At 40.6% G+C, this 1,125,852-nt stretch overlaps 9 protein-coding genes across 23 annotated transcripts in view; 5 read left to right on the forward strand and 4 right to left on the reverse strand.

The window, feature by feature from the left end:
* The first annotated feature begins 7,588 nt into the window (after positions 1-7,588).
* On the forward strand, positions 7,589-30,831 carry CREBL2 (cAMP responsive element binding protein like 2). 6 transcript variants are annotated; one of them, XM_056340511.1, is made up of 6 exons: positions 7,589-7,738; positions 11,195-11,343; positions 17,669-17,866; positions 18,999-19,146; positions 29,395-29,608; positions 30,467-30,831. In XM_056340511.1, the coding sequence occupies exons 2-5, from the start codon at positions 11,323-11,325 to the stop codon at positions 29,460-29,462; spliced, it is 435 nt and encodes a 144-aa protein (XP_056196486.1). In that variant the 5' UTR covers positions 7,589-7,738; positions 11,195-11,322; the 3' UTR covers positions 29,463-29,608; positions 30,467-30,831. The 6 variants fall into 6 exon arrangements, with proteins under 6 accessions (XP_056196486.1, XP_056196483.1, XP_056196490.1 ...); XM_056340508.1 differs by lacking the exon at positions 11,195-11,343 and adding an exon at positions 22,531-22,652 and having other exon boundaries at positions 23,214-29,608; XM_056340514.1 differs by lacking the exon at positions 29,395-29,608 and having other exon boundaries at positions 7,590-7,738.
* Positions 30,832-35,384: 4,553 nt separating this feature from the next.
* Positions 35,385-45,829, reverse strand: GPR19 (G protein-coupled receptor 19). Its single transcript, XM_056342078.1, has 2 exons — positions 45,409-45,829; positions 35,385-36,993 (listed from the first exon to the last, which is right to left on the reverse strand). Exon 2 carries the CDS (start codon positions 36,971-36,973, stop codon positions 35,723-35,725), a length of 1,251 nt encoding a protein of 416 aa, XP_056198053.1. The 5' UTR covers positions 36,974-36,993; positions 45,409-45,829; the 3' UTR covers positions 35,385-35,722.
* Positions 45,830-153,419: 107,590 nt separating this feature from the next.
* On the forward strand, positions 153,420-157,284 carry CDKN1B (cyclin dependent kinase inhibitor 1B). The gene is made up of 3 exons (XM_056341361.1): positions 153,420-154,422; positions 155,012-155,142; positions 156,389-157,284. Exons 1-2 carry the CDS (start codon positions 153,948-153,950, stop codon positions 155,131-155,133), a joined length of 597 nt encoding a protein of 198 aa, XP_056197336.1. The 5' UTR covers positions 153,420-153,947; the 3' UTR covers positions 155,134-155,142; positions 156,389-157,284.
* Positions 157,285-216,661: 59,377 nt separating this feature from the next.
* Positions 216,662-727,523, reverse strand: LOC130150829 (potassium voltage-gated channel subfamily KQT member 1-like). Its single transcript, XM_056342106.1, has 17 exons — positions 726,966-727,523; positions 701,099-701,189; positions 680,917-681,043; positions 675,634-675,712; positions 673,355-673,451; positions 668,401-668,541; positions 661,388-661,498; positions 660,281-660,376; positions 659,296-659,424; positions 656,701-656,860; positions 630,208-630,322; positions 628,092-628,106; positions 441,751-441,826; positions 438,056-438,150; positions 437,040-437,080; positions 428,066-428,127; positions 216,662-217,977 (listed from the first exon to the last, which is right to left on the reverse strand). The coding sequence occupies exons 1-17, from the start codon at positions 727,346-727,348 to the stop codon at positions 217,822-217,824; spliced, it is 1,974 nt and encodes a 657-aa protein (XP_056198081.1). The 5' UTR covers positions 727,349-727,523; the 3' UTR covers positions 216,662-217,821.
* Positions 727,524-741,587: 14,064 nt separating this feature from the next.
* MRPS35 (mitochondrial ribosomal protein S35) lies at positions 741,588-763,050 on the forward strand. Its single transcript, XM_056340599.1, has 8 exons — positions 741,588-741,774; positions 743,782-743,825; positions 745,030-745,197; positions 745,590-745,650; positions 748,832-748,971; positions 749,282-749,391; positions 751,140-751,209; positions 762,544-763,050. The coding sequence occupies exons 1-8, from the start codon at positions 741,621-741,623 to the stop codon at positions 762,817-762,819; spliced, it is 1,023 nt and encodes a 340-aa protein (XP_056196574.1). The 5' UTR covers positions 741,588-741,620; the 3' UTR covers positions 762,820-763,050.
* Positions 763,051-766,895: 3,845 nt separating this feature from the next.
* MANSC4 (MANSC domain containing 4) lies at positions 766,896-781,313 on the reverse strand. Its single transcript, XM_056340598.1, has 4 exons — positions 780,958-781,313; positions 777,835-778,879; positions 773,437-773,571; positions 766,896-772,564 (listed from the first exon to the last, which is right to left on the reverse strand). Exons 2-4 carry the CDS (start codon positions 778,061-778,063, stop codon positions 771,876-771,878), a joined length of 1,053 nt encoding a protein of 350 aa, XP_056196573.1. The 5' UTR covers positions 778,064-778,879; positions 780,958-781,313; the 3' UTR covers positions 766,896-771,875.
* Positions 781,314-788,646: 7,333 nt separating this feature from the next.
* Positions 788,647-806,962, forward strand: KLHL42 (kelch like family member 42). Of its 2 annotated transcripts, XM_056341747.1 has the most exons (4): positions 788,647-789,709; positions 796,229-796,422; positions 800,339-800,457; positions 801,992-806,962. In XM_056341747.1, the coding sequence occupies exons 1-4, from the start codon at positions 788,817-788,819 to the stop codon at positions 802,004-802,006; spliced, it is 1,221 nt and encodes a 406-aa protein (XP_056197722.1). In that variant the 5' UTR covers positions 788,647-788,816; the 3' UTR covers positions 802,007-806,962. The 2 variants fall into 2 exon arrangements, with proteins under 2 accessions (XP_056197722.1, XP_056197721.1); XM_056341746.1 differs by lacking the exon at positions 801,992-806,962 and having other exon boundaries at positions 788,648-789,709; positions 800,339-801,974.
* Positions 806,963-867,620: 60,658 nt separating this feature from the next.
* On the reverse strand, positions 867,621-881,067 carry PTHLH (parathyroid hormone like hormone). Of its 4 annotated transcripts, none has more exons than XM_056341999.1 (4): positions 880,830-881,067; positions 878,082-878,204; positions 872,086-872,508; positions 867,621-868,125 (listed from the first exon to the last, which is right to left on the reverse strand). In XM_056341999.1, the coding sequence occupies exons 2-4, from the start codon at positions 878,180-878,182 to the stop codon at positions 868,116-868,118; spliced, it is 534 nt and encodes a 177-aa protein (XP_056197974.1). In that variant the 5' UTR covers positions 878,183-878,204; positions 880,830-881,067; the 3' UTR covers positions 867,621-868,115. The 4 variants fall into 4 exon arrangements, with proteins under 4 accessions (XP_056197974.1, XP_056197972.1, XP_056197973.1 ...); XM_056341997.1 differs by lacking the exon at positions 880,830-881,067 and adding an exon at positions 879,395-880,694; XM_056341998.1 differs by lacking the exon at positions 880,830-881,067 and adding an exon at positions 879,068-879,353.
* A 98,678-nt stretch (positions 881,068-979,745) lies between these two features.
* CCDC91 (coiled-coil domain containing 91) overlaps positions 979,746-1,125,852 on the forward strand; it is a 150,049-nt gene continuing 3,942 nt past the window's right edge. Inside the window, exons 1-12 of one of the 6 annotated variants that reach the window (XM_056341289.1) lie at positions 979,746-979,777; positions 1,006,876-1,006,936; positions 1,007,049-1,007,127; positions 1,017,388-1,017,545; positions 1,020,672-1,020,860; positions 1,022,763-1,022,867; positions 1,053,563-1,053,640; positions 1,067,450-1,067,557; positions 1,081,313-1,081,405; positions 1,081,590-1,081,658; positions 1,083,399-1,083,575; positions 1,094,121-1,094,234. In XM_056341289.1, the coding sequence (XP_056197264.1) occupies positions 1,006,907-1,006,936; positions 1,007,049-1,007,127; positions 1,017,388-1,017,545; positions 1,020,672-1,020,860; positions 1,022,763-1,022,867; positions 1,053,563-1,053,640; positions 1,067,450-1,067,557; positions 1,081,313-1,081,405; positions 1,081,590-1,081,658; positions 1,083,399-1,083,575; positions 1,094,121-1,094,234 (1,200 nt within the window). In that variant the 5' untranslated portion in view covers positions 979,746-979,777; positions 1,006,876-1,006,906. The other 5 variants (XM_056341287.1, XM_056341288.1, XM_056341292.1 and 2 more) reach the window with 5 other exon arrangements.

Raw genomic sequence — 1,125,852 nt, forward strand, 5'->3', positions numbered from 1 at the left:
CACAGAATTCAGCAATAGGGTCTCTTCTCCCTAACGTAGCTAGTCATTTAAAGGATGTTAAGAAAGTTGGAGGTAGACGGAAGGGAATGATTTCACTGAAGCAACTTTACAGTGCTCTGGGGCTGATGCTTCTTTCAGTAACACATCACTAGACAGCTAAGGATTATATATATGCAATCAAAGTGAACATTTAGCAAACAGCTGTTGATCTGTGTACCGATTCATTGCTTCCTTGGTTAATATTTATACCTGACATTGTAGCTGTTAGTTAATAAATATCTCATTTGCGTGAAGAACTGGAGATGGTAAAAAAACAAAAAAAATTAATCTATAACAAACACACACGCAAATCCCCACCTGCATTTCTTTTTGTAAAATACCTGTCAAACTGATGGCAAAGCTATTCTGTAGCATGACATCACCGAGTCCTATAAAATGACCACTGATGGGTCTGTTCACAGCATCTATAATTAGCTACTTACCTCTAAGTTTCAGTGATTTCGAGCAGCAGACTGATGTAAATGCTTTAAACCAGCCTCTGGAGATGCCTTTGAAACGAAGTAGACTAACGCCTAACATGGGCATCAGCATCACATACATATGTCAGCCTTTCTCCTGCAGCTCAACCTGGGCCTTAAGATCATGGAAAATGCATGGGTGGATCTCAAGGGATCCTGGGGAGGATGAAAGTGCCTCTTGCTATAGGTTTACTACCCCTGAATTACCTCACAGCATCATTTAGCTCTTTTCTAGAGATATGCCCCGCTAGACAGAAATGACTAATGGTCCCTTGTGGAGTGCTATAGAGAGGGCGCAATTCAGGAATTAATAAAGCTTTAATGCACGCTGCTCCTGGGATTGACAGCAAAACTGTCAGAGAACATGCAAGAGAGGGGCACGTGCTGCAGAGAGCTTCTGCTGCATGCAGAACCACAATGCAGAGTCTGACCATGAATGGTTTGTAACACAAGACGGCAGAGACACACATGGAGAAAGCTATTTTATACAGTTTTCTGAAACTCTAGTGTCAGTCCCCAATTCTGAGGGGACAATATAGTCCCCAGTCCCAAACTCTTAAAGGAAATCTGAGGTACAAATTAAAAAGAGGCCACTTGCTAAAAATTCAGGTAGCTTGATTTCAGTGTCCATTAGTGTTTCACAGAGCCCATTTCCTCCTTGCCTTGGATCAATCTCATCTGAAGTTTAACAGTATTGTAACATTCAAAAGAAAAAGTTCACAATATGGTTTCTGATTTAAAATACAGTATTTTTAGACAGAGGCGATGCCCCCCCCCCCCTCCATTTTGTACTTTAATGTTTTTTGAAAACTGGACAGTATTTTCTAATTTTGATCTTATAATTACAGTTAATCCTCCAAATCTTCAGTCACCACAAATCAATTATGCTTTCACATCAGAGATAGTCTGGAGCTTACATTTATATATATATTTTTATATGTGAAGAAGAAGGAGAAAATTAGTAGATATTTATGTGCGTTTGTAGTAAATTTTCTGTAATAAATTTTGGCAAAGGTCAGTCAGCTCAGCCAGTTCAAGCAAAGGCTCATTCAGAGAAGTGGAGTAGATTGTTGGCTGAAGGGAAGGGCAGGAGAGGCAATGAATCATGTATCATAGAATCATAACATGGTTTGGGGTGGAAGGGACCTTAAAGATCGTCTAGTTACACCCCCCCTCATATGGGTAGGGACACCTTCCACCAGACCAGGTTGCTCAAAGTCCCAACCTGGCCTTGAACGCTTTCAGGGATGGGGCATCCACAGCTTTTCTGGGTGACTTGTTCCCGTGTCTCACCACCCTCACAGTGAAGACTTTCTTCCCAATATCTGATCTAAATCTACCCTCTTCCAGTTTACAGCCAGTAACCATTGTCCTATCACTACATACCCTGGTAAAAAGCCCCTCTCCAGCTTTCCTGTAGGTCCCCTTTAGGTACTGGAAGGCCACTGTAAGGTCTCCCTGAAGCCTTCTCTTCTCCAGCCTGCACAACCCCAAGTCTCTCAGTCTGTCTTCACAGGAGAGGTGTTCCAGCCCTCTGGTCATCTTTGTGTAGGTGTAGGCAAGGGAAGAGAAAACTAGGTGGGTTTTTTCAGGAGATATTGGTGGAGTGGGAGCTCTGAGACAAGTCAGGAAGATTTTGAGAGCCAGGGAGGAGGGAGATGACGGTAGGTTAAGGGTCTCTGTGCTTTGTTCTATATCTTTCTAAAACAGCATGGTTTTATTTCCCCTGTATGGATGGGCAAGGCAGGCAGTCTGCCAGCTCCCAATAACCTGCTGTTTATTTTGCCTGTTGCCTTGAAATAGCCCTACGAATGAGTTTGTGTTATCTAGGAGCGTGTTCTTGATTTGCATCCAGTTAATAGAACACTTTTTGTGGTGCAGCCTTTGATCCTGAAAGTAACTTTTGTTCACATGAGCAGTCTCATTAAACACAAATCCCATTAAACACAAATACAAGGCTCATCAGCAGGTACAATACTAGGAAATCCAATATGCTTGAACACAGTTGCAAAACAGAAGTTAGCTGGTATGACGCTGACTTAAGATGGACTGAGCAGTGCAGATCAGGGCAAAGCACTGTATTTGACAACCTGACCCTTCACATGAAACACAACATTTCTGAAAGTAGTCAAGATCATCATGGAAGTCCTCTGACCCAGTTTCAATGCAAATCCAGCTTGCCATGCAAGTCCTTCGTTTAGTGCTCCAGCTATGCAGAAACCTTGTTTGTGCCCTTGAACAAGACAACAGTGTTGGACATAGATCAGTAAACATTTTGAGTGTGAGCAGCCCATGCTGTAGAATCTGGGTCTGGAAAAAAAAAAACAACATTTCAAATTATTTTAAGTGTTGTGGAAAGCAACCAGAAATACGTTTACCAGAATGGCCAGCTACAGGCAGCAGTTTTTGGCTGGCTCTAATAGGTATGCATATGCAGGCATATTTGTTTGCGTAGGCCAAAGGGGAGAAGCACGTTGCAAAATATCTTAAGAACAAAACATGACACTGAGCTGAAGTGGATTTTTAAACCTCTTGAGAATGAACAATATGCTTTTTTACTAAACCAGTTGTGCATAGAGATCAATGTACACAATTAAAAGAAAAAGACTAATCCTGCTGTAAGTTCACCTCAAGTATTTCATGAATTTCACATGATCCACCCACTTTTTTCTGTACCTCTGCAATTACCATATCAGCAGCAATAATTCTCTGTTGTTCAAGTGCCAGATACAACATGGCTCTCACATTCCTGAACGTGGCATATTGTGCTGCTCTGTTTGTTTGTTGTTTTGGAACAAGATTAAATTTTACTCACTCGTGCACCGCACTGAACTTTAACCCACTCTTCGTCATCATCTTAATCAGTGATTTGTTTGTCTTGCTTTTTTATTCTCAGGTTTTTATATTTAGTTTAAATTTTGCATGAAATCCATGTTATTCAAATGCCTTTTTTTACCCATTCCTAGTTTTCCTCTCTTATCTTATTTGGAACTATCTATCATACGCATGAAGTATAGGAGCATCTAACTTTTTTTGCTCCCTTCTACCAGCTAGAAATTATGAAATAGCTCCTTTCCAACTGCAGTCTGAGCATTTTCATGTGGTATTTTAATTTACAAATAGTCTATCCCTTCAGCAATATAAAAGCTTCGTGAGCACTGGTTCAAGATTTTGCTTACATGGAAAAGTTAGTTTGGCTAGATAAAGCTGTAACTTTTCTGTGTGTGTGTGTGTGTATGCACAGGACAAGAGCTGATTATTCCATATTAACTTATTTTGAGTCCACTTTACTTGAGAAGTTAATTTGCAATACCTAAACAGGAAGAACTCCCTTGTAGATGTGACTTCAAGCATTTGTAATTACAGAAGGTGCTCATCTTGTCACAAAGTAGAACATTTCATAAATATGAAAGCAAACTCTTTATCAACATTTAGTTATTCAGTGTATACCAAGTAGTCACAGATCAGGCTCCCAATGTGCTTTTTTCAAACACTGATTAGATTTTAAAATCAGCTTTCAAAGGGCTTTTATTTTAAATAGAATTTTCTTTTAATCATACCAACAAGGTAATCAATCTTCTGTACTTGTTAGCATGTGCTGTTCATGTGTTTACCAGGTCTTTCAGAGCTTTAGCATATATAGCTTCTTTCTCTAATGTAAAAAAAAAAAAATAAAAGGTATACTTTTATCATACCTATATAAGCCACAATAAGATACAGAACATTAGGTAAATAAACATTTTTTGTCACTCCCCAGTGGCAAGTAATTTTGCTGATGGATATAAATGACAATATAAATGACAAGTTGAGGGTGTTCTCTGTGTCAGTATCAACAGAGAGTAAAAACTAGAAGACGTAGTTTTTTCTTGTATTTCCAGAAACATTTCTTGGGTATCAGATTAAAGGGTATAGGAAGATGCACTTTCTTTATTGGTTCTACAAAAAACCCCAAGGGATTGGAAGACAGGCTGTTCTTGCACAGTCTGTCCCCCACGGCAAATGAGTTAGGCATCTCTATTAAAGCAGTTGGCATCTTGGTACATTTGCAAAACAAACAAGAAAATATCTTAACTGCATCCTTGTTTTCCCATCCCTGAATGAACTGATCTCAAGGACTCTGAATCTGCAGACGCCACAAATGGACAGTGGAGCAATACTGAGTCTTGATACTGACAGGTTGCAAGATTTATTCTTATTTCAGGCAGGCTTTCACAGCAACCTATTTCCATTTACCCAAATTAAAACATTTACAGTTCTAGAAAGAATAAACACCTCTTTGGGACGTGTTGACATCACTGCAAATAGAAGCACATGGTGCAACATCACTCTGTGAATTATGTCTCTTTTTTAGTCACACTGACATCAGCAATAGTTTTTAAACTATTGCCTGATCACCAAACCCAGTTTATTTATATACCTCAAAGACTCTCTGGATCTCAGAAGCACAACCCTTCTTTTAATAAATACAATTCATTTGAGCAGGGAACGGCCAATAGTTACTGTGTAAGACAATTTTTGACATTGGGTTTAATACAAGGTAGTGTTTCCTTGGTGTGCATCTTTATGGTTTAGCAATAAAACCATCAGGATGTCTCAGAGAATTATTTAGGAATGATCGCTTACTAGGAATAACAGTAACGTGCAGCTAGCAAGGATGAGTTGGTCTAGTACATAGATCATCTGCCTTTACCTCAACCAAGGAAGTTTTACTTACAAATCTTAATTCACTTGGTGATTCTTTGGGGGTCAAAATGGTGACCTGTTAGACAATTTGAATAAAAGAAAATTCCCACTGGGTCAGACCATGGGTCTTAATTCAGTATTCTGTCTCTGGGAGTGGCAGGAGGAGATGCTTTTTAGGGGGAATATGTGAACTTGGCCTTTTTCTGTGCTCTGCTCCTCTCATATATCCCCAGTATCCCAACTGTTACATTAGGCGTCGTGGAGAACACAACCCTTTAGTACCTCTTTATGAAACATAAATCTGCCTAATCCTTTTTTGAACCTGCTGTACTCTCCACCTCACAGTGGCCTGTGGCAGTGAACTCTGGAAGTTCACTATTTGCTGTCTAAAGAAGCACTTTCTTCTGGCTGTTAAAATCAGTTTAAGACATCATAAGCTTATGCACTATATATATGTGCATATATATATAATACTCAATTGCATTCACAACTGTTCTTTCTGACAGACTCCCATTCAACTTGCATGTTCATATTCATCCAGCAGGATGGCATAGCCATTGCAGGAAAAACAGACTGAAATGCATATTTTGAGTTGTTCCTTGCTCAAATATGGAAGCTCCTAAGTTTAGAGAGGGAACTTGTGCTTATCCTGGTCAGAAGCTGAGCGCTCTGCTTCTTAAGTGATACAAAGCAGAATGGGTAGTGTGGGGTAATCTGGTGGAAGGAAAAGATGCAGCTATAACTTTAATTCGCTGGTTAAAAGGATTCTGGCTTTTCTGAATCAGCATCAGGGCTCTGTCTAATCTCAGTCCTCCACTCATGTTGCAACAGAGGGTTGCCTAAGTGAGCTATGTTGGCTCTTTGCCACTCAATATTTCCCTTCACCAGGGAAACCCCCAACTGGCTTTTAAAGCCAGCTTTATGGCCCCAGGATAGTGCCAAAGGTGGTATGAGGCGCCTTACCACCTTCTTCAAGAATTTGAAGGCAAAGATGGGGGAGGAGATCACAGGAGATAACCTAGGCAAGCTCACAGTGAGCTATTCCTTCCACTTTATTACCTGATGCCTCTTGCTTAACATACTGATCATCCCTGCTTTATTATTATTATTATTATTATTTATTATTTAAAGGGCAGAGTTGCAAGAACTGATTCATCATTTTTGGACAGGCGAATAGGAAGCAGTGTGCAAGCTGTCTTGTCTTCCACAACTGAAAAGCATGTAAGTTTATAGAAAAAAAGGCTTCTAAAAGTGCTTTGTCTCTGCTATCCAGAATGCATATCCCTCCAAGAGGAAGGTCTGTGATTCAGGGGGAAAATCCCATGACAAAGCCTTTAGCCCTAACAATTGCATGTAAGAGAGATTAAGTCATGGGAAACTTTTGTGAATAGAGTTGCACGAATAAAAAGAAACATGCAGCAACATGAAACATGCCTAGCTTTGGATTTTACAGCGAACTTGGAGCACAGACCACGTTTACAGGATTGTTCGCTGGGGTACATGCATCTTTTGAGTGAGCAGGGGCCTAATTTTAAGGGACCTGGGGGGAACACACGATGACACACAGCTTGGCTTTACATCAGGAGCATTCAACAGGAACTTTTTCTGGTACATGTCTACATGAAAAGGAGAGGAAACATGGTATTCCCAAGGGATTACAGGCAGTGTTCCTTCAGACCTGGAGTGGCTCAGGATCTCAGGCCCAGCACACCACGCAGTGCCCGAGTGACCAGGAAGGCTCAGTTCTGACTTCAGGAACTCAAAGGGCAAAACAAGGCAAAGAGCAGAAAACTTAAATTTGTTGGGTTTTTAATGCTCAAGCCATTACACGGCTGGAATCTGACTAACTGTAGCCATCACCAGAGGCTGCAGCGGGGCAGGGCTGCAGTCAGGTCCACCGGCCACTGTGGACATGGCGGCAGCACTGGTGGTGGACACGGCAGCAGTAGGAAGGACTGGAAGTTAAAATGAGGGCTCAGAGCGCGAGAGAGTCTGTACGCCCGACGATCGCCCACACAGAGGGCTGGGGACAGGAGGGGACTGGCAGCAGCACCAGGTGGCTTGGGCCGGCCGCCCCCCCAGCTCCTAACGCTGCGGCCGAGGCAGACACCGCCTCTGCGGGAGCGAGGGGTGGGGCGGCGCGGCGCGACGAGGCGGGCCGGCCCCGGGAGCCTTCTGGGAAACGTAGTTCGCGCTCCCGGCGGGGCGGGGACCAATCACGGCGCCGCGTCTCTCCCCACCCCCCACCCCACCCCCCGCGGGCCTCTGGGAGTTGTAGTTTTTCCCGCCCCCATCTCGGTAGCGGCCAAGGGTGGCGGGGCCCGGCAAGACTGCTCTTCCCAGCGCGCACCGCTCTGCCGCCGCTCCCCGGCCCGCCCAGCGCGGGGCGGGGCGGGCGGCTGTAAACAAACAGGGCGGCGGGCCATGGCGGCGGCTGCGGGCCGCGCCGGGGGACTGTGAGTGCTGGTGTCTGTCGGGGCGGGCGGCTCCGGTGTGCTCCCCGTGTGGGGCTGGCGGCACACATGGATGACAGCAAGGTAAGGGGCTGCGGGGCCTGGCAGGGCCTGGGCTCAGTGTGGAGCCGAGGGCAGGCGGTGAGGCGGCGCCTTGGTGCGGGGAGGCCGGGGAGCCCTCCTGCCGGTGGGTTCAGGCTCCAAGCGGTGTGATGTAAACCCCCACAAAGCCCCGTCACGGGTAATAGACAGGGAACTGCGAGTGAGGTGAGTGCTCCCGCTAAAGGCTTTGGAAGTAAACTTCTCTGAAATCTTCTCCGGAAGGCCTGTGGTTTCTGCCGGCAGGAAGGAGGGGTTGTCCCCAATCTATCCCGCTGCCCCAATGCAGCACAGTGCTTGGATGCTGCTTCAAGTTTTTCCTTAAAGCTCCAGACACAGGCCAAAGGCCAGATACAGACCAGTGCTCTGGTGTGGTGTGGTGGGCCATGCTCCTGTAGCACCCTGAATTTCTTAGATAAATAGGCAGCGTGGACGTGTGGTAAGGTGCTAGGGTAGGAGCTTGGGTTGCAGCCTTGTAATGGGTGTTGGTGCTTTGATTCTTCCTGCATTTTCATTTGAGAATGGCACAGTGGCATCCCTGAAGGTACAGGTCTTCCATTTAAGTAGAGCAAAACAGCAGGTACACAAGGAACACCTCTTCTGCCTGCTTGCACCAGGGTGCCCCTAAAGCAGCACCTACAGGACTGAGAAAATAACTGCTGTGTCTGCTCAGTGCAGTGTCTTGCATTGAAACTCCCAACTGTGTTTGGGTATTTTAGCTCATTAGGGTGGCGGTTATGGTAGTACCCTGGATTTTGTGCTAGAGATAGCTTAAGTTCCCAGGAGTGAGCTAGGTGAAACCACACTTGAGGTGCACTGTGAGGCAGCAGTCTTCTGACTCATAATAAATTATGAGCTTAGCTTGAATATTAAAACTGGTCATGTTGTGGTCATGTGCCTGTGGTACCTTATATGTTCTCAAGCTACCTGGTTTTCTTCCCACTCAAATTTTACTAAAACAAAATTGCAATGCCTGTGCTGATCTGCCTTAATTCAAAGAGGGGAAAAATACTTGTAATTTCTTAGGGAATAAACATAAGAATCTTAGAAGTGATTGATACTTTGGCAGTACAAAGAGTCTACAGAATTGATTGTAAGTATATGAAAAGTTTATGATGATTTGCCAATTCGACATGTATACTTTTTGGTTTTATCGAGGTCTTGCCTGAAATCTGCAAAGGAGGGTGGGGGAAATCTGCATCACTGAAGTCAACCAAATGCTCACAACTGTGAGAACTGTATCAAAGTTTATGTAATAAGGGCAGTAGTTTAGAAAATCCAGAAGATGTAATTCTAGAGGCATGTATTGTTCGTCAGTATTAGCTGATCTGTATCTCCTTTAGTGTTAAGAATGCTTTGTTTCTCCTGTATCAGAATTAACTTATTTGTAACAGATAACTTTTGGATTTTTCATTTTTAAAATTTTTGGTCTCTTGTTGTCTTGAGTTCTGATAATCTGTGGGTTTTTTTCTGAAACCTTTTTGGACACATTTAGTAAATTTTTTTTACCCAGTCCGTAAGACAAGTCTTTGCTCTTAGAAAAATTGATGTCAAGTGAATAGAAAAAAAAAAAAAGGCAGATTGGAATATTTACTTTCCTTATCTTCAGTCTCAACTAAAGTTTTTTTAGTATGGCATTTTTATTTAAAACTTACTGCTGCAATACTTGTGAGAACAGTGGCATTGAAATGGGTCTTGCCCTGAACTAACTGGGTGCGGCTGTACCTAAGGAAAACTTTAAAACTCTTTGTAATCTCAGCAGGTTTTTTGTTGGGTAATAATATGGGGTGGTATGGGATCCTCATATGTTCTACTTAAAATAGATGATATTAGTCATTAAGTGCCTGCTGCTGTGGAAGGCTTTGCTGTAGTTGTTTTGAAGGGCTGTGGTTCCTTTCAGAACAAGTTCATGAGGCTGCAGGTTGCCCTAAGGGTTTGGTGGCTCCATTTAAAAGATCCCATTTCTCTTAGGAGGGCTCTTCCCATTGCATGTTGCTCAGCCAGGGTGAGGCAAGCACTATTTATACTTCATTTTATAGCCAGAGTGGTCTTACAGCTTGAGCCAGAATGTCCTAGAGGTCTTCTAAAAGTTCCACCGAGTCACGTTTTCCCCCTTATTGAGGGGGTTGGCCTGCCTGATCAGTCTTATCTGTAAATTGCACAAGTGTGACTGTGAAAGGAGTTTCCCTGCAAAAGCTGAGATAACTGAATTGCATTAGCAGTGAAGTAACCATTCTATAGCTGCATACACCCAATTTCAGTGTTTTCCTTCATCTGTGTGACATAATGTAGAGTTGGGCTTGCAGGCTGTAATGTTTTCCCTAATTCTTAGTGCACTATAATATAGCCTTACCCAATTTAAGAGAGCATTAGAAAAAAGGTTAATTGTAACATATTCCTCAAAACAGGAAGAATTAGTAAGAAATAAAGGGAGAGAGAGCGTATCTGAGCATGAGATCTAGAAAATGTAGAATGTGTCATTCTTAATCTTGGCAGCGGAACATAGTAATTGATTACTTTTCTGAATCGGAATGAAAATTTAGTAAAGTGCACCCAACAACTTTTTAAAGTGCCTTGCCTACCTCAAGGCAGCTGCTCAACTATGTGTTGCATATACAAAGGAATGTAAGAAAGCAGGCTTAAGAAAACCTTTTGTTACCCAGTTCTGATGACAGTGAAACAGTCCACTCTTCAGATTTTTAAAAGAGTAGATGTCAATCTCTTATACTTGTTTTAATTCCAGGTTAGTTTCTCAATTTTGAACAGACTGGTTCTTGGTTCTCAGCTTTCTTTTGCTTGTAAATAGCTGCATCCTCTAAATGGAAGAAGCAAATTCCTTTATACTTTCATCCCCCCAGACACTGTGGCTGTCGAAAGCCAAGCCGAAAGCCAGGTCTCCAGCTCAGATCTTTTGCTTTTCATCAGGCTGGTCCCATGGCCTTGGGCAAGGATGTTAGTCTTGAGGTCTCACTACTTCTAAACTTCCACAAACTTGCAATGCGTGAAGTGAAAGAAAAGCCTTTAAATAGGTGAGGTCTGAGTGTTTCCAGGTGTTAACCGAGTTTGAAAAAGCAAGCCCTCAGGAAAACAGTTTGTATGGAGCATTTATATTTATGGATTGAGCATCTGTCAATGTCTTGCTCTGGTGTTCATACAGCCTTTCCATTTCGGGGGAGCACTTGGTGTTAGGGGAAGGGAAATTCCACAGCAAAAGGCAGCACACAAGGAGTTGTGCTGCTTTCTGCGCTGCCCAGCTTTGAACCATCAAATACCCAGTTGTGTGTGATCCCAAGTCATAATTATGGGGATGCAGGTGTCCCTTGGAGGGAGTGTGGGAGCAAGTCAGATGTGAAATCTTGTGCTTAAAATAGAGAGCTTGGTGGGTCTTTATTAATGAGATGTCCTCTAGCACATCTCTGCCTGTGACCCTTGCTGTTGTAGGTGACCAGGACCACAAAGAGAGGGACAATCTCCCAGCAATCCTGGAATCCACTCTGAGGAATGCTTTCAACACCACAGCAGGGACTGAGAGCTAGTGTGGAGAGCAAAGCACAGGATGTGTTTTCATAATGACCTCAGTTGTTACGGAGGTGGGTTACTATGTTTTCACCCTTCAGGGCTTTTTCACAATACGCAGGTTTGCACAGTGCTGGAGGAGTCTTCCACCCAGGATAGTGTCCAAATGTAAAGTGTTCTCATTACTGCTTGCTTGGAAGTATAAAATAGCTCTGGCTATAATTTGAGATGGGCAATTTCACATCATCAAATGTTTTAACAAGTTGCTGCTCAGCATCGCTCAGATGATATGTCTGCTTCCTCACATTTGCAATAAGGAAGTAAAATGGATAAGCTTAAATCCTATAGAACAGCTAGAACAGTTTTATTTCATTGTTGCAGTGAGCTGGGAGGATGTATGTGGTAGTGTTAGTTGACTATCCCTGTTGCCTGCTTCAAGCTCTAACAGAGATAGGTTTAAAGACGCGCCTGGGTTCTGTTAGTGTAAGCCAGGAGAACACATGTGGCATGTTGGTGGATGTGCTTCCATACATGAGTCTGTGAGTCCTTCCTGGTGGAAGAGGAGGACTCTTGCCGGTTGAGTGGTAAGGTGGCATCTGGGTGATTGCTGCACAGTCTTAAGTAGCAATGCTTGCCCTGAACCTTAACACTTAGGCACTTGTGGATGCCTGTGTAACACTTCATGAAAACCTGATATTTATTCCTAGCTTGTGTGTTTTTTTTAAATAGACATTTCAGCAAAGATAATCTTTAGCACAGATGTGTAAAGAAGACTACATTCTTGGTACATTAATCGCTTCATATGATTAGAGTTTTAGGATTAATTTCTGTTGACATATCTGCTTAAGACTTAGAAAATGTTTGTTCACTAAATAATAGCTTGCATTTTTGGATCATTATTGAAGGCATTTTGTCTTCCAGTGAAAGTTAACTAAATAATCTGTGTGAAGCATATAAAATATCATTCAATGGAGGAATAACTGATATATTTTCTAGCTGGGTTTTATACTGCTGCTGTCAATGGTATGCTGTGGCTTAGCTGATAAGGTAACTTCCTTTTTATTAGGAGACCTGTGACTAACTTGATTTGATTACTGATCTTGAGAAAATGTATGCAAGTGTGAACAAATTCCTTCCTCTACTGTAATAAATGCAGAACTTGGGCTTTATTTTTTGCTAATCACTTTTATAGTTTTATATCAATTCTGTAGATGATAGTCAGCTCCATGCTAAGTTAAATTCTGCATACCTGTACCTTCAGCCACTAATGTAACCAAGAGTCTGCTCAAGATGGTTCCTTGAGCTGGATCTTGGGTACTGGTTGATGGAGCACTTGAGAGCTACTTGTGTCAGTAAATGAACTGAGAGCTGCTGGATTCTGAACTGGTCAATGCGATCAGCGTTGATGATCAGTAGTGGTGAACTGTGCTTCAGATAGTCTTATTTTAATCTTCCAAGCTGATCAAAACCTGCAGATGTCACAGTGAGGCCACCTTTATCACAGTCTTCTGAGTGGCTCAGTTCCTTGTGATGTGAATCCTGGTAGCAGTATTATATATGTGTCTCCTTCCTAAGGAGGTCCTCTCCATCACACAATCTGGTAGTGTTTTTGTAGAGAACTACTGAATCCCTCTAATCTGAGGGCTTTTTATACATCAGGGCAAGTAACTGCAGCTATTTCCAATTCCAGATCAAATAATTTTGTACTTGAACACCGATGTCAGGCAAGAATGATGTTAAAGATCTAAGTACTGTATTAAAAAGGGAAGGAGTTATGTTCTTCTATTTTCTGAAGTCTGAGTGAACTGAAATAGGAGCTTGGTCAGATTTCTGACAAATGCATGTCATAATTAATATTTCTATGACACATTTTATGATTAATATTGTTCTGGGTCTTGATTAAATATGACTTCCTGAAAAAAACCAAATCCCTACTGCTGAATGCTAATAGATCACATCCCTTTATAAGTTCTGGAGGAATACAAAGGGAATTAAAAAGTGTTTGCTTGCTTGTTTCTTTTCTTGGTCTGCTGCCATGTTCAACATCAGCTAGCACTTCTGCTTTGTCTTCTTTCTGTCACATCAGCATAGCAACTGAGTAGGCAAACATGACTAGAAGCCAGGCAGATAATGTGGGATGGTGGCTGTCCTGGTTTCAGCTGGCATAGAGTTGATTTTCTTCTTGGTAGCTGGTGTAGTGCTGTGTTTTGGATTTAATATGAGAATAATGTTGATAAAAGACTGATGTTTTTAGTTATTGCTAAGTACTGTTTATAGTAAGTCAAGGACTTTTCAGGTTTTTAGGCCCGGCCGGCAAGAAAGCTGGGAGGGCACACAGCAAGGACAGCCGACCTGAACTAGTCGAAGGGATGTTCCATACTGTAGAATGTCACACTGAGTATATAAACTGGGGGGAGTTGGCCGATGCCTGCCAATTGCTGCTTGGGGACTGGCATCGATCAGCGAGGAGTGAGCAACTGTATTGTGCATCACTTGAGTTTTGGTTTTTTCCCCGCTTTTGGGTTCTATTCCTTTCTCCCTCTCTCTCCTTTTCATTGCAACTGTCATTGTTATTTTATTTTGTTTCAGTTATTAAATTGTTTTTGTTTCACATCATGAGTTCTACCTTTTTCCAGTTCTCCTCCCTATCCTGCCTGCAGGGGGGGGGGGAGTTAGCAAGTGGCTGCTTGGTACTTAGCTGCCAGCTGGCGTTGAAACATGACAGTGGCAAAGGATTTATCAGGCCTTTTTTTTTCCCCAGCTGGGTTGCTTGAGGTTACAGAAGGAGCTTGTAAATATTGGTGAGGAAAAACTTTTAAGGATGCAGGATTCGATTAAATTGCTTACCAAACTAGCTGTGCAGGGTGATGCCTAACTGTATGGTGCACTCCAGAAGCCACAAAGACAGTATGAGCCTTTTGGGATGGTGTGAAGGCAGATTATTAGAGTCTTAGCACTTAAAGTCTGAGTTAAAAGGGAAGGAAGCTTTTCATTATTTCCATAGTCCTGGTGGTTAGAGCATTAGAAAGCAATGACCCAAGAGGTACAAGCCATTTTCCTCCCATAAGAGAGCTTGCGTGCAGGGCTGCTGCAGTGGTAAAAGATCTTGGGGGAGAGAGAGCAATTAGCATACCAATCTGTAGAAAGCTCTCTAGAGTGACTAATTGATAATGGTGGATCCAGGGTGCATTTGCAATGTGCAGAGCAGTCTACACCAGCGTCTAGTTTCCTTACAGATTACAAAGTGCCTTTAACAGGTTTATGTCCACATCACTAGATTTGTCTGTAAAAATACACTTTTAAACTCAAGAGTTTTTGTAAGCTCAACTTGATTTCTTACTGGCATAGAGATAGACTTTCTCGCCCTTTGTATGTTTTCTGTGTTGATGTGACCCCCTACCTTGAAAAAAAGGCACCAGCTGCATATAAACATACATGAGATGCTTTAAAATAACAGGTCCTTAAAAAGAAATTATTTTGTGAGGGTGTGGTGTTGGATGGATTTAACTGCTGTGAAGCTGTGCTGCTTGTGAGTGCTTTTCATTGCCAGTGCCTGCCCCAGATGCTGGCTGTGGAAAGGTTGGGTGCTCTTTGCCCGTGCTTTAACTTGCTGGTTGTGAGAAACAATGTGGTAGCAACTATTCACCTGCCTGATGTTCTGGTGAAAGAGGATGGCAGTGACATGCTCCTGTGCAGGACTAAGACTCAAGCTGTTATTTTGTCTTGGTGCAGCAGTATGTGGTGTGCTGGGGTTCTTGAGAGCTAGGTCACTCTTCTAGAGGGTCAGAACGGAGTTGCAAAGGTTTTTTAAGAGAGCTGGAGTGTATGTCTCTACAAGACCTCACCTAGCTCTTGAAGTCAAAGGTATACTTCAAACTACCTTGCATTGGCACAGAAAAGTCTCAGGCGGTAGAAGTCTTTGAGAACTGAAGTACTTTGGCTGTAGTGTATAATGTAATATTCAGAAATCTTTCAAGTGCAAGTAGTAATAGCAAATTGTGAGAGCCTACATCCCCTCCTAGGGAGACGATGTTTATTTCTGACTGCTGCTGAGCTAGGAGTTTAAATCACAGCACACATGAGTGTGGTTCCATGGGAGGACAGAGCTATGCTTGTCATGCCTGCAAGGGGACAGGCACTTTCCTTTCTTCGGAGCTTATTTCCCTCTTGGCCATGGCTGGTTGGTTTTATCCTGCCTTGGTGAATATAGGGTCTGAACAAGAAGATCATACGGAGGCCACCTTGGTGGAGCGAGTGGATTACTCAAACTGTATTAAGCAGTTCAAATGTAAGAGAGCTTGATATTTTTTTCTTTGCTGTTCTAACTATATTGTGCTCATTTCATTTCATTATCACTAGATGTCCATTAAGTACTTTCTGCTCCTCAGTTTGCTTATGGTAGGCAGCTACACCTGAATAAACTAGGAGGGGCAATATAGAGAGGGTAAGATTATGTTGGCATGTGATTATTGACTCACTTTCCAAGGGAAAAAAATGGCTCAATTGTATGATCTTTTTTTTTCCTTCATTCTAGCACATCAATTCACTATGTTACTGTTTTTAGCAGCCTGCTAAGTTTGTAGAACAAGTGGCTTTGATTGTCAAAGCTGACTTACTTGGTAGCATCACACAGTAAAAAGTGCCTTTTTTATGATGAACTCTAGTTTGAACAGTGTCTGTTAGAAAGTCGCATCTACATACAGTATAGTGAAACACTAAGCCAGCAGTAAAAATTCTTGTATGTAGGTGTGTGTGTTAGGTGTGTTTCTCCACACCCCCTCCATTCAAACAGTGTGGTCAGAATGCAAATAAAGAGAAATCCTCACTTCAGAGGGGAGACGGGGTGTGTGGCTGATGTAATGCTTACAGGGCGATACACCAGCATGCTGAGTTTCAGGCTATGTTTAAGGCTTTCTTGTGCCATGCTCTCATGTTAAGAGTAAAATATTTGGGTTGGGAAGCACAGAGTAAACATTGAGGAAACTATTCCTTTTTTATTATTATTATTTATTTGTAGTGAGAGAAGCTTTCAGATCTGTTTTTTTAAAAAAAAGACACACAAAGAGGGGAAAATTATTGCAAAACCTGCACTTCATAGGAAAAGAAACTAGGGGGTTACATTTCTGCAAAGGAGATGTAAATTAGGCACAGGGAGAGTTGAACATCAGCATAGGTTGCATGAGGAGATGCAAGGAAACAGTTTTCCAGATTGTGTAATCATGTTTTGAAGGTAAACATGGCCAGAGTGGTTAGGTATAGCTGGAGCAGAAGCAGCAGAGGTAGGACTCGGTGTAACTGAGTTCCCTGTTTAGTAAAAGTCCTCAGAAGATTCCTTTGAAAGAAATTGGGACTGAAGAAGCTCAGATGGCTAGTGAATAATTCCGACAAGTTGCATCTTTACAGTAGGCTGAACCTGCTCATTTTATTACAGCAAACTAAATTTTGGATGCCGTTGATATAAATCAATTATTTTTTTTTTTATTCCAAATCAGTGTTTAACTCCATAATATAATATTTCTAGGGCTGGCAAGAATTAGGGCAGGGGTTGTTGTTAGTATAAAACCAGTTTCACTACAAGTTGACTGTCATCTTGGTCCTCTCAATGTCCCAGATATCCTCCTAGATAGCTGAAGTACTGGGGAGGCCAGAACCAGACACACTACAAGAGAGAAATGGAGGCACTGGAGAGAGTCCAGCAACAGGCCACTAAGATGAAGAAGGGACTAGAGCATCTTTTCTATGAAGAAAGGCTGAGAAGGCTGGGATAGTCTAGTCTGGAGAGGAGAAGGCTCAGGAGATCTCATCAGTGTGTACAAATACCTGTATTTGTAGGGGAGGGTGTAAAGAAGACTGAGACAGGCTCTCTTCAGTGGTATCCATTGCCAGGACCAGAGGCACTGGGTACAGACTGGGATACAGGAGGGTCCATCTGAATATCACGAAATGTTTTTTTTTTTACTGTGAAGCTGACTGAGCACTGGTAGAGGTTGTCCAAGGGCTTGTGGAGTCTCCCTCCTCTGAGATATTGAAAAGCCTTCTGGACACAGTCCTGGGCAGCCAGCTCTAGGTGACCCTACTTGGGCAGTGGAGGGTGGACCAGGTGACTTCCAGAAATCCCTGCCAACCTCGACCATTCTGTGGAGCTCCTCCAAACCAGATTAGTAGCATTTACAATAGGACTGCTTAAGCACTGACTTCACTATGAAATCATATCCCTCTCTTTTGTTTTTGATGCTTTCACTGAAGACTTCATACATCACCCCCCATATTTCTTCTGTGGCTCCAGAATCAGTGAAAGTATATGCAAGATTATCTGCTTGAGATACCTGGTAGGCACAATGACATGGTTATAGCATTAATTTTGCAGAATAGGATCTTTACTGTACCCTTGCTTTCCAGGTGGTTGGAGGCAAGGTAAAGAAACCAGGCAAGCGAGGTCGTAAACCAGCCAAAATAGACTTGAAGGCAAAACTTGAAAGAAGTCGTCAGAGTGCCAGAGAGTGCAGAGCCAGGAAGAAGCTGAGGTACCAGTACCTGGAAGAGCTGGTTTCAAGCAGAGAGCGAGCCATCTGTGCTCTCAGAGAAGAGCTTGAAATGGTAAGAAACTATCCTTTAACTTAACCCTCAGTATTATTTGGGACCTGTCCTCATGGATTCTTGAAATCACTGTGACTGAGAGTGGGACTTGGCTAGCTGTAAGGTATCAAAACATCAGTAACAGATGCATTCAGCTGTTTGCCTACTTTGCGTGTTGAATATGAACTTCATGTTGCAAGTTATCTGCTGGTTTTGAACTGGAAGCAAGCAGAGCAAATGCCATTGCATAGGAGCCTGTTGTCTCTGAAATGGTTGTTTTGGAAAACCTCTGACAGGTAGAAAGAGGTAGAGGGTGGAGATGTATTAAACTATCAAGGGGAACATATATCCACTGTGTCACTGCTTCCCACAGACCTTTGTCTCTGTTGGGGAGGTTGATTCTTGTAGGATGTTCTCTGTGTAGATGGTTGCACAGCTGCCCTGTGTTCCAGCACGTATGAGGTGGGTATCTTGGCCAAATAAACTGCATTAACTGAAGAAGAACGTTTCATCTGCAAATAAAGACTCGACTCCTTGGTGGTACTGAGATGCCGTTGAAATTTCACTGGAGTTGAGGATATTGCGTTGACCTTGCATTAAGTTTGTTTAAATAGTCAGGGCTAATCACCACAAGTGAATAAGGTTAGGATTGGGTGGAAAGTCAGCTAACTGACCACAGGTGTGTTGGTGTGCTTCAGGGTTTGCCAATGAAGAATATAAAATGAGGGAACTAGGAATAAGGCACATGTGCTGTAGCCATGCCTTGCACAATCAGAAAGGACGTCTTAATAGTCAGTCAGCCCGAGAGTCATGTGAAATATTTGTTTTTAAAAGGCCATGAACTGGAACGGTATTCTGGCATGCCAGCAGCGAGAAAATGCACAAAGTGTTCCATGTTGTTTAATAATTACAGTATTCTGTCTAGTACTGCCACTGAGTAGCAGTTTATTGACTGAAACAGGATTTACTGAAGCAGGTATGCAACCATGGACACGTGCTTAGCTCATTAGGGCTCTGCAGTTTTGCAAGAGGCTTCAGCCCAGTAAATTCAAACTTTAAATGAATATACCGGAAGGTAAAGATTACAGCTCTGTTTTGTCTGCTAATGTGATCCTGGCTGTTTGCTAATGCCTAATGTGTTTGCGTGTTTCAGTACAAGCAGTGGTGCATGGCGATGGACCAAGGGAAAATCCCCTCTGAAATAAAAGCCCTGCTAACTGGAGAGGAGCAAGGCAAAGCACAGCAGAACGCGACCAAACTTGCCAAGGCTGGGAAGACAGAAGCAAACAGCAGCAATCCCTGTAAGTATTCAGCTTATGGTTAGTTCCTATTTTATTACATCTTTTGTGGTGTAGGAGGGTGGCTGTGGTGTAGGAAGAAACATAAGGATGTGCTTTTGGGCACAAATAGTTGATTGAAGTAGGGAGCTTAGTGGGTGGTACAAAGGCTCTGTGTAATGTTTACATGGACAACACAGAAATCGCACTAGCTAGGAAGCGGGACGGTTATTTTAAAAGACGACTCAATCCTTGTGTTTCACCAAGGCCTGTGGTGACCTGTCAAGACCTGAGACCTTAATCTTTTACAGCATTTTTTTTTTCCTAATGCAAGGTAAATGGAGCACATAAAACATAATTGAATTTTTAAAACTCCATCAAGAAAACATTATTCTAGCAGCAAGCACTCAAAAGGGAGAAATGCTTGACTTGAGATTTCCTGTAGTCTTCTTCCTGCCTCATTTGTGCTTGTCCAGGGAATGTAATAAGTTTCTTCTAGGAATTGAAACGTGAAAAGATCATGTGATATAAAGTCATATTCCTGATATGTACATGCAAAGGAACAGAGTTAAGGTGTAGCATGGGCAATTCATTACCTTACATCTTCTAATCTTGTAATATTGCATGCTACAGGTTAAATTACACTTTACTGTACATTTTTTAAAACAGCAATTCCTAGCTTTCTGTTTTTAGGAAACAGTGTGAAAACCACATGTGTAACTGTAACAGTCTTCCTCCATGGTGCATCATTCACAGGAGGCCAATGCAGAACCTTCTACACTGCAGCAGCAATAGCTTGGTAGCTAGCAGAAGAATGCTGTTGTGAGAGAAGTGGATGCATCCCCAGATGCAGGGGGAAGGATCCCAGTCCGCTGTCTTCTCTTTGCTCCTCCCCACATGAAACTCTTTGATTGCAGTATTCGTAAGCCTGCATGGAGTGGGGCTTTTGGGGTAACAGGTGTTTGTGTGAGTGGAGCCTTGTTCTTCCTTTCTCTACACCACCCTCCCCAAATACAGCTATGTCAGCTTTTGGTCATTCCAAATAAGAGACGGGGGCTGCTTTTGTGTCAGAGCCCAGAATTACACTGGCTTTGTGGTTGGTAACTGTCATGGGAGTCGGTGAAGTTCTGTAACGTAAAAGCAAAAGGAGGATCTTTTAACAGCTTGGCTAAAGCCAAATGGAGTATCGTAGGTCGAGGAGAAGGGACTGATTCAAAAGCTTTCAGTAAGTAAGTTTAAAGTAATGCAATTTGTAACCTAAATAAAGATCTCTGCATCCTTTTATAATGCAGCATGTCTCTTATGTGATTGGGACTCTTGAGAGAGGTACTAGATACATTCCCTGCTTTTGTCCATACTTCTTTTGCAGGATGTATCTCCTGCCCCCCATGCTCCTGGTAAGATAGTCAAAGCATGTCCCTCCACCTTGCTTCCAGCAGTGGAACAACTGCCATCTCCTCCCACCAATTGTGCTCTGCTATCTTTCTGTATTTACCTACACCTTGGGCCCTAGTATCTTTCTATGTAACTTAATATGAATTCTGCTGTGCTATCCTGGTTTCCCAGCCAAAGATAATGCCAAAAACAGGTAGCAAAGAAAACAAGTTGCATCAGGTTGGTTTTTTTTATGATGAGAGGTGATGACAAAAGTCTTGCAGGCTGATTTACTCATCCCAGATATTGACAGATAATTTGTCGCTTTCCTTAAACCGCTCTTTCTCCTGGATATGCTTTTTGCATTTATGTGATGCAATGTGGAGAGTGGAGCTCTCATGATTTTCAGTGGGGGTTTTGCTTGCTTATTCTGTTTTGTTTGTGATAATGTCTTTCTCTGTATTTTATGAAATGCATGGAACATTTTTTAATATTATGTTTTCTTCTTCGTTTCATAGAATAAATATTATAATGAATGACTTTGCTAGACTGAATGTTGCCTTCTTTTTGAGCTAATTGGGTCTGTTTAGGCTTATGTCAATTCAAGGTTAGTTGAAAGCACTGAAAATAATAGTGCCATATTTCAGTGTACAGCACGGTTGTTTTCAGAATTCCATTCTGAGTGTTCATATATTAATCTTTAAGGCATAGTTTAAAGTTTATTCTATAGACCCTCCACTCATGTACTTGGCTAGCAATTGATAGTAATGTTGCATAGACATGGAAAAATAGGAAAGGTTAAGTAACACTGAAGCAGAGATGGGGAGGATACAAGGGTTGCCCCCCCCTTCCCCCTTCCTTATAATCTCTGAACTGCAGTTTGTCCTAAAAAATAGAACAAAGCCAACCCATAAGTTTTGGGATAGTTGTCACTGTTGAATGCTTGTGTGTCCTTTCTCTGAATTTTCTGGAGGAGGAAAAACCACCCTAGGCCAAATGTCCAGAACTATAGTCTGTGAACCTTGCAGTTGGATTGTGTAACATAATCATGTCAGAAGTGTAATACATTATTTTTTGTTAGAATTAGACTTATGCATCTACTTTCAGATGTAAACTATGTATTGTAATTAAACATGTATTTCAAATGTTATGTTTATACTTTGTGTCTTTCTGAACTGGGGATGTAGAAAATGTGCAGAAGAGTTGTGTGACCAGAACAGTTCCACTCAGCACTAGGTAATGTGGCAAACACAGCTCTCATCTCGCCAGAAATACTTCACTTGCTCTCCTCCTCCACTCTTTCTTTGTTTCACTTTCTGTGATGCCAAACAAGAAGCTTCTCAGGAGTTAAGTTTTCTTTTATGGAGGAAATGGAGAGGTGGAATTTCTCATTGTGATGAGCAACAGTTTTCATCTGTTCCCCGTCATGGTGGCTTCTGCTTCTTGGCTTAGCCAGCTGTTGATGTTACAGGATTGTGTTTGGCAAGCCTGGGCCCAGCTCTGTGGCACAAATAGTGGCAATCATGTTGTAACAGGTTTTTTTGTGCTTCATGCAGATGGGACAGGAGGCATGTTACAGCCTACATCATCTTAAATGGTTTCCTTGTTTGTCCTGTAAGCCAAAATATGCGTGACACCTAGTTAGAGGCTCTAACTGCAAGTTTCCAACCTTCTCCAAATCCTGTAGCTCATTTTGAAATGTAGGTTTCTCGGCAACAAGCATTTGCATCTGTGACTTCCATCACATGGCAGATTATGCTATGTTATAAATGTTGTGGCCTTAGATGGATCTCAGAGTCCTTTATTTTGGAGTTTGAAGTTTTGCAGTTCCTCTTGAAAACTAAGAAATATTTGTGATTAATTTGCTACTTTGATGCTTACAGCCTTCACGTCCACTGAGGTCGCTCCTAGAAGTGATACAGGCAGGTTCTCTGGCCAGGAGTTTCATATAGTACCCTGAATAATGGAGGATAGTTTAGTCTTATCCTCCCTCTGTGTAAGATGGGCACAGCCTTCCACTCATTTCTCCTGCAGTGAGTGTGTGCAGCTGGTTCTTTCTCTCAAACATCGAAGAAAGGAAAAAAGCCTGGAAATGCTTCATTTTCCCACTTGCCATGGAAATCTAATTGTCAGCTAGAACCTTTGCCCAGCTAAAGGTGGGTATCTCTTGGAAACTATCCATAGTCTTCAAAAAATGTTGTCTGTAGTAATTGGTGTTTACGACAACGCTAAAACTGTGTTACAGTAAGGTGTAATAAGACTGAACTCCATGCTGATGGCACAAGCAGTGTACAGTTACACTAATCCTTTTGGAGAGTGTAACCTAAGCATTTACCAGATAGTGGAAACTTCATAACAAAACATGCAATAATTCTTGTGGGTTTATATGCTATATGTATGCTTTGTGCATAGAATCCTGAAAAATGAAGTGGATACATTTGAGTTGTCACTTAACTGAGAAAATGTTGTAATTCTATGTAAAAAAAATAAAATCAGCCTGTTTTCATAATCTGATAGTAAGTGTTTGTCAAAGAAGCTATATTCCACTAGCTGCTTTTCAAAAGACTGTTAACTTACTGTTAACATTATTAACTGTTTTTAATGTATTAAATGAATTTCAGAAAGCTTTTCTCTTTCTTTACAGCTGAAACCCAGCTAGCTTTGCGAAAGTGTCTGTGACTGACTTGTTTTTCCTTTTTTTCCCATTTACCTTTTAGGGTGAAGATTAATCTACATCACTAATTATTCTAGTTCTTGCTGGCATCCCACGAAGAGGTGGAGATTTGGTATCATAGCTCCATTTGCTACTTTCCAAGAAATCATAATCTCTACAATTAGCTATAAAACTACTGTTAATGTAAGGACCAAATGTTTGAGACTAGTCTAAAAATGCAGAGGAATCGGAGGAAAAGCTGAAATAAGAACCCTAGTCTTAGTTATGCTGAAGAGTTACAGCATGAGTGACACAGGATCAGCTGATGTAAAAATCCCTGTTGTAGGTAGGCAAGTCAAAACACCAGCTTCTAAGTGTCCTGCTATTAGTACCACTGAGCATTAATTTCTGTGTAAGTTATGTCAATAACTGAATTTCTTGTATGACTGTTGTGAATTTGTGTGAGAAAACAGAAGCTTCTACTCCACAGTAAAATCTGAGGTATCCCGTAACGAGTAGTGCATCAGTGGACTAAAATTCAACTGATGCTATATTTATGGAATGTGTAGATTTGTGTATGTGGCTAAAGAAGTAGAATTTTTAGTGCCAGTTTTGCCGTTGCCTTAAGTAATTTCTGCAAAAGCTGGTGCTTGATATTATTTATACCATTATTTGTGTTTTCTTTATCTTACTTTAAATTGTAACTAGAAAATGCTGTTGTTCAGCTAATGATTTTCAGCAACACTTCATTAAAAAAGCAACTTAAAAAAACCTAGACAAATGACTCTTGCTTTCTTTTTTCCTCCATAAAAAGCACTTGGGATGTGGAAACTTTGCTTCTTTAAGTAGTGCAAAGTTAGCCCTCCTTTTTTGTGTCTGCCTGTAATTCACAACTGGCTTAATCAATGCTGGTAACTGCTGCTTCAAGCAATTCTTGTGTATGATCTCTGTATGTTAGGGTGGGCAATGGTGACATTCCTAACTATGCTGCAGCTGATAGGTATTCTGATGATGAAATAAATACATGAATAAGTGGATTATAAAATGTGTGTTTTCAGGGACTGTTTTCAATGTGAATAGAAGTAGCTTGCAATGAAAGGTGACTTTTTTCCGTACCATCTTTCTCATGGCAACTTTCAAAATATATTTTGATGAATTTATACAGTGCTGGTGACAGCACTGCTGCATATTCCTGTGGTAGAGCATACCAGCAGTGTCCTCCAACTTCAGCATCTCCTTAATGTGGCATGCTCTGAATGCCTGCTGGTGTAAGAACAATTTGTTCCTACTCACTATGGAACATAGATCCTGCCGTGTTGCTAGGTCAGTGTTTTCTGTTTTGCATTTCTGGGCTTTTTCTTTCCTCTCCCTGTTGAAATGTACTTTTCAGTATGCATTCCTCTTTCCCTACAGAAAGAGAGTCTTCTGTGAATCTCCTTTCTTCCCCAAGTGGCCTGGCAGCTGTTTTCTAAAGCTGTCAAGGGTTCCCTTTCCAGAGGACTACATACAAGCTTGAGTTAGTTATTCTGCTGTTTCTCTGTGCCTCTGCACGCATGCTGTACCTCACCCACTGACTCACACTGAATACACCTTCTGCATTTTAAGCTTTCAGTAACGTTAAATACCCCTTCTGCACTGCAAGCTCTTGATAGTATCACCCTTTGTAGCTCAGGTCCCACTTGTTTCTCAGCCTAGCGGAAGCAGTGCTGCTATCTGCTCGCCCCAGAGTGGTTTTTTGCTTGTTCAAACATTCTTCTGTTCAGCTGTATGATCAGGAGGAAAACTGTTAGCAGACAGCAGCAGCAGGTGGCAACGATGATGTTGTTCAGTTGTAGGTGTTAAGCATGTGTAGAAACAGTTCTGCTACTCACAATGTTTTAAGTCTGGTTTGTTGTGTTGGGTTTTTTTTCACTTGGAAACACTGAGGTTTAGATTATTGTTACTTGTAAAATTTAACTTCTGTAAAATTCCAGGTTGTCCAGCATGTTCACCAGCAACAGTGTTTTCAGACAAAGGGGTAAGTTCAGCTTGGGTTTAGGGACCCGAAACACTCTATCGAGCTAGGGGGGAATTAATTTGTGAGAAAGTTTTGGCCCAAAGGCCTTTATCTCACAAGCATTAGCCAGGTAAGGTTTCGTCAGAGTACATAGGATAACAGTGTTAGCTTTCCATTTAAACCTAGAAACCTGTCAGGGATCTCAGACAGAGAAAGGAGAAGGAGGTATCACCTAGATTTCTGATCAGCTAATTACTCTTGTGACAAGTATTTGTGCAAACCTTCAGAAAACTCTAGCTTGCTTACACTGCAGGGATCTGTGGATGAGAACAGAGAGCGTTACCATTCTCACTTCAGCAAGCTGCATTTCTTGTGACTTCGTTCTTAGGGTTTCTCGCCTTCCAAAATAAAATAGTAATTAGCTTTTTAATTACTAGTATATCAATGGAACCAAAGTGGATTGCTGCGGGTGTTTGAGAAACAGCCAATTAACTACTTCAGCTTTTGGGATTTACATAATCTTGTGTCTTTTTGCAGTAGCTCCTTAATGTTGTCATCTTTTCAATCCAATGCCACTGAAGGAGCGGCATTGTTAATTAAGCTGATACTGTCTGCATGTGCTGGCAGATAAAAAAGGCTGGCTGACAGCTAGGGAATGATGATGAAGGTTGTCTGTTTTAATCCTCTGCCATGGGTTTCTTGCGGAACGAGCACAATTGCAGTTCTGTGGATGTATTAATAAAAATACGTAGGCAGAATGATGAATGGCCCCTTGTGACTGCTTGTATTTACCTTGCATTTTTTTCTGAATCATGCTCTTTGCATGAATAAGACACACAATCAAAACAAATGTGCCTGTTTGATTGTGCCACAGCTTTGCCTTGGTCTGGCAGAAGTACTACCATCCGCTGTAACTTTAAAGATCACCTGTTAATATGGATTAAAATTATTTTCTTTGTTACTATAAAAACTTTTTCCCCATCTTCATTAGTATATAACTGTTTTCAGACATCAGCGAGAATTTTATAAAGTAGCAGTTTCAGGTTAATTAAACAGGTTGGAGAGAAGTGCAGAGATTATCAAGGATGCTTCTAAGTGTAATTTCTTCTATGTATGCTATTTTTCTATCATGCTTGATTTGAAGCTCTACATGGAGATGGTAAGATTACAATGGAGGATGAATACTGATGCACTCCAGTTTTATTTTCTGTTGTGGGGAGCTGACTGCTAGCCTTCCAAGGAACACGAGCTTTTATGGTCACAACTTTACTATAGCAAGGAACAGGGAAAACTCCTAGTAGTGTTTCTTTTGTAGTGATCAGGCTACAAGAAAAAAATAGCGTGGGGCCTGTGCTTGGCAGCAATCATTTGTCCTCTGGGTAGGTGACATTTGGAAGCCTGGACCCCTGCAAACTCTTCTTCTGCCCTCCAAAGAAAAATGTAACTTGAGTTGTTTTTCATTAAACAGTTAACCTAGGGTTTCAAGCTCTCTTCCTACCTGCACACCAGCTTTTCTATTCCAAATTGTTTTATAGAGATTTGTCACTTTAGCTCCCTCCTTTGAAGATTAAAATATTGTTACCTGTGTCAGAAGGTATTTTTTATATTGCTGGGGCCACTGAAGGATTGTTTTCACAAACTCATTTTCCTTTGGCTTCGATTGGACTGGACCTATTTTGAGTCAGTTTTTGTTTCTTATCTGAAAAGCAGAAACTTTTTAAACTGCTCCAACCTGATCACTTGTAACCATACACTGAAATGATACAGAAGCTCATAGCTAGCATCACTAGTATCCTTTTGTTTTGCTCCAGTGTTTGGATGAAGAATTAATATATAGCAGACTTGGGTTTTTACTTCTATTGTAGTTTTAATAATGCTAATATATTCTGTTGTGCTGCTTTCATACATGGAAATCACAGAAGTGTTTGCATGTTAAAATCTCATGGGAAGGGATTTTGTCTGATGAAGTCCCTGTGGTCTGATTTCCATTGTGATTTTTGCCTTACTGTTCCTTTTCCTTCACTCAGTAACTGCAGCTGCCCCATTTGTGACTCCCAGAACCCTGCTGATGGGCAGGGGACAGCTAGGCTGTGGCTGACCTTCAGGGATGCTTGCAAATTGACTGGTGAGCAAGGACATGCGCTGGCTGGCTGGTGCACTGCTCTGGGAGTACAGAGCGATGGAGGTCTCTTTTGCTTTCACTTCAAGTGGATAAGTTAGTCCAGTTAGCCCTGGATTTGTTAGTTGTCCAAACTGCATTAGCTTTGTGACTTCCCTTTCAAACTGAGTTGGAGTTGGCAAAGGGTCTTGTAAGTTGCTGATGCTGACTGACTGCAAACACAATTGCGTAAGTCCTGGTTCCCCAGCAAACCAGGCTGGTGGTAAGTCCCAAAATGAGCTTGTGTGTATCCAAGCGTCTGAAGGATTCTTGGTTCCAGTTTTACATTTTGGATCACTTTTGACCGGAGTCCATCTAAGAGAGAAGAATTCTGTGTAACCAGAATGATTGAAGAGTCTGGAGATCGTTCTGTAAAGCTGAAATCAGCAGCTCACTTACGCTGGAATTTCAAAATTTGCAGCTGTGTTATGCTGATAAATGAAAAACCTTTTTCTTCAAGGAGTTTTATACATGTATGCACATGGGAAGTTTCTCAACAAAGGAAAAATAGATTATTTCCTCAACTAGCTCTTCTGAGATACTCTTAAAATACCTAAACTGAGAAAGTGGTTTCTGAAAGTAGCCTTAATTAAAACTGAGTATGTGAATGGTAAAAGTAGTCAGGTGAACTTGAAACCCTAGTATTCAATTTTGATGACTTTGGCTTGGAAATAGGAGCATTGCCAGTCATTTCTTACACAGCCTGTGCCTCTATAATATTTGGAAAAAATTCTCATATTCTGTCAGTTTTAAAGGTCAGACTTTTACCATCTAAAGATTGTGCATAAATTTAATTAGGATCGTAGCCTCTTGGCATAAACTCTCCTGCTGCAAGTGTATGGCAGAAGGTTTGGCACCATGGAAGCACTTTACAGGTGCCTCCTAAGAGACACCTGTGAATAGGATGTCCAAATGAAGTTATGCTCTTATGTTTCTTTTAAACCGGAGGATTGTTATTTTAAGTTAAAAGCCATGAGAAATAAAGTGTGATTTTAGGGAAATTTAGAAGAAAGCCACCCTGAGAACTAAGGTGAGAATGCTACTGGTCTTGCAATCACAAGCAAGTTGCAGGGAAAAATACTGGATGCAAGGAACAAGTTACAGAGAGTGCTTTGTAAAGGGTGAGGAATGCTCTTATTTCTAGATCAGCGTGGTGGGTGGGTAGTTGGTCTCTGTGAGGAGTTTTTTCTCTGTACAGATCATTGTTTCTCCCTTCGCCAAGCAGGACATTACCTGGGAAGACTAAAGAGAGGCAGCACCTCCCAGGAAGCTTTCTGCATGCTAATGATGAAGTTGCACCGAATTTGCCTCTGCGTATGTGCAGTGTGAGCTGGATCTGTGCGAGGTTGGTGGTATCGTACATCCCATGCACGCTCTGCTCATACTGCAAAAGCCACTGCACTAAGTACATCCTTTACACTTTTGCCACTGCGCTAAATCTGCAGAGAGTTTTGGTAGACTGCCGAAAGGGTCATTTTCAATCAAAGATGTTCCTCTTGTGTCCTTTCTCATGCAGAACATCCATGTTTTGTTCATGTATTCCTCAAATACCTGAAATACAATACTCAAATATATTTCAAAGGTGTTTACTGGTGTGAAAAGATTTTCTCTAATGGGGGAAAGAGATTATTATTTCCCTTGAAGACAAAACTACAAATGCTTTGATACCTTGATAGGAATTTCTCATGACAGTTAACATGATCAACAAGCAGGAACTGGTCTTTGAAGACACAGCTAGGTGACTTGGCCATCAAAAACATTGCCTGGCTGTCAGAAGCTGGCTAGTGTTGGCATATACAGGTGGCAGCCCCTGCACGGGGGTGATGAACAGTGGTGTGGAGCAGTAGTGGAAAGGCAGCGTGTCTGCCATCGCACCCAGGATGGGACCTCTCAGGTGGGGCTTAGAAAGGTGCTGTTGTAGGCTCCAGAGCCACCTTGTACTGCATCATCCTCTCTTGAAGTATTTTGAAACTGCTCTTTATATGTCTATCTGACTGTTTTCTGGCTTGTGCTGAGGTGGTGGCTGCCTTCCGCTGGCGTCCTAAGATTATGCATGGTTGAGCTCTGAAAACTTGATGCTTTGTGCCATAGGCTGGTGCTGGCAGTGCAGCTCCTGGTATGAGGGCCAAGGGCCACATCCCCAACGTCCTCCTTCTTAAGGAAAAAAGTATACAACCTCAAGACTTCATTATGAGAAAGATGTCCTGGATTAATATGAAAGACCAAGTGAATAACGTGTCAAGAGCTGTTTCAAAGTCTGCAGAAAGCCTGATGGCAGATCAGATCCAGGCAGTGCTGTGGGTTGGTAAGAAAATCAGGGCTACTCCTGCTGCAGGTACAGCTAACTGGCAAATAACCTGAAAGCTCGCTAACTCTGGACATCATTTAATCATTTTCCTTTCTGTATTTGGATCAATACAGAGAGGTACTCTGCAGAGTATTCTGCAGAGTATGTACGGCACTGGAGATGGTAAATCTCCAGGGCTGAGGAGGAATGCTCTAGTGCCTCTGAAATAAGATAAATAATTACACCCATCTGTATGTGGCCTCTGCTCTGTAATTCTACATAGTCTCAAAAAGATTAAAGTCCTTGATCAGTCCCTCCTCCCCAAACCATGGAAACAAAAGCATCTCTCACTCTTGTACATGCAGTGAAAAAGCTAGTGTCTGGCCAGGCATGAGACAAGGACAAATTAAATTATTTGATGATGTAATTTATTTTTTTTCTATTCCCTTGCAAATGGAGGAACAAATCAAGAGCTGTTCTAAAATGGTTGAGATGCTGGACACAAAGGAATTACTGCTGTCTGTGCCACACCTGAATTTTATCCGGGGACTGGTTGCATGGGAAAACTAAAAGACAACTTTGTGTGTGTTAGCAGTAGTGCAGAATAAATCTGTATTTTAGTTCAGGCTGCTTACCAGAAGGTGACATTTATATAACAATCTTCCAGTAGGTGTGTTATGTTTTACTAGAAGCCAGTTCAAATAAAGCTTATGTAATTTATAATGGCCTATTCCACAACACTCGCTAGGTTGAAAAGAGCCAACTAATAAAGACATATTAACTTACAGAATCACTTAGGGGGCTAATAACCCTTCCTTTGAGTGTATGGGTCTGGTTTCAATAAACTTCAAATCTGCTTTTTGTTCTTTTAAACAGGAAGGATCTGATATTGAGAAAGGCTGAGCGCTCAGAATTTCAGCTAAAATCGATGGCGTGTGTTCAACACCTTGGAAAACCAACTCCTAAATCAATGTCAATTAATTCTGAAGTCAAACTGGTTCAGTAGAGGAGACTGAAAAAATTAGGGGGGTTCTTAACTGGGCATATGGAAACTCTTAAGTCCAATTATGGGTGGTAGCCAGCTCGCTATCACCTCCGGGAGGCTGGCTGAAAAATAGGTTCAAGCAGTGTGTGTCTTTGCTTCTCACTGACCCCCACCCCTCCACTGGAAATTTTTAAAATATGTTTAACCAAAAATCGAACTTTCTGCTGAAATAAAAAGGGGGTATGTAATTTGACAATTTGTAGTAGTAATTCCCAGGTGAAAGCCACTTAATACCAAAAGTAAATGACAGCGATGGAATTTCCACTTAAGGGGTGTCTGCTTAATGGAAAAAAAATGTTTAATGGTTGCTGCTGTGTTGTGTTCTTACACAGAAAACATTTAAGACTAAGGGGTGGATGGGCTGGAGATCCAGGAGTCCTCTTTCCCAGAACTGCTCTCTCGCGGACAGGGTTGAGGTGTGTTTGTGAATCAGGAGGTTTTGTTTGCTGAGTGCTGACCCTGCCCTAATAACTTCTGCCAGCTTCAGCCCACATCTGCACTCTGGTTTCCTTGCTTATATACATGCTCAGGGACATGCATGCCTACCCATGCAGGAGCAGTGGTTGGCATCCTCGGCACCTAACCAACTTTTCTGGGTTACAGGGGTGTCTTGAGAGCTGTATGAAGCTCCAGGAGCAGTGGTTGGCATCCTCAGCACCTAACCAACCTTTCTGGGTTACAGGGGTGTCTCCAGGGGCAGTCACCGGCTGTTTCCACATTAAAGCGTGTCTCTTCCAGATGCCTTTATTTGAGTAGCGTTGCTTGGTTTAGTTCTAAAATTTCCTCACTCCTCTGTATGAGCCAGCACAGGCAGGATGCAGGAACAACTGCAAACCCACAGATGAAATGCAAAGAGTAAATTTATTCTCGTTAGTCCACTAACTGGGGGATCTCCAAAGCAGCACCCAGACAGAGGCACACAAGCAGGGGTGCAGGCACCACAGAGCTCAGTCCGTGCCAGAGGATCATCAAACCTGCTGTTTCCACGTGTATTTCAGGGATTTGTGCAGGCGTAGTTTACCACTGTGCTTTGCTCTTTCCCACAGCAGGACAGGAATCTCAAGCCCATTTGATAGGGTGCCTCTACCACAGGCTTATGTTACCGCAACGCGGATGTTCTACTTGTCCAACATACAAGGCTAAACAACAGGATGATACGTGTGTTTTTCTACACCTCAGCTGCAGGTCACTTGAGTGTATTTATCATCCTCCTTGCCAACCTTCTGTTATTTTCCCACACCCTCATTAACCTCATTGTTGTGTTGGATATCTCACTGAAACAATCTGTTGGCAATGAGGAGTTATGAGGGAGTGCGGAGAGATTTGTTGATACCGATCAGGCAAATCCTGCAGCATTTTCCATTTCTTCCTTAGATAATCCATGATCTTCCTCCTGAATTTCTGGAACCTCTGGGGCCTTGGCAGACCAGGAGGTACATGGCAGTTGGCTCAATGAAACCCATCCATCACCTGTCCTAAAATGATGGAAGGAGTGGAAATACTTCTCCTTGCTCTGGTGCCAGGTCGAGTCTCCATCCATTTCATTACAGGTTTCCAAAGTCAACCCTAAGCGTGGTGTAGCTGCCATTTTGACTGTCAAGCTGCCAGATACTTTCCGTCTCCAGCACTGCTGTAGCATGGTGTCTTCTTCGGCTGTCACGGTGGCAGCACCAAACTGCCAGTGGCCGAGCATCACCTGAAGGGCTGGAGCTGCCAGGGCAGCTCAGGCAGCCTTTTCTCAGACACCTCTCCGAGAAGCATGGTGTTCACCAAGGCAGAGCCTGCTCAGCAGCCATGGCCAATGGGGTAAAGGATAGAGAGGATGGCAGGACTTGGGGAAAAGGGAAAGGAAGGAGGCAGGAGCGAGCATGTACGCATGCACCTGATGTGCAGGCACATCACTGCTCCTTTCGCTTGTGCTGTGAGGCAGAGGCTGGCTTTTCAGAGCGAGGGATCTGTAGGCTGGCTGGCAATTGCAGTGGTGGGTTTTGTTTGTTGCTCTGCGTAAAGCTTTTAATCATACTGACAGCTGCACCATATGGAAGTAGAAATCAGGCAGGTTTATCAATACGACCACGTAAAGGGACAGCTGCATGGGCGAATTCCTCCAAGTTCAAATTCAGCTTACATTAGTGAGAGCGTGTTTTTACGAGGATGGTTTTGGCTAAAAGATGCTATACAAGCAGAGTCAGGCTTACTCTGATAGGACTGTGACTGGGCTTTTACTGATATGGAAGGGTGGTTTGAGAAAGCCAGCCTCCAGGCTTCACTCCCAGTGACAGGGCTGGTTGGGCTCATGATTTCAGGTCAGAACTGCCAGCTGTTTCAGCCTGGGGACATCGTGTCCCTAGCCGTTGTGCCATGACAGTCCTGGACTTTTCCTGGCCAGCCTGTGTAGATTTACAGCTTCTGGGATGTGGGGAACTGCGGCTGAGTTCACAACAGGGAAAGCTGGATAGAAGTCTGTGGTTTCACACCCGCTGGCATGTTCTTTGCGCTTTGTGTGTGAAACGACATCTGGCAGACCGCGGGTCTGCGACGCGGCACAGGCACCGTAGGGGTGGGCTGCCTCTCGCCCTCCCTTCCCTTTTGGCAATGGAGCAGGCCCTGCACGTGTGCCTGCAGCAGTGCTTTCCTTCGGGATCCTTAGTGGTCTGAGACCTGCTCCTCACCTGCGGGCTGGAAGCCAGCTGTGCTCAGGCAACATCCACTGGAACAACACCTTTGGGGTCCGACTGCACCAGGACTCCCTGCCTACAGCCTCTCCGGATACACCTGGACAGGACAGTGACTGTTACAGCCTGTCCTGTCCATGATGCCGGAATAATGAGGCTGCCTCATGCACTCCCATTCACACAGACTTGAAGGAACAAGTGTGCTGGGTCCCTCTGCAGTCCTGTGTGACCTCGGGATTCATTCTGTTCAGTCCTGTTTCTTTAATGAAACTACTAACCAAAAGAGCAACTGTTGGGTTTCAGCTTTGCAACCCAACGTTAAAAATAATGTTGCAAAGTTGACCTGGCCTGCTTACCCTAGGTCTGATTTTACTGTATCAGAGGTAATTAAGTGGCAAATCAAAACTAAGCATATGGCGATGTTTCAGGGAGGAACAATCTGCTTGGAACATGAACCACACAGAAGATATTGGTGTTGCCTGATTTTCAAGGTTGTCTCTCCTCCCAGTTCATGGGAATTTTTGCTAACGGCTTTAATGAGAAGTGTCAGATCCTTATTTAATGGGGATTTCTAAATTTGTGAAATAGATACGGGAAGTGTTCCTGCAGTCAGTAAGGGTTCTTGCAACCAGACTTGGTGTGGTAGAGGAGAAGGAATGAAGTTTTCTACCATACGTGTGGGAATATTTCTCAACAAAGGAGTTTCCCCACCCACACTGCTAATATGAGAGCCTCTTCAGAGGGTGGCAGCTTGGGGCTCCACCACACGTGTGCTTCTGCTCCCTGCTGACGGAAAAGGGAGATACTCCAGTGTGTTTCATACACCCTGTAGTACTAGCCACTCTTTTTCTATTAACTTTCATTACTGCATCACTTTCAGGCCCCAGGCATGAACAGGAACCCAGATGTGCCACATTGGCCCTGAAAGCAGAAGAAAAAGATAATCCTTCTCTGAGGACGTTGTGGCTGAGGGTGTCTCTTTCAAACACACAACCAGGAGCTTGAGATTTTGAAATACGAGTTTGTGGAGGGGTAGCTGACACCTGTGTGTCTTCCACTGGTGAGCTTAACACCTGGGGTCCAAGTGTCCACAACACCTTGAGGATGACCTGAGTGTGAAATGCCTGCTGATAGTCTGGGTTTGAGGATGCTTGGCCAGGCCCTGGCTGCTACATTCAGGTGCTCCAAGCAGAGCCTGGTCTGGAGCTGATTCTGTGCAAGAAATGACTGAGTAGGGCGACACTCTTCACTATGGAAAAGAAGTAACTGAGAGAACGCATGGTAGAGGTTTACAAACCCAACACTGGCACAGAGAGTGGGTGGGGATCAACTACTCACCACCTACTGACTTTGTTAGAACTAGTTGAGAAGAAAATAGAAACTAGGAAGAAAGTGTTTGAGATCCTCTCAACGGAAAAGAGGTGAAATCCTTGATTCTCAGGCAAAACGCTCCTGAAATCTGCTTGGATGGGGCCTGAGCATGAAGGGTGGGGATGCTTGTCCCAGCTTTGGGCCTTTGTGACTAGGCCCATGCTGGACCTGCTCTGGATTTACAGAATGGCACCAGTTTTTGGCAGCTACCCTGGGAAGAGTCTTAATTCCTAGCAGTGACTGCCAGAGGCTGTAAGGAGGTGGTAGGAGACCTCTCTGTAGCTTTCCTGCTCCCTATGCTCTATCCTCAAGCACTCACTGATAGCTGCAGTCAACGATAGGATACTGGGATGGATGGACCACTGGTATGAGCCCTGTGGGACACTCCTGTCGACACTGTAAGACAAAAAAGAAACCTTGATAGGTGAGGGGTGCAGCAGCCTGGGCTGGAGCTTCCACAGCTCAGACCCATGGGAGCACACTGGTTCAGCAGAGTGAGAGGAGTTCACCAACTGGATGCTAGTGCTGACTTCATTTTGTGAATAAATAGTAATCTGTGTTTTGTGAGTGCATCCTACTGTACCTCTGGGCAATACTATGGGAATTAAAAAATAAATCAATTTTCCAGAAAAAATTTCCAGGAAAAAAAAAAGAAAGAAAAATAATATATATATACTGTCTGTTTCAATAAGTATGGATGGCTTTGGGTGGATTTGTGCATTGATACACCGTGGCAAATGGACAGGGATTAAAAAATGCAGTGCTTTTCCTTTCCCTTTTTTCCCTACATACAGAGAGTGTAAGAGCTTTTCTGTTTTATAAAAAAGTAATGCTTGTGATTCAGGGAGAGTAGCTCCAAAAAGCAGAACGATAACTGAAATGAACTAGACTGGACACATCAAAATCAATGCATTTAATAAAATAAAACATCTTTTTTTCTTCCCTAAAAGTTGTGTTAAAAAGGTTTAAATATACATGGGTTCAACCAGGAGAGAAAGCTCCTTGTTCTGGGGGTACCTAGTAAATATCCAAACTAGCCAACTAGACAAACGTATTTGGAGGATTGGACTGAATAGGCCAGGCAATCTTCTTTTCCTTTGCTTCTCTGTTGAAAGCCTCATAGATGGAGTCTTTGGTGACCGTTTTGGCAGGAGCTGAGATTTCTGCGATCCCAACGTGATTTTTTTTGGCTATCCTCGAACTGGTGGTGATGGTGTACGCGTTGCTTCTGTAGCATTTCATGGAAGACATGCAAAAAGTTTCTTTCATCCCTCGTCTGAAGTTTGCATTATAGATGGAGTAGAGGGTTGGCTTGGAAGCTGAAGAACTGAAAGAGACCCAGGTGATGGCCAGGAAAACTAAGGAGCTCTTTCTGTAGTCTGTTTCTTGCGGATGCCACAGCTGTACCACGTAAAAAGGAAGCCAGGACAGGAGAAACATGGAGTTTAACATCAAGAACATTTTGATGGTTTTCACTTTTGTTCTTGGGACGATATTCATTGTCCTCCTGACGGTCCTGCCATCGGTGCCTATTCTCCAAATGTACTTGATGATCTTCAGGTAGAAGAAGATAATGAGGATAGATGGGATCAAAAACACCACCAAGAGGTGGACAATACCGTAGATGGCTCCGTCCCAAGAACTGGGGAGAAAAAAGTTGCAGTGGTTGTCGCTGTTGTTGGAGTCATAGAAGAAGAAAGCCGGTGATGCAAATGCAGCATCGAGCAGCCAGGAGGCCAGGATCATCTTCTTGGCTTTCTCCCTGGACACTTTGAAGCTCAGGGGGTAGACAATAGTGTAGAATCGATCCACGCATATGGAGAGCAGCACATATATCTGGACTCCAGGGGTGAGGTACTGTATGTACCTTACCAGCTTGCACATCACGTTCCCCAGCGTCCACCTGCCGTAGGTAAACTGAAGCAGCATGAGGGGCACGCTGGCGACACTGAGGAGGAGGTCTGCACAAGCCATGGAGACAACAAAATAGTTGGTGGTGGATTGTGTTCTCCTGCTCCTGTGGATCACTAAGCAAACGAGGGAGTTTCCAAAGATGGAAACCAGCCACAACGCTGCAAAAAGCATGCTGGCGGCTGCAATTTCCCCCAGCCTCAGCTGATAGGGCAAGGCAGTGTGGTTCCTGCCTGAGCTGGATCCTGTGGGTGACTCCATCATCTCGTAGCCAGCAGGAGGGATGGAGGCTTCTTCAGGGTAGCTCTTGTCCTGCGGCAGGAGCAGCAAGGTAGGGAGAACAAAAAGACCGCTGTTGTTATCCATGCTGTGGGCAAGCATGGCCACGTCTTTTGCTCAGGCTGTAGAAAGAGAGAAGAGAAAAGGTTCCCTTTAACAAGTGTGTGTAAAAAACCTACCTGAACCGATGAAAGATAATATGAAGTAGTAGCTGTCCTGCTGAAAATAGCAAATTTCAGAGGAACGGTCAGAAACAGATGGTGAGACTGCAGCAGAGGCCATTAAGTCTCATGCAGGTTTCTATTAGTGGCCTAAGTATTTTAGGACAGGCATTTCTGTCCTCTGGAAGACCGATGTCCCTTTCAACGATCGAGACTGGTGTGCAGTTTCACCAGTGCTGGTGACCTGCAAACTGAGCAAGTGGAATATGCCCCATTGATCCCAGAAATGAGCTGCACTTCCCAGTGTCCATGAAAGTAGCAAACCCCTCACACCAACAGTGTCCCTGCCTCTTTGACTAGATGGAAATCGGTGAAGTATATAGACACAGGAGGTGTTTCTTTTAGGGCTCTGTTAGCTGCCAAAGAGCTCACTACTACGGACGGATAGTAGTTGAGCTTGGGGAGGCTCAGCATTCACTCCTCTAAGCAGCACAGAGCAGCCATCCAACGAGGACTCTCATTGCTGACTGTAACACCACCCCTCCTGCTAACACAATAATCCGTCTCATTTTTAGATGGTGTTTCTCACCTCCATGGATGCCAGTGTGACCTCTGCATTTCTGAGCGAGTACTGAAATACGCTTCTGGGATCAAACTGTTATTGATCTGTTGTGTAGATGTATTACACACACCATGGTACATTATAGCTATGGCCTTCTGTTTTAAGGAGGAGTGAGACAAATATGGATATGTTGCTAGACAGAGTTTCCAATCTTGGATTTAGCCAGATGGTTGGGTTGCTCTTAGCCTGTTACAGGGATAAAATGAAAAAATAATTTAGTAGCTATGCATATACAAACACTTTGCTGGGGCCTGATGTTCAGAAATATGTCCTTTCAAGCATGGTGACGACATGCAAAGCCTCTTATTAGAAACAGAAAGTCTGTTTCTGCGGGTATGTTGTGTGAATGCTTAATTCACACAGTCTTGGTAATGTGCAAGTTAGATCAGGATTCAATTAATGACCAGAAAATTAAAAAAGTTAATTCCAGAAGCCAAATGGACAAGTTCAAAATGCCACTACCATCCTCCTCAGCTTTCCAAGTGATACAAATTCCCAGCTTTGCTTTCTGAGGTTTTTGTCACTGTTTTGCTGATGGTTTTTGCACTGCCTACTCTAGCTCTGCATCTATCACCACTTACTTTCTCCTCGCTTGCCTACTCACAGTGGAGCCTGAAAGAGCAAAGCCACTCGATGAATTTGGGGTCTTGGCCCTTCTACTGTTTTGCATGTCATCTTCAATAACAGAAAGCAAAAAAGTAGTGGGACGTGGAAGAGGAAAAGAGGTATTAATTGCTTGATGTGGTTAGAGAAGATTTTTTTTACTTTACCTTTTTACACCCTGTATTCATTAGCTGCACTTCATATAACATTGTGTGTCTCACGTGAAGAGCCTTGATGTACAATCAGCTGTACAGCACTGCCATAAATTTAGTGTACTTGAAAATGCAGTGTGTTTGGGAGCAGCATGGCACAGCCGCACGGACACGGCTCGCCTGCGTGGCTGCAGCCGGGCTGCCGCAGGACCCTGCGGTGCCTCTTCCACGCCTCACGCCGAGCCCAGCCACTGACTCTGCATCACCAGAAAGTGGGTTGATGCGTGAGTCACCAGCACTGCTCCCAAAGCAGCTGGCCTTATTTAGCAGCTTTCACAGGCAGGTAGAGTCTGGGAAGCTCAAAACATGACTCAGGTTAAGTTGGACTCATAGCTGAAGCAGTTTGAGGCTAGTAAAAACTGGATTTGTTCCAGGGGGGCATATTATTTTGCATGGCACCCTCTGGTGAAAATAACACTCTGGGATATCAACAGTGAGACCCAGAAGTGGTTGTCGTGGTGGCCGAGTTGCCAGCCGCCTGCAAGGCACACTGCCTGCAGATGATACGTTGCCCCTTGTCCCGTCTCCTGCCGGAGGGCTGTGGGTGCTGCCCAGCCTGGCCTTTGCTTTCCCTTCATCCTTAGTTGCTTTCCCTCATAATTTTCTTAATAGCTTTGCCTGGCAGATTATTCCTGGTTTCTCAGATAGCTCCTGCTTGCCTTTCCCCACCCTCCCCTGGGTGCATCTGCTCCCCTGGAGATACCCTGCTGTCATCAGCTGTCTGCAGGGTATTTGGGCTGCTGTCTCTGGCAGAGTGGCAGGACGTATTAACAGTACAGCCCCCTAAATTACATGTTAGAATTATCTGTAATAGAATAATACATGCAGAGCCTATTAACCAGATAGAAAAGAACAGTATGGGCCAATTTTCTTCCTTAATTTCCCTTCTTGCCATGCAAAAGTATGTGCCATTTAAAAATAGCCTGCTGCACAAATTAAGAACAGTAAGCAGATGAAATTTCTTGACCAATCCTGAGAAGTAGTGGAAGTCAGGTACAAGAGTGAAATGACCTTCTTAAGCTGTTAAAATGTGCAAGCTTGGTAATACTGTTCTCATGATATTTCTTCTGGTGAGCCAAATCTGCTGTCCGTGCCTGTTCAGACCCGAGACATTATTTATGCAGGTGGATAAACCCAAAAATAGTTACAGGGCTGTAGCACTCATAGTACTTTTTTACTGTTGCATTTTTGCCTAAAAGTCAGCCCAACCAGCGTTTACCAGAGAACTCAGGTTATCTGCAAACATGCCTTTGAGAAGACAGGGATTCAGCAGTCCCAGCAGAGAACAGTGTGTGACACCCTCAGAGCCATGCATGGGAAGCTGACTGGTGGGTGCCTACCAAGGAAGAAGAATGGCAAAAGACATATACAGCTGTCTTGTGTTGGAACTTTGCTAACAGAGAAGGCAGCACCTGAATGGAAGAAGCATTCCTGTGTGCCACCCTTTTCCAGAGAACATATGCTTCTGTTCAGAGCTAGAGTATCTGGTTACGTGTCTCTGGTGGTGGTGGTTTCCTCACTGTGAGTAAAACACAAGAGGCATCAAACGCAGGTGCGAGTAATACTATATTTTGTGATTCTTTCTTCCCTGGAAAAATCCAAAGTCATGCAGCACACTGCCCGCGAGGTCCAGGTGAAAATAATAAAAGTGCAATAATAGGGACTTTAACTACCCAGAGCATAGAATTGCTCTGGTTGAACAGCAATTACTTGGTTTATTTTTTTTAAAAAACCTAAATGCTGATTAACTAATTCCTGCATTCCTTATCATAGAAAATTTTCCCTTCTAATGGACCAGAAGCTGATTTTCTTTTCTATTAAAGGGCCTCTGTTCAATTCTGTTTTTCCTAAGTGGCACTGAGATCAGGATCATACCTTGATTTATGTGGTGGTGCGCTTCTCCCCCTTCTCCGGGCTGTTCTATTACCTGGGAGCTGCTGACTGGGGCTTGGCACCTTGAGGAATGAGTTGGCTGGTTAAGCACCCCTTGACCCTACCAGTAGCTTACTTGGCTAAGGCAGAGAGTGGCACTGTCCATACTTGAACTCCCATCAACTGGTTGAAGCTTGGAATGAGAATGGAGATGGTCAGACAGGTGACAGAATAGCTGTCAGACTGGAAGAGGAATGCTTCATCAATCTGAGTTTAATCAACATTAGAAGTGGGAGTAAATTGAATCAAAATGGGGGCACTTTTGTCTGAATGTACAATGCTAGCCTAAATTCAAATTAACTACCTTGTGTGTGTATTGTCTCAATGTAATAATCCTTTTATAGAAGAGCAGTCTTTTAACTGCTGTTTCTTGCTATGCAGAGATGACTCTGTGCATATTGAGGCCATTTATTACTTCTGCTTCCAGCAGAAGAATGCGGATGCACATGCTTTTGTAAGCCCCCAGCTTCGCTGCCAGTTCTTTTCTCTGGTCTAGTGCTCATAAAAATGCTCAGCTACCTGCCCTAGTCCTCTTACGAAGGCTTTTCTATTCTCTGGGCAGCTCTTCTGAGCCAAGCCTGAAAATCTCTTGAGGTAAAGTATGTTCTTCCTCACTCTCTGCATTCCAGTGCACGGGGTTAGAAAACATCTGCCCGGTTTTATCAGGAGAGTAACATGTTTTGAATGCAATAAAGCTTTTGAGATCCATATCTCATATGCTGCTGCCTGCTCCCCTGGCTCTGCCCAGCTGGTGGAGATTCCTGTTCTGCAGCACGGTGGGTGAGTAGCTAAAGATGCCATCACTAGAAGTGTGGATAGGCTGTTTCATGGATGACACTTTCAGTGCTGGTACAATCACAGCTCAACTTATGGTAAAAGCTTCTGAACTGAACTGATGATGTAAGCTGATATACATTACTGCATCTTGTATCAGCATCTGAGAGCCTAGCCTGTACTGCAGCATGAGGTCATGGGAGCTCATGATGGGAAATATGGGTGGAATCAAATACAGGAAGGAAATGTTCTTCGTTTCCAGCACATCTGAAGAATAGATGTTATACTCGGGTACTGTGTGAGCATGAATCTAAAGATTTTTCTGCTGTATGCTTGAGGAAAGTAAGGGCAAATAGACAGTCTCTTTGCCATCAACCTTCGTTGACTCTTCATGTTCTTTCCTGAATATTTCAACAAGGTATTAAAGCTAAGAACAAGGATATAATGCTGCCACACCTGCTGGGAGTGGGGTCAATCTATATATCTTGTACTGGGTGCCTGGGGACAAATCCTTTTTCAGCTTTATTCTTTTAACTTAGCTTAGTAAGTAGTAAACCATGCAGCAAGTAACTAGACCAAGAACAGGGTGAATATATTCCTTCTGGGTCTAGGAGCTCACATCTGGAGTAGCTACTCTGCCTGCAGACCCGTAGCACTGGGTTTGAGGTGTGGCCTGGAGCCCATCCATGGGCCATGATTTTGATGAACATTCAGGGTTCAAAACCATGCATAAGTCACAAGTTACTGCCTACTGGCTGAGTCTCCTCAAGAGACAGTGCCATCTTTTGAAGCTTATTGTGGTGTGAAATGTTCTGGGAGCAATGGCTTTTCCCTGCATCTGAAGTCAATGGATTTTTCTCCTGTATTTGCTGTGGGTTAAGGCTGACATGCAGGCGGTCATTGTAGGTCTATTAACCTGAGGTGAGTTGCTAAAACCCAGTAATTTATTCATGCACCTAAGCCCTAGGAGTGTGTTTATTCCCTGCTGGTGGTGGGAAGGAGCCGTTATAGTAACTGCAGATTCCATGTATACCCAACATCATGCTCTGGTTCAGGGACAGACAGTGGTAAAATGTGAGCCAGATTTGTGCTCAACGCTGCACAGGTAGACGCCCTTACCTCCTGAGCATCTGCAGGGTGAGGGGACAGGTGTAAGTCTTCAACCAGCTCTATGCTGAAACACATGTGGAGTTTGCAACCCTCAGATCTGTAGAAAGGATGATCTTTCTGGAGAGATAGGCAAGGTCACTTGCAGTGAGAAGTTAATCCTCCAGCAGCTGTAGGGTAGGGTCATTCGTAAGGCCCAGGGAGGACACAGCCCTCCTTGGCGACAGACCTGGGCTGTGCTGAATGAATTGTTGGGTTTGCCATGATCTTTGGACTATCTGTTTCCCCAATCTGCCCGCTCTTGCCCACAGCCCGGTCTGGCTAGTCATAGGAGACACACATGGCGTGGTGCTCTGGAAACTACCTTATCAGCATCATGTGTGCAACACAGTGTTTACAAACAGGGACACAGTGGTTATGAGTCTCCTGTTACAGGTGTAACTCTTCTTCTGCAAGGGAAAGACCCACAAGAGTTTTTAAGTGTCTCAGAGCTTTATTCTATCCTCCAGCTGCTGTGACTAGTAGGCAAAACTCTAGATCAGCACTGTTCTAAAAATGATGGCAGAACCATATCTGTGCCCTGTGGAGGCATGAAAAGTGGGAGCAAGGAGGAGAGGGACCAACCTAGTTTCCAACTCTGCTGTCAAAATAGGTTCCACCCATTGGAGTTGTCCAAGAATTGTGTGGAGAAGCTTGAAATATACCTTTGCAGGCTGCTCACCTTCTTTAACAGGGATGGAGTCTGTCCTTGGACATGGCTAGGCTGGACCCTTTCCTGATTCAGAGGTAAAAAAAAAATATGCTCTCTCCCACACACTTAAACTTATTTTGGGCAACAACAGGCCCTGCCCACAACACGGCACACTCTTCTGCTTGACGAGGGGAGCACAGTGCTTACCAGGGCTGGTTTGCCATGGTGGGTGTTGACAGATAAGCTGTGGTGAATCTCATACTTGGCTGATTTCTTTGCCCATCCCTTGGAAATTCTCACTCTCTCCCTGCCAAGTGTCCTCTCCCCTACAGGGAAAACATGCCATGTGTATAAAGGGAAAAAAGCAGCTTCAGTGAGGCCTCCAGCAGCTTAGCTCACCCTCTCACTAGCGGGGAGCACAAATTCTCCTCCTAGGAGAACCTTAGGGTGGGGGGTTTTTGTTGCTTCTATATGAAAAGGTCATGCAGAAATGAATTCTTGATAATAAATCTTGTGAAAGCTGCTTTCTCACCACATAAGGATTTAATATGGTAACAGAAATTTTACACTGGTACAAGCATTTGTGCTGGGATGTGAAAGTGCCTGTCATATGGCTCTTGACCCTTCTCAGTAATGTATATCTGGTGCTCACACGACACAGGTCACCTGTGCCAGAGAGATACAGTGACAGCAAGTGGAGTGGGATTATTAGCACTGGTGGCTAATAATCATGCCAGGGATAGAGTTGCTAGAGGTCTTAAGATGCTTCCTTCCAGGAGTACTTATCGGATAGGAATGAGAAGACCTGAATGAGCAGTAGGAGAATGTTTCCATGGGCCTCTGTCACAGGATGTGGCCATTAGTGAGACCATTTTATAGCCTTCCTATACTAACTTTTCTGGAGAGGCTGGGAGGGCTGAAGGCCATGCAAACCCCATAGTTAGGCTGGAAATGCCTGGTGCAGAGATAATTGATTGTTGGAAGCAATGTCCCAGCTGAGCTAGGCTCAGGGAGGACAAAAACAGGTTAGGAGAAGTCACTGAGTCAAGGCGCTTGCCTGCTGATAACCCCTGAGCTGGAGATGTCTTCCTGGGCAGAGGGGCAGTTGCAAGAACTGTGTTGGCTGCCTGTCAGATGGAAAGTCTAGGGAATGATGGAAGCTGCTGGAATGGAGAAATCCCAAACACACAAGCGCTGCATCATGTGTTGGTGTTGGGAGAACTGTGTGTGTGGTGGGGAGGGGGAGCAGGCTCTACCTGAGGATGTCAGTGGGTTATTTTGCATTGTCTGATTGAAATTGCTCTCTAAATTGTTAAACACCTGAGGGAGGATGCCTGGTGGAGCTGCAAAGGAAATGCAGATGGAGATCATATGGTGTGACCCAGATGAGGGAATTGCACTGCACAGCTTTGCAAACAGAGGCTTCACAGGAGAACTGCGGGGGAGTAAGAGTCTGCAAGCTCTTACTTTAAGCTAAGGAGCAGAGCTCCCCAAACGTGTCTAAGGTATAGAAATCCCTCCCCTTATTGACTCATCTGAGACCAGGATGTTTAAAATTAACTCATAAATCAAGCTTCCATATTTAGATGCCCAAATACAGATTGGCTTCTAAGGATGCTTCTAGGTTGGCATCCAATTTTTCTGCAAATGAAGCCGCTTGTTCAAATGATTAACAGTGGCTTTAACAACAAATCTTACAGAGCCACATTTGAAAATCTTTGCCAAAAAGAACTGGCTATGATTCCAGCCTCATACACACAAATGGCCTTTTGAAAGCAGAAGGCAGTTCTACTTCTCCCTTACTCTGTGGAGCCAACATATTGTTTGACATGCTGGAAGCCAGCTGGATAAATGCGAAATATTGCTATGCATTCTTAGAGAGTATGTGCCTGAATTAGCAAAAACAGAATTGCCTTCTTGCCTCTGTTGGCTACAGATAAGCAAAGATTACTATGCCTGTGGTGTTTCCCTAAGTAGCTCCCACACAGAAAAAAAAAAAAAGGAGACAACACTTTCAGGAAGGATGATTTCAAATTAATGACTGAAAAATACAAAAGCAGCTGTTTAGTGCAATAACACGAGGGTGGAAGAAGCTGTTTGAATGTACCTAGGGACAGAAAAAACCAGATGAGCAGATCAGTCTGCTCTGTCTCAGTAAAAGTCATTTTCTACTTTCATTGAACTGATCATGTCAGGGGATTGTTTTAAGACAAGTGATAAAATTTAAAAATAACGACTATAGATTCACAGAATGAATATTTGTGCAGAAAATATAGATAAGCTTTCCGCAGTAATTCTCCACACCTCTCTGCTTTCAGCAGAATCAGTTTAAAATTCAAGCCCCACAAGAGCATTTCCTCCTGAGGAATGAATCCTCCTTGCTAAAACCCAAGGAATTCAAACGCACAGAAGTAAATACAGATAAGAAAAATTACCGGAGAAGATCCTCCTGCTCGTCTCTGCAAAGCGAACTCTCCCTTTAGGCACAGCAGTGTTCGGCACAGCAGCTGTCCATCCACATATCTGCTCCAAAGGATAACCCCGGAGGCGCTGGTCTCGTCCTGTCTCAGTTACGCCAAGTGAAGGCACCTCTGGCAAGGTGCCAGCCGCGCTGGAAACACGGGAGGTGTCCGCGTCCTTAGCGACCTCTGCCCGGCTGCCTGTGGGCGGGGTTGCCAGGGGACGGTGGGCAGCGCTGCCCCGCTTCTGTGGCGGAGGGAAAAACGACGTTCCGCAGGGCTGGCCGCTGCCAACAGTTTCTCTCCGTGTCATGTGGGACGCGGATCACGTGGCTGTCCCTCCCCAGGACCCCGCCGCCCCCGGCCCTCCGCGCCCCCGCCCCCCTCCGCCCCCCGCCCCGCCGGGCCCGTCAGCACCACGGACAGCGGCGCGCGCCCGCGCCCGCAGCCCCGGGCACCGCCCCCCCCCCCGCCCGCCGCGGGCCCCGGGACAGGGGGCGGCCCCGGGGGCAGGGGGCAGCCCCGGGGGCAGGGGGCAGGCCCCGGGGGCAGGGGGCAGCCCCGGGGGCAGGGGGCAGGCCCCGGGGGCAGGGCCGCCCCATGGCCTGCGGCGGGGCTCGGCTGCCGGCGCTGACGTCCTGGTTGCCATGGCGAGGTGCGGCTGCTGAAGAGGATGCTTCTCTTCCACCATGGTCGCCATGGGACCCTGCCGATTGAAAGAAACGGAGCGAATGAATAAAGAGAGGAGGTGGAAAGAATATTTAATCAGCTTCCTCTGGGAATGTGTGTTCTTTTTTTTTTTTTTTAATTCCCATGCAGATACTGGAACTCTTTAAGGAAAAAGAGAAATCCGACTCTCTGGTCCCCCCATTTAGCACTGGGCACTTTTTTATCCCATGTGGAATGGCACTGACACCATTTCCTGACATTCTTTGCCACAGACACTTTTTCCAAGCCAGGCAGCAGAGTAACGACCCTCCCCAAGTCTCAACGAGCCGTCTCTCGCAAACACTTCTCCTACAGAGAGGCACCGGCTCCAGAAGTTGTATTACACTTTAAGTTTAAGGAAGGAATGTATCATCTGAGCCCTGACAAACTTTCTGCCTGTGAGCTAGTCCAGAAAATCGTTCCATGCATGGATTTCTGCTACTTCAGGATTTCTCATGAGGTGCATGGGTAAGCTGAACCAACAAGGCTGATCCCAAGGCTGGGTGTTTTCCCTGGTTTCCCTCATTTTTCAATGGAGAACCCCAAGTATATTTTTATAATTTTTTTACTAAAAAATTTACAAGGCAGTGAAGGAAAAGTACGGTTGCTTATTAAAAAACTACTTTCAAGTAAGAACATTGAAATAAATGGGGTTTTTTTTTACAAGTAATTACTGCAGTATAGTTTGATTTCCTATATTTTATATTTTTAAGCTACATTACATGCAATGGAGAAGGTATCCTGGGAATTAAGTCAGCAATATGGAATAGCTTCTATTCAAAGAATGGCTCGAATAGACTAGGACTGTTTTGCCCAGTTAGAAATGGGTAAGGTGTGGGCAGATTTGATAGAGTCAATGACACGAACAGTGTGAATAGGGACTATCTGTTCATCTTCCAATAGAAGAACTTGCAAGGGGGCATCAGATGAAAGAACCTGGTCCAGAACACGCAGGAAAGGGGGGTTCCTGGAAGTGTGGGTGTAAATCCGTGGGGCTTCTTGCCAAAGGATGTTGTGGATGCAAAATTTCATGTGAATTTGATGGGAGCTTGAATAAATGTTTGGAAAAATGCTAAATAGCTCTAGACTGTCCTAAACTAATAAACCACATCACTTTCCAAAAAATCATCTGAGCTCAGAATACTTGGAGATTGGGAGAATTCTTGAAGAAAGTATTGTTCTGAGGTTCAGTGAGAGGTACCTTTATAACCAAGCCAATAATTTTATAAAGTTTGGGGTGGGAGTGTGACTTTCCAAATATTTCTACAATATACCTTGCCCAGTTAAAGAATGGCAATGGTAATGCCAGCTTGACGTACACCAGCTTCATTTCCAGTTGTTTCACACCCTATAGTTGAAACTTTGCTGATTTTCCCCAGCAAGTTTCTGTTTACTGTTTTCTTCCCCGGTGTCAGAGAAAGATAATCTTATTTTTCACCTTCTTTCAAACTTGGTTTCCCTGGCAGTGAAGGACGGTGAAAGAAAGTTACCTGACACTTGTGTTGATGGAGTTTTTGCACAGGGACATGGAAACCACTGGACTGACTCACACAATCATTCCTCTTGTTTAGGGTTGCAAACTTTGACAGTGGTAAATGCATAATGTTTTGGAAGAAGGCATAAAAAACTGACAGCTGTTTTGGGGGTTCACTTTCTCTTTCTTGCCACATAGACATAAGGATCAAGGCTTGAAACATGTAGTGATACTAGTTTTTCATAAGCTTAGTTAGCATTATCTGCTGTAGTGGCTGCCTGAATTATTGGGCCTTTATAAAATCCAGGTGCGTCATTTTGGTATTGATAAACTGGAAGAGGCGTGAGGATGCACACCACATTCGGCATATCCAGAGAGCCTGAAACATTAGTTGTTCTTATTATTTGGAGACTTGCTTCTCTGACAAGACCTAAGTGATTCCTCAAGCTTGTGCTGAATGACCCAGTTTATCCCAAATCTGATGTCCGTTGTTGCCAGAGCCACAGTTGCTGTTGATTATTTTGAAACTGCTTTTGCAGGGCAAAAGTAATTTTTGCTCAGCGTTGATGTGTTTTGAATTGTGCACTTGTTTGACTGGAAGAAAATCTCAGATTCATTTTTTGACACCTGTCACATTCCTGGTGAATTAAAGAAGCTTTTATTCCTGCCAGTGAATCCAGCAACAAACCCGGACAGAGACGCCAGGTCCCCCAGCTGACACCTGATTGCAGAAAAAAGGGCATTCTGTGCACTCAATGCTAGAAAGTTTGCTGGGAGGGGGGCAGAAAAATAAATTATCCAAAGAGATATGAGGTAATAGGTGCAAATCAAAATACATGACACGTTGTGTCTTCTGTGTATTGGGACCGTTATGCCTGAGATACTCCACGTGATACGTACAGAGTCTGTGTTTGTACAGTCAGGCAGTGGGAAAGCAGCTGTGATTTATGCATGGGGCCAAACTCTGATCCATCCTGAACCTTTTCATTTCGTTTAGTGAGACCAGGCTCTGGAGCTTGGTACACAAGGGTCATTAGCCCTGCAGGACTGAAGGCAGGACTGGGGTTGCACAAGAAAAAGTCAGGTTTAAATTCCTGCCTTGATTGATGCTTCAGTGCATCAGGTGCAGTTTGGGATACATCGCTGAACTTTTCTGGACCAGCTCTGCTCAGGAGCACTGGATTCAACTCGGAGTAACTCCACTGAAGCCATGTTGCAAAGCCTAAGCTGTTACCAGTTAAACGTGTCTCCGCTGGTTGTCCTAGGGGTGAACTTGGCTCAGGGCTTTGAGAACTCAGACCAGTGCATGAATGACTCCATGTTCTCTAAGAACGCTGCATTTCAGCCTGGTTTGGTTTGAGGGATGGATGGGTGACTTGGTATACTTCAGGCAAGATTCATCAGGACTTTTAGGTCTGGTGTGAATTGTGCTCCTAAAGGGTAGTCCATCAAGGGTTGGGTGGTTTTTCGGTTTGTTTGTTGTTTTCACCTGTTTAAACCCCAACAATGGTTCAGAAAGTAGTAAGAAATGTCCCATAGCTGAGCTAAAGCCATAGCTTTGCTTAGCTGTGCTCAGACCCATGTAAGGTTTGAGCACAGGCCCACGAAAAGAAGGTGAAATTCTAGGATAACAAGCTCTAGGGACGTCTTATACCTGCTTGGTGTAGGAAAGAATAAGTTGCCTGGAGGAAATATGACTCACTCTTATTTGTGTTCAGAAAAGTGGAGGAATGTCTAGGTTTCTGTTTAATCAAAGCTGAATATGAACTAGTTTTCTTTGTCTCCTCACCAAGCATTGCATGCAAAGCAGCATTTACTGGCCCTTGAAGTTAATATACTGCATTACACATTCTAATAGGTCACATTTCATGTGACCTACAGACACGGAGTGCAGCAGAGATGAGTCAGATTTCTGTGTCTGTGGCTGCCACATCTCCTACATTCTTAAATTAATGCATATATTTGAAAAGGGGGGTAAGACTGATGCTGAAGAATTCATTCAGAAGCAGCGGTAAGATCTGTACCTGCTTTAAAGAGGAACTCATTTCCCTGTGGATACTGATCCTGTGCCTCTTACTCAGAGACAGTTTCCAATCACACGGTGATGTCAAAGTCAGGTCAGCAGGTTCAGGACCGAAAGGATTTCTGGCAATGCCAGTCAGGGAACGCTAAACAGGGGGGGAAACTGTAAAGGATGCTACGGGAAGCACAGGAAGCATGGATAATCCAGTGCAAAGGAAAAGAGTCAGAACTGATTATTTTAATCTGATACGTGCTCTCGATTGAATATGAGTGAATGGGAAATCTTTTTTGGGATGTTTGGGTACCTACCTTCTACTCAGCAGAGCATAAAAAGAACTTTTACTTTTCTGCTGCAGAGCAATATTTTTTTCTTTGCATTAGTGGGAGAGAGGTGACAGAAATTATCTGTTGTAAATACAGTGAGTCAGAGAACCACAGCTTAGTGTGGGGGCCTTGTGTAGACCAGAATTGGTGATGTGAGCTTGCCTTAAACCAAATCAAAACAATCCACATCAGACCCTGAATCTATAAATTGCTTTGATCTGCCTACCTTCAGATAAGGAGACTGGCTTCCACAGATCTCCTTAGAAAAACTATTTCCATTATAAGTTTAACATGCTTACCAGGCAGGATTGGTTTCCCACAGGGTTAACCTGACCTTATAGCAGCATCACTCTGCCGGACTGCAGAAATGTGAACTGGCTATACAACAACACGGTAAAATGTAATACTCCTGATAGCAGGCTAATTTTACATGGATATGGAAGGTGAAGAGGATGTGGCCTTTAGCTGCTGTGTTACACCCCCTGGCTGTACACCCCCTCAGTGAGACCAGGTTGTGTCCAACCCTGAATGCAGCACAGCAGCATAGGGGGCTGCCCGGTTCAGTGCTGTGAGCGGGTGCACAGGAAGGACAGGTATTTAAACAAGTAATCTTACTACAGAACTGCCTCTCATTGCAGCCGCAAAAGTATCCTGCCACATCCTGCTGAACAGTAGCTCTTAGTCCTCAGCATCTTTGACCCAGCTAGGACTTTTACATAGAACTTTACCCAGTGAGCCAAAAACGAACTAGGGATCCAGGAGGCGACACCTTACAGGCAGGCAATACAGGTAATTAGTCCCTTCAGTGCTGAAGTGTCTCTTGAAAACGGAATGGTAGCTTTGCTTCCAGCGTAGGCTTGCTGTGTTGAAGAGAGCAATGCTTAAATGAATTTCCAAAATCTGGGCCAAATTCTGACGAGCTCTGTCTTGTGCTTGGGGAAGCAGAAGCAAAAGGAAATGCCAGACATTGGCAGAGCTGTCAAATGACCTCTTAACCTGGTTAACACAGAAAGCATGCTCCTCACATGGCCTAGGCAAATAAAGAAAAAGGACATTTTTTTGAATAATCACTAGCCTGAACTTCAGTTTTCTCAGGAAGGAAATATAAACTGGAAAGATACCCCATATAAACCCTCCCATAGGCATTTTTACATGTTCACATTTAATGCATTAGCTGTTTTCAGATGTTTTTCATAAAATCCTTGCCTTGTTATAATCAGTGGCTTCCCTCTGCTTCAGTGAAAGAGGGCCAGGGACTTCCCCACACAGCTTGAACTCACATGAGGTCCCAATGACTGTCTCATCTTACGTACTTCCTTCCTTATCCTGCCTTTTTAAACATGTAGACACTTGCCCGTGCTATGATGGAGTTCATTCAGCAAATCTGGCATAGGGCTTAGGAGTTCTGTATGCTCTGATTATCCCTGTTCACACCCCTCTGGTCAAGCCTGGCTTGACCATCTGTTCCCTCCAAAAGATGCAATCAAATGTTTTTAGTGCGGAAAATACACCCAAGAAGTGCTACAGACATGCTTGCTTTCAGCCTGATGGCAGTGTCATTAAAATCAAGAAAAAGACTCCCACTGACTTCAGTAAGGAAATAATTTCCTACTCTGGAATTGTCTGCTTGATTTAGGCAAAGGAAGCAAGGTCAGGCTTTATCTTAAAGTGACTTATATAAATAACTTATTACAGGGTTAGTAACTGATGACTCAATTCTCACAGAGCCCAAAAGGTCAAAGGGTCATTCACAACAACTGATAAAACACCCTTGACTGATGTTCTCACAGCACCCATGATAAATGCTGCTGATAGGCATATCACCCTTATCCATCAGTCTTTTATGAACTACTTATACATGCTGTATTGTTATAAATCTCAACTAGCAAAGCAAGTAACTTCTGTGTCAGCAAGCTGTGCACAAAGTTTGGAAACTCAAGTCATTTTTGATGTCTGCAGAACACTCCTTTGGTGGATTGAATGTTACTTCAGTTGTGAAATATATTTCTGGGAAAATATTAGATAAGAAGCCTAATGTGTCATTAGAAAGCCAATTTTATTTTATTTTTTGGTTTAGCTTTACCATTGTAAATAGAAAGGGGAACTGATTTCAAACAAAAATATAACAAATGACAGACAAGCCCTGAGAATGGACACTAGGTTTTGCCACATTATTAGCTGTTTCTTCCCCTTACCTCTCTATTTGCTCTTAAAAATGAGTGTGAGGCTATTATGTGTGTCTATTATAAAAATAGCCATCATCTGTCACTCACTAGGGACACCAGATTTTCTTACTTGAACAGATATGGTAATTTCTTTCCCCCCACTGTGCAATAAACTCTGAGGTTATTTGTGAAGCACTCCAGCCCTTAGCTTGAATCCTATCTCGCTGGGAAGAGCCTAAATGGAGTCACCCCTTTGAAGTGCCAACAGCAGCGCTGCTGGACTCAGGCCCTTTGTCTTCCCTGGGAGAAGCAGTAGCTGCATACCAAATCCCAGTGTTAAAGGGAGAATGGGGACCCTGCTGATCCAGGAAGCTGGGGGTGACCACGGGGACACCGGCTCTGACTCTGTACCAAGCTGAGGGGCAGCAAGGCTTTGGGAGGTGCTGAGAACCAGGATGGCCGGTTCTTCTTGCCAGGCACCTGGGATGGATTTGGTGGGGAGGCACTTGTGTCAGGATGCAAATTCCTCTCTGGAGCATCAGTTCAGCACTCAGGTCATTAATGCACCCTGGGACAGGTTCAGGTTTTACTCCTCGAGCCACTTTCTTAAGGCTGCGAGGAGCCGGGAGAGGTCACAGAAGCATGCGGCTCAGGAACGTCTCTAGCAGTGCCCTGGCAGCTCTTAGCTTGCCTTGGGAAAGGATGGGGAAGGATACACATTGGAGGCACTGCCACCTCTCCCCCATCTCCTCAACAGATTTTCATGGTCATGACATTATGCTTAAAATATGAGAGAGAAATGTCCTCCAACGAGACACAGAAAACAGTGGCCACGGGTGGGTATCATTATTTACTGTCTATACTTAGCATGCTTTTGGGACAGTGAGGTTCAAAGGGACCTACCTGTCCCGCACCACAGCCCCCCGGCCAAGGCGGCTCCGCGGCCGTGAGCGTGACTTGGTTTGTAAAGCAGAACAGAGATGCTGCCAGAGATCTGCCAGGGCTGCACTCTGCCTTCTGGGTGATGCTGCCTCGTGACTTGTCACACTTTCACCGTGACAAAACCCCACAAGCGCTTTGCATCACTGCTCTACAAAAAGCTCCCTCCCCGAAGGATCCTTTGCCGGCGGTGCGGTGCAGGGGCCTCGGTAAGAGAACCGATGCTGCCCTCCCGCGGTGCCGGGCGCGCCGTGCCGGGACCGGGCTGCGCGGTCCCACCCGCCCCTCCACGGGGTGTTCTGCTCCGGAGGGAAAAGGGAGAGAGCCACCAGGCAGTGGGATTGCCACACTGGGGTTTTTCACACCTCCTCCCATTCTGACATCTAAATTAGGTGTTTGAATTTGAAGCCCTACCTAGTAAATGGACTAAATTCACTAACCCAGCTTAACCGAGTTGTCACTGCCCTGTGGAGGAATTTGCTTTCTTCCGTCGAGTGGGTGGTGAACGCTAGGCTGGCAGCGCGGAGTCAGGAGCCCAAAGAGCCATGGGTGCCCAGCAACCTTTGGGCAGTGACAGTGATGACCCAACCAGGCTTTCCTGAATCCCATTTTTCATCTGCATTGCCTATCTAGGGCTTCTCAGTGTCTGGATGGAGAAGGTGGTGGCCTTTCAAGAGGCTTTGCTGTCTCATTTTTCTTCCCTATTTCATATAAATACACCCATTCCCTGTACTAAAAATCTCCAGACCATTTCTGATGACCTGCATCTGCTGGCCACCGAGGGCCAGAGATGCCTGCACTGCTATAATGAGACTTCAGCGAGGGAGGATTTTTAGTAAAGGAATGTCGAGACAACAGCAGTTGCAGATTAAACGAATGTGCTATGCTGGGTGACAGCTGGCAAGCTGGGGAGGTGGCGATGCATTAAACGGCTAAATTCTGTACTAAGCTTAAGTCTGGAGTAACCGCCCTGAAATAAATAAGGTAGCTTTGGACTGACTCTGTTGTACTGAAGACCAGAAGCTGGCCTTGCAGTTATGTGGAAAAGTTCAGCAGGTAAAGAGTTTCAGGAGAAGTTCAATCAAGACAGTGTGAAATCCAACAGTTCCGACCAACCCTTTCTCCTCTTTTCTAGTAGCATTTCTGGTGCTGGCTTCTTACACCACATTTCTCTATTTTTAGAGGAATTTATGGATTTGCTTTTATAAAAGATGCCCAGACTCTGCTCTCATTTATACCTCGTACACCTGCCTGTTTCAATGTAGTTCAGCTCTACTTGAGCTTCCATAAGCAAGATAAAGAATATCACAGCTGGGCTTGTTGCAACTGAGCCGCAGGTGAATGAAGAGGCTTGCCTGTTTCAACAGACACCTCGAATGCTGTGAACAGAAAGACACCAGGCTGACTTCTGTCCTCATACACAAATCCTGCTAACATCAACACCTGAGGGTGTGCACATCTGAGGGTAAAATTTGGCATCTCTTGCCTCATCCCCTCCCCCAGCTTCATAGTTGGGAAGGGGAGCCAAGAGTCACAAGGAATCACTCCAGAGGGCAAGGCTGTTCTTGCTGGAGCAGGTTTTCTATTTTATTTTTTTTTTACTGGATTTTAATGTTTATCAGATGTGAAGTTCATAGGAGGAATAATGAAGCCCAAGCAAGGTATTACTTATGATGAGAAATGGCTGGGCATGTAATTATGTTGGTGCTGAGGGACTATACTTGCAGCAGATTAAAATGCATTATATATAGTTAGGGTTATAGTTAAGGCTGGTTAAGTGTTGCTACCTTTGAAATAAAAATGGCATGTCAGCCGCATGGCCACTGTGCATGCTCTGTATGCGCATACTGACTTTAAGGGCAGCGAACAAATCTATAATGCAGCTCGCTGCTGCAGATTTCTGCTGGAGGCGTGAGATGAATTACTTGTCCCACCTCAGCAAGCAGGTCTCATGCTACCTCTTCCTCCGGGGCCTACATAATCTGGTGAAATTCAATGTATGTTTCATGATGACGATGCTATTTCTTTTCTTCCAAACCAGCATAATTCAAAAACTGTCTGCTGATACCAGTGTCCCCAGATCTGGTTTGCAAATGAACCAAAGTTTTGCTGAAATTGATGGTGCTGTGCTGGTTTGTGCTAGCTGGTGCTCTGTAGCAGTGAAGTTACAGGGAATTTTTAAGTTCTCAGGAAAGGAAAATTGAGACAGATGTCTCCCCTGTTGTTGTTAATACAGTCTGACCTTTTTTCCTGTACTTTCTCCTGTGTATCATTTAGCATGTGAGCACTTCAGGGAAGAGGAGAGGAAGGAAGTATCCTTAATGGGCTCTTTCATGAAATAAGGTGGATTAGGTGACTATTTTTTTGCTGTAGAAGACTAGTTTCAACACTGCAGACTTTACTCTTTTAAAGTCTTTATCCCTTCCTTAAACTGTGAATTTGGCTTAGAAAGGTTTAAAAGGTAGGTATCGATTTATACCTTTTTTCCTCTTCCCTAGCATAGTCTAAATGCCTGGGTCAGGCAACCCTGACAGTGCTAAAAGCCCTCTTTCAGTCTTTTAAAACAAAAGCAGCCACAGGATATCAGTAACAGGACAACTGCCAGGTCTTGTGAGACCTGAGTTTAGAAAGTCTGAGCTGGCAAAGCTGCCCTCTCGCTTGTGGGGCACTGGCTTGCCAGCAAAAGCACATCTGGCCACGGCAAATATAGGTGCCCGGCTGTCTCTTGGGATGACAGGGGTTACCTCTGCAAGAGTTGCCTCTGGGTTGTGCTGCTTATACCTGGGTGAGCGTTCTGCTTGTTTAAGGTTAAATCCTACCTTTCCACTTACACTGGGTGGGTGTATTTTTTTCAGGTGCCATGCTTGAAATCTGTAGGTACACGTAGCCTGTTAGGTGTGAGTCTCTGTAGATGGGAATGATGAATAATGTTATTGGAAGGGACTGAAAATTATTTGCCTTTAGCGCTTCTGACATGACAGAGATTGGTCCTAAGACACCAAAGAGCTGGGCTACCAAAATGTTGGGAATCAAGGAGAGAAGGGCTCCTGGATGCTAACGTACAGACATGGTCTTTGTAACACTAGAGACTACTTAAGCAGTCTGTGTGTCAGCCGTTATGTGTAAAGTATAGCAGCACTTACCTGACAGGGGTGCGGAATCAGGCCCACGTACACACTGACTGCCAGTGGCTTGGGGAAGATGCCTTTGGCCTGCAGTGCCTAAGAGGCTCTTGTAGGGTAAGTAATTGGTGGTGGGACAGTGGTGTGAAAGGGACAGGAGTGTAAGAGGTGCCTACAGGGGGCTTCAGGAGGAGGAGAGCAGGTGTGGAGGGTCTGCAGTTACAGAAGAGCGAGGCACTGGGTGTCCATCAGCACGTCAGCCTTTCATGGCTGCTAATTTGGACCCTGTGAGGCTGTACATGTAAGATGCTCGTCAGTTCACAGGTGGGAAGTGCCTCACTGGCAGTGTTTGGCTCTGCTTGGTCTCTTGGCAGCCTGAAGCTGTGTCCCTCCTCTCCCTCGTCTCCTTCGCTCCCTCCCTTCTCCACACAGTCGCAAACGGCTGAGGTTGGCAGGGGTCTCTGCAGGCCGTCTGCTCCAACCCCTTGCTCAAGCAGGGTCACCTTGAACAGGCTGTCAAGGGCCATGTCCAGTCAGGTTTTCCATATCCCCAGGGATGGAGACCCCAGAGCCTCCCCGGGAGCCTGGCCTTGCCACCCGCGCCCACCCCTGTGCACTCCCCACTCGGGTCAGCAGCTCTCAGGGAGCCCCAGCCAATGCGCCCAGGGCCACCGGCCAGGCGTCCCATGGGGGAAATACAGGGAAATCCAGAGGAAATATGTGGCCAACAAATGAGTGCAAGGGAAGAAATGTGACAGAGAAGGGATGTTTGGGGAGTTTCCCCTTACTGAGTCAAAGTAACCTCACTGACCCTGGCTGTGCACCGGGGGAGTTCTGCGACTGGTTAAAACACACTGAGCCCCTAACTTTTTTAGCACTCTAGACGAGTCCCCCAGGTTTTTTAGGAAATTCATCCCATCCTGACTTTGCTGATATAGTGCTGTCTTGGACAGATGGCCTCCTCTCATGGGCCTGAGTTTGCCCATCCGTACAACACAGCTGGTAATGGTCACCCCCCAGTGTCCCAGGGCTGCCGCACTCGTTACTCCATTCAGACCTGACCCAAGCCATCAGACGCAGCAGGAATGTAGTTGTTATGCCCTGGGATGGGGACGTTTTTCCAGTGCCTTTGTCCTTATCCTCTTTGGATTTACCTGCAAAAATGGCACCTTTGCCAGCTTGTAAAGGCAGCTGATAAGTATAATTAAGGAGTGATGCTGCTTTTTATAAACAAGCTGTGAAGCCCATGGTTACTATCTTTCAAGATCCAGACTAAGTAATTGAACGGCGCAGGTATAATCAAATCGCCTTGCACAGCTGCGCTGCTCTGCCCTGGAGGTGGCTGCATGCAGCAGGTGATTGACATGATTCACTTGTGCAAAACCTAGTTTCTGAGGTGGTAAGTTAATGAAGCATCAGTGGCAGCGCCAGATCAAGTTAGAGGCAGATGAGATTTGTTATCTGGCCCTGCCAGTGCTCTCCATGTTACCTCTGGGGAATTACAGCTGTGGCTGCTGGGAGATGAGCTCTGGGATCTGGGCTAAAGGAGCAATGAGGGGGTCTCAGTTCCTGGTCTCCATGCAGGAGACAACTTTTTCATATGGTGAATGAGGTGTTGTGCTGTGACATAACACTCAAGCTCTGTTACCCAGAGAAGGGAACTGAGTACAACTCTGCTTCTGTTTAATGACTCGCAGGGAGTCAAGGTCTGGCAGCCCTGGGAACAGAAGGTCTAAATGTTCCTTCAGTCTTTTGAATTAGGCATCACAGAAATATAAGTCTCTTACAGATGCTATGGTAGGTGGTCTGACTATAGCCTTTAATCCCTCTGTGCCTCAGCTCCCTCTTTTTAAAGATGCGGACAGGGATACTTTGCAGCCATGCTGGCAGTATAAATATCTCGGGGACTGTGATATTTTCTGGTATCTTGTTGCTGTGATGGCAAAACATATAGGCAGAACGTTACTATTTACTATTAAATTTCCAGAGCTGGCTTTTCAAACAAGAGAGTGTGTGTTTTGGAAACAGAGGGAGGGAGGGCTAGAGAGAGGGGCTTGCTCAGCCTGGCTACAGGGCAGGGAACAGGCAAAGAGGCTGCTCCCAACCTGCCTCTCCAGTTATGGAGCCATGTGGATGGATTTTTGGGGGAAGCCTGTCCAGCTTACAGACAGCCCGCTGCTACAGCACTGAACCGAGGTCTGGAGCTAGGGAACAGAGGTATCAGGGAGCCTGTCAAAAAATACCAGGAATCCATTGTCTGCTCAAGTAACCTTCATAAAATAATAAAAAAAAATCCCAATCAGATGTAGTTTGACATTTCTGAGCATGAGGGATGAGCACAGGCCGCAGAAGCTTTGGGGTCCTGCAGCAGAGCTCTTACAGGCAGCAGTGCTTTGGAGCTTTACCCTGCTGTACCCTGCAGAAGGCATGTGATTAATCCACTTAACTTGTGGGCACCAAATGCTTGACTTAAGGAGAGAAAGGATCTAATAGGGGTCTTAACACCTCAAGTGGATTTCCTGGCAAACCTAGGCATGCGATTTTTCTTACAGGGATTAGTTAGGTTACTTGGTAGAAATGGAAATCAGGAGACCCAGGCAGGGTTAAAGGAGGAAACAGGGAAGAGATGGCGTGACTGCAAGTTTTTTCAGGGGCTGTGAGAAGGTAAGAATGTATTTTGAGAGGTGGAAGACGGATACATACTTCTTTAGTGAGGAAAAAGTACTTTTTGAAAAGCCATGATATAAGAGGAATGGAAATAGAAGATATGTAGAAATATAAGGTTCTGAGACCAGGAGAATACAGTTATGAAGAAGATGTATAGTCAAGTGAGGAATAACGTAGCAGTGAGAAAAAAGATCTCTGCATATACAACAGGTAATTCTTACTTTTTGTTTTATTATTTTCCTGGTAGAACATGGAAAAATCACAAAGGTGGCCCAAAATAAAATTGCCAGTTCGTACCATGTTTCAGCTTCCATCTGGGACAACACTTTTGTTCTGCACCTGATAAGAAGCCTGCAAAATCTGCTCTGAAACTGAGGGATCATTTGATCCCTGTCTTGGTCTTAGCATCTCCTGCAGTTCACTGTAGGAGTGTTTGAGCAGTTGCTGACAGTGCCTCAGCCCAGACCCTGGGGCTCACTGACCTAGTGTCCTTCCAGTGAAACGGCACCAATGATCTTTAACAGCAGTTTGGAGATGTGTAAGTGTTCCTGGTGTAGTATACACACACACACACACGTTTGTCTGAGGAAAATATTCCCCTGGAGTCGGTGCCGTCCTGTTCTGCACCTCCAGCTCTTTCTTCCCCAATGGTGGAGCAGGGCAAGAGGTCCTCCTCCGGCTCCTCCATGGCCTGCCAGCTGCCTAGAGGGTGAGATGAGATGAAGGTGTAGGAGACGGGAAGGTTTTGGAAACCACCTCGGTATGCTGGATCCAGCAGAGATCAGTTGTGTGGCAGGCTCAGCAGAGGGAGCCTTCTGTTCAGTCCTGGAGCAGAGGAAGGGCACAGGCTTAAGGCAGCTCAGCAAGAAAAAGTTGCTTTCCTTTTCCTCCCTCCTCTGGGACCCTGAGCTTGCTGCTGGGACTGGAAATGGCTAGTCAACATCACACAGTTCCCCTGTGTGTGTCTGTTTCAAGATTTTATGCTGCCCATGCAGTTTGTGAAGCACTTAGAGCCTGCCCCGGTGATGCTGTGCTCCAAAACAGCTCTCCCACCACATCCCTGGGGCAGCTGTCATTCTTCTGGCTAAAGGAAGCAATGGAGGAGGAGAGCTCCATATCGAGTCGGTCTGTGTTGTCCAAACTTGCTTGTTATTCAGTGAAGTTACAGCACTTTGAAACTGTTCAAACATCCTGCTGCCTGGCATTGGCTTTGCTACCAAAGAGCTGGTGGATGCTGCTGAGGAGGGAGGCGTTTCTATTACACAGCAGCTCCCAAACAGCCTCCCTGTGTTAACCATTAACCTATTGCTGCTGCTCTTACAGGTCATTTTACCGTATCGCCACCTCTCTTGACACACAAGGAGACTATTTGGAGTGTAATGTGCATTTTCTATGTCTTGCTGTTTCACTGTTAATTTTTTGATTGAAAACTCAGGCTTTCAGCTGGATAAGTATTTTTAGAAAACACCTGCTTCCCTCATAAAATATTTTTGGTCAAAACCTAACATTTCTTAACTTTCATCTGAAAGGATTTCATTTTTGTGACAGTTGTCATGTGAAAACATTTGATCCTCAAGTTAACAGATTTTTTTAAATTTCTTTTTAACAATCAGGATTTTATTTTGGAAACTTCCTGTTTTCCAAAGAGTTGTGTGTTTAAGCAGATGGTATACCCAGCCCTGGTTCAACAAAAGCTGTTGATGTGCCAGGCCAAGAGGCAGAGAAGACAGTTAGCAGTGGTGCCTTTATGTCTGCTCATTGTTCAGAAGAGTAAGAGGTAATCAAAGGTGTCTTTAAAACAAAACCAGCAAAGAACCATTTTCTTGGTGATCTATGTAGCAGACAATTTTCCCTGCTTCTTCATCCCAGAACTTCAAGGTCTGAAATGTTTTCAGGTAGGTCTTTTTTGTTCGTTTATGTGTCCATGACTTAACTGAGATGAAGCAGTTATAAAAAAGCAGTGTCAGTAGGGGGCCGGAGGTTATGCCCCAGCCCAAGGCATCAGACATGATGTTCCTGTGAGCTCCCTTTCTGTTTTCCTCACTTCTTCCCTCTTTTTCTCTTTGCAGTGAATGAGGAGTCTGTCCCCTATGTGGTCCCAAATGGAGTTTTGACGCAGTAACCCTGCATCTAAAACTGGTTTGCCTGTTCCAGCAGGTAGGAGTGAAGACAAGCCCTATGAGCAAACATATTGGCCTGTCTATGATTTTAAACACAGTTTGGCATGTAATTTGATTCTCTTTAAAACATGCCAGCTGGTAAAAGACTAGCTCTAACAAGGATTTGAGATGAATCTCAGCAAGTCAATATGTTTTGAACGCATCTTCCTCCATTGTTTATAAAGACCCGTTGTAGAACAAGCAATTGTGGTCTCTTATGGTGCTGCCTGGTCTGCTGGAACACATGGGACACTTCCCAGTCTCTGTCACCATCCCGTCTTGCAGAAACACAGAGTCATAAACCCAAGGAACAGCTTGTGAGCCTCTGTCTATTGTATAGCTACGACCTAATTGAATAGGACAGAGTTTCCACCCTTGAGTAACAGCATCCATGCAAGTGCAGCTGCTTTGATGGATAGATCTCCTTGCAGAGATTGTGCTTTTGATCAGAGCAAGTTACAGGCATGACCATCTTGGGCAATTGCTGTCCTTGGAACAAAGTATGTACTTCAAAACGCTAGTGGGAGGAAAGAGGGACCTTGAAGCCCCTTGCCTGGTTCCCTCTAGCGTAATTAGTTTGATTTTCCCTGCAGGCACACCAGATATTCTCACCTGACCATGGCAGCTCTCTGAACTTGAACTGGCTGAGCCTATGGGCTAAAACCTGCATGGACACTCTTACCTGGGCTGGCAGGCAACTTATCCCTCCAACAGAGATGGCTTCATGGTGTTCCCTCATGAATATGGAGAACTACCGTGGATTTCTGCCACATAACGTGTAAAGTCAGCACACTGAGTCAGGCTGTATGAGAAACAGAAGAAATATAGAGGGGCTTTTTACATAAACGAGTGAACAGCATGTTTCCAAGTGCCTCCCAGGTGCCATGCTCCTTCAGCAGAGGGGCTGGTTGAGGCAGGGCGCATCTCCATCCATGCACTTCATGCACCTGTGCTTCTCCTGCTCTTCTGCCAACGCAGCCTACAGGCAGCTCAGAGATGCCTTTGAGTCCAAAATATGAATCCAAAAATAAAGTTCTGTATGACTGACTGGCATAAATGTGCACCCTTGACTTGACCCCTGATGACTTACACGTCCCATCCCATGCCTGCACTGGTGGGCAGACCCCCCAGGGCCCTGCTGGCATGCTGGCTGGCAGCACAGTGGCTTCTGTTTTAAGAGCTCAGTGCAGATGCATCATAGTTTATTTCTTGTAGCAAAGAACCACAGACCTGTGTAGCATTTAATTAAGGCACACTAGCAAATCCTTCAAGCAAAGCAGGCCACTACAGGCAATGCCTGCTACAGACAGTGCTCAGCGCTTCTGAATGGGCCAGACTTTAACCAGAGCTGGTGCAGAATCCATGTGGCCCTACCACTGCTTTGGTGTGAAGAGCATATCAAGTGATGTGAGTTTGGCCATATATCCCCAGCTGCCTGCAGCAAAAGCAGCCCCAGTGGGCACCCCTGTGAGCTGGCAGGGCTCTTTTTCAGCTCCCTACCTCAGGAGAGAAGGCCCAGTGCTTTTGCTTGAAGGATGCTCATGGTTGCATCCCAGCTGGCTGAGGACTGAGGAGGGAGCAGGAGTATTTCATGGCATCAGCAAGGGAAGAGGGAACAGCTGGGAGGTGGATGACACCTCTGAGGAGTGGTGAGGGGAAGCTGTGAGCCACTGAGGGTGTCTGGCCGAGAGCCTGGTGGCCGTGTTGAGTGTAGCCATTGGTAGGCCATTTATAACATGTTCTGCAACCAGCCACCAATAACAGCACTTACTATTTTTTTACAGCTTCCTAAGGTAGTTGCAAGCTGTGTTTGCTGTCATAACATAAAGAACAGATAGTTATAGGATGAAAAAAAAAAAAAAAAAAAAAAAAAAAGAAAGGTGTTCCAGGGGTTTTGTGCTTTTAAAGTTAACAGGTGTTCCTGGTCACCCTGCACCATCTCTGTGAAAATATCTGCATATACCCGCTGAAAAGAAGCAACTCCAAACCAACGCTTGTGAAGAAAATCCCATCCTTTGCTTTTGTTTTGTAGAAATGAATAGGCAATAAAAGCTTCAACTACGGGTTTTCATAATGATAGAGCGGGAGCTTTCACCACCACCCCAGTTTTGGACTGCATCTGATGCAGGCGCATGGAGACAGGGGACTGTTATTAGAGCTGCGTGAATAATCTACAGCAAGTAACTGAATAGAAGTGTTTGGCCTTTTTTCTGTTTGCAAACTATCTGTGAGCCTGTCTGGATGTTCTTGAATGTGTTTGTTGTTTGAAATAATACTGCCCATAATTTCTGTGAATAATCATTTATTTGTAGCTTGCCTACGAGCATTTAGACAGTCAAAATGTCATTTCTGTTCCATGGTTACATGAGTGCAACCCTGAGATTTCCACCGAGAGTACCCACAGTCATCAGTGGTAAATTCACTTGCTGTAAAAACCTGCTGAGATCTTTTTGGGAAATGTATGTTCATCTGCAATATCCATGGAAAAAAAGAAAAAGGGGGAAATGCAGTTAAATAACAGTCCTTTGTAAAACATTAAAAAGTATTTCCTGTGATTCTTTCTATGGCTAAACGGATGACTTAGGTTTTTACACTTTGCAGTCTGGAACCACTCAATCAGAAGTAAGTTTGCTTAGAAGGTTTCTGCTTCAGCCAGACACAGTCCTCTGGCCCTGTGTCCCCAAAAGGCATGCTGTAGTCCAGATCTGAACCACCTCCGAACTCCAGAAGTTGTGTATGAAATACTCAGGTCTCCAGCGGTCCAAGGACTGTTCAAAAGTGAAGAGCTCACCATTTTGTTTCTGAGTGGGGCTATCCCTGGCATAAAGGACCACCGTGGCTGCCAGGGTGATGGTGTCCTCAGCAGAGCCTGCTGCCTCCTTCCTTCCCCTAGCCACAGCTCTGGGCACCAGCACCACTGGCATGTCACTCAGCTCAGCTCAGCACAAACGACCACAGCTCACCGCTGCTTCTTGCCAAGCTTTCAAGAGAAGCGAGTGTACCCTTTCCAGGAGGAACCTGGTGTACCAGGGACGTTTGCCATGTGCTCATGGGGCCAAGGCAAAGACAAAGCAAGTGTCTCACCCATGTGCCGCACAAGCCACAGGAGCTTGAGGGAATGCACCTGAATCAGCTGGGCAGCCCAGCTGTGACAGGGGTTTGTAACCTCCTTGCCTTCCAAAAAATTGGTACAAACTTGGTGCCTAGAGCACTCCAAGATCTGCCCTGTTGCAACCAGCTGGCTAGCAGCATCCCAGCCAGGTCTTTGACAGCGCCAAGCTCTGCTAGCAGATCCGTGAGGAGTTTCTGTGTCAGCAGTGTCAGACTGCTGCCCATCTGCCCCGGCAGGACTGAAGGAGCTTTACAGAGAAGGGGATAGGCTAGGAACAGCTCTTGTGTTTGTTTTCACCCATAGTCCTTCGGTTATCTGGCATGGTTGGATGGTTTTGTGATAAGGACTCCTTGAAGGATAAATTGTATAGCCGTATTAAAAAAGAAATAGTCAATACTATACACAGACTAAGTGCCTCCACCCCAATTTGACATTTATTTTCAAGGGAAGAAGTAATGTTTTGCAAACCAAACAGTGCATTAATCCATTCTGGGTCTCTGCACAATTTTCTTCAATTTCTTTAATACAGACTTGTTGCTTATCCATTGCTTTCTGAAAGAGATGTACTACAGAAAATGATTTTTTCATGCAAATATTTCCCAGCTCCTGAACCCTCTGTTTCCAAACAGCTCTTCTCTGAACTGTTGTATGTGGGTAGGCGTTTTCAAAACACTAGGTTTCTCTTGGCACACCAAAGAGCAGTGTGAGCTGCCAGCTTTCTGTATCTGTGTCATGAAAATGCTAGGCAGATCGGTGCTCAGAACCAACCGTCCTCTGTCTTGCATGCCAGACAGCCCCAGAGCAATGGATGTTGTAGCATTTTAAAACAACACTTTCTGCTATCTTAGAACTTTCTCAAACACTGCAATGTTATATCCATTTCACTGAAAATTTTCAATGCCATTTCACTTAATATTTTCAATGCCATCTCGTTATCTACAGGCTGCTTAGGAAGCTAACCGACAGCAGGAGATCAGTAAATGACAGTTAAACCTAAAGTAGCATGGACAAAGGTGTGGACTTGGGTTCAGGAGATGAAGTGGGCTGTGCCCTTGTACAGCTCTGCTCTGTTTCCCTTCCCAGCCTCTGTCTTTACCATTTAAACCATAAACATGTTGAGCTTCATACAACAGATGAGGAAAAGAAAATTAAGCTTATTGTAATGGGAGGGAGGAGAAAAAAAACCCCTGTTCTTTTCCTTCAGCCATCCTGCTCCTTCCCTGGTGTTTTGCTGGGTACTTTCATCCTCTTTTCTTCTGGGACTCCTGTACTGCCCCTCTTCCTTCCATTCCTTTGTCTTGTTTTCCCTTTCCCAGGAAGGTTTTAGTGGAGGGGAGTCGTTGGAGGGAGAGAATATCTGCCCATGGGTCTTGTGGCCAGTACAGACTGAAATGAGATTTGTACTGAAGACGAGGCTTTTTTGTGGAAATGAAAACAAAAATAACTTTTTCTCATATTATTGACATTTTTCAGAGGGTATTGTCATTTGTAAAGTGAACTAAAGCCAGAATTTAGGCTTTGGCTATTGAACTGTTTTGACAAAAATTTGCCAACCTCTAATTTATTTTTTCAATTCTCCAATTAAGGAAAAAAGAAAGATTATTTCAAAGACTCTTTCCCACACAGCTCCCCCCTCCCCCTGCTTTTTTCTTTTGGTCAAAGAACCAATTTTCCACTTGCACTAATTCAATACAATCTTTTTGTTTCAGCAGCCACATTGCAGTAATGTTGAAAAAGGAGTCCAAAACCGGCTGATTTAACGCTTCACTCATGGCTGTTTGTACCCTTTTCATAGAATCATAGAATATCTCAAGTTGGAAGGGACCCATAAGGATTATCAAGTCCAACTCCCTGCTCCTCACAAGACTACCTAAAATGAAACCATATGACTAAGAGTGTCATCCAGATGCTCCTTGAACTCTGACAGGCTTGGTGCCATGACCACTTCCCTGGGAAGCCTGTTCCAGTGACCGACCACGCTCTCACTGAAGAACCTTTTCCTAATGTCCGATCTGAACTTCCCCTGGTGCAGCTTCATTCCATTTGTCCATGTGCTGTTACTGGTCACCAGAGAGAGGAGATCAGCACCTCTCCCTCCACTGCCCCTCTGCAGGTCACCCTTCAGCCTTTTCTTCTCCAGGCTGAACAAGCCGGGTGACCTCAGTCCTGCCCCTGAGACCAGGCACCACCTTGGTGGCCCACCCCTGGGCGCTGCCTCTTAACAGTTTGGTGTCCTTCTTGTACTGAGGCACCCAGAACTGCACACAGTACTCGCAGTGGGGCTGCACCAGTGCAGACTGGGACAACCACCTCCCTCAAGCAGCTAGTTATGGTGTGCTTGATGCACCCCGGGACATGGTTGACCCTTTTGGCTGCCAGGGAACACCATTGACTCATATTCAACTTGCTGTCAAACCAAACCCCCACATCTCTTTCTGTGGGGCAGCTCTCCAGCCTCTTGTCCCCCATTTTGTATGTATAATCAGGATTACCCCATCCCAGGTGGAGAATCCAGCACTTGCTCTTGTTGAATTTCATATGTTTGGGGATTGCCCGGCTCTCTAGTCCATCCAGATCTCTCTGGACAACCTCTCCATCCTCAAGGATAGAGCTTCTCCTCCACAGCTTCTACTAGTTTAGTATCATTGGCAAACTTACTTAACGTACTTTCAATTCCTGTGTCCACATCATTTATAAAAGCATTAAAGAGCACTGACCCTAAAATTGAGCCTGGAGAATCCCACTGGTGACTGTCTGCCAGTCTGATGTAACCCCATTTATTATATAAATCATTTTGCTTCACCTTTTTGCATTTGGTGGGAAGCATTTTATATACTCGAGTATCCCAGGCACTCTACAATTCTGCTTCAATGCTATGCTGTACCACTGAGCTGGGGTGCATCGTGTGGTCACCCCCTTGCACAGCCAGTTAAGAGCTGATGGTGGAGGGTCATGTATACAGCTACTGTGTGATCCAGGCGGAGGAAAAATACTTTTAAAATTGTTCCCAGCCAGTTAGTCTGAATGACTGTCTGTGATTTTGGCCTCTGTATGATGCATGTGTGAAAGGTAACAGAGCGTTGGGATTGATTTAAGCCCTGAAAAAAAAAATAGCATGAAAGGGTTGTAGTGACATCTCGGACCACAAGACCAGTGTTTAAGCTGTGGGCAGATTCCCCAGACTTCACCCCTTCCCCTCCTGCAAAGGAAATTAATTAATGTAATTTACTTACAAAACCTAACATTCTGGTTTTTTTAAGTATTAAAAGGGCTCAGACCACTTTTGAAAGCCAAGACTGTAAAGGGATGTGGTGTGTGTGAGATGTCTCTCATGAAGTTGTTGAAAAGGGATGCAGAGGACCCTTGAACACAATGTTTTTGTGAGGAAAGGGGAAGATATATTTAAAAGCAACACTGACTTGCACCTTAGACATGCTGCCAGTGCACAGCCCATCTGTGTTTGCCTTGCTTCATCACATCACAAGCTGTGCTGGGCAGGTTCCATCAGGGTGATTTGAGTCTCTGGGCTCTACCTTAGCCTTAAAATACAGACACAATGCACATGCCTCAAGAAAGATAAAGGACATCAGTTCTGGGGAAGGTGAGATACAGCTTTCTTGGTTGTAAGCCTAAGGTGTTTGGGAAGGGAGATTTGACATGGTGCACTGAGTCTGGGAAGCATGAGGATGCAGTGAGGATATAGCAGGGGCTCCCTAGCGGCATGTTTTTAACAGCTGGTGATATTTAACAGTTGTTTTGTCGAATTGGACTGAACTGTCTCCAGCACACTCCTCTTTACCCGAGTGAGTTAGGAATTGTGCTTGAATGAAGCTGGAGAGAGGTTACAGAGCTTTACCCAGTGCTTAAGGCATTAAGTCACCTCCATTTTCCAGTGAGGACAATTACGCCAGTGTCATTTTACGAAGAAATGAAATGCAAAGGATGAGGTGGCTGGTTGACCTCAGTGCCCTACAGCATTAAGTTACAAGACCTTGTTTTGTGATGATGCCATGATTAGGTCACCAAGGAAGGTTACATTCCACTTCTTGGGCGTGATGGAGATTTGGCCTGAGATGCGTGCAGGGTTCTGGCAGCACCCACAAAAACAAGTTAATGATGGAGCCGGCAAAGTGAATATCTGCTTCCTTTTCATTAATTAGGAGCAGTTGGTTGCAGTGGGGCAACTTGGGCCAGGCTAGGAGAGTTATCTGCAGAATAAGGTTTTTGACTGTAATCCCTGCTAAGAATGACTATGTTTCCTTCACAAGGGGCTATACAAGACCAAGCAGATTTTTCATGCGTTCTGCAAGTGTTCTCCATCCTTGTAACCTTCAGGTTTTGTGGCATGATCTGGAAATATAATAAAAAGAGGCTCCGAGTCGCTCTGTGCTCGCCTGACTCTGAAGCGGCATTTAAAACCTGCCCAGTTCCCGTGTACTGTCACTGACTCTAGCGACATCATAAACTTTCTTGATATAAATCCAAAGATCACAAACTTGTCTTAAGTGGTCACTGATTAGTTAGAGACACAGCCCTGGAGCAGAGTTTGAACAGATGGACAAGATGGTCAAGACCAAGATACTCAATAGTCCTTGTGGCTCTGTCTCCAAACTTTCCCTTCACAGCCTGTCCCAGCAAGGGTGTTTGTCAAGTGGGAAGAATGGGAAAAATCCAGCTTAATTGTTCATGTTGCAATCTTCCCACTGGATGTATTTACACCTGAACAACAAGCTTTGTTATCCTTTTGATCAAGATGAGTATTCGCATTAGTGTCTGACAAGCAAGAGTGAGGGAATTCAGGAGAAAAAAATCTTCATCCAACCCCAAAAGGCAAAGCTTTGTCCAGGTAAGTGGGATCGGTTGCTTAGCATTTGTTATGACTGAACAGCCAAATAAAAGGAGTATGTTTTAACTTGTCCCCTCCCTCCTGAGGGCAGATGTGGGGTTAAATCAGTACAGTTGGACATGATGACAAACCAGAGGGCCAAGAAGGTGGTGATGATATAAGACATGCTCACACAGCAAAGGAATAGGTGTGATTTCCACATGTGCCAGCTTGAGCAATGAGAGCAGGGAAGGGACGGGCACTGAGCTTTGCTGTGTGGTTGGGACGGGAGTCAATGGTTCAAAACTTCAAAGTATTGTGCTCTGTGCAGTTGCCTGAACTAAAAAAGGCTGCATGGCTCACCTTCACTCTTAGGGTTAACTGTAAACTAGCTAGGCTAGGCTATACAAACAAGCTTTTATGTGTCTGCAGTTATATCTCCTATACCATCATCTTTCAACTGCAGAGACAAAAATCAATTGCTGGAATGCTCTTCCTGAAGGCCATCTGGATCTCGTGTGTTGGCGCTTCATGATCCTAGAAACACCGTTGAGCTTGGCAGGACTGGCCTAAAAACAGCAGTGCCTCAGGCCAGGATGAAGGTTCATTGACCAAATAGTGTGGAAGAAATCTTGGCTGTGCTTTAATTTATTGTCTTGCTAGTAAAGCTAGATGCATAAATCATAAAGATTAATAAAGCTGTTATGTCCTCCTTTCTTCTTATTTGCAAACTGTCTGAGCAATTTTCTCAACTCCATTTGTTATTCAGAATTTTTCACTGAGTAATTTCTGGAGATAATTCTTGTGCTTTTATCTTGTCTGGGAAGTTATGCTGTATCTGACATTGGAGCTATTTTCATTAGAGACATATATCTTTTCTTTTGTTGTTTCAGAATCACATTTCCCATGCTACCATTTGCAATTACAGATATGAAACTTGCTTTGTTTGACTGCTCCTCAACATCCACTTAGCACTGGCCATTTCAGCTGCTGTTGAAATGCTAGTAAACTGTATCACCCTTACATTTGGGACTAAAGACTATACACAGAAGCATGAATATACTTGCAGAGAAATTAGAAGAGTGAATGAGCATCTGTGAAGTTCCCTTTTTTTGGATGGATTTGCTATAATTTGTGTATATAGTTTGTATTTTGTCTGAGGACCAAACTGATGTGCAACAGAAAGGTTGTACACGTGGTCTGGTATGTTGATGGCACATGTCGAAGCATGCAGCATTGCCATCACCCCTTGCTATTTGCTTACCAGACACTAATGTGTCAGTCCCTAATCAAAATGGCCTGTACAGGCACAGAGTAGACCTGAGAGACTTCTCCACTAACTAGAAAAGGCAGAAAGAAATAATGCATTATGGCAGCGATTGTTCAAACAGGGCATGTGTAATATAGTCATTTGAGCAATGCTGGCCCGGGTTCAGCAGGAATGGTGAGGGACAAGGCTAGCTGGACATCTGGTCCCCAGCTGGATGGCAGATGCTCCTCAAGGGCATCCCAGGAGACTGAATCCCTGCAGATGGAAAGAAGGGAAAATGGGTACCCATCTTTCCAGGCCAGTGCTCTAACCAACAGGGGTGTAAAGAAAAAGGAAAAAGGCAGGAAGGTGAACTTGGACCACTACTTAATTCTGTACTTTAAAAGAAAGTGCTGTCTGCCACAGCCTTTTAGACGGAGCAGAATCCTGAAAATATACTCTGAGAATGGTTACTAGGTCAAGAGCCCCAGGGAAAAGAGGAGGAGGAATATTTTTTCCTTGATCATAACTGGGCTTAGACACTAAGCTGCTCAGACATCTTTGGGCGTGCAGAAATGGAGGTTACTTGTCTCCAGTATCAGGCTCCAGCTGAGAAAATGTTTCTCCAGGACACAGTTTTTTGGAACTGGGTATCCAAATTCCCTTGAGGTCTCACTGGCTAAAGCCTCTTTGACCCCATCTGATGTCAGTGTAAGGCTTTGGGGCATACTGCTCCAATGTGAGCAGAGCATTTTCTATCATGAAAGGAGAGGCTGGGACAGAAAAGCTGTTTGCAGAAAAACATCTTAGTGGAAGAATTTTACCATTGTTGTGGGGATAGTATATTTTACTGGGGTAATAAAGGAGAAATTTTCTGACAAGCCTGAAGTCTGGAGCATTCACCTTGAATTAAGCAAAGGGTGGCAGTTGGTGTAATAAAAATATCTGAACTCGAAAGCAAGCCAATGCATGCATGCAAAAACATTTGGCAATTGTTTAGTAGAACAACGACAGCCTTAATAGCACAGCATTAGGCAGAGGGCCAAGAGGCAAAAATATTTGTAAATAGGGTTTGCTAATTTTTTCCACTGGCAAAGATAGCAAAGAAGGAGGGGGGAATTAGTGCTCTGAAGAGACAGGCCTGGGAGCACAGGTCCCTCAAGGTTTATGAACAGAATCCCTCTGTAATCCACATCCCAAATGCAAATAAGATGTTTGTCTGTGTGTGCGTGCGTGCATAGCAGAGGGATATAAAGAAGACGTGGTAAGGAGGCATCCCTCCAGTTCAGAAACAGGAGCTGTAGGATAATAAGAAATATAGAAGGAACCTTCTGGCTCCCCCAAAGGATGCCAAGGCCTAACTGCGAAACCAATGCTGGCAGGTGATGCTGAATCTTTCTGCCTATGGATCTGTCCTTTTGAAGGCTTCTGATGGTGTTGATGTTTGGGAGCTGATGGGGTGGCTGCACCTGTACCCCAGCTCTCCTCCCACCCCACCAGGGCTTCCTCCTGCTGTGGCTGTCATCTTAGAGATGTATGCTGAAGCACACTGACATTTGGGAGGTCTGTAACGGGACCAGTCAGCAACTGGGCTTGGATTTACCATCTCCCTCTCACACGTTACTCGGAGCTGTCTCTTCCGCAACTCCTTTTCACTTAAAAAAAAACCAACCCTCCTGAGCAGGTCCTGTCTGTTCTGTGGCTGTGGCTGCTGCTCATGCCCACACGGTGAACCTGAGCGATATGCTGCTGACAGAAAAACACATGGAAGTCATCGGGGATGTCACTTCTTTAGACATCAAGGTATTAACCAGTCTTTGATTACAAAATAACAGAGCTCTTCCAGTATGTTTCTGGGCACAAACAGAAGCGCTTTTTGCAGGAGTGTCAAAGTATGGGCTGAAATTTTGGAAGAGTGGTCACTTGTCTCCTTTCTGACATTTGTTCATCAGATTATGAGACCTACTTTTGGGCCCACCTTTTGATCCTTGCCGCAGTAAGAATAAACTTGACTGAGATGCAACTTTCCTACATAAGAGAGCAGGCCATAAGATATTTTTTTTTATTTATGCAGTAGGTTAATTGAATGATCTCCTCAAATTCAGCATCATACTGCTCAGGTTTCATCTTGACCCTGAAGCATAACAACTCTTCTTTCTAACCTACACACATTTCAGTAGCCAAGTAGGTGATACTTTATCTTGACTGGACTTAAACTGGAGCCTTCTGAGGTTCCCTTTTAAGGCAGAGCTTACCTGTTTCAGTTTGGCTTCAGCTTAGCCAAAACTCAGCTCTGAATAATTTGTACCTAAATAGTGAAAAGAGTCTTGCAACACACACTGTTCATGTGAATAACATAAACTCTCACACAAACCCAAAGGTGATTAATGATAAACCTCCTGTTAGCATTTAGCTGACAAAAAGAAATAAAAAGGCATCTTAAAGGTGACAAGAAGGAGCTAATGGGTGTTCTACACAAATAATGCTGGTATTTCAGCATTACCCTCTAAATAATGGTCTGGTGTTCTTCCTCCCTCTGAAATAATCTGAGCATGTATAAATGGGGGAAAAAAGGACAAAAAAAGAAGTGTTCAAGGGAGAGCTTGCACACCTAGCAGCATTTTCAGAGGGGACTGAGAACAGAGTAAACACAAAATGTGTTAAGCTGAAATTATAACATGATGGGTGATAACTTCCTGCTGGCATATTTAGTTTTTCTACAGAACGTTTTGCACCAGAGAGTTCTTACTTTCATGAGAGATAAGAAAATGAGTGACCGTGTAGAAAACCTTTGGGCGTCCATCCCGTTTAAAACCAAACAATGCGCTGCATCCTTGCTGATGTACAGAAGTGAGGAGTGCGTTCTTAGGACCATCAGTCAGTGTGACGAAGGTCCAAGCACAGATTTTTACATTTCCTTCTAACTTCTTTGCTGCATGCTTGAGGACTTCATATTTTGCCCTTCTGGTTGCAGAAGGCTGAACACGATTCTTTCTCCGGTTCACTGATGCTGCACTGCAGCTTACTACTTAGCTGAGCGTGCAGCACCTTTGCACCTTCCTGACTTTGGAGGGGCTCTAGGAGCCATGCAGGAACCAGGAAAGATAGGTGAAACATCTTTGGCCTCCACCAGACCTCTCCCATCCCTCTTTTGGCACATATTAGCCCTGGGCCAGTGAGGTGGTGATGTAGAATCGGCAGCGAGCCATCCAGTTTGGTCAGGGGCTCTGTAGCTCGTGTTTGCCTGCAGACTTGGGCTGCAGGAGCCTAGAACTTGGTCCTGGGAGTTCAAGAAGTGGTATTTATTTATTAATGTATTTAATAAATATTGAAAGAGCAAAAGGTCATGGGCTGACCCTCATGCAAAAGTTTTGCCTTTTGCAGAGAGTACAGAAAGTTGCTTACAGGGAGATCAAGAAGCAAGCCCCTCAGCTCACTGATTTTGTGGCTTGTGACTGAATCCCACTAAAAACAACTTGTGATTTATTTCAGCTGCATAATAATATTACAAAGTAATAAAAATAAAGGCATATTTAATTATGTCCTTCCATTAAATGGTATGCCCTGGCTCTCTACCAATGGCTCTACAGACCTACTGGCGCCTGTGTCAAGACTCTTTCCTTCAGTGTGGGGAGAGACATTAAATACCATGATAGAGTCCTATGTGCCACCAGGTTATGCTGCACAATTCATTTCCATTAGGCAAGTCATTTTTTCCTTTCCTTGGCCATTGCAGCTTTGTTATGCTAATAAATACACTTGTATAGTGGGACCCAATTTAAACAAAGACTTGATATAGCAACTTTGCTGGACACATCCAGAATGGGACGTCTGGGTCTCATCACAGTCAAAGGTCTCTTCACTCACCCTCTCATCTTCATAACGTATCACTGCTCTCAAGCATAGATCTCTTTCAAGTCTCCAGAATGCATTTTTAGCTGAAAAAAATCAAGCGATCCCTGTTCAGAAGAGGAAAGGAAGAAGAGCTTTCAATTGTATGGGGAACTGGAGAAAAAATGAGGAGGAGAGGAATTACAATGGTGAGATAGAAATAATTTATCAACATCCTCCTTCTTAAAGGATCCAGAAACATGTTACAAACTGGATACAGATCAATCCTCCAAAAACACAGAATGGTGCTATCTCTTGGGCAAAAGCACTGTGGCCGTGCTTGCTCTCCTGGTGTGCAAGGCAGGATGTGTGGTGGATACTACCCCAAACAGTAGCTCAGCAGGGGAGGGCTGAGCAGGCAGGATTACAGTCCACTGACGGTTCAGAGTCTCAAAAGTGTTTCTGTGAAAGCACAAAGGCACATGCTTGTTAGGATCTCCATCTTCTGTCCTTGCTGAGCTATTTGGGATAGGCTGGAAGCTGCTCTCAAGCAGCCAAAGTGAAGTGAGCAGCTTTTCCCCATATGTACTACGACGTGCTGATCTGCTGCGGAAAAAGAACAGTTGCATGTGCTTTCACATCACATCACAGCTGCTGTGTCCACCTTGGGTACCAGAAGAGATGCCCACGTTGTGGGGTCGATCTGCTTAACCAGCCTGCCATGTTCCTATATAGAAGCGGCACAAGCAGACAGGGACATGCCAGAGTGCCTGGATGTCAGGAACAGTATCTGAGTGTGGTGATGCTGGACTTCCCCTGCTTGAACAAATGCCAAATACACAGAGGAGGAAGGTCAGGCAAGGCGGCTGGCTTCAGACACAAAACCAGAGTCTCCAGGGCCCAGAGCTGCTGTCAGGGGCTTGCAGTGCAGACGTTGTGCAGTGTGAGATTAAAGCTAATGACCAGGAACGACACCGCCACGAAGGTCCTCAGTGCTATGTAAAGGGCTCAGTTCATCGCTGTCTCAAGGATGGTTTCCCACAAACCGAGTCACCAGCACCACTTTCTGTAGTGCTTGTGTTTTCCTTGACAGTTTTCCATCCAAGGATCCAGTAATGTTGACCTTGGTTAATTATTCCCAGAGGGAATGTATACGCACAGCATCCTCCCACACAAAGCTGTGCTGCCAGATGAATCCCAACCTGTTCCAGAGGTGGAGGAAAAGGAGCCTGGGGGCAGGGAAGGCAGCTCTGCCCACTTGCTGCTCTCTCTGAACGACCCCCCCCTCCACTGTATCATCTTGGTTTCCCCTGTTGACAGATCAGCCCTCAAATGTCTTACGCTTTTAGGCTAGAGAGCCAAGTGACTTTGACACCTGTCACTCTTCCATTCACAAATCTGTAGCCATCACTGAATGTTTTATTTATTGTTCATCCTTTTCTTAGAAGATATTATTTCTTTAGTCATAGGAACAAAGGATAAACAATGACAGCAAGGTTTCTGCCAAGCATTTTTGATGCATTTCAGAGGCTGCCACTTCTCATGCCACGATCGGATTCCAGTCATCAGTAGTGAAGTTCCTTTTTGACAGCAGAAAAAAAAAACATTCTTGAAAGTGCTACTGGATTCTGGCTCTTCTGCTCTTCAGTGATGGTCCTGAGTGACAAGGTCTGTCCCCTGTCAAGGCCAGGAAGCAAAGCCTCATGGCTGGCAGACGGGGCTGCCCCTCCTAACAAACCCAAAGTGTTCACAGCATCTGTGTGCTTAACCGAGACCTCATGCTCTCTTGCTTGATTTCTCATGACAGCCTGCTACTGCATTCATCTGACATATTAGCACAATGAGCATTTAATAACATGTTACATAATTATTACATATTCTATAAAATACAACGTAATTGGACCGACTACATTATACAGAATTGACATGTTGTTTTAGAGCAGCTTCCTTTGCAGCCATTCCCCAGTCACAGTGGACTTGGTAAAAGGATCAGATGGTAATAATGAACACATGCTGGAGCAAAATGTTTAATAGTTGATATTTTCTTTATAACTCATACATAAGTAAGAAGGGGAAGGGGAAGGGGAAGGGGGAGGGGGAGGGAAAGGAGAAGGAGGAGAAGGAGAAGGAGAAGGAGAAGGAGAAGGAGAAAGAAGGAGGAGAAGGAGGAGGAGAAGGAGAAGGAGAAGGAGGAGAAGAGGGAAGGAGGAGAAGGAGGGGAAGACGGAGAAGGAGAAAGAGGGAGAGAAGGGGAAGGAAAAGGGGAAGGGGAAGGGGAAGGAGAAGAAGGAGAAGGAGAAAGAAGGAGGAGAAGGGGAAGGGAAAGGGGAAGGGGAAGGAGGAGAAGGAGAAGAAGGAGGAGGAGGAAGAGGAGGGGGGGGAGGAGAAGGAGAGCCCAGCATTTTTGCCTTCCTATTTTGCTTGTTACTAAAATTGCAGGTCTAGCCAGTTTTGTGATAAAAATACAAACAAACTCCTGAGAGCTGGGGGGTGTGTGGGTGACTCAAGGAGATTGGCTGGCTAGGTGCAGGACCTAACCTTTAATCTGCTTTGACTGCTCCTCCAGGACCTCTTTCAAAAGCTCTTTTTCTGCACTCTAATGTTCTGCCAATCATAATTTGTATTTCTGAATGCATGAAAGAATTGTTTCCTGTCTCTGGTGGAAAAAGGGATAAAAAAAATAAAATTAAAAGTCGAACTGAAATTTTTTCTTTTAAAGCCTACCATGGGGGAAAAAAAGAGCCATTTCCATCATGGGCACAGTTTGGGTGTCTCTTTAAAAGCAATCGCACACGGGAGGTGTTAACAAGCCATGTGCACGGGGTTGCATTCTCTTTTCCATTCAAGTGTCAGTTTTGCTAGCTTGCAATCAGAGGCAAATCAGTGATCCATGGCTGAACACATCAGAAAGGTATGATGTAATGGGTCCTGCGCTCCATCCATCCCTCACGCGGGCGGCAGAGCTCCGTCCCGTCGAGTTAATCATTGACATGAAAGAGTCGCCTGGGCACTGACGTGGGAGGAAGCTGGGGAGAGCAACACGTAACCCCACCGAGCTGGAACGGTGGAAATTTTCCTCTTGCCCAGCCACCGAAGTCCTGAGGAGGTGCTTGGCACTGCCAGCGAAAAAGGCTCTTTGATGGGAATTGGATGCCAGGTCCCTGTTTGGAGGTGCTGGTTTATGCGTAGCAGCTCCCCACCACCACTCAGCTAATCTCTGTTACATATCTACAGACAAAACAGCTACTTGGCATTGTGTTGCGGATGTCTGCAACTTTTGCCAGGACGTTGAACAGAGGCCAGGAACTTGGGTGGAGACAGGAGCCAGAAGGTCATCTGGGGTTGCTGCTCTTTGTTAGAGCTAAGTAAAGTTGTGAATGTATTAAGCCCCTTTCCACGCACTGATTTTATTTTTTTCCTCAATGCCCTCAATAGTCTTTTTTTTTTTTTTTTTTTCCACTGGGCTGGATTCATGTACAAATATGCAAGGCAGAGCAGTCTGCTCATTTGCACTTAGCATGAGACTCTGAGTTTGAGGGGTTTTTTTGAGAAAAACAAACCAACATACTCCCTGCAAAGGTTTGCTTTGTCAGAACAAGAACCTGGATGCTTTGTCATTTCCTCCCTTTCAGACACCGATCAGACACTCACCTTCACAAAACTATCAGATGATCTCATTATTGCCCCCTAAGGGAAGTTGGTTGTTGTTGGGTTTTTTTTAAAAAAAAAAAAGAAAAAAAAAAAGCTGGAAGTGGGCTGAAGCAAATTGTGGCATCCTGAACTGCAAAGTTGCTGCTGGATCCTACAGCCCTGCTGAGCACGGGCATGCTGCTGGGACCGGTGGGGATGGAAAAATGGCACGAGTAAGATTTGTGTTTTATACAACTGATGTTATTAAATGAGTTCTGTGACTGCATGGATGTATCTGCTTATTCTGACCTGTAAAATGCCAAAGTTTACATATTTATTACTGAGTCGTTAGCGTGGATCTCCTTTGTAAAACAGGCTGCAGATGAAAGGAGGTTAATAACCTCAGCAATACAAAGTATGGTTTCTTCCCATGTCAAATTACAGCAAAATAGTTACTGACATGGAACCAGTAAACAACTTGCTATCAAGAAAATCATGTTACAGTCTTCTTTTTGACACCACGGCAAGTGCATGGCTAGATGAACATGTGAAGTTCAGGGATTCATGGCAAAGCCTCCACTTCTCTGCTGAGACTGATGCTCCTGTGGCTATAGCCAAGCGGCTTCCACTGGTTTTTTATTCAGGTATTCTGTTGCCCATGAACATGTACTGTCTATTGAATTCTACTCATCCCCTGCTCCACAGCCTGGGGTACAACAGCCGTAAGAGATGTGTGGCTGAAGTTGACATCACCAGGCTTTTTGGTGCTGGTGAACAACGTTATTCTTCTCCAGGTCAGAAAATTTAGATGAGAACATCCCCATTCTGTTTTTCTTTCAGCCCACGTTTTTTAGGCAGTCCTTCCCCTGACAGATCCCGCACAGTAAAATAGAAAGATCACAGCATGGCCCTAAAACATCACAGCTATTCCCTGCAGCCACCGCTGCTGACCCTGGCATGATGTGTTTGGGACAGGGTTCTAGCACACACTGCTGGCCACCAGCAAATCCCATGTTACCTCAGGTGTTTCCCAGATAGTGTGCTGTGATGGACACCTTCCTGGTTCTTGGCAGTCCCAGGGGAACTTGTGACACATCCTTTGCAAGGCCCCTCTCTCAGGAAGAGCTTTCTGTCGCTTCCTTGTTCCATGAAAGGCAACATGAGTGTTATCTGTTACCCATCTGCTGCTCCAGTTCATCCCTGAACAGGATTGCTCTGTATTGGGCAAAAAAGTCCTCGTGTCTAAGATGCAAATACACCTGTATCTGTGTATATTTATATAGCAATATATGTGTACATAATACATAATAAATAATAACATATGCATAAACAATTTATTATTTATTTAACAATAAATACATGGGTTTATATCTAATTTTTTCCCTAGAGTCTTGCTGGATAAAAGGTGTCATAACATAAAATATTTTATTCATGGCTGTTTATCCAGACCATGGCACCATTTTCTAGAGACATTATCTAATTCTAACATCTGAGAGAATCTTAGACTTAAGATTTTGCGGTAACCACAAATAACAAAGGGAAAAAGACTGTGGAAAGGTAAAAAGGCTCATCTTGATTTGCAGCAGGCAAACTAAAAATTCCCTGCAGTCTCAGTCCTGCAACCCAGCCTCTTTGTGCTGCTTCACTGTTTAGTATGGCTTCTTTTTTTAAAAAAGGACAAGACAAATTGTCTAGCCACAAGAATTTAAACAATGTTTTTAATCTGAGGGAAGAAATGTGCTGTGCTGCTTGGCTGCCTTTAAAGTCTACTATTGCAATATCTCAGCAAAAGGTGTATTCATAGAAGGGGGAGCTGTAACTTAATGTAGCTGCACTGTAAAGCTTATTTTTCCCCACTGTGCTTGATTTACAGTTCTCAATAACTTCTTTGCCATTTTTTGGCTGAGAAACCTTCAGAGGTGGTGTCTGCCGTGGAGCTGGGGGAGGTACACTGCTCCCCCTGGCATTGCCCCACTGTCCCACAGCCAGACAAGCCAGCTGCTAATTGATTCAGGTTTTTAAATAACCTGTGTTTTAAGAAAAGGGAAATTTCACTGCAGCTTTTTAATCTGAAACCATGGGGAAATGCACTGAACTGCACATATTTTTCTTGAACAGAAGTAAACTTTTACTTCCCAAGGGCTGGTGACATCTTGGTGCTCTTTTTGCATGGCTCAAATGCCCGACGAGCCTCTCCACCCCTCGTCTCCAACTCTATCCTTCCTCTCTTAGCCCAACATACTCTGTTCCACAGGGTCCCGATCTTGCTAGTGAGATTTTGTCTGCATGGATCTGCAGGGCCACAATGGCCACGCACGAGTGGGGTGTATAAAACCCTGTAAAAGAACAAATATTCAGACAGCACCTCTCGTTTCCCATTAGGGGAGGCAGCACCAGATGCTGCTGCTGACAAGAGCATCCCTGTGCTGCTCCAGGACACAACCCAGCCCTGTGTCCCAACAGACTGGTAGGAGCAAAGGGGAATTGCCAGCGTTTCCCATTAATTTCTGGATTTTCCCACTTTCCTTGAAATGCAAAACTGTGCATCTTGTGGTTCTTGGCCATATTAAGAATTTGATATATGGTTTGTAAATTCAGAAAGATTAGTCATTCCTGGGTGCACACATTTTCTTAACACACATTTGGGAGGGTCTGTGCACTATGTCAGTGAAAACAGCTCCACATACAGATATAAATCCATATATTGTAAAGAAGGAAGACAGATGGCCTCTATTACCCCGTGTAACAAAACACAGGATGCAGATGATCTGAAACAATTAGAATGGAAGGTTTCCTAGCACAGAATTTTAAAGAGATTTCATTCATCGTATACCTTAGTGCATGGCTCCAGCTCCAAGGACATATCCGAGACAGGGACTGAAAAATATTCATAATGAAATTTTTCTGCTCACTGTAATGTTATGATTTTAAAGTGTAAAATTGCTTGACTCTTTAAAACCAGAAGCAAACACTATACATCACCCAAATCCTGTGAGTTTCCCTTTTACAGTGGAATCATGAGGGTTTCTCCACTTTCTTCATGCCATGGGATCACCACAATTTTTTGGAAAATGACTCAGACCATTTATATTACTGCTGCCACAGTGGTTTCATTTACAGCAAACACTGGGCTGATCTTTGCACATCTGTGTGTTCTCTCCATTTTGCCTTCTTGCTGCTATGCTGTGAGAATACGCATGGGTTTTTTATTTTTGAAAATGCTTTTTAATTGGTATGTGGATCCTCTCCTAAAGTTTCAGGGACCACTAGAGGTCCCCGGCCAGTGCTGCAAAACACTTGTCTGGGGCACTGCTTTCCCATCCCCAGCTTACCTTGGCGCATCAGCACTGCAGTGGGACAAACTACCGTCTTTGGCCTCTTACCAATGTAACTTTGTGGGAATAAATGTTATGTTTGTACCAACCTGGGTAAAATATTTGTTTAGCAGGTGCATACGTGTTGGTTTTACCCCATCCCCTGAAGCTGCTCAGTGCTTTGGAATGCTCCTTGCCTTTATGGAGGGGATTAGTGGGCAGTGTGAAGGTTATTATGCTAGAAACACAGCTGATCACTTGAACCCGCCACTTCTCAGCACCTCCTCATAAAGGAAAAGGGATGAGTTTGGAAAAGATCATGTGAAAGAGAGACCTAGAGAATCAGACCTTTAACTCCACATTTAGTTCCTGAGCTGGTTTTTTTTCAGAAGTGCTGCTCCTAAGCAACTCCTCCAGTTCAGCAGAAGTCATCGTAATAAAAAAAATCTGTGTGTATGCATGCCATGTATTATAAATCACTTCATCTCCTATCGAAGCATGGCCACTTCTGGGTAAAAACACAGCAGATGTTTAGCATGTCATGTCACAGCAGCTCTCCGTACCAGATTTCAGCAGGACAGGAAGAACACCATGAAACTGCAAGAAGGATTTAGTTAGGCGAGACGTAATTACCAAAGTTGGACTATGTCCAGGACACTGGGGCAAACCCTCCTGCCTTTGCAAATTTGATTTTAACAACTTTAATTTTAAACACCTGATAGTCGTATTTCTTGCCAAGGGAACAGATTGCTGAAAGTAAGAGGCAGCTTTTCCTAAGCAGAAAAATCTCAGAAAATGAAGAAAGTAGAAGGGGGGAAAAAAGTTTCCTCCGATATGGTTTGTGATACATCAGTGGGAAACCATCAAATATCCACTGCAGAAACACATTTTCTGGTCTGTAGGTCAGCTTACCTTATAGACCCCACAGCCTGAGCCACTATTTTGTGTGTGGAAGTGATGAATTGTAGAAAGTGGAACAGCACAGGGGGATCAGTGTAGGGAGGCCAGGTCAGAGCAGTGCGGAAACAAAACAAGAACCTGCCTAAAAAAGAAGAAAATTCAACTTGTTTTGATATTAAAACATATTTATGCCCCGACATTTATTGATAACATTGCAAATATCTACATCCAACAACCAAACGGTTCAACACACCAACTTGCTTATGTGGAATTCAACTGCATCTACAGCATAGCAACACAACAAGCCATGCAGAATGAGTACCTGAAAGAAAACATCTTGTATAACACAGACCCTCTGAATCTTGGGAGAACAGTTGTTGATCTTGGCTGCCCCTGAGATTTGCACGTGAGCAGAGAAGATAATTTCTCAGAGCAGTCTGCAAGCTTTGGAATAACTGATCCTGCTTTAGTGCAGGGAGATGGAGTAGGTGACTTTCTAGGTTCCCTTCCAGCCAAACATTCTGTGATATTAAGACCTACCCCCAAATCCTATGAACAAGGATCCAAAAGATAATGGCAAAATAACAAAGCATCTACCCTAGCGGTTTGATAGCTTCCCCAGTAAACCAATACTACCCTACAGAAGGGTACTTCAGAATAGTTTGCAGAGGAGATGATTTAAGTAGAAGAAAGCTGTACTTGCATCACCATGAATATAACTAAAATCATGTGAAGAATCACTTTTCCTGCTTTTTCACCCAAGTGAAACAATGTCCTCCAGTTTCTGCTGAAAGGAATTTAATGAAATAATCAAGAAATGGAAATCATCTCTCAGGTATATACAAAACATAAAAAACATAAGGCTTGCTCTGTCCCGTTTCCAGCTCAGGCTGTGTTGCACATGGGACACATTTCTCTCGGATGGAAAATAATCTGAACTACTGATTTCTCTAATGCACACACTGGCCACAGCGTGGTACCAGCGGAACTAGACTGTGGCTCTTGAGTAACATATGGCCCAGAGTCACGCATACAGCTTATATTCAAAACCAGGGAAGGAGGAGGGCTCAGGTAGAGGTAGTTGTACCTACTCACCGGGAAGCTGAGGTTACAGCCATGCTGTGGGCTCCTGCTGCAGGCTCCCTTCTGCTGAGCATTGCCTCCCACGGCTGCACAAGCCCTTACACCAGTGCTGCTACCCTATCTGTAATGCTCAAAGTCTGAGCACATCTCCTTGCTTCTCATTATGAGAAAGTGCCCTGTTGGGGTTGGATGGATGGCCACAGACCCTTGCAGCCCATCAAAGTCGCAGGTCAGCAAATAAGCCCTCAGCAGCCTTGTTGCAGAATTAGGCTTGGTATGCTCAGCTCACTGTTTATGCCCAGGGAGCAAAGCAGACCAAAGCTTCGGTGCACTGCTTTTTCAATCAGGTCTGCTGCCTCAAGAATGGGAAGGTTTAGACGCACCTACTACTAAAAAAAAAAATATCATTCTAGTTTGCTACATACTGGCATATTCCCTTGTGCATGCTGTGTTAAACAAGAAAATGTAATTCACAAGTTGAACAAAATAATGAAATATTCCATGTTTCACTGTTTCTTCATGAGCATGGTAATTCAACAGAAATGCTTTATCTACGCTGTTGATGATGAAGCTCAGACACAAATCAGAGGTTTGTTGTTATTTTTGGCTGTCACACACAAAAAACTACAGCAGTAACCATTTTTCTTTATCTTTTAAAACCCGTGTATGTAGAAAGGAGGCAGTGGCTTTACACAGCTAGCTGCTTGTCCCCTTATTCTGTAGAGTAACTAAAAGGACTAGTGCAAAGCACCTCAGCCTTAGTTGTCCTTTGGCGTAAATCACGGCAGTTCCACCATAGATGAGTGGAGCTGTAATACAGTGTACGTCAGGGTAAGGGAGGACTGGGCTCTCTGGTACAAGTATAAGAATTTCTAATTGCAGAGACTGGAATAAACACAGTATTCCCCCCACTTCTTTTGTGCTACTGTATATCCTCTTCTCCATATTTTGTCACTTCAAATACCATTAACAAATGTATAATTGGCAAGCAGAAAGACATCACCTTGTCTAACCAGCAGAAAACTCTTTTCTACCCTAACCCTGAACTCCCAGTCACAATCACAGCTATAAACATGGCCAGGCCAAATGTTCACCCATGGTCTCCACCATTCAGTCTGAATATATTGAAATCCACTCTAAGGCCAGTATATGCACTGACATGCCAAACCTGTATTATTGGTAATTTTAACAATTGTTTTATGAATTCCTATGACATTACAGTGTCCTGATTACAATGCATTTAAGGCAGACACTGCCTTTTAAATGTATGCTTAAGCACTGAGCTGTTTTGCAATTAATACGAAAAAAAAACCCCTAAACCCAAACCCCAAAACTTCCTTGTTTCTTTGGGACACCAGTACATTGGTAGCCATTATTTCTCCTAATAAAAAGAAGCATCCCTTCTCCCCTTGAAAGACAAAGACTCAGCTACTGCATGATAAAATCGTGCATGGCCAACTTTAGAGCTTTTATGCACAGCCCGTGCCACACTGGTCAGAAAGTAATTCTGCAAGTAACCTTGCTACAAACTGAACAGTGTCATTGGTCTGCGTTAAAACCACAAACACATGGAAAAACAGTGGTGTGATTTTTTTTTAACTAGAGAAAATCCCCATACTTTAAGAAAGCAAAATAGATTAGACTTCTAGTCACAAGCAAAGTTTAAAAATAAACCCAAATATAGAGAAAGCCCAGTTGCACCCCTTTATGCTACACCTCAACAGCCTGAAAAGCTTTAATGGACTAGCCTGGCCCACAAGCACACCGAAGGCTCTGCAAGCAGCAGTTCCCTTTGACAACAGCTGGAGCAAGGTTTGTTCCTAACCAAATCAAAAATTCAAAGAGAGAAAATCACAGCTCATGACTCTTGCATGTAGCTGGAAACCAGCTCTAACCGTGCAATTTGCTGAATACCTCTATCTTGGCGTACAGAAACAGACTGAAACCACTGTCTTGTGCCAACTGTTTTGTCTTGTGCCAACTGTTTTGTATGTCTAAACACTTGCAACACTTAATGGAAAAAAAAATGAAGCACACTAAACCCACCTGATGTTGCATGTAATGCAGGGTGTATGACTTGCTTACACTTCTTGTGTATATACCTGACACACACACACACACACACGAACATGTTAATTTTTAGTACCAAAGAGAAACCTTAGTTTGTTTAGGTTTGAGACAAAAAGCAGCAGTCCATCATCTAAAGTCATTCTAAAAACCTGACATTTACAGAGCTCTTTCCAAACGAGTTCACTAAACACCGCATGCATCTTAAGGCCATATGCAGCAGTATAATTTAGAGCGTATATTTTATAGGTTTCTTTTTCTGGTTTACCCGCTGATTATTACGTGCTGTAAAATTTCAATTATCCCAACTAGTCAGGGGAATAAAAAAGGGAAATAAAAAGTAGGTGATGGAAAAGTGTATGTTAATAAATGCCAAAGAAAAGCAGTCCATGCAACACCAAGACTGTTGCACGTGTAACCTTTCAGCATTATTAATGCCCTTTCTCTTCTTATAGAAAGATTAATAGTATGAACAAAAAGCACACAATGGCAATTAAACAGTCTCCCTCATTCCTACTATGTTCTTACAAGCAGCAGGCATTTTAAAACACCGTGGACAAATGCAGAGCAAATTTTGTCTTCCTTTTCACTCATAGACCTAGACGGAAGAGCACAACCCAAAAGAAAGGCTGGATTTGGTCCAGCTGGGAACAGGAATGACTTGAAAGATACAATAATATATCTGCAAATTTCTCCTCATAGCATACAAGTTTAACAACGTAATTCTTGTGTGTGGAGCAGATATAACAAGGCTAAAATGACTGCTGATATAAATGGAAATGTTCCCAAATAATGTCGGCTTTCACCATTTACATCTCAGCATTTGGTACCCAAGCACTGCTACTTATGCCCTGAATAGTTGCAAGCATGAATTCTGTACCTGGATAAAAATCATGGAAAGGGCTGGGAATTTTTTGTACGGAGTCAGACCTGTAAAGCTGAGATGGTGAAACTTGGTAAGCTGTCCCTGCTAAAACCAAAAAAGAGGGTATGTAAAGACATAACAATATGAAAGACTCCAACTGTACAGTGACTTGTTCAAGCACGTTATTACACTTACACAATTGTTTTAACTGTTTACCACTTTCTCCCGTACAGTAATTTTCAATGCACATTAAACTGCTACCTCAGCCCATTTCTGTAGTGTCCCTACTTGCTTACCAGTGGTTTTTAAGGCCCGTAATTTCTCATCAACGTGATTCCAGCTGATCTGGCCTGACCCCATCCCAATGAAAGTATTTTCTCTTTTCAATGCTGTTGTCAGGAATACATCTCTGTGGGATGCCCCTAAGTGTCCACAGCCTGCACACCCAGTTTTTGAAGGTTGAGGAAGCTTGGCAGATGTTTCCAATCTCTCTGGTACAGAGCAATCCTCAACTTGCTTTCAAGAAGCTGATTTCTTTGCAGCAGCTTGCATATTTGTTTTGATTCGCTGCTTTGCCTAGCAGTAATCTGGAGAATGACACATAAACAGAATTGGGGCTACAACACTGATAAGGGCTGCTTTTCAAGAAATCTCTCAGATCTCATTTTCATGTTGAAGAAGTCATTTAGACTTCTCTACAGGCCCTGAATGAACAAACCAAATACCTTTAGCATGTTCCACATAAAGCTATGTAATACCAAGCAAAACCAAGGAAATGGGCTGGCTTTTATCCAGTTGAGATCAAAAGACTTTGGACCCTCTTACACAAGCTGAGCAATGTGACATTTCACTCCAGCTTTTCGATCCACGGCTGCAGTGCTTTGCAGGCAAAAATAGTTTGGGTCTTTTTCCCCCTTAAAAGGAACAGAAAATACTCTGTAAAATAACATCAGAAGAACAAGATATATGGGGCACTTTATTTCTTCTAATTAGATCAAACTGCAGATTCAAGGAGGACTGCATAAAACCTTGCACTATCACTGAGTATGTAACTAACTCTTTGCTGAGAGAGTAAGCACTGTGGCTCACAGGGAGAACATCCATTACATTTTCATACATGCATGAGGCTGAATTTTTGTTTCAGGTGCAATTGTAAATCGACCTTAACTACAGAACTGTGATTACAACACAGGAGTTTCCCTGTGAGTTCCTTCCCTGCCTCCCACCCTTGCGCAAAAAAATACATACTTTTTTCAGGTCCTAGGGCAGAGTTCGGTGAAATGGAAGCTAGATGATTATTTACCTTTAGAGTTAGTGGGATTTACCTCGTGTAAATTGTTTGTATTCATAGCAATGAATTTGCATCCAGTTGAGGATGTGGGCTCCTCGATATTTAAACCTGAGCCTTCTATACAGTCAAATTGGCAACAACTACCAAGTCCTCGCAGCATGAAGTCTTGCATTAATTTCCACGCAGAAGTTTATTGGCGGGATGACTGGAATTCTGCAGGCTTTCACAGCCAAGTTTGTGCAATGAGATTCCTGCAGCCAACTTTCTTAAGGATACATCTGCATGGCACAGCGCAATGGAGTGCTGTGGTAGCTGAGCTAGCCCTAACTTAAACTTCTGGAGCGGGATGTGATCCCAAGGAAAGTGTATTCTCCCAGGCAGGAGCATGCACTGCTAACTCAGTAGAAAAGCAAATCCTGCTGTTACTAGAACCCACTGTAGTCTCTCAGTGGAGCAGCAGAGGGAAGGAATAGCAGTAAGAAAAAAAAGCTTACATTACCAAATGTAATCCTTACTACATATTTCTTCCTTCTAAAAGACCTCTATATAGCTATCCGCCATCTCATATTGGAAGAAGAAATGCATTAGGAATTATGCTTAGTAGATGAAAGTCAGAAAAAAACTTAAACAGTCAGTATTCCCATTTGTGCCAGTGAAGAATTTTAGCAAGAGCCCAGCTGCTCAGATGCCCACACAATGGAGCCTGGTTTCAAAACTGATAAAGGCCCTTAAAAGCCAGGATGATGCAGATTCCCCAGAGCCATATTCAGAAGGTCTAACTTCCATCTCAGATGCTAAACAGAGTCCACAGAAATTGGCTGGTTTGCCTAAGGGACTCTGAAGAGCACTTGCACTGGCATAAGTAAGGCACTGAGGAGGATGCTGTCTGCAGTCCATCAGTTGGAAAGCCTGGCCACAGGGACCTAGGAGGGAAAGATTTCTGTTGTTTAAATATACCTACCTAAATACCTGCTTTCCTGTCCTCCCCATTTTCTCCCCAGCCATCTTGCATGAGCTACCTGCTTCAGAAGTAAGACCAGCTAGCAAAACCACAGAATTTTGACCAATTTTCTCTCCTTGACCTTTAGCATAGGAGGCAAGGATTTCTGAATGTCTCTCAGGAGAGCCAAGGTCTAAGTGCATCAGACCGAGGCAAGCCAAAAAGTTTGGAAGAGAAGAGGAGGGAAGGGGAGGGGAGGGGAGGAGAGGAGAGGAGAGGAGAGGAGAGGAGAGGAGAGGAGAGCTGACGTGGTTCACCAGCTTGAGGGGGGGAGGAAAAATGCTTATAGCCTGTATTGGAGCTGCTTTTTGAATTTCAGAATCTCCCAGAAAACAGAGCAGAACACACTGGGTCTGCAATGGAAAAGAAAGAATGGAGACAGAATACGTCTACGTAAAAGGCTTCGGAGATAGAAGGAAAAATCTGCTTTTGTACTGGTTCACACTCTGCGTGTCTGAGGAGCCAAATGCCACAAGAAAATTTCTGATCCTTCCACTCTGGAGATGCCACCATCCACAAACCCCCACGGTTGGTTTTTAATATATCGGTATTTTTCTAATGGGCCACAGCTGTCTTTGAAAGTCTAAATTAAACGCACATTGTTGGATGTTAACGTAAAGTGTTACAATGTTCTTGTTGGCCAAAGCAGAGTGCAGATAACCAGGTTCAAATGCAACCTCAGATCCTAATCATGAACTAACCTTTCATTAAAGGATGGCAGAAAATAAATGAAGGGGTGGAAGCTTGGGCTCACACTGTACCTGTAGGCATGAGTTTCGCTGGCTCTGTTTTGCCTGAATTCAGCTGTGCCAAGAGGGACAAGGTTCCTGCAGCCACAGGGAAACTTCTCATGCATCCTGCAGCTGGCAGTAAGAAATGTGTGTGTGTGGGGTGTTGTGCCTTTGAGAGAAGAACTGAGACAGGGACTGATCTCCAAGCCTCACCAAAAGAGAAGACTGCAAACTGTTTTTCTGGCCCATCTTGCACACCCAGATTCCTTGAAGAGAAGGGTACTGGGTTAAACTGAAGTGTTTTCTTTTACAAAAACACATGTGGGAAAGTGTTAAACTGCACAGCATGGTATTTTGGTTTCCACATCCCCTGATGAAATGTTTCTTGCCTGGGGAAAACAAAACGGAAGGAAAATATCCCCTGGAAATATCTGCATAATTTACTCCCACACACCTAGTGAGAGATTTACAATTGAACAGCAGTTCCCTCAAACCATCACAACATTGTGCTCTGAATTACACTTCTGTACTCCTACCTGTAAATTATACTGTTAATTAGTTAATGGCTGTAAAGTGCTTTGGAGAAGAAAAGAGCACTCATTAAATAACATTGTTCTGTACTCCAGCGTACAATGTTCCACTCTTCATTAATCTCCAACCTCTTCCTGAACCTCTCGCTAGCAATTAAGTTTCAGAGCCTCAAATAGCAAATTAGTCTATTGTCTGACTTAACTGAGATCAACATCACTGTTCAGAAAGTGTTTCCTGAAACCTTAGCTTCAATTGTCTTCTAGACAATTTCAAGCCGGTGTTTCACATCAGATTCCCAAAAGAAAATCCTTGGTCTACATCTTGAAAACTTCAGTCCTGGATAAACCAAAACCTCTGTATGGACAAGGGAAATCAAATATACAGGATTAGATTTTTCAAACAAGCTCAAATCCCATTGAGAAGAGAAAATGAGGCGCCAGGTACTCAGAAGAGTTTAACATGCAGGATGCCGAGGACTTTCAAAAACCTAAATCCCTTTTATGGGTGCTGAAACCTGCTCCTGGCAGCAGGTCCTGGTGAGAGGCATTTGAAAACCCAGCCCTTTCTGCCACTTGGCCAAGTTTAAGATCAACTTGCCCTTACAATTCCTGGTTGCCTTCACCAAGTATAATATCCAAGCTGAAGTTAGCAGGAGACCTGGCTATGTTCTCTGGTTTCTGGTTCTCCTCCCAAGTCTTCGCTAGCTGAACAGTGTTCTTTGTTGCACTTGGGAAGTGGTGCCCATGGTCAAACCTATAAGCAAGCAAAAAACCCAAGAACTCCCATCTGACGGGCAACCTGTTTTCCTGTTGGGCTCCTGCTTGAGAAATCACCTCACTACTTTTCCTACACTGCCTTTTTAAATGCCCATCCCCCCTAACCATCCCAACTGCCCTCCCAGGAGAAGTGGGTCATTACCTTACTGCTCTGTGACAAGTCCTAAACAGACCCCCAGGGTCAGGAGGGTGGTTGTGGCACAGGACTTTTGAAAAACACAAGCCTCATGCCCATAGATTTAGTGTGTGCCTTCTTCCTCTTGCAGATGCTTCTTTGAAGGGTTGCACTTTCTTAAAGTAGCTCTGCTTTATGGGTCCACCAGAGAATTTCTAAGCAGCTGCTGGGATCAGATCTGATCACCTGAGCCACACCAGGGTCTCACACATGTGTCAAGGATGTCTGTCCTCTTTTCTTCCCCCCCAGAGATCCTCTGGCCCCTGTTTTCATGGACGTTTTGGGTTGCTCAGACAGTGCCACCTGGGCAAACTGGCAACTCTTGCCCTCCCTGCCCAGGGGCCTGTTCCAGTGCTGCAGTGGTCTCCAAGCAACTCCCACCACACGGCTGCGGAAGAAGGCAGAGGCAACTTGTGGCCCTCCAGCTCTTCCCACTGCAGGAGCCCCTCAGCTGGCTTGTCCCAGAGGAAATCAAAGTTCCACTTCTGCTGAGCCCTTTCGATGCTTTTGCTCAATGTGCACTGTAAGTCCCGCTACAGCTGCTCATGGTCTGCAGGGCCAAAGAGGTTCCTCCGAGCATGGGTCATCTTGCCCAGCCTCCACTCCATCTTTTCTCCTCAGCACTGCTCTCCGACAAGCATATACAGCAGTGACTCCCTGCCAAGGAGACCATCAGCCACCCTTTGCATGCTTAGTTTAGTGGGCGCTACATACTCTTTCAGGGGAGTGTGGCACTAAGCCTAGATACTTTTGATCCTGCTACAGGAAACTTATTTTGAAACAAATTTATCCTGGTCTCCAGTCCAGGGTGAGAATTCCCGTCTATAGGAGGATGAAAAGGGTGAAAAAAGAAGGGCAAAAAGCCTTCACCACTTTTGCACATCCTTATTTTAGTGTACACTGAGTGAGGGTTTGCTCTAAGGGGACAGAGATGCACAAAGAAGTGGACAACATCCCTTGAAGTAGTGCAGCGAAAGAAGGCACAGAAATGGTACTTGGGGAAAATGACCATGAGTATCACCTTAAAATGGGAAAGGGCCTGAAAAAGGAAGACTTTCAGGACAACAAAGGCTGATGGCAACCAGTGAAGTACAGAAGACATATTTAATTTTACACTGGAAGTGGTATCTCCTTCCTGACAACTCTTACTGCCATTTGTTTTGCAGTGTCAGCCAAGTTGGAAGCTAAAGATGATCAGAGCAATCATCTGCTTCTTGCCTGACATTTTCATTCCTTTTTCTTGAACCAGTTACCTGACCAATGGTCCCAGTCACAGATAAAACCACTGTCTTCCCTAAAACAGCAAATGCAATGCAAGCACCAGCAGGTGGATTTCCCAATTGCGAGCCTGGCATGGGGACAGAGGAGACAGAGTTTTCACCCTCCTCTGGCAGGTAAGGTGGGGACACGGCAAGATGTAGGAGAAGTATCAGGCATTTTGCAGATTTCATAGGCAAGAAAGTAATAAATAAACCAAATACATTCACCCACTAATTTCTGTACCAGGTCTTTAATTTCTAGAAGAGCTTGAAAACAGATCTTAAAGGTCCTTCAATTCTTTCTCTCTGTGGATCCACAACACTCAGCCCCACTCACAAGCCATGACGTGTAGCAGCGGACAGGCTAAAAAGAAACCTCAGAGAAATATTAGCAAACAGCCAAATTTTGGATTTGTTGCGCTACTGCATTCTGAAGGGCGCAAAGAGTTTGGGGACATAGCTAAGAGAGGTCAACTGGTAGTCTGTCTAGACCATGCAGATGATCAGACCAGCAGAGCTCCTTCAGAACCTCAAGCTTCAGGCTTGGTCTCCAACATCCCAATGGGTGCTTCAGCAGCAGCTGACACAAACCCAGAAGCGACTGGTGCAATCCCCCCCTGTATTATCTTTGCAAGGTTGTATCTAATCCACCTGAACTCTGAGCATCCCCTGGCAATCATGCCCCAAGTGCCTACTCTGAGAATGTCACACGGTAGCTTCGGTATCAAGAGCCTTTTAGCAGCAGGGTGGTGCTGGCACTTCCATGGTTCTGCACCCAGCCTGCCACAGGAAGCTCAGATACGGATGGATGTGGTTACCCCCTCCGAGGTGGAACCTGAATGTCAGTTCTGCAGCTCATAACGCACCAGAGCAGCAGTGGTCCAAAGAGGTGGACCGGCTCCTCCATCTATTTATAAATCTTGTTCCCTGCCCTTAATGGCTCTGAACCGGGGTCCTCCAAATACATGGCCCACAGCCACAGGAAATTAACCCTGAGAGTGCCAGGTCTGGGTTGCCCTTATGGTGCAGGGATCGATTTCCAAATGTTGGGCGTGGTTCTCTGAAGGTTGATTATCTCCCATGGAGCTCCAGGATGGGAAACAGAGTAGCCTTGTTTGGTCTGGGACACCATCTGGGGCTGATTGTTACATCTGATAGGCCTGCAGTGCCTCCTGGGCCCCAGCCAGGTCCCACCAGTGGTGCTGTGCCATGCTGGTTACGCTGGCTCGTCTGGCTTGAGCTTTCAGCACCAGGCTGCCAACGCCAGCAAACCTGGCAGGTGCCCACCAGATGCTCCTTGCTCACTGCAGGGCCTGGGAAAGGTGGAAAAGTACTTTTCCTGGGGAAAAGCAGCCGAGAGCACAACAAAGGTAATCCTCTAGGTGGCATCCAGAATCCCCAAACTCCACACAGAACTTTGCCATTGGAATATTCAGTGGTGCGCGCTGTCACCAGAGCTAGTAACGATCACACCTCTGCAGCTTCTTCATCCGGTGCCAAGCCCTCAACAGCTTAAAATGAGCTTGTTCAAAGGCAATTGGGTCTTAGCAAAAGGTCTAAGGAAACGGTATGCAGAGCCTTGCAAGAACATTCCTCTGTGTTAGAAACTTCCCTCATACGTGCTAGGAACTGTGTGATATCAGTGAATCAGAGTTAGCAAGAAAGAAGGTATTTATCAAACAACTATGGCCCTTCCCAACAGCAAATTTTAACATCACATAGAAACGAAGTAGAAAAGACTCTACCCCACTCTGTTAATAATTTGGCTACTCCAGTGCAGCTTGCGAATTCAGTGCCTTGTGTTTAAGACTGTCTAATTCCAGGTGTTTCCAAGGAAGATAAAAAGCCTGCAGAGAGGATAATCACAGAATAACCTTTCCCTGTGGAAATTTTCCTCCTAATGAGTTTAGCTATGTCATGAATCACAAATGCTTCTAACTCTTAACTTCTGTCATGTGCATATACTGCCTGTTGTCATTCCCATTTTTCACGGATGCATCCAGGGTGAAATCCTGGCCCTACAGATGTCAGTGCGAGTTTGCTGCCGTAGAACCAGGATGCAGCCCCTCGCTTTTTTCAGGACTCTCTCCAGGTCTTGGCTCCAAAGCTGCACCGTCACTATTCCCACAGCTCAGTCTGAGTTGTGTGGCTGAATCAAAACACCCATAAAACGAGACCAAAATGTTTCTGAAATGCAGAAACATTACGGGTAGGATCCCTTTTTTCTTAACCCCTGTGTTCCGTGCCACCTAAGAACAATCTGTGAGCCTGATGCTGTCAAGTTCACACCTGCCCACAGACACATCCTAAGCCGAGATGCAGGACAAGTGCTGAGCGCCGGAGCTCCGCACTGGCAGCAGCCACATTCTGTTTTCTCCCCAGTTCTGCGCTAGCTTGGATGAGCTGGAAAGAAACACAAACTTCCCAGGCAGCTCAGCGCTTGCTGCTTGCATGGAATTTTTGGAGCACCAGAGGAACGTCACCTTGCATCCCTGGATTTCCTACCTATGCACGAGTTAAGAAAAGCAGATGACAGCAAGCAACGTAGCGAATGGTGCAGATATTTTATTTTCATTCTTTCAGTGAAGGTCTGTTTCCTAAATAATTTTGATACCGAAAGTTGCCAGCTATAAATCTTATTTCCAGGCTCATCGCTTGCCTGTGGCAGATGCTCAGGTACCTTCAGCTCATTCCTTGTTAAAACTCGAGCTGAAAAAAAGCACCTCCCCGCCGCCCCGCGGCGCGGAGCAAGCCCCAGCCCCCACCCCCGCCTTTAACACCCCCCCACACACACTTCGCTGCCCGTCTCGGCCGCCCCCCGCGCGGGGCGGCGCGTGCTGGAGCGGCGTTTATTCGTTATAACGTGGAACACCACGGGGCGTGCGGGCGCCGCGGGGCTGCCCACCGCGGGGGAAGCGGGACCGGGGCGGGGAAGCGGGACGTCCCCAGCAGCACGGGCCACCGCGGGGACGGGGCTGGCACTGCCGGGCGAGTCCCGGGTGGCGGCGGGGACGGTGCGCCGCGCCTCCGGACTGCGCCCCGCCCCGCGCTTACACCCACGGCAGCGGCGGCTGCGCGCCCAGCGGCCCCTCGGGGGACCGGCGACCTCGCCCCCGGGGCTGTGCCGTGCCTCCCCGCTCCCTCTCGGCCCCGGGGGCTGGCGGCGGCGGCTCCCGACCGGAGCTCACGTACAGGCGGGGCGCGCCTAGTGCCGCCTCCCCGGCAGCGGCGGCCGGGGCCGTTCGGCACCTCCGGCCTCAGGGCGCGGCCCCGCCTCACGTGCCGCCGGGGCAGGGCGGGGCGGGGCCCGGCGGGCGCCTCGCTGGGCGGCAGCGCACGTGGCGCCGCGACGTGATGGAACCGCCGCCCGGCGCGGCCCGGCGGTGCGGGGGGGCTCGGCCCGGCGGTGCGGGGGGCTCGGCCCGGCGGTGCGGGGGGCTCGGCCCGGCGGTGCGGGGGGCTCGGCCCGGCGGTGCGGGGGGCTCCGGCAGCGCCGCTTCGAGGCCCTCGGCTCTCGAGGTGGTGGCGGGGAGCGCTGCCCGCGCCCCGGAGCCTTTCGTCAGCACGAGACCTGCGCTGGGGCCCCGGGGCCGGCCGGGGGTGGCGGCTGGTGGCGGCTGGTGGCGGCTGGCGCGGGGCAGCGGCCCGGCAGGCCCGGGAGGAGGGCGCCTCTGCCGGCAGGGCCCTGCGCTGAGGGGCGGTGGGCTCAGCCGGGCGGGACGGGAGGGCCAGCGGGGCCACTGCTCTGAGGTGACCGGTTCCCTCGCTCGGTGGGCTTGAGGTGGAGTGTTGGTGGCATTTCCTCAGCTGCAGGTGGAAAGGTGCTGAGGGAATGGCCCTGGATTTCGGTGGCAGCTGGGCTGGGGGCTGTGGAGGGTCTGGGCAGGCCGAGGTGCCACAGGGGCACTGAGCCCCTCAGGTGTGGGTGACTGGGGTGGGCCTGGGTGCCTGTGGGTGCTCGGTGTGGGTGACTGGGGTGGGCTTGGGCACCTGTGGGTGATGGCTCCTGTGGGGTGCTCAGTTCCACATCAGCTGAGGTACCAAGGAGGTGCTGCTGGGGTGAGCAGGTCTGTGGCAGTCATGGCCGCACACGGTCACATATGTTTATATATCATCATAATCAACATTGTATTTTCCTGAGTTTTAGTAATCTAGCATTTCTACAGAAGTAAAGTGTTTTTCATGTTTTACTTCCCCAGTCCCTCTCAGAAGACTTGTGAAGCAGGCTGCACAGTCCCTGTGTGGGAAGGTAGGCCTGCATTATTTACTCCATTTTCCAGGTTATGATATGCAGACAGAAGTGGTCGGGGGTTTGTTAGCGTTGGGGGAACTCCATCTCTGGAGTTTCCATTTCTGAATTTGAAAGGCCTGCTTGTTTTTATTCTTCTGGGTTTCTATGCTCAGATCCAAGAGCAGGAAGAGAGGAGAGAACTGGAGAAAGGCTGCAGTTTTCTTTAGCTTATTTGCAAGCCAGGCAAAAATACCATTAATGATCAGAACGATGAAGATTTTGACTGAGAAGGGGATAAAAATATTAATTCTATGAGGACATGAGTGTTGTTAGATTTGGGCAGCGGGTCCCTTTTTCCCGTATTCCTCCATCCCCAGCGTTGAAGATTTACACAGTACTTCCATATTCCACCCCTGCGCATTACTCCTGCTAAGGCAATGCCAAAACTTTCTGTTATATCTCCCCCTTCAAAACCATTTTTAAACTCTTGAGGGGGGCGGGGCTGGGGTGTGTGTGAACCGGACACCACATTTTGCATTTTCTTGTGGATTGTGACTGTTCCCAGGGTGAGAGAGCTCTTGCAGCAAAACCTAGCAGTGAGGAGGGCAGAGCCAAACCCAGTGATGTTCCTCCGCATCTCCCCACCAAGGGTGGGCTGCAGCGCTGCTGGTAGCACTGGTCACATTGTCACTTTGTCTGCCTTCCGTTGCAGAAGCTGGCATGCTTCATGGCATGCTTCACTACATGGTGTGGGAACAATGTTGAGCCTTTCCTGTCAGAGGAGCCAAGAACTTCTTCCAGCCTCCATATAACCCCTCCTTCAAGCCCCTGGTAGCATCTTTACATGCCCCTACGCGCTGCTTCACATGCCCTTGCTGCACACCCAAACCCACCGGCAGTGAACCTTTATACCCCAGCACGGGGAACAGCTCCGTTGGGACTGTGCAGTGGGAGATGGAGCATTGGAGGCTGGTGGAGGGCTGAAATCCCCCCCTCAGCCCTCCCACCCGTGGGATGGGGAGGCCTTTTTTTTGCTTGGTTTTCCCTTGCAGGTATTCCTGCGCTAGTCCAGCATTTCAATGTTGAGGCTGCAAAATTAGAACTTTCATTTTTAAGGTTTAAAGGCAGCTTCAGATGGTAAGAAAACTGGCCTAGCAAGATGTTGCTACATCTTGCAAAGTGGTTTTGGTTGTCCTTTAACCTTTAAGAGACCCTTGTGTTTTAGGCAATTTTTTCTTGAGATTGTTCCTTTGTCAGATCACAAGCTATGAAACCGTGTGTTTTTCTGGCAACATTTGTTTTTATTGTAGTCTAGGTAAAGTAATTTCCTACGGAAGTAGCAATGCCATTTATGCTGGGGCTCAGTTTGTTTCACAGAAAACTGAACTCTTTGGAAACAGAATTCCGGTTTTTCTTACTGGATTTTGTTTTGGAAGCTCAAATTAATAATACAGTTTCTGGCATAGCTGTGTGTAATCGTGCCTTATCTTAGGTACATGGATATAATTGTGCCAAATGCTGTGAATCATCTTTTTAGCCATTTCCAGTCACGATCTGAGGTTTCATAAGATTATAAAGGCAATTCATGTTCAAGCATCACCTCATCCTCAAGGTTCTGCTTTTGGTTTGCAGCATGCTTTTTACAGTGGATTACTCTTGGAAGGATTGTTCTCTTGAGTTAGGTTTGCCATCTGATCTGAATTTCTGATATCTCTCGTGCTTTGATGTCTCTTGCTCTCAACTTGATACACAGCTACTGCCTTACAATTCATTGACAGCAGGAGAGGACGGTGGGATGATGCAAGGGATTGCAGCAGAAAGAAGGCTGTATGAGTGTGTCTCTCTTCCAGTTGTGTACTGGTTGCATCCTCTGTTCCCTTTGATCCATCAGGATTGGCACTTTGAGATGCAGTGCTGCCTTAGTTCTAGATGGGAAAAGTACGTTAAGAAAGGCAGGAATACCGACAGAGTAGATCTTTACAAAGACTTTTTTTCTCAGTTGTGGTTGTGAAGAGCTTTGCAACTTCCTATTTTGGTGCATACCAGTAAGAATTAAATAATAATAAAAAATACAGTGTTTGTATTTCTGGACATTGTGTGACTCGGACCAAAAACCAAGGAAAAATGAAGGATGATGGTGGGACGAGATTGTTAACTTGAGACAAGTGTGATAAATGCGAAAAGTGACAGCTACGTGATTATTACATCAGTTCTGGTCTCTGTGCAAAGCTAAGGGCTTGTATTTTCTGTAACTTGTAGCCTTCATGAAGTGTCAGTGAACCAAAAGACAAATTGCTGCATGACACCAGTGCTCTCTGACACTGTGTGTGCCTTGAAAAATGTTACTGAGTAAGTTCCTATTTTCAATTAACTGTATAAGTGAAAAGATAAATGGAGGTAGAAGAATCACAGTGCCATTATCTATTCACCTGTTCACTGGAGATTAATTTTCAAATAGGCTTAGGAGTATTGACTATAACATAAAACCCAGACATAAACACGGGAGAAATTAAGGGCTAGATAATCTTTCACACTCCATTTATCCTCTTACGCGGCATTTAAAATTCAGTCACAGAAACTAGACCCTGTAAGATATTGAGGGCATAGGAAGACTCCAGACTTTTTTCTCCCCCTCCACCCCAGAAAACAGGTTTTCCATTAGTTTTTGTATCTGCAGTGTTCCTCGCCTACTGAAACAAAGCTACTTTTACTTTCTGAAGAGTGAGGAAGATACTCTGTGTAATTTAGTTGGCATATAGAAAATATAACTAAGTAAATCCCCGTATTAGGGATGGAGCAGTTACACAGCCTTATGCCTGTTGACATACCCCTGAGCAGACAGAGCAAGACCAAATACTAAAAAAGAAAGCATACGTATAAAACAAAGAGGAAGGTTACAGCTATAAATAACAAAAATATGCAGATATGATGTAGATGATTGTGCAGGGAAAGGTGACACTGTATGGAGGAAAGGAAAATATTTGGTTGTATGAAAAGCTGGTAAATGCAAAAGCATACCTAGGAGCCTGTGTTTTTGGAGGGAGGTGAGGAGAGCCCACGCTGCAGGGAGGAAAAAGAGGATGGTCACTGTGGGTCCTCTCTGAGGGGAAGCGTTGGTGTAAGTAGCTTCAGCCTGGGAGGGAGTGACTGCTTGTGAGATGATCAGGACCTCCAAACTGCAGTTGGTGGTGCCCAGAGCTGTATAGGTGAGGCAGCCCTGTGCTCTAACTGAATTCACTACTGCATGATGGAGGATGAGGAGGGCTGGGAGAGCAGAAGAAACAGAGAAAGGGTGGGTTTCTGGTAGAGAAATGTGATGTCAGCTGGCTGGTTCCTCTGTCAGCTCAGCACCCCCACCCTGCCAGTTTAGCACCAGCAGCTCAGGGAAGCAGTGATGTCCATGCTCACCCCTCCATGTTGGTGGAGAGGAGCAGGAGAAGGGCTGAGATACTCCATCTGCAAGAAGTTAGTGACAATGTGCTACCATGGTAGAGCTGCCCACCCTCAGGGGCAGGTTTTCTGGGCACAGGCAAAGCAGAACCTAGGTGAAAGATGTCAACCCAAATTGACATCTCCTTCTCTCCTCTGATTCTCTGCTAGTTCTGTGCTTGATGCTCCCTGGTGCCCTCCCATATGGTCTTGCAGGTTGGGAGAGCCAGAGAGGAGAGTTCATACACCAGCAGGAAAGGCAGGCAGAGAGCGCTGCCCATCTTGAACCTGCCCTGCTCTCCCCAGCACTCTCTGGGAGGACAGCTGAGAATCAGGCAAATGAAGGCAAAGGTGCGCGAGAATCTGCTGTTCATTTCTGGCTGTGGACACAGGGCTTCCCTGTTACTGTGTTTGAAGGGGATGCCTGGGGCTGCTCTGTGCCACCCCTGAATCAAATCTTGGCACTCGGTCTTTGGGCAGCAAAATTCAGTCGTGCCTGCCTTTTGGTCAGTTTTTTCTCAAGTGACAAGCAGCGAGACTACAAAACAAAGCTCCGTAAATTAATAGCGTGCTTCTGGAGAGGGTTTCTTGAGCTGTATATTGTAATTCCATCTGCCTTCATTCACTCTCATGCAGAGATGTCAATGGTGTAGGCAGGAGACGGAAACACAGCGCTTCTGAGCCTTTGCTTTTCTTCTTTCCCTTTTTGGGCAGCAGGTACTAGAACTGACCTAGATCTAGGCATTACCTGTTAAGTATACAGTGTAATGGAGTGTGCAGCATCTTAGCCATTGTCAGACCAAAGAGCATGTGCATCGGGATTATATACGGTACTCAGGGAGGCCTGGGCAGTGGCATGACCTCTTGCTCCTCAAAGCTGGTGGATACTGAACTGCCAGATAAATGGCCTGACCGCTTAGGCCTTGTTTCCTCAGGAGACCAGGATAAAATGGCAGCAGGGGAGTGATGTCAGATGTACTTTTCATTTTGGTTCCTTTCTTAGAAATTATCTTATTTTTCCCTATATGTTTAATGTTCTAATCCAGGATTTAACTGGTTATTTAATGTGGAAGCTACTGTGTGATGTTCCCAGTGAGTTCTGGAGAGTCTCACGGACCCAGCAGATACAGAGAAAATTAATTTATATAAATCAGTTTTGTAAAGAAAGCTTTTGGGATGTCTGCAAGTCTAATCATTATGGAGATCCAAAGAGTCTCACTAAGCTGCAAAGGTCACTTTGGGGCCAATAGCATCAAGTGGTAGATGGAGGGAAATTTTGCCAGGCAGGTTTTGTCCTGTGTTTGTCCTGCAGCGAGAGGCAGTCCAGAGCTTCTGTCTCTTTCCAATCCGACATCCAAATTTACCCAGAGAAGATGTGGATGCCTCATCCCTGGAAGTGTTCAAGGTCAGGTTGGATGGGGCTTTGAGCAACCTGGTCTAGTGAAAGATGTCCCTGCCCCTGGCAGGGGGGGTTGGACTAGATGATCTTCAAAGGTCCTTTTCAAACCAACCATTCTGTGATTCTGAATTTGGCAGTAGTTGTTTTTCCCCTTTTTTCCACTCTCCTAAAGCTGATAAAAGTCTTAAGGATGTGGGAAGACCAAAGGGTTTCAGTTATTTTCTCTCAGATGAACACCAGTGCAACCAGGGCTCCCTAAGTTTGCCCACTCTCTTGCCTAGCAAGCTGACACACACATGATCTGCAGCGAGGCGAAAGCTGCATGCCTTGCCTGACCAGCTGGATGCCACCAGAGTATGTGACTGAGCCATATTTGCCTTCTGCACTGGCACTTTAGTTTGGGTGCATTTCCTTTATTCAGCTGCCAGTTTTCGCAAAACTTGTGAAAACATAATTTTCTTTGACATTTCTTCCGTTCTACCAAATACCCAATAGATTCCAAAGCTGGGAGGAGAGGTTTGACAGCAGGGTGGATGAGGATAAATCTCATTCACTTTGCAGAGCAGGCAAAAATGACAGCTGATAAGGAATGTGATAAATGCAGCACGTTATGGCTGTTATCTGCTCCCCATGCCTCTTTTTTTCTGATTCATCCTGTATATGTGTATATATGAGCATGAAGCCATGAAAAATAGGATGTAAATTAGAGCGTCTCAGTGTCTCTCATGTTTGTCTGGGAGGCCTGTGAGATCTGAGGAACACAAGGTGGCCAAGGCCTCCCTCCTGGAGACACAAGTGGTCATGGTTATTCTAGATCTTCTACTGCTTACTCTCACAAACTGGGGTATGAACTGGTAATGTGTCACTCGTTCCTGGTCACCTCTAGTCCGCAAGTGTTAGCTTGTTCCTTGAATTGGCTTTAGTGTGGGCCAGATTGCACACGCTGAGGTGTTGTCCTGCTGTGGTTAGGGGGACCATGTGCCAAGGGCTGTTTGCAGTCAGCACTGTGGAGCGAGAGTGCGTGAAGTCTGGTGCCCTCCATGCAACACACTTCTTCAACAGGCTTTGGACCCTTATTCAGCTGTACTGTACGTGCTCTCATGACACGCTCCAGGATGTGCAGCACTTCCCACTTAGAACTGAAAAATAAGTCAATCATATCTTATGAGTACGATACAGGGCTTAATGGGCCAAGTGCTGCACTGCAGGGATGTAGGCAGTGTGTGCTGCTTAGCCACGCAATCAGAGGATGGTCCCTGGCCCTGTTTCGCTTAATGTTGTAGATGTTGCCTGTCTCTCCACCTCTGTTTTGTTAGCGGAAAGGGTGGGCTGCACATATACTCCAAACTTCATTCAAAGCAAAATGAGGCAATTCAGCTGTGATTGTGGATTTGTAAGATTAAAGTGTGCTTGAGTAAACAGTTACCTGTAGAAGCACAAAAAAGCCTATCTAAACATTAATCAGAATTATTTAATCTTTTTTTTTACAACCTCAACAGCTAAATAATTTTTCAGTTAAATAATAAATAAGATACTGCATAGGGCAATTTAGTCCAGCACTAATTTTCTGAATGGGGCTTTAAACCCTTGGTGATAAGGGTCCTCTGGGGAGAAGTTGACTCATCGTGAGGAAGATGTGCTGGGCTGCAAGCTGCCTTTGGAAAGGCATTTACTCAGGCCTACTCCATGGTAGGCCTACGTGAGAGAGCCTCGTGTGGGCTGTGAGTCAGACGTGAGCTGTGCACCCATGTTAGCGTGGTGCGGTGCAGATCTGAGGTGGTGGACTCTGTCTTGCAGCTGAACTTGTACAGGGTGGCCTGTCATGGGAGGTCTTCCACAGCTTCCTGCAGACTACAGAGAACAATTGAAGTTTTTAAGTGTGGCACAGCTTCCTGAGGAGGAAATGAACTTGACATGGAGTGGTGGACCTTGCCAGCTCCAACCTCCCCTCTGACCTAAAACTCTGGGAAATGTTCTCATTATAGTTATTACCCAGTTATTACGCATTTTCCTACTTGCTACACATAGTGCCAAAAAGACAAGGATCAGTGTTTGTTACACTGTAGAAAACATTGATTAAAAATATGGTATCTTCCCCAGCATGGGATCTGGGTTCAAAGTCGTTGGTCAGTGTTTGTAGCTCTGCGTGCACTTCTGTCTGTCATTATGTCTGCAGTTAAGAGCTGGACGTATTTTAACAGTTAGATGTGGTATCTCTCGTCTATTGAGTTTCTGCTAAAAGGGCAGAGGGATTGTGAGATGGAGCGAAATATGCTATATGAACATAGGAAACAGCCTAAGTCCAAGAAAGGCCTTAGCTCAGAGTCTGTACTGAGCCCCATTTTTCACCCATTACGACTTTGAGTCTTTGGGAGTGAAACTGAATTCCCCAAAGCTGGTGTGGATGGGATGGGTCAGCATAAAAGGGACTGGAGGGGGAGAAGTACGTGGTGAAGAGGTGACCTGCTGTTTCTTACAAGCTAGGGACTGCAAGAGACAGAAAAGATCCAGCACAACAGACCAACCTTTCCAGTGTGGTGGTCTGTCTGGTGCCTGCAGCTGGGGACTGCAGGGGCCAGCTTGGATGGTCACTTAGCATCACCTGAGTCCTGATTGTGAGGGAGGGAGCTCACAGTGCAGACCTTCATTTTGTTTTGTGATATTAAACCCCCTTTTTTCCTTGTGAAGGCACTCATTTTTGGTCAGTCAGAAGAGCAAAAGCTTCTGTAACCTCCCTACCATCAAAGCAGTCCCATGTCTGCCAGGTTTTTGAAGGAAGACCTGGTACTCAGAGGTGCGTTGAGGCTCCCACTGGGGCCAGTACTGATGTCATTGGGAGAGCCTCTGCTCAATTTTGACCTTTTTCCAGCAACTTTGTTCATGCCTGGGGCCAGGTGGGCCTGTTTTTGGTCACCAGGCTGCATCTGTGGCTGCACTGGCTAGAGCAGGGGTCCTCAAACTACGGCCCACGGGCCGGATACGGCCCCCCAGGGTCCTCGATCGGGCCCCCACTATTTACAGAACCCCCCCACCCCACGCGGGGGGTTGGGGTGGGAAACCAAGCAGCCGCAGATGACTGCCTGCCACTTCATCCGCGTGCCGGCCCCCTGGTTAAAAAGTTTGAGGACCCCTGGGCTACAGGGAGATCACCAGGGCTTGCAGTCTGCATGCCTTAGCACAGTGCCTGTTGGCCAGCAGGTGAAAGAGTGGAGCTTTCCTCCTTGTGTAATGCTATGCAATTAGGTATACAGTGGGTGTTTTATGCCTTCCTCCAGAGCATCTGGTGCTGGTCACTGAGACAGGACGCCGAGTGGGATGAAGCATCAGTCTGCCCTGGTGTTGCAATGCCGATGTTGTTGTCTCCCTGGTGGGCTATCATCCTGTGATACCCTTCCAGCTGGTAATGTGCCCAGGACAGAGTTTTAGCACCATCCGCCGCTTGAGCTGCTTGCAGCCTCAGTGTAGCGTTACCAAAAATAAAGCCGTTTGAATGAAACAAGTGTTTGGAAACAAGCTGTCTCTCTCCTGCTCTCTTTCTCTCTTCCCCCCAAGGGTGACAGAGTGTGCAAGAGCAGAGGGAGGGAAGCAGCTTTGTGAAGGCTGACCAGGGCATGAGCCCTCCCTCTTTTCCCTCCTTCTCCTTGGGGAAACAAACAATTATGCTTACTCTGCACAGAACATACTCACCAAAAAAATGCCCTAGCGCCTTCATCTGCAAAAACAGCTCTCAGGATCAGTTTCCCATTCCTTAACCCATCACCTGACACGTTGAAAGAAAAGAAGAGAGTCAGGGCCAAACACAACATTAATCAGATTAGGACCTTTCTTGGGACTTCTTTATTTTTATTGCAGTTTCCCAGTTTCAGTTACTTACCTCATTTCTCCTGAACACCAGGGGCGATAGCCCAGACAATGGCCTGCAACATCCTTAACAGGGTAGATTTTCTGGTCTTCAGCCCAAATGTTTACTCCTAGTTCTGGCTAGTCCCCAGCTGAAGCAGTTGGCCAATTGGCTGGACATCTCTTCATACAGCTTATGCTTTCATCAGGGGCTGAAGTGAGCCTGTACTGTCAAGGGAGACAGCAGATATTTTTTTTTTTTATCCTGTTTTCACATTATGCACTCTTGAAACAGCTCAGCTGGGACAAGTTAAGTCTTGGGGGCATGTGCATTGCTGTAGAAGTGTCAAGGAAGATTAAAACCAGGCACAGAGCTATGACTGCTAAACTAACCCTCAGAAAATGCTAGGAGGGGAGCTTTTTGTCTTGGTGCTAGGTAGAGGTTAGAAACTGTGAGCAAAGACACCATCTGCTGCCTTTTCATTCCTACAGTGTGTCTGGAGGTTATAGGCTGGGTATACATGCTCTGTAGTACAAGAGAGAAGCATAAGCCAATTTTTCTCCATAACATTCAGCTAACTCTTCAGGCTAGAAAACGTCGCAGCAGCAGTGGTGGTATCAGTTTATTAGCACAGGTATGTAATGGAAGTACCATACCAACACTTCTTTCAGTGTTGTCCCTGAGCTCCCTGTCCAACTGAGCAGAAGAGATGGATATGAAATGACATCAGCATCGCTTGGTTAAAAGATGATGGGCTGGAGAAGGGAGTAAGGGGAGGTGAGATTAGCCTGCTAGCATTTCAAGTGTATTAAGACAAAGGCGAAGGTTGGAGTGTTTCACGTGGCACATTGTGAGTAACGAGGAGCCAAAGACTGGGATATAGGATATACAAAAGGAAAGTTTAGTCTCAGTTTCAGGAGAGATGTTCTGTGAGCTGTTAGATTGTTGACTAGTTTCCCAGGGGAAAACATGAGGACAGAATTTTTTAAAACCAAATGGGGCAAAGAATGAGAAAATTCACAAACAAAACCAGTCCCAAACTGCCTGCCCCCCCACCAGCCCGAGAACAGCCAAGGTCCTTTCCCTTTTTTTCTGCCCTCTGTTGCTCTTGCTCCCCAGTTAGTTCCTCTGCATTAACCCTTGTTTATATGAACAGCCACAGTGTCTCAAATGCCTATTAACATGGCATGTCCTCTCTCACTTGTTCGGCTTTCCTCCTGCTCTGTCCTGTTATGTTCCCCTTCCTATGCTTGCTCTCTCCTCTGCTCCCACCCCACTACCTGCCCCCAGGGACCCATCTGGGACCCCTGCTGAAAGAAAGGTTCCATCTTTCCTCCAAATGTTTGTGCATTTCTTGCTGAGGAGGACTGCAGTGTGCCATGTTCCCACAGTAGTGGGTCACTAGCCAGGAGACAGTGTTTTATCCCTACAGCTTCATGCACCTGGCTAAGAGTGGGGAAGACTGTTATCCGTACTTTGCTTATATGAGGAAGCTGAGAGGCGGCCAAGAGAAGAGGTTTACTTGAAGTGGCATGCGAAGGCCAGGAATGGGCTGACTCAGTTCTCTGGTATCCCATTGCAAATCCTTTCCACTGGCCTGTGGTTCTCGCACTCCTGTCTGACCTATCTGTCAGGAAAGTCTGTAAATGCAAGAGCACTCCCAGTGTGTTAGGCAGCACAGAGGAAAAAACATGATATGGAGGGAGATTAGATTTAGGTGTGATCCTGCAAACTTCCCTCTGGATTAAGCATTTAAACCATTGTTGCCGTTTCTTTCAGCAAACAAACAAGGCAGATGTAGCATTATTTACCAAGTAAGGAAGTCTCCATAAAACATTCCCTAGATTTGAAGTAATCATGTTTTTCAACGGAATATATAAAAAAAAATAAATTAAAATTGGCACGCAGCATCTTCTCTTAAGTCTAGGCAAGAGGCACACATTTATTTCCAGTAGCAGCACACAGCGTACTGACTGTAACTAGGTGAGAATGCTAAACAGACCCAGTTTCTTTGCTGGCGTCTGAAAACAGGGATAAATTCCTCCACAGACAAAAGACAGATGGTGCAGGCATTGCTAAAATCCTGGCTTCCTAGAGTCAGAAAGCTATGCAAATCCAAAGGTTCAGAGTGTGAAAGATTGTTAATTGATTATTATCTTTTTGGGGTTGTTGTCATACTTTGCCAGTGGCACTGAGGTCTGTCAGAAAGCTTAGCCCTACGGGCAGGCAGAGTATTTCTCTGACGGTCTTAATTTATCCTTCTCTGGATGAATAATGCACTGTTTCTCATGCAGAGGAAGGGAAGCCAGGCTGTTGTTACAGAGGTAGGAGATGCAGAAAAAAAGACTGGAGAAGGGAGTGGGCCAGCTGTTGTCTCCTGATGCATTGACTAATTTGTAGGGAGAGTGCGGAAATGTCTGAATACAAAATTGTGGATTTTATCTTTGTAGTGTTGCATGATACACTGCCTCTGTTCTGTGAGCACTGCGTCTCTGCCACTGTACCTCACAGTGAAGCTGCTCCAGTACTGACCATTCAGGATGGCCACACACACCACTTTCAAGTCCACACTTTGTTATGGGCTTGGAGCTGTCTGTCTGTATTCATCCCATGGCTTCTTCTCCATCGCTGTACAGAGTGCGCTCCAGGTTTTCTTCTTGGCATGTGGTGGCAATCCCTACGAAGAAACAGACACTAAGGGACAGGCAAGGGGACACCCACAGGTTCTTGTGTGGGATCCGGCTTTTGCGCATCAGTGCTGCACTGTCAGAGCACGGATCAAGCAGCACGAAAGGGCCATGGTGGTGAATATGAGCAGGTTGTTAAAATGAAGCTGAGTCAGTGGAAGGCTGACTGGTGGCCAGGCTGGGGAGGAAAGCAGACTGGAAGAAGACCAGTGAAAGTGGAAGCACAGAGGGAGAGTGGGAGTAGAGATAGGAGATCTGGTTGTCTTGCTGGGAAACAGAGATGAGAGGTCTGCCTTAGATAACTGGAAAGAAAAAAAAAAGGCCTGGAACGAGGAACCAGAAATATGGATGATACAAAACAGGACAGCACAGGAAGGGCCTCTTCTGTAATGGTTTGCAAGAAATATCTGCCCAAGGAGCACGGCCCCCTCAAACCTGGCAGGGAACCAGAGTTTCCAGTTCTCCCCTGCTGACAAGTCTCTGTGAAACTCAAGGGCAGCGTGTCCCATCTGGCTGTAGTACAGGGACATCTTTTCAACTACCTGATGCTTAGCTCAGGTCACAGAGGTGTCTTGGATATCAGTCTTGCTGATGAGCCAGTATGGTTTTGCCCAGCCCTACCCTCCTTGCCACTTTAGTCTGTCATTCACCTCTTAACTTTGTCAGCTGTGGTGTTTACATATCTAGTACTTAATGTTGCTTTTAACAATGTGCATTGTCCTTGTGCAATGATGCTGTGCCTTGGCTTATGTAGCTGGTTCTCATGTCATGCTTCTTCACAGCTCAGAGTACATCTCAGATAGTTCAGCACTGCAGGTTCTCTCCTGTTGCACAACCCCATATAGCATCTGCTGTGACCCCGTCCATGTAGCATGCATATGTGAACCCATAAATGTGGATTGCTGGGACCAGTGATCAGCAGTGTGTCCTGTGAAGGGATGTGGTGGACAGTGGCTGCAGCACTGCGCCACAACTGAGGTGTTTGTTGTTACCTGCAGGTGTGTTACTGTCTTTGTGGTGGATATTGTCTGCCTTGACTTCAGGAAGGCTTTTGATACTGTCTTCCATAAGAACCTCTTAGAGAAGCTGGTGAACTGTGGGCTGGATGAGCAGTGAGGTGAGTTCAAAACTGGCTGAATGTCCAGGCCCATGGGTTGGTGATCAGTCACAAGAAATCTAGTTGGAGGCCAGTAAGTAGTGGAGTACCCCAGGGGCCAGCACTGGGCACAACACTGTTCAATATAGTTAATGATCAGGATGATGGGGCACAGTGTACCCTCAACACATTAGTAGATGACACCAAACTGGGAGGAGTGGCTGATACACCAGAGGGTTGTGCTGCCATTCAGAGGGACCTGGACAGGCTGGAGAAATGGGCTGGCAGGAACCGTGTGAAGTACAACAAGGTGAAGTGCAAAGTCCTGCACCTGGGGAGGAACAACCCAGTGTATGCTGGGGGATGCACAGCTGGAAAGCAGCTTTGCAGAAAAGGACCTGGGGGTCCTGCTGAACAACAAGTTGAACATGAGCCAACAACGTGCCTTGGCAGCTAAGAAGGCTAATGGGGCCCTGGGCTGCATTAGGAGGACTGTTGCCAGCAGGTTGAGCGAGGTGATACTTTCCCTTTATTCAGCCTTGGTGAGGCCACACCTGGAGTGCTGTGTCCAGCTCTGGGCTCCCCAGTAGAAGACATGGACATGCTAGAGAGAATCCAGCAAAGGGCCAGTAAAATGATGAAGAGACTGGAGCATCTTTCTGATGAGGAAAGGCTGAGAGAGCTGGGACTGTTTAGCCTGGAGAAGGGTCAGGGGATCTTAACAATGTGTATAACCACCTGAAGGGAAGGTGCAAAGGGAATCCAGGCTCCACCCAGGAACCAGAGGTAATGGGCACAACCTGCAACACAGGAGTGTCTGTGTGAACATAAGGAACATTGTTTTACTGTGAGGGTGACTGAACATTGACATAGGTGGAGTCTCCCTTCTTAGAAATATTCAAAAGCCATGGGCATGCCCTCCTGGGCAACTGGTTGAGCAGGGGAGTTAGACCAAATGACTGCCAGAGATCACTTCCAACCTCAACCAGTCTGTGATTCTGGTGTTCCTGGGACGCTCTCCTCTTTGCACACTCCCCTCCCGCACTGTAGTTTTGTGGCCTCTCTCCATAGCATGACCTGTTAAACCAGCTGGCCTTCTTCCTCCCTTCTTTCCCACAGCTGGACATGGGAGACTGAAATACTGGAGAGCCCTGAGTATTGAGGAAGACCTAAGAAGTCTGTAGTGCAGACAGTTGAGCACCAGCAAGTGCAAGTGGATGTTTCCAGTTGTTTCTTTGGGTGGTCAGCAGTGTTTCTGGAAAGGCATGTTTTACTTCTGTGTTGACTGATAAAACACCATCCAATCCTGTTAAGCAGTGCATCTGGGAAAACATTAACCAAGCCAGCCAGATGGCCAGTTTCAGTGACTGACAAGGGCTTCCCAAAAGTCTTCTAAGAGCACATTTTTTATTACTGTGTGATGTCAAAATTCCTTTGATCCTCCCAGAAATTGTATTGTGATTTCTCCCTTGTTTGTTTTGAAATGAGCCTTTCCCTCATTTCTCATTAGTTCAGGTTTTTGGTGGTACTGATGTGTTATTTTACAATCAAAGTGCTGAAAATCTGTATGGGGCTCCCAAAATGTGTCCAGAGTACAGGATGGGGAAGGAAACAGAAGAAGAAAATGCATTCTTTCACTTCTGCTTCTGATGCTGGAGGCTTCTTTCCAGTCAAAACAAGGCAATGTCAGGTTTACTTATCTTGGGGATCTTAGATGCGTTGTGCTTCAATAGCCCACAGGCAAGAGACCTAACCCTCTTGGTGCTGTGCTGAACGGAGGCTTGGCCTGTCTGACTTTCTTGGAGCCTGGTGACTGTTGCTCCACTTGAGAGCTTTTACAGCATCAAAACATTGGCTTATTTGCCACCTGCTCCCTCCCAACCTATAAAGGAGGATTGTGGGTTACTGCTATGCATCAGTTTCGTGCAATGTGACCACTGCCTCACGTGTCACTGTTGTGTTCTTAGTTCTTTCCCTCAGTGTCCTGAAAGCTCTTCATTAGTCATCTGGGGGGGGGTGGGGTGGGGAACCTCAGCCCTCTCTATTCACATTCTAATGGTGAATTTTCCAGCCTGGATTTTTTTAAGACACAAGCTTTGGATCCACTCTTGAATTTTTTGCAGTCATGAACAACCAGGTCAGGAAACCATGACTTGTAAAAAAGTGGGTCATTTGGGCTTCCAGGTTTGTGGCTCACTTCATTTTGCTGGCAGCCTCTGTAGCACTCTATCTCGGCTCCGCTGGGTGAGCCACAGCTGCTCAGCACTCCTGGAAGCTTGGGTTGCTTACTGTTGGGGGATCAATAAACAGATTTAGATTCCTGATTCCTAACCCTCTAAATTTAAAGAAGGTCTTTCTGCTTTTTGTGCAGCCAACAGGCACTGAACAGTCCCTGCTATTTGTAGCAAAATCGTAAGAATAGGGTAAAAACCTGGAGGTCCCCTTGAGGTTCTTTGGAAAATCCAGAATATCTAAACTGAGTTCTTCTTATTTGTCTCAAAGGGATCCTTACGTGGTCTTTTGCATGAAACCATAGAAGCTTAATCTCCATGGTATTTTGCATTTACTCTTATGATCCCCTAACACGATCTTAAGAGTCGGGGCTTGACATGGCATTGTTAGCCAAAGACCACCAGTTTTCCTCCCAGGCCATCAGTGGCCATTTTGCTGGACAAGTAGATGTGTAAGGGCAGAGACACCCAGCCCTGGGGGAGATCCTAAAGTCTGCCTGGATCCTTGTTTGTCTTTCAAGTAGACTGATTTCACACCTTCACAGGCGGTTGGTCATTAGAAATATTAAGTGTCGCGCATAAAGGGGAGGTTGGGCTGGGCAGCTCAGACCCATGGTAGTCCCTGGCTCAGTAGAGTAGGGGTGTCCAACTCGGGCTCCTTTTGGTAGTCCCAGCCATGGAGCTCAAAGCAGCTGGAGAACCTTACCCATATAAGGTCCTGTTTGCACTTGCTGTGGTATTAGGCTATTCTGGTTATTGCTATTATTAGTGCTGTGGCCATCCCGCAAGGTGATTAGCTCATGTCTGAGTCCTTGCAATTGGCTAGCATGTCCTTTGGAGGTGGTTTGGTTTCCCATAGGGACTTCCAGAAAGGTGCTTGGGAATCAGCAGCACAGTTTGTGGGGCACAGGTCTGGGGTCAAGCAAAGAAAGCAGATTCACAGCCTCCTTTGTTGACTCTCACTTGGGTGTCACAACACAGAGGCTCAACTCTGTAGCTAGAACTAAGGGAGATTTTGTTGTTCTTGTTGCTGTTGTGGTCCTACTTTTTGACCAAAGGTACTCTGTGTCTGTTTCCCTGTTATTCCTTACGTTATACTCTTCAGCCCCTCTTACAACTCTCCTGTCTGGTTGGGATCTCCTCTGACTTGGTCTTGGCTTCACAAATACCATACTCAAAACTGCTGAGGTTTCAAAATAAGCAGCAAAAGGAGGGGTTGATCTCTGAGTGGCAAAATTTGCTATTGGGTTTTGGTTATCTTGGAACAGGTCAGCCATGTTGCTGGTTAGCACCGCCACAGATTTCCAGGTTTCCCCCCACATGGCCAAGTTTCTCCCTTCTCTGCATCCTCCCTCATTTTCTTGTATTTTATACCCTCCCTGTTTCCCCCTCAATCACCAAGGTCTGAGCAGGTGGTGCCACCCCATCATGGCAGCAAAGCTGAGGAGGAGTGGGTCAGGGGAGAGGAGGGTGCTGAGACCTGGTGCTGCTTACTCAGCCAGTCCAAGGAGTAACAATGGGAGCCAAGTCCTGTCTGTTTTAATGCCTGCGCTCCCCTTGCACTAGCCTGGCTGTGTTTGAGGTATGGAAGCCATACAGCTGTGTTCACACTGCGCTGTGCCTACTTGGCATAGTGATAGCTCATGAAATTGCCGCAGGCCACTTCTGGGGTCTCTGTGTCCTTTTATTTTTAGATTGCCCCCTCCCTGGGTGTTTGCAGATCACGTGGCCTTGGTATAACCGTGGCTTTCATTGTTTCAGGTTTTTATGTAGGGAAAGATTTCACAGAGTGGCTCACGTACTCTTTGTGGTAGGAGGGTGGTGGCCCTACAGTGAAGGTGTTTCCTTTCGGCCTCACCACGTTAAGCCCACCATACCCTCTCGTTGCCCATATGATTGAGTGGGGATTTTGTTGCAGGGATGAAGGTGCTCATTGTCTCTTAAAATGGGGCATATTGTAAGGGGGGAAAGAGGGAAAGAAACCCAGAAGTACTTACCTCCTCACCCTGCTAAGCCATAGCACTGCAAAATACTCACCAGGAAAGTCCCCATTAAATGCTGGCAGTCATGCAGGGATTTATGTTGTTGGTGCAGGAAATGAATGGCAGAAGAGCAAGTCTCTGCAGAAGACCTGACTGGTTGGTGTAATGTAAGGACAAAACAAAGAGGAGTCCCAGCCCTCGTTGATTTCTTCTTAGAAGTATGCCCAGGAGGGAAAACCAGCCATCCCCATGATGCAGCTTTTTTTCTGTAAGTGAATTCTTTTCTTATCCTTTGAGGTGACTGCTTAGCAATTGCAGTGTGTTTGAGCACACTCAGTATTTCCAAACCAAGCCTCTTGTGTTAGGCTCTGAAATCCATCCCCAAACATCCATGCAAAAAATGATCTCCTTTCTGCCTACAGCCTGAGACCAGATAGGGCAGGCGTGGAAGGAAGAATTCATTACCCCAATTCCATAAGATGGTGTTTGGTTTTTTTTAATTTTAAGCTGCTTTTTAAATTCAGATTTCTGCATCCCCATATGCATGTTTTTACCCAGTCCCAGCACCCCTGTAATCTGGTGAGCTGTGCCTGTGCTGCCTGGAGCCCCTCCCTGTGCCCTGCATGCACTGAGGGTATCTCGCCATGTTCTGGGGTAGAGCCCTTTCCACTTGTGGTAACTGCTCGAGGACAGGCTCGTTACTTGGCCGTGCAAACCCCCTGCCTTTCCCTGGCCCGGGAGAGGTTGTCTGAGGCTGCTGCAGGTGCGGGAGTGCTTTGGAGGCATGGCCGTCTCCCAGGCAGACAGGGAGCTGTGCCTGGACCCCATCCACACGACGCTGAGCAGGGCAGGCAAGTGTGCAGCAGCACCCAGCTAGCGAGTGGGCCAGCCTGCATGCCCACTGCTGTGTGCCAGCTCAGGATCCTTCCTGTGGTTATCCAGTTCCTCACCACCGATGGCAAAACGCTGCTGGATCCCCTCATCTCCTGCCCTCCTACCCAGGACAAGGCTTGGTGCCAGGTTACTCTACATGTGCATTAGAAACTGGGATATGAATATGCATGTGAACAGAAATTATCTGCATCTTCAGAGGCTTGTATGAACCCTCCTTGTAAACAAAAAAATGAATCAAGATCAAAAGTAATTTACCTCTGAGAAATGAATGGGGGCTTCCGAACACCACGTTGCTTTGTCCGTAAGCCTGCAATGTATTTGCTGCTAGTTTAGGGCTTGTTCCTGAATGAATATGTAATTTCTCTGAGGCCCATGTGGCTTCCCTAGAAAGACAGCTGACTTACACAGCGTACCAGCAATGTAACAACAACTGGCTTTGTGTGGCAAAAAACAATAAAGCAACCCTCTTCCTCCCCCAGCTCCCAATGGGCGAGCATTAGGAATTGGTACAAAAGCCTCTGGGCTTGTTGTTTGGCAAGGCCTTCCCTTGGCCTCTCTAGGTTTTGGGGAAATGGGAAGGAGGAAGAAGGCTCTGCTTATTTCACTGACGGGTCCCTGAGGATGGGTGCCTGCCATGCACTCCGTGGCATTCGGCTCAGGGAGGTCTGGTGCCCTCACAGCCTGACTCCCCATCACAGCTAGCAAGGCCCCAGGGTTGCAAAGCATCCCTATAGATGCGTCAATTAGAGTATGCGGGTAGTCTCCCTGACTTTGAGGAGACTGTGGTGTGTTTAAACACAGGCAAGCTGCTAACATGCTGGATGGCTTTGGGGCCCAAACAGTAAGCTGTGTCCTGCAGGATGCTGTGTGGTGGTGACTCCCACTGGAACCAGGGGTATTTGAGGGAGCTTAGTGCTCTGGAGGATGATGTCTTGTCTCCTGTGGAAAGTCTAGAGGTTGCTTCCCCACTGCTGGGTTCACTCGAGGGACCCTGTTCAGACCCATTTCCACTTCCCTGAAGCCCGTAAGCTCGCACTGCAGAGACCGTCCATCCCGGCTGGAGCCATGCAATGGGGACTCATGGCCAGGGTCTAAGAAGCAATGGGAAGCCCCTACATATTCTGGCTCTAAGCACCAATTGCTATACTATTCATTAGGCATACGTCATGATAAGCTAAAGTCTTTACATGACTCAGAGGTAAAACATTTGTGATCTGAGTCTTTGGGAAAAGAAGGAAGGCAATCTCAAAGTCTGAAAAGAAAGCTAACTTTTTATTAACAGCCATCTTCAGGCTGAATTGTATTTAGTATCATATTAAATGATAACACTGTGTACTATTGTAGCACATAGCTGCTTAGAAATAGCTTTAAAGAAAAAAGGAGAATGAATTACAGAACGCAGGGTACAGACGTTCAGCCAGCAGAAATCATCTTTCCTACATGGAAGTCCACCGAGTTGAACACTTCTACATCTGCTGACCTTCTGACCATCTAAATTGACTAGCACAGAATTAAATAATAACAATACATTAGAATACTTAAGCAGATATTCAACTACACTTTACGTTACAAATCTGTTAGTACAGTTAGAAATCTGTGGTGAAAATGGCCTAGAACAAGACCCCATCACCTGAAATTGGCATGACAACTGTGGTTGCCAATGACTTTTTTTGAGAGTTAGGCACTCAGGTATAATTCAGTGGGGTCTCTGCCCACAGCTCCCTGGCTTTGTAGGCTTTAAGAATTTCATAGGTTATGTAGCAAAGCTATAACAGCATTTGAATCCTAGGGACTACACTTTAATGGCCAGCGGCAAGTACAATAACAGCAATGGTGGGTAACTTCATAGATCTGCAAAGATAAGTGCCTGTTGTTTACTAGAGACACATTATACATGGATGTAATATTTTATTGCTATGGAGATTTTAAAAAAAGAAAGGTATATTGGCATAACTTTTTCCACTGAAGTACAGAGACCGTTTTCCTGGACTTGGAAGAGAGCAGCTTTTGGCCAGTGCTGATTGCTGCTAAAAATCCCACCAAAGGGAAAACAGTTGTGCACAGCCATGTCCAGTCATCCATCATTGTATGGAGTACCGATGGCTCCACCCTGCATGAGGCTATCACAGCTGAAACAAGAATGTACCAAATGCTGCTCTGGAGTTACCCGATGGATGACAGAAGTTAATGGGGATTTTGGCATCACCACCCGCACAGCCACAATTCTGTCCATGGTTTTAAAAAACACTGAGGAGCTTTGAAGTCACAGGAACTGACTTTTTATGTTGCATGGAAGGATTTACTTATACTCAGTGGAAAAAGAGGAGAGTACAGTGGAAAAATGCATGGGCTACCTTCCTCTTCATTCCTGATTTTGAGAAAATCAGATTTCTTCTGGAAATCAGACCATCTCATTCGGTGTATCAGACTGTTTCATAGTGCCTGGTAACTTCTGTGCGCTGAGGGCTGACATGCTTATCATTAAACCATTTAGTTCTGTCTGAGCCCTATTCTGTAGTAGTCTGAGTTTGTCTTTCAGGCTCAGCTACATAAACAGTGAGCTTTGCAGGGAGGGACAGAAGGTCTAAAGTTGCTGTGGTGGTCAATGGGAAGCCCATGGAGGTAGCCACTGTGGGTTATATTCTTTCAGATCTAAAGGAAAGGAACCAAATTTGGCAGCTGTGTTAGCGATGCTGGATGGAGCAATGTGTAAGTGCCAGATCAACACGTTCCTCATACTGGCACAGAAGATAATGGCTTGGGCATTGCTGCTGCTGCAACAAAGGCAAGGCTGAATTTTGTATGTGCTATGGAAAAAACTTTTGATAAGTGGAACAAAAGCAGGGAGGAGGAATCTGTTAGGTCCTGATGATTTGGCATGACAGAGAGGGTTAGAGTGGTTAGCTGCAGTGGAGAGCGGAAGGAGAGAGGTGAGTAAAGACAGGAGGGTTTGGGGGGAGGGAGAACACATTTGGTCTTAGCTATACTGAACTTGATTTGTCAGGGAGAAGTATACAAAGGACAGGCAGAGAAAGGAGCTGGCACTGAGACATGGAGATGGGATAGGGAAACCCGTCCATCTGTGGCCCGCCAGCTCCAGGAGGGCAGTGGGAGAGTGAGGGAGGTGACCCCGAGGGACAGTGCGGGGCCAAGGGCAGGGCTGTGCTCCTCCAGCTGTCCTCCTCCGGCCCCCTTCTTTTTACCCTTGTGGCAGTCCCCAGCCTGGGGGGGGTGGATGTGGGTGGGTGGGTGTGTGCGTGTGCATGTCTGTCTGTCTGTCTGTCTGACTCCTGGTGCCCCCTCCACAGCATTTGGCTTGGTCACCACCATCTCTGCCCACTGACCTCCCCACCACGGATGGAGCTGGAGGCGTTTGCCCAGCAGGCAGTGGTGCTTTTCAGGGGCCTCTACTGCCACATGGGGGGTTCAGACCCTGGGAGTGTCCAGGCGTTCAGTTCCTGGGGGGTGGCAGGAGCTCCGATCCTTATGGGGGTGCTGGGCCTCCCCTTTTGGGTGGGATATGTGTAAAGGGGAACAGTCTAGAGCAGCCTGAATGATTTGGTCAAAATCTCTCTCAATTTGAAATTGAATTAGCAGGAGATCTGTGTTTTGCTTTGTTTCTTAAGTAGAAACAGCTGGGCCGAAGGGATGGTGGGGGGAACAAAAAGAAGCTGCTTAATCAGCCTTACTTTCGGACAACTGCTTGGAGATCTCCCCATGGGGCTGGGTTCCTGCTGCCCATACAAATCTACTAGCATGTCTTCCCCCAGTTTTTATTTTTCAGTTTGAAAATGTAGGTCAGCGATAGAGCGTAAGTCGCAGCATGCTGGAATATGTAGGTCAGGCAAACTGTACCAAGAAAAGGAAAAAAAAAAGCAATTTTACAACTGCTTCCAGCAGGAAAAGGCCACACTGGGAATTGGGCTTTTGAATGGGATATCCTCTCCCGATCCAAGTGCCCCGGCTGGGACGCCCAACAGTTTGCAGCCAAGAATAACAGAGGATCAGAGAAGAAGAAGGAGGGAGAAGGGGAGGGCAGGGGTCTGACCAGCTCATATGACCCTCCGTTAGAGACTTATAAAAGGGGCTGGTACAAGCTCATTTTTCATGAGTTTTAATCCCTCCTGCTTATGATGCTGAGCCAAGGGTTTTTCTGGAGAATCTGAGTCACAAGGCTTGCAGCTGGAAAGAGAGGATTGATAGCAGCAGCTCAGCAGGCACAACCACGTCTGGAGAGCTGGGAGGGGAGCAGCAAAGCCACCGGTTTTCAACAACACCACAGTTGTCTTTGAAGGAACGGGGGAAGGGTGGGAGGAACACACCAAAAATATTAGGAAGGGGAAGACAGTGGTTGTCCTTATGTCACTGTTTCTGCTGCTGCTCTCAGGAGCTCCTGGAGTAGAGGTTTTTCATGAGCAGGGTTGTGCATGTGTGCGTGCATGTAGGGGGAGTCTGCTTTGTGATTTCACGGTAGGCTTAGCCAGAGGCATGTTTGGGAGCAAGGAGATCTCTTAAGAAGTTTGGTGTTTCAGCTCGTGTTTGCCTGTCTTTGGTTTTATTTGGAAATTGAGGGAAATAAGAGTTGGTTTTTTTTAAAAAAAATAAAATGTGTTTTCCGCCTTATTCCCTTAAAAAAAAAGTATTTATTAAGGGTGGAGTAAAAGAGATTTGGGGGAGAAGAGAACTTGCCAGCCACGGAGGACTGAGGCAGACAAGCTTCTTTCCTCATCTCCAGACCGTGCAGTATTTTATATAGAAAGAGTTTTTTGCTAGAGCTTGACTGGAGTCCTGTCCCTTGTGCTGCCAAGTCTGATACCTGAGCAGGAGAAGGGCGTAGCAGGAGGGATGCTTTTGCTCTGGCTCAGCCTCAGTGCATTCCCTCACGGTATGGGCTGGGCTTCCTTTAGGCAGGAGAGCATTAAAACTGTTTGGTATTTTTATTTTCACAAGGCTCTTTCCCACTTCCCATTGGGTTTCCATGTCTGTCAGTCAGTACTTCATTAGCATGACTTGTAGCAGATGCTGACAAGGGACAAGAAGTGTCTGTGTCCTGTTACATCTCTTTTCCTGCTCTTGCTGTCCAACAGTCCAGAGCCTTATTTCCTATTATCCTTTTCCCAGGATAAGTGGCAAGGAAGGCTGTTGGCATACTTAAATCTTGTTAACTCTTAACAGGAGTCGCCTGCATGTCTTCACTATGTAAATGGGAAGAACAGCTCCTTGAGTGTTAATCAGAACATGCCTCTCCTCAATCCTCACTGTGGACTGTTGTGTATAGCTGGTTCCTTTCTAATTAATTTTTAACAGAGGAATCCTATGAGGCATATCTCATGCTGTGCTGGGAAAGGGCAGTTACACACCGGCACAGACCTTTCTAGAGCCCTCTCTCTGGTGACCATTGTTTACAGTAAATGAGTCCCTGACAGCTACAGCACTTGGCTTCTGTGGTCATGGTTGCATTACTGTCACCTGAGCAGAGGAATATAACCAGTTTAGACAGAAAGAGGAAAGCACTGGCTGCAGCTGTTTGGCCATTTTCTGGTTGCTTCATTCTTTTCTGCCACTTCAAGGAATTTTAATTCATATGGAGGAGGGAATATAATTGTCTATGTCATTGTAAACAAGGTAAACTCCAGGCTGCAGCCTGCCTTCATTTCAGCTGCCTTCATATCACCTGGGAATGCCTGTCAGTGCTTCCTGCACCCTGCTATCTCGGCAAAGGATGCCAGGGCTGGCAGGCTGCTGCTGCCTCCTCCAGCACATCCAGGCTGTCTGGGCTCCTGAAGGACCAGGGCTGTGAAACAGCAAGCATCTGTGCTGCAGTGTAAGATACAGTCAGAACGGCTGGACTGCACACGACAGTCGCTCGGCTCTTCCCATGAGCTCCTTGCCATCCCACACCAGCGCAGCTGACTTCCTTGAAGTACTCTCAGGCCTGCAATTCAGCTGTGGTGCTGTTCTTATGCTAGATCTTCCCCCCATCCGTACCTTACTGTCACCTCTGAGCTTCCACTGTAGCATTTCCGGATCTGCCCTGTAGCCCCCCTGTCCCACCTCTCCTGGGCTTTGCATGCTTTCCTCTCTCCTTCCTCTTTTTCCCAGCCATCCCAGTCCTGAAGGACTCTCCCAGTCCCGAATGCCCACGGAGCTCTGTATGACCCTACAGCCCTCTTGCACTCCCCATTTCGAGCGCCCTGCCGCCCCCACTAGCCTCCGTCAGCCCTCACCTGCACGACATTCTCCGTTGCTGTTCCCATCGGGGCTGCCCCCGTGGCTTTTTTGGCACAATTCATGTCCTGTCCTGCTATTCATGCCTCTTGGTTAGGTCGACACAGAGATGCGATAGTTTGCCTCCCCGACAGAGCTCCATGGGGTGAGGAACCAGGTAGTGTTCAGATGAAGAGTGCTTTCCCAAGAGAGGGACAGCCGGTGTGCTCCAGCTAGAGCTGATGGAGCGGTTGCTTTCGCACTTGTTGACTTGTAGTTCCCAGCGCTAGAAAGGATAAAGTAGTATTTTCGCCAGTCTTGGAGCTTTTAAAAGTTCAGTTGTAACCCACTCAGGATCCTGAACAAGCAGCCTGATTCCTTTGCTTCTGGTTCCTCCTGAACCAGGAGCAAAGGCAGCTGTAGCTGTGAGCTTACTGACGGATGTTTTGGACTAGCTGTCCCAAATATCAAGTCTGAAGAGCTCAAGCAGAGCTTTTATGCCTTATTGTCTCCTTACATAACTAAATCCCTTTAAAATGTGGACCCGAATCCCTTTAGAAAGTAGGACACAGGCACCTATATCACCGAGAAATTGTTTGGAAATGGTTACTTGTGGTCTTTGTTAGGAGTCTGTGGCTCAGTGAATCTGTCTTAAGACATGCAGAGCTGGTTTGCCTCTCAAGCCTATTTTGCAAGTCAGGGAGGAAAAGTGACCTGAAGGTGGTGGACTGATAATAGGATAAAGCTGAGGCAAAATGGAGTGAACTGATCCAAGCCTGCATCAATTTGCTTTTAGCACCTGCCTTTGCATTAAAAAGCATAACAAGCAGAAATACAATGAAGAAAAGAAATGCCAGTTCTTGAACTCTGAAGAAGCTAAAGGCAATATGGGGGAAAAAACTCCAAACAGTGTTATCTAAATATCCTAAAAATGCATTAAAATTGAAGCCACAGTCACCAAGTGCATATGCATTTGTATATTCATCTGCAAATACCTCTATCTTCCAATGCCGAGTGTGAAATGGTAGTGTTGCATTGAGGCTGGGCTGTCATGATACTCCAGCCACTTTATTGGCAGATCACCCGGAAAGGCCCGATTTTGAACTCTTAGTTTTACCCAAGTGTCTTATGAATTTTGTGGAACCAATCATGTACTCATAAATTGACCACAAATATATGTCAGTGCTGGCAAACTTGGAGCCTGGTCATTTACCATAAGGAATGCAATTGTTTGGGGAAATCACATTCAAACCAGAATTAATAACAAGGAACAGCTATTCTACACCTGCTTCATACAAAGGTGGAAGAGTCCTACAATGCAAAGCTGTGGAGAATCAAGTTGACTTGATTTTTCTCTGTTTAACTAAATCAGACTTCTCGGGTATCTTCAAGACCAGCAATGAAATACCGTTAAGATCACATGGCAGGGGGTGTCTGATGGTTCCAGCTGTGTGATACAAGCCGTGATGTGTCTTAGCTGGGAATCTTACCTTCTGGTATGGCTCTTTCCAGCATTATCTATAGTACCACTTATGTTTAATGCCATTGTCATCTGCAGTTCATACAAGCTGTTATGGTATGGAAAGCCCCTGTTGTGCTACGCTGCCTAAAAGCACGAGCCGTGTCGCTGGCTGTTGGGGAATGTGTGCCAACGTGTGAATGTCATGTCTGGGATCCTGTGCACAGAACCTAACCTCATATCCTTCAAGGGTAGTAAATACTGATTTATACTACTGTAAAAGTGTGAAGAATTGGTTCACTCATCTAAGGGCTGCAAATGTCAAGAAAACACAGTAATTGCAGTCAGCCTGGAAACACCATGATACAAACTTTCCTGTAGCATTCTAGCATTTATAAAGCAAGTTTCCAGTTTATCAGTGCAAATTACTCTAACCTCTCTGGGTTTAAAAGCAGCTTCGTCTAGCAGAGTTTAGGTCAGAGGTCTACTATTTTACACCAAGTGCTGAGGTAACTGTAAAAGTGGCAACTTTTTTCCAGATGCCAGAGAAATTGAGGTTTGGTCAGAGTCCTGCACAAAGCTTTGGGTTGATTTGACATAAACCAGGTTAATTGAAATGGTCTAAGCAGTGAGTCTTTCCTAGTCCCTGTCCTTTAGGCTGGAATGTGTTTGGAACTGCTCGTGCTGCCAGATAATCAGGCAGACCTGGGGGGCTGGCAGCCTTTGCCAGGGGACTGAAGAGCAGCTGTGGACAAGCTGTAATTTCTTTGACAAGCATGGCTGCAGCTACAAGAAAATGTGTGTAGACAGTCTAAGGGCTGCAGTTACTTAAGTATCCCAATATGTAGATAGTAGCATCCCTGTATGTCTAGTTGGCCCCTTCAGATGGCTAAATAATGTTAGAAAAGTCATCTAAAATTGCTCCTGACATCCATAGGTAAGGTGCAAGTGATGCTTATTTCTGCAGGCACACAGTTAGACTCCTCAGGAGGTGTTTGTGAGAGGGCAGAAGGTGTTAAGTGAGGAGAAACTTCTGTGGTTTGCACATGGTATTTTGCAGCCTTCAGCAGGAGTTCATGGGGAACCAAAACCTCATCCAGAGACTGATGCTACAGCCATGAGCTGCTCTCACCAGGCCGGGGGAGAGTTGAGAGGGAGCTCACCTCTTTCTGGTTTTGCCTCTCGGAACAGAGGAAAACTGAAAATACTTCTGCAAAGCAGCAGCCCACAGCCTTCCTCTCTGCCCAGCTGGGCATACTCTTTCTCTTAAACTTCCGCTGGAACTTTCTGTCAGAGAGACCCTAAATCTCAACTCTTTCCTAACTGATTCATATGTGAATTGTTCCATGGTAGAAATATCCTGATCTTTTTTACAGTTTTTTGGGGGCTGCCCATGCCCTTCCCTTCCTATCTTCCCCAGGAGCCCTGTCACCACAGGTTAGCTCTGTCCTGCTTCCCCGTCCTTGGGGTAAAAGTTAATGAAAAGTGGCTTCATACCACTGTGTGAAGACCTTTGCAGAGCTTTGAGGGGTCCAACGTGAGTCCCAAGCCTGCAGAATCGGCAATGCCACACCATGGGAAAGATGTGTCCTGTTACACCACCTTGCACTCCCCTCCAGACTGTGCAGCAGTCTGTTGCACTGCTAAAGTGAGCAGATAATGTGAGGTGTGTGACAGCAGCTGCCTCCTGGCATCCGTGAATGCTTGGATGTTGGAAACCAGCAGCCACTGGCCAGTGCTGCCATCCTTCTTTGCATTTCTCTGCATTGACTTCAGTTGGATTCTTCTATTTTGGTCAGTTCTGACTGTTTCCCCACCAGGAGCTCCTGGGGAAAATTTCCACCAGCAGCTGGAAAAGAGATTGAGAGTCTGTTAGCACAGGATGCAAAGCAAAGAATTACACCTTCAACAGTGGTAACAGTGATGTAGGAAAACGCACTTATTTTCGGCTTCTCATCCTGCAGTGAGCTCAAGGTTGCCCTTGTAGAGTATGTCTCTGCAAACACTCCTTTTTTTTTGATAACAGCAACACAGGAATTCAAATCCACTTGTCATCAGCTCTCAGACAAGGCATGTCTTTCTTGCCTTATATTTTCCCAACTCTGAAAGGAATGAGCTTGCCGAGAAGATGCAGACCCAGCTGCCTTGCAGTGGAACAGGGCTGCTATGTAGGTGAGAATGGCCTGAAGCAATCTGCATGACTTCAGCTTGCATTTCTATCCAGGGAGGTGGGGTAGTCTCCTTTCATGTTCCTTGGATGAGATCAGTGGGCATACAAAGTGTTCATTAACAGCCACCTGAAACGATTATGACATTTTTCCTTTATAAGGCAAATATTGAAACGTCCTGGGTCTGATATTTCTATATTTCTCATTAGTGTGAAAATTAGCTAAAAATGGGCATCTATGTTTTCTCTGCTGGTAGGTGGAATAACAAACAGGTTGAGATAGTAGCTGACAGGATGATGCCTGAATGCCATGCAACCCAAAATTTCCTTGGAAGTGAGTTCAGGTTGTTATGCGTGAGTTTTTTGAGTACTGTCCTATGGAAAACAGGCTAATCCCATTTCAGGGACAGTGGGACGTTAAGGTGATGAAAGGATGTCCCCAGCAAAAGTGCTAGTGCCCAGGGAAGCTGGGAGCAGAGTGGGGAACTGAGCTGGGAAATGAGCCTTTGGACTAGACCTCAGCCATCCTCTGTTTGCCTAAAGGAGCTTGGAGGAGGATCTGGCCCTTCCATGTTATGTGTAAATTCAATAATTAGCAGCTTGTTTGGGAGCTGAAGGGATTTCTTGGTACCCATGGAGGGAGTGATTACATGATATTTCATATTTTCAAAACAATTACCCATCCTCTGCACTCACAATTTGTAATGTATATTGCGTTGTTTACAGCTCATCATTCGAAAGATAGCAAGTCCCTGGGGGATGGAAGTAGAGGGGGAAGGACAGAGGAGGACAATCTAAATTCTTATTCCCAGTGTCTATAAAGCTAATCCTGAGCTCCTTGGAATAGGGTTCCCATGAAGTGAGGGAGTTTTGCTTCAGCAAGAGTTCAGATCCTTTATTTTGTGTAAATAAATATATGGAGGAAGTTCCAGACTCAGCAGTGTCAGGCATTGTGGAGCTGAGCAGTTTTCTCTGTTAGGAAGATAATATCTAAATGCTCTAATTATAGCTACAGTGCAGCATACTAGGGAAATCCCCACCATTACTCTTTAGTAGCTGCTGCTGCAAAGTTTCATGGTCTGAACCATGACCTGCTTGTTAACTTATTACAAGCCTGTCAGACTACAAACTTTTCTTTTGGTGCAAAAAATCATCCCTTGCGGACCCGGGGAGGGTCCTGTCTTGTACTGAGAAAAGTCTGCATTAGGACCAGTCTGAAGCTAGCCATTTCCAGGAGCGCACCGGTGGCCTTGGGAAGCTAAGGATCACAGAAATACTGATGATCTTACTCATCCACTTGACAAACAGAAAGTCTTGAGATCTTCCTGGGGCAAACAGACTTCTAGGCCATGTGTATGGCAAGCAGTTCAGTGTCTCCATTGAGCTTTTCTTGCCTTCCTCAACTCCTCTTCCATTGGTGGATCCCTTCAGTGGTAATGCCTGAGAGTTTCCAAAGTGGAGTGAGCCACCACTTTGCATGGTGCCCAACTGCGTCTTTCTTTCTCATATGAAAGAGCGAGCAGAAGCTGGGATGTGGGGTGTGAGGTCAGTCAAGCCTGTGTTAACCCTGGGAGAGGCTGTGGCTCCAGCTGGATGCATAATTCTGATGAAACCGTGACCCAGGGGATGCAGCCCAGCACCGCTTCCCCAGCTCCCACATGTGGCCTGCACCATGTCAATGTGCTGCTCTTCGGGATCTGCCACCTCCTGTCTTTGGCACCTGTGCTGGAGGCGGCTGACTCGCTGTTGAAAAAGAGCCTTAGTTTCAGATAGTTTGCAAATAGGGCCTCTTCAGCTGACTTCAGGGAGGTGCTGCTCATGTCTGGAAGATTGATTCTTTCGGTTGCTGCTTCTGTTTGGTGTGTACCGTGATGCTGAGGTTCGAGCACCGTAGCACTGGGATGTGGCATTCAGGTGCATTATGTGTACATGGAGCATGGTACATACAGTAAGTAATCAAAGCAGGTTTTGCTGCTGTCCTGTAATCATATGGGATGGGTTCCTAGTTAACCAGGGTCTTAGCAATAGGTCTGATGCAGTTTATGACATCCATTTAAAAAGCCATGCTAGTCTTGTAAAGAAGCCTTATTACAGAAGAATTAACCATTTGGCTGCTCTGGCTAAGGAAACAAATTTCATTTTTTGTCACATGTATAAACGCTTACTGAGGGCTTGAAACGAAACGAATTGATTCCTTCCCCCAGCTGAAAAGTTTGCATGGAGAGGATTACAAAACTGGGAAAGGAGATGTGTGCCAGACCCCCAAATGATTTAGGAGATTGTTCATTAATACAATTCAGTTTCTTAAATCTTAGATTTCGATCTAAATTCCTCCACCTCTTGTGCTTGCATCTTGTGCTGGATGCAAACAACAGCAAATACAGCTGTTGCCTGTCCAGTTTTCCCCAGAAATACCTTCTTTTCCCACCTGAAACACTTACCCAGGTGAAATCTGAGGACTTTGGACTAAGATTTCCAGATGCCTCTGGGCTTGGTTGGGGAAGTTGTTTGCTGCACATGACTGTCATTTGTGTGGTGCCTCTTCAGTAAGTTCAGTGTGTCAGAGATCTTCTGGTGTGGTGCTCACGGGACATGCACACGCATCTCTCAGCACAAATGTCTGAAAGCTCCCTAAACGATTGCCTTAATCTGAGATGCTTAATGGCCAACTCCTGCCTGAACTCCAACAGATCCAAAAATGAGGCAGAGTGGTATGGATACCTCACAAAATACAGCACACCTGGTTTTCAAACCTGTCAGCAATGGGAGCCTCCTCTGATAGTTCAGTGATTAGCACACGGGACACCAAATTAGTTCCGATTTGTCCTAAATTCAGAGAAACGTTAACTTTCAGGAGGACATCTCTTCTTAGAGCTACACTACCATGCACCGGAGGATGCCAGATTCCTGGAGACAAAAAAAAAGAAGCTGGGTTCTGTAGCCTAATCCTTTGGGTAGTTGCTGGGGAAGGAAAGCCCTTGATCTGGTCTCTGCTCCTGTGTATTACTTCTACTTTACCCCTTATGTACTTTCCAATATATTTTTGGTGGATAAAAATCAGAGATAATCTTGGGGCTGGGACAAAGACCATAAGATTCACCAGTCAGTACCCCAGAGTACTATTTCAGTTCTCAGCTCATTGATGGTTAAGTGAATGTTTTGTGTTGACACCGTTGTTTTGGAGAGAAGAAGATGTGTGTCCAGAAAAGCCTGCAGAGGCTGGTGGTTAGAGCATTTCTGAAGGTGCAAGAGTTTTAACCCTGCCATGAAGACAGCCTGGGCGTCCTGTTTGGGAGGTGCTCCTACCACTCATGTTAGGGTCTGCTGTCCTTCCTGTTAGAAGAGGCAGTTGCAGATGCCACACTGAGTGGAGACCCCGAGCTGGTGCACAGGTATCACATCCTTGCTGAGCAGATGCGGCAGTTCAGCCTCCCAGCCCAGGCTCTGGAGTTTGGCCGGACTTCAGGCTGGCACCTGGGGTTGCTCAGCCACCTGTCAAGGCCTGGGATCGCCGTGTCCTGGCCACAATCAGAAATGCAGATCACTGAGGAGCTCAGCTGCTGGATATCAGGTAGGGAAAAGGGGGAGTTCAGTGGTCTAAGAGCCCAGGGCCTAAATTCTGTCAGCATTGTGGGCTACCCTGTCTTTTCTGGTGTAAAGAGTCTACCATAGTTTTTATCTATAGCATAAGCTATATCAAATATTTCCTGTAGAAATTATTGTATGGCTTTTCAATGTACTTGTCCTTCTAATTCAGGGGTCCTCAAACTTTTTAACCAGGGGGCCAGCGCGCGGATGAAGTGGCAGGCAGTCATCTGCGGCTGCTGGGTTTCCCCCCCAGCCCCCGGCGGGGTGGGGCGGGGGGGTTCTGTAAATACCGGGGGCCAGATTGAGGACCCTGGGGGGCCGTATCCAGCCCGCGGGCCGTAGTTTGAGGATCCCTGTTCTAATTATTGGTTCTACGTGATCATGTTAGTTATATTTATCAAATGCATTGTCGCAGCATATATATACATATGCATGTACAAGGATGCGTACACACACACATATATATATTTGCATGTACATTAGTGCAAACACACATGCATGCATACATACATATATATGTATGTATACATATGCAGGAATAACTGGGAGTTACTGATTTAGGTTGAATCCTTTATTATTCCTCAGTGGCTGATCAGCGCAGACTGAAGGCTGGGGATCTCCTCAGCTGTAGACTCAGCTTTCTCACAACAGAAATTCCCTGCACTCTGGCAAACACAATTTCCCTGGAAAGCGCCCCATGATTTTCACCCCTGCAATCAATAACCTGTGGCCTGCTCCCATAGAGCACGTAACCATATTAAGGTTTTGTACTTCAGTTGCATTTGTATCTCCATTGGATTTAAAGTTTGCATGACCATGTGTAATATCCAAGCAAACACAAAAGCTAATGCTGTAAGCTCCACCTGGCCAGATTCAATATTCAATGCCTGTGTGAATAGTAGCATTATTGTGTCAAGCAGAGTTTACAATGGAAATTCAGAGCAGCTACAGGTGGTTTGAAGTCAAACAAAGAAAAGTCCGTTTACTCAGTGAGCTTACTGAAACGTGGTTGCAATTCAGTATCAGCTGATGATCAGTTCTTTGAGATAAGCAACCATCTGTCACCCACCATGTGCTTTCAGTAAATAGGAGTTCTCTGCAGGCAGCCCCTGTGCTTTGGGATTCTCCCTGGATGTCTGCTCTGCTCTTCTCCTGAGATACGTATGGCTCGTAGGTAGGCTGCAGTCTTGGCCCTGCTCTCAGGCTTTCCAGAGAAGAAGGGAAGCTGTGTGACACATCAGGAGGAAGGGGACGCTGTAACCAAGTGGTGTTGGTAGTGGAAAAGAAATTGACTTGGTTGATGCAGGACTCTCTGCCCTTATTTCACTGGTATATGAGTACCTGAGCTCCTGCACAGAAAAAGCAAAAGTGTGGTTTATTGGCATATATACAACAGACCTAAATATCAGAACTAGAGCTCCCTCTTCAAACCCTGACCTGGTTGTGACACACTGTTCTGACACCACGCAGGTGTGATGGCTTCAGGAGCTCCAACCAAGTCTGCACTGCTGTGCTGCTGCCAAGCCGTGCTAACCTCTCCAGGAACAGTGGTGGAGGACCCCTGGCTAGAGACCTCGGTGCGTGCATGTGTGCATGCCTACGTGCGTGCGTGTGTGTAGTTGACTTGAAGCGAAAGTGGTAGCAGTATGAGCAGCTGCTGCTACCACTGCAGTATCACTGGTTAGGGGCAGGGCTATGCCCTGCAAGGTGCACATCAAGGCAGTGTGCTGCCCAGCTCTTCTGCACCTTTTCCTCCAGCCCTGCCCCTTCTTTGCGGGTCCCAGCTCTCTACAGGTTTTCTCTGTGTCAGCACTGGGGGGCTAAGCCTGGAGGCAGGCCACGGTCCCCTTGCTGTCCCCCTGCCTCACAGTGTTATTCTCTCCCTCTCTCCCCCTAACAGGGTGCCAAAGCAGGGCAGCGCTGAGCTGTGGGACCACAATGCTACAGGCTTGAGGCTGGGGTAGGGGCTGTTGTGGGGATGGTGAAGTACCAGTTTGTCCAAGAGATGATTCAAGAGTCCCGCTTATGCACCAAGGTGCAGCTTCCACCATGAGATTAAGTCTCCCATAGACAGCTGCTGGCCTCACAGAGAGCGGGCTAAGTGTGGAGCAGAGGCTTGACTGAGGGAGAGGGAAAGACTGACTGCCTCATTTGGACACATGCCCAGACCCCACTGACGTTTCCTCCAGAAATCCTAACAGTATTCCTGTCCTTTGGGATCACGGTGCTTTCTGAGTATTCCTGTCCTAAAGAATTTTAATGCTACGGACCACGTTCCACTGCTCAGCTTTACCAGATAACGCGATACTTGTTCCGTGTTGAAAGATGACACTAATTTCACTGGTTAAACAATTCAGGATTGGGCAGAATGCTTCTGCAGTAGCTGATATTATACTCAGGCTTGCTTAACTATATTTCATTTTCAGCTGATGGATTACAGTCAACCTTTATACATGCTTGTTATGGAGCATTTTAGGAACACAAGAGGTAGGTGCAGCCCAGCCTCTGGCCTGTCTGCAGGCAGCCCCAGCACCTGCAGCCCCCAAGACCTGCCTGCAGTGAGCTGCTCTTGGATGGCCATTGTGGAGCTGTGCACAGCTGTGCTGCTGACATGCAGCAGTACTGCCTAGGCCAGGGGTCCTCAAACTATGGCCCGCGGGCTGGATACGGCCCCCCAGGGTCCTCAATCCGGCCTCCGGTATTTACAGAACCCCCCACCACCCCCCCACCCCCGGGGGTTGGGGGGGAAACCAAGCAGCCGCAGATGACTGCCTGCCACTTCATCCGCACGCCGGCCCCTGTTTAAAAATTTTGAGGACCCCTGGGCTAGGGGGTCATAAGCAAAGGGTCTTAAGGCAGTCAGTGTGTAGAACCTGCTTAGTATTGATGGGTTAGGAAATAATGGTTGAATTTCAGCTGTGAGATCATAGCTCTGGTAAAATGTCTTCTGCCTGGGCTGCCTGTGGCTAGTAGCTGCTCTAGGCAGAAACAGGGTGTCTCCTGTTGCCAACAACCTTTGCATGGCACTTGCCTTGTACCTCCTGATTTTTGATCCCACCAGTCCACTGGGGATCCCTTTGGAGTAGCGATCCCAATAATAACAAATGCAAATCCAGAAGAACCTTTCAGCAAGGCTCTAGTTCTCAGACAAGTCATTTCTGTTCAGGAAGACTGGCTTTGCGTTGGTGAGTGCCTCAGCCCAAACACAGTGCTGTACTTTGCTCCTGTTACCATCTGCTTGGTGTAGAACAGAAGTCTAAAACCTGAATGAGATGCAGGGAGATAACAGCCACCATCACTCCTGTGTGAACTGGTTGATACGAAGGTATCTGCACCCGGAATTTCCACTGGTAGAAGCACTGACTGAGGTCCTATCGTTTGTGTGATTGTATGAGAGAAGCCTCTGCTTGTCTGCATTTGAAACTTACTCTAGTGCAGCTGCAGTGGACAGGGAGGTGGTGGCGGGGGGGGGGGGGGGAGCGGCGGAGAAATCTCTTGTGTAGGCAAGAGGAAGGAAGGCATAGTTGCAAGAGCATTAGATCTGAAGAGTCACTGGGCAACCTTGAACATCTGAGTTTCTGTTCCCCACATGGTAATGGGTAAACAGGACTGCCCTGCCTCACAGGAGTGCTGTCAGGATAAATATGGCAGAGATGTGGGGGTGGCACAGCATGCTGGAGAAAGGCCTAAAATCCAGTGGCCACACAAACTCTTGAGTGCATCACAGTGCTTAGCTCTCCTACAGCATCTTTCTTGTGTGAATTCCAAACGACCTACCAGACATCACTTACTTTAACCTTCAAAATATTTCTGGGAGTTAGTTATTAGGCCCCTTGTATAGTGAGGATAACAGTGGAGCAGCGCTTTCCAAAGAAAGTGGGAGTGGATTCAGTTTTCCTGACTCTCGGTGTTGTCCTTTAAACAGAGGAATTGCCTTAAGCTTCAAACTCTTTGGTGTTTGTTGGGGCTTTTTTTGCTTATACCTTTTGAGGAGAGGGGAAACAGCCTGGGTAGAAGGGTTAAGCCCAAAGATTTTCTAAAGGGCAGTACAGCTTTTCGCCTTTAGGACTTTACTGCAGAGCTATCTCAAGCTCAAACCTAGATGCTGTCCTTAATGCTAAGGTTTCCATACATAAGCTCTACCACCATCAGCCCTGTCTGGCTTCAGAGAGGCTGAGTTATTGCTCTCATTTGTATGTCTCCTATGTATATGGAAGATGAAGGCTTAATTACTAAAATCCTTAATAGGGCCTCACTGTCTTCTTTCAGTGTTCTGCTGCATGTGTGGAAAAGCAGGCATATTCCTTCCCCCTCTGCAAAGACCTTACCAAAAAGCCCGTGAGTGGATTAGTGTATTGTGATGTGAAGAACCACAGGCCAAACCCATATCTAATTGAATGCTATAGGAGAAAGAAATTTTAGGGACCCAGAAGCCTTGGAAGGCTGCTAGAGGGAACATGGTCCTGGCGGAGGCCGTGCACTGCCATAGACACACAAAATCAGAGGACTGATGAGGTTGGAAGGCACCTCTGGAGATCATCTGGTCCAACCACCCTGTTCAGAGCAGGGTCAGATAGAGCAGGTTGCTCAGGGCTGTGTCCCGTTGGGTTTTGAACATCTCAAAAGGATAAAGGCTTCTGGCTTTTTTGGGGAAAGTTTAAACTTCCGTGCTAATCAGATTACTTGAGCTACTTTTGCAGTGAAGCCCTATCTTAATTTAAATTCAGCACAAGATGATAGTGGGCAAAATAGTTTTGATATCTGACAGCTGTTAGGAGACTATCGAGTGAATGTTGTTTGGCTTAACCTGGTCTCCAGTGGATAACTGACTGGGTAGGATGACAATCCATGGACTAGCTGGGCAGGAAAAAGAAATTAGAACTTTATCTTAGGCCGAGGCAGGCAGGATGGTGAAGTGAGCAGCACTGCATTCTCCCTGGACACCCCCCTGGGGAAGGAGGAGCAGACCCTTATGATTCTGCTCACTGGCAGCTCTCACCAGGGCTGTAGTTACGCAACATGTCACAAGGAGAAGAAAAACAAATGACTTTTATATCTCCTCACCCATCTGCACTTCCTCCTTGTAGACCAGTACTGCAAACACAATTATCGGGAGCATCGTGTTGGCAGTATTTTTAGTAAACACAAGACTCATGTGAACTTGTTCCTCCTTCTCCTTGTCCTTGTCCCCTATACATATGATAGACTGGAGAGTTTTCTGAGCAAAACCTTTTGAGGTTCCCCTATTTCTGCCTTCCAGGCAAAACTGCTTGACTATAACACTGCAAGCCTAGAGCTGACTGAAGAGACAACTGATTTGAGATCGAAGAAATAATTTCCCCCTTGAGTGCTAAGTGCTTCGCCAGGTTGGGATTCCTGGAGTTCCAGGGATTGCCTTGCTGTTGGGTCATGAATGGCTCAATACACAATAGCTGGCAAAGGAAGATGAGGAAATTCACAGGGCTATACAGGGAAAAAAATATAAAGTGTGTTTATTAATAAGGAATGTTCCCAAAGGTTTCCAAACTATCCAAAAATAGGCGCACACATTCCTAAGGGCAGTGCAAATGTGTGTGGCAAGATCCTCCTGCTACTGTTTGGGGAGAAATGGGGAGGGAGGTGGAAAACAAATTGGAAAAGGTATTTTCATTCAGTTCTCTGGCATGGCTTAAGTAAGCGAACGACTGTTCACTTTTATCCTGCACCATCCCAAGAGCATTGCTGCCAACATTTGTGTTCAAAGACTGGTTTGCACTTTGCCATCATCTGAGGTCTCTCCCTCAACCCCACTGAAGGGAAAAGCTGTCCAGGCTGGTTCCTGCCTGGTGCTTCAGGAATACAGGCTCTGTCCATCCCCCTAACCTCACTTCTCTGTTTCCTAAAATTTCACCAGTTTGAGTTGCCACTTAAACAGCATCTCTGGTTTTAGGATCGCATCTGCACACCCAATCATAAAGTTCGTGATGCAGAGGGTGGCTCCTCGCCTCCATCCCACCTGTACGATGGCGTACGTTGTCCTGGTGGTCATTTTCCTCCTGACCTTTTCCTTCCCATTCCCCCCCAGTTCAGAGTGACACCTAGTGCCTGGGACAACTCCTGCAGGGCTTGGCTCCTTTTCTCCTCTCTCATGCCACAGGCACATACATGCTTTATATAAAGAAGTGCCATATTTTGACCCAAAAATGTGATACCTGGACAGGGCATGGCCTTGGTCTGGGGGAATCTATCAAGAGAGGCCGAAGGAGGACCTTCGTTTGCAGATCATTCTCATCTACTGTTCTACTTCCAGCTCTCTCTCGAGCTGATTGAGAGCTTTCCCTGATTTTAATGTGAGTCAGGCTAGCGCTTAAATAAAAAGATTTCCTCACCCTTTTGGTCATAGTTTTCGATGTGCGTCTTCCTGCATTTCACCAGAGAGGTTTTCTGGCATGAAATCTGTTGGTTTTGTTTTGCAGAGGTAGGAGGTGTTCATCAATAATGAACTTAGTCCAGCCTAAGTTCTTTGTTGCTGTTTGCTGTATTTTTCATGTTTTATGTTCCCTTTTTAGATGGTTTTGAAAAAAGCAAAACAAAACCGAAAAGTAATTACTGAGTGTTTCCCCACATTTCACAAACTTCCTTTTTGAGTCATTGTTTGTGTGCCCTCCCTGGGAACTGGATTCTGATCTCTTCTGCTGTCTGGCTGACATGTCTGAAATATTTTGAAATCTGCAGGATAATTTAAGCAAAATACGTTTCTATCCCAGCCTTGCATTTGGTATCATAATAATTTTTAAAACATGCTATCAGTGAATCTCTTGGGTAAATTCTGAAATTATTGTTCAATTACCTTTATCTGTGAGTTCCAGAAATTAGCATGGAATTTTCAGGAAGGGACTGTTTTGCCTTCTTTTGATACATTCTTCATGCACACTAATTAATTTAAAAATAAAGAAAAAAGCCCTTTTCATATGGATGGGGGGCGGGTCAGGGACGATTGTTTAAAGATATGTGTACTAATTAATTTTAAAATAAATAAAGAAAAAAGCCCTTTTCATAGGGGAGGGCATGGGGCGGGGGGGGAGGAGGCAGCAGGGACAGTTGTTTAGAGACTGCTGTTCTTTATGACTGTGATCTCCAGAATTCTCAAAATTGCTGCAGACTGTGGCCTTATGCCTCCTTTCTTTTTTTAATGGCCATCCTCACGTCAAGTGGTCTTGCAAAGGTGTCTTCAAAGAACAGTTATGAGTTTATAGAATCATAGAATCATTTTGGTTGGAAAAGACCTGTGAGATTGAGTCCAACCATAAACCCAGCACTGCTAAGTCCACCACTAAACCATGTCCCTGGGCACGACATCTACCTTCTTTTAAATACCTGCAGGGATGGTGACTCAGCCTCTTCCTCGGGCAGCCTGTTCCAGTGCTTGATAACCTTTTTGGTGAAGACATTTTCCCTAATATCCAATATAAACCTCCACTGGTTCAACCTGAGGACATTTCCTCTCATCCTATTGCTTGTTACTTGGGAAGAGACTGACACCTACCTCACTACAACCTCCTTTCGGGTAGTTGTAGCAAGTGATGAGGTCTCCCCTCCTTTTCTACAGACTAAACAACCCCAGTTCCCTCAGCCACTCCTCATAGGACTTGTTCATGTTATGAGGCTGTCTCTTTTTGTGCCACAAGTACTCCCCCTTGGCCCAAGAAAGAATTAAAGACAGTGGAAAGATCTCAGTCATCCTTCCCACTCAGGGGCTGTCCAGGTTTCTTGTAAGCAGGGTGAATAGTAATAAACACAGTTGTACTTGAAAATTGTTGGTCCAACCTTGCTGAGTGAGATCGGTGCAATGCTGGGAATGGGCCACAGCTGGAAGACAAGAAGTGTCCACCTGGAGAAGAGATCCCATTGGAAAGATGTCCCTGTGGAAAGCTGGTAGGGACAGGCAACCATCAGTTCTTGCCTGCAGTGGATCCTGTGACCTGATCAGCCCCATTGTCACGGTGCTGTGGGAGGACAGATATACCAGAGGTGAAAAGAGGTGTCTCTTTTCTGACAGCGTCGGGCCATTTGTCCTCACTGCACACTCCTGTCAGTGCCTCATTTCTTTTTGTTTCTTTTCCCGGTCCGCTTCAAGCACTGCAGCAGCAATTATCTTCCATATTTTCCTCACTTGCAGTATATGCCATGTGTTGGACACTGCTCTGCTTCATGCTGTCCTCTGGGCAAGGTTTTCAGTGGCCACCCAGAGCAACCAGTGAGCCTCTGGAGGCTTTACCTCTTCCTAAGGGCTTCTGACCCAACAGTTCAGTCATTTACTGATGCGTGTGGTTACGTTTCTGGGCCATGGAAGCTTTCTTGGTTTCTTAGATTAGTTTTCTGTCATTCAAACACGTTTCACACCCTGTTACATGAGTGCCTTCAAGGGATGTTGTCAGCATCGGGCTAGCAATCAACCACAAGACTGTTGCTCATGACTTCTGGCTCTTCACAAAACTTGATGAGCCTAAATTGTTGCAAGTCACATTCTGCCACGTTTTTTCATACTGATTTCTCATCCAGTATGAAATTTCTCATTGTGAAGCGCATCTGAACTTGCACAAGGAAGGCAATCTAAGAATCTTTACAAACAGTTGAATTTTATCACCTTACTGTTAATCCCCCTCCTCCAGACTGACAATAAATGCATGGTGAAGCATAGGTCCTACTAATACAAATAGAAAAAATTAGGTTAGCTCCTAATTTTTTTGTGTGTAGTATAGGTTGGTAGAGGACATGCAGGCATAAAGTGATTTATATTCTTGTCCCAAATTCCTTGGCTTTAACCTAGAGGCTTTAAGAAACAAGGGTGGTATTTGCTGCTAGTAAAGTCAATGAGAATTTGCTATTTGCAGCTGCATTTTTTTTCATCCTGCAGTTTAGCAATAAACTGATTTTCCAAGCTTACATTTTTTCCCCAAATCACTTTAACGACTTCATGAGTAGGGGTGGAAGGAGTGGTGGTGGGATTTTAATTTAATACAGATTTGTGTTCTGTTTGGCTTTTATCAGATTCACTTTGAAATTGTACAGATGAAATATCTTACAATATCTGGGTTTTCTTTCATTAATCATGTTTTACATTCACATAAAAATAGATCCTGTACCAAGTAGTTCATGTTTATGCGCACTGTAAAATTAACTGGGTAGTCACTCTACACATAAATAAAGCATGTGCCTATGACACAAATTAAAAACAAATCCCAAATACTTCAGGTCCTGTCCTAGTATCTCTTTTTGGCATGCCTAACCATGGAAATCTTGTTAAACATGTTAGATTTACCATATGTCTTATAGTTCCAGTTTCTCTATAGAAGCCTTGCTATCTAAATGGGTTGAGGGAGGCAGATTATGATTCAGGTTTTATTGGCTCCTCAGCCCCTCTGGACCACACTTGGGGAGGCAAAGGCTACTCAGCGCTGTGCCATGCCCTACCTGGATCTTCCTCTTGATCCTTGGAGATGCATTGTGGACCTGCCCTCTTCAGAGGTGACCAGAGGTATCCCCCAGCCCTAACGCTCAAGAGCAAGAGAAGGAAAAACAGCTCCATCTTTCAGAGTCACTGGTGCTGGGGCTGTATGTGTGCTTAGAGAGTACAGCAGTAGCTGAACGGTGCTGAGCAGGGGTTATAGGACCCCATCCAGGAGCTGGGTGGTCTCTTGTGCAGTCAGTTTGATTTTAATGGGTTCGCCATTTGACCCGAGGAGACAACAAAGAGTGCAAATGGCAAGAAAAATTATTAGTGTGTAGTAAGAGTCATTTAAGTAAATTGGTGACCCAAATAGACAGAGTAATGGGATAAAGGTTGGAATATTGGGTTTCTAACCAATGCTGTTTGTTTCTTACAGCATGTGTTGGGGAGGAGGGAAGAGTCCATAAGCTGACAATTGCCTTTACAATTAAAAGTACAGGCTGTGGTCAGAAGTGGTTCATTTTGGCTTGGCTGTGAGGAGCAGGGATATGTGTAAAGGGTCAGGTAAGCGGGTTTCTGAGCCTGAGGTTCTGCCTGTACTTGACAGTTATCCTCACTCTTACCCCCCCAGGACTGGGCATATTGCCTCCTTGCCTCTGGCTCGATACCTAGATGAAAGCCACCCGTTCAAGTTTCAACTCTATTGCGTGCTCTGTGGCCAAAGTGAGAGTGAGCTGTGTAGGAGCACCGGGCTGAGAAGAGCGTACGCAAAAGCTGAAGAGCGGCAAGGAGCAGCTTAGGCTGAGTGGGCAGCGTGGATACATAATTAGTGTCACTGTGGATAAACACCGAGTGATACATATGGGAAAAAGCAGTCTTACCTCACATGGAAAACAACGGACTAAGTGCTCACCGCTGTCACAGAGGAATGCAGTCATGGGCTCTAATACAGAAAACCACCTCCAGGATCAGCAGGGGTCAAAGACCTCATCTCATTTTAGGGTGCGAATCAGAAACCTTCACTCTACCCCTGTACAAATCTGTGTGTGTGTGCCCACATCCATGAGCAGTTCTGCGATTCCCACCCTTGGAAAAGCTGTGCAGAAATGGAAAACATTCAGAGAAAGATAACAAAGGTGATCCAAGGCATGGGACAGCTTGCTTATAAGCAACGATTAATTAAGCCACCTCTTTTAAACTTCCCTAATTTGTCAGCCTTGGAGAGGATTGATTGAGGACACCTAAATAGAAGCCTGTAAACTCATTTATGTCTTAGAGAGGGTGATTGTTCACTGTCTCTTCAAGTACAAAGCAAAGAAGCTGTCAAGGTGACAGTTCAGAATAACCAAGGAGGAGCAGCTCTTCCCATCAGGCGTAGCGAAGCCCTCAGCCTCGTTGCCAGCAGAGGTGGGTGTTAAGAGTTTACATAGGCTTAAGTGGTGATTGAACAAGTTTGCAGAAGGGAAATCCATCCTGGGTTATTAAACAGAAAACCACCAGGAAATTCCTGAGTTTCAAACCATTAGAGTTTGGGAGAATACTCTTGGGGAAACAGCATTACAGGCTTGTCCTGTTCCTACATTCCTCACTAGGCATTTGCTTTTAGCCAGTGTCAGAGACAGGAAATTTGGCTAGATGGACCTTTCAACTGGCTGGTACTCTGAGCCTCACTACAGTCATCATCAGCATGCCAGTGTATAAATGTTTGCTAGGAACTGCAACATTCATCACAGAAAACTCCACCATCCTTTAAAAAACGGAGTGCCCTGTGAAATTGGTGTAGATGGTTTCTGCAGTCTTCACCACCCTGCATCAGGAGGGTAGAGTGCATGCAAGTGTTTAACCTAAGTGGAATTATGGCAGAGTTGGCAGTTGGGTACTGAAGCAAAGGGACAATTATTCCTTTGCACATATCAGTGTTTGTTTAACTGGTTCCTTTTAGGATACAATGGGGCTTGGTGGTATGATCTCAGTACCCAAACTTACATGTTCTAGTGGAAGTCCCTCTGATAAACACCCTGATTTATCTGTGCTCTATTAAAAAGAAAACCAAAAAACAACTCAACAAAACAAACACACAAAAAACCCCTCCCCACAAAGAAAGTAAAAGATGGCACAGAAGGTGATCTCTCAGGTCTAAGTGTATCATCTTCCCTTAGAAAAGTTTTCTGCGATTATAGTCAACACATTTGGTTAATTTGAAAGAGTTCAGACCCAAATGAGTTCAGAATTTCCAGGTGATGGTTTTTCATCTGCCCTGGCAAATCCTGTTGGAAAGCAGGGGAATCTAGTGGCCTTGTAGCAACAGCCTTGTTCCCTCAGTGAATCTTTCCGACCACTCCTTACCTAGCTAGATACCCCTAGCTCCTACAAGTGGAGCTACAAGATCTAATAAGCGAGTTAAGTCTCCCTGATGTGGGGTGTCCAGGAAGGTGGCTGCATCAGTTCCACACTGGCACCAACGATGGCCCACTTTCTCCCCGTTGCCATCATTTCTCTTTTACTCTTTTTTTGCTTTCCAAGGGCAGCATTAAGCACATGCATCGTTCAGACATAATGTTATATGTCTGCTTGCTGTCGGTGGAAAGTTGAGCATATCCACAATTGTTATTCTTGATGCAGAATTGAAGGCTTTTATTCTGGGCTCAGGTATGGATCATAGCCCATTATACAGCCTTGTCACAAATCAGAAACAGAAATTGACTTTCCTTCCTTTACAGGAAATCTAACCTTTGTGAAAGTGCTGAATACTTATAAATGGGGAAAACCTGTGAGCTTGGTCCAACACTCTTAACCCCTGGCAAAACTTTTATTTCATAATGGGACTCAAAGGATAAATTACTCTAATAGGAGGTATGAAGGCAAATTAAAATAGGGATGTTAATTTGGAGTGGGTGTAAATGGGTGTGACTCTTTTGAAATGGATGAAACTGCCCTCCCTTTCACCAAGTCTGGATTTGCCCCCTTCTCCCTCACCACGCCTGTGGAAGAGCAGGTGCCATGCTCAGCTCAGGAGCCTGGGTGTGTGTCCTCAGCTGTCAGTCCTGCCCTTACCTTTTCTCATTACCAAAACAAAAACAAGCCCAGAGGAATTTAAACCTGCTGGTTTTGTTCTGTTAACAAATACCAACTGCAAACCTGTTTTTCTTGCTCTCCTGATGAGGAGGGAAAGACAGTGTATGGGCAGGGAACTGAAGATGAGGAGCTGCATCGAATTGATGTTTGCACTTGTGGGGAAGGGCGATTGGAAGGGTTAATCATGCCTGGTTTTGAAAGTAGCGGAGAAAAGGAGTATGACGGCAAAAAATATATTAAAAATAAAGCCAAAACGTAAAAACTGGCTGCAAAGACAGGCTTGGGCAAAAGCATTTCATGTGAAGAGTCATGCACACATATGGGATAAATTACCAAGAAAGGGCATGGAAACAAAACATCTTAAATGTATATTTAAAAGCAAAATAGCAAGGGGGAGAAGAGACATGGGATGTTGCTAAAGAAAGATGATGAGAGAGATGGCATAGGAGCCAGCAGGAAATGGTAGCAAAACAGCTGCCAGCAAAAGGGCCTATGGGGCCAATGGCGTTCGGCTCCTTTTGTTTGTTGGAGGCCTTTGTAGGACTTTTCCTGCTGAATTTAACGTGGAGGCACAGTGTGGTGTGCAGGGCATACACATCTGAGGACACAGGGGAGGAGAAGAGTGGGGGAAATGAGGTTGGGACAATGGAAAAGAGAAGCAAAACACCTGATCTCTCGTTCCAGGAATCCCTGTGGACTGCAGAGCAGGAGGAAGAAGAGGAAGGGAGTGAGTACTCTGCAAAATATTCCCCTTGGCTGCTACCCAAGAACTCCTATGGGAAACTAAGGTACTTTTGGCATGTGTGGTGCTAAAACAAACCTTATCTACACCACAAAAATTAGAGCTGCGTTGGTTATCTGCTTGCTTTGCCGAGGGTAGCTGTACTCGGGACTGTTCTGGTTCATACCTGTTCTGCTCACCACGTTCGTCCATGTTTCCAGGGAGGTCCTCATCGTGGCTGCAGAAACAGCGCTGAACTTGGTTTGTCCTCGTCTACACTTGCAGCTAATTCACATTCAGCCTTGGTGCAGCCGCTTCTGTTGCTGACACCTGTTGTCAGCAGTCGGTAATTTCTTTTTTTAGGACAAGCCTACACTGCCCTGGAGCTCAGAAAGGGCCTTAAATTAGACTTAATTCTATTCAGATGTAGTTAGCGGTATTTAATTAGCACATCCTGAAGCAAAAGTCAGGCTATTCCTTGGATCACTGAAGTGGATTCTGGATACTTTCCATATTGCTGCAGGAGTCTGACCTTTATTTTTTTTATCTTTAGCCCAAGAAATGTGCTGGGGCTTTTCAAGCACTTTCAGAGTAGGGGCCACATCTTAATAGACAGATTCCTTTGCAGATGGCTTCCTGCTCGTTTGCAATTGCAAAACTGCACTGAGGCAATTACCATGATTGCAGACATGGGAATGTGACATTAGGAAAGCATTTAATGTATTCTCAGCATCTGTTACAGTACTGCTGCAAATGGAAACCATGGGGAGATGCCAGCACCATGGGTAGGACTCAACTTGCTTAACTTTGACTGACTAGAAGTTTGCGTCCAGTCTGGACTAGACATACAGGTACTCTCTGTAGATAGTGAACATACACAGGCATTTCCAGAGGCTGATTCACCTATGGCAAGTTGGTATCCAAGGGAAGAGGGATGACTTGTCCTCTGATGGTTCTCTATTTTCTGGGGAAGACAGTACTTCAAGCTAGCAATCCCATATTAGGCAGCTAAAATTAGGTGATTTGAGTCCTGTCCTCTGTGACCATTATGATTTTCACAGACCCCTGGAAATCACCCCAGAAATAATGACCCAGTGCTAATTGTACCTCCATGGTCTGTTAGCTGACAAACTATGAGATCTTCTGCTTGCCAGAAGAGTTCAGTTTATTCCCAGAAAGTGATGCAGGAGCTGGCAAGAAGATACTCTAAGTAATAAGAAGAAGGAGGGGTGGGGGCAGTGTATCAGCAGTAATACAGACAACCCCCAGCCTTCAGATTAAAAGCCTTAGCTGTGTAAACCTAGAGACAGATGCTCTAGGAGCTATTTGTTTTAACTTTTCTGTTTTTTCATTCAGTTTCTTGCCCATTTTCTCCCTTGTTTCTATGGCGATGCCTACGCTACACGGCTAGAACGTCATCTTCCTCAAAGCCATTTTAAAATGGAGGTTCAGACAAGGCTACTGAACTTCTTATCTTAAGAGTCTGTTAGTTCTTCTCTGGTGAAATACTTTCATTTTGCATGATGTAATGAAATAGGAGAACAAAGAAACAGAGAGAATTAGTAGCATCTATGTACATTTTTTAAATGCCTGATTTTCAGGCCCTAAACATGAAAGAACCCCAAAAGGCAATGAGGAAGCCCCAGGTGGGGTGACCCAGGAGAGCTTGTGGGCTAAGGTGGAGGTGGGATCTGAAATGGGGGTGCTGTATGAGCTCTGTGCTGTGGGAGGGGATCCAGCCATGATTAGAAAGGATTGATTCCTCCTCATTTCTGGAAAGGAAGAGTTTGGGCACCTTCATGGCTGTGGGTCTTGAGAGGAAATAAGCATCTATCTCCCTGCCGTCCAGAGCCAGCTGCTGAAACAGCACAGACTCACCTGACCGAGCTGGGTATCCCAAACGGGCTGGCCACTGCAACGTAGCAAGGTTTCACCTCCCTCGTCTCCTCCTCCGGTGGATTTTGAGGCTTGTGCAGAGCTTGGGTTTGTTGGAGTTTCATGGTTCCCAGGAGAGCCTGCAGCCACCCACTGGCGGTGACTATCACAGGCTGTGAGAGCGGTGGGTCTCAGGCCAGAGCTTTTCATCTCAGTCTTTCCTATTATTACCTGGTTGGATCCTTGCTCGGAGTATTGGCTTCGGCGGACCTCCTCCTTACACATCTACCCACATCATGGAGGGCAGTGGGATCCAGCACCCTCACAGCTAGTGAAAACATCTCATTAGCTTTGGGGGTATCTCCGTCTCCTGTTGCCTGGAAATAGCAGCTTGACCACTGTCTGAATACGATCTGTGAGGCAGGGACCTATCAAGGCCAGCTGGGGACTGGGAATCCCCTCCACGGCTGAGCACCTAGGGCCACATCAGATGCTACAGTAGCCAGAAGAGTCAGTGCCTTCCCCTGCTCCACCATCTATTAACCTGTGGGTCCTGCCAACACAGTTGGTGGGGTTGCACTTTGAATAACACCTGCGAACTACACTATTAAAAACCACTTTCTGTCCTTCCATTATTACGAATTTAACCTGGGGCACTCCAGTGACCTAGCTCAAACCGTGGGTTGCCAAACAGCAGCATCCACTCCACTGAGGGGGAAGGTGAAATCAGGGGGAAAATGGGCAGCTGGAAATGGTAGTGGTGGAGAAAATATAACATTGAAGCAGATTGTAAGAGTTCTGGGGTTTTTTTAAACAGCTTATGCCTAGCTTTTAAGAAGTTAGCCTGAAGCCTGAACTAATGTGATTTGTTTCAAATCAGCTGTTAGGGGAGAATGTCCTGCTTCTTTGAATTTAAAGTATCCTTGAATACTCTTAACTACTCAAAGTACTTTAAGTATTTTTGAGCTTTTAAGTACATGGGTCTGTCTGTCAGTGGGGGTTTGGCCCCTACAAACACTCTGATGGGGCACTGCCACACAAATTACCCCACTGACCTACCCTCTTCTCCAAACCCTCCTTCTCCTTCATTGTCACAAGCATTAGCATGGCTGTGTGCTGAGACAGGCTGGAGAAAAAGTCCTGGGGCTACTTCTGAGTTTAGTATCTTCTTTCCTTCCTTTGGTAAAACCAGGTTTTGGCCTCCTTTTCCCCCTTCCTATATTGTGAAAGTGCAACTGTTTACAGCAGAGCTGCAAAATCATCTGGATTATTCTCCCCTGCAATCTTTTATTTTTTTCTTATTTTTCAGTTTCATTTTAAAGACTTTGCTTAAAGGTGAGGTGGGAATGAGTGGTCAATGGTGGCAAAGGGCAGAAACCCCTTAAATCATCTTTCTGACTGTAGTGACGTTGTGAAGGGATCATGCAGCAAATGGTAATGTTTAACCATGCCCTGTTGCAGCTGGAACCAGGAACTCAGCTGTGGGTTGCTGGGCTTTTGGGGCTGAAGACCGTCCCTTTGCAGCCCCCCTGAAGCTGAGGAGCACTGCGTGCCCAATCTTCAGACTACACCATGCCATCCAGTTCTTCTCCAGGTTTTTGGGGAGCTCTGTCAGGCTGTGGGGCATGTGGCTTGCGACAACTCACTTATGCAATATAGGCTCTATCTGCTTGCTGCTGCCAGATTGTGGAAATCTGCAAATAATTGCAAAGTCTGCCAGTTTAATTGAATTGTGGTGTATTTGCACAGATGGATGAAGTCTTCCAGGCCAATATTTTCCAGAGTGACTTAGCAATCTCTCATCTTTAAGGTGCCCAGTATGAGACACCTTAAAAGCGATGAGTTTCTGCAGATTTTTTTAAGAGAAACACCCCCAAACTGAAGTAATCCAAACCACCAAACACCCAGAAACCCCTTGCCCTAGAGGCCTTGAGATGGAGGATCTTTCATAGTAGCTTGATGTAAGCCAAACTAAATTAATAAAAATAATACAAGACATCTTAACACATCCTTTGTTCAGCAGAAAAATCCAGTGTGAATGTGTACGTGTGCAGGCATCTTTACAGAAATTATAATGAATAAATGAATATTTGTGTGTTAAGGGAAGGAGGAAAAGAAAGACATTTTATTTCATGTGACAGTTGACTGTTGTTGTTGTTGTTTTTTTTTAATAAGGTACAAAATGTTTCTGTAGAAAAGTGTCCCTGTGTGCTCTGGCCCTTTTCCAGGCCTAGAGCTAAGTACTCCCTGGGGAAAAGAAAGCATCCTACTTGACTTTCTGAAGTATAGGCTGTTATCACTTGTAGAAGCTGAAAAGGAAAAGAATCAAATTACTTATTAACTTAATACAAACTCTGTAAAATTGCTCAGAAATAACCAGCCCTTGGGGCCCAAGCTACAGATACCCGATATTTGAATGTGCAAAAGAAAAACAGTTTATGAGCATTATCATCAGCTTTTTCTACCAATAATTTGCAGGGAGGCAATAAAGCTGTAGTAGATACTGCTGTTCTCACTGAAAGATTCCACTAAATCACCCTTGCAAAAATAAACAATTTGTAAGAAGAAATAAATGGCCATTGTAAAATGTTGTTAGGAGCATGCACTGAAGTAGTACCAACCTAAAATCGACTCAATTAAATCAAAACTGTTGTCACAGGCTGAAAAATCATGTAGCTACATGATCTTGCTGTAATTATTATTGAGAATGTGACCTTGGAAGTCTGCATGATTTTAACGAAGTTGAGGTGCCCTAGTGCTGAAGTCACTTTCGAAAATAGGACCTCAGTAGCTCCAAACCAATGCTAGTTGGCTTTGTAAAGTCTTCCCAGATGCTTCTCCAGATCATACGTTCAGAGTTGAAGTCAGCCCTTCACCTGTGTGAACAAAGTGGACCTCGGTTTCCAGTGTGAGCACTGTTTTGCTGTCAGTTAGTTTTTTGTCTTCCAGCTGATGGTCCTGAAGCCATGCTACTGCTAGGGAGTTTTGAATCTTTCCTTTCCAGTAGAATGAGTTCCTGGTACCTGTGGATAAAGAGGAAGTCTCATTAAAAAGAACCCCAACACATTGTTTTGGAAACCTCAGCGTTATTAAAACCCTGAAGCGACCTTGCACCCTCAGAGCAGTGTACTCATTAGAGCCCAGCCTCCACCTTCTCACCAGGCACCCCGAGAAGGCTTATTGCCAACCATCTCTAGAGCATTAGAGACAGGTTTTCAAACGTATTTAGACACCTGAATGCCTTTGAGGACTTGGCCCTGAGTTCTCAGTAGGCTTAATTTGGCCTGGTGGGTGGCTGACTAGCCTCTTTTGATTGCTGAGTGCTGAGAGTTGGGGTTTTGTTTCTAACTCTGGGGCTGAGCAATTCAACCACGGCAGAGTAAGGCAACCCGAAAGAGGGGCTAGCAAGGTTTAGTAGTTTGCTCTAGAGACTTGCAAGGAGCATGTTAGAATGGGTTCCCCACTGGCCTCAGAAGCTTTGGCTGTCCTGAGGTTCTTCAGGCTCTCTTGAAACGATGGGGAGCTGTAGGCTCAAGAAGTGCCAGATGAGGGCTTTGATAAATTTTTGGTGGCTTTGTAAGGGCAAAGGAGTTCTGAGAGGTTGCACATGGCTTATGAGTACTGGAGACCACCAGGAACATAATAACTTATTTTAGAACCTTGTTATAGGGATCCGAAGAGCAGTTACTGAGTCAGACTATAGCTTTTGCTGCTTCTGTGTTTTCCCACCTGGCTGTTGCAGACTTGAGGTGGGGGGAAAACAGCAGAAAGGGAGACTTGCCTGGGCCTCTCATAGTATCAGCTATGTTTTGTATGTTGCTGTTAAAGTAAGCTATTAAGTATAAACTACAATATTTGCAATGCCAACTTTGTCCTTCGCAAAAGTTTTGAGTGGAAGTTGTTTTCAAAAAGCCTTTCAAACTAGAGATAACGAGGTGACAAATCCTTTAAAGTGATGCTTTCAGGTACTTGTCTTTGAATAGATGTCCCAGTTTAGCTGCTGGCAGCCAGAACAAAGGGAGTAACCAGACAGCTTGTTAGAGTCAAAAAACACAGCAGATTAGGCCTCTGCTCTGAGAAATGTTTAACTCCTTATGAGGGAAACCCAGAACACATGCTGGTAAATATGAGGGCTCTCTTTTTCCATCCTTCTCATAAGCAGCTGAGGTCACGGCCCCAGTGCATTTTGCAATAGACTGGCTTTGGTGAAATCATTTTTGCCTTTTGGCTTGCCAGCTTACTCAACTATTTTAGGCATAGCCGGTTTAGATCAGCCATGAACAGGATTAGGAGCACTGGTGTTGATAATGGGGCCCAGCAGGCTTTTGCCCTGGCAAGACTACCACTGGTGGGGATGGGTGGTGGTAGAGCACTTCTGGGGAGGAGCAAGGAGTTGTAGGTTTGGCTACTGGCAACTGGGCTGCAAATTCTTAGAGGGCTGAGAAAAGGAGGGGATGCTTTTGAACCTGATATGCAGGTTGCTTATTAGAGGATCAACTTAGAGACAGTTCTTGGGTTGTTTTGGGGTGTTTTTTTCTCCAGGTAGTATCGCCCAAAAGGCCACGTTTGTGTGTGGGGTCACTAGGATGACAAGATTTATTTTGTCTTGAAGTGCCTGTCACCTACCTTGTAATGATTTTCTTGTTGCCAGATGCTTGCAGAATCTACTCTCAATATTTCTCTGTAATAACATCATGTTACTGTAGGTTAATGCCCTGGCTTTTGCATCCTGGAGCTGTACAGTTCCCTTGCTGGGTTAATTAACAGGAACAAGAAGTGGTAAGCTTGAAATGTAATGGGTACTGTTGTATTTGTAATTACTCTGGCACCTAGAGACCTTGACTGAGATTGAAGTCCCACTGTACCCGGTACTGTTCAAACAGAGTGATTCCAACAGCTTAAAGTCTAAACAGATTAGGAGAAGGGTGAGGGGAGAAATATATAGGTGCCAAGAGTTGCAGCAATGTGCATAACATGACCCAGGGAAGCCAGAACCAGGACTCAGATCCCAAGCCTCCATAGTAGTCAGTTACTTAATGCCATCGTTTTGCTGTGTGAAATGGGTCATCTCCCTTAAAGGGTTTAGAAAGTAGCCAGACCAGTTCTTCTGTTTATATAAGGAAGATGTTTGTAGACCTCTTGATCCTAAGGCAATTAATATAGCATATTGAGTGGGAAAAAAAAGAAAGAAAAAAGAAGAAAAAAAAAGGTAGGCCAGATTCTCATGTAAATGGCACCCAAAATGCCTAAAATTCTTACAGATGCAGATGGTTTTGTGTTGGGTTATTTTTTTTGATGAGCGGCCTCTTTGTGGTCAGTTGTAAGCATCACATTTACATAGTTCTGTATTTCTGAAAAAGCCTATTGCATAAAGTTGGGATCCTACCAAATGAAAACAAAACACAACACTAATGAAAAATAACAAGCTCTTCCAACAATGTTCAGTAACTGAGTTAGAGGTTAGTGCTGCATTCTGGAAAGAAAAAAAAAATCCAGGCACCGTATAATTTCATGCACTAAAAACTTTAAACATTTCAGAAGAACATAACATATGACATAGGGTGTTTTTATTTAATGAATGGCTTTAAGAAATGGGGCCAGTGTCCCTTCTCACAGATGAATGCCTTGTGCCAAGAGCGTTGCTGTACAGTGTGTCATCACTTGGGAACCTAAAGAATTGTACTTGAGAAAACATTGCTACAAAATATCATCCCCTTCCCAGAAAGGTTCACTTCAGGCTTTGTAGGAAAACAGAACAACTCATTTCCACTGAATATAATTCATCTGTTGAGAAACTTTCTTAAAGGCGTAGGTCACAGAGCAAGTGGCTGGAAAACTGTTCAATCTCGTAGTAACAATAATAGTTCATCATCATTATTACTGCTTCGCTCTTGCATCACACTTGCTGTGCTCAGCAGAATTTACAAACACAAAGCAGTTAATCCTCACCGTACCCTGGTGATGGGGTAAAGTGTTGGATGCTTTAGGGGGTCTCTGCAGAGGCGCACTCCTAGAGCTGGAGCTCCCCGAAGCGATTCACCTGAGCCGGGCTTGTCTTCAGCCTGAGGTACAGCGGCTGCCGAGGCAAGGGCCTTTCCGTGTGCCATAAAGGTCAGCCACACCTCGAACCGGAGGGCTTTGTCTCATTTATTTGTACCTGAGAGGGTTCTGTGTGGTTTGTGTTGTGATTGGGGGAAAGGAAAGCAAAGGGAAAGGGAAAGGGAAAGGGAAGGGGAAAGGGAAAAGCATGTTTAGCTGCCATGACAAGCCTCCAGTTAAGATTCTCATGTCAAAAATTTGCTGTTCTGACAAGGGATATGTGATGTATTAGGTGTGAAGTCTTACACAGATGGAGTTACGCTGGCTTGAAAATGCTTTTGTTCATATGGTGTGTTTTGTTTGGGGAAATGAGGCCAGTTTACAGCAAGTAATCGTTTTACTGATTGAAGCCCCATGTACCTCCACAATAGCCTTGTTTTCTGTGATAGCTCAACACAAGTGTGTGTGTGTGTCTGTGTTTATTTTTAGGGACTGCATATGAACATCCTCTTCCTTGTCCCTGGTGTGAAAATGGAAGTTGATTACCCAGAAAGGTGCATCGTTGCTGGCTGTAGGACACTCCCAGCTTCACCTGCTTCAAAAGCAGTTTAAGCTCGCTCTAATATTGCACTGCAGGCAAAATGGAAAAAAGGAGAAAGAAAGAAAGAAAAAAAAAAAAAAGGGTGGTCTGAGCCATACCAGGAAATTCTTCCCTGAGATAAAATCAGGGTCGTTTAGAAGGGCTGCTCCTTTAGCAAGTGAAGGTGGTGGCAAGTGGAGAGCTTCAGAGAGAAAAGAATAGGTAACTTTTGGTGCTAATAATTTAACCTGTATCTTCCGCAGATATGACTGTTTGTATAACCTGCCCTAGGGCACGGTGATATGGTCCAGCCCCCTTGTGCTACTGCAGAGGCGCTCTGACGGATTACCTGCCTTTTAAAACAAATCCCACTAAGGACACCCCTAAGCAGTACCCCCAGCTTACAGTCCCCTCAGCCGGTCTTCGCGCCCAGATCCCATCCAAGGCTTCTGCAGGTGCATGACGGCGCCCGCACCCCTGGGCACAACCGCTCTCCACCTGCAGCCAGGGAAACAGCCGAGCCCCCCAGAAGCAGGGCAGCAGGGATGAGAGCAGGGACCCTGCCGGCCTGGGGGGGATGCTGTCAGGAGGGAGGCCGGGTCCTGGCGCGGGCCTGATCTCTGTCCTTAGGCTCCCTCTAGAGTTTACATCAAATGAGCGAAAGGTCTTCGACTCCGCCGGGCTGTGCCCTCTCTGGCAGCCCACCTGCCCGCTCCCCGTGCTCAGCCCTGCTGCCTGCGGCCGGGGGTTCAGGCAGGGCGGGCAGCGGGAGCGGCTGCATGCCAGGGAGGCTGCAGGGAGGCTGCTGCACCCTGCCCCTGCAGCGTGGCACCGAGCGGGGGAGGCATCTCCGCGGCCCCCCTCGGCACTGCTCTGCGCCTGGGTGCTGCAGGGTGAGAGCCCAGGACCTTGGCAGGCTACAGTGGCTCTGGGCTCCCTGACGGTCTCTGCTGCTGAGCCTCAGTGGGCCCTGATCCTGCCCAGAAGGGAAGGGCTCCTGGCGAGCATGGTATGGGTATCCCCGGTGCGCTCAGCTGGATTCTCGAGGCCTACGCCTCCAGTCTCGTGACGGCCTCACCCCGTGTCTCTCGGAGAATTTAGTGTTTGGCCTGAAAAACTGGCGGTGTGGGGGAACAGCATCGGCTTAGCCACAGCTGAGGTGGGTGAGAAGCAAACATTCTCAAGCCTCTGGCTTTCAAATGGGTCACGCCGTGCCCCTGCCGCTTTCATCCGCCACTCTGGAAGACTCATCCTCAACTCTGGAAGACACTATTATTCCCAGTTTCCGTGCTGTTTGCAAGGGAATATTGAAAATCCCAAACAACGCAGATGCTTTCTGTGCACAGTTCAGATGTGCTGGTTCACTTGACAACCTTGTGAAGTGCCGGGGAAGGCGGGTGGCCGAGGCGGGCCGGGCAGCTTGCCTGAGCGCTTCTGGGGGAAACAAAACCAGGGAGCACGCTGCCAGTGGAGAAGCCCAAACGAGAGAGGAGCAGGGTACTGGGAAGTGAGGGGACAGGGTGTTCAGAGGCTTAGAGGAGCCAGGACATTCCTCACACAGACCTCCCCACAAACACTCCTCCCTCCTTTCTGGTTCACTCCTCCAAGTTTTGGTTGGGGTTTGGGGTTGGGGGTTTTTTTTGTGTTGTTTTCCTTTCTTTCTCTAATCCTCTCTTCCGATCTTTGGCTGCATCTGCAGCTTAAACGGCACCAGAGCGCGCAGAACCTGGCTGTGGGAGGCAGGAGCTTCGGGGTCGCTCTCCGAGCTCGCCCCCCTCCTCACCCCGCCCTGCTGCGCGGCCGCGCAAACCCGCGCACGCCTCCCCTCCGCAGCCCGCTGCTGTGCGCATCTTCTGCAAGACGATGGCGCTCTGATCTTTCCAGATCTTTACTCCGGGGCTGTAGTATTTTTTTTTTGTGTGTGTGTGTGTGTGTGTATTTTTTTTTTCACGCTTCGCTGCTACTACGGGCGGGCGCCTGCCTCTCTCACGATTTGCTGCAGCCATCGGGGGTGCCTGACTGTAAACAAAACACTTTAGATCATGGCAAGGTCGCTGCAGACACAGCCTTTTTCTCCTTTGCAGCCGCAGCGATTTAAGGTGGATTGCGCAGACCGCATCGGGGGGGTGGGGGAGCGAAAGGGCCGCGGGGACCGTGTGGCCGCGCTCGGGGATCGCGCTCGGTCCCCGCGGCCGCGGATGCTCCGGCCGCTTCCCCCAACCCCGGGGAAGGGGGGGCGGGGTCCGCTCTGCTGTTTTTGCGTTTTCTTCTTTTTTTTGTCTCCTTAATTTTATCCCCTTTCCTGATCGTTTGTCCCAGCGCGACCCCAGCGTTTTCGACTGCGCGGGTTGGGGGCTGCGCTGCCCGCGGAATGGCGCGGAGCTACCGCGGCTGCGGGGGTACACCCCCTGCCTCCCCCCAGCCCCTCGGAGAGCGGGGGGCGGATGGAGGAGAAGGAATAGAGGGATAAGCCAAGGCACAGACCACTCCCTCTTCATTTTCTCTTTTGCTTCCAACAGTGGCTTAAATTATTCGCGCTCCCCCCCACCCCCCACCCCCGCCCCTTTGGCTTTAATTATTCGTTTTCAATATACTTGTACAGCATCCAGGGGCTCAGTCCCAGGCACTTGTGCTAGGGGAGGTGTAAACAGAACGGGGAGGGGGGGAGGGAGAAGGTTCTTGTCCTACAGTGACTTGTTTCTTCTTTTTCCAAAGGCTGCAGATAACTCGGTGCTCTTTTGCACTTCAGTCGTGTTCCTGGTTGTTTACCTGTGGGGCACCCCATATTCCCCCCCCCCCCCCCCCCCCCCCCCGGTATGTGTTTCTCCTCCAGCACAATGTCATAATCCTACCGATGAGGGGTTTACTTTTTTTTTTTTTTTTTGTGGACTCGGGAGACAAGCAGTGATTCCCAGGGAGCAGAGGCTGGGAACTCCTCATGGAAGGAGTCACCGGTGGGACATTCCGCAGGTTACCAGTTGGCAGGCCCCCATCAGCAGGGTGAGCCCTGGGCACCCTCAGGGAGTCCCTGGGCATATTTTACAGATCACCTTCTTAGCCTACAATCACTGTCTTGTTAGATCAACAAAACCAAGTGTCCCACACCTGACAGAGAAGGTGAAGACAAGTTTCAGATGGGACTTCCTTGCTGGTGGCTATGGAAGTCAAAGACAGGAAAAGCTGGAGAAACAAAGATGGAATCCTGCAAATAAAGCAGATGAATAGGCCCCACTTTGCCAGCTGAGGCAGTTTTATCATGGACTTGAAACTTCAAAAAAAAGCCTCAACTCTTGCAGACATGAGAATGTCAGCTTTAATTTTCTGTAAGTGAATTGCTAGAACTTGCGGTTGCTGTGAGGAGTTGGAAAACAACTTCTGAGAGCTAAAAAACCCGGCAAACAAATAAAAAATAACATGGGTAATATTTTATTTCAACCTTGTGGTTTTTAAACCAATCTCACTTGTATTCTTTCGGGGGTTTTTTTGCCTGTGCACATCATGTTTTTTGAACTTGGGTCTGGCCATACTGCGATTACTCGGGTGAGTGGTGTGAGTAAAGGCCAGGGGCTACTACCTTGGAGTTGATGAAGGCAAGCAGACTGCTGTAGCCTGGGCTTGAATGCTGTGTAATGGTTTTGTCCCCCTCCAGTGTGTGCCAAGTTTGGCATACCAGTTTGCAAGAGCAACTGCAAGAAAAATTTCAGTCACCCATCCAGAGTTAGACCCCAAACCAGAGTGAGGCTGTCTGTGTACGGCACAGGGTAAAAGCTCTACGTCTTCAAGGCCAGATCAGTTGATTCTTGTCTCAGCCAGTGAAACCCAGTTGTGTTGACCCCTGCCTTGTTGAGATAGGTTGTCACTGGTGTGCCCCCCCCCCCGCCAGAAGAAAAATTTGGAGAGTGTTGCTCTCAGAGGAGAGCTGTCCAGATGGGTTGGCATCAAGAGCCTCCAACCTTCCAAGGATTCCGTTCCTGAGATGTGGGACCCCAGAAAAGTCAAAACTTTCAGCACCTGAGGGCACACACAGTGTCCTGCAGCATGCTGAGGGGCTGCCCTGCCTGGCGAGGGAAGATGGCCATGGAAGGGGCAGGAGGTGAGGAGGACACCGTTGCCCTTATCTCCACCGTACCTGCTGCAGCTGTCCGAGGAAGTTGCTTAGAAAAATCCCTGGCTGTGACTCTCGGCTCATCTAATCTTCCGAGCACACAGACAGGACAAAACCGAATGCTTTTGTTTTCTTTCCCCTGCTTGCCGAGATTGAAATCCCTGCACAGGGTTGGGTTGTTGGTTTTTTTTTTTTTAGAGCCATTTCTTCACATACTCCTTTCTCTGCTGGGAAGGCAGCAAGAGGTGACAACCCCCACCCACCCCCCCGCCCCGGGAGCCACCAGCCCGGCGCTGCAGCCAGCGGGGTTGGGCTGCCGGTGTCCCCTGCTAGCTCCGAGCTTGCCCCTAACCCCGGACTTCGGGGGGGCTGCGTCGCCAGAGCCCAGCCCAGGAAAATCAGGGCGGTGGGAGACCCCTGGCACAGGAACGATTGGAAACGTACCCAGCCGCCACCATTACCCGGGCCTCTCGGCCAAGCAACGGGACGGAGTGGGTTTTCTCGGGGGTGGCGGGCCCGAATCCTGCCGGGCCCGGGCTTGGCGTGGGGGGAGGCGGCGGGCGCGGTGCCCTCCTACCCCCTCGCCCCCCCCCCCCCAAGGCCCGGCCCCCGCCTCCCCTGGCCCGGCCCGGCCCGGCCCGCTCCCGGCCCGCAGGGGCGGCAGCCGAGCCCAGCCCACCTTTAGAGCCGGCGGCGGCGGCGAGGTAGGGCCGGGCCGACGGGGCGGTGCCCGCCGCCGTAACCAATGGCTCGGCCCGGCTGTTTAAATAGACTCGTCCTGTCAATCATTTTCTTCTTCGTCAGCCTCCCTTCAATCGCCATATTGGGCAACCGAGAAAAGGGCTCGTCTCCCCTTGTTTTTTTTCCGTCTCGCTTTTACTACGCGGCGGCGGTGCGAGCGGCGGGGGCATCGCCGGCACCGGCGGGGCAGCGCGGAGCCGGGGCCGCGGAGGGCAGCGCCGCTCCCGCCTGCGCGCTCCCCCCGCGCAGCGCTCCTCCACCCGCCCGGGCTCCGCGGCGGCGGCGGCGGCTCTGGGGCTCATCCCCGGGCCGTCGCTTATGCAAGGGCTGCTCCTCGCCCCTTCGCCGCGGGCCGAGGGCGAGCGGGGCCGGAGAGCGGGGCAGCGCGGCGCAGAGCCGCCGAGAGATAAATAAAAGGCGGAGGGGAGGAGGAGAAGGAGGAGGCGGCGGCGGCGGCCCGGGGGGGGGGGAGAACAGCGAGCAAAACAACCGTCGCCAGAAGAAAGAGGGTGGGGGGAGATGTCAAACGTCCGAATTTCTAATGGGAGCCCTACCCTGGAGCGCATGGAAGCCAGGCAGTCGGAGTACCCGAAGCCGTCAGCTTGCAGGAACCTCTTCGGGCCGGTGAATCATGAAGAGTTAAACAGGGACTTGAAGAAGCACCGCCAGGAGATGGAGGAGGCATGCCAGAGGAAGTGGAATTTCGATTTCCAGAATCACAAGCCACTGGAAGGCAGGTACGAGTGGCAAGCCGTGGAGAAGGGGAGCTCGCCCGACTTCTACTTCAGACCCCCCAGGCTACTGAAAACTGTCTGCAAGTCTGCCGGCCGCCAGAGCTTGGATGTAAACGGGAATTGCCAAACCGTGGTTTTTGTCGGTTCTCAGGGAATCTCAGAGGACACTCACTGTGTAGATCAAAAGACTGATGTTTCTGAAAATCAGACGGACTTTGCAGAGCAGTGCATTGGGCAGAGGAAAAGACCTGCCACCGATGGTAACGTACTCTCGCGAAAGCGGCAGCGCTGCTCCCCGCCGGTGGCCGCGCCGGGGCTCTCGGGCCCCCTCCCCCGTGCCGCTGCCTGGCCTGGCTGCGGTGGGCTGTGCCCCACGGGGCACCGGCGCGGTGTGTTACCTTCCCTTTCCCCCCCGCCTCCTTTCGCGTAAAAAAGCCCAGGTGCTGTTTGCGGTCCCGGGGCAGTCGCGTTATGGCAGCCGGTAGATGATTTGCCAAGGAGAAGCCCCTCGGCGCGGCGCACCCGCTGGTCCCCCCGCCGCCCCGCTGCGGGGACCCGGCCCGCTGCCCGGGCGGGAGGAGGTTAGAGCGCTCACGCCAAGCAGAGGACGGACAGGGACTGTAGCGCAAAACAGCAAACTTGCATCTCTCAGCTAGGGAGAAGCCCACCTCCCCTCCCCCTGCTCGCTCTCACGTAGCTCATAGCTGACATGGGGATCGGGAATATTTCCCTCGGTCCCATCTAACCACCACCCCCCCACCCCCCCCCGTGGATGCCGAGCAAACATCTGGAAGGAAAATACTTCAATATCACCCACCCCCTCCCATGTTCTTAATTTTCCCCTCCTAGATTCCTGTCCTCAAAATAAAAGAGCCAACACAACAGAAGAAGAGGTTTCAGAAGACTCCCCCAGTGCCAGTTCAGTGGAGCAAACACCCAAGAAATCAAGCCCGAGAAGACATCAAACGTAAAGCGTTTAGGTAGGTTCCCTATAGGCGCTGGCATTAGGATGCAAATGAGAGAGAAAGGGTGACCGAGCGGGTATCCCGCTCCTGCGGGGGGCGGGGGGCGGGGGGGCTTCGGGCCCTCTGGGGTCGCTGCGGGGCCTTTTCTGTGAGGAAGGGTCCTTTCCTCAGCCGCTGAGGGCTGGGGGTGTGTTGGAGGCTGGGGGTGGGTCCCATAGGGCTTGGAGAGAACAAAACAAGGGCCGCAGCGCAGCGCTGGGCTCCGCGGCATCGCCCGGGCCGGGGTCGGGGCTGTGGCCGGGGTCCCGGCCGCGGTGGGACCGAGCCTGCCGCAGCCCTTCCCTCCCTCGGGGGGCCGGCCGGGAGGCAGGGAAGGACCTTTCCCAAGGACCGTGCGGGTGGAGGGACGGAGTTTGAAAGCCGGCTGGTGCATGATGTCAGATGGCGAGGGGTTTCGGGGGGCTTCCTTTCCTCTCTGGCGTCCCCCCCGCCCCGATTTGCTTTTTCACCTACCATGTCAGCGTTGCGGTCGCACGTCGCGGCGACCTCCCGCCCCGGGAGAGATAAGCCAAGGAGCTGGGTCTGAGGGGAGCCCGGGCGCTTTCTTTAAAAACTCGAGCTAGGCAGGGTTGCTTTTTTTTTTTTTTTTTTTTTTTTTTTTTTCCCCCTCTTCTTTTCCCGGTTGTTTTGGTGCTGTTTTAGACACGGGCAAAGGGAAGAGAGCGGGTTAATGGGAGCATGGGAGATGCGTTGTGCGCTTTTTTTTTTTTTTTCCCTCCCCCCCCCCCCCCCCCGCCCTTGTTGTTGTTTTGTTTTAAGGCGAGGGCTGGGGCGGAGGGAGTTGGTAAATTGCGCCGGCGGTTTCGGAGCCGAGGTTAGGAGCGAGGTTTACAAACACGATTTGCGATTGTGCAGAAAGAGATTAAGCTGTAAAGCAGAAGTTGCAACAAATTAGTCCCGCTGGCGTGCGCCGTGGCGGAGCGCGGCAGCGTGCGCGGCCGTGCAAATGCCGCTGCTGCCGCCCGCCGGGGGGGGGGGAGGGGCGGGCCGAGCCCCGCGCCCGAGGGGAGGGGTCCCGCCGGCCGCCGTTTCCCCGCCGGGGGGTGCCGAGGGCGGCTGGCGGGGCGGCCCCGGGCGTGCGGGGGAGCGCGGGGGAGCGCGGGGGCCCCGCCCGCCCCGGGGATGCGGTGTCGGTTTGAACCGGTTATGCCGTGGATCGCGTTTCGACGTTTTCTAATCGTCTTCTCCCTCCCCGTTGCAGAGCGGAGGATGTTGCGTGTCCTCGTTCATCGGGTGCGGCGGGGGGCGATGAAGCGAGGAAGATGTAAAGTTGTAGTGGCAACGAGAATACATACCGCCGGCCTCCGTGGGATGGAGGTCCTGTACAAGCACTGAAAAAACAGCAGCAGCAAAACAACAACAACAAAAACAATAACACTAAAATTTTTAGGCACTCTTAAAAGACCTGCCTCTAAAAGCATTGGATGTAGCATTGTGCAATTAGGTGTTTCCTTATTTGCTTCATTGTACTACCTGTGTATATAGTTTACCTTATGTAGCACATAAACCTTGTTGGGAGGGGGGAGGGAGTGAAAGAGGGTGACCGATTGGAACTTGCTTTCACAATCTAGCAAGCAAAGAAATGTATGAAGAGAAGCAGTGTAGGTTTTTTATTACTTAAAGATGTATTGTCCCTTTAAGTGGGTCCACCGTGTTTTTTCTCCCCCCCACCCCCCTTTTTTTTAAATATACCATCGTGCTAACCCTGCTCAGAGCAGATTATTATAGGCCGCTTGTGAAATTTCTTCCTCCTGCGTTAAGGTGGGAGCTGCGATGATTCCGTTATGCAGTAGCAAAAGTCGTGTCTCCCGACCTCAAATCCATACAGCAGGTCTGAATGCCTGTAAAAGTTGTGTAAAATCATCCAGTTGTTAACATTGCCTGATTTCCTTGGGGGGCGTTGTGTGGTTCTTTTATTATTTTTTTTCTTTTAACCTAATCTGGAGGGCTTTTGCTCTGAATCTTGAGTATTGTTTTCTGATCTGACCCACTTCCCAAAGTGTGTGTGAGGGAAAAGGGATACTACATCTTTAAACAGTATTTCTACATTGCCTGTGTACCTGTATGTAAAAATAAAAAAAAGAAGTTTGAAGTGTACCTGTGTACATAACTCTGTAAAGACACTGAGAAATTATACTAACTTATTTATGTTAAAAGATTTTTTTTTTAATCTAGAAGACAATATTTTCCCCCATAAAGCCAAAGTGGCATGTTCTTGTGCATTTGTAAATGCTCTATTTGGTAGACATTTTAGGGGGTTTTTTTTGTTTGGGTTTTTTTTGTTGGGTTTTTTTTTTCCTTTTCCTGATAATTAATATGGCTGTGCTTAAAAGATTGCAGACTGAGCCAATTTAATATTTTTTTTTTTTTTTGTAATGTGTGGGGGAAAAAAAATCCAGATTGATATTGTTTCACATCAAGCAATCAATAAAGAAAACTGCCATATGTAAGAAATATGTTCTTCATTAGTGTGTGTTTCAACCTCCCTCAGCCTGGCACTGGAGGAAATAGGGCTCCTTCAAGAAACAACAGCAAGTTTCCTCCGGGTATCTCTTCCTGTGTCTCCAGCGTAGGTGAAAGTAAGGAATGCAGCTTGCTGGCCCTGCCCTTAGTGCCACACTGGCTTTTCTTCACCCAAAGGCTTGTCAAGCTCTGGAACCCGCTGCCCAGGCAGCGGTTGAGTCACTGTCCCTGGAGGTATTTGAAAGACGTGTAGATGTGGCGCTTAGGGACACAATTTAGTGGTGGACTTGGCAGTGCTGGGTTAACGGTTGGACTCGATCATCTTAAAGGTCTTTTCCAACTTAAACGACTCTATGATTCTGCCCTGTGAAAATTTGGAATAATGTGCCCTCTTAATGCAAAAGAGTGGAATTTCCTCTGTCAGTTTTTTTTGAAATACGGAGCTCGAGGTCCTGTTTGCACTTGGTCGTTTGACTCGTAAGGCTTAAACTCGAACCCAAACGAACACCTCCCTGGGCCGGGGAGCGACTAAACCTCCGGGTCTGCCCCCCCCCCCCTACCTCCTCCCGCCCACGGCAGCGCTCGGGGGCCGTGCCGGTAACAATCCTCCATCCCTCGGCGTCGCATGGCAGCCCGGTGGATCTTCTCCCACGGCAGCGTTTATTGCTAACAAAGATGGCGCCTCGCACACCCCTGTCCCAGCAGATGCTGGTGCAGGCACCGGCGCGGCAGCGGCCCCCCCGCCCCGCCGCCGGGGTCCCGGGAGGGACCGCACCGCCCCCGCGTTACCCCCCCGCGCACCGTGCAGCGGCCGCCGGGCGGGGATGCACGGGGGGGGGGGGGTGGCGGTCACCGTCGGAGAGAGGGAATGGCATCGGGGTGTGTGGGTGTGTGCGGGGGGCCGGGGGGCTGCCTGGCCCCGCAGCCTGTGCATCGCCGTGCCGCCCTGCCCGCCACGCCCGGCCGGCAAGGTGCGGGCATCCCCCCAGCCCCAGCCGCCCTCCGCCCCCCACCCACCCCGGGTGATGCAGAGGAGAGACGTCCTCATCACTGGGGCTTGCGAGAAATAAATAAATACGTAAATTAATAAAACGGGGGCGGGCTGGGGGGGGGGGGGGGGGGCACAACCCTCGTGCGAGTCTCGCCCAGCTCTCACCCGGGTCCTCCCCCCGCCCCGGTGCAACGCGATCCTGTTGTTTATCCCGGCCGCGCTGGGTTAGCCCTGTCTCGGAAACCTCCCCGCAAACGCGGGGCTGCGCTGGCCTCGTGCTGGGGAGGGTCGGGGGGCAGCACCCCCGCCCGCCAGCCCCGCTCCAGTGCCGCTCCCCCGACTCGGGCCGCTGGCAGCCCGCGCTGGTGCCGGGGCCGAGGAGCGGGAACGGGCACGGCCGGGGCTTGCTACGGGCTTCCCCGCCGGCTGCCGAGGCTGCTGCCCGCCCAAGCATCGCGCCCCCCCCACCCCGGTTTGGCTCCAGGCCGCCCCACGGGTTGGGGTGCGGGAGGTGGGTGCAATCCAGGCCGGCAAACGTGGAAAACCCTCGCAAAAATTAAAAACGAAAAAATATTTTTTTTCCCCCCAGCACGAAGAAAGTGATGACGATGGAAAATAAACCAGCGGCGCCTGCCCGGGCCGGCCTATCCCCGCGGCCGCCGGGCTGGGGGCGTGGGAAGGCGGCGGGGGGTGCCCGGGGGGGGGGGGGGGGGGGGGAGGGCGACCGGGGGCGGGTGGGGAGCCGCCTGGGCGAGAGGCGGCTGGGGCAAGGTCAGTGCCGGCGCTGGCACCCCCGGGCCGGGGCCCAGCCCCCTGCGCCCCCATGTGGGGTTGGGCTCTGTCCCGAGCGCCCCGCCCCGCCCGGGCGGCTGCAAACACCGGTCGTTATTTTTAAAAAAAAATATTTTTTCTTCGGTCGCGGCCGCTGGGGTTTCTCACCCCGCTCCGCAGGCGGGGCCGCTCAGCCGCGATCGCGCCACCCCGGGGAGCGGCGCCGGTCGCCCGCCCCGCCCCGCTCCGCGCCCCGCCCCCTCCCCCGGGGGAGCTCCCGGCGGCGCGCGGGGCCGACGGCAGCGCCCGCGGCGGGGCAGCCCCGCCCCCGGCCCGCCCCTCCCGCGGACAGGGCGCGCGCCCGGGCCCGCCCCGCGCCCCCTCCCCGGGGGGCCGAGGGCAGCGCCTTGTTCCCCTCCCCCGGGGCCGGGGCTTGTGGCGGCGGAGCCCAGCGAGCCGCCGCGGGAGGAAGCGGCCCGCACCGCCGCCACCGGGGGAAGATTTAAGGTGGCACGGGGCTGCGGCGCGACCCGCTTTTTAAATTTTATGCGCCCCCGTCCTCCGCCTCCTCCGCCTCCGCCGCCCCCTCGCCGCAGCGTTTCCTCCTGGGGCGGCTGGAGGCAACCTTGCCGCGCCGCTCCCCGCGGGCCGGGCGGGGCGGGGCGGGGACGCGGGGCGAGCTGCCAGAGTGGGCTGGGCCCGCCCCGGGCCCGCCCCGGCCCCGCCCCGCGCTGACGGCCGCGCCCGCCCCGACTGATGCAATAAGGCGCGGCCGCCCCGCGCGCGGGGCAGCCGCGGGAGCGCGCGCAGAGCCTTCCCGCCCCCCCCCCCCCCCTCCGGTCACACGTACACGCACATGTGCGCACGCTTGCGCGCGCCCGCCCCCGCCAGCTACCGCGCGGGAGGCCGCGCTCACGCGCCGGGGCGGAGGCCGTTGCCCCGCCGCACTGCCCCGCGCGCCCCGCCGCGCGCCGGCCCTTCCCTTCCCCAGGCGGGCCTGCAGGCGCGCGCTTCCCGCGCGGGGTGGGGCGGGGCGGCGCGGCGGTGAGGAGCGGGCAGGGTCCCGGGGCGGCGGGGCCCCCCGCGGGCGGGGGCGCAGGGCTTGGGCGCGGCCCCGCCTTCCCCCCGAGGGCGGCTGACACGGCGGCGCGGGGACGGGCTCTTCGGCGCCGGCGTCCCCCCGCGCCACGCCGGGAGCGGGCTGGGGCAGGGCTGCGGCCTGCCCCCGGGGAGGGAGGGTGGGCTGCGGGGCAGGCGCCGGGGGCCGCCGCCTGGCCCTGGCCCTGGCCCTGGCCCTGGCCCTGGCCCTTCGCTGTGCGTCCGGCTGCGCTGTGGGTCCGGGCACAACGGCGGCTGCCAGGCCCGTCCGCAGGCCTTCCCCGCGCAGCCCCCGCTTGGCCCCGCTCTGTAAGCCTCTCGTTGATCTCCTCCTCTACCCCGGGGTCTCGGCTTCCCCAGCGGCGGGCACCGGGCCGGGGGCACGGCCTGCCCCGCCGCTGGCCCGCCGCGGTCCCGGGGAAGCGGGCCGCAGGCCTGCTGGCCAAAGGTTTTGCTTTCCCTTACATAAAGCTGCGCATCCCCACGCCAGAGCAGGGCACGACCCGTTCCTTAGCCGGAATACTTTGGATGTGGATCTGACCTTTTTTCACTAGAGACGTTTGGCTGGAAGAGAAAGTGCTAACAATGTGTCCTTAAAGTCAGAATCGACACCCACCGCTTTTCAGATGTGGAACCAGCCCACTCGCCCTCAAATGGGGAAATTAACTGGCGAATGAAGTTTTCCAACGTCCATACCCATCTGTACATCTGAGTAGCTTCGCCTGAAAAAAAAATTGAAGGAACACTGAATTTCATTTGCAAAAGAAAACATTCCACTTCAGAAACATCAACATGTTTTGTTTCAACATCTTCATATGGTATTTTGGTATTTTCAGCTTTTCATTTTAAGATTTCTTTATTTTTTTTTATTTTTTTTTCTCCTTTTACAAAGTAATCTACTATTCTCTTGTTTGATTTGGGATTTTTTTTTTTAATACTCACTGAAAGAAAATGTTCACAGTATAATGGCTTTACCAAAATATGTGATCTGCAGTAAAATAATTAGCTTATATTGGTTTGCCCTGTCCCCAAGTAAGATCTTTTCTGCTTTGATTTTGCTGGAAAAACCTTTCTGTTATTTTTTTTTAATATGGATTTTTTCCCCCCAGCTCTGATGTTTTGTTTATTTACTGAGCTGAAAAAAGGCATTTTTCACACTGGGTGGGTAGTATCTGCGTTTGTGGTTTGCCATGTTTCACTCAGCCTCAGCCACCTCCTCCGTCCAGGGAGCTTGTGTGCCTTTCGTCTCCTTGCCTGCTTTCTGCCTTGCCCACATCAGTCATTGCAAGACTCAAAATTGGGCAAAAAATAGAAAGGAATGTGGGTTTTTTTCTTTCTCTCTTTTACATTTCTTTTATTTTCATGAAAGAAAAATAAATTCCTAAATCATTTTACTTAGGCAAACACATAAATGTAACTTTACCTATAATATAAATAATATACAAATAATATGACATTATATAATGATAACACAAAAAGTGCAACTAAAACCAAATCACCATCAGGCTATCCACTCTTAATCTGCTTCTACCTGAAGAAACAAACCAAAACTGACAGCAGCCACGAAAATTCTCCCAAAGGAGGTTACTAGTGATGCAAAACCAGCACTAATAAATGACAGGTGAAGGAGCTGTTCTCGCTGCAGAACTTTGCCCCTGCTCCTTCCTTGTTGTCTTCTCTGTGCTCGTTGGGTGCAGTGGCACAGGGGCTGCAGCCCAGATGTGGTGGGATGCCTGGGCATCCCCTGGGACTCCTGGGGAGGCAAAAGCAAGAAGAAAAAGTCTCGCTTTAGCAGTGTGGACAAAAATTACTGCTGAGGTGAAAACAAAGTTGGGAGCTGACCTGCTCCCAGGTGTCCCATGATAGACAGGGACCTTTGCTACTTGTTACAGGGTCAGCTTCTGGCCCCAAGCTGCCATTGCAGCAGGTGCACAGTGTCCCGGCCTCAAAAGGTTTACAGCCTGCAGCTTTAAGGAGAGCTCCTTCTAGTTGGAGAAGCAATATGGAAGCATGATAGATTCAAAGGAATGGATGGGTGGAGAGGACCAGGGCAAAATACAAATGTTGTCCCACAGTTGGCATGTGTCCCAAAGTGGCTTTCCTTTTGCAGGACACCTTCAGACTCTAGGCCTAATTCGCAGTCAAGATGGGATCTAACTGAACTTGCTTTCTTTCGCAAGGAGCCGGCACGTGTTCATGTATGTCTGTCTCCAATTGAGATATACTCGAGTTAAACAGATACAGCTGGATTGACTTTTTTTTTGCCCTCCCCCCCACCCCCCGCCACCCCGAAACCAGGGGTGCAGCTGTGCAGTGAAGCGCAGCTGCCCTGTGCATTGCTGCCGGCGTGGGGACGACAACAGCTCTGCCTCCTGCCCATTCCCTGCTGCTCCTGCGCTCTGTCATCCCTGGGGAGCAGGCTTTGGGGTAAACCCTCAGGACTCCCCCTGTTCCCCAGCTGAGCCTGTCTTCATGTACCCTCGCCGTTCCTAATAAACCTGTGAATCCACAGCTTCTCTGCAAGCTGTAGGGTCCTGTGGGGGCCATATCCCAGCGCTCTGGGCAGGGCGGGGGGGGGAGTTCTCCAGCTCTGGGTTTTGAATAGGGAGTGTTGCAGCTGCAGCTAGCGCATTATGTGGTGGGCTGCCGCAGGCAGTGACACTGGTACTGGTGTCACTGCAGTGGAAGATGTCAGTTCACGGCTCTGCTAAGCCAAGCTGACCTGAGCGAGGGCTTGTGGCAGGCTGTGCTGGCGGGGGGTGCCCTGCTGCCTCTCGGCAGCTTGGCACCTGCCAGCCGGTGCTGGGTGGAAGCGAGGAGCAACACACCTTGTGGTTAAGCGTTCCCTATCCACAGACAGGCTGTGCCAGTTCAGGCTTTTATACCTGGCTGTCCTACTGTGCCTGCAGCTGTTTGGAGGAGCCAGCAGGCAGGAACATTAGTTTCATTCCAATTTTATCCTTGGCCTCACATCTGAGACTTTAAGCAAGGATTCCAGTCGTGGGCAGACGCCCCATTTTGTGTGCTCCAGACGCTACTCCCACAAAGGCCAAGCAGTCTTACATGGAGGCCAAAAACCCAACCATTGCCTGATAAAGCCTTTCTGTCATGACTGGCTCTACCCAGACTGAAACCAGGGACCTACGGGTGCAGAAAGGGCTCCCTGTCGCCCTGCTACCTGGGCAGGCTGGAAGAGCTCTGGAAGCATGTGGCTGTGCTCCAGTAAGCACAGTCGCAGCTGTGGTCCTCACTTTCCTTAAGGAGAGCAGCTGGAGGTCTGGATTTGACCATACTGTAACCTGGAGTCAACGCCATAAGCTTGGTAACATTGTAGACCACAAGCTTTTTTTTTTGCATTTTTTTTTTTTTCCTGGAGTGAAGTAGTAAGTTGTTCCCATCTGAGTTGCCAGCTCCTGCTGTATTTATTTTATTCTAGTTGGGGACCAGGGATCAGAAGAGAAGGCACATGAGCAGGGAGACAAATATAGATATTTATTTATTTTTATTAGTGGATTAGTGGAAGAGAGACCTCTACTGGCTCAGCTTGCAGAGCCGCTGCTGTACCTCAGCTGTGTGGCCGGCCGCAGCCAAGGTCTGCTGCCGGTGGGGTTTCTTGCTTGCCTTCACTTCACCTGCTTCGGAAGTTTCCTCCTGGGTCACAGGCATTTGCCAAGAAAAGCTAAGAAGCAACCTTTCACATTTTCCCTTCTTTTAAAAAAATCCGGTGTGTAGGGAGGCACTCAGTTGCAATTGCTAGATGTGAGTTTGTGGCAGGGCTCAGTGTAAGTAAAGTAGCTTTAGAAGGCGATGAACCTTGGGCACTGAAGGATGGCAGAGAATTAGAGCCTTATTGGTGCTGGGGGACAAGGCAGCAGCATGTTTTCATCCATTGCATTGATTTCAGTTGCCTTTTATTCTCTTTCTGTTCTTCCTCCCAGCTGGTTGTGTAGTACTGCAATGCGGGTGGCTTTAGAAAGCATCTGTCTTGTGTTGGTGCTGTTTAGCATCTTACCTCTGCTGTCAGGCAGTTGGGTAGATGTTGACTCCTACCTGGGCCACACCTGGGGTCAGTAATCAGTGGATGCCTATCTTCCTGGGTTGGGGAAAAATTAATATGTAGATGTTTTGGTTTTTTTTTCTAGCAAAGCTATCTTTATCTAAGCACAAGTAGTGTGAAGGAGGGCTTGGTGTTTGCAAACAGGTGGAACTGGGTAAGCCACCGTTGTTGTTCGTGGAGTGTAAAGCCTTTAAGTCCTGAGCTGCCAGTCTGGCTGAAAGCAACAGAGGCAGTAGTTTCACAGCTGAGTCTGTACTGCTCAAACACTGGTTTCCTTCCTCATCCAGTCCACTTATTCCTGCCCTTGGCATTGCTGGTGAAGTTACTTGAGGAACTGCATCGGGGAATGGATCTTGCAGACATTTCCCACCTTCTCTTCTTTGTTGCTGGTTTGTGTGTTGTTTTTTTTTTTTTTTTTTTTTTTTCCCCAGCTGGATCCATTTCTGGTCTAGTTTATCATGTGGCTGCACTAACAACCTGACCAGCACAGTGGGTGGGAATGAGCAAGCTGACAGCACTACCATGAAATCGCAGCCTGCGAGCTGATAGTGTCTTCTTTGTGCTTTGCAGTAAAACAGAAACTAAAACCTTGTGCAGGACAGCTACTGTCTATCCTACAGTGATGAGGTTTGCTAGAAGGTGCTGGGTGATCTCTGATACTGCAGCCCAGGGCTCTGCCTTTCAGCTTTCACCTCACATCTCTGGCCATCAAAATCTGTTCCACAAATGACCTGAGAGGTGCTTAGCTAGGGAAATAGAGGCTAGTGCCAATGGCCTGAAGTTTCTGTGTTGTCAGCCGAGGGATCTCCATTATGGAGGTATTTTAGAGAGATCTACTGAGTCACAGTTGTTCATTTTTTATAGGAAAGTAACCTCGTGCACTGGATGCAAAGACAGAGAAAGGTGCATCAGTGGCTTCTGGAGCTGCAGATTGCCATCCCTGTGAAATCCTAGCTTGCAACACGAAGCTTCTGTGATCCCCTCTGTCCCATGGCCAGGCCCATGCCTTGCTTGCCATGTACCCCACCAGTAAGAGGCCCCTCAGCTGATGGACCTGTGAGATGGTACAAGCTCTAGCTGTCACATGGTGTGGCAGCCCTTCCCCCTGCATGTCTTGGACAACTTGGTGTAGTAGGTGCTCTCACTGTATCTTTCCCGACAGATCTCTGTAGCAAAAGCACTTGCTTGCTTTCAAAAAACAGTGGAAGAAGTTGCTCCATGGCCACCTTCTATGCCTTTGCCTTTCACCCTCCTTGTCTGTTGCCCTTCAACCAGTCACTGAGTGGTGAGAACACCCACTATTGTAGACATCAATTCTCTCTTCTGCCTGGGGGGGACTAAAGTTTCTTTTCTCTCTGGAGAGTGTTCTGGGTGCTGGATTCTTGGCTTACCTGAGTCCTGCTGTCCTTGTGAGCTGCTCCATTCTCCAAAAAAGAGTGAAAGATTCACTGTGTATGGCCCAGAAGTCTTTTGGGCAGGGGCTGGAACATGGGGCTCCTTGTTCTGAGTGTCCCAGATGCTAAGTACTGAAGCCCTTTATTATTTTTTTTTTCTTTCCTTTCATCCTTCCTCTCTCTTTCCAAATCTTTGAGGTCCCAGTGGAAAGAAAAGCTTGACAGAGCTGATCAGTTCAGGTCCTAGGAGGTGGAAGGCTCTAAGCCCAGCTAACCTCACTATAGCAGGTTAAACCTTTGCTATACTCATTTAAAATCTGACCTAAAAGCATGCCCCTACTTTCAAGAATTTACTGGACATCACTCTTTCCTGGTGCCATTTACTGCCCCATCTAATCTGTGTTTGGACTGCCCCATTTATTTGAAATAGCCCTTGGTGCCACCACATCAAGTCCTACTTGTCACTCTCCTTGAAGTTTGGCTCTGGTCTGAAAACAGCAATGCTGATGGTATTTTACTTAGCTAATCTGTTCAGCACAAATAAGAAATTGGGTCTTGGGGTTCTTTTCTTGGGCAGCAATGGAGCAGTGTGCATGTCCCTCATTCATTCCCTATGGTTAGCGAGGGCGTCACAGAGGGATTTGCTGGCTGACCGTGTTGTGTAGGTGGTTTAATGGGTTTTAAGGAATCACTGCTGCTTCTGACAGAAACCTGCCCTGTGGTTCTGATCTCAGTGGCTTGAAATAGGAGAGTTAGATCAAGCTCATGTCTTTTGTTTTTATGTTCCAGGTTCCTGGTGGCTTAAACATCTCCTGCCTATAAAAAACCTAAATTCCAGTCTGAGGATCATTTTCAAAACCCCTGTTTTTCAGACAGAATCCTAGAATCACAGAGTGGTTTGGATTGGAAGGGACCTTTAAAGGTCCTCTAGGCCAAACCCCCCTGCAATGAGCAGGGACAACTTCAACTACGTCAAGCTGCACAGAGCCCTGTCCAAACTGACCTTGAATGTTCCCAGTGGTGGGTCATCTACCACCTCTCTGGGCAACCCTCATTGTAAAACATTCCAGATCGAGGGGAACTTATAACCTTGTCTTTCCAGGAGACAGAGGGTTTGCCAAGGACCTGTCCAAGACCAAATGGTAGAAATTCCTCCAAGGACAATCACAGACTTAGTTACTTCTTTCTGCTCTCTGTTTAAGGTATGTTTCCTGGTGGTGATTTCTCTAGCAAACATCCAGAAGCACCTTAAAAATAAAAAGCCAAAGTGAGACAAGCCACTGAACATACAGACCTTCCCTGGGCAAAAGGATGAGAGCGAGCAAGCAAACCACATGTGACAGATGTTAGGCATGTTGCTGAATGCAATTCTGGAAGCTGCTCAGATGCTGTGGTCAGGTGGGTGGTATTACAAACCTATCTGAACTAGAAAAGAGAGATGTTTTTCTAGTTAATGAAACCTATCTGGTAGAGAAAGCATGGAGAGGTAATAAACATGCAGCAGAGAGCTGCTGTTTGGGGAAACAGTTTTTGGGGTGAAGCTGCCTTGTGGTGCTTTATAAGTAATTGCTCCATCACTTTGGAGCCTAGGAAGGACAAGATGCTCTGGTGGCAGTGCTACTGAGGCAGGGAGACGGGCGTGTGAAAGCCAGACCTGCTGTACCTCCCAGTACAAACTGGGTCCTACTACCACAACAGCCTGCTTGTAACTGAGCAGCCAGATACTTCTGAGTGTTTTTTTTTCCCCTGATTTCTGGATGTCCTGCATGGCTTTTGCATGAAGCCCTGAATGAGCGTTGTGAATGCTCACTTTGAGTAAGAGTGCTTTGTGCTTGCTCTTTGGTTGGTCTCTTCATTGGCTAAACAGTTCAGTGCACTGAATTCCTCTTTCTGTAGTCTCTTCTGTGCCTTTTTAAAAAGAATAAAACAATTGTTTGGTGGACCAACATTTTGTAACTGTGGAGAAGTTATGGAGGATAAAACATACACAAATCAGTATTTTGTCTGATGAGATGAAAAACTGTGATGTTGCAGAAATCCCTTGGCTGTCAGGCCTTCCCTGGTACAATCTCAGTGCTGAGGATGCTGTGATGCTCTCTGGGAAAGTTCTGTAAACCAAAAAAGGTCTCTGTTCCCCTTGGCCCACTGAGAGCATGATCACAGCACTTTGAACTGAGCCTATGATCCTCTGTGGTCATGAGGCTCTTCATTAGGGCATTTATGTGCAGAACACGGGTCCTAAGTAACCGTACGGGAATGCAGTTGCTATTTTAGGTAGACTGTAAGAAAGGGTAGGAGCGTACAGGGAGAGAGGTGGTGGGACCATTAGAATTTGAAGTCTTTGATCAAAAGCAATTTTTTTGCAGGGAACAGTGAACAAAACCAGGGCAGGGAAGTTACAAAAAAACATATGAAATGTAAATAATTTTTTTTGTTTGCATTGTTTTTGAAGCCTGATAAATGTAAAGTTTTCTCATGTATGACAAATGGTTTTTCAGTCATGTAAGACAGCGCACAGGATGATGGAGTTTTTCCAGGCTGCCAGAGTGTCTTTCTGTCTGGAGACAGGTATTGTCACGTATGACCTTTCAGGAATACTTGATGGTAACCCAGGGTGGCAATCTCAAAAGACCAAAAGAAACTGAGGACTTATGCTGAAACTGGATTATGCTGAAGAATCAGCACATAGTTGTCTGTTTTTTTACACCAGCCACAAAGAATTGCAGCATTTCTTGGGTCAGATGAGGGGCAAAAAAGCAGTTTTCACTTTTTGATTAGTACCCCACCAGAGGCTGGATTTCTGTAATTTTACAGGGATGCTCAGATTTGACAGATGGGCATTGATATTTTCTGTGGGATGTCAGTGAAGGTAGATAACACTCCATCTTTAGTCTACACTGAAGTGGATTAGAAATGACAAATGGGGACATGTAAAGGTGGCTTCTTTAAGAAAATGTACAAACAATCTGCTCTCCCTTCCCCCCCCCCCCCCCCCCTAAATTTGGGTTGCCTATGTTTGCAGTCTGGGCCAGGGCCCCTCCAAAGACTTGCAGGAGCTCTGGCCAAGGCTAGGGAAGCCACTGATACTCCACTTCACTGCAATTTGTTGCCTCTTTGAAGAGCAGCTGTTGCCTTTGAAGTGAACTTTTCTGGGCAAATGAGTATCAACGGATAGGGTGAGATTTTGGCTGCAGATGGGCAGCAGCAAATTCCCTTCACAGAGGGGACCCTGCTGGCAGAAGGCTTGCAAGCCGCAGGTTCAGCTGCTCCACCAGCCACTTCTCACTGAAAATAGGAAACAAGTGGGGATGAAGCAGAGGCGTAACAGAGCTGCTCTGTGTTAACCTCCTCCTGGCCTGGAGTCCTTGGGAAGGGTCGACTTTGCTGCCCTGCCTGGCACCAACTCCTCAATCTTTTTGCCACCCCTCTGAGCTGATCTGGAGCTCAAGTAAAGGCAGAGTTTCAAGTCTAGGCTAATCTGCCTCCAGCGTAGGATGGAGTGGCATGTTGTGTAGGTTTTGTCTGTGTTACAGAGAGCTTACTGGGCAGGGCTGAGTCATTCCAGAGAAGCAGCGAGTCCTGCAAATGCTCAAATGTCTTTGTATTACCCTTCTGCCAGCTTTTGTTCCTGGTCTTTTTTTCCCTCATCCAGTATGTCTTCTGCAATACGTCCTTATTTTCTCTATGCTTTTCATCCAGCCTGCAACTGATGTCTGAATCCAAAACCACTCTTGCTGCAGTTTGTGCTAATATTCAGGGCTATTCCCTGTCACTCCGGAGGATCTGGCATGTGTCCCCCCTGCACCTGAGTGGCTGCCTCTGGCTGGGAGGGAGGTGGCCCCATCACTGCAGGTAAATCTACGAGACTGAGAGCCAGAGCCTGGCTTGTCATGTTGAATGCCTAACTCCCAAAGGCCTGTCCTTCAAACTGTGGGTCAAGTTCCTCAGTACCTACTTTATGTGTGATGGTGCTGAGGTGTCAAGGTCTGCCCACGAGTTCTGAGCATGGCTGTCTCACTGCCATGAGATCCTCCTGTAGGTATCCCTCTGCGTGTCTCCTGGGAGATGCTGGACTAGGCAGGCACTCTATCTGCACCGAGCTGTTGGAGACTCATAGGGTGCTGCCACTGCTGGCCACCTCCTCAAAGACAGCACACAGGGCTGCCTGCCTGCAAGGAGATGTCGTTCTGCAGGCCTGAATGCTGAAACAGGCAGGGTGAAATCATACCTTTCTCATGAGGATTTCTCTTTTACCTGGGTCAGGCAGCTTCATCCTCACCGTATCTGGGCTTTGCAGCTGCCATGTAAGCGTGTAATTCCTCTTACGGATTAATGTGAGAGTCCAGGTACCTGAGTCAGACATTGCAAATACTGCTTGAGGGGGTGGGAAAGAATGAGAATTCAGACACTCAGGAAGGGAAAGTGTCATCCTATTATTTAGTTTGGTAGGGTCATAAATTACTGAAAACATGAGTCTATAATATGAACTTTCAGACAGGTTTGGGTATGGATGTATATAGCTCTATATCATACACCTTGCTGTGTATGACAGCCCTTTGGCAAGTGAAACCTGGGACTGGCCAGGTGGCTTTACTGATTTTTGGGCCTGCTTTGTACAGGGCAATTGCTAAAACAGGCTTGTTTGTGGATGTCAGGCAGCTCACACTACTGTTTTTATGCAGTGTGTCACAAGCACTGGGCTAATAGAGAAATGCAGCGGTCTTTGTGACCCCTTGAATTTGTCCTGACTAAGCATACCATTGCTGAATAAAGTATATACGTATTGTTTTCAGACAGCTGTAATCCCTCTGCAGGCTTTAAGGTAATTTAATCTCTTGACATGACTGTGCAACTCCTGTTATTTTTAGGCACATACATTAAGAGAAGAAAAGGTCCATTTAATCTGAAAACATATTAACGAGTTTTCCTGCTTTCACAAATCTGAACCAGATACTGCAGGGAATAAACTGAAAGTCGTTAACATATGATTGCTATTTGATGTCCAGAATGAAGCAGTTTCATACCCACTCCTTACTGGCAAATACTGCAAAGCCACTTGCTACTCTTGAAGATCATATCAGCAGAGATTAAAAACTCACTGCAAATTGTGCAGAATCATACCCAGATTCTTTGCTGATACCAGCTGTCTGCCATCTGTGGTGTGCAGTGGACTGCTGGGCATGTGAGTGAGCTGGTGGGGATGAGGGAAGGGCCTGAAATTCTTGCATCGATGACGTGTGTGGTGTGTTAGTGCCCTTCCCCACGATGCCTGAGGATGCTGAACTCGGCTGGCTCCTGTCTCTGGTGTTGCAGCCCAGAGGACTTGTTGCTGCCTGCTCTCTTGCTCTCCTCCTCCTCCTCCCAGCCTCCCAAGTCACTCAGGACAAGTGACAGTGGATCCTGTCAGGCTATGGGATGAAATTGGTGGCAGTGAATGTGGCCCAGATGCTGGAGCTTAGGCTCTAAGTCACTTTGGCACAGCAGGGAGCTCCTGTATCGCTCACCATGGTTCCTGTGCAAAGCTCTTTCCTGCCCCACCTCTAAAGGGGAGATGGGGTTACCAAAATCAAAACAGTTTCCTGAAGGAGGTGAGGATTTAGTTTCCTTCTGAATATTCCTAGCAGCGTTATCCAACAGACTTTGGGACATGTGATGAAAACCAAGAATGATGTTGTTCAGGCCTCCAGAGACTCTTCCAGGCTTAACTTGGGTGGGAAGGTGAGGTTATGCATGCCAGGCTGTGCTCATGACTGTCTTCTTTGAGAATGAATGGGGCAAGGCAAAGGCGAGGGACAAAGTGAGAAAAAACCTTAAAGTGCTGCATTTCATGGAGTGGACTGTTGCAGCTAGCAGGAGATTGTTGATTGTTTGTTGAAAAGCCTCGCTAGCTGTGTTTGCTTTGGATACCACAAGTCACTGGGTCATGACAGGGACTGAGTCATGCTCCTCCTTGCAACAGAAAACACGGATTCATCGCTGTGGTGCTGTGCTCCTTGCTCAGGCACACGGCAGGGCAGGCTGTCCCTTGGGAAAGCGGGAAGGTGGCACAAGGTGGGAAGTGTGGAGGCCTTCCCCTTCAAAGAGTTTAGAAAGTGTTTCTGTAGTGTGTTTTGCTCTTCAGGCATCCGTCCTTGGTTCTGGGGAGAGCTTTGCTGGAGCCTTGAAAAAAGTGGCGCACTGGAGTTCTCAGTGTCTGATGTGCTTGTGTTGCTGTGGATACAGGGCTCTATTTTTGTGCCTCTTGCCCAAGTTTTGCTTGCATCTTGCAAATTCAATGCATTTTTAGGATTTGTGCTCCTGAGTAGCTCAAAGCCTTGAAGTCACATCTTCTGCAGTCTCAGCGGGAGTTTAGAGCAGGCCAGTCGAGATGCTGTTCCCTCTGCTGCCTCTTTCTCTGGCAGAACAAAACGAGGTGGTGGCTTCATTTGGTTTACAGAGGAGTGAGTGAGGTTTATAGCCTTCGTGGGTGAGAGATGTTGCAGCTCCCTTTCTTTAGCTCACACGGAGAAGAAGACCAGAATAATGCCAATAGCTGTCGGAGGCACTGGAGGGCTAGCACGCAGATCAGGGTGGACCTACACTGCCAGGATACTAGTGCTGATTTTGGCCCTGGGCGCACAAAGCACAACCAAACACCTTTGTCTCTTGATTTTCCTCGGACCACTCCAGATTTAACCCTTCACTTTCTTTCTGCTGAGAGCGTTGACCTGTGGTGGCTCCAGATGCCAGCACGGGTAAGGACAGCCACTGGGCACACCTAGCAGGGGAGCATACCTCTGCCTTAGGTGGTGGTAAGCCATTAACTCCTTCCTTTACAGGAGGGACAAGAAATTCTTTCCTTGTTGAGGGACAAATAAGTCTTCCCAGCACTTTTGGTCTGCCACACATTAACACAAGACTTAGTGTTACCCAGTAAATGGTGGAATAATAATAATAATGTGGTTACAGACCATCTGAAATGAAGTTGTGGGCTGTACCTGTCCCCGTGGGCTGCAGGCTCCTGCCTCCTGTGAAAGAGCGTGGGGCTAGTAAAGCGGCTGTGTGTGGTAAGAGAATAGGTGTATATAAGGAAATGGGCTTTAAATGAGAATTTAATTACTCGTTTTTGGCCTCATATCTGAGCAAGAATAACATGAAAACCTGAAATTATGTACTTGTTGCATTCCAATACAGGGAAGAATGCCTCCAGTATTTGAAAATAATTCGAAGATAAATAGAATTAATACTTAACATATAAAAGAGACAGCTAATGTTTTGACAGACAAGCCTCCTCCTCAGAGCCAAGAACATGCATTACCTAAAGGAGGAAAATCCTCATTTGTACTGAAGGTTGCCAGGAGTCATAATTAAAGAGCAAAATTAGTCAAGGTGAGGATGGAATGAAGAGTAAAAAGATTGTTACTTCTTAGATAACCACGCAGGCATTGCAGAAGGAGCGCAGAGTTTCAGTGATTTTTTTTTTCCTCTTGATCTGTCCCTGTGTCCGTCAAAACATTCACTGCAGATTCCCTTACACTAGAAATGAAAATAGAAATGTCCCACTGAGCAAGTTGTTCTGCCATAGGTGGAAATAAGCCTACTTGCCCTCTGTTGTGTAGAGTCTCTGATGTCTAAGTAGGGGTGAGACGTTTCTTTTCTATTTCAGCAAACCCATCAGTAGGGGCATCATTAAAGTTTCTTTTCTCTCCGTTGCCATCCGCTTGCATAGAGCGTGAGGGTTCATGCTAATGTGGATACAACTGCCCCTCTGTCACATTTGATGGAAATTTCCTAAGCAGCTGAAAAGCTCCAGGGAGGGCAAAGGGGAAGGACAGATAACCGGAGATGTACGGACCCACCCACGGGCTGTATGGTTGCATAAAGCTTCGTTTCTTCAGGAAACCAGCCTGAAATTTTGCAGAGGCTTGGACCTGTTTGTAGGAGATTTGTTATTCTCTTATTATGAATGCAGCATGCTGGCAGTGATGACCCAGATGTTCCCAAAAGGCAGGGAAGGATAGATAACAGCAGTGCCATGCCCAGGGAAACAGTTAACTGGAAAGGAAAAACTGAGGTATTTTTTCTGTCAGAGAAAATCAGCGTCTTGCTTGGATATATAAAACACACAGCCTTCTCCACCTTACGCGCCTTTCACAGCGGCAAACGTGTAAATCTTTTCTTCCAGAAAGGAATCCAGATGCTCATTTACTTTAATTCTGGTGAAGATAAAATGGCCAAATTTTCTCCGCCTGGAATGTCTGCAGAAATACCACTGAGGGATTTTGGCTTGTTGTTTTAGATAGAAAATTGCAGAAGTCCTCCCATTTTTTCCTCTTTAGAGGCTGGACCAAAAATACATTCAGCAGTCGTAAGCTGTGGCATATTAATAGAAACATTTTCTCTATAAAATGTCTACTACTTCTAGAGGCAGATTTATACTATATAATCCACCATTTCAAAGGCTAAGGTCACCACCAAACATGTCAGCCCACCAGGATATCATAACACATAAATTACACAATCAATAGCACATGTTTTCCTCCTTTCTTTACCAATTAATGGATTTTTAAAGTAGAGAGCTTGGCTTATGTTGTTCCAATCATGTTGGATGGGGAATCCTGTCAAAAGGAGGATTAAACAAAAAATCAGTGTTCAAATAACCAGTAGAAGGCTGGTTTAAGAAGCTGACATCAACTCTTTTTTGAGCAGTGTTCAGCAAGTGCACAGGAGCATCAGCTGTACTTCCAGTTCTGCTTCATGCCTTCTGACAATTTTATTAATTCTTTAGAAAAATGAATGTATGTACTATCAGAAGATATTCCAGATATTTTTTTTTACTTCATCTCAAATTTGTAAAGTGTTTTCATGCCTATGTTTTCATGCCTCATAAAACCATCTCATTATCCTTTACCTTCCCCATTCTTCTTGCAGATTCTGATTAGGGCATTCTTCTAATTTTGAATGGGATTAGGGCCAGAGCATGAGATAGCGAGTGATTTATATCAGTTGATGGGATTGTTCCAGCTCTTACCACGATGTTTTTTTGATAAATTAGCTATTTCTTTGTCAAGGTAATGGGAATTTGAACCTGGCTCAGCTCTTTACACTAATAATTATTCCTATCTATTTACTTACTGAAGTGTAGGTATTTTGGGCTGAATTATGAAACTCAGCAGTCACTTATAAGGGTAGTCCCTTTGAATTAGTAGGCATACTTACTTGAGTGGGGGCTTATCAGTGCAGCTTGGCTTAATTTCTGTTTGCTTGCAGTAAATATTGAGAGCAGCATAAGCAATATTTCATGATGTTGATACCTGATCACATCACATGAAAACACATTTTTAAAAGTGCATAGGAAAGAGGGCCAAGCACAAGCTTACTTTCATTCTGGATTTCTTACCTGTTGCAGGCTTGGCTTTGTCACCTTCATTTTCTGCTTAGGATTTCTTGGATATAGTTAGTATTCTTAAACTAGAAAAAGTGCAAGAGAAACCAAACTCCCCAAAGCGAACCATTTCTGGGTCTGTGTTATGTGAAGGACCTCCCCGAGTCCCAGGCTGGTTCATCAGCCAGTTTCCCAGAATGTATTCCCTAAGGCAGCCAGGGAGGCATCAGGGCAGCTTTCTCCAGGCTAGCCTTTCTCTGGAGTGATCCCTTGAAGGAAACATACACCCCAGTAGGTTTTGCTGTCAGCAGAGGTGAGGCTCAAGCAACCTGTTCTCATTTCAGAGGGACATGTACTCTTAAGGAACAGTCCCATTCCTTCGGTGTTCTTGTAGCAAAGGTTGGCCACTGTTAATGGAAGAGGTGCTGTACAGTGCTTGACAAAAGCAGAGGCTAAGGGTGTGAGTAGGAGGGAGGTTGGCGGGCTTGAAGGCACTGCTTCTCCAGCAATGCCTGGTTGGCACCAACTAGCCTTTTGTGAGCTAGGAGCTTTTGGAGAGCCCAGAGCTTGGGAAGACGGTCCCCTCATAGTTTGACCATTGTTTTCCCCCCACTCCCCAATTCAAATGAGACTTTTCCCTTCTTTCTCTCGTGGTCCAGGCTCATGGATGAAGAACATAGGTGGAGTTTTCAAACTCTAAACAGCCTGCACAGCCTGAGGTTTCTGGGAAGCTTACAACATGGCTGATTTGGACAAAATCACACAGAGGCAGCAGGAGGCCTGGTTTTAACTGCACAAATGCCATATACCTTTTCCAGTGTGTGGAGCCATTACAGGATCCCCTCAACAGCTCTCTTCATACGTATAGTCTGTAACAGGGGAAAAACGTGGTTCTCCCCTAGCCTTGTGCTGAAAAGTGACTGAACCATTTTGCTGAAGCGTTCACCAAAACCACTTAGCCTGGGGCAGACAGCACGCCTGGAAAAAATCCAGCTCAAACAGCTGAAATTTGGCAAAGTAGAACGCAAACTGAAATAAATTCTTCTTGTGGAAAAGTGTTGGGTGAGCTCTGATAGGCAGAGTTCCCCACTCCACTTAGCTGAGACACACAGGCAAACTATGCAGCTTACCATCTGCGCTCATCAGCTTGGGTGTAGGTCCTCTGAACAGCAAATTTTATGTATAAAAATATACATTCTTCTCTATATACATGCTGCATAGCTCCCTGCTACACAGGATTCCTGGCTGTGGATCAGTTGCATCACTCCCCTGATGTCATCCTGGCATATACCACCTCCAGCATTCTTCTCTGCCTGGGTGAACAGTATAGTCCAAGACTGCTTTTTCTTGTCTTTTTTTTTTTTTTTTTTCCTTTCATTCCCCTCGCCTCCGCACCCCCCCTGGCTGGTTGCTGCCACTGCAGAAAATCAAAGGCAGCCTCACACATTTGTCTCTGTTTTTCATTTTGTTTTGCTACAGAAGTTAAAAAGAAAAGCTTTGGAAGGACTTTCTTCAGCACAAGTGAGGAAGCAGCTGTTTACCATGAAAAAAAGCCCATAAGTTTTGTGCTTCCTGAGCTAGGAAATAGCTGCTGTCACCACCACTATGGTTTCTTTGGACATTTATTGTGGCCTGGGAGATGGCTTGCTCTGACACTGTGGCACACTAGGCTGGAGGATGACACCAGGGTGGGGATGGGAGACTAGGCAAAGTCATGTGGCTGTGACTCACTGAAAGTTATTTTTCAAAACCTTTATTGAGACTGCATGTCCAACAGTCTCTGCCAAGCCCTGTAAGAAATCTACCCTGTGTTATAGTTTCCTTGAAAGAGGAGTGGAAGAAGCAAATGTTGTGGGAATGTTGGTCAGCAAAGCCTGTGAAACTGGTGGCTATGCCACAAAGATGGGCTGTTTCTCTGTGCAAAAGTCAAGAGAATAAAACCACGGTGACCCACTATCAATGCTGGCACGCTGTCTGCATCCCTTTTCTAGATAAATGGTACTCAGCAAAAGCACCACAGGTGATCCTTGTGCTGCATGTACACAGGGAGAATGTCCTCCTGGGCAGGACCTCCTGCAGTCAGGGGCAGGTCGTTCTGGGAAATGGGCTTTACAAACATTTCCTCCTCTTTGCACAAGCAGAAACACAACAACACAGGAAGGGTTGCTCTCGTTTCCCAATTATGCCTGCTTGCTTCCCCATCTGGGCATCAGTGCTGATGGGCTCCCACACCTCTCTGCCAGAACTCAGTGGGCTGTGGCACCGTTACATGGGGCAGTGTGGAGCAGGCACCAACACAGAGGACTTCTAAGAAGGTTGATTGTAGCACTAACCGGATCTCTTAGCCCATGATAGTGAGAGACAGGGGTATCAGCAATGGTGGACAGCCAGACCTTTTTGGTGCCCGAGGCATTCACTCGCTGTGATTTTGCAACAGGCGTTGCTTCACTTCATGTGCTCATCCTCATGATAGTCCTTTGAGTTCTTTTTTTATAATGAAGGAGTACCACAAAACATAACCATTTGCCCCAGGCAGCTGGGAGCCAGTCGTGTGCAATACTGGCTTGTCCAGAGAGGAGAATCGTCCCCTTTCCTTACCATGGTCACAGCGTACTCTGGAGCGTGGCATCCCCACAGCTGCCCAGGCTAGTCCTATCAGCCTTGCCTAGGATGCCATGGCCTCTTTCCTTGTCCTGGTCCAACGCCACTGCTGAAGTGTGACTGTAGAAGACCGGGCAGGGAGGCTGGGGCAGGAGATACATACCTGCACTTTTAATGTATGGCCTAACATCATGGGTCTCCAAGTATGTGGGGGGGCTGTGAAACCCACGTCAAGAGCTGTGTGGGCATTTAAGGTGTCTCCATATGTCTTCATATACCATGTGACCTCCATTCAGTGATGCTTTGTGGCAATGGGGAAGGCAGGCACATACCACAGTGGTGTGGGACCTGCTCTGAGGATGAAAGACCTGTTGCCTGTAGGTTATTTTTGAGGCTGTGGAAGAGGTGTGTTGTTGGATGAGAATTTGAGGGCCAGTCTCACCTGCCCTAGGCTGGTGTTTTACCTGTAGCCTATTCTTCCTTCTTTCTCACAAGCAAGAAGCCCTTGCATGCAGTAGAGTATAAGAGAAAGGGGAATATAAGCAGACATCTCAGAGACGTGATTTGGTGTATCCTGATTTATTAAGTCCATCACTGCCACACCTGGAAGCAGAAAGGCAAAGAGAATCAGCTGTTGTTTCCTCTCACTTTTCTTCTGCTCTGCCCATGGGACCTGACTTCCCTCAGAAGATGCTCTGGGTGTGCCAGGCTCAGCAGGGACAGGGGATGCATTTCACTTTGAGGTCTGGTGACCCACCTCTTGGGAAAATCTTGCCTTTTTCCATGGAAAATGAGGGAGCAGTGCTGGACAGTAACTGCCACAGAAGTGTCCCTGAGGGGCTTGGGATCACTGTCCCTGCCACACGAGGGTGGCACATGGCAGGGATCTTCTCCCCTGTGCGGTGCTGCATGTCAGCCAGGCCCATGTAACTGATGGGAGCCTGTAGAGGAATGAAGGCAGTGGGTTCGTTAGCATTGATAACATGCAGCTGTGGCCTTGCCTCAGCAGCAGCGGGTTGATTGACATGGATGATGTGCAGGTGTAGCTCGGTCCTGTTCAGTGGTTAAATAGCCCTGAGGAGTGTAGAAGTGGGATGGGGGTGATACAGCACAGACAGTAGACCCTGACCAATGACAAGGTATTGTTGCAGTCTACTAGTTTGATTGTGCTGCAGCAATTGGTGCCCTGTGTGAGGCTGACTGAGTTGGACTCTGACTACAACAGGAGCCATGCTGGCTTGTGCTGGTTTGAAGTCCACCCCTGGAAGCAGCCCACCTGTGGCAGACACCTTGAACATCTTTCCAGCCATTGCTTGCACAAGGTACCAGGACACACAATGTGAGTGCTGTAGACACCTGTGAGTGGCATGGCTGGCATGATGCTTTGTTTCAGCTTCTGCTTCATTTCCCTCTTAGCAAGGAAATCTTTCTTTTGAAACTGAAGTTTCATAATGAATATATGTTTGCTGAGATAAGGTTTGTGGGAGAGCTTTGTTTCATATACTGTTGAAAATACAGCTAGCTGAGCGTATTTCAGAGTATTTCCTTTCTCTCTTCAGTGGGGGCAAAGGGTTGAAGTGTTCTCTGTGGAAAAGAAACATAATGTACTTATTTTTTTTTCCCTCCAGAAGCTCCAGGTGACAAGTCCTTGAAGGATGCAGAAGTAACTATGTGCCAAGGGAACCCAGGAGACCACGTTTGGGAAACCTAACCCAGAAGCCTTTTCCTCACAAAGGGGAGAATGCAGGAAGAAAAGGCTTTAATGTAGGAAGTAACAAATTAGCAGGACCAGAAGATTGGAGGGAGGGAGGAAGATGGGGTGGGGCGTGGCTGGTGCCTTTACAAGCTGCTCTGAACAAGGTGCTGAACTTCCTGGGAAGTTGTTTGGGGTTAGCCAGTGGTCCCATTGCAGCCGTGCCTCTGGCTTGGAGACAGCCTGGGTGCAGGAGGGATGATGCCCTTTCTCTGTAGGCAGTTCACACTCTTCCTCACCGGTTGGCCAGTTGACATTGCTGGCTGATTGGGAAGAGAAGTGGTTTCCTCCTTAGTTTCCCCTCCCCATGCGCTTGCAGCGATGGTGGAAGTAGGGCACTGGGGTCCTTCCTTTCTTCTCAGGGCTGGGATCCTGGACCTGTGGGCTTGGGCTAAGTCCCTACAGCTCTTGATGCAGAAGTAGCTGGAGACAAATGAGGAAGCGGTGGATTGAGCAAAAACCTTGTGCTATAGAAATATTTTTCCAGAAAATTAGGGAAGGGGGTGGGGTGGGGGAGGCAGGACACCAGCGTCCCTGTTGCAGCAGCAACCTGTTTTCATTGTGATGCAAATATCTTCATGTAATTTGGGTCAGGTTCAGGTTCACCCAGTTCTTGTGGCTAGAACTGAAACCAGGATGTCTTCACTTTTGCTCACAGCTCTCAGTGCTCTCCTCTCTCGCTGGGGCTCCCCTGTCTCTAGAGAGACATCTCGGAGCACATAACTGACCTTAGCTAGGTGTTGCGATGCTCCTCTTTTCTCCAGTGGCCTTTTTTGCTCTGAATGGCTTGCTTTCTCCAGAAAGGACTGGTGGGAAGTGCCCAGGAGCACATGGGTGTGCTGTGATGCTATGAGGTTCTGAAAACTAGTTTTGTTCAGAGTTGCTCACACTAAAGCTAAGCTGACACTGTCTGCAGCGCCTGCAAATGTAGAAACCAGCCCCACGGCACCAGATTGCAGTCGCTGAGACACTGCCCTGTACACCAGTCCAGACAGCTTTGAAAATACCGGCTGTACTTCTGGGAAACACCATGTACAGATTTGAACAGGAAATTTACTGCCTTCTTGCACAAAACTTGACTTCTCCTCACCCCCTGCTTGCAGTGAGCCTGTAAATGTTTAAGTCACCTCACTGTTATCCTGTGTGGGGTCTTTGTTTCTCGCCTCTCCCGCTTATGTTGACCTAGCCCCACTTCTCTCGCTGCACAGCCGGCATTAAACTCTGGGGGCACAGGGCAAAGGCAGGGCTTGGTCACTTCTCGCCCACCCCCCTTGGAGGGGATGACTTTTGCTGCTGTCTAATGTGGATTAGTGGGGCTCCCCTCCAGTTTCAGGCCCTGGGCAGTCACCTTAGTTGCTCTCTCCTAAATCTAATTCTGTTCCGCTTTGTCCAGATTATAATGCTCCCTGGAATTCATTTTAAATGCAGAGCAGGGTCAGGGGAGGCTTCAGGGACAGCTCGGATGCTGTTAGGGCTAGAGCTGTGCTAAAGGTGCTTCAGGCCTGTTTTGTGGAATTGGCTGTTAAAATCATAGCAGTTTCCTGAGCTGGCTGTTAAAACATCACCTTCAGCAAGCTCTGCTCCCTGCAGTTGCTGTTGTCTCTCCTGGTACCCAGGCTCCCAGGCTGGGCTCTGTGCATGATTCCTCTGAACCACCTCATCTCAGACCTAAAAATCTCTGTCCCCATCGGTGGAGGGTCCAGTCCTTGCTAGTTCTCCATCCTGTCCCTGTCTCTTGTGCTTCCTTGCCCTGGCCCTGACCAAGGTGGCAGCTCAACCTGCATGGGTTCAACTCTCATCAAGCTATTCTGGTACACTGAGTGGGGATGGAGGACAGTGGAAGGGGTGCAAGTCTCAGTCTTGCATTTCAAAATCACCCCTTGCTTTGAAGGATCTGATCCCACTTTATGGACTCTCATATTTCTATAAAGCAATTCAGTTTCCTTGCACTTAAATGTAGCTGCTTGTGGTGCAAAGTATGACAGCTGCTTCATACTGCACAGGAGAACGCTTTGGCAAAGGAGACCTCATGATTGTGCTTGGCTGAATCTGCAGAGGGAATTTAGGTAGAGGGAATGTGATTTTTGGAGTTTGGCCAAGATATTGTGAGAACGCCTGTACTCATGACATGTGCTGTGAGGTAATCATTTGCAGAAAAAGAAAGCTTACACAGTAAAGCAGTGAGCACTAGGTAGGCCAGTATTCTGGATGTGCAGCATGGTGAGTAATGTTCTGCCCCCTTCATACGTAGGGAATGGGGTTTTAATTCTTTGTACATGACAATTGCATTTCCCTTCACAGAAAGAGGTAGTGGTCTGCTCTAATTTTGTAGGGTCCATGGGGAAGCTGTTGGTAAGTTCTCCTGAAATAACTCTGGTTTTCTGGGCTTTGGTTTCACATATAATTAGAGAAAAAAAGCAAAACTGGAATCTTAGATCTGTACAGCCTGAATCGGTAGAGACAGAGGAATAAAGGTTTCTTCATTAGGACTGGCTGTCTTCCACCCTGCCCCAGCTGTGACCCTAGGAGGTAAGGGGCTGAGTTAGAGTTTTGAAGCTGCAGTGCTCAAGATCCTGAGGTTCTAGTGGGTACGCTGTGAAATGAGCTGGTCCCGTGGCCAACTTGAGGCTAAAGTTGTGACAACAGCTTCTTTGGCTTCTCTGTTGTTTTGTATCATCCCTAGCTCTTAAGCAGTCCCAAACAAATGTGAGAATTTTGCCTTGTTGACCATTTTTAGCTCTTCACAGTTATTTTAAGGTCCCTTTAGAGATGAAAATAAGCTCAACAAAGAGGAAAAAAATGTTTTCCTGTTGTGTTTTAGCAGTGGCTAGCCTGAGAGGTGGTGAGACTGTAACCTAACTTGTATGGATGTGACTCGTATCAAAGTACAAATTATAAATGAGTACAGCTGATACCAATCCCACACCTGATGTAATTTTGATCAGCTTTAGGATTAGCTTTGCCTGACAACTTTCATTCTTGGAACTGGATGACTTCTCAAAGTGAACAATAGCGTTAAATAATCTCTTACTAAATACAAAAAAAAAAGAAAAACTCCTCCAGGCTTACTGACACCACTAAGAAAGCAATTACCTTTTTGACTGGACCATGGAATGGCTGTGGGAATGAGTGACTTTTTCTTTTGGATGAGGAATTGCTGCATTACTCAGAGGGCATGAGGATGCTACATGAAGTGGCACTGGTTCTTGGAAACAGCACTGCTGGTATTTTTCCCCAACAAATTCAGGAGAATTCAGGGGGATTTCCAAAAAGGAGAATTGTGGTTGTAAAGAACAGTGGCTGTTCCAAACAGATAAATCAATCTCTAAACACAGTGATCCTCAAGAGAAATTGTGCTGTTTTCTCCCAGCTAGTAGTGAGATAACTATTAACCCCAACAAGAAGGATAAGAGGAAGTTCTTGTGATGAAATATTTACAAACAGGAAAACCCTTTGGTTTGTCTTTTTAGTACCTAAAGAAAAGTCTAATTCTGCTGTGAGGGAGGTTGAAGGCATTCCTTAAACGAGGGGATGAGCCTCCAGGTTTGGTCCATTTTCTTGAGCTCTTGAGACCTTCAAGGGTTGGATGAGTAGGGGGCATCAGGAACCCCCCAGCCAGGGAGCTGGGATGTGGGATCCCTGCTGCATGTGGAGATGTTGCTCTGTGCTGTCAGCTCACAACTGGTTGATGTTATCTTTGTTCCTTCTTGGGGGAACCATTCTGATACCTGAAACATCCTGGAGGGGCAATAAAGCAAGTGCAGGTCTTTCATGTTTGCCTAGAAAACGCAGAACAATAGCAGCTCGGACCTTCAACATTTCTTGGAAGCTGCTTTCAATTTCCAGGACTTCTTGTTTGTGGTGATCTGCTACATATCTCTGAGGCACACATCTCCTGTGCTGTATGTAAATCTGCATCAATACATCCTAGATTCCTGTAAGCTCATAACCCACCCCCCCCATTCGATTAATAGAAACCCTGAGTTCCTTTTTTAGCTTCCTCTGCTGACCACAACTCACGTCATGAGTAAAGTCCCGCCTGCCATGTTGCCTGCCAACGTGTGTGCATATGGTCTGCAGAACGTGAATGCAGCAAACCACTTCACAGCATTGTTGTTTTCTTTTGCCTTTTTTTTTTTTTCTCCCTCTCAGTGGAAACTATTAAAGACTGAAAGCCTTTGCTAATAAAATTCACACAGCTGCTGTTGCTGCAGATGAAATCCTAACACCACAATAGGGATTTCCAGGCAGGGCTGCCCCCTTGCAAAGTGCACTGAAGAGGGTAATGTGTTTCCAGAGTGTGGAAAGCCATTGCAAAGACATGTCACTATGTGTTTAGCCCCCAATCTATGCAATCTCGGCAATCAATGCAGGCTTGTAATTTCCTCCCTCACCCCTTTGCTGCCACTGAAGCTGCCCTTCCCCCAAGCACAGCTATGGTTTGGAGGAGTTAGGTTCAGATGCCAGTTCTGCCCTGAAGGTGGGGATAACAGAGTTCACCAAAGGCTCACATTTGGCCTGTCAACAGCTGGGCATTTGTCTTCTAAGCTTCCAGTTGCCTGAAAATGAGATATTGTAATGGGAGTGCTGACACTACGGTGTGGTTCTGCTGCAGGGTAAAGGCGAGGGGGAAGACGACCTCCATTCTTGCTTTTCCCCCCTCTCCTAAATGGAGTTGAAAATGCTGTTTAAAAAACAGCATATACATAAAAATTAGTTCACAGGTTTGAGAGTGGATCCATCCAGAATGAGTGTTTGGGAGGAGTGGCTGGCCATGCTACAGCAATAACATTTTCTGTTGGATCCAGCCGTGCCAGGCTGGATAGTCTTTGTAGGGTGGCAGGTACCTCATCTTGGGCAGGAATGCTTACAGGGCAGAAGAAAGGTCAATTTCCATGGAAGTCTCCATCTCTGGATTTCCTTCCCCTTTTCAGTACAAGCCAGTATTTATCTGTAGGTTTCCAGAGAACAAGTCACTTCTGAACTAGTACCTTTTAGTGCAAATATAGTCTGAGTAGCAGCAGTAGAAACTTTTCTGTCAAGATACTCAAGCTGTCAACACGCAGACATACGTGTAAGATTTCCAGGCCACAGGACTTTCAGTTCTTGTGTGGGATGATTTGTGCTAATTGCAGTAGGAGTTGCTTTAGGTGGCTGCTTGTACTAAAAGAGTTGGGGCAAGAAGATCCCTTGGGAATGAGAGAAGCTGTTGCCCTATTTCAGGGCCACCAGAACTTCAGCAGAGCCTCCCTGAACTTCACCATGGCTGGTGGCCTGCTTGTTGCCCCAAGTGTGAGATGTGGCCTGGCTGAGCCATGAGGCAGGTCTGGATTTATGCTAGGCATTCTCTGCTTCTCGTGGCTCAAAGCTTGCTTTATCCTGGTGCCTGATTTTGTACCTGCTGGTGATGGAACGAGAACGAGCAAAGGCTGTTTATACAAAAAAGTTTGTACCTGATTTTGGCAAGTCAAGATAAATGCGCTGCTTTGATCTAGCCTTTACCTGGGCCTGGTAAGAGGTGTGCAAGTGTGAGGTGGTGTTGTCTTTCCCAATATTTTGCCACCTTTTAGTGTTCTGGGACTAAGAGCCCTCCCACTCGCCCTCTGGAGACAGCACCTGCCAAGGAGGCTGTAAGCACTCTGCTGAGCCATTCACACCCCTTCAGGGTTGTCTCTCGGTTTATGCCCCTCTAGTTTAATGCAGGTGATTTGCATGTCTCATTTTGCTGCAGGTGCCGATTTGCAAGAATAATTATTTGTTTGAAGTGTATTCATAATTTTCTGACGTAGTGCCCCTTTTCAGAAGAGCGCTGCACCCTGATGCAGCAGGGGAGCATGCTGTGGCACCACTTAGGGAGAGGAATGGTCTTTAAATCATGTCCCTCGTCCTGACTCTTTGTGATGTTAAAAAATAAATAACTCTAGGAAAAAAACGTACATACCCCCTCCTTCTCCTCAGTAGTGTTTCCTAATTGTTTCCAAATCTGGTCCCTGAGCATTTTGCTCTGGCTGTTAGAAACCACACGTTCAGCAAGACACTCCTGCAAGGCTTAAGGCTTCTGCTCCTGAGACCCAGAACTGGGATGTGCCAGCTGGGGCCTGGGAACGTGATCCTGCAGCTCTTGTTCGCACAAAGATTTTAGGCTTGCACCTGTACGGGATGCAGTGCAAGCTCCCATCCCATTCAAGCGTGATTTGAACAGGGCCTTATTCAATGCCTGGCTTTTCACGGGGTGTACGGATGAAGGGGTAAAGGGAAAAGAGGACTAAGTGAAAAGAGGTGTTGTCTTCAGCAGGAGTAGGCTTTCTTGCTTGGTCGAAGGCTGCTTGTTCCCCTAACGATTGCCTCCCCACTTGTGAAGTTCATTGCATGAGTTCGAGCCGGTTCTGACAGGTCCTGTCACCATCTTTCATCTTTAGCACAAATCCCTCACGTACAACTTCAGACCAGCTGTTAGTTATTTACTTATTTATTTATAAGCGTGTAGGCCTGGCTTAATAAAACTGGTTATTAAAATTGGATATTATTATTATTATTAAAAATTAAAGCTGGCTCTGAGATTGCCTGTTCAAAGTTTCTGCCTGCAAGCTGTGTTCCCTGCCACTGCTGCTTTTTCACCAGAGGGATGGACCGTATTTTCTTCTCTTGGCAAATGGTGTCTCTGTTCCCCAGCCTGGATGCAGGAGCCTGTCCTCCAGCCCCCCGCTCCAGCTTTCTGGGCCCATCACAGGATACTGGCTCAGCCTGCTAATGCCCAAGCCCCTGACAGCCATGGACATTTTGATTCCCAGGGGCCAGTTTCTGTTTTCCCAAGAACAGAGGGCTGCTCAGGTCAAAACATCCGAGCTGAATGGAGAGATCTGCCACCTCTTTAGGCCTCGGTCTGCCATTGAAGAAGAGGGCAGAGGTTTATTGCATCTTCTTTTCAGTCTTTTAGACAGAAGCTTCAGGCTGCTGACGAAGTGCTATTTGGCTTACTGCAAATCTGGCAGAGCGCGAGCCCTGTATCTCTTATTTACAGCTGCACTCCTAATTAGTTAGCAACAAAAATACATAATAAAATACAGCTTGTACTCAGACGGGTTCTGGCGAAAGCTAAGCTGAGATATTGTAAGGTAAACCTCAAGACTCTGAGCCATGCTGAAGGTAAATCCCACAGAATACAGAAAATTACCTTCACCCTGGGAAAATCAGAAGTTTGAAGGTGTTCTCCATGCAGAAAGCTGTGAAGGTAACACATCAGAGCCAAGACTAGACAAACACGCATAATGTACACATAATGAAGCCTCTGGATATTGAACAGGCTGGAGCTTGAATCTTTCCCACTGTGGCAACTCCTGCCTAAAATACATAGCTGTGATGACAAAGTCAGAGGATGCTTTATTTTCAAAGCATTACTTTAAGAGGAGATGTACATCTTTTCCCTTGTTTAAAAATAAATGCATGTGATATTTGCACCCTTGGTCTTACTGTTCTCTCTGTTTTGCTGGGTGTTTGCTAGGAGGATGTAGGGAATGCAGAAGGACCCAAATGCTCGTGCATGTTAATGTCACGCTTCTGTTTTGCTTGGAGACCCACAGGAGGTTTGTGCTGGTAACACCCCAGACATGTCCTACGGCTAGATACGTGCAATACTCACAGCACAGGGCTGTGAGCGTTCCTACCCATTTCTACTGAATCAGCTTTCTCCTGTCTGGCTTGCTGTGACTTGGCTTTCAGGACATCTCAGACCTTGTTTTTGCCGTCGTGAAGAACCCTCTTGAGATTTATCCTATAGCCTCACTGGGAAGGTGTTCGTGGAGGCTGTCAGAAATCCAGTGTCGAGTCTGTTTCTGCCTCAGGGGACTTTGGCCCATCTCTGCCAGGTGAATGTGGTCACACCTGGGCCTCTGGGTGCTCAAACCTGGTTTTCTCAGCCCCAGAAATCAAAGCACTTGTGTATCAGCCTTAGCTAGTCTTGAGACAGGGAACTGGATGCCAGTTGTCTCATTCCTAGATGAATGCCTGACATACTAGATTGCTGTTGGCACTTGCTTTCTTCTCCTCTCACTTTCTCTTTTCTTTCTCCATCCCTGCAAGCAGTGTGGACATGGTGAAGTCTCCATAACTCAGTGCTGTGAGTCCCATCAGTCAAAAACTCGCTGCTAGGTTTTGCAGTTTGCTGGGGTGTGCTGGCCTGCCTCACGGGTCTGGCCCCCCTCGCTGAGTCCAGCTCACCAGCTTAAAAACAAAGACCTTATTTCTTCTTGAGGTCCTGCAGAATGTTGTTTAGGAGTCTGTAGGATGTGGTGACTTGTTGCGGTCTCTTTTATCCTTAATTTTTTAACAAATTCTTCTTCTTTTTTTATTCAAGCATTTTCCAAAGCAAAACAGCCCCCCCCCCCCCCCCCCCTTTTTTTGAGTGAGTCATGCTGATAGAGGAGCTCAAGGCCAGTGCCTTGTCAGATACTTGCCCTCAACGTAAGCGCTGCATGCAGATGCTCCTTGTTGCTGTGAATGAGACTTATCCCCCCTTGCAGGTGAGCCAGAAGAAAATTGGTCATGAATACTGGGAAAAAAAATGTTTAAAAATCTTTTGCTGGCTGGATTCTTCCTGTAGCTGTGAAATGCAAGGCCTCCCTTTTCATTAAAACTGACTCTGTTTCCCAAGCAGTGCCTCCAGGCACCCCCCATACAGATAATCATGCAGAGAGGTGGGATGGTTTGAGGTCTCCAGATGGGAGAGTCTTTTGCTTGAAAGGTGCTGGGGCCAGGGCAGTCCAGCTGGTTGGCAATCAGAGGTCATTCCCACCTGATGGCAAGCCTTGCAAGTTTGTGTGAAACAGCTTGGTTCTTCCACAGGTTGTTTTCCGTAGATTCAAGTTTCCACACTGTAAAAGCCACAGTCAGTAACAGCAGTGTTTAGCATGGTTTGCGTTCTGGCTGGGCCTGAGAGCCAAGCTTTGCTGTCCTGCCTAAGCCAGGGTTGGGTTGACACGTGGAGGCAGAGTGTCTTAGGGATGGCCTTTCTGGTGCAGAAGGCAGCACTGGTGTCAGACCAGAATCAGACCGTACACTTGTGTCTGCTGCAGTCTGACTCCAGCCTGCTCTGGCAGAGGAATAAGCATCAGCCGTGAGGGACTCCAGTGCAACTGCCCTGTTTTAGCTTTAGAGGGAAAAGGACTCTCTGTGAGGAGTCTGATGAAATTGCCTGTTTCAGGACCAGCAGAAATGCTGCACCCCCTGCCTGCCTTTGGGCTTTAACAGGTGCTGTGATTTGGGCAGAGATTTCACCCCTAATCTGGAGAGGTGCTGTGTCAGTGTGAATGCTGCCAGAAACAAAGCAAAGTTGCATATAATCCTCTTTCCTCCGGCTGAGGCCTCAGGAAGCAGGTGTGCTGTGAGGATGAGCAGGTCTGTGAGGGGGAAACTCCCCCCAAAATTACAGAGGAAAAATACATGGAAAGATGAGAAAGTGAGCAGGAGATTAATTAAATGACGAGCAAGTTAGGAAAACAGAAAAACCTAGAGCAATTAGAGTATTTTTTTCCTCCTGCTTTACAACAGCTATGTCAGTATCTCACCTTTCCTTCACAGCAGAGCAGCCTCCTCTGTGAGAGCTTCAGCGGCAGGCATTGCGTCTCAGACGAGAAGAGTCATCAACAAGGAAGGCTAGAAATATCCTCTGCAGACTATAAGATTTCAAAGGGAATGGAGTAAAGATGGTCCCCAGACAGGGCAATCAGCCATGGCTGGGCTGGGCCACCCAGGGAGGACATCCACCCCCCTGCAGCCAGTCCAGGGCTGCCTCCAGTGGCTGCCTCCAAAAAGATGGATGAAAGAGTTGTAGACCTGATGTACCCATCACACAGAGTGACCGCTCATCCTAACAGGGCTGCTCCTGGCAAGACTTGGTTTTCCCCACCCGTGTGGAGAAGCAGCAGCAGCTGGGCAAAGGCATTTCTGCCTTTTGTCAGCCTCGGGCAGAGGTCGGCACTGAAGGACTCATCCTGGGATCTAGTGGTAATGTGGCATTGTTAGAAAGGGAGGCTTTCACAAAGGAGGTGTTAAGAAAAAAACCCCACCAAAACGGAGAAAACAACTAAACACCCTAGTGAGAAAGGTTCTAGGAAGAAGCAGGGGCTTCCCCTGGGGAAACTTGCTTTGGCTCTTATTGTTTATAAGGTACGGGAGTGTTTCCTCTGCTGTAGCCCGTTGACTGACTGTAGAAAAAGCCTTCTCCTGCAGCACAATGCGTCCATCCTGCTCACAGCCCTCCCCGCCCCTTCCCTGTCCTTCTGCAGGTCCCCCACTCGTGCACAGCAAGTCTTCTGCATGGTTTTAACCACTCTCCTTTCTGCTGTTTACCTGTGAACCTCTCCTGCTGATCGCTGCTGCCACTGCCTCCCCTTTCCCTTTGCAGCAGGACCCTCTCCACAGCCAGGAGCATCTGCAAACCAAAGGCCCTTTCTTCCTCTCTTCTGCCCTGGGATTTGTGGGGTGGAAGCATTCCCTATTGCTCGGTGTGCAAGGCATGGCCCAGGGTGCCTGGGTGAATGAGAGGAGACAGTAAGGGGGAACGTCACCCATCTGGAGGGTTTGCATGGGTCCACAGTGCTGGCATGAGCTCCAGCTGCCAAAGCCTTGCCACAAAGCTGTCTTCCCATTCCCTTCCACATCAGCTAGTGTCCTGAGGCTTTGAAATCTGAGTCCAAACCATTGGTTATTGAGTACTGTTCCTGCTACAGCTGCTACTCCCTCCCCTTCCCCAGTCTTTTATTTCTCCTTCCTGGCATGGGCTTAGGTGGGCATGCATGACTTACAAGTTTTAATTTCCTGTGGGAAACATTTCTTATGGCCTGCAGGTAGGTGTTTTGTTATTTTCCTTCCCCTCCCCTGCCTCCCCCATTAGGCCCTTCCTTAGCTTTAGAGCTTTTCTGTGCCCCTAACTGCCCCCTTTGAGATCCTGAGTCCCTTTGGATCTCATTTACTCGGGGATGTAACTCGACTGGTTTCAATGGTGTTAGTGCTCATTCATATCTTGGGTAAATGAGAGGAAAACCAAGAGCCCGTTGGCTGTGTTTTCCTTGGTAAGTGTAAAAGAGCCTGTCCATGTTGATATTTGCAGCTGGGAAACATTCCGTACCAGTGTGTCCTTGCGCACAGCAGTCCGTCTGGTGTGGGAGACTGTGTGGAGGGAGGGAGGTGACATGGTTGGGACAGTGAAAACTTCTACGTTATTATCTTCTGCTGAAGAACAAAATAAGCTATGGCTCGTGCCACCCGTGTCACAGATGACGCAGGCAGGGATGCACGCATGGCAGCGGTGCTGCTGCCAGCCATCAGCAGGGCAGGATGGTTATGATGAACACGAGGGGTGACAGCACTCTGGGACTGCGGTCTCTCAGCTTTGTGGCAAGCCTGGAGCTTCGGGGAGCAACAGGAGTGGAAGTTTGCTTTAAAAATAGCTCTGCTGTTTTGCAGCCTCTGCTTTCATTTCGTCCCTGTGTGTGCAGTCTTTTAATTGGTTCGGACAGCTGATTTCCCCAACAGGCTGAGTCTTGACCTTTCCAGGGGGGTCAGGGGCAGCGAACTGTAATGTGTCACTGGGCTGCACTTACCAAAGGGGGAATGGATGGACACGTGGGCATGTGTGTGTATGTGTGCGCACTGCGTGTTTGTGCACCTCAGTAATTAAGAGAGGTGTATGTATATACATACATACATAGAGACACATCTATAAATATATATACATAGCTTGAGCTTTGAAATATGTCTCTTCCCCACCCAAATTTTTCCATCTGGGATCCCAAATGATACTCCTTTTTAATTTCACTCCAACCCACAGATTCCCTTGGCCCTTAGGAGGTAGGGTAAGACTTCATAAACTCATCCTTCCCCAGGACTCTCAAGGTCCACAGGGCCTTCAAACATAGCTTGTAAAGAGAATGTGTAATCATGGCCATCTTCAACATGTGTCCTGCTGCCCGCAGGGTCCTTTCCAGCTGTCAGAGCTGAGCATGTGGGTGCTCAGGGGTCTTGATCTGTCCATCAGAGCCCTGACACTGGCCTCCCCACCTGTACAGATTGATTCCCCTGGCTTACCTCGGCATAGCGGTGAGAAACTACAGCAGGTCTGTGCCAGAGCTTGCAGTGCTGGGGAGTGGCAGGAAAGGAAAGCGCAGCCCAGCACACAGCTCTGGCAACCCGCAGGGATAGGAGAGTCCAGTGGTGCAGCTATCAAGCAGGTGAGAAGGGCAACATGAGCTGAGCCAGCACTGATGTTAACTTTTTATGCAGTCCTCATCCTGACATCCCATGTATTTGGTTTGGTTTATTTAAGAACGGTTTGGAAACACCTGACCTAGGTTGAGTAAAAGGCTTTAAATAGCTGAGATTTCTAACCCTTCGCAGAACTCAGTGCTCTGCATTGGGAAGAGATGTGGAGGTTTTACTGAAAACCAAAGCTTTTCTTTTTCTTTCCAGTTCTCCCTTGCTCATTTATTAGCTGCCTCTGGCTTGGGTGCCTGCACAGCCCCACGTTCTGTTACGCAGATGCTCTCCATGCTTAGCAGCCCTATAAAAAGCCTGATTTGCAAATGAGCCAAGCATCTGAGCAGGTTCCGCTGGCTTCACCTTATTATCACAGGGCTCCTGCTCTAACCAACCAGTCAGACCCGACAACATCAAAGGCATTGCGTAGAGTCACACCAGATAAAAGCCTGGCCCACCTCTCTTGGGATACACCCATTCCCTGCCCACATAACGCTGCTTTCCCACCTGGCCGGCTGTGGGGTAGGGTGGGACCATTGCTCAGCATGGAAGCCTCTGCTCCCGTTCCCTCTTTGCTGGAGGCATCCAAAGGCTCAAACACTGCCTTTGCCCGGGGCCATGCCTACAAAGGGAATTTCACTTGCTGCTTTCTCCTTTGCAGGCAGCAGCTGCTGATGCTGCCATGGGTGCGGAGGCGCAGGCGTGCTCGGCTGCTATTGCTCCTGCCGATGCCCTCTCTGCTGGGGGCTGGCTGGGCAATAAATGCCATGTACTGTGGACAGGCGTAGCGGGGTCTTTTTCTGCATCCATACAGTGCACTTTTGCAGTGACTTTTTGGACAGTAACATTTTGCCTACGGGTTTATTGGAATCCAGCATGAAATGTCTGAAGTCCACTTTGTTCAAGCCCATTTTTTAACCTGGGGGTTGGAAAATTCCCACAGCTCTGGTCCCTGGCTGCTTTGCGTCCTCCCCGTTTCCTGGGGTAAGGCGACTTGCTCTGCTGCCCGCTGGGCTGCAGTTGTTTCAGAGAAAACTGAGAGCTTTGCTCTCTGGGTCTCCTTTCCTCAGCACAGGGCTCGTCTGGATGCAGCGTCCTGATTTTATTTAAGTGAATTGGTTTTAAAAGCCTGGACTCTGCTGGGTTTCCTGTGAAATTAAATCTTGAAAAAAAAACCTGGCTGCACCTTTTCCAAAAAGGCCCTGCTGTCAGCAAAATGCAGCTTGGGGTAGCAGGGCAGCATCTCTGTGTGGTGTAACAGGCTGCCTACAGGCTGGAAAGGTATGAGTTTGCACAGCTTAGCTTATATAAATTGAACAGCAAGTGCCAGCAAACTGCAGCCATACGAGAGAGCCCGAAAGGTTTGAAGTGTTGCAGAACAAAGCTACTTTTATGATTTATACACTTGCCAGACAACCATCAAATTCTTTGCTGAAACTGGAGCTTCCCTGGTAGCACCACGAGGGCTGGCTGGCCTGCGAGGAATTCTTGGCATCAGAGCAGCTGTCTCAGAGTGGTACAAAGGGCTTTGCCAGTGTGAGATGGAGCTATCAATAGGATGTCTATCAGGGCAGGCAACAAATGGGCCGCTGGTCTTGGCTTCCTCCGCCTCACCAGCCCCAGTGTGTGTGACATACAGTGGTAACAATCCCCTTGACAACTGTCATAACATTTCTGCACAAGGTGTGGTAGCCCCTGAGCAGCTCCTGCACTTCATAACAAGGTCTTGATCGTAGGCTGCACAGAGACAAGTGGCTGGAGCAAAGGGAGAAACCTATGGGGGGTGACGCCTCTGTGCAGGCAGGCTTCAGGCTGCCCACAGGGCACGGTGTTCTCAGGGAGCAGGCAGGACACTGGTGGCCACTGTTGGTCCTTCCTGGCAGGGCAGAGCCAGCTGGCATGTAAGCGGTTGAGAGCAGGAGGGCATCCCTATGGTCTGCCCCTAGCAGCTGTAATCCAGGGAGATGGTCTGGAAGTCAGGTTTATATAGGCTTCTGCTCATGTTGAGAGTCACACCAGACCCTCAGCTTTGTTGTACTCCTGTTCTCCTGTGTACCCAGTGAGGAGGCTCTTACCTATAACCTTTCTGAGATACCATTTCCTCCTGTGTAAAATGGAGGTGATCACATTCAGTTTCTTTATAGCCAGGTGAAGCATCATTATTAAGGCATCAGGAAAGGTGAGGACTCCTGAAATCTCACCTGTTGAGTGAACTTTGTTCACCCTGCCTTCCTGGCTGTATGGCTTAATGGTAGGAGCTTGTGCATCAGTGCTTCCCTGGAGGTGGGTGAGAGACAGCAGTGAGAGCCTTCAGCCCAAGGTCTCTTTGCTAGTGCTAAGCTTGTATGCACGGAGACGTTATTTATTTAGAGAACAGCTCTTATTGCTGCTGTTTTGCCAGAAAACATCCTCTGGTTTCCGCTGGCCTCTGAGCCTGCAGTATTAGAGATTATTTTCCACATTTGTTTGCACATTGCTCTCATTAATGCTTCCAGCAGAAGTCTGTGGGCACTAAAGTGAGGAGACAGGGCGCAAAATCAATGGCAGGCAGGCAGAAGGATGTGGCATGTGAAAGCCCTGCAGGAATGTGGCTGAATATCACCATAGAAAAAGTTTCAGAGGTTTTGCAATGGTTGTAATGGTACACAACCATTGGGGGGGCTGTCCCATCGGCTGCTGTGGGCTGACTGTTCAGATGAAAGTATTTCACCTAAAGGAAGGAGGCTGAGGTGGCTTGAAAAGTTTTACAGAGTGGGACTCCAGTTTCAGGCTGGCAGTATTCAGGATCTCCTGTACCCAACAAGCTGTCACTGGAGAGCACCAGACAAATGCACAATGATATATAAATAGCTAATTTTCTTCGGGCATGGGCTTCGGTAAGCCTGGCCAGTTCCTTTCTTTAGCTTTTCCTTGCAAAATATGTGTCATCTGGGATTTCTGTATCAGCTGGAATGACCCATTTTGCAGGAGTGTGATGGTGATGATGGTCTGTAGTGGACAGGGAAGAGGGGAAACCCATGCCAGAACAGCAACATGTCAGGTTATTTTGGTAGGGGCTGAAGTGGCAGAGTGGTCCCTTTGAAATAAGAGATTTTGGCTCAGACTCCCAGTGCATCTATTTTATAGGGTGAGGCAAAGAGGGAGGCCAGTTAACACATGGTGGAAGAACTGGTCCTTCCCATTGGGAACTGTTGGTTTTGCCCTGCTCACTCTGTTTATTTGCAGGCAGCTGACTGGTCTTCTTCTTGGCTATCTCATCCCCCAGCTAACGTAGACTGGCCATCTCTTCCATTTAAACAGAATCCAGCAGCATTTTGATGCCAGGGAAAATACCAAAATGTTGCTCTGAAAGCCACAAAGGATTCAATTATTTCCTGGAGACGATATGAAGCCTATTGAATTGCAAGAGATGGTTATCGGCTCTTATTTGTGGAGGAAAAGGGCTGGGAGTGAGTGGAATAGAAATCATTGTGCATCTTTTGCCTATGAAAGTCACCCAGCTCAGTTCATAAAATTAAGTTAATCACAGAGTGCAGGAAGAGAAAAGGGGGACTGAAAATCTTGGCACATTCTTATCCTTATCTCTTCTGTTCTGCAGTGGGCCTGGGCTCCAGGCAGTGATGGCTGTGCAAAAGAGGAGCACGCTCAGCTCTGGAGAGTGGGAGAGGCAGGGATGTATCCTGTAGTCCTGCTCTCCACTGCTCCTGGAAACCAGGAGCCTCTCAGTAGGGCAAAATGTGTTGACTGCAAGGATGAGAGGGAGCTAATTAGCTGTCTGGGTGTATTATTAGGTGGAGGAGAGATGGCTGTTCTGGGAGAACAAGAGAGGAGGGCACCAAGAAGTCATTTTTTATGCCACTTTTTTAGCCTGCTTGCTTGTTTTCCATAAGAGCTGTCATTTTCTGATGATGGTAAACAGGAGATGTGTCTGGGAGACCATCGGGGAGCAGGCTTACATAGCATGGGTTATACTGGTGTACCTGGTAGTAAACAGGAGGCATGTGGAAGCATGTGTGCATAATGCCTGCTGTACCAGACTGTCTTTGTGTGGGATTTCAAAATAGTTCAGAGACTTAATTGTGGTAAAAAAAAAGTAATCTTCGGTGTGTGGTATGGAGGAGCTGGGAGAACATGCAATCTGCTCTTTGAGACAGCCTCCTTAGCAAAGGCTAGGGAAGGAGGCTTGCATTTATTTCACCAGTTAAAGCACCTGCATTTGGCTGTTCAGTGACAAAGCAGCTGCTCTCCTAGAAACTCAGGTTTTATATATGGCATTTGTACAGTCAGCCAAAAATAGCATTTGTTAGGTAGGCCAGTAACAGAGCCTGGTGCAAAGAGATCATAGCTTCTACAAAGAAGCCCAGATAAGAAACAGCTGATTCCAGAAGCATTGCCTGAGATATAGCCCTTAATCCTATTACAGCAGGCAGTGGCCTCTCCAGGTCTCCTTCAGTTTGCTGCTGTTTTGTATTTTAAACAGGCAGGAATTTCAGCTTGCTGCTTGGGAAGACACCTTTCTTTTTTAAGGAAGGAGGGCGAAAACTGACTTGCGTGGTATGTGCATGTAGGGGCTTCTGAATTGTAGCAGCTGTTGTGGTCATGGCAGGGTTAAGGAGAAAAAGGAAGGTTCCTTTGTGTGCCAATAGGTGGGGATTGGAGCTCATTTTTCAAATTAAGAGTAACTAAGGAGAGAAAGCAATACCCTGATAAAGAGTCCAATATGGTGGGAGAGTCCAAGAACAAGAGATGCTGGCTTGGCTCAGCCTCAAGGACTTGTTCTTGCAGGGGAATGCTTGCAGGGATGGAAAACAAAGCATGCCTCTGCTCCCAGCAGGGCTCTGAGGCCCGGAGAACCACCCAGAGCAGCCAGTGTCCTGGCCCAGAGTGGATGAAGCACTGATGCAAAAGGGCTGGCTGCCACGCTTACCCTCTGTCGCTTTTAGCATGGCCTGAGTCCTGCAGTGAAGCCTTCACTTTTACTACTCAGAAACCAGTGGCATCAGGTAAATCCTGGTGATGCCAGCTTGAGGGGGGAGCTTTTTACCCAAACAGACCTGTGTGTCCTAGTCTGGGCCCTGGTGAATATGGTAAGGTGGCATTTTTCTTGCCATACTTGCAGCACAGCATGTGCAAGGAAGCATTATAATGCTTATACAGACTCCCCACTGGGCTTGACTCCCCAGACCGTAAGGTCTGTGGTATCCATGGTCACAGTGAATCAGACCAGGTCCTGCCTCTAGGGTGCCAGGCCGAGACTCTCCTGCCAGTCCAGAGTGGACCGTTAAGACCCCTTCATGTGTTATTTTGACCATCCAGTGGACACGGGTCTTCAGGAGCATCTCCAGGCTCTGGAGGTAGCTGTAGACAGAACTGTAGTCCCACCAAAACCAGGAGACTCTTCTGGCTATGTGGATGCACATGCTTCTCGATCTTGAGAGTTTATAACATAAAATCTTGATTTTATGTAGGCATTTGTGTAGAGCCATTATTTTAAGTTGATCCATCACCGTTTTAGATTAGCTAGACCAAGCTCTAAGCACAAGCTTCCCTCCCCAGTCAGATCCAGTCCCATGGATGTTTTGGTGTGAGCCCCACAAGTGTCTGGAGCTACACTGTGCATCGTTAGTGGCAATTTCAGGCTTGGGATGTAAATTTAAGCATTTCGTTCACCAAATCAAGCATTTCTTGTTTATGGCGGTGTCCATTCTTCATTTACCTTCCTATTTCAAGGCTTAACATAGCAAATGCTGAAAATGTATCAGTTGGTCTTCCTGCTGCCTACCTCCCCACCCTCACTTCCTCCAGCTATTTGCTTTGACTTATTTGCTCAGGATTTGTTTTCCCTCTGACTTTACAAGTTTGCCTTGCGCAGCAAAAAACCTGCTATTTTGTTCTCTCTGGTATTTGGCAGGAAAACAAAAAGAACACAAAGAAGCAAAGGATAATCATTGTTTTTTTCCTGATGATTTAACACACAAGTGTTCTTTTTAGTGCTACTGTTGCTGGTGTGTTAAAGCATCTTCTTTTCTTAGGCATGCCAAGAGCTACTGCAGAGAGAAGAAAACAGGGTGTCTCTTAACTGTTCTTTCCTGCGGCTGGCAGTGGGCTCTAAGCTGAGACCTGCCCATCCGCCTGGTGCTTGCTAGCAAGGCTCCTCCACATGTTATTTTGGTCCAGATGATTGAATTGGACAGAGAAGCTTTTGTGCAGAGATTTGCAAAACCCGTCTCTTTGCTCTTCTACTCCAGTGGAAGTTGAAACAGGTGTGCTGGAGCCACTGTACGCATTGCATTTTTGTCTTTTTTGTGGTTCATGTTCCCATGCATTATTTTATCCCATGACATTCCTTATTTCAGGTTGGAGGTAACCTTCCTCTCCTCAGGACATACAAAACGGTCGGTGAAAGATCCCTAGTGGCTTCTTCCAGATAACTCCCTAAATAACTGGGGGAGGACTGGTCTGACAGCAGGGTTGGCAGTTGGTTCAGGAGTGTATGTGAGCAGTTTGAGCCTCTAATTTGGGATGCATGCTTTCTGGTTTCACCCATGAGACTAACCTCTCTCATGATCATGATGCTTTTGCTTTCTTCTCCCCCCACCAGCTGAGACCAGGTGATGTACAGGGCACGCCGAGTGAGAAGGCAAGCCAGCAAGGCCAGCACGATGACATCCCCTAAGAGAGTCTTCTGAGGGCTAGAAAGAAGAAGCCTGGGGGCACAGGCTATTTTCTCTACTTTCTTTCTATAAGTCTCTCAGTTCTTTCCTGCCCCCCTCCCCCTGTGTGACAGAAGACGAAGAGTCCCTCACCTTCCTCTTACTGCACAGCGGGTAGAAGAGGCTCGCTCACAGAATGAAAGAAGAAGCAGGAAGAGGAAAATAAACAGCTGAGTCATTACTGAAAAAAAAAACCCAAAACAACGACCAAACACAAAACTTCAGGAAAGGGGAGGACTGGATGGGGCTGGCCATGAAACTTCAAGAGAAACCACAACTGCGGCAGTGGACGTTTACAAAGGCAGTCCCTCTCCATCTGCGGGGAGAGGGCTACAATGGCTCCCACAGACGACATGGAGGGCACCGGGCAGCCCTTGCCCAGGGACAGTAGCAGCATTCAGCGCGTTCCAGCTGCTGAGAAATATGTGGAAATTACATGCTGTAAGTCAGCTAAATAAACAAGGCGGAAAAATGGCTGAGTCAGAAAAAGTGGACTATTAAGTTCAAATGCGTTATTAATTGGAAAACTGCTTAACACAGCTGGAGATCCTATGGGTATGGGTAAACAAAAATATGGTGAGGAGAGAACCAATTAAAGCACTAATTAGTCCTTTTAGGAAATCTTCCAGGTCCATTAATGATAACCCTTAATCATAAGCTATGGAAGAGACAACTTATCTGTATTGCTGCTGCTGCCTTGAGCATTAGTCCTGTGTGTGTGTGTGTCTTGTCTTTTGTGTGTCTATACATAAATCACCAACTTCAGAAACTGTACACTTTACAGTGGCAAGTGCAGATAAATGAAAAATTCAAGACCTGGTCTTCCAACTACCCCGTGGGTAGTTCACCAGAGAATTACATAGTGGGATAGAATTTATGCATGTCCATTTTCTGAAAGGAAGGACTACCAGTTCTTCCCTCTCATTCCCACAGCAGCAGAAATAAAGCAGCAGTGCTGGAGCTGGAATTGTTTGCAAGAGCTAAGTATTAAGTATTAATAACCAAGTAATTATCATACCAATAACTATAATGAAAACCACAAGGTAGTGTTTCCAGAAGATTATGCTTTGCAGAGCTGGAAAGAGGTTTCATGCTGTCCATTGCCCTGCCTGTACGGAATATAGTTTCTAGGCTAAGGAATTCAGCAATCACTGACTTGAACATTCACTTGATATCAGCCTTTGCAGCTCTGCCTTCACCAATAAAAGCAAGTGTGGAATGAGTAGGGTGAGGGAAAACACCCATGTGCTTGCAAATAAGAACACCAGCCTCCTCGATTTCTATGTGGAGCTGTTTTTCTGTTCAAGTGCATCTAGAAGAAACCTTCACATGTTTATGTCTTGGACTGTACATGCCTCCTGAAAATAATAGTTTTTCCAAGTATAGTAAATCTGAATGAGTATGTGCAAAGGGTCACTTCTCCTGCTCAGAGACTATAAAACTTCTACAACAAACAGAAACATTATCAAGATGCCAGAAGCCTTCTTCTATGTTGGTGAAAATTATCTCAGACGATCATGTTGGTCTTTTGTCTTTTCCCAAATCTCAGATTCCTAAGTTTCCTCTGAAACAGTTTTATACTCCAGAAACAAATACAGTTTTAGGTTGCCATCCAAGTGACTGGTCAGATTTTCATTAGTTTTTGAACTAAACTGCATGTGGACCTTTGCATACACCCATTTAGTTTGCAAACCCCAGGGCAGGCAAGCAGCACCTTGCTTTAAATAGCTCTACTGGCTGGAGTCCTACTGCGTGGAAGTGAAAGGAATGCTCTGTTCATCCAATGACCGAGGCTCATTCCCCTCTTTCCATGCCTGTACAGTTGGATTTCTAGGTCCTTCTGATGTGCGAGGCCCAGCTAAACTGCACCATGTGTGCTTTAGCAGCTAAGTTTGCCGCGCAAAACATGAAGTCTAGAGGTGTGCTTCAAAGTAGTTTTCTCATGCTGCCTCGTGTCTTGAATTTTGTATAAAGTTCTGTGGAGTCTGCCAGGATGAGAATTTTAGTCTGGATGTCACAGGTTTTTTAAGAGCTTTTCTGAATAGATCTTTGCATTAAAGCGTTTGAAAAAAATTAAAACAAAAGTTGTTGCAAGTTTTGAAGAAGAGCTACAAAGATGCATTTTTCCCACTACAGGCTGGGCAAAAATATCGCGTCTTTAAACTTTTCTCACATTACAGTTTTTACCTCCTCCTTGATGTCTCATCTGTAATGATCCTCACCTGGAATGGCCATTACTGAGTAGTGCAGTCCTGATGGGGTTGCAATAATGGCCGTGCCTGGAAACAGCAGCTCCTCTTTTTGCTTTGCTCTGCATTCACATGCAAGGGTGCTAGACTCCCTAGTCTAAACTTCCAGTTGAAATCAGGTGGGATACGTCGTCTCTCAAGAAGCATCTGTCTGTCACTAGTGACTGAATTCTTAATTTAGAGAAGATGCCAACTTTTAAATAGATGGCTCAAATTAGGTGAGGCAAATCCCACCCACAGGGAAGGTTTCTGATTAGTTGAAGCTCATGCAGGACTATGGAAATGTGTGTTAAATTTTGCATTGTTGAGATTTAAAAAATGTTAGGAAAATCAAATACCTAATAACTGTGTAAATTATAATAGCCTAAAACAACCTTGCAAACCACTGGCTCATTGAAAAAAAATCATCTTACTGTGGTGGAGATTGCTCTATTTGCTTTCCTTTCAAGATGCAGCTGCAATAACAAGGCATATGTGATTTTAATGTGACACCATAATCTGTCAACCCTGAGAACTAGGGAGCAGGCCCATATAAGATAACTAGCTCAACTTCACAATGATAAACATGTCAAGATACAAAAATCAGTTCTTCCCTTACAAATGAGAGAAAGATGTCGTGTAATTGGAGATGTCGTGCTATGCTGGGATGAGCTACATTCCCACAATTAATCATACCAAATACATTATGTAGTAGTTGTTGCTTGAAGACAAAGGAAGAATAAATACTTGTGTAAACATGCCAAATACGAACTCTCCACAGATGTTGATTGCTGTACCATATTTAGCATGAAGCACATTGGTACGTGGAAGATAAACTTTTCATCCAAGCAGAAGGATAGCTTGGAAAAGGACTTTTGAACCTGTGTGGAGGCTGCAGGTAATGTGGCCAGTGTTTTTTCTACGGTTCTTAGGAAACTGGATGTCAGGAGCTCCGCTATTGGCAGCAAAGAAAAATTTGCTGTTTTCTTGAATTTGGACTGTGTTGGGACCCTGGTGAACAAGACATGTTTGGCTGACATGTCTTATTTCCAACAGTGGCTTAGAAACTGAAGGCGAGTTCAAAAGTTCCTAACAACACTTCCAAACAAGAACTTTGCGAATACAATGCAAAAGCGACCATGCATATTTGCTGGAATAAAAAACCAAATTAGCTTCAAGCTGGGTTTGTGATTCCTCCCTGACTTGCATGTTTACTTTTCATTAATATTGATTCCTTCTGACCTTCAAGTGCCTTTTCCTCATTGTACATGCTTCACAGTGAATAGCTTACTGGCAATAATATTAATAGCAACAGAAAACGTTAACAATAGAGACTACTTGCATGGAGAAATGTCACCTTGTAAATAAAGACTTTTATTTTTTTTTGCATCAGAAAACCTCATTTAGGGACCCAAAATGATATACTGTGTGACCTCGTATATAGTGAAGCTGACTGGTATTGCATGAATTTTGATATCATAACAAATGGCTGACAAGCAGTGCAGAGACATGTGATCCATCCTGAAAATGGCTCAGGCATGAGATCGATACATAAGATTAGGAAGCCATAACCTCTAGATGACCCATATGGAAACAAGAACAAGGCTAAATTCAATGAGTAAAATGCTTGCTTAGGTCTAGCCAAAATGAAGAGGTTTAGCACTGATCCAGTTTTTCCCTTTGACTTTTTTACTGCTTCTCTTTGATTGCCTTGTCAGCAGCAAAGTTTCTATTCCCATCACCAGCAGTGATTTGGGAGAGTGGTTGGAGAGTGCTCCAGGAGACACTTCTCCCTTGGCATCTGTCAGGGTTTCTGTAGCTGTGTTGGTCCCATCCAGTCCTTGGACTGGGTTTACTTCAGCTACCTCCTTCTGTCCTCATGGGAGAGACAGCCAGGCAATGGCAAAAGTCTCTTCCACCCCTGTTTCTGAAGTACCTGTTCCGGGAAGGGAGGCATTGCCTTCAGGACCCAATGTTTTCCCCTAGGTGCAATTGGAACCCAGAGATCCAGCCTCCTGTGCTAGGTACACTGCACACCTGGAGTGATATTCAGTATATCCAGGTCTTGATGTTCCTTTGCTGATTGATTTCTGCTCCACGGGCTAGCCTGTTCAGTACGTGAAATTCTCCTAGAAGGAAAAAAAAATGCCTTTGCTCTGTTTTCCATGGGGAGCTCTTGTAGAATGAGAGTGGAGCAGCTTACTCTAAAATAGCTGTGCTAGGAGTCCTTCTGCCCCTCTTCCCAGGATGAAATTTGTTTTTGTTTTAGTACTATGGAAAAAATCCTCTTTCCATAAGAAGCAGCTAAACACAGAAATCTTTTACAGTCCCCTCATAAAGCTGTAATAAAATTTGCATGAGAGAAGAATTTGTGCTTGTTTATTTGGTGCCCTTTATACCCCCTATTGCCTAAAGCTAGCACATCTGACAGCAATGATGGGCTGTGGATATGGGAATAACAGTGCTGTGAAATCTTCCCCAAAACAACAGTGCTTGTGGTCTGATTTGTAAATACAAATGCCACGGTGTGGCATCTATCGCATAGGAACTGACTTCAGGGTTTTAAAAAACTAAGGCTTAAGGTTAGACTTGTATCGAATGGGGCAATCCCTATTAGGTGTGATTTTTTGGAAAGTGTCAGGCCACGAGACAAAGTGTGATGGATGCCCCACTTCCTCGGGCTCCTCGGAAGAATCCTTGCCCTCAGCTGCAAAAGTAGCTACTGTGAGCTCTGAGCGTTTAGAAATCGTATCACTAAAGATGTGGATGGAGGGCTGAGATTTTCCAGAGCCTTTAAGAAGTGTTCTAATAGACACTTAGGTTCCTGTGTTATTAAGATGCTTTTGAAGCTTTTACCCAGGAGAGACTAACTTTAGGCACCCACTTTCGAAAATCTTAGCCAGAGGGAAAACAAACCACTGATAAAAGTTAGACACAGTCTGTGTTTTGGAAATCTTCCCACAGTTATTTACACATCTGTGTATTATCTTGTATTGGTGACTGGTTTTTGAATGTGTATGTGTGGTTTGTTTGGTTTTTTTTTTTACCGTGCACCTACCACAAACCTCAATTCAAATACCACCCAAACAACCAGGCAGTCACTAGCATGTTGGGACCTTATCCAGGGTGCCTGTGTTGTAGGGGATGAGCACATACAATTTAAACAACAGTCTCCTGAAGCACAGATGCACAATGGGCTGTCAGACTTTACCTGGCTCAGTTCTCACCACGTTGCAAGGTTACAGTTGCTCTTTGGATGTTGAAAGTGATGTGGTGAGCGCTCAGCAACAGAGACACTGAAGCCAGCGGAGAAATCTGCTGTTGCAGAAAAACTTGACTTTGACCTTTCCCCATAACTAAGCTTCTTTTTTTTTCTTTTCTTTCTTTTTTTTTTTTTTTTTTTCTTCCTTTACATTCTTTCAAGAATTGTGAGGCCCCAGAGACTTGACGGAAAATTCATACAGCTCAGGTCATTTTACCAGTCTGTGCAGCCGTTCAGTCAGTAATAAACACTCTAGCAGGGCAATGATTATTGCAATAGTAGGGGGCATTCTAGCCAGCAAGCCACATGAAAATGATAGACAGTTGCTGAAATCAAGAGAACTACAAAGCAAAGGAACAAAAGCATAAGTAAGTGAATCATTAGGCTGGGCTCAGAGACGTGACATACCAAGTGCTGTGCTTCCTATAAATTTGGTGAGTTGATGATTTACCATAGCAGGGCTTTTCAGTAAAGAAAATGAAAACTTCAGGAGGGCTCTTCAGTTCCAAGAAATAGCACCAAGAGAAACATACCCTTTGTGTCACAACAGCTGACTTGGTATTAAAAGCATTGATACACTGAATGAGGCTGGAAAGAGGCTTCAGACCCTCTCATTCCTATTAGGGTTTAAAAGCACTAGTGCCAGATCCTGCAGTTCTTACTCAAGCAAAGCTCCCATTGATGTGTTCTTAATCTGGAAAAAGTCAACATGGATATTTATGGAGCTGTAGTGCCTAGGGGCTCTAATAAAAACTGTGCTAGACATTGTACCTATATTTAGTAGCAGCCAGTTCATGTCTCATAGAACTTGTGGTCTGCATAGACAAGACTGATAAAGCAGATATGGAGTAGGAATTGTTAGTCCTGTTTTACAGATGGGAAGTGAGGGTTAGAGATTGCAGGGGGATTTTCAAAGCTGCATAGTGATGCTGGGTATTTATTTCCCATGCATTCTACAGGAACTGGACGTACAGATGCCTTGGTTGTGTTGAAAGGCTGAGCCAAACACAGGCATCCCAGTTTTGGTGGGATGACGAGAAGTCTGTGATGGATGAGTAATTAGTTTAGATCTAGACATTCCAGACTAGTTTGCTATGCCAAGAACATCCATTTTTGGAGAGAGTTTGCCTCAAGCTAGGGCTGCAGAATTCTGACCTATGGACAATGGCTGCCATCAACGTATGGATATAAAAATAAATAGGTAGAAAACAAGGTGAGAGGGAAATGTGAACCCACAGAACCCTGATTAATCTGAAACCTCCTTTGTCTTTGGTGCATGTGGCTGCCCCTTTTTGCCTTTTGTGGAAGCTACCTGAAACCCACCAAAACTTGACTGGATCACAACTGGATACGTAAGCCCAGGATGGATTGCTGTAGAGAACGCTTTTAAGTGAAATTTGGCAGCTGTGCCTGGAGTGCCTAGGTCCATAGAAACCTAACCTGTCACAGGAATTTCCAGGCCAATGGCAACCACCATGTCTTGGAAAGAGACCAACACGGTGTAGAAAAGAGCTTGGAAAATTGGAAAGGGTTCAGAAAAAAAGTTCATCAAATGATCTGAACCCTAGGAAATCTGCCTAATGTTAAGAGTCAGCAGAAGCTCGTGTGTTTTACTCGAGGGAAGACTGCAAGCTGGTTTTATAGGAATGTCTGTATGGACAGTGACTTTTGAGAAGAAGCTATCTGACCCCCTCACTGTAAAATTCTATGACTGAAAAGTGCCCCTGAACAAATCTGGGCACAAAGTCTTATTTATTTCGAGAAGGATTAATTTCACCACTAGAACAGCAGATTTGCCATCACTGAAAGATTTGATGGCAAACCTGAAGCTTTTCTCAAAGCTGTGCCCTTAACTAGGCAGAAGTGTTCGGTTCGATCCAGGAGTTACGGTGCCAGGAGCAAAGGCCCATGCTTTGTAAGAGTGTGGCAAGGTCGTTGCTGCACTTTTTAAACTCACAAGCTGGGAGCTTCAAATAGAAAAAGAATTTTATTAGATACTGCCTTAAAGATTCCTATAGTATTTCTTTAAGGTTGCATATTTCTGGTCCTCATACCAAAGACTTTTTGGATTGAAGCTCTTGCAGTGTACTGCAAATTTATTAGCCAGCCATTTCAGGCTAATGAGATCAGTTAATGTAATGGATACAATGCATACCTAAATATAATCAAATTAAGAATGCAGGCTCTTTCCTAACTTCGGATGAAATCTGGAGAGGCCCCAAACAGGATTGCCTAATATATTCGAGGTCACTGAGGGGCCTGATTTTCAGAAGCACTTAGTGTGTGGTCACCCCTCTTGTGCTATTTGTGTCCTAGCATCCTCTGCACCGCACTCTTGGGAAAGGTGGTCTTGTTTTTGGTCCTGGTCCCTCAAAAAAATGGTCTCATGATTTGCAGGTGCTCTTTCCCAATGGCATTCAGCTCTTAACAAAAGTATTGCAACTTAGGTCTGCCAGTACTGAGCTTCCTCTTACTTGAATTTCCACATTTGAAGCACTAGGTCTTTAAAGACTCGCTCATTTCTAGTTCTAGCTTGAACAGAAGTTTGTTTATATGTTAATATTCTATTTTTAAAAATCAGGTAAAACCAGCAGCAGAATAATAGTAATAAGAAAAGTCTGAGTTAACAAAAAAAAGGGATCAGATGCATGAGTGAAAATAGTGAATTACACTGGCTTGTGAATACAGAGCCACTGAACTTCCATTTTACTCTGCATTTCAATTCTCCATAATTTCCCACTGTCTTTAGTGGAAAAGCCCTCAATACTATGCAAAGCACAAAGACCGTAACATGTCCTTTCAATGCCTTTTTTCACTCCCTCCCAATGGATCATGTGGAAGATTGAAGAAAGGCAGAGGTTTACTGTTGGGCAAGAGGGGAAAAACCCCAGCATCTCCCAAAATACTCATCCAGCACCCCATGAATATCGAGGGACAAGCAGGGATGCTGCGCTCCACCAGCTGCTGGGTTCCCCTCTGCTTGCCTCCTCCCCACCTGTTCCCAGGCCCCTCTGCAAGTGGGAGATGGGATTTCAGCAAGCGGCGTCCTGGGGGGGCGAGCCGGGGAGGGGCAGCGGGAGGCAGAGCACGGCTGGCGGAGCTGACACATCCAGGATGAAATGTCCAGGTGCAGGGAGCTGGAACAAAAAAAAAAAAAAACCAAAACCCAAAAAACTGCTCTCGCACGCATGCACACAAATCAATAAAAAGTGTAATGCATCTTTCTTTAATTAAATCCCACCCTTGCATTCGCTGGGCAGCCTGGCCGGCGGCGACCTCTGCCCTGCTCCGGTTTGTTGACTGGCACAGCTGTTAGTAAATCACCTGCTGGTGCGGCTCTCCAGGGCTTTAAAGGTCATCTGTCAGCGGCTGCTGGGGAGAGATAAAGAAGAAAAACAGAACCAAAAGTTTTTTTTTTTTTTTTAAAAAAAAGACCTTCATGAAAGCAAAGCCATTTGAGCGCACTGTGTCCAACCTTTCCACTGTTTACCTTGCTGACACCTGGGGGTGGGGGGATTTTTATTCATCTGATTCCCCTATTCCTTTGTATGCATTTTTCCAAGTTTCCAACCACTTTAAAAATCCTTCTGTTTTAAGCTTTTCTTTCCTGCAGGGGAACCTGTAGCCCTGCTTCAGCAGCACTGCTGAGTCCCCCAGAGCTGAGCACAACCCTGTGGGGGAGGGGGTGATGCTGCTTGGGGGGGGGACGACAGCAGGGGATCCCCTGCCCCATCACCCACCCCTGGCACCTGGTGTTGTGTCACAACGTGGCCGGGCGTGCAGGATGGTGATGGTGAGAAGGACACAGAACACATTACTCTCTTTTCCCGGAGTTTGGTTGACAGGAGCTGCAGCCAAGAGGGGCCTGGACGATGCCTCTACATCCCCTGGTTTGCTTGGGATCTACTTTTAAGCTCAGGGGATCTACCTGTTGGTGCCTGCCTGAGCTATGCTGCAGCTGCGCTGCAGCCATGCCCATGCCCTGTACCCCACTGATCTGAAGCCTGAGCCCCTGCCTTGACTTCCCAGCTTGACCTCCCTCCTTCTTCACCACCATGGACTTGGCAGGTGGTTGAGACTTTTGTTTGAACCTGCTCTGCTGGTTTTGAGTTCTGTGGGACTGGGTCCTTGTTGATGAGATCATGGCCTCTGCTGGCCTTGTTATCACCCTGGGCATCCCCCCCCCCCTCACACAGAGAAGCCAGCCCTCATACCCCCTCACTCCCTGCTCCAGGTTACTTTAGGAGAAGCCAGGAGAAGCTGTGCAGCCTCAGCTTGCTGTTTCATTTCCAGTGATCCGTGCCTCAAGGGCTGCAGTGCTTCTCCGAAGCAGTTGTGTAGATAAGGACGCCTGCTGAAGGCCAAACACATGACTTCACCCAAACCGCAGAGTCAGTTGGTGGAGGGGGAGTACACGGAGCAGCTTTGTCCCAGGGCACCAAAGAGCATGACTGTCATAGGTGATTCCTTGCCACAAACCACTCCTTCAGCTATTCATGCTTGAAGGGATAAGCTGCTTTTATGCTTATTCAACAGTTCCACTGTCACCTTAATTTTCAGCTTCATGCAAAATGATGTCAGTGAAAATGATGTAATTTTTACAAAATGGGTACATGGGCAAGGCCTAGATAATTTGGGAGCTTTTTTCCATCTGATAATTGCTGACATATTTTCAATTATTTACCATTTTAATTCAGCACCGAACATGCAGTAACCCTCTCAGACTTTGATCCCGAGTCAGGCAGAATGTGCAGGTTCTGGTGTGATTTCAGTTTTTTTTTTGCTTTGGGTTCATTCATACGTTAAAATCAGAGGGAAGCTTAGGGATCTGAGAACCCACACAAAGCAATGCCATTCACAAAACTGATCAGTCATTGGACACCTCCATCATGTTTCCAAACACATATATTTTCCATGGAATTAAAGCTACTATCTGCCATTGTAGTACATGGGTTTTGCAGGCCACTGGAAAAATTTGACTGTAATTCAGAGCTCCAGTAAGGTTAATGAAATCTTCTTTTACCCTACCAACTCTTTATTCAGGCACATTGTAAGAGATCTCAAGCCAAATTAAATCTGTGGTGTAAGTCTATTGACTCCATTAGATTCATACCTGCATTGAATTTAGCCTGTTTTGACCACAGACCCATCAAGTACGTAACCTGTCAGTGGCCTGTGTGTCTGCAGCAATTTTCTTCCTTGTCCCTGCTGCTCTTTGTTGTTTGTATGTAAATATTCCATAGCTATGGAGAGGAATGACTGTAGGCTGTCAGCTGCAGCCCTTTCAACTAGTTCTTCGTTGACACAGGAGTTTATTGCTCTCCTAATGCAATAGCCTTCCTAATCTGGAAGACTGACTTAATTGGAGTGTTGTGTGGGGAATAACATGGTAACAAAGAGGAGAGGAAGCTTCAGGACAGTAAAATGGACGTAAGTGTCTCTGAGGATGGAGACTTTGTCAGTCTCTTCCTGCACTCTGCTAGTCCCTGACCAAAGCAGTAGCCTCCTGGGAGTTGGCCAGTGGGGTTGGTGGAATCCAAGAGTGATGACACTCATGGTGTAGCCAAACTGAAGAATTTGGCGCAGTATTGATGTGTCACAGGAGCTGTCCCTAGCTCTTCTTGGCCTCCTGACCTGCTATCAAAGAAAGGAAAAGTTGTACTTACAGTACCAACCATAAGAAGTAGAAAGGAGAAAAAATCAGTAGTTGGCAGAATAATTTGTTTAGCTTGGAAGAAATGAGCTGTTTACTGTTTTAGAAAGGGGAAAATTCTCAGCAAAGAAAAGAAAAAGAATGAGGACGCTGCATCAAGCAATTGCTCTTCTGCTGCAGGAACAGTGCACGGATGCTTCCCCTGCCTCCACACTTTGATATACAATCCAGCCCTTCTACCACAAAAAATAAGCTACTTGAAGGGCTCTACTGACCAGGTGTGGGATGGATCTATCTCTATCTCTGCATCAGGAAAGTTAAGAGTTTCTATCCATAAGGAGGACTGGGGTTATTTGGATCAAAACACAGAAGCCACTTGCAAAGTCTCCCAAGTCACCAAACTTCAGGAGCAGAGTAGCTTCATGTCATACTGCAAGATGATGACAAAGGGCAAGCTGTAGGCAGAGAGGAACCGACACACTGCCTCTGCCTGCTGTCACATCACCCATGGTGTCAGAGATGGCTGAACGACAAGCTGGGCTAACCTTAAGCAAATTGTTGCTCACTTGACAATGCAGAGGCCAGGAGCTGTGGCCAGAGCTGGCTTCTGTCCCTCCTGCTGCTGCTCAAGGACTCTGAATGTCTTGGCAGCAAGCAAGTGGTACTCATGGACATCTAGTGCTGTGCTTATCCTGCTTTGACCATTTCCATCTCTCAGTCCATGCTGTATTGAGCATTTTCTCATGCAAAGAAAGCAGCCTCTTAGACCTTTTTGGTGAGGGTTGTCTATGACCTGTGAGTTGGCCAGGGGGTGCTTCATTTGAAACACAAGGGACTTTGCTCCTCTGTAGCTTGGTCCTTAGGCAAGGTAGGTCTGAAATGCTACTCAGCTGTCTGGCTATGTTTAGAGTCTCCTAACAACAAACGTGACAACCTAAGGTACAGGGCGGTAAAGAAAAGCTGCATTTTAGCTATGCATAAGCTTGACAGGTATCATTGAAATGTGCATTTTCTTTCCCTTCTAAGGCTGAGGTAAGCCTCAGGCAAATGTTTAGCAGGCATTGTTCTTGAAAATTATGATTTTTTTTTTGGTTAAACAAAAACCAACCTTTGCCGGTCTGATTGGACAGATGAGCTACAGCAGTTACATTAATCACAGAGTTCAAAAATCGCCTTCCCTTCAGCACTCACGATGACGACTCGGTCCCTTCCACACAGCTCCATCCACCCCAGGGGGAGATCAAATAACATCGTGAAGATAAGTTAAAATTCTGTTCACAAACCCACATGTACCAAATCCAAACCCCGAGACAAATGGGTGCTCAGCCAGGAATGTGAGCAGAGACATTGTACTTTTACAGAGTCACTCGGGAGCCACTGTAAACCATAATAAGGGCTAAACACAACATAGTAAGTATTTTGGCAAAACAGCTCGTTGTAGGGCAGACGCTCTTTGCTGTTTTACCCTTTCGTGTCTGACAGACACTGTTTACTGTATGACAGGGAGAGAGCAGGAGAGAGCACATGCACAACCCCAGCATTAATAAAATGAATATAATCGAGAGCTTAAGGTTCTCTGGAGGTTAGAAACGCATGTGGTGTGTCGTGGGAAAAAGGATAATGACCATTAACAGGAGATTAAAAAAGTTAGTGAGACATTTTCCTCTCTTTCAGTGTTTAATATTTCCAGCTACCTTTGACTGTCCCTTGACTAAGAAAAGAAGTTGTTTTAACTAAGAGGTTGCTCTTCAAGCAGGCTGAGAGGAACTCAAACCTCTTCCTACCCCAGAGGTAGAACAGTACCATCTTGTTTAGTTTTGCTGGCTGGGCTCTGATTGAGCTAGAAATGATGCCTGAGAGAGGTCTCCACCCAGGCCCTTCACCATACTTCTCCTGGACCATTACAATGATTTTAGCATGTACTCCTTCAGAATACTAAAAAATGCCATTATGATGATTAAGATTCTTCACCCAATGCCATTTTAGACCCTAAAACATGCCTTTCTTTTTTAGACATGTTGTTCAGACTGTTGGGAAGAGTACTGAGCGAGCCCTGCTGTTCAGGGCTCCATGAGATACAGCACGCCCTGAATACATTTATCAATGCAGATCCTTCATGGCTTAGGTTTGAAACGTCAGTGAGAAGAGAAAAACTACTTGAGGTACTGGGAAAAGAGGCACCAAAGGGATCCTGCTCATTCTCCATAGCTAGTGAGCTGGAAGCTTAGTCATGGCCCTACAGAGGTGAGAGGGACTTCCAGCAGGCTTCTCTGGTGGTGCCAGGACCAGGCAGGTGGATGGAGAACCTCCAGTTTCTGAAATGGACAGCTGTGGCTGAAGAGTCTTTTCCCACTTTTTACTCTCCAGAGATGGAGAGAGTGTTCCAGATGAGGCAGATTTCTGGTCTGTGAGCCATATTGGTTGTTTTGGGGGCACAGTCACCTTTTCTCAGGAGTGAAAGCCCCCAGCTGATGAAGCTGAACTTTTTATCTCCCTCACTGCTGCGGCCTTATCATAAGAAGTACTTTAATCCCACACAACACTTCAGAAATATCATCATTAGAGATCTGGATATACATTTTGAAGATAAGATTGGTTCATGATAATATTACTGACTGTGTAATTATGGAAATGAGAAAATAATTCCCTCAGGCTTTGTTGTAATGACTTCTGAGCATCTTGCATCATCATGGGCAGACAGCAGGCTTCAGGATGCCATGCATTATTGGAAGGAATGTGGAAAATCGTGTTTTGGTTGGTGTCAGTGTCTTTAGTAAGGGAGGACACCATGTATCTTCACAGTGAAATTGGATCAGGTAGAAAAACGTGATCTTTTTGAAAATAAATAGCTAATCTTCACTTGATCTCCTGTACTCCTGTCTTTTGATGCATTGGTAAACCGCATTCCTGACAGCCACCCCTGCTGATACTGTGGCCTTGAGAGACCTTGGCCACCTGGTCTGTGCCTCTGTTCTGACTTAAAAGACAATGTGGGACCATTGCAGACCTGGCTGCACAGTGCAGATAACTTCATTGGGCTACGTTAATTCATGGTGTTATTGTGAGAAGAGCTGCTGTAGGAATGAGCTTGCTGAATGTACTCTGTTCAGCAGCTGGGTGTGATGTGTCTGCTGGAATCCCGTCATGGAGAAGTTAATAGGATAAATATCAGTGCAGTAATGTTAGTAGAAATAGAAATGAAACCACACAAAGGGACTTCCCTGGCAATATTTTCTGTAATTTGGTGTCATGTTAGAGCCACCACTGAGAGTGAACACTTGATTTCACATCCACTTTTACAAAGGGAAATATGGAGGACCCTGAGAACTGCTGACCAGTCAGCCTCACCTTAGTGCCCAGTAAAATCATGGAACAGATTCTCCTGGAAGTTATATTGAAGCATATGGAAGACAAGGAGGAGGTTAGAGACAGCCAACGTGGCTTCACCAAGGGCAAATCATGCCTGACTAATCTAGTGGTCCTCTACAATGGAGGCTCCCCCATAACTTTCCTACCTGTAAATTGGAGAGATATGGATGGAATATTAGGATAAGGAATTGGCTGGATGGTTGCATCCAGAGTTTCAGTTAACAGCTCAATGTTGGAGTGGAAATTGGTGATGAGTGATGTCCCTCAAGAGTCTGTATTGGGACCAATACTATTTAACATCTTCACTAATGACATAGTGGGATTGAGTGCACCCTTAGCAAGTTTGTGGATCACACCAGGGTTAGGGTTAGGGTTAGGGTTAGGGTTAGGGTGGTGCTGTTGATACGCTTGAGGGAAGGGATGCCATCCAGAAGGGCCTTGACAGGCTTGAGGAGTGGTCCCATGTGAACCTCATGAAGTCCACCAATGCCAAGTACAAGGTCCTGCACATGTATTGGGCTAATCCTCAGCACCAGTATGGACTGGGTGATGAATTGACTGAGACCAGCTCTGTGGAGAAGGACTTGGGCATACTGGTGCATGTAAAATTGGATGTGAGCCAGCACTGTGTGCTTGCAGCCCAGAAATTCTAGGCTGCATAAAAAGAAGCACGGCCAGCAGGTCAAGGGAGGTGATTCACCCCCTCTGCTCTGCTCTTCTGAGACCCCATCTGGAGTGCTGCATCTAGCACTGGGGCCCCCAGTACAAGAAAAATATGGACTAAGGGGAGTTCAGAGAAGGGCCACAAAAAATGGTCAGAGGGCTGGAACACCTGTCCTATGGACAAAGTCTGAGAGAGTTGGGGTTGTTCAGCCTGGAGAAGAGAATTCTCCGGAAAGACCTTATTGTGGCCTTTCAGTAGATAAAGGGGTCTTATAAGAAGCATGGGGACAGATTTTTACCAGGGCCCGTAGTAACAGGACAAGGGGTAATAGCTTTAAACGGAAAGAGGATAGATTTAGATTGTAAGGAAGTTGTGGATGCCCCATCATTGGAAGTGTTCAAAGTCAGGTTGGACAGGGCTTTCAGCAACCTGATCTAGTGAAAGATCTCCCTGCCTATGGCAGGGGTGTTGGTTTAGATATCTTTAAAGGTCCTTGCCAACCAAACCATTCTAGGGTTCTATGATAAAAATTTCAGAAAGATAATGCACAGGCAGAATCCACCTTTGCTCTCTTCTTTTTAATGAACCTGAGAGAAGTCAGAGTTTTGGACAAGACCTTTGCTAATAATCTTCCAACAGGATTTCACATAACTGTTTAAATAATGGCACATGTAGGAGTCAAACTTTCCTCTGCAGCTATGCTGCATATTTATTCCCTGGAGGATTCCAGCCTGTCAGGGGAAGCTCAGGCAAGTCAGGTAGTTGGATCAAGGAAGTAAACTGTGGGAGCGTGTAATTTTTATGAAAAATTATTTTTTTTCCAATCACATGCAAGAATTATGGAAAGTTTCCCTTCGAACTCTTCCAGAAGACACTTTTGGTGGTGTTTCATCCAACAAATCCGTACTACACTTAGCAAAGTTAACAAAACCTGATATGGTGCACCTGATGGTCTTCTGATGCTGTTCCTTGATGGACTAGATCATCGCATGACTTCACAGGACTTGTGATTGCAAGGGGACTCCTCAGCACTTTGGAGTTTCCTGAGGCTCATCCCTATGCTTCTTCCCTACTCTTTCCATTTCATTGTTTCTACATACACAATTATCTAGATCTGATGCTATTACTGCTTGCTTAGCGGATGGTAATGCCTGACAAAAACACACTGAGTAGAAGCCAGTTCTTGCCCTGGGAAATCGTAGCTTGCTGCTGAATGTTTGCTGATAGCACCTTGGTAGAGGGGCACTCAAAACACTCATGACATGCAAATGTATTAATATGCAGCCTGTTCACTGTGCAAAACTATCTCATCTCAGAAGAAGGGTCAGGTAGTATTACCACATGGTCACATCAGTGCTACTCCAGGATACTTTTATCCCTGGGCAACCAGAAAGATTTTGCTAGATGGCAAAACTTGTCTTAGCTGTGGGTGTGGAGGTTTACTTAAGTAAGACTGAGCTACATTGCTTTTATATTTTTACCATTAATCTCATCATGTGGTATGAAAATGGGTGTCTCTCACCAGTCTTCTTCCTTCCTCACTGCAATTTGTTCAGACCACACCCTTATCTCTCCGTTGTGGCAATAGCGAAGGTCGCAGTCACGTGTTGACGGTGCTGTCTCTACATGTTGTGCCGCACTGCAGTGTTTGCAGTGGCCAGCTGGGAAGTGGATGTATGGCCAGCACTGCTGGAATGTCAGACCCTTAACGGCTTAGGCTCTGGCCTCACCAAAGTCTTCCTGGGGATACTTTGGCTTGTGTTTTTAAAAAAACAGACATGTGAACACACACACATTATTTTTTTCTAAAGGGACCACTATGTGCCTCTTCATCCTTTCCTCCTACCCACTCATCCCTTCTGACACTCTGTAGCTGAGACCACCTGTATTTTATTTAACTGAATTTTCTGGGGAAGGGTGTTTGGTGTGTTTTCCAGGCACTTCAGCGTAGTAGGTGTTAACTGTACGTGTAGTGCTTTAACACTGCTATTGAGATTCATTAGTAAGTAAAATACTGTTGCATTCCTTGGATCACCAAAAGTGACCACGCATTCTCCTCACACAAACATCTGCAGTGTACAACAAGGAAGTTTCACCTTGTGTTGGCCACAGAAGTCCCTGAGCCCTTCTGGTGAAAGCTGCACGGCTTGTCTTCTGAACCTCTGTGGCAACAGGATCTCCATGGAGATTTTTTACCTCTGGCTGATGAAACGGTACCTACCTTTGGTGTCCAGTTGTCCGTTTAGCTGTGAGTGGCCAGAGTCAGTGAGGACCATCGCAGAAGCTCATGACCCTGACTGAAAGTCAGGAGCAACTCTGCTCTGACAATGATTATTTACCGTTTTCCCATGTTACATGCTGTATTTGGTCATGTTCAGTAACTCTGTAGTAATCAGACAAGATGGAACGGCGGCTTGTCAGCTGATTTAATTAAAACCACATTGCTTTTTTTTTTTTTTTTATTGCCTCTCACACATCATTAATATTCTGTCTAAGACGCGCCTGCAATCTAAAGATTGGAATCAGTCTCATTGTGCTCTTTCCAAGCTTGAATTCCCAGACACACAAACCTGGGAAAGAATTTTAAAGGGACAGGTAATAGTTAGAAGCTAATTTGATTACATTGAAATGGACCAGTCATTGGTCCAAATAAATGCTTATTAAGGGACCAGTCTTTCAGGTTGCTTTTAAATGCAGTGCAGCTTTGCTTCCATGGATATGAGTGGGAATAGAATATATTTAGGATTTCCCAGGAATCAGGTCTTTGCTCTGCAGAGTTCTGCTCATTCAAATGGTTGGTTATGCAAATATATTAAAAAGATTTGAGTAAATAAAACTGCACCCTTTTTAGCTCGGTTTGTTATTTACATATTTAGCAACAATGTTATATCATCCCTTTTCTGGGGTGCCAGGTAAGATCCATTTCACAGTGACAGTGTATCAGCCAGCATATGCACTCAATTTACAACCAGATTACAAGTAAAAAAAACACACCCTAGCATTTAAAATTACATACAGCAGTTTATTTAAACAGCGATTAACTTTCATCAATGGTATGTGTATTTCTGTTTTCTTTAAGAAAGCTGCCATTCTCAATCACAGCTGCAGCCCTCCTGCAGCACCCAGTTACTCAGTGACTTGAACCGAGCTTTACAGATATTTCACAACCAATTACCGTGCGAGTTTCTTAGGTTAAAATTAAGGCAACTGCAGTCAACAACCACTGCTGAATGAAGGTAAAAGCTTGAGAACATTTTGCATAACAGTCATCAGCGTAGCTGATAGCTATTACAGTGTTCTTGTGCAGTAAGCCTACGCAGATACTATCTCTCTTGCCTGTCTGTTCCAACATGCATCTCATCTCATTTGCAACCCTTTGCTTTAATTAGCTGAAGTCTTTGCTTCAGTCTTTCATATGTCAACCAGCCTGTGTACACTTCCATATTTTTAATCAGTAGCCTGTTGTCTTTACTTTGTCATTTGCACTAGCATATAAATCTGCCCTTCTTATGATCCTCACTGCTTGGTAGAAGTCAAAACATGCTGTTTAATTTTCCTGTTCACTGATTTCCATTTGTTTCATGTTCAAATGCTGGCTCTTTTCCCCCTTTTGGGCATGCTGTGAGCATTAAACTTAGTGATTAAATGCCAAAAATCCAGTCCTTTTCCCCTTCCGTGCCCACGGATGGGTCATCCTAACCCCTGCTCGGATGCTTACCTCAACAGCACGCCCTGTGCGTGTGCAGCCAGCCTACATGGGGCTAGCTGCACGGGACCGCCAGAGGCTGGCAGAGGTTAGCTAATGATGGCTAATGAAACAGGTGCAAAACTTCTGTGCTCTCCTAGGGTTGGGGCTGGCTTCTCGCCGCTTGTCATTTTTTAATCTACTACAGCAGAATATTTCATTTCACCCATGACACTGTCAAATCCTGAGGCATCAAGGCTTGAAAATAATCGGACATAGAAGAATGAGAGAGGGACATGTGGCTGTCCTCTGGCTTTCAATTTTTCTGGTTCACTGGGGGGGAATCCGAGGTTGTCTGTAGCTGTCTGATGGGTGGGGTGGCTGGCCCTGACATCTGTGCGTGTGGCTGATCCCCAAACTGAGCCTGGAGGGTGTTCAGGATGTCATCTAGCTTCTGGTCCATCTGTGTGACCTGTTAAGGAATCAGAAAGCAGACGAGCTGTCAAATGGTTGTACATACTGCTGGTGAGAGGCATTCGCTGGCCAAAAGCTCTGGATGGATAAAGCCTGGCAGGGAGCATGGGCATCCAAGAACCACCAGCTCCACTGAGGTTTTTCCAGCCTGTTGCTCTGGAAAGATTGAATGACATTATGAAATCACAGGGAAAGGTGTAAAGCCATGTGAAGTGGCAGCAGGACAGGACACTGATGGCCTGAGGACTGGACTGCTTGAGTCAGCCATTTTGTCTCTCAGCCTCTTCTCAGGTTTGCCAAATTCTTCCAGTGATGATACATCCTGTAAATATCTGCCCTGAAACTCCCTTTTACTCTTCGGTTTATCGTGAATGTTTTTTTCCCACTACCTCTCCCAGTGCTTCACCACCCTTAGTTGCAGGACATCATGCTTTCCATGACTGTCTTGGGAAATGAAATAGCTCCCCTCCCTTCGCACTGTAAATAGATGCCTCCATGATACATGTTACAGTCAGAGATCCCACCAGATATGGTGTTTATTCCCATGCATTGTTAGGAGGATAGCCTACTAAAAACCACATAATAATACCAATGACTTCGTTAAAAAAAAAGAACAACTGCTCTATAGGAAGCTTGACATGTTAATCCCTCCTCTTGTTTCTTTGCTTTCCAGCTGAAATTTCTCAGGCATAGTCCCTCAGCAGAGTCGCCTGTCCTAGTTATTTTTAAGCAGGGAAAGGCAAATCTGGATTTTTAAAGGGAGACTGCTCTCATACATCTTACTGCTTGTTTGAAATTCTGGCCTTTTCTAGGAGTGCTGAGCAGACATTATCCCACTGTGTGGGCAGGGCTTCCCTTCACTGCAAGTGGCATCCAGCTCCCCTTAGCATCAGGCTGTGGGACAGGCTGGGGTTGGCCGACTGCTCCAGCTTGCTCTAACGGCAAAACTATGGCCAGCATCATGTAAGCAACTGGGAACGCTTCTAATGATGCTTGAATACAGTGCAGCTTTGTGTAATAGATGAGCTCAAGAAAAATGAGCATTTTGAAGAACATTGGATGGTTCACTTTACAGTTATCTGCTGTGAAACTCTGAGCCTCTGAAAACCGTGATCTGTCCCAGTGGGTCTAATAAACTTTGATAGCAAACCTTTTAAAGTGATATCAGATCTAAACTGAGCTTTCATTAAAAAGGGAGACAGAGAGAATGAGAGAGAGAAGGATTTCAGCCTTTTTCTGTGCAAAGATAACTGAAAATAGTCATTCACAGCATGGACTGAAAGTTTAGCAAGCTGAGATTGCTTTAAAAACTAAGGCAAAGAAAATCCTTATCCGCTTTCCCCTCCTCTGCCTTTTCTCACTCCAAGTGTCGGCTCCTCTGGGGGCCCCTCAAACCTCAAGGTACCAGGAGCTTATTGAAGTTGTATCATTTTGGCAACCATTATTGTCTCCTGTATACAGCCTACTGGGGGGAAGGAGGAGTGGAGTATCTCTCCCAGCTCACGGTGGGAGAGATGTGCTCACCTCTCATTCCTACTTTCATGGCTACTGTCTTCTAGTAGAAAAGCCCTTCTCCCTGCCTCTGCTACGGAGTGGGTGCGGGTTATCTGGGGCAGTATTTTCAAGAAGCAAGGAGGGAGTATTTAGAGCATGAGTGAGGCAGCATAGCCCTTTACTATGATTTCTGCTTTCAAGTGCATGGCCGGCACTGCCTGAGCAGTGACCTGGTGTGTGGGCGCGGGAGGATGGAGACTGCTCACTGCAGCCCACCCAGGTGTGGGACAGTGCTGCCAAGCCTGGTTTTGGGATGAGTCACAGCTGAACAGCAACTCGGGTAGATACTGATGCTCTTTGATCGAGCAGAAGGGAACTGGCAAAGGCTGTGTCTGGTAGAGATGCAGCCACCTCCCGGCCAGCCTGACCCCACGCTGCCAGGAACATCTCTGCCTTTTCCCATACCTGACGAGCTGCTGGGAGAGAGTGGTCGGTGCTGCTGGGGCAGGTCTCTGCCTCTGGTGTGGTCACAGACAGCAGCACTGACAGTGCTCTCATCTTGGGAACCACAGCTACATACTCTGCTCAGCATTAACTTGGTTGGAAGTCTGGAAGTCACTAGTGGTTTAAGGGTTAAGCAGCATGGAATTAATTTAAAAACCACAGCCTTTATTTTCGCCTCCATTCTTGAAAAGCCTGTTTGGCTGATGCTGGTAATGACTCAACAGAATCTTTCTTAAGCAGAAATGTTGCACGGAGCAGAAACTAAAGCAGAACTAATACATTAGAGTAGGGTAAAAAGAAGTGTAGGCAGGGAATTGGGATCAGGCAGATGAAAGATCTTCTGGGGCTTTCTTTTGTGAGGCTTTGTTGATTTTGATCTGCATGCTTCATCTTAGATAAGCTATGCCTGCATATTCTATATCATTTAAACTTGCTGTATTTCTCTGTATTTTGCCAGCTCGGTGAAAGAATGTGATGGGGAATAATTTTAGGCACTTTTCTTTCCAGGAGAAGAGGGGGGTGGAAAATATAAATATTCATTTGTAGGGAGGGAAAATGAGAAATTCATACATAAGGGAGTAGATTACACTTCTGTCACACCTGCCACACAGGGATCTGCATACATTGCCTGAACATTAACAAACGAAGCTGCTCAGTTGTCCTGTGTCAACTGTGTACATGGGAAGGTTTTAATGATAATTTTTGAAATTAGAAGCAGGATCCTGCAAAATTAAGCAGTCCAGAAGAAGATGTGGCCAGTGGCAGATCTCTCCTAATCCTTAGCTTTGTATTTTATACACAGGCTCAAGCCACCACTTTCTGGATTCAGGTGCTCTAAAAATATGCCTTACTTTCAACATGCAACTAGAATGGTAAAGCTTCGGTCAGAAAGACAAATTCTTAAGTACCTCGTCAAATCGGAGCCTATTAAAAAGGGGTCAGATTTAGAGGCTGGTTAGCTGTGATTAAGGAGTGACAAAAGGAGAGCTGTGGGCACTTCAAGGCTTCACTGAAGTCAGTAGGATGACTCGCAGGGTTAGAAGACTTTTCACATGGGTGAAAGCTTTTCACAAAACAGTCCTGGTTTTAGGTTTCTCCAAAACCACCCAGCAGCTATTACTTTCCTTAAGCCCAAACCGAACAAATCGCCCGTTTTGAGCAACGCACCCAGGCAAGCATGTGGGCAAAGGGTTAAATTGTGCAACGTGTTTTTCAGCTGAGTAAAGTGAGAAGCCATCCAGGGCTGGCTGCAGTTTCCAGAGAGATGTGATATGGCCCTCACAGGCTCAGTGGAGACAGGTGAGTTTGGCAGCTGTCCACGGGCAAATGGCAACAAAACTTCTGTTCTCCCACATCACAAAAGCGCTCCGGAGACAATCTATAAAATTGTTAAAATGCTTTTATATCCTTTCAACTGCCCTGTAGAAAGGAGACTTGCAAAAGCAGTTTAAAATATTACACTGTTGTTATTGGGGCTATGAGGTGAGCTGAAGGAGTGTTGAAATATATATTCATTTTAACATCCCCCCATGAAAGGGGGCTGGACTCCATGGTGACATGCAGGGCTGTTAGACAAAGAAAATGTCTTGCAGCCAGCTCCAGTGAGTCACAGCAAGCATGAAGGGGAACTGGGTCACTCAGCCTCTGGGATGCAGGGTATCCCTGCCCTTCACCTGGACCGCCAGGTTGGCTTTCAGTACCTATGTGCTGTTTGATGTTGCTTTTGAGCCTCTGTTTGTGAAAGCCGGCATCTCTAAATACCTCTTTTTACCTCGGTGGGCTCCTTCCTCAGTGGGGAAGGGGACCCTAGGAGTGGCAGCGGCATGGGAGAGGAGGGCTGGATCGTGCTGGGGATTTGCCGCATGCTGGACAGATTCCTAGCTCCCCTGAGAGCTTTTTCCTGACATGTTTTGCACATGCACACCATAAACAAAACGCATGTGTGGAAAACTCAGTTGGTTAGCCACATGGTCTCCCCCAAATCCTCTTACTTTAAGCCAGAAAAACGCGCCCCCCCCCCCCCCCCCCCATCCCCATTTTTGTCTATCTTTTTAATATGATTTCTGGAGGCTGGGAAAGCAAGTATCAATTATGTGCACAACACACTGACTTGGACTATTTCCAGAGGAGTAGCAGAACGGGAAGATGGTCTGCTGGAGCACTGAAGTAAATCTGTAAACCCACAAACATGCTCATATGTTGCTAAGTAGGTGGAGCTTTGTATCAAAAGCTAAACCCCATAAATCAAATAAAGTTGCTGTCACCTCCTTAAGGCTATGCCTATAGAGGTCCTACATAAACTGATCAAAATGGCTGAGCTGTACAGCCTTTGTGCAGTTGTCTGCAACATGTCTGGGCTGCTGGTACCAGGGATGCAGCACGAAATGGAGGAGGGAGAGAAGACAGCCCAAATTGTGTTACCAATCAAAATGTCATGGAGCAACAGCAAGTTCTGCTTTTGGTTAAGCTGGATTGACTTTGTCTTCCTGTTTGCTTCACTCAAGTGGGAAAAACTATGAAGCTGTGCCCACAGGACAGCCCAAGGTGTCATGGCGGGGTGGGGACTGGAAAAAGCCACTGCATCTTTGAGCCCCTGCTATCAAAGTCACTGTACAATGGGTGTTTTGATTCTGGAAGCCCCACAAGACATCCAGGCTTCCTCTCCTCGACATGTAGCCCTCATCCCACAACAAAGTGCACACCTAAGTACACATGACCAAAAGCCACCAAAGCATAGTGGGCCACCGGAGGCAAGCAAGGGCATTCACAGAGTCTCTGCAAGGTGTTATGTGATATTTTCCAGATATTTCCACTGACACTGCAAAGTCAACCACATCTGGGGCCAGAGCTGCCGTGGCCATACAAATACAACATCGCAGCCCAGGGTTTCCAAACCACCAGAGTCCTCAGCTCAGCCCACTGAACACTCCTTCTTGGTCCAACTCTGGGCTGACACGTTTACCACCACGTAGTCATACCACCCACCCCCCACCACTCCAGTTTCCTCTGTTTCCAGCCCTTGCTACAGGTCCTGGCTCCCAAGGTAGCTAAAATGAAGCAGGATCCACTCACTGCAGATCTGGCTTAGAAACACTTGATTTGAGGGCTTTAACACCAACTGCTTGAAAAAGAGTCATCTGATGGGTAGGATTTATTTTGTGTGGAGAGAAGAGTGCATGTGAACCTTTGTCTGCCATGAGCTATTCTACCTGCACGTACTTATTTCCAAATATTCCCAGCTTGTTATCTGTGATAGGTCACCTAAGGTCTAGTTCATAGTAGAAAATGGTATTTAGTAAAATCAGATGTGCTGAACTAGTTGCAATCCATTTTATGGATGCGTCCATTTCTGGCTCGTGTAACATATTGATTTAGCTTAAGCTTGTTATCCAGAAATTTGTGCCATTTTCTCCTGTTGACCAAGGCTGTCACACGATTTTTCTTCTCATACCAGATGGTGGACTGATTTGATTAGATCCTGTAAAGCCTATGTTTAGCTTTATATTGCACATCTGGTCTTGTAGCTTCTCTCTGCATACACCCAATTATTCAAACTTAGTAATTGCCTAGCATACAGTTTGGTCTGAATTGTTTATTTTAGGAATAGCTTTATTTTTTAGCATGTCCCTGAGTGGATTTATTGCTGTCCAGGGACTGCTGATTCTGGGGAGGGAAATCTTTTCTCTACAGCACCGCATGCAAAGCTGGCTCCTTCTCACCTTGCTTGTCGCCTGGTAGAGAAATTTCACCAAGGTGAAATGCTGAAGCCACTGAATTTTTTTTTTTTTTTTTAGCATGGCCAGACAATGCACATGTTGATGTAGCCTATTGGTAGCTGTCTGTGAGGAAGCAAATAGTCACACCAGCCATAGATACCGCAACTAGTTTGGAAAGATCTCTCTTGTGCAAGGTGCCGCTCTAGTGCAGCCTCTGTGAGCTTGGTCCAACAAAGTGCTTATGGATGTGTTAGCTTGAAGCATGTGAAGAGCCTTGCTGAGTTCACCAAATATTTAAGTGCTTTGCTGGACTGGAGCCAGAATGGTCAACAGTGTGCAAGACTATACCTTTCAGGATAAGCTTTTGGAGTCTCCTAAAGTACTTATACACGCATCTGCACAAAAATATACCTACACCAGCATTTTTTAAGTCTCTGAGGAGTCTCATGAAGTGACTTTGGCATTCACACCAGCAGAGAACTAGCAGCTTCTCTCTCCTCTAAAAACAACAACAACAACAACAAGAAGAGGGCTTTGATGAACAGGCTTCCATTAACTGACTGGTGTTGGGATGAGTTGTAACAGATTTGGAATTGGCCTCAATCCTAAACCGATGCTGTATCCCAAAGCAAGGTTGCCAGGTGGCACGCACACAGGGAAACATCTCACTGTGGTATGTCAATGTCTCATAGCCAACTGCCAGCACTCCTTGCCCCAACACTGAGCCATGCAGCTCCTCGCTTCATTCTGCTGAGGGTGCAAACAGTGCAGAAAGACCAGCTTCCGTCAATGGGAGCTTTTGCCACTAACCTCAAAGGTCCAGTAAGCAGATACATGAGTAGAAGCTACACAAACCTCACCTCCATGACAGCCTGTTCTTCTGGCAGACCCAATTCTCCATGAACATCAAAATATATATAAACCAACAGCCTTGTTTGACTTATTCCGTGTAGCCCTTAGCAGATATCAGTTGTTTATTTTCATTCCATGAAACTTATCTAGATAAGTCCACAATTTTCCAGGCCTCCCTTCCTTTATCCCAAACATCCCCACCCATTCTTAGGTCAGGTGTTATAACCTTTGGTGGCCTAGTATATAGTAATCTTTATTTTAAGTATAGCTTCATTTATTTTGTTTTCCATCTACCTTTCCTGTTTAAATGAAAACACAAACGTCTATCCCTCTGCACTTAGTTCCCGGGGTATTTCCTGTCAGTACCCTTTTGGTGAGCATTATATTTTTATATTTCCCATGCCACAGTTGCACTGAGGAACCTCTGCAGCAAGACCTGTGTCCATGGTTGCTGCTTCTGGTGTAAGATGCCATTTGCTTAATCACTAAGTAACTGTCAAGACTTCAGCCCTGGGTTGCTAAAGCAGGCCTGGTCAGTACGCAGATTATGTTAGCAGTGTCACTGCTTCAGGGAAGGTGTGATTTTATTTTATTTTTAAATGAATCCTGGCTTCCTAAGCAAGTGAGGTTTAGCTGATGGTGTATCTGTGTATACGTTGCCACAGCAGCTTTGGAGTAAGCTGGCCAGCTTCAGACACATTTACCAGAGAGACAGAGTCCATACAGATAAAAAGTTTGGACAAATTTCTGAAAGACCGGTACTTGTGCAGAAGACAGACATCCAAATTAGTGCCTCATTGAAGGAAGGGCAGAAGAGGAAGGTGAACTGTTTTATTAGACCCCGGAGAATCCACACAGGATGCCCTGACCACAGGAAAAGCTTTATTCAGCTCTTGCCCCTTATTAGCCTCGGATAATCAACCACAAAATACAGAGCCACAGGAAACCAGGCAGCATAATTTCTACTGCTCCCAGAAGTACTTGTTGCTAGCTGAAGAAATTCGAGTGGTGACACACTTTGAGTGGACAGCACAGTAACTTTCCACAGCCACCGTGGTGCAGCAGCGCTTGGCTGCTGGCGGTGAGTAACTGCTGCTGGAGTTTGTCTCATTTTAGCTATTTGCACATGCACCTGTGTGTCTATTTGCAGCCGGTGCTTTGAAAGGTTTGGTTTTTCCCCCTGATTTTCCCCTGGTAGGTAAATCAGACTTTGCAGAACTCTCTTACTCCTGATTTACATACATAAATGGTTATTTTTGTTGTTGCAGGACGTTTCAGTCTTCACCCTCCTCCAGATCCTGCTCAGATCCTCCCTGTAATCTTGCCATCTCTCTTTGCGACATCGCTCCTCAGCCACACCCTGGATGACGCACTGCCATTTCTCAGCTCCTTATATTGTGTGGCTACAAGTCCTGCTGCAAAACCAGCATGGAAAGAAACAACACACAAAAATAACAAAGCTAGTCCAGCCTCAAAGGTGGATATGCAGCTACTGTGAGTCACACCCTAATTTCACAATAAAGCAGCCTTGGAACTTACGCTCCAAGATGCTGATTAATTTAATTTAATTTTTAAATCGCTAAACCATACTGGACAGAGAGAAACACGAAAAAGAAAATGCAGCACTGAGTATTTAAGTGGTGCCAAAGGAACACTGAGAAAGAAGTGACCTTAGTCTTTACACTAGATGGATGCGATAAGCTCAGCGTTTCAGATGGGTGTGATGAACTCAGTGTTTGCGCCTCACCTAACCCTTTGAAGAGATGGTATCGAGCCTTCTATGCTCTGATTATTTTGCCTTTACTTTTGCTTTTTTGAGCTCTATTAAATCCTCCTCCATGAAAGCAAAATCTAACCCCACCAGCCTCATGGGTAGATAGGCTTCACCAGGTCCTGTAATGGGGAGGACACTTCGGACTGTGCTGCAGCTGGTTTGTTTCTCCTTGGCTTAGCTGCAAGGATTACTTACCGATACTGAAATCAGTGAGCGAATTCCCTTAATCCAAGCCCATTGACCTGGCACCTGGCTAAGGCAGCATCTAGTTAGCACAGCTGATAGACTGTGTACGACGAGGTAGCTTTGTATACTTTATTACAGGTACTGATACACAGCTGCCCTCCATTGACACTCACACACCCAAAGCTTTACTTCAATTTATCAGTCCATCTTATAGATTGGCATGAAAGGCAAAGAGAAAGGGAGGGAGGGAGTGTTATTATTGGGAGGAGCGCTGGCATTATGGTGATGGTGATCTAGATAGCAAGACATGTAGGTACTAGAAAAGTTCCAGGCAGTTCTTGTAGGACTAGACCAGCACTTCATAAACCCAAGTCTCGTAAACCTGAATCCAGCCTACTCCCCAGCACAGCCTTCTTGCATTGAGGACAAGTCACCTCCTGGATGAGCCTCCTCAAAGTTTGTTAACCACAAGGATCAAATAATCGGCCATTTCTTATCTTTCTGACATGAAATCACAAATTGGATAGGTTTGAGTCTTGATACAAAAAGGGAAGACACAAACCTACAAAAGATAAGAGTAATCTAAAATAGGGACTGAAATGTTTGCTGTAGGAAAGAAGGATGCTGTACTGGAAAAAAGATCAGTCCCTGTTGGAAGCAGACAGGAGGAGAGAAGACGGTGGTGCTCCTTTGTCTTTCCTACCATTGGCTTTTTGAGGGTTGACGTGGACATGGCAGGGCAAGGCTGGAAGTGTGGCATGGTGGTCATGGCAGGGGAAAAAAAAAATAGTTGGGAAGCAAAAAGATGATTGTCTGGAGATCAGAGGGTGTCACTGGGAGACCACCATCTGGGCTTCTGTTTTCAGCTCTGCGAGAGAATCTTCACAGCATTTCAGCCAGACCCTGTATGTAGCAAAACTAAGGGCTGGGCTGTGCACGAATTTGTGCTGATGTCAGGAAATGAAGCCTACGACATGCCTTTCGTTATTCCAGGCGAACCTGTGCCTGGTCACTCATTTTGATGTGCCCTATTTCAGTAAAAGTGATGAAGTAAGCTTGATCTAAGGGAAAGTGAAAACCATACATTTGTACTGTGCACTGTTGAAAAGGGTGAATGAAAACTTCTGCCCTTATTTCTTCTCGACTCTGCATGGGACGAGTCTCTAGGGACACCTTTATGTAACAAGTTCACTGAAACTCCCACACCCTTTGAAGGATGCCGCAAGCCTTGCTTAACACACACCGTGCAATTTGAGGAAGAAGCTACAGAAGCGCGATGTGGTGTCATGTATTTAAATCATGAGGATTACAAAACACCACTGTTTGCTCATTAAAATACAGAAACCCAGAGCAAGTAAAATATTATCAGGCAGTGCTGATCGGGGGTGTAGCAGTTCTTGACTGTTACTGATTGAAACATGCTTTGCTGAACCCTTTGGTTTTAGCCTGTCTGGCTTATCTGTCATTTGAGGGATTTTACTAGCTTGCTTGTGTATAGCAGACCTGATTAGCAGCACTAACACACATATTTTTAATGAATTCTTGAAAGTCCCGGCGAGTGGGTGGACTCTGGACTGTCTTGTCCGGTTTTGCAGGCACAGTGACCTGACATTAAGGGTGTCTGTCTGTCTGTCTGTTCAGTCACACCAAGCCACAGCATTTGGTCCCAGATCAGCAAAAGCCACAGGCATAAATTGTGCAGGAAAAGCAACTGCTCAGCAAGAAATGGTTCGTGACTCGAGCTGAGATTGCTCAGCACCTGGAAAGGTCTGAGCAATACGTGGGGTGTGACAATGTAAATCAGCGCATAAACTGGCTATAGCTACAGTAACTGGATTCAGAACATCACAGGGAGAATGAATTTGGCTGGATTTATCTTCTTCTCCTTCCCAAGCTAGAGAATTAATTGCATAATATGCTCTGTAGCTAAAGAGATGTCCATGGCATTTGAAACACTGTCTGAGAACAGGAGACTGAGTAAAGCAGATTTTCCAAATTCAGAATCTCAATGGTGTACATTTTGCATTTCTTTTGTGCTTGAAAAATAACAACGTATTTTGAAAAATCAGCATGGATACATCCCCAGGGGAGACTCAAATAGAGCATTAATTAAAGTAAAGAAAGGGAGGTGTCTTATTTGAACTCTGCTGAGCTAGATGGATTACCTATGAAAGCTGGCATTGACAGGACAGCTGTATGAAGAAGCCTGTGGCAGAAGTACCGGTGTCTTATACAAACAACAGGAGACAGGGCGGGAGACACAAAGCCATAATTGCCAGATAGATTTCTTCCTCATGAGGCATATGCTAAGTCAGCATAAACCTGCTTCAGTTTTCTGTTGCAAAGCACTGCACTGTTAATTACAGGGAAAAAAAAATAGTCGGTTATACCTACTATCACTCTTACAGCTCTTTAGCCTTATACTGCAGGGAATACTGCCGGGGAGAAGAGTATTTATAGATCTTGTTCAGAGAAACAATCATTTGTCTCTTCCATGTCTCTTTTTCATATATCATTGCAGAGAAAAAACACAGCAATAAAAGGGGACATGTGTTAACATGAACGTTGAGGTGTAGGAATATGAGAATGGCCTGATGAGATTTCACTGTCCCAGCATTTAGTAAAACAATTTAAACTGGTGCTGCAGTTTAATTAAGATATGGGGTTGCTGGCTTTTTTGAGGTTCTAGAGGTAGAACTGGGAAGCCATGGAGGTCTTTATGCAACTTTCTGGCATGGCAGAAAACATCTTTTTCAGGTCAATAAGCTAAAATTCATTAATAAAATAGGTACCTGTTGGGACTACTGAGAACCCCACAGGTTTAATTGTTCAGCTTCACATCTACTTGCTCTTTCATTACTTATACTCACCATCAACTATGACTTTGATCTACTAACTCAATATAATCTCTAATACGTCTAAGCCATATTTAAAAATGCCTGGGTTATTTGTTATTCTGCAGTGTTCCTCATCCCTTCAGAGCAAGCTTGTTTGACTCCATATGGAACTAATTATCAGTGAGAAGGAAAAAAAGATATCTATCTTTTTGCTAATTAATACTTTAGAAAGCTTTCACTTTCCTGTTTTAATGCATATTACAAATCCCAGCTGTGACTGGGTGCTTGTCTTTCTGCACTGGTACTGTGTAAACCATAAATGACCATCACCGTGAATCCGTGACATTGAGGCTCTGGTTTTGGCTGCCTGACCACTGTGCTTGGCTTCCTTCACTGCATGCCCAGCCCTGAAACCAGGATGAAAGAGCGTGCTAAGCCCTGCTGCTGCTGAAAGGCATGGCCCTGCCCGCCCCAGCTGCACCCTCCTGCCCTCCCTGTGCTCCAAGGGTCCAGCCTTGGCGGAGCTCAGGAGAAAGCCTGGGAGAGCTGTGCAGCACAGCAAAGACTACCCACGTAGGAGAGCTGCCTCCAGCCTGGATCCCGGGGCCATGGCTGCCTCCTCCTCTGTGCTTAAATGACTCTTTTACTGTTTGCAGGTTGCACGGGAAGAATTGGGGTCATATGCTGTGCCCCAGATGAGGCACCGTGCACTCCATCAAAAAAAGCTGGGGTTCTTCACCCTGCTTTCCCTTACCTCTGGTAGAGCCAACCGAAATGCCTTACCAGGGGGTAAGGCGCACAACTGCTCTTTTCTAGGAATTTGAGTTAAGGTTTTAATTACTGTTGATAAGGAAGTGGATTTTCTATCATGCAAAAAGGTTCAAAATAAAAAAAATAATCCTCCAGACCCCCAGACCAGGCCAAAGCTGGGTAAAAGCTAATAATTTCTTTGCCATTAAATCTAAACTTTTCCCTTTATTATTTGCTAATAATTTACAGAAGACTGCGAAATACATGCCCCCACAACTTTTCATTTTGAAAACACTGAAATACCTCAATTCATATCTTCACTTGTTTTTACTTATTGTTCCTAAAAAGTTCATCAAAATCAATATGATTTTTAGTAATACAGCAGATCCTGCAAATTTTGCCAGGGAAGACATGCTTCGATGTAAAAGCCAGCTCTAGGTCAAACACTTGTGACTTATCACATGCCAAAAAGGCACGTGGTCCTGCACAGCCAGCTGGCACAGGAGCCCCAGGAGCCAGCCTCACTTGCACTTGTGGAGAAGTTTGGGAGATCTGCAAGCCAGGAGCCAGGAGGTCACTGCTCCCCTGGGCTGCTGGGTGCTCTGGTAGGGGCGATGTGCCGAGCCCTGTAACAGGCACTGCTCTCCTCTCGCAGTGATGGAGGTGCCCACACCTCTCCCCTCCTGCCCAAAGCAGCCGCGGTGCTTTGCACTGGCTGCCTGATGCCCTTTATCGCAGGCAGGGAGTGGAGGTGGCTTGATCCGCAATACTGCACGATGCATTTATTGGCAGCCAGCTATTTGAAAAGTTCTCTTACACCTTACTAGCCCCAGGTAGAGCCCTGTGTACATCATCCAGGTGCAGGGAATCCCCCAGTCTGGGGAGGCTGTTACTCTCTCTGCTTCTCTGATTTCAACCCTGGTGACCCCACTTACCACCCTCAGGCTGCTTGGCCACGTAAGCATCATTGCTATTTTGGGTCTGAAGCCCTTCACCTCTACCCTCAGCCCTTATAAGAGAGGCAGAGGGAAGCAGGAACTGTGTGTGCAAGGGGGTGACAGTGAGGGGTGGCACATCCGTGCTACCAGCCAAAACACCGTGCCTCCTCCCAGACTCCTGCTCATTGCTTCCTTCCCGATGGCCTCCCCTTGGGCAAGCAAGGGAAGGGATTACTCAGCTGAAGGCAGCTGTGTTGCGTTATCCCAGGGCAGAGCAAATGCCTCAGTACAGGATTTCAGATGCAGTTGTGTTTACCTGCAGCAGTTGAGCACCACCAGTGAACACGGCAATCTGAAATATGGTTTTAAAGCTGGCTGTGGTGCTCATAAGTGGGTCTGCACGGGCAGCCAGGGAAGATTAAATCCTCTTGTTAGCCACAGGGCAGCGTGGTGTGGCAATTAGTATGTTAAGCAGAGCTGAGAGAGACTTTTTAAATGAAACCGAAAACTTGGCTGGCCCCCAGAATCTGCAAAGGTTCAAGAACTTTTCAGTAAACCCGGATTGAGCCTTGGCAGATTTATAATTTCAAGGAGGAACCATTAAAAACACCCTGGGTTGTGCACGATTTTGAGCCCAGACCCGGCCACTCTTGGCACTTTGGGAGTTTTGCTTTGGGTTTTTTGCATACAAATCCAAAACACAATGTAGACTCAGCAGGGAGGAACCAATGCAAACCAAAACTGCTGAGTTTTGCACAGCTCTAATTATAATCTCTTCACAGTCCTGGTTTTATTTATTATTGTTTGTACTGTGGTAGCAGCACGGGGCTCTCCAACCGGCTTCGAGGCCGCGCTGTGGTAGGTGTTGTAAAAGCAGAAGAAGGAGACAGGATCCCCAGCCTGAAGAGTTTATAATCTAAATAAACAAAGAAGATAAAGAATGAGGGAAAGACATAAAACACGTAAGCAAAGTGATTAGGGGGTGTTGGCAAGACAACCGCTTTCGTAGTGTCTTTCTCACCCACACATGAAATTGTGTCCACTTACCCCATAAACTCTTTGGGGTCAGGGCTGTGTTTTCCCGTATGCGAAGGCAGACGGGATGCAAGAAATGCGTGGAGAAATGAAGGTGCTGCGGGGCAGCAGAAGGATTGGCAGCCCACAGGGTGGCCCCGCTGGATTTGGGCAGTGAGGGTGGGAGCCAGAAGCAGGCGATGGGGAGAGCGGCAGGGGGGACAAAGGCACTCCCTAGCTTGGGCCAGGTCAGCAAACCCATCGTATGCACCATGACAACCTGGGACAAGTCACTGGGCTGCTCAATGCTGCACTTTCCTCTAGGGTTGAGCAGGGCTAAAAATGTTTCCCTATATGGCATAATTCTTCCTCGATGTAAACTGCTTTGAGATACTCAGGTGAAAGGTGCTAAAGGAATGCAAAGATTTATTTTTCATAAAACCTCCTCACATATTCTTTTCACTGCCAAGTCAAGGCCTGAAGCCAGGAATTTTAGAGATGCATACATCTCTCTCACTATATATATATGAATATAAAAATATATTTATGAAAGAGGCCAAGGTATATTTTTTAGCAATGAAACCTTAAGTTAGGTTTCCTAAATCTATATATAGGAACTTAAATGAATGGCCAGATTTAAAATCAGGACACTTACTTCTTTAAAACTAGGTTCAGCAGTCTAGCTATAAGTTCTTACTTGAAAATGTTTAGCCACAAACTAGCTGGAAATTTCATATCTTAAAAGAAGTTTGTAATGTCTGGATTTTTTTTTTTTCTTCTAGGATTTAGGTGAAGGTTTGGGCCAGTTATTTTATCCCAATTATTCACCATTCTGCAACTATTAATTAAAACAAACAGCTCTCTGAAGCTATTTCTCACAACGGGGAAGATTTATATCTTGAAACTGAAGCATGTTTGCTCACTGCGTCTATTTTCTACACTGCATAAACATCCAAGTTTGTTATTGCAGCAATCACCAGTGCTGGCTCTCAGAGCTCCTTGCCAGGCTTGTGATATTTATTGTTTGTTAAGCCTCAGCTCCTGGAGTGAAGTGATTAGATGAGAACCTCAGCTTGCAGTTAGAAAAAAAGATGTAACTTTGTGCCGGACCACAGGGTCGGTGAGAGAAACGGGAAAACACGAGCAGAATGTATAGTCAAAGGTCCAGACATCAAAAAGGCGGGCAAAAAAGAAAATCCCACATGTATTATCATTTTTAAAGCCTAAGGACTCCTAAGCTAACCTCCTCCTTATAATTTGGGAGCGGGGGGCTGACTCATGGCTTCTGACTGCCAAGGCATGGCCATGGCGGGGGTTACTCATAGCTGTGTAGCTGCCCAGAGGTTTCTCACTGAGGGGCTGCTCACCCCTCTGCTGAGCTGCACGTGTTTGTTATCACTGGGTGCTGGGCTCCTGCCACTTTTTTTTTCTTTTTGTTGAAAGTTTGAAACAACTTTAGTGAGGTATTCGTTTATGAAAATATCCTGCGCAAGGAATTACACGGACTTGGCAAATAGAGACAATAGGTCAATTCCTGGCCCTTCCAAATCTGACAGGATCCCTTTAGCTTTCAAAAAATGAAGAAAAACAGAACTATTAAAAAGTCTGAGCTGCCAAATAGTCAGTAAGTCTATAACAATGTAAAGCAAATGTAAACATTATATGATGAAATGCATTTTTTGAAAAGCTCTCTTTTCTCAGCAGTTAGATGGGCTTTATATACAATGGGAAGATTCATTCCTGAAGGTAGCTCCAGTGTATGAAACAAACCCCTACCTATCACAGTCTAAAATATCTGTTTTACATGAAGCAGCAACCGAGGCATCACCTTTACCTTGGGAAAAGCTCATTCACCTCCTGATTGATGACGGCTGTAGTGCTCCCTGCTCTGCTCCCTGCCTCACCGTGCCCACAAACCCTCTGGGGAGAGGAGAAAAACACGTCTGCAGGGAAGGAACCATTACCAGTGTAACCAAAGGACATTAATAACAGAAAACCAATGCAAAAAGCACAACAAAAACACAAGCAGGAGAAAAAAAGAGAATGTTTGTGTGTGGAAAAAAGTCATAAGACCTATACAAGGTAATGGTTTCAGTCATGTAGAGGTCTGGCATGCATTGATCATGAAGCTATGGATGGGAGCTGGGGACACAAGCAGGGGTCCATGGGCAGCTCTGGCCAGACCCTGTGCCCACCCATGTCCAAAAGCATGGGGGTGAGCACAACTGCCTCTGCTTTCTCACTGTTACAGCCCTGAGGAAAAGTCCTATTGACACCCAGGGTAATGCTGTGGTGTTTGCTACCCAGTTTCCTATCCACGGGGTGGGATCTGGGCTGGACATACTGGTATTGGCTCTGAATGAAGTACCTGCTTACAGGGGCTTGAGTGCTTGGCAGGATGGCGAGATGATAAGAAAGATGTACACAAACCCCCGGTGACAGTAGTCACAGGTGAGTTGCGCTGCTCACATTTTTTTCCACAAAGGAAGCAGAGGAAAGAACAAATCACACTTGACTTTCCCTTTGAATGGATCCCTGCTGCAGAAAGTGCACTTGCCACACGCTTGCAGTAGGCCTGCAAACCATCATAAGATTCAGCAAATTGCTGCTGGAGGTTCCCCCTTCCTTGCCACTGGGGATGCTATCTGCAGCACCGGGCAATAACCTTCATACCCAAAAGACAGAGTGGATCCCTGGAAAGGCAGTAGGGAGGAACATGGTCTTTTCAGCTGGCTGAATGTATGGTCTATAGCCATGTTGCGATTCATATGGCTTACATTTATTCATTTACATGGGTACAATACACACCTGTCTTTATGGTGCAGTTAAACCTGACTTCTAGTTCACGGTGTGGCTTCAGGAACCTGAACAGTTATAGACCAGCAACAGATGCAGACAGTTACAGCTTAGAGGAGGGATAAATCTCCCCTTACATGAGTGAATAAATGCCAGAATACCCTGAAATCCCACTGTTTACCAGAGAACCTTGCATTATGAATGTGGATCTCTACTGGGGCTAGGGTTCGGCATGCAATAGTGAATTGGTATTGTCCTTTCTGTTTCACACATACTTTGTGAGCTGGTGGAAGACAAATGTTGGACACACTAGTGCCTCAGCTGCTCCAGTACACTTCAGGAACGTAATTCTTTCTATTCCTGCTGTTAATTCAGCAACACGCCTTGCCAATAAACCACAGCAATAGCTGCCTCACAGGTCATCATGGCTACACAAGAGGAAGCAGCTTGCCAACACCAGAAAACTTAGCCACCAACCATGGATGCTCTGGGACAGCCAAATTCTCATGGGCTGTGGCAGCCCTTGCTGAACTGATGTCTGCTGTCCTGGGGCTGAAGGGTTAAGGCATGCTTCCCATATTTCTGGAACCACAGCTGATCAACTCAAGGGTAGGCTGTTATAGTCCTATGATTTTGTGTGTGGTGTTCTGGTCCAGGACGAGTCAGCACTGGGGTGTCCACAGCTGGTAAAACCCATGTCAAGTATCTTTGGTCTGCCGTGTCTCAGCCTGTGTGAACTGCTAGGCAAGGCCCATCATTTTCTTCTCAAGGTTAAAAGGTAGGGCTGAAGTGGCCTCCAGCCAAATCGTCACATAGCCAGTGCTCATGTCCAGAGAGATGTATGAAAGTAAACAGCTTGAACAACTGGGTGCTCACTGGAAGGAAGGACACATGGAAATAGGGCTTTCTGTTTTATTACTCTTTTACAGACAAGTCAAGGGAAAAAGGCAAGTATCCCACATTAAGTCGGAAAATACCTGAGTACAATGCTCAAGGCTGTGGGATGTGCCCTCACAGAAAAGCCCATCACCTAATGCAGCCTTGTTGTTGTCAGAACCACGTAATTAAACTTAAGAACCACTCAAAAATTTGGAGGCTTAAACTCAAGAATGCCGTGCCCAAATTCTGCTGTAAGGACAAAGTGACTTGGGCAGATTTGTAGATTAAAATGGAAATTCCCTCACTGTACTGATTGCTTATGTCACTTTATTTTGTCCTTCACTTTTGAAGAGAACTGTTGTGTGAGCAAACAGAGCTTCAGTTTTCTTGTCGAACTTCTGACGCCAGTGATCTCCACTTACACGCGAAGCAGGGCTATGTGTAAGTCATAGGGTCAATTTGTTTACCTTGCCTGTGGCAAGAGTTGGGTTCATCAGGTTAATTTCAGTAGTTGTTAAAAGGTTTTGAAATTTTTTCTGGTGTCATATGGCTTTTGCTTTTTTTTTCAAAGCAGGGGGTAACCATGGACTGTTCAAAACATAATGAAATAAACAACATTTTTCTGCATCAAGCTCATCCTGCAAATTAATTCATTTGCATTTCTAGCCCTTTCAAGTGAAGGGAAGTCATACAGATGTGAGCAGTCATTTAAGGATTTTAAGGGTTATGGTTCACATCATCCAAAATTGATTCCAGGACTACTCATTCACAGAAAGGGGAAAAATGATGGTGGACATGCTGGTGTGTTGGGAAAAATGTGGGATTTTTGATTTTAAAAAATTATTTTACAGCTGCTATTATTTATTTAAGTTCAAAGCCTCTGGGCACATCCACACTGATCTGTTATGAACTCCTCTTTGGCTGATTCTAGCAAAGTTGATTTCAAATTGCTGATTCATCTAATGGGTTTGGACTACTCTTGTTATCCTTTCAGGTAACGGACCATTGAGCCTGCAAACAAGTTTGCTGTCTGCTACCATCAGCTGGTTTACTTCAGATTTCTAAAATTGAGTGTTTCTAGCTCTTGGGGTTTGTGCATATGGAAAAAAGTGAGAACTCAATGGAAATTAGAGCAGCATAATACTCTTTTGGTTGACAACCAGCATGTCTGAAATGCAGTTAATGAGAACTAGTCCTGTATACAGGAACGAGTTAATCCTGAGATAAGTCTCTCAATAATTCGCCATTAATCACAGCTATTGATTCTGCTGCCTGGCCTTTGGTGAAATCACTATGCAAAATACCCACAGTGGCAATAGCAACAAAGTACAGTGTTTTCTGGCAGACACTGCAAGCCCCTTCAATGCAGGAAGCAATAGATTATAAACAAGTTTTATTTTAATCCCTGCAGGACATACTGTGAGAGTCCAAGAACAAGACCTATTTTTCTCAAAGCCCTCCAGAGAAAAAAGTTCTTGAGATCCCAATACAATATCAAAGAGATCAGCCAGTAAAGAAAAACTATCTGTTCCTGGCAAGACATCAAAACATTTCCCACAAGTTTATAGTTGTCCAACTGATCATCAAAGGAAAGAGTTTTGGTTGGGTTCAAGACTTTTTAGTGCCAAGAGGTGTTATTGATTCTAAGACGCCTGGTATTTTCAAGTATGCCAGCCAAAGGACTGCTGAGGGAACATAAATGGTCCTTACTATGTGAAATGTGTTATCTCTGGGCTGTTTTATGCATAAACTGGTCTTTCTGTGACAAAAATGCTTAGTGGCAGGCCCAATGCAGACAGCTATTATGCACACAGAAGCTTCTATTTGCACATCCCACCGTGCACACAAAAAGTGAGCATGAATTTATTTCCTGCGAAAAAAGCTAATGTCTGATTCTTAGAAGTACATGGGTCCATTAATTTCTGCTGTGCTCACCATGAATGCATCACAATGGTTTATTTTCACACTTGTTTAGGTAGGGAAGTATCTTCCTCTGAAGCAGTGAGAGATTCAGTGGTAGAGATAATATGCGGCTTAGCTGTGAAGGGATCCAGAAGCCAGCATTATAACCTGATTATAACATGATTTGTAACACTGTAAAGCAGAGGAGCTCAAGCCATGGGTCATGGTCTTCTTATGCCATATACAAACGCAGAAAAAAAGCCCTACACTATATAACTGAATACTCCACAACATTAACTGAATCACTGAATGAATCTAAATTTGTAGCTATGCTAGTAAGCAGGATAGAAATTTATAATTTACAAAAATGCAGTGCTTTTGCTGATTTAGCGTCTGACGCATTGATGAGGAAAATAGTGGTGAAACCGTGTTTATGCCCTTACTGATGGAGCTAACCGGAGAGGTTCTGGGAAGTGTGAACCTAAGGAAGCCAGCTTTCCCATGGCACTGATGGCTGGATATGTGGGTTCTCTCTCTCTTTTTTTCTGTTTCCATCTCCTGCTTTGTTCACTTTGCTGTCCCCAGGCTAGTGACAAAGGGCTGATTGAGAGGCAGTGGCCAGGGGACAGCTGCAGGGGCGCAGCTCTGCTCTGCTCCCTGCGCCTAGCCACCCAGCAAGCCAGGGACAAATGCAGGCACCCCGTGGGTTTGCTCCCAGCCACTGCGCATGCTGAGCTGGGAGCTGGGGTTCCACACTGAGTGGGGATTCAAAGAAAAGAAGCCACAAGCAGGAAGGCATCTTCTGGCTCTCTAAATTAAACCTTGATTTGGAAGGTCAGCTGGAAATGTTTCAGATCTCCTAGACAGTCATGAGGTCAAGCTGTGGCTGGGAAACCATCAGCCATGGCCAGGGCTGTGCAGGATGGCTCAGGAAGGCTCTCTGCAGAAGAGTGCTCCTGCCTCTGAGAAAGACAGTGTCGCTGGGAGGACAAATCTTCCTTGATGTCAGCTTAAGCTTTAACTCAGATGAAGCTGTAAGGCTGTTTACCTCTTCACTCACAGCCTTGCCATGCAAGCTGAGATGGTTTATGGTCCACATTTGCCCTTCACACAGGCTAGCAGTGTGTCTATTCCCCTGGGATGACCAAAGTGGTCACTTGAATGCTGGTAATTCGCTAGCCAGAAAGGCTGCAGGTCCTTCCCACTACCTCTCCTTCATCACTTCCCTCCAACTCTCCCACAAGTCATCAGGGGAGCACTTCAGTCCCCAGCAGCACAAAACAAGTGCTGTTTTGGCAATACATAGCTGTTAATGGAACACCATACAGAGGCTGAGACTTGCACGTGGCTTTGCAGAGTTGCTGGAGTAACCATAACTCCTGGGCTAACTCTGCAGCAAACCCATTGCCACCACAGGGTGCCTGTTGCCCTCCTGTGTGTTCCCCACAGACCTTAGTCCTGGTCCTCATCCCTTCTGGGACTGAAGTGCTGATGCTAGATGGCTGTTTGGACTTCTGCATTGCTTAGCTGAGTGTGAGCAAGCCCCTGTGCAGCTGCATGGGGCAAGCCCACAGAAAAGCTGCTGCCAGTGCAGCTTGCTTAGCCACCGAGAAGGATCTGTCCCCATGACTGCTTTGTGCATGCTGGGCTTCTGGACCACCACCCAGCACAACCCACCCTAAATATGTCCTGGAAAAAATACTGGTGGTCTCAACATTCAACACCTGTCACTTAAAGGTCATGCTCCTATAGAAACGATGTCCTTAGCAAGGCTGCAGCCCACCACCCTTCAGAAGAGAGGAGATTTCAGAACAGCTCAGCTCCGACAATAGGCAATGCTTACTTGAAGTGCTGCCAAAAATTTGACAAGTTATTATTTTTGCAAAGATCCGCCACCATAGCTGCCCCATCGACCTCTTAAATGCAAATGTTTCTGTCATCTGTCCCAAAGATTGCTGCCATTTTGCTGCAGCGGTAGGAAGCCCAGGCTGTTGAGATAGGAGTCAGAGTTTGGCAGGAGATCTGTGTGAGTAGGGAGTGAAAAGAAATCCCAAGGTGGAAACATGCCAGCAGGAAAATTACACTGTACTGAGAAAACAGCAGTGCAAAATTTATGAAAGCAAGGGGGCAAGCCCTTTTCAAGTGTCCGCCCTTACCAGAGTAAGGTAAAGGCAGACGATTTACTGGGAAGTTAGCTTGCTTGGTGTGAAAGCCAGTTTGTGCTGGTCACTGCTGTTAGACATGGCAGGGAGTTTTGGATATGCATGCATGCAGCAAATTCCAGCTTCCAGAGCAGAGCATGTAGTTTTGCACATCGCTGTGAATGCTGACCCTCAAAACTGATTTTAACTGTATTTCATTCTCAGTCAGTCAATCTGCATTCCTCGTGACCAAATTCCTGGGAAATCAACACCATGGAGAAATTCAGCCAGTAATTTTCACAAAACTGTTTGCTATGCAAATAATGTCTTTGCAAGGTACTTCATCAGATCTGATTTTGCTGCACTATTTTTTTCATGTATGCTAGTCATTTGAAATGGTAAATTACGCAGCTCTAGATATACAATACTAAAATAATAGAAGGGTTGAAAAAATTTTCTGTAAATGATTTGACTGAATTACGTTGCTTACTGATTTGCTTTTAGTGATGGAAAAGGTATTCACAATTTTCTACTTTCCCTTTAAAAACAAAGTGCAGTTAATACTCTAAATTTCCAGCCTTTGATTTCTTTAAAACCTTTTACTGAAAGTGTGGCTATTTTAAACAAACAAAATTAAAAAGTTAGTCTCATGTTTTTATTAAAAAGAAAAAAAATTAAAAATGGATAAATTAAAAGACCCCTCCCCCTTCTGCTGTCCCATTCATAATTGCCGTTTTTTAAAAAATCAGTTCAGCACCAACAGCAAATAAAAGCCTGAATCCCAAGCATCTGTGAATTAAACCAACAACATGGCATGACAAAGTGTGCAATTACAATAGATTTGCGCACTTTTTAAAGAGGCAAAAACTCTTGGCCATTTGCCCTGTCTTAGAAGGCAGCAGAGGTGTCCAGGGACACCTTGAAGAGCCTGCTGGGGGGACTGCCCCACCTCTACCCACCTTGGTGGACGCAGGCTCAAGTTGCTTGCCCTGCCTTTCTGCTTGTGCTTTTAACACTTGTGGCACATATATATATGTATATATATATATATACAGTTTTCTCGTTTGCCTGGTTTAACAATGCAACTGGCTACAGTTTTCACACTTTTGTTCACGATTTGAAATGCCATTTCTATATGCCCAACAAAATTTTGGATGCGGCTTTATCCTTCCCTACCCCAGAGCTGCGTTCTCTCTAACAAGAATCATGTTTAGGATCCAATGCTTACTCCACCAGGCAAATATAATCAAAGTCACTGCAGGCTGTGATACGGGGCGGGGAGGGGGCAGGGGGGGGAACAAAAAACAAAGGGAAAAAACCCTAAACAAGCCACTCCCCACCTCCCAGCCCTTTCCTGGGACAGAACAGAGCACTTTGTACTCCGTTCAGCCTGTTTGGCTGCAGTACTGGTGGTGATTTTGTGTGCAGGTACGGCAACCTGCTGCTGCTGCTAAACAATTCGGGGGAGCCCCCAGGATTTTGGGGATGAAACTTCCCCTGGGAAGAGGGGATGGATGACTCTGCCTGGCTCAGCCCAGGGGGATGGCTTCTCTCTGCCCCTGACCTGCAGCAGTGTTGCATGTAGGTGCATGCTGGGGTGTGTGTGTGTGTATGTGTGTGTGTGTATTACTAGGGAAGTATTAAAAAAAAGAGAAAAAAAAAAGGAAACATTTTCAGTGACTGCACAGAAAATGGTGCAAGAGTTGCTAGAGCAGTGTGCATACGCTCGAGAGGAATCCCTTTCAGTTCCCCTTTTCTTCAGCTTTATTTAAAAAGGGTTTGAAGGCTGGTTTAATTACGAAAACCAGCTCTCTAGACACCAAACAAAACGGCAGCCTAGCCTAAGTTGGCACCAGGACAGATGCATATTTTGCTCACTTCTCCATGCCAATCGGCTGTAGCTTATCCAGTATGTCAATCCAAGCTGGCTGTCTGAAATCCAAGTTTAGTGGCCTGAAAATATCCCAGTCCAGCTTTGTTTCATGTGGTAAACAGCTTGCTCAGTCTATTTCTTCAATGTTCAAAACAAAAATCAAAACCCCCCAAAAGCCAGTTACTACATGTTATGGTAATCGCCTCTCTTTGCGTTTCACCCCACTGCAGGATTTCCCTTGTTTTCTCTGTACATGCTGACCATGAAACACTGGCAAAACACATTACTTTTTTAAAGATATGCCTGATTCTGCTGAGCACTGAGCTCCAGTGAAAGGGTTCAGAGTTAATATCGAAAAAAATGAGTCCTGCAACAAAAATGTTGAGGGGTGTTTAGCTCTTGCAGCCCTGCCAGCTCCTCCGAGCTGCCTGGCCATCTCCTAGATTCAGCTAAAATTGGTAGCAGCCACCTGTGGGAGCAGGCAGGGCTCAGGGATGGTGGCTTTGCAAAGCTCGCTCTGCTCAGGGCTTTCTAGAGCTTGGCGGCTTCTTGGGGTTTGGTGTGTCCGTCCCCCCCCCCCGTCCCCCCCAGGGTTTGCAGGACAATGTGCATAAGGCAAGAATAGCAAGCAGTATCAGGGAGGGTTTATCGTGATTTACCATTGATGCAAATTCCCTCCCCTCCCTTTCCCCCCCTCTGCCATTTTAGTACAAATAAAGGGGCCCAGGCTTCCTAGTCAGCCAGCAGGATCGGGACTGCCAAAAGAAAACAAATCCAGTGCGGGGAGGCTGCCCACAAAGCACAGCTTAGTCAGTATTGCGGGGATGAGAAAAAACCAGCCAGCCTCCCGAATGCCAGTGGTTGAATATGGTTTCCTCGATAATTAAATTCAAGCAAGGACTCATCTCTCCTGGTTTCCTACTGGCTGTTTCCTCCCAAAGGAAACTGAACGGCTCTGAAAACCTGAAATTGGGTCTCTGCTTGCCAGCTTTCTAAGCAGAAGCAATGGCTTTCCACAGGGTACAGCTAAACCCCGTGGAGACGATTAGCCAGTCAGGCATCTAGTTTCCACCTTTCCTGATAGCTTGGCAATTGACCCTAGTGTTTCCCAGTATATTTAAGGGTCAATGGAGAAGAAAAAAAGATAGCCAGAATGTGAAGGGATGAAACAGATACATAGCTTGTGGAAAAGAAGGTTAAAAATGCCAGGGAATCTGGAGAAATCTCTAGCAAATCAAGAAATATCCCCAGCTGCCACCTTTCTTCTCCCACCTTCCTCGGGAGAAGTTATATGGTATTCAAACACGGCAAGAGCACGCTGTCTTTTATTTATCATACTTATGTGCTTTATATGGGCACTTCATATAGTGGAAGTGGTGGGCAAATATTAACTCTGACTCATCTGAACCTTTAGTTTAAAACAAAGAAACCTGGGAGGTGTGGGGAAGCAAACACTGGTAGAAGAGACTTGGCTGTAACCACTGACCCCATCAGCGAGCCTGACTGCAGGAGAAGACACCATCGACCGTGGAGCTGAATTCAGCTGTGCTAATGACACTGCAAAGTCTTATTCACTATACTGCTGTGTGCATTTTCCCAGAGCAATCCCCTGCTTTATATTTGCACTTAGAGATCATAAGAACAGAAACTGAGTAACTGCAAGCTGCCTCTGTCCATCTGGTTCTGCAGTGTCTGGGCTTTTCTCAGGGAAATGGTGTGGGTATCGCATCTACCTCAGGGCAGCGTTTCTGTGAAACTTGGCCAGTTTGGTTTAAAGTGAATCACTAGCAACAGGGGATGGAGAGGTATGGACGCAGCCTCACTTGGGAATACCCCTTCCCATTCCCTGAGAACAGAGCCTTTCTGAGACCCAGGTTATCCATCCTGCTGCCGCACTGCAGAGGGGAGAGCGGGTTGTGGGCAGCAGCAGGGGACGGCAGCCCAGGCGGCTCTGGGAAGCACAGTGCATGCACAGCCCAGGGGACCTGCCAACCCCACCATCCTGCAGAGCCCCGGGGCAGAGCGGGCAGGGTTAATCCTGACCACAGCACACACTTCCCCTTTCCCCTCCCCCAGCAAGGAAAAAAACATATTTCCTGCAAGGGGATGGTGACTTTGCAGGGCTCTGGTGACTTTGCAGGGCTCTGAGCAACTCTCCCAGTGGCTGGGGGATTTTCTAGGTATCTGGGCTGGGAGTCTTGGAAAGCACGTGTTTTTCCACTGAAAAAAACCAGTATCTCATGGGTTTGCATGCAGTTTAAATTGCTCCAGTGAGGAACATGCAGATTCACTGGGCTTCTGTACTAACAGAATAGAATAATGGCATGGAGGGCTGGCTCCCAAAGGGCATCTGCCTGTCTGCAGGCAATTGTCAGGAAATGCACAGCACCACATACAGACACATGGCTGGATTGGGAAAATGCCCGGTCACTGGACGAGTCTGGTGGAGCTTTTATCTCTTGGGACAGATGATTCATGATACGCTGCTTGCTGAAACTCACAGGTGTTTTATTCCTTTGATGCTTTCCAGTAAAAAGAGCAGCATCATCTAATATTTGCGGAGGAAAGAGGAGAAGGAAGAAGAGGAGGAAGAGGAGAGAAGTAGAAAAGCAAAGAAAGGAGAAAAGGAGGACGGGTGTTATTTGGCGGTGAAGTCTTAGCAGGGGGACTTTGTGTTATTTCACTGGAGCTGGAAATTCTCTGCTCCCACCTTCAGGGAGTGAATGGCAAAGACTGAGCAAGCAGAGATCAGCCCTGGGTGAGCAGGGGGGTTGCTGTGTCACTGCCTGGCAGCCCCACTGGCCCCGTACAGTGTAGGCAGCCTGAGTTTGGAGGGTCAGTCCTTGTCAGGAGGAGGGTGGCAATGGGAACATGTCTCCTGGAGGACCGTGGGACCCTCAGAGCTCAGAGATACAGACCCATCTTTGACACAGGAAGTGTTTGATACTAATGGGAAACAAAGGCAAAGGTAACTTGCTGCCCGGGTGCAGAAATACAGCTTTATTTAGCAAGATGCACAGGCATCCAGAGGACAGAGAGGCTTGCCAAACTGAGGCTTTTTCTTTCCCAGCAATACCTGGCATTTTTTTTTTGTCTGGATGCTGTCCATCCACAAAGGCTGGCCCCCTTCTATGCTCTCAAGTTTCCCCCCAGGATTCAAATCTTAACACCTCTAAATGTAACTTGGCTTCCTTCCTAGAAGGAGTGGGTCTATGGGAAAGGGGCTTCACAGTGGCAACACCTTGGTTCAGCATGCAGGACAACAAACCTGAGAACCTTTTCATGCCCAAACACCAGGGTGACAGGCACTTGCCATTATACAGGAGGGGGATTGTAGGAAGGTGGTGGGCAAACTCTGCCATCACCCATTGCAGGGGAGACAACGAAGACTTTGTATTGGGAGTAAACGCACAGTTTACTGTCACTGAAACTGCACTAGTCAGGTTGCAACCCAAAGGTTAATAGATTTTCATTAAGGTCTCTGAAACCATGAGAGGTTTTAGGTTTTGGTTGGTGTGGTTTTTTTTTTTTTTTTTTTTTGCCTGCTTTTCAGGAGCATAACAAAAGAGCCCCTCCTGGTTTTGGAGCACTCAAGCCACAGAGCTTTTAGACTTTTCTCTGCAATTCTGTGGACAGGGAAGGTCCTTCTTATTTTGAAAGAAAGCTGAGATTCTTACACAACCGTTTCCCCCCAGGAGCTTCTGCCCTAGTCCCCACCCCCAGTCCCAACCCCAGTCCACCCGGTACCTCCAGACTTGCAATTAAGTCTGTTGACAATATAATTGTGATGGTTGGCAACCCAGTGTCAATGAAGGAGCTTCCACTCCTGCACCTGAAGGATTTGGGCTCCCTCTCTATTTTACATCTGCGCTGATGTAGGGGGCATAGTGTTCCTTCTTTGTATAATAATGTCTTATTTGCACAGTAATCTCAGCTGTGGGATGGAAATGTCTTCTCTGGCCCAAGTTGTGAGCTGTTAAAAATCTGGCAGATCCCATGCTAGTAGAGGTGGCTGCATTTCAGTGGTGGGAAAAGTGATTTTCATATTGTTCTGGCATGGTTCTTGTAAACTGAACTTCTATAACATTTCTCTTTGAGATCCATGGGAGTTTTTGCCTTCTCTAGGCCTGTGGTGCAGGGGCATCAGTTTGTAAAACACTAGAAGAATGACTGAGAGGAATGCTATAATGAGGTTTGTTTGTCAGAAATTTTTTTTTCTGTCCTTATGTTTGGTTTCCCTTGAGATAATCAGTTGACTTTTGCATCCTTACACTTGAATCTTTTTCAAAACTATGGGCTCAACAGGACACAACTCACTTGTACAGTTATGGCACCGATGTGCATTTTTGATACATTTGCATGTGCAAACGGTTATTTTGTGATGGTTTTCTTGAGTAATTGCCAATGACTTTGCCTTCTAATTAGGTGTGCCACTGGGTGCAATTTAAAATCAGATCCTTTCCAAGACTGAAGCTGCAAACTTCAGCATGCAAACTTCATAAACCAACTTCAGCAGCTCTTTTCCCCTACTCCTGCACCTGTGGGCACTTATTTCTGCTTGCCGCACTTGGGCCCGCGTAGCTGTCTGTGTAGCTACACAGGAAACTGGTAGAGGAAACTGATGCAAGTGAAAGACAATACAGAAAAAAAAGAAAGATTTTTTTTCAGCAGGATCAGTTCCCCGACCTGCTTCATCGCACAGTCCCATGAACAGCTGTGCTGGCACAGTGCAGAAGATGGTGCAAGGGTGGGACGAGGTGGCCAAGGCTTCCTCGGCTGCTGCCTATGAAAATATAGCCTGAGATACTTCTTGGATGTTCCCATGATTTATTTCTGATGGTCTGTTTGTAAGGTCTTTTCCAAGGAAAGATCTCAACATCAGTGATTTAAAAGAATATCAGAGACAAAGCATTAACACACTTAGACATGTCCAAGGGCTGCAGCTCAGGCAGTCCTCAGGATGGTGCCCTGTTCTGGGCCCTCAACAGATTCTGGCAGAAAAAGGGAGATGAAGACCCTGTGGCAGCCTGTTTCATCTGGCTCTTGCTTGAACAAGTGAGACCACCAATGCCATTAAGGACAGGTTGTCCTGTAGTGGTCGCACACAGTAATTTCCCAGTTGCTACGTGAGATCTACTGCACAACCTTGTAAGAACTCATGGGAAAACCATTTAGTTTCATTGAGCCTTTGCGCTCCATCTTGTCTCTCTTATACAATTCCAGTGAGAAGCTGAGTTTTTGCTGGTATAATAATAATAATAAAAAACTAAACCCAGAGGAAATGAAACCACAAACAACTATATTCAAAAAACAAAGGGTCTGGCTGGTGCCCAAGAAAACAAGGAAATTTAAAGATAAAGCAAACTGTCCTTACTTCACCCCGTTGCGCCTGAGGATGGCTGGTGTTTCCAAAGAAGGCAAGCCACGGCATGCCCTGCTCCACCAGGGAGCGGCCAGCAAAGGGCCGAGCTCTCCCAGCAGACAAGCTGGACTTTCTCCCCGACTCCTTAATGGGAAAGTCATGCAGCTACGTCAAAACCCAGACACTGAAATCTAAAAGCCCTCCTAGCCATGTGTGCGGCTGGGATGGATTAGGACTAAATGAAGCCCGGACTCGCTGACAGGACGTGGAATAGGGAAAGACTTGAAGGGGATGAACTTCCTTTGAACTCACTGATGGGTGCCCAGATCCCTGGGACTTCTGCCCGGCCGAGGAGAGGGAGTAGCAACTAGCCAGCCTACATTGGGGATGCTGGTCATGGTCTGGGAAGGGCAGACTGCATGTCTAAAAGCCAATGTCTTAAAATTATGAGGCTCTAGAGTGGCTGAGGCTTCAGCTTCAATATCTTGTCAAGTGAGATGGAGGAAAATGGAAAGCAGCAATGCCAAAATTGTTCAGAGATTTCCCATCCTGCGGCACTGCCATGGCCCACAGCGGTCGATAGCCTGACCCAGCCTCCCAGCCTCAAGTGAGGGCTAACGGCAGGACAAGCTACACAAGCCAACAGTCACCTCTGCTTGTTCTGAGCCTGAAGTGGCTCGCAGTGCTCAGAGGGCAGGCAGAGCAGTGGGGGTAGAACTAGTGAGGAACACAATCCTGAATAAAGCAACCCACTTTGCATGATTATTTGTTAAGCAAATACTTGCCTTGATGAGTGTATTTGCTGGTTTCATTATGACAATGCTTGGCAGCACCGTTTGTGCTTGCAGCCCATGTTAATGGCCCATTTCAACCTTGTAACATCTTGGAGTAGCAAGTTGTCCCTTTTTAATTTTATTCTGTTGTGATACCAGTTTTACTACTACCACAGGCCTCCAGAGAAGCTAACTCTTATAATTTCCATTCATAAGTCATCATTAATTTAACAAAATCTATTTTATTTATTCTTGGATACTTTGAATTTCAAAGGATTTCCTCTATCCTCCTTCTGAGCCTACGTGGCCCTGGTAAATGCCTGCACTTTAATTCACAATGAAATTAAAAGGCATAGGTGGTGGCCTATGTGAAAACGTGCCAGGCTATTGGGAAACAATATACCATACCCTGATGTGTGACTTCTGCATCCCTGAGAATGTTTCTTGCAGGTGCATATCCTAATACAGAGTAAAACACACACACCTGATTTAGATGTTCACTTTGCACACTGAAATCCCATTAAACAAATGGGCTGCATGCTTCTTTTCTTTTCTCTTCTCATTGTCGCATAAATTTAGGCTCTACTAATTCCTCTGTACTCACCTGAACCCCATCAATATATTCTACCATGAAGTGAAAGGCAAGCAACAAAGCCATGGAATAACCAATCCTTTCAAATCTGCTATGTCTTAAAGACAGAAATTGTTTCCGAGCGATCAGAACATTTTGATGACATTTTGATACAGTACACCTTTTTCTAGTCCAGGAATCGGAGGTGGATTCAGGTCTAAAAGTCAACTGCATTTGTAACTACATTTCTTAAAGATGGTTGGGTGCAAAAGCTACCATCTCCTTGCAGCTCCATTGGTAGAGCCAGATGCCCTTAAATCCCAAGCTTTTTGGCAGTTTGCAGGGGAGCTGAGAACCCAGAGGCCAGCTCTGAGGAAGCATTCATTGCTTTGAAAAACCAAGCTCCCCCCTAGGTTACCAGCTAAGAACTACTGGAGAACTTTGACTCCTAAGTGGGGTGGGGACATGGGGAGCTGAACTGGGGCTCCCATGTCCCAGCTGACAGCCTTAATTTCAGACCTGCTGATTATTCTGGGGTCTGGTTGGTTTTTTTTTTTTTTTTTTTTTTTGACGTGCAACATTTCAAAAGGTCTCAGTTTCAAATCAACATGAATCAGGAAAATTTAGGGAAGCTTGAAAAGACTTGGCAGGATGGAAAAGCTCTTTCTCACCCATCTAAAGTCTGTTTTCTCCTGGATGAGAGTATTGGTTTCCAAGCCTATCTGATTTTTCCCAGTGGAAGCGGAGACTCCCTCACAGTGAAGTCATGAGAATAGCTAGCTTTTCTGTTATCTTTTGTTGAGCCTTCAGAAGTTGTACATAGACCTCCCTGTGCTGGATACTGTTGAATGAGAGGGACAAATGCTAATATCCCATCTGGGGACTTCTATGTTCAATTCCTCCAGAGGCACTCTTTAGTGTGCTCTTCGAATCTCTATATTAACTTATTGCCAGTTATTTAAAACTACTCCTTTTCTGGTTTTGGCATGAATGAATCAATGCACCTACCACTACCAGGAGAATCAGTAGCACCATTGAAAACCCTCATTATCTGAGACACTGATGTGCAGACTCCTACCAGTTCTGACCAACTGCTAACTAAGAACACTTTTCCCATTGATTTCTAATCATATGATTCACTGAAAGTGTAGTGCTGCCCAAGCCATTTGGCAATTGGGCCCTAGTACATATTTTTCAGTGGTCAGGTCACACTGCAGGAAGCTATTAGAGAGTGAATTTCAACTCGATGCACACACAGATAACGCTGCTAAGAAGGGCTTCCTCTTGGAAGTCCTGGTGTCTGGTGCCACTGTTTGTGAGACAGTTTACAATGTGAACTTTCTCCAAGGAAGCCTCCTTCCAAGGTCTGTCTGTCTATGGAAGCTGGCAGATGACTCAGTAGGGAGCATGCACAGCTGTGTGCATCACACCTCTACAGACTTCAGCTATGTGCTAGCTAACCAGCCTGCCAGCAATCATCTCAACTGTGTTTCCCCAAAAGAGAAGAACTAACAGGACGGGATCTTTGCATCTGTTTTACACTGATGTTAATACAACTGTCAGAGAGGCACAACTCCAGTGTGTAAACTCTCTGCTTTGAGCCAGGGCTCCAACTTGCTTCATTCATGATTCTGACTCACTGTCATGCAGTGCCTGGCCGCCTCTACAACTGGGTGGTGGCTGGCTGCTTGGGCTAGGATTAGGCAACCACAGGTGGGACCACCGGCTGCAAAGCTGTCCTGCCTGGGTTTACTCTGCTAATGACTCCTAGACATTTAAGAGCCTGCTCAGTTGCTGAAGGGGAAGTGGCCAAGGGGACAATGGGCTCCTTGTAGTTGTTCAACAGTGTCACTTGACTTTACCATTGACTGGCATTTGGCACAGCGTGTTGGGCTAGATGCAAATGGTGTGAGCAGTTGGCTGTGCCTACCCAAAAAGGGGGCAGGAGGAGTTATATACACAGAGTGTAGCATTCTCTTTGCCACAAAATCCACCCTTCAGACAGTGATATGAACTACTACAAGTTCTGTCACAGCCGCTACAGGTCAATGGTGTATGGCTGCTGCTTTTCTTTACTCCTGTACTTTCCTTATTGTGATTTCTGCTCATTTGGATGAAGTACCTAACGTTTCCTGTAGGAGACCCTAGACCCTCAGTAGAGCAAAGCTGCTACTTAAAACTGCTGCCTTGCTACCTTTGCCTACAGCCTAGGATTTAAGCTACTAGAGCCACCTATTGATATAAAGCCACCAAGTGCCACTGTCACTGTCATTGCTTACCACAAGTCCCAGGCCCATTTTGAACACATGAACTGGCTGTGGAGTCCAGTGCTCCCAGGTGACATCTCCAGAACCTGCAGCTCTGATGTCATTAGCATCTTCTGTGATGATAGATGGGAATTGCTTATTGCATTTATGAAAAATAAATCCCATGTGGAGGCTAATTAAAGTCTTAGAGTTTCAGCACAAAGCTCACCTATATAAGTTCACCCTTTGCACTCTCTTCCCTGCAATCCCTCAAGGCATATAAGAGATAGGAGGCCTCCAACCATATCACCTGAATATTACACCTTACCTGCCTGGCTGCTCTGCAGCAGAATCTGGATGTTCAGAGAACTAAGTGAACCTTTCATTTTTATTCTGATGCAGCTTCTTTGTATTTTTAACAAGGGTCCCACTGTCTCATGCAAATGAATGCTGTGTGCTTGCTTCCTGGTATGCTCCATAGGCATGTGCTGTATGGTTTGGTGTTAATAGCAAATAAAGTAATTAAAAAACTAAAAGTGGATGTACCATCCTCTAGCCCATACGAAAGAGGTCACTACTACAGCTACATTTCTTCTCAGGTCAGGCCAAACTACTATCAGGAATGTCAGAAAGCCACGTATCTGTAAACAGACCATAAAGCAAAGCACAAAATCTGTTCTAGTACATGACGGATCTAATTTCTTGTACTGTGCTATCCTACAGTACCAAAATTAAACCTGGTAAACCAAGATAAGACTGCTGCTGGTGGCAAGGGCCATTCAGTACCCACTTGAGAAGGTCCATAGTCAAGGTGTGGAGTACAAATATCTCAGAGTCTGATCCAGCTCCAGGGAACTGAGAAGCAGGCATCCCTCAGACTTCACGTGGAACAGGACCGACTGATAAATGTACCCATTAACCTCAAGCTTCATCTTCAATTAAAAGAAAGTTCAAGTGACTTTTATCCTACAACCACAAAATGAGAGGACTTTTCTAGTGCACATGTGTGCACACACACCAGTGAGAAACACTGTAGATACGATTTTTGTATCTAGTCCAAGGTAAGCAAGGGTTTTAAATTTTTGGAGGGCAATGTATGTTTGCTTACAAATTCCAAAGGGCCCTTAAATGCTGAATATTAAGAACTCATTGTAATGCCGAAGTCCTTGTCAGAATGAGCAATCTGGCATCATTCCTCAGAGTCTGCAGTTTAGTTTACTTGTGATCAATTTGATTTCAGGTAAGTCAACTAAGAACAACTGAATTTCACCAACCCCCCACCTCTTGCTTTTAAATGATTACATGATTTTACAATAATAACTGCAACTGTTATGTTCCCTACAAGTCTATTTCTAAACAGAAGGACATTTTGATTTACTAACACACTTACTTGTGTGAATCTAGAGTTAGCTTCATCTTATGGGGCTGTTGTTCAGTTTTCTTCATTCCCTGAGAGCACATCCTGCAACAAATGCTCAAAACCTAAAAGCCTGATAACAGTAAATTCCCAAATTCATTTACTTCATGTGGTGGAAAGACGAGACAGACTTTCTTGCCTCTGGCCTAGTCCTCTCTTTATGATCTGAAGATGTCGGCATCGTTAAAGCATGTTGGCTTGACATTTGCTTTATCTCTTATTTGGAAAGATACTGTTCTGAATAGTACTTTCTTCTTTTGTGGTACCGAATGTCTGGATATTGAAAGGGAAAAATACCAGTAGAAGAGGCATTTGTCTTTTCTGAAGAACAATAAACAGAACTAAATGTTGACCTACAGCCTCCTCCAGCTGCCTAGTAGACTAGCTGTCCCAAGCTGCAGAATAGCCAGCCTTTCCGTAGCCAACGTCCCAACATTCCAAAGCATTCACATGCTGGTATATCAAACAACCTTGTCCATTTCAATGCTGATTCTTCAGATTACTCAAAAGTACCCAGTGCAAATTAATGAAAATAGTGACGATATTTGTAGCCTTTGATTCAGCTATTCAGTTTCTTGAGCTGGTACTTACAAGTTCTCATACTTATCTGTACTTTAGTTTTTTTAAGAGTGCCACTAAATTAAAGGTGACAACAAATGTCAATCAGGGAGGCAAGAGGAGGAAGAATGACACAGCAGATTAAATAGCACAGAAACAATGCATGGCTTTTGAGTGCTCATATCCTTAATGCTGCATAACATTTTGATGTTCTTTCTTTAATACATAGAGTTAAAAACTAAAGCTTCCTTAAAAACCCAGCCATCCCTTTGCTATCTTGTAGTTCAAACCACAAGAAGTCAGGAAAGAGAAACTTTGAGTTATGCAGCTTAATATGGTTATGTTGCACACCTGATATTAATCAGATTTTAAAAGTTAAACATTAGCTTTTTTATTTTTTCCTTTATTTATTTAAGAACCTGCAACTCTCCTGAAATCAGGTGGCAATCCTTTTTCTTCTGAAGGACTTCATTAGGGCCACCTCTTTAGTCAGAGATGGCTGCACAGGAGCTCCTGGGTTGTGCAAGCGCCCAGTGGTTAAGGCAGCCTCTGAGAAGGGGTCAGTTTTCTCCTTTGCCCAAGGGATGGAAAATCACATCTGTAGTGGCAACTGCTTTCACAGCTGGGAAAGAAACTGTGCTCCCACGGACTCCAGCTAAATGCATCTTTCATTGTTGGAAGTCACGCGGACTAGGCTGAGCAGAAAGGCTGGAAATGACCTTACCCTCCCAGGATAGCCCAGCAAGTGTGACACTTGGAGAGGAGAAATATATGCCTGACGCTCCCCCCTGCTGCTCCCCAGGAGCCGAAGTCAGATCCCCTGTACCTGGAGGAATATAGTCACTGTTAAAGCAGGAGTCGTGCCAGTGCTGTCACCCTCTGGGATCCAAAGGAAAGCCACACTGACCACAGCATTTCATACAGAGCATCATTCAATGGTCTTGCTCGGAGGCTGCTGAATGAATCAAGTTGTTTGTGTGAACTATATAGAAAAATGCCACACCTGTGGCCATGATATGGCTTAACTATGAGGCAGGCACTGAGCAGCACAGTCCTGCCAGGACAGAGGCACTGCTGGGCACACCCTGAAGACAGATGTAAATACATTTGTGTACTTCTGCATACAGAGCTGCGGGTGTTGGGTCTAAGTTTTAAGTGGGAGGTGCTAAAGTCTTATTATGGGTGCCTAAAGCCTTTTATAGCTCTAGATATGCCTACAAAAAGCTTATTTAGATCCAAAAAAATATCTTTGTTAATGACAAGGTCAGGCTGCTAGTGCTGCACCAACCAGGGCTAGTATGGCCAGAGTGCTCAAGGAAGAAGTCCGAGAGAGGGAGGGACTGCTGGTACTGCACCCTGCCTTGCCTGGGACAGGCCTGTCAGGCAGACAGGACACGATATAGAGCATGCCCTGTCCTCTCTTCACCTGACTGAAGGCGGTGACATAAGGGACAGGGGGCAATGGTGACAAGTTCCTGCTTGGTGCAGCAGGCACATCTCTGCGACTGCCCCACCTGCCCAGGTGCCCACGCATGATAGATGAGAGGCTCTGCAAGCGGAACGGAACAATGGTGAAGACCATGGTTTATCTAGCATGGAGGTGTCGCTGAGGTTAAGCTGGCCTGTGCCCTGTAACAAAACTGCTTCCATCAAGAGAAAAACATGGGTCACTGTCACAGGAGTCTCCCTTCTGAAGGGAACAGAAGGCCCGCTATGCAGACCAGACCCACTCCTTAGGGAAGCCTGCTGCCTCCCTGGGGCCTGGGTAAAAGATGCAACAAGAAAGCTTCCTACCTTGGTAAAGCCTTCAGATTATTATCCATTATTGCTTTTTCAGGTAGGCAGCAATGAAATTGCTACAAGAGATCCAAGGGAAATCAAGAGAGACTTCAGGGCCTTGGGACAACTGGTTAAGGGATCAGAAGCACAGGTGATGTTCTCCTCTATCCTTCCAGCTGCAGGGAACGGTGAGGGAAGAAACAGGAAGAGCCAGCAGATCAATACCTGTCTCTGAGCGTCACTGGTAGAATTTTGGTTTTGATCATGGGTTGGTCTACACGACACCCAGCCTCCTGGCAACAGATGGGGTACACCTGTCTCAAATGGGGAAAAGGATCTTTGTGCAGGAGTTACCAGGGCTCATTGAAAGAGCTTTAAACTACATTTGAAATGTGGGAATGGGGCAAAACCAGGCTTGCTAAAGGCATGCCGGTGTCTGAGGGATGGCATGCTTGCAAGGCCCTTTGGTCTGCCATGTCAGTGGAGGTAGAGAATGGAGATCCATGTGGCAGCAAAGATGCAAATGTTATTGATGTGTTAGAAACCACAGAAGCACTTGAGAATGATCATGTAAGAATTAGGGCTTCTCCCCCAAAAAGGCAGCAGAAACAATAGCCCAACTGAAGTGCATCTACACCAATGAACGCAGCATGGGCAACAAGCAGGAGGAGTTGGGAGCTGTTGTGCAGTGGGAAAACCATGATATAGTTGCAATCATGGAAACATGGTGGGATGACTCACACAGCTGGAGTGCTGCAATGGATGGCTATAAACTCTTCAGAAGGGACAGGCAAGGAAGGAAAGGCAGTGGGTTAGCCCTGTATGTTAGAGAGTGTTTTGACTGTCTGTAGAGCTTGATGATGGTAACGATCGGGTTGAGTGTTTATGGGTAAGAATCAGGGGGAAGGCCAACAATGCAGATATAGTGGGACTCTGTTATAGACCACCCAACCAGGATGAAGAGGCAGACAGATGAAATATTCTATAAGCAGCTCAGAGAAGTGTCACAATTGCTAGCCCTTGTTTTCATGGGGAACTTCAACTTACCAGATGTCTGCTGGAAATACAATACAGTGGAGGGGAAACAGTCCAGGATGTTCCTGGAGTGTGTGGAAGGTAACTTCCTGACACAGCTAGCAAGTGAGCCAACTAGGGAGGGTGCCCCATTAGACCTGCTGTTTGTAAACAGAGAAGGACTTGTAGGTGATGCGATGGTTGGAGGCCGTCTTGGGCACAGCAATTATGAAATGTCTGACCTTGGTGCTGGGGAAGGTCATGGAGCAGGTCACCCTGAGTGCCATCACATAGCACATACAGGACAACCAGGTGACGAAGCCCAGTCACTACAGGTTTATGAAAGGCAGGTCCTACTTGATGAACCTGATGTCCTGCTGTGACAAGGTTACTTGCTTAGTGGATGAGGGAGTGGCCATGGATGTTGTTTACCTGAATTTTAGTAAAGCTTTTGACACCGTTTCCCACAGCATTCTTCTGGAGATATCGGGCACTCATGGCTTCGACAGGTGTACTTTACACTGGGTAAAAAGCTGGCTGGATAGCAGGGCCTGAGGAGTTACGGTGAATAGAGACATATTTAAATAGATAAATTTAAATAAATTTAAATTTAATTAGATTTAAATCCAGTTGGTGGCTGGTCACAAGTGGTGTTCCCTAGGGCTCAGTACTGGGGCCAGTTCTGTTTAATATCTTCATCAATGATCTGGATGAGGGGATCAAGTGCACCCTCAGTAAGTTTGCAGATGACACCAAGTTGGGTGGAAGTGTTGATCTGCTTGAGGGCAGGAAGGCTCTGCAGAGGGGTCTGGACAGGCTGGACCGATGGGCTGAGGCCAGTTGTATGAGGTTCAACAAGGCTCAGTGCTGGGTCCTGCACTTGGGTCACAACAACCCCAAGCAATGCTACAGGCTTGGGGAAGAGTGGCTGGGAAGCTGCCTGGTGGGAAAGGACCTGCGGGTGCTGGTTGAGAGCTGGCTAAACACGAGCCAGCAGTGTGCCCAGGTGGCCAAGAAGGCCAACAGCATCCTGGCTTGTGTCAGAAAGAGTGTGGCCAGCAGGACAAGGGATGTGATTGTCCCCATGTACTTGGCACTGGTGAGGCTCCACCTTGAATACTGTGTTCAGTTCTGGGCCCCTCACTACAAGAAAGACATTGAGATGCTGGAGCGTGTCCAGAGAAGAGCAACGAAGCTGGTGGAGGGTCTAGAGAGCAAGTCTTATGAGGAGCGGCTGAGGGAACTGGGGTTGTCTGGTCTGGAGAGGAGGAGGCTGAGGGGAGACCTTACTGCTCTTTACAACTACCTGAAAGGAGCTTGTAGTGAGGTGGGTCTCTTTTCCCAAGTAGCAAGTCCTAGGACGAGAGGAAATAGCCTGAGGTTGCACCAGGGGAGTTTTACACTGGATATTAGGAAAAAATTATTCACAGAAACGGTTGTCAAGCATTGGAACAGGCTGCCTAGGGAAGTGGTTCAGTTACCACCCCTGGAGGTATTTAAAAAACCTGTAGCTGTGGCACTTAGGGACATGGTTTAGTGGTAGATTTGGCAGTGTTAGGTTTATAGTTGAACCTAATGATCTCAAAGGTCTTTTCCAACCTAAATTGTTCTATGAGTACTTATACAAATGCAGAAGCCCCAAACACAGTGTCCACACCATCATCAGCAATGGCGGCAGCAGTCCTCTGAGTCCTAGGATGTCTATTCATTCTCTTACGTCCCCATACCCCAGCTTTCAGCTAGCCCATGTAACCTTCTTTCTGCACAGCCTTCTGCAAACTAGAGCTGGAAATGCACACCCTTAGCTTCCAAAATGCAAGCATCTCATTGCTCTTTCCAACCATGTTATCACATACCTAAAGCACATAGCATCCACAAAACCTCTGCTTCAGTCCTGCCTCTCAGACAATGGTTCATGCTCTTGGAAAGAACGGTACTAACATTGGCAGCAGTAAACCAGATAGATGCTCAGATGCCAGAAAACATTTTATATTTGTGTGTTCCTTTAAAATTTGCAAACCAGCAGAGTTGGAAGTGTTTGCTACCCTTCCCTATCAAAGCCCTAAGAAGTGGTTTATGTACTCATTAGTGAGATGGCAATCACGGATGGGACTCCCAGTGCTAATGATAAAATCACCCCCAGGATCAAATAGTACCAGCTGTCCAACAGTTCCCAGCAACACTCATGCAGGAGTGCAAGGCAGTAAATGAAGAGCACTGTGTTCAACCGAAATTAAAGAGCTGATGTAGACATGCTGATATATCTAGCCACTAATACTGAATAAATTCAGTGTAATGCCTTGTAAAAATCTGTTTGTCACTTCCAGATGCTCGTGCTTGTAGCTAGTTACTGAGCTTGGGGGGCTCAGATGTAAGTAATTAACATCCCAGCCCTGTTAACATTCCACTTTCTTTCATTCTGATGAAGCATCACATTGTAAAGCAGACAACAATGAAAACCATGTCCATTTTCAAATTGTTTAAATATATTAATCATACAAGCCAGGATGGATTTTAATTAATAATTTTTTAACTTGTGTATGGGGGGAGGGATTAGCTGACAGCACTGCACAATGTCACTGCCAAAAGTCCTGGCTCTTTTAATAACTGTGTATGAAATTAGAGGAAAAAAAATCTTTAGCTTAGTGACCAGACCAAAATATATTTTTACAGCTGCCAAGGTTCTCATTGAAGATATAAACCAGAATCTAAAGGGATCCTGTGTATGTGTATGTTGCATTAAGATATCCTACTTACAACAGCACTAACATTAGTTTTGTCAGAGGCTGAATGGTGGAAGGGGAGGGCAAGGGCTTGGCAGCGATTGCAGTCTGGCCAGCGATATGTTAATACATTAAAAAAAAATAATTTAGGGAGACAAGTTTCATGTCACAAGTCGCTGTTTTATTTAGTGTATGTGTAATGGTTATGAAGGGGCTGGATTCCCACTTGTGTTCCTCAGGGGGTGGACAAGGCTGGGGCTGGCCTTGGAGGAGATGCTTCTCCTGTGAGCAAGCACAGAGACACTCCACGGTCTCTCAGCATCTGCCTCCTCCTTCCCACCTTACTCCAGTTAGTGCAGGTCAGATGAAGGGATAGGTTGGCTCTGCTGCAGTGATCCTCTCTCTAGATCTTTTAAAAGACTCCTTAAAAATCTTTTAAGGAGTCTCTTCTATCCCCACCAGTGTCCCAAGAATAATCTTTTGGTTGCTTGAAGAATGAGTGGGCACCCAGGAGCTCAGGCACAGGATAAAATTCAGTCTCCCGACTTGGCCGGTGGGCTGGTACAAGTTCAGTTTCAAGTGCTATGGGGAAACAGTGGAAAACTGAAACTCAGAGAACTCTGCTCTTGCTAACTGAAAGTGAAATATTTCATGTGGTGCCCAAACCTATGATCTGGAAGTGCCTTTGAGCTGGTGAGAGCTGCCAGATTGCTGGAACTGGGACCTGAAGCACCTTGTAAAGACTCAGCAACCCCCCTGCACCTGAGGGTGGGGTTTCATAGTCAGCTTGTGCTGATCTAAAACTGTGACAGAACAGAAGGAGGTTGTCCTGCCTTAGACCATGACACTGCACCCCAAATAATGTCATGTTCTCTGAGGTCCATGTACTTGCAGGGTGGGAGCCTTGGCGAACAGGATGGCAGACCCAGGGACACAGTAAATGTCCCCATGTCTAGCCCAATTGAACCTGAGGGGCTGCTCTCTGAGTAATGTTCCCCCCAATATTTAACTATTTTATTTTTGTGCAGACAAATGTTGACTGACCTATCCCCTGCAGTCCCCATTGCAAAACAGAAGATGACTGTCAGTCTCTTAGATCACACTGATGCTGTTCAAAATTATCGAGGTCACTATTGCAAACATGGCAGAGTTACCTTCTGTCTGCTGAAACCAATGCAGGCATTAACAGTGGAAGTACTTTAAAGTCTTGAAGCTGTTTGTCTTTTAGTAGCTGGACTTGATGTATTTACCTGTTGCTCACAGGTCTGTCATCACTGATATTCAGGCAGTAACATTTTGTCCAAATCCCAACTTAATTGAAAGTTCTGACTTTCTATGGTCCGTCCCAACACCTCCACCTATAGAACAAATTTTCTTTTATTGAAGCATTTTCTTTCTTAGGGGCCATATTGCATTTTCATTCTGCCATACAGGCTCCAAGGATGATCAAAGTCTCAAATGGAATCCCAGATGAAAGTGGTTACAAGGAACTGGAGATAATAAAACAAATATTGTAAGACCCCTAATATGAGCAGCTCTCATAAAAAATGAGCAATTGGGAAATATCTTTGCAAGTCCTCTTTTAAGTTCATTTAGTACATCTATTACATGAACTCTGAAGATCTAATGTCATAATTCTCCAAAAGTACCCTAATGCTGTTTCCACTTAATTTAGAGATTTTCAGCAAGTTTTGCAAACAAACTGCTTCATGACAGATATTAAATACAAACTGAACTAGATGAAGATACCAGAGCAAAACAAAGTACACAATAAAATAATACTTGCAGATTATAAATCACAGTTTATAAATTGCAGATTATAAATCATAATTGTCCTTTGAAATCTCTCACCCAGAATTTAAATCTTTTTCCAATGCTGATGGCCTAATCAGTGCTCAAATTATCACTTGGCACTTGTAGTAAGTTCTTAAGATGAATGCAAAAAGAAATATTAAGTTTGCTCTGTCAATTATGTTAGAAAATGCTATGCAACATTTGAAATACAGCCTTTCAGATGATGGAAATCAAATGTAGCTCTGTTCCTTTAGTTTATTTCTCCTACTTTTAACCAAAAAGTTCAAAGAAATATGAAACAGCTCTGGGAGGGCAACTAGTATTGTAACATATTTTCCTGGAGAAAGGAATAATTTGGAATTTTTTCTGCAGACTCAATCTGAAGCACGTTTGAAAAATGTTCAGGAGCCATATGTCTGAAATCTTCAAGGAATATTAAGGATAACAGGCTAAATGTCTGCCTCTGAGATGCTCTAGAGGATGCAGATTGGCTAAATGATGTCCAGCCTTTGAAAACCTGGATATACTCCAACCTGGTGCTCAGAGAAAAGGGCCTTAATGAGTCTTTGGTATCTGCGTCTATTGTTCAATAGAACATCTTGAGCTGTGTAAAAGATGGATGTAATTTGTGAGGATCTAAACCTAAGGCAGCAGCTCTTGCCCTTATATATTGTGCTTCAAAGGCTTCCTGTGAAGCCTTGAAGATCAAGGAAAAAGGAAAGATCAAGGAGAAGGGAATGAACCATCTCAATTTGACCTGCCCTTTAGCCAAACTGTCTAGGGAGGTGGCACATTAGGCCTTTTAAGCCATTTTGCTATCAAACCCAGCAAGGGAGCATGAAATCCATGGACCCATGAGTCTGGGTGGTATTGCTTCTGCCTCTGTCAACCTCATGAACTGTCCTATCACAGAGACCAGAGGATTTGGGAGGTCACATGCTGCTGCTACTGGGGAGTTGCAGTCTTTCTCTCCTACAAGGGAAAGGTGCTTGAAGGCTTACCTCTTTTTTACCATCTTGGCTGTAAGGGAATACCCAATAACTAAATGAAGATACAGTGCAGGACTTGGAACTAAGAAATAACTTGGAGGGACTCAGTCTAGGACAAGTTTCTGGAAGCCCTCAGCTCTATAAATTTGCAAACTTTGAAAGTAAACAGCCAAAAAAGGAATGTTGACAAATGGCCTCCTTAATGTCATGCAGTCTGTAAAGGGTTGTTTTAATCCCAGCAGCAGAGCCTCACCACTGCTGGTGGCCCCAGGTGTGTTTCTGCTGCCAGGGGAAAAATATGCCAGGGGAGAGGATGTAAAGCATAGGAAATTTTTAGTGAAATCTTCTGAAAGATAATTAGCTGGAACACATTACAGAGATTCAGCAAATACCTAAAATTTCCATCAGGTTGGATTTGATGATGAGAAGGTCACCTTGAGAAGTGACAGACTTAAACTTACAAAGTCCTAAGAAATTTTTAAAAGTATTGGTAAGCCTCAGTGAAGACAAGCAAGGAAACAAAAAGGCAGCTTTGCTCATCTCTCATGTCATGCCTCCAAGAGCACACTGTTCCTGACTACCTTACATGTCTTTAGTGTGCCGCTCTTTGTTTCTATTTTGCTTCACAATTGCCACCAAAGTGAAAAGTACTTCAGATAAACCAGAAAAAAACTGATTAGCAAGCTCTACCCTGTGTGCAACATCCAGCCTCCCGATTTTAGACCAAGCCAAGAAACTTAATGGAAATTTTTACTGTGTATGAAAATGGTTATTGTCACAACTTCAAAGCTACTCAACCAGCTTTCTGCATACTTAATCTGCTTTTTACATTTTGCTAGTATACTCAAAATCTATTCCCAGTATGTCCAACCATTACAATAAACATGCAATGTTTGTGTTGGCATTTAAGGGACAATTAGGCGTTTACTTGTTTGCTTTTTGAAGCACAAGTAAGCTATGCCAGTTTCCCCAATACTTGAAAATGAACAGAATGGACACTTCCGATTCAGTAAAATTTGATTAAGAGAGTTATGAACAACTAAACAGCTGTGTTCATAGATGACAGAACAGAAATTACATTCAGCGTTCATTGGTGTGATTTGCTGGTGTACAGCCATAACAAATCATTGTTAGTCAGCTTTGATGGAAGATGCAAGTCTGTTACTCTGATGGAGTCTGTGGTAATAATAAAAGTTGTGGAAGGATCCCCGGCATCCTTTCTGAACAGCACTGGCCCTCTAGTCTAAAATCTTTAAGACACCTCTAGTCTACAATCTTTAATGCAACCATAGGAAGTAATGGAAATGAAGGTACATGGCCAAAAATTCTATCCTGGCCTGGAAAAACATTTTGAGAAAGCTCACTATCTATGGGCAGCACTTGCTGGAATCCTGTCATAAAACAAATGAAGTCTGGGCTTATGGTAGCCCCAGATGCGCCAGGCCTCCCGAAAGGAAAATGAGAGAAAGCAGGTTCTGTTTCCTTTAGGCAGGAAACATCAACAGCGAATTACCCAGTATAGAGCTGTGCTGCTTCTGGTACCCAAAGCAGTTCACATAAGGCCAGCGTGGGTCTCTTTGCCCTCTTCTGCAACTGATGGTCCCTTTGGGTCTCCCTTAAATGAACAAGAAAATCAGCCTGTACATTCTCAATCCTGATTTCCCTTCCACAAGGTGAAAGTTTAAGAGCCATTCAGGTCACATAGGCTGTATTTATTTGGCTATTTTATTTCATTGAAGGAGAGCTAGCATGGCAGGGGGGGTGCTGGGGTGGGTGCTGTGCAAGCAGAGGAGTAAGGCACAGGTGCCTACCACAGGGTGATGGGGCAGTGCACAGCCCTGCAGCTCTGAGGATTGATGCTCTTTTGTTCCATCAAGGAAAGCCAGCTAGGTCTTGTTAGCATTTTGCCTTAGGAAGAAAGGGTTAATTGCCCCAGTTTTTGCCAGCTGAGGAGGCATTGAGCCAAGAGAAAATTGGGAGGGGAAGCAGGACAACCAGCTCTTTGGAGTGGGAGGGGAAAGAAGCTGCCAGGCCTTGCTGTTTATGTTTGTATTTCTGTTTTAAGTTCTGTTTTGAAATAAACCACATTATTACACCTCTGCAAACTACTGAGCTTTATAAGCCAGCCCCATGATACAGCCTACGATCTCACAGAAACAAAATCTATGGGCGCATGTAGGAATACAAAGGGAGAAGAAGATAGGCTGTGGTCTCAGCAGCTACTTGTGCTGGCAGGAGCAAGTATCTGCATAAAAGCAAAATTAGGAAAACATCCATTTGATATACTTTCCAAAGTGCAGCTTGAGTCAGTCAAGGCTCTTTTAATGCTCAGCTCCTTTGTTTCAGTCCTACTACTGCTTGTTTTTCAAATTGGCTATTTGCTGCAGGAATTTTGTTTTAATTTAACAGGCAGCTGGAGCTTATTAAACACGATTTTCTGCAGTAGTATTTTATATCAGTACTTGATAATGGCACACCTGTAAACACCCTTTATAACGAGCACCTTTAGGCGCCCGTGGAATCCACCGGCTGCAGTTGGTGTGGTGGGGATGCTGGGTAACAACAGTGCAGCAGCTTAAGCCCAAACTTTCTTCAATGCATTTTTTCCCTGCTTCCTAATTTCTCCTGACATAATGTTGAAAGTTATTACTTAGCTGCATAAAGAAAACCATCTGTCAATTATTTACCTGCTTACATGTGGGACCAGGTACCCAGAAGCTGTTATTGCAAGCCAAGGCAAATGCCCAGCTTCCAAGAAAGCAGAAATCCAATTGCAGTCATCTGATTTAACTGTTTATCTAGGGTAAGTCAATAAAAATCTGTTCTCTGTCAGAGAACAACTGAGATTCCTCCAAATACCATTTTTGACATCCAAGTCACGGCTGAGTAGCCCTTAAACTTCTTTTGAGAGCTCTCGGAAAATGAGATTTTTAGCAGCTGTAAGCAAGTATTTAAGTGCAGATCTTGCTGAATAGATGTATGGCGATTGTTCATGCTCATCTATGGAGTGTATCCTTCTTATGTTGTGTAACAAAAATGCTAACATCTGAGCTCCAGTCAGCATCCAGAGGGCTCCTGTCATAAGTTAAAAAATTTACTGCTTCTCCATTTTCCTGGCATGAAGACTGTGTCTGGTCCTGTTGGAGTCACTAGGAGTTTAACAATAATTTCAGTGGAAGTAGACTGTGAATAGAGGGCTTTGGCTATGTGTGCCTTGACTAAAATGCCCATTTTTTTCCATTCCATCCTGCAAATAACAGGAAATTGTACCAAAGGTTTTGTGCAACTGCTCAGAAAGACCATCTGCGAAAAAAGTCACTCCTGAAGAACCTTGTGCTTTCCTCTCTCATGACCTGTAAGCAGATTTTTGTTGATGTTACTTCACACTAGGTATTTTCTGCTGTGATTGGTAGACTCATTTGAGGTCTGTGGATTTCTTATTGGGCTCCTTGAAGCTTAAAAAGAGAAAACCAGGACTTGTTTTACGCTTGTGTCCTTGAATTTGCTGTAGCATAGATTTAGGTGGATACTGCCCCCCTGGTTCACAGAACTGGAAAAAAAACCCTGAAAGCCAGTGTTTTAGACTACTCTTGCTTAAAATTAAAAAGTACCTTTTGATAAACAGAGATTCTGCCATTTAATAATCTGGCTCATGTTGTTAGTATTTTCATTTTTGTTGTGATTTATTTTTTTCTCTGGTAATTTTTAAGGAGAAGCTAGCAGTCCTGAAACAGTTTTCTATATGGGTCTTTGCTGACACCCTGGATCCAAGCTGGGTAAATCTGGTCCATTTGGTGGGGGTGCCTTGTCTGAGACTTACTAAAAGAAAGAAAGCCTAATTCTCCAGGAATTTATGCTATATATTAGCAGCAATATTGCCAGATGTGGGGAGGGTTAAAACACTTGCTAATAGATAATTCCAGGCATATGTTACTCACTACCCTGCAGAAGGACTGAACGCTTCAGGAATATATTTTTCCTCCAACCCTCCAACCTGGATGGATTAATTGAACTGTTTCCTTGGATTACTTACTTGCAAATCATAGCTGTTATAACTTGAACTTCCAGAAGTAACGTGCTAAAGATTTTTTAGGAGATAAACTCAGATTATATTTGCTGTAAACAGTCAGCATTCATGTAGCAGTGTGTCAGCTACTGGACTAACTGTGTGCTGGCCTTAACTTTGCAGATGGTCTTTTGTTTGTGGATGCTCCATCTTTTCAAGAATAAAAAGAAGAGGAAAACAAAACACAGTGTTGGTTACAGTGAGATCAGTCAGGTCAGTGCTGACCATTTTCGGAAATCCCAGACAATGAAAGCTAAAATGCTTATTGTGCTGGCTGGATTGGAAAAATGTGGAACCTATAGAAGCCAGAAGCAAAATGGCCAGCTTAAGGCAGCATTATCAGCAGCTGCTTTTCAGTCTTAAATAGAAAGTGCTTTTTAAGGAGGTCTGTTGGGAATACTCCTACAACTAAGTGAACCCGTAACAGTGTGCTGATGATGACTAAGTAAATGGAGATGGAGGAGGAGAGCCGAATGGTTCCCAAAGGAATTGCCATATTTCTTTCCAGGATTTCTTGGACAGAAGTATATGTCTGTAGCTGTTTGTGATGCCTTCATAGTAAGTATGGTCCTTGTGAGACCTAGTATGCACGCACCGCTCCGATGCTTTTGAGTGTGCAATGGGTCCAACACACTTGGCACACTTCAGGCGCAGTGGCTACACCTGTACTCATAACACAGGGCTAAGCCCTGGCACCTGATCATCCATATTGTTGAACTGCTACCATGCTGCTTGCTCTGTTTGGGCTAGCTGCTGCCCTCCCAGAGAAATTGTGAGTATGGAAATACTTCACTGTGTTGGAAGGTAAAATAGGATGGGTGGGAACTGTGCTGAGTACATTGGCATAAAATGCAGGAGAATGGGCCCTGTGCTGTTTTGTTTCATATTAAAAATATGACCACTGTGTACAGGCTGAGCTAGGATGCCTTTTGCTGCTTTACAGGGGGCCTGTCTGAGAGGATGTCCTAGACAGTTGTACAAAATCAGATTTTCCTGGGACAAAAACAGAAAATTGGAAGAATTTGCATAAAGGATATTTCAGGATTTATAGCTTCCTTTCAGCATTTTTTTTATGACAGTTTTGCCAGCATCCTGTGCTGCTCTTGCATACAAGTTACTGCACAGTCAATGCATCGATGAAGAAATCACTGCTTTGCTATAACTTAAGCATAAACTCTACTTACAGCTCACAGTCCAAGGATGCTCAGACCTAACCGTAGATGTTAGCGAGATCTAGATCCTCCTCTTTTTGGCTCTCAAACCATCCCTCCCATTCAAGATGGGCTTTCTGTAAACCCATTTTGTTATCAGTTTATAATTTCTTTTTCAGAACACTTAATTTTTACCTGCAGTGGGAACAGCTTGACAGCACAGAGGACTACTGTCAGGGGCACACATGTTGCAAATGCCATTGGAGGTGAGTCAGCCCTTTCAAAGGCATTTTAAAAATATCATCTCCACAGCTTGTGTGGCCATTTGTTAAAAACAAATGGCATTTGGGGAGTCTGGAAACCAGGAGCAGCTATTAGGTGAATCTAAAATATGTGTCATCTGTTTAGTGTTGTATCCCTTTATGCACTGTCTCTTCTCAGGCCAGTCCCTCGAGATCTGTGAGATCTGAGGGAAACAGGAGACCCATCTGCAACCTGCTGATTAGCCAGTCATCAACAGATTATCTTGTACAAAGGGATGAGGGTAATGGGCTGAGGCCAGCTAAGTGCATATATGGTAGTGAAAGGACCAGTGCCACAAAAATAGGAAAGACCAGATGATGTGACTTCTGGGGAGGCCACCTTTAAACAGACAGAAAAAGAAGGGTGGGATTGTCGGGTGAGTCACTCCAGAATACTTGGCATCGATATCAAATCAATGGGTTCAGCCCGGTCTTGCGGTTTCCTTTCTTTCTGGGCACAGATCTCCAGAAGCCAGAGGAGCTGGTGGGTGTATGGTATTTGCAACCACTTTATTTTCTCTGGGCTAAAAATACTCTGCAAACTTTGGTTTTATTTTCCATTCCTAACAGCTGAGCCCTGGTCTGGAGGGAATGAATGTGTTATCCCACTGTGAAAACATCTAAACAGGTGGAAAGGACAAGGGAGGGTAGAAAGAGAGGGTGGAGAGTCTGGTTTTAGACAGAAATCCTGTTTCCTTTCTAAAAACAGAGTGAAGGTCCTGTAGTTTATTTTAAAACTAAAACTTGCATTCCCATCCTCATCTATTTACTTATGTGAAGGAGCCTTGTGTTGGAGATACCAGGAAGGAAATAGTTATGGAGACACTGTCAGAGGAACTGTGGGCTCTGTGCTGGTGTTTCAGTCAGACCCAAGCATTCTTCCAATAAACTTAATTTTTCACCTGTAACTTCTGTTATTGCAGCTGGAGTCTCCCATTCAGCTTTACCAAAGTGCTTTCTTTTCTCTTCTTCTGAGAAAGCTCCTTATGAAAACTCTCCTAGTTCTGAGACAGCTCTGTTGAAGCATCTCAGTGCTGACTGGTGGTGCTGTTTCTGAAGCCATCCTTGTGCCTCAGCACAGAAAAGGCTATCAAGTAGGCTGAATTGTGCCAAATGTTATCTTTTCCATTTTTCAGTATGGAAATATTTTCCATTGAGAAGCATGATCCTGCCTGGTAAAACTCTCTTCATCCAAATCCTGTCTGGATCGCAAGTAAGTCTGCAAAGGCAAGGGCTAATGCACTAATCCATTCTGGTACTGTATGTCTTTATAGAAGCTTTTTAGAAAAGGAAAATAAGAATAAGGGTCCAGGGACTTGTACTATACAGAATGTAATCAATAAAGTTATTCAAAGTTTTACACAAAAGCACTCACACAGACCATTAAGGCAGAAACTTTAATCCACTGAGGTTTAGAAACGAGGAATTTCTTAAGTAGCACCTGAGATTTTTTTTTTTTCTCCAAGTCTGTAGGGCTTTGTGGATTGTAAATCCTGCCAAAACACTTTTCAAATAAATATTGGGAAGGAAAAATAAAAAGAGGAGCAAAGGGAAGCCAAGCTGAAATCTGATAAACAGCCCCAAGATTTCAGCCCTTTCAGGGGTCACTGATTATTGCCCCAAATTCTCCCCTAGGTGATGGAAGTTAGTAAATAATCATAAACAGTGGGGAGGAAAAACAGTGCTAGTGAGAAGAACAAAGCCACGATGGTTTCACCTTACCTACACCTGAGCTTTTGGGTGGGCTTTGAATTCCCTTAGACATGCCTTTTGCCGTTTGTATTTTTTTGCCTTATCATCTAAACAAGGGCTGGCTACACATCCCACCTGCCCTCACTGAATGACAGGTTGGGGCTGTGTGAGCCTTGGATTTGCCTTGCCTGTCCAACAGCAGTTCTCTTTCTTGCAGCAAAGGCAGCCAGGCTAGAGGAAGGCCAATGGGTCAAGCATGAGAGGACAGGCGCTCTTCCTCTGGCAGGAGAGCACAGCTTGGAGAGGCCTCTTCCAGGTGCTGGGTCTTTCTCTCCAAGATCAGACTGGTAACACAGATGAGTGACATGCTGGTCCACCAGCTCAACCTCAAGGCTGTGCTTGTGCAGCCGGCAAATATAGCCGCAGGTTAGGCATGAGCCCCACAAGCCTCTGCAGCTGCTTCCCAGCACTTGGCACAAGGATGGCCTGTAAAAGCATCCTAGAGGTGGATACCAGGCTGAGGTAGTTCCATGGCTCTCTGGTGCGCAGTGGTCTGACACAATACTCTTGGTCAAGGAGTCTGACCACAGATCCTATGTGACAGTTCATCTGATACAAAATATGAGTTGCCCTGGCGAACTGTGATTCCCCCCACATTTCTGAAGAATGCATGAGATTCGCAGAGAAGCAGAGGGATTGTGGGGCCCTTGCAACAGATAGCATTGGGACCATATGTTGCTGCTGTGGCAGCTTCTACCACTGTTACCATTTGTGTGTCTTCTTGAGTCCAAAGCAGAGAGAGGAATGAGAGGTGAACTAGCATGTGTGAACTATAGGATAAATGAATGAAAAGACACATCTACTCTCTATACTATACTCATATAATTCAGACTGTTGCACCTATCACCTATGTATTTATTGCATGTATATTATCTGCAGTATTGCTGGTATCAGACTGCTTGCTCATTTAAGTTGTCTGTATAATGCCTGCACAGTAGGTCTGGTGGAGCTGCAATGTGTGGTCCTCCCCCGCCACCAGAAGATCTGTGACCTCTATAGTGGAAACTTAGGTATTCTGCTGTTGTAGGCCAGTGGTTTTCAAACTGCTTGGTGAGGCAGGGTTCATGATCTACAGCTGTGTTCGATAGCCATATTAACCAAGGACTTTCAGATTCATTAGTTTTATGTGAGGCTAAGTTCAGTTCAGGACTGCCAAAGGCCCATTGGCTGGGAACGGCTGATCGAGGCTTGCTTGGGGTGCCATATCTGCTTGAGGGTAAGGGATAATGTGGGCGAGAGTTCCTCAGAGGTTGCTTCTGCTTCATGTAAGCCACTGGAACAAAAGCAAGTTGGCAAATGAGTGTTCCTGCCTTGAGCAGGTAAATGAAGATTGTCATGATTCATTCAGGCTCCACAACAGATCGGTTTTACTAATGGCCATTTAAAGGGATAAAGAATAAGATCAAAAAAACCATACAGGCAGAACAACTGTTTAGTTGCACAACAGAAATATTTTTACTTCATCCTGATTATAAGTACTCACACTTAAATACTGAAAATACTGTAGATCCAGGGGCAGATGCTCTAGAGAGCACCCATGAATTGGATGTCAAGGGAATGCAGCATGGTCGAAGCCTGGTGTAACTAGTCATTCAGGGACAAACTGGGAGCAAGTGGCTGAGGGAGCAGAATGGAGAAAGACAACTGGAGAAAGAAAACATGAGGAGGGCAAAAATAATTTTGCTGCCTGACTGCTGGTTTCAAGGTTAAAGAGGAATGATGAAATCAAAGCGCCCATTAATTCTAACTATTCAATCTAACTTAGTTTGCTAATGCTGCAAACCCACTGGTTCACTTTTATCTAAAATTGAAAAAGCGTAATTCAAAGCCTGTTCAAAGAGAATAATGAGATAGCCTGGAAGACCATTACCTAAAAACCAGTTACAATTATATGTTATCTGTGTGGACTCAAGTTTTTATTAGCTTGCATTTGCCCTCCAGGGCATCAGACAAAGGCCATCTATTTGTTAGGCTTTGGAGGAGAGCTAAAATCAAGGCGTTTTGGACAGGGTTGGGGGCAGGACTCTCATATCTCCCTCTGGGATTTCCTAGAGAGATGTAAGCATGCGTGACTTATGCAGTGACTTTACCTTGTGCATGTACTGCACCAGTGATTTGCAAATGTATGGCTAGACTTCTCTGGGGTTTGTAGATGCCCCTGTATGGGCTGTAACAGTAGCTCTGACTTGGCTATAAGACTTAAAATCTTGTCCCAGACCAACGGTCAAAACCACTTTTTTCAGCTGAGCAAGATTTCTGGACAGAAAAACTGGAATCAGACATGAGGGGAAGACGGAGGGGTGTGTGTGGGGCTACTGTACCTCCTGTTGGTTAAATACTACTTGCTTTCATGTGCTGGTGGCTGTGTGATGATCTTGTCTGAGTTGCACATATAGTTACTGTCAGAGTACTTTATGGTTTGTGTAGAGGCAGGATAAGTACGTTAAATCCAAGTAAGTTCGTAATATGTTGGACAGTTAAAATGTGCTAATTCTTACTTTGCCCATCAGAAACCCAGTCTCTCTCTCTGCAGCTGTGATTTGGTAACAGGGTACTGTTTTGCAGTCTCAGATTACCAAGTCTTTGAGTACAAATTTAATCCCTTACATAACTCAGTTGAAATTAATGGATTGATTGATACTGATGATTTGATGTTATTCTATTAAACTGTTTTGCAAAGACAGAAAAATGTGTCACGGTATGTTTATTTGTATGCTGTGGAGCATAAATGAAAGAGTCGATTGAACTTTTTATGAAAAAAAAGGAAAACAGTATCTCGGCTGTCAGTACTCCTTTGTATCTTTATTGTCTTTGACTCTTTATGGCCTTTACTGGTTTCAGTGGACTTTGGATCAGACAGTTACTAATTCATCTTCAAATCTTTATGCAAATGATGACAAGTTTACCGTGTAAGTGAATTCCTTAATCTTCCGGGAAAATTTTAAGTTTACATTGTAAATCAGACCTAACGGTAAGTTCTGAGGCTACTTCTGTCACCCCTATAAATTGATTGATTATCAACCATCTCATGTGTTTCCTTGCCAAACTGCTAATATGAGGAAAAGTAGGTTGTGTGTGATGCTGTGTAGAATGTTAGGTAGCCATTGGCAAACAGTGGCTTTTAATAGACACTTTTATAAGAGAAAAACATGTAAAATATTGTCTAGCAGAGGATGATGGCTAAAAACTAAAGACAAGGATACTCAGAGATGAAAAAGCTGTTACTTCAACGTCTAGTGATAACATACCACACGTGAAATGAAGTTCAAGGTTCCTCTTATTTAAGCTGTTCAGGGCAAGTCGTGCTGCAGAGGTGGAGCACAGAAGGAAATACATATCTCTTTGCGTGCTCTCTAAGACTTGAAAAAAAGCTTTTAAGAAAAAAGGTGGAGAAGTAACTTCTCTAGTCTGGATTCATATCCAGATAAAGCTTAAGGTCCACGCTGAATAAATACAAATCCTCGGGCAGAGCTTTGTAGGTGACATGGAAGGAAATCTTACATGCTCTGGCTGATGTGATCAAATGAATACTTCTACTCAATTGCTTCTTCTCTGAAAGTATCAAGCCACAGTCTCTGGATTGAATGTAGAATTTTGCTCAGTATTATTACAGATTATTATAATTCCTGTGCCAGTCACTGGAAACCTGTCTGAACAGACATAGATCCCTGTGGAGCAACAGAAAGAACCTGGATCCCAAAATATCCCTCAAAAGGCTTCATGATGGTAAGTGCTGGGTCATTCTGAAGCACTCGCAAGCCACAACTGTTACTTTTCTCTGCTAAAAATCATTAAAAATCTCTGAGGAGGAGCACAAATAACAGGAATGAAAGCCTAATCTTTGTCAGAGATCCAGACACTGACTGTATTGTAGTTTCAGCACGGGCATGTGTCTGACATAAAATCAAGGAGGCAAATAAAATAGGAGCGCTCAATGCGGTCGTGCAAAACTGGGTTTTAACCCTTTTTCAGCCTAACCAGTCACAGCCTGGAGTGAATAGTGACCGTGTATTTTGTAAAGGAGGAGTTGTTTTTGGTTTTGTTTTGAAAAGAGCATTCAGATCAGCTGAGTTTGAGCCAATACTAAAAACAAAGCTGCCAAATTTATCATTGACCAGAAGATTTGTATGGGGCCAAAGGAGGTTGGTACAGAGAGATTAGAAGCAGATTATCAGCATGCTTTTAGCTTTATCTGTTTCTAGATGCAAATAATTAGCCTCAGACACAACCTCAGCATTGAATAAGTTTTAAAATATAAATTATTGGTGTGAAAAGACTGATAAAAATTACAGGAACTGTTATTTCTGCCAGAAGAAATTAAATCCCAGAGGAATTAATTTCAATCAACGTGGTTCCCATAGCACTGCTACATTTTTGCCAGGAAAAGCCAATTTCAAGAAACTCATTTAATTCCTTATTTCAAATCCTCGGTGTAACCTGCCTGAAGAAAAAGGGGAAGAAAGAGACAATTCTGCCATCAGAAGCTGGCTCGTTTACCTTCTGGATCTTTGTTACAAAACGGAGAAAATTGCTGGTAATGGCTTTATTGAGGAGATAAAGTGGATTGGTTCATCCTGGTTTCTGAATTGCACATGACCCAAAACCCCTGACCAAAGCAGAGCTGACCGGCTCCCAGCACGAGTGCTGTGAAACGTGCGCTGTGTAGCTGGGGCTTATCTTGCCCACAGAGAGATTGTCACCCAGGAAAATAAGCGCAATGTAATTGAGAAACGGCATTCATTTGTGTGAGTGTCATGTGTGGTCCTAAATGTGGGTCGTTGATAACTCTGGAAATGAAGGGAACACCCATGGTTTGTCAGCAATATCCAGGTTTCTTTATGATCTTCTTGACAGCCTGGAGAGATAATGTTACCTCTTTCAGCTTAAACATCCTTGTGGAAAGCATTGCAGGATTGTTCACAACCATGGGGAAAAAGTGGTTTGATTTTAAACCGTTATGTTTACATGTTTTTTCAAAGCAATGAAGATTCAAGTAGTTTCCTTATGCCCTGTTTCCCTGTGTTGCTTTGAAGGCTTCAGTTACAGAAATAAAGGACCTTTCTGGAGAGTAGGGAGAAGTCCTTTCTCACATTCAAGAACTTATAAGCATTTATTGGAAAAATTAAAGTTTTTTAAAAAATATTGTCCATTATCTCAGCATAGGCAAAGTGATAAAGGCAAATGAGAAACCAAACAAAACTTCGTGCACTGGGCTAGACACTACAGATGACTTTTATAAGACAAAACTCCATGCTGCTGGTACCCTTACACTGCAGAATAAGAAAGCAGGCCTTTTCACCTACACGATGGGCTCTTTTGCCAAACTAGAAAACTGCTGACTGTGTCCAGCCTCCTGGGAAAACATCTTGTCCATATTGTGCCTGTAGCACTGTCCAGTTTTCTTCTACCTCCCCATTCGGGATGTCTCACCTGGTGAAATCTACACTGCCGGCTGAACACAAATCCTTAGGAGGCCAGACCAGAAGCTAAGACCAAGTTCTCCAGTACCTCTGTGCCAGGAGATCACCTCTGATCTTCCCTTTTGTCAGAGAGCACTGAAATCACCGTAAGTGACAAACCTTGCAGCAGGGGTAGGACTGGCAGATGGGGATGGGAACGCCTCTGCTGCAGGCCGTCCACAACTGCGGCTTGTGATTTCCCACATGACAGTGTAGCTCCCTGTCCCCCTTTGGCAGCAAGGTCACATTTGGTGACACAACTTATCTACTGCTTCTTTCCTAGGTGGTTTTAAATGCAGAAGTTATGGGTTCAGTTGTTACCAGGACAACGCTGTGCTGAAAAAGGGCATTCTTCTCAACAAAATGCAAGTTAACCCACCAACTTTCTCCAAGTCATTTAATACATAAGAAGCTGCGTTTTTTTGCAAGGGCGTCTCGATTTATCTACTCAGTGCCATCATGACTCTGCTTCAGGGAAGGTGATGGTTACATGCTTGGTGAGATGAGGTCAGAGCGAAGGCATCAGCCCCACCAGCGGCTCCTGAAAGAGGGTGGCTGCTGGCTGGGCAGAGCAGCAGCGTCTGCAAGTGCTTGGTGCCTGCTCGGCTGGTGAGAGCTAACCCTGCTGCCGCACAGCATCCTAAAGAGAGAGGGCAATTGGTGCGAGCTACACAGATGCTCAGTGTGGCTTCCCCAAGGACTGAAAATAAAACTGCATTTCTTATTTATGGTGAAAATGTTTACAAATCTATGCCCGAGTGGTGGTGGTGGGGAAAATTGACACAAATGGGGCCTGGCATATGCCAAATATATGAGCTGTTCTAAAAGTACGATGTGTCATGGACTCATTATTCATCAATGCTTCATCACACTGAGTTTATGGTGGCATTAAAACTGGAGAAAAAAAGACGTCATTTACATGAAACGCTGGAGACACTCCCTCCACCCTTTGATTCCTTCAGTAAGCTGGAAGGAGGTTTGTGTGCGCATGAGAAAGTGTGCTATACAATGCCAGCCTTTATTCTCTTCTTGAATTACTCATACTGTGCAGTATGTAGAAAAAAAAAAAAAGTTTTGGGCTTATTTTGCTCTTAAGAAATAACAGTGAAACACTGAAGCAAAGCTACAATGTAAGCGAATGCACTGGTCACTTTTGAATTTATTTTTCTAGTGTGAGGTTTTTTTTTTTTTTTAATGCTAGTATCTCTGTGCTTCATGCTGAAGTTGTTACTTTCCTCTGCACACAGGACAAGCCAAATTCCTTCCCCAGCCCCCTAAGTCCTGACCTCGACAAAGGAATGACTGTTGTCCCACTGCACAAAGTTCTGCAGGCTGTTAAGCAACTGAGGTGGAAAGCACCGGCCGGCCGAAGGGAGCTGGTGCTGGGGAAGGAGCTGGAGCTTTGGGCCCCATCAGTGTCAGGGACCGGGGCAAGGTGTAGGGCTTTGCATGAAAAATCAGCTCTCGTTGTAATGCAATTGTCTAATGGAGGACTTGTGAGTTTGATAGCTGACCTCCTTCCCCAGGTTTTTTGTTTTTTAAACCTTCTCGATTTTGAGTCATGACAGAAACCGACGCATTTTAAAATCCCAGGCACTGCACAGAGCAAGGAGGAGTATGGGAGGCAGAGTTCAGTGGCCTTCGAACAGGGCTGTCACATTCCTGCCTCACAGCCGGGGGACCATGTTCAAAGAGGGGCACGAGACCCGCTGGAAGGACGTGGAGGCAGAGCTGGGGGTGCGCGCCTGCGCTTTACATCTCGTGCTGACGTCCACCCTAAAGAATTCGGATGGGTGTGTTTTGACTGAGTCGCCTGGCCATCAGCTAAGTTTTTAAGATCATTTGACCACTCATTTTGGAGGCTGTTTAGTTATTGAGGGTTCATCTCCTAATATAGGCAAAATACCAACCTTTTTTCTTTTCTTTTTCTTTTTTTATTTTTTTTTTCCTCTTTTTTTTTTTTTTGTGAAGAGGGGAGACTCAGCTTTTACTATCTATGGCATTACCCATCTAAGATTTCTTCAAGCCCATGCTCCAGTCTAACATAACACAATAGACTGGACTGGCTCCAGAGGAGTTTGTTTAGTCCCATATATAATTATTACCTTGTAAACAGGATGCACCTTTAAGTTATAATTTAAATATGATAAATGGGCCAAACCCAAGAGTTTTATTATCCCAGGACACAGTTATTACCAACTTAACAGGAAACACCTGCAAGTTATTGTTATAATTAGAGATGGCTGAAAATGGGGAAATCATTTTGTGGAAAAAAAAATAGAAATATTGAAGTTATTTTCATTCTGAAAGGTTCAAATGCATCCATTTGGGCAGAATCTTATGCATCCCTTTTATTGAAATAATGCTTTAATATTCTTATTTGCAAAGAACCATTACACTTTTCCGCTGAGAACTAGCTTTTAGATAGAGTACTAAAAGGAATTTTAAAGCCATGTACATGTATAGTCTCATTGAAACAGTGACCAGAGGTTTTGTTTAATGATAAATGTAACAATGTGGGCAATGTTTGGTCAACAATTTTTTGTTCCCTAAAATAAGACTCTTTTCAATTGAAATAAGAAAATGTCAAGCTTTTCTGGTTATTGTTTTACTAAGAGTGTCTTAAGTTCTTCTTTCTGCCCAAAGCTTTTCAGCCCATGTGCTCTGGTGGTGGCAGCTAGCTGCCAGGGTCATTTCTGCCTCCTGCCCTTCAGCACTGCCTCTCTGGTTGGGTGTCACAGTTCCCTTTGCTATGCTGGCTGTGCCGCATTTGTGAGCATGCTCCAATGCACTGTGCCCAAAGCAATCTGCGTTAGCAAAGGTGTGCTGCTTACACGTTGTAGGCATGGGTCCCCAGCCTTCATCACCGCAGCCTGACTATCACCCTGAGCACTCGCAGTGCAGCTGCCTTCAACCCTTAGTCCTCGTTCCAAACCTCATTTGCACTCCCTGGTTTGGAAGCTGCTCAATCAGTTTTATCCCTCGTCTTGAACACCGATCAGAGGGGGAAGTCTGATGGGAGGCAAGAGTTAAGAGAGAAATCATAACTTTTTTGCAAGGGGCAGGGACAAAAGACCCATGAAATGACGTGGGAGTCGGATCTCAGTAAGCAAAGCGGTCTCAGCAGTGGGAGGCATGAACCTCACTGTAGAAGGTTTTGGAGATAGCCCCAGCACACTGGAGAAAGGTCAAGAAGTGTAAAGCTTTAGTGTAGTCGCTGACTGAGGGAGCTTTTCCAGTAACTCAGGGCTGATGTGTTTTTTCAAGAAAGTGCTTCATTTCAGAAAGTTCTAGAAAATCAGCTGAAGGTTTTTACTTTATGGCTTTGAAACTGTTACTCTTTTACTTGATGTACTACTACTGATGTCATGAGAGCTGAAATAGACTATTTTATTTCAAAATTATGAAGTACATGGAGATCTATTATTCTCTTTTCAAGATTAAAATATCTACTATGTATGCCATGTCATAGGAGGGCACGATATGTGTTGTCTCAACATTCATTTTAAATGTTGCTGCTAAGTTAATGTGCCAGTCAGAAGTCTGTCAGATGTATAACCACAAATATGCATACATTTTAAATGACACCATTAGTCTAAACCTTACAGGGATGAAACGAAATATATAATTGAAACAGTTTTCCAATTTTTGAAATAAGGTTGCATTAGATTAAGGGAGCATTATTAAATTAACATTGAAAATGCCTAACTTTTAATGAACGACAATCAATCAGAATAGGTTATCGTAGAGGCAAACAGTTTACTTCTGACTTTTTAGTGATACAGGTTTTAGTGCTGCAAGATTTTGATTTTAATGATACTTTTTTCAGTAGGAAAATAACAGTAGGGACACAGTTGTTGACAGTTTAAAAAAATAATGGAATATGTCTGTAAGGGGTTCTTTTGAAGGTCTGTGAGTCTCAGCAGACTTCCATAGGCCTGGGCCAGTAAATATGGGACTGGAGCTGCCAAGTCAGCAGAAGGCTTTACAAATGTTAACAGTCTATTTAGTCTTCCTAGACTAGATTAGGAAAAGTGTATTTTATAAATGCACTTTTAATGCAAAATGTTTTATACTAATTCAAAGCAGGATGCTGTTTGCACAAAAACACTTCTCCTTTTTGCGACACTAACAGAAAGACAAATGCCAAAAAGCCAAGCTGACTGGAAACTGTGGTAAAGAAAAATGAAATTATCTACATCCTTTACTTGCCATATTTAACTTGTCATTTCCCTTTAAATTCAGATTCACGTTCTAAATGTGCAAAGGTGAAATGTCTTATTACACGCTCTTGTTATATTATAATTATTGGCTTTTTAGTTTTGCTACAACTAAATGGTGAATAAGAGAAGTGACTTGAACACATGCTGCTTCTCTTTTCTCTGGTACCATCAGACTTTCCCATTGTGCATGCATAAGTAGGAGAGGACATGACTGAGTAATCAAAATGAGTCACTTTCTATCTTTAGTGAAATAACCCTCTGTTCAGCATTCCCCTTTGCCAAGTAGCAGGCAGCAATTGCAAGTAGGTAATTGCACTGCTAACACATGCCAAGGCTCAGATAAGAACCAATCTGGGTACATGCAGCGTATTAACAAATTCTCCAAGCACTGACTCTGTAGAATAAGATTCAGCATTTTCATCCAAGATAATATGCTCTAATTAACCAGTGCACGGTACTTTACACTAAATACAGGGCTTCAATAGAACTTTGGGAATGGGATAATGGAGGCTTATTAGGTTAATAAAGAATCATGTGTTCCAAGGCTGACTTAAAAACACGATTAGACTTCCCTTAAAATAGGCCAAAGTATTTCAGATTTAATCAGTCCCCTGGAGGTTATTGAAATTATGAAATAGGTTTGGCAATCGATAAGTGACATCATTTATGCTGTTCAGAAAATGAAAATGCTCTAAAGAAACACCAGGAGCTTTGGTGGCTAAAAGCCACCTTAAAACAGCCTCAGAGACTGGATGGGTTTTGTACAGCATTTGAACAGAAAACATTTTATTACAAAAGTGAGAACCAGTCTCTGACGCTGTGTAAGATTTCTGTAACAGAAAGGAAGGAATATATATTGCCATCTGGCTTCATTAAGATTTACTTGTTTCTGTCTCCTGGGAAGACCTCCTCTCTAGGTCTTCCACTTGGATTTAGAAGCCATCTAAAATGACTTTGCTGAGAAATCTTGCTCAAACTTAAGACATGTAATTTATGTACTAGGATGAGGTTCACTGGTTCACACTAGTTAAGCCTAGACATTCAGTCATGGCATGCTTTGCTCAAAGAAGGGGACTTCAGCTACTTGGATGAGTTAATGGCATCTTGCAAAACTATTTCATGCCATGGCACTCCTTTCTCATCAGACCTTGGAAATATTACATAGTTGTTTCACATAGTTCCATGAGCCAGTTTTGGATCATCTCAACTCTGTCTACAACTCAAATCAGTCTACAACTCTGAGTATCATTAAGTGGTCCATTATCTGTGAACCACTGCCACAGTGGTCTCCCTACTGGCCTATCTTAAGCCCACATGGCATCTACCTGACATCACTGGAGTGCCTTTAGGTGGCCGCAGATGTTGGGACACAGATGTCCAGGCACAGAGAGCTGATTTCAGAGCTCTGTGCTAGATCTGTAGGTCTTCCTGCACAGACACAAATTCTTTGAGGACTCAGTCCCGTAGAATGTTGGAAATTTGCTTTCAGCAACTTGAAACAGTTGCTGGGCTGGTTTGACATTTGACATCATTGTCTGAATCCCTCCTTGAGTCTTTTTCTTTTTTGTGCCTGCATGACACAGTAGCATACATAACAGTAATTGCCTTTCTGTTTAGTTTTTTTGAGGGAGCAATTCTTCTTACACATACACACTGAAATGTATTTGTTATGCCAGCATCTGTGCCATTATTCCTGCTTTTTATCAATTTAAATTTTTCTTAGCTGATTACATTGCAGCTGATGAGCCAAACACCCCACGGCTTGATCATTAGGCAAGAATCTCACCTGAAATCAAAGGGAGTTACAGCCTAGAGGGTGGTACTGTTGGTCATGAATATTGAAAATACATCATCAAAATGCATCACACCATCATGTACGTGTGATCAGAAAAGCCAAATGTGTTTTAGCCTTTTTAGTGGAAATTATATTTAAAAAGAAAAATACCGGAAGGGTGGGAACACATCTGAGGAAAGAGTCTGCAAGTAAAATTTTGCTCATGTGATTAATTTGGAATATTTACAGGGGATTATTTCTAGGATTGGAACTGGCAGAATTTAATCTTTCCTTTGCAGCCTTTCTCAGATTAATTTGAATTTTCTCACATTTAAAAAAATCAAATAATTACCCAGCTTTTTTCAGTTTTTCTCCACTTATCACCCACTTTCCTCCATCTTGGCCGAAATTAAGGTCTAGTTGACCTATAATTAATACTTGAAAGGCTGCAGCTTTCAATGCCTGTGAACAAAATATCTTTAAAACAGTCCAGCCTGACAAGGCACAAACTGTTCTCCTCCTAAACCCCAGTTATTCAGTGAGCATCACAGCATTTCATTGCTAGCTTCTCTAAAAAGCACTAGAGAGAGTATGTACATAGGACAAATCCAGACTTGCAGAAGGAGTTCCACATGCTTTACACTGAACCCTAATTTCACTGCACATCATAAAATACAACTATTTATATAGCCAGAGCAGTTCCAAAACTCTCAGCTAAGAGATATGCAGAAAATACGTGCGGAAGTGTCAGACAGCACCCGAATGCCAGGTGATTATTATCTGTGGATCTCTTTTTATCCCATTTTGCGACATAGGTCTGAACAAAGCTGTCCTTAGTCAGGACAGGCCGTTGGGAAAAGTATTTCCTGAATTATGTGCAATTTCTGGAATTATGTTAATAATTTGCAAGCCAGTAAGAGTTACGTTTAATCACACAGTGTGATCCTGCTCTATGTTGGCTGTACAGAATAATTAAGATAACAAAACCCATCGTTGTCTTTTATTTACCTCAAATCACATTAGAATACAATAAGATAAGTAGAATACAATGAGATAAGCAAGCAAATCTTGCTTTCATGTTCTGGAAGTCTGTTTCCTGCTTCAAAGGGTATGTGCACTAGGAAACAGTAACTTAGGTATGTGCACTAGGAAACAGTTTAGAAGGTCATCTGTCTGCCACTTTGTTCGTATAACAAACAGTTGTATAATATTTGCCTGGTGTGTGTGTGACTCTACCTGGCTTTTGCTGTTTTCCAAGGCATGCAAAAACATGGAGAAATACTATTGAGAGAAGGCACTGACCTTGCTTCCCTTTTTCGGCCAAAAAAAAAAAAAAAAAAGGTTTCTGCAACCAAGTCATATATATTAATAATGAAGGCAGAGAATTTTTTTTTTTATTTTTAATTCTCGTTAATATGCTTACTTGTGTCAAGAACAAATGCTTCTTTACATATCTCTCTTGGCTGCCTCCTTAGGTGTCTGTGTTTTGCAGGGGACAGTCATGAGGGATGAAGACCTTCACTTTAAGGCCAGTGGAGCGAGGCCAGTCCTGCTTAGCCAGTTCTGGAAGGGGCAGGTGCCTACATCTCAGGCCTGACCTCCATTAGCTGATGCTAGCCATGAGCTGCTGCTACTCAAATTCTACTGGTAGTTATTTTCAAGGCACCCAAAAGGCCCTGGAAGTCTGTTCTGGCTGTGAGTGGTCAATGTGCCACTCATTTGTCATAAAAACACTAAGGAAGAATTTATCTTCTTCAGTGAATTTTAATTCAGTGAATTTTAATTTCAGTTCGAACCCTCTCATTGTTGGGTGCATGTAACTTAGCACACATTTCTCCGGTGGGACGCTGGTCCCTTTCGCTTCGAGAAGACCAGGCACACCATCAAGGTAAGAGAAGCCAGGTGAGCTGATGAAAATGCAGTTGTTGGTACCCCAGTGATACTGTACTTTTTCACATGCTGTGTCACCAGCACATGGCAGGGCACTGTGTGGGATGACTTGCTTGGGTAACATAGCTCTTGCTCCTTCGACTGCTGTTCTTACAGCCAACAAGCTCTGCAGGACAAGTGATCTTCCCCACTGTGGCAGAAGCGGGACTGCTGAAGGGAGCAGAGCTGTAATAAGCAGGAATGGCCCTAGCCAGGAAAGAAGGCAGGCCCTCAGATGGACAGCAGTGGATGGGGAGAGGAGGGAGGGTGAAGCAGTTTGGGGCATCAGATCTGACGGCAAGGCTAATGACACAAGTCGTGTCTGCAGGGAGTCAGTGTGGGCACACTGGCTGCACCTGCCCGGGGCTGCTGCAGGAAAGGCTGGTGTCACACCCCAGGGCTGATGCCGGTTCCTTGCCATGCCTGCCCCAGGATGCTCACAGCTTCTGCCCTGCCCACCCCAGGGTGCTCACAGCTTCTGCCCTGTGCCCTGGGTCCCTCCAGCTCAAACTCAGTGGGTTCTCCTGATGTCAAGGACCAGGGGTTGGGAGAGGTCCCTGCCTGGAAGACAGTCATAGCACGCTCCCACCACCCCTCCAAAGGACAGTGACAGACCTGGATGTGAACTGTGGCAGTTACAGCTCAGAGTCCAATCTTAGTAGTTGTAAGGACAAATACACTTAAACTTAATCAAGACTTTTGGAGAGGCAAGATTTTACCCTTTTCCTGTCTGTAATTCTTCATCCTGACTCTTTTCAGCTGTGGCCAAGTCAAACATCCCTAAGATCCGAGATGGCTGCATTCAGCAAAGCCACATGCAGTAACTTCTTAAAGATACAACAAGCCTTTTGCCCTCTGTCTGTTGTGTGGCTACATTTGGGGCCCCCTTTGTTTTTGAAAAGGTTCAGTTCTGCACATCTGGAGTTGTGCAGTGCCCCACCAGGAAAAGAATATGTTTATGGCCAGTGTAAGAATAAATATTTACCAGAATTCATCTGTAACAACAGAACAGGAAAACTATTTAAAAACAACAACAACAACAATAAAGAAACCAGCCAAGAAATAATGGAGTGGTTAAACCCATTGGCCGGACTGATCTATTTTTACACTAGGAATAACAAACAGATTTGCAATGAGTTGCACTTTTTTTTTTTTTTTAATACGGTAGCACTGAGGACCTCTGTTCAAGAATCAGTCTGCCACAGCATTGCTTGGTTTTATATTGAAAACTAAAGCATCATTTTAATAGCATATGTCAGTGTTCACAAAATAACAAAGTCCTGAGTCTTTACTTCCATTGAAGTGAATTGAAAGGCTCCCACTGACTTATGTGGGAGCTGGATCAGGACCCAGAGCAACTGCTTATGCCCAAATACAACGTATTGCTGCTGCAGATAGGGGCAAGCTTTAGGTTTGTATGACTATGATTATATTTTAAATCTTGTATCAGAACAGATATATATTGTTTGGTTTCAAACTGCTTTTATCTTTAAGTGTTACGATAAACTCTTACTAGGCTAAGCTAACACTCTGTAGGTTAAGGGAGAAGTGATTGCCACTAGTGCCTCTGCCGAGGAGCAGACTCGGCATTAATGGGTGCCTGTGTTTGGGTTGTACCAGGCTTAGGAAGAACAAAGGAGCAATGGCTCCCTGGTTAGAGCAATTCTTCTGGAACTTTTCTGTTGAGAACAAGGTGTCAAGGAAGCAAATGCCTCCCAGGAGGGAGGAGAAGGAATCAGGTGTTCATCTCAGCATGTAAATCTCAGAAGAACCTGCAGAGAAGGAAATCTTAGGGAGAGGATGGAAGACAAAAGAGGCATACGCCTTTAGGGAAGTATCGTGTTAAGGCTGCAAGAATCTCATTGCAAAACTCAAAGGTAGGCAATGTAAGCCATGTAAAACTGGGGTGACCTGAAATCTTGAGAAGACACTAGTGTAATACACAAGGAACACTAGCCACTAAAGAGGAAAGAGCAGCAGAGTGTGACTGTGTGTCTTAATTTACCCAGATCCATACATCCTTTATGCTGCTTTTAAGAAAAGAATAATACATCACATGCCTTTTACAAGTTTTAAAGATGATCCTTTTAAAGATGGAGAATATGCCACAAGAAAAGGAGGAGGAGGTGGAATGCAGTACAGAAGATCAAATGGCCACCTAGCATGTCTTCTGTTTCCAGCCGCAGACAGCAGCAGATGTTTATGGGAGAGTATAAAACTGAGGATGTGCAACATTATTCATTTCCTTGTTTGGCCTCCCATTTTGGGTAATCAGCTCTTCAGGGACTTCCTGAGCTGGATGTTCACTATGGACAGTCATGTCCTACTGATACAGCTTTCCGGTGTGAATTTGTCCAGTGTCTCTTTGAACCTATTTGAGTATCACTCTCTTCACTGTCCCATGGCAATAAGGTCTGCAAACTTACTATATGATGCCCAATAAAACATAGACCTTTTCCCCCCTTCAACCTGCTAATGTAATTTTCTGTGCCCTGTCATGTGTTGTAAAGCTTAGTGACTAACGGTTAATTGCCGTCTCTTTCTTCCCATTTGTGAATTTAGAGACTTCTCCCGTATCTCCCCTCAGTCATTTTTTTTTTCTGGATTGAGGGCTTCTAGTCTATGCTGCTTGTGTGGTGGAACTGCATAGACCTTTGCTGGGCCTTCTATAGTTCTCCAGGACCTTTGCCGGGCCTTCTATAGTTCTCCAGTCTCCTGAAATGGGTGGCAATCAGACCTGCGTACTGTAGTCACACTTTTGGAAAGGGTTTTTTAGCTGTTGATGAATCTGGGGATGCTGGCAGTGATCTGATGGCTCGGATGGGAGAACCTGGAGGCTTAATTTACAGTTGCCCGAGTTGTATATCTAGAAATTTGAAGGAAGCACCTGGCAGTTTCTCAGGTTAGAAATTTTTTTTGGGGAAAAATTTGCTTGGAGACCCTAGACCTCCTTGATCAAAGTCCGAAACAATATGAAAGGCAGCCCTGCACAAACAAGCCTAAACCACAAGGTTTGTTTCCCTGGAGAACCCTTGTAGGGCAGAGTGAGGATGAAATCTGTGTCATTCTCAAATCCATATGTTTGATCCTGGAATATACACTATGTTTCAGGTGGCATTAAAGGCCTCTGCTCCTGTTCTCCTTTCCTCTGTTTCTGTGCCTAAGGGGAGCTGCTAAAGAAAGAGTTAAAGCATATTCTAAATTGCTTGTGACTTTTGTTTGTGCTGACATTTTCCATTTCACCTGGAGTTGTGAACTCTATGTAATTTTGCTCAAAACACCAGTAAGTCGAGAAATAGATCATCTTGATATACCTTATTTATTGTAAATTCTTTCCTTTCTTTGTAAACCTTAATTACGTTCCCAAGGATGAACAGGTACAATTAAGGTCCTTTGCCCCCAAAGGTACTTCTGGTTTCTTCAAGAAAGCAAGTGTCCATGTGAGCTGGAAAAAATCACCTAAGGAAAATCATAGCACATATATTTGAAAATCCCAAATTCAGTCTTTGGGTGATTGTGGAAATATCTGTAAGACACACATTCTTAAAAAAATAAGGAGGTAGTAAGTTTCAAACTAGGTGTTTAAAAATAATCCACTGGCTGCTAAACACTCACAACTTCCTTACTGTTTGGAACATAGCTATTAATTTACGTAAAGGCAGCAGACAATTCAAGTAATGGGAAGACTGCTCCTTTGCCACCCTTTACAGCTGATCCAGAACCACAGCCCTGTTTTCGTTCAGCTCTCTAAATTCAATCTAAACCATTGACCGGATGCAGCATGGAAAAAAATATCTTGAAATAAACAGGCTTCTATATTTATACACATTCTGCTGTGCTTATGATAAAACTGATCAAGAAGATGCATGTTTCTGGGAATCAAATCATTCTTCACAGAAAATAAAGATTAAAACAAAAGAAAAAGGCAATCCAGTGTTACTGTGGAATCAGTGGTTGAAGGACGGAGGAGGGATGTAATCTGAATCTTGCTGAAAAGTTTGATAAGCTGTGGAAGAGTTCTGCAGGAGTAAAGCCCAGAAACCTGGCACTATCTGTCTGACAGTGGCAGAAGAGCACAGGATACACATCGAATAAGCAAAAACTGACATAGTCTGCTGAGGCTGGTATCTTTTTCTTGTCACACTGATGTATTAATCTGTCCCACCGTCCTTCTCCTCCTACTCCTAATGCTAGGCACGTCTCAATAAGTTTACCTGTACTCAGGGGCTATGATGGCATATAATACTTTCTCTGTTGTGACCAGTTTTAATTACATGTTTTAATTGAGCATATGGCTGCTCTGATGAAGGACACAGCCATATTGCGAGTTGGTGAGTAGCAGACCTGGTATTTGTGGCATTTATTTAAATGTAAGTCAGCTACCTGAGTCATGTCCACAGGGGGAGACTAGTTCTCAGGTGCTTTTTTGCAACCGTTTGTTTTAATTTTCTATAAAAATAAAGAGAGAAGAGCACTGGAAACAAAGCTTCTTTCATTGTTGCCTGGAATTTTCTCAGCATTATACAAATTTTTACTCACAGTTTATCATTTCAGACCAATAGAAAACACTGAGCAGAAGGCTTATTACCTACTAAATCTTATCTGAAACAGAAAGTCCTGGCAATATGCAAATCATCCAAGGCAAATTCTACTGCTATGTTATTTATAATATCCAGATTAAGTCAGTAGACATACTGATGAGGTATAATAAAGGCACTATAATTTTAAGGCTATTGCTGGTATCTTGACAATGTGGCAAACGAGATCCCATCTCATTTCATGCGGCAGTGTAACCTTATTGACTTCAGCAACAGTTGCACGAGTAGTACTGGAGGGCAGAAACTGAGCCAATGTTAATGAAAAAGAATAATATCTCCCAAATTTAAGCTTATGCAATTGTGTGACAATGCAGATTGCCTAGAAATGGAGAGTGCCAAAGAAACATAAAACAGTAGGACTCCAAGTCCATGCAAATGATTTATAAGGGGGCTATTTTCCTTAATGAAATGATGTACCATTAACTGAATGGCTTCGTGCTGTTCCATTAAGTCCTAACTGTGGCCTGTTGTGTCTTGGCGATAGCCAGAAGTGACTCTGCTGAAGTCAAGAGAATAACCTCTGTATATAAGTGCTCCCTCAGAGTGAAGCAAAGACAGTGTACTTCTTTCTGAACAGGAGCAATGGTACTGTGACATGGTAGCTATTACATATCGCTATAATGGTTCTTTTAGAGCTGCTAGAATTTTTTGGCATGCCAAATGGGGGATATATGTTATATGATTTAATTTTCCAGCTTCTGATGTACTGCTTCTTACCTAGAAAGCAAACTAGTGTGTTTTCAGTATTGAGAACAGAAATTAGCTTTGCCATCTGGGATTGCAGAAAGTGGAGGAAAAACGTTACTGTGTGCCTGAACATGGGAAATGTAAGGCAATATACACAGACAGAAGCAAGTAAGGCAATATTCTATATACAGCAGCGTTTAGCACTGAGGATTTATTAAAAGAGAGAAGACAGAAGATGCCAGTTCAAACCCAAACTCCCTTAGAGGTCAGCTGCTTCAGGACCAAGCTCTTGACGCCTCTCAAGAAAGAAAGAATATCCCCAAACGAAGAAAATACAGTGAAAACCAGTCGTGGACATATGTTAAATAACAGCATTGCCTTGAGATAAAAGGGTATTGGGGAGAAACTGGAAAGGTCATCTCTCCTAGGGCTTTACTTCCATGGGGTCCCAAACTATTAAGTTTGTTTTAGCTAAAACTTATGTCACTCTCAGGTTATTTTTCTTAAAGGAAAAGCACAAGTTAGAAGAGTATAAGGTATAAGAGGGAAGGTATAAACAAATTGAACGGCACAGCCTCGTAAATAACAACAAGTAGCGATCCTAAAGGAATGGCTACGGATTTCAAGGAGACACGGACTCATGCAGGATGTGAGTAACTCCCATAGACTTCCCATTATCTTTAAGTGGGCTCCCACTGACGTTATTGGTATCCTGTGGCAAGAGAATAGGACCAATATTTTTAGATTTGTGTATGCTAACTCTTTTCTGGAGTTGTTACAACACTAGTATATTTTTAGTGGTTCATTATATTAAGTCGAAGAACCTTTGCGTTGTGTTGTGTCATACGCAGTGTGCAAACTTCCTGGAGCTCATCTGTTCCTTTGATCCCACCAGCCACAATAACAGCAGAACTGACTCATCAGCCACAACTATTTCTTCCTTAATAGGAGCTCCCCAGGTAGGCAGAAACCCGCCAAACAAGGGATGGTAACAACCATATTGACTTGGAGTCTGGCACTGATGTGATGTCCACTGCTGATGGGAAGAATCTGAGCAAGATCAGAAATACTGCAGATATTTTGTGTGTTCGCCCTCTGATATTCTGTAGTGATACTATGTCACTGTAACCTAAACATATATTGCATACTTTGAAATTATAGTAATGTCACACTACAGTAATGATTAATTTCTTGACTGCTATAGCCGTCTGTGCTTATTGTGTAGATGACAGGGTTTATTAGATAGACTACAAGGCCTGATGTACATTTAGAACTCATAATTGAATTTACCTTGACTAATAAGTTGATATAGAGAGGTCATTTCTAGGGTTTTTTTTCTGGTGTATGTTTCTAGGAAAGACTGAAGGTCAGTTTTCCTTTGTAAAGTTTCTTTGACTTTCCTGTTATGATTGTTACTCAAAATAACAAAAATATGATGTTCTGCTAAATCTATATTTTTCTTTCTGCTTTCCTTTTCATCAGTGAACACTTAATTTGTGTTGTCAGTAACACATGCTAGCTGTTAGAAAATCCAAATAAAATTATACACTACCCCATGACAGACATACTGTTTCCCCACTCCTCACTGCTATACACATGATCCTTTGTGACAGCTGTTTCAAATACATGGTACTGACTTTCTCCATAATGCCAGTATCTTATGTGAATTTGCTTGAAAAATAACACGGTATTACTTTTAATTCTGAAAATATGGGAGTAACTATATTCTTATGTACAATATTTTTAGAATAGTTATGTAGTTTAACTTTATGCATTTCACCAGAATTTGCAAAATACTTATATTTGAGTTACAGAATCATACAATGTATGTTAACATATTTTTGTCACAATTTTCTGTACTGGTGCTTCAGACCAACTCCCTTAACATGGTGTATCTCAAAGACTTTCAGTATTCTATGAAGCAATATGACTATTGTCTGAGAGTCTATTTTTTTCCTTGTCTCTCCGTTTTATTCTTTTCCTTGTCTCTCCACCTCTCACAGGTAGAAGCCTATGCAGCAATAATTTATTTTTTTTTTTATGTGTGTGTACATTGCACTTCAAATTTCTATTAGTGAAAGAAGAGCTGGAGAAGAGCACTTCTTTATACTTGGAGCAGAAACTAATGACATCTGAAATAATGCAACACACTGAACTACAGTGCACAGACAGGAGGGCAGTAAGTTACCCTGGTTCAAAGTATGTTTAAGATAACATTTTGGTTGGCTTGCAGCAGCCACGCTGTGGAAGCTCACAAGCTAAGAAAGGCTGGGCCTTATTAATACTGGGATGGGAGATCTCCAGACAGCATTAAGATTTATTTCAGAAAGTTGCATTAGTGACTGTATAGCTGGCACTTTGAGTTGGTGCTGCCTCAGTGTTTAGCATGTTCATAGGGACAGAATATTGTGAGAGAGAAGTAGCTGTATTTTCAACTACTTCGCAGAGTCTTTACTTCAGTGTAAAAAAAATCAGATCCAAGAGAAAAGAGCAAGTGGTTTAGCACTAAAAGTGCACTGTTGCTGGTCATAAGTGTAAAGGAGGTTTAACTGGCATTGTTGGCCATGCCTCTGCTTGGGTGCTTTTTGCCCATGATTGCATTTTCACATGGGGCTTGAGTCAATGTAAAACTACACTGCTGCTGTGACAGGAGTTGACCTGCTCTCCTTCGCCACTCCCAGGCACATGCTCCTTACCCTGGCCCGCTCTGGCTGAAAGGGAACTCTACAAAACGCAGAGCTAATGTAGAAATGACCAGAGGGATCAATGAGGGGATGCAGCTACGTGATTTAATGATGCCAGCTCAAGGGATGTGGTGGGGACCTATGGCTTGGAACAAGGCAGGGCTGTTCTGCTGGCCACCCTCAAACAGTCTTGGGCAACTGCTAAAGCAGTACCCTGCAATCCCTTGGTAGTTTATTTTTGAGAAGACATTCTGCTCGTTTTGCCCCAGGCCTTTCTGTGCAGGGTTATTTCCATGAGCTGTCACATCCCCCCAGAGGATGACTGCTGAGAGAATGACAGGGCTGCGTTTATCTTCTGCACAAAGGGTGCTGGCCTTCCACAAAATAAAAGACCTAAAGTTTTCAACTTCCTTTGTTTCCACAGAATCCAAATCTGCTGAGAGTAAAGAGCTCTCTGAAAATCTCCTGAAGCCTCTCTTAAGGGCACCACAGAGAGTACTGAGGCCCCGTTCACAACATGAGTATTTGGGTTGCCACCTAATTTTTTCAAAACATGTTAGGCTTCCCAAATGCTCATGATGCATGGGAATTGTCTGTTGAGAGATGTTTTCCTCCTTTGGTTAATATCCAGGGGAAAATCTGAAGTGTCCTAACCTAATACTTGTCATCACAGTATGTGTGTATCTGTGCAAACATGTATGTACATGCATGTATATGTAAACATAAACATGTACATGCACAAACTTCTGGCAAGAAAGGAGGGATGAATTAATTACAGAATCAATTCTATCACTACATGAAATTTAAAACTTAGTGTCTTTTTCAGAAAATTTTATTAAAATTTTGCTCTGCTGTGATAGATGGCAAATTCAATGAAAGGGAGGAAGAAAACCCAGAGCTGTGCACCAGCCAGTGATGGAATGGAAATATGTCCCTGTTCCTCCCAAATGTAATCTCCAGACCAGCCCTCCCTCACACTGCTCTTTCAGGCAGCAGTGATACGTTGGAAAGCATTTCACAGCTTCAACTGTTTTTTCTATGCACAGGAGAGATTCCTCGTCTCAGCTGTGTAAATGTTTTAACTGAGATTCATGCTTGGCTATTCAGGTCATTGCCTTGTCTTCCGGCCCACACAGGCCAAAATGCATCTATATAAGCAAAAAGTATCCAAAATCAACACAGTATTTTTCACTTGAACACACCCATGGCACGTGGCTCACTCAAAGTACAGGGTACAATGCCAAGCGGTAGATTTGTACATTTGCCTGATATGAACTTAGCATGATTTATAAAAAAAGATGCAATAGCTCTGTTGTGTGCTTTTGCAAATCTGACTTGGCAGAAACCCTCTCCAAAGTAGGAACCCAAGGAAACCAAACTCCCTTCTGTCTTAAGAAAAGACTAATCTAATGTAGGAAGTGTTTTCAAAATATGAAATACATATTCAGAATTACAATGTATTTCTTTCTGAATTCAAGTAACCCTCTAGCTCCTTCACTGGAAAAATAAAACAATTTTCCTTCTGATGTTTTGACTTTATTGTGTAAGGTTTTTAGGGACATCTTGAAACTCAACAGCAGTTAAATGATTTAAACACCTTTAGTTATAGAAAGACCTAGGTAGCTGTAGCTCAGAGACAGGTTTAATCAATGCACAAATTTGCAGGACTTTGTTCCCACATATTCTCATTCTGCCTGCAACTCTTGGCAATGTCAAATGAAGATAACAAAACCCAAGGCACATCCTCCCGTCATTCCTTTTGAGCCTCCTTTTGTGAAACTTCCCTAGAGTTTTCTTTCTAAAATTCAGTGTAATCGTAAAATCAGAAACTTGAGTATTGTTTTTAGGAAATTTAATGAAGAGGTCATGAACGTTTTTGTGATCTAAACTTGAGGATCTCTGAACTCAGTACCTAGGTATTTTGCTGTTTGAAATGTCCCCTGAGGGGTGACAGAGGCCATGTTCTCAGCACCCAGGAACCGGTTTTGGTATTTCAGTAGCTAGTTCATTGCCACAAATGCTTATCCTTGTTGCTTGGGACTGCAAGGCTCAGTGATTGTGGGACACCCAGAGAGGGGCTCCCACACAAATGTTGGTGAGGCCACTGTCTGCAGCTGGTGTGGCTCATGGGTTTCCCACAGTGCTGGGCTCACAGACACTTGCTGCTGGCATACGCAAGGCAAGCAGAAGGCTTTGCTACTGTCAGAGAGTCCTTGAGAAATAAAACCAGATAGCTGTGCCTTTGGTATAGGTGCATTTACCATTTTAAGTCTAAAAGAATATGTACGTAATAAAAATAACACAGTTCTGCAGCTGATCTTGAAAAGCAGGAGGAGGAGAGCTTGCATTGTTCCCTCAGCCTGGGAAAAAAACAAAAAAAGTGAAGGGTCTAGAGCTGAGAGGTTGCTGCAGCTGTCTTAAACCATCTCCATTTGTATGGTCATTGTCACCGTTGTCACAAACTCCCCCTTCTCTTTGCCAGCTGCAGTCTATGCAGGGAGCTGCTGCCTGCAGGCCTTACCACAGAAGGACCATCAACGTGTCTTGCCTACAGCAAGGGAATGCTCTAACCACAAAGCTATTTGGTAAGCTTCACGTTTTCTTTTTCCAGCTTTGTAAATCTATATCCCATGTTTAATCTTTGTACTTCTTTCCAATATTCTGGGACAACAAAGCCACCATTTTTGGTAAGTCAGTTTTGGCAGAGAAAAAAAATAAGTGAGTATTTCTGTGTTTTGTTCACAGCAAAGTTGCTCTGGCCTCTAGATATCCCAAACTGCAAATGCATTTCTGTGCATCATTGTGAGTAAATTAACTTACCGCAGGAGGTAGAATAACATTTATTTGTGCTGAAAAATGCTTAATCAATCTCCTGCTCAGGGACATGTTGCTCACTGTGTACCTTAGCAGCTGTACTTGTTACAAGTAGATATGCCTGCTTCAGGCTTCACAGGCCATTTAAAAGGTGGCTCCCAGAAGACAAAAATTAAAACAATACAGAAGTTGAAGATATTTTTTCCCATGAGTTGCTTTTCTCCCAACAAAATGAATGAAGTTTTTATGCTGAAATTTTAGTCTTATTGCCTCAACCCCTTTAAAAATTGCCTCAATGTCTTCAGTTCACTATGTATTTGTAACAAGATATATTAATATGGCCTTAACGCTGGGATGGTTTCAAAGTCGTATAGCAGTGCAGATTACCAGACTGATTGAAAAATACATTATGTTTCAACTCAAGGTTGAGATACAGAAGGGGAAGATTGTGTTAGTGAAACACAGATCATTGTAGGGCCAAATATTGTACTGTACTCAAATTCCTCAATTTCCACTTAGTTCCACTTGATTGCTTTTTTTAACCTCACATAGGTATCAGTTGCCAGTGCTTCTCCAGAAAGATGTGGTACCAGGACAACACGGAGCAGCTACAGGACAGGTTAGAGCTATACAGTGAAGTCCCTTTCACTATTTTGGCTAGCTTAAGGGAAAGCAATAAAGCCACCCAATGATGCATAAAGCAGAGCCCAGCTTGAATGAACAGGATCATTTTCACAGGCCAATTTGCCTCTGTGAGGACCTGAATAGGCATGCTGCCTGTGTGTCCACGACCAGTTACAGAAAGTTTAGAAGTGAAAACAAGCAAGTGATGGAAGCAGCTGTTGATGTGCTCACGTGACACTAGGAGTAGTTGGGGGCTTGCCTGGAAACAGGCCACGTTCTTTCTGAGTGTCAGACCCGGAGTGAAAGAAACACCTTCAGGTATTGCAGCTGGGTTCCAGGACACTGTCTCACCTGGCCAGTCAGTATTTCTCTGAAGTGGTTTGCTTGCCACCCTGTGCCTGGTACACTTCGTCGCCTTTTGGCCTTAGCTGGCTTCACCCCATTTTCCCTCATGAGGTGCCTTTCCTAGGGCGTTAATCTATTCCTGTTTCCCCTGGACACCTCATCTTGCACTGACAAGGTATTTAAATTTCTACCTGAATGTTTTTGGAGTAGAGAAGTGTTGCAGCACTCTCAAAACCATCAAGCTGCAACAAGGTCTTTTACCATCTCATACCTGCATACTCTTCATACCAGTCCCTCTGCTGCCTCCGCCTCATCCTCCTAGCCAGGGCACGTGTTCTCCCTCCTCTTGCTTCTTCCTCTCTCCCTTTCTTCCTCGGCTGCTCTCTCTTCGTTGGCTCTCAACCACTTAACAGAACCAGCCACAGCTGCACCTTATCTACATCACCCAACCTGCCACCTCTGAAACCAGCCCACAGTTGTATATTATCAATGCTAATTAACCCAGCTTCATTCCTCTACAGAGAAGAAATGTATTTTCTTCTAAGTTTTCAGCCATGTCCTATTAGTTTCTGAACAGTATGTGTAATGCTGCCTTGTAACAAGTGGCACAACAAGTCTTTTATTTTTCTATAATATATCTATTAGTTTTGCTTATGGTGGCAACCAGTGCTCCATAAACACTGCTGGCTGCTGCAGAAACACTCACTTGTCCTAAACTTTTTACAGAGCCAAGATTAGTGAAGCGTAAAGGGAAACATGAGCAAGCACCCTTATTATTGATAGAAAATAAAAAATGAAGAGTTATTTACAGTTTTTCCTAAGTACAGATGGGATTCCTGTGTTACACCTCCCATTCCCTTAACACCAGATCCACACTCTAATCACCAGAACTATCCTTCTATTAGTAAATTTTTAAATGTGGTGTCTTCTTCTTCAGCACAGGTCACTACCAGATGCTTCCAGTCGGAATGATGTAAATAAATACATTTTCTTGTTAGATGTGTCAGAAAAGGATGCAGATTATATCTGATCTCTAATAAGTATATTTTAGTAACTTTGATTTTATAACCCTTTTAGAAGCATACAGTGAAGTGGTAAACTCAGGAGACATGGCTTGGTGGCAGCAGTAATGCAAGATATTCCAAGCCTGCACACTGCTTGTTCCTAACCCCTGAACTGTGCCAGCAAAACCCTTACTGAAGCCCAGCTGTGAAGGAGGTCAGGGAATTTGGTAAATCCTCCCCAAACCATAAAAAAAAAATAAAATAAGGCAATTTATTCTCCTAGAGGTAGGAATGAGAGGTGCTATACTGGAAAACCTGAATCTGTGTTGCTGCTGAACAACTACTGAACTCTAATCTAAAACCTCTGATGCATAAAAAAAATAATAGGAAATTTCATTTAATATCTGTGTTATATGTCCTGAAAAACACTATACCTGAAAAGGGTAAGTGAATATGCATCTTGAAAATGAGTCATATTTAATGAAACACACAGGCTGAATCCCCCCCAGCTCATTCCTCATGTTTTGTTGGGCTTTACCTTAAATTGAGCTGTGAATATTTCCATGCAACAAAACATCTGTGAAGACCCATGCTTTACTTATGATCCCAGGGGGAAAATGTAGGATTACTATGCTAATTTGGAGGAGAGGATGCCAGATGGATAGAACAGACTGCAGAATAATTTGAAGTTAGGAGAGCTGTCATCTTGTGTAGAATATACAATATAAACAATTCAAAACAAAGAGAAGAAAATGCCAAGCTGAGAGTAGCCTAAAGGTACTTTATCAGTCATATAGTGCATGTGAGTAAAATATTGTTAATTAATGAGGGTCAAAATATGCCTAAGGAGGAAGAAAGAATGTAAGTCTGGTATAGAAACTTCCACAGCCCACTCAACAAGCAATCACATTGCAAGCCTGTAGCAAATCCTAGAACTGCTGATAAAAAAGCCCGTGAGAGTTGCCAAAGATCTTAGTCCAGGAGAAAAATCTGAGAAAGAAAACACAACAGCACATCATCTGTTACATAAAAGAGTATCCCAGGTCCATCTATACATATGTCCTGTATCTGACAACATCAGGAAAAGACAGTGAAAGAGTTTTCTTTCCCTATTTTATTTTCCCAGCAAACTGCGGCCAAAGGTTTTGACCACATTGCTAGAGCACTTGATGCACCTTCCTTTTGTTAATTTTCTACCTTATTATTTTGAACCTGTTAACGCATATCTAAACTATCTTGCAATGGCGAGTTCAACGTTAGCCACAAACATGTTATTTCCTTTAATTAAGTTGACACCTGCTGTTTTCATTTGCTCTTCTTTATTTCTTGTACAATTGGAAGGAGGGAGTGGCCATTGCTCCTTCTTCTTCTGTATGTTATGTTTGATCTGATGGACCCTCTCCAGTACCTCTTGTCCAAGTTGAAGAGTCCTAGTCTACTCAATTTAAAGTTGAACAGAAACTTCCCATGTTTTTGACCATTTCTGCTCCCCAGATATACTTTCTTTCCAGATCTATCATAGTCTTCCTAGAACTGCATGCAAGATCCACAGTGTGGGGTCACCAGGGATTTATACTGAACTATAATGCAATATATCTTTTCTATACTTTTAATTTTAATTTCTCTCCCAGTAATTCCCAAATGTCTTTTTCACTGCTGGCCTCAGGTGTTTTTTTTTAGAGAACAGTAGAAAAGGACTCCAAGTTCCCCTTCATAAGTGCTACCTGCTTCTGCAGAGACATAGTACAGAAATTCTTAGGGTTCTTTCTCCTCTCACTATGTGTTATATTGCATTTACTGACTCTGAACTCAGCCTGCTGTTTTATTACCCTGTCAGCTGAAGCTCTTCACAGTCATTATAGTTCTGTGTACCTTGAATAATCTTGTAGCAACAGAAGACTGCCACCCATAAAATGCTAAATAATTCTAAATTACTGGCTTTTGGTGCCACTGCTCAGAAGAAAGAACAAGTCTCATTATCACTTTGATCTTAAATGTCTATCATATTAAGGGTATATTCAATCAATCCTTTATAATAATGCAGAGAAAGACAAGATAAACAGAAACCCAGACATACTGACAGAAGAACATGTCTGTACTGTGAAAGGGATTTGCCTATTGCAGCTCAAGTCTGTATGAAATGAAATAAAAAATGTAAAAGAGCCAATAATGCTAGTCAATTGTATCAGCAAGTAGTAGTGAACTCCAGGAATCGCTTTCTCTGCCTGCCACGGATGAGCCTGATGTCTCTACAGCCCCTGGGGCATTGCTTTGGGCCATGCATACAGAACTGCTGTCCCAAACTGAAGTTATAAACTACCGATATAACAATTGTCTTTAATTTGTAAGCCCAGTTGCTGGACTCTTCACGTGTATTATCCATTGCGCCAGAAGATAAACCTCTAACTATGTACCTGTGGCAGTCCTTCAGTGTTTCCACTCAGAAAATGTGTAAAAGAAGCTGTGTATGGTGTTTACCTCTGATTCTTTTATGTAGTTAAAATACGTGAGATTTATTCTCAGTTGTTGAACCAGCCCCCCTTTCTTAGCTTCCTGATGACTACTTGCAACATCTGTCAATGCTTATTTAGGAGTGCACCAAGACACAAAGAACACCAGGACAATTACTCTGAGCTATGTACTCCATTGTCAGGATGCTCTTGTCTTGGCTTTGAAAAATTATGTTCAATGGGAATAAGATAAAACCATGTGACTTTTTTATGGTTTAGAAAGTATATGTTGGCAAAGGCTTGTCTCTAACAAACACTGTTTCTTCTTTAAATAACATCAGGGGAAAACCCCGTCATAACTCTTTTTAACTATTGTAAGACAATAAGCTACTCTACCCAAATAACATATGGCATCTTTCTCGTTTCAACCTGCAGTATATCTCTTTGACGGATTTCAGAAAGTCCTCATAGTCACAGGAGGACAACACTGACAGATACAGAACTCGGGAAAGTAAAATGAAAATTTTCCAATTGTTTCAAAGGGAACAGATCTTGTCAAAAGAAGGAAAAGGATAAGACAACAGAATTTCAGCTAATGGGGATAGGTGGTCCTGCTGCCACAGAAAGCCTAATGTATCTGCTGACAACTGCAGAAAGATGTATTCCCTTCAGGTTTTTTTTTTTTTTTAATTGGGTTTTTTTGAATAATTGTATGTTTAGGGACAATTCTGTTTTAATGCCTGCTTAGTGTTGAAAAAAAAAAGGAAGGGAAACGTGCTTCACTTCCAAACTGAAAGAAAATTGAATGCAAAACTTAATGGTTTTTTTTTGAAAGCAGCTCATTAAATAATGTGAAAAATAGCAATTAAAAGCACAAACACAAGCAAACAATTACTGTTGAGCATCACAAGAGCCCCAGTCCTGCACCATTTATGTGGCAACTTCTGGGACCACCTACTGAAGCAACTAACTGGCAGGTTAGATGCCTCAAGCACATCTTTATATGGAAATATTTGCACGACCTGGGTGTGAATGCACATGTTTTCACAGAAGATGACATTTTTTTCACCTATCTAAGGCTTGATTAAAAACCCACTGAAGCTGATGGAAAGGGTCCACACGCCTGTAGAAGTTAAATCAAGTCCATAAGGAAAATTCACCACCCTCAGGTGTTCAGTGTAAGACCAATTTTCTGTTCTTTGGGTTGTCCTGTCTGGACAAATGGGTCCAAATCATCAGACAAACCTCTGATGGTACTCAGGCAGGGCTATCTAGAGCCTGTAATCCAGAAAAATATTTCCACACTGGGTCTAAATAACTGATGCTGTGTTTGTGAAGCAATGTAGGGAGGTCATCTGCCTACAAATACTCTGGTGGGGGTAGTTGTGGTGTGGGGAGAAAGAAGGGGAGGTTAAACCACCCATCACCACTGAATTGCTGCAGGGCCCTTACTCTGAGAGGTGAGAGGGAAGAGGGTATCCATCCTGGCTGCATCCAACTTCGATCCAAGTTTGCATTTGCAAAGGTGACTTGGGTATCAAGCAATTTGCAATACACATTTGCCTTTACATTGTTCTTTAAAGATCAGGATTTTTCCTTTTGCAGGCGCTGATGTACAGCTCCAGAGAACCTTCCCTTCTTACAGACAAAACCCACATGAGACAAAACCACTGCAACTCACAACATCATGCTGAAAACTTATGCTGAACAGAAGCAAAACTGCTAATAATTATGGTTGCTCAGTAGGTATAAAATAATTCCTCCTCCTCCCCCTCCCTCCAACACCCTGAAGAATTAAAAGGAAGCACAAACACCACAGTGTAGTTTACATGAAAATATTACTAGTTGAATTAAATCTTTTGGATATTAAATTGCTTCATTTGCCCATTTTGTTAATTGACTGTAAGGGAGACTTGCTCAGTACTTGGCCAGGGCAGATTTCTGCTCAGACTTGTAATCTGGGTTGCTGTGAAAACCCTGTGTATACTTATGTGCATAAATAAAGGTATAATCATGTTGTGAAATCAGTGAGTAAAAGTTTCAGGCCTTTGTGACTGACTACCACCATGGGCAATCTGAGGCACCAGAAGTGTCCCCAGTATTACCTTAAATGCTACAAATCTGAGGTTATCCTAGCCACGGCCACATTACATCTACAAGATTTAGAACATTTATGAAAAGGCTAGTACTACTGCTGGAGTCTTCTTGTGACACTTGGCATGACTGCGCAGTACTGCTAGAAGCAGTAAAATCATCTGTGAGAGACCACATCAAGCTGATTCTGAGTAGGATAACTGCTCTGGAGAATGTTTGGGTCTATGACAACAAGTGTGGGACATGGGGATCACTGGCCCCATTCATGCAGGTCTGAACTTCCCTTTCCAGTGTCCCCAGGGATCCAAGCTCTAGGGCACTGCAAAGCATTTTGATGGGATGCTGTATATGGCAGACTGGTTCTAGAAACTACTGTGCACCCAAAACTAAAAAGGAAATATTGCTTGTACGTATGGACAAGAATTCAGAGAAAAGGTTTATTTTCTAGTAACCAGAATACTCTGAAATAAGCTATTGATGTGTTCATAATAACTATGTAATAATCCTTCGAATAGCCTTAAAGGTCTCATAATATATTTTGCAGTTACAATGTGAGATATGTGTCTATTTTGTGAAATAACTGACAATTTAAATAGTTTTACAAAATAGTCTTAAGTGTGGAAATGACTGTATGGTTCTATAGAAATTCATGTGTAGAAAAATAATGCCAAATTTTGAGAAATTAATGAAACAGTAATTTTACTAAATGACTGGCTAGAACAATCATTTTGCAAAATAACTGGCATTTTTAGTCATTTTGCAATGTGAATAGAGCACACTTAGGTGTTTGCAAGTGAATTTAATGCCCATGAAAACGAGGGAGTAACAAGCAATTGCTACTGCCTGGATTCACTCTCCAGTACTCTGAACTTCTCAGACTCAGCTCTAGCAACCCATCTGTCTTTTGAGCGAGCTGTCCCTGCCAGGTCAACTGTAGACTTGCTGCTAAGATGATTTTATTTTGGATGTTTACTAAACAGAAGTCCGTAACTCCGTTTCACTGCTGCTCTAAGTAAATGTAAGAAGATATGTCTCAGGGCTGAGAGAGTAATATGGCTTCTTGGCCATTTCTGCTAATCTGACCCAAATGTATCTGCGGTTTAAAAAATTAGCAGAACATCCGAATGCCAAAAATTCTACAACTAAATATGCAAGCAATTACCAGCCTTGTGTGAATGTGTGGGTGTGCGAGCCTGTGGGTGTACATGTGCACACCCACAGCAAATCCACACCCACATGGGCTGCCATTAATCACTCTGGGATATTTATTCCTGGCTCATGAGGATGCATTCAAAGAACAAATATTTGTTTTTGGAGTGCATTAAATGACATTTAAAAAAAAAACAATAATGGTGTTTCTTGAGGGAGGAGACCCCTGACAACCACACAATGGGTTTTCTCTTCTGTGGTGTTAAATAGGCTGATTGGTAGAAACTACCGAATATGACTGCCAAGCTGTAAACTGTGTGGGACGGAGGCCATCTCTTCTTACACATGCACATGACATGCAGAATCCAGTTTATGACCAATGGCAGAGCCTTCGTTAAGGGCTTTTCCAAGAGCAGGGTCTTTAGTCTCCAGGCCTTTCCACTTGCCTTGTCCTCAGTCACGACACTAGCTTAGATCTCCTACGCCAGCTTGCTTAGTTCATCAATTGATGACATTATGAAAAAAATACAGAACATGTGGTGATCACTTGAAAACATTTATACTAAAAGTTCTGAGTCTTTCTAGCAGGCTAGTGAAAATGAATATACACATCTGAAAATGAATATACATGTTGGCATCCAGTGTGCATTTCTTCTGTAGCAGCCCAAAGAAACTAGAAGTTACTTCACGAAGGAAAAAAGCATAAGTCTCAGCTATGCTCAGAGATACCCTACATCTTCCTTTGGGTGTAGGGTATTAACTTCTGCATTCCACTAACTCCTCATCACTGCCCCGCTGCAGCATACCTCTTTCTTAATCTGCAGCTAGCTGGAAAGTGCTCATCAGAGCTGCATAGGGGAATAGGCCAAGATTTATGGTAATGGGAGCAATGAAAAGTAGCCAGAGGCAGTAATCTCTTTGGCTTTGAACAGTTGTAGCTGGAAGGAGATGTTTGCCTGCCATCTTGGTTGCTTTTTGTTTTGTTATTACATAAGCCCGAATAGCAAGAGAATTCAACTAATACCTATATAGGAAGAAAGAATAATTGAAGGGCATTGGGGAGGTGCTTAAGCAAGGCTGGAAGAGAAGATGTTGTCAGATTTGTGAACCTTGTGTGATTTGTGGTCCATGATGCTATGGCTACATTTCTCAGATGAAATGACTGGTGATTGTCTCTTTACATGATGGCCCAGCTACCCAAAAGCAGAACTCTCGTTATGTTACTGCTGTCACATAGTGTCACCTCCCAGTTTTGTGTGGGAAATGTTCCAGGGACCAACTGAAAGAGTGACTGAACCTTCACTGACTGACAACATCTTCGTATTGTGGAGTTCTTCATCTGACTGCACTATCAAAGAGAAAAGAATCAGGCTTCAAGTAGGAACCCATAGAAGTTTCATTTCAACAAAATATATCCTTGTCTCCTAAAATATCACCCCTCTCCTCTTTTTAGTCCTTTTCTCCTTAGACTGCACTTATGTTGCACTGAAAAAAAGTCCTTTTTTTGCAAGGCCAAGTTACCAAGTTCTCAGATCCTACCAGCAGTGTACAATCAATATCCTCTACATAAATTAAAATGATTAGATCAAATCCTTAAGAGAGGTGGTGAAACTTTTGTTATCCAAACACAGGTATGACTTAGTGAGTTTTCTGAAGCAAACCTGTACTTAAATTGTATGAGACACTCTGAACTAGAAATTAGTGCTATAAAGTGCCTTCCAAATATTTACTTTTAGGGAGAGGACAGTCCAGGGCTAGAGGAGGTTGCTTTCATGAAAATGCAGTGGATAACACACATCAAGCATGAGTTAAACCAAACTTGATGAACCATGAAATCCACTGCCATTCTTTTCAGTCTGAATCATATTTTTTTTATGTATCATATCCATATGTATGTAATGTACACACACACACCCATCCCTATATGTTTGAGCATAACAGTAGATAGCATATATGTGTATACATGAACTTCTGTGTACACGTGTCATAGCTGCCAAATAAAGAGAACTTTTGTCTGTTGATGTTAGCATGTTGACTTGGAAATAATGATACAACTAAAGCAGTAAATAAGCAATTTTTTCGGAGCAAATTTACTCAACATCTAGAAAAATGAATATACAACATTGAACAAACTGAAAACAGTCTCAACCTTTGTTGTTTCCCGTCCGCCATGACAATATTTGGAAACCACCTGTGAAACATACACAAGGACTGGCATAATTTCTTGGGTTTGCTGCTTGCTTTTTCCAAAAAAGGGACCTTCAGACCTGTGCACCTGGAGGACACCATATGCAGTAAAATAAAAAAAAGGAAACTACTCAGAAATACTTTTTTGCCTCCAACCCTAACAACACTTCTTTGGGGATGTAAAAATTCAGTAATACTGAACAGCTGCTAGGGAAACCCGAATACAATACCCAGAATCCTTTTTCTGGCTTGTTATTTTATAATTTATCAAAATGTTTAAACGCTCCTTCACTTGGCTATTAAAAAAATATTATTAAATGGAAGAAAGACTCTTCAGAAGGCTTTGAGCTTTAATGCATTTCACAGAACACCCAGTCAGAGTGGAATGGAGGTGCAAAAATCCTGCCAAGGCCTCAGTGAATGGATAAAGTGTTAGAGGTGATACGTGTTTTCAGAAGACTTTAGACAGTATAATTTCAAAATCAGGACAGGACACTCCCCCTTTTTCAACGTGAAAGCCAAATGTTAAAGCATATGGGCACACTGCACTGGATAGACTGCATTCTTAAAGTCTTACCCAGGTAAGATGTTCAAGCGATGAAATGGATGGGAAAGGGTAGATGCTCAGCTTGGGCTCCCTGAGGTCATAGAATCCTAGAATCCTAGAATGTTTTGGGTTGGAAGAGACCTTAAAGATCATCCAGTTCCAACCCCCTTGTCATGGGCAGGGACACCTTCCACTAGACCAGGTTGCTCAAAGCCCCATCCAGCCTGGCCTTGAACACTTCCAGTGATGGGGCATTCACAGTTCCTCTGGGCAACCTGTTCCAGCATCTCACCACCTGCACAATAAAAAATTTCTTCCTAATATCTAATTTGAGTCTACCTTCTTTCAGCTTAAAGCCATATATTAATACATTAAAGCTGAAAGTTGCTGTTTAGTACACATACTTCTCTTTAAATGCTAAATACTAGCCTATGTCTATCACAGTAAATAAGTATTATATTGACTTGTACACATTTCAGAGTTCCTATACATCTTGCTTAAAAGCAAGGACACAAATCCAAAACGAGGAGTCCATTCTCCGATACTGACAATATTAGCTAAAAGCTGATGGAGCTACACCCTTGGGAAATCAGAAACTCTAGAAAGGAATGTGCTCAAACCCATATTCTGTGTACTTGAAAATTTGGAAGACTGGTGAGGAAGGAGCAAAGCCAAAATCTAGATGTGAGTTTGGCAAGTGGTACAAATCCCAGCTCAAACCACTTGGGAGCTTTAGAGACTCAAGTTCTGCTTCCAAATCTGCTGCTGGGCCTTGAGAGCATCTTGAATCTGAGGTTGGCAAATAAATCACAACACCAGGAGAATAATTTTTTAACTTCCCTTATATGCAGTGAGGTTGTTTTTATATTCAGTCATTCTTGATACCTGCCTTGCAGACAGGATTTATAGCGGTCTGTTTCTTGGAAACTCCTTTGGCAGTCCATTGCACTTGCTGTTTTCTTTCTAGCCAGCAGGGAATGCTGGTGTATGGAAGTAACTCTCCCTCTCCCTATCATATGCAGAAAAGTCTCTTCCGTAGTTAGCAAGGCATAGAAAACATTCCCTGCACAATAAGGAATTTATTTGTTTCTGGAACACTGGTGTTCGGACAAAATGCCAAACTAGTTTTCAAGTGCGGAATACTCTTACCTTAGTCTACCCTGCTTCGCTAGGGTTTCTAGCAGTCTTAAAGTAGGATGTCCTATTTTACAGTACTTGCTGCTAGTGCTTCAGCCAAGAAGGATCTTCATGCTGCAGCCATAGAAAACCTAGCTCGCCTCCAGGCTGGAAGGCACACTGGTCTTTAAGTTGCCAGCCTCTAAACATGTAAGCGGTCCAAAGATTTCTCAGAGCTTGACATGGTATGACAAAGCAAAAGTATATTTGTGTTCCATGATTATTTTCCCTTCTCAGACCGAGTGAGGATAACATGCAGATGTACTTTAAGACCTTCAGTATTCTCAAGAGAGAAAGCCCTTTTGGCAAGCTTCCTTACTTTTTCAATAAACATAAGGTTTTTCTAGGCTTTAATTTATAGCACTGAAAGTTAGTATCTTTTCCATTCCGTAGTTGATGATACTGAAAGCTGGAAGTTAACAGTACCATAAAAAAAAGCCCTAAAGCCTTATTTCCAAAACCTGTACACATTCTTTATGCTTTTTGAATTAGAGGATATTTGGGAGCAGATTCTCCAAAGTGGCTGATCTCCAAGATAAATTTCCATGGGGACATTCTCCACTTTGCACTCCAAAACCTCAATCCCCAAGAAAAAAGTTTCCCCACTCTTACTGTGCCCCTCAAGAGTAACAAATGGAAATGTCTCCCAAAGGAGAGGGGAAAGAAGGATGATACTATGCTTGGGTTGGGGTTGCAAACCTGCTGGGAGGGACAGGAGGCAGCGCAGTTGTGGCAGAGAAATACACAAGTTTTATCTGACTTGACTTCCCAAATCATAAAAGTGCTGAACTTGAGGAGCATCCTCATTCTTTGACAACCATTCACAAGCCTCTGGCAAGCAATAGCATAGGGATTGCTGCCAATATCTACAACAGCAAGGGCTATAGTTTGGCAGCTTGGCAAGGCGTGCAGCATGGCAGAGTTTCTGTCACCCTGTGATTTTGTGCCTCTGTCTCAGCTACGCGTACTCCAAATGCCCAAGGAGAAGTGAACCAAATGAATAGTGGTCAGACTCAGATCTGGTGCAAGATGCAGTCTCATGAGACAGGCGACGTGGCTGCTACACAGGGCTGTATAACAGGGGAGGTGGCAGGATGTATGCCGTTAGGAAGGAGGTGCTGCAGCTGGGAGAAGAGAGCGCTTTGTCTCCTGGGACTCCTGAGTCTGGGGTCCCATCAAGTGTCAGGCACTCCAGCTGTAACGCCACAGGGTCATTGTCCCTATCTAATACAAACATGTGTATACACACCTATACAAATGATATACTAGATCCAGACAGTGACTAAATTTTGTAGAGGTCAGCCATCATCCTGGTACAGAAGACACCGATTGGGATGGTGAGCCATAGTACACAGCTGCACATGGATAGAACTACACCTATCCATGGGGGGGACTAAGAAAAATGTCAAGAAAGTGAGACAAAAATGTAAAAATGTGTGATAGTTTTGACTTACATCTGACAGGTTAAGCTCAGATAGATGAGTTCCTATCCTTCTATTTGAGTCTATCACTGCCTGTGGTAGGAGTGTCTGATCCACACATCAGCTGCTGTGATTTAAGCAGCTGAAGACATCTGAGTATAACCCACCTACATTTGTGAACCACCAGGCTATGTATAAAGCCTACCCAGATTTGAGCATCTGGTGCTGTGCACTGACTCTTACATTGCTGGGTGGGGAAGCAATTGCTGTAAGGGAGCCATTTCAGCTGACCCTCAGCAAGTTTGTGGATAGCAGCAAACTGGGAGGAATGGCTGATACACCAGGGGGTTGTTCTGCCATCCAGGGGGACCTGGACAGGCTGGAGAAATGGGCTGGCAGGAACCTTGTGCAGTTCAACACAGGGAAGTGCAAAGTCCTTGACCTAGGGGAGAACAACTCCATGCACCCGTAGATGCTGGGGGCTGCACAGCTGGAACGCAGCTTAGTGGGAAAGGACCTGGGGGTCCTGGCGGACAACAAGATGATGATGAGCCAACAGTGTGCCTTAGCAGCTAAAAGGGCCAATGGCGTCCTGGGCTGCATTAGGAGGACTGTTGCCAGCAGGTTGAGCGAGATGATACTTTCCCTTTTTTTCCACCCTGGTGAGGCCACACCAGGAGTGCTGTGTCCAGCTTTGGGCTCCCCAGTACAAGAGTGCAAGAAAGACGTGAACATGCTAGAAACAGTCCAGCAAAGGCCACTAAAATGGTGAAGGGACTAAAGCATCTCTCCGATGATAAAAGCCTGAGAGACCTGGGACTGTTTTGCCTGGAGAAGGGAAGGCTCGAGGGGATCTTATTGATGTATGTGGACACCTGAAGGAGGGGCGAAAGAGGATGGAGCCAGGCTCTTTTCAGAGGGGCCCAGTGACAGGACCAGAGGCAAAGGGCACAACCTGAAACACAGGACAGTCCATCTGAACATCAGGAAACACTTTTACTGTGAGTGTGACCAAGTGCTGGCCCAGAGAGGTGGTGGAGTCTCCTTGGAAATATTCAAAAGCCACCTGGACATAGTTCTGGGCGACTGGCTCAAGGTGGCCCTGCTTGAGCAGGGAGATGGACCAGATAACGTCCAGAGGTCCTTGCCAACCTCAGCCATTCTGTGATTCTGTCACCCTGTATTCTAGTGTTGTATCACATATTTTCAAACTGCATTCTGAGTATTGTTTTACTGAAGCATTGGCCCTTACAACTCAGTAAGATCCAAATATACCACAGCTGAATGAAATGTCATGAAAAACCCTCTCCGGTGCTGCTCACAAGATGACAACACATAGGAACATTTTATGAATAGAATGACAGGTGGCAATTGCTGCTCCGGTGGAGGACCTCTGTCTCTCTTCTTAGACAAGGGAAACAGTCCCATGCTGGACCTCCTACCTTCTCCACTGCTGATGACCAGATATCAGGCCAAGGATAGAGGCCAGCTGCTGCAGAAAAAAATATGAAGGCCAAATGCAAGGTCCTGCACCTGTGTTGGGGCAATTCCCAACATCAGTGCAGACTGTGTGATGAACTGATTGAAGGCAGCCCTGTGGAGAAGGACTTGGGCATACTGGTGCACGTAAAATTGGGTATGAGCCAGCAATGTGTGCTTGCAGCCCAGAAATTCTGGGATGTGTAAAATGAAGTGTGGCCAGCAGGTCGAGGGAGGTGGTTCGCCCCCTCTACTCTGTTTTTGTGGGACCATCTGGAGTACTGATTCCAGCACTGGAACCCCCAGCATAAGAAGGACATAGACCTATTTGAGCAAGACCAGAGGAGGGCCACAAAGAGGGCTGAAGCACCTCTCCTAAGTGGGAGGTTGGGGTTGTTCAGCCTGGAGAAGAGAATTCTCTGGAGATACCATGTTGTGGCCTTTCAAAGCATAAAGGGGGCTTATAAAAATAATGGAGAAAGAGTTTTTACTGGGGTCTGTAGTGACAGGACAAGGGGTAATGGTTTTAAACAGAAAAAGGGTAGGTGTAGGTTGGACATAAGGAAGATTTATTTTTTTTTTTTTAGATGAAGGTGGTGAGACACTTGAACAGGTTGCCCAGAGAAGCTGTGGATGCCCCATCATTGGAAGTGTTCAGGGTCAGGTTGGATGAAGTTTTGAGCAACCTGGTCTAGTGGAAGATGTCCCTGCCCATGGCAGGGGAGTTGGACTAGATGACCTTTAAAGGTCTCTTCTGACCCAAGCCATTCAGTGATTCTATTTATGATATCAAAAGTTTTACTTCATGACCAAATACCCATAACAACGATAACTCAACCAGTTTCACTATTAACTAAGCACCTTGCTGTTGGTTTCAGTGACGGTTCTGCTTTTTTTCTGAAACTCCTCACATTATCTGGGAAAGAAGCCAAACAGCATTGAAAGATCAGTTTATGACAAGACAGAGCTATTTATCAGCTTCATAACAGGGCACCAGGACACACGCTGTCCTGGTGTTTCATTCCTTGCACTGCTTCCCCTCTGAGCCTCCATCCTGACAGTCCTCCCTGAGACTTCTGGAGCACCTTCCCTGCCACAGCCACAGGGGACCGACCTTCCTACAGGCAGGCTACTTTCCTCTTTTTTTCAGACTGACCAACAGCAATGGGAGATCTAAAGTGATAGATATGAAGGTTTCGCAGGAGCTAAGGCTGGACTCACTCCTGCCACAGAGAAGCTCCTGAACCAAAAGCAGAAAATGTTTGTTTGTTTGTTTCTTTGTTTCTTTGCTTTAAATTTCTGTCTCTGACTGGGCTACATTTGCAGAGAGAAGCAACGACCCAGAAAGAATATGATGATTGCTACTGCATATTGCTGTTTTTAAACACTAAGCTCCTACCATGATAGAGGCAAGCTAGGCAGAGATAGGCTGAAGAGCAGTTCCTGTGGAACCACAGTCTTAATTTTTATAATAGGATACTGTGGAAAGAAGTGTTATTTTTAGAGACCTAGTTTATCTGGGAAATTTCAGCTTGCAGCTGAAATATTACTTTCATGATCCATACACATGGATTTTTATGAATGGATCTTAAGGGATATCTTTTGCTTCCAAGCCAGTGTTTGGTGACATTTAAAATTATAATAGCAGCATTATGAAGAATAACCTGGTCCAAGAACCCTTCGGAGCCATGAGCACACATAGCAGATGTGCAGGATCTGCACATAGCAATAGCTCTTCCATTCACCAGGGTGTGCAGGCTCTGCACAAAATCTCATAGACAAAGCTGCACAGGGGCATAACCACCGCATTAGCTGGGCTGCTTGGGCTGCGCCTCTGCTGTTTCATGTCCTCACTGAGCAGACAAGAGTCTTTTTCGCTGCCTGTGGAGAGAGTGCCTCTCAAAGATTGCAAGCCTCCCCGGTACAGCTAAAACTTTTCAGCAGCTTTGCACCCTGACACTCCCATGCCCTCAGAAAAATGTACTTTATCCAACAGTTGAGCATTGCCGACCACCAGTGTCTGTCTCTCAGTGGGAAACACCTGAAAAATTCAGTATCTTTTATGCCAGGTAATCAGCCTACAGTACGATCTGCACACATCCATCAGGACCATGGCTGAGTGCCCTGTGTATAGCTTCCAACAGCGAGACTCTCCCTATATCTTTTTTCTCTTTCCTTCTTTTTTCTTTGTTTACTTTCCAGGAATTGTCTGAAGTGTTTCCAGTCTGACTTTACCCAGCTTCAGTTGTGATCTAACTTTCTTTCTTTCTTTTTTAAATTTTTCCATGGGCAGCCTCACTTGAACCTCCCGGCAGCTTAATGGCTAAGTCTGCTGACTTGCAGCATCCCTGGGGAGTTGATTCAGTCAGCCTCTGTCTGTGGGTGTCTTCAAAGAGCTCCAGCTTGGAGCTGCAGCAAACTGGCAGCTTGCTCTGCTTTTAAATACAGAACCGAACAAACTGAATGTCAGCACAGGAGGGCTGGTGGGGTGGTGAACGAAGGACTGGATTTGTGAGGGAAGTCATGCAAGAGAGGAGAGAAGGAGCATGAAAAATCTCCTGGCAAAATTTATAGATATACTACAGGGAGCTACACAAGGTGGGGAGTGCAATCTGCACGGTATTGAGAATTTATGAATTTTGTAATGAATAGGGGAACTTTAAAATTTTCTTTTGGCTTTACCTGACATGTATCATTTTTCTTTGAGATGTTTATCCCTTTAAAGCACTCCTTCCATTGTTTTTAATGAAATATGCCTTGTTTTTTTTAAGGATAATCTTGAAATAAAAGCAGGTTTCATTTCAGGATCGATGAAACACATTTCAGCTTTCCATAGGCAACATATTTCCATTTTTAAAAAGGCTGAATTGCTTTTTCTTGATATTTTCAAAACCCTTCCCTCATTACTTTTGCTGGGAGAGATGCCTAAATTTAAGTAGATTCATGAACAGTTTTGATTTCCCCAAAACTGTTTGTAGTTGGATTTACTGTCTGTCAAACACAGGAGCCATGTGGTGCCAATAGACCTTGTGCAGAAGAGCAGTCTCATGGCTAAGCCATCGCCCTGGGACTCAGGAGGCCTGGGTACAGATTCTGCCTCTGCCAACTGACTTCATGTTGGCCTCTACCCAAGGTCAAATTCTTAAAGGTATTTTGGCAGGGTATTTTTTTTTAAAAGTTGCCAAAATAGGCTAGGCATCTAATGCACATACTGACATAATTTTCTGGTAACTACAGCTAGTGAAAACCCTGCGATGATGTAGGATGATAGAGCTTCCCTTGCACTTCTGGGCTGTGTTGTGTTACGCTATATTCAGGGTGCAAAACTGTGCAAACACGTCATCCAGGGGAGCTGCTGGGCTCTGGATCTGGCACCCAGATCAATGAGGCAATTCTAACTGGTCCCTGATCAGCTCATTACAATTAGTTGCTACACAACAAACTGGCAACCTAGTGCGCTAATTAGGGTGATAGCATAGAAAAAACATTGAGCTGTGGAAGGTATTACATAATTAAGAAATGTTTTGGGGAAATGAATTAAGAGCTAAGGAAAGGCCAAACTTCCAGAGCAAAGTTTCTGTGAGCCTCCCTGCTTGGGAGAGCACTGGCAATCTTAATTCCAGCCAAATTCTCCTCATTCTCCCTGAGATACTGTACTCCTGGGGCACCCTATGGCACAAATAATTAACCCTTTGGAACAATTTCTTACATCCAGATAGTTCTGGGATGGTCTTTTTATACCTTAAATATGTTGCTCTGAGGGAAGGCACTCACTGCCACTGTACAGATGGGGAAGGTGAGGAAGATGTCAGCAGAGACATTTGTCCAGAATCACACTCGGCAGCAGGACAGGGAAGACGCTGTCACACGATATCAAAATTAATTTTTTCTCTTTTCTGACCATGAATTTTGGGTCTTGGTGATATTCCACACCTTTGTAACAGGCTGTGAGCTCCTCGGAGCAGGAACTGGCCTGTTGGTATGTTCCCATTGCAATCAGAGATATGACCACAGGTACAGACACATCCAAACTATCCCCAAACTGCCCCACTCATCACTGCAAGTGGAGCAGCACCGGCACGAAGTTCAGGGAGCACTAACTGCAAAGGTTCGCTGGAGGAAGAGGCACTGGGTCTTGGGCAAGGTCACAGATTTAGCTTAAAGTTAGCTCAGATGCTGCAGTCACGCCTCCAGATTACACCTTAGACCTAACCGTATGCACTTTACTGACTCCTTGTGTTGTTTAAAGCATTGTACACATATGTATTACTATACACATACAATACCTTATATACAGATTACATGAATTCATTGCCTAAAGTGATAGCCTGACTTTTGCATTGGTATTGAGCCTCCTGTGCAATTCCTGGGAATCACGAGTTAAAAGTTGTGAAGAGATGATTAATATGGCTGAGCTCTGAACAGCTGGACTTTTCAGACCTCACAAAATGCATACTCCTTTTATGCAAAACTCCCTTCTTGAATCAGTTACACTCACTTATGAACTACCTTCATTGTTAAGACCTTTTAATTTTATTGTTCAATGATAGTAGCAAAGGTGTTAAAAGTTTGCATCTTTGTAAATGAAATCACATCTTTCTTAAACCAAGAATTCAAATGTGAGTTTTCCGCATCTCGAGGAGATGCTGCACCAGCTTGTCCCTCCCCTGGCACAAGGCTCATGCCAGGACAGGACGTAACCTGGAGATGCGCAGGTCATCTCTGCCAGGGCAGATCTTGCTCTCTTGAGCAAAAATCCTTCCCTGGACTTGGTGAAATCTTCCCCATTAAAGTTTCTGCCAGTGATAAATTCCCAAAAAAGATTATGTTTGTGGTAACTCAGTGTTTTGTTGAGCAGAGCATCTTTTGCTGAAAAATTATTTACCTGCTGCTGCCTCATCACTGTCCAGCCCTATAGTCCCCTGGCTCTGTGGAGGCTGGGACAGGAATGCAAGGAATTCACTCCACTGCTATGGCTGCAACCACAGCCTGCAGGTTACTGTATGGGTGCGCATAGCTGCATCCTTCTCTAGCAAAGAAAGGTGAGATATTTCAGCAGAGAGGCTTATAGAGGTGGAACTCCCTCCATGGCACCTGTGCCCTCACCAGCTTTTTCTCTTCACTGTGCTTTACAAGCAGCAAGGCAATGACACTGCTCATACAAAACACTAAGCTCCCATGCTGCCATAAAACCCCTCAAGATACGAGTTTTAAAGTGCAGTTTTCTATAAACCATTTAAGAAAGGATCCTTGGAGGATGTATCCCGTGTACGCACAGTAGTGCTAGGGTGCTTGAGAAGAGGGTGAGTTCATAATGTAAATGCCTTTGTGAACAGTCCTTGTGAAATTGTCATCCATAAGAAACCTTCCTGCGTCAGACGGTTGTGCAGACAATTGTTATCTTTGCTGACACTGCATCTGTTTGAGCAGTTCTGTAAATAAGAAGATTAATTCAGTTTTCAGGCTGTGATCTTCCCACAAGCAGGCAGTTCTCACTGAAAATGCTCACAAGCTCTCATAAAACAGACATAACAAATGAAGCATCTCTACTCTTACAGAGGAGCAGACCACACTGTCTTACAAAGTGCAATTTCTTAAGTCCAAAAAGAATTGAGAGAAAAGGGTGAGTAGAAACAAAGTACACTGAATGCTAAGAAGTCATCTGCATGTGAACAATAGAAATAAGCAAGTACTGCTCGTTTTGGAAATGGGAGGTGCAAGCCCGAGGGTTGTTTGCGCATTAACTTTTCATAGTGGCTTTACAAGTGTGTGCCTGCCTGTTTATTCATGGATGCAGCAAGAACAGTGTGCTTTCCACAGCAGAGTCTGTGCAGCAAGTAAGAAATATAACTCACAGATAAGTAGTATTGCGTGGAGTCAAAACACCCATCAAAAAACTGTGGGAACTTTGGTGTCTTTATAAAACATGTTTTGATGAGGAAAGACATGTATAACCACAAAGCCATCTTACTGGTAACAGTGTTTAACATTTCTCCTAATTTCATTAACACTTTAATTCTTACAGGAAGAAAGGCTGGCAAAGTTCATTTGGTTTTAATTAGAGGGGTGAAGTAATAGGTGACTAGAGTTTGCAAATCAGCCAAGTTGTTTTGAGAAACTAGTTTACAAGCTTTTTTCTCGTTATGAGTTGTTCTCTTAAAAAAAAAAGAAAAAAAAAATCCATTTAAAATATGTTTCCTAGCTTAAATGAGGCTTGTGGTGAGTATTAGGGATGAAAGTGGAAATTCAGGTGTACTAGAAATAACAATTTTTAAATTGTTTTTCCCTGTCTCAAGTTTACATTCAGACTTTGTGAACTCTTTCCACTGCATGTCTTCAGTGCCTATTACCACCATATGCTCTCTCAAATACAGACCTGTTAAACTGACAGGGAGACAGGCAGTCACCCACTACATGATTTTCTTTAGCATGCTTTTTCACACTGCATGAGCCAAGAGCTGGGTTTCAGGAAGAAAAAAAAAGTGTTTGTTTTGCTGTTTGGGATCTATTTGCCTGAGGGGGAAAAAAAAAAAAAAAAAAGCCAGAAGAAATTCGGATTCATTGCAATGGTCACAAAGGCGGCCATAAAGTGATTTTTACTAGAGTTCAACCCTTGGTCAATGAGATTCATGTTTGCATATATATCACTGAGCCGTCAGGGTCCTGCAGCAGGTGTTCTGTGGGGAAACACTCGGCACTACAATGGCACCTGTGCCCATAAAGTCATCACCTACCACCCGAGACGGGCGCAGAAGCGCCGCGGGTCGCACAGCCTCTCTTGCTCCGACACCGCTGCACGGTCAGGGGCTGGGCTTCTTCGAGGGGTGAGCTGGCTGGGAAGGATTAATGGCAGAATTACTCTCTCCCCTTCTCAGGGCAACAACTGCCAGCGATCCGCTTCTCTTCTGACCCCCGCCAGCCCTGCTCAGAGACAATAGACAGATTTGGCTGCAGCTGGCTGGCGAGCCGACATAAAACTGAACACCTGTGGACCAAATATGCACAGCTGCAGCGTGCCAGGGCTGAACTACCTATTGTGCAAGCGACGCACGTGCCGCCTGCGAGTGCCTGTGAAATGACGCAAGTTCAAAGACGGAGCCATTGGGAGCCAGGGAAAGAGAAGTTTGCCAGAACCCAGTTATTTGCTTTTACTCAAATGCCCCCAAAAGTCCTTCTGCAGCACAGGGTGTTTCTTGGAGCTGTGCAATGTATGGATGAAACCACTTATATGCCTGAAATGTTAAAGGTCTGCTAAGGACACACTTGGCCATGGTTTGCAGTGCTGTTGCATTCAGTTTTTGTGTTACTGCTGTGATTCACAGAGAGTGATTCACAAGACCAAATAATTAATGTAACTGCCTATTCCATTACTGAATAGATACAGAAAATACCTAGAGAACCAGGGAGCTGCATCTTTGTGAATTAATTCCTGTACTGTACTCCGAATATGTAAAATAACATGTCTATTATTAGCCACAGTAAGTGAATGCAGAAACTTAGAGCAGATATTTCATGGAGCTGCTTTAGTTCATGAACCATATAAGTCTCTTTAGAGCAGTCTTCCTCTCTAAGGTTACACAAGCTTTAGCAAAATAAGAAGTGGCTTTTTCCAAATCTGAAATACTAAACGGTAATAATCTGTTATCATGGATAGGGGATGGCTACTGTACTGAAATCTGTTTGAAGCTTTTCTGAAAAAAGACCACAATACAGAGAACCCGCTTGGATGGAGACTTCAGCTGAGGCAGAACATTGAAGGATGAGCTGTTGAACTAAGAAATGAGGATAGCGGCAGCTGCATGCTGAACACTTAATTCCAGCACGTTTGTGTTCCTAACAATGACCTGTTCACTAAATGTGTCGTCTAACCCGACTAGACAGCACTTCGGCCTCAGAGCTGCTTTTAATTGTAGATGAAGACCCCTTCAGAAACTCCTTCACCTGTGTAACCACGTGTACCCATGTATTTGCACATATGCCTGACTGCTTCCTAGAGACATGATCAGTGTTCCCAGTTCTTCTGAAAAGTCTTAGGAAAGACGGTCAAAACAGGTTGTCACCTCCAAAACAGTTTATTCTGCCAGGCTTTGTTCTTAGGGATGCTTGGAGATATTCAGGGAATAGGCTGGAGGCCTGTCAGCATTCCCATGGACCCTGTGATGTCTTGCTGGGTATGTGAAAAGTTAGGGGTTCTCGGGCCCCAGGAAAAAGCCAAAGAGGAGGCATAGGATGAATGAATTGTCTTGGTGACTACGTACATCCCAGGAATGTCAGCTGGACCGTGTGGGACTGTTTGTTTTTATACTGTTACTTCAGACTCTTACATAAGTTGCATGGACTCGTTGACTGCTCCAGGGCAGAAGCATGAGCACATTTTGTTTTCCTGGTGGGAAATTGGCTGTGGGACTTCCAAATTTTTAAGTTAGTCTGACAATGAAAATAATTGTTGTGGGTTTGTTCCAATTATTTATTTAATTATTAGTGTTCTCAGGAGAAAACGTCCATGAAGCTTTTTAATGGTGTAAGTTTTACATATTGAAAACAAAAGAAATTAAGAAGTTGAACTTAACATGACAATGTGCTTTGGAGTGCCTGTGTTTATTATGTTGTCCATATGGCAGTGTGGCTCAGCATGCTTCAGTAAGAATTTGTGGCTTCTGGGAAGCTGGCACTTTGAAAACCAAACACCTTTGTTTCCCAAACCAGTCAACAACATAAGGAATATCACTATTCTGCCAATGTACCCCTACACTGATATGAAGAAAACTTCTAAAATGGAGATCCTGTGCCAGTTTATGGGAGCTATTAAAAGGGTGTTGAGTTTTTTATGCTTACTGGGAAATGGACAGAGGCCACCAAACCCATTTCACAAAGGCTACTACAAATCCTCCAGTCAGCAAAAAACTTTCAGTCATCCACGGCTGGATCTGAACTGGCAACCCCTATGTAAAAGCTGCTGTATCCCTTCATCACTCAACAATATCAACCTCTCTCCAGTTTTTATGGTCAGCAGGTGTGTGTGTAGGAGAGACTATGGGCTCTCATTTCATTTGTTTCTCCTGATTTATGACATAATATCAGTTAGGCAGGCTTCATAAATTTGGAGGCCAGGAGGGACAACTAGATCATCTACTCTGACCTCCTGTGTAGCACAGCCCATTAAGTTTCACCTGGACACCAGTATATTAAGCTCAAAGGCGAAAGTGAGGCTACAGCACTTCAAGTACACAGGGGTTTAAACTATGTGCCACAGATGGAAAACAGGAGAGATGAAAAGTCATCACTGCTCAAGACCTCTGCAGTCTCAGAGAAGAAGAGAGTTGAGAGAAGTCCAGCTGATACCAGCAGACAAACCCATCCCTGTCATGGAGAAAGAGGGCTGAGCCCTCAAATCAAAAACAGCAAAGCAAGAAAATCAAGATTGAGAGCAAAACTGCAGCCAGAAACTTCTGCCAATCTAATCTGGGGTCCTATTTTCAGTCCAGATACGGTGACCGGCAGAACCCTGGATATGACCAGGAGGAACAGCAGCAGGAATATAGGAAATAAAAGTCTGCCATCACAAGATCGCTCTTGTCTTTCCTTCTCCTTCAAGCACCTGAGGAAGGCCAAAGGAGGGGAAAATAGGTGGAAGGCTGCCTTGTATGGCTAATGTTAGAATTGTTTTTTATAAAGGTTTTTAAAGGCACCCAGAGACGTTGGGCATGTGATGCTGAGACATGATGAGTGTAATGTCATTTCAAGATGAAAAGCTAGTGTGGGGAAAACCAGTCCTTAGAACAAGCCATGACACTAGGGCAGCTCTCCTGAGCCCTGGCTTTCCTGACTAGGAAAATAATGACTAACAGGGATCATACATGGAATTAATTTACTGTCAGAGTGGTGGCAAAAATGATAGTTTTGTTTTGCAGGTTTTATCCCATCAGGGAAAAAACGTCACTGGAGAAAAGCTAGTCCAAGCTCCATAGTTTTAACAAACTAAGAATGGGACAAGAGGAAGCATTGCAAGCGAATACAAAGATTAAAGCAATATTTGGTGTACTTTAGCATCTTGTTTCTTTCAACTGTGTAAAAGTTTTAGGAAGAAAACTTAAAAACAGTGTCTTCCCCAGAATGATTAGGTGAAATACCTGGTTTTTAACAGGTCAAAATTCTCAGCCGCCACCTTCCTGCCAATTTTATTCTTCCATTTTCCTATTAAAAGGCCGGGTGCCCCAGCAGCACCGACTGTTGCTGCCAAACAGCATGCTGCGACTTCACCTGTGCAACTAATTTTACTGATTGTAATGGGATTTATCAAGCAAGTAAAATTGCATACGTATTTAGGTATTTTTTACAAGATTCAGATTGGGGGGGAGGGGGCGGGTAAAGAAAGAGAGATTCTGTCTTACCTTACATTTGCTTTGTGCTTTCTTAAGTTTATCCCCATCATATTACTCTATGTGAATGAAGGGGGACTTCAAGAAGTAAACCCACAGTATATGGGGTGTATTGGGTAAGGATATACAGAGGAGTGTAAAGTATAATGTTGGGTGGCTGGTTCATATAGGTATCTGAACAGAATCACGTGCTAGGGAGGCATGTCCCACATATCAGCTTGTCCACTAGCCCTGAGTAACACAGTATGTAATTTTTCATCCAATATTTCCAAGTTTCTCCTAGTCATTTTCTGAATATCATGGATATAAGGAACAGAATTTTCTCCTCTTACTGTCTATCTAGCATATTTTTCTTTGTCTGCACTAACTTCAGGGAAAATACACTGTTGTGGACACCACCATCAACTAACTCTTGAATATTGAATAACTACAAGGGAAAAAAAACCTTATTAAAAAAAGAAAAAGGAGGAGGAGGAGGAGAAGAAGAAGTAGAAGAATAAGAAGAAACAGAAAAAAACAAACCAGAGGGTGCTGGCATGAATTGAAGATTTTGCAATATTCTGGATATAAGTATAAAACCAAATTTTCTTGTGCAACTATGTCACCTGCACATACAATGTGATTCATACAACCCTTTTCGCACAAAACTCTTTGATATTTTTCTATGTACCACAGAGACTTTGGGGTCCCTCCACAAGCAATGGGAGGGAGCGAAAAAATTAAAGCTGTGGGGAGTGACTGGAAGGGAAAACAAGAAAATGCTGAAGGTTGTTTTAAAAAACTAAAAGAGACAAAGATGCAAAGTGCTGGAAAAAGTGCCTAGAAGGAAAAAGTGTAGAAATGGAAAGGAAAGGGAAAATTCAGCAAAATATGTACGAGTCAGAGACCAGCAAGCCAGGTTTTCAGCTGGGGTAAGCCAGTCAAACTCCACTAAAGTGAGTGGAACTGAAATGTTTTCTAGTAATTAAGGATCTATCCCATTTTGTTACATGAAAGAAAGAAAGAACAGGAAATTTACTTTACAGAGAAGCTAGAACTCATGAATTAAATGTGATTTAGCTGGCTCCCAGAAAAATTCAGCAAGAATGCTGCTAAGGCTCACTAGTCAATAAATGCTGTCCAATTAGATTCACTATATCTTAGAAAGTTCAGTGTTCATACACTCAGGGCAGATCCTGAAGATTCCCAGGAAGATCCAAATGTGAAGCGTGGGGTTCTGGATGTGTCCAAGTACAACTTGCTGCATCTACACATTCAACACAGGTCACCCAGTTTTTCCTAAGCCTTCACGTTTGGATTGCACAGTCCTTGAGTTTATCACAATGGCAGAGAAGGCAGCGACACACGCAGTAAATCACAGCGTCTTGTTAACAATTGCCATGCCAGACCATTAGAAAGTTTTAGAGAGCTGCTAGCCCAGCTTTGGAGGACAGGTCTATTTGATCTGACACAGAACAAATAATAAATCAAACAAATCCCCATAATTAAGCCTCATGTAAAGCTGCCCTTCTTGAAAAACTGTAATAGTCAAGGCTAAAGCCAGCCATGTCTTTTGGGGTGGCTGAGAGGACCCCAGGGTCCCCCTCCCACATGCAATCTCTCCTTGCTCCACTGTGGCAGCCCTCCATCCATCTGGAAATGCTCTGAAGTTCAGAGAAAGCTTGAGAGGAGCAATGTGCAGTGCTCCTTCTCAAAGCCTAGGGAGCTGTGCCAGGGACCAGGTTCAAGACCTGAACAATGCCCTGCTTGGCTAGTTGTTTGGATAGAAAAATTAATTTAGAGCCAAATTGTGGAGGAGGGGGCCAAATTCCAAAGAGCACTGAAGTCTCTGGAAGCTTGGCTGAAAAATTAGTAGCACTGCCACAGCAGCTGAGATTTCCACTCGTTGCAAACCGGCAAAACTTAATGGCCACGTACACAGGTAGCCCAAAGCGACCCGCACATCACGCTGTAAGCTGTCACCGAGGGCACCCAGCAGGAACGGAGTGTGCGGTGCAGCTTTTCCCCATGGCTAAAGTTAAAGTTAGGTCCTCTTGCTGATCTAAGAGGTGGTGTTCAAAATTAAGAAAACACTGAGATGCTAGGATGCTAGGAGCTGTAGAGCATTACATCTGTAACACGTGGAAACACTTCTTTGTATTAAACATGAAAATGGTTGCAAGCAGATTTTTCCTGGAGACTAAAATATTTTAAAGTTCTCCAGCTCCTGGAGAAGAGCCAGTATTTCTCCCAGGCAGGCAGGAGTGCCTGGTACTACCATATACCGCATCTACATCTCAGTGTCTCACTGACTGCTCCGTGTCAGTACGTTTAGACAGTAGAAGAATTGCTGAACTGCTACGCTCAGGAAGAAGTCTGTACCAGTCTGGAGGGAGGGGAACCATCCAGCACTGGTTTTAGTAATTCTGAAGTAGACTGTGACACCCAGCCCTCCACACTGAGACTAGGGCTACTCTGACTGAAGCACTGGGAGCAATGGGAGGGGAAGATATTGAAGACAATTCCCCAAAGCAAGGGGAGATGTTAATGGTTTCCTGAGGGAAAGCGAGAGCTGTTTCAACAACAATAAAAAACCAGTTGGGATTTTAGAAAGGCGCAGCACAGATCACAGGCCTATTTACACTGTGTCCAGTGAATATTTCTGAAGAACTTCTAAAAACTTCAATATGCAGTTTTATCTGGCTTCTCTATTACCTTAGAGAAGATACATCTTTGGCAATAACATAGAGCACAATAGATGTTGCAAATTTAATCCGACTTCCTGTGATTTCGGATAAAAGAAGAGGTTTTGAATCTTCCAAAGGTAAAAAAACCCAACACATTCTTCTCTCTGAGTGTATGGCAACTAAAAATAGATCCCAACTACCTACATCATTCAGTGCTCAAAAGGTGGGGGCAGTGCACACGGCCATCACTTGTGAAAGGTGTGCCAAACCTGTTCAAAGGAAGAGGCTTATGAAATAAAACTTTACAGCTAAAAAGCTAAAAATAAATCTTCAGTTCTTCTCAAGTGCCTTGCTTAATATTCTCTCTGTTATTCTTCTTGTTCTGATGATTCTTCCTGTTATTTGTACAGCTGAGCCAATGTTTCCAGGCAATTCAGAAAGTTACTCGAAAAGCTCAAGTGGGACATGAGGTATTATAATACTGTAATTTTGATTCCTATTTACACTTCAGCTTCATTTATACCTAATTTTAAAGCCTCTTTACATTCAAAGAGGTATGAAGGGGCTTTTTTGTAGGAGGCTTTCTATATGTCTCATTATACTATTATTATTAATCCAATTATAATCTCTCCTAATCAAGTTTTGGGGTTTTCCAAGAACTTAACTCTTGGAAAAAATCCACAGAAGTAAAGTGAATAATAAAAAGAATTATTTTGGGCACTCCTATAATTTGTAATAATTTTTGTACTACATGAAAGAAAACCTGAAGAGTGTTATGGTGCAAATTACATTACTTAAAATGGGTTATTTCTGAATTGTATATGCAGGAATGCTATCAACTTTTACCACCTTACAAAAAAAAAAAAAAGTTCTCAATAATAGTGATTCACTTTACAATTCACTATTTAATCATATTTCTCTCAAATAAAGATAAGATGATTAAAAGGCTTTTCAGCATAATGGCAAGATATCTCTTCTTCAGAAACTGTAGTTTTTTTAAGGGCAGTCTTTTAGTTCTGTAGTTGCCAAATTAATCCAAACACCTTCTCATTACCCTTGACTCTCCCACACCTGGTTTCAGTTGACTAGAGTATCAGTTACTCTCTTGCCTTTCCTAACAATTGGGAAAATCACAGGAGAATAATGTTTAATGTAATTTTTATATATATATATAAAATCTTGTAAATAAAATAATTTAATGCCATGTAAAGTATTTTTCTACTACTGCACTAATATTTAATATTAAAACTTTACTATAGATTAAAAAAGGGAGATATTTGAAACTGAGAAATGCTTCTTTTCTGCCCAATTTTCATAAGCATCCTTTTATTTCTTTGCCTTCTGCTCCATTCTGTCTTACCTCCCTCTGCCTTTTCTTGGCTGTTGCAAGTAAACATTCCCTTAACATGAGAATCTCTCTTAATGAAAGCTTATGAAGATTTTTCAAACTATTATTTTCATAGGGATAGATCAAGCCTAAGAAGCATGCCTGTACATGTGGAGATTTTTGTTTCAAGACATAGTATGAGACACGCTGTATATTTCAAGGTAGTCATAGGCTGAATTGAGCTCACCCCATATAATCCACTAACTTTTTTGTTGTAAGGGATAACATCATTTAAAATGGGCTTTTGATACTGGGAGCAGGGCTGATTCAGAGCATGCTGAAATCAGTAGGAGTCTCTCTACTGACTGCAGTGAACTTATGATCAAGTCTTTTAGTACCAGCTGTAGAAAACAGTTTCAAGGCATTCCTTTCATTTAAAAAAACTCACAAACCCTCTGGTGCACAGCAAGGCTTTTAAGAAGCCTGCATATATCCAGTGGGCATGTCAGCCTACCTGCTCACTGCATGTTCCAAAGCCCTGTAAATTGCCCTCACTGTTTGTTTGTGTAAGAAATATCATAATAGTCATTGTACCATCTTGACAGCTGAATGCAGAGACCCCTTGAGTCAATAAAGTATTGCTGATGTGCCAGAGGCTGAAAAGCCTTTGCTTCACTTTGAATTTTTATTCTTACCAAATTGCCATTCACATTTCAGCAAAATTAAATATCCTTCTGTTTAGGTGCCAGCAACTGATGGGAGCACTAAAAGAAGTTAATTGAAAGCTATTGGCTGCAATACTCAAGCAAAATTTAAAAAAAAAAAAAAAAAAAAGAAAAAAAAAGGGAAAGAAAGAAAAAAGTCATGGTTTCCTAAAAGTCCTGTAGCTGTGACACAGAGTTACTTGGGACTATAAAATATAAACCCCTCATGTTCTATTCTTGGGATGTTCTGTTGCATTGAATCTTTTTTTCACTTAAACTACTCTTTTGACTTTATAGCAGTCTGTCTGAATCACTGTTTAGGTCAGGTGGCTCCTGATACTGTACAGTTCACTGCTCCTACTTTTCTTTCTTACACACAAACTAGTGCAGGGCCAGGTATTGTCCAACCTTATCCACAGCAGGAAAGCTCTTCCCTCCCAAGTATTCCGGTTTGTAGAACAGCTGATGGATCACTTTAGGAGAAAAGGAGACAGGGTCAGGCCCGGAGCTGTGCACAACCTCAATCTAAACAGCAGGCGGACGAGGAGGGAGATATGGGGCAGCTTGGGGTGGGGGTGCAGCTGGGGAGAGGTACACATGGCTCCCACCAGCACCGATGCTTCGTTCTGGCTCATTGCATCTGGCACGTGGGATGGAGGTGCTGGAGGAAAGCCATAGTGCTGTGGGGAAAAAATGTGAACCACATGGGAAGCAGGAGGCAGAAACTAGCTGGGGAGAAGGAAGAACAAAGCCCCTCTAACGCCCTCCCAGTAAAATGAGAGCTGTCAGGGCTTTAGGGTCCTATAATTAGCAGCATGTAGGCGGGCTGCTGCACCCTTGTGGAGCACCTCTGAAGCTGATTGTGCATAGTCAAGTCCAGGATCCAACCCTCAACTCTGCAGCCCACCAGACTAAACTTTTAAATCAGGAGAGCACTATGTTCACTAGCAAAAGTTTGCAAGGTCGGGTCCAAAGCATGCGATTTTACTAGAAAGAGTTTTAAACTGCATGTGAGGAATGGGAGCAGGGAGGACAGCAGAATGGGAAGGCAAAGCATGGGACCCACACCTGTGTCCAAATCTATGAAGTTCTGGGATATCTAGCAGTTGAGCAGCAGGTGATTGCTTCCAGGCCTCTTGCTGCCTTTACTCTCTGCTGGTGTGACTCACAGCTAAGGAAGACAGATGCTCACATTGATGGAGCCACCTCCTGTCTCTGCTCTGTGCTTTTGCTTCCCAATACAACCCTTTTGTCACCACAGTGTTGAAACAAAAACAACTTCTAAATCAAACTTACAATTTAAAATGGATAGTATTCGTGTCTTTCTTTGTTGCACTTCACTAATCACAAACTCAGGTGGACTTGATCCCTCCTTCTTCTCCACACCCACAAGACAGCGTGTTTGGGGTTTCCCTGTAAGGTCCACCTTACAGACTGGTCCATACAGGTCCTGCTCCTCCTAGACTGTCTTTGACACTAGTCAGCATGAAAGTGGTCTGAGGAGAGCTCCAGAAACGCAGAACGCAACTGTGCTCTGGCTTTTCTGCTCCTTTCACTTCTTAGTTCTGCCTACAGAAATTATGATGAGTCACATACATACGTACACACACTTGTCTCTTCTTTGAATAGTGCTAAATTCTCACCTCAAGAGCTTCCTGCAGCTGTGAATCCAGTAGTCTAATTACACACCCAGTGAGAAAGTGTTTCCTTTTATCAGTTTTGAATATGCTGCTTTTCAGTTTTATTTTCTCCTTTTTCTAATATCTTTAGACAGAATCTGATTCAGAGCAAATAAATTAAAAGCCCCAAATCAGCTCTTCACTTACAATATGTACGTAGACCAAAGAAAGTTTTCCCTCTTTCTCCTCTGGGGCTTTCTTAGCATTTTAAGCAGTAAGTTCAAAATTGAATTTTGGCTTGTTCTGGCAGTGTCTGGTGTCTGCTGGGCAACTTCTGCTCATTCAATCTGGACTATGTAAGAGGGATATTCTGTTTGTTTAGTTGTGGGGGTTTTTTAATTCTATACTTGGCTAACTGAACAAACAGGTACCTGACATGGGATGGACTGATCTTGCTTCTAGCCACATATCTGCAACATTCTGGTTTATATAAATACTGCAAAAGCTTGAGAGTCTCTTTGGCCTCCATACGGTGAAAACTCCTAGCTAGACTGGTGGTGAAAAAAACCCATGAATTTGCAAGTTTTGGATCAGAAACAGCCAGAGAAATAAGCTTTTCACATGCTGAAAGCTCTGATGCTGTCAAGCCCCAAGTCACTCAGCATATGCAGCTCCAGCTGCACCAGCCCTGCGGTCACATGGCCAAGTGGCTGCCCAGCTGGGTTGTTTCCTACCAACAGCTCATCCTGATGCTGGGCAGCCTTGCAGCTCAGCTTTAGCCCTACTTCGGGCCTTGCACGGCCACGTTTGGCTCCAGATGGTTGTAGCTGGAGGTAAAAGGCAGCAGCCCCCGATTGCTCATCCCTTCTGTCCATCCCACTTTTTGCCAGGTTAGAAAATCGTGGGTAGATGGAGGTGACAAAGTACCTCTCTGCTGGCTCTGGACCACCCTGAGGGGGACGGTTATGCTGTCTTTCTGGCTGTGTTGAGCTCTCTTGGCTAGGTAAAGTGGCAATAAGAACTACCCACTGAACAGATGCATGGTTTCAGAAATGTCACCTTCCTTCTCACTTCTCCCTTCCTATGTAGAGCTGATAAAGATAAACCAGAGGTTAGTAAACATTGTGACAGGCCCATAATTCAAAATGTATGGGGCTTGTGCAATGGCCACACAACACAGTTAAGTTCCTTGTGAATGACATGTAGCATTACTCATGAAAAATATTATGAATACTCTGCATTTGCTGTCATAAAAATAAACATACTGTGACTAGTCAAGCCAGTTGTGCTACCGTTATGTACTTTGCTATTATAATGCAAGACATGTCTGTCACCAGAACTGTCTTGCTGCTGAAGCACTTTATAATCTGGTCATTGAAGAAATACTGATTTCTGTTTGACAAGTATTCAGTCTGGTAGTTCAAGTTTTTTATTCTTTTGGACTGGGCTGCTGCTAAGCAGGTTTTTTGTTGGGGTTTTTGTTATTAAGGAAGAATTAAAGCCTAGAACATTTAGTTCCTGGTGTCACTACAAATTTTTAGGCAAAGCTGGTTCTGAATTGTGGGCAATGAGTGTGATCTCCAAATATCTCTCAAAGGGCACTGCAATTTCTCTGTGAAATACGGAGGTTCTGTTAAAATGTAATGGGTTCCATCAACAACAGTTGCCAGAAGACCGGCAATTTCAGGTAAGAATCATAAATCTTATGTCTCCAAGGAAGCACAAGGCAAAGAGATTTGACACTAAAACATTCTTAGATCTCCAAATGAGCTTGTTAACATTTTACCCATGATACAAACTGTTAAAACCCCATATTAAAGTATTAAGGGCACATATCAATGAGATACCAACAAGAATTAGCCAACTTGCTACATAATTCCATTTAAAAATTATTATGAATATCCATCTGTACTCCTATAGCTCCTGAGAGTCCAATACTATTTGATATCCTCCCAGGGTGCGCATTGAAATGTCCTATATTACGCTAAGAGTTAAGATGGATAAGCTCGTTACTCTAAGGTAAATTCAGGTGTGAACTTGCAGCAGTACAGTAACTGTTGTGCACATGTGGCAGCTTGTTTAGCTGTCCATACCTCTGATTACTGAAGGTCAGTCTAATTAAGTGAAGAACTTTTCCAAAAAACAAACTGCATAATCCTTTATACAGAATCAGCAGACATCATGGGTTTGTAAAATGATCCAAACAGCTATTTACAAACGATTAAGATGTTTATATCTTAATTCAATTTAACTCCTTTCAAAGAAGTTTGTTTTGAATAATGTTACACTCATTCAAGTACACTGCTACCTGCTTCCCTTTTTGAACCCAGCAAAGACAGGCTCAGGTCTGGATGGACTACTCTTGGGACTATAAAAGACAAAGACCCCCTTTTCTTCAAGAATGGTTTCTTAGGAAAGGGGGACAGGGAAGGGGAATTCACCATCACAGAAAAAACCCCAAAAAACTTTAAATTATAAATCAAGGAGCAAGGGCTGGAGGACATATATGTGGTCTCCGTGCCTAGTCCTAGTCCACAGAGTGAATGTGATAAAGGGTATTACGGTAGCTGAGAGAACAAGGGAGAATAGATGGACAGAGCATAAGGATGAGAACAGCAGCCAAGCAGATGACAGTGATAGGTATGGTCAATGGGTAGTAGGAATGATTTTTTTTACAGAAAGACCATGACATATCTTGAAATGAAGAAACCAGAACACCTGGTGCAGCACATCAAACACATCATTGCAGGAACAACCCAGATGTGGTCAGACTGGCTGGAACTGGGGTTATGATCAAAACACAGTTGCTGGAAGTACTTGCTGTTCCACAAAACCACACATAATGATAAAAACCATGGGTAATTTTGTACATTAACAGAGAGATAACATGGATAAACAGAAACAGAACAGTGATTATCTGGTCACCATCTTTTCAAATTTGAAAAAAATCGGGCTACAGGCTGGAGTCACATATTTATATGAATGAAGAACTATGTAATACTAGTAGAAATAGAAACATTTCTGAGCATTGTACTATGTAAAGATACTGTAACTTTCCAGAAAGGTGTTGGAGAACAAATTCTACCAGTAATGTTAGAGACTGGGGTTCATGGCGGGGGTATCTGACAGGTTTTTTCCACTGCTGCTCTCCTGGAACCAGCAAAAGCAGATGTTATCTTAGATTTGGTTTTGGTGGGTGCTTGAGGAAATGGTAGACAAACCATTCGGAGAAGTAACCTTAGCTTGAATGCTCATGATTCAAGCTAATCCACTTTAAACTTACAAGAAGGAAAACGAAACAAAAACTATAAATAATGAAGGAAAAACTTAAATGATCTTAGGGAAACAGTGACACAAACTGGTCTTAACATTTCTAGGATTTGAACGTGGAGGAAACCTAGACTATCTTTGAATTCAGGCACACAAAATTATCTGGAACTTGTGTCAGACTGGTGTTTGTAGAAGGATTTCACAGCTAACCCTATTTCAAAACAGGATAGAAAAAATAATAAGAGATCTTCCTAATATTGAGAAAAGGATCCATCTTCAGATAAGATCTGTCAAAGAAAAACTGTCTTACAACTGGCGAATTGTAGGGCTACAGCGAAAATTTCCCAGTCAACTTCTTTCAGAAAATTCAGCTACCTTAAAACAAATGGCTCCTTAGACATATAAATAGAAAAGAGGAAAGGGAAAATAAGTCTAAAACTTCTGTGCTTAAAAATAAAGTAGGTATACAATAAAACAGAACATCAGTAAGTACAATGGCATCTGCTGCAGTGTCAAAGGCAGGAGGGAAAATGGAGCGCAGATTTGGACAGTGTAAAGAACATGGAAGTATTTTCTAAATTTGCATGCTTGCTGTGTTTCTGCCTTTCAGTGTGCTGGATATGGGAATGAGTTGAAGTCCTGTCCTGGGCTGACAGACAAGAAATCTGGAGATATTTGAATCTCCTTGTTTTACTTGGAGTGAGACAAACCTTCAGGATGGAATAGCACACTACCTGATAGAAAACACTTTTCTTTAGAGGCAATGGCAGCATCATCCATTTGACATTAACCTTCAACAGTGTCTTCCTAGAGTACAGATAAAAGGAGCCACCTGAAAGACAAGTTAAGGAGAGAGCGGGGAGGAGGAGGAGAAGCATAGAGGAGCTAGACAAGCACATGCAGAGAAGCTTGCACAGACGCTGACACTTGCTGAGATGGTTTCTCCCCTGAGAACTCTGCGTCTTTGCCAGATGACCAGCAAACATAACTCTATGGAGGAAAAGTTATCTGGCCTAGCTGCAACCTCATTCTGACTGCTGATCTGCCCTGAGGCATCCATTTGGGTTTCTTTTCTGTGGGGCCATGGAAATAGCATGCTGTGACAATCACAAGCACACAATGACAAGCACAAGTTGTCAGCCAGGCCCATAAGGACTGAAAGCCACAGACAACTTCAAGAGTTATGGGAGGAGGTTGCATCAGAGCTGATGGTCAAGAGAAAGATGTGTCTTTGTCACAAGCGCACAATAGGGATTACCACATCGGAGGTGGAAGCAAAAACATTCCTGTGCTCTAGTGAAAGGATTAGCTTTTGGACTGATCTCTTGAACTATTTTCATGAATGGTCTTGGCACAATAATAGGAATGCACAGGAATGCATTAATCAAACATTTTGATGAGAATTTGGGATATTGCCAGTACAGCAAAGGATCAAACTGTCATAGATGAGGAACTGAACTAACTATTAGAATAAGAGAAATGTAGTAGGTCATGCACTTATGAACTAATGATAACAGTTTCTGAAAAAAACTGGGAACTCTCCATTTGGAAAAATTCAGGGAAAAAAAAAAGCTCAGGGAAGCTTGAAAAGATTGGTCCGTACAGCATGACCAGGAGCCACTTTGTGAGGCAGCTATGAAAAAGATTGCTGTAATCCCATGATAACCATTTCCACTCAAAACAGGAAAGTGTTCGTATCACTATAGAGGGCAGGCACAATTTTTTCCGGAAAACCTTGTACTGTTCTATTCACCCGTGCTTAAAAGAGAGGAATTCAAAATGGGACAAACACACAGACTCATTAATGATGCAGTTTCCATGTCATGGTCAACCGAGTCCCACTTGGTCTCACACCCTTTCTTGTGTTTACACAACTGTGTGGTGAACCACAAGAAGAGAGAAAAAAACTTTTGAGGCAGAGATTACCTTTATAAGTTCTTGTAGAGCACATAATACTTAAAGTCATGTTACTTAATTTCCTTTTTAAGAATTTAAATATATAAATGCATTTTTAGGGATGTCTAACTCTCATTCTTTTAGTAACAACTGTAAGTGTTCTAAATACTAAAAAAACACCTTAACTGCCATTTTCCCAAACCTGCTTAGCAATTTAAATCATGGGCAAACTGTCAAAGAGCTGGACTTCCACCAAAGAACTGAAACCAGTTAGGCTTCCAGAAGTACCCTGTACCTCCTAAGTTTTGTCTTCCGATGGAGATGGAGCACTGGAAAGAGCTGAGCAGAGACAACCTCTGACACTCTGGCCACTTCAGGCAGCTGTGCTGTGTGCCTTTATGAAAAGCTGACTCTTTGTTACTAAACAGCCTGCATGGGAGCTCCTGGATGCTGATTTTGTATGAAAATTTGGTACTTTAATGGATCATCTGGGTTAATAAAAGTAGCAGTAGTTCTTAAGATGGGCTAACGTGATGTCTGTCTTCATATGATGTACAGTAACACTTGCACAAATAAAACATGCATCAGTGAGGCTGAATATTGTAGCACTACAGAAAATAACAGCTCAGTAAAATCTTGTCCATACAGAAGAACGGCAAGGATTTTTGCCAGGGATATTTATACTTGCATTAAGAAGAAGTGTAAAAAGGTTAATGCCTAGATTCATGTAGGAACTTAAGCATTACAAGTCCTTTGATTGGCAGTATGGTTGGGAGCTGGGTGCTCATGCTCCCTACAGGATATGCAGAGAATGTTGGGTTACAGCTCAGTGTATTATCAATGAGGAATGCCAACTCTACTTCTCTGAGCATGGTCCCTTCCCTCAGGCGTTCCCTGCCTGAATGGAGGCCATGAGAGCCCTGGTGCTAGGATGCCATTCAAAATTGCCCAAACTGTCAAGTCATGGACCATTCTGGCAGGATTCACACTCCCAATCTGCCTTCTCATGAAGAGCACCTCAAAAACTGAGCAGGAGTCATTGTTGTCTTTGCAAACACAAATCAGGCTTGGGAGACTCCTTCTTTTATGCGATGTGATGGTGGTTGAAATGTCAAGCAAGAATTGGCAGGTCTATGATTGGTATCCCTTCGACTTGCTGCCTTTGAGAAGGATTGTCCACTGCCTCTCACTATGCAAGTGCAAGGGGACATGAAATGAAATAAATGATTTGCAGCACAGAAAGAGCACTCCAGGTGGCACACAGTTAGACTGTGGGACCCATTGCCACAGGTCACTCATGATGCCAAAAGTTAGAAGATGTTCAAAGCGTGATTGGACAAAGACATGGAAGAGAGGTCCAGCAAGAGCTTTGCATTTAATACAAAGATAGCATGTCTTTCTTGGGAAGTTCCCTGGGACAGGTTGCTGGAGGCTGGGAGAATACTGTGGGGAATAGCACTACATGTTTGTCATTCACCAACACTCTTCTCCAGTCATCTGCTACTGGACCCTGTCGGAGACAGGGTAGTGGCTTAGTTGGACCTTTGATCTGATGTAGAACTGCCATTCTCATGTTCCTCTGGAGAATAATGAAGTTAAATCATCACAAGGAAAACAGTAAAAACTGTCTCTCTCTCATAGCCATTCAAAGCTCCTTTTCCTTCCAGGAAAACATTAGGCTGTATGGATGAATATGAACTTCAGACAACCAATAACATCAACACGTTAATGGGGAACTTGTAGCAACAATTCATATGAGTAAATCAGTCACTCATAATGACTTCTAATTTCTTCAAGGAGATCAACAGGTTGCAAAAATTTAGACAGATTTTTCCCCCCTAAAAGTAGGTTCCTACAGGTAGGCTCCTGATTCCATGTTTAAGCATCTGGCTTCTATTAAGAGGCAGCAAGAACCCAATTATTTCTATTTTCTTCACTTCTCCTGCCCAGTAGCTGGTCATTTGCAATCTGTATTAATAAAGTCTGGTCTATATTAGAAAAGTCTGGACAATTCTTGTCCCCTTAAGGATATCCTGTAGTTAAAATAATGGCTTATGTACCTCAAAATCAGAGATTTAAAAGTCTGGACAATACCTTCTAACCTGGAGATGGAGGATGAGCAAGGAGAAAAAAAAAAAAAGATGGATATTAGTTATATTGCAGAAAAAAGTTGGATGCCTTTTTACCCCTCAAAACTGATAATGATTCAGCTGTTTTCTTCTCAAGTTGTGGAACAAAGCTGTTGCTTTAACACTGATTAGTTGTTTACAACTCTCTTTCTTTAGCCAGATTGCCGATGTGAATGTATTCATGGAAAATAAACCACACCTACAAATGGAATACAAATGAAATATTTATGAAAACGCTTCATAAATAGCGTACCATGCGAACAAGCACTGACAAGATAAAACAAGTGTCCATAAAAATTTTTGGCCTGGGAAAAACTCTGCTTCTGAATTTAAAAGCTACCTATTGTGACAGCTCTGGACACAGACTTTCTGAAGCACCGCTAGATGTACTTTCAAGACCACCATTAAGCACCCATGTTAATGACTGAATTTTTCAAGATAGTCCAACTCCAGTGTAAGCACCTGAGTAAGTGCTGAGCTCTTTGCAAATGCTGACAACAAGCAGGAGATGCTAGTTGTTGGATAACATTTGAAAGTCTGTGGCTTAAAAGATAAGCAGAGATCATATAAAAGTGCAGTCCAGTTTATGGGTTTTAAACACTTTGAACGGTAGTTCTGTATATGAACATTAGTATGTGAGCATTCAGAATGCCTTTCTCTTCAGAGACATTTTGTAGGTGCAGCGATGGGGGTGTAAAGAATAAAGAGAACCAGTTTGGCTTGCTTGTGAGATGTTCTGTTGGATTTTTTTCCTCCCTTGTTTGTGTTTTTCCTACTTTCAGACTGCAACTTTTAAACTTTAGACAGCTTTGAAGTATGTATGTTGAGTCACAGTAAAGTTACCCCACATACGCTGACACACGCAATTTCTTTACCTTAAGCCATTTATTGTAGTACTCAATGGAGACACAGCAACTGCGGTCCAACAAGCTGGCAAAAGTTTCAGGTGCTGGACTACGCTGTGTTACCATAGCCTAAGTGCCTCCCTGCTGATGTAGCTTAAAGCAGGGTTTTCTCTAACACAGAGAGAACTTTGTTCCAGAGCCCTCTCGCAGTCACTCCTGTAGATACTGAGCATGGCAGTGTAAGCCTGTGGCATGCCTGAGGCTCGGCTAGAGGACTACTGTATAAACAATAGCAACAGTAATGCTATATGTTAGATATGACACCTGGTACTGCAATGGGCCTATTCCCATTTTGTACATATAGACCAAGCAGGCTGCTGTAATCTGAGAAGAAACATCTGGTTCACAAGCCTTCGCTGGGTCTTTTCTAAACTGCAAAAACCCCCACAACCCAAGCCCCTCCAAAACCCCACCCCTTCATATGCCCACGGAAATGTCCAATAATTATCTGCCTTTTCAAAATTAGCAAAGTATCACTTGGTTGTGATTAAGCTAATTTCAAACCTGTTCCTCAGGAAATGCCACTATTAAATTCCAAGCAATTCTTCAGGCAAACCCACTTAGCATACAATAATAGAAAAATACATTTGTTCCAGGTGCTTTCTTGGCAGAACCTGACATTCGAGTCTGTTTATTCTTTCCACTATCTCCCAAACTCCTTTCAGATTTTGCTGTTTTGTAATCCCCCAGGTTGCCGTGTCTCTCATGCAAGACATGGCTGTGGAGGGAAGGAGCTTTAATGAAAGAGACATGGATCAGAGCCATAAAATGAATCCAAATACGGCCTTTGTTTCCTTACTTTGCAGCTGACCCACATTTATTGTAAAACAGGCTTTTCCATAACCACTACCCCATTAAAAAGATATTTAGAGCCTCGAATACCCTGCATCTTTTAAATGGAATTTATTCTTTTGCTTGCATGCTTGTTTATTAACTAATATTGTGCAAAGTATTGTAATAAGCACAATGGAGAACATGCTATTTTCTTCAAAGAGAAGGACTTTCAGTCTAAGCAGACAGGCAAAGAGCAGAAACAATACTGCAGCCCATGAAATGCTGGAAATTATGGCCACAGCTCTCAGAGTAACTCAGACTTCTGTGTTTTTGATTTCAAAAAAGGTCTGTATTGTGTTTGGCCATTTTCAGGGGGTGGGGATGGGATGACTGACAGGTGCAGAAAATCAGGTGCGTATAGGATGTCTTGAGAAGAACCACTAAAAGTAAATGTACTGCAAATATTTGATCACACTTAGAAGTTTGATACTGGAACTTTTTATTTCTTGGTACATCTTTTGAGCTTCATTTGCCATGTTGATAATAGGTGTTCATAGTACTTTTATTGTATGGGCTGATACCTATGGAGCTTCAAAAGAAATAAGCTTTATCCAGAATCAGTTTTTATTAAAAATTAGCTTCCTCTCAACCCAAAAGTCAACACTAAAAAGGTTTACAGTTTTGGTTTTGTTTGGGTTTTTTTTCCATCTCTGAGTTCGAAGAGAGCTTTGGCAATGACCAAAGAGTCCAATAAAAAGGGACTTGCTACAGAACACAAAAACATGCCGAGAGACATCCAGAGAGGAGAACCATATGTCATCTTATCAATCATGACTCTAGGATTTTATATTTGGGTAACAGTACAGGTCTCAAAGCCTGAGCCACTGGGCTAGCCTCTTATCTGCTATATATTTTATTGTACTTCTTACCTCATTTACCACTGAATCACTTCAGTCCAACCTTTCCACATTACAGTTTATCAGATTAGGACATCTGCTTCATATTTATGGTAGGTTTTTATTAATAATGCACTTTTCTGAACTGAATTCAAATCTATAAGGTAATTGTATCTGGAAAGACAATACAGTGTATCTTCCTTCTGTTTTTCATTTCATTAATTTGTACTGTGGACAAAATTTTATGTGTAAAAACCCCTTTTCTTCCATAGTTTTGCTTGACTAATGCAGGCAGAGCTTTGCCCTGCAAAAGCAGCAATAATACCAATCACTTCTCAGGCTTTCAGCCCTCAGAGCACTCTAAAAACATGTCACATCTGCTCCTTTACAATCGAGATGTGACTCTCCTGTCCTGCATGACAACCAAAAATCCACTGAACTTAGCATAAGGGACCATTTTAGAACACGGGCTGTTTCTAATCACATTTTTTCTTTACTTGTTTTAAAAATCTTGTAAACTCCAAAAGCAAGTGGGTATTTAAGGAGAGATCTATTTAGAGGAGAAATCTAAATTCCCTTCTATCTGTATAAGGGCTTCGCAGTGCCCAACCTGGTCTTCCAGAGGCTGTGAGAGGCCTCCAGAGTAAACACATGCTGGTCATGCTGGATATCCCTGGCATTTTTAATGTTGGAAATGTAGGAAGATACGGTACCCCAAAGAAAATAAAAGAAAAAAGTCTTCTTACAGATACCTTTCAGACCCTTACTCTGTGCAACACAACATTTAAGGGAGCACACAACCATTGAAACAAAGAGTATTTTGCAGCTGTAGAAATTGTTACATACCATGAAATAAACTTTATGATCGTTATGGTTGAAAAGTGGTTTGCTGCTTCACAGCACAGTTGTCTCCCTAACCCTTTACTAGGAAACATGTTTTCAGGGCTAGGACTACATAGAAATGTCTTATGTGCACTAACAGATTGTGTGTCTACAGGCAAGCCAGATACTATTCTTCACAGCAGAAAAAGCTGGAGTCCTAAATTAAATACTCATAGTTGTCTGCCTGTAGAAATGGTTTGCTTTCCTGAAGGGCTGACCAGGCAGAAGTTTCTACTGATTTTTTTTAAAAGCTCGGGCCTCCTTTATTTAGTAACCTTGATGTAAAATTAGAAAGCTAACTTTAGATACTAGGGTTGGAAAAAGCTGGCGGCCTCTAAATATGATTACATGTCAGACAGTGCAATTAAAGTTCCAAGGAAATAATTTGTGTTATCCATCATTCCATCCATCCACCTATCTCACTATACTTACACACTCCCACATCCCTGACTACTGCACCCAACACATGAAATTGGCACTGGGACCAAGAGATACATCTGCCTTCTCTTGACTCTGGCTTGTTCTTTATGAATGTAGTTAGTTACCTAAGCATACTTCTTGCCTATCTACTTGCCTTGAAATTGGAAAATAAATGATATGTGATGCTATTTTGCCCATCCTTGGTTACCTCACCGGGAAGCTCCCCACCCATCTTGGCACCATCATTTCAAGACAGGAAGCACAAAATGGTGACCACATAGGGTAAAGGTGGTGCCCCAACAAAGCCACAAGGACTCTAAATTTAAGCCTGCCATAAAAGCTTTGAAAATGATGACACACAAAGAAGGAGAAACTATGGGTAATGAAACACCTTAATTTTGAAAAACCACAACGATCCACCCAGCACTTTTAGAGCTTTGAGCTCTGAGGCATGAATTAACCACAAGCAGAGGTTTTAACCTACCAAACACAGGCACTCATTCCTTCTAGCTTTGCAGCTGCGCTGCTTAAAATGGGATGGATGTGTCTTACAAACTTAAAGCGGGCTTTCAACATGTCTATGTCTGTTTAAAAAAAAAACAACACCCAAAACAATGCTCACAGTCCAGTAGGCTGGGCACTTGCTTCAACATATGCCTGGGATTCTGAAAGGTGAACTGGTAAGCTTTCATTCTGGAATGCAAAATTCAGGGTACCATACTGGTATCTGACTTAGAAAGCCCAGAGCACCCTTGTTCTGACAAAAAGTGCTCTACACTACTTCATCTTGAGCTTGGGTCCCCTCTCAAAAGATATCTGAAATAAGCAGTGTGAAAATCTTGGCCTGGAGCTTGTGATTTCAAAACTCCTGTGGGTTGGCCATGTTCCACAGAAAGGTGCTGACATTGTATTTAACTGTGACTGTAATGAAATCCATTTATTGCATCATTCATTATTCATTTGTATTCATTAGTCAATTATTGTTATTAATTAAGTGTTCTCTGGGCTTCGCTTTCATTTGAATAACACTCTATAATGGACAAGCAAACGGTATGAAGTGCCCTCTCAAACGTGACGCTATTCAGAACCAGCAGTGAGTGGGAAGCTGTTGCGCACATTAGGCTAAGGTCTTCCCTGAATTAGGGAAATGCTGACTAGTGTTTCCTCTGAATATATGTTTTTGGGGAAACTTTGTGTGCTGGTGAATGTGAATATCATATTAAACTGAAAATAAAACCCTACTCTCTGGAATCTACTTACCCTCAAATCCATCACAGTTTAATCACTGCTTTCCTTAGAGCAACACTGTGTTTCAGTTTTGGGTTAGGTTCATTTTTTTTTGTTTGTTTGTTTGGTTTTTTTGCATTTGCTCAAAAGATAGAGTGAAATTATAGGAATACAGGGACAGAGGAAATTCAAATAGAAATAAAACATGTGGCATGGCCAAGACACAGCTTATAGCCTTCTGCGGGTTACTGCACTTGCTCTTACAGCCAGGATTTGCCAAGGAGTGTGAGGTGTGTCTTTGCTGAAAAAAACCTGGGAGTCCACTTCCTGGAGCCAAAAGTTGAACTTAAAAATTCCACTCCTGAATCATTCCCAAATCTGTTACAGACACCAGCTCTGTGTCCCTAGCAACTCTGAAGCCCAGTTTTGAGGTGGTTTTAGCAACATCTGAGAAGAGCGGCTTCAGGCTAGGATCCAGAGGCATCCACGGGGGAGCACTGTGGGTGTAACTGGGAGCCACAGCGCTGGTCCCACCTTCCCGCCTGCTGCACCCTCTCCCTCTGGTATGCTTTACATCTCATTTGATGTAGGTGAACTGAGGTGGGAGAGCCTTTCTTTCCCAGTCCTCTGCTGCTCGGGCAGGCCCCAGCAGGCTTCTAGGTCCCTGCAAGGCAGGACCCCAACCTGACAAGTGAGTGAGGCATTTCTGAGTGAGTCAGACGACGAGGATGACCGTAGCACCGGGTGTGCCTGGGGATGACAGCATCCACCAGACAGTGAGGCAAAGCCAGTCAGCAAAGCAAAGTGGCTGCACCCACTGCATCAGGCCATGGGGAGGGGAAGATGCCGTGGTGCAGGTGCAACACGTGGCTTTGTGCACCTACACACAAAGCAGGAGCAGAGTGCGTGTGTGTCAGATGTCTGGCCTGGATTGCTGTTGAACTTCACTGCCTAGGCAGGAGAGAAGCTCCTCTACATATTGAAAAGCACCCTAAAACTGGATTCTAGTATTTATAGAGGGTTTTTTCTTTTCATCAGAAGCTGCCAGTTTTATTCCTTCTGATATGACAAAATTTTAAATACTATGTGCTTTATAGAGACAATGTATCTACAACCAGACTGAGAACAAGATGGGACAAAACTCTAGTAGACATCACAGAAAAAATATTGAGGGTTTCATTCCCACTTTCTTTATCTGCTCAAAAACATTTTCTTTAATGCTTATCACCTTTTTACTGAAATAAACAGAGGAAGCTCTAGTCTAAAAGTTTTAAAGGGATTTTTCTGTATGCATTTCTATACATTATCATGGTTTAATCTGGCAGGCAGCTCAACTCTACAGCTGCTTGCCACCCCCACACTCCACCCAGCAGGATGGGGGAAAGAACTGGGAAAAAAAATTAATGGGGTGAGATAAAAACAGTTTAATAGGACAGAAAAGGAAGGCTTAATCATAATCATCATTGAATCATGGAATCATAGAATCATTTTGGTTGGAAAAGACCTTTGAGATTATCAAGTCCAACCATTAACCCAGGACTGCCAAGTCCACCACTAAACCATGTCACCAAGCACTGCATGTAGAGGCCTTTCAAATACCTCCAGGGACAGTGACACAACAACCTCCCTGGGCAGCCTGTTCCAATGCTTGACAATCCTCTCAGTGAAGAAATGTTTCAAATATCCAATGGAAACCTCCTCTGGTGCAACTTGAGGCTACTCCCTCTTGTTCTATCACTTGTTATCTGGGAGAAGAGACCTACCCCCACCTGTCTACAACCTCCTTTCAGAGAGCTGTAGAGAGCAATAAGGACCCCCTGAGCCTCCTCCTCTCCAGACTAAACAACCCCAGTTCCCTCAGCTGCTCCTCATAGGACTTGTGCTCCAGACCCTTCACCAGCTCCATTGCCCATCTCTAGACATGCTCCAGCACCTCAATGTCCCTCTTGAAGTAAACACAGTGTTTGAGGTGCAGCCTCACCAGTGCCCAGTACAGGGGGACAATCACTTCCCTTGTCCTGCTGGCCATGCTGTTTTGGATACAAGCCAGGATGTTATTGGCCTTCTTGGCCACCTGGGCACACTGCTGGCTCATGTTCATCTGGCTCTAAACCAGCATGACCATGTCCTTTCCCACCAGGCAGCTTTCCAGTTGCTCTTCCCCCAGCCTGCAGCACTGCGTGGAGTTGTTGTGACCCAAGTGCAGGACCCAGCACTTCTTGTTGAGCCTCATAGAATTGGCATTGGCCCATTGGCCCAGTGTATCCAGATCTCTCTGCAGAGCCTTCCTGCCCTCAAGTAGATCAACACCATCCCTCAATTTGGTGTTGTCTGCAAACTTACTGAGGGTGCACTTGATCCCCTTGTCCAGATCATCAATAAAAATATCAAACAGGACTGGCCCTAATACTGAACCCTGGGAAACACCACTTGTGACTGGCCACCAACTGGATGCAACTCCATTCCACCACTGTTAGGGCTTGGCCATCCAGCCAACGTTTCATGCAGCGTAGAGTACACTCATCCAAGCTATGAGCAGCCAGTTTCTCCAGGAGAATACTGTGGGACATGGTGTCAAAGGCTTTACTAAGGTTCATGTAGACAACATCTACAGCCTTTCTCTCATCTACTAGGTGGGTCATCTTGTTGTATAAGGAGATCAGGTTCATCAAGCAGGACCTGCCTTTCATAAGCCCACACTGGCTGGGCATGGTCCCCCGACTATCCTGCACATGCTGTGTGACAGCGCCCAGGATGATGTGCTCCATAACCTTCCCCAGCACCAAGGTCAGGTTAACAGGCCTGTAGTTTCCCAGATCTCCTTCCTTCCCCTTCTTGTAGATGGGTAGCACAGTGGCTAACCTCCAGGCTTCTGGGACCTTCCCAATTAGCCAGGACTGTTGATTATTGATGGAGAATGGCTCGGCAAGCTCTTCCACCAGCTCCCTAAGTACCCTTGAGTGGATCCCATTCCACCCCATAGACTTGTGCGGGTCTAGGTGGAGCAGCTGGTCACCAATCGCTTCCTCCCGGGCTGTGGGGACTTCATTCTGCTTCTCATCCCTGTCCTCCAGCTCAGGGGGCTGAATACTCTGAGGGTAACTGGTCTTGCTATTAAAGGCAAAGAAGTATTAAGTACCTCAGCCTGTTCCTCGTCCTTTGTGGCAATGTTCCCCACTGCATCCAATAAAGGATGCAGATTATCCTTGACCCTTCTTTTGTTTCTAATCATTGTATAAAAACATTTTTTGTTATATTTTACAGCAGTGGCCAGCCTGAGTTCCAGATAGGCTTTTACCTCTCTAATCTTCTCCCTGTATAACCTCGTGACATCCTTATAGTCCTCCTGAGTTGCCTGCTCCTTCTTCCAAAGGTTGTAAACTCTCCTTTTCCCCCTGAGTTCCAGCCAAAGCTCTCTGTTCAGATAGGCCAGTCTTCTCCACCCCCCACTTGTCTTTCAGCATATAGAGACAGCCTGTTTCTGTGCCTTTAAGGCTTCCTTCTTGAGGAATGTCCAGCCTTCCTGGACCCCTTGGCCCTTCAGGATTGCCTCCCAAGGGATTCTGTTGACCAGACCCCTAAACAGGTCAAAGGTAGCCCTCCAGAAGCCCAAGGTGGCAGTTCTTATGACCCCGCTCCTTCCTTCTCTGAAAATTGAAAACTTGAAAAACCATCATCTCATAATTGTTATGCCCAATATGTTCTCTGACCACCACATCACCCACCAGTCCTTCCCTGTTTGTAAATGGCAGGTCCAGTGGGACATCTCCCGCAGTTGGCTCACTGACCAGGTGGCTCAGGCAGTTATCTTCCACACACTCCAAGAACCTCCTAGACTGTTTCTTGTCTGCTGTGCTGTATAACCAGCCGACATCCGGTAGGTTGAAGTTCCCCATGAAAACAAGGGTTAGCAATCTTGAGACATCTCCCAGTTGCATGTTGAATATTTCATCTGTCTCTTTATCCTGGTTGGGTGGTCTATAACAGACTCCCACCAGGATATCTGCCTGGTTAGCCCTCACCCTCATTTTTATGTGTAATACTGATACTAATACTATTAATGTTAATAATACAAGAATTAGAATATATAAAACAAGTGATGCAAAATGCACTTGCTCACCACCTGCCACCCAGTGCCCAGCCAGTTCCTGAGCAGCAGCTCCTGGCTGCTTTCCCCCCCCCAGTTTATATACTGAGCATGATGTCACATAGTATAGACTATCCTTTTGGCCATTGGGGTAAGCTGTCCTGGCTGTGTCTCCTCCCAGCTTCTGCTACCTCCCTGCAGAGGAATGAAGCTGGGTTAATTAGCATTGATAATATACAACTGTGGGCTGGTTTCAGAGGTGGCAGGTTGGGTGATGTAGATAAGGTGCAGCTGTAGCTGGTTCTGTTAAGTGGTTGAGAGCCAATGAAGAGAGAGCAGCTGAGGAAGAAAGGGAGAGAGGAAGAAGCAGAGAAAACACACGTCCTGGATGAGGAGAGACTAGGAGAAGGCAGTAGAGGGCCTGGCATGAAGAGTATGTTGGTATGAGATGGTAAACGACCTTGTTGCAGCCAGCTAGTTTGGAGAGTGCTGTGACACCCCCCAGCCTACTTGCTGGTGGGGTGAGAAGCTGAAATGGCTATGACTTAGTGTAAGCACTGCTTAGCAGCAACTACCACACCAATGTGTTATCAACATTATTCTCATCCTAAATCCTAAATGTAGCACTATACTAGCTGCTAGGAAGAAAATTAACTCAATCCCAGCCAAAACCAGGAAAACATGCATGTGCAAACAAACCTTTTAAAGCAAATGACATCCAGAAACTACATTTATTACCTGCATGTGATGTTACTCCTGTCAATCTGACAACAGAAGCAGGACCTATTAAAATCTCAAGACATCACCAATTTACTCAAATTCATTTAAAATTACAGTAAAATAACATTTTTCATAGAAATGAGATGAGTGGATATCATTCAGTTCTCGACAACGTTGAAGGAGTCTTATGGTTGCAATTAGCCCACTATACTTATAGGATTTGTCAAACTGCAGAGGATAAACTGAACCCAACTCTGCCAGAGGCAGAGAGACGCTTTTGAAAAGGTGGTCAGCAGCATGGACAGGGCTCCCATTACAGACCTCATTGACAAGACGCAGTCTCTGCTTGAGATAATAAAGGAAGAAGATGGTGGTTTATTTTGCTTACTTTCAAATTTGGGACACTGTTGCTTCTTTAAGGTGTTTCTGTTCCCCAGGAGCTCATGACAAGAGCAGGTTTCTACTCCACGGGGGATGCCACAGAGAGACAAGCCACCAGAAGCTTTCCAAGAGAGTGTAGTTCCTCGCTGCTCCTGGTTCTGCCTCAAAGCCTGAGTTCACAGGAGGTGGAAAGAAGTTGCTAGAGGAGGACAGATTGCCTGGCCTTAAAAGGAGATTTCCAGTATGGAAATGTTGTGCATAGCCTGACTTTGCTGGTTGCTAAATGAAGGGGAATATACAAATAGGCAGGCACACTCACTCAGACGTTCTTAAGGGAACTTTTACATCCCCCTCTTCTTTCTTCTAAAAACGTATTTCCACTCCACCTTTCAATTACAGAGAAGTCCTCATTTCTGTGACCTCAAGAAATAATTATATTCTGAGACGGAAATGCAGAGTCCTCTCTGGTGAGGGGGATAGCTGAATCTTACACATCGCACTGGAGATGGACTGTTTTTCCTCCGTGCAGTTTCTAAAGGCGGGGTATACTATTAAAAGGCTTGTCTGCAGGCATAAGGGCAATAATCTGACTGGAGCCAGTCGGTCCATGACCTTAAGTGCACCATTTAGAAACCACGCCTCAAGCCTTGCCCTCATACTTACTCCACCCTCCACAGAACAAATCACACCACTCCAGTTTCATAACTCTGGGAGGCTATTTACCCATTCTGGCTATGGTGCCGTCAGCAGCTTTCGGGAGAACTGGGCTAGACATTGTGGGATAGCTTTAAGACAAAAAAATATTTCTTCTGACTTTTCTTTTAGTATTACCTTGAGTGCCTCTCCTTGCTTTTCACATTTCCCTTTCCTAGCTTGACAGCATGTCTGAATGAGTTTACACGGAGTTTATCAAGAACAGCATTACGACTAATATATTTTCATGGGTCACAGAACAACATATCTATCCAGCTAATTAGCTTTTTTCTGTGGTACTTTTTTTACATGAAGTATTTATTCCATTTTCTTATCTGCTAGAATTTGCGATGTGCAGACAAAGTCATACCACAAAGCGATGTGTTATGAAAACCACAAGCCACTGATCTTTATTCGTTCACAAAAGCATTCAAAATTATTTTTTTCCTAAGGGATAAAAGAGGGAGAGAGAAAAAAGTGAAGGAAAATGAAGATAAGGCAGACTGAAAGAAACAGAGATAAGGTTTGCCCAACATCTGGATCTGGCACCTCACCCTACAGACAGCCATCTGATTTCTTCTCCTTTCAGCCTCTTTGTTACATTACTAGCATTTTATGCTGACTCCGGTCCATTTTCTGGCAGCTCAGAGAAGCCACAACCTGCCTGATGACACACGTTCTCCTGCCAAGTAAACCTCTATCAGCCCTTGTAGGGCTGGGCAGGCGCTGGGCTGTGCTCTGTAACAGCCCCCCTGGCTGTTGGCAGTGGGCTGTGAATCACTGAGTATAACCTGGTGGCAGGACCACGGAGCTGGAAGGTCACCCAGCTCATCCCTTGCCCAAGGCAGGTCGGCTGCATCCCTGTTCTTCCTGCTATGTGCTTATCAAACCTGTTCTTAACTCTTCTTAAAGATCTCCACAACCCTCCAGGTTATCTAGTCCAGGTCTTTATTTTCTCTGTTATTAGAAAGTGAAAGAGTATTTTAACTGCATATTACATGCTCCAGTTTATCTCATCTAGCATGCAAATGGAGAACAGAGCATCCCTTTCCTTCTTTTAGCTGTCTTTTATTATTTATGGCATCATGTTCCTCCTTCAGTCTTCTCTTTTCAGACTAAATTACCAGAGATGAGTCATGTTTTTTGTAGGCTGTTTCTCCAAAACCTTTGATCATACCCTCTGCTCTTCTCTGCTTTCTCCAATACCCTGAACTACAGTACCCAGGACAACACTCAAGCCCTGATCTAGAGATTTATGAGTGCTAGAAGAAATAGAGTGGAATAATTGTTTTACATGTCAATCAATCTCTACTCCTGGTTACACATTCCAGGCTGGCATTTGCCTGTGTTGAAAATCATGATTTTTCTGGCATTGTGGTCAGCCTGGATCCAGTATAACACTTGTGAGATTTTCTCTGCAGAATTGCTGTCTTGCTAATTCATTCCCATTCCTCATGCCTGCAGCTGATTGCTGCAAAGTGTAGTTTCTGGCACTTGTTGTTGAAATACATCCTATATTTTCAGCTTATTTCTATATGAGCAATTTAAATTCTAATCCTGTCCTTCAGCACAGTTCCAGTCTCTCCCAAATTGTCACCTGCAAATTCAAGAAATGTGTTCTCCTCCGTCACCAGGATCATTAATGTAAACATTGCATGGTACGAGATCTCTTTGGAGCTCCCCATATAATTTTCCATTGAACACAGTTTTTCACCTAGATTTCCAGCCACACCTTCATAGACAACTCCAGGCCACATTTCCCTTGCCATGTTGCTGAGAACAGCCTGCAGGACAGAGTCAAAAGACTTGCTTATCGGCTACTTGTCCCCCAGGCATACAGTGTCAGGCTGGTGAGTTAACACACGGGACTGAAAACCACCACTGCTGCCATTACTCCATTTGGATGCTGCCCTTTAAGGAGCTCAGCCAAACCAGAAAAGCAGAACCTTTGTGTTTCAGCACACTGCAAAACAAGTCTCAGAAGGAACATAGGAAATCAAAGCAGTTTCTACCTTTATGCTGGTTTTGGGTTGCAAGCAGGAGGCCAAAATTCAGCCCTCTGGACAGCGGTGTGCATTTCCCACTGTCACTGAGGGGGTGAAGCATGCAAGCATTTCAGGGCTAAATCTGAACATGTTACTTATGCACATGCTTTCTTTTTCTTGATCTCTACGATGCAGAGAACTGATATGATCCTGAAAAGCCGATTATTCAACACCCAGGGCCACAGAGCTCCAATTGTGGAACAAGGTTGTTTCTTGTAGTTGGCTTACATGTTCCTTCACCTATCACGCTTGTGATTTGAAATGTTGTTATAAAACCTGAAAAATACTATTCTAAAAGAACTGTTTGCATTTGAAATACTATAAACATTTTACTAGTCGCAGATTTTCTTTAAAATATTTTTTTTACGTTTTGCTGCAGACAAGACTACTGATATTGAAAAAGATTTTGCCAGAAGGACTGATGTTGTATCCAGATCTTGCAAGTAAGACTTTATTATTTTGTTCTGCCCCTGGCTTGCCATTTATCTCAGTGGAATTCCCACCTGCTTCTTCCAGGTGCTGCCAACACAGATTCATAGGAGCTCTATTAACTTTTAAAGTGCTAGTTAACGTCATTCTAAAAAGCCGCTTGTTTTCATCTTACTGCCATCAGTCAAAAAAAAAAGCAGCACTCCTCTTTTCAGCAGCTCATTAAATCTTATTAAAATACATGCCTGCAAAATAGGTAAATTAACTCCACAAATCTGCTGTGACAGTGTCCAGCCTGCCAGCCATTCTTTTTTCATTGTTTTTTTCTCTCTTTTCTTTCTTTCTTTTCTTTTCTTTTACTAGTGAGCTATCAGACTGGTAAGAATGGATACATAAGTGCCACTCTCGATCTGTCTTCCCCTCCAGCTTAATTTAATTTGAGACTTTACTAATTAATGCAAAAGAGATTTGGTTCTTCACTCCCTACATCAGGGTGGTTCCACTGACATTTTCCTTTACAACAGCTCACATAGAGGAAAATTAAGGCCCAGACTTGTTTATCTTGAGGCAAGGTATTTCTGTTAAACCCAGCTAATATATGCTAAATGTTTTTATGTAATTTCACTTTCTTTCACTTTTCTTACATATAGATAGGTATTGCATATGTGTCAGCCAGCAGAACATTCACAAAAGAGCAGCTTGTGTGTCTCTAGCTTGCAAAGAACAAATAAGAACCACTGATTTCCAAAGCAGCAGTTCCGATAAGAGTAGCTGATTAAGTGAAATACAGATGGAATAAAAGACTGCCATCTGCCTTCCTGTTTTAATTTTTGTGGTAAAAACTGAAAGCCTGTATCTCTCATTTATGCATATACACCCTTATGAATCATAGCTGCAGGGTGAATGGGGAGTACATGAGCATTATTAATTTGATAAAACAAAACAAAACATGAAAAGAAAAATAATTCCTTGTGTTATTTTTGAAGGGACCTTTATCTTTCGTTTGAACTTCAAACAGAGCTAATACCAAGTAACCCAACCTTAATTTACCATGAAAGGCACTGATATCCAGTCCTTCACAGAAATGATCCACAATCAGCATTCCCTGAAGGATCTTTGCAACAGTCAGTGGAGATTTTTTTTGTTGCTGTTTCTTACTTGTGAATATGTGTTACAATAAATTATTCATCCTGTGTCTTCTACCTCTACCACTTTTCATTATTATCTCTGAAGAGGAAAACAAGATGAGAAATGGAATTGCTGCAAATTCATTACTTTGTAACTTTTACCGTCTTCGGTGACTTTGTTGACCAAATGAGCATTTCACTTGTTGCTGGGTGCTCCGCTGACTTGTAACTTTTAAAATATTTTTACTACCTAGCACTCAGTTAAAGTTCAGGCTTATCAGGAGAGGAAAGAAAAAAACAGACAGGGAGGCACCTGGGTTTAGTTCCAGCATGAGCACCAGTGCTGGTGCAAAAGCAGCCAGATCGTGACTCCTGGTCATGCTGATGTCCAGCATCCCACTTCCACTGGCACGGCACCTAGCTCCTCTGCCACCTCTGGTCTGGACTTTGGGAACAGCTGTGATTTAGGGGAGCAGGGAAACAGCTCTCCACCATGTAGAATCTGCTATCTATAACATGATATCATAACATATCCATATCATGAATCTTGACAGATCTGCTTGCTCTAACTTTACTCCTATCACTGCCTATGCCTCGGTTTGCATAACTGCATAGTTACCAACTACTGCCCGCTAGCTATAAACAAGATGAAGCCTTGTTGTGAAACTCACTGTTTGCAGGCGAAGAAGCACAGTGGTACAGAAAGGAATATTAAGGAGAATATCCCATATAATACTTCAAAATCATAAAGACCAGATTTTTTTATTTTTATTTTTTTTTTTTAATGCCTTAAAGTTTAGGGCATTGATATATTTTGGCCAGAAACTAACATTCGGTTTGAATGTTATTAAAAAACAGAAACAAGAATGTGTATATTTCTGCAATGTTAAAGCTAAGAAGCAATTTGACACAATGCTAAGGAGTCTTTGTGAGTTACACCAATTCCCCAATTAAAAGGAGAAAAAGACCACAACTGAGAGCAACCCTTTGCAAGCTCCTTATGAAATGGCACCCAGCAAAGTGGTAACTGAGGATGAATAAGAAATCTGGAGCTGGATGAAATACCAAGTACCTTATGGTTAACGCCTGAACTCAGTTGAAGGGAATGAACATCTCTCCCACTACAAGAGCACAAGAGTCCATTATTGCTTTTCATCTTTTAACTCCCTAACATAACTAAGATTATAGACCAAACTTGCACAATCTTCCCTTAGATGGCAAATTAAGCGGCTCATGTTTCAAGCTATTCTCTTTGCTGCATCCAGTGCACAAAGGTCTTTCCTGGTAGCTGCTGTGGGTGGGTGTAACCTACTAAGCAAGATGAGAAAAAGAGGCTCGGGCTTGCCATGCTGTTTAAACTCCAGGTTTAATTGTATCTGGTTGCTGAGATGCACATAGCTTTTTTAAAACGGTAAATAGAGACTGGCTACTCAAACAGTAGCTGCAGAAGCCTGCTGACAATTTCATCTGGTGACAGGAGCTAGTTTCAAAGCAGATTAGTCACTGCTATTGAGAATATTCATTGAGAACTCAGTCTTTCTGCCTGCAGATTACAAAGGTTTACCGGCAGTCCCACTAACCTAAACAGACTGGGGTTGTTTTAACCATCCAGTTGCAGCAGTTTCCTAACGTCTTCTGGACCCAATTTACCACCAGCTTCTTTTAGCTGCAACAAGTTGTAGAAAGGAATACGACTCTTTTAAGACTGATTTTAGCCAAGAAAACTATGCTAAGGAAGAGCTACATCATACATTAACTGGGATTTCCATTCAGTTCTAATTAGGCTGCATAAAAATGTCTCCAAACATATTTAACTTGTATGCAGTGGCATAATGTTCAAGGCTTAAAATTTTAATTTATGGGTTTGGGTGGGTGCCTGATACTTCTAATGTTTAATGAAGCTGTCCTCACTTGGCAATTTGCCATTGGTGATCATAGAGTTTGTGCATGCCCCTAGATATTTATATCTGTAAAATTGATAGTGTGTGAAATGTCTTATATTTGACAAAACATGGCTGTTTTATTTTCTTCTGAAATGACATAATTACTCCTGCAGGATATGTGGTCAGTTGAAGATTTGCAATTTTTCATATTAAAGAGTTCTATATATTATTTCTGACAACCAGTGTTTTATTTTTGTGAAAGATTCAGAGTCTGTTTAGTTAGGGGCTGTATTTTGTTTAAGTCTCACAGTGGAAGCTCCCTGGGACAGAGGCTATCTTTGTGTAGTAACACAATTGAAACAATAACTTTAAAAAACTCTCTAAAAATGGGATTTTCCATTAATTGTACAGATGGTGATTTGCTAAAAATACACAGAGAAATTAAAGCAAAGTAGCACAAAAGCTAGTAAGAGTAAACACAACAAAAACCCTCTTAGTCTAAGTCCAAAAAGAAAGGAACAAGAGACAACAAAAAGCTCATGGATGTTAATAAGAACAAAAAAGTAATAATAATTCTTTTTCTATTAAAGCAGGTCTTCTAAAATACCTTTATCTTTTCCTTTCAAATACTACCAATGACATATTTAAGTAAAATTTCCACTCCCTTGCCAACAACTACTTAAAAACTACAGTGCTAAAAAAAGACATGAAAACAAAATCAGGAAGGCATGCATATATGAAAATAAAACCAATCTAAAGCCCTCTGGATAGAGTCTGAGGGTTCAACACTGGTAAAACAATAAGTCTTTTGAAGGCCTCCCAATTCAGTTACAGTTAAGAAAAATGATCGTGTTGTCAACCCTTCTGTACTGCTCTGGCTTTTGTGACGTAGGCCACCATAAAATTTCAAAGCACCTACACTTTCAGTGTCTGCCCAGGCTCACCCAGCTGTAAAAGTAAACTTGCATGTGTCCCTTCTAACATGGGACACTAGCTGACAGATCTAGCAAATGCAAGTTATTATCTGTGCACTTAACAGCCTCCCTTGTATCCTCTAAGAAAGGAAAACAATAATTTGAAGGAGACACCTTTTAGAAATTGCATCTACCAGCCTATTTTTTTATGCTACTTGCTCACCCTTACACAGGGCTAGTCTGAGCTTGTCTCTGAATAATGAGCAGGTAAAAGGGCTAGTTTGTTCTGATGCTAATGTATAGCAGCAGTGACTTACATTGCAACAAATACCCATTCTTAGGTGTCCACAGTGCCTATTATTTTTGCTATGCTGAATCTCTCGTGTAAAACAGAGCAGCAATTAGTAGGTAGTGTCCCTCACTTGTCTTTAGAGTGTCAGGAAAGGTTGTATAAAAAGGTTTAGAGCTGCTTTTTCTAACTTTGCCTTCCTTTCTAATGTGCTGCTTCCTGAGCATGATAGAACCCTAGATATTTTTAACAACTACTTTCTGCTACATCTTCCTTCTCCATAGCTCCCATTCTCCAGGGATCCACCATCCTTCTAGATGAAGGATGGTCAAATTTGCTCAGAGCCCAGCAGTCATTTTTGCACATCAGTTTGAGGGAGAACTGCTGCCTGGTCTGAAACTCAGCTACACTGGCTGAGCAAACCAAGCTCGATGCCCTCCCATGTGCAGGCATAAGAGTTTCTCTAAAGAAACGAGGCAACATTCATCAGTTTAGACCAGTGCTGACAACGTATTTTCCTACGGAGTAGGATTTTAATGGAATAAGTTTGGTTTGTTAAGAGGGAGACAGTTTGCAGGGTACGGTGGCTCCAGATAAACCTCTTGTTCTTAAATTTCTGTTGTAGAAAAGTTAGCATTTTTTATGTTTTGTTACGAACCACAGCAATTTTTCCTCCCAAAAAAGTGATTTCCTTTCCCCCGATGCAAACCTGTGTACACCACTCTACTTTTGACCTTGTCTGAAAGGTTTTTTGCACCAACGTTAACGTGCTTGTGGTCCCATACCATGGCTTACCCTTGCAGCTTTCCACCTTCAGTGTTATTACAAAAAGTTTGTTGTCCCCAGAATACCTCACACTTCAGTTAACTTCAGTATTTAGTAATGGTGCAGATTCTTCCTGAACCTTTAAGGTTCAGAATAACTGAAATTACGATTGTGAATTTAACAACACTGTCATAATATCTGTCCACTGAAGTCAATAATCTGAATTAATTTGGCCTTTTTACCTATAAAATGTTTCTTCTTAAACAGGTTCAAATATTTGAGTTAAGCTTCCTCTTAGACCAACACAAAGGTGGTAGAGATTATCTGGCCTGACAGTTACAACTTATTTGGCCCACTGTGCCAGCCTGGTTACCTTGGCAGAAGAGAGACACATTTTGGCCCTGCAAATGGGCTGTAGACGCTGTATAACATATTCAACTTCTGAGACAGTTGGGCAGTTTGAGCAGAGCTCAGAGATACTGACAGCACACGCAGAAGGGGAAAATTCCTGGTGTTTTGAGGATGTTTCTCTTCAGTTACTAAAGAAATGATTTAAAACTTCAAGGCTTTTTGTCAGATCAGGATTTCACCTAAGTTAAATAATTACGTGCAAAAAGAATAAAAGAGAAAGAATGTATATAAACAGACATGCTTGGCATCAGAGCTTGAAAGAATCCTCCAGTGTGTTCACAAAAGCACATGCAGATAGAAAAACATGCGCACGTGCAGACTTATGAGCATATGCACGCACACACTTCTTCAAGCTCCAACTGTCACGCACATTTGTTTGAGGTTTCTATGGGTCTGAGAAAATGCTACAAAATCAAATGAGAATACAGTGAAGACATTCACACTTTTCAGATATTATTTTCCTAAAGTGATATACTCACTTTTTGAATCAACATGCTTTCCATCCCAAGGGCCTATTGTGAGGGGGGAGAAGGAAGGGGAGAGAAAATAAAAAAAGTAGAGAAAAGGCACTGAAGGCTTCAGTACAACTAATTTAATTTGAAACTAAGTGATACTCAAATTGTGATGTTCATACATATTTCTGTGCAAATTAGACCACAAAAGAAATATTAAATATACTGGAATAAGGATTATTTTTTTAAATTCTACTCTAAAGAGTGGCTGCATGTTTGTGTCTCTCATAAACTCCTCTGACATAAAGTAACTACTGTTCCTGGAATATTTCAGTTCAGTAAAGATGTTTCACTGCTGAGCAAAACCTTTTTTCCTCCTGTTTTTTTCTCTTCCCTCCCCCCTCTTTCTTTTTGAGTCTGACGATAGGATAAAACCTCAGTGATTAGCTTCGTTGCCGGCAACAAGCCTCATTCTTTAATGTAGCTGCTCTGCTCCTTAGCTTTGTTTTCATTATTATTTGCATTGTGCAGCAGATGACTAAGAGATAGTAAAAAGATCAAAGGTTTCCTTTGATGGTTTATATCACGGATCCCTGCTGTATTAAAAAGGATCTCAGGTCAGGACATTCTTGTTCACACGCAGATCTGAACAAGGGGCTGCACGGGGTGATCAAACTGGATGAAGGCTGAACACATCCATCAAAGGGCTGACCACATTGGCCGAAACAGAAGAGGAGGTTCTACCTCCATAACCATGACATTAACTAGTGACAGATGTCTCCCTGTGACTGCTGCTTTGATGTGTCAGGACTAAGGAGAACCAGAGAACACGGAGAGGTTACACTTTCCACATTACTCTAGAACTGTTTTAAAAAAATATAAAATCGTTATTTGTAACAAGCAATATCTAATATCAAAGGGGGTTTGTTCTTTACAGAAGACCACATAGGCCCATCTTGCATAACCAAGTCACACATGTCAGGTCACACAATGTATCTCTTACACATTGCATTTAAACTTGCAAAGATTTAGTAAAAAATAGTAAACCGGTCATTGCAGCACCTCAGTGAAGTAAAGTACTAGCATGCACAGAAGGGAGATGGAGATACTGACACCAAAAGGAAGGCCTAGCCTGCAGAAGATGGGCTAGTGCAGCTTCTCCACCTCCATATTTAAAACTCCTGGCTGTAGGCTAAACGATTTTGTGTGTTTGTGTTTGCAAGAGAGGGTGATGACTTTTGTATACCATTTAGGAGATATCAGGCAAATTGCCTTTGCAGCAGGCCTGTCAAAATCCCTGCACTAAGCGTGACACTTATTTAATGAGTGTTAGCACTCCTCTCTTGCTAGGTGTCTCACTGGTGTGCAGGACAGTGACGGCCGCTTTCCTCTGGGACCCCTATGCTGGACAGAGCAGCTCGCCCTGGTTTAGAAGCCACTGCCCAGACGCACCTTGGTTGCAATTTCATGGAGCAGGGAAGAGACCGTGACCTGAATGGTGTCAAGGGGGTACGAAGCCAAGGAAATCCTGTGTGAAAGAGAGCCTACCCCAGTGCTAGGTATGGTCATTTCCCTACCCTGCAGCTCAGGGCAACATTTCCTGCAGGACATCACTTGCATGCTGCTGGGTTTCCCATCACTTCAGTGCAGGTGCCACTTTCCCCTGCACTGAAGAGACATTTACTCGGAAGAGGTGCCCAAACAACCTACACTCGTTTCCTGATTAAAATAGAAAAAAGCAACAACAAACCCCCACTTTTTATGCCCGACAATTTTTGTTTCCATTAGGATTTTTGCCAGGGAATGTGCTGTCAAAAATAACCTCATGCCTCTAAAGAATTTTAACCTATCATTAAAAGCTTTAAATGTGGACTTGTCCTAAATTTTACAGACCAGCTCCAGCTGCCATTACTTGCAACAGCAGCACGGCTATGCCTCGAGGGGTAGGATCCAGCTCTGAAAACATCATGTGAAGAGAGGTTTCTAACCTCAGTAAGTGCTGAAACCACCTGCCTCATGTTAGTTAGGCTTCTCTCATAGCAGTGAGACCATGGCACTTCCATAGCTCTTATGGCAGTCCCCAAGAGCAGTTCATTTTGCCTAGCCTACCATCTGTGTTGTGATGCTACAGAGGAAGCCCGGCTGGCAAATTTCATTTGGTTGTTTAGACATCAAAAGTGAAGCAAAAGGAATCCCACTGTAATGCACAACGGCTTTCCACTGTGCAGCTGGTGTCAGAGCCGGGATTTTAGAGAGAATCTTGGCTTCTGGTTTTGTATTCCTTCAACTACTCATTCAGATTATCCTAAATTGGTTTCCTTATTAGAAATCCACTGGGCTGACATCACATTTCAAGTGGTATGCATCTGACAGGGTCTTTGAGATGGCTTGTTCATTTGCGTTATGTTTTGTGCCTTAAAAACAACAATAACCCTTCTCCAACCCTCGGTGTAGTCAGCAAATGAAAAACTAGAAGAACTGGAAAATCAAAGAGGAAGTTTAAATAGAAAGCCTGTTGCTGAGTAGCTTTGTAGGTTTATGTATAAGGCGGCATACGTTCTTAAAAGTGTGACAAAACAACCTTCTCCATCTCTTGTCAGAGCTAGCTTCTCATATTGGACAACAGGGGATACTAAGTGGCAGAAACCTCATGATCTGAGTGTGCTTATGAAGTAGTGGAAGAATTAAACTCTTAATCTATACACTGCTTAAGGGAGCCTTTGCACAAATATCGGTATTATCTGATACTGATAGCCCCATAGACACTTGACTTCCAAAAACTTGACAGGTTTATTGCGTAGGTTTTAGCTGTCAGCTTCCTCTCTGCTGGGAAATTATCTACCACCATAACACACTTTTTTCTCTCTTCTCAGAATATCAGATACTGAGTTCCAGTAACAGAGTTATTTCTCTGTCCGTTCCAGTCTTTACTTGCTGGAAAAGGAGAGGAGATTCTGTTTTGTTACCAGTGGACTTTTGCATACAGTGCCTTGCTTTCCAAAATGATAACTTTTTTTAGTGACAGTTAGGAATCATGTTTTGAAACACTTATTCACAGTGATGAATGTTTATGTAATAGTTTTAGTGGTGGTAGTGTGGGTACTTGTAAAGTGGAACACCCCCCCCAATTTAGTCTTGAAGACATGCTATTTTCAAAGGACTGTTTGTTGTAGATTTTCTATTCAATTTCTCATCTAAAATGGAAGCATTTACTTGATGACGGAATCTACTAGAAATTTTTAGGCTAATATTCTTTATTTTGTGATGATGTATTATGAAAAGTAATCAGGTTTTTAAGCAGTATTCTGGTACACAGTATTCTCGTGAGCTGCTTTTTTTGTTGAATGTAGGCGCCAGAGTTACACTGCTGCTTGCAGAGAGAATGCCTGGCAAAAATGTGAGGGCAAAAGCACATTTGTGTATGCACAGGCTATATCCCAGCCTGTCAACGACTTGAAATAACATGCAAATAGGTGCCAGTACATCTATCATTCTCTTTATTGTCTTTACTCACTTTCAGTTTGACTTCTCATACAATTCTGGCTCTAAGCAGTTGATAAACACCACTGGACCACTGGATTTTGTTTCCCACCAACATCACATCTTTATCTTTTGGAAAGGTTGATGAAATACAAACAGTATAAGAAAAACTTTACTGGCAAGGGCCTCTGTGTCTTGCTATGCCAGAGCAATGTACTATGGTTGCTTTGTATCTGTTGCATAAAGTTTGTTTGAGTGACAGTCTGACAAATGGTCTTTTTAGCACTGAAACTTAAACAAGGAGTGGATTGAGTAAAATCACAACCTGGACTGACTCAAAATGACATATCAGGACCATTTTTCAGTGGTCAGTTTCCTGATGGTTGAATTAACTGCAGTTTTATCTTGCTCTGTATTAGCTGTTTTACCTCACTTTCACCAAATTGCTTTCTTATCATCATAAACACTACTGAATTACTATAAACTGCCAAAGTGGCAGAACTCTGCTATCCAGCCCATGGGTGCAATCACTGTATTTTCCTTTCTTAGTTGTCCATTGTGTTTGAAATCATCTCAAGAGAAACAAACCAACAAAACCATATTTTATCTTGAATACCACAAATACAATAACAACTCTATTTTCGTTTGCCAGGTTATGAATTTCATGGAGAAATATATGCCAGAGAAATATATGACAGAAAAATAACCTTACTCAATCTTTTGGCAGGTTTAGGTGGGTTATAAAAACAAACACATTTCCGTGCAGGCCTCTCCATTCATTCTGTAGTTACCAAGATGTCATCCAGGACGCTGAAGGAAAGGCATTGAGACTTTGACATGGGTGGGTTGGAGAACCTGGCAGTTCCTCTTTTCTGAGGATAAGAATTCTCAGTGATGTGAGGTGTCAAAGGACAGGATATAATATTCAGCAAGGTAGGGATGAACTGTATGTGTTAATCATTTCTTATTTCGAAGGAAGTACAAGGTACCTAGTCAAGGTCCACCAAAATATGTCACTGGTCAGCATCATGTGAGGGAAAAAACCCTCTAAAGAACAAAATGAGTAGCCCAAAGTCAGCCCCACAGCTTCTAAGAAATGCAAAAAACCCTCTGATCTTTGAAAGGCCTGAAATTGTTAGCCTTTCCTCCTTAACTTCTTTGCAGGAGAAAGCAGGGTCCTTCTGTTCAGGAGACAGAAAACCAGTATCTAAAATTTATCTTGCCTTTTCATTAACTAATTGAACTAACTGTGACCGGTATGCATAGATTGGTTTTCTGATAACCGCAGACCTATAAGCACTGAACACATTTGCCACTGCTGTTACTGGAACACAGAGAAAGGCATGGGTAAGTCAAGACAGCCTGAAAAGCATGCTGTCATCTGATTGCACTGCATGCTCCTGAGCCCATCAAAACCTTTCTCCTGAAAACCTCCAGATTTTCCCAAATTGTCCCTTTCAAAGACAAAACAAGAGCCCTAAAAAGTACCTAGGAGACAAAACTCTGCATTGATTGGAAGCTGCCAGATTTTAGGAAATGGCAGTTTGTGTCCCCAGCTTCAATTCATTTCACTTGGCTTTAGCTGGAACACTGCTTCTGCCCCTTTCCCTTGCTGCAGAAGCTCAAGGCTAAGAGAAGAACATGTGTCCACAGGAAAATATCAGTTCTGCTTCTGTCAATAATATATTGGGACCTGGAAGGAATAACGAAGCAGGTGCGTGTGGATATGATTCATAAGCAGCTTATAAGAAGCTATCATTGAATATGTAATAATAGCACAGTGCTGGCAAAATGAGACAACTAGGTTGGTCAAGGATACAGGATTTGTAGACTAGTGCTCTATGTAACATCCTTGAACTATGCTTTCTACGTTGGCTCTCCAACAATCTCATGTTTGTACTGGCAATTCTGTCATATGGTGCCCACATTTTCCTGGGATTTGAAAACACAAAGTCACCATAAAACCTCCAGTAGTGGATGGGGCAGGATGTTCTACACAGAGCATTTGATATCTATCAGTGATCACTGGGACCAGAGAGGAAGTGGTTATTGAGAAATAGGGCTGCCTAGGCTGCTGATCTCCGCTTGGATTACAGCACTGGTGACAGGCAGTCTTTTTCAACGCATTTGTGAGTCATCAGCAAACAAAAGAATTAGAAAGAGATCTTGTTCTTCTTGAGGGGCTTGTCCCAAGAGATAGCAGAGAGTGGGACTGTGGATCCTACATAGATGCCTTCTTTGTAACATTTCACAATGGTTCTTCCTGTGCGTTTTCTAGCAGCACCTCTTTTTGAGCAACAGAAACTAAAATCTGGCTGGTAAGGATCAATAGAGTGTTAGTAAAGCTGTGACATCGGTAGACGTGAAGACATGAACATACATTCTTAATAAAAGTTCCAGGTGTGACTCTTTATACCAGTAAAAGTTGAAACTGTGCTTAAAAATTAGTCAAGGAACTTTTGTATAGGTACTCAATTTACCTGTTCTGGTTCAAGTAGGAAAGGTTTAATATCATTTCTGTAGACTGTTTTCTTTCTATATGTGAGGCTTTCTAAGCTGCCTTTATCATCTTTTAAAACAGAGAGAAACAAGTTATCATCTTCTTATTGTACTGATTTTAGAATGCAGGCACTTTACTGAGCTTCCATGCTTTCAAGAGTGGGGCCCCTGAATGCAACCCCCGCCAAGGGGCCTGGCCACCCGTGCAGAAGGCAGGCATGGTACAGTGCAGCCGTGCCGCCTTGGATCAGCCTGTCCGGAGGAAGTGCCTGTCCCCCCTTGTCCAAGAGCTGCGCTTCCCCTCAGCCCCTTGCCCAGGGTCTTTGCCCGAGTTGTGCCGTGGCTTTCCTGCAGTGCTGCAGCTACCCCCACTCCTGCTGCTTCCTGACATCTACTCGCTTCTCCTGCTTTCCCTTTCTAGTTTCAACAATGCAGCTAATTAAACTATAGTCGTGCTACAATCAGACATCAGCCGATTTGCAGAGCAATTGAATCACATACTCTATGAACTGATGTATCTGCATCGCCATATTCATTCAGTGACCTTACCCACACCTCCTCGTCTCTCGTGTAGACTGCTAGTTCCAAACCCTTGCTGTCACAACTTTTTCCTCCTGACATATACTTAAGCAACTGCCTCCTCATCTGCCACCCTGAGACATTTGTTTCAATGCCCTTGTTGTACCCTGGGTTGCTGCTCTTCCTTGCCCCCTTACCCACTGTGCACAGTTAATAAGCCAAGAAAATCACCATAGCTTCATACCTTTTTCCTTTCATGGAAGCCTCACCTCCATTGAAGAAGCCTGTGCATCTCTTTAGTGAGGCCTGCCTTAGCACCTAAAAATCAGTGAGAGTGACCACAGTATTTTCTAAGGTGACTTAAATGAAAAATTAATATTCACACTTTGAGAGTTATAAAGAAAATATAGGAAAAAAACCGGCCCCAGCTACCCAAGTGGCAACTGCCAGCACACTGAGGACAGCATCTTTGGAAAGCTTTTCTGATGTACTCAGTGGGGCTCATCCATGTGGTGGGGTTCAAGCCACCATAGACCCTTATTCATCCCTTTATTTAGCAAGACAGAAATTGGACTGGATGCAGAACAAGGAAAAGTGCTTGGTCCTTACAGCAGGTAATTTCTGAATTTATAATGTGCCATACACCTTGCACATAGCAAGACAAAAAAGTAACCATTGATAAGAGGGAAGGGTAGAAATAGTGGTACTGTACAATTTTTTAGATTCCAGTATGTGAAAGGAAATTTTTAATTGTTCACTTTTTCTTTTCCCTTCTGGAAAGCTGCATGCCTGAATGGTTTCAATATGGATGAACATTAAAAACAATGAGTAATCTATACCAGTTAATATGCCCAACTGGGAGAGCCTGTGGCTGAAGCCAGGCATCCTGGTCTGTGCTAGACAGGTGGGATTTATGTCAGCTGTCTGGTGCAGAGTTGCATCAGGACCACAAAACATTGCCTGAGTTGAAATGTGTGGAATGAAGGCTCCCCACAGCAACACAGATGGGGCTGCAGGGGCTGTGGAGAGTAGTTCCAGGCAGACCCAAAACAGAGACACCAGGTGAAAAACTGTTTTGGTTTTTTTTAATTGCAGAAAATAACAGCTGAAAGGATCTTAAGGGTTTAAATGATTTCTAGATTATTGCAATGGCTGAACAAGTGTTTTTTGACTGAAGAAAGGCCAGGAAGGATGACCAAGTAACATCCAGCACTGGGATACTCATCTCAGGTTTTGGGTAAAATTCTGCCCAGAATAAGAGGCCATCTTAATATGTATCTACCTCTAACAGGCAGACCCTCTAGAGCTTCTTTAAATAAACCCAGGGTTATCAGGTTAATGCCCTTAAAAAAAGGTTTTGTTAAGAAAAAAGGAGAAGATTCTGCAGGATCTAAATGGAAAGTTTTGCTTGGGGCAGAAGTTCCAAGTATCAGAAAAGTATATTTTCTCAGTTATGTGTTTGTGGCAGCCTGCAGTTTAACCATGCCTTTGGCACCCCTAGTTAACCTATGAGACCATACCCATCCCTTGGATATGATAGCTGTGCTCACTGGACAAGGATACAGTGACAATTCCTCTGTTTGATACTTAAAAAATGCCTATATGCACTATCAGCCAAATTATTGTCCCATTTAACTGTTTCTGCATGGCTTTGGCATTTTGTGCATTGTTTCTTTGGTTGATGTATATTACATCTGACTAGCTTTCAATGAATTGCAAGTTACTTTGTTTTTCTTTTAGTACCTACACCTTCAAAACCCAGATAGCTTACTGACTCTCCTGCATTCTCTTATGCCTCTGTGTAGACTCCTTTCATGCTGCAAATACTGAGGGCAAACCCTCTTCTAATGTAGAAGTTAACAAATTCTGAAAACACACCACAAGTGATGAGGTATGGCACAGAACACTGGAAACACAGCCTGGTTTATATCTTGGAATGCATCCTGTGGTCTCCAGAACAGAATGTGAATTTGATGTATGCCTGAAAAAAACTGAATGGACTCTATAGGATCTATCAGATACAGTGAAAGTGTCACTGAAAGACAACATCTACTTTCCACAGGCTTGTTGTTAAAGCGTCTGCTTTAAGTATCTACACTTTAGGTTCTCAGCACAATGTCATTTGGTGCTGCACCAATAGTGTTTGCTGTTTTCTGCATTATCTCAAGAATATCTTTCTTTTTTTCATATATGCCTTCAAACAGTTGCCTCAAAACCTGGAAAATATTAGTAGTGAAAAGTTTCCCTTCCATTTTGCATATGTAAATCCATAGCCTTTTGTGGTTTTAGAGCATACATATTTGAAGATGGTTCTTACAGTTGTATTCAGAATGATAGCTAATTACATCCCCTCATCTCACAGGTACAATAGTCCTTGACTTAGCTATACTTTCAGAGAAAAAATCTGCAGAAGTAAATTAAGAAATGATACAGCAAGATCATTACTTCTGTTCATCCATCTAGAACATCCTGAGAGGATGACAAAAGATCTTGGAAGTCCATTAATTTGAAGGCACCGCTGATTTTCTCAGCACAAACAATTCATATTTCTATGAATACAGAAAAAAAAAAAAAGATAGAATCATAGGATCATTTAGGTTGAAAAAGACTTTGAGATCACCAGGTCCAGCCATTAACCCAGGACTGCCAATTTCATCACTAAACCATGTAGCCAAGCGATCTACATATTTTTTTTAAATACCTCCAGTGATGGTGACTCAACCACCTCCCTGGGCAGCCTGTTCCAATGCTTGAACACCCTTTCAGTGCAGAAGGTTTCCCTAATATCCAATATAAACATCCCCTGAAGAAGGAGTGAATCGCTTCTTGTAACTGCCTTAAGACTTCACAGGAGTTTGTGCTGGTGCAACGTTTAATCTGCTTGTGAGAATCCCATGAGAAACAAAAAATGTACCTGAAGGGAGATGGTAAGCTTAGACACAGCTGCATAGCTTGCTGTATTTTGAGCATATATAGTTCAGAAATCAATAGGGGAAAATCTCTGTGACTTCTCATGCTTACTATAGACCATAAGCCAAAGTCAAACCAAAATGAACTCAATAGACTCAACAGGTTCTACTCAGAGCATTTCAAAACACAGGACATTTTCAGATTTGTAGTGGTTTGTGGCTATCTACCTAGTGACTTTCTGGTTCAACAAATTATGCCATATAAATAATCCAGTTTAAAAGTTCCAGCCTAATGCCATATGACCAACCCAATTTAAAAGTCCATTTGTAATAACTTTGTAATTAATCAAATAGGTTTTATAATTAAGAACTTAATTCAAATGTGATTACTGATTTATAAGCATTCTAACTCAGAGCCAACATATTTTTATTTTGTTTGCCTGAATTTATACTAGAGGTCAATTAATCCTGATCAAATTAAAGTCATTGTAATTTTGAGTAACAGCATGTATATGAGATCATGCCATTTAGCTTTAATGCAATTTAAACCGCTTTCATACTTCTTGTTAATTTGCATTATTTTTCTTCAGGGTCCATGTAGGTAAACCCTATACACAATTCTAAAGGTATTTACGCAGGATCTATGATTTATCTCAGTTTTGCCTAGAGGAGTGTGTGTGTGTGTGTGGGTGACACAGTATCAGAGCACTTACTCTTAAGTCAGAGAAAGGCAGAGGACGGAGATCTTTGTGTCTGGTTTTGGCATAGAAGAGGAGCTATGTTTTCACTGTCCTGCCTTTTATTTGCAGCTAGCATTTTTTTTTCCTTGCAGCTGAAGCCCCTAACAAAAGGAAAAGAATGAAATGAGACAAAAAAGCATCTGCTCTGCATGGAATTGGGCCAGTCCAGTCAAGTTTAAAGACTGAAACATTTGAGGGGTATGGAACTGGCAATTTACTAATGACTACAACTTATTAAAAAGGCATGAAAAGCTCCCTAATTACATATTTGGATGCTAAGTAGCCATTCTCAGCCTCAGAGACAGCATGACTTTCTCTTCCAGTCTTGTCCCAGACCACACATTAAAGAAAACAGGCATCATAAAGGGCCAGGCATTTTAGATGCTAGGAACTTAAATACTGTAAAAGAATTAACTGAACTCTTACTTGAGACTTGAGGCTACTCTCTCGTTTAACTCTTACTGAAGGCTGAAAAATTTTGGTCATCTTACAGTATATCCATTTATAAATCTGTAGTAAATCTCCCTGAAATTACCATATATCCTAAGCCGTTCAAAAAGAACACAGTACATTAATGCCAGCCACCTTGCCTACCCTACCAGACTAAGATCACTGGATTATTACTTTTAAACATCAATTATACTGAAAAACTCAAACAAACCCTGAAAAGCTCACGAACACAAAGTCATGTTGACCACAGCCTTAATTCAGCTTCCTTGTGGGTATTAATTATAAAAGAGTCTTTAATTACATGAGCATATACATGAACCCTGTCTCATTTAGTGCAGAAGTACAATGGGGCTCAGCACAGGGAATTAATTCTATTTACAATTCCTATTATAAAAATTACTCAGTGCCTTTATTTACTGCATATCATCCAAAGCCAGGGCTAAATAGAAAATTATTAATTTCCTCATGAGTTTTTTTTTTCTTAAATAATGTATTGACCTGTTGTCAGACTGCTCCACAAGCACTCTTGAATTCATGTGCAAAAGACACCTTTGAAAGATGGTATTAATGTTATTATCCCAGAATCCCAGAGTAGTAGGGTTGGGAGTGACCTCTGGAGATCATCTAGTCCAACCCCCTGCTAGAGCAGGCTCACCTAGAGCAGGTTGCACAGGATCATGTCCAGGAGGGTTTTGAATGTCTCCAGAGAAGACATTATAGGTCCCAGTTTTTCAGGATTTACTCTTTTCTGTCCCCAACCATGAAGTAAAGCAAGTATTTTCTCTGGAAATGAAGGAGATCATGCCATTTAGCTTATTAATTTTAGCATTTAGTGTATGCACTGTACAGCTGAATCGTATAAAGCTGTGTATTATACAAAGTCCGGGATAACCTCCATGTGTTGGGTTTGCAGTGTGTGAGCAAACCACCTGCCTAAAGCACAGATACAACCCAGCCCTTTCAGACACATCCTACCCTAAGCAGAAGCACAGAGGCCCTGCATGCAGTGCACTGTTTTTCTCTGTTTCACAGGCAAGGAAATGATATACAGATAATAACACTGTCAGAAAAGGCGAGTCTATTCAGTGCATTGCTGCTGGTTACAAAATTTAAAATCCAAAATATCCTCACTAAGCAAGCACACAATTAAAATCAACCTCTGTCTCTGCAGCAAGTATTTAAATACAGTATTTTTATGTCAACAGCTCCACATCTGTATGAGTATTTAATATACAACCATTTATTTTGCTAAAGCAACAGTTAGAGAACAGTAACGTCTTATGATGACTGCTAACCCTGTGTGTAAAATTCACATAAACCTGGCTGTGCTCTTTGAATGGACATACGCAAACTGGTAGCAGCCTTTCAAGGAAGAGAAACAGACAAGATTTCTGTGGCTAGTCATTCATATTCATCAACCAATATTTCAATGCAGCTGAAAACAGTACACATGAGACCCATCTCATGTAATCTCAGTCATCTGGAAGATAGGTGTCTAGCTGAAGTTATCCTTCCAGACTTCCTCCATCATCAGTGGGCATGGGAACTTCCCAGGAATGCTTCATCCCACCTGTTCTAGCTTAAATGCAGGCTATACTACAACCAGCCAAACTATATGAAACACAGTCTGTACAAGCTGACTACAGTCAATTAAATTAGGATCTGAAAAGTGGTTTCTGGCTTTTTTGAAACTACAGAATAGTGAGTGCCTACATTGCATATAATCCAGAAGAGCTCAGCTCTCCTACCAATGCAATTCCATTCACAAAGAAGATGGTGACACCACCAAGGCTGTTTGCTGCAGCATCATTTACCTTTAAAGTCTCCCATCAAAGGGAGACCCAGGCACACTTAAATCCTGAGATGAGGTTGCAAGCACAAATTGAAGCACGGTGGCTGCACTAGTACCTTATGTCATTTATAGCAAAAAAAGGACTGAGTAACCGAGCCTTTCCTTGCCACAGGGGTGACTACATTATGTAAAATAATAATAAAAAAATAATCTAAGACAATACTGAGAAAGGATTACTCAACACAAGAATAAAATCTCTCAATGCCATAACCTTCCCCCTACACACATATCTCTAAGGATTCCTACATCCTCTTCCACAGAGACAACTTGGGAGCTGTAAAAGGAAAGGTAGATGGGTCAATGGCAAGCAGTGCTCCTAATTTTGTTAGAAAAGCTGTCACTGAAGTTCAGGCATTTTGCACACAGTCTGCATACATTTTCAGTTTTCCCAGAAAATCCAGACTTTGTCAGTCATAGAAGACACATGACACAGAGGTGGAGCAATGACATGGGGCTAAGTTCCAGCTTAGTGCCTCCAAGTAGAGAGGGGTCAAATAAAAAACCCTAAGTCATTCACATATGGCCAGGCACAATCTGAAGACAACACTCATTTTCTGGAGAATGCTTCAATAAACCTGAACAAAAGCCATATACTATTAAACCAACAAAGGCATAAACACCAACTTCTGTTTCAGCTGATAGAAGGACAATGAAGAAATAATAGTACAACTCACAAGTGTTATAGGGAAAAAGGCTAAAGATTATAAAGGTATTTTTATTCTTGGCTGACACTTCTATCAACTGGAGCCAAAAATCACAAGAAAAAGAATAGCCCCTTTCCTTTATCCACATAAAAGGATTCTGTGCTGAGCAGCACTTAAGAAAAATGATCAGATTGTGATTATATAACCCTAGGATGAACTTGGTGACCAGTATAGTCATGTCAAATTAGGATGCATTATTCAAGCAGCAGGGAAGGATGAAAGTGTTTACCATCAGATATAAAACCCCTGCATTTCCCTTTCTTCTAACCTGTTCTCTTCTCTTTCTTTTGCTGGCTATGTTGGTGGGCTGGCTCACTTACTGTACCAGCTCTTCTTCAAAAACAGAGAAATTATCAGTAACAGATGGTGATGGTAACTGAAAAGAACAGGAAAGACATCCAGTCATTATTTCTCCCATCTGCCTTTACTAGAAGCTTCCATCTTCTGCCCCTGTCAAGAAGCTGGTTTAATTCTTGCTCCTCTTGTCCCCAGACCTCTGCCTGTTCTTTCCTTCTTATCAGGGTTTCCATTCTGATTTTTTACCAGGGGCTCTTCCCCTGACCCCATTCTCAATTTCTCTGTCATCTTTTTTTAACTTCTTTTCATTAAAATGCATAGCATGGTGCCCATCAATGTCTAGACCACACCTTGTCACCTTTTTTTGTGTTGATTAGGTTAAAAAAAAAAAAAGGCAGTGTAATGGAAGAAATAGATGCCATTGCGCTGCATGAATGAAACACAAGATGAGGCTAAAGTGGTCATAAGCAGTGTAAGTTTTTAGATGCAACTTAACCATATCTAATTAGTATAATGCAAAGCAATTGTTACATTATTCAGGTCCATTTTGTGCCACAGTTATTCTTACTGTCTCAAAATTACTGACCATATCATGACAGCTAGCAAGTGTAATTTTTGACCACTTCACAGTTTTGAAAACCAAGAAAAACAAAATTTAAGGCCCACAAAACCAGAATGCAAAACACAGCTTTGGCTTTACTAAACTGAGCACCACAGCGCTTGTTCCCATCGCATATGAATTTTTTACTACAGTTTTTACCCTCCATCTGAAGATGTTCATTTAAATATTTTCAACAGTATTTAATTCCTCTGTCAAGTCAGTTTAGATCATCTTGTTCCTTTTCTCAATCAGTCATTAACAATTAAATATAATTAGACAGGTTATCTGCCTTGATACTAAGGAATTACATGAGGACTTTCAAACACATATACAGAGGAAAATCACCTTTTCACCTACTTTTTTGTAGTAAGAACTTGTCAGTAGAAATAAGCTTTTCAAGCCTTGGGTAAATATGTTTCTCAGATAACGTGATTGCTTGATTACAGAAGTGAGGTAAAAGACTTTCCACGGCACAGACCAGCTCCCTTTTGGACATCTTTAAAAGATTCACTGGCTGGCTTACCATTAATATATGATAGAAGCCACATTAAAAATTGCATCCTTCTTGAGGATAAGTAATTCAATGAACTGGTGAACATTACTGTGTTACCAGAGACTGAAGCCACAGTCCTGTTAAAAATATTGCAATACAACCTTAGCTTTTCATTGCAAATAATCTTATTTTACCTTTATTTGCTTTTTAGAATATTCCATCCAGAAATCAGAACTACCCAAACAAAAGACTATTGCTGGGATGAAAGCACATTTGTTTTTCCTCTCCTCTGCACTAACTTATGCATTGACCCTAACTGTCCGGCTTCTCCCTATATGCTCTCAAGGGAAAGAAATGGTTTTCTTTGGGGAATGATTTTGCACACTCAGCTTAGGATCCTGCTCAGAATGCTTCTGGGGAGGGGCATCCACCTTTCTCTTTGGACTCTGGCAAAGGTCTCGGTTCCTAACTCATACGCACTCTGTTGGCACAGTACGCCTTTTTCAAGGGGAAGTGGAATGCGTGGGGCCACACTAAACAATACAGAACATGCAGATATCTTGCTTCATTTTTAAAGACAGGGGATGCTTATAGGCAAACCACCCCCTCTTAACTCTGAATATGAAATTGTTTCTTTGAGAGGAAACCTACCTATGCCTGAATTATTCAGAATCTTTTCCCTAATATTAAACACCAACATTTAACATTTCAGCATATCCTTCTCCTTAGAACACCAGTAGAAACTGGCAACTGTTCCTCAACCCAGAAACAGTCTGCCATCTGTTTGGAAGACATTTCTCCTTCATGCATGCTTTTGTGTTGTCTTTTCTTTATTCTATAGAAGCTCTTTGTGTGGTCAGCAGCACACAGCACACTTGTGCAACAGTTGGCTGCTCCAGAGAGAAATCACACCCCACCAGTGACAGAAGGCAGTGCAATGCAATTTCAAGGAGTAAGCCTGAGCATTTCTAGCTGGAAAGGCAGCCACTTGTTGGCCAGGTCTAAACAAAATCTTACCCACAATCTCACCCTCCTCACTCCCACCTTCTTTTTTTTTTGTTTGTTTGTTTGTTTTTTGGGTTTTTTGTTTTGTTTTTTTGCACTTGCAATGCTTTCCTTGGCACCTTCTGACATTCCACCAGACTGAGAGCTGAGCAGCACCTCACTAATGTATTACCTGATTACACTAAGTACTTTCACATGTGGAATTTTGCACAACCAGTATTCAACTAGTGACAGTAACAAATAGGGTATTAATTAACAACACAGTGATTAAAGACTTAGGATTCCGACATCTGTAATAAATGTTCCAAAGATAGTGTCTTTGCATGGGGGATCTGTAAATCAGGGTGCTTGCAAAATGAGCTCTGCTCTTTCTCAGCTCATTGCCATTCGCTGAGTACTAACGAGGTTAACAAGGCAGAGCTGAAGCATTTGAATCAACCCTTACTTTTTCAGAGGACTTAATGAATCATGAGCAGACCATTCATATCATGTGTTTTGCAGCAATAAGGGAAGTTGATTAAGCAGTTTACTTACCCCAGTGTATGAAAGTCACAGTATATCAGAGGGAACCCAATCAGTTACATGAGAGATATTTTTATTTCCTTCTCAACATCCAATTTGATTATCTCATTATGTTTCACCACACTTTGTCTAACTTAGCAATTTGCTTCTAGGTAATTTCATTCCTTTTTTTGCTCACTGTTAAAAAACAGTGACAGGTCAGATGGAAATTCTTTCTCCAACAGGCCTTCAGTTCAGAGATGAAGTTGATTAAAATGTCATATATGTAACAAAAATATTGGCATTCAGTCAAAATCTGACAAATTAGTTACGGCTTGTCTAATCCACATTCAACTATAAATCATGATTTACCAAATACGCTCACCTAACAAAAGGTATTTGATTTCTTAATGAATTCCCTCTATTTGGTGCTCTCATAATATGCAGGCATATATGGATTTAAGTTTTTTAATTTCCTTCCTGATAGAATATTTCAACATGTTAATGTATACACAAATCCTGGTAATCCTGAAAGCTGTTTGGGCTTTATTTTTCTTTCAAATTATATTTGCTCTAATTTGTCCCCATTTTCTTTATGTTATACACAGCTTGGTTCATGGATTTACAAGAACAGGCAAATAGTGAAAATGGCACATCATCTCAAAGAAAATAGTGGAAATAGGCAGAAGACCAAGACTGTAAAAAGATATTTTTAAAATCAAAGTTATTAACATCCTATTATTAACTTTAAGGGTCTTAAAGTTCCCTTGAGAAATAGTTAAAATAGACTCCTCATCAAGCCAATAAAGGTAAAGTTGGCAACGGCTAGGGACAATTACAGAGAGGTACTTCAGAGACTTTTTTTTCTAGTGCCTCTACCACGTGAAGACTGTATGAATCCTGGAATTGTAACCCCATAGAAACTCAAGTGCCTTTGCATCTGTTAGGACCACTTTCAGATTTGTGTCCTATGTACAATGGAGATGTGAAACTCAATCTGTAACGTTAATAGGATCAAATGGGGATGCTTAATCCTATGGAACAGGCAGTGACCATTTGAATACTCTCTTGAACCTTCATGGCTCTTGCTAAGGTCTTGACCTTTATCTTCTTACAATAAAGTCTGCTAACCAAAGGCATCTTGTTTCTCTCTCTATATATATTATATTAAACTAGATACATATTAGTTTCCCTATCAGGTGATATCAGAACCAAGAATGTGCGACAAGCAAAATGTGCCTCTTTTACTCAGAAATTCTGGTCTTTTTTGGTGCTACTAATTTTCCAAAGGAAAATTAACAACCACATAGCACTATTTTTCAAGATAAACCACACCTGAAAACAGTTTTTTTCTAGCAGAACAGACATCTTGTGCCTGATGCTGTGACCAACTATATCCCTGAAAACATGGGGGGTGGGGGTGGGGGTGTGCAAAATGAAACAAAACCAACAGCAATTGAAGTGGTTATTTGGAGAAACCTGTTTATGGAACTCATACACTTGCCCTAATACAAGAAAACAAGTGATGAAAATGTGTGTAACAGAGAATGTGTCTTGCTGCAGCCTTTTCTGCTGGCAGTGCTCCTAGCGTGTACACACCAAAGACCATGGAAGGTATTAAGAGTTAACAACTGAACTTTGACTAAACAATAGGTTTGCTAAGGAAGTTGACTAAAGTTGATTAAAGATAACTCCTTCTCCAAATGTCTCTTTAGCGGGCAGATGTTTAGTGAATGGAAAATTCCTAGACACAAAATACCCAGACAGGAAGCTACGTGTGAGGGAAGAAAGGGGTCCAGAAGCACTGGGGTTTTCTGTTGAGGAGGGCAGAGAGGCTTGGATTATGTGAGGTACTTGCCAAAGTTAAGCTTAGCCAGAACATATCCATAGTTTGGAAGTCAAGAGAGCACTGCAGAATAAAGATCATGAGCGATCTTTATCCAAATAATGCTGTCGAGCAGTGAGAAAAATGAATTAAGTATCCTCTATAGTTTGTTATTTTTATGTCACAGAGAGAGAACAATAGCAGTTCAGAATCCTGGGCACAATCTGCTCATCATCAGCTATGGTCACTCCGGTGTCCCTGAAGAAGCATATTAGCCAGAGCAGCCATACACCTGCACTTCTGGAACAGGACATGTTTAAGCTCCTGGGGATACTTGGAGTCCAAATCAGTCTGGGGATCTAAGACAAACTGTCCTCGGCTGCAACTGCCCATTTCCAGAAAGTGATACCACAGAGGACACTCTGCCAAGGAAATGTGCCTGAGAAGCCTAGTAAAGAACCAGTGCTAAGGACCTCATGTGCTTCAGGGGAACTGATGGCACAGGTCTGACCTTGGTAGCGCTGGGGCCAAGGAATAAAGATTTTGAATTGCAAGCAGTGAGGACAAGGCAGTTGAGGACCTATAAGCAGTGATACATCAAGAGCTGGATTTGGGAAAAGCGGTTGTTCTCATTTCTTTGATTTCGATGCCAATAGACCTGAGAATTTCTTGTCTATCACATAGGCAATAAATGGCCCTATAGGTAGCAGACAATACATTGTCTATTTGAGAGACACCGAATGCTGCCGGGTTCTAGCTGAGTTTCCACCTGCATCAATAAGCTCTAACTTGAGAATTAAAAATATAAGCTGGCATACCCATGCTTGACAGGTGAGTCACTCCCATCTTAGTGTATGGAGGCTTGAGACCTAACAGCGTAGCAAGTGGCCAACTCTGCATCAACATTTTCTCACTTGTTTTTAAGCAAAAATAAATCAGCCGTCATTGTCTCCCTCTCCTTTGAGCCACATATTCCCAGTTATTTCCTTCCTATATCTCTTCTCCTCTTTGATGGCAATGTTAGTATGTTTTTCAACTCTTTTGCTCCATTTGGTGTTTCTTTTATGTACTCTCCAGTGCTTTCTTTTTCTGCCGCTATCCACTCCTCATTTTACCAGTTGCCTCTGTTGCATTCTGTTCTTCCTGACTCAACCTGTCAGTGCTACTGCCAGCTCCACAGATCTTTTTCTCAGAGAATGTCCAAAATACACACAGCCTTCTTGTAAATGTTATGCTCTTTTTTCATTTGGGTCTTTCTCTGACATCTACTTCTCTTTTTTTCTGGGGTGTTTTTCTAATCAAAGCAAAATGACTGTCTTGTTAAAAAAATTATCTCATCTTAGAATCTGAGACATTTCAGGATAAAAATGAAATAAAGAAGAAAACAGCTTGAGGTCCCCAGGAGTCATAACAGGCCAAAAGCTTAAACAGAAACCTCATTTTTGTGCTGTGTGGTCTTTGTTCTCCCTTAAACTCCATGGGACAAACTCCCTGATGTGGCCGAAACACAGCATCTCATGATTGGCAGGTCAGAGCATCTTCTTGCAGAGTGCACCACACCCACAGAACTGGACAGCTGTCAAGTCACCTCTGGGAAACAGCCCAACTAACATCTTAGATTTAGGCCAGTGTTTTCCAGCTGCAGGTCATGACCTCACACAGGCTGGGGTCAAGACAGGGTTCACATGGGGTCAGAAAGTGTTAGAAAAAGCTAAAGAAATATTCAAGCTTAAGGATTTCTGTTCAGTTTTCTCCCAGTCGGGGGGGGGTGGGGGGGTGGGGATGGGGGCGGGAAGGAGAAGATCTGTGCACAAACAGATGATCCAAGGAGGCTGATTGTTTCAGAAATTCTGACTTGAAATACTGAGAATTCCACACTTGAGAGAAATAAGATGGTTCTGTGGCTCGTGTGCAGGAGGAATTCTTTGTCTGTGCACTTTTAAAATTTTTTTTTTTTTGCTTTTCTTTTTTAAAATATATTAGTTTGAAACTAGCCAGAAGTCTGGAAAGGTTTCAGTAACCTTAGAAGGCAGACTAGCAAGCAAACACAAGACACATCAGCCTGAGCATCCTAGTAATAATAGTACCTGGCTTTCATCAGAAGAATTTGAAAGGGTTCCCAATAGTGAAAGCATTTATGCTTCCAGTAGAGTAAAAGGAGGTTTTCATTATCCACATGTTACAGAGAGCCTGGCTGGGTGACTTGCTCAACGACGTGCAAAAGTTCTGTGGCAGAGTTGAAAGCTGAGTCCAAAATCAAATCTTTACTAAGTAAATGCCCTTGCCGCAGGACTTTTCTGTGCTGAGTCCTGAAAAAATGCATTTTCAATCATATGGATATCACCAGCACCTATGTAATTAGAATTGTGCAATTACAGGAGCATTGCAACAGACCTCGGGGTCATGAAAGGTGTGAGAGGGATTAATCCAATGACTGATTTTTTTTTGATCTTGCACAAATAATACAGATACAGTCATAGACAGTGATTTGGCAATACAATTTCATCCCTAAAGGGAATACCTGCAAACTATTGCCCACGCTTGATTGTAAAGATCAGATTCGGTGGCTGCTTTTTGTCTTTCTGGAGCAGGTTGCCAGTCAAACCAAAAATGTTATTACAGACATTATCATTCCTACTAACAGCAACAGTAGTGAAATTGCCAAAACTCTTTCCTACATGGGCCACCCTGTAGCCCCTTTGCTGGTTACTGAAGCTTTTGCTAACCTAAGACAGACTGAAACTTGGGAACTGATGTGGCGTGGGGCAACAGACCATGCTGAGGAGCCGTCTTCCAGCCATGAAGCCAAGAGGGGCTTGTGAGCAGCTCCAGCATGGCCTTCCTTGTGTGTGCAACCCGGAGCAAGACGTGCAGCATGGACCTTGTCTACAAAAAGACAAAACCTCCTCAACAACATTTCTGAATTTGAGTAAACTGCAGTGGCAGCAAGACTTACTATCCATAGGGGATCAGCTCACCATGACCACAGCTCCTTGGAGCAGGGACTAACCAGCACCAGAATGAGCCTGCATTGATTACAATACAAGATACTTTCAGTTAGCTGATATTTGGCACTGGTTCATCAACCCAGGTGCTGGCACAATCCTGTTTTCTTGTGTAGATAAGAACTTGGCCTCACCCATTACAGACTGACATGTTAGCTGGGAAAAGTTCATTTATTGCTTTCACATCGTTGCTTTAGCTATCCTTGGATAAACTGGCTACACAATGTAAGAGTTGATAGTTTTCTGCTTTCAGTATTTTCTTGATATCTGCATTCTTTGTACTTTCCTACTCACTTTAAATATTTCCTTATTTCCTTAAAAATTTTCTAAAAAGTGGGAACTTGTAGTAATTTTCTTCATGCCATTTCCTAGTGATGAAATAAATCATGCAAGTAGCTTTGTATGTAAGACTAAGCCTGTTACAAGCTCACAGATTCTCTCACTGTTTCCCCCCTTGAGTTTGGGAAGCTTATCTGTTTACAATCATCACCTCTGTTTCTGCAAGGGAAGGTTGGGAAGCCTGGGACTTGCCAAAAATATTTATGCATGTGCTGAGTGGGGTGGAGTAGGAATGGATAAATACTGGGAACATTTTGGTTACAGAGCTCTTAGAAAACTGTTAATAGGATGATGAAAACTTGATCTCATAGATCTGATACACTCTACTGGGCTATTTTGCAAGGTTTCTTTGTGTATGGCAATTATTAAGTCCCATCAAAATACCTGTAAAATTTTCACCTGCTAGAAACAAAGTCATGTTTCTTTGCCTAGACAATTACAATGATAAAGGTTCTTAAAAATATCTGCCTAGAGACACCCTAGACTCGCTTAGTATTTAAGATCTTTTACCCTGGTGGGCATGAAACAGGTTGTATTGAAGCCCTGTGCCCATCTGGAAAACAGGCTAGAAGCCAGCTGAGGTGTCCCAGGGCATCTTAAATGGAACTACAAACCCTTTGTTTCTGTGGTAATCGAAACCCACATATATTTTTCTTGTTTGTTTGTTTGTTTGTTTCTTTTTCAATAACAGAATGAAGTATATTATGGCTCTTGAATTCATCATTGTAGGTTCTTGTCTGTGTGCAGATTTATAAACAACATGAGGGCATTGCACAGCAGCAGCAGCTTGAAGAAAAATGATGGCATGTAGCACAGGCTTACCTGGCAATAGAGAAACTCATCAGACCTCTTAACTGTTCATTTTCCAAGATCTGGATTTTTTTAAATGTGAAAGTTTGTTTAGCATGTGTAATGTCAAGAGCTAGGTGTTTGAAAAAGACTTGATGTTGAGTTGTAGCTAACTGTTTGTTCTGGAAGGTACTAGTAACTTATATATATGTATATAACTATATAATTTTATGTATTTTTATATATACATCACATATATTTAGATGTGGCAGCTCATCAGCTGAGTTGCACTCTTCTTCTAGAAGGGGGAGTTTGAGTAAGCACAAGCTCAAAGTTTCTGTTAAATATCATACCTAGGTAGGCAAGACAGGGAAAAGTATAGTACAGAAATATAGAGATGGCAGGCACTATAAAAAGACACACTTGCAGCTCACGCCTCTCTCTCTTCTGTGACTATGTATGAAATCTCCACCATTACTTAGCTGCACGCTACTTGGCTTCAGAAATCTGCAGCCAGAGCAAAAGGAGATTCCAGAGGTGCAGATACCTTCTGAGATACAGAAGCACCTTCATTCAAGACCACTCCTAATGCTGAATGATATACAACAGGGTAACGAGCATGTGGTTGTAGGGAGCCATGAGCTGGGTAAAATACATAAGACTTCAGGATTTCTAGAGGAAGTAGTGAGTGGAATGATTTCAAGTTTTCTTCCAGTTTTTAAGCAAAATCATATTTGGAGAGAGATCTTGGCTCAGCATTTCTTTATTTTCCTTCATCTGGGAGGAAAGGGCAGCTCAACTGTCTTGCTGGAATCTAAACAGGATCTGAGAGGATAAATGGTCAGTTTTCCAGATGGGCTAATGGTTTTCTATGTTCCCTACCTACCTGATACACTCACAGGAATTAGGCCAAGAGGCAGGATCCTGAGTAAATTCTGTCCCCAGTGAAATCAAGGCAAAAGTTTTATAGGGTGGAGATATCAAAGGTAATCTCAAATTGTCTGGACAATGAGAGGATCTCCAGACTCAAGTGTGTTGTGAAGTCTGACTTCATGCAGCTGTAAACGAAGAAATAAAGAGTAGATGTACCCACCTGACAGAAGATAGTTTGTTTGTTTTTTTTTTTTTTTATAGGTCTGGCAGCCTCATTTCTGCAAAGAGCAGAGCTAACACAATTATAAACACAGAAAAAAGGCTTCTCAAACTATTCTAGCCAAAGCTACGTTTAAAATATATTACAATGGGTGTTAGGCTCAATCAGTAATTATGTGGATCTAGGCAATAAACAAATAGCAGTACATTTAATTACAAATCTGTGATAGAACTCATGGAAAGAAAAGAAATATGTCTTGAGCTAAGTAATGCTCAAAAATTTACAAACAAGAGAAAGATAAGCAGAATCAGATCATCTTCAAGTACTATGAGGAGTTAAACTATGGTTTATTCCCTAGGCAGGGTTGAAAACAGTAACAAATCTAAACCCGTTTTCCTGGGAAATGAAAGTTTTTTGAAGAGCATATGAAATACATATTGCATAAACATTCCTGATACCTAATTGCAAAGAGCGCAATTGCCAGGCATGGTGATTTAAAATTGCTCAGTTTCCTCGTGTCAGCAGAATTCTCATAAACACAGGCATGCCCAATACATTGACTGTGTGATTTCATACAAAACCGTGATTATCCTTGAGCTCTAAGTCTGTAAACAAGAGTTATATAAATGGCACAATTTCATGCAATGCTTTATCCGAAGCAGTTGGCAGCTGTGCACTTACCCACACCAGCCCATCTATCAACAAGTCTAAGCCTTTTCAAATACAAGACTTGCATTACAGAAAATATTTTAAACCTAAAATTATCTCTGTCTTCTCAGCTCTGCCCTTGGATTGGTCTGAGCAAGTGCTGGTCCTATGTCTTGTACTGTGAAGCATACGAGTAGGCATAGTCGCTATAGCACAGCTATCAAAAAGCATTGACTAATTCAGGTAGCGCTTGTCAACAGTATGTGTGTGTCTCAGCCCTGAATGTGGCTCTGGTGAGAGACATTCAATTGACACTTCACCTCTATTCATCCACAGGATGGGGAGTGGAGAGACACAGATAACATTTCTCCACAGTCTAATCTGTACCATCTCTGGAAATGACAATGTCCAGCGGCCACCAAAGTCTCAGGAAAATCTACCCCTGATTTCAGTGACCGTTGGTTTGGTCTGCAGTCACTCAGTTGTTGAACCCTGCTGCTAGAAATGACAACAAAGGTACCAGGTGTGAAGATGGGTTTCATACCATCTTGCAGATGTGGGTCCAACAGGAACTCAAGTGAGGCTGTGACTACTTAATAATTCATTTCAGATAGGCTACTCTAGACCATTGCTTGTCCACGTGCTTAATTTGACAACTAAAACGCATTGATGCTTGAAGGTTTCTCCATTTATTTTCAAGTACTCCAAACACGCACTATGCTTTCTCTTTCCCCCTTGTTTTTCTTCTTACTATGTGACCCATGGTTTATCTTAGTTTCTTAGTGAAGACAAGCCCAAATACACAGCAGATTGCTGTGATGTTAAAACTGGCTCCACTGTGAACACTTGAAGTTACTAATAAAAATTCTAAGCCAAGTAATAAAATGTTGTTTAATTTAAGTAACTTAAAACTAAGCTCAAAACACAGAGAAGGGAGATTCCTCTCTTGCCTCCATAAAACTGTTCCACAGTTGTACTATCAAGGAAGAAGATAAAGGGAAGATATTTCACTCCCTATGTCTTTACTCCAGTAGGTCTTTTTTTCTCTTACGGAGAAACACAAGTGAGCCTTTAATACCAGCCAAATCCAGCCATGAGGCAGCACAAGAAACTCTGGTTCATACTGCTGTCTCAGCAGAACTTTACCTGTTTAAAAATTTTCAGTTGAGCCTGCAGCAGGGCAAGAAATTATTTTTCTGTGAAAAAATGATCATAAAAATGAAAAAAAAAAAAGTTTTTAAATTAAAAAAAGCAAATTTATTTGCCAACAGCCAACCTCCCAACTGTCAAACCTGTGAGTGACAAAACCAGAAAAAGGGTTTTCCACAGAGTTTTGACAAACATCAATAACAGTTTATACAGAAATATCTACTTTTGTAAAGAAAAGACAATAAAACACAGAATATCTGGTTGTGCATTAAAAATATTTCATAAGCTGTTCTTCAGATCTTTTTTCTGTCTCATTTCCATGTCTGTTAGAAACTTAAAAAGGAATGAGGAAGAAAGTGCTGTAAATTTTCAGAGAATTAAAGCCAAAAAGCCTTTAATGACAGCTAAGGCTGTGTGGTAGTTGCGCAGGTAGTGCATGGTCTGTCCTGTTTTTTCCAAGATACAACCAGCACATAACAGAAGAGGAAACTGGGGCAGCACTGGGGAAAGCCTAGAAGTAGCAGTCATACAGAACTTAAGAACTTCCCTGAATGTTGCTATTTTTCTTGCGTGGCTAAACCCACAGCTGGTGTAAACCACCTCCTCAGGGGAAGAGCAAGTATCGCAGTGTATTTTAGTCTTACGGCAGAGACAAGCTCTTGCAGCAGAAAAAAAGTCAAATTTGTATAAAGCTTGTTTCACAACTCATCCTGCCATAGATTTCTGGTTTACTAAGTCAACTAATCTTTCTGTTCCTCGATTTTCCCTTTGAAATATTTGAAGGATGTTATATATATTATATATTAGCTCCTAGAAGTGAAACCAGGAAAAGCATAACTGTAAGATTTCTGACACTACCTAATACTAGGCAAGAGAGGCAAATGAGACTTGCATAAATCATCAGGCTCACTGGCTGGGAATGGGCCTTGGAGGGGGCTTTCTTCCTCAGGCAGAACAGCCATTTGCTCAGCACAGTCTTGGCTTGGCTACTTTTCTTTGGGCTTCGCATTGCTGGGCTATTGCATTCCTAGTCCTGGATCTCTTCCATAACAGAAATAGTTGATCATGCATAATTTGCAAAAGTACATCATGGTTTAGTCTTCCTGTCTACTAGGGACAGTGTCTGGCAAGCAAAAAGATCTGGAGGTGAGGATCTCTGGGTTGTGCGAATATGCACACATGTGCCGAAAGGAGAAGGGGCTTCAGAAAATGTCAGCTCTTGGGAGTAACTTCTGGAAAGATTTCCAGGACTTGGAATCTGTCATGATTAAAACCAGTTGTTCTCTTTCTTATCTTCTGTCAAACTTGAGAAGTGTAATGACAGCTCTTAAAGATCGCACTCTCCAAGGATTGGGAATGCTCAGAGTGGCACGTGAGCCAAAGAGAGTGAGGGAGATAAAAAAAAAACCCCAACCAAAAACCAGGAGCAAAGGTTCCTTTCTGAATATCACAGGACTGTGGGCATGCTTTGCTTTGCCCCCCAACTAATGATATAAAAAGGTACTATCCTCGAACATGTTAGAGTGAAAATCTACAAGGCATCTACTGATATTAATATCACAAACATTGCACTGTGCTCCAAAATTAACTTTTTTGGCTCATACTGTGAAAAGTCAGCTTAGAAAATAAGAGTACTCCATTGTGGTAGCCTTTAATCGTCATAGGTGTCCATGCATTGCGCACATACATACACACTCCCACACAAACAAATCTGTTTAGTGACTGCCTCCAAAACAGGGTCTTTGGAAAGGTTACCACTCCACCATATGTAAGACTTTGATTTATAGTTATATTTTTCACAGCATGATACACATTGTTGGTGAACTGAGGCTGTGATAAAATCGTAGAGGTGTAAAGTTTCACTGGCTGGATGGTAAAGAGCGAGTCAGAGAGAGTGTAATGCGAGTTGAGAGCTGCTCTCCAAATGAATGAACTTGTATTGTGGATCTGGTTACAGCCGGCACACTGCCCTAATCCATCAACAGCAAGTTCACTTACAAACCAGCCTTTGTTTTTAATCCATGAGCCTTTGGGGATTCACTATAATCAAATGACCAATCAGAGGAACACATTAGAGGAAAAAAAGATTGCTACAGTGAAGTTTACTTTCAGCCACAAACTCTCCCTCAAAACCCCCCAGGTAATGCAGATAACAGTATAATGCACAGCATTAAGCTTACAGGCATTAAAAACTCCATGAGCTGAAAGTTAAGACATGGCAAACCAGATCTCGTTACTTTCTGGGGGTGCTTCTCCAAGGCTCAAGCAGGCTTTGATTTCTAACCATGGGTGCTCGTGGCACGGACACGTTACCGATGGAAGACAGCCACTGGGACTGTGATCGCTACGGCTCACTTGGAGTTTTCTCCAGTTTTGAACAAACGAAAAGAATGTCCTGGATTTTGCAATTAAAATGTGTCAAGCTGAAATAACATATGTTCCTTGGCAAGGGCGTGATATTAAGCTTTGGGGTGTGTCTATGTATACATAAACAAATACTTTTATTTTAAAATGTCTATGTGTGTTTTATTCTTTCTCAGCTTAGCATAAACAAAGAGTAACCTTTAGGCTATTTTTCCTTGCAGAAGACTAGGTCGAGCATCCACCACTGCCCAACAGCCCACATTAGGATGGCAGACACATCCATAAAGACGGAAAAGAGAACAGACCACAGTTCCCATGTTAGTACCATAATATTTTGTTTTCTACTCTTACGCCGTACCTCTGGGCTACCTGGCTATCTAGCTACTGTTGCCTGCAGTCCCTCAAGATGGACACAGAAGAAGACGTGCAGCGCAGCGTACGCAGCACCATATGGCTGAGCTCCTCAGTGGGTGTGTGTGTGCAGCGGGGGGGGCACGGGGGTGGCAGGGGGAAGGTGGCAAGACGCGCACACCATGCCATTAAAGGAGTGACAGATGGTGATAAAAGTGCCATAAAACCATAAGCACTGACAGCTCACGGCCGCGACTGGAGCAGCTGTTGAGGTATCACATTGTAAACAGCCCCCTGTTAGGGCACCCCCCCTTGCAGCGCCTATCACAGAAACTGTCATCTCTTGCAAACGCTGCCCTGTCCCACCACAAACCCACCTCACCCGTGTCTCCCTCTGGCAGGGGATGCCACGGGGTGAAAGGCAGGTGAAGGAGAGGGACTGTGAGAGGCTTACAGCAGGACTGGAAGAAACCCTCTTGCACACTTGGCAACTTGAGAAGAGCACAGAAATAGGAAGACAGCCACAAAGCCCTTCATGCCAGGGCACAGGCAGGACATTGGTGCCACCAAGCAGTCACTACACCGTTCTTGGTACTTCTCCCCAGCCTGGCCACCCAGCTGTGCAACCTGACTCCACATGCGGGCAGGTCTCATGCCCAAGAGCATTACCAGCATCTTCCAAATGGTGAATCAGCTGAGCGGCATAAGCCCTTGGCCTTCAGGTCTGCTGTCCAGCTACTGTGAGCTCCCAGCCTCCTTTAGAGATTTTCATCAGACCTCATGCAATCTCTCTTTACATCTTGTTCCCATCATGCTAAAGAGAGAACATACGGTATTTCCCCTACATCACAACTCTGGATGGCCAGAAACCTGGAAACGAGCTCTCTGCTCTTGGGGAACTTTTCCTTTAACCCATAAGGAAGCTGAGATACTCCAGCCTTTGCTCAGAAAAAAAAGACATTGGAGGTCAATGCTGCTGGGAGCTCATTTCAAACGTAGTTTTTTCACTTATTTTTATTATTTATATACATACACACACTGAAGCAGGGCAGCTGTGACAACATATAAGTTCTGCTGAAATTCTGAAATTCCCAAGTCCCACTTCAACTCACCCACTCAGCTTCTGCAAAAATGCTGAGCTTTGATGCACAGAGGGACATAGAAAGGGGACAGTCAGTTACTCCTTGTGTCTGATCTTTCCATACAGGTGGTATGGCTGCCCTCAGAGCAGTGAGCCAGCTCTAAGAGCGTTTCAGGTTGCTCCTTTCAGAGCAGCCTCAGAGATCTTTTGCTCCTGGCAGAGCCCCGTGGCACAGTCCCACCCTGCTCAGAACCTTGTCAGCTGGGCATCTCTGTGGACTGCAGTCCCTGCAAGGACACTGTCCCATGAGCTTTAAGTGGGTATCAGACTGGGCTGTGTCTGGTTTTGTCAAACCAAACACAATATCTGGGGTCTCCAGCACCTGGCAGAGAACGGGAAGCACTCAGAGGATCTGGGGTGTCTATATTGGCTTTCTCTCCTGGTGCACTCTGACTGCTTAACACTAGAACAACACACATCTGTGGGGTTTTACTTAACTCACCGAAGAATCTACATGCTCACTGCAAGACAGTTGGCCAGGGCTGCTGGTCTGGGAACCCTGCCCTCCTCCCTGACGTCTAGATCCCAGCAGCCTTGCTGCGCTCCTCCTAGGCTAAACCGTGCCCTGTGGGTCCTACTTGGGAATGCTGCTGTGAAGAAATGAGGCAGTTGGCTACCACAGTGCTGCTTGCTGGACCAAACGTAGATCCATGGGAGTATTGTAGGATTATTTTGTATCGCTGTGAGCTTCCCACATGCAGACATGTTGGGGGTGTTAGCTTAAGGACTATGAGAGCATCCCAACCCTGATTACTACTATAAGCACGTAGGTGACTGTTGTTTTCAGTGAGGACAGAAGGCAGGAGAGTCACTCCTGTCATCTACAGCCTGAACTGCCTGCAGCAGATGCTCCTCGCTAACCCAGCCTGAGCTCTGTGGAAGACAGATACAGAGCGAGTGCCTGCTCTCCTCTGCGCACTGGGAAAGGAACCAGGAGCTTCTTCACTGTGGAAATACTGTACAATGAGCAACACAGTCTTCTGGAAAAATTTAGCTGGAACACTTGTCATATGAAAAGATCTGTTCTTACCCAAATAAAAACTTAAAAATGTGCTGATTTCAAAAGATATAGTAAGAAACTATATTTTTTACCCCCCCCCCCCCTTTTTTTTTTTAGTTTTCCCCAGAAAGTAATTTTTTACCAGCTGGCTTTTGATTTTTCTTATTTTTTTATTCTTTCATGACATAGTAGGAGTAATTTACTAGTAATGTGTCATTAAAATAGTTAAACAATTTTATTTTAAGGCTTTTTTTCTGAAGTAGGCTTTAGTATGTAATGCTGAGGAAAACATCTTATCTCCTTTTCTTGACCCGTTTGATGTAACAAATAGGCTTGAGGTGTAGATCAAAGCACAGCTTTGGAGGTGGGGGGGAACCAGTCAGGTGATGTCCACTCGTACATTTAATGAACAATTTAATTTTACCTCACTCCCTGCTTCCCACTCTGCTTCTTACCAGTACTGGAACTCTTGAAAAATCCTTTCACCCTGGTGTGCCCTTCCTTTCCTTACATTTACCTCATCTGGACTCTGTACAGATTAGCAGTTTATTCCAGCTTCCCTTTGGAGGGAACTCTACATGGCAAGCCTGAAGTTATTTTCCATTCGCACCAGAGGCAGTTTAACTGCAGCAAAACCCTGTCCAAGGCACTGTCTTTTTTAGCAGCACCAGTAAGCCCACGCAAATCTGCATGTGGCTGTTCCTTAGAAAGCATCCAGTATTTGAGGTTGTCATTTAAAGCCACTTGCGTTGTATGTCAGTCTGCCAAGAGACGTACCCATGGCCTCTTCACCACCGAGTCTCTTGCAATCTGCTTGAATATGCCTCCCTTCTCTTCTATTTCCATATCCCTCTTTGGACCAAAGTTTTCAAACTTTGCCAATATATAAACCACCATTTTTTTTTTTTGGTGTGGGTGTGGACTTATGTGTAAAGAATTTAAGACTCCTTGACTACATACTTAGTATTCACCACTAGCTTCTGTGGCTACCTGATAAAGTCATCTATAGAGCCACAGATCACAAGCTGAAAACCACTGTTCTGTGGTACTTAGATACTTAGGTCTATACTTATTTATGAAAATGGTACTTATCTAGGAAAGCATAGATAATCAGACTGCAGTGTTAAAAATATTCACGATTTTCAACAACTCTGCTCCTGAACCGTGGTGTCAGAACAAGATTCTGTTTTCTTCAGATTAAATGTAAGAGAAAGCTCTTACGAGTGCTGAGGAACGTTTCCCACAGGAACTCTGCACACTTCAGTGCCAGAAAACTTGTAGAAAGCAGAGAAATTCCTCTCCCCTTTCCCCTCATCCAAGCTCCTATAAGTATGTTCATTTTTAAAACTCATGCTTTTGGAGTGGCTTAGGCTTCAGAATAGCAAAGGAGAAAGGAGGAAAAAGCTTCAGGGTCATCATCACCATCAGGATATAGCAAATGGTCTGTCATCTACTGGAAAATGAGACTGAAGCTACGTGGTGGCAATGAAAAGACAGAGCCCTGGTGACAGTGCAGGCAGACATCAGTTCCTCAAGTGCTTCTGTCATGAATCCAGACATCTGGCAGAGGAACACTGCAGATTGATTTAGTATATTAAAGGATACATGCATATGTTACCAGAGGTTTGGACTTACTAATGGATTTATAAATTCTCTTTAGAGATTTTAGGGTTTTTTGATTAATCCATTTCTTGTTTTATTGATTTTTTTTGGTTAAATTGTATGCTCATTCATTGCCTGAACATGGATAAGCTAGATTAAAAAAATACACAAATATTTGACTTATGGTTAAGTATCATCACCAAGCCTAACAGAGAGCTGGTAATTACACAAAGCTCTCTCTCCTTGTGTATAGAAACCAAGCCTCAGCTTGACAAAGAACTAATATTTTGTTAAGGTAAGAAAACTGAAATCAGATAGCGTTGTTTTATTACCTTATTATTGATAAACATGGACTGCTAGAGTGTTTTAACAGTGATCTAGCCCAGCAATCCTTTACCCATACAGGCTCTGTGTCTAAGCTTAGGCCCTTAAATGGTTGAACTATTCTTAGCCTTATGTGGTGAATACCCAGGAATGTTCATGGGCAGAATATTAAGGACAGAAGATGTCCCTAACAGTGCTTGGCAAAGGAAGATGGGATTTACGGAAAATTTGCTTTGATGTTGTTGACTCCTAACTACTGCCTTCTGATGTTGCCCCAACATACAAAATGAGCATTAAATTTGCATTCCAGATACATGATGGAATGAAAACGGAAAGGGATTTCAGTTAAAGCCTGTCGAACTAGATTCAAGCTCAGGATCTGGCCAGGTTTATAACCAGGCTGGATGTCTCTAGCTGGGAATTCCCTGCCTGAGAAACTCTCTAGCCACTTTGTAAACAATATCCTTCCTCTTTAATTGCTTTTTAGGAAACACAACATACCTGGTCCAAGCACTATTTGTGGCTGGCACAATTACCACTGCATGCCACTGGGTGCTTTAGAACTGCAGCCACATTATATAGACATTTCACTTGGAGGATTCTCCTTTCAAATATGCTCAGTGAACACAGGAATCCTCTACAAATCTTGCCCTACAGTTGTGTTTGCTTGTTATCACCAAAGCAAGAGAGAAGCTTAGCCAAGCAAAATAAATACACTATTTAATTAAAATAATTAAAAAAAAGACTTCTACAGCTATCCTAAGAAACCTAATCCAATGTTACATTACTGTGTAAAGTGAAGGCACATGTAAATAATTATTACAACCAGATATTAATTTATAATGCGTAACAGCTATGAGAAGTGACTAAACTGCAATTGCATATGAATGTACTTTGGAAATGGATGGCAGGTATTTATGCACTGTTGTAGAGCTTTGTGACTACCAGACTGTATATTTCGAACAGAATATTATTTGTTTCATGGTAAGAATGAGTCTTTCCTGAACTTGCTTTTAAATCATTGTAATTACCACCGCACTACGTTAAACAATGCCTTTTGCAAGCTAGAGACGAAGAATGACTCGGCCTGTGAGGGAGATACTTGACCTATCATTTTGCAGCCTTTCTGGGCTGGAACGAAGCAGCTATTAAAATAGCACCACATAAATACGTGATCCTTTGAGGGCAGAATCTCAGTGCTCCCCCCTCAAACAAACTCGACCTACCGAGCAAAACCACCTCATCCATTTAAAGAGAGAGGGAAGGCAGGCTGCCTTTTGGTCTTGTGATCAGACTGTAAGAACCAGAAACCACCACTGCCAGGAGGGGTAACCAGCGGCCTGCAGTAATCACAACTGACACTTCGCCTCACATCTCTTTAGACCCCGAGTACCACGTACGAGTATTGATTTAGGAGTGACACAGAGGGAATAGTGCCACCTACTGAAGTAATTATTTTTTAGCACTCTAATTTTTGACCTAGCCTCTTTTCAGTTAAGGTCTAAAAATACTGCAGCATCTATATGGTATTAACCATATTAAATAGCTCCTCTTCCTCCCTAACCTTTTCAGGAACTGAAAATAGCATTGCAAAGAACCCACAAACCCAACCCCTAGAATCGCCCAAAACAAGCAATAGACTACCATCAAAGGATATTATAAAGCTACTAATTTAAAAAATAAAACCTTGGTGTGAGGGTGTCTTTAAGCCTACAGAGACTTTGAAGCTAGATCAGAATTTTAGATCTGCTCTGATTCTATTTAGACAAATGAAGAAATGCAAAATTATTTAAGCGGGAGCAAGTTCAAGCTGCGATTTTCTTCTAGACTAATTTATTTAGTGTTGGACCAACAGCTTTGAATTAAAAATCTGAAATTAGTTGCTACAGGGACTGAAGATGGATTTAAAAATCCTGACTTAAAAAGCTGAGGTTACCTTTCAAGCTCTCTCTCTGTCTCTTCCCTCCACCCCCATTTTTGTGTGGGTTTTTTTTTTGTTTTGTTTTGTTTTGTTTTGTTTTTTTTAGGTTAGGATAAACACAACTCTTCCTAAAGCACTATAATTAAAAAAAACCCCAAACCCTACTCACTTATCAATGAATGTGTATAACAGTGCCAGGCTGAAGAACAGCACTTTCTCTCTTCAGCAGGTGGAAGAAATACACCAAGGCTCTGTCTTCAGATATTGATTAGTGTTGTTATGCACCACCGAACAGCTATGCGGAGTCACTTCACGGGCAGCTACTTACCAGCAACAAGTGAAGTGGTCCCTACAGTTTCCCTTAACTACTGCATAGACTTAAATAGTTAATGCCTGCAAAGCGTAGTGAGAGGCCTGTTAAGAATGCTCTAGGAACACAGTGACATAACAGTCACGCCATGTGCTGTAAACCAAATTTACCCTTAGAATTATTAATTAACAACCAAAGTCATAAATAACAACAATAAAATGTTGCAATTCACAAGTAATCTCAAGTGCCTTCCGCAGAAGTTCTAACCAACTCTGGATGCTGTTTCTGCTGACCCACCAGTAATTTTACTGCTGCAAAGGAAATGCAGCGTGCCATACCATGATAGATTTGGGCTTTTCCGACATCCAGATGCTGATTGTTATTGTTGGCTGTTGCTGAAGTACTGGAGATAATACAGGTGTTCTGTGCAGTTAGAGCTGACTGTGCTAGAGAGAAACCTGGGAGAAACACGGCGTAAGGATATATCTGCTTTGTTGAGAGCAAGCAGCCAGATGGTACAGTTGAAAAATGTCAAATATGCTTCTTTTTGGTCCACCTCAAAATTAAGAGAGAACTATTTTATCAGGGTCCTCCTTATTAAACAGAGGAGGTGATCTATAAATAGAGATCTCTGTTAGCTGGCTCATTGTTTTTTATCTTATTTTTGCTGATCGGTAGAGTAACTGCTACTCAGTCTCATCACGCATGCCAGAATTATTAGTACATATACAGTCATGTGTTTTGCAAGTTTAAAGCTAGTACCCATGTCTGGCTTGTGGCTAACACTCATCCTCAATCTACAGATGGGCAAACCGAGCTGTTGGCCAACTGACCATTGCTTCATCTAATGATGAAGCAATTTGTCCAAGGCTACATGTTAAGTCTGGGAAAGAGCCTTAGTCATGACACAGGTGCTAAACACAAACTCAGGTGAGTGGCCTCTTTCCGGTATCAAGGAAGCAGTACAAAGCTAATCCAATGCCTCTGTTTTTATAAAAATACTGGACAAATATAATGAGTAAATAAACAGCTGCCTCTGAGTTATTTTCAGTGCTGTTAACCAGTATTTAGGCTTCAAAATTGATCACCACAGTCAACAAAGGGTTGAACAAACATATCTGTCGTTGAGTATTTGTATTTGAGATTAAGTACACATATATGACTGTGAATGCATGTGTTCAGCTAAACTATTGAGGTTAATTATGAAGAGACATCAGATTGTGCATTAAATGGCATTTTGGTGAAAAAGCAAACAAACTATTCACGCAACTAAGTCACGCTTGTCCTCATCTCCTTGAATCTAATCTAAACACTTAATCGGGACTCTTGTCAATACTTCATATTGAGCTTTGACCTGATAATTTTTTAATGAGCTGGTTTGGTTTCTCCATTTTAAATTCTTTCCCCTCTACCAAAGGTATCTTGCCTAAAACCTTAGTATCCTAAGGAGATACAGTAGTTCAATAGCAAAGGTTCCTTCCCCACAGCCCCATGCCCCTGGGAAAACAAGGAAATAGACAGTATACATCCTTGCTGCAGCTCTACTTGACCTCACAAGAGTAGCATCAGGAAAAAAATTTGGTGAGGCCCTTTTCTATTTCAGGCTTAATTTTTCATACTGCAAATAAATTAAACACAAGTGCTTCAGGGGCTGAATCTGCTCCTCTGCAGCAGTGCAGAGTGCAAGTGAGCACATATTCAGATGGGCGGATACTACAACTTTTCAGTAGGGACTTGAATAAACAACAGAGCCAGAAATAAGTTGGTGGTAAACCGAAATAAAGGCAATCGGTTTGGCTTTTGCATTTGCTTTTACCTTTTTTAACTGGCTTTTTCAAAACCTTCGGGGAGCCATAACAACCTGAGATCTGGTCTTTTCACAGTACATCCACCATCCAGGAACTGAAATACCAGCAGAAGATCAATTCTCCCAGTATTTGGGCTTTACAAATCACTCCCCTTAGACATTAAAAAAAGACTCTGAAAACAAATCACTCTAAATGTGAGAGATTTTGTGCACCTCTTGGCTTAGGAAGCTTTTACACATAAAGCAGTATCTTGTTTGGAAAAAAAAGAGGTGTATCACACAGGGAACTTGGAGCAACATTATGTTAGAAAAAGTTTTTATTCCTTTCTGTCAGCTCCCAGAGAGATAGATGGCACTGCTCAAGTGGGGGTTAGCAGGGCAGATGCTCTGCTAGGCTAATCCAGGTTCCCAAACGCCGATGACTGTGTGGTAAAGGCAGACGCAGCGTGAAGAGGAGATGCCGACCTGCCTTCTGCCTACATCTGCCAGGCGGTGAGCAAACAGCCATGCAGGCTTCTGTGCTTGCACGTCCTTTGTAACCTCCTGACACCACCTGGGGTCCAGTCTAGGCTGTTAGCAACCAATATTTGCTTCCTTCTGCTAGATTTTTACATAGTCTACTTGGAAAGCTCTTGCCCTCCTGGTTTGACTAGCGTCACTCTGGAGTTAGCACCAAAATATACCTCCTACCGCTTGTTACGTGCTTGGACTGCAGCAAGGAGCCCATCAGGGGCAGCGGGTGGGTTTCCTGTGCTGCGAGACAGCGTGGTGGGTTCAGTCCTACTGACATCTTCTGCCCGGTGAGTATCACTGACACTGTTAGTACCACCGGCAGTAGCACAGCTGCTGGCTTGCTGGCTGCCTCACCACCGAGGCCAGGCACTGCACACTTCCCATGCAGCCTTCCCAGGGAGAAGAACAGGTGGGGAAGCTCACAGTGCCTGAACCAGGCTTATTTCTGATTAAAAAAAAAAAAAAAAAAAAAAAAAAAAAGCACCTCATTTTCCGCAGCTGCTAGTCTAGTACCTTTTGTCAGCACTAAATTTTCATGGGATGAAAAAAAAAAAGAGATTAAACCCCAAATCATTCTTCTGCTCTGTGTAAGAGATTTCAGGTGCAGCGGTTTGTGTCCTGAATAATAAGCTACTTGACTAGACGGTGATTTTTAACAATGCCACGCTCTTCTACTGAAAAAACCCAAAGCTGCATGCACTGCAGCTCCACACCCTGCTTCACTCTGGGTCTATTTTAACAGGGTTTTAAAGCTATTTCACCTGAGTGCCTGCTGATTAGCATGCTGAGTTTTTTAAACCAATCCATTGAATTCACTTCCTTTCTGTGTCCCCAGTGCCCATTCACCTATAGAAATATATAGACAAACAAGGCCACAGGTGCAGAAAATTGGGCCTTTCCTGCTGTTTATTACAATGTTGACCTCAGGGATTTGTTGAGGGAGGTGTGTGGGGGTGGCGGGGAGAAGGAAAGAAAGAGAAGTAATACATGCTTTGCAACAGGATTCTGCTAAAATCCTACCTTCCTTTTCTTGCAAAGTTAAAAAAAAAGCCTCCTAGCTGCCAACAAACACAGACATCAAATTATGAGGAGGTGGAGTGGGGGAAGGGGTGTTTCTTTCACATCTGTGAAGGGATTTTGGACAAATTGCTGCTGCCCAGAAAGCCAGCTCTTCCCTCAGCCCCCCTCCCTCTCTGCAGTTTGCCTTCTGGTTATTCTCGGGCACAAGAATTTGCTCTGCCTTGTGGTCACCGAGCCTGCTGCCTGGGTTCAGTCACGGAGCACAGGAAGAACCAGCCACCTGCCTGCTGTGCCGGCCAGGTGCCTTGTGCTGAACAAGGCAAGCCCGGAGAGGTCTCCTCTCCCAAATGCATGGCCCCCATCCCAAACTGGACCGCTCCACGTGGTTGCCCTCCAGGAACAGGGTGGAGATCCCTAGGTGAATTAGGCTTTGCCCATAGGAAGAGTTATAACTTTTCTTTATGTAAACTGGAACAACCACTGAGTAGTAGATCAGGTATTCAAAATCATGTTGCTGACTGGATAGGGATGGTGCATGGGCTAACGCCACCAATACCTACCAGGGGTAACCCTTTGCTCAGAGCTAAGTCAAAGCAGCACACTGGGGGTGCAGCAGGAGGAGGATGGGCTGGAGTGTGAGCATATGTAAGGGTTCAGCTTCCTTCTCTGTCTACTAAGGTGTTTTGGATCAATTTTTATGGCTCAGTCTCAGTGGATTACATGAACGCACCTAGCAAGGGCTAGACCCTGACTCAAAGAGCTTGGAGTTGATTTAAACAGCACAGACCATGGATAGGAGGAAGGATGTATTATTCCCCAAATTGATTTAATAATGTGGATATGATGTTCAGAGAGAACAACCAGCTTGTTTGGGGTGGTCTTTCCCATTTGGAAACTGAACTCATTTCTGCTCAGCACCACTTCAGTCCCTTAATCGGATGACTGCTTTTCCTTGAAGAAAAGTGCTTCTCCTCAGGCTCACATAGATTTAGTCTGAGATTGACAAGGCTGTGTAGGTGCTTAGGCCCTTTGGAAACTAATGTGCATCTGGTCAGACTGACCTGGAGGTAAAGGCCACTGCTTGGGTTAGTGAATACAGGCACTCTGCGTTTTGCTGTACATCTAAGGTACAAAGCTGACCTGCAGTAAGTAACCTCCTCCTCCACAGATCGGTTTGAATTTCATCTGTCGTGTTTTTATAGGCATTTCAGAATGTGCATGAAGGTTTACAACAGGGGGACCCTTTTTATGTGCTTACTTAGGAATATCAATGAGGGCTCTATTATTTTGTTGGAAAATTGGTGCAAAAACCCCCTCTGAGAAACTTGGACTGCGAGTCCTGATGCAAAGCATTTTGAAGCACATTGCAAAATGTAACAAAAAGGTACAGACAGCAGCTTTGTAAGCCTTGCATAAGGCTGGTGTTCGGTGGGCTGTGATGACTATGTCGTGACAACAACGATCTCAGCTCCTGAGTCAAACTAAGTATTCTCATTGGTTGCTACTTGATATTACACTTTATCAGTAAAAATTGGGAAAGCTTAGAGCATGGCCCTGCATTTTTACAACTTCTTTCCTCTCTCAGCACCATATTTCTGGGGCATGATTCATCACAGGATCTTTGGCCTGATGCTTTACTATCCTGCCCATGGTGTGCAGTGCTGCCATTCTACAGAAATGCTTATCTATGTTTTTGCCTTTAATAACTGTGACCAGAAACTCTAGGTAACAAACTCAGTTAACACAGCCAAGGACAGCTGGCACAACACAGGATGGGTTCAAGTAATTTGAACTCTCTTCTGATAATGTAGAGGCACCCATCTTAAACAATACTTATGGCAGGGTGGACCACGAAACTAATCTTCTCTCATTCAAGGTGCAGAGTCTCCTATGGCACTGCCTGTGGAAACAGACATCCATATTCTTTATCAAGGGCAGGCCCACATGCACATTTGAGTCCAACTTCACCTGAGGACACAATCTGGTGCTGAAGCACAACCATAGGGTGAGCTTGGTGAAGTACTGAAGACAGAAAGAGAACTCGCTACTGGGGCCATTGAGGGGCCATAGCACTGGGTGACCACAGAGGCCCTCCTGGTGCCTGTCACAAGGATGGATAAGGTCTGTGGAGGTTCTGAATTCATATTAACTTTATTTGGTGGGAAATGCTTGTCACCACGCCATGAGCATCCCACGGGAGATGGCTAGGGCTAGGCTAGGACAGCTGGGGCCCCTGGATAAAATGCAGGTTTTACCTAGAAGACATTATTAAGGTACTGTGCAGCCACAGATAAATGCCTGCATGATATTTTGATTTCCATTTGTTTCATTTTTCTGACATATGTCTTAGAATACAAGTCCTGAAATTTTAAGACTAATGATGTCAATGTGGCATGGTTAGTGTTAATTACTACTGTATTAAGAGATGTGTTTAAAAACATGTAAAATACATATGAGTTGTAAGAGTTTCCCTCCACCTCCTAGTGTTTGCTTTGATGAGCTAACAAAAAACCAGTTTGTTTTGTTTGAGTTATGAACTTAGCTTATATTAGTTAACAAACCTCATGTCATGAAAATGAAGCAAGTCTTTTCTGTAATATAGGCAGGACTTAATGTTAACTCCCAGTATGAAATTCAGCTTAGCCTTTTTTCATGTAAAACCAACTCTGTATTTCTTTTTTTCATTTGCTCTATTTTCCAAATTGGAATCATTACTGTAACTGAAAAAGCATGCTAATAAAACAGTTATTACAAATAAACATGCTGGAACTTTCATTTTAGAATTCATCACTTCATTAAAACCATACGTCATAGAACCGGCCATTCTGGGCCAAACACATGATCCATATAGCTGAGTGTCCTGGCCGTTACCATGATTAATAGGGGAAAGTGTAGAAGAAGATAAAAATGATCTTTTTCCCTGCTGTACTCTCCCACCTAATAGTAATCAGTGGTTTACAGATCCAAAATGTTGTGTTGTAGTAACAGAAACGTAATGCTTCCAATAAATCAAAATTAAATTGCTGTTCACTTACATTAAGTCACTCAATCTGATTTTATCACGGTATTTGCTTTTTAAAATTTTGATTAATTTTTAGAAGCAAATGTATATCTTTATGCCAGCTCCAGACAACTAAGCTGGAAATATTCCATTCAAATTATACAAGCCAGGAAGAAGCAAGATGGTTCACCTGGAAAAGATAGTTTAACTAGGGACATGACCAAGTCCGGCAAGGTGGAGGCAGCTGAGAATTTGCTCCCATCCTACCCTGTAGAAAGTATCTGGATGTTAGATTTTTTTTTTCTCTTTTCTTTTTTTCCCTCCTTTTTTCCCCTGAGGGTCCCTCTGGTTTTTTTATAGTCTTTCCTTATCCTCCTACCTTTACGCTCCTTGTTATTAATTGTATTTTTAATTTCCACTGACTCTTTTCTTAGCTACTTTTTATGAGAATGGAAATACAAACCCAAATTAAAACTTCAAACCTATAGGTACGCATTTGATTAGAAAACACTCAGGGACATCCCCCCCCATCCTCCTACCCCCCCACCCCCCAAGTCCTTTTTAAACCCTTCTGCAAACAAACATGTCTATTTAGACAGTTTGTTTCTCTATCAATCTGTGAAAAGTTAATACAGTTTTGTGCCATTTTTGTTATGGAAACAGCCCTGTAAAAATACCATATGGTCCACTGAGGCCTGCCCTTATAACCCCAATAAATACAAATCACCCTAGAACTTATCATTGTAAGTTCAAATATGTAGCTAATGTAATCTCAAAAATCCTTCACAAAAAGAAAACAAACTAGCTCCTTTTAAACCCCTGACTTGTTGCTCTTGACTTCAGCTATTTGTTCAATATTTCAACAACACTAAATAAATGTGCCGGAAATACTTATCATTTCTGAGTCACCACTTTGCTATCCTAGATCCCAGACTCTTCAAATTAGTGACTATCTTAAAAAGATTAATGTGATTCATTCTCTTTGTTTCTTTCATTTCAGTATTGTCTTTGGTATACCTCTTGAGAGTCTCCTGTTATTAATGCTGCCTAATTCTGGCAAATCTTTCTTGATAATTCATTTCCCATCTCCCTATCGCAGGCTGTTTTGGCCATTCTGTTTTGTACCTTTTCTAACTCTGAAACATAGTGTTATTAATGGCTCACAACACTGTATATTATATCCAGGTTATGCCTGATGTCAGGGTAGATTTTTCTGTAATTTATATTCTGTTTCTATACACCTATCAACAAAGTTTAAATGATATATGTTGCAGAAGAGCATTACCTTCCCTCACCTCCTCTGTAATCTATGGCAATTAATTTGCTCTTCATTACTTATTTATACATATGTATTTCAGACAATTAGAATCTTCCCTAATTCCTTGTGATTTATAATAAAATAGAATAATAAGCTTCAAGAAAAAAATCTGTTCTCTGAACGCAAAAAAAAAAAAGAAGTACTCTGGGTATTATGGATATAGTGGGAAATATGATCAGACAAACTGTATAATTTTATTATTTATCAACAGTATTTCAATAGTGAGTATCTCAAACTATCTTCAAGTCAGAGGACATCGTAGAAAGTGTCCTGATTTCCAATATCACATTAAACTCTGGTTTTGAATTAAATGTTCTTTCAGAGATGCTCAAGAGTTTAGTTTTAAAAGTGAGCGGCAGTTTCGGTGCCTCTCTTTTTGAGATGCTGGTATGACTTCTGTTTTTTAGAGCATGTCTTTTCCTGTCAAGGACTTCCAACATAGAAATGTCAAAATAAAAATCAGAAAAAATCAGGTAGTTGTTTTTGAATAATTTCAGTCTTCATGGCTCCTCTGTCTTCCTGAAGTGTGTGTGAATGGGAAAGAACAAGCAATTCTTTACATGGTATTTTCAAGGACATGATCTTGGTTATTAACATACACTTCTGGTTTTAATTCTGCTCTTGGAGCAGATTAAGAACAGTGGAAGTCAAACAACAGTAGCACAACAACAAGCTACACCTTGCTCTTCCCAAGGACCAGCTGATTCCTGCCTCTCTTTTAGGTTTGTCTTTCCCCCTGCACCTCTTCATCTGTTGGATTAGCATCGGCGAGACAAAATAACATAGATGTAACAACATTTGTAGAAAAAAGTCTTGTGCTTCTTTTCCCTTCATTTCCCATGTTGTACTAGCACCACAAAGGACAGAAAAACAACTTTGAAATGCATTTAGGAATTTGTTCTGTGAGTGCTTCTACTCTCACCCTAAACTAAAGAATGGAAACGGTGTTAGATGATTCAGCTAATAAATGCCAATTTAAAAAAGTGCTATTTGGGATCAACTCACACAGTAAACTATCTGCTAACTGTAGGGTAAAGCAGAAGGCTGGAGATAGATATACATACATACATACTTACATATATATATATACACACACACATATGTAAAATCACTGTTTACTCAGAGATACCACACAAGTAAAAGGAAGATCAGAGAAGTTCACTGCAATGCTCCAAAGGAACTACAGGCTGCAAGATTCAGTCTACAGAGGCTTTTGGGAGAATCCCCAGATAGCCTGGGTGCCACACACCTGTCTCTATACATCCATCATGCTACTTGTGCAAAAAGCACACCCACACTGATGTTCAGAGTGAAAAAAGGCTGTGCCAGAGATTGTTAAGTGCTGAGGGAAGGGCTGGGGAGGGTTGCTTAATACTACTTTTGTCTCTGTTCTTGGAGCTGTCCTGAGCAGAGTTCTTAATGCGTGATGCAGCCCAGACTCCTAACACTCATGTGTTAAATACATTGTCCACTTTGGATTGTTCACTTAGCTGCAGCAAATACCTTGTATTTTTTCCTGTCTGAGTACAATTAAAATTGCAGGATATTTGCCAGACAGGCTGAGATTCTTTCACCACTCTAAGCATCCCTTGGCAGTATTGTGAAGAAAGATCAATCAAATCACTCTAAGTTTCATCTCTAAACAATGTATTTTAACTGTCTTTAAAGGTCTGTTTGGAGGCAGCTTAATACACAGACACGTGTAGTGAGCTATACTGTTATCTGTGCCAGACTGTACTTTCATTCACAAAGAAACCATACAGGAAAACTGGGGTAGAGTGAATGAATTTATCAGTCAGCTAAATATGGCATATGACAACAAATAAAACCAATCTATAAAAAGAACAAATGACTACTTAAGAATAGGAAAAAACCCATGTTCCTTGTACCCTTTTGTATGCTTTCACATGCAAGTCTTATGTTTTTTCCAGGTAGCATATCACCAAGTATGCATAGGAATACCTGAGAACAACAAACATGTAGCCTTCTTGCAAGCTAATTGCAGACATCTCTAATTATAAAGATCTGATATACAGCTGATTATTTTCCAGAGAGTTTCCTGAGTTGTGATTTTTTAAAAAAAGCCTCTTTGCATTCAAAAACCCAGTGTAAACATGTCCCAGACACAGAAAATAAATAGATAAATAAATAAATAAAGAGGGAAAGAGAAATGCATTCATGCAGAGGCCAGAATAACAATATGCTTCATAAGGATATCAGTTATGAAAGCATTTAAGAAGTTATTTTCCCCAATAAGTTCATACTCAGCTTTCTGCACACTTATATTTGTGACCTTGTTCAAAAGAAACACCTTGTCTATACTATATACATCTATTCAAATACATGCCATTGTAAGAAACAATTTATATTTTACCAATAGCATCTTGGAGACAAAGGGGATAATACTTTTTCAAAAACATTACAAGATGCAACTTGCATTATTTTTCTCACTATATACCTATCTCCCAGTTTCAGGACAAATTTTGCCCTACACTAAGGGTTATGACCAAGTGCACTCCTTAGTTAAAAAATACTGCAAAACCTTTCTTGTTGGTACCGAATTGCAGCTGTGTTATTTAGTGTAATGCCTGTCCTGTTCTTTTCTCATTATTTTTTTGCTCACAGTTTGGCCTGTACTGTCTCTATGAAGCACTTTCAGTTGGCCTGAAACTAAATCCCCTAGTGCTGTAAAGCAGCGTGCCTATATTTATGAAAAGAAATGCACTAGGGGCCCTAATATTTGAAAGTCTATTTTAATATAACAAACCCCAGTTGATCACAGAATTGGATGCAGCCTAAAGTCACTATTATGCATTGTACAAAAAGTCGATCTAAAATCTACATGAATTTGGCAATTTGGGAAAAAAAAAAGTTGTCTGGATATTTTAGTTGCATCAACTCCCGCTCTAACAGGTGCAAATCATTAACTCAGTGTCTTTTTATAGATTCTCATACTGGTGAGCAAGTCCTAGAATGTTTTCGTATCTGTGTGCATTTGTGCTTTCAGTGCATTCTTTTTGGTTCTTTGCATACTCCTCTCTGGGTTTGGTTCCTGAAAGCTACCTTAGCAAGAAAGTCAAGTAATTAAGAGCAGGCTTATTTTGCCCTTACATTTTTTGGAAACCATACTTTTAGCGCTTGCAGATATGAGCTTATGTGAGCCAGAACTACACCTGTACACAAACAACTAACTAAATCATGTAATTTAGTCTGCCCAGTACAGCTCAGACAGAAAGTCCTTCAGAGTGAATGCACAGATTTTATGTTATCTGCCAAATAATACATACATAATTAAAAACTATTTTGTGTTCTGGAAACCTGAGGAGTTGCTTGATTTAAAAAAACCCAGATCTTCATGTGTATTCCTTATTTGTTAAAAGAAAACCCCCGGTGGTACGGCTGCAATGCACATCTATAAAGGGAAGTTTAGAGCCCCTTCCCCGGCTTCCTCTTCCACTATACACTCCTGGTCTCTGATTTCCTATAAGCTGCTCTCTTCTCTCTGAAAGGCTCCTCTGCCTCTGTCTCTGTCTCTGGTATCACATGGACTTACTTGTTACAGAGGAATACCTTTGATAACTTTCCTAGCAGATAATTTCTGTGACTTTTTGATTCACTGGTCGCACCTGAGAGTACCATGACAGCAGAGGGCATGTATCATCGACTAAAGGAAGGATTAATTTCTGAGGAAGTTATCCCAATATACACATTTGTTGGAAATGAAGACTTCTGACCCTGCAAAGCCTTCATGTGACAAGGACCCACCAAAACCCGTGAGAACTACACGTCCCAAAAGTTCGCTACCAGCGTGGGGTTGCTGTAAGTCAAAGTCCATCCTGAAGTACTTAGCAGGGACGGTGTTAAGCAGCTCTATCTCGGAGTCCTGTCGTGAAAACATCTCAAACATTCATATGTTTGTGACTGTGTTTACAGGCTGGTGAAAATGTATCTGCTGGACATATCAGAGTGCTGCTGGAGAAAAGAGCTTCCTGTGCACTTCCCACGTCTCTCGCCACTCCGGCTGGCTCCTGGGAACTGCCTGGTTATTACTCATGTGCCACGCTTGTGGCTGGAGGGGCACTGGTCCTGCACCCACTGGGCTAGGTGCTGTACAGATAAAGAACAAGAAGGCTATTTCTAATCTCAAGAGTTTATTGTCTAGCGTTTTTATCCTGCTGGCCGGTCTCCTCTTGAGCCTTTATACTGTAATGCCACAGTAAAGTCAAAGCTAAATTTATGACATTTGTCAGCAGTAGAGGAGCTGACAGCAAAAGTGTCCAATGGGAGTAAGGAGAGGGGGAGTATAGAGAGAGGGGAGAAGAGCTCCACAGTATGGTTTGCCTCTCATTCCCAAACACTGAACCTTATAAGCAACATTGTATTTCTTGGCTTGTCAGAAAAAAGAAAAAAAAAAAAAAAAAAAAAAAAGAAAAAGAATTTTAAAACAAGGGCTGAGCTTCAGGTAAAACATCTTTGTTCCCTGCCAGCTGGAAGGAGACTGTTATTGGGAGGTAAAATAAGGAAATTATAATCTGCTGCTTGTATACGATCCACTGGATTGACTACTTTTTTAACAGAGAAAAAGCCCACATGTGAGTAACATTCCCTCTGCCTAACGATTCCATATACTGCAACTATTTGTTTGCTTTTTTTTCTTTTTAACAACTCCCTTTTCTGCTTCTTGTGCTGTGCAGTAAATGCCACCACTAATGAGATAATATCAGTGTGTTTGAGAGCAGACTGACCCCGCTGTTTTCAAGCAGTTTCAACTTCTCGACAGTCAGGAGCCTGCCTAATGTTTTGTGGCTGCCTCTGGTCATTGACATGGTACAAACTGCCTTATCTCCCTGTGGGAGGGAGGTCATTGCCAAACCCATGGCTACTTGACTGGGGAAGAAGGCAGTCTACAGTGATTCAAACACATAGCCTGAGCCAAGCAGAGGACTTATAACAAATAGACTAAAATAGCTCCAGTCTGAATGTGTTTCAATTTTTCTCCGTATGTCAACAGATGACATGCATTGTCACGGCAGTATGTATGATTAAAGAGGCTTGCTTAAGTATTTTACAGTAAAAATCCCATTGTTTAGGATTTCTGCAACTTGGGCACTTTCTCAAATATCCTCCTTTTTACAAAGCCCTTTCAATGACCTTTTTTGTGTCAATGTAGAGCTCAGCTCACAAATCAATTGTTCTATTTTTATTTCCAATATTATGCTTCTTTCCAGTGTGCTCATAGGATGACACTGTGCATTTTGCCACCAGCTCTTGCAGAGCTCCCCAAGAACACCTTCACTTGGCAGGAAAGCAGGATTATCAGGAAAGTGGAGAAAGTAACAGGAGTTCAATCAGTGTTAGCCCTCTCACTATTAGAACTACTGGTGTAGAGCATTTGTTTGTGAGATGGGATGTCCACCAAACTGGAGTAATGCCTCTCAGCTGACCATCTGGGATGTCACAAAAACAAGCCCAGGAGAATTTGTGGCTTATGGAGTGGGGAGCACTGAGCCTCCCATACATGTAAACTAGATCTGGCCTGTTTTCCCAGGGAGTCCAGTTCATCCAGAGCTCCCCTGACTCTGCCCACACTTGGCAAGGTTCATCCGCCTGTGACTTCCCAGCCCCATGACTCACTGTGCGTGAGCAGCATGACTCAAATGCCAAATTTCTTTCCAGGATCTCCCATTAACAAGACTTTCTAGAGCACTGGACAAAGTCTCGGATACACATTGCCCACCCCCTCATCCGGCTGCTTCTACTACTGCTCAGCTCCTAGCTCTTTGTGGGAACAGAGGGTCCCTCTGTGGGACTGCTTGGAGAGGACAGAGACCTTCAGCATGAGTAAGGATGGCACAAGATGACCCTCCTCCTTTTTACATTTTGTCATGTGTTAGTAGAGCATCTTGCTGTATAACTGGGGCTCTGATGTACTACTGCAGTACAATGAAGGAAAACACTAGAGAAAATACTAACTTGCCTCTGACCTCTGTGTAAGGGAGATATTTGCATTATGGACAACAAAAGCAGATCGAAACTTGCTGCAACAGTCAAATTTTGTATATGGTATCAGACCCCAGACACTACTGTATCGTTTAAGACTGAAGTCTGTTCCTGAAGGAGCATCTTGCTTCCATTTAACTCACCTAGAGATACATGTTATTAACCAGGGATATACACTGATCATATGTACAAGAATTTTTAAGCTCTTACTCTATTTGGAAAGCTTGAACTACAAAATTGTACCTTACTCGATTTTTTTCCTCCCTCATTACATTTCAATTTGTTTTCCCAGGAGCTGAATACCAGTGATGATCACTGCTTCAGCAACTGGAAACCAGGTATAAATGGAAATATTTATTATGAAAAGACAAAACAAACAACCAAAAGAGAGCAAAAGCAACTGTCACACCAAATTGCATGGAGTTATCACCATTGTAAAGCACACGTGTTTCACAAGCACTGAGAATTTCACCTCTGCCATGCCTGCAGAACTTAAAGGAAGAGACTTTATAGGCATGGATGGCACTGGGATATGGAGAAATTAAGAGTCTTGCTCATTGTATCATTATGTCCTTCTAGATCTCTCTGCCATTGTAATCCACGTGCTTTTACCAAAAGACATTATTTTTCTCTTATAATGTTGGTTCAAAGGAATTTTTATGCTTTATTCAAAGGAATAGAAATCAGCCAGTGGAAGGCCACAGGATGGGGTGTGGATCAGGACACTGGTGCCAAGGACTAGAAGACTATGGCCCAAATCACTGCTCCAGTGCTGACCCCCTGTTTGCCTGTGGGCCAGTCGTTTGGGCTTGATAGAAAATGGGGATCATCATAATCCTGCACCTCACCATCTCCTGTGAGGGTGCTCAGAGCTAAACTAAAGGGTGCAGGTATGTGCTCACCCCACAGCCTTGGCTATCTCTGGTCATATTTCCTGGCACACCCATCCCTGGGACTGAGGCTTCTTGTGGTGGGGCAGGGCACCTGCAAGGTGGGACTCTGAAAGGAAGCACAAGGCTGTGTGTTTCCTGCTGGGGAGGAACAGTGAAACTGTTTTGAGTCAGCTTCAGGTGGGGACCTCCCTTTCTTCTCCTTCGGAGGCACCCGTAGCTGCTGCTCTGCTGCTTACAGTGCTCATGGACTTGCTGGGGAATCCCTACCAGCAGCTTCAGCTCACCATGGCAGAGAGGCACTTGCTGCTCTCCAGGGAGGGAGAGCTCCATCTTCTTTGTGATAATTTTGCCTTGTTCTTTGCCAAGCACAACTTGTTGATTTGGTGAGTGGTGCTTTGGTTCTCTCTTTCCCACTGGCACTGCTCTTCTTGAATTTCATAATTTAGGGCCAGACAATAAAACTCTGCCTATCTGCAACAGTGGAGAAACCCAAGCCCTGAAAAAGAGGTTAAATATTGGGCCAGGGGTCCTCTGTGCTTAAATTTATGGAATCTCCCTGATTCTACAGCAGAAAAGCAGTCCTTAAACTGTCATAAGCAAAAAAGCATTATTGTCAATTCACATTTCTTGGGGACTCTGCTGAAACCCGTGTCTCAGTGCAGACAGATGATGCAAGTGAGGTGCAGTGTCTTCAAGACAATTGTGTTCCTTTGGGCAGTGTTCAAATATTTTCTTTTCGCTAGTGTATCCCATGTAGGGAGCTTGATGAAGGGACATCAGTTTTAAAAAGCCAACAATTTACTTCAAATGTTTTCATTTTTTTCTCCATCTTTGTACCAAAAATAGATTGTTTCCCTACAGAAAAGTGAGTAGGAAATACCACAAACAGTGATAAAGCACAACACCCTTTTCAGTATGACAGGCAAAGAGTAATTTTTACTGCCTTTCAGAGGTACAGTACTACCAGCTGTTGAGATGATTGTAACCAACAAGAACATGACTGCCTAGTTGGATATTTCTCCTCCTGTTTAAAGATTTCAAGTGAACCACTCTCATAAATAGCTTTAAAAACACATTTATGTCAACAAAATGAGAAGTTTACATCAAATCTCAAGTCAGAGCTTATCACAAATAAACTGGAGGAATTAAAAAAAAAATCCATCAGCAGAATCAAAGCTGAATTAACATGATGGCACAGTCCTAAATAAATGTACTTCACAATACATTCTTCTTTGAAAGAGAAAGAGCAACAGAGAGTGCAAACTATGCATTTAGTGTGTGCTTAAGCAATTGTAACAGCATAGTAAGAGCTTGTATTTTTCCTGGCACTGCCCTCTGTCATAATCTCATTGCATACTTTCAAATGTATTTTTAAATTGCTCAGCTTCTGTCAACAGGTTCATTCAGGGCTGTGTTGTTTAAAAGGTGAATGTAAAATTCACAGAGCTTGCAATGGCCACTCTGACACTTCTATAATGAAGGTTCACTAAATCACTCCTTTCCAAGTGAAAATAAAATTGGAAATAACAGATACCAAAAAAGGAAGATAGTCCCTGTGTTTAGCTGCAGCATGCCAAGATGATGACAAATATATTTGAGGACTATTTTCCATTAAAAAGACACTGACAAAAAAAAAAAAAAAAAAGTGTTTACCTTGCCTGACTTTGCATGAGTAAACATTCCTGCACCCAATGTAAGGAATTATATTTAGAAATGTATCCTTACCAGGAAACCAAGTAGGCTTCAGTGAAACCAGAACAGTCCTGGGCCTAACCCTGTCACCAGCGGGAGGGATGGAGTTACTGGAAGATCCACCACCCGCCTTGCTGAGCTCAGCATCAGACCCAGGCAAGCACCTTCTCTCGCACCCTCCATGGAGTAAATCCTCCCTTCCAGGCTGCATGGATAGAGGAGGGCTTATGAAGCCATATGAAGACATACCAATTATTTAAAAAGGAACAGCATTATTGAAAAAATGTTATACAAGAAGTGGTAAACCTCAGTGGTCTGGGTTTGAGACAACAGAAAATCCCTTTGACGAGTAGTAAACACACTAAAAATAGTACTGGGTTCTTTTTAAAGTCAGCTTAAAATAATTCTCTTTGCTTTTTGTATCCTGTTTTGCAGTTTCATATGAAGGCGCCCAGCAATCTTTCACCAGCAATAAAAATGACTAAGGCTTTATTCCGCAGCGTGTTGTGGACCCTAATGCAGACAGAGAAGATCACAGGGCTATCAAACGAGGACCACATCTCAAGAGCAAAATTCCAGCCTGCGAGGCATGCCTGCCTCTCATAGTGAGATTTTGATGCACCAAATGTATCTGGGAACAGACAACTACTAACTTTAATGTCCTGAGCAACCAAGACAGAAAGGGTAAGGATTAATTAGACTGCAATGTTCTATAATTCTTCTCAGCAATAACTTGTCCAGGACATGCTGCGACCATATTCTGAATCATTTCCATATGGTTAAAGGCTGCCATCCCCCAGGCACCCTTCCCCTCCGGGTCTCAGCTGTCACCGGGAAGACATCACCCTCTGCTAATAAGAGAGAAAAAAGTGTATTGCTTCCTATACCAGGCATGAGGTACGGGACTGATCTCAACTCCTTTACACTTGAGCTAGACATCGAGACTCCACTGGCAGTCAATGGAGAGAAACAAGTACTTCCAGAGAAAGTCTTGCCTGACCTGTGTCAGACACGTGCTTTAGGATGAATTATACGTCAAAAATGGATTTTTTTTTTTCCTACACTGATAATACAGGGGAGCTAGCTCAGGCTTAAATTTACATTTGACAAATTCTATCCTATGCCGACTAATTATCTGCCTTGCTCCAATAGGGGATGCCATCTGCAAAATAACTTATTTAATCACCTGTTTATTAGGTGCTCAGAGCATGTATGAAATGAACTCCTGCCATGTATTGGTTGCAGAAGCCTAGACCAGTTGCTGCTCAGGCCCTTCTCCTTCAGCTTTGGTGATGAGGGAAAGACTGTTCCTTTCCTGAGGCAACTGATCACACGCTTGCAAACTTCCCCCGAAATCTAACTTCTGGTTAGTTATAACTCAGTTTCTATACTTCCCTTCTGGTGTCAGTGGCTTAACTGAACATTACTTGTGTCCTTGCTTTGCATCCTGCTACCCCCTGCTTTCTGTCCCTGGTGGCGATCCACAGAGGAATGAATGACCTTTCTTCCTCACCAGGCTAGGCAATCTCTAGCCATCTCCAGGATGGAGAATTCTTCTCACTAGGAGAATTATTAGCTAACTGCAGGTTAATAAATGCTTTCAAAAAATTCTATCACTTTGTAACACACACTAGTACGTACACTGAATAAAACATCCCATATGTTTCAAAGGTTTAGCATAAGTAGTTCTCATTTTCCTTTCACTTTGAAGTTGGTTTTGTTTTTGTTTTTTTTTTATAAATTCTGTAATTTTGATAAGAGTTTCCTTTTCATTTTGACTTAAGAAGGCACTCTACCACCACAAGAGATTCTGTGATCCTAATCTAATTTAGTTATTGGGTATCTCTAAAGTATACTTGCATTTCATTGCTGTATCTCCAGTATAGCTATACTTAGTTACCCCCATCTCTGATGTGTTCTTTAGTTTTCAGTTCATTAAGGTTCACTTTACCTTTTCTACTGAAACAAAAGCAAGGTTTCCATGGTCATAAAAGTAGTAGCTGGGGCGGGGTGGTGGTGGTGGTGGTGGTGGAGCCTTTGAATGTTTGGCATAGTAGTTTGTTTTTTTAATATTCTCCTTGTGTATAAATTTAAAAGAAAAATATACTGTTTATAGGAGCCTTCAGTTAAGAAAGCAAACAAAACTTCTTTTAAAAATAGCTCCTCAGGCAACTACAATGCAGATTATGAAACAAGGATGGGAATTTACTAACATTATACTGAATGTGCAGTGTGCAATCATACATTTGAACAAACAGCAGAATTACTGTTAAAGCCAAGATCAGTGCCTTTATGGGATGCCTGATGTCATGGTCTGTCACTCAGAGTTTCCCCGAATGATGAAAATACTTTGGAAATAACACTGGTTTCAACTACTGCATGTTGTGGCTGTATAAATACAAAACCTCAACCAGTTATTATATATGAATTTTCACCCCAAAACAGAAAATCTGAAGAAAATTGTTTAGAAATAAATTATTCCTCTTAGCCAAGACTTCTCAGTTCTATCTGACATGTTTACCTGCCTGAGCTTCATTCAAATTTCCTTTACATTTTGTATGAACAGACACAGATTTCTGCTATCCAAGATACTAAATGTAGCATGGAAAGATAAGATCTGAAGGGGAATAAACCCTGAAAATAATTACAATGGATTTTAGATGCCTGAAAGAAAAACTTATAAAGAATACTAGATATGCTTGGCTGGAGGCTCTCCAGCATTATGGATTGGTACTTTATCGATTAATAAAATCTCACAAAGTATATGTTGGAAATATGCTTTTTAAATGCCCTTTCATTAGCTTGAAAAGAAGAAATGGTATAGAGAGCTGGGTCCGTAGCTCAGACCTCCCATGTTTCTATCTGGGTGTGATAAGCAGTGAGCAAGAGAATCAGAGTCCTGCTCATCTTACCCTCTTTGGTGTCCATTACACCTGCATCCCTCCGCAGCAGCTCACTTAGGGTGTCAATCACATTCAGGTTTCCTCTCCCCTGACCAGGGTCCAGGGGTCTCCCACTTTCTCCCGGCGTACTCTAAGCCCTGAAGTTTTCTGCAAAACGTGAGCATTGCCTCCCCCAGTTAGGCCTTGAGAGAAAATGGCCCTGGCTGTTTTGTACTGAGCTCAGGGTTGTTGCTGTGGGGGAGGTATTCTCCATGGACTCTGCTGGCACAGACCACAGGGTCTTAAGGAATTGGGAAGCCTATTCCTCCACAGATTCCAAGTTATTTTAGGCACTAGGGAGATGCTAGATGTTCAGCCTGGCCAAGGCAGCACTGTTGTCAACCACATACGGCAGCAGAATTTTGGGCATATGACTACATTTCATGATCAAATCAATGTGCTCTTGGCGGTAAAATATTATGTCTTACCTCTGCAGACCTCGTGGTCTGGACAAATTGAAGTTACTGTTAACCCTAAACCACTTTTGTAATTTTTCACCTAGAGGTGTTGAATAACTTGCCTGGTTGAAGAAAAGGTGAGGGACAGAAGCAGCATGGGAAATCAATACCTCCTGATGCCAGCTTTCTGAATGACTAGTGGTGTGTAACTCTTGTCATGTATCCTCCTTTATAAGGAAACAAGGAAGGGCCCAGGCTGAGGTATCTGAATGTGTATCTTTTGGTAGAGCAACACACTAGCCCTAAAGTTGTTTCAACTTTCCTCCTCATCTAGCAGTTACTGAAGCACAAACATGTAATCACGGGAAATGCTATAATTACCTATAAATCTCTGCCTCAAATCAAAAGGGCACTGAGCTTTCATTTCAAACTGAAAGACTAGGACAAGAGCACAACTATTAGAGATTCTACCCCTGAAACAAATTCTGTTAGTGTGTGCTGGACTTGCTTTTGTGGTCTAACCCACAAATTTGTACCTGTATGGTTAGCCAAAAACTGTATATTATTTACCAACAACAGCATTAAAACTCAAGACTTTGGCAATGCTCCATCTTGGTACTAAAGTGCTGATATTGTACACTTACTTTGAGAAACATCGTAACTATGCCTATGAATACTGCTCCTTGTATAACTCCACATATAAGAAGTTGAGATGAAAGAAGAGTTTTCTTAAAGCTTTTTACTTTTTTTATCTATGAAATTATTCTGGGTTTGTGAGAAATTGAGTATTCTCAAAAACAAGGGCTGATTTTGCAAAATATTTTGCACCTCTGTTCCCACTGAGGTACCTACTGAGGTTACTTTAAAGCTCTCCTTCACCATAGTATATGAACAATTAAATAATTTGAAGAAAATACAACAGTAACAGTATCACTTTCTTGCTTCATGTTTTAACACAAGCAGACAGCAGGAGTAATGCTGATTGTAGCAGAATCCTGGTTTTACTGTAATTAAAGTAGGAAAGCACTAAAATTCAGGCTGAATTTGGGCTGATTTTTAAGTGCCTTAAAAAAATTGAGACTCATTTAGCTTTCACTGCAATTTGCTGGCATCATGGACAAGGTCAAAATAGTCTGAAGAGGGTGCTCCCAAAATCCAGTCTTCACTCCAAATCAATTTCTGTCTTGCCCTGTCTTCAAAGGGGAAGGTTTGATTTATGTTTGGATTATTCTGAATGTTTGTGGGATTCAAATCACGGCTCAACTGTTCCTTACCTGACCTCACTGATTCCAGTGGCTGGAAAAGTAATGATAAAGCTATGATGGAAGCACTTAGTGTGTGAACACTCTTAGTCTAAATCAGATTGCAATGTGTATAAACACAACACTGGGGAAAGATTTCCAGCCAGCCTGTTGTGACAGATCCTGCATGGTTCAAGTGGCCTCGGAAGCTGAGCTGTAGCCAGTCCTTTAAAGCTCAATAAAAGACATAAGTGATGAATCTCAGGCAGATAGCTACAACCAGCTCCTGCTCAGGAATCTGGGGGTTTGCTGGGGAGATGTAATAGATTTGCAAGAGGAGAGTGAGGTACATATGTGAATGCTCAGTGGAAGGCTGTTGGGGTGGGGGATCCGAGAGGAGGCAGGGCACAGAGTGGTGTGAAAACAGAGTGCAGCCCTGGGGAGGGACTCTTGAGGTTGGAAAGCTGGAGTGCAATAGACCTGGTGGGAAACCGGAGGAAGATTTGGTGGCTGCTAAAGTTAGCAAGGAGCCTGCCAGTGCTGTATTCTTCCCTTTTGAGTGTACTAAGATCTAACAGATATGACAGGGAAAGGGGGAACTGTCTGAACTCCCAGAAATGCCAAGTCATACATTGCTACCGCATCAGGCAAAGAGCTGACTGCAATGAAAGAGAAAGGTGGCTAAAACATTTTTTTCTAAAATCTATCCAAATACTCCTCTGACCCTGTTTAAAATACAGGAAATATACTGTCAAAAGTCCAAAGCAAAATAAAAACAAATGCAGATTGAAGCTTGCCTGCTGATAATGTATGCAGTCCTGGAGCATCAGGCTCAGTAAAACCTACTGCAGTGAACTCATCTGTTGAGCATGCCAGTAATTCCCAGGGACTGTGACTTCCAGGGGGTCACAGTTAAGGTTCTGCTGGTATATGCCAGGAGTCCTCATTTTCTGTGTTTTTTTTTTTAAGGTTTGAGTTTTGCTGGCAAGGCATTTTGGAAAGGCATGAGAAACCACTGGGCAATTTTAACTCTGTGTTAACAAAGACTTTTTTGGTCATTGAATTATCTTACAGGGAATCTGCCCTAACTGTGTCAGAGTGCGTGTTGGAGAGGAGTTGCAGAGGGGAAACTATGCATTTCTGAGGGGAACTTTCACAGGCTGAAGCACTCTGCAGAATTAGAGATTGAGCTGTGTGATAAAGATAATACACAGAGGAGTTCAGATTCAGTGAGTGCAGCTGCAGGTTTCTGTACCTGTCCACCCATCCTTCCATTTCTTTTTCTGGAGGAGGAGAAATACATGGGTAGAGAGGATCTCCACACTGTCTGGACCTCAGTTGTATACATAGAAATCTTGGATATTCACTGTGAACTCAGGATAGCTGCATATTTTCTTAACAGGATTCTTACAGCTATTATATCCCTCAGATCCCCACAAGCCACACATGAGTATGTCATCTGATTCTTTAGAAAAGCATGAAAAATCATTGACCAAACATATCTGCAACCTGGTTAACAATTTTGTTAAAAAGGCTTAAAATGAGCTGTCTTTTTGATTAGGGTATTGTCCTCTAATACAAAAAGGCCGTGCCAGCAATATCTTTTTAAACAGAAACTTTTTTTTTTTTCCTTTTAAATTTCAGTCTTCTGGATTACAAAAAACACAAAGGGCTGTTTTGATTATGCTGGTCTGGTTCTACTTTAGGGAGTTTCTTTAGCTGCTGAGCTACATACTAACTCGCCTGGAGCTCCCTCACCCTTTGCCACATTTTTACATTCATTGTTCTGTTGTTCAGAGACAGTTTTCAGTTACAGAGCATAAAGCTGGGGTATCTTGTCTTTAGCAGGTTTATCCTGAACTTAAAAGAAGTTTTAGTCTCGTGGCATTAAAGAGTTCTTGCTTGTCTTGTGGGGCATTTTTTTCAAAGGAAAACAGGGTCTAGCATCTGGGTCAGATAAAAAGATGTCTCAGAGAGGTGATGGCATTGTTAGTGGGCAGTTATAAGGGATGACCTGGCTATAGCAGAAATTTCTTTCTAAATCCATCATGTAGTGGTTAGGCTGAGGCTCTGAGGCATGAAGAGGCACGAGGCATATGTCTGGTTCTAGAAAAATGCTAATGTGTTCTAGCTACCTGTAAAGTATCTAATCCTGCAAAACTCTTCCACTTGATAATTTATGCGGCACTGACTTCCACAGATGTGAGTAATGTTTATTTGAGGAAATAAAGAACATCCTTAAAATGTTCAAAACTGTATTTCTTACTTAATTTCACTGCATAACCACTTCAATCTATAAAAAGCTACAATTAATTATTTAAATGGGGTATTACTTGTTTGATTTTTTTAAAGATCATTTAATTTTGCTTCCAGGTAAGAGTCTGCTTCTCTAAAACACAAAACTCGGACTTGCTGCTGTGCCCTAACCCAAGCTAGAGATCCAAGTTACAGAAATGAAAATCTTCAGCTACAGAGGCATAGGAACTGAAAAACACATGTAAAATCATGTCACAAAACTTCTCACAACTGGATGTATGCAAATAAAAACAAAGCAACATTTACAGCAACATACACACTGAATAAAACAGAAAATGAACTACAAATGGAACTTGCCTTACTACACAAAATGTATACTCTATGGTTGTATGTATTTATAGCTACATGCATAGAATGTATATTTAGCAAAATTGTGTCTTACCAGAAGAAAGTGCTGACAGTCATTTCAACTTGAGATGTCTATTAAAAACTCAGAGAAAGAAAGCACTGTTCTGATGAAGTACTGAACACAGGATTTCTAAACTGCTTTTGCCATGCTGTCCCTGAGGTAAAGATCCTGGGATTATAGGTATTTATAGAGTGTTGGTTTACTATCATGAAAAATGTTACTCTTCTCTGGGTAAATCAGAGTATTTTTCATTTAAACTGGCCACATGTACAGACAATTAGCAACAAAAAAAAAAAAGGACACAAAAAAAAAAGAAGAAGAGTTTGGGAACTTTACCTCCACCCGGTTCTCATAAAATCTTAACATATCATTTTTGTTTTTTCCTGCAGACTATTCAGGAGAGACAAGTGTACTTTCTTTGCAGTTCCTGCCCATGACCCTGTACTGCCTCAGTCCTATTTCTTCTCCACAGTAGGAAAAACTTATAATACTTTTCAACACTGGTGCAGCTCTACTGGCTGTAGCAGTAATAGAATCTGAAACCCAAAAAGGTGAAGAGTTGTGTTACACAACACTGCACACCGTGTGTGCTACCAGACTTGCACTGGAGTGGAAACATGCAGCCGTATTTTTCCCAGGACTTGGCTGTGCCAGAAAATGACATCATGCTAGGACACATGAAGAAATAAGGCATCAAGCACTGTTTGGAGTCTGGTTACAGACAAGGTGGCTAGGATGCATCCCATTTGATGTCAGCTATATGAAAGCTGGGTGCCTAATTTAAACCAGTCATCTGGGCTTTTTCCACAGTTAATAGAAAGAGAGGTACCTTAAGGGGAGAGTCACCTTCTCCACTTCTGGATAGGCTGAACAGCATTTCCAAGGAAACTCTCCTGCTCGATCAACTGGTTTAACTGAGAGTTCTGACAGTTAGCAGTGAAACTTTTAACAGCCGCTCACAGGAGCTCAGCTCCATCAGCTGTGGACAGGAGCCTTCACAGACCTGCCAGGTTCTCGGCTCTGATCTCACCTAGGTGAGAGCCAGGCTCCAGGCCTATCTGGGCTCACACAGATGTCAACTGCTCTGTATTAGCTATTTATCTGAGGCACATTTAAATATCTGGAAATGTTATTCAGCAGTTTTAAATAGCTGTAATTTTTCAGGCTGGTAACATCTATCATACACACAAGATATAACACCTATTTATCCCAAAATCTAACTTTTTTTTTCAGTTACACCACTGAAATCTCCAGAGTTAGCTCTATGCATGTAAAAAGGCTAAAAAGTCATTTTGCAAACATACCTGATCTCCATACACCCTTTGCAAACACAGAAGTTATTTCCCAGGGGCTGTCATAGTCACTAATCGGTTAAATTTCAAGCTACTTCTTTCAGCAAAGGTCAGTAATAGTCAAAACGTTCACACACAACAGAATAATTTTCCCTAAGCTTTGGAGTCTGCTTTTGGAAAGGGCAATGATTTTTCCCCTATATATGAGACACTTCTGAAAATTTGGGGTCAAACAGATTTCTTACTATGATCAAGGCTGAAACTGGCAATTCTGACAGCTTTACTGAGCAGAATGCAGCTTGCTACTAGCAAGGGGTTTTATGAGTAAAATTAGAATCTCACCAAACGTGCCTCTATGCAGCCCATAAAGGAAAGAGACCAAAATACTTCATTGATATTAAACACACATAAAACCTTATGCTGCTTGTTGCATGCCCTGAAGACTATACAGAAGATAAGAATCAACAGCTGGAAGGTATCCTGCCTTCCTGCAAGGCTCTCCATCCTACATTAGCATGGTCAGGAAAGGGACTAAGGTGTTATTGTAATAAGGTATTGTTGGAAGGTAATTCTGCTATTTACAGTAGTCATTTACGCTCTCTGTCTCCCCCCTCCTTGGAGAACGAAGAATACAGATGCAGCAGAAATGCTGGCTGAACCACAGCCCCTCCAGAAGCTGTGAGGTCATTTAAGAATGAAGAACAAAGTTTTAAATTTTCAGAGGAAAACATGAGTGGGCTGGCCAGGAACTGGCACACAGGCTTCTCGGGTTGGATACTCAGTTACCCTGAGATCTGCCCTTGAAGCCCAGGGTTGCAGACTAGTCCGTGTCTTTGCACAGCAAAACCATCCTAAAGCTTTACCATTGAAGCTATTTCACTGTTGATGCTTTGGAGACATTTCCCCCTTTCCTATACACTTTCTCAAGATGGAAGATCAAAAAGTATAGCCAGCTACCCAGTAAGTTTGCAACCGATGTATGTGCAAGTTCTTTCAGAGTTATTCAGACAGATCATATTGCCACAACCTTACTGACTACTGAACCTGAAGACCATATTTTTTTTAGCCATCTGTACAGATCTGGTTAAAAATGAATTGCCTTTTTATTGTCTTTTATTTCAGACACTTAGTCTGACAGACCAGTGAAGCTTCCTATTTTGTCTTTCAATGTCATCATTGTTGCTCATTGGGGATCAAGATGAATGTTCCGGATGGGCCATGGGCAGACACCACAGTCTAAGCCAACCAGGAACCTCAGAACAAATGCCTCTGGGAAGGGAATGAATGAAACTACCACTCAGAGAACCGACTGATGCTCTCCAAAAGACCAAAAAAAAAAAATGATCTCATACACAGGAAACTAAAAAGACAGGCTCATGGTATTCTAAGGCAAAACCCATCGATGGAGGGGAAGTCCATCTTTTAGCACAAACATCATAACCAAGAAATCCAAGTCAGAAGAGCTATCCTCTCCTCCCAATCTCTTTAAATAACAAAATCTTATGCAAGTCAAATTCTGCAGGAGAGTACACCTGTGTTATCATAAACTTGTAAGTGCAGAGAATTTACGGCTTTGCTTTTGGAAACCCCACCATTCATCATCTAAAGAGCACATGGGATGCTTGTTTCCCTTCCCTCTAGTCTTATGTGGGATTTGGTTGAGGTATGTACAAAATTTTCCAGGCTTTTTACACCAAAAGTCTTTGACCAAGTTCCAGCTGACTCCCTTCATTTAAAATGCTTCCCTTCCTATATCTGTTCAGAGTTTGCTGAGGTTTTTCCCTGCCTGTTCCCAGAGTTTCTAGAGAGTGCCTGGTCATCACAGCTTGTCATCTGGCAAAGATTGGTATGGAGTTATCTGCCAGAAGAGGTATTGACCATCCTCAGAATTGCAGGGATTGTAATTTTTAAAAAGGATTGTTTTCAAAAATCACGAGATTTTCAATGGAACTCCCCCCCCCGCCCCCAGATGACTGCAATAGAAATATAATGTTCTGACACATGCTCAAATAAAATCATCTGCCTTATAACTCCTTCTGAGCCTTTGCAAAATGACACATTTTATGGGAAGCACATGAAAGAATATTTTGGCATTTATTCTTGACATGAATTCAGTTGTTGCATGAAAAGGGCTGAGAGTTAACACCTTTGCTGAGTTGTCAAAAAAATGCCCAACAACCCCCATTGCAAAAATTCAACCAAGGAACCATTGTCTATCGTTCAAAATGCAGCGCTGGCAGACACATGCCCCTGCCACTCATTGTTAGTAGGTTGCATTTTTTCCAAAAGTGATGCACAGTGCCTCTTTTCTTTAGCATCTGTCACAGAAGTTTAACATGGTTACGAGGATGCTGGAAAATCTTCCACCCCTTCTAGTCTCTGTCTCCATATCACTCTTTAAAAATCCAACTGAACCCAACTTTGTAACCAAAGAGCAAGACAAATAATAACGATAAACCTAAACCAACCCCAAAACATCAAAAAATGAAGAAACAGAACATCACCACCACATCCATAGTCCTGATTCCAAAAGGGAAAAGTGTCAAAAAGGATTTAATTACCACCACTGATATGAGAGGCAACCTGCTCAAACACTATTTCAGCTGTACGCAGCTATGAAAGAGAAAAAAAGAGGGAATGATATACTAAATGACATTAAATAATACACATTAACACTGTAACCAGCTTCACACAGAGACCTAGAGTCTGACAAGAGGGCCAATTTAAGCAAGGCAAAATGTAGGGGGGGTGGGGGGGAAATCAAAAGATCTGCCGCATACTTTTTCCAGTTTATTTTTCCTCTTTTCCCTCTCTGCACTAACAATTTTTAAGAGGCCAGAGATATACAAAGTGAAATGTCACCATTCTTACAAGCTTAAATAAACTATTTATTAGTGGTAGACTAAGTACTCTGGAGAAATTTATTTGCCCTGGCAATAATATTTATAAATGACCTATGAAATATTATGACATTGTACCAGTAGCATTGCCGTTTGCCTGTGAGGATTTAGTTCCAATCAGCAAGTGCACTTAGAGGGAGGAAATATTTCTGTGCAGGGCCAGCGAAGTGTGCAGGCAACACTTGGGAGAAGATGAAAAGGCCGTAAGTACAATCTTTTCTTTGACACTGGCGATATATAAATACAGAAGTAATAAATAAATAAGTCGTTCAGCTCAAAAAGAATGCAGCCATTTTACGGTCCCCATCAACTGAGTCTCTGCTGCTTGTGATGGAGAGATCTAAATGCAGTGCGGCTAAAACAGGGAGCAGAGCTCCTCAGCCACAGGATGGTGAAGGCTGCGAGACTACCAGAGGGGGAACACAGGTACCTATTGAACATATGGACACATGGGCTGCTTTTTACAGTTCTTTATTGACCAATGTACCGAGGCAGGAACAACAACAGAAACCCAGCAATTAGGTATTTCAAACAGAACTGCTATTTTAAGAACAACAAACTTCATTAATGGTTTGGGGATGGAGTGTGGGGAGGGTTTAGAAATAAAACACATCTGTGCAGACAAAGGCATAAAATTCAGATTATTTAAATGCTTGCACATTTCCCCCAAATGACATAGAAGCCAAAATCTATTTTGCTGTAAACTAAGTAAGTGAGTCAATACATGCACAACAAAATACATTTTTTTCTTCCCCCGCCCTGTATCAGGTATACCACAGGGACAAATCACCAGAATATGCATACACCAGGAAACAGCACAAACACAAATATCACAGAAACCATAACTTGTAAGATCAACAGATCAACAGATGTCATGTAGAACCTATATTTCCAAACATCAACTCACTGAAATGACACATATGCTTCAGAGGTCACTCAAATTATATTTTGTTTGATTTATATATAATTTATTAGTTCACTTCCTACACTGCACTATTCTGCATTAGGGTATTTGCCCATAAAATCTGCATTACTTTATATAAATGCTGTTCCACAGTACTAGCCTAGCAATTATGGTGAACACTTATGTGTTCTTTTCAAGTTTTCCCTGTAGGTATCTCATGCACATAAGTCATGCAGGTTGAGATTTTTAGTTTTCAGACGTATAGTAACTTCCAAAGATACATTCAGTAAAATTCTACTTAGCATTCTTTATGAGAGCAAGGTGGTTGAATAAGGAGAAAAGGAGCAAAAGAAAATAATTTGAACGGCATTGTATGAAGTGTGAAAACTTTCCTTTTAAAATACCAAACTGGTACATCTACAGTCAATAATATCTACCTAAAAGACTGTACCTGAAGAAAGCTGGAAGAGAAAGAAAGTACCTGTAAAGCAGATGCTGAATTTTATTCTTTCCCTCTCATACAACGTTTGCTTTATCCCAACTCCATTGTGACAATGCTGCAGAGGCATAAGATTGACAGAATGACACAAAAAGCCCACAGACCCCAGCCCCTTTGGTACTCCTGTCGTAAGGTTACACTGATGCACTAGACTTAAAACAACATGTTTTTAAGTTTTCTTTATGCTTAATTTTTTACGTTTGTTGGGGTTTTTTTTATTATTTTTTACTGACCCCACACAAAATTTTAACATACAAAACGTAGAAAGCTCTTCTGAGATGTGGTTAGGAGCAGGTCCCAACAACGTGCAAGTCACGGGGTGTGTCATGATTTTCATCTTGACAAGTATGTCGAGCTTTAGCTCTTCTAGGGAGTGGCCCTGGGCATGGACCTCTACAAACTTGGCCCAGGTTTCCTGTTTATAACCGAATAAGGTGTCTTCTGTCTAGTTTGCAAAACAAGCATAGAACTACTCACTGCTGATCTTTAACGTGTGCTTCTCAGACACACTTCTCGCAATGCACAGCTATCTGCCCTTCTGTGGTTGTCAGTCCCATGTGAGTGTAAGGAGGTGGGTACGGAAGAATTTTTTTTCTCCCCAGAGATAATGGCGAGTGAAAATGCAGAAAGCAATGCAAAGTATGAGACCATAGTGGCTAAGGCAGCAAAACAGACACTGAGAATCGTGGGACAGCCTACAAAATTTTGTTGGGATTCTTCTTGTTTGACTCCTTTGTTTTAAGCACTTGCGCTAAATTTCTGTGAGTATTCAGGATTTTCTCTGTGTAAGGTCTAGATACTGTCACACAACCACAAATCAGACTGTGGTGTAACCCTCTGAACTGGGTTTGGAGGAAAGCCCCAGCTGCAGGGGAGATGTGCGATGAACCAGTGACCATTCCACGCCATGTACCTGCGGCCCCAGGGTGGAAGGCTTTGCAGCAAAGCTGTCATCGGCCCACATCCAGCGCTCACGGAAGCTGGGAGACACCAGCTGCGTGGTTTTGACCATCAGCATCATCCATATTTCAGAGCTGCTGCTGGTGAGTTCTGGCTGCCTGTGGGTGCCTCCTGGCAGGTGGGACCTGCATGCCAAGCTATCTGTGGGGGATGAAATGGGGAGCACATATGGCATGGGGAAACAGTGCTGCCCAGTATGGCCCCACACAGCAGCATGCCCACACCTGCAGTGCAGGACCATGGCCTTTCTCCCACCGCTTGATGTCAAATGTAGATGTCAGTGGCCAGGAATTTAGAGATCAAACTGGCAGGGCACTGGCTCCGGTACCTGCAGCTTGGCAGAAGTCTCAACACAGTCCCAGAAATGAAGGCTCAGGCCAGGCTAGGGAGAACGTGAGGTGATGTTTCAAGAGTCCAGTTTAACATCTGTAAGACTTGAGAGATCTATCCTTAGTCCACACCAAGGGACAGTCAACAAAGGAGCAAAGATCTGTTTTCTCTGGAAAACAACAGGCTTTTTTTGGCTAAATAAATTTCAACAGATCAATAGAAAACCCCTCCCAAAAGGAAGATCCCAGTCTTCAAGAGATTGTGTCCCTCAGTTTCCTTCCTTTCTTCTTACTTTCCTCCCCACATGAGTCTCAACTTGCTGCCTAGCATCCTTCATATCTTTGTGCTGGGGCTGTGGGCATCTAGGAGGTGTAGGTACACCGTTACAATGAAGAAATGAAAGAGAACCATAAATGTAGGCTGATATATTAAAAGGTGCAATACAAGATATATTTTGTTCATTGCTGAATCCAACTTGGTCAACTCTGCTTGCTTATTCTAGTTAAATGCACATGTCAACATATAAAAAGTTATTTCAGACTGCAGAATTTCATTACTTGAGCCAAGCCAAATGAACACAGGAATAGCAACAGTACACACGCCAAGGAAAATGAACTTTTTTTTTCCTCCTACTGTGACATTTTTGGAGGCAGCCAATTATACATTAAAAAAATCATGAATGAGCAGTGTAATTTTGGAGCCATAACTTAAAGTGAAGTATTCCTTTAAATATGAAATTAATATAATCATGACATTTTAACAGTTTTTCATGGTTCTGCATTCTTCTACAAGGACTCATTCTAAGTAAACCTATATGCTATATAAAAAGACCACAATAATCTTTTCCCACTAGTAAAATTGCTACTCTTATGAGTGTTACATATATAGGAGTTTTTACATACATAAACAGAATGTGGTCACTTGTGGGATCTATAGATTACATTGGGGTCATATTAAGGGAGTAATGCGTGCGCCAAATTTGCTGGTGTGTTTTACAGTGTCTAGATTTTTCTGTCCTGTGCTATTTTGTATATTTCCTGCCCTAACATAAATGACCTCATTAACAAGAAATTCTAAGAAGTATACATAGGTTTGGGTTTGGTTTTTTTTTTTTTCCTAAATCTGAACTTCGCTGGCTACAGCTTACTTCTATTTTGTGACCTCCCTCTGTGTGTATAGCCTTGGAGGAGAAGGGAGGGGGAAGAAACAAAATTCTGCTCACACAAGGGAGTTTTCTGCTGAATGACATAACCGGTACTCCCATCAGCCCGAGCTGTGGTCAGCCTGCCCAACCATTTAGCAAAATTAAGTAAATGCAGCAAAGATATTTTGGGGATTGAAAATTACCTTCCAAATACAAGCAGTTCATTTGTGCCTTCCAAGCCAAAGAAGGAAATCACACAGCAGCGTGTGGAGTACTCTATTCCCTACGTATTAAAGTTGTGTTAGCTTTATAGCAGTTCCTGTCACCATTCAGTATCTTACCCCGCAAACAGGTATGTTTTACCCCAGGCTCAGAAGTCTATTTTTGCAATCTCAACTCAGGGTAAAACTTCACCGGGACTCTAGGATCTGATCCACTTGCAGTGATCCTTACGGTAATAATTACCCTGTAGCTGGGTTTGGAAGTAAATGTTCATCTCAACATTGGAAACATTGTTTTGTTTTGTTTGTGTGGTTTTTTTCCTCTGGATAGCAAGTTCAGAATGTACTACAGAAAGGGAGCTGAGAGTACCTAGCAAAAGCTCCAGTCAGAAATAATTACAACATTCAGTATTCATAGAGCACTGAAAATGCTTTTTAGAGTCTAAAAAATGGAGGCTGAAATACATAAATTGTAAAAACCAGGAAAAAAGAAGATATAGATGCAAAAATACAAAATAAAAATCGGAGCTATATATATGTATACACATCCATACAACTGCACACCCAGTTAACATTAACAATACAACAATACAGTGTTGACTAAGGTAGAGTGATGCATGGCTGCAGGACCAGCCTCAGATGAAATCTGTCCTGAAGCATGATTTGGAGGTCAGGCTCCAAAATTCTCTCAGAAAATCTAATTTGTCAATTTGTTTGTGGTTTCTACATCCAGAAAGAGTGACTCCATATTTCACGTCCATCCTTCCCTCTGTTGAACTACCGTTTCCCCAACCTCATCTTCCTGCCTGGACCTCATCTTCCAGCCATCTCCCCAGCCTCAAAGCTGCCTTTCTCCCACCCTGCACACACACTGTTATCCCAGGGCGGTTGCCCACTGATTTAATGCTGAGGGTGAACGGACAGGTCAGAGCCAAGGGGGACCCAGAAATGCATGTCCTCAGGGCATTACGGTGGTCTTGTCTACCGAGCCATGCAGTGCTGAAGAAGGATACACCATTTATATGAGAATCATACTTGTAAATTCGGCTTTATGGTGAGCATACTCTTTAGATATAGCTCTTCTGCCCTTCAAAAAATGGTTTCTAACTGGTTTTCCCAGACTAATTTCAGGTATGTGTGCCAGCGCTGCACTTCACTTTCTAGGTACTCATCAAGAACCATCCTCCTTCTATGGTACTACAGATTTTTGAGAAAAGAAAGCAGCTATTTCTTCTGTTTGACTCCAAATACTGAGGCAAACTGAACACTGCACAAAGATGTTAATGCTCTTTGCATGGCACCCACTCAATCTTGTTATAGGTTGCAGGTTTAGCCTTTCACAGGCAAGACTTGCTGCTTGTGGCTTTAGAAACTCTCCAGATACACACGGCGACAAGTTGTGCAAAGCACGTAAATGCTGCAGCCACTAAGCACCTTGAAAGTCAGTAACAAACCCAACATTAATAGGGAGCTCACGGCAAGGCAGAGTAGGAAATTTTAAAGACGGCTGATGTGTTTTGAATTGCTGTGAAAGAACACGGGCTTCTGCTGCCTCCTAGGGTATGTCCTCGCGGCAGATACCTGAACTCATGTTAAACTTCCTAACGGCAGTGAGCTGGCAACGTGTTTGTGGTGGCGGAGAGGCCAGGGTGCTCTAGTTTTGAGCATTTACTTGGCTTTTCAGCTGGCTTCTCTGCCTCCCTTGGACAGTGTGTAGCAATATAAATCAGTGTCTGCTACAGCTATTTACTATCAGTACAACTAGTCTGTCTAGTAAAGCCTAACATTTTAAATACATGCTATGCATTTTATGTCCACCCCGGTTCTGTTTTAAGCTTTGAGGCTCCAGCATTCCTGCTTTTCACGTGTATCTTCACAGTCAGGGCTAGAAACAAGCAGTTTTAAGAACGCTCACACATGTCTCCAGGTACTGAAGCCTTAAGAAACACAGAGTAGTAAGAGACTTGTGATATTTTCGCAGACCTGACAGCCTGCAGTCTCTGCTCCTGAAGAGGCAGGGAAGCTGTGTGAGCCAGATCCTGAATCCAGTTGGAGATCTAATCAGACATTTAGCCTGACCCGGCAGCACCAGCATGGCCCTGTACTAGCCCACATTTTAAATGACACTGTTTTGGCCACTTTCCATACCTGTTAAATTTGCTTTATGTGCCATTGCTGTATGCTTCACCTCTCGAAAAAAACAGCATTTTTTATGTCGGTTATAGCCTCCAATTTTTGTTAGCATGTTTCGGAAAAGAAAACATGACAGCATTTTCAGTACTTCTAGTTACCATGTTTTGAAAACACTGAGGCCTAAGACACTGCCATGTTCTACACCTGCACTTTAACTGTAGGCTGCAAGTCTCAGAAATAAACATTGAACTACTAATTTGGTGTTTAATGCTGCCCTTTAAACAGGAGCAAGGCCTTTCAGCACATTTTTAGTGATTATTTCTTCATCTACATGTGTCATGATATTACTGGAAAATGTGCTAGACCCACAGTAGAGATGGTGGGGTGCTGCAGTGAGTAATCATGCTCTTGAGGTCCCCTCCAAGCTGAATTACTCTGTGATTCCAACATATTGCATGGCACCACAACTACAGAATTGAGAATGTTGGCTATGGCCTGATGTGACAGCAGATAGTTTACTTCACGAGCAAAGACAGGCATTTTAAGTTCAAAGAAAGATTAAAGGAGAGATGTCTAGGATCGCTCAGCCCACAGAAGGGCATTGGGCTCTTAAGAAAGCAGTATTTGAGGCTGTGAGGAATACCTCTAGATGCTGCATGACATACTTCTAGATAAAGGTATTTATACATCTCCCTGTATGATAGTATCTCCATACCTTATAGTAACTGAAATAGCAAGGTATTGCTTTATAGAGGGGAGACTATGTCTTGTATGCATTTGGGCTGAGGTTCTCTGGCAGAGCACCCTGCGTTTCTGAAGCCAGAGCTCGGTGCATGAGCCAACAGACCCCGCTTCCTTCATTTCAGTCTGTTCAGAGGCATAACCATTCCACACAAAGGCATTTTAACCTGCAGAAAAAGACTTGCTGGTAATGAAAAAAGCGCAGTTCTTCAATTACAAGACCATGAATAAATCCCTGGATAAACTGCTTAGTAATGTAGTAGTATTAAATTGTATTCTGGCATTGTATAAAAAATGCACTTGAGGATCAAGCTTGTAATAAACTAGGCGCTGTACCTACATGATCAGAAAAGATCTGAGGTACTATACATCACCTCCCCTCCTCAGACTCAGAACCCAGTCCCTCTCTGATCTCAAAGGACTGCAGTATGTAACAGACACATAGACTAACACGTGTTTTACTAAAACACCCCAAAACACAGCACTGAAATCAACCCCAAACTTCTAAACAAGAAAAATATGAATACAATTTGTAACATTATTTACTGGTAGGAAAAGTAATTATGTTGTAGAAGTGAGTAGGTATTACTGATCTGCTCACTATTTTCCCGCTGCATAAAATTTAAAGCCATGTGCTGCAAGTAACAAGCTGGTGGTAAATGTAGGGAGAAAAATGTTTCTCAGTTTCCTTACATTTTGTATCCCTGTCCCTTACCTCATAAGCCTTTATATGAAGTCTTTTATATGAATTTACTGTTTAGTGAAAATTTTCCTCCCTACATAGAGCCAACATGTCAGGGCAGGCCACCACAGTACTCCAGTGTATCTTGGTGGAGTTTTTTGGTGGTTGTTTTGTTGGGGTTTTTTTGTTTTGCAGAGTTGTGTCATCCTGTAACTTGCCTTGTAAGGAAATATTCTTCATAACGCTTACTATATAACATATACTGAAAACACCCAGAGACTAGCTATAGCAATTTAGATTCAATCTATTCTTCTAGTCCTTCCCTTAGCATCCAATACCAGCCATCAGCAGCAACAGAATAGCTCCAGGACTAAACAGATGTTTGCTCTGGCTCACCGTCACAGTTCTTGCATGAAACGTAAATCCAACTGCTAGTCCAGGAATCATCTGAATCATATAAATCTGGGTTTTTCCACTGTACTTCCCCTGATCAAGAGGAATTAGAGGTCAATATTATACTATATTCAAATAACATTAAAACTGCCCTTTAAATTACTGATCTGAAAAATGTGGTAGGTGAAATAACCACAGTAGTTCCGAGGTAAGGAGTACTAGATGAAAATTACACTTTTTTCCATAGGAAAATGTCTTTGTGTTCTTTGCGAATTCTTCATGATGTTGGAATGTCTTTCACTCAAAACCAGAATAAAATAATAACAATTTTAAACAAATGATTTAGAAATAAATTGGTTGAACTGAAATGCTCAGAAAAATCAGAGTATTTCACCCCAATTCTGATTTTTAGAAAGTCGCTCTGAAGTAGAAAATTAGAAACACTTTCTTTCAGTATATGATTTAAAATACAGATCCATAGAATGTGACACCTTTTCAAAAAAAGTGTCACTGGACAGTGACACTGGAAAAAAAAAAAGAAGTCATTTTCAGATGGAGAAACATTCCAAAGGAAAATTCTCAATTTGTCTGTAGGGAGGGCAGCACTTGCAGCATACAGCCATAACCTACTAAGAACAGCTACAAAAACTATTTTTGAGAATAGTTTTCTAAATTAAATTGTTTAAGATGGGCAACAATAGAGGTCATAAAACTGTTCAAATGACATTTATTTTCATCAGAAAATAACAATTGTTGAAAAGCTGTTCATAAGAAGAAATAGGTTTAATGAATTTATATTTTTTTTTAATTTGAACAAGATAGAAGACTTGTTGAAATACACCATTTTCACACTTCTCAGTAAAGACATGTTTTTTTATGGACTAGGATGACTGACCATTTAGAAATTTATGTTAATTTAGAATAAACTGTTAAAAATTATAACAGGTAGAAGCAAAATACTTATAAATGATCTGTTTTCTGTTATTCTTCGGAAGTTCACATCAAAGCTCTTTGTGGGAAGATTTTACTTTTTATGAGAATAAGCAAATTTTCAAGATCCCCCAAATACTTTTAATGTAAAAAATGTATTTTTTCAGCCAGCAATAGTAAATAAACTGCATTATTGCTTCATAAGCAACAGAACTATAACAGAGCTTTGTCCCCTATGCATTTATGGCTGGGCTTTCTGGCACCTGAGAAGAGCCACACTCACACTGCAGTGTTTTCTTCTGGGAGCAGGGGAATTAACAAAGCGTCTGTCCTCTACCCAGGCACTCATTTTCTCCAAAACTTACAGGAAATCAACATCTCTAATCTTATGACCCCCTTCTCAATTTCAGTTAAAACCAGTTGTGATGTGGAGAACAGGAAGAGGCAGACAGGCTCCCTCAACCACAGCCTTTGTGGTCAATGCTGCTGTTTCCAGGACCTTTTCCCTGCAGGTTAAACAGCCTGGGCACATCGATATGGATTAAATTTCCAATGTCGTAACAGCCTGTTAAGGATTCCCTTCCCTAAAGTCTCTGTTATTTACCAGCAGCCCTAAATCACTTTGCTCTTTCTATCTTCCCTGGTATTCACGATTAATGTGTGCTCTCCTCAAGGAGCATTAGTGTAGAGCAATACATCTGCAAGTGGCTCTCTTCGTTTCTTATTGAACATAAGGTAGCTGCATAATGATTTCAGGCTGCTATGCAACATATGGCCGGGAACCCCCGCCTCCCCCGCCCCAGCATGCTCCAAGGTGTCATGGGCAGCATTTGCTAGGTAGTTTTGGTTCCACCAGAATAGCTGCAGCCAAGAGAGCAGAAAAGCAACTGGATTGCACCAATTGCCTAATCAGAGCAATCCTTGAGACTGCTATAATGAGATCAGCCTATTCAAGCTGGATCCTGATCAACAGTCAGTGCAATCACTGGGGAGCAGACACTGCCATCTGCACGCTCATTTATTGGGCTTTGGAATTATTTAACGTTTGATTTATGGCGGTGAATTGCATCCTGGCAAATGTTCACTATGCGAAACTCTTTGCTCCCTTACCCATTAAAAATCAGGGCCTGATCCATGTGAAAGTCTCCTGCTGAGTTCACTATGTTTTGGATCAGGCCTCTGGGTCTCAAGAATGGCAGATAATATTCCATTTCTGTCCAGTTTTGTTGCTCAAATTTAGAAGAAGCTCAAGTGTTTTCCATCAAGATTTTAATGTTTACTTTTGGGAGAATCTTCACAGTGGGTCAGGTTACTGTGATTTAGAAAGGATGACCCACACCGACATATAAATTTTCCAAAAAATCTTAGCCTGAGGCAGACATCTGCCTTGGAGAATTTCAGCCCAGATGGCTAAAGTTTGGCAAGGATGTAAGCAACTGAAAATAGAGTTCTATAATGGAAAGTGGTGTACAACCTCAATAATAGGAGGGTGCTACCAAGTACCACATAGGATAAGGCTCCATAACAAGAACCATAAGGGAAGAATTCAGCCAGGATTCTTTCAGATATGCTTCAGAATTTCTTCTTTTCTTTTGCTTGAAAGTCGTATCAGAGTATAGCTCTTATTTTTCCCTGGTCCTTCAGACATTACCATCACATCTAGGCAGCTCAAAACCAGCCTTTCCCTCTCAACAGTATTAAACAATGTTTATCTGAGAAGCATCAAACCATCCCAGACAGTCAAATGATGTCCGGGCTGCAATAGTTCCTCTTTCCATTGAGAAGTCAGCTAGCAAAGTAGAAAAGCTTTGTGGCTGAGATCTAAGCTGTTAAATCAGCATTACCTGGTGTTCAGATTAAAAACCCATCTTGATGTTTCAGTACAAGAACACATGGACAACTTCAGCTCTATGGTACCTTAAATCCCCAGCATACTACAAAGATTCACTTGGACATAATAGATTAAAAACATGATTTCATTCAGATTAATTCTGAACTTTTTGAGTCCTCATTTCTGCTTTCACCTCATCTCTGTCAATTCGTTCAAGTTGAGCAGGATGTGAAGACATGAGCTGGAATCTTGTTAAATCCATGTAAGAAATTTGCTGCAATTTACACCTCTGTAAACCCCGAGTAAGTCCACTGGCATAAATGGAAGTACAGTTTGGCTTGAAGCAATAGGCTTTTTTTTTTTTTTTTTTTCATTAGGCAACAGCTTAAATATAAAAATATAATGACTTTAAGGGTATGGTGCAGAATCAATAGATTTGTGCTGGACTGTTTTGGAGTAAATGAGGTTAGGCTTTGACTGTGCTTACTGGTATCCTATTCCAAATACACATTCATAGCATTTTTCCCTGAGAACCTCTTGTCCATCTCCTTGAAGTGAACATGGCATGTTCCGAGAATGTGTACAACAAGCAATGCACCTTTTTCACAAGATATATACTAGTAATTGCAAGTCACATCAGCTATGTTAATTTTTGAATCACACACTTCTGTGTTGAGAAAAGATATTCCGAAAGTCAGCAATGTTCATGCATGTTTGCAAAACAGAGAAAGCCAGGATGAAATGTATTTTCTATTTACAAGAAGAAACAGCAATGCAACTTAGACAGCTACTTTTAAGAACTATCAGCCTGTTTTAGTAGCCAAGAAAATCCATATAATGCCCATTTGCAAAAAAACTTCTGAAAAGCTTTATATTATGGAATGACTCAATGTTTAAGGAGCTGGGTGCAAATGACCCACAAACACCTTAGTGCCAAAATATGTTTTTGTTAATGAACACATTTGTTGGGTTTATTTCGGACATATTCTCGAAACCCCAAGTATGTAGCACACTCATTTTGCAACTGACTCATTGTGCACCAATTGTCCTTTTTTTTTTTTTTTTTTTTTTTTTTTTAATGCAGTTCAGTTATGCCCATCACCCCACCCACAAATTAGGGGTTTATAATGGAAATTCTGACAGGGCCTTCACTATGATGACGCTTGAAGGCACTGTCATGATAAATAATTTACTAGTTAATGACTCCTGATGCAATCACAGCAGGAGTCAGATTCACTAACATCCACCTCTCCGTTGTTATCTAGGAGGAACAGAGATGGTAGGGCAACACCACTCTTCCCTGAGCCCATCTTTTTTAGCTCCCAGATTTAAAATGAGTGTTTAAATTGGTAGAGAGTTTACCACCACAATCCAACCTCTACATTTGTTTATGTTGGATGACACTTTTGTTCTGGCTCGCATTACTCAGATGGATAAAGCTCAGAAGGGATCTGCTTTAATGCCCTGTTTTCTCTTAGTGTTTCTGCATTTTTTAAATGCTACCAAATGGTTGCTTTTGGCTCCCAGCATTATCACATGTTGTCTATAAGTATGGAAATAGTTATGGTAATATGGACGTAAATCATAACTGTAAATACCACATAAAGAAGACTGCCATATAATTATAAAAATACCTAATAGATTTCTTTTTCAAAGACAACACAGCTGTCCCTTCTAACCTTTCATTTGTAGATTCTTTTCTCTCCTGTTTTTATTTATAGGTTGCCGTGCAGTTTGACACACCATGATTTTTGTTTCTAATTTTGAAAAGAAAAGAAAAAGAAGGAATACTTGTTTCATCGTAAAGAAGCATTAGTTTACAGTTTTGAAAAGAAAGCAATGCCAGCTCTAGAACATCATCTTGGAACCGATCTCCCTTTAAATACATTTCAAAATAATCTGTCAATAGCTACACACCGCAATTTAAAACTAAACCCTGCCATCGAACTAAAGCAAGGGTCGGCCAAATGGCACACATCATGTGTTGGGAAAGAAGCCTCATTCTTTCTCTAAAAATCACAGTGTTTTTATGAAAAGAACCACACTAGGTTATTACACTGACCACAACAAAATGAAATTTTTATACCCTGTTCCGGGAGAAAAACAGGTTGAAAAGTGTTATGGGTAAACAGACTATGCAACATGCCATGTTAATGAAAGAAGTAAAGACTTTCACAGCATTAATGTGGCCAAAAAGGGTTTTACATATTGACTGGGAGCTGCCAACATGTATTTTATCCATTTCTAGTCTGCTTTGCAACATTTGAAAGCAAAATGATACAATTGTATTTCAACTCCGCTTTATGCTGGACTCGGATTGTGCTTCATCCTACATAAATTTGCTCTTACTTCTTCCTTGTTACCTCAAACTCACAGTCGGAGCCAGGATGGTCACCAGAGCCTGCAGGCAACGCTACTCATGCCACATGAATGCAAGGCTGTCATCTTTGAATCTTCGAAACATTTTTGCCTCAAAGCTTTTAAAGCTTTTATTTATCACTAAGCAACCACTTCAGAGATCCGTGCCTATGCCCTTCTACACAGCAAATATCACATTTTAACTCAAACAGTAGCAAACCTCTCAAGGAAATGAAGTTCATCTCAGCCATCAGAAATGTACACTTCTCTCTCTCAATTTCTAAAGAGTAATTATGGCTTTATGCAGAACAATACACAGCTCTGAATGGTGAATTGCATTCTGATTCCTTTTTGGAGAAACAACTAAAACAAATGAACTGGAAAATGCTGGTGGGAAAGATTAGTCTGGGCTAGAGGTGCTCTAATAGCTTATTGATACAGATTTTTAAGTAGACGAAATGTTCAAATCTGCACTGCATTTTTATCAGTCTACACCAACTGGCATTTGTCCAAAAATGTGTCTTTTTATCAGATGTGTCACTTGGTTGGGAGGCTGCCATGACTATACTGGGTGACTGAATGTTAAAATAATTTCTCCAGGGGAAAGAGGCTGATCCCAAAGGTTTTCTGGTTCCAAGGGGGAGATCATTTTTCAACCACCAGCTGGAGCCTGATGTCAGACATGCCCTTGCTTCATTTATTCTCCTCAGAGGTTGAAACCCAGCTTGTCCTTCCTGACTCTAATATTGTTTCACATTTAGGCACATAGCAGCTACTACAAAGTAAACTATTAATGCAGGAGAGCCCAAGAGACATGGGAAAACAGTTTAGGGGAAGCTGTTTGACAGCAGGATATGGTTGTTTCTATTGTCCCATTAAAACAGAGTTATCTGGGAAGCTTAACTTTGTTTTCATTATGTAAACATATGTATTTTAGCCTAACGTGTCAAAAAGATGCAAATACAAAAAAAACTTAACAAATCCACACCACCAAAACCCTGAACAAACCTACACAATAAATGTTTGCTCTTTTTGTGCAGTTGTATCTACTTTCGTAGCAGGAATATGAGAATGAAGCCCTGTACACCTGTACACCCTGTACAAAAGCAGGTTAATTTTACTGAAAGAACAAATGCCCTGGATTCCATCAGACTCTGGTGTTTTATTTTACATTTGTAATTTGGTCTAAGAACAAAAAGGAAGCTGGAATGATTGAATGTCTTCTATAGAGTCACCTTATGAAAATACTGTGACATATTTTTATTCCCTTCTATTTGTTTTCTCCAGAACAATAAGTAGAGAGATAGAAATCACCAGTTCCTATACAGTATGCAGTCAGTTACAGCACTAGTATTTCATTCTTCAAACAAAATAACAGCTAGGTCTTGCCCAAACTAATGGTATGAGCTCACAACAACTATGTTTAGACCATGATGAAATGAAGTTAAGATGGTCATGCCATTGTTTTGGTTCGGTTTGTTTTTTAACTTGCATGACTGCTGTTCTGAGAACATTGTTGTGAATCCCTGCTACAGACTGGTTACCACATGCTTGCAATAGACATTTAACATGAGAAGGCGAAACCATGTGGCTTCATCATCTCTAAGCATTTACATTGAGGCAATCTTGATGAAAATGGTAACCTTTTTGAATCAACCAGACTTCAGTTTTCTAGCAGGTTTAAGCTGTAAAAGCAGATTATCTGCAACAGAGACCACTCACTGCAGCATTTACTGCATACATTAGCATCTCCTATAACGTTCCTCTTATTTTACCAAGATACCTCTGCAGTGCTCTAATTAAGGCTTAGAAATAAAAAGTTATCAAATCCACAGCATATTATGCTAAAGCTGGATTAGAGTCAAATGCATTAATAACTTTCTGGCCTCTCTTTTTCATAAATTTGGAGCATTCAGGAGACCATGAACAACTGCTTCCAGAAGTATTTACAATACTAGCAGTAATCTGTTATCACAGATACTTTAATTGCTGTATTTTCAAATCTGTATATATGCATATTCAAGAAATATGAACAAAGTAGTGGTGTGAACTGACAGAATATAGAGAGGCTAGAGAGCAACATACTTCATTTTGAAGTGAATTAATGTAATCTGAATGAAAGCCATTTTCACTTTGAATGACTGTGTCTGCACAAGTGATCAATCCAATTTAAAATTTAAACTCAGATAATTTGTCTTCTTCTGTGAAGCCGATTCTCTAACACTGTCCAAGAAAGCTAAAAGTCAAAGAAAATCTGTCCTTTGACATCACAGCATCCACTATTTCCAATATTGTCCTAGCAAAGATTGTTAGATATTAGGCAAGAGAGGGAGGAATTGTATTTGTTTGATTTCAATTTCTGCTTTTTGGCAAAATGTACAGTTTTTCTTTAGAATAATGAGAAATTTCCTTCCTCTTTCCTTCTCACGTCACTTCCCCAGACAAAAGTGAAAAGAAAATTTGCATGACAAATATGAGGAAGACAAGGATACAAATAGGCAATGAATATGTTAAATTCAAATGGACTTTTGTCTCAGCTGTTACATCATACCACATACCCAAGTTGCTGCGCTGCTACTGTCCACAAAAAGAACACTGTTCTAGGGACACCAGTTTTTAGAGGTAGGTAAGGGAATTGACCAAAAACCTGTTAGAGAAATAGATTCCTAGTTTTAAGCAAACTTGTATTTTTGTTATCACTTGAGTGGGAAAAGCTCTTGAGGATGTTTGGAATCGATCTAAACCAACAGAGCCTCACTGAACTTTGGCCTTTAGGCATACTTCTAAGTAACTCTAATTAATAACAAAGATGAACATATTCTTGGAGAGAATACAGTGGGGGAGGGGCAGAATTAATGCAAAGATGACTGTGCAGGGCTAAAAAATGCAGTAAACATTAAAGAACCTCAAGATTATTAGCTAAGATATCAACTGTTGCTATTTACCAAGACTCCTGATACTAGCCTTTCTGTTTAACTCACTAATTCTTGTACGACGAACACCTTGTCAGTTCACAGGACTTATCTTCAAGATGTGTGATTTGGCTTCAACATGAAAAGTAATCCCTTTTAAAATCAAGAAGCAGATCTGTATGGCAGGTAAATGGTTAATGCTGAACAACATGCACACGATACTTCAACTCCCTTACAATAACTATGATATTATTCTTTATTATGGTGCCCTGTAATTGTAAAGTAAATCATGCCAAGATACTATCTTGCATGTCTGTAGATCAGATATCATTACTGAGAAAAAAAAAAAAAAGCTTTCATGCTCTTACCTTATCCTCTAGCCGGATCAGTCTGGCTCCTACAGTATAGTATCCTTTGTCTACCCCTTTTTCTAAATAAAGAAGAATAAAAATGGGACATTCATTAGGTGGAAAATAAACTCAAATAATTGTATCTACAGTATTTAAAGCAAAAAGTTGGCAATAGTAGGTTAGTATAAATAATGTGAACATAACAAGAAAGAATTTCTTTATGGTGTACAGAAGTGAAAGAGGGTCGCTGGAGAGAAGGGAATTAGTTTGCCTAACTGACAAGATTAAGTTAGTCTAAAGGGCAACCTGGACCTTGGTAGAGGTAGTCTGTGAACATAAGGGACTATGGATAGTGTCTGAGGTAACTTGATTCCTTGTTTAATTATATCAGTTAACTGCATGTAGTTAGATGAAACAGGCATGGTCCCTAGCCATACTCCCCATTTTGAATATCATTGACATGATTGATGTATACTTTCTATACATAAAAAAAACATCATTACAGTTTTCAACTGAGGTTGCTGTACCCAAGGGTTCAAGGGCTGGAGTGGCAGAGATCTATCTCCTCTCCATAAATGAAGGACACTGGGAAAAGTCCTTGCATCTTTATCCTCCTTTTCCCTCCTAACCTTCATGAGACCTGGTTATTAAAGCCCAGTTACGCAACATGTTTCCGTTGCACATGGCAAATGGTGTGATTGGGAGCCAAGATTGAAAACTGTGTAAAGTGGGGTCTATTATTTGTGTTTACATGGCCAAATGCAAAGGAATGCTATAGTTTGGGGGTGTTATTTCACAGGGAATGAAGCACAAAACCCCATCTACTATGAACTGAGAGAAAATAATCACAAGAAAAAACTCTACACCCCGATACTAAAGTAGCTTAAAGCCTGTATCAATGGAAGTTGGACACATTTTTCTCTACTGAACTGTATTTCTGATACCAGGCTAGAGTAATTACTCCTTGTTTGTTCCATAAATTAGCCCACTTTTATGAATGGTTGAGCTTTGGGTTTTTTGCTCATTCTGCAAGGAACTCACATTCTTGCATTTCTCAGTGAATGGTACTTGCTTTACTATTACCATTCACAATGTATACATTTTCTAATGTGTTTTGTTTAGTGATATATTTACATCAAAGTTCATTGCAAGGTGACTGGTACTGTATGCTCCACAATCTTAGAGGAAGAACTTCAGAAAAAAGCAATGCTGGCAAGAGCACTCTTCTTCCTTGCTTTCTTCTCTACAGACCACCTAGAATATTAAAAAGGTCACAGACCCCTGGCAATTCTGCATAGGTATTAGAAAGGAGAAGTGTTTCATCAGAGAACCTGAACGAGTAAATACCATAAGGAGAGAAAATTCAAGGATTGTTCAAGGACACTGTGGAGACAGAAAAACAAATGACACGGCTTGGCTCATACATGTGTGCTGTTCATCATTCATTAGTTTACAACCACAGAAACCTCTTAAAATATAAGTGAGGGAGGCTCAAGTTTATCTGTGTGTTCATCTCTGCCTAAAATGAAATAATTGACTCCACAGTCTACTTTCTAGTTAGTAAATCTGTAGACACTTGTCTTTTGAAGTATATCCCAGAAAAAACGTGCCTTTGAGGATTTCTAAATTGTGATGTGATTTGAACAGCAGTAGGTAGGTAGTCTTTTTGTTTGGGTCTAAAACCAAAAAGCTCCCCAAACCTGAGGAAATATTCCAATAAACTTATTTATTTTTTTAAAAGAGTAATTTCCTCACCAGCTCTAATTACATCCTTCATATAATCACCAAGACATCCCAAAACAACCAAACCAAGTAAATAATGTTTCCTGTTTTAATTATCCTCAAATGTGGGATGGAACAGAAAACAAGAAAATAGGAAGCAGATAAGCAGTAAGAAGCTATTTTGTGGCATGTGGCAATCCTATCAGATGAAGTGAAAAGAATTATATGCATGCATGTAGGGGTGTCATGTCCACCCCTTTATAGGCATGCAGGCTGTATAAGTCACAAAAGGCTGTGGTCTTTCCCAGTTCTGATTAGCCTCCATTTAAATCATCATTCAGCTCTAATTTACAAGCATTTTTCTCTAATAAACGTCGTCTTTAAATGTAAATGGGTTGTGCATACAATGTGCAGAGCATTGTGGTAAGAAGGGTGGGCAGAAATTCAGATAATATTGCTCCAGCACGTTTGATTTCTATCTCATGTTTATGTTTTCTCTCTTGAGCCTTTTCAAGATATATGATTTTAGACTTCCTACATTAGATTATTTGCCTTTACATAGTTGAAAAGATTGAACGGCTAACAATAAATCTGAAATGCCTGAATTTTTACATTCTTTGCTTTTAAACCAAAGTAACTTTCTTTTAGTATTGAGTTCTGTCTATTCTTTGTGTTGGTCTGCCATAAAACAGATAGACCAGCTAAGCAATCCAGTAAATGTGTATGTATCTGTGAACAGCACAGTCACAAAGAAAACATGCATGGTCATCATGAAAGGAGGCACACATTCATAATTGGATGAAAATACATATGGACCAACTTTAGCTCAGAAGAAAAAAAAAGAATCTTGAAACAAGCTTGTATCATATGGTTGGTATGATAAAACCCCATCATTTTATATACTAGACTTCAATCAGAGAAAACACTAGTATAATACCTAAGAATACTGAATAGTTCTTGGGTCATTTAGTCCATTTCTCATCTTTATTACTATATAAATTTCCTCCCTGGAAGTCTTTGCCTTCCTGAGTATACATAGTACACTACTTTCAAAACATGACCCTGTATTTATTTCCTAGTATTTTCACAAAGATGGCTCATCTCTTTTTCTAGTGAATGACAAGAGATGTTTCTTGTAAAAAAAAAATATTTTTTTTTTTATATTCCCCACACCACTTGAGAAAAAAAGAAAGGCAATCCTCAACTTTCCCCAAATGGAAGCACATGATATTAATTACATATTACTAATTAGTTTGTTTTCTTTTACAAAAAACAGCAATTACCATCTGAAATGAGTAAAAGAGCAAATCAAATGAGGGACAGCACCATAATCTTAATTTTTTTACTCAGTTAGTGTGCTCCATCTCATTGGAATATAGCAAACTTTTTCAGAAAATAGATCTTTTTTCTTTGGTTAGAAAAAAATACAGTGATCATTAGGATAGTGAATGAATTGCAGACAGATGGTCTGAAAATGATAAAAGCTGGAAAAGATCTACTATGCTTTTACAGAGTAAGAGTCCTTCCTTGATTTTTACTTTTATATTGTGTACAGCTAGAAGGCAGCTAAGTCAAAAATCTTAAAATTTATCTGAGAGCCATCAATTTTTTAAAGCAGCAAATGAGGAATTTGAACATTGTGACACTCGGGTTATTCCAGATTGTTAAAGACATCTCAAAACCTCAGCAAATTCTATCCAGTTCAGTACTGGGACTACAGAAAGCAGGATAGCAAGAGATACAACTACCTTCTTTTGTCTAACCCAGTGCAGCTACAGCCTTCTGGACCTGTATTTGTTCCAGTTCTGTAAAAGGTCTATGTAGGGAAAACTGTGATGAGCTTACGGCAAGATCTAGATTCTTAGCCTTATAAACCAGGTACCTTTCTGAAACACAAGTCAGGATTGCCCTTTTAAACCCTGGATCCATAAAGTAGCAAATAACAAAGTTGCCTTAGGCATCATGACTTTTGACTTGAGTTTCTTTTCTTGTCAGTCAGAACCTTTTACAATTGATACATAGAAGAAATTAAAAAGAGCTAAGACATAGCCCTATATCAGGCACTTGTGATTTCCCTTGGACAGTCAAAACAAAATTAAAATAGTAAACTACCAAAATATTTTAGTTTAGGGGCTGTACTGCAACAAGGAAAACTTTTTAAATAAAGGTAATGTTCCACAATGAAGATTCAACAATATACACTGAAAGTAGAAATTTCTAGCTTTTTCATGTTGCAAAAATCCATCTGCAGTAAGTAACCTTCCAGGTTAAAGATGCACAATCACCTTTCAACAAATAAAAGAGCCCTAAACAAAAGGTCTGCCTGCCTACCCTGTTTCATTTATCCAGCCTCTGAGATGACACAATTTGCTTCACTGGCTCATGAGGAGCAATATAATCAATTTTTCAGAGACAAGCCATATACACTGAATCTGGTGTGAACTACATCACATTTCTGTCCTTCCTCCAGAAGGTGCTGACAGCAGGATTTAGACACGCTATCAGTATTCTATGTATAAAACAATCAATATACCAAATTCAAAATGAATTGCAAGCTTCTTTGTTAGTTTTTTATTGAATGCAATTCAAAACTGTTTGGATGACCTCGCTGAACAGTAAATTAGCTGCAGTTTCCAAGCCCTTGAAGTAGGAGATACGTGACATTGCTGCTGTCTCTTTGCATTGAGGTAGATCAACCCCAGTAATGAAATGAACTTTCAGAGAAAAGATTGTGAATACCTGACAGCTACAGAAAATGTCTTAAGTGGTTTTATTTTTGACCAAGTTCCCATTTTGTCTCCAGGAGGGGTGGAATAAGTCAGTTCTTAACAGAAACATGCATACCTCTTATTTCAAATATTAATTGACTCAAAAAGATAAAAATTAAACTAAGTGTATTTATTATGCTTTAAAAGACATTGTGACCCAATTTCTTCTTAACAGCTGGGAAGAAAATAGCATCAAAAAGCTTAAGTTGCATTTAATGGGAAAAAAAGCAAACAATGGAACTGTCAAAATTTTACCAGAAAGCCTTTTTCTCCTGGGATTCCCACCTGTGTTATGCAGACCCAAGAGGTTCAGCTGAACTGCAGATAAGCATCAGCATTTTGCTTACTTTTCTGAACCCAAACACTGGATCTTTTGTTTTACCTTGGCATTATTCCTCACCTTTGCCCCTGAAAAGCTATAGTAAATCTCAAAAATTGCATTCAAAAGCAATTAAGTCCATCAAGTATAGTAAAGGTCAAGTATTACACTCTTCTTATTTGTATCATTACATAAGTATCTGCTTGGTTAATTCAATACATTTTATTAACGTGCTCTGCCTCTTTATCAACATTTTCAATTATTAAGGAGTTTGTTTACTATTACAGGAATCTTTGTTTCACATTACAAAATTGTGTTTCCTGGAACAGGCTTTCAATGAAACTAAAACACAGTCTTCTAGGTATACTCATAAAAATGGGATTCAAGTCTTTGGAAAATTTAATCCTTATTAATGTTTTTAAATCCACTCCTGATACTAGGAGTTTCAAAGAAAGCTAGTAGATGCCAAGACCAAAACAAGCAAAAAAGGAGAATTCCTTATAATATGTGTATGCGAAAGCTAAATCACAAAAAATCTTGTCACAAAATATTACAGATGTTAAAAGTTTACAGGAGAAACTAGGTAAGCTTGTTGAGGACAGACCAGTTAGGACTACTAAATACACAGAAACCATGCCAGGAAATCTCTGATCTGCAAATGGCTGAAAGCTTACAGGAAGGTTAGAGGTTTATGCATGCCCTTTTTTGATACATTTCCCAAAGCACCTTGCTTTTGGCTCTGTCAGAGTCAGGACTGGTCTGACCCAGCGTGGCTTTTATTCTGTTCTTGTATCCTTATCTTGTTTTAACACAGCTTTTAGTGCTTTTAATCTTTGAGAAACTAACTTGAAAAATAACAGTAATTACTTCCAGTGAATTCAGATTCTGGATCTTTTATGACTTCATTCACTTTTGAAAGGTAATAATACTATAGACACGCTGCAATTACTTCACGTAATATTATCAGAGCTGACAACAGGGTTTCAGTAACAGTCTGATCCAAACCCCACTGAGGTCACTGGAAAGACTCCCATTCATTTCAACAGGCTTGGAATCAGACTCTTAAGATTCTTTGAATGGGAGTATAATAAAACAGGGAAGAAAAGGGAGCTGGAAAGGAAAATACTTCTCATGTTTTTCTCTTTGGCGGTTTAATTTTCTTTGCATTGTCATTTCTCTTTTACTTTCCATCAATACAAAAGCAACACAGTCTGGAGGAAACACCCACATTGTTTACAAATGAGGTTTTCAGCAATGCCTTTGAACTGGAAAAATATCATATTGAAAATACATTTTCAATGTAGAATAAGCCAACCGTTCTGAGGAACTCAGGAAGAGCTCTTTTTCCAGAGGAGGAGGACAGTGGAAGAGTCTGTTTCCACCCAAATCAGACCAATACTATAACCTCTCATCCTTGTTCATCACTTCATTATTGGCGGGTTGGTTAATACTGTGACTAATCATAAACTAACCCTAGTTTTAGTTCTGCAGACCATTTATCTGGAACCACTTATCTTATTTTTGGATTTGTGGAGCATTTAGATAAAATAACTACTAGATCAAATGACTTTTGGTTTTGGTCTTGCAAACCCCTAACTGAGCTTACCAGGTTTTGCATCCCTGACAACCATCTTACCTTTCCCAGTAGTATTTATTCAGTCCATTTGAGGGCAGAGCCATATGTCTTTGCAAGAGATATGACTTTGTAGAGCTGGCATGGTGTGGAGGCAGACATCATTCTTAGCAGGGCCACCATGCTTTTGCATCTAAGATAGTGTCGCAAAGCAGCTATTCAGCAGGAACATTGCAAGAAAAGATTAACAAGGGAAGGAGTTGCATGGACATGCATGCCATAATCTTCAGAGCACAGATGACGGCTTCCTGAACATCTCTGAAATCCTATGATGCTCTCCACAGTAAGACTATCCATCACGAATTCTCAAGATGTGCCTAACCCAACCTATCCTTACCTCTGGAAGCCAGTGGTTTTTTTCCCCCATTTCTTATTAACTCAAAGAAGAAATTTTGATGAAAAATTATAATGAACAATAAAAAACATATGGCAGATTTTGACTTGAACTTCACCTGCCCCCTTAATCAACTGGGGCTTTACTTGCAGGCTGTCTCTCCAGGTCGTGGCTGGTAAAGCAAGTTGCTGTGTAACCTCAGACCTACAGGTATATCATTCTTTTTGTTTCTGTTGTCCATTTTTCTAGTGTGGGTTCTGCACATGAGTTGCCCAGGACTGAATGAATTGTGGATACAATCTCATGGTTCTTCCTCAATACTTTAGACTCTTTAACAATTGAACACCTTGAACGCTTGTTCAAACCCACAGACACACCTAAGATCCTCCCGATAGTTGCTACGACCCTTTTGACCCAGACTTGGTGAAACTAAACTTCGTTAACATCTTCAGCTTCCCAAACTTCTCAGAACACTATTTCAAAATTAACTTCTTTGCATCCAGCACTTCAAATTACTCCTCACCTCTGAAACAAGAAGCTGTTTCATAAAAAGTGCCTCTAACACTAGTCTTTTTGAGCACAAATTACAGTTCTAACTTGGTAAAGTTACATTTGAAATAAAATAATACATTCTTGGAGGTAAACAAAGTTTTTCCATAAATTTAGCTTGCACAATATGGAATGGTTTCCCAAGCATAAATATTTATAGATGTATTCAAGCTGATAGATTCTTTTCCTGTGGTCCAAAACCAGCTCAGCTACAGGCAAAAAGGATTGTACTACTGAATCTTCTGCAGTATCAAATGTTAAAAACGTGTTTTGAGAGATGCTCCTCATTCTGATAGTATAAACCATTTTTACCATTGATACATCATTTTTTAAAGGCTCTGAAATAATTTTGGCACCCTCAGTTACATGTAGGCAATTTTACAATTCAAATTCTAAATTTACAATTGCCTAAAATTACTCTTTGAGCAATGAGTGCTCAAAGTCACTTGGGGTATAGGAATTCAGTTCCTAAATCACTTTTGAGCTTGTAGGGACAGAGAATGAGATGGAGCCTCTGGAAATTTGAAGTAAATTTCTTGCAATAAAAAATAAATACTTCTTTCAGTTCTTTCCATACAAGTGCTCAGGTTTCTGATCTCCACGATTCTTACCACAAGGTTTTCCCAGAAAATCACCTCTGTGCATGGCTGGGGACTTCCCTCCAGCTTAAATGTGTATGTGGCCAGTTCACAAATATTTGTTCTTCTGCTTGCACTGTCCTTTCCCTTAGATTTTTTTTTTTTTTTTTTGCCTCACAGGTAATTACTCCCCTTGCAGAATTAACAGATAACCCTTTCCAGCCCTTTGTTTTGCTAGGTTAAAAAGAGCAAATTTCTGTTTCCCACTCATAGAGTAGATTCTCCTTTTCCCTAGTCATCCTAGTATTTCTACCCTGTTTTTTTGTTGCAGCATCTTTCCTAAAGATGTGGAAGCAAATTTTTGCACAATGTGCCACATAAAGCCTTATCTGAGTTGTGTGCATAGACATGTATACTTCCTTCCTTATATGTCTCAAAAATCTCTCTCCTGATCCTAAGATCAGACTAATTTTTTTCATGGGTATATCACAGCATTTTCTTATATTCAGTTGGTATTTGCTTACAATTAATTAGTGGACCAAGCCTTTTTTTTTTTTCAGACATGCCAGACAGACGGTTCACCACTATTATCATGTAGGATATTTTTTTATTACTTTCCCTGTGTCTGAGCTCGCACTTTTTATGACTGAATTTCATACTGCTTCTATCACTTTAGCTTTCAAGGCTACACCAGTTCTTCCTGAATGATACCGTTGATCTTTTGAGCTTTCCAAAACTGAAATCCATAGACTGTTCAGAAAGGAAGAAATCTTTTCAAGCGGAACCAACATATATTCTAAGCACAGAACAAAGGGTTTAGAAAGAATATTTTTGTGGAAAAAATTCCAGCAATATGTTTCCAACTCCTTGTGCACAGATACACATTTTTAACACTTATTCTTAATTTCCATTTACTCCACTACCATCTGAATGCAAGGTATTTATCTTTCCACAGTCGTTCCAGGGCTTATTGATGGAATTATATATTCATGCATAATTGGCTGGATAATAAATCCATATTACCATAGCCATAGGTATTTTCACAAAGATATGAAGCTAATAATTTTTCATAAAATGCAGACACTATACCTGGGAGGAAAAGGCCTGGCTTTCCCAAGGAATGGTCCAATCTGAAAAGCAGAGAATTACCAGCAGTGCAATTACAAGCAACTTTGTTGCTAGGAAAAGCATAGGAGGATGATTTACATGAGAATTTACAGTAGCTTGGATAGGAGCATAATTTACATGAGAATTTACAGTAGCTTTACACCTAAAACAAAGCAAGTAAGAACATGAGTCTAGCATGATTCTCTGCACACACAGTCCAAAATCAAACCAAATTCTTATTTTCATGCATACTAATACTCTATTTCTAGACTTTCATGTTGTAACTAAAACATAGTTCCTCTGTGTCATCTGTAATCTAATAACAAAGACTATACAAACAGAATGGCTCAATAACATTTGCAACTATTCCTTGAATCTCATGCAGGCAGATTTAATATCTATATATGTTGACACAGTAGATTCCATTCAATAGGAATTTTTTTTTTCTTCATTTTGTTAAGGGCCAGAGGAGTTCAGTCTGGTGTCCTAGTCAGCAGTGTTAATTTGTAAAGAGAAAAGCACTCTGTGTTGAAACATAAGAGAATAGTTTTGTGGCAAAATATTTCAGCTGTGATCCCCAAACTCAGAGAAAGCATGTGCATGGAGGAATGTGGGAAGGGAAAAGTTCCAGATGGAGAGGGGAGCACAAGCAAACCAGATTTCTCTCAGTACTGGAGAATCACAAAGAGGGGACAGAAAGGTAAATTATTATTTGAATTATTTTCCTTTTCTAAGACAGGGCAGAAAAGCTCAATTCATACTATAAACTTCACAGCATGCACCTTAAATTCTTTTACTTTCACGGAGAGGAAGATAAAGGATAATTGCAAACTTGGTCATAAAAAGGGTTAAAAATGACTCCAAGTTAAATCCTCTAGATATTGTGCTCCCTGTTGTGCTTGCAATTTTGGACAATTACTGTTCATTAAGTATACATCTCTCCTAAAGCCAGCTGGCACTAGAGAAAGCAAATATTTCATGAGGTAGAGAGGGCCTACCTTCTTTGAAGTTCTTTTATCCGGACCATCATATTGAGGTGTCCTTGTGAGTACTGTTCAATCACATCGCGTACGTCATACGGTTTCCGAGCTTGCTGTGAAAGGAGTCATACATAAGATTGAAAGGTAAGTACAGTTTAAATTTGATTCTGATTTCACACAGGCCTTCATTCTATTTTTTATCTTCCAGAAGTTATTTGCTTGCCATTTTGCAACCATTGTTGTAATGAATAAAAAATATATAGGCATTGTAGAAGTGCATATTTATTGTGCAGATGGGGCCAAGCGATTCTCATTCCTGTCAGTCAGAGTCGTGTCTTCACGTTACTCCATACTGAGCAAAATATTAGACTTTCAAAATGTATTTAAAAAGCACAAAACCAAGATATATAGTTTATCTAAGACTATCACGTGTGATATCTCTTGGCTCATTCCAAAACCATATGTTAATCATAATGTCAGAGGACTGAACCGCAGAGATAGGCCCAATTCATAACACTTGGACCCAGAATCAAATACTTCTGAAGACTAAATATGGCTGGTGACAGAAATGTTATTGCTTAAGTATCTGGGAAGACAGATGCTTTGTATAAATCTGAAGACTGCTGCACGTAGATTTTGTTTGTACTTCATCTTTAATGGTACCTACAAGGTCAGAAAAAAAGGTGCAATTTAAATAAATGAAAGAGGACAATGCAAGAGATGTAAAAACCTGCCATCTGCCCAGTTTTATTCCCATTCCAATGAGAATCCAGATGCTTCTGCCAAACTCTGGTTTCTTGCTATAAGCACTATAGCAGAATTTTGATACAAGTCTAGGGAATTTGCACAAAGTGATGTGATTATATAAAGCACAGCATGGTAAAATTTTGTCAAATAAAATTAGTGGATGTGTGTGGTGGAGTAAATGCAAATGATAGTCCTTTTGAAAATACCACAACTTTGAAAGCCATATGAACCACTATGGGAAATATGGGGCAAGATGTCTCCTTTTTGGCTCTGACTCAAGAAAAGAAGAAAAAAAAGAAAGGTAAACTGCAAATCTAGTAATTGGAAATTACTGAAAACAGCTCATTAGTCATCTTGTTGTCTCTTTCCACTCTGTCACAGCTTCAGCCAGAGCCATTAGCATGCACCAGTGCACACATGCATTGAACACCTACAGTATGTGCTGGAGTCATGCTTGGAAGGCAGCCATAGGATCCTAGAAATTTCAAATGAAAGCATGGAACTGGAATGGAAACAAATCCTGTGAAATGAATGAAGAAGCAAAAGCTCTTTGTGATAAAATGCCTTCCTTGTGCTCAGCCGTCAGCACTTACCTGCATTATTACTTTCAGAAGTGTTCATGGCTTTGGTAGTGTGCATGCACATTTGTGTGCATTTGTGAGAAGAGATACTTTGCGGGGGAGGGAGGTTTCAGCTTTCAGTTTATCATCTTTTTTTTTTTTTTTTTTTTTTTTTTGCCTTGCCCAGCTTCACATTTTGCAGACGCTGACACATCACTATTTCTGGCCAGAAAAGCAGCCTATTGTCTTCACCCAAAGAAACAGTGCCAGTATCACTCTTTAGATTGACTAGCAGGGGTGCTTTGAGAGCATTTTGGCTAAATCCTCTGTCCTTTCCTTTGGACACTCTATTTAAACACGATGCATGGCGCAGAGCCTAGATGTGCTGGGGATTTTTCTCCACCTCCCTCTCCTCTCCCCCATGGGCTACTATGTGCATAATTAATTCTACTCATTCCCAATGAATTTCCTTTTCTCCTTCAAAAGAAGTCCTCTATCTGTTACCCCTTTTACCAAATCATCAGCTCCCCATTCTATAGTTGCAAAGTACTGTACACAGCAGTCTGCCCGAGTTGTCTCTAAAGCATAGCAAAAAAATCCTTCCAACTTTCATCATTTTTTTCTCCTCTTTTCCCATAAAGCATTACATCTGATGATCTTCTGTCCTGCCAAACTTTGGTGCACTGTTTTGTCATGTTTTTATTAGGAAATGTTAGTACAATACAACTTAAGGCAGGAGATAATGGGCTTCCAGGGAGGTTTGATAAATGCAGGACTCAAAGAACTTCTTTAACTTTCATTCTGTCCATAATCCCAAATCCTGGCCATTTGGGCTCAGAATTCTACATCCAGCATGCTTACAACTCCTAATGCAAAACTTGAAATAATATTACCTGACTTTGAACTTCCAAAATCTCATTAACATGGAGAGTCCTACAAGCTATATTTCACAGCCCCAAGAAAGAACAAAACAGAAGATAATGCCTTTTTCTTCTTCCCTATCACTAACAGTAACTTGCAGAATCCTCTCCATAGATGGATCAAGTTAAGTTTTTAAGGTTGGCTATGACTGCTATTGGCTGACAGCTCCAGAATATTAGGTCTCTGGTGGCTTGAAATATCCTCATTTTTATTCCCATTTATATACTGATTTGATTTTCCAGGAATGATGTCTTTAATTTTCTTCCTTTTCTTCTTCTTTTTTTTTTTTTTTTTTTTTTCAGATTTCCCATAGTGTTTATCACTCTGGTGTATTTACAATATAATCCTTCTCTCTTTTTGTTGGCTGAGTTTAAAAATGACTTCACCTAGTCTTCTTTCATAAGGTAAGGTCATCTACAGATACATTTCTGCATGAGCTTGGGAAATGTATGTGCTATTCTATCTGCCCTAGTTCAGTCTTCTGAGTGCTGTGATCTTATCTCAAGACTTCTACCTCTTGCAATTAAGTACTCAGCTCTGATCAAACTTGCTTGAAATTCAGGTTCTTTTTTAATGTTTTTAAAACCTCTTCAAAAATATTATGAGAGTTGATTAACTTGCAGTGGACCCTCTTGGACAAAAAAGCATGATCCTCCAGATGCAAATAACAGGGGCTTTGAAAATCAGGCCAAAAGTTAATTATTCATTTCCATGGCATTGCCAGCATATGGGTGATGAGAATGATGATACCAGAACCCCATTCCAAAAAATTTTATCATAATGGGCTTTAGTAAACAGGCAAAATAAGACAGTTTGTCCAGTGCAGCTCATTTAGTTTGAGCACTTTGTAACCTGATTGAGAAATTTAACTTAAGACTTCATAAAGACAGTAAATTTCCAGAGGGTAGGTGCTCCATAATTTTATAAAATACAGCCTCTCTGTGATGTTCCATTCTGGGAAAAAAATATGGAAATGTGGGCCACAAATGTGAAAGCAACTTTACACAGCACAGTGCTCATGAGTAAAGCCTGTTGATGTCAGCCATACATAGCACGCAGTTAGAACATTCTCTAACCAGTTGTTAGATTATCATTATAAACAGTAACAGTGTTCTAGCAGACACTACAAGAGTCTTTTCTTCAACTCTACTAGATAGGTAAGTAGTTTATATGTTGGTCACTACAGTAAAACAAACAAACAAACAGAATCCCAAGAAAACAAATACAGTAAGAAAGAGAAGTGAAAAATAACTGTACTGACTGCACAAATCTAGAAGGTTTTCATATTGTACTGTACCCATGGGTAGTTGATATTTTTGCCCACACCATGAAAAAATCCACATAGGGCAAATATGAGGCTGAGAGCCTAAACACTACCTTGACTTATTACAACCACATGCACAAAGACAAGTTCACTCTCAGAGCACTTTCAATGTCATATACTTAAGCTTACAAATGGTACTTATGGTTAATGGTGCTGCTTACCTGAAATTTTCTTCTGGCTACAAAATACTGCATTCTCCTGATGACTTTTACAGCTGTTCGATGTGCTTCAGTTAATCTGCCAAGAAAGACAAACATATACACCAGTAGGGAAAAAAGAAAAAAAAAAAAAAAAGGGCAGGAAAAAATCTTAATGGGAGATGCCGACTGTAAGCACCAAAATCTACAAATGTTTTATGTCTGTCATGCAACATTGCAGCATAACACAGTGTGTGCATGTATATTTTGTCCTGTTGCTTTACTCTCTTGTATATTGTGGGTCTAAGTATAAAAACCTGATAAGTGAGACAATGAAAGCAGGTGTACAAAGATAATACATGTGGAGGGGATTAGACAGGATTACTGTCAATGCACACAACTGGCATCAGTTTGAAGAATGTGAAAAGTTTTCAGAACCATGACTGCATTCCCTATTTTGCATTTATTGAGTGGTTTGACCATGAGCTCCATTGCACAGAAATTAAGTCCTTTAAAAGATAATTTGAATTCTCTAGGAAGGAAGAAAAATTGAAGTATCACATCTAAAAAAGAATAAAGTCAACACAACACACCCTTTCAGCACACTTGTGTGTGTGTGCCCGTGTGGCTGTCTGTATTGGTACTCAAACACAGGACTGCGCATATTATAACTTAGCAATATCATTCCACCCAGTGGATATTGTATTTGCAGAACATTAATTGTGCCACCTGGCTGGCAATTAATTACCACACCCCCTTATTTACGATGAATTTTGGAGGTGTAGAGAGGAGAAGCAGGAATACGGTAATTACAAGAACAAGTATTTTGTTTAAGGACTGACTCCCTCTCCATGGACTGCTTCATTCATTCAAAATGAGTGAAATAAAGAAAACAAACTTTTCCTTCCAAGGAAGCCGCACTGTCAGGAAATCTATGTTCTATGCAGACATCATCTTTGACATGTGATGATAACCCTAGGAAAGCTTGCCAGCAAGTTCCTCAAGTCTCCTGAAAACACAATCTGCCATCTCTTCCCAGTATATCTGACCGGGGAAAAGGAAGTATTGGCTAGGCCACCTACTTGGATGCCACGGTTTAGAGATAAAGTCTTCAAACAGTGGAGAGATTACAGTGTATTTTTTCAAAGTGAAGTAAATAAAAGCTAAGCAAACAGGGACTGTATTTAAGAACTAGCATAGTTTTTCATTTTTATAATGGCTCTTTGATAAAAAAATGTTTCTGATTGGGTGAGATACCACAAACACAGGAACAAGGTTTTTAAAATAAGCTGTCAGTAGCTTTGTCTTGTTCCTTCTATTTCAAGTCCCAGTTTAATATTAAAGACATGCACAAATATGTGTGAAACTCGGGTGTCTATACCACATATATCTTCACACTTCATATATCTATGTATAATAAGGCACATATCCATATATATATATACTCATACATGCAAACACACAGAAGACAATGCAGAGTGAGCACAATTCAAGAACCATCACTGCTGTATACCATCAACAGCATTGCTAAGTACGAATCTTTGCATTTGTGTAAGCCTATCAAAGGGATTTCAGAAGTGTCACTGACGGACTACCAGTAGTTTAGCCTACAGGACCTTTATTATGGTGAAAGAAAAGCTCTCAGCTTGACACTCAGGGCCCCAGCTGAGCTCCTGTGGCTGGTGACTAGAATGGAGACAACATTCCTCTTGTAAATGGCACTTACTTGATAGAGAAATCTTTGTCTGTCAGTCCATACAAGTTATATACATATATATATAACCAGAAAATTATCACAATTTAAGGTTTAGGGTTTAGCCTACCTCCTTTGTGTACCAGTTAAGATAAAAGCTTGAAATTATCCCCTAGCTTTAAATGATGTGAGACTTCATATACATACTTAAGAGTTGTCTTTTTGCTAGGGTAATCCATATGAGATTGTTGATGCATTGTTTAAACAGCCTCAAATAGATAAACTTAAAGAAGTCAGAGATGGAAACAAACCAAGGCAGTAATTTCGTCCTAATTCCCCTCCTTCAGCAGCAATCAGGGGTACAGAACTTTTTCCAATGTGTTATCAAGTTTAAGCATCCAAAACCATGAGACTGACTCTTGGAATCTGATGCACAGTTGAACAGGCCTCATTTTTAGGGAGAAAAGTTAATTATTTGTGAAATACAGCAAAGAAAATCACCCGACTATAATCCAAAAGCACTTGATACCAACCTGTTCGAACTGGAAAATTTCACACCAATCTCATGGGGAACCATTTTTGAAAAAAAGTAACTTACAGTTCAGATTTGATGGTCACTAGCATTAAACTGAGGGACAAAAATACATGAAACCTGGATTTAATGGAAAAAAGACAGCATGAAAAGGTGCAAATCCACAGACTCAGATATGTGCCACAATATATCCATAGAGTAGCATAGAAGCTCTAGATGTCAGAAAGGAGTTCTATATGAGTTAAACTGCCCTGCCCTGGGTAGTAAGCAGAGCTGTCCTCCTGATGGGAGGTGGAGGGGAGGGGGTGTGTGTGTGGCAGTGTGGCTGACTGTGATCCTAAACATTTTTGGAGATTTTAGCTGATTTTCATAGTTTCCTAGCACTGATGTCCAGAATGGATAATTACAGCTATTACTGGCCAGGTTACATTTATCCCTGTATTTATCCCAATACATTTATCCTGCTAAGCCTTATATTTTAGTCCAAAACCTTGGATTAGGCAAAATCTTTTCAGCCTTGAGGGTGTCAGTGTGTTACTTGCTGTAAGCATACAACAGGAGAGAACAAAAGGCCAGAGATGCTTTAGGTCATGCTTTAGTAATGCTCAATAGCAATACAACAGTGTTTGCAGTGAATCTCCTAGATATTTTGAAATATGCAACTCATGAAAGAGCAACCCGGGGGGTGGGGTGGGTGGGTGGGTGACAGGCACCATACTTGCACACTCTTTCTAGGTGGCATTTTCTACCGACGGAAGACAGAAATGGACAAATCTTCACAGGTATTAATGGCACCTAGCTCCCATGGAGGTGAAGATTTAACTATTTTCATAGCTCTAGCTCCCAAATGAAGTCAGTAGGACCTGAGCGCTTGCTTTAAGTAGGCATATGGGTGGGTGGGTTGGTGACCAAACCTCTGCCCCTATGAAAGCAGCCACGTCCTGCCTCTGTGCAGCAGAGGGCAGTGACACACACACACTAGGAGATGCTTTCCCGTACCTTAAAAAACATATTTAAATTGTTTGAAAGCTTTACCCATAAACCCAAGCATAAACGCTAGACCTTGTAAAGATGGGGTCCACGCTGAGGTGGGGTGCTGCTGTTGAGTGGGTGTTTTGCCAGCTGACGGGTCAACACAAAGGACACGGACACCAAGGTAAAGAAGTGAGTTTATCTTTACTTACATTTAAAGCCACAGAATAGTAAGTGAAATAATATAGCAAGAATAAAACAAGACAAGGCAATGCATCTAATCTCTGCTACATGTGGCTAACTGTAGTGGTTAAGAAAGATACATCATTAATTGCCCTAATGCTTTACCATCATCCAGATCTGCAACCACTGGGGAGTCCCGGCTACAGCGAGGATTTGGACAACCTTTCCTGGCAACTGGGAGATCCTATGCGGTGTGTCCTCCCATAGGTGAGGTCTCAAAAGTCGCTGCAAGCAGGTACAGCTTTCATATTGTTGAATAAACAAGCTTACATACCTGGGTTGTTTTTTCTGTATGTTTTGCTCAAAATAATATGATTAGAATTTTATTGACAGACAGTGGCTTAGTTTCCCGTCTTTTAACCAAAATAACAGGTAAGATGGTTTTTGTTAAAATCTTCCCCCAAAAGACTGTAAAGGAGAACAAAATTACATTTGGGCAGAAGTGATCAGGGTTTTGGAAAGTTATGAGCACATAAAAAATTAATAAGGGAAGCTTGTAACATCTATAACTATAATGGATACCATGAAATGTCTACTGAAATAACATACACTTGGATCCATAAATGATATTGACATCATCTATAACTATGTCTTCCAGTAGGACCCAAGCCTTGGACCTATTTGCTAAACAGCATGTGTTCTCTGCCTTGCTGTTAAGTGATTGCTCAGCAGAATGCTCACTTTTAAAAGCAGTCAGACCTTTCCTTAATTACAATGAGTCTTTCCTAGTTTGGCTTACGGACTCCTGGGCTGTCATAGCACTGTGGTAGGGCAGGGAAAAGGAGGAGCGGGTGGAGGGCTGGGAACTGGGAACATCTACCTTAACAAGCAGTCCCCACCCCGACCCGATGCTGAGCAACTCTCCAGCAACTATTTTAGAGGGGGAGGGGGAAAGGGGCCCCGCTTTGCTGGCTGACTCGACCTTCCCCTCTGCAGGTTTGGAGTATGCCTGTATGGCTGCAGAGCCTGGTGGGAGGCTGCCTGCCAAGGAGGCTCTGCAGCCCCACGTTTGGTCCTCCGCTCATGGCTCAGAGAGCACTGTGAAAAGTCACTACTTTTAGCTTAAAACACTTGGATGCATTTAAGAATTTTTTTTTTTTTTTGGACTGCAGGAAGGCAGTAGCCTAAGCCAAAGAAGCCAAACGTTTTCAGTTGAAAACAATTCAACCAGAGGAGGAAAGAGAAATGATCAAATCCAAAGCAACTCTGGAAACTATCCACAGGGATACTTTTTCTTTTACTTTTATATACCACTCTATGTTTGTTAAAAGCTTGTGTTGGCCAATTCAGACTTACTCTTTTTCTTCTTCTTTTGTATGGAGTCTGATAGCTTTCAGCTTAACGTGCATTGGAACAGCCACGGAGTATTTTAAGTGAAAAACATGCATGGAAACGGACCGTAAACCCAGGCAAAATTAGAACTATTCCAGGCCATGCTGAGGCACAGCTCAAGTCTCCAAACAAGCCTGTTATCAGTGTGATGTACTTTTTGGTCCAGAAGCATTTTTTAATCATTAGAGTTCGGTGGAGTGTAGAGACAAGGGGCAGGATGTTACTCACGCTCTACTGCAGGATGGCTGCAGATAGTGGAACGTGCATTCCCGGCTGGTTTTCCTGCCGTTTATTCAGGTGTCATGAATTAGAAGAGTTATTCAGTGTAACATAACTACTTTGATCATGAACTGTGGAAAATAAAGGCCACTTCACGAAGGTCAATTATAGCTCTCTGTCCCAATTTGCAAAACTGGTTTGAGGATACACACTTACATTTCTTGGATTACTGCTGAGCTTCATTCATTTGTTATGTTTTGATTGCTTAGCAGGAAAACACATATAAAGTCACACTATGGTAATACTGATCATTGGATAATGTTGCAACTCCTGCCCAGAGTAACATACAGCATCATCTGTTCTGGAGTTGTTCACTTGACATTAGGTTTTAAGCCAGCACAAACAGTGCCTAGGTTAGTGATGGCAACTGAAATGTAAAGCAGTTATTTGAGAAGCACAGCCTTCCATCTGACTTTTTGTTTTCCCATCACATTTAGTTGAGAATATTCACTTTCAGGCTCTGTTTTTGGGAAAGAACCTTGATTTTCACTCATAACTTTAATTTTTCTCATGTACAGTTATCTCAAATGGTCTGCTTTTTTATTAAGTAAAATATAAAGCAAGCCTTATTTCCAATGAAAGCATTACCAGAATCAATACAAAACAAGAAACAGTGGTGTCACAGGGTCCTTTTTGTCTCCAGATGCATGTAGCACAGGCTACTCATTTTCAGAGGTGAGATTTTTTCATTAATCTGCAGATTCGCACCAGTACTGAAGGGCAATATTTAGCAGGGATGACTATTACCTATATTCAAAAGTAGCTAAACTGTGTAATTATCCCATCATATGGATAGCGTGCAGCAATAAGTTGTTGGGGGAGAAAAAGGGTGGGAAAACAGAAATCATGAAGGACAAAAAATTAGATTCTATTACAGACAGGTGCAGCAGTTAGTCCATATGCATTCACACGCACTATGTGGACCTTCTATTAATGGAGAGAACTGGTGGAGAGATGGTTCTCATCACAAGAACTGTAAAGAAAAGAAGCTTATATAATGTGTTTAAAATACTGAGGGAAGTTACAATATCCAAATGAAAAAAAAATATCTTCCCACCAATAAATGAAAATTAGTATTGCCTTCAGCTAAGCAAAGCCAGACAAAATGCCTTGAGCCTTTTAAACCACTAAAGTTAAGAGAAGGTTGCAGGTTGAATCTGACATGCAAACACCTGGAAATGCCAGGCGATGACTCGGATTCCAGAGCTCATCTCAAGCCAAGAGCAGCAGAGAAGTACAACATAAATATAATTGGAGAGGTTTTCGGTCTTGTAACATTTTATCAAAGCCTTGTGAAGAACAGATACTTCTGGAGAACTTCCACCACTTAAACAATGGAAATCTTATAAGATGTCATTTGCGCTGAGAGAACATTTCAGAAAATGTTGGCACAACTTTAATTTTCCCTTTGTTCTGAATCACAATCCCACTTTAAACCCGCCTCATCTCTATTCTAACCCTATCTTTATCTGAACCTTTTCAAGCCCATGTTTGGCTCAAAACAATAAGTAAATTAGGATTGGCTTCTCCCAAAACAGAGCAGCCTGGAGGCCTATTTGGCTTCACCAAGCTTTGCTGACAGCCTCAATTTATGAAGGGATGCTGCAAATTCTACAAATCCCTCCTCAGCAGGTACAGTCTCAGGCAAAGGCTGCATTCTGGCATATGGTTGTTTTGCTGAAGACCTTGTGGCATTTGCTATCTCCATCCATCCCCCGCCATACATGCTCTGAATTCATTACAGAATGCAGTTGCCTCTGCTTCTACTTGCCTTTCTAACCTGGCCTTCCCTGAAGGGAATGAGAAAGAAAGCAGATTTCCTGCAGCAGGGCTCCTAGGGATTGAGGCAGGGAAGACAGTGCAGGGACAAAAGAACAACTCTGAGGAGAAACTGTTAGAAGAGGAAGAACTAGGACATCATTTACAGGGAGCAACTGGGAAGACAATATATTGGCAGAGGAAACACAACTGGGTAAAGAAGCAGTGCAGGGTGTTTTCTTGATGTTGCCCATGAACAGAATAAAAAAAGTAGAAAGTTCCTGAAAATAATCAGAGGTAGATGTAACCTGCTCACTGAATGTGATTTAATGAGGAAGAAAACCCCTTGAACTTTGCGTTGTTTTTCTCAACCCTAGACAGTTGGAGTTTTCAGTTACAAGTTTGTTCTGTAATATTACAAAGTGGGTTTATTGAGAAAGTGGGAGAAAAGCTCTGTGTTAGTCTCTTGCTAATTAAAATGCATAATTAAAATGAGTAATTAAGCTTACTACAGAATGCTCTTGTGTCTGGGAGCCCAACTGCCCTTGAACAACAATTCATCTGCTGAACTGTCTCTGAGAACTAAAGTAACCATTGGATATTTTAGTTACATCTTTCCTCTATGTTTTGTTGGCAGCAAAATAAAAAGTGCCTGGTCTCTTTTCTGCCATTTTATTTTTACTATTCTTCCTGCAGTGTCAGAACAAACAAGATGATGTCATAGGGATGTCTTTTCAGTGTGGAAATGCAAACACAAAAAGAATATTTTTTTTCTGAGCAAACAATTTCTAGAAATTGCCACAATATCTTCATGTATTAGCACTGTACCATGACTACTACTCCTCGTCCCAGGATGGGTGAAATGCTCTTGTCTTCATGCCATTTCTCATTTGCTTAGAAAACAGACTCTAGCTACAGCCACCTTCTTGGGAGGTGGACAAATGTTGGCAGAGAATGATGTGTTTTTACCCCACTTATTACAAGTCACCAGTCCTAGCAGATAAAGCTATTAATTCACTTCTCTCTCCTTAAGACTTGGTCTTCATCATTTCACCTTTTAAAAAATGTCAAAAGAAGTGAATGCCTAGCTAGGAAAAGGCACCGCAGAGACAGTCACCACCAAACCCAAACAACCTCCCAGCAGAGGAGATGCCTTTCTGGAATCCGAATATCCTTCCCAGTGGTGCAGTGGGAACTAGAATGGTACAGCCTTTTTCCATGGGCTCTGGTTTGCTCACTTTAAAAAATGCCACAACACAAATTAATGAACTTTAAGACTTCATTTTCCTCTTCACTGTATTCAGCATTTATGGGAACAACGTGGTGTTGTTAATATACACCAATGACTGAGCGCTGTATTTATGCCTCAATGATTTTCTGTCATGAGAATATAATGCCTGGCAAAGACTGATTCTCTGAAATACCAGTTTGTTTGGGGTCATTAATCTTAATTCCTATCTTGCCTGAATAGGAACTGGATAACAGTCAAGTCAGGGAATAGTTCTGAGAATTAAAACTTCAATAGCTTTTGGGCTGCCCCAGGCTTTACAATTCTTTTTAAAAATAAGTAATTAATTAATCTGCACCAAGTACTAGGGAGAGATCCTGTGGAATTGAGCAAAACGCTTCTTGTGGTTTTAAGAAACAAAAAACAGTGGCTTTTGGCAGGATCTTTCCTTAGTAGCTCTTGTGATTTAGTAGTTACAGCAGGGGCTATGGAAACACAAGTCCTGGGTTCTTGAATTGATTGATTGAACTGGCCTCTGTCTCTCTGGGTGATCTTGTACGAGTCCTCTTACCTGGCTGTGCTCAGTGTATGTGTCTGTAAAGTACGTGTAAAAACTAAGCCATGGAGGTGTCATGTGGCTTAGTTCACTGAGGATTTTAAGGCAATTAGAGGTTCCAAATGAACACATATTTTATTTATAGAATGACTGAAGAGAAAAAAGAGTAGTGACAATATGTTTCTCCTTTAATGATGATAAGGAACTAGAGAGACTGATCTGCAGGCTTGGGATGAACATCCATGTCACTGCCCCCTAAGCAGAGGCTATTTCCCAAAGCATTCTCCCCCTCCACCTTCACAACTTCTGCTCCTCCTCTCCTGAGCACCTGAGCAATCTGTTTGGGATTTAGCTCCCCGTTCGCCAGATGCTCAGCAATGCAAGACATCCACAGCATCTGAAGGCAAACAGGACCATTAGATCATGAATGTGACCTGCTCAACAGTACAGGGGATTGCATTTCACACAGCTGCCCTTGCCCTGAGCCAAAAACCTTGTGTAGAACTAAAGTAACTTTCCAGAAAGGCATCTGGCCTTGATATAAAGACCTTTATATACTGTTAAAAAGTGCCTTATTTTTTGTTTAAATTTGTCAGTATTCAGCTTCTAGGCTCCTCACTCCAACTGGAGTAGCAGCAATTTTACCCTTTTCCAGCACTGTCTTTCTCCCAGGAACCTTCAGCAGTGCCAGATGTACTGCCTCTGGCCTGGCAGGGAGACCAGGAACTGGTGCAGGGAAGAGAGAACACTGCTCTCTGGGCAATTACAAGGAAAGACTGAAATCCTAAAACATTTTTATCATTATTTTTCTGCCTGTGGTTTAATTCGTGAAATGCTTAGACTGGCAGGAATGGAGTATGAATGGGAAGGTCTTTGTGTGGAAGCGTCAGAAAAGGAAAACCAGCACAAAACCAAAAAGCCCTATGGGGATGGCAAGTGGTTGTGGGAACTAGACCATCAACATCACAGCACATTTATGAGCAGCTTTTGAAGATACCCAGTTCAGGAAAACAAAGGAACAGGTATAGTCAGGCACTGCCTCTACCTAGACTGGAAAAGGACTCCAGCCACTAAGAGGTGATTGTGGGAAAACACGGAACAGGGCTGGAGTCTTAAGACACCATAATAAGGGGACAAAGTACAGTGAAGAAGTTCTAATGATTCCCAGGTGTGGGAGAGCACAGAGATGTAAAAAATCCTCGTCACCATCAGCTCCCAAAACCGAAATGTTCAGTGGCACGTGGTTGCCATCCTGAGGAGATGCCAGCAGACACCATAGACTCAGTAGAGCATTACTTGGCCCTCCACGCAATTGCAAGAAGTCCTGGGCAGCCCACCTGGATCCGTGCAGCTGGGATACAGGCTTGGTGGGGGGCCTGCTTGGGTACACACATCTTTGTATTTGTAAGTGCATGAGAATGACAGTGTGACTCACCGAAACTAGCCATTTTAAAATAAAATCACCTTAATATCTTGCTTTTTTTACTATACAATAACCAGTTGATACCAGCAGAAAAGATTCATGAAAGCTAGCTGTAAAACTGACTTACTGCCTGATCGTCTTCAAAATTGCCTTTCAGAGGTCTTGTCAAAAGCACATATATTCTCACAATGGCCTTGCAAACTCCCATCACCAAGTCACAGCCCACTCTTGAATTCCAACACCAGTTTCTACAAACCCACATGCCAAGAGAATATCACATTGCCATTAAAGGAACGAGTATTTCAAAACCAGGAAAAGATCATAATCTTTCTTTTTCCTAAAATTTAAGTGTTCCTAAATATTTTGCAGACCACAGTGATCATACTCACAGAACCTCACAGGGAACTTTGTGTAGCCACAGACACTATTTTTCTACTCTGTTTTTCACGTACAAACACGCATAAAAATCTTAAAAGGCTTCACTTGACTGATACTGAAAATATGCAGTGCTTATCAATAGTTCACTACAAAAATAAATATCTTGCTAAAAGTTGCAAGCATTGCAAGCAAAACTATCACTGAAACCAGAAGTTTTGCTGAGCTACTTATTTCAAGACATTTCATTTGCTCATTGAGAAACTACCTTCTGTTCAAAAATCGTGCATTTTTTCTTCACCTTCAGGAAAAGATGGTATGTCTTGGCATTTTTTTTCCTGGCAGATCTTCAGCTCAGCCAGTGGATGAACAAAGGGCAAGTGTTCATATACCAATTTCTTGTGACTTACTATTAAAGAACAGGAAAAATTATTTTTTTTTTTAAAGTGAGGAAATCTGTGTCTTCGTGCTCTAGGGAATTCTGATTTTCCTGTCTTTGTTTCCATCCTAACTCACAGGAAAAATATTTTAAGAGTAATTATGAAACAAAAGATTCTGAAAACATTTGAGACGAAAATGATAATATGTTTCACTTTGTCCCATTTCAATACAAATTTGCTTCCAAAAAGGAAATATTTTATCTTCTTATAAAGTTAATGCATTTTATCTGGTTTATGCCCTTTCCTCTCCCAGTAACTGGGACTCTGCCCTGAAAACATATACTCTACACTGCATCATCTGGTGCAGAATGAAGACCACATGCCTTAGAGAAGATGTAAACCAGTTTACAGGATACTGTTAAAAAATGGCCTATCCATGCTATGAATCCTATGAAACAGCAGACCATGCTGGGCAGATCCAGTTCAAATGTTGGTACAGACTTTGACAATTTTCCACTAAACGTGTTCTGAACTGTGTCTGCATCAAATTAATTTTGTTTTAACTCCTGTTACAAAATCAAATTAATAAGACTTCCTTCCATCCACAAAGTTTTCTCATGGAGAAATTAAAATGTAAAGATTTTTTTTTTCCATTTGGAAGATTATCAGCTCTGTTTTCACTGAAAGTTATTAGCAAATCAAGATCTGATAGAAGCAAAAGATATCCATATAGTATTGAGTACATATGAGGTGATCTAATAAACAGGATAATAGCTATTAGCATCAGTGCTTCAAAGTCTCAACCTTTTGAATTTTGATTTTTTTGTGGGTTTGGTTTGATTTTTTTCAATTGGGCCTTGAGGATACCAGTACTGCAGTACACCGGTACATCAAGTGTTTCTAAATAATTATGCACTCATTTAGTTGGCTAACCTGAATTGCTGTAATTAGAACACTTAATACAAGCAATTAATTATGTCAGCAATGCTGAAGGCTGTTTTTAAGATGTAGATACAGAAATATGTTGAAACAAACAAACAAAAAAACCCCACCAAAACCCCACCCAAACAAAACCAAAGGGATCTTTATTTCTTTAAACATATTTCCACTGACTGTCCTCCGACAACAATCTGAGAACTCCTCTGGGAAGTTCTGTGTAAGTATTGAATGAAAACTGTGAACAATGGTATCAAGCCTCCCATTGAAGTGGATTTTATTTTTTTATGAAGGATCAGCCATATAGATGTTGCCTCAAATTAGCTTTATCTTGCCCTTGAGCAACTGGCTTTATTCTGCATCTGAAGCATCTTACTACAGAGACAGGCAGCAGCTGAAGTATTCATGTACTCAAGTCCAAAATTTCAGTGCTAAAAATGTGAAATGTCAGGACCATCTGTCTATTTGAAGCTGAAATAAGGACATTTCTTCTATTCCAATATGCTTCTGCTATACAGAAGTTTCCCAGTATCCTTCCATCCTCCAACAAATCCTCATAATATTGAACTGGTTTGATAATGAATTACAGGCTTAGTTTTCTAAAAGGTCATACACCTATAAAATTCAACTCTATTCCAAAGGAGCCTGACACATTTTATCTTTTAGCTTGGAAATTATGCAAAAAGAAATTATGCAGAATCTGAGGTTTGGCATGAATTTGAAGCAAAACCACTTGAAACACTGCAATTCAAAGTGAATTTACTTTCATAATTTCAGTTTGCCCAAACCTGAAACTCAAAGCAAACCTCAGGGCAGAAGTGTAAACCAGAACAGATAGAAATCAACAAACGTTTACACAACACTTCATAAATCAAAGATACTGAACTTCACAGGACATGAAGCAGAGGCTGACGAACCAGGAATCAGACAGGAACATTTTTTGAACACAATCTACTTTGTTCACGTTTAACAAAACAACAGTTCATCTCTCCTATCACCAACCTTCTCAACCATGAAGCCCCACTAATCTCAAGTTTTAAGCTTCTCTCCCCATCTCAAAATTCATATTATCATCACTTCAATCTTTCTCAAATTTTCAAGCCTCATGCTGTGAGAATTATAGAAGAATAAAGCCATTTTATACTACCTCAAAACTTCTTTAATTTTGTTCTCAGTAGAACAATCACATGCATCTAACAACCTGGTGAACCAGTTGAGTCTAAGTGATATCTGATAATTTCCCTGAATTATGTAGTGTTACAAGTGATAATCAACCTGATACCATCACTTATCTGAAGCAAAATACCTTTCTTCACGGGAACAGATCCAGTCAAATCATTCATAAATACCAATGTGGGGGTCTTTTTCTTTTTTTTTTTTTTTTTTTTTTTTTATGTGGCAATTTTTGGTCAAGGAGATGAACAGTTTCAAGCACAGAGTCTTTAAAGCTGCTCTTTCTCTCACAGAGAGAGCACTTGTCTTGTCTTCCCAGCGCATTGGGGGAAACATTCAGATTTGATCCACAGCACGACATAGTCTATTCCACCCCTGGGTACCAAACCTGGCCACATATACCTCAACAGCAGACACTCCTCAGGCCTCTTAACTTGTACAGACTACAGCAGAGAGCTAAGGACAGAACAAAGAACTAACTTCTAGTGTTCTGAAAGATTAATGGAAAATAAGAAAACAGCTCTTCAAAACCAGCATCCATACCCATTTGTATGTTAGGATACACCTATGCTACATCTGTTATTAGCTCCTATGCATTCTTATGCTAAAAAACATTTATGACATAATGAGCAATATTTTGCTCAGGACATTTACTAGAATTTAATTACATATTTTCAATGCACCATTAATTTTATAAAATAACATGAGTGAGCACAAACTATTTGCAAATTCAGAATGTAAGGAACTGGGATATAGCGGGGAAACCATTCACAGAACTGTGAAGGATTATTTTTATTTAACAAACCCGCACATAAAATACCCAAAATAGTCACTCACACACACACACACACACACACACACACATTTAATCTATCAGGAAACACATTTTTAATTTTGTGAAAAAAATGAAAAAATGTTCATTTTCATTCAAACCAAACAATATTTTTTTCAAACATTTGGATCAGAAGATGCAATGGGAAAAAACCCCACCAATTTTCAGCTGAGCTCTGGTGGAAATACGAAGTCAAATGTGTATCATACAGAGTCATACCAGCATCACCAAATCCAGTTTCTATTAAGCAAATGCAAATTAACCATTAATCTAAATTATGTGATAAATTGTCTGTGACACTCTTTAAATCAAGACTGCAGCATCCTGTTGAAGACTCTATTCCTGGCTGACCAGAGTGCAGCTCCAGTCTATGTTATGTCAAGACCTGAGATGGTCTAAAAAAATAAAAAGCTTTCAAACATTGAGCTTATGAACACAGTGTGGAGATGTTTCCTTCTGGCTTAGAGACTCCGAAGGAATTCATGTCTGCCTGACTTGAGGGAAGTTTTCAGAAATGGAAGTTTTCAGAAAGCTGCAGTGAAGACTGTTATTTCTGTCCAAAGCAACTCCCACCAACTCATGTTTCTATATGAAGCATCCTGGGGACACACCTATTACAGACTATGGAGACTCTTGAAAAGTCTTTTTATATTTTTGAGGTACTAAAAATGCACAGGAGGTTTAAAATAATACAGTATTTCTGCATATTGTTTTTCAAATATCTCAGGTTGCATTTGGGAACTGCAGTTTTTCATTCCCAGCAGCCATAGCATTAAAACCTGAAAGTGTTTATGCACCTACACACCTCTCCTACACCTTCAAAAATAGCTTTTTAATGGAAGTGCCTAGAGAAGGAGGAACTAGCTAACTTCCCAAATGACTGATAAGAAATACCTGCAAAGGCTAAGATCTGATCAGAATTAATGAAGGGTTTGATTCTGTAAACCCACATCTAAGTAATGCTGTACAGGAGTTATTTCACTGAACCACATGGGCTGCAGACAGGTATCAAGTTTAAGGTTAAGGTTAAATTAAGGTTTGCAAAATGGTACCTTAAGTATGCAACATAACAGTGGTGTTGAGGGAACGTTCTTCAATTATTTATCCTCTATATTTGCATGTCTGTAAAGTGGGACAAATGTTGTCAACAATGTATGATGTCAGCAACACATGCTGCTTTGTCACGCCTCAGCTGCCAAACATAGATAAAGCTGATCCTGTACCCACGTAAGGACTGCAGACTCTTTCCAGCAGTAATAGGCAGCTGGCATCATCCTACAGGATTCTTACTGCTCCACTTTATCAGCTGTAACTTGCTGATCTATATTACATATATTAATTTTATTCACAAGAAAACTGGACATTTTGGAGATATACATACATGGGTATAAATACACTTAATACACTTCCATGAATTAAACTCTTTTGTAACTTTCTGAGAATCATTAAACACACATTAAAGTATATGTATAGTTCTAGGTTGTGAGCATAAATATGGAAAAATACAAACCCGATTTATACAATCAGAATAATCTCAACAGTGATTTAGCTGTAGTTTTAATAGCATGAAAATGACTAATTTAAGTTCAAGAGTAATTTAGTTTTGACTGACTTGGCAATCCTTTGTTCTCTGGGTCATGTAAGTGTTGAGTAAATTATAAACCTGTATTTCTATCCTGAGGTCAAGAGACTTCAGAGCTGATTTGATATATTGGTCTCCTGGAAAGTTCTTCCAAGGCCAGTACCCCCTAAACTGTGTTTATGAGTTGACTGCATTAATAACTAATAGAGTCATATAATATTAGCAGATGTGAAATTAACCCTTTCATAGAAGAGTATGCTCAAATGCAGGATTTTTAAATGAGGGACAGAAAAATCAGATATATCTTTGAGAAGCCAAGTTTCTACAGTGTACTAAAAAAATAACAGGAATGTAAAAAGGTGTAGATATCTGACTTCAGAAACAAAATCAGACTGCATCATGAACATTATTCGGGATAATCTTGGGTTTGTGAAGCAAAACCTATTACCTTGATATCTTATATGGGGAGAAAATAAACAAACCAGCAACTAATCTGACAGAGTGTGTAAGAAGCATAAATACACTAAAAAAATCAGCAGCTGCTCATTTAATGCAGGCTTTGCTCTGTCCCCTAACATTTGCCATCGAAAAACTGAGATGGGAAGTAAACAGAGATGTTTTCCATACAAGATTTAAGTGTGCTTTATGGCAGCACTTACTAATTTTAAACCTTTTAATGTTTCCAAATGGAAGTCATCACACTACTAAAAAAAAAATACACTGTGAAGCCCAGACACGCGGCCTGGACTATTCTTTCGTCACCAGGCAAACATTAAAGTTAATGGTCCTCAAAGTGTTTAGGGTTATTTCTTTTGCCCAGCGTCACAGTCCTGAACTCATTAGTAAGAGGTATATTCAGATTAGCCTGTTCAGTTCTGATTTGAAAGAAACTCAACAGTAATCACAATCTGAAATCTTGAAATAATTAGGAATAACCTAGTGTTACCCTTGAGCAGTCCTGTGAGAAATTAGAAGTAGGTTCCCCCCAGCTTAAAGGCTGTAGATTTCAGGTGAATATGAATATTTCCTGGTATCTATGGAGTACCAGGAGCTGTTTGTCCTGGACAATCCTTGGTTATCTCCTTTCAAATTCCTAACAGGAACACTAACTTTGCTGTATGCTTTTACACTTACAGTAATTCCTGTAAAAAAATTCAACAGTTGGTTAGATTAATGATCAATAAACACATACCAAGGTTAAAGAAATATTAGCATCAGAATTAAAACTGCAACAGCTCCTACCATAATGGATGACAGCATTTGACCTGGTCACACAGTAGGAATCAATTTGTAAAAAAGGAATCACAACTGCTTGGTAAATATAACACAACACAGGACCATACCCAAAGACCATCAAATGTCACAGAATACATTAAAGTAGCCTTTCTCTTGCAACCTCAAGGGAACTTTGAATAGGTTTTTAATGGATATTAAAAGTACAAGACAAAATGAAGATGGGTGTTTCACGATCAGTTTAGGCCAAGCTTTGACCATGCCTCCTGAGAGGTCAGCAGATCTCACTGCGTATTTGCACCCGGGACTTCACAGCAGCACACTGACTCGGGTCAGGCCACTGGTTTATCAGAAAACTAACCCTGAAGGGGAGAAAAAAGTTGGACAGGTTCCCTGAGCAAAATCACCTTTGCAGGGCAAGTGACAGCAGTGGATGGTGGGGGATGGAGAGGGGAAGGAGTCGGTGGCAGTTTGCAATAGCTCAGATGCAGACTGGCGCGAGTGCTCAAGACATGTACGCACTGTCCTAGCACTCAGGGACCACCTGCCAGGTTTGGTGACAAAGGTTTTTTGTGTCCAATGTGCATTCCCAGACTGGGTAATTAAATAGAAAGAATGCTAGCACATAGAAAAAGCCTCTGAACTGACTGACTAGCCCCAATCAGCATCACATTATGAAGGCCAACACTGTTTCAGGGCCTGGAGGACCTGAGTAGCCCTGACTGGCCTCCCCTGGGCCTCCCCTCACCCCTGCCCAAGGGCTCTGGAGCCCCATTTCAGCCCAGGCTCTGCCAGAGCTATGCTGTAGGTGCGTTTCTCTCTGGTCCTGTCTCCTGGATGGACCTCGGACTCACATTGTAGCCTTGTCTCCAGTCCTGTCTCTGACCCTGTTTCCTTTGGGTCCTGGACCTGGCTCCTTGCCTATGGCTGTCAGTGGACCCATCATTAGCCCTCATATCTGCCCACTGTTTGAACCCCAAGGGTCTACACCCTGTTGGTGAGGGCACTGCTCACACCAGAGTCACCCATGGATCCCAGATTGCCCTCCGTTAGGGAGCCACCAGACCTTGCTGCTTTGTGACACGCTATACCAGTGCAACCTAACTGGGTTGTGAGATGGAAGAGCATAAAATTTTTATGCTTGACTTTGTTAACACATTGTTCTTACTCTTTTTGCATATAGCCACGGTCCTGCTCATCCTCAGTCTTCTACTAGTTATGTACCAGAGTTATGTTAATACTCCACCAAAACTGGTTTTTCCTTTAAGAAAGGCAGTTGCCTCTCTCCTTCTCAGGCTCATTAAGCCAATTCACTGCACTGGCCAGGCAGAAACAGTTCACAGGTTTTGTCAGACTGCTCTTGAGCTGATGTAGCTGTCTGAACTGGCTCTGGACAGAACAGCATCACACAGCGATCGGCCACTGTCAGCAGCTGGCGCAGCCTCAGGCTGAGTTACTGCTCCAACTCTGTGGCTCTGTATGTTACAACAGGCACTTGACAGTTTATGGAAAAGCAGGTAAGCTCAGCAGGTTTGAGAATGAAGTATTGTCTGGTAACGGCATCTGGCAGGGAAGGAGGGAAAATAAGTAGTGAAAACAGCCTGCACTGATTTGAGGATGAGGGTACATGAATTGCTTGTCTGTAAGCTAACTTATGTAGGTATTATCTACATTACACATAACTGTAAAGTAGGACTCATCTCCTTGTGCTGAACTCAAGGCTGCTGGCGAATTTCTAGTTGAGGGTCAGAGGGAGTTAAACTCAGGTTTAGGTTTTAACATCAGCAGGATATGGTGGAAGGCTTGAATCAAAGACTCAAAGTTGGGTTTAACTTACATTGCAAACCTCCTCTCAAACACACAGTGAGGGGCTGCCTAGGACGGTTCACTGTGAAAAGCAATAGATTTGAATGGATTATGTGTGGGACAAGATTTAGTGACTAAAGGCAAAGGCTATCTATCCCCTGTAACACCTCTGTAACACCCCGAGTTCCTACAGTTGCAGTCACTGTGATGTTATCTAATCTCCATCAAAAACATTTCCTTAGTCTTATATCTGGTTTTCTTGGTTTATCAGTACTTCAAAATAAAATTTCTGTTTGCTAACATTTATCAGCTGCATTTTAACTGAAAGCTATTTTCTTGGAGATAGTGAAAGAAACTTCTCTCTTTCCCCATTTTAGATACTATATACTATATGGAGACTATATGCTGTATTGTATATTTTCTATAAAAACATTACATTTTTAACTTCCCTGGGACCATGTATATAAATATTTGTACATGAAATTATATGATAGGCTTTGAAATTTATGCCATACATTTCTGTTAATGTTCTAAAAATATTTGTTCAGGCAAATGAAATTGCAGTAAAATATTTTACTACAGATCAGTCAAAGGTTCTCAAAACTTTATCTTCCTAAAAAACAATATTTCAAGCTACAAAACAGAGTTACATTTCAGATATCTAAAAGGCAAATTTAACCAGCTTGATTTGATTAATACCAAGCAGTTTAACATTTTTTTAAATGCTGAGGTTTAAGGTGAAATAAAGTCAAGATGTAAGCATTTTCTTTTCTTACATATATGATTTAATTTTGTTTTCTAGAAACTTATACCGTTAGAGGCAAATTGCCTAGGCAGTACACGGGGGGTTATGTGCATATTTCCTATTGCCATTAACAATAATGAGAGCAGGGTGTGTTGCCCACCACACAAAGCTTCAAGTATACAAATTGTTAATAAATCTGACTCCTCACAAAACAGAAAATTAATGCCGTATTCAGAATGATGTGTGGTCCAAGATATATTTTCAAACATACTCCTTCGGGTGTCCCAACACCTTAATCACAAGCTCGGCAGCCATCTGGCAACTCCCAATGGCTTACCACCCACTGAGGAAGCCTCCTGGGTAGCTGAGTAAGAGCCCTGTTCTGCACCACCATTTCTGCTTACACAAAAGTCCCTTCAAAGTCAGTAATTTTGCCTCAGGAAGGTTCCAAACAGCCCCCAAATCATAGGCACAATATCAACAGTTTTCCTAGGCAGTGCACGGGGGAAAGCCTGTGTGTATTCATGAAAAGCTGTTTCCCCCCGCTCTTCCTTCTCTAAGTCCTCATCAGAAGGCCTACGGTCAGGTGAGCTTGAATCACTACCCGCCCACAGTTAACATCCCCGCCTGCTCAGCACACCTGCAGACAGCAATTTAGCAAACCTCCCTCCTAACGCACAGCACTGCTCTGCCTGGCCAGGTCCCAGCTCCTCACCACACATGTGCAGCCCCTGCTCCCTGCCCTGCTCACGCTGCCTGGCCTCGACCACCTCCCGGTGCCAGTGGCCCAAGCTTGTTCCCAAGTCTTTGCAGGAATCCCTCACATCTGGCTGCTGATCTCCCTTCAAAGGTGCCAGTGGTGCAGACACTAAGGAGCTGCCTGGCAGCGAGTGGATGTTTTAGACAACGGGTGCCAGGGGAACAGCACAGAGAAATCCATGGTCTGTGGGCATAGACTCAGGTTTAGGAATTTACACTAGCAATTTACTAATCCCCATGAATCTTTTAGATGTGCCCAAATACTTTTCCTCCTCAGAGCGTTAGCATGTTGCCCAGCAGATGGAAGTAGTTTTTATTCTTCTCATTCACATGTCAGCAGCAAGCAATAACTCCATGCATATTAGGCTAGTGTCAGTTTTAAATGTTTTTTTTTTGTTTGGTTTTTGGTTGGGTTTTTTTTTGGGGGGGGGGGGTAGGGGGGCATAATTTTGTTCTCGGATCTTTTCACATTTAAAACTCTTTTCTTGTACTTCATGTGCCATCTCTAAACACATCAATCTAAGGCTCATCTCAGCAGTTCCTCAAAACAAAATAATCAAGAACACCGGCAATCACACTTATATTGCCCAATTCTGAAACATATCTCTAAATAACAGATCTTTGCATAAAGTTCCCTGTTTTCCAAAACGATGGAGCCTGGTAAGCCAGGAAAGAGAAAAGACCATGATGTATTCAACAGTAAATGTTTATCCACCTTTGATTTGGCCTGTATGAATCCTACCGATTTCCTGCACACACACCCTCGGTAGATGTTAGGGGATTTTATTTGTTTGTTAATTTGTTTTGTTATATTTATGCACCTGGGAAATACAGACATATCTCTGTCAGGGACTGTGAAGTCACAAAGACAGACATGTAGGATTAGGAAGGAGGGGCTAGAGCCATCTGACAAATTAAACTAGACCAAGTCTGAGGCAGTCAGGATAGAGGAGGAACCAGCAGTGGGGAAGACACAAAAAGAAAATCCAGGAACAGAAGCTGGGGAAGTGGAGTGGAAAAAGCTGGTTATGTGGTATGTTCTGGACCTCTTCTGGTGTTGGCCTACATAACAGTTTTACAGCTAAAGTCTCAAATCAAGGATAAGATGCCATAGTGTCACTACCATTATGGTATTTTTTTGTTTATTGAATAACAACAAACACATTCCCAAAATAAAAATCATTAATAATTTTAAAAAAAATAATATTAGGATGGTAGCATCAATCAAGAAAGATTAGGAAATGCCATATGTTAGATACCTCAGTTTAAGCCTCTGTGCATACGCATTGTAATAGAATCACTTGAGTTTTCAGAATGAGTGAAAATTTATTCAGATATAACCTACCACACTATATATGGCAGAGAATGGAGAAAGTTTACACATTACAATGTATTCATTAGTAATGTCTCCTTTACCTGATTTAGCTTCCCTTTTGCAATACATTTCAGGTGACTAAAAATTTTAGGGGGTTTTATGTAAAGAAAATACAGTGCAGTGAAATAGTATCACAGTATGGCAGCTTCAGTTATTTTATTCATACATAGAGACAAAAGCTAAAAGTGTACTGAAAAATGCAACAAGACGGCCAAGTTCAGAGTTGCTGTGGAAACACTACTGCTGAAACTTCTGACTTTTGTGCCTTTGACCTCTTGATCATAAGGTTTCACTAAAGGAGTGTTTGAGTTGAATATATTTTATTTTCCTTTTTTGGAGGGTGGGGTGGATTTGCATGAGAATGGTATCTTTCTTTCCTGGGATTCCATCTGCTCCCACTGTTCATGGCACACCTGAAGCCATAATCCTCTGTGTGAGCTTTCAGAAATGGTTATTGCAACACAAGGGCTTCAGGTGGGGACCATTCACCAGAGTAAGATGAACCCTTCAGATAAAAAGGTCTCATTTTCATGCAAACTTTATTGATAATAAAGAATGAGAGAGGGAAAAAAAGAACAGACTACCTGGCAGTGACAGAAGTGTTTCTGAAGAAAATGTTCCGAAGATTTTAATCAGAAAACTTCCTGCTTGCATGGGAAGCTGCCATGCCAGCATCATCTTATAAGTGAGCAAATGGGGAAGACTGCAACTGGTAGACGGCATACACTTTCCTCTACGTCAGGCATATAAATCTGCTGCATAGATATGGCACCTCCTATGCAACTTGTTTTCGAGTCCCTAAAGACAGGGTGAGGAACAGTGGTAAGCCTACCAGTACTCAGAGATGTGAGCAGTGTCACTGCTTCCTCTAAACTGCCAAAGAAAAAACGTTGTGGGTCTACCCAGCCAGTGAAGCTGACGGATTTGCCTTGGGTTTGCAGCTCTCTCTCAGGCATTCCTTATAGACAAAAAGGGCAAAGTGAAAACGTGGGTTAAGCTGCTTGTAGATGCTGTGTTGAAAGAATGGGTAACATTAAACTCCCTCAGAATTAGATGATTTTCTGCCAAAGCTATAAAAAAAGTGTGAGAATTAAGTGTCTTAGTCACCACTAAAAACAGAATCGTACAGTCATCCAGGCTAGAAGTACAATTCAGTCCCTTGTTAGGACAGGGCTAATGTCAAAGTTAGGTCAGATTGCTCAAGTTTTGAAAATCTTTGGTACAGAATCTCCAGTTATCAGGTAATAATAACACCAGAGGCCCTGCAGGCTGGCAAGCTCTATTCCAGTATCACATAAACGAGCTGAAAATCACCAAAATTATCTACAATCTGTGTAATATCACAGCAATACACTACATGACACTAGTAAAAAAACATACTCTCCTTAATTCCTCACTAGAATTCTTTTATAAAAACAAACAAAACAGTGAATAGCATTGTACCTGTGACCAGCATAATCTTACTGGGGATGCTAGTGCATATTGAAGATGGTTCAAAATTAGATCATATGTGATATCAGTTAGCACTGCAAGTTAGATGTGTTCAGGTCTATCACAGCTCAAGACATCCTAAAACAATTAGGTCTTCTACCTGACCAAAACAATACCACTGGCCACATCTGTATGCAGTGAGTTTAGAGCAAGGACGGAAGGAGGAAGAGCTCAGTCAGCAGCACTATCTGGAAACTGTGCAACAGGTATGGTCCGTGGCAAAACATTATTATCTACAAGAAACAGTAATTTACAAAAGAAAGGCTTCCCTTTTGATGAAGCTGGATTCTTATGACAAAACTAATGTCACTTGCACTTTGTTAACAGTATACAAGAGCAGGGATCAGCGTTATGGCAAGCAAATCACCAGCACTCTACACACAAATCCAAGTAAGGGCAACATTGCAACTGTAAGTGTTTAAAAAAATTTCAATCACCATGTAAGAGGTACGTAAGAGATTTTGAAAAGGCTGCAGAAAGACCAGCTTCTTTCCCAACAACTACTAATGAACTGTTGTGTGACCTCAGGCGAAATCACTTCAGTGCTCCACGCTTCTGCTTCCTTTCCTACTGCGTCTATTTAGACTAGGAGTACTTTAGGGATAGGGACTGTCTCTCCCTTTGTATTTATACAGTGTCTAGCACAGTGAGCCCCTGATCTTGCATGAGATCTATAGATGCTATTGCATTACAAAAAATAACAATAGTAACAATGAAGATGTAACCAAATTAAAAATGAGAGGGATTAGATTTTCTTGTGAGAAGCTTTATTAAAGAGTCTATTACAACAGTCAGTTTCAATGCACAGTTAATACAGCAGGCAAAACCAACAATGAAAATGCATGTAGGTGAACAGTTACAGGAACTGAAGGCTGACTATCAACTCTGGGTCTGTACAAGGGATCTATAGTTAGCCTGTTATAGCTGAGTTTTGTTATATGTGATATAGCAGATTTTTTTCTATTATTTTCAAAATGGGAAGGTGTTTAACAGATTGGAGAGGGAGAAAAGAGTGATCAGTGGTTGTTAGTGCAATTTCACCCAGTTGCCCCTTGGAATACACCATTAACTTGCTTTATATTAACCCTTATCTTCAAGAGGATCCTCTTTATTTTTCAAACTCTAATGAAACGTCTTTAATAACTTCATCATTACTCTGGATTTCTTTTTAAAAGGGGTTCCCACTTCAATCCTATATGAAATACTTGTCTGCTGAAGTCCATGAGAATTTTGTTGTTGACTCCAGCAGAATTTTTAGCTCCCTCCAAGTGATGCTTCTGAGAAGGAAGAATCTACTGATTCCTGGAGAACCAGTCATTTATTTTTTCATGTCAGGGAAAAAAGCAGTCTCAGAAGGAGGTAGCCTAGAGTAAGCAAACAGATTAAGTGGCCTTGATGAAAATATTTATACGTTCTTCCTAAAATACATCTTAGAATGATATGATTTAGTATACAAATTAATATCACTTGAAATGAAAGGTAAAGAATGTCTTCTGTATTCCTCTATGGGGCAAGTTTCTGGAGACCTTACACCTGAGACAGTCTACTCCATTTCAAAGGCAAGTATTTGCTCTTTAGAATTAACCTCTGCTAATGGGTGCAAACCTAGCAAGGCAGCAAAATCACTTTGATCTGCCTTTCAAAATGTTTTTGGAATTTATCTATTGCAGGGAATGAATTTCTTCTGGAAAGCACTGAATCCTTGTATTGATTATAACCCTTGATCAAGACAGCTACATCTTAAAATTTTAGACTTACAATATGATTTGTATTGATACAGCCCCTAATTATGCCTTCACCATCTAAATATTCCAAAGATTTCTAGGTCTTCTTTGATTCTATTTTACAACAGAGAATTATTGACAGGAGTACTTCAGTCCCTAACATTAGTCACTTGCATCTCAATGTAAGTATTATAAAAAAGAAACTGTGCAGAAACTGCACAATTAACAGGGCATAAAATCTTTAAAAATGCTGTACATCACGTCAAAAGTTACAAGATCTTTGTTTACTTTTGTACAATGCAGTGTATGTGAGTGGATATTTGAAATGCTGAGTATCTGTATATCTTAATACCATTAGGTGATTTGCCCATGGACAAAGTCCTGCAAAATTTCAGATAAAAATAACTAGAACCCAGATAAATTCAAGTCTGAAATAATTTGGACTTTTAATACATTTTTTATGAGGAAGTTAATATTCCTTGCTATATGGGATTCTAAAATCTTAGGGAAACAAACTCAAAAATTCCCCACTATTTGGAATTTGTTTACTTTGTATTTTTTATTAGAACCAATTATTTTTCTTGTACTACTGTTTTGCCTGTATTTACACAAGCCAGAACTGAAGAGCTATATTCAGTGAGCTTTTTATCTTTGTAAGATCTCTTGGTATAAATATTTTTTCCCACAGATTTAATCTAGTGTACTGAATTTTTAAGGACTTAATGAAAGAACAAAAGCAATAAGGAAGAATACACATTTAAAAGGCAAGTGACAACACGTTAAATACCTTGCACTAAAACAATTGCTTTATATCCATTGAAGAGCCAGTGAAAATCAGACTGTATTAAAAAAATTACAGCCCACAAGGCAGATGTAGAGTATGAACTTTTGAGTCTGATCTCCTACTTTTATTTTGTTTACAAAGGTCATACGGAGCCCAAAAGGCAAGTGCACAAAATGAAGCATTGAACTAGCAGTGTAATAGGTGAGAATTCAGTGATGTTTAGTCTTTGTTTTGCTTTCCAGTCTTAAAGCTGTTATTAGCTTGTAACCCATGTATAATAACAAATACTCATCCAAGAGAAATATTAATAATAATACAGGATTACACAATAATTTGATTAATCCAATAAACAAACAAACTATAGCTATCCAATACACTGTGTATAATGACTTAAAAAGAAAGTAAAGTAATTAAATTATGTATTTTAAACATTACCAGATATATGACCAAGTCACACAATATACGTCAAGATGAAGGCCTGACTTTCCCTGTTCTTGATTCAGATTTTACCAACAGCATTATGCAAACAGAGAGTTTGACTTCAGAGCTGAATTTTGCTGAAAAGCGTAGATACTAAATTCTGACTGAAGCCCGTTTCGACATATCACACAGACCGAGCTTTCTATCCTTGATGAATGATTTTGTTTATATTTAAAATACATTTTATTATTTGATCTAGACAGGTGAAGTCACATTCATTCAACCTGGATTAAACGTATCTAATAGGTCTTCTTAAAGACGTAATGTCACCCAGGCACTGGCCAGAAGACTGACTAGTAGAAGCAAACCAGACCATGGCTTAATTTTGAATTGTCACACTTATGCCTTTGAGCTGAACACTATATTTGCCATGTTTGCTGAACAGGAAGGTAAATTCTAAGAAATGCCCACACAGATAATTGGGCACTATCAGACATGAATGTTTAAGGAATTTACCTTTGGGAAAAAAAATGGCAAAGTGAGCTCTCAACGTTAGGACTGTTAAAAAAGAATATGAATAAACCACAAAGGAATATTATATTCCTTACTGTTTTGGAAGAAGAGAGGAAGTAGAAAAAAACCTTAAGGTACAATATTTGATTTTTTTAAGTCAATAGAGCCAACATTCCTCAGAGAGTGGCTGAACACCTCCTTCAAAATAATGAACATCAGGAAAAGAAAGAAAGAAACCTCACAGCTTCTGCTAGCTAATGTTGCACAAAAAGCACTGCTTCCAAAACCTCCCCCTTCTCTAATGGGCGGGAAGCGGGACTACTACTGGATTTGCTGTTGCCCGCTGTGCACGCCACCATTTCCCGACGTGTGCAAGGGGAAACTTGCCTGTTCTAATCAATGACAGGAGCCCTATTGCTGCGTGCACACAGTCTCCTAGCACCGACATATGTTGACTTCAACTGCAGAATGCCTTTCTACGACACTGTAGAGACACTTGACTTCCTATTGGGGAAGTGCAGCTTTCTTTCCTAACAATGGGCCAACTGGTTTTCATAACGGAGATAAACGCTCCCTGCTGTGAATTGTAATAGAAAAACATGTCAAACAACCAACAATAAAAAGAAGCACAGCCAAAAGACTGGCTTTTCCTGTTTTTATGTGCAGCACAGAGGAAACTAAGCACGTGAACTGCACTTGGCTCCTTACAAGTCAAAGTATCACTTCTTTTAAATGAGAAGAGGAAAAATACAACTAATTTCTGACCCCTTTTTCACTCTGAAGTGCAGACATAAAAACTGAACCCATTAGCACTTATTTGCCAGAGGTTATTATGAAACCTCTGAATGTGAATGTCAGATGCTTTTTAAAAAAGAGGAATGGTTATTCAGTTAGGTTTTTTTTCACCCTTTTAAAAGCTGTTATAGTTATGAGTGATAAGGGCAACCAGCTGTCATTCTGATGATCCCATGATATTCTCTAGTTCTATCTTGTCTGCTTTTGCTGACAAAAGACCACTTGCTTACTCCCTCCTCTTCCACCCCATCATCTGTTCACTTTCACCTGCCCTGCACGATTCTGTTCTTCATTGTCTTACTTTTCCCCCCCACTACCTTGTATAGCCCGCTAGTTTTATTTTGATGTTTCATATTAAGTAGTTCCGTGAAACTGCACTATAAGTCTTCAATGAAAATCACCATTTCTACATACCTTGTCCATTTGGCATGTTTGCAATGTATCTTTCCCTTTCTTGCTGTCCTTATCTGCTTAAACTGGAAGAAGCCAACAATGAGGAACTTTCAGGGAGCATGGATGATTCTGCAAATTAGTGGTTAAAATCTGATCTTATCACTTTGGGTTAGATTGTGCAGAAGGTGGCAAGATGATTGCTGTCATAGTTGTTTGATCTCTTTAACCTCAGATGCACACATTGCCATGGCTTAAGACAGCCCTAGTTCATGGTACACCTCTGGTAATGGCTGATGACCAAGTATCTTCAGTGACATCTGTAGACTGAACAGCTGCCTACAGAGCCTTGATACACTTGATAGGAGTGAGCTTTTGGCAGCCCTGCTTTGACAGGAGTGAACACGGCTGTTCATTAGCAATCTTTGTTCTTTCCTCAAGCAGAGATTTTTTCTGCTTCTCTCATTTGTTATCTGTACCAGATGCCTAGAAAGAAATATTGGTGCATTTGCCAGCACACTGAGATCCATATGCAGCAAACCTGCAGTATTTAACTTGTAAGCTTTTCAAGGAACACCAGTGCACATACAGGAAACCTGATACATCCAGGTCTCAAAAGACTTAATTGAACATGCCTAGACTAACTACACAATTTGGACGTGTATTTGGATGAATCTGACTCACTGCACCTATAGAATGAATTTTGCTTGAAATCTGAGGAACTTGTAAGCCACAAGTGCTGGGAAGCTGAGCAAGTATCACCAAGTGCCTCTTCTCTTACTTTTCTCAAAGTATCTACACCACTGGCAGGTGACTAGACTGGATGATTCTACTACAATGAGCTTATTGCTGTTTGATTTTAAACCAAGCATTTCAAAAGGGCAAAAATAACAGTGACTTCAGCTAAAGTTGCTGTTTGTGTACTTAATTTTAACACTCCCTTGCTCCACATATAAAGCCAGCACCTTACACTTGTTATTGTTACCTTAATCACAAATCCAAAATCTCCTCCAGTGTAGGAGGATTCCTCATTCACTGGCATGGTGGATGCCTGTGCTTTGGGAACAGAAGGCTCTGGACTCCGTTTCTGTTTATAAATGTGGCATTCTAGACAAGCGCAAATTGTGAGATTAGAAACAATAGATTAGAGAATGCAAGATGTTTGTTACTGTAATAAGGATGATTAGACTGTGGCTGGGTTGTGAGTGGAATGGGAGAGGTCACGGAAAAAGCAAGGGAGAAGAGTCACAATGAGAGGCCTCGAACGTGTGGTTATCAGGAAGGCTGCTTCCACCCTGCTCTGGTTTCTGTTAACAAGACCGCAGCTTGGAACCCATCTGAACACTCTGAAATATAAATGCATTAAGGTACATTATATAGCTTTAAAGAACCTTAGAGTCATGACATTATCAGATATGCAGGACAAAGAACAGATTCTCAGAGCAGCCAGGGAAAGCAAACAATTAATTACAAGTACAGTCTGCCCACATGTCGTTCTTCCCAGACTTGAGTCCGATACTAAAAATTCAAAAGGCATACATTAGATTTTAAGATGCTCCTAACCAAGGGAGATGTTGAAACTTCCATTTGATACAGAATGAAGCATTCTACCAAGGACAGTCATATACCATTTGTGTAGGGTGTTGAAAAAAAAAGACAGTATACTTGGAAGTATAATGATAATCAGGTTCTCTGTGGCATTGGAGAAGATCCAGGAAAGGGAGCAGATGCTGGAGGACCTCTTGAGCCAATATACTTTGGCAGGGGTGGGGAGAAGGACAAAAAGGGTGAAGAATAAAGCATAATTTATAGATGGTTGAAATTCTGTCTGTTCTCAGGAAACAACTGTCAAATATTCCATTTTGAATCTTAGAATTAATGTGATATCTAGGACAACATTTTTGCATCATTAGATCAAATGTTAGACTGCTAGTACTCTGAGTAGGCCTACCAGCACTCACAATTATACTGGTCAATATTAACTACCTTTTTGTCCACATACCAGATTTCTGACCTTTGGGATGAAAAAGAAACAGACACTGTCTTTCTGAGGGTTTATATCATGTCAGAAAGGCGGTGAGTGATATGTTGTAATGGTTGGATACTTTCCATCTGCCATTAGTGAAGAGAGAGAAGATGTTTTTTCCAGGTAGAAATGAAGACTTTTTTGGTCCTACTGATCATCAGTCCTTATCACCACATTTTACTGAGCTGGGGCCAAACATGTGAGCTGTAAGAAATGGTATGAGTTCAATGTCATCTTCTATATCATGAAATTTAATTTGCAATTTTAAAATTCAGTGAATAGATGTAAATAAACATTGCTTTGCAAAGGAGTGGAAATAATAGAAATGGAAATCCAGCGAGAATAAAGACAAGGAGAACTTGTCTAATTCGGGTTGTCAATTCTTGAATGCCAACAAAGAAGAAAACTGAGACTTCAGATTTTTAAAATATACCAAACTTCTAATGGTCAAATTTAAGCACCTGCTTAGGACTGTATTATTAAGAAAACCTAAAGCTGAAGGTAGTGGAGATGTTTACTAACTCAGGTTGCCCAGGAGTCCCTTTTTGCCAGAACTGGCCAGCAACGTACACGTCAGAGTTGAAATTAAGCACAATATTGGTGCGGTCTGCACCAGTGGGTGTCTTCCACAGGACATGACCAGTGCCACATACACTGCTGCTGGGCAAAAGAAAGAAGAGCCATTCAACCTGCCTTGAAACTGGCCCTAGGTTTATGCTTTGCAGAGCTGGTCCATGCAAGTCACAACAAGCTCTGGCTACTGAATGCAGCACTGAGGCTTAATATTTTGCCAATATCCATTACTTGCATACCTCTTAGTCGAAATTAAACATAGATTCATGTTTGCAGACATTTTTCTTTCCCATCCTGTGTTTGAACAACTACACTCTTTCACAGTGTAAAAATGTACCTACAAAGGAAAAAGAGAGACAGCTCCAAGGGACAAATATATCATGTGGAGCCATGTGCTCAGGCTTGTGCCCAGGTTCATGCACATGAATAACATTATAGCCTTCAATGGTACTTCTTGCAAACGTAAAATTATTTTGATGGATAGAGGCCTAAGCCTTGTAACTATAAATTCCTTACCATTAGGAATAAAAGCCTTCTGAGCTTAAATAAAGAAATAAATACATAAAATTCAAAGGATCCTGTAAATTTATAATTTTTTTCCTCTTTTGTAAGACAGACTTTTTTTTTTTTTATATGAATGTCTTAACTGTGGAAGAGCTCTGATGATTAATACTGCACTGATAAGCGTCATTCCGATGGGTATAATTAGTTCTGTTACAAAACATGCTTGTTAGATGTTGAAAAGGATATAAAATATTTACAAAACATTTTACAATTTTTTTACAAAAGCCATGTAGAATATGTGGTCTTATTTTACTACATATCTACTCTTCTTTATTATTATTACTTATTCAAAATCTCAGTCTGTCAGTGTTGTGGTTCTATACCAATTTGACAACTGTGCAGTAACCCTGTCTGTATTTTGTTTCTTTCCACAGTGGAACCACAGGAAAAATGTTTATAATTGACCGTGCAGTGACACACAGTTGCCATGTCTTTGTTTTAGTTTGCATGAGTTATCTATGCTCTGTACTATTTCCTGTTATATGTATGTTTGCATTCTACTGTTTTCATCTCAGACCTCCTAAAAAAGTGCAGAATGTGTTAATACCTGTGCTGCAGGGACTACCTACAGCCCAGGGATATAGTCTGTAGTTCAGCAAAGCACTTGAGGACAAGAATAACCTCTTTGTTACTCAGCAAAGAAATTTATTTAAGTATGCAGTTAAGCATTATGCTGAAAACGGATGGAATGATTATTACTTGGTGTTAAAGCTGAGTTTAATTGTATTTTTTGCCTAGGCAATCAGGGAATTAAAGGATGACACTATAGCTTTAGCTATAATTAGAACTGTTGGTGAAAAATTGCAAAGAAACCAGTAGTTTTCTCAGCCGTATTTTATTCTGAATGGTGAGTACAATACACTGTGCTGTGATGGCAGACACAAACAACTGAAGGTAAATGTGATTGTAACCCAGTACACCATTTCGTGTGTTCAAATGCAGACACACTTAATGTTTCAGCATGTGTTTATAAGCTGCCATTTTACAGCATTTTTAGTGAACCTGGTGATTATAAATGTATATTTAGCTTATTTAAACCAGTCCCTCATTAACAACACATATTCAAAATCAGAATCATTTCGCTTAATTGCATATCCTAATAAAAATGTTAATGCATTAGAACTATGCTGATGTTCCTCTTTCAGTGTTGTTAAATTTTATTTCCATCACAGATTGACCCTCTTTCTGCTCTTATAGTCTTCTGAACACAGGTCTGTCTTTGCAAGAAAGGTGCACACTCAAGTGACTTTCCATTTTCACTGTTACTTCTGCTACATGATCGTTTTTGCCATCCTACATGTCAACCCAGGCACTCAGTCTGCATGTGTTTCCAATAACACAGTTCACCAACATTTGCACTCTGTAAGTGATCCTGTACCCACCTGTTGGGATCCAATCTCACCTGCTGTATACGGTCTTAAGCCATGCTTGTTTGAGAGAGATCAGTCAAGCTATGCCTAAACATCCCTATTGCAAGTACAGGACTGTGCAAGGGCAAAAGAGAAAGAGCCCCATGTAAAGACAGGGTTCCAATACCAAATATGATCCAGGATAAATCTGTATGGCTCACGCCTCTTTGGGGTAGAACCAGTAATCAGTAAAAGGAATACGACATTTTTATTGCTGTGAGTTATCACTAGAAGGATTCTGAGAAGCAAAGGCATCTTGTTGGATGTAAGTGAAAAGAGAAGGTTGGCAGCATGATGGAATAGGGAGGAGGTAGACAGCCCAGAAAGAAGCAGATTATGCAAAAAAAAGAGTTGTTTTTGTAAAGAGAAATCAGCAAGGACAGGAAAGGCAACAAAAACCAGAAGAGATATTATTTAGGTGTTTTTCTCTTGAAGGTGAAGGAATTTGCACTGAAGTATACAGGAAAGCAGAAGCAAGAACTTCAAGCATGTATCACATGGTGCAAGTCATGAGAGAAGAGGGACCGTAAGCATTTTGATGAGCAAGGAGCAAAGTGAAATACAAAGAATATGTCAGCATATTAGACAACTGCAATGGGTGTACTTCTAAAACAAGTTGCCTAGTTTTGACATGTGGCTATGCCTAAAAAGAAGCCTACTCCAAGAGCCTCTCACATTTCTAGATGGAAAGGAATCATTTGGAGAGCATCAAGGAATATCTGCCAGACTACTGTATTTCTTCAGTTGCCACCTCAATGAAATATTCCGATGGGACCCTGTATATATGAGGCCCCTGTGGTAGGGTCCTGTGATGCATTTCAGCCAGCGAACTGGAGGAATTTGTGGTCTCTAGCAATTCATTTACATGCACACACTGACATTTGCAGTGCAACAGTTTATTGTTGATTGGAGTGAGTAGGAGAGGAAGGAAGGGAAAGAATTCCACCCTGTGCACAATGCAAACCAGAAAATTTATGGAATGAAAAATCAGATACATCCCTGCAACAGGACAGAAGACCAGATTAGTCTATTTTTTTCTCTGTAACTTTTTTAAAAATCTAAATGTGGAGAAATAAGTTATCCCTTGTGCTAGTGACACCAACTTAGTAACTTGAGATAAAATACTGCATTTAGCTATGCCCACAGATGGGCAGAGAATATGTTACATTACCTATTCCAACAGAGTAGTAATCTCAAATGTATCCCCTCACTGCTCCAGTGATGCCATTACTATTTCATATATATGCTGTTATTCTTACAGCAGATTGTTCGCAAAATATTTAAAGCACCTATTGTTCATGAAAATTGGATTTCAGTATTTTAAGTATGGCAGGATATGATAGCATGCTTTTAACCCCTTAATGGATAAGTAAATAACTAATACATGGTAAAATACGTAGATTTCAGCAGACGTATACCAACTGTGAAGTTGCAGTTCTTTGTCCTTTTTATTCCTTACTATTCACATGAAATTAAATATTCCTGGGGGTAAAACTTTGCTACCGAACAAAGATGGAATCAATGCAATCTAGGAGAGTTTACTATAAAACTTGAATATTTCCCAAACTGTTTTTCTCAGGGGAAGGGGGGAAAAGGAGGAATTAGAAGGGGGAAATGATTTAACCAACTCCAGACCCAGCCATACAATTCTTAACTTTATTTCTTTTTAATTACATTCTCCCCTGAAGCTAATTTCTCATTTTATTCTGATGAGCAGCTCAGACAAATATTCACAAACTCCTGGTATTGCTGGAAGAAAATCTTCCTACAAGAAAAGGTAAACTTTATGCTGTCTTTAATGTATATTACTGGAAAGTGCAATGACCTCATTTAAGTACACGTGGGTAACCTCATAAATAGTGGAAATGCATTATTGTAAGAGTTAGGAGATTACAGCCTGATACCCAAGACCTCAGCCTGTTTATTAGCTATTGCTCTGAGCCCCGAGGGAACCTACACAGTGACTTCTTCTCCTGTCCTCTGCAGACTTTGCGGAGTCTCTTTAGCCTGGGAGTTTGGTAAAGGCAAACCTCCCAAGATCCTTTGAAATCTCAGTTTTTGCTTCGTTTTTAAATCTGTAATTATGGAACAAGACAAAATCTGATCACCATCGTAGTTTGCGGTATCACCTCTCTCCCAGATGCAAAACGCCATTTTAAGACTGCAGAGGAGAAAGCTTTAGAAAGAATTATTTCCTGCATTTAGGGGTAAAGAGAGCACTCATCAAAGAGTAGGAGTAAACAGCATTTCAGCTCAAGCAAGGCAGGCTCTTCTGCACAACTTTCTCCCACGCATCCCTGCCAATGCCAATGACCTGTTTCACCTCCTGTTATTGCAGTCCCGGGCCTCTGCGTAACTCTGCCAAAACACCTCGGTCCTGACCTGTGACGCCCTTTGCTATTCCAGTCCTGGGGCTCCCAAAAGGTTCTGCCAAGACCTCCTTTCTGACCTGCCCCGAGCTCCCTGCTATTTCTCTCCCCCAGCCACCACACAGCTTTGTGCAAAGGCCACTCCGGTGCCCTGCAGTACCTCCTGCTATCTTTGCAGTCCTGGGCCCCTCCATAGCTCTGTAAATAAGCCTCCATCCTGACCCGCAGCAGCCCTTGCTATTAGGATCCAGGGGTCTCTTCTGAGCAGAGCCTGCCAATCATTCCAGACCACTGCCTAGGGGGACTGGGGGGATTTTTCTTCCTTTTTTTTTTTTTTTTTTTTTTTTTTTTGGTGGGGGTGGAGGGAGGAGAGAGGGAGGGAGAGGGAAAGGGCTGTTTTTAAAGCTTAATAGAATCAATGAAGAATTTAAAGAATACAGTTTAACATGTTATGAAAACAAAGGCTTTGCTCTGGTTCACTGCAGCAAAAGCACATGAAACGACACTTTTCTACTTGTGGGAACACAATGCGGACTGAAATAGAAGGAAAGAGCACATAGGAAAGGATTAGTCAGAAGCAATCAAAGATCCTGATAGACAAAAGAAAAACGTAAATTTCATTGTGCGTAATTGGAGGTGCAGCCCTGCACAACTCAGCTCGGCTTCCTTGTAACACTCACTACCGATTTCCCGTGTTCAGCATTTTTGCTCTCCCCCATCTTTTCATATCCTTGCTTGCGTGGGCTGTAACCCAGCAAAAGCTGATGTGTGCTGAGTCTCACTGAGTTCAGGGGGATTGGTTCACATATTTGACATTACTCGTGAGTGAAAGGACTGGCAAATTTCGAGGACCCAAACCATGAAGTGTTTGAGAGAGAGATTTTTAAGTTTTGCCTGTAGAACATTAGACAAAAAGACACATCAACAGTAATACTGTTTTGAATCATATAAATGTACAAGATATTGTATGTCAAACTTTAAATGCATAAATCTACCTCTAGTAATGAGGCAACTTCTGTTACTCATAGTTTAGGATGCAGATGTGACTTTTTTTTCCCCCCTCCTAAGTATTTTCTAAGTACTTGCCCTACAATCTTAAAATCTTAGCTCTCACAATATGGATTTTTTTCCCCTCTGATCAGTATCAGTGTGTAGAATACTTATTATGTGTTATTTTCTTACATCTGTAGCATCCTCTTGTCTTGTTTCTGTAGCAATGCAGTCTTTTCACATCATCACTCCTCCCATTCCCCAACATGCTCAATGCTTTTGGCTTCTTCACATTACCAGGGAAATTTGTTTACTAATACTTGTTGGGGTTAGGGTGGGTTGTGTGGGGTTTTTTTGTTTGTATGTTTGGTTTTTTTAAAAAAAATCTCTGTGTACATTTAGGAAAAGGGATTAAAGCTGTAACTTGTTTTGAGTTATTTCAGAATTCATTACATATTTGTACTTCCCAGATTTATGTCAAGACTGTAGGATGAGATTACTATGATGCATTTGCTGACTGGTCTGTTTGATGACTGGCTGGAAGCATCATCTCATAGTTTAGATAACAGCTACAAAATTAGAGACAAAAATGTTTATTCAGAAATGTCAAGGATTTTTAGGATAACTCTACAGCCTACAACATGATGCACTGGGTGGAAAGTCATTTCAGACATATGAATATTGCTAGGCTGAGGGAAAAAGGAAAACATGTTTCATGTCTCTGTGAAATTACTCAAAAATAAAATTTACATATATTTCTAAATAGGAACTTGTTAAAAAATAAAGTCAAAATGTTCATGTTAGTACTGTTAAAATTAATTAATAAAACCCTTAAAGAAATAATCTTATTTGCTTTTAATTTAGCCAAAAGAAATAAATTCAACCTGATTTCAGGAACAACTTAAGTCCAACCAAAAAGACCCATCATCTGAAATATTCAATCAGGCATAGCTACAGGTGATCTTCACAGTACTTGGGCCATAATTATAGCCTTGGCTTAGGTTCATTTTGAGTTCACAACTCATCCACATTGAAACCTCAGAGTCCCACATAAATCATCACTGAAAAAAATGGCCTCTGCCAGTCATTACTGAACACTAATTTGTTCCACCCTCAAATCCTGCTCTGCAGTGGTTGCTTGGGGAAAGCAGACATTCAATTTCCCCACCTGCTCCACACCTCAAATTGTCTTTCCTAGTGTGGCCAGAGCTGTGATGATCCCTTGGCAGCTGAGAAGCCCTCAGTCTGTCCCAAGGAAGAATCAGAAGAGAGAGGTTCATAGGACAGCCAGTCTCAACAGGCAGCTATATCATAAAGGTGTATGCTCAGCTAAATTCAGAAGAGGGAACTTAGTGCTGCAACTGTTTTGAGCCCTGGCCATCCACGGGGAAGGGCAACACCATAAAAATAAAACAGGATAGGAAAAGACTATTTCCTAGAAGCAAAATTTTAGAGACTTTCTGACTGTAGCTTGATGATTCTAACCTCCACGTTTCATTTTCAGCTACCATCTGTGACAAAGACTTTATTGTTTTTCAGCAAAATAAATCCCTGAGCAGCTTGTATTAAGTTTTATAAGGAAAACAGAACCGACACATAAAAAAGATTATTTTTTAAATGTATTGCAGGTAGGGGAAAATACATTCATTAAAAGAAATTGAAATCTTTATTGCATAAATCCCTAAAAAAAATTAAATGCAGAGACAGGTATGAAACAAATGTAGTCATGCATTATAAATGAATACTTTTAAGATGACCTAGTTCAATTAAATATACTCACCACATCTTAAATAGTATTTAGAAATTAGAAGTTTGCAAGAAAGGTGGCAAGAAAACAATACAGATATCAGGCTAGACAGGAGATATTTAGGACATATATTCTGAAATATAGTCCTGCAAATTCCCAGGTTTAGATTTTCATTTTACAGCCAGAGGCCCAACCAGGACAGGGTAACAAGGACCTAAGCTACAGCTGAGAAGGAACTCGAGCAAAGCCAGCTAGCCTAGCTTCAGGAGGAATGGATGATTTCTAACCCCAGTGACTTAGCTGCTGCTGTCCTGTACACTGTCCCTCACCACAACACACCCAGCAGCTCTTGGCACATTTAATCAACTTTCTGAGACAATTTCAGGGAGCTGGACTCCGAGTTGTATCAAATCCTTGCAGCATGAGGCAAAGAAGTATGGTATCTCACGTTCCCTCCTGCCTTCCTCCTGTATCATCAGGTACTGCCTGACCCACAGTTTGCAAACCAGAGAAAACAAATAACTCTGCTTTTACTCAGCTGGTTTTCATGAGGGTTTTATTTGCTAGAAGACTCTTCCTCTGTGCCTCAGTTCTCCTTCAGCACTTCAGCGATCTTCTTACAGTGGTCTCATGAGCTTGACACTGACTGTTGATTTGCAAAACCCCATCTGAGTTGGTTCTACCTCATTTCTGCTGCAGGAATAGTAACAAACCCACAGATCACAGCAGGGACTGGAGAAAGGCATTGCCCGCTGGGAGCTGCGGTTCCTGCAGACTGCACTACCACATTATCAAAGACAAGACTCTAAGTAACTTAATCTTCTTTATGCAAATTCAATGCATTTCAAAGGTCCCAGAAATTTGGTGACTGTAGAGATTCAATGGTGAAAAACGTGACCATCTCTTGAGACTTACACTTCACAACACAAGTAAGGGGAAAAGAATAACGGTACACAACTATTATAGGTGCACCTGAAGTAAAAAAAGTGATTTTACAGATGTTCATCACAACATTAACTTGACAGGGTCTTAAATCTGTCTTGCATTACCTTCCAAAAGTGCCCGGTGAGAATGTAGGTACAGAAATGTGTTTTATGCGTATGTATAAAAGGCAAGTTTTATACATACTAATGCTGTCTTTACTTTCCTCACCAGGGTTTGTAGTGGTCATAACATAAACCTTATTGAGCACAACTGACATGGGAGGAGACGATGGGGGAAGGGAGGGGGAAAATCAGTCGTGCTAGGGATTGTGTGACTAAAATACGGTATTGAATTTCTGGTTTTCACAATGAAACACTCCAGGACAAATGAGGTGCTGAAGCAGGATTTATAATTCATTGAGTAATAGGATTTTGTACTGTTTAGCAGGATTAGGCATGTTAAAGAAAGACCTATTTATTTCAGTCTGACAATGGATGAAAAAAGTGTATAGTGCTCTTCGTTGTTATTTTAAGCAATTTACAGGATTACTTAGTAGTGGAGGCCCTGTGCTCCCCCTATCTGTAATGTGTCACAGTAATGGTGATATTTGTATAATTGTGTTTTTTTCCATACAGTTTCAGAATCAAAGCAGTCGAGGGATCAAAGGTGTGAAGGCTGGTGGAGGGGAAGAGAGGGGGGAAAAGAGGGATGTCAGGGGAGAAAAAGTAGAAACCAATTAAAACACTCCCTTATTAGGACCATGACCTCGGTGACCTCAGCCCTCCAAGTCTTTGGGACAGCATGCTCTGTGACTTAATGGTTTGTTTCAGGGGTTTTATGCTGAAGTGCTGACTGTGCTTTCTCCAACGATGTCTGCCATTGACATGACAAGGGACTGAAACCTCTTTTGCAAAGTGGTTGGGGGGAGGAAGAAGTTGTTTTTCACTAACACTTAGGATGGGATTTCCAGTGACAGACATTATTATTTTGTTTCTTCCTGCTCCTCTCTTTCAAAAAAACCAAACCAAACCAAAACCCAAAAGCCCCAACAACAACAACAAAAAAACAAACCCCCCCAAAAAGGCAAAACAAAAAAGCTGTAGAGCTTTCTCATTTTTTACTTTCTTAATATTCTATGGTTTTCATACAGCCGTTTACTTCTGTTGGCAAATGTGGAAACAAAACTACCAGCACATCCAAGCTAAGTTTTCAGAGCAAAAAGCATGTGCAGAGAAAGTGGGACACTTCCCAGCAGCATTCATTCTAAAGCACATGCATGAAACGGCAGCTCATGTCCAGAAAGTGCTCAGGTCAGGGAAGAGAAGGTGAAAGCCAGATTATTCCTTGGGAATCTGAAATACAGCTTAATTAAACCAGTATTACAGTATTTTTTATAGCAAAGTTGTTAATCATGGCCATTTATTTTCTAAATTTAAAACATCTAAGGCAGATCAAAAAATTTAAATCCTTTCTCTCCAGAAACTCAGATGGCCAAACTATACTGCCAATTCATTTAAAGAATTCCTCTGGAAATCTGCACAGGTTGCATAATGCACAGCTCTAGCTAATTTTAACCCAGAAAATAAGCCCCAGTGGCATGATCACTTTGCTCTCAAAACCCTAGAGCTCTGCTGTGAGCAACAGAATGACCATTTTCCTTCTGGCAACCCCATTATTACTGAAGAAACTTGGAAAACTAGGTGCCTAAATCGTGATTACTTTCTGTTGAATGCTGAATTATAGATATAACATGCTGAAAATGATTTTTTTTTTGATTCTTCCTAGTAGATGAAACATGAGTCTATTTACAGAAGGAAAAGATGGATAATGGAAAACAACAATCTTTAAAAACTTTGTCACATGCTCCTTTGCTGGACTGGGGTCTTTTCAACATTTAACTGGATATTCTGCTTGCAGAACAGAGTGCCAACTGCAGTGGTTACCTCCTTAACTTCCCTTTCTACCTAAAGGAATGGGAAAACATATTGAAAAAATCCTCTGAAGAACAGAGTAGATTTTATGCATGTACCTATTTTAAGGAGCACCTGCAGGAAGTGATTACATTCTCATGGTCTCCACAGAAAGAACTGAATTACCATCACCAGGAACTCACTGGATTTATGGCAGCAATAACAAAAATCTGCAAGTTTAGTTCCTCTCACAATTTGAAAGCAGGTATTAAATAGCTGACAATGCTAATCATCATGTGGCAGAATTAATTAAAAAACAATCTCTTGAAAATTGCTCATTAGCACAGGCAGAGACAAAACAGAGGGGGTTCAATAATCTAACAAAATAGTCATTAGCAGCAGTTTAATACTTGGATTTGACTGTATTCTTGCTAGGCTCCAAAACAATAGGTTACCCAGCAACGAACAGTAAAAATAAGATCGTAAAAATATACTCATGCTTTCTGGCAATAAACAGTAATTCAAAAGACAGGACAAATGATTTTGGACCACAACATTGATGGTCAGAATCATAATTTCTGCTCAGAAGATGTTTTACTGAGATGTGAAACCCTTTTTCAAACTGGATTTATGCCTCAGAGAGTTCTTGGGAGGTGAATGTGCCAAATTTTAAAAGTAATCTGTGTGCTACCCATGCTACATAGAGAAGTATATAAAATATTGAGGATAAAAAGCAAATTTGGGCACTGATTCTGAACATGATTGTTTACAGGCATAAGGTTATACCTCTGAAGTGACTAATGAACATTTACTCTTGTGACTTCATGGAGAGTCTCATGATACTTCATGACTTTCCTCTCAGAACCCCATGCCACTGGCAGCAAGGGATTATGTAAGAATTAATGCTTTCATTTAGGGAAATGTCCAGTTCCCAGGGCTCTAGATAAACTTGCGGGCACGACGTCTGAGATTCAAAACTTGGAATGAAATACAGAAGAATTTTAAATTAATTATAATAAATGTAACATTTTGTAATTTTTGAGGTTTCTGGCTTGCAGTTTTAGAATGTCTTGGAATGGCAATATTGGCTGAACTTTTGGCTGTGCTGCTCATTCGATACAAAAAGAGGTCCATAAGTAAATTACCAGAGACAGAAGGGCTGCAATTATTTACTTATCTACTGTTTCTGTTTATCAACTTCAAATTATATTTAGAATCCAAGCTTAAAAAACAGCCCCACCATGCCATATTTCATTAAAGGTTATAGTTAAAACATCAGTTTAGAAGTTGAACTATGAGATTAGATTTTTAGACTTTAGATTTTTTTATCTATTTCAACTATGATTACTCTATGCTTGACGTTCTGAGAAACATCCTCATGTCATCCTGTTTTATATTGACCCATTTTGACCAGTGACTAAAAACAGTTAACAAGCAGACAATGAAATCCATCAAAATTGTGTTTAAAAATAACCCTAAACAATTATTCATTTTAGCCCCATTTGTGCTGTCAGTGGTTGATGCTCAGACTGAGAGGTCACATCTGAAATGTATTTCAATCCGACTGTTAGGAATAACAATTACAATGACACAGACTTGTTCCATCACCTACAAAATAATGTAAGAATGCTGTGAAATGTGTTTTGAGGAGGAGTAAGGTGATTTTACATAGAGAATTTCATCAGAAATGAGCTCATTTATGTATGTTAGCAACTGCACAAGAAATCTATTCACTTACGGTCTTTCCATTCATTGTCTCTTATATTATTATAGCTGGAACTATGTTTTAATGCACTGATTCTTTAACTTGCATTATATTATGATACTTTGGATAGTTATTTTATTTAAAAATTAGCTTTGGATACCAGTCCATGAAACTTTGTTCCTCCTCCTAATACACACATCATCAGCAATTCAAAGCCTACCAAAGCAACCTTCCTGGGACTAGAAGATAGACAGTGTTTCAGGTTTTCAAATTAACGAGTTTAGAACTCATTTTTGTGCTTTCTACTTTGTAGTCTTGTTGAGCTGATGTCACATTTTTCAGAATTTCCCCCCTTCAGTCATTTTACCTGAAATACATTTGAAAAGACCACAAAAGCTGGAGCTACAATCTATTTATTCCCAGTATTTCTAATTTCTACCCATGTATTCCATTAGTAGAATATCAAACATTGCCCGGGTCATAATAAGATTAATATGCACCAAACACAACCACACACTGTAACCTGTGGAGTCTTTTAAATCAGTAATTTTCAGCCTGTGATACACAAATACTTTGCTGTCCCTGAACTACTTCTGCAGAATCTGTAAAGGAAAGGAATCCTATTATCAGTAAATTTGAATTAATTTTGCAGAGCTCTGCCTCTCGACTAAAACAACCTACCAAGCAAACAAAGCCTCATACCCTCTAGAGTCTGCAAAACCATTGAGAATGAAAACCACCATGCCAGATTAGATTTGGATCTGATATGAAAACTAATGTATGGCTTTGCACTCTTCACCTTCCTCTGGAGAATGTAAATCTAATCCATTAAGACAAATATCTTTGAAACAAATTATTTGGAGGCCTTGTACGTAGATTTCCTATTTTAGAAGAGTAGTATCTTCAGTTACTGCAAGTCAAACCTCAGTCACAGAAGCAGGTTATTTTATTTTACTAGCACACAGCATGCGAGTAGTGTTTGCAGGATTTGGCCAGTCCTCCAGAAGAAAAGATTCTGTTATTTTTATGGTGTGCATGGGAAGATTTTTCAGTATTATTTTGCAGTAAGTAATCCATACGCAATTGTCAAGCTCAGTGAAGTTCAGTATCAAATGCTTCTTTTTTTAATGATAAGCCGACAATGAAATAGGGTGCAAAAATAAGAATGACTGCAAATGTTTCAATTAGTGCTGCTTAGATAATTTAATGTTCATATTCCTCTGAGCCACCAGTCCCCAAAGTTTAATTCTGATAGATACAAGTTGCAGTAATTGTTCAAAATATTTGTTAAAAAACATAGTGTTTCAGTTTTGTAAACTCAAAACACTTCTCTATACAGCCAAAGTAAATTCCTTACAAACTAAAATCCACTGCAAAGCAACATGAAGTTAAAATGCCGATTCAGAACAGTGTCTTTAGTTTTAGGAAGTAAACCAGGACAGGCTTCTGAAAAGAACATTGAACACAGATTAGAACAAAAGTAGAGTACAATTTAGATGTGGATATTAGGAAGGTATTTGTTACCACACAGCTGCTATGTTCTTTAAAACATGTAAAATATTAACTTTCCACTGCTGTCACCAGTAATGTAAAGTCTGACAATGATCCAAAGGATGTGTAAATTCTCTATCCCGCTACTGTGGAAAAGGAATGAAAATAATGACACAGCCATGATAAAAGAGCATAATCACACGTGTGCAATTTGCCATGACAACACGGTAATCCATGTCCTGCATGTTCTACAGCGGAGCTGAGAGTTCTGCAACAGCGTCAACGTTATTTTATCTTGTTCAAATACTGCAGTGTTAAAAAAATCCCGGTAGAAAAAGGCTCAGTTTTCTGATGATTTAAACACCTTAATTCTATCATTCTGGTCGGGGTTGGCATATGTTTGATAGGCAATTAACGTCATAAGAGTGGGCAGCTCTGGGATTGCAATAATGTACCCATGAGTCAATTCCTTTGCTGTGAAACAGAATTATTATTTACTCTCTTGTGTCATTTATCAGACTTACACTCTTTGGTTTTCCATTATGCCTAGCACAATAATACCTTGGTGTCCAGTAGTCCAATTGATAAACAAATGAATATGATCTCTACTGAAGGGCATGTATTTATTATATTATTTTTTTCTCTGGCTACACAGTAGAGTTTGTTTAGAAGTGAAAATGTGAATACCTTTGCACAGCTGAAACAGCCTTCTCCCAAAACCCAGTGACATGTTTGTTCTTTCCATCCCTTGGAAATGTAAAGTAGGGTATTTTTTCCTACTGATAGATGACCCACGCTTCCAGACATAAAGTTTCTTTAAGATGCCAGCTTAGATACCCAACATTGTTAGTAATTTTTTAAAACATTGGTTCTTTTCACTGTGGCACTGGATGCAGATGAGTCTACCTAGGAAGAAATCTGATTCCTTGTTTAAAATAAATATATTGTATTTCTGCAGTAAAGACATTGAATATTGGACTGACCTTCGTAAATGTAACAAATGCTTATCCATTTAGTAAAATTATAGTAAAAAATTTGACCTTCTTTATCCTCAGGAATCATAATTTCTTACTAGGTGACCAAGATACATTTCTATAGGCTGGCATTTAAAGAAAATGATTTGAAGAAAACTGTTGCAGTTTTGATATGATAGTATATTACAGCCTCTAGAAAAAAAAGAATGTTATGCATGCTGAAAAACACACAGTCCCTACTTCACAGAGGTTATAGAGATAACACTACAAACTGGATTGCATGACAGCATTACTTGCAATGACAGAAAAGCAGATTTTGTGATCTGAGACAAATTTTTTGGCTTTGCCAAGGATAGCATTCATGCATCATAAGGATTGCACTCCTGCCAGTGAAATAATCAATATAACTGATGCAAATTCTGTAATCACTGTTACTGTTTTCTCTTTATCATGCTTAAAATCATTGAAACTATGATTGGTTTTTTTTTGTGGAAAAGAGGCAGTTCAATTTCAAGTACTACTTTGAGGAAAAATACTGTACTAATGCATTATGTCAGATGTAATTTACTGTTTAAAACAATTCAGTATAGAAATTCATACCAAAACAGAGGCATTACAATCAGGAAATAGAAAGGGTATGGTTATAAAAGATCACTTTCCTTTTATTGATTCAGATTTATTCCTAACTCTGATTGTGTTGTTATTTTCCAAAATGCAAAACCCACTTGTGTAATTCTGGTCTTTATTTCTGTTGGGGATGAATATCAAGAGAGATTTATTCTTACTACTTTTCATAATGTAACTAATCTGGCTAAGGATTAATATTTTTACTGAAATACTTACATGTGTATAGACCTTCACATAACCATAACAGTACCACTGTAGAGGTTGCTTGTACCATTAAAGTAGTAATTCCCTTACACATCTATGAACGTGCACATCTCTAAAATTACATAAGGATTATTTATACTACATTACTATATCAGCCAAGTTAAGCTACTTGACCATATGAATTAGGGCCATTGTTTCCTCCAATTTCATGGTATCAAACTAAATAGTCACAAGAGTGAGAGAATGAATTCATGTGTAACTTCTCAGTGATTCTTCTGAGCACTGCCCCTCCACCCCTCCAGATTGCTTTTACATTCGTGGTACTGCACCAAATACACCCTCCTGATACTGGGCTGCTTTTCATTTCAGACTTTAAGCACTAGTATTACTGTACTAAATTAAATTTATAGAGCTATGGACATTCATATTGCTAGGGCTAACGTGCCAACATGTGACAGAAGTTAGTCACATTGCATAGTGCGATCTGGCAGTGATGTGATGCGAGAACCCGTACAGAATGGAAAACTGAAATTTTGTATTTTGCAACTACAGGAAAGTCCAGCTGAGGAAACAGCTATCGATCGAGAACAGAAAGATGTGAAATGACAGCCTTTTCTATTTCTTCTTCTTCTTTTCTCAACACTTCTAGACTCTCAGCTAACTGTTCAGTCATAATTTTAAAGCTATATTTATAAGAAATTATTAACATATTGCATTTTTTTAAAGTTGTCCACACATAGCAGTAGTGAACTACTATCTTAAATGTAGCAAAAAAGTTTGAGGGTTTTTTTTTTTTGTGTGTGTAATGATTTTCTGGTTTTAAATAAAAAAATTATATATGCGCAGATCGAATCTTTTGCCAGCTGTAGTTTATGTGTGTGCATGGGTAGGAGTGCAGCAGAAACTCATGCTGTGTCTCTGAACTGAGGAATACACAGAGCTCTTTGGGGGTATTGCTTTAGAAATTTGCAGGAGCCATATAAACTCCCCATGTAGCACTAAGTGTTCCACAGCAGCACCTACCAGCCCCCTTTTGGTGTGAAGGCAAGGATGGATGCAACAGTGAAGGGATACAGTGGGTGTATAATTCTGCTCTCCAAAACTGACTACAGAATCTTCCTGACTTTCTTCCTTATCCTAAAGGATGTATTTTCACAATGTGCCAAAGAACAAACTCAGAACCATGTACCCTTGGGCTATCAGCTCTACACCTGAGTAACACCTTCTTTTGATTTGGTTCAGCAAAACTAGAAACCTTTTGGCAGTCTGCTTTGCACTTTAAATAGCATGGTCTCTTTGTCTCCGTAATCTGTTTCACAGTATGAAGGTTAGGTGCTGACAGACTTAACAAGTTACGGTTGGCCCTGTCTGCTGGTGCAGCAGGGAGCTGGTTTCATGCACTTAGCTGTGCTATTCTGGAGATAGGACCATATTTAATGTTACTTAGAATGAATGCAGGAAAATACTTCTTTGCCACTTTAAGCCATTTAAAGCTTGGCAGATACAAATCTCCTTGCAGTCACTTGGTTCTAAACCATTCCTTCACTGTTGCTTACAAATCTAAAACGAAGCCAGATGATCCATCCTCCAAACCTGTCTTGTTATATGTGACCACATTTTTCTGATAAGGTAAATTACAGAACAAAGGGAAACGCACTGCTCCAGCCCTCCCTCCCCCCTTTAATTATCAGTGGCTGGAGACACAATTAATTTTGGAATTAAGACTGTCTGCTTTCATAAAAACATATCCTTCCTTGTCTGGCTATGCTTTTTTTTTTTTTTTTTTTTTTCCCAAGCAATGTTAGTAATTATCTTCTGGGTCGCCTCTGGGTTGTCAATAGGCTGTCTGTGTGCAGTACTGTTTCTGCAGTGGTTGTAACAACAGGCTGTTTGTGACACAATGTGGCATAGCCAGGAAGCTGACTGAGTGAGGGAGGGAAAAAAAATCTAAATACTTCAGCAGAGCTGCAGAAGCTGATATTACAGAGTAATTACAGATGTTATACAACCTAGTAACATCTTTGAAACATAGGGCCTCCTAATGAGCATGATAAAGCAATTGTTTCAAGTCTTGAACGTGGCACAATCATAAAAAACAAAATCCCACCTCCGAGCTAACTAAATACCTGACTAAAGGACATGGACTTCACAAGCCTCAAACAAGCCTTAGAAAATGTCATTGCTGCTCATTCTGCATGATCCTAAGGGAAGGCAGACAGAAGATTTGGGAACCTATGGTGACACAGATGCAGATAAAACTGCATTTGTCAGAAAGAGCGGGATATCCTGTTGCTAAAATGTGCTGTGTTGATAACTTCGGAAATTGGAGATCTCCCCATAAAATCTCTGCTCAGACTGGAAGGAACCACACCTAAGGCAGGTGGTGATAAGGTATTTTTGTCTCTGTATGATTAACTTTTGTCCTTGATCTCCCCTTGAGAGCACCCCCAAGGCTGACTGTCACAGTAGCCTGGCCTTGAGAATAAGGTTCAGAAAGGAAGACTGGGGCCTGAATCATAATAATCTGTTCAAGTAAGTTGGAGGTGTGCTTTAAATTGGTAACATGAGATAGACTTAGACCAGGATGCTATCAATGAAAATGTAATAACCCACTACCACTGGCCAGCCAATCCCTTTCTCTCCTGTTTTAATCTCAGAAATGCCACTGCTATATCCTAATTGTGCTTCTCTGAATTATACCTTCAGTGGCAGTCTTTTACCTTTGAAACTGGACAGAGAGAGGAACATTTTATGAAAAGAGATAAATAAAAAGTACATCTTGCTCATGCTGGGAGCTGAAGCAATACAGGTCCCAAAATGAAAATTCCTCTTTTAGAAAATGAGCACTTGGCTGGCCCTGGAATCCCACAGATTTCTCCGTCAGAGTTCTCGTTAGGCAGTGCACGTTCTCTTACCAGGCTACAACATCAGAATATCATTCCTCAGTTTCAGTTTGTCATACTGTGATTAAGAGTAGTTCACTTGTCTGTAATACAAAGTTTCTAGAACTGTTGGCTTATTCAATGCTGCTCATGATTTACGACCTCATTTTGCATCCTTTGTGCTTCTTCATATTTGAATTTCTAGCAGGCCATCTAATGAAACCCTCCAGTATTGATAGCTCCATTTAAAATTAATGAGTTTCTCTCTCTTAGATGCTTATGTGCTGCAGAACAACCCAAGGGTGAGTTAAAAACATACAGAAATATGCTAATGTAAATGTATCTACTGTCCCCCTTCAGAAAGATCAAATTGTTTACCTTCCAAAGAACTTGTATTTACTTTTGGAGATACTCCATGTGACAGGCACTGCCCTTGCAAAGATGGCAAATCGGGCCACCTGACGGTGACACCTGGAGCCTGGCTACACTAGGTGACAGCCAGCACAGAGGAACTGCCAGAATAAGGCTGGAGTGTTATGGCAATGCAAGCAATAAAATCAAATAATTTACTTTACAGCTTCCCGCATCATCCCTTTAGTTGTGGAATTTCAGTCAGTTCTTGTGTTCTCAGTGATTTATATTACCTGTGGCCTGGTATTGCCAAAGGGGAGTGTATCTGTGTGTTAACTGCAGTGAGAACTTCGTTAAAGTTCAGTGACAGAGAGCAGAAGGTAGGCTTGTATGGCTGAAAAGAAGTTTGGGGTTTACTGCAGGGTAGACTGGGGTGAGCAGAGAGCACCTCCACCGACATAACCCAGTCTGGCCTGGGTGCTCTCAGTCGCATTAACTGTAAGGTGTTATACAACTCATGGAGACTACATATAGCGCTGTGCATGAATATGTAAAAATTGCAAATAAAGTTACTGCACTTTATATGGGGTTCGATATACTGATTCTTGACTCTACATTATGGCCAAAATCTTTCAAGATAATTTCCTTTTGATTTATCCCTTAAGTTACATTTCTATTCTAATCTGTCAAAATAAAACCACTGTCATTCAGTTTCCTTTAAAAAGTACACAGCTTTCAGTTCTATTTCTAGCCAACAATAATCATATTTGTCTTCAGACATTAAGGAAACAAAACTGGTAAGTGTTATTATCTCAACTTTTTATGTGAAAAAAGAGCTCACAAAACTTTTCCCAGAACAGGGATAGAACAAGGTCAAAGGTAGAAGCAATCTGTCTACATGTGATATAACCTCTTGACCACAGTAATGCTATTTTTTAAAGGTACAGCAATATGTATACTGTCAAGAATGTATAAAACTCAGAACAGTATTAAGTACAATAGCAAATTCACACATCTCTGAAAGAACTCATCACAGGAGGAACCATAACTTCCTGATCTATGAGATGTATTTTCTTTTTAAACTTTCCCACCAAGCAATGCCTATGCAGGCAAAGATGACTGATGGTGTCATTAGTACTTCTACTTATAGATCTACCCTGTGACAAGTCAGATTACGAAGTTCAAATACTGAAAACCAATTATATTTTACAGGAACTATTTTCTGAGAACCTATCCAAATGAGAAATATTTTAATTTTCATCAAACCACATATGTTAAACAAACTGCTGAAACAATGAATAAATTTTAAATATCTGATTTTTTTTTTAATAATGTGATGAAGCTAATTGTAAAAGCCAAAACCAGCAAGCACGAAGAATGGCTAAATATGTTATACTTAGAAGGACTAAGGAACACATATGATTAGAAGGACATACGCCACACATAAGCTCTTGCATGTAAAGGAAATGCAAAAAACTAGAATTATAACAAAATGCAATTTCATAACAGTCTGATGAACAGTTGAAGCAACTTGTGTTGGAAGAAACATTGCTACAAATGTGAGAGGGAAAAAGAGATTATCCTTCAGGATAGAAGTCTATGAAGAGTCACTGAAGGAACAGATAAACCAAAGGGTGAAACATGTTCAGCACATGGTGATGTGTGTTTGGGGGAAGGGAGGCAGATGGCCAGAAATAATTTATCATAACAGACAAGTTTCAGTAGAGTATCTGGTAGATGAACATTTAACATATTTTAGAAGTATTGGTGAAGTAAATCCAGCAGTGTCTAAAGGGTACTGCTGATTTGGAATGGTTTTAGAACCCCATGGGAAGTGAAAACCAGGTACAGAACACACCTTTTGTAGTAAAACATCCACGCTGTAACTGCATTGCAACACTAGTTAAAGAGCATGGGGAAATTTGAAGAGAAATTTGCCTTGAGAAGGAAAGGCTTATCAATATGTATACATACCCGATGGGAGGGTATAAAGATAATAGAGCCATATCCTTCCCAGTGGTTTCCAGTGAAGGGATGAGAGGCAATGGGCACGAACTGAAATACAGGGCAGTCCATTTCAACACAAGTAAAAGCTCTTTTACTGTGGATGCTGGCACAGATTGTCGAGAGAAGTTGTGGAGTCTCCATCCTTGGTGATATTTACAACCCAACTGGAGAAGGGCCTGACCAGCCTCCTAGCTGACCCTACTTTGAGCGGGGGTTGGATTAGATTATTTTCTGAGGTTTCTTCCAGTCATAGTAATTCTGTGATATCTCAATGAAGTGTAGATCTGAGGTAACTATCTAAATAGGAGTCTGATGAGACAGCTGAATTTGATGTTTTCATCAGGAGCATCATGGAATTTTACGTACCCTACAAAGTTAAGGACTCAGTTCAGAAGCTATCCAACAGAAGCATCTGAAGCAGGCTGTTACATCCAGTACCCCACTGAATGGGGATTGCCTGATGAAAAGAAAGAATTCCAATCTCATTGAACCCCCAGTTTCCACAGCACCACTCTTTCCTCCAAAACCTGTGTATACAGGAGCTAGCCTTGTTAACATGAGATAGGTACCTTGTAAGTAATGCATGGCCCTTCTGGACTCCCCAGCCTAAGACAGGCATGGATCTGCTTGAGCAGGTCCAGAGGAGGGCCATGAAGATGGTCGGGGGTTGCTGCATCTCCCCCATGAGGTCAGGCTGAAAGAGTTGGGGTTGTTCAGCCTGGAGAAGAGAAGGCTCTGGGAAGACCTTATAGAGACCTAAAGGGGCCCTACAGGAAAGATGGGGAGGGGCTTTTTATCAGGGAGTGTAGTGACAGGGCAGAGGGTAACAGTTTTAAACAGAAAGAGGGTAGATTTAGATTAGACATTAGGAAGAAATTCTTCACTGTGAAGGTGGTGAGACACTGGAACAGGTTGCCCAGAGAAGTTGTGGATGCCCCATCCCTGGAAGCGTTCAAGGCCAGGTTGGATGGGGCTCTGAGCAACCTGGTCTAGTGGAAGGTATTCCTACCTATGACGGGGGTGTTGGACTAGATGATCTTTAAGGTCCCTTCCAACCCAAACCATTTGAGATTCTATAATTCTGTGATCATATTCTGTGTCATCTGTGGTGTCCATTGCCACTTGACATTTACCAAACATTTCAATCAAAGAAGGAATAGCTTTTCAATAAAAGAGCATGCAGAAATGTAGAAAACTATGACATAATAAAAAAGTAAATAATTCCGTTTTCCTGCCTCTCTAAAAAGTGTACATTTCCATGAAACATCTCACTATGTTTCATTATAAAAGGTATTATTTTCTAATACTTTCACATTTCCAATTTAAGCTTACTTTTTGAAGCCACTAAGTCAGTGTTAACTTTCTAAGTTGCCATTCACCCACCCTCTTCTAACCATTTCCCAGAATCCAGCTGAACTGGCACCATCTTTGTCATGATCTTTGAAATGATGATTCCACTTGATTTTCACAAAAGTGCAATTATTACATTGCACAAATCTTTGCCTTGAATAATCCTAACTCATACTCTCATAGGAAAAAAGAAGATAGCTGAAATGACTAGAATACATTACTGTCAGAAAGCTTCTTTACCAGAATTATGAGGCTTTATTTCATTTTTTATTATGCACCTTCAATCAATGGTAGCCTGCTTCCCAAAAACCTACCTGCAAGAAAGCAGTGGTGACACATCAAAAATTCCTCTACTTGGAATATGCCTTACAGACAAACTGAAAATAGCTGGCATGGAGTGCAAATGGTTCTAACAATTACACAGAGAAAAATATACACTCTCCATATCCTTGAGTAACCGTACACACATGTGTATAATTCCCAAAGTGTTTAACATTGCAATGTAAACACTTTCCAGTTGCATTCAATGATATAGTCCTCTTTTTAATCATTCCAACCTGAAATTATTACTGTGGTGGATGGTAGTCATGCTTAACCTATAGCATCCTCTATTACGTCACACCTCAAAATAAATGGGGGCTTATAAATGCCAAGCTGAAACGGAGTAATGCCTTGCCTTAAAATCAGAGCCTACTTAGCCCAAGGGAGAACAAACAATTAGGCAGATTCCTCCTGCAAGTGATGATTAGCTCTCATTATTTCAGGCTGTCTTCTAGGCCATGTAGCTGAGCAATGAAAGACAATCATGGAAAAGGTTTACTTCAATGAGAGCACCTAACAATGCAAATCTTGATTTAATTACATAGGACAGCACAGGTTATTTAAATTCCAGCATAGTAAGATGTCAAATGCAGACAGTGCAGGTCAAAGTAGTCAATTAAATAAAATGTAAGTGGAACTGGGCACTTTCAAAAAAGGGAGAGGAAGACTCTTACTGTGAGCAGCAATCGTCACAGCATTATAGAGCTCTATGCTTGTCCAAAATATTGTATTTGCTAATTTATGAAAACACATTTCACAAAAAAGTATGTTTTTTAGACGTAGAAATAGGCACATGAGGAAAAAAGTTACTTTTACATATAATTTCATAAAAGTATCTGACTTGTACCTGTAGTAACAAAACCACATCTAGCCACCAGAGATGTTCTTTCTGATGAGGAAAATACAATGCAACCACTCCTTTCATACAGGTAAAACTATTTGTTCTCTGTTATTCCAGTTATGTACTGATGTAACTCACTGCTATGACAGATTCTTGGAAACAGAGTTGAAAAAATGTAATCAAGTTAAAAGACTACATTTTAAGCAAAGGACACCCATTTGCCAAGCTAAGTGAGACCGTAAATTCCCAGCCTACAAGAGAGGAAAATACTTCTTCAGCATCAAGTCCCACGCAGTGAGCAACTGTTCGAGCACAGGAGAGATTCTCTAACTGGAGGGCCTGTGTACACATTACTGAAACAGAATTTCTGATAGTTGTGGTGGGAGGGTATATAAGTGATTTAGACTCTGCACATGAAGATCAGCTCATGAAGAAAGGAAGGCAAGCCCAGCGAAAGAGTCCCACTTTAGCTCCACTGGTATAGCAAAGTATGGAAGAACAGTTGCTATGCCACATCTACAGGTCCAAGGTAGAGCGTCTGAGCCTTGAATACATGAAGAACAATGAGCAAAGCAATGCAGTATTTTACAAAACTCAGCAACATTACACAATTATTAAGCTAGGAATGAATTTCAGAGCCAAATGCAGTTGCATCAGGGGTGAAGGAAAATCTACAATGCAATCATTCAAGCAGTAGTTTGGCCAGGCCACTAGGATTAACACTTTCAGCTTCTGCAAATACATCATAGGAACTTGAAGAACCACAAGTGCTCAGCATTTTGTTTTCATCTCTTGGGCAAACATCCTACTTTGTGAGTCAACAGCAGAGTTTTGAATAAATCAAGTTTACCTGTACTATCTTCTAGAAGACCAATAAACAAGAGTTGCAACAGTTAATCTTGGATGTTATCAAAGGAGTTTCAGTTCAGTTCAATCCTTTTAATTTGCAACCTTTGGCATTCAGCCAAATAGTTGTGACTTAATAGGATCTGCAAGTTAAAATTAAAATCCCGCATGCCTGTCTGTTCCAGTTCTTATCCCACACTTCCTCTCTGTGTAAACACTCCATTATTACTGCCTTACCCAGAGCCTGTATTTTGTCTCTGGTCTCCTTTAACTTGTGGCAACCCCTACTTAACAAAGACCCAAGCATACCATAATATAACTGTTTCAAAATAGTTATATATTCTTTTAAATCTCCAAAGAACTTTGGTTCAGGACCTTAGAAGCAAAAAAGACAATGAACAAGCCGAGCAGACACAGAGCCATGGCAAAACATGGAAGATGCTATATACTGTATGCCTGAATACAGTAAAAAGCACCTTAGAGAAAGTAGGGCTGAAAGGTCCAATTTAGAATTTTTTTTTGGTTTGAGATATTTAATTCCCTTACTTCAAGCAACAAATGTAGGGGATTCTGATACATGTTCAACCAAGGGATTAGAAGTAATGAACAACTGCTGTGTTTGTGTGTTATTTTTACTACATGGAGAGGAAATAATTTATGTTATGTAACACATGACACAGGAAAAAAAAACCCAACTTATATGCACTGTAACTACTGAGGACAACTCTGAAAGACATTAGCGATAATAATTTCAATCACAGATCAACTGTGAATTTTCCCTTCACTTTTTTTATTTACATTCCTTTTCTTTTTTTCCAGGCTTTTTCTTTCCTTCATCTTCTTGCCCCTCACATTTCTATTCAAACAAGTTGGTCAAATGTTTTAAACAATAAAGTGTGTAGCAAATTCGGTATCTGGCAGTTCCTTGTCAGTTTGCACAATGAACATACACTGTGTTTTTCAATTCAACCTCAAGGCTTTGCAGACTTGGGAATCACTCTGCATTTATAAACCAATAAAAATAAATATACATGTATTTATAAAAGGATCCAGTTGCTCTCAGAAGAGCTTATAACCAAAATACTTTCCCGCTTTATACTCTCCAGTAAACAAAACAAAGATCAAAGTTATAAACTGAGAAACGCTGAGACTGATGTTTCCAAGAATTTGCTATTGAATGGTTCTTAAGTACATACGTAACATTTATTATTGCCTGTGAATGCTGTATAAGGAAAAGTTCATTAAATGTGTTAGAAATTCTTATTTTAAGATGCACATGCTTCATACACCTCTGTTGATAACAAAACAATAGGGGTAAAGTTTTATCCTTGATTACTTTTCTGCTTTAGTGGAGTGCTCCCACTGTGATCTGCACAAGACGTTTCACAAGACATTTATCTACAAGAGAAAGGAACAGAAAGAAATTCAGGCAGAGTGATTAAACCTGATGTCTCCTTTCTACAGACACGTGCACAGGCTTAATCAATCTGACGCCAGCAGTCTCCACTTTCACATTGCCTGCTGGCTTCATGCCTGACAGATTCCACCTACTGTACATCTTTGTAGGCAGAATAAAGATGTGAGATAAAGAAAGCAAAGAGAGCCAGCAGAGCAGACTGCATAAATTGCATGCCACTAGCCTAAGCTGCATGAGGCTCTGATCCCTGCGACTATTGCTGTCTCAGCCACCCTGCAGTGCAAATAGAGTGTTTATGAAGAGTATATGTTTGCTCTTGAAAGCCAAAGCTTGCAAAAAGTTAGGCTTACTCTGTTTTTTTCCAAATTGTGAATGGTAATTCTTTCAACATTAAAGAGTCTGCCTCCTTTAAGTGTTGAGTTGTCCATCTACACATACTACATTAGTCAAATAGGAAACATATTGCGGTAATGGAGGTTCTTATGAAAATTTACCAATTCATCTTAGACACACTGACATAAGAGGATTTTTTTAAGTAACACCTATTAGGTTTGCAATATGAAAGCAATGACTGTTTCAGCCCAGAATTTTCCTAAGGGGCAAAAACCAAACAAAAACCTGTAACTAAATCCCTAGCATTACCTCTCTCCAATGAAAAACGCCAACAATGTTGCAATTTGAAATTCAGTAAGAAAAACAGTTAGCATAACAAATTGCTCTGGGCTTTATGTGTCCTTGCTGAGGGTAGTATTGGGTTCTCCCCTAAATACAAACATCCCTTGAGGATGAACTGCTAGGACAGTAAATTTTACATTTTAAGAGGAGAAGAGGCAGACCTGCCAGCTGCCTTAAACTGCAATCCAGGGAAAAATCCCATTTCTTCCTCCTACGCAAGTATAATTTAATATTTCAAAGCCCAAATGAGGGACCATATTTGTTCACAAGATGCAGCCAAAGGCACTGAAGAAAATGAATGACTGTGTGAAACTTTAAATAGCTCAGATAATATATTCTAGGATCAAAAAAGCGAAGAGCTTCTAGTGTCAGATTTATAACCTAAAAAGTTTACAATAATAAAATCGCAAGAGTAAGAGATGAATAAGTAAATTACAACAGTAAAGAGAAATTCCAAAAGTATATCTGAAATTAAAAATAATTCCTTTATAATGATATAAATCGCAGAGGTATGTTTCATTTATTGCAGTAAATCTCATTGCTATATTACAAGTCTGTTGGGAAAAAAAATATAGGCAACAACAGATCACAAGACGAAGCTATTATAGGTCAGCCATACTCCCAGTGGTGTGGGCCAGCACGGGTATATTCTAATTCACTAAAGTTCCATGACAGAAAACATAATAAAATACTGAATGAGAAAAGTTGTTTTCAAATAGATATGTACTAAGTTGTAAATAACTTCTGTATGGCTGGAAATGTCCCTTTTGTTTCATCAGAGGATATGGTTATGTGAATGCCATTATTTTGATAATAAAACATATGGAGTGTCCTTAATTCAGGAAAAGAAGGATAAAGAAAAAGGCTCCTGAGAATTATAGACCTTCATTAACAATCCTGGTATAAAAAAGATTATTCATTCAAATGCAAGAAAAGAAAGATAAGAACAACAGGGTGTCTTGACCCCAGCATTTTCATACTGGTCATATGGAAAGAGCCAGATGGACAATCCTGTCCTAAAAAAATGTTCATTTGAATTCTGTCTGTTCAGATGTAAAAAAATAAAATAAAAAAATAAAACAAAATAAAAAAAAATAAGAAAAGGACAATGTGAAAGTGGCTTCTGTAGACTTGAAAAACAGACATCATGTCATCCATACCCCTGTGTTCTGCTTTCATGAGCAGGCAGTCAAGAGGATTCTTGAAAATACAAGTATTCTTCCTGTACTTATAGCAGAGAGAGGACAGACATCCCAGAAAAAATATTACCTGTAGAAGTCTATGGTTGAGGTGTCTGTCCACTACCACAGAAAAACTCAAACATCCTCTGAGACGAAATTATCAGTGTCTTTCTAAATGTACCTTTCTAGAGTGCTGGTGTTTTATCTCACGCTAAGAGAAATTAACTTTCAAAACTATGCCATTTTCAATAAAATATTATCATCACCCATTAGAGTTGAGTGATGTATATTCCAGCAGTCTAAAGAAAGCAGGAAGGCATAACATTTCACTTAAAATATTTTGAATGCCAAGTGGTGCTGTATGTAAACAAGAAATATAGCTAGATATATGCACAGCACATGATCTGCCAGGACATTTCCCAGGTCTCTTTTGAATCTTTTGGACACTGAGCAATTTTTTTTTCAAAAAAGGAAAGAAAAAAACCTCACATAAAAATTAGGGAAATCATGCTTTCCCCTACTTTTTTCTTAAGTCTCGGTTGACAGCCAAGTCCTACAATTTACAAACTTCTATTTCTGCCTTATCCTGTCATTGAGTAACAGGCCTGGATTTGAAGCACTGGAATCTGTTATGCATAAAATAACTGTACTAATGATATTGATTCAATTCAGAATTGCCACAATTGGATCAGGTAGGAAAGCATAAGCACCAAAAGCACCAAAAGAGACCTCCACGTTTCCACTGATGTTTTCCATCAGGTAAACAGAAAGCTAAATCCTGAAAACCAAACTAAACAATTTGTGTTTACAGAATGATGCTCTCGCCTCATTAACAGACCTTCAAAAAACTAATCATGTGTAAGGGGGAGGAGAGATTATTTTCTTTCTAGTCAAGAACTGGGGAGTCAGTCACCATTGCTGGGGCTGCCTAGAAATATTCACACTCGTCTTTCTGCTTTCTTCAAGGTTTATTTACACAGGAACATGTACTTCGCAGACCTACTGCCCTTTGTACCTGAGATGCCCTTTTACCCACTAATCTTTTTGGTGGCCAAGTCTTTTTCTAACAGGCTTAAAAAACAGGATGGAAAATGCACAGATTTCCTCCTCTGAATCCCTCCAACCCCTTCTTGGTGGAATCAAGGCAGTTTCGCTCAGATCTGCATCACCCCACGGCAGCCAGGATTTACATCTGGCATGTCTGAAAGCTTTCTCGGGTATGAAAATCCTTCTTTAGAAAGAACGAAGAAGAAGGAGGAAGAAAGAAAGCTCACTGAGCAGTAGAAACTACCTAAGTAGAGCAGGCTCAAGGCTGAGGCATGTGATTTAATTGGGGATGTATTTAGGCTAACAGGAAATGCCACTGATAAGAAGTTAAGGACTAAATGGACAATGCCTTCTAAGGGATTTCAAATTCTTTGATGGGCCTATAAGGCAGAAGTCCTCTAACAGTCTGTGCTGCAACCAGAGTTAATTATGGATTTATGCATGTGGAGAAAAGGCTTGATAGTTATCTGTAATAAGCCTAAATTGGAGAGAGACAACCTGAGGTCAGAGAAGTTATTAGTCTGGCACAGAGAACTTGTAGTGAATCCTGGAAAATGGGCGGGTGGGGGAGGGGAGAAATCCCAAACTCACTCTCCCCTCCTTCCCAAATTGAAATAACACAGCCTTCATCATCCTCACTTCCCAGCTGACATGCAAAAATCAAGGCTTTCCCTTTCCATGGTATCTGTTACATTTACTTCACCATTTCCATGCAAAATACTTTAACAATCACTCTGTTACCATGCTGTCACAAATGAAGTAGCCAGCTGAAAACATAGCTGGTTTCTGGAACACAGGAACTTTTTGGGATATCACCTTGTTCTGAAGATGGTCTTCCTCATATACAGAAAAAAATGGTGCTTGGAGGCCAAAAGAAATTCTTCTCACCCATGGAAGCAGCCAGCATGCTACCTGGCTGAGCTCCTGCTGCTCAGCAAGAGCATGGACGTTGCCGTCTAAGAGAGTTCACGCTGTGACAGAGCAGTGCTACAAGAGCTCTGTAGGTGGAGGATTGAATGCCAGTTTTCTATGTTGTCATAAATGTGAGGTATCTAAGAATGAACAAATTATTTGCCCCAGGGTGCTCTAACTTGATTTGCTATATGTAAGTCAAATTGAATTAAAAATCCTGCCTTTCCAAAAGTTCCTTTACTGCATTTTCAAAGATGCAGTTTGATCAGCTGTCAGCTGACTTTGATTTCACCAGAGGCCTACACGATACACATTGTGCCTGCCAAACCTTCACAAAAAAATGTATTTAAGTGCCTGTTCTAAAAGGGGGGGAAAAAACTTCAATATTCCTGGCTTCAAGGGTTTGATACTCTGCACATTCTGAAGTATAATTCACTTGTACACTGAGAGTTTTTAAATCGAAGCAGCACTCACAGATTTCATGCAAAGGGCTGAGAATACACAGATCCCGATCTGGAACCACACAGCTCTTGTTGCATACCAACACCACAGGAACCGAAGGGCTCCAGTTTCACCTGAGAGCACACCAGGAGGTGTTCTGAGCCATGCTGCTGTGCAAGCCACATGTGACTGCATGGCTGCTGCTTACTGTAGGAGCTGCACTCGCTGGAGTGTCTGCTTAGATGAAAATTTTTGTCTGTGAACTTTGAACAGAGAGGTGATGAGTAGTTATCAAGGGAGGAAGTTAAACAAAAATAGTAACAAAATTTTTAGGCTATTTGACCTAATATCTTTTTTTCTGGGTTTGGACAACTGTTTTTAAAAGGTTGCTCAGCACAGAGCAGAGAATACCTTCAATGATACAGATGTAACAAACCAAACGGTATTAAATTCTTTTTTGACATACAGTATTATTTCTGTTTCCAGATCTCACTGCTTTATTGCATCTCTGGTGTCTTCTTGAAACTCCAGGCTTTGGGACCGTACCACTGTCTTCATGAAATACTAGAAAAGGCTGAAGATCAAATAATATATGTGCCATCAAGGTGCGTGCCACACAGCGGGGATGCCCACAGATGCTGGTTAAGTCTGCCCAGCCTCTCCGCTGTTAGGGTGCAAGTCAGCTCTGGTCTGAAAGCTCTTTGACCAATGTAATGCTGGACGGGACTGCACAATCCTGGCAGCTTGGTAGGGCTTGCAGGCTGGGCTTAACACTGTTCTTGCATTCCAGTGTATTGCATGTAGAATCTGTCCTACTTTCTTTCTACCAGTTTACAGTGATAAGAGCTCAGATCACATTGTGCTTTTGGTGGAGTAATAATCGTGGAAAATTCTGAAGTGCCAAGGCTTAGGTGACCTCTGAGCACTCAGGCAATACTAGGACCAAATTCTTACTCTTGCCTAAATAAAGAGAAACTCGAGGAGGCAGACCTCTGTGACGTGCTGAGCTTAGGGCAGTTTATGCCAAGGATAATGCCTCAGCTGCCCTGCCACAGGAACTGGACACTGCCTGCATGTCCACCGCTGCAGGGCAGGCAGAAGTGTGATCACTGTGACTCATTCAGTCCTTTTTGTCTGTCCTGCATCTGTTCACAAGGACTTTTAATTATTGCCAACTGGAAGGACTGGTTTGGTTATAAACACAGGGTAGCACAGTATAAAGTTTTCCTTTGCAGATCCCTACTAATTGATCTTCAGAGCTTTCCTTTCCAACTGGAAAAGTGGTGCTCCTCTCTTCCTTTTTTAGCGAAGGCCATGATTTCAGTTTGAGTTATGAGTGGGATAAAATATATCTTTAAATAAGCAGGTGAGTAGAAATACCTGAAGAGCCTGGTTTTATGGATCAAAACTTTCAGAGCAGTGAGACTGCAAGAATATGTGCTTCCATTAGAAACATGTGTGCTGAATATTAGGCAAAATACTTTTGTTTCCAATACTGCCAGATACTTGAAATCAACCATCCATATTAAGGTCACTAAGCTAAATGAAGATGCTTAATAAAGACACCATTCCTAACATGAGAGAGTATTTTTTTGTAACCCGTAAGCCTATGTCTTCATTTCCCTGTGGCTAGCTGTTTATATAATGAGGGAGAACTTCTTTTCATTTCAGGAAATATTCAGGCCTATGCAAAGTCTTCATTTGAGACTCATATTGAATGTTGATTTCATCTGTCACTAAGAAATTATACCAAGGTTTGTACAAATCTATTTATAAACCTTGTAATTTTCATTATTAATAACATTTAAAACACAGTTAATTTAAGACCTTTCACATTTCTTGTGAAAGCTATGGTAAGAATGAATAATGGAAATCAAATACCTGCTTCAATCTTTGATTTAGAAAAATCAATGGCAAAGTGTAGGCGTGTTCTGTTGCATTTTGGACTGTGACACTTCTTTTTTTGATGAGATGCCAGCTGGACTGCAAAGACACTTAACACATTCGTAAAGATGTCTGGATTTTTTAGTGCCAGGAACCAACACCAGATTTTTACCATGTGCAGCACAAGTATATAAAATGTTGCTTCTGATCTTCTTATTGGATCAGTATTTCAAAACTCATCTGAACACTTCCAGTGCCAGTATGCACTTCTAATACTCAATCACAGTAACGGAACAAGCACAACTCAAAAGAAGGACATTTCAACCAAAAAATCTGTGCTACTTCCTGAAGCAAGTAGCATTTCCCTCATGATTTCTCAGTCAAGTAATAGTCAAGCTTAACTACACTTCACCTACAATACCTGATAAACCCCAGCCAATGGCACAGTAGTGATGTTAGATAAGGAAACTGTCTTGCTCTTTTCATAGGTTTTCTGGTGCAATGATTTCCTTTCCTTTAATTTACCAATGGCTACATAAGAAAAGAGCAAAACAAAGCAACAAAAAGTGTTTTACAGCTGGGTGAGAATGGAAATACTTAACCTCTAGCATACCGGTCTGGAAAAATGATAAACCACCACCAACAGATTGTACTAAATTCACAACAGCACTAATATTAAGAGATAGTGACTACAGTTATTGTAAACAAGAAATGCTAAAAAGTAACACACACAAAAAATGAGTACGGAATAAAAATTACAGATTAATTTACAGAGTTTATTTGCCTCTGTGCTACCAAACACAGTTCTCTCAATTCAGAAAAAAAAGTGCAGCTGGCGAGCCAAGTCTGTGACCTCATTTAAATCTTCAAGCTAATCTTGTGATTATGGTATTTCCTTATGACTGTTCTAATTTGTGAGTTATGATATTATTTTTCTATTTTAAGCTGCCCTTTCAAAACATGTATTTGGATTAACTACAATATATAAACATTTGTTCAAATTTAGGAAATGTCTTTGCAATTATAATGAAGCAGATTATTTCTAGCAGAAATATATTTCAATTTAAAAGGCAGTTATGTATAATTCAGCTCATCATAAGAAAGAATACAAAATGATTGGCATAGAGATATAAAATTTATCATTAAGATCTCCTGGTATTTACCATTACAATATCCTAATTTAATTTCCTTGCTGCTTTTCCAACTTTGCAAAAAGTATGCAATAGTTTCTGAGAATTTCAGGAGAAAACAAGCATGTTCATGTCTATGTAATGAACAAAAGTACTTAAAAAAAATCCCCCCCATCCAGTCAGTAACAGTGTCAGTCAAAAGATCTAATAGTACTCTGCTTTAAAGCAATAAGCTAATGCTTGACAGAGGCTTCACTCTTTTGTCAGCAATGTGCTTTTTACTGTTCCCAATAAATCACCCAAATTTGACCCAAATATAAGTCTCTGAAAGACCGGAGTTTACAGTTGCTCAGGAGAGATTTCTTACAGCTTGACAGCCCAATGATCTAATGATTTGATTTTTGCCAAGCAGACAGTATTTCCACAGAGCCTTTACGTGACGTCTGTACAGACACAGGACATGCTCAGGCTGAGGACTGCAAGTGGAAATGGGAGTTTCACTGTAATTGCTTCTTCCAGGTAATTGCAAGAGCTCCACTCTTGGGAATCAGCAATAAGAGCACAGAACGATCTGCCGGTGCTGTTAGAAGACCCAGCCTTTACTGATAGCTAATCATACGGTAACTAACGTGGAGGAACATGGGTGCAGTAACATTGTTATAATTACATGGACACATTGCAGGATGAGACCAAAATATGAGTTAATTTATATTTTATACCCAAATGCTTTTACATTAATGTGGCAATTCTGTATGTTAAGCATCTAGATGTTGCCCCCCAAATAAAAATAAATCAGTAGAACATTGTACTGGATATTTTTTATGATTAACAATACATTAATTGGCTTCTAGACAACGTTCTAGGCATTGGAACATTAAGGAAATGAGAAGGCTTTTATGACGGCTAACCTAGCAGAAACTTACGATACACTATGCTGTTTCAGATTTATCGAATACAAGATAGGGATGTATACAGACACGGCAATAGTTATACAGGTATACAAGAAATATTTTAGAAACATAGAGTCTATAAAAAAAATAATATTTGCTATTCTTTGTACTTTTTCTCTCATAAAACCAACCTTCACTAATGCAGCTTAACCACACACAGCCATACGGCTCAATCCCATCAAAGCTTTCTAAATATGCAACTATTCCCTGCATCATGTCTCAGCAACATGAACTACCTACTAGTGGTCCAGGTACTGCACTCAGTCATAACAATACAACATATGTATTATGTTACCATTAATAATTATCTAATTTATTTTGTAGATAGACATTTGTATTTTAACCTTCCTATAAAATCTCGTAAACAAGCAAACATCTCTTAAATTAATCATATTTAGTAGCTGTGTTGCTGAAGATTGAGCAACACATTGAGCTCTCCATTAAAAAACCAAACACACAGCCCCCACCTTCCCACCCCCCCCCTAAAAAAAAATCCCCTACTGGAGAAACCATCCCTGTTTTATTCTAAAATATGATTGCAGTTCCAAAATTTAAACCAGATTTTAGTTTACATGGAATGTAGACAAAATGGGGCTTATTAGCAGCTTGGTCACTTGTTTTGATGTTACCAGCATCTCCCCAGGACATGAATAATTAACAGTGGGACACTCAAAGAGGCTTGGATCATTTCCAAGTGTTTCTGTACTTCAATAAAGCCTGGATCCTTTTAGATATCCAAAATCATCATTATTCCCTTCTTCCTCCTAGTTTAATTGGTCTTAAGTTCCTAACAAAATGAACACAGTAGCTTAATTAGACTCAGATTTCAGAAAAAGAGCTTGATCAGTATTTATGCATTTAAATAGTGTGCTGAAACTTTTCAGATCACCTCCAACCTGGCATAATTTGTGAGCTGCAGCATGACAAACGTCACAATCAGGTAAGCATTATAAGACAGACTCAATGGCATCAATATTGGATTTTAAAGTTCTCCTCTAAATGCAAATTTTAATGAAATGTCAGAGCTATGGATTTATTCGTTACCAATGATTCAGAATTACAGCTTTAAAATGTTGAGGTCAGAAGACTGTATATTGCTTCCTATAGAAACTCAAACAGAATTTTTATTTTCTTTAGCTACACATGACAGGGTCACAAAATACTTCCAACAGCTACCTTTTTAGATACAGTTTTGATCATACATTTCAATGACTTTATCTTGGCCATTAGGAGCTAGCTCATATTACTGTTAATTTCCAAGCTATAATGTAATGCATTTAAGAAGCTTAAATGCTTAATGCCGCACTCTTTCACAGCTCCGTTTTTTGTCAATTACTGCATGCAGTTTTAATGCTTTTAGTGATACCATGCTCTTAATGAAAAATCATTTAAGCCTGTTGAACCGCAAATTCAGTTTTTCCTGATGGGGGTCACAATTCAGTACCCTTCTTGGTATTTTTTAATCTTTATCAAAAATAGTCCAGCGGTACAACTCCTAATGTATCTAGTTTTCATAGACTGCAGATTTCCTAGGGAATGGAATGCAAAGTATGTGGGGGCTTCTTACCCATAGAAGTATGACAAGAATCTCCAGTTTCCTCGCTGAAAAGCAGTGAGCTTTCAAAAAGAAAGTGTGATGTAAACAATGTGTTACTTCTGGGGTCCTGTTCCACTGTCACACGCAAGGGTGCCCCATCTGTTAATAGCATGCTGGGAGTGCGGTTCCAGTGCTGTGATAGTGTTCTGTGGCAACCTGTACCTGCCACGCAGCCCAAACAGTAGGCAAAGCAGCCACACCGAGCGGCAATATGCAGAAATTCCTCAAAGGCTGGAAGAGAGAAGATCTCTGGAGGTTTCCCAGTCCAACCTCTCATTCAAATGACATCAAGTTTCTTGGGACCTTGCTCACTTGAGATATGACTATCTCTAGGAATGGAGATTACACGTCTTCTTTGGATGGCTGTCCCAGTGCTTAATCACTCCCAATGTGAAGAGTTTTTTCCTTCTGAGTATTTGGAAATTCCCTTGGCTGCAAGTTGTCTGCTGCATCTTGGTTTTTTATTGTGCACCTCCAGTAAGTGTTTGGCTTTACACACAGTGATTTCTCTTAGTGTCCTGAACAACTGCTGGGCAGCAGTAAAACAGCCGTTTCATATCTAATGCTGTTTAAGTTACTACCAAGGCAGTCAACACACGTGTGTGCTATAAAATGTGATATTCAGTGATATTTGCACTATAGTCATGAAACCCAGATGCTGTAACCCATGAGGTTACTCTAATGATATCACTGGATACAGACACTACTTGGATTGAAAGCTCATCCTTTTAAATCAAGTTTCTCAAAAGTCTATTTGTTAATAAAACTGTTAGTGAAATTAGCTCAGTAAAAAAGTAACTGCTTAAATGTAACTTCCTTTGACACAAGCATATGTGGAGGTCATATATAGATCTCTCTTTCTAAATGTCTGCATGCTTGAGGGGTGTGAACACTAAGCTAAAGGAGTTTCAATAGTAATTGAAGAGTGACATAACTATTTATTATGAACATCAACTGTGTAGACAGATACAGCAATGTGGCTTTTGCACGCCCCGGAAAAGGAACTGCCAGTGTAGCATTCTGAATATAAAACTGAAACTTCATTTGGAATAAGGGATGCAAGACCCACCATCAGCTTCGCTTTAGCTGATCTTCAGTCCCTTCCGTTAATGTCTGCTTATTTTTAGGGTTTATAAGTCTTCAGTGAGATGTTCCTTAGCTTTTTGACTTAACAGATGTATTTCTATCATTCCATCCATGTCTTATTTTGTATACGTAGTAACGAGAGGTCATAAGTGCACTGTAAAACAGAACCCTCAGGTGAGGAGGCCTTGAACAAAGGCAAATATTGCTAAAGGCAACATACCCTTATAACTGCTAAGTGAGGGGAACTAGAAAAACACCACATTGTCCTAATCAGAGTATTTTTGTCTCCAACAGCTGGAACTATTCAACTGAACTATTACTGGAAGAGAGTAGTATATAATGTTTTTATCAATTTACATGGATAGCTGCTCTTACAAGCCATGATCAGGCTGTTGCAGTGTAGGTGTGCTGGCAAGAGGATTAGTGGAAGCAGCTAGTATTTGGAAAAGAGCAGTCTCTTTAGCTAGTCTATGCCAGATTCGCTTCATTAAACAAACAAACAAACAAACAAACAAAACCCACAATGGTTTCTGTCAATGTTAAAAAAAATATCAAAATTATAATGAACTGTGATAGTTCATTTGATTAGCAAGAACTGGCTATAATGAATGGTTAAAACACAGTTTATCTTCAGGAATGTTTAGTTACCCTAGAAGCAAAAAAAGAAAAGAACATTATATTCTTTCTGATTCTATCCAAATAAGTTTTCTGGGGATTCAAGCTATCTTGCTGTCTCCTACCGCAGATGCAATTTTCTTAGGAATTTAGATTTATATTTAGTTTTGAACACCAAATATTTTCCAGAGAATTATAAATCAGGCACCCAATCAGCACTAACAAAAATACACTATTTATATATAGCAATTGTTTCCCTTTGAAACACTTTAGCCACGGCAGATCTTACCCTAAGAGCACGCAAAGCAGGCAAGATTGTAGTCTCCTGGTCTGCAGTGCTAAAGGGATCATGCAGATAGTTTCTTGTTTGTGTATAAAGGTCCAAAAGCTGTTCTGCACACTACCTTCATAACTCTCAGAGTTGTAAGTCTAAGTGTCCATTCCTAAAGCCTTACCAAAAGCTATGCTGAAGATCCATTTTGATTACATCATATCAAAGAGCGATCCATTACTGCAAATGTATTCTTCTTCAAACATGTGATTATGTTACTCTCTCTGGGATTAACTGGGTGGTGGAAATCAGTGTATTCAACTTCATCGCTCCAGGCATGACTGAACATCTTTCTAGTCAGCATCAAAGCCTACTGATATGTCAAGACCGCTGGATTCAAATTACTAAATGTAAAATCACTAATTTACTGCTTTGTGCCATATCTGAAATTTGCTTTGACATTTTGAGAGAAAAAGATCACACTCTTATGCAGAAAACCACTTTATAATCCACTTAAGGACTTAAGATAGTCTAAAAGTTTTGTCCTATTATAGTCAAGGATCAAATATCAAAACCATACACAATATGTAGGAAGAAGGCTAGCAGCTTAATTAGGTTATGTTCTGAGATTGCCATTAGGATGGATGTGCAATGTGATTTCGACATGACCCTCTCCAAAGGAAGTCATGACACTGAACTCACTAAGAACCCACAATGAGGTCAGAGCTGAAGGAAAACAGTATCAAAGTCCACTTGCTCTATTCAACAATGCAAAATGTGGTTTACTTGGAAGCATTAAGAATTTTAGCAGGACAATCCTGAGAGCCCTTGTAAAAGACAGGTCTGAACTATTGGCCCTTGAGGAATCTCAGCACCATAATAAGTTAGAAGACCAGCCAAAATACCATGATAAATCAATCATAATTCAAGACTGAATCACAAAAAATAAACCTTAGACTACATTCGTATCACATTGCGTAGGTGATTAATTTAGGTACCAATGCAACCAAGATTTAGGCACTCAGCCCTAGCAAGATATTTCAAAGAAATGCTCAGAACAATCTGGAGACATTTCATCACCTTTGACAGATACTATTCAGTCATTTGCCGCAGGGGCTGAGTCTAGCAGCTCACCTAAAACTGAACACAGGTATTGCTGAACTGATTACTGTGCTTTCCTGTATGGCAAACACCCACTTTAAATACCTGCTGATTCTCACGAGCTCTTAAATGACATAAAGCCATTTGATTCTGGTAGGAGAGCTGATGCCAGAGTTTCAGCAAGTTCTGAAGATGACCATTACCATTACTTCAGCTAGCCAGTTCTACCTGTCCAGCTACAAATACCACGTGAAAGCTTTGTCCCCCTGCCACTTCCCCAATATGCAGGACAGACTGGTGCTTAGACGCATGTGAAGTGGACCACAATCTACTCAGCGGAGCCACTGAGTTGCTCATTTGTTGCAGAGATATGATCCAGCAGGGACCGAGCCCTGAAGCAAAAGACACCTGTTTTTTGTCATGTATTATCCACGTGTCTTAGAAGGGAAGGTTTTACAATGGAAAGACACAAAACCATGTCCAGCACAGATGTAGGAGTAGAATTCTTATGGATTTGTCATGTCTTAAGTACTGACATATTACCTAAGCATCAAGTTGATAGAAGTTTCTTCCATTGTCTCTTTGGAGCTACTCACATAAGACCTGTGGGAGGTGACATTGATCTAATTGGCCCAGATCCAGCAGTGACTTACCAGCAGCCACATCCCCTTTCATTGCAGACACCAGGCTCACCTCTTCATTTTACTTCTGATGTACAAGGATTTGTTTATGCCTACTCATGTTTAGAAAAAAACGAGACCCTTGAAAACCAGAGGCAAATAACCCCAAAACAAAACCCCCCAAACCCAGCTGTTCTATTTTTTAAACCTTTAACTACAAATAAACACCAGCAAGTTTGCTGTGTTTCCGTGATTATCCTGAGAAGCAATGTCTGTGTTCCCGTATGTTTTCCCAAGCATCTGTATTGTAAAGATGTTTCCTTTGAATACACACACAGAGAGATCAGAAAGGCTGCTCCAGCATTCCCATGGGAAAGTTTAAACTTGTGAAACAAACGTTTTCATTGGCTGTACTAAATTGTAGTTTAATTATTTTTTTTTAAACCAAGTGCAATTTACAGTCCGCATTATTACTGTTATTTTGTCAAAAACGTGGATTCAAGAGAGTAAAAATGGGATTGGTCCTAAGGGTTTGTAGTTAATGGCTGAGGGACATACAGCAGCATTGTTATTTGTTCACGGATAGCTGGAGCACTTACTGTAAATTCTAGAAGTGATTAAATGTTTAAACAAATGACTTCTAGAAGCAATTGACTGTTCAATCACTTTTACTTCTGGATAATATCAACTTTCTCATTTCCAGTATTTCTGTCTGTCTTCACAGACCCTGCTGGGTTTGTTCTTCTCCTGAGAAATCCTGAGGCACTTGTATCCATTATTGTCAGTCTAACCATTTTTTTATGGCTTTGATGGCAACCTGCTATTATGCTAAAGTATTATCTCCATCTTGTACACCATTATGTAAATACCAGTGCTGATTCATCTTTTACTTAGAAAGAAAGCAACATGATGCTTGAAAGGCTAACTCAGTTTTTAGCCCTGTGTCCTAAGGATTAAAATTAAAAATCATACACTCTGCATAATTTTGAATCTTTGTTGGCTTTCCATCTTAGTATGTCTGAGATGGACTCTTAAAACCAAGTCAAAGAGAAGTAGTGATCACAATTATGTTTTGTTCTAATAAATTTAATGAAAGTAAGAGTCAAAGAAGATAAAAAAAGGAGCCCCCATTAGTGGTGCCCCATGAACAGGAAAGACTGCAATATAAGCTCCCTTTTTATTAGACACTAGAGAATCCAGGCACACAAGAGGCTCTGTAAATATCCCAGCTGTGGGGAAAGCTTCAGTTGGAGCAAATTTTACTGGACATCAGAGAGTCCAACCATGAAACTCAAATCCATAGGAAACCAGGCTTCATTAGTTTCCCTGCTCACAAACAATCTGTTAATAAATGGAGACTGATCAGAAATGTAATTATATTTTTTCCCCACTCATGTGTACATGCAAATGCCAATAAATACAATCAGCTCACACACAGCCTGCAGGAGATAACTGTCTGTTTGCAAGAACAAAGCACTACAAATTAGGAAACTTTGGCATGCTTCCTATTTCTTTCACCAGGCTTCAATGTGTGATCTCAGGAAAAAATCAAACATTCCCATGGGTCAGGCTTCCTTTATCCATATATGTTTATGTTTATACAGCACTTTCTGATTCCCAGCTAAAAGGTAGTCTATGAAAGAGAGGAAGTTTGGGAGTGCTGCTAATATGACATTGCCGATTTTCCTACCAAACATCTGATTCTCAGATGCCTGTATAACAACACTGTCGTTTCTACAGTGGCTTAACTTCTTCAGCTATAGAAGGCCCCTCTCAAATACAAAACCAAACAATAATAACAACAAGAAGAAGAAGAAATACTTTTTCCCACTCCAGTCTCCTCCTTTCAGGTTTCCCCTTCGGCTGACCTCTAGGCCAGAATATTTAAATCCCAAGATCCTTCCTACCCAGCTTTGTCCACCACTGCTTTATGTCCACCAACTGCAGGTGCCCTAACCTTCACTGGTTCATGTCCTCCAAGCCCAGGCACCCTCTATGCCAGAGCTTGTTTCAGTTCCTCAAGGCCCTGGTCTCCCCAAACCATGCACTTCTTGACTCCCTTCTTTACCTTTCCCAGCCTGGGAGTCCCTTGTACTTCCCTTACTCACATCCAGTTCCTTTCCTCACCCTTCCTCTTCCTCCTGTCTCAGCTGTCCCTGCGATTTGCAAAGCCAGTCCAGCACACCAAAAAAGCCACCATTACTAGACAGGGTTAGGATGCAGCTTTTTCCATCCTCAACAGCCACAACATCACTCTGGAGGTGTGCAGCAGCCTCATGGTGGCCATTGACATCCTTTCTGCATCTGGGGAGGCATTTAGTTCCTGACAATCACCAGGGCAGCTGGTCCTTGTACACAGCCAGGTAACAGAAGCTGAGGATTTGTACATATGGACTGGTGGGCAGCCAGAGCGCCCCACCCAGATGCAATGGTACCTTTGAACTGGCATATTCTGGCAAAACAGCAGTTTAAATGGGTTTAGATACCAGCATCTTGTTTAACTAGGATTGCTGCCTTTTCTGCCATGGCCAAAAGCACTAGTTAGAAATTCTAAGAGATGTCCAGTGGATGCAAAGCCATGCTAAGCCTAAAACTTGTACTTCTGGCACACTTTTTTCTAGTAATAGCTGAAATAACGGGAATGTGCCAAACGTCCTGAACCTGTAACTCTCTCCTACATGGAAGTAAAGAAGGATGCACATTAAATTACCTCTATACATCCCCAGAAGGCAGAAAAATCTATAGGCTGCAGATGCATATGTCAGAAGCTTCTGGTTATTTTTCCCTGACTCTAGGTATATGAAAGAATTGATTTACCAAACTACGGGGCTTCCCATTTTGGTTTCCAGACTGAGAAAGGATTAATTTTATTTGACATACTTTCAGTAGACCATGCCATGCCCAGCTAGAAAGATTATTGGAATCAAATTTATTGTCTATGGTAAAAGGCAAAGGTCACAGTGAATGCACCAGAAGAGTATTATTATTTAAAGAATGCATTATGTGACCCCTGCATTACCTAGTCAGTCAACTCTTGTTTTAAATGACACAGGACTCAGGTTGCAAAAGAAAGCAAATAGTGTTTTCAGTGTTTGGACTTAAACCATCAATTCCTCTTCCACAATGCTCTCCAAACTACAGCAGCTAAACTGAATTTATACTTGGTACCACTGTATATTTATAATAGTGGAGTTTAACTTGGAAAAAGAGAATATTATGAAATGGAATGATGTTTCAAGCCTCCCCTTAGTTCCATCTGAGTCCATATCTTACAAAAAGCCCTTACAAACAAAAGAAAGGATGCAAATATTGGTGCGGTGAACTAGAAGATTAAAGGAAAATAAGAAATTTGGAAAGGTAAGTAGATAATTTTATTTTCAAATTGAATCTGTTATATGGAGTCCATAACTTCCTTACAAAATGAGTCTTAGATGTAAAATAAAAGCTTAATTCATTGCCAAAGGTTTATAGATTTTTAAAAAAAGACATTATCTCTGGATTCTTAACAGTATTGCTATAATTCAAGTCTTCCAAGGCCTGCCTTAGTTGGAAGTTCAATGATCAAATAAGTAACTGAAATGCAAACAAAGTTTAGTTCAAAAATTAAAGCCAATGCAACTAGCAAAGAGAACTTTCAGACTCTCCTTGGTGAGGGCAATTTATCAAAATGTCCTTTTTTCATCCTTCTTTCAGCACAGTCAGTTACCAGGAAGAGCTCACTGTGAGGAAGAAAGTCTTTAGAGTTTGAAGTAGCGTACGGTCTTGATTTCAGTTATTGGGCCTCGGCAGCACCATACAGAGGCATCAAAACAGAAATAAGGAGGTCACATTCATTTTTTGACTAGTGATAAAATTAATTTTAGTTTTCCTCTTCTCATAAAACGCTACCCTGAAAAAACTTGGGGAGAATGCAGGCACAATCAGAGTATGCACAGAAACACAGAGACATTAATGTACCGTGAATGTGGACACTCCATGTGGGATTTTGCTGTGCAATGCACAGCACAGTAGATCTATCACATCCAATTTCTGCCCACTGCATTGTAAGGCCGTTACCAAAACCCCTGTTCAAATGAGGGACTGCACTTCACTGGCTTTTGCCTTAAGACAGTATAGCTCATGTTGCTTCAAATGACAAGAAGAGTTCTTCATGAAAATCAAATAACAATGGACTTTGGAGTGAAAGGAATGATTGGTGTCCACTCTGAAAACATACTGAATTTCAATGTTTAGATAATACTTGATAGCAGAAATATGCAATCTTTTAATTTATTCCTTTTTTTTTTTTTTTTGCTGTGAGGTACTTCCAAGATGAACATTTAAAATTGTGTCTTTTGTTGCACTTCTTAATAAATGTAATGCTTCACAACGTTTACATAATGAAGATTATTATTATTATTATTAAAGAAGGAAATTATTTTAAAATGTCTGCATCTTGTTACTTTTATGACCAAACAATAACAAATAATCCACGTCAAAGAATAGAAGCAAAACAGAGTTCAAGAAATATTGTTCTCAAACTACCAAAAGGTAATTATAATGAACCACTAAACTAACAACATTATGACAGTATAATTTTTAAACAGACTGGCAAAACGTTAAGTTACAAGATAAAATTTTGTTTTTGCAACTTAATTTTTTTCTTGTTCTTTTGTTAAAGCTGTAGTCAAAATTCTCTGGAGTATCTGCAGGTAAGGCAAGGGAATTACAGCAGGGGGTATATTTAAGTTTTTCGCAAGTGATCCTTTCAAAAGTCATAATGTGACAACAGGAGTTTTACAAAGCTAAATCATTTTATGTCTGGAATGCCTTTCTCTACCAATCTTTCCAAGCCCAGTGAGGAGACCTACCCAATTAAAATGCAATGCAGTTTAACAGACTATAAAAGTGTAACAACATATTAAAAGTCACATAGAAAACTTTTATTAAGGGCAGAAAATTATACAAGAGCCAGATGAAAATAACACTGTTAAAAAAAAAAAAAAAAGTCTTTTCAGAATTGTTTTCTTAAGAGATCTGCCGAAGCAGCCATCCAAGAGGAATAAATTCTACATCTCAAAAATCACTAAAGCAAAGGTTTTACCCTGCCAATCAAAGCTGTGAGACTCAAACCGTTTCAAAATGAATGCCATCTCAAAACTCTAAAAAAGCAGGTCTTGGATATCTTAAAACATCTCATTGTGCTAAAGACTCTTTTCTGAAAGGCCAATTTTAAAATCAAACCACTAGCTTTTTTTTCAGGGAGCCAACATAAAGAAGGCAGAGGGGTAATTTGATCACAGCTATTCAACCCAGCGAGGTAGGCGTGCGCTCTCGGCTCTCTCCAGCACAGTGGTGGAGCCGAGCTGCAAGCCCAACTGAGAAAGAATTACAATAAGGGAGTCTTGTGGTCACCAGGGCAAATGTACCGCCTTCAAGAGGTCACCCCAGGATATACATGCGTGAAGTCTGTGCAAACGGCAGAGCTGAAAGAGGGATTTTTGCAGCACTGACACACGGTTTTCCATGGGAAGGGTGTGGTCAAGGATAACACCACATTTCTTAAGTTAGCTCACTGCCTTTTAGCATAACCCTTTCAAAAAGTGGGAAAAGGCAGGAAGAGAAAAGCAGCCGACTTGCTCCTGTTTCTCTTCCTCTGTTCCTTCAGACCCTACCTCTCTCTTGTCCAGTTCTGTATCATTCCACTATCAGTAACACCAATTTATAACCTACACCAAACACGAAGCCAGGAAATAGGCTTAGTGGCACGTCCACTTTGTCTGTCTGTTCTACAGGCACCGTTGATGGAAGCTCATAATTAACAGGAAGTGTTTCAGTGTTTTGACTGTGACAGAAAAAGCAAGGGTTTACCTAAAGTAACATTGGCAAAGCCACTATTAATATAGTGCATAGTCATTTAATGAGGTAATCTCTGCACCATCATAGCACTTTTCTGTTTGCCGAGACTGACGTCTGACCTCAAGCAACCACCAGAGAGGAAAACAAAAAGTCCATGACAACACAGCTAATAATATACAAAACCCAACTGTTTGTGTTGGTCTTTTATTGACAAAGGTTGCACTGCAGCTGACTTCCACTACAGAAGTTACAACAACAAACCAAACATAACCTAGACACGGCCTGAATGGATGTTATGACAGAGTAATGGAACTGAATAATGACTTTAACAGTTCATCAAAATTATTCTTTCTGGCAGTGGTAATATATCTGCCCAAATCCAAACTAATGTTATGATTCTATATTGTTGGCTATTCGTGAATTGCCTATCACTGCCGTGTGAACAAAAGCCACAGTCTTTCCAATGTAATGCGTAAGCACCCTGCCCACTGATAGCTCTTTGTATAAAACTGATAATTGATGTGTTGAAACTTTTCCAAAGCCCTTCATTATATTTTACTGCATAGCGCCAACAGATAATCAGAGAAGAATTTTAACAAAACCCAAGAAGTCTGCTGGGGCAGTAAGTGCTAATGTAATTTTTTACGGTGACATATAAATAACCCCCTCCCCCAAGTTCCTCTGGTAAGCACATGCGGTAAAAGGAGCTTGCAAAGTTTTTTCACACAACTCTTCTGTTGCCTTAGAATAATTAATCAAATAAAAGGTTCCAGAGCTCTAGCTAATGAAAATCTGTACCCTACATTTGCTTTGGCAGGTGGACACCAATATTATGTTACTAAAGCAACTGAACGTTAATACAAAAGGAGTGAACTGAGGGAATCATGCTAAAAGATGAAAAAAAGATAAAACATGAGAGGAACAAGATGGTGTTAAATTTCCATAACATGATTAGAGAGATATACTGTATTGCCTTTCTTTTCAGGAAGGTCTCCAGATTTCTGGATCAATATGAGACGGTCTGTGTGGAAATAAACGTAGTGCAGAAGTGCTTACAAACTAACATTTCATCTCCATCTTATCCAGCTATGTTTTTCTTCACTGAAGTTACTGCTTTGACTTGACCACATGTAATTAATTTTTATCTCATATGACTTAATGAGCGAAGTCAGGTTACTTCCTCGTCTGGATTCACTACATTTGTTCTCCCAGGCATCCTCATCTAAACACTGCAGGTTTTGTGGCACCAGTGTAGCTATTAAGCACATGTACAATACAGGAATAGGAATTGCATTGGAGGAGTGTAATAGTAGGCTATAAGGTAAGTGGTCGATTGTTGGGTTAAGCAAAAATCTCAGCTGACTCCCTACATTGCAACTGTGCTAACCATGCTGTACCAATATTTTAACACCCATTGTCATTTTTCAAAATAACATCAATACGTCTTAAAGAGACTGCTGCTTATGTCAAGTAAAGCTTATTTCCTTTGTCTCACACTTTTAGGGTGATCTTGGATACCAAGAAAACCAGAAAGAATTAAAATTTTGCATGGACAGTTTCTGGAGGCCAAAGGCAGTTTTATTTGCATTTCTATTACTATCCATATTCATATATTTCAGTATTTTTTAAACAAAAGCATCTCATTTCAGTTTATTGAGCTGATACAAAACACTTCAGATTAATTAATCTCAACATTAAAAATGCATTTCCCAATGCCATAAAGGAGGTCCAGTTCAGATCCTATTTATGTTACACGTTCTACGGCTTTCATAATAAATTCCAGTTGTGTAACCCCATGATGCACTACAAAGATGACTGGTTAAAGTAGAAACTGTTATTTTATGGCAGAAAAAGACCTCTGGTCAGCTCAGACTTCAGGAGACATAGAGAGCTTGAATTTCAGGCCTCAGAGGGAAATGTGCTGGTTGGAAAATGCAGGTATAGTAAGTTGGTTTAAAATTAAATGTTTGCAATCCATTCAGCTAAATTCTGATGTGCACCAAACTGACCTGAAACAATATCCTGCAATTTGGGTTTCCTGCTGTGTTTTGGCAATATTTCAGACTTTGACATGGAAAAAGTAGACTTTGTAGGCATTGGATTTTCCACCAGGCAATGATTCTCCAGCAAGTCCTGTCAGTAACTGAAATGTATTCAGTATTTCAGTGTATATAATACACTTCACTCTCCCTCACTTCCCCACCCTCCCCCACCCTCCAAAAAAAAAAAAAAAAAAAAAAGAACCAATACGGACAAATGATAAGGGTAAGAGGCATGCACAGATTTCACATGGCTCCCTTGGAGTTCCGAGTTCTATTTTCAAGGTCTCCCCTAATTTCTTCCTTCAGTTACCTAGCAGGCACAGACAATGACTGGTCCTATGCAATCATTCATCACATCAGGCTGTGGCTCCAAGGCAATTTGCCAGACACCCATACTATTCTTCTAGAAATGTTTTCCTTTTCCCAGACATCTCACAAAGGACAGTGCTGTATCACAGGTTAGCCTGAAAAATGGAAATACTGTTGGCCATGAAGAAACATGAGCCACGAGCTGATCAGGGTCAGTGTACTATTAACCTTAGCTTGATGGGAGTTGAGAGGATCTGGCCTTGACCAGCTCATAAAGCGATGTCTAAATTGAATTCAGCTTGTTAATATACGTGACAACCCACAGAAAACACAAACATGACTATGCATGGTGACACACCTCTAGACTTTTAATCCTTTCAGTTTGCAGCATAACGGCTGGCTATGTACTTTTTAGGAAAGACAGTACAGCAAGGAGAGGTGGTGAATTTGCTTTTTATATGAGGGAACAACTGGAATGTATTGAGCTGTCCCTTGGGGTGGATGCAGAACAAGTTGAGCTTATGAGTAAAGATTAAGGGGCAGGCCAACATGGGGGACACTGTTGTGGGTGTGTGCTACAGGCCATCTGATCAGGAAAAGAAAGTCGATGAGGCCTTCTACAGGCAATTGGAGGTAGCCTCATGATCACAGACGCTGGTTCTCATGAGGGTCTTCAACCTCCCTGACATCTGCTGGAAAGACAACACAGCTAGGCTCACGCAGTCTGGGAGGTTCCTGCAGAGCACTGATGATAACTTTTTGGTGCAGGTAGTGGAGGAGCCAATGAGGTGAGGTGTGCTCTTAGACCTTATATTCACAAACAAAGAGGGACTGGTTGGGGATGTGATGGCTGGGGGCAGCCTTGGCTGCAGTGACCATGAGATTATGGAATTCATGATCCTGTGTGGAGGAAACAGGGCAACAAGCAGGTCTGCAGCCTTGAACCTCAGGAACTTTGGCCCATTCCAGGACCTACTTGGGGGAAACCCATGAGTTAGAACTGTAGCAGATAGGGGAGTCCAAGAGAGCTGGCTAATATCAAGCATCACTTCCTCCAAGCTCAAGATAGGTTCATCCCTGTGATTAAGAAATCAAGCAAAGGGTGCAGGAGGCATGCATGGATGAGCAAGGAGTTTCTGGCAAACCTCAAACAGAAGAAATTTACAGGATATAGAAAAAGGCCACTTGGAAGAAATATAGGGATGTGGTCAGAAGATGCAGGAAGGTGATGAGGAATGCTGTTTTGTTTCCAAATGGAAAAGGTCCATTTGGAATTAGATCTGGTGAGGGAGGTCAAGGACAACAAGAAGGGCTTCTTCAAGTAAATCAGCAGGAAAAGGATGACTAGGGAAAATGTGGGTCTGCTGTTGAGTGAGGTGGGTGCCCTCGTGACAGACATGGAGAAGGTGGGGTTACTGAATGCCTTCTTTGCTTCAACCTTCACTGCCAAGGCTGGCTGTCCAGTTTCCCAGACCCTGGAGGCAAGAGAGGAAGTCTGAAGACAGGACGACTTTCCCTTGGTCAAGGAGGATCATATTAGAGATCACTTAAGCAAACCTGACCTTCAGAAATTCATGGTCCCTGATGGGATGCACCCCCAAGTGCTGAGGGAGCTGTCAGAAGTTATTGCCAAGCCACTCTCCCTCATCTTTGAAAGGGCATGGAAGACAGGAGGGGTACCTGAGGACAAGAGGAAAGCCAATGTCACTTCAGTCTTCAAAAAGGGCAAGAAGGAGGACCTAGAAAACTACAGATCGGTCAGCCTTGTCTCCATCCCTGGAAAGGTGATGGAACAGCTCATTATGGAGAAAGATCTTTAAGCATGTGGAGGAAAAGAAGGTTGTCAGGCATAGTCAACACGGATTCACTAAGCGGAAATAATGTCTGACCAACCTGATACTGGTAGCTTTCTATGATGGAATGACTGGCTGGGTAGATGAGGAGAGACTGGTGGATGTTGTTTACCTTGACTTCAGCAAGGTTTTTGACATTGTCTCCCACAACATCCTCATATACAAAGCTGGGAAATGTGGTTTCGATGAGTGGACAGTGGGGTGGGTTGAGAACTGGCTGGATGGCAGAGCTCAGAGGGCTGTGATCAGTGGTGCAGTCTAGTTGGAGGCCTGTAGCTGTGCTCCCCAGGGGTCAGTACTGGTTCCAGTCCTGTTCAACTTATTCATAAAGGGACCTGAATGAAGGGACAGAGTGTACACTCAGCAAGTTTGCTGATGATACCAAACTGGGAGGAGTGGCTGGTACACCAGAAGGCTGCACTGCCATCCAGTGAGACCTGGACACGTCTGAGAGCTGGGTCGAGAGGAACCTAACAAAATTCAGCAAAGGTAAGTATAAGGTCCTGCACCTGGGGAGGAACAACCCCACGCACCAGTACGGGCTGGGGACTGACCTGCTGGGAGGCAGCTCTGTGGAGAAGGACCTGGGAGTCCTGGTGAGCAGCAAGTTGCCCACAGGCCAGCAGTGTGCCTGTGTGGCCAAGAAGGCCAATGGGATCCTGGGGGGCATTAGGAGGTGTGTGGCCAGCAGGTGAGGCTGCACCTGGAGTGCTGTGTTCTGGGCTCCCCAGTTCAGCAGAGACAGGGAACCACTGGAGAGGGTCCAGCAGAGGGCTACAAAGATGATGAGTGGATTGGAGCATCTCCAGTATGAGGAAAGGCTGAAAGAGCTGGGCCTGTGTAGCCCAGAGAAGAGAAGACTGAGAGGGGATCTCATCAATGTCTACAAATACCTTCAGGGTGAGTGTCCAGAGGATGTGGCCAGGCTCCTTTCAGTACAGCCCAGTGACAGGACAAGGGGCAACGGGGACAAACTGCAACACAGGAAATTCCGTCTGAATATGAGGAAAAACTTCTTTCCTTTGAGGATGACAGAGCACTGGGACAGGGTGCCCAGATGCACTGTGGAGTCTCCTTCTCTGGAGACATTTAAAACCTGCCTGGACATGATCCTGTGCAACCTGTTCTAGGTGAACTCGCTTTTAGCAGGGGATTGGACTAGATGATCTCCAGAGGTCCCTTCCAACCGTGACCATTCTGTGATTTTGTGATAATGGGGCATCAGAAGCTCAGCTTCCCAATCATTAAGACAGCCTTCAAAATATGAAACAAATGTCACTGAAAGATCTAGTTCTTGCATCAACTGATTACATTAAATCTGTGTAAGTAAATATCCAAATCCTAGAGCACTGGCTCTAAATCCCAGTGACATTTTGTAGTAGTGGAATTAATTGTTTCACTGCCCAGACAAATCTCGTTGCAGGTGGAAGGATGGGAGCAATTGGGCACACAGAGGCTAAGGTAAGAAAAAATGAATGGTACTTCTCTTTCCCTCTACTTTCCCTCCTATGCCTCCACTTTCATCACTTCCACACAGAGGTTTAAACTAACTTTTGCCCAGAAAAAACAGAGAAAAAGGAGGTTCACCTCATTCACATTACCAAAAATCTATCAATAGTAAAAATTAAAAAAATAACAAAATCAAAACATCCTCATTTATCATGTAGGCTGCTCAAAACACCAACTAGCATCTCCTTACTATTAAAATCCTTGAGCTTTACACAGATGTTCATTACATGGCAGCTGACTTTTCAACACAATAACTTGGAAGAGGCTAGAAGCCAAATTTTCAGCTTGGTAGAAAATAGAGCATAACAGCAAACACATAAGATTCAGTTATTATGCCAATCACTTCAAGGCAGAAGTGAAACATAAAATCCTTTAAGTAATTTTTTGTCTCCTCTAAAGTGAGGTTCAGACTTCATCTCAAATCAACTTTAAACATCCTTTTAAACTTCTTTTTCTTCAATACCCCTACTAGACTTTACATCCAACTTGCCTAACCCAAGGGAAAAATGTCCTAAGCCAATGCATTTATATGAAAATAGGGTTACTAGCCCAGTTTCCCAGTGATATAAATTGGCAGTAGCAGTTATGATTTTTGGAAATTTAAATAAAAAAATAAGCTTTATTGTGCCAAAAACCCCTTATGTCTGGAATAATAAAACAGATTTAGTTGTCTGAGAAGCCCTGGTCATTTAAGTGGAAACAGCACATTATACCAGTAGAGCTTGCAAATAAGCCATTTACAGGATAATTTCTGTATGAGCAAGACGTTTCACATCAAAAAGGAAGAATGGAAGATTTTCTTCTGTCTCAAGACACTACAGCACAATGTAAACAGTTTAGGTTACGTCAAAGGCTTTCAGATACTCCATTGATTGGAGTAGACCTGACATTGTCCCACTGACGCCAGTACATATGAAAACAAGCAGTTACAGCATGTTAGTATCCATGCACAAACAAAAGGAGAAAATGATGCCCAAGGGTTCTAAAACATCACTGATTTGAGGTATTTTTTTACTGAGTGCCCACCTGGGTACTCTCAAAACATGGCATGGCATCTGAAGTGTGCATATTCCTAAAGGTTGTGAAGCTTCACACTAGGGCACGTTACAACACAGATGTATACTTGTGAAGCAAATTGCCTTAAAGCACAGCCCTGCCTAGCAATTAATACTCTGTAATATGGCAGAAATAAAAAATTCTTTGTGGTTTGTATCCTTTTTGGGTACATGGTGGCTAGCCTAAAAAAAACCAAAACACACCACACACACAAAGGATAGACAGCAGAGTGTTGAGATGGTTCTACCAACACTTTCCCCTCATAGTGACTTCCTCACCAAATGTCTGACAGGCTTTTTTTTTAAAAAACAAACAAACAAACAAACAAACAAAAAAAACAAACAAAAAAAACCCAAACAAAACCAAACCAACAACTGACATAAATGGGGTACTTGGTGAATTAGAGACACAAAATAGCTAAGCCAGAAAGAGAAGCAAAAAAAAGATTCTCCCCCATCTACTGTATTCTTGCTCCATTCTCGGTTTTAATGCAAGTGGTGACTTTAAGTGGCAGCAAACTCTACCCAGTCCCCCCAGATTACTACAGTGTCTGCTCCTTGCTCCTCATCACAATCTGTCCCTAAGCAGTCTTTCTTGCCACAACTCCCCCTTGTCACATCCCATGAGCTCTCAGATTTCAACATACTCATTAGCTTGAAGAAATACAAACCAAAGAATTCCTGTTTGCTGCTAGAGAAGTAGAGTACAGTTTGCACCTACCAGTCAGTCTTTGTCTTTCTGGAACAGAAAAGAGGATTCAGATGACTTTGGACTTCAACTGTGTGAAACAGGAAGAAACCTCCCCACTGGCAATTCAAACCATATGTTCCTACTCAGCTAGAGTATCTTACATTAGGGAGGGAAGCTCTTTACCATCTATTGTCTTTCTCTTATCCTTCTTCTCTTCATATAATGGAAGAAGAGCTTCAACAAGAGTTGAAACATTACATTTCTGTCATGCAAATAAATCAGTCTTTGAGGCCAAGCTGAATGCAAAGGTTCCAGGACTGTATTGGCTGGAGTTATGAATATATCTGTCCTTCAAGGGTGCTTCCACACACGCACCTACTTTGTGAGATTGGGGACCCCCTGCATGCCACCTGGGCAACACCAACAAACAGGCAGGTTCTACTCAGTGTTCCAAGGCATTACTGTGGAATGTGTTGTGAGTAGGCAGCTTCTCTGTTGTGTGGGGGTGGGTGGGAGGGTGGGGTGTTGTTTGTTTTTTTAAACTGTCCAGCTACCAACATCTGTTAGAAATCTGAAATTGCAGCATTGAAATAAATGGGAATTTGATCATGAGCTTTACAGAAGATTGATTGGGACATCATAGTTACTTGGAATTACATTTTTATCACACACATATACAGAAGCACCTCTGTCAAGGGAATACTGCAGTGTCAAAGCCAAGCCTTTCAGAAATGAGTAAACACCTCTTAAGAATATGTGTTGTAATACAACCTGAGGCAAACATCCTATTGAAAAATATTAGGTGAAGTTGGACATAATGGGAAATTCCAGCTTCTGAATTATTATATTTGAACCAGAAACGCCCTTTTAATGTGATTTTTGATATGCAATAATCATGCATTTTCCAGCTACATGTGTATGAAAACATTTGTAAAGCACACACAAATAACTTTACTTTGATGCAGCTGCCCAGATTTACTGCACCAATAAAAAGTTAAAGTCCATGCAGTAAAGAGATTGGAAGAATTCAAAATTAAAAGAATTTGCTCACTTCATGCAAAAGAGTGGGTTTCCCCAAAATGAGGCGTATGAAGAAAGGCTTCTTAAGAAAGGTAGCATTTTTATGTATTTGTACAGTTTTGACTACAATGCATACTGGAGTAGAGTGCAGCAATGTTAGAGCAAATAGGAATTACAGAAACAACAGAACATAACAGAAACAATAAATCATATCTGACTTGGATATGTTTTGTATTACACAATATACTCAAGAGATATAATGTTTTCACTTCAAATATAGTATTTCTGGGCAATATGCTGAAAAGACGTGCACAGCATTTATAAGCACATAACTACATTTAAAAAATTGCTATCGGATCCCAAGGCAATTGTGAAAACAAGGTGAGAATCCTGGGAGGACACACTCTGCTGCTACAAAAAAAGAATCAAATACAGACAACTGATTTCTCTCATTTGAGTCTCTGCAGAACTTCTACGATGCAAAAGCTTATTTGAAAACAAAACCAAAAACGGGTTCAGGAAGTACTTCTTGTACAAGTAACTTGTATGAAAAAGAATTCATAATAAGGACAATATTAAAAATACTTGGTGAAACAGAAAATTAGTAGGTCACGTTCTGGAGGAATGACTTAGAGGTACTACAGTGGAACAGATAGAAATTCCTTCAGAATTCTTCATTTGTTTTTGCTCCTGCTCTGCAAGTGCAATTCTCAGGGACTTGGACAAAAGGCTTGACATGGGCTGCAGATGTCAGGTCCTTGTGACAGGACTGTATTGTTTCACTGAGCATCAAAAGAAACTTCTGTTCAGTGATAGCAGCTTTGGCCCTGCCATTATTTAATATAGGGAACAGGACACCCTCTCCTTATTATACAAAATGTGTGTAACAACAAAGGGTCTATCGTGTTTTCGAAAGAACTATACTGACACGTTAGATAGTGTTACATCTAGATGCCTGTAACCTAGACTATACAACACAAATCTGAAGACTAAAGCATGTGGCAGTGAAATAAGCAGTTCTGACTTAGAAGCACTGTCAGGCTAAGAGACTGAGTTTACTACCAGTGGATAATAAAGTGCCTGATTCAGCACTCATAGTACTGAAAATGAATCACCAGGTTTGGTTTTCTGTATGTCCCTTACAAGTCAAGAAAATAATACATTACATGAAAGGGAATTCAGTTCAGAAGGAAGACATCATCTAAATTGTTGGCAGGGGAAAAAAAGGCCACAGTTTCTCAGTGACAATAAGCTCTATTACTGACTTAACTTGTGACCTTTCCAAGGCCTTTGCCTCTTTTTATGAGCTTCACCTTGAAAAGGAAGAGGCAGTCGTACAAGAGGACCATGTACATAATTTTTGATGCATTCAAAGGTAAAAGCCCAAGTCATTACCAAAAAAACATGAAGATTTGAAAAGGACCCACAATTTTCTTTTATTCTCATACTTAGCCAAAACCAAACAACATTCATGTGAACCAACAACTCTCCCATGACAATTCAACATTTTCAATGCCTTTGGAAAGATCATGTTTGCAGGCTCCTACTTGGGCTGGGGTCATGCCCACTGAGAGCAGGAGAGTGTTGTCCAAACTCCTTTGCAATAGGGCTGACCAGCATGGGGAGGTGTGTGAGGTTCTCAAGTCTTCACTGCTGGACTTGCTTGGGGGAGTGACCAAAGGGACTGCAGCCGGACAAGCTGGAGGCAGTGATAGCTTCTTGGTGTCTGACCACCCTCAAGTGTCCCAACACTAAGCAGTAGCTGCACAAGGAAGATTGAAAGGCTCTGGCCAGAAGGGGTTTTAGCTGCTGGAGCTGCCATGAACATCAATTTGCAGTAACTACACTGTCAGGCTACCATGACCACTCATTCCTTCTGAGATAGTAACACCTCCTGCTGAGCTATGTTCTCTTAACTGATGTACGTAGAAAGTATTCATCTCCTTAGTGTTAGGTCAGATGCAAAGAACCTGCAAGCTGGAATTTGCCAGTTGGAATTTGTGTATAGTATAAATGATGAAATTTGCTTTTTATTGCAACAGAGTAAACAACTTAGGTGGGGGGAGAAGCATCTGTTTCCAAAGTGTAATACCAGTGCCACAAAGGAGACTCCAACATCCTTGCACTTTGAAGGAGAAATTGAGTTTTGAGACAGTACTGATGAAAGCAATCGCCATGCCCAGTCCCTGGAGACCCTCAACTTGCCATATCATTTTGGTTTTCCTTGTATTCCTACCCTTCTTGGTCTTCACTAAATTGATCATCAATGAAAGCATATGTGGATTAGGCAAATATAAGCGGAAAAAGAGTTTACCTCTTAATTTGTAGAATCTATCTTACATTCAACTACATATGTTTTTATTTGGATTAAGAATGATCTAAGTGAATAAATTTGTTCCTGTGGTTTTCCAAGTTGATTGTGGTTGGCCATGGCTATGGCATGCAAACGTACTAGGTTCACATATAATAACTGGATTGAGCTGAACCTTCAGAAAACAGGAAGATTGGACTTTTAAGTTCTACCATATTCCTTATTATGTTTTGAGAGAAGGCTGGTTGTTCTCTGCATAAGTATTTTTTTTAAAAAAACTGTCCACAATTTTCCTGTTGCTTCTTTTAATTAATGGCATCATTACCACTCCCTAAATAACTAGAAAATAAACACTCCAAACCCTGAAGAACATAATCACTTTCCTTATTCCAGAACAAGGTCTTTTGTTTTTGTGTTTCCAGGCCATCAAAATTATTTTTCCTGCAGTTCCTCACTAAAATACCACAAGCACCGCCATGATTCAGCTAGCAACTCAAGTGTCTTTCAAGAGGAAAAAAAAATAAAACTTCTGTCTCTGAGGTCTGACACTCCTTTAATCAAGATCTGTAAAGAAAACTAGTTATCTTCACGCTATGTCATTAATTTCTAATATTGATATTAGAAATAATTTATAGTATTATTCCCAGGGAGGCATGAATTGGTGAAACACTGATGATAGTGGTACTCCTGATAAAGTTCAAAATACTCTAGTGAAGTAAATATTAAACAGTTCATTGCAGAGTGTAACATTCAGCGCGGTACAATGTTATGGAACCAATTTATCTCTAATGAAAACTTTTACACTAATCTCAGTTAACTTGGAGATCTGTTTGGAAGAGAAGGGGATGTCAGTACAAATATCTAGAACCTGAAATCTTTATTCTTAGGTGGCTGATATTAATTAACTTGTCAGATATATTGGCAAGTAGACATTGAAAAATTAAATACCAAGATACAGAAAACCATCAAAAGACACTGTTTAAATATATTTACTAATGTAATTTCAAATATGAGTCATGAAAGAAAAACAAATAAATAAACACACACAATGAATCAATAGAAGCAGTTGTTTCCTTGCTTTTTTCTAAATCACCAGTTAGAACATCAGAAACCCTTTTTGATTCTTTTGAGACCATCGTTCACAGCAGTACTTAAAAAATAACAAATCATTCCCAGAGAGAAGCTCCCTTGCACATCTTTCTACAAGAATTTTGTGTATGTCTTCACATAGGACAAAACCAAAGTGAAATATATTGCTAAACATGATGACAAAATGTTTTCCAAGACATTTTGAAAACCGTTACTCCTTCATTAAATTTCAGCCTTTTTGCTGGCACCAGACTCTGGATGTTATGCTAACATCTAAATGTCATAACTTTATTTCAAGAAGCTCCGACTAGCAATGCCATGTGTTGTAGTATTTGAGTTGACATGAAATAGGTATTGTACAAAAACTAGATATTAAATTGTTGGACTAAAACTACTTTGCCACCAAGGCACTCAATTTTCAATATCTTTTGACAGTATTTGGCAACAGAAATACTGGATGGGGAAGACCCATATAAATACTGGGCACTTAAACTCTGGATATCAGATACACTTGAATTTTTAAAGAGCCTTGATTGAAGCATATGTTTTAAAAGCCTTTGTATTTAGAGTTTTTCCTCTCTGTTAGATTGACTAAAAAGAAAAAAAAAAATCCTACATCCCTCCTTCAATCTCTAAGAAGAATATTCTCTTTATTCATCACTTAATGCTAAAAGTGAATTCAGCATGATAATGAGTTTCAAAGGCGATTTAAAGACAAATAATATGTGCAACTGAACGTCCAGACATATAGTAGCACGGGTTAGACACAAACAATGAGCCTGAGTTTCAGAAAGGATATTGATTTTCCAGCTTTGGTCATGAGCCAGATGACACACTGAGAATGGTTTGTTCTTGGGGTTTGATTATCACTCAGACTGCCCTCCTCAGTGTTTCTGCTTTGGAAGTCACACGGTTACTGGCAGAAATGGGACACTAGCCCAGAGAGACCACTGTTTTGAACTTTTGTGGCAAAATATCTGTATTCTTGTTCGTCTGGAAGAAGAGGAGAAAGGCCAAAGCATACATTTTGAACAGTGTTTGAATTAATATCTACAAGAGAACCCACAGTGAGGTTGCTAGAAGGGGAAGCAAAAACCAGAATTCAAAGGTTATAGGCGGGTAAACCAATGAAAGAAACTCTTTGCCATTTTCTAACATACATAAAGGTCAGGGAGACGAAATCACATACTAAGAGCACAACTAAGAGCACAAGAGTGAACATGTGAATTGTTTAATCTATGAATGTTCTCTGCAGCATACTACTGCTATCACAGAAAAGGCATTAGATGAGACCATGTGAAGAAACAGTCAGGAGGCATTGATGGTAGGCCTCAACTTCTTCATTTAGAACAGCTTAATGGCACAACAGCTTTGAGAAACACTGGTTTAGACAGTAATGTACTATCTCAAAAAAGATAATGGTTGACCAGCCCAGACAAAAAGTACCTACTTCTTTCTCATATCACTGTGTAGCTTTAAAATAAAAAACAAAACCCTCTACACACAAAAACCCACAAAGCAGAATTGCATACTGCGTACACGTGTCAGGAAGAGGTGGCATGATTACCAGATGTTTAGGTCCATCTTAGTAATCAGACACCGTGTAGACTTGAATAATAGGTAAAGGACCGTTTTCCCCATAATGACATATGCTTCCTTGAAAGACGACAGATCAGTTCAGCTTTGGTGAAAGTGATTCATCACTTTATAATGACAAAGTAGAAACCTCATGAGGAACACACTGCCCTCCCTGTTCTTTATTTTTCCATGCATGAAGAACAAAGTGGCATCAATTAATTATTAATTACAAAGATCTTTTTACATGTAGGATGGTAAATTATTGTGCTTTGCTAACAATAGTTAATTTGTTTCTGAGCAAGACTTCTGAAATATTTGAGTAATTTTCTTCATGTTATATACAAAGATTTGAGAGATTAATTGTCCAGATGTTTCCTTGGGTTTTGTTCTCTCTTTCTCACATAATAAAAATCTTTCAGCACATTTTTTTTCCTAATAAACCCACAGTCCATCTGTTATACTTTGCTGGAGACATAAACCAGCACTACATGTGTGTTACAATCATTCTGAAAAGTAAATCTTCACCATTTTCTTTTACAAATAAGGTGAAAGATTCCATTTTTATTTGTTAGGTAATGTCTCGATATGTTGCCCTTTGCCCTAAAACACTAGCTCTGTTCACTAATACCTTCACCTTTGCTTCTGATGTCATGGGCTAAAATATTGAAATCCCAAGTCAGACCATCAAGCATTTCTGTCTCTTTCACAACAGAAACTCTGGAAAAATACAGCAGAGCAAGTCTTTAACAGTTATCTCTTATTTAAATACAGCACAAGTCCTTTAGAACAGTTTAGAACTTACCTATCTCAGAACGTCATGAGTAAATTGAATAATGATGGCATGCATTTTTATTTCTGTATGTATTACAAGCAGCATTTATTCTGTAAACTGAGCAAGTGAAAACACTGGTTAAAATGTAAGAAGTGTCAAAACCTGCTTTCCTAGATTGGTGCTACAAAATGACAGCCCTGAATTACAACTGATAAGGAATTTTTTGGCTGTAGTCATGGTAAATTGGTAGTTTTAAAGCTTGGTTTCCAAACATACTTTTGGGAAGCAAAATCTTAAAGCTGCTATTGACTTTACTTCAGTTGGTAATATTAAATAAAATTAAAATCCCAGAAACTCTCTCATCTCTAGTCCTTCAAAGTCCCACACCAAAGAAAAACAGGAGAACATTTAATAAAATAGTAAGGTAAGACCATGTCAAGAAGATCTATAGTCAGGAATATCACAGATTTGAAGGAAATCTTTATGTAACAACAGTCTGATTAGGCAGATGAGACTTGAAGTGGGGTCTAATATTTGTTTAATTATTTCAGAGCTTTCAAGGTTTACTAAGTCTCAAACAGGTTTCACACAGGGCTAATTCAAAATTGCTAACAATTTTCAAAAGCATCGATGAATCTTTCCTAGAGGGCATTTCTGGGTTTCCTCAAGTCTTCCAAGAATCAAGAATCTTTGTTAAGCTACATGCTAGATGAAGCAATACTGTGAAGAAGGCCGGTGTGATGCATCACCGATGTTCCCCAGCTGAACAGTCTTTGCTGATAGCGAGGTACAAAGTCTGCTAAACATAATGGCCAGAACTGTTTTGGCTCAAATTGACTTTGAATCCCTCTGAAGTTGTAGGGGGAATCTGCATCAGGAGAATCTTGGAAGGGGGGATGCTAGATAGGGATTTGAAGCCAAAGGTATGAATGTGTACTGCATCCATTTTTTGGGCCCCCAGAGGAAAACTTTGATAAACTTGAGAGAGTTCAGCAGAGGGCTATTTAGATATGAGGTGGTGGTGTAGCGTGTGCCGCTTGAGAAGAATCTGAGGAAACAGGCCTCCTGCCCAAAGTGCTAAAGTCCTTACCAGAAGTGGATGCTTAGAACCTAGTTTCTTCAAGGAAAAGCTAGGCAAAAGGTGCAGGGGAGGCTGACTGTAGTGGCCAAAAGGAAGATGTGAGTATCAGTAGCTTGCAGATGCATGATGTTGGTAAAACATCAGGGACAGGAAGATGCAGAAGTACTTAGCAGCTGCAGTTGATGTGGGAGACTGAATTGAAAACTTTAGTGGGAGCAGACTTCTGGCAAGCTGTGAGACAAGTAAGTGGAAGAAAAAGGGCAGCAGATGTATGATGTATAAGGCTCAAGGTAAGAACGAACTGGGACTACTAAGAGCCACCTCTTCAAACCAACACTGTTAAGTAGGACCTTGAGTCACTGCTGGGCATAGGCACACATGCCCTGTAGGACCACATAACAAAGAAGACTTGAGGGTACTCCATTTTTCTTCTTTGCTGCTGTTGAAAATGCATGGACCTGGGCTTGCTTACCAAATGAGAAAAGCCAGCCTTTCCCATACGTAAGAAATATGGTACTCTTCCCTAAAATAACAAACCATGCTCATCTAAGAAAAATAAAACATCTGCATTAATTAGTAAAAAAATAACAAGAGATAATTTATGCAAATGTTTATATAAATACTATTTCATGTGTGCCAAAAAGACCATAAAAATACAGTTAGCATTAAAAAGCACTTCAAAGGGTAGGCAATGAGTGAGCTATTTGGATTTTTATCTTAAAAGTCTAAGAGATTAGTTAAATTAGTTTATACCTTACCTTTCAAAACTACGTCTCATTCAAAAATGTTCATCCCAGCATCAGCTGTAACCTTTGAGAACACAGGTACTCTTCTCTACAAAGTTATAAAACTGTTTTTTTTTCACATTTCATGATATGTAAATGGTGATCTTGTAGTCATTAAACAGCATCCTAATCTTCTTAAGATGCATCCCTTGCTAGATTGTTACTTCCACTGTTATGCCCTAACACCAGCTGGTTTCAGTCTCTATCCTCAGCATGATAACAAAAGTGTGCTTTCAGGTATCAAGGAAGACCTGACGTTTCTTAAATATAGCCAGAATTTATCTCATGATTACCGGTTTAATATGATTTGAACAATCATTTCTAAGAAGCCACTGTTTTAAGAGAAAGGTGTTTTTATTCAATCGAGCAGAACACTCAAATCCATAGCTCTTCTTGTCCAAGATGAAATACAGAGGTATTACTTGGTTTGACAACTGTTGTCTGCACTGAAGAAACCTGGAGCCTGTAGACTCCAGGTATGTATAAGATGCTCAGAAATGTTGTACAGGAAAGCAAATGCATCTGTGCTGTATGTATTTGCGAAATTTCTAAAGAGGTTTGCATACCCACCAAAAATGTTTAGGATCTGTAAAGTAAACAATACTGAAAAAACACTATTCATATCATCATTTCCTGGAAATCTGGTGGTAACCACCTCTTGGAAAGTGAGAACACTGTTTCAGAATGGCATTTGTTTTCCTGGAAAGGCATGGGAGGAGCTTAAGAAACAAGGCAGGAAAAGAATTTTTTTTAAAAAAAATACTTCCTCCTCTCAAGCACAGAGTTCCTCCTCTTGTTCTTAGGAGTCGGAAATGAAGAAAGGGTAAAAAAATGAGAAAGCAAGATGAAGCTGAGTTAAAGTCCAGAGTTCAACATTCATATGTAGCCTGGAGCTTAGGCTGATTCTCCTTTTGGAAAGCCAGTCCTTTGGAGTCATCATGATGTGTTTTAAATGGCTGTGTCAGCATATTGTATCTACTCAAGACAACACCACAATGCAAACCCTGCAACTTGATACCAGGATTCCAGACTGACCATGACCACTTTGTGGCACTCGGCATTTTTAATCAACACAGCCAGTTCTCAATCTTTTCAAGGCTAAGTACTATTGTACATTTGAACATTACAAAAACAAACAAAAAAACAACCCAACCTAAAATAAACCCCCCCAAAAACTGACCCAAAAGTTTCAGTGAGCTGTAACTTTTTTTTTTTTTTAAGTAACAAAGTCTATCATTCACATTTCCCCTCTTATCACTGTACACTACTTATTATCTCAGCCAGCATGTGTGGAATTCACACAATCTTCATTCACAAAGGAAAGAACAAAGAAAGAAAAGTATATTTATGATAAAGCCATTTAAAATGACAAATGTCACCTGTTACTGCTGCCAGAATTTCTAAGTTGGCAGAAAAATCTTCGTTTATGTATACTGACACAAGTTCAATCTTTTTATGTTATTATAGAAATAACACTACATAAATGCCTATGAAAAGAGCAGTTGAAAGCTGGATATTGCCATCTCTGTAATCTTACCCTGTCTTTTGGTGTCTCTGAAGGGGTGGTGTAACATTAACTTTTTAATAATGCTTAATAAACATTTAGCAACATCTATTATAAATGGTGGGTACCATATGCAGAGCTGGGTGGGGTCATTCTTTACAGCAACTCACCATATGGTATCCCTATGAATGTGGCCCTGATAAAAGTAATCTCTTGAACTTGAATGACTTACGCTGCTGCTGTAATATTAAATTACTTTCCTTCCTCTTTCCCCATTCACTTGCACTAGGAGTAAATAAAGTTGATTCACCTGCCTATCTCACACTGCAGCTACTATGTTCTCCAGCTGCTTGTATCACCAGGATTTAATAGACTCAGTTAAGTTATTCTATTTGCATTTGGTTTGCAGAGTGTGAGCGGAGAAAGGAACAAAATGCATGGATTAGTGTTGAAAGTATCAAACTAAAGGACTGAATCCTGCCCTTCTTTCAGCTGCCACTACTATGAGGAAGCTATGGAACTTTTACCTGACTAAAGATTGCTGGGTCAGAGTGAATGATTAGAATTCAATCACCACTGCATTTCTCCATTTCCTTTTGTGTGTGTAGAGCATCTTATTTCACTGAAGAGGCACAATAAGGTGCTGCATCTGGCCTGAGATCATTGAAAACGAACAAAGGAACAAACAAATGACCTCTCTGTATATGATCTATTTGTAAAGCAGGTAATCTACTCCCCTTAAATTGGAGCTTACATACAACTACATGAAAACCACCTGTTTCATGGACATAATAAGGGCTCAATTCCTGTCTTCTATGCCCCATGTTCTCCTTTCCATTGTAACAATTTCTTGCCTTTAGAGGCTTTCTGTCAGCCAGGAGACACAACCATTGTGGCTGGTCCCGATCTACATATGCTTCTTGGGGACCATATGCCTGTATTGACTTGACTGGCTGACTCCTTTCAGACTGTTTAATAGCCACATTTTGCTTTTGTTCAGTAGAAGCCTTAACTCCAAGGTCCCTTTCCCACCAGTGGCAGGTCTGCACAAAATATGCGAGACTGTAGTTGTGTATGTCTGTCAGTTTGGGCTGAAATTTACCATGGGTTTGAAATTTTGTGGAGAAAATACAAACGGGCAAAAGGCAGCGATTTCACCTTAGACTTATTGCCCTAGGAAGGCAGGCTAAAATATCATTATATTTGTAGTGGCCCAGGATATATTACCCAGGTGTATGTATTCTTTTCTCCCTGTTTTTTTTTTACTAGGTTTCATAAAGGAAGTTATAGAAAACGTTTAATCTTAATATACACACAAATAAAATAAATCCCTTGATAGTAAGTTTATTAATGGCTCTATTAAAAAAAAAAAAAAAAAAAAAGAAGACCGAAGAAAATCTATCAGGTCAAAGCCTCTTCTAAACTATGAGAAAAAGCTTAAACCATAAAGGGATAAAAATGTTCAGATATCTAGGTATCTTCATTCTATACCTTATTAATAATAAAATTAACAAGGTGATATACAACAGCTGTATCATTGCTGTTCCTAGTACTTTTTTTCCCTCTGCCCACTAAATCTTACCATGTTCAGTCTTAGGTCCTCAACTTTTAAACATTTAAGTAGTGTATAATTTTATCTAGCCAAGAGATTCCAATGAAATCAGTGAAGCCATTCACAGGAGCAAATCTATGTATGTGGTTGGGTACCTGCAAGATCAGGGGCTTAGATAATGAGCATTTTATGGCAGAAACTTTGTGCTATTTATTTGGACTGCTCAGCCACTAGCATCTTTTGGGCACTGCAAGATGTTAATCTGAATATATATTAAAAGATACTGGGAACCAGTGTCTGGATCACTGGGAAATTTTAGTTAACCGAAGTATAAACAGAACACTTTTAGAACCATCACATCGGTCACATTGCTTGTATGTCAGAACCCTTTCTCTGGTATCTGCCTTGGTTGCAAGGCTAATCATTTCTGGACTGGGACTAACTTCTTTGTGCAATATGCAATATCAGTTGCTAAACATAATATTAACAAAAAATATTAGTATGTATTAGTGGAACGTTATTCTGTACATACAAGCTTCTTGTGAACAATTCGATGAGTATTTAATATATATCTCATTGATATATCATCATTCTCATGGGTTTCAGGTTCAGAGCAAAAGATAATTTTTCATACAATGAACTCTTGCCTAGTATGCAGACTTCTATATTTTTATAATGCATGAAAAACAAAGAACAGTCATAAGACCTCCTTACAGATATAAAATATTTAGAGGAAAACCTTGTGCTGGAATATCCTTACAGATATAACATATTTAGAGGAAAACCTCATGCTGGAATATATAAGTTACAAGGAGTTATCAGGTCCCATAGAAGGGCTGCCTGCTGAATCCAATCACTTGGTTGCCACTGAATTCTGTGGGGCAAGATATCACATAAAGAGGTTAGCAGAAGTAAGGCAGCATGTTTGACTATTGCTTTGTGTCTTAACAAGGAAAAGAACAACAAGAAATACAAACCATGAAAATATTCCCACTGTCTGTGCGACATAAGCATGCAGGTACAAAGATGAGATGAAAGAACAAAACACACAGCACAGAAGACAGCAAAGCTGACTTGAAGCTGTGATTTCTAAGTGTCTGCCCCAGTATAAAAGGACTTTGAAGTGTTCACATTTGTGGTGGGCAAAGAGATAAAACAAAAATCAGCACAAATGTTGGAAACTACCTGACAAAGGATCCCTTTTGCTGGACCAGCAGAAGCAACAATGGGAATTTTTGCCACTTAAATTCTGCCATGTGGATGCAGATAAAGTCTCACACTAGAAATGAAGACAGGGCACACATGGGAAACAGAGAGGCCGCTGATGAAGGGAAAAAAGTGCTGAGCCACTGCTGTTTTAGCTGGAGCACTGACAGCAGAATTGTCCCTGGGAAGTTTGGCTGCTGTTTTTGCTATCTTTATTCTGAGAAAACAGGAACTGGGTTTATTGTATATTCAGGGTAATAGCTACATGATCCGTGGGGGATGAATGATGCACTACAGACACTGCACTGATTCCTCTTTTCACATGAGTACAAGGGGCAATGAGAGAATTGCTATATGAGTGTTCACAGATATTAATTATCTCCCATATCATCTGCCGGCAGCATACATGACCGCTCAATTTTTGCCAGTGGTGCTGCAGTTTATGGCAGGGCTCATACACAGAATAAGATGACAACGAAAATGGTTAGGGATGCTGCAGGCTGCACCCAGGATGTACTCTGGTCCCTTCAACATTCTGTGCTTTGTTAATACAATTAGTGCAAAAAGAATTGGCAAGAAAGAGAGTTTCATGCACAGTAGAAACTAATAAACAGTTTATTACATTTACTGTGGGCTTTTTCCATGCCACAGTGGTATGTTCAGAGAATCTCCTACACATTCCTTAATGCAGCATGTTTGTTGCATGACTAAACTCAAAGGGGCCTTTCTATCTTGCTTAGACCAAGAATTCTAGTTTCTGTTTCATCCAGCTTCAATGTAGATGCTAGAGATAAATGAAAACACAAGAGAAAATGGGCACTGCCTTAAAGAATTCACTAGGAAGTGCAAGTATGGATTAATACACACACACACACACTCTAATAATACAGCTGTTTGCAGATTTGTGTGCATCTTGCCAATGTATCATATTAAAGAGGAAAGCCTGGAATGCATCAAAATTGCTTGATACTGGTTTGATGTAGTGCACAGCATGAGCTATTTTCCCATTCTCCGGGCATTTCTTTGCAAAAAAGGAACTTCACATAGTTCAGCACCTCCTTCCTTCTCAGCTGTCCTGCCTCATCCAAAAATGAACAATCTTCTTTTCAGTATCTTTTTTTTCACTTCTAGAAATATAGCAAAATTGAGTTATACAGATGAAACAAAAAGATTACTCCCTGGCACACTGCACCTTAGAAATTTGTCATTAAAATTAAAATGGAATGACAGATTCTTTCAGCCAGACTTTTGAGGACATTCCTAGTGTCCATCTTGCCAGACTTAGGAAGCTTAACCAAAGCTTCAATACAGTGACAAAGACTCAGACATTTCTCACTCTAGTGGGAGTAGCAGCTGCACTACTGTTTGGTCCCAGACTTCTGCTCTCCCCAAAGAAGGTAAGTTAGAATGGACAAGAAGGTGTAACTATTTTTCACTGCCCAGGACTCCAGGTCTGCAAAGTCTTGACCCCTGAGTGTGAGGCTTGCTCAGTCCCCCAGTTACTTTTCACTGGTCTTTTCTGTGAAATCTGCTGTGATCTACCAACCAGCTGATCCTGCCCCAGGGGATTATAAAAAGAGACAGAAGCTGTGTTACTGCACAGTGGACAGAAAATATGATCCTGAGATACTCAAATAGGTACCATAGCCTAGCAAGTGAAGTCCTGTACATTGCCTGCCATGTGTCATTTGCTACATTTGGGCTTTGAAACTTGCCCACTAGGTCACAGAGGTCTGGGAGTTGGAGCTGTAAGAGAGAACTACCTTTGATTTCATGAAGGGGGAAGCTGGCCATGCTCAACGATAAAATGGCCAATGCAACTCTGTACCAAAGTCCTAGAACAGGACAGGGGAATTTGAGTAAGCTGTGACTTGGACACCCAACTACTTGTACTGTTATTCACACCTTACGCAGCAGAATGTCAGATATCGAAAGCATATTCACAATAATTCCTGGGGGCAGCAGTCAAGAACATTTATTTAAGGTCAATGAATCCATAAAATTCAGTAGTCTGTAGAATTCTGTCTCCTCCTGAAAGAAGTATTGCGCTTTGTCTCTCCTGTTCAGCACACTTCCTGTTCAATTGCAGTCCACTGTGCTGCTGCACATGATAATTCATTGCTGCCTGAGATGAATTGACTTGCATCTTTTTCATTCACAGAAATGTGATGTTTTAGAAGGTGTAAAGTATCCAAGGATTTTAGGCAACCAAACCAGCACCTAACTAAAGCTCATGAAACAACCATCCAAAGCCTATCAAGGTCTAAACTGGACTATGAGAACAGAAACGTATTGGAAGATGTGCAGCACAAGCCTTTCAGCATTTTGAAACACCTGAAAGGAAAATAACTTCAGTATATGTCTTCTACTTCTATCTCCTGCCCAATATTCCTTCCCTTCTAGATGGCTAAAAACTAGAAGGAAAGACGGGATTTGGGTAATATCACTCTCAGTTTCAAGCCTGTAACTGATTCCTACTTGCTGTTTTTAAAACGGAGCTTGATGACATGCAGTCAGCTAAGAGCATGCATGACAGCATTTTTAGCTCAATAAGAAAACCAGCTGTACAAAAGAAAAGGGGAAAAAACCCAGAAGTAGTTTCCAACAGGATCACAGCACAGATTCCACTCACCACATCAGTCTTGGTATATGACTGAGGGAAGAGGAAGGAGGCAGAGTCAAAAGAGGGTAAGACAAGTCCGCTCCTTACAGCAATCACATGCTTTTAGTTTCACATCAATCACTCTGGATCTGTGCTATCAGTATGTTTTCTAAACCCTTTCCATTGACATAAATACAATAGTACAGCTAGACATGAGATTAAAAACAGCCATCAACTGTTTTTAATAGAGAGGGAAAAGTTTGGTGAGAAAGAAGTATTTAAAGCATGGATTTAAGTAATAAATACATTAAAAAAAAAAATCTGTAATGGCGTTTACACAGCAGACTCCACTACAAATGAAGAAATCGAATAGGAAAGAAGCATCTGCTATAAAAGAATTTTGCCAGTTCTTCCTCTGATCACATTGTTATCTGCTTTCTTTTTCTTCTTCAACTGTAAGCCATTTGGGGTAGATTTTTATTTTGCTGTGTGTTTCAGTAATTTCTGACTCTGATGGGAGTATAGCATATGAATCATGAGCTCTAACCTCAAAGGCATTTTTCAAAAAGTTTTTTTGAAAACTAAACAAATTCAAAAGCTGAAATGAAATTCTGAGTAGATCTAGTATAAATAAAATATAATAAAAACGTAAATATTAAACCCTGAAAAATTCATTATACATTTTCTTGAAACAGATTGAAGAACTACTTAATATCAAAATACAGCAGTTATTGTAGGAATAAATGGATTACTACCAGCGCTCATTGATAAGTGAATACTTTTATATTAGCTGTCTATATCCCTCTTACGAGGTTCAGAGTGGAAAAGCTTGGCTTTATTTTGAAAATTCCTACTAAGTGCATTCTTCTCTTCTTCCTTTTCACACTTTCCCACACCACACTGAAGAAAATGAGTGCTATCCAGGCTGGGATCTCCCACACTTTCCCAGCCCCTTATCCCTCTCCCAAATATTCAAAACTTCTGCGCCTAGTTTTCTTCCACAATACTTCTGCTGCAGGCCTACTCCTCCACATGCCTAGGACATACTGAACAAAGAGGAATGCAAACCAATTTTTGCAAAACTTGTTGACAATACAAATAAACACAGTCAAAGTTTCCTGGCTCAAAAGTAGCAATTCAATTTCATGAAAGAAGTAGCAAGCCCAGTCTGCAATTCACAGGGCTCTTTTGATAGTTCTATAAATCAGATCTACTCAAGTGTTTCATTTTTATAATTATTGCTTAAATGGAATTTACAAAAATAAACACCCAACTTCCAACCAAAGTCACAGGAAATCCATCAGCACATCCTGGTTTTCATCCTCTCTCTCACTGTTCTTCCATTTTGGAAAGAGTATGGATTTCATGGTTAAAGATAGAGCAATGGGAATCAGCAGATTTCTGTTTTACACCTACCTTTACTAAATCCCAACTTTCTGTTTACATTACTACTTAAATACAGAATTTCATAAAGTGACAATACTTAAATTGAACATTAATGTTGTAGTGGCATGGACCTACTCTACTTCAAAAGCAAAACAGCCTGGTAAGCATGACAGTAAACCACAGTCTAAAGTTTCAAAACAAATGGAGATTGATCCTATAAAGTAAATGAAGTATTTACATAGCAATACATACTTTAATTAAAAATACACACACATTTAGACATATATTTTAAATTTATGTAATGTAAATACGTAAAATATTCCACAGAAAGTACAGGTATGACGTAAATAAGCAGCAGTGATTTAGATGTAAAGTAACTGCTAGTGGTATGCAGGATGATGTATTATTGCATTATGTTTTAGATTAGGCTTATTAAAAAAAAACAAACAACTGTTGATAAATGAATATTTTTCTCTGTAGAGAAGTATTAGCATTCCACTGGAACAGGCTGCCCAGGAAGGTGGTGGAATCACCATCCCTGGAGGTGTTTAAAAAATGTGTATATGTGGTGCTTAGGGACATGGTTTAGCGATGGCATTGGCAATCCTGGGTTAGTGGTTGGACATAATGATCTCAAAGGTCTTTTTCAACCTAAATGATTCTGCGATTAGCATTCTGATTTGTTGGTTGCTCTTTTCAGTCAGGGCAAGGAGCTGAGCCAAGAGTAAAAGCAGTGTTCCCTATTTATGTGTCCATACAAATACCTCTTAATGCTGTATCAGCATATTGGGCAAAAACACAGGTAATGATCAGTAAACAGACCTCACAAAATATTTAAAGCCAGTGAAGTATGCTAAACCAACCACATAAGCAGCCTGAAGTCTTAGTACTAGTCTCAACTAGAAAGTTGAGAAAGCTGTGGGCACTGGTGTCAGGTTCAGCATTGACAGGGGACTTGGGCTTTCTCAATGGCCATGGCAACAAGAGTGACAAGAATTTTCTCAGAAGTCATCAGAAGAGTCCATCATCAGTCACTGACTTTGGGTGTAGAAGCCCATCGCTAAGAGAAAGCTCTAAGAGCTTGATCCGGGAATCAATGTTTTAGAGTGCCAAGACTTCTGCTTATTGATCTCAGGGTTGATCTTTTGAAGACTAGATCCAGGCACCTGCAGTAGGTTTGGCTTCACTGCTTATTCTCTCCCAAAATTTTGGACTTGAAATTGCTCTGCTCTTTCCCACACCAATCTCTGCACAAACAGTGGAAACATGGACAAGATGCAGGGGAAGCAGAACCCTGTAAAATACCAGAAAGCACTCATTCTTCACTGGACCGGTCTTCACAGAACAACAGAAAGGACTGTCAAGCTGGTCAGGGACAGTGGATCATGTTACAGTCATATTTCTCTTCCACTCAGGCACGCTACAAATTGCTGCATTCCACTCACCTAAGTAGGCAACTGAGAGCATCTGTGAAAAATTCACAACTAAAAGCTTTTTTTGTCAGTAGCATATTACAGTGAACTTCTTTCTAAATAACATTCAAGGCCTGAAATCACATTAAAGATGCTGGTATAATGTCACTTCAACATACCATAAGCTAAAAGAGGCACATAATCAGATTAAGAAAAAACTGTAATTTTTGATGGTAACACTGCATCTCCCTTAAATTAAAGTTTTAAATCTGAAATGACTTTCCAAAATTATTCCTTCTATCCAAATATTATAGTATTTAGCATGAAAATAGATACTTTCTGTTCTTTTGCACACCTCATGAAGAAGGGAAGCTGTGTTTCTGCCTTGTTTTGTTTAAAGTGCCAGCTATATTCCATTGCTCACACCTGAAACTCAAAGCACAGTGGTTTTGTACTTTTTGTATTGTGGCATGTAAAAGCATGACACATAGTTTTGCAAGCTGCTCTGTGTTCAGAAGATCTATGGATGGTTGATACCTTTCTACAAGCTTCCAAAGACCCTGATGACACCATCATACATCATTATAAACCTGACACAGCTCTTATTCCTCAACAAATTTAGTTATGTTTCTGAGGGGAAAGAAAACTACCATCTGGGTCAGACTTGGCTCAAAGTGATTAGTGAACAGACACTAAATTGGCAACCTCAGTCTTGAACAGCTCCAGCAGCAAGAACTCAGAGAATAAAAATGTGTGCCCTGAAACAGTGCCAGGTCAAGCTAAGTTTAAGCTGGCATGAAAATATGAGAGAAGTTGTACAATGTCTAAAAGTGCTTTCTTCAAGAATAGAAGTTGAAAATGACCAGTTGGACAAAAAACTATCCATTGACCACAGAGTGAAATTAGTCTGTATTAACAAGCAATGAAAAGTATCTTGGATACATGCATGTGCATAAAAAAAAAATGGTTCTTCCTCAGTACTGCAAGTGTTAAAGCAAAATTGCATTTCACAGTTTGTAAGTTAACAACACAAACAGCAGGCTGCTTCCAGTATCCTGGTACACACATTAAATTATTGTATCACAAATTTCTAATTTACCTAGTATCTTCAATATATTTATGTCTTGGTTATATAACAGCGGGGTAACCATTTGTGCCTTATTATTGGCACTGTGTAAGGAATCCTGGCACACATTTCTTTAGTAATAAGCACTTCATTTTGTCAATGACTTCACTTTAAAAAAAAAAAACAACATAAAACAATCCTAGCTTTCCAGATCTGCTTAATTCTACAGACCATGAAAATTAAATTAAAAACTCTACCTTATATAAATTCTTTTATCTGCTTGGAAAAAGTGTTGGTCCAAACTGTTGCACCATTTGTATGTCCCAGGTTTGGCTTCAGCTGTCTGTGGTTTGCATATTTGGACTCATGATATTTTTACTGCACTTCTCTTTGTCAATGCCAACTGTAAGCTATTTTCTTTGGTCAGCTGGGTAGTTCGACCAACAAATCTCCCTTCTTCTAGTACCAGTGAGATAGCTGTCAGTTAGAGGTTTGGCATGCTTAAGACTCTCCTTCACTACCCAAGATCCCAGAAAAATAAAAGATACAGAGACAGGCCCATAAATCATATGAAGAAAGAAAACATTTGTATTATATGAGGAGCCTAATAACACCACTGAACTTAAGGATCTGGCAGCCTTTATGTTACAACAGAATTTTCAGAGGCCATAAACATTCACACTGGACTGGAACTTGGCATGAAGTGATGCCATTTGACTGATCCACATTTTACCCTAAACTCTGTTTCTCATTCAAAGGCAGTGATGATACACAACACTCTCTATTCATAACAGATTTGTGAGGTTTGTGCCACTGTTACAGCAAACTCTAGTGGCTAGTTAAAAGCAGAGCTCTGGGGAAAGGACTTCTTGCGCTTCTGTAAGGAAAAATTACTATGATTTGCGGCAGGCTTTGCCATCCTCTTTTTCTTAATTACAGAAAAAACAGCCCCAAACTAAACAACCCCTATGCAACAACTCTTCCCTCTAGCTGGACTCACATGTAACAGTGTGCACTAAATCAGTTTCTGGGCGTGTCCAGTTAGGTTTTACAAAGTGCTGTTTTTAACACCCTCTGATCGGCTCTAAGCTACTCTATGAGGGTGGTACTCAATTTCAAGGTACAGGTGCCTGTCTAATATATAGTGTAGCACATGCAATTTAATAGACCTACATTACACATTTTGGAAGGTTAAGCAGTTACAAGTTCCTGAGCAGGACCCTGCTTCTACTCCAATAATTCAGTGTACTTTGAAGGCACAGGAGTATGGACTGTTTGACATTGCAGACTTAATCACAAAATACATAACCTGCCTCATTTTTAACAAGTATGATTTTTATGAAAGTGATCTTGGATCCATTATTTCTAACTATGAAGATTTCTGAAGCTTGATGAGATTATGTTTTGAAGTAAAAGTGACCTCAGGGACAGCAATTCCCCAAACATCTGATAAGTAGGATTTATTCCAAAATCAAAAGTGGCAAATGATTATTTTACCCGCCTTTTTCTGCCAACAGACCAATTGGGTCGGTGTAGTCTAAACAGCTCCCTTAAAAGTGAAGAGTGGGAAGCTTTCAGGGCTTTTTTTAATATTTTTTTTTTAACCTTTTATAATCCAGAGATTGAAAATGTTTTCCTTCTTCCCTTCCTTGCTGTTTATTCATCTCTCTACTAGATAGAGCAAAAGTTTGAAGTCAAAGAAAACCTTGACCAAAGGCATAATTTAGCTGTGTGAAACTCTAAACTGGGATGTTCATAAGTCTGCACAGGTTGATACACCAGGGCCATCAGATTCAACATATGGTCAAGACTGACACTCCACCCTGAGAGCTGGGATATGGGGAAAATACAAATTGCTAATTATGTTCTAAACAATATACTTTTATTTGAAGAGGTCCAAAACTTCCAGATACCTTCTACTAAACAGCTCCGATCTGTCAGCTTGATGCTTATCTATGGTATTATCTTAATGGACTTTAAAACAAAACTAAAGTTTCTGCTGCTCTGTGTAAATGAGACATCCACATTCGATGTGCCAAATAAGGCGTCCACACTTCTGAAGTTTAAGGTCAGAAGTAGATCTTCACAGTATATCTGCATCCAGCACTGAGAGTGAAGGTGAGACCTTTGTGACTGAGCAAATGGAATTCAGATCATTTCAGGGTGAGTTGTAGTTTAGGATTGTATTGCACATTGCTCGCTGTTAAATTGATGCTTAAAAATACCCACTCTTTAATCAAGTGTATAGGGAAGAAAATCTGCAAATGAAAAAGAATAGTATCCTGCTTTCCCCAGAATATCTTAGTTTAGGATTTAGTGGATTTAGGAGGTTGAAGAAGTAAGAAATTAATACCCAGCTAGATATCACTGGAAGTATCAGCTGAGATGTAGAGGTATTGAAGAAAATTAAGAAAATACCTAAAATGCATATATGAATCTAGGATGTTGCTGTTTGGAGTGGAAGGTTATTGCCTAGAAAGCAGAGAGAGACCTGGTCATGCTAAGACAAACCTGGCTTCAGTGATAACTTTAAAGTCTTCCAGGATGTCAGACCAATGTGCTGGAAGCAACTCAGGATTAAGAGAGCACTAATCCCAACATAAAAAAGTCTAGAATGAGAGATAAGGTTTAAGGACCAACGTCAATAAAACATTTTGGAGAGAAAAATCACCACACTGTAATGAAAAATCAGAAGGTGGCAAGTGAAAAAGTGCCCATGGCTGGATGGTAAAATCATTTGCTACAAGACCGGTAGTTAGTTCTTGGCATAAGTAACTGAAGCCTTCATTTCATATCAATGCTAGGAAATTAATGTAACAATATTAATAAATGTATTAACTAAACTTGAGTAAGCTTTCATTACACTGAATAAAAATGGATTTAGTTTTATTTGGTAACTACATATCACACATTTGCAGCCCTTCATGGATTTACCTTGGAACTTTACTTCCCCAAGACAAGGTATTGAAGCATAGACTGTGGCTGTAGAAAATCTGGAGGTTGGTTCAAAAAAAAACATATTAAGCTATGAGTTTTCTTGATCCGTCCACACATTCAGAGTTTAAAGATGTCTCAATAAAATATTAACTTATGAAATGCTGGCCTACACTGCCTAAATGTCAGAGCAGTAAAGCCTTGGGGAGGGATGAAATGAGAGATTGGAAAAAGTGCTAATAAATGCAAGGACGGTGGGTTTCAGGGAGGGTCATTGTTCTGGTTTTTAATCTCAAGAATTTGGGTTCAGGTTCTGATTGAGAAAAAGTAATATTTTTAAACATTTTTTCTGTCAGTAAAGGCAATGTACAATAATACCATTATGTATATTTGTATAGAGAGAATGTCTCTCCAAGTACAACATACGACTATGCGTGTGTTACAGTTTTACGCAGTTTGCAATGGACTGAAGCTAAGATTTCAAACTTAACTTTCTATTACCTTGCTTTTGGATGTCTGAACACCTATTCCTTACTTCTGTAAATTATTAATATTAAGAGTTTGACTAGATGTTGGCTTACTTATTAATGTTGTGTTTGGGGGCAGAATTTTATAAACAGCAGAGTCCTTTGCTTGCAAACATACAAGTTCACTTTTTTATTGTGGAATATGATTCAATTGAATTAAAAAGATTAAGGATTTCCTTTAGGACCAAGGTTCCTTTTATAAACCAACAATATCTAACAAGAGTCTTTTCACACACTGAAATCTTGGTGGACGTTTTGTAACACCAGCGTCCAGAACACAATGATACTTCACAATGCCCACAGACAGTTGTAACAACCTAACATACCTATAAGTACAGTGTAAAATAAAATGTATTTCATTTGTGACTGCTATCTCATATTAAAATTCAGAATATAATTCAGACTGTGGGAAATCTATCTTTCTCCTATTTATTTGAAGTTACAAAAGTAGACAGGAAACAAATAGTAACATATCGAACAGCTTGCCCATAATGGTGTATGACTTACACATAGCCATGATATATAAGGGGTAACATGACTTTAAATACACCCCTAAAATCTTTCATTTTAGAACTCAGTAAGCAGATTACTAGAAATTATTTTTTTTCCCAAACAAGCAAGCTTGAGGTAATGCCGCAGATGAACTGAAGCAAGCAGAAAATCAGCAGAATAACAGACATGTCCTGAGACATTACATACAAATATGCAGACCTGGCCAGTCATGTTCTCACAAGTCTAAGAATTAGAGGACCTATTCTGAGGTGTCAAAGCCATCTTTTTCATATTGCAAGCTACACGTAAGTCAGCTTGTTCCAGCTTTAAACCCGGTGCATGGCACTGGCTTGCAGAAAGCTGCAACTTCTTTGAGCTGAGGACTCAATAACAGCACCAATTGCTGCTGCAGTCCCATCTCATCATCTTTCCTCTGCTCTATGACTACCTGTGGTGTCAGAGCTGATGGCCGAGGAAAGAATTCACCAGCCATCTACACATGGGTATGGAGTGACACAGAGCTGGGGAGAGGATGTGGTCCTTTTGTGTAAAAGTACAAGATGACTGCTTACTCTGGTTCTTCTTATGTGAGGAAAAATAGTTTGCCTTTCAGCCTAGACAAGTGTGATTGGATACCGTTATTTGAAGTAACTTATTATCTGAAGCTCTGGACAATGATTGTCTGATTGTCAGAAAGAGAGATTTGAAGCAAGTTAACTGTATGTTCAGAAGACAAAAGAGATTTATCATCTGTCTCCCCAAAGAAGGCCAAACTAAGGTTATTGAGTCTGTACAGAAAGTCAAATAATGGCAGTGACTTAAAACCTGACTTAATTATTACAAAAGACACAGAAGACTATGCTGGTTACTGATTAAGTGAAGTAAGCTATTACATATAAAGCACTCCAAAGTAAACTATATATAGTTCTTTAAAACAGGAAAGGATTGAGAGCTGAAATACAGACAGAAGTGTTCTAATGGCAAATCCAAAAAAACCCACCAAAATTCTAGATCGAGAGATTTTATTTCTAAAGTTTATTTAATGTCCTGGCAGATGAAACAATACTTCCTTGCTAAGTCATGATTTTCAGCAAGCAAAAGGCAACAAATAGATATGAAGCTGACTAGGCTAATTCCATCTTCTAAGCTGAAATAAACCAAAAATGACCCAGAGAGCATCAATAGCGTAAAGAATATTGGTCAGCTAAAACCACCAGTTTCTTTTACAAAAGTCTTAGCTTTTCTTTTCATCCTGTTCCCTTTTTAAAAACAGAACAAAACAAAAAAAATAACATTAACATATGGCATGGAAATCATCTTACTACATAAATGGACTTCTACATTTAAAAGTAGTGAATCTAATGATTTCTCTACCAGGACACATGTTCTAACTTACAGCACAGTGGGGAGGGTGGGTATCAGTGAAGAAAACATGACACCTGTGTGCTGAATTGAGTGGGAAAAAGGCTAAAACAGCTGACAACAACATTCTCACCCACAAGAAAATGAGACCAGATAGACTACATGTTTTGGCGTCCAAGAAGGGAAGAAAAAATTACTTCCTAAAACAAAGGAAAAATAATACACACATACATATATAGGTATAGAAACTGTGTAGGTAATGAAATGTGTGTTCCCATGTACTTCAAATACTTGTTCGCTGGCCTTGAACTGTTCTAGTTTGCCTCTGCTTAGCTACAAGAGGCAGGAAAGCTTCTGGCATCAATATTTTCTTTGTGGATATTTTTGTGCACATTTCAGGAAGAAAGAAAAATGTACAAACCAGTTTCATCACAGTAGAAAACTGATTGAAAGTTTTTCAGCTATTCTGCAGATAGCCAACAACTTGGCGTGCAGTATGTAGTACATCAGATGATACAACGAAGCCTGACAACACAAAAAACCTAAGACTAGCAGTTAGGTAGAGATTTAAATCAACACACACCTACTGGTGGAAAACCTGCTGTTGGCTTCTACCAAAGTTTTTTCAGCTGCAGTGTGAGCTTGCTTCAGCATTACTTGAAAGTGGTTTCTTTTTGTGTGGTTTTAATTGCTATGAAACCTCTAAAATCTCAACTACCGTGTCTATACAAATATTAAATACACCATATACCTCTCCCTAATTACCTGGTGTCCAAATAGATGGTATATTCCTCCTCAGGACAGAATGGCTGTGTTTTCCTTTGATTTAACTTGTTGAGTCCTTGTCTAAACCCATAGCACAGCAACTTGATGTGCTGCAGCGGCAGCCAGCCTCTGACCCTTAAGCCACATAGGGTGGTGAGCAGTTGATCCACCCCTCTTGTACTGGAGCTGTGCTGGTTTCCAAGTAGCCCACAGTCCTTGCATGTTCAGAGCTAGGCCAGCACTGTAAGCTAAGGCTGACCTCCTGGGTGCACACCCAGCCAGCCCAGGACTATGGTAGAGCAGTGAAATCCTGGGGTGGTAAATGTAATTTCTCATCCCTGAAATGCTCAAAAATTCCAAGGTATGTAGACTGCATCTCATGGTTCTCAGCCATGCAAAGAATATGTGCTTGTAGCCCTACGAAGGCTGGCTACAAGACTTGGGATAAACCACTGTGTTACACAAGAGACAACAAGTAGTAATGGAATTGCTTCTAATAAAGAAGCACTTTACAAGAGAAGAAAGAATGTAGTAGAAAAATAGTAAGTTGCAAATGTTTAGGCATTTCCATTACAGTGGTCTGAAACCAGTATAGCCACCACTTGCAATTGCAGAGTGCACACAATGAAAGAGACTAAAAGGCAGTCCTGAAAGTATACCATACAGCACAGGTATTCTATTTACATTCCTCCATTAGACACCTTTATTATTTTTTGGACCCGCTCCCTGCAGTGTAATGCTACAGGTTGCTGGGAAGCTGATACCAGCATTTGCTAAGTCTTTGACGGAGAGCACCAGTGAAGAATTTACTAGGTGTCCTAGGATGCAATGAAAAAGTGCCAAAATGCAATCAAAACCACTCAGGAGTAAAAAGCTGTGTGACAGCTAAACATAAAAAGGAGGAGCTGTTCAGGAATGGATTACAGTCCAGAATGGGAGAGTGGAAAAAATACATGGGTAATTCTTTTCCTTTAAAACAGGCAAAATCTCCCACTTCAGACTGATTTAGTTCAACTATTTCTATTAGACAAAGTCCCATGTGGCTTCAAAACTGGCCATTTACCTCTTTCTGGGTCACCATGATGCAATTTCTCCAACATGTTATTTGGTAACATTTTAAAAAATGATCACTGAAGGGAAAGAATCAGCCTAAGAGTGGCCCTACCCTGAAACCCAGATATTGCTGGTGGTCTGTGTCTGCCTCTGCTGTGTCAGGGTAGCACTGATGTGCTCCTGTGGGTGGCTGGTGGGTGTCTCATCACAGGGCAACCAGTTGCTGGAATAAACCACTATCTAGCCTGGACTGGACATAAAGTATTTGTGTTCTTCTTCCTCACTAGATGTAACAACTGTGTCTTTAATAGAATTGCGACTACAGCTACCTTTGGCTCTGTTCCCCCCAGAAAATAATAAGATTTAGTAATCATACAAGGAAAATGAAGTCTCTCAAATCCTAAAGTTCCCCTTTACTCTTTTTGTGGTCAGAGCAGAAAAAATAGGGTAACTGGCCAGGGCAGTTCAAATGCCATGTAATGCCATGTTTAACAGAAGTCATTTTTTTATAAAATAGCATTATATGTGTAAACACATAGAATTAAATTTCAAAACATTCATGGTTAGATGATTGATAATTTCTAAACAGAGCATAAGATATCTAAGAAAAAGCAGAAAAAAACCCTTTACACTTCAAAAATCTATGCAAAAGCCAGCCACAATCCCAACTAACAATATTTTTTGCACTAGTGTCATCCCACCCTAGACCTGGTTGGGACTTCAGAAACAAATCTAATCAATTCCTTTTCCTAAGGCAGAAGGCTTTATAGAAATGGCATTTCTGATATATAGCCTCTCTCAGCCTCCTTTCAAAGACTTTCAATACAGTCTGCTTTAGAGCATCTCCTATAACCAGAAAGTTTCTCATTAATTTCTACTAAATCCACCTTGCTGTATTGTATGCCATATTTTAAATCTGTCTGTCAAGGAAATGGAGGGTGTATCAGTTCTTCTTATACAAGTTTTGTGTATATTCTAAAAACCTCACAGTCACTGTCCAGCTTCCCTTCTCGAGGTACAAGAATAGGTTTCTCACAGGTCATGTTGTCTAGCTTGCTGATAATTTTCATTGCTCTGTGTTAGAGTCTTTCTTAATCTGTTCATTTTTCTCTTGAAATATGTTGCCCAAAACTGGACACAGTACTCCCACTTTATGGATTATTTTATGTGTCTTCAAAGTTACGTTCCTGTTTATACATCCCAAGATGTTTTTTGCTTTCTTGCAATAGTGTGACATTGCTGACTAATGCTCTGCTTGTGTACTGAAATAACATCTGCATCTTTTTCTATATAACTGCTCCTGTTCCCCACCCTTTGCTTGTGCACTTCACTATTCTGGCATTTGGGCCCAAGTATACTGCTGTTAACCTGTCCATAATAATTCTCATCTTGTTTTCTTTCTAATAATTTTCCCCATTTTACAAAATAATTCAATCTTAAATCATAGTCTGTCCTACCCACAGCAGCCTACTCTCAAAGTATGATTTCCCAAGCAGTTTTTTCAGATTTGCACATTACCCTCCTGTGGATCACAATTCCTGGGGTTATCTATGTCACAAGAGTCAATGTCATGTGAAAGTGTGGCTAAGATTGGAAGGCTGCAATTTTCCTTGTGTCCTAAGAAAACCACTGGATCTTTTTTTCTGAAGAGGTGTGCTCTTCCCTTGATGACTCTGAAATAATGTGAATCTGAGACAGCTATTTTCCCTCAATGATGTAAAAGTCACAAACAATTGCTCTTCTTTGCCCATTTGCATGGGGCACCAGGAGAAGTACCATTTTGACAAAGTCCTAACTCACTTTGCTGGATGCTTATTGCCGTTTGTCCACTGTCACTTTTGAAAAATTGCAATTCGCCTTAGAATGAAAGTTTTTTTTCCACCGCTAAAACTAATTAACACTGACAGTGATGAACAATGGTTTTGTTATCACTGGCACACATTTCTAACTGCATTGCCTCAATTGCCTTCTGATGTCACGCACAACACTAAATGAAAGTGGCCTGAATTTCAAAGAACTGATGGAAAGACCGGTACGCTTATTTCAGAACTGATGGAAATGTAACAGAGGAGTACATAATTATTGGTAGAAAATCAAATGGGATTCAGATCATATTACTTTTCACTCTGCAGAGGCCTAAAGCATACATAAGAAAATAATGGATTTATTTTTCAGGAGGCGAAATAAATAGGTAATTTATTATTCCCCTGCTAATACTAGGATTTTCAAGAGGCCACTCTCTCATCGTGTATACAGTCAAATGAATATATACATACCTGCTGGAAGCCTTTCTAAAGCATTCTCTATAAAAACAAGAACTTTTAAGAAGAATGGCAAATATTTGAGTAGTCACATACTGACATAAGTGCTCTACATTCCTTTGCCCATTTTCAACAGTCAAAATCTTTTAGAATTAAAAATTTATGAAAGTAAAACTTACTCATTCTTTTCAAAGAAGCCAAACGTGCTATTGTAAAGTAACTGCAACTGTAGTAATATATTTCTGCACTCCATACATAAATAAAACATTCACTATCCAAAGAAACATTATCATTTTTCTAATTAAATAAAGGAGTAAGGGTATGAAAGATAAACCCACCATTCAACAGTGCCATATAATCATACTTGGAATAAAAACTATGCTGTAGCATGAAAGCTTTAGTAAAAAGTCACTTTTGATGACAAAAGCTGAATTCTAGCAGATAGCTTCATTCTTAAAGACAAAAATCTGTATCTCCATATATAGCATGTAGAATCCCCAAACGAAGTGTTCCTAACTAACATTAGACCATAAAGCTTCAGTTTTCAAACATCTTCCCCTTTTCTACCATTCCAGGGTTATTCTATTTTAATGACGGAGTTGCCACTTGCATACAACTGGCCACAAAGGCTTTTCATTTTGTTGCAAGTAAAACCAAAACGATTGCATACTTTTTAACCAATATGTACAAAGACACACTTCTGTTTTGTGAGACCTGATATTTTTGCAAGGCAGCAAACCACAGCATACCACAGCCAAACTGAAGACAATGCATTGTCAATGCTTGTCCAGGAGCTAGACAAAAGATACAAGTAATGTAAAAAACCTAAGTAAGCTAAAGAAAAAGAGAGTTTAATTATTCCAAACATCTCCCCCTAAAATAATTGTATTAATCAGCATTTTGTGTGTCTCAAATGCAAGGAAAAGACAGAGTTCAAAGCTGAAGGCACTGATATTAAAAATTAGTTTAAACTTCAAATCATGATCACGATCATAAAACTTCGCATTGCATAGTGCATTAAGAAAAGTGAATGTAATTAAATAAAAAGCACCACTGAACACACATTTAAAATGCAAAAGTCAAAATAAAACTAACTTGTTACTTGCAAGCCCAAATCTGGAGTTACATATTTTTCAAGTGCATCAACTACGTGTGCAACTTGGTAAAAGGTCAGATGCATATTTGAATAAGCTTAAAACAAAAAGAAAAATTCAATTTATCCTTTCAAAAAAAAAAAAAAAAAAGAAAAATCCTTAAAATTTAAACAGATACAGCAGGAAAAAAAATTAAAATCGTTTTTCTCTCTAGACACAGGTCCCTCTTTCATCCAGCTGGTGTGCTTACTACACTAATATATCGACACATAACTGTACCACATATTAACTTACCATCAAATTGCTACAGTTGAGAGCTGGCTGAAATCACAACTAGATTCTAGACAGATGTAGTTCAAAGAAACTCAGCTCAACATTTTCTGCACTACCAATGAACTTAATTCTCTGGCTTACTTTGACTTAAACAGCAAATGCTTGAAATTAACGACCTAGTATGCAAATAGCCTTAACTGAAGGAGCAGTCCATGGCCTTGATCTTTGGGAATTAATTGATTTGCATACTCAATTTTCAAATTTCCAAATTCCAGCAGAACTTTGAAGGTGGAGTTTGGTCTCTCTGCTCAGAGTTTTACCCCATTCCCCCCTTTGAAAACATAATTTTTCTGGAGAATGTAACACTAACAACTCAGGAAACATCAGTTAACTACCTCTTTTTGTGCATATGGAGTATAAGGCAGTCATTAATTTTGCAGTCATGTATATCAAATGCAACATGTTGGAATTCTCCTCCCCCATCCAAAAAAAAAAAAAAAAAAAGGAATGCTTTTCCTTTCTTGGCCTAGTTGCATGGATATACAGATAGATTTTTCTTTTGGGTTTTTGGTTTTTTTTTGACAGATGATAAATTACTCCCAATGCATAAAAAAGAATACAGAGCTCGACTATCAGAATTCCTGCAATGCTAAAACTGGAGGCCAGTGATAGAAACAAGTAAAAATCTTCCTTACTAGAGGAGGGCAAACTCCTGAAACTTGCTACTGTATGAAGCTCTGAAGGTTCAAAGTATTAGCAGGTTTAAAAATAGATAACATAAAATAGGGAACTGGTTCATAAACAGATACAAAAGATACTTTAAAAAAAACCCATTACTAAAAAAGTATGCAGTACTTGTCTAACATTTTTAATTCAGCAGTTCTGAAATGGTGGGGCAGTACAAAGGCAAAGGCCCACAGAAAGAGGCCAAGATACTCGTGTGCTGTCTAAATAAGCATCTCTTGTTGTGCTTGCCTTTCTCGGGAGGTGCAATGCTAGGCTGGATGGTCTTACCTACTAGGGAATTTCTAATGTTATGTACTACTCATTACTGGCATCCTTTGGGGGAGAGGAGAAGAAAACTGAAAGGCACCTTGGAGACTTCAGTTTTTTTCTTTCTGCTTGGAGGACCAATGCTGAATTGCCAATGACAGTATGGCCTTTACTTTTTATTTGCACTGAACATACCTGTTAGAAAAATATCCATTCTTTCATTGTCTCTTGATACCAGCTTTCAGAAACATTCGTGTCTTTACTCAGGCTGTGAAGCAATAATGGCATAAATGAAGGTGAGCAACCCTAGTGGCGCACCCCAGCCAGTCATCCAGTTTAGCTAGACTGGAGAAAAGCTGGGCAGCTACAGATCCCAAAGTTGGAAGGATGGGTCCATATCCTCACTAAAGAATGAAAATTTTTAGTGATCTACTGGGGTAGTAGATGATTGAAAAGATTATAGCAAAAGAGGCAGAATTTTTATTAGGGATATAGAAAGTGCATCTAAAGAGCATTCTTAAATCCATTCATCTCTCCTTCCCCTTGCCAATAGGATAGAGTAAGGCTGAGGTGGAGGAGGGGAAGGACTTAGCGCCAAGAGGTGCTTTTTCCCTACTGTAGAAGCTTTCAAGTGGAAGATCACATCTGGGAAATCCATGAAATTTCTGACTTCAGCCAATTACATGTACCTGGACCCTGCCCTGCTCTGCTAGAAGATAAAGCCTCAAGAGACATCATTGCATATGCATGTGGAAAAAGGCAGTTCTGGAAAACTCTTGTCCTTAGAGCCTTTTCTCGACATTCTGAATTTTAACTCCTGAATTTGCTTTGTTCACTGGCTCCTAGCTACTGCTCCCCACCATGGCTTTCTATGTGAGCAAAGCAAAACCATTTTTAAGGATTAAGCACAGTAAATGTCCCGATCACCAATTCAAGAGGACATATTTATGCACAGATGATCTCTGATCTGTCATGCACACATTCACCAACTTTTTTTCTGCCTCCAGCAGGTCATCATTTACTTCTGCAGTTCAGGCAAAGGTTTCTTCTTTGTTTGAGCTGGATATGGGGATAAGTTAAAGCTCAACAATAAAAAATACTTGCAGAGAAAGCCAAGAAAATAGCAACTCTATAACTATTGTAAGAATGTGCAATCTTATTTGCAATAAAATGAAGAAAGAATGGGGGCAGGGGCAACCTGTACCATATGATTACCAGCTGGAAGTGTCAATCCAGAATGGCGTGCTGGAAAACAGCTTCCAACAACACTGTTGTTGTTATTTATTGTTGTTTAAGGTTATGTATTGAAGGTACACTTACCCTAGGAAAGTACTGCAATAACATCAAGAAAGGTGTCATTTGGGAAAATCCTTACTGTACCCACAAACATATATTATATTATATCAGATCACAAAGATTTGTAGGAAGACAGACAAATGAGTAATTGCAGAAAGTGTCAAGTGTTGCTTTTGGCATGACCACTATGAACTGAATGTAATCTAATTTCACTCCTACTGCTTTGTAATATGCTCACAGCCCTGATTAGTGCTCTCTGAGTGACCTGACATGCTTCAGCATTCATAAAATTTTTAGTATGATGATTCATTTCTGAATGTTTCTGAGTTAGCTTTACTGCCCATTTGACTCAAAAACACACATATCATCTGTGTGAAAATCCTTTAAATGGTTTTCCCTCCCCATAAACAGATTCTAAATATTTTCAAAAGAAAAGAGCTTCTCTCCCAGCTGCTCACTGTTCTGTTTTCTCATGAATTATTTTAAGTATTAATTAATATATATTTTTTTACTGTGCTCTCCCAGAAGGTGGAAGTTCTGGCTTACAACTTCTTCTGTCTGATAAAGGAACTAAAACCAGATCCTAATCCAGGAATCAGTAATCTGACATATAAAAAGTTTATGCTGTTTTTTTCTCTTTCAACAGCAAAATGAGTAGGCAGTCTATTCTTCTGAAAACTCATCTTTTCGCATTTGATTGTAAAAGATGATTATAGACCGTGTTTGGTTGAAAATAAATGTATTCTTCTACATCAGAGTTAGGCCCAAAGTGCCCTGAGATACAAGTTAATCCTTGCCTTGTTCAGCCATATATTCATTCAGAGTGGCTGGATGTTATGAGTCTTATTTTGAGCCACAAAACTTCTGGTTTTTAGGAAGGGAGATCAAACACCTAATATACAGTTCTCCTATGGTGGTAGAGCTGGCCATCACGCTAGGGCACCAACTATTTCCTTTAGGCACTGAGGCTTGCACAATTTGCCGGAAGACACTTCCATGGCAGAAGCTGCTGTCTTCAATACTGTCACTGCTTTCCTATCCCAACCCTTTCAAAGGAGAATTCAGTCAAAATTCATTTATCCGCAGCATGAAACTTCTCTGCGTTTTTTGAATCCAAGCACTATTTTTCAAAGGACTAGTTTTCTCCACACGGAAAAAACAGCACATTTTTCACCAACAATGCAATGACACTGTCCTTCAGGGAAGACGCTCTATTTGCCATATAATGTGTTGCACAGTGTTATGTATGCAACATTTACCTATTTCACTGAAAACTGGCTTTCTGCATTCTATAAGCTCATTACCACAATATTTTTCACGTTCTAAGTAAAACTAATAAAATAAAATTGCTTAGATAAATTTTTCATTTTATTTTATTGCATCTAAATGCATTTTAAAAAGTAAAGACTCATCTATCAAAATACAAAAAGGAATGTATATAAACTGGTAAGAAATATTTTATTCCATATATGTGGAAATCTCTGAGAGCCCTCATTCATTATTCAGTAGATGAAAGAGAAGGAAGAACCTGGAAAAGGATAAAGTATTATTACTTCACTGTTTTGTAAAATTAACTATTTCAAGCTGCTTAACCTTAGCTCAGAACACTCTGTTGGACTGGTGCTTTTATTAAAAGGGATCTGCTGCAAATTAAAATCTTGTCTGCTGCTTTTGAAAATGAAAAACTTGAGAATACTTATAAAGTGGAGCCACCTTCTTTCCCTTTATTGATTTGAGAATGAGTCACATTTCAAATGTTTCTTCCCATGTGTCATCCAGAGAAGACCACCCAAAGTTATTACATTTTGAGTAAACTCTCAGTTCTTCGAACCTTCAGTAGTCTGCACTCATCCTCTCCTGACCTAGTCTATTTGGCTCTCAATCACAAGTGTTAAGCAGGACAAAGAGCCACATGCCCCAGCTCCATTAAAAACACAAAAGGAAGGGGGAAAAGCCTCTATAATCTCAAGGTGCATTTATTCAAAAAGATCGGTACGAAGAGAATTTCTACCAAAACCAGACACCACCATTGCCCTACCCACCTCCCCCCACCAAAAAAAAAAAAAAAAAAAAAAAAGATCCAACATCATAAGCCCTGCCACAATGACAGAGGCCACAGGCTTCCTTCCGCTTTATCTAATCTCAACAGGTGGTATAACTCTGATGCAATAATGTTTTCAATTAATAGAGGTCATCAGATGACATGGGAACTAAATCTTAACACTTAAGCAGTTGCAAAACTGCAGTCTTATTCCTGAACTATTACTCTTTTAGAAATATATACATGACAACCAGGTGGTTAAGAAGAGTTAGACATTGGAAAACACAACTGAAAAATTACATTCCACTGTACTGTGGTTTTGCCTCAAATAAATGCCTACACTGTATTCCCAAACCTGCTCAGACAAAAAGATTTGTTTATGTTTTCTGCTTTCCCACTAGGACATAGGACTGAACTGCCAGTAAATTAATCAAAAGCCATTTCCTCTTTTTGTTGAGTTTTCTTCTTGACTCAGGTTTTCCCATTTGCTTGTATTCAGGGACAGCAGTTTAAAATAGATTTGGTACTTGAGAACTGTCACATATGGAAAGTGTCTTAAAACACAGAAGGAATTACTGGTTGGTAATTCCTGAAGTTGAAGTAAATTGATTTGTCTGAGGATACTCCTCTTTCATCTAATACATTCATCATGTTTATACCAGCCTTTTAGTTCTAAACACTGTTTACAGTAAGCTAAGAAAAAAAGCTGTGTGAAGCTTATCCCTTTAGAGTCAAAGAAGTTAGCAGCTGGCAATTTCAAAGATTTGTGATCCGGTACATTCTATCTTCCCAAAATGGGATTGTTAGGATTGCTTTCTCTCTACTGTGAAGTGAGAAACTAGTTTTTCACTACTTGCTTCAGGTGACCTAGCAGAAATCAGACAGAACTTCTATATCAGAAAACCACAGATGTTAGAAATCAAAAAGTGCTACTGTGAAATTTAGACAACACTGCAAATTAAGCACTGCTCAGTGTAGTGAGAACACACATCCCTGTTAGCCAGCCACCCTTTACAAGTCAGAGACTTTAGAAGGGCTCTCATCTTCTGAGATCTTCTGTTTCAAGTTAAAAGAAACATTTCAACATAAACTTCCACTCAATTTCCAGAAAAATATACTATTGTTACGCTAACCTTAAAACCCTGTTCACTCCAAGATCATGTATTACTCTTTAAATCTTCTCACATCTATATATTATGGGTTGTGGGTTTTTCTGGGGGGGTGTGTTGTATCATACATGATACAAGACAAAGCAGCATAACCCCCACACGCTGAATCCACCTGACGCCTCTCCCACTTCATTCACAGAAATCTGATTAGCATTACTAATTAGAAGCATAAGTGATGATGGCAACAGGCACCACATATTTTTTATGAGAGAATCTTTGAATTTATGGGAATGCAACACAGGGGTGTATACTCACAACTGAAACATTCCTTCCTACCATGGCTGTGGATCAGACAGAAAGCTACGCTTTCAGCACACAAGGAAAGGAACATCATTGAATGTTGTGGTGGGAGTGTAATTATCTGTCTGGCTTTTTATTTCTTAAATAAGAATACAGGAAATAAAAGTGCTGAAGGAAATAGACTCTGAATATCTTTGTACAGTATTTAAATAGGAGATCTTGTGATCCTGTAACAAGATCTTTAATAAATGAATATGTAATTCAAAACAATGTCAAAAGAATGTAGAAATGGAAAAGGAATTGAGTGGCAAGCTAAGGATGATAACGGGTAATGGAAATTGTTTGTGTGTAAAAAGTAAAAACAGAGACTAGAAAACAATGTGCTTCCTTACCTGGAAAGAAAGATGATAAGGTGTATATGATAGGTGTGTATAAAATCATAGACAGTCTTGAGCAAGCAGAGCAGCAGCAATGGTTCGATGTTACGTACGCAACAAGATCAAGGAACAGTCAGTAAATTTGTCAAGCAGGTGTCCAACAAGATTGTGGAAGTCATTGCCATGAATGTTACTGGGGCAGGCCCAAACAGGAATGAAAAATAAAGGGCAAATTTCAGAAAATAGCTCCATTATTAAAATCAAACATTATTACACAGATATAAACTGGCTCAGGCAGTCATTTTTTATCTTTTATTTTGATGTTTATTAACATCAAACGTTATTACACAGATAAACTGATCAGCAGAAATTGCTGTTGCCAGTAGCAGTACAGGGAGAAGGACAACTTTTTACTCTCCCTGCTTCTTCTTTGTTTTCCTAGAGGCCAGTTTGTGGTCATATTTGGAGACAGCATACTGGGCTAGTGGGGCCTTTGGTCTGATCCATTACAACTATTCCCAAGTTCTTAAATAACAAGGTTCTTAAGTTTGAGCCCACAACAAAAGGCTATTTTGCAACTCAAAGAGGAGGAATATCCTTTCCACTTCCCATATCATCCGTTGGCAAATCATGTGCATATTGTTGATAGGGAGAACACCACACTGTGGTGACACAGGAATGCAGTGGTGCAGCGTGCTAGGCAGCCAAGCCTTCACGGTGTGGCCTTCCTGAACAATAGACTCAACTGGATGTGCCCATAGAAGAGAGAGCATTTAGGTCAAGCATTGGCTGATCTTTGCTCTACATGCAACAGTTTCATTGGAATTAAATCTCAATCAGCTGACAACTTTCTAGAACATGTTCATATTTCACTAGACATATTTGGACAGCTTGGCCCTCTAATGAGTTATTTCATCTATATAACCCACTTAGGCATGGACTGTCCATTAACCATTCTTCCCTAATATGTTTCATGTGTTGGTTCACACACCCCCCTTCACTGTTGATGGTTCCCACTGTGAGCATAGCTAGTTGATCTGTTGCCTAAATATTTTTAGTTTTTCTCAGTCTAATCTAAAATACGTCTAGCACTGAGTGGGGGGAAGAGAGTTTATATATCTACATTTGTTACAACATTTAATTCATGAGTTCCTAAGTGATTACTCAAAAAAATTTAGAATCATCCCTACAGTCTATTATTACCGCCAAAAGTGATGATATGAAAAAAGTGCTTATTATATTCTGCTTAAAATATAAAGAAAATCAAGTACCTTTCAACCATTGCCTAGAGAGAGTATCACTACTCATTTACATAGGACCACTGGAATGTGGCTTAGTACAATTAGTAATGAAAATTCAATGCAAAAAATCAGAAACCTATATATTAACAAATACCTAGCTGCTAGTCCCATTGGCAAATAATTTGTTCTCCATTCTTGAAAATTAAATTGGATTCATGTAACCAAACTTCTGTGCCTCTCTGCACAGGCCAAAATCAGAATCCCATTGCAATCTGTTAAATTCTTCATCACATTATTTAGCAGGCCAGATAAAACAGTCTGAGATACTGCTTTGTAAAATTTGTGTGAAGAAGTGTCCTAGATGCATATGTTTTCAGAGAGAACACTTATCCACTTCAAGATTTTCTTCGCAACTCCCTTGTGTAGGCTTGAAGAAAGTTGCACTCATTGCCATCCTGCTCTGTATGACAATCTTTCTGTGTCATGGCAACAGTCCTGCATTTATGGGACTGTCTGCAGCTCTGCCTGCAGGAGAAGTGCCCTTTGACCCTATGGGACAGAGGCAGATTTGTAGGTCTCAGTCTTCACAGACTTTAAACTCGTTTCTACAGCTGGTTTACTGTAGAGCTAGCTTTACTTGCAAAAAAAAAAAAAAAAATTCTCTGAAGTCCAGTGCATGATTAATGGCTCTTGGTTTCAGCTTCTTTCGCCACACTCTCCTCCCCTCCCCTGCACACCACATCACTTGCTACGGCTTAGTTTTAAAATGTTCTAGGAGCTGTGTTTTTCCTTTACCACACAACATGTTCAACAGCAAACGTTAATGTCCTTTTTTTAATGCTACAGGAGAAGGCACTCACCAAAACCCATGCATCATTTTTGCCTTAAATGTTCTGTATTCAGCTTCCAAGTGGGAGCTTGGCGTGGCTAGTGATTCACATCCAAACAGAATGACAATGTGTGAGGAACTTTTCACACTTTCCAAAAACACATTACAACCCAATCCTTTGAAAACCTCATCAGAAATGTCAAGCAATTGCCAAACAATGTAATGCCAGGAATACCATATCAAATTTGTGGTCTTGCAGACTTAATAAAAGTTCTTTTAAATGGACAGCACTATACATTCATAAAGTCATAAAACTGACTGAAAATACAGAGAACTGAAAATCCACCGAACAGCATTTTCCACACTTGTTTACCCTGAATCACTTCCATTGTTGTTTTCTGAGAAGGTCACACATAACCATGACCTCAGAATTCAGTGTAAAACTGACATTTTAATATAGAGTGAATGGGATAAATTAACTATACATGAAATGTAATGGACTAAAAGTACTCCAAAGAGGACAATGCCTGAATTGTTTAACAACTTATCAGTCAACATTTTAACTTTTTATTAAGGCTTCCATAGATAATGTCTTATCAACTAATACTATATCTCCGTAGCAGGCAGAGATATAGTCCTATTAATCTCTCTAAGGAAAATATTACAGCAATACTTATTAAGCAAGTAATTTATAGATGCTAAACTTAGTTTAGATAAAAGAGGTAATGAACTACTTTACTGAGAAACCAAAACCTGAAATCAAGTTTTTTTAAAATCCTATCATAAAAAAAAAAAGTGGTGATAATAATAGAAAACCAAGAATTTAATTTCAAGTTGATGTTAACAGATTTTCACTTTTTTGCAGTTTGTTAGATTATCCTGTGTTTTGGCAAATTCGGTAATGATGGGAGTAGATAATTTATTGCTCTGTTATAACCTATGGTAAGTATCCTACCAAAAAGCAACTGTAAGCAGGGTTTCCATGGAAATGGATTCTTACACATGAAAGTTCAGAACGTTAATATTTATATTTAAATACATATCTATTATCATAGTGAAATACAGAGCATTTCAAGATAGCACATACTTAATGTGTACTTGACTTTCACAGAAATGGTTGAAAATGGTGATAATGTTTTGTTTACAAACTGATACTTTGAATTATTTTACTTTTATTTAAATGACTGTACTTACATGATAAGATAAAAGTACAAATGCCTTGTGAATTTAAGTCGCCTAGGTTACACAAATAGTCAACAGAAAAACAAGTAGAAGAAATTAAGGAAGAGCTGCATATCAGAAAGGGCTATACATATTTTTTCATATTAATTTTACTAGCTGAAGTCAGTCATAAAAAAAGAAAAATCTATGCATTTTTTATAGTCACTGAAATGCTGTTATTTTCCAGATCTTTTCAATAGTGTGTATAGCAATAACTCTGTTAGCTGTAATGCAAATACTAACAATGAAAAGATCCATGCATGTGTCATTCATGTTAGAGTAAAATAATGTAAAAACAACATAAATTTTGAGTTTCTTATTTATTCTTATTGTTTCTAACAGCCAGATGGCTAATTTCCCCTATTAGCTAAATAACAGTAACATCAAAGTGTTAGCTCACTGCAAACTAGAAGGAAAATAAGCAGATTACTTTAGTACCTCCAATCCCTGTTGTAATGGGAGAAAATAAACCCTATTTTTACTGCAAAAATGTCTATTTTGTGTCCATTTCTCATAAGCTATGGAATCTGCCTTTGTACTATTTAAATATATTGGTTAATATTACAAAGTTATTTAAATAAGACAGGAAAATGGACCAGCTTATATTTTTGTTCAGTGAGTTTTTAGTCGTATCAGTTCTGGGTTCTGGGTTCACTGGGTGGCTGCATGAGTATTGCAGTCAACTTCAGGAAAAGAATAAGAACTAACAGAGCCAGGACAGTAGCAGCCCAGTAGCCGTAGCAGCAGTAGCATATTTATCTCAGTAGCAGCCTGTAGCAACAGGAAGCCTAAATTAGATATTGGTGACAGTTATCCATGTCAGACAGAACTTTTTCAAGGTGGGGTCGGGGGATAGAGAAGGGATTCAGAAATAAATTCCTTGGGCCACATAAGAACCTCAGGAGAGGAGACAGGAAGAAACAACCAGGTTTTAGTGTAGCAGTTACTGGAGTAACTGTGGAGCCACTCCAACTGTGAAAATACAAGGTAAGCTGGGAAGAGTCAACAATGCAGAAGACAAGCTACAGCCTTCAGGACAACAATACTGGAAAACCTCAAAAAACTGAATCCACCTAAAAAAGGTGCTAGACTGGTGACAAAACAACTAAAGGGAAGAACACGTAAGATTTGTTAGTGTTTGTCTAGATTTAGAGATTTCTATTAACTCAAGAACAGTGTTGGTTTTGAGTCTAAGGGAAGTACACATATTTGTGCAAGAAAGTATGCGAAATGCTGCTTTCCATCACCTATTTTCTGAACTAGAAAACTACAAGTCAGAAGGTTAATATCCCATGCAGAAACTTTTCAGAGAAGTTTTACATTATCTTGAGTTTCTGCATTGATCCCAAAGAACCAAAGAAACTTCAGGCTGTGGGGCTGCCTTTTGAAAGGTGCAACACACGGAGTACCTAACTCTAGGAAACTTGCTCAAAGGGCTGTGGGTATAATCACTAACATAACCTATCAAGACAGAAATCTTAGCACACACAGGTACCAAAGCTGTGATCAGACACAGCAGTGCAGTGGAAGTCCAGGACGGATATAGCTTGAGCAGTCTCTAACAGTGTTTTACAACTCAAGACTTGCATTTGTGTGTGTTCACATGTACTCAAGTGTACTTGAAAATTAAAACTTCTGTAAAAACAAAACTACCTGTGGCAATTAATTTCACTTTAACCAAGTAGAATGGAAAAGGAATAAACTCAACTAATCTAGTAGAAGAGGAGGCAAATTTTGATTGCATGCTTAAGTGGAAATCCGAACATTTCCAAGAAAAACTAAAAAATTCTAAAGTAGACCTTGTATGGCATAGAAAAAAGCCAAACCTGTTTCTAGTTCCCTGCCAGCCACCAGCAATCCCAGTCTCAAAAAGTGCCTACTTAAAGCTCGGCAATACAAAGCATGAGATGCCTTGTAAGCACAGGTGATGTGTTGAATGGCTTGAAACACATTCTTTATCAAAACTTCATACACTTCACCATACTAATGACAACATTCACAACAGCATGGTCATTCTGGACTTGTAAAGGAGTTTTTGGTAAACTAGTTTTGAAAAAGCTTATAATTTTAAAACCACAGACATTTCTATTTAGGCACCTATAAGTAACTTGCTCATGTTGTTACTCTCAATAAGCTATTTCAGGCTTGAGTTGCTGGTTTCTGAAATATTTTCTGTAACAACCCATCTGTTGTTAGTTCAGAAAATCTATTTCTCTGAAGTAGATAGGGGAGAAAAGGAGGAATCATCTCAGAAGATAAACTTCCAGAGCTCCCTGGTGTTTCCCAACTTCCTTCTCAGGTAGCCGATTCAAATATTGGAAGAGGTTTTTGCTACGTAAAAGCCTAAGTGTGCAGTCTTTTGATAGAAGAACATGTTAAATCACATCTACATTAGTGGGCCATTTGTGAAAATAATTTGACCATATGACAAAGCTCAACTCAGGAAAACATCTTTTCTTTACCATAACTCAAAAAAAAGGCTAACGTTTAAATGCATAAATTCCATTTCTGAATTGGGACCTAATGAGGATAAAGACCTAAACCATATTCTCAAAACAAGTTTTTAATAATGCTCATTTTAAAACTCAAGCCAAAAAAAAAAAAAAAAAAAGAGTTTCTGGTTTAATGGAGAGCAGATTCTATTAAAAAAAAAAAAAGAGGTACTTCTTTAGTAAAATACACGAAAGTTCTTTGTGTTGGCTTAATTTATTTACCTTTGCTTCAGGAATTAACTTCAACAATCTTATATGAGACATTGTTGTACAACTACTATTGAAATGGATTAGAAAAATAAACCCTTTATTATATTAGTAATATTTTATTTGCTTCTTTCTGGACCTTTTCATGTAACTTAGTAAAAAATGTTCCATTGATATCAAAAAGCTGCTGAGTTACATATGGAAACACTTCCACACTTCATGTTGGAAAGCAACTTCCAAGTTAAAGTAGTAAATTAAAAATCTAGCTCAGCTTTTTGCATTCAGAAACCATAGTGTATTGCCTGAGTGAGAAGTGAAACATCAAATTGTTGTACACACTTATTAAGGAATGCTAAGTTTAGCATAGAAAAATCTGGTTTACACTTCAATTTATTTCTAATTTTACAATAAAATGGCCAAGCTTGACTGAATTCACTCCCAGAAGAAAAATCGTAGTAAGCTGGAAATAAGAGTGCCTGTAAAGTGAGCTTATTCAGGAGTAGTTTATTGAGAATAACTCCATGCACAGGTAGGAATTTCCAAGATGTCTGTTTACTCACACAGGTGGTCCTGCTGTTATATGAAACCTAAACAGTTCTGGAATCTGACTGAAATTTCTTTTGGAAGATATTGAGAATTATACTCTATCCTGAGGTAGTAATTAGTAGACATTTAAATTTGATCTAAATCAGAGGTACAACTCTGTAGATATGATTTGTGTCTCAAAGTATGAAAAAATGGGAAAGTTCAGAAATAATCCTCCATGTTTCAAGAAGAATGTCAATACTATCATTACTTAACATCAGTATAATTAACTCCACATGCAGGGACTATCCAGGAAAGATCCCTGTGGATTTGGGGGGGAAGAAATGTTCCAATGCAATTGCACCCAATCTTTGTTTGAGATAGATGAGTGTTATTGCAAAATAAACCACATTAATCATTGCTATGCAGAAAATTCTGAGCAATTTACTTCAGAAAATATGAGCAGTGGCTTTACAGGTTATCTTTTACAATAAACTAAAAGTTTTAACGGTCTTTCCAACCTGTAGAACTGAACCTTTGGCAAGCTAATATGCAAACACGGAACATTTGCAATCTGAAATCCCACTTTAGCATCAACACTGATTTCTACAAACACTTAACTTCCTTTTCTATACAGCTTGCACACATACTACTCTGAACAGAACAACCATATAAACTTCAATCAATTTTAGGAAATACACTAAAAAAATATCATTTTATGTTCTAATATGAATTTTAGGCTTTCATAATCACAAATATGATAGTCACAGAATGGTCACGGTTGAAAGGGATCTCTGGAGATCATCTAGTCCAACCCCCTGCTAAAAGCGAGTTCACCTAGAACAGGTTGCACAGGATTGTGTCCAGGCAGGTTTTAAATGTCTCCAGAGAAGGAGACTCCACAGTGCATCTGGGCACCCTGTCCCAGTGCTCTGTCATCCTCAAAGGAAAGAAGTTTTTCCTCATATTCAGACGGAATTTCCTGTGTTGCAGTTTGTCCCCGTTGCCCCTTGTCCTGTCACTGGGCTGTACTGAAAGGAGCCTGGCCCCATCCTCTGGACACTCACCCTGAAGGTATTTGTAGACATTGATGAGATCCCCTCTCAGTTTTCTCTTCTCTGGGCTACGCAGGCCCAGCTCTCACAGTCTTTCCTCACAAAGGAGATGCTCCAGTCCTCCATCAGACTGATCACCAACAGACACTGACAGTACACCAGAGATGCACAATCTAGGTGATCAGCGCACACCAATCCAGTCCTGCCACACACCACTTTCCTTCCACATTCATATGGATTAGGCAACTGCACAGACAACCCCTGATCTAATTTCCTTCCCACTCACTGTATTAACTCCCAAATCACCATTCAGCTTTCTTGGATACACTATAAAACTTCTTTTTTTCTCAAATTGTCTTTCTTTTTCTCATGAAGGACAAATGAATAATCTGGCAGAGGATCACGGTATATCTACTTTAAACCATAGTGATGACCTGTAGTGATCTATTTACAGTTTAAAGACAGTTCTAACTCCCTTTATGCACAACTGCTGCATCCTGGGGAGGCTAAAATCTAACATTACAAGCACCCCTAATTCTTGGCCAGTATACATATAGAAGACAGTTAACAAAATCTTCATAAAGAAAATATTCAGATCAGAGTAACAAAAATACTAATATTAATTAAGAGAATAAATTATACAGCAAAATTTATAATGCAAAAAGGAAACATAGGTCAAGAGAAAATGAAGAAGCATAACAGAGGTGACAATAAAATTAAAAAAAAAATCTTCAGTGAAGTTATAGCTTTTTCTTCCTTCATTTCTCTTTCCAACATGGAAGTGTCTGCAGCCAGCATATACATCCACTCCCTGGGTCCTAGGATCACGCAGAATAAAAGCTTTTTGTGGCAACAGCACCCTTGCAGGTTCATAATGCAGCCAGGATTTGGGTATAGCATTGGTGAGAGGGGCAGCATGGGGAGGGATGAACCCTCTCCTATCCACTCTGTTTAAGCATCGCTATGTCAGACCTCACGCTGTGGGACTGTTCCCACGTTGTGGAGCTGCCTGGATGGGGAAGAGACAGCATGGCTCATCATCCACATGCAGCCTGACCACATCTCACTGCAGCTATTCCTTGCTTTGGGAACAGCCAGACAGAAAGTGTCAAGCTGCATAGCAGCTGGAAGGCTAAGTTCTGCTAGTGCCACAGAAAATGAGGCCTCAACACTCTTTTCATCCATCCTGCATCAGAATAATCTGCACTTAGCACAATGACAAGTGAGAGACTTCTGCTTGGATGTATTTCTAGGATTCCAGATCAAATGGAAATAATATTCCTATTGGTAAACTCTGTCACCGATAGGAAAGTTATCAACTTCAGAAACTCAAAATCTGCCTTGGAAAGAAAAAAAAGGGTTGTAGTGTGATGTAGGATGACACGTAAGCTTAATTTTGAAATACACACACACACCTGTATGTGTAAGCATCCTACGTTAAATATCACATAGCAATCACATGTGATAGCAACATTCTGTATGTTTATTCACAGTTACATTTTTCTTAGTTATGGAACTAGCACAAGGAGGCAGAACTTTCAGACAGCTAGGTTTTGCTACTTCTCAAAACTAGTATTAGACTGAAAAGTCTAGTTGCAGTGGTGATGGAATGTAAACTGTGAGGTATTATTAAACTTGGAGAACATCAGGTGGACTGAAGCAAACCAAAATTTCCATCCATGACACACCACCAATTGTTAGACTATCATCAACCATGTAAAATATAGTGACCACCAACACCGTCCAGGGGACAGACTCTGCGGATTAGCACAGATGGGCCTTTCCTTTCTCAGGTTTAATTAAACACTGCTGAAATAATATAGTATGCCTCAAGCAACATTTTTGAAGGAATATAAACCTTTACATCAGTGTTCTGCATCTGGTACAACATTCTGTTTTGTGTTCCAGGCAGAATTAACGCCCTGAGAAATGCTGAGGTAAACATTTTTGTAGGATCTCTTTCAGCATTATAAACGTTCAGCTAAACTTCTGGCTACAAATGGTTTAAACTGAAAATCATTTCCACTGATGAATACATTTGGAAAGGTATTCTTCCCTGCTACACTTCGGATGTATTTACATTAGCAAGTAGGGTAGCAAAAAAGGATTAGGTCTGCAAAGAGATTTTCTGCTAGGAAACTGACATGTGTACTATATGCACGTCAAGTTTTTACCTCTGGTTAGATCTAGATTTGTGCACTAAGGGTCTGTTAATAGCTAGGATATATCTTCTTGTTTAACTTAATCAAAATAAATAAATTCGCATGCTCAGACCATGAATACTGAATGGAAATGCTAATGTAGAAACACCTTTTCTTACAGGGAGATCCCACAGACTTAATGAGGCATGGGACTGGTTAAATCTGCAATATTATTGATTGCACTTCCTCTAGGTCAGCATGTTTCTTAGGCCTCCAAACAATGATGTCATATTTTTTTAAGAATTATTATTCTTAAGCACCTGTTGACTAGTAGCTAATTCATTAACCAGGTTACATAGATCACACCCACGTACATTAATTGGGTTATTTTCATAAGATGTATCAGGAAACACAGATAAGGCAGTTACCAATGAGCTTTAAATTCACTCACTCTGTGTGACAGGTAAGCAAAGCTGCAAACGGGGAATGAAATACCAGATGTGAAATATTCGTTTTCCTGCTAGACTTGCACGCCTCACTGAAATAACAGGCTAATGCACCACAGACACTCCCCAAAGCACTTATACTTTCTGATGAGGGCTGACAACCTATTGCTGCAAGCAAGTGCAGTAACAGAGGCAAGTCAAGGATCCAGTCTACTCATCACATAGGAAGATGGTGACTATGACACAAGTCTTTATACAACAGGAATGAAATGACTTAACCCATTGGGCTACAATATACTTGTGAGCAAGTAGAAATTCTGAAAGGAAGAATATAAAAGCCTAGGAAACAATTTCATGCAAAGACCAGGAAAAAGTTTCATAATAAGAAATAATGATTATTGAGTTAGTCTAGGCAAATTTTTGAATTGTTTGATGAACTGAGAACGAAACCTATGATTTTCATGAAATGAAATGCTACAAATGCAGAATAGCTAATTTATGAACATGGAGTAAGAAAAAGGCAGTATCACCTTGAAATATCAAGATGAACATGCCAGCTGACTCTTGTGTATTTATCATACCAATTAACACAGACAGAAATCAGGGGGGAAAAAAGCACCTCATCCTCATAATCCTGTCTTTATTGAAAGAGCCAGTCACAGCATGCTGTTATCCCCAGTCTCATGATACTCATTTCCAACAAAAGGACCATGAAATTACAGAAATAAGTTTGCAGTTCGTTCGGGGTAGGTAGTAGAAAAGATAAACCTACAAGCCTTTTATCTGCAAAAGCTTCTATTTTAATCTGATTCAGGTCATGAAAGATACGAGCTTAGTGATTTCAATCAAATGTTCTAATCAATGAGGTACCATAGAGCTTAACCTAAAAGGCACAGACCAAAAACTAGAACACCAAAGTTTTTGACAGAATAACCAAAATGTTTTTATCAAGTTATCTGGGGAAACTCACATAGTGTTTCTGTGTTCTACCCTGTGCTTCTGATAGTAGTTTCAGATCCAGAGATACCTTCAATGCCTGCTGCTATAATGGTGTAGGTGTGCTCTGCCACGAGTCACTTTGAATCTCCATGGGCTGTAACCCATGTTTCTAAGTTTATATCAGAAGAAAGTAATAGAATTCTGATTGTCATTTTAGTCATCAATTTATCATTGGATTCTATAAATTCCATCCCACAGCACCATGTAATCACGCAGCATCTGTAACTTCAATCACAACTTTTGCAGGCACAGGATTTTGCTGATGTGATCACAAGCAAAGGGCACAGGGCATTTTCTAAATTTGGAGGAGGCCTTCACAAGGCATTCTTTTGAAGACTACATCAAATTTTTTCGCCTGCTGTCATTTAGTGAAAACTGCTGATAGAAATAAGAATCTCTCTTAACGCTTTCTCAGAACTGTATTTAACAGTGAAAAGGGTGATACTAGGAGACACTTTTTTAATTCTGAAAAGTTCTGTGAGTGTGAGAAGAAAATTAATGTATATTTATCTCAGTTAACAGATAGAGTCAAACAGCAAAACAAGCTCCTTTTTTCCTGTATTCTAAATCTAAACCAAAATGAATACTAATGTAATAATGCTACATCAAACACTGTAATGAATTTACACTGGCAAAGGCTTGGTTGTATGATGACAGCAGTTCCCCAGTGAATAAGTGCACAGTGCATTGTCCCTTCTAGAGCTCAACTTCAAAGCCCTTGAAAATCTCCTTTGAGTTTTGAACCTTCCAGATCAAAGCCTTGGAGTTCATTTATACTTTTAGGATCAGATGAAGGCAGGCAGTAAGACAGCCATGATTTAAAGGATAAATCACTTCAGAACAATGTCTATGAACATTCTCTATGGCATTACGCTTGAAAATAGGTTTGGAAAGTAATACCACACAGGCACATATTCTGTTTCAGGAAAACTGAGGCAAAATAACATTACTTTATTTTTAAATTTCCCAGTAGAATTTACCTTTCTATTTTGCAAGTTTGTTTACAAAATAATTCCCCACATATGTCTAAGACCAATATCTTCATGGTGCACACCCATAACAATTTGTACATAGTTTGCGATTTAATGTATCTCTGTTACATTCGATAAAAATAAAGATTCCAGTGTTTCAAAAAATGTACACAGAAATCTAAAAGAATAAGCCTCCGCCCATCAAACAAATAAACAAAAGCCTCTGGACCAAGCCTGTGGTTTGATGTACATACAAGCTAGATCAAAGCATGCCTTGTCCAATCCTGCTACATATGCATGGTTAGAAAGGACAAAAGTAAGCCCTAAAGCAACTCCATTCACACTGAACAGTGAAATCAAAACACGAGTTCAAATCTATTATACACATTAATTCCGATATTTATACACTCTTCCGGTGTGCTTAAGCATCGTAAAGCAATAATCAACCCAGCATGCTATCCAGACTCAAAAACATTTGCATGGCTGATGAAAAGGAGTGGTCTAAAGCCTTGATTACTTTTCTTGATTGACCATATAAACGATTGAAGCCCATAGCAGCGGTAGACCATCGCCTTGAAGTAAGATACCCTGTAGTCTCAGCACAGTTCTAAGTGTCTTGATATTAGGAAATCTGTAGCAGAGCTGAGAAGTACAGCCACAGCTCCAATCATCACCCCATCCTTTCCTCTTCCCTAATACAAATGTTGTGGTCATCTATAGAGCTTGTGCACAAACAGATCACTGCTGCTTCTCTGTTCTTGCGATGTATGTTACCTTTGTACCTTCAGAAGGCAAATTATGCACTGATTTGTCAAATTCTTGAGACATCATTTCTCTTTCACAAATAGCAATGTTTTTCCTTTTACAAATACACTGAACAGTGTATCCTAGTCGGCACCGATCTGTAGGAACAGCAAATGCCCCATATGAATACTGTACTGTGATTTAATTTTGTAGGAGGCACGCTACTGTAATTTTAAAGTCCTGCTAAATCAAAACTCTGTTTCTAACTGTATACCTATTTACAAAGTCAGTGGGAAAGAATTTTACATTTCTGGAGCCTCCTCTGGACATTTTGTGAACATCTGCACATAGGTGAAAATTGTCAAATGGAAACTTTTAAGACCTAAATAACCAACATTGGCAGGGCTTTCTGAGTTTAGATGTGTTTTGTTTCCAGTCACAAAAAAATTGGTGAAGGTGGGGTTGGGTAAAGACTGTATGAGAGTTCAAGGGATAGTCTGGAGGGAACTCTGAAGAGATAAATCAACACATCAGATTAAAAAAAAACCCAACATTTTGCATAGTGGTTTTAACTAATTCAACTTATATACTATAAAATAACTTAATAATGCCAAAACATTCTATTCAATTAAGACTTTTTGTTTCTTCTTACTGTCAATGAGGTCAATACAACCTACTGATATGCACCTCCCAGTAATAAAAGTAAAATGCTCCATGTGTGCCTTGGGAAAGCCAGTGTGTTCAAAGTTTTAACTGCTCAAAACAGAGAAACACTGTTGTACTCACAAAAAATCATGCTTCTGATTTGCTTCCTGTTGAATAAAAACACAACTTGGAAGAAGGCAAGGCACAGCTGAATAGAAAAATTTTATTTTACTTACTGCTTCACCTATTAAGTATTGTAAGGTGCTGGTTAAAAAATAGTCTGCACAAATTGCTTCCATATAAACAAGACAAGGATTTAAAGAGACTTCATCTTTTGATATGACCAGCAAAAATATTGGAAACAGATGATGCTGTTAGACTGGAAAGTTTTGGGGATTTTTTGCTCTATGTTTTAATTATATGAGTTAGCTTAAGCAAAGAAACTACACTTCACTTACAAAGCTCACCTTAGAGAGTCTCTTAGTTACAGCTACAATAGTGTGTGTATTCCATATAAATGAACTCTTTCCCTGCCCTCAATCAAGACTATAGAAATAAGTAAGTTACATTGGAGATGGATTTTAGAAATGTTGACTGATATACAAAGATGGAAGCAGAGTTAGGCTGATGCAAAACTTGAATGTCTGAATCCAAGTTCTGCTAATAGCTGATGTTACATACTAGGACAAGATACTCCTTTCTGGAGGAAAGCAAACAGAACGTGAATCTATGAACACTGGTCACTTGAAATACATATTCTCTAAATAAGCATAAACGCTGTGAGCAGTGTCCACTTGGCTTAGCAACCTTTGTATAGCTCAGCTGCTCTGACTTTATCTGTTTTTTTTTGTTGTTGTTGTTATTTTTAAGGTTGTCCTTTCAGATGCAGGAATTCTGCAGAGATGCTGAAGGATTTATAAAACAAAAGCAGTACAGAAAATAAGGTACCTACCAGCAGTAGGTAGCTTGGGTAGCCATGAAAAAATGGCTTTTACATATTCCTGCTGCACGCTCCCAAGTCTTCCATTTGTAGAACACGCTGTAGTCATCTAGCCCTGAGATTCAGAAATGCAGTTGACAAGCTGTGACAAAACATTTTGACTTTTAGCTAGTCATTAAGATGTGTTGGTTAAGTAAATGAAGACTGGGAGTCAGTAACGAAGATACAGGGGAGTCCAGGAAGTAGCACAGACCTAACAAAGCAGACACAAAAATAAACTTTCCTAATGTCTTCTATTTCTACCCCTATCATTCCTGTGCAGAGCAACAATTTCTGCTGGATAGCATAGAAGCAAAAGCTGAATCATCTAGCCACAACCCTGAATTTATTCAAACTTCCATAATTATACAATCTGGAATTTGAAACAGCTCTGAAGAATCAGCCTCCTCAACAGCGTGGAATGAGGAGAAAGGAAAGGAGAGGAAAGGGCAAGAGGAATAGTCATCCCTACAGTTGCCTACTTGGATTTCTTTGCAGGGAAGTTACATGGTTTTTTCCTGTGGACAACTAATAATGCTAGTTAAAATATTTTCCTAACAAATATTTATATCTTAACAAATTGCTTTCAATTAAAATTGTGTTTTAATTATTTAAATATTTTAAAGTAATATAAACATGGATAAAAAAATCTGTATAAAATCTATGGTCAGAGTTCCATGAATTCCAAAAAAGAAGAATTATTAATGACTATTTGATTACTGAATACTGTGGCACGCTCTGGCAAACTCTTCCTAAAATTTAATGGGAAAAGATACACATTGACCTTTGTCAGTAATTTTTTAACAGAAATCTAAACTAACCAAACAAATTGTATGTCAGCCATGACAACAAACCATAAAAGGAGCACTCTTTTCTTGTATACTTGCCCCCCAAAACCTTTCCTGTTCTTAGATTTTATACGCATATCTATACTTTCTGCTGCCCTTCACCGACCCCAAGGATAGGTCTGAGAGTCAGAAATCCTTTGAGATTAACACTAGTATTTAAAATAATAGAATACCATGTAACAGGAAAATGGATGTCAATCACCTGAGAAGAATGCAGAAAGTCTCTACTTTATCAAAGGCCTTATATTTTATTGCAAGAATTAAGGAAAACATTGGAACTTCACTTAGATGATAGAAAATGTCAGTGTAAATACTGAACACACAGAAACAAATACTGATATGCTGGATTAGAAAAGAGCAAAGTTTCAAAGCATCACATTTTTTATTCTGTCATTTAATGCATAGAGTATCTTATTTCAGAAAGGAATGGAAATCATCAACAATTCAAAGCCAGGGTCTCTGAAGAAAAAAAACCCAAAACACACCACAAAAACAAACCAAAAACCCCTCTATGGAATCTGGTTTGGGGGAAAAAAGCTACTACTACCTGCTGAAAACACAGCATTTACATTAACCTGCAATTCATTCAGAACAAGTGGGAAAGAAGGTACAGTGCAATTCTAGCTATACAGAGGCCTTCATTGTCAGAATATAAAGGGAGCGCAAAATAAGGCACTACAAACTATAGTCCAAGAGAAATTTTGATCTCTGATAATGATAAGTGATTACTCAAAAGATTACCAGAAACTTCAATATCTTTTACTGTGTAAAATCAGAGCATTTAATCAAGTGCTAAACCAGAATTGTATTTGTTGATAGCCTATCTACTAGAAACAGTGACGGCTAAAGTAGTTCAAAATATATGGAGAGCTCCCCTACCCTTTCCCTTCTCTTATGTCAACAGGGATGAGGAAAGAGACACATTTGGTGGAAGGTTTTAAAGTGAAAACATCTGAAGTAGGCAAAACTCCATCTGCTGAAAGGCAACATAACATCAGCATCTGAATTACCAAGCACAGAAATCTCATCCTACATACTTTCTTTTGCAGAAAACTGCACATGGTTTGTGTTCCTTGGTTTTGTGTTCGGTTTTTTTCCCCTCTCATGGTACATATAAAAAATCATGTAAGAACTTGATGGATTATCTATGTCCCTCTCTAGAGGCAGTGATTTTTGCAAATTACTTTTTTCTCTTAGTGACCTGAGGCAGGCATAGTTACAAAATAGCAATTTTATTGAACAACATGATCTCATACCTAATAAGATGAGCTCTTACCCCTCCTGTATATTCTCCCTATATAGGAGAATATAGAGGTTCCTGTTGAACCCATTTCAAATATTGGTAATTAATTAGCTGAACCAACAAGTTTAGCAGCTCAGCCTCAGACCAGCATACACAGACATCTGTACCAGAAAGCCAAAGAGATAAGGTTATGTAACTAGCATGGAGCAACTTGTCCCTGCGGGGAAGACAAAAGTCTGTAGTCAGTAATGAAGAGCTTTCCATGCCTTGACCTCAGTGCTGCATGCTAGCACACTACTGCATTAATGACTTCAAAGAGGCCTTAGGATTTGAAATCAAATCTAACATACTGTTCATGAGTTGAAGATGTCCTGAAAGTCTGAGGTCTGCTGTACTGGTCTTCTATAGTCTGCTGATTAGTCAACTCCCAAAGCCCAGTGATTTAAAAAATAAAAAGTTTACAGATCAAAGAACCACAAATCTCACAGATGCCTTGCCCTGAAGGATGAAGGTGATAAACTGGCCTAAAACTCTCATCTCCCAAATACTAGATAAGCAAATTAGAGTTGCTATATAACTCCTTGTCTTCAAATTAGAAGGGTAGTTCTGAGAAGAATACAAACATGCAAACTCAACTCATACTTTACCCAACAGGTTAATAATTACAATTCACAGATTTCAAGAAAATCTGTGTTTGGATATCACTCTGCAATAAATATATTTCAGGTAGTAACACTCCAAGAAATGTATTTTGACATATCTAAGACCTAGAAATGTTGACGTAGTATTTTATGCCATTGCTTGGGCATGAAATGGTGAATAGATAAAGAGGAAAAAAAAAAAAAAAAGAGGGGAAAAAAAGACTGAAAAGAAAACTTAGAAATCTTTTAACAGCTTTTTAAAAAGGCTTCTCCTTTCACCAAAAAATGTATTGCTTTTTTTTTTTTTTTTTTTTATTATTAAAAATGAAACTAGCTCCATTGGCTGGTGGTAGATTGAGAAATACTGTACAAAAAGTTTTTGGGCAAATTATTATGAATTCTTTGTAGGTCCAAAACCAAATGCTGAAATGAGATAATAATATTCTGTTATCATCCTGAGAAGTTCATTAGCAAATCAAGAATTCCTATATATTTGATGGCAAAGTAGATAGTGGTCTTGGGTGAAAAAATAGCAATTTAAAAAGTGCATGAATTTAAAGTAACTAGACTTATTCCTGAAGGATTCAGAATCCTAGTGAGAGCTTTTAAGTATAAAACATTGTACATTTATCTTTTTTTGATTGTTTTCTCTAAGCATCTGCTGCTGACCACAGATGGAGTCAGAAGCTGGATAGGCCTTTGGTTTATATCAGTATTGCCGCTGTTCTGTTCACGAGGGTGTCGACCTACATTATTTCACTATGTATGAGCCTGCATACCTCCCTGGGAGCCCAGAATCCACTTACATAAATGTATGTACCGTGTTTTCCTCTTCCTGCTGCATGTCTTGTTCCATGTAACAAAATTTTGCAGTGCTAGACTACTTAAAGATGTTGACATCTGATATACAAGTGATCTGTTCTTATTTGGTTTAACATTAATAAGAGAAAATCTGCATATTAGTATTATTATACATACAACTCCACTTTAAAGACACTTCCCAGCTTGCAAAGTCAGTTAAATGTGGTGTTAACTGCTTATGTGTAAGCACTAGTGCCATTAGAGACACTATAAGGCATCAGAAATGTTTGCACAGGACTTACAGCCAGGAGAAAAGATCGATTAAGGACTTGCACCCTTCAGAAATAGCATCCGGGAGCCAGGTGGGATACCTTAGCATCTCAAATGACAACAGATACTTACATGTAGGTAACCAGATCCCACCCTGAATGAGAGAACTACACAAGTTCAACATGCAAACAGCTTTCTTGTACATCTACTCCATACACATTAATGAAACTGTAGCCAGACAATTAAAGAACGCATTCCTAATTGCTACCAATTTGAAATAAGCAGCTTACTGAAACAGTGTTGTTTCAGTCTTGCCAAGGTACCACTTTGACAGGAAGAGAGATGTCTTTTTTAAAATTTTTTGCTAAGACATTTTATATTTCATTAAATATGTCATTACAGAATTCTAAAATATTTAATGCATTCTGAAGCATAAGCAAAACATGTTACTGAATTATCAACCAGCTCTGATTGTTGTGCTTACGTGTGTAGTGAATGAATTAATATCACAAAGACAATTATAAATCTGGCATGCCCTGGTTTCCAAACACTTGCCTCTTCAAGTACATGACTTTAATGTGGTCTTTTTAATGAATATTACTTATCTTTATAGCATCAATAGTGTTCTATTTACTTCATGGACAAGTTAAGTCGTGACCTCTGTCTGCTCCAGGCTGTCAATGGGAATGAGACCTGAAATATTAAATATCAAAAAGTACAGCTCTGTGCATAAAGGTCCTCCTTTTTAGCTCTGAGATAAAAACCAGACTGCATAGTAGGTGAGATCAGCTGCTAGTGAGTCACGATCGCATAGCCAGGCTTTTTTATTATAGTTTGGTGAGGTACAGACAAGAGAAAACAGAAAACTTTAACACCACACAGTGGCAATTATTCTATACAGCTTGTTCAGTAAAATAGAAAATGTCATATATACGTGTGTGTACACATACATAGAGCTGTAGTTATTTTGCAGTTCAGTTATTGTTTAATCCTACTTGGACCCTAAATATGGGCCTTTGAAAATCATGGAAGTGTGTCCCATTTTTTCCTATTTCAAGTATATAATTTCTCCTGCATTACTTTACATACTATCACCATCCTTACTAGTTCTGAATATCTAGCAGCCCATGTTGCAGGATATTCAGAACCTCTGAGCAAATAGCTACTGCGTACAGCCCAAGTGACTCCACTCTGCAGTGGTGTCTGTGGAGCCACCCTGGATGCATCCACTGATTCCCAGAGCCAAAGACACTGACAAGTGGAAATACAGCTCACTGTCAGCCAGGGCCTGTGCTTGCCATCATTGAATCATGTGGAGTATTATCAATGATTTACACAGAAGGAGAGGCAAGTTTTCCTCCCATCTGTGAGAACAGAGGAAAATGTAGCATCTATATGCAGAAGATGCGTTTGGACTGCAAAAGCATTCGGTACCATAGCTATATTCCAAGGAGTAAGAGGCGTTCATAGTGAAACTTCCACCTTTTCAATACATCCTACTATACAGCTTTGTACAAATAGCTGCTTTTCAAGTTAATACACCTTACTGTTTGTTTACAAGTAGAAACAGAAGGAAACAAAGACAGTTGAGAGCTGACCTCTCAAAGCTCAGCCTGAATGGCTGCTGAAGACAGTGTGTAAGCATCTACCAGTTGGCTGGGTGTCACATACACAGGAAGCATGCAAATAAGTAAAGAAAATAAATTAATGTCTCACTGCAAAATGTTCCCATAAATTTCCCATACAACAGCACTTCTGTGATTAATCCTGATGCTAAGTACAACATTTAGTAGTCTGAAACCAAACATATCTGCAAACAGTAGAACTCATGAAACAGTGTATTTGTTTAGAGCTGTCCCTGCATGGATTATCTGCATTCTAACAAGGATTGCATTTACACTGTAAGCCCCTTCCTCCTTGGAGGGCAAATCCTTCGAGTTTCTCTCCACTACCTAACTGCCAGTATTTATGATACCTCTAGGAATTTAATACATTTCAGTCCTCTCCTCTAACAAATGTGACTGACCTTGGCCAGTAAGTTCAGAAGTTACTGGTGAAGACTGAGGAAGAGGGAGAGGGAGGGAAGAGGAGACTGACAAAAACGGAGACACAGAGGATGATCTCATAAACCTCATCTCCTTGGGAAACCATGAAAGTATGATCAGTGCAGTTCAACCATGATATGTGAGCTGGATTAGAGTAATGCCTTTTTCTCATTCTTTCACCCACCACAAATATGGAATATTCATTTAAACAAAATCCTTAATATAGCTTCTGGAAAAACTATGAAATAAACTTTAGTAACTAGAATATATACATATGGGCTGCAGAGCACAAAAGCAGACCACTCTCACCTTGCAGACTGTATCTGTCAGCTCAACAAACACAAATGAAAATCAACTCAGTTTACTTATACTTATATGCACAGGATCAATGGAACGGTGAGTGATCTTTGCAAAGACAAGATCAAAGAAGGGAGAAGTGTAAGAAAGGCCAGTGTGCACGCACAAACTGTTTTCATCAAACCCCTATAATGTAGTCATATCAAAACAGATTTTCTTAAGACATATGACTTGGGATTATGACCCTTTCAAAGCACCAAAATACCATGGGGTGAAAGACATTCAAAAGATATTAAAAAAAAAATAAAATAAAAAGCTAGCAACTTAAAATATACTATGTATGTATAATTTCTATGTATGCATAATATGGCAAAGTACTTTTCTCAGACAGAAAACCAAATTTAAACAGGTTTACATTTTGGGAAAGCACTGCTTCCACGTAGCCATAGAAGTGGGCAGTTTCAAGCTATATGAAAACATTTTGCAAAGTATTAACGATTTAAAAAAATGAAAATGAGTGAGAATTTAATCCCTCTTCACTCTAGGCATTGCTCCATATACCATCTCTAATTATGCAGGCATATTCAACGGCAGAGTTTAAAAAAAAAATTACAACCGACAAGAAACAGCACAGATAACTGGAATTGGGAAAAGTAAAATTTTACATTTCAATGGCTGGTGAACAGAAAACAACAGATTTCTTAGTGCTGGATGCTGATCACATCTGAAAATCTGGCTTAAATAAATACATAAGACAAAGAAGTAAGAAAGCCAAGATACCTCTGTTTTGATCAAGCCAGGTTTTGAAGCTGAAATTTAAGAGAAGAAAGGAAAAAGACAGTTTTGATTATTACATGGGGATTTTGATGTACTGCAGACAGTTCTCAGGAAATCTTAGGCCACATATAAATAGTTAAGCTGAGTTTTGGTTTTGTGTATCCAAATGCACAAACTTACCTAATTTTAAACATTTTATCAAAGGAACAATTGATATTTCCAAGCGTAACACTGTCACAATTTTAGATACAATATACCTAAGTAAGAATGGAATATTTTTGTTGGCTTTCACCCTGAAAACCCTTCATCCATATTGCCATTTCTAGGGTTCAAGAAAGCACACTACCTTACATATTCTGTTGAGTAGCTTTCATTCTCAAAAAAAACCCCCGCCAAAACAAAACAACAAACACCCTCCCCCCTCCCCAAATGCAAACAAACCCTACAAACAGCATTTGCATCCTGTCTGGGGTTTACATAACATAAGAAAAAAGGATTTTCACTCAAGCGGATATACACCTTTAGCTGAAGGTGAACTCACTTGTTTAGTAATTTTAAATATAAAATACAAGACACTTTACAGAATGCCTTGGACAGAAATTAAGAGACTTCAATACAGCACATATTCTTTTGGTGTCTGAGCGCCCTCTGCATCTGTTGAGGTGCATATTTCTTTAAATTTCTGCTTTAAACATACTCGATACTACATTTTTTCTTCTTGCCAGTCACCCCCAGACAGAATTTTTCTTTTTCTCTTTTGAGGAGTAGTAGAAAATAGGGAATGCAACTGCTTGCTTTCCCTGGGAGTGAAAGAGGTCAGTCAGTGCACGAGGCAAGAGAATGGAAGGGTGGGTTTTTCTTCTCTCCTTTGCCCTTCTATATGGAGTGATGTCTGTAAAGTGACCTGGTGGCAGTTTGTGACACTATTATATGGCAATGACTAAACTTAACCCACAAACTCTCACACTGAACAGCCAAGCCTAGAACAGGGCAGGACAGAGGTATGTGACAGCCAGAGCTTTCACCTCAATGCATTAACAGAAGCTGTCTGTACAGTCAAGTTGCTGGCTGTTTTTATCTTCTGAGTCCTGCTTCAAATTAAATTGTGTGAGAGTACAACTACTAGCTAGTAGATGGAAGTTTTGGCAAATTTTGGTGTGGTTTTTTTGTTTGGTTTTTTTTTTTTTTTTCCAAGACAATTATATCCATTAAGTAACTTTGTACGTTAATACAGTTAGAAGAGCAGAAAAGTACCTGCAATATACATTGCCTGCAAAATAGTTCAGCAGTCTGAACTGTTTACACAAGAGGGTTGGGTGGTTTTGGTGCTGAATACTTCAGGCCTGCTTTTGCTGAACAGTGTTGCAGCAGCTGCAGTTTCAGAAGCAGACACACACACAAGGATGAAAGAATCTGCCAGTGAGAACACAGTAAATCCAATAGGAACAGATTTGGTTGTTCTTAAAAGGTTTTAGCTAGCCTTAAAGGGCCACTGATAGTGTGTCACTCTGAGCATGCAGGGTTTAAGGAATAAGCAATATGAGGGTGTTGGGATCATAGAACAACAGGGTTACCTGCTGTCAACATTCAAACAAAATGGACAGCTGGGATGATTTTGATCTATGTCTCAGTTAATTTTACTTTACACCAGTTTCTAACTATGCCATTTATTCTAGGATGCGCAGCCTCCAATTGTAGAGACTGAGGAAAAGAAACAGTTATTCTGAGCTGCTTAGGATGATGCACTTACTCTTTCTGTTTTGAGATGCGTCCATAGTACATATATACTAACCTATCCTCCACAAGCATCATCTCTAGAATAGAGCTTCAGAAAATATGTTTTTTGGTGGTTTTGTGAGAAACCATCATGAGCCAAAACCAAAAAAATCTCTAAAGGGTATGTTCACAGCAGCTGTGATATGAGAAGTTTTTTAGCCTCAGGAAGAATTCTCTGATAAAAATGAGAACATGTCCACTGTAATACTTTACCTGCTATGTCATTTACTGAGTATGTAATAGAGACCCAGGTTCAGCTGCATGCCCTGCTGACTGTGGTGGAGGAACTTGGAACTCAGTTTCCCACAGTCATGTAGAATAATATTCCTTGTTCAGAAAAAATTCATACATAGACATTTTTCTAACCAACAGTACTACTGCACCTTTTTCAGTCATCCAAAGTTCTCTTTGAGTCAATCTGCCTTCTGCATTTCTTATCAATCTTAGAAGCCAAGATACATTAAAGATTCATTCTTTCCTGCAGCTTATCTTGTCAACCATTTGGTCTGGTGATCTACTCTGGAGATCATAGTCCATTGTTCGCAAGGAGATCGTGGCACCATCATTAATTGAAGAACATAAGCGTTACATTTTGTTTTACCAACTACTTTGAAAATGAGAATCCTTTGGGTAAACCTTGCCATACTCCTCACAGCGTAACATTTAAGTAAAGTTTAAAGATGACTAGAGAACTATGTGAAAAAATGCACATGGAGAAATTGTTATTATTAACCGATTTGCAGCTACAATATGAAATGTAATGGCAGCAGTAGATCAGGTGCACAACAGAAATCTCATCCAGCTGCTGCTTACACTTCCAGATTGGTTGCTTTAGAGCCTTCCTTCACCAGCAGAGCTTGGTGCACTGCAGCTGTTCAGCTGCTAATGTATCTGGGTCACAGTTCTGCTAAAGGGTTTTGGATTCAGATCAAGTTCTGTTGTGAACTGGGGCACACACATGGAAAGAGGGACTGGCTGGAGCATCCACAATTAAAGGTCTTCAACTGAGCTACTTAAACCAGTTAGGAACTAAAGGCATGATTCTGCTATGTCTCACTGGCAAAAGCACCTCAGCTCCTTCTGTCTTCCTCCCCTCCGATACTGTATCTCTCTTTTGATGTAGTAAGCCTCATTTTGAACCTCATTATAAGCTCTTTGAAGCAAGAACCATGTTTTCCTATAAGTTCATAAAGCACATAGTACAGCTGAACTTGCAGGGATGTTTCCAATAACAGTTCAGTCATTTAGATAATATTCTTCCAAAATGACTGAGAGTGATGCCAGCCATGTGTTGAGCAATGCTCTCTCTACCAGTAAATAAAGAACCCAGAGGTTGCATGAAGTCAACTTCCCAGAAAGCCCACAACAATCAAATTTGGTTTATTGGCTCCAAGGAGGCAAAGATCTGACATCTGCGCTATTAATATAGAAAAAAGCCTCCCCCTGTTTTATCTTGGAGTGCCTGTGGTCCACTTATGCTGCCACATATCAAAAGGGCAATAAACAGCAGAGCTTAGTGATTTTACTACTGCAGTATGTTATGGTGGGAGTTAACAAATAGGTAATAAGATAGGTTTCCAGTTGTAGTTTTTAGGGTACTGTTACACGCAACTCAGAGCAATGGTGACCCAAGAAACATTACTAAACACATTTGCACTTTTTATTGTTGTGCTTACATAGAGATTTATGTAGGTTTTTTACAAACCTAAAATGGTTGTGATAATTTATGACCACAAGATATTGCTTATAGAACAATTTTTAAACTTCTAGGTACAGACTGCCAAAAACTATAAAATCTAGTTCTGAAACCTTGAAGAAAAGAGCAAGAGGCTATTCAGTTTGTGCGTCAAACCACATCTGTGCTTAACATAAAGTACTTTAATGCTAAATGATTCCAAGATGAACAACCTGTACAAAAAAAAAAAAAAAGGAAAATATCCCTTTCCAAACTTCTGCATCTCATGCTTTATACCACATTGCAAGAAGCCTGCTCCAGACCTATAAAGTTATTGTTTAAATAAATCCAAGAATATTTCTCTTCTGAAAACCTCCTTATTGAACACCCACATCCAACCTCCAACCTCCAAAATATCTTACTGTCAGTAGGTATTATGGCAAGTCAGTAGCCTTTCCCAATTTTAAGGCAATGACTCTTTCTGTCGCAAGCCACACTTTCCACCATACAGTAGCACATGAAAATCAGTCTCACAATGGGTAGCTGAGGTCTGGGAACAAAGATACAACACTTTACTGAACCATAAATGAGTTAGACTAACAGGACTTTCCAATGACAACATTCATAAAAATATTAAGATGGTATATAAAAACTGTATTTTAATTCTGATCCTTCCAAATGACATCAACAAAAGGCCAATAAAGATTTATGGCTTCATAACAAAATAAAATGGGTGTATGTCATCTTCTCTTGCCACTTGCAGACACAAGGAGAAAGGTCAATGGGAAAATATTTCTTATTCATAAGTATTAAAAACAAAAAAGATCAGTTAATCAGATGAATTATTTCTAAATTAGAACATCTAATAAGGGATGGCAGACATAGTGAAAAAAATTCCCCTCACTTATTTTTACTCTGATGGTCAGCAGAGCAGAGACAGTGGAAAACAGAGTCCAGCAAAGTGTGGCATTCCAACCTCATTCCTACCTTAATAGGCTTGTTGGGGCCCTCTGTTTGCAACTGGCAAAACTCCAGAAATTACCCCACAATATATGTCTTAGCAGGCTCAGCAGGAGATCTTGCAAATAGCCTTCACCCACTCAAAGCCTTAATTTCAGCTATCCCTGCCAGACCGAAGGGGGCTTCTAGAACTATGATATTTTCAGTATACAGCCTAGAAACACATCAGCTAACACACTAGTAGCTCTGAAGAGAAGATATAATTTTGAGTCTCTTCCACTTTACTGACTCTTCATTGCAGAAACACATCTTTTTCCAGTAGAAGAGGTCAAAAAATTTTCTTTTACAGGGCTAATGATTATGTGTGTGTGTGTTGCATTTACTCATGTAAAGCACTGTCTTATAAAAGCTTTAGAAGTACTAAATAAATAAATAAAAACTTGCTCAACAAACTGCTTTTTTTCTCTTTATAAATACACAAAAAGCAGTCTTTACAAGAATTAAGAAAAAAAATAAGTAAATGTAGCAATAGTTATTTTTTCTTACGTTGTCAAATATTATGAATGCTTAGGTTTGAGAATAAGGTGGTGTGACACCTGCTATAAAATACTGTGTTTACCCTTTTTACATAGATTTTAGCCATCATAAAATCTATCTTGGGTTTCATTGCTCGCAATTTTCAGTCTGGCTTGTTCCAAAAATAGGTAAAAGATTATAAATCAAAATGTAGAATCTGACATATCAAAATAGAATAGATATGAAAAATTTTACTGTGACAGACTTTACAGTGTTTCAGCAAAACATCATAACACTGAAGAGCTAAAAATGTTATTCTCAAATCATAAAATGTAGGTTAATTCCTAGAAATCAAGATTTCCTTGAGTGGAATACAAAGGAAATAGAAAGAGGAGAGAAAAGTGATGTGAGCAGTCCATGTAGAATCTCAATGTCACTAACATATAAGAGAAAAAAAACTCTGACAGATTATCATCTTTACTTGATATTCATTATCACTTAATTCAGCTAAATTGTTGAAATGGCTGTATTTTGAAAGGGAAGAAAAAGAAGGAAAATCTTCCCAGAAAGGAATAAAGCAGACTGCAGGTACACATGAACAAGAGAAATGTTAATTACGCTCATGAGACAACAAATGTAATTATTTGTTGGTTAGTTAATTAAATTAGAAACCAGATTTACTTCTGCATAGAACTAGACCTTTTATATATAAAACGTTTATATAAATGGCAAACAATTTAGTGTCAAACTTTTGGGTTTACTGAGCCTGCACTTTGTATCTGTAAAGAAATCAAATGCAAGTACATTTGTAGATATGTCCTTGATGATCAGAAAGGAAATACGGGAGAACACTGTAGGATCCTTGTTTGACAAATCTCTGAGGAAGCAGCTGAAACTTTAGGTATCATTTTTCCTCCTACACATGAACACTTTGAAATAGCCCAGGCTCCTTTTAGTGTAAGCAACAATGAAAGTGCTGCTTCACTCCGCAAAATTTATATATATACATAATCTTTTAACATGGTATTATTTTGGCTGTTGAATTGGATTGTTGTAAAAATTCCTTCCTCTCTGAAGAAAACGGAAGCAAGTTTGGCACATAGTAAATTCATCCAATCCAACAGAGAGAAGTTACCCTGAAGTCAAAACCTTCAGTTACACCAAGCCCCAGCTCTCCAACAGCAGCAATGGGGGAACGATGTTGAACCTGTTCACTTAACGCCAGTTCTCACTGAGGTTTGCTCGGTTTCACTTACATTGATTATGTTTATCAATGTGTTTCTGAAGCCCAGAGAAACAGTGATGATTGTTCTGTAATCATGCAAAAGACAGCACTTTGCATAGCAAACAGCATGTGAAGAAACAGAGAAAATACGTAACAGATCAGAGCTACGCTCCTAATACAGGCGTGGGAATCGGTAACAGGCTGCTGCCCACAACAGCAATGCAGTTCCAGTTCTCCGCTTTACACTCCAGTAGTGCCCTGGTCTCAAAAAACAGTAATCTCAGCTAGATACTATCATTTATACTGCTGTAAGAGCCGTGGACACAGTCCAAATGGAAGACACGGCCGTTTCTGGCCTGCAGGTCTTATAACTTGAAGGACAAAAGAGGAGGAACAAAGAGCAGGCCTAAGCGTTACAACGTGGAACGAGCACCGCCCGGACAATGGTTAGCACGTGCTCAGGTACAACCTTTCATTAGGCACAGACAGCACCATTTCTCAGATATCTTCCTATTTCACAGGGCTGTATAGCTAGCAGGAAGAGCAGTTGGTTCAGGATGCTGGTCAGATGCACTGGTGGAAATGAGAAAATCTAACTTTGCCTTTTACTAGACCGCCGCCGGGTCCGCCCCCTTTGCTAGGGCGATGCTTTGCTTGTCTTTTAAGTCTGGAGGACTCATCGCTGACTCCACATGTTCAAAGAACATGAAAAAAGTATTTTTTTTTTTCTCTTCCTTTCAGATCTACGGAACAATGTATGTATTTCCTTTCAGTTTCATCACTATGGTCTGTGGTTTTATCACCATAGCTCAGACTGTGATAACATTCTACCTAAAATGATACTTTTTACTATTGTCAGCACCAGGCACCCCAGCAGTGGAATCCACTCTCCCTTCAGGTGATATTAAAAAGCCTCCACATTTGCTGAATCCAGAGGCCTGAGACAGGCAAAGCTGCTGCAGCTCCGTGCCAGCAGGTTCAACTGGTAGGGCTGTACTCCCAGTAGACAGGCACACATATATATAGACAATAAATATATATACACACACAGCGCCAGCCACACAGATCAACGCAAACAGAAATACTCAACACTCATGCAAACAGCACCAATGGCCTTATCTTGTTCCTTTCACTAGCTGATCAAGGTGAAGGTCCGTTACAGGAAATCATATATGTATGTATACGATACGGATCTTTGCAATAGCTGGCCTGGACATACAAGCCCTTGAGGTGCACAGCCCACTCCAGCTGCTGGTAGAAGTCACCCTTGCACATACCAACAGATGCACAGACAGACACACTGCAGATTCCTCCAGTAACTGGTGTCAGACACTCAGTCTACTCAGTAATCGGTCCTTGGGCCCTCTCATCTCCAGTTGTCTCACTCAGAGAGGCACATACACATACACTGACTTGACCCTCAAGCCCTGAAGTCTCCATCATAAATGGCTCGATCCCTACAGTTGCCAACTCACAGACCCTCATGCCTCTACCTGGCTTCCCTAGTCTACTTGGTGGCTAGTCTGGCTTCATATTGGCTAGCAATCACACACTGATCTGCAAACCCTCACTCATTCCACTTGTGGGCTTCACAGATGTACAGCCCCTGCAACTCATGATCTGACTCCAGTTGCTGACCTCTACATGCACACTTGCCCACAGAATAAAAGAGTCCCTCAAAAAAGAGTGGAGTTTAATAAGGCAGCAGGACAGACTGTGCTGATCAGGCAGAGGCCGTGGCCAGACAGGTGTGCCGAGAAACAACTGCTTACATGTGACCAACCCATTTTCTCTCCTTTTCCCTCTACTTTCAATACCTCTTTCTCCCACAACTACCTTGATGTCTTGCCCCTCCCTTTCTCTACCTTTGTTTCCTCCACTAAAGAGCCCGCAGTAAATTTTGTACAATCCCAAAATGCTCTTCTCCTGCACTTCATAATAAATCCCATACCCCCAGGCAGTGTCACCCTCGGTCTGTTACCCAGAGAGATGTTCTCACCTTGATGGGTCATGCTGGACCCACGGGGTTGATGTTTCCCTGTGACAGCCCTGGGACGGCCCAGGGTGGTGGCTCCTTCCTCTGCCTGGGTTATAGGGGTGCCCCTGCCTGCTGTGTCTGTTTGTGTGGAGCTGAGCCTTTTATCACATAACCTAAGAGGTATAAATGTTTACCAGCAATATCTGCTAAATGGTTGTAAATCTCCCTCCAAAATTGTAACAGGCAAATACCTTAATATTTAAGATAAAACAGAAACTTCAGAGGGAGGGACAACTGTTGTAGGAAGAAAGCCTTTTTTCCTTGAGTTTGACTACAGCTCCAGGAACAACAGAATTCTTTCTCAAGCCCCTCAGGGTGGCTTCAGCCCCCTTGCCTGCACAAACAAGCTAATGAGCACATTTAAAGCTTGAGCCTTACCTAGTCTTGGTGTTTGGAAATGTGGAATATGTAAAACTCCCCCAATAAACCCAGGTTCGAGTGCTGAGCGGTCTCAGCCCCCTAATCCCACTGCATTCAAAAGAAAGTTGCTCTGTTTACGTAAATTTGGCTTTCAGAGCGTTTCACCAACAATCTGGTCAAACTTAAGTCAGTGGAACATTCAGGCAAAGATACATATTTCATTGCACAGAGAGCCTAATGTACAGCACCTCCTAACACACAACTGACATTTTTTAAACTTCAAACAAAGGCTAAAGGTTTTTTTGTGAAAAGAAATATCACTGCAATAGGTCAAGATTTTCTGGATAATGGGAGTCTTAACAGAATATGCAGCCACGGCTGCCTTGTCTGCCTGTAAGTGATGTTTGAGGTATCACTAGACACTGTAAAAAACCAGGAGGAATGACTGAGGGAGTAGGTTGCTGGGCTGTAGCTGAGCAGCAGAGAGACTAAGCGTAGCCAGGACACTTAAATCTAGGCAAATGATTTCTAAACTCATAAGTCATAAGGTATCACAGTGTTCTAGGCAACTAGAAATGCAAGCAGAATATATAATTTTCTTGTACCCCAACAGCAAATGGAAGTGATAACTGACAGAACAGCAGCTTTTGCTATCAGTGACTTCCGAGTAAGCCAGATCCTTATTTCCTGAAGGATCTGTGCCTTTATTTCTCAGCAAGATGCTTGTGCAAATGTGCTTTTTCCTTCCCTCCTCCCCCATCCCAGCTTCCCCATGTTCCACCAGCCAAAAAATATCCAGCAACAGGATAAGGGCAAAAGGGGGGGTGCGGGCAGGGGGAGTTACAACGGAAAAAACCCTCCGGACTGCATTCTGTAATCAAATAACCTCCAGGTTCTGCTCCAGGCTAGCCCATTTTTTTTTCTCTGGCTGTCGGCTATTCCACCCTGCAGAAAAGGGCTGTTATTGTGCTCCGCACAGGTGCATAGAAAGGCTCCTAAAGAGAACTCCCAATGAACACAAGGCATAAACAAACTCAAGTGTGGTCTTCTCTTCAAGAAAATAATTCAGCCAATGTGAAACTCCCTCCTTGTAATAAATTAGCTCCTAAGAGTATTCAAAAGCTAACCTTTGACCTCCTCCCGTATTATTCTCATGACCACCAGTGGGAAAGGAGGTCAAGTTGGTCAGTTCTTCTCACCAGTCACTGATGCCTCTTTAGTAAAGGAGGAGTGGGGGAGGAGGGAAAAGAGAAAGAAAAAGAGATGGGGAGGGGAGAAAAATCAAATTTGCTTCTCCATTGAAACCTAGGCTTAGTAAGTAAACCAAGGAGGCCCAAGCCTCCCCCGGCAGGCGTCCAATTTTACAACACATTTGTAAGTGTGCTGCTGTCTAAATATACTCAACACAGAGAAATTCCACACCATGGCTACAGCAAACGGGCCAGCACTCCGCAGCCAGCTGCTGCAGGATTTTTCGGTGTTCGGTCTGCAAACTAAAATCATGGAAAGCTAATGGAAAGTCCACAACTGGCAGCTTGTTTTGGCCACCTCACATACATAAGGCTCGTCTCCTGATTGAAAGCATATGAAGAAGGTTAGGGTACTAAAAATAGAATAATTTGTTAAGTGGCACATTCCACCTACTCGTGGCTGGCACATGCTAAGTTCATTCATACTCACAAGACATTCCTTGCCAATCTGTTCTGACATTCTTCACTTAGTGGGTAGTAATTTTTAGAATAACAATAACATGATAATATATAGTATTAGATAATCTTTGTTAATAAAACCACACATTAATTTGCTTCCCATGTCACACACAGTTTCATAGGAAACCCCTCTTTTGATAGTCTGGATAGTAACAGAACTCCTGGTAAATGGAGTTCTCTGGAAAGTATTCCAGCTATCTGTATCTGGCCAGCACTTGATTTATTTTGCCAGCATATACATCAAGCTGGACTGTGAAAAGAACCCACTTTTATTTTTATTTGGAGCACAAAAGCTGTTCTGTAGTTTCAGTACCTCCCATTGCCTGGATACTTCTCTGTCACCTCTGCACTTTGCATTGCTGAGGGGGAAAGACTGGGACTTCAGCAGAGAAATACATTGAATATTTGCCATGTCAGAACAATATTCATCTGAAAGTCCATTTCATTACCTCTCAGCAAAGATGAGTGTTTTTATCTCTGCATTCAACAGCATATAATACAACTACTTGGCAAATCATCACTGCTGTCTCCTAGTTCCACCTTGTTAACTCCATGATAAAGTGTTCTGAGAAGCTGCTTTGCAATAATTCTATAAACAAGTAAACACCTGTCCATAAAAATAAATCTAAATTTTATAATTCCATTGCATTTAAAAGGATAGCACAGTTAACTGGAGATGAAAGCTGAACGCATAAAAGGTAAGAAAATAAAAGAGGCAAGAAATATTCATGCAGACAGAATGAATACAAATGTGGGTTTTTTTCCAACATTGTTAAAGTCATAATATAATTTATAAGGGAAATTATGTCCTGGGGACCTAAAAAACCCCCAGCATGCCATCTTTTATTTCTGTTTTAAGTTCAACAAGTCTCGTAATGAGTTCATGTTAAATTTAAACAATTTTTTCTACTCTCGTTTTATACTCCATAGTTCTTTCCAGTTTTGTAGAACATCACTGTAAAAGACTAATTTGTAATCTTTCATCTATGAAAGCTATATAATTATTTTGATTTAACTACTGAAGTGTATGATACATACTCCTTTTAAGAAATTTCTTTTTCTATGAAATTAAAGTAATTTTTATTTTGGATCTTAGTAAATCAAATAATTTGGAATGAAAAATTGCAGTCATTAAAATATTAAATAGTACAGCTATTGTCTAATAGCTTTCAAATTTTGATTTCCATTTCTTTCTCTTTGAAAATAATGCAAGAACATAAACAGATACTGTTGACTCTGACAACAGACTCTGTTAACTCCAAACCAAACTCTGATGACTTTTCCAAGACAGGAAAGAAAAACTGATAGTGATGTCATACAACCAGTGACTATAAATGACCAACATGAGTTGCAACGGCAATCAATTAATGTAAAAAATACAATGTAAGTCACCACACAGAGTCCCAAACCACAGAATATCCTACTAAGGTGGCAAGTGGTAGACCTAAGATGCCAGCTCAATTTTCAGAATCTCAGTATTTTGAAATAAACATGCAGCTGTGATAATTGAAACAGGACACTATTCCGGTGTAAGGCTATTGTTGGTCTCATCGTTGCTTAATGATCTGTGTAAACCAAGCAGCATGATCGTGTATCAGCTCTCACTAGATAATTCACAATAAAACATCATTATAAGCGGCCATGCTTGTATCACACTGTCAAACAATACAGGTACTAAAATTTCATTTAGTATGACGTACCTAAGTTATTTCCTTGCTCAATGATTTTACTGCCAGGTTTCCTACAACTTTTCCCCAGGAGCGCACCTATCTGTTTTCACTAGCCTTACATGAGCAGGATGACTCCTGGTTAAAGCTGAGGCACTGAAGGATAACAGAACTGATGGAGTTTTGAGCAGTCCCTTGCCAGGCTGGATGAAAAGAGGCAAGCTTTCATGCTTTCCCACTTCGCAAGTACATTTTGGTGTTTGGCTGTGTTAAGGTGCATGGCAAAGAATGTGTACAGACACCCCTCAGCAAATACACAACCAGATTATTTTAAAATAGTTTTTGTCATTTTACAGTGTGGCTACTCACAGTCTGAGATAAAGGAAGAGGAAACTCCACACATGAGGAAGAGGAACTAGTATGATATGAGATGAGGCAAGGCAGAGGGATCAGAATAGGCTGCAAAGTTCCTGCTAAACTTCAACCAGATATCCAATATGCTGAAAGCCTTCAGGACAATGTCTTTTACCAGCTGGACAAACGGTTCATGGCAAAGCACAATGATCAAATTGCACTACGCAAGGGAGACTCTGAAATCATGCCCAGATCTGTCTGGGCAGTAGACTGAATGTGAAAGCTGCCCAGTATTCACCCTTAATAAACTTACTAAGGAGAGGTACTGAGTTTCATAAAGTTCATGTGGAGAATGCTCTGTGCCTGCTGCTTCATGATAATAGATATTAATCATGAGATCTGTAAGGACATTAATCTCCTTTAATGTCACTGTAACCCAATGAGTGCCTGAACAGGACACTCTCAGCCAGTGCTATGGCCTTCTGTGGGGACAGTGTAAGCCTAAGAGCCAGGGTGGAATTGAGGGATTAGCTGAGTACCTATCCCCTTTTCTCTCTCACTGCACCTGAAACCTGCTCATAAAACATTGCTTAATGCACAAGAAAAAGCAATAGTAAAAAAGTCCATAAAAATATGTAAATTTTCACCCATTAAATTACAACAGAAAACTGTTATACACGCAAAGATGACGTAGTCATTCATAGGAAGTCCGTGTGTCAGAAAAGGAGCCAAATAATAAGAAAATGGAGATGAAGAGCTCTGATAAATACACAGAAAGCTCGGGGCAGGAAAATCAAAGTGCTCTGATATTTATAAGATTTTTGGCAATACAAGTGGAACAAAACTTGCCTACGTTGACACAATGAACTTTCTGGACTGTGACAGGCCCGAAGCTGGACAGTTGCCAGGCAGCCTCTCCTGTAGCCCAGCGTTTTGATTTTGGGTTCAGAACCTTTGTTCTGTGCAGCTCCAGCATGAGCATGCTGCTGCTTTCAGGGAGTTGTTGGTTTTAATAAGTGCCTTAAAAAAAAAAAAATCTAGCATGAAAAAGCATCAGAGGCATTCCTGTAATGTTTTGAAAGCATTAAAAAGCAGTCCTGAATTCAGCCTGAAGTTATTCTTGGCTGATAGTACAGCATTTGGGGGGGGCGGGGAACCAAACCAAAAAACAACCCAATAAAAAGAGGTGTTCAGTTAAGCTAGCTAACGTTCAAGCAGAATGAAACTTACCCATGTGGGGTAAGAGGGCCACCAATCTCCTCTAAGCCTCACTCAAGCCTTCAAAACAGAAGTGGAGCAGCACATAGCGATTTCATCCTACCAATTACCGATTTATTGTTTCCATATTCAGAATACTGTATATTAAGGTTTTGGGGGTTTGGCATGTGCCAAACATACAGGTGCAAGTCTTCTGCATCCTGTCCTGCCTGTGTTATGTCCAAGAAAGCCAACAGGATTAAGGCCTAGAAAACCGCTCAGATTTTGTCCAGAGATGTGAGGCACAGAAGTACAACTTGTACAAATCTGAGGGTTATTTCTAGTTCCACACTAGAAAGACAGACAAATCATTTCTTTAAGAGAACAGAATTCCTTGTGAATCCTTCTTCTGATCATAATTTAAATAAATAGTTTTACTATAACTTAATTTACATTTAAATATTTTGTAAGTTCAATCTTCATGTGTTTCAGAGGCTGGTTAAAAAAATTTTGAATGGCTTTGCCCTGGATCTATAAAATTAAAACACTCTAAAAATTAAATACCTTTAAAAATTCAGTTTAGATTTGATAACAGATTCATAATTATTCATGCTTTGTATTTAAATTAGGAATAAAAGTATTTTTTCGTACTCTATTTATAGAAAATAAACTCACAAGAAAAACATTCAATTCACTTGTAGATAACCCATAGTAACTTCAGCAAATTGGTACTTTAAAAAGCATAGCTGTATATGATTAGTAGAGCATATTACATTGAACCACTGAAAGTTACTCTACACTGGCAAAATTACACAGCATATTTTAAGTTTTTTAAGGCACACTGTTAAAACTTCTTAGCTCTGCAGTGCAGAAATCATATGATTTTAGTGAACATGACCTGCTTTTACCTCCATGAGACCAATTCAGTAAAAATAAGGAAGTCTACCTGAAAGTAATTTAATGCTATAACTGTTATATATTATATTGATCCCAATCTATATTTTGCATAATTTTCAGATTAAATATTTTTGTAGTAATTTTTAAAATGGATAAATGAATATTACAGATTTTAAAGAATGCTATGGAATGAGTTGTCATCACTGACAAACTACCTGCCAGATCCAGCCCAAATTTGGTTGTACTTTTGGTTGCAGTGAAAGCATAGGGGCTTTTTTTCAGTTTTCTAAGAAAGCAGTCCTGATTACTTAGAGGCTAAGGCTGAGAAGCAGATGTTTTTCCAAAATGTGAAATTTTATGAATTTTATTTTGTAATCATAGAAAAACTGGAATAAAATCTCCAAAAGTGTTGTGAATTACAACTGGAAAAAAAATCAGAATATTTTGTTTATACATTTTCTTCTTCGTTTATATTTGTTTACATTTTAAAATGTTTAAGTCAAAAATCATCAAATAAAAACTAGTAGTTCTTGAACTATTTCAAACCATCTAAAAAAAAGTTGCTCCTTAATCCCTTTAAATATTAACAAGATTTAACAGTCTGTCAAGAAAAACAAAGTTAATGTATTAATTTTGCAGTCTATATTTTAGGGCTTATAACATGGTTTAGAAAAGCAAAATGAAGAGTAGATTTGCCTGATTTAAAGCTGCTCTAAGTCGCAACTGGAGCATGCCATATTTTCATAAATACCATTACAGATGAAATTCAACCATAAACCCAGTATTCTCCCTCTGTTCACTCCCTCAGTAAAGATACTCAGATGAAGGACTGATCTTGTGATTAAAACCATTTTGCCTAAGACTGGGCCAGCTTTGTCACACATAGACAGATGTACTCCTGGTCAACTAAGGAGCTGCACATACTCACTCCTCTGTCATGTAACACAGGGGCCCATTCCGTGCCAGCTGGTCTAATTCAGAAGCTTAAATCCTTCAGTTCCGGGTAAATTCAGACTTCTTGTCACACAGCTCCTTCATAATCTCAGGCAAGCTCCTTAATATCTTTGCATCTCAGGCTTTGAACTACATCTCGTCAGCTTCTGAAAGAGATAGTGCTTCTTTTCTCTGTTCTTTTATAACTACCTAGTCCTTTCAGGCAATCTGAACTTTGAGGAAAGAGCTCACTTCTCTCTCCCTACAACAGCGCTGGAACTAACAGAAGTGAATGGCACTTAGTGAAAGTGAAAAAAAAAATTATAAAAATATTCCATTTAGCCATTTCTCAAAATTGCATGTTATCTTTTTCAGAAGAAAATAAGCTATTTCTGAAATTTCCACCATACTTAGCTTTGCCAGTGTGCAATAGTAACACAGGGTTTTGTCTGGGTTTATAAGCAGTTTGTCAACCGCCTCTGCAACAGGGAACCAGGGCAAATATTTTCTGCTTTGAAGTATCAGTAAAGCCGTGTACTGTCCCTGTTTATGAATGAGTTTAGAATTCAGTGAACTAGAAAACAACTGTGCCGTAACAATTTGAACTAGAAAGAAGACAAATATGCTCTATTCTGGGTGACCATACCCTCCATATAATGTTATGCAGTGTTTAACTGCAACTATCTCTGTTACAATTAAGTATAAAGGCTGTTTTATTTTCTGAACTTCATAGGATTTTTATACACGTTTTTTTTCCACTATGCAGTTGTTCTTTTTAGAAGTGTTTGTAGGCAATTGGTTTTAAAAGGGCTCCAGGGGGCTTTTCCCTACTGTGTTAAGCTGTTTTGATATTCTTTTACAAGCACAGTCTTAAAGTTGTTCTCCCAGATGCATTGTCTTACTAATCAGCTTTATGAGGTTCAAGGTCGCCATTCAGCATTAATTATTCATTGTACAATTCACAGCTGGTGATTATGCTTAAAATGGCAAATAATATGCACGTTCAAAAATACACTCATAAAGCATCTTCTCCATAAAGCTTCAGATCAGAAGAAATAAGAAATCAGAAGAAAAAAAAATAGATAAGATTAGCATGGTACTACGAAAAGCTTGCATTAAGATCCCCTCCAGAAACACCTGTGACGTTCCAGTCTTTATACAGATATTTTCGGTTATCTCAAAATTAACTACAATGGAAAAAGACAGGGTATGGTCACTGGTATCAAAACAGTCCAATGTCTAAGCTAAGGTAGATGCCTTAAAAAAATCACAAAGAACAAACCTGATGTTTAAAATTCATTGTTGAAAGCTTTACAAAGTCAAAATGCTTGAAAAACTATCCTTGAATGAAAACTCATAGCACAGAAAGAGAGTATAAATTTTTTACATTTGTAGTAGTCCTTGTATGTGTTTTAAATCTGTGCAGTGTCAATTTTAGAAAGGGTTTTTCTTCTTCTTTAGGCAAGCCAAGACCTTTCACACTGACAGTGGCAGAAATGATGTCATCAGCAAAAAATAAGCCTTTTTTTAAAGGGCTATTTAGATTTTGGCAAACTGGTGTGGGCAAGCTGCTACAACAGATTCTGCCTGCTCTCTCCTCTGCTTTACTCATTCCTTAACTTATTAAGGATTCAAGAACAGTTGAGGCTTTGAAACAGAGCGGAACCAGAGCCAAAAACTCCTATTATAAGCCTAATTATACTCAGTTCCTTCCATACACATTCTAACAAACATAGCACTTCTCTGTGTACAATATACTTGCTTAACCGAACTTTCTTTTAATGATAGTACCATATTAAAGACCTTATGTTTTCTTTTCTGATGTCCTGTTTTACAGTTAAAATACAAAATACTTGCTGCCTCCACTCAATCACACTTCTGCAATTACTTGGTGTCTCCTGATAGTACTTCAATTATTTTTATCTGCAGCTGGAAGGCTTTTCTTTCCTCTGCATCTTAATTTCTTGGTTTGTTTAGACAAAATATGTTAAGCTGATTTCAAAAATATGGTTTACAAAGTGCAGGTCACTGCCAGATGTTATTTAATACTTTCAGGCTGACGCTTTGTGTCCAGGGAAGTGGTTTCTGTGATGATTCTCTTGTCAATAACTGCTGAGCTGACATTTAACAAATGGATCTGATTCAATACAAATATTGAAACTGATACCTTAATTCTGGCACAAATGTATTGTTTAGGTTCTTTTCAAAAGCAAAAGACAGTTTGGTTAAGTTTTAAAGCATTATCAAATTCTAAATGCTTGCACTCATGCAGGTGTGAGTCAATAAGCATGTGCATTTGTAAAACCTTATTCAGTTATCAAGTATACTCTATTTCCTTTCATTAATGATTGTTTATGATAGCTTGGGATAAACTAAAGCAAGCTTTAACTACACACCTTATACTGGATGCATGTTATGTTGTGGGGTTTTTTTTAACTGAATACTTAAAGCACAAAATTTTATTCCCAACAAAACAGGCAGTCAAATTAACCATATAAATACATTTCTGAAAGAAACCAATTTTTATTTCCAGCTCTATTTTACACAGGAATGAACCACACCAAAACACAATTTCCCTGAGTGGCCAGGCAGTAATTGTTTAAAAAAAATTAAATCATTAAGAATGTGACATATTATGTCTTTTTGTATCCATTGTAAACTCTGCATTTTTGAGCTTGTTTCATAATTTCATCAATTTCGTTTACTTTATAGGCAAAAATAACCATGGTATTACCATCCCTGAAATACAAATACTTTCAAAAGTCTATCTAGAAGGCATGTAAAATGTGCTATCTTGCAGCTTATCAAAATCTCAACTATGCAATTTTCTGGTTTTCTTTTCCTGTTTAGGGTTCTGTCCTTTGTTACATGGCATCTAATGGCATCACTAACTTTGTGTGTTACCCTTGTCAAGAAAACAAAGCCTGCATTTTAAGCAAAAAATGTAGACAAATAACGGCTGCTTCAGCATGTATTTTGAATGCAAACAGTGCTGATGACTCTAACGTATAGGAGATCGGCAGTGCCTTCATTTCAGGAGACCACATCTCTACCTCCGGGTCTTCCACTGCTTTTCACTTAAGAGATTTAAGAAAATGTGGCCTCCCTTACTCACAGACTTATACATTTGCCTGTGAATAATTCCTGACCCTTTAGCGCTAGGGATCAGTTTCTCTGACGTTAAATCGGAAACGAAAAAGGAAGCATTAAGTTGTAGCTTGCTCTTGCTAAGTATCTCTCTGCTCATGCAGTCACTCAGCAAAAGTCTTTCATTAAAAGAAGCAGCTTGAAAACTTTTCTGCATTTTTTGTACATTTGCACTGTATACTGGACTATGCCATGACCAATGTGCAACTTAACCTTTCTAGTTCAGTTCTCCAGTTTTCCCTTTGATTTCTGTTCACATAAAAGGCATTAAGTGTCTGACTTCAAAGAACAGCCAGCATGGATATTTGTTGTTCAGCATGGTGGTCTTTGCTTAAATGGCTGCTTCTTTTGTGTTTCTTTTTTCTTTAGTTGACTTGCTGTATAAACATTATGATCTTAGCCTCCCTGCCTCACTATTCACCCTTACAAAAAATTATACAACCCTGTATAAATTATTCTGGTAGCCAAATATAGTAAATTCCCAGAATATTTTCCATTTCTGTAAAAATGTAAAATCCTAATGTTTACAAAATTATTTATACTCATGTCAAACACTTTTTCTGAGAATTTACAAATAATTAAGACGTTATACTTGTACTAGCAATTATAATCTCAAACTTAGAAGGAAACGGAAAACATATAAAAAGGTTAATTTCTTTCCAAATTTTTCACCAGAGAATATCTCTCTAGATACGAAGAGAAACTCAGCTATTCTCTGATAATATTCAGTTAACTTTTTTACCATAGCGATTTTCTTCTATATTCATCATCCTCATATTAACTGCATTTAGGGCATACATGTCTAAAATATTGCTCCCTTGAGCAAAGCAAAGCAAAAAAAGGCAGAAGCAACTTGATTGCAAAGGCTGAGGTAAAAAGCAGCTACAACTACTGCTAGCAGAATGCTATGGGTGTAAACTGTCACTCATTCACACACTAGATCAGCTGGTGTAAATTAATGAAGCACTCCCAAACTTAACAGAGATGTATTAATTTACATCAGCTGAGAATCTGGGATAGGATTTTGGACCACCAAATACACAACAGCAAGCAGGTCCGCTGCAATAATTATAGTGAAACACTGGCCTGTGTTCAGGCTGACTGCACCTCGTGTAGTACAAAAAAGATTCCTCGCTGCTCCCTTCCACAAAAATCAATATAATTTACACCCACAGCACAACCACCTGCATCAAGCTACTTGGGTCATAGTTTAAACATGATATCATGGTATTGCACTGCAACAAGGATGAATATTTATCAAAGTTTCACCTCGAAGAGCACTAAGAAGAAAATCTATAGGCTGTACAAACACCTCTCCTGTTGCACGATTGTAGATCCAGGACATATTACTGATGTACTGGTGCCTGTTCTTCCACCACATGCATACAGCACTATGTGTTGGAAAGCTGGCAGAATTGTGCATTCATCAACTGATGGTTTGAGTGGATAACGGTACTTATCCTGAAATTTGATTGTAAATTTCTCGAGAAGCTTATGCTGAGGGATATGATTTTTTTTTTTCACAATTTCCACTAAAAGAAGCACTATAATATCACCATAGATGATCTTGCACTATGAAAAAGGAGCACATAGGACTTCCAAAAAGTTGAAGATGGGGCAAACCCTTTTTTCCAGTTATTCCCACTTGTCAGCACACTTTCTACTGCTGATAAACCAGAACAGGTCCCAGAATGCTTTACTGTTTGGATTACTGCTGTAGTGCAAAAAGGTACTTGTGGTTTGGTATCATCTTCTCTTCCCTATCTTACCCTGGTGCCCAGTACAGCCCCTTCCAGATGTCACAGGTTCTTGCTGGCTTTTCAGCTGCAGCTGCAGTCCTCCTCCCTGCTGCTGCTACAGAAGAGACTAGGTAAGCAACAAGAAATACAGGTAGGGCTACAGTGCAGCTGAACTCTGCGCAAGAGACACAGATTTTTGGCAGAGGGCCAGGACCATGACACCATAATACTACAGAAGTTCTCTGTGAAGATTTTGAAAGTACTGTCTGGTGCTGCTAGAAGTATTGGGAGATTTCATCAGAGGAAACAAAAGGGGAAGAAAGTAAATGCTGTGGACAGTGAAGGCAAGCATCCTAATTCACTGCAGCATCTTCATGGGAATCTGTTCCGTTGGTTTTTATAGATTAATTTTTAATTTCCCACAGGTATACCTAAGGAATCTGAAGAGCCATGTGAAAAGAAAATAGTTGCTTTTCATGAGCTGATATGACTATCTGGTAAGAATGTTAGTTGGATGATGTACAAACCAGGACCAAGGTAATATGTAGATGACATTGTACAAGCCTAGTTTCATTGCCAGTTTTAGATCAATTTACAAGGAAAAGAAAAAGATACAGGACCACTTTTGAAAATTAGAAAGGAAGGAACCTCCCTTTTTTTTTTTTTTTTTGCACTGCTGAATAGCAGTCTCCTCACAGCAGGGGGAAAAGGAGGGGAGAAAAATAGAAAGAATGAACACAAGGGAAACTGCATGGTGAGTGAACATGGCCCTTTATCACCGCCACTGTGAGCTGGGAAGGCCAGAACTGCATTCCCTTTCCAGTCCTTCCACTAGGTGAATTATACTGGACACATCCCTTGGTGCACCAAATTCCACCTGCAAAATGCAAACCACATCAGCAGTCTCTTCTGTAAAGTGTTTTGAGACCTACTGGTGGGGGAAAAAAGCCAAACCAACGCAAAGGACAAAACGAACTAAGAAAACACAAGATTAGTTTGTTTGTTTGAGTTTCATAAGAACAGTTCTTGTAAAGTTTGTGGCAGTGTCATACTGAACACTTTTGGTAGTTGGTTACTTTAGTAGTAGTAGTAGTATACCTGGTCAAGGTGATCTAAAATAGTAGTGTTGGTTTGTTGTTTTTTTTTTTCATAACAGTTCAACAGAATAGAACCAATAGATCTCAACAGAAGAGACAGTTGATGTTATTTTCATTACAGACTGTTTTCCTTCTGCCCTCACCTCTGAGTGAACAGAAAGCTCAGGCTAAGCAAAAATCAGTGTCAAAGTCAAGAACAGAACCCAGGAACTGAGCAGCCTTATTTGCACTCTAACCAGAAGAGGAAATACTTCTCAAATTGAAAATTAACATGACTTTTTCCCTACTCCCTTTTAGGAATCAAGGCAGTAGAACTCATTTGTGTTTGGCCACAGGAACTTTCTGCTTCCCTGGGTCAGTTTTACAGTAGTATTTGCTACTTGCAACAGGTCTATACACAACACCATGTCCTATATTGCTTTTATTGTTGAATTTTAAAGGCAATATCTATATGCACAATAGCATAATAGAGAAGAAAACAAAAAAAACCAACCTGAAAATTAGGTTGGTAAAGAGAATTATCACCTACTACATATACAGAGAAAAGCAGATTTAGAATAAACCTAAGGTGAAAACACAAATTAACTTCCCAGTGAAGATATTCCCTGAAGATGAAATACAATAGCCTGTATAGAGCATGAGTGATCTATTGCATGAATCAGGATATAGATTTAATACGTGTGTGCAGGTGAACCTCAAGTATGGAAGGTTTACTAGATCATCCAATCCAAAGGCTTACATTCTGATTTATATGGCATTTAGAAACAAGAAAGAAAGAAAAACTGGGGTCTTGTTTTTTCTTGCGTACTTCTTTGCTACTGTCACTTCACTATAGTGATCAAGAAAAATACACAAACTATAAACTCTAGGACAGAAATCTTCCCTTCCTCCACCTATTTTTTTTCTGATAGTCTTTTTATAATTTTGTACAGAATTGTACCCCACAAAATGAGTTGCTTTATGAAGTAATATTACAACTGTTCTAATTATTGAAGGAAGTGAAAAATTACCAAAACAAACATACTCAGTCTTCTAATTTTGCTCACAGTTTCTGAAATGACATAATGCAGCTTCTTTTTAAAGCTTTGTTGAAAAAACAGCAATTTCCTGTGTTTACTTTGTCTTCTTATTTCAGAAAAGTCTCTCTGATTTGTGGCAGCAGACGTGATCTATGTAATAGATTTTTACCAACAAGGGGGTTTAGTTGGTATAATCACTGGAGAAATAAAACCACTTGAGTATTACTGCCTTCATAGATTATTTTTTTTTTAATAAATATTGTCATGAGCCTTTCAAATGATTATCATTCACTTTTTTTAAAAAAAATCATCTCAATGTTTAATTACTAGGACCATCATATGATCTTACAATGTACTCTATGCCTTACAGTTCTGCCTTAAACTTGATCCATTTTATTCTGCTGAGGAGAATGAAAACTCATATGGTATTTGTTATCTTTCAAGAACTATGACAATCTGTAGTAGGTCTTCATGTTTTTAAATTACAAGAGTAGTGAGAGTAGAACTTTCCTATGCTCATCTTATTTGAAAAAGGATTTCATGAACAGCGTGGAAGCCAGGTGGAGTAGATTGTAAGATAGACTTCAGTGTGCTTTTTTACTGCTTTAAGTCAGAATATGCTTATATATAAATGAAACAGCTATCTTTTTTCTATATTTTTTTAATGGGTTCTTGGCCAGGGGTACAGCCATTTTACTGCTAAAGAGATATTTTCAAGGACAAATTCTAAGTAAACGGCAACAATCAAGTTACAAGCAATGAGAAGAAAAAGTAGAGAAATGCAGATATAAAAAAACCTGTCAAGTTGCATGAATTTGCTAATAGCAAAATTTTGTAATGAAACATAACGATTTGCCTTATAAGCATTAAATCCTGAAAAACAACTTTAAGAGTGGAGAATCATAGAAGGGAGCAGGAAAACTTTCTAGAATACAATCACAAAATCAAAACTAAAAGTATCAGAATTTCATGTAAGGAAATACACTGTCACACTGTCAAGAAACGAGTAAGTATTGATGTAAGAGGAAAATATAGCTGCTACAGGCCAAAACCTTAGTCACACACGTATCATAGAAAAATCTCAAAATCTTCGACACAGCTTTCTTGTGGAGTACACATACTGTATTATTCTTTTCTTGAACTGCAAAGGATAGAATAGGGTTTGTTACAAGTCTTCAACAGAAATTTTCTTTACCTAATAAAGTTGATATGAAGATTATTACATAGGTTAAAACAAAAAAAAAAAATCCAAGTGATCTTTAACAGATACTTGCATGGGGGAAGAGAGGAAGAAATGGCCTCAGTATAAAGTTGTTCTCCCATAAGAATGCTCCCAAGACTACAATATCCTCCAGCCACAGCAGTAAGCATGAAGTCAGATCTCTGTCAAGTATCAGCTGGTAACACGCTATAGCTCCAACTATCTAAAGACCCATCAAATCACATTTAAGACATGAAGCCATAAATCCATAAATAAGGAAAAGAAAAAACATTTTCTAAGTAATCAAGACTCACATATAAGAATAATAAATTTGAAAGCATAAAGAGAGTCAATTTACTGCATTAAGTGAGCTCTGACCTGCTGTCATTAATCTGTCTCTAAAAGATGTAGCCATCTTTCCCTACTCTATGGTATGTAAACCCTAGTAATGTTGAGAAAGTATATAAGATGAGTAGATTACTCATATTTAGTACACCTAGCTTTATGACGTAAGAAAGACTATGTTTGCACCCTGAATAAGACAGACATACCATCTTGGTTACATCTTTTTCCCCTACCTACACACTCAATGAACACAGAGTTCCACTATGAAAATTCTCAAGTTTCTGAACTAGTATTTTTTATTATTTTTTTTTTCAAAAATGCACACAAGTTTGAAAGAGAAAGCCCTCACAACCAGATAATTTGGAAAAGTAAAATGAATGCATAAAAAACTTCCCTATGCTTATTTTCCACTAGCAAGAAACCAGAAAAGAGATTCTACACACAACACTCCTCCAGTGTTCTGATTCCCACAAGAAACCACATTGTGTTCCCTTTTTTATTTATAAAGTTACAGTTAACTTGAGTGTCACCTACTCCAGGGAAAACAAGCTGTTCATTTATTACAAGGATCAAGCAACATAAATCTGCAGATGCTGCACTTACCACCCACAGACTCCTGAAACGTGTATACAGGTAAGCTCTCGTTAAACCAGCGCCTAACGTTTGGGAAGCACAACAGCACTGGCATTTTTACAGTACATAACAAGGCCCACAATCACTATATAAAGTCTGTCAGGAAAAGTTCAAATTCTAACAATAATAGTCTTTAGGGAGGAAGATTCTCCTTTGATATGAACACCCCTTATTCTAAAGCCTTCAAATGCCTATAGGTTCTGTGATTGCTAAACACAGAGCATAATTTACTTGACTTATTGTTTGGCTCCCTTCTTTTTAAATATACCGGTAGCCAGTTATTGACTGTTTTTGCTGGAAGTTCACTCTACTCTTCTAGAGAAGATGCAAGGAAGTAATGCCTAGAATTATTTGTTACCATTGTGGGTCTACAGAGTCAAATTGCCTCCTCCACACACAAGCTCAGTACCTCTCTGCATTGTCTGAAGGAATCTCTCCTGTTCCACCAGCTCATAAAGCTTTGGAGCCTCTCCCTCAGAGAAGTACTCAAAATGGCTTTCCTGTGGGACTCATGGTCACAGAGGGCTAGGCTTTATCAAACCATGCATCAATGCCAATTCCATATTTCTACTTTGAAGAAAGAAAAAGAAAGGAAAATGTGGGTGGGGGGATGGCACAGGCAGGAATAGAGAGGGAAAAGGAAAAGGCATTTGTCTCACAGCCACACAAAACTGCAAAAAGGACTTCTTCAAAACCTGTCATAGGAAACTCATCTGGGAACACTATGCTTTCACACAAAAGCAGCAGATTCAGAATTAACTTAAACACAGTTTTGCCATGAAAGCTTTACAAATCTTCAGACACCAATATATTCTGTAAAGTTACATACTAACACCTTAATGTGCTTGAGTTCACTTGAAATTCAACATACCATAACACAAGAAAAATCCTATCCACAGGGGGAGAAAAAAAAAAAAAAAGAAGAAGAAGAAGAAATATGCACACATTCTAACTTCAGAGCAAAGCAACAATTTGGGCTTGCACACAGACACACTGAAATATAGTAAACAGAAACCAGTGGTGATGGTGGTTGAATGTCTGGTGAAATATAGGAGCTATAGGGATTTGTACTTTAAAGAGAAGTTAACGCTGCACATTGTTTTCTAATAGCTTCTGGTTTGAGACTCATGCAATATCTCTGTTTTTAATACCAACCATCTGTACTAAACTTGAAGTGTATCAGTGCTGCATATCTTTAAGATACGGGAAAAAAATGAATTATGTAATGACTGGTCACCAGCCCAATGTCCTTTCTGCCTTATAAGAAACACAAGTTTCTGCTACTGGAAAGATACTCAAACTGTAACATTTTGATTGGTGATGCAAAGGAGGAAACAATTTTCTGCAATCATATTAGAAACTATTAAATCATTTACAGATACCTTTGAAAACCTGCTGTGCCTTAATTTATATTTTCAAGGGATAAAAAGAGAGACCTAACAAGGGTTCTGGTACATTTCAGATTTCTACTAGCATAAACAGAGCTTGCTCCTGCCTTTTGCTTATTAGTCTAGAAGTTATTCAACTTTTAGGGCAGAGGCAAGAGAAATCTAAATCCTACCTTTGCAAAACCTATGGACTCAAACTAAAAATAAATCCATTTCTTCCTTTTCCCTGAAATCCTTTTCTGCTTTTGTTTGTTCGTTCTGGATTTTATCAGTCTCTTTTTTTCGTGCTGGTGAATCATGTCTCTGTCACAGCTGATTCCATTTATCTATCCTGGGAGAAAACAAAAGCTAAAAATAACTCTTTTGGGGTTTCTGCTGGGTTTTGCACGAGAAGGGACTGAGTATGTTCATTCCAAGCTTGTGTGTCAATGTTTTGCTTTATCTTTGCCAGGGTTGACTTAACTAGTACCGTGTTAGAAAAAGAAAAAAAGCTGTTTGCTGTCCATAAAATTCCAAGTTGGCTAAAATTTAACAACATCTGAGGCAAATGAAAAATAAAACTTTCTTAACATCCAATTTAGTACTGTTTTATTTGCAAGTGGAACCTTTTTTTGCAAAAGGTCTTTGCCATTTCTTGTAATGAACAACAACGAAATACACAGGTTCTAGCAGGCTGCAGTCTTTATGTTTGAAAGTGTTTTTTTCCTACTGTGAAAAATTCTAACTGTGTACAGATCGTTGCTGAATTCAAAGTATCATTGCAAACAATAATCAGTCTCATACAGTGGAAGATATTTTGCCTGGGCTAGGCTGGAAATCTTGCAGGAACATTTATTACCATGATCTCTAGTGCTTCTTTCTCCCATTTGCATTAGACATATTGGACTAGCTCACCATGAATACAGCCCCATGAGAGGCATTTTGATGTCTGTGCCTTGCTCTATGCAATGTGGTGGGTACATCTACTTCTGGGCAGTGGGAAGTTTTTGGGCTAAACCTGGTATGTGTGCAGAGGGAAAGTTCAGGTCAGTTTCATTAGTTTCATCCACATAATTCTAACCATAATAATGTTAATTGTTGTGTTACTCTGCTTATGCAGCAGCTGGGTTCAAGACAGATTTTGAGAAGAACTCACACTAGTTATAACCAAACCTCAGATTTTCACACGGCGCCTGGCATGATCAGGGATGAGGACTTCAAGCTGTTTTCTCTACATGAAAGTGCCCTGAAAAACTAGATTCTTAAAAAAAATAAAAAAAATATCAAGCTCAGTCCTTAGTCTGAAGAACATACATCCAAAATGAAATACACATTGTATGCACCGGGAAAGACTGTATTCTACCACATCTTACAGAAAATGTGGTGGTTAAAGTAAAAAGGACAAAGAACTTTAACAATATCTTCAGATGGTTTATGTATGCTAGTATGAGTCACTCGAGCAGGAGTGAAATGTATAGAGACACAAGATAAGTAATGGTACCAGGAGCTCAGTCCCAGTGTATCATTTGACAGACTTTTTATCCTAGTTTATTTGCTCCATGTTAACTGCTCATCCCAAGCACCACATTTGCTTATGGTGGAGACAGTGACACAGGCAGAATAAACCTTTTTAGGGCTGTGCAAACTCAGCACAGGAAGGTGAAGGCACTGGGCAAGTAGCTACACTGACCCTCATGATACTACTGAAGCAGTACACAGACTTCTGGTTTTGACGTATGTGACAATGTGATCCAAACCACAGTTGTTGGCTAGCTTGCTGTAAAAGAGAAATGAAGCACCAGTGTGACTGAAAATATATTTAAGAAAAAAAATCTGTAGGTGTTTAAACATATGTGGGGAATGCAGTAGAAAGATGCTTCTGGGGGAAAAAAATGGTGCTACATTTCAAATGACAGTCTAATTTTCTTTTTCAAAGTTCAACAACATTAGTGACTATGACATACACAATCATGTGCCAGAAGCAAGCAGATAAGCTCTAAGGAATCCAGCAAGAAACACAGATTGCCTAGCACCAAAATGGCCCATCTGCAAAAGGTATGTCTTTAGAAATCATTAAAAGACAATGTTTAAAAAGAGAAGGTGGTTTTGAATATTATACTTCAATTACGGTACTACTAGTAGTTGTCAGATTTTTTTGTTTTTCCTCTCTTTCTAGATCTTTCAAAAAATTCCAATTGAAAGTCACAGACAATGGCTGACAGCAAAACAAGTATACCAGCTTAGACCTTAGGAAAGAGTACCAGGGTGGCAGCATTTGTATGGTCTACAACCAAAATTTTGAGAGCTCTCTGTGCAGAGTACATCTAAAGGCAGTGTCATGAAGTATGAAAGAATTTCTGAAAATATTAATCAAACAACAAAAAGTTGCTTCTGTAAGTCACTTGGCAAAACTGTCCATGATATCACCACATTCCAGGCTTCTTACACTGACTGAGCTGGAAGTATTTAAGTTCATGAACTCCAGCCTCTTATAGCCACTCCCAGTACAGTTATTCTAACTGGGGCCACAATGTGCTTTTCAGAATGTTCCAAATGTAACCTTGAAGTGAATGTGGGCTTCTCCTTGAGAAGGAATAGCTTGTTCTTCCTGCCATCTCCCAGTAACGCAATTGCTCTGTTTAGTATTATATGTTACAATATATGAAGTAGCAGCTTTTTCAGATGTTTCATTGAACATGAATACAGTGGAGATGCAGTGACTACAGCTTCACTGAGTTGTGGTTGTTGTGGTTGTTCAGCTGCAAGCCATCTTATATTTCAAGATCAAAATGAATAGCAGAGGAAAAGGAAGAACAAAGTGTTACCTTGTAGAGACAGAAGTAGCAAAATATTGAAGAAATATATGAATTTATCACCACATCCTAGTCAATCGCATTTATAAGGCAAGTACACTTAAAGAGTACTTGTTTAACAACACAAAAAGAATTACATGCAATTTCACATTCCATTTTTTTAGACATATCTACTTTGGGTGAAAAAAGTTTTCAGTTGCATCACTGAATGTAACTAGGTAAAATAAGATCTTACTGACTTTTCCCTTATGAATAATTTACAAGAATGATCTATAAACCTACTCTGCAAAATTTGTAAACAGCTACTGAAACCAGGAATCACTCATTTTTTCTTCCAAAAGCCTAGTTAAGTTAGAAAGGCTGGTACTCTGAAGTTTTCTTTCAAAACACTCATACTTGATCTTCAAGATCTTTAAACAACATAACAATGCACCCATATTTCAGCTGGAGAACTTTTATAGAAGCTCTGCGGAGGAGGTGTAAGAACCCATCCACAGTGTAGGATTCGGAACACAGCAGCTTCTACCACAGACAACATAGGAAACAACTCCCCAGGACTAGCACTGTATTTAGATTTCAAAATTAAAAGTATGTCTATGCACATACATGAAAGCAGATTATAATTAGAAGCAAAAATAAAGCCTGACACTACTCAGTGACACACCTCCATGCCAACAGCTATCTGCAGATATGGGAACTGCATGATACAATCAGTAAAAATACATTAATTTCCTCTGTTGCCAGAAGAAGCAGAAGATTTTCCTCTGTCGCATTGGTCATAGCCAGTACAAGAAGATGTCATTAAAAAATTCAAATGTTCTTTTTCATCCCTGGAGAGAGCCACAGGTGGGACTGGAGAATTTACTACTGCTGAGTTATAGCAGGGAGGTACAGGAGAAAACCTTTTTTTTTTAATTCAACCAGACTTTTAAAAATACTTGTTCACTACAAAAGTAATGGATCCTTCTTACAGTCCTGAAATAACCAGAACCCTAAAAATGAATGCTTGTTTATACTGCAGTCTCTATCATAGTGGGAAGCAGCTGGCACAATGAAAGTATTAACGAGGCCAGGTGGCAAGTCCAAGTAAGCTGTGAAGAGGCACAGAACTGCCCAGACCTTTTGAGATCAAAAAAAAAAAAAACAAAAAAAACCCCAAAAAACTGTGGCAGAGCAAAACTCCATCTTAAAGCTGTGTAGAAAATAAACAGCAATTCAAGAAGGAAGTTAATACTTTCTGAGGCAGGACTGAAGTACCTTGAAATTGCCTTGGAAAGCAGCTTCTCTCCCACTGCTGCTTAAAAGGAGGGATATTTAAGTCTAATAAAGATGCAGATTACTCCTTGTCACTCAGTGCATTGTTGAATGGGTCTTCCTCCTAACGTCTGGGTCTCCTCCTGCACACATGCTCTTCCTTAGCCCAGGCTCCTTGTCCAGTCAATCTTGGAAAATCCCTATTTGCTCACTCTTTTGAACAGCACTTCTATTTTGGCCAAATATCTTATTTAACTCTCTGAAACTGAACTTTTTTATTCTGGATTTTTCTCTTTAAAAGACCCTAGTCTGTGAATTTATAGAATAGTTTTATCGTTCTTGAATGCAGATAAATGTGATGCAGGATACTCTAGCTGAATGTATTATTTTGTTGCTTCTTTGTCTCCTACTCTCTCAGTGGATATAAAGTTATTTCCCTTAAAGCATGCACCGTACTTAAACATCTGCTGATGTTTAAGTGAAAATACAACAAGATGCTTTGGGATATATGCCTCAAATGCAACTGCTTATTTTCACGTTACTGTCCTCAAACAGAACTTTGTAGATAGCGAATAGGAAAATATATCAGTCTGAAGTTCATCTCAGTAGCATCCATTAACCAGTGCATTGTGACCTGGTTCAGCTGTAGACAGACAAATAAAAGGGCTGACCATAACATTAATGTGCTTATATGTAAAGTGAAATAAGAGGGCCAAGAGTTTTAAAAGTTGAAGTCAAAAAGAGTAGCTCCATAAACCTTGAAAGTCTACATGGAGGTGACAGGGCAGGGGGAGGACTTGTCTTCATTATATTCTCCAAGTAAGGAACTGCCCCAAGCTAATGGAGGATTTTTTTCTCCTTTTATACTCTCAGTCTGTTCTACTGGGTCTCTTGCAGGTATTTAACCAGATAAGCGACCAGTACAGTATCTAGTGCTGAGAAAAGGTATAAAAGTGGAAGCAGGGAGGCAGCAGCTCAGAGGAAAGAGCCAAACTTTTTTCGAGGCATCACACTCTTAGATCACTTTATATTGATTGTGAAACCACAACCATGAAAGTGAGAGAGAGTCCGGATTTCTGCAATGTATCAGTAAGAAGACCAGGAAAGGAGCTAGTGAAAGAAAATGAAGCACTTAGTGAGAAACAAGGATTTACTCACAACTTTGGCAGTCTTGATAGTAGGTTCTTGCTTTAAATAGTGCTTCTAATTTATGTGCTTTTTTAAAAAAATTTAATTACTACATCAATATTCCCAGCAATTTTCTTCCTTAAGTTAATCAAGTGCTTTCAAAGACTCCACAAAGACAGTTCTTTTACCTGGAGAAACTAGATTTCTTGAGCCACATCTTCCATAAAACTAGACCTAGAGAAAACTTCACGTCTATTTTTCTTCTGAAGGACAAAAAGAAAACAGAAAAAACTGCTTCTGATTCATGTTTCTCATGTGAGTTAAAAAAAAAAAATCAACAAACATTCCCCCCAATAAGCACACCCACAGCTTTTTATTATCCTTTGTCTGAGGTGTCCTACCTTCCATTTATCTCTACTAAAATTCACCTGTAATTGCACTCCCTACTCTTTTTATTAAGACTCAACAGAATTTTCTTAAAAACTTTTTTGTTACCAGTTACTAAACATCTGATCTTTAACAAGTCACTTCCCTTCTCTGATCCCATTTTAGTCCTCTTGCATAGTTTCTTACTTCAATTCCAAAAAAGAAAGTAGCAATATTAAAATGTATTTGGAAGCTACACTGGCCTATATAAGACCCATTATCTTTGTTAATTTCAGATTCCAGAGGAAGAGTATGCTCCAAAGCATAGTGCAGTTTGTGTTATCAATCGTCCTTTGCAATGGAAAAAATTCATCTTCACACAGACAAATGACCAGTTGTATATGACTGGTAAAAAACTGCTGGTTTGCATTTTCTCTGGAGTATTATCCCGTGTTTGTTTTTTGGGGTTTTTTTTTAAGTGTAATTTTTCATCTGAAAGCCTAAAAGTGTGTTGCAGAAATCTGGGAGCTTGCAGCAAACTCACTGCAATTGAGATACACACTCTGTACTTTTATGAATGAGTAAAATGAAGCGGAGACTAAACTTCCCAACCATGGAATAATCAAGCTCAGTAGTATATTACATGAAGATCAGGAAGTATGCTACTTCTTTTAAAAGTGCAATTGCTGTAGCAGTTGTAAAGTATTTGACGTGATCATATGATAGGGCTTGTCTAAATGAACATGGTAATTTTAGAGGTAAGTAGAGAAGAAACATTAACCTCTGTGAGAGATTTTAAGAACTGACATTCTTCTTTTAGTGTGGCTAAGGTAAGTGCATAGTATAGCTGAAAATATCACTAATTAGCTTAATTTTTTTCTTTAAGGAACTTAAAGAACGAAGCAAAGATACAGAAAGCCTATAGGGCATTTCCTGGTATAGGAAAAGGAGAAAAGCACAAACAAAACCAGACTCATTTTCTGTCAAGTGGCCATATGTTCCTTCAGTTCACAAAGTTCACATCTCATTTTTGTTGGCAAATCAACAACAAACTTTTACCCTTCTACAGTCATTCATTTGACTTTTTGCCAATGCATTAAAACATTTTTTCCCCAAAAGAAAACACATTGCCAGCATCATTTACAACTCCCCCTAAAAATACTTACAGCACAACATTACATGCATACTTTTGACAATTGTGCTTTTGGAAAACACTCCTCTGTAGCAGATAGACAATAAAAGATTTTTCATGTCAGGGAGATACTGTTTTAAATATGTGCTACTGACCAAGAACAGACAGACCTAAACAAGAACCTTCCTTAAGATAACATTAATTTCTTGTCTTTATAATCATAAAAGATTTTACTGTATATAGGTACAAGTATGGGTAAACCCAGTCATCCACCCTAGTAATTCCCAGCCCCCCAAAACTTCTTGATAAATCAGTGTTTGAAAGTTCTCGAATTAGATCTATAAACAGAAAAGTAGAAAAACTGTTTTTCTAATACTTTATGACAGTTTTCCTCTTTTCTTGTTTTCTCAAACTAATAATTCTTTTAGCCAGAATTTAACTTTGATTTATATGTCAAACAATTTTGTAGATGATTGCCATGAAGGAACATAAGAAAAATCAGATGTCTAAAGTTAAAAAATAAGATAGTAACAGTATTATTGCTATGATTAGTACCAGAACAATTTTTACCATCTTTTGCTTTTAAAGACTGAAATTCTTTCACTTTGCTCCATAGATATTACCCAAAATGGTATGTGGAAAAGGGGAAAAAAGATGGGATCTGCAGAAAACGCAAGTTGACAGGACATTACAACAAACACAATAAGTATTGTATGCCGAATTAGTGATCAAGCACTGTGTTTATATGTCCATAATCGTTTGAGTGAAATGATGTTAAGGTCTGTTAGTTTGTTATTCAAAACTAACAGATGGATTTTAAGACAGGGAAGATTAAACATGACTACCAGAGTCTCTCATTGATAGACAAACGTTCACAGATCTCAGTCTCACTGAGGATTACAAAATGTATGTACTTCAAAAATTTCAAATGAGAAATTACACGACCCAAAACTTGTTTTTCATTTGTGATTTGGACTTTGTGGATTGTATTTGTACAAAAGGTGTTTTTCCACAGATTGCTGCGCAGCAGTCTCAATCCCTTTGCACAGCAATTCCTCTTTGAAGTAGTATCTTTGTAGCAGATACAGGCAAACAGATGACCCTTGAGGTCTGCCTACACAGTAACTGCAACTAGCAGCTCATGGACTGCAGCTCACAGTCAGTCAAGCACAAGCTCATGTATAAACACAATGGTTTACAACTCAATTATTTGGGTCCAGAGCCTGCATGGAAAAGTTGCTCCATTGCACTCTGAGAACAAACCAATCTCCATAGATTTTCACTGCTAGCTTCAGCAGCATGACTACAGATTTCACCTGCCAGAGCACAGCTGGTTGCTAGTCCAAGACAGGCCAGCTGTGTTTAAATAAAAACTGAAATGAGAACTAAAAGTGTAAACCAAAAGACCTTGAACTTAAATTGCTTCTTTTACTTTCCCATGAGCCAATAAACTGAGGCCTTTTAAAACAGATAAGACAGCTGTGGCTACTACTGGAAAGGATATTTCTGAAATAAGGGTGAAGTCACCCACCTGATTGTCAGACCACTCTACGCTATTTCTTCATTACCAAACAAGAATACTGAAACCAATGAACAAGCAGAAACCCCTTACCCAGAGATAAGGGTAACTGTCATCAAACTCTGATACTTATATTAACCTTGCTCAGATAGCACTAGAAGAAGAAAAGCCATCTCAGGCAAGTAGTGGTGAGGGGAATGGTGATGTCTTGAACAGCAGATTCTATAATGAGCTCATGCCTTTTCTATTTGTGAAAGAGATAAGCACTTACTGAACAAGGAACAGGCAAAGATAAGATAAAATAACCTTGGTCCCAGCTTCAGTTCCTCATTAGCTCATGTATTAAAGCATCACAATTCCCCTGCTGAAATCAGAGAATTTAGAAACATTCATTACCGGTGCTCAAATGATAAAATTAAAAAAAGAGAACAACTTTGTCATACTACGAAGATTTTTTTTCCTCGGTGATTATCATTTTAGTTTGTAATACTTATCTAAGATAAAGATTGAATGGGTAAGGTAAGAGCATATATTTTGGTTTTGTTATTTCCACTTTGGTTGGAGGTATGAGATATAGGCTGTAGCAAAGTCTTTAATCCAAACATCAAAAGCAAGACTCATGTTTCGAGCAAGAGAGGAACCCTGAAATCGTCACAATATGCCAATGAAAACAAAATAATTTTAAAGTTTCACATTCATCTATGGATTATTTGTTTCTCACATCAAATAAACCAACTAGTAAAATCTTCTAAACCATGGCTAGGTGTTTATCTATTCAAGGTGAAGAAAGCTGCCCTTGCGAACAAGCACTTAAATTTTATTTTACCCTAGGCCACCCACTGTCTGTTTACTCATCACACACACAGACTTGCTGTAAAGTAAACAGGAGGATAATTCTGACTTAATTTCCAGGTTTTAATACTATGCATGAGTGATAAAATTAAATGTAGACTCCAAGTAAATATGCAGGGGTTCAAGCACACAGGTTGGTTAAGAGTTTTCACAACTGGGCAAACAAATAATATAAGAAATCTAAAAAGGTGCAACATAATATCATAGAAAAAGAGGCCTCTGTGAGACAGAGTTGTAGACTTTCACAGAAATCCAATAGTTACCTACATGATTATGTCTCTAAACTCATGTTTAATCAACTATACACAGAGCTAACTACTCATTTTAGGAAATCAGTAAATTTGAAGGGAATGGGGATACCCCCCGCAGTCTAGATTATCGATTATATCTGTAAAGCAGGGACCTGCTGTGATGTTGCTGAAGAGATGTGTTGATAACAAAAGATAAAGTATTTTCTCCCAGCGTTCCAGATGCAAGGCATTCTTCCTGGGAAAAGTTTAAGGCCCTCTGAGGATGCATAAACTCAAATTCTTGACCAGCTAGAGGCACAAGACTCAGATGCCTGACCATTTAAATAGAAGTCAGAGCTCTTCAAGACTTCTCGAAGCAAGCAAAACCCCAGACACACACACACTACTCCCAACCATAAAGAGTAGAAGGAGAAACTGAAGGCTTTAATGAGATGTTGAGGTGGTTATGGATGATGAAGGGAGCTAAGAGGAGCCAGAGCAAGCTCTGAAGTGGTCAACAAGATGTGCAAGGGAGCTCTGGGTAAGACTGAGAGTCCCTTTAATCTTTATCCAGGCTGCTACTGTTTTCCCCTGCATCTACTTTCCTCTCTTTTCAGGCACGAGCTCCCCATCTCCTGTCCACCTCTCTACCACAATCCACAGAACCCACGCTCACCACCTAACACTGCACCTAATCAATCCCCCAGTCCTCAGGAACAGCCATTATTCCTGTGCCTCCAGTACTGCGCCCATTCCTGCTGCTGAGCCATCAAAGTTCATGTCTCAAAGGGATTCACCCTCACTGACAGCAGCAGCGCTGTACAGAAGCAGCAGGGATAACTAGCTTAATAAATTGTACCTAATTTCATTTAGAGCTGACCTTGGGTTTCCCTGCAAAAGGGGCCAAACAAAGGGCTTGCAGTCAGAACCCTCAAGGTCCCATAGCAGTTCCTTGGCTAGCAAGATCTCCTTGCCCGGTGCTTGTTTAACTTAAAAACTAACAGGCACATTTTCTAAATTAAAATTTAAGCAGAGCTTGGCAGGTGGATGACATGAGATTAATAGAAGCCTTTCACTCAAAATCAGACATGAAAGATTATGCATACAGATCAAATTAAAACTTTTCCTACATTAAAAAAATACATTCTTTGTCAAGAGGAGAAAGCATGCATACCTCCACAAATAAATTCTGAGATGAAGATGTATAAAATTTACTGCAGCCAAAGCCTCGAAAGAGGAAGAAAAGAACTAAATACAGTAAGAGTCATGCTTCATTTATCTGCAATGCACGGTGAATGTTGCAAGTTCCACACATTTCAGTTGTGTTTTATTTTTTAAATAACAAACTAGCTAAGTAATCACAGGAACATGTGGAAACCTCTAACAAAGCTCTGTCCAAAAAACCAAATACCAATTACATTGTATTATTGGATTTGCATTACTACAGACATAAGTCACAGAACCCACTGGAAAGGATCCTTCAGTAGCAACTCCTGAAGTAAGAGATATCAGCATAAGAACAACTTTATTAGCTCTTTCAGCTTTGTTTTCAGACATATTTTAATACTAATGAGCACCACATACTGTAGACAGCTGACTAAATAAAAAAGGCCATCAAGATTATCTATTTTTGCTAGTCCATGGGTGTAGGCAGTCCAGCTAACATAAACCAGAGGAGATAAGTATCAGTAACTTATGAAAAATGCCATTACAGCATGCTAGAAGCAAAACAGCTATGTGAAATGAGAGGAACAGAACTCAATATAGCGTGCAATGACTGTAAGCTTCAGTGCCCACATACTAAGCTTTCTGTACTGTAATGGTCTGATACATTCATTTTGACCCAGAGACCAGAGATAAATTGTCTTAGCAATACAAACAAACAGCTAAGCAATTAGGGCAAAGTTTTTGGAGAACATAGTGATAACATCTAAAAGCATTGTTGGGTGATGGGGAAAAACAGCTCTGGAGATAGGGCGGTTTAATCTGAAGTAAAAGAGAGTATAATTGCTTCTCCAAATTACAGTGCACTGAAAAAAAAGCAGACAAGCAACTGGCACCGGTATTTGTCTGGCATCTATTTCAGCATATCCAACCTGAAAAGTAACTTTCATTGTCCCATTTGGAGTTAATCAAGTTTTGCCTATAAAAAGATAGATTTGAAATGTGCAGCCGTGAAAGTAGCAGAGTAGATGAATCCGTGAGGAACCACCAGGTTTTAAAGAATTTCTATCATTTAAATTTCCTTAAAGTAACTTATTAAAATAAAGTTTCCAATCACAGAGGTTAACATACTAGTCAAATGATCATAACAATTTTATCTATCAGCTTTTATGTATCAGCCCTATATAGAGGGTCAAATAGATGTACATTAGTTGCAATGCAGAACACTGGCTGAAACAATGTCTATTACTTTTGAGGCACAGAAACAGAGGTAACTAGCAACTAACCTAAATTGTGTGTTGATTTAACAATGAGCATTTGGTTACTGCTTTAGAAATTTGCACAAGATGTTAACTGCACTAACCTAAAGTATTATAAACATTTTAGAAGTCAGTGGAATATCAGGCCTAGAATACATTCCTTCAATGTAAAGAAATCTAAACCGAGTTTAGGTAGGGTTACGCAAGAAAACAGACGTAAGGAGATAAAAGATAATCTCTGCGATTACTACTAATTTTTGTTGTTGTGAACACTCTTGTACACAATAAGATAGTTTTATTAGATGGAGATGCTTGCTTATCACAAAACACCTAAATTTTATTTTAGTGGAAAAGAATTGCAATATGGAAGATATAAATGCACATTGTACTTTTACTGTAGCTGAATTACCAGCTGTCTCATAGTATTCAGTGGGGGAATGATATTGGTATTGTTTTTAAATGCATAATGAAATGAAGATGAACACAGCATTTTTTTTACTAAAGAGCTTATTTTTCCTTGAAACGTATTTCAAAAAAATCAGTAAGACATTTTAAAAGATACAGAATTCAAACACAGGTGTTTTTGGAGCTGTTATAAACGCTCCATAGTCTTAATTCCATCCCAGATAACAGAAGCAGCTTCAATAATTCAGCCATGTCATCTGAACTCCAATGTAATTTAAGGCATTGAAAGCCACCCAAATGAGCATTTATATTTCAACAAGGAAAAGCACTTTACTAGTAATTCCAGAATAAGTTGTACACAGATTAGTAAGCAAGGCAAGACTGCAACACTCCTTGGTAAACATCAAATTCACACTTAGAAAAAGTCTTCATTCTTTTATCTTAGGGTAAATGGACAGTTTACCTGCTTTCTGAGTAGAAGTTAGAGGACAATATTTTTTTTGGTTCAAACTTCACTATGAAGCATCATAACCAAATTAAATCATTTTAATTTGTGATTGATATTATTTTACCAGTTGTCTTGAAAATTTTAAAATAAATTTTCATAATATTGCTAATTATGAAATACCAAAGAAATCACCCATAAAGAGCATTCTCTAACTACACAACTGTTCTCTACATCTGTAATAAAATTTTATTTCCATCTCTTTTCTTCCTCCAATCCTTTCATCAGAACCTATCAATTAACAACGCTGAGCTCCCTTAACTTTCACTTCCAGTCTCTGCATTTTTCTCTGCTCGATACTGCCCTAGAAATAATGGCTGTAGGAGGAACATGTTAGATAGCCAACATCACTTCTTAAGAAAGTAGGCTATGGAAATGAAAAGTCACTCTTTCATCTAGAAGGCGGATTCTGGCTTGCAAGGATGTGCTGTCAACACAATGGTCAGAAATAATGCTCAGATATTAAGGTAAAATGTATAACCCCTACCTTATAGAGAATGCTATTTTTTTTTTTATCCCAGCTCTCCCCTCCACTGCCAAAACTTGAACTCCTAGGAAAACAAATGGTGTTTTTATGCCCTGAAGTTTTTCTCCACTTTTTTCACCCTAATTACTCATACACTCCCCACCAGGAGGGGTGGGCTTTTGGTTTGATAGCTGGGCTGCCTTATTTTCCATCACAGAAGCAGCCCAGGGAAGCAACTAAAGAAGGAAAAAGGAAGGACAACTGGTATATGCAATTTCTGAAATATTTTTCTGTTGAATACTGCAAATACAAAACACATGCTGTGATATAGCTTGTGGGTGGAGCTAGACCAGATCGGGAATGACCTATGTATTTTAGTTACAGACACCTTAAAGTCCTATCACTGTGCTTTTCATATACCCTCAATATACTTTACATAAGTGAACACAATGAAGGGCCTGTTACTAGAATAGGAATATGCAAGATTCATATACATCAAGTTTAGTCTTACATAAAATGTGTTAAGCTTGAAATTATTGCAAAACCACAAGATCAAGATTAAAAAAAAAAAATGTACACTCATTCATTTCTACCTATACCATGATAAAGGACAAAGTTACACTTCTCTGTGCATTGCAATCATGGTTATCCACCAAGGTTTGTGTTTGGGTTTTTTTTCCCCCCAGGAAAACAAATACCATGCTTGCACTTTGTGTTTTGTAAGAATGAGAGACTACAGTGATCTGATAAGAAGGGTTGTACTGTCGTGTTCAGCAAAGAATACACTTTAATGATGTCATTCAAACTTTCCTCAGATGCATATAAATGCAGTTATCAATATTGTCAAGTGTGACAGAGCTTGATTGGAACAGTTACGTGCACTGTAATATGAATCTTTAACTAAAAACCGCAACAAACTACGATGTCCAAACAAAGCCTTTATAAAATGATTCCTCCCTTTACTAGTTTCATACTCACACATACAGACCACACATGCCAATACTGAAGACTAGGTCTAGACCAGTCTAGCTTTTTGCAGCCTTTTTAGCAACAAACAAAAAAGAGTTGCCTTATTTTCGTTCTCTAACTTGCTACTGAGATAAATAATGATTTGAGTAAAACAAAGCCACAAAGGTCTTTTACTTTGATCTGAAAATGGAGACATTCTTTGTAAACTATTTCTTATACAAGACAGATATTTGCAGCCATACATCCAGTCATCTCACCCCTTCATGAAAAATTTTATCCCTGCTCTAAAGTTCTGTGAACTAAATAGAAAACTCATTAAGAAACATTTAATTATATGAAACACCATGGTTTTGTAGAAGCTCCTGTTTCAAAACCAACCTTTTGTTTCAGACTTTACCTTCAGATCTGAACCATTTGTTCCATAGAGGCTTACATGATACATGCACTTAGTTACATTTTGACAACCTTCACTGGGCTGTTACAATAGTCTGTTCTCCAGGAAAAAAAAAAAAAAAAAAGTATAAACCACAATACCAAGTAGAGCCCTTGGGGGTCAGTTAAGTTTCTCATTAAAGTGATGTTCAAGTACATGTAGCACTTTTCCATAGTGTGGCAACTTGCCAATTTAACATTTGGGAAATTCAGATGCTTGTAAATTAAGTTTGTAAGTAAGTTTGTTCAAATAACAAATCGGATTTTGAAAACTGAAACAGGAGTTTCTGTCTCTCATTGTGTTATGGTGCAGTGCCCTCCACTGGCCAAATGTCCTCACAAAAACAGAAGCAAAAAACTCAAAAGTTGCTCTTCAGACTAAAACCAAACCAAACCCCCTCCAAAAAGCCCTCAGAAGCAGCGTCAGATTCTCTGAATGGTTATTACATAACGGCACCAGTTTATACTAATGCCAGCCTTGCTTTCATATCACATGGTAATGAAAAAACGTTGGGTACTGAAATAAATCCTGAAGCAGCCTTTTTAAAGAGTTTGAAATTAGAGGTGACAATACAAAAATAAGTGCTGCTAAGAAGTCTAACAACATAAAGCCTTATAATGGTAAAAAGACTACCGCCAGATTAGCAATTACTACTGTCTGTTGAATTTTACCTTTTCAGTTCAGTAATGACAGACCCTCATCTAAATTTCTCTTTGAAGCTATTAATAATGCTTTTGAGTTCAGTGGAAATAATTAGTTGCATCAGTACCACCTATATTTAATGTAATTGGGAGTGAAAGTTAGTAAGCATCGAGAGCCAACAGCACAATGAGAAAGCTGGAAACAAGATACAAATACACATGCAAACACCCTCCCTTCATGTTACTGTGTGGTTGCCTACTTACTAGTTTTTCATATCTGCCTCTCACTTTGTTTTATGTTTCAAAATTATGGATGAAATATAAATGCAGTGGTGGCAGGCAAACTGCAACATCTTCAGGTATATTCTGTACTCCGACCAACCTTGCTTCTGTTATTTGGCCAACCCACTCCTCTTGGGTGATGTTACCATTCCCTTCACTAGCTGGTTGATGGCCAGTATTGCTTCACAACTTTCTCCAGTAACTATATTCGCCCAGTGACAACATTGGCAGTATTTACATGATACACCAAGTGCCTGATCATTCTTTCAAAATTTAAGAACAGAATTTTAAAATCATCTATGAACATGTGCAAAAGGACAACAGGTGGTACAAGAGATCTAGCTGATTATTAAGGACTCCAGGTACACTACCTTAGCAGTTAAAGTTATTAATAAGCTTTCAGTAGATTCAATTATCCTACAAAAGATTACTATTACTAGATCTAATTATATTCAGTGTGATTGATTTGCTGGTGATAATGTGAACTGTTTCTTTAATAAGACTAAAAGCAATAGGCTGTAGGAGGAAGTTACAATAAAAGCATAAAGATAAATGGTGTTTGCACAGGTAGATCAAAACCGTAGAAAGATTGAAAATATGCTTGGTGTTAAGGGTTCCACATGTTGGATTTTCAAGCAGAGCCAAAGAAGGACACAAAAGTATTCTTAAGTCCCTGGTAAAACCTTCACTGCCATCTACAGATCGAGGGGATAACTGGAAGGCTGAAATAAAGCTGATAGATTTAACATCAAGTGCTGACAATAACTTAAAGCAAAATACAGCGCCATTTTATTTGAGCACATCTAATATAAACTTTAAGGCCTAACATAAGTTTTGGAGTTTTTTTCTATTTGGTTTGTATAAATTTGCTGTGTTAGTGGGCAACAGATGAAACTAGTCATATTTCATATCTGTCAGTCCTATGATAAACTACTTCCAGTAGAAAAAAGAAAGTCCAACACTGTTCCTAAACTTGTTTTTAAGGAGAAAAGCTAAATGCCAAAACTAATCATGAAGCATCTTCCTTTAACTATAGTTGCGTTGCATGGATTACTAACAATGGTGGGATTTTCCACTCCACTGAAGAGCAGTGCTAAGCGTGTGTGTGTGTGTCCCCAATCTCTATAGACCCCTGTTCTGGTGAAGTGGGACCAGCTTTGGTGCTCTCTTCTTCCAGGCAGCCTGGAGCGAGCTGAAACACCAGACAAAAATAACTTCTTTACCTTATTAAGCCTCAGTCCTCACAGAAGATTCTGTTCCTCATTGAAGATTAATTTGTGATACTCCTTTTGTATCAGGATGCACCAGTGATAGAGCAAGGCATTCAGCCATCCTTACCCTCAGAGCCTCAGTTTCCCGTTTGAAGGACACATTACATTGTAGGCCTTGAGGTTTTGCAGCCATTGCTTTATGTCACATCTATCTTTCACTCCTCCTCAGTGTTGTTATAAAGCTTTTGGCAATAAGCCATTTCCTCTTTTTAGGCAGATATTCCCACTTCCTGTGATTGTGCAATAACCCCCTACTAACACTGAGTTGTTCTACTAATCATATTGCAGATCTCCCTTGTACAAACTAAAAGCTGTTTCTCATACTATGAGCTTGAAAGAAAATAATTGGAGGTGGGAACAGTGGATCTCTCATTGCTTCCACATTCAGATCTCTGTGTTTCTATTGCACCATTTTAAGACCTCAGACTGAAATAGTATGCCATTTTCACAGCCATGTTACATATCATTTAATACACAGGAATGTAGCAGAAGTACATAAATGTTTCTTGCATAGAATTGTTTTAGCCAGAATTGTATTAAGCCCCCCATTCCTTAACATGATTTGACTCTGTTATAGACAGGGCCTCAGAAAGAAGAACAACTGTTGGTCTCACTCTCAACCCATGAAAAGTAATTAAGACCCCACTTTCCCGTGGGGAACAGGTGTAGCTATCACTTCCCTGGCAGCCTGTTCCAGCTGAAGAGTTATTACTACAGCTGTTCAGCTGATGGCAATTACAACTGACGATGGTCATTGTATGTGGATCTCACCTTCTAAAGGTTTCCTCCCAAGAGAACCGATGTGATGACTGCTGAACTGCAGCATTACACTACTTTCTGCTAGGAGACCAACTGACATTTACCTTTACGTGACCTTAGTGAGCTACAAAACGCATACTCAACCACAGTTGCTTAACCATGCTGACATACAGAATTTCTAACTTTTGCTTTTCCTTACAGTGTAAAGAGCTTTAAACACCACAGCTTTAAACCACAGAACTCTGAAAAACAAAAACAGGATGTCTGCCTCAAAAGCTGGTGCTGTGTGTATTTTTCCTGAGACTGTGCTATCTGAGACCAGGTTGGTATAGTCTTTCAATACAGTCTGTTGGCCAACTTTCTCTTTCCTGCTGGAAGGTCAGTTCTGGTATATATGAAGAAAATACTTTCATGGCCAAGGATTGTCATGCAGATTTTGACGACAACAATAGGACCAACTGGAGATTAAAAAAAAATAAATTAAGGCTGTGTTCAGTGGTCTCCTTTACTCTTGCAAAGCTCCAGTGCAGCTAGGGAGAATCCAGAAAAGGGCAAACACCATTTGCACAATTCAACATAGGAACAACACTCTTTGTTTACTCTTCTTCCTCAAGAGTGGGTTTTGATACTGCAAGAGTATGTTAGTGAAGGTCTACAGGACTTGTAGTTGAATAAACTACTTCAGCTGGAAGGGACCTACAATGATCATTTGGTCCAACTGCCTGAGCACCTCAGGGCTGACCAGAAGTTAAAGTACGTTAAGGGCATTATCCAAATGCCTCTTAAACACTGACAAGCTTTGTGGCATCTACCACTTCTCTAGGAAGCCTGTTCCAATGTTTGACCACTCTCTTGGTAAAGAACTGTTCCCTTATGCTTGGGTTAAACCTTCCCTGACACAGCTTTGAACCATTCCCATGCACCTTGTCACTGGATCCCAGGGAGGAGAGATCAGCACCTCCCTCCCTACTCCCCCTCCCCAGGAAGCTGTAGAGAGCAATGAGGCACCCCCTCAGCCTCCTTTTCTCCAAACTAACCAAGCCCAAATTCCTTAGCCACACCTTATAGGACATGCCTTTCAGCCCTTTCACTAGCTTTGTTGCCCTCCTTCGGACATATTCAAGAACGTTCACATCCTTGTTTGTCAATCAAGCCCCATACCCATCTCCAAAGGCTGTGCCACTCAGCACAGGTAAAGCACAACTGTAATTTCTGGTTTGAACTGTCATTAGGAGTAGCCAGCCTTAAATATTCTGACTAGGAAGAAGGAGCAAAAATCCACTCAGGCTTGTCCCTGCTCTCATTCTGATGTGTATTTCTCTTCCTTTCTTCCTTTTGTCACTCACCAAATTCATACACACTTACGAGAGGTTTTATTTGCATTTTTGTTGCTTACAGACACAGTTGAAGAATTAGCAAGCTTACAGCTTAGTCATTTTACAGACCTCAACAGCATCAGCTCTTTTGCTCAAAGACCTTGTGATATGCATGATAGGCTGCATCAGACAGATAAAATAGTCCTGCCAATAATGGACAGGAAACAAGATTTTAAAAGAAAAAAACAAACAAAAATCACAGACTGCCGCTTGCTTAATCAGTGCCATTTTGAGAAGCATCTCTTGCCTCTTTCAGTAGTAAATAACCTGTTATAGAGATGCAGGAATTTGCCAAGTATTATTTTTACAAGCAGGCCTAATTCTATACCAGATGCTCCCTTTTTCTGTCAGAACATCTGTGTGCATACAGCAGGAAATTAAAAAGAGGGGCTTCAAGACATAACATCATAGAGAAAGACATGGCACTATGCACCATGTTGAACCAAGTTGAATGATGGGTCCATCTTCAAATTGTTTGATTTTACATATTCCACCAAAACATTGAGGTGATACAAAGAAAGTGCTACAGTAAGCAAGAAAGAGCAAAGTGATAAAAATGAAGTTTCCAGCTCTAGCAGTAACTTTCTCAAGATTTCGACCTTCCCTAATGTTTAGCTTGATTTAGATAGTTACCACTATACACAGAATAACCCTAAGGACTTAAGCAAACGTGCTGTAAAGAGACAAACAATCTCCAGGTTTTCTTCTAGTTTTAAAGCACAAACCAAACATTATTTTGCAGTCTCTCTAAACACTGATGGAGTCATCTTCTGACTGTTTAGCAAGGAACTTGAATAATTGGGTGGATAAATACATCAGACAATGAAATAGTCTAACCATTTATTGTTAAAAACAGAACTACTCATCAACTGATTTAAATTAGCATATTTATTTCTGTCAGATTTGATTCATCTCTAACAACATCATTCTTATTCAACTTCAGGCACCTCAGAAGCAGCCAGTATAAAACAACATAGCTCCACTCAGGTCAGCAACACCACGTGATTTTTAACCCTCAGAGCCTGGGTCAGAGATACTCAGCAAGAACTTCATACAACCATGGCAATATATACTGAACAAGATGCTTTTGTTCCCTAACTCAGAACATTGAGTTTTTCTACATTTTTTCCCCAGATAACTGGAAACAAGCATCATCCCAACACTATCTACAGAAAGGTATGTTAAGCTCAATTTGCAAACTTGCTGTTTGGTTTTGGTTTTGACACCTTCCACCTTCTACCAGGATGGCTTACCCTTCTCCAAACTTGCATGGATCACTAACATCAGAAGTCCAATATTGGATCTATTAACCACTGAAACCTGAGCAGTGGTGCAACTCATTGGTTTGCTTTCACTCAAGAAACATTCTTAAATGGTAGCATCGCCAGTTTCCAACTAGCCTGGTAGGTTTTGATGAACAACCACTTTTGTTACAGCGAGATTAACGCACATGCAGATTGATGCAACAGATGATCGTCCAAGGTACCATGGCTCAAGGATAGGAACTTTGTTCCCCTGGGACAATATCTGCCTTCCCACACAATGAAGGGAGATTTGAGGACATTATAGCCAAAAGTAAAGGTTCCTGTCACCAGAGAATGTCTCCTGTCATATGTGTAGCAGAATTTCAGAAGAATCAACTATTCATATTACAGAAAAAAAACCCTCAAAACATTGCAGTTGTAGACCTGATATTTCATGTTTAATAACCAACATCTTGCAAAGTTTAGAAAATGACCAGTTATTTGCTTTGGAATAAAGGTACACTGTGTGATTGATTTTGTAACTCCTAACACTTGTTGAAGGCAAGGAAAACTTTGCCTTTTGGCAGCTTGACAAAGAAGCGTGCCATGTGAAACTGTCACCATCATAGCATACTGTCATTAACCGTTATGTGAAAGCCATGTTTTCACTTTGTAAACTGCAAGGGTTGATTGCATATACACACACACCTTTGGCTAAATTCTACTCTTGGAATAATTTTTGTCTAATTCATTGACTGCATTTTTACTCTAGGAGGAAGATTTGTTGCACTAGTTATCAAATGTGTTATTTCCAAATAAGATAAACCCACTTCCCATCACATAGTTCACTCCAAATCAAGGGGAGATTTCACTGGGATCTAACTGGTACGTAACTCCAGAGCATGAAATAACATATGTGAACAAACAGAATAACTTTTTTCTCGCCAGGTGAACAAGCAAAATAAAAATGGAACTTTTAACGGGGGTGTGTGGGGGTGAATCCCATTACAAATTCCAAGGCACAATAGTGTAGGGAATACACTACTAAGTAGAAAGCAAAAGCCATGCTGTTTTGGAAAGCTCACACACCAAAACAAGTATTACAGACATGAAGACTTACCTGCATATACTTCTGCTAAAACACAAGACAAATAATCATGCTAAGTATATCCAATATTCATGTAGAAGACATGCATATCAGGCAAATACAGTGTTAATATCTTACTGTTTGCATTAAAAATGGCAGTTTAAATCCAAGATCCATAAATACATCATGTTCTGTGCTTGTTCAAAGTTCACAATTAGAATAATGAGATATTTCTACTCAGGAATTGGAACAACTCTTAAATGAATGCATCCTACTGAGGAAAATTACACACATACAAAATGAGATTATCAGTGATAAAGGTGGAAACTGGCATGCTTGACTTTAGAAGTGTAAAACTATATGAAATGGTGTTTTGTCTTTGCTTTTGCATAGTGCCTTTATAACTTAGAGTCTTATAAGTCTTAGAGTTTAATAATCCTTAATTTAGCAAAAAACAGTTGCAATATCATTCTGTTTATAGGTTCCTGACATTCATATACTATTAATTCCTCTTAATGTGGCTTGAAATCATGTAGCATATTACTTCAAATACTCTCTGTATTTTAAATGTTTTTCATTTGTACATTTGGTTAGCTTTCTATTATTCCTTTACTTACTTTCCACATGAGAAATGCATATCAGCTCTAACATGAGCTAGAAAAGCAGGTACAGTTTGCAAGGTACACTGTGCAGAATAACATAAAATAACACCATTTTTCATGCACTAAGTAGTAGAAATAAGATTAGAATGGTTTCTTTGCAAATGTAAAATCCTGTGCTTGCACTGTGCAAATTAAAAAAGAGACCAATTTGAATGGAACAATTTATAGTTCTCTGATTTCAAAGGTCCAAAAGTTAGCATGTGGGGAAATAGAAGCACCAGGGTATCTTGTATAAAAGCATAGTATAGTTGCTATGTGTCTACTACATCTATCTGTCAGAGTTACTTAGGCAGAAAGTAACCATATGATGTGAAATAACACATATTAAAAGCAATCAACACTATAGATTGGAATCACGTTGCTTTCAAATTCATCCTGAAAACCACTGTATATGTTTTTCCCTATCTGAAGGTAAGCAACAATTTTTTTCTTTTCAATCTTAGATATTCACTAAAGGGTTTTTCCAATGACAGTTGCATTTTTTTCTCTTGCAAACACGAACTCAGGTGAGTTTTTCACCACCATTAACGTAATGTCTAAACAGCTAGTTACACCTTCATGAGCTTGTGTCAGCTATACCATACTTTTAGGTCATATATCACTGCTAACTCAAGCATTCTATTCATCAGCATTGTTTGTATCAGTTTCTGCATGTGAGATAAAACCTCAGTATGATACCTGGATGCTCTGGCCTATCCAGGCCTTGCTGTATGCTTTAACGCTCTGCTTTGCATTTGAAATTTACTCCAGAATCCCCATCCCCAACACCTGAACTGTACGTTATTGGACAAAAGCATGAAGGTTACTCAAGGTCATGTCAAAACACAACATGGAGGTGGTCCTGCGTAAAGATACTATTGCTTATTTCAATAAATAGACATTTCCTAAACCAAATGCAAACAACAGAAAAGATCATTCACAACTGCAGCAAACTCATCAATAATGGGGATTTTCTGTCCTGGTCAATCCAGGCACCTTCAGCATCTCCTGATTTTACTTTCATATTTTTGGAACATTGTTTCCTTACAAGTGTGCATACTTTATCAAAATATCATACAGTGTAGCCTTTCTATTTTCAGGCTGTATCTATAAATGACCATTTATGTTTGCAATCAATTCATAAGTTATTCATATTAGGAGTCCTTTAGAACTCTGATTCAGAATTCTACAAAGTATAAACCTACCTGTAAAACTCAATTTCAGGAACTGCGTCAGCTGCCTTTAAAAGTAAAACAACAAAGACAACAACTCTGCAAGACACCCATCACAGAGCAACGCTTCTCTTTCCAAGTGTCTGACTGCTTTCATTAAACTTAAAGCTAAACTTGCATTTTCTAGAAATGTTCACATACAGTTAAATAACATCAAACTCATAATCACTTCAAGTGCAGCCAGCCAAAGAATAATTCTTCTATTCAGTGATAAGTCTCCCTTACCATTAATGAGTATTCAGATTATCAATTATTAAAAGTTGTTGTTCCACTTACTGTGCCACGTCGGATACAGCTGGCAGTGGCGACTCTTCTGATATAAGGTCAATGTCATCAGTAAAGCTGTGGGCCCGCGACATTTCTTGGGTATTCCCTTCTAAACGTGTTTTCACTGCACAAATAATTTAAAGAAGTCATAATAATTTAGAGAAACAACATATACAAGCTCTTTGCCTTGCTTAAGATATTGTGCAGTAGATAAATCGTTCTAATGAGATATGGCTTCCTTTTTTGTCAGAATCTGTGAAGCTGATGCTTATAACACATGCCATACAAAAATATATATGTGCGTATATATATACACGGCTCAAATACACAGGAACCTCTTGCAAGAAAGGATTGCCTTCTTCAGGCCAACCTCCCTGTAGGCAGAAATTCACCATACCCACAATGTCAATGTGAGCATGATGATAGAAACAATCTGACTTTTATTTCCTCAGTTAATACTATTTGATAGGTATACTTCAATTCCTCTAAAACCCTTTAGAAAAATGTTATTGCTATTAACATATAAACAGTACTTTTGTTTCAAATATTCTATTTGGTCACTATATTCACCAGTGTTCAAAAATTCTTCCATGGTCCAGGGAAAAGGCTCCAGCCTCAGGTGTTTGAATGCAGTCAGCTCAGCAGGGGAACCATGACACATACAAAGCTGTATGTAGCTCAGCTTGTTTCAAGGGTAAGAAAGCTGCAGATTTCATTACGTATTGGGAAGACGTATGAAGGCCAACAAATGAAGGAGTTCACTCAGAGACTGCAAAAACCAAAGTGCAGCTCTGCAACTGACAAATAAATGTTTTAAAAAGCTCTATCCTCAAAACTCTTTTTCATCAAATATAGGGCTGACTTCCACCATAAACGTGAAGTACACATGTACCTGCCTTTCTGAGTTTAGCTGAATCAGCATTCATAAACAATTTGTGCTTTAAGACCTTTTCAATATTTTTCTCACATTTTGTCCAAAAGCTATTAAGTACATCTAGCTTAAATTGCTGTGATCTGAAATAGCAGGGGTTTTTTCATAACTACTAGTAATTTTAAGTTTCTAAGAAAGCTCCCTACCTATCTTAACTCTGACCGTTCTTGAAAGCACATTCACTTATGAGCTGGCAGAGTCTAATGTGGAAAATACACAGGATGACACAAATTCAAGGGAGGGAAAAATAAATGTTTGCAGGGGGAAGAAATCACTAAAATTGTGTCAAACAAAACATGTAAAAGACTAAGTAGCATCATTTGCATACACTGTGATGAGTAAGAAGGAAAACATCCCACAACAAATGAGAAATTTTGCCTCCTAGAAAACCAAGGTGTTAAAATCTCAAGCTAATTCTATAGCATCACATTGGCTGGACTACATTACAAGCTAAACATTAAAAAGCATAAAAGAACAGAGCTTACTACTGGAAGAGCCATAGCATAAATCATATTCCTATCAGTTCCTACTACACAATGGACTGCTGAAATGGCAACAGAAGGACCTAGTTAATTCACGGGGGTTTGCCTTCTTTATAGCGAAGATACTACAATTACTGCAATGCATTTGTCACGATAAGAAAGAGGTTTCTTTCTAGCTTATGTAAGTATTAAGAGAAAGAAGAGCTTCTCCTAGAAGCACTGCTCTTAAATATCAAGTTAAAGCAGAAATCACAGCTCTGAGGCTCATAATATTTGGGTGGTGATAATTCCCTACTCCTCTCAGAGCCACTTGACTCAATTCAAAGTCAGTTCAGGTTCATGTTTTGTAGCATATTAATCCATCACAAAAGAATACCAGTTTTATCCTTATAACTTGAAAAATAAAACCTATTAAATACTAAAATCTCCTTATGCTTTTATCAGCCGTTTATTCTGGGTGTTCCTACTTTAAAATATTAATCCATTAATAATTTTTTCTGGTCCACATGTCCCAACATTAGCATCAATGGTAAATGCAAGTAAAATGTCCTCTGTTCTAAATATTTTCTGTCCTTGAGGTGACTGTCAGAGTCACAAGCAGTGAACTTCCAAAACTCCTTTACACAGCAATGTACAGCCATAAATCAAAAATTTCCAAAACCCACACAAAAAGGAACAAAAAAATTTTTCAATGTCAAGAAGCCATAAGCTTCTGAGCAATAAAGTAATTATTAATAATTCATGATAATGCTTTCATCTTGAGGAAATGTGGAGCATTAAAATACATTCAACACATGGCAGCAATACTTTCCAGAAATAAAACTCAAAGCTGTAATGCCCAGCTACCACATATCTTAAGTTTTTAACAGCTGCAGCTCAAGCCAGAAGAACTATATCTTCCCTCTCAATATTTATTTTAATAAGCTTTCCTTTTCCAAACTGAATTTATGGCAATTAATGCTTAATTTTTGTTGTTGCAGAGTAGCAAGGAGGGGACACAAAGAAATATGAAGGGGAAAGAAGAGAAACCATCCTTTCTTTCCACATCCTACTACTCATAACACGAAGCTGTACCTATTTAGTTATAAAATATTATGTATTTTCTGACATCAAAAGTTGGAAGCAGCAAGTTGAAAATACAGAATAGTATCTACCACAGTACAACACATAGCAGTGAATACCACACACCTAGGAATCCATGGAACAGATCAACTCATTAAATGAAACAGCAAAAGGAAAGCTAAGTTTAGTATACTTCTATTTTTTCGTTCAGTGTCCGTTTCTAAAATGGTAAGAATATATAATAAACACATCAAAACCTAACCTAGAGGTATTTTTGTAATGCTGCCTAGCTTTAACTTTAGATTTCTTATCTATATTACACTAACTTGTTTTTGTAGTGTGGGGAAAAGTGAACTCCCAATTTACAATTGCAGTAGAAAATATGCTTGCAAATGGGTTCCATCACCATTGTCATCCTCAAATAGGCAATGCATACCAATACCAGGACAACATAGCCAGGAAGACTTTGCACTATTCTCTTCTCAGATAAAGGTGAAAAAAGTAGGTCTCCTCTATTGCAAATAATGCCAACTTACTGTTATAACAGTATTATATATATATATAGTGTAAACTAACTGTTAGTTAGTTTTTTCCATATTCACCAAAAAATCCCAAACACAAATGTAAAGATAATCCATACTGTTCCCACACAGTCTATTATACAAAAGTCTCCAGAGAATTGCAGTGGCTGCTTATGTTATATAGAACAGTACCTGAAATTGCTATTCCTAGGAATACAAACACCAAATAACTTGAATGAAAGGAGATATCTGGCAAATTAAACTGGGAAAACACAGTTACATGGATAGAAATGGATGGTAAATTTGTGTCAGTTTAACATAAAAGGGTACTCGTCCAGCAAATATTTATTCCTCAAATTGTTAAGCAATAGACTATTGTGAAGACAGTGCCAAGTAACTGGTGACAGGGGAGAGCTCACAGAGCAGATGAAGATGACCAGGAAAGCTGTAGAGCTGCATGTAAAAACATAGGGCTGGAGAAAGTTCAGATGGGACATAAAAGGTAAGAAACTAAAGCAGTGTTCAAAGCAGTAAAAAGGTTAACATATAAAGAATGCTGATTAGGATAAAGTCTCCTCTACTAGATGAAAGTAAGGGTAGGGGCTTTTCTGTTTGGGTCTTTTGCTTGTTTGGTTGGTTGGTTTTAAAACAGACAACTCTAAAAAACAAGCTTGAGACCAAGTAAATTCCAATCTATTCTGTCAGTGCCACTGTCTTTTAGTCACTCTCAGATGAGAAGTTGTTAAAACACTCTCTTATAACACCCCTCCTCTACTACTCAATGTAACATCTATGAAGTAAGCATAATTTTTTTATTTTTATATGTAAGGCTGCACCTTGACAGAAAACTCAGATGGCTATGCTTATTTTACCAACAGGGAGGAACTACATGTGAGATCACAGCATTATTACTTGTTGTCTTTCTTGTGGCAGGAACTGATATCACCCCACTGCTCAAAATTCATTGTTTTTGAAGCTGTATAGAGAGTCATGGCACTCTGAGGCCTAGACCGATGCACTTTCAAATCCTTACTTTCCTCAGGAAAAAAGGAAACAATGGCTTATGAAAGCCAAAGCACCTGTAAGTGTCTGACACCTGATCACCAGCCAGCCTTTCAAAACCTTTTCAACTTACTATTATTATTCATCTCAGCAGACAAATGGTATTCTAGCTTATTTGAGCAGTCATACTGGAAGAATACAGAATTGGCAAAACATATCATTAGCATAGACTGAATAACTTCTTCATGAGTTATGAGAGCTTTTCTTCATTACTACTGTGGAACTAAAGTGTCGGAGTATACTAGATACGAAAGCTATTTTTATTTTCATTTTTTGGAAAAGTGTTAAAAATCTGAGCTTCTGAAGATGGGATTTTAAATCCTTAATAGGTATTCAAATGCAAGCCATCAGCAAATGCTAAATACTCATATAGTCCCATACAAAACTCTAAGAGCTACAAGTGCCCAGTACAGTTTTAAAAGTCAAGCCACTTTATGTACCTAATTTTAGGCATCTAAATTTATTGTCATTAGAGACATAGCTGATACTGCAATTCTTGTACATTCTCTCTGAATTTGATTTTGCTCCCAGAAGACCTGCAGAATAAGACCAAAATGAATTAAACAGTAGTTTGCTAGCAGAATAGAAACAAAAGAGCATGTGAAAAAGGGAATTGAGGAACAAGAAAAAAATTGTTGTGCTGCAAACATATTGCTAAGTATATTCTAAAGCGTCATGCACTATTGCTGCTGTACTTAGTTACATGTTTGGCTGCAAGTGTTTTAGATAAACTTCAACATCTGGTTTCCTGTGTATCTGATTTGTAACAATCAGCACTCAAAATGCACTAATGCTGACTTTATTTGTTGTACATTCTTTTGTTTAGATAAGCCTGCAGGACAAATTACATACTGACTTACACCCCATGGAACCACAACCACTCTTTACATCTATCAGGACAGCATGGAAATGTAAATGAATACCAACACAAAATTCAAAATCACAAAAGGCATGTATTACTGGAAAACACGTAAAGAGAAAACAAGGAAACATACTTTTGAATATATAAGAAGAAACTGTTACCTACTCAACTGCCTGAACATCTTTGTAAGACCTAGCAAACAAGAAGGATGCAACACATTCACAAAAAAACCACCAAAAATTTTCTACAGTATCATAGTTATAGAACTACTTAAAAAATACATCCAGCACCAAATCAACATCTTTCCTTAAATCAAACATATTAGCTTAGAACATTTAGCAGAATATTTTGTACAAAATAATTTGTAGAGCAAGCAAACATCCATACCACTGAACCTGCGTAATGTTTGGCATTAACTGACAAGCAGGTTTGTTGATAGATTCAGAAAAGTGGCCAGGGACCAATTGCACAAAGAGTTGTAAGTACCTACTCATAGACAGATATGACCTGCCAGAAGAGAACTGGAGATTAATGGAACATAGTAGAGAAGCATGCAGTGTTGGTGCCACTCACTATCTGTTCAGATAGCAAGCTATGATTTCCATTGCACTTAGTTCAGTTCCTTTCAAAAGCATTAAGTTAAGACAGGATTTTCCTTGGCCAATTTAATCTGAGCAAATTATTTTTAAAGGTCTATTGATTGTGAGGTGATAAAAGCATTAATGAAAACATGGAGCTAAATGACAAAGAAAAGCTACTAATCTAGCATTTTAACTTTTACATTTCTGGTTGTATTATACCCAGGATTTGTTTTCAGTTTTCCTCAGGGGAATGAGCCACAATAGAAAGCTAGAGGAAATGGTTTTTAGTTCCTTGTCAGAATAGCAAGCTAAAACTTGTTCCAAAAAAAAAAAAAAAAAAAAAGTGTCAGATGTGACTTTTTTTTTTTTAAACTGTGCTAAATGCTGCTAGCTGTGAGTAAGCTGTAGTCATTCTGCTATCATCATTTAGTCATACTGCATGTTAGACTAATATGAATATTTACTTCATGGCTAGGTATGTGGTCCAACTGCCTGGATGCTTACTTCTGACCTCTTGCCTTTCACAGGAAAAAAGGACACCATATTTCAGGACTGCATACAACTGTGCAAACAAGATAGCTTTTTCCATGTGTGTGCATAACAGCATGTGCATAACTTAGAACCACTATTTGTTGCAAAGTTTACCTCTATGGACTTTTTTCATCCATCTTACTGAGCCAAACAGACTAGAAGACCCCAAAGACAAGGAAGACAGAGAAACAGGCAGCCAGAAACTGAACCCTAGAGGGGTTTCTCATTTTCAGCCTGAATCATGCATAGAAGTCTCCCTTCTTTTAAGATACAGGGTCTATACATGTGTATCTCAGGTAGTTAGCCAGGTTTCTACGTGCATATAGAAGTGAACATTGACATCTTTGTTTTAAGATATCTTCTCTCTTGAGCTCTGTTCCTGAAAAATGTAATGCCTTCTTATGAAAGCTATTTCTCCTAAACACAAAAAGCAGGCTTCCAAACTCAGTGACATGTATGCAGTTGATATGGATGGCAATAAGGGATAAGGTCTGGCAACAAGGTTGGAAAACAGATTTTCCTGGTTAGCTGGGGAAGAGGAATATTCAGAGAAACCCACAGAGGGAATTGCACAGCAGATACAGTTCAGCTATTAACTGTGGCACATGGCAGTAGTAGAAGAATTACCTCAGCAGGAAAAAAGCAGGAAGTGACATCAACAGGAAAAAGAACATTTGCGCAAAGCAAAGCACCTACCTACCTATCCTATCTAAGACTTCTCAGACACTGAGGTTATCCTTTATGTGATGAGAGCAGGTACCTCATCTACTCAAACATCTCGCAAAAATCTGTCCTGGAACATATTTGAACATGTTTATTATGCCAACTTCATAATCAACAAGAAATCCTTCCATAACCTTCCTCTCCTGTTTCTTTTCTTCACAGGTTTGCTGGCTTAATACTACATAGTCTTGCATTAAACATGTCAATAATTGAGCAAATCTGCTACTTTCTGCAGAGTAACTCCAATTCTGCTGCAGCAGTTTGTTTGTCATTAACACTCGGTGCCTGAAACAGCGCAGAATAAATTGCTGACATCTATTGTCATCAATAAGCTACTTTTCAGCCTAATGTGCAGGAGATGCTGCCACAGCTGGTTCAGGAGGAATATGAACTGGACACCTTTGGAAAAACATCTAACAAGACAATTTGTATTCAAATGACATTAAAACAATGTTTCTCAGTATTCTATAGCAATTTTTTTTTTTTTACTTATTTCAACTTCAAAAATATCTTCTTTTTCTCTTAAGTAAAACTGAACCTTCATTCTATTTCTTATCTGATGATTCTTGCATGTGTATTTTGAACACATTTTCTGAGTTGGAGATACCACCTACACCTTGTGAATGTGTTCAGAGGTCAACTCTCCAAGACTAAATTCAAATGACCAATATTAATGCATTTGACTTTTTAGGGCTAGCAATACTTGACTGTTAGTTCAGTATTCAGAAGAGCAAAACATACAATAAGAACAGTCAAGAAAAAAAAACAGAAAAGAAAAATAGCTTTGAAAGCAATCCTTCTCCACTGCTTGCCTTTTTTATTTTTCTAAAGGACAAGAACTTGACCTTAAAATGAAACAATTAATAGCCAGTGAAATTTAATTTGGCAGCTTGTTAGCTCTGCAAGGATAGAACTTAACACATACAAACACTTAGAATTAAACACAGGGAATGTATCATGTAATATAAATATGGAGGGTTACTTTCCATTATAGGATTCAGAGCTGCCATTATAATAAAAATGTTTATTTTAAAAAGGAAGTACAGTTTTAGTGTGGCTATTAGAGAAAATAAACCAGTCTGAAAACATTTTTATTTTTCATGACTGTTAATGGTCAAAGTACATAAATTGCAGTGACAGTAAAATCAGAAACATCTTCTGAATTGTTGTCAATGTTTTGACTCGGAAGAATACAAAACCCAGTTATTGTAATTATAGTGAAATATGCTACAATTATTTGCTGGTCAAATAAATTTCTTTGCATCACACAATTGAATCTTTGTACAATTATTTCCCATTGACTAGCAGTTAAGTATGAACTCAAGACATACATTGTTACCAATCTGCTTATTATGTCCCGACCAGAAAAATGCTGTAAATTGAAGTAAATCTTGATACTAGAGGAAATATTTGCCATTTGTCCTAAAACTCAAAGCAAGTTCAGCAAAATAATCTGTAGCTATTGACTGCACTAAATGAAAACTATTCCTGCCTAAAGCTCCAGCAGTTATCCTGTACATTCCAGATGAAAAGAAACTTTATGGGAGTGCTCGCTTCCTATTTCAAATGCATTTGTTCTAAATACTTCTTTGTGAAATGTTGAATGTGAAGATATTTTAGGTAGGCAGTATTCTGCATAAAAGTGTGAGGTTCATCTATCTAAGAATTTAAAAACTGCCATTGTTAGGTGTACCCAATATTGTATTTTTTCTGTTGGGTCTTCAGATGATAGAATTTGAACTGTAACACCTTATAAGCACACACACACACCCATAAGTTATCTTCCTAGAAATGATGCAAATCCACTGATTGCTTTTTATTTAAAATTAAGTTAATGGAGTCTTCAACTATTACTTCAGAGCTCAACCAGTATATGCATTCACTAATACTACTACATTCCTGCTTTCTCTGCTCATGCAGACTTTTCATTAGGAAATATTGAAAATATTTTTAAGCTTCTCTTAAACTTACTTTTATTGCAAAGAAGTTGCTAAGCTTTTGCTTCTACAAATAAAACACAACTTGAATTCAATTTTTTGAGACTCAAATTACTATCTTTAGAAAGTTAGCATAGTTAGTATTCTACACTCCCAATAGCAACAAAAAAGTTTACACGACAAGGCAACAGTGATGTTTATAACAGAGATACAACTCTGAGTTGACAGTCCCTCTGCTAGAGGCCTAAAATCTTTCATTTCTGATGATATTGTGGAAACACATTTGAATGTGTCCTGTAGCTCCTGAGGCTCAGAGTGACCTTGATTATCCTCTGGCAGCAGGCCATGATTTTTGCTTAGGAAAAAAAAAAAATCAGTGATGGCAACAACCACACTGACAGATGTAACTAGACACACAGCTCCACTTAATGTCTCACCTTTCCTTTCACTAAAGGACCTGTGTGCAAGAGGATGAAGAAAGCTTACTCTAATTAAGCACATCGTGCACTTCCCAGTTTGACTGACCCTCTCCCCCCATAAAATGCATCTCCATAGAGCATAGTGTGCTCCTCTTGAAGAGATGTGCAATGAAGGCCTGAAAAGCATAAACTGAGAAAAATCACTGCTAGCGCACAGACAGCCAAATACAAAGGTCAGTACATTATGAACTGGCTGTAGTTTCTGATGATCCCAGAAATCTGTATGAATGCTGAATTTGAGTGACTTGACTACGATCAGCATCTTCAGAGAAAGCAGATACTATACAAATCACAGCAGATATATACTTTTTTACCCTATCAGTCCCATTACAAGACTTTTGTTCCATCTGCGCTTTATTAAGCCACGTTACTGAGGAATGAGACACAAATTCATCTTTTCTATGTGTGAAAGCGACATAGCTCAGCTCTTAGTGCCATTATCTCATGATTTAGAATAAACATTTTTGTATACGCTCAGCTACAGATGTATAACTAACAGAGGCAACAGGGGGCAACAAAAAACCCAGACTTCCATGATACTGTCTTGATTTCCAAACAATTATTTTTCTTTTAACTGAAAAAAAAAAAAGCAAGTGTAATTTGTTTTCTAAACATGACTAACTTTCAGATATATTGTCAAAAGGACAGAAACAGCAAACATGATTAGGATGGTGGTCTTTGTGCTACTGAGTGAAGAAGTTCTGCTATTTGTTAGCAGGCAAACTAGACTTCCCTTGCAGAGCATTATTTTAACTTTTCTGTAGCATGAAAGATTCAGATATCACTCAGTGTCTTAATTCAGTTGAAGGATCCAAACAGCATTTCCCAGCTTCTATCTTTGGTCTTAAAACATGCTAGGATCTTATAATAACTGAAATAAAATTGTTTCTAGAATAACTTTGTTAGAGTCCTTGGGTAAATTTCTTCAGCTTGTAAGAACTCACAGAAAGTTATGTTGATTGTTAAGTAAACTAACACACGCATTTATAGCTGAAATTAAAAACATTGCTCAAGACTGAGTTTCTCTTGTAGGGAAAAAACAAAAAAATCAATCAGCCCTGGCAAAACTTTCCATCAGCAACACTGTTTTGTAAGATGTTTTAGACAGCTATGGAGTACTGTCTCCTTTTGAAGTAATGCAAACATTTGACAGTTTCATCAATACCTTGAGGGGTTCTCCCTAAATTACTTGAGCTTGATTTTCCTCACAATAGATTTCACAAGCCTTTGCTGCTGCCTGAGTGCCAAGAAGGACCTCTGAAGAAAGCACCATATTACTATTACTGTGTCCAGTGGATAGAGCCAAAAGCACACCTGACTTGAGTCAATTATCTGAGCATGGGTACTAGCTCCTTGCCATAGCAAGACTGGGTTTTGAAGACAAGTAAAGGGACTTTGTTCCAAAACAACTTCTATTTCATTCAGAGACTAGGTTAGAATAGAACAGGTAATTCTGCCTCTACCTTTACCTTCGGCAAACCAGACACAGTCTACATAAAGACTATTTAAGACTCCTCAAGTGTTGATTCAGGAATGGTTTGAAATTATAATCACTTTGCTTCATCCATTAAATCTGACAAAATAAATTACTAATTATATCTTTCTTGTAAGTATACATGGAGGGGTAGCAGGATTCTATGGTCATTCAAAAGCCAACATATACATACCATCCTGGAATGGTTTCCACTTTTGAACAACTGCTGAAACAGAAAAACCAGCTGGATTTTCCTAATATCAGATAACAGCAAATCAGGACAAACTGTATTATGCACTGCCTTGTCTCCAACAGAGGTGAAGAGCAGATGCACAAGGACAGGGCAAATATATAGTGCTAGCTTCACAGAGAACTTCTGGTGTTCTGCAGCTGTGGAACTTTCCAAGTCTGAGGTGGTACCCAAGAATTCTTGACAGGTCATCTCACCCATTAAATTTGTTCACGTGTAGTTCAGAATACATCACAATTTGTTTACACTGATTATAGTACAGATCTGAATGTGCACTTGCACAGTGAATGGAAAATTCATTCACTGGCCTCAAGGATTATTAATGTTGCTATGGGGAAAAAAAAATATGACACTAATCACGCCATGTCATACCCTACCTTTACAAGGTTGTAAGTAGAGTGAATATCATTCCAATAAACCTTTATAGGAACATATTACAGACTCTGGAAGTAAGAAAGGCATAGCCCAACAGGCAAATTTCTTCTTTTTAGAGGATAAAGGTAAATACTTATTACAATCCTAAAGCATTAAGACCCAATATTTACACTGCCATGTGGACTCTTAGCATCATAAAGGCTACTGGTCTGTAGTACACAAAGCTTTTGGAGATTTGCTTTCAGACCAGCAGGGAAAAATAACACCTTGTTCCCCATCACACACACACCCACCACACCACCCTTTCCTTTTCAATGAGGCTCTTGTGACATTACTTCCTTGCTCTGAGCATTGATTATGTTCTTCTGTGGGGGAACCTGTCCCAAATGTTCCAAAAAATCCATGCCTTACAAGTTGGCTTTCAAGCTATAAATGCTTTAGTGTTCTCTTATCCAGATTTGGACACAGTTCTTTTTTCATCTCAAACAGTTTTAAATTAGGTTGAAGTCACAAGTGAAGGGAAGATCTTGCTGCTTGGTTCAAAGTACTGACCACTTCTGGCTTTGTAAACGTTATTATAATGATGATATTTGCTATCATGGCAAAGAGGTACTTACTTGACAAGGACCTGCTTGTGTTATGCCAAGATGTAATCACTCTCATCCAATACTACAAGAGATTCACAGCTAAAACCTTAGCACTCTCCTGTTCCATTCTGAGGTCCTTATAGATAGGCAGCCAGCACAACATACTCTATTACTTGCAGTTTAACACAGGTTAAGTGAAAGCTGGCAGCACGGAGACAAACTCAACACCCTTATTTACCCTGGAGTAGTTGTTCAGTTGCAAAAGCAACTGTTTAGATGAGATCACTGAATTTTAAGAGAATCTTTCTACAACAATTCCTTCATTTTTTCATGGCTAAGTCATCAATTTCTTTGGAGAGAGTTTCTTGGAAAAAAAGCTACATTTTCATCATTTGAGGTGGGACACATTTGCACTACACAAGGGAGGATGTGCAAGGCTAAGACATTCTATCTCCATGCAGCATAGTTTCTTCAGATGGCTGGCAGAGAAGCTAACAAGATAAACATTGAAAAAAAATCTCTCTGGCAATTCCACCTCACATAGAAAAGAATTACATGATCCAGTCACAGCAGCATCTAAATGTAGGAAGGAAGAGAAAAGACTGTAGATGTGTGATTGCATCCTATGAAAGGAGAACACTAACATACATCCCACGTTGGAGAGGGAAGATACAGAGATGGAGGTAGAAGAGAGCATCAGAGATCTCCTTAAGCCTTACTCTGAATTCAATGCTTTAAACTATTAAACAGCAAACTTGTTAAAATTAATTTTTGGTGGATTTTTGGTGGTTTTTTTTTTTTTTTTAGAAATTGCTACTGATGCAGATTTTATGGACACCAACTTAAATTGCCTTGCTCTCTGTTTGTAAAGAGAGGTTCAAAAAGCATTTCTGTCCTCAAGACTGTTTCCACTCCAAGCAGAGCATGTCTGAGTTTGGCATATACTATATGCGTTTATTTATCTAGCAAAAACATCTTTACCCTTTTAAGAAGACTGAAGCAGAAGACAGCAAATAATGTAAATTGAGGATCTTTACCAGGCAAACCAATTCCCCATAAAAACTGCCATCGTCATCTTATCTGAGTAAATCTCTATCATCTAAAACTGGTGTCATTCATATGACATGTGAATAGGCCTACTGATTTATGAAAGTGATTTTACCTTATTAAAAACAGTGCAACTGCAGAACTTCCAGAGATACCATTTCTCCAGCAAGAAAAGGAAAAATATCAGTGTTAAGAAGTATTTTATTACTCTAAGGCAAGTCTCCACATACTATTGCACATATACCTTCTGCTCAGGCTGTCTAAATTCATCCCTGTAAACCTTAAGCTGCTGCCCCTCCCCCTGTACACCAAGATCTAGTGCAATCTCTTTATTTTACAAGGTTATAGAAACAGTAGCCAATCTAAACCCTTCAAATAAACAGCAAGAGAAACTTGTAGACTTCTATCTAGGGCTTCTGACACATACTTACTTCATGATACCTCACTCAGCACAAACTAATCTAGGATAGACTCAGGTCAATCTGACCTGAAATGGAACTTAATTGAGTTAATACAACGAGGTCTAGACTATCCCATTGCCATGGTCCGATTCACCCCATTAAAAACAGAATGAAAAAGCCACTGTCAACAAATACTGGCATTATGCTGCTTAAGAAATTTTTTTGACAACTGGAATCAAGTTCTGAGAACTCAGCATAATATAATACCTAAAGGAATACAAATGGATCCAAAGGGTCAGAGCAGTCACAGTTTATGTACCCATGAAGCAGATTCAGGACCAGATTGTGAGCAAGCCAGAATTCCTGGAATTAGTTATCAGAATTGTGTTACAGATGCTCTCCCCGTAATTCACCTCAAAGATGAAAAATATATTATTCTCCTTTTACAGAGGAGTTTAAGTCCATGCCAACTACACACAATGCTCCTGTTGGTGAGACCCCATGCTACAGACCATAGTAAAAATGAAAGAGAAGAAACCCCAGGAGGTTTTTTTCCTTAATGGTGGATTACCACTGCTGGAAGATGCTTAATAAAAAAATACATTATTAAAATACATAATAAAAAAAACTGTGGTGTTATACATTTCCAGGGTGGGTACTTTTCTGCTGTATTGGGTAGCACCGATTGCATCTGTATTTTTTCATAATACAAGGCAGTAGGGTGCCATATAGGAGTCTTTCCTTCCATGCTAATGTCAATAAAGCAAAACAACTCCCTAACAGAAGTGCAAAGCAGAGAGGAAAGGACGTCCAAAGCATTTCATCACCCATTCCCCCTAATTCTGTGAGCCTTACCCCCAGAGGAATTCCCATAGAAATTATTGCTAAGTCAGCTAGGATAGTCGGTGCAAATTTCTCTGCAGGATAATACTAAGGAAGAGGTTTTCCCAGAGATACGTTTACTCCATTAAAGTTTCTAAAGAGGTTAATTTAAGTGTTCTTCCACAAGTGAACAGGATTGTTCAATATATTGAAAAAGAGTATACATTCCAGTTTTTCCAATTTCCCTTGTAAAGGAATGCATTGTCCGCGTGAAACATTGCTTAAACACATTAGTGATTTTTCCACATATCTCCCACTGAGTGGATTTTTAACAATGGTTAGCATTTTGTCCATTATTACTATCCAATTCAGTGATTTCTTTAGTTTTATTTAACAGAAAAGTCATGTGAAAAGCAGTTATCAATAGCTTACTGTGGAAGTCCAACACCCTAGTCCTACAAGAAAGACTAAGAATTTTAAGGAACACCACTTGTAAGACCATAGGCAGCAGCTTTTTACATCCTCCAAGTTTGCTCATAATTCAACACTGCACTCTAGCAAAAAAAGTAACAAGTCAAGCAATGCTAAAGAGTTCAGAATTTGGCCCAATTTTAATCAATTCAAATAAGCAGTGTTACTCACTTAGAAATTTATTAACTCTGATCAATAGATTTCATACAACAGCTGCACAAAATCAATGTACAATGCAACCTATACAAAGCATTGCAAATGTTTGCTCATTAGGAAATTACTCTTGCTTCCTCTTTTCTTTCCAAAAGATAACAACATTGCAAAAGATTGTTTAGCCAAGTCTTTTAATGCTAAAGGTGCACTAGCTGTATGTACACAGCAGATTACTGGACATTCCAAATCGAAGGGGAATCAGTTCCAGATGTTTTCTGCTGATTAAGTTCAGCCCAAGCAAGGTTACGTAAATGACAAGCAACTGCTTTTCTTTTTTGCAATAATCATAAAAAATACTCTTATTTAGAGTTCTTGATTGCCTCTAACTGGCAGAAAGATGGGGCAGCACCTATTTTCCCAGATTTTCATTATTAAGGAAAGACTGGACAGCCTTCAGAGCAATTAATTCTTTTCACTTCTAGTCTGTCAGATCTTAGGCAGATCAGGATTAACAGGAAAGATAACAAAAACTAATCTTTGGAATGCCTTAATTATGTATATCGCTAAGACACAGCCACTCTGATAGCATATACTACTTTCTACTGAAGCAGAAATAAAACAGGAAAATGTTAGTGTCACTAGAACCAATCACGGCAGGGTGCAATACTGGCACCACCCTAACAACCCACCACTCCATTTGAAAAGGATAGAAAAATACATTGGTTTCAGGTTCTCAGACATAACATTCACAAGAACAGTAGAAAGAAAATCTTAGCCAGTAATAGATACAGCAGGTATAAATTCAAAATTATTCAAGTGTGAAGACTCACGATGTAACAGCAATCAAGACCACTTTAAATGTGGGGATTGCCTAGCTATATCTGGCTAGCCCTCTGGAGAGTTTTTGAACGTTCACTTGCAAACAGCAAAGATCATTGTCTGAGAGTGGAATGTGTCAGTTTTCACTGCATACAGAGGTTGAAGCAAAGTTTTATTAGACTTCTCTCCTCCTATACTCAGACATACAGAGTTTTTTTAATACCTGATAAGATTAAACTGACAGTAATGTGTAGAAGTCACTCGCACATGTATCTTTAAGCAAGTTGACAGGCCAGATTTTCCATCACAGCACTTATTCTAGGTGCTGCATAGAAGAATTTCCAAAGCACAGAAATAAAAGGAGAGATTTCCATAGATTTGTGGTTAGGAAAATCTAGAAAGAACACCATGAATCCCTGTATATCAAAATTATTTTTAAAACATCATCTGATATGAGACTGCAAACAGACATATCAACTTTCTGAACAATTTTAGTTTGGTAACACCTGGTTATTTAAACAGAGAGCTAAACCAAGAAAGAGAACACTTAATTTTTTCTTTTCGATTTAAGTAATGGCCAGTATTGCATATGTATCTATACACATACAAACACACCACACACACCCCAAAGAACCAGAGTTTATTTTACTTCTAGTTCTGGAGTCTTTTCAGCTTTCATACAAGGTACAATATGCCAAATAATGTCTTGAAAAGCATGTAACTCACACACTCAAGACAAAAAGTGTATTAAAAAGAGTAGTAGAAGTATATTTACTATTCCACCCTTTAAGCAGAACTGGTTAAAAAAAAATATAGCTTTATAGCTTTTCTTTTTTAACACAATGCCCTGATCTCCCACAATAATGTTTTGTCATTCCCACCAGAAAGGACAAGTTTTGGTAACTAAGAAGTAGCTTTACATTCTGTATTAGATCACATATTTTCCCCACAAAGCATTCACTACATTTTCTGCAAAAATCAGCTTCTCTTCTTGCAGAAGCTGACATTCCCGATGACCACTCCTCCTTGTTTATGCTAACAATAAACAAACATGTAAGCCTATGTTTAATACTGCATTGACTAATAGCATTCTTCACTTCTGTAATGCTGTGTCAGTCTAAAAACACTTCATAAACAATTAAGACTCACAATATCTTTGTGACAGAGACAAGACTTATATTCATTTAACAGATGACGCAACTGAAGCACAGCGAGTTAATTGTCTGCCCAAGGTCACATAGCAAATCAGTAACAGAGCTAGCAACAGAATCCAGGAACACTGACTCATGCTGTGCTCCCTCCTCAACAGGACAGAAACCTTCTACAAACAGCCTCAAACACCAAAACAGGGTTTCCATTGCAGTCTAACAGCCCCTTACTACACATACAGGAGCTTTGTCATTGTCTTCCATTCTCATTTTAACAGTCTCTAGCCACCTCTGCTAATTTTGTGGAAAAAAGGAGTTTGACACAAAAGTTGTCAGTCCTCTGCTTTTTACAAAACTAGTACACACACAGGCAAAAGAGGAGGCAATGCAAAAAGTTGCCCTTATTTCCATTTATAAGATGAAGTACCCACTTCTCACCTTCAGTGAGTTGGCCCTGAGGTGGTGCAAAAAGGCCTACGCTTCCATACAGTCACTAGTGAACTGCAATGGAAAATTTCAGTCTACAGTACTCAGTTGCTCTGTATGTTACTGCTGGCCTTAGCACTGGTTGGGTTTCCCCCTCCTTCCCTTTTGCTGTACCTTGCTATTTTGAAATTAAGTTACTGATGTTTGAAGTTTGGTCTGTGGCATGATGGACTACATATTTTGAGCTGCACTGGAGTGAGTCCATTGCTACCTCACTGAAACATTTAACAAGATAACATTCTAAAGCAGCAGTGGTGAAAAAAACCCGAGTTGTGTAGCACGTTTATCTGTGCTTTTAAAGGCAAGTTTCATAGACTGTTTCCCCAGGCAACCTCCATTTATATATTAGCTCCCCATTCCCTGATGCACAATCTGCATTATAATTCTTAATATTAAAAGTTACTTAACTGTTGCAGCACAATCAAACTAGCTGGCTGCAACAAGGCTTTACCTTTGGCCAGGTTCTACTGTCTGGGCTGTATCTCCTTCCTCCAGAGGACAGACCACACTGCTCCTCCTCCATCCCATCTCCTCTCCCACACTCCTCAGGGTATTTAACCACTGAGCAGGAACGAGCTACACCTGCACATCATCCATGTCAATCAACCCGCTGCCGCTGAGGCAAGGCCACAGCTGCATGTTATCAATGCTAACGAACCCACTGCCTTCATTCCTCTACACTTAACTAATTAGAAAATTGTGGTCTTAACCAGAGTTTGAGCTCTCCATAAGAGAACCCTTGAATCCCAAACTGCTTTCCCCTCCACCCCCCCCACCCCCTTCTCTCAAAGGCTACCCTCACTTCCCCAAAAGAATTTGGATCATATGACCTCAAGAAGGGCAGGTGCTGCACTGCTATGCCATAGCGGAAAAGGCTCTGCCTACAAGGGCTCATTTGAGCACAATGCATACCCCCCATGCTATGCAGCGAGGAGGTTCTCTCTTCCACACTGTGGCATCTGTACCATAAACAGCTGGTTAACAGACTAGAGATCAGGTCAAACAGCTGCCTTTGTACTCAGTATCAAAAGTGGAGACAGATCACTGCAGTAAATTAGTGAGATACAGGATTAGCAAGGGAACACGAGACAGGAGCCAATTGCCTGAGCATTGCTGCCTCTGTGGGAAGCTTACAGGCAGTCTCCCAAAGTGCTCCCAGCCACTTCTGAGTTAATACCAACTGCATATTGAATAAAAATTCCTCTAGTCCATGATCTCACTGATGGGATTATTTGATAGCATCAGGCTCAGAAACCTCTCTAAATTTATTTCTCAGTTAAACAGTGAACCACTGGTAAATATTTCATGAAGTATCATACTCCCTCTTACAGTAGCCTGAGCTAATTTTCTAGGCCACAATCCAGATCATGTGTTTAGGCACATATAAAGGATGAGACAGGAAAGTATGGCTCAAATCAGTGTGTAAACTGTCTTTTGCCTCTATCTACAGCACACATTGCCACATCACAGATAAATTTCCCCATGTGATTCAACGTGATTGCTCCTGACCAATTCATGTTTACTATTACTTGTTTCCTTATTACTGTCTGGGGTTTTTTTGGGGGTTGTTTGGGTTTTCTGTTGTTTGTTTTTTTACAGCTAGTTTGACCACCCCAGCATTGTTCCAGGAAATAAGCTTTCCTAGAAATGGAAATTTCTCATCCCTTCCAAAGCACAAATTGCATGCACTTTATAGACCCATGCATCTCACAAGCCTCTTCCAGTCCTGTTAGTGGCTCTCAGGCAGTTTCTGATCACTCTTTAGCTGTTTATTTCACAAGCCCAGATAATTAGAAGTAAACTGGCTTCAGGGTATCTTTCCTAATCCTTTCTCTTCTGACTTAATTTGCTCCTCACTGAATCATTAGCCACATAATAGCAAATGACAAAATTTGTAGTGTCAGTTTTAGCAAACTCAGTGTTAATTTTGAGTCAAAAAAAAAGCATTGACTATTTCCTGACATCATTACTGTATTTACACTTATCATTTAGGTTGGAAAAGACCTTTAAGATAATGATTGAGTCCAACTGTTCATCCATGACCACCAAGTCCACCACTAAACCGTGTCCCTAAGCCCCACATCTTTTGAATACCTCCAGGAATGGTGACTCAAACACTTCCCTGAGCAACTTGTTCCAACAAAATTTTTATCTCAGGTTTAGGTCATTAAAAAAGCTCATCATTTACCCAGATTGTTCCTACCTTTCCTACATTTGAAAAAGTGACAGCTTGGGATATTCATGTGAGCTCACTAAGGAGTTCCTATGACTCCCAAACTCTGTGTTGTCCTGTATTAGCACTGCTAGTAACAGGGCCTAAGCTTTGTACTGAGTTTGCAAGACCTAGGGAATAAGGCTCATCAGGCCTGATTTAGCTGTGACAGCAATTTCTCTAATTGACCAGGTGTGTATATCTAACTTTCATTTATCTTTGTGTTGTACAAGCATAGTTTCAGATCTACAGTAGTAACAGCAGTTCTAGTAGAATGAGAAATTTATACCTAAATAATGACAGTTTATAGAAATACAGGCTGGGTAGAACATTTCAGACCTTTAGAAGTGGAAACACAGCATGCAGTGTATAGAATACAGGCAGGAGATAAGAGACAGGTCACAGGCTTGGCACTGGAGACCTACAACTATAAGCAATTCAGTAATAGTTAAAGAAAAATGCAGTCCTGAAACAGGACAAAACTGGGTTTAAGGGTAAAAAACTGGGAATACTATCTGGCATACATGAAGGGGAACATACAGTATACATTCAGATGAAACATGGAGCTGCACACTGATTGAGGAATACATAAAAGTGTGTTAGGAAACATTTGTAAGTGACCCCAAGCAGATCCTCAGAGAGGAATGAGGAACTGTCACCACAATCATATACCTCCCTGTGAAGGACACTAGATTTGAACAACTCATTGTACCACTTCCCCTTGTCCCCCTGCAGCAAATGAAACCTTAGGACCCAGAGAAGCACAAATGCTAGGAAATACATAGAAATTAAGTAGTATGTGTTACAGTTTAAATTGTGGGTTTATTATTGCAACTTTTAAAATATGCAAAAAGTTTATTGCCTTTGATTTTTTGTAACACTCTAGATCTGGACTAGTGATTAGGTTAAGATTTCAGTTATACTAGCATTGTAGTCTAGTTTTACTTTTATAACATGTACTTCCTCTTGCTTAGAGAAGACTTCAAGCATGACACTTTAGTCTTGCTTCCTACTATACCTTATTAATTCTGAGTTTCCATTCTTAAACTCCAATAACTCCATTTCACTTCTCTCTTCTTGCCAAGGCTAGTTAAGCCTGTCATTTTATAGGTGTTCTCCACACACCTTTTATACATTCTAATCAAAATCTCTAGCAGTAAGACACAAAGGTAGAACAGTCCTTTACTTCCACCTTCTATATCAATGCACCAGAATAGTAGGCTTTTCCAACACACTCTTTCAGACAGATGTCAGGAAAACCCCACGAAATCCTCTATTGTGAGAAAATTCTGCTGGTTGCTCAAACGTAACAAAGAAAAAATTATTTCCTGCCTCTATGGTCAACAGTTGACTTCTCCCTTAACACCACTATGACAGGGTCTTGGATTTTATTCCTTCATTCTCCAGGAACTTACACAACAAGGCTGTCACAATGTATATTCTGAATTCAAAAGCAAAAATTATCAGGGCTACATCAATACTGTGAATTAGCTTACCAATTCACAACCTGCAATTTGTTCGGTTAATTTAATTTCACTGTAAAAACCTGTCTTTGTTTTATTATTAGGCAATATGTGGACTCATATACAATTTGTTTGCTTCTCTAATTTTCTAGATTAAGGTTTTAACAGCTACCTGAAAAACTTCTGACAACAAAACATCCTATTCTGGGGTACGCCCCTCTTAGCAACTCAATTTTTTATTTCTTCCCCCCCTGCTTGCTGTGCATCAATAGGGTCTTATTTTCCAGTTCTAAAGAGTCAACTTTACCAGGAACACCACTACCACTACTGTGTGGTGGACTGGACTTCTGCTGTTCATTTGGGGTTTTAACTCCATAGCATGACCTTGTCATTCACCTTTACTTATCCTAAGCAAACATCATTATAAAGTCTGACTAGAGACAGAAATTTTCTTTTGCTACTGAACAGTTAAATTCAGTTTTATATCACATCTGAAGTTAGCTGGAACATTTTCAACTACATGAAGTTTCATCTAAATGTATTGTCTTTGAAACAATTTTTTTTTCTGTATTAGAAAAGTCAAACCTCAGTTTCACCAATATTACTAATCAGAAAAATTTGAGGGAGCTGCAAATACCTTCTCTCAGTATGCACTCCCATGGTCTCTGGGACCAACTGACAAAAAGTCCCTGCTCAGTCCAGTGTGACCAGCAATCTAAACTCTGGTCCTAAGTCAGGCAGATCAGGGAGCTGAATAAATGCAGAACAAAAATAAATTTTTAAGCATCAAAAGCTGCCAAATTTAATCAGAAGCAAGAGCGAGTTTGGCAGAGGCTTCCTCTCAGCCTCTCTCTCCTTCCCATCCCCAGTTCTACCATCCACTTTGGTCATGCAAGGTGAACCATGGAATACACCGAAAAGTTCTCACTCGGGACAGCCAGGACTGAAAGCTTTCTGGTAGAGGCATACAGCAGGTATGCTTCCACAATTCTTACTCACAGGCAAGTACCACTACTACCTACAAGTCCTGAACTGACTGACAAATTTAGAAGTTAAACAGTGCTTAAGTATATGCTTAGTATAGATTCTCACCGCAAAACCACCAGCATCTGCTAAACTCCCCTTATTAAAGGCACAACTTTTTCAGAAGCATGGTATCTGGATACTTTCTCTTGCTAATTTGGATCATATCTTTATATTTATGCTTTTCTGACTTACTGACAGTTACGCAGACCTTCAAAAGCTTTAGTGTTTGCTTTATTCTCTTAATTTCAGCCACATGTTTTTTCTCACCTTTCACTCAGCTTGTCAGCACTAGAATCTATGAATCCACTTCATTTAAAATGTTTGCTTCTTTACACGCACTGCGGATCATAACCCATCTACACCACTGAGGGAAAGCAGCCCTTTCCCTGCACCCCAATGGAAATACAACCAGTTTATAGGAACAACCAACCCATTACTAGATGGGTGAAATCTGTAATGTCAGCATCCAAACTAGCATTACAGACAGAATAAATCAACATTAACACTATTACAGAATTTATATAGAAAAACTTACAAAGGTATTACAGGGGTCATTGAAAATTAGTTCTCTCCCCACTCCTGATGAAAAGTTACTCTTGTGCAGTTTCACTTTAAATATGTCTCTGTGTGTGTGTGTAATATGAGGAATATGTCAGCATACAAGAAACTCCAAAAAAGCAAACAGAAAAGCACAGTGATAAATAGGAACATTTGTTTTTACCCCAGCAGAGATTTATCACAGAGAGTCCTGTGACTTTGACGAATCTTACAATAATGAGTTGTATATACAACCTACAATAACTGACAGAATAATATATTCCATCTGCTGGAGATGTCCCAGAAGGCTGACCTTCAAGGTCCAAAAACTTTCACGTTTTTATAACTTTTTCCTCCCTAATAAAAAGCATTATGAAACAGCTATTCAGTTCATTTTAAGAAGCATACATTGCAGGGAATAGCCATTATCTGGAGATGAAACTCAAGTGAATGTAAAAGATTTTAGTTACATTCAAATGTTACTTTTATTTCTTCTATTTCCATCAGTCTTTACAACTTGCCACTCACTCTATCGTAAGTAACTAACATCCTAATACTTAAGTGCCTTTGTTAAATCTTACCAGGAACATTAAAGACACCAGAGAGTTTATACATCTCTTGTCATCCTGATAAGAGACCCCAACGCAGGGGAGCATGTATGCAACAGTTGACAGAAGTACGGGTAAAGATTTATTTCACGACTGTAGAGAACAGTTACAGCTATAATCTCAGGTGAGGATGAGATCACTGAGTGTTTTTAATCACTAAAAAAATTAAACTGTACACCTTGGTATGAAGAGTTCCTCAGTAGAAGCAATAGATATCCATGAAAGAGTATACTGCACTAAAGTATCTTCAGCATCAGTTATTTTCCAGAATTGTTTTTCCAAAAATCAATGTTTGCTTTAGAAAGAAATTGAGAGAACAGCTAAATAGCTTCCTCATTTTGAGAGGTTTGATTTCATACAAGGAAACTATTAATGCAGAAGACTTCCAGCCTTTCCATTCCTGCAAGGATGCCAAGTTCTTAGTGTTAGAGCCCTACGTTAGTCACACACAAAACCCCATGCTTGGTGCAGAACTAAGTCAGGAACTGTTCTCCTTTTAAGTTATCAGTGTTTGTGTCAAGATTCCATCATTTATGGTATGTAAAGATTCAGTTCCTACATTCTGCACTGTTCAATACATGTTTATTATTACACATACACAAGTATCTCAGAAATCTTAATGCTGATCATATCTATAGCTTGGCTTTAAGGCTTCCCTCTTCTCAGACCCTCTTCAGATAGAAAGGAAGGCATTTTTTCCTATCTTTGAAAGATATGCCTCTTAAGCAAGTTTTGAGCAAGCCAAGAAGATGCCGAGTGGACATGGACACATGAACAGAATATCCTAAGAAAAAAAAACACATTTTAATGAAAAAAAGTGTGCTTACACAATCCAGTTCCTGAATTAAGGTAAACCTCTCCATCAAGGAAATTTTGACTTTATTTCAGTCTATTTCTGCCCAGAACAAGGAATTTTCTTAGTGGGACTGTTATTCTCTTGGCTGTGCTTGTCAAACATTTGTTTCAGGACTCCCTACAGTGTCTTTCACATTTGATCACTGCAGCAGACTAGAAGAACTGTTTTAAAGCAACAGCTCTGCTTCTTCTAGGTCAGGCCTGTAGAACTGATCTAATTCAACCTCAGTTTGCCATCATCTGTCAAACACCACCCCCACAACCAATGAATAAAATATTCCACTATAACACTGAAATAGAAACTGGTATTGCCCTTTTCAATTACTTTTTTTATTATTTTCTCTGCCTTTTCTACTTCCAGCTTTTTGAAAGAAAAAAATACCCCAATTTACAGGCTTGAAGCCTAGTACTTCCACTTCCCAAGAATAGAAGCCTATTAATTCTGGCAAGGAGAACTTCACAGAGAGAAATCAGGTTTAAACTTTTGAGGTGTCAAGAATGTTCAGTCAATTGAGCAATTAAGTTTGCCAACTACATTCCTGGAAGCTTTGTAGCAGAAGGAATGAATCAGAAAAATCAAATGAAGTGTGACTTACCCCTGACACTGGCTAAGGCAAAGTGTGAAAGAATGAAAAAAATAGATAAAACTTAATTGGTAAGGGAATAATATGCATGGCTGTCTCCAAACAAGAATGAATTAGGCCAGCTATAGGTGTAACCAAAAGATATTTTCAGAAAAAGTGGAAAAAATTCTTTCATATTCCTCTGTTACCAAACTGTCAGGCTTGTCTTTTTATCTCCTCCCTCTGATGCACACAGCTTTGCTCAGATTAACTATGGACATTTAAGGAACATAGTTTAAGTGAATAAATGTGCACTGGCAGAGTCATGAATACAAACAGTCTTTAGCATCTTAACTGACTTCAGTAATATTACAAGTTACACAACACTTCACGGCTTCTGTCCAACACCAACAGATACCACAGTATCAAAACATGCTCAGCAAAATCTGCTGTTACATGGTCGGCAGGGGAAGCTGCACAGCTTTGATAAACATGCTGAGAACGAACATAGTATTCTATTAAGAGACATACAGTTAAGGTAGAAACTTTTTTTATATATCACACCCTTCACCCCCTTTCCCAGAACCCTATAAAAACACTGGAAATTACAAACAATACCACCACTGCTCAAAAGCATTCTGACCTCAAAGTGACAGATACAAGATCTATATAAGATTATAAAACATAAGGAAGAACTTGTGGTAATGAAAACCTCCATCAGTGAAGGAAAGAAACTCTTCCTCCCACAATGGCAGTTCATAGCTATCAGTTGCATGAAGCAGAGGTTTGAAGGTCTTTTCAAATCCCTGTGAGATCCAGGTGTTCCTACCCCTTAGAGGATGTGTCTCAATATGCCACAGCTCTCAGATCCCTGGTATTCCATTTCTCTCTGCTCTAGCATAGATTACAGAAGTTGCATTGACACTCCAATGTAGCAAATCTGTAAAGTCAGAGCAGGCCAGTGAAACTCCTGCCTTTAATTGTGTTCAGTATAGAAGACACTGCATATGCCCTCTGGGAGAAAAAGAGTACTTTTTATTAAAGAAACCATCACATCAAGGCTACAGCTATGCCCTCTCCAGGCTGAAATTTTCTGTTTCATTGTCACATGAGAGTAGCAATTTTATAGAGTTGATGGTCAGGTTTGTCAAAGACATGAAAACCTAGGTCAAAGCACCACGTGATAACATGCCTTTGACTAGAGACAGCACCTTTGGCTATCTCTGTTAACTTGGCAAGGCTTTGCACACATCTAGGTCTGACGGCTTATGTTCCATACTATGGGGAAACAATCTCCCTTTTATGCTAAAGACTTGGCAAATCCAGAACTAGCACAAGTGTACCCAACTCCATCAGACAAAGGAAAGGTGGGAAAACTAGCTTTCAAAAAACCTCACTTTATAGTAAACAATACTATTTCATACCCACATTTCCACTACAAACTTAATTAAAAAAACTTCAAACAAAGCAGTATCTTAGCCCAGCAGTGAAATTCAGCCAGTTTCCAGATCGAAATACTTATAGCAGCACACAACATTTCAAATTAAGAAAACCCACTTATCAAAACCTCTCAGTTGACATAGGAACAGGCATAAAAATATTTATGCTATTACAATTTATTTGCACAATGTTTAAGGTGGTGCTGTCAACAAGTAGATATTTTCCCTGTTTTATTTTCCTTCCTTCAGGTTCTATGTGCAGTAAAGTTTAAAGGTGAGCTAGATCTGAAAAAGCTTTCCATCCACCTCTAAGATAATTTTTAAAAGTAGAATTAACAGTATATCAAACATCTTAATCAAGGTAACTTTTATAAACAAATAAAGCTTTTTTGATGTTCACACCATATGAATCTAAGGATTTCCTTTAATTTGTGTTCCCCCTGTTTTTATTACGTAATTGTCCTTGGTTCGAGGCACCTTGCTTTCCCAATTAGTTTAAAATTTTTTCACTGAAATCTTCCCTTCATCAGTTCAATTCACTTTAACATTGTCTCTTAAGAAAACGCTATCCTGAACATAAGTAAAAGTAAATTACCTTCTGGTTCATCGATGTAGAAAGACACATCTTTTTTGTAGTCTCGTTCAATGTGATCATAAGTAATCTGTGGAACAGACAAGACATTCTCTCCTGGGTTTATTACAGGTGCAGAACCATTACCACAGCCTAGTTTCCCTTTTCTTTTGTATCTTCTAGCCTGTGGTAGCAGAAAAGGGTTGATATGAGAAGATACTATCAAAAACCAGACAGCTACACATATGAACTTCACTATATAGTAAATTCATTTGAAGTTGCATTTTTTTTAAAAGAATGCATTTGAAATTCAGTGAAAGTGTTACAATCTTGGCTGAAGTTTTCAGAGTCACTGATTCTGAATTATGAACTTAAATCTGTTAAGAATTTGATTCTTAGTAGAAGGTGCCTACCACAATCTGAAAATCTGAAAGTAAGATTTCTCAAACTGGATCCAAAATTCAAGGCACCCAAAATACTAATCACTTGAGTATACACAGCTTGGCTGTAACAGCTTTCTGAAGCTCTAATTAAACATAACCATAGATTTTGAATTACGAACTAGGCAATGTGCAGCCTTATCAGCTAAAGAAAATTTCACTTTTTACCAAAAATGCCGAATTAGCCACATTCAAAGAAGATAAAACCTTCCTCCTGCCTCCAAAGTCAAGGATGTCCTGATTTTAGAAGCCTGAGGCAACCTAATAGACACCTTACAATTGGTACATAAGAATAAAAAAAAATAATGAAAGTTTGGATTCAGCGTGTTGCAACCAAGGCTGGCCTTCATCTACCTTTGTGATCAACCTAGAAGTGATGAACTTAACAGCCAGTCATATACTGACTGCGTAGCTTGTGCTGCCTGCCTCCCGGATGCTGCCACTACCTAGCTATATAAATACTGCTTGTCACATCACCATTTATTTCCAGCCTTCATGACTACCTACCCTTTGACTCTAGTCCCACCTGGTTCTCCTACTCACACACCTCTAAACAAAGATGGAGCCATACTTAAATTTACCTGATGCTACAGTAACCTTCTGACAGGCAGCTGAGCCATAGGGTTACTGCACTCAATTCTGCAAAATACTCTGGCCTCTGGTGTGACCACTAAACAGTTAGCAGATAGAAACATCAGAGAGAACAAGTATTTGCACATATCAACACAAACAGCTGCAGGCTCAAGATATTCACAAATGGGATAATGCTACTTGATCTAAGTAACCCAATTCTTATTTTATTACAGCCTACATTAAGTCTTTTCGAATTAATTCTCTGCAGCTAAACAAAAACATGTTTGAATTTAATCAAACTGGACATGAAAAATGGTAGAAATGAGCATTTATTGTAGACAGTGGGTGCACTGCCACACATCAAAATGCTTCTAAAACCAAAGATTATGGGCTCTCATAGCAGGAAAAGAAACCAGGAATTCTCTAGGGAACAAAGTGCTACAACATGCACAAGATGATCAATACACAATTAAGTCTTTAAAATAAAGGCAGAGAAAGAACTAGTCTCCTTTGAGTAGCAAAAATGATCCATTGGTAAGAAATGAAAGAACCACCACTATGTTCTTGAATCAGGGTTAACAGTTCACAAGGTAGTTCAGGTTAAATACATTAGGGAAGCCCCTCTCAGGAGAGAAACAGAGGGGGGAAAAAAAACCCAAAACACTAAGGGCACTAAAGCTTTTTTTTTTTTTACCAGCTCTCCTACCATGGATTGCTTGCTCTTCAACAACACATTCTTCCCAACTTTCTTCAGCTTTACCCCTTTCCTCCTGTTTTTTCTGCCTCCAGTTATGAAGTGGCTAGTCTCATGGCAAAGTCACACTCTGCTCACCACTGAGTAATTGCACTGCTGTAATACCAAAACTTATACATGCACACAGATCATGTAGTTACATCTTTCTACACATGCTGTGGGAAAATGGTACTGCAATCCTCTGCTGGGCAACAGGCATCAGTGGGATTTCACTGCCCAAAACCAGGTGCATAACAACACTTTAGAAACCCTGGGTATCTGACCTAGACCTGCTATAGACCTGGGCCTTTTTAGAAGGGGTATCAAAGACCAGGCAAGCTTGCCAATGGAACTACATGACTATGTTTAGGCAACCTTATCTGTGTAGACAAACACTATTCCACTTGACTGCAGCCGTAGCTCAGAAGTTTGCCCAAGTAAAAGTACTATGGAGAAAAGTACTTAAGAACAGCATAGATACCATCAGCCACATGTTGAATGTGAGCACAAATTTTTAAGCTAGCTTTCCCCTTTCTTCCTGTATGAACACAAAATGAATGCAAACTGGGAAGGCATCATCATTGATTTACATTACCTTTTGAGAAGGTAGAGGAGACTTCAAAGGGGATAAACCAACAGACAATTGGCACCTGTCTGACCACCAGGGCAAATTTAAAATTAGAAGACATTTGTCCCTTGGGAATATTTTAACAAAAAACTAAATTAACAATGATGTGGCACAAGGAAAACAATCAAGTGTCCCATTGTAAATGCCTTTCTCGTCTCCGAAGTCCTTGAACACTTCATAAGTATTTTGGCAAGTTACGCCAAATTAAAAGCAAGAACAGAAGACAGTTCTGCCAACTCTGTTACCTGTTTTCTCAGACTAGGGCTAGATGGCGCTGGTGGTTTGGGGGTATTTTGCACCGGTGGTGTAACGTAGATCTTCCATGTTGCTGTAGAACTACAGGATTTCTCTGCTGCATAGCACCGCCACAAAGTCTATAAGAAAACTCAAACCAAATAATCTCAGTGAATAAGCAGTCACTGTTGTCCTGCAGGACAGATAAGTCAGGTTTTGCTGACATAAAAATCTTCTTCAATCAATGTAAATATGCTGCAAAGGATTCCAGATGCAATGACTGTGCTATACCACACAACCATGCCTGATAAAATATACCCCTCCTTGTATATAACTGTGGCGAGTGTAAATTTGCACAAGGAATCGTACACTCAGCACACAGTGATCTTAAGTATGTTCTTTGTAATGTTTTCCTTAGGAGCCAGGTTCTAACCCTGCCCACAGGTGTGTTTTTTTAAAAAACAGAACAACAATACAACCCTCAGAGTGAACCCCCCACAAGCATCATAGAATGCTGATATTTCCCTTTTTCTGCAGTGTGCCACATTTCAGTATTTGTGCACCACACTACTGCATTCTTTATATTATCATGTAGAATATTATGCTGGGATATTTTCCTAAGCTGAGGTGTATGTATGCGTATACATATTCATCACCTCAGGTTTTGGCAGATGCACAGGATCCAAGGGAATATAAAAAAAGCTAGGAATTAAAGATTATCACAACTTTTTTTTACTATTTCCTCAAACAGACTCATTGCAACCAGTTAGTGTCATTACACCTGTGACTATCAGATTAGTAAAGCCTGTTATGCTCCCTTATAAGAGGGGGGCAGATAATTAGATAATTTGCTCTAGTGACTGAAGCGGATCAAAAGGACAAAGTGGTTAAACACAAGTTACAGAAGTCTAGTAACTGTGATACTCAGTGCTTTAACTACTAGGTCATACTCCTTCACCAATAGTCTCGTAAGCGTTTTACTGTTAGGGGCCTTACCTGAATCAGAGAGGCTGCAGCTGGGATTTGTCTATTGAAATGCTTCTGACGTTGCTTCTGCTGAACTTTAAGGGCAAAACCAGACCCCAGAATACCCTAAATATAACCAAAATTACTAGTCATACTCCAATATAGCTTCACATGCCTAAACCAAATACTTAGCATATGAAATAGACATTTCATAAAAGACCCCCTTAGAAAAAGTTCCAAATTTTCAGACATCCACATTGACAGAATTCTATTTATTTCAATAAATAAATTTGAGCATTTTGATATTGCCATCATGCAGTTTCAATAAACAGCATGTGTTTATTGCTGTGATCTACAAGTAACAGAAGTCAGAGGCATTCACAGAGGTTGTCACATTCCAAAGGCAACCCTACACAACGGTAGAAGTAAATACCAGTGATACAACTGATCTACAGCTATTCTTTGCACTTATTCCTAATTCCTTGCCACAAAAAACCCCACAACTAAAGTCAGAACCCGGTTTGATTTTCCAGGCAAATTGAGTAAAGTAGTCAAATATATGTTTTTTCTTTTTCAAAAAAAGGGATTTTTAAAGTGTTTCTTTAAAACTGATATTTACTGAAGAGATACTCTGTCTTTTCTAATTGTTTTGGTGTTTTCTTTATTTTCCCCCTATTCCAAAAAAGTCCCAAAATGCTTTATATTACCATGTAGGAAATCAGATGCAGTTTCCTAGACCTCTGCTTTGTGGCAGTGTTCCTCGCCTTGCAAGACCCCAAATTGTTCTTGTATAAATCACAGAATAGCAGAAAATAAGGAGGTTTCATCTCTGGCACCAACATGCCGGTAAAAAATGCATTTCTCTCTATCTCACAGAATAGCTCCAGTTCTCTGAGTAGTGAAAATTCTTATCTCCTTTCTAGGCCACATCTCTAAAGTGATAGCAGTACGAATACAGTAGTTTCATTCATTTGAATATGTGTGCACAGACACACATACACTTGAGAACATGTGCATGAACATTCTGAAGCAACACCCAACCCCATTATTTCCTATCAAAAGTACCAATTTAAAGCTACCTAATTGTGAGCCCAAGGCAGACAGACACCTTAATAAAGTGATCCATGTTCTACTTACCGCTGGCAGAGCAAAGAAAGATATAGCAAATACCGAAAAACAGGAAGCTATTGTCTTTCCAATCCACGTCTGGGGAACTTTGTCGCCATAACCAATTGTTGTGACCGTTACCTAGGCCAGAAAAAACATTTGATTCACTACAACGCAGTACTCTTTTTTTTTTTTTTTTTCCTCTTTTCCCCAAAAGCAGGCAAAAAAAAAGAATATCAGTATTACAAGATACATATGTATCAAGAGTGTTTGAATTTATGCATAAAGAGACCCTGGTATATGCTAAACACTAAAGTGTTTTATCCTGGTTTTATATTCTTCTGCAAGCATTCGCATGGCCACTGTTTTGGATGCAACAGTAGTCTAGACCCAGTACAACTGTTTCACAGTTTGTAGCTGGCTGCTTCCATCCTCCCAAAACCACAAGGATTGGGCTTGTGGGCTTGAAATCATAGGCTTGCAGTTTTTCCACTTTTGATTTTAAAATGTAATTTCAAAGGGTTGAAAAGAAAGCCTTGAAAGTGCCAATTTGCACACAGCCCATGCACAGACATCAGCAAATCCTACAGTCAGGCAGAGACACAAGCTGTGGCAGGGTAAGTTATGCCCTACACCAACAAGAAGGAAAAGTGACACAACGAACATCATCCAAGCTGAATCTTTGTAACAAGAGGAGGAACACACAACTAGTCCAGAAGGCATCCCAAAGTAAACATGCTAGATGACCAAATGCTAAATAGAGCCAAACCCCATGCTCAGCTTCCCCCTGCCCCCACAGTTTCTTGCCACTCAAAGTTATGTTTAAGCCACAGAATACATCATATTACTGTACCTGGATCTGCTCCTTGCTTATTAGGCTGCAGCAAGGGCCAGGTACTCCCTAAAGGACAAGGGGTCCAGACTCAAGGGAGATAACACAGCCAGCAACGCAGTGCCTCCCCAGTTAAGACCCAGTCCTACAGCACCCAAGCAAAACAGATACAGAAAGAGCAGCCAGCTCCAACCAACAGTCCAGATTGTAAGGCAATATCACAGCAGTGGGGCAGGTCTGACATCAAGCCAGAAAATTCACACACAGGTCAGGATTAGGTCCAGTAACCAGCATGCATGTCCCCATGGAATAGGTAAAGCCAAGATGAGTTGAAGTCAAGATCAAGGAACTCCATAGCCAGACACCCCTACCATTGATGTAGAAACCAGCTCTCCTTCTGCAGAGTAGTGAGCTTAAACAGAACCCCTGGGTGTGGGTGGAAGCCACAGGTGATGCTGCTCAGGGTCATTAAGCCAATTAGTGCCCCCAGGGCCATGGCAAAAACCTCCCCGCTCATCAAGGCATGTCCTTACACAGGTTTGGGATCAGTAGGGACTTGCTCTTGAGGGACTAAATCACTGTGTGGGTGTCAAGTCATCCTTGAAAAGCCACATAGGCAAGGAGTGGGACAGAGGTTTGGGACTGTTGCTGATGAGCCTCAGCAGGTGGAAAGAGAATTCATTAGGAGCCCAGTGGTCAGTAAAGGGTTGGTGATGTGATGGGTATCATAGTCCAGGTGAAGGCTGGCCCATCAGAATGATTTGTAATGCAGCAAGGGCCAGCTGCTCCCCAACAGAAGGTGATCCCAAGGAGGGATGCCAAGGCAACCCCACAGCTGGCCAGACAGGGGTATCACCACCCTGAGCCCAGCCCCAGAGCAGGACAGACTCACAGACAGCATCTGTGTCCAACAGAGAGTCTAAATCATATGGCATTATCATAGGTTAAATCTGAGGTGGAGTATGGAAGTCAGCCTATAGGTTGAGCTCTGGATGACCAGACCATGGCTGAACTAGACACCAGCTCAGGCAGGAAATAAGTACCCAGGGCTGAGCCTGAATAGAGGTCCTGGGTCATGGGTGTTGGGGATTGTCCCAGGTGTGGCTGCTCAGAGTCATTAAAGCTGTTTAGCATACTCAGAGTCCCGACACTGTAATAAAATAGCACAAGAAAGATGACTTCTACCCCTAAGAAGTGGAATACTTCTGATGAGGAAATGAAGAATTCTGTTACCAATACCAGCTATGGGGGAAAGCTTTAAATGGAAAAAATGTACTTCTGTTTGGGGGCACCAACCCTAAACCTAGTCCCACTTCCTTCGCTTTGCCTTGAATGGGTGCAGAAATACAACCAGAACAGACTTAAAAGAATACGTAAATTTACACTAACTACAAAAAAGATGTGGAAATACTATCTTTTATAGGAAAAGTTGCGGACAAATGCTTTGATTATGCAAAAATAGGCTTCTCAGAAGAAGCTATCAGCAATAAAGTTGCGGGAAGGATATATTTCCTTCTCTCAGAGCAGTTCTGGACAACTGGAAAGGAAATTTTCAGGGGAAAAAAATGACCAACTACTATTGAACTTAGTTTTTCCAAGTTAAAAAAAAAAAAAGGCTTGTGTTTATTCATCATGAATTTCTCACTTGATTAAGTTAACTTTGTAGTATCTAGATCCTCTAATGGATATTATTTTGAACTTCAAACTGCTCTCAGCAGGAGCTCTGTCTTGCCAGGTGTTTGTCCAGATTTAATGTGGCTTGCCCATGAAGTGACTCCGTTGCTGTGTACTACCAGCAGTACAAACAGATGAGTTTTCCACTCCCCAAAATTAAAATATACCCCCCAAATTTCAACTTTGAAATACAGTATGTGTTACTGGGGAGTGGAGGAAGTTAAAGCAGCGTTTCTTTAATGGCACTTCAGCTCCTCGGTGCACCCAGATGACCCCTTAAAGTCTGGGATTTTTCCTTCCTTTTCCTCTCTTTTTTTTCTAATGAAAGGCTTCTTGTTTTTTTGTGGGTTTGTTGGTTTTTTAGGTGGTTTGGTTTGTTGGGTTTTTTTTGAGTTCTCCAGCGCTCAGGACTTAAAAACAAACTGCAGTAATGTTGAGCTGCCTTAGCGTTACTATGGAAGACAGCATGAAAGCTGTAACCACAGAAAAGATGATTTTCCATCTCTACAGCAGGCATTTGGCTGGCAGATTCCTGCAGGTGCCTGAACATGTCTCAGAAAGTTTCTCCCTGGCTACCTTAAGAGGGTGACTTCTTGGTAATCTAATTAGTGCATTGAAGTATGTGGAAAGGATTATAATTAATGTAATTCTCTGGCTTTCTTAAAGACAACAGAATCTTTTTCTACCTCTATATCCAAAAGTTATTAGTTATCTGCTCAGAGAATGTTTAATAACTAGGCTTTGGAAAATGACACCTCCTTTGTAACACAGATTTGCCATGGCACATTCCAGCTGGTATGCAGATGCTCTAACAGGCTTTGAAAACATATATGTACACTTCAAAAAAGGAAGAACTCTAATATAGTACAAGTCAGCAGAGCTTCTCACATGCTTTGAGATAAGGCAGGTGTCCTGAAGTTTGAAGAGTCAGAACTGCACACCTCAAAAAATGTATGAAGTATAAAGGGGTTCAAACTGCTACCTCTGGCATGGAGATTTACTGCTGGAAATTGTCAGCAATTGCTCCCAAATACCTCTGCCAGATAACAGCAATTTACTGGAGTGACTATTTCACTCAAGTTCAATGGTACAGAATAGTCCAGTTTGCAGCAAAACCAATAAGCAAGAGACGAGCATGGAAGTGCCGTGTCCAGAAGAGAAGCCTCCTACATGCCCTTCTTTCCTTAAGTAAAAATACCCAGAAAGAACAGAATAACTGCTGTGACATGGGCTGCAGTTCTGGCAGACTGACAATGCTGTTGGAAATGCTTTTGCATGTGTTCTAACATGCTATAACTTCTGAAAGTGGCTTCATATAAAATACCACAAGACTTTGATAGGTCTTTGCAGTTTAATCTGTGTGCCTGCCAAATCTAGGTGAAACAACCTTGGATTTAACTGGAGCGGGTGAATGTAGTTAGCATTTAATTCCAACTCTCATTCATTCTTTATTTTCCCTTTTCTTCATATTTAAAACTTTCAGGTCATTTGTATCAAGTTCAGCAAGCTTGCACTTTCTACTCAAAGCAAAATGTTACCCATAATACACTCTGTGGTTTTTGTCAGACACATAAGACGTTCAAATACTTGCTACCAAGACTTTTTTCCTATGGTTCAGTTTTGAAAGGCAAAAGTGAAATCAAATTTCACTCCCTAGTAACTCCACATCTGTGTTTCTATGTTACAGAAGATTTGAAAAGAAAAAGAAACTGATTCACTTTGTCCTTTGTCACTGTTCCCAGCTGTGAACTGCACCTGCACCGTGACTCACTAATGCTGAGGAGGCCTAGACGTCTGAAAAGCTTAAACAATTTAAACAGTGTTCTTCATGTGCCTCACACTGCTAGAGAAAAACAAAGCTGATTTTATCTTGCTATTACACAAAACAAGTCAAGTTTCAGAAAACAACAACAAAACCCATTGAACACTTTGCAAGGCATATGCATACACTTTGAAATACAGATTCCAAGTCATCTCAGCAAGGTAATGCGCATTTTAAACTTATCTGTTGCCCTTCATAACTGAACTCCTTTTAAATTCCTGAAGCCCAAAATATTAACAAAATATGCTTATATAAACACATCCTGACTTTTTTGAACTTCATTTTTTATATTTTACTCAAATCAAGACTGTAGCTTCTAGCATTTAAAAATATTTTGTAATCTCTACCTAAACATTCAATGCATAAAGCAAGCTCTTGATAACTAGAGCTAAAAAAACAAGCAATAAAACCCCCAAAATAAGAGGGAAAGGTAGAAAAAGCACACTGGCTTCACACTGAAGTTTTATTACATGCATGAATAACACATGCATGAATATACATGGATAGAACCGGATGCTAAAAATCATAGCTAGTTCCCAAACGGATTGCTGAAAATCCTTTTTTGTTTTCCACTCTACCTTACTCCACTCAGGTTGATAAGGGGCTCTTTTACCCTCCCATTCATGTTTGAATTTGGGTATTTCTAGCTTTTGCAGTTACAAGACTAGGAATTACTTTATGAAACACCAAAGACATTGTGCAGATGAATCACATCCTCTAATGTTTTCATATTAAATTAAGATCTCTTTATTACAAACTATACGCTTTTCATTTCTTTCACTGGTGTAATTCTAATTCACATGTTACTACAAACTTCGGAACTTCACCATGCTAAAAAAATTTATGAGATATTTCTCATAGGTCTAGCTGAACTAGCACAAAATTTTATAGGAGCCCCTAAAGATGCTGAGCTTCCCGCAGGCAGCCCCACTTTTAGTTAGACATACTTCACAGACTATTCAGCTAGACCATTAGTAAAAACAGAAACAGTAGCTGTGTTCCACTGTGTTCAGTCATTTAAATGTGTATTTGAGCTGCACTGCTCAAACAATAGCAGAGTAAGTGAGCCTGTGTACTGGTTTGTTTACTTAAAGCAGACATGGGGGGGTATCTTTCACAACATCAATTACACCCTAAAATTACTTTTGCTTTTAAAATACAGCACAATCTGTGCTTCTGGGACATTTATTATTTCCTCCACTAGCTAGAGGTTATCTCATTACTATAATAATGAGATTTTATGTTCTGAAAATTTTACCATATGTCTATTGAGGACTTTAACAAGAGATTGTTGAATGGGCTAGTTCATGGTTTCTTCCCAGCACATTAGATAATCAGGTCCAACTGGCCATTTAGTTGATTTTTCTTATTTACTAGATTCTTCTTGGTTTGTACTGTTTTGCACAACCATAGGTGATGATTTAATACCTGACAACCTAATGACAGGAATTTATATGTTTTAATATACTGAACCACTTAAAATGTAGTAACTCACGCTACGTGTAATATAACTGTATTTCTGTGTACTTCATTGAAGTAGAGGCTTACACAACATCTAAGTTAAGGGTTAGACACATATATCTATTAGGAACTTCTTGTCTGCTTTCCCAGACTTACCAGTTTATTTGGATGCAGATAAAATTTGGTTTATGGCCCAATAAATATATTGGCATTTTTCAAGTCTATTATCTAAGAACAAATCCAGTTTATTGAGTTTCAAATCACTCTTGAAATATATACTTCTCTCTCTGGAACTTGGTGGCTCTGCATCTGTTGTAGTTCTCTCATTTTTTCTTTGTCACTAACACTGATGTGATGGATCTCCTTGGGTTTGTCAGAATGAGACAGTCAACTCATAAAATATATGAGGTTCACTAGTGGGAAAAGAGACCACAAGAGAAGAGATGATTCGTGCAACAACTAATAAGGAATGTGAACATGAGTCACAGTGAGAAACATGATGAGAAGAGCCATATGAAGAGAGTGTGGAAACAATGTGGTCTCTTATTCTGTTCATAGCTGTCTATTCCTTTGTAAACTGATTCTGGGCATGCACACAATAATTACCACAATGTTCTCAAAATCCCAGTTCCCCCTTAATGATGTTTTTTTCATTATTTCACCAAAGATTTGCACTGACTCTGACTGACGATTGATATCCAAAGTAGTTGATGAATCTGTGAAGCTTTTCCAGTTGCTTTTGATGGACCTATTTACCTTTACAGTGAATCATAGAATTATTAAAAAAAAAACAAAACCAAACCAATAACCTGTAACCTCCATCAGGGTCTGCATTATTACTGAGAGAGTGAGCTTTACACAGAAAGATTTAAAAAAATAGAGTCATTAACTCATCTTCAACAAATATACTTCTTAAGCTATGCACCTTTTGCAGATAACTAAGTAGAGTTTAAAAGAAGTGCTATAGCTTTTGGAGTATATTTATACTCTTTTTGAAATGTGAATTTCTATGTGGACTTTTTGTATCTGTAAACGTTCAATGACCTTTTGTAAGGACTTGCTCTCATGCTTTCACAATAAAGTTTAATGCCAAAATAATTTAATTGTATTTATTATATTTTTCTTTCCTACAGCTTCCCTACAGAAATATGTTCTGCAAAAATAGAAAGGCCAGATTTTTTTAAACAGATCATGACTTCAGCAGAAAATCTAATGCACTAAGTTTGTGCGTGTATTTTGATAGTAAAGACTTACCACACCCCACCAAAGGGCATCAGCGTAGCTAGAGAAACCTGTCTTTCCATCCTCATCAACTGCATCCTTCTCAGCAAGATAAACAAAATAGGATGAAAAAATTAATCCCAAAAATCCAATGTACAACGTGGTTATGAGTTCCTATTAAAAGAGAAAGCAAACAAGTGCGTAAGGTTTACATCATATATATTCTATCATTGTAAAACGCTGTAAATATCTGGGGGGTTTTGCATTGGAGTAGACAAATTAGTAAATTATATTTCAGGTATGAAATTTGCTTCCAGTAAAACAGGTGGTTCAGTGACTTCCTTTCTATTCATACCAGACTAAAGAATTCAAGAAGCCATAATTTATACAAGATCATTTGGACAGCTAAATGTAGGGAGGGACATCTCTCCTGTTTCATGTCCTTTAATAGGGATCATTCCATTTAGCTGTCCACTCAAATATCAAATGTTAATACATTTTTAAAATAGTAAAGCAGTTTTAGAAATTCACTTTATAAACAGTATGTTAAAATAACAGTTAAGAAATAGCAAAATGTGTATTGCGATTATGACTATATCTAAGCAATGAACTTGTGTATCTGATACTTAGTTGCTTAAAACTGAATGTTGATGCCTTAACAGTTTCACGATAAGATAAAATAAAATCTTAAGATAAAACCTCTACTTCTGTCCTAAAAAACAGACTGACTGAGGCTAGGCCAGTTTATTAGAAGGGCCTTCTGTTAGGGCATGATACAGTCCTCATGAATAAACCAGTTTCTCTATAGGTTTTTGGATAGGAAAGTTGTATCAGAACTGATGTTACTTAGATACAGGATTGTCAGTTTTCAGGAAAAAATATGCTCGCGCATTTAAAAAAGCCAAAATGTGTGGTATCACAAACGCAAAACTGTATATAAGCTTACCAAAGCAGCACTATATCATAATCAAATGAGATGTTCACCTACCCCTCAGGAAAATCCAATACCTCGTTATGAGGGAAAATAGCTTATTTTAATTACTTAATGTTTACAATGCTTCAATAGTTAACACATATTATTCCTTTATTTTCTTTGCACATATTTAACAAATATGGTTGTGCTACATCTTCATGGGCACCTTCCTTAAATTCTTGACAAGTTATTTTTCTTTCCTTGGATCAAAATCAATAGAGGAATTAAAATATTGCTATACAAAAAAATTTAAAATTGAAACCTGTCTAAGGATTACCTCCACTCATAAAGTATGTCAGGTTTTCACAGATTTTCTGTAACAGTCTACCAACATTTCTCAAACCATTTCTGAGGGTTTTATCATCAAACCTCCTTCAGATCTTTTATTTATTTATTTATTTATCTATCTATCTATTTATTTATTTGTTTATTTATTTTATTTACATTATAAAAGCTTTCGGGGAAAATGTAGTCCTGGAAGCTAGTAACTGCATTCAACAGCAGCAGCTATATATATCCTTCCTTCTGCTATAGCACTAATTAAAAGTAGATTCAGAAAGTTGCTAAGCAATCTTGGCACAAAGCAAAGTAGGTAGTTTTTCTCTAATCATTTGATAATGACCTAAATAATGAAATTTGATAGTATTCAGTTTTGCCCATGGGGAAGTCTTTTAATCTAAGCCTTAACTTTTTGCAGACCTGTTTGCTAAACAAGACTTTTCATTAGTTCAGATTTCTATGCTGGTCACCATTCTTTTCTCACTTTTTTCTCTAACGATGACGGTATGCTCTGTATTTGTAGATATGACATCGTTCCTCTGAAAAGTTCCTTGTGTTTACATTTATAGTTGAATATATGCATTTCTCCAATTTTTCACATTTTTTTTTGTTTGCTTACAAAATATTTTTTCAATGCAGGATGAAACTGTTTAACACCTGAGACTGTAAGTTCAATGATCCTTAGAAAGCTACAACAGAAATGGAGGCTAATTCTGGTTGTGTGCTTACAAAGAAAACACTCCGCTTTCACCTCTAGCAGATTTGTGACTTCCTGCCACATCAACAGCAATCTTTTAGTTACACTTGGTGTGTTGCTTACATCTCAGATATTAATAGATTTTACATGTTGAGGAATGTTAATTTCGTCTCAGAGGACAGAATTAGAGAGTAGATGATAATTGGAATATTTCTGTGTTGAGTGCTGGTTTTTTGAAAAGTGGGCAGAAAAATGTGCTTTTCAGAAGTGCTATGCATAGTCTTATGAGATCCTTTCAAAGTGGTTGAAACATCAACAGAACCACTTGACTTATTTCACCGTTGGCACATTCAGCTCCAGCCTTATTCACCTAAAGACTGAATTCTTTAAGTAAAGACCAGATGAAAATGCAATTGCCTTATACTTATTCTAAATGTCAATCCATGTTACATATGTATTGAAAGATGAAAATATATACCTATATTTAATTATTAAGAATGGCAGTTATCTAATACGTACCGCATGTAAGAGAGACTACAGATTTTAAAATAATACATGCTTCAAGAAATATGGATAGATTGGCGTCTACCAATGTCAAATAGTATTAATTGATACATGATCTCATAGGAAGGAGCATTTTGCAGAAATAAGGCCTTAAAACTTCACATTTGTATGATATTTTAATAGATAAGAGTTTAAGAATAAATAGTGCTGCCTAATAAGAATTAGTGTTTTCAGCAAGGACTTTCAGACACATATATGCAAAGGAAACAGAAAAACAAAAACCAAATATACACAAAGGTAAATTTGAATATTGAGAGACTTGAGTCAACACATTTTTTTATCTTAGACAGATTTATATTTTCAGTTACAATAAGGACCACACGATATTAAATTCAACACTTGGGAAAAATACAAGAAAACCCCAGATCCACAATTCATCAGTAACATCCTCCTCAAAGGAGTAGAAGACCTCAAAAGCAAGGTGACGAATAAGTAAAACTAATTGAGAGGCTTACAAGCTCTAGCCGGATTGGCTAACTCCGTTTTTCAGTAAGTTGCATGAATTTTCCATGTCTTTCCATCACCACATATGATATTGACTCATGTTTTGTTGCTTTTGGCAAGAAATGCTTGCATAAGCTCAACCTGCTGAAAATAGAAGTGCATCCTAGCCAAATCGGGCCTGAATGAGCTAATACAGCTATATGTAAAATTCCAAAACACATGGAAATCATTGGTGACAACTGTAGAAAGCTCTTCTGGGCCCACAGAGGACCAAGTGCTTGTTATTTTCACAGGTAACAAAGACATGAATTTATTTTCTGACATTGTTTAAGGATTTAGGGTCCCATTTTTGCTGAAAGAGTACCAAACTCAACAAATAAATTAAGGCCTTGTACTCTGCCTGGAAAGAAAAAACAGCTGAGGTGTTTTTGTTCTGTTTTGTTAATTTAAAACAAAAATTTCTTTAAGGGACTGGATAGGAATAAAGGTTCCATTTTCCCTTCCATGCTAGGATTTCAGTTACACTTGTCCAATGTCAATACAGAGCGGTGTGTTTGATTTTTTTTTTTTTAATGTGTTAGTGGGTGATCTGCTTTGACAAGTACTACAGATCTGTAGAGTTTTATATCATCATAATCACTTCTTTGGATTAGCAGAACTTCAGATGCATTTATTCATAAAATCACTTCTCCAAAGGTATTTTTTTTTCCTTTTAAATCATTGAACTTATTTATGTTTATGACATTTAAAACTTAAGTGTTATATTTTGGAGACAGTATTTCCAGATTCTTGACTAAAACTCTTAACACCCACAGGAAAAAATTCTCTCAAACACCTCTGTCAGTGAGTTTAGTAAATGTTGAGAAAGTGTATTTGAATATCAGCTCTGCCCTAGCTAGATATCCAGGCCATAATAAATGAAGACCACACAGACTTGGAGCATTAAAAGTCATACTGTTGTACAGGCTGAAAGTTGGCTTTATACTGGAGCACTTCAGTGTGCATCAATGCTGCACAGCCATCATGACATAGAATTTCCTACAGTACTGGGGGAAAAAATAAAGGGAAGAAAAGTAACTTTTAATATTAAATTAATCTTTTGGATTAAGTACCTCCCATTCTCTGGCCCAGAACAAGACTTTTTTATGTTTCATTCTAGGAAATTAAATAATGTCTGTGTGGGAATCCGTAAATATTCATCAATATCTGGAGGAAAAATCTACACTCATAAAGAGCAGGTTAAAGAATCACACTTAGAAGTCTGATGTAAAGATTCATAGCACAGTATTAGCCCTCCACAATATGGTATGATATGCAAGATCTAAAGGCTAATGATAAACGTTTATTATTATGTTCACAAAGCTAATGCAAGAGATTCCATGAAGCCTCAAAAAGAAGCCTTCAACTGGAAATTTTTAAAAGTCTGTGCTAAAATATTTGAGCTTTTCCTGCTTAATGAACCTTTATACAGAATAACTCTTTCAAAGCTTTAATGGACATATAACTATTTACAGCCAAGTTTACCTCTGTGACTACACCATTCAAAAAGTAACTTTTCTTGATACTATTATAACATAGTTAGCATTTTTATTTGTAGAATTGATTAGAAAAGTCCTTATATAAGCAAAGAAAACAGAACGATTTAAATAATTGACTTGCTTTATCAAGGCTTTTCCACTAATACTTGTTTTTCCACAGAACAACCAAGCTAGGACCACATCTTCTGTGAAGACAGTGGACAAATTTTGCCATATGAAAGGCACGCCACATAACTGCATTTAATAAATTATATTGAATAACATGAAAGAGTACAACAGTTAATTTCCAAAAATAATACTGATGCTGATATCCTGTTAGCCACTGACCTGAAGTAAAGAATAGTGTTCCCATTTTAAAAGCAGAAACACATGACAGACTTTTAGTTTTCCTTCTGCAACAGTAACTGTTCATCTAAATCGGACTATGATTTGAAGTCCATGAAAAGAATATACTAAAGTAAACAACATGCTGGGGATTTTAAGGTCTAGTACCTGACGATGTATGAAAACAACTGATCCTAATAGTCGCCAGGTGCCACCCTGTCGATCCACATGAAGCATGCGAAGTATCTGGAGAAACCGGATCCCCCTGTGAGAAAAACAGGACATTAAGTAAAACTAATGATTGAGAACAATACTGCTTTATCTATACATAGTTGACTCTATTCACTAACATCTGACGTATTAAAGAACTGTGATAGCATTGCCCTAGGCTAGGGTTGTTACATCTTAGGCTGGAGGCATCTCAGTAGTCAGTATGTTTAGATCACATTTCATTATATTCAAATATAGCAGAAGTTTTGACTAGCACAACCATTAGTTAAAAGAAAAACAAACCCAAAATGTCTAAAATACTTGTTTTCAACTCAGAAGAAACTTGCCTATTTTACTTGACTATGATTCTCATAACTTCAGTGACTGGGTATATGAACACTGTATCTCATTGGAATAATAATTTTAATTAGCTGGAAACTTTAAAATACCCACTTAAAACCTCTTAATTAGAACATGAGTCTAAGAAGAATTGTAAGACTACTAAATACATAAGCACCAATAAACTTATGTAATGCAATAGCTCATTGATCACTTATGTCAGGGGAGGAGAGATCTACATGTAGCTCCCCTGTACAAATATTAGACACACCTCTCAATGCTTTGACCTGATGGCAGTTCTCGATTTTCCCATCTCTGTTGTATAAGAGATGGTTACAGCTATGTTACTGCCAAGTGCTGCATGCATGTTATAGGCTAGCAGTTTTAAAAATCAAGATAGTGAACAAGAAAATCCAGATATGCAGCCTCTGGATATGCACAACCCATTTCCTCTGAAAAGAGAAAAGAAATTGGTTGGAAAGACCATTTTTACCAATGTAGTGAACTCATAACAGTAAGGACAGAAAGCTATCAGATTCTGCTATGAACTCTGTAGTTCACTCTGTGAACTAGGTTTCAGTCTCACTGGTTGCTGCAGTGATCAAAATGTCAACTTGTCATACCTAGTGGGTCTGGAGCTTGCAACTTTGTTCTACAAGAAAACAACCTAACACGCATGTACCCATGTTTTCTGGGATTGCTGGAATTTAAGGGAGGTCCGAAGAGGACCATAACATTTCACCTTAAAAGCAAAGGCAAGGATATGGGATTCATTCCTTCATAATTCAAAACCAGCCACTCACATCACAGCTCTAAGGAAACCTGATGGGAATAAGACTTGCCTGACCCAGATGGTTTTTCAATGGGGCCATAACAGCACTGCAGAGATGTGGGTTAAGTTTCTCTGGCAAAAAGCATTCTGAGTTGTAGGACAGTGACTGTATAATTAACACCAGGAAAGGTTGCACTGAGACAAAGCCACCTGGGTTCACATATAAACACGCAGCAGGCATTTTCATTAAAGTCCTTCCTACACTTCTAGTTAAATTAAACAACATCTTTGGAATTTTCACATTCACCCCGCTCTCCTACTAGATGAACTTATAAATCATATTCATGCTGCCTCTGTGAGTCTTTATCATCATGTAATGATTAATCTTCCAGGGTAATAGTTACCTTAAAAATACTTTATAATTGTAGTTCCCTCTACTGTTTATCTACACAGCTAGACATTTTAGAAAGTACTGTACATTCTCTCTTCCCGGTGATTAGACTGCATTGGAAACCAGAGGCTTGTAATAGAACACGTAACACATCTTGCAAGTTTAGTTAGAACGAGTGGGAAGTACACCTACTCTGCTTATCATGCCTTTCTCTATTTACCCACTTTACTTCCAAAATAAGCTTGCAGTATTTGATGCAAGCTGAACAAACACTGTAGACATCAAATGTTTCTGGTTCATGTATGTTATGAGTTACTTGTGCCAAACAAATCCACCAAAGCATAATTACTCTTTAAACAAAGTAATTACTCATACTCAAAAAGTACCAAGTTAAGTGCTGTCTGGATTACTTCTTAAATAAACTGATGTTCTGTAATGCTCTATTGTCTCAGAAAGAGACCCGTTTGATGTTTTCTATAGGACATAATGTTTATTTTTTTCCTCATGGCTTCAGCAGCTTCAGCATTCCCACTATTTTTCATATGCCTTGCTTCTACACTCTTGTTTCCCAACCAGTGATCATGCACAATAACACAGTCTTCCACTGTCCAGTGTTTCAATAAAATAACATTTCCTATATTAGGAAAATTACATATACTTCAGAAACTGGGAAATTAGATATACATCTAATAAATTCTGTGGCTGTGAAGAGCTACAGTCACTAGAAGAACATACCTTATTGCAGAGGTGGCAAACACCTGTCCATTAGATCCTATGCTCAGAACAATAATTGAAGCTACTACCACAATTAGATCTGTTTGGGGGGAAAAAAGAAACAGGAGAAAGAATGCATTAAATGTTAGTTCTCAACATTGCAACACACAACAAATACAGACTGAGGAAAGCAGTTTAAAACAAGAAATGAAGCTAGCTGAAATTTGGTGGGGAGGAAGTTAATGTAATAGTTTCACATCAAAAAAACAATGACTACAGTTTCTTCCATGATTAATTTAATAATGGAAATTTTAAAGTTCCTGACAGATCAGGCAGCTTTAAACACAAAAACAACAAAAGCAAAGGCATATGCATACCCTAGAAATGAATCCACATCTTGGCTTAAGGCTCTTGATTTAAGCAGGAAAGTAAAGGTTTTCTTCGATCAACAATGAAATGCATAAATTCAAGTATCATATCCATATATACACACATACACAGTTTAAAAATTGTATCACAGCTGTAAAGCCAAGCTTTGAAAGTTTAGGGAACTGTCATAACAAAGTTGCCTAAAAAGAATCGGAGTTGTTGGTTTACTTTGTGATACAGTCTTTAATTGTCTGAAAAAATAATTGTTTCCAGAGTTCCAATTTTTTTCCCACAGCTTCACAGTTTACACAATTCCAGCATTATACAATGCAAATAATGGATTTTGCTCACAGTGCCAGCATCCCTTATTTTCTCTTATCCTAGTTCAGTGAACAGGTCTATTGCTTTGAATTATTGAACCCTATTCTAACATTATTCTGAGAAGATATTTTTCTGATTTCCTCATGGGCATTTCTGTGGTAATTCTCTTCAGAGCATCTCAATGCTTCACTTTCAAATTCTAACCAGAAAATAAAGGATAGTATTATAAATGAGTAGCAAATGTAGACAGAATGAGGAAAAGTTTTTGTAAATTTGCCTTGCCAGTTTTAAACAAGCAGCACTTTATTCTTCAGAGCACTTAACATTATATAGCACTTCCAAAAAACCAGTGCCTGCTGACTTCTCTTGCAGCTGTGAGAGCTCAGAACCTTTGTAATCTAACTTCAAAGTTTTCATTTGGACATCCAGAAAATGAGGTACACTTGTGAAAACTGATTTAAATGACTGCCACAGTTTCCATGTGATGCCTAGGCAAGATGCAGGATAGAATCCAACATCAGAGGGAACAACAGTTGCCTTCCACAAGAGTGACTTTTTTTACCCCTCTCCTTTAAACTTTCCGCTTCATTCGCAACCATGTAGTTGCTGCACCAAATGTTGCAGCAGTTCTACAACCAACAGTATCCTTCACTCTCACTTGGATTAATTTCCAGTCCCAGTCTGATACTTGCTGTAAAAGCAGGGTTCCTCCCCAAGGGAGAGCACTCAGTCAGTTTAAAGACTGTAGTACAATAATTGTACATTTATGAAGATGAAAATACATATAGGGAGGGATAAGTTCAGGCTACAGAAAGAGCTTCCGTTTTAGGATAATCTTAAATTTTGAGTACCTGATCTTCCAATTTTTTATGCCGTTCCTTTATAGTGTACATTGTGAACATATGTTTGTAAATTCTCAGAATTTAGGGAGGTTTTTCTTCCCATTGTATCATAATACAGATCTTCACTCTTCAGCAAATGATGCACCAATGTCCTTACTAAATTATCAGACATACATATACATACCCATCTCCTGACCAGCAATGAAGGACAAAACTGACACTTCTGAAGTGAGTTTCAATCAGGTAGTAACATAGATTCTTCATTTGTACTTCCTACTTTTTTGAAAGTGTGTTCTACATGGTAGAGATATTTCATTTTTTCAAAAAAACAATCTGTTGTTCTGTCTCTGCTTCTTCTCTGTTCCTAGTTTTCATGCCAGTTTCTAATCTTTAGGCTTCTCATACTAATCCCAGCTGACTGGTTCAAGCATACTGGTCCTATTTTACACTCTAGGTCTTTGGCATATTCTTCTGCCCTTACCTTGCCCCCTTTCAATCCCATGTATTTTTGTCCCCTCCTTTTTTTTCCTTCAACCTCCTGCTTGCTCGTCAGTCTCTTTATACAACCTTCTCCCAGACTCTTACATCACATCCATCCTTCTGTCATTTCACTGAGCCTGTATGTCCCATTCCATTCCTCCTATGTCACCACTTCACCTCAGCATTTGAGCCTGGTATTTTCCCTTTCCACGTGCCCTGGGCGGTTTCAGGAAAAAACGTATAAAACCAAAATCAACAGATTTTCCACTTCCAGTCCCAGCGCTACTGCTCACAGAAAACTGAAATTTGAATTGTGCAGGCTTACTTCAAATTGAATCTTTGAAGAATATAAAAGCATTCTCTATCATGGCATTTTAAGTATACATGAGCTACCAATTGTTCAGAGGCTTGTTGTCACCTAGGAGCTGATTTACAGTGACAGTCAAAAAAGCTATTTTCTCATTAAGTTTCAAGTGTCTGCTTCAAAGTGTGAAAGTGCTAGTGCTTCTCCGTAAGAAATTGTCAGAATTGCCTTTTTCAGGAACAGCTTAAATATTTTGCATGAAATGTCTCCACAAGACTCAAACTGAGGCAGAGACTTGGCATGGAAAATACCAGGACAAATAGCCAACATTTGTTTAAATAACTTTTTCAACTCTAATAAGAAATAGTATTTAGAGTAGCATTATATTAGTATTTATGTTAGTTTTTTAAAAAGAAAGTGTTGGGAAGACTTGACAATTTTAAAAATTCAGTTTCAGTAATTTATAAACAGCAATATGTGGATATCCTTCCCATTCTACCTACTTAGATGTTTGCAAATATGTCTATATATACACACGAGGTGTAAAGAGACAAAAATGACAGCATCTTCTATATAATGTGCATTACATATGTAGATGACAGACCTACATAAATCCCTGTGATTTAGAATGTGCTTTGAAAACCTCGTCCACTGCTAGTCCACTGTCCTCGTGGCTTACTCTTATGTTCTGAATCCTTGAGAAATTCCAAATGGCTGCCATTTTTATCTATAATATCAGCTTGACACTGAAATATTACTTAGTTATGCACAAACTTCAGCATAGCGCATAGCAACACCTATAATGCAGCAACAGTAGTAGTTGTTTTGAGCAAATTGCTGGCTTGTTTCTAATGCTCTCACAAATTTACTTTCTAATATGCAATTATCAGCTTTTTGATTAAAAACAATTCAAAAACAATTCATCCTCATAGTAGATGAGGACCACTCTCTTTAAACCTGCTCATTCTGTGAACTAGGGAATGAAGAAGCATGGAGAGACAAAGCAATTTTTCTAGGGATTCTTGGTATGCTGAGAATGAGTTCAATTATTTCTCCTGACAAGTTCTTTTCTCACATGTCATCAACCATGAACTGTCTGCTAAGTTTAGAAAACCTACATAAAAAATAAAAAAAATTGATTTACAAGGTGGAGAAGTTGCATCATTTTCCATTTTAGATAAAATTTTAAAAGACCGTTCAAGAAACAGTGCGATCTATGTTAATGTTTTCCTTCCTCAGTCATAGAAGTGACTTATATATAGAAGTAACTAATAGTTAACATACTGTTTTATGCAGCATGGGCTGCAATAATATTAAACAAGTGTATAAAAGAAGTAATAACTAAGTTTGACTACTAAAGCTCTTTCCTGTAATAAGAACGAAAATATTTTTTATTTACAGTTAGAGAGGGGCAAAAAAAAGAAGGAGAATGGGAGTAAAGAACGTCAAAATTCCTACCCAAGCCAAACTTTCTAAGAATTAATCCAAATTTCAGCATGGACAAAAACCCATGAAAGAAATCTCTCTGATGTCAAAGACATTTCAGTGATATTTTCTGATTTTAAAATAAAATTAAAAAAATATATTAATTTAAAAGTAAAATGAATACATTATTTCTTACATTCTGTTGTAATCCTTCAGTTATTGTATTGTAATCCTTTAAATATTTTATTTTTATTGATTTGAAAATGATAGGATCAGTCAGTATGATTCTATCATTCACAGCAGATGTATTTCCCAAGTTTAGCTATTTGGCTTAATGTAGACACAGTTCCATCTGCAATTGATGTTTAAAAATAAATCTTGACTTTAAATGCATTGTATTCTTACAGGAATTTAAAATGTAAAACCAGTCCTGATACCTGTGAATGCACAGCCAGATGTAGTCATTCTTAGCTTTTCTTAACAAAAACCACTATATCTTCTCCAAGGGCTATACAAACACATTGTGGTAGATGCACAATATCAGTATGTAGAACCACTACCAAGTTGAAATCACAGTTTAACGGGACTTCCACATTTTCTCCTGCACCTGTGTACTCTAATATACCTTCCCAGGAAGCATTTTTTAATTGAAAGATAAGTCAAGAACATGATTAGAAGACTAAAAAAAGGCTTCATGGTTAGATCATGAAACAGGATCAGCTCTAGAAGGAGCTGAAGATTTTGTTTGTATGTAATGAAACACTTCCTTCTCAATAACCCAAAACTGAGTACAGTATCTCATCACATTACTCACTACCCACGTCTAGATGTATAATAGAATATGTTGTTTCCTGAGTTTTTGCACGGTTTCATAAAATCACAGGTGGTTAAGAAAACATCAACTCATTCTTTTTTCACCTCTGAGTAATGTAAAATTCACAGCTCTGCTGGAATCTATATAAAATCACAGGCTTAAAACAGAAACACTGATTTTATGGTCTGCTACAGTTTTGTCCAAACATCACCTTTATTAATCCCTCACTGTCCCACAGTTTCTATTAGTTACCTCTCCCCCCTTAAACTCTCTACTCCAGTGATGCTACCCACAATAGTCCCTCAAACCATCTAAAACTGCTTAACTTTAATACTATCCAGGGGTATTTTTCCAGAATTATACTTAACCCATTTCCATGTTTTTCCCAATTTATACTCACCTTTGTGTTTGCTCACTAAAGAAGACCTAAGGAAGGATTTTGTATTCAAAATCTTGCCAACTTGATCCAATTACACAAGCAGGTTTAATAAAGATTTCTTCACTTTATCATTTTGCCTCTCTTAAGCTGATGTCTGCCTGTGTCTCACAGACATATTTTAAATGTTCAGTTCTAGCAATTCAAAAGAAGAAATAATTGCACAGGTTCACAAAGCAGACAAGTGCTTGAGTGATAGACATAGATCAGAACTGCAATATGATGTCTGCATTAACTGACATCTTTACTTTAAACCAGATGATAAAAGCAAAGTTAAAGAAAAAAAAAAAAAGAGAGAGAGTTTAAATCTTACCGATAACTGATATGGGCTTTCTGGCAAACCGTATTCTTCCCTGGAAGCCAACATACTTACTCCTGCAGCCTGCAGACCACAATCGGACGACATACTCAGCACCAAAAAACACAACCAGAACTATTTCCTATTAGAATTAAAAGGACAAAATTTAATTTTTTTTCATTAAAAGACAGACTACAGTTTGCACATCTAATTTATTCCTATGACAAATACAAATAAGCTTGTTGAGATGAAAGATGCTATAAAAAGCATTGTGCCTAGTCTGCTCACTTTTTATATGCATATGCCAGACCGTATGTAAAAGGGAGATATAACGTGTTCCTGAATGTGATTTGCATGAGTAAAAGGGTGGTTTAAACTCCATTACATCAGTAAATCATAGGGGAAAACACAATATTCTTTTGGTTCTTTCCAAAACTTAAAATTAAAAAAAAAAAAAAAAAGAAATTAAGGGAGGCTACAAGCATATTATTCCTAAAACTAACAAACATATGAAACAATTCTAGATTGTGAAACAGAATTTATAAAGATCAAACCAAAAAGTGTAATACCAACTTTTTTGTATTCCAAATAGAATTATAGAATTACTCAGTTTGGAAGGGACCCATAAGGATCATCAAGTCCAACTCCCTGCTCCTTGCAGGACTACCTAAAATGAAATTGTATTACTGGGGAGCCCATTCCAGCGACCAACCAACCTCCCACTGAAGAACCTTTTCCTAATGTCCAATCTGAACTTCCCCTGATGCAGCTTCATTCCATTTCCTCATGCCCCATCACTGGTCTCCAGAGAGAGGAGATCAGCACCTCTGCCTCCACTGCCCCTCTTGAGGAAGTTGTAGACTGTGATGAGGTCATCCCTCAGCCTTCTCTTCTCCAAGCTGAATAAAACAAATGACTGCAGCCCCTCCTTGTAAGTCCTGCCCTTGATGCTTTTCACCATCTTGGTTGCTCTCCTCCAGACACACTCCAATAGCATTATGCCCTTATATTGAGGAGTCCTAAACCACTCACGCTGGGGCTCCACCATTGCAGTGCCGAGTGGGACAACCACCTCCCTCAAGCAGCTAGCTCTGCTGTGCTTGATGCAGCCCAGGACACGGTTGGCCCTTTTGGCTGCCAGGGCCAACTCATATTAACTCATATTTAATTTGCCATCAACCAAAACCCCCAGATCTCTTTCCACAGGGCTACTCAATAGCTGTTCATCCCCCATTTTGTATGTATAACCAGGATTGCCCTGTCCCAAGTGGTGAATAAAGCACTTGCTTTTGTTGATTTTCATACAGTTGACGATTGTCCAGCTCTCTAGTCTATCCAGATCTCTCTGTAAGGCCTCTCTACCCTCAAGGGAGTCCAAAGCTCCTCCTAGTTTAGTATCATTGCCAAACTTAATGTACCTTTGATTCCTGTATCCAGATAATTTAGAAAAACATTAAGAGCGCTGGCCCTAAAACTGAACCCTGGGGAACCCCACTGGTGACTGACCGCCAGCCTGATGAAATCCCATTTACTATAACTGTTTCAGCCCAACCCATCAGCCTATTGCTCACCCAACGTATTATGGATTTGTCTAGCTGTGTGCTGGACAGTTTACCAGAAGGATATTGTGAAAGACTATCAAAAGTTTTGCTAAAATCCAAAACTACCACATCTACTGACTTCCCTTGGTCAACTTTGAGTGAGTTTGTCATAAGAGGGGATTAAGTTGGTTAAGCAGGAATTTCCCCTTGTGAACCCGTGCTGGCTATGACCAATGACTGTGTTGTCTCTCAACTGTTTTTCAGTAACTCCTAGAATAACCTTCTCCATAATTATATTAGGCACTGAAGTGAGACTGACAGGCCTATAATTACTAGGGTCCTCCTTCTTGTCCTTCTTGAAAACTGGGACAACATTTGACCAGCTTTCAGTCAACTGGGACCTCTCCAGATTCCCAAGAGCATTGAAAAATAATGGAAAGAGGTCCTGCAATGACATTGGCCAGCCCTTTGAGTACCCTGGGATGAGCCCTATCAGGCCCCATAGATTTAGACACAGGTCTTGAAGACAGGTGGAAAAGGCATTAAATGTCTCCACTTTGCATCCCTATTTGTGAGGTGACCAACCTCATCAAGCAACAGCCCAATGCTATCTCTGCTTCTCCTTTTGCTATTAACATATATTTAAAAGTCTTTTTTGTTGTTCTTCACAGTGCTGGTCAGCTTGAACTCTAAGCGTGCTTCAGCTGCACAAATTTTGTCCCTACTGTGGCTAACAGTATCTCTGTAGTCCTCCTGTGTTGCCTGTCCCTGCTTTCAATGTCCTTGTATTTCCTTTTCCGTCTAAGTTCTAGAAGATCCCTGTTCAGCCAAGCTAGTCTTCTTCCCTGCTTGTTTGATTTCCAGCACTTTGGAATAAGCTAGTCTTCTGCCCTGCTTGTTTGATTTCCAACACTTTGGAATTGCCTGTTCTGTACTCTTAAGAGATGGCTTCTAAAAAGTGACCAGCATTCATGGACCCCAATACCTTCAAAAGCAGCTTTCCAGGATACCTTACTAACTAACTAGCTCCTTCAGCAGCCTGAATTCTGCTCTCCCCATATCCAGGATCAAACTTATGCTGGCAATTTTTCTATCACCAGCTTTTGAAACTCACCAACTTCATAGTTACTGTGACTAACACAGCCATCAATTACTACTTCACACACAAATCACTCTCTGCTTATAAACAACAAATCTAGGAAGGTACCTTTCCTAGTCAGCTACCTGCACCAAGAAGTTATCTTCAACGTGCTTCCAAAATCTCCTGGACCTGTTTGTGTCCACTGTACAATATTTCCAGTTAACATCTGGGAAGTTAAAATCACCCATAAGGATTGATTTTATTTTTTATGATGACCATGGTGTCATCGTCCTGGCTGGGTGGTTGATAGTAGACTCCCACGATGACTTCTGCTTTATTTGCTTTCCCCTTCTTCCTTACCCAGAGGCTCTCAACTGTGACAACACCAACAGCAAGTGTCATCCGATCCAACCCCTCCCTTACCTACAGCACCACCACCCCACCTTGCCTGCCTTGCCTACCCCTCCTGAAGACCTATGACCTCCATTGTGGCACCCCAGTCACAGGACTCATCCCACCAGGGCTCACTTATGCCAATGCTGTCATAGCTCTGGGACTGGCCCAAAGTTTCTAGCTCCTCTTTTATATCCCTTATGCTTTGCATGTTAGTACGGAGACATTTCAAATGTGCTCCAGTGTACTGAGCGCATCATAGAACAGACTGAAGGACCTTGATAGCACACCACCCCTCAAACACCCGCATATCATGACCAGGTTTATCTCTAGCATATCTGTTTTAGCCCTTTTCCCCTTCAATTGTAGTATAAAGCTCTTTCAATGAGCCCTGGTAACTCCTGCACAAAGATCCTTTTCGCCATTTGAGACAGGTGTACCCCATCTGTTGCCAGCAGGCCTGGTGTCGTGTAGGCTAACCCATGATCAAAAAACCCAAAATTTCTGCCAATGACACTAGGCTCAGAGCCAAGTGTTGATCTACTGGCTCTTCCTTTTTCTTCCCTCACTGCTCCCTGCAGCTGGAAGGATAGAGGAGAACTTCACCTGTGCTTCTGATCCCTTAACCAGTTGTCCCAAGGCCCTGAAGTCTCTCTTGATTGTCTTTGGACTTCTCTACTGCAACTTCATCTCTGCCTACATGAAAACTCAATAATGGATAATAATCTGAGGGCCATACCAGGGCAGGAGGCTTTCTCTTCTTATCTTTAACCCCGGCAGTGACTTCCCAAAGAAGTAGGTCCAGTCTGCATACTGGGCACCCTTCAGCCTGGCATCTAGGCGGCAGCATGTTCCAACCAGAGCTCTGCTGGGCAGCTGTGTCAGTTGTGGTGGTTGCAGAGTTTAGAGAGGACACGGCCTTCTGCCCAGTGGATACCACTGTCCCCGGTTGAGCTGACAGAGCCACAGTGCCCTTCTTGCATGTAAACTTTCACCCCACACCCTCTTTGCCCTTGCGGGTCACCAGTGCTCCCCAGAGTTTTTTTTTCAGGGTGGTCTCAGCCACACCATGTCCTGTCAGCTGCTGTGGTGTGAGCTGGGCATCCCTAGCAGCTCTATCAGCTCCCCTGGAGGTTTTCCTCATTCAGGACACCCCTATACACCATGCTGGAGCATTCCGCTGCACGTCGTGCCAGAACCAGAGCTATTCACCTCAGCAAATTACACAGAAATCAAATAAATGAATGATCTATATTTTAATATTGCTTCCGTCTATAGCACTATATTGTAAAGCATTCATGCCTAACCAAGGATCAGTATGTTTTGAGATACTTCTAAAGAAAGCAGATTAGTAAAGATCACAACACTGACAGATTTGTCGAAATCTTTGTTCCCTCCTTCCTTGTTTTCCTTTGCCATTGCAATATATTAGCACAACCAAAATACAGCTTCTAGGCTTTGTTCCAACCCAAACTGTATCCAGTAACTCAGAGTTACCAAACACCTACTACATAAATTACAGCTTTGGAAAATATTTGTATTTTAACTTAAACATGCTTGCAATCTGCACCTGGGGAATTCTAAAGCACCCAAAGAATGAACACACTTAAATCACGATTTTCACTGAATAACAATACTGACAGGTCTTCAAAACTGACATTCTGAATGGCTGAAAAGAGACCAAAGTATTTCAAAGCTGAAAAGCGGATAAGAAAAACTCTAATATGTAAAATGTCACATCAGTTTTGATTTTTAACAAAGTTAGATTAATATTTCTGTATTCACTTCTACCTCCTTGTTTTGCCTGGAATGAGAACCAAGAAAATATGCACAGTCTTCATCTGTTTTCATGGCATTTTCAGCCTGACTAAAACCAAGGATTTGTAGAAAGCTAGGAAAGTTTACAGCACAGTTTCAAGGCAGAAGCACAAGAAAATACACAGCAAAATATCTCCACAAGTTTGATTTCTTTAATCAATGCATTATCTAGAGCTTCCACAAGTAATATTTCTAAGTTTGTGCTCCGTCTGAAATCTAAATGCAAACATTTATTCAAACATAACAGTCAAAGCACAATTCAAGAACAATCTTCAAAGGAAAACAATTATTGCATTTTAGAACTCTTGCAAAATGTTCTCTCATTTATTAAATTGTCTACATTTTTACCAGGTTCCTGGTATCATCACTCAGTATCATTTTTTTTCAAGTCTCTTATTAAGGTTCTCTTATTTCCACCAAAGCACAACACTGTCTATATAGACCTGGCAGACCTGCTGGAGTAATAGTGCTGAACTTTTGCAGTAGCCTGTGAAGTCATGAGCACTTATTTCTGCAATTTGACAGAAAGCTAGTACTAAAGCTTGAACTGAAAGAGCATTTCTGAAGCAAATGGTTCCATGTCCTTATCTGTAGGCTAAAATGTAAAATGGCTGAGCTCCACTAAGCTCCACCTCAGAAATACATGTGCTCCCAGTCTTAGAGGACGAAACACAATTAGAAAGCATATTTATATGATTTTGTTGACAATGTTAGCAACTTACCCTTTGACAAGGGAAGATATCCACAGCAATTCAAATGAAAAAAAAAAACCAAAAACCAAAAACCATGTCATCCAGCCACCTCAAAAGCATGCTTCTGCCACTCAGTAGCAGTTTATTCAATGTCAGTCTTAACAGACAGCACTGATGGCAGTGGAAGAATTATTTCTACAGAAACCACATATTAAAATCACTGGATCAGTTAGGTTAAAAAAATTGCACAGAAAGGAGAAAAGCAGATAAGTGCTGAGGAAGCAAAACTTTCTTAGGCTTAGGTTATTCCTTCATGATCCCCTGAAGGGACTTTTAAAAGCTGAAATTAAACGTATCTGGGCTGAGGGTATTTTGTTCTCTAGGCAAATTCCAGAATCTATGATTTTATTTCAGCCGTCAACAAGAACCCATCTTGGTTGTGTCCAGGAAACCCTGCTGAAATCAATAAGGTTGCACAGTCTATGGAAAGGAAAAGTATATTGTTGACAGGAAGGAGGAAGAAGGAACCTCATCGTCAATAAATCTGAAATTAATTACTGATCTCCATTCATTTTGTCCTGGACAGGTCCATATTACAAACACCACAGCAATTAACACATTTGTTGGCAGCTTCAGACAGGCCAAAGACCAAAAGAGCATGGAAACTGGAGAAACATCACAGCTCTATAGGTGGTCCCTTGGGGGGCGGGGCAGGGGGGTGGGTGGGGGGAAGGAAGAATATGAAATTTACACTGTTGTGTATATTTTAATGAAAGATAGAAGACATCAATTTCCAGGGCTGTCAAGGCAGATCAAGCTTCACCTCACTAAATTCACCTTTAAAAAAGCCTAACCTGCCTCCTTTTCCTCCTATACACATAAACGCTTTTCAGAACCTTAAATTTATTGCCTCACATTTACCTTCTGGTAAAGAAAAAAAAAAAAAAGAAAACAACCAGCAATTTTCTGGGAAGTCAGAAAAAATACTTGTTCTTAGTGAAATGGCAACAAAAGATGGTGAAGAGTTGTTCCAGATAAAACATGAACCAGAAAAAATCTGCAAAATATCTGCAAATTAAATGGTATGCCAAATATTCTCCTGACAATTTACATCCATCTGTATTTCAATTTGAGATTTTTCTCCAGATTTCTGAAACTTTCCAGAACTCTTACTTTCAAAATGGGATTATACTCACAAGGATCCCACAAAACTTTTTTTATTTAGGCTCCCAGCAGTGCTTCTTCCCTTCTGCAGGTAGTGAAGGAAAAAAAACCGTGATGAAGGATTCTCAGCAGATGTCATTAACCTGGAAAGCTTTTTGGCATCAACAGAGAGCCAGGGATTAGCTCCTCTAATTAAATCAAAACCAAAAATAGCAAGTAGGAACAAATTATTACCTCAAAAAAATAAGAGTCACATGAGTCTTGGTCAAAATAGAGCTAGTAAATAATCTTGGCTACTCTATATAGCAATTAGCTTTGAGTGCCAGCCTTCCATTTTTCTCCACAACCCTTCTCTGAACTCCTGTGAGGAAAGCAAAGGAAAGCAAAGCGGCATATCCTTTGAACAGAACAGCTGTCATAAACTGTCAGGACATTTGCCATGACCCATTGAAGGATCACAGGACAGGTGTGGAAAAACACAGAGCATCATCCTTTGTCTGAGGCACTGAACCTACTCCAGAGGCACAGCCAGAGGCACACTATTGACAAATGTACCGGTGGAGAGGGTCTTTAGGCAGCAGTGCAACTCGAATTATCTTCCAGGAAGTGGAGCACAGAGTAAGGAAACAACAGTATGGATCAGATTCTTCACACTCACATTAGTCTCTTCCTGTTTTGTTAGTGGTAAAGGACATTCTTTTCAATTTGCCACAGAATACTTCGGAAAGCATTTAACATGAAGTAATTGCCTATTCACTGAAAAGAACTGACATATAATATAATTACAGATTTTAAACTGGATGGACTTGTACAATCAAATACATCTGCTAAAGTCAGTAGCAGCATTCCATTATTCTGTGCTTGTCCATGTTGTCTGGGGAAAAAAACAAACCCAAAACCAAAACCACACACCTATAATATTCATTGCCCAGTCAGGTGGAAGCCCTTAAACTCATTTCATCTTTATATTTTTTTTTCTTTTTCTGAAGTCTAGCCACCACAGAAGTTTCCGCTCCCCACCCACCCCACCCCCCAAAAAAAGCATAAAATAATACATAGTAATGTTTATGCTCTTCTTAGTATAACTCCGTTTTATTAATTTTATTAAAAAATATGAAAAAATAAGCTTAAGGGGGAATATGTATGCAAATAACTTCCATCCCTATCTAATTCAATCAGTCAAGTAAGAACCTCTTGTGGAAAAGCCATCAATTTTTATCCAAGAATGCCATTGATAACCAAATTAAAAAATGCTCACATTAGCACAGAAAATCAACATTTTGTACTGAAGTGTGCATAACTGAAATATATAGCCTGGAATTTACAATATGTTCCAGTACAGTTATGGATAACTGCACAGGGGAAGCAGGAGAAGGGAAGGAGTTGGGTTGGAGTGATTAAAGTGCACACATAAAAAAGACGAGTATTTTCTCAGCTGCAGCTGTGTTTTAGGTGGAGAGCACACACAAGGCTCTCTTCACTTTTTTTATTGGAATATTTAGGTGCTCGGGTAAAAGGAGGAAGTGGGATGGCTAAATGAATAGTGTGTGCTCACGAAGATTCAATCAAGGAATGACAGCTCAAAACAATGAAGCCTCAGAAGCAGGCATAAAGGTTTAACAGTCCAAATGTTTGCACACGTGTACTTATGTCCAAAATTTAATCTGATAACCTGTCTTCAAGGTTTTCCAGTCCTTAGGGTTGAAAATGTCAATTTAGTGACCTGTTTAGCTAAATAGTTACTCAAATGCTATGAAAACCTACTGATACTGAAAATACTTACTTCCTACCATCATGCTTACTCTTATAAAGATGACAGACATCATATGTGAAAATATAACATCCAATATATGGAAAATGCCAAACACTGCTAAGTGTCCTATAGCATCGTTAGCTTATTCAGACTTATATCTCTTAGACTAAACCAGTGCACTTAATGTTTAAAAGTCTGAAGTCTTTTCTTCAAAAATTCTTTCCGTGCATGCCTGATAAATATGCTGAATTTTCTGACTTCTTACCAGGAGTGTCTTTATCTTTGAGATTATCAACATTTGCTATTTCCTGTACATAATGAAGTTGTGCGCTAATGAGGGAACCACATGGTGCTCCTGTCACATTACTTGTGACACCTACCATTCAAGTGAGTTGAGTGAGTTGGAGAGGAAGATTGAGGTTTTAATTCTGTTTATGCAAGCAACAATTTTTCTACAAAGAAAATGAACTACAGTCTCAATTATTTGTGAGCATGACTTTTTTCTAGACTTGCTTAATTCAGAAAGATACCGCTAAGGCAAACACAATCAAACAGTGAATCAAGAAGATTCAAGAAGTTAGTGCCTGAAGTTCTTCATTTCTCTATAGATCACCATTACTCCACAGGAGCCTTCCAGTTCCCCAACAGCATGCCTTGAAGTCTGACCTGAAGGGACCACCTCTGGTAGGAGGGGAAGGGTTTAGCTTTGCTCCTGGTGTGGAATATATCCAATATGAATATCCACTTTGGAACTGTAAATAATCACATTGATGTTTCTTTACCTTTTGATTTTGGGAGGGTCTCAAAATATTGAGGAGAGGAATAGGAAAAGTCCTGCATGTACCTCTCCACCTTCCTCTCACTCCCAAGTCAGAAATGTTTCTGTAGTCTCTTTGGCCACGTTCTGAAACCACTTTGCACAAAAAAACCTCTATAGAGCTGGAGTAAGAACTGAGTAAAATTTGACTAAGGGCATGATGAGTTGGCCCTTTATTAGTTCATCTCAGCCATACTTAGTGCACAATGATTTCTATTTTAGGTAGCTGAAAAGCACACAGCAATTGTCCAACACAACATGTTCTGTACTGCACAAGGGCAACCCACACAGTAATATAACCCACAAGAATAACTGTATTGCAATTCACAGTGAGAAGCTTGAAAGTTACATTTGATTCCAGAGAGACTATGGCAACTCAGCAAGATCATGTAGCAGATAAGCTTATAGAATATGTTGAAAGGCTTGTGGAATCAATTTTTTCTTAATATTTTTAATATATGAAACGATATTCCATATCTATTTTAATGATGTTTTATATTCAAATAATATAATACTCCTGATCTATTTTTTCATCTTCCCACATACCAATAAGAAGCTCATTAAGAAACAGGGATTCTCCCTCTTGTTTTATCTCTTACAGGTTTACAAGAAGTAAAAGAATAGAGCAAAAGCTTTTGAGTCATGTGTTTATTTTTATTCAGATGTATTCTAAACTAATATAGTCTGACTCTTCCATAGTATTAAAGAAATGGTGTGGGTTTTTCTACTGAAGCAGTTTACCAGTCAGTGCCTTTAAAGGATCAGACATCTCATTAACACCTGCTGTTACACAGGCAACATACACTACACAAATATCACAAAATGCCACTAAACATTAAGGGGCCTACTCTATATGCTATAATCTGTAGGAAATTCATTATCATCCGTAAGAAATGATCTGGTGAGGCCAGCAGAAGAAGTACCTGTGAATTTCATGTACTAGGTTATCAACATATCACTTTATTAAACAGACCTAGAGAAGGCCATAAGTGCTAGTGTCACATGGCAAAGCACAGATTCAGAATTATAAATTGGCACAAAAAAAAGGAAAAGGATAAATATTCAATCATTTTTACTTTCTAACACTGATTGCTTTGATGGGATGGAGAAAATGCCCTCAAACCTATTAGAATGCATACAGTTCACCACAAATCATAAGAAGACCAAATTAAGATTATATACCATGCAGCCTTTTTTCTACTCTGCTAACAGATTAAAGATGGCACAGCATTTTATGATATGACTACATAGATTAAGTGGGAGAAGGGACAAAAGTTGACACAAAAATAAAGGAATGGGAGAGCTCCTCCACTATAGACAAGAAAAGTGCATTCTCTTTTAAAAACATATTTGAAAATGGTGTCACTAATGCACTACTTCCAAAAATGAAAAGCCATCCTGAGGTTCAGTTCAGAAACAGAGCAGTTAAATACATACATGCCTTAGGTGGCTTAAGTCAACTATCACTAGCTGCTCTGAAGTTTGGGTACTTTGAGAAGCCTGTCCTACATATAGAACAGGAAGATGTATTCATGGCATTGATGCAGAAGAAATCATTATATAAAGCCAAAACCAAGCACTGACTTGAGGAAAGACACAGAACTGTGTGACCCACCTACAGCCTAGCACTCTTCGATCAGATCCTCCCCTCAAGCCCTGACTCTAAATACAGCCACAGCATGAGCTTCCATCCTGAAAAGCTTAAGCAGCAGCTGATTTGGGAGCTCCTAATCTTCCATCTCAGTTTCTTCTCCGGAATGTTAGTAAAAGCTATATGGTGAATGTAGTCAGTCACCACATGAGGACTGCTAGCAACGAAGCAATGTGAGAGGGCAGCGAGGGTCTGCAACAAGGGCAACAAGTGAGGACCCCGAAAAGAAAGTCTTTAAAAGCACTGTGTACCCTCTGTTACTGTAGCACTATGAACTACAAGTGTTAATGTATTTGGAAGATACATTGTTGCTTTTTTCCAGTGAAGAAACACCTCAAAGGAAAATGGATGTGTAAAGTCTGTCTCCCAAAGGATGAGGTACCACAGGAGCTGAGGTCATCTAGAAAAAACACTGGAATCCAGGATCCAGCCCTGCTGAAACAGGGAAGGTGATCACAGCTGAAACACTAAGACTATTCACCTTGTTTGTGGCTCTGCTGCAGAAAGCTTCTAGGACAGCACATGCCCTTTAAAGTCTTATAAGCCTGAGAAAACTACAGCAGGAAACCACTCATCAGGACTGTAGTGACCCCTGGTGAAAGAAAAAAAGACTCAGAAGTGCTTTACATATTTTAATAGATAATAGTTTTGTAAGAAAGTCTTCATTGTTTGCATTGAAAACAGACCACTATCAGAGATACAACACTGAAATAAATAAGCTTTGGTCCAATTCAATATATCAACTCCTACACCATTTTGCCATTACCACTTAGCCTGAAAATGTTGCAGTGATTCTGCATTCAGATATGTGCTCTGAACTGGAAAGCACATTAAGATAGACAGTACTTCCTATCCCTCCTTCATTTCCATTGCAATGACCACAACATTAAATGCATCATGGCATACAAGTGGAAATTAAATTAAAAAAGTTGAATCAGTATGATTTATAGCAAAATCATAATATTTTCTCGAAGTCAAGAAGACTCAGTATTCTTAAATTTTAAAAGTTAATATCAAAATATTACAAGAGTGAAAAATTTCCCTTTCACCTACAACGCTGTCATACAAATTGAAGATTTATTGCATTCTGTTACTTATAGTGTGTAAAAACATCATGTGTATGATAAAAATGTTTTGTTCTTGTTTTTAGAACAGCACAATTAGTTAAATTACTCCCACAAGCTAAGAACCCCTCTTTTTGCAAGATCATTTACAATAAAAGTAAAAATCTGTCTTTTGTAAACTACCATGGTGACCTCTCCTGGTAGAAAAATATATGACCTCTAACCATGAAAATAATCACATTAATCCTCAAAGGAGGAATTACACCTGGCCCACTTTAAAGTTTATTTTTTAATGCCGTATCCTTAAAGATTTAGATGCCACTTACAAATCAAAACTGACACAAAAACTACAAGATCATCAAGGAAACATTACATCCTCCTGCTGTATAGGCAAAAGCCTATACAAGAGGCTTTGGCAACTTTTTAAAATTAATTCTTCAATAGAACCATCTTAGAGTAAGATAAAATCATAACTATATATTAAGGAATTAACATTTGGGACAAAGTTGAAGGATAAAATGTTACCTAAAAGTGATACAATGAAGGAAACCTGAAAAGATAGACGAACATAAGCATATGAGCTATTTGCTGAAAACAGTAATTTTTTCCTTTTCTGGAATAAATTTTTAAAATAAAAACAATAATTTCCATAGGAACTTTAATAAAAAATTCTCCTAAACACTTTTTTTTTTTTAGTTTTAGTCTCAGTCACTTAGCTACTGTGGGGGAAAGGATTCTCCTCCTTTGCTCTCATGAGGATCTAAATGTACTATTGCATTCAGCTCTGGGGCCCCCAACATAAGAAGGACAGGGACATGTTTGAGCAAGTCCAGAGAAGGACCATAAAGAGGATCAGAGGGCTGGAGCACCTCTCATACGAAGGCAGGTGGAGAGAGTTCGTGTTGTTCAGCCTAGAGAAGAAAAGGCTCTGGGAAGACCTTGCAGCAGCATTCGAGTACCTAAAGAGGGCCTACAAGAAAGCTGGAGAGGGACTTTTAAGAAGGGCATGTAGCAATAGGACAAGGGAGAATGCCTTTAAATTGAAAGAGGATAGATTTAGATTAGTTATTAGAAGGAAATTCTTTGTTGTGAGCATGGCGAGACACTGGAACAGGTTGCCCAGAGAAGTTATGGATGCCCCGTCTCTGGAAGTATCAAAGGCCAGGCTGGATGGGGCTTTGAGCAACCTGATTGAGTGGACGGTGTACCTGCCCATGACAGGGGGGTTGGAACTAGATGATCTTTAAGGTCCCTTCCAACCCAAACCATTCTATAATTCTATGAATCTAAAAACTTCAAGATTTGCCTGTGGTCAAGCAAAAAGTCTGTGCTAATACATCAGCAACTCTTTGAGAATAGTTCAAGATATTCCTTGCTTTAAACAACACCAAATAATACTACCTAATGAAAATATATTAATTTGTTACATAGTATACACACACCTGAAATAAATCTTTATACATCAGGAAGCAGACATCCACATAAGTTTGATGACCTGCCACAGAAGAAAGTGGCTGAAGAAGAAGCGTAACTTCAATAAATAACCACAATAAGTAAGATTTTAGAGGACAATTCTTAGAACAAGGAGTATGAAAGGGAGACTTACATACAAGTTACAAATGTTAAAAGTGAAAAATAACAGTTAAGCAAACAGAATTTTTGTCATGAAACACATAATAAGCAATCAACACTGATTTGATTGATCTGTTAAACTCACAAGAAAAATTTCAACAAGTGAAAGCAAAAGCAAGTAAAATGGTCAGAACGCTGGGTAATATGGTCAATGGAAATTGAGTTGACCCGTGACAAGAATCCATGGTAATGATAAAAGTGCATATATTTATTTTAAGAACAAGTAGATTAAAACCAACGCTAGTATTTAAAGGCTAACTTTTTCTTCTTTTAGTTATTTGTCACCAGACCATCTGTAAATATACCGGTGAAGGACTGAAGGATGAAACCACTTCAAACAGGTAGGTTTTTCAATTAAAAAGAAATAATACTATGCCTGTTATCTTAATTTCTCAGAATATGCATTTTGAAAGAATTTTACATTAAAAAATGAATGAAAAGATACAGATAAGGATGATGGAACAAAGCAACAGCTGTCAGGTTTTGCCTTCTTCAAGGTGAACACTGTTCAGAAGCGAAGTTCCTGCCAGAAAAGTGCATGTGGGTGCAGCTCGGCGGGTCAGGTAGGAATCACAAACTCGTTCTGCACTCAGTCACACATTATTTAAGGAGCACTTATGAAAACTATTGGGAAGGTAGCAAGTAAACACAAGTAATAATTAGAAGTCAATTTTATCAAAGACAGAAAGTGAACAGTATTGACTCAAGATTAAGTATTGACTGTAAAGAAATACGCACTGTTCTTGACTTTTATTTGGAAGAAGCTATTAAAAAGGCAAGTGAATCCTGAAAAAAATCTTCATGAGTACCAACAGTAATGAAGCAGGTTGGGGAGGACAACACGACACCTATTTAAGAGGTTTTTTCTTCCCTGTTTTTACCAAGAGTATTAATCCATTTTTTTTAAAGGAATTTTAAACCAGTAAACCGGTTCCAAAATTCTGATGATCACATGCGTGTTGGGAACTGGCTTTACCATGTGGTCCACAAAAAGGCAAGAAAGCCACATTTGCTCCCCTACCCTCAAATTCTACTATTAGAACAAAATACACCCCCTGGTTACTCACCTTGTGCTACTTAGGCATGGCATTATAATTTGTGAGCTGTATCTCAAGTTCATAAACACTAATTTCAGAAACTTAGTTTTAGTATACAATAGAATAAGTCCTCTCAACAGTCCCAGTTACGGACCTGCCCATAGTCATCCCTCACACTGCTCTTTCAGCTCAGTACGCTGCTCGGTTTTGCAAATTTGTTCTGGTGATCAAAATGGAGGATTTTGTAAGAGAGTAACAGCTTGAATATTTAGGGCATGAGATACTGGAAGAAATGCACAGGGACATCAGATAGGGGACTTAAAAGACACATGACAGAATTCCTTCAGTAGTCAGGTATTATGAACTTAGTGCACTAGATCATGGTCTGACAACAGGCTACTAAATGTGACATCACGGTGGACGTTTGTCACAGACCACTTGATCAAGATAAGAAGGCAAAATCTTCTTTAAAGAACTCAAGAAAGTTTCTACATCATGCCCTGGTTCTTATAGAGGACTTTAATTCAGCTAGCACCTATTCGAAGAGCAACACAGTGAGATGCAAGCAATTGGACAGATCTCTGAAGTGTTTCAGAAGTAACATTTAGATACAGGTATTAAGTGGGCATCTGGGAATGAAACAGCTGGATCTGCTGTTCAGATACACAAGGAAAAATTAGTTTGGGATATAATAATCAATGACAATGCCTTGGATGTAGCATCCAAGAAATAATGTGATTCAAGACCCTGAAGTACAGACCCTACCTTTCAGGAAAACAAACGTCCAAATATTCAGGGAACTGAAAGGTGGGATCCCATGGGAGACAGGTCTGAAGTGTTAACAAGCTCACCATAGCCAGTAGATCTTTAAAGACAAGCTCCTATAAATGCAAGGAAGTGATGAAAGTTATCAGGATAACAAGGGAAGTGATTACCCCCCTTTACTATGCACGCATGAAATTGCACCTAGAATACTGCACCTGTTTTTTCCACCACTACAAGAAGCAAGTTCTGCATAGGGCCATCAAGGTGGTCAGGGTGTTGGGCAACATGTCCCATGAGGAGAGGTAGAGGAAAATGGACTTGTTCAGCCTGGAGAAATGAATGCATGGAGGACCTCTGAGATGCCTCTCAATACATCCAAGGAGTTAATTGAGAAGATGGAGCCAGGTTCTTAACAGCAGTACATGGCAGGAAGATGAAAGAAAACAGAAGAATGACAGAAGGACAAAAGACAACAAACCAAAATTGAAACAAGGAAGGTTCATACTGGATATAAGGAAAATTATCTTCACCATGAGGGATAGTCAGACATTGGAACAGGCTTCCCTGAAAGGCTACACAATCTCCATCCTGGCAGGTTTTCAAGACCCGACGGAATAATGTCCTGAGCAACCTGGTCTGATCTCATCACTGATCCTGTTTTAAGCAGGAGGTTGGACTGGAGACCCGAATTATTCTGTGACTGTATGAAAAGAAAAAACTACCAAGGCACATGGTTCCAGAGTTCTGTGAGATCTAGCATTTGCATACTATGCAGTATGACAAGTGGAGATGCTATTACCTCCCATTATGCAATCTGTAACTAGAATGGGCACAATCATTTTGGAAAAACCTGTTTGCCCTTCCTGGCTGGCAAATTCCATCTGCAGAGCTGAACAGAGGGGCAGACAGTGCAAGTTTAGAAAGCAGATAGCAATGTAGTATCACCGTAAGTGTTGCAAACACTTTATTCACAACTGTGGCCCATTCCATTGTGCTTGTTTCCCCAGACATTATACAAGAACTTTCTCATGCAGTAGATCCTAAATAATGATGGATAGACAACTGAAAAAGCTCCTAAGAGTACAGATCCAGGACCAAGGAAAGCAGGGGAAACTAAAAATTCCTTTTCATACCACACTTCATGTAGCTATCTGAATAAAAGCCAACTGCAGACTGTGGATTGTGAAATAACATGTACATCGTTGTTCTACCTAGAAGTCTTGTGATCTTGTGATTTGAAACTCCAAGCTTCTCTCTGCAAGTATAAAAAATTTAGAAGGAATTATGTTCTTCACCATCTACTCTGTTGGTGTTTATCAGCATGATTCATTGTGCCAGCGCCACTGTCACTTTCCTCATTTGCTGGCTTGCTAAATAGTCAGAGGAGAAAAAAAAACCCAACCAGCAATTAATGAAGATCACAAAATGTATGTATATGGAAAAATTAAATTAGATTATCTCAGACAGAGCTGGCAAAACCACTCTCAAGAGTGGTAGTGAATACACAAAATATTTGGTAGCATGAGAATAAAAACCTCCTTCAAATGACTGCATTTTCAAGTTCTAGACAAGCAACTTCACCAGTTCTACTGCCATGGAAGTAAACTGATTTTACCACAGTGATGATCAGATGGAGATATTTACATGTTGTGTTTTCTTCACAAATGCAGAGAACAGTAGTTTCCTTGAAGTCCAAGCAAGGACGTCAAATAGAGCAATTTCTGGCCTTTGGGGAGGCATAGCATCAGCCTATATCAGAAGCTGTGACTATGCAATGCCTCCAATAGTCTCAGAGATGACAGATTTGCATTAACATTCAAATGCAGTGTCAAAAAGCGATGTATTTTTCCTCCAGAATTCACTTAAATTTACACAGACTTGAAAACATGGCGGGGGGTGGGGGTGGGGTGGGGGGGTGAGCAGGGAGAGAGTGTAAGGGTTTGGGGCTTTTTTTACAATAAGTTCCAGCAACTGCTTGTTCAGTCTCCTTTTTCCCTTCAAACTACAAACACTGCTTTGGAGGGCCTTCTTGTTATGATATCCTCTCCTTGGTATACTCACATAGCTTGTCTAAATGATGATAGGCTTCACACTTGACAAGAAATTATCCTATGCCACCCAGATGTATTAAGAATATTAAAAAAATAAGTCTTTAAAATACAAGACTTTAGTGGTTTAGGACACATCTACAGTTACATCTGTTACTAATGTGCCATATTGACACCAGTGACCCAAAATTGTATTTGGCACATCATATAACCCTCTCTAAAAAAATATAAAAACATTTAAATGTCTGCAAGTAGCAAATGCTGTCCTTCTTGTCAGCCCTTGCCAACTTTCAACATCACAATTTTGAAGTTCATCCTTCCCAACTGTTAATCTACCTCAATATAATGAAAAGCAGTTTTTCCAAAAGTGAGAAAATCCCACTAGCATCACATACTAGTACTTATTTGCTATCGACACACTAACAGGGATATACAAAGAATTACAGGTTCCTTCAATCAGGAAAGAAAAAAATCAATTTCATTTTGAACTTGATCAAATGGATGCTTTGGTCCAATTTTGTTTCTTATGATACTGTCAGTCTGCACTGTTCTCAAACACTTTCAAGAGAGCAGAGTGGCATGGAAGGCAGAATGCATAGGCATGTGTTTTCATATTTTCATGAGAGAAGCTCTTTCTGGTTATATAAACAGTCAACTATGGTATAAAGTAGATCAGAGTAATAACCTACTACCAAGTAAAGAGAGCGATGATCTCCAGGCCTCTGCAGGGTTAGCATTCTCCTGGGTAAAATGAGACATGCAGTTCGAAATTCCTTCAGGTAAAGTTGGGGAAAAGTGCTCCGAGAGGAGTCTAACCATTTAGCTACTAGAAACAAGAACCCTTACAACTCTATGAAAAAATAAACTAAGTTAACTAGCTCTGAACAATTTTTCAAGTGCTGTAATTGAAGTGAATTTATTTCAGAGCAAACTCTAAGACTCACAGGTTCAAGGTAAATGCTTCCTAAGCAAGTGAATCTACAGTAGCCAGCAGAACAGCTAACCTCTGTGCTGGCTGTTTCTAGGAAGGAAACTAAGGAAACAACAGGGAGGAAAATAAACTCAAGAGAGGTATCCTCCAGGGTAAGGTTGTAACACAGGGTGGCCAAGAAATTGTTCTAGTGCTGCCACTGACTATGCATGATTCATTTATTAGATGAAAACATCACTTAAAAATAGCTAGCAATGCTATGTGGGCACTTTGTGAACCACACATCTGTCTTCATCTGGTTACTTTTTGTCCAATTATTTGTGTCTGCCCATGCATATACTGCCTACATAAAAACAATCAGCTAAGCATTGAATCCTTGCCGATATTCCTGTTTTGAGTGGTGGTTACCCAGACCTATAATCACTCTACATCTCTCAGTTAGTATGAGAGGACTACATATGACTGGCAGAACACTGCACTTTGTTTGACACTAAATATGGCTTAAAGGCCCAGCAACATTAGTTACAGGATTAACATTAATCCAAATCCCCAAATAACTCACGGATCCTAATGATGACTTAGTCAATTGCACACAAAAGCTGCATATACTTAATGTAGTCTAAGCTACAGGAAAACAAACAAGTAACCAATTTTTATTTTCAAACCAGATAGAAAACCAAAATCCATCACATTAGAAGTCATCACTTAGAAAAAAGAAGTTACAATAAGAATACTGAGATTGTCCCACACGGAGATCAGAGGATCTGAATGACTAAAATACAGATTTTGTGAGCACCTCTTTGAAAGTTATTTACTCCATTTTTATCAAGGATGTTTAGGCTCCATTCTTAACTTTCTACAGGTGCAAAGGGGCAGGGGGGAACAAAGGAGGAGCATTATGCAGAGTCCTCATGCAAATTATTTGTACTTTTATTTCCCACCTACTTCAAATTAACACTTAAAAATATTGTATACGTATTGCAAGTTTATAGATGGTTGCTGGATGTGATGCCACGTTTTTAAGAGACTTAATAGCTCAGGACTGGTAATACATTCAGGTACATTTTATCTGCAAATTAGCCACTCAGTCCAGCAACAACATTTTTACCTGGCCACTGTGAAAATAATAAGCATCCTCTGTAAATCTCCAAGTAAACAATTTTTTCTATCACAACACCTGTTATTACTTAAGATCCTAATAGCAAGAAAAGGACATTAGATAAGCAACACAATCTCTATGCTTTTGCAAAACACCAAGTACAAAACTTAATGTAGGCTCAAGAACCTGACACCTTAGTGGATTTCTAACAGCTACAACAGTTAACAAGCACCAACTTCAAAGCCAAATCACTGATGTATAGAAGTGTGCTAGCTCTTCCTTCCTGTTCTATATACTGGCAAGGTAGTCTGACACTTACCTGACAAGATGTACATACTTCTGAAAAGCATGGTTCTTGGTCATTTTTTTACCATAACACTTTGAAGAGATGTAAAAATACATTCCTGCCTATAGAATACCCTGTTCCACACTGAACACCCATTGTCTACTATAAGAGCTACAGGTTAGTTTCATACCCTATGAAAAGCAAGTATTTAAGAACTGTTAATCTATCAAGTACCCTCTTAGTTTAAAGATATAGAAATCATCCACATCAAACTATGACCTTCCTTTAATGAAAGCAGGTACTATTTAAAATGTCCTGGTAGCATCTTTTGCACGAGTAATTTTAACAGTTATTTGCCTTGTTTACCTAAAGCAATTTAAATTTAGTCAAACTGATTAGAGTCTTTCCCAAAAAAGTTTACTTACCATCCAGAAAAGGGTTCCACTGGCAAATTCAGAATAATGCTCTATAGTAGATAATACACTGAATATTAAACAAATCAGCACCAAGAGAAATCTGTAAAAAGAAAAGAGTGCTTAGTGACTCATCCAGTTGAATTGGAAATCTAGACCTAGTTTTAGCTCTCTCATTCACATAACTTTTTCATCACAAGTACTTTGTGTTTAATCAATTAATTCTTCCTAGTCAAGTGAATGTCATCATTTTTCATTCAATAACTTTCAAGAAACATGGAATAAAAATGACAGGAAGGATGAATTCTATCACATTATCCAGTATAATTTCCCATAGAAACTTGTCATAGTGAAAGTTTCATTTTTCACTGATTGCTATATAACTTACATGCCGCAGTAGAAAGGTGTTACAATTGATAATGCATTAATTAAAGTAGAATTAGACATATGAGTGGAGTGAGGAACAGTAACTTCAATGAAAAATGTTCCATTAAATGCATTCCATAAATTCAAAACATACATAAATACAGAAGAAATAGCTACTACCACAGTATTTCTAGTATCACCATTCAGACCAAGAAAAAAACCTCAGAAGTCTCAAAATATATACTCCTGCCTCAAAAAAACAATTAATAAAAGCGGAATTGAAAAGTTATGAGAATTGGAAAACAAAATGTGCAATTGGATCCTAGTTGATTAAGCGCTTAAATGCTGGCAGAATACCCATTACTATGATGTGTACAGTGTCTCAGCCATCTTTCCACCATTGGTAACATTAAATATTTAAACAACTGGTGAAAATAAGTGATGTATGACTAACTCTGATGGAGACATCAGGAAGACAAGACTTCTGATATGTTTGCACTATAGTTGTCACCATCTTTTAAGGTCACGTGTAAACAAGAGAAAAGTAAGAAAACTGAAAATTCTTCCACTAACAGCCAGAAACATTCCCTCTTGTGTACCAGCTCTTCCAGCTGTCATTTCCTCTGATTCCATGCCAAGAGGCTGTATCTAAACTCCTAATCTCCCAAACCAGCAATTAAAACCTCTTACAGTCCTGCATGTGATGAGATATTTTTCCAATGAGAAACCCATCTGAAGAAGATAAACACTACTGACGAGGCTAGTTGGAGAACTTGAAAACAAACGACAGACTAAAAAACAGCTCTGGTGGCTATACTATTAAAATTGTGAGACTTCAGCAAACAGAAATAAATATATGAACTATAGTATACTTTTGGTAGCTTTTACATGAAAAACATAGGAGGAAGAGCTTAACAGGAAGGGGAAAGATTCATGTTCAACCTAGAGACCAGTGACAAGATGAGCTCCTTAGGAGTCTCTCCAGGGACTTGCCCTGGTAATTTTTATCAGTGTTCCAGAAGAGGACATGAAATGAACCTCACCGAGTCCCACACATGACACCAAACCAGGGGTTCAGTCATTAAACCTGAGGGCAGAGACACTGGTTAGCGGTGCCTGGACAGGCTAAGGAACAAGCCTAAAGGATTCCCATAAAACACAACATGAACAAATGTCAAGTCCTGCACACAGTATGGGGCAGGCCCAAATATACATCAGATGAAGACTGGCCATATCTTGGGCTGCATCCTCTGTAACCCTACCAGCATATGAAGGGCAGTGATGGTTCCATTTTGCCAGACTATACCTGGGGTGGTGCACACAGACAGGGCCCAGAGTACAGCAAAGAAGTGACAGACCGAAGGGAGCTTGGCAGAGGGCAAGAGCAGCATGAGGACAACCCTGACCCAGCATGAGGAGCGATGGGTGCCACCGCCCTAATGGCAGGGGAAGCCCTGACTCTACTGCCCACCATGTATCCCACTTGCCCCAAAGTCCTGTGCATCTTCCAGTCACCTCATCTGTTCGCTTCACCTCTTTCTGTCCCTGGGGGTTGCCATTTTGTAAAACATTGTACACCACTTGTTCGCAGCCTGCTCTGTGACTGGCTGATAGGACCAGCTGCCTCTTCCTGTCTACACCAGAAAGGTGTCAGAGTGTGACGTTCCTGCCTATGACATACCTGGAGACTCACATTTTTTTTTATGTGATACCCCACATGTTTTCATACTTCTCTATGACTGGTTGGTTGCCATTTTTCTGAAAACATCCTACCCACATGATCTCAGACCACTCTTTGGCTGCTCATTTCCTGTGGACTATGCAATGTTCATATAAATATATATGTGTACATTTTTGTATATACATAGTTTCTCTATATAGAAGTAGATATACATAATATATAGACTACATATAGACTATAGAATTGGGGTGGGCTGACCTTGGCTGGCTGCCAGATGCCCACCCAGCTGCTCTCTCACTCCCCTTCCTCAACAGAAGTGGAGAAAATAAGATTAAAAGGCTCATGGGGCAAGACAAAGACAGGGAGATCACCTACCAGTTACTGTCATGGGAAAAACAGATCCAGCTCGGGGAAAATTAACTTAAACTATTGGCAGTTAAAATAGATGTGGACAGTTAAAATAGATTTGGACAGTGAGAAACAAAGAAAATGAAAACTTTTCTGCCCCCACTTTCCTTTCCCAGGCTCAACTCCTCTTCTTCATTCCTAGCTCCTATGCCTCCTTCCCTCACACACCCCCTGAGTGACATGGGGGAGTGGGGAACGGGGGTTTGCGGTCTGTCCATAACGCTCTGTCTCTGCCCCTCCTTCCTCCTCTTCCTCACACTGTTCCTCTGTTCCACCATGGGCCCTTCCACAGGCTGCAACCTCTGCTCGGGTGCCTGGAGCACCTCCCGCCCCTCCTGCTCTCACCCTGGTGTCTGCAGGGCTGTTCCCCACGCTTTTTTTCCTCACTTTTCTCTGCCTATGTGTATTTTTGCCCTTCCTTAAGTGTGTTCCCCAGGACACAGCTCCACCTTGGCTGCCGGGCCCAGCTGTGCCCTGCGGCAGTCGGCTGGAGCTGGATGGAACCGGCTGTGTCCAGCACGGGGCGGCCACAGCCTCTCCTCACAGAGCCGGCCCCTGCAGCCCCCGCTGCCGGCGCCTGGGCACCAAAGCCCAGTACAAGAATACATAATATAGAATATAGCATATAGAAAGTAAGTGTAAATACACGTATATAGATATAAAATGATATAAAAATAGATATAGATATAAAATAGCTCATCTAAGACAATTCACCCCAATGCAAGCTGATGGTTTTCAGTGGGCTGGAGGGGCAGCCACTGCCATAATGTGCCGTCATGGCTGAGCCCCCCCCAAGAAAAGGGAGCAACGTATGACCCTGCAAGGCCATCATCTCTCCTCCCCACCAGCCTGGGCTCAGCTCCCTCAGGAAGCCCATTGTGGCTCAGTCAATATCTACCTGCAAGGCTGAGCATACTGTGCAGAAGAGGCAAAAGCCCTCTGATGGCTCTTGTCCACTGCCAGAACTGGGACAGTGATGTCATCTGCATGACAGCTATTGCTCCTACTCTTCTTGCATCCCTTTAGGGGTCATTCAGGAAAGACAATGCACCTAGCACAGGTCTTCGACAGTCATGGGAAACCATGATCATCTCACCTGACTTTCTTTCTGCACCACCTCTAGCTAATTTCACCCATTTATTTCCAATACAATGGCAATTCAATTTCTATAGCATCCTCCCCCTGCATAGGTTTCTGACACCTAATTGCACTTTAAAAAGTTCTCTATGAGTTATTTATAGTTACAGTATAATTACTGTGTAGTTACTGAAGAGTTGGTCAAAGTACAAGTACTTTATAGTTACTGTTTTCTGTAAAGCAGAAAACCAAATCTGCACAGGAAAATTCTGTGATGCTCATCTCAGGAATCTGTGTGATTGGATCCTGTTGTTGGGCTATTTTTAACTATTTCTGTCATCTACAGGTGTGAAAGTTATTTATTTGAACTCTTAGTCCTCCATCAAACCTTGCTTAAGCGATGGGTAGCGAGTGGTACATCTCCAATATGCTGAAACAGTAACACTGTGGGCTTTTTGTAAATCAGTACTGTCAAACAGAAGGGGAAAAGATCATCTCGATAGATCTATTTAATTTTTTTTTCGTGATGGGCTTGCAAAGGTAATGGTTCCTCTCTGTCTATTCTGAGCTGTGAGCTCTGCTGGGATAAGAATGGCTATCCACCACTATGTATTCTGGTTCAGGCATTACTGTAAAGTAATTTTTTCAGATGCTTCCAAGTTAGGTGTGGTAGCATAATATTGTAAGATGATAACTGAAAAGAAAATAGCACTAGTAATTATCATACAAGTTTAGGGTTTCTACAGAAGTAGAGGACTAGCCAGCCTAAATTACTGGATTGGTAAAACTTAGGGATTCAGAAAATCAGACATGCAATTCCACTATGCATGCTACAGGAAACAGGAAGCAATAATAAATACCATTCTTTCCAGCTTTGTAATTCATAACTCACAGGGAATTAGACAGAATGTTAATGTTTATTATAATGCCTGAAGGTAATTCTCTACAGTACTTTTTTGTTTTCATCACCTTAATAAACATTTTAAATTGTTTCCATATCTTTAGCTAGCTGATTTATTTCAGTACAAATCAAAATTTACGATTTAAAACACTACTCCTATCTAACACAAAAGAGAAAATGGGCTTCCTTTTTCTTTTAAAAAATATAATGGGAATATAATAGAAAAGGAACTGTATAAATTTTGTGAAGTCCATATGAAGAATGACTTTACCATGCCATATAATAGAAGAATGTTTAAGAAAACCAATGTCATAAAATGCATTATCTGTGAGCTCTTCTTGCAGGTAGCTTTTATTTCCAGTGCTCAGTTGCTACTACAAATCACAATAAATATGTGGTCAATTCGCAGTCCAACTTGTCTGGAGCTGCCAATGAGCCTTTTTATCAGCACGCTGCTCTGTCCGCTGTACTTGGATGCTGTGGTTTAAAGCAGCAGCCCTGCTGGTGAAAGCACTGTCCCTGCTTATGGTGGGGTCAGCCCCTGCTCCTGTTTTGCTCCATCTCATGGAGTAGCCCTGACCTTGTTGCATCCTGAAAAACCCATAGAAAAGAGCAGCAGAAAGAGATTTGTTAGGCAGAGTCACAGGAAAAAAATGGTCATATACTACCTCAACCTCTCACAATGCCCATCATCTTTATGGAAGAATTTTGATGGATTGAGTGCAACCTGTGCTGAATATACAGAAAGTTGAGATCAGACATAGGGGGGGATGGGGGTTTAATGTGGTCTGATTGTTTGTGGCAGTCTCTTTTTTCAATAACCATATCGGGGGTCAGAAGTTTGTGCTGTTTGACAACAAACCCCTCCGAATTCCCTGGCTTCAAGACTGTTCTGCAAGTGACTCTGGCCTCCCAGCCAGATTGCTAGGGTCTTGTCCCGGGAGGTGGAAGATGTGGGTATGGATCTCAGTCTCAGAAGGGTATTAAGCCCAAGCACATGCTTTAGCTCCGAAGCAGAAGGAGCTCGTCATTAGCACCAAGTAGAAAGACTTGGCCAAACCTAGGGGAATGATTTTAGGCACCTTGTTGTAAGGAGACAGCTTCAGATTGCAAAATATGTTCTTACCCAGGCATAGAGTTCAGAGCTGTTGGTTCTATCCCAAGGGTCTAACTAACATTTTGATCTGTTGGCAGAATTAATAAATAAACATTACCCTGCATTGATTTTCAAAGGGGAATTTGAAACAGTTCAGTATTTTTTCTGAAATCTGCTCAAAGGAGACTAAGACATCTAAAAAGGCAAGATTTTGGAGGTTCCTAACTAATCCCTCAAAGGGCAACAATCTTCGGGATGCCTTCAGTAAACCTCTCCTGATGCCTAGCTACTATCTGGTTGTCTTGAACTCTGTTCCTGAGCATGCCCTGCATTGGCCTTGTCTTAGCTGAGAGCCAGCTAGTAAAGGGCTAAGATTCAGCAGCACTGTGTAAAAGAACAAGCCAGACCTGCACTACCAGGAGTAAAGGAGAGAAGGAGCCAATGGGGAAACATGTTTATCATGCTTACTGAAAATTAAAATCTGGTTTCTCAGAGTCTCTCATATTCAGGAAGCTGTTTCACCACTTTTGATGGTATTAACAAAGCAAAATGTGTTCACGGTAGGCATCTTAATGATTTCTAGTTCTTCATGAATGGCAAATACCTAGGGTTGAAATGTCTTTAGGAAAAATAAGGCTGAAAGGGAAAAATGTAGATAATGCATCTTAGTCAAGGCTAGCAGCACCTTTAGCACAGGACAGATAGTAGGCATGTTCTCATGATTCACTAGTTGCACAAACCATCACCCGGTCCTGCTACTTCTTTCACTTCAACATACACAAGTTGCCAAGCACATTATTCAGCAGTTTAACTTTCAGTCCTAAATTCTTCTGTCTCTGAAAATGGTGGTATGTTTAGAAGGTACAAAGATCTGCCCAAGACATAATAAAACTGATGCATTGTTTTAATGAGCTGCTACACTGCCCAAAGATGTCAGCCAGCAGAGGGGGCAGAAGTCCTGCTTTCTCCCTGTAGGCAGTATGACTAGAGAGTGATACTCAAAAAAAGAAAAAAAAAAGGAGGGGGGGGGGGGGGGAAGAAAGAAAAGAAAACCAGAGCAAAACGTTGAGAGGAGACATTGAAACACGAGCCAGCCTTTGTTAAATGGAAAAGAGAAAGCTGATAAGGAGTTTAGAGCAAAAGTGTATTGCCAGTGTCCAATATGGTAAGAGTCTAGGCATGGGAATATGCACAGCTCAAGCCTTTCTTTACAGAGTAGCACTGCTTTCCATATAACAAAAATGCAGGTATAAAAGTAAGGTAACCAGGGTTATAATATTCTCTTTTTCTTCGTACATTTAATCTGAGAGAAGTACAATACTACACAGAAGCCCTCACAGTCACTGAGTACCCCACTCGGTTGGATGCTGTGCTGTATCACACAGTTTCTTTATCCAGACAGCTTTTACTTTCAATTAGTAATTCCAGTGATGGGTAAACGGCAAAGATGCAAAGAGGTGAACAGACTTGTCCAACATCAGGACAGTGTCAAAAACATTCAGAACCTGGATCTCTTGAAACTTAGTCAATAGTCACGGCAACATAGGAACTTTGCCAGTCCCTGAAATAACCACATCAAACTCCAGGATAAATTTACCAAACACTTCTTGAACCTAACCATTCTGTTGTTTCTCATCTTTTTTATGAGGCTGATGTACCATTCCTACCGTTGTTACATATCTTATTTCCAAGCAAAATGCATGTATAAAGGTATGGAAAGCTTCCTCTGAGTACAGCCCCCACATTTCTTCCAGATCCTTGCCATTTCAGTTACCTCCTTTCCAAGTTCCTTTGTCTTCTTTTACTACCCTCACTACTAAAAAATAAAAACCCAAGGATAACTCACATTCTAAATGTCAAGATACTGTGGATGACAGTGCTCTTTACACCTTTTCTCCTTTTCCACTCTAAGTTAAGCAAAGAGACGAACTGGATATTCTTACATACTCTGCAGACACTATCACTACATCTTCAACTACATCTCCTATTAGGCCTCAGAAAAAGTAACTAAATCTGTAAACTTCAAAAAAAAAGAGGTTTATGAAATTTTGAGAAAAGGGTGATGCAAAGTACCAAGATGCATGTGTGTAACAATGTATACAAGAGAGCAGTTGATGGCATTCATTTACTAAGGGACACAGCACTGTCCCTTAGTTTTTGTAACTTCCAGCTAGTCGTTGGTTCCCTTCTGTATTTATGTGTTGAGGATCTTCTCTCTCTCTTTTTCCATTTCCAAACCACACATTAAAACCGTTCAAAGGACACTTAAAATTTATGGCACTATATATCCTGACCAGCGGGTGTCGCTCTTTCTCAATGAATAACAAAGGTATCACTGCTAGCACAGGATAGGCTGGACATTCTACAGATAAAGTACCATGTCCTCTATTAAATGCATTTATTTGAAATGTAGATTCACTGCTGATCACTTCTTGTCATAAAAGATCAAGACTTGCTTTTTGCAAGAGGGGAAGGGTTAGCTTCAGATCACCTCTATATATTCCAGTTACAATAATCTCCTTTCCCAAATCCAAACCATAATGTAAAATGTTTCTGGTAATGTCAAGCAGAAAGGTTTTCTCTTTGTACACTACACTATTAACAATTTCAAGCACTGAAATTCCCACATCTAGTGACCATGTTTGTCACTTCTGTCAACTGCATGACACAAAAGCATGATACCTACAAAGCACACAAAAGTTAAAGTTATCGGTGAAGACACACTTGAGACCAGAATTCAGAGCAAGGCAGGCAAGGATGGTACCAGCTCTAAGCAGTACTAGACTACCATACTGTGTTATTCCAAGACAACTCAAAGTAGAGACCGGTGGGCTTGAGACTCTTGATCTTGATTCCGAAAAATGAATTATTACAGTCTGTTTATTGGGACCTGGAAGAATAACAAGCCTGGTATAGAAACATTAGGTAATGTCAGAAAGCCTGATATTTAGCCTGAATGCCAGAAAGCACAAGGAGACATTAGCAACTGACGTTATTATGGGGAAATGAGTGGATTCTTTGACCAAGTGATAAAAAGCTGTGCTAAGCAGTGACAAAAGCAACTGAACTACAAGCATGAGGGCAGCTCCCATAAGTACAGATTAAGTTGCAGTGAGGACAAAGTCAAAGATAAATACAGATTAATGAGTAAGTGCATCAAGTTCCTCACAATTACCAATAACAAGAACAGCAACAACAAAAACAACAACAAAAAAAAAAGCAAGCAAGTTCAGTTCAAAGGCAGTTCACCTAGTCAACCAGTAAGTCATGAACTGATAGCAAAGATGTTGTTCCAGTAATCTCTAATCACAGCAAAGCTCTGGCACAGAAGCAATAGACTTTAGAAAAAGTCTGTGTAGAAAAATTCAGAAAGTTTAGGAAAGAAGACTGTACAAGAATTCGTATGGAATTAGAGACGTGCTGCAGGTATCAGGCTATTGCACAGCTCAGCAGCAAACTGCAGGGGCAGCATTCTTGCAAGTAGTTTTGTCACTGGGGAAAGCTGTGTCCTATATATAAAAAAAAAGTTATCTTCTTACTGAGCCCACCTTGGCTGAAAGATACAGCCATCAAGTGTCCTCAATTGTAAAACCAATTCCAGTGATTTTTCCCTTTTATGTGATGGGAAGACCATATTCACTTTCCAGTTAGGCTATTTATGTGGGGAGAAAATAAGTGTTAATAGACATTAAAACCGGTATTAATTACCAAGACAATTGTCAAGACCCTCTGTAGGCACTAATCTCAGCCTGTCCTAGTCCCCAGGGAGACTGGGTGACAGTCCCCTGGGAGACTGCCCTGCACACCCACACCCCCTCACCCCGGCCCTGCTCCCCAGGTGGTGCTGTGTGATGGGTTCTGGCTGCAAGCTCCTGCCATGCTGGCCCTGGGGACCCCCCAATACTTCCCATGCCCTGAGGAGCTGCTGGCCCCCGCAGAGCCCTGACAGCATCCAACCCTTCCTTGCAAGGCAGGGGAGGTCTAACTGCTCTTACTGAACCCTTTTCTGCAGTGTAGCATTGTGTTACTGCTTCAAAATGAAGCTTTCAAATTGTACTGAAACAGGTACTTTTGTAGAATTGGTTTGTAGAATATGGAAGCCTTTCAGTGAGATATAAAACTGTGCTTACTGAATGCTCACCTGCTGTTTTAGGCTGCAGCTGCTGTCTGTTACACCAAAGGTGAATCAAGTTTTCCTAAGTGAACAACAACAAAATGCTACAAAACTAAAGACATGATCTGGAATTGATTGTGTCCTCCTAGTTCCAAAGTATCTCATGGATTAATGAGGAGCCTCTTCCTAGGTTGCCTGGTAGAATCCATACTATTCGATAACAGAACCTAGAAATCACTTTTCACAGCTGTGATTTTACCATAATGTAGGTTATTCTAAACCTTTTCTTGCTGAACAGTAGTTTTAATGGTTGACTCTCCAATTGTACTGATACCAAAGGATTTAGTGTTTTAAAAAAAAAAAATAAAAATCTGAAGAGTATATGCAACCCTTTCTAATTAAAATAATACAAACTACCATGCACACAAAGGATAGAAGAGCCTTACATAGCGATCTTATATAAGGCTTTATAAAAATACTGCCTCTTTAGCTACCACTGGATTAAGGCATTTCTAAAATAGGTCGTAGCCCACAGGAGGAATGTATTTTCCTTCACACACAAAACCTGAATGACTGCAGCATATCTACCTCCTGAACTGAATTAGGGAACATATTACCAGCAGATCACACAGACTGCTACAGATCATTTTGCTTCCTAATCTATTAGTGAGAGAAAGCACAAATCCCACGATCTGACTGTTTTGCCAATACTGTGTGTCTGCTAACATGTGATTAGTCATTCAATATGAGAATATTTTGAGGAATGTAAGACAGACAATCTGTTATAAATCAAGCCTGACTTACGAAGATTCTTAAGAATTAAGAGTGGGGCTCAGACTGAAGAAAGCAGCTGGGGACTTTTCAGATCTCAGTACATTTATGATGGGAAAAAAGGCAAAAGGGAAAATAAGAGGTATGCCAGTTTTAGGTTTTGTAACCTGTGTAAGATGTTCTGCTTATATACAAGTAAAGGTTTCCCACCATGATGAATTTCCATTCAGAACTATTATTTGATGCCTTTTATAGCTTTCTAAGCATGTAATATACACTCAGCCAAAGGATTGGAGCACTATATTTTCCTCTATAAGAAAGGAGAGCAATTCCTGGAAAAGGGCTATGATGGAGGATTACAGGGAGAAGCTAATTTATGAAATGGCCATGGCCAAATAAAATCTCTGACTGAAGTGCCTGAAGCTGTTGATTGGGTTACTGCTTACTTGGTAATTTCTTGTTTCTGTTGTCCTGTTTTGATGATAAAGATAATTTTCTGTTCATGATGTGTTTTCTCATCTCATTTCCTTCCACAGTTTTTGTATCTAAAATAGCTATTCTCTACAGAGACAGAAAATTCTGGACACCATTTTAGACACCAAACAGGAGACAACAGGTACCTGTTTTGCAGGTAATACCTGTAGCTCACTTTAATTTCTGTTATAACCATAAATAGTCATCACTCCTGAAAATTAAGATTATAGAATAAATTGTTAAATATCATATTGCCAATTGTAAAAAAGATTCAAATTTTTGTCTTGAATATCAAGAAAAATAAATGTAAGAATCCCCAAATGGAACCATTGAAAGTGTTATTAGTTGTAAACAATTTGGATGATGAATACAAACACACTCAAGTATATCAAAATAAAGTTAAGCTTCTTACTAGCAAAGACAAAGGCATCTCGAGAAGCAGACGGCATTTATTGCTTTCTCTATCCAAAGCTCAACTTTTGTCCTCATGAAAGCTCATACTCAAATTAAATGCTGTGTATTCTTACATACTATAAAAAAGTGAGAATTACCTGTCAACTTCCTGCTGTGTAAAAAAATTAAAGTTTTTTACCCGTGTATTGCAATGAACATTTCAGAAGCTGTAAAACATGCTGATTCCATGATAGCAGAATTTGCTCCTGCCTTCAGCTCTGCTCCATAACCTCCCACTTGAAAACATAACCTTAAAAATAATACACTATATGTTGTCATTGTCCATCTGTATCTACAGAGAACCCAAAACGATGGAAAGGATGTGTCAGTGTCTATTTGCCCTTAGATCCATAATCCTTATAATGCTAATGCCTTTTCACCCACTTTCCACCAGCAATCCACTCCTGGCCTGCAGTTAGGGTACAAGGGCAGCCAGAATACCATGGGAAGCAGACTTTGATGGCTAGATTATTTTGTGGAAAGCTTCAGTACCTCATCAACTGGCAGGCCTATGGACCAGATGAACATTCCTGGAAACTGGTGGGCAACATGCATGAAGCTAAAAGGAGAGCTTTCTACAACTGCCCCTCCAAAACCAGACCTTTGCAAAGTGCAGGGACACACCTTGACAAGAAGTGGATTGCTCTTAGGGCTCTGAGTGTATCAACAGGCTGTATTTGCTCTGGTCAGCCTTTCCGTACACTCAGTGCTCTGGCAATATGCATGATTACTTCCCAAATTCACCTCAGGGCGTGACTACACAAAGCTGAAACAGGTACATCAGAGCTAGTTTTGAACTGGCTAGCCTGGGAACTGCTGATGGCAGAGTATCTCAGCACAGGTTAGCTGCCTAAAATGCTGGGTGTGCTTCCTGGTCTGCTCTGGGGGCAGTATCTGATCTAGCTAAACTGAGTGCATGTGTGCTGCCATGTCCTGGAGCAACATGTCTTCAGGGAGCAGCTCAGGAAACTTGCGGTCCAATTGCTGTTCAGTCTTGCCAGATGTTAAACAAAGCAGCGTTTCTGCTCTCGAGTTTCTCTTCACATCTAGCATCTCCCTCCACAACCTCCTGCTGCTACCTGCCTGCAGCTGCATCCTGCTCTACCTTCCCTACCATCACAGGACCAGCACATTTCTTGCACTGTGTATTCCCTGTGCGCTCCCACAGAACCATACAGAGGAGCCAGAGCTACACGCCAGGTGGCAGGGAAAGCTGGCAGAACAGAGCAACAGGGAAGGCTAAGGGATGTACAAGACGATGTATTTATGCAGCATACAAGCTTCCTCCTTGGTCTATGCAGAGCAAAAAGAGATTCTGAGCCAGCACTCAGACAACAGCAGGATGACTTACAGAAGCTCAGTGGTGTTAGCTTGAGAAAATGAGAACAGCAGGATGCAAGCCTGAAAAATGATCTCTAACTGTATGGAAACTTCAGCAACAGTGCCATTTTTGCAGCTGTGTTTCACAGACCTTTGCATATGGAACAAAGCACTCTGCACTGACAAAAATTGTATTTTATTGTCCATTACATTTCAGGTGTCACTGGGAAATACCGTACAAGATTATCTACATCTCATTCTTTCCAAGAATAACATGTTGTGCAGCAGGCATATACAGCATTAGTTATTACACAGAAGATCCAGAATACAGAAACAAGTATTTTTTCTCGTGTGTATAATGTCAGTTAAAAGCTCTGTCTTTTGAGTACTGTCAGTTGAAAATAGTGAACAAACCAAGACACCAAGACTCTTGGTTCTGCTGCTCAGGCATGCACTCTAACACGATCATTTTCTGTTGGCTTTCTTCAGGCTCTGTGACAGCCTTATACCATACAGTTTTGAGTCCCAGAAGGTTCCTCTGAGTGCAAGAGGTGCCTAAACCCAACACCTTCCCAAGACGAAGAGCTCCTTTTAGATCACAGCTCCCCAGAATGCTGGAAACCTCCCCCACTAGCAAAGTTTTACATTTCAGACATCTGTTCTTCTTTTTTTTCATGTAATCCCAAACAGAGGACCTGAGATGCTCTAATATTCTTGCTGTACAGTCTGTCATCTCCATGAGGACAGTAAAGCCTTTTGAAGTAAGGGGGAATGGTAAGGACGTAATTACTACTCCTCACAACCAACATGAAAGTAGAACTTCTCATTCCTTACTTGAAGTGTTTAGAAATTGAACTTAAAACAGATAAGGGATAGTTTCTGGTATTATCATCCAGAGTCAGATGGACTGAAAATGGCAAAAGTAACAGGAGCATTTGAAGGCAGATGTAAAAACATATACAAAAATCAAAATGGTGCTGTTCCAGTCATTGATCTTGCAGTATGTAATTTCCCTTCCACTTAACACATGTAGCAGTTCACGGGTGGACACAACCTCAGTGTGAAGAAGCTGGGACTGCTCTCCCCTCTCACTAGATATGTGTGTCCTGGAGGGGGAGGCAGGTAAAGGGCTGGAGCTGAGACCCCTGAGGTGCCATTCAGGACCCAAGGTTTACATAGCAGCCCCAGAGACAAATTTTAGCCATTGCTGGTGATGCCTCTGCCATAACAGTGGAACTGTTTATACTCTCTGTGCACACCACAGGCTTTGGAAAGAAGCCATGGGGTTGAGCTGGGTAAGTGAGTGATATCTGTGTTATGACAAAAGTGCTGGAGACAAGTAGTGGAAACAAAGGTCAAGTCCTCATCCCTGTACCCCAAGTAAATTCACTCCCATAGAAACAAGCAATTCTTTTGCACCTTTTTCTCTAATACAGTGGAATTTTCCCTCTCATATCTTTGAAACAGCAGTCAATGCACACTGCCTTCATATATTTTTAAGGTCACTATCTCTGTCATTGAGCCATGCACCAGAAGATGAATAGCTTAATTAATTGCCAACTGACCTGCAGAATCCAGTAAGTTACTGCTCTGTTGCCTCTTAGGCAATCAGGAAACCTCCTTGTGGCCTGCTCCTAACAGCCTCTGGGATGCTAAACATAGCTCTATCCAACGACCTTTTTAAACAAAGTGGAGGAAAAAAACCTTGGTTGAGAGCCAAATTCCCTATAAAGAGCAGAACAATTGTTGAATATGTGGTGCCACATACAAACCTTCAGCAAGACTCAGCACTAAATACCACTGGTTTGTCTTTAGGTCTCACTTTATGTTTCAGTTTGAGAAACAAACTGTTCCTCCAAATGCAATGGCAGTCTACCAATTTTAAGTTGTCAACAAGTGATAACCAGATCTTGGGTCTCCCTAAATATTTCTGATTAGATTTCTGGGATACTTATAGGTAGGTCAAGTGGGTGGGTGTGAGTTTAATACTGCTGGCTTGGGGTGAAAGTATTTAAAGCTTGTCATGTGGCAATTTCCCTTTCCCCACCAGCTGCCAGTTTGGCTTTCCCATGTTCCCTGTTACCCATACAGTCTCCTTCAAAGGGCAATGCTCTGCACTGCAAGGGAGTGAAAACAGGTTGTGATTGTTTACTTGCTTGGAAATAGTTATTTACATCAACAGATTACAGTCTCACTTGTTGGTGGCTGTTCAGTTCCTAAAGGGAAGGAATTGATAAAGAGGAGACAAATAATTACAAACCAGTAGAGCTGGATCTACTCTCTCCTATCCTAAAATAAACTAGGTACTGCCTCCTGGTATCTTGTAGTCCTCTTTGAGTCCTCCTGTGATTCCCGAGGATGTCAAACCATAGTTTGAGCTATTACCTCAGCAAATACTTTTTTACTTTTCTGCCATATAGCTGCTAAAAATAGAGAAGTATTTCCTCTCAAAACACGTGGTTTTCTTTTCCTTCAATTTTTTACTTTTCTGAAGACAGAAACTTAACCCAAATCACCTATTTGCAGAGTTTTCCTCACCCTCTCTTTAAAAAGGGGGAAAAAAAAAAAGTTTTACTTATCAGAGGAAAGAGGATTACCTGAGAATTTCTTGTTTGGTTTTGGATTCTCACTTAACACAGTTCACACCAACAGAAGATGGAGTTGCCATGCTTTCCCCAGAGAGGTCTTGCTAATGTACACTAAATTTTAGTACTTCTTGGTTTCTCCTAAATACCTTAAGACTCATGCATACATAAAAATACAACTGCTTTTTTAATCAATATTTTTAAACCATCACCCTTACATCTGTTCCATGTGTTAAAAAATTTAAATAGGCAGTACTGGTGCATTGGACAGTTGATCAGTTGGGGTTAAAGGTTACAAATCGGTGCCTCTCTGTGTCCTGATCTTCCCAAACATTGCTTCATTTCGGAGTAGCTAGTGCAACTTTAAACATGTTTCTGTTGTTATGGTAGCCAGAGACAACTTGCGTTTAAGAGATTAATTGGCCATGAACATGCCCTACTGAAGCCTATAAACACTTGGAACTAGTAGGTTAACTACAACATTGAGAGCAAAATCATGTCAAGTACTTTATCAAGGGTGAACTCTTTCAAGGTCGTGCTATAACAATCTCATTTTCCATGGAAGACAACAAGCCTAATGAAAGCTCTTAAAGGAAAAGTATTAATCATTCCTCCTTTTGGTTTTGCATCAAATAATGCCATTTCTAGCAAAGACTATCTGTGCATGTGGGGTTTTGTGTTTATCTACTGCAGATAAGTGTACTTGAAGAGTTGATACGTTGGACGCTTGTGGGAATGTTATCTCCTGAACAACAAAAAAAGGGATGGGCAAGGAGGGGACAAACTTATAATCCATTAGACAGAAATATCCGCCTTGGCAACCAAATACAAAACAGTAGCTTTGTGGCCTTTGGGGTCTGTCAAACATAAGTGACTCTGAAAAGTTGTGTTTAGACAAGAAAACATTTCTAGAAAAATTATGAGCTTTATAGTGAAAGTTAACAAAAATTATTACAGAAAAGCCATTGAAATCTATGCTCTGTAATATTTAGGTGCCTTGATCATGAGTCACTGATGTTTTTAACACAACCAGACATCTCCTGCTGTGCTCATTCCTCACAACTGAGCTGCTGTGACTTTCTTCACCAGCTAGATCATCGCTGATGGCTTATATATGTCTCCAGTTTAAATTATATCCAAAACCTATTTTTTTTAGTTTCTTAGATTATTTTTTTATCCTATCTGCCGTTTGCTCCAGCAAGATTTGAAGCCAGAATTTTCTGTTCTACTAACACACTAGGACACAAGAAATCTGGTTGCTTCAGCTGGGGTTAAAGTACAAGAAAGAAAGAATAGATTGAGGCTAATAAGTCCAAGTAAATCTTTGTGCAACTACAGCCATTGCAGCTTCACCTTTTTTCTTGATTATAGACTACAGAGTTGTCCAGCAGAGACTGGTAGCTTTAAGACAGACTGTTGTTGGGGAGAATAAATTAGTTTAGCCAACAGAAAGTTCTTTGAGGGGCTCCAGAGACACAAGCTGCTCTTTATTTTAAGTGGTTGTTTTGTGGCATGAAAATTAAGGAAAGCATTTCCATTTTTTCATGCTATAATAGTGCAAGATACTCTCATTCCTGAATGCATGAAGTACTTCACTTTCTTCTAAATGGGACTATGCTGTCTTATGTTGAATAGCCATGTGCTTCTAGAAAACATTCCTGCTAGTCTGAATAAAACCTCGTTTACAGTGCTTACAGATTTCTGTTATTCAAAGGAATTTCTGACTAAGCCATAAAGAGAAAGATGTCCCTGTGTCTTTGTAGGCAATTTTGATGTCCCTCAGTTCTCTCATAAATTTATTTCCAGGCTCCTGAGGCTTGACATTTTGTCGAAATGTCTTGTGCTTATACAAATGTGATCATACACAAATTAGAGTTGGTTGGAAATTTTGGTAAAGGAACAATTTTTTCTGCTGAAAATACCAATCTGTTAAAATTAGAAAGTAGTCTGGGAATGTGTTGGTTTCAGCAGAACTGGAGAAGGAGACCAGACAGGTTTTAATGGAAGCTTGCCTAGCTTTGGACTCTACTAACAGACAGCCTGCCTGGCAGGGAGTTTGGCCATATCTGCCTTTCTGTTTTGCCTCAGAATAAAGTATTTTCAGGGATTTAAAGCCTCAACCGAAGGAAAATTCCACCTATAATATGGGTATACTAAGGATATCTGTTTTCAGGTTTTTTCTTTAGCTCATTCTATATTGCATTCAGAAATGCTCGATAGCCTCACTGCATGTAAAATGAAGTTGTTCAGCTGGCTTCAGTCAGAACTAACTAGCTAATATTTCCACAACACCTAGAAAATTTAAAAATTAATTTACAAATACACACTATTATTCTGCATTTTTCTTGAGACCTTTCATCTGCATATGTATAAACTATTACAAACCAGTTTTGAATCAATTGCTAATACCAATGCTGTTCAAATCAAAGAATGAGCCACATATCATACAAAAAGATCTCCCACTTCAAACCAACTTTCTGAATCAACTGCCTAAAGATGTTATTTTTAAAACATGCATAGCTCCTATTAGTAATGAGTGCTTCACATTTTTAAAGCATTTAACAGCCTAACATATTTTCTGCTTTTTAAAGAGCAGTAAGGTTTGGATTTTGCCTTTTATCTGAGTTTAGCTGGCAGTAGTCCGGAACTGACAAATTACATTCATGCACTCACTACAATCTCCAGAAGCACTGATCTTGACAGAAACCTTTTTTTCAGTGCCCTGCCATTCCTGGGATTTAAGCTCCCTGATTCAATTCGGTGTCTGTGTCTGCATTAACATTTGTGCTGCTATGTTTGTCTTTTGTGCTCATCTCTACATGTCTTGTTACCAGAATGTCTGCATGTCCTTTCCTTCCCTGAGCACAGGCATTAAGCTTCCATTTTGATTCTATATCACTAAGACTTTCTAGAACAGATCTAATCAGTTCTTCAAACATTGACAGAAACAGGTCATCATCATGACTTCATGATCAGTGTTCATGATGCTGATACATGTATCATTGACCTTGACTGTGAGACAAAAAAATCAGTAGGTTTTGGCATGCGATCTATGACACTTCTCCACAGGGACAGGAAATTGCTACCACCATTTACAAAGACCAACCTCTTTGTAGTACTCGCTAATGTTTCTTAGGTTCAGTATAAGAAAAAGGGGAAAGAATAAATGCATACAGTGACGCTGTGCAAATACAGCAAATGACAGCTTGATTATCATGAAGACAACTGAAACACTTTTCTTCTTGAATTTGATACCATCTGGAGTCTACAAGGAAATGAACAATTGTAATGTTAACATCAAGGAGTATTTTTATTTTGCTGGTTTCTGTAAGAACAGAGAGGTTTTGCACAGAAGTGTAACTGAATTCCATCAACAGCACCATATCAACGCCACACTACAGTATTTGTTTTCACTATAGAAACAAATGGTTTCACTATAGAAACAACATTAGCCTGTGCAGACATTAATACATATTCATTGCACAGTCTATTACAAATTTGAGCTTCTAGAACAAGATGGATTGAATTTCTTACATAAATGATGGAAAAAGTCATCAATAATTTCAAAAAATGAAAATAAAACTTACATAGCCTATGGCTTTTTGCCCTGTGGTTAGGTTATTCTGTGCCTAAAGTGAAGTATGCTCACATCAAAGTTCTTCCTTAGGAACTTTTGTAACATCTCTCTCCTGAAAAGACTCTTTGGTGCCAAACAATTTAATTGAGCTTGAAGTGAAGTGTTTTCATCTTTGGGGTTATTATTTTATCTCTCCTCTATCCAAATGCTTATTTTAACAAAACATGAAGAAACTTAGTATCTCTGACATGTCTCATCCTTCGTCAATGTTAGTTGAAATTTGCCAACTGGCTCAAAAGTTTTTGGTAAGGCACTTTCAGACTGACATGCTCAGACAGTGTGGTTGCATAAACCTCATTTCCTTAGGAAAAGAGACTAAAAATTAATAACTGGCCCCATGTATTTTTAGAACAGCCAAATCCTGGAACTTTACAGAATGCTAAAGACAATTCTGTTTAATATCAATGCACCTCCATTAGCAACTTAAGTCATTCCGCCATATCAGCCAGTTGAACCTGCAACCTTAAGCAGTAAGAGGAACATTCCACTTTAATAAAACAGTTCTTGAGTTTCTTCCCTTTAATATTGCTTATCTTTCGGTACCTGAAGTTTATATTCGTAGACAAGACATCAGCTTAATACCTCTCTGTAGCTACTAAATAGATGAAAAGTAGCTACTGTAGTTCTAAACTGGAAAACTTGTCAGTTCAATTCCTGTACAAAATGTCCAAATAAGTAACTGTTATGCTGGTAAAAAATATCCTGAATCCAGTAATAATAACCATAATCATAATCATAATCCTTAACTTATCCTTTTGAAAGCACATAATGTCCAGACCTAAGCTGTGGCATCAAGATCAAAATGAGAATCTCAAAAGCAGTCATAACTACTCTGAACTTTAGTTGTTGCTCATGCTGGTCATATTACAATCACATCATTGGAAAAAGCAAAATATCTGCTTGCATTCTAGAGATTTGTGAAAAGGACAAAAATGGGAATTTGATGGTCCCTTTGAGATAAACAGTTATAAATAATGGGCTATAGGTCCTATTTACAGATAAAAACAGAAGCAGAACACTACGCTAACTTACTTGCTATATATATCTAGTTTCACCGAGAGCTGCTACAGTCGATGTACCAAAAGACAGGCAGGCAAGTGCCCCACAGTCATTAAAAGGAACCACCAGACCCTTGTCTTTTTGCCTTTTAATGTTCTTTACATCATCATCAGCAGCTGTGTGCCAAACAAAAATGGAGTATCAGCCAGAACGGTGGCTCTTAACATCTTCAATTGCATTAACAGAACATGACTACTGCATTTTTTACATGAATTTGAGGGAAGTAAAAAAATATTGAGAAAGCAAAGCCCGAAGAGAAACAATACTAAGAGGAAACTGCAATTTTTCATCTATCCCAATAATATGAACTCTCTTCTTTTTGTGTTACTCGTGGTGACACAGACTTTAGTACATAGAATCTTTCCTAAAAGAAAAAACACTTAGCTGGCCAGCCCCCGTTTTACAAACATGTTCTTGATTTTTCTGTACTCTCCTCCCAAAGTCATAATTTAGCAGCATTATTGATATAATTCATATTTTTTGTAAGGATCACACACTTTTAAAATATTCAACAGCAATTCCTTAGATGAGTTCTTTTCAACAAGCTGCCAGGAACAGGTATGTGTGTGTGCCTGTGTGCCTCTCTGTGAAGGAGCTGTGGGAGTCTGTCCCAAGGAGGAGAGGGGTAACAAAGTAAGCTTAGGGCACGTTTTCATATGAAGCTGAGCTGACACCACAGTTGTCTGGTGGCAAAAAGGAGAGCTCGCCCTCATCCCGTTCTAGTTTTGGCCAACTGGTCAGTGCTGGTTCCAGCAATCAGACCATTTGTTGATATACTGTGACTCCTTGAAGTATCCAAAGCTACTCGCTTTCTTGCTTGGCTAGATTTCTGCCGTTAAAGTGAGTTGACTTTGCTTAGGAGGGCTACAGTGAGAGCCAGAGGCAGCACACATTACACAGCAGAAGTAGGTGTCTGGGACAGAAGAAGGGAAGGTGAGAGAGGGAATCTTAACTTTTTGGTCTTGGTAAACTATTATGCCAGATATAATGAAACCATACTCTAGGGAGGACATTCTCCCTATCTTTACCATGCAGTCACCAGACAGACATCGTCCCCTAGGAATGATTTGAAGCAACAGCCATTACACTCCCTGAGTCACCGTTTGGAGGAGTTCTTTCCCCATAAATCATACAGGAGCCTGGAGAGCAGACTTTGTTGCTAGGCAAACTCTGCATTTGTGAAATGTTTTGCCGTCAAGCCAGGTGGTCCGCAGTACTTGCCAGATGACTTGCTGTGTTACTTTGCAATTATTCTGTACAACTTTATATGAAATTCAACAGGTGATTATGATCCACTAGGAGCACTAAGAGAACAACTGGACAGTACTTCAAGATGCTGAATGTGTATTACTAACCTGACAGAAGACCATCGTCTTTCTCCTGCTAGCCTAGGTTTCTGGTGGCATAGCAAGTTGAACTGGCTATTCAGGGATATCCAAGGACAACTAGAACTGGCAGGAGCAAGCTGAATGGCTGAGGTGGATGAGGCTGAGCAGAACTGGAGGTGGTTTGCTAGCAATGGGCTGTTAAATCAGCTCACCCCATCCCATGGGAGGTTAGGGGATATAAAGACTGGTCTAACTTTTAAATGAAAGCAAGGACTAACACTCATTTAACAAGTGGCCAAACCAGCACAAAGAAACCTGGAACAGCTGCAAGTTCTCACTTAAACTTTCATGGTGTTACACGACAAGAAAGTGGCAGGTCTGAGAACACAATCTAAGAGTCCCTCTCATGGGCCTCCCTCTTGCCTTAGACTTGCCTCCCTTTTCAACCAGCCTGTGGTTTCTCTACTGACTGCCAACAAGCCTTCCAGCTGTGCTAACTCCAGCAGTGATGCTGACATCCGTTCGCTAAGAACTGGACTGAGACCAACAGCTCCTTTTGTATCTCCCCACAGTCATTACTTCTTCACTATTGACTTGGACAAGATTCAAACCAGTTGCCTACGGGTGAAAGGTTCCTTCTCCTGTCATGGATTCCACGCTCTCTCTTTCCCCTAGCTTCCAGCTGTCATCTCCTACCCCTTCTTCCTCCCAGTGGCTCTCTGAGCTTCTTGACCATTTTCAGCTGTCCCTCAGCTCCAGCCCTGTGTGCCTATATCCAGCTTTCTCATCTTCAAAAGCTGCTAGTCCTTTTTCCTTTGTCTTTCCTGCTTAAGGTTGCTTCCCTTTGTTCTTGAGCTAGCCTGATCTTGTATTGCTTTTCCTCCAGTTTCAGCATCACTGGCACCAGTATCACGTTCTATGACAATCCAATCTACCCTTCTGTCTTTCGGTCCCAGGGTCTCCTTTGTCCCTGTTTCATTAGACTTCATTTGTTCTGCTTCATCACTTCTTAGCCTAAGTGCTACCCACTCAGGTCCCCTCTAAGTTTCTGGGTTTTAACTGAAAAATTCAGCTACCCAGACAACAGCAGCTGAAAAGACCAAGATGAGAAGTCACTGGATGTTCCAGAGAAATGGGAAAGATAGGACAAGGCAGTTGGACTGCAGTGAGTAAAAAACAACAGGGCATATCTGAGGGGAAAAGGTACTATGGATCCACCAGTGCAGACCTGTGCACATTCAGTTGTTTTATTTTCCTGGAATTTGAGCCAGTGCAGCTGTGCAGCACCGGGCTGCACTGTTATGTAGACATAGCCTTGGGCTGACACAAGGTGGCCTCTGTCACTCACAGAACAAAATAATACATGACAACAAGCAGTTACCTCTTCTCCCTGAACAGAAGTGAAACCAAACTGTTCTACTATTGGTCACCACTTCAGCGTGTACGTACATGTGGGTGCACATATAGTGATCTTCTTCTTTCAATAGGCTTGAGTTATGTCTTCCTACTTCTGGTTCTTTGCTTCCACAAACATGGCAGAAAAGCCAGGGGATCTTCTCCACCCCTATTTGTATGGCCAAAGTGGCCTGCAGTGACTTCAAAGTGTAACATTCCCCAACACGGTTACATTCTAGCACTTTGAGTACCTACACTGGATTCTGGTTTTGGTTTATGTTCATTGCTACCTGGTGTCTAAACAGGGGTCAATAATATTATCAGGATAACTGCCTGACTTCATCCCTCACCACTCAGTTCACACGTATGTGGACACAGTATTTTAGCCAATATTCTGGACCATAATTCAGCCATTCCAGTTGTAACTAAATGTATACACGTTTCAGAAACATAAACTCATCACATAAATGAGGCTCCACTTAAAATTAAATTATTTAAACGTGTGGGTTTGCCAAGTAACTTCATTACCATACATAAAACTCATTACCAATACATATTATACTTTTCGTTCAAAAGATGAAATATGAGGGTTACACCCGAATATCTTGACATTTGGATGTGATTTAAGCAAGTGCATAGCCGAGTTTAGAAATCAAATTCAAGCCAGGCACATACTTCTTTTTCTGGACTGAGGACCATATGGCAAAGTGCTGGACTCTCACATACATTAATATCCAATACCTTAAGGCTCTTACATAGCCACAGGAATTGGTTGGTTAAGATCGATGTATTGCTATTGCATGTCACAGCTGTTTCTCAAGCCATCACCTCTTTCTAAGTTCTCAGTGAGATCTTCTACTCTGTTCTTGGAGATTTCAGGAGTTAAGTATTTCACAGTACCTCCAGTGAAGCTGAAAATTACCTAAGCGAGAATGTTTTCACAACTGGGAGGGGGAATTGTCAAGCAAACCCACTCACCCCTTCAAACGTTTTGTTTTGAACCTATAATTTTAGTCTAGAATAACTTTGCTAAAATAACACAAATTCCACATATAATTAGGCAAATATAATTCCCTTTTCTACCACACACTATGAAGTGCCTTAAGAAGCATGAGTTTACTCCCTTAAAAGAAACTTGAAGTATCAGGCACACTACAAATGGTATAGGAAATGAGGCTATCTTGGCAATTTCAGAATGCAAGAGGAAGGTCACCTCCTGAAGCACTTGCTGTTCCCTTGCCTTGCCTGTTTCTGGAAAGTTAGGTTCTTTCTAGCAGAACTGGCTCTAGATCAGAACAGACTCCAGTCCCTCTTGGACAGAAACTTCCCACAAGTTTGTACATGAGTTATGTGGTCTTTCTGGCAAATGAAGGACAAAAGGACAATGAAGGGAGTCTGCACATCCAGCTCCTTCAGGCTACACAAACATCAGCTACATACTTGGAAGATTTGATTTGTTATGAAACCAGTCATCATCATCATAGCAATGCTACATAAATTACTCCAAAACTGCAGATGTAACATGGGAAACTTTTTCACAATAAAATTAATTGTATTTTAGATTAGCATGTTATTGCTTCAACAATGTTTAACGACATTTAATATTGTAAAGTATGTTCTTTCCAAGACAGAAACTTGTTATGTAAATGAACACACCATGGAATTACTAGGATAACTATTAGCAAAAATATACTTAAGACAAAATGCTGCCCAAAACCTATGTTTAAAATGTTTCCTTTTAAGCAATCTCAAAGAAAAAGCTTTTAAAAGAGGTCAATTTATGTACTCTTACATGTAAATTTTAAATCCGTGTACTGTTAAAGAAATAAGTTTTCTGATAGTAATGCAAATATTTTCTCCAATTTTCTAGTACGTGTGGAAGTGAGTATAGATGTTTATTTTTTTTATTTTATTTTAATGCCCATCACAGAATATAAGTACATATTAAAGATCAGCCTTAGCCTAAGATAAAAGCAACAGAGATGATGAAACAAATGCATTTTAGCAAAATTAGTAAGTCTTACCCTCAAATAGGCTTAAATCATGGCTATTCACATATTTAAGTTTACACAAATTACATCTGTTTAAGCCTTAGGAATTATTATGTACTATAGGCATAGTCCTTGAAAGGGAGCCTAGGACTTTACTTGCCAAAATTTCATTAATCAAAAAATCCTTTTCAAAGAATCCATACACAAATCTGAAGGGTGAAAGGAAGTAAATACTAATAAGACCATCTATTTTATGCCAAACAGAAGCATTATGATTAATTCTTATAATTCTCTGGGCAGTTCCTGACTGCAGTAAACGATAATGTTTTCTTCCAAAATGCTGTTAGGCCATAGAAAAGTTCATCTGAGATAAACAGGACAATTTCAACACTCTGCATTTCTTTAGGACATATGCTAAATCTATAATAAAAGCAAGGACTTTTGGCTTAGTTTGCGCTCACTACAGCCGGTAAAACTTCCTTTTGCCTTAGTGAGAGCACAGCTGGACCCTTTCTACAGGTAAAATAACAAATTATCATTCTGTTAAGCAGCACTCAAAGCAGTAATTGAGGTCTTGCTAAACTTGACAGATACCATGAGCAGCTCAAAGAAAACAGTAACAGCTGTATTAATATACTAGCCACTGTTTTACAAAGGTAAATGAAAGCTTTGATTTCTTCCTTGTAGGTACTACATACATGGTATAATGAAAAAGTTTTGCCAAATTTCTACTCATTTTATATTCAGGACTGTAAATGAATTCAAATTAGTAATGTTATGATTATATATTTGTCCAAAAAATTACTTGTTTTGGCACTTCAGCGTAAGCAAAATGGACTTATAAAAAGGTGACATATCTGATCAGAGCTGAACCTTCCACATCGCATGGTAAAAACTGCAGTGTCCAAAGTTAGAATAATGTAAAGTAGCTAAGGCATCAATGAAAACGGCCTCATATAGGACTTCTCCTCAGAAACATCAATTATACAGTGTACATCTTTGAGGACAGATGTCATGTGAAGAATAAAAACCCCTTCTCTGGAAATGTTAATGGATATAGCAGCTGATCCTTTGAGAAACTGGCATTTCCATTGCTTTCAGTGGGATTACTCACGGAACAGGTTTTCAGCCCAGGAGCTCAAGTACTATGAGTTCTGGCTGATTAAGTGGACAGTTTCAGATTTTTCTTACACAAAAGATTATGTGAAAATGCAGGTACTTACACTGTAAAATGATAGATAAAACACTTCCATCCACTGGGCCTCTCCAGGAAGTTGTAGACATCTCCCTGCATACTAGTTTTAGTTAAATAATGGCTAAGGAAACACTTTGTTGTACAGGCCCTGTGGACTTCACTTTCTGTCAAGGATGCAGCCTTTGTGTCCTCCTCAGAGTTGCGGGGAATCCCGGATCCATTATTCACCAGGGTTTCTGGATCCAGCGCCACGGAAGAGTACTGCATATTGCCTAAGTTCCCCCTGACTTCCAGCGATGTGGGAGATTTCTTATTTCCATTCAGACTGCTAAGCTGGGAAGCGGAGCCTTGAACCCATCCACAGCGGTTATACATGGAGTGCCCAACAGTTTCTCCACTATCATAGGACATTCTGTAACAATGCACAGGTATTACTAAGCCTGATCAATATTTAAAATCACGAAGACGGTATTGTGTGTCCTCCCTGCCCAGAGTGTTCTCCAGCAGCTGATGACTTTCTGCTGTTATCACAGAGCCTCTCTGTGACACAAGTGTGAACTGTCAGCCTGTCACCTTCTGTCACTCACAGCCTCTGAAATTAAATCAGAAAAACGTATTAGACAATGACTCATGCTAGACACCAGAAGTAACTTGAGACTGGGAAAGGAAAGAAGTTAAGGCTTCTGGAGGAAGGAAGTTACATTTATTAAGAAGGAAGCTCAAAACTGTTTAAATAGTGCAACACCAGTACAGCTGCAGAGTTGTACTGAGAGGTAATCCTATGATATTATTTTAAGCTGAGCAGTTCTTAAAGTGTCCTGATTAGAGGTGGAACTGTGAAAATTTCCTGGAATTTATAAACTTTCTATTGCCTGAAACCTCTATTGATTGAGGTTTTGAACTGTAACACCTACACCTTCAAGAGATCTTATCTGGAATGTTAATGTTACAGAAAGATTTTAAGCCTGGACTAAATTATTTCAGTCACTTCACAGATCTGATCTTGCAGTCCATGGTGCTCAGGAACAATTTTTCTCAAGTGCAAAAAGGTGGATGCCTTTATCTATAACTGTCACTGGAAGCCTAATATTGTTAAAAGGGAAAAGATCAAAGACTCCTGGCCTGATTTTCTTCAGGCCATTTAATGTCTGCTGCTAACTTTGCTACTCTCAAGCAAGTACCTAGAGAAAACAGAAAATAAGGCTTTTGCAGATCAATATATATTTCATGAGGCAGACTTACATTGCTGCTAATACACAGATACTCAGCAGCAATAATTTTTGAGACTGACAGCAGCTAAGTGTCATTTTCTGCACTGCCTCATTTCTTACACAGTGCCATGAAAAGCTTCCTTCCTTGAAATGCTTATCTAAAATGAAAATACTGTGAAAATATGAGAATACGAAAAATATCATGAGAGGTGAATTTAACTTCAAAGCACTGCTGATGTTAATGTAAAAAGTATGTCTGTAATGTCATATTGTAATGTACTGTGTTATCCACAATATAAATCCCGCATGCCTAGGAGTTACAGCTGGCTGCTCCTCTCCTCAAGAGACTCACACCCACATTCCGAGTTACTTTAGCATTAGCAGAATAGAGTAATTTAGAGAGAATTTCAGCCTTCACCCCTTCTTTTTAAATGAAGCTTATTTTTTCTTGTTGCTTAAAGATCCTCATGTGTAGTGGATGAACTCCCATTGTAGTACATCTGGACAGAGCCCTCCGAGTTATTCCACAACACATTTACATGGAGCAGAGGAGTTGTTACAATGTGCTCATTTCTTAACACTGGTCATTGTAAGGTGGACTGATGCATTCCTACATTAGCGCTACAGCAGACAGAGAAATACTTCCTTTCCCTCATCAGTTCTCTTAACAATGAAAAGCTGGAAGGACCGAACATTAAAGTCAGAACACAAAGCCCTTCATCTGAGTCAATCTACAACAAGAGCATAACAAACCCTATGAGAAGTACGCTCCCTTTGTATCATTCATTTTACAGTGCTGGGGTTGCCTAGACAAGTGCTTGTAGCACCCAGCAGTTGCAAAGAAAGCTGCCTGAAACACATTTGTTAGCCTGCTTAATCAAAACAGGGCATCGTACACAGTCAGATATAAAGCACAGAAAAACCTGAAACCACCGGGCAAATACTACCTACTTTCTCTTGTCGCATGCCCTCCTGTGCCTTCTCTTTGCTGCTCCCTCAGCTCTGTACACCAGGCTCCCTAGATAGCTGCTGCCTGACTCTGCCCCCAACTTATCAAACCCCACCCTGAGTAAAGCAGGGTCCCTCCCTTTTATGTGCCTTATACGGCCGCCCTTGCAAAAGGCTGAGAAAGAGCTCTGGAACAGTTTTAGCAGTTTCAGAGAGGAGTTACTCCTGCTTCTTCCTGTTGTCAAAACCAGCAATCACAGGCAACAGCTCAGTCTTGCTGGGGATCATCCTCCTTTCCCTCAGTCCTTTTCTTATCTGCATACACTTCATTAAATGGGTTACCGCACAACTTTTAAAAAACTGAATTAGGTGTTGCTTGTAGGTAGCTGGAAGCTCTGCAGAAGGCTTTCATATTGAGTAAGTCTCCACAGGCAGCTTCAGTTGTTTGGGTTTTTTCCATCAAAGTTTTGTCAAAACCAAAAGCAGCACTTCATTATGTCACGTTAAGTAACGGAAAAATCAGTGTCTATTGTTGTTGCCTTTCTGAACTATGGCTTGGGGGTTTTTGTATTAATTTGGGATGAAAAGAATCCTAAAGATAACCATTTCAGCATCAAACTCCTAATTTTATTGTTGCACTTTCTAAACAGAAAGGAGAAAGTCAATACTGCTGTTCCTCCCTTTTCTAACAGAAATCAGACTGTTGTCCACAACACCAGTGTTCTGAATGTGAGTTGCTGCCCAGTTTTCCACAGTCGTGGCCAAGAATGAAACAGAAGTAACCGTTTCATCTTTTGTTCTGGCAGTGGGGGAATGTTCCCATTGCACATGGTCCTTAACTTTTATTATGATTGTTCAGGGGGCTAAGACCTCTCATTCCTTGGAAAAATTATCCCAGAAAGTTACTTCCTAGTTTCCCAGTTATATGTCCATACCACTGAAAAAAGATGTTCTTAGATCCTTTCTTTTTCTGATAAACATCAGTCTTGTGGTTTTACTTCGCTAAACACCAACCCCTCCAGAACATTGTCTTTGGATGCTGTGTGACTCAGTTTACACTGTGCACAGAATTGAATACAGTATTCCAGAGAGTACTACAGGTGAGCTATTGTGAAGGACTAATACCTGACTAGAGCCACAGAAATTCTTTCCAGATTTTTCCTCATGCTTTTTCCTTGAAATGCTTTCTGCATCAGTTAATACTTTTATGCTTTATACTCTCTGATCTATTAACTTTTCCAGAAAGCAGTTTCTTAAATGCAAAAGTTGCTGCCTGTTCTCACCCCTGACCTCTCCTGAATATAATTTCTCAAGCTCTAAATAACTAGCCAAAGTATGTAGGAAAAAAAGTATTTTTAAAAAACAAAAACAACCAACAACCAACCAACCAAACAATAATTATCTTGACTATTTTATGGTTTAAAATAAATGTCCTTTGAGGGAAAAGTAGTACCCAGCTTTCCTGCAAACACAGAAGCTCAGCATAATAGCAGCATGTCTGAAACCACTGCAGAAATCTGACTTATATTTATTGATCAAGGAAAAGATGATTTAGTGTTGAGATTTTATTAGCCTGAACTGTGAAAGACATGAACTCAGTCCTTCACACACGCACACACACCCCCCCCCCAAACACAGTATATTGTACCTCTGAGTCAAACTCTCAAAAAGCAATTAGTCAGCTAACTAATTTATGACTCGTGAAATAGAAATGTATGATTTCAGAAGTGTCTAACTGCTGAAGTTTTCATTGGTAAAATTATATATGCATATAACACCCTGCAACTGCATATATACAAAAGTGTGGCTTTTATGGCTGGGCTCACGCCTCACCTTGTGTTTATTCTTGATGTGCCTATGCAGCCCACATGATCAGAGAGCACGTCTATCCCACCCTGACAGCACTCCCTGTGTTTAGCACTCGGCACAGCAAGCACAGTAACATAACCAAAAGGGAGATGGGGAGGCACGGGGAAACGTCTGGTTTTGAGATACACATTTGAACGGCTTCTTGAAAAGGAGACACATCTCAGGAAACTATCCTAAACACACAACCAAAATCATTTTCCATTATCACCATCACTCTCCTCCACAGGTTGGATTTTAGAAGAAAAGCATTGATCAGTCATGCAAGAAACATAAAGTAATAATACAGGACCCAAATGCCAGGGAAGATTTTGAACGGTAAATATTAGATGAGACTTGCAAAACATTCCCATGCTCCTCCATTCATTTCAAATTCCATTCTTAGAAGCTAAGCTTTCTGCATACAGTGCTCTTGAACATCTGCTTCGGGTTTGCAAATTCCGCTTCCAGAACTGGATACCTAAAAGTTAGACACTGCTGAGTGCCATGTATCATTCTGGTTTATAGAATCTTTTATTAGCAAATATCATGTTAGGGCACAAACTCAGAATGTTGCATGGCTTGAACTGGTTGCGCCCAGGCTGCCTCTAAGAGGCAAAATGCCAATCCTTGCTTTCTGCTTAAGCTTCCCAGGCTGGTGAGCCAATGGTTTTACAAGGGACTGTAAACCAAAGCTTACTGTGGGAAACTGGAGATCTTGGAATGGGGTATAGGCCTGAAGTCCAAGTTCACATAACAGTACTCCCTGTAATTCTCACTTTTGAACTGCAGATTGAAAAGGGGGTAATACCTGTCTTGCAAATACGTTAGGTAGTTCAGTTGTCCATAGAGCACTTTGAAAACCATGTAATGTGCACTATCAATACCATTATTCTTCTTTGTAAGGACGTGCTGAAGATTAGTAAAGATTATCATGACTTATGTACAATGATTTTGGAAGAATGGTACATAAAAACCCAGAAGATCATGACACTAGGCTTCCATTCACTCCCAAAAGCTCATCAAGGAAAATATACTGCAGCATTTTGATACACAGGGGAAGATCTGAAATGGTAAATTGCCTTTTATGTGTGTTGGCACTGCTTCATTATCTTAGTATTAATATAGATAGTCTACAAGGCTGACTGACTCAGAGTAGACTCTAGCAGTTCTATAAATCTCATATCTCCATGACAGAATTGCTGTAAGGAATTAAGGTGACTCCTTCCGTTAGGCAGGTTTTTCTCTCTGTTCAAACTGACAATAAAATATTTTACTGGAAAAATGAAACAGAAAATGCAAGTTCTTCAAGAAAGGCCTGAAATCAGAAACAGCTGTGAAGAAAATGTCAGTCTCTTAGTATGATACATGTATCATATATGTATAGATTTTATACTAGAACTTAGTATAAGAGTTAAGCTAGATCTTATACTTTAAAATATGGTTGTTATGATGACTCTAATTAAAAACAAAAAAACCAAAACAAAACAAAAACAACAAAAAAAACCCCCAACCAAACCCAAAACAAAACTAAACCAAAAAAACCCCACCTCTATCTGCCTAGTGGAAAGATATTAATTATTTAATTAATTCACATGATCATTACAGGGGAACTAGTAGGAACTTCCAGAGCAGTTTGTCTGTCTGTTCCTACCACATCCACCCTTTTCATTTTTTTGAAATTTTATCAACATTGCAAGCATGTGGACTGAAATGTTCTTTTGGAAGTCTCTTAATTCTGGTTTTGACTGATTCGTTAAAAAGCTGTTCAGCAATGTTTGACCAAAAAGACAGAGAAACAGCCAGCTCTTTTAAAATAATAACCACTTACAGCAGGCATATTAGCAAGCCCAAACTGAAACTAACTATATGGTATTCCTCCTTTTGCTTATTCGGTTTCATCTTTTTCTGTTACTCGAACCCTCCACTCTATCCAGGCCAACTCTGCCATTTTGTGCAGTGAAAGCAGAAGAAGTTCTGGTTGCAGCAGCAGGTACAATAATGCTCTTAAATGTTCCATACTAAAGCACTGGCCAACATGGTAGAGATGCAGCCCAAATGGCAGGGTGAGGAGGATATTAATGTAAAACATCCACCGATAAAAACAGTGCCTTCATTTGAAGGTGCAGTTTTCAGTTTGGAAATAAGAAGAGCACTGGATACACCCAGTGGTACTGCCCACAGTCACGGCTCCTGCGGCTGTCCTCGGCCTGCAGGAATGACAAGAGGGGTGAATGCAGCCGCTTCATGCTGAAAGCACGGCTCGACCTCCTCCCTCCCGGCGCACGTTCCCCGGCGCGCCCGGCGTTCAGCACCCTGGAGAGTGCGGACAGCGCCCGCCCGGCGCCCCCCCGCCGCCCACCCCGGCCGCGCCGGGCATCACACACAGCCCCCGGCAGCTAGTGAGCGGGAACCTGTACCAAAACCAAAGCATTTTCCATGCCGAAGAGCTGCCTGATCACAGCCCCCGCAAGTGAGCGAGGTGCGTGTATATAAGGTTTTCTTCAGTTAGTCCTGGTAAAAGAAGGGAAATCCTGTTTTCAAAATGGTTCTTCAGACTAGGTTGCCTGGGAAACTGGGCTGGCATCTGGACTAACACCTGTAAACTCCCATCCTTATTTCTGTTTACTCTCAAATCAGTGATTTACATAATTAAAGCGCTATGGGCTGCTGTGTCCTTATACACGGTGAGCGCGTCTGAGATGTTGAATGTCACTATGGGGTGCATCCAAGGAAATGTGCATGTGAACGAGGTATAAAGGCAGCATGGGACAGCACAGGTAGCAGCACTGTGAGTGAAGGAGAACAGTACTCCCGAATGCTGACCCTGTAAAATGCTTAAATATTTAGTGTAATTCATTATTTCTAAATATGCCACCATTTATGAATACTAAAAACTGAAATGGAAATTCTGAAAAGTTATTATTTAAATTGATGCTACCTGATGCTCATTCAGGGCTATGTGTGAAACCATCACTGTCAGAGAAGGCAGGCAGAAGACTGACATGAGACATTCAGATCAGGTGAGACCACCCCACCCCCCCTCTTCAGGCTGTATCAGTTTGCCACCTGCACCCCCACAATCTGCCTCAACAGGCAGGTGTCCATTCCGCTTAGCTTTTAACCAAATTTAGCAACAATAAATCCATTCAAAGGCCAGCTGGGGCACCTATGATAGCAGTGCATGATGCCTTACAAGGTCTCTGTGCAGGAAGAACTGGTACAAACAGTTACACTTTTCACTCAGGGAGATGAAACCCAGAAATAAAATGTCACCTGTCTCCCTTTGGGCTAGTATTATGAAAAGCTGTCTTTTAAGGAAACATTTCCAAAGCAGACTTAAAAGATGTTAAAGTCATTGGCTATAAGCATCAGATAAATCCTTACATTATGAGAAGAGTGAATGCCTCCTAAGGGTATAAATTTTACCTCTTAACCTTGCCAAATCTATAAATGCTATATGGTTCAGGATGAGAAGTGATGAGCAACAGAAAGAATTATTTTTATTAATTGTTTGTTGATGCGGAAGGCTCCAACACAACTTACACGACCAATGTGATCAAGTTGGTGCCACTTTATTAATAGGCTCACAGCAATTTACACTCTACAGATGCTATTAATAGACTTACACCAATTTATCCCACCAGCTAAAAATACACACGCTATGCACGCTTTGTTATGTAAAAGGTGACAGGTTAAAACTACTCATTCACACGCTTCCACCTACCCTATGACTGGTCCAGGTGTGGTGCCCGCACGCTGCTCCCCCCTTGTGCAGGCATCCTGTTTTTTCTCATCTTTCTGTCCAACTCTCTTATCTCTCTGTGAATACACGGTTTCTTTGTCTCCCTTGGCCTTGCATGTGTCCTTCACAACACCTGCAGCTTGTTACAGCTTCGGCCTGCTCGGCCTGCTATTACAACCAAGTTATTTGGTCTGGATTGCTCATAATATGTCTGTTGTCTTCCAGCCATTCCACAATTTCCAACTCTTTGGTTTTGTGCAATTGCTCTTGTATGTCAACACTTAAGAAAAAAAAAAAAATTCTATGTCAAAGCTGTCCTTATTTCACAAAACACCTTAGTTATTAATTACCTTAAAAATCTTATATATTAATAGCCCTTACATAATCATATTATTTCTAGGCAAGATTTTATATTCCTTATACTTTAAAGAAAGAACATGGTGGTGGGAATGAATCTACCCATCCATTTGTTTTCACACAAAACATCTGAATTTTCAGAATCTTTACTTCCGAGTTTTTCCTCTCATTTTTATGAATTCTGCTGGTTCAAAAGCAGTCCAATTGTCATCTCTTAATAAATGCACACATTTTCATTTGTTTCTACTTCACTTTCAGCAAGGATGTCACGTGTTCAGCTTTTTTTATTTTTTGTGTGAAAAATCTCAGATAGGCAAAGTATTTGTGTGTCTTAACTATCATTCCACAATCTTTCAGATTATATATATTCTGTGCCTCAGCCTCTTAGCTTGGTATCCTGTTGCTACTTTATGTTGCTTTCCACTACAAGGAGGGGGGACATAAAAGCTGGAGAATCAGGGGAAAGAGCTCACAAAGGAGTAAGTTTTCCTCTGTAGGAAGGAACTCTGAAAAGCATTCAGTTCCCTGACTTTTGCATCATAGCTCAGATAAGTTTCAGCTGCACTAATTTCTATTAGATAGATGCTGTGCCAATGCCATTGTGGGCCTTATGTGCTATGGAAGTGTACATTGCTCTCATTTGCACAGAGCAAATTGTTAATAGATGTGTGTTAAAGGAAATGTTGGGCCCAGCAAAATGAGATCTGATAATCAAGAGTTCAACAGATCCATAGCAGAAAGGAAATAACTGTGGGATGTCATGGCTTCAGGAGTGGTGTTCTTGACCTCATTGGGCAAAGAAGAAATCATGCACAGTGATGAAACAAATGTGACAAAGCATGCAATTTTGCTAATTATATGGTTGTTTCAGTAGGCTTTTGAAAGAAGGGAATTGTTAAATTGAAATATTGAGAATAAGGAGAAGTTTATATCATGACAGTGCATTTTCTAACTTGGCATTACATGATAATTGAGAAAAATGTGTTTATTGAAAGCCAGCATCACAGGGTCCTGATCCTATTTGCCATTTTAGGCGCTATCTAAATCAAGCAACAATTATAATGCATTCCATGTGAGTTATTTTTTACAACACTGAAGCCAAATTCTGCTGAACTTCTTATTTTATCTGAACAACAGAGAACAGCCTGATGTGCAGTTTAAGGTGTACTTGGTCTTTAAGTTTAGTCCTTTTCACTAGGTCAGCAGAATTCTTAAATTGATTATAATCATAGTATATTTCCATAGAAACCCATAGGACTTTCAATACCTGGATAAGTAAGAACACTAAATAAATGGTATGAAATAAAACAGACTGCTACCACATAGGGCAAAGTATCTGTTGATATGCTTATATTTCACAAAAGGAAGACAAAATTACTGCTTGAAATATTGTACCTATTCTAATTGATGAACAGGTATCAGATAGCAGTCATGGAAGGCTTCAAATAATAAGAGACAATATAAATTCTTGTAGAGTGAACCTCAGCTGTTACTTGATTCCTCTCTTCAATTATATTAAGTGTCCTAGCATTGTTTTATTGGGTTTGTTTAAATTATTAGTGATGCATTGGAGGAGAAGGAAACTGCTATTGGTACTGGGGTTGTAACAGAATACCATTGAAAGTGGATGGTTATTACAAGCATATTTGAAGAGATTGATCAAAATATAAGTATTACTTCAGGAGAGACTTTTTACAAGGAGCTGTGTGTTACAACTGAAGAGTCTAAAAAGATGGCAATGATCCTTTAAGGATGAGTGAAGTTGTACATTTTTACGTTTACCTGCATGAGTTTAGAAAGTTAAGACATTCCATTAATTTTATTTAAGAATTTCCACAAAGCTTTTTTTTCTGTAAGCTGTAGGCTCTTTTTTATAGCCTTTAACTGATTACCAAGCTGATAGTAAAGAGGAATGAACTGAACTTGAAATTCTTCATGTAACAGCTTCACGTTACCTTCTCTTTCTGTACTATCTGGAGTATAAGGCAGTAATTCTTCTGAAATAATATATATCATTCCCAAAATGTAAAATAACCTCAGCAAGAAATCTTCTATTTCTTACTTTCATCTCCCGTATTTTTTTTAAGACAACTGTCTATTACTTTCTTTGGTAGTTCCAAATTCTTTATTGCTTCTAGAGTATGTAACATGCAGTGCACATGTGCAACATGACCAGAAAGTCAGGCTTCAGGATCCATAATCTATTCTGCACAGATTTAAAGAGCACAACCGTGGGCAGGCTGGCCATGTGCTGTCCCACTGTGTTCCAAGAAAACAAATTAACCCAGGCTGACTCAGCTTTAGTACAGGCAGAAGGGCATACAGCTACCTGGTAATTACTGCACCACTGCTCTGCACACTCAGAATGTTAACCACGGATGCGATTCGATCATAGAAGCAAACTCCCTCAATTCTTCCTTATTGAATGGTCAGTGTGAAATTGAATCTGACTGGGAAAATTAGAGGAACCATAATTTCTCATTGAGAGAGATGACAGAGCCCTTGTAAATGCTGGCTTTTACACTAAGAAGACGAGAAATCACAAAAAAATGGAAAAAGGAAAATAGTAGCAACATAATCTATGATTTAACTATATACAGCAAACATGTACTTATCTAACCTCTCCAGTATCTTTCTGCTTATCTGAGTTTCTAAATAACATGTCTGTTCTTCAGACATGTCATATGTTCAGAAATGGTCTATACCACTTTTAAGCAAAATCATAGTTTCAGGTAAAAATGAAGTGGTTTCAGTTGCACTGTAACTGGAAATGCTTTGAAATATGTGTGTGCATCTCACAATAAAGGAACACTTGTATGCCAAAGAATATACAAAGAATGTATCCTGAAGTAAATTTTTAAGGCCAGTCTTGGTCTGTTGATTTCAAGTTAATGTAAGTTGATCGCTATAGCATTAGTATTATGAATATCTGTTTATTCTCAACTAGTTTCTTTGTACACATAATTAAGCTATTGCTCATGAAAAACCATTCAGATGAAGGATTTAATTATAAAAATACAGATTACACCTTTTTTTTTTTTTTTTCCATTTCTGGAAAAGTTTGCAAGGATGGAAAAAGATTAAATACGGAAATGACTACTGACATGTATTAATTGGACAGTAACATCTGCTAAAAACAGAATTACCAATAGCACCTATAATAAATAGCAACAAAGTATTTTACCTGTATAGTAATTTTTAATAGTGATGGTGAATGAAAAACTGAAAAATACTGTATTTGTATTGCATCCTTCATTTTGTCTCATGGTCACTTGTAGGAAAACTAGATCTTTATTATCTTCATCTATTTCTCCTTTTTTTTCTTTCACTCTTCTATTTTAAAAATAACAAATCTTTTTCAAGTATTATAGGGCTAATAATGATGACAAAAAATTACTTATGTCTTCGCAGAGAAAAAAACAAACAGCAGAGGAAATACTGAAGAACTCAAATATCTTGTCATGCAAATACCATGTAATTCCAATCCAGAAAAGACCAAGATACATGTTATTTTAAACCATTTCCTTTGCACCTACTAATAACAGTGCTGGCAGGACTTTCCTCTGCTTTTCTTTTCTAAGAAATAATCTTTGACTGTACGGACTGGATTTTTTTACATCTGCATCTGTTGGAGAAGCCAGACAAGATGGAATGGAGAAAGAGTCCTGATGGGAGATTTTGAGCAAACCTTGATGACTGCAGAGACTCTTCTCATTCTAGCGCACTTCCTATTCACGTAATTCTTTAGTGCTGTAGCACCAGCAGTTTACAAACAAGTGATAACACATGGTGATTAATCAGCTGAATATGATGAGTTCAGCAAAGACACACTGGACCTGAGGCACTTCAGTTTTGTCCACCTTTTGGAAATCTAGGACTATGTTTAGTTTGGCTGAGTCAAAGAAATCTAAACCAAGATATCTGTGATAAGACACAACCTGATCTGTCTAAAACTTGTCTTGACAATAATGACTGGGGAAGAAGCTGCGATTCTTGAGAGCTGTTCATGCTAGCAACTAAAACATCCCATAAATGTTTCTTTAACAAATCCCTTCTGAAGCAGACAATTTGATGTTCACTTTCTTGAGTAAAACCTAACACAAACAGCAGTGTGTTGAACAAGGGCCACCCTACCGAAAGGTGACATTTAAACAATAATTGTGACTAAATGGATTCTTTTGATGAAAAGCATGGAAAATTTAAAGATTTTAAAATAAATTAGTAACTTTTGATACTAGAATCCAACATGTGCAATTGACCCACAGTGAAGTCATGAAATAGGAAGTCCTAGCTAACATGCAACACCTGCAGCTGGATCTTGTTCTGTTACCGGCTCTACATCCTTTCACAACAAAAGATCCCTTCTTGCTACCCTAATGTGGAAATGAAGATAAAATTCAGTGTCTTCTAAGTAAGAAAGTTCTAGTGAGAATATGCAGCAGAACTTCAGGTCAGTAAGGCTGCCCAAGTCATCACTCAGTGTTTCTAAAAATCACTAACTATATTAAGCTTTAATGTAAACAAAACATTTATCAGATTTTATGTATTATCACCATTCTCCATTTTGTCTTCATGTGCATAAACTGACTTGCAAGGTTTCTGTCGTAAGGATACAGACAGGAATGTAGGTGTGCATAAACACAGTATTTCTTTCCACCTTGACACCGACAAATCTCTGTGGAAGCAATAGGCTGTGTGCGACAGATCTTCTAAAAGGAAGATGCAATAACATTTTTTTTTTTTTAATGGAAAAGCAGTTATTATTTATAAGGGCTATTTCTGAATGTATTATGAGATATTCAGTGCAATTTTACATATCTGATATGTATAGCATGAAGAATATACACATTCTGTCTCCAGAGGTGTGTCTGGGCATATTATTAGTAGTAACATTCAATTTTGTTTCAGGATAGATTCAACTTCTTTGGACACTCAAGCCCAAATCCTGACTTGGATGCCTAGTTCTCTTTGACCTCTAGACATTTTAGCTTCAGAATTACCTTCCTCAGAATTTAAAGATTTATAGAATTCAATTAATTAATCTTAGTTTGTTAAAGAAAATGCATTTTGAATTAAGAAATTTTAAGTGCTGAAGCTGCTAAATGACAGAACCAGGCCTTGTCCCTTGTATAGCCCTAATCCAAGGCTGGTTTAAAATTTAGTCAAGTTAATCAGCAGGACAACAGAGAAACAATAGATGGTCAATTTGTATACACAGGTGCTCTCAGAAATGCAGGTGTTCTTAGAAAAAATAGCATATGTGAATAGGAATTGATTGTTCAAAGACTAAGCATGCTTGAAGGATTTTGTGAGTTAAAGCAGGCAGAAAGAGGATCATGATCTGAGGAGGAGGAGGCTGGAAACAAGGCAGAGACTTGAACCGAATAGATGAATCAACTGGGACAGTCAGGTGATGGATTTGCAGAACTGACAAAGACCAAAGGAAACTTCTAAAAAACTTGGGACATTGACTAATGATTTGGTAAGTGTATATAAACTGTGCTGCATCCCTTTGTTCTCTGCCACTCACTGAGGTGGTGGCCCAGCTCTGAGTTGTGGTTAAAGCCTGCCTAGTGGTACCCGCGTCTGTGTGAATTTTTAAGTTTGACAAAATTATCAGACACTGCTATTGAGAATCTAAACACATCTTGTTTCAGCCTTTTTCCACCATTAACAATGGGATGGACATTCTGTAATTCAAAATTTGTAAAATTAACAACAGTCTTGTGGAAAACTGTAACTGAAAGGTTTATATTGTAATTAGCACTAGGAATTAAGCGCTATCCACAATTCAAAAGCATGCATTCTGACCAATTGTGTTACAATGCATGAAATCATTGAGGAATGCTGTATTAATAATGAAAGGGTAAAATATATAACAGGTATATTGTAATTTGAAACAAATAGATTAAAACCAGCTACTCTTGCGAGCTGCCAGGGATAGAAGTACCTATCCAAAAACCTAAGTGCTGCACCTAACAGGTTCTGAGAAGCAGAAAAAAGCTGAAATTTTAAGAAAAGCAGCGCTGCCTAGTCAAGATTTATACACATGACAGCATGATCATTTCAGCTCCATATGACAAAGCTGAAGCCATTTGCGTTTTGCTGAAGAAATCCACAGAGCTTTGCTTACAAGGGTCGCTGAAACAGCCTGCCCCTCTTCCCGGGGTACAAAGAGCACACGGAAAAATTGTACAGCTACTTGTGAGGGGCAGAAAGTGGCCGGGGAAAAAGCCACCCGCAGAAACGCCCCCCCCAACCCCGCAGCCCTGGGCAGGCCCGGCAGCAGGTACGGACACCAAACCGGCGGGCCCAGCGCGATCCCCGCACGGCCCCCCGCCCCTCCCCGCCCCGCTCTGAGGGCGGTGGCTTTCCGGCTGCGGTTCCGCCCCGCCCCGGGCGCGCCAGTCAGCTCCGCGCCGCGCCGCGCCGTGCCGCGCCGCGCCTCCCCGCTCCCCTCCTCCTCGAGGGCGGGGAGCTGCTGCGATTCGACTTCCCGCCTGGCTTGGCCCGAGCCGGCTGCCGTCCTGCCGGGGGGCGGGTCGTGGGGGGAGACTGCGCGCGGCAGGGCTGGAAGATGGCGCCCGTTAGCGGGGCGGCGCGGCTCGGGGCGGGTTATTGGGCCGCGCTGGGCCGGCGCTGCGGAAGGGCTCCGCTCGCACCTGCCTTCGGGGCGGCGCCTTATTCCTCCGTGCCTGCGGTGAGCAGCGGGGAAGGCCAGCAGAGGGAAGGTGAGAGCGGCCCGGCCGACTGTGGCGGCGGCAGGGGTGCAGCCGTCCGGGGGCGGGGGGCTCGGGCTGGCGGGGCGCTGAGGGCGGGCGGGGAGCTGAGGCCCGTGGCCCTACATCCTTCCCGGCTGCAGACGGCCTTGAAAAAGTCGGATTTCTTTGCAAGTATTTGCTGAAGAGCTTTTGGTTTGTTTGCATTTTTAAATTTTGTGGTAAAGGTTACAGATTTTTTTCTTTACTTTTGCGGTGGTAAAGGCAGCACAAATACTGTGAGTAGTCTGAAGAAAGAAGTGAACAAACGGGTGTTTGCTAGACAGAATATTTAGGATTACAGCGATACGGTGGACCTGCAGTGCATCGCCTGGTTTTAGGTATTACGAGTCAGAGTTTCATCGTTTGAGGCAGGTTAAGCATTTGCCGTCGTGTCTGGCCTCAAGCAGAGCTGTTCAGGGTGTTCTGAGTGCAAATGGAAACGGTTGGGCAGGGTTGTACCGATGTTTTTCTGAAGGCAGGGTTGGCGTTTGTCATCTGCAGGCTCAGGAGCAGGCTGGGTTGCTGAAAAGGCCTTTAAGTGATGTCTGATGTTGGAGCCCCTGGCACTGCAGGAGTAAAAGGTTTCCTGACCTGGAATTGTAGATGTTTGTAACAAATTTAATAGGATTGGTATGACTGAAGTGTGTCTGAAAGCACCACAAAAATGGCAAATTAAGGGATAAAAGAATGCTGTGTATTAGTTGTTGCAGAGCCCCATATGCATTGTTCACTTTGAATTTTTATGTAGCAAGAAGAGGAAGAACAGAGTTTGGATAAAGAAAACAGAAGAACTGCAAAATACATAATTTTTCCAAGGCTTATGTGGGGTAGGGTTGTAAGACAAATTAATGAGGCAGAAAGAACCCAACTTCACTCTTAAATCCCATTCAGTGTTTTTTTGCTAATTATATTCTGTATTGTATTATGGCAACAATTAAAAGCAAGCAAAAAAGCACCCAAGCTCAAACTAGATGCTTGAAAATAAATGTTACTGTATTCACTTTCATTTATCTGACTTTTATAAAGGCCGTGTTGTTTTGATGTTGTTTATTGGAGACAGAGCGTGGCTTGAAAGTATTTAGAGTTTGAGGAGGGAGACAGGGTGGCTTGAAAGTATTTAAACTTTGAGGAGGAGGAGGAGGAAACAAAACCAAGAAAATGAAGATCTCACTTTAGATTGAAAATCAAGCGGTAATTGCTATCTTCATGCATCCCCACGAGTCTCTCATCACAGCTCCAACTGAAGTTAGGTGGCTAAAAATTTGAGCCAAATGGTGTCTCAGGCCTGCTGGAAGGGAGTAAACTCTTTCACTGTGGTGCATCTTGTCTGGGACTGCTCAATAAGCCAGATGAACATGGTAAAATGGCAGAAAACAAACCCATTGGTTTGTTCCCCAGCTCAAGAAGAAAAACAGTTTGATGTGCTTAACTCTTTAGACAGATGTTAGATGAGCTTGAGTGGCACGGAAGAGGGTGTGAAGATGAGCTGTCAGAAGGAAGGGATGGAACCATGGGATTCTCCTTTTGGTAATAGTGAATTGTTAGATTTAGCTGTCTTGTGCTGCTGGTAGAAAGTGATTTGTGACAACAGCCATGTGGGAAGGAGGAAAGGAAGCACAGTTATGAAAGCAAAAGTGTACTTTCTCCCATCTCGTTTTTTCTTTTCTCCTGCATCAAGCTGGAATAAATGATGCTAGCAAAATGCATTTAGGCATGTAACCACTAAATTATTGTTAACATGTTTCTAGGATAGACCCAGACGGAATGGCTTCCAAGCTTTTTTTAATCTTAAATTCCAAAAAATAAGCAAGCAATCTGCAGTATGAGTATCTGATCTTCCCCTTCTTCCATGTAAAGACTGGGAAGTATTAGTGTATATTGTGTTTATGAAAGAAAAAAAAACACAAAATTTTGCTGCTTCCCCCCACAACCCATATAATAGTTTTTACTGATTTTTTTTTTTTTTTTTTCTTTCAGCTTCCACAAGGAGAAGAGGCAGGACACAACAGTTTGTAAGATCAGTAAGTACTGAAATTATTTGTGGTTAACTTAGGTGTTTGAAAAAGTTTTCTAAGTTATATGGCTTAACATTTTGTACAGGAACCCCTTCTGCAGTCAAAACCTGGTGAAACATTTCACTGTAACTATTCTAGAACCCAGACCTAACTTTTTTCAGTCTCCCAGATGTTTTCAGTCTGTGTTCTCAAAAAGGCAAAAGCATTAACGATAACAAGCTAACAGTTAGCTTGTATTGACACTGTGTATTGCAGGTCTTAAAAGTAATGTAAAGTTCATTTAAAAAACAGATAGACATTTTAATGTTGTTTTCAGTATGAGTTTACAGGATCTGTAGTGATTTCTTTCTGGCATAATAAAAAGCTGTGATATTGTGCGTAAGTGAAATTGTTCATGCACAGTGGAATTTAAAGTGATACCTGAACATTTAATCACCGAGTATTTTCTTATTTATCCCACACATAAATTTCAAAAGCAGTACATCAGATGTTACGATTTTTAAAGGCAAATAGTAAAAGTGGACCTGGCATGTATTACATTTTTGTTTAACTTCCACTGTTAACTGGTGATATAATGATATACCAAAGCAGTGAGACCAACTGACTGCGTATATTTGTTTTTTACCATTATAAAGTAAAAACTAAGGTTTTTTGGGAAAAAAACAGTGATTTGATTATTTTTTTGAAAGAGCATTTGACTGAAATCTTGGTCAGTTATTATGGAGGATATAAGCTATTTCTGCAATGTAGCAATGCATCATTCCTGTACTGGGATTTTTACAGCAAGTAATTTTGGAGTTATTAATATTTTTTTTAATATTAACTTGTTCAGACTTTCAGAATTCCAGAATTTTAAAACTCATTTAGGCACTTTAGGAAACAGAATTTGCAATTAAATACTAGTTTGATTCTTCCCTCTGCCCCCCCCTCCCCCCGCTGATCTATCATAATGCAGGAAATGGTGAGTTCTTTCTAAGCATTTCTGAAATAAAATGCAGTTGAAGATTGGGAAAGGCCTGTAACCTGAGTTTGAGAGGCTATCTTTTAAAAATTCCATTACAAAAGAGCACTAACTTTCAATGTAAAGGTGTCTGGAAATTTCTAGCTGTGAGAATTTATTCCTGAAATAACTGTTGTGTGTTTTGCTCCTGCTTTGTCTCACCAAACAGTGTATCTTCCATCAAACTTTTTATACTTTTCAATTTATTAGGGTATACCTCCCAGAACTGAGAGGATGGCTGTTGATCAGGACTGGAGCAGTGTTTATCCGACAGCAGCAGTGTTTAAACCTGCCTCTGTGCCTCTCCCAGTTCGAATGGGTTACCCAGTGAAGGGAGGAGTACCTCCACCAAAGGAAGGCAACTTAGAACTTATGAAGGTAAGACACGTGCCATTGGTGTGTGGTAACTTTAAAAGTCATTATTCACTAAGGCTGCACTGCTTTGATTGGAATATTTGTATTGGATACAGTTTTCTATTATTAAATAGGGTAATACTCCATGAAATGGTAACAAATACAAATATAAGTAACAAATGAACCAAAGCAGGAGATGTTTTTAGAATTGTCATGACTATGACTTTTGTAATGGGGCTAACTTAAGTCTTTTGCTAAATCAGACTTGAGAAGAGTCTTCTTATCTTAATATTTTATTAAGCGTATTGTACTACCTTAACAAATGTTAAAAATGTAGTCAGTTTTCAGTAATTCCCTTTTATTTATGAACAGACAGAAAGCTATTATTTTGGTAACTCTTAATGTGTCTGTTTCAGATTCCCAATTTTTTGCATCTTACTCCTCCTGCAATTAAGAAACACTGTGCAGCTCTTAAAGGTGAGGGGGGGTTATTCTCTTTTGTTGGGTTTTTTCTTTTTTCTGTTTTTAAATAAAACATCTCTCTTGAAGTTTTAAGACAATGCACAATGTATCTGTGTGATGAAGTAGAAGGTGAGGCACAGTCCACCTGTGAAGCTGGTTATTTGTCAGGCTTTGGCTAGTATTGTATGCTTTCTTACTGCTGCTAGTGTCGTACGGGTGGTAGGCTGATATGTCTTGGGGGATTTTCAGCACACCAGTAAGACTTTTACCTTTCAATTAGGCTCTGCTTATACTGGAGAATTTATAGTTTAGCATCTTAAGGAAGATGAGTGATGAATGTGACTCAGTTCTCAGAAGATTATCTGTGATTAAACCAGGGTTCAATCAGTAAAATGCTATTAATAAATGAAACCTGTGAGAGCAAGGTCTGCTGGGGAGACACAGCAAGCAAATAAGGAGAACCTAGAGGTTAGCCATCAAAGAGTGGAGGCAGAAGGAGTCAGGGAGGAAATGGAATTATAGAATCTTTTAGGTTGGAAAAGACTCTTAAGATCATCAAGTCCAGCAGTTAACCTAACACTAAGTTCACCACTAAATCATGTCCCTAAGCGCCGCATTTACACATCTTTTGAATACCTACCTCCAGGGATGGTGACTCAACCACTTCTCTGGGCAGCCTGTTGCAGTGCTTGACAACCCTTTTGGTGAAGAAACTTTTCCTAATATTCTATCTAAACCTCCCCTGGTGCAACTTGAGGCCGTTTCCTTTCCTCCTAATCACTTGCTACTTGGGAACAGAGATCAACACCCACTTTGTTACAGTCTGGGGTAGTTGTAGAGGGTATTAAGGTCTCCCCTCAACCTGCCTGATAAGAGGCCTGTGTTGAGTTGCCTGTATACAAATGCATGCAACATGGGAAACAGGAGGAATTTCAAAGTCTGAGGAGTCGCAGACATGCAGATTGAAAGCTTATATGATTGAGGTACAGGCAAGGATGTTGTGGAGGAGCTGACCTGTAGCCAGAAGAAGAGCTCAGATACAGAGCTTTGCAATGAGATGTGTAGCAAGCTGGTTAAGAACTTGAGAGCTGGGATCAGAGGAAAAGCCAAAAAGGATCTTTTTGTGGGCATCTGCCACAGACTGCATATTTGAGAAGGGGAAGTGGATGAACAGCTCAAAAAAGCCTCACAACTGCAAGCTTTGGTTTTCATGGGGACTGCAGTTATCTCAACATCTATTGGAAGCATAGCAGGATGTGATGGAAGCAATTTAGGAGATTTCTGGAGTGTGTTGCAGGTAATTTCTTGATGGAAATGTTGTACAGACTGTCTGTAGGAAGGTGCTATGTTGCGCCTGTTACTCGCAAGTGTGGAAGGACTGGTTGGAGATGTCAAGTTTGCCAGCAGCCTTGGTTATGAAAAGATTGTGGCGTTTAAGATCTTCAGAGAAATGAGGAAGGCAATTTCTCAATGCAGATGATTGATGAGTTGACTAGAGGACTTTCTCTGTTGGATTTGTTGTTCAGAAACAAGGAAGAGTTGGTCAAGTATGTGAAGGTTAGCGGCATCCTTGGTAACAGTGGTGATGAAACTGGTGTTTTAATATCTTGAGAGAAGTGAGCGAGACAGACAGTGGAACTGCAGTCTGGACTTTAGGAGAGTGGTTTTGGTTTTTTCAGGAATCTGCTTGGCAGATCTCATGGGGGAGTCTCCTAAGGAGTGAAGTGGCCTGTGAGAGCTGGTGGATGTTTAAATTCAACCTCCTCAAAAGAGCAAGAATGATCCATTGCAGTGTGCAGAAAGTTGAACAGGTGTGGCAGAAGGACAGCATGGGTGTGCAGGGAACTCCTGAGTGACCAGAGATGCAAAAAGAAAGTACACAGTAGGTCGAAGCAGGTTAAGACTATGCAGGAGGAACAGGAAATTTTTGCCTGACCATCTTCAAGAAGGGCAAAAAAGAAGATGCAGGGAACTGCAGGTCAGTCAGCCTCACAGGCATTCTCTGGAAGATTCTGAAGCAAACCTTCCTGGAAGACATTTCCAAGCATGTGAACACGTGCTTTATAACAGCCTGGATAATGGTAGAGAGCACAACCTCAGCAAGTCTTCAGATTATATTGAACTGGGGGGGAACAAGTGATACACTGGAGAGCAGAACTGCCATTCAGAGGGCAGGGGAAAAAATCTGCTGCAAGGACCCTCATGAAGTTAAAAAAAGGCAACTGCAAAGTCGTGCATCTGGGATGGAATAACCCATGCAGTAGTACAAGCATGCGTGTGGCAGGGGGGCAAACGGCTAGGAAGAAGCTTTGCAGAAAAGGCCACGTGGAGCCTGGTGGGCATTTGAAAGTTGAACATAAGTCAGCAGTGTGCCCTTGTGGCAAGGAAGGCTACCTGCACACTGGGTTGCATTAACGAGTTTAGCAACCACATTCAGGAAGTTAATTATTTTCTCTCTATTGTGTATTGCATCCATTTCTGGGGTCCCCAGTACAAGAAAGATGTGGACCTGTCACATGAGAACTACACAGATAGGAGAGGTGTTCCAGCCCTCTGGTTGTGAAGAAAGGCTGGGAAAATTGAGGTTGTTTAGCTTGGAGAAGAGAAGGCTTCCGGGACATCTTACTGTTGCCTTTCAGTATATAAAGAGGGCTTATTGGAAGGACGAGGAGAGACTTTTTTACCAAGGCCTGTAGTGACAGGTCAAGGGGCAATGGTTTCAAACTGAAAGAGGGTAGATACTTAGATTGAACACAAGGAATAAGTTTTTTGCGATGAGGGTGGTGAGACACTGGAAGAGCTTGCCCCAGAGAAGCTGTGGATGCCCCATCATGAAAGTATTCAAGGTCAGGTTGGATGGGGCTTTGAGCAGTTTGATCTAGTGAAGGATGTCCCTGTCCCTGACGTGGTGTTTGGAGTAGCTGATCTTTGAAGGTCCCTTCCAACCCAAACCATTCAGTGATTCTACTTGGAAGTTGTGAGATGGCATCTGGAGTACTGTATCCTGTTTTTGGGGAACCCAGTACAAAGAAACACATTGAAATATGTAGCAAGTCTAGTAGAGATCCTGCTGTTATCTAAATGAGGATGGTTTCTATAAATTGTACTTTAAAAAATATATATTGCAATAAATTTGAAAAAAAAAAACCAACAAAACAACAGATACTACTTTGAATGTTTTCTCTTTATTATACAGATTTCTGCACTGAATGGCCGAGTGCTTTGGACAGTGATGAGAAATGTGAACAGCATTTTCCTATTGAAATTGAAACGGTAGATTATGTTTCTTCAGGGACATCTATTCGTAATCCCAAAGCAAGAGTGGTGATTTTAAGAGTAAGTAGTATTTTTGTAAACAACCTTTGTTTCAAAACCCCAAATACTTGGCTTTCTCGACAAAACGTGTGCAAGTATGACATGTTGCAAGGAAATGAGAGGGGAATGGTATACTGAATGTCTGAATAAAAAGCAGTGGATTTCCTTAAGTATATTACAGCATGTTAGAACTGAGGTTGTAATGTTACTAGCTTAATAGCTATCCTTTTAATACTTGATAAAAGGTGGATGTAACTATCTTTAAATATTTGCAGGGTGTAGAGATTGGATTTATACCAGTAATTAAAGGTGTTTTCTCTTGTACTTGAAGGTAAAACTTTCTAACCTGAATTTGGATGACCATGCCAAGAAGAAGCTCATTAAACTTGTAGGAGAGCGGTACTGTAAGGATACAGATACACTCACAATTACAACAGACAGGTACAGTTACAAGATGGCTGGGTGCCTTCCAGTAATATCAGTTATTGCCTTGGTGACTTACTATATTGTTAAGGCTAAAATATGACTTAAGAATACCAGTACTCCTGTTATTAACTGTTAAAATTGTAATGGACAAAACATATAAGGTCAAAAACCTAATACCTGTTAAATATTGTTGATTATTGAAGCTCTGTATTTAGAAGTCTCAAATGTTATTTTAAAGTAGTTCTCATGTTTCCCAACAGAACCCATGGGTTCTGTTAGTTTTAAGAATGTTCTGAAGAGTTTCAGGGAAGAAAAATGGCATTGGTAAGCAGACATTTCTCAGTGTTTTGATTTTCTAGATATAAACAAATCACTGTATTTATTTATAGTTATGTTCAGAAGACTGCATTGGAGAAACCTGTTTTCTGTGTTGGATTCTGAAATGTTTTAAGAGAATACTTACGTATTCCTCGATTCATGATAAATTTTAATTCACAGCTGCTTTCAGCAGTAGGAAAAACATTATTGCCAGTCTTTTCTGTTCACATGTTTTCATTAGAATTATTTTTCCCCTCTTAAATTTCCTGTTCTTTCATATGATGTACTGGTTTATTTTACATAAAATAAATACAGAATTAATAAAATCGTGCATATCTTTTTCGATTAGACTGGGAAATCTGTGTAGTTTACTGGGACCACTTGTGCTATCAATAGTTTAATTTCCCTAGCAGGACTTTTTGGCTGAAGCATTAGGATAGCTGAAAGGAGCTTACCCTCTAGAGCATCTGTGAATGGTCTTATGCTGTGTTGCAGAAGAAACTCTTAAATGTGCCTCTTGGTATTTAACTTTATTTTTAGTAAATTCTAAGGCCCAAGCTCTGAGGAGTATCCATTTCTTGGAGTATCCATTTCTTTAATATGGGATTTTTCCAGGCTGGTATTTTGATTAGTTTTAAAATGAGACTCTTTGACTATGCAAGAAATAAAAGTCAAAAGCTTGAGTCCTTTTTAAAGTTTATTTGTAGAACAGCCATAGTTCATAGGCATTCAGATGAGTGATTTTTTTAGTGTCTCAGATGTAGTCTTGCACGATTCAGTTTGTTCCACATCAGGAAGCAGGGTGAAGGAGCCTGCAGGAAGAGGTGAGTGGGAGAAAGAGACAGGAAGGTGTGGTTGATCAGCATGAGGAAGAGATTAATGCCATTAAATTCTCAGCAGAAGGTTTTCATGACTAGTTTTAAGAAAAAGAACTGGTTTTGCAGGACTGTGTCTTATCCCAACAAATCTTACTGGTGATCCTGTTCTGACTTACAGCTACATTGACTTAAACTTTTCTTCTGAAATCATTGGCTAGCTCTCCTGTTCTGAACTGCTATTTCATGGCTATTTTCACCAGTCATCCTCCTCCCTTCAAGTCTTGGGGGAGAAAATAAATTAGGTTTTAAGCAAGTTCAGACTTAATGTTTTGGCTTAGAGGGCAAAGAAGTTTTTAATGTTTCCTGAAGATCTGTAAATTCTTGCATTTTGTACATTTTCCTGCTGATTTGCAGATGCTCATTCGTCTGTGTTCTTAATACTCATGCCTTCATGATGATGTATTTTATTATGTGTAATTCAGAAATGCATGTGAATCAAACACACATTTTCCTAAGATTCGTTACATTACAAATCAGAAAATGCTGATGGCGAGTTTAACATTTTGTTCAAAAGTATATTACAGTGGCTTGATATCAAAAAGACTAGCTTTGTTTATGAATTTTCAGGTGTCCACTAAGAAGACAGAACTATGATTATGGCATACACCTCCTTACAGTTTTGTACCATGAATCTTGGGTAAGCAATTGTGAATAACCTGTGTTCCTTAACATGTGTGTGGTTTCTAATGAGCTCTCTCATAATTTATAGAAAGTTCCATGACTGTGTGCAGCTTGAAGTAAATTATCTTAGATTCTTTTCCTCATCCACCTCACTTTTCTTGATGATTTCATCTAAGTTGCTTATGTTTGAATCTCAATTTCCTAGTCAAATTAGAGTGCATTTCTTTAACTTCACAAGTGCTGTTCTGTTGTTTGAATATAGAGTTTTCCTCTTTTCAGAAGTTCTCTAGTTTTTGACCTTAGTAATGAGATTTTTTCCCAATACTTTTTCTCACAACAAGCCCAAAACTGACCCTCAGCCTAGCAGAAAACACGTTCATTCTCAGAATTCCTGAATGTGGCAGTGCTAGGTTAATGGTTTGACTGGTTGATCTTAAAGATCTTTTCCTACTTAGACGATTTTATGATTCTACCTTAAGTTTGGCAGCATGCTGGGCTTCCTATGCACAATATTCAAATATGAATTGAGTGCATCCAGAGGAATGGTGTATTCTGTGATTAACATCAGTTACTTATGCATCCTTAACAATAACCACATTTAAAGAAAAAAACTGTTCCAAAAAAGCAGGGGTGTGTGTTACTGTCTTTTAAGTTGTGAAAACTAAGATACAGTACAGTATTTTGCCTGATTCCACACTCTTATATGTTACTTAGAATCTGTATTTTCTTGTACTCTTCCTGGGCTCCAGTAAACCATGGCTGTAATTTGGAAATATTCTGCTGCTTAAATGCTTTCACAAATTTTGCCTCAAAATGGATGGTGTGAGGTCTTAGGCTGCTTTTCTGAGCTCCCTTTTGCTCAGGAAAGGAACATCCTCCCCATCTTCTGTTAGTTTTAGGGCTTCATTGCGTCAGAGTTAGTGTCCTGAAAAATATGTAAAGTTACTGTAACTCTTCAGATAAATGTTTCTGCCAAAGCAAGTGTAATGTAAACTTTTCTGTAATGATTCAGGATGTGGCATATTTGAAAATTTTCCCAGTAGGTCGTTTTGTGAATGGTTATACATGTGAAATATCCCAGATGAATGTATTAGAGATACTACTCCAATTTATTGATAATTTACTACAATTGTTTAGTCCTGTAAATATAGTAAGGTATCTTTAGACCACAAATCTTTCTTTTACAGTGAATTCTTCAGACTTCTCTTCTGTATTTTTGTGGTTAATTGTGTTGGTTATAAGTATTGCCTTCAACAATTTTACAAGTGTTTTTACAGAAAACAAGTTAGCAATCTGAAATGAAGTTATTGTTGAAACCCCATACTTATGTTTTGGATATCTTAACTTTGTTTAAATGTAATATGTTTTTAGTTATATTGTTTGAGACAGACAGTGAAAGCCTTCATCATCGGTGTATTTCCATAAATGTAGTCATTTAAAGAAATAGTAGCTGATTAGCTACCAAAATTCATAGTTACTGTTTTCAGTTGTTCTCTAGTATTTAAATTAAATCTCTATATTTAGCATTTTAATGAATTTCAGTATTCTTGATTTTGATCATTGCATTGATGACATAAACATAAGGAGGGCGAGATGTATTTCCCTTTCATTGGAAGTTGCCTTGGAGGAGGTGTTTTGTGATTGTAGAGTGCATCAAATTAAAGTCAGATATGTCTTAAAAGATAGATTTACTTTAGATTTCAAGTGCTTTGTACACATGGATATTTTTCTCCCCAACAGCATTACATTGCATTACAGATCTTAAATTAATGACCGATCAGCTTCCAGTATTAAGCAATGACAAGAGCACTAGACACTGCTTGCTTTATTAATTCCAAGTGAATGCTGCATCTGTCCTGTGCTCTAGCATTACTTAGTGATGGAAGACAGGGCTATACGATATTGCTGTGTGAGTGTTCAGTGTGTATTGAATATGCACAAGTCTCTTTCCCTTTTATTACCTTTCAACTTCCATGTTAATATTTGATGAGTTCATCAGTCAGTTGTAATTGTCTTTGATTTCCATGAAGAATTAATGGTCTCCTGAGACATGTTTTTTCATTTTGTGGTATGTTTTGTTTTGTGATTGGTTTGTTTTTTCCCATGGTCAGTGGTAATGTCTTTTAATAACTTGCTGAAAGATAGTTTGGATGTATTTTGTAAACGATAAGCAAACAATGTATGGTTTATTTTCATTTGTATGAACTTTAATATTGGAGGGGGATGGGCAGGAACAGGCCTTCCATGTAGAGAGTAACATCAATCCTGTTTACAGAACTAACTGAATGATTGGGTGACTTTTCCAATGGAGTAGTGCCACACTGTGTTCTAATGTATGTGCATGATGGAATTCAATAAATGAGGGCAGTGTTCCACTTTTGCTAAGTGAAGGGAAAGCTGGCTACATGTAAATTTTGCCCTCAGTCCTGAAAACTCTGCCTTCTGTCTCTCTAAATATGGCATAACTCTAATTTATGTTAATCACTGCATTACTGAATTTTGTGAACCCACAAGCATGTGAATATATAAAGGGGAAGATTGTATGCAGATATACATCAGGAAATGTAATTTCAAGTGTAATTATATTTTAATTGTCAGTGATGTGTAATTAGTTTGTAACTGTAAGAAAGTAGAGCATCCAAGTAGTTTATGAAACCTTTTTAAAAAAATGACAGTTCTTTGTGGTTTTGTAGTGAACTATGAGCTGTGAAGCTCCATTGTGTAGACATGCATTTTCAGCAGAACATTACTCTTGAATGAGCATGAAGAGGGTAATTCTGGCTCCTCTGGCTCTTTGTAGGCATGCTTAGAAGACAAAATTTATCGCTGTTTCAACAGCAGTCTCTGTATTACAGATTTTCTTGTATGCTTTTCTAGTCTTGGCATCCATAAAACCCCAGGGCATCCACAATTTAGTAATTCTACTGCTATTGCAATTAGAGGGCTCAGGTGGAATTAATTTACAAGAATTCTTTTTGTAATGGAGTTACAATTGAAATACACAACAAGTGTGTGCAGAGAAAATATAAAGGAAAGAGGGGGGGGAATTACCTACAGTTGGTACAGGTATAGCTCTGCCTCAAGGCTCTGAATATGTGGTTAACAATGGATTTTTCTTGGATTGCAACGTGGGGAAGAGAGTTTGTTTGCATTTAGATAAATGAATAAAAGGTTGTCCAGATCAAACTTGGCAAACTCATTTCTGAAAGGTACCATGGTGAAAGTGAGGGAAGCATGTTGCTAGGTTAATGCACTGGCTAGCATTTTTATCTACTCTGACCTGCTAGCAGTGAATGGATCATGCAAGAAGACAGACTAGCCAAATTGTGAAAGGCTTTGAAGATATGTTGGAGGATTGAACCTGGTGTAGAGAAGCTTTCAGAGAAGTTCAGGTGTTTTTTATGATCATGTGTGTAAGAGCTCCCTTTTGTTGAATGCATGGGGAAATGAAGAAAAAGGGAAGGAACTGAAGGAACAAATTTATGTAATTTTTTTGTGTGTGTAGTGGGGGAAGCAGTAAATGAATAAATGTTTTGGTTTGGGTTTGTGAGTGTTAGAGGAGGAAGCAGAGTTTCCGCACTGTGGGAGGGAGGGACAGGGGAAAAGAGTTGTCAAGCTGTTGATAGACAGTCAGAATAAAGAGCTGAAGTGAAGAAAATGACAGAGGTGGCAGGAGCGTGAAAAGTTAAATTAATGACTTGGGAAAGGAGAAAGTAGCTGAAGCTATTTGATTACTTACAGAAGTGGGATACTACGGGATAGGCTTTTGGGCTACATAACCCCTACAAATTGGTAGTTAAAATAGTATTACATTTGAAACGATACTGTCTTTCCTGTCTTCTCATGTTCACGTAGAAATGTCGTTGGTGGACTTGACCATGCAAAATTCTGCAAAAGCTGAGGGCACTCAGAACCTTTCAGTATTGTGTTAGAATTTACCAAAATACAGTACAGTGTTACCAGTTGGTATTTGATCTGTATTTAAAGAAAAAAAAACCCCACCTTTATTCTGAAGAAAGAAATGTGATTATTTTCTTTTGTCCTCTGGAATGCATTCCTGTAGCAGATAATGTTACCCTTGCTTTTGGAAAAGAGAATCTATAGTTCTTGTTGTTTTCTGGCAGAAAAAAACCAAACCTTGCTTGTTTGTTTTGATAGAGGAGGAAAAACGTTAATTCATCCTGTGGTTCTTGATCCATCCTCTGTTATCACAGGCTCAAATGAGGTATACTACTGTAAAGCAGAACAGTTATGGGAAGCTGTTCCGAATACTGGCAGCATACTGGTGGACTGATAATAGTTGCTTGGTAAGACAGTATGCTGTTTCTTGAGATAGATTTGAACAGTGGGGAGCAGTGTTAATTAGGGGTCTACGTATTGTGGTCTTGGTTCAACCTATTTGAACTACAGGTTGGGTAATGAGGCAGCCTAAATCTAATGGAGAATTTGATTTAGTTAGTCTTTGTTATTTAACAGAGATGCATAAGAAGCAAGAAGTGTACTTTAAAAACCCAGACTGATGCATTTGGCACTTTAATTTTGATAAAAGCAGACAGATGTCAGGTCTCTTCGTTCAGTTATCTTTAAAACATTCAGTTTTTAAAACTTGAGAATGCTCGTTTATTCTCTTATTTTAAAATACTCGGAGATCTTTTACTTCCTGTTTAATAGTTTTAAGGTTGTCAATCAAATATTTGTGTTTTATTAGCTTTTAGAATGGATTCAGCAGATACCTGACTTGCACCATCTAGTAAGAATTGAACTGAACTTCCTTGAACTTCAGTGCTGTAACATCTCTCTAAACCTGAATGCATTTTTGTGGTACTAAGTGTTTTTTAAAGAGTAAGAGTTTGCTGCCCTCAAGTGGTTAAAACTATCATAAACCCATTTATTCACACGGCTCAGATTAATAGTTTATCACTGAAAAGTAAAGTTCTGTTATGAGTTGAAAGCAGGAAGGAGAAACAAGTGGAAGAGAAAGTTAATTTTCCAATTAGGAAAAACATTCAAAGTCATCCTAAAGGGGAGGAATCCGAAAAAGATAGAATGAGAAAATAACTTACAGTTGTTTTAAACCAGTCAAGACTACAAAAGGTGCAACAGTTTTAATTGCTCCAATTCCACTTGATTTTCAATGTACACAAATGCAAGATGATGGAGACTGGAGGATGTCATTCTGTATGACACAGTTGAGTTCTTGAAAGATGAGTGAAAAGGTGTCCTTTGCATTTTCTGTTCTCCAGTGTATTTCTTAAAGTAAAAGGTCTAATCTGACATACTAAGAATAACAGTAGAGTTAATGCTTTACACAATTTTGAACTTTCTCTTGCTTTTTCTAGTAGTGTAGTTCAGGAGTCTGATAAAAAAAGATTCAAGACTTAAAAATAACAGTAGGGAAGAAGGAATATAGAGGTAGGGGTAAGTGGTAATTGGCTACTAAATATGTGCAGTAATAGCCAAAAGGTCTTCTAGGTGCCTCTCCTTACATTGTGCTTGCACTTTAGATGTTAATAGTACTTGAAAGGACAGGGCAGTAGAAGCAGAGAGGTGAGAGAAGTAAAAAACTGAAGAATGGACAGACAGTGACAGAGGCTTAACTAAAACTTATCTGTGAACCCCAAAGCTGTGGTCTGAATGCATTTGAGGAAAGTATCCCACATTGCTTTTGCATTCCTTTTTAAGTAGAACATTAAACAGCAAGGCACTGGTGGGGTGGGGAGTCTGTGTGCCTGCAGCTGAAGGAATATTTTTACATCACCATTGGTGGTAATCCTGAAGTCAGTTGTATAGCTTTTCTCTGGACTTCAGTTAGCACTTAAATTGTATTGTGGTTTTTTTCATCTACAATCGTTTTAAGCCGTTACAAGTAAGCATACTTTTCATCACTTCAGGTCGTGCCAGTAGAACTTAGTTACAGAATTTTGCAGTTGTCATAGTAAGAGTTTACCTTGTAATTCAACCTAAAATATATGAAAGGATATATATTCTGAAACCAAACAGGTCTCTGGTTACTTCCATTTTGAAAGTATACTTTATGTTTTGGACACTCAGGATGTTAAGGCACATGGGTTGTAGGCTTAAAATGGGAGGTGGAGGGAGATGCTTAAGTCTTGCTGAAGCTGTCTCCCTGGGCAGAAGAAAATTCAGGATTCATTTTGCTGAAAAAGGAGGGCCGTAGTGTAGTGGCTAGAGCATGTAATTGGGAGAGATATTTAAAGCTCTGGGCACCACTTAGTATAACTGAAGACTGCTTAGTGTAAATCTCCTGACTTTGAGATCTTAGAATAATGAAGTGTGATATGACTGTGCCCTCCATACAATAGTGTTCTTTCTCAGTATGTCATTATATATGGTTTAAGTAATGCAAACTGAGGCAGAAGTAAGGGTGGTCTCTGAATGTTGTAATATATACTTTGTTTTGAAGTATGTATTGCGTTTCATTGTGCACTCACCAGTGCTCAAAATCTTAACAGCTTGAAAGAGTTTTCATCATTAATATGAGTCAGAAAAGATAAGTCTAAGTGGCATAGTAGATGTTAAATTTAATAACTTTCTCTGAAGGTCTGAATGCAAACATTTAAAATCAAAGGGAAGAATTTTGCTGACAGGAAATGTGTATTGTAGTGAACGAAGGTTAAATATCTTTGTACCTCTTGCTTGGAACCACAAAGGTTGAATATTCAAGCAAAAGATTTAATTAAAAATTGTCTTTATACTATTTCAGACTGTGGCATGCTTTTTGTAATACCTTGTTTTTAAGCCCTTTGTTTCTAGTTGCTGGAGTAACAAGGCTCCTTTTTGATGCATAAATACATATTTTTACATCTGTTTAATTTTACATCGAAATATTGGAGTAAAATGAAATCTTGTGGGGCATAGATATTAACAAAATTAACAGAAAATCATGAAATATTTGGACCCTTAATATCACTTATCTTTCCTGATAAGATCAGAATCTTACCTGATTGGCATTCAGAAAACAAACTGCATTAGGTAAATACCTTACAAATGACCTTTGCAGAAGCCTGGATTTTCCAGAAAATACGTGCAGCTGCTTCAGCCCAGAGAAATTAGGTAGTGTCCTCATTTTTGAAAGAGGCAATCTAGATGATGGTGACTGCTAAGGACTCTTAGTTGCAGGGTCGGAGATTAAGCTTGTGAGTATCTTTTGCATCCAATATTATTTTTTGAGGCAAAGGTCTCTTCTTTCTTCTCTGCTAGTTCTCCTTTTCTGTTTTACATTTGTACCTTACTGGAAAAGTTTAGTCTTCCCGGTCTTTCTCCTCATTTTCTGTTATGCTCTAGAGTCTTATCTGCCCTGTGCCATTGCTGTGTCCTAGAATAACTTTTTGCTTATTCAGAAGAATGTATTTTAACCTATTCTGCATCACCAAGCAATTAAAAATCTTGTATCCAATCTCATCAGATACAAATATGTTTTGCCTCTGTACAAATTTATGTTGATACTTCTTTTTAAGTTGCTAACTAAATAGTAAAGTTCAAAAGTGTAATACATTTAGAGAGGTAAGTATGTTGTTGTTTTGGCAGCTCCTTTTTGGATTGAAGATACCAAATAATTTGGAAAATGTTAGCATAGCTGTCATTTATTACATGAAAATCTGTAATTATTGTACCACACAGAGTATCTTTAATTTCAGTGCAGTACTAATAAATGGGGATATTTATTCCAGGCTATACAGAGTTTGACTTGCAACTTAAAAAACTCGCCTTCTCCTTCAAAAACCTCCCACTAAAATACTTGGTCTTTGCTAAAGAGCATTAATTTTTTAACTGTTCAAACCACCGACAAGAAAGTTGACTAACGTGAGTGATGTTTTTAATTGCCTTGAAGATTTCTGTGTGCCACTTACAAATCTTAGTTAAAATGTTTTCCCCAAAAGAAACACCAGAGAACTGACAAATCTAATCCTTTTCCATATTGCTGTGACCGCAAAATTATGAAAGTTAAACTGGCAGAAAAATGAAGAAAAATGGTGAAAAGCTTGTTCAGGTGACCAGAAATGCTTTCTGTTCTTCTATACTTAAAGGTGCAATATAAGTTGAAGCTTTTTGTTAATGACATTTATGTCAAAAGCAATTTCACTGGCCAGAGTACTATTTTACTATTTATACTGGGTTAGCATTTTAATTAAGCGCTCTAAAGGCTTGTAAACGTTCCAAAATACTGGCTTAAACTGTAGCATAAAAGATTTGCTTAGAAAAAAAATCGTATTCATTTTTAACACCAAAAAAAATATATTTCTTTATATTTGCTTTAGGAAGTGTAAAAAATAAAAATCACTCCTCTGTGGCTCTTTAGGAATAGGTTTAGATCCTTTGACTGTATGAACAGTTGTTTTCTGGTGTTGGGTTTTTGGTTGGCTTTTTTTTTCTTTTTGCGGTTCTTACTGGAAGCTTTGGTAAGAGAAATAGTTGGAATTATCAGCAGAGTACATCTTCAGCCAGGCTGGTTAATACTCAGATTGTGTCTTATGTATGATAGAATGAAGTAATTGTTTTTAGTGAATTCATTGAAGAAATATATTTTGAATATTTTGATTTTTTACATCATTCACTAAGTGGGGATTATAGAAAAATGTTACACACTGCCACAATTTTATTCAGGTTTTCACAATTTTATTGTTATTTGTAGGACTCTTACTGCAGTGTTTACTTTAAGTTTGCAGGGGACAAAAATAATCAACTAAAAAAAATCTTTGATTAAGACCTCATTTTTGAAGTTTCCCTCATTGTGTCATAGTTTTCTTCTCACTTTAAACTAAGACTACAACACTTGTAACGTTTTCGCTATTCAGACTTCGTGGCTGCTTGTGAACCTAGGGTACTTTTTCAAATGAATATATAATTACAGATTCACTTTCGCAGTAAAAACTGGTTGGAAAGGTATTTACTTTTCACTCAATACAGTCAGTTTGCAAAAATCTGGTTTCTGTTCAGTTTCCTGTTTGTGATGTATGTCTGGACCTGTGTACAGTAGGATAACTTTTCATTCTGAGGCACGGCCACCAACATTGCAGCGATAGATACTGGCTTCTTGTAGCAGTGCTGAGTAATGGATTTTGCAGTCTCCTCCTTCTGTCAAATCCCTTCCTGCCTCTCTACCCCCAGAACTAAAATTTCATTTTAAAATCCATTTTGACACACCATTCTGCTGGGAAGGATTCCAAGAAAGAAATACCTAACAGTTTCTTTGGCCTCCTTAAAATCTTGCTCTGTATAGCTCAAAAGAAATAGGGAAATCTTAATCTGTTTATCAGTATACATCTCCAAAATCCTGTAAGTTAATGTGTGCAGAGAAGAATTTTCCTGAAGAGATAAATGTAATAACTGTCATTAGTTCTTCTTGTCTCTGCTATAACTTAAATGAGCTTAAAAGCCTCACAGTGATCTTTTGTTTGAACTTTAAATGTTGCTTTGATCCAGGGAATGACCAAGGGCAAAACCTATATTCCCTTACACTTGAGAAACCCTATCCCTGTGAGAGAAGCTTTTTCTTTAGAGTTCTTTTGGTGTTTAGGAAAAAAATGTTTTGGACAGCCATTATACAGATAAGCAAAAGTTATGTAAAATAGGATGACGTACATTAATTTTAAACTATGTAAATGTCCACAGTGAATTGTCATATTTTTCAAACATACTTTACCTGCTTGTCCTCTACTGTTTTAGCAATAAAGGTTATGGTCTGTCATCCTTGTCCCACCCCACCTGCCCCTGAAACTGAATGAGGTTCTTTTACTTCTGTGTTGTGTTGTGTCCAGGTTTTAATGTCAGTCATATGAGCCCTTTAGCAGTGTTAATCACTGTTTCTGACTAAACATTTGGACTCAGAGATTTAAAAGGCAAGAGATTCCATTTACCGGGTGTAGGATGCAGCATTTGTTAAAGTACTTTTACATTCAGATAGATGGACCCAAGCACACAGGGATTGGGGTGGGGGGAATCTTGGGTTTTAATTAAAGGTTATTAAATATTGTGGTTTGACTGCAGCAACCTTTTAGACTAGTGGGCAGAATGTTTTAAAATAAATGAAAAAACAATATTACCCATGCTCCCTCCGCCCCAAACAAAACAAAACAGGCAAAACAAAAACACCAACAGAAAACCCAACCCTCTCATGATTGCCAGTTTTTTTTGGATTCTGCATAGCATAGCTAAAATTTACTGAAGAGCTCTTTCTGGCAAGGGATTAAAAAAAAAAAATCAAAACCCCCCATATGTTATAAATGCTTTACTATAAAGTTTCTTTGAACTTACTCCCAGACAAATACAAGTTTTATTTAGACATTTCTACAACAGTTGTAAATAAATCAATAAAAAAAAACAAACACCAAAAATAGACCAAAAATGCTTCAAATTGTTATTCTTACACAGTTGAAATAATACAAGGACACTGTATTGTTTTCATCAGTAAAGTACTAAATAATTATAAATCTATTGTAGTTTGTATATTTATTTGCATGTTTGTTTGTGTGTAAAACCACAACTATATCTACAAAGCATATGTATTTACCAGAGTACAATAAAAATTACATCTATAAAAATACAAGGTTATAACATTTGAAATATCCCTTAAACAGTCTGTGAAGCTAGAGGAAGGCCTGCTGAATCAGGGAAATGTTCAAAGAGAAAATTTATAAACAACTGCACAAGCCAAGTATTTACAGGCACTGGGATGATGTCTTCTGTCTGTGTTCAACTTCTGATCCTATCTAATCCTGCAACGCTAATTAGGTAAAAATTAGCACCTTATGGATAGAGATTCTTTTGAGGAGCAATTTGTTTTGCAGGAAGAGGGAATGGATTAATTGATGGTGCTTTTCCTTATGAGTCACACAACATTTCCCAAATGGTGAAGGATTGTTGTCTCTCATAGGTTACTTGGTATAAGCTGTCTCACTTTGTGTCTTTCAGCCAATGTAAACATACCAAAATCATATGCTAGGGGCATAATAGCTAGGTCACTACTTCCAAAGCTTGAGCATTTAGGGTTATTTAAAATGACTACTTTTACAAGGCTTTTTGTTATTCATCGTGTTTAGTCTATAAGCTTTTTTCCCATTCTGATTTGCTAGTTATATCTGCCAGATACCTAAAGAACTTGGTAAGTGGGAGGGAGGAAACTCATTCTGCACAGAAAATGTATGGCGTACAGGCACCTCTTGAACTCTGAGGCTTGAGTTACAAGCCTTGTACTTTAGAGGAGGGGAAATATCTTCCACGATGATTGTAATTGTTAAAGTTAATTGGTATGGGAGACAAGTTTCTTCATATTACTGTAGTTTTGTTTCAGTCTTGAGCAGTTTTCCAGACTATGTATGTTTTCTTTCAGAAAACTGAGATATGGGAGAGCGAGAAGACTGAGGAAGATATGGAAGAATATATATGGGAAAACAGCTGTTCTCAGAAAAATGCCTTGGATACACTACTTCGAATAAAAGCCTCGGAGAATGACGGTAACGTAACTGAGGAAGAGCTGCTTGCATCTGAAGTGGTTAAGAATTACAGAAACTCTGTAACTGCACTTAAAAATGAAGAAACGGAAGATAACATGTCTCAGTATAAGGAATCCGTGAAGAAACTATTGAATATACAAGCATTACCATGAGAGCAGGCTCTGCAGGTACACCCAATTATTATGGAAATATTAAACTACTGTGTTAATATTTCTGTATGATACGGATGTATAATTATTCAGAACCTTAACCTAAAGTATGAAACTTGATGATGACTTAATTTCAATAGCAATCAGATTTTTGTTTACCTCTGGATTTTCTTGTAAACATAATTTCCCTGTCCATTAATACTGTTCTTTGAATAAAGTATGTTTTGAGTCATACGAGTGACTTGAACATTCTATTCTGTGCTTTCTTAGCTTGGGAGATCCTGGTTCAGTCCTCTGCTTAATCACATTCTGACTTCTCACACAACTTCTTTCAGCATATAATTTAGAGCAACAGTGTCAAAACCAATGAAATTACTTAAGCTCCCAGTTGTGTTAATTAAGGGCCTGAATGGCAAGCGCTCTAAAGTTTCTTAATGCTTTTCAGATGTCACTTGGATTTTTCTCTATATGAACTCTGTGTGTAAAATGAAGTAAATGTTGCTTAAGTAGTTTAACTTTTAGATAAGTGTTGAAGCACACTGAACAGTATGAGACTCTCCCAGTTGTCATCATGAGGCCTAACAAATACCCTAAGTAAAAATACCTGTCTCTAAAATGGTGGAATAAAATAAGGTAGAAAGTGGGATGGTAGTGGGAAGGTGAACTAGCAGTTATTGACAGGGTACTAAAGTACATGGGAAAGGAGGAACAATGAGAGTTGCTGAAAGTGAGAGCTGGTGAGCAGTGAGACACATACATAGCTTAAATAAGAATGGACTGAGTCTTGGTACCATGAGGCCTGCTGAGTGTTCTCTTGAATGTACTCCGGCTTTTCAAGTTAGGAAAAAAAGTATTTGTAGCAACCAGTTTACTGCTGTGAAGCTCAGAGAAAGGAGTTAAATGGATGTTTACCTTATATTTTGTAATTTGTATTTGAAAGGAATTGATTTAAAACACTGGAATTGCACACAACTTTTATTGCCCTCTCATGGTTTAAGAAAAACCCCCAACCTTTAAATATTATCTTGAAAGGACATAAATAGCTATTCTTGCTTTTATTATACCTTCCTGGCTTTTCTAACACTTCAGCTTAGAGAGAGTCGCCTTCATCTTCTAGAAGGGGCAGAGGGAGTTATTCATCAGATGTAAGGATTCTGCACACCTATAAAAAAAAATAGGTGACATGTGGCCCTGCCAGCAAATCGTTGAGAGGAAACAGCATAAGAATAAGGACGTTGAAAACTGAAGGGAATTGATTTCTGCAGAGTGTTCTGTGTGGCTCGACTTACTCACTGCTCTAGGGTTTCTCATTGTTTGTTTTGTGTTTATGTACAGCCAAAGACTGTGTATTTGCATTTCCAAAACACTGTCAATTTTGGAAGGATTCTTCTTAGAGATTGTTTTCCTATGTCAGGAGAGTGAGTTTGATGCAGCTTTGTTCTCCTTATGAGAATTTGTGAGAGCCATAGCCAAGACTGAAAATGCTTTCCCTGTAATTCCAATTTTGCACTTACCAAGTTGGTTATTTTGCGGTCCTTCCTTTTAGATTTGTGTAAGTGTGAAGTTTTAGTAGAAGTTTAATATGGGGAAAGTTTTAGTTGTTATCAGGTTGTTCCTTTATTCAGGGATAACGAAGGTAAATTTAAAATTCTCATTTGAAATACTATATCTGTGTAATTCCTGATCTTTTTTAAAGAGCCATGAAACCAAAATTACTGAGGAAGTAACTACAATTTAACTCAGAGAATGGCATGGGTGGTGGAGTTGTGCCTGGCCTTATTCCAAAGGTGGTTTGGTTCTACTACGTACACAAGAGAAATTTGTTTCCTTGATTGGCTTTGTCAGTGCTTGCATAGGGACTGATGTTACTAGTAAGCACATGTAACTAACTGACTTAGGTTTTGCTGTGACATGTCTTGCACAAGACTGTTATGAGTAACGTCCTTAAATGTTTTCAGAAACCCAAAACTCCAGAAGTTTGCTTTCCTGCATAAAATTGTCCTTACATACACAGGGCATATGAGCAACAGAGGGCGATTCAGTTTTCCTTTGCTCTTCACAAATTTAAACGGACCTAGGCAGAATTCTGTGTGAAAGTTGTAGTTTATAATAACAATTTGACTTTACTAAGAATGGCTAGTAGAAAAAACAGCACAGCAAGGGAAATTGATTTTTCAGTTGATTGTATTAGCATTTCATTAGCTTCACAGCTAATTTATTGAAAACCTAAAATGCATAGGCTTCTAGAGTTTCCTCAGAAGTGTTCAAGCCTAGCTTTTGTATACGTTCTGTGAATGTTCAAGAAATACAGGCAGGGTAAAAGGTGGCCATCTCCTGAGTGCCGGGACACTCAAATGTCTCTACCAACAATAGATTAAACCTATATTATATAGATATATATATACCAGATATAACCTGCTGGTATAATACTGGAACTAATTCACTGTGTTCCCTAACCATATCCAACACTTACCATCAGAAATTGACTGGCAAACTGGTGCCTTTGACAATTATATCTGGCTTAATGACTGTATGGCTATAGAACACTTGGCCAGCTGGCTTTAGAAATCTACAAGATTGACCTCCAACCCTGGTTTTCAGTGTCATCTTCAATTCCTCTCCTTGCTAAGAACAATGTGAACAAAATTAAAAACCTTTATAATCCTGTAAGTGCCCAGTCAAGCTGCTAGAATCAAAGGCAATATAAAATTCAGAGTTACACTTGTGATTTTTACTAATGGTTTATATGTTACAGTACAGAACTTGCATAATGCAGCGGACTGGATCAAAGGTAGCCTGGATGGTGTTTTGAGCTTTTTGTCATCTTGGGTATTTCTCTTTCTGTTTTTCTGTTCTCCCTCTAAACTGTTCATGTTTGAGGGTGGCAGTATTTCTCTGTGATTATGTAGAATACCTAGAACACCGGGACCTTATCTCCAGAGGGAGTCTTTCCAACCTTGGTGATGTATAATACAGCACGTGTTTTTTATGAACTAAACTACACGTCTTTATTTTCCTATGTAGTACTTTTGCAGACCATCTCACTGGAAACCTGCACTGAAGTTTAAAAACTGTCAAGAGTTAGTAATAGATTTACAGGTTAAGTAACTCTACAACACAGGAATAAGTGTGCCCTTAGCAACGGTCACTTATTAATGTATCCATGTGTGTTATAATGTAAATGCATGACTCTAAGGTGTGTATCCCTCTCTGCATACCTATGTGTATGCACATTCTTATTACATGGAAGTGCTTATGTTACTTCTAAATAGAAACATAGATAGATAACATTTAAATTAAGAAACAGGCTAAGCCCCCTCTGTGCATAAATACAAGGGGGAAGAGGTGCAAAAACCCACACGTAATATCTAGAGGTATTGGCTGTCTCCATAGGTAATTCTACTGGTATTTACTGGCCAAGAGGAACATGGGCCTAGTTCATGACAGCCCTGACCTCAGGCAACCCTGTCCATCACAAATTGAAGCTTGCGCTTCTTTGTGGTCACCGTTCTAACCTCCAAGTAGCAGATGTCTCATTTCAAATCCAAACACTTGCCCCCACAAACTGGAAAAGTAAGTTCCTTATGGCAAGGAAAAATAAGCTGTCTCCAATGGAAAAAAACTCACATGAATTAAGTTCTTGGCCATGTGGAGTAGTTGTGACGCATAGTTTCGCTGGTGCTGTTGAGGAGACTAACCTTTCTTTTATCTCCCATATAAACGTTCCAAAGAAAGGTTGGGATCTAGCGCTTGGTCAAACTGGGAAAGAACTTGTTTTGTCAGTACTTCAGCTAATATTTTTTTTGCATCTAGAAACTACTGGAATCGCTGGCATAAGATGCCTTTAGTAAAGAGTGTGCTAGAAGTTGTGCAGTGAAATGTTCAAGATGTCGCTGAAATAGTTTCTTGAGGTTGTCTGTGTTCTACCACACTTCTGCCCTTTAAAGAAGGGCTTTGGACACTGAGCATAACCTTATGCTCAGATTAGACAAGAAGGCCTGTACAAAGACATAATTCAGTCTTTGGCAAGGATAGCAGATGTTACAACTACTTGTAACTTCACTAAGCTTCCCTAAGACCTGAATGTGACTGGCTGGCTGTGAAGAGTTGGTAAACCCCTACAGATAATCTCATGGTCTTCAGGGAACTAGTTTATACTCCTGACCAGAGCTGACACTTTTTGCCCTGTTTTCATGCATAGCATTGCTACAAGCACAGGTAGGGGATAAAGGGACAGTTGCCTAAAAAGGGATGTGCTGTCTGGACAGACCATCTTTCTACCCATTTCTTGTTTTCCCTTATACTTAAAATGTATGTATTTATTTTGTTGTGACCCTCCTAGTGTATAATAAAAGAGTCCTACCGTGCTTTATATAACCCTTTTCCTGCCTGTTTTTTCTCTATATGACAACAAACCAAGACTAGAGCATGATCTCATTATATATCCGAGTCATTCCATTGTGCCCTAGAAGCATTTGTGCATGGGACAGATAACGTTTTTTCAGTTCTTCTTCTGGTGAGTACAGATTGTATGATTCTACAGAACGTAATATTGAGGGCAAGTTTCAGAAAAGCATCAAGGTGCTATTAAGTGACTATGCAGGCACTAATCTGGTGACGATGAAACTATGGACACCAGGGATGACTGTGACTTGCTGCAGATCACACAACTGATCAATCAGATAGAAGCTACTTTTGTAAAGGAGGTGGGAAAACCACCTGTTTGAAGGCAAATAGTTATTACCTGTGATTCCTATTTAAAACTAATGCCTTCTTGCAGAGATTTGTGTTTCTGGCATGTTGGAGTGTATCCCGTCCAGTGAAAGGATTTCTTTGCTAGTCTTTGCATTTGTAGGTATATGTCATCCTTGGTGTAAGAATAGCAAGTTTTAGCTTTTTTGGTAGTTGATTTCCTTTTTTAACAAAAATCTATTAGTATCCGTCCCTTAAAAATAGCTTTTCTTCTTTGTTCTTGAATCAAGCTGCCGTGGAGGATCACTTACAGCAGAAGAAGACTTAAGCTGGAGCAGGCCAAACACTACTGAGTTTGCAGCACTGCAGACCATCAGCAGGTGTTTTGTGGGACATTTAGGTAGCAGCCCAGCCTGAACAGGAAAAGTCAGGATAAGAATGGATACTAAGGACTTGAGGACAATGAAATTAGTGCAAGGCTTGTATAATGAAGGTATTGCAATATGTTAGGACCTGTCAGTTTTCAGTTGAATTGCATAATATTTATCTGAGAACAGTAATATCTTGATGGTACAGGAAGAAGAGAGAGGGGATGTCCTGTGTTCACGTTTACTTCTGTTTCCTGTCTTGAATGTTTCCAGTGTTGATACTGCAAGAGCTTTGTTGCCTTAGACTTACAATGATCTTGCTTCTGTGGCTTCAAGTTCAACAGTAGATTAGAAATATATATATATATATTACAGATTTAAGCATCTTCCCCTATTTTATGTGCATGATTAAATATTAAGTTAAATCAAAAATGCATTGTTCTCAGTATGATAAATTAATGTATAAAGGGCATTGTGTTACAATGTGGCTGCCTCAAACTGTTAAAAAGTTCTGCAGACCTTAACTATGAGAAGCAGGGAGAAGGAGCTGCTGTGCACTATCGTGTCTTAAAACTACAAAATAAATTTATATTCAAATTAAAAAAATGGACAGTATGAAACAACTAATTGTAACACACAATGTGGATCCTTCTGTAATTGCAGATAACCAATATTCAGCAATGCCTGGCAAAACCCTAGGCCAAGAAAACTGAAACATGTTATCCAGCTGAAACTATGGGGCAATTTTTATGCAAACAGAACATAATTTTTCTACCTGAATTGGACTGAGCTGCCTGCATGTGAATTCTGTATCCGAAAAACTATATGCAGTTATGTAGCAATAATAACTTTAGTATGCTCTGATTTTCAGGAGAAACTATATTTGGAATTCACTGCTGCAGGGTCTTGAAAGTTTGTGCAGTTTGAAATGCCTTACTTTCTCAAGTAACATCTCCTTGGGTGCAATTGAGTCTATAAAGTGAACACAAGCAGAATTTTAATGGCTCTGTTCAGCCTGAAGAAAGGCATCACAGAGCGCAGATCTAGTTCTCATGTAAAGCATTTTTCTGAGTTTAGTTTTAGGCTTTTTAGCTCTTTGTCATATAAAAAATGCAATGTTCTTCAAAGTGCGTTTTTAGCTGAGCTTTTCTTTGGCAGCAAACTTACACTTTACCGCGTTGATAGTTTTGACCATTGCAAACACTGAGACGATTTCATAAGACACTTCTGTATTACTGCATTACATGGGATGTTTATTCATGTAGTAGCAAGTAGACAAGCAGTCAGGTAACTAGCTGGATTTTAGATTGGCTTTTGATATATCTTTACATTTTAAGTGTAAGTTGGTTTTAAAAGGTGTTTTTCTTGACTACATGACTTTAAAAATTATTGGGAGAAAAAAATAATTTAAAAAGCACTTTCATTGCAAATTGACGCGACAATGCTAGCTAGTGTTTTGTGGGAGAATCCTATGACAAAATGTGCCCGTTATCAATATGAGTGAGAGGAAAAGTACCACAACTTTGACTTGGAGCATGTAGTTAATGAGATTGGTTTATGTATTTGATTTGATTGTCATAATTGTGAAGTATCTGTATGTTATCTGTGGTAGAGATCAGAACATGAACTTGCAAACTTTATGTTTTCTGGTTAAGACTTTATAAATGGAGTTGTGCTTGCATGTGTCTTGAACAGAAGGGTGGCTCACTTGGCCATGAACATTTCCTTCACAATTTGACAGACAATGGTTGGTACAGTACTGTACAAAGACAATCCACATGTTCTGCAGCTTCTAGTCTAAAAAAGAGCGTACCGACAGTCTCAGTGCACATCACGATTTGCAGTGTATGTGGAGAAAGGATGTAAAGCGCGTCACAGTCATCTACAGGTTGAGGAACTGAGTTCCTCCTCTGATATACATGTGCCTTTGTTTCCTAATGAAATGCTAGACCCTAGACTTTTCCATTCTGGAGGCAGATCCATGAAGATTACCCTAAGATGATGAGCACATCACATGAGACATACATTAATTTACAATATCACCACATTCATCCTCTGATACAATATAGTGTATCTTGGTTCCTTTCTCCTAGTTCCTTTCCTTTTCATGTTAAAAACCTGGAGAAGAATACCTGCCAACTTCCTCTAATGCAGAAGAGCCGTTGGGGTCTCGTCATTCTTAGTTGAAATTTTTAGTGACAGTTAAAATGTGTGCTAGATTCAGCCACATGATTAATTGGGAGAATGCAATTTGATGATAGAATTTGGCTTGTTTAGATTTAAAGTACTTCGTGCAGTGAGTAAATCTCTGGAATTTGTATCACTTCACATATAAGCATAGACTGCCCTTAAAAACAAAGCATACCTAATTCTAATTTTTCCAGCTAAAATAGAAGGAATTTCTTTTGTGTAATTTCAACTGAACAAATAACCCCACTCTTTTAAAGTGTTACCTTGTGGCAGTTGGTCTTCTATTACATACAAATTAGCATACAAGGTCAATCAAATACTATAAACAAGGGGGGGTGTTAAAGTTCAGTTTTCTAAGCTACGGTGCTGATCAATGTGGGTTAAATATAATTTTAGAGAGCTCTTTTCCTCTGAAACCAACCTGCTCAACTGTAATTAGATATTCATGTGGCCTTACAACTTCATCACTGTAGTCTTTGAACACTGTATGGATCTTACTAGTTTTAAAATAATTTCCTGCCACATAGACGTGACAATCAGTTTTATTTTTTTATTGTTTCCTTTTATAACATTTACACTTGTGTGGGAAATAGAAACTTCTTACAGCAATGAAGAAAGTGAGAAACTGAGACATCAACAAGTTTAAAAGAGGAAGAACAATCCTGGTACTGTTGGAAATGTTTGCTTTGCTAAGCAAACTTCCTGGGCAAGGTAAGGCAAGGAAATACCTTGCTACTTTGTTGATCTAGTCACTTGATTTATATTCAGGAGGAGCACTTTTATGAATAAGAGTATACAGGATGAGGAAACAAAAAAAGGGTTTTATTATAAAGCTAGCTTACAGAGCTTTCAAAACCCTTTTTGTGTATTCCTGTGCAACATACATTAAATGGCTGTCCCTATTTTAAAAAGCTAATTATGTAAATGATAAATATGAGTAGGTTAGGAAAAAGCAAGTCAAAGCGGACAGCACAGAGTGATGCTAATTGCAAGGCATGAACAAATATTAGCTGCATTTGTATTTTCCTTAGCCAATAACAGAATAGATTTGTCAGTGTCAATATAGAGCAAGTGACTTTACAAAAGCAGCTGAAGTCTGAAGGTGCTTCTGGAGGGGCTTGAAAAACATTTGAAGTGATTGTTACCAGAAGAGTACAGTGAGAAGTGGGGTAAAAGCAAAGCATAAAGATTGAATGTTCAGATGTTTGGGTATGAGTTAATGGAATTCAGTAGTTTTGGGGACTTGCGATCTTTTGAATGTTTTTATTTGAAGTAAAAAGTGCTGGCTAAATTGTTTTGTCTCAGTATTAGGGATAATTGGAGGAAAAGGGAGATACAGAACTTAGTTGAAGAAAAATAGTTTTTATAGAAACAGTGAGATCTGAGGCAATTAAAAGATGATTAGAGTTAAACAATTTTGTGATAGTATAAAACTTCGGTCAGTTTTGCTGATTACACCTACACTTAATTTTCTCAGGTTAGTTCGAAGTCAGGAGAGGATGGGTACAGCTGCAGTGAATCTGCTCTAAGTTAAGGAAGGTGTATGTTTGTTAGGCATTAGTCTGGGGCAGGTTATGAACCAAAATGTGCTTGAACACCTCTGAGCATGCAGCAGGAGCTAGGAGTGTGTACTTCTTACCCAAAGAGATGGGAATTGTTTTTCAGCTGTCAAGAATTAAAAGAACTGAAAGGTTCTGAAACCATCAGTGAAAAAAAAAATTATCTTTGGTTCTGTAAAAGAAACAAGCTGGTATGTACAGTTAATTTTTAAGAAGCTATTTGTTCCAAAACAAGGATGATGACAGTATTTTACAAATTACCTTTGACAGCAGTATATTTTATGAAGTGTCGCAACATGGTGGTTCTTCTCCTTATGGGCTTATACTGACCCCTCCTATTGCTGCAGCGCCCTGCTGTGAAAGCAACGGTGCAACAGCAAAGGAAGATGAGAGAAGAGCAGAGAACAATGGGAATCAACCAGACACCCAAAGGTGCAGCTTCCCAAGCAGGTGCATCGTTATCTGAAGTATAGTTCCTGCCGCTGTAGCCTTTGGTTTCATTTAAGTGTTGCTTACTGCCGTTCAGACGAGGAGGAGTGGGCATGTGGGATAATACCTCGGCAGACTTGGGTATCAAAGTTGAGTATGCAGTCTGCTTGTCTGAGCTGGTGATTGACCTAGTCCTTACCAAAGTTGTGCTTGTTCCCTTAGCAAAATGATCAGTTGGTGAAAAAGTTTCTGCCCTGGAATAAGTAGTAACTTCCGTTTTTTGGACCATCAGGCTTGTGCTGGAGGTGTAAGTGTTTGCTGTTAAGCCATGGCTAGTGGTAGAAGATGGAGCTTGGAGCAGAAGAGAACTTGATGTGGCATTATGGTGCTGGCATCTTTCCCACTCGGTGGTCTTTGTCCCACTTTGCCTTTCGTATTTACTTGGTGAGGTGTGATGTCTTGGCTCTTTGGATGTCAGTTTTTCAAAAATAAGAAGATCTGGATCAATCCCTATTAAATCATAACAAAAGGTTAGTTTATGTGATAAAAGTTCATCTGCACGCCCACAAAAGGAGCACATGGAGACAATGGCAGATCAGGGACCTGACACATCAGTACCCATCAACACCTTATTATGGGATGCTTAGGGAGGGAACCGAAGGTGAGGAAAGGGAGGGATCTAGGCTACTGGGGAGTGGGGGAGTCCTGGCAAGCTCTCTGTGTGTGTGTGACAGTCTGTAGCAGCAACTGGAGGGAGGCTGCACCCTCAGAGACTCGTACATCTAGGTGACAGCAACTGGGGAGGCTGGGGTCTGGACTGGGCAGACTGAGTGAGCATCTGAGCCCAGCTGCTAGGGGGATCTGCATGGTACCTATATGTGTATATCTATTTTTACTAGTAGGTCTCCATCCTGTGCAGTCAGAAAAAGCAGGATGAGGCTCTTGGTGCTGCCTGTGATTGTGTGTCTGCTTTATGCATTTGTGTTACCTGTGTTTCCTTTGTTCATGTGCCTAATGAGAATAAATTTTCAGCCTTGCTACTGTTTGGATTTGGGGGCACGGAGCAGTGGCAGCCTCGCCTCAGTCTCTCAGATCTGGTGCAGTATTTTGCCCAAGCATAGTGTTGGTTAGGTACTCAGAGCATGAATCTTAGAGCAGGGTTTATCTTCCAGGTCCTTTCTTATATACTGAATGGAAGAAAGGAGGGAAGTAGTCTCAGAAGTAGGTGCATTGATGAAAAAGGAAAAAAAAAATCTTATGCTTTTTTAACGTTGCATGTTACTTCAGGACAGCACTTCTAGCACAGTAACTGACCTAGTATAATTCTAAAATTTCCTACAGTTGCTATGTTTTCAGCCTTTATAAATTAAATTCTTAATTACCTTTTGTGATGTTGTACAAAATGACATTGATTCTAGCCTTTAGTATGCAACTTTCCAATGCTGGGCAAGACATGTGCAGGCAATTCATATTCTCATTAATGGCTCCATGGTAGAACACTGCTAGATTGCAGGAAACTGTAATACAAAAGGAAAGAAGTTGAGCTTATCAGTCTAATGACCATTGCATTTTGCATTTTATTATGTTATTTAACATCAGAAAATCATTAATACTGGGCAGCTCTGTGGTTCTCTCATTATCATGCAAACTAACTAAGCATTTGGTCAGAAATGTAGAACTACATATAATTATATTGTTATTTTACATCTGGAGAAAAGGAATAGAATGGCTGTATGAATTCTAAATGTGTCTCTGATTAAATAAAATATACTTTAGCTTGCAGTCCTACTAGTTGCCTTCCTTCATGTCTCAGATACAGTGATGGGACCATTTCTAAAAGCCAAGTTATTAAGAAAGACAACTTTGGGGTCTTTGCTCCTGTGCAATATACCTGTCTACTTGAAACTGGACTGCAACCATTCATTTCAGCCAGACTATTTAAAAAAAAACACCCTGAACTACAATAAGTAAATGACATCCTGCCCTGCTGCCAGTTCCTATTTGTTTTCCTTCATTGCCTTTGGGCTATTGTATTTCTGTGAATAGAGTAGTTTAGACATTCGTTTATGTGTGGAGGTTCACTTTTATTTTCCTTCATCAGAAATCAGGACTAAAGTAATAATGAAAAAATACCTGAACAACTTGTCACTGAAACACAACTTTCTAAGGTATGTAGATGCATGAATCCTAGTGGTTTAAGATTTAGATAGAACATATATGCTAAAATACTTACAGTTAAAGTCACACTATATGAAAAGCAGGCAAGATTCTTCTTTCAGAGTCTTACAGTACATCAAAATCTCAAGTCAAAATGTCAAGTAAAAAATGTATTTTATTATATTAATATGCTTGGAGCAGGATCAACGTTAGGTTTTGGTTTAGTTGTACAAAGGTTTTGGGTTTGTGTTTATTTCATTTTACCTGCCTTGAATGTAACCTCCATACCTAAACTAATATGGCTACCTGCAATCAAAAATGTATTGGCAAGGCTTTATAAATGTATTCTATTTACGTAGGTATTAATTCTGAACATTTTTCACACATCTGTAAGTAATGAAAATAATAATACTTCTGCAACGAAAACCAGAAAAAGTCATGCAACTCTTTCCATTTTATTTGTAAGTAAAAAAAAAAATAAAATCCCTGACCTATCTACAGATGGGGAAAGGAAGAAAATACATTAAACCTGTGCTTACTGTCTTTTCTTTGTTAGTTTTTTTTCGTCTAGTAGCCTCAATATGCATCATAGATTTAACACAGTAGACACACGCCTTGAAATGCTTTTTTTCCATTATAATGAACTTACCTGCCCAAAGAGAGAAGCATTATTTTCAAAAATTTGTATAAAATTAATTAAAAAAAATTGCAATGAAAATACACCCTGTCTGAAGAGTAGAAATTCAGCAGCTCTATGGAAGAAAAAATCATGGCAGAAGTGCTGTTACAGAATATATATCGTCTTGCGTTTTTTGGCTGCTTAACTGTAAAGATCAAGGTTGTCTGCCTCGCTGAAATGGAAATAGTAATATTTACAAGTAAAACTGTGATCCTAAATCCTAATAATAGCAAGGTAAAGATAGATTTTGTCATCAAAGCTAAATCAAAGATGATATCAGCAATTTTCCTTTCACTGATACCATCTTCATGTACTATATCTTCCGCTAATTAGGCTTCATCAGTTTCCACTTCTGTGTCACGGGAACTTTAGCTTGAACTAGGTATTTATGGAAGTAAGACTAGTTATGATTATCAAAACAATAGAAGAACATACCTTGGGGAAGACAGAAAGATAACCTTAAAGGGATTATAGAATGTTCTGGATTTACTGTATATCAATGGGTTTGCATTTTTGTTTGGAAGATTAGAAATATTTTATAGTGCTACAGAAGCATATTTAGCCAGCACATAATTATTCCGATGTATTTCCTGAGGACTACAGGCATTTCTACAGGTGATATATTAAAAACATTGGCTTCTGTGGATAAATAAAATTTTAAATCCAGTTACTATTTTTAAGAAATTCTGAATGTATAAATATTTCTACGCATGAGTAAATATTTGGCACCATTTTTAGCATAAGTTAACAGTTTAAAAGACAAAACCCTTCAAATATTTCTGTGAAATATCTATATAGTACTTGCTTTTCTGTGGTATCTTTTGTTCAAGGATTCTGAAACACTCTGCAAACACTAGCAATGGGGTATTATTGAAGTCATTGTCTGAAAAATCACTCTTTTCATATATTTGTTCACATTGATGTTTTTTCTTCAAACAGAAAGCTGTTCATCACTTGCATCACATGTAGCAGTATGTACCTTTGCCTTCAGACCCCGTATACAATGTTCTGGGTTTTGTCAAAGAATGGATGTTTTGTGCTAATATTATATTTTATGTTTCTTTTCCAGTGTGATACATGAATACTATGCAGGTTTCTGATAAAGAGGCTATGTTATTTAAGAATATATAAAGACGTGAAAATACATATATTTGTTTGAAGGGAGGAGTGAAATCTTTGAAACCTTTCCAATCTTCCAAGTTTGTGCGAAGTTTTGTTGTCATTAGAAACTCTACTTTCTAGCATAATGTAATTATAAATGTTTTTCATTTTAATGATTATCGCATACTTTATGAAAACATTATTAAATAGTAGGGAAAAAAATCTCATCTGAAAAACTTGGCTTCTGTGGACATATTCTCTTCAGGATCTGTGCTTGATGTTATTGCATAAAATCAGGTAAGAAAAATGTCACAAGTCAATTTTTTTGTAAGGAAGGATAGTTCTTTGATCAGGAAAAATACTTTAAAAGCATGCTATAAGACATTTTGTATCGGTTTGAGGAAATATAAACAACATACTTGATTTCTTGTTTTTAAATTATTTCAAAATTTCTTTGTTTCTTGTAAGATTAGCTTTCAGTAACTGTGCTATTACTGAGAATCCAGCAAAGAAAATTCTCTTTTCAAACTTCTTATCAACATTTCTTGAAATCTCATTTAGGACATTTATTGGCAATAGTATTTTTGTTCATGACTACATCTGTCACTTTGGGATTATAAGGAAACCACAAGCTTATTTAAAGCATGTCTTTGAAATGCCATCTAATGTCTTGATTCTAGTTAAGACTGTAACAAATTTGTGCTTCACTGTGTAACATTATAAAAATGAGATTCCAGGTTACCATTACGTATCTTGGTAAGGTATCCAGTCCCATGTTCTGTAAGAAAAAAGTTTGTTGTCCAAATAGGAAAAACATGGCTGAAACATATAAAATTGTTCTTTCCTCACAATACTTAAAGAGAGAAGTTGCCTCTTCCCAGGAACACTGCTAGCAGTTACATCAGTTATGTCAGCGTCAGGTTTGTCAAGGTCGTAATTCAAAATGTCATCAAAATCTATACTGACTGTTTTTAGTAACTGGTACCTCACTTTCATCCTTCGTATCCAAAATTTCTCAAGTCTTGTGAGTTTTACAGTCAAATTTAGGCACCAGAGACCCACACTTCACATACACGCCTAAAATACACTCCTATAGTGTACCAATGCAGTGTGATACAGAGAAAGTGAAGTCTTGGGCTTAAATCAAGGAACGATATTTCTTATTTTTATTCTGAGTCTGAGTTTACATGTCTAGGGAAAAGGGGTTGCAAGCTAAATAGCTGCTATTATTTATTGCTGTAACTTTATTGTTCATATTAACAATATACCTGGGTTGCTCCAGAAACATGGTGTAAACGTGGAGTAAGAGAGTGCTCTCTCCAAGAAGATTAATATTGTTCTATTTCACAGAAGGACAAATTGTGTGTTTCCTCCTCTTTCCCCCTCACCATGTCCTAGTCTAGTTCCCTACACCATGAGGAAGAGTTCTGTTAGAACTGATTTTTCTCTACAGGAGTAGATGGTGATGGATACTGAAGAGTTACTGTTTTAATCGTGGCATTGCCCACAAGTTTTGTAAGAGAGATGTAAAATTTCAAAGGAGACCCTAAGATTTTAATGTGTTTCTAGGGTAGTCTTCTAAAAAACTCAGATTATCAAATTATTTTCTGTGGGTCTGAAGATGGAGGAACATTACAATGTGCCTCCGCTTTCCTGCCTCAAAAAAATACGGTTTTTGGGGGTTAGTTTTGGTTGTTTGGTTTTTTTTTCTTTTATTTGGGGGGTGGGGGCATTATTTCTTCAAATAAAGGAATGTTTATATAAAAATTACCCAAAATATTTTCCCTGATATGTTGTGATGTACATTTTAGTGTATGCCACAATCTTGTTAATCAACACTCACCATTCCTCAGAAGGCAGCAGGTTCTGCTGCACTGTTGGGGTGAGACTTCTGCGTAAATCTTCAGCACCTGGGCTCCCCTTTTCTGTGATTCCTGCAGGTCAATCAGAAGACCTGGGAAGCGTCGGATCCAGCAGTTCTTGTAAAAGGTAGTGGGTGAGCAGAGGGAGTCTGACTCCATAGCCAGACCCAGAACCAACAGCACTTCTGCTATTGCCGCCAGCAGAACCATTTCTTCGATGTAAGAGGCTTAGTCAGCACGCTTGATCCTCCATGGATGCACTAAAGTTTGGACCAGCGTTTTAAGAGACAATCTCCTGAGTGGTGAGGATGCTGCCAATTCTGCCAGGGACATGAGCCAAGGAATGTTTTTTTCCTAACGATTCCCATGATACTGTTTGAGCAGCTGCTGGAAGGAAGCAGCTATTTTATGATTTACGTATGATTATAATAGTTATTATTGTTATTCCCTAACATAATTATTTGGAGAAAGTTTTTAAGAGAGAAAAGGCACAGGTTGTTTTTAGTCATTCAGAGAACTTGTTTCTTTGGTCCCGAGTTTGTGTCTCTTGTCCTTCTAAGCCCAGACTAGGCAGACAGCCTTAACCTGTGGTGAATAATGGTAAACTCAGCGTATGGTTTGACTCATGCTATGAAAGTATGGAGTACAGTCACCTGAGAGCAGTTAGGTCTGCCACTCGGGTCAGGCACGCTATTACACTCAATGCAGAAGAAACAGCTCGGTGTAGTTTCTTAACACTGAATTATCTGGTGGCTGCAAACGCAGGTTCCTTCTTTACTAACAAACGGAACTATCTGTCTGCCAGACAAGGGTGGAAATTTGTGCCCCTTCCCTATTCTGTTTTGATTACAAGAAAATATGATTTTATTTGCAAGTATCTAGGAATAGTTGAATATGACTGGAGAAGGCTGTAACCTACATTCATCTATGGACCAGGCAGGTAACCAAAGTCCTGCCTCTGACAGGTGTAAGAATATTGAGCAGTCTGTATGGGTTTCTCTGCTTATGTTTACCCTTGGAAAAGGCCTGTGAGAATGAAAGAAAGAAAATATAGTTGGCATATAGGGAGGCAAATTTTCAAGCACCTGGTCTGAAACCTGAAACTCCCCAAGTGTTCTGTTTCTTAAAAGGACCCAGTCTGATCTGTGATTCCCACTTCTGTATGCCTTTTGTACAGAAAGGCTTTAAAATATTACAGTGCATGAGTTGATTTAAACTGAATAGAGTTTAACTCTCACTATACGGTGAGCTTGAGAGAATTAGGTAGAAATATGGTTGCAATAAAAGTTGTGTGTTGAATATATGAAAATATTTTAGGCTGCATTTTTTTCCTTCAAGATTAGAATCATGGAATTTCCCCAGTTCTTCATGAAGTATAGATCAGTTGCATAGAGGTGGGGAGCCTCCAGCTCATTTTAATTCTTTAGTCATTATAGATGGCGGTTGTTTTGCCAAACAAGGCCCCCAGTTTGGAAATGAGCCAGCATGGATACGATTTTGTTCCTTACAGGGCTCCTTAGGAGGCAGCAAAGCTCAGAGCAGGTTAGCTCCTGTAGATCCAATTGCAAGACCAATACATTTATATATTCAGTGGAACTGCTGGCTATAAGTAGGAGGATTCCAAACAAATGTCTGTTTTTATGCAGTCTGCATGTCTGTTATGGGGAATACATGAATTGTAATTACAAGCGTTAAGCAGGTAATTCTTTAAAGACTCTGTCCTGAAAACCAGCTGTTGGTACTTTCGTCATTCTGTTTTCTTTCATTAGCTTGATGTGTTTTATTTTCATCTCTGTGAAAATCACTACTTAAAACCTTAAATATGTTTCGTTACACCTTTCGTTTGCATTCAGTGGACTGCACAGGGATGTTTTTAGGCATTTATCAACCATTGCCTCAAGCGCTATTGACAGTATTTTTCTAAAATTTTTGTTTCAGCTCTCCAAATATTCCAAAGCGTCATTCGATATGGGACATGCTTAGAATTTTGAAAGCTATACCTGTATTTTGGCGTTACCTACAGCATTAGTATGAATTATGGATCTATCTACAAGAAATCTAGAAGATTCTGAATAATTTGGGGGGAAGCATTTAACAAGGAGATTGAACTGATACAAAACAATTATTTCTATTGGATAAAGCTGAGTATGTCTTGAGCCCATTTAAATAAATAGAATTATTTCCATAAGCAAAAAATTAGATGTAATGAGTAGCTTTAATGGTATATGTATTTGTAGTTACACAAAGATACGCTGTCTCATTGCCTCTGCTTTTGTATGTTTGATGCCTTGCAAAGTGTAGATGACAAATATGTTTACTTCTTCCTTTTCAGGAAAAAAAAAGACTAGGCCTGTGACCTACTTCAGTTAGTTGGACCTGAGATACCATACGATTTGTTTCATTTCAGTGGGGCTCTGTCCAGACATTAAGATAAAGTGCGAGACTGGATGTGAACATGCCTGAGCATCTAAGTGTCTTTCAGACCATTCAGTAAGACTTTCTCTGGCATCACGTTTGGAATAAAGTAACAAAATCTCAAGTACCTGTTACTTCCATTGAGGCAGTCACCACACACAGTAAGAGAGACTACTCACTGTGCATAATATGTATTTGCAAATAGTTATGTATTTGCAAAAATAGGCTTGGGTAACCACTCCTATTGTGTACAGACCTATGTGTTCTGAAGGTATATTTAAAATAGGGTTTTTTTGTTTGCCACTGTTTGCCAGTAGACACATTGCTAGTCTTAATACCATCATGTTTTTATTCTATTCTGCTGTGTGCTTTAACCAAGCAGCTGTTTTTCCTTTTCATTACTTGTCATTCTTTCTCCTTTCTCTGTTTCTGAATAAAATTAAAGAGTGGGAGTAGCTGCAGGGAAACTTTTTATTTAATGAAACATAAAGAGATTGAAATAAATAAGTAAATAAATGGCAGCTTTGGGCAATTTCCTTTAAAAACTGAAAAGTTCTATATATTAAATTTCAGTCTTCTTCCAGTTTCCCCAAAGTTTCACGTTGACTTTTCTATGGGAAATGCATATATATAATTTAATGCTGAACTTTAAAATCACAAACATTTTGCAAGAAGGAAATACGTCTTACCTGCAAACCAGTGACCGACTGTTCCATGTGCTCTGTGAGGAGGGATCAAGAGACTTTTACTGTTAGTGAGGAGTCTGTGGCCAGTATCAGACCAGTACTTCAGGTTATTCAGTAGTTTTTTTCATTGGTCTTCTCAAATTTCTTCCTGGAAAACTGAAAGCCAGTTGCCTGATTTCTGTGAGAACATGGTTGTCTTTTCAGACCTTTCAGTAAAAGATACAAATACACCTGCCACAAAGGAAGAGAATGATATTTTTAATGATTCTTCTTGTAAACAGAAACAATACCTGAAGTTTTCTACCTGGGCTGGCAGTGATAATGGCACAATCCAAAAGCTCCCTAGCACAATGGATTCATCATTGGTCATTAACTCTTTTTTTGCCAAATATAAACAAAGGCAAACACTTTTCCCATATAAAGTAACAGATACATATTGATATTTGGAACTATATTTAGTTTCTATGGAATCAATGGTTCTAGTACTCAGAATATATAAAGACCAGAAAGAAGATCTGTATAGTACAGGAAAGCTTTCCTGAAAAGGACTAAAAATGCCAAGGCTTTGATTCTGCACTCAGATCAGCGCATCTAAAACTACACTGTACATTGGCTTTGTTCATGGGCGCCCTGTTGTCCACTTGTTATCATCCTGTGCTTCTTTGCTGACTGTCTTGAAGTCCCCTCTCAGCCCTAATGGGGGAGGACAGGCAATGTCCTGGGTCAAGCAGTAGCTTAGGAATTTATGCTGTTGGAACAGCTATGGGAGACAGTGGTGTCAGCTGCTATGTCCCAGCCCAGACTAGTGCCTGCCGTTGGTAGTTTCTCCTTTCTTCTGCTCTGTGAGTGGTGGTTTAGCCCGTATGAGCAGAGAGGGACGCAGACTAGACAACAGAGGACAGTTGGGCCTCCTGTCTGCATCTTCCCTTTCCCAAGTAGATTATAGGAGAGAAGTGAGAGAGAGCCCCTGATATGGCTGCCAGATGTGCCAGATGTGGCAATGCTCCTTGATGCTGCCATGAAGATGCAGAAGTACACAGTGAACAATTGCTGCTAGGACAGACCCAGCCTGTCTCTGGGGTGGGAAAACACTAGTGCTAACTCTGTAAAGCACTTCTCTGCTACAGTTAGTCAAACATGTTAGCTGCCATCAACTATGGTTTAGGTTGTCTGTGACAGAACAATGGAAAGACAGCAACTACCAGCTGAGAAGTGAGCCCAAAGCCTGCAGTTTCCCAGGTGAGGTATGAACCTGCCTGTGCCCTCCTTTGAACATCATTAAGCTTATTTAATCAAATGTGCAGCATAATCCCAGGCAACGTCAGCCTCAATAATCTCTGAAGTCAGTGGAGCTCTGTGCCTGTGTTGCGCTCCATGTGCATAAATTGAATTGGAGGCCTGTGTTGAAATCGTCTTTATCTCATTTTTCTTAGATATGTACATGTGTATAGTGTTAAGTGTTAAGCTCAGAATTTTACCCAAGCTATTTTGATAGTATTTTGATAGTGCCAGAATATGTCACTGGAACTCTATTATAGCATAAAGGTTATAAAATGCTAATATAATGAATCATGAATAATGAAATATAAGTACTTTAAAAAAAATCAAAGCAAATCTTTTTGACGTTATTGAAATACTGTGCTTGCTTTCTTTCTCCTTTAAAATTTCCTTGAAATCAAAACATTCTTGCAAAATGTCTTACGTCCAACAAAACGGCATTTTTTGAGAGAACCGTTTTGTCAAAAACAGCTATTAGTGGTCAGATTTTGGTTTGGAGCAATATATCAGATTTTTAATGAATCTGACCTTCTCCAAGGTTTGGGACAGTTGAGTCCAAGATTCTGGTTTCAGCCCCATCCCAGCAACATGGTAAAAAGAGGTGAAATATTACAGTTTCTGTTCCTGGGACTTTGTGCAAACCATTTTTCAAGCCCTCATTTCGAAGGGGCTGCCAGGCCCTAAGATTCTCTCGGAGCTTGGCTTCAGACTAATTCTGGTAAAACCTCTGCACGAAGGCTGGAATCTGTGTGTTCAAAAAAAGAGCAACAGAAGTCTTAGCCAGATTAGATTTATACAAATATAAATCTACTGGCATACGTATAAACTTGAGCCAAGGCTTATGACAAAAGGCACAATGTTTAGCAAACGCTAATGAATGAATGCTGATTTATGACAGAACCTGAACCTAGGCAAAGGGGATGGAGTTTCAGTGTTGTGATGAATTTTATACAGCTGGATACTTAGTGAAAGTCTTCCATGTGGATTACCATTCATTTAACCAAGCTATTATGTACTAAGATTCAGCTCTGCCTGTCTGCACCAGGATTTAAAAATACATGCTGTTCTAAAAGCACCCAGTTTACTCTCATCTAGACAGAGCTACACAAGAAGATTCTGGCTGGGGATGCGTGGTGCGTTTGTGCAGAGCAAACATCCCAAACAAGAGGTTCAGCAGCAGGCAGAGCACTCCAGCAGCCTGACCCCTATTCAGGTTGTGTCAGGGAACACTTATTTCACCTAAGAGAGTTTCAAGGAAATTTCTTACTGGGTCTTTGACATTAAAAATGGAACAGATTGAACACCACTGTAACAATCTACACGCTCATGCCTGCATTCTGCTCTCGAGTGACTGAACTTTCTCATGATCCATAGAGAATGCCCACTAGCACACAGACTATTGAAACAGCCTTTTTGCTGCCCAGAGCAAGCTCAGTGGCACTCACTTTAGTATTAATCACTCATTTAATTTGACTAAAGCAGAGTGAAGGTAAGTACTTGATAATAAAAGGTCAGTATTAAAAAAAATATGCCACTCGAAGTATTTTTTCAGTAGTGTTACAACATATGCTTGTTGCAAGGAATATATGTGAAATAGTACATCAAAAGCAGAAAAATTCAACAGAAAATAATAGGGAATAAAATCTAAACAAATGCTATTGGAAACAGGAGTGCTTTTTCTTGGAATAGCACTGCTAACGGAATTGGGTAAGAAGTGCTTTGTTTGGCTGTGAATCTGAAGAAAGAAATTACCTTTATTTAGCAGCTCATCCTTCACAAATGATAGAGATTTCAGTTGAAATAAAATTATACTCCAGTCAGTTCCTCTCAGAAATGCCAAGATCCTTTCGAACACTGATATTTTTAATACAAAAATACTGCCGGATATTTCCTATGTTCCACAGATGCTTACTTTGTATCCTGTGACAAGGAAAATACTAAACAATGGCAGCAGTTAGGGAATCCTTTCCAAAATACTAATTCCTCTCTTGAGTAATTCCACTATTACTCAATGCACAGTTCCCTGGCAGTACAGTACAATTCCCTGGCATCTCTGAGGGAAGAATGTGGCACTTTATCTTTTATATTAGATAGTATATATATTTTAAATACTCCCTGATTCAGTTCCATTTCACATTTTGGATTAATAAGGCTGAAACTTTTCTTTTTTCCCCCCCCCTTTGTGGTCCTTTCCTTAGAGCATTCAGGTGGTGTTGCTTTCTGGTTCTCATGTATTATCCAGTGTCTCTGTGTTGAATCAAGAGAAGGTTTGCCTAAAACAAACACAAAACCGCAGCAGTCTTCCTTTAGGCACCACACTGGTGCTTAAGGGTTTGGTTCTCCTCTGCTGCAGATTTTTTGTGTGATTTTGGGTAAGACCCACAAAGCAATTCAGGCTATATTTCATGTATATGTAAACCACGTTTCCTGCCAAGAAAAGCATTTGTCATTCTGATTCCCAGTCACTGGTACTTCTGTTACCCTCCCTTGCTGTGTCTTGTGACCTTACCAGCCTGGAAACCCATCCGGCTTACCCACACAAAACCACTGAGTGGTTCGCAGAGGAAAAACGAGTGGCCATGGTTTTCTAAGTAAACCTAAGCAGTGTTAAGTACTTGAAGTGAATCTAAAGTGTAAGCAGGCTTCCGTCTTAGCACACAGAGCAGGCTTGCACCAGCCCTACGGACATCCCTTGCCAGTCAGGAAGCATCAGCCGAGTTCCATGCAAAACAGAAAGTGCGCAACTTCTGGCTAGTTATCTCTGGCTTTGGTTTTCCTGTCTTTGTAGCAGTAGCTCCTCCTGACTCTCTGTGTTTTCTTGCTTTAGCTGTGCTGGAAAAGTCAGAGAGCTATAGAAATACATGCCCAGGCAGAGGAAGGGTCAGCAGCTTAGGTTTTCCTTATCGTGGTTGAATAGTCTATTACAATGTAGCTGCTGTATGAAAGAGCTTCTACCATTGCCAAGCCTTACTAAAAGAAAAGAGTGATCTCTCTTCAGCCTTGGAAACAGTTCAGGCATTAACTACAAGAAAAGAGTTCAGGCATCAAGCACAGGAAAAAGTGTCTAGACTGCGAATCCCAAGCAGAAATGGCCATCTTGACTCTCGAGCAAGAGAGCCCTTATTGACACTTTCTGGTGTCTTCCTGCTCCATTTGTTGGCACTTGAGAACCCTTTTCCTTGAGATAAATTTGTCTCTTAGGCACTGTAAAGAGAGACCTAAACTATCTAAAAGAGCTTGAAGATTTTGCTCCAGAAGCCAAACTCTAAAAGCCAGGTATCGGAAAGCTAAGCATAGTTACCCTTCTCTTCCTCTGTGTGTAAATGTCTTGTTTTTCAGGGCATGTTCTTTGATCAAACACTCATTTAATATCTGCCATAATGCAAACTTATTTTTATGAGGTTTCATGCTTCAGCATGTTCTTATAGAGTGATAGATTGTCTTTCTTATTTGTTTCAAAGATAATGCAAGTCTTTTATGGCTTTTAACTACAGATTTTGACTTTGTAGCTGTAGCACTAGAGTCCCATTTTTAACTCTGGAAAATACATTTCTTAGTATCATAAGATCAAACAAGATGATTGGTGGTGAAACAGCAAGAGCTTTTCATTGATTCCAGTATAACATGTATTATTGATCCTAGCATAAAACAGTATAGCTGTAGACTGGGAGATAGATGAAATTATCTCTACAAAACCAGAAAATGTAGTCCTTGCCTTGGTGCTTTTGCAGTGTAAGTACTATATAAGCACACCATACAGACTGACTGATTAGCATAGCAAAAAAACCCAAGCAAACTGCCCTGTCAGCATGCTCTGACTTAACACAATTGCCCAGCCCAAAGCCTGGATAAAGCATAGATAGCTGACAATCAGCCTAGTAAAAGCAGTTGGTTAAGGAAACAGATTTAGGCTTTTTGCAACAGTGGCCATTCAACAAAGAGTACCGCTGACCCCTTGTGTGTATGACAGCTCCTGATGGCAGCTGTATAAGTCAGTGCTCTCGAAAGTTTGCTGGCAGGAAGAAAATTCTTATTAGTACATGGCAGAATTGATCCAGTCTATTAAAAACTTAATGGACTGTGAGGACAATGGACTTGAAATCCTTGGCAGGTGTGGGCACATAGGCAACAGGAAGGCACAAAAGGCAAGAGAAGAAATTGTCTGTGTGTCCAGGCTTCTGTGTCAGCACTTTGAGGGAACAGAATTTATCATAACTGACTACACGGAAAAAATCACTCACCATTTAGGAGCTAACTTACGAATACATCAAGCACACAAGACTCCAAAACAGATGTCTAAAGATGGCAATCATACCACTGTGTTGGCAATCATACTGTATTCCAGCGGGGCAGCTTAATGGCCACGACAAACACGAGCTCTCTGTTTACCTCTGGAGTGTGAATGATTACAATTGCTTGAAATGTCTGCCTATGGGAATTACGGCACAAGAAGGAAAGATGGGTTGGACTGCTACTGAAATGGTAAGACACCCGTGTGTGTTGACGACCTTTCCCAGGCTGAACCTGAGGCAGAGAAAAAAACCAGCCAGTGCTGAAACTGAAGCTTCAGCTCAGTGCAAGAAACCTGAAAAGGCAAATGATGCCGTGTGTCATCAAGAGCAGAAGACAGGAGACTGGAATTTGAAAATTAATTAAATATTGAGGGAGAATGAAAGAAATCTGCAAAATAAGCAAACAGTGGAAGTAGGAAAGAGACAGTGAGAGGTAATAGTGAGCTAGCTATGGCCTCAGGCAGCTGAAGGGAGCCCTTTGCAACTGGTTAAAATATTATATGAAAGGATTTCAGAACATGAAATGGGCCCTTCAAAAGCAAAATGATGAAAATGCTTTGAAGTGAGGTGGGAAGGAAAATGTACAGAGATCTACCTCCCCTCAACAAATGTTTTTATGAAAGCAGAAAAGAACACCTGTAACTCTTGAGGTTGACATTCATGTCATGGCTAGAGTTAAGGTGAAGATCAACAAAACAGTGAGAGAGGATCATTTCACAGAGGAAATACTAAAAAAGCAAAAAACCGTGTCTTCTTTAGAAAAAAAAAAAAAGGCAGGGTGGGGGTGGGGTGGGGTGGGGAGAAAAGAAACAGTCTAATGCCAGTCCAAAGGGTTTTAGTCGTTGGGGGAAATGATCCCTTCTGACTAGTGGAAATAGGGAGTTGTCTGAAAACTAAGCAACCTGCAATAACTGGAGATGAGTCACATCACTGCTGAAGGGAAAGATTTTCTATGGTCTGCAATATATGAGGTGAAGGAAATATCTTTATAAAGATTAAAAATATAAAATATATTTTTAAAGTCTTTATATTAAGCATCATCATATAGGAATAGGATTGCAGACTTCCTCATCTGTGTTAACAGGGATTTTTGTTTGTTTGTTTTGGTTGGTTTGTTTGGGTTTTTTTCTGGTTTGGGGTGTTTGTTTTTCCAGAAAGAAAGGACTGTTATGTTTCAAGAATGTAACAAGGCAAAACCCAAACCAGACGCTTTATCTGTGCCCAAGATGCTCAGTTGCTAATTTGTTGTTTCCTTATTTATGTCAAACAAACCCAGGTCCCTGGTATGCAGGTCACTCTCAGGAGTAACACTGATGTCCTATTCCGGGAACTTGGTTTAAATAGAAAAGACAGAGTAGCAGACAGGTTATATGGTAACTTTATACACCAAACGAGGCGCTGAGGGGACTTGGGAAGAATCAGGAAGGTCGTAACAGAGCTATGGTTCGTCCTCGCCACTGGTAAATCCCGCTGCTGCCCTGCCGTGCGCGGTGATCCTTAATGTTGCGGTTTTTTAGGGAATGCCACCGCGTGAGGATGCCACGGCGGCAGGCTGGCCGCAGCGCTCCCTCCCCCTCTCTGGCGAGGCACCAGTACATGCATACGTTCCGTATTTTATTTTTATTTTTTTTCCCTGCGTGCGTGGTTCGAGAATATTCCCCTTCTGCAGGGACGCAGCCGGACATTTATGGCAAGGGGTTAGAGCCAGCTCAGGCAGCGTCGGGGCTGGCGGGGGGTGGTCGGGCCGCCCCTTGTGCCTGTCACTGTGCCCTGAGCTGAGCCCCCAGCCCGCCGCCCCCCGGCCCCAAATGCACCCCCGGCCCAGCACCCCGACTGCACCCCCATAGCACCCCGACTGCACCCCTTGCCCAGCACCCCGACTGCCGCTCCCCCCCAGCACGGCGCGGCGGGCGGCCGGGGGTGCCCCGCTCCGCCGTTGCAGGGCTGGCCCCGCCGGGCAGCGCCGAGGCCGGGCCGTGGCGCCGCGCTCAGCTTTGCCTTTTTAGGGCTTATTCTTTCCTCTGTTCTGGTTTGGGGGGGCCTGTTTTCTCCTTTTTTTTTTTTTCTTTTTTTTTTCCCTTCCCCTTCTCGTCTCCTTGCAGGGACTGAGCGGCGGCGGGGCCCGGGGGCGGTGCCTCCCCCCCTCCCCCGGCGGGGCCCGGCCTGGCCCGGCCCGGCGCGGCGCCGCTCCGCTCCGCTCCGCTCCGCTCCTCCCACCGGCGGGGCGGAGGAGGCGGCAGCCCGCAGCCGGCAGCGGCGGGGCCCCAGCGCGGTCGGGGGAGGGGGCGAGCGATGTCCCTGGCAGAGCGGCGGCGGCAGGAGGAAGAGGAGGGGGAAGCGGGCGAAGGGGATGGGGCCGGTGCGGGGGAGGAGGTGGTGCAGATCCGGCTGGGGGACAAGCGCTACCCGGTGTGCAAGAGGAAGCTGATCGAGCAGAGTGACTATTTCCGAGCCCTCTACCGCTCGGGCATGCGGGAGGCCGGGCAGGGCCAGGAGGAGCAGCTGCTGCGCGGGGGGCTGAGCGCCCTGGGGCTGGAGCTGGTGCTGGACTTCATCAACACCTCCTGCCTGGCCAGGCTGGAGCAGGAGGAGGGGGGCGATGAGGAGCCCCCTTTGCTGGAGGAGCTGGTGGAGGCCGCGTCCTACCTGCAGGTCACCCCCTTGCTCCGCCTGCTCCTCTCCCAGGTGAAGCTGGGCAACTGCTTCGAGCTGCACCGCCTGGCACAGGTCTACGGGCTGCAGGACTTGCACGACGCCTGTCTAGACTTCATGGCTGCCCATTACCACCAGGTGCTGCGGAGGCCCGATGCTCGGCCACATCTCCTCCTGCCCCATGCTCTCCAGCAGCACTTGAAGGAAAGGCGGATGAGGGGCACCGCCACCCTCGTGGCCATCGGGGACTTCATGGGTGCCTCCTCCCTAGGCCTGCCTCCGGGCAGCCACCCTCAGGTGGAAGCCCCCTGGTCCATGCTGAGGTATGATGAGGAAGCGCAGAGGTGGCTGCCCCTGGCCAGCAACCTGCCCCCTGATCTGGTGAACGTCCGAGGCTACGGGTCAGCAATGCTGGACAACTACCTGTTCATTGTTGGGGGCTACAGGATCACCAGCCAGGAGATCTCGGCTGCCCATTGTTACAACCCTTGCCTAAACGAGTGGAGTCAGCTGGCTTCCATGAACCAGAAGAGGTAACCCTTGCTCCCTCAAATACACGTGTGTCCATGTATATTGTCAAAATAGACCCTGTTGAGTCACGTGGCGTTGACAGGACTCTGTTACGAGAAGTGATTCAAACCTGTCTCGGTGCCCTGAATCACCTGCATCTCTTGGATGGTGTGGTGGGAAGGACCACAGTGCTTGGGGGTGGCCTGGCAAACCTGGGCTTTGCCAGCAAGAGTCATCCCACCACAGCACAGCGCTGCTGCCTCTCCTGCTCAGGGACACCCTGCACGGCACAGGGAGATGCTGTGGCCCGGGATGGGTGAGGAGGACAGGACTTTGTTGTGTGGTTGAGGCCTCAGCTGTGGGAGAACGCGAGGTAGATGTCAGTGGAGGAGGACCATGCTATGGCCCTCCACCATGTGTGACCATTCACCTCGGTGTGAAGTGGTGGTAGGCTCCCACTTCTCCTTTAAATTGTAGCATACAAGGTGCCAGCCTTTCCAAATAGCTGTCTTGCTGGTAATAGAGATTCTCTTTGAAATAACAAAGATTTAAAAAAAAAAAAAATTTTTTTTTTCCTACTTTCTTTGTGGCATATTTTAACTCCAGTACTGTAAGTGGCAAGTTTTCCTGCTCTTGGTGGGGATGTGCAGTGTCTGTTAGGGCTGTAGATGGCTGAAAAAAAAAATAGTTGGAGCAGTTCTTGTACTTTGGTTGTAGTTTCATAAAAATCTGAATGTTTTGTAGGCCTGCGTTTCAGTGCAGTCTTCACCAGAAAAATGTCAGGAAGATTGTGAGAAATTTCTCACTTTGTAAGAATATTTGGATCTGGCAATCTTTCATAATTTTGATCATTTTGCTTTTTTCCTTTATCCTTTTGAATTGTTTGCTTGACATTTATGTTGAAGTTAGTATTCAGAAACACTTTGTATAATTTACATTTGAAAGAATAAAAGAGAGCTGGCCTTGAGGGGGACTCAGAGAGAGAGGCCATCTCCCTGACCAAGGGTATGGCTGCTCTACCTTAATCATCAAAACAAAGCCTTTTGCTTCACTGAAACAAATGTTTCTGTTATCCAAACCAAACTTCCTCATTGTTTCCATTGTAGAAGAAGAGTTTAATTTTTTATCTTCTCTGTCTGTAAAAGAACAAGTGAGGAGGCCAAAATTCACTGTAGAATGGAAATTCTCGTCATCCAGTAAATTGAAAGAGCATGCAGAGACCCAAACCATTGGCATAAAGGCATAAACGCTTTGTGTCTGGGCAGTAAAACTGCAGTCTCTATTCCAGTCTCGATTTAGCTCTTGCCAGCTAAACCCCCTCAAAACAGGAATTTGAACTAAAATTAGTTCTTTTACCATTTCACCATTTTTTTCGCTTCCTGTGGTGTTGTGAGAACTTCACTGAAATGATTGGCTCATAGTCAGTCCTTGGAATTGGTCAGAAACAATATTTTTTTTCAGTATTTCTGGCTTCTTGGAATGGTGTTCTGAAAAATTTCATTTTTAAATTAATGTTTAGGTTTTAGATACTGCAAACACCTTTTCCTGCAGACATATTTCTTAGAGACTCAACCTATAAGCAGTCACCACCGGGGCAACCTGTGGGAACTGAGATGATGTAGCCGGCCTCGCTTCGACAGTCCTGCCTACATGAGGGTGTTGGCCTCGATAGGAAAAGATAACGGGGTCAGCCCACACAGCCTCTCCTTTGGAAATTAACTCAAACACAAGAGTCCCACGTTGATCAAGTTAGGAGGTTTTGGCATTTTGTGATGTGTATAGCAAGAGGGATGTTACTCTCTACGATGATTCTGCAGCATGGCAAGTGAGGGCTTTTAAAAAAATGCTTTCTCGAGGCCCTTTTTTCACCATACAATCTAGCTGTTCAAACTCTAGATCAGCCCTTTTTTCTCCCACACTTTCCCTTTTTTCTAGGATATATAATAATCATATCTGAAATAAACACATGGGTATTTTCTCCTTATATTAATGTTTTCAACTGCACTGCCATACAATTTTTGCCATTAATTTTGAAGCCTGTCACAGGTGACAGCAAGGGATTCCTTAGCAAACACATTGGCCATTTACTGCAGAAAAGTATCATACAAATGGCTATTTTTGGAGTAGTGTCTATTCCTACATTTTGTGGTAGTTATTGCAGGCCAAAAAGAGCCCAGAATTACGTCTGCCTCCAGACTGCAAGGTAGCAGCAAGTGAGTATGTTGCTCCCTGAGTCATAAACGGGAATTTTTGGGTTTTTTATGGATACTCTGCTGACTCCTTCACAAAACACGTTTTTGATTTTAACAGCTTCATGAGGTCTCAAGTCTGAAGTTATTAATTATTTTTTTATATCTGACATAACATTTTAGCTTTCTGGTGACCTGTTTGACATTTTGTGGCCAGAATACACAAAGTACATTCTGTGCCATAGGAGCCAAGAGCAGGGTGATTTTTAGGGTCAGGGATCTTGCATTCAACAGGAACAGCACTGATGCCCGTCTGCTGCACAGATGCGCTGCAGTTAGATCTGCAGTTTGCTCAGTGTTGTATTTTTAGTTTGTTACGCTGTAGTAAAATAAGCAGGGTGGTTGCCCAACGTGCTGCTTTGGAATTACAGTCATGTGACTGTCTGCCAAATGAATTTGTCAGCTGATATATTACATCCCGTGGATGAAATTTTTACATACCTTGAGGGAGGGTTCTAGTTCCCATTGAAGTTGGTTTGACTTCAGACAATAGAATATCTGGATTTGGCCTATATGAATGGATGCATATGTTGGCCTCAAGAGAAGGCTGAGGAGTTACGGAAATAATTGTGCTGATTTGCTCTTAATGTAATAACTTCTTTTCCCTCAACAAACCTTGTAAATTCTATAATATTTTTTTCTTTAATAATTTCCATTATTGTTATATAGAATTCCAGGATGTTGGCATTCTTCACATATGCGTAGATGAAATAATCTCAATTTACTTCTAAGTAGAAAACAAAAGCCATCGGATGTGTACTGAATACTTAGCGGTTGTTCTGCTTTAGGTTATAGCTGTTAGCTCTCTTTCTGGATGCAGAGGTCCTATTACTGTAGTTTCACATTTGTTCACAACAGATAACTACTGTATATTATTCCTGTGATGCCCACATAAGCTTGAGAAAGTGTTATTCCCAGTTTGTGCCTACAAAAGGGAGGTAAAATAATTTGTTCAGGTTCATACAGGAAGCCTGTGACTGAGCCTGAAATTTCTCATCATCCAAGGGCTAAATCTAGTGCTGGTCACAAATAGTCCATAACAGATCACATTTTCTAGATCTTTTAATTCTAGAGGTAGTGCTGTATTTGGAATACTGTCAACTACTCGAACTTTTCATGGAAGAAACTTCATGTAAGCATTGCCCAAGACCACTTGTGATCTTTGGGGACAGGAAGGTAACAAAGTGCATTGAGGACTGTTCAAGAAATACCATTGAATATCTTTCCATACTTTTCTTTAAATTGATGTTGTCAGTTAAAATTTGCGGTTTGAAAATAATATACTCATAGGTTTTCTACTGCATGTGCCAGATAGAGCTGTATATTCCACTTCTATTTTCCTTCAGAACCTTCCTACTCATGGCAGGTGTATCTTCCAGGCTTGGAAGACCCTTGTAAACCCCTGGCTGGGATTATACACATGCACGTGGAACGTGGTTTTTGTGAGCAATCTGTGCCTGAACTGCTGCCACTCTGAGGACTCTTACAGGAATGTAGGAGAGGGTGCTCCTGGGGAATGGTAGTGGTTTATGAGACCTTCTCTTTCTGCATTTTGAAATATTTTTTTATTCAAAATTCTTCTGTGTTGGGGGGAAAATAGACCTTTCAAAATTTTTTGAAAATAAAAATTTTGTGCATGTAGTGCTTTGCGCTTGTCTTCACTGAATGAATAATGTATTTTGAAGTAAAACCCCAGAACTTGCTTTTGCTTATGTTCCTGGGGTTTCTTTCAGAGGAAGTGAAGGATGTCAGAGGAGAGCTCATACCCGGTCTTGTCACAACAAGAAAGGTATGCACTAGGCCTGGCATTTGGATCCCCCAGGTTCAGATAACTCACTAATTTGAGCAGAGTTATATCGCAGATGAATCTGACCGGCTGTTCAGCTTTGCTGTTTCCAAGCTGTAGTCCATGGAACAACTGTTAGTTGTGGAGAGCTGGCTGGTTGCTCAATGTTTGCTTTCCTTATTTCCAGCTGCTCCAGCACATTACAAGAGTGTAAAAATACACTAAATATTTCCTAATGTTCACTCTCCATAAAAACACCTGCTGTTATTGGCACGGAAAGGTGAATGGCAGAAGTTTTTCATAACATATTGAGCCATTGTCCAGACTTTCATATAAAGTGTGCTGATGGATACTTACAGCTACTTTAGAGTAAAACGAACCTTATAGTTAATGTGTTCCATAAATCTTGAGATACTTCCACTGAATGTTACCCATTTTAACAAGTGTTGGAAGTGGTTAATTGACTGGCACAAACTACGTGGCCTCCTTCTAGAATAATTGAAGTTGAAAGTTGTGCCATAGTTTTGCCTGTGCTGCAAGAAGCAATTCAGTGATACAAAGGTCATCAAGCAAAAACTGGATTAGTTACCTCCATTCAGACAAAACAGTAAGAGGCTACAATTAGAGGGTAACCAGAGAAGCACGTGTGAATTAGGAAACCTGAATTCTTTAATGTTCTGACAATACACACTTGTTTAGTTAATTCATGTCCTCTGTTCAAGAACTTTTAGCATGTTTAAAAAGCGGCTAGGGGATCTCAGAATAGGGAAACGCTCTCTGTGTGTGTGTGAACTCTAAAGTAAAAAATTCTACACCATCTCCATCACAGGCGCAGAGATACAGGCTTTGCAACATAGTTCAGATTTTAAAGGATTGCTTGGAAAATGCATTTACATTTTGTGGTTTTGTCACTTTGTGAATTTGTGGATTTTTTCCCCACCATAACTTTTAGAATAGGTACATTGTTTTGAAAATCATAATGTTTTGCAAGTAATTATCCTCATTTCATACACGCTATTGATTGCCATGTTATTCTGGATTCTCTAAGATGGAAAACGTAATTGCTGTAGAGGGGAGATGAACAGAGTGACCTAATAGTAAATGTCAGCAAAAAATGAATAAAAAGCAATTAATTCCTTCAAAGGAGCATTTTAGTTTCCAAAGCTGTATCGAGATGACAAGAACAAAATGATTCCATCTGGAAACAAATTCTTTTTCCAAATATATTTAATAAAAAGAAATTGCAGGGCAGTCTGCTGCTAGGCAGGGTTCATTTTGTCCAGACAAAACCCTGCAAAACTACTTAGCGGTAAATTTTGAATCTTGGATTAATGCTGAGTGAACCTCACTTTACTGCTCAGCAGGCCAACGTGTGTCTAAAGCACCACTTCAGTTTTACAGACATAACGCAGTTCCCCACTTGGCATGATGCTGAGCTGGTGCACTCCAATGGCTTTCACACATCTAGTTAATTGGGATACTGCACAGTAAAATCTCAGTTTGGCTCAGCAGTAGAGGAGGGACAACCCTTCCAGGTAATGAGACTGTTTCTGAGGAGAGCTCATCTTCTATCAGACCAGCTTCCATAGCTGGGAGGAATAGCTGAGCATTCATTCCCTCTCTCTTCAAGTCCTCCAATTTCTTCCTACAGACTTGCACCTGTAATATCCAAAGACCATTTGTTTCTCCCTGTATTATCTTAAAAGTATAAGGAATAAAGTTTCCTGTGCTTCAGTAATTAGAAAGTTGCCCTTTTCCCATGTGCGACATGTAACAGCATAATGGAACAGAATAAGAAATAAAAGAACAGGGCATTGCCTGTGGAGTACAATGCATTTTGTTCAGCTTTAAAATTTTTATTAATTTATTTTATTATTTTATTAATTTAATTTACATATATATCTTGCTTCAGTGGGGCAGAGGATGTATTTAGTAGTTTAATTCTGAATAAGGTACAGGAGATTGTCTCTTCTTTTGCAGACATGATTCAGTGTGTAGTTTTAAATTTCTGTTTATTAGGGTTATTAAAGAGATTCTACATTACAGACTGAGATGAGTACACATTCTTAAGCATTCATCAGGCCTTGTCTGAAATTTCTGCAATTTAACTAAAATAATATCTTTAACTCTGTGTTTATATGTTTTTCTCTACTGAAGGTACTTTACTAAAAGCCCAGTAAAAATGAGACATCTACAGAACACATTAGTTAACTAAACATTTAGAGGTCAAACTGTGACAGATTGAAATCTGAGATGAAATATTTGTCAGTCTCGGCATCAACGTCATTAACATGGAGAATGTCACTGATTACTGTCCAGCATAATTACAGTGTAATTACAGAATTTTGGCCTTACACAGAACAGTTCAGATGCTGTAATATATGAAGTGATGGTACAAGTTGGAAGTGATGATGAGTATGTTGGAGCCTGGATAGGAAGAACTTTCTTTCCTATATTTTTCTGTGCATCTGTGCAACCGGTTTCAATGCTGCAATCTTCTCTTTCAGGTCCAATTTTAAGCTTTTGGCTGTGAATGGAAAGCTCTATGCCATCGGGGGTCAATCTCTTGCCAACGTGGAGTGCTATAACCCAGAAAATGACTGGTGGACTTTCGTAGCATCCATGCCAAACCCTCTTGCAGAATTTTCAGCTTGTGAATGTAAAGGCAAGATCTATGTTATTGGAGGATACACCACACGAGGTAGAAAGTTTGCCTTTACTCTTTTTTTTTAAAAAAAAAAGCTGCTTGCTTCTAAAGCCCAGATAATTTTATTTTTCAGGAAATCTTTTGAACTGTTGTAGAAAGCTGCATAATATTCACTAAAACATATAGAAATAAGTCACTGGTAGAAAATAATTGACAAATGATACAACAAAAACAATATTAACTCTGTCATAGAGGATTCAGATATTTATTTTTTTTTCAGGGCCTACATGGATCTAGGGCTCTATTATTGTGAGGGAACAGACTGATGTGTACATCAGCACCCAGCTCAGCCCTCCTCTTTTTAGATTGTGATCACACAGTAGAAAGAGAGTTCTCAACAGATACACTTTGTTTATTTTTTAAATACCTGGTTTAGACTGTCAGACGGGAAAATATGAAGAAATATCTGCCTGCATTACTGTTTCTCATGTATTAATAAATGTCATGGTCCTTTCACTATAGCATTTCAGTGATTCACAGGCAAATTCAGGCTGTAGCTAAGATGTTCAGTCCTGAAATAATTGAATTATTAATCAAAAGCTTAAGCAAGAACCAACATTTTAAACTTACTTCCTTTCTATACCTTGTTTTCTGAGGATACTGTAGAGAGGGAAGGATTTGAAATTGCATTCTTTCCTGACAATTACTTTTTCTTTATCCAGTAGAAAAGCAAGCCATTTAAAAAGAACTCCCATTTGTTCACTTGTTAAGCATGTAGTGCTGTTCTTTGAGAGGAATACCATTTTCTCAGAGTTTTAGAAGTACTTTTTTTTTCCGCATGCCAAATGTTCAGTATTTACCAGGATTTCCTAAATTTACATTCCTTTCTCCAGGACTTTGCCCACTTCATTTAACCACAGCAGGGTTTGGTGTTTTTTTTTTCTCCAAATGGAGAATAAAATTAGAAGAGAGATTAACTTTTACAGAAAGTACTGCAAGCAAAGCTAAACTGACATTAGAACAAGCTTTCCCTTCTAGAGTCTGAGCAGATTTTAGGTCTGAGTCATTATAAGGTTTATAAAAAACACTCGTCCACCCTTCACGGTCCTTGTGGTAATAATAACCTTCAAGAGCGTTTTTTTCTGGTCCATTCTGACCCAGAACCTGGTGGCTTCACTGAGGAAAACAAAAGATATCAGCGTGCCTGTGTCCATATGGAGGGCCATGCTGTGGTGTGCCCTGCAGTCCCAGTCCCCTAGTCACCCCTACTAAAGGACCTGTTGGGGTACGTGGTGCTCCTTGATGTTTGGCACTGGGACTGAAAAATGTCTGGCACATACCACTGTGTGCTGAAAAGTCAGACCCAAAGGGAAACATCCTTTGAGAAAAGAGAGCCGACAACAAGGAGGAGAGACTGAAACAGAGTAAAGGGAAGACTTTCTCTAGAGACCAGAGTTACGAGTTTTGCCATTTTTATCTAGAGTCAGAGAAAGAAGAGGTAAGAAGAAAATGCTCTGATTTGATTACTAGTGCTACAAGATTATGGGAGTACCGGCTTTCCTCCTACATCCTCTGCGCTTTGCAAGTTCCTTTTCTGGTGCTCATGCTGTTCTTTCTTCAGGCTGCCTACTCCTGGTGTCATGGATAAGAAGACCAGCATGTTGCTGATGCAAATCCCATTCCCTTAAAATTCATTAACAAAGCACGCATAGCCAGGATTGCTGCCCTGTGTCAGGCTCCTTATTTGGTACTACCTGTGGTTTCAGCTGAAGGAGGATAGTAAATAAGTTACCTCTTGCTTCTTCCACACCTCTGGGGATTGCTGCTGACCTTATGGCTTCTGTCTTTTCCTAGATCTTTTCTTAAAATTTTCCTTTTTTAATGGATACAGGGTACTAAAATGATATAAGGTCGTGAGCAGTGGATAACTAGCACATTTAAGCTTATGCTTAAATCCAGGATTGTTCAGGACAACAAACACCTGTGCTTGTTATAAATGAAGATCCTTTCCTGAATGAGGGTGTAGGATCAGTTTTTCAGTGACGGGTTGGCTTAGGACAACTATCAGGCCTAGAATCCAGAATTGCTGCAATTACACTAGTGTAGTGTAAAAAAAAAAATAATCAGAATAACTTCCAAGTTATGCAGATGTTGGAGAGTGTTAAGGCCTAACTCTCTGGGAAATACTGAGGTTCATTCGCTGTTTTACTACATTCACTACATAAAACACATGCAGCAATGAATATGTAAATTTTTTAAATTGTACTTTATTTTTAGTATTTCTGCATATACTTCGGTTGTAGTAGGTTTTGTAGGCTATTTTTTTGATCTGTGATCTGTGTAGAGCTTTCTCCTGAGATTGCACTTTCCAAAAGATGGTAGGATCTGGAATTCCCTACTGTAAACTATAAGACACTTCTTGAATAAAGACCCTCCTTCCAATTCTCAGCTCTCACTTGTCCACCTAGATCCTAATAGAAACTCCATGTCAGGCACTATAATGTTCATGGTTTGTAGTTTTGTTTTGTTTTGTTTTGTTTCAGTGGATCCAGGCTCTGGACGGAGCAAATGAGGGCAATATCACAATAGACTTCCATGTCATGTGCCCCCTCTCAAACCATAGCACTTTTTACCTGGGAAGATTACTGCTATACATAGAGAAACTTAATTGGGATTTCCACGCCCCCCTCCAATGAGTCAGAGAATGATACATTGTTTGTAGACAAAGATCATCTAAAAAGCTTTGCTCAGCAATTTCATAGAGCATTGACATGATACTTTCCCTCTTTTTTTTCCCTGTATTTAAAGTGGGTTAGGTGTTCAAGAAGGCAATGTAAAGTAATAGGCAATGACTGAAAATCATCAGAGTGCAAGCAAATGCAATAGCAGCGCCTCGCTAATCATGCTGTTAATGCACTTCATTCATGGCAATCCAGTTATATTTATGGCTATTTATACCTGTGCCCTTACATAACTTGTCAGTATGTCACCGTCTGCTGTTCCATTTGGGAGCTCATCTGGAGATCGTCATGCAGGATAGGCTGGTAATATGGAGCAGGTTTTATTAAAAGGCCAGGCTGGAGTATGCAAACCTGTTGCTGCTTGTCACTCGAGTTTGGATTTAAGCTCAGGTCTCCAGAGATTGAAACTGAATTTACTAGCTAACGAGTCCTGTGCATTCTGTGTTAATTTAGTGAAGCCTTGGACACAGCCAAGGCCTCTGCTGCACCATAAATCAGGGTGGTATTGTAGCAATTTCGTAGAATAACAGTATTGCAAACACATGCATCCACTGAGTTGTAACTGAGGTATAGATATGGCTTCAGTTTTTTTCTGTGCCTGTCTGATGCTGGAGCATGGGGTTCCTGGTTCTTAAATGATTTTGACGATGTGTGTTTCTCTTTTTTTATAAGGTACTGAACATGTGCTCTTAAGTCATCCGTGCCACTTGCTGAAATGTAACTAGCTTTATGAATTTCATTCCATAAAACTTTGATTTATGGAGTGAAATGCAAAGTATCGAAGTTAAGCTTATATGATTAATCATCACTTGACAGCCATTAATGAAGCATACTGTCTTCATGATAATTTAATTCATCTGTGATCACTGTTGGAGAACAGAATATTGCTCCATTTCTGTTTTCATAAAAAATTCTTACATATCATTCAGAGGCAAAATTAAAAGCATAAGTTAGAAGGTAGGGATTATTCTGCTAAAAGCTGCATCTCCAGACCATTTACGTTGTGTAATATGCCAGAAGTAGCTTAATTTTTTCCTCTGTGAAGGAACAGAACATTCAGACTTTATTGTCAAGGACAAAGAGTTGCAGTTCTCAATAATCAATATTTCTTCCCTGGTCTGCTATGCTTTTGCACTGTAATTCATTAGCAATCTTTAATAATGGCTGACACAGTTTGTAGTATCTTCTAATGTATTTATTTATTTGTAAATGTCTCTCCTCTGTTTCAGATAGGAATATGAACATTTTGCAGTACTGTCCCACTTCTGATTCCTGGACCACCTTTGAACTTTGTGATGTCCATGTTCGCAAACAACAGATGCTCTCTGTTGAAGAAACTATATATCTGGTAGGGGGTTGTATTCATGAGCTTGGACCAAACCAAAAATCCAGCCAAAGTGAGGATGTGTTAACTGTGCAATCTTACAACATTGCTACCAAAGAATGGCTCTACCTCAAAGAGAACACATCAAAATCGGGTCTTAACTTGACTTGCACTCTCCACAACGATGGAGTTTATATATTAAGCAGGGATATTACTCTATCTACAAGCTTGGAGCACCGTGTTTTTCTTAAGTATAATATATTTACGGACAGTTGGGAGTCACTAAGACGCTTTCCAGCCTTTGGACAAAACATGCTGATCTGTTCTATGTATTTGCCTGATGTGCAAGAAGTGTAACAGCATCAGGGTTTTTTTCAGCTCATTAATCACTCTTGGAAGAAATACTGCTCCCTCTAAATAATTCCAGTTTAAGTATGTAATGTGGCTATTTAACAGACATAAGATACTGATTATGTTCTGTAAAAATTTGCAAAATCCAGTGTTAAGAGAAATGGTTCCAGAAACAGTTTTAAGATTTCAGTGTAAAAATTTTATTGTTTTGGTTTAAAATTTCACCAGGTATTGTTTGCAATTTAAACATAAAATTATTGTATTGGTAACTGATAAAGGAATTCCAAAGGCAAAACTGTTCAGTCTAGTTTTATTCTCCATCTTAATAGACAGTGTAGGAGATGAGCAAGAAGCATACATGGTAAAAGTGGAAATAATTCAATGAAATAAACAGGAAGTATAATTAAAATCACAACAGGAATTATTTCTTTTAAAATACAGGTTTTACTGAAACTACGTTCCATCAAATGCACAATGTTTAAAATTGTTTATACTACCACATTTTTATCTCCTCTATGGTAACAAGTGAGATTCTCAAAGTTGCTGGAAATTGGGGTACCATCAAGAAGTAAAAACTTCCCCTGAATTATTTGTGATGAAATGCTTTGCCAGGGACCGGGAGGAATTGCCTAGAGGCTTACGGTTGCTGGTTGGGTGCTAGATGCCTCTTTAATGGAAGTTGGCAGCATTTATTGCTACCACTAAGAAAGAGGTAAAAAGGCTCTAAATTCAAATGGAGACATTTGCTCATCTTCAGAAAGGTTTTAAGTTTTAGTTACCTTGCTGTATTCTCTAGTACTAAGTGTTAAAGATAAAATTATAGCTGGCAACAGGCTGCATGTTAGGAAAACATGCATGAGTGCATGCCATGGTGATTCTGCACCAGGCACATCCTGCTTGATAGCAGTCATCCAGGGCACCCATCACTTGGTGTGGAAGGGTTGATTTGTGTAAATGACCTCCTGCCAACACCACCCAAAGCAGGTGCACATGAATGTTGGCTCTTTCTTGTGTTACCAGGAGCTTGATAGAGATTACTTCAAGTTTGCCACCCAAAGTTGTTAGTTTCTACAAAGAACACTGTAAAATTGTCACCATGAATACTCCTTTGTGAGGATTCAGAAACAGATACTCTGGGAGCCTCTCCCAGTTCCTGCTTGTTGCCTGAGCAAATTATAGTCATGATTGGCCCCTTTTCTTTTTGTAGCTGACAAGTTCATAAGCATCTTCTGAAGGCACCTGCCCAGGTACGGAATGTGTGTCCTTGCAACAAGAAAAGGAGAAGGTCTTGTCACCATGGGAAGGTTTCACTTCAGCTCCCTTTAGGGAAGAGGTAACTGGATTTGACACTTGTGGAACACATTGCAGGGATGCTGTTTCTGCACCATCTGTTTCTGCACATGAGAAGATGAGATTTAATGCACCTGAATGGGTTCCTAATATGTGGGGATGCCTTTTCTTTTTCTTTTTTTTTTTTTTTTTTTTTAATTGGAATTCAGGAATCTGAATCTTCTTTTGAAGACAGGTGCCTGTGTACAGAAGAGAAGAAGGCAGCAATAGTTCCCACAAGGTCCTTTTAACCCTCTATTTTTCCATGGTTTTGAGTGAAATCAGTGCTGACTATAAGAGCTATCAGACTTGAAGTGCCTTGACAGTTACCTCTCACACATTCAGTACTTAAACACATAATTTTGGTGCTTCCAATCCTGCATAGCAACCCAAACAGAAAGTCCCAGGAACCTCATCCAGAATGCAGACATTTGGGTTTGAACACTTTTAGGAATCAGGTGGACATGAAGCAAGGCATTTTGGATATCCAAGATTTACCTTTTGGTGGATTTTTTGCAACCTGGAGGAGCATGGTATGCTTCAGCCCAAACTAGTGTCTACAATTCAGCTGTATGCATGAATTCAGTGAGTTAAGTCCATGTCTATGTGTTAGTGTTTATTCCTTTGAAAACACAATGCGTTGAGCAGTTGCTTTGTTTTGACAACAGTATCAGACCAAACAATGGCTCTTCTGCAATGAAGAAATAAGATAACTTTCATAGAATCTTCTTTTTAGAATAAATATAAGCAATATGTCATTGTCTTGTGATAAATTATGTTTATCACATTATGTTACCTGCTTGCTTTCATTTCTTTTCAGCTCCAGGTTCAGAACCCTACAGTCATCCATAAGTCAGCTCAGATCAATACTGGTGGAGGGAGTCACACCTGAGTTGCAGCATTCTCTTGCCTAGCGAATTAACTCTAAAAACTCATCACTTCCAGGTTTTCAGTGTGGTATATCTAATCAAGTCCTTTCAAACCCATTCATTTCTTAGTGCAGTCATCATTCCAAAAGCTATGACATCATCTTTTAGGTGTGATTATGCTTTTTCACACTGGGTTTCTCTACATGTTGGATTCCAGTCGTCAAGTGACCACCCTGAAAATCTGGAGAACCTGCTGAAATGTAGAAGAGAAAGATGGCTTAGACTGTAAATACAGTCAGACCCTTCTGTCAATCCATGGTGCAAATTCCTCATATACTGACATCTAACAGTACTATAGTCACAAATCAAACCTGGTGTTGAATTTAGTGGTAGCATCAGACTGTAATTGGTTAAATGGACTGTATTATTACAGGCTGAAATAAATATATTTTTTTAAAACAAAATTCATTATAGAAAAATATGCAGTGTGGGTGGCCCCCATTCCTCAGGTAAAACCCCACTGTAATGACTGTCTCATTCTGTTTTCATTTTCTTTCTGTCACTAATGTTTCACATAAGGCATTGTTGGGCAGCTTCTGCTCTTTGGGGCAAGGAAAACAGGTTGAGAGTCATCAACAGAGAATAATCAAAAAGCTGCTTTTTAGCCATGGAACTGTTGTTCAGTGATCTAGCGTGTTGTCTTTTCTCTGGTGGTGGGGGGGAAATGGTCCTTAACTTAAGGACAAATAAGCTTCTTTTGAATGGCAATGATACAAACGTAAACCAAGGGGCCTTGCAGCCTGATCAGCTGGAAATTCCTGTGTTATCCTGATGTTGCTTCTAACTTACTGTGCGGGCTTGGAGACATCACTTCACTTTGCGTCTTCATCCCCAAATGTAGCACATGAGTAAGAATGTTCATCTTGTGCAAACAGAAATGCTTTGTCTGGTGTAGTAGTGTAGTGTTTGTAAGACATCTTGAGTGTGTGAGGAAGTACCTGTATTCTCATTGTTGTAACCGTTTACTTGGTTATTCAAATTCCTACATGACAAGTGGCAGGACAGAAGGCAGCTAGTAATCTCATTGTGGTCTCTGCAAATTACCTTTACTCCTTTTTTTTTTTTTTTTTGTGTGTGTGACCTAAGTTTCTTAGTCTTGGTGTTCTGAAGTCTGTATCCAAATTCAAAACCGCTGCTTTCCTGCTGTCTTTCCTGCTATGTCTGGGTTATCCAGTGCTTACATATCCACTATTTGTGTCTGTCTCGTGGACTGATTCCACTTGATACTGACCAGCAAAAGCTGACTGCGAAGGGATGATCCCATGATCCCAGGTCAAAAGAAAGAACAACAGCCTCCCAAGTTCTGAGGGAAGAGTAAATGGAAAACTCTGGGAACTTGGTCCTTTCTCATAAAATAGAGAAGCATTTAAGAAAGTTGCTCACATCAAGGCTAAGAGAGAACATAACAGTTTCTTCCTTTCTGGGAATGGTTTGTGGTTTTCAATGTGAAATAAGAGTTGTGTGGGGCTTAACTGATCTCCCTGGCTGGTTTCCATAGGTTTCTCTTTCTGCCCTGTCAGTTGACCTTTCTTGGGCTTAATATCTGTGTTTTCCATTCTATGAGGATTTTGCCTTGCTACCTCACTGTTCAGCCTGTTTTGCTGAAATTATATGGTAGCAGTTTGTTAAGTCTTTTCTATGTGTTAGTCTGCTTTTCACACTGACCCATGACTCTTAATTACCATGGTGAAAAAGGAATTTGTAATTTGGGTTGAACCTTTTTATTTATTCAATTTGGGGCTCTTGGAGGAGAAGACTACAAAGCTACAAGTGTTTTGTTTCATTTAATCCTCATTTTACTGAGATTCAGTCTGTGGAAATTAATCTGCGTCAGTAATGTGGTAGAGAATGGAAGGCACAGAGTGTAATGACAACATTTGGCACGTAAAATGCACAAAGCCCTGCACAAGCAGAGATTCCTCATCCCTATCGCCCCTGTAAGGTAAGATACATACTGTAAATGGTGTTAAACCAGAGATTATCCTTGGAGTATCTGTCAGTATGGTCAATGGATTTATAGGTGGTTACAAAGAACTCTCCTGACAGGGCAAAAGCCGTCTGCATGTGTGGTACCTTATATTGATTTTGCATTTACAATAATGACCAAAGGGTGGCTCCCCATCCCCACAGTAAGTCTTAGGAACCAGAGCAAATATCGTAAGATAGAGAAAGTTTAAACATCTTTCTTTACAGTATTAACACGGGCATTCTCAGAGTATGTTTTCTATCTAATGAACTCAGAGCGTGTTTTAGTGTAATCTCCATCTTTTTTTCCCCCAAAAGGAGAGTGGAGTTTGGAAAAGGAGTCTGGGTTTTTTGAACTGATAGGGATCACGCATTCACAGTTGTAAAATTGCTATCCCATCTATATATGATATGTGGATTTTTTTCTAAGAGCATTGATATTACCAGTAAACATATGTTGTTATGTCCTATGAATATCAGTATTTTCAAAATAAGTTTCACTTTCTCTGTTGTAATTAGAAGAGTGAAATGTTTTGTTTCTGAAATACAAATTCTCTCATTAAAAAAAAAACCAAAGGAATCACTGCAATTACTTTATATTTTTCTAGTAGAAGGCAAATTAGATAGTGTCCATTTTTAGAGTATCCAGTTATATGGGGTGCTGCACATCTTCAACTCATATATGCTTCAGCAGGACAGAAAGATGTTTGTCACTTGAGCTGAGGCATTTCCTATTTGTTGGTACTTATACCATTATTTAAGATTCAGCAGTGAAGCCAAACACTCTGAATCCTCCTTCCCTCACTCCATTTGTTGGTCAAAATTTATGGTTATTTGATCTGTTGTTGATTTTCCACTCTGATATTTTCCAGATGTTTTTAAGGGTGTGCTTTGTGATGACACCCTTTATAAATAATTTTCAGAAATCGAAGTAGTTTACTGTTACTTAGTATCTTTGCCTACGAAGATTTTACCCAGCCACAGGTCTGTCATTTTTCTGCCAACATGCTGCTCTAATGCTGCCCCATATTTGCCCTGATCACAATATTATCCTCTGTGACCAAACTGGTAGCACTCCTGAATAAGGTGATCGTATAGCAGCTTACGTTGTACTACAAGTCTCAAGTTCCTTTTCCAGGACAAACCTTTAACACAGTGCTTCTACTTTACAGGAACTCAACTTTGGCTTATGAGATACTGTCAGTCCACAAAACACTACAAAAGTCAGTTTTCTGATGCATCTATCAACCTCCTCTGTGCTGGAAGCTGCTTGGCTCTTTTGGAGTTACATCCACCCCTTCTTGTTCAAGATTCCTGTAAACAAGTGCAAGTCAAGTGATACAGACCCCTACTGTAGGGAATTTCTGGGAATATTACACTTGAAATTAAGATTAACTGCTACGTAGGTTTTGATCTTCCCATTCCTCTCCTTTGTGGTACCCCATCGACTTCTCCAAGGATACACAGATCCATCCATGTCTTCCATGTGCTGTTTTTTCCTCAGATAATGTTTTCCAAGGAAAGATACCTTCTTTCTCCATTCAACTTCTGTAATTAGAAAAACATAAAATCCTCTTTCCAAGAATCTTCTTAATTTTAATTCATTGCATCTTCAAAATGACTTGGCCTATAAACTTCCTGGTTTGCTTTTAGTGCTCATGCTTTGAAAACCAATTCTGTAGAATTTTGAGTACTTCTTGTACTTAGTGGGTATTCACAATATAAAGGATTTACGCAGTGTGAGGGTAGGGAAATCTTATCTGTAGCTCTTCAAGGATGCGACTTCAGCTGTGCAAGGTTTGAAATGTTAAAAGTGCATTACTTAGTCTCCTTTGGAACTTAAACAAATATCAAGATTTACACTATTCACTGAGATTAAAAAAACATGTAACTAAAGAGTGGTTTGGGAGGTAATGTTAGAAGGGCTCTGTTTTCATCTTTGGATATAATTATTACAGTTTCTTTTTTCTGCTAGGGATATTATACACATCTGGTATCTGATTGTATTGCCTTTTTAGTTGGTTCTATGGGAAATTTTGCCCTTTTACAGGTAGGGTCTTGATTTACTGTGAAGACCAGAACTGTGTCATTTGAGAATGTGTATTTTTCAGTTGTAGATTATTGATTGATGATAAGTACTCTGAAGCCCATAAAAACATAATTTTGGGTGGTAGGGGTGGAGATAAAGTCAGAAAACAGATGCTTAGGAACAGCCATTCTCTAACCTCCAGGCATAAGCAATTTTCAAATGCAGAAGCAGGCAGAAGGAGTTTTAAATGGTTTTAAAATAACAGCTCCTTTTCTCTCTTCCCATCTCTCCCCCTGCAACTCAAACCCTTTCAACCACAATAATTTGTGGCAAGGCATCTGTGCATTTGGAAGAAAATGTTAGTGGTGAGGTAGGAATGCACTGCTTGGGCAGGTGATCCCTTATCAGAACTACTACTTGGCAGACCAAGAAACCTTCCTTCAGCTTTTCTGGATGACTCTCTGACTGACATTTATGACTCTTTAATGACATGTTATCTGCTAACGTATGCATAATGATAGGTGAGGCAGGGAAAGGAGTCACAGAAGCCCTATTGTGTACCTGATAGCAAATGCACAATAGGCTTGTAGAAACACTTTTTTTTTTTTTTTTTTTTTTCCCAATAGGGCCTTATCCAAAGCCTTTTGATGTTAATAAAAAGAACCAGCTTTGAATTAGGCACGTATTTCAGTGAATTAGATAATTCTGAAAGAATCTGAAGAGATGTTAACTGTACAATTGGCTGATGAAAGAAGAGGCATAGACTGAAGACCTGGAGAATCTTATTACAGTGGGATCTCTGATATGCCCCATCTGTGGTTTTTTGCGTTGAATTTCAATGTGTAGTTGTCCATCTCTGTTAACACAAGTCTTTCAAATATACTGGCTCTAAAGTAGTCAGGAGAATGATGTTTTCCTAAGGATATCTGGGGAGAAGGTGAACATCTCTGCATCTGTGCTGTCGGGGAGTCACTCAGAAAACATTGCTGATACTTCATGACTTTGAACAGCAAAGCACTGTTGCCTGTCCTAGTCTATGTTTACTTGTACCAAGAAATGTGGTATGGGAGGTTGAAATGTTTTACTTTAGATCATGGTGCTATGAGATTTTTGTTTGTTCCCACAATGTCGTCTGAAAAAACACCTTTTATATAGACATTTGGATCCTTCTCTCACATGCTATAGTAATGCCACACCCAACATAATGCAAAATATAATTATGTGGAACAGACAGCCATCATTCCTCTTACATTGTCAATATATACAAATACAGAAAATTTATTTGCACAAGGATTGGAACTTTGGCTGATATTCCATGCAAGGTGAAACAGCTCCAGGAACAGTTTGAGAGCAAAGTAAACCACCTCAGGGCTATACCTTTACAGGGAAGATAAGGGTGTGTCCCAAGTAGTGAGTTTAAATCCTTGAGGAAGAGGATGGACTTGAACCTAAATCTCTTATGTCTTGGCAGATTTCCCAGTAAAGATAGTCCCTTCTCTCTTCAGTTAGTATGTGTAACTAGTTTTTGTTATTTGCTTAAGCAAAAAAAGTTTTATCAGGCTCTATCTGGGATAATCAAACTGGGTTTTTTCTCAGAAAATATTTAGCCCAAGATTTCTTCATATAACACCCCAAAACCAGAGTGTTTAGGCTTGCATTTCCTATGTGTTAATTTCCATTTTTTCTCTAAATCTGTTTTTGCTACTAGAGTATTCAAATGAATCTTGTTAATGCTCTGTCCTCTGAGTATTTGCAAAACAGCTCATGAAAGAAGAGTGTCTCGCTGTCCATCAGCCTGGTGTAATTGTACCAATCTGTGGGGAATTGGGCATGGACTTTACTGTCACCATGGCCACATTAAGGCAGTGGGTTAGAGTGAGGCTGAACCAGCTGTTCAATACTAGTTGTAAAGACTGTCTGTGACTCTGAGGAATGATTGTTGTTGGCCAGTGTGGCTGTAATGCCCTAGAACATCCCCATTCCAAGCAGTAATAGTAACTCTGACATTGTTTCCTTCTGGATTTTTGGTTGATCCGACTACTCTCCAACACCTTCAAATCAGAGATACCTTCTTCTGCCAGCTGCATTGCATAAAAAGTTCCACTCTCTATGTGGCCCCTGAAGTCCAAAATAAACATACAGGAACATAAACTCTTTCACCTCTGCTGGGCCCAGCACTCAGCAGTCTCCTCACCCCTCCAATGATCAATAGAAGTGGGTGGGGAAAGCAAATACTTCCATCCCACCTGGGATCAGGGACCCCTAAGTCACTAGCAGCCAGAAAAATCACTCATTTTCTGCCAGGCCTTCTTCACCAAAGGGAAAAGCTTTAATTGGGAGCAGTCTCCCGTGGCTTCGGGCCTCTCAGTTAGTCACCATTAACAGCTGGATACTCAACCTGTCAAGCTCTTCCCTGCCAGCCTAACACCTACTGCCTTCAGGTGCTGTAGGGTGGGACATATTAGGAACTCAGCAGCCCATTAATTCTTTCCTGATTTCTGTGGGAGGTCTTAAGAGAAGTTCAAGATTTTCTTCAGAGGCAGCAAGTCTGGGACTTGAGTTCCACCCTCTGTAGCAAGCATGGACCGTGCATAGCAATACTAGAATCTACTTGTCTTTTTATCAGAGCTAAAATGCACTTGTGCTTTAGAATTATATGAAGGCAAGAGTCAAGAAAATGTGCTGGCGCAATGAATATGTGAATTGGGGTCTACAGGTATGTGCAGCGATGGCAACTCAGTAGACACAGACATGGATTTAGAAAAAAGGAGTAAAGATTTTCAGTACAGTCTACAATGCCTTAAGCATTGGGGCATTAAATTTCAGGCACTTTGAAATGGACTATGATGTTGTAAGTTCAGTGCTTAAGTGCTTTCTGAAAGTGTTTCTAATTAGGCATCTAGGAGTTATAGTCAATCACTCTGAGCTGTTTCTCTAAATTTTATTAAGCAGCTTTCTGTATCTTCCTCTTTTGACTGCTTTGCAACTTGAAAAGCACTGTTTGCTCTATGGAACCAATTAAATTGGGTAGGCTTCCCTCAAGCCATGTTATCTGGACAGAAATAGCAAGGCTCTGGCCTCACTTCCTGTACAAGTGCAGTTCTTCCAGTTCAAATCTCCATGGTTTTTGTGCGATGTATTCTAGATAAGAGATTGCAAAATATATTGTATTTGTAGTGTCCATTAAGAGCTATTGAACCATGCTCAGTGAACAAGAATTGCATGATGCAGGAAAATGAGTCAGTGTTGATTTAGTTAAGCATTAAGCTAAGCAACGGAGAGGGAGTGCGTACTCAAAGGAAGAGACAGACAGAGGAACAGAAGTGCCTGGAAATAAAGGGTCTATATCTGTACAAGAAAGTGATAAACAGACTTGGGTTTGGATGCACACTGCTTTTGTACAGGTATCTGTCTATCAAACCACCCATTTTTGTACTTCCTTTAAGCCAGAGTTTGTTTTTTCAAATGCTGAGAGATGATTTTTCTTTTTTTTCACTGCCATTTCCTCTCCCATCTCTTGTGTTTTCTGTGGCAGGGAAATTCCTTGCATGTTATAGATGACTTTGGGAAGAGGGGGCAGCCTTGCACTTCACTCTCTCTATTATTTTCTGACAGCAGTATCTGTTAGGGAATATTTAGGACTCAAAGTTCTTTACCGCACTTTTTAGCATTATTCCCTTAAAACTACCATTCTGATGCAAGGAATAATCTATTAATTTGTGACTCAAATTTGCAGAACAAATATCAGTTTTGATGTCGTGTGTTATGATGCTGATGGAATCCCAGAACTGCCAACAACTGTGAAAGTCATTTAGCTGATAGCTTGCTATGAAGACCTGGCAGGGTTGTAGAATACTGCAGAGTACTTTTTTGGTTACCTCGGAAAAGCCATTTCCCAGGCTTTGCCATCACAGGTCTCCATGGTTTGCGGATGAGCTATATGAATAAGGAGCCAGCACAGAGTACCCACAGAAGAAGTCTCAGGCTGAAACATACTGATTTGCACCACAGAGTGTTTTTATTTAAAGTAGTAAGGGATGGCTGGATGGGGGAGGCAAAGATGTATTTCCTTTCCTTTAACCCTGTAAGTGTTTCACAGTGGACTCGTTCCAGGTTTAATCTGTTGACAGTTTAATCTGTGCTGGGTCAAATGGATTGCATAGTGCTCAGGGTTTTTTGTATGAAGAAATGTTACTCAGCAGGCTCAGGTAGGAATTAATCTGCCTTAGTGGAAGCAGCCCGGTGAAGTTAGGAGTGAAAGCTTCCTTTTATGTATGTGTATCAACCAGTTCTGCTCAACCATGGCACCAGGTTACCTTTTGTGTCAGTCTGTGGTATCTTCAGTTGTCCAGCTGGCGAGAGTCTGTAGGAAGGCTGTGGTTTCATTGCATTTGGACTCTGTGTGTGTATAACTGAGTGTGTGCACACATTCATCCAGGCCCTTGCTCCAAAAATCTTTACACTGTTATCTCTGCAAAGCTTGTTCTTCAACTTTATGGAAAGTTTAATCTGAAAGAGATCCATTTCCACATAGACCCTTTCACTCAAGCTGATTTTGAATGCCTAATCCAAAACTTAACACTTCCAGAACATAAAAATAAAAAGAAGCTAAAATAATCTTATCATTTGAAATATAATAACTTATGGATTCTCAAATTTTATGTCTCTACACCCTAGATAAGAGGAATATGACTTCTTAATGGTGCATGTACTTTGCCCCACACAAACCTACAATGTCAAATGTGGTTTGACACAAACTCCCATTTGTCAGATGTTATAAAAATGTCATACTTTACATTGTTTAAGAACATTTCAAAAAGTAAAATCTATACAGGTAGGATAAACCAAATGCACTTATTCCACAGTTTTAGTCTGCTGCTTTTGAGAAGCATGCCATGCGTTCTATAAACATTCATCATATAATACATTTCCTTTAGTAAATATTTAAGTAGTTATCTAACCTATTCCAACACAGATGTAGCCTTCCCCATGGCTGGTGGGAGAAGATGTTGCTGGGTGTTGCTATACTAAGTGCTATATCAGGTACCCAACCTGCTTTTGCAATAGCAGTGCGTCTGTTATCTAGAATAAATACATGAGTCTGTTAAAAGATTATTTGTATGAAATAAAAAGCTTCAATGATTTTAATTGTATGTTTATGCAGCTCTTGATGATGATGGAAATCTCTTTTCTTAGGCTTTTCAGTGACAGTAGTAATTCCATGTTTAAGGAGAGAGGCAAACTGCACTAAAACACACCAGCAGGGTTGAAAGATGCAGATTTGCTGAACACAGTATGACCTAGCTTCTCAAATCCCATGTTCCCAAGGGCAACATGTTATTGGCATTTTTGGCATTTGTGTTAGGAATATTGTGACTGTATCCTGGCTTTAGCTGTATGTTTGTTCCCCCTGTCCTACGCTTCATTTCACCTCTTTATGTTTAAAGATAGTAAAGATACAGGTATTGCATGAAGCATGTTTATTGGTGGACTGCACAGTCTTCAAAGGAAATTCAGAGAAGGTCAGTTCTTGTTAGCTGTGGAAGATGGGAGATCGACTTTGCTTTCCCCTCTAGTCAAAATATTCCAGAGACTAGAGATCGCTTACAAAAATGTGATGCGTTTGCCTGTGGTTTTATCATGATGTCATTATAGGCTTCATAACAGCACTCCAGTAAGACACAATAATAACACACTTACGCATGGTCACACTCTGTTTAACTTTCAAGTTTATTCTGATTTTGCCTCCAGCACTTCTTCTGTCTGATGCTGTATGATTTGAAAGCATTCCCAATGGGCCAAGAGCAAAGCCCCAGGCTCTGGCATCCCTGGTGCTCTCTGTTCCCTTACTGGTGGTGTCTCTTTAAAGTGAAGCTGATCATGTTCTTTTGATCTGTTTATGACAACAAGTTGGACGTGAAATAATAAACATTGGCAGCTCTTTTCAATAATAAAGGTATCCCAGAACTGACACAAGATCCTATTGGTTTCTTGAAAAAAGGACTTTCCTGTGTAACCTTTTAAAGCAATTTGTCTGTGAGTAAGCATGTTAAGAAATTCTCCTTGCATCTTCCAGGGCTCTCAGGCTTTTTTATGTATTAAGGGGCCTGAGAAGCTTTGCTTTGTTTTTTTTCAAATTCAGAAAAACTTTCAAGAAAGGTAAAAATACCACCACTTTGACTAATTATTTGATATCTAGTAACAGTGTGCGGTTAACTGAGTCTGCACAGAAAAAGTATCTTCACTTTCTTGCTTCAATTTTGAAAGAGATTATTTCTTTACATCTCCTTCCCTGATGGTTGCAGAAATTTACTTTTAACTTATCCACTGACAAAAATACAGTATGAAAAGCACTATCAATGCCTAATGAATATACACAGAACAAGACTGATGTTACTTTTTAAAGTAGAAATTTGGGTTCTTAAGCAGCTCAAAGGGCTTGCATACCCTAGAAAACTTTGTGGTGCTTAAACAGCTGGAGAATGCATTAATTCCAGCCTATTTCTTCCTTTTGTCTCATGACTTGTGTTTTCACGGTTTTCTCATGAATACAATGATTACAACAAGTTGCTGCAAACAACATCTCCTGCCACCATTACATTGTAGTGAAACTGTGATGTTGTTTGGCACAATTCAGTTTTTGGTACATAAGCAAAGATTCGGAAGCAGGTGAATATTGTCTCACAGTGGGATTTGAGTTGGCTGAAGATTATGTTAAATATCAATTTGGAACATGCCCCAAATTCTGATCTTTTCCTTACTGCTTAGGGGATTATTTTTCCCCCCTCACTAGCATTTTTAACACATTTCAAATTATTCCCAAATCCAGGTAATACAAGAGCATTTATGATAACTGTACAAATAATACATCCTGCAATAACCTATTGAAGATTTTCACTTTGACGTATGAAGTGGTTTAGAGAGATTCTGTTAAGATACAGATGTAAGGATGGACTTTATTTTAATGGAAATGTGGGCTTTTCTTTGTTTTGCTGCTTCTTTATCATTGGGATGGCAACACATACAAAACAAGATCGATGCTGGGATGAAAATATTGAAGAACAGTACCGACAAAATGAAAGGTATCCCAAATGTCGTCATGATAGTAGCTTCTCAGTAAATATATAGCTCTAGGATGTACACTGCAAACCAGCACATTAAGAAGCAGCATCTTTATTAGAGAGGCTCTTTGGGTGTTTCTGTAACTCAACAAGGGTATCATGGGACTTTTGTGCAGGAAAAGAACTAGCCAGATGCAGCTGAAAGTAATCACCATGACTGGGATCAAATAGAGAATAAGCTGCATAAGAATTGGATGGTGTTGCTGATAGAGCTCTCACTAGCAGGATGTTCTGTTTTGATTGTGGCATGGATTCACAGTGATAAACTGATGACCAAGCTATGCAAAACCACAGTCAGCATTAAGGCAGTGGTACTGTCATAAGTGGCACTTATGGGAACTCTGTAAGGTGTCATGATTCTGGCTGTCCCATATAGCAAAAGGAGTCACATGTAGGAAGAGGAGTAACATGAGGAGGCAGAATTATCAGTTCCTGGATCTCTAAAGGTTTCCGGCCATAATCAGATTTGTGAGAAGAGAGATGACTTGTGATCCTGCTATAGGGCACAATGACCAGTGAAGAAGAGCAGAAGTATGTGAAAAGATGTTCATGGATGTAACATGCTGAGCTTACTCTTTCTGTGTTTTGGAAAGTGTTAGCCATAAACATGCTTCTGCGGTGAGGATTGCATGGTTGCTTCCAAATCATCCCTGACTGCCACCGCTCTCATGAGTCATGAGAGGTGTCATGAGAGGTGTCATGAGTCAATTCAGATTTGGAAAATGCCTGGCTGCCAGCACTAGAAAGGGTGTGATGCTGGGGCATGACTGGGTGCTCGAGTGTGGTCTGCCGAAGTCCGGGTTGCAGTCAAGTGTGGTGGTCCTGGCTTATGGCCCTCACCGCACGGGTTTGCCTCTGCACCACAGCACACTACCTACCCTGTCGTGCCGAGAAATCACTTCCATAGCCATGCTGTAAACCCCGACAGAGAATCTTAAAAAGGGACTGCCAAGAAAAAAGGGCGTGTGAAGAGGCTGATGATTTGAAAGATGGCTAGCTAGCTTTGTCTGAGACTGTAGCCCTCTGAGATAAAGTCTGGCAGGAAAACTGGCTTGATAATTTTCACCTCTCCACATTTCCCACCTCACAACTCTTCTGCACTCATTCTGTGGTGCCCTGTCCCCTCGGTTGTGCCAGCTCAGCCCTTCATGCAGCTGAGCCTGCCAGCTGGAGTGCAGGCTTCCTTAATGCTCTGGATTTACAAAAAAACAGTGATGAAATGAGAGAGCTGGCATCTGCTAATGGTTCCCCATGGAACAAAAAGTGTTGGTCTCTCCTGTGAAACGACAGGGCAATTGGAGATCTTTGTCCTGTTGGTTTGGACTGTGTGGAGAAGCCCTACCTTGCATCTGCTCCTGACCAACCTGAGTGTCAGGACCCTGCCAGTCTGCTGGCAGACCTTCCCTCCTCCACAGCAGAAGCAGGATGGTGTGCTGGTGTTGTGGTACCGAGGACTGGTATCCAGACCCCTACACTGCAGTGGGGGCTTCGGTCACAGCAGAGCCAGGGCAGTAGGTGTGGAGTGTGCCTACTTTGTGTTTGCGAGTCAGGTATGGATTGTGCCATGGACTCACCCAGTTAAAACCTGGGTATTTAGTTGGCAAATGTCCTGCTTTGCTTCCATTGACTTAAGTGGTGCAGCCCCCGTGGGCAGCGCTGGTACAGGTGAGGGTCCGACCCTGTGTGCCACCCACTGCTTGATTCAATTGCCCAGTTCACAGCGCCTTGTTTTTCTCGCTCCAGCTTTCCACCTCCAGTTTTATGCTTTCTCTGAAGGCAGTGCTGCAGTCTGCCCCACACATTTCCAGGTTTATTCCTGGTTGCAGTTGGTCTCACCAAGTAGGAAAGTATGAATTTGCAACCTTGTGGTTATTTTTATATAAGAATGTCTTAATACATGGTGGATGTTTGAGTCTAGCTTTCGATGTTTTTCAAACGGTGTCTGTATTTTGATTTTTAATTTGCCTCTGAGCAAGACTGTCTACAAACACTGGCCAAATCTACCTATCTGGGACCTGGAAGGGGTCCCTGGAGAAAGCACTTCAAGTCATTTATTCAGCTCTGGCTGCTTTTACATTTGGCTTGAAGTCTGACAACTTTCCACCAGACCTGCAGCGTAGTAAAGCACATCCTCTCTATGACAGCAGTAGAGCCAAGGAACTAGCAGGTTGCAGGAGTGAATGCTATAAAACAGATGTTATTAGTGGGCTTCACCAAGGGTGGGAGGCTGAGTACAGTAGCCCTATTACAGCCTCCAAGGTGGGCCACAAGATTGCTGTCTTATGAGCAAGCTGTGCCTGCAGTATTTGGCTCAGCATCGCATCCTGAAAATTCCAATGCTGAGAAGCACTTTTGCGCTATGAGTAAACTGTAAGCTAGATTTGAAAGGAAAGATTTTGATTAAAATCAGCATTTCAGAGCCTTCAGCTGGCAGCTGGTGTGGTGTTAAGGATGGACATCGTTGGAGACTCCTGCTGTAAAGAGGCCCCATGTCTGAGTGTTTAAAACCAGGTTCCATCCAGTTGTGATGGTGGTTTTTAACAGTCAGAGGAAAAAAAATATTGCTGCATATTTACACATAGGGACAGATTCTGCTCCCATTAAAGCCAATGGCAGAGTTCCCGTTGATTTCCATGGGTGCCTGCCTCAAAATGTTTGAACAGTAAATATATTCTTCTGGGTGGGAAACCAGGATAGAAATCCCTCTCACAGCCTGCTCCCGGCACTGCAAATGTCAGGGTTTTTCAGTGCTAGGCTCAGAAATACTACTAATTTTAAAATCCTTTTAAACTTCAACCACCGTATGTGGCCTTACTTCACAGCTGTCAATCAGAATCAACAGCTGGTATTATATTAGTCTATATTTACCTCTATTCTCCCTGTATGTAGAATTATTTCATTTTTATAAATATCAAATACATCAGAGTAATTGAGAATTGTAATATTAGATACAAGCATTTGCTCCCCAAGTGCTTTTAATAAAATAATAAATCTTGATGTGCTTTAGTTTCATTGACACTAGATGAACTGATCTGGTATGGATATTTTAGTGCTATGGCTTATGCTCTATATGCATTTCCCAAAGTGTGTGCATTGCTGTGGGCATGTAATTTTTGTCTCTGTCTCCACCTCTGGTTTGATTGAAAGCTTTAGAAGTCCATGATCATCTGGAATTTTTAGGGATATAACATACAAAATTTACAGAAAACGATTTATTAAAAAAAAAAATCCCTAGCTTATCCCTAGAAATTTGAGACAAAAGCCTTTCTTTAACATCTCTGAAAGCTCTTTAATGCAGAGCATTCCTTCATAAACTGTTGGCTTTGTGTTAAACCTGTAATGTATATATAGATTTCTGTTTCCAATAGTTTTCAGAGCTGTGTACAGTCAACTCAAATTATCCAGAGCCAAAACTTCTGGCAAATTACTGTCAACCTGTATCAACATTTGCATCAATAACATTTGGTATTGCTTGATGGATGGTCTACATCCAAGCTTTGGAAATGGGTATGGCGTCTGTGTGTTCACTGTGCTGTTAACTGTGCTGTCTACTAAAGACTGCTTCTCTTTGGCAGTCAGTGCTTCCTAAGGGTATGGTTGCATGATGCACAACCTGCATATCCCAAAGTTCTTAGTCCAAGTAAACTATAGATATTTTCTATGTTCTGAAATACATGGTAAGAGGACAAAACGACTGTCCAAAAAGGACAGAGAAATAGATGAGCAATGGTCTTTGATTACCAAGGTAATCAGAGAAAAAAAGAAAGAGAAAAAGAGTGGGGATATTAAAAAGAAAGTAAAAGAGAGGAAGAATCAGAGAAACAAAAGGAAAGTACAAAAAGCAGGTAACCAGTTCAGTTGACATTCCTGTGCTTCTAATACCACTTAGGTATCAACCCATTCTTAAGCCACACACAGCTGATAGTAAATTGCACCACCTGGAAATAGCTTTGAAAATGCTCCTCACTCTTTTTTTTTTTTTTTTTTTTTTTTTTTTTTTTTTTTTTTGGTGCTAATGGAATATTAAACAAAGTTTTGAGCCTGTGCAGACATTCTTAAATAGCCTGTGCCCATTACTTGTAGAGTAAAATCAAACACCTACACAAATCCATGATTTCGCAAGCCTTTTCTGGTTCACTGCAATTAATTTGGCTACTAGATCTTATGTCTGATGGAGCCACTCTGTTAAAATAACAGGATTGTTGGGGGTGTACCTACATTTATGTGTTATTCTCTTGTGAGAGAGGAGTTTCACATGCTGAAAGATAATGGATCTTATGGAAACCTCCCAAAAAGAAAGAGTGAAGAATAGAAGAAATCAGAGCAGAGCAGCAGAGGCTTTCGTTGCCCACTGCGTCTTCCAAGTCAGCTTTTACTCATGTTGGGATAGCTGCATTGTGTGCAAGGATGATTGCAGCCAAAGTAGAGACAGTGAAACCTGTTTCTCCCAGGTTTTGGTGTCCTAAAGGGCAGAGGGTTCCCCCCGTGGGGGCTCACGCACTCCTGCCCTGCTCATTCACAAAAGGGAGACCAGTGACACTGCCCCCCACTTGTTTTCTCAATACAGACATGAAGGAAAATTTATGTTTCTCTGCAGCTCCAGTGCTTTTACAATGAACTGATGAAGTAAAGAACTCACCTAATTTGCAATGCATAAGCAATGATCTACTAAACATACACTTTGTGTTAGGGATGGCCCCCTTTACAATTCAACTCATGAGACCAGTGTCTTCAAATGTTTTTTCAGTATTTTGCAGAGTCACATTCAAATTTTCTTCCATCAGTAACTGCGTGCTGTCAGTAAAAATAACAAGATAACCTAGAAGGAAGAAAAGCTCACATTTATTTCCTTACTTTGGCACAAATTACTCACTAGTCAGAATTTTTGAATCTCTTCACCTTTCTGAGGTAAATAAATTGAGTGCCATGCGTCTTAATATGTATGGGTCTTTCATATAAGATGTTAAAAACTGCATTGTGTAGATAATAAGTCCATTGATGAGGGACCAGACTGGGAATTGGCTGAGCTGGGTTCTCGTGTAGGTTCTCTCTCTGAGAGGCTGTGTGGGGTTAAGAAAATTGCTGAGCCTTGGAGCCCCCATTTGTGACAGCCCCTCTCCCAGTAAAGAACTTGAAGGGTGTAGAGGTAAATATCACCACATACAGAGGTTGTCAATGACAGTGACCTGTCCTCCTGTGTCACTGTACAAGAAAACAAGGCAGGATTTGGGGGGATTTTTTTTCTTTCTGCTTGTCTTGGTCTTTCTTCTTTTTAATCCTGATTTCTCATCGGTGTATTGGTTTATAAGTGTACTGTACTCATTTCCTAGTGTCCTTGTTTCTGTGGGTGGTGGCAACTTGATGTGAGAGCCACTGAGGTGGCAATCAGTATCAGTCTGTTGCTGTTTTGTTACGGCTGACAATCTGATAGCTAAAATAAAAGGTATGTGTTAAACTATAGAAATAATGGGGGGTTTGGTTTGAGGTGATACTGAAAATGAGATCCAGTTTTAGGTCTGCCTGAAATTTTTTACTTTTAACTTCTTTTTATCCAATTTTGCTTTTTTAAAAGTGAAAAAGTTTAGTTTGAAATGAAACTTAATGTTTCAATTGGCGTTAGTGCAAAACATTTCAACTTTCCTACATTTAATTTTTTTTTAATCAATAGTGTTTGTGAAATTCAGCACAACTTCATGAATGGTTTCAGCCTTCCCAGAACTGCACAGTTCTGTGAACGAGCAATTTGCCAAAAAGCAAAGAAATTGATCTACTCGGTTCTATTTATAAACCAAAACTTTAAGAATTCATCATTGTTTTACAAAAGCTTATTTTGCAGACCTGTCTCTCACTGAATAAATTGGATTAATTTTCAACCTTGTACTGTGTCTGTTCAAAATAACAAAACCAAAAATCCTGAATGTTTCTCATAGTTTTGAATTTGTTTTCAGCTGTGGTAATTACATGTCATGCTACTTGTTGTCTGCGTTGATGTGGATATTTTCTACGCTCTGTATGGTCCTTCATAAGTGAAAGGGCTTTAGGCTTATGTAACATAGCTTCAGATTTTGCTTCCCTGTTTTCCCTTTCTCAAGCATTTAGCTTTTCTGACTGTGCCCACAAAATGGTGACAATGCTGCAAGGTCACCAGGGAACACTAAAAAATCTCCTAGGGAAAGGCAATTGGATTAATACTATGGATTAGAATATATTTGTGCTTGACTGATTTTCCAATATCTTCATTAACAGTGATGTTGATAACATGGCTTTTAATAGCTTTTATAACCACAAATGCAGCATGGAATGAAGCAAATTGGTCATTAATCCCTTAAAAGTACAATTTAATGCAATGCTTCATGACAGGAAGTGAACAGGATAATAAAACCTTTACTGTTTTAAGCCACACTTAATATTTTTATGGCACAGTTGGCTTGACAAAATACTCTTTGTGAGTCATCACTTCAAAGCCAGGTCCTGGGGACCAATTAAAGTTGTGTCTGCAACCCTCATGCATAACTGTGTGTAAGCGTGAGGTATTTCAAAATATCTCTTTCAAGTAATAAGAGTTGTACCAAGATGAAGTAAAAGGGACCTTTTGCTTCAAGCGTTTTAATTTAATATGCCCATGTGTGGAAACACCCTTGGGGAATGAGAAATGGATTTTCATTCTTTGCATGGATCCTACAGTAATTTGCACTGTCAAAATAGTCCGTGGAATTTGTCTTCCAAAAATGATATCCTTGACAGACAAACAACAGCAGGAGAGATTGTCCTTCATTTCAAGATTTATCTTGAAAGAGACCAAAATGCCCCTGTAATGGCTGATTAAAAAGTGAAAAACACAAAAGCAACAGCCTGGCCATCCAGTTTGGAGTTTCTGGGCCAACAAAACCAAATAGATTAAGGACAAATCTGAGCATCTGAGAATTTTCTACTCCAATTTGGTCTGTGCCAATAACCTGCTGTTTGACCAGGCAAGGGCAAGGTGTTTAACCTCCCTTTGGTTGATTTCCACTTTGAATGAGTTGGAAATATGTCTGTGGTGATGTGGTGGTGTGGATATTACCATACACCTAATGTGGATGTTCTCATCTGAATGGCATAGTGAGCGTTTTTGCATAAGTTTTATAGGTTTCTGGAGAATCAGATTGGGTGGAAACTCTTTATAAGTAACATGATGGCTTTCACACTGGAAAAAGTTACATCTGCACTTTTTTTTCTTGAGGATCATCTGGATAGAATCCTATTCGTTGCTTTGCAAACAGTGGGCATATAATGATAATTTGTTGTTGGAGGAATGAGAAAGCAAATCTAGTACTTCCATGTAAGCAGAGAATAAATATTAGATGAGGTGTGTTTTCTGACAGAGACCATGAGTTTGTGGAAAGTTGCTCTCTGCTATAGTTGGATTTAATAGTTTCATTGTGTTTATTCTGCAAACAAAATAGCAAGAGAGAAGCTGTGCTTCAACAACCTTTTAATGAAATACTGATTGTTATTATAACAAATATTGCTGACAGACAAAAATAGGGGAATGACAGGCAGAAAGTGACATAAAGAACCAGAAGAGAGAATAAGATCTGTATTTCCTGGGTTCTAGTCTAGAGCTGTGTTTGTGGGACTGTAACATCTTAAGCAGTATGGTTTCTTTTTTAAAAAATCTACATTATCGGAAAAAAACCAACAAAAAAACCAACAAAATATTGAACTGTTTTAAGATTCATCCACTTCTCCCCACCAGATCATAATTTCTCAGCCACTGATATTTCTTCCTTTTTCTTCCAGAATTTCCTTGGATTTTGATTGTGCAGTTCGTTTGTGAGATGGGTTGGTGTATGAGGACTGAAGAACTGACTTACTACTGTAACAGATTATAGGATTTTTATGTGTTAGTATCCTGACAGGTTTGTAAGAAATGTGCTGTGGGGAAGGAACAGAGATACAAAGAAATGGTATCTGCATGAGTGATAGAAATTTGGGGTGCAGATGCAAATGAGAGTTCACATGACACTCTTTAGGTGTCTGTTTTCTATCTAGGAAGCATTTTTGCAAGAGTGTTTCTATGAATAACCAATTTTTTTTTCTCACCTTCCTTCTCCTTACATTTTCTAATTATCTGACCCTTCCATTCCTTTATCCTGTATCTCCATTTAATGCCCTAGGAAGATCCTGAGGGCTTGAAAGTAGACAGTTTTGGTAAATGTTTAGCAATGGCTCGTGCAGATTTCTGAATCCGAGGAGGTTCAACCCGTGGGAAAGTTTCAAGTCCCATTTTAGGACTAAGCTCCAAGTATTGTTAAATGGCTGAGGTTAGAAATAGTGGGAAAAGAGTAAATAGATGCAGAGCTGCAAGTCAAAACTTTACACCCTTTCTTTTCCCTCTCCCCACAACCTTGCCTCATGCACTGTTGTTATATGAGTCAGTCTGTTTCTCCCTCTGCAACCCCCCTCTAAGTGGGAAAGTGGATCTATAAAAACTAATAGAAATGAGAGGGGGGGGGAAAAAATCCCAACCAACTCTTGATCTTCAGACTCAGAAACTTTGACTGAGAGCCAAATATTTCAAACAGCAGCCCTTTCATAACCGGGAGAGCTAGTGCTAGATCTGCTGGGTATGCAGCGTGACCACATAACGCTCAGCACATGTCAACGTAACTGATAACCAAATTGTACCTCTCAACCTCCCATACAGCACAACTTTGGCAGGCTGCCAGTCTCTCAGTCCTAATTAACACGCTGCCATGCTATGACTGGAAGGTTGAAGCCACAGGTTTATTTACTGCACAATTAACGGGTAAACATGACTTAATCATAACTTAAACATTCAGCATTTACAAGAAAATTTCAAAATCCTTTTAGGAGCCCTTTTGACCTCAAGTCTCCAAGCAGACCTCTTGTAATGTGGAATTAAACCGCCTGCTCCACCAAGGGACATCGGGGCTCTCTGTGACACTATTGCTTTCCATCCTTGAACAAGTTAAAATCAACATCATCTTAATAGACATTCTTGTGTGTGGCTCATCCCAGTGTCAGGGTTCTTCTGAGCTAAATCTGCATCTGATGGCATTGGAAAACTGACTTCAGCGAGGATCCCTGAGTAGCAGGAGATCTCTGTATTGTTCTTGGATCTCAGTAACTCTACTGTGGCCCACGCTGGCTCCTCAGCTTTGACTGAGATGCAGAAGCTTAGTCCTGATCCTGCAGAGACGTGGACACATGCTTAATTTTACATCTTGTGAACAAGCATGTTAACTGTAATAAACTAATAACTCATAAAATTTGGCATCTATGTACTGTTTGTTTATCATGTTTGGAGCTTTAGAAGATAGTTGGCTTACTCAGTTTTAGTTTTGAAGTAGTGTAGAACCCACCAATATAAAGTGACTTCAGCAGCAAAATTCTGTTTGCTTAAGACAACTGGTGCCTCAGTACCCAATTTATGGTTTGTCTGACATCCAAACAGACACGTAATCCTCTCAAGTAGTCTAGATATTATACCAGGGGTGGGGACCAGTCTTAATCTCTGTGGAACCACCACACTATAAAGGGAATTGTATTGTAACATGGTGGCCCACCAGCAGCACCTGCTCCGTGCTGGACCATTCACATGCTCAGAGTTAGGTAGCTATTCCTCATCTCCAGAATGAAGCAGTTTACATATCACTAGGTGTACAGACACCACATTTTGAGAACACCCCACCGCTACCACTGCTAGATGTACAGACATCTCACTGGTATGTGCATAGAAATATATCCCTAAAAAGGATGGGAGAGGAAAAAAGCTTTCCTCTTCTGAAAGCAGAATGACTTGTTGTAAATAAGTACTATCTACTGAAATTTATTACTTTTCAATATGGCGGTATTTTTCAGTGTTGTGCAGAGAAACACATGGCCATTGTTCACTGTGAAAAATACTAACCCTCTTCCACCTGAGCTCCTGATCTTCTAATATTATTTTACTACCAGCACACTGGTTCTGCCATTGTGGTAAATGCCGAGCTGGCCGTTTTACCTCTCCTGCCCCTGATTCTGACTGCAGTGCAGAGGAGGTTCTTTGGGAGGAAAGGAGGTCTACTAAAGAAGGAGTTGCTGATGTCAACTAGAGTGGGACAATAAAGAATTTTAAACATCCATTTAGAATATATTACTGCATTTTACAATCTGTAAATTGTGATACAGAATAAAAGCAATCAAGAGAGAAAGAAATTTTTTTCATATTTTGTTGCTGGAAAGTGCCGTTTGTTAAAAGTCTTGGTGCTGTCGCTAATACCTGGTTTTTTCATAGTCATATGCATTTCTCCTAGATACCAAAAATGCCACCTCTTCTGCCATGCAAGACTTACGTAAGGGCATGTGAGAAGAAAAGTAGATGAATAGAAGCTTCCAGCGCAGTGTGAGGGGAGAGAGCAGAGTACAGTTACTGTGAACTGTCAGGAAGCAGTGCAGTTTAGATGGGCAGAGCTGATCAAAGTGGTCCCTGCATGTAGGGACCTTCCTTCTCCATCCCCCTCCCTGATCCTGAGCTTCTCCCAACCCTTTAAGAGGTGTTTCCTCTTCCAGTTCAGCCCGTGCTAGAAGCTGATATACAGTGGGAGGAACTGAAGAATAAAGGAAGCTTTGTGGATTCGGGACTGGACAATTCATTGGCAAATCTCCTGTGCCCTTCTACTCACTATTCCTGGTGCTGTCTGTGGTGTTTACCACCAGTTTGGAGATGCTCTGTGACATAGCAGGTAACCATTGTGCACTGCACTTCTTCAGATCTGAATACAGAGCTAGTCATGTGAGACTGTCCTGTAGGGGATGAGGTTAAATGAAGAATTAGTAGTCTGGTCTTCTCTTTCCAGCACTGCCATTGACTTGCTTGCACTGAGATGGAAACCAGTTACCCTGACTTCCGTGCTCCTCAGCTTGCTTGTCTGTACAATGGAGCCAGTGGTGCTTATCAAGAAAACATGAGTGACTTGAAGCATTCGTTGTGTTTGGAGAAAGCTTTGGTTTCTTGGATTCAAGGTCCTGTTGGAAGTGTCAAGTAATATTAATGTAAAGAGAATATAGTGGTTTTTTGCTTCTTCTTAATGTGTTATTCACTTCTTGGCTTCAGGAATAATGTGCACATCCTCATGTGTGTCTGTGCCAACACTCCATATTGTGTGTGCCAAGATACGTTATAGTGTCTGTATTTACTATGTACAGCCTACATACCGCCTTTCTGAGTAAGTATAGCAGCAATGTAGTAGGGGAAAGGGGGGAGTATCTGTGTGTCTGTATATAAGATCATATATTTGTACAAAGTGTGTGTCTGAGGGCTTCAGAGACTGAGGGGAGTCTGTGGTTCAGACAGTCTGCCTGTTTTTTTCTTTTTTTCTCTGAAGGCAGCAAAATATGTTGATATGGATTTTTTTTACAGGAGCTTTTTGTGTTTTGAGTTAATATATTTCCCTCACATCAGATCTTGGCAAACATCATTTACTTACTAGTACTGTGAAAGCTGGTTACCCAAAGGCAGCACCATTCCCTGTTGTTTCCTCTTCTTCCAAACTGCTCAGAGACATACTGTAATAAGACTCCTAGTTAAAAACAACAAAATACCAGCATGAGCAGAAAAGTTGAGCAAAAACGCCTGTGCTTATGCCACATGTGTGCTTAAGCATTTAGCTGAACCAGTGAGTTTATACAGCAGAAACACTGCCACTGATGTGCTTGGTGTAACTGTGACCCAGTAATTTCATTTGTGAATTGTGTCCAGTGTGATATTTCTTTTTGATATTCCCACTGGTAAAATGAGGCTTTAATCACAGTGCATATGAAAGAGAGAAGCTTCATACAGACCAGCCTACAACAAAGTACAGATTTTTCATTCATAAGAATAGTGTTTGTGATTTTTTTTTCTCACAGAAATGAAATGCCTGCAGTAAAAAAGTACAGTACAAAGGCAGTGAAATCTTGACTGTTGGAAGTTGCAAGGAATGACCTCTTTCTTCCCCTCTCTTTTTCTTTTTTTGTTGTTACCAACTAGCAAGATTTCTCAGTGGAAATAAGCTATTTAGTCTATGTGTAGATCGTTCATCAGAGGGATTGAAATACATTCTTCACAAGCATGCTGAACATACCCAGCCATTAATAACAAAATCTTTAGTGGTGAATAAAACAAAGGATATTAGACATTGCCAGTAGGGAAATTGATTTATCTTGCTTTGGTTGGTTGTCTGCATGAAGAAATGTCACACATATTCAAAGTGTTTTGCATAGCTAGTGTCTTGCGTTTTGCCATACCAAAATCTCTGCTAGACTGTATTTTGACATCTTTGTCTTGACCTCATGTCAGCAAGGAAACTGCTACTTTCAATGAAGTATGTTTCGCCAATATGTGCTTTTTAGATGTATATACACATATAAATATATATAGTTATGTGTGTGTTTAGATATTTTTATGAATTAGACTGAAAAACTTACTTGCTTTTCCAAAAGGACCATACTGAGGTGTGTATACACCGACTTTGTATACAATCATCAAGGATGAATTATTGACATGTGAGAAGGCTTTCTGCTTCTCAGCGTAGGGCTTAGAACTTGCACTATGGGACTTTACCTTTTACCATTGAAATTAGTGGCTTTAAGATAGTTAAAATCAGGTTTATGGACTTACAAGACAGCTTGCAGACCAGTGCAGATGAAGCACAGCCCCTACAAGAGGAATTCAGTTTGCCTAAGTCCATAAGACTGGTTGGCACGCTCTCAGGTAAGTTTAACTCAACTGGTTGAAAAAAATGTGCAGCCTATGATATACCCATACAGGCAGGATATAAGGCATATTATGCTAATAGACACTTTTTAAACCTCCTTTCAGAGCCCTGTTAACATATCCAATAAGCATCACTAGGCCAATAGTGATGATGCCATTCCAAGTACTTATAAATTTTCCCACTACATCTTGAAAGACAAAAAGTACTTAAGTTACATCCTGATAATGAAATTTAAAAGCCTTATAAAACTGAATTTGTTAATAACCAGATTTACCTTGAGGTTTTTGTGTTTGTTTGTTGTTATTTTTACCCCCTAAACTTATTGAGATCAATGATACATACAAGCAAAATTTGGAAATTCCTTACTGCAGCTGATTTTGAGTTCATTGAGCAGAAAATATCTGATCAGAACATACATGGAAAAAAATTTTGTGTGGCTTTTTTTGTTTTCAGTGCTAACATAAATAAACTGTTTAACTGATTTTGTATAAACTTTCCAAAAAAAATCTCAAGCATGGAAAATTTCAGCCCGAAATGGAGTTTATTTGAGAAAATTACAAGCAACAGAAAAAGAGGGTTAGAATGGAAATCTGAACTCCTCATTAACTAGAGTTAAGTGCCAACTTAAATGCCAGGGTTTTTTTTTTTTTCTGTTAATATTTGGTTTAAAGTTACATACAGGTTTGGAAGAGTTTAGCTCTTTTTAACCCCTTTTTTATTGCTGTCACTGACTTAGTTTTGTTTCAACGTGATGGCATGTGTTCAGGACTCAATAGCTATCTCCACTGCAGCAGGAGACATACTTTTTAACTTCTTGTTTCAGATCGTCACTCGAGACAGCATTCACAGCCTTAAATTCCACATCAGTCCCCCTCCCTAGTATTTATTATTGGCTGGCTGTAAACATTTAGTGGCACAAGCCAATGGGGATCATTAGGCTGAGACGGGCCTTGGGCTGTTGGGTTGTGGCTTCTGGTTTCCATTACAGGTCTGGGCAGTGCGAGAGGACAAGGAGGTCTACCTAATGCAGCGAGAAGGTATGCATCAAACTCCGTGAAATACAACGCAGCCAAAACAATGGTGCACTGTGTTTTTAATCCTTAGCTGGGGCAGAAACCTGCACAGCTTCATCTCTGAAAACAACAGCGAGTAATGTTTTGAGCACATGTCATACTTTTCATCTGGAAATCTCCGCACCTTTAGGAGAGTGAGGAGATGGATGTTATTTGACTGCTTTTACTCTTGGTCTAACTAAATATGGAGATTGCTGTGGTCTAATGGACAGGACCTGCATCTAACTTCTTAGCAAGCAGCTAAATCCATTCCTGGCTCTGCCGCAAATTCCCTATGTAACCTCTGGCAAACTTTCTCTTCCTCTGCTCTTTCCTTTGGAAAATTCCTCTGAATTCAGGGGGGCATTTTGTTGGGGGAATGCAGGATGAGGAGTCACTTTACCAGATTTGGACTCTCTTTTGCTTCTTGAAGGGTGGCCAATTCAGTTCTGAGACCAACAACAATGAACGTCTCCAGTGCAGTTCTTAAGAGAATTGTCTCTTTTTCCAGTGATGTAAATTTTGTTTACATTTTATGCTTTCTACTTTTAAAAACCTCCCTGGTCTGTCTTTGTTCCCAATTTTTTAGTCCAAAAGATCTTTATTAGATATGCAGGAGAAGGGATCCAAGTATGTATTAAAAGCAATTATAACTACGCTTAATTTAAAAAGTGCCCATTGCAGATATTCAGAAAACATTTGAGCGGTCAGTGATACAGCACTGAGTGTGGGAGTGTGCACTTCTCTTATTTCACGTTATGAAAATGATTAACTTTTCTATAACTGTGGGGAAGCAACTGACAACCCAGGCACCTGGAGGAGCAGGGCTACAACTCCAGTACGGCAGCCCTGACCCAGAGGTCCCTGACACTTGAAAGAAGGCAATGAAGAGGACTTCTGTCAGGCATTGATGGTCTGCAGGAACATGCATGCAAACTGAAGGGCAAGGTGCCCACGCACTGAGGCTGGAATCTGCAGCCTAAATCCCATGAGTGCCCATTCCTAACTTTTCCTGTCTCCATCCTTGGCTTATTTCAGCCCTCTGAACCGTACTTTGGAAGTGCTGGGCTTTCTCCACTGTGTAAGCATACAGACTCAAGTGGGTTATAGACCATCCGCATGTGGTCCTTGGTTCTCACTGATGACATCAAATCCTTCACTGTCATCACTGAAAGCTGAAGTGGACTCTGATCTGTCCGTAGCAACAGTTATTAGTTAAAATTTTTAAAAAAACATTGCTATTGATTGACATTTCCAAATAAATTCAGATTATTTAGCCTGACAGTTCCACCACTGGTTAAATATATTTCTAGATTTCTGAAAATTTCAGCCATTTCATCACTAGCATAAGTCTCTTCAAGGAGATCTAATTACGCAGAAAGCTTGAAAGTGTTGTAACAAGCTACATTTTGCTGTTTCCATTTTTCAGTAACATGAACAAAAACACAATCTAATGAGCAAAACATTTATTTTGGTACAAGATTCTTCCTGCTGCTTAATGCTATTTCCTTCTGCTTTTTTCTAGAGTACACGGTTTTTCACACTGGCAGGATGTGTGTGGACATGAGCTGAATAGATATTTAATCTTAAATTCGGTAACAAGCAATAAGTTATCGAACAACAATGCCTGCATGAAAACAAAATTATGTCAGCCCAGTAGGGACTTAGGATAAGGTAGTTACTTACTTTCTTGAGTAGCCTGGGGCCTGCTTTCAAATAAATGGGGTCCATCATTTTCTGAAGTAGCAGTAACTTCTGATATGAACACTTAGTTTACAACTCAGGCTACAGCCTTTCTTGTGAGGCAGATACAAAACCCCCGTAATTAAAATACATTTTCTGATCTTTTTTCTTTCTAATAGCAACTGCTTGAGCATGCTCAGTGCTGTCACAGCATGTCATGATGGTAAAAGTAACTTGTATTAGGACGTGAAGTGGCAATTCAGTGCTGCAAGACTTGTGCTGATTATGGTGGACCCAGAATAAAAATAAAGAAACAAGCTCAGTCTAACCATTTATTGCTTAAGCACTTAAAGGGACAACAGCATCTCCCTTCCTGATGCCAACACAGTCATTATGTTCCTTTTTTTCCCTGCAGGAAGCCCTCAGGCTAGTGTTTGTTAGCAGGGAGCTGTTTGCAGCTGGGAGAAATGCTGCTCTCAGAAATGCTCCTGAATTCCAGCTAGCACAATATTGTTCTGTGACAGGCACTATGCAACTTCTACATCTGAGATACTTCTGTGCTCTGACCAGAAAACTCCCAGCTGAACCCAACTCTTGATCATGGAAGGGCCCCTCACAAAGGTACTCCACCTACTTTGAGGTCCACCTGGACACACAGCTGCTTTGGTGCCAATTTATGCCACCTGATACGTTTACTCCACTGCTGACATTTCCTTCCAGTGATGAAAACAGCTGTGTGGCAGAGAGCTGCTTTTCTTTCTCACAGTTTCTTCCTTTTCGCCCTCTAGGAGATGCTGATGTCATCTGTCAGCTTGGAGCTTCATCCTCCCATCAGTTAGCTACCGGTCCTGCTGCTGCTTCAGCCTCCTGCAGTCAGTGACCCCCTGTGTCACAGCAACTGGAAGGCAGAAAGGAAAGAGGTGACGTTGCAGGAGCTCAAGAATGAGGTGGGATCTGGCGATGAAACTCTTATGGATGATTTCAAGTTTGTAAGCTGGGGCTGGGCTCTGTGCTGTAGGTCAAGGAGCAGGGAATGGCTCAATGTCTTTTCTTTTCCCCCTGACATTCCTAGCCCTCTACTCCAAAGTTATGCTGCTCTGAGGTTGAGAAGTTAAGTCTACTGGTTTTTCAAACAGTGTTGTCCTTCCAACAACGACTCTCCAGTTTTGGCTTGGAAGAGCGGGAAGCTGTGATGAAAGTGCTTTGACTTCACAAGCTTTTAGCAACAGTTTTTGCTCATTCTTTCATTGCCCTCAGTCTTTCCCAGATGAGTGGACAAGCCCCAAGGCACAATTACAGGTGGTCTGAAGAAAAGGAACAGTTACACAGAAAGAACATTCGCAAGTAACCAAGCTCTTAGGCTTATTTAATGGTATCTTCCATTTCTTAAAGGGGACCAGATTTTTAAAAGCTTTTGAATCATTAAAAATCTAGTAATTTAAAAATCCCGGTGTATGTCTGCCTGCTTATTCAGATGCTTAATTACTTTTAAAAATCTGGTCATCAAAGCTTTCTTCCCATACAGATTTTGGGGCAATTTTTCCTGTGTTGAAACTGTCATCAGCCATTGTTTTGCTGTCACCTGTAAGAGAAGGATATATCCACTGCTCATAAGTGCCAGGTAACCTTTCAGAAAGCATAAGTAAAGATGAAGAAAAATAATATGTGGTTAAAAAATGGCTACAATATTGCTGTTAATGTGGGTGACCAAATGCCTGAAACCAAAATGTGAAATGCCTGTTTTTCCTAGTGAGGCTCTGAAGCTGATATTCCATCGGTGTAAGAACGAAGCCAAGTAATATGACAAGTGAAATTTTGTGGTTCCGGGAATTTCTAGCAGGCTTATGGCTCACGTGTACTTCATGTGAAAGCATGTCATGTGCCTGTCCTGGCTGATCTTGTATACAGCTGTTGAACAGAAGTATGTGGAAGAAAGCTTGCATGCAAATCACTTTTATGTGTGCCAAATAGAGGTGTTTTCTTTTCAGTCCAGGAGATCTTAAATATTGGGGCTGGGCAAAGAAGTACTTTCAGCAAAGTACTTTTGCTCTGAAGAATGGCAGGTTTTCCCACTTGGAAAAATTAATTTTTCATATGTCTTTTGGTTCTACAGTTTATAGGGCAATTTGTAATGTATATTACTACTAACTAGTGTAGAGATACTATCAGAAAGCTAGGAACAAGGAAACAGCATCCTTTTCTAAGAGAAAGAGAGGCTAAAAGTTTTGCAAGGCATATTGGAATTTCGTTTGTGTGTATCAGTTTCATAGGGTAGAAAGAGGTAATAACAGAACTATCACTAAAAGAAAAACAATTCAGCCTTTAATTGTTGTAATGTGCTTTCATTACCTGAAATTTAGCATGCCAATCATGATATTCTGCTCTCTACCTGTAAACTTGTTCTTTTCTCCATTATCAACATTTCTCAGAAGTGAGTCATTGAAACTGCAAAGACACATTTAGACACTGCAATTTATTGCTTACTTTACTTATAAGGAATGGCTGATCCTTGATGTGATATAGATTATATATAGAATTGCAAATGTAGTATTCAAGAGACTGCCAGAGTTTCTGTGTCTGCACAGCTTCAGACCATCAGTGTGGCTTGAACCCTTGAACTCTTAATAGTGAAAGCATGAATCCTGTCAGATGGAAATAAAGAGCTAGACTTGTAATAAGGTAGTTTATAGTTCAAGCTTTTTTGCTGAATGTGCAAAACGGTCAGGAAAAGATGCGAGTAAGACATTCTTGAAATGGGGATCATGCTGTTTCTTTGAGCTTCTGCAAAAGTCAGCAAGTACATGGAGATCTGAACTATTGCTCGTCTATGACTGGTTGATTTCAGGGAGAGAAGGTGGTGTTTCGAAAGCTCGTCAAAAACATTTGTGCTTACACTGGCTTCAAATGGTGACAAAAGTGTTGAGAAGCTGGTTTTATGGGAAGTTTGAGGAGGGAAGTCAGAAATAATGGATAGGGAAGAACATACCAGTGGATTTGATAGTTTGGTAAACATCCTTAAACAAATATTCCATTCTAATAATTTTGAGCTCTTATCTTAGTTAAAAAACAAAAGGATTCTTCCTTGATCAGATGAATGTTGAAAAGCCTTGGTTTCTTATGTTAAATTCTTCCATTACTTCTCACCTGCAAGGTTTTCCTGGTGTTTGAAGTCAACTGATAATCATAATTCAAGAGTGGCTCAGCTGTGCTGATCAGGGAGATGAATTAAGATGATGTTTCTCTCAGCCAACAAATGTGACAGTTTGTTGTAATACAGAGTCAATTTTAAGTAGTTTTACTTAAGAAAACAGAAAGAACAACTGAGGAGAAGTTTAGTCCATGACATTTCCTTCCTTCATCCCCTAAATTTCTACTGTATAAACACTCCCTGAAATCATTGCTTGAAGTGACCTTGAATGGTTTCTCAGCCTTTGATGAATTACTTTCAGGTTTTATTTCCGAGAGGCTTGCACAATTAAAAAAAAAAATAATAAAAAAATATTCCTAGGGGATTCCCTAGGAAGATCTGTCTCTCTTATTGTGGGATACATTTGTTGTACTGTTACGAGATGAAATGAGGGGCTCCCCTGACAAATATAAAAGTTATGTGACAACCCATCTATTTTTAGATGATTTAAATCAGTGAAAAGGAAAAAACATTTGTTTCCGAGACTGTAATTTTCCAGATTACAGCATTTTATTGCATGGTGCCATACCATGAGAAAGAGCATTCTTGTGGCTTTTGAACTGGAAATCCTGTAGGAATGCTATTTCTGGCATTTATTTGCTGTGAAGCCAGGCACACATGGAGAGCAGACAGACTGACCAGATAGTTTATGGTATTAAGGCATTCAGAAAAGTTCCCTGCTGCACAGCCCTTTTCCACTATAGGAGGTGTTGATTGAAGTTGAAAAATTATCAGTGAAGATCAAATCTGAAAGCCATGATCTGGTCAGACAGACAGACTTTCACATTATTAATATATTCCTTCCTCTTGCAAAAATGGTATTTTGAAAATTCAGCTTTTCTGTCTTCATACATTGGTGCTTATAAAATAATTCTTTGTATCAAAATCTTGTTCATTACCAAGTGGGAGTGAAGGCTGAATGCACACTTTAAAGAAAAACCAAACGCCAGCACTCCAGTTTAACTGGGAAGATTTTTTTTTTTATTTAAATGAGTACCACATGTGACCATTAAAAAAAAAAGAAAAAAAAAAAAAAGTTGATTGAAGAATGAACACAAGAGTAGACAACATAGGCTTATTCTTTGGTAACCTTCAGATGTGGACAGTCATGGTGAATTCAGTATAGCTACCCCTGCAAGAAGATTCTTCGCATGGGTAAGTGCTTATGGGAGGTAGCCCCTGATAGCTTAAGAATTTCTGTCTTCAGATACTTTCTGTATTCAGTTAAATAGAGTAGGCTGGATTTTTAATTTTAAAAAAAATAATGGTATACTCTGAAATTTTTCTTGAATATAGTTGTGTCCCTCCACAGCCTCTCTCATAGGAACAGCTCTAAAATGACAGTCTGCCTAAACAGAGCAAAAACTCTAATAAATATGGTGCATTCCTCTTTAAAAAGTATATTTATTTAGTAAGTTTAGAAACCACTCTGAGGTTAGGTTACAGCTATGGGGATTAAAGGGCGTCTCGTGGGCAGTTCAGACATCAAGCTATAGGTCCGTGGAGCGAAGCTGAGCTGTTTCTAGCCTGATGTCTGAATTATGAATTAGGTTCATTCTAATTCCAATGGGGTAAACCTCAGAGCAGTTTATATACTTATGGCTAAGTGCTCCTAAAATACAGGCTATTTATTTAAAACATACATGTAAAATGTAATATCTAAAAAAGATGCCCTGCCTAACGATGCTGGAGTACAGCAACCTAGCCAGATAAAATCTGAATTCCAGCTTTGGAGCCCTACAGAAGGGGATGGCACAGCTGGCTTTATGCCACATGCTGATACTCCCAGCTAGGCCAGATCCCCGCTTGGCTCAGGGTGAACTGGAACAGCCACAAGACTAAATTAATTTGCCTCAGCCCAAGGCACTTGCCTCTTCCTCAGCCATGCCTGTCATGCCAAGGCTGGGAGAGCCTTGGGTCACAATGCCCTCCCTTGCCATTCAGGAAAGTTCCTTAGGCCAAGAATACTGCAGGGTTGGCTCCTCTCGCTTTCTATCACCGCAGCCGTGCGAAGAAGCCCAAATCTACTTTTTAGTCTAGTTGGATATTTGGAGAGTAGAATGAAGCTGGAGGGCTGGGCAGAAAGCACAGGATTTATTAATAGCACCAGCAAGTACTTCCATCTGGAGCCACCCTGGTCTCTGAGTTCATTCTAGCATCAGTGCCAGCGGGTGAACCTCTCACCTTAATCATAGGTCTTTGACCCCTGCTGCTAGCAGTCAGGTAGCTGTGCCAAGCTGCAGTCTACAGCTGGCTTTTCACAGGATGCTTCTGACTGGCTGCCTTGTGGGGAAGAGCAGGCAGTGAGGGTTTCTGCAGGAGGCTAAGCCATCCCTTCCTCTACTCACTTTGCTCAGGCTACCAGACAATCTAAAGGAGAGACAGCATCTGATGTTATTTTCCTGGGATGGGAGTGGAAAAGAAACTACCTGCTATTTTAGGACAACTTAGACGGCTCCATCACTATACAAAAAAATGAGTCAGTTTACACTCTGGTTCTCTCTTCCCTTCTCACCATCCTCCTCTAATTTCCATTCCAGGAAATAAACGGAATAAAATACCTCTCAAGTAATTACTTCTGCCTTGGCATTGAGTGAGATGTAGAGAAACCTTCTGGAAACTACCATTCCTAGGTTTGGTCAGAAAGTGAAGATCTGTTGCAGATGCAGAAGCAGCAGCTGTGGACACAAAGGGCAGATTTCTTTGGGCACTGAAAAATAGTCATAGGGCTGAAGGAGTGCATAATTAATTCATGTGGGGATCCTGGGGCCAAATATCACTTTATACAAATTTGCAGGAGTTGACAAAATGAAATGTCACAAGCAAGCTAGTGGGAGTTAAAAACTGAGCATGGACAAAACCCGCTGTTGTTGTTTTCTATTTTCAAAGAAACTAAATCTCACCATTTTGTGTGGCAGCAGAGTGCTTACTCATAGTTCTTGGATGCCTGAGGCTGACCAGGCTAAAAATGCGTGAGTGTAACAAGAGTATTGGAATAACCCCACTGCCTAAATCCATTCAGGGACACTTGGGAGACAATACTTCATCTGGCATGACTGAACTTTGGACTGGGCTCTACTCAGTACAGGAACAAGAAGTGAAGTGCTTTCAGTGGGCTGTTGGGATATCAGCAAACTTCCCACACCATTGATAAGCATGAAGGTAGCTCTAACGAAAAGTTTTGGAGGGTGAGATAAAAGCAATGAAAGGTCTGAAGAGTGGATCTCCATCTAGCCCTGCTGCTGTCATTCGGTCTGTGATTCTATCATCCCTCTCTGGGCATTGTCAAATAATGTGTCTGTATTATCAACAATCTTTGTCTAGGCTGTAGTGTTCAACCAGGTGGGTAGTAACAGCAAGATCATACTAAAGCCTTTTACTCAGGTGTGCTCCAAGTGCAGCAGAAAGATCGTGTCCAGAATTGCTTGACTTTTTGCATGCTCTTTACCAAGAGTATTTAGGCAAAAAGATTTGGTCAGATAAATGTGTCTTTTTCTTCCACTGTGTTTTGATAGGCTACTCATCAGTCCTCAGAGCTATCTGGATTAACATCTGGGTTATTTTGGAGGAGGTAGAGCAGGTCCAAGAGGTACGATGTCACTACAGAACAGACATGATGACTTGGAAAGGGCTCAGATGTTGTGCCTGAGTATGTTAGAATGAGCTGCATGCCTAGACTGTTATTTTCCTTACTGATGACCGATACATATAGCCAGAGGAAAAATTCTCCAGGAAAGTGTCATAGGAGAATATGCATCAGTCAGTAAAAGCAGAATTACAGAAAAAAAAAAAAAATAAAATCCTGTTGTAACAGATTAAGTACCTATCAAGTGACAACAGCAGTTTATTTTCCTTGAGAAAAGTAATGGATATACTTAGATATAATCCTACCCTCAAGTGTTTTAATTCTGATTGTACTTCTTATTAAGGAGAGTTGCCAAAATGGAAAAGTTGCACACTCTAATGGAAACAGTGTCATAAAGTTGACAGCATGTCTACAAGGTAGGTTGCCACCTAAATTAGCTAAGAAGTCTTGAAACAAGAAGGAAAGAAATTAAAATGAAAAGGAAAGAAAAAGATTTTCTATGAGTCAGTGTTTTTATTATTTGATGAGTATTTTGCAGTCTGTGTTTTTACAGCCAATTAAGATACAAAGGGTAAGAGGATTAGGCCTTGTTTGTTTTATTCTACCTTCCCGGTCTATTGACTAGTTGATGAAGAAAGCTCCAGGCCCAGGTGGGAGTTCACACCCACTTGTGATTTCTCTTTGCCTCCATGTTTTACCTGAAAATGTACTTTTTTAAATTCACAACTCATCCTATACCCTTGAAACAAAAAAGGCAAATGTAATGGATTCAAGCTTCCATGTCTCTTGGCCTCTTGGTGTTGACATTGTAGGCATTGCTAATCTGTACAGGATAGGGAATATGCTTGTACACTTATTTATCCCATGCAAATGACCAAAATCACAACTGTATGCCAATCTATGGAATGCCAATATGGCCAGACTTGCTTGTATATGTCCTTAATCTCATTGGTAAGGAGAAAAGTTTTTTCCTAATTAAAAATTTGCAGGTTATTAAAATCACCCAGCAGGCTAATGAGGCCTACAGTGTGTTTCTATGTGATTCCTAGTTTATTTTCCCAACCTAAGCAAAACCAAAGTTGTGTAACTCCAGGAGCACCTGAGGGGAAAAAATGCATGCTTTAAAGAGGCACAGTTCTTTTGTGCTGTTGTCTTGCTGCTGGTGGAGAAAGTATTACTTTTGTACTAGTGCACACTATCAGCAGATTACTTTGCAGCTCTCCCTGCAGAATGTGGCATGCTGTAAAGAAAGCTGCCTATGTGCAAACTGAACTTTTGTTCATCATAAGTCAGGCTATGTTATATTTCAAGTCTATGGATTTAATAAAACAAGCAATTTCAAGGTTGAAGATCATTCTGGAGAGCTCAGCTTAAGTTCTTGAAATGTATTTTTCCTTCTCTACCCATATGAGAGTTTCTTTGCCTGTATTATATGGTGCAAGAGGTATGATTTGATTCTGTCTTCAAGGAAGGAGGAGGAAGTTATGTGGAAGAACTACAGGACAATCATACACACACAAAACCAAAACAACAAAAAAAACACCACACAAAAAAAAAGGCATAACCGTGAACATGTTGGTTAGAATGAAGTTCGTTCAGGTTCTCTCATGACATTCAGACTTTCAGTCTCCTCCATTCAAAAACTTAACATGACAGGTAGACCAACATGATATAGTTTTGGGGTAATGAATCTAAAATTGAAACCACCTCTATATGAAATAACAGAAAACCTCTCTGATATCTCTGTCAGCATGTCTAATGTTTTGAGACAGTCCGGAAGACATTTCATAAAACAAACTTCTATGGCTCGTTGCTATAGGTTGATTACTCGTATTTTCCCTTTGTAGTAATGTTTTTCTAAATGCATTTCATTCAACACAGTGTTTCTCTGGCAACAAATGGCAGCTCATTGTTGAATATCTAGCATTGCTTTGATGATTTTATTACTTCAATGCCCATTTGCATAGCAGAATCCTCTACAGAATTAACACAGCCAGTTCCTTGAGTCAAAATTTTCAGAAGGTTGAGCTTTAAAGTGCACAGCTTTCAACAGCAGAAAGATGAGTGCTTCATCCCATGAAAGTGTTTGAGGTTCAAGAAAGTTACTTGTACAGTAGTGAGGCCAAGGAAAACTAAAAGACCTTGTAAAATATTTTCACACACATGTGCAAAGACACCTTGGGACAGCTAAGAGCTGTCTACTTAGGGCACTTGTGTGGGTTGGCAGAGAATGACTTAGCAGAGGTTTAAATCCCTGTTTTTTATATCCCAGCTGACAGCTGCAGTCCGTAGGCTATCATCTACACTGGCTGTTTGGTCACCCTCTTCTGTGTCTCCTGTCTCGTATCAATGTGGTCCTTAGTTTTCCTCCTTTCCAATCAGCGTAAGCTCTGAAATGTGGCAAGAGGATTTCCATTGTTAATTTTTTTGCACAAAGAAAGGAGAACTTCTACCAAGCTTTAAAATGGAATAATTTTAACTTGTTTTAGGCTCCCTCTCAGGTCCTGACTATACAGTGCCTGGCTAGACCTACCACTCCACTGGAGTTTTTGGTCTGCTTTATCGAGACTTGGACACTTACAGTTTATTTTGGATCATTGCTGGCTGTTAATCTATTGGAAGATCTGTAGCTTAGTCTTTCTGTCATCTCAGAGCAGTCCCACTTATTTAAATAAAATAAGTATTTTTAAAATGAAACAACATTTTGACCTGTAGCCCAGGTGAGTGTCAAATTACTGAAACTTTTCAGAAAATTCCATTCAAAATTTAGATGTTATTTTGTGATACAAGATTATTCTAAATTAACATGTTCCCATTTAGAATTAAGAATTAAGTTTTTATAGAACTTCTATTTTTGACATTAAAATGTATGATAAAGCATACTAATGGATGCTTGTAGTTTTCTGCAGATTCATGTGAGATGAACATCCTGACCTGAGCAAAGAAGGAGCAAGAGCTGTGGTACTGAAGAACTTGACATACTGATTCTAAGTTTTAAACGACCATTGCAATGCTCCTTCTTAGCCAAGTAGGTCCAGCTATAATGATTATTGTGGGAGCAGACTCGCCTCTGAAAGAAAGATACATTTATAACAGTATCCTAACTTGTTTTTAATAGAAGGAATGAACTTCTGGATTTCAGGTGTTAATTAAAGTGAGGATTCTTCCAATATATCACTGTGCTCCTACTAAGCAAAGTATAAAATTTCTCTGGGAAGAGGGTAGGCCACTTCAGAAAACCCAGCCTCACATTCCTTGTCATTTCTCATATCCATCTAAGATGGCTGGAACCTCAACCCTTACCTCTTTAGTTTAAGAACGTCCTTGCCATTAGGAAGTCGTGGTTACCTGGCCAGTTCTCGTTCTACTGCGATGAGAGCTGGCTGGGTTGTAATTAACTGGACACCTCCATTTATCTCTTGGTGCTGCATGACAGGGTAAAATGAAGACTACGTGTTTAAACACTTCAAAGGCAGTAAACTTTAAAGTGGCATCTAATCAACCTGCGGAATTTGTTGCTGTGGGACATGGAGGCAAACAGTTTGAGAGTCAGGGTAGGATTAAGCACTTGAATAGGAATAATACCTGCAGTTAACTTATGAGGTTGAAGTCTTATAAGGTTTATCAGCTCCTTTGCTTCTGGGCATAAACTGCCATCTCAGCTTGTGAAAGAACTCGTTTCTGCTTTCACTTATTGCTCCGAGCTGTTTGTGGGATGCTTTCACAGGGTGTGGGGCACCCGAGCAAGTTGGTGCCGGAGGGGAGGACAGCAAACCAGAACGGTCAATAGCCCTACTGTGAAGCAGGGGCTGCCGCACTGGTTTTGATCCCCCTGCTTCTGAGGGATTCCACAGCCCATGTGGGAGGCAAGCAGCACAGCCAGTGGGCTGCCTTATATTAAATCTTGTTCACAGAAAATTGTCAAGGCTGGAAAGTGATTTATCATCCAGTCACTGCATGGCCACTTTCCCGTACAAAATAGAAGCCCGCCGTTATGTACATGTGTCTTCTGACACATGAATATATTAAAAAGGAATTAAATCCTCTCACTCTTTGGTCTGAGATCACACTTATCTGCACATTCTCTTTCTGTCTTTTTGGTAAAGAAAAGCTAAAAGAAGGTGGCTTGAACATTCCTGTTCTTTTAAAACTTCTTCTGTAATGTCTCTTCACAGACAGAGATTATACATATGCATGTTATGGCTAGAAGTAAATGTGCAGGCATTAGCTACAGCAGCAGGTGTTTGGGGGATTGTTCTCCATAGAATTTTTGCACTCCACCATTTAAACAGTTAGCTGTTTGCCCTCGAGGACTAGGGTTTATAAAATGGAACACTTTACAGCAAGGGTGGTTCTGCCTAAAAATGACACCAGTTAGATAAGGGTTTTTGTTCTCAGACTTGAAGATTAAGATTAAAACTTTAAATGCCTGGTTGCACCAAAGTGGAACTTCAGATTTAGACTGCAAAACTATATTTAGGCTGCAGGAGAGCAGAGACAGTACTGTTGGTAAAGTACATTAGAAAACAAGGTTAAGAGTGACTCTCTTCAGGCAGAGATACAGTGTCTTCATATAGGCTTGCAGGAGCATCTGAGGGTCTTTTCTTGCAGACCTTAAAAAAAAAAAAAAAAAAAAAAAAAAAAAAGAACATTTTGACTGCTTTGAATGATTAATGCAACCACAAGTGTTACTGAGAGGTCTAGCTGAACCCAAACAAAAGCAAGCGATGCTTTTCCTCCAGTTGGCTTAAAGGAGCCAGTCAAGGTGTTAGATATGCTGATCTCGAAGACCAGGATAAAGGGTGGAAGAACCCAATTTAAATGCTTCTTTTATTTCCAGACTTCTTCAAATTTCTGTACTCCATTCACAGCTTTATTCTTCAAGAGGGCAAGGTATTGGAGATGCCATGAAATGCGCTGTATCTCCCTATTGATCTGGGTGTCTGTGTAAGGCTGCTAGATTCTTCCATTTGCACTACTGGACTCTTGGGTGGATGCAACTGCCCAAGTACTAGCCATCTGCATGACAACTACTATCTGGAAATTTAATATATGGATCTACCAACCTTACTGATCAATGAGGGACCATCCCTTTAAGATTCTGCATGTGGAGGTGAGTTGAGCAAAGGGACACAGTACTACTAGATTACTAAAGACCATAACTGCCTTGTGTTACAAACTCTGTTGCCAAGTTACAGCGGTCAAGCCCTGAGTGCCCCAAAAACCCTTAGTTGCCCTCATCAGCCTTACCCAGGGCCTCCACACAGGCAGTGCCTATGGGTCCATGGGCTCTGTTAAGTTCAGTCCTGCAAGGTGTTGCAGATGTGCCTGTCTTTTGCTGTCCTGAGTTGTTCACTGGATTTCCAGGTTGGACACCACATCTGTACTGCAGCCCTGTTTCTGATCCTGTCTCTGATCTGAGCTACAATGTTGGTAGACTTGTCTCTGGTTCTTTCTCCTATCTTGACTAGATGCCTTGCCATCCTGGGTGGACCCCAGACCATGTAGGTAGCCTTGTCTCCAGGTCTGTCTCCAGAGACTGTTGATTATGCAGTAAACGTGGAGTAATCCAAAGTACATTTGGCATTGTATTGTAGCTGTGAGGGTATTACCTGGCATAGTCAAAGTCAGGGGGGAAGGGAGAGAGAACTGCAGCTGTGGTGATGTGGCGGTTAATGTACTGTAGGATAATTTACTCGTTGTGAACCACCCAATGGCATCCAGCTTCATTGTGCCTACTCCTCTAGTTCAGACATGTAGCTAAACAATGTCCTGATTCTAGTTCTGTGCCAGAAGGGCAGCTTATAAACCCTTCTCAGACAATGTACAACCTCCTTCTTCCTTCCTGTGAAACCTCCTGGGGCTTAGCATGTGCAGGGGTGGTGGGAAAAGGGAGGGAGAAAAGGAGGAACGGTGAGAGGAGGAGCAAATATCCGTTGCCAGCCGTTCCCGATGGAGAAAAAGGCTGTGATAGTAAATGATGCATTTTATGGCAGAGAGGAAATGCCTTCATCCCATGAGCTGTGGCCGCTTATGAGCACCCTGGCCAGGGTTCTGGCTACCTGAGGAGGAGGGGGTAGGTCCCTGACCGTATTCAACCAGATGAGAAGTCTGCAAGTTGGGAGGTGTTGTCCCTGGTGGATGTAAAATACTTACAGGTGCTTCCTGCTGCCGGGCTCCAGCTCTGTGTCAGGAGGTGGGAGAGCTGTGAGCAGATGATGTAGTTGTGTCTGGAAGTTCTCAGGTGGCAGATCACCCCTTAGAGACTGTCACAGCAAGTGTAGAACAGCACGGTGAACTGAGTCCGAGCTGTGGAACACAGAACTATAATAGGCTGTACTTTTCTGTCCTGGAAAAAAGGACACAGGCAAGGAATGGTTGCAGGTTTTTGTTTGTGGAATTTCTTGCCGTTGTCATTTCATTTATCTGAAATTCACTTGGAATCTTTTCTTGAAATGAAACCTTTTGACACTCATTTGGAGGCATGCCCAAGGGATGGTCTAAAAGCTCTACAGGAAAGATCTGTGTCATGATAGCTCTTATGAAGTCTGAAGAAAAAGAGGCCTATACTATGTCTAGCAAAGTTTGTAAGCAGAGCTTTAACACTTTCACAAGGAAGAATATTTTCTCTCAACCATCAGGGCTTTTTTTCCCCTCAGTTTTCTTCTTCTTCATTCTATTTATATCCTGCTCTAGTTTAATTTTTCTTGGCCATCAGACAAATAAGCAAGTCTTTTCTCAGCTGATCTTAAGGTGGAGTTTGTTTATACGTATACAAGATCTGTAATTACATAGCAGTATGATTCCCCACAAAACACCCCCTAGACTCCACTCCCCAAATTCATATATGACTGCCTTTCTGCAAGGCCAAACACACTTCTAGAGTTTCTAGACAAAGCTATTTTCTGTATATATGATTTTCCCTCCCATCAAAACCCTTCCTTCACAAAAAAAAAAAAAAAAGAGAGAGAGAGAGAAGACAGGGCAGCTGGGAAATCTTAGACTAGAGGGCAGATCACATTTCAAAACATTGTGATCTAAAAATAATAATTCCGATTTCCCCTTCCCCGTCCCTCTTTTTCTCTCACCCTTTCCCTTCTTCTCAATATAACTCGTTTTCTCTAAAGATAATTCCCACCCTGCAAATAAAAGAACCATGTAACACTACAGTGAGATTGATTTTATTTGCAAGATGCAGTTGTGGTTTAAAAGATTGGGAACTGGGATAAAAGTAAGCCTGAGACTATTGAGACTTGTGCAACTTTATGTAATACCGTATATACATGCAAACACATGCATGTGTGGTAACAGGAGTAATAAGGCTAAAATTCATATCCATTTCCGTTTATGCCAGGAATCAGATATTTTTATAGATTTCACATTAATTATTAGATATTTTGGCTTTGTGGACTTCTGTCTTTCAAAGGACCATTCCTACTGAAGTTTGTGGGTCTACCCTTCTTGTATGAAGATCAGAGTTTTTCAGCAGTGTGAATTAGACTGGAGGGTTTGCGTTGTTGGTGTGGTTTTTTGTTTTTGAGGGTTTTTTTAACTTTCATTGGTGTTTTCAAAAGCAAGGAAGAATTTTGCACCTTTTTGAATGCCACTCTGCTGCAGGTAAAGAATGTAACAGCTTGTGAGAGTGCAGCTAGAGCCAATAATAATTTGACTGACATGTCTTGGCACTGAAATGCCTATTAAAACTCACTCTGTCCTTTCAAGATGGAGAATTTAATGCTGGGTATTTGTTTGAGCTGAAAATTCACTCTCTTTACAGATCCAAAGAGCCTACATCCATGAAAGATTCTCAGTGGGATCTAGTATTTCTATTGATGATAGAATAAATCCTTCAGTGTCACAAAGTTTCCAAGCCCGGTATGTACTGCAAACATGCTTCCATATGTAACACACCGTACTTCTCCATAAAGGATCCCAAAGATTCCTTGGAAAACCACAAAGGACAGTCGACTATGATAACGTAGTAACAGTTTTAGGGAAAAATATCTTTACTTCTAAGAATTTATAGGAAATAAAGTAATTCTCAGTAGGGGTTAACTGTGAATTCTAGGGATAACAAAGTTCACAGGAACAAACGTCTTCAGGTATTTGACAGGCATGATTTCAGTGACAAATAATCAGCTCTGTTTGGAAAAGTTTGACAATATATATACTTTTGTTTCCAAGAAAGGCAACTTCTTTAATTTTATGTAAGAAATGCACGCTTTTAAAGCCAGTTCCAAAGTAAAATCACTGATATTCTTTCCATGGATTTGAGACAGTTCCAGTAGGTGGGAGGTTAGCTCTTACCTACACTGCCAGTAACCAGAAGAGGTTTTTTAAAGAGCTGTTTATTACTTGGTATGGCAGAACAAAATTTTTCAATACAACCCCCTGTCTCCTGCAGCTTACAGTGCTAACACAGGTTTGTGGTGCCTGCTGGAATCTGCCTGGATTTTAAGGCAGAATTTTAAATACGCTATCTGTTTGTTTCCCTCTTTACACACAATGCAATAGTAGTTTGCCTTAGCATTTAGAAATTCTGCACGTGTAAGAGATCATGGCATTTGTTTGACACAAATTCCCATGTTGACTTTCTGCAGAATTTAAGATACTTTGTCACAGAAGGTATGATACATGTGTAGGTGAATGCCTGTATGTAAGCATAAGTATTAGAAAGAGATTGATAGCCCAAGTACTATTACTAATGTCATTATCTGCTCTGTGGCTATAGCTTTTTACCTGTAATTGAACCGATGAATTCATCATCATCTCAATGGTGAATCTTAAGGTTTCTACAAGTGCTTTCCAATCCAAGATCAGCAAGGATTAATAAATCCATTAATCCTGGTATCTGCAATACCTACGTGCTTTTTTTCAGAATCCTGGGACCTGCAGAAATGTGGGATGAGATCTTGACTTCCTGTATCACTCTCTGCTGCAAACGTCTTGAAAGAGAGATGAAATGGCACTATGGTGAACAGTCAGATCCTTATAGATCACCAGAAAATTGGCACCTCACAGCTGTGTAACAGCTTTTATTCCTCTCCTTGCTGAGAAGTCAAATGAAATTATTTAGGAGAGTCCAGTTTTAACATCCAGTTTTAGGAACTGAGCTGAGCTGGCTGTTAGCTGTATCCCTGGACTCCTTGTATAGACAAGGGTGACAGGGTTCTTCTGAGGCCGATGGAAGGGGGGCATAACTACCTCCAGCAGCACCTGTATAAGGACTCCAGGAGAACTGGGTGCCTGGAATCGGGTAGTACAATGGGTGATACTGCTATCAAAATCCCACGTTTGTGAGGGCTTCTCATTGATCCTCTGTGGAGCCTACTGACGACTTTCCTTCTCACAATGGAATGTTGGGATGGCTGTAACTCTGAATCATAAATGGTCAGGCATGAAAGACAGCACAAATCTCTTTGAACAGGGAACCTGGATTTTCCACAGTCCCCCAGTTTGTCAAAACCCACATCTATGGAGCAGAGAACAGCAATTGTTCTCCCACAGCAGCCCACGGGAGAAGCAGTAGCCAAATACAAGCTACCTCACTGCCCTGCAATTTGCTGTAGAATAGCTGCATAAAGAACAGTGAAACAGTCTTTGTGGTGTCCCTGAATTTCATTAATTTTTCATGTAGTTATAGTTCTACTTGTACTCTGGTATTTCTGTATGTTTGTGCCATAAGCAAAAATCAGTTTGTCCTAAAGCAATAATAATAACTTTCGAAATTCATTGTGTCTAAACAAGCCTCCCTTGAGGAAAATATTAACTTACTTTTCCTTTCCAACACACAATTTAGCAGAGATTTACAAACAAGTATGTACACTGTATACTGTACAGATTTGTTTGGATTACAAATCTTGTTCATTAGGCATGTAGTTTGAAAAATATTTCCTTGAATGAGCAAAAAGTGCATTTATATAAGGAAAGGAGGAAAATGTAATATAATGAAAGTTAGGCTGAACTAGGAAAAAAAAATGAAGATGCCACAGATAATATGAAGGGTTTTTTTTTTCAGAATTCAGGCTAGATTTCTCCAAAAACAATCTGAACTTCAGGCTGTTTTGTCCTTGTGGAGGTCTGTAGGGTCTCAGATGTTCCAGCTCAGTCACCCCATACTTTGGTTATAACTGGTCCTACTGACACACCTTTCACAGTTTCACAGGATAGGTGAGACTATATCGTGACATAAGTTTTCAGAAAAGGTGCTAGAAACCTATCAGCGTAATGTTGTCCCACTGCATTTCCACTGCATGACCACTTTTTTCCGTTGGTGATTGTTCCATGGTTGTGTTGGGAACAATCTCTGAGGTTTGATCAGTGTGAACAAGGGCAAAACTTGGGCTTCATCATGCATGAAACTCGTTACCTTTCATTTAATTTTACGATAAAATTAAAAGTTGTGTGAGTCTGCAGCTGGCAGCACTGTGAGGACTACAGCTCCCTTGCTTCAAGTATGAAAGGGCAAGCTCATCCAGGTGCACCTGGCTGCAGTATCGAATCCCATATCTGAACTGGTCACACTGGGGTCCATTTACAGTCAGGAGCAAATCAGTGTGCTTAATGGTAGGTGCCTACAGCATAATCTATCCTATTCCAAGCTAGATAACTAAAATGGGTTTCTGAAAGTGCCACTTTATCTTCACTGTTTGTCAAGGGAGCTTGGGGTGACTCATTTGGCTATAGCGTGAAATCTACTTTGTAAAGGCTCAAACTGAGGGGAGATGAGCCCCACTTAAATTCTGCTGCCACTGACAGGAACAGTGAATGTGAATTGCAAAATTCAGCTCCTATGTCGCTCCCTAATATAGAGCACATGCTAGCAAAAATAGAGTTGATAGCATTTATTGTGACAGCTGGTGTTGATGGTTTGATTTCTTCCATTAAATAGATGACTAATCTACAATTTGTTTTTAGATTGTCTAGATTATGTGTACTTAAAATCCTTTGGGGATTTTAATTCTGCATTTCATTTGAGACAAGAAGGGCAGGCATGTTGAGCACAGGAAGATGCAAAAAGGAAACCTGCAGGTTTCCCAAGCTCTGTGAAACCGTCAGATGCCCTAAGAAACCAGGTCACACAGATATATAGATTCTTCTTCAGTGTCAGGGGTCTGTTTTCTAAACCAGCAGCAGGAATATGTAGGGGGCATTGCTAGCGCTGCTGCTGAGGTGAGGGCAGCTGCAGACTGCGTGTGTTGGGCTCGCTTCCTGAGAAGAGAGAGGGGAAGAACACGTATGCTTTCTGGTAGGATCAGGTGCTGGAGGAAGACTTCCTCAAGACACTCCAGTTTTAGGATCAGAAATTCCTAAGGAAACTCACCACATGACAGCCAGCATGCAAACTTTTATCTTTGCTTAAACACCTGTTGGTTATTCAGACATAAACTACATCCTGGGTGCTGAGTCCTCCTCAGCATTATTTCTGCGGTTTAAAAAATTTCACTTTTCCTGCAGCAGTGTGTGCTAGAGACTGGATCACATCACTGTCCCTCCGGAGACGTACCTCTCTTTAGGGAGGGGAGGGGGGAAGGGGGGATGGGAAAAGAAGAAAAACACTGAACCTTCTTTCTTCCACACTAAAAGACCTTTGTCCCAAACCACACATGTAGATTTTAAACAGAAAATAATATGAAAGCACAGTGCTTCCTTTATAGCAGACCTTATGTGCCTTATGCAGCTTTCTGAGTTCCTGTGTCCATGGATTTATGATGTGCTCTACACTTTCCACATTCTCAGTGTTGTTTTCCCACATTTGAAGGAGAAATGATCAAGAGATTTGTGCTGGAGTGAAATTTATTCTGTCTTAAGCTATGTACAGGTTCCAAATTCACCACAGCATGGAAAATAGAAATGCTGTAAGCATCTTGGGTCCTTCCCAGGCATGCAGACACCGTGCCTTCTGTAGAAATGAACATTACATTCTTGTAATTACTGTTCTTGTCAGAACTGATTTTGCCTCTAATAGATCAGGTAAATATGAACTGAGCGTATGTTATAATGCCCAGAGGGTCATTTCTGCATGGGAAAATGGCCCCCAACCCAATGAAAAGCTGCACCTCTCTGCAGAGGGGGGGCCTGAGTGGCCTCTCTGGTCATTTAGACTGAATTGCAAAGGTGAACCATCAGCGCTCCGAGGGGATCCTTTGTTTTGGGGCAGGAAGCTGTAACTTAATCTTTTTAAAAATGCTTTACAAACCATTTTAGGACTGTAGTAAATGGGGCCATGCCATCCGGTATCCTCTGAGTGTCCATCAAGGCTCAGGTGCTGAAGCCACTGCCCCGCTGTGTGGACAGCCTGGTAAGGCCCCCACTTCCACAGCAATTCCTAGTAACAGCACTGCCAGACTTGCCTCCATACTGCTTAGCGAGAAACCGCCTCACTACCTCCTCAGTAACCTCGAGTATTCCTTGGAAACGCTGGTCATTACAGCTGCGGTCCTGTCCCCCTTGTTGAGGAATACGCTAATTCTGCTGAACTTCCTCAGTGGTTTGCCAGCTGCCCTTTCCATGGAACAAAAAAAACCCCAAGCGAAAAGTAAAGGCTGAATTTCTTCTTACTCCAAGATTAACAAAACAGACACACAGAAATGAAATAAAACCACACTTACAATTACCCTTTCCTTAGATCACCTATTAACCAGCTAACCAGCTCTTAAAACACTTATATAGCTGGGATCGGTCCTTACTCAAAATTCCTGGGCATTACTTATATAGAAAGGAATTGAAACTCGATGAGGAACTTCTCCTTATATATCTATTTGGTCTTTGGGCAAGTGGGTCCAGCTTGAAAAGCCTTTTGTAATTCATAACTTAATTAGGATGCCAATTTTTAACAGTGCTATTAAAAGATTACTGACCTCCTCTCCCTAATTTTAGAAGTATCGATGTCTTTTTGGCATTGCTAGGTCGATCTATTTTCTAATCAGAGAATTAACATAACTTGTTAATGATTGTGCTGGTGCTTAACAGGCTACAGACCTATTTATAGAATGAAGGAAATCTTCCTGCCTGGCATTGTTGAACATACCCTAATGATCAAACATTTGTATATGACCAGTGTACACAGAAGCCTATAATTTAAAGAAACATATAAATAGATAACCAAACTTCATTCTCCTTTCTGTGTTTGTATAACATGTGTAATTCATTATTATCTCTCAAATCCAGCCAAAACGTGACAGCAATCAATCAAATCTGAGGTGAGAACTGGTCTGGGGAATAAACATACCTTACTTTGGCTTGGAGGGATATTGTGATTTGCAGCCTAATATTTTCCCCATTCTGTTCCATTCCTTTTCCTTTTTGTTATTCTACAGGGAGTTTTAGACTACAATTACTGGCAGCTGCAGTGAAGAGCATTCAGTTTAAATCTAGCCAGATTCTAGGCAAGCACTAGGTAAGTGCCTCTCTGGCACTCACTGGTCAAAGATTAAACTCCCTTGATCGATCCATCAACAGAACTATGCAGGACAGAATAATTGCCTGGGAGTAGCTGGAGTTTGCTGATATAAAATACTAAATTTTTGATATTGGTTTTATTCTAACACTGAGTAAAGCTAATAAGCTGTTGAGATATTGAAGAAACTTTTATTCCAAATATGGGTTTGATTTGTCAGCTGGTTAACTGTTATCATGTTAACTGATAAACATGTCTTACTGTGTCTCACTGTGCCCTAAAAATTCCCATAGAACAAGAACAAATCCTGAAAAATCACATCATCACAGAGTGTTAGCCCAAGGCTTCCACAGCCCACGTGCATCCCACTTAAACATTGGGCTTCCAAATTTTACCTTAATGGAACAACTCACAGTGTCAAAGGAAAAAGCATCACTCCTGTGACCCTTAGTTGCTTTGATCCTTGCTAAGCAATGAGCTGTGCCAGGCCAGGCTCAAATTGCCAGTCAGCACAGGCTCTGCTCTATTGCTCTCAAACTGAGCAGTGGTATATTTCTTTCTCCTGATCGCTTGCTTCCAAGGCCAGTAGAAGCTGCAGAGACAGCACATTTGGCTCCCTCCGGAAGGATGTTAGTGCTTGCTTTGGTTTGAATCTCTCACCTCACCCTCTAGCTGATGAACAATCATCATGGGCAGCCTCCGAAGGGAATTTTCTCGAGGTCTTCGTGAAGGAAAGATGATGCCAGTGATCTGGCAAGGGGGGACAGTCATGCCTCAGAAACCAACATGGCTCTACCACACTCACCCACACAAAAAAAAAATAATCATATGAATGGTAAAATTACGATTGGAAATAAGTAGTGCAATGCCTCGACCACAAGCACAGCACAAGAGAGAGCCAGAGAACCTGGCATGGCAACAAAATGTGCAGAAGGGCTGTGCAGGGATCTGAGCAGAAGGAAAAGAGACCTTGGAACAACTCGGGAAGGTCAGAGCTACTGCAAAACCCCCGCGCTGCAGTATCAGTTATTCTAGCACCTTGCAGTAGATGGCGCTGTGGAATTCCCATGGGCCACTACGGTTTATGAAACTGAAGCAGGAGCAACTGAAAAATCTTTTCCTCTTCAAGGGATGTGATCAAGGACATTAGAAGTAAAATTAACCTAATAAGAACTGATAGAAAATAAGGTAGAAAATGTGTACTTTAAAAAACCCCAAACATACAAACACAGAAAATATTAAAGGGATGAAGCCTTAAAAGCAGAAAGTGAATGGGAAGCAGGGATTTTTTTTATCTATCATATAGGTACTAAAGGTTCTGATTTCTACACGGAACAGAAAATTAATGTATTGTAATTCAGATCAAAAGATAAATAACAGATTCAGAAAGCAGCATAGAAAAGATAACATCCCTTCTTTATCTTGACAATGGATTTTTGAACAGCAGAGACAGGCAAAGCTGGGCAAAAACAACTCCATGATGGGTTTCCAAGTGGCCCACAGTGCTGCAGTCTCGGGTCCATGGGGTTCCGGAGCCCAAGGAAATGTCATCCAGAAGACATTAGGGCTTTCCAAAGCCTAGTAGGAAAAGTACAGTTCTGATAGCTCAGACAGAGCTGGCAGAGCTACCTGTTGGTATAAGACCCTACTTTCAGTGGACTTTGAATTTATTGAATTGCAGTAATTTCAATTGACATCTTCCACACCACGGGTCTGGCTCAATGCACATGATTATTTCTGAGTTTTGTTGTATCCTCAGTGACCAGTAGATACAGGGAATAAGGAAGATGTGCAAGGTTGGCTTTTTCATAATGCCCAACGCCTTACCGAGTGCCTTATTTTGGTATGTCACTGCGATTCCCCTTACAAATATTCCTTTGTATGTATGAATGCTCTAATTGTGCATACAAATCAAGGACACGTAATCACCCTGGCATTTTCAAAAGCTAAGTCTTCATGCAGAATTTTAATTTGCTCAGTGTAATCAATCTGGTTTTAAAGGCCTGTGCAACAGATTCCCTGCAATGTCCGTAAGAATCTTTTCTGCAGCTTGATTATTTGATTGCCATGATTTTTTCCTTACCTGTATTTATGAAAATAAAATGTCACCTTAAAAAATAAGTACTCTGATTTGTTTCTGACTGGCTTGACACCAGAGTTGATATGTTTGCTAGCTGAGAACATAATCTCTACTGCAAAGGACTTGGCATGTCAGAGCACACAACGTGATGCTTTTACGTATAGATGCATATGCACAGGATTCCACTTCTGACGAAATGGGCATTTCTTTACCAGGAAGACACAGGGTATTTTTAATTGGTCTTATGGTAAATTAATGAATTATTGTGGTAAGGCAGAGTTGGAGTTTTCAAAAAACATGCAGTTGATCAAGCATGCTCTAGACTCTGCTATTTTTTTACAGCACAGAATATGAAGGAGGAACAACCAGTGCTAAGACTTTTGGCTGGATCAATTAAGCCTTCAGTGTCCTGGCTGAATAAAAAGAACTAAAAAATAAATACAAAAATGCAAGGAAGAAAACTCAGTGTCCCTTTGCAAAACTCATCTTCTACTTGAACAAGTGCAGTTGGAATAGGATGAGTAGACTGATCATTGCTTTTTAAGGAAATCATCATCTGTCTGAAATCTCTGTCCATGCCGTAACAGCTATTAACAGCATCTCTTACTGTAAACACTATTTTTTAATCTTTATTTCTTGCTTGTAAATTTTGTATATATAGAAGTTCTGGTGTATAATTAGCTGTAGCGTACCCTGAGACACTCGACCACTTTTTTGTAGTGGTTCTGTGACCAGGCATTTGAAGTAGCAATAGAAAGATTTCTTTCTCCCAATTCCTTTTTTTTTTTTTTTTTTTTTTTTTTTTTGAGGAATGTTCACCACAGGACCAAGGGCAACTCCTCTGGCAAGTTTGCCTGTGCTCTCTGAATATTTATTTAGTATCATTGTTTAATACCGAATTCTCTGATTAATCTTCAGTGACAGTAACTTCAAGAAAAAATTACACAGCCTCAATAAGTGTGTGGGCAAATTCATGGCAGAAAAATCTACTAAGACTATTAAATACAAAACCAGAAAGTCCCTAAACTGCAAATTGCTGGAAGTTGGAAGAGCGTTCCAAGGAAGTATCACTGTATCTTTTGCTTATAATTTTCCCTGGGCATCTGCTTTTGGCCAGACTCAGAGACAGGGTACTGAGCCAGGCGGATCTTTGGTCTGACTCAGTACTGTTACAATTTTACAGAAGTGTCACGAGAAAGATATGACAGATGCAGGTGAAAGTGCTTCCCCCCCCCCCCCTTACAGGCAACACATTTTTTTTTTTTCTCTCCTTTTCTTTCTTGTCTTTTTTCTTTCTCTTGTTTTTGATCCCCCCCCCCCCCCCTCCAATTAATATGCTATGTTTTGCTGTGAGAAGCCATTTAGCTTCAGTCATTGTTTTGCCAGAGCTGGCCTTTGCAAATTCAGCCCAACTGCAAATGTTGTGGGGAAAGAGAAATCTCTCTATCCCTAGAGGAATTAAAACTCTCTGTGAGAATTCACTGGTCTGATCCTTTGTGTAACCACAGTGTTGTTGCTGAGCTCCTGCTCTCTATTAGCCTCCCGTGCAGTCTAGGGTTTAACTTGGCAGAACTCAAGGTTTTCAGAGAAATTGGTTCAGCTCTTTAACCATCACGTTTACCAGCCCACATACAAAATCCCTAAATATCAGAAGTCACAGATACTTTGAAAGCACATGAAAATCCATGACTCACATGACAGCTGTGACAAAAATGCAGTCTTTCTTATTGCCCTTCTGTTTATAGTCTTTCAGCCAACTTCCAGTCTGACAGCATCAAAAGTTCAAGTCAATTTTCAAATAAATGAATAAATTTCAATAGCAATACCTTGAAACTTTTGCAGACACTCAGGTACAGTTTTCACTGTGTTTGCTTCACCTGTAGCTCTTTTAAAGTACAGAATTTTTTCAAAAAATATATATTGCTTGCCTGAAAAGACTTTACATTTATTGTATTGTTAAGGTTTCTCTTTGCACATCTGGTAGTCAAGCATTTGTATATATATATATATTTTAACATTCTTACTTTTAAATACATTACTATCAATGTCAGCCATTGCTAAGAGGGAGAAGTCTTCAATCAGTTGTGTGATTGTGGATTAAAAGAAAATTGCAAAGGCTGTCAACATTTTCATAAAGCTTGAGAATACATCAGTTCATGAAAAAATTCAACAACCACAGGTCTTGAGATCTCACCCACTTACTAAATCATCACTTCAATTTGGCATAAATCTATGTAGCCAAAAGAGGCATCTCTGTTGCCCTCCCCTCCATCGCACCCTTGGGTACCACTGCAGCAAAATCAAACTAGCGGGCTGCAACAAGGCTTTACCTTTGGCCAGGTTCTACTGTCTGGGCTGTATCTCCTTCCTCCAGAGGACAGACCACACTGCTCCTCCTCCATCCCATCTCTTCTCCCACACTCCTCAGGGTATTTAACCACTGAGCAGGAACGAGCTACACCTGCACATCATCCATGTCAATCAACCTGCTGCTGCTGAGGCAAGGCCACAGCTGCATGTTATCAATGCTAACGAACCCACTGCCTTCATTCCTCTACAGGGTACCACCGTTTTCTGCCCCTCCTGTGCTGGCACAAGCACTGTTCTTCAGCCTGATCTTTCTGCCACATGGCTGCATAAACTGTCCTAGTGGAACAAGGATGAGTGTGGGCAGGACTGTCCTTGGATACAGCACAGACGGGTGTCTCGTTAAAGTGGGCACATAACCACAGGCCCAGCCCTTGGCTCCTCCATCAAGCATCATGTGCTGAACAGTTTATCTGGGTTGTTTCTGTTTCAGCTGAGGGAGGTTACACAGGGGAGGAGACAGACTTTAAGACATGGATGAGAGCCAGCCCCATGGCACGGGCCCTACGCCCAGGCTGAGCTGAAGCCGCCGGCCGCCCCACGGGCGGCAGGTAGCTTGATAGTACATGCAGCATGGCATGCTATGCCTGGGTGCTAATGAAATCACCCAACAAGCAATTTGCTGATAGCTGCAGTCAATTCAGCATTTAAATGTCTGCCAAGGAGCATCACTGGACAACAATCTGAGCCTGACAAGGCCAGTTGCAGCTGTTATCATGAAAGGGGGTGAGAGCAGTAAGTGAAGGCCTCCTAGTACATGCTGTGCTGGGACGTTATAGCTGCGGGCTGTTGCCTTCTCTTATCCCCAACTTCTGCTGTCAATAAACACTCACCAGGGAAGAGAAAGGACTGGTGACCTCTCAGCAGGTTTACCAGCCCCAGGAAAGCAAAGACTGTGAGGAAGAAAGAGGATGCCCATCCAGAAAGTGGTGCTAATTCAGGAGCTGCCGTTGGCTCCTCAAACCAAAGTACAGTCCCTCGCAAAAGGAAGGATGAGACATGGCTCCTAGTGGTGACTCCACATCTTTCCACCTGCACCATCTCCAGTTTGGTCTAACAGCTGTTATTTTGAACTACTCCTCTGGAAGCAATGGCAGGACTAGATCTTACCCAGAAACAATGGTTAGATGTACTGGACCTTCAAATGTAGCCCACAGCATCATAGGACCCTCCCTAAGCTCACACAAACACACAGATAAAAGATGGGTGGTCAAATGAAAACCTACATGCTCCTGTGAAACAGATCTGCTGTAGTGGGAGAGGAACCTTCCAAGCTCATGGAGGATTAAATTACTCTGTTGAGCTCAGCCTTAACAACAATAGCAATAGTCATGATCATCCCCTGCCTCTGAACACAGGCCAGTTAATAGTATCTCACGAGTAGGGGCATAAAAGGCAGTTATGACCGTGGAGGGATGAACATGGTCTACAACAAGCTTTCAGTAATGCAAGTGACAGAATCCTTCTGGGTGAATGGATGGATTAAAATGTGGCGGTCTAGAAAGTACAAAAGATGCCTTCCCTTTAAAGGGAAAGACTTGACATCAGAAAGTACTTAGCCAGTAACAAACTGGGAGCCATGCTTCTCACTCCTGATTCACTTACCAGCCTCTAAATGCTAAGGATGCTTTTCTGAGCATTTACAGTTTTGTTTTAATTACAAGCTGAAATTGTATTTCCTGACTGTTGATTGGTGACGTTTTTCCATCCTTCCTCTCTGTTTAAATAGCACTATTGATTTTATACTTATTTCTATTACATCTCCTAATTACTACAAAGTATAGATGTTATCAGTTCAGTCTGTTCACTAGCAAACTTGCTTCCACAGCCAATAATGGCTGCTGTGTGCTGCCTTTGAGGAACAGGTGATGGGTTTGTTTTCTTGTTATTTCTATATTTACACTTGCTTTTTGCCATGGTTTCCAACTTTATCGTTTACTTGTCATGTTCTTATTAAACAGGTTTGAAAGGTCAGTTTGGACATTTCACCTCCACCTCAAGAGTAATGCTTCTTAACTTCTGTTTTTGAAGTTTATTTACTTCCATTTTGGGGTTGCTGTAGTTTTCTTCCTCTTCTGACTTTTTTCCCCTCATTTTGTGTCTAGGTGAAATGTTCTTATCCGCAAGAGAAATGAAGGAAGAATGCAATTTTCCTGTTTCTATTACAATGTATTTTAGAATCACATCTTTGAGCAATCCTTCCTGAAGACCTGTTGGCTGGTTTCTGGTTATGACTTCTTTTTCGGAGAAATTGTAACCTGTTGGGCCTTAATTATAATGACTCCAAGATTCTCCAGCTGCCTTGGATTTTACTATTTCCTTCTGCTATACTTCTTCCACTACTCCACCTCTTCTTTGCCTCCAACTCTTCTGCCCTCCTTCTGATGAACTGAATTAAAACTTTCACTAGCAGAAATTATGGTGTGCAGCTGTGCACACCATTTGCTGATTCCAGATTCTTTCCCTCTGTTTATGCTTTCCACACAGATTGTTGCTGCCACTGGAAAAACAAATTAAATAAAACTGGCACCCGGCTTACTGGTGAGACTAGCAGTAAACAAGCTGGGGAATGCTGGAGCTGTGTGATAGCCTTAAAAAAAAATGAAATTAAATAGAAAGTCCAGCTGCAATAAACCGTTTAGCACAAATGCCTAGAAAGTGTCACGAAGGTGAGGTGTCCCAAAGGGGGATGATGTGGGTTGGTTTTCACTGAGCCTAATAAGCTTTGGTGTCTTTCCCCAGGTTAGGGAGCTAACAGGTTGACTTGGAGGCCCTGGGAAAAATAACTTGCTCTTTCTAAAAGGCCAGGATTTCTAGTAAAGGATTTATTTTCATTCTGCTATTCTCAGCAAACCATTTTGCTTGCTTATTAGTTAATGAGTATGGAGAATAAGGGGAAACATTCTCTGCTCGGTGTTAAGATACACATATCGGTCTGCTGAGATATTTCAAGTCTGGAACCTAACTGGCAAAATCTTCCAACGTGTGTCGCCAGCTGCATGTGAATATGCATCCCTGAAATGCTAGCATTTGGCAGCCATCACGATCTGCAAATATTAAAGTATTCATTCTTGGATCTACCTATATGTTTATAACTTGCCTCCCCCAACTATGTCCAAAACCAAAGAATCCCCAAATACCCTTTATATGCTCTCTGGCTCTCACTTCCACACACACTCATACATGCATGTACATGTATGGATAGTTATTAGTCAAAAATACACACAGGCATACACAAAAAACAAGCAGAAAAGAAAGGTGCTCTTGAAGGGACATCATATGCAAGATACAGCGTTTGCAGATTCATTTTTATTCGTTTATTTGATAGAAGATATTTCACTTTTCTTCTGCTTTGATAAGGTATTCTGTGCTGAATATGGAATTACCGGAAACTTGTGGAGGGTAACAGGGTTGATTAAGGGTACGGCAGAAACTGGCCTGAGAGAGAGACTGTGGGGCAGAAAGGAACCTGCAGGCTAAAGAGGGGGCCTCTGAAGGGCAAAAATAAAGCTTGTATAGCTTTTTGGATTCTTATCCCAAATGAACTTGCAAACCTCTTCTCCTGTGGGTCCAGCCAAGTGATTTCAGCCATTGCAAGTGATGATTGCTGTGCATACCTCTGTCACAGAGGCAGCAGGCACTGCTGGAGAAACGTGGGATTTAACAGCTGGCGGGGGGAAGGGTGGAAAAAGCAGAAAATGACCCCCTACACTTGAAAGGCGTGATGTTTCTTGCCTTGTTCCCCTCACCCCCACCATGCTTCCTTCCCTTCCTCCTACACATGCATTAATAATGCGAATAAGGATTTCAAGCTATGCAGTTCTTGGAAATAGGTTGGAGAGCCTGCTGCGCTGTAGCCGATGTGTGATTCTCCTTTTAGGAATGAGTCCCATGCGCTGTGTACAGGGCTGGGGCACAAAAGCCTTGCTGCCAGCTGGGGCAGAGGCAAAGCATCTGCAGCCTTTGGTTAAAGCTCCCTCGGTGCTGGGAAAAACAGCATTTCTGAAAGCAAAATGGTAATATATATGTAAGATATAACGTAAATTTGTTTTTTACAGAAGCCCTTATTCAGTGCAGTGTGGAGCTGGGAGGTTCTGAGTAGGGCAGGACACTTCACAGTCAGCTTGAGGACAGTAAACATATGCAGGAGATAAAAGCTTGAGATTCTTTGGAGGAAAACCTGGTAAGAATTCAAGTTTTTGATGTGGACATGAGTCTCGTCTCTTGCCTTGCTTCTGCAGCCAGTGCTTCCAAGTTCCAGTAAAGCCAGACTGGAGATGCAGTCTCTTCTTTAGCACTTTCAGCCCCCACCGCCACCACCACCACCTCAAAAGGGTGGCTGGTGCATTGGAGGTCCTGCTTTCATCTGACTTATCCTCCTTTTCTGTCACAGTGACCTCCAGTGGTTCTCTTCGTTTATGTCCTGCATGCTGTGACCTCCTAAAGAAACTGGGCTAATTTTTAACTTTTTCTTTTCCTTTAAACATCCGCAGAGCAAAACCTGTTGAAGGGAAGGAATCAGAACTCATCAGTTTTTTAATCAGATTATTATTGTTGCTTGTGTGGGCACTGGATTCCTCCTTGCTGAACATGCAGGAAAGGCATGCATCTGTGAGACTGGTGAAATAATTAGCTGATGAAACAGAACCATTATTTGTGACTATTAAAAGAATGAGTAAAACTGTTCTGAGATCTGCCAAAATGCTCACATAGAAAAATCAGACTGCTCAAGGAGAGGGAGGGGGTAGGAGGCTTGGAAAAACTGATTTGCTCAAGTTTGAAGCAGGTCAGGGAAGACTGGGGGAGGGGAAGGGACTAACTTCATCTCTGAGGTGGTCCCACTTTCAAGAACTTTGTGAGCCCTCTTTCTGGAAGTGGTTCTCTTTATACATTCAGACTTGGCTGGCAGCAGTCACCTTGCTTGGCCTTCCCTTATTTAAAGAAACAGCTGCATATGTCAGTGTTTTTGTTGCTTTTACTTTGTACCTTGTGCCAGAAGCTCTGTAGCTATAAGCCTGCTCACCTTATATGTACAGCTTATAAATCTGTACTCTAAAGAGGGCTGATGGGACAGTCCTGGAGGACGGGAATGAAAGGGAAGGGCATCAGAGGCTAAGACTGAGACACCTCTGTACGCAAAGAATAGACAGACCATTTTAGACTGGAAGAGGAATTGTGTTGAAAATGAGTCAAACACTGTCAAATTCTGAGGGGCCCTCGGGAATATTTTTTACGCAGGCAAAACTACCAGTGAACTCAACAGAAAGTTTGTCTGAATATATTGCTAGAACATCCCTCCCCCCACCTGCCCAAGCCCAACAAGAAAAATCAGAAGTCTGGGTGTCAAAGAAAGTGGCCATGAATGAATTTGTAGGCTGTTGTTGAAAACAGTATCAGGGAAAATTTGCACACAGGTTTCATAGCTTGGAAGACACTGATGTGTTCACTTTTGTTCTGAGATAGCTATGCATATCATCTGCTGTGAGATCTTCCTCATTCTTGCTAGTCCTGTCTAGTGGCAGAAGGGAAAACACTGGTGAAATGCAGGATGACTCCCAAGGATAGAGTGTGAGATCAACCTCTGGTTTATGTGCTAGCTACTGATTTTTCCAGCTGGATGAAGAGCCTGCCCCCCGACAAACCGAGTCCACCTGTTCACATGAGGCAGACGACAAGCGAGTGAGCGCAGCCTGCAGCACAACGTCTGGTGCGTGTCCGCTGGTCCCAGGGATAGCTCCCGCTAACATCAACAAAAGCTCTGCAGGGTGTTTATAGCACACCCAGACAAGCATTCCTTTCACAATACCTAGCATACATTGTATATAGCACTGTAGATTGTTCCATATAATCCTACCTAGGATCTGACAAATGAGACCACATCCTGGACTGCTCTTCCCCAGTTTCAGGCAACTTGCCATTGTGTACTTTTTCCTTTTAATGTGTTAAAATCACCTAGAAGGAGCCACACATTTTCCTGAGGCCTTTTTTTAAAGAAAATTTTAATTAGATCCCTGTAGTTGTTTTTCATTATGCGTGCATATATTACTACAGTGCTGTTTAAATAATATCATGCACAATAAATTGTTCATGTGTGTTCTAAATTTACTGGTGATTTTGGACTGTGAGACTAACTGTTGTTATGTCTGTCTCTGTTGATCTCTGGCTGCTGGCTTTTTTTATAAGTGTAACTATTAATGGCCCCAGTGGGTTGATCTTCATCTGATAAAAAAGGCCCTTAAATGGATTAAATATAAATGACGAATCATCTGTCGTTAGAGTTGCTTTTCACTCCAAGTATTTACCCCATGTCATCTTATCATTATCTGAATAACTCAAGTACAGTCATAGTGATTGTGACATATTTATTTAAAGTTTTCATCTCCTGCCAATAGTGAGCTTCTGAAACTGAGCAAAGCTGAGAGCTCTGGATCTGCTTAGCCCTATGGAGTCCTGATGCAAGAGTCAGTGCAATGTGGAAAAAAAATATATCAGTGGATGTCATCTGCATTTCATTAATGTCGATAGCATTTTCTGCATCTTATTTCATGATCTGGTGTTTCAAATACAAACAAGTCTAGTTTGTCCTGTAAGGAACTTCCTGTAGCCATTGCACAGCAGCTAGGCTACTTGAAGAGGAACCTTTTAAAGAATAGCTTCTCTGTATCTTTCATGTTTAAAAGAAAACAGGGTTCTGTCAAGTTTTTGTACTATTTTTTTACTATTCTACTATACAGTTCCTCACAGCACATCATTTGGAACGGGCTGTCATCCAAATGATTGTCAGTAATGCTGTCCTGTGCTGCCCAGTTGTACTGGGAGATGAACCTTCAGATCTTCCCAGCTGCTGATGGTGGCTCTGCCCCTGCTCTTCGCAGGAGTATGTTGGCTTTGCAAAGTCTGTGCATTGTCACACTATTGCCGTGTGTGACTGATCGGTACTACATCCAAAAAACATGTAGGACCTCTCCCTCTGTGATCAGTGCTTGCAATACCGAGTGCTCATGTATCCGAACAGCCCCTCTATGGTCAAGGAGACCATGCAATCCCTGCTTATTAATTGATTGTAAACAACCACGTGGGACTCATATTGGTGTATTAGACTCAAACTGCTTGAGGCTGTCAAGCAAACCTGTCAACCCAAGGTACATTTAAACTAATTTCTCATACAGTTAGTGAATTACAAGGAGGCTTGTCCTTCACCTTTTGTAATGTCATATGTGTGAGTGGAATGTCATCACTACACAATGAGGTTTAGTCATTACCCCCAAACGCATGATAAGCCCATTTTGTCTTACAAAAAATGTAGTAAGTCTATGTGCTTTCCTGGTAAATCTCTCTTGATTATTACTGGAGCAGGAACTGGAGCAATGCAAAAGGTAGAAAGGAAAAGAATCTGTTTACACTTCTTGCCTGCTGGCATTGGAAACTGTAGACATTTTAAGTGGGTACAGCAAAGCACTAAATCTTCCCTGTGTTGTCTCAGAATTGCAAAAGCAGACTGGCCTAAAAGCCTGACCGAGGAATTGGTTACTAATACCCCCACTTCTCATGTAGATAGGTCACCACTGCTGTGAGCCCCAGCCTGGATGAGAGGAACCTTGGGGCAGTTCGTGTTTCACACTGAGGGTTTATCTGGTTGCAGGACCAAACCATTCCCAAAGTGGTATGCAACCACTTTTTCTTCTTCTTGGAAAAAGAATTGGTCTTGTTTGGCCCAGAGTTTAGCTCCACTCAGTGATTTACTCTGGCATGTTTGTGTGTTTCCTTTCAGCTACTGGAGGGTGAAAGAGGGCAAGAATAAGTTTCTAGACACAGGTGAAGTAACTAACAGTGTGAAAACTTGAAACATATCAGAGAAGGTCCTCCTCACTCCTCCCATGCAGAGACAAAATTAAAAATTTGGAGACATGCTGGAAAACTCAGGTTACAAGGTGGGATATTTTTTCCCTTTTTCATGCCCTAGTTTTCTGTTTAAGTGATCCAGATCTTATAAAATGTAGTTCTAATGCATTAAACCACATAAATCCCTCCCACCTCTAACATGCTTGTACGTGCACAGTCATGGCAAGAAAGGCTGTTCCAATATCTTGCTGCTAATGAAGGATTTTCATTAATGCATACATAAAGCTTACCTTGTAATTCCACTGGGGAAAAAAAAATCTTCACATTTTCTGAAGTTTTTTCTTAAAGGAAGCTTGTCCACAATACGTAGGATGCTTTTGAACATGCTTTCTGAAGTCCAGACACGTACTCCAGTGTAGCGGTGCACACAGTAAGGTGCAGAGGATGCTCACCTGTATTGTCAAAGAACAGGATCCAGCCACTGGAAAAGGACAGTCTATTGCATATGCATTGCAAACCACTCTGTTGGATCAAACTCCTTCAGAAGGAGAGGGATGGAGAGGGTTAGATGATAGGTATTTTCCACAGCAAATTAGTTACCACTATAGGAAAAAAATGATTTGTCAGAAGAGTCCAGGAAACCTGTTAAAAGAGAGGACTCTAGGGGTGTGAAGTTCCATGCATATCTTCCTCTGAAGTCGCTATCTAGAGGGACACCGTGGTGGATGGGTAATGAGAAACTATCTTTAAGCGCGGTCACCTTTAGCTGAGTGAATACTGAAATATATGACTTACTATCTGATGCCTGTATTCATAGCCTGAGTGAAAGAAATGGGCTAACCATGAAAAACAAAGGCCAAACCCCCAAAAATGGGGAGGAGGAGGGGGAGAGGAGGGGAGGGGAGGCTCTACAATACTGTTTTGCCCCTCTGCACCAAGCTTTCAGTAGAGCTCAAAACAATCTAGAAAAGTGGGCAAGTCTGACCCCATTTTGAATAATAACTGCGATAAAGAAGTAAAACAACTTCTCCAAGAAGTCCCAGTGCTCCTGTTGTTAAAACTGGGGGTGAATGCATGTACCTCTTTCCCTGCTTTGTTCTTGAAGCCCTTAGGAGAAACTGGCAGTGGCCTAATAGAGCACGAGATGTATACTTTTTAATGAGTTTGTTGCTCACATGACCTGACTCCTCATGCTGATAGTTTCTGTTTTATTGTGGGAGGTATCGTGGTGTGGTGCTTAAAAGGGAGTTTGTGCTTCCCCTACTTGTATCTATTTTGTAATTAAATAAAGACCTTCAGACTCCACTATTCCAGTGGACAGAAACTATTCCAGCACCTTTCTATCTGCAGTAAATTATGACCAAATAACAAAACGTTTTAAACTCTCAAAGACTGTAACTAAATACAGCCAGCATTCCCCTCCTTTCTGAATTACTGCAAGAGAGCCAAATTCTCTGTGGTGGCTCAGGAGATCAAGGGCACTTACTCATAAGTGAACGTGCATGCTTACTACACTGTAGGTGCATTGTATTGGGAATAGTGCTGTCCACATGTTGAGATGGTGAATGCCTAAAACTAAGCCAAATATTTCCTGTGCCTAAAATCCCTTCCTTGAGAGCATAGAGTCATTTCATAATATAGGCATAAACTACATTGGCTTTTTTTGTGTGTCTTGAATGCCAAATGAATGTCTGTATTTACAAAGGACCACGAAACAAACCCTGTGAGTGGAACTCTTCTGTTAGTGAGCTACTGCTGCCAAGTGCACGGAGCCTAAAATGGTCTGTTATTGAGGTCCAGCACAGGGTAGCTGCTGTGAAGAGCTGTCATCATCTGATGTCTCTTAACAGCTTTTAAGTTCTGTAGTAAACATGGTGACTACTTTAAAACCAGAGCAGTAGTGGGGTGCCAAATGTAGGCTCCCCTTGGAGGTGTTGGGCAGGAACAACGTTTCTGACTGTGTTAGCTGGATCTGAGAGGCAGGAGAGCTGTGCAGTGCATTTCTGAGGTAGTCCACCATCTCCTAGTATGACACCCTGACTTCATTTCTTTGTAATTCTGACTCATCTTTGACCTCTGAAGCTGAAAACTTGAAAACTGCCTTTTAGAAAATTTCAGCCAAAATAGGCATGCCATTTTTTAAATGCAAAACAAGGAAAACCGATTGTAATCTCCATGTTAAAAATATTCTGGAATTTATTCTGGGAAGCCCTGGCACCTTTATGGCTCAGAGAGGGGAATGGAAATTTGGAAATGCATCCTCTGAATTGGGGATGCTCTTTTATCACCTTGAAGAGCACCTGGACATGTTGTAACCCCCTGAAAAATCACACTAATTTAATGACATTTCCTTCAGCAGCCAAAGTCTTCATCACTGATCATGGTCCAACTCCTGTGCGTGACTGGACTTGGAGTGCACATCCCTTAGCAAACAACCAAAGGTACCCCACCACCCTCCAGCTCCCATGTTCTGCCAGGAGCAGAGATGCTGTTGTCTGAGCATGCTCAAGCTCAGAAGCTGTGAGGGCAAAGGCAGACTTTCCCCACAATGCCTGCTTAGCCTGGAGATTGGGAAAAGGCACTAGGACAGGGCAGTGTAAAACAACAGTGAGGAGGAAGCCTCCCTGCTCTGTCCTGGTTGGTTTTCCTGCTGGCAGGTGGGTAGAAAGCAGGGGGAAGCTGGTGTGGCTGCTGAGGGGAGAGCATAACCACCAGGAGAAAAGCTGGGACAAAGAGCTTAGAGAAACACAAGATCGGTGACTGTGAGCCAGGATGTGGAAGAAGGACATGGTGATCCAGGGGAATGGTGAAGGAAGCTGACATGGGTGAGGTGAGGTCTGGGATAAGCTGGCCAAAGAGGGGTGAAGAGGGAGTGTTGCTGGGGATGGTGTGGACCAGGAGAAACAGAACTAAAAGGACTTGGGTTGTGGAGAGGGAAGGAGGAGTGGGTAGGTCAATGGTGACAGGAATGGTGAGAGCAGGAACGGTGAGCCAAGGAAAGCACAGAGCAGCTGATGTCAAACGAAAAGACAGGGGCTGGATTTTGGTTTCAGCAGAGGAAAAGGAATGAGGCATGGATGGGGAGGCACCGGTGGGAGGAGAGAAGGAAGAAAAGGTAGGTGGCAGAAGCAAGAACTGCAAGGTCTGATTGTGTAATCCTACCTCTGACTGTAAAGTGGGAGCGAAGAGGCCAAATGAAAACTGAGCAAACAATCTCCCCTTTGGTACTTCCAAACTCTTGGAGTGCCTCCTTACGCATAAATGCTGTCCATTTTAGGTATTTTTAGGCGTGCACATGCCATATAGAACATCAAGTGGGTAGTCATATATGAATGTAGAAGTGTAGTTTTCCAAGGGGTCATACAATGCAAATGTTGAAGCTCTAGTACCATTTTTTTCTCCTTTTACATTTGACATCATGTACATCAGAAAATATCAGGGTAAGTCCTAATTACTTGCTGCAGGGTCTTTCAGGCATGTTGTATCACTTGGGTTGAACTGTCAGAGAAACTGAAGTCTCCGCAAAACTTTAGTCCCCCACAGGAAGGCAAAGCTGCTGCAGATTGTCTCAGAAATACAGGTCTTCAGGATTTATTTTCCTGTGAAGCTGAGAGCTTAAAAAACGTTGCTTTCAGCTCTGCAGGGTTAAATCCAACAGTCTGCAGCAGTGACTTTCAAACTAGAGTCTGTGGACCACAGGATTCATAGACAGCTTTTGTAAGGGTTGTGTAAAGATCTTTAAGGAAAACAGGACTTTTGCTTAGATTTGCTACAATTGCAAATTTGACGTGTAAAAACTAGCAAAAAATTGCAAGTCCTTAATAGAGAGTGGAAAGCTATGGGGGAAACCAGAGGCATATCCAATCAGACCTCCTCTCATTAAGTGGCCAGTCTACAGAGCCAAGGTTTAGTGTTTGGGTATATGGGGGGGTTATGCTCCTTGGCCTCCCTGTCTGCCAAGGGTCATCCTTTCTGACAAAGATGAATTGCCTCTGCCCACCGTAGCTTTATGTTTTAGTTCCAGCTGGGATATGCTGGTAATCTTGAGATACAAAATCGTCTTCTGAATATATTGCAGTTAACTTCAGTTGTATAAATCCAAACATTAGCTGGATACTATAAATAGGCAGGATGTGCAAGGAGGCCAAGCTGAAAATGTGCAGGAACCATGCCTTTTTTGTTTAATGCAACCCTGAAGTTGTGCTACATTTCATCATGTATATTTTTCATCTGAAAAAGAAAAGCATATGCTTTGGGGCTATAGTAATTAACTGGACATAATGAAGCGCTGAATTTCACACTTCAGAGAAATGGATGGGGAAGGATGGGTAAATTTTTCTCAAGTTTTCTTGCTTTTAGTGCTTGCTTGGAGGTAGTTTTCTGCAAGATTGGGTAGAGGCAGAAATACATCTGTTTTATATTATATGATGGCTGTACTTTGGCAATGGAAAAAGATGGCACTTAAAAAAAAAGAAAGAAGAATAAAAAAGAAAAGCTTGGCAACTACAGAATGGAGCAACAATTACAAGAACGATCTTAAAATTCCCAGGATTTGTAATTTATTTTTCCACGCTTGCATTTTTCTGATGTTGCTGATGTTAAGGGAGTGAGACAGAGGAAGTTCAGTAGGATTTTACAAAGTACAGATATCTCCATGAAACAATCTCTTTTATTCAGGTTGCCTGCACAGCAGCTGCTCTGATTAACATGTGGGTGGTAGCGAAGAGGGTAGGAAGTAGGACTCGTATGTTCACTTTAAAAAAAGTGACAGATCATTTTTTTTTTCTTCAGCCAGTGGCCATGAAGTAATGAAGGTGGCCTCCCCTTAACTGCAAGTATCTATGGGTATAAGGCAGAAGTAATGCAAATGCTTTTCAGAAATATCCATGTGAGGCATCTTTGTGGCAGTGCACCAGTACCTAGCGATATGTCACCTTCTGTGGTTACTATATTTTCTTTCCTTTATATTTTCACCCAGAAAATGCACTTACCCTGCCCCCCCCCCCACCCCCACATATTAACATGAGGTGGTCCCAAAGTACAAAGAGCTGAGACTCCACTCATGTGGTAGACATTTGCATCTTTGAGTAAAGTTGGTGGGAGCCGAGGACACTGAGCATCTGTCTGTTTTTCAACAGGACTACAGGGTGTGACATGTGAGCACCTTCCAAAAGTGATGCATTCCCTAGAGCTGCTTTACACATGCTCTCATTTGGAGAGTGTAATGCTTCAGCCTTTGCAGGGCTGGGGGCTGGAAAGGCTGGGAATCATGTTTTCCCTGCAGCACGGTCTAAGCTAGATGACAGTACCCCCAGGTTGTTCAGCAACTTAGCTGACTTGAAATAGAACACTGGAACAAAATATGTTCTGAGCGATTTTTAAGTAAAAGCTAATGTGAAAATGTGGGAGTATGAACCAATGTAAACACATTAAATTTAAAATTATTTTCAAATGTAGTAAAAAAAAAAAAGTATTCCTGCTCTTGAAATTCCTAAAGGACACATTTTTCCTTCTGAGTCATGATTTAATTAGATTATATTTTATTAGACATTCTTTACAAATTTTAAAATACTGCTATTATACATGCACAAAGGAAAATCAGTTTGAACAATTGTATGTAGGCATTCACTGAAGTCAACCACAAAACAGGAACATTTTATGTCAGTTATCCATGTTACTCGATATGTATATCTAAAGTGCATTATGTTACAAAAAATATAGAAAGTCAGCAGCACCAAGATACGTTCACAAAATAAATACACCGGTCAACAAAATAAATTATGGTAAATGTGACAATAATAATCGTCTTAGCCTTAGCCAAAAAAAAAAAAAAAAAAGGGGAAAAACAAAAAGGTAAATTCACAATAACCAAATGTGCAGTTTCAGAGAGCAATGGGGGAAAAAGGTTTTATTCTGAGCATTTACAATATATACAGGTAATAAATATTTTAATACTTCCCATATGTTCACTATTACAGAATACTGCAATATGTCTTCCAAAAATCTCTTGCTGAAAATGTCAGCGCCTCCTGCAAAGAAAAAAAAAGACAGAAAAAATTGAAAAATTAATTTTCATTTCAAATACATGGATATAAAATCTATAGCAAGAGTACCACAGATGATAACAGGTATACCTTGCTAGTAAACATTTGCAATGATAAGGCCTGTTTAACAATGTTATACTTTTAGACATCTTTTCAAGACCTCTGTGCTATTTTCTTCAATGCAACTCAGCTAGCAGTATGAAGACCCACAGTTTGTCATGACTTTGACATGAGATGAGGCCATCTATTCCACTGTATTGTACACTCAGAGAAAAAAGAACAGGCTTTAGTTTTCTTTAGAGTCTTATGCAAGAAGATTCTTGCATGCTACAGGTAGAAAAATTGTATCAACCTATAATAAATATGCCAAGTGCTAAAAAGAAAAAAATACAGTTGGAGAAATTAGAAATTTGTTTGAGGATAAGAAAAAGACAGTCCTTATTGAACACTGTGGCAATCATGCCCCTGCTGTGTTAACCACCTGGGGATGATGCCAGGCTTCTGATTAAAACAGTCACAGGGCTGATTTGGTTTATCTTTCCCAGTGATAGACCACCTGTTAGACAAAGGTCTGTTCATCTCAGAGGTACCCATTTCTGGGGTGTCATGCACATGGGAATATGCAATACTCATGCAGTAAAGGCTGCTCAGGTCTTGAAGTGACTGGATCCTTGATAGTGTGTATCTTTAAGTGCCTGAATGAATGAAAAGGCTATAATCCTGAAACTTTCCCTCAGTGAGCCAGAGAGCTTGGTCCTGAAAGAAAACGAGCATCTCGTCGTGTTAAGCCCCAAGTCCTGTTGCATTCAGTCCAAGCTGAAACAGTCAGCTGTATACAGTCCTAAGATTTGGGAGTTTTCTAAGGGGTGCTGGCAGCCTGGGTGAGCTCTCTGCTCCTCCCTTCCTTGTGAAGGCATGAGAACAAATGCAGAACCTGCTCCTATCCTGTCAGTATATTACTTACATTACAATATCATTTTAAGTGACTTTTTAGCATTGCTGCAGGAAATGCTGAAGGGATGGGCTTTTTTCCCTTCTGTTCCTGTGAACAGCACATTTCTGTAATGCATGTTGGTTCCCTGGGAAACAGCTATAGGGTGGAATGCAAAGCTATAGGATGGAGTGGGATTCACTCTGTTGCTGGACTGATCACCAAAGCTGCGGGTAGCGTTCCACATGGCAGACGTGTGTGGGCGTGAGACACACAAAAAAAGCAAATCCTTCAGAGTTTAAGAGGGGATTTTTATGTGCACATTGAAAGTGAGACTACATTTAACGTTAGGGAGTTTACTCATTTGAAAGGTTTCTTAGGAAATTAGGTAATAACAGCTTTAATTTAATTGGAATGGGAATATAGCTGAAATGTCCATGAGAAAGAATTTTTTAAGTGCCCGGAATGGTAATGCTAGCATGAAGCTCCATAATAATTAACTAGTAATATTAGGGTGTATTCAAGCTATACTACAATAGATATAATAATGGCACGTAATTCATACAGCATGACTGTATATGTGTGTCTGCACTACACAAGCCTATTTTTAAAAGGGTGACATTTTCAGTTTGGCTTGGATTTTAAGCTTTGTTTTCAAGTTTAAGCTAAGCCACATCTTGACAATGGGTTCTGTACTAATGACTACTTGCAAGCTGCCTTCTGTGATTTGGTCCCAGATTTTGCAAGACGAGCTTTTTTTTATGAGATACTTCCTGTAGTAAGCCAAAAGATCTAGAAAGCATATTATTTTGGGTCTTTTTTTCTGACCTAAACTCAAAATCTTGGAATCAAGGGAGTTGTCATGAGGATTTCAATTCAGTGCATTGAGCAGAAAAGAAGCACAAAGATACAGTGAAAAGTATGCTTAAACTTAATCTTTGCATTTCCTTGAAGTTTACCTTGATGCATTATTCATACCCACTTCTTCACCATTAAGTATGGGTGCTTCTCCTAAGCTGCAGCTAGCCTTAGGGGTGCTGCAAAAGCAGCTTCCACTGGTGTAGCATATGGAAATCCTGTCTACACACACCTCCCTTGTGCACCACCAGCAGATAGAGTAGAAGTTCCTGATTCAGTCAGTATAGCTGAGGAATCAACCTCACTCAGATGTGATCATCCCTCCATCTAAAATGTGCTTGCCCAGCATGTGCTAACAACTGCATAGACAACTGCATTGAACCTGACTCCCCCTATCCAAAGGACATGTCAGGGATTTGGGACTTGCTTTCATTTAATGTTTAGAGATTGCATCTTTTGCCGGCCTACTGGGATATCTACAAGCTCATATACTGGCAGTTTCTTAAGAGCTGAACCAGCATATTATGCTCTGTAGTTGTGAAGGAGGAATTTAATTTTTCCTATTTTATGGCTTCTCTTTGTTTAATCATCCTCAAGTAAGTATCTAAAATACAGGTCTTCTTTAGGAATCTTGCCCTGGAGGAATACTGCATCTTGGGCAATAATATCAGTAAGGTAAAGCTGGACTGCCTTCAGCCATCCAACCATATATCAAACAGAAAGACTGAACTAGGAAAATCAACAGGGTTGCACCTGTAATTCTTCTACGTATCCCATTGGGTATACAACAAAAGAAAGAGGAGTAAGAAAAAGAAATAACAGTTGAAATGCCCTAGGATATTTTTTTCCCCTACATTCAAGATTTCTATGTGCCAAAGACAGGTGTTATTTATTGGCCACCACAGTTCTTAACATCTGTTGAAATGTCAGGCATCTCCTGACCGGAGTCCCACAGCATGCCTTTCTTCAGGCGCTGAGACAAACCAGCCTCTTTTACTTCACTACTCACTGCTACAGCCATGCTTACCAGTTTATGGCCCAGGACACTGAATGCCTAGCCCCAAATGCCGATAACTCCTGTAAATACCATCAGACGTTGAGGCGATGGAGCATGTTGCAAACTGTGGCCTGTAAATCTTAACCCCAAACTGGATTTTAGTAAATCCCACAGCTGGCGTCTCTTTCTAAGGGATTTACTGTAGGCAAGTGGCACTTCTCTTATGTCTCTATTCTGCCAAAGTGAAGGGGAGGAGGAGAGAAAAGGGTGGGTTTTTTCCTGTTGAAAATGCAAACCTTTGAGGAGAACTGAGGAGTGGACCCCTTGGCTTTGTCTGCAAGTGTGCCAGCTTCCACTCAAGCTGAGATGACTGCAAGCAAATGAGTCGCTTGGGGTACCTAGGCTGAAGTCTCCACCACTGCCCTGAAAACCCTTCATTGTCATACATGAGTGAAGCACGTCTCTCTCCAAAAGCAATGCTCAACATTTTTCAGCAGCAACGTAATTGTTTCACGAGCTGGCAAAAAGATGGAGCTGAATTAAAAAGTCCTAATGGCAGGGAAAATTTTATGGTGAAAGGCTGGTCTGCGTTGTTTGCAGATATTACTAAGAGAGAAATTTTCCATGTTCTCCCCTAAGGTTAAACAGTAAAATGAAAAACTGTAAAGTAAGGGTAGGAAAGTTGCCAAAAAGGGGAGGCGTTGAGAAGGAGGAAAGAAAACTTCGCCATTTTATAGATGCAGAGCCTTAAATAAAACTCGAAGCTTTTAATCTGCTGAGGCCCAAGTGTGGGCCCAAGATCTGACATAAGAGACACTACAGTGAAAACTGGAAAGGAAATTTTGATGGCTATGATGTGCTTTCTTTTTGCAGAAATAACTTGCTACTCAGCCTCAGGAAGTTCATTTTGGCAATAAGTAATTTACCTGAATTGTTTGTCATAGGAAAGAAAGACTTCCTCACCAGTGGAAAGTGGAAAGGGTACTTACCTCCAGAAAGCACCCTGAGACTGTGCACAGCTTGAAAAGCCACTGCCCAGTTATGAGCGTAACAGTGTGGTACTACTCCAGGTTTGAGTGAGGCCTTGGCTTCTCACACCAAAGGATAACAATTTCAGCAAATACATGGGATGCCCCCCAAAAGAGTATAGCAGAATTACCTTAAAGTGTGATTATGTGTAGTAAAAGAGTTGTCCAAGAGCGGGCTCTCGGTCACACTGCTTCCGTACATGCCAGTATTTAGCCAAGCCGAGCGGGTTCGCCTTTTTTTCTTCTCTTGCTCCTTACGTTTTCCAGGCTTTGCTTTCTTTTTCTTCCCTGATACCTTCAGGGGCTGCTCCTTGTAGGTCTGTGATTTGTTTGTCTCCTGAGTTAGGTATCTGCCCTCATCTTCGCTACCAAATCGGACAGGGTAGTTCTTCGTGTTGGTAGCAGGCTTAGGGTTAGGTGAAACCTCCGAAGTTGCACGGATTTCTGCAGTGTTGACACCTTCAATTAAATTTTGAAGGAATATTCTTCTTCGTAAGTCTTGGATTGACTTGCCTTTGTCATGTAATAGCTGGTGCTCCGATACAGCCCGTTTGCTAAAGAAAGAGAAGAGAGGAGGGGGAAAAAACATTTAGGATTTGATTATTGCCCAGTACTTGGCAGAGCTCCTTTCTCCTTTGACAGTGGTGGCCACAGTGACTGCGTACCAGCTTTCAGGCTTGGAGACATCCAGTTAAGTCAGACCGCTGGAGCAAGTCCTACATCTCAGAGTAGCTGCTCCCTACAGAGAAGGAAAAGACCTAAGCGGGTAATAATTCTTAGCTAACCGATCACACACCACTGGACCTGGAGCTGGATTAGTCACTGCTCTGTTCTAGGAAAGCATTACAACTCTTAATATATCACACTTCAGTCGTCAGATACAGGAAAACTAAAGGGTCAGATAATGGAGCACTGCAGTCAAGCAAGAGAGGGAATAACAAGTACTTGTACTGAAGCCGGAAACGGTGTTTATACAGCATCATTCTAATAATTTTCTTCTGCTCAGTCATCTACTTCAAAAAACGAAATAAATACATAAAAGTGCATTTCATTTCTAAATTTAAATAAGTGCAATTGCAGGAGTGTAATGGAAAAATGTTCAAATTAGGGTGCTTAAAACACAGGCGCTTCAGCCCATAATGAGCTATCCAGAGAGGCAGTCTGAGCATCAGCAGAGATGAGCCTCAGATGCTCCTGTTGATTTTACTACTTGGCCACTTGTGTCTAATTATGGCTTTAGATGCCTTTCCTTTAAGCATGAGCTTCTGGGGCCAAATTTCTCGTCTGCTGTGCTCTCTGAGTTTTACACTAGCCCTCTTCACTGGATCTTCTTCAAGAGCATGCTGGTTTGTTTGGGTCTCTGGTACTTTTCCAGAGTTCATGACCTTTTGGTTCACTAACCTCTGTTGTTTTCAAGGAACTGGGAGATGGCTGGCTATCTATCTCTTAGAGATGTTGTACTGGCAAAGAAAGTATGAAACATCTGAGGAAAGAAGATACAAATGGCACCTGGATAATAAATAACCGTGAGAAAATACATGCTTTTTCCTTGATGTGGGATAGACGCACAGCTGCACTGTGAACCACAGAAAGAGCACAAGCTGGGATTTTAGCTATGTTCCCATGAATGCTATAATACAGTTTATCCTTCCAATTGTCCTACTTCAGTGTGCAGAGATTGGCTATGTATCCTCTCATCTTGCATCAGGGCACTGCATGTGACTGGATTCTTACTGCCCAAAGAAAATGAGTTCGCTGCCTTGCCTGTCGTATAATCATTTGGTCAGCTAGCTGGATAAGAAGTTGTTTCTGTATGTGGGTGAAATGGGAGAAGACACATAACTGTGAGTGAATATTCCTTCCTTCCGTCCCGTCCCTAATTATCCTGCTATGTTACCGGGATTCAAACTGTGGTGGACAAAGATAGTATGCTAAATGATTGGCAGTGTTCTGCAATAGATCTTTCTCAGTCCCTTCAGTCAAACTCTTTAGATTTGTGATGTGATCAACAGTAGAGCTATTTGAAATTGTCAGCTTCAATTAGCATTGGTTTAAGAGCATCCTCTTCACTTCTTGTCTTTGTAGAGCTGCACTTTTTGACTATTGGGTTCAAGTGATACTACACCTCTATTATTCAGCATAAAATTCAAACAGCAGCTTTCCCCCATTCCACAGTAAGACTGAAAGATGACCGTTGGTTTTGCATGAAGTTATACAGCAGGGGTACTTGCTCAAAATCAGACCTAGATATACTCAGGCTTGTGAGCACACATTTGATCAAACATTGTCTATGTTTTAAGCATCCCAAAATCAGTTTTGGATGACCTTGGACTTTAGGGCAAATATTTTATACACTTCAACTCGATGCCCCTAAGCAAAACCGCAATGTGATAATACTGATCTGAACCCATATTGTTTCTTTCTCTTCAGTGCAGCTGTGACCATTAACACAAGCTCAAGATCTCCCCCAGGAGATTTTTTTTGACCAGTGCACTCCCTGAAGCTCTCCAATAGCCATCTTTAACAATAGTCTCATTAAGATCAATCTGATTTGCAAGTACGCTAATAAAACTAGCACCTTGGACCCCTCTGAATGGCATACTGCTGTGCTGCTTGTCAAGCTGTCCATTGTGGCTCACATTACATTCCTAGCTTCAGTAATCTATTTTTCCCAGAATATTTGCATGGGAAATGTGGTTCTCCTTTCACTCTTCCAGTTTATAAAAAGCATACAAAATCTCAGTGCTTTACTGCAGTCTAAAACAGCATGTCTCATGTGAATGAGCAAAGCTTTCCTACTGCCTCTTGTAAACTACCAAGGATAATGCCTTTTATCACAGACAACCTAAAGCTGCCTTAATCCTGTAATGTGTATTTGGTCAATTTACCCACTGTGACAAAATCTTGACTCTCTAAAGCCTGTTATTAAAGTACTCTTGACTGAAAAGCTATTCCATTTTACAGAGTTGAAACCTAAAGACTGGGTTCCAGTACACACAAGGCAGTCAAAGAGCATTACAAGATCTGCATCTTGAGTGAGTATACATTTCCAAAATAATGCAGGGGTTGATGCGTGAGGGGTTAGGGTGCCAAAGAGGGTGGGTTTCTCTTTAAATGTCTGTATGATATTTAGCATCAAGGCTGGCCCCAAATAACATTCTGCTATTCCAGATGATTGTATAACGTTAAGTAGTGTTACATTTCACATGACTTTTATTACTCAGCCAGACTTAAGGATTACATTTTGCCTATCAGCTTCCTTTGTATGCCCTAGATCAAAAATCTCCTCAAAACAAAGACGTGGCAGATACATATCTCTTTGACCTTCTGCCTCAGTTATTCAAACAACTCCTATGTTTGTAAATCAGGAAGAAATACTAGCCCAAGAAGGCTGATGTAAGAAGTGCTTCATAATGGAGATATCAACAATATCTCACCCACACACACACAGAGTAGGAAGGCAATGGAAACTGGAATGAGTGCATTCATATGTCGGGTACAATATGTAAAAAATTATTAGGCTGTTAGGGTTAAGATGACCCACTAGAGGTCCCTTCCATCCTTCTATAAAATGCACCTCTTATTCAAGGAAAAAGTCTGTACCCAAACCAAGTGCAGCAAATGCTAAGCTTACATGTGGTAGGCACTTTTGAGAGAAGGATGTTGATGGTTTGCATTTGACTGGAGTGTCCAAGCTAATTACTGCATCCAAGTACACTATACACATATGAGACAATGTCTCATTATGGGGAAAACAGTAGAAATCCATTACTTGTGGCTCTGCTAACTTCACGTACTTCCAGATAAGCTGTTCTTCTCAGGCACATTCCTTCTCCATTATTTTGCCTAGCTATCTAGCGTCACTAAGAGGCAACATTCTTCAAGTGACAACTTTCTGTCTCAGAGAGTTGCTCTTATTTAATCATTATTATCCTTGACTATTCACATTGGGTCAGATTATAAGTTCAGCAAAATTACTGGAAAGGGTTCAGTCAGCTCTCTGTCTGGATTTTGCAAGACCGAGTGCCCTTGCCACTGGCTCCAAGGGGAGTGAAAGCTGCTCAACCTATCTCAGGGTTAGGAAAAATATTTTGAACAGATCTGGGGACACGATGCTGCAGTGTCTGGGCATGCTGATAAAAATATCTAATTTCACTTCGAGGCATTACAGGGTTTCTCAGAAGTTCTTTAGCAGCTAAAGTGTTTCTATAACAAATAATATGTCTGGCAGTCTTTTCTTGGGACAATTTGCTATTGCTTTCCATGGGAGATTTGCCTCAGTAAAGTCTGTAGAACCAGGCCTATGTCATTTTGATTATTTTTGCATGGATATAATAACGTGCTTCAGTATTTTCATCCGTTACTGGTTTAAGACTTTGACTGAAAAAAAAATATCTCTAAGGCTTAAGTGAGTTATTAACCATTAACTCTAGGAATGGTTTGTGGTGGTATTAAAACAGGACACATGTTTGAGTGTGGTGTCTGTATTTGTGCTGTACCCACAAACAAAACTACGTGAATGCCACTAACTGACAGCTAACTGGTTTCTTGTGTGTTTTTTACATGCCATAGCGAAGAGGGAGCTGAGAAGTGCATTTTGACTGCTTAGCTTCTACTTTTTTCCCCCTTGTCAGGACAGAATGGGGATGTTGGGAAGAACTCTAACCCTGACCTTTAAAAACAAGTGTTAGAACAATGCTAACTTCAAAAAGAGAGAGAATATTTCTTAGCAAATTAACATTTTTAAAAAACAAATTTGGCTTGGATCCACTTAGAGTTTCCTAGCCAAGAAAATAACAGCATTTGACTGTACTTCAATTATTTTCGTTTTTTATTTCTGAAACTGAAGTTACGTTTCTCTATATCCAAAGAGACAAAAATAGTCTCAAATGAAAGAAATAGTTCAAGAATAGTCTTCAGGAGTACAAAAGCTAGGCATTAATGGACTGGGAAGAATATGCTGCAGCATTATCAGCAATAACATGTTCTACATGATTTGCTGTAGGAGATTTGTAATAGCTGTCTGCCTGGTGCCAAAGTTTAGGTGTGTCTGAAGTCACTTCACCTGAGGGATTTTTTTATTTTTTGTTGTTGTTGTTGTTGCTTAAATGGCAGAGGAAGCACTATTTGGAGATCTTGTCCTTATGTATGTAATAAAACATTAACAAGGAAACCCATCTGAAATTGTTTGCTGTGTCATGTTTCCCTATAACTTGTGATTGGATTTTCCAGCCCTCTTTCTCCAACCTGACTTCCTTTTGAACTTCGTAACAATACAGCCCTCCACAGCATGACTGAGGTGTTTCTTCCTTAGAAAATCTGATGCAAGTCCAATGAAAGCCAGTGAATTAGATGTGTGAGACAGCTGCTCCTACATCAGCCCAGTGGCTTCTCTTCTGCACTTTGCGTAGGGGTATTAGTATAAACCACGCTGATTATTTTGGAAGGAGCAAAAAGGTCATTTCCTGAACAGACTCTCTTAAGTTACATTATCATTTATCAAAAAATATGCTTCTGCCTCCAAGTCAGATACTGGACTCCCTTTGGAATTATTTTTTTTCTTTCTTTCTTTCTTTTTCTGAAGTGGCAGAAATCCAAAGAAATTGTTCAGTACTTCAGTTTCATGATAGCCCTCACTACTGCGTGTTTCCCCTACCCTTATCAATATTGGCTCCATGCCAGTGCCGAAGAAGTATATGTTATTTAATGTAACACATAGCAGTTTGATAACACGGGATGCTCCCTGCTAGGGCCGGAGAGGTTCATGGGCAGCAGCACATGCTGGGCGAGCACCCAGCTGCGTTGCTGCTCCCCTCGGCAGAAGAGACCCCCCGCTTTTAACATCCCCTCCCCAAAAGCGTTACGAGGCCAGGCATCTGGAAGTGCCCCTTCCCTGCCCCCCACGCCCCCTGCCCCCGCCCCGAGCACCTGGGGCAGGTACCGCGGAGCCGCTCCCGGCAGAGCCGCGCCGGCAGCGCTGCGGGGGGCTGCGACCCCCCGGGCTGCTCCTGCCGCCGGCACCGGCGCTGCCGGCCCGGGGGCACCCGCCACCTCCCTCCCCACCCGCACCGTCACCGAAGCGAGGGGGAAAAATAAAAAATAATAATAAAAAAAATTAGAAACTCACAGTCTGCGGCTGATCCCCTCTGCTGATCTCCCGTAGGAGGGCACGGCATAACTCAGCAGAAACACTGCGAAACTCCACTGCTGGAAGAGTTTAGTGAACATTGTATCCTCCGGGTCTTAAAACCTGTAAGGAAAGGGAGATCAGTCCCGAGGGACACATGCGCCAGCACCGTCCTCAGGCAGTCCCCGCTTTCGGCTCTACCAGCTCCGAGGCTGGGAAGGAAAAACAAACTTTCTGAGCTCTCGGCAGCGGCTCACTTCTTCCAAACTTCGCTCCGTCTCTCTCCCTTCCCTGCTGTCTGCCTCTCCCTCCCTCCCTCCCTCCCTCCCTCCTTCCCTCCCTCCCTCCCTCCCTCTGTCTCTCGCTGCCCGGAGGCAAGATCTCTCTCAATATTAGTTAAAAAATCATCTGGCTCATACTTGAACCGGGTTAGGGAGCGCGTCCATTTGCCTCCCGGAGCTCTGCTCAATTCTAGTCCGCTAAGCCGCCGTCTCAGGGCTTTATGTTAGAGGAGAAGCCCTCTTTGCAGATAAGGAAAGGTTCCCCAAAGTCAGCTCAGCCACCCTCCTGTCTGTGCACACACGCGCAGACACGCACCCCCAGGCAGAGATTCAAGCGGGGGGTGGGAGGCGGGAGGGGATGCATCTATACATCTGTCTTTAAGTATACCTCCGCAAAAAAAGGGTCAAGTTCACGTCCTCTGCTTCCGGAAAGTTGGGTCCACAACTGTGACAAGGAAAGGGAACACAAGCAAGGCTTGCTGCCTAGCTGGAGAGCCCGAGAGGACTAAGAGGAGCGGTAGCCCGGGGAGGCTCAGGGGCTGGGAGGCATGCTTGGCTCCGCAGGTTGGACTGGGCTGGAGCCTGCGATGTTCACACGCTCCGAAGCAGCCTCTGGGAGACCTGCGGGAGGACGGAGGGTTTTGCAAAGAGATGGCGCCCTAGGAACATGTGCCGAGAGAGCGAGAGCCCGGGCGGGATACCCACAGCCAAAAAGGAGACTGGAAATCGGCGCTTCCCGGGACAGGAATCAAAAAGGAGCGAAGGGAAACACCCGACAGCACATGCACTCAGCAGACCCTAAGGACTCCGGCCAAGCTCTCCGCATCTTCTGCAGCTCCTCTCTCTCTGCCTCTCTCCCCCCTCCACCTCTCCCTTTTTGTGTTTACCCCCAGGTCAGCGCCTCCCCTATCGTAGCACAGTGGAAAGGGCGATTCCCCCCACACCCCCACCCCCTATCAGTGGGGGCACTTGTTAGATCAGCCTAAAAGCCCCTGCCTGGGGTCGTCGCCACCTTTCCTTTCACGCACCTACCGTTGTTCGTCGCAGTTCCCCTATTAGCTGGAGGGTTGATTCCTAATGATGTTAATTGTACGCTAGTAAAAGGGGAGGGGGGGCTAAGGGGGAGGGCTGGGGGAAGGACTCGCAGTCTATGAACACAGGCGCTCCTGGCCAAAAAAGTAAATTAGTGGAAAGTTTTCTCCTCCTCTCCCTCTTTCGCCTTCCACTTCGCCCTCCGCCAGCCCGGGCGGGGCGTTGCAGATATCTGTGTCAGGTTGCGCTGCCGTGCGAGGCGGGCAGCCGGGCTGCGGGGCGGCGGGGCCGTGCCCGGAGCGGGGGAGGGCGGCCAGCCCCCCGCGCACCCCCGGCGGCCCCCAACCCCCGGCGGAGGGACCAGATTTTTCCATCACAGGAATACACTTATGTAAAAACCAAAGGTAACACAATCCATCCCTTTATACAGCCTCCCTGCGCACGAAGCTGCCCGCGGCTGTTAGGAAGTAAGGTGCAGGGCTAAAGCCGGGGGGGGGGGGGCTCGGTGCGCCCCTCGCCCCCACGCCCGGCGGCTCCGCGGGAGGGGAACACTTCGCAAGCAGCCTCCTCCTTGCGGCAGAGGATGGGCGCTCCCGCACGCTGGCCCTGCCCAGGCGGGCAGCAACGAGCACCTGCGGACGCCGATTCCGTCCCGGCAGCATCCCGGCAGCATCCCGGCAGCCCTCGGCTATCCGCGGCCACGCACCCTCCGCGGGGCTCCGCTCCGCGCCCCGCCGAAACCTCCCCGGAGAGCCCTGACCGCGGGCACCGCCGCCGCTCCCGAGCCCGGGGAGGTCGCTGGTTTCTGCCGCTGACAGCCTGATTTACAGCAAATGCTTTCCCAACACCCTCACAAGCCGCAACAAAACACCGAGGTGTGCCGGCTGGCTGCTCCTTCTCATCCTCTTCTCGGACTGAGGAACGCTTTCGGGAGAAAGTTTAGGTGCAAAGCAAACCACTTCTCTACCTGCAAGTTATTTTACGTTCAACGATACTTGCTGCCACAGTTTAAAAGCCCGGCTCCTTAGCCAAATTTCATACCACACAGGCAAATAAAACCGAAAACGTAAGAGCTGAAATAGAAATCATGCTGAAAACATTAAATCGTTGACGCTGTAAATAAATTCCCTGAACACCTGGTAGGCTATAAATTAAAATGTATAGCTAATAGGCTTCTTTGATTTACACTGCCCTTTCGACTAATTAAAAATAATTGTGAGATCCCCTGAAAAGAGCCCCCCCACACTCATATGTCTATTGCACGTGTTAAAGGTAAAACGTCCATCAAACATTTTTAGAATTTCCTCCCCTTTAAAAAAAAAAATAAAAAAAATTAAAAAAAGAAAAAAACACCCCAACCCTTACAGACTCAGGCAAAATAGATAGCCTTTATAAACTTGGAATACTGAAGTTTCTTCACAATTTATTACTTCACCTTTTCCTCGAGTTACAGCCCTCTGTGCCTCTCAGAGATCACCCTGGCAAAACAGTGGTTGATCTTCTCAGCAATCGCTTCCAAAACTATATTTTATGCTTAAGAAAAAGAAAAAAAAGAAGTTAAATAAATGAAAAAAAAGGTAATACTTTTCAAAAGAAATACAGCTCTACAGAGTTTTTAGTCTGTCTGCAACAGATTAGTGCTAAATAAAGGTGTTAAAAGCAGGTGTTTTTCTCCCTTGCTGCTCTTTTTATTATGAAGAACAGAAGCTTCTCCTAATATATATAGGGAGGGAGACCCTTCTCTATTGCTTTTATTGAAAAGACCAAACTTGTGACATCACTAACCACCTTCCTATGGCTGTTTGCCTCATCTCTGCCTCAGTGGGCTTGGGGAAAAAAAAAAAAAAAAAAAAAAAAAAGAGAGAGAGAGAAAAAAAAAAAAAAAAGAGAAAAAAATGCAACCCAACTATGGCTTTACTAATATGGCAGGAACTGAGCAGTGCCAAACCCGTTTAAGAGACTTACTATCATACCATGATACTATACCCTCCCCCTAGCCACCCCTCTCCTCCACCCCCACCTCCCGATGAAGACTGTCATCTACAACATCCCAAGCAGCGCTTTTTCTCCTGCCACCTACACAAATGCTTAACCCGTGAGCAAACTCCTGCTACCTAGCCTCACCGCAAGCCTGAGCCCTCCTCCGTGGCAAGATGGGGCAAAAAAGAAATAACAATCCCCTTTACCAGGGATTAAGCCCCCTTTCCCTGCGGGATGGAGCCCGGCAGGCTGCGCGGAGAGGGAGATGCGCACCCGGGGAGACGGCTCCCGGGAGGGACCAGTCGACACCTGTAGCATCTCACCCCGCCGGCTCCGACCGCTCCTTTCTGCCAGCTCCGGGTGTCCCCTGGCCTCATGGAGGGTGGGGAGGGGAGAGGATGAGGCTGGACGAGAGGAAGCACCGGCAGAACGATGCTTTGGTGCGGGTGTGTGGCCGGCCGGCGCGAATCCCGTCCCAACACCTGCACCAAAGCATCGTTCCGCGCATGGGGCACCGCCGGGCACAGCTGGCCCCGTGTCTGGGAGCGGGGAAAAGCCACAGTTTTGTTGGGATTTCACCTGCCGGGGCCTCGGTTAGGGCAGGGCTCCACGCCAAGGCGAGGCGCTTGAGGCGGAGGGTTGTTTTCCCAGCCGGGACGCACGGAGGGGACCGGTCGTTTTGTCGGAGCTGGGAAAGATTTCAGCTGCGGGGAGGTGAGGCAAAACCCTGTGTTTGCCTTTCTGGTCAATCCCTCCCTGCCGCGACAAGGCAAACCTTATCATTTTAGGTTTTCTGCCTCCCCTTTCTTCCCTCTTCCCGCCTCAAAGACAATGAGATTTTGGAGAGATGCCGCGCTTGGCTTCTGCCTCCTTTTTCCATACGTATAAACAGGCATAAATCAGCTTTCCTACGAGGAAGTTGACCTGGGAGCTTGGCTAGGAAGAGAAGTCCCTGTTCCAGGTTTGGCACGTTATTCCTGAGCAGGGAATAGGGCCAGGGGGCTGTGGACGGGTATGTGACCAGTCTCCCCCCAAAAAAGCGGCTCAGGAGCGAAATCTTCCCAAAAGGCGACAAGTGGGACAGGTTCAGCTAACTGGGGAGGAGGTGCCATTGCAGCCTCAGAGAGGCAGCAGAAAATAATGGCTAACACCCCCTCACACCCCCAACGCCCCCCCTGGTGCTCAGAGACAGGCTAACCCCTAAGCTCTGCAAACTTCCCATCCTTCACCTTTGTGAAGTTCCGCGTCTCCCTCCTCCCTCTTGTTCTATTCACAATAAAGCATTTTCGTCATTTCCCCTCCCGGATTTCTATAACCTCAGTTGCACTCGTCCAAGGCTTTGGTTCAGACGGGGAGTTTAACCTCCCCAGTCTTCCCAGGGTGGAAAAAATGGTGTTCAGCAAAAAAACACACGGGCGGGCTGACTGCTTGGGAGTCTGGCGGGGAAGGGAGCGGCAGAACAGCGATTGCTGGACCCATCCTGCGAGGAGCAGAGCCCCCCCGGGGCTTGCACAGCCCCGTCACCAAGCGAGGCTCCCAGCCAGCGAGGTGCGAAGTCCCCGTGTGCTTCCCAAAGCTCCCAGGGTGGTCCTGGGGGCAGGGCTGGTTTGCAGCTGGTAGCAGACGCGATCGCCTGCAGATTCAGGCGGATTTTCTCGCACATACTCATTCTTGCCCGCAACCTTAGCCCTGTTGCGCTCGGCTGTCCCCTGTTGTCATAAAGGTTGCCTTCCTCCCCTTTGGCTCGCCCGTGGCTGTCAGGGATGAGAAACTCCTTAGTCGACGTCTGACATGGGGAAATCTTCTAAATGGGTGAAAATGCCTCGGGAGAAGGAGAAAACCGTTTTTTCCCCCTCCCCATCAGCAAGACCCAGACGTTCCGTGGCACTCAATCCCCGCACACTAACCTCCTTTATTAGACAATGATAGAGTAGCGGAGCAGAGCTGCCTCTCCCTCCCGAGAGCTCCCCCAGTTCAGCTACTGACACAATGCGCGGTTTATTTAGACAATATGCATTTGATTTTATGCTCTCGAGAAAGAAAAAAAAAAAAAAGAAAGAAAATAAAAGGAAAAAAAAAAAAAAAAGCGGTGTGGAACTGCAGAGGGCTTTGCCAAATCTTCTGTCTGGTTCCTAGAATCCAGTAGACACCGAAAGGAATAATTTTCAAATTTGAGGGCAAAGAGTCAGTTATTAATTCATAAAGCCTGTCCCTACTATGTATAGCTGCGCGGTGCCGGCGGCTGGCACCCCGCGGCGGGCAGGCGGCGGAGCGTGGGCGGGCTGCGGCGGGCGGCGGCCCCAGTGAGCTGTCCATGGTGGTGCGGCCCGGCCGCGCTCCGCCCGCCGCCGGCCACCTGCCCCGGGCGCCCCCGCCCCGCCCCGGCCACCTGCCCCGGGCGCCCCCGCCCCGCCCCGGCCACCTGCCCCGGGCGCCCCCGCCGCCCGCCCCACCCCACCGCGGCCCGGCCCGGCCCGGCCCGCGGGGCGCTTCGCCGTGGCTGGGTGCGGAGCGGGGGCGCCCGGTGCTACCGGCCCCTGGCCCTGCCTCCCCGCAGGCACAGCCCGGCTGCGGCGTCTTTGCCTCGTAAAGGCTCCGGTGGGAGCCTGACCTGTGGGTGGGGGGCCCGACGGCAACGGCCAGCTCTTGCAGCCCCTGCTGAAGGGAGACTGGCAAAGGGGCCTGCTCCAGATGTTCATGGCCCTTGCAGCCCCTGCTGAGGGGAGACTGGCAAAGGCACCCGCTCCAGATGTTCATGGCCCATGGCATGCTGGCAGTAACATGCTTTCAGCCGTGCATGTATTTATTTGCATTTAGCGCTCTGAAACCTTAAGCTGTTAAGCTGCCTCTCTCTAGGTCTGGTCTTGACTTCAGCTTTAAATATCTCTTAACGTAGATTGGGCTGGTTTGTTTTGTTCCATTTTTTTTGGTGACTGGATATCTATTAAATACCAACAGGAACAAACGTGTCTGGTCTATTTAACTTACACAAAACTATTACCAAGCTAGGCTGGCTGGAGAACAAGAATTCAATTTATGGGGGGGTGGGTGGGGGGAAGCTTTGCAATTTGTTTTTGTGCTATGTTGGAACAAAATCCAGCCCTTCAGACATTTTTGTGAGAGGAGACAGCCTCACCTCCTTCCTTGGAATAGCTTAGTGGTTAGTGTACTCATCTGAGATGTGGGACACCAGAGTTCAAGTCCTTCCCTTTCTCTGATTCAGAGCCTTAATCCCTGGACTGTTGGCTTCTTTCAGTTCCATCCCAGACCTAAAAACCTTTCCAATGACATTTGTGATGAACTGATATTTTCCAATGGGTGAAAAATGAATGTTTAGTTAGGGAAAAATTCCCATCTAACAGTTATGCTGAGCAGCCTGGGATTTTTGGTTAAACTAGAAGTCCAGACTGCCATCACACAACAATGTAAGGGAATTGCAAGCTGTGAAAAGAAGTGGTGTGCTAGGAAAAAAGCAGGAGTCTCCTCTGGTGGCACACAGGGCTAGTGTGGTTAAGACATACTTTCTTTAGCTTTAGGTTTGCAGATTATTTTGAAAAAAGGAAGATGCTGTCCTTCCCCGTGGGCACATGGGGATAGTGTGGTTAAGGTATGCTTTCCCCATATATAGTTTTGTTTGATTTTTTTTTTTTCCATTTCTTTAGCAAGTGGAACACAAGAGAAAGTTGCGCTTAGGATCATATCTAGTCTTGTTTGCCTTCCCAGATCAGAAGACAGGCTGCCTTTCCACTCTTGGGCTGATGGAAATAACTTGGTTTTGTGAAGCTTGAACTCATGCCTGTGAATCTGGACAGCCAGGTACTGTAAATGCTCTACATAGCCTTTATTTGCTAGCATTTCTTCTTTGTTTGATGTGTTTTGGTTTTACTAATCTAATTATTTTGGTAATCCCCAGCCTGCCTTCCAGGAACTTTGTTGCTTCTTGCTGTTTGTTTTAAAACATAGAGCTGACTGGGCATCCTCTGCTTTGACTCAGATGTGTTTTGCTCCTTCCTTTGCTCCTAAGGTAAAATGATCCTTCATTCTCTCCTTTCATACCAGCTTAATTATCCATTTTCACATCCCTAATTCCCAGTGGAACGAACTGCATCTTTTAACTTTTCCCAGAAGTCATGGGATCTGGTCCAACTCTCACTGAAGCCAAACCAATTCTCTTCACTCACTTTAATTGGATGGTGGTCAGCAACTTACATGGCCATCCCTTCTCCAAATTTTGAGTGTCCTTTGATCTTGCAGTATGGTTACTTTCTCAGACCTGATGTTCCATAGGGTGTGAAGCCTAAGCTGTAATAAGCAAAGTGGAATGACCACCTGACTTGCTTTAAACAAGGCCATGCATAGTGAAATGTAGCCCATAGAGTTGCCAGTGACATGCCGCATAATCAGCTTGGACAGCAGGAGATGTGAGCAAGCATATTTTCAGATGAGCTTCAATTAACCCTTGCAGGTTAGGGTTCTAAATTTACTAGCTTATCAAATGTGAAATTCAATTAACCTGAAGAAATAAATAAGGATCAACTGTAAAAGTTGTATATTAGCTGTTATTTGTTTATCCCAAGATAATTAAACCATTTCTTATATCACTCCATCACCTTGTCTTACACTGAGATTAAGTTAATTCTCCTTCATCTCCAGATTTCATCTCTCAAAACCAGAAACAATGGTGCTCTCCAAAAGCTGCTTTTTGTTTCTTAGCAATAGTGACTACTTTATTTCTGCAAACCACTTGAAGCAATTTCAGTGGCTGTGTGAGATGGAAGTGTAAAGGGGCCAAAAAGCTGTTAAAGCAATATTTGGCTTTAACAAACCAAGGTGGCAAGGTCTAATTTTCTGCCAAAAATCAAAATGTAGTTAGAGTTTTGGCGCTGATCAGGACTGGACATTAACAGCCAGAGTTCCTGGGTTCTCACATGTTTACTGAAATCACTCCATCTTCTGAGTCTTTGAGATGACTTGAGTCTTATACAGGTTCTTGAGCTGGCAGATGAGGGAATGACACATAGGAGAGTTTACATGAAAGCAGCCTGTATGACTCAGGGGTGGCCCCTGTAGTTGTAAAGCATGTAAAAACAAAGCAAGCTATACTTAGTGCAGGCTGAGGAGAACTCTAGGAGGGACTTGTAGGTTGCTATGCTGGCAGCGCTGAGATCCAAGTTTGTAATACACAGCTTTGACAAAAGGAGGCTGTAGTCATCATTTCTACCTGTAGATCAGAATAGCAGCAAGGGATTGGCTTCTGTTTTATTGGAATTATTTCAATTTCTCAATTACCTTGCATACTACCAGGTTAGAAACAAAATCTTTAAGTGGTTTTCCCGTCTTTGTCCTGTTCGAGTACTAAACTTGCTGTCCAGCTAACTGTACCTTCTTCAATAAGCCATGACCCTGCAGGACGACAAGCATGCCTAAAGTAACCAAAACATTCTGCTTGATGTTGCTTTCTGGGAAAGGCCAGTAGCTGGGCATGGAAATGTGGTAAGCTTCTCAATTCCAGCCCTGAGTGATGTATTCATTTCAAAATTATGCATACACACAGACAGAAAAGGCTCCTGAGTTTCCCACAAAGAGTTAAGTCATTCAGGGCATGTGGCTATGCTAGTCCTTTCCAGAGACCGTCTCAGACCCCAGTTATTGCAGCAATCCCTCGTGTGTGTCCAAACTTGACAAAACTCTTCCTCACTTTATTATTTTCCATCTTTGAAAGCACAGCAGTGAAATTCCTACAAGAACCTTGCACCCGGGCCAGCAGACAAGAAAAACTGACATTAGAATTAAGGGATCCCATTTGTATGGAGAGAAAGAGCTTGCAGGACTCAAGGGGGAATGTCAGACCTGTCAAATCTGTATGGGTTTTTTTGTTAACAGTCCATGGAGTCACAGGCATGAATAGAGAAAAATTGTGCAACAGGCTTATCAGATGGTTGCTTATCACTAATTACCTCTGGGATGCCTTTATCCTCTTTTCACCAAATATCACTGTTTTTGCAGTGTCAGACCGAAAGGTAATTGGTGATAACAACAGCCTGTCCTGTCACAAAGGCAGGGTTTGTTAGACTCATCATTTGTGTGGTTGCAGTCACTGTCAGGCTGTGTCAGACTCTCCCTCAGCCACCTCTTTGAGGGCAGACTCATAAACTCCTTTCATGAAACCAGCCAGCGTAAAGGGCTGGGTCCGTGTGTGGGAGGAAGGGAAACAAATGCTATTTCAGTGACTGCAGATATGAGGAATATCAGCAACCCATGCTGTGAAGACCATCTGCATGCTGTGCAATCTGTCCTTCCAACAGCTCCAGAGCAGGTGGTTTTTAATCAAGGTCTCCAGGTGCTTGTTTATGAAATACTTGGTTTCCAGGGACACATGCGCAGTTTGAGGAGGAGTGTGATATCTGTGCAGTCCTCTGGAATCCTGTACTCATTAGTAAGTAGTGATGATGTACTTGTCAACACTTATAGGAAAGCCAATTTGTACTAAATTATTTAAACCCTACTCAAACAATGATGATCTTATTTAGGTTGCAGGTGCTCAGCTTCAGGCCCAGGCTTGTGTAAGCTGTTTACTTGTTATGTCTTAAAATGCATTTACTGGGGGTGGGGGTGGGGGGCGCCGAGAAAGAAAAACCATGCATGTAAAAATGCGCAAAACAACGTCCTCATGAAATTTCAGGGCCTTTTCCCATAAACACAGAAAAACTGAACTACCACAGTCTTGTTAAGCTTTGCCAAGCACTGGGGCTTCCCATATCCCATGTATGTTCTACAGAGCTTTTGCACAATAGATAGCATCTACAAGCTGCAAATGAGCATTAGGGTTCTGCTGTGCTTGGTGCTATACTGTCCTGTGGTACAAAAATAGCTTCTGCTTAACAACCCAGTGTAAGCACAAGTTGCAACATAGAAACAAAACAAGCAAATAGGGAGAGGAAAAATGGGATAACAATAAACCCCCAAACATTTCAGGTAGCTTTGTACGAGTGCAGCCCACATTCTATAAGGCAGTAACTGCTATATATTAAGGCAGAAGTAAAACTTTGGGTGGAATTTGAAAGTGTGTAAGGAAATGCCTTAATGGCATAAGGGACACAAAGAGAGAAAGTACAGGGAGGTGAGGGAGATGCGGATGAACAGGCACGGAAAACTGGCATTCGTAGTAGAGTGAAGATGGGAATAGGGCAAGAACTGAACAGGCAGGTAAGGTGCAGTTCAGCTGTGAAAGGATTTAAAGGGAGAGATAAACGGTGGTGTTTGGGCTTTAGTTTGGTTTGTTTTTTTGTAATTTTAGGGAAGAAGGGGAGAGGAAGCAGAAGGCCATGAATGCTATAAATTGTAGAACTGAAACAACTAGCAAAGAGGATGATTTGGGCAATGCTTTGAGCAGACCAGGTGGTGAACAGCTTGTAATGGCTGAGGGTTAAGATGCAGGGGTGAAGCACCCAAGTGAAAGCTTTTGTATTCAGGATACATTCTGGAGAAGTTGAAAGAAGAAAATACTTGAGTGTAAGTCAAGTGATAGAAGCATCAAAATATCTCCCCCCTTCCTGAAATCAAAATCCATAACCATGGATGCAAGGGACAGCATGTTTGATAGGACTCTTATCAATGGTGGGAAATAGTAAAAAGAGTGTGGGTTTGGAGAAGAGCTCAGCTGAAATCTTCACCAAGTTTAGCTTAAACTCAAGCCTGTACAAGTGAAAGATGGAATAAGGGATGGAATTGGATGGAGGCAATTTCATGTGTCATCATCTTAAAGATAGTTTGAGGGTGAATAAAGGTTCTGTGTTTAGGGAGGCCTCATACTGTGGGTCTTGGTCCATAGTTAAGCTCTTAGCTGTTACAGTAATGCAAACACATAATCACCGTAAAGGAAGGCTTCAACAATGGCACAGTATAAAGCCCGAGGAAAGGGAAGGGGGTGGGGGGGGTCATCTGGATGAGCTTCCAAATGGCCAAGTAAAGAAACTTAATGAAACACAATGCGCAGTGCAATGTGGAATTTAAACAGGCCGTTGCTGAACAGAAGAACTGAACAGGTTATGAGGATGTGGATAGAGGAGGAGATTTGGGACTTAGCTAAGTGAAAAAGGTTAGAAACTTATTTGAGCGCCTCATTAGTCAAAAGAAGAGGCTAGAAGTCAAACTAGAGACACATGTGAATAGTATTAGTGAAAAGGATTCTAGGGTTTTTTTCGGTGTTGCAAAAGGCATGCCTTCTCATTTGAGGAGAGAAAATGGGAATGTTGTCAAGTATGGGTTGTTTAAAGACAGGAAGAATTACAGCATGTTTAAAACAGTGCTGTGGCTTTCTCTGTCTTATTTTGTCCCATTAGTGTAGGACAGGAATATTTTGCCAAGTGCAAAGTTCACAGGTATGTAATTTTGCTTGTATACTGTAATTCTTATAATGAGCTTCAATCAGCTTCAGTTGGGTTACAGCACAGCATATTTCAGTCTTCCTGTTCCTGAACTTTTACCTTAATAAGAAAAGTATGTCTTTTCTCTCTCTCTCTCTTTCTTTCTTTCTTTTTTTTTTTTTTTTTAATCCTTCAGGTCCATCATTGACCTTTGCTGATGTGTCAATTTTGTAATAAATTTAGCTCCTACAGTTGGTTTACACCCTGATCCCCAAGCTTTTCTATCCTGGTTTATTTGTTTTTGTGTACAGTTTGATTATACCCCTCTGCTGTCATAGCTATTTTAGAAAAATCTTGAGTTTTGCATTACCTCCTCAAGTAATTCATATGGAAGGTATTGAGATTTTCAAGTTGCTCCAAAGAACCAAACCAAGCCAGACAGTTCACTGAGCTGAAACCATTCTCTCAAATCTCAGTTAAAGCTGATTGCCTAATCTTTCCTATGTAGTGGAAGGTTCCTTATGAATATTGGCCAGGGGACATATCTGAAGCTGTTCTGCATTTCTGTCATTATTTCCAGGGTCTTGCTGTAAAGTACTTCATAAATTATGTAATCACACCTTTAGGTGCAAAACCTACATGTACACAGTTCCATGAAAACACTGCTGGGTGAGGAAATACTGGGCTTTCTTTCCAGTCTCTTTTGCAGAAGTTTCATTATAAGTTTCATTATGTTGTGACAAAGCATGTGAATGCAGTGCTCAGCATAAACACATAGGAAGGCAAAAAGTCTTAATTTTGATTTATTTATATAATCTTGTTTATCTTGCTTTATCCATCATGCTACTGTGTTTTTCATTCTTATGCCATCACAGCACAGGTAAGGTCCATCTTTCAGTGATGTTTATGAATGTTTACTGAAACGAATGGTAAGTGTAGCTGGCCTTCTTAGAATAAATAATTAGATCATATATTTTGTGTGAAAGATAAACAAAAACATTCTGAATGTCAGCCCTTGCTTTACTTCACAAGTTCTCGGTCTCCCTGAGAGTACTACAGAGTAAAGCACAGACAGCATGATTGTAGCTCTGTGATTAAAAATCTTTCCCCAGGACTACTTTTGATTTTAACAGTTGAAATCTGTTTTTATTTATCATACAAAAGCTTATTTCTGTAACAGAAGCTGTTTTAAAAGATGAAGCTATGTCTACTTAGATCAAGAAAGAGACATGATTTCATTATTATGTATAGTATTGTCAACAGTTTGATTATTTAATCAAAACAAGCTATTTAGTAATGATAGGAAATACAGCAAGGTCACAGTAAAGTACAGTAAATGTTTAGCTAGAAAGACAGAAATCTATTGAGATGGTTTCCTTGTTAACCAGAAGCATGGCAAACTTTTAGGCTCAGGGAGTCAATTTAGGTTGCAACAAAGCAACAGTATATAGACATATTGTTCAGTTTACTTTTTTTTCCTCAAGCAGTAACAGAATCTTCAGTTGCAGTATGGCAGAATGAGAGGATGAGAGAAAATGACTGTACAAATCCCTGCAACCAGAAACCTATTTATGATTAACTTTTACACATTTAGAATTTAAGAACATTTTTTCTAAGTCTTCTATGTGACTCCCTGTTTGTGAAGTAATGTAAAGTGTTTGGAGATGTATCGCTTGAGCTGCTGACATAATTAATGATTTCATTAAAAGCATGAAAGGAGTCTCTTGTATTTCTCTGGCATTAGCAAGCCAAGTTCATGTCCAAACTCTAATAACCAAAGTCGCTTTTGCCGATCTAGACTGTTGGTCCTCTTGTTGCAAAATAAAGATTTGAAAGCCAAATATTATACTGGGCTGTGATACTTCCCAGCATGTCAGGAGTGTGACATGTTTTAAATATAAGCAGCTACTATGGACTACAGGCTGGCAGAAAACTTACCAACATTTCACATAACAATGCAAATGGGAAGAATGTAAGCAGAATAATGTGCTTCCAGAAGTTCAAAGGAAACTAATTTAAAAATTAATGTATCCCTCCTAGTTTTCATATAAGATCCTTGCTTAGGTAATCTGCACTCCAGAAGTAATGTTGACCCTTGAAAATTTATGGCAATCCTAAGAAAGCTGCAGTAGGATTTTTTAGGAATAAATTATGAATTTGGGACAGTGCCCTTTTATTTATGCCTTGACGGATTTTTCATCTCATGAGACTTGGGCTAACATCCTGAGTAAGTTGACATGAGTTTGGTTTCTTCATCTTGATTCCTAATGAATAATAAAGATACAGCTGCTACAAAATCCATTCTTTGAAGTAATCCAGAGAAGTGGAACAGAAAGAGTGCTGAAAGCCAGATTTGTGCACTAGACCTATGAGAAAACAAAGCACGTAGGAAGTACAAATAGCCAAACTGACTTCACGGAGACTACCCAAGTGCTTAAGTTAAGGAAAGGCTGCTGAGCTTTTCTGGTTCAGGACCAAGCACAACAGGGGCTAAAATACTAAGAGGGCTGAAACCTGTGTCAGGATTGAGAGGCATTGCAGAACTACATGGGAAACTTCTAGGGCATGCCTGGCCTCAGACAGGATTAGCTTCTTCAACGAACATTAAAGTCGCAGAATGCCCTGCATCAGTCTGTACCATATGTTTGTTAATTTTACAAAAATCTAACTCTCTGATGATGATACAGTTATGAAATCAATGATACAAACTGGCCTAAGCATACACTTGGCATTAAGCCTGCAAGTAGTCTTTTTAAAATCAGCATTCACACACTAAAATATGCATACATATCAAAAGTAAGGAAATTGTGAAACTACATGGACATTAAGGGGAAAAGATGACCCTGTATCATATGTTGGGAAGTCTTTTGCTGATTCATGTTAACATGTATGGTAGCTTCATCTCTTCATCAATTTGAGGACATTATATTGCAATTAAAGTGAAAGGAAAATATAGTTCTCTGGTTATGTGTATTGTTCCATAGGACCTAGACTTACACAAGCCTTGATATCTCAAGGTTTCAGGGAGGCTAAGACCAACCATATTAGGTCAGAACCACGGTGCAGCTATCCCATTGGATTGCCTGTGGCAGGGGACAGCAGCAGATGCCCAGGCTGATATAGAGTGAATCATCTCCAGTGAAATTCTCCCATCTGTCGGTAATCGTCGATTTAGAGTGACTGGCCAATGCACTGTACCATCATGTTGAATAGCCACCGATAGACTTATTCTTCCTGAGTTTTGCTAAAACCTTTTCTGACCTTGGTTACAGTGCTGGCCTCCACAACATCCTGTGGCGGACTTCCACAGTTTAATTATTACGTTGTGCGAAAAAGTACTTCCTTTTGTTTGTTTTTAATGCAGAGGGAGCTGAATTCTCCCTAATTTTTTATGTTATGAGAAATAGGGAATAGTCATTTTCTGCTCATCTTCTCTTTGCCATTCATAATTTTGTAGACCCTATTATATTTCTCCTCTGTCATCTCTTTTTCCAGCAGGGAAGTTGTAACCCATTTCATTTCTCTTCCTGTGCAAGCCTTTCCTTAATTTGTTTTTCTCAGAATAGTTATGCTCTGTATCTTTTCCACTTCTACTGTACCATTATCAACAAAAGACAATGAGGATTAAGAAATTATGCAGAAGTCTGCAAACACACCATGTAGACTTCAGACTGCTTTTCCCTCACACATTTATAGTATTCCATTTCCATGGTCATGTCCAGTTACTCACTGTTGTTCTGCAGCTTTTGTGTGCAGCTTTAGTGCTTCTTGTCCTGAACGGTTTCTGTGTATTCTGTCCTACTGGAGTATTTATAAAGACAACACCAAATAAGAGAAGGGGCGGGGGGGGGGGGGGGGGGTGGTGTGGGAAGAGGAAGTATAAAGTAAGTCTGCCAATTCTTTTTGCAATTTTCAAAGCTCTGGAAGAACCGTCATCAGGCATTACCTTTAGAAAAGAGTGTAGATTCCAAAATCCATGTTTTGTTACTTTCCCTTGGAAGTCCTGTTCCTAAAAGTCCGACTCTCAGCTTTTGCTTGGCTGTTTGGTTGCATGTGTATATGCTTGTGTGTGCGCATGCTGCTGTGTGTGTGAGCTCATTCACTTTGTGCTCGGGTTAATAAGATATGAGGTCATTCTTTCTTGAGAAATGGTTTTGTGGTCTGGCGAGAGAAAAAAAGCCATGTTCAGCATTTTAAGCTGTCTCTTGCTGGGGAAAAGCTCAACTTTCTTGAGGAGCCCACTTATCACAGAGAATGAAGTGCTATGCTTCAGGTTGTTCAGTCTTAATCCTCTGAATTTATGGGACCAATATATAAAAAAAGAAAATGTGATTATCTGTATATAAATATATATGTGTCTGGATAGGTTGTGCTTTATATATAATAGAAAAATATGTTTAATATGTATTTAACATGTATATAGTATACATATGCATATATGTACATATACCTATACTTGATATATACATTATATATGTATGTTTATGTAGACCTACCTATTTGCAAAGAGCAGCCATTCTGGATAGTATCAGGAAGGTACTCTGTCTAGGGACACTCTCTGAGGTAAACGACTGAGGTATGGTATTTAAATTCACTTTTGAGAACCTGACTTAAATTCACATATTGCTCAATAGAGGTGTGCTTTGGTGCCTAGTGCGTTGTAGTCCTGACTATATCAGTTCTCTCTCTTTTCTCTTTTTAGGTACTTTTTCCCTGATTTAGGGTATTCTTTTATTCCTAGCTTCCAGCTCGTTACAGTGGACATCAGTTACACCCTTTACTTGTATTTACGTCCCATTAAATTTGTAGCATTATTTGGTAGCATTATTCATGTCAGTAGGAGATGCAGGAACCTTTACATGTATCCACATGGAAAAGTTACAGCTTTGGTTGTGAATTTTAGCTATGTGGGTGCAAGACCTTACTTGGAACACATGGGAAGCATGTGAGTTGAGAGTGCAGATATACACAAATAAAATTTGCTCAGACTGAACCTAAGCTAAAGAAGAAATCGCCTTCTGGTAGAAAGTGGGCGAGGGGTGTTTCATTCCAAAGTGAATTGGTTTGGGAAAGTTTTAAGCAACTGAGAATCCAAGATTTAAAAATGCGTATAGAAGGAGGAGACTCAGGACTGATCTGGTTAGTGAGAAAGGGTTGGCAAGGGATTATGAAACCTCATGTCTGGGACTGCATCTTGTGGTAGGGAAACATTTACCACAGCAACCAGTATGTTACTGGAGGGAGCTGAAAGTCCTTTCCCCCTCCTGCTTTTCTCTCGGTAAATTCACTTTAAATGAACTTTATCTTTTACTATTCAAAAATGCTAAACTGTACTTCTATAAATTGCACATCTGCACCTATAAAGCATCCATTGTGAGGCTTTCCTTGTTTCTCCCAGTATACCACACAACTAGCAGTATATAGTACTGGTAAGTGAGAATATTAATGGGGGTGGCTATAAGGTACGATTAAATAATAAAATCTTAAAACAAACCCAACATTTAATGAGAAGGTAGACTGGCAGAAAAAAAAAAAAAAAAAAAAGGTTGTTACCGACATCATCAGGTTCTGACTACGTGCTTCTTTCCATTTACTCTGACTGCAGAGCTGTGCTGCAGTTGCATAGGCTCCCTTTGCAGCCGACACATCCAAGCAGGAACACCTCATACAACCGCACGCTGAGTCAGTACTAATGTTTAATAGGAAAATAGTGGTTGTCACCCTTTAGGTATTAAAACAATAGCTGAAGTATTAATCATTCTACATTTAATGCAGAGATGAACAAATCTTTTCCCTAAAGTTAAGTATATTTATTTAAGCATTATTTCCGCATCATAACTGATTCAGTTCTCCTGCTATGTTCTGACTGCCAAATGGAAAGAATTAATTTAAAATTACAAAACCAACCATTTTGTTATGTTGTAAAACTATGCCCAATGTGTATTTCAACAAACTGTTTCTTTGGGGTTTTTATTTGGTGAGTTTAGGGTTTATTTTATTTTTTGTACACAGTTCTGTAAGGATTACATTATATACTCTGTTCTTGAAGAATAACTTGTCCTGTAGGAACAGGTACACCTTACAATGATTTTTCATCTTCCCAGAACACCCTTCTTCCAGGAACTTTCAAAATACTGTGCAGACTTAAAATATGACTTGCAAATCTTCATATTAATTTGATTTAAAGCCCAAGGAATTACTTCCATTAGCTCTGATGGCTCTGTCTCAGACACTATAACTTTACCTCACATTAAAATGGGACGGAATAGAAAAGCATTTCAAACTGCGTGGCAGTACTCAGTAATATTTCAAGAAATACACACAGAAGGTAATATTTCAAGAAATACACACAGAAAAGGAATACAATACCCATCAAAAGCTGCAGTGCAATTAAAATGTAGTACCTCAAGAGGAGTTCAAGTAGGACATGAACATTATCTTCTCCTCATCTCCTTGTGAGTGCTGCGGTATTTTATATACCAAAAGAGCTTTCCTCTACATTGTCAAATCTTTGCTCAGCCTTTGTCTGGCATATACTGACCGAAAGAGTAGTTCAGGAAGGTTATATTAACATAGCCCTTGGGAAAAAAAATTGGAATGTTGCTTTGAAATAATTAATATGTGAGCATCGCTGGGAAATGAACAAACAGTAATTCCAGAGGTAATCCTAATAGTCTCAGCCTGGATGGGAATTGTTAATTTCCACACTCTTATTTGCAGAATTCTTCCCTTTTGTTAGATAGACCGAGGAAGCTCCGAAGGCCTCACAAGGTTTGTTTGAATCTCTGCTTGTACAGAATGCTGAGTTTGAGATTTTTATAAAAATGGGTCTAGAGATGACATGGAAATCATAGGAAAAGAGATTTCCTTTCCCCTGCCAAAGCAGGCCACTCTTACTTCTGCCTTGCTGGAATGCTTTGTGTTCAGCCCCTGCTGAACAACTGCAAAAATCTTACTGCAGGCTATCATCATATCTAGAAAGCTTCACTAAGCCAGATGTAGCACTCAATTGCTATAACTTCTGTTATAACAGCTCCATAACTGACTCTGCAGTTGGAAACATACAGCTGAAGTCCTGGAGCTCACGAATTTTGAAGACAGTAGCAGACAAGCAGTGCGTGCCAGAGTGCTGGGGCTGGGAGCACTCTGAGCACAACCACAGTGCCTGTTCGGATGTTGGGAAGACAAAGGCTAGAAAACAGCCTGTAGGCTGAAGGTGAATGTGAGTCCCCAGGGCTGTGCTAGGATGCTCAACTACATGGCTAATTGAGCTAAAAGCAGCGGTTCTGACTAGTTCAGAGCAGACCAGATTTCAACCCTACTTCCCATTTTCTTGAGTGGAGGGGTTGGTTGTGCCTGGTTCATGATGCCTTGAGGGTTTGCCATTGCCTCTGCCTTCGATCAGACAACGTGACAGCCTCACAGTTCACTGCTTTCTAGTAAACATGTGCTCTTCTCTTCCTCCCCATCACTCTCTGTTGCCGTTTTGGGGTCTACCATTAAGCAAAAATAATTTAAACCAATGAAGGGAATCATGATCACATACATGACCTAAGGAGATATGCTGTATTTCCTTAATCTATTTTCTTTTCTTTTCTTTCCTTTCCTTCCCCCCTGCCCAGCCCCAGCACTTGGTGTATTAGGTCCAAATTTATTTGGTGTATTACGTTCGAGTTACCACATCTTCAGGGTGATTAGGAGCTAAGTTGTTTTCCAGATTGACACAGGGTTCCTGTGAGAAAATATAAAGTTTTTCCTGTCATCAAGGTCTGCAATACAGAAAGCAATTGTAAATTTGTTGTTTCTCTACCTTTGGAAGCCTTTAGATGACAATTAAAGCAACAGCCTTCTTTTACATAATGTGAAATTGCATATTTCACATTAGTAGTGAGCTTTTAATCAATAAAACCCAGAAAAAACTCTAACAGGCATTTATCATTCTCCACTGATAAAATTTGACCTCCAGGCATAACACCACAAGCAATTTCAAGCAAGTGTCATCAGAGAGAAACAGGTTATTCAGTTTATTAAAGAAAGGTCATTCCCTGTGTGAACTGGACATCTTAGGGAAATGTACAGCAAGTTCTATTTCTTTGAGTTAATTTTGCTGTAAAGTGATGTCTTCACCACATCTTAGCCCATAACACTCTCTCTTCCTTTCATTTGATCTCTTTTCTTTGTTAGCTGCTCCCACACTCCAGATCTCTCATCCCAGTGACTAGTTCTTCCTTCCTTGTTTCCTGATGTAGCTGCCACCGTAATGGCCATTGTAATCCTGTGCCTGTCACACTGAGTTCACTTGGCAGACTGGCAGAGCTGTTTTGCCTGTACCAGCCCCAGACAGCCATTCATGGGTTTGTTAGGTGCAGCATGAAGGCAGTTCATGGGGGTTTTAGCTGGTTGCCAAAATAACTCTGGGTTCTGGAAAATACGGTTAAAAAAAGGTGATTTTCAACACCTCTATTACTTGTCCAAATCCGTATTTATTAACAATACCAGGGAAAGGCATGACACTGGCCCTAAGGCAATCCTCGCTTCTGCCGGATTTCAAAGAAGACAAACAATAGAGGTGTTAATGTTATTCAAAAATTGATTGCAATATTCTTATAATGGAAAGCATTAGGCAGCTTGCCTACAGGAGCTGGTGCCAGCGCTCACTACAATAACAGTCTCCTCTGTCTCACCATGCCCAGGCACTATAGGATCAGATTCAGGGCAAAGTGTCAATTACAGTCTGATTTTTATTTTTATTTCAGATTTTCTCATGAGCTCACTTTGCTTAATCAAGCAGTCTAACCCCCAGGGAGGAAAGTGGGGAGGCAGACATGGGGAGGACAGTTTCAGGTCAGCATCTCAGAAGAGTGGGCACCAGTGTGGTGCATGGGATGGGATACCCTTGTAGAGAACACAGCTCTGAAGACCTTGTAGGCTGCTTGGTGTTTCTCATTGTGAATGTTTTCTCTTCTCTGGCCTCATTAGGACAGGATGACCATTGTGTTTCATTGAAATGTCATTAATTCTTCTCACTTGTGCTGTGTGACTGGATTCTCTTCTCATTTATTTAAAAACCTGCCAGGTGTCTAGAAGTACTTCCTATCAGGTGTACGACTGGGATGCCTGTCTGGGACGAATGGGGTTAAGAGATTAGGAAAAGCAATCCTACTGACCTTGGGCACCTCCACAATGAACAAAAAAGACCCCACAGCACATAAAGTGAACAACCAGGATCTCTCCACAGTTTTGTTTGGGGATGAGTTTCACTGGAGAGCTGAGTTTGGCTGACTGTCTTTTGGTTTCTATTTATTGATCTCATCTAAATTAATGACAGGAAATGAGTAATGGAATTCAGCAGTGACAGGCTGCTTATTTAGGCCAAGCAATTTGCATCTGAACAGACAGAGGCTCAGACCATTACTTTACCAAGAGATTTGTTCTGCTGATTTCTAATACACATTCAAAAGATAAAATGTAAAAGTTTTTATGACAACTTTAAAGCATTACTGGGAGGCAATACTGGAAAGTGCTAGCTCTTTAGAGCCTGTTGTAGTGGGTTCTGATAGCTACACCCACTGCCACCAGTGCCAATGGGATGCTGCATATAAGCTGGCCAGAAAGATTTCGCGGCAAGATGGGCAGAGCTGAGTTAGAAGTATTTACTACTTCTCATAAATTCCAAGTAAAACATGCACACCTGCTGGGATAATGTTTAAAATAGTGATTTTAAGTTTGTTTCCATACTGCTTCATCTGTTGTATGTCATTTCCAAGCTACAATGAGGGGGAAGGAGGAACAGAAGAAGCCAGATGAAGTGAGATATTTTTTTAATTTAAATGTGAAGGTATTGCCTGGAGGTATTTTCAGCTACAACCCGAGGTTTCAGAATAGAAGTTTAATTGATGTGATGTCATAAAATAAATAGAATAAATTTATGAATTGATGGTCTCTCAGTCTGGCTCTCAGTGGGTGGCATTACAAAGACCCATCAAGACTGGCACCTTTCTTGGCAGTGTCAGCTAGGAACCTAAACATTAATTTGGCATGGGGGTCACACTGTTCTTCAAGGTGGTCTCTCCAGGTGATGGCTTCAGCACCAGGTTGTATTCATGAGGGGAGGTCTGGGGGGTGGCACAGGAGGCAAAAAGGACTATCAGTGTCTAACCAGAACCTGTATGTGTATCCCTGAAAACTCTCTTCTCCAGTGGTGTCAATCTGACAGCTTTCACCACCACAAAATGAGCTATTAAAATTTCAAGGAAGATTTTTTTTTTTTGTGCTTTTAATGTCAGGGTGTTTTTCAAGTGCTAAAGGACCCCTGATGGTTGAGACCAGAGGGGTTCGTTCTGCCATACTAAACATGGTCCCCACGCTGGAGAACCATGCTGTCTGCTGTTACTGTGGAATGAGTTAGTAGCGGAGGGATGGAGGACATAAGGGAGGATAGCAAAGCAAGATACCAAAAGAGGCTTGGAGCCACAGAGAAGGGGGAATACTAAGGAAATAAGCTGGTATGAGAAGGTGGACTGTCTAAAATGAGAGCTGGCAAGCAAGTTGCTGAAGTTACAGTTAAGCCTCGAAAGGGACAGGGCTTTGTCTAGAAGGACTTTTGCCAGAACATAATCTGGAAATGTAAGCCATGCAGACGTCTACAGACACAATTATACAGGTAATAGGGCTTATCCCCATTTTTGTAAGGTGAAACTGTCTCTGTGTGGGTGGGGTCAGATGTTGTGAAAGCTGAAGTGCTGTAACCAAACCCAAATCAGCATTTCCCTTTATGGTGTTACATTATTACACCAAATTAGGGTCTGTAGTTCCAGCTGTTGTGTATATAATAGCAGGCTACTGGTGCTCTGCATGCCTGTGAAGCATCTGCCAATACCCTCAATCCAGATGTACAGAGTGAGGTCCGAAGCTGCTTTTTTCTTCTTTATTTAATTTTTTTTAAAAAATTTATTTTATTTGGCAGGGACTGAAATCTACATCTTCAACGGGAGGGATATTTTCCAGCAGCACTCCTCAGTCTGCGCGTTTTAGGTTATAGAAATGCTGTGATAACAGGTGGTGTGTCTGGGGAGGGAAACCATTTCCAACTAACTCTTGGTGTCTTAATAAGGGTATGTTTGAAAATATCTACCTACGCATGCCATCTCCTCTATGCTGAAAAAAACTCATTTTCAAGCAACATGTAGCACAAGAATTTTATGTAGCTTTATTACATTCAGGTTCTTTGCCCAGGCAAGCATGATTGTGGGGGAAAACTATGTCTGCCCATGTTCATTCATGGATTCCTGTGACTATAGACATCATTATTGCTAAATATAAACTATGTCCTAACAGAAATCTTGATCTAAAGAGGTGATGGAGACAGAGGATTTGTATGGTCTGGGATATTACTCACTGTTAAAAAAAAAAAAAAAAGCCTTATGAAAAGCCTCAGAATTAATACTTGACTGAAGAAACACAATTGTCATAATTATGCAGGTCTGCACTATTATTTTACGTCTTCTCAATACAATGGGAAATTATAAGATACCAGTGAATGCTGCCATGACAGCACAGAAGTACATGCCAGTTGCCAGCTTCATTTATTTTTGGTATGATCACTGTTCCCCACATTCTGAATAAAAGGAAGTTATTAGGAGTGGGAGACAGTAACTCCTAGGTCTTAGTTGTACAGGTCTCACTTCCCTGCCTCCTTCCCACCATCCCATGTCTTTGTATGATTAATTTGTGAAGAATCCTCTTGAAATGCCAGTTATAACTTCCTTTAACATTTGCACAATTTAAATAAAATCTATCAAATTATCAGCAGGAAAAGAAAACAAGGATATGAATGATAGTCTTGTTAAACCATACTATTGCTAAAGTTTTTATGGCTAGGTCAATGGATGCATGCTGAGTCTTGACTTCTGTTAAGGTACTTATTTACTTTCAGAAGGTGTTTATTTCTTTTTCTTCTTTTTTTTTTTTTTTTTTTTTTTTTAGGTGGAAATGGGGTGCCTCTGGCCATGGTCCACCCACATGAAAATCTGGGAGAATTATTTTATTTATTCCTTTTTGCCACACCTCTTCTGAATCCTGCTTTTTTCTTCTCAAGTCCTAATCTTTGCATCAACTAATTGGTCTTGAAACTCTGCTTTGTGGCCACAATTAAAAATTAATCAATGTGTATTTCCTTTCATGTTCTGGCATTTGCTAAAGTTATAAATATTTGTGCATTTGCATGTATATATGAAGATAAATATATGAAGGAAACCCTTTTATAAATAATATATTTTAAATATAGTGGAATGAACTACTAGCACTGAGAGAGAAAGTCAGAATAAGGCTCATCTAACACCTGAGTCTCAGAAACAGTCTTAAGGTAGAATTTAAGTGAGATTTAACAATATAAATATATAATAAAAACACAGAGTTATATCTTTGCTTACAATTAGTTGTACTGGGATAATCAGGACTCCTAAATTGTCTGGCAGGTTATATTCTAAGCCAACACTTTGTAGAAAGATGTGATAAAAGAAATGATTTCTTCTACATCACCATGGAAGGTTAAATGAGGACTCCCCTTTACATCCGGCCTTCACCAGTAAAACTATGCATGATACTTAATTGACTGAGGAAAAATGAAGGAGGTGCCTACCTGCTATTTGTATTCTAGGCAGAAGCTCTGCCGTCAAAATGGCATCTTGTTTTTGCAGTCCCCTTTCCTTGGTGACTGGTAAGGGCTTTACATTTCATTTTGACTTCTAGACAGTACAATGCCTCAGTATGTGTACTGATTTTAAAAGGATGAGGAACTGGTGCACTAGAGAAAAGAGCAGTCAGGATCTACAAACAGATACACAAAAGTATTAAAACAGGTGAGACCTGAAGCTGCACAGATTTGCATCTCACCTTGACTGGAACTCTAGTCATGCATTCGCTCCCCCAGTCTTTCTCCCTCCTTCCATTTTCCCCCCTCTCCCTTTCTTTTCCTCTACCACTTTTCTTCCTTTTCCCGCTTTCTTTCTTCCCCCTTTCCTTTTCACCCCTTTTCTCAAAATTTTTCATCCTTCATCCTTTTCCCTGCCTTATTCTCCATTTCTCCCACTTTTCCCTCTTTTTATCATTTATTATTTTACCTTTTAATCCCCTTTCTTCTATTCCTTTTCACATTTATTTTTGAATTTCAGCATGAGTTCAGACCAGTTCAGGATTGTCAAGTTTTAGGAGACTGTGCCCAGTTCCCCCTTCCCTCGATAACACTTTACTGCCCTTACTGCAGAGGGGAAAATGTCAGAATTCAAAGGAAATGGTCAGTGAACACTTCCCTCAAGGTGACAGCACTCACTCTGATTTACATGGACGTACAAGCACGACTTGAAAAAAGGAAGCATTTAGCTCTATGTCTCAGGGGAAGGGCGGAGCAGTCATGTTTCACGTAGTTCAGAGTGTGATCAAATGCAAAATTTAGGATGCTGGAAAAGAGTCGTGCTGAGTTTTCTTGGTTCCTAGAGAAGGTCTGCCACTGCCAAGCTTCAGCCTTTTCAGTGAGCAGGGGAAAGAACTACTAACACCTGTCTTCTGTGAAAAGGTGTTGCCTATTTCGAGCCTAGAAGACAAATATAGAGAAATTTTTGGAAGCAAAGCTTTTCACTGCTGTTAATCTGTAGTGCTGAAAAATACCTAAGTATGTGTGTCCCAAGTTATGACAATGACAGAGTCCAAAGCACCACATCATGAGGCAGATCATCTTGGGTGCCATCAGACAGCACATACAGGGCAACCAGATGATCAGGCCCAGTCAGCATGGGTTTGAAAGGCAGGTCCTTCTTGACTAACTTGATCTCCTTCTATGACAAGATGACCCACTTAGTGGATGAGGGAAAGGCTGTACATGTTGTTTGCTGGGCCTTCAGTAAAGCCTTTGACACCATTTCCCAGGGCATTTTCCTGGAGAAATTGGTTGATTTGGCTTGGACAGGTGTACTCTTCACTGGGTGAAAACCTGGCAGGATGGCCAGGCCCAAAGAGTTGTGGTGAACTGAGTTAAATCCAGTTGGTGGCTGGTCGCCAGTGGTGTTCCCCAGGGCTTAGTACTGGGGCCAGTTCTGTTTAATATCTTCATCAATGATCTAGACAAGGGGATTGAGTGCATCCACAGTAAATTTGCAGATGACACCAAGTTGGGCAGAAGTACCGATCCACTTGAAGGTAGAAAGGCTTTACAGAGGGATCTGAACAGGCTTGATTGATGAGCCGAGGCCAATTGTATGAGGTTCCACAAGGAGAAGTGCCAGGTCCTGCACTTGGGTCACAACAACCCCATGCAACACTACAGGCTTGGGGAAGGGTGGCTGGAAAGCTGCCTGGTAGGAAAGGACATGGGGGTGCTGGTTTGCAGCCAGCTGAATATGAGGCACCAGTGTGCCCAGGTGGCCAAGAAGGCCAACAGCATCCTGGCTCATGTCAGAAAGAGTGTGGCCAGCAGGGCAAGGAACGTGATTGTCCTCCGGTACTTAGCACTGGTGAGGCTCCACCTTGGATACTGTGTTCAGTTCTGGGCCCCTCACTACAAGAGGTATGTAGGGGTGCTGGAGTGTGTCCACAGAAAGGCAGCAAAGCTGGTGAAGGGTCTGAATCACAAGTTTTATGAGGAGCAGCTGAGGAAACTGGGCTTGTTTGGTCTGGAGAAAAGGAGGCTGAGGGGAGACCTTACTGCTCTCTACAACTACCTGAAAGGAGCTTGTAGTGAGGTGTGTGTCGGTCTCTTTTCCTAAGTAACAAACAATAGGATGAGAGGCAACAATCTCAAGTTGCACCAGGGAAGGTTTAGACCGGATATGAGGAAACATTTCTTTACTGAAAGAGTTGTGAAGCAGTGGAACAGGCTGCCCCGGGAAGAAATTGAATGTCAATCACTGGAGGTATTTAAAAGACATGTAGATGTGACACTCAGGGACATGGTTTAGTGGTGGATTTGCTCGTGTTAGTTTAATGGTTAGACTCAATGATCTTAAGGGTCTTTTCCAACCCAAATTATTCTATTCTAGCAGAAAGTAAAGGCATTAGAAAGGATGTATATGTGGTAGCCCCACGCACTGTAGGATAACCAGGAGCAGATCCATTGAAGGGTGCTAAGGGAGCTGTCCACTACTCTTTAACGCCCTTCGGCAGAAGACGCCCATTGTAAGCTATACAATGCTGAAATAATCAACGACATTTTGCTAAGGCTGAGGGGTTTGCATTCCTTTTGAAAACTCTTTACTTTCATTAATAGTCAGAGGAAATTAGTAAAATGTGTGTATGTGTGTAAGGGAACGTGTTGAAGGTCATCTACAGCTGCCTTTCATTGTTTCCATTTCAGAAGGTCCTATCAACTTCAATACAGTTGTTACTATTAGTTATAATTAAGTCTTACTGGATTTTCCCCCTTAAAGAGCTTTATTAGTTGTCAGTTGATTTTTATTGGTTTAATTCTCAAATATTTTAAATTAATATTTTTTCTTCATACACCATGTATTTCTTTCTAAGATTGCATAGAAACATATGAAGACTACTGATTTAATTTAAAGTAAGTGATGGGAAAATAACTCATTGCCTTACAGCCTACTATGACAATGGGAAAAAGCATCATTCACTCACGTATGCGTTCACGTGTGTGCACAGACAAGTCCACATGCACTTTTACCCTCTTTGGAGGCTTTCTGCAAGGGTGTAGACAGGCGTACTGTTACATTTGTGACCCTGGGGGCATACATAGCACCTTGTGAAATATTTATTTTCTACAGTTGAAAGAAACAGTAGGACCCACCAAATTAGAGACAGCAGTAATAAAGATAATGAAATCTGGTCCTTGCTAATGACACTAAAAATATTTTGGAAAAAGAAGGGAAAGGGAACACATAAGCAAAAACTTTAGCTGATTGTCCAAGTCAGGTTTATGTTTCCTGTAGTGGTTTGCCTTAGCAGTTCTTGTTTAAGTCCCTACATAGAGGGCACATTAAGTAAATATCATTTCTGTTCATACTGGATTTGAATATTTAATGGAACCTCAGTGGATTATGTTGGCCCATTGTACAAGCATGCATTTCATCCTAGTTTTGTTGGATCATTTTTGCTAAACTGAAATATAATTTGATGACATTTACCAGATTTCTAGAACCAATGTGTATTACTTTGGCTTTGTGATGCAAAAAATTATCATTACTGTGTTACAGATATATGGTCATATTTGGCTTTCAGATACATAACGGCTAACTTAAATTTTAACTTTAAAAAGTATGGATATTGCTTTATGTAACTGAGAAGAGACTTTGTTCCTGTCAAGCATTACTATGGCAGTGCGCCACGGTCATGGCAGAGACGTGAGTGTGGTCATTTTAAACTCGAGAAGCTGAGGTCAAAACAAGCCTTACGTTGCAAAGAGGGATTTGGGTCAGTTGCTTCTATGTGAAGGCTCTGGTCATGTTCCCATTGCAGTTTCACTAACTGAGACGTACCATCTACTGTAATAGACACTTTCCCAGGGATTAAATGTGTTTACATCTGTGGTTACTTTGAAAGCACTATGAAGCCTTTTTAGTTAATTAAATTAACATTTATTCCCTTTAGTGAAACATAATGTGCATTCTCCCTTTATATTTATTCTTTGCCTTAGGCAATTTTGATAACATTGTTAGGTTGTTAGAAAAGATTAACTTCACATAGGATTGTGCTAGCTTTGTGAAATGTATTCTCTCATATCTTTTCAACTCTTGAGCTTGTTTGGTAGGGAATGAATAAAACATATCATCATGTAGGCTAGAATACATCTAATTGCCATCTATCATGTTTCAAGAGAGCTCAATCAAATAAGTTATTTCCTTATGCATTAAATCTGTTGCTTAACCTTTTAATTCCTTAAAACAAAATAAGTATCCTAACTGTACATTGTGGTATAAATAAAATAAAAACTTATTCTTGTTTCACGCCCCCTATCTTTTCATTTTTCCTCCATGAGAATGTGCTGATAAAGTATTAATAGCTGCTCAGACATCATCAATCTGGTACATGGTGAACTTAACAGAGTGGAAGTAAAAATTGAAAAAAAGGCTTAATGGATACTTTTATTAGGCAGAGTTCAGAACTGTTCTGATTTATTGCAGGTTTGTTATCCTTTCTGTATTTTATGTTTTCCATTTCCCACCATATAAAAAGGAGGCTAGCAATACAGGTTTGGTGTCACTGTTTCACTTAATTTCAGTCAGAGAAAATGGAGTTGCCTATTTCCTCTAATGAATAAAATGATTAATCTATTTTTCACACTATGCTTCATCAAGCATACTTCTGTGCAGTATCAAGGAGGAGACCAGCTGCAGGAACTGAAACTTAGAGCAACTTTATTTTTCCTGTAGCTAATGGTTGAGCAAGCTAAGTAACAGAACTGAGTAAACAGTGTGTATGAATGTTTCCTAGAGATTGATAACTGGGAGAACACAACTAACACTGTGGCCAGGCATAGAGCGCCTGTTAAAATAAAGGCTCGAAAACTGTTTTTATTCTCTAGCTTCATCAGTGCTCAAGTGGCTGTAATACTGATTGAAGGGTTAATATGTTTTTAAATAATCCAGTTCCCCTTTAAATCTACGACTGTGAAAGGAGGCTTCAAAAATCTCTTGTCAGTTTTTAAATATCGTGGTGGCTGTTTCTTAAGACATGGCTGAAGTCATTCCTGTTCTGAGTGAGTACGTGACAGTGGTTTGTAACTGATGCAAATTCACTTTGGTATGTGCAATAAATAGGATTTCTAGGTAATACATTTCCTGTACTATTAGGTAAGTCCTGCTCAGAACTGGATGAATAAAATCACAAGGATTTGGTGTCCTTCCCAGATTTCCTGCTTTCCTTCCTCCCCTGACACTGCTACTGCCTCTTGTCTGCCTGTGTATCAAGAAAACCCAAACAACTCCACTTCTCTTCACCTGTATATTTGCCCTTTGTTGCTACCTCACCCTTCTGCATGGCATTTGTAGGCAGAAGAAGAGATGTTTCCTTGTTGCAGTGTTCAAGTTGTGGAGAAAGAACAAATTTTGGAGCTTGACTTGTTGGTTAATGAAGACACTGTTAATCCTGAGGTGTAGCCGTATTATTTCAGAGAAGCAAGGAGTTTGCTGCAGACTTTCCACTCAGCTACAAGGGCCAAATTCTCCCATACTCCAACTAACTGCATGAACCAAACACAGGCTTCTCTACAAGGACTCACAGGGAGAATATCTTCTATCCAAGAAGAGATTTCAGGAGAAACATATGGAGAGCTAGCAGAGAATTATCTGACACTTGCTGACTTGCTGAAGTTAATCTTTCCAGGAACTACATCAGTTGTGAGGAAGTCTGAGTCAGGAAAAAATTCCCAGAAACTAAAAGAGTAATAGAAAAAAGGATTGGAAGGATGAGACTCCATGGACCACACAGCTCCTACCTCAGACACATGATCCACACTCAAGAGCTTGATCTGAAGTAGGCATAGCAGGGATTTGCTCCTGGATCTTGCAGTCTCTGTGTGAAATGCATCACCGCTGAGCAAAGCAGTTTGTTTTCAAAACCTATTGGAGAAGTTCCCAGCTCTATCCTATTGAAGCCTGGAACAAGAAAGGAAGCAAAGGAAAGGGGAAGGGAGGGAAAGAAGAGGGAAGACTGATTAATATGCAGGACAGATTAGATGTTTCCTACTCTGCTTTCTATGTGTGTATCTCTCAGTAAGGGTTTAAGCTTGGAGTCACGTAAACTTCCTTGATTCCCACTTCTCTGACCTTTAAAATCATCTTCTGAGGATAGGTTTCTTTTCTAGGAGTGAATGAAGCTACACGTCAAACACAATGTTTATCAGGATAGCAAAAGTTGTGCATCTCCTTTCCATCTGAAAGGTTTCTGGAGATGCCCTTGAGCAACTGTTTGCTAAACTTGCTCTACCATAATTAATTCTTTCTGTTATTGACCCTAAATGTCCTTTGTACTGAAAAGAGCAAACTGTTACTGAACTCATTTATCAGCACCATACTAAAACACTTTTAAAGACAAAACAGCTGATTTGCATCACTGGTATTTGCCAAGGTTCAGATAAATTATCCTCATAGTTGTATTTTTTCTCTATTTGCACCTTTCTCTGACATTAGTCTCAAAACAGAAGAGCCAGGCTAACAGTTTTTCCAGTCTCTGAAAGGAGGTACTGAACAGAAAGACATTAATAACTTCAGTCCTGCTCCTCAAACACAGGTAGTGGAGATGTCAGAGCTTAGAGAAAATTTACTGTGATCCTGTTCTTTGTTTTATTCTTTATCTTTGTTTTGTCACTGAAAGTTGCAAGCAATTCAGCACATTCTTCTCATGCTGAAGGTCTGATTTTACTCTCATCTCTTCTGCTTTCCCCTCACATCCTTTCTGACTCATGTGTAAAAAGAAAAAAAAGAGACTAACCAGTTGCCTGAGATGAGTTAAAGTCCATGAATATGTCTTACGGGACTGTGAAATATGCTCAGTTGCATATTGAAATCTGTGGGTGCTAACCTGTTGCAAAGTGTAATTACTACACAGTTACTTTGTTATAGTCTGTTCTTCCAAAAGGTGAAGATGCATTGCTCTAAAGAAATCTTTTCTTGTTGAAGAATCCCATTCTTTAGTATAATTTAATAACTGATACTAATACAAAGCAGTTGGAAATTCTTAGTTTTACTGTATGAATTGCTAAAATTACATGGAAGGAAAGAGAGGTAGAAAGTAAAGATTTAAAATGTCACCGAGGAAAAGATCAGATCAATACTGAGTTAGAATGCGATTGCTAATTATTTTCATACCTGGATGAATAAAAGCTCATGCATGAGCGACACAGGCCTTACTGAACTGCAGGTTTGCAAATGGCAGTTGTGAAAATGGTACACCAGAGAAATGGGAAACATTTTCTACCTAGTCTAGCACAAGGCAGATTGAAAGATTGAAACTTATATATATTTAGTTGTAGTATTTCCAGAAGAATCAGTCCCCAGAGAAACGCTACTGGAGTTTGCACATGTTGGAACTTATTGTATTATGTTTTCAAAATACTCAACGTTTCATGTTTCAGCACTTCAGAAAATGTCACCCATAGCAAATCAGTTTCCTGTAAATGAATTTTATGTATGAATATCTATGTAAAGTATTTGCATATATGCTATGATCAAGTACATGGGTAAATCTAAGGTTGGATCAGGGAGAATGGGTAATGGTAAGTGTATAGAAAATCTCAGTGGAATAATTAAAAAAATCCATAAATATGTGCACAAATCAAAAAAAGATCTTTTACAAAGCTTTGAAATATATACTTTTTTCTTCTATTTTGAGCATTAAATACTCTAGCTATTGTAAATATGTATGCAACTCACGAGCAGAATAAAATAACACAGCTCTTTCAGTCTAGGCTATTTTTAATTTTTTTTTTTTATTTTTAAGAGGAATTTTACTTACATTGGGCTTACTCTTTAATTAGTTTTATTTTGGGCCCTTAAATAGCTAGAAGCAACAGTCGCGTGTTTCACTGGGATGCTGGGAAATTCCCTCTTCCAAAAGATATAAAGTTCCCTTATCTAACCCTGGAGGGCTTTAATTTATCAAACTTTAAGATAATTAAATGTTTATATGTATATATATACATACATGTAGGTACAAAAGCTGTAGCCTGTGACAGAAACTTGCTGAAGCTGAGCCTCCTGCAAGAATATCAGATTTTTTTGTGGTTTCCATCTCCTGTATTGAAGAAGATGGATTAGCAAGATGGAAGCATATTATGTGGCTGAAAATAAATTAGTATATGTAGTGCAACGCCTTTCAAAATAGAGGAGAAAATTCTTCAGAATTTTTTCTGAAGGATGAAATGAAGCTGGCATTTAAAAGGATCACAGAGTCACTGTAGATAATAGGTTACAGACTGAAAATAACTCAATAATAATCTAATTGTAAAAAAAGGTAGAAGTCCTACAAGGCTGTGTGAATAGTGTGTTATACATCCTGCTCTCCTTGACTCTGCACAGACAGAGAAAGTCAATGGGATAGCAGCAAAAATGATGGAAATTTTAGAAAAAATGTCAGGTAAAGAAAAATTGAATGAATGGTGGATGAATAGTCTACAGAAAAAAAAATGAGGCAGCTCATCTAAATACATAAAAAGGTTTCTGCAGCAACAAAGGGAATAATTTATTTTCTTATGTCTATGAGGGATAGAACTAAAAGTAATAGGCCAAACTGAAGGGAGGAGTGTTTATTCTGGATACTAGGAAAAATCTTTCCTATTTAGGAAATTAAGAAGTGTTGCTTGTGGAGAATACAGGCTATGAGAAGAGATTGGAGACACCTTGGTCAAGGTTAAGTTGGTTGGTCTTGTATTGGGCAGCAGGGTAGGCTACATAACCCCCTGCGACTTCTTCCAGGATTATTTTGGTAGGACTTTACTAACGTTTTGATGTGTAATCCCCTGACAACTTTTCTATAAATTGCTTTATAATAAGTTGGTCCCAGCTAGGGAAAGGTATCTATAGGAAGTCACTCATTTATGACTTATTTTTAACATGCCAGAACTACGCAAATTTCCATGCACAGACCTATTGTGTTTTCTTCACAGAAGATTCAGTGTACTTGAAAACAGTATTAATAAATGTGCTTATTCAGAGGACAAAACCAGGGGGTGAAGTCAGCTAAGATGCTGTCTTAATCATAAAACTTTGGCTAAAGTATAGTCAGAGAGTTTATAGCTATAATACAAGTGTTCCTGTGCATCTAACCATAGGTAAGTGCTTCCATTGACTTCACTGACGTTTCCCTGAGCTTCAGCTGAGTTAAGCTTTGTGACACGACTGTCTGTGAATACGTCTCCATGCATGCATGGTTTTGTTAGCACTCAGAAAATTGATAGTAACTTGCTCTTTTTTCTTGCCTATGGGACATGAATATTGTCCCTACAGCTCGGGACATTGTCATACCTGGTTTCTGGCCCCAGAGAGATTCATGATTATGAGTTTTCTTGAGCTGGAATAACATAAAAACATAAAGAAGAAATATTACCTTTTCATTTTATTTCATGGAGAACATCCAAAAGTTTTCCTTTGGAAGACAGCATTGAAATGGCTAGTTTTGGCTAATAAATTTTTAGGACTGAAAAATAAGTGTGTATGCCTTCACCTCTTCTGTGTGAGCAAGAAGAGATACTGAAACTTTTCTTTCCTAATTCTTTAATGTAAGAATGTCCTTCTGGTATCACATCTTAACAGAATTCCACATTATTTTCAGATCAGAAGTTATGAGCATAGATAGCCTGCACAACTGAGATCCAGACTGTGAAAAAGTCACTGATTCACTGGTTCACTGAGTGTGTCCAGAGCTGTGTGCTAGTATTTTAAACACTGTCCGTAGTAGGAAATGTGTAACTGCTGGAGCCAGGACAGAGTTCAGATGGCTGGAGTGACTTGGTTTGCATCATGTGCTGGATTCTTTGGAGGTACAGGTGGCATGTAAGGGCCCTGTTCTTCTGCCTGTAATCACATACATTTCTTGCCTTCTTCGAAAGCCACACTGAGTTATCTATGTGGTATTTTCCAGGCTGACTAGAGTCTGCTTGAGCCATTCTGGGAGCCACCATGAAGCTTCCATTAGCTCAGCTGGGAGAGAAGCGTTATTAGCTTTGGCACAGCAGTGTTAGCTCCAGCTCAGCACTGACCACATTCTGGTCACTGACTGCTTCTGGTCTGGGCAGTGCAGAGAGCAAGCAAGCTGGGCTGGCAGTTGGTCAAGGCACATGCAATCCTGGATCTTGTTTGCATGGTAAAAGTCATGTCGGCATTCCCACCATGTTAGGCTAGGGCACTGGAGGAAAAAAAAAAGATTGCTCAAAGGCTTAAAGTAGTTGACTTTGTGTAACGCTTGGTGTGAAAAGGCACAGAAGGTGAACACATGGTTTCACAGTCTGAGTAAGAGTTTACTGAAGTGTGCCTAAAAGCTAGGGTGGATTTGTGTAACTACAAGCTTACCCTTTAGATCTTGTCCTCCTTCACTTGGGAAGATTTCCTCAGAGGGGAAAAGATCTGAGTTTGGTAAGAAAGCTATTGTTCATTGTGTGGTTTCTTTATTGTCTGTTGGCATGAACCAGAGCCAAGCTTCCTCAGGTTTGCTGGGCAACCAATGACTATGCTGCTGTGCTTTCACCAGTCAAGGAGGATTTTCATAACCCTTGGTGTGCTAGATATCTATGTGTGAAATCCAGTTTTAATCTGTCTCTATAAACACACTAACATATCTCTAGCTAGCCCTTAGGGCATTAATGCCTGAGGTAATGTCTGGATTTGATGCCCCTCCCCTTCGTTGCTCCCTGCTTCCTCTTCCACACAAAAGAGGCTCAGCAACAAGTCTAGTCCCTCATCCTCACAAGGTTTTTTATTCTCAGGTGAGCTTCTATTTCTTTTTACATGTGCATAGTGAACACCACCAATGTGCCTGCAGAAGGAGCAGATGTATATGTGACCTGATTTTCTTTTTCTGTTCTGACTTTGTGGCCCCATGGTGGCATCTCTACCAGAGAAGAGCCTTTAGGGTACCTCATAAAATTCCAGCATGTTAAGCCCTAGTGCTCTGCCTAGACTACCTGACAATAGAAGCTGCTGTTGAATCAAGCTTCATGTCCATAAAAGGGTTAATCAGCCCTCTGAAAATGATACAAGTAGGCTGGTTGGCGTTAAGGAGTCAGATGTTTGGCAAAGCTAATCACAGCGAGAAAACAGCAAAATTTACCATCATAGGTCTACTATACCTCCAAAGTAGCACCTGTTGGTAAATACTGTTTTTTGAAAAGCCAGCTCCAAGGACCATAGTACGGTTGGATCCAATGCTACTAATCCTCAGTTGAATCCTGTGAAAAGTAAGAAACAAAATGTTCCCTCACCTGCCCACACATCTTATTCCAGCTGAAATACATTCCAGTTCATTTTTTATCTCTTGTTGAACACAAAGACAAGTACATGGACAGACAAACTCTGCTTCCAGATGACAAAAACAATGGATCTCAAGGTAATTCTGGTCATTTTGTACTACATATTTTCTTTTTTGGCCAATACACAGGTGGTATCACTTTGTTACATTACCCAGCTTGCAAGCTTGGCTCTTTAATTACTGCCGTACCTGCACAGGCATCAGGCTCTGTAAATCTACAAGGTGATGACGGATACTTGGGCATATCATGCTAATTAAGTGCTTGCTCTTCTTGTAGGGAGAGGTTAGAGCGTTTCTAATGAATCTAGTTAGTCCTTCTGTCGTAACAGTGCCCAGTCTTGCACATGTATGTTGTAATACCTTATCATCACCCTCTCATTAATGTATGAAAATCATAGAATGTAGAAAGGTTTATCAGGCTTCTGTTGTGTAACTCAACATTGATGAGCAGAAGTGCGTTTCATCACCATTCTTTAGGGAGGGCAGCAGAGAGGAGCTGCTGTTGAGATAGTTGAATTTGGGCCATCTCTCCAGACATAAAGTCTCCTCTGTTTTAAATCAGGTAGACTATAAAATCTTAACTCTTTCAATGAATAACTGAATGTTAGAAATATAATCAGCAAAGTGCAGCACATAAGAACCAAAAGTTACATGTCGTTGCTTTTCCCTGACCCACAATAAAAGGCATTAAAACTGCATTATGAGCCACGGAGAGGTTCAAATATGCTTCAGGAGCAAAAATACCGTGAAGATAATTAGCCATCTTTAAGTCCTCTGAGGTCATGTTTCCTGCTTGACTCAGGTTAGGAAAGACACAAGTTTGCATACGTGTGTAATGGTAAGGGATGGTACTTGAAGAGTTACCATACACAAAGTAATAGCTTTTGCAGCTGATGAAGGATCTAGTCTCTTTCTCATTGAAGTCTGAAGAATTCCCCATTGATTTGAGTGGAAGCAGAATTTGGCTCTAACTACTGAAGCAAGACCGAGACATTTAAGAACCACAAGATCACTTGGTGTAAGACACTCTTTATTATAATAATTACTGTGTTGCTTAATGGCATCTGAATAGTATTGACTCTTACAAAATGTGTTTTTCTTTGGAAATGTTTATATTATCATCCAGAAAGGGGTTTGCAACAAAGATCTGTCCCACATCTGTTGGAATTTCTTAAACTTAACAGTACTTTATTGTGCAGCAGTGTATAAACCCGAGCGTAATTGTATGCATTACAAAACAATATATACATTGATTGTAAATTTAGTTGTACAATAGGAAAAGACACTTAATATAGCCACTTTCATCACGCCTTCTTTCAAATAACAAAAAAAAAAAGGTAAAATAATATATATTTCATCTACAAGCACACAGGATGGTTCACATAAATGAAGCAGATCTTCAGAGTGGAATTTCCTGAAGGTGAACTCCTTAGCTACAGTCTACAATGGCAGTGTAAGTAAAAAGAGCCCTTGACGCCTCCATATCGGTGGTGACCTGCAATATGAAGTGGGAACAGGACTTCATAGATGCAAAACACAGTACTAGACTAGCCTAGGGGCAAATCAATCTGTTCCACTTTTGAAGCAATTCAGAGCAACTAGAAAAGCAGTTTTCATAGAAGGGACTTTCATGGAGCACGTGACCTTGCCTCACTGGTGCTTTCATCAGACCATGTACAGAAGTTGCACTGATTTGCAGAGGTATTTACTACAACTCACTAAAGAATTTAACAACTGCTGAGATAAACTTGTGAATCCCTGAGGCTGCAGGTGTTATGTAGGGAAAGTTGTTAAAATATGTCTTAACTAAATTTACAGAGATATGGTAACGTAGATTGCTGAGTTCACAGCAGTCCTTTGCACTAAATCCTATACACTAGCTCTACTGAGAAAATGTTCTAGAGGCCTAGGACTCCCTGCAGCTGTACCATTTAGAGCTGTGAGCATCCACATTGGTAAGTATGAAGTGATGCAGTCTCCCTGCCCCAACTTGTGATATTAGAGCTGAGAAAAAGTGGAGCTCCTCTGCTGTTTGAATTTGAGAGGCACGTGAAAACTGGGTTCTCAGGAGTGCAGGAGCTGTTCCAGGTCTTTTGAAACTTACTTGAGGACTGGCAGAAGTAGGTGGACCTGCCACTAGTGGCTGCTGCCCATGAAATCAAGGATCTACCAGGCAGGGAATGCCTCTAGAGACTGTCCACTCTCTCTCAGGGGAAATAAATTAATTCTGAGGAAACCTAGTTTTCATTGAAAAAAACCCAATAAACACAATTGCAGGTCTAACCGTACAATAGAAAATACATTCAAAATATTCATGTTTACCACTTAGTTTTCAAATAAGAAGTAAAGTCAATTAATATTCAAGTTCTATGTGACTGAGAAACAGGAAGACATCATCGTCTGGAATGACTTAATTATCTGGCAGATACATAAGATGTTACCTGCCTTGTGGCATGCTGAACAAGAAGAAGAACCATAGTCCTTCCTTCCCTTATCCATGGTTAGGACTTGCAAGAAGGCATGCCTGAAAGAACTACACTGGTGGTATAGCCAAATGGTGTGTGTGTGGCAATGTGATGTTCTCTCAGCTGGGGGTGGCAACAAGAAGCAAATCTTCTCCAGTTTTATTCAAGTAATAAAGAGTCTAGAAGATGGCAAGCATTTTTCAAACCAGGAAGAATTTTGATGGAGAAAGTGTGAGACTCTGGCATGAGCAGTACAACCAGCCTGCTTCCCAACATCATGGCAATGGAGAAGGGAGTACGGAGAAACTTAGGGAAATTTGCTGGAGGGAGAAGGGAGAAGGAGAGAAAAGACTCTAGAGGTGAAGCAGAGCCAAGTTACGGGGCTATGACAGAAAGGTGGAGGCAAGCCCACCAGCACATACAGGACATGCTGCAAAACCCTTTCTTGAGCAGAGATACATTTACTGAGGACTACATACCCAGGGGCTCGCCAGCAGGTTTAAAGGTCTCCATAGCACTCAGAGTTCCAATATTTGCTTGGATTGGACAGGTTTGCTATCCTCATGTGGATTAGAGAGACAAGATAAACAGGTCACTGTGATCCTACCAGTGCTCTCCATGCTGATGTCAAAAAGTTGCAAGGGATTGACAGCCATACAGGTACCTCTAACCACAGAATTTAGGCATGATACCAACAGTGGGGGCTGGATTTTCTTGTAAAATAGATACTGGACTTTTTTTGGAAGGAAATGCCCTATAAAAGGTGAGTCAGCTTGCTGTGGCTGAGAAGCTAGATTGTTGAGATGCATGGACTCTGAAGTAAGATGGCATCATTAGAACAGTTAGAATAATTTGAGGAGCTCTCTGACATACAGCAAATAGGAATTGTTTAAGGCTGCTGCAGAGCTAAGTGTGCTGAATGGCAGGATGCTCTCTTGATGGGCAGACCTGCCAGCATGTGACCACCAAAACTTCCACAACGATTACAACAAAATGGACTGTCAATGCCCAGCTGCCATACCTCTGCTCTGTATCAGGGGTTATATCTACCCCCTCTGCCTCCGGGGTTATATCCACATGCTAGATATTTAACTACAACCACTGGGACATGGTGAATGTCAACCCAGCGGTAGCACCTAGAACAACCTAGTTGTGCTTTTGACATATGAGAGAGTGCTCTTTGAAGAGGCCAGGCCAGCACAGTATTTCAGATGCTTGTACCCCTGCCTGACCTTCTGTGAAGCGTCTAACTTCTTTCTCAGTGCTGGTATCCTGTTGCAGAATACTGAGGTACTGAGCACTGTGAACACTGAAGGACAGCACTGATGTAAAGGGCTGTGCAGGAGGTCTAGCAGCTGAAGACAAAGCTAGCTACTAAGTACAGGTGCCAGAAGGTCTGTGTTCAGTGTATTGCAAGGACTTACTGGGCTGTAGGTATTGCCAAGGGTAACTCAGCTTTGATGCAGTGTTGTCATGCCTGAGGCTTGCAGGGGGACAGAGGCCACCAGAAGCATGTTGGAAACATTCCCTAAGGCAATTCTAGCTGAGGAGGCCAGACACAGCCACTATGTCCGGGCCAGAAATAAAAAATTGGTCTGATAAATCAGATGGTCCAGAGAAGAGTGAGAAAAATGACAAATGGTAAACAGAAAGGATCTCATATTGCTCAGTTTACTGAAAAGAATGATATGGAAAGACTTGTTAACAGGTTGTACACATATACATGGAGAGAAGAAATTTGCTAATAGAAAGAGCATGCTCCTGAAGACAGCACTTTAATGTGATGAAGCTGAATATGAATGAAGGCTGGAAATTGAGTGTGACTTTTGGAAACAGTATATCAAAGACTTCTGTGGATGGAATTGTGTAAATCGTTGGATAGCAATCCGTCAAAAGTCCTTTAGAAAGAGCGACCAAGCTGGATATTGCTTTCTCATTCCTCACTTTGCATGGCTATTTGAAATACCAGTATTACAGCGTCTCTGTGCTTATCAGTTCAATACAAAGAAGCAGAATCTGCTTGCTAAACTTGTCTAAAGATTTATGTTCTTATTAACTTCGCATAAGCAGTGCCACTAATGGGAAGAGAATGCCTTTTCCAGACGTGTTTCCTTCAGTATACCCCCTGTAGGAAATTTAAGTCTCTACTCCAAAAGAATTCATAATTTATAGAAGCAGCTGATTGCTTTACAGTATGAAACTGAAAGCTACATTTCATTAAAACAAGTTGGCTGTTCTGGGAATGGGACTGTTACTGTTATAAATCATAAAAAACCGTAGTAGCAGTGGTCTACTCTAACAGCTACTAATTACTAAACAGTGAAATTTTACAGTATTTACAGGTAACATTTGCCACTGATTAAAACAGAGGCTTGTATGATGCCACCGTTTTCACTCATCTGATCATTAACTTGAAAATTCTGATTAGTCAGAACTATTTCAGAACGCTTGCATTCTGTAACAGTGAAGGATTATGCCCCTAGATGACACATGACAGGCTTCGCATCAGGGTAACATTTATTAATCTTAAGAATGGTTCAAGTAGAATCAAGATGTATTCCTATGTTCCGTATCTTATCCACAGACTAGTGAGATATGACATGAAACACATTGAAAAATTGTCTTGTTTCTTAGAAGTAGATCTGATCATATGATTGCATTCTTTATCAAGTGTTTTCTTTGTCTGCACAGCCCTATTAACTAGAATGGCAAAGCCACTTTTCCATACCCCACCCCCCCACCCCCCGCCAAAGGCATATCAAGAGCACTTAGCCAGCTGCATAGATCTGATTGCAGGACTGGGATCTTGGTTCAGCTACTTGTATTTACATTTTCTAAAATGAAGGTTCATTATTTCACATTCCAGTCTTTTCAAACTTCTGACAAGTATACAACCAGTTAATAGGTATATCAGCCTGTAATCACTTCAGACCAGTTACAAGACTTCCCCAGTTAAAGAAAAAAAATTTGTAGGCAGGGAGGAAAGAAATGTTTTTACCATTCCTATAAAACTTCTGAGGAATTATCATCTGGGACATAATCACAAACAAAAAATACTTTTCCCTTTGAGAATCTAAATTGGTTATGCTGACACATAAAATCAGGTTTTGTGACTGTTACTGTTTGTGTTGTACCATATGGAAAGGATTATATATTGTATCTTATATAGGATTCTATTCTATATTTCTGTTGTTCCATATGTTTTTAAAGCAGAAGAAAGAACCACAGCCTTTTCAGGTAGTTAATCTGTGCCAGTCAATCTGTTGATCTTCCAGCCCATATATTTCTTGTTCCACAACAATAAGCATAATTACTGGACCAAACTGTGGCTGGTATAGATGGCAGCTATAACACACCGAGAGTAACATAAGGAAAAAGCAATACAGATGAAAAGTAATGCCAAAGTAAGTAAACCTAAGAAATACATAAATAAATACTACACAATCTTTTCTCTTTGATCCAATTCCAATGCAGATTGCCTCCCTATGCGAGAATGTACTTGTCCCAAATAAACAAAATCCATGCCATATGCAATACACATCTTGAAGAAAACCTGCCTCAACTGAAAGCAACTGAGAGTATGCTGAAAGCTGTTTCACTAAATAAATAATGTCTCAATTATGCCTATTAGCATCAAAGGAGAAAGCAAATTACTAGACAATTTTAAAAACAATTCTAACACCTTACCTTACATTATTATTTTGTTGTCATTTTAGCGATGAAAGCAAGCAGCACCTTTACAAAAGAGGTTTTGTGTACAACTAAATTAAAAAAAAACAAACCAAACACAGCAATTTAAAGTGGCTTTTTAAGACATATGAAAATGTATCAGAAAATTTTTGTTTGCAGTGCAGTTTGGGTCTATTTCCATTGTTTCATAAGTGGAAATCAAGCATAGTGGCTCTTTATCCGTTGAGGGTCCTCTTTGGATTTATCACAATAATAAGACCTTTATAGGTCTTATCTATATATTCCCTGAAGACCGATGGCTTTGTTATGTATTTCCACTAACATTAAGCAAGAGTATTTTAGCATCTATGTTTTCTACAAAATATAGTTTAGTAAGCAACATTGACAAATTATGAATTTAGCTCCTTTGACGTCTCTATTATGTCCATCTTCCTATTACTTGTCCATCTTCCTGTCTTCTCTTTATCTTTTTTTTTTCCCTCTGAGCACTACTCAGGATCCACTGGAATTTAAATGGCAAAAAAATGGTACCTCTTCACAACAGCTGAGTGCATTCAAACAAGCTGAACAAGCCTTCCTTATCCCAAAGCTATGGAACAAAGAAACTTGAAAATGGCCATGCGGTCAGGATTTCTAGCCAGCAGCTTTTGAAATGCTAGGCAAACAAATGCAATGTCTAATGTCAGAGCTGATGTTGCATCAGAAATCATTGGGAAGCTATTTAGTGCTTTTTTTTCATTATATTTGTTGTTTAAAAGAGTGGTATTTACTGTTGCATCTTCATGCATGCAGGCACACATAAACTCATCTTTTTTTATTATCCTAATATTTCTATCATTCACAGTATGATTGAAAATTTCCTGGAAGGATAAATCTGGGCTTAGGGAGGTGCCTTTTGTGGGTTCCAAAAATGTCAGTTTATATTTGGTTGATTTATAATTGTGGAACAGGCATTTTTCAGCCCACAGTTTGAATAGTATAGGAGGTTTGGTGTTTTTTGGTTGGTTGTTTTTTTTGGTTTTTTTTTCCAGGGGTTGGGGGTGGGGGGGGTGGGGAGGACTGGAAACATGCCAAAACCCTTCTGTGCTACATTTGGTAGGACTAAGCATGCCCTGTTGCGGTGTTTCACATCCCCATCTTAGCAAGAGTCTAGACTCTGTGGCTACGTGAAATATGGCCCCTCCATTTCCTCCTGTGTGTATGACCGCGGAGTGCTGACAAGTATTCAGCCGTAGAGATGACACTGAGTTTCCATCTTGGTGTGTGAGTGGAAGAGTGATGAGAGAAGTAGGCTGTGCTGGCACTTGGGCTCAGAAGCCTCTTAAGAAGTTAATGGTGCCGCCTGCCTATCTCACCTCAGCTAGCTGAGAGGCGAGAACGAGACTTTTACAGATGTATCTTCTGAGAAAAAAAACCACCTTTTTGCTGGGGTACATTGCCCAGAGAGAAAAGAACAGCTGTTTGAAGGTGCTGAGAGGTACAGAATGGTAGAAATAGTCACAGAAGAGGCAGGTTAGCAGGGAAAGGCCAGATGAGGTCTTCAGAGGCACATAATAAATTGTGAAGCCATGCAATAAATATTATTTAGTGCATGGTTCTGGAGTTTATCTAATGATTCTAAGCTTACTGTGAGGATAAAACCATTCATATATTTATGCATATGCTGTATATAATATTTACACGAACACATAAAATACTTATGTAAATAGGAACCTATTTATACATAAATATCCTGCTGTGTTTTGAAATACTTCTGACTTTTTTGGTATTATTGGTATAATCATAACAGTGGAATGAATAAATGTTCCTTGGCATTGGAACAGCTTAATCTTTGGTTGTTTACAAGTGTCGCACACTTGTGTAAACCTGCTGGTATCAAGTTTAAAAGGAAATCGTATCAATAACTGAGAAAAATCAAAACAGATGCTCATTACATTTGTCTAAGATAAAATTAACTGAACCTGTCATATTTTGTGGGCAATTCTTCTAACATCTGCAGAATAAAGCAAATACACTTAATTCACTACAGCCTTTAGTTTATAGGTCAGACATGGCCTCTCAGGGCTATTGTGTTTGTATTTAAAAAGCTCAGATTAAGTTTGAAAACAAAAAAGCTGGAAATGTTTATTTTTGTGGCCTGAGATAATCATCCTTCCTGGGTTTCAGTTATTCTAATTTCAGGTTTACACTTGGATGGAATAACCAGACTCGGCACAAATAATTCATATGCAGCTGGATGGGGGAAAGGGAACTCATGCAGGGAATTAATGAATTTAGCTGTTACCTCCTGAGACTAGAGAGGAACCTCTGTCTCAAATAGATCTGTCTCAGAAGAAAGACATGCCTATGTGTCTCCAGAGAAGGCATCTATCTTCACAGTGATACAGTTTGTTGTGATTGGAGAAATTGATATTTCTGCCATACAAGAGAAAGGTACAGCGGCAGGTCTGTACCAAAGCCCGCTGTTAGTTATTATTCACGTCTCAGATTTTCTAAGCAATAGAATAGCTCAAATGTTTATGTCTTATTAGCTATCTAACCCCTCCCTCTCACCCCCATACCAAACCTGGGGTGGTATAGCTGTGGCTGAGTTCACACAGGGAACTTGAAAACGTTGAGATGAAACAACAGAAGATGAAACCTTGAATTCAGCGAGGCTTTCCATAAAGCCTTCCACAGCAGGCGTGTCAGTGAACTGCAGCAGAGGCTACTGGGTATGTAGACTACAAGGTGGGTGAAAATCTGCCTGGACTGTTATGCTGGAAGGGCAGTGGTGAGAGGTTTGAAGATCAACTGGTAGCTGGTTGCTGGGGCTGATGCTGTTCCACATGTCATCACCAACCAGGCTGAGACAGGATGGAGTGTGGCCACAGGAAGCCAACACCTGTTGGTTGATGATGGCACCAGCCTGGAGGAGTGGGTAACGTGCTGGAGGGGAGGGCTGCCGCTCAGGACCATGTCCATAGGCTGGAGAAAACAGCAGCCAGAAACCTGATGAAGCCCAACAAAGGCAAAAGAAGAGGCTTGCACGTGGGACAGGGTAAGTCCATGTCCCAATACAGGCTGGGGCTCACTGGCTGGAAAGCTGCTCTGCAGAAAAAGTGTGCGATGTCCTGGTGGTAAGTTGAACCTGAGTCAGCAGTGTGTCCTTGTGATGATGAAGGCCAAACACATCCAGGGCTGTATTAGCAGAAGTGCTGCCAGTGGGCCAGCAGAAGTGATTCCTCCCCCTGCCCAGCCCCTGTGAGGCCAGGTCTCGTGATGGGCTTCCCCTGCCAGAAAGCGTGGTGGCACAGTACAGTCAGTCCATGGAGCACATGATGTATGAGAGTGGCTAAGTGGAGGGTGGGAGAGGATCTCATTTTTGTCTTCAGTTACCCGAGGAAGGAAAATAGAGAGAACAGAACCAGACTTCTCAAACTTGTGCAGTGAAATGCAACACATTTCAGTGAAGGACGTTCTGGTTAGACATCAGAAAAATGTATTCATTTGAGAGAGGCGCAGCACTGAAAAAGGTACTCACAGAGGCTGTTGCATTTCCTTACATTTTAAAAACTCAGTCAGACAAGGCCCTGAACAACTGGATCTAACCTCAGAACAGTCCCTGCTTTGAGCAGGTTAGTCTAGAGACTTCCAGAGGTTCCTTCCAAGAACAGTCAGAGCTGTGAACTTGTAATTCCCACGTGTGCCTGGAAACCTGGGAAGGAATCCCCCTCCCAGGATGGCAAGGCAGCGCCTAATGGAGTCTGCTAAACTTTTGCTGCTATTGTCCACATTTTCTTTCACCGTGTCCTCATTTGTGGGAGTTTCAAGGAATTCTGTAGGTGCTTACAATGTTGAAGCTGATGATTTAACTTGCTGTGGGATATGCTTGGCTAAACTCTTTCACCTTACTGAATCCTTGTGGTTGAGTAGTAGCACCCGTGGACAGAGGTTTTCAGGAGCAGGACCTATCCATAAACCTTCAACGCATTTGAAGCTGAATAGACCTTTAAGGACTTTTATTTCATAAGAAGTATCAGTGAATTTTTTTTATATATATATATTTTGCATAAGGTAGATTCCTAATATGAAATAAGTGTAAATAAAATTATTCTTTAAGTACAATCTATACTAGCTATGGGATATTGTTCCATTTTTATGGTGTTTTTAGTTTTGAAACAGAATGATTGGGGTTTATTAAACACACAGGTCTTCAGGGCTCTTTTCTGGTAATTAGACGTATAACTTAAATCCATAAAAGTGCTTTCTTGGAACCACTGTTGCTAAAAGGGTGACACAATTTACTTTTGTGCTTGGCTTGAGTTTTTGAAGCAATATATACCATTTCATTTCAGGTTGTATAAACTACACATTATTGTCAACAGTATAAACAATTATAACTAGACTTGCTTATTTATGATAACCCATAACATTGTTATAGAATGATTTGAGGTTAAAGCTAAGAATACTAAAAAAATACATTTTTTAATACAGAATCCATAATAAATACTGCCACAAAAATCTCTGCAAAGAGTCAATAGAAAGATTTAATAGGGAAGGGCAAATTTATGTGTGCAACCAGAAATACCAGATTTGCTATATACTATGGTTTGAAAGGGAATGGAAAAATTTGTTATTTATGAGAAAGGAAAGAACACCTTCAGTTTACAAAGTTGTAGTTAGTCCTAGCAGTTGAAAACTTTTACCACAGCTTCTGGCGATAATGTCAGCCCTGAAATCCCTGTGTTGGAATGAACATCAACAACAGTTTTCCAAGAATGACTGTGCCTCGCTTATCTCCCAGGTCATGTGGCTAGAGGATCATAATTCAAGATAAAGCAAGGAGGATTTTGCCGTGTTACCCTTTTGAACCAGCATTTTATAACCACTGAACTGTACCTTGTAAATGCCAATACTCAAATTCATGTCACATCTAAGTGCAGAGAGATCTTGACTTCTAACCAGTTACAGACCAATTCTGCTAGTGCTTGGCCATTACTTCTTGTGAATGACTTTTCTTTCCTAAGGCAGGTAAACAAAGACAGGTGTCTGAGTCAAATCAGTTTTCTAGAAGCTTGTGAAACCATTGCAAAGACACTGAGTACTGTACACTTAAAGAGGACATAGACTTGGCACTCCTGGGTTAACAGTTGGACTTGATGACCTCAAAGGTCTTTTCCAACCTAAATGATACTATGTTTCTATGATTCTAAGATAACTGAAATATTTCAGATTTGGGCAATCCAATTTAGGATGTCAATCTAATTTAGGAACCAGCAGTGGGATCAGGAATTGAAGGAGGAAAGGAACGTAAAACAGCATTTAAAGGCATCTATTAGAAAATAATGCATTATTATGTCTGGCAAAAAAACAGAGAGCTTTCACCTGCTTTGATACTTCCAGTCTTATATCAAGCACTGCTTCACAACTATTTGGGAGCCTGCAAGAGTCACTCAAGTTCTAGCAGAAGGCTGTCTGTACTATAAATAAAATGATCCATGCTGAAATCGGTTAGTTTCTCCACAGGCAGCCTCAGAGAAAACAGCAATTTAATGAGCAAGAGGAATAAATTATGCTTTTACTCTTTGGATGTGGTCTGTCACAGCAAATTTCAGGTGCATTGTCAAAATAATGGTGTGGGAATAAAGGATTGTATGCTTCTGCTCACACAGCTCCTGTGAACAAATAGATATGTTCCCTATTGGGACTTCTCGGATTGCCTTCTTTCACTGGGGAATCAGCTTCATTTTTCTTCGGAGGAAACCATGGAAATATCAGTGCTTAAACTGCCCATGTCTGTTCCCTAAATTGGGTAGTATTGCTGAAAGATCCTCCCTAAGGCACTCTGGGGCACAGTCCCACTGTTTCTCTGCTTAGGGGATATCTGTGTGAAAATACAGCCTGAGCCTGTTCCCACTGCTGAACCAGAGTGCTTCAGCCCATTGTTTACCGCGGCAAACGGAGTGCTTTTCCAAGGCTCCTGGCAAACACTGAAGCACTGGTATGAAATATTAAAAGTCTTGCATACAGTTGTCACCTGAATGGTGAAATAAGTAGAAATAAGTCATGAAAGGAAGAAGAACCCTTTAATTCACAATATCTAGGGTCAGAGTCAAAGCAGAATTAGGAAATGGAACAAACGAAGCAGGAATCAGAAAACAGCAAAGTCTGGTGTCAAAACATGAAGTCTGAAAGTACAGGAGTATTCAAAAGCTACCGATAAAGGCTTGAAGCACCAGCTAGCTAGGGAGCGACGTGGGCTGCTCCAAAGGTTACCTGTGGCTAGGCTGTGGCTACCAGAGCTCAGGCTGAAAAGAGCAGTGCTTTGATCATGCCTAACCAACTCCAGCTAGCGAGAACTGAGGCCAAACTCAGCTGCCTGAAAGCAAGCCACAGGAGAGCAGGCTCCTAGCTTAAGGGCGTAGCTTAATCCACCATTTGAGGTAAACTGCAGAATTTGAGGGGCTGAGTCAATGGCTAGACAGCTGCACTCTGTTGCGGTGCAGTATTCTGTTCAAGTATTTTGCTATTCTGTTTCTCCAGTAAGAACCAGATATTGAAGAGGATGTGAATACCAATTCTGTACTTCCCATCCAGCAAGTCATGGAAAGGGTTTTGCTCCTTTCCATGGACTTTGGACCAGGTTCATGAGGCCTTTAGGAGCTCACTTTGTTTGGTTATCATGAATCATTTTCTTTCTGATCCTCTACATCCTCTACGTTGGCAGACTGACTGCTGCTGTTTTTCAAAGATCTTGAGAAACTGAATGAAAGGAAGTAAGCATTAGACAGGGTAATTTCCCTGTGATGAATTAGGGCTGGGCATTCAATTGTTCCTTTGAGAAATCTTTGATCTGGCTTTATATCTTAGGTGTCTTTGACGGGAAACATACTGAGCCATTGTCAGGTAGTCACGAGTGGGATAATACCTGTAACTTAGGTTGCTTACCTACTTCCAGAAGGCTTAACGATCATCTGCCTTCCTCAGACTCCTGAGAACTTCTAGAACATGCCGTCGGGGGGAAAAGAAGGGAGCAAGAATAGTATAGATCAGCACTTTACGCCATGTTATAAACTATGTGGTAATTTGGACTGCTGCATTTACAGCTAAGTTCTACCAGATGACACACACAGAATGAATCATAACATGCCTGTCTGCACACCCTTCTGACTGCAGTGAGCTCAGGGCAAGAAGGGGCAAAGGGATTAAGCACTCTGTTGTCTCCTTCCTCAAGAGGCCAAATCAAAGACCTGCCTCCTGCTTTCTGGATATCTGGTTTTTGCCACAGCTCACACCAGTCCAAAATTCAGCATCATTAGTTTTACGTATATATTTACTCATGTAAGTATTACATATATTTGAATATTTATACACACACATTCTTACAGAAACAATATCTACATACTAACTTGCATGGTTTCAACATTGCATGTCAGATGTGTGACTGGTGTTATAAGGAATACTTCTGTATGACCGCAAGGGAGTGAGCTGCCATTGCTGCAAGTAAGCTGCTGGTGAAAGCTGCCTCTTCCCTTCCCAAAAGCTTAAGTCATGAAATGGTAGCAAGGAGGACAAAGCTCAGCAGACTTTTCTGAAACTACACCATTGCACTTTTGCTGACCTCTCTGCTGTAGTTGGGTAAGTGGCAGCACTAAGCTACTAAGAAACAGGGCATGCACGTTGCACCCCAAAATCATAAACACTCATCTGTCACAGCTTCTCAGGAGGAAAAGGTACTTTTGCCATTGCTCCTGGCATCTTGGAACAACACTGTGCACCATTTCGTTCTCTGACCTTATCAGCTGAGTCTAGTTGCATGTAGAGCTTAGTAAAAACAGAACACAGCTCAGTCTAGAGCATTTCCAATGGGATCTTTTTTTTTTTTTTTTCCTCTTTGTGAACTGTTACTGACAGTGTCCTTCCATGAGTAAACGTTTTCAGCATTCCAACAGTCTCATTCAGCTTTTTCCTGTAGGTCTTGTTGAGACAGGAGGGTGAAAATAAACACAATTCTGGTTGGTGAAGGGATGTCTCAGAAATTTGTAGTAGGATGTAAGAGATTTCTTTTTTCTTCCCTGTTTTCAGTCGTGGATAGACTTCTGTTGCATATGTTTGCATATGAAGCAATTGACTTCTGCATAAGGAGATGACACTAGTGTTCAAGAAGCAATTTTTTTTTTTTTTTTTTTTTTATCTCACAGCCTACAGCACACACTTTGTATATTCTTTCAAAAACACAAACTCCAGTCTTTGAGTTACACTGAATGAAAGCCTGGGAATGATGAGGCTTATTCCCTTCAGCTGAAAAAAAGAGCACTGGGGTGAAAAGCTGAAGTCTTGATCTTAGCAAAAGTGCATCACGCACCCTCTGAAGGAGCTCCTTCTGCATTCTGCCTCTTCCCCCCTGCTACTGCCGGCTGCCCTTGGGTGATGATTGCAACGGGCAATTACAGCTTCTCCTGGAGAAGGAAGGGGTAATTCAGAGAGTTCAGTGAGCTCAGTTTATACCCTCTCCTACTCCCAGAAAGGCCTGCCTGGGGCCATTTTGCAAGGGCTTAGTCTAGCCCAGCGACAGCTCTTTCTTTCGTCATCTGTTTTTCATATGTTACATTTCTATGTAACATTGCTCCTTGTCAGGTCTAATCACTCTTTTCTTTAGAGGGGCTGCTTTCTGAAAGGGGCTAAAGAATTTATTCTCCAGGCTAAAAAAACCCTGCACTGCAAAAGAGCTAGTGAGAAGTATGTTAACCTGAAAGCAAATTTTATTTTGGCTTTAATGCTTGGAAATGGAGTAGCAGAAATAGAGGTAGATACCTTATTGGAATTAGTCATTAGCCTCTTCACTTCCCCTCTTGTAAGAAAACAGAAAGCTCGGGGTAAGTCCCTGGCAGCAGTTGCAAAGTTGGGTGGGGATTCCCTTCCACAGTAGAATGAGCAATTACTCGCTATCATTAGTTGATCCTTCTTAATTAGCCTTTGGACATCTATTTTGCAACTCAGTTTCTCTCCAATGAGTAAAGTTGAGGTCACATGAGTGCCAATGTTCCTTCTCTCTTACCTTTTCCTCTGAAAGGCCACTGACTCCCACACAGAGTGTCATCGACCAGTCAGGCTAGAATAATTCTCCCCCAAAAAAACTTAACCCTAATGACGTGTACTAAATTTTAAAGTAAACATTTTGTGCTGGAAATGTAAGACAGTACCTGAGCAGAATAGGTTCACACACAAGACTTTCTAGCTGTTCAATGCTATTCAATTCTATACCAACAGAAACTGTGTTCAATTTCTGTACCGACAGAAAAACAGGAAAGTTGAGGAGAAAAACAAGAGGCCGGGAAATCTTCTGCGAGAAGTCAGTAGGGGCAGAGGTAGCTAACAAGAAGATAAGAATCTAGTGCAAGGTTTCACTAAGGTTTGATATATTGGTTATATTTGTAAAGGCAGGCTAATTTTGTGTCAGAATGACCCAGAACTACAGAAACGTTTCCAGTTATGTACTAAGGGGCTATATTTCATGCAATTTTTATGTATTAGAGTTCTCGTATCTCATTTCACTACCTCCTCCCGCATACAATAAATGTTATGCAAAGAAATGCTTGAGATTTCTGGATAGCTTTACGTTTTCAAAGGTCTGATAATGCTCTAATCATTAGAAGAAAGTAACAGTCTCTCAAAACAGTTTTTCTACATCATCATTCAGAAAAAGTCCCAGTAAAATTCACAGATCTGACCTAATTAAAACCAGCATCAATCACATGCCTCTCCAGTTTGGATTCAAAACGCAAATCGGATTCTGATTTCTGAATATAAATAAGAAGCTGATTCCATAATCATGAAGCATAAATACAAAAAGGCTCTAGCTGCCAAACAGTTTTAATTTTTATTTAGGACAAACTAATAAATCAGAGTCTGACCTCAAAGTATAACTGGAAACATAAAATGAAAGTCAGTTGTGAGGATATTCTGGACTAATGTGAAGAACCGGATAGGTGAACAGAAATACTTTAAAAATATCAGTATAAAATATTACTGCTAAGTGATGAAAGGTTTTCAGCTTCAGGGTGTTTTATTCCAAGACTTTTCCAGTGGTTTGTTGTTTTTTTTTTTTTTTACATTACAGTAAACCAGCTGTACTTACTTATGCGATCTAGCAGGCTACAGTATTGTATCAGTAAATGAACTGAAAATATTTGCAGGGTACCAGTTGTGAGAATTTTCTTAAACCAGCACACAGAGATTTGAGGTCTAAATGCTACTGATAGTGTCTGTGCTTAGTGGTCACAAAATGCAACTAGAGACCTGTCCCAACAGTGTCATTATAAAAATTGCAGGGTGATCCTTTATGGATGGCACGTGCTGTGATGTCCATACATCCTGTGCCAGAAATAGATTTTTAATCTATTTAAAAATCCATTTCCAACCTTAGCTCAGGCAAGCAGAGTATCTTCATCTAGAACTCCTCTGTGGTCATTCTTGTATCTCAGGGGTAGAATTCACCCTTGTTTTTCCATTGTTCACTGACAATGAAAAAAACCCTCCGCTTTAACTTACTTCATTTTTCCTTTACAGTTCTCCAAAGAGAAGGAAGAGTCTCTTGCCAAGCACTGCTGTCAGTCTGACATAATTGTGGGCTTGATCACATGAAAATCGAAAGTGTTTCTCTTCAATTGATGAAAGGATTGAGTACTGACTTCTTTAACAGAGCAGTCAGCATAACTCATCCATAAACTCAGCATGGAGCACTGTGTTCACCATGCTCTAAATTGCTGACAAACAGTTTATGGTTTGTCACATTTGGCAATCTCTGTACAGAGTAAAAAAAAAAGCCAGTCAAGCTGAAATAAAAATAGGTGCTTCAACCAGAACTTGGAAACTACTGGTAGTAAGAGAGGTTGTACAAATATATATCAAAAACATTCAGCTTTTCATTTCTTACTTTACTAGCTTTAGTTTTATACATCATCATAACTGTCCTTTCCTTGCCAAGTTGCCATCTGTAAACAATGCAACATAAACAATGTTAAGATTTTGTATCACATAATTAGATAACGTTTCTAACATATTCAGTTGATGATGGGCATTAGTGAAATAGGATGGTAGCTAAAGGAGTGAGGAAGGTGCACTTGGAAAATCTTGAGTCTGTTACCTTACTCATAAATCTTCTTGTCCCAGGTAACACAGACCTTAGAGTGTGTTTCTGGCAACATTTTGAAATTGTGAATTTGTTTAGAAAATGTTTTGGTTTGAGTTTCTGCAAACATCTAGTATTAAAAAAAATTAAAAAAAAATCGTGCCCAATATTTTTAACTGTTTGGACAGATATATGGTTCCATTTCCATAACTCCTTGGTTTTGCACTGCTGCAGCTTCTGGAGAAACCTGTAGAATCAGGATGTCAACTTGTCGTGTGTTTTACAGTCTTCCATGAAAAGATACATCTCATGCAAAGCTCTTATGTACTTCTCAGCCTCATCTTCTCTAAGATGATCTAGATGAACAGGTCTTAATGGCAACACAAAGCTCTGCGGAGATTAGTCAAGCCACAGCTGGGCACGTGGGACCGTGCACTTAAAGAATGCTGAATCACTGAATCATAACCCAAATGGCAGCCAGCAGCAAAACCAAAGTACAGAAAAAAGCAGTAGTAACATGAGTGGCATATGTATGTAGTTTGTGCATGGTTTTCCTTCATAATGGAAGAAAGAGCCATTTGAGAATCCGCGGGTGGTATCTGACTCTTCAATAACAGCTAATGTATCTGTTGGTTAGAATTATGGCACTCTAGGAAAGCCACGTGAGGACTGAAGATTAGAATAGCAGAAGTCACAGATCAGAATTCAGCAGCTTCTTTATGTACTAGACATACCTTGAAAAGCCAAAATATCCTTGACCTCATTAAATCTGATCTCTAAAAAGCACTGAAAATCTGCATGGCATAAAACTGCCCCAAGAAAAATGTTTCTGGAAAGCCTTCTCTCTACCTAAGTAGAATATAGATTCAGGGCAGGATTACTGATTTTATTTTTCTCAGTTTATTTAAAGAAATTACTGTAAAGGTTGGTTATTATAAACACTACCTTTCAGTTTCTGTGACCAGATGACCAGGATTAAGCAGCATTACCTACCCTGGAACACGAGCTGTCCCTGCAGTGTACCTCGCCATGAGCTGATACAAGGAGCTCACAGCCTGGAAGAAGTTCTTCAGGAGCTGACAGACATTCACAGCTGTATCGAGGATGAAAGGTGACAGGTGATGAAGTCAGGAGCCAAGACAGGACAAGGAAAGGTCTTCAGTATTTCTGCTAGCCTCTTTGCTGCCTTTAAATGCAGAGAAACTCTTTTGCAGGGATGACTGCCCTTTCAGTGTTTAGATGCATACCAGAAAGCTGTGGATTTCTGAGGCTAAGGGGCCTACCAAAGCCATCTTGTTATACTTTCTGGTTTACCTTTGATGTGCCAGGAGCTGTAGATTTCTTGTTATCTTGCTGCATTGGGAATATACAACCAAACATATAAACGGCTCGATATTTCAAGGATCTGAATAGCACAGTAATATTTACAAAATGCTTCCTCCTTCAGAAGCTCCTATGGTCCTGAAATGTGCCATAGTGCAGAATCACAAACAGTAATTAAACTAATTTTGCTGCTGTTGTTCATAGTGAACTGGCCCTTATTTATTCTGTTTAGTAGAACTTGTCCAACTAGTCACAAGGAAATCACTCTCTGTACTGTAATCCCTGATTCCAGAGTGTTATGATGTCTTTGCTTTTTAAAGCCTTTGATTCCATCTACGCCTCACACATGTCAATAAAACACTTCTTAACATAGAAATACATTCTTTTCTTCTGACATAAAGAATGAGAAGAAAAGCTCCATAAGTGACCGTTTTCCTTACATCATTTATTTTTAAAGCATTTTATAGATGCTAATAGAGTGCTATGGGTGTCATCCAAATTTTAGTGACATAAGTGAAAAAACTCCCACCATTTCACTGACTTCAGCGAGTTTTGGATGATACATGAGTAGGCATTCATGGCATAAATCTGGACAGCTTTCATTCAGAGAGCGTTTTTAGATTTTAAACTTCACTCTTCTCCAGTAATCGTTTTTATAGTTGTATCTGTTTCATTTGATGGGTGGCAAAATAAGAAAGCATATCACTGTGGTAGCTTGACCTTGGCTGGCTGCCAGATGCCCATCCAGCTGCCCTCCCACTACCCATCCTCAACAGACAGGAGGGGTAAATAAGATGAAAAAGCTTATCGGTTGAGATAAATACAGAGCACTTTCCAGTTATTACCAATAGGCAAAACAGCCTCAATGGAGATAATTAATTTAATTTATTGCAAATAAAAATTGAGTTGGATGGTGAGAAACAAAGACAAAAGTTACACCGCCACCACCAGTCTTTTTTTCCCCAGGCTCAACTTCACTCCTTCAGTCCCACCTTCTCTACATTCTCTCCCTCAGCCCCCAGGGTGGGTCAGGAGGATGGGGGTGGGGGGTTACCTTTGTGCTACTCCTTCCTTCTCACACAGGCTGTAGTCCTTCACGATAAGCCTGCACCAGCATGGGTTGCAGGTGGATATCTGCTCTGACTTGGTCCTCTCCATCAGCTGCAGGGGAATATCTGCTCCACTGTGGTGTCTTCCACAGGCTGCAGGGGAATCTCTCTGCTCTGGTGCCTAGAGCACCTCCTCCACCTTCTTCTTCTCTGACCTTGCTATTCACAGGGTTGGTTCTCACACTTGTTTTCCTTACTTTTCACACTGCCATGAGTGATTTTTGGCCTTTTGAAGATATGTTTTCCCAGCTGGTGCCACTAGCTTGGCTGATGGGCTCAGCTGTGTACTGTGGCGGGCAGCCCCTGGTCCCTTCACAGACAGACCACTCCTGCAGCTCCCCTGTTCTCCAAACCTTGCCATGTAAACCCAACGGAATTACAAAGACCAAGAAAGGTCACTGTAGTTTAGAAAAGGTGGAGTTCCTCACTCATCCTCAATCCTTCCTACTTGCAAGTTACACATAGGAAGATTCCTTTCAAGCCAGAGGTTACAAGCTGCCCTCACACTGCACTTCCCCATTCCTCTGAATCACTCATGTATTGTTTTAGAAGTGAAGTACCTGAAGGAGAAAGGCAGGAAGGCATAAGCCAACAGGGACCTTTGGGAAAGTGGTCATTATAAACTGTCTTAGCCCAAGAAACTTCCAGGCAGAATTGCTGTATGAAACATCTGTTTGCTGTTCATTAATATTCAGGAAAGTGAGAAAATCTAGTTGAAAATCCCATAAGAATCAAACATTCTGGGGAGAGGGACAGCATGAATCGACTCTGCTCACCTGATTTTCCTGACATACCCCCACAGAAAAAACAGAGCCACATGAAACCACACTGGATGTCTCTGACAACTCCTCAGACTCTATTTAAGCTGAAAGAGCAATCCTACTATGTGTAAAAAGCGTGTAACAGACAGAACTGCTTTCTGAAGACTGACAATCTTCTGTAGCCATTTAAAGCATCCAGGTAAGAATAGTGACGGTACTTAGCCTTGTTACAGCTCCTGTCATCTTGCTTCTCTGAATGGAGTGAAATTGTGCAACAGCTGTGACAAGAGGTTGCTATGCATCCCCTTACCTCATTTCAGATTCCTGTTCAGGTACTTGTTTTCCCATTTCATACCTCCTCCTGTTTCATGTCTTCTGAGCAATGGCTTCTTCTGGAGGCTTTCCTCAGCTTTCCTCATCTCTCCAGTTCTTGGTCCAGCAATTTCCTGGGTTCTTTTATGTGGTCTTGTCTTTGTTTTGTGCCCTGGCTCCTTCACAGGCATTATTCTGCTCTTGCTCTTATTTGACAACTCTCTGGCAAATCTTTTCTCTTTTCCAGCCCTATCACTACCTTATCCAGCCTCCACTACCTGCTTGACTTGGCAGTGGCAGGGGCAGCAGTAGATGAAAAACAGGCATCAGACATACTTACCCCTATATGGTATCCCTGGTGTGATGGTCATGATGTTTATCCCACCCCTGTGTGGACTGGTTGGCATATGTGTTTACCCTGGCCAGTTGCTCTAATAAAAAAACAACAAAAAAACCCCCACAAACCCCAGGCACTGTAAATCAGATTAATACAACAGCAGTGTTTCTAATCTTATGTTAGTTGTAGAAAACTGATGTAAGTGTGATCACTCCTGGTTTACCTGGTTGTTTGTGCAATTTGAGTAAATAGCTGCGAAAATGAATTGTCATGGAAGAATAAGGTGAATTTGTGCTTAAATCCCAACTCCAGAATTACACCAGTATACTGCCTTTGAGATCAGTGGCATTGCTTTAGCATAAAACTGTAATAAGCTGCGGGGAATGAAATCCTGTTTTGTTGCCTCTGACAATTTTCGGAGTCTGCCTGATATGGCATGAGTCAAAAATATTTTGTTATTCACTGCTTTTTCTAATTATCAGATTTGTCTCCAGTCCATTTTGTGGTGTTGGCCAGGCACTTGATCTGAGTCAAATTTTCCATACAATCCACACTGCTTTATGTTTCAGTGTGTTTTTTTACTTCTGCCTTAAAACCAGAACAGAAGAGCTGGCTAAGCATGTATAAACCTGCCTGATGAAAAGGCTTGTTTTTCCTTTTTCCTCACCCCTTCTTTTCCATTTAATGTTAGTACAAAGATGAAACACAATTTAGGTAGCATAGTGGTTAGAATTACGAATTAGGGGAAGTGATTAGCAGATCATCGATCTCTTTACTGTCCAGTGGACCACTTCATCCACACAGATCATCTTAATTAAAAAATCCAATAGCATTAATTTTTATAATAAGAAACTGTGATATATATCTGGTACTGTTTTGAGAACGCTTGTTCCAGCATCCCTCTGCTGCTAGAGTTAGTCTATGGAGATTTATTTAGAGTTGAAAACCATCTCTAGTTGCATAAAAGTGTATGAGAAATGCAAACAACTGGAATGAATAATACACAAATCCTCCTGTTCCTCATCACTGAGGGATCTCATCACTTGGACCAAGTTCCTACTCATGTTCTTCTCATTATGTACTTGATGCTGGCAGTGCTTTCCCCACCCATTTCTGCATTTGGAGGAAGGATGTTCACTGTGGAAGTTTAGGTGAAATTTCATGTGTCAAGCTGCTTGTTGTCAATTTTATGCACTACGATCTGAATCTGTGACAGTCAGTTTGGTGGAAGAAGGGGATTACTTGGTCTGGGTAACATGATAGTTTCACTGAATTTTCTGAGCACAGGATAGACCGAAGATGCATCATTGCAAGTATTGATTCAGAAAAACCTATTGCCTACTGAAGAGCAGAGCCATAATTATGTGGCTCCCAGGCTCATTGTTGTCTTGCTTAGTGAAAACACGCATAAAAAGCTACTTTCAAGCCACGGCTGAAGGAGCTCATTGATGAAACTGTAGCTTTTGGACAAAAAGGAAGTGGTGTCCTGCTTATACATGATAAAAAAAAAATGCAGTGTTGTTGGTTTTGCTAGAAAATTCCCAGTGGCATTGGCTTTGCACATCAGAGATTATCAGCAGCCTGGCTTAAAACCTCACTGTTATAAACTGGCTTTTCCTGAAATTTTCAGCTCGCCAGAAATAAAAGAACCTAGTAGCTGCTCTTGCACTTTAGTTCCTTTTATTTTCCTGAGTGTGTCTTGAGTTGTGTGCTGCCTTTGTCTTATCCAGAGTCAAAGACATCAAAACAAACCAAACGTTTCTGAAGTTAAAAAAGAACATTAAACTTCTGGTCCAGGTGGAACCTAATTTTTTTCAAGACACCAAATAGATCTGAGTGTTACATCCGGCCTTAAATGCTCTGTTTTAGCTTTACACTTTTGAACTAAAATCTTTTTCTTACCCTGACTGATGTCAGCTAAAAGAAAGTTCCAAGTAAAACGCCCTTTACAGTGCTATTTTAGGGCTGAGGCCATTCTTTCTCTCTTCTCTTCGTCTTTCCATTTTCCTGATGCAATCCTTAGTCTGGCCTTGGGCTCACCTCACAGACATTAAAAAACAAAACCAAACACGAGTAAAACCAGAGGGACCCTTCAAACCTCAACATTTTGCTTTCAGAACCTAGTGATTAGCTTCCTCTGAAATAGCTTTTCTGATTCCCAAGCTTAGAAAAATTGGAATTGTCAAAAGGCCTGGTGGCAGATATGCACCTTTTTTTTCATTGAGCCTGTAACTCAATCTGGCAATGAAGAAGTCTAGAAGAGAAACACTGCAGAGAAAGGAAGTAGCTCAGTAGGGCTTGGCAAATACCTTCAAAGAAAAACTATTCTTCCAAGTTTGATCACTACAGACACAAGCAAACACATATTCGTATATTGTCTTATCTAGGATTTTTCCGACGAGCAGAAGGGGCTTCAGGGGTTCTGTCCTACCAAAATGACTCAGTTCTTTTTGCAGCAATTAATCTTCCATGTTTGGTTTTACACTGCTTTAAAGTTGGCTTCACCACAGTGCCAGAAGGTCAGATTGCTTGTCCAAGGTCACCAAATTACTCAGTAGATGAAGTGAAAACTGAGCTCAGAGGACCACCCTGCTTTCTAGCTTTTATTTTAGGGATTCAATCTACACAGTTTCTCTGGCATTTCATACATTCCTTAATCCCATTGGCTATCAGCCATAAAGATATTGCAGAAAGATTCAATACATATAAATGTGCACAGTGATATATAAGTTTAAGCCGATGGAAAATACATTGGACAAGCATGATTTTGTTCCTCTGCATTAAAAATACCCTTTAGGACCATGGCTCGAAAATAAAAGAATTTAAGAATACTATTTGTGGCTTTCCTTGCATTTATTAAGATGAATAAGATGAATCTTTCATCTTATTTCACCCTTGCACTAACCACACATACTCAAAATCCCGTGGTTTTGTATCTGATGTCTCAATTTACTCCTATCTGAAAATGAAATTAGTAGCTTAACTGTTATGACTGCTTTCCTGTTGATGTCCTCTGGATGCAGAAAAGATAAAGTCCAAATTTCAGGATAAGGTATTTGTTTATCGTTTTCCCATTTGTAAAACAGAGAACTAGAGATGTGATAAAGTTTTCCGTCCATCAATAGAGCAAGCAAGGCAAACTTTCATCTAAGAACTTGTTCTCTAGCCAGTTCTGAAAATCTTGTAAAAGTGAGAAACTGCTTCATTCTAAAGCACAGCTTATTATAAAGAAACTGGATTTGGAAATGGAAGAGTTAAGAAGCAGCTATCTGTTATTACATTTCAGTAAGGAGCTACAGTACTGACTGACCCTTGTGAAACTGTAATAGGATAAAGCCCTGCACTGAGGTAGCAAGGTTTGCAAGGATGCCCAGAACATCGTGAGATGGTCAAGTAGCAAGAAAATAACCTTCCTATAATTTCCTTCTTCATGACAGCATCCTTTGACTTCTTAACATAAGCACAAAGTGTCTCTCTGACCTGTCAGTTTGCATAAACTCTCAAAATAGTCATTATATCATTTGGATTAAAGAAATCTGTCTCCTGTCTGAGGTTCTGTATGTTTCACGTCACACATCTCTCTGCAAAACCAAGTCCAACCTCATTGGTAAGTCTCTTCTTTTTGGAAACTTTGGTGAGAATCTCCCAAGATTGGGCTTTCTACTGTCACTTCCAGTATTTTTAGCCCTTTTGCTTTGGTTTCTGTGTGAGTTCCTGAAAAAGGTACTGGTTGGCTGAGATTTTTTCTGAGCCAATTTTCTGCTTCCTTCCCTAAGAAATAGTCCCATCAGCCAACGGCAGTTATCAACTTCTGAAGACAGCTTCACTGAATTTTTCTCACCTTAGGGTGTCTTTGTTGTGTGGTGAGATGGCAAGGAAAATAGTACAAAAGCTTTTCAAATATTTGGAAGGGAATTAAGGTGGCTACTTGTTAGTCAGAAAAGGGAGTCTCTATGTGGTGCATGAGTACTCGACATCTATACAATATACGATAGATAAGTTGCCAGTAGATGGTGGTCAGGATTGGTAGCAGAGTTTTCAAGTTTTATAGTACCATTAAAATGTGTGTAAATTGTTTCCTCCGATTTATGTCAGCTATTAGTATACAGCATGCCTTCTTGGAAACCCCACGGCTTCCCACATCTCCATGAAGAAACACTGCCTCTTCCCTGAAAATCTCAGCATCTACACACCAGCTTCATCTGGAAGTCAGATGTGCCTAGAGGGCCACAGGCAAAGCTCCAGGGAGGAACAGACTTGCAGAAAATTCTGCTGTGAATTCTGTGATCCTCCTTACATGTGGATCAAAAAATATGTGCAGAAGTGCTGCGGGAATGTGGTGTGCAGTGAAAGCCCCACTGTCAGAAGTGCACGGGAACTTGTGTGGATCTGTCATCAACGCTGCACCTTTCATAGCTCTTTGTGGGAATGGTAGAGTACAGCCTGCCACGTGATGTCAGTCAATTAAAGACAGCAAATTTGAGTGTAGTCGTTGTCATGGAGCCCTGGCTAGGAATTCACTAAGAGGGGACAGAACCTTGATCTTCAGTACTGTGGATCCCAATTCTCTGCTCCATTCATTCTCTCTGCCCCTTTCTACCCCTTCTGTCTTTTTAGCAGCTATGTGGCTTGAGAGACACTTAGGTGATCACCTGCTTGGTACAAACATTTATTTTTAAATGGAGCCGGTTACACAATCAAAAGGTGAATTACAGTGACTTTCTTGAGCACATGAAAGTGAAAAAAACCACTTGCTTAGAGACAGTCTTTCCAGGACAGCTAAGAGCTTAATAGAAATAGCATGGCTGAAAAAAAGCCATGTAAGAAGAGTTGGGTTTACCTACGTGTGGAGGTTTCCATGTTTGCTGGGAAAGAGTACCACAGTATTTATCCATTATGGCTTTATTTGACTTGATTAGGTTCTATTTCTTGGTAGCTCTGGAAAAATGTTTTAGTAGCCAAAAAATCTGGACTCAATTAGACACACAAAACCCAGCAGACAGGAAATCTATTTCCTCACAGAGATACTGCGGTTTATATATTCTGCCCTAATATGAACAAGTCGAACAGTATTTTTTGATGTCCATCTTGTTTAAGATGCTCTGAGTAACATGAAAGGTCTTTTCTTCAACACCAATCACAGATGACTTGCCAAGATACAGGCATCCTAGACATTTCAGTATGGATGGTTCTAATTCCATTTGAAAAAAAACAAAAAACCAAAACCAAAAACAAAACCAAACCCTTCTGTCTGATTTTATTTTATAGAAGTTTATCTCATTTAAAAGTGTTTAATTGTAACCATGGATATGTGTGTAGGCTTAAGGGCAAAATCTTAATAATGACTCTATACCAGTGCTCCCACCCTGAATGTCATCAGTGCACTAAGTGGTGGTTTTATTTCCTTGTTACTTGGGATTAGTCCAAATTTCCAGTGATGGGAAGCTGTTTAGGACAAAGGCTTTGTGTTCATGAAATATCTCACAGAAAGGGCCATCAGAGAGCTGCTGTAATAGAATAACTCATGAATAATAATAATATCTGCAGCCAAAAAAAGAGGTGACTTCTTATAAGGGGTGTTGATTCTCCTCACCTAAATTTACGTTGTGTGGCATAAGTAAAATTTGTACCCCAAAAAGTGGTTAAGGTTACCTTAGGACTCTTAGCAAATGCCAGAAAATTTCTGAATGTCACTGTATCTTTTGATTCCGTTTAGAAGGTGTTCAGATTGTAGGTGATGAGTGCCCATACAATGCCTACCCCCTTTGAGCAAAGGACAAAATTATTTGGGTTAGAAACTACCACTATTTCTTAAATATTAAATGAAAATTAAGGTATGCAGCATGACTTACATGGCATGACAGCTATAAATAACCTACACTATGGTTCTGGTCCTTGTTTTTTTTTTTTTTTTTTGAGGGGGGGAGTTTGATGCTGGGGGCTTTTCCCACCACCTGGGCTTGTTTTCCTTAGGCTAATTATTTGAACATAATCTGCAATGTTTTTGAATATCTCAAACTTGTTTAATTTTGAAATCCTTCCTTGTGATTCCACAGACCTTCACACTCCACAGTGAAGGTTTCTTGCATCCTTTTTCTCCTCACTCTGTCCTAGCATTACATCCCTGTTACTATAACCTTTCAGTCTTTATTGTTCTGATTTCACTCTAACTCCCACAGAGCTGAGATAGAGCGACTAGTATATTCCATGAACACGGACTAGAAAAACTTGAAGATGAGGCCAGTGTTGACAGTGCTGGAACAGGAACTCGTGAAAACCTGATCCATGCCAGGAGATGTGGAAACAAAGATGAGTCTCTTACCCAGATATCATCCTACTCCATCACTATTATAAACATATCTGAACTAGACCTGGAGTTAAAACTACCCCCCCCACACCCCACACCCCGAAATCACTGCACTGCATTGCTTGCAATGCTTCTCAGGAACAATCTCCTTCAAACTAAAATCACCTATTTGGTATTTCCCACCTGAAATCACAGCTTTAGGTATGTCCAAAGCAAGTCCTCTAGAGCATGTGGGACCCCTCTCTATACCCCATGTCCAAATGCCCAAATACATTAATTTGCCAACAGATGTTGGCTGTCTATGAGGTAGTCATGTGGCTGGAAAATAGCAAGGACCTGGAGAACACCTATATTCATTGTACCTCTGCAAGTCATCCTTTCATTGGGGTAGCCAGCAAGACTGGAAAACAAATAATTAGTGAAGGAGTTACAGTCTTGTGTCTTCTTTCATCTTACACCTGCCTGATGTGGCCAAGGGGAGATCTCTACCAGATATGGAGTAGAAAGAATCTGTACGTGGAAGAGTTCTGGTTTCTCAATGGTTCTTGTCAGACCCACTTGGGATAGATGCCATAAATTCTGAGAGACACTAATTCTTCTTAATATATATTCCTTCAGGTAGGAAAGAAATAGTTAAGCCCATTTACTAAGTTACATTCATGTCCTTGTGTAATGGCAACTGATGATATCAGAAGAAAGCTAAGCTCTCACCTACTGGTGAGCTAGCTCTCTGCAAGGCAGCAGATAAGTCTGGCAATGTTTGGCCTGAGTAATGCCCTCTCTCCATCTGTTTTTTAGATCCGGTGTGGGGTATGCCTGAGGAGACCTTCAGTACTACAAAAGTATTTAGGCTTTCTTAATCTCTCCAATTTTCACCATCTTCCTTTTCCAGGAAAAGAGCTCATGGTATTGATAGCATATGAAAACATAATCACTATCTTGCCTGAGCACCTTGGATCCCCCCGTGCTCTTTTATCATCAGTGAAAGAAAGATGGGAGAAACGTGGAACTTTTAACCACATTGTTTTGGACAAAGGAAAAAATATAGCTATCAAAATGCCAGTGGGCTCTACAGTCCTTCACTTGATAAAGACAGCAAAGACAAATGATGCTTTTCTCCAAAAAGAAGCATGCTCTAAAGTAATCACTCAAGATAATTTTGTGACTTAACGTATTGCAAGCTGCTCTGAGAGACCTACCTCTGTGGTATGTCTAAATTCTAGTATATTCTTTGCTACAGGTGAGATAAATGACATGGAAAAACCAGTGCCAGTAGTAACATTATTGGAAAGCAGATTCCTGTTCAAACAAGCTAGAGATTAATAAGATAAATTTCTAGTGACTAGACTCATCCCTGGCTTTTGTCTTCCTTCAGTGTAAAACAGAAGACAGATAATTTGATAGAGGAAAATCTGGCGAAGGTAAACAGTAACGATGGTGCAAAGGAGTTATAACTTTCTCCTGACGAAGCCTGGATGCCTGAATAGTGAAATACAGAGGAACGTTGGTTAAGATGACTGTCAAGATTCCCATAGGCTGCCAGCAGAGCTATAGTATCCTCCCAAAAACATACAATGAAGGCAGTTCAGATCTTTCTTTTCTCTGCACAAAATTTTCTAAAATGCAATTATCCTTTCTCACAGAAGGATGTTCCATTTTAATTCCTCTTTGCCAAGTGGTGTGAATGTCACCTGCTTCCCCAAGTTTTGCAAAGGAAAAGGTACGTTACTCATGACTATTTCTTAAGGCTAAAGGTTTTGCTAGGAATTTCCACATTTCACAGTCCTCCTGAGAAACCTAAACCTATATTTTAATGACAATACCATTCTCTGCCTTTACAATAGATAGATAGATAGATAGATAATTAATTAATTAATTAATTAAATAAATAAATGGAATTATAACCTCTCTGTGTCTGGGCTTCAAAATAATCTAACAAAGTGTTTTGGGTTTTTTTTCTATTTTAAATAAGCAGTAGATTGCTTATTTGCAGTTAAATATAATATACAGTAATTGGAGGAATGTAGATTGCACAATTGTCTTTCCTAAGGATATCTTCAGGTAGAGAGTTAAAGCACTAGAAGATGCAAAGCACTAGTTCACTGTTTTGCAAAGCCAAATTGTGCAATTTTTACAGCTCTAAACAAAAGAGATTTAAAATTTATTAATGCATTTTCTGGAGAAAACAAAATATACATTTAATATTGGACAACTTAGGAAGAGATAATGATCTAGTAATTCAGAATCCATTTTCAGAGGAAAAAACCAATATATTTGGATCACCTCGACTTGATCTTCAAATGGCATATTAGGTAACATGTTTTTTTTCTTGTTGATAGACATTTGTAATGTGAGGGGGAGGATATTTCCCTAGCTAAGTCATTTATATGAGCTTAAGAGTCATGTTGTGCCATAGATTAGACTGACTCAGCACTAATATGGATTTAAAAAGACATTTTTTCCCTTGCCTTGTCAAAGGCATTCTTGTTCTAAAGCTGGCAATCCCGTTGTCATGTGTATTTTAACACATTCAGTTATCAAAAGAAGCAAATATGGAGAATATTCCTTTTAGGCTGACTAGCAAGCAGGGTATTCCTCCTCAAGTGACCTGTTACATGGATCGATTAATACAACTAGTGCTTAACATTAAGCAGAAGCACAGAGAGCAGGAGTTGTTAACCTTTTGATGTGGAACCTTTGAATTAAAATTTGAAATCTGTTTGTCAGAGCTACAACTGAATGATGTTGCTTCTGTCTGCGAGGATCACATCACACTTTAAGAAGGCTGCAAGTGAAACTGTAACTTCCCTCCACCCCCACCCCAATCCTTTAAATATTATTTTATTTTGGGAAAATAAGACTCCTGACCTGCAAATATTTGTATATTTGCATAAACCTCTGAGTTTCTAGATGTGGGGTCAGGTCACATAAATGAATGAATTCATGTGCTTAAAGCTGAGCACATGCGGAAATATTTACAGCCCCAAAGTCTAAGATATCAGTGCTTTATTATAAGTGATGTAATTACCCAAAATTTCAGAGAGACATGCTGGGGAGTACAAAAGGGACCAAAGTACCTAACTTCCATTGACTCACAGTACTGGAATACCTTTAGAGACATAGGGGGAAAGAGAAAATTCCTGATGCCCTTTTATTCACATTGAGCCATACCTTATTTTGCAGTAGTTCCCCTGACTTCTCAATATCAGGGTTACAGAACATAGCTTGGAGCGGCATTCTCTTCAGCACATAAGGAAGAAACAGGAATGAGATCTTTGTGCCCCTTGACCTATATATTAACCTCTGCAAGAACATCTCTAGTGGACGAATTCTCTTATATTATTCCAATTGGCCAGTATCAGAGAGTTTGGTGGTTTAGTTCAGGAAAGTACTTAAGCAAGTGCACATTTCCCAAATTTCTTGGGCATGCAGTTTTGAAATTCTAGGGGGGAAAAAAATTACAGTGGTATTTCTAGACAAATTTGTATGATTTCCTCTGAGATGTTTTCAGTATTTCTGCTTCCAATATTAGATGAAACCAGGCAGCACAGATGCTTGCAAAAATAGGGATCTACAAGAGAAATATGGAAATTAATTGCCCAGAGCTCACAGGAGAACTGAGGCTGTGCTCAAACCTCAGGACAATTGGCTGATACTCAAATAACATGTGTAACATACATGTGGCTCCGGGCATTTTTTCCACTGGAGTAAAAATAGTAGTGCATTCAAAGGGTAGTTGTAAATTTTGATGTTATATTAACAGAAAGCTTTTGACGTCAATAAACATGGAGTAACTTTGTATACGGTATACCTTAACATTGCACCAGTTTCACAAGAGGTTTATGATTTGCTCTCAGCTTGCAGGCACCAGCATGGCTTTCTTTTCAGCCACGCATCTAATAACTTACAAACATGTTCGATAAGCTAAAAGGCAAGTGATCAGTGAAAAAAAGAGAAAAAGAAAACTTTGTTCAAAACATAAAATGAAAACGTCATCTGAAACAGATTTAAGTACATGCAAGTTACAACAGACTCCCTTAGGCATACATAACTTGTATGCTTACAACAAAAGATAACTTAAACTGATGTTCAATTTGCCAGTTTATTGCAAGGGTGCCATTTTGACTAGTATTAAACAGTCTTGACTGATGACCTTTCTAATTTGTTTGGTGCAAACACTTTCTTTCAACATCAGACACTTATTTTTTTTAAACATCTACTTATTTGAGAGAAAAATCTATTGTGGCCTGTGCAGACAATCATGCTTTTTAATTGTGTTCAGGTTTTTCTGCATCTGCTAGACAATGCATAAGAGCATTTGATGATGAGAGCATTGATTAACCTTGAAATATATAACCTGGTTCTCAGGCTTGGTTCTAAAGGGTTTTTGGCTCTCCTTTCAAACCTAATTTGCCAAAAAGCAATTACTCAGGAGTTGCAAAAAAAACTTGCCTTCTGGATTTTGAATTCACTTTCTTCCTTAATGTATTAGGAATCTGAGCATGCTGCCTCCTGCTTCTTATCAGTTAAATATATGTAGTGGTACCAGAAAAAGAAACTGTGAATGCTGCAATTCTAATTCATTAGAATCGTCATATAGGGAACATCTATAAAAGCAAACGGTGCCAAGCAAACAGCCAAGGCTGTTCATCAACTCTGGATTTAATAACTACTTTATTTATATCCCACATGCTAGGAAAAATAATGTAATTGGGGTGAATTATGTAGAACATGAGTAGTGGAATAATTAATGGAATAATTAAAAAAACCCACCAGTCTGCTTTCCTTCTAAGCTGTTTTTTTGAGACTGGTTGATTCAGTGGTAACAATGGAATACCATCACCATCCAATTCCTTCTACTTTCTATGTGACATTAGTGTTCAGGTCTTTGCAGAGACAACTTTTTAATGGAGGACAACATCAGCAGATATTTTCTTTTGTCTTGCTTGTAGTCAACAAGAGGCCTTCCCAGATTGCTCAAGATTTTTGTCGCAGAGTGCCTCTCTCAGTGGCTGGCTTACAGCAGGGCAACCCAGAACACGTGCACTATCACTCATGCCTTGCCCCAACACCCTAAAACTCTCTGGGAGTATCTGTGCAGCAAAGCAGCACAGGAGGGTGATGTCCTGACTTCCACATTTCATCCTGTCTGGGTTTTGCAGGTTAAGGGAATTTCTGAGTCCCTGACTGTCAGTGAGCCATCTTTTGTCAGCACTAATCAACCCTGGAAACAATGGGAAGTATACAGTGTGTTAAGACTTGCACAGCTATCTGATGCAATCTAAATGTGAGACAGTCCTGTTGCATTACCTAATATGTCTAAATGAATGTCCCATAACCCATATTTTTAGGCTGGAGAACTGCTGATTGCCATAGCTGTTCATTACATACACCTATATGTCTCCAGGTGACAATCCAGCAATTGAAAGACTTTTTTAAACTGACATATTTAATATACATCGTTCTTATTTAAGGACAACAAGAATATTGTGTGGTGTTCCCACAAAGGGGGACTTGTCCTGAAGTTCAAAGGGTGAATTTCAGCAGAGTGGGGATGAACCTTGCACTGTCAGGATCCTTTGCCTTGCAAAAGTGCTTTTACTGGTTTCAGCATAAATAAGGACCAATTCTTTCTTTTGAGTGTTAGCTGAGGAGGGCACAAGATTTTTGGTAGCCTAAAATAAAACTAATCAAAATATTTTGCACATTTTGAATGATTTTCTTGGTATTTTTGTTTTGATTTTAAAGATGAGAATGGATATAGTAGGGTTTTTTAAAAAATATGTGGATACACATGGCTGTGCAATGAAATACTTAAAACATTCACTGACCCTTTATTAACATGCTTATCAAAGATCTACATTTTGTAATGCTCCTATCTGGAATCAGTGCTTCTTGTTGTAGACAGACTATTTTAAAAAGGGCCAACAAATTATGCATTTGATCATGGAGACAAAAAGCAAAGTAGTGTGTGTGCACATTACAATTATATTATCAAGGCTTTCTGTAATGTTATTATAGGCTGTTCCAAGTTACCATGCATGAAAACAAACCACACTGATTCCAAGCCCCAAAATGAGAGAAGTTAGGGAAATATAATCAGTGCAGCTGTGGCAACAATACTATTGTTAAAGTACAGGGAAATTTCATAAACAGTGAGTAACAAGTCAAGAAGGAAATAGTCATAGACAAAATCATTGCTAGAAAACATGAAAGCAACTCTTTTTTCCCATCCCATCCCATCCCCTCTCCACCCTGTGAGAAGATTATCCATGGAAAGGGAAAAAAGGGTGAGGTTGTGGGTGGTGTCCTACATAAGGCCATAACACACAAAAAGTATGTGTGTTTTTTTTCTCTTGGAATAAGATGAGGAAAAAAAATGAGCCTGGAATTTCTTTTGGAACAGTTACTGTACTTTCAGGTGCCATCTGTGGGCCAGGCTTTGTATTAAATAAGTCTATGTTAAAACAAGAATAAAAGAGATAAAGGGCATTCCACAATCCATCATAGCTGTTGCTTGCAGCATGACATCGATATTCCCAAACTGGTTTTAAACTGCCTAGATGTAAGAACTAGTGGCACGTCAGCTTCTGTGCCAGCAATGTGTAACAGAGAGCAACAAATATGTCAACAAATGCTAATTTATCCTGCTTCTTATTGACAAAGCTACAGATGCCTAAGTAAAAAAAAGAAAAAAAAAAAAAGTCATGAAATGCCACTGAGTCAACAGCTGTGCTTTGCAGTGGTTGTCATTCACTTTGCTTTGGCATTATGTTAAGAACTTCAGCGGCATTGCTCCTGCTTGACATCACTGCAGACAAATCACTCAAAGTCTGATTCCCTGATAAATACCGTTTCAAAAAGAATTGGTAGTGCAACTCTCCTTAGCACAAGAGGGGCCGGGCTTTAACCCACACATTTTAAACTGCTTCCATGAGCCATTCAGTGATGTGGTAGACGAAACCAAAAGAGATGAAACTTGAGTAGTGTATCATCCAATTTTACATTATATAAAAGATAATTTCCCCTTTGCAGGGAAATTTACTTAATGTGAACTGTAAACATGTGAAATGTGAGAGCAGGTGTTTCCCGCTATCACCAGAACTACAGGTATTTGAAAAGAGGTTCCCAGTCTCGCCAATTTTCACCTTACAATTTCTAATAGTGTTTGGATCATACACTTCAGTCTAAAGCATTTCTAGGTCATAGCTCAGGAGTATGGCAGTGCTGCTGTTCTTCCCTGCCAAGACAAGAGGGAGATTTTCATCATTCTTCGGAAGATTAGACTCTCTTACGCAGCAATATAAATTCACAGTTTGGAAAAAAAGGTTCTCCTGAACTGGCAGGAAGTATAACATGACTTGCTGGTAATTATTTCCACGAGATTAAGCTATTCTCTTTTGAGGTTCTTAGAATAAATGTATTAGGTGCAGTTAGGACAGTTTGTTGAGCAAATGCGCATACTGACGATTGACAAGGAAATTTTAAAAGAAAAACTGTGACTGTTTCTTTACATCACTTTGATGAGATGCTGGTATTCCAGGCCACATCCTTGAGGTGAGATGTGCAATGTCAATTCAATACTGGAAGCTGAAAGTCTGGGTGGAACTCAGTCCTGTAGACATTAAGAGGTATTCTCCATAAATATTACTATATGTCTTAGCAATAAAGATCATACCATCATCCTTATCTAGTGTCTTATCTTTTGCAGAATCAGGTTACTTCCCCTCCCCCCCAGTCAATTTAGAAACTATAACAAAATAATTTCAGCACTTTGTGATTGTGCTTTCTCTCTACTACCTTCAACATGTTCCCTGTCTTCTCGCTGCCAGAAATATTTCCTGTCCCCCAGACACATAAACCTGGCAGTGAAGAGGTTAGGTCAGCTGTGAGAGGATTTCCATGGAATCAGTTAAAGCTTTCTGGCAGCAGGAAGGCAGACAGTGTGGGATGTGATGGGACTCAATTCACACAGAGTTTTGACCTCATCCAGTTTCTAAAAGTGCTCTTTGACCTCCAGCCCAGCACCTCCATTGCTACCGCCGCCCAGAACTTCTGCACACGCAGTTGCCAGACAGACCAGGTGTGCGGGGAGAGCTTGGTGCCTCCCTTCGTACCGGAAACTGGTTGGGGTTCAGTGGAATCCCAGAGCAACAATTAACGCTACTAATTCTTCTGACACGAATATAAATGGCTTAGGGCCAGACATAGCATCAATACGCTTATTGCCAACTACTAAAACCAAATAAATCAGCCACAATTTACTGGCATTCCTGACTCTTTTATTGAATTAGATTAGTACATTTTGAGAGGTTTCAGAGAACATTTGAGAGAATTCAGCTGGACGAGGAACAAGAGCTGTTTCGCCGGCATTATTTATTTGGATTTTTAAAGCGCTTATGACAGTATAATTCACAAGAGGCTCGTAAGGAATGTAAGAAGTTGTAAGGTGGGAGGTGTAGTTGTGTTTTGATCACAAAATGGCTAAAAGAAAACAGAACAGAATAAAATGGTCGGTTGTCAATATGGCAGTGGTTAGCAGCAGACCACCGTAAGACTAACAAAACTTCACTATATTCATTAATGTTCTGGAAAAGGGCTTAATCAGCATGGTGGCAATATATGCCATGGAATTATTTTTTTAACAAGTCACAATTATTCAACTAAGCACTTATTCTAGTCAAGACAAACCTAAGCAATTAAGCAGCACAATGGCAGAGGAAGTTCATGATGGAAAATTCAAAATAAGGTGTGTTGGAAGGATATTACTAATACACATTGTTGGATTTTGAATTAACAGTAACCACCCAAGAAAATGACCTGTGTGTCACCTTGGAGAGCTTAATAAAAACATCTGCTTAATGTGGAAAGGCAATCAAAAGCAAATGAAATGTTACCATGAATAAAGAAAGGGGTGGGGTCCCCCAGAACCTCTTCTGGCCAAGACTGCCCAGGATGTATGGTGAATCAGTACACTTTCTCACTCTGCTGCACAATTTCTAGGATGGGTTGGCTGGTCCTCTAGAAAAGAGGAAACTGTTGAGTACCTTTGACACTGCTTTCTGTCCTCTGCCCCCAGTTTTGTCCAAAAGGTCTTCCTGTTGCTGAGAACCAGCTGTTCACAGACTTTTGCTCTTGGAAAGAAACTGTGTTCACAAAGCTAGCCCACTGAAATGTAGCCATTTCAAAACATAAAGCATTTCAAAACAGATTAATACTACTACATGTACTTTAAAAAAAGGAGGTAAGGAGAGTTAATCACTTCAAATGTGTTGAAAATTGGTCTAAATGCAATGGCTAATGTTCCCAATTACAGAGTCCAACATTTATTTTGTTTTATTTCTCAAATGAAACCATAATTAAGTAGTATATAGGCTCAAAAGCTAGGAATACTTCCTACTTTGTGATGAAGAAAGACTATTTACCACAGGGCGGCAGGGTTTACTAATCTCTAAATGCCTAAATTAAAAACATCAAGCACTCACAATACCCAATTAATCACCAGGTTTTGTGTGTGGGAGTTCTTTGTATCTCTGTATAAACATAATCCCATAATGACAAAACATTCCATTGCCTCTAACTTAACACGCTATTCTTCAGCATGTAAAATCTAATTCTTTTTGCAGTAAAGTGATACAGGGTGGGTACTAGAGGGACTGCTAGAACCAGCCCTGCTCAAACTTCCTGCATGAGGCAGAAATCATACTTTGATTATATGTAATTGACAATGTATTTTTATTCCATGAAATATCCAGTTTAACAGTATAGTAAGAGTTCTGTATATGTCTGAAAACAGATAAACCGAAATGGTGCTGACCTGTACTGAAACAAGAAAGCAGCTAATCAAAATGCGGGGGGTGGGGGGTGGGAAAGCCACCTAAGATTACCCATTTACAGATCTTGTGTACAGAGAAGCACTGGGAAGAAAACCAGTGGCCAGACTCCTTCATTTGCCAGGACTGCTCTATGCCAGGCATACAGGTCAGGTTGAGGTATCTGTAGAGACACTTTGAAATACTTTGTCCCTTGAGCAAGGAAACATGGGGAGAGGGAAGGAGGATGTTTGAATACATGTGGAGGAGAACAGAGGTTATGTTGTGAGAGACTGGGGGAAGGAGTAGAATTGAACTGGCCTTTGGCAGGGAGGAAAGAGACACTGGGAGATACTGGTGAGGTCTGGGCAGGGGAGAAGAAACTGATAAGCAGTTGTGCTCATCAGCTTGGAAATGAAACAACCTGAAGCTACAACTACAGTGCTTAACAGGAAAGCTGGGCTCAGACATTCCCAGTCTGTTGCATGCAGACAAGCAAAAGTGAGGGGAGAAAAAAGAGCTGGACAACTGTCCAGTGAATATCAGCTGGGTCTTTCAGTAGCCATGCAAGAAAACAGTCTGGGATAAAAAAAATCCCAGGGGAGGGCAAAGAGACTGTGATTGGAAAAAAGAAACTGAAGAATGCAGCCCTGAGTGGAACCAGGAATTACGAGACATCATGTAGTTACTTTGGTAGAAAAACATATTATTTCTGGTTGTGTTGGTTCACCTAGACAATGGTTAGTCATCCTGCAATCAATTACTCTGTCAGTTTATGTAGGACAAAGCAGTACAGTGGATCTAGATTCCAGTCCTGCTGACCTTTTACATGCTGCCAGAATACAGTACTTTTTTTTCCCAGTTCACTTTTTAAAAACTTAGGAAGAAATAAAACATTACATGAGAATTATCCATTCTCATAAAGTCAAATGTTAACATTTATGAAAAGCCCAAACTAGAATTATTTATGCAACCTTAATTTGGCCACAAATACATAGTCATAATATCATTTTTATTTACATAGTTGAAGAGTTATTTATACACAAGAATCCAGGTTTTTTTCAGTATAATGAAGGAAACTTTAGCAACAGCAGAAGTCCAAGGCAAAGGGAGTCATAAGGCAAAGAACACAGTGTAAGAGAAAGGATGTTTTCACAGCTATTAGATACTGACCTGGAGGATGCTCTCCTAAACTCTACTACTTCCCATGTAATAACAGACAGCTGACTTAAATTTGGCTTTCCCAGATGATCAGTAAGCATATTGTCCATTCTCTAGGTGTTTGCCTTAGGCCTGATTTATGGAAAAGCATAAAGCTCAGGACCATATTTGACATGTATGGGACCTGAGCTTTGAACATATTGAACAGTAGATAATTCTTTATGTTCTGACAAGATCTTCACCCAGGTATGCAAGACCTGACCCACACAACAAGTGAAAACTTTTGACATTGAGAACTTTGTGCTTCTGTTCTCTACCAACAACACTGTGTTCCCTGAGATTGCCTTGTGAAAATAATACCACAAATATCTGTGAAGCATTCATAAACTGTAGACATGAATAGTAAAGATAAAGCCAGAGGAAAATGAACAATTCTAGTTTTACATCATGGATCCAATAGTTTGCAATAAACAGGACATTAAATTATATACTGAAAAAAAAAGGTATAGATGCTCCATGCCTGTTCATGAACTAAGACTGTCTGTCCTGTGTACTCAATGAGACAGAGATTCCCCTGGAGAAAATAAAAAGCAATCTGGTCTTTAATCTCATGATCTCAATGGATATGCAAAAGATGATCCAAAATTCTGACAGTCCCTTACTTTGAGTACTTTATGATTTTTCAATCCTACAGATCTTTTAAGCCTTTTAACTCAATTTTACATGTATGAGATATATGTAATTGTTTTTGTAACAAAGAACAATGGACACTTGATGCTGAATGACTTGATTAACTATAACCCATTATTTGCATTCAATTTTTCATTAAAAACACAGCAGAGCCTGTGGCAAAGAGAATTTCCAAAGATCTACTTATCTCAGAGCTTCTTGATCCTTCTCAGTCTTTTTATTTGCATGGGTATGGGATGGAAATTGCACTGGTTCCATTGATCTGAGAATGAATTATGACCATATGTCTATGATAATACTGCTATTCACTAACTTTCTTATTACACAACAGTCATGAACACTGCTTTTGAATTGCTGTTTTCTCTTCTAATTTGGTTTCCCAGAATGTCTTGTTGAAATTCACCTTCTTCCCCTTGAGGCACTTTGATGGGGGACTACATTGTAGACCTGCCTTGCCATCTTTCCTGTTCAATGTGTATTTGAGACTGTTGGGTGAGTGGGAGTAATAGGAGCCAGGTATTGTTTCTAGGATGTTACCACAATTTTATCACTCCTTTAACAATCAGTGCAAAAGTGTCTTGCCAAAAATCTGGGGAAATTGCAGAAGGATGAAAACTTGCTGATTCATCCAGTGCAACTGGGATTAAACTGGACTGGTGGCATGGCTGGGTGTAGTAACTGAATTGTAAAACCACAAGATCCTTCATTGCTTCACTCTTTTTCACATTTGCAAATCTGCAGTTATGTTGGATACCAGCTGCTCTCTGATCATGCAGCAGAAGCTACCAAAAATGCTGTACTGTCTGTGCTTGAAACCTTTGCCTATGAAATTTGCTGTCAGGATCCTTGCTTTCATACTCCAGGACTGGATTATTCAAAGTGAACTAGACAGGGTGCAATCCAGAATCCTACAAACCACAGAATACCAAAAGAAGAGCTGCTATTAGCAGCAATATATGCCCCTGGTGTTCCGTGCTGTTGAATGGTTCCTAATTGAAATACAAGAAATTGGTTTTGGCTCTAAGGTGCTGGTAGTGAGTCCTGAGTGCCTGGGTTCTTGTGGCCTGACTGAATGCATTGTCTCTTTGTGCCAAGTCACCAAAGGCTGTCTCAGTCGAAAATCTCCAAAGTCCTTCTTGACTTGAAAGACAGAAAGCTAGACACAGAGCATCCTCTGCCAGCATGCTGCAGCTTTGGAGTGACCCCTTTTCCTCTTCTACTGACCTCCATTGTATGCTAGAAGGAGTATGCAGCTGGCTGCCACAGGAGTGGAATTCCGAGGGAGATTTGGGACTTCACTTTTATTTGTATAATATATGGCAGGGATAGTCAGAGACTTTAGATATTTCCTCTTCTGCTTTTCTATAAATCTCATTAAACACAAACGTTACAGATATCTGTGCAATGGAAGACCTCTGGCCTGTGCCACCACATGAGCATCCTCAGGCAATGGAAGGTGCAAAACCAGCTTCATGTTGCAACCCCATGGTTAAAAAAAAAATAAAATAGGTGAAAGAAATCCTTCTATAGGGACGGAACATGACTATAGAGATTTTTTTTCTCTTCTGTCATTTCTTCCTTTGGATCAATAAACCCCTGTGTAGTTATGAGAAACTGTACTTGTTATTTCATCACATGAGCAATATAACAATTCCAAACTCATGTTTATAAAACTGTTATATCCTTTCAACATCTGTTTCCAATATATATGAGAACTAGGTTTATCTTCATTGTCTAGTGCAGTCTGGCAATTTTACTTAGGATTAAAATCTCTATTGAATATACTGACCTGCTCTGAAATTTTGGACCAATACAATGAAGTTCACCTGGACATGACAAGTTCTTGTTTTATAGATGAGGAAGATACACATCTTTTTGAACTTAGTAAAGGTCATTACACTGACTGACCTGAATATTTAACTATCATCCTTTCTACCCCTTTGTCTTCTGCTGTTTTCCTCTATTATGATTATAGGGCCAGAATCCATTTTATGGTGGCTGAGTAAGGTGTCTTAGCTATAGTTTTTACAACACTATGAATCAACCATTTTAACCTTGTACAAATATGTAAGTACAGATTTGTTGATTTCTGTAAATTTATTTCAAAGTAAATGATAAGTTGTAGAAATTAATGCAGGCTGGATGATCTGAGGTAAATTGAACGGGTCTGATCATGTGAGATTTTATGCTACTGAAAGTTAAAAGAAAAAAAGCCATTTTGCCTTCGGATACTGACAGCTTTCATCGTACTGATGGTTACTACTTCCAAAAACCGTCCAAAAATTGTATTAATTTTAGCACTAGTTTTCTCTACCCAAGTAAAGTTTTAAAATAATATATTCATATGGGTATATCCTTCCTTTCCTATCCCATCCTTTCATATTTCTTTTCTTACTAGCCACATTGTTGCTGTGTGTTTGTCAGGTTGGTTAGGCTTATGATTCTATGGGACAAATCAGCAGAAAGGAAAGAGCATTTGCTTCAACATGACTTGTACCTGCCAGCACAAATATGGGCCTGAGATTGAAAAGACAGTTTATGTAATTTCTAAAAATCAGTCAAGGACAACCAACATGTGACTTGATGACAGTTGCATGAGAAGCTCCAAAAAGCAGATGATCAGAGAAAAAAGACTGCATTTGATATAACATTCTGTAGCATACTGACATGACTACTTTTGTAACCACCTGTGATATGTTCTGACAACTTTTCATAGTTTTTATTCACTGCTTACTCAGGCAAAACTCCCACCAACTTCTCTCCCATGGTATTTTTTCTGACTTGAGTACATTATGTCGTCTTGTATGGATCACACAGAACATCATCTTACTCATTTAGCTTCAGGAGACAGTGTATTTCATACTCAGCGACAAGCTGAGCTGTTGCAGCCTAAACATGAAAAAGGATTAGAAACTTTATTACAGTCATTACTACTTCACTGTGCAACTTTATACTTCCTTACATAACAATGTTTCTTTTAAAATGGAGAACTGCTTTCATTATACCACTCTGACAAATAAGTATATAACCATATGATGGCAGCAAGATGCTTAAATATGTGGATTCCAATAGGCAATATGTTTTAACTTGTTTAAAAAAGAAATATATGACTCAAACCAGCGTTCTGAAGAGTAAGACTTGCAGCAGTCAAATATCAGATGCAAACTGAAGCTTTCACAATTTTTGAATACAAAACAAAGACCAGCCAAGAGTTTAGTTGCTGAGTACAATTCTAATGATGCCGGTCATTCATTCCAAGGCCATCTTTAGCTCTTTACATGAGGTGATAAGCATTTAACATAAAAAATTGCCTTGAATATATGCATTTCCTAGAGATCTTTGGGGAAGTCATGTATATGCAGGAAAGGCCTAGTAATTTTATTTCTTCAATATTAGATGCACACTGTTACCACGGTACATGTACTAGATGACATGGAGCTACCTATGCACTTCCCCTTCCAGTGCAATAGTACTAAGCTGAGATGATCTAGAGTGAGGAGATGCTGGAAATTTTAATAGAATTTACCTGGTTGACCTAGACCTTTTCAAAATTGATTTTTTAACCGCTGATGAAATTGAATGAATACTACATACAAGCCAGAATGGAAGGGGATTTCATAAACATGCTATGTTGGATAAATTGGTTGCAAGTAATTGATACAGAATTCTTAAATTACAGATGGCATGAAAAACAGTGGTATGTAAAATCTGTGTGGACATACAATCATGTCAATAAGGGTTGGATAAATAATTACAGTGTTGCTATAGAAGAACTTTCTTTGTCATTACCTGAAACTATAGGGTTTTCTCAGCTTGTGAAGTATTGAATTTGCTTATTCAATAGCTGGATTGTGGTTATTTAGCCTGTACACAAGAGAGATATTTTAAGAATGAAAGTATAAAAAATAATGGAGATACTATCTGGCAGTATAAGGGGACACTGCAAACATGTTCTCTTACCCCTCTGATAGTAATTTCTATTAAGAATGTTCCTGGCGTGTTTTGCTGAACATTTAGTGGGCATACATTTCTGTCCAGTGAATCTGAGTGCCTAGGTTTCATGGGGGAAAACGTTGCAGGGAAAGGAACCGGCATGCCTGTAACTTGGACAATGCGATATACTTCAGATAAATACAGACAGGGTCAATCAAGATAATGTCTAAAGTCTAGGGCTCCCCCTAGACTTTAGCTTAGACTAGAGGTTAGCGTAAATGAGAAGCCAAGGGGTCAATCCTCTCTAGTACCTGTTGTATAAATCCGAAGAGATCTAAAGGGGCATAACAGTGTTTAAACAACTTTAAGAAAATTGGGCTATATAACTTTACACCTCTTTCTTTGTTGTTTGTGGTTTTTTTTTTTTTTTTTACTTGTTTTCTCAACCTTTTTTGACTAATCCATTACCAGTTTGTGGTACTATTAAACAAGAAAGAGTATTATTTAAACAAAAAACCAAAACAAAATAAAACATACTTTCACTGATTTGATTTCTAGACAGAGGAAAGAAGCAATTTTTAATCAACAGGTTAAACAAATTACAATAGATTTTAGTACCTAAAGAATGTTAGAACACTATTTTTAATCCAGAGATCCTAACCTTTTCTGGAAACATCTTTGTATCTAAGTTTCATCTATTTCTGGTAGGAGATGCTATACGGAGCATGTCAAAAGTGTTTAAAAAAAGGACAAATATCCATGTGGTTTGTATGGGCCTGTGAATTAAGAAAACTAAACATTTTACTTTGGAGCTTACTAGATAAATTATAATCCAAAAAATTCCTGAAGACCATGCTGTTTCTTGCTTTTTACAAGCATGCTTTTATGTATTTATCAGCAACTGAACAGAGTGTATATTGAATGCTAAAGATGTCTAGCCACTGACAATAGGTTCCACCAAATGAAAAATACTAAAATAATATGATTTTCTTAGAAAGGAGTAGTGGCTTTCAGAGAACTGAAATGATTTCCAGTGAACCTTAAAAAATGTATTTGTCTAGGTTTTACAAATTAATGTTTAGCATCAATATGAGGTTGCAAGAAAACAGAAAATCAGTTAAGTCCAGTGAACCTTCTCATTTCATTAATCTCTTCCACATTAATGTTTCTTTATAAAAGCAATACATATATGTCATATTTTTCACTTCCCATACTTCTTGCACTACTTGCTGATTTGATTCTGCAAGTTGCAACTCAAAAGATCAGAGCTCAAAGTCTTTCTAAATGAGCTGTACTTCCATAGAATAAATACTTTGAAGGAAATGTGGTCTTATGGATTCACACCCCAGTTATGCCTAAACCTCACCTATCAGCATCCTCACCTTCTTTTCATGAGCCTTATCTCTTCATTTGAAAAATACAGGCAGCATTTTCTTAACTTACAGAATGTTCTGAGAACAGATCTTGAATATGATCAGATTCCATGGAGATAAGCTTTCTTAAAAAAAATTAAATAAATAAATCTGTAAGCTGCACCTAAGCAATTTCCTGTTATTATCACAGTCCCATTTTTTTCATATCTCAAAGCTACCAGCATGAGTAGTGCCTGATCAACAAGTGCTTTGTCAGAGAATACTGTGTATGAAATAAAACTGGAAAAGGCAGGAGTGGCAAATCTGCAGACAATGCAGGTGACCAGACTGCAGCAATGCCTGGCTTGCTTTCTTCCATTAGCTCTTCAGTCAGTCATTCTAGACTGTCAGCTAATACTCCCAGCTTCTCCAAATCTTCACTTTTGCCTGTTTAGAAATCACAGAGTTGATAGCTAGCCCATAGACATTGTTGGTCTTTGGGTCAGGGCTCATGCATAAAGGAAATTTGTTTAAACAGTTGCCAGCAGTACCATCAGAACTGAATACTTACATAATAATGTATAGCAATTTTACTGATACGTTAGCAAACATTCACTTCCACACTTAACTAATACTTAATGGGTGCTTCCACTGTATTCAAATTTTTCTTTTGTGTCTTGACCTTTACTCCTTAGACTATTACTTCCAATTTTCAGTCATTTACCATATGAGATAAAATCCACATAGAGTTCATACAAGACTCAAACAGAGTTTCTGCTGCTTCTGTTTTCATTTTATTTAGGTTTATTTTTCTAAACCACATGTTACCTTATACCTTGCCAATATAACTCGTTTGGAAATAACATATTAATTCAAACAATGTTTGTTTGGAGGAACTCTCTGATAGCTTTCAGCTGGCTAAACACACTTAGATAGCATCCTGTTGGTTTCTAAGACAGAAGTGAAAGGCTGATATGCTTACCAAGTGACAGCTTTGATGCAATATACTTACTGTATGTGAGTACTTACAGTCCTATATTACTAGTGATAGCTTTTTCTTAGGAGTCCTTCAAGTGCCAAAGTTCATGCAGTTCATGTTTTTGTTCAATTAAAACCTCGGCTAAAATATTTGCAGACAAATGCTGCATTCTCAAGCTCTATGGAAGCCACTCAGACGCATCTTCGACACAGATAACAGGGTGGGCTAAGTGGATCATTCTACAGCAAATTAGCTATACTGATGTTTATTTTGGTAGAAAGTAGTTGCTAAAAGTGTTTTCATGCATCCAAAATGAAATGTAACTTGATAACACACCCACTGAAAATATAAAACAGGTTCAGAAAAGGAAACTGCAGTTCAGATTTGTTTTAAAGCATTTAATAAACTGCCTGATTATTTTGTTTTCCAGGGGAAACAAAAAGCTAAATGTGCCAGATGCAAAACCCAGTGAAATGCAGGGTGCTTCTAAAAGTAACTCGAAATCCTAGTACTTAAATATAATGATTCATAACCATGTTTTGATAGTGTTTTTCTCTTTTACTGCTCCCTGAAAGACTTGTAGAAGCTATCAAGGAAAGTAATTACATACAAATGAATGTTAAATGCACTATGAATAACAGTACACCTCTTTACTATAACAGCCTTTCCCCTCCCTTTGAAAAAAATGAAGTTATTTAACTAGAGTTGCAGTAGCATATTTTATTATCCATTTTAATTAAGTTCAAAACTCAGAGTTTAGTTAGAGAATGGTCTAATAATATAAAATATCTTTATTATAGCACACCCACACCCAGACATCAAATGTGTGCTTTGCTAGCTGTTTACAAGAATAGCACTCTTAAAGTAATTTGTAAGGGAAACATATCTAAAAGTAAATAAACGTTTTAAAGTGTATGTAGATATAATCATCATTACAGCACTATGTTATTTGTTGCTAAACCATTGATAGTTCAGGTTGATTAAAGCAGTATAAAATCAGCTGGTCACTAATTAATCATAATTAATGTTATCTGGGTTCCAGGCAGTTAAGACAAACTAATTACAGAAAAACAGCTGTTCTACTATCTTTAGCCACCACTTGTCTGTCTTACAAATGTCTTATCCTACTCATAAGTTCTACATGGAAGAAGCACATCTTTTGTAGGATTATGGGCAGGGTATTTGCTTTCCTGTAAAGAGAAAGGCCTCTTTCAATTTACGCAGTTCTGTAATGATTAAAAAAAGAAAAAGTTAAATTTTACATAAGTAGTGCAAACAATACAGATGAGTGATCTGAAGAATCTTCAGTTTCAGTAGATTAAGATTGCTACCCATTTCTGGAAATCGTATGCAATTTCTCACTAAAAAGACCGGCCTTATGCCTTTGACAGTTATCTGGGAACATCCACGGTACGATTATCATGACTTGTTAATTCCTTTCTTTTCAAAACCCTGATGAAAGGCCATAATTGCCACTGACAGTCTTTCACAACCAGACACTGTCTACACTTACACATAATTCATGAGGGTTCTCTCATTTCATCTTTCAGTTTACAAAAGAATCATAACTGGCAGTGTTGATATAGTCTCATAATTTGTTTCAAAATAATATGGTTAATGAATACCTTTTTTTTTTAAATGTAAATTCTGACTAAAGAGAAACTTCAGACAAACCTCAGGATATTTATTGGAGTAAAGCCAAAACCAACCTACCCTAAACAAAATGGAATCCCTGAGAACGAATCCCTTCCCAAAACTAAGAACAGGTTTGGTCCTGTGTTCCTGAAGCTGGATAGATTCTATCAGTACCATATAATTACTCTCATGGCTTCTTACAATACCTGCTATGACAAAGCAATAGGTCTGAAATGTGTCAGTGGACGTCAGAATGACAGTTGTCTCCTGAATAAAGGATGTTTTCTGTCAGTAGCCTCTTCTCTGGAGCATAAACTTTCCTGGTTCCTCAGGACACATCTGCACTGTCATGTTTGCACAACCTCAAGCTTAAAATTTAGTTCCTTTATTATCTACATGTTAATGCATGTTGAGACTCAACTTCAGCACATGCCAGCTTGCTCACTGGCAGAGAAACTCTGTGTTGGAGAAGAAACAAGAATAAAGGATTGGGATCTGATTTATGCTTCAGCCCTATTGTTACAGAAGGTAATGGGCATGGCTGAATTAAGTTGTCCCTGGCTTCAGTCCTCTGCAAGCGTACCAGCTTGTCATGTCTTTCTGCCATGACTCAATATCAACATAATCTCAGTGTTTTACTAAAAATCTGTTAGATGAAACACACCTTTGCTTCCTGGGGGAGTCTTTATATAATTACAGAGCTATTACATGGAATGGGCTAGTAAATAACAATATAGAAGGGAACTATATTGGCCTAGGAGAAAAATAACATTTCTGGAAATATTTAAAGCAAGAAAATGTTTTCTTCTAGCAAATCCCTAACCAGCATACAAAGGCCACAGAGGGAATATGACTCCAATCTGGATTCAACAGGAGAATACAACTACAAAATTAAAAAACGAAGATAAATTCAGAACCTCAACCAGCCGCACAGGGACACACTTGCCTGTTCCATGATGAGCAGACTGGATGTAACCTACATGACATAATTCTGGAGCACCTATGATTCCCTCGCACGACCAAGTGAAACAGGCAGGTTAGGCCACCGCCTCCATAAGGCATTCAAGGTGTGAGGCCATAGGGCACCAGACCCGATCCTACCAGCCAGATGGCTGATTTTGGAACTCCCTTTGCCACAGATGTGTATCTTATACATGCTTCAGTTGCAGACCTTAACTGAAGGTCCTGTGGATCAAATCTGGCTGACTACACAGGCGTAATGTAGATGTTTGCAGTGGTGAGCACAAGAGGGTCTGTCATGAAAGGTGTGGCACGCGGAATAACTGGTAAATTCAAGTTCTTACTGTGAAAATTCTCTAACTGTCTGAGCCTAGGATGAGTCTAAACATAAGCTAGCAGGGCAATCTGTGCACAACTCCAGAGGTTGCACTTTTGCAGAACTTTCATATATCTAAAAACCCCACAACGATATACACATTCGAAGTAAATGACTATATTAGACATTTATATAGAGAGACGTATTAGAAGAGAATAGGCATCATACTACAGAAAACAGGTATTTAAACAACTACCTGATAAAAATTCCTATCTTATACGTCATTGCTAATTTTCTTGTTATGGGCCCTGATGGGATGCACCTCCAAGTGCTGAGGGAGCTGGCAGATGTTACTGCTAAGCCACCCCCATCATCTTTGAAAGGGCATAGAGAACAGGAGAGGTGCCTGAGGACTGGAGAAAATACAGTGCCTCTCCAGTCTTCAAAAAGGGCAAGAAGGAGGACCCAGAAAACTACAGACCAGTCAGCCTCACCTGCATCCCTGGAAAAGTGATGGAACAGCTCATCCTGGAAGTAATCTCTAAGCATGTGGAAGAAAAGAAAGTTATCAGAGCAGTCAACATGGATTCACTAAGGGGAAACCATGGCTGACCAACCTAATAGCCTTCTACGGTGGAATGACTGACTGGGTATATGAGGGGAAAGCAGTGGATGTTGTCTACTTTGACCTCAGCCAGGCTTTTGACATTGTCTATCATAACATCCTCATAGGTAAGCTCCAGAAATATGGGTTAGATGAGTGGACAGTGGGGTGGATTGAGAACTGGCTGGATGGCAGAGCTCAGAGGGCTGTGATCAGTGGTGCAGTCTAGTTGAAGGCCTGTAGCTGTGCTCCCCAGGGGTCAGTACTCAGTCCAATCTTGTTCAACTTATTCACCAAGGACCTGAATGAAGGGACAGAGTGTACCCTCAGCAAGTTTGCTGATGATACCAAACTGGGAGGAGTGGCTGGTACACCAGAAGGCTGCACTGCCATCCAGTGAGACCTGGACAGGCCTGAGAGTTGGGTAGAGAGGAACCTGATGAAGTTCAACAAAGGCAAGCTTAAGGTCCAGCACCTGGGGAGGAACACCACCACACACCAGTACAGGCTGGGAGTGGATCTGCTGGAAGGCAGCTCTGTGGAGAAGGACCTGGGAGTTTTGGTGGGTAGCAAGTTGCCCATGAGCCAGCCTTGTGGCCAAGGTGGTCAATGGTACCACGGGCTGCCTTAGGAGAAGCATGGCAAGTGAGTTGAGGGAGGTGATCCTCCCCCTCTACTCTGCCCTGGTGAGGCCACATCTGGAGTATGTCCAGTTCTGGGCTCCCCAGTTCAACAGAGACAGGGAACCACTGCAGAGGGTCCAGCAGAGGGCTACAAAGATGATGAGGGGACTGGAAGCATCTCCAGCATGAGGGAAGGTGGAGACAGCTGGGCCTGTGTATCCTGGAGAAGAATGAGAGGGGATCTCATCAATGTTTACAAATATCTTCAGGGTGAGTGTCAAGAGGATATGGCCAGGCTCCTCTCAGTACAGCCCAGTGACAGGACGAGGGGCAACGGGGACAAACTGCAACACAGTAAGTTCCATCTGAATATGAGGAAAAACTTCGCTACTTTGAGGGTGACAGAACACTGGAACAGGCTGCCCAGAGAGGCTGTGGAGTCTCCTTCTCTGGAGACATTCTAAAGCTTCCTGGATGTGATTCTGTGCAACCTGCTCTAGGTGAACCTGCTTTAGCAGGGGTTTGGACTAGGTGATCTCCAAAGGTCTCCTCCAACCCTGACCATTCTGTGATTCTGTGTTTGAAAATTATTTTTCTATACTTCTAGTTAGAATACCATTATTAAATAAAAACCCTCACAAAGTAAACCTGAGTGAATAGAAAATGTGCGTAAAAATGGAAGTTACATTTTGCCTTATAAATAGATGTTTAAACTATGTAGAAGAAAATTTATAATATTGTTATAAGAATTTGAAAATGTACAGGCACGCTTATTAATTTGAATGAGGTTTATCCACACCATGTTGATGGAATGTGAAAAGTTAGGTGGTGGCAAGTCTTACAGCCTGTGGGGTCAATCTTGCCCCTAGACACACGTGTCTGTGTCATTTATCTGCTACAATGCTAGCCAACACTTGCTGATTTTAGAAAGTATGTGCACACAACTGTGGGCAAGACTGAACAGTGACTTTTCAATTTGAAGTTTCTTCACACAAATGCAAACATTTTTTGCAATCTGATTCTAATTAACAATAGAGTCATTCATTCATTCTCTAAAAAATGAGCAGAAATCCCCTTCCTTTAGCAATACACAGACATTTGATAGTAACAAAATATTTGAGGTGATTATGTGTTACAAGATCTGATTCTGTTCTACTTAAGTCCTGTTTCAATCTCAGCTACAGGCCACAAAACCACTGTGCTGTACGACTTGCTCAGAGGTATTGGAAGAAGAAATCTTCCATGTACAACTGCAAAGAAAGCAGTGCAGCCATTTTTTCACAATGATGAAAACTTCAGGGTTTGCCTACTTAGCTCATAAACTACGTAACAGACAAGTACATGTTGAATCTCAGCAGTAGCAGCGAGTGTAGTCTTTTTATGGTCTGAGTTCACTATTATATGAAACTTCTTATTGATTCCAATAATCCCAATTAATAAAATCAGATCTGTGTAAAAGTGCCCCTCAATCTACTGGTAGTCTCTTGCTAATACAGCCCAGCACGCAGTTGGCTTTTTTCCCCACAAGAGCCTACTGTTGGCTTATGTTCGATTTGTTGTCCACCAGGACTCCCAGGTCCTTTCCAGCACAACTGCTTCTATGAGACTCTTGTTTAAGACTAAAGGCAAGAGGTGCAAATCCATTTTTTTTCACAGAGCTACTACCAGGGTGTTTACTTTGTGCTGGAGAGCATCCAAAGATGAGCAACAAAGCTGGTGAAGAGTCTAGAAAACAAGTCTTATGAAGAGCGGCTGAGGGAACTGGCGTTGATGAGTCTGGAGAAAAGAAGGCTAAGAGACCTTATCACTCTCTACAACTACCTGAAAGGAGGTTGTAATGAGGTGGGCGTTGGTTTCTTCACCCAAGTAACAAATGATAGGATGAGAGGAAACGGCCTCAGATTGTGCCAGCAGGAGGTTTAGATTGGATATTAGGAAAAATATTTTCACTGAAAAGGTTATCAAGCATTGGAACAGGCTGCCCAGAAATGTGGTTGACTCACCATGCCTGAAGCTATTTAAAAGATGTGTAGATGTGGCCTTTAGGGACATGGTTTAGTGGTGGACTTAGCAGTGCTAGGTTAATGGTTGTACTCAGTGATCTTAAGGATTTATTCCAAGCTAAATAATTCTGTGATTTTATGACTGGCTCTACCTGGTCTTATTCACCAAACAATTATTAACAACTGGGGATATTAGGTGCACCAAGTGGCATGTGACTTAATGTGGGGACAATTGAGAGATTCACTTCAAAAAGCACACTCCTGATTTAAACCAAAATGCTAATATGGACACACCTGTAAGATCCTTCTCAGAATCTTGAGGGAAGTCCTATGATCTTGACCAGGTGCTGGAAGAAAACCCTATCACTTGAAATGCATTCCATGAGACTCATTAAGGCCTGAAAAATATGAATAGGTTCTCAGAGGTTAGTATGGAAAACCCCAGAAGTTATTTTTGTCCCTAGCAAAGGACTATCTCGGTAACAATACAACTCTAAAATTCCATTCAAGTCAGAAGTGGAAGAGAAAGATTCTGGATCTTGGTGTTCTAAATAGGAATCTGGTGACTGTAAAGCTGTTTAAGGTACCATGACCGATGGATGGTCTTTTGCACAAGGTATCAACAGCATCAGTACTTAGAAGCATATAATCATAGAATAGTTTGGGCTGGAAGTGACCTTTAAAGGCCATCTAGTCCAACCCCTCTGCAATGAGCAGGAACATCTTCAACTAGACCAGGTTGCTCAGAGATAGATGACATTTGTTGCTCTTCCCTTGTCCACTGATGTAGTCACTCCATCACAGAACGCCACTAGGTTGGTCAGGCAAGATTTTCCCCCAGTGAAGCCATGCTGGCTGTCTTGAAGAACCTCCCTGTCCTCCATGTACCTTAAGATGCTTCTAGGAGGATCTGTTCCATGGCCTTCCCAGGAAGAAAGATGTGTCTGACAGGTCATTAGTTCCCGGGGTCCTCCTTCTACCCTTTTTAAAAATGGGTTTCCCTTTTTCCAGTCACTGAATACATAACCTGCAAATGTTGACAGAACCATTGTCAACAGAAGGGCCATTCGTGTTCTGGAAGTCTGCACTGCACAAGCTAGCACTGCAGTAACTCACCCTGACTCCCTTGAAACAATCTGACTAACACGGGGCAGACATTGAAATGGTTTTGTATGAGATACAGAAGCTGTTTAACCAATACATAGGTGATACTGGGAAAGTCCTGAGGTTCTTATCCTGCCCTTCTACCCGAGCACTCTAGAAGTCTTGAGGATGTCACTATGTCACCATTACCTCTGCATCATGCACTTAGATTTTTTATATGTATAGGTAATCTGTCAATACTAAAGCACCTCCTATAGAAATATCTGGTTATGGAGATAAAATAAATAACAGTAATATCAAACAATAGAAAAGAGAAAGAGTCCTGAAAGAACAATAAAAGAATCTAAGAGAAATATAAAACCCGAAGGAAATTGAAATTTGAAGGATGGCTGTGGCATCTATGTATGAGATGTAGCCGGGGAAATGCACAGTATGCAAATTTATCCTCATATTAATGCTGTTGTGTAGTGTGAAGAAGACTGCTTGAATTTTGTGATCAATCAGCTTTGTTGTTTCAGAAGATGAGTGACATCTCTGCACAATGCTCCAATTGCCGCCTTCTCTGTTTCTTGTGCAGCAGACTCCTGGCTCCCCTCCTGCTACTTCCACCTACTCCTGCCTGTCTGTTCTTGGGTAGGAAGGACACTCTACAGCTCTCACATGAGGAAAAAAAGTCTTTGGTGATGTGGCATTATTGTAAGAAGGCTGTGACTTGGTATAGGACAGATCAGATTGGACTCTGTTCTCCTTGGCAATGAGTGGCTTGCACCGATCTTAGACTGCACTAGCAGGAGAAAACTGAGAATGCAGCTCAGTTCATTATGTTCTAATGACTGCAGCAATGCTCTACCTCAGTTGTTTTATACATTTTATCTTCTCTGGTGCTCCTTTTTTAAAAGCCTATCTGCTCAAACAGGATTTTCAAGACTATAAAGCTGACATATGAAGACTAAAAAGAACAGTTTCCCAGAGCTTTATGGCAGAACAGTAGAAAACAAGGGGACAGAGAACGCATTGGAACACGTTGTGGAATCTCTGTCCTTGGAGGTTTCAAGGTCAGGTCTGATAAAGTTCTGGGCTACTTGCCCTGAAATCAATGTTAATCCTGAGACGAGCAGGAGATTGGACTAGGTGATCTCCTGAGGTCCTTTTCAACCAATTTTCCAATCAATTATTCTGATAACTGAGGAAAAATTCCTAAAGTTTCTCTAAGTTAGCTTTCCCCGCGTAGTACCAGAAAGGCCAGGTTTGTAGACAATTTTGATTGATGGAATTGACAGTAGTGGGAGTATGATATTGATGACAATAAGCCTCACTACAGACAAAAGTTGTGCGGTGACAAGAATGACTCTTGACCACAGATGCATAAAATGAGTTATTTTTTTTCCTGAGGCTATGCAATGATACAGTAATGGGTCCACAGTACAGAATAACAGTCAAGTCAAACTGATTAAAAACAGAGGGATTTAAACTCCATGGTAGCAACTGAAAGGTGTTTTGCTTATGCTCTGCTCCACTCTGTGGGTAAGGAATTGAAATTCAGATGGGAAAACACTGAAAGATAGTATTTTCAGATATCAAAAAATTTGCTCATCAGATACTTTATACAAATTATCTCCTCTTTACTCTTATACCTAATCTAGCAATTAGTCACATAAATAAATTACACAAAGTGCAGTATTTAAAAAGTACAAACTTTAAATCCAAATACAAAAGATATTTAGCGACATGGTCTGGTTGAAATCTACATGGTGTGAGGGCTGTCACAACCTGTTTAGTGGTATTTTGACAAAAGTATTTGAAAGATCATGTCTGTATATGACCTACGCTTGTCAGAACATTCCTGTAATACCTACTGTATAGCTGGTCTGGTTTTTCAGCTATGGAAACTGTTGGTCTGTCTTTGCTTATTAAATGAAAATTACATTATCAAGGTATGCCTCAAAATAATCTCAAAACCTCCTTCCTTTTCTGTATTACACCGATCTTGAATTGATTAAAAGTGAAAATGTTTTAGAACTAAATTACTTGCCACTACTTAGATGGTTTGGGATTTATTACTTATTCAGTTAAACTGGAATCAGAGTAAACTTTTATTTTTGTCTTATTGACAAGCACTTTGTCTTACTAACAGATTATTTTGGTTTCCCTACCAAGATAAATACAAAATGTGATAATTGCTTAAAATATTTTCTATTGTTTAATTTTAAAAATACTTCCAGTAATTAGGTATTGGCAATGCATGAGACTCACTCTCCTAAAATGTTAACATATTCATTGTATAAAATGTTAACATATTCATTGTATTATTTTTCAAAAATTTTGTGCTGCTAGCTTGAGTGTATACCTACCACATTATAAGAAGCTGCCTTGGCCAAACAATTTCCTCAACTCAGCAAGAGAGAGATTACATAGAATTTTACCAGATACTTTGTGCTTGTTCCAACTGCTCATAAAAGGCATCAGTCCAACAGTAATCTGCTACTTTTGGTCCAAGAAGTAGTCAGAAAACTCTTTTCACTTCAATTTATTATTTCATCTTTGAAAACCATGTCATGGAATAGAATCATAGGATCATTCAGGTTGGAAAAGGCCTTTAAGATCATCAAGTCCAACTGTAAACCTAACACTGTCAGCTCCACCACTACTAAACCATGTCCCTAAGTGCCACATCTACACATCTTTTACCTACCTCCAGGAATGGTGACTCAACTCCCTCCCTGGGCAGCCTGTTCCAGTGCTTGAAAACCCTTTCAGTGAAGATTGTTTTCCTTATATCCAATCTCAGCCTTCCCTGGTGCAACTTGAGTTGGTTTCCTCTTATCCTATCTCTTGCTGCTTGGGAAAAGAGACTGACCCCCCTCACCACAACCTCCTTTCAGGTTGCTGTAGAGACCTTGTCAGAAACAAAGAGATAATTTTTGTACCTAACGTACATGACAACTTCCTCTAATAAATCTATGATACAGGCTACTACATAATTTAAAAATGCTTTCCAAGATCTTCTGTTTAAATTATTCCAGTTTAAGATTAATTCTGTGTGCACTGAAGTACATGGAAAAGTTTTAATTGATTTTAAAACAATTGTATTGATTTGATTTAGCATTGGATGATGCCAATTATCACCAGACCATAGTTTAGAACTTTTTATTCTACCTCTCTGTTTGAATGCCATGAAAAGAAGATAACGGCAATACAGTGTTATTATCAATCAAAAAGGGAAAAACATCATTCAGGATCAGGCATCTTAAATCCTAATGTCTGGCTATAAAAGAGATTAAAATTGAATTAAAAATGTAACTTAGCATGTTTACCAGTTCTTCCAGACTATTACTTTTTTTGGTCTTAATACTTCTTTGCTGACTGTTGTGTAAAAGATCCATGCAAACATTAAGATGAATTTCTGAGGATAATAAAACTGATGAAGTAATGAATTTTATCAAGTCCACAAAATACACAAAATTAGAAAACTGAAAACTAGCTTCCTTTTAATTTCTGCCATAATAATATGTCATGTTGTATTGGGACTATGTAAATTTACTTTCACATGTACAGTCCTCTAAGTGCTTTTTTTTCCTTTTTTTTTTCCTTTGTGTTTTTTCCAAAATGAGTATCTTTAAAAGTTACCTGTAGTATATAAATTAACTTTTCAAAATATTTACATTGAGTATAAATGTCAGTTTACTGTTCTACCAAGTAGAAGTACTATTTCTAAACAAATAAGCAATCTGGAAAAGAAAGTAAATACAGGCCTTATTTCTCCATCTTTAATAAATGTACATACTTGTCTAAATTATTTCAGTGTAAAACCCATTACTCTTCCTCATACATAGTAACTCACAATAAATCAAAAAATCTTCAGGTCTGGAATTATGTTTTTGCTTTCTTCACTCATGCAAATAATATACTGTTGTGATATCCATTATGATATGCTAATAAATAATGTTATTTTAAATGTATATGTTATACTAAAATGTGGATCAATGGATTAAGGTAAAAATTCTGAGTAATTTTGTGAATGTTCATCTAATTTGTTCAACATATGGATGCATTTCTTAATACATATTTTCAAAGGACAGATGTTTCCACTACTTTAAAGGTTTAATAATAGTCTGCACAACTGAGAAATGAAAATTTTGTATTATGCATAAGTTGTTTCACAAGCAACTTGCAAGTCAAGTCTTGGAGTCTGTAACATTTCAGGCCATACCAGGCATTCAGTACTTACTTTCTCTTAAGTTCCTTGATTGCCCAAAGCAATTCTAGGCAATTTTAATGGGTATGATAACACAAACTATTGGGACTTAACTTTCTGGTGCTGTGAATGTATTTGCGGTGTGAATGTTCCTTTGCTTATTAATTAAATGAAAATGTTAGTTAAGAAAAAACACCAACAGTTGTGGCCATCAATTTTTGCTAACTGAAACATCTCACCGAAAGTCCATTTTTTAGTTGCTTGTTTTGGTAAAAATAATTGCCAAGCATGTAAAGCGTCATTGGCAGTTTATAAGTAGAGGTTTATTTCTGATGTTCTATTGGCATTTTTTAAGGATAAGACGCAAGTAGTCTTAATTTATAGTGTAACAAACATTTTATCTTGTCTTTGTAATTAAAATACTTGCTAAATGGTCAACAGGTGTATTTTTGGAGGCAATAGCTTGACAGCTGCATCAAAAGAAGTGTGGCTGGCAGGCTGAGGGGGTGATTCTCCCCACCTACTCGGCTCTTGTGAGACCCCACCTGGAGTACTGTGTTCGGCTCTGGGGTCCTCAACATAAGAAAGACACAGACCTGCTTGAGCAGGTTCAGAGGAGGGTCATGAAGATGATTGGGGCTGGAGCACTTCTCCTATGAGGACAGGCTGGGAGAGTTGGGGTTGTTCAGTGTAGAGAAAAGAAGGCTCCAGGGAGACCTTATAGCAGCCTCCCAGTACCTGAAGGGGACAACAGGAAAGATGGGGAGGGACTCTATCAGGGAGTGTAGTGACAGGGCAGAGGGTAATCGTTTTAAACTGAACGAGGGTATATTTAGATTAAACATTAGGAAGAAATTCTTTACTGTGAGGGTGGTGAGGCACTGGAACAGGTTGCCCAGAGAAGTTATGGATGCTCCATCCCTGGAAGTGTTCAAGGCCAGGCTGGATGGGGCTCTGAGCAACCTGGTCTAGTGGACGATGTCCTTGTCCATGGTGGGGGGGTTGGACTAGATAATCTTTAAGGTCCCTTCCAACCCAAACCATTCTATGATTTTATTCTATGATTTGAGGAAAAAAGGGCAAATCTATATAGGAAAACTAATAATAATAAATTATTATAACACCTGAATTATACCTGATCTTAATGTGTTTAACAGCCGACTGATCCACTGAAAGCATTGAGTTGGGAGCACTTAGAACCTGCTCATCAACTTCCTAGGTTTTCCCAATGAACTTTTTTTTTTAAAGAAAAATAAGGGATATCTTCTTGTAATAACTTCCCCAATGTGATAATGTATTTTATGAATGTCAAAAGTCTTCAACATTACTCGTATACCTTTGCTTGTCAGCTGCTTTGCTACACTTTAGCAAACATTCGATGGTTTATCTATTGTCAATAAAAATATCTAGTCAAACTACCATTTTATGGTTTTAATTAAATTTTTCTATAGCAGCTGGATTACTTGGGAGTGCTTCTGATGGAAAATAAAGCTCCAGTAGATGGATAAATAATCAGGGTTTGGATAGTAATTGCCTATTTGCTTGATGATTGTTAGTACAATGCTATCCCAAAGAAGGGCCTATCATGCAGTTGCATGTGATGCAATTTATACAAAGCATTTCCTATGTGCATCTCATGAATTTTCCTTATCAGACTTTAATGTAAGAAATTACTATTATTTCAGGTGTTCATTCTGCAATTTTTTTTCCTTCCATAATGAAATACAACTGCATGTGTTACAGTTCTTGGCTAAATCAATTAGCAGCATTAAAACTGCTTTACTATATAGACTAGAGATTAATTTATCTAGGACTGAAAGAGAAATGTAATTGCCCGTTGCTACATTTCAGCTACCTGTGTTTCTGTGTCTAATAGTAATGAATCTCTACTGTAGCTATTTTGCAAATGGTCAATCAGCAAAAGTGATTGATTGCTTCTAATTCCAGAGACAGATCATTCTCCCTCAACTTTAGTGTGAAGAAATGGAAAAGAATATGTCTTCATTCGGGAAACAGGAGTGGAACAGAAATCTGTGTTCCTTTTAGTACTGTAATTTCAAACTCAGTTTTTGACTATATCTAGACATAGATACATAAAAGCAGACTGGAATTCCTTCAGGGCTCCCATTTGGTGAAATTGTCTGACACTGTTGGATTACTGCTGAAGAAAGGAATGGTCAGTCCCCTCTGACTGCTGGTGGAAAGAATGCCATTCCCTATGTAATAGCTGTCCAACTATAATGGGTGCAGCCACCATTGCCTGACAAAATCCAGGGCTCAGGAAAGGATGTACACTTTTTACAAAGAGAACTAATTGAGGAATTTTTGTTCCAGAACATTTCTGGATGTTTGCCTTCATCTGTCTCAAGCATAACAAAGTCATATTAAATTATAAATAACTCCAGGACTGTAAAGAGACTGCTCTGAAGATTTTAATGTGAGACAGTAAGGAACTTTTTTGGAATATTTTTTGGAGTTCATCTGCAGTAAAATTAGGTCTTATGGTGAGCTATTTTTAAGAGTGGGCATTGAATTACGCATAAGGAATGATATGCTAATATGCTGACCAATGTGATGCAGTACCTGATTCCAACAAATCTGGTGAGAGGATTCCAGGACTGACTAAAGTGGTACTGCATCTGGTTCAACTATTGTACTAGAGTCATGCTTTGCACCATAGGACATGAAATTCCACGTAGCCATTCCAAATACAACAGTATTTGTCCTTCTTTGGTGCTCAGATGATGACTGCGTTTACAGAATCCTGTCTTTGCTCACTTGCAGCCTTCCAGCTCAGCCTCTGACTCGGTAATTGGGACAGTTACTCAAGTTGTCTGAAAAATTCTGCACCCAGTTTTTAGTTGTTTGACCATCCACCTGAGATTTCTGAGATTCTACCAACGAAAATTTTGCAGACTGTTTCTATGGTTTGGGGTAGGGGGCAATGAGATATCAAATCTTGCCAGAATCCAAGGTCAATAATGATTATAGGCTAGATACTGCGTGTCATTTAAGGAAGTGCTTGATACCGTAAAGCAATACTTGTACCATGTTACGTAAATGATTCTGAAGGCTATATTCTTTTCATATTCTTCAATCCTAAGGCCAGAATTTAAACACATGGTAAAACTGCAAGCAAAATTAAATTTCCCACATGCCTCATAGGACACAATTGTTTACGCTGTCAGCTCTGGAGACTTCCATAGTCAGTTCCTTAAGGGAAGTTCAGGGCTGACTGCATGACTTCCTAGATTACTTAATGTCTGTATCAAGTCATTGCTGTCGATACAGAAAACGTATTATCATAAATTTTCTCAGTAATTTTGGCAAAACGTAAAGAAAATCCTTGTGATAAAGCTCTACTTTCAAATAGTGGTACTCCAAGTAGAGGTACTAAAAGTACATGAAGTGGCATGATTTCACTGTTCTCCCACACTTTGAGGTAGTCTCCACAAAACGATGTTAATGGGCTAAATCCAGTAGGTCTGCAAAGCCTGTCATTTTCTTTTAACATATTTATTAAAAATTTAAATAAACCCAGAAAAACAACAACACAGCAAAAACTTAGGAAGAGGACCAAAAGCTTTAGGAAAACCTTTGACCCATTGAATGTATCTCCTGCTGGGGTAAACCCACAACATACGCTTAACTTTATGTTCTTTGGCAACATTGAGGAGAGGGTACTGATTACATTAGAAATAAAATTATGTTTTAGAATGATCCATAGAAGTCTTGAATACTGAAGTTCTAAGAAAGCCAAGTGGAAAAATGGAATTATTTTCAAATGGCAACACTTTTGTCCTTAGAATAATTTTTTTTGGGTAAATTTCAAAGTTCTTGAACTTGGTGTTGAGAGAATTTATGGACCTTCTTTGTCCACTTTTTCAAATCCCCACAAAATGTGTGTACATTAGCTACCAGCTGAAGAATACAGCCCTAGTTCTTGTTGATGAGGTCTGACTGATTTAAAATGCGGCAAGTATGCTTGTAATGGCTTTAAAAAGAACTGCTTGGACATTTCCTTCACAGTTTAACCAAACTCCCAGCACTTGTGCAGTTTTCCATGATTAACTAAGTGATTTCTTTATGCAATATTGTTTTCTCTAGAATTTCTATGAACTCAAATATTTATTTATTTTAACATTAAATAAGGGAAACTAAAATACTGTAGGAAAATACCACTTGAAGAGAACTGTTCATAAATTGCTCTTGCAGATGTATGCAAAAACTGATTTAAAAAGATTTGCTCTTATGAATGAAAAATTTGTTTTAAAACTTGTAACATGATTTCACCAAGAAGTCTCCAGTGTAGCATTTCCGCTTATACAAATGCACTTAACATACAAATCAATTAAACCTGGGAAAAGGTAGCTGAAAAATAGATAACTGACTGCAAATTCAAAAGTACTTCCAAAGGATTTAAAAAAGCAGCAGGACTTAGCATTCGAAACAAAAACACCCAACCCAGAAAAACACCTAGTAATCTAGTAAAGTGTCTATTTAGATGCATAAAAGCTGTAAAAATTGGAGCAGGTTAGTGAAGTGGATACTACTAACTCACTGCAAATGCAGGATTGCATGGCTTGAGATGGCAGGTACAGTATGATACTTTATCAGAATGACTACTTGATGAACCTGGGGAAAACTATAATTCTGACTATAACTGCCTAAGGAGTTTGCCAATAGACAGATATTATAAATGAGAAAAAATAACTTTAGAACTTGGCCTCTGGGTTCTGCTACTGTCACCCAAAAGGAGAAAAGTATTACGATCAGCTGGGGGGAAAACGGTACTCTATTGCAAGCTTTTTGTTTAATAGCAGGAGTTTTAAGTGTCTATTTTTCGGTAGATTTTCTTGAAAGGAAATTTTAATGATTTCTGTACCATGATTTTTCCTGTAAAACCTTATAAGGCCAACAAGTATGGTATGCTTGGACTGATTTTTTTTTTGTTTTGTTTTGGGGTTTTTTGTGGGTAGAAAAGGGTGGCAGAATTTTTCTAACCAGGCAGATTGTGGTCTAGCAACAAACATACTTTTTTGCTTTATTACCAGTTGTGGTAATACCAGTGAGGACTGAACTAGGTGGTGATGTGGGTAGTGACCTCAATATTGGAGAAATCAAAGACTTAAGTTGATGAAATATTATAAATTATTCTACATGTCAGCTAGTTTGAGGGTTGACAGTATTTTCTTCTCCTCCCCATTCAAACTATTTAACTGATTGTATCTTGCTCCTAATACTGACCACAAGAAAGAGAATGTATGTTGGTTCTTATAATGGAAATGACAGTTGAAACAAGCTGAACTTGGTCGATTCTTTCCTGCTGGTGACCAAACAGCAGATCATAAAGACTTTAGATGCTACAAGCCTTGACTATATTTGAAAATGTTGAATGGCACACTATTAGAATAGTGGTAACCTGTCACAAAGCAGCTTACTGTCCTATGTCCCATTCTGCCTCAGAATAAGAAAAGTGAGTACTTGATTTTGTCATCAGTTACATCACCTACTCCCCTCAGTAAGGAAGTCAGTTCTTTAAGTTAATGATGCCATTTAACAGTGGTAAATCAATCCATATCTACTTTATAAATCATGCTTGTTCAACAGAGTTTTTCTTGTGTCTCTACGAAGATTTAAAAAAGCATCCAGTCCAATAACATTACAAACACTGTTTGATTTGGAAAACCCACAAATATGACTGGCTTCATACCACACAAACTGCTATACTGAAGGGTGGTATTACCCACTTATTTATAACCACCTAACGTTACCATGTAACGCTGAATCAATTAAAAGAAAAAGTTCCAGAACTGACAGGAATCTCTATAAACTTTGCTCTCTAGGAGACATAACAATAACAGTCAGCCCAAATTAAGACATTTTTGGTCTTAGATTGGTTCAAACTATTTTGGGTGCAATTATACTGGACTTTCTGTTTTTCAGTAATCTAAGTATTCTGAAAGGTTTTCTTAGTATTTCAGAAAACTCTAGAGAGAAACACAGTTTAGAGTAGACTACAGCTACCAAACATAAACAATCAACCTTTTGCTAATTGCTACATTCAATCTTAAGTAAAAATGTAAGACTGCTACACAACTTCTGCTGCCAAGATTCCTTTTAAAAACTGTAACCAGCGTATAGCTTGCAATGTTTCCTCCTCTTGCTTTTCCTTTAGCTGCTGAATTTATATTTATTAAATTGTCCATTTCAGGCTTCAGGGAATGAGTCTGAGAGCGAGACAAATGGACTTTGTTTCTTTTGTTTCTTCATTCTTTAGTTTCCCAAAATACAGCGGCTATCAAGAATCAGTACTACCTTGGAAGAATGCCAAAAATTTATACTGATGGTCTGCCCAAATTGGGGTATACAATGAACTGCAGTGTTGGACAATAAGAAAATTTTTGTTCTATTTCCTTGTGGTGCATTACAATAGGAAATACTCTTAATATATAAGGGGCATTATCTAGGGAGATTTTCAGAATTAACTGATAGGAGCTTTGAGACAGGTCAGCTGAAGTGAAAGTTGAAGTAGATTCACCAATAGCAGCATATTTCAAGGGCTACAGTGTGGCAACTCAGCAGGGAAGATGATTATCAAGACAAAGCCACATCAGACCCGAAGGAAACCATAAAATACAGATATTTAGAAAATTATAGACTTAAAGAACTTTTCCCACTTGGGTTAATTTGGGGAAAAAAAATAAACAACCAAAGATAGAGGCTTGTGTCACAAAAATCTATATTATGCAGAATTTATGTTGAAACTGATTTTTGGACAAACTAAACATTATCATACATGAAAAACCTTAATATTTGATTTCTTTTTGGAACTGTTTTAGTATACTACAGACGCTTTCCTCTTTTGTGATGCTGATACATGAATACAAGATACTTCTGCATGTTGTTTCAAGAAATTTTTTAACACTTTACATTAAGGAAACATACATTTAGTAGTTCATGAATTTGTTTTCTAGACCAGTATTAGTTTACGATACATGCACACAGAAGTTGCATACCCAATTTTTACAGGCTCTAAAATGTCTTAGAATATTAGTGACTGTTTAGATTGTAGGCTTCAAGGCACTCCATAAGATACTGTAATCTTACTGCACAGCCACTTCACAAAATCAGAGCATAATTTTTATCAGTCTTTTTCAGTTACAGAGAGAACAGCATTAGTGGCATCATTTTCTCAGCACAGAGAAAAATTGAGTAACTGTATGTCACCTTTAAATGATACCTGTTTACCTGTCATTAAAACAGTATTGAAAAGTATCAAGATACAATAATAGTGTAATCTTTTCAGTGCAAAACCAAAAGTGATTTCATTTTTTTTCTCATCTATCAAATTCTGACACAAAAAAAAGGTAAGAGACTCTGATAATGGTCACTATAAACCATTAAACTCAGTAAAACTAAAATAATAAAAAAAGTTAAAGTAAGCAATGCATTTACTTTTACTGATTTTCAAAATAGAGAAAATGAGCTAATTAGACAAGCCTGCATTTTGAAGGGACATTTTCCCTTACATAAGAAGAAAAGTATAAAGTTATTATATACCAATTCTCATAACCCAAAAGATACAGCTGTGCTTTAAAAACACAGTGAAAATGTAATTACCTAATTTAGCTTGGTAAAAGCTACTTTTTCTTGGCTTTTTGCCCAGAATATACTTATTCCTTCTGCAATAACAGTATGGCAAACTCTAAAAAAGAAAAGGAACATGTTGTAGAGAGGCAAAGCAGAATATGTGTATTATAAACATGACATACGTCAGGGTTACTGCCTTCAATAATGAGCAATACAAATTTGCATTAATCTGTACCAAAAGAATAATTCCTTGATAGTATAAAAAGTGAAATCTTCAGTTTATGGACAAAACAGGAGCAGGGAGTCCTGGCTCGAGAGTGTGTTTGAACATCATTCTGGAAAGGATCTCCTGAAGTCCCGAGAATGTGAATTTTCACTTTCAGTATTCCAGAAAGCAATGAGATTAACTACTGACTAAAACCTTACAGAATTTCTTGAATGTCCACATATTAATATATAATATTCAAAAGGTTCTCTTAAGAATATTTTTCTCTCCTGGTACAACAAAGAAGAAACACTACCATCTGACCGACCTATATAATGGCCTTCAGCTGAGATAATACTGCAGTAGAAGATTAACTAATACAGAGAACAAAAGCATTGAGAATTACTGGTTTTGTCTGCTGAGGATGAATGTTTCAGAAACTATCATCAAACTTTAATCTTTTATAGTGGTTCAGGCACAAGCTTGCTTGCCTTTTTTTTTTTAAATCCACGGCATAACATGTAAAAAGACTGATAAAGGTGCATATGTTATTTACAAAATAAATTCATGTTCTAGCGCCACCTTTGGGAACACTGCAGTCAAGTGTAATGGGACATAGAGCCTAAACCATCATGTTTTCAGTTTCTTCATGTAGTATGGAATATGACCATTACTGCAGTGTACTGTTCTAGTGCTGTAATGCTAAATCTTTTTCATTCTATGTCTTTTAATACACTGTTCATAAAATACTATTAGATACTGAAACTGCTTTGTCTACAGAATAGGTTCAGTAGTGAAAACAACCAGGTAAGTTTCCCCAGTTCTTCACACTATGGTAAGCCATTCACAACTGGGATGCTCTGCCTCAGCCGTCACCACAGCTCGCCATGTCCCCTCAGCCCCTCACAGCACCCGCTGCCCGGGAACTTTCCTCCGTCTGCCCAGACCAGGAGCTGGTTTGATCTTCACTGTCCAGTCAGTTCTTGAATCATTTTCTGTGATGACGCAGAAGGGTGGCAGCTGATGTTAACTAAACACGCTGCTGCTGTTTGAGGACAACGCTAGAGGCGACGAGCCCAAGGTCACCACGCAGGCGGGCGAACCACCGCCTTCTGACTGCAGAGCCGAAGGCCAAGAGGCTGCATCCCCGGACCGGGGCTGCTCCGAGATGGGCGCCAGCCGGTGACTCCAGCGGCTTCGGGCTTCCGTGACTGGCCCCGTAAGGCGCAGCACGGCGCCGTGGCGGCCGGGGAGCCGCTCCCCGAGGTACCCCCGGCGCGGGGTCCCAAGCGGCGCTGGCGGTACCGGTACCGGTACCTCGCCCCCTCCCGCCCCCTCCCGCCTCAGGCGGCGGCGCCCGCGCGGGCCCTCGGCGCCACCCAATCAGCGACGGCCGGCTCGCAACGCGCGCGTGCGGGGCGGGCACCACGTGACTGGCGGGCTGGCGGCGCGGGGTGGGGGGGGAGGGAGCGGCGTGACATCCACATCCGGGTGAGGCCGCGCTGCCCGGGGCTCCTGCGCGTGTCCGGCTCGCGCGCGCGGGGGCGGTTTTCCCGCGGCGGGGGCGGCGGCGCGCGCTGCTGGCGCGGGAGCGAGGCGCGGCGGGCTCGGAGCGCCAGCGGGGCCCGCCGGCCGCGGGGTCTCTGGCAGCGGCGGCCGCGGAGCGGGCTGAAGCGAAGGGGGCAGCCGCCTCCCGCCCCCCACTGTGGCGGCTGCCCGCCTGCGCCGAGTAAGCCTCGCAGGGGCCGGCAGGCGCCGTGCCCAGCCGCTCCACAGCCCTCCCTTCACCGGGGTTCCGGGGCGAGAGCCGGCGGCCTGGTACTGACGGCGGGGAGCCTGGCGGCAGCGGTGCCTTCAGGTGATGGCCTGTGCCAGGCCTGCCCTGGTCTGCCTGACTCCTCCCCCGGTGCTGCCTCCGGGCCGAGCCCTACCTGTGCCCCCGCTGTGGCCCACCGGCACTGGTAACCGTGCGCGGCGGTGGCCGTGCTGAGCGGGTTGCCTGAAGGGTTGCTGCAGAAAGGGGGTTTTAGGAGTAGTGTAGGGGAGCCACAGCAACCTTCCTTCCTTGCACCAGAAAATTGATACCCCTGTCAACAGGAAGGAGAACCTTGTGAGTAGTTCTCTAGCCCAGAGGTTTGGAAATCTTGGCTACGACTTTTCTGCTCCTCTGCTTCTGAGGCCAAGCTGTGCATGGCTGAGTTGTCAGGCACGGTCGGGAATCTTAAGTTGTGGTGAAATATCCAGTCTGATTTTTCAGAGGTGCCTGTGTGCCTAATATCTGTTACTATAAATGTCAAAGTACTTCTGGAAAACTAGCTGAATCTTCAGGCATCTGAAACATTTTCTATACGTTTCTATAAATTCTGTAATTCTGGTCTTTGAACATCTTGGTTTGAGGCTTCTCATATTTTTAATAGGGTTGACTATATCCTCTTGATACCTCAGCACCTGAGCTTAACCTCTTACTCTGGGATACTCCCTTGATGAACTCTCTCTGCAGCTTTGATTCTTCTCAGGAGGCTATACTTTTATCTTCTAAGCACTTTTCCTATGTTAGCAATTCTTTTTGCCGATCAACTACACATCATGAATGCCTTTCTTGCCATCTTACAGCAGTATTTTAGTGGAGCTTTGGGTAGTTTTGTCGTAGTGCTTGAGCACCTGTTTCTATTTTTGTTCTCAACGTTTTCTGGCTGGTTTCATTTCTCCTGCTCTTCAGATTTTGCTTTTCTGCATGCGTTTCTTAAACTTGTTCTGATTGCCTCCATGTCCATGGCTTGAATGTCTAAGTAACTTGGTAGTAGTGTTCAAGTACTTCATTGCTTTTTCTTCAGGGATCTCAGTTTCTCAGTCACCAATACAGGCAGCAGACTGCTGACAGTTCTCAGAGTTTTCAGGGTAGATGATATCTGTTAATGAGCACTGTAGTGAACTCTATGCTGCTAAGATTTGAAAGAAAAAAAACGCAGCAGTGTTCAAACAGGTAATGCCTGGATGCTCAAGGTATAGTAGATAACCCCAGAGCCTTTTTCAGAACCTTTTAAAGAGATTCTTCATAATGTGGTGCAAATTTATTTTACGGTACTTTGAAAACAAGACAAACACAGGAGGCTAGGAGAGTAGCTTCTGTGCTGTGTGCCTCAACATGTCTTTGTGAATAGCATCATCAGTAATGCCTTCTGCTGTTAGTCTGGGACGTCACAGCCTCCAAGTTCTGGTTCTACCTTAAAGCTGAGATGGTGTTTTATCGTAGCTCATCTGAGGAGGTATGTGGATTTTATGCACACCAGATTGAGACAGTGGACATCAAAGTAGTCTGTCACCTTTGGACATGCTTTTATCCAACTCTTTATTCTGACCATTGCTATAATTAAGTTTAAGGATTCCTTCCATTTAATTCAACATAGAGATAGAAATGGTTGAAAGCTGAGTATACCCGGTGACACATTTACATCTGTGATGTTCATACATAAACTTCCCCAAGGATTTTGAGACATACTGATCAGTCAGTGACTCACTAGAGCTCTCAATGTGATTTAAGTACTTTTCCATTTAATTACATGTTCCTTGATTGTTTTCTGCATGTCTTTGAACACCACGGAACATTAGACCAGCTCCTTTGCGTTTCTTTCCAAGTGATACAACTACTGCCAGAACCTGGTAAAGAATGTATGTTCTCTAAACAGTGTTAGCTGTTTATATGCTGTGAGGCTGATGTTCAGGATGATGATAGCTACATAGATTTGTAGGTGCCAAAATACAAATGCTATAATGCATATTTCTGGTCCAGAGGAACAATTGGGTCACAATCCTAAGGGCAATAACTGGCACTCTCCAAATGTATGCAGAACTGCTAAGACATCCAAGTATGGTGTGTATCTGAGCAGCTGGCTTGATTCCTTCTGGCATACTGAAAACCAACTTCCAGGAAAGCTTGCAACACCAAATGGAAAAAAAGTTTGCGGTATGATGGAAACAAGCTTTTTTGTAACTCTGAATATAAAGTTCACAATACCTTCTTGCCCATGTTCATTTGAGTCAATTCAGGTTCACAGGGTGGTTGTTTCAGTCTGCAAGTGGTATACTCATGTGTTTTGTAATCTGCTAGTGTCCATTTGTGCGGTTTTGGACGCTTAAATGCTCTTACAAGAGAAGTTCTTTCTGCTTATGTAAAACTAATTTGATCATAATAGTGAAGGAAAAAACTTGTTAAACGACTCTTGATACTTCTTCAGCTGTGTTTTTTTCTTTTGTGTAGGGCTTTTTCCCTAGCACTCTATAGAGGTTTCAGGCTGCAGATAGTGTAAATTTTAAGTCATGCAGACTAAACCTACCTTTACATGTATTGTAAGTGGGAGATTATTTACGAAGTGTTGCAGTGTGACTTTCAGATGTTATATTTTAATATCTGTTAACATTGCACTTCTTCGTTACTTTGATATTTGTAATCATAAGAATGCATCAGAAATTCAAGGTGGGGCATATTTTTCCATTTTGTCTATCTCACACTTCTAAAGACGTGAAGATTTATGTGGAAATAACACTTGCTTGTGTTAGTAAAAATAACTACCTTAGATTTTGAAGTTGAATCTAGCTTTACTGATAAGGCCTATTGCAACCTTAATCTTCTTCCTTTATTCCTTCGTGCCCCTTAAGCAGTGGTACCTGCTCTCCAGACCTGAGTCTCCAGGCGTGGTGCTGTTTTTACAGAAAGGGATTAAGTGATTTGTAATTTTCTTAATGCAGAATAACATAGTATCTGGGCTTTCTTGAGGTACAGTAGGATTCATATTCTTTTGTCCTAAAGAGTTTGGAATTGACCAATGTGAACAATTTTGGTTTTGTGACGTAGCATGCTTTTTTTCCTTTACATTGTTCAGTTGACAGATTATTTTTTTTGAGTGACCAAAATGAATTCTGGGGGTTCTGTCCACTCTTTCGAGGAAACCAAGGCTTAAAACTGTTAATTCCATCATAGGGTATGACTGGAGAAGCAGGATTGTGTACCCATAAATTTATTTTTAAGCAATTAGAGAGGAATTTTGAATTAAAGTGAATTAAATTTATTACTTTACATATACCTGTTTGTTAAAGTGATAAGGAATAGTCCTAAAGAGATTTTTAGGGATGACATTTTTATAGACTTACTCTGCAGTTTTTCAGCAGCTGGATGTGGCACCTGTTTGCCTTTCTTTGTGTACATAAGGCTAATATTTCCTGTTGATACATTGTTACAGGTGCTGTCTAGTAAACATTTCAAGCCTTTGAAACAGCTAGAATGAACATGATATAAATGTGTTTTGGATCCTCAGAAAGAAAAATGTTTCTCATGCTGATATAATGCCTATGCAACAAAATTAGTTTTTTCTGTTTGTCATTAAAGTGGTCACAATTCAGGTTTTGTATGTCTTTCAGAGAAGAATCTAGAAATAGCTTTAGTTTAAGGTGCTAATTTTAGTCAATATAAAATTTATCTTCTGTTAAATTTGCAGAGTTCTAAGTTTTAGTTTTAAGAAAATCAAGCATGTCCAAACTACAGTGCTAACTTGGTAAAAAAAAAAATATCTAAAATCTGAGGCAGTTTATGGAACACTGGCTTTAAAAACCTCCACTTAATGAAAACTACAGAGGATAAAATTCTGATTTTTAAGGTGCCCACCAGCAGCTCTGGTAATAGTTTTAGAATGTAAAGTTTTCACCTGTTCAGCAGTTTTTTTGATCAAAAAAACAAATTTGAATGTTTTAGATAATTTTTGTGAATCTCCTTTTTTGATAATAATATGGCATTGTAATACTTCTATATTAACTAGTCAGGCAAATTTCCCAGTCCAGTGAAACTTAAGTCGGGTCTTGTCCAATTCTTTCACCTTTACACTCCAGGAATGTTGCTTCTCTTATTTTAATGCAGTCCTTCTGGAAAAGATGGCAGGTTTTTGTGCACATATGCAAACTAATTTTAGGTGACTATGCAGCAGTAATGGCTGGGGATTTTTGTTTGGTTGTTTCAGGAAAAAATAGTTTAAACAATTATTCTGGTAGCAGTACTGTTTTCAAATTACGACTTTTGCTTCTGTTCATCTTCCTGCTGGATTATAAGGCTGTAGCAGATACTGTACAGGAGAAAGCAATCAGTACTGGAGAGCAGGTTGCCTGTAGTCCATGGAATACTGTTGGAAACTGGCACCAAGGGCTGACAATATTAAAAAATATTTTCATTGGAAACAAGTGATATAGGGTGTGCAAGCACATGTTAAGGTACAAAACGTCCAAACCCAAATTCTTCCAGTTGGAAAATTACGAATTTCAAGGCTATAGACCTGCATGTATTAGAGCTGTTGCTTTTACTTCAACAGGGGACTTAAAAAGGTGTTTAATGTGATGTGTTATTTCTATAAAAGCAGTTCACAGAACATTACCGCAGAGAATATCAATGTTTGAGTATGCTTATTGGTTGTATTTCAGTTTTTGTATGTATTGAAGAATTGTACTCTGATTATGTAGTATTGCATTCTTAACTGTTAAGTGACAACACAACCATGCCAAGGCGCTATAGTCTTTTGATCTGAATAGAAACAGAAAAATACACAATGTGCAATCTGTTTCAAGTGACGATAAATATGTATGAAAGTGTAATGAAAATTCAGTACTTCATTATGTATATTATGAGCTGGGAGGCATGTCCTCTGAGCGGTGGCCAAGTACTTTGGGCTTGGCTAGTTCTGAGAAAAGGAGGCTGAGGGGTGGCCTCATCGCTCTTTACAGCTTCCTGAGGAGGGGCACTGGAGAGGGAGGTGCTGATTTCTTCTTCCTGGTATCCAGTGATAGGATATGTGGGAATGGTTCAAAGTTACGCCAGGGAGGGTTTGGACTGGATGTTAGAAAGCATTTATTTGCTGAGAGGGTGGCCGGGCACTGGAACAGGCTTCCAAGAGAGGTGGTTAGTTTCTCAAGCCTGTCGATGTTTAAGAGGCATTTATTTAGATAATGCCCTTAATAACATGCTCTAACTTTTGGTCAGCTAGTTGGACTGCACAATAGTTGTAGGTCCCTCCCAAGCGAAATATTCTATTCAATTCTGTGAACGCTCTGGGGAAGAGATGCAGCTGTGGATGAAGGCACTGAATAAATGTGAGCTAAAATGGATGATAAATATTTGCTCTAAGTTGTAGACTTTTCAAAAAAATAACTGCTGTAGACATACTTGCTGTTGCACATGTTCTTTTGGGCACACTGAATGAAGCTGGGAGAAATCTGTAAGAAGATGAGGAGGTTTAGAGGTGCTTCATCTATTGTTACTTACCCAGAATAAGTACCTGCTTTCTGGGAAAATCTCATCATTAATCCTTGCTGAGGTTGGGGTCCACATTCCCCTGGTACTGTTTGGGGCTTTTCATTATGTCCGGGGGATCTCTCTGTCAAGAACTGCCCTCTGAGCCTGGCTGTAGAGGATTACTGTTAGTCTGTAAAGGCTATTTTTCAAGTACTGGGAATTGCTCAGGGATTGCCCTTGTGCCTTCATTGAGCACAGTGTATTCTTAAAGATTATGGTATGTAGGTGCCTCCTACAAATGAAGAATGGGGCTCCTGAATTCTCTGTCCCCACATTTACATGTGGTATCTTCTGTAATGCTGAGGAAAGCTTAAAGCTTTGGAAGTTTCAATGGATAAATGGGGTTTCTTCTGGCTTTAAGTCATCATCTAAAGGGAGCAGTAACATCAGGGCAATGTGATTCTGCAGTATATGATTATATAAACTAGTTCCCTTTTGATTTCAGGCTCTATGGTAAAGCATTAGGAAAAGTGTGAAGGGGGCAGAATGTGTTTAATTTTTTATTTTTCAGACACATTCATTCTGAGGTGGGCTGACTCCCTTTTAGAAATGGGTTGTGGAGTCCCACAGTTAGTGGTTGGTCCCTGAGAGTCTGGTGAGTTTCAGTTTGTTATTACAGAATTTGTACTGATCATCACTGTTTCCAGTATGCTTTGCTGAAGTTTTTATGTATCATTAATGTTACTAATAATGAATTAATGAAATGTGAACCCAAAAAATTTAAACATTTTTTTTATTTTTTAAAATGTTTATTTATAAAGCTAAATGTAAATAATTTAAAAGTAATTTGCCAATTGACAAACTCATTAGAACTTACAGGACCACTCATGTTAGAAAGGCACAGGATATGGACTGTTTCTGTTTAACAGACTGTGGAGGTATGGAAAAGCATTAGTAGGATCATGTCATCATTGTGTGTGTGCAGATCCTGTTCTGAAAAATAACTTAAGGGACTTAAGTCTTTCTAATAGTCTTTGTTTTCTAAGTTTTCATTCCTTTTCCACATTCGATTTGCAATTACTGTCTGAGTAGTAGTAAGAAAATGGAAAGGATGTAATCAGTGAGTTGCAGGAGCTTGTGGCCAGTGACAGTCCTGTTTAAAAAAAATAATTTGTAGAAAAAAACTTCCTGTGCCTTACTTCTAGAGGAATTGCAGACTGACTTTAGAGAGAAGTGTTTGGTAAGACAGTGGTGGCTTTAGAAAGTATCTTCAGTAGTAAAAGCTTACTATTTTTTAAGTCAAAATCTGTAAGTGATAATTAATGTACAGTTCCTTATTAATAAAGAAAAAGGCAAAACAGACTACATGCATTTCTGATCTGTTAGCACAAACCACTGATTTTTATTTGATGTCCATCTGAAGCTTTCTAGAAGTGTTGCAGCTTGTATGTTTTTTACTAAAAATGTTTATAATGTCCTTCTTAAGGGATGAGGGTAGGGCAGATCAGAATTCCTTGGGGGGATAGTGATGGGGGTCCAGAATCTTATCACCTCAACATCGGTGGTCCGTTCAGTCCAACTTGTTGGTGGACAAATAATTTTGTGTGAAATGAGCTGGGGAGCTAGCCAGGTCATACACACCTATGATTTCCATTTGTGTTAAGATCAAACTGCTGCTTTATCAGTAGCTGTAAGATAAATGTAAAACTTCAGGACTGGCTGTTCAATGTTCTTTATCTTTGGGTGATTTTTTTTTGCTTTTTTCTTTTTTTAGGGTGTTATTTAGGGTATTCATTTCTTTATGGCCAGGATGTCAGAGCTGGGTACACGTTTAATTGGATGGAAATGATAATAGCAGCTGGGAATAAGACTTTGTATTTTTGATGTCTTTTTGTGTGTATTTTTGGTTAAGAATTCAAGCCACACCTAATGTAGGACTTAAAATACAAAAGCAACTGAAACTGCTAACAAAAGGAAGATGGTGGTGTTTGGTGTTTTTTTGTAATTATTTTTTTTTGTAAGATAAAGATTGTGTGTCTGCAGACATCTTGAGACATGAGGGAAGAAATACATTGCGTGGTTTTCTCTGACCAGAGAAAACTGAGGACAATTGATGCCCCTTTGAGATGTGTCTTATTCCTTAAGCAGCAGCAGACTTCAGTTTTGGTTAGTGGTAGCTGCTTTCTTAAGCCGGTTGTGAAAAGTTTACATAATCCCCTAAACCATTTAAATGCTGAGTGAAACAGGTTGGTTAACCTAGCTCTGAAAGTAGTTTATTGTTTAAAATAAACGAACAGACCCCTTTCATCTGAGAAGCAGGAACTAACAATCCATTGCAGCAACTCATTAAAAAATTTGAACTCAATATACAAAGTATGAAGGGATTCTCTGTAACAATGTGTTACAAGCCTTAAAAACATAATTTCATAAGCAAATTTTTATCTTCCTCCCTGGGGATTATATTAAAATGAAATAATTCAAGATAAAACCAGTCTTTGTTGCAGTGGTACATTGCTTAGACTTCTGTTTTCTATTGGGGTGTAAAGTTAGTTGGAAAAGAAGCTGTCAGAAAACAATCCTAATCTTCTACATATGGTTTTGCTATAATGGATAAAACCTAGGAATCTGAATTCATTGACTGAATTCATAGGCCTAATAGGAAAATAAAATGAAACTGTATATGGTAGAAATAGGTAACTATTGACCTAAGCTGGGGGGGATGACATAAAAATAAAATAGAAATAAAATTGAGTGGTTCATCTAACACTTTTGTTTGCATGGCATGCTCTATTTCTCTACAGCAATTTCCTGTTAGTTTGTGCAAGGGACTGTCAGCGTCTTCAGTTAATTTGTGCTAAGCCAGGCAGCAGATTTTGTTGGGTATTAGGCTGCAGTTAAGCCTGGACACAGGTCGTTGGTCAACAGGTAGTATCACTGCTGCAATTACAACTTTTTTTTCATGTTCTTCTCTTCTGAGAAATTTGTCCAAGGAGCAAACTTCTTTTCTGTTTTTCTTTCTGTGTATTCAGGCTGAATTTGTGAGTGTTATTTTTCTGACTGCTGGCCCCTGCAGTAAGAGGAAGGGACTAAAAGTTTGCTGATCTAATATGCTTCTCATTGTGATGGTATCTGCAACATATGGGCTGTGAAGAACAGTATAACTAATTGAAGTTACTGTTTATTGTGCTTTGCTATCTACTTCCTACAGGTGTTTGTGTCTGATCTCAGTCCATTGAAAGGCACATGAAAGCCATTCCTTGATGTAAGTGTAGCTTATATTTAAAAGACACTGTTACTGAGTGATAAATAAATTTTGTAGGTGTTGAATAGATGAACAGTTCTGATTGTTTGCTATAAGCCATCCCTTGATGTAATAGTTGGTGAATTTTATATTCAGAGTGCCAACTAGATCAGAGAAGTAAGTGGATTTGGATGTTAAGTAAGTATTATCTGTGAGAATTAATGCGTGTGAGAGAATAGGTAGTAAAGTAGTAGATTACACTGAGCTAGGCTGCAGGTAAAGTTTGAAGGTTCAAAATCCCAAACTTCCAGAGGTTTAGAAATGGTTTTGTGATGCTAGGTTGTTGTAGATGAGGGACCAAATGAATCTGAACTTCAAATAGGGCACATGAAAATAGTACCTATTCATTGCTAGTCAATTCTTTTCTCTTCCAGGCTATCAAAAAGGTAGCTTTTTATACAAAGGAAAATAGCACTGGCTGTGCTTTCCTGTTAATATTTCTGAAAAACCTCTGAAACAGTTTGCTCTGAGAGGTTATTTAGTGAATGTGACAATGAGTCCTTAGCACAATTTGCAGTAGTAATGGCAAACTTAGATTAAGGTACAAAACTGAAGTGCTTTGAATATTGATTTAAAGTCCATACTAACTATACTTTTGAAATATTGTGGTGTCTATGTAAACAGGTACAGATGCCCTTTACAAGTAAAGACAAATACTAAATTCCCTCTTAAGCCAGTCCTCTTTGTTTTTTGTTAGAGGTTCTATGGAATGTTTATTTTCACGTTTCAGAGCCAAAGTAGTCAGTTGATGACTAATACGTTGTGCTTGTTCTTTATTGTATTTGCTTTAGTTTTTGCTACAATGTAATTTCTTGCAGGGAATGATAAATAAGAAAGTTGTGAAACATGCTGCCAATGCAAGAGCTTACTTTTAATCAGAAGAATTATTTGGCTGCAAATTACTTTTGAATAGAGCAAATTGTAAGGAGAAGAATAAGAAAAAAAAAAAGTCTTTCCTTATTTTAATTACAGTTGAAGTCTTCATAGAATAGGAGACACCGATAAGTACATATAAAAAGTAATTAGGAAAACATTGATTATAGAGTTTGATCTGTTTGAAACCTGTCATCTAGTACCAGGTAAACGTTGTGTTGCATACAGTGCTTTCTGTACATGCTCTAGATTCTGAAGTCCTGTTTTGCTTGTAAGTAAATAATTATACTAAATAACTGCTAAATGTGCTAAATAATTGTAGCTTTATACCATGTCTCTTTTAACTTTCTGAATAAAGTGAATGTACATAAAAGCTATTTGATATTTGGTGTACTGCTGCAGAACTTGGTCTTGTAGTTCTTTACAGTTGAATTTTTCCTTGTTTGCCAGAACACAGTGCTAGAATTGATTTCATTTATCTTGAGGTGGGCTTGAAAGAAAGATTGGAATGGCATTACTTTGATTTTTTTAGTATACTTTTATACTAGAATTTCTTTTAATATGCTTTAATTTTATACATTTATAAAATACGTAGGTATTAAGTGAATACCTACATTTTCACTTAAATATCTTATTTATCGCAAAACACAAGACAGTGATTTTTTTATTTTTAGCTTTTAATTTCTGAAGAGACCTACAGTCAACTCCTTTGCACTAGGCTTACTCTTTTTTCAAAACTTAAAACACTTTCCTATGTTACAATTCTTGAGTTTAGTGTGTGTGTATAGAGAGAAATAAACTGGAAATCCTGTCTCTGAGGATTGGAATTTAGTGTAGTTTTAGATGGAAAACAAAATATTTTAGCATACACTTGCCAGTTAAGCTTTTAAAAGGACTTTCCATGGAGTGCAACTTCTGAAATAATGCAGTGCTTCTAAAAGGTTTCCATGTGATACACATGCCACAGTTGACCTGCTTTTAGTTTACAAGCTGCAGGAGTGAAATTAACAGCATCTTGGCCTGATCAAGTATAGAATGAAGTAAAGTTGTACTTAGTTTGCTGGCTTTCAGTGAGGTCTTGTGACCTGTGATATGTTCTGCTGGTGGGCTCTCCAGTTTTTCTCATGTTTCTTTCTGTTACATGGGAAACTTTATAAACAGTTTACTTTTTTTTTTTTTTTTACGGGCAAGTTTTTGCACACTTGATTAGCACTAATGTATAGTAACATTGTAAAATGACTGTGGAAAGAGTCTCAGAGGTTGAATTTAAAACCATTTTTGTTTAAAAGTTACAGTTTCCTTAAAAATGTTTCATAAAGAAATTTAATACTAATTACAATATGATGAATGATAAAATGAAATATTGGTACTCCAGAATCAGATTAATTTTATTATTGGAAGATAGAAAATACTATTTGCTTTAGGGTTTTTGTGAATACTTTTTTTCTAGTTAATGAATGCTTACAAAAATGTGTGCTACAGCTATCTATCAGTATTGAAGGTATTTGAGATTTGGTGGAGTTATCCTTATAATTGCGTGCATGATCTGCCTTTAATGTTTATGAAGAGGCCTGACCTACCCTTTGTTGGAGTTGAAAGAGCAATACTGCTGTGTGCACAGCTGAGCAAAGTTATGAGTTGCTTTTTGGTTTTGTTTTGTTGTTTTTTGGGTTTTGTTGTTTTGTTTTTTTGTTGTTGTTGTTTTTTTTACATTGTAGCAAGCAAAAAATACATAATATAAATCCTTAATATTTCCAGTGTACAGTTTTAAAAGTAAACCACCTTTTTCATGCATTTGAATGGGGCCAAGGTAATACTGTTAGAAAGTGAACTTAAAAGGTTTCAAAATGTTTTTACAAGGGTAAAGATACTGACCTGCTGGATTGCCTTAATGTATTCCAGTGTGTGTTTAAGAAGGATTTAGGAAGCTAATTGATCCAGTTATTGTGATATGAACTGTATTAAAGACACGTAGTAAAATAGATGCATGTCAGGGCTCAGTGAAGAACACTTAGCAAGAATGCTCAAAAATAAAGTGACTTGAATTCTTTTTATATTACTGGTGGTCTGCATGGTATATGTAGACAACACACTTGGAAATGAAGTGATTATCTTTCTAATATACCTGAATCATTTCTCTTTAAAAAAAAAAAAGAAAAAAGAAAAAAAAGAAAAAGGTTAACAAAGTTGTTGCAAAACATACACATTTTTATTTTAAATGGTTGACTTCAGGTAGCAGCTATGCTTAAATTGTTCAGATTTCCTCATAGTGTAACATACACTGTCATCTGATTACAGTGTCTAGTTTAGGAGTCTAGAAAATAAATAAGTTTTTATTTTAAAAATAAAAGATTATTCAATTGTATCTCAACATTGGATCACATGGAAAATTGCACGCATCTATTTAACCTGGTTTAACTATAAATGACTGTGGAGCATCTGGAATTAGTAAAACCAATGAAGGATAAACACTGGCAGTATCTTTGTTACAGGAGGGGCTACTGTGTAGTTTTTGTTTTATTAATGCAATCCTGGTTCCTCCACTAGATTTGAGTTATAGAACCACACGCTAAATAAAAAAGTGAGGGAAGGGTGAAGGAAGACCAGTAGTTTGTAGAGTTGAATTTAGTTATAGTCTTCTGGCAACTGCACCTCCTGTTCAGTATCCTGGTGACAGCCAGCCAGGCTGATTTCTGAGCTGCTCTCATTAAATGCACTAGGCTTGAATTCCTTTAAATTATTTTGGCATTTTTGATTTAAAAAAAGATTTTCTTTGTTCTTATTTTGTGAAATGTTTTATATAACAATTTTTTGTGTAAGTTGTGCACTCAGCAATAGTTGTCCTGGGAAAATAGTGGTTTGATTATAGAAAAAGCCTAATGTATTATGCATAAATGAAGGAAAAAACTTGTGATTTTTCTGTTAATATTATTTTTAGCAATCTGATATTATAGAAAATGACTGGATTACCTGAAGTTGTCCACTCACATAAAATTTTTTCTTAAATTTTCTACAGAAAATTATGGCAATTACCTGAAACTTTTAATTGTTAAATGCATTGGTTTTTTTGTTATTATTGTGTAAGCATAGCATATTAATCATTATTCTTCAAATATTCAAGCTTTTTCTTGCTGACTTTAAGTCAAGCAGAACTTGGCTTCATTGGGAATTCTGCTGACTAAAGACTATGTAATTGCCCAGCAATTTATGTCGTTAAAAGATACCACTCCACATAGTTTATGCTTTTGAACCTGAATGTTCTGCTTTTTTTCTCAGTGTTGCCAGAAGGGATCACTTCTGCATAGTAATTTATGGATAAATTTCAGTAGTTCTCTTTAAACAGTGCCGGTTTCAAAAGCTGTTAGTTCTGTGAATATGTAAGATCCTTGTTAACTTAAATAATTCCATGAATTCTCAAGTATATTATATACAAGTTCACTATATACATATATAAATAAATAAATGTATGCTACAGTTTGTTATTATTTTGTTCTTGTATATGTGTTCTACGTGCATGGTAGTTTTATACTTTAGGATTAGCATCTGTTGCATACGCATTTATTTCCAGTTTAACAAAGGGCAGAAAGAACAGTTAGTTTCCATTATATTGGGAAAATTAGAGTGTGACCAATTCAAAATGCTCCTCATGAGCAGAGGTGTGTCAACATGTATTTCCTGTACTTCATAAACTTTGTGCATCCAGTTTATTCTTTGTCGCAGCTGTGAGGCAGCGTATGTTTTATGAATTACCTGGTTTCTCTGTGTGCATGCTAGTGGAATACGGGGGTGGATATCCTTACTCCTGTAATACCACGTTGCCATCAATGCCATCGTTGCTGTGAAGAGAAGTACCGTAGAAGGCAGAGGCACTGTGAAGGTGATCAGTGTCTGCTTAATGGCACAGCAGAACATAAGGAGCGGGGGTGTTTCTATTTCTGGAAGGATCTGCTTGCTAAGCATTATATGTATGTAATTATATGATGATATTTTATCTGCTAATAGAATTGAGGAGGAGTTGTGCAGATAGTTGAAAAGAAAATCGTTGGATTTGTGCTTGCAGGTCATGCCTGGCATGCTCCCTGCCTAGGCTAGCTGGGCAAGGAGACAAAATTGTATGGATTATAGGATGGGTGGAGGATCTGGCTGGTATTTTGTTCTCTGTTTATTTGGGGGCAGGGGGAGTTTACCTCCTCTTGAATGACAAATAATTTTTGCTTAATTGTTAACTGGTGAGTAATGTTCTTGATATCAGTGCCCTTATCATGTATAGGGTGCTTGAATTACTTCAATGTCCTGTTAACTTCCTGGATATGGGACCTCTTAGAAAATGTGGTCTTCTGTGTGAAATGGGCGTGTTAGTGCCTACCCAGCTCTGTGAAAAGCTTTGGGACTAGAGAAGAGTATTCCAGAAATGCATAGTTGGTATAAAAAAATCAACTTGGAGAAAGAAATTAAGTAAAAGCATTGTATTCTGACTGAAAAAGACTTTGGTGTTGAGCCCTAGTCCCGTTCTCATTCTGGCCTGATCTGTGATCTCTGCTTCAGCTTCCTTGTTGTATTGCAAAGGCATCACTGGCAATCAACCTTTTCTTTGAGAAGTAAATATATTTTTCTTGGTTGCAACGGAGAACATACAATTATGATAATATCCCATTGTTCAAAGGTCACATGATGTAAGAGTTGTGCTACATGCTTATGAGTAGACCAAAATGAAGTAAAAAGGAAAGATAACATATGCACAGACATTCTGGCAGCAATGTTTTCTGTTGGAAGGCAAATCAGCATTTTTATTTTACTTGTTTAAGGGTTGGGTTAGACAATGTGAAACCTTTCCGGTTTGCTTCAGAAGAGTCATATGAAAATGAACTTAAAATCTCATGTTGAGTTGCTTCTCTGTGAATTGAACCTTCTCTTTAGGAGAGTATGAAAAATCGAATTCACCTGCTTGATGTGTAAACGAAAAGTCATCAAGTCTTCTTTTCAAGTATTAGTAAAGGGAGAAAAAAGTGCAATGATTATGCATTCTTTCTGTGTGGGAGGACTAATGCCTGGTCTTTTCTGCTTCAAACAGTATATCCAGAGCTTGTAAAACAAAGGATTAATTTTTTTTTAAATGACCGGTCATGTTTTATTTCAGTCTTTGGATTAAACATTCATAGTATCTGAATTTGCAGTAGGTGGTTAGGGGCGGGGCAGGGGGGGGAAGAATATTATTACAGTTAAAGTGTTTTGGTTCAAGACTAGCAGCTGAGGCATGTAAAATCACTAAGTTGAAAATCTTGAGCCATTATTCTTATTCTTTTTGATAATGTCATGTAATGTCAGAGAAATAGGTTAGTATCTTTTTCTTGCCTCAAATTAGTACAATGTCCCTATGAGAAGAACCGTACTTCCAGGGCTTGAAGGAAGCAGAGGGGATAAGTGTTATTAATTGGAATAGTGAGGTTTTCTATCTGAGACATACAATAATAATAAAGGAATACTATTTATTTTTATTGAGTATAATTGGTATCACATCCTGGTTTGCATAATAGAGTTACCATGTGCTAGTGATTTATTTTTTTTTTTTCATGTATCCATGGTCACCTTTCAGCTTTTCTAATATAAAGATAGAATCATATTCTGTAAGCTTTTGATATTTTGTGGGTTTTGCAAACTGTCTACGCAAGTCAAAGGTAAACGTTATCTCTTTCATAAATATTTAACATCTGTTTTACTGGGCATCCTTTATATTTGGACCTTTACTATTTCTCTGTTTTAGACCTTTACTATTTTACTTTATTTTTAAATAAGGGAAAAAGCCTCATTTTAACTACATATCACAATCACCTACTTAATTCTTAAGCTTTTTTTTTTTTTTTTTTAATGTGAAAGTTTCTTTTTCCAGTGCAATTAGTGTTGGTATTTAGAATCAGTGACTCACTCAGCACCAAATTTTCCTAGGCATAGCATCATGCAAAAAATCTAGTATTATCCAATTTCTTCGTTGTTGGGTTTTTTTTAATAATTTTTTTTTCTTATAAAGCATATATTCCTTCTTAGTATGCAAGGACTTGAACACTCTTATATTGTCTTTATTGGCATACATTTGTACAAGTTACCACACATCCTTATGAACATGTATTCAGAAATATGTTTTTGTTTGAGATGTTATATTAAATTGTGTTGCTGTGATGCTCTGTTACTAAGACTATGTCAAGCCTTCTCTGTGACAAAGTTCCCTTGAGGCAGAACTGGGTGGTTTTTGCTCCTTGAAGGCTTTTCCCTTCATGGTACAGACACCTCTTTCTAAGTCCTAGTAAAACAGATCAGTGTGATTTGCAAGTAAAAAGAAGTGTTTGCATTTAGGAACACTGGATATTAACAGAAAAGAATGGAGAAGCAGAAGTATTTCAGTTGTTAGAGTTCTTGAAGCTTAACATTTTAAGTGGAAATGCATTTGAAATACCTATGACCCTTCTATTTTACTTTTAAACCTTCCATTTCTTATCAAACATGGACTATAGAAGAAAGACCACTGTTTGTCCTAACATTCCCAAACCCTTAACAGTGGATGCTTCTGTACCATTAAATTCTTTGCTTCTAAGTAAAAAGATTGTGTTATATGAATATGCACTTTACAAAAATTAAGTACAGTTGGAGTGTCCAGTTGCATGAACTGTCTGGAACTGATACCCAGCTTTCCTCTTGAGAGAAAAGCACTAAATAGCAGAACATTGTATGTATCAAGGCCAAGAGGAAGGTGCAGACTGAGGCTACTAAACCTGGCTCAAAAAGCCATTCATTCACCATTCATTCATTATGAAACGTTAGACTTTTTTCTTTTTGAAAAAAATAATTGCTGTTTGTAGATGTCCTGCCGTATTCACAGACAGATCGTGCAATTTAATAATTTTTACGGGCAGTTTTGAACAAATCAGTTAATTGAAAACATTTCCTATTACTTCTAGAGAAGAAACATCCCCACGCGATTTTTTCTTGTAAAGATATTTTTTTTCTTAATGCTGAAAGTTCATGTCAGCCTTCTTCAAGAAACACCTCTGAGTTCAGAGATATATGTAAGACCTTTTTTCTTTGAACTCACGATGAAAATAGTTTTTAGGTTTTTGCTACTTTTGTCCCTTCTACAACAGTGAAGATTTCTAGAGGTGCTCTTTCTCTTCCATGCTGATCTCTTGAAGTTGGTTCATTTGTCATTAGCAAACCCAGTCCTAAAATAATCCTCGACAGATTGGTAGTTATTAGTACAGTTCAACTGGAGAACAATCTTGAATGTGGATTCACCTTTTTTTACTGCCTCTGCTACTATGATTCTGAAGTTCTTTGGTTGTTGGTTGGTTGTTGTTTTTTTTTTTTTTACTATACTACTCTGGATAAAACTGCGTGCAAAACAAAAAAGACCATGCATGGAAGGGACATGTGGAGGTTTTCTAGTCCAAACCTCTGCTTAAAGATCTGGTTGGAGCAGATGGCTCAGAGCCCTGTCCAGTTGAGTTCTGAATATCTTCAGGGATGAAAACCGCACCATGTCTGTGGGAGCTTGTTCCAATATCTGGTCAGAATTTTCACTATTCTGACTTCTGTCCTGTGGATCTTGTCCTAATCTCCCTGTGCAACTCTGAGAACAGCCTGCCTCTATCTTTTAGAGGACTGTTTATAGTAGAAGTAGTATACTTTAAGTATGAGAATTTTTAGCCTACTGTGGTCACTTTTGCTCAGGCATGTGCAGGACCATTGGTGTCTGATCTTTGTGACCTAGTTTGTAGATAACTAATCATACTGTTCTTAACTCTTTTTGTAGAATACAAACTAATTTCCAGGGTTTCTGATTAGCATTAAATTGAATCACGGTTACAGAGATTGTTGATCTGCACTTGATGTTGATTAATTACAGGTACATTGTATTGCCTAGCTATGTGTAACAAAGTTTTAATTCCAGTTTAATTCATGCTGCGTTCTGGGTTTTTTTGAGGGGCAGATGGGGAGAAGGCTTGGTGAGGGGAGAGGTTTTTCCTTCAGAAAGCACACGTGTTGATTGTATCAGCTTTGTCAGACTTCTCGCAGAAGTTCAGGTACACATTGTAGAAGTGCGTGGCTTTTGAAGTAAAAATGTATTTGTGATAGAGAAAGCTTATAGAGGGACATTACAGAAATTTGAAAGTTTAACTGCATGATTCTTTATTTTCATAGTAAACCCAAACCTAGTCTTTGCATGTTCTGGTCCCAAGAAACCAATTATGGTGAAGGCTGGAGACCTCAGAAGAATTTTCTATAAAAACTTGAGTTACTGAAGCTGTTAGAATTAACTCTTGAAAAAGTTTCTGTAGATTCTGGAGGCAAAGAAAGAAGCTGAATAATATTGTAATATACTTTAGATGATAAGGTTTTATTTGAACTCATCTTTGACTTTCAAGAGTGAAAAAGTTGGTATTTTCTAAGTGGGAAATTCTTGAAGTTGGGAGAAGCTGACAAAGAATCACGGGCAAAAATATAAAAAAGATCCTCAATTAAGAAATACATGTGTAATTATAGATGTATATATATACACACATAGATATGTATATATGTAAAATATAATTACTCATGTCAATAGGTAAGCCTCTGGAATTAATTCCATATTTGTCTTATTAGAGGTAATAGGGTTTTGGGGTTTTTTTGGTGTGGGGTTTTTTTTGGGTTTTTTTTTTTTTTTTTCCCCCGACCATAGAAAGATTTCAGTGATAAAGACATTTGGAAGGCAAAGTATACAGACCTTTTCTGTCTAGAGCCTTTCAATTGAAAATATGTGCTAAAAGTACCACTGTGATACTTGCAAAGTCTTTTCTTCTGAATGATGCTATCCTCTGAGTACTTAACGGTTACACATGGAATCCCCATGTGGTTCATGGGTTGTGGTCTGGTAGAGAGACAAAACTGGTACATGCATGTGGTAGATCTCTATCTCAGGAAATACTCTAAAGTCAACCTCAGCGATTATTTCTGAATCACAAGCAGAGTAGTATTTTAGACGTTGGCCTAGGCTTCACACCATTTTACTGATCTAGGAGAAAGCACGTCTCTCCTGATACATATTATTCCTTTCCTGTATATAAATGCTCACCATGTATTTGGTGATTTTACATGTACGTAGAACAGTGAGTGAAAGGTAGGCAGTATCTATCTAATATTAAGCCCTTTTTTCCCCCCACTAGTAATTTCTTTTGCATACAGTCTATATTCATATGTTGTCACTCACAGAATACTATTCTAAATTACTTCAGTGTATCATACCTTTTACAAATACTTTTCTTATTAGCTCTTCAGGGATCAGATTTCACAGAACATCGTTTTGCTGGTTTTCTGATGTTACTTTCTTCTAGGATATAATAGGAATTGCCAGTTCTTGAATGCATTTTCCATGTGAGGCTGTGGTGGGGTTTTTCCCACTCCTTTGTCTTAAACGAATTTGAAAACCAGTACCTGCCTTCTCTGTGGGAGCTATCAGAGCCCTTATTCTGCTTGTAGGTAAACATGGAACCTGCACTTTCTTTTTTGTGAAGCTGTGTCTGATCTACAGAAGTGAAATGGACTTGGAATTTGCACGTTATTTATTTATTTATTATTGCTTTTTCCTTTTTTAAGCACTGTTTAAAAAAACCCCAAACTGTATGCTGAGGAAAAGGACCTACAAGTTCTACAACACAATCTTTGTGGAATTGATTTTTGCAGATTATCTTAATACCTATTTTTGTGGAATTTCAGGGATTTTTTTTTTTCTCATGTCAGTTCAGTACCTTTCAGATGATAATATGATCCATATGATGGAGAACATTGGCATTTTTGTGTTGCCTAACTTTCACTATCTAATGATAGGGGTAGGGAGTACAGCCCTTGAACAACTTTGTATGGGGTGGTATTGCCTGATTGGAAGATAAAAGGGCAGTTGAGTAAAGAAGTGAAATAACTTGTTTCAATCTAAGCTTTGCGTCTTAGATGTTGCAGGTTCTTAGTTCCGTCATCTAACCATCTTGTTTTAACAGTTGGCATGTACAGACAGACATAAGTTTGTATGCCTACAGGGATTTAGATGCTCTGCTTCAAGAAAAAAAAATGTAACCTTTCTTTTTTCTGATATAGTATAAAATCAACGTTTACATCTCTTAATATAGAGATGTGGATGCTGTATACTTTTGGCAACAGTTGATTGGTTCAAGTATTAAATTATACTTTCCATATTAGTTAATCTTCTAATTTTTCTTAAAACTTTGAAATTGTGTTTGTCTTTCATTTTGGTTAAAAAGGCCCACCCCCACCCACCCCCCGAACAACCCAAACCAAAAGTTGAGACCATACACCCCACCCCCTTTCTAAAAGTAGAAAACTTAAAACTGAATTTCCAGGTTTATTAGGGCATTTCATTCTCGGAAATTATAAAAAGCTTGTATTTCTATTTCTTCTTAAAAGATCTTCCTAATGCTTACCTTTGGTTCTACCCAGAATTCTCACAGATACCTCATTAAAAAATAATAGCTTATCCAATTAATAAGCACTCCACTTGAAGTAGCATATTTCTTAATAGCCGAAGAATTTAAAGTATCTCTGAGTAAATTTTGTTTCTTCAAAGATTTTTTTTCTTTTTAAGACCATGTTTGTTGTAATTACTAATGCAGTCTAATTTTCCAAATTGAGAGACAGTCCTAAATTTCCCTCTGGCCTCATGTCCTCATGGTCTTGTGATATTAGCCTTTGCTCAATTACATACTTTCCTTGTTAGATACAGATGATAAATGCTGAAAACTTAATGCGGAATTTAAGAGCTGTTAAGAGTTTTCCTGTTAAAAAACAATACAGAATACCAGATTACTCTTTTTTTTCCTTACACACACACACCCCCTTTCTGTAGCAAGAGTGTGAACTCCATTCATTAAATAACAAAGCACTAACTGAATGTTAGCTACATGGATCATGGTATCTTTGTAGGAAAATTTTGCATTCAATTTTATTGTATAGTCAGATGCTTTAATAATAAAAAGAAGTCCGCGGAAGCTTTTCATTGCAAACAAGATATTGCCATGAGGCAAATTACAGAATTGGAAGTAAGAAATGGAAAATTCAATCCTTTCAGTATTTTATTTTTATTTGAAGGATTGAGAATTACTGCATCATATTGTTTCATTCTTTTTGAAGAAAAAAACCCCAGAAAAATCACCTACATTTCGGTATCTCATTACAGCTGCTATTTTTAGAAATTGATACATGACAGATATGCTAGAAGAATTTAGCCTTACTGCTACAAAGGGAAGTTAAATTCCTCAATGTAAAAAAAGAATTAAAGCAAAATAAATATTGGCCAGTAGCTATTGTTTAATTTTTGTTTTGACAGTGATTTTTGGTAATGTTTATATAGTTGTTTGTGCCACCAGATTCCATAATAAATGAAAAGTATTCCTCTGATTATGGTCTAAGTGTTATCAAACAGCTTACTTTTAATGCTGAGATCTCAAGCAGGAGTGAAGAGAGAAATCTAAGTTTTTGGTTTGAGTTTTTTAGAAAATTTTACAGCTGCTCTAAATTTATTTTATTTGCCATGATGCTATACGTTCATAGTCTGGTCCTGGGCTCTGTACCCTTTGGGATATGTGTATTGTGTAATCAAGCATTTCTAATTCATGACTTAGTAGGTACTGTAAGTTGTTAAGATGCCACATGCTTATCCTGCGGCTGTAATTGGTATAGATCAGGAGAAAAATCTGTATTGGCTGCATAGAAAGAAGACATTTTATTCCTGTTTTAAAATTGCTAAAAGGTGCTTGGAGGCTTGGCTGAAGATCCATGAGGAAAAGTCCATGTGAGCTGGCTAGAACTTTGTGATACAGATTTATCATCTGTTCTGCTCTTTATCACAGAGGTATTGCCAGTATATATGCTTTCAAAATGACTACTATTTTTTTTTAATACATCTCATACTAATCTTGGATAGGCTTTTTGGAGCCTGCAGTTTCAGCCAAAGATTTATTCTTCAAATAATGCAGTCTATGTTATGTCTGCTAAGAAACAGTTAATTGATTGAACACGTTGAATGAGTAATTTATTAAGCATAAACTTGCATATAAAACTGATAGGTTGTCATAGGTAGGGGTTAAACCACCAACTGTCTTTGCCAGAAATACAAATGCAGCATCCCCACCCTCAGCCAGCTCCACACATGCTGTTCTGACAAAATAAATGGCGATATGCTCTAGAAGTTGTGCCTTTAAGATGTGCAAAATTCTGCAAGTTAGTTACATACTGAAAATTAGAGGCCAAGTAATATAGCATCCAGTTGAATGTACCTGGCAAATTAGTTGTCTTTACAGATACATACAAAGATAAATTGATCATAAAATTTATATTTGGTTTATCAAGTAATAGATCAGGTCGGGATAAATTTGAATTCTCACTAACCAGAGGTAAACATTTAAGTGAATGAAGAATCCTTCTTAATCCACTATTTGATGTTTTTACCACTTTTTCCTTTTGGAGATGAAGAATACCAGGATTTCTGGTGGGCTTACAACATTCCTTCTCCTTCTAACCGTTGGAACGGGGAAGAGGGGCTTCGTTCCAAGCTTATTTTTTTGTTTTATTCCTTGTGAATGGCTCTTGATCTTTCTGCATATAAAAAGATTTTGTAATGTGTGTTAGGGAACTGCATTTCACAAAGTTCTCATGGCCTATGTAAAGCTGATGGTCAGGCTTTGGTGACTGCATTTTGTATAGGAAAGCTTGCTACTCTCTTGGATAGGCAGAGCTATCTGTGTGTGGATACATTGGCCATCCGTTACCAGTCCCGGAGAAGGCAGTCTTGGGCAACCTGATCTGAAAGCAGTGCTGACCTTGCTTTTGAGCAGGACCTTGGACTGGATGGCCTGCTTGTCTTAATTCTGGCCTAAATTATTGTAGGATTTGATGAATACAAATTGTTGATAAAATCTGCTGAAAATGCAGGAGCTTACATATTTTGTAATCCATGAAAAGTTTCCTTCTTTTCACAGGAGTGTGACTGGAGAGCTTCTGAAGCCTTTTAGGGCATGACTCTCTCGAACTGTAATGTTTTGGGAATGGCCTGGATGGATGACCTACTGTGTCTTTTCCAACCATAATTTCTATGAATCTGTAATTTTGAGGTTGACTTCTTGTTGCCCAACTTTACAGTTACTTAATTCCAGTATCAGGCATATTTTAAGACACCACATTTAGTCATGGCAAGACTGTGTGGGCTGTTTCGTCTTTTTGTGTTGTTTTTTAAATCCTTCTGAAGATTGTCAGCACTTAATGTATTCTTTCCTATTCTGGTGCCACAAATAATGTTCCTAGCCTGTGAGGAAAGAGAAGTCTTATTGCCCATTTTGGAATAGATGATTGATTTAAAAAAGCTGCTCCCAAAACTGTTGAGTTATATGTGAGGTGTTAGGCTAATTCTGCTGTTTATTTATACCAGAAGTGCATTTCCATCACCAGAATAAGGGGTAGAATTGAAAAATTGTGTATTTGGTCATATTTTCAGTATTGTTATCAGTTAAGTTTATAACGTATTATTCAAACATTTTTTAGAGCTAAATGGCATGTGTACTTTTGAGGGCTATGAAAGACTTGTAGCTAAAAATAGGCTTGATTCATTTCTTTCTAAAGGGTTCTTGAAACACTGGTGTGGCCCTGTTCCCTTCTCCTTGCTGAAAATCACCCTTTTTATGCAAGAAGAGATATCTTTTTGGAAAGACATCTTCTAGGAAGAGCTCTTTCACAAACACTCTTTGAAGAGAGCACCTCACCCTTTGAGTTTTTGAAGTGGATGCTTTCTGTCCTAATTTGCTGCCTGCTTACTTATGATAAATGCAAAGTTTGCTAGTTTCTGATATTTTTATAATTATTTTTTTTTTTGCCTACAGCAAACAAAGCATGTAAACAAATCAGGATTTCTTTCTGGTGGACTAGAAACTTAGCTTTGCCTCTGAAAACAGAGGCATGTATGAATGTATATTATACATATACAAATAGCAAACAGTCTTTCCTAGGTGGCTGAGAATCACTTAGCCTAGAATTCCTGTGGGTTCTCCAAAGAACTGGAAACTGGAGGATTGGCAGTTAGGCATGAAAACACCATTGATACTACTGGGACTTGCTTGGAGTCTGTTTCTCTTTTTTTCCATTTAAATGATGTGTGGAATAATTCATAGATCAATCATGCTGTTACAGCCATGAAATGTCTGTGTTAAAATTTGTGGAGTAAGGTAATCTTAGGTCAAAATAGTATTGTGATCATTACCAGATTACGAAAACTGTATATGAAATGTGGCAACAAAGATGGTAGATTCAATAAGATGTTTCTCCATTTATTTTTTTTTTCTTCTGCACTACATCCTTTTTCTCTATCAAAAGTTACTTCTGTTTTATGTATACATAGGTTCTTACAAATTTCTTGTTGGGGTTTATGTTGCATCCTCGCTAGTGTTTAACACAGTTTTGCCTATAGAGGTTTCTGTCCTTTACTCCCTTATAAGTAGTTAATCACATCTTAGCATGCTATTTTTCATATTTGATAGGTATTTTTGTTTGCCTTTTAATTTTTTTTTTAAATAAGACTCTCCCATTTTAGCGTGTCTTTCCAAAATGGCTTTAATTCCTGTTGCACTCCTCTGAACTTGTTCTAGTTTGTCTTTTTGAAACAGTGCTGACTATGGAGTGCACTTTCTCCATCCAAGACAATCAGTTCTGAGACAATGGGAATAATGTCTCTTGCTTTTCGGGAGAAAATCTGGTGGGCTCTTTCGAAGTAATTATTTTGAAGTAACTTGGGTAGAGCCTGTAGGACCTGTTGATATGATACATAGTGTATTCATAAAACACCAGTTTGCCTTTCTAAAGCCTCTCTTTCTCCAGCTGACTGCTCTGATTGCTACTTGAATGCTGCATTTTGCAGTACCTATATAAATCACCTATATAAATCAGTCTGGTTTGGGTGGCGTTTAATAATAGGTAGCATGAATACATTGACATTCCCAGTTTGTGCATTGCTGACTGCTTCAGCAGTGGTGTTCTATCTATACAACTTCCATTGCTTTCATTTCTGTGTGTATGTGTTATATTTTTGAGTTAATATATTAAAGCTCTGATTGTTAATGGAATGCATGAATGTTTGACTGGTTAAGGTTAGCATTGATGGAAAAAATACCCAGCTACCTTCTTTCTCTCTTAAAGAATAAATCAGCACAAAACCTAACAAACACAAAACCATTAAAACTCCTTGCAGTCCCTAAAAAGATACTTACTACTTATAGCACATGTGTATACTGGATAATATACTTTAACCAAATCTGTCTGCTTACACTGTGACCGTGGTGATTTAAACTATTTGAATTGGAGTCTTTCTTGGTAGTGATTTTCAGCAGTGGATATAAACGGAAAGTGTCCCCTTCTGACATTCTAGTACTTTAATTTGAAGATTTCCTCCAAACCCTTTGAATTCTTCTGTTTCTGAGCGTGTGCTTGCACAGTAATAAAAGTTTCTCCAGCCTATAGTCTATTTTGACTGAAGTCAATTCACTTTACAAACATTTTGACATTCTATAAAGACCCTAAAGGTTCTTTGGCTCATCATTCGCATATCAGAATTATATATATATATTTTTAAATAGGTAATATGCCATTCTTTGAACACCCGTGTATATCTTGAGTTACTTTCATTAGCTGAGTAACTTAGCCTGCATTTTTGTAAAAAGAACAGCAGTTTAACTATAAATATATGAAAATGCCACAGAATTCAGGGCTACAACTCAAAAATGCTGATCAGTTTGTAAAATCTAAATCAGCCCCTCCATGAAACCTAGGGAAGGACCTCTGTGGTAGCAGAAAAATTTCCAGAAATTCACCACAGTCTTTTTCTAAGTTGCAGTTTGTGCTGACGTTGCCAGACAGCTAAGAAGAGATGGGAAAAGCAGGAAATCTTTTTGGATTTAATCTCAGTGATTTGAAAATGGAAAATGTTTTATTTTAAATTATAAACAAAAAAACCTATAAAATCCATGATATATAGTGATCACTTTAAATTGCATCATCTTCATTACTAATTAAGAAAATTCTTCATTTTGGAATCTGATGGTCAGAATTCCTACTTCCTGGACTGTTTTGGTTTTTTTGTTTTGTTTGTTTGCTGTTTGTTTGTTTTTTAAAATACATATCCAGACTAGGTTATTTGCTGTTTTCAGTTCATTTGTTGAGGTACTGGGGACTTGACTGCTGTATTTGAGAGCAATAGATACAGCTTTTAAAGTACCATCTTTCTGTTTTCTCATCTTGGAAAGCTTTTTCTGCATCCTTGCTTTCAGAAGTTGTTTGACAATATTGATGGGCAGTGCTTATCTTTTCCCTTGAAGCTATTCAAATTCCTTCATTTTTTTCATTTATCTTGATCAATAAAAAATTACTTCTTGAGAGATCTTGCAGTTCTAGCCCTTGAATCCTGTATCTGAAAAAGTTTTGATTTAGGTCCTTTGATCTTTTGTAGAACTTGTAAGTTAGGAAGACTTCAGGTAACCTGTGGCGATGAGTACTTGGATGAAGGACTGAATACTCATTTCTAAATGAGGAGGTGATGAGGTTATGAAGAGCACATAGGTAAGCTAGGGAGCAGTTGTATCCAAGTGAAGGTCTCTACTCATCTGTCACGTAACTGAAATACAGATACATGAGTCATTTTGTCTTTTGACTTCTAGTTGATCAGAAAGTCCAACACCTTTCTCCATGAGTCATTTTGTCTTTTGACTTCTAGTTGATCAGAAAGTCCAACACCTTTCTCCATGAGTCATTTTGTCTTTTGACTTCTAGTTGATCAGAAAGTCCAACACCTTTCTCCATGAGTCATTTTGTCTTTTGACTTCTAGTTGATCAGAAAGTCCAACACCTTTCTCTTATGAGACTGGCGAATTAAATACACCCATTTTCCTGTACCATAGAACGTTGTATTACTCCATACTGCTGGGCTTTCAAGGTTTGACCACAGTGACTTGCTCTACCCAAGTCTGTCCTTTAAAACTAAGAAATACCTTTGGTTTTATGAAGTTTTTATTGTTATTTTAAGGTAAAGGAAATATAATAATTCAGCAGCTGTGTTTTTGTTTTTAAATCAAGATTTCTGCTGTATTCTAGTACCATTTGAAGGATGGATGACGATGACTTTGGAGGATTTGAGGTATGTTATTCAGATGACTTAATTTTGAAATTTAACTTTTTAACTATTATAGGAATTTATAGCATTTTGTAAAATGCTATGTGTTACAATAATACTTTTTTTGTGTTTCTAGGCAGCAGAGAGTTATGAGTTTGGAGATGGTGAAAAGCAGACTATATCCCCTGCTATTGCTTGGGCAGCATTTCCTACAGGTATTGGTAAAATCACTATAAAAATTCTTAATAATGTATTGCTGTCCTTATGTATTCACTATAAATACTAGTACCCAAAAGGGTGTATATGCACAATAAAAGAATGGTCAGCAGTGAAATCTAGTATAAGAATATTCCTGAATAATTTTGGGAAGTTGCCCTTCTCAAAGTTAAACTTTTTTGAGGAATGAAAGTGAAGTATGGTTTGTCCAGGTCAACGCCTGATTGGCTTCTCATGGGAAGAAGAAATAGAGCTTCTTCATTCGAAGGATATTCTTACTTTTGAGTGTGGAATGTCTCTTGCAAACGATAGGGAAATGTACAAAAAGTAAACCTAAAAATAAGACTTGCACATGTTGCTTCCTCCATTAGATTTCGTTGACTCTGATAGTGTCTCTTAGGTGCTTTGTGGGGGGGAGGAATGATCTTTTTTTACTTAAGCAGTTTTTAAAAGTAGAAAATACATGACACATCCTTTATCTTAAGCAGAAGCTGAAACATCATGGAGCTACTTTTATTCATTTATACAAATGCCCGGTGCGTGTCTGGATTTTAAGAAATTGAAAAAAGCTCATTGATAGTGGATAAATGTGCAATAGCAGAGCAACTAAAAGATTAAAGAGGTGTAACTGATTGGCAGTTGATTTTGTTGTGGGATTTTAGTTTAGATTTCACTATTTTCATAAACAGAAACATCACTTTAGCAGCATTAGGAAGAAAAAAGCAAGCTCTATTTTAACCTTTGGTCAGGAACTAAAGACTTCTGCTTGTTGTTATATTATTATGCTAAATAAATTGTGCAAACTAATTATATTTTTAAACATAAAGGTATTTTTCTCATTATGAGCTCTCCATAAATCATACTTTTCGAATGTTTTTATTTGTTTATTTCTGGTGCTACTGGCTTTCATCCATTACTGAATAATTTATTTTATTCGTCATTGAAATAAAGGAAAACAAATAATAAGGAAACTATATTTTCCCAAATAACTTTATTATTAATTTTGACTGCTAGTAAAAAATACTGCTTCAATTCATTAGCATATTTGAATGTGTTTAAATTAAATCCAATACAGCTATGTGGTATGTATCTCATGAAGTCTAATTTAAACCTAACAAGGTGTGTAGAATTTAAATTATTTGTAAGTAACACAAAAGTTTTTTGTATGATTTAAGTGACACAGAAGTTTTAGGGTAGTTTATACCAAGGTATTTTAAGTCTTTCAAAATTAAAATAATTTGAATTTGGAAATAATTCCTTGCATTTGGAATATTTTGTTACTGTAAAAATCTTTAGGTGACTTTTTCATGCAAATGTTGCTGTGAACAAATGAACTTATTTAAAGAGGCGAGTTTTTAATAGGGTCAATCAAAATGCTCGTTAGGCATTGACTTGTAACTTAATGTTTTTAGTAACAGAAATGACAGAGTTTTCTGCCTACTGTTATTTATCTAAGTTGTTCTTGTCTTACTGACTGACCAATTTCTAGGGTAAGTTTTGCTGAAAAATGTCAGAAATGTATTTTAGTGCTATTGAGATTATTTTCATAAATTTCAAGTGTGATACAGTTATATACAACCAAGATTCGGTGAACTTTATGGAAGGAGGACTATGTTACCCATCTCATTGATTTCCTGCATATCTGATGTTTTTAAGATGTAAAAAGTTATAAAACAAAACACTGAAGCCTGTTGCAGTATTTCTCAGCATGCAGGAATAAATCAGAAATTATTTCTAAGGCTCCAGTGTTCATTACAGTGATCAATTTTGCCCTTGAAACTTGTCTTGGGCTTCCTACTATCGTTTTGAACATTGATTTAATTTTTTCGGTAGACAACATTGTGATGAAATGTTTATTGGTATGTGCAAATAATCTTTTCTATGCATTGTTTTGGAAATTGTTTATTAGCTGTGTTTGCTGGTTCAGAAAGGGAGAAAAGTAAGAATTTGTACAGCAGAAATACTATACTCTTCTTTCTCCTTCCATCAGGACAGTTAACAGAGAACATGCATCTCTTTCTGCTAGGCTTCTCTAGCAGTGTCACCTGATAGGAAAAGACTGGTTTTATTCTGAATGGCAAAACTGGTAACAAATTTGTTTGTTTTTTATCTCTTATGGTTGCAGGTTTGAATTAGAACCCATCATAGCAGGTGCTTTTTAAACATGGAAATAGAGCATAGGGCAGGTCTGAAGACCTTAGCTCTGTGAAAGTATGCATTATGAGTATGAAGAAGTTAGCAGTAGTGAAGAAAAATAACATGCATTTGTGCAGTCCTGTTACTTAGATGTCTTTGCTACTACTGTTAGCAAAGTCCAAAGAACCACCTGTTGTATTGGGTCTGTTCCTTCTGATTGTTTAACTGAGGTAGAAAAAAGTCCTTAATTAGTGTCATTGTATATGTGATGGATTTCTTTTTTCCTTTCCAGCCTTAACATGAAGTACTAAAAAGAATCACTACAGTATGCCCAGTGCCTGGGCTTTTGGAGAGATGTGAGGGAACTACTCAAACATCAGTGTTTTCTTAGCTTGGATTCGGTAAATGCATTTGTAAAGTTGGAGAGGCAAATGTTAAAAAAACAATGACCACAAAACGAAAACACTTTGGGAATAAAAAGTAGGTGTTTGAAAAGATGAGATCTCTCTAATTTGATTTTTTAAGAACTCTAAGATAAATTATGGAATATTCTAGTGCCTTATCTCTAGTCCACCTAGTTCCCAGAAGATATTCAGAGAGGCTGACTGTAATAATTATTATGGCTGGCCAGAAAACTCATGATATTTTCTTGGTTTGTTAGTGTAAGGTGTGTTTCAGGGGGTTTTGCTCTTTGGATTCATAAGCTAACTTTTCTGAGAAAAAGAATGTAACACTTATACTGTTTTCAAATAATTTCATTTATTGAACATTAATATTAAACAATTAAACTGAGCTATTTTTCATACAGTGGTCAAATCTAACTGCAAATGCGGTATTATTGACTTAGGTGTTTGGGGGTAACTTTACATACTTTTTAACTAAGAAAGTAACTCTGAAGTATTTTAGACTCTAATATGGTCCTTACAACTGATAAACAAGAGTCTTCAATGAAATAATTATTAGTAAGTTAGTTTTGCTTTGTTTTGTCTTTAGATGCTTAGCAGTAGAAACACGTTGTTATGCAACTTAATAAAAATAAGGTTTTAAGAGCAATGTCAATTTGCAGTTCAGTAAATGTGTCCTGGAACACTGAAGTGCCTACTTTTGTTGTTGTCGATATGTTTTAGGGTTTTTTTCTTCCTCAAGAAGAGTTGTATAAACTGTCAGTTTTCTTGCACTTCTGTGGGTGTCAGGTTGTCTACCTTTATGCCTGCAAGGAGAATCTTGAAATTTAGCACTGTGCTTGCATGTCAACAGAGTCTGGGTTTAGCTCCGCTTTTCTAAGGTTATGAAGAATATGTTTGTTGCTTATAGTGAATAGTAGGAACAGGATCTGGGTCTCTACATGTTGTGTCAGCGTTTCATTTTGGCAGGAATTCTTTGGATATCAGAAGGAGCTCATGTGATGAAGCAGGTGGTAAAACCAAGCAGATGTTCAGCAAAGGACTCTTTTGGAGCCTTGTGAATCTATCTGTTGCAGATTGTTCTAAGTAAAACAAAAGTTCTTTAAAAGAAAAGTAAAAACAAAACAGGGTGAGCGGTGCTTTTTCAGTGAAATTAAGACAGAATTCCCATCTGGGAATGAGATGGAAGTGCAGTCTGAGCAGGTGTTTCTGATTAAAGCTGTGCAGATTCAGAATGATTTTGTTTACAAGCGTTAGGTTAAACCAGATTCATGGCAGTGTTAACAGTGGATGAGGTGGAGAGTTTTTTGTTTGGTTTTTTTTGGCTTCATTTGGTGAGGAGATGAGGCTTATGCTATTGTTTTTTGTACCTGTTCTTCCAGTAAAGATTTTGAATATGTTGCTTAGTTTTAGTGAAACTGTTTATAGTCTCAGTTAATTGCACTTTTCTTTTTTTTAATCAGGAATTGAGTAATGATCCAGCTTGACCTGGTGCTTCACCAGAGAAAAGGAAGGTTGAGTCCAGTCACTGTAGATTCTATAGTGTTGGAATATATTTGGAGATTTAGAAGAGCTATAACCTATAGCTGCCATCTAGGACTGTGGGAGATGGCCGAACTGAAAGACCTAAGAGACAAGAACACACCTGTATGCAAACCAGCACTAGAGTATAAACATCTCAATTTCACTGTTTTGCATGACCTAGGTGACCTCCATTTGTTTAATGGAAATGTAATCAGTTCACTCCATGAACTGGAGCGCTGTTCAGATGCCCAAAAGCTGGGTTCACCTTTTAAGGGGAGCTTGAGTAGCTAGCTGCTTTGTGTCCATCAGTTGTATTGACCAAGTATCTACTAACTGTAATGCTCACATAGCCATATAAGTTTACGTGCCTTAATGTGGAGCCATATTGCATTCCCAAGTTTCATTGGTTTAGCTTCTTACAGGGTAAGATTTTTCTTTAATTTTCTTCTATCCTTTGGCCACATACATTAGAAAAATTGCTAGTTTTTATATGTGGCCTCCAGTCTGTATTGATCCAAGGTTGTTTTATTTATTAATTTTGGACTGAAACATTATATCTGTACTTCCTGTCACAAAGGTGTTTCAGAGGAGCTCTATTTATTTGTTTATTTTATTTATTAAGTTATTTTGGGAATCTTCTTGAATCTTTTCTGTGCTTTGTGTCATGTCAATATGTTTACCTTCCTTAAGAAGAACTAGAGGTAGCTTATGTAATTTTGAAGCTCTTTATTTACCCTTTGATTTAATTTGGCCAAGTATTAGGTTTGGTCGTATAGTGAGAATTCTTAGTGCCTGCTTTGAATAACAGAACATCCTCCAAATTCCTGGAGAAGATTTTTCTCCTTGTTCTAATACTCTTTTATTAACAATGCATGTGGACTGTATATATGCAAAGCATATTTTTCATGTTTCAACTAAGCATTCAGTAGTTCTGATGGTCTTGTTTGTAGCATTGAAAAAAGATGTTTTAAGTCTATATGACAAGTGATGGGGTGATGTGTGCTGGTGTGCAGCCATGTAAGAAGAGATCTGCATTGCTTGGAAGGTGCTGTTTTCAGCTGTTGTGTTGAAATGGTTGTTTTCAGTTGTTTCTTTTCGTGTTAAATTCTGTGTTTCTGCAGAATACTAACATCTTGACTTGGGAAGGGTGGTGGAGGGGTGATAAATAGTAGCAGGACAGTATTATATCCTTAAAAAGATTGGAGGGAATTGGCTTTATTCCTTGCCATGATTGGACAGGGTTTAAAGGTCTTTGCTGATAATGGTATAAAGCCTCATTTAACTCTGGAATGGTCCTGTTTTTTGTTTGCTAATATTTCCTTTACCTGGGTTATGCTGCTTTGAAAATGAGTCATATAACTTTTCAGATTTGATTATCTGAAATTAACATATGGTTAAAAGATTGTCTTGTTGCATGTCTATTAGATTACATAACACCTCCTCTCTCTCTTCCTTAATGGTTGCCAAACTGCTTTAAAAGACAGTCATATTGACTGAATATTTTGCCAGGTTTCTGGAAGCCTTTGAAATAAAACTAAACAAAACTGATGGGAATGAGTTCTCAGTTTTCTTAAGTTGTGTAGTCATTGAATACTGAAAGATTTGTTTCTGAGGTTCAACTAAATGGTTACAGTGCTGTAAACTTTTGGTAGCTGTATATAAATTTTACTTAAATAAGAAGTTAGAAAATAAATCAGTATTTCCATATGGCCTGGGATTTAAGCTGTTGGAATAGTGTTACTTATTTTCTAGAGTAGTTTGGCTTTGAAAGGATAAAATGTGGGGAAGAGCTTTCTGCTGTGAACTAAAAGAAATCATCTTGAAAGTACATTAGAGTCGGTTTTCTTCCTCTCTGTATGTTGATGTATGACTGTAAACTGGTATGTATAGAGAAGCAGCGAAGTGTTTCCTGTTGATAGGAGGACATTCGTGCTCATTGAAGCCGACAGAGAAATTGCTGTCAACTTCAGTGTTACGTAGACATTTAGCTGTTGATCCTAACTCTGATACCCCAGTGGATGTGGAAATACACCTCATTCTGGTGAACTGGTGATCTGCAAATACAGTGATTAAAAGTATTGGGTTTGGAAAGGGAGAAATTGGGAAGTGTGTTAAGGAAAAAAAAAAAAAACAACACCCTGAAAATTGCTAAGGTAACTACTAAAACTTACAGTTTTGCCAATACTATGCATGCCATCTGAGAACCTTATGACATTTATTATGGCCCTATTGGGTGTCAATTGATATCTATTGTTGTACCCTTCTACTCATTCTTTAAGCAGTATAACCTTTTTTAATAGTTATCCATATACAATGAGGTAAAAACAGTGTAAACATAGGAAATACTTTGTTTTGAATTAAATTTATTAATTCTTGCTTCTTGTTTTGTGGGAAAAGAATTTTTTGTAATACATATTTTGGAACAGATTCTATTCTTTCATAAACTAAGTTTTTCACAAACAATGATAAGCTCATTTTATTGGGTGTTTGTTACTTATGTATTTTAGAATGCATTTGACATATGCTGTTGTGTGCTAGTTTGCCGTGTATTGGCAAAAGTAAATTGGTTGAGTTATGTAAATACAATAGTTTTCAATTTATTTTTCCCTAAGCTGCTTATTCAGCATCGTGCAGCTGTAAATACCTGTATTCTGCCTCCGATGATACAGTTGACAGAGATTCCTGCCTTGTAGGATACTGTTTTCCTGTCCCTTACAGTTGTGCTTGAGCAACCGTATGTGGGTCCTTCAAAGGAGATCACTGAAATTTGGACACATAAAACCAGGCTTAAACTTTCTATCTGAATGTTACTTTTAACTAAAAATGCTCAGTGTATACAAGATCATTTAAAGGGTCATTGGATTGTATGATTGAAGACATGGGTAGTTGAGGATGAAAATTTAGGGTGTTTTGTAAAATTTTTTTTTAACAGCTGAAACCCACACGTAGGGTGACTGTGCTGCAAATACTTTTGTAGAACGGTGCAAACTATGTCAAAGAATTATATGGTCTTTTGTCAGAGCCCTCTGACATATCATCTCTTAATTGCTGGATGTAAATAATATCCAATTAGTAAATGTTACTCTTTATTTTTTCAGTGGTGTATTTCTTATCTAATGTATTTATTCTGAAGCTCAGTATGAAGTGTATGACTCATATAAAATGTTGATTTAACAGTTCATGTTAATCCCCTTTGTTTTGTTTTCAGAATTTCTGATCCCCCAGTGATTTTAATAATTGTTTGAGCCTCGTTACTAGGATAAAGATAGAGAATTTTTCTTCTGTGAGCAAGATTACAGGCTGTTACAGATCTCCACTTCTGTTAACAAACTGCATGGTTTTGTCAGTTCTTATGTACAAACTTGTGATATAATATTCTTCATACTGGAAAGTCAAGGGTTCAGAAACTATCAGTTTTAAGTACAATAACTTGGCAATAACTTGTATCTGCATCTTATATCAGCCTTCTTAGGCTTGTGACTTTTGATATAACTGTAATTGGGTACATGCTACTTTTCTTTATAATACTGCAGCTTTAATCAATCCGTTTATTTGGAAATTTGTCAGGACTATTAACCTGCCTTGCGTTTACTGAAGAAGTTAGAGGAGATATATTGCATCAGGGCAGGATGCTGTGGAAGAATATTTTGTCATTATCAGAATGACTGTGTATTGTAGCAGGTGGTGGTAGTTGAGAGGATCTGTGAAGTGGTGCTGAAAAGCCATTATCCATACTAGATGTTCTTCATTTTTCCTTCAGACTATCATTAGCCTGGTCCTGTGGACTCGAACGTCCATTAGCTGTTGTCCATTACCAGTCAGGTAGTTTTACCAGAGTCAAGTTTTTGTTTCAGAGGTTCTGAAACTGTTCATTATGTTAACTGAGGTATGGTAAGCAGGAATGATTGAGGGGTCATCTTCATAAGTGAATTCTGAGCTGTACTAAAATGCTAATGCAATTTCACCAGTATATACACAAGAGGAATGAATTAAGAGAGCTTGAATTACAGACATAGACATTCCTAGAATTACATGTGCTGATTTATGAATCTTTACCATTGCTGAAAGTGAAAAGAAGGTTTTGTAAAAAAGGTGTTTCAGTGATACCTTGGAGAGTTGCCACCTTTTCTCGTCTTCTGCAAGGTCATGTATTTAGTTGAATAATTTTAAACCACAGTGTTCAGAGGTGGTCACCAGTTGTTACTCCTCATTTCCTAGGCTTTATTTTGGTCACTTAAGAGGTGGGGGTTTTGTTTCAGTTTTTTCTTCCCCTTCAAAATGCTAAGCATTCATTGCTGTAACTAGAATCGCTGGAAGCTCGATTTGATTGTAGAAGGTTCCACATAAAACTGTATTATCTGAAAAATTAAGTCTTGTATCTAGTATTGGATGCCCCAAAATATGTGAATACATTAAGCTTTAATCTCTGTGAGTCTCCATTCCTTATCTGTATCCAGATTCAGTTTCTGTTTTTACTTTTGTGATAAATTATTTATATGTGGACTATGCCTATACTATGGTGATCATCACTAAAGGCTGAACACTAACACTACAAGGATCATTGTCATGTTAGGTTTTTCCTTGTGAGTTGACTGTTTTAGTAAGAGAAACAGCTTGCCTGCTCAGTCACAATTGCCTGGTACATTATTTTAGTTGTTTTTCATTCTGTTGGAAACTGGTTTCCAACTGAAATTCAGAATATTAAGTGATAGCATAGAACAGAGACTTCACTGTTTTTTTAGAAGCAAAAAGGTAATTTTCTTTGTCATCTCACTGTCATTTGACTAACAGAGTAGATAATGGGTTATAGGAAGCGGCCTTTGTAAGCAGACATGGAAAGGGGAAGGGGGGGAGTGGGGATTCATAGGTGTGGTACATATGATACATAAAGGAAGCCTAAAAAATCCCATTTCCAATTCTGGAGAAGAGCTTACTGTTAAAGATACAGCTGTATCTCAGTCCTTTGTTTTGTTAGTACTGTCCTCTAGGCTTTTCATCCTAGCTTCCATTTTTTGCGTAGCTGTTCGTGTTTGGCTCCCCCCCCCCCCCCCCCCCCCCCCCCCATGTCCAAATCTACTATTGCTGCAGTTAGCATCCTTGTCTCATGGGCTGTTTTCTTCTTTTCGTTACATGAGGTTTGCATGTTCCTCTGTGTTAACCTGAATTGTAGAAATGAGAGGTAGAGAAGATGGGACACAGAACGCTTGGTTTCAAGGTTTATTTTGTCCTTTTGAATGCCTTCAGGCCAATGTATACACTTGTTTGCACTGTGAATGCATATTTGTGCAGTATTTAACAGTGATATTGAAGAGGCTGAGCCTTGCTCCAGGCTAGTGGCATCTTTTACATTTTACCAGATCTGTAACAAAAATGTGAGTTGCTTTTTCTAAAGCAATTGTATATACTTTCTTACCTACTGCAAAGTCCTACCTGTAGCTGACTGTGACAAAGCTTGCAGGGCTTTGCTGTTAAATTAAAAATGTATGCAAAGCTCTTCTCCTTTTTATTTGGTTTGTCTGAATCTTTCGTAAAAGCGGTCAAGTTTCTATTGTTCTGGATTTGATAATGATGATCCCCAGTTATGGCATAACTGGAAATTGCTATGGAAGAGCTCTCAGTCCAGTATTGGTTACACTTAAGTTTAGTTAGCTAGAAAGTTATTTACTTTGTTATCTTTTTATCTCTTATACAATGTAAAACTGCTTTTATCATGTGTCTGGGTAAGCTGTTTCTGTAAGTCTTCTAAGACTGTTGAGGACTTTTATACCTTTAAAATTAAAAACCATAAAACTTAGGAAATTATAAGTACGCTTTTGCAGTTGACTTAAACTGATCAAAGATCATGCTGAAGCTGAAAGGTTATGTGAATGGAAGAGACAAAAGTTAACACAGCTGCTGTTGATGGCAGCTGTCTCCTGAAACCTCTGCCTAAGGCAGTCTAAATTTAGTGAGTTAGAAGTCTAAATTTAGTGTGACCATACAATTTTTAATGTCCTTAAGTTGATAGTACTCAAAATGCATGTACGGAGTTATTATTTGGTGCAATTAGATTTTAAGAGGTACATAACCTTGCATTAGTGTGACTAAACTTGTTGCTACTGTGTGACAGGTTTTGCTAGCTATAGATTTCAGAAACAGAATTAATTTTTGAATGCTTCTTTGTATTGTGTGTGTGTTCTCTGTTTCTCACATTAGTATCTGAAGTCCATATATCCCCTGATGTTCTTCGGGAGCACTCTGTGCCTTCTTCCTGCCTGGTTCCTTCTGACTCATTCAGTTTATCAAGTGATAATGTGACAACAGCTATTCAAACAGCCAACAATGTTACAGACCCAACTGTTCTTGAAGAACAGGTAAACCCAGTTTTTTTGTTTCAGTATGGGAACCTGATGTATTAAATATCTTAGCATTGCATCTTTTCTGTGCAAATTTAGATTGAATTGCTTTTGAGAGTGAAATGTCCTTGGATTTCTGTGATATGAACTTTGAAGTAAAATAATTTTTAAATTGTGTTTAAATCCTATAACTGGGAGACAGCATACTACTTTGGTATGGACTGTAAGAGAGATAAGTGTGTTAAAGAGTTATTAAAAGTTAAAGGCATGCTGATAGTGCTAGGCATGAAGGTAGGAACAATAGCAGGAAGTTTCTTAAAAAGTTGTTATTGTTAAAGCTGTAAAGATTATGGCTGTGCATATAGTCTTTAATTAAATTATTTTTATTTTATTTTTTCCCCCATTACTTTTAAAGATTTTTTTATTATTATTTTGTGGTCTGACACTGTCCTTGTTGTGTGTGTCCTTGTGGTTGCAATACAGCTGAGAACTGATCTTAGCATGGGGTTTTTTGTTGGTGAAAGTTTTTCCTTTTTACTTAAACAATTAGGTGAGCAAGGGAGCGGAAAGAATTTCTGCCTGGAGATTAGCACAAGAATGCTGAATTGCGGTGGATAAGGGTTAAATAGATTTACCCTCCCAAGTGAATTTTCATTGCCATTGATTGCATTGACACCTATTTGAACAAGTTTATTTATTGTAAATTCCCTTGTTTCAGGATGCATAGTAGTATATAGGTGAATTAGAAAGTGCTCTTGCCTTTCTCTGAAACAGTCAATAGTTTGCAACCCTCCTGTTTTCACTTACTTGGTTTCTTCAGCTAGTCTCATCAAATCCTAGGGTTACTCATGGTGAAAATTAAATTTCATGATCGAGTCACGTTTCTATAATCTGAGCATTTTTCTAGAGCTATTTAAACAACTTTCACAAAATACTTGTGATTAAACTGACTCTCATTGGTTTTCCTCTGAGCAGCCTCTGTATGCCCACACTTCCAGGAAGACTGGCTAGTGCAGCTTTAATAGTTCAGTCTTAGTAATGAATTAGTTAATATCTTGTATTTGTTCCAAGCCTAATGTTCTGGAGAAAGCCTATAAAAAGTGAAGAGGAGATGTGCCCAGATGCAAATGATAGCAAAGAAATTTTCTTAGAAATCCAAAAGTTGTGGGTTTTTTTCATGATGGGGGAGTGTTTGTTTTCTTTTTTGACTGATGCCAGCCAGGGTAATTTTTTGTGTTGAAAGGTCTTCATCTGCGTCTCTGACAATATTTTGATAAGTAAATTTCTGTTACTGGCAGGATGATCAAAATATGCTTTTCTTCAGCCACAACAGATCCTACACTTTTTGATTTTGGCTAACAGTGAAATGTGAATAACATGTATCCTTTCTTGTTTGTGCTATGCCAGCACCTTTAGCTTGTGTGTTCCCTGAAAGAGCACATCGGATATTCCAGAATATTAAGGCTTAGGTCTGCTTTTCAAAACTAAAAAGTCATTTGGTTAGGTAATCTTACTAAAAATAAGAAATACACTTTGTTACTTCCTGAATAATTATGTATGCAAATTCTAGTTATAGGCCATGTTTCAGTTTTTCACATCTTGTTCTGGTCAGGTACTGACAGACCCGTGATTTCATAAACTCTTTTTAATGCAGGAAATAATACAAACTAAAACATACAGCATTAGCAAGTGCTACTAAAGGGAGAAGGGAAGTTGAGAGGAGGTCCTCAACATTATTTTGAAATGGAGATCAAACTTTGCACTCTTGGATAATACTAAAGGAAATTGGTGGACATAAAACTATAATAAAATACTCACAACTATTAAAGAAGGATGTTAGGAGAACTGTATTCTTCTATAGTTATATCTCCAGAGCCTCTTGAGGTTTCATGTTAAAAAAACTTTAATGTTTCAGGTTCCAACATTGCATTTTTTGGCAGTGCCAGGCTAATCTTGAGTAGTACTCAGAAGCAGAATCAACACATGTAGCTTCTCTTTGCTTCTTACAGAAGGGGAATTCAGAGCACAAACTGCAGTTTTCTTTCTGGCATTTTTGTCTGCTGGATCTTACATACCCACATACAGTCAAGATCTCAGCTGTTTTTGATTGTTTCTTTCTTTGAATCCTTTGAGAGATACTTATTTATTGAAAAGTCAATCTATTATTTGAGTGTGCGTTTGGAATGAAAGGTGTTAAAGGAATGGATTAAATCAGATCAGTCAAACCTCTCAATAAGCGCATTGAGATGTTCCTTTCACCACCCTCCCCAAATCTCAAGTGCTCTTGGCTTTCAAATTGTTGTTGAAAAAGTGGCAGCTGAAATTGATTTACCAGCTTTTTCCTTTGAAGTTCCTTTGCTGCAATATAAACAAGTTGGTGTTTTTTTTTTTTTTTTTTAAGAAGGAAAAAAAAAGCTTTGGCTTTTGTTAATTATGCCACAAAATATTTTAAACCTCACCTAATTTATTTTTGTGCTTTTCTGAAAATACAGGCTTATTATCAGTGTTTCATGTGTTTTGGGTTGTGTATTCTAAAAGACTGTTTCAGTTTTTGTACTTTTATAGTTCACTGAAATAGCATTAACTAAATGTTGTAGATGTGTCCCAATTACTCTTATTCTCTTGGTCCAGCCTCAAGATGAGATACTTATTTTAGTACGAAAGTATCGCATTCCTTTTCCATGACTACTGTTTGCAGCCTGCATTGGGTGAAAACATTGAGTGACTAATCCAAGGAGAGTTTATTTCCCTGTAAGCATGTTGCTTTGAGATAGATGATTCAGTTTCGCTTCTGTATTTTTTCACGTCTTTCGAGTATTTTGACCTCATTGGAAACTGTGCCATCCTTCTTAAAGCCTTGTCCTAAAGTATTCTTGAAAAGCAATTGAGGGGATTGGAAGGATTGATGTGCATCTGTCTAGAATTCCTAGCTACAGTTCCATTGTTGGAGCTTTCTTTTTGGCCAGCACATCATACATATGACTGTGCACGGCCAATTTCAGAGAAAGGTGGTTTCAAAAAAGTAACCTTCGTATTTACAGTTCTTAATTTCTGTAATGTCATCTGGAAATTAAAGTTGACTTGACTGGAATGTTAAATTACCTTTACCATTTCGTTTAACATTTTGTTTCTCGTATGAATTAGACTCAAGCAGATATTCCAGTTGCCTCTTTGAATGTAATTGAAGACAAGACTTTAGTTACATCAACTGTTGCTTTGGTTGATGCTGAGACACAGGGAACAAATGAACCTAAGAGCTACCTTCAACAAGCTGTTGCAAACCTAGAAATCAAGCTTTGCACTGCTGAAGAAGAAAAATTAAAAATTAAAAAGGTATGAATGTTTTTTTAATGAAAATCTTTGGCATTTATATAGGATTCAAATATAGCTGGAGCTGGCAGAGAAATGCAATGCATTAGGCAAATTCCAGATAAACCAGTATAATTTAGCCAAAATACTTCAATACCTTCCCCCCCCCCATCCCTCGTCTGTTTGTCTCTTTTAGGTCTTTTAGGCTGAATTTTTCTAAAATTTTCCTGGAGGGGAAAAAAAGAAAAGTTTTCTTAGCATGGAACTCTGCAGTTAGAATGTGTAGTCCTTTCCCCATGTTTTGGTAGTGTGTTGTCACTGAAGTTGATAGTATCTTTGGTTATCTTTATGGACGTAAACCATAACACTTTCTTCTTGTCTGGGAGCTCTGGTAATTTAAATTCTTCTTATTCCTTCTGATCTCAATATGAAAGAATACCAAGCAGGGCTATACCTGCAGTTATGCATCTGAGTTAGCAAAAGGTCACTGAAGCATGGGGGAAGGTAAGTTTAATTGCTGCTATTCTTAATACTCTTCCGTGACGGCTCTCAAGGTGTGCCAGGGAAAGAGGAAATGGCTTGTTGGAAATGAAAATGAGGATGGATAACTAGAGCCAAAGATGAGGAGGTCTGGAATGGGTTGATTTTGCTAGGAAATAAGTGTATAGGGGAGTGGTGGAAGGGACTGTAAGAGGAGACAGGTTGAGAGCTAGGCTCCAGGTTGGTGTTGCACAATCAGTTTCTGTCTCTTAAGCTGAATCTAAAACTTTGAATCTCTAGACTGTTTTGATTATTTTATCCAAAAGCAAGACTGAACTCAGCAGACCTGCTCTTTCTGTCCTCCTTATGACCTTCTCATTTGTGCCTTTGTTTGAATAGCTGTGCAGTGATCTGGCAGGTCATTTGTTTCTATACTGGCTTCCTGCATGGCTGCAGAAATAGTTGTTCTTGAGCGACTGAAAGGGTGCCAACAGCTTATGTGTAGTAGGAATGAGTTTGGTAGGAGCAACAGCTGCATTAAGAAAAAAACCCCAACTTTAGCTCTTTGTATATCAAATAATTTTTGAGTAGTGTCATTCTTATTGCTCTCTATTGGTTCATGTTGGGAGGATTTTAGACTGGCTCACTGCAAGATCAAAAAGTTTTGATCAGTTTGGAGATGTAGGTAGAGATCATTAGGGCTGTATGTAATGGGATTTCTGCCTTCTTTAATGAAACCATTTGCTCAAGGTACATTTAATGTGCTGCTTTTCAAATGCAGAAAGACAGGACAAGCTATTAAAAATATGGAAATAATTAGAATAGAGTAGTTCCAGTTGGAAGGTACCTGCACAATCATCCAGCCTAACTGTCTGAGCACTTCAGGGCTCACCAAAAGTTAAAGGATATTAAAGGCATTGTCCAAATGAGTCTTAACACTGACAGGCTTGGGGCATTGACCACCTCTCTAGGAAACCCATTCCAATGTTTGAGCACCCCCTTGGTAAAGAAATGTTTCCTGATGTGCAGTCTGAACCTCTCTTGATGCAGCTTTGAACCTTTCCCATCGTGTGAGTGGATACCAGGGAGATCAGCACCTCCCCCTCTGCTGCCCCTCCTCAGGAAGCTGTAGAGAGCAATGAGGTTGTCCCTCAGCCTCCCTTTCTCCAGACTAGACAAACCTAGTGACCTTGGCTTCTTTTTGTAGGATATGCCTTCCGGGACATGCCTTTTATTTTAAATACCTTACACTTTTTGAAAATAGTGTCTCAACTTAAAGACTGCAGTCCAAGCTTTCTTGCATAACCCTTTATCTCTGTGTGTATTATGATAGAAAATGTCATAGTCTTCAGAAATGAAATTAGCTAGAATGATTAACTGAATCTGTGTTTTCACAATTCACAATTGTTTGTAACTTCACACGTTTTATTTTTGTAAACTTTATAGGAATTAGAACATTTACTGGAAAAGCACAGTATTCTAGAAATGGATTTCTTGAAGGAAAAAAAAGAAAAAGTAATTTCACATCAAGATCATTACAAGATGCTCCAGGTAATTTATTTTTTGTGGTATCTCTATTTTTAGAGTATATTTGTGTCCACCAAATACTCTGTTGAATATCTATAGGACTGCTCAAAAGCCTGTTGAATTTAAAGAATTTCGGAGGTCTGCAGATCAAAGCCTGACTTTTAACATTAGTGGAAATATTGGTTTAATAGCCCCCTTGCCCAGGTATGTTATTACAACTCAGATCACTCATCCTTATAATGATTTATTTCATAGAACAGATGAAAAACACTTTGCAGAGTAGATGTGTGTTTAACAGTATGACTTAGCATGTTCTAGAGTCAATTATTTGTAAAGTATTAGCTGGCTTGAATATGGAATAGTTTGCATTGTAGAAGAAGAATCTTTATAAAGTGTAATTAGATGCTATACAATGGAGTTAAAAATGGTTCCACTGCAAAAATTAACATTATTCATTAAATACATACATGAAGTTTCACATACAAGACAAATTTTTCATTGAAGCTTTCCGTCTTCTTCCAGTGTTATAACAGGACAAACTAAATATTATAGACTTAAACATTTCAAAAGTTTCTTGTTGGTAATTCAGCTTCACTTCATTATTTTTTTTTTTTATTATTTTTCGCTGCTGTGGATGGTTTTTAAGTAGCTACTGCATTTTTTCCCATTTGTATTTAAGGGTTTCTGTAATAATTTGTATTGAATTCCTGGCCGCAGTAACTCCTAGAATTTACAGTAATAAAATAATCTATTATTTTTTTTTCTTTGTATGTAACCTCCTACTCAATGAAAGAAATTTTGCATGGCTATGTTTCAAAAATAAGTTTTGCTTAAAAAACTTATGATTTATGGAGTATCATACGGGTTTAAGTTAGTGGTCGTCATCAACTCTTGACAATAGAATTAGTGGATTTTATTTTTAAATACTTTCACGATACTTTTCAAGCAAAATTATTTTAGTGGAAATATTACTAACGTTTGAAAGTATCAGTGTCTGTATCATACCTCTTTGAATCAGATACTACAGTTTTCAAGAATGGCAATGAAAGGGTCGTAACCTTTAACTTACTTTGTAGGAAAACTCATGTACTTCCTCATGTTGTCTTCTGTGTATGGTCAAAATCAAATCAGAGAAGAAATACCTCTAAGAGCTGACAGTCAAAAATACTTTAATGAAGTTTGAATATTGGATGCCTTCTGTTCAGCTTTTGATGCCAGTTCCTTTTGTCTTTCTTCTTTGGCTCCTACAGCACTAGGGTCAACACCTGTAGCCACACACTGAGTAAATCTGGCAGCTACACAGTACACATACCTGTCTCGCTAGCGTTTCTTTTTCCAGTAGAAACAGCTACTTATTACTGCTGTTGACTGGAAAAGCTTGAAAGCAGACTATAGTGGTGACTCTGGGATAGCTTTAGCAGCTCGCAGGATAAGACCTGCAACTGAACTGATTCTGATATCCCAAGTTGTAGGCGTGCATTGACTTAATTTCTCTTACGTTAAATTTCTGTGTTAATATTTGAGTATAAAACAAATGCCCCGTGAGATGGTTCTAACTGCTTTTTACATGTACATGCATTGTTTCGTGAACCTTTATATTAACTCACTCACATCTGGCACTTGTGACAGGGAATTCTCAAAAGCTCGTTTGGGGACAACACATCTAGTCTGTTAGTCAGATCTTTAACAAGGTGATATTTGGTTTAGATTCTTCTTCTTTTTTTTTTTTTTTTTTTTTTTTTTTTTTTTTTGGTGAAGTTATTGTGCTTAGTTCCAAGAGATTTCATTAATCTTTGACAACTAAGCCAGTATTTTTTTTTTCCATTCATCTTTTCCTATTGATTTCTGCATCAGTCAAGGGTGACAGTTATGTCACCACAGTTTTGTTGTCACAAAATTGTTTCAATAAAATATGCTTTCAGGCTTTTTGGTATTAAAAAATATTTTGAAAGACAACATAGGATACAAAGATTGATTACATAGGAGATATTATATAGGGTATAAAGCATATTACGATGTTTTGTCTGAGTTGGACTAGCATGCTGATGAAGTGAGTTGTGTTCTGGACTAGTCACAAACTTTCTTCATAGTATGTGTGAAAAACCTGATACTTAATTTTAGTAGTACTGAAATTGGAAGAACTGAAGGAGAGTTATAATCCCTCTTCCTAATCAGGGAAGACAGAATTCCAAGTCTTTACTATAGTGTTAGTATTTAACCAATGGATGAAACCGAGTGTTGCTGCATTTATGCTTGTGTAAAAGAGAGAAGTAAAAAGTGCTTCATCTAAATAAAACTTCATTTAAAAAATCAAGATTTAACACTGTGTATGGTATTTTTACATTCATAATGTTGTTTCTATATGTTACTAAAGCAACCAGAGACAGTAAAGGAGCAGCAGTGGGTTCATAAACAGAATAAACAAATTGCTATTAACTAGTATTATAGAGCTATTTGGATATTTAATGCAATGGTCTCTTGGAGATCTTGAATTCATACAAGCTGGTAAAATGAGAGTTATGACTCCCACATTCCCACTTTGGTGTTTGTAGTATTTAAGAGGCAGAATAACATACTGTAATTCTAACTTCTTTGCATACAAAAATGTAGCTGAGTTAAAATTGCTGTGGGAAGTGTAGTTTTAGTTTTCTTGACTTGTGTGCAGTGTTGCAACCGTAAAGCTGCATAAATGCAATGTGAGCCTTATAATTCCTTGCTTATTTAGATAGGAAGGAAGCAGGTGCAAAACTATGTCTGATGTTTATATTTTTTCAATGTCAGACTTTTTTCTTTTTTTTATCACATAGTTACATATATCACCTCAACTTTTTTAACACCTCACCTCTTTTCTAAATGTGAGATGCTGCATATTTTAAAGGCCTTTAGTGCTAGTAATACACATTGTTGACTATAATGACTGTTAGTGGTCATTTTAATCCTCTAAATCTAAAATTTTGCTGCAGCCCCATTGCAATATGTTGTAGAAATGACTACTGCGTTTTAAAACTACCAAACCCCAATTTGTACTATAGTGAAAATCCATCAACAGTGAAATGAATACTTTTAGTAGGTGTATTACTTTTCAAATCAGAGAGGGAACATTTAATTTGAGGGGGGAGAATAGTGTCTGGGTTCTAGTGCTTGGAGTAGGAATTTAATTATTTGGACAGGGGTTTTAGCTGATAAGACTTCTGATGTTTGGTCTATCTACAGAAAACTGTTTTTGATGATTCACTAAGAACTGGATTGTACTTTTCCTCTGCTATTTTTTTGATTTACCACACAGTCACATTTGAAGTAATACTTCACTGCTGCTGGAAAATTCTAGTTGAGGTTATACACATATTTTTCCCATCATCAACCCTTTATGGACATTAAGCAAGCCAGGTTTTTTTTAAAGAAAAATATCATTGATGTGGTGTGATCTGTCTTTTTGAAGTAGACTTTTTTTTTTTATGTTGGCAACTGACAGTGATTCTTCTAACTTAAATCTATAGTTGTTTAGAAAGCACCAAAAATGTTTTTGTTTGGAATCCTTTATTTCTGTTCTGCCTTTTTTTTTTTTTCTCGGGAATGTCTTTTAAATTTTTAGTGAAAAAGTGACTGTAATGTGCTTATTTTATTTAGCAATATTCCTGTTGTTGCAGGAAGTCATGATTAAAAATGAATTAGCTTACTACTGTCATTTAATTTTGAAATATATTTTTGTGCATAAGAAAGCAGGTCAGATAAACTCCCTCTTTAAGTGATGTTTTAGAAAGGTAAGAGAGGAAGCTTATACCAAAGAAAATATTGACAGATCAACATGTAATGATCCAAAGAAACTACTAGGTCATGCAGTAACATCTAGCTGGGATTGAATAGCCTGGTAATCTAAGAGCAGTCATTGCTGGTATTAGATGTTTTAATTTTTTATTTCTGTAACTGTTGATGTTTGGGTGATTTTTCATTTGAGTGCCTGTACAATTGTCACTTTCAAATTATAAAGCCTCAAATTATGAGGGAAAGTCTTGAAGTGAGTTAAAAAGTAAATAGAAGTTACTAATAAGGATTGAGGAGTGGGAAGTTAGTCGTAGGTATCATTCCTCCTTGTTAGTCCCAGTGTCATTGTGTCCAAGGGCTAGCACTTCTCCTAAGGGACCTTGTCCTGTAACAGCGATGCTGTGTGGCACTGATCTGGACGCAGAATGGCAGGGGTATGTAGGGCACAGCTGACTGTGGGTTAGGGGTAATTCTTCTGGGTTGTGCCTTTTCTAAGGCACCTTTTCCTTCCCAGTTCCCTGCATCGTTGGGGTTGGTTTTGTTCTGTTTCTCCACTTGTTCCCAACCTTGCTTACGTAATGGATAAACTCGGCCCTTCTGTGCCTTCCGTCTCCCTTCCCCTTTTCCTTTTTTATCCATTGTTGACAGCTGGGGAGTATAATTTTGCCTGTAATATGGGGTACTTCCCAGCATTTGAGAGAAGAACAAACTGGAGTCTCTAACTTCCCCAGCTGCTGCTTTGTTGTTGTTACAGGAATGCCGCCCATTTCTAGCCAGTGCTAGACCTACAATGTGTGATCCATCTTGTGATGGTGGTCTAGTGATGATGGAATATGTGGTCCATATTATGAAGAGTCTCAGTGGCTGAAACCTGAGGACACATGAGGGAAATCTGAAATGCACATCTTCCTAGAATAATAAGTCTGTTGATGTTGACCATAAGAAGGTGGCAAAGTTTGTGTATTTGGAATGAACACAGATTATCCCAGAAAGCAAGCTTCCTGTTCTGGAAGACCCCTGTATTATGCTTTTAATGTACATAAAAAATCCTGGCCTTGTATGAACATTCATTTTGTAAAGTAATTTCAAGAAGCAATCTTGCAGTTGGATGTCCAGCATCCAAGCTCTTGGAAGCACTTGCCGTTGAAGTGACAGGGTGAAATGGCCATGTTTCCTAATGCTGGTTGACCATATGATTAATAAATGTTGTATCTTCTAGTGGAAGATACAACTTTCTCTGGAGGAGGTATTCCCTGTGTGTTAATACTGTAGTTAATACCATATACCCCATACCATGCAAACAGATATGTCTTTATCCTGCTTTGACAGACCAGTTTTCCTGTTTGGGGGCGTAGCTCTTGTGGGGAAAAAAGAATAATGATAGTGATAGAAGATAACATCCAAGAATTTGTCTGTTGCCATTATACAGAACCTAAAATAAAGTACAGCTTGAGTAACTGTGCTCTTTCTTCAAACTGCAGTTCACCTTTGAAATTAATTTTGTATCATTTTGACTGCAACGGTTATCTCCATTCCAGAGAAACTGATGAAGGGGCTGACAGATTTACTTCTGTTTGCAAGCTAAGGTATTCCTTGTGTTTATTATAACAAATTTGTGAACTTTGTAATGGAAAAGACGAAATTACTTATGCTTTCTATTTCGTCTCCCAACATCTCTATATGAATTTAAGAAAAAAGTTACTGTTTTATGTTCCTGAAATGTGATATTGTGTAAGAATGCTTATAGCAAAAAAAGCATAGCTGTAGCCTGTTTTGTGCTACAGTTTCAATTAGATTTTAAATAATTCCACCTTAACTTCGGTTCAGATTGGGGAAGGAGTGTTGAAAGTATGTACTCAACAATAGGTTGTGAAACAGATTTTCTCTTCTTGAGTTGGCTCTGGAGATTTTAGGGAAGCTGACATATCTGGATCACTTAAACAGCAAAAATACCATACTGTTTTGCTGTCTTTCCTCTTTCTGTTTCTGAGGTTTTGAAGTAGGTTAAACATAACTGCATCCGTGCTTGTACACTAGCTGTGTTGAATTGGGTTAATGACTGTTTCAGTTTTGTCACACATGGACACTAGGAATAACGTATGCAATTTTAGTACAATCTACCTAGGATTTTAACTGGAAATTGGTTAATAATTCACATAAGAATCTTCATAAATCTCTCTAATTTGAAAATGTGTTGTATTTCTTAATAGCAGCAGCAGGCTTATGGTTGATTCGGAGTCTTGGCCTGGAGTAAATGATACTGAGTGTATCACTGTGCTGCTTTTAATTGCAGCATTATTGGTAAAGCACATATGAAAGCTCAGTGCTGCTTTGTTTAACTAATATCAGTCAAAGGCTTGGTGATCACAGAAAATATCTGATAGTGTTTGACAGTTATGACATTAGCTGTGATGGTTATAGTGAGCTTTTTATTCCCCTATATTTCTGTTCTTAATTTGAGAAATAATGTTCTAAAAATAATTGTGATAAAGTAGAAAAATTCAATCTCAAACATTTATTTTATTCACAGAGTCATTGCAGTTGGAAGGGACCTCCTGAGATATGTTTCCCACAACATTCTTGCCTCTAAATTGGAGAGATACAGATTTAATGGATGGACTATTAGATGAATAAGGCTGGATGGCTGTATCCAGTTACAGCTAACAGCTCAATTTCCAAATGGAAACCAGTAACACGTGGTTGTGGGAGAGGAGGATAGAGAATATCTAAAGGGAGATGTCTGAGAGGAATACGGAGAACGTCTGACCATTACTGATGGGAGATAAGAGAGAGGAGGATAGAGAAGGTCTGAAGAGAGAGATACGAGAGGAGGATAGAGAATGTCTGATCTGGCAGGAGATGAGAGGACAGCTGGGTATTGTGAAGGAGAGTAAGAAAGATAAACATGGTTATCTAGTAGCAAAAAGGTGTCTGCATGCTTGTAGTGATATATAGCTATGTAACTCCATGGATGGTTTCTGCCCTGAGCCTGGTTGTACATCCAGCTGGAATTTGTATCCGGGCTCAGAGATATAAATATGAGCTTCTCTAATAAAGTGTCTCTGGTTGCACCACAACTGGAGTCCGTGCCTTTATACGCTACAAATGGTGCCCAACGTGGAGCTTGAGTAGGAGGCTCACGGAGCCCAAACCGGTGGCTAGCCCAACTGACCCAGGATCCACAGAAAATTTTGTGCACCCATCACCTACAAAAAAGGTGAGCAGTCAGGAACAATGAGAGGGAAGTTATCCCGAGATCAACAGCGCAGCCTGGACGTATTGCGACGGCTGCTTTCAGCTCAGCAATGAGCTGTGACAGGTCCGCAGCTAGTGACTCTGTTTGAACGGATCCGTGACGTGGTGCCAGACTTTCCACCTGATGGCACTTTGCAAATTCCTGCCTAGCAAGCAGTCGGCAGATGATTGTATGATGCTGCTGCTGCGGAGGACTCTGTGGCAGGAATGCATTTAGCAACTGGGTGACAAATTCTGACTACTCTTTGCCAAGTGTCAACTAATTCTACTAACAGTGCTAAACCAGGGGAGGCTGTAAATTGCACTGACAGCGTGACTCTTCTCAACACACCGTCAACGACGGAGATTCTGTCCATACCTCCTCTCCCCCCAAAGCTCCTGTCACCAGTTGCAGTGACCCTCACAACACAGGACCGAGTGCAGGAACAGGACAACTCGGACAATGATTCATTGACATCGAGAAACTTTTTGTTTCAGGTCCTATAGATCCAAAAAAGGAACCAGACCTTTTTCCTCACGCGCACACACACACATGATGACTTGACTGTGTTTTTGGGGAGGGTAAAAGGGGGTCCGGGGGATCAGTGGCGGGAATGCAAGTGGGAAGCGCTTGAGAGGGGATTTAGGAGTCGCTATGGCATCTCCAGTGTTGTATCAGCCAAATTAGCCTCCAGAGTGGCAGCCTGTGCAATATGAGGCCGTTGAAGAGTTCAAAAAAAAAGCAGTGTGGGAAGGGAGGTTTCATAGTACATTCACTATGTCCCTTCTTGAAGTGATGGCAGAGCCTTAAACACTCGCACCACATGATTGGAAGTCATTGCTTTGCATGGTATGAACTCCAACGCAGTACATGATGTGGTTATCTGATTTTCGTGAGCTATGTGTAGTGGCCTCGATTGACGTGCTTCTAACTTGCTTAGTAAATCAGGCTGCTAGCTTGCTAAAGAAAGTAATACTACAAACGCTACTCTTTCTGGCTTTATTAGCAGATGTTGATTCTGTCCGTCACGCGTCGCTACAGAACCGAGCTGCTGTTGATTTTTTTATTGTTAGCAGAGGGACATGGGCGTGAAGACTTTGATGGGATGTATTGCATGAGTGACCACTCTGAATCAACTCACAGAAGCATACAAAACTTAAAAGCCTTAAACAAAGATGTGCAGCAGAGCCAGGGGTGGTATGCCTGTGGTCTCTTCTCATGGCTGGGAAACTTTGGGCCGTGGATCAAAAGTATTACAGGATTTATTGTAATTGCCATAACTGCCTTATTGATGTTTGCCTTATGTCTCCCATGTCTTTTTTCCTGTATTCAGTGTTTAGTTGACCTTAACATAAATTGAGTCATGGTCACCCAGCTACACAAAACCTTTGCCTTGTCGCAATTAACAAACAAAAAAGAGGGAGATGTGGGAGAGGATAGAGAATGTCTAGAGAGGTGTATGAAGAGGAGTATGGAAAATATCTGACCATTACTGATGGGAGATAAGAGAGAGGAGGATAGAGAGGGTCTGAAGAGAGAGATACGAGAGGAGGATAGAGAATGTCTGATCTGGTAGGAGGTGAGAGAACAGCTGGGTATTGTGAAGGAGAGTAAGAAAGATAAACATGGTTATCTAGTAGCAAAAAGGTGTCTGCATGCTTGTAGTGATATATAGCTATGTAACTCCATGGATGGTTTCTGCCCTGAGCCTGGTTGTACATCCAGCTGGAATTTGTATCCGGGCTCAGAGATATAAATATGAGCTTCTCTGTACAATAAAGTGTCTCTGGTTGCACCACAACTGGAGTCCATGCCTTCATATGCCACAAGTGTTTGCCCCTCAAGGGTTCATACTAGGACCAATACTATTTATTATCTTCATTAATGAGATAGTGTGATTGAGTGCACCCTCAGAAAGTTTGCAGTGGACACCAAGATGTGTGGTGCAGTCAATACACTAGTGGACTACTTGTCCACCATTGCCCACAGGTGGTATTCTGCAAAACTACTTTCCTGCCATTTGACCCTCTGTGTACTGGTGCATGGGGTTATTCCTGCCCAGGAGCAGGACTTAGCTTGGTTAAACTCTAGCCTGTCAAGGAGCCACTGAGTGACAGGGTGATCCGGGTGTATCACCAGTTCCTCCCAGCAAACTTGCTGAGGGTGCATTCTGCCCTGTCATTGAGGTCATTAAAGAAAAAGTTAGACAGTACTGACCCCAGTATCAATGCATGGGGTACTCCACTTGTCACCAGGTGGACCTTCTGCCACTGATCATAACCCTCTGTTCACAGGCATTCACCAGGTTTGAAGTCCACCTCACTGTCCTCTTATCTAACCCATGCTTTATGAGCTTTTTCTATAAGGATGTTGTGGGAGACAGTGTCAAAAGCCTTGCTAAAGTAGAGATACCATACCACCACTTACCATAGAAGGCTATTGAGTTGGTTAACCAAGATTTTCCTTTCATAAATCCATGCTGACTACACCTTCTTGTATTCATGTGTCCAGAAACAGTTTCCCGGATCAGTTGCTCCATCATCTTCCTGGGGATTGAGGTGAGGCTGATGGGTCCATAGTTCCCCTCCCCAGATCCTCTTTCCTGCCCTTGTTTAGGACAGGCGTGATATTTACATTTTTCCAGTCTTTAGGAACCTCTCCTGATCACCATGATCTTTTGAAGATAATTGGAAGATTGAGAGTGGCCTCACAATGACATCAGCCAACTCCCTCAGCACTTGCAGCTGCATCCTATTAAGGCAGCATTAACTTGTTTAAGTCCACTTTGTTTTGGTGTTCCCTAACTTGATCATCTTTTGCTGAGGATTTAAGTCTTTTCTGCAGACTTTCCCTTGGGTCTTGGCAGGGAGGCTGGAATTCCTGAAGGCCAGTCTTACCAACAAAAACTGAGGCAAAGAAGGGATTTTTTGTGTCCTTTGTCACCAGGGTCCCTGCCCCACTCAGCAACGGTTTTGTGTTTTCTGCAGTCTTCCTTCAGTGGTTAACACCCTTGTGGAGTCCTTTCTGTCCTTTTCATGTCCCTAGCCAGATTCAAAACCGGGTGGACTTTGGTTTTCCTAACCCCATCCCTACACAATTGGAAAGCAGCTCTGTGTTCCTACTGGGTCACCTGCTTCTTCTTCCACATCCTGTACATTTCCTTTCTATGCCAGAGTTTAGTGAGGAGCTTCTTGTTATCCATGCTGGCCTCCTGCTGCTTTTGCTCGATTTCCTGCTTGTCACAATGGACCATTCTTGAGCTTGGAGGATATAATCCTTGAATAGCCACCAGCTGTCTTGGAGCCTTCTTTCTATAGTTGTATCCCATGGGATTCTTCCAAACAGTTCCCCAAAGAAACCAAAGTCATCGTTCTCTACTGAAGTCCAGTTTGTGATCCTGTTTTTTGCCCTGCTCCTTCTCTGAACTCCCCCATCTCATGGTCACTGCAGCCAAGGCACATCTTCACATCCCCAGACAGTCCTTCCATGTTTTTAAGTATTTGGTCCGACAGTGCCTTGGCGATTACTTCTCAGTCACCTTTGTTGGGAAGTTGTTATCAATGTGGCCCAGGAATCTCCTGGATTGCTCTGTTGTCCCTCCAGAAAATACAGGGGATGCATAATGTCCCTTATGAGGACCCGGACCTGTGAACGTGAGGCTTCTTCCTCTTGTCCTGTTGTCTGAAAAAGGTCTTGTCTACATCATCTTCCTGTAGACCATCTGGTCTGTAGCAGGCACGTCCAGCAGTGTCTGCTATGCTCATCTGCCTGCTAGCCCTGACCCGTAAGTCCATCACTGATCGTGTACCCTAAATGAGAGCTCCATGGATTCCAACTCCTCTCTCACATAAAAGGCAACACCCTGTAATCGCCTTCCTGGTCTTTCCTTCCAGTAGAATGCATTTATGATTCTGGAAAAGGTGTTCTGGAGGAGATTGGAAACAGGTCTTGAAGGTAGTGCTTTTTGTGGCTGCAGTACCAGAAAATGTATGTTTTCTTACAAAACTAATATATGACTTACATCGTGTTAAATACCATCTTCTAAGAAAATATTTAGGTTGGTTTTAGGTGCAGACATTGAGGAGACAGAATGCTAATAATGAAAAATAGGTGTGAAAAAAAGTTACCTACTGTACCTGCAACCAAATTTATAAATGAGATTCCAGGAAATTTCACAGGTCACAGCAGGGTTTAAAATTATGGAACACTGAAAATGGGGGATTTCAGAAAAGGCACTTTCACAGATAGTAATGCATCCTTTTGCTCAACTGTTAAAAGTATTTATGGATATGGCAACAATCCCTTGCCCATCTCTTTCTCAAGTGTGTGCCAGATACCTCACGTTTATTTCTTCACCTTTTAAAATTTTTTTAGTGTTACTCTATGTAGTGTTCTTTCAGACATTCATTTTTATTCAAAGTCTCTATTTTATTAATAATTTCAGAGCTGTTTGTCTTTTGGCCTGTTTCCTCCCCTCCCCCCAGTTTTGATGTCTTCTTTCCTCTACATTATTTTTCCACAGTATAAGGAAAAATAGCTTCTTTTTTTTTTTTTCTGTTAGGAAAAGATTCTGCTCCCTTTTTTTTATGTTTTCATCTTAAACTTAATTTTTTCGGTCTTGTTTCAGAATGATTAATTGGAACAGTGGATATAATATTAAGCATGCAAGTTTTGTTTTAAAAATATGGTCTGTTCAAATATACCTCTTATTACATTTTTGTACATTATTAACAGCTTGGAATGCGTAACTTGCCTTGTACTTTAGTATACAGTTACAGTCATATAGCTTGCTTAGCATTTATTCTTTTACAGTTACGTGCCTCCTTTGGTTCTCTAATTTTAAAGATATGCAAGAAATTGTGCTTAGAAAACTTTCATTTTTCTAGTGTGTAAGTATGTGGAAGTTAACATATTTTTTTGGAACCAAGATTCCTGTCCTGACTGCTTTCTAACTGGCCTGACCTGTTTTGTGCCAGTGTATCCTAGATTTATTTGAATGCATTGACTAATTTATGTTTAGTGTGTCACAGGTCCATTGTAGCTACTGTACATCTCCATTTGTGCATTCATGGTGAATGTGTTCAGGATGATTATTTTTTTTTTCCATTTAATATGGAAATTCTATTTGAGACAGTTGTGAAATGACCAAATATATTTAACACTGATAAATTGGAGTTCATTACCACCAAGCTTGTGCCATCAAGATTTTCACTGGATCTAGCTTTTGTAGAAATACTATCTTGTTGGATTATTGGGGCGGATAATAGAAATGTGCAAAATGTACTCAAAATTAAGAAACCTGTGAACTTGAATAACTGTACTGTTAAGGCAATGCTTCTAAGTCAGTTATCTGTTACTTGGCATGCAGTTTCTTAAAAAAAATTGGGGAACAGTGCCAAAGCAACTCCATGTCTGTGGATCCACTTGAGTCCTGTTTGTCTTCAATGTAAGGCATCTGAGACAGTGTAATTATTGTGAGTACTTGACCATTCTCACTATCAAAATACTAAGTCTTAGCCAATATTAGTCAAAATTAGACAATAGTTTTAGCAGCATTTTTGTATTTCATGTTTATATACTTGGGAGAAATAAGATGTACAGCAAATATTAGTATGATATTTTGGGAACGGTTTTGAAGAATTGCTCCTTCATTGCCCTTTAACTGCTAAATCATCTTCTTTGGTTCATAGTTCATTAATAAACTACGAATGACTGCAGAATATAGTTTACTACCTGCTGAAAATTTTATTGCCTAATTAACCTATTACTTAAACACCTTTAAATTTACTTCTTCAATCTGTGTTAAATTTCATTTGTATATAGTACACACTTGATGCTGGAACAGTTTGATCAGTTGAAATATATAATTTGTCAAGTATTAAACAACTTTATTTCTATAAAGTATTCTAATTTATTAATTCATACACTGGAGGTTAATACATAACTAAGAAAAACTCATGACTTACATGTCAAAGTCAAATTTATTCATGCATTCTCTGTTTACTTGAAAACTTCGTTATTAATTATGCCTTTAAGATTTAGGTTTTTTTTACTTGAGTAAACTGCCAAAATTTAAAAATGTAGGCAAAATGCGTAGCACCTTAATTTCAACAAATAAGTAGTGTAGTAAACTGCTACAAAGGTGTGTAACAGCTCATTTCTGTAGAGCTCCTGATATTGGGAAAGCAGTTAGAGTGGTAAAAGATTAGTCATTGAAATAATCACAATAGAATATAAATGTAGCAACTTAATATCATCAAGGTTTTAAGACCACCATCTGATTATGAGAAACTTTAAAAGGTAAAATAATGATTGGGCGGTAGAGGAGATAGAGGAAGGTAAAAGTCAGCTCTAATTATATACCAGCATAACATATATACCATACAATTGCCGTTCTATTTTTTTTTCTTCAAATAAAAATGATTTGTTTATAAGGTTAAAGCAGTTTTAAAGTGTATATTCTTAACTGATTATTTTTGGTACTGCTTGTAGATAACTAGTGAACAATAATTACTTTTAATTACCTCCCTGTCATTGTTCTTAAAAAAAACAAAAAAATAAAAATACCTGAAGAAACAACAACAACAAAAAAAACCCACCCCATGTTGTGTTGCTGAGACTTGTAGAATTTTTTTCCTCATTAAAGGCTTAAAGGCTCCAGAGCTGCATGTGACATTTAAAATAATCATGTGCTTAAACTACTGAGAACTCTTTTATACTTTTCTTGGCTAAAGTTTTATCATTTAAAGAAAAATGATGCTAATGAAAACTAGAACATCTGTTCTTAAACCTGAAAGATGTTGAGATAAAACAGTCTTCCCTAATCCTATGCAGTTCCCTAAAAATAGACCTATTACTCAAATGTATTGCTAAACAGACAGTATTTTGGTTTTGGATATGCATTGCAAATTTAAGCATCCTCAGGCAAATAATTGTTTAGGATGATCAATGTTAATTTCCAGAAATAAATGCAAATCTGATTAATGCTTAAAAAATAATCCAAGATACAATGATAAAGGACTGAGCATTTTTTAATTTCTTCATCTATTATAATATTTATTTCTATAATAAGAATAATTTCAGCTAGTAATTCTGCACTTAATGTAGTTCCTTTTTATGTAGGGAAAACGATCCAAGCTCCTGTGCTAGGTTTTCAAAGGGCTGAGGGTGTAGTCTGAGTTTTGAGATAAGTATATGGAAAGGAGCAAGTGTGTCGCTGAAATGCAAATTTCAATTAGTCTTCTAGGTAAAGACTTTGGAATAAGGCTAGGAAACTTCAGAGAGGCTAAGAAGGAAAATTGTGGTTTGAGCTCATAAGCAAGAAATAAGGAAAAGTATTCTGGATCTCCCTTGTATTCAAACTGTATAATTGGAAAGAATTTTTATGAGCGAAGAGCATTTCTGTTAGTAATAAAGGAGAAAAGGAAATGCCCATTTCCATCTTTGTGAACTAAACCGTGGTTTCCGCCAGCTTTTCAGTTTGTTGCCTGCTTTTGTGGCACCAGTATTTTTGGGTTTAAAACAAAATGTTTCAAAAAAAACCCAAACCCAAAAACCATACCCCAAACCCCTCCAAACCCAGAAGCAACAAACTCTTTGTGCTATTTAGCGACTACTACTTAGAACTCTAAGAAGATATCCTTGTTATTACAGTTCTACGATAATGTAAATTTTGCAATTACTTATTTTGTAAGTAAACAGAGACTTGATGCTTGTGTCCATTAAGGAATATTTAGTCTTATGCTTTTTATTTTTATATAGCAGTTGCAATTTTCATTGATGGTTTTAATAGTGAGTTGTGCTAAATGCTTCAGCTTGAACTCAAGAAAATCTACTAGATCATGATAAGTTAGCTGCTTCTAGGGAGATTGTGCTCTCCTTCCTTCCTTGAGTCTTCCAGTGTTTATCAGGTATTTTTCAATATTATGATTTCCATTGAATTGGCTTCATCTGGGAACTTGCCCCTTGTGAGCAGAGACAAATCTAATTTTGGTCACCAGGGGAGAACAATTCCAGGGTTTCATATGGAGTGTGATCGTATCTCTGCCACCTGGGAATTCCATGACCTGCACGGAATCCCCTGGTGACCAGCCAGAACACAGCTGTGTCCAGCTGGAGAGGTGAGAGGTGCTTCCGTGTACGGGACTTGGACCTATTGCTTATTTAGCCATGTATCACTTCACCACATTCAGTGTTACTGTTTTAAACTAGATTTAGTAGGTCTTAGATCTTGTATACTGTTATTTACTAAGAATATAGTGACAGTTTTAACTGAGGAAACTTATTCTGGCCTTTTTGGTATTCATTCAAAGATGCAGTGGACATCTGGCATGCAGGGGGAAAGAGGGTGTTGTAGGTATCCTGCAACAGAGACTACAAGAGTAGTCTGAAGAGATCTCCTATTTTGCATTATATTTTCATGAGATAGTTCTCGCATGGATGAGGGTCTAGTGGCACTTTTCCCCCATCTTACATTGAGGTTGTCTGTTTTGCACGTTTTTGAGAACTGAATATTTATTAAATAAAAGTAGCAGCTCTTTGAGACATGCTGCAATTCCTATGACAGTATTTAATAAACTTGCAATGTATTCCTATTCAGTCGCCACCAATTAAGTTATCTTGTCATGTACTAATCACTGCCATAGCTGATGAATCTTCCATTGCACAATAGAAACCCAATAATATTTTTCTGAGGAAGAAACAACTTCTTTATTCATTTTTTGATATTTTGGATTTTTAATCTCTGCTGCACTACTTTAGGTTTTTCAATGTGGCCTTTTAAATACCTTTACATATGCTTAATAAATCTGCACTCATCCAGTTGAGAAAGGCTGTATTCCAGCAGGATTTGCTTTCATTTTTTGAGAAGACCTTTAGCCAAGAGCCTGTAAGCAATATTTGTGCCCCTGTGAAGAGGGGAGCTGCTTACAACAAGAATATGTCTTAATCCTGATTTTTTGCATCTGGATTAGCCAATTTGTGGGAGGTCTGACATAGTGTAAAATACCAAAAAGTTTCAAAAAAAGTTAAAATACAGCTAAAGCTTTCTGTCAAATTCAGTCCTAATGCCACAGCCTTTTAAAATCTTTACATTTTAATTTATTTTATACAATAAAGCAAGCATGAGCTTCTTTCTGCATCCTTGCCAGCTGGCTTGTAGAAAGGAACTGAGGGATGCTTGAAAGGGGCGGTGTATGTATGGTCTTAGTTTGTAGAGTTGGATGAAGTGATATTTGTGTCCAAGTTAGAATCCCTTCACTTCTCGCTCTGACTTTTCAGCAACAGGAGGCTTCTTGCTGTTATTATTTTGTCCTACTCTTGATGTTTTGGGAGGAAAACTGTGATCTCTGTTTCCCCCTTCCCCCCCATCTATGTGGGTTTGGGTGGGTTTTTTGGTGGAGTTTTTGTTTTTAAACTGCAGCATATTGAATAGATTAAAGAACAGAGCTATGGAGAGAGTTACTGTTGTCCAAAGAAAAAATTTCAAAGATGAGAACCATGGTTTTACTGTTGTTGGAGGGAAGGATGGTGGTGTGGGTGGGAAGAGTGTATTCAAGAAACAATATAATGGCAAAATGAAAAAGATCTAGAGAATGAATGAGTGTTAGATACAGTAATGGAAAAGTCAGTCACTGCCTCAAAGGTATGCATGTGCAAGTCTTGGACAGGAGTGCAGTTCTCAAACTGAGACAATGGGAAAATTAAAAACTCTAAGAAGACAAAAATTAAATTTTATCCATGTTAATTCTGTTCTTGTCACTTAATCTCTATTCCTTCTTTGGGCAGGAGAGAGGTTGCTAGGCAAGTTTTGGGGTTTTTTTTCCCCCAATTCTTTTCCTGTTGCAGACTTCCTATAGTGGGAATGTTCTTTGCGTATTCACATACAGCTTCAACTGAAGTGAATGAAAGTTTCAGCTGAAAGCCAGATTTGACTTAAATATTTTTTTTCTTCTATTGTTCCCAATGTCATGTTTTATCCCTCGATTAATACTCTGCTCGTTTGCTTTTAAAAAGATTGACTTCTTGCAAAAGAAATGGTATTTTTCCCAAAGAATCTTTCTTACAATTTCTTTTTAAAGCTTTGATATCATCAAAATTGAGAACTAAACGGAGTGTGTAAAATAAATAAAACAGCCACTTCACTGTCAAGATTCTTGAGGTTTATTCCTCTCCTTTGAAAAGTAGAATATATTGTCTATTTTTGTTGTTTTCACTATAGATTATAGAAGTTTTGAATATTTATCTGTATGAATCCATTTGCCTTTTGTGGTCAATTTCTACAGTAGTAACATTTAAAAAAATGGATTAGATGACATAGTTTGATGATAAGTAATTTTAAAAAACTACCAGGTCTATGTGTTTTTCAATTTGCAATTAAATTTAAAGAAAGAAAAACCACAAACCCAAAACCAATTAAAACCCAGCATAGCTTTTAGTTACCTATGAGTAACTTAAGGTGGTATCAATCATTGCTGACTTTTCCAGAATGTTACATCTGATGTGTTTTAGCTTAAATAAAAAAAAAAAAAAAAAAAATTACTGATTTTTGGTGATTTAAGTGAATTCTTTGATTAGAGGAAAAAATAGATTAAGTATATAATCTTTTTAATAGATTAATTAGATTTTCTACCCACCCCAACCCCAGAAATGTAACTTTTCTCCCCTGGAGTAAGTAGTTTTGTTTTTAGTTCAATGACATCAGTGTTTCACAGTAAGTGAAATAGAGAAATAAAGAAATGCATGGAACAGTTCTCACATAGGAATGCTCTTCAAATGTCTAGGTCTGTATCTAGGCCCTGAACTATGGGGGTTTCTGGTAGAAGGGAGTGTTGGTGGGTTTTTGTTTGTTTGTTTTTCACAGGTACCCTGCAACTGGAATCACATTGATGACAGGCAACTAGAGGTTGGCATCATCTTTGCTAATCAAGCTGAGTTCTTAAACACAGACTTAGGAACTAAATACTGTCATCTCTTTTTGTCCATCTTGTGTGTTGCTTGCAAAGGGAAGCAAGACTTATTCCTTCTCTTCACATATGAGTTTAACATCTATTTAAGAAGTGTGGGTTTAGTCACCTGAGACGTGGGAGGTGGTAAAAGAAATAACTAAAACCACATTCCCGCTCATCAAGCAACACAAAAATTAAATCGATTTTTAGGGGCCCATGTCAAATGTGCATATGCAAACACATGCATTCTGGGAAGCAAGCAGGAGGAGCTAGAGCTCCATGTGATGAGGCTGAACTATGATACTGCTGAAATAACTGCAGTGTGCGGGGGTAGTTTGTGTGGCTGGATCTCTGGTGTGGATGATGGATATGAACTCATTAGAAAGGCAGGGAAGAAGAGCAGGTGAGGCTGTCATGAAAACAAGCAGCTTCATACCCCAGAGTTCAGGAGAGCTGTCTGGTTTAATTAGGTGGTGGGAGATCTGGCTGTCACTATGGGAGAGTTCTGTATTGACTCAGAGACTGAGGAATGTCTGATTATTGGGGGGAAAAAAAAAAGAAGGTTGAGGTATGGATCGGGGTGTGCTAGCCTTTTGGTCCTTGGAAAAATCATGGCTCAGGTGCTCTTGACAGCCATTTCTGGGCACATGTAGAAGGTGATTGGAAATAGCCAACATGGATTTACCAAAACGTAAATTATACCTGACCAACCTGATTGCCTTCTGTGATGAAACACCTAGACTGTGGATGAGAGGAATGCAATGGAAATTGTGTATCTTGACCAACCTGGAGAAGAGAAGGCTTAGGGGGAACCTAGTAGCAGATGTCCAATACCTACAAGGTTGTCAGAAAAATGGAGCTAGGCAGGCTCTGCAGAGATGCATAGCAGGAGGACAAGTGGAAATGATGATAAATTGAAACATGGGAAGTTGCAACTTGATATAAGAAAAAAAAAATTGTGATGAAGATAAACATTGGGATGTTTTACCCAGCGATGTTGTGAAACCTCCATCCTCAGAGGCTTTGAAGGTCTGACTGGACGAGAATCTGGACTATCTGGTCTGAATTCTGTGTTGATCTTGCTCTCAGTAGGAGGTTCAACTAGATGACCTCCAGAGGTCCCTTCCAACCTGAATGATTGTGTGATTTTTGTGATTTAATACTGTGGTCATAAACTGAGAAAAATAAATAGCCCACTCCCAGTCAGTAAAGTCATAACTCAAATCCAGGGAATACTCCCCAGGCTGAATTGTTTGGAATATTTTACTCTGATCTGGCCTACCTCATTGCCAGACATTAGCAATTAAGGGCAGGGCCAGGAATGCCTGAACCAAAAATCTTATTAATGCAGTATTTGAAATGTTAAACTAATCAGAATATCAGTTACTGTAAACTTAAATCACTGTTTTATGAAATATAACGGGTTTGGTGCTTTTAAATACATCTGCCTTGTGACAATAGGAACTTGTACCATACAACACATCTATGTTCTGTGTGAGGTTTCACAGTAAGCAAATCCAGAATGTGGAACTGCATGACTGGTTCCCTGACATACACAATAAGAAGCGAGGAGGACTTATAAAATCTGTGTATCTGTGATTTGGGTACCTTTTTCTGGTCTGTGGAAGGTGCTTCCTTCCAGATGTAATTTTTCTGAGGTTAGGTGACAAATCTTTTCCTTCAGCGACCACAGTAGTACTATAGTCTCTTCAAATAATGGAGAAGTAAGTTCTTCTGCTTTCTTGATTTACTTTTTTATTGTGCCTGGTGAAGGTGTAATTTGTGTTTCTTTGAATTTTTTTTCTTCCCCCTATGTGCTAGATTATTTATGAATTTGCCAGAGATGTAAAACAAATGACCAGCAACTTAATGTAGAAGCTTACAATTTGATAGCAGTTCTCTGGATGCAAGGAAAACGGTGGTGTAAGTTGCAGATGCAGTTTGCATTCTGGGTTGTGCAATATGGTCTAACTGACAAGTGTGCAGTTTTTATTTCATAAACCTTATTTCTCTTAAACAACAAGGTCAAGAGAAGCTTGTCTTGCAAACCTGCAGATGAGAAAGTCTATGTAGGGCTTTTCTGTTTTCTTCAGTACCTGTTTTTCCTGGCATTTGTATTATCTGAAACACCTTGATCTGATGCTCAGGTTCCCAAGCCGTTCTTCATTTTGTCTTCTGATATAAATTCTTGTCACCTAGTAAAACAGATACAACAGCTTGATGAAAAGATATTTACTTGTGTCTCCGGTTGTCCTGCAAGTTCTGTCATTTTTGTTCAACTTGTACATCATACCCTTTATCCGTTGTCTTCAGGAAACAAACAGAGAAGCTTTTGTAGCCCTGAATAAATATGGCAACCGCTTTGTGCTGGAGCTGCTTTGCTTGTACTTTGATGGGAAAATAGCTGTTGATCAGCTGGTTTCCAGACAGTCCATCTGCTTTGGAATGTTTTTAGTATTCCAAAATGTATTTACAAATCAGAAAACTAGTTAATATTGGAAGAAGAGGCAAGTATATCACCATCGTTTGCTTTCTGAGCTTTGTATCAAGAGGCAGCCAAAGAAAATTGTTCACATACTGAAAATGAAAAGAAGATTTAGATATAAAAATGTACCTTTTTCTGTTGAGTTTTGTAGTAAATAGGATTGTTTACATTATACTTCAATTTATTTTCTATACTAGAAATAAGGAAGGAAGAAACAATATACTTCAATTTATTTTCTATACTAGAAATAAGGAAGGAAGAAACAATTTGTTTTTTTATTACATTGCAGAAATTTCAAAGATATCTTAATCTTAGTCTTTACATACAATGATTGTTACTTTATACCTTCTGGAATTAAATCTTAAAAAGTTTTTATTCATGCTTAAGTGGAATTTCTGCCTGCATGCTTTTGAAGCTATTGGACTGACAGTCAAGTGTCTTTGTAGTCATCTTGGGTTTTTAAACATACTTGAAAAGACTACAAGCTCTCCTCTAGAATGTTCTATGAACGTCATTATGTTTTATGAATAGTACAACTATGAAAATTCAATATGCATTGTTTCAATTAGTTATTTCTAAAATGTATGTTGATAACCTTTGAGAAGTAAACAAAGCTGCAGATGGAAATGTTAACAATTTTTGGCACAGAAAGTATCTTTAGTTCAATTATAGTTTTGTTAATATAAATGGTGGTTTTGCTTACTAGGTCACGGTGAGTTTTGAAGTTTTTGTATGTTTGAAACAAGGAATAAAAAGTTGTATCCAGAATAAATTTTGGAAAATAGTATATGTGCTGTAGTGAACTGTAGATAATGGATCCTTTGGAAGAGTTCACATGTGATAGGTCTATAAATATGCAGCACTCCACTCTGCTTTGCTTTGTAATACAACAGCAAGTTCTTTTTAGTACTTTCTGTGGAAAAGTTTTGAGGAAAAACAAGTAACCTTTTGGTTAATACCTAGTAGATTAGGGCTTGGTAAGTATGACTGTGGTTCATGGAATGTCTGAGGTTGGAAGGGTTCTCTGGAGGTCACTTACTCCAACCCCCCTGCTCAGGCAGGGGTACCTAAAGCCAGTTGCCCAGGACCGTGTCCAGACAGCTTTTGGATATCTCCAGGAAGGGAGACTCCACCACCTCTCTGGGCAGCCTGTACCAGTGCTTGATCACCCTCACCACAAAAAAGCACTTCCTGGTGTTCAGATAGAGCCTCCTGTGTTTCAGTTTGTGCCCATTGCCTCTTGTCCTGTCATTTGCTCTGCAGAAGAGAGCCTGGCTTTGATCTCTTTGCACCCTCCATTCAGCTATTTATATACATTGGTAAGATCTCCCTGAGCCTTCTCCTCTAGGTTAAACAGTCCCAGCTTTCTCTTACTCCTCCTGTGAAAGATACTCCAGTCCCACCATCCTTTTGATCCTTTGGACTTTCTTCAGTACCTCCGTGTGGGTTTTTTTGTACTGGGGAGCCCAGAGGTTGACACAATACTCCAGGTGTGGCCTCTCCAGTGCTGAGCAGGGGGGAAGGATCCCCTTCCTTGACCTGGGGCAACAGCGGCGCCTGATGCAGCTCAGGATACAGTTGGCCGCCTTTGTGGCAAAGGCACATTCCTGGGTCACGTTCAGCTTCTTGTCCACTGGGACCCCTCAGGTTCTTTTCTGCCAAGCTGCTTCCAAGCTGGGTGGCCCCTTCGCATGTACTGGTGCATGGGGTTTTTCCTCCCCAGCTGCAGGACTTTGCATTTCCTCTGTTGAACTTCATGAGGTTCCTGCCAGGCTGTTTCTCCAGCCTGCCGAGTCTCTCCAAATGGCAGCCTGACTGTCTTGGCATATTGGTCACTATTCCTAGTTTTGTGTCATCTGCGAACCTGCTGAGGGTACACTCTGCCCCATCATGTAGATTGTTAATGAGGGTCTTAAACAGGATCAGACCCAGCATTTGCCTCTGGGTTACACTGCTAGTTTCTGGCCTCCAGCTATAGACTTAGGCTTCTGATTGCCACACTTCTGGGCCTGGCAGTTTTCAATCCATCTCACTTTTTGCTTATCCAGCCCATACTTCAACAGCTTCTCTATGAGGATCTTGCAGGAGAGAGTGTCAAAGGCTTTACTGGAGTTCAGCTAGAAAATGTCCGCTGCTTTTGCCTCTTCTTCCAAGTCAGTCATGGCACAATAGAATGTAATAAAGTTGGTCAAGCATGACCTCCCCTTGGTGAAGCCATGCTGACTACTTCTGGTACTTCCCTGCCTTCTGGTGCCTTGAGATGGTTTCCAGGATTATCTGCTCCATCACTGTCATGGCTTAACCCCAGCTGGCAATGAAGCACCACCCAGCTGCATACTCACTCCCCCCTGGTGGGATGGGGGAGAGAATCAGAAGGGAAAAAACTTGTGGGTTGACATAAAGCCAATATAATAAGTAAAGCAAAAGTTACCCATCAGCAGGCAGGTGTTCAGGCATCTCCAGGAAAGCAGGGCTCCATCATACATAATGGTTACTTGGGAAGACAAAGACCTTAAGTCTGAACGTCCCACCTCTTCCTCCTCCTTCCCCCGGCTTTATATGCTGAGCATGATGCCATATGGTGTGGAATATCCCTTTGGCCAGTTGGGGTCAGCTGTCCCAGCTGGGTCCCCTCCCAGCTCCCTGTGCCCCCCCCCCAGCCTGCTCGCTGCTGGGGTGGGGTGAGCAGCAGAAAAGCCCTCGGCTCTGTGCAAGCACTGCTCAGCAGGAACTAAACCATCCCTGTGTTAGCGACACTGTTTTCAGCACAAATCCAGAACATAGTCCCATACTAGCTGCTATGAAGGAAGTGAACTCTACCCCAGACAAAACCAGCACAATCACTTTCCCAGGTACTGAGGTGAGGTTTACCAGCCTGTAGTTCCTTGGTTTTTTTTTTTTCCTGCCCTTTTGAAGACAGGAGTGATATTTTTTTACCTCGAGTTCTGAGACATTTCTCCCAGTCACCATGATCAGTCTAAGAGTATCGAGAGGGGCCTTGCAATGACATCTTGCACTTGTGGGTGCATCCTGTCAGGCCTCATGCACTTAATTGTGCCCAGTTTGCCTAAGTGTTTGCTGACATGATCCTCTTGCAATATGTCATCCTCACTCCAGACTTTCCCCTGGTCTTTAGGATTCCTGATTCTTGCATTCAGGACCACAACCTTTTCCGTGTCCTCTGTGAGCACCATCTCCTTCAGCAGTGAGCACACGTTTTCCCTAGCCTTCCCTTTGTCATCTCTAGTTATAGAAACCCCCTTCTTGTTGTCTTTGACATCCCTTGCCAGATTCAATTTCAGCTGGGCATTTGCTTTCCTTACCTCATTCATGCATGCTCGGACAATGTCTCTGTAGTCCTCCCCAGGTTACATGTCCTTGCTTCAAAGGTGTGTATGCTCCTTGTTTGGGTTTGAGTTTGGGTTTTGCCAGGAGCTCCTTATTCATCCATGCAGGCCTCCTGGCAGTTTTGTTTGGCTTCCTACTCGTTGGGTTAGTCTAATCTTCTGCAGTCTTTTTTTGTCTCTTTGCAGTCTGCAGGTCAGTTTCCTATCTAAAGAAAGAAGGAAAACTCTTCTTGTGTAGTTTATTCATACATATTTATATATAGCACTATAGTACATATGGTAGAGTAATACATAAATACTAATTTTTTAATATATGTAGTATATAAAATTGTGTCGGGTATTGTAACTTGCTTCAGTATCGATAGCTATGGATGACAGCTGGCAACACTTTCCAAGTTAATATTTTGTTCTTTATGAACAATGGTGGAATTTAATTTAATGTGAAGACTGATGCTTTTGAGATAAAAGACATGAGAATGTCCTAATGAAGGTAAGAATTCCTTTCATGCTTACTGTGTTGTTTAATGGAAGTGTTCTCTTCTTTCAGCTTCCCTGGAATTGTTCTCCTGTTTGTCTGTCTTCTTTGTCTTGCTATTACGTCCCATCATTCAGAGTACGTGGGGAAGTAGAAAAGCATCAGTGGCATAAGATGCCCTGGCACAGTGTAGCTCCATCCCAAGGAAGTATCTATATAATGGTTTAGAAAATGGCTGAGTCAAACATACTGTGCTTTTTACTGTATTATACAGTTTTGATAGCAAAATATATATTAATACTAAAACCCCTCAGTATTAATTAACAGATTGTTCTGCACAAGCATTAGCTCTTGTTTTTCTTGTTTAATGTCCTCCTCAGTAGAGAGTCTCTGTATTTACATCCTGTAGAATAAATAGCAGATATAAACTATAGTTGCTCTTCACAAAATATTAATGGCTTAAATGTGACAGGGTAGAGATCCATGCTTATGGAGTTATATGCTGCAAATACTTGGAGAGTTTAGTTACATGTGGTATGGGAACTAGAATTATGTTTCAGTTTTGGGCATGTACAGCTCTTCCATACTATTTCCTTTACATAGTTTTTCACATTCAATCAGTCATAATGTCTCCCAGCAGACGGGTCCATTCGCACTCACTTCACTCTGGCTCAGCTCAGTTCTAACTCAGCAGGAAATGTTCTCACCACTATATTAGGAAGTTGCTCATGTAAGTTCTCACTTCATTATTCACTTAAAGTCTTCTGTTGTTGGATACTCCAGGTAGCAATGATATTTAATAATAATAAAATAAATGACGGTATCTCCTTGGTTCCTGTAGTGAGCTCAAGGTTGTGCATACTGCATATTCTATTGGTTATATAGGGAAATCTGATTTTTTTCATTCCTTCTATAAAAATGTTTGTCCTTATCTTTGGGTTCTCAACTGCATCTTTCACTAGAATGTTGGTGATATGACAAAAGTGAAAATACTTGGTTTGCTATAGACCTGGAGGCAGTCCTATGTCTTAGTTCTGGAGAGCTCATTATTCTTATTTCACATGAACAGAAATAGCAACCAATCTGTATTTTATATACAATAGCACACTCTAGTGTGTATGTTAATTAGCCATTATAGACTGATTCTCATCGTGCTAACTCATTTTTCCAGTCATTTTTTTCTGTTGTAGTCAGTAATATTTCTTTCTCCGTACTTGGGTGAATTGGAGCAAATGTATACCATCAAATGAGAAGTTACCGGTTCCGTAACAGAATTATTGTGATACTAAATGTTTTTTGGTTTTTTTTTTAAATGATGCTTTAAAGAAAAAAGAGCTGATAATTTTTGTGGAGAGGAAACTCTTGATGTAATGGAGGAATTGAGTCCATTTTGAAGAGTCTTCTAATGATGTAATTGTATGCAGCAAAACTGTGTAAGATGGTTTTGAAGAGTCTTCTAACCTGGTTGCCTGCAGGGAACTACAGTTTGCCTTTTTGCATTAGTACAGAAATGAGGAGGTAAGAGAGTACATCACTTGCTAAGATGTTGGCTCGGACTTGCAGCTAATTCTGAAGATACAACAGCCTTACAGTAGATAGGTTGTCAGCATCAAATCAGATAACTATTTTTCATGTTATGTATAGTAACATAAGACTCTCAACAGCTGTTACAAAAACATTTGTACAGTTAAAACGTGGGTGCTTTAGTTAGTTAACTTACCATTTTATTGGCTCATTTTTCCTGACTTTTTTTAAACGGGGTTTATGAATTACATTGTAAAATGTAAAAAGTACATAATACCAGTTGAACTCAAAGTAAAGGATTTTATTTTATGGAGCTTATTTGATAATTTGTTTACATGGGTGAAAATTTAGGATCTTTTCCTGAATTGATTTTATTTTTTCTATCATTTTTTCTGCGTATGAATGTGATCTCATAGTGCTTCTTTGCAGTATTGGCTTTTGCTTTATTTGTGTGTTACTACTTTGATATTTTTTAATGTTATAAATGGTGATTATTGATAACCTAATAAAAAAAGAGTAAGAAATTAAATTTCTTTTGCTCTGATCACAAGAGAATAGTCAGTAGGGGGGGGGGGAACAACCATGGAGTAAATGTCATAAATTCAATAGGCACGATATTTTTTTTCAGTTATTTCAGTAACTTTGGTGTTTTTTTGGTGTTAGTTACACCCACTATAGAAGTGGGATTGTGAAATTGCTGTGGTGTTTACTGTTGTGGGCTGATTTTTATCAAAAGATGTTTTGATATGTAGCCATTTGCTTCCTTTTCAGGTGGCTGTGTTTGGTGACCCTAATTTTCAGTTTCAAGTCTCTTTTTTTTTTTTTCTGATGCTGTTTTCCATATGTATTAGGAGCACTACACAAAATATTTTTTCTGAGCATCCGTTTTTGATAATGAGAACTGCGGTTGCTTTGAATTAGATGAGAAGAAAGTGAGATTGAGTGTATCTTTTTCTTCATTTTTTGTATATGCTTTCACTTATTGCTGTTACAATATGTGTGATATGCAGGCGTCCTAGAATGGAAGGTTAGTAGGGAGTCTGTGGGTGGCATACATTTTTCCCCACCACTTCAAGACAGTCTGCCTCTTTGAAAGTTAGCGGAAAAATGTATCAACTTTTTTTTAATCAAGGGTAATTAAATATAACAAAATAAGTTTCAGGTCTTTACTCTCTCTTCTTCCTCCATCAGAAGGATTCTCTCACTGTGGATCTTACATAGTCCTGCAAGAAGTGTTACCCTTATGGTTCCCAGTGTGCATGAACACATGCCCTTGCTTTCTGTTCAAATGCTGTGTCATCAAAGAACCCTGTTTAAACTGTTTATGCTAACAATGGTTCAGTGAGACTGAAATTATTTAGGAAGCAATTCAGCTAAAAGATCTAAAAGAACTGCAAATGCAGTTGGCAGGCAGTGACAAGCAGCTGGATGGCGGGTGGTCAGTAAACTTTCCCGCTGCCACAGTCGCTTCAGAAGGCTTTTCTGCCCAGTGTGTCCTTGGGAACCCCACCTCTCAGAAGCTTACGAGGCATTTGGATCCATCTGCCTCTACAGAGTAGTTTGATTCACAGGGGTCTAACGGAAGAAAAGGGGAGTTACTTGGGTTTTAGTTTGGAAGACAACTTTCAAAGTTCAATCCTGTTCTCTTGTCCTTATCATCCAAGTTTTATTTGATATATTTCTGAAGGCACATACATTTGGTAGTGTTAAAGCATGTATTCTTATGAATAAATTGTTCACAATTACATGTTTCCTCATGTAAGAGTCACAAAACAGGAAAAAATGAAACATTGGTGAACCCCGAGTTGCCTTTTACTTTCACACTGTGTTCACAAAGAATGCTTCATGCTCTCTGGAATGACTGTCAAGATTTTGATGACAAAAATCCTCTGTCTTCCAAGTTTACGTTTAATCTCTGTCAGCATTCTGGTGTGAGATTCTCTCCATCACAATGCACAAGGAGAGGCAGTGAAGGTCCTCTGAAGATGATTTTACTTAAATTTCGAACTTCTCAACTCATGTTTGCTTCCTTTCTTAAAAGCATTTATTAAATAAAGGAAGGGAACAGCAACTTTCTTTAAAAACCACTCTGAAGTCATGCAAACCATGCAGGGGGATTCTACAAGAGCTGGAAAACACAATATTCTCTCTTTTGTAGTATATCGGAATATTACATTTTAATTTCAGGTCTATACCATTCAAAATCTTTCATAGAGCTTCCCTTTTTTTTTCTTACAAGCAGAGTCATAATTCTGAGGGTAGTTATGTCCCTTCATTAAACTCATTTTCATATGGAAAGTACACATTTTATTGAAGATTTGTGAAGAAATAACATGACTGTTTTTCATCAAATGAGTATGCTACTGTTCTTGGAATGTTTCTGTTGTGCTCATAGATCAAACTTCCGGAGTTTCATGATTTGGCTGTCTTCATTGTTAGACAGTAAATCAATGCCTACACTTACAAAATGTGTTCCTCGAAGTGACTTTGGGTCTTCTTATTGGATATACAAGGACTAAGCACACATTCCTTTGAGTGATATAAGCTTTTGAAACACTATTTTACAGTTTCAGAAGAAAAGGCCAGCCATCCTCAAAAGAATTGAAATGCACCCTTACAAGTTAAAAGAAATAAACTTAAAGGCCTGCTGTCTTTGCTGAAAAATATTGCAAATAGAGAAAAAGGAAGTGTAGTGTTCATCAGATTAGATGAAACCCTTGCTTTGAGGGAGCGTTGCAAAGTGACCTTAAACTTTTCATCTGTGTGCTTGTGGCCTTTCATTTCCTCTTCTACCTCTGTTCTTGAAATTGCTAGACCTGAACCAAGCAAAACTGATGCCTTACTATTAGTTCTTTACTAATGACTTTTTCATACTTTAGGAGTTATTTTAAGGAAGTATGTACTCTGAAATGTAGTGGATGGAATGAATCTTCATGTTGGGAGTTATACTTTGGTGTTGATGCTTCAGCTTGTGTTACCAGTTCACATTTAGTACATGACTTAGAACAAGTCACTAACTGAAAAAACTGAGAGGCTTATTGTAAGAGGACAAACTGCGTTGTTGGTTTTTTTTTTTGCTTTGTGTCTTGATTTGCATGGTAATGCTAGCGAGAGGCGTTGTACTTAGTAGAATGAAATATGCTGCTTGCTCGGTCAACACGCTTCATCCATGATGTCTCACTCTTACGTTCAAGGTGATTCTGACAGATCTTAGATGGGAATCTTACTTTTAACTTTCCTCAACATGGAATACATTCTCTTCGGTTTTGGTTTTGTTTTGGGTTGTTTTCAGCTAGCATAATTAATGACCATTAGCTTACTCTTTCTATATAATTCTTTTTTCATATTTGTCAATCCAAGGTAAGTTACTATAGTAATTACATGTTTCTCTCTCTCTCTCTCTCTCACACACACAGACCCCTGCCATTTTTGCTTTTCACAGGGAAGATATTTGTTAAGCATTTGTGAAGTTTTGGAGTTAAGCACTGGATCACATTTTTCTTCCTTATATCAATTCTGTAATTTTATACTGCAAAAATATTTCTAGCTCAGTTTTGGGCGTTTTGTTTTTAAACATCTATAACATCGGACTTGAACTACTTTGTGGTGTCAATGACACCTATCTATCACAATGTGATTAAACTGATGTGCCCAGATGTTGTGCATTGTTATCTGACGTAGTAGTTTATTTACACATCCAAATATTTCCATCTTCAATTCTTCTGCTTCATATCAGTTGTTCTTGCACGCCTTCACAACACCCCCAGTTCTATTCAAGAGAATCTGAATGTCTCATTATTTTTGGGCCAATGATAAGTTTTTATAGCTATAATTTCAAACTTTTTGCTAAGGTGGTCCTTTCAGCTTCTAATCAAATACAGAGTTACAGACCAATTAATTTTAATGGTGTTATATCGCCTTTCATAATAAAATTGAACATGCTTTGTTAGATGCTAGGTTTTCCTTATTTCAAACATACAGATCTTAGAAAACATATAATTTTATTAATTAATCTCAACTTGAATTACATCCAAAAAAATTAGTTAATATGTAGTGTAAGTTTTGCATGGTCTTGCCCTGTAATCACTGCAAGGTAATATTTGTGATGAATGCTTCTCTGCTCTCTGCACCAGTTTCCCCAGGTGATTTAAAGCACCTGTGACCTGCTGCACTAGCTTATTTAAGAACAGATCCCTGAAGCAAAGAAGGAGGGAGGAGGGAAAGTTTTTAATACTTACCAATTTCTGATTTGGAAAAGTGGTGCTGCTCCCTGATAGGCATGAAATGCTGATGAGAATTTAATGAGGTGTTCACATTGCAGACTAAGATAGCAAACCACAGGCGACCATTTTTATGTAAAGGCAAAAATATTAGAATGTTCCTGTCCATTTTACTTCCACATGATACAGTGAATAAAATAAAAACTGAACAGTACAGCTTTGTTTGAAAAACATATTCAGGATGTTCTTATGAGGAACACTTTCCTGGGAAACTTAAGAATTAAGGAAAGATAAAAAAGGAGCTATGTAATGAGTAGGAGAAGAGTGTGCTTTTCTGAGGAAGCTGAATCTGATACTCATCCATCTCAACATTTTTATTAATACAGGCAGTAAATAACTTTTACTAAAAGAGTGGTTTGGAAGTCCTGCCACCCACAGGTATACCAAGAAACCAGAAAAATCAGAGCATCAAAGAAAAACTTAAAAAAAATTGGAGAACCATTGAGAAATATCTGGGGACTAATAAAATAAAGAAATAAAAATATGTTTAATAGTAGGACTAACTTGGCTTGTCAGGTATCATATATATGCTCAATATAAGATGTGTGCATTTCTTCATAAAAGTTACTCAAAATGAAGAAAATAATTGGTCTTTACTCCCCTAATTAAAATAGTTATGTTGAGTGCCTATGTTATATATAAACTTTCCACATGTTTTTGTACAGGACAAGCATAAGCAGGAGTTAGAAGACATGAGGAAAGCTGGACATGAAGCCTTGAGTATTATTGTTGAAGAATTCAAGGTAAATGAGTTGCCAAGATAACACAATTTCTAAATTATATTGTTGTAATAGTATATAATAAGTGCACTACAGGCAGCCTTTTTGGTACTGATTGTGCTGGTTGCTCAATGTCTTTCACTTTAAGTCTGTCTTTTCTCTTGCTTCCAATTTAGACTGTTTAGCCTGAAATTTTGCATGGCATGTTTTCTCATTTTGCACTTTGGGAAACTTAAGATAAACTTAAAACGTGAACAAAAAAAAATGCTCAGTTAATTGTGGTAAACTTTTGGTTTGAGTTTGCTGCAGAAAAGCAGCATCACAGAGCAATTCAGCAGGTTTTTATTTCCACAGCACTAAGTGAAGAAGTTAAATATGAAATAAGGTTGAATCTCTAATTCTTCTCTCATGTTGTTCCTAGTTCCTCCCAGCTGATAAGATGAAAGTACTGGATCTTGCCATGGAGGATAAATCTGTGTCTTTTGTACTGTTATGGAAACTTTCTAGTAAGAAATGCACAGAGGACAAAACCTGAACCACGTTAGGAGAAGGAGTAGGTAAAGCTAAGAATACTAATTAGACTTAAGGAGGTAAAGAAGATCTGGCAGGGAAAAAAACAACCCTGATAATGGGAAATGGAAAAGAAGACTATTTTTGAAAATGAGAAGGGAGATATAAGACCTGGCATGCAACTGTGAGCTGGGAACACAAATTTGACAGCGTGGTTATTGAAGGGGAAATTCAGACTGTAACTGTTCAACAATGGTAATTCATGCCCAAGGAATGATCTGGCATAGAGGGCAGGAAGACCCAACTGCAGAATGGTTTAAACTTGCTGGAAGCAGGATTGCCAGAGACAGCGGGAGTGAGGTTTCCCTTGGTAATGAGATATGAAATGTCACAGCATCGTCTTGTTAGCAGTCCATCCTAAAATGTGAGTGCTCGGGCCACAGTCAACAGAGCTGGCACTGGGGGATGAACTGAACACAAGGCTAAGGTGCCCCATGCCAGTGCTTACATGATTGATGCTGGTGCAAATGTGTATAAGGAATTGTCTCATATCTTTGCAGACTCCTTGTAGAGCTGCTTATGGAGGTACGACTGTCCAATCCATTGTTCATTAGATCTTTTTACACTTAAGCACAAATTTGCCTCAAGGGATGTAATGAAATTTTTCCAATGTTATTAGGGTTGGAATGGAACTGACAAGGTAAGAAGAATAGGATTGAAGTCGGGTCTTGGGATTCAGGTAATAAGCTGAAAGCCTGAGTCTAAGACCTGCTGGTTAAGAAGCCTGCAATACTTTGTGGGTGAACGTAGGCAGGTTGGTTGGTTTGGTTTTAGGAAATACCTGAAACTTACTTGTGATGTATGCTTCTTTCTGGTGGTCTCAGGATCTGCAGCTCAAAGAGAACTGTCTGTGCCAGATTCCAAGTCTGCTGCAAAATTTGGGATCTTAATATTGTGCAAAATTGGGGTTTTAGTTAGATTCTGTGGGGCTCGTAGACTGTTCCTTATATGTAAGGCAGGCTACTAAATTCCAGGTCTGAGAAAGCACCACTCTGGAGGAGACCTGATGATGCTTTTAGGACCCTCTGCTTGAAGGCAGCCCATGTCATAGGCTGCAAAAAAGTATAAAGTAATTCTAGTCATCGTACATGTTTGCAACGATTCATAATAAGAAAGTATTTTAATAATTTTGCTAATAACTGTTAGTAGTATTCTAGCTAATATCAAAATTGGACTCCCTGTAGAAATAAGTCTGTCTCATCAATACAACTTACACTAATTTAAAGGGAACCTATCCAGAAAAAAGTTTCCATTCCTGAGAAAAGCTCAGCATGGCCACTGGTGATGTCCCATTTCTCCATACCTCCTTCATTTCACTTCTGGAGGAGAATTACTGTTTCTTTTCCCTTACTGCTTTGAGAACCACTTTGCAATAGAAGTTCTCAAATGGGAATTTTCTTTGGACTGTCTCACTTTGGATGGGCCACTGAACATAACGTATATCAGTACTTTTCATTTCTGTTTTGTGCCAGATGCATATAAACTAGCTTGCTGTTTCTGTGTGAACTTATATTTTGAAAAACCTGGCGAGCTATTGGTAATTGCTGTACTTATGTTTCCTTCTTTGTATTTCTGAAAATATAAACAAACTGTGAAATGCAACAATTTTATAGTATGGAGCGAAAAATTTAAATATTTTCTAGATACAATTTTTTCACCATTTTAATGCCTTTATGTGAGCTAAAGGAGAATTTTGCATGGATGATGTTGTCCCTTTTAAGGAATAATTTTTTCAGGTATTGTTGGGTAAAAGAATATACTCGTGCCACATTGATTTTTGGAAAATATTTTGTGAGTCTACAGCAGCTGGGAAGATCTGATATGCCATCTAGAAAAGAAGATCTGTGTTTATCAGTTTATATGATTTGGCACAGAAGATTAGGGATTTAATTGAATACTAATACTGTGATTCTAATTAATATTTATATTTAGCATATTATTTCTCATCAGATGTTTATAGTCAAGTTATATAAAGGCATTCTTTAATATCAGGGAACTATGGCATGAACATACTTCCCACAAGCTTACCTGTTGCCTCATGTGGTTAGTTGGCATATTTTTGTCAATGAGATCACAGTACTCTGAGGAGAATTGACATCAGATGTACCAGCCTCCAAATAAAATACTGTAGCCAACCTTCTATGCAAACAAGCAGTGTGTTATTTTTCAGGGTAACAGGAAAACTGGAAAAAAAAAAAAAAAAAAAAGGTTACTAGGTTTAAAAAAAAATATCTTATTTTGGTTTTTTATAGCTTAAATACCTTTCTAGTAACCCTTTACTGTGTACTTAAACAAAAAGTTATAACAGTGAATCAACAGAGTTCAGTGAAGGCAAAAACTGTTCTGTAGTTTCGTTTGAAAAAATAATCTCATAGATTCTTGTAAAACATTAATTCATGGTTAATATTTCAATATGGAACAGGGTTAATTTTTTTTTTTCTTAAGTAAATGAATCAGATGTGGTTTTGTAATTATAAAAGTAGTATTTTACATTTTGGGGACTTCTTAACTACTCATACCTTTAGGAATTTTATACCTGTCAGACATGTTGGCAGTTAGTAGTCAGATAAACAAATGAGGAGTCCTACATATAGCATTTTTTTAAGAATGTAAAGTAAATCTGATTAGTCCTTTTAGTGAAATACAGAATTGTGAAATTCACTGACTCTTTTAATTCACTTATGATTGGCCATGTTAATTTTGTGCTGAAATATATCTTCTTTAGGATTTAAATTGTTACACTAATGCATATCATTTATATGCAGAAATTATTTCCATTTTCAGTGGATGTTGTAAGTACTATCTAATTAATCCTCAAATTACCTTGAGCGTGGAGATTCACTTAAACGTCTACTGAGTTGTTTAAAAGGCATAGGAAGGAAAATCTTTCTTACAATGAAATTGTCCTGTTTTGCATTCCTTGGGCTTTAATAAAACAAAGTGATGCAGAGTATTCCAATCAAGTGCTTGCTTGTGACCCAAATTAGGTTTTGTTGCAGTTATGACTGTTGGAATTGTGACTAATCCTATATGGTGCCAGCCGATCATAATTATGGAATGCCACTCCAAGCACAGTTGTAGCATCAGTGAATGTCATGCACAACATTTGTGTGTGTGTGTGTTTTAAGGATAGCTATGTAAAAATATGAACCGTTCATCATTAGTCCCAGAAAATAATCCCCACAATCCCTCAAGATCAAATCCTCTAAATTAGGTATTGAAACTCTGGGTTGAACAACAATGGAAAGGCGTTGACTACTTGTCTTTTCTGTATTGCTGGCACAGGTAAGTCTTCAAACTGGTAGATTTGTGAAAGTGCCTTTCTTTTGGCATACAAGGAAAAGAGTTGCCATTTTTTCACTTCTATCTACAAGTTCACCAACTTTGTAACCAAAAGCTCACATATTTTTTACATTTAGGGCTAATTGTTACTCCTCGCAGACTTACTGCAGCAGTCTTTATGTTGTATCTTTCTGTGCTTGAAAATGGGTTACACTTTCTGATAATCGCTCTCCTGTATTTGGGGGAACCACTTGTTGTAGAAGGGACAATATTTCTCCATGTTGATCTTGCATTAGTATGTTGTCCCCAGGCAGGCCAGGCACTCAAGCTGAAGACCAAACCCTTTCAATTTCTACCCTTGGTTGTGACAACAACCCTTGTTGACTGGTCCTTTTTAATATGGCAAGTGTTGAACGGAGCTTACAGAAGTCAAATACTATATGATCTAATTTCAAGGACCTGAATGTACCAAAGCCCTTAGAATTATTGCAGTTGTCTATGGAATATTAGCTTGCCAAATGTGCCGGGTAATCTGTAAACAGAGACCATTAGACACTTTGTAGCACAAACCCTCAAAAACCTTGGCCATTGTTAAGCATCTCACATTCTTATCTTCCTTTCATGAAATAAACCATCCAACACAGTCATGAAATTTGTATTAAAAAAATGGGGAAACAAATAAAAAAATAACTTAGTGTTCTGTGTAGGCCATTTCCCCTTATGTTTACCTATTTTATTTTAATTTCTGTCTTTCATGTCATTATTTTTTTAAGCTTTTATCCCTGGTAATTAACTATAGTAAAGAAAAGTAAATGTAGATCTTGGAAATAATGCTTGTGGGATCATGCCATATTTTAAGATATTTACCTCAAGCAACATAAGGATTTTTCTTCTGCTTGTTTAATCAAGCTTTTCTTCCAAAATTTTCATAGTTATGTAAATAAACGAGTTAAGATTTTTAATCTGTTTTGTTTATATTTCTCACCATATAAAATATCCTTTAATGTAAGGTTTAAGGAATATGAGGTTACAGGCAGGTGTATTTATTTGATGGTATTTATTGACTTAGATTATTTTATGCAATTATTAGTCTTTTAGAAGCCTTGTGTGTTTCCTGTTATGGAAATTAACTTCAACATCCTTTCCAGCCGTTCCTACACTGACAGGTTTGTCTGTCAGTTTTCAGTGTTAGGTAGTTGGGTTTTTTTCAGCTTTCCAGAATGTAAGAACAAACCGATTTGCAAAGTACAAAATATGTGGAGGCCATCAAGCTGTCTTTCAAAAACATTTGTGTCAATAATAGACCTCTGAACTGAAAGGTTACCCCCTAATAAACAAAGGAAAGTTTAAAAGACTTAATTACAAAAGATGTTAATTTAGAATCAGGATATCTTTTTGTAGACATAGTTTATCCCTAGTGGGGAGGGTAAACTCTTGAAATGTGGCCAGTTCTCACCAGCTTAGCTTATTAAGTTTCCAAGTCGACATGCTGGCTCAGAAAGGCCTGACACATGAATAAAAGGATAAATTAAAAAATTGTTGCAAGGGCTTGTATTTCCATTCCAGCTTTTATACTTGTCCATGTCTATGTCACACTAGAATTCAAGTGGGCCTTGAATATTATACAGTATTGGGTTTTGTCCTGAAGAGCTGATGGCCAGAAAAGGAGAGATTCCTTGTCATTTTTACAGTTTAGGAGACTCACGTGCAACAGTGGTGCTAATGCAGAAATCTTTCTGTGGAATTCTATGATAAAAGCAAGGCACAATCAGGTCTCAATCTTCCGAAGATCTGGCTGTCAAAAATACGTTATTATTGATTAAAGCATCTCAATATTTAAAAGTAACTAAAAATTACAAGGTATCTCTCCCTCCATTTTTAGTAAGGGTGACCTTTTATATGTCGTTCTGACTATAGGACAGTAAATACCGTGTTAAATGTTGTAATAATTGAAAGGTTTGATTAAAAGTGACTTTGCAGTTTGTTTCTGGCAGGAGTCTGGGAGAACAGTGTTTTGTGGAAAATAAATTAAACCTCACATACCAGTAAAACCGAGATACCTAGATAAACTGGGCGTAGTATTCAAACTGTAAGTAGTAGATCATTACTGGTATACCAAAATCAGTTGAAAATGAAACTGAAGTTGTTATACCACTTTATTATAAACATGCCCTATTCTTGTATTTGTTTCAAATGTCTTTTACATTGTGTCTTTGAAACACCTGACTAAAAACCAGGTCACGCTGTAAACAAAACAGTGGTTAGTGAAACCGTGCAGCTTCTTCATACCTTGTTGCACATCTAAATGTGTTGACCTTTTGCAAAGAATAGCTTGTGAGGAAATACTTTTTGATTTGATACATAAAATTTCACAGCACAAGCTTTGTTTAAAGCTTTGGTAGCACACTATGAGTGTAAACAATTCAGGAAATTAAACTCAATGTTTTATTTCATTTAGAACCTACTTCAATGTAAATTGCAAGTTGACTCTGACTTAAGCAGGAGTTTAATTGCTTTCATTTTGGTTAATATTCACTTGTAAAAAAAAAAACAAAAACAAAAACATTTATTCCATAGTACCTAAATGGATGTGTTCCATTTTCACTTAGAGAGGCTTACCTAAAAATAGCCTGATCGTGAACATATGCAGTATCTTGGGCTGAAGTGGGTAAGGTGGATTCTGTTGAAAAAGAAATTTTCAAAAATTTCTAAATAGCTATATTTATAAAGTATGTGTACTAGCTAGTATCATAGTTACAACACAACCAGTCAAATAGGACATTTTATTGAGTTAATGTATCTTCTCCAAGGGTCAGGAAAGAATTTTGATTGTGTCCTCTGCTCTGCTCTATAATTCAATAATTGGTTAATTATAGTTTGCCCTTAAATAAAGCAATAGAAATTAAGTAATGGTGGAGACAGGATGCTGAATTAGATGAATCACTGTCTAGTGCTACAAAGCATGGAAGCTCTTACATACTATTGCTGAAATTAATGCTCGTATTTAATATGTTTGAAGTAGTATGGTAGTGTTACTAGGTAACTTTATTTTTAAAGATAACTTGTTTTGGCCATCCTGACTCAGCAGTTCTGAGGTAAAGATGATGTTTCTTATACTGACTTGTATTTAGTTACTTAAGCAAGTCAATGATGCTTGAGCACGGGAAAGAAACCAAAGAGGATATTCTTTTTGGAGTGACTATGGGTTTTGATGCAGTGCTTTTAAATAACATTACAGAACATTATGGAGCAGCCTGTACATCATGATGCATGTTACATACCGATGTTTCATGTGAGTTTGTTTAACAATTTCAAACAATGCTACCCATCTAAGAAGCCTGGTTTTTGCACAGATTGGAAGTGCTTTTATACTGTTTTTCAGAAGAGATGAGAGAGGATAGTAAACCCAGTTCTTTTTTTCCTCTTTTTTTTTTTTTTTTTTTTTTTTTTTTGTCTGACTACTTTTTAAATCTCTCCTATAAAATATGACATTGAGAGAAAGAAGAGATTTGCCAATTTATGAGTGTTAGGGAAGTTGGGATGAATTTGGGGATAGCAGTCTATATTTTGGCTATATAATTCAAGAAGAATTCTTATAAATTCTAGCTTTTTGCCATGCAATAAATCCTGTTCTGGGCAAGCAGTTGTGGTTTCTATTGTCAGTAGAATGAAGACAATATGCACTAGGGTTGCAGAAATAGGTTTGTATTAAAAATGGGCTGGAATGTCTGAGCTATGGTTTTAGTGAAACCATAATCATTGCAATTTTGCCTTTCGAAGGATGAAGACAAGTTTTGTAAAGCATCTAATACTCTATACATAACAAAACACAGTATAAAATTTTGTGATCATTTTTATTTTCTAACCTTCGAGCTTTTCTTTCTCAGATTGGATGCAGTACAGATTTTCAGTCTCTAGTATGTACGCAGTGATGCAGTTCTCTATTGTTCCCACCATCCATGTAGTGCGCTGTTAATTATATTTCAGGACTACTTAATTCTTTGACCATTGCTAAAGCATATAATAGAGTAATTAAGATGTGTATTCCCTTAATTAATAATATCCCAAAGTGATAATGGATGAAGTTCTTATTATAATGTTTGGATATTGTTCCAACTCAGGGTCTTCCAAAATTATTCTGATGTATGAAACTTGAAGCTAAAGTTTGTTCTTTATCTGAGCTTAAAGTGGGGTTTGGTCTAATTTAGTTAAGTTTTATTTTGTTTTGGTAAAATTCCCGTTTATAAATTCAAGATGGATTCACATTTAATCTTTCTGCAAACTAATTTTAAAATTTTTTGTACTGTTATTTAGATGTGTGAAGGTTTTGGTAATGGTTTGAGGAAATAATAGTTTCTGTGATTTTTATTACCTGTCATGTATAAAACTAAAATGGATATAAAGAGACTTTAGAGAACTTGTTCTTAAGGGTTTTCATTCTCTTTTGTTCCAGGCATTTTTGGTTAGTGGAAGAAAAGTAGGCTCAATTCTGTGATAGCGTTTTTGGGTTAGGAGAATGATTAGAAAGTAGGGAGGAAGCAGTATTTCTTGAATTGTTTGGAAGTTTTCTGATAGTTTAACGTTCAGAAAAAGACTTGCTTTGCTGTCATTGTCATCCTACAAGTCCTGTTATTTGAAGCATTCATTTGGAGTAGCCACAATTTGTATAGATACTGTTAAATGTGACCATACGTGTTACTCTTTAGCTTTCCCATTAACGATGTGAATTTGTTCTTTAAAAGCCTCCTCAAAATTGTTCATGTCCAGAAACAATGAAGAGAAAACCTAAGAGAGTTTGGAGTATAATGTGCATTGGGAAAATGCATTATTTCCAAGTGGCAAAATAGCAAGTGCAAGACAGAACTTCTCCCAAATGTATTCTAACATTTAAACTACCTTATCATACAACTAAACTGTATAGTTTACAGACACCAGAATGTGTTCCACCCAACTCCGCTGCAAGATTCTACAAAATTTTAGGACATTCTAGAATTCTGCCATTATTTTGTTACTCCTTGTGCTGCACAGGCAGCTTTACTAACAAGAATCCAGAGATAGAGATACTAGAATAAGAGCTATAATCAACAAATCTTTGAAATTTTAGAACTGAGAAAATTTAGCTTATCCGCAGTGGTTCAAGAGCCATTGCTCTATTCTCTGGGGAAAGAAAATCAGGACTGAGGCAGTGTGCAGACTCCTAATTTTTCTTTTTGCTTAAATTCCACTGGTTTTAGTCCTGATAAGATGAGAGGGGCATATAATGATTTCTTTCATGTGTTTTTGAAAAGAGGAAAATACAACTGTACATCAAACTAATCCATCTGATACCCAATAGATTTTGGAAGGGGACCTAAAGATTTGCTGTTCCATATCTGACTCCGATAGTTTCTTGTCGCTTCTTTGAGTCATATTAAATTCCTATTCTGAAACCGGGTATACCGAGCTAGGTAAAGTGTTAAAATATGAGGTATTTTATTCTTGTCCCATTATTATTATTTTTTTTTACCAGATAAAACCCACTGGATACCATAAGTCAATGTAATTTTTTGAAGTAGTTCTGGGTTTTGAGGAATTAGATTATAGATGTGTTAATTTGGCACCTTTTTCTTCCCCTAATAACTTTCTCAATGCTACTTTCTACTCTGATTTTCTTTTTCTGATCTACAAGCCAAAACAGCTATAGATTAATGCCTGAGGCTTAAAACTTGACCAGATTTTCGCTTTGATTAGCTAATGCCATGTTGAAAATGAATTACAACTGAACCAAACCTAATAAAACAATGTCAGTGTAGACATTAATTCTTGGGTTTGTCAGTTACTGGCTTTTTTTGCCCAGTTTAGTAATGGCAAATGTGTAGTATGAGACATGGGGAGGAAGGAGATGATAAAAGGCCATTTATATATCTTTGTCTGATTACTTGAAGCTGTGGTGATATGTTTTCAGGAGTCAGAGGAAAGATGTTCTCATTCTTATTTTATTGTACTTAAATATAGTTTGATTATTTAGTACATAAGCCTTGTAAATTCTGTCTTTGTTTGATTAGTGGATATGCATCAGTTCAAGTGGTGATGTACCTGCAATCATAACTATGGTTATACAGCCAATATAGTGGCTGCAGTTTGTTCTTATATTCATGCATTGTTTTGTATTTTAATGTTAAGCAAACTGCTTTAAGTATTTGTTTATTTAAAGTACCACGGTCTTTTAAACTATTCCCTGATACAACAACTTACATAAAGAGTGGGGAGGCAGATTTTTGAAAGCCATGGAAACTGCAAATGGGAAAAGAAGATCTAGTAACTGCCTGAAAAAGATGACTGTTTATTTGGCTTGCAGTAAAGACCTTAAGCAACCTCACTTTTGGTTAAAGGCAGATGTAGTTAGGGCTGGTGAAGTGTGTGTGTTGAGGAAGGAAGGGGGGGAAAAGTAAACAAAGAAGCCAAGAAGCAGTAAGGACTAGTTGATAAATGTAAAGAAATCCTGAAAATCTGAACCCACTGCTTTCTTTACGAATATAACAAGTGTAGACTGAGGCAACAAATGTGACAGGAGTGTAAAAACAGATCTGCATCAATACTTACGCCTCTTGCCGTCACAGTCCTGAAGCTGGCTGTTGGTACAGCGTGACCCCTGCCACCCTGTGCCAAGGAAGTTCCCTACACAATATACAGAAGGAGAAATGAATTACCAAGGGCATATTGAAATCCTACCCTTTGACGCCCTGCAACAGATGCCATAGGCTATGTTCTGCTGTAACCTTGCTTGAAATGATTCAGTGAGCTATTAAAAGGAGACTGCTTCAAGAATACCAGCTTGATATTAGATCCATGGCCACAGATTTATGAAACATCAGCCCACCAGGATAATTGCATAATTAATTAAGGAGGAAAGAGGTGTTGCAGCAGTGATAAGCAGTTGCCCAGAATAGCAATTGGTCAAAAGACTTTCAGTATCGTTTTACTGAAGGAAATATGTAACTCTAAGAGTTAGACATGCCTATCATCAAGTAGCTGAATGTATGTTTTAGTTTTGTAAATTAATTATTTAGTAATTTAGTATTTTTAAGTAAGTAATTTCAGTAGTTGATTATCTTGATTATCTTGAAATTTGCAAAAGATTTGGATAGATACCATGCATCTCTGCTGTATTTACCCAATCCAGAAACCTTAAATGGTGGTTGTGATCAGACAAAGAAGAAAATGAGGTCATTTTTGAACTCTGTGTTCTCTTTTTTTTTTTTTTTTCTTCCTTTTTTTATAGTCTTGGAAAGACATTGCTTTATGACATCTTTATGTTCATATTTACTTTTTATAGTCAGCTGGAGCCAGGCAGATGTAGGATATATGCAATGAACATAGTAGTGTCCTAGGCAACAACTGCACGCTAGGTTAGAATTAAAGGAAATTGTCAAGTTTGGCTTTTATTATATTTTTTAAATTATCTTATTTCTCATAATATATTAAATATGGGAATGATTTCAATGATAAATGAAGAATAATGAAAGACTTAATTTAAAGGGGCAAGATCCATTTGTCTAGTCCTGTCAGTTCTCTATGACACTTCTCTGTTCATTTTTCAGAAGTGATAGAAGTGCCATATCTGACAGTGCTGACAATTACGATCAGTCCTAGGCATAAAAATTTTCTCATGAGAATAAAAATATTCGGCACTTTAAAATAAATCAGAGCTCAGCATTCTGCTTTGATTGTAAGCAATCTTAAAACCATAAGGTTCTAAAAATTTTCAGATTCCTCTTGAAAGGGGAAATCTTATTTTCCTAATAGTTATTGCTATTTCAAGGTATTACATGACACACCTCATCTTCTTTTAAGTGACTTGAAAAGATTTGTGCCTTGGCATAAATAATTTCTTCTGTATTTTAGAGGCCTGTTTGACTAGCTGATATGCTGAAATATGTCCATAGAAAATAAAGACTTTTGTCTGGACGTTTTTTTTATGGCACAACATGGAAGCTATCTCTGAAGTACTGTGCCCACATAGGAGGATTTTTCTGTCTTCTTGCTTGGCCCACTAGTGGAATAGTCAAATACAGGATCAATTCTGTGCTACTATTTAACCTGTATTAGTAGTGCGTATGATAGAAAAGGAAGGATTTTGTTTCTGAGTGTGGAATTTTACGTATTTTTCTGAAGAAAATAATAAAAGGAAATAAATAAAAAAATTAGCAGCCTCTGCATGAATAATAATTATTTCCTGAAAAACTGGAAGTTTTTTATACCATTTAATAGGAATTTGACAGTCACTAGTCAAGTTTGCACAGCAAAGTGCATAAAGTGACTCAGCCCTTGGCGTGAGAAAGAAGCTATCTGACAAAAGGCATTGCAACTTAATGGCCATTTTGTTAGTGTTTTCCCTAAGATGGGAATGTGATTTTTTTCTTTTTTATACCAGTTACATGAAACGATTCTTGCCACAATAGTTTAGACAAAAAAACCCCCACCATACTCCAGTACAGACAATTTTTGCCAGTGATTCATGGCAATTCTAGGTTATACGCAACAGGATTTAGCGTATGAAGTTTCACTTACAGAAGTTATACTTCGAGAGTTAAGTTTTTGTGATTGCCTGATTTATATCAATAAAATAACTAAATTTAGTTAGAAGGAAATTGGCTTTTTTAGAGGTAAACTTATGGCTAGCTAAACCCTCTGCAAACACCAGTAAATATATTCTTACACTTTGATTAACGTATACGTTGTCATTTTTACTTTTTAAATCCCTGAACCTGTGCTGAAAGCTACTACCATGCTATAGCATTAATGAAGAACACTGATTTTGGCGTAAGAGGCTAATTAGTGGAAAATTTGGAAAGGTAGTTTAAAAATTTTCAGACAAATCTTTTTTTTTTAATACATTTTTGGGGTTTTTTAGAAGTATTCAAAATTGTATTTAATGTGTTATATTCCATGAAGTACATATATCTCTAAAATAGATTGTTTGAAAGATGGGATTTTTTTTCCTTTGTCTGTATTTGGGCCAAAGGTCTGTTTTCTGTAAAACTTACGTCTGTTTTAACTTACACAGTAATTTCAACTACTTCACTGTATTGATTACTAGTTAAAAATAGTTTGCTACATTGTGTATAAATAGCCCAAAGAATATTTGGAAGGTGACATAAATAATTTATAATATGAGGGGGAAAAGACCTGCATAGCATGAGTTAAGTAAATCCTGCATTAAAATACCATCATTGTTTAAAGAAGCCTGAGTGTAATATGGTTTTTCACATATCTTAAGATTTTTTTTATTTCTTTTTTTGTGTTCAGATGCTGGAAATTCTGCAGAGTTTAGTCAAGTGCATGTGAATACACACATGTGCATGCACACGTGCTCTCACACAGAGAGTTCCTAATTTTGTCATCTTTTTGTTACTGTTTTGGTAGTTTGACTTTCCACACTTTGACTTCCACTGCTTCACATTTGAGTGTGAACTTCCGGGGGGGGTGTGCAGGATGTTCTTTTATGTTTTAAATTACTCAGAATTTCCATCTGCTTTTACTTGACTTGTGGTTGTGAAGATCATGCTTGGCCCATGGGATCTTACACTGTGCCGAGAGGATGTGGAGTTTTGTCAGCCAGGGAAATATGTCTGGCTGCCTTTTCTTTTTCTCTCCTTTTTTTTTCTTTTTTTTCTTTTTTTTTTTTTTCAGCAGCTTTCATATGCTTCTCTTCTTGTGTGGTCCCCCACTAAACTGAGTATATTTTACAGAAATTCTCTCCCTATCTTCTGTGTGCTGCTGTCTTTTAAGCAGACTGTGTATAAGAAATCTGAGATCCAAAAAATTTTAGTCCTGACTGAAAACAAGGTAGTGTTACATAGAAAGGTACTTTAATAGTTGCACATTCCAAATTTATAACAGCATTCCACATTCTGGTTATACACAAGTACTAGTAGATGCAGTTACCAATAAACATCGCAGTTATATCTTTGTTGAATATTTTGTACTTTTTTTTTGCAGGCACTGCTACAATCTACAGTTCAACAGCAAGAAGCAGCTATTGAAAAACAGTATATACTAGCAATTGAAAAACATTCTCACAAATGTGAAGAACTTCTTAATGTTCAGGTATTAATGTGCACATGCCAAAAAAATTTTCATGATTTTCTTTTAGTTTGAACTTCTTTGTTTTATAAAAATATTAATATATATGATCACCAAAAAAATAAAATTTCACCTTGTGTCCTAAGGATAACAGTGAACACAAGTACTTAAAAATGCAAAATAAACAATGACTCTTCATCTGTTGGGATCAAAGGTGTTTTATAACATTTTAACTTGCTTAGAACAGTTTTAGGAAGAGTGTAGCACTGATAAAAGTCTCAGAGCAATTCAACACTTACTTCTTTAACAGCTGCCATTTTCTGCAGTCTCACAGAAAACTCACAATTTTTTTTTTAGTTTACGTAGTTAAGTGTAGGATTTTATTTTATGGGATTTGCACAATTTTTTTGTCCAAATGTTTTCATGCTTTTTAGGTGGTAGACACAAGTATCTGTTGTCCAAACCTATTTTTATTTCATAGAAATTTGAGATAGAAAATATAAAACTAGCTATGAGGAATTACATAACATTCAGAAAAAAATATATAAATAGGCCTATGTTGGTTCATTTAACATGACAATGAGTAAAAGCACACTGCATAGCAAGTATTTGGAATCCCATGAATTACTGATGAGTATCTGAACAGTGTAAATCTGGTTTGTTATTGAAAATATCTTTGTTTGACTCAATTACAGCTCTTGGATCAAAATAATAATGAACATTAGTATGTTTGGTTTTTTTAAAGAAAGCTAATTTGTTAACAGCTTCCTGGAGTTGTTTACATTGCAATTAACAGTATTAAGTTGCCTTTTAAGTACTGTTAGCAACAATTCTATTAAAAATACAAAGGATAATACTTCATTTAATTTTCTTGGTGTATATTAGAGCTAAATACATCAAAAGTCCACCTGAAGTATTTCACCATTTCCAAAAGTGTTTTATGATCATTTCACTGTTCTGGCCATATCAACTAACACTTTAGCACAAACATATTAAATATATAAACATCTGTATGAACAGGATGAAGGAAAGATGTAATAGTTTGGAGAAATCATTTCCACCATGAATGAACTGTTTATTGCACAGAACTACGGTTATTTAATGCTTACCATAAAGCTCTGCCTAAAAAGCAAGTAAAAATTAAATTTAACAAAATGTTTTGTGTTTCTGAAATCAACATGTTGTTTATTGACTTGGTACCATTTTCTGAATATTAAAAAATAGTGAATCTCATGAAATCTGGAAGCATTATGGGAAGATTTTTGAGGATATACTTTCAGATTGAGCAAAAATACTGCTCGCGTGATCTGTGGCATTTGCATCACAAACCAAAAGGCGGGGACAGAAATGTGAAAACATGTTTGAGAGATTCAGATTTACCTGGGGAGAACCCAGCTTCGTAAGGGACCCATTCTCAGTTGTAGGACAGAAGAGTACTTACGACATAAGACAGTGCCCAGTTCACATCACGTCTACATTTAACGCAATTGAACCCACCGTTTGGATCCCAGAAAAGGTTTACATTTTGTTCACAAACCTCTGAGTCATTTGTCAGTCAAGGTTTATCAGCTTTAATTGTAACAGATAACTGGGATTTTGAAGCCTAATAAGTAGACAAGTGGGAGTGTTTATGGTAGAACTACCAGGTTTAATAAAACAGATTTATACTGGCAAATTTTGTTCACTCATAAATCTTTGTGGGAATCTGAGAAATGTGTAGTATGTTTTTATTCTTTTTGAGTACATCTATTCTTAAATGTATGCCTTGGTGTTTTAACTTTTTGGTTTTGTTCAAATTATTTTATTCTGTAATAACAGTTAAGATTGCTGAAATGATTGCTAATGATTGTGCACCAAGTTGATTGATGTTCTGTGTTACGGGATTGTACATACATATCCACCTTTACATGGAAAGTTATAAGTATATCACTGTAAAGATTTATTTTTTTTTTGTGGCAGTAGTCACACAGTGCAAGTATGTTCTGTATACGAACATAGCTTTTTGTTGTTGTTGTTCTCTTCCATTATTCTTGTCTTACAAGCAGTATTTTACCTGCAAACTTTTAAACCCATGTAAAACTTTGTCAGCCCACATAATTTTCTCTCCTCATTTGCCATTCCTTCTAAATTTTCTGCTGTTTTATTTCAAGTTCCACAAAATCAAATTATCTCATAGAATAACTCTCATGCTTTATCCTAATTCCATTTCCCCCCTAAACTTCCATACCCCTCCCTCCCAAAAGTGTCTCTTTGAGAAGTAACGGCTGTTTTTCTCTGCTAAAATACAAAGACAATACAGCTTCAAAATCAGAAACTTAAATGTACTGTATGAAAATAAATACTGAAAAACATGATCAACAAACTTTTGGATAGATTACTCAGAAAATGAAGGGACATATAACAGGAAGTTAATAAATGTCCTTCAGTATAGTCAGGTATTGGTCAGTGCTAGAAGTGAGATGCCACAATGGCTAGAACAATATGTATCTTGTGAAGTACGAATATTAAAAAAATCCTCAAGCAAAACCCAAAACCAAATCACACATCTTAGAATAAAATGTATCTCTGTAAGATTACTGACAAATTTAGATCATAGTTTTACCTTCTTTGCTAGCTTTTACTGATCTTTTATGACAAATGAGGCATGAGAGAGGTCTACAAGCAATGCATACTTTGGTTTAATAGGTATATATAATTTAAATTCATTGTATCTCATACATTTGGAGAAATATGGTTTCGTCTCTGAGACTGTGTAACTAAGCAATTGCCTGGGCTGGATGCTTGATGCAGAGGCAGGCTATTTATTTATTTATGGCAATATTCTGCTGTCCATACCTCAGTATGTGGAATAGAGTGTCTTTCAGGCATCTCTATTTTCCAGCGTTTGAATCAATGTAGGTTTTTCTTTTGAACATAGAGGAGGCATAGAGACTGAGTAACTTTAAAAAGCACAGACGATAAAAGGCACCATGAAAAGATGGAGTAAGCAAGCTTCTATTATTTAAAAATATTTACCATGTAGGACTAGGATATTCTAAGGAATTTTCTTGTTAAGGTTGCTAGACCATGAGCATGGTAGTGTAAGAGGAATGACTAGTTTTCACTGGAAGTCCTAGAAATGATGACGTATCACAAATTTCTCACTATTCAAAGTTGGTGTTAAAAATGTAAACTATATTGAGGTTGAGTTTTGTATTCTTTTTAAAACAGTCAATGATCTGTGTGTTAAGGTAAAGTAAAATCTTAAATACCTGCAGCGAATCACTTTGCATTTATGAGAAATCATTTTCCCTCTATTTATCTTGCACTTTTCTTTCCTTACCTTGATGGTCTCCTTCAGTGTGAAACGCGTTCTTGCATAGGGAGGGATTAAAGCATATTTGAAGTGAGGCTCAGATTACACATTTCCATTTCTAAATTACAACTTGATACCTCTTTTTCTCTATGTCTTCCTGAGGAAACAGTATAAATCAGAGACATACAACTGGATATCCTGTGCAGTGTTTTCATGCTAAGGGAGATGTCTTTTTACTGTGGTCCTTAGTTATGTTAGTCTGTCTATTTTCTGTTTTGATTCACATAAAAGATTAATAAAGACAGACAAGGAATAGAAGTCTTTATTTCTGGAGTTCAATTGCATGCATATTCCTTTCCTAGGCTGGACTTCTTTTCTCCTAATCAGTAAATCCTTAAGGATGTGCCTTAAGGATGTGTGGCCTGCAGTTTTCCTTTGTATAGAGTACATTATGTTGAAATTTTTGCCTTAGTTTAAGAAGCCAGTGGAGCTGCTAGTGTAATTGCTGAGACAGAACAGTACTGGAAGTGTCACACAAAAAAATCAAAGAACTCCGTTAAATGCTTCCTCTGCACTTTTGTATGTTGATATTTTTCGTGATGATTTTATGTGAAGCTATGAAACAAGCCTTGCATTTGTAGATGCAACAACACTTGAAATAAGTAGTGTTAGTCGCATGTCCTTAATTCTTTTTCTACTTTGCTTCATCGTGGTATTGGCTGTCATTGGTATGATAAATAGTAGTTGAAAATCTGTTGGATGGTGCATGAAATCTTGTGCCCTTTTTTGAACACTCTGAGAGAGGTACTGATTTAGCTTCAATTTGAAAACATTTTGCTGAAACGTCAGTCAGAATAGAAGTTCCATTTACTAGAACTCATTTTTTTGATTTACTAGAACTCATTTTTTTGAAGTTCTAAGAACAGCTTGTGGACAAGCAGAAAGCTGATGTGACAATAGTAGTGAGCTGCAGGAATGTGACAGATACCTTCTCCAGTATTTGGATGATGCATTTTGTTTTGCATAGCCTTCTGTGAAGAGTCCCAGTAAAGTCCCCCAACAATTCCTAAAATGTCAAGTGTAAAAAGTACTTGTCTTGTATTAGCAAGTCATTGTTTATATGCTAGACAAAGTGTTTCTTTCATTCAGCAACTTAATTCTGCAGTCAGGAAATATAAGTTTCTACTATTTCAAATCTTGGTTTTATATCTACTCATTATGTGTACCATGTTTCTATAACTGCTTATTTTATGCATTTTGATTATTTATTTCCCCTCCTTTTGTAAACAAAAGAGGTTCTATTTTTTTCCCATCTAATGTTAGTAATTGTGAAATCTCTTTAATGCCTGATCTGGAAGGGAGCATAGGCAGACTAGATTCTTAGAGAATTCTGAATATTTGGGGTTTTTAGGACACATTAGCCAATTTTTGCAGTAAGACCAGTAGGTACTTGAATAACCCTGAAGACAAGACTTGCAGACTGAAAAAACGAAGGCTGAAGTTGACATAACCTTTCTGGTTCATTAATTCCAACTAAGATAGGTTTGGAAATTCTTGAGAGTATTTAACATGTTCTCTTCTTTAGACGTTTCCTCTCAGTTCTCAGAAATCTTGCAGTTTGCTGCTGTGGGAATAATTGTTTATTCATTCCCTCCAAAATGGAGTACTTCCTGTCACTCATTCCCATTATGTTTTCATCAAATTCACTTTGCACCTGACTTCTGTCATCCTTAAACATAGTTCATCTAGATGTGTCTTTTCAGGTTTTCTGCTGTTCTGCCAAGAGTAAAGTTAGACTCAGAACTTCTTTATTCTCTGGTAGTTCCTGGTTATATAAAGTTGAAAAAAAGTATTTATTAGAATCCTGTTTTCAATTTGACTTATTTATTCCTAAATTCATAATACCTCCTTGATTTCTGCATGTATAGAAAGACTTGGAGTAAAAAGATCAAGAATCAGCTCTTCCTGTGCTGGGAAGGCTTTTTTGTTTGTTTGTTTGTTTTCCTTAAGTCCTGAAAAGGTTTGATTTATCATCACTCTGTGTTTTGATTTTGTATGTGTTGTCTTTGTATCCAGTATTGCTTAGCATTTACATCCCAAAAGAAAAGTTACATTGCTAAGACCCAAGAAGGCATATCTTTTTTTTTTTTTTTAAAAAAAAAATGTAAATACTTACCAGCGTCTTCTAAGTGCGTTTGAATCTGCCCACTATCACAGGCTAGTTGAAAGATAATTTTGCAGTCCCTTTGCACTGTTAATCCAGCCAGGATACTTTCAGAGTCTCAACCAAAAATCCTATTTGGAAATTGCATTTGCTTCCGTGGATTTGTCAAGTTCCAGTTGAACATAGCTCTTTAGTGTGATTTTTGCTTTCTGCCTTTTGCTTATATAACGTTTTCTTAAAATCTTCATTGCTTGTTATGAATTTATATCATCAACCCGTGTTAATAACGAATAACTAAGTAATATAGTGTGATTTTTCTCCTTAATTATTTTTGTCAGCTATTGTAGAAATTTTTTTTTCCTCTATTTTGCTATATTCCATTACTGAACATTCTGCTGTTTATATCACTCATATTTAAGGAGTTCATTTCCTTTTATTTTTTGTGATAGATAGAGCAATTCTGTGAGAACTCATACAGCCTGTGAAATGAATCAGATCACAAAAACAGAAGGACTAATTAATACTTTTTTTTTCCTTCATATTTTTACTGAAGTTCCTTATCTCTGTATCCTTAGGACCTTGAAGTCTGTGGGTTTTTTAATAGTCTCTATTACTATATATGCTTTCTGAGAAAAGTATTTTTGTATTTACATGACTTTGTATAGCTTATTACTTTATTTATTAAAAAAATGAAACACAACAGCAAAATGTTTTAAGGTTAATTTCACCCTCTGATGTATCTCAAATTATACAGTTTACATAGTCTGTATACTGCTGAGTGGAACCCTGAGTATGAGTATAGGATTAGATATTTTATTACTGCTATTGTATTTTTTCTTTTTTTTTTTTTTTTTCATTTTTTTAACTTTTCTGGTTGTATAATGTTGTGCTGATTCCTGAGCTTTCTCTTAGAAAAGTTTTGCTGCTTTGTTAGCCACTTGGACCTCAAACTGGCAAAAAGATACAGTTCAACCATGCAGCAATAAGTTATAATTTGAGGAAGTGGAAATATGTAACAGATGTTGGAACTCTTCAGACAGATTTTCCACCTTGTGCTGCCAAACACTCTGATGCCACAGATAGTGAGGACAGTGTAGGAAACCAGTTATGATTACCAGGTCTTGTCATTTGATTTAGGCATATTTTAGTAGTGGTGAAGAAAAGGTGCAGTATAAAAGAATATGCTGTTAAATATCGTTAGCCTGTCTACAGGAGCAGAAGACTATTATTAGTGTTTTAATAAGTTTGCCTTTTTCCTCAGAATAATATTTTGAATAGGGTGTAGAAATGGGCATATTTTTATAACATTACAAAATCATGATGCTGTGACTGTATTTTTGTTATGTCATCTCCCTCTTACACAGCGATAATGTTTCCCATGACCTGCGTTATTTCTTCCTACTGTTAGATTCCTTCAGGAGAGACAGAAATAAAAGTAGAACTTTGTGGGTTAAGAAGGTTTCTTGTTAAAGTAGGTGAACAAATTTGAAATGGTGAATTCTTAAAAAGTCTTATCCAGTGCTTTATTATTCCTGCTGATGAGCGAAGTACTGAAATATTTGCTAAATTTTTCTGAAGATAATTTTTCTCAAATCTTGAGGGACAGATATTGCTCTTTGTCCATATGTAACGAAGGTACAAGAAAAAAAAAACATACTAGAGATGAGAGATAAAGTCTTATTATGGCTATGCTTTTTTCTATTAAACTACAAACTACAATGCAGTTTAGTTAGATTAAAAAATTCAGTAGATTTTTGTTACACGAAAAACTGATCATTCGCTGAGGGTGAATTAGATATACATATGTCTTAATATACTGTTTTTCAGAATGATGTCATTAAAAGAAGGTGCCAAGTGTCATTTCATTAGTGTTTGAATATTGTTTCCTCAGATTAAAAATCTGAGAAAGTGTGAAGTGGCATTATTTTGTCGCAGTAATGCTACAAATAATGCAAGTTTTGGTTTTTTGTTTGTGGGGGTTTTTTTAAGTATTAGGATATTCATATTAACTGATGGCTTTGTGATGTTATTTGCTGTTTTGTTTTTGAATGATTATCTGACTATTCTTACATAAACTATGAATAACAGCTAACAAAATTAATTTATCTATACTGAATTTGTTGATCTCTCCGTAATGATTTACTTAATATTGTGAAGGGCTCAATCTGCAGAAATATAAATTGGATGCCTGTTAGTTACAGCAAAATAATTCATCCTCATTTGTGGATGAAATCCTGCATTCATTTTCTTCAAAATGAAACAGTATAGGGCCCAGGAAGAAACTATCTATGTTTTTAAAAATCATTTCAGTTTATGCAAGATACTCTATTATTTCCTTTTTCCTTAAATCTGCAGTTTAGGATTAATAGAGATATGCAAGGAATCTTAAGTGTGCTAAAATGGAATTAGTTATTAATAGTTTTAATACAGCGTTTTACCTGTAAAATAGTTCATACCCTGCGTTATTTCACTCACTCCATGGATGTACTATGTAATCCTTCACAAGATGCTTACCTGAAATGATAATGTCATGATTCCTCAGAAATAAATTTAATATATAAAAATAACAAAAAAGACTGCCTAGTTGCTATTGTGATTAAATCTGTTTACAGTGCCTTCTGTGACTCACATTCCAGGAAAAAAAGAAAGATTCTTTTGATTTCTTTTTTACAGGAATCAAGAAAAACCACAGGACCTCTGTATTTATATTTGAATCTACATCAAACAATTTTCATTTGGAACCATTGCCTAGAGAAGTTCTTGCAGGGAGGAAAACATTATAACCTATTTTTGAATGCCTTTTGTTTTAAGATGATTTTCAGAAGACACTTCTTGACCCTGTCTTGCTACTTTCCACACAGTAGGGTAGAAATACTAGTATTTCTCTCCACTTTGAAATACCATTTTTCTAAAAAGTATGGGGTTTTTTTCTTTTATTGGAAAATACTTTCTTGTGTCTCACTGTGCCATCACATCCAACTACAATTTGCTTTTCAGAATTTTTGCACATCAGAAAATTGCACTATTAACCCTATACTCCCTGTCTATGGAATAATAGGAATATTATAATTATATAGATATACATAATATATAATATAATAAATAGGAAAATAATAGGAAGCAAACCGTAGCATTGTCAGAAAGAGGGCTAGGTAAGGGCTCTGGGCTATGGAAATCATTTCAGGCAAAGCACTGAAGAGCTATACTGTTTGTGGTACCTAAGCTAAAGGTTTTTAGATCTGGCAGAGTATCTCTGCTGTATTGGACTGTCTACTGTGCCTTATAGATAACATGCATAACGTGAATGTGCAGCCTAGCAAGCTATCTGTCTGAAAACTTTCTTGTTGCACTAAAGTGGAGTTTTCACTGAGATTTATTTTGGCCTCACACTGATTCATCCACCATATTTCCAGTTCAGGACATCTTTTTCTTTTTTGTAAGATTCTCTGTAGCTATAACTTTCCATCAGTTTCTATTTTTCCACTTTAGTTCAGGGAGTCAGTAAGGTATATTTGTTTAATAACAGCTAGATAATTGGATTCAAAGCCCCAACATGTTTAGAATTTTCTTACTGGTTTTCTGGTTCTTGGATTGTTGATTAATAAAGGAAACCCTCACTGCCAACTTTCATTTAAAAACTTCATGGACACTGTCTTACAGTCTACAGGTTAGGTGCTTTTTTCCAAACATAAGGCTCCATTAGTGGGTCTCCATCATAACTTTCACAGGAAAACTGGAACAGACGGGATTATTTTTCATAGGACTGTTAGATCTGATGAACTCATTAGCTTACTTACAGGAGGCTGATCACTTCTTATTGAAAGCTTTTATTAGGTTTACTTGTTGAAGCATGGGCAGTATACTCTCAGGTACAATTGACCAGGAGACCTGCAACTTTGACATCCCAATAAGCATAAGAGAAAGTGGCATCTACAATGCTTGGGAATCCAACTTCAGTATGTGTGTATATATATATATATATATGTCTCTATATATATCTATATCTATCTCAGGGTGGTGCCTTAAGTCACAACGCTCTTTCTTTATTCCTTTAATACTTTAACAGATTGGGGAACATGCTCATAATTCTTGCCTGTTGAAGCTGGAAACGCTGAATGAAATTCTTTCAGCTTGCATAATTTCTATAGCTTTTATTTCTGTTGAGAAGGTGAGGGTTTTATGCTTAGCTGTAGGCATTTATCTCAGTGTATATGACCTTTAATTCAGTAATGGTCTGTATTAGAAGACCTTTGTTATAGTTGTACAAAAAATCTGCAAGCCAAGTAAATGAACCTAAAACATCCTGTTAATTCCTGTTAGATAAAAATACAAGAGCAGTTGAAAGCTCTCAAATGTGTAAGTGCTGAAGTGAAACCTTCACCCTTTATATGCTTTTAACCTTCATCTCCTTTAATAACCTCATCTGAAAGACCAGCCGAGGAAGCAGTGACTGTATATAGAGTTCAGCATCGCCATTAAGTAACAAAGTCCAAAGTCATTCTGCATGTGTCTAGAAGATTAATGTATCTAATGCTTCTATATAGTAACTTCTACTTAGAATTTATATGGATCATTTTTAAATCTGAAGTACAAAGCTAGTTGCCCTAATTTAAAGACTAGTTACAGAGGGGTTACAATATCTTGCTGTGCAGAGACATTTAAACTAACAGCTTGGAATTCTATTCATAGATTCATTAATCATTTCCTTTGCATTACTGCTTTTTATCAAAGTCTGTCAGATTGCTGTCATTATACAGAAGTAGCTAAAATTTTCTTGATTGCTGTCAGAAGGAGGAATGTACAGAAACCTTTACTATCCATAACATCCCACATTTTCTGCACAAGTATTATGCATAACCTAGATACCCAAGTATACCTTTGAAAGATCTGTGCTTCTGTAAAAAGGAATTCAGATGACAAGGTGGTACATTCTTTTCTAAGAATGGGTTAATAATACCACTGAGCTTGCTTTACATCACAGTAATAAGCATAGCTTTCAAAGAGATTCCATGACTCCATATGATGCTTAATACTACTGTGGAGCACTGTACCTTAGAAGAAGTAAAAGTTCTTGATAAGTAATTAGATTGCTTATTAACTACCTGAAGAATGGAAACTTTCATCCTCTTTGTTGTATCTATGCTAAGTATGCAATATGGGCTTTCTGGACTCAAGACCTGTTTCAAGAAGCAGTTCACGTAATATTTCACTCTTTGTCTATTTCCGGTTACTTTTTTTCATATAATTTATGTAATTTAATAGCTTAAGGTACATTTCGTTCTGAAAAAGAAAACTATTTGGCCAAATATAAATTCTGAAGCCAAATAAACAGTTCTTCAAGGTATTTCTCTAGAACTAGTACAAGAGAATTTGCTTTACTGAGTTGTATGGACAGCTGTTGCAACATTTGTGATGATATATGAACTTTTGGAAGTTCAGATATGAAGGTAACCATTTATGGAAGGATTATTCCACATGAGTAAACATTTACATTATAATAAGAAAGGACATGCCAAGCTATTCACAAGAGGCTTACGTTCTTGAAATTATAAATTTTATGTTTCCATGAGAAATGGGGATGCTATATAATGTAAAAGAAGTAGCACTGAAATATGCCAGAAGTCATTAGTTTTTATTTTGAAAGCATTCTAAATGTGCTCACAAATAGTTACTTCTACAATGTTGAAAAATAGGAACTAGTGTGTTTTTATACACCGATACAATTTTTAATACAGTTCTTACTGAATTTCTGCGAATTCCGTAAAACTCAAAATGTAATACTGTATAGATTTTCTAATCCACCAAGGAGATAGGAGATCCTAAGCTCAATCAAAGTAATCATACTGCAAAGGCAATCACAGCAGCCTTCATTTTTATGGTAATTGTTTACTTATTAAGCAACCTTTTTTTGTAAAGTGGCAAGCAAAAGCAGCATATTGTATTTTAAAGGTTTCCCTTTCTGCTTCCAGAAGAAGCAAACTGATTTATCTTATGCTGCTGTCTATATTTCTGTTTGTTTGATATGCTGTATCTCGATGGATCTGATAGATCCAGCTGTTGTTAAACTCCTTATTACTGTAACAACCAACTGGAGTAACATTTTCTTGTTTTGTACAAAGGGTTGATCTCTGGATTTAGTTGTGCACTCTGCAGTGAAAGAGATACGTTTTCACTTCAGAGATGTATTAAAGATCAGAACTTTTCAGGTTTCTGTATGATAAAAATTTTGGTCCCGATGTCTGTAGTTTTCGAGATTGTAGGTCTGCCACAGGTTTATGTCAAGTAAACTGCTGTGTAGGGTGGTTAGGGACATGCAGAATGCTGTAGTAATTAAATTATTTTATCTACAGGGAGAATAGACAGTAATTGTCTCCATTGGCCATATATACATGTTGTATATTGTAATAATGGAAATGTCTGCATTGTTTCAGGACTTCTAGGATGCACGTGCATGTCGTCTTTATACATATATGTAAAATAAAATTTCTGAAGTGGCCCTGAAGTTTAAAGGTTGAAAATTGTAATGCCATGGAAAACGTTGTAGAATAATTCTGGTAGCTGGCCTACTATGGCAACTTGAAATATGCATACACAGTCTTCATATCTAACCTAGAAATCTGGTGGTCAGAGTCAAGCTGAAATTAACTGCCTGCAAGTCTTATACTAGAAATTCTAATCTGGCTGAACAAGTTAACTACTATTCTGTTGTAGGTGTTTTAAACATAGAGGTGATTTTCTCTAATGAGCTTTCCTTAGAAAGTCCCTCGCTGATTCTTGACTGAAGTAAATAAAATTTCAGTCTTTTAACTGACATTGGTAGACTTTGATGTGTGTCATATATGCAAATATTTTATCAGACATGTTTGTCTTCTATTGTGTCATTCTTTCAAATGAAAGTGAAATAACGGATCTGAGCTTGCGCAGTCAGTCAAGTGAAGAGTCATGGAGATCATTTAACTAATAAAATATATTTATTGTTTCATCTTTGAGTTACTGGCAAAAAAAAATTTCTATAAATGCCCTGATAGTTAAAGCTAATTTCTGAAAATACTGAGTCCACAAGAAAAGTTAGTTACACATCATTAAGTATAACCATGATGTGAATTTCACCACTCCTCCCACAGGTGTTTTCCATTAGAATATGTCTGCTTCATTCAGACCTATTTTAAGTAAATTCATAAGGAAATGCCTCTTTACATGTTTATCCTGGAAAGGCAGATAGGTGTTTTATTTTATAAAGCTGTCTAGAAGTTTTCTATTCTATTCTTCGAATTAAAAAATATTTTTCAAAATATAGTATTGCAGTTTAGTAATGTATTTCTAGCTGCCATTAGAGACACTTTTAATTAAAACATAATAAAGTTCGTGAAACAGAAATGAGTGTTTCTTAGAAATGCTGGTGAAAGGGGTATTTGCCTGCATAAGTGTTTGTGTAAAAATTTTATGTTCGTTATACACACTTCTATTAATATAAACCTCTACTGTTACACTTTCCTTTTGGTCATCTTTATAATACAGTATCTCTTAAATAATATGTTAAAAAGTGTACTGTACTTGCTAGCAATTACCTTGCGACAAATTCCCAACCTCAATAATTTCCAGTTTTTTCAGTTTTGGAAAGCAGCTAACCTCTTACAGACAAAACCCACATCTTTCAAATGCTTTATTTGGTTTAGTGAAAAACAGATAAATGGGTTGTGATTAAGAACAGTGACAGATTATACATCTAAATGCAGGTTACATGGTCATTTTTTTTCAGTGTTCATTTTCTCCCTGAAAAAAATGTTCCAGTTTACAAGAAAGCTGGGACAAAACAGCATTCACGTTTGCTCTCATTTACTGGATTTCAAAGTTCATGGCATCACAAATGGTTGGAAAAAATAAATTAGCCTTCTGCCCTTTGTACGTATAACTGAGAGGTAGTACAAGCATCATTTAAATTCTGCAGCTGTTTAAATGAAATGTTTAAAGTGTGGTGTTACTTAGACCATCTTTATAAATTTTCTAATTGTTGCTTTTATTTAATGATTTTTTTTTTCCAACTTGTTTTCAAATTCTCTTCAGACTGAGAGGAAATAGTAAATAATTAGGAAGGTAATTATTTCTTGTTATTGGTTGCTTTTTTTTTCCATGACATGAGCTCAATTAACAGAGTGCTGTAGATATCGCTATACTGAATCTACATTTGAAGTAATTTTGTAAGCAGCTGACAAACCTGAGTGTCTTGAGTGAGTTCTTTTTGTCTGTTTTACTAGCAGACTGTGGTTACAATAATATAGCAGACTGTGGTTACAATAATATGAATGTTTTCTCCCAATAGCATCAGCGACTTCTTGACATTTTGGAAGCAGAGAAGGAAGTGCTATCAGAAAAGATAGAAGAAGCTTTGATGCAGCAGTCACAAAAACACAAGGTATTTCTTTTATTTACCAAAAAAAAGGGAGTTTGATCTGCACCATGAAGTTCATTGGGAATGATCCTGTCACAGTTACTGACAGGAAGAGGAAGCTTTCTCAAGCACTTTGACTGAAATTAATTTTAGCCACTCCTCTATTGTGTGTTGCTTTTTAATTTTTCATAACTAATTTCACTTACAGGAAGTGCTTGACAAATGTTTGGATGAAGAAAGACAAAGAAGTAAGGAGGCTGTGGCAGCTGCTGCAAAGGTATCTCTTGTTAAGTAGCAGGCATGCAACATGATTCCATGTGTATCATTACTAAAGCCCATTCAGCAACTCACTCACATAGATTTGTCAAGCTCTGTCTTCTCATCTGTATGTAAAAGAAGCCGTTCTATAGATCACGGATATATGTGCTACATCCTGTGCCTTGATACAGATAGTCTATGTAACTGGTATCGAAGATAGCCTCTGAATTAGTTTATAATAAGAAGTGACAATATGGCAGTTCATTTGTTGGCATTACCTAAATACCTGCTTTCGTGGTCTTTCGGTTAGCGACAAGAACACATCTTAATTTGAAGAGCTAGGTAGCAGGGTCAACTGATGATCTTAATAAGACAATTAGCATTGTGTCTGATTTAACTTTTGTTATGGTCACATGGTCCTTTTCAGTGAGGACAGACCATTTTATAAATGGTGTAAAAGTCTGGACATTTTAACAGGCTTTCAATTACTTTATTTAAGATGATTGACTAAAAGTGAGCATCTGCTTTTTAAGATATGTCTTCTGTCTCTTTCATTTTTAAGTGCATTGGGTTAGGACAGTAATTTTGTAAATGTTAAGCTATCTTTCATTTCTAATACTGATTATACAAGAGTTCAGTAGCGTGTAGTGATCTGGGAAGACTAGCCATGCATGGTACCTAGCACAGTTGGTTAGGCTATATTATAATTTCCTTTTTATCTTCATAATGTAATATATGCATGCTAGGTAAGCGCCTCTGAATAACATTCAGTGATCCAAGAATCATCTGTTACATGGTTGATCCTAGGGGAAATGTGTGCTTAATAAAATATCTTAATTATATAGGGCATTTTTTTAACTTGATTTTCATTATATTTTATAAATGTCTAAATAAAGCATCAAGTCCCAATGAACTGCAAGAAACAGCTTTATAGGTGTAGGCATTTGAGGAACCCAGTGTTTTTTGCCATTTACAACTTTGCCTGACCAGTTCCATAACCACCACCAAGGGCACTGGGAAGACCTGTAAGCTTATTAAACCTGAAGGGGCTGTGGGTATTGTTTGTCAGCCTGTGGGTTTTTTTTTTAATTTTGAACTTCAGTCTGCCATTACTTATTCGTAGATATTTAGCAATGATTGTCTTGCTGGTAAATATATTTGTGTGGCTCAGCAGGTGTAGAGCTCTCCTTGTTACTTCAAATTCCATATGTGTCTTCTGATGATTTCTTGTATTGGAAAATGACCCAAACTAACCAGTACTTGTAGGATGCATAGCTAAGGAGCTTTGGGAGGGAAGACACATTGGTTTTAAGTATGTATTGGCTACTTACAGAAAACAGACTGTTTTTGGACATTAGACAGCTGTAGATAAGCGCAGGAGTATCACATGTATGAGAATATCAGGCACTGTAGGGAAGGCCCATGACGGACCTACTCTTACATGGTTTCTGCTGCATGGTTGTTTTTCTTTGTCGTGGCATTAAACAAACTAGTTATGATATATTGTTTTTTTCAGCAGATGGGGATTTAAGACCCTTGCTTGTAACTTTCTTTTTCTTTCTGTAACTACAAAGTCATTGTCCAGTGGTAATACGTGCTTGATAGCACCATAATGTAATTGTAAGTTCATAGTTCAGAAGTGAAAATATTCACATCCCATATCTTGTCAGCTCATAGATCTCATTAGAAGTAATATATATGAGTTAGGCACCCATGTTGGGTATTTTGGTTGTTTATTTGTGCTTGATTTGTTGCAAAGGCTGAAAAAGAAGTAGTGCGGGAGGCTGTTCTGAAAGCAGTAGAGGAGGAGAGGAGAAATATGGAGAAGATTCATGCAGAAGAAAGAAAAATGTGGGAAGCAGAACGTGACAGACATAAAGAGAAAATTGCTCAGGCTGTTTGCGAAGCCATGCAAGAGCAAAGAAAACACAATCAGGTTAGTATATTTTTACCCTTCCATGGACCTGCTTTGTATATTTTATTTTTTCTTTTGAATGTCTACCTAATGTTATGGTAGATTGGGTTTTGTGACATCTATCATTCTTCACTGCACCTGGTTGATATTTCAGTGCACAGCAATCTTCTCAGTTTGTTTTTCTAGACTATGTGTATGGAAAGAATTTGGCAGATACAGAACAAAATTCCTGCAACCCTTTCAGGTACATATATTGAAATGAGATGAATCATGCCCTTTAAGTGGCTGGGTTTGCTCACTGACTTCAGAAGATGCCCAAGATGACTAGCTCAGATAGTGGCATTTATGTTGTAGACAGTTCAGGTGACTTTTTCTTTTTTATACCTAGGAAAATATGTTAGATTTGTTCCTTATTCTGCTGGAATTCCATTATCTCTCTTAGCAAAAAGGTGTTTTTCTAAGACGATAAAACAGAATAGGTACAAAGTAAAAAGAGGGTTATAAAGATTGGAAACCTCTAAACCAGTAATGAACCAGAAATGTTTCTGGAGTTGCTTTCTAGCGGTGCTTCTATAAGTATAATTGTATGTCACTTCACACAAATTGAGAAGGACGTTTCCAATATTGCTTTTAACAATTGTAGGAATTACAAATTAAATATGTTGTGATAGCAGTTATATTACTCTTCCAAAAGTTGAATTCTGTAGTTTCTGATGCTGGAAATATTGGGGGGAACACCCTGTTAATTCACTGATTTCTTGGTGGCATACTTGAATGTTATAGGCTGAAGAATTTTAAGTAAGATGTGTTTCATTAAGGTGATTGAATTTCATATGACTTTATTTTCTGCATGTCCTGAATGACAACAACATAGAAAGGACCTTTAGAATTTGAAGTAAAATAGTGTATCACAGCAGTTTAAAAATCAACTCTTTGGAGACAGATCCCATTTCCCTTTTCAGCGTTAAACAGAATTATTAACCTCATACCTAATCAACTACACAAAGTTTTTTTTGATGCCATGCCATTATTATACTATGTGTTGCTTACATTTCTAGTGTAAATAAAATGATTTTACTTTGTATATAGCTTGGTTATGTCTTCTGAACATAAAGTTATCAAGTAGTAAGATATACATTTTCAAGCTGGTAATATTACTGTACCGATAAGCCTTCAGGCACTCAAAGCCTTTATAACAAAAGATAAGCAGCTGACTTCAAAGCTAAATTCAAGCTGAGAACTGTTGCTTGGGGTTTAGATACAAATCATTTAGAGTATCCAGAATGAGAACTGGTACTAGTGCTGTAAAAGAATCTGTTAATAGATGGGAGAACAATAATAGAGTAGCTGTTTACTTCAGTAAAGAAAAACACCACAGTTTTAGAGCTTGTGGAACATGAAGAGATAAATAGGAGGATGACTATGGTGATGAAGTTCAAGGAGAGATCTGATAAGTCCTGAGGGTTTTTGGTGAAGGAGTCTTGTAGCTGGATGCACAAGGTCAGCCAGGTTTCTGTATTTATGGATTTCAGGAGCTTGTGAAATGCCCTGTGGGTGGTGGATTAAGTTGATGTAGTGACTCAGGGTACATTTACCTTCCCTGTGGAGTGTACTGCCAGAGTTTCTTGTTGCTGATGTTGCCTTTGAAGTTGTCACAAGACAGGATATTAGAAGAATTTTAATATTGATGGATGTGTTCGTTCAAAGTCTTAAATATACTGAGCTGTCAGTGCTTTTCTGGTGAAGAAATTCAAGCCTTTCAACAGGACAGGTTTTTCAGCTCAAGCTGCTAGTTGATCAAGCAGTTGGTAGTTGTTGGAGAGTCTAGTGTTGTAGTTGTGATGGTGAGTAGCACTGAGGTATTGGAGAGTGTTGTGATTAATTCTCCTATAAATATGTCTTGCTCTTGATGTAGTCATTGGCATTAGTTAATTACATCTTTTTTAATACCGAATAGCTCTGACAATTTTGATAGTACAGGTATAATACATCTTATCCAGTTATAATATGGGATGATTTCTCCTTTGAATTCGATTGTTTTTTCAAATACCTAATCTATTTTCCTAATTAAGGAAAATGCAGATTTTTCTTGAGATTTCCAATATTCTGTCACATTAATGTATAGCATATTTGAAGTCACACTCTTTATTCTCCAATTAACCAGTACAAATTCTTCAGAGAGGATGGACTTTCATGTAGCAATCTGTTTCTTGCAGGAATTTTCACTTGTTACCTCTGCCAAGAACTTGCCTGCCTCCTTTAGGCCATTGCTGTTACAAACACAACTACAAAAATTCTCTTGAGGACAAAAGAAGTCCTGCAGTGCTCATGTGCCAGCTGATAGCTTATAAACAGGTTGTCAGATGTTATGTTGGTTTAGCAAAGAAAAACATTTGGGACTACGGGCAGTTTGTGTGCAGACATTATTTTTTTTTAAGTAGAGCCTTCCACTCAGAGTTGATTCTTATTTGTATTTTTTTTACTATAAGATTTCTCTTTCAAGAGCTGTAACTGCACTATTGACTTTCTTGTGCAGTTACTGTTTAGAAAACATAATCTGTCAAGTCAGCTCTGTAATGGCCAAAAGACATACTGTAACATTTTAGACAACGAAATGTAAAATTGTGGCTGTGTAACACTTGCCTCATTTAATTCCTTATTCTGTGCTGTATAATTCTTTATGCTTCCTGCTTCAAAATTGTCACTTGATACTATTATTATGTTTAGTACCAAGTAATGAAACAACTGAGCATAGCTGAATGTAGGGGAACATGCAAAATAACCTTTTGGTATCAGACATAAAAAGAGCTTTAAGAGCAGTACTCTTCTTTCAAGAAAGAAAACTTCCGTGCTGACTAGCACATGATTTTGGAACATAATACTAGGAAAGAGAAGCCTGACTTGTTTTTAACAAAATCGCTCTTCTCTTAGTTTATCTTCTTCAGTTTATCACCAGAGGAAATAATCTGTGTGTGAGAAAGAAAAGATATATTTATATTTGTTTCTTCATCTTTTTTAATCTTGTGTCATACCAATAATTGTCATAGAAATCTAGATTAAAATTTAATTTCATTCTGCTCTAAGTTAATTTGAAGATATTTGCTTTACTGATTTGATCTAAAACTAAGAAATTAAACATCATATAAAAGAGAAGGAATTTTTCTTCACTAATACTGTAAATCTACAAAAGTTCTGCAAATATGTGATGCAAAATGAATTCCAGTCATGGCATCCATAAGTAAATCTAGGAATAACGAATGGGAAAATTTGAAGACATTCAACTTTGTATAATTTTCTTTGAGATACAAACCCACTTTATAATCTGTGTGGCTTAAGTATATTTTGGTCTATGTCACAGCTAAATAAGAACAAAAGAGGAGAAATTGAGACCCCATATTTGACAGCCAGACAGGACCTCAACAGAATTGTGAATGTGGTAGTAGAAGCTCATTACACTGTCAGCAGACACTGAGAATCATAACCAAGAACCCGCAACTCTGTCCTTCAGATAAAAAAATTTCTGTGAAATGGCTGTAAATTAAGAACAGACAAGAAGCACATCAATGTAAAACACTGAAAATCACAACTAGACGAACTATTAGGGAAAAGGACACTGTCATATGCATGGGCCAGGAATTGATAAATTAGATGGGAAGGACATATTTTAAAAACGGCAGCAGCATTGTGTATCTGTAAAATATTTAAGTGATGAAAATGAGGGAAAATAAATTTCTGTGTCATAGTGATATGAATTGTTGGCTTCTTTACCTTCTAGACCAGAAAATATGTTTAGAAATTTTGATTCTGTGTTTTAATTGAGGAATTTCTTATCCACTAGTTTTCCTTATAAAATAAAATGTCATTTTTTTTCACCAAGTTTTAAATACATGCACTAGAAGAACCTTGTAGAACATGGTTATATATGAGAAAGCAATTGGGAAAAAACCTGAAGTACACTAGTTAACATTTCTTCGGTCAGGCAATTTTAGCAGAAATAAAGCTCTGAAGATCATTTATATCAATATCTATTTCTTAGATATTCATGCCTGACAAAACTTTGACCTAAAAAAATTGTTTGTCCGCAATCAGGTAAATATTGAGTCTGCAGATAAAGGAGATGCTACTTCCATGTAAGATTTACTTTATTAATTTAACATTCTCAGAGAAAAATCTGGGGACTTAGGGACAGTTTAATAAAAATAACTCATGATTAATATAAAATATTTTGTTATCAAGTATGAAACAGCAGAGTAAACTTACAGTGGAAGTAAGAACCGAGAATTACTGAGTTAACATCTCACCTTGATGGAGCAACCTTGACATACCCCCTTCTCTTTTGTTTGTTTGGGTTTTGTTTTTTTTTCTTTGTTTGATTGTTCATTTGGTTTTTTTAAGAAATTAAAGGATTAAAGTAACACGAATATTGCATTTGTTTTCATGAAAGCTTTGCTGTTCCAGTGACTTGGGTCTTTACTTCGAAACATGGGATTTTTAATTAAATTGAAGATACTGTTCTTTGAAGCCTTATAGCTCTGAAGGGACAAATGAGATATATTACATCACCACAGAAATGGTAAAAGTTTTTCTAGAGCACTGGCTCAAGAGGCTGTAAGGTATTAGAAGTCCAAAAGGCTTTCCATTTGGTTGAAACTAGCAGCATCTTCAGGTTTTATGTGTGTTACCCAGGTGAATAGTGCTTTTATAAGATATTTTTAATTATTTTGGGTTTATTCAGAAGAGGGAGGGCGGGCTTGCATCTGAAATCAGGGAAAATAAGCTCTCCGTGAAAGAAATGAGTGGTCTTTTGATTTAAGATAATGTTCATTTGCACAGTGACATCATGATCCTTTTACAACACATTGAAAAGTCATTATGGATGAGGAACTCATATATTTTAGCAGGCTAGATGTAGCCTGGCAAGTCTCCAGTATTTTCTTTTCTATTTTTGATACATTATATAGCATTTTTTACAGTGGCAACTTCTCTGCAAGGACAGTGTAATATATTTGGTAGTTGTCAGTGGTGAAAGGAATGCTTGGTGAAATTCTTCTGCTAGAATGATTCTTCTAGAACACTTATTTGAATAAAGAAGGGTTACACTCTAGATAAGGAGAAACTGTAGCAGGTAATTTGGCTGAACAAGAAGGTTTCTGTGCAGAATTCAAAACTGCAGTGCAGCTCCTGATGTACAGCTATAAACTTCAGTGAAAAAACAAAGGACAGTGCTCTCCATTGTCGTCGTCTTTCCGCTTATTTTTACTCTAAAAAACCTGAAATCCAGAAATTCTTTGGGGATATAAGATGATGAGATGCATACAGTTTTGAGTAAAATAGAAAGATGGTATACTGTATTTGTAATTAGTGGGCAATGCAGAGTAGCTATAGCAGTATCTACTGTAGCTATAATGCTATCACACGCAGAGATCTCAGCATGGTAGTTGTTATCATTTTACAAAGCTAAATAGTCAGTTACATAATGAGGTGAAATCAGGGTGGGGGAGAGAAGTAGCAAAAGAAGCTAAAGAGAATTTATGTACCACATTTTTTGTTTTAAAGAAAATTCATTACAAGTGAAGTGAAAGCTGGCAGCTGCAGAGTGAGCCATGGAAATTTAGGTCCGTGTCATAGTTTGAAATTAATAACTCTCCTAAAGCACTCAAAGCAAAGAATCACCTTTGTCATTTCCTGAAGGCTTAAATTTAAAATACTGTGAATAACTTACTGTAGTTTACCCTAATTCTCGAGGGTAAAAGAGCCTGAGTTCATCACTGCCATAATTCACACAGCAGATACATTAGAGACTCAAGTGTTCTGAAGGCTGCAAATAATTAGGGGGAAAAAAAAAAAAGCCTTTAATTTATTAAAAGAACTGACATAAACTCTGCTTCCTCTTGGACATGAGCAAAAGCACTAAGGCAAAATGATCTTACCAATGGGAAAGTATTTCAGGAAAACTGAGGCTGCAGTGCTTCATTCAGCCAAGCCACAACTGAGATATACTAAGATATAAAAAGAGAAAATATTTTTGCAAGAAAAGTTAGCTAAAAGGCTTATGGAAAATAATTGTGAACTTCCCAATAGTCTTTGCTGAGTAAATCTCTAAGTATTCAAGGCAATTATGTTCACACTCTTGAGGGTTCATGTGGTGGTGTTCTTGCAGAACAAGAAAATTGTAATTTATGATCTTGGAATGCATTAATATAATTTTACTGGCAAATATCTAGATAGTTGAAAACAAATTTATTCTTCTGCACTGTGTGGGCTTTAAAGTATGTTTAATGTTTTTCCATTAATTTATGAATGCCAGTATATGCCATTGCTTAGAAGGTAAAGGCAAAACGTCTAGAACACACGGTGCTTAATTCTAGAAAATGAATGGCTACTTACTTGTGATATTATTAAAACTATTTTGGTATTCATGCTCATCTGTTTGAGGGAGTGCTTTTTTTGATAGTCTTGGGAAGCCAGAATCAGTTTTGTACTGAATGTCCTGAGGAATCCCATACCCAGTCATATGTAAGTGAATTAAAGATACGTACGTGAAAACATGAAGGCATTGGCTGTATACTGAAAGAACTGCCTTTTGTTTCTTTTTTAGTATTGCTTAACTTAAATGTTAATTTTTTTTTGAGAATTATTATTTGTCTAAATATTTTTCCTTATTGGCCAGTATTTGAGAAGGTTGGAAGAATTAATAAATAAAAAAGTTTGTCTATAAAGTTATTTCCCGCTCTAGCTTTGTCAGATTTATTAGCTGTAGAATAGCCCTTTCTTAGCCCTATAATCTGTTAGAAACAGCTTTTTTTCTCATGTGTCAAATCAGTAGGTGTATAATGAAAGAAAAAATATGGGCATTATACATTTGTCTTATCTTTTTATTGTCCAGTAAGACTACTTTTGCAGATAGATCCCCTGATGTGTCCTTTTTTAGGTGTCAAAACTATGGGATTTTGTTTATTGGCACCAGTTTCCTTACCTTAAAAAAATACAGAACATTGAGTGCAAGTATGTGCCCCTTTCCTGATTTTAAAATCTATGAATGAGTTTCATATTGTGAATCTACTTATCTGTCTTTATAGTCTTTCTTTGTTGTACACAGTAGTTTTCAGGGTTGTCCTTGCAGAAGTTCTCTCCTTTGATCTCCTGTAATCTTTCTAGCCTGTCTGTTCATCTCCTTCATGGATACACTTCTCCTGAACTGCTTATGTGTAAAAATACATTCAACTGCTATTCCCATGATGCTGCTGCAAAAATCTGTTTCTTCTACCACTTCAAGTGAGGTGCTACATGGTATTATGATATTTCCTACAACTTTATTATTCTGAAATCATCATACTGTTTGTAAGACAGAGCTGTTTTCCAATGATCTGTGCCTCCTGTAACTTGCAGAACTTGTGTCTTGGTTCTGTGTGATGCCACAGGTGATAACGGTAATTTTATTAAGGAGGCTAGTTTGGGAACCCCTATGTTGCAGAGGGGCAAGACATTAATGGGTAGCGCTTGGCAGTAGTTTTCTGTGGTACTTCATGGCATTGAGCTTCTTTAGCAGTATCAGGAACTATTGCCTTCCTAGATTTAGATAGTTGCTTAATGCTTTCTGTGCAAGTTTTCGTCTTCGTTCAGGTGGAATTTGGAAGCTTAACTCACTTTTTCCTCCATGCCCACTTTGAGTGCTATTTCTGTCTGCACTAAAATCACTGATAAATCTCTTTGGTATCACTTTATTGAATACATCATTTGAAGTTAAACAGGTCTCTTAGTCTTTTTTCTTTCCCACTCGCCAAATTTTTTCTCGTACCTGCAACACCAACCGTGTTACTTGTCACTGAGGACTGTATCATGGTTTTATTTCAGAACCGGTTGTAAATATATTTGTTTACAGGTTGCTGGTCATTTAGACATCGAATCTGTAAGAGATGATATATCTAACAAATATAGGTTCAATCTTTATGCAAGCTCCCACTTTCCCTCTATTTTTATTAATGTGTTGGGTTTTTTTTGTCCTAACAATAGCATGTCCTTTCAGAATATTGCCATAATATTCATTTTCCAGCCCTTTACCTTGGGCTTTCCATCACACTTTCTTTGTTAAATAGGCTATAAACTGCTTTTTATCTCTTCCTCAGAGTTTGTTTTTCTCTCTTTCTTATCATTATTTACTCTGTTTATAGTATTCGTTACTAGGAGATCAACTTTTACCTATAAAACATTCATTAAATTGGTATTGCATTCCCTGCTTTTATGATGCTTTTGTACTTGGGAGGATTTCCATGTGACGTCTAATATTCATTTACTTACATGCATCCTCAAAACTCTTCTCATATATATAAAGATATACAGAGCATTGAGTGTCTTGCCAATTAAGGGACTACAAAATAGTATCAGTTTATCAATCTTCCTTTGTCCATTTGTTGCTTCATCTTATACATAGGTTACAGAATCCCATGGGGGAGGCAGAGTTTGCAATACTCCATTTCTTCTGTGTTTCTGAAGTACCCAGCAAAACCGACATATCTGCTACTGCAATTCCCGGAATAACTTTGTTAGACTTTGTAGGGTTTTGATAGGGTGGGAAATTGTTAATCTTTGGAAGAAAAAAAAATATTTTTTCAGGCTTGGACTATCATAACATTGCTGTTCATATTCAATATCTTGTGGATTCATACAAGAAGTTATTGGTTTTTTGCTGCAATATCATGATTCCTATCCAGACAGACTATTGACAATGTAGTATCATGTCATGTGCTGGAGAACAACTTGCTTTTCAAAGGACTTTTTATCCAGTTTCTATGGCCTTTACCATATTGTTCAACTTTTAGTGGTAGTGTTTGCTTGCATTTCTCTTGAGAGGATACCCAACTATTCTGTTTTACTTATGTTTTTCAGTTATTTTCAGTTTTGCTTTTTTTTTTACTTATGTTTTTCCACCTTCTTGCAGAAACATTAGTGTGTCCAGTGTTTATGGAGATGATGGTGGTTCCATAAGGACACAGAAAAGCATTTTTCATTAAAAGGAAATGTTCTGTAACTTTGAGTGTGTAAAGGAGCACACAACTTGGCGGCACTGAGTTAAAAGAGATCCCTGCCATTAGATCAGTTTATTTTTAATACACTTGCAAAGTCTGAAAGAGGAGTAGTCCACTCATGCAGACTTTAACCATGTCTGCCTTCAGAAGTAGTTTGTAGTAGTTTATAACCACAGACATTATAATTTGAGGGTTACTATTTCCTGAAAAACCACTAGCATTGCAGTCTGTGGTTGCATTTCCTAGATAAAATTTAGTACTGCCACCTGATCCTTGTGTGGAAATAAAAGAATTTTCCTATAAAATTGCAAGCCATTATATGGCTTGCTTTTTTTTTTTTTTTTTAAATGCTGACTGGATTTCTCTGGTATATACAGTACACTGTGGGTTTTTTCTTTCTGTCTTCCTGCAGATACATATTTTGTAATTACCTGGTTGTGATTCCTAATATATGATTGAATGTGGTTTGTCAATTTAATACTTGACTATCTTATTTTTTATTAGGTATTCTCATCTTCTAACTGGTGTCAAGCACACTTACATGAAGTCCTATAAGGAAGCTAGCTTTGTGACTATAATGTAGTCCTTCAGCCCCTGATCAGACTTTTTTTTTCTAAAAAAAAAAAAAAAGGCGGGGGAGGAGGAGGAGTTGTACATCAAGTACAATTTGTGGAGTACTCTTCCTCAGCTTCCTATGGGAAACTGGGCTTTCCCATTTGCTATATCTATTAAAATAACACTAAAAGCTTCAAATAATGCTGTATTCTTTTAAGCCAAAGATGAAATAAGGGCCAGTTTTTACCTTTGCAACCAAAATCTAAATTAGAATAAAGTTTAAAGGTAGATATAGCATAACAAGAAAGAGCAAAGAAAGAGATGAAGGAAAAGTGAGCGCATATACTGACAGGAGGTACATGCAGCTGAGTCTTTAAAACAGTAGCAATAGGTAATACCAGAATTTATATAATCTTTATATCAGTTGATAATTTACTGTAATGACTGACAAAAAGAGCAAAGACAGACAGTGACTTTGAGAACTTAAGTGGAGAGACACTGGAACAGGCTTCCTAGAGAGGCGGTCGATGCCCCATGCCTGTCAGTGTTTAAGACTCGTTTAGACAATGTCCTTAATAACATGCTCTAACTTTTGGTGAGCGCTGAAGTGCTCAGGCAGTTGGACCAAATGATCACTGTAGGTCCCTTCTAACCGAAATAGTCTATTGTATTAATAGTAACTCGTATATCCCTGCTTCTGTTGGAGTGTAATACCTGTATTGCTTCCTTTTCTTCTGCTCTCAGGGAACATCATGTATCTATGAACATAGCTTTAAAGTGATTATTTTTCTCGTCTTTAGGCCCTTCAGTGATTGAAGTACTGAATTTAAGAAAGGTTGTAAAGGTATTTCATACATTTCAGATAACTATAGTTGAGAAAGAAGTGTGGTCATGATAAAATTTTAGTAGGAGGGAAAGGGACGACCTGTATTACATTTGTGAAATACTTTTAATGTTTACACTTACATGTTTTCCTTTTAAAAAGGAAATTGTCAAGGAAGCATTAATGGAGGAGCAAAAAAGAAGTGAAAAGGCAATTGAAGAAGCAGTGAAAAAGACAAGAGAGGAACTGATGGAATATATTAAAGAGCAGAAAAGGGTGAGTTACCAGTGGCTAATGGGTTTCACTTCATGCAGTGAGAAATTCGTGAAGTTTATTAATCCTGCAACCTGTCTTAAAATGCACAAGAAAATGGAATCAGGAGGTATGTCTTCAGATTTATCACTCCTTTTTTTAAACAATTTGTTACTGTGATATATTTCTTCATATGTATTTATAGCATGTTAAGTTCATCACAAACAGAAAAGCAGAAATGAATACATGGAATGAAGTTTGCAGTATTTCTTACTGCAGTAACTTAAAGATGAGGTATAAATGCAGTCTGTCAAATTCAAATTATGGTCTGAGTTCAGTTCATTGAAAGCATTTCAGGATCAATAACAGATGCTGGGTTATGTTCACAAATAAGCTTTATTGTGCAGTTTGCATGCACACAGAGGTCATTAACTATTCCTCTCAACCCATATTATGTGACAGCCTGAAAGGGTATTGGTATTCTATTGACCATGATTTATAGCCAGTGGACTGGTCTTGTTATGAAATGTTGTAATGTTCTGAAACTTGATTTCAGGTATTCTGTCAATGCTATATACTTGCAGGTTATTGCTGCTGTATAAACAATAACATATAACTTAAAAGACAGTTCAATTCACTTTCAGTAGGAGAATTAAAAATTATCACACTTCTTCCCTTTGAAGCTCTTTAAAAAATTTCTTCCATATGGCAGTAGCAGCCTGACATCAAATTCAGTGATTTCAGTATTCTCAATAAACAAAATCACTAAGCTTGAATATAATTGGTATTGTTTCCTGAGAAGAAAGTAGAAATAATGTTTGACCTCTTTTATTCCCTGCTTTTATGGGCTGAATAATGTTTTGGGAAATAGGATTTAACTTCAAAAAGTTTCACTGTACTACTGGTTAAGATTACTATTAGATGAGCTGTCTTCCATTAGGCTGTGCGTGGAGAAGTTTCCATTTATCAATATGGGGTCATATTGGAAAAAAACATTTAAATAGACAGTTAGGGCAAAACACAATCCATGAGGGTGTTTGTGGTTGTTTGTGTCTGAAGTTGGTCATTTACAAAGGATAAGCTGTGGGGAAAGTGGAAATAGATCTACTATTAAAATAGCTTGCATCAGAAATAAATTGGTCGATAGGATCATTAATGAAGATCATCTAGTCCATCTAGTGCAGACTCATCACTGTTGACAGCTAGATGATGCCATTTGGAATTGACTGCAGGCACTTCAATAGCAACTCATCTGTCCTTAATCTCTTAGATTTCCATTTTCATCAGGAATGGAAACTTCCATTTTCTTTCCACCTACACACACAGAATTCATTGTCATTATTCCATTGCCTGACTACTGTAAATCTGTCTTGTCCTTGTGAATTTTGCACTAATCAGTGAAACAGTATCTTCAAAGACACAAAATCCTCTTTGGTGTATCTAGTAGGAGCATCGTTTCTGTTAATTTCATAGAGTTCTTGAATATCCAAGTATTTTAGTCAACTTTTTTTCCCATGTAAAGCAATTGACACACATCCATTCATTTAAAAAAATATATGTATGTAAGGAAGGATAACTTTTCCTGTTGTAAGATTTATAAAGTCTGTCTGTATTCAAGTTGAGAATGGAAGATGTTTCTCTTCCAAATCATTTGGATAATAGATTTTATATGATAACATAAGAGGCAGAGTAAATGGACATTGGTCAAAGCCCATGCACCTGTCAGAGTAATAAATATACTTTATGGACTATACTAAAAAGTAGCAGCTTAAGGAAGGAATTCCTAGAAAAAAACTCAGGGAAAGTGCCTCACTTTCCTAGCTGAGATTCAGTGATGTGTTTTTTTTTTCTTTGAGGGACACCCAGTTGCACACTTGCAAAGGTAGTGTACACCATATATGTTTCATAATTATTTTGAAAATAAGTTTGTAGAATCCCTCAAACCATGAGACATGAGCACAATGGTATTTAGTTAGCAGTGGTTAAGTGCTTCAGGAAAACACTCATAAACAGATTCTTATCCAGCTTATTCTGTAATACTACGAAGTACATTGCATCAATCATGGCAAATGTAGTATATACCTGTTTTCACAGTAGCTTGTAACTTTCTTAGTAATTTATTTGATTAAAACTTTCTTTTAGTAAAAGTATAATAGTTTTTATATCAGTTTAAGAAAATTAATTGCATATTTGGCCAGTTACATTATGAGCAATTAAAGCTGCATTTGTGCTTTGATTCTTAGAATATTTTCCATAACAGTTTAAAAAAATTGAATCCGGCAGTCCCACAAGTTTTGCAGTACATTATAAATGTAGTCCAGCATTATACTGTACTATATATAATAATGAATACTTACTTATAGTTAGAAAGAATTGATTGTGAATGAGCCTTTGAAAAAAACAGAATGATTTGATAATTATTTGTAGAAATAATTTGTGCCAACATAACGTATATATTGAAATTAAACCATAGAGATCAGTTGCAGTTCCAAAATTGGCTTCTGCTGTATTCTAGCTATGCTATCTTAAAATAGTTGTTACTTTTGAGAGCCAAAACACTATATGATTTAAATGTTTAGAGGCTTAACCATAAATCCAGCGTAACTGTTACCTGTCATATGCATTTTTTTTTTTTCCATACCTAGAGTGGTTTCAGATCCACCATATTTCAAAGTATTTCACAGGAAAATAACTTGGGGTTAAACTAAGTAGTTTTACACATAATAGGTTTGACATTGTTACCCACAAGCTAGTCACCTTAAGTATCAGTGAAACAAAAAGTGATTTATAGTCTCTTTGTTCATATTTTTTCATGTGCAAAAAAGCAAATTTTTTGCCTTTTTTTTAATACTAAAAATGAGAGGTTGGTAAGATTAAAATTAAGAGGAGGAAATGCAAAGTAATGCAAACATATCATCATGCTAAAAATGCCCAACATACTTGCTCTGTATTCAAGCCAAGGTGTCTAAAGCTAGAGGAGAATTTGTGGGTGATTCTTCACCTTTGATTAAAGGACGCTGCAAGCTAAAACAAAAAAAACCTCTGATGGCAACATATATTTTCATGCAATAAATGACAGATGGGAAATGCATTATAGTTATGCCTTTTTCATACTGCAAATAAAATCCCACACTTTTAAAGCTGTATAGCACTTTATTTGCAACAATTTAATTTATATACTGTGATCTTTGTTTTATTTCCTCTGTTCTATATTGAATGAAAAGTTTTATATTAGAATATTTTTTTTATGTTGCCACAGATAACATCTTAAGAATGTGGATATATAAGGTGTGAAGGAAACACCTTGAAAAATTCTTCTAAGTTTGAATACACTTGCTAGAACTGTTAGCTAGACTTGCTTTCTCCAGCAAAGGTACATACATATTATGTCCAGAAAGTAATCTTATTATAAATTGCCTAAGAATATATTTGGCCATGTAGTATTGAGATGTCTGTGTTTGCATAGAAGTATCAGGAAGGCAAAATAATGCTTTACCTTCCTGCTGGTGGGGTGGGAAATGAGGGGAGAGAGGCGAAGTGTAGCACACAGGTACAAAGGAAATAGGCACTGAAGTACGATTAAATGGCATGCTACTACTTTCACTTTTGTCACAAAAATAAATGTTATTCTTGGTTTGTATCCAGTGCATAGATAAAGCACGGTATTGTGTGCCACCTATATCTGTGAGACATGGATGTAGAGGCAAGCAAAATCTTTCAGTTTGGTTGGAGTGAGTTGAGTACAGAGCAAGGAATGCTTGCCTATGGGCATCCAAAGTCTGTCCATTTTGATGTGAGCTCAAGATTCACTAACTTTTTTGTCAGTATTGTCTTTTCTTGCCTGGTGTCCATAATCCTGTAACTTCTGGCCCTACATTATGGTCTTTGGTCATCTGTCAGCTCTGAAAATGACCAGTACAGTGACAGACCCCAGCACATCAGGTGCCCCAAGATACAGTAAATCACAGGCCAGCCACTGAGGCTCACTGCGTAACTGGGAAGCGTTTACCAGCTTTTTGCATTAATTCTTGAAAAATTATTGTGTCTGTCTTTGTACTGCATGTATGTGAAGGGGTTCCCTGTAATTACGTGGAATCTCAGGGGGTTTTAAGGGTTAACATTTTTGTTTTGATAAAATATCACACTGATGTCTGTGCGTAGGCTCTTACATGTATGTGTCTATATACATTCATATTTGTGTTTATCACCTGGAGATCAGGGCAAGAAGTAGAGTCTAATGCCATGTGAACTATGGCCTAGTGTTAGAGTTCCCAAACTGCTGGCCTGAGGCAGAGCCATAGCAGCGCCCTGCCACTGACCTGTCGGGCGGTATTGCTTTTGTAATACTTCTGGTTACAGGCTTGATGAATGGGTACACACTGCTTGGCCAGGAACATAGACCAGCTAGGCCCATCCCTGCTCCGTCTGCATGGTTGTCATGTCGGCCTTTGGCCCGTTCACTGAACACTCTGCTTCAGTTTGCTAGCGCTGAATTTAATTATAAAAATCGCTTTGTCCCAAAGTGCAAGATTTGTAAGCAGTTTCAAGGAGCTTTCACGTTTGTTGTTGGCTCCTGTGTGCAATGCAATTACAAGATGGACTGAAATTTTGGAGATACATTGAAAGTATTCCAAATACGTGAGTGGAAGAACAAGAGAAGTACATTAGCGTCCTGTGTAATGCTTGGACGACACCTTTGCCCTAGTTGTTTGCTTCCACTGGGTCTCCTTGCACTGATCCAAGGTGTGGAGAAGACGAGGTGCAGCCTGCACCAGGCACAACAGCCCACAAAGCTGCAGGGTGGAAGACAGGAATTGTTATAAGGTAGTAAAGGTGAATTTTTTGAATCCTTTGGTCTGACAGAAGCCCAGCCAGCTGATTTACAGGAGTAATGGTTAATTTCTGAACAAGAAACAAGCTTGAATTAAATTGTAAAATAGCAGAAACGTAGTATCTGAATAAAATAAAGTCACTACTGGTGTCTATTAATCTCCCCTGCTTCTTAATCTTATTTTGAAGTAGTGTTAGTATTCCTAAAGGCTATGGTTTGGCCGTTTGTTTGTAGTCTCAATGTGAAACTACAGACCTTTCTTTTTATGCAATCGAGTTTACTGTCTGCTGTTCTATGAAGACAATTCCTGAAAGATATTTATATTTCAAATGACTGGCAGAGATGATCTTTTTTAAATTAATTTGCAGATAGAAAGCAAGAAAAGCAACTTAATAAAAACAATTTTTAAATAATTTTAAAAATCTGTGAAAAGATTGAATTCAGTCAGTATTGGTCTATTAAGTGTTTTCAAATTAAATTGAGATCTTCAATGCCAACAGCTAACAACTGAGGATTTATTTTTTTTATATATTTTCCCTAGGTATTCACACAACTTTGTTTCTAGCAGGTGCAATGGTGCATGGATCCACCTGCACTCTAGCAGTAAAACGTACTGGAAGTAAAAATTTGCATATGAATTATAGAATATAATATTTCAATTGGAAGGGATCATCTAGTCCAACCAATCCCCTCTAGTCCAAGTGCCTGTACATTTAATTACAAATTTCTGTGAGGCTTTTTATACCGTAACTGCATATAGAATGAAGAAAATATGGGAATTTGGTATACTATTAATATTTACACTTATATCGTCTCTGTGTATTTTTTGTTTTTCTTTCCTGTTGATTGCATATATACTAGTATCATTAAACTTACTATGAACCAAAGGTCTGCTATACAGTAGCAAGGAAGAAACTCATGCTATATTTCCCTACAATAAATGAGAAAGAAAAGTAAATTACCAGTTACCGTTTGTTCTAGTTGTCCAAATGGACTATCCAGTGGAAAATATCGTTGTAGACCTGATCCTGCAAAAATATGTTTACATACTTTATTTTGTGCACTGTAATTGTTTCTGTTTACTTCACATGGCAGGAATTGTAAAATTTTGCCATAAAAATTATTTCAGTATCAGACAAAGAAAATCTAGAAGTGGTCTCACAATCAATTCACTGCTATATATTTAATATTTAAATTGCTGCTTTCAGTTCAATCTCAAACTATGAATGTAAACTTGGTGAGTTCTAGGAAAAGACCAGTTATAGTTTTCTATGCAGGTATATTACAATTATTGTTAAATTTATTATTTCTAAGGAGGATGTATCCCGTCTTAAGATTCACAACTGAAGTGCAAGAAGGCTTCATTTTTCTGGCAGTATTGTATATTTAAAAAAAACAAACAAGACCGCTTAAGTTGTTTCTCAAAATCAGGAAGTACCAAATAAGTCCAGTAAAAAAAGTCAGTGGTAAAACTATTGCCAAGTATGTCTACTTTCCCCCCACCACCACCACCACTACTACACATTCCTGATGAAGAGTAGTAAACTTAAAATCTTGTAGGGGAGCAGAGGGAACTTCAAAATATGGAGTTTGATTTTTAAGGTCAAATTCAAACCATCTATTCTGACAGGTATGAAGTACATGTTCTGAAACAGTCCTGCATGTCAGGGTTCAAAAAATAACTTAAAAGTTTCTGTCACAGTCTCTCATTAGTCTTTCATCAGTGAGAACTGAAGCAAGAGTGCATAGCTTAGATATATACCACAAATATTACCCCAGCAATTTAGTAATTATTGACTAAAATACAGTATTTCACAAGTCCAGGGTTTGTTTAATAAACATACAGTGATGGTTGTGGGGGTTCTGTTCATTTTGTGTCAGATTCTCTGATTTTGCACATTGGCTGCTGAAAGCACTTTTATTTATAATTAGATTTTCTGGAATAGGAAGGTTATAAGACTGTAATGGACTTCTGGGTTATCTAAATCAATCTTTTGCCATTATATATAATTCCTTTCCCAAGTGGTCATAGAAGTGTCATTTTCAAGCACTTAGAGTAATCCTTTCCCAATTTATGGCATGAGCTGTATTAGTAATCAGTCAGTTCATGAATTTGCCATTCAGATGGAGATACAGTAGGGGCCAGGATGATCCTTGGCAATGTGGGTCTTCTTTTGCCTAACTACTTTCCTAGCCTAGTCCTCTGGTCACAAGGTCAACCACTTTTCACTTCTGCTTCTTTACTGCTTTCTTCAGTAGAGGGTTATACAGTCCTATCACTGCAGGTACTGCTTTCCAAATAGTATTTCTGTCCATTGTGTATATCTGTAAAAGTATTAGGAAACAAAATAATACTGTAGCAATGATTTTGTGTTAGTTTGTTCTGCATCCATACAGAGCAATTAAAATGTGGTCACAAATTTGAGAAGTTTTTGCCCTTCTAATTCTTGTTCTCTCTGTACCGTGGCATCAGTGTAATTGTTCGTTATTTTTGCATATGGAATTGTTTGGGAATTCTTTCATCTATGAAGAGTTTTATAACCCTTTTTGTGTAAGGCGCTTTATCCAGTATCCCTGTAAATAAACGGTAAAAGTTCCATCTGATTTTAGTGTGACTACAAGTGCCTCAAAAATTTCAGCTTTATCCTGGAATGTAGAACTTTAATTGAATTTTCCTATTTATTTTGCAGGCATTATTACCCTTTCAGTTATCTGTTTGGTGGGTTTTACTGTGGGGTCATTTGACATTTTAAATAATTTAATTACTTGGATATATTTTTTTTCTCTTTATGGTTACTTATACTAGATCTTGTTCAAGGCATTTATGCACTGTTGCTTAATATTTTTTTCTCCATTCCTGTGGATGACTTTTTAATATATACAGTGCTATACATTTTGTGTTTTAAAAGAATGATTTGCAGTAGTGTCAAATAAATAATTTAATTCAGTTCTGAAAATGTGACTGTACATTAATATGGAATAGATTAGATCCAGTGTGATCAGAAATATCATCTTGGTGCAGAAATTTTTATTTCCTGTAGTTTTTCAGATTTCTTTCATATGACATTTTCTACCAACTTTTCATGTTATTTAGTCTAGAATATTCTGTTCCAATATCTACATTTTCTAGGAGAATTTTATTGAGAGAAATTTGATAAATTAGAATGGGTATATAGATCTACTGGATCTGCTGTCTTGGACACTAAAGGTTGAAATAAGTAGAAGTAAGAGCATGAAGATGTGTTGTGCTGAGCATCTGACAACCACAATTAGTTTTTTATGGTTAAGATTTAAAATGCAAATGATTAATCTTTAAAGTACCAGTATTTTGCCAGAAACATAAAGAGCTAGTTTTATAAAAACTGAATCATGCACTAGGGCAACATTGTTAAATATTTAACGTAACTGAAGCCAATCTCAAAAATAATAGCAGATCCTGTCCTTCAATGTATTTTACTCCCCAGGTTGTTTAGTCCCTGTTATTTAATCCCTCAACAATTTTAGTCCCCAACTCCATGGATAAAGCTGGCTTTCAGAGAATGTTCAAGTAGAAAATTAATTAAATTACATTCTAGCATTAAGTTAACTGTGAATGATTTTTAATCTTTCCCTTGCCTTCAACATACCGACCATATACTAAGGAATTTAGCGTTTACAAATTTGCAGCATCTCTTTGTTATGGATATTTTGTTCTGTTTCCTCTTTTTCTACGTCATGAGAGGAACTTGATTTAGTTTTATTTAATATTCAAAATGCTCAAATTCTCATTCACTTCATTTTGGTACCTGTTGGATCATTTTAACCAACATGGCTGCTGCAGAGAAGAATAAGCAGAAACATGAGGTGTTCAGTGAAAAAAAAAAATCACTTAAAACTAGAATATGAGTGGTTTTTTGAAGACAGGTTGAAAATTAACTGCTACCATTTCTGTTTCTTAAAATATGGAAATACTAGGTATATCTCAGTTTCTTTATAAAGTGTTAATAAAGCAATTATTGCTTGATACTGATTTTTACATTTAAAGATACACTATCAGAATTAACATTGTTGCATTGATAATTCATAACTCTTACAACATTTGTGGTACTTCCAGCATATTTATAACTTTTTTCCTATCTTAATTGGAAGACATTGTTTGAATACTTCAGAGGGGATTACTTTGAAATGGATGTGTGGTACTTGCAAAGATGCAAGTTAGTATTTTGCATTATTTTCAATTTTATTGGAATTTCTTCTTTAAAAAAAAAAAAGTATCATCAAAGTATCATCACTTGGTTTTGTTTTCTGCATACATCATGAAAAGACAGTACATAAGAGAGTGTCCTGGGTTTTCCCCTCACTTTGTATTTGACCTGATCTTTTGTGCAGTTGAAACAATTACTTAAGTTATAATTTTTTTTTAGTTGCTTTGTGGACAGGGTTGACTTTTCCTTCATCGTGTCGATGGGTTTTTTTTAGCTATCATATTGTAAAAATGTTCACCAGAAGTCTCAAAACTGTTATCTTGTAACTTGGACAGTACAAGAGTGTTCTGATCACACAATTCATTCTGTTTGCATGCATGCGTTTCAACGCTGCATCATACAATTAATTCATGAAGTCTTGCACTTAACAATGCGTAAAATATTTTATTAGTGGTCTAGTGAATACAGTTAGAATATGTCACCTGCAAAACAAGCAGGAAGATACACTTTTTCCCATAATATGGAATTCCTTTCCACCAGATGTAGACACTAAAAGCCTAAAGGATTCTTAAAAAAAAAAAAAAAAAAAAAGCCTAATTTATTGGAAGAAATTTCCATCAAGAGCTGTTAAATGCAAACATACTTTGCTCTGGCTAAGATAGAAACTGCATCAGTGCATGCTTCTCCTGTTACACAATTTTCTAGGTGCTTGCTGTTTGCCTCTGGTAAAAGACAGACGCTGTGCTAGGTGGACATCGGTCTGACATGTAATGACATGTTGCATACAGCCAATTCTTATGTTCTTGTTATGAAAACAATTTGAACAGTGGATAAAAATAATTTACACAACTGTATCTCTTTTTTTAAAAAAAGCAAGGTAATGTCTGTAAGAAATGCCAAATCCACTGACTCTCTGCTACATCATGGGGAAGTACAAGGGGAGGCACTTCATTGTTTTCCATTTTCTCAAGAGGACCAGTGAAGAAGCAGCAGCTACCACATTTGTAGGACCTACCTGTGGCTCTTGTACCATTTGTTGCCTCAGTACTAAATATGGACGTTTCTGGTTGAAGTTCTTATTTTGGCATATGTGCAATCAACTCTTCTGTGTCTACCAGAAAAGGGAAAATAACCCCACCACATTTGTGGAAAGTGGTAGGATGGAAAAAATTAAATTGCGACTCAAGGTCTAATTCCAAATATTTCTGTGGTTAATTGTCTCAGGACTTGGAGAACCAAGCTCTTAATAAGTCCGTTATGCTTCCATGTCATGAAGTAATAGATACATGTACTTCATTAAGACTTTTTAAAAATTAAATTATGAAATTAAAACCTGGTACTTAGAACCTACTTGTAATATGCATGCTTTTGGCACGTCATCCATGGCAGGAGAGTGAAATGTTACTTTAAAGCATTTCTGTAATCATTTTTTGGGAATGAAAACAAATAACACTGTCAAAAGCTTATCAGTTTGACAACCTGTTTTAGATACTGTATTTTACTGGAATACATTTTTTAGTGAAACATACATCTTGTTAGCAATGTAAATGAGATTTACTTTGAAAAATAAGATAATATATGAACAACTCTGTGAGCCTCTGTTTGGAAGGATTACCGTAAGTGTTCCCACAAATTCAGTAATTTTACTGTCCATATACTCTGTGTATTTTAAGTGGAAGAGACAGAGCCATAGCAAGATTAGATGAATAAATGCACTTGGTTTTATTCCAAGTGGTCAGCCCTCACCACTGTCGTCTTTTTTTTTTGTCTAGCAGCTGCAGCAGCAAATAGAGTTTGCTGTAGTGTTATCCCTGTCTTGTTCTCTGTTCATGCTACCCATGCTGTGGGTACCACAAGATATGTAGCTGTTGTGTGTTGCACAATTTTTATTCATGGAAAATAATGAGGATTTTTTTTAGGGAAAAAAATATGTCCCAGGAGACATTTTCAAAATTACTTTCATTATAAGCTTATAGCCACAACTGAAAAAATGCAGTTCCTTTCTGAGGTGCGAAAGTTGCAGAAAAGGCACCCTTACTCAGAGGAAGATACACAGTGCTGCATTGAGCTTTCCTTAGAAAGAACAAGGAAAAGAAATAAAAGCAGTGAAATTATTTTATTATGGCAGCAGAAGATGGACTCAAGGAATATTTATGATCCTAAAGGATGTCTTCCCCCTGGAGAGCAGTCACTCAAGGAATCTGTTCCTATAGGCTCCTAACTCAGAACATCAGATCTTTTAAATATTAGTGATTTCAAACTGCTGTGTAATCCTGACTTGAGCAAGTACATGTCTGTTTGTCAGAGGAGACATTTATTCAGAGCTAGAATGCCACCCAGAATGTTCAGGCTGACTTTTGGTCCCCCCTGATTTCTAGCGTTCTGTTGCATGAAAAAGTTCTAGGATATCACCATCATACTTGCCTCCTGCCTGTTTTGTGTATGCCTGCCTCTCTGCCAGTGGCTGCCTCAGAGTGAGTAAGGTCTCACAGCTTCTACGGTACCTGACTTGTCGAGGAAAATGTAGAGCTGGAAGAGGAGGAATTTAACTCGTGTGTTGTACGGCAGCTAGCCACTCTTTTAACTCATGCTGAACTGAGGAAAGTAAGACAATTCCCCTTCCAGTCTCCTATTGTTCCTTCAATCATATGTTCAGTAAGTGAAAAGGAGACAAACTGGAGGAATAGCATAGTGTTTGGAGTTGTTTTTTACAAATGCACTTCATTTTTTAGTCACCTTAGGGGTTATTTACAAGTAGATATGAAACTTTCAGACAGAAATGTGATTTTTCATGTTGACAGTGTCCTGGTAAACTGTCCAGAAACTGGGGAAGGCTGAAGTCAATAAAAATAAAAACCAGCATATTACCAGGTGTCTTCTAAATTCTAATGATCAAAGCAGGTAATTGGTCACTACTGTACCTCAAACTACGATCTGTTTCCAATTATTTGTTGTTGGAAAGGTCAGGAAATTATTTGCTCTGCTTCATATTTTTGTTCAGACTTGGACAGTGTTCAGGCTGCTTCTAACATAATCTGCAAATGTCATTTGCCTTTTGTTAAAAACTAGGAATTTTTAACTCTTAAAATCACACAAATGTTAGGAAGGTTTGTGGAATGGCGGTCTACAAATGTATTCTGTTCTCCAATTCCAGTATTTTTGTTGTCAGTTCTACAGATTGAAAGTTGTTTATAAATGTCATAGTTCAGTAATTTACTGCCTATTCATTGCTGTTGAGTGCTTAAAAAAATATTCATTCAATATGTTATAGTTTGCATATTTATAGCAGACAAAAATGTAGTGGGATGCATGGGAGGTTACCTCTGTGGGGTGTTGGTATGTGCTAGGGCAGTCTTACCATACTTACCATATAACTAGAAGAACTGGAAATATTTTTGCTCTTTTCCAAAAAAGACTTGGAATATTTGGAAAATACTAGAGTTTGTCTTATTAATACACATTTATAGAGGGGCAGTTGATCTTGGGCTGTACCTTAAAGTGCAAGTCATACATTTTCCCAGTTTTTTTCAGCTTATTCTGAAAAGAAACAAGTATTTAATACTTGGAGAGGGACTTGTGCATATAATTCTGTGCACAGATGAATTTTAGTCACAATGATTTTGAGGGAAGAAAAATATTGATCAAGTTATACCCAAGACAGCAGGAAATATCTGTAAATCAGATTAATGCCTCTCATTTCCTCCATGGCTGTTCTTGTGTATCAGTGTGACTTTTAATAATGTATTACATTTCTGGAGTATATTTTTGATGTTTATTTTGTTTGAAGAAAACAACTAGATCTTTGTTTTGGCCTTTGAGTAGTCTTCTATCTGGTACACTGGTTGTTGGGTTTGGTTATGGTACGAAATCCCATTTCAGTTTTTTTGAAGTTCCGTGTGTAACATTTCTTTATTACATAGGCTCATACAGGTCTGATTTGTTTTGAATGCACTTCTAGAACTGATTTTATTTTTCTTACTTTTGATTTTGTAGATCAGCTACAAAGCCTGTAAAATCTATCTTGAAAGCACTTCTGGCAGTATAGGTTGTGGAAGATGATGTATGTTACAATTGCTATAACCATCATTATCTACCTGGATTTTTTCCTAATATGTGAAGTATTTTCTTTGCAGTGTTTACAGAGAATATCTTTATTATATTCTTTCAAATCAGGAATACGTGGGTGGCTGGATATTCCGCAAAGCTATCTGCTTTCTCACCTCCCATCACTTGGCTATTGGTAGAGTCATATGCTTCTAAAAGAGAGGGTAATAATAGTTTATGTTCAAAACTTGTTTGCTGGCACCACAGATAATTCTTTTTATTGATTGTAGATCACAATTTATTTTTTTTTTAAATATGGAGTTCTAGAGGAGTCTAGTGTTGAGAAGTACCTAATATTTTCAAAACAAAACTGAATTATTGTATAAAAAATAATCTAAATCCAAGGATCAATTACATAGTTTTATTAATGATTCTCAGGTATACTGTTAACATCATGTAACTGTTCTAAAATCTGATTAAGGTTATTATAGCAGGTAATTCTATTAGTAATGTGTCTTATTTTTACTGCTTAACACACAGAATTTCCCCAACAAATAAAATTGTCTGACAGTGCAGAAATGAGAATGAACAAGAAGGAATAGGATTTCTTCATAAAAGCAATAAAGGAAACAGACAAACTAAGAGTATTAAAGATCATAGAAATGGATGCAGACAAACTCTCCATGCAGAGAAGTTACCATGTATCTAGTGTTCAGACCAAGATTTCCAGTTGAGATTTCAGTTTCTGAAGTCAGAAACTTGGTTAAATGTTTATCTTTGTTAACAGTTAACAAAAAGAATTGGGCCTTTTTCTAAAAGTGATGTTTGTTGCTGTCCTGAATCATCAGTCAGTTGAAAAAAGCATGGTCTATTAAGATTAGTGATACGCTAAAGAATGTATAAACTTTAGTCTAATGTCAAACATGAATGGCCAGATATTGTCATCGTTATGTCAATCATAATCTTGTTTTAGGTTTATACTTTTTTCTTCTATCGCAAAAAGTAACTTCCTCTGTGGGTTAGGGTTACTTTATGTGGCTTTTATTTAACAATTGTCCAACAAAGCAAGACAGTGAATATTTTTCTGCCTTTATTATGTAAAATTTGCCCATCTTTGGGGTTCCTTTTACTATAAAACAAGTTATTACAAGTATTTTCAATTCTTATTTTGTATTTTTAGCTTTATTTAGACTCAGGACTAAAGAATTAACCAAAGTAAATTCACTTTTATTAGTACAGTAAAATAATAAAAATGGAAAAAAGTAATGAAAGGACTTAAAACTGAAAAGAAGGGCTGGTATTTCTCCTGATAGTAAACAAATGACACCTTACACACAAATCACTCTCAAAATAATCTTCAGAGATGTTAAGTATGAATGCCAGCTCATTCATTATTTGTAAATTGGATTTTCAAATTTGCTTACCTCCTGTCTCAGTTGATACTCCCTGGAGGAGTGGCTCTTCCTTATCAGCACATTTTACTAATACTGGCACAGACCAGAGTTTGTTAGGGAATATTCTAAGGACTAAGCTGTATTTTGAAATAACATTTATCAGTTAAAAAAAAATAAAAAATAATTTGAGATAGTGTAGATGATAACATTTTTACAAGACATCTCAAACTTTTATAGAAAGAGGTAGTTTTGAAAGATATGGAGAAGGATTCCTCTGTCTACAAGGTTCATAATCCTTTAATATTTTAAGAGAATCTTTTGTGATGAGAACTAGTATGTTGCATTCAGTTATTGAAAGTAAAGACTGCAAAAGAATACTTGAAGTTCAGGGTGAATGTTCACAACTGGCTTTACCCACCCTGTTGAGGAGAGGCAGCAAATTCCTTTGGGTTATTCAAATTGGCTGAGGACCTGTCTGTAATTCAGTACTAAAGGGTGGCCATGTGAGAAGATACGTGGCCTCTATATAGTCGCTCTGTTACTTATCCATCAAAATCACCACAGAAAATGGTCAATGAAGTTTTTCTTAAACAAATCAGACTAAAAGCACTCTTTATATATCTTAGTGCTGCAGTTGAAATATTTTAGTTCTTCACAATACTGGCAAAAATGCCTTAGTTAGCATATAGATCATATAGTCTTAATAACGACCTTGTAGTTTATAAAGCTGTGTATGGTAAGCATTAGATTAAATTAATGGGAATTTTCAGCACAGTAGAAGAGAAACAAGGTATCTGTCTGGCAGCTGAAACTGTGATTGTAAAAAGTAATTTGAAAACAATATTACAACCAAAAAACACCTCCAAACATCATTTTAATAGAAAATAACAGTGGCTTATTGGGCCCTGTTATCAGACAGATAAAATTCTATGTTCTTTCTTGTTATTGATGTTTAATTTTCTACTTTCAAAGGTGATATTATTTCTCTAGAAGAATCTATATATGTAAGTGGTGTTTCTGTCATTGAGGAAATGTCATGAGGCTGGAACTTTTTTCATCTTGGCCATACATCAGTCTTCAAGTTTATTGTCATAATTGTTGCACATTGCAATTAAAACTTTTGTATTATTTTTATAGCATTTTGGCTTTCTCTCCAACTGAGAGTTGACATAAGTTCAGCTGTTCCTTATCTTTATTTTGTCTTTCCTGAAATTGTAAAACTGGTTGCTTTTTAAATGTTTATTATACAGGTAATATCTTTCAGCTTTATTTAGTTGTGAATCACCTTCTGTCATTGACTGCACCTTTGCTTTCCTCTCTGTGCTTCTATACGTGCATGATGGAATCTAGTTTGTGATACATCTATTGGCAGTAACCATTGCAACTCAGCAAAATCTCCTTTTGAAATCTAAATCCTAATGTAGCTTTAAATACATAATTACATGGTAAGAGCTCAGATTCTTGGGGTGTTAATCATGTTTAGATTATAAATCAATTATTTTACTTTATTTATGTTGCTTAAACTTCTCAACTGTGCCCATCCAGTCTTTTTTTTTTCTTTTTTCTTTTTTACTTTTAAGTAAACTTGCATATTTATTCACTATTTCTAAGAAAGTATATATTTATACAACTGGCTGGCATAATGATGAATGGAAGTAAAAGAAGAAACCCTTTGCCTGCCTTTCAGAAATGTACTGTTTGTGAATGTGAAATTATGTGCGTTAAAAGGCTTCTAAAATAACTACTAATTTAATGGATTGAACAGAAAAAAGATGTTACCATAAACTACTACTTCAGTAACTTCAGTAACTAGACTGTACATATATAATCTGAAGATTTTCAAAAGATGTAGTTGACTTTATGGTTTCAAGAAGAGTGCTGATGCGGTTCATGTTGAGTGCTGATGTGCTTGCACAGTTAAAAAGCGTTTGGTGCCAATCCTTTTCAGCTGTAGTTTAGAGCAGTATTAAGGATCCAGCACTCTGCCTTCTTTCCTATTCCTTCAGGAAGGGCATAATAAACCAGAAAAAAAAAAAAATCCAGGAAGTTTGCAAATACAAGTTGGGGGTTTCTACACAGTCATGTAGGCTGGGCCATGAATTAACACCTACTTTGTCACTTTGTCACTCATATTGCGGAGGTGATTTTAATGATTACTTTTCAAAATGAAGACAAAAAACTCCCCATGGAGTCCACTTGGTATATTGGGTAGAAGTCTGGAGTATGTCATAATCTCATATTCTTCAAGTGACCACTGTGCGTCAGCAGTGGAATGAGTCTAGTCAAGAGTCCTGGCACACGTTTTCTCTGTCTCCTTGGTAAAATGGTAACTTCACATTCTTCAAATTTTCCATTTCTCCCATGGCAGGTAAGCTATCTTTAATCACTGTTTTGAGTCACAGTAGCAATCTACTCTTTAAATCAGATTAATTTGCCACCCAGATTCCCATCTGGGAGAAGTGTGTTAGAGCAGTAGTTATGGAAGATGCTCCATACCTCCCATGTCAATCTGGATAGCAATTTTTCTCATATAGGGCGTAGTATCTGTGTGTCATGTGACATTACAGAAGCTGGGGGGTAGGATAGGCAGGGCTGACGATTCCCATCTTGGGCAAGAGATCCTAATTCCTTACCTGGGACAGAGGATAAATCTTACATTTCAGCTGGTACTCTCAGTCCATCTGCATTGTAAGATTACAGGAGGCTACTGCTAGTCTCAGAAGACAGAGAGGGGAAAATTTAATAGCTGGAGCAGCACACTCTCACCTGGAATACAGTGTATTTAGGGAAAAAAAGGTAGGAATAAGAGAGAGAACTTAAAACAGATGCTGGTATGATATGTTTCAGTAACAGAGTTATGATGTTAGTATCTTTTATCACTGCACATAGAAAGGACCCTTCTTGAAAAACTTGTGTTACAGATCGGTGACTTTCACTTATTGATCCATTTGTGTCAATTCTCTTGCAAAATCATGCATCAAAACCAGAGAATTTATTTTTCAACATTTGTAGGTAAAACATATGCCCTTCAGTGTTAGCCAGTTGTCAGAATTTTGATCTGTTGTCATTTTGCAAGTATACTTGATTTCAAGCATCAACCACAGCTTTCTTCTCAAAGTTTATTATTTGAAGACAAGTGCAAGTGGGAGAGGTTATGAAAATCAATTTCTTTTAAGTTATTAATCTCAAATGAGTGATTTTTTTAAAAAAAATACTTGCTATATTTTAATATGACTTAGAACAAAATAGGGTGTCATTACCATTCTTGTTCCTGAATGTTTGGCTTGGCATTTGATGCAAGGCCTCAATTGCAGGCTAAAGTGCCAGCAGCTGAAGCTGAAAACAAGACTGCGGTGGGCAAACTCAAGATTTAATTTCAGAAAGAGTGTTTATATTTTCCCTGGGGCCACATTAATGAGAGTTCAAACCCTAAATGTTACCACCAACACATTTTAACAGACCAGTTTCCCAGTTTTTAAAGTGTGGTGTCACCTTGAGTATTTTTCTTTTAACTTTTCCCCCCTTCTTCTGACTTTAAAAGAAAAGCAATAAAGCTGTATCATTTTTGGCTGAATTCAATGTCATGTTTGGGGAACATAAAGTTCTGTGTAATGCAACAAAGTCACACTTAAAAACATTCAATCCTATCTTCTGTTTCTGCATCAACTATTTGAATAATTCAGCTTTGTTACCAATGCAAAAGTTCACGTTACCACAAAAGACACCACTGTCTGGCATGTGCGTATGTGTTGTAGGGGTCCACATCTTGATGTCCTGAATCAGCCTGATGTCAGAACATCTGTGCCATGCCTAGGATGAACTTGTGACCAACAGGTCAGTGCCAAGAGAGACAGTAGTGATGGGGTCACTGAGAGTTCCTTAGCTCAGTTTCCTGCTCCGTCAGCTGGGCCTGTTTTGTGGCTTTAATAGGATTAAAGAAACATTTACATTGAGGCTTTAGGAGCATTTTCACACTGCTCCTTTACCCAACTCAAAGAGCAGTATAAGTCCAAAGGATTAAGTAAGGGATTTATGTAAAGTTGTAGTGTAAGATGAGTTGGTGCACCTGGCTCTCCTTTTTCTTCTCTGTGAATAAGGCGTACTGAAGCAGTGTACAGCATGTGATCCAGAAACGAGCTTAACATTTTGTCCTGAACTTTTAAGTCTCTATAAGCTTTGAAATGATTGTTTCTAAACAGTAAAATGAAATAGTAGTTTCTGATGGATGAATATACTATTTCAATCTGTAGGTCCTATTAGACATTTCTCTTCAGAGGGTCTTATTGCATTTTCCTCCCACTTTTCAATACTGAAACGTGCGTTTAAGAGAATTTTAATTTCCTGGAAATTATAGGGCTTTGTCTTTAACAATGGAAGGGGGTGGTGTGGTGAGTGGGGTGAATACAATTCTCTGCCACATACTTGGGCTCATTAAAATCCAAAGGAAGTTATTAAATAACCAAAATCATAATTTTCAAACTCCTCGAGTAATCTTCTGTGCTGATGAGAGTATTTTAGTTGAAACTCATACATAACCTATTGTATGTGTTGTGCAATTACATTAGAGTAAAATTGCCAGAGCTTGAAATTCTTTAACTTAAACTGTTTCATATATCCTTTTGTGCCTCACTGTATAAATCTACAAAGACCAAGATTATGCCTGTACTCTTTAGTCAGGCGAGGTTCCAGTTGAAACTGAATTCAAGTGGTTTTATTGCTGAGAAAATATTGTGCCATCAAAGCCAAAAGGGGAAAAAATAACAGGACGAATTATAAAGTTCAGCAGTGAGACGGCTGGTTACTATACTACTTCAAAACTATTCTTGTGATTTAAATGTATGGTGTTTTTAATCCAGTGTGCATCTTTGGATTAAAACTGGAGGTATTTCAACTTTGGAATTGGTCTGCAATCACATAATCATTCAACCTGCTCTGTGGATACAGACGGTTCACATTAATAAAGATTTGCAGTGCACACTGTACTAATGTCACCCAGATGTGTTCATCAGTGGATAGTGGCAGTGGTTTTCACATCATTAGGTGATTAAGTAACACCTGAGGTCCAGGGAAATGCACCATCTGTCATCTAGGGTCCCTCTTTTCTGCATGTATTTGATAAAGAAGCAGAAGAGGCTTCCCCATTTCTTTCTGTTGTTCATTAGGAAGGCTGTGTGTGACAGGAGGAACTGACGCATCCTTACACACCTCCTGTCCCCAGCAAATGAGGCTCTCCTGTATTATTTCTGATTCATCCTTCAGAGTTATAATTGAACAATATTTTATACTGTACTTCTGGGAATCTGAGAATCATAACCAGGTCATTTCTTTTGAGATTGGTTATTTTGCATTCTGTACAACTTTCTCAAAATCTCTTTTGAGATTAAGTAGAGAAAAAATCCCAAATTCTTAATCAGACGTGTGGAATTGCTCATTTTTAATGCAACTCCTGACTTGTCATAGGCATGAAGCATCGTGAAGCTTTAAATTGACTAAGAGGAGCTAATAAAAACAAACAAACAAACAAAAAAAGAAAAACCTACGGATCCTTGTGGATGAATGAACAAGAATACCCTATTTTACCATTCTAGTGAGAAAGTTAGGTCAGCTGAGTTTTGAAAGTTAGACATTTAGTATTCTATTAGACTGAATGAGTAAATGCTTTGAGGAGGAACACTTGGTGAATATTTTGTAATTCCTATTAAAATAATTTTTTTATTAATTTGCTCTTTTTCTTTCAAATTCATCTATATAGTTGTAACTAAATTTATATTCCAATTATTTGCATGTCACTGGCATCTTTTGTTTCAGAATTTTCGAGTATATATAACTAGGTATTTTGTTAACACAGCAGCAGTTATAAATTTTTAAGTCAGCGTACTCCACATTACTTTGTACTAGGTGCAAAGTTTAATCAGTTCAATATGATCAACTTGGATTAATTAAAGCTCAGCAAATCATCTGCCATTTTGTTTTCTTAGTCATAGGCCAGCTTCTTGGCTTTTTGTAAGTCCCTGTTGTACCATTCTCTCGGCACCAAGGGGATCCTAAAGTCTTAGAAAGTTTATGATGGACGTGCTCAGCAAAGGCATTTTGGCATGCATCTGCAAGGCTGTCACATTGCCAGAGAGAAGAGGCAATTGTTCCCCTCTGACGTTACTGTGAGTTCTCAGTGTAAAGATCAGAAGTTGGATCAAGGTCTGTTCCATCCCTAGATTTCTGTGATACCATTTTAATTACATTAGAGTTGAGCCCCGAAGAGGCATGGGTAGAATACAGAAGGTCCTTTTTTCCATTGTGTTTCCGTGGTACATAAGGACACTCTTGTGGTCTCCAGATTTATGCTATGAAGATCCAGAACTCACATACATCTTAATTAAAATAAATAAATAAAAAAAATCACAACAGCAGCAGAAAGTTGTGGTCTGTAGAACTTCTCTGTCCACATACCAGATAGGATAAGCTTATAGTAAACAGTTTCTCTTGGCTGTACAGTTTTGAGAGGGAATTAATTTTTACTTTTGTTCACTGCACAAATAAAATGAATACATAACTTTGTGCATAAGGATGTTTTTTTCTGTTAGTAAATGTCTTTTGCTACAGCTGAGGAATACTCAGAGTTCAGTGTTTGTTTGGGGTTTTTTTATACAGCTTCTCATATACACCCAAGTCCTTTTATGTGGAGATACTTTAACCTCAGTAGTTTTATCTCTTACTTTTTTTGTTGGGTTTTTTAGCTGTGAAATTATTGGAAACATTTTAGAACTGGTTATATGCAGAAACTTTCAGGCTATTTTTATCCCACATCTTGTAGCTGCTTTGCTCTACTTTTCAGGTGTGTCTTTTTCTTTTACTATTTTTACCCTGCTGATGACCTTTGATTTTAAAAAAGTAAATGGGAAAGTTGGCCTTACCATATGGGTTTTGATGAATCTTTCATATGATTGTTTCCTGCAATTGGATTCCTGCAGCAAATCCAGTGGGATCAAAATTTGAGACTTAAGTTGTCTGTGAAGCTAGAGAAACATGTAAAGAAGTACATTTTCTTACCTACAGCAATAGTAAGATTAGAGAGGTGAAGCAACATGATGTGATTTCCTATTTACTTTTTGTATTGAAGTCCACGTGAATAATAAAGAGACTAAGCAGTCTTTACCCATGTGTTAGAAATCTAGCAAGATGCTTCAATGGCTTTTATGTATGTATATAGGTAGATAATAATACATGTATGTTATTTTTCTGCTTTGGCAGCAGACTACTGACTCATCATTTGGTCGAGTGTATTTTGTCCTCCTGTGCCCCCTCCCCCCAAATCCCTACCCTCCTTAGCAACAGCTTCTTGTCTTTTTTTTTTTTAATAACATAAAGTAAGATATTGCCAAGGTAAAAACCCTACTATTCTGTTTGCAGTTGTATGTCCTTGTTGTTGTAATTTCACTCCACACAGCCTTAATACAAACCTGCATCTGGAAAAGAAGCAGAATAGCTGGTCTAGTCACCAAAGGAGAAGCTGTTGTGGGGAATGTCTGTACTCGTGTTGTTGAGAATTCTCCACTGAGTGGCACTTGCTGAAGTAATTTGACATTGTGCAGAGCGTAACGCCTACAGATTATTAGGTTTTGCTGCTGATTTTTTCATCTGCCTTTAGAATCTTCTGCTTGTGGTTTTGTAAGTGATGACCTGCTGAGCCATGGGTACTCAATCTGTCTATGTTTTGAAACAAGGAGGTCTCGTCTTTGATGACATTGTTGTAGCTGCAGCTTTATGAGTGCTTCTCCAGCAGCTGTCCTGAATTTTGTTGCAGTAGTTTGGCTTCAAATTCCAAACTGAGGTTTCCAGTAAACTGTGTCTATCAGTAAAAGGCAATAGTAAAGCTGCAGTCCTCTCAATACTGAAAGAGAAGCATAAGCATGGACTCAAATATGTGTATCTGAGTAGTAGAAAATTAATTTTCTGTTCCCTGAACCTTAATGCTTAATTACTTATTATAATGTTTATATATACTTACCACTGACTTAGCGCTAAATGTATCACAGATTCACTGCAGGCTGGTTTTTCTTGTTGAATTTCTTTGTGTGAATCCATCAGCTTTATTCTGCCATGGTAATTTTAGAAAGATACCTGTGTTTTATCCGATATCATCTTTGCCTATACCTTCAAGTATATACTGTTTCATCCTGTCATGTCTTATAATTAAAGTTTCATTAAAATGAAAAATGAAAACCTGATCGTTAAATCAGGTGTTCCTCAAAATTAAGGGGTAGGAATTTTCTCATGCTGCTTCAGTATGTACTAAACTATGGTGTATTGTTAGAGGGCACTTTGCTTTAGAGTTAGCTAGTGGCATATAGTATCATGATTTCACAAGAACCTTCAGATAATCATGATATATTTCCAGACTCCTTGATACCTAAGTAGAATAACTACAGTCTGACACCTTACGTTATCTGTAGTTTCAGCTTTGTATATGAAATAGTTTTTCACCTCCCAGTCTAAAGCAGTGATTCTCTATGATGTGTATTATTAATCACCTGTTATATTTCTTCTCAGAGATTGCGCTCCTGGTGAATATGCTATTAATGAAGAATTACATTAGATATAGTTATTTAGAAAGCACTCATGGCAATGAAATAGCAGTTATACAACTGTGAAAAGATTTACCCTATGGCTGCCCAGTCATGCACATTATTAGGGTAGTTTTTTCAGTTTGTATCCACTGCAAACGCTTGTGATGTGATGATTATTTCTATTTTACATACTAATTCCCTGACAGTGTAAAATACATTCTCACCATAATAAAAAATATTTTTATTAATGCCAGTATTTGCTGTTTGCTTTTCAGTTAAGCTTAATTAATCCAGTTCAGTAGATATCATCTTAATACTGCAAGGCATTTCTGTGAGCATGACTCACCACGAGTCCATCAGATAATATGCTTTTATTTGGTTTGATAACAATAGCAATTCTTGTATGTAGGAAGTTGGCTGTTGCTTTTGACCAAATGCATTTACCCTGGACTAATTCACAACATGTATGCGTACTGACAAATGAAGCACATCTTTGGTTCCTGATCTAGCACCCGACCCTGCACTCAGCATGGAGAGATGATTTTTGGTTTTGAAATTCCACAGAAGCCCTGTGCAACCTCTGCCAAGTCATTTGTGGCCATACTAAAACAGCATGTGATGGTGCCTAACACTGACTCGGGTACTTAAAACAGTTCCAGATTAAAAAAAAAAATCACAAAACAACTAAGAACTTCTGCTCTTTATGAGGACTTAAGATCTGACAAGCCTGGGTAGAAAGCAGTCTGACTTGCTTACAAATCCTTTATTTTGGTGCTGTTGTATATCTCTAGTTCTGTCATCCATACCAGAGGAGGTGATCTGATGAACTTGGCCCTTAGTTACATTGTGATTACTCTTCTGCTTTGTGCCTGCCTTGTGGGGACTGTAATCTGACGTGTATCAGAAGCTCTACAGACACTTGCCAGAACCAAACGCTAACCATCTATCATTCAGAGATTCTGCAGACACTGAGTTCCATGCTGTGTAGAATCAGATCTTGCTCAGGACATACAGCAGAGATGAATTCACGTAGCTCCATTTGTAAAACAATCAAAATAGCATTCACAGAAGTACAATGAGAGTTAAGATGCTGACTGTTGATAGGGGTAACATAAAAGCATTTTGAATAAATAGAGGATGATCAGTATCTCTGTGATTTGGGTCAGTCTCAAATAATTTCTTGCCTTTCTTTTTTGTTCTCACAACCAGTAGAAAATATCTTGCCCAGAGGAAAATATGAATTGGTCCTCTGTGGCATAACATGTGGGAAGTTGAGTTTACTTGGAACCAGCCCAGTCTAAGCCAGTGTTATTCAGCCTGTACTGTATAAAACATTAGAAGCAGTCTGCAAAATAATTCCCTGTTCTACTCTTTTATTAATTCAAATATATGCATTTTTCATCTGATGTACAGGTCCCAAATATAATTGTTTTGTTATTTGTTTTAGTAGTGGAACTGATCTTTGCCTTCCTATTTCTTAAGTAGTCTATTTAGTACCTTCAATCATGAAACAGGAGAAGGGTACAAGGTGGCGATATAGGGGTTTGGGGATTTTAATTTAGAAAGAGAAGCAGGACATATTGACACTGAAGATAGTGTGACTTTTAGTAGAGGTTTCCTCATAAAAGGGAACCAGAAATGTCACAGTGCACTTTGTTTCCTTGCCTGTAAATAGAAATTAACTTTAACAACTTCACAATTCCTTGTAGCTTTCATGTCAGAATTATAAAATCCTGTGATCTTGGAAAGAACAGTCAAAGGCTGTGTATATTGATGGATGCACAGTGGAATGTCACTCCTTAACGATGAGGAGGAAGGGAAACATGAGTATTAAAAAAAAAAATTGACTTCCTTCTTATATTTAATCAGGATTTTCCAGGCAACTTATATTAAGTTGTAAGGAAGACACTTGTTTTCTACAAGTTCAACATGGTTTTGTGAAAGCTTTTTGTTTTGGAAACCTTTAAAAATCAATGAGACTTCTGTCCATATAGGATACATGGTTTACTTTAATAGTGGGAGAGGCCCTACTGTGGCCAAACGTTTTGCCTACATCCCAAAGTTTCCACCTTCAAGTCCTCAATTTGTAAGATTCTACAGGTGCATTTCATCCTATAAGATACTCGGATGCTGAAGTACTATTTGCACGTATTTCTGTATGTTTACGTATGTTGCATCTGATTGCTACACACATCAGCAATTACAGTAGCAGTTATGGTAACTCTATTTAGTTATTATTATTAGTGTATGGCAATAGTCCATAAATAACTTGGTCAAGGAATCTTATGTTCCTAATCTGTTAGGTAGGTAGGACACCCCAGAGGTTGCTCATGTGTTTCTACACATAGTAATTCCATTCCCAGGACAAGGGGCAGCGAACACAAACTGAAATACAAGAAGTTCCTTCCTCTGAGTATAAGGAAGAACTTACTTTGGGGGTGACAGAGCACTGGAACAGGCTGCCCAGAGAGGCTGTGGGGTCTCCTTCTCTGGAGATATAAAACCACCTGGACATGACTCTGTGCAGCCTCTTCTAGGTGAACCTGCTGTAGCAGGGGGTTGGACTAGATGATCTCCAGAGGTCTGTCCCAACGCTAACCATTCTGGGATTGTTTCTGTGCTTTTAGATCATGCCCATTTTTCACCTTCTACAGTAGTCTGAGGAGGTGCTGCAACCATTTTTACTTTATTTTTATGCACTCAATCTAGTTTCCTTGATTGAAAGCAAATTTCCTTCTCTTAATTTATATGAAGGAAAGTTAGTATTTTCTTGCATTCCTGTGTCCATCTGGGAGACAGTGGAGATTCAGAGTGGGTTGACAGGTTGTTTTCCCACCACCTTCAGCGAAGTAGGCAAATCTGTTTTAAAGATGTGTCCAGCATATGGTATTATTTTAATGGTTTCAGTGATCAAGTTCAGAGCATAAAATACTTAAAGTTTAGAAGTTGCAGCATTATTTATTTGAAGAGAAAGAAGCATTTTCACATGGCAATACAATTTATTAAACATCACCCTTTCTTAGAGGTTCATTCTTCTAATGTGTAGCAGATACTGCATAAATTACAGCCATGAAGAACCTTGGTTTTATATATTTAGTAAGTGTTATCAATAGTAGAAATTCACAGGTGGACAGACAAAAATGTCCTGTTCTGGGATTAACTCTAAAATGAGCTCTGCTACACATATGTACCATATGGATCTGTTTTCTTTCTCATCCATTACAGAAATGAGAGGAAGTAGTTCATTGTTTCCTCATCCAACTCTCAGATTTGCAGGTTCCTCAAGGTAATATTTTTTTTATATGGTCTATTTAATGTGCTAGGGAATTTTTTAAAGCCTTCTGTTGAATCTTTGGGGAGAAGTTCATGTTAGTGCACTGGAAAAGAGTTCTAAGCCCACAGGTTTACTAGAAAATACAACCATGTTGTTGAACTGCAACTACAGAATTTTTCAGAATCCTGTCAGGCTTATTGCTAGTGTGGGTTACTTTGGGGTGAGGGGGGTATACATCATAAATTTGTACCAAATAAACCCCTCGTCTTTGACTTTTCCTCAAAGACGGACATCTACCGATCAAAATATGAGAAGACATTTATGAGTCTGTAATTATACTGTAATGTTCTGCGGAACTGGTTTGTTAGCCAATATCTAGTACGGTATATGCAAAGATTCCTAACGCAAAGTTGCAATGGTCCATTTCATTGGATTATTGCACACCGTGAGTAGGGGAGGGAGGAGTCTGCAAAAGCTAAGGTTTTAGTCATGGAAGTAAACCCACAATTTTTCAGAAAGATGTTTTCTCTAAAAATGTTTGAACGTGACTACAGATTTAAAATGCATTTTTAAAAGTGGATAAAGTAATTTATCCACTTAGTGCTAAAGTTCAGACTGTTGTTCAGAAAGACCATAACTGTATTTCATAATGCAGACTTGATGCTAAAATGATTTAAAGGAAATATTACATGTTATTACAGATGTACATATAATTATGCCAAACAGAAATACCTAAATGTGAATTCAGTTGCAACATTAATGGTTGACTCTACGCAAGTGGTTGCATTACGTCTGGATTAACTGCTCCATGAGCAGCCCAGTATATTTTTAACATCTTGTTGGTTATGTAGAATGAGTCCCTGCACAGAGGAAAGAGTGCCACTGACAGAATTTTTTAGTAAATTATTTGCATGCATGAACAAATAAGAGTTGTAAGAACTTCCTTAACTGAAGTATATTCCTGATTCCACTGATTTCAAAAGGACTTGAATTTTTTCCTCTAGTTTCTTTTCTATAATTTCCCCTTAAGTAAGTACAGAAATATTTAGAACAGCCGTCTTCCATCATCAATGCTTTTGACTAGTATTCTATTCTCCATGAACACATCCATCTAACTGTTGATCAAACAATGCTAAGTTAGAACTGTAGAATAAAATGAAAAATTATTCCAGAGATTTTTCATGGAAGAATGTAAATTCACTTTACTAATAGTTTAGGCTTGTATTAGTTTTCTGCAAAGATGAGGACAGTCAATGAAATTATCACAAAATCATAACCTGAAGTATGTTTGTCATCATTCTTCAATTTATATGTACTGGATTTTTTTACAAAGTTCCTTAGTTAGTAAATTCATATAATACAAACCCACATATAAAAATAAGAAAAAGAAACTGTAGTTAGTCTGCAAACAGTGAATAGAGAAAGCTTTGATATATTTATCAATAATGAAAATATGTAGAGAAATGTAGACTAAATAAAAGAAGATAAACTTTGACAGATATTACAACAAAATCTTGGTTGCTTTTACCCACAGATTTAGAATGTCCTCTTTCTACTGAACATGACTTAGAAAGGGGACAGGACATATGTAGCATTACTCTTACTAGTAGTCCTTTGAAAAAAATGTAATGATGCCATGATGATGTAAAAAAATAATTACTTGTAGCTAATCAACATTCAGTTTAAAAGAGTTACCTTGGCAATGAGTCCTATTCAACAGCTAACAAGCAGCTGCTGGTAAACACTAAATAAATGGAAAGCCTTATCTGCAGCCTCGCTAATCCAGATCTGCCAGACTCGATCTGCAGAACATGTGCTCTTGCACATCAACCTCTGTGTTTTCAATTCCCCAAAACATTAGTTTTGCATTTGAAATTTCCTGTCTTTGCATGAACACTGTTTTCTTTGATTGACAAGGATACCTTTCAGAATTTGAAGTCTTTCCTCACCAATAGCCTCCCCCTCCCTGTCAAATAATTAATTAATTTCATTAATATAAACATACTAATCACTGTGTGTAGAATGGTTTCTTGATGTACTTCTTTGCATGAGTTTCCTAAGAAATGAGCAGGACTCAAAAGCTGATTTCTGAATTTATGATCATTAAGAGAAACTGCTCCGCTTCATTATGTTATAATGGCATGATTTTTATTTATTTTACAGTCTACATATGTGTGAATAACTAAGAAAAATACCAATAATAAAAGTAAAATCAAAAACTTTTTACTTAACATCTTTGTTTACTTTTGATCTCTGGTCATTATATTTGTTGAATCTCATGATAAAAAGAAGATTGCAACTATTAGTCGTGTTAGTATTACAGAGCCAGAACAACAAGCTGAACTGTATTGGAATACATTAATCATCAGATTGTCATTTGAAGTACAAGTAAATTGTTCAATACATGTTTGTATAAATGTACTTACCATTTTCTACAGCTACAAAAAATACATTTGGCATTGGGAAACAATATTATCTGAGAAATAGTTTTGAAAAATACACTTTTAAATATCTTAATGTTTATAAAAAATGGATAGTGGAAGACCCATGTGTAGCATTAATTTTTCTTTCTTCGCTTTTCAGACCAGAGTGAGATTAATACAAAAACATATCTTTACTTTTATCCTTAAATCTTCAGTGCTAAACCTGAAATTATATTTTGCATAAGATCACAGCATCACAGAATGGTCAGGGTTGGAGGAGACCTTTGGAGATCACCTAGTCCAAACCCCTGCTAAAGCAGGTTCACCTAGAGCAGGTTGCACAGGATCACATCCAGGCAGCTTTAGAATGTCTCCAGAGAAGGAGACTCCACAGCCTCTCTGGGCAGCCTGTTCCAGTGTTCTGTCACCCTCAAAGTAACGAAGTTTTTCCTCATATTCAGATGGAACTTACTGTGTTGCAGTTTGTCCCCGTTGCCCCTCGTCCTGTCACTGGGCTGTACCGAGAGGAGCCTGGCCACATCCTCTTGACACTCACCCTGAAGATATTTGTAGACATTGATGAGATCCCCTCTCAGTCTTCTCCAGGATACACAGGCCCAGCTGTCTCCACCTTCCCTCATGCTGGAGATGCTTCCAGTCCCCTCATCATCTTTGTAGCCCTCTGCTGGACCCTCTGCAGTGGTTCCCTGTCTCTGTTGAACTGGGGAGCCCAGAACTGGACATACTCCAGATGTGGCCTCACCAGGGCAGAGTAGAGGGGGAGGATCACCTCCCTCGACTCACTTGCCATGCTTCTCCTAAGGCAGCCCGTGGTACCATTGACCACCTTGGCCACAAGGCTGGCTCATGGGCAACTTGCTACCCACCAAAACTCCCAGGTCCTTCTCCACAGAGCTGCCTTCCAGCAGGTCAGTCCCCAGCCTGTACTGGTGCAGAGGGTTGTTCCTCCTGAGGTGCAGGACCCTACACTTGCCTTTGCTGAACTTCATCAGGTTCCTCTCCACCCAGCTCTCAGGCCTGTCCAGGTCTCACTGGATGGCATTGCAGCTTTCTGGTGTATCAGATAGATCAGAAGACATTTTATTAGTTACTAGTAATGGATAATATAATTCTGACACCTAGTAGTTATAGAGTTCTGACTGGGTTCCCCTTCTAGCAGTTTGGAATGTTTAATGGGTTAGAGAATATTCAGTAGAGAAAGCTAAGCACATATGCCATGTAAATATATCTATTTGCAGGTAGATGTTACAAGGGGAAAATGACGGAGGATGTGTGTGCTCATTTATTTGTGTGAGAAAGTATTTTCTACTTTAAGCATTGGCTGTGTAGACTTCCATTTTACAGAAAATTTGAGCTATATGATAAAAGCTAAGAATAATTATTAACTTCAGTTTGAGCTATGGATCTGTGAAGTGATACAGGGGAAGGTGGATTGACTTAAAGTAAAATAGAGAAGCCTGGGATTAATGCAGTCATCTAGCGATGCACGGCTATGTGTGGGCCTTTCTTTTTATTTCCTAAGTCAAATTCTTGCATCTAGTGATAGAAGTTCTGCTGAAGCTTATGCCTTCCTTCAGGGCATGCCTTGCGTGGTTCAAAGGCACATCATTCTGGGTGGTCTAGGGATATGACGAAGGCAGGACACCAGAGGGGGTCTCATCCAGTCGTCTTTGGGCAGAAGGATGACATAGACAAATCACATAGACCTCAAAAGTGGACTGAAGGAAAGAACAGCAGTGAATGTGTTAGAATGTCCTGCAAGAATCAGCTCATTTTTTGGAAAATGAGTATCTCAATGATTGTGGGAATTTCAGGAGTGGTATAGACCCTATGGAGTTCAGGAACCGCTTTTCCAAATTACACGTAGCCAGTTCCTCAGTAAGTTCCGTACTAGTACACAGAGATACAACCTCTGATTCTTAAAAAAACATAAATCTGTACAGAGTTATAAATATACTGTTGAGTAATTTACAATAATGGAGTTCAGGAACATTAAAACTTTGAGCTAGGTAAAGCTGTGCCAATAGGACACAATGTACAGGATTGGGAACTTTGAACGGGATGTATTTCATATGATGGAAGAGAAACATTGATTGGTGTTGGGGTCTGCAGCGGGTCTGCAGACAAGTTAGTTGACTTCAAAGACTTAGCCGTGTATCTTTAAGACAGCCACAAATTGTCAGGTATGTGAACAGGGTGTGAAGAACCGGAACTTAAAACCGCAGCATACAGGCACCTACAGCAACAGCAAATAGCAAGCAAGAAGAAGGACACAAAAACCTATCAGGGTCTAACACCTGTACTGTCTAAGGTATATAAATAGTTTGTATAAACAATAAAGGCCATTTTGTCCAAACCCAGCCACGCAGACATAGTGTTTCTTTTCAGTCCGCCTCAACTTACGTCACCACAGATTGGTAGTAATGTTGATGGTTTGATGTAAAAAATTGCCCTCTTGTGGTAGATCTGGACCAAGATAGTGTATTTTTTCAGTATCTATAGAATTAGAACAGTTGGGTTAGGTTGGTTATGTGAATGCTTCATCTCTAATATGTTATTCATACTGATCACATTTGCATATGAGTCACATTGAGTCTGAATTTGCCAGATGTCCATTTATGTTTGTTTAAATAATGAGATCATTCCATGAAGTGAGCAGGACCTAAAAATACAGAGGGAAGACTGTAGAAAAACAAGATTTAAAATTCCTTACTTACATATTTTCACATCTCATGGTACATTATGCAAGCAGAAGCACGGCAGTGTTGAGGCACTGTTCAAAATAAATGTGTCCATTGCTAACACTTCATTAAACAATATATTATATAACAAAACTTCAATGGATTTGTTTCTATTTCCCAGTCAATTTCCTTCCTCAGAAGGAAACCATTCAGTAATGGGAATGGT

This window comes from Falco biarmicus, chromosome 5 (assembly GCF_023638135.1).
Source record: "Falco biarmicus isolate bFalBia1 chromosome 5, bFalBia1.pri, whole genome shotgun sequence".
Lineage (NCBI taxonomy): Eukaryota > Metazoa > Chordata > Aves > Falconiformes > Falconidae > Falco > Falco biarmicus.

Coding starts and splice junctions, on each gene's coding strand:
- CREBL2 (XM_056340508.1), top strand. Junction 17,867..18,998: donor TCAGAGAAGAGCTTGAAATG/GTAAGAAACTAT, acceptor TGCGTGTTTCAG/TACAAGCAGTGGTGCATGGC. Junction 19,147..22,530: donor AGCAAACAGCAGCAATCCCT/GTAAGTATTCAG, acceptor TTTCTCCTGCAG/TGAGTGTGTGCAGCTGGTTC.
- GPR19 (XM_056342078.1), bottom strand. CDS start 36,973: ATGCTTGCCCACAGCATGGATAACAACAGCGGTCTTTTTGTTCTCCCT.
- CDKN1B (XM_056341361.1), top strand. CDS start 153,948: ATGTCAAACGTCCGAATTTCTAATGGGAGCCCTACCCTGGAGCGCATG. Junction 154,423..155,011: donor GAAAAGACCTGCCACCGATG/GTAACGTACTCT, acceptor TTCCCCTCCTAG/ATTCCTGTCCTCAAAATAAA.
- LOC130150829 (XM_056342106.1), bottom strand. CDS start 727,348: ATGTCCTATGATAGTGGAGAAACTGTTGGGCACTCCATGTATAACCGC. Junction 428,128..437,039: donor GCCAGGCCTTTTCCTCCCAG/GTATAGTGTCTG, acceptor TTCTTTATTTAG/AAAAAGGGGTAGACAAAGGA. Junction 217,978..428,065: donor TGATCCGGCTAGAGGATAAG/GTAAGAGCATGA, acceptor ATTCCTTAACAG/GTCACACAGATGGACCAGAA.
- MRPS35 (XM_056340599.1), top strand. CDS start 741,621: ATGGCGCCCGTTAGCGGGGCGGCGCGGCTCGGGGCGGGTTATTGGGCC. Junction 743,826..745,029: donor CACAACAGTTTGTAAGATCA/GTAAGTACTGAA, acceptor TCAATTTATTAG/GGTATACCTCCCAGAACTGA. Junction 745,651..748,831: donor ACACTGTGCAGCTCTTAAAG/GTGAGGGGGGGT, acceptor TTTATTATACAG/ATTTCTGCACTGAATGGCCG.
- MANSC4 (XM_056340598.1), bottom strand. CDS start 778,063: ATGGTTCTGCTGGCGGCAATAGCAGAAGTGCTGTTGGTTCTGGGTCTG. Junction 773,572..777,834: donor CTGCTGCCTTCTGAGGAATG/GTGAGTGTTGAT, acceptor TTTGTATTACAG/TTTCCTGCAATCTAGCAGTG. Junction 772,565..773,436: donor TTTGTACAACATCACAAAAG/GTAATTAAGAAT, acceptor ATGATTTAATAG/GGATTGATCCAGATCTTCTT.
- KLHL42 (XM_056341746.1), top strand. CDS start 788,817: ATGTCCCTGGCAGAGCGGCGGCGGCAGGAGGAAGAGGAGGGGGAAGCG. Junction 789,710..796,228: donor GCTTCCATGAACCAGAAGAG/GTAACCCTTGCT, acceptor CTTCTCTTTCAG/GTCCAATTTTAAGCTTTTGG. Junction 796,423..800,338: donor TGGAGGATACACCACACGAG/GTAGAAAGTTTG, acceptor CCTCTGTTTCAG/ATAGGAATATGAACATTTTG.
- PTHLH (XM_056341999.1), bottom strand. CDS start 878,182: ATGTTCACTAAACTCTTCCAGCAGTGGAGTTTCGCAGTGTTTCTGCTG. Junction 872,509..878,081: donor GAGGGGATCAGCCGCAGACT/GTGAGTTTCTAA, acceptor CTCTTTCTTTAG/CAAACGGGCTGTATCGGAGC.